Genomic DNA, 895568 nt, shown 5'->3' with positions numbered 1-895568 from the left:
GGGGAATAGTGGAATTTGGCAATGCAATTTTTAAAATAAAACATCAAGAAAAAGCACAAGGCTCTGACTCTGTGGAAACAATGGAATGGCATTGTAAGCCTGCCCCCCCCCCCCCCGGCCAAAGTCTACTCAGATTGGCAATAGCTTTCCAGTATAATATCCTCCTTTGGCTGTGGGTTCCCACATTACACACTAGATTAGGTCCATATGTTATCAATAAAATTGTTTAAATAAAATCCACCCCACGTTTTCCTTGTTGCAGCCAGCAAAAAAAGGCAGGAAGAGCCAGGGAACTGAGGCTCAGCCTGGAAGCTTCAAAGGGTGCTTCAGTGAGCCTTTGAAGCTCCCAGGCTGAAAGCTTCAAAAGGTAAGGACAGGAGGGTAGAGAAAAGAGCCCCGCTAGTCTGTTCAAAGCCCTGGGTGGGTGGGTTCTGGCCCGCAGGTAGTATATTTGACACCTCTGCTTTATTGCATGTTTCTTTGATTAATCATCCTTCACAGCTTGGTTATGTGACACTGCCCTTCCAGGCTGTAGGTTTTTATGGCAAGACATGCTGTAAATTGTCAGGAAAGATTTGTGCATTCTTCACTTTCAGCTTAGCTTACCAACTCTGAACTGAAAAGAAAGAAATATCATCTGTATGTGCCTTGGGGCAGTTAAGTTATAGCATGTGTATATTCATAGGTGCTGGTGGAAGACTGCATAGACAGCTGGCTATTAACTGATCTGATCAGCACTTGCCTATCCCAACTTCAACCACCTCATGCCTGTATGAGGGCTGCCCAACCACCTACATGCCTCTGCCTCTTTATTTTTCCCCTGCAACTGGGCAAGGAGTCTTGGCATCCTTCATGAAGGGAGGGTTCATTGTCTTCTTGGTCTCTGTCCTGAGCATCTTTAACAAAATTAAAAAGCATGAGCTTACTAGATCTGCTGTGGCAAATCTAACAACTGTGACCTTGTAGTACTTTGGGTAATGAACCCATCAAGAATATGTAGAAGTACATGCACACTTACCACATTTTATAAGGGCTTCAGGCTGGGGATACCTGGTCTTTTGTTTTTGCTCTACATACATCCTACTAGATGACCCTGGAGGTCCTTTCCAACTCTATGATTCTAGCAGGACCAAAGAGAACTCTTTGTTGCCTTAGCCAAATAATGTGGTCAAGTTTCCACCATTACCTGGAAGTACCTGGGCCAAAGGAGGCCAAACTAAAAATAACTAGAGAACAGGCCTTCTCTATAAAAGCACCCCAATGGTGGAACCAGCTGCCGGAAGAGGTGCGGGCCCTACGGGACATTAGCCAATTCCGTAGGGCATGCAAAACCGCCCACTTCCGGCTAGCCTTCCAAGATGGAACCTGAAATAAACACCACGCCATCACTGACATCAATATAACTGAGATAGCAATGAGATGAGGTTATTTTAGATTGATTTTAGACTTTTATATTATGCAAAAACTTAATGGTAAATTTTAAATGGTATAGAAATGTATAATTGTTTTATTGTTCAACATGGCTTTTGCCACACCCTGTAAGCCGCCCTGAGCCTGCCCCGGCGGGGAGGGCGGGGTATAAATAAAATTTTATTATTATTATTATTACCATTAGCACTACCAACTTTAGCCAAATCCATCATGTAGCAGTCGAGCTTTGGCTGCTCTAAATTCCTAGTCCCTCTGTAGCAGCTGTAATGCATATTCATGGCAAGTACGTATTTAGCGGCAGCTAGTCAAGTTTATTGACTAGCTGTTTATTGGTGGCGGCCACAAGCATGGCCACCTTCAAGAGGGGGTTAGATAAAAATATGGAGCAGAGGTCCATCAGTGGCTATTAGCCACAGTGTGTGTGTGTGTATATATGGCCGCTGTGTGACACAGAATGTTGGACTGGATGGGCCATTGGCCTGATCTAACATGGCTTCTCTTATGTTCTTATTAGCTAAAGGCCAGCGCTTTGTTAGTAACAGTTCTTAATTACAAAAATTGAACAACAGTATAAAAAGCAAACATCAAGCCATCTACATATTGCACAGCAATTATGTACTTTTAAAAATGTAGTATATAAATCTACCCTAAAAAGACATCATCATTCAATCAGCAAACCTTGGTATACAGGTGGGGCTAGTCTTGGTTTCCAAGCATCCTATAACCTTACAATAGATGTGGCAGGATTAGAGATGTAAAATTTCCAGAGATTTTGAAGATTGGAAAAAAAAAACCCCAGGTTTTTTCTGTTTTTTTTTTTCTCGGGGAAAAACCAGAAATTTTTGAAAAAATTGAAAAAAATTCTACTTTTTTTTCTTTTCCAGATTGAAAGTCAGCGAGACACAACTCTTTTTCTAGAATAGATATGCTATGGGGTTCCAAGAGTTTGGGCTTCATAACTTAAAAAGTAGAGATTCTACCAAAGGTTTGTGCAGACCATAATCCAATATGCTGGTCTACAAAATTGCAAAAGAAAACAAGAAGATGGAGAATTCTACTTTTTTTTCTTTTCCAAATTGAAAGTCATTCTGTTGCTTTAGGAACATAAAATATGACTGGACAATTTTACTTGGCATGAAATTATCGCAACTATCGTATTAAAAACATAGTGTATCCAAACAATTTTTACAAACAGAATTTACTTTTTAAATAACATTTATTTGTAATTGTAACAAATGGAGCAACAATCTCCTGAACTGTTTACTAGTTTATGTGGAACAGACAAAAAAACTTCCACAAAACAATTTTTAAAAATCCAGAAGTAACAATTCATATTTCCTCTCCACAGTATTTAATAAAAATAAAAAACTCATTCTCATAAAAAGAATTGAAGAGGGGGGAATTGTATAGAAGGGAGTGTAGGACTAAGTTTCAATGAATGGGCATGACCTAGGACTTGCTTGTCCTCAGGCCACAGAAATTAGAATAATTTGATACCATACATATTTTTAGCAATGATTTGGAAAATATTTGAACACCTTGTCTTAAAATATTTTATTCATCATGTTAAAATGTTCCATAATCAATTTTTTTTCTTTTTTTCAATTTTTCCAATTTTTCAGAAAAAAAGGCTTCAGGGAAAAAAAATTCCCCCCCTAATTTTTCCGGGTTTTTTTCCAGACCTTCACATCTCTAAGCAGGATACACACATTCATCATGTACGTATGTTAATTTTTAGGTGCCCTGTTGAACGGTGTAAGTGTACATTTAAAAGTATGCTATGTAAAGCAGATGTCTGAGAGTCTTGGGAGTATAAAGCCATCTCTGTGTGCTTCTTTTTTCATGGCAGTTGTTCGGCTCTGGCCTGCTTTCCTCTATGTGCAACAGTTCACTCCAGTCATGGTGTTATCATTTCACCATACCTTTGCCAGTGCTTTTGAAGGATCAATGTTAAGAATATTTTGAGAACTTCTTGGGGGCCATAACGAATGTTCTCTTGCTAGTAGTCTTGCGGAACCGTATTCCCCCTTCCTTTCAAGTATTCACTGGATTTTAATACTCTATTCTAGCTCTTTACCTCTCATTTTCACAAACTTGCCAGTGTCCTACGTTTGCTTAGTTCCAATGCTGCCTTCCTGGAATGCAGATGCAAACACTGGAAGCCATTTGATCCTAGATACTGGTGGATCTGGTGCTCTCACTGATTACTGTTGCATTACTTTTCCATACAAAGAGATGACACGTATATAGGGAGAGTTGTGTCAAGACTAGCCTCATTACAAATACTGGTTCATCCTTTGATAGCTGGATGTGAACTACATATTTTTTACCTGTAGGGGCTTTGAATGGGAAAATGTAGTAATGGGATATGGATCTGTGATATGTTTCTGGTCCTTTAAACCATAAAAACCATTTGGGGAGGGACGGTGGCTCAGTGATAGAGCATCTGCTTGGGAAGCAGAAGGTCCCAGGTTCAATCCCTGGCATCTCCAAAAAAGGGTCCAGGCAAATAGGTGTGAAAAACCTCAGCTTGAGACCCTGGAGAGCCGCTGCCAGTCTGAGAAGACAATACTGACTTTGATGGACCCAGGAGGGTCTGATTCAGTAGAAGGCAGCTTCATATGTTCAAAAAATGGCTCTGCTTCTATTATCATGTCATGAAATGTTAAAGTAACTTTGGCTTCTGTTCTGTTTTGATAGTCTTAATACTCTTAGATTTCCCTGGTCTTGTAGCAAGCCTTTGCAGGTCAGCTTAAAATGAACTTGTCATTTTTTCAATTACCATCTTCAGATTTTTTTGCAAAACAGATTGTTCACGTAGAGCTTTCTTCCGATGGTCCATTCCATTTGTTAATCTAAGAGCCACAGATTCTCTGATCCGTCTTGACCATACAGAGACTCATAGAACACCTTCTTAGCTGCTCCACTGCACTCCAAGGACTTTGGAAAAATTTGATAATAGCCTCCAGTACTCTCTTGCAGGCTAGAAAAAATTGATGTAATTGCTGATCACTGTGGAGTAACAGCTATGAAGCTACAGAACTGTTCTTTCTTCCCTCTTCTATCCTTTTGTTTCCATTGGTTGTAGAATGACATGAAATGTTGGCAGTTCTTAAGCACAAAGATGGCTGTATCATTTTAAATATTTCCATCAGTCTTTCACTGAAACTTTACATTGCAACTGAAGACCTTAAGGTTTAACATTATTTTGAAAATAAGAAGGAACAAGTCATGAAAGTTACATTTCAAATTTCAGATTATACAGAAGTTCAGCAGCTACAAATTTTAGTTTCTTCATGACTGGCACAAACGTAGTTAGTAGGCATGCTTAGGGATGAGCACAAACTGGGGAAATGGTGGTTCATGAGGGCAGAGGAGTAGCATCCTATAGATATAAAAGCTCTCCCATCAGCTGGAGGTGCACTCCTCAAACTTTGGCCTGTCAAACCATCAATCAAGAGTACTTGTGCGCCATTGGTTGAGTCCACTCCTCTCTCCCAGCCAAGTAGCTGTTGCTAGCCAGCCAAGCTGATTTTGTCAGTAAAAGGCAACCAACCTTGGTTCTGGCGGTTGCTCTATCCTGTCCCTCCCTCCCTCCTCCAAGGTTGCTTCTCTCGGTAAAGGGAGAGGCTTAGCTGAATAGAATGTTATAGAGCCCACTCTCCAAGGGGAGAAAGATCTGTTGTCTGGAGTTCAGTTCTGATCCCAGGAGAACTTCAGACTCCACCTGGGGCCTGGCAGAACCCTCTGAGTGACTTAATGCCTCCTGACTGGTATGACTTAACTAGGCCTGGCTGCTTGCTCCTGTTCAGCCAGTAAGATTTAGCAGTTGCCAACTCCAGCTAGGAAAATTCCTGGAGATTTGAGGGGTGAAGCCTGGAGATGGTAGGCTTTGAGGAGGGGTGGGACCTCAGGCTGGTACAATGCCATAGACTCCACCCTCCAAATTTGCTATTTCCTCCTGAGGAACCACTGTTGCCAATCTCCAGGTGAGGGATGGAAATCACTGAGATGGCAGAGATCAGCTCCCCTTGAGGTAGGGGGGAGTGAATGCCTTCACTTGGGTGAGTGGAAAGAGCAAAGGGGGGGGGGGACACTTGCCCAGAGCCTTTTTCTAGAGCCTTTTGTATTTTTCTTCACAGCAGGCCTTATTCCTAGTTATATATAAAGGAGGTATAACTTATGAGGAAATAAATGAATATGAGCATGGAAGTTCAGTTGAGAGTCTCTGATTAAAAATAAGAGGAATGAGTAATAATAGTGATATGGTGGGGTCTGCTATAGACCACCAAGCCAGGCCAAGGATTTGAAAGAGATTGCAAAGTTCACAAAGAGATGGGACACAGTGGTCATGGGAGATTTCAGTTACCCAGATATTTGTTGGAAAACCACTGATAAAAACAAAAGATCAAATAAATTCCTGACTTGCCTTGCTGCCAACTTCCTTTTCCAGAAAGTGGAGAGAAAGAGATCTGCAATCTTGGATCTAATTCTCACCAGCAGGGAAGAACTGGTCGACGAGGCGAAAATAGCGGGCACCCTGGGTAGTAGTGATCATGTAATTTCAGAATCCACAGTCTTGGGGAAGGGAAAAGCTGTGCATAGTGAGACATATAGGTTGGACTTCAGGAAAGCAAATTTTGAAAAACTTAGAATCCCACGGTTAGAAATACTTAAGGAGAAGAGATTTTTTTATCGTTGTCGTCGTCATCATTTTATTAAATTTATAGGCTATCCTTCCCCAAAGGGCTTGGAGCAGTGTACATCATATTTCAAAATGTACAAGAAGCTCAAATGTGCAATGAATGATAAAAATAACGTAACAAATAGATAAAACAGTAGCATCCTCCAGATAACTGATGTCATATAAACATTTCTCCCTCTGTAGGGCAGATCATATACTGTGTCAGCGAAGGTTCATTGAAGTTTCCAAATGAGCAGAGTTGTTATTTGAAACAAAGTTGCATTTATTGTATACTCCAAAGTTACTCCAGCATGATAGGCATTGGAACTGATGGCAGGCTGTTCAAATCATTTGTATTTAACATCTTACATCAAAGCAATAGCCTGTACATCCCAATTCCCAAAACAAAGGCTGCTTTTGCATGTGAGAGTTTCACACGGCTCCCCCTTATCTTTTCAGTTGGTGGTTACAATTCCTGGCGGCAATGTCCTTGCTGCCTCTAGGGAGGAGGTGAGAATCTGGCAGACACTTTCTACTTCAAAGCAGGCCCAACAACCTTTGATATTCCTGGGAAGTTATTCTCTACTTTGCCCCCCCCCCCCTACTGTCCTACGGCTATATGTTAGTGAGCATATATAAGCATGGATCAATATGGTTAGTAATCAGCAATTAGCAATAACAACAATGAACAGAGCCTGACAGACTGGGCATAGTGAAGGCTCTGGCAGAATCCAAATAAAAGACTGTTAGTGTCCTCAATCATTCAAACACTTAAGGAGGCGGGAGTTTCTTAAAACTGAAATATTGAAGGCCCAATCACAAACAATTCCTATGAAAAGAAAAATAGGAGGAGCCTAAAGAAGCCAAGGTAGCTCCATAAACAGCTTTCTCATCAAACGAGACTTGAGAAAATAAAAAAAAAAAACACCCTCATTTTAGAAATGGAAGGAGGGCCTTATAACCAAGGATGAATATAAACAAATAACCAGTGCTTGTAGAGAGAGAATTAGGAAAGCTAAAGCTCAGTATGAGCTTAGGCTACCAAGAGATGCTAAAAACAATCAAAAAAGGGTTCCTTTCTTATGTTCAAAGTAAGAAAAAGAGCAAGGACGTGGTAGGCCCCTTGTGGGAACAGGAAAGTGAAATTATAACAGGTGATGAAGAGAAGTTAGAACTGTTCAATTCCTACTTTTCCTCAGTCTTCTCCTTCAAGGGAAATGGTGCTCAACATGGCAAAAACAGAACACTTAATGAGGGAAGGAAGTTGCAATCTGGGATCGGCATAAGGGTAGTACATAAACACCTAGTTTCTTTAAATGAAATGAAGTCCTCAGGGCCAGATGAACTGCAATTCAAGTGTACTAAAATAACTTGTAGATGTAATTTCTGAGCCTCTGTCCATTGTTTTTGAGAATTCTTGGAGAACAGATGAGGTGCCTGAAGATTGGAAGGGGATACTCAGTACTGATATGGCAAAAACCGAAATAAATCTGAGTATAATTTCATAGTCTTAAAGATGCCGTAACATGCACATTTCTTAAAGACGCAATAACATACAGAATTCACAACAATCAGTTTCAGTAGAAAAGTCTCTCTGTAATGACTGGAAAAAATGTTCAAGTATCAGAAGGCTTGTCCTGCAATAGAGTTGAGCTGGGGTCCTCATCTATAAGTAATTGTTTGTATTCTTAGAGAAGCCGCAACGCATTTATCTGCGCAAAGGTCTGTGACTGAGGAAGAGAGAGAGACTTTTCTATTGAAACTGATTCTTGTGAATTCTGTATGTTATTGCATCTTTAAGAAATGTGCATGTTACTGCATCTTTAAGACTATGAAATTATACTGATTGTTTTGTGCTACTCAGATTTCTTTTGTTTTTTTTGTCACAGAAGATTGGAAGGGGGCAAAAGTCCCCCATCTTCAAGAAGGGGGGAAAGGAGGTTCCGGGTAACCACCGACCCATCAGTTTGATGTCTACAGCTGGAAAAGTTTTAGAATGAATCATCAAACAAGTCAGTTCTTAAGCATTTAGAAGAGCCAGCGTTGGTTTCTCAAGAACAAGTTATGTCAGACTAACCTTATCTCTTTTTTTCAAGAAAGCTACTGCCTTTCTGGTTCAAGGGAATGCTGTAGCGTATACATAGTTTATCTAGATTTCAGCAAGGCTTTTGATAAGGTTCCACGTATTATTCTTGTTGACAAGTTGGTAAAATGTGGTTTGGATCCTATTACTGTTAGGTGGATCTGTAAATAGTTGACAGATTGCACCCATAGTGCTTGCTAATGGTTTCTCATCTTTTTGCACAGCAGTGACAAGTGGAGTGCCTCAAGAATCTGTCCTGGGACCTATTTTTACATCTTCATAAATTATTTGGATGAAGGAATAGAGGAAACACTTATTAATTTTTCAGATGATACTAAATCGGGGGGGGGGGGGTAGCAAATACAGTAGGAGACAGAGTCAGGATACAGAATGATCTTGACAGGCTAAAACAAAATGACTTTTAATGGGAATAAATGTAAAATTCTGCATTCAGGTAGGAAAAATCCAATGCATCATTATAGGATGGGGGAGACTTGTCTTGGCAGTAGTATGTGCAAAAAGGATCTAGGAGTCTTTGTTGTTGTTCAGTCACACAATCGAGTCCGACTCTGCGACCCCATGAACAAAGTCACGTCAGGCCCTCCTGTCTTCCACCATCCTCCGAAGTCTGCTCAAATTCGTGTTTGTTACATCAGTAACATTATCCAGGCATCTCATCTTTTGCCATCCCCTTCTTCTTTTGCCTTCTGTCTTTCCTAGCATCAGGATCTTCTCCAGGGAGTGCTCTTTTCTCATTTGGTGCCCAAAGTATCTGACCTTCCAGTGAACAGTCTGGGTTGATCTCCCTTAGGACTGACTGATTTGATCTTCTTGTAGTCCAAGGGACTTTCAAGATTCTTCTCCAGCACCACATCTCAAAAGCATCTATTCTTCTGCGCTCAGCCTTCCTTATGGTCCAGCTCTCACAGCCATACGTTACTACTGGGAATACCATTGCTTTGACTATACAGACTATACATTTCCCTGCATCCACCCTCAATAGCTTAGACTTCATTGGGAGAAGATCCAGAGCAGAAATCCAGGAAGCAAGCACAAGCAGTCTCACACACACCTTGCTTTTTAAAAAACCTTGCCTACCCCAATTACTTACACGCACGCACACAGTGTTTGTTGGGAATTCACCTCTTTTGCATGCCCAGCATCTTCCTCTCCAAGATACTTTTCCAGGGCATAGTTTTGGTCCTCTGTAACCCACACCCCAGAAGGAAAAGGAAAAAAAATGTGCACATCTTAGCATGGGAGGGGAGCCAACAATGCTCTTCAGCCAGGCTTTTAACGCAGCCAAAGCTCCCAGCACAAGCATTCAAACATAAGAGCAGAGAGATTGTGCTGCTAGGAAGGAATAGCTGGATCCACTGCTCTCTTGGCATCTGCTTCCTCTTCTTCCCTCCCACAGGTCTACCCCTTCCCTCTCTCCCTGTCCAGTTTGCAGATGCAGAACTCCTCCCAGCCCAGCCCTGTCAAAGCAGGCTCTCCCACTCAGACAGAGGCAATGTGATTAGGCACTCAAATCCAGCCCAGTTTCCTGAGTTCTTAAAGGGCCACAACCAACACTAGGGATTCCTAAAGGGCCACAACCAACACTTGGCTCACTTACTCCTCTTGGTCCTCCACCTTCTGCTGCTAGAACAGACAGAGCAGGGCTGGTGTCTGCCTTGCATCTCCTTGCCCAGTCACCCTCACTCCTCTCCGTTCCTCTTCTGTGTTTACTCTCCAACTTGAAAAGATGTTTAGGTCCTGACAGGGCCTGGCCCTTCCTCCCTGGAGGAAAGTGTACTGCCAGTTCAAATCTGTTCACCACCAGCTGAAGATTAATGTGTCTAGTCCACATGGTGCTCCCTATACGGTACACTGGTGGTGACACCCAGTGCTGGCCATAGGGCGCATGGCACCCCAGACAGGGGAAGCGCGGTGGAAGGGAGGGGGCTGGCGGTGGCAGCGGAGGAGGGATGGCAAACTAGGTGGTTGTCTTGGGCACCAGGAGGGGGAGCCCAATTTGGCGCACCCCTCATGGCACCCTAGGCAAGCACCTAGTTTGCCTAGTGGGCGAGCCGGCCCTGGTGACACCCCAATACAACTGGGCACTGGTGGGTCAGTAGGACAGGCTTGTCCCACAGGGCTTGTGGGATGGAGGGTGAACTTCTTCCCCCCATGGCCCCCAATCTCACCTTCATGGCAGAGGGGCACTGACGATTAGGAGAGAGGACGCCTTTGCCCCTCTGCCTGGCTGCAGCAGAGGGAGCCCTGACCCCAACAGACACCTTCCAGCCAGGATAGGTGCCCAGAAATCCCACTCAGGGGGAGTGTGTGGGTCTTCAGCTGAGGACTTTGCTGATCTGCCTGGCTGTAGCAGAGAGACAGGTGCCTCAGAGCCTTGAAACACTAACACTGTTCTCAAACCAGGCCCATAGGCACAGGGGGTACAGCCCCTCCATTGAACCCCTCCTTTGACTAGCGTGGCCCCTCCTGGTGGCCCCCGAACTCCCTGCCACTCTTGCAGGCCCCACTCCCCTCCGCATGGCACCTCCCCCTCTCTCCTTCCCACCCTATGAAGTGCTGAAACCTCCTGGGGCTCTTTTCAGCGACCCCCCCCCCCCACTGATCACGGGAGAAGCCACACGGGGAGGCCGGTGCTTCTCTGCCAGCCCTCCAGCGCTCTCCGGAGTTTTATTTCTGGGGCTGCGGCAAAAAGAAGCACCAGCAAGCCCTGCAAGAGCGTCCGCCGCCTCCAGAGAGGGAAGTAGGGAGGAAGCAGTGGAGGTGGCGGGTACTCTGGCAGGGAGGAGAGGAGAGAGAAAGGGAAAGAAGCTTGCTGGTGCTTCCTTTCCTGGAAAGTGCCCCTGGAGGAGCCGGTGCTTCACGGGGTGGGAGGGAGGAATGGAGGGGGAGGCGCTGCGTGGAGGGGGGCAGGGGCCACCAGAGAAGTGGCGTAAGAGAGAGTGGGGGCTGCAAGAGGGGGGGGGCCTCTGAAATTTTATTCTGTGGGCCCCCACACCAAAGATTTTCTGGCTACAGGCCTGTCTCAAACTAACAATTCCTTCCACCTCTGCCTGTGACAGTCTTTTACTCCATCTCTAACTGCCTGCTGCAAAGCGCAAGCAGCTGGGTGTGAGCTTGGGGTTTATATTCATTCTGCTCCCTAGAGCAGAATGGGAGCTTTCTTGTTGGCAGCCAGAACTTCCTATCAAGCTTTAGAGAGCTAAGATTGGTGTTTCCAGGGCTACAGAAGTCTCCCCCCCCCCATTGCCTTGACAATTGATTCACTGCTTTCAATGTGTCTGGCCCACAAACCACTCCCAAGAACCACATAAATCTCTGTGGAAAACGGTTGGTTCATGGGTCTGGTTCATGCCAGGCCCTCAGCTGAGGCAGTGGATGTCACCTGTTATCGGCCTCCCCCTTTCTGTTCCATCCTAATGCTGTAGCAACTGCTGGACATGGGTCAATAGGCCATGCCTGTGTGGCTGAATCTGTCATTTTTAGCTTTCAATGTTTAATTCTGTAATTTTAAATTTTATAGAATTTTTAATCTGGTTTTAGCTATTTGACTGTTTATTTCTGTGATGCAACCTGCTTCCCGGGCCTGTTCTATGGGAAGGGTGGGCTATAAATCAAATCAAATGAATAAAAATAAATAAATACAAGAACCAAGGCTCGTGAACCACAAACTGTGCCCCACGATGAACTTCGGTTCATAGATGGTTTGTGACCATCCTTAGTCATGCTCTCAGTTTTCTCCCTCTGCCCATGGCATGGCAATACCTGAAGACATTGGTTATCAAACTTTAAGAGGCTTGGAGAAACTGGGATTCATTTCTTTATTGGTAACCAGGAGTCATGGTTGAATATCAATTCCTAGGAAGGAACCTCACTAAGTTTGTACAACAGGATTCAGATTCTGTCATTCATTGAAGATTATTTTCAGTTGTTGCATAAGGTGAGGAGGAAAGAAACACACATTCACATGCATCAAGAAGAAACCAAGGTTTGTGGTAACTGAATGCAGCCTATAATCTTCAAATGAAAATTAATGTCAATTTGAGAGAGAATGAGGCAATGTGAGAAGCAATGTACTAAAGCAGGGATGGGGAACCTTTTCTCTGCCAAGGGCCGTTTGGATATTTACAACATCATAGGCGGGCCATACAAAATTATCAACTTAAAAAACTGCTCTGCCGCAGGAGAACGATTCAGGCTGGCAAAGTTAATGCAAATAATTGTTTTTCTATTTGAAGTCATGTGGGGAGAGCCTAATTCAGTGCGCACGCATGCACACACTGGCCCTCCACCCTAGGTAAATACCTAGGTCCAGGCATATTAGGCCACATCCTCTAATATTAGCTTATTAGGTCACACACTCATTAGCACATTAGGCCACACCATCTGGGATAATCATGTGCAAACTGAATTGGTGGTAGCTGGCTCCCACTCCTGCCACCCCTCCCTTCCTCTCTTCATGTGAAAAATGCAGCTGCTCCCAGCAAACCTTTAAAGGCACACACATACCCAGCAGCAGCCCTTCACAATGCCCACCACTCAGGTTTCACAGGGGGGGGGGGAGGAAGAAGAGCGAGAAAGAGAAAGAAAGAAATGGGGAGAAGAAAGGAAAATGACATGGAGGGAAGAGAAAGAAAGGGAAATAAAGAAAGGGGGAAGAAAGGCAAATAAATTGGGGGAAGAAAGGGAAAGAAAGAAATGGGGGAAGAAAGGATAAAGGAAAATGAAGAAATAAGGGAAAGAAAGAAGAAGAAAGGGAAATAAGGAACGGGGAATTAAAGGAAACAAAGAAATGGGGAGAAGAAATAGAAAAGAAAATAAAGAAATGAGGGGAAAACTTACCTGAACTGTGGCAGTGGCTTTTCAAGGCCCTGCAGCAATCCTGGCCGGCCAAAGAGGCCCCAGGGAGGCCGCAGTGTGGCTGAGCCCATGATCCCTGCCAGCCAGCCGGGCCCTGGGGAGGCCACCATGTGCCTCGGCTCAGCCCAGCAATCCCCAAGGGCCAGACCAAGTGATCTCGAGGGCCATAAACGGCCCTCAGGCCCGACGTTCCCCATCCCTGTACTAAAGCATATTCTTCCTTTAAATATACTTTTCATATTTAATGACAAATCCCTCTGCTGTGTCCCAAAGAGAGCTGGAAAAACTGGCGATCTGGCTGAAGAAGGCAAGACTTGCAGGCTACCTGACTGCTGCTAAAAATATCAGACTCTTTCCTTATAAAACTTTTCAGGAAATTTTTCAGTTCCTGGTACTGAATTACTCTGGAGTGGATATTTAACGCATACAGATGCGTTCAGAATGGGCACTGGTTTCATCAGCCTTCCTCTATAGCAGATGCATAGCCCTACATAGATGGAGCCCACGCCTTATTTCTGGATTGGGACACAGCAGAGGGATTTGTCATTAAATTTGAAAAGTATATTTAAAGGAAGAATATGCTTTAGTACAGGGGTGGAGAACGTCGGGCTCTCTGCCCTGGTATTGTCCTTTATCTTCCAAAAGCACTGCTTGAAGGCACTCCTATTAACTGTTCTCCAGTTTTCACTATTGGAAACTTTCATCCACGACATGGGTGGAAATCACAGTTCTCATCTCCTGATAACAAGATGACTTTGTACAGATAATAGGGTGACTTTGCACAGATGAGTTCTGGGGTCTAAGGAGAGGTACAGAGGTATTCGGCCAGTAACTGACTGATAGTTAACTAAAGATTTAGGCACTTGTGCTTAGGTTATCATTTGTAATGAATTTTGTAATAGAAATTTTGTATATAGTCAAATATATCTAACTACAGTCATCTTAGCAGAGAAGTACAAGTGCATATAACACCTACTGCATTTTTATTGGGTGAGTCAATGAATGATCTGTGCATACAGTGTTGATTTTCCTGTTGTGTTTTCTGCTTGTGAACTGAAGGCAACCACAAATACACACAGCAACCTACATGTGCATCAAAGCTTTGTGAATGTTTGGGACATATCCAATGTGTTTGTGAATGGGGAGATTCTATCAACTTTGTAGCTGGCTTAACTGAGTATTCTCAGTTTGAATAGAGAGCCAGTTTGGTGTAGTGGTTAAGTGTGCAGACTCTTATCTGGGAGAACCAGGTTTGATTCCCCACTCCTCCACTTGCACCTGCTAGCATGGCCTTGGGTCAGCCATAGCTCTGGCAGAGGTTGTCCTTGAAAGGGCAGCTGCTGTGAGAGCCCTCTCCAGCCCCACCCACCTCACAGGGTGTCTGTTGTGGGGGAGGAAGGAAAAGGAGATTGTGAGCCGCTCTGAGACTCTTCGGAGTGGAGGGCGGGATATAAATCCAATATCTTCTTCATGCTTCTCTTGTCAAGGGAAATCTCTAGTTAATAAAAAGGCACACGTAAATGAACACCCATCTATCACAGGAAACATCCCCAAAGGTTAACGTTTACTTTTGGTTTAAAATTTATACTTTTAATTTCAGTTGACGAAATGGCTGTTAGATCAAGTAACACTTGTTCTTCAAATCTGCCTTAGACAACTTATTTAAAAACCATCTTTAGACTCCGGCTTATGGCTGCAGTGTCAGGATTTATTTATTTTTTGATTTATATTCTGCAAGTGGACTCGGGGTGGATCGCAGACAATAATTAGGCCGTTTGGCGAACATAATTCATAAATAATTGACATTTCATATTTTTTAAGAGTTGTGTGATTTGTTGTACACACCATCTCAGATGCGGGTGCCAATGGATTTCGATGCTCATTTAGTCCAGGTGGGGTCTTTAAGACCCTGGCAGAAACTGCATTCAGGCCAGGTAGGGTATCTGCTGGTGTGTTAGGTAGACTCTACACCAACCAGATAGCCAAACTCTCCTTGGTCTCCCCTGCCCGGTCAGCGCACTCAATGCCAGCAATTTTGGGCGTGGGGAGCGCCCTAAAGGAGAAGGAGCCTTGAATGAGTAGTCCCACCCCCATTGTCCAAGACTGGTGAAGGACTGAAGACAAGTTGGTTAAGGGCGACTGTTTCATCATCCCACACCCAGGTCTCAGTCACGCAGGCCAAGTCTGTATTGTGCTCTGCAAGAAACTCACAGAACAGAAGTTTTGTTGTTAACAGACCAGGCATTAAGCAACACGAGTCTCAGAGATGGGTAATTAATCCTAGCCCCACAACCCACATTCCTCGGGATGGGACATAGGTGGGAAGAGGTCCTAGAATTTCCACATTTCTGGCCTCTTCCACTCCATTTAATGGAATACCTCCTAGTCACACCGATATATCTCTTCCACTCCATTATCACTGGTATCCCAACCCCTCTATTGGCCTCCCCTGCTCAACAGTATCAACCCAGAACAGACCAGCTAGCATCCACAGCAGCAGCCAATCAATGAATACATTATCTAACAATTACTAGCTACCCTTATACCCTTCTTTCCCTCCCTAGCCAATCACTCAACCCACTACACTTACCAATTTCATTAACAACATGCAATAAACCAATCTAAAAAATTAAATACTCAGTCTAGATTGATTGATTATAAGTTACAACCCAAGACAACAGGGGGGGAATTCATAAGTAGGCTAAGGAACTAATAAATTTAAATCCATCATGCCCTCCTCAACAAAAAATACTCTACCGTACTAATAAAACCCCAATAAATGGCTTTCTAATCAATACATGTATCCTATTTAACCAATTTATATGTAATCCAATTTAATTAATCAATCAACTATCTAATTCAATTGATGGGCATATCAAATTTTAATTACAAGCATTAATATATAACTTTAATAGGCATTAATTAAACAATGTCAGTTTCATAAGGGCATCACTTCTCACTGCATCCAACACACACACACACACAAACAGTTCCGCAGTATTCCACGATCTTCCTCCCACAGCCATGCATGGTTTTCTCAAGAACTAGTCTTGTCAGACTAACCTGATCTCTTTTTTTTAAAAAAAAAGTTACTACCTTGCTGCATCAGGGGAATGCTGTAGACATAGTTTATCTTGATTTCAGTAAGGCTTTTGATGAAGTTCCACATACTATCCTTGTTGACAAGTTGGTTGAATGTGGTTTGGATCCTGTTACTCTTAGATGGATCTGTAATGGGCTTACAGATCGCACCCAAAGAGTGCTTGTGAATGGTTCCTCATCCTCTTGGAGAGGAGTGACAAGTGGACTGCCTCAAGGATCTGTCCTGGGACCTGTTTTGTTCAACACCTTTATAAATGATTTGGATGAAGGAATCGAGGAAATGCTTATTAAATTTGTAGATGATACTAAATTGGGAGAGGTTGCAAATACAATAGAAGACAGAAACAGAATACAGGATGATCCTGACAGGCTGGAAAACGGCTGAAACCAATACAATTAATTGTAACAGGGCTAAGTGTAAAGTTCTGCATGTAGGTAGGAAAGAGAAACTTGTCTTAGCAGTAGTATGTGCAAAAAGGATCTCGGGGTCTTAGCGGACCATACGCTGAACATGAGTCAACAGTGTGATGCGGTGGCTAAAAAGGCAAATGCAATTTTATTTATTTATTTATTTAATCAAGTTTGTATCCCGCCCTCCCCTTACGGGCTCAGGGTGGCTAACAACATTTTAAAACAACAATTCAGCTTAAAAACAAGACAATATAATAAAACAACAACAAACAACTTAAAAGACTATAAGCTGATCATCTAAGATTCGTTTACCATCTCTGCTATTATTGCTTTGGCACTCACCTATTGCTGACATTATTACGAGTGTTATGTTGGCACTGGTCAAGTGCTGGTCAGGCTCTCAGAGCTATGATGTAAATCTTATAGTGTAGCCAGGGGTTATTTTGTAGGAAAATAGGTGGCAGAGCTCATTAGCATATGCTCTCCCCGCCCCCCCCCCCCCCAGCCAAAAGCAACCAGACGCAAGAAAGGAGAGACCTCGGTGAGCAAGGCCTGGGTGAGCTGGATCTCTAGCCAGCCCAAGCAGGCCTCGCTCACCTGGGGCTTTCCTGCCCCCCCCCCCCGTCAAAAGGCCAGCAGGCCACCCACCACCCCAAATCACATAAGAAGTGGAGAAAGGGTGGCATGGGCTTCTCCAGGGGTTAATAAGGGCTGCTTGGAGTGTGGCAAAGCTCCTGGTGGCTCACTGGCTGGCTGCTCTCCTAATCCAGGGATTGTTATGCAGCTGCACCTACTATTCAATGGACAAGGTGGGGAGGAAGAGGGGGAACCCTCAGAAAGGTTCAGAAGCTGTGCTCCTGTGAGCTCCTGCTGAATCTGAGGCCTGAGAGCAGCGGTGGCTTGCCTCAGGTGTTAAATGCAAGCCGAAAGAGTTCAGTCTTGCAGGCCCTGCAGAAGCGTACCAGGTCCCGCAGAGCTCTGATTTCTTCTGGAAGGGCATTCCACCATGTGGGGGCCACCACAGAAAAAGCCCTGAGCCTGGTGGTGGCCAACCGTACTTATTTTGGCCCAGGGATTGTTAAAAGATTTTGAGAGCCTGAGCATAGTGCCTGCTGGGGTACATATGGGGAAAGGCAGTCTTGAAGGTAAGCAGGCCCCAGACTGTATAGGGCTTTGAAACCAGCACCTTGAAGCGAACCCAGTACGCCACAGGCAACCATTGCAGTGTTTGCAGAACAGGTTGAATGTGCACCCTTACAGCAACTCCAGTAACAACCTGGCCGCTGCGTTCTGCACTAGTTGCAGCTTCCGGATTTGAGTCAAGGGCAGCCTTGACTATTCTCTAGGTGACCATCGCATGAATCACTGTTGCTAAGTCACTGCGCTCGAGGAATGGAACCAACTGCCTTATCCGCCGAAGATGGTAGAATGCTGATTTGGCAGTGGCCGCTACCTGGGCCTCCATTGTCAATGAAGGATCCAGGAGACCCCCAGGCTCTTGACCCTAGATGTTGGCACCAGCGGCACCCCATCGAAGGCCAGCAGGGAGATCTCTCTTCCTAGGCCACCATGACTTAGATGCAGGACCCCCATCTTTGTAGGGTTCAATTTCAATCAGCTCTGCCTGAGCCACTTCACCACAGCCTGAAATGCCAGGGCGCAGCCAGACTGGCCACCCAACATTAGATAGAGCTGAGTGTCATCTGCATATTGATGGCATTCCAGCCCATATCTCTGGACGACCTGGGCAAGTGCATATAGATATTAAACAGCACTGGAGAGAGAACCGCCCCTTGGGGCATACTACATGTTAGAGGGTGCCTTCGGGATGATTGCCCCTCTATTGCCACCCTTTGTCCCTGACCTTGGAGAAAGGAGGTAAACCATTGAAGGGCAGACCCCTGAATCCCTGTGTCAGTGAGGCAGCAGGTCAGTAGCTGGTGGTCGACTGTATCAAATGCAGCCAACAGATCTAATAACAACAGCACTGCTGAGCCATCTTGATCCAAGTGCCTCCAGAGATCATTCATGAGGGCGACCAGTACCATCTCCATCCTGTGACCCAGGCTGTATCAACAGAAGTATAGTGTCCGGATCACGTGAAGTGATGGCATCACTTTACTCTGCTGTGGTAAGACCTCGCCTGGAGTATTGTGTTCAGTTTTGGGCACCACATTTTAAGAAGGATTTGGGCAAGCTGGAATGGGTCCAGAGAAGGGTAACAAAGATGGTGAGGGGTCTGGAGACCAAGTCCAATGAAGAAAGGTTGAGGGAGCTGGGTATGTTTAGCCTGGAGAGGAGGCAGCTGAGAGGTGATATCAAGTACTTGAAGGGTTGTTGTATAGAGAATGGTGCAAAAGTGTTTTCTGTAGGCCCAGAAGGTAGGACCAGAACTAGTGGGTTGAAATTAAATCAGAAGAGTTTCTGGCTCAACATCAGGAAGAACTTCCTGACAGAGCGATTCCTCAGTGGAACAGGCTTCCTCAGGAGGTGGTCGGCTCTCCTTCCTTGGAGGTTTTTGAACAGAGGCTAGATTGTTTTCCTCCCGTATTGATATGTAACCAATAAAAGACCTGCAGATCTTATATCTTCACACTCTTGCTGTTGAGTCTCTTGATTGGATCCAAGAGGCTCTTTTGTCTTGTACTTCAGCCATCTGACAGCTATGTGGATCCTGTAAATTTAGGGAGAGGTTTTGTGAATTTCCTGCATTGTGCAGGGGTTTGGAATAGACCACCCTGGGGGTCCCTTCAAACTCTTTGATTCTATTATTCTAAGTCCAATGAATTAGTACTCTTTGTTTTGTTCTTAGTGCAACTTACTTTTTTTTTTTGATGCAGGAGTGTTATTTGATGTATGCATTCTGAATATACTTCATATAAGTTCATTTTTTTTCTGTAGCCAATTTTTTTTTATATGCTAGAATAAGCGTCTCTTCTGCATCTATGGCAAAGTTACGACAGAAACCATTTGCTTAGGCAACGATTGTTTCTATGATGTATATAATTGTATAAAAATGGTTTATAGTTTTGTGTATTAACTCTCGTTTTATCATAGTTTGGGATGAAAGAGAAGAGACTTCTTTTTTCTGAGAGAGAAAACTGGAAAACGGTGGACTATTCTAAAATAACAGGTTGTGGTGAAAATGATTCTGTCAAATAACTGCATTTAATGGGAAAGTTTGGCTTTTGTGTGGTCCAGCCAAACGAAGCTATTGTAATAGTTGAGGTAAAATATTCATTGGCATACAACTGGATTTGTAATGCATATTCATGTGACGGCATTCAGCTAAATCAGTAGTCTTTTGTAATTTTTCTATGCTGTTAGATAAACGATTGTATAATTTTTCTAAATCTGATTTACAGAATTTACAATAATTCAAATGATTTTGAGTATTTTGAAATCTTGCATAACTTGGGATTCTGAGAGACTTTTAAAGCATGTTTAAAAGATATCCGTACCTGGTAATGTAGTTAAATGGTTTGCAGAGTAAACAAGTTTTCCAAATTGCATTGTGAAATGAATTAGTCCTTAAATGCTTGAATTTGGAGTTATAACAAATGATCGTTAAGCACTGAATAAAATATTCCAAATGAACGCGGACTGGAGTAATGTGTTAATGGAAGGATATTTGTAGAGATGGGTACTTGCTTAACTCCTAGAATTATTTACATGGGGTGTGGTCAGACATGCCGTTTGATCCAATGTCATTGCTGTTCCCTAGCAGATTGAAATTACACAATCAAACAACAACATCTGCCTCCCATTCCCCAGTTGTCGGGCTCCTGCTCTAATCCTGCCTCAGACTGGATTAATTTGATACCTGGTCCATTCTGGTGTTTTCCTAGTCATCTGTTTTCACCCTGCGGTTTTCACTGTTCGAACTCTCCTGTCGCCATATCATGTCACTTCGGGATGTTTGAACTCCCTCCCATTGCAAAAGCTGATTTGGAAGCCTGAGGCTCCTGGTTACCATCCACCACTTTTTAAAAGTTGGCTAATGCACATAAGAGCCCCGTGGCGCAGAGTGGTAAAGCTGCAGTACTGCAGTCGGAGCCCTCTGCTCACGATCTGAGTTTGATCCCAGCGGAAGCTGGTTCAGGTAGCCGGTACCAGGTTGACTCAGCCTTCCATCCTTCCAAGGTCGGTCAAATGAGTCCCCAGCTTGCTGGGGGGAAAGTGTAGATGACTGGGGAAGGCAATGGCAAACAACCCCATAAAAAGTCTGCCATGAAAACATGAAAGTAGCATCACCCCAGAATCAAAAATGACTGGTGCTTGCACAGGGGACTGCCTTTACGTTTAATACACATAACCAGACGTCTGTGCTTCCCCTCATTTCTGTGCCAACGCTCACAGGTTCAATCATTTCAACATTTGCGTAGGTTCAAGAGCCCACGGAGGGTCATTCCAGGCCAAAATTTTAAAACAGAGTTTTACAGCAGGTGTTACAACAGGTGGAAGGAGGTGGAAATAATCCTTAGTTTGCCTAGCATGTCAGTGGCCATGATTCCTATGTTGAACCCTATTTCCTGATGCTGCGTCAGGGTTTTGTGGGGGGGGGGGGGGGAGTGAGACTCTGCAGAAATGACTGGCATTAGAGAGGTCTCCTGATTTCATGAGGAGACTTTAGAACTGATTGCTCTCTGGGAGGGACAAGAAAGTGCAGAATGAACACCAGGAGTCCCACAGGAACAGGTTACCAGCGGGCTGCCTTGGAATGCTGAACCAAACGAAGGATCTTTGCCTGGAGTACACAGCTCAAAATCAGAGAAACCATGAACAAATGACTTGCTCCTACTATGAGGAAAACAACCAGACCCTGCAGGGGAGGGCCAGTGTTACAGGAAATAGATTGTCGCACAGCTTTGAGGATTAGACTGTACCCAGGACCAGTGAGGGGAACATCCCTCCCAAGAAGCGACACTGGATCTTTTCCCTCTCAAAGAAGCCACCATCCAGATCAATCAGAGCATTTGGTGAGTGTTCCATTATATTTGCGTAAGGCAGGCCTGTAGCCAGAAAATTTTAGGTGTGGAGGGGAAGGGAATAAAATTTTAGGTGGGGGGGGGACACGGGGCCAAAAATGACATCACAAATGATGTCGCATTTTTAAAAATCGTTTAACAACCTGGACAGCTGGCTGCAAAATAAATAAAAACATTGCGTGTTTTGGGGATTGATCTCTTTGCCTCCCTGTCTTTGTTTTCTAGCACCAGCACTCCCCCTCCCTTCAAATGGTGGCATTAACTAAAACCATGTTCCAATGGGTTGGGGTCGCATATCTAACTTCAGTTCACCTTGTAGAGTGCATAGTGCAGGTAGAAGTAAGGAGTGCACCATTGGAAGTCCCACAGTGTCTCAGCACGTAGTGGAGCTGGAAGAGTGGCAGCCTGCACTTGCAGCGCTGAAGGCAGGAGATACGCTGGAGGACGCGCCCAAAAAGGTGGTGGAGGTGCAGGCTGGCCTCCAGGTAGTGGATGCTCTCCTTCCAGCCTTCACCCTCATACTGCTCCAGCGCATAGGCATAGGGGCTCTGCAGTGGCATCAGCTCAGCTGCCAGGAAGCTGTGGAAGCTGTACTTCTCGTACTGCACCCCAGCTCACAGAAGTGCACTTACCACCACCAGCAGCATGCTGGCCAGCAGCAGCCACTGTTCCATGCCCTCCCTGTGACTGTCCTCCTTCTGCTGCTCCAGAGCTGCCCAGCCACTTGGAGGTCCTCCAGTGGAGGGACCATACAGATGGAAGGGGGGTTGAAAGGAGTGGCCTGTCCCCCCCAGGTCCCACTGTGGCTACGAGCCTGGTGTGAGGGCTTCATCCCCAACTAACACATCAGTTTCTCCCTACACACTCTCCAACTCTGGCTCTCTGGTGAGATCGACTGATTGGGAGGGTAGACTCAATGGCATCTTATTTGACTGAGGCCTCTTCTGTCCCGAAACCCTGCCCTACTTGGAATCCACCATAACCATCTTTATGATTTGTTAATATTCATCCTTATAACCAAGGATGAATATAAACAAATCACCAGTGCTTGTAGAGAAAAAGTTAGGAAAGCTAAAGCTCAGTATGAGCTTAGGCTGGCCAAAGACGCTAAAAACAACAAAAAAGGGTTCTTTTCTTATGTTCAGAGTAAGAAAAAGAGCAAGGACATGGTAGGCCCACTGCGAAGGCAAAAAAAAAGTGAAATTGTAACAGGTAATGAAGAGAGGGCGGAACTGCTCAATTCCTACTTTTCCTCAGTCTTCTACTCTGAGGGGAACGGTGCTCAACATGGCAAAAACAGAACATATAAGGAGGGTATGAAGTTCCAACCTAGGATCAGCATAGGGGTAGTACATAAACACCTAGTTTCTTTAAATGAAACTAAGTCCTCGGGTCCAGATGATCTGCATCCAAAGGTTCTAAAAGAGCTTGCAGATGTAATTTCTGAGCCTCTGGCTATTATTTTTGAGAATTCTTGGAGAACAGGAGAGGTGCCAGAAAATTGGAGGCGAGCGAATGTTGTCCCCATCTTCAAGAAGGGGAAAAAAAGACGATCTGGGTAACTACCGACCTGTCAGCTTAATGCCTATACCTGGAAAAGTTTTAGAACAAATCATCAAACAGTCGGTCTTGGAACATTTAGAAAGGATGGATGTGACTACTAAGAGCCAGCATGGTTTTCTCAAAAACAAGTCATGTCAGACTAACCTTTGGGGAGGGATGGTGGCTCAGTGGTAGAGCATCTGCTTGGGAAGCAGAAGGTCCCAGGTTCAATCCCCGGCATCTCCAAAAAAGGGTCCAGGCAAATAGGTGTGAAAAACCTCAGCTTGAGACCCTGGAGAGCCGCTGCGAGTCTGAGAAGACAATACTGACTTGGATGGACCAAGGGTCTGATTCAGTAGAAGGCAGCTTCAGATGTTGGGGAGGGATGGTGGCTCAGTGGTAGAGCATCTGCTTGGGAAGCAAAAGGTCCCAGGTTCAATCCCTGGCATCTCCAAAAAAGGGTCCAGGCAAATAGGTGTGAAAAACCTCCGCTTGAGACCCTGGAGAGCCGCTGTCAGTCTGAGTAGACAATACTGACTTTGATGGACCAAGGGTCTGATTCAGTAGAAGGCAGCTTCATATGTTCAACCTGATCAATCTCTTTGAGAAAGTGACTACCTTGCTGGATCAGGGGAATGCTGTAGACATCGTTTATCTTGATTTCTGTAAGGTTTTTTTATAAGGTTCCACATAGTATCCTTGTTTACAAGTTGGTAAAATGAGGTTTGGGTCCTGTTACCATTAGGTGGATCTGTAACTGGCTGACAGATTGCATCCAAAGAGTGCTTGTGAATGGTTCCTCATCCTCTTGGAGAGGAGTGACAAGTGGAGTGCCTCAAGGATCTGTCCTGGGACCTGTTTTGTTCAACATCTTTATCAATTATTTGGATGAAGGAATACAGGGAATGCTTATGAAATTTGCAGATGATATGAAATTGGGAGGGGTTGCAAACACAGAAGAAGGCAGAAACAGGATCCAGGATGACCTTGACAGACTGGAAAACTGGGCTAAAATCAATAAAATGAATTTTAAGAGATAAATGCAAAGTTCTGCATTTAGATAGGAAAAATCCAATGCATGATTATAGGACAGGGGAGACTTGTCTTAGCAGCAGTATGTGCAAAAAGGATCTAGGGGTCTTAGTGGATCATACGCTAAACATGTGATGCGGTGGCTAAAAAGGCAAATGCAATTTTGGGCTGTATCAACAGAAGTATAGTGTCCAGATCACGTGAAGTGATGGTATCACTTTACTCTGCCCTGGTAAGACCTCACCTGGAGTATTGTGTTCAGTTTGGGGTACCATGTTTTAAGAAGGATATAGACAAGCTGGAACGGGTCCAGAGAGGGCAACGAAGATGATGAGGGATCTGGAGACCAAGTCCTATGAGGAAAGGTTGAAGGTGCTGAGGATGTTTAACCTGGAGAGGAGGCAGCTGAGAGGTGATATGATCGCCATCTTCAAGTACTTGAAGGGCTGTCATATAGAGGATGGTGTGGAATTGTTTTCTGTGGCCCCGGAAGGTAGGACAAGAACCAATGTGTTGAAATTAAATCAAAAGAGTTTCCGGCTCAAAATTAGGAAGAACTTCCTGACCATTAGAGCGGTCCCTCAGGAGGTGGTGGGCTCTCCTTCCTTGGAGGTTTTTAAACAGAGGCTAGATGGCCATCTGACAGCAATGAAGATCCTGTGAATTTAGGGGAAGGTGTTTGTGAGTTTCCTGCATTGTGCAAGGGGTTGGACTAGACGACCCTGGAGGTCCCTTCCAACTCTATGATTCTATAAAATCTCCAGGAATTTTCAAAACCTGGAACTGGCTGCCCCAGTCATGCCTGGCCCCAATGAGGCCCTCCTCAAAGGTCCAAAATAGCCCAGGAAAGGATCCCTCTCCCTGCCTTTTCACATACAACATCATCAGTATGTGCCCTGATACAATCCAGACAAATTCCCTTAGATGATCTTGGCTTGTCAAGATGTGTCACCTCATCCTCCCTATCACTCCATCCACCTGGTTTTCAGAAATTTAGAAATACCAAAATTTGTAAACAGCTAGGAGATAATACAACTGGATGCTCAGCTCAACAACATGGTTGTTGTGATGAAAGCCTTACAACAACAGAGAATAATTGCATGCTGTGGTGGTGGTAGCAGGGGTGTGACTCAATGTCTTTGTCATTCAGTCACTGATTGCAGCATGTGCCTCCTTCCCTCCTCAAGGTGTTTGCAATTTCCTCTAGCCTGGGGCTGGTTCTGCTCAGGAACAGGAGCAGCATGGTCCTTAATGAGTGGAGTAGTCACTGGGTAGGCATGCTCTTCATATATATTGTGGGAGACTGCACACGCACATACGATGGCATTAATGTTCTGCTCCATCACCAGGTGTCTGGAGAGACACCTCCAGCTGCCTTCAGTTGACCAAAGGCATGCTCAACCACATTCCTTGTCCTACGGTGCACCCTGTTAAAGGTTGCCTGATGTGGATCTAGGGCAGGAGTCCCCAACCCCCGGGCTGGGGACCGGTACCGGACCGTGGCCTGTTTGCAATGGGCCACATAACCTAGCCGCCCTGGCCCCTCGCAGCCTCACCCCTCTGCAGCGCCTCCCCCCTCCCCCTGTTTTCACCATTTTAAGGCTGGGGAAGGTGCGGTGAAGTTCCTCCCAGGCCGACCTTCCCCCCTGCCAGCTGCAGCAGCAGCACAGGACGTTGCCTTTGCGTCCTTCCCGGGGGGGAGGTCGCCCTGGGAGGAGCTTCACAGCCCCTTCTCTGGCCTTAAAATGGTGAAAAGGGGAAGGAGGAGGCAGCGAGGCTGTGGGGGGGGGGGCAAAGGAGGGAGGAGAAAATGAGGGGAGGAGGATAGATCCAAGTGGGCAGCTGTGTTGGTCTGAAGCAGTAGAACAAAGTAGGAGTCAAGTTGTACCTTTAAGAGGCTGCGTGGGGGGGAAGGAGGGAGAAGGAAACGGGGGAAGGAGGTGGCGGTGAGGCTGCACGTGGGGCAACGGCGAGGCTGTGGGGGGCAATGGAGGGAGGAGGAAAATGGGGGGAGGAGGGGGTGCTGCAGGGGGGGGGAGGCTGAATTGGGTGTCCCCACCCTGCTGGCCCTGGGGCTACGGTTGGTGGGCTGGCCCTGGGGCCAAAAAGGTTGGGGATCACTGGTCTAGGGTGGGGATCACTGGTCTAGGGTGCCTATATACAGAGTGATCAGTGACCATCGCATGGGGCAGATGGCATCTCCCAATATTAGTGATGGGATCTGTACCCCTTCAGTCGTGATGGTCAGGTTTCCAGGGACGAAGATTCCCGCATCCATGGCACCCAGGGCTTCTTTTGCAGCAGGAATGCACAGGAGCACAGTTTCAGCTGGGCTGGTGTCTCTGCTGGACTTTTTCTACAAAAAAAGCCCTGCGCAAAACAATTGTGATGCCAGGGGGTGTGGCCTAATATGCAAATGAGTTCCTGCTGGGCTTTTTCTACAAAACAAGCCCTGATGGAATCTATTATTTTTGAGCACTACAACATGTGGGCGTCATGGCTCCTTCTGCTTTCAATGATGGTCATGCCTATAAAGTGTCCATGGTGGTTCTGTGGACTGTCCAAGCTTGCTGCTGTACAGCCCATAGAAAATGTGTCCATAGTGGAAGGTAGGTAATCGTTTTGTTGTATGTGGCCATTGGCCATCACAATATAAAATTACAGTATAAAATTTACATTCAAAAATCATAGTTAAAAAGCAGATCTTCAGGTTAGAACTGTACACTTCTAAAATTTCACAAGTACTTCACTGGTATGTTTAAAATCATAATTGCTGTGCTGGACTATGGAGCTTAATGTGGTGCATTAATGTGGAGCCCCCTTGGATCTAACTTTTCTAGCTGCAAGTGCAAAAAGTGCTGCCTTGCATGAGGCTGTCATAGGAGCCAAATGATTATAGTCCATTGAAACTAAGACCATTTTCCCACACAGCTTACCTTGGAGTGACGTCCCTCTTCACCGCGCAGCGTCTTCTCGGATTTCCCACCATCTGCTCCGCAGAAGCAGGAAGTGCCGGGTTTTTGCATCGCAAATGTAAATCACTAAAACCCAGTTTACATTAGCGACGCAAAAGCCGCGGCTCTTCCTGCTTCTGCGGAGCAGGTGGTGGGAAATCCGAGCAGACGCTGCGCGGTGAAGAGGGACGTCACTCCGAGGTAAGCTGTGTGGGAAAATGGTTAATATGTCCTTAGTGATTCTGGCATTGGGAGCCAGATGGTTATAGTCCATACTAGCTGGAGAGAGGGTCCAGGGCTAACACAACTGCTCATCCTCCCATATTCTCTGGGCAAAGACACCACCAGTAACTTGGACGAGGGTATGCCCACCAATGACATGGGGCACCCTCCTGAGCCAGCCTGAGAAGCTGAGCCCTGTTGAGGGGCTGTGTTAAGAACCAATCCCTGAGTTTGGCTCCCCCGCATACCAGGTGTCATAGGCAGAGAATCAACACCCTTACTCTGCTGTCTGTCAGCCTCTGCTGCCAATGACACACGAGCGTCAGGCGTCCATGGTCAACGCTGCTACCAGATGTTGCTCCTGAGGATCCATGTCTCTCAGTGCAAAAATCAACCTTAAGAGGGAAAAGCAGTTAGACTGGACTAGACGTGCCAGGTAGATGAATACAGTTATTTGAGAACCGGTGAGATCGTGGTGCTTGGTGGAGCGGTCAAGAAAAAGCAGTTATTTGAAGGATTGCTTCTGAGCATGCATTAGGAAGAGTTTGCTTCATTCTATGGATGTGTGGTTATGCACATGCGCAAACACAAAACATTTTTAAAAACCCGAACACATGGCCTCACGTGACATTAGTCTGGACGGGTTATGGAGGAGTGTCTGATTGCAAATATCCAGCACAAAGAGATTTGGATTGGAACCCAAACAAATTCAGATGCAATCAGACCACAATAAGTATGCTGTCTGACTGCACCCACCTAAGTGTTTTTAGTGGATAAATTGGCCATTTCATGGCTTTTTCCCCTTCAGAGAGACAGTTTGGTGTGGTAGTTAAGTGTGCAGACTCTTATCTGGGAGAACCCGGTTGGATTCCCCACTCCTCCACTTCCACCTGCTGGAATGGCCTTGGGTCAGCCAGAGCTCTCTTATCTGGGAGAACCGTGTTGGATTCCCCACTCCTCCACTTGCAGCTGCTGGAATGGCCTTGGGTCAGCCATAGCTCTGGCAGAGGTTGTCCTTGAAAGGGCAGCTGCTGTGAGAGCCCTCTCAGCTCCACCCACCTCACAGGGTGTCTGTTGTGGGGGAGGAAGATATAGGAGATTGTGAGCCGCTCTGAGACTTTATGATTCGGAGTGGTGGGTGGGATATAAATTCAATGTCTTCTTTTTTTGTCTTCTTCAAAATATGGCTTTCCATCCTAACATATGGGTTTTAAATAACAGGTATTAACACACTGCAATGTTTAGAATGATAAAAAAAATCCAGTGATTTTTTTTTTACGGATGTAAATTTCCCAAACCAATTTTAAAAAATAAACAGTTGTAACAATCATGTAGCAAATGTGTATGCCTCCTTTCCAGAAATCTGCTTTCTGTATGCCTTCTCTCCAGACATCTCCACTCCAGAGATCTGCTTTGAGATCAGTTGTCCAAAACACAAGAAGATGATTAAGGCAGTAACACTAAGAATGAAACTCAGCAAGCTACCAGACGAGTATGTGCTGCAAAACAATCCTAAATTGTATTTTCCTCCAACCAAAAATGGTTTCTTTCCTGCCATAAGGCTGATTCTTTCCTCATTGCAGTGCAGCCTCCCATTTAGGTGACACATCACAATTACTTCTGTGCTTTTAAAATAATGGCAAAACACCTCTGGTGTCCAGCAGAGTGTTATTTTATTTCTTTAGGTGGTAATTGAATCCTCTTGTCAGCTCAAAATTGTCCATTCCACACAACCCAGGCCATCTGTGTTATCTCCAACACACACACACACACACCAAATTCCAAAAGGATATACTAAGGAGCAATGTGACTTAAGTCACTGGGGAAAGATTGTGTGCAGACACACTGGGCACTGCTGCAGTCTTCCTCAAAGCCAGTCTCCCAAGGTTGCTTTTAAATTCTGTTTAGAGTTTTATTGCATGTGTTTGTCTGTAACATGTTATTTTACCTTTAAAACACCTATGCCTTGAGCGAAGCTATGGTGAGTTTCATCACTTTCTCTGTACCATACTGCCCTCTAATGTTGGGATGGTGGAAGAGCAGTTGTAGTGCATTCTATAATTCAGTTTCTTTCACACTTCCCACCTTCAGAAATCCCTTTCCTCACCAATGTTCCTGCCAAGGAACCCCTCTGTATTGTTGAAAATTCTGGGGCATGTTCTAGGCTATACAATAAGTTCATGCGAAATACCGACCAGGGACTAGGTTTCATTATGGCTCTGCATGAAGTGAGGATACATAAGAATAGGCCTCGTTAAAATTATACCAGAAAGATAGATCAGTTGATGGTGAGTAGACCTGTCAGTCTTAGAGTAGGTGAACTGCTTATCCTAGAGGGGCCCGTCACACCTTGAAGAACGAGATTCCCAGTTTGGGAAGTGCTAAGTATTACATACGGATGGGCCTGGGATGGAACTTGAATTGGTTTTCTCTGGGATGAAGTATATGATTTCATAATAGGGGAACATTTTCAATATGAAGTCTTGAGCATTTGTTCCAGTACATGTACACAGAGTTTAAAAAGTGGATCTGATAATGACAGCCGATTGTGTGACCTTATTGATTTGTTTATATTCCACCTTCCTTCCCAATCAGCTTACATGGTATCCTGTCCTTCGTTTTATCCTCACAACAACATGGTGAGGTTGAAGAAGAAGAAGAAGATGACATTGGATTTATATCCCGCCCTCCACTCCGAAGAGTCAAAGAGCGGCTCACAATCTCCTTTCCCTTCCCCCCCCCCACAACAGACACCCTGTGAGGTAGATGAAGATACTGGATTTATATCCCGCCCTCCACTCCGAAGAGTCTCAGAGCGGCTCACAATCTCCTTTCCCTTCCCCCCCCACAACAGACACCCTGTGAGGTAGATGAAGATATTGGATTTATATCCCGCCCTCCACTCCGAAGAGTCTCAGAGTGGCTCACAATCTCCTTTCCCTTCCCCCCCCCCCACAACAGACACCCTGTGAGGTAGATGAAAATATTGGATTTATATCCCACCCTCCACTCCGAAGAGTCTCAGAGCGGCTCACAATCTCCTTTACCTTCCTCCCCCACAACAGACACCCTGTGAGGTAGATGAAGATATTGGATTTATATCCCGCCCTCCACTCCGAAGAGTCTCAGAGCGGCTCACAATCTCCTTTACCTTCCTCCCTCACAACAAATACCCTGTGAGGTGGGTGGGGCTGGAGAGGGCTCTGACAGCAGCTGCCCTTTCAAGGACAACCTCTGCCAGAGCTATGGCTGACCCAAGGCCATGCCAGCAGGTGCAAGTGGAGGAGTGGGGAATCAAACCCGGTTCTCCCAGATAAGAGTCCGCACACTTAATCACTACACCAAACTGGCTCTCCTGTAGGGTAGTTGAGAGTGAGCGGCCCAAGTCACTCAGCAAATTTCCATGGCACACACGGGGTTTCAAAGCTTGGGTCTCCCAGATAATGGCCCAACATGCTAACTACTACACCATTTTTCAACGAATTGAACCCTGTGGCTGGGGGGTGGGGGCTGCGGACTGGGGCACAGACTTCCTGCTCACGACAGGGCACCGCTGAAACCAGCACAATCCATCAGGGGTCTGAGTGTGATTCTGGATGCCTCCTTAAATAGGGAGGCCCAGGTCATCCTGGCAACTGGCTCGCTTCCTTTCATGCCCCAACCTAGCCATGGTAAGCCACGCAATGGTCACCTCCAGATCAAACTGCTGTCACTTGCTGTATGCTGGCTTGCCCTTGAGATTGACCTTAGGCTTCCCAACCCCCCCCCCCCCCCCGCTCTGGCGGGGGACTTCTGGGTTCGCAGCCTAATCTCCCGCCCCCCAGAAATCGGGAAGTGGGGGGGTGGAGGGGGGGAAGAACATACCTGCAGGCTTCATATTGTTGAGATCCTGAGCCGTTTGTAAAATGTGTGGCCCCTTTAAGGCTGGGCAGGAAGCAGGAAGGGCTTCGGAGAACGGCCCCTCCCTTTTTTTTCCTTTCGTTTTCACAGCAAGTAGAGTTCTCCGGAAGGAGATCTGGTAAGTATTTGTGTGTGTGAGAGGGAGGGGGTAGGGGATTCCCTGGTTTGGAGGCCCTCCCCCCCTTTAGAAAGCGTGGGGGGGAGGGAAATGTCTACTGGGCACTCTATTATTCCCTATGGAGAACGATTCCCATAGGGAATAATAGGGAATTCATCCGTGGGTATTGGGGGCTCTGGGGGGGCTATTTTTTGAGGTAGAGGCACCAAATTTTTAGTATAACATCTAGTGCCTCTCCCCAAAATACCCCCCAAGTTTCAAAACGATTGGATCAGAGGGTCCAATTCTATGAGCCCCAAAAGATGGTGCCCCTATCCTTCATTATTTCCTATGGAAGGAAAACATTGAAAAGGTGTGCCGTCCCTTTAAATGTGATGGCCAGAACTCCCTTTGGAGTTCAATTATGCCTTGATCTTGGCTCCACCCCTAATGTCTCCTGGCTCCACCCCCAAAGTCTCCTGGCTCCGCCCCCCAAAGTCCCCAGATTTTTCTTTAATTGGACTTGGCAATTGGTGTAGTGGTTAAGTGTGCGGACTCTTATCTGGGAGAACCGGGTTTGATTCCCCACTCCTCCACTTGCACCTGCTGGAATGGCCTTGGGTCAGCCATAGCTCTGGCAGAGGCTGTCCTTGAAAGGGCAGCTGCTGTGAGAGTCCTCTCCAGCCCCACCCACCTCACAGGGTGTCTGTTGTGGGGGAGGGAGATAAAGGAGATTGTGAGCCGCTCTGAGACTCTTCGGAGTGGAGGGCGGGATATAAATCCAATATCTTCTTCTTCTTCTAATTGACCTGGAAGTTCCAACGGATCCAGAATGCAGTGGAGGAAGTCCTGACAAGAACGTCACAGACATCACATCTGCGACCTGTGCTGCACCAGCTTCACTGGCTCCCCATGGAGTACCAAGTCAAGTTCCAGGTTTTGGTGTTGATCTTGAAGACCCTGAGCGGGACGGTCTCTTCTGGTATGTCCCTAGAAGGGCATTATGCTCCTTTGACAACTTACTGGTGATTCCTAGCCCATGATGCCTGGCTGTACTTAACCCAGGTCCATAGCTAGAAAACTATAAGTGTGTGTGTGTGGAGGGGGGCTGCTATGGGATCCAAAATGATGTCACAAAACAACACAAAATAAATAAAAAATAACGAGGAGGAGTGCTGCTGTCTCCCTCCCCTCAGCGCTGCCTGTCCTATAGCAGAGACGAAGGGAGAGCCACATGCACCCCTCAGCCCTCTCCCCAAGGTGCTGGCATTGTCTTCTGCTTCCCCGCTGGCTTCGGATGCCCCTTTCCCAAGGGCCTAGTGCAGATGCAAAGGAAGAGCCACGTGTGCCCAATTGCCCCTCATTCCAGGCTGGCTCCCTCCTCGCCGAATGCAGCTGCCACTGCCTGGACACCCATCCCAGCTGCTGCCCCCAAGCCCCGTTGCCTCCACACCTCTCCCCGTGGCTTCAGCTTAGCTGTGAATGGGCCGGGAGCTTCAAAGAGCACACTGGAAGAGCAGCAACGAGTGAGAAGAAACAGTAGCGAATGTAGGGTTGCCAATCCCCAGGTGAGGGCAGGGGATCCCCCGGTTCGGAGGCCCTCCCCCCGCTTCAGGGTCGTCAGAAAGCGGGGGGGGGGGGAAATGTCTGCTGGGAACTCTATTATTCCCTATGGAGATTTATTCCCATAGAAAATCATGGAGAATTGATCCATGGGTATCTGGGGCTCTGGGGGGGCTGTTTTTTGGGGTAGAGGCACCAAATTTTCAGTATAGCATCTAGTGCCTCTCCCCAAAATACCCCCCAAGTTTCAAAAAGATTGGACCAGGGAGTCCACTTCTATGAGCCCCAAAAGAAGGTGCCCCTATCCTTCATTATTTCCTATGGAAGGAAGGCATTGAAAAGGTGTGCCGTCTCTTTAAATGTGATGGCCAGAACTCCCTTTGGAGTTCAATGATGCTTGTCACAGCCTTGATCTTGCCTCCACCCCTAATGTCTCCTGGCTCCACCCCCAAAGTCCCCAGATATTTCTTGAATTGGATTTGGCAACCCTAAGCAAATGTGAGAAAGTGGTGGCAGCTGTAAGTGGTGGGGCCAGGTGCTTTCTGTGAGGGTAAGCGTGGAGGAGCCGGGACCCTGTGAGCCCCACCATAGTTACGGGCCTGCCAAACCTGGTGGAACTCTCTGCCAAATACCATCAGGGCCCTGTAGGATTTTATGCAGTTCCACCGGGCCTGCAAAACAGGGATGTTCCACCAGGCTTTTGGTTGAAGGCAGAGATAGTCTCTGTTCTGGCTGGCACCCTCCTCTTACTGCTGTCTCTTCTCCCCCACATCCACGAGGTGATCACATCCCAGAACTGGGAGAAAGCTGTAATTTTTGCCCCTTGATGTCTTTTGGATTGTTATAGGAAATAATTAAATATTAGAATAACAAAAGCACAGTAGAAGTGCCATTTACGAGTAATCATATAAAAATGCACTCTAGTTACAAGCGATAACCAACTGTATTAATTAATAAGACTTCCTTAATGTAACCTTTTTTTAACCTTAAATTTAAGAAGACATGGAAATATTTAAAAAATATTTGGTCTGGACACTCTCAGTCTAATCCACCTCCCTGTTATTTCTCATCTAAATAGTTCACATTTATTTCCTGCTGCAAAAGATTGGATCATGAGGGAGAGCCCTGGCATAACAGCCCAACAAATCTCTCTTTTTCTCTCTGTACCAAGGAAAAAGCTAATACCTTGACTCAAACTTTGTTGGTCTTAAAGGTGCTTTCTTTGTATCTCTCCCAAGTGATGGGGGGAACTGGGCAAAGTAAGCTCTTGCCCTTTCCCTCCCTCCCCAGGGAATAAGGAGGGGAAGAAATCTCAGCCAATGGAGGTCAGAGAGGCTTCGCTAAGTAGTAACTGGAGAGCTGTGTAACTGAGAGAGCCTGGCAAAGCAAGCTCTCTTGCTCCATAGCTCCTGTGCGATTGAGAGAACCTGACACAGAAGAAAGCAAGAGCGAAGGAGAAGGAAGCAGACTCATGGACCTGAAAGGATCACTGTGGGGGCCAGATATGGCCCATGAGCCACACTTTTGACACCCCTGTGCTATGCCATCCTCTTTGGGATGTGCACTGAGAAGCATAAACGCTGGCGGCCTCCATAGCGCGCTAAAGCTGGACATGGGAGCCCACAGACCAAATTGTTGCTAAGCCATACAGCTCCTGTCCTGTTCTTTGGGATGTATTGCAAAGATTATACCGTTTGCAAAGAATAAGAATGACAATGATTGTGTATATGTAAATGTATGTGTGTGTGTAACACATATTTATATGCACACATATATAAAAGTTTGTGACTCCAAGTTGTCTCATAAATGAATACCACAAAACGAACCTAAATTGGCAATATTAAAATGAAACATGGTCCTCAAGCCTGAAGGAGACCATAATTAAAAAAAAGAAGAAGAAGCCTTTAGTTCAAATCCTAGCAAAAAATGTTTTGTTCTAGCCCCTAAAAGACCGTGAAGTAGATTCTGATCAAGTACTAAAGGGGAGGGCATTCCAAACATCAGTTGCCACTACTGAAAACAACCTGCTTTGAGTCACCACCTGCCTCAGCTGCGCAGGTGGAGTACAGAGAGCGAGGCCCGGGAGGCAGATCTTCACTGGCAAATTAGACGGTATCAGTGGTAGAGGTCATTATTTTCTAAACACTACATTTCCCTGAAAGAGGATTCAGATGTGTATGGTCATAATATGATCTTACAGCTGTGAAAAATGAAACGTAATTCAGAATAAAATTAATATTTTTCTCCTGTCTTTCTCCAAAAGAGTGTGGGGTGATGTTCATGATTCCTCATCCCATCCTTACAAAAAGGGGTTGGCAGTGATTTGCCAGCATGATTAATGTTCCACAAGAACTGGGCCTAACAGGTCCGTGAGATTAATGACAGAACAGGAATCTGAACCCAAGTTGCCCACCACTGTTTCGACAAGATACCATAGTGAACTTCATGTCACCCTGGATTCATTTGGATCCACAATTCCTCAAAGGAGTTCAGCACTGAGTATCTGAAAGTGTCCCGCTTGTGAACTTTGTGAGTTGATTAATTGCTGTCAAGTTTAGTACTGAAGCAACGCACTGAAGAAGCAACCATCTATTACAAATGGTGGACCCACACAGATTTCTGAGAGGGATTCAATTCCCCCTCTCCTGCTATGCCTTCTCTCACTTTCTTGCAAGACCCCCCATACCCTCTCCCCTTTCCCTGCTTCCTTCCCTTTCCACCCATCAGCCAACCCATTTTGTCTGCCTTTGTCTGCAACTTTCTTTCCCTCTCTCCCCCAGCAAGCTCTCTGCAGGAAAATTATGGCTCATTTGTGCAGTGCTAACTGAGATAGGCCCAGCTGCACTGTGGGGAACCTGCAAGAATTTGCTGGGGTGGTGGTCCTTCACTTTCCACTGTAATCTCTCTACCCACCTCTTTCTCTTTCCCTTCTTCTGGCAACTCCCATATACTCCAGGGGAGGGGTCTGTGGCTTAGTGGTTGAACATCCACTAGGGGTGCGGTCACACGTCACATTAAAAGCGGGTGTGTAGCGCTCAAATTTGAACCGCTCAATATTGATTCAATGCAGGGTCGTTCAGATGAGCATCCAAGAATGCTACTCCTGCTGTTGTTGAGCATTCAGACATCCAATACTATCACGCTCTTTTCTTGGAGCATGCGTGATCAGATGGTGATTTCTGGGAGGGGGGGGCATTGAACATGCACCCAACTGTTTGGAGGTGGGAAATCAAATGTTGCTTCAGAGGCAGGGGGGAAGGGCGAAAGTTTCCGGAATTAACGTTGCCAATTCAAACCAAGGAACTGCCAGGAATTAATTTCCTAGAAATTGGCAGTGACAGTGATATCTGGAAATCCTCCACATTGAAAAAAAAGGATTTTTTTTTCCTATTCCGAATAGTGGGATAATGTCCCCCCCCCCCCGATCCTGTGTTGATTGGAGAAGCAGAAGCGTCACCTCAGATTCCCGGATGATCTGGCAATGCGCAAGTCTGCTGGGGCTTTTTTTTTTTTTTTAAAGGTGGGAGGAGCGATAAACATTCCAAGGGGCAGTATCGCGCGTGAGCTGTCCAAACAGGAAAAAGCCGATCTTGTGCCACTTTTTTGAAAAAGGGCCGGACTTTCTGCGCTGTCAAATTAATGCGGCACTGATCCGCAGCAAGTCGGAATGACCCTGGATGACACTCGATTGCCAGATGTGGATGTCTGGATGAACATATTTAATCTGTCAATGAGATGGAGCTGTGTCGCCACTAATGGTACGTGTGACCGCACCCTAGGTGTGCAGAAGCGCCTGGGTTCAATCCTGATCATCTTCGGTTAAGATAGACTCAGGTGGCTAGTTGTATTGGTCTGAAGCGGAAGAACAAGGCAGGTCTGTAGCTATAAGGGGCCTCTGGGAGCCCCACCCCCTGAATTCCTGCAGAGGCCCCCCAACTCAGGGCACCCAACCTGGCAGAGCAGGAAGGGAGGGCGAGAGGTGGCCATGGCAGGTTTTTATGCTCTTGCAGCTGGCTAGCTGCAAAAGCAGGAAGACCCAGCCTGCCAGCCCCTCCTCTCTATCCTTTCCTGCTCAGCCAAACAGGATGGGAGAGCAAGAGGTGGCCGGTCTTTGTGCTCTTGCAGCTGGCCAGCCCCACCTCTCTCTCCTTTCCTACTCAGCCAAACAGGATGGGAGAACAAGAGGTGGCCGGTCTTTGTGCTCTTGGAGCTTTGCATCTTTAAGACTTTGTTAGTCTTGCATCTTTAAGACTTTGTTAGTCTTAAAGATGCCGCTGGATTCAAACTTCGATCTCCAGTTAAGAATCAGGTAGTAGGTGATAATGAAGCCCTCAGCTTGAAACTATGGAGGGCTTTCACCAATCTGAGTAGACAGTACTGCTCTTGATGGACCGATGGTTTGATTCAGTATAAGACAGCTACATAGGTACATATATCCTCACTTTCCCCTATTTCCTCTCCTTCCCAATTACCAGCTGCCCTACATTTTATCTGCCTTCCATCTTCAGCTATGTTTATTGTTTATTCATTTATATCTATCCACAGTGGGGACCCAAAGCAGCTTTCATCATTATTTGCTCCAATTTCTCTTCACAACAACCCTGTGAGGCAGGTTAGGCTGAATATGTTTGATTGGGTTAGTCACCCAGTTAGCTTTCACAGCAGAGTGGAGATTCAGCCTTGGCTCTCCCATAACCTAGTATGAAACTCTGACCACTACGCTAATCTTATATTTCATGGGGTGTCTATCATTGAATAGGGGCAAGCAGCTGAGCCCTATGTGAGTCATCTAAGCTGGGTGGGAGTGAGTTATTCAATTGTTGCTACTGACCCTGGCCCCAGGCAGGTCCATAGTAAGATTTAAAATGTTGGGGGGGGCATTTAAAATTTGGGGGGGTGTGCCAGGCAAATCATGCTGCTCCTGCACCCAGAGCGACTAAGGGGGAAACTGCTTCCTCAGTAGTGCCACGGAAAGCCCCACTCCCTACATGGGGCCCTTGGTGCCGCCGCAGTCTGGGGGAAGGGCCATCTCCTTGTGCCAGGTGGTGAGTGTGTGCAGAGTGCCGCCTGACCCATGGTGATACTGTGTTCCCTGCTGGTAGGAGGGAGCTTCCTCACGTCTCCTTCCACAGCCCCCCCCCCCCCGGCCAGGCTACTCTGCTGCTGTGCCGCTGCTCTCCCCCTGCACTACACTCTTCTGAAGGCGCCAGGCACAGCTAAAACGGTGTGCAGTGCTCCTCCGGTCCTGCCTTCAAGGCAGACTCAGGGGAGTGCTCTGCGTTGGATTGGAACCCTTTCCCTATGAAGAAAGGTTGAAACGCTTGGGGCTCTTTAGCTTGGAGAAACGTCGACTGCGGGGTGACATGATAGAGGGTGACAAGATTATGCATGGGATGGAGAAAGTAGAGAAAGAAGTCCTTTTCTCCCTTTCTCACAATACAAGAACTCGTGGGCATTCGATGAAATTGCTGAGCAGACAGGTTAAAACGGATAAAAGGAAGTACTTCTTCACCCAAAGGGTGATTAACATGTGGAATTCACTGCCACAGGAGGTGGTGGCGGCTACAAGCATAGCCAGCTTCAAGAGGGGATTGGATAAAAATATGGAGCAGAGGTCCATCAGTGTATATTAGCCACAGTGTGTATATATGTGTGTATATATATAATTTTTTCGGCCACTCTGTGACACAGAGTGTTGGACTGGATTGGCCATTGGCCTGATCCAACATGGCTTCTCTTATGTTCTTAAGTGACACAGAGTGTTGGACTGGATGGGCCATTAGCCTGATCCAACATGGCTTCTCTTATGTTCTTAGGTGACACAGAATGTTGGACTGGATGGGCCATTGGCCTGATCCAACAGGGCTTCTTTTATGTTCTTAAGTGACACAGAGTGTTGGACTGGATGGGCCGTTAGCCTGATCCAACATGGCTTCTCTTATGTTCTTATGTGACACAGAATGTTGGACTGGATGGGCCATTAGCCTGATCCAACATGGCTTCTCTTATGTGACACAGAATGTTGGACTGGATGGGCCTTTGGCCTGATCCAACATGGCTTCTCTTATGTTCTTAGGTGACACAGAATGTTGGACTGGATGGGCCATTGGCCTGATCCAACAGGGCTTCTTTTATGTTCTTAAGTGACACAGAGTGTTGGACTGGATGGGCCGTTAGCCTGATCCAACATGGCTTCTCTTATGTTCTTATGTGACACAGAATGTTGGACTGGATGGGCCATTAGCCTGATCCAACATGGCTTCTCTTATGTGACACAGAATGTTGGACTGGATGGGCCTTTGGCCTGATCCAACATGGCTTCTCTTATGTTCTTAGGTGACACAGAATGTTGGACTGGATGGGCCATTGGCCTGATCCAACAGGGCTTCTTTTATGTTCTTAAGTGACACAGAGTGTTGGACTGGATGGGCCGTTAGCCTGATCCAACATGGCTTTTCTTATGTTCTTAAGTGACACAGAGTGTTGGACTGGATGGGCCATTAGCCTGATCCAACATGGCTTCTCTTATGTTCTTAGGTGACACAGAATGTTGGACTGGATGGGCCATTGGCCTGATCCAACAGGGCTTCTTTTATGTTCTTAAGTGACACAGAGTGTTGGACTGGATGGGCCGTTAGCCTGATCCAACATGGCTTTTCTTATGTTCTTATGTGACACAGAGTGTTGGACTGTATGGGCCATTGGCCTGATCCAACATGGCTTCTCTTATGTTCTTATGTGGACAAAGGCAGGGTAGCACCCCAGACAGTCACATACCACGCCGAATCACACATGCTGGCCCTGCATCTGCTGCTTACCCCAGTGAGTCCTCTCTCAAAGACTCAAAAAGCCTGGCTTTTACTGACAGAAACTAAGCTTGGGATTCTGGCAAAAGTATCATGATCGCCTGGCAGCAGCCATCAAGGGTATCTGTTTCTTAAAGCTACAGGTGCTACTTTTATCATTTGGGTTTTTTTAACCCCCAATTTATTTTATTTTATTTAGATTTCAGATTTTTTTTTTTCCTGCTAACCTGAGGCAGTTTTCTGGTTTGTAGAAAGATTTTTCTTGTTTGTTCCCAGATCCAGTCTTTGGATGTAAGCATCATCAAATCTGGCCAGCTTGAGAATTCTTTGTATTGATAGATGTTACATTTTCATCACTGACTATGTGTTGGATTAAAACCCTAGTTATGATTGCTGCAGTTGAACGGAATGTGTGGTTCCCCATGGGCTCTTGCCAATGAACCGTTTGAAAATGTACCTTGTTCCTACCTCAGCCCAGTTCATCCCTTCACAGGCTGCTGTAAGGTGAACTCAAATATGGTCCCAACAGGATGCAGGAAATCTGTATGAATTCTTGCTTTACTCCATGTTTTCTGACAATGTTTGTACCTGTCAAATGTTCTAATGTGTGAGCAACACAGATTGCCACTGCAAGGATTGCCACTCTTTCAACTCAAACACTGGCTGGGCACTTTTAGATGCCTTTATGCTCTTAGAGATGAGGTGGTTAATGCTGGTCCTGCCCATCCCTTTTATTCTAGTCCTATCAAATGCCTTTGCTGTTTAGCGCATTGGAAGATGTGCTTGCCACGTCACATGAGAGTGGCAGACAGACCACAGAGCCAAGGAACAAACAAGAGTGAGCAGTCGTAGTAGGTTGTCTTATTTCTTGCTACAGAGGTAGATTGAGGATCTCTGTCCAGGAGACCAACCTCTAAGGGTGCTGTAGAAAACTGTCATTCAAAGAGTTGTCCCAAAGCATGTCATTGCTAATATTTGTCTCCTTTCCTGAGCTGAGCAGGAAATAACTGGGCATAATGTCAGAACTGGGAACTTCAAAAGAAACGCATCACTTTGTTTCAAAAGTTAATTCGTTTATTTGAGAACTCTTGTCCATGGAAGAAGCATGGAAGAAGTCTGAGACTTTGCACTGACTTTCGCGGGATAAATGGGATTTCCATGTTCAACGCCTACCCGATCCCCCTGATCGAAGACTTATATACGTGCCAAAATGCTTGAGAAGGGAGATCCTAGAGCGGTGCCACTCTGACCGACTGGCGGGGCACTTTGGGTACGTGAAGACGGTGCATCTAGTAGCCCGCCAATTCTGGTGGCCGCAGATGAAGCGGGACATTTCGGAGTTTGTGGGATCATACCCCACATGCATCATGGCAAAGCGGAGGGGGGGAAAACCACCCGGGTTGTTGAAACCACTGCCCACGGCCTCGAGACCGTGGGCGGTGGTCTCAATGGACTTTATAGTAGAGCTACCACCTTCCCAGGGGAAAACAGTGATTCTGGTGGTGGTCAACACTTTTTCAAAGCAAGCCCACTTCATACCATGTAAAAAGTTACCCACGGCCAAGAAACTGGCCTACTTATTCTTCCACCACGTGGTCCGCCTTCACTCGTTCCCCGATAAGGTAATTAGTGACCTCAGGCCGCAGTTCGTTGCCAACTTCTGGCGGGAGTTTTGTAAGATCATGGGCATGGAGTAGGGTCTGAGTTCTGCCTACCACCCCCAGACCGACGGACAGATGGAGAGGGTGAACGGGCTGCTGGAACAGTACCTACGTTGCTACATCAACTACCAGCAAACAAACTGGGTGGAGCTACTGCCTTTCGCAGAGTATGGATACAATAACAGCATGCATAGCTCCACCAAAGCCTCCCCTTTCCAAATTGTAAATGGTTACGAAGGGAAACCCTTCCCCCTACTGCCAGGCGAGGGTAAGGGGCCCGTTCCGACCTCGTGTCAGCAGTGGTGGGAGGGAATCAAGGAAGGGTGGAAGGTGATACAGGAGAACCTGGAGAGTGCTAAAGAGGACTACAAGAAACACTTCGATCAAAAGCACTCACCCCAGTGGACTTTCAAGGAAGGGGAGAGCGTGTTCCTGTCAACTAAGAACCTCCCCCTTCCCCAGGCATGCCGCAAGCTAGCTTATAAGTACCTGGGCCCATTCAAAATTAAAAGGGTGATCAATGAGGTTACAGTAGAGTTGGACTTACCCAAAATGTTTAGTAAGATCCACCCTGTTTTTCATTGCAGCCTTCTTCGCAGGGACCCTGGAGCTACATCCTGGCACCCTCGCCCTCCAGAACCACCACCTATTCGAGTGAAGGGCCAGAGCCACCATGAGGTTCAGGAAATCCTGGACTCCAGGGTCCAGAGGGGGGTACTGTACTACCTCATCAGGTGGAAGTACTTCCCCAATAGCTGTGATGAGTGGGTCAAGGCTAGCGACGTGTGTGTTCCTCATCTGCTTAAGAAATTCCACCTGCTGTACCCGCACAAGCCCAGGGCGAAAGCTTAGGGGGGGGGCAGTATGTCAGAACTTGTAACTTTACCTATATGCTTAGCAAGAGTATATTCTGTTAGCTCAACTGACTCCATGTTGTACACGTTTACTAACCCTGTAACTTTGCATTTCAAACAAATACTAACCACTGAAGGGGAACTGATAACCACTGGCAAACATCTGCATATGCCCTTTGAAGCTGGCAAGCCAGGGAAAAGCAGCAGGGTTTCTTCCTCCTTTATGTAAAAAGGTAATTTATGTAAAAAGGTAAAGGTAGTCCCCTGTGCAACCACCAGTTGTTTCCAACTCTAGGGTGACGTTGCTTTCACAATGTTTTCACGGCAGACTTTTTATGGGGTGGTTTGCCATTGCCTTCCCCAGTCATCTACACTCCCCCCCCCCCAGCAAGCTGGGTACACAGTTTACCGACCTCGGAAGGATGGAAAGCTGAGTCAACCTGAGCCGGCTACTTGAAACCAGCTTCCGCTCGGATCGAACTCAGGTCGTGAGTAGGGAGTTCAGACTGCAGTACTGCAACTGCTAATAAATCTATAGGTTGGTGAGTTATCTTATTGTATAAATTTTCCCCTATCTAGTATGAAAGGATACAGCATACACACATATCTTTTATTCTGAGCTTCTTTCTTTGGCAGCATATAAACTGCCTTTTCTTACAACAAGGATTAAGGCATTTATGGCTCATTTAGAGAGTAGTCAATTGTCAGCACAGACTGCCAGAGCCAAACTGATTATTCTAATAATTGTTCCAAAACAGTTAAAATATTTTTAAAAAACCAAACAACAAATATACCATTGTCTTAAAATGTTGTTCTGAAAAGACCATCAGAGTAAGCCTCCTAACATTTTGTATGTTTGGGCTCCAATAGGTCTTGTGGGCTCCAATAGGTCTTGTGAGCAGTATCAAGGCCCACTTGGTGTTCTAAGAAGATGGCTTTTAACTAGGGTTGCCAGGTGCAACTCAAGAAATATCTGGGGACTTTGTGGGCGGAGCCAGGAGACTTTGGGGGTGGAGCCAGGAGCAAGGGTGTGACAAGCATGATTGAACTCTGAAGGGAGTTCTGGCCATCACTTTTAAAGGGACCGCATGCCTTTTAAATGCCTTCCCTCTGTTTGGAAATAATGAAGGATAGGGGTGCCTTCTTTTGGGGTTCATAGAATTGGACCCCCAGTCCAATCTTTTTGAAACTTGGGGTTGTTTTGAGGAGAGACACTAGTTGCTATGCTGAAAATTTGGTGCCTCTACCTCAGAAAAACAGCTCTCCTAGAGCCCCAGATACCCACAGATCAGTTCTCCATTGTACCCTTAGGCATGTACCCTTAGGCATGGCCAATGGCTGGGGCTGATGGGAGTTGTAGGCAAAAAACATCTGGAGAGCTACCGTTGGCCACCCCTGCCCTATGGGAATCAGTCTCCATAGGGTATAATGGAGTGCCCAGCAGACATTTCCCTCTTCCTGCTTCCCGCTTTCTGCTAACCCTGAAGTGGAGGGAGGGCCTCCAAACTGGGGGATCCCCTCCCCACACCTGGGGATTGGCAACCAAACTTTTAACCTTTCTAAGGCCAGTAATCACTTTTACGCCAGCCTGCAACACTGCCCCATGGTGCAGTGGTAAACCGCAGTACTGCAGTCCAAGCTCTGCTTACAACCTGAGTTCAGGCCCGGCGGAAGCTGGGTTCAGGTAGCCAGCTCAAGGTTGACTCAGCCTTCCATCCTTCCAAGGTTGGTAAAATGAGTACCCAGCTTGCTGGGGGTAAAGTGTAGATGACTGGGGAAAGCAATGGCAAACCAGCCCATTAAAAGTCTGCCAAGAAAATATCACCCCATGGGTTGGTAATTACTCAGTGCTTTACCTTTGCAAGACTGGACTCTCAATGTTTTGTATCATGGTATTTTTATCTCTACAAATCTGTCTGTCTTCTGTTGCTTACTCTTTCTCTCACTTTAAATCTTCCAGTTCTCTCCTATTTCCTCCCTCTTGCTATAAAAGAGGATTGAATGTTGCTTCTGTGACCCATCTTAGATCATATTACAATCAAGTTATGGATCACAATCCATCAATTTAAGACTAATGTGCTGCTAGTGGATTTTACTTCATGTGTTGACTGCAATCTAAGCAGAGATTCTCCCGAAGTTCTTAGTGAGTAGGGCATGACAAAACTGAATTGGGTTGGTTCATTTGTGGGAAAGATAGATGAGTGAGCTTTGCCTGTCTTCTTGTAGAAGACAGGGTAGAAAGCCTTTTGATCCTTTTCAACATGCTGGTTCTACAAGGCAGGAATCTGTGCTTCTATTCAGTTATTCCAAAACATTTACATTTCTGTAGTCTGCGAGGGTATTCCCAGTAGTAATGTATGGCTGTGAGAGTTGGACCATAAGGAAGGCCGAGCGCAGAAGAATAGATGCTTTTGCGTTGTGGTGCTGGAGAAGACTCTTGAGAGTCCCTTGAACTGCAAGAACATCCAATCAGTCAGTCCTAGGGGAAATCAACCCTGACTGTTCCCTGGAAGGTCAGATGCTGAAGGTCAAATACTTTGGCCACCAAATGAGAAGGGAGCACTCACTGGAGAAGACCCTGATTCTGGGAAAGACAGAAGGCAAAAGAAAAAGGGGATGGCAAAAGATGAGATGGCTGGACAGTGTTACTGATCTAACTAACATGAATTTGAGAAGACTTCGGAGGATGGTGGAAGACAGGAGGGCCTGGCGTGACTTGGTCCAGGGGGTCGCAAAGAATCGAACTTGACTGTGTGACTGAACAACAGCAAAGTCTAGATCTGGAACATTTCACACCTCTTTCAGTTTAAGGGTGGGCAAACAGGCCTCTGGAGGGGAGGGGGTAAAATGGCAGAGGCTCCTGTATAGCAGATTTTCTGAAATTCCAGCTTTAATTTTTAAAAAAGGCTTCTAACCCTTTTCATTGTTGAGATATTCCTTTTCCCTTATGTCTCTGCAACTGGAGGACGTAGAGACCAACTACTTTTATGAAAGCTGGGAATTCAGAGTACCTGGTACATGTAAAGATGATAATATTATAGTAATACAATAATCGTCTATTGCCGACTGAAGAAATTTAAGCCCTCCTGAGGTGGAGGTGGGGAGGAAATGGCCGCTGTGGGGAAAATCTTAGGGAAAACGGTTGCCGTGTGGATAGGAAAATCTGAATTTACCCACCTGCACAGCAGCCATTCAGACTTCACTGTGATCTTTCCCTAAACTTGAAGCAAAGCAGGTTTGAGAAAGTTTGGAGAAAAGACAGCAAAACCCTGGGAAGTACACAAATGCTCCGCAGTGTTGTGCACAAACTGCAGAGGGGGTGGGGGGGGAGGGGCAGGATTCGCAACAGCGCGGAAGCCGAGGCAGGCAACCCATGGGGAAGTCATCAGAGGCTGGCTATTATAGTGAGGCTGTGGCAAATACTGGCCTATCCTGAGATGCTACTAAGCCAGCATTTGGGTAAGACAAGACCCCACCCCACCCACACTTATTTTAAAGTTTTAGTTTCATTCCTTCTCATCCTTACCTAGGGTTGCCAATCCCCAGGTGGGGGCAGGGGATTCCCCGGTTTGGAGACCCTCCCCCCGCTTCAGTGTTGTTAGAAAGTGGGGGGAGGGGAAGGAAATGTCTGCTGGGAACTCTATTATTCCCTATGGAGATTTATTCCCATAGAAAATCATGGAGAATTGATCTGCGGGTATCTGGGGCTCTGGGGGGGGCTGTTTTTTGGGGTAGAGGCACCAAATTTTCAGTATGGCAGCTAGTACCTCTCCCCAAAATACCCAACAAGTTTCAAAACGATTGGACCAGGGGGTCCAATTCTATGAGCCCCAAAAGAAGGTGCCCTATCCATTATTTCCTATGGAAGGAAGGAATTGAAAAGGTGTGCCGCCCCTTTAAATGTGATGACCAGAACTCCCTTTGGAGTTCAACTATGCTTGTCACAGCCTTGATCTTGGCTCCACCCCTAATGTCTCCTGGCTCCACCCCCAAAATCCCCAGATATTTCTTGAATTGGACTTGGCAACTCTATCCTTACCCCGTCTGGGTAGTTAAAATGTACATAATAGTAGAACAGCAAATCTTTGTTAATATTATGAACAGCTGAGTGAATATTTCCCAGTTACCCGAAGTATTTTTCTTCTAGGACTTAGCCTATGTCAAAAGCAATTCTTGGGTTAATCCCTAGTGAAATCTTGGCACGAACAGAGTGAATAGTTGCGAAGATCAACAGTAGTTGAAATAGATTCTAGAGGAGTAGCCATGTTAGTCTGTAGTGGCAAAACCAAAACAGGACTCTTGTGCCACTATACAAAAATAACACTGCTGTCTGAGTTCCTGGTGAATGTGCTGCCTCCGTGGAGGATATGATGGGCTTTTCATCTCTCTCCAGTTTTCCTTTCCCATTAAGAATGCTTACATTGGTGTGAGCTTGCTTTTTGTTTGGGTTGAGTAGAAATGTTTCAAAGTCTTCCCCCCGCCACTCCTGTTTGAGTACTTTCTGAGATGGACAGATGTCTTACTTCATTCAAGAGCCTTATTCCCAGGTTATTTGTGTTTCATCTGCATTTAATTTATAGTGCCTGCGATATGTTGGCTAGGTTCCTTGGCTGGGGAGTCTTTCTGATTCTGTGCTACGGTCTGTTGTGTGCCATATCCTATTTCAATCTGCACATGTATATAATAAATTAAGTGAAATCTATTATTTAAGAATCCCGTCCCCTTTCCTTTACTGTTTCCTATCAACTGAACAATTGTTCTATTCATGGTACCGGGAAGCCAAGAGACTAATTTAAATAATATCTGGTTTTAATCAGGGTCATGTGGGTGGCCCCGATGGAGTCTTTGACTGGGGCCCATGGTGGCATCCCTGGCTGCTACTGCCCCATCATGAGACTCTGTGCATCTTACATGGGATTATGGCTACAGCTCCGATTCTTCCTGCTGGTTTTCATTTTGATCAGGTGTTTTAGTTAGAGTTGAGAAATCCACAAAGGTTTTTGCATTGCAGAACACACAAGTCAAGATTGAGGCCTAGACAAAAGGGAGACCTTTGTTGCTTTCAGGAAGACGCTAAATGGCGACAGAAAATGTTCATCTTGACCATCTGCGCCTTGCACAATTTTATAGCATAACCTTAACCTACCACCTGATGAAAAATGGGCACTAAAGCCCTCGGTGTTTATAGTACACAGAGTGTGATGTTTACAAGGAAAGGCCGTTTGTTTTGGGAAAGAGTCCTCTGCTAGGAACACAACAGACATTTTTGACCTGCTTGTGATTTCTTCAACTGATTAAAAAATGTTTTGCCTTTTAGTACCATTTCACACAGTATTGGTTATAGGGGACCTGGTCACTGTACTATAGTGGCCGTGAAGCTCCAGATCATGAAGTCACCTCTGACATAAACTTACCAGGTTGCTTTAGGCAACTTGAAATGTTCTCATCTTCAGTTCCCCACCTGAAATCTGAGGATAATATTACTGACCTAAAAGTCATGTGAAATGAGAACTCTTAATCGTTATTGGTCATGATGACTAAATAGAACCTCCATGCACCCTCTGAATACCGGTTGCTGGAGGGTAACAACATGAAGAGACCTTGGCTTCTGTGCCCTGCAATATAAAAAGAGCCCTGCTTGATCAAACCATTGGTCCACCTAGTCCAGCATCTAGTTCCACATAACGACTCTGGAGTGCCAGCAACAGACAGGGCACACACAACATCAGAGACTAATTACACATTGCTTGAGCCAGGATGACGAAAGAAAGAAAGAAAGAAAGAAAGAAAGAAAGAAAGAAAGAAAGAAAGAAAGAAAGAAAGAAAGAAAGAAAGAAAGAAAGAAAGAAAGAAAGAAAGAAAGAAAATGTAATTTACAGAATTTTGTCCAGAATGAGCAGAACCTGGCTACTTTTATCAGTGGGATTCCTTGAGTACATTTTCTACAGGTATTATTTGATGTAAATAAAACAGTAAGCTCAACAAATGTATGGTTTATGTTTTTATTGAAACATGACTGTTTCTTGCACCATTTTCCTGACCTGGGACTCGGAGCCTCCCTGCCACTAGGGAATTGCCTACAGCACTGGCCTTCTGGGGGCACCAAATTGGGCACCCCCATGTGACTCTGATGTTATCGGTGTATGTGGGGGGCAGAAATTAGCCTTGCCAAGGGTGCCAGACAGTCTAGGACTGGCCTTGCTGAGACTGTCTGTTGGGATAACCCAAGGAGTCCTGGATGATTTCCCCAGTGGGTCAGGTACTGTGCCCCCAGGGCCATTGCTGGCTGGGAAAAGGCTATGTGAAGGTGGGAGTCATGATCTGACTCAGGCTCTGTTCACATGTGCGACTTGTTACTTCCCACGGTTGCCAATAACACAGAGGAAACAAGTCTTGTCCCTTTAACAGATGCTTACTGGGATGTTACTTGCCTGCCAGATTATGTTTTTGAGCTCTGTCCCATGAAAAATTCCAACAGCCCATTTCCATACATTAACCGGCCTCTAAAGGGGCAGGGCATCTCCCCACCCCCCAGGTTGTTGGCAGCTCTCCTTAGGACAGAGGGTGGACGGTGGGCTCAGATGCTTTGGAAACTCCAGTGGTATGGTGGACGGTGGCTCAGTGGGTAGAGCATCTGCTTGGGAAGCAGAAAGTCCCAGGTTCAATCCCCAGCATCTCCAACTAAAAGGGTCTAGGCAAAAAGGTGTGAAAAACCTCAGCTTGAGACCCTGGAGAGCCACTGCTGGTCAGGGGAGGGACGGTGGCTGAGTGGTAGATCATCTGCTTGGGAAGCAGAAGGTCCCAGGTTCAATCCCCGGCATCTCCAACTAAAAGGGTCTAGGCAAAAAAGGTGTGAAAAACCTCAGCTTGAGACCCTGGAGAGCCACTGGTGGTCAGGGGAGGGACGGTGGCTGAGTGGTGGAACAACTGCTTGGTAAGCAGAAGGTCCCAGGTTCAATCCCCGGCATCTCCAAAAAAGGGTCCAGGCAAAAAGGTGTGAAAAACCTCAGCTGGAGACCCTGGAGAGCAGGGGAGGGATGGTGGCTCAGTGGCAGAGCATCTGCTTGGGAAGCAGAAGGTCCCAGGTTCAATCCCTGGCATCTCCAAAAAAGGGTCCAGGCAAATAGGTGTGAAAAACCTCAGCTTGAGACCCTGGAGAGCAGGGGAGGGACGGTGGCTCATTGGTAGAGCATCTGCTTGGGGAGCAGAAGGTCCCAGGTTCAATCCCCGGCATCTCCAAAAAAGGGTCCAGGCAAATAGGTGTGAAAAACCTCAGCTTGAGACCCTGGAGAGCCACTGGTGGTCAGGGGAGGGACGGTGGCTGAGTGGTGGAACAACTGCTTGGTAAGCAGAAGGTCCCAGGTTCAATCCCCGGCATCTCCAAAAAAGGGTCCAGGCAAAAAGGTGTGAAAAACCTCAGCTGGAGACCCTGGAGAGCAGGGGAGGGATGGTGGCTCAGTGGCAGAGCATCTGCTTGGGAAGCAGAAGGTCCCAGGTTCAATTCCCGGCATCTCCAAAAAAGGGTCCAGGCAAAAAGGTGTGAAAAACCTCAGCTGGAGACCCTGGAGAGCAGGGGAGGGATGGTGGCTCAGTGGCAGAGCATCTGCTTGGGAAGCAGAAGGTCGCAGGTTCAATCCCCGGCATCTCCAAAAAAGGGTCCAGGCAAATAGGTGTGAAAAACCTCAGCTTGAGACCCTGGAGAGCAGGGGAGGGACGGTGGCTCATTGGTAGAGCATCTGCTTGGGGAGCAGAAGGTCCCAGGTTCAATCCCCGGCATCTCCAAAAAAGGGTCCAGGCAAATAGGTGTGAAAAACCTCAGCTTGAGACCCTGGAGAGCAGGGGAGGGACGGTGGCTCAGTGGTAGAGCATCTGCTTGGGGAGCAGAAGGTCCCAGGTTCAATCCCTGGCATCTCCACAAACAGGGTCCAGGCAAATAGGTGTGAAAAACCTCAGCTTGAGACCCTGGAGAGCCACTGGTGGTCAGGGGAGGGATGGTGGCTGAGTGGTGGAACAACTGCTTGGTAAGCAGAAGGTCCCAGGTTCAATCCCTGGCATCTCCAAAAAAGGGTCCAGGCAAATAGGTGTGAAAAACCTCAGCTTGAGACCCTGGAGAGCAGGGGAGGGACGGTGGCTCAGTGGTAGAGCATCTGCTTGGGGAGCAGAAGGTCCCAGGTTCAATCCCCGGCATCTCCAAAAAAGGGTCCAGGCAAATAGGTGTGAAAAACCTCAGCTTGAGACCCTGGAGAGCAGGGGAGGGACGGTGGCTCATTGGTAGAGCATCTGCTTGGGGAGCAGAAGGCCCCAGGTTCAATCCCCGGCATCTCCAAAAAAGGGTCCAGGCAAATAGGTGTGAAAAACCTCAGCTGGAGACCCTGGAGAGCAGGGGAGGGATGGTGGCTCAGTGGTAGAGCATCTGCTTGGGAAGCAGAAGGTCCCAGGTTCAATCCCCGGCATCTCCAAAAAAGGGTCCAGGCAAATAGGTGTGAAAAACCTCAGCTGGAGACCCTGGAGAGCAGGGGAGGGACGGTGGCTCAGTGGTAGAGCATCTGCTTGGGAAGCAGAAGGTCCCAGGTTCAATCCCCGGCATCTCCAAAAAAGGGTCCAGGCAAATAGGTGTGAAAAACCTCAGCTGGAGACCCTGGAGAGCAGGGGAGGGATGGTGGCTCAGTGGTAGAGCATCTGCTTGGGAAGCAGAAGGTCCCAGGTTCAATCCCCGGCATCTCCAAAAAAGGGTCCAGGCAAATAGGTGTGAAAAACCTCAGCTGGAGACCCTGGAGAGCAGGGGAGGGACGGTGGCTCAGTGGTAGAGCATCTGCTTGGGAAGCAGAAGGTCCCAGGTTCAATCCCCGGCATCTCCAAAAAAGGGTCCAGGCAAAAAGGTGTGAAAAACCTCAGCTGGAGACCCTGGAGAGCAGGGGAGGGATGGTGGCTCAGTGACAGAGCATCTGCTTGGGAAGCAGAAGGTCCCAGGTTCAATCCCTGGCATCTCCAAAAAAGGGTCCAGGCAAATAGGTGTGAAAAACCTCAGCTTGAGACCCTGGAGAGCAGGGGAGGGACGGTGGCTCAGTGGCAGAGCATCTGCTTGGGAAGCAGAAGGTCCCAGGTTCAATCCCCGGCATCTCCAAAAAAGGGTCCAGGCAAAAAGGTGTGAAAAACCTCAGCTGGAGACCCTGGAGAGCAGGGGAGGGATGGTGGCTCAGTGACAGAGCATCTGCTTGGGAAGCAGAAGGTCCCAGGTTCAATCCCCCGCATCTCCAAAAAAGGGTCCAGGCAAATAGGTGTGAAAAACCTCAGCTTGAGACCCTGGAGAGCAGGGGAGGGACGGTGGCTCAGTGGTAGAGCATCTGCTTGGGAAGCAGAAGGTCCCAGGTTCAATCCCCGGCCTCTCCAAAAAAGGGTCCAGGCAAAAAGGTGTGAAAAACCTCAGCTGGAGACCCTGGAGAGCAGGGGAGGGATGGTGGCTCAGTGACAGAGCATCTGCTTGGGAAGCAGAAGGTCCCAGGTTCAATCCCCCGCATCTCCAAAAAAGGGTCCAGGCAAATAGGTGTGAAAAACCTCAGCTTGAGACCCTGGAGAGCAGGGGAGGGACGGTGGCTCAGTGGTAGAGCATCTGCTTGGGAAGCAGAAGGTCCCAGGTTCAATCCCCGGCCTCTCCAAAAAAGGGTCCAGGCAAAAAGGTGTGAAAAACCTCAGCTGGAGACCCTGGAGAGCAGGGGAGGGATGGTGGCTCAGTGACAGAGCATCTGCTTGGGAAGCAGAAGGTCCCAGGTTCAATCCCCCGCATCTCCAAAAAAGGGTCCAGGCAAATAGGTGTGAAAAACCTCAGCTTGAGACCCTGGAGAGCAGGGGAGGGACGGTGGCTCAGTGGTAGAGCATCTGCTTGGGAAGCAGAAGGTCCCAGGTTCAATCCCCGGCCTCTCCAAAAAAGGGTCCAGGCAAAAAGGTGTGAAAAACCTCAGCTGGAGACCCTGGAGAGCAGGGGAGGGACGGTGGCTCAGTGGTAGAGCATCTGCTTGGGGAGCAGAAGGTCCCAGGTTCAATCCCTGGCATCTCCAAAAAAGGGTCCAGGCAAATAGGTGTGAAAAACCTCAGCTTGAGACCCTGGAGAGCAGGGGAGGGATGGTGGCTCAGTGGTAGAGCATCTGCTTGGGGAGCAGAAGGTCCCAGGTTCAATCCCTGGCATCTCCAAAAAAGGGTCCAGGCAAATAGGTGTGAAAAACCTCAGCTTGAGACCCTGGAGAGCAGGGGAGGGACGGTGGCTCAGTGGTAGAGCATCTGCTTGGGGAGCAGAAGGTCCCAGGTTCAATCCCTGGCATCTCCAACTAAAAGGGTCCAGGCAAATAGGTGTGAAAGCCTCAGCCTGAGACCCTGGAGAGCCGCTGCCAGTCTGAGCAGACGACGCTGCCTTTGATGGACCCAGGCGGGTCTGATTGAGCAGCAGGCGGCTTCAGCTGTTGCAGGGATCTGATGCCGGGAGCCTCACCCAGGGGAAGCGAGTTTCGCACGCGCCGCCGCCGGCCGGAGTGAGCAGCCTCGCGAGCGCTTTTGGCGAAGGAGCGGGGACTCCCGTCGCCGCCGCCGCCGCCTTCCTTCCCCCAGCCAGGCCCCTCCATTGGACGAGCGTCCCATTGAGCCGGCGGCTTAGCGGGCCTGTCCAATGGCCGCGAGCGGCGGCTGAGAAAGAGCCAATGGCTCCGCGCTCGGGGCGGGGCTAGGGCTGTGGCCGGCGAGGGGCTGCGGGGCGCAGAGGCGCGCGGCGGGAGGCAGCCCTCGTCTCGGGCAGCTCGGAGCAGCCTTCCCGGGCGGCGGCCGGCGGGAAGGCGCCCCGCGTGGCTGCCCGGGCGAGCGGCTGAGCCGGAGCACCTGCAGCGCCCCGATTGGCTCCCCGCGCCCGCCGCGCCCTGGCGATTGGCCGGCTGTGCCGCAGGGAGGACAGCGCCGCCTGGAGGGCTCCTCGGCGAGCGGAGCTGCCTCGGCCAGGCTGACGCCGGAGCCGTCCGGGGAGGCTGCAGCGGAGGCTTCTGGCAGGCGAGCCGTGGCTCCCCCGCTCCGCCCTGGCGGCTGCCCCCGGGCCCGGCTCTCCAGATGACCGCGAGCCGCGGACATGCCTGCGGGGGCGACCGATGCTGGGAAGGGGGCTCCTGCGGGCTCCTGCGCTCCGGCCCCGGGCGAGAAGGGGCCCCTGAGGAGGCCGCGCTGCTTGCGGGCGCTCGCTGCTTAGACGCCGGGCTGGCCCCCTCTGCTGGGCGGTGGGAGTTGCGCTCGAGGGGGGCAAGGGAAGGGGGGGCTCCAGGTGCCTCCTCCTCCTCCTCCTCCTCCTCCTCCTGTGGGTCCTTTGCATGCCAGTGTCGCTGTGGCTCTTGTGTGACCGCTGTGCCAACCAATGTCATGGGGACAGAAGCCACCGCTGGAGAAGCCTCACCTTGTTGAGTTTCAGTAGCCAGGTGTGGGACAATTTGCAGCCTGGCAAAGAGTGGGTCTGATTTCCCCAGCCTCTGGAGGGGAAGGAAGCCGGCTGGCTCTGGCTGCAGCAGCAGCAAAGGTTTTGGCTTTGGCTGTCCCCTTGATCTCGGTCGCCACCGCCTCGGCAAAAGTTTTGGAAGCTCTGTGTCTTCTTCGTGGAGCGTGAGATGTGGCTTCCGTGATCAGGCTTTCCGTGGCCGGGAGTATGCATTCTTAGGACTGATCCTTTCCCCCTTGCTGCTTTTGTGGGCTGCCCGGCGTTTCTGCCTCCCCCTAGTCCCCTGCAGGACATGTCCCGCCCCAACAGTGTGAGCCCTCCGGGGTTTGGAGCCCCAACTGCACCCAGAAGCGGAGGTCCAGAGCAGCACCGGTCTGCATGGGGGGAAGCTGTATCTCGAGCCAATGGCTTCTCCTACCCTCTTCCTACCAGGGCTTCCATCAAGAAGTCTTCCGGTATGGCGAGCAGGTGGCGAAGTGAGGAGGACTATGAGCCACCGGGCAGCAGGAACCGGGGGGTAAGTGGCTGCAGGATGACGAGCTTCAGGTCCAAGTCTGCCTGGCAGGATCATGGTGGGGACAAGAGCCAGCATCCCTCACGTGTCACAAGCCCTAGGCGCTATGGTGGGGAGCAGGGGGAGGTACGTCCACGCTCTGTGGAGCTTGGGCTGGAGGAGAAGCGGATCAAGGCCAAGATTGATGAGCTGGAGGAGGAAGAAGACCAGCTGGATGAAGAAGGGAGCTCTGAGGCTGGCTTCTCCATGGGCAGCTGCTGTTCCAGCCTGCTGCAGATCTTCAGGTCCAAGAAGTTCCAGTCAGAGAAGCTAGAGCACCTCTACCAGCGGTATTTTTTTCGGCTCAACCAAAGTAGCCTGACCATGCTTATGGCTTTGTTGGTCTTAGTGTGTCTGGTCATGCTGCTCTTCCACACTGTTCACGGCCACTACCAAGTGCCCTACGTGGTGGTGTTGTCCCTGGCCATCCTGGTGATGGTGGTCCTGGGAGCCATCTGCAACAGGAACGATTTCCACCAGGACCACATGTGGCTCATGTGCTACTCTGTCATTTTGGTTGTGCTGGCCGTGCAAGTAGTGGGCTGCTTGCTGATGCAGCCCAGGAGTGCCTCGGAGGGCATCTGGTGGACCATCTTTTTCATCTACAGTATCTACACCTTGTTACCCGTTAGGATGAAGGCTGCAGTCATCAGTGGGGTGGTGGTGTCTGCTATCCACCTGGCCATTTCTCTTAAGATTAATGCAGAGGACAAGTTCTTACTGAAACAGGTAAGGTGGAAATTTTGGATGGGAGATTGTTGATGTTCTTGGCAGTCTTCTGAGTTTGATTTCCTGGGTGTACACCTAATGAAAATAAGCTAGCATTGGTAGTGGGTTTTAGGATGTTTGGGATTGGTGCATCAGACTAGAAAGCACACGGTGATCAATATGCTAGGAGTAAACTAATTTCTTATTGTTGAAAATTTGTATACAGATGCTTTTAGGTCTTGGTAAGGGTCAGCAGTGTAGGTGATAAGTGTTTGTTCAACAAGATGGAAGTGTCTTGGAACGGTAACCTTTACTCATTGCTGCGTTTACGAAATAGTATTGACTCGGATGCTTTAATGTCAAAATTACTCTACTTTAGCAGCGTTTAAGAGGGAATAAAGGCTACTGCTATCAAATGTATAGAGTTGAAAAACTTTTAAGTTACTTTGTTTCAATATCCATACCAATTTTATCTGTCTGTTTAGTAAAATAGCAGTTTACTGAACCCTTCTGGGCATGTTTTGGCATTTAAAACAGGTCTTTCCTGAAGTGTTAGTATCCATTCCACAAGTTAGAAGGTATGGAACTGAAATCTACCTATTGCAGTGCGTTACATGTGCAATAAAAAAGACATGAGAGTTTGTTAACTCAAGGGAAGTGTTGTGGGTCGTGTGGCTTTGTTGCATCATGCCTTGCTCTCTTGTTATGTCCACGGACACCCACCTTTACATACTGACACGTGTATCCTCATAGGTACCTAAGCCTATGATGTGTTTTGTGAAATATCTCCTAAAACATGGTCATCCTATCTGTGTACCATTTAATCAATTTCCAGTGCATTTATGCCACTTTAATATATTGACATAGGAAGTAAATAGCGAAGGTAAAGACATTGGTTCAAAGGCATTTTAGTAAGATCCAGCCAGTGCTATTGTTTGGAATATGTCTTTCTTACCCCCTGAGCGGGGCAAGAATATTCCTTTGATTCCGTATACAACTGTGTGACCCAGAATCCAACGTAGGCATTGTTATGTATCTATAAGGATCCCATTATATATACATTCATCCTTTGAGTATCATTGGATGAAGTAGTTATGGCGTTACTGGCTTATCATTTGGATAGATGATCCCATCCTTTTGTCATTTGCATCGTTACGGATGAAGCAGCTTAAACCAATCTTCAGTGGAGTTAAACAGAGTTGCACTCTTCTAAGTCCATTGACTTCGGTGGCCTTAGAAGAGCATCACTCTGTTTAGGACTTCATTGTGGTTAAATAAATGGCAGGCTGTCCTCTTTGCCTCCTATAGTTGTGGAGCCCCTCCACCTCTGCAATTCCTAGTGTACTTTCAGAGATAATCAGGAAAGAAAGCATGAGTGCTGATGTAGTCAAAGGCTTGTTTAAATTTTGGCTCAGCAAAGCTGCTATTCTCTCAACTATAACTCCAACCCATTGGCAATGCAAGGATCACAATACTGGCCTACTTCATATAGCTGTTGTAAGGTACTGGAGATAATATATGTAAATCACTTGAAGTCTTAGCAGTGTCCTACAGCTTCTTTTCCTGGAAACACAATCCATTTTTGGTGTCATTAAATGAACGTAGGTTTAGTTCAATTCAAATTATGACGGATTATTTCAGATCCTTTTTTTCCTGAAGGCTTTTTGGAGTCCCTTGAGTTTATACCTGTTGTTTTCCTAGGTGAAGACAACAGCGTATTCTTAGAGCCATCTAATGCTAAAATTTCTGTTGGCAACTGCTTCACAACTATTAACAGGCTTTTGTTGCCTAGTCTGTAGCTTGTTACCATGGAAATCTAATTTTCTTCATCACTATCCCACTGATGCATATATTTCTCTTTCATTTTTCTTTCTGGTCTGGGGTGGGGGAGCATAAAAGCCAACTAAAACCAAGTATTTTCATGTCTTTTAGCTGCTGCTATTTGCAGCCTTGTTTTACGTCAATAATTGTTGTTCTATAATTGGATTAATGATCTAAATTCATCATGACCTTCCAAATGTGGAGAACTTGTTATAAACAATATTAATGTGCAGGACTCTTGAGAAGGACCCTTTAAATTTATTTTGAATTTCTCTTTAAATAAGATTGGAGTAACAGTTCTGGTTTTCTTTTGTTATTATCGTTATTCATATACAGTCTGTGTCGTTCAAGAGGGAATTCTACTAGAATGTAATGAGTGATGCTGGCCCATAGCTTCATCTAGTTTTGTTGTTTCAATATTTTGTGCAGCAGGATTATTTTGGTGGCAGCGTTAAAATATCTGGGCACAAATCTTAAAAGACCAAACCAACTGATAGTTTGTTTTAAATAATTGCATTTAACTCATGATCGGGAGGAAATTTTTTTGGGAAATGCTACCAATATGCATATCAGATATCTAGAATTGCTTCTGTGATGTACCCATGCTTATTTCAGTTCACTTGAAATTGGTGTTAACATAGCATTAGATGTTTGAGCTGGATTTGAAGACTCCTGGAAGTCAGAGAAATTATTTTTTTTTCTTGCCTCTTTTTTTAAAAAAAAAATAAAAATTCTAGTGCTTTTCCTTTTCCAGCAGTGTCCTGTGAGAGCATGGTTTGGAAACAGCTGCACCACCGTGTGTATGTGTTTTATAACTGATCACAGGGAGGCCCCCAGCAATTTAGAACAATTCTCATTTAACTCTCTCGATCCTCGATGTCTGAGAGCAAACTGTCTTCCCAGAGGCTTGCATTAATTAAACATATTTGATCCTAGCAATATGATGTTGACTAGCTTTGTTGGGGATATAACAACAACCCACTCGTTTCATAGCGGATGTAGTAGATCGCTGTATCTAGCGAACTGAATGGCACATGGCAATTGTGAAAGCAGGGAGGCCAGGACATCCGCCATGTAGGGGGGTTTCTGGTTCAGGAGGGGCAAATAAATAAACAAACTAAAAAAGGAAAAGATGCAAAAGGCCAGATGAGGACCAAGCATGCTCCAGGATGCGTGGAATGTTGAGAGCAGCTGAGACGGTTAGAATGAATAAATATATAGTCCATGTAGAGTGTACACTTGATTTTCTAAAAAAAATGTGTTCCTTGGGTGGCTCTTTTGTTACACTCAGTGCATGTACAATTGAATGTGAGACATAAACCCCACATTTATTCAAGTACCAGTCCTGGTTTCAGATGCAGAGTGAATGTAGTGTTGACTCTTTCTTATAAACAGATGTACCTGCGTTCCCTGTGACATGTGGCCAGGGTTTTGGTTAAAGGGGAAATATAGGGGAAAGCAGATATTAACCAGCTTGAATCCATGATAGTTTATAGAATCCTGGGAGATTGGGGTGCGTGTCCTAAATTGCTTCCTTTCCTACAACGTCTTCATAGCCCCCATATCATATATGTGTGTGTGTGTGTGTGCATGCTGCTATTTCTTGAAAATATAAAGTTGCATGTTGGTCCAGTGAAACATCAAATGAGATTCCTGGTAGGTCTTAAGGAACTCACTGAGATGCTTTTTGTTGAATGAGGTCCAGTGTGTTGCAGTAGTTAGAGCAGTGGTACGTAGTTACTTGGGAGCCGTTTATGTTCCTTTGAGATTCTAACTGTGGCCCTTGTGAGTTTTGTTCCCCATTGTGGCAACTGCCGCATGTTTCAGGAAAGGGAGCAAGGACCTTGTTTGGTGGGGATTGTGGCTGGCAGGTGGTTCACACTTTGAAGTGTAAGAACAAGCATCTCTTTGATATGCAGACCTCATACCAGATATAGAAGTAAGGTTGATTCTTTTGGTTGATGGCAACTGTGAATATGGCTCTTTTTGAGCAGTGACATGAGTGCCATTGGGTCAGAGTGTCAGACTAAGATCTGGGAGACCCAGGTTCAAATACTCATTCTGCCATGGTTACTTGCTCAGTGGTTTTGGGGCAGTCACACCCTCTAAGCCTAACTTGCCTCACAGCATTGCTATAAGGACAAAATGAAGAAATGGAGAATGATACAAGCTGCTTTGGGTCCTCATGGGGGGAGAAAGGCAGGGTATAAATGAATCAAATAAAATTTAGGCTATATTGTAGTAGCTAACCTGTACTTGGCCCTGAGCCATAAGTAGCTAATTTTGCACCCAAGGAAAGAATGTAAAATTGTGCCCCCCTAATCCTTTTATTGTAGTTTTTTTTTGTAAAAAGTTAGATATGTAAATAACAAGTATAATAACAACACAACTCAATTTAATCGTGAGATCTGCATACACAATCGCCTGAGGACAGAATTGCCAATCTCCAGGTGGGTGACTGGAGATACACCGAAGGTTTCTGTGAAAACCAGCCCCCAACAAATAAATCACTATCACAAAAAAACTTTACAAATATATCAATTATACTATCACACTCCCAACAAATACCATATTCATAAACATTCCCTTGCAAAATGGAACAACGTAAGAGGACCTAAGTGTGAACGGTTAAAGTCCAGAATACTGTCTGATTTTCTAACACCTGGTCCTCAATAGCAAAGAACTTCAAAGTGTGCGGTATTCCATAATATTGTAGACAGTTTTATAATTTTGATAGTAGTCCTTGTAGCTTCAGTCTTCGCAGAACTGACGCAGTGCTTTTAATCCCTCTTTTCACTTTTGCTTTATCCAGCTTTCAACAACTTCTACAGGGCATGGCAAGTTCACAAATTTGTTCAGAGTGTTATACTATAATTAATATATTTGGAAGTTTTTTGGTGATATTGATTTATTTGCTGGAGGCTGGTTTTCACAGAAACCTTTAGTTTATCTCCAGTCACTCTCTGCCATGATTCTCTATTGTGATTGCACAATCTCCAGGATGGGCCTGGAAATAGCTTGGGATTGTATCTTGTCTCTGTATGACAGAGATTCGTTCCCCTGGAGAAAGTGACTGCTTTGGAGAGTTGACTTAGTGGCATTATACTCTACTGCAGTCCGTCCCTTCCACAAACCCAGCCCTACTCCAAAAATCTCCAGGAATTTCCAACCTGGAATTGGCAGCGTTAACTAACGCATAAGTAATAGATTATTTAACTTTGTATATAAAAAATACAAAATTAATTACATCAAGTGTGACTGTTATACAATAGCAGTGTTTGTGGTTTCAGTGACATTAACATTAAACAAAACCGATAATGTTTTTTATTTTTAACAGCTACTTACTTCCAGTCAGCCAAAGCATAAACATTGTCCACCTAGCAGTGATGACTTGCAGGATCCTTCCTGTTTCTCTTTCTTACTTTCTCTGATGCTGCAAAGCAACCAACCACTGTCCTCAGAAAGACTGGCGCAGCAGGCAGCTTGGAAACATGGGCCTACATGATACCAGGCAAAGTTAGAAGTTTGTGATGCCTGGTTACAGTGATGGCTGATGCCCAGTGGGACTGGTAGGGCAGAGAGCAGTAAACTGTGGGTAGAGCCCGAGCAAAATAACTCCATCAGTTGCCATCCTTGTCCTTGTACACTAAGAACACCAAGATCGCTTAGTGCAGGGGTGGGGAACATAAGAACATAAGAGAAGCCATGTTGGATCAGGCCAATGGCCCATCCAGTCCAACACTCTCTGTCACACAGTGGCCCCCCAAAATTATACATATATATACACACTGTGGCTAATGGCCACTGATGGACCTCTGCTCCATATTTTTATCTAACCCCCTTTTGAAGCTGGCTATGCTTGTAACCGCCATCACTTCCTGTGGCAGTGAATTCCACATGTTAATCACCCTTTGGGTGAAGAAGTACTTCCTTTTATCCCTTTTCATCGAATGCCCACGAGTTCTTGGGAGAAAGGGAGAAAAGGACTACTTTCTCTACTTTCTCCATCCCATGCATAATCTTGTAAACCTCTATCATGTCACCTCGCAGTCGACGTTTCTCCAAGCTAAAGAGCCCAAGCCTTATAACCTTTCTTCATAGGGAAAGTGTTCCAACCCTTTAATTATTCTAGTTGCCCTTTTTTGCACTTTTTCCAGCGCTATAATATCCTTTTTGAGGTACAGTGACCAGAACTGTACACGGTATTCCAAATGAGACCGCACCATCAATTTATACAGGAGCATTATGATACTGGCTGATTTGTTTTCAATTCCCTTCCTAATAATTCCCAGCATGGTGTTGGCTTTTTTAATTGCAGTTGCACACTGTCTTGACATTTTCAGTGAGTTATCTACCACGACACCCCCCCCCCCCCAAGATCTCTCTCTTGGTCAGTCTCTGCCAGCTTAAAACCCATCAACTTGTTTTTGTAGCTGGGATTTTTGGCCCCAATGTGCATTACTTTGAACCTCATCTGCCACGTTGACACCCACTCACCCAGCCTCGACAGATCCCTTTGGAGTTCCTCACAATCCTCTCTGGTTCTCACCACCCTGAACAATTTAGTGTCATCTGTAAACTTGGCCACTTCACTGCTCACTTCCAACTCCAAATCATTTATGACCAAGTTAAAGAGGATGGGACCCAGTACTGAGCCTTGCAGCACCCCACTGCTTACCGTCCTCCACTGAGAAGACTGCCCATTTATATTCACTCTCTGCTTCCTATTAATTAGCCAGTTTTTGATCCACAAGAGGACCTGTCCTTTTACTCCATGACTCTCGAGCTTACTAAGGAGCCTTTGATGAGGAACTTTATCAAAAGTTTTCTGGAAGTCAAGGTAAACAACATCTATTGGGTCTCCTTTGTCCACATGTTTGTTCACCCCCTCAAAGAAATGTAACAGGTTAGTGAGGCAAGATCTTCCCTTACAGAACCCATGCTGAGTCTTCCTCAATAACCCGTGTTCATCAATGTGCCTACTCATTCTGTCCTTGATAATGGTTTCTACCAACTTTCCCGGTCAGTCAGACTGACTGGCCTGTAATTTCCCGGATCTCCTCTGGAACCCTTTTTAAATATGGGGGTGACATTTGCTACCTTCCAGTCCTCAGGAACGGAGGCAGATTTCAATGAAAGATTACAGATTTTTGTCAGGAGATCCACAAGTTCAACTTTGAGTTCTTTCAGAACTCTTGGATGTATGCCATCCGGACCTGGTGACTTATTAGTTTTTAATTCGTCTATCACTTGTAGGACCTCCTCTCTTGTCACCTCAGTCTGACTCAGGTCTTTCAACACCCCTTCCAAAATAAGTGGTTCTGGAGCAGGCAAACACTTCTCATCTTCCACAGTGAAGACGGAGGCAAAAAATGCATTCAGCTTCTCAGCCATTTCCCTATCCTCCTTCAGTAACCCTTTGACCCCTTGGTCATCCAAGGGCCTCATTGCCTCCTTGGCTGGTTTCCTGCTTCTAATATATTTGAAGAAATTTTTATTGTTGGTCTTTATGTTTTTTGCAATATGCTCCTCATAGTCCCTTTTTGCCTGCCTGATCACAGTCTTGCATTTGATTTGCCACAGTCTGCGTTCCCTTTTATTAATCTTACTTGGACTAGCTTTCCACCGCTTAAAGGAGTCCTCCTTACTTTTTACAGCTTCCATTACTTTGTTTGTTAACCATGCAGGCCTTTTCTTATACCTGTTTGTGCCTTTCCTAACTGGTGGTATATATTTTATCTGAGCTTCTAGGATTGTAGTTTTAAATAGCCTCCAAGCTTCCCCAAGGGTTTTGACTGTGTTTACCTTTCCTTTCAGTTTCCTCTTCACATGCCTCCTCATCTCAGAGAATTTACCCCTTTTAAAGTTAAACGTGGTTGTGCTGGTCTTTTGGGGCAACTCTCTATTTATACAAATGGTGAAATCAGTAACGTTATGGTCACTGCTCCCAAGCGGTGCGATCACTTTTACATCTCTCACCAAGTCTTGGGCATTACTTAGGACCAAATCCAGGAACCCTTGTAGGTTCAGAGACCATCTGCTTCATAGCACAGTCATTGAGAGCATCAAGAAACTCAATCTCTTTCTCTCGACCAGAACACATATTGACCCAATCAATTTGCGGGTAGTTAAAAATCACCTATTACGACACAGTTTTTATGTTTAGCCGCTATCTTTAATCCTTCCATCATATTATAATCATCCTCTATCTTTTGATTTGGTGGGCGATAACAAACTCTCATAGTTAAATTTCCTTTTGGGCCCTCTATTTTGACCCAAAGCATTTATAGAAGGGAATCTTTGACCTCAGTCTTACTGGACTGTATAACGTCAGGCCCAAGGGCCATTTATGGCCCTCGAGATCACTTGGTCTGGCCCTTGGGGATTGCTGGGCCGAGCCAAGCCACATGGTGGCCTCCCCAGGGCCTGGCTGGCTGGCAGAGATCATGGCCTCAGCCACACTGTGGCCTCCCTGGGGCCTCTTTGGCCGGCCAGGATTGCTGCAGGGCCTTGAAAAACCACTGTCACAGTTCAGGTAAGTTTTCCCCTCATTTCTTTATTTTCCTTTCTTTCTATTTCTTCCCCCCATTTCTTTGTTTCCTTTAACTCCCCCTTTCCTTATTTCCCGTTCTTCTTCTTTCCCCCCCTTTTTTCATTTTCCTTTATCCTTTCTTCCCCCATTTCTTTCTTTCCCTTTCTTCCCCCTTTCTTTATTTCTCTTTCTTTCTCTTCCCTCTATTTCATTTTCCTTTCTTCTCCCCATTTCTTTCTTTCCCTTTCTCTCTCCTCTCCTCTCCTTCCTCCCCCCCCCTGTGAAACCTGAGTGGTGGGCATTGTGATGGGCTGCTGTTGGGGTATGTAGGTGCCTTTAAAAGTCTGCTGGGAGCAGCTGCAGTTTCCACATGAAGGGAGGAAGGGAGGGGTGGCAGGAGTGGGGGTGGGAGCCAGCTACCACCAGTTCAATTTGCACATGATTATCAGATGGTGTGGCCTAATGTGCTAATGAGTGTGTGACCTAATATGCTAATATTAGAGGATGTGGCCTAAAATGCCTGGACCTAGGCATTTACCTAGGGTGGAGGGCCAGTGTGTGTGTGCGGAATTAGGCTCTCCCCACATGACTTCAAATAGAAAAACAATTATTTGCATTAATTTTGCCAGCCTGAATCGTTCTCCCTCAGCAGAGCACTGTTTTTTAAGTTGATAATTTTGTATGGCCCGCCAATGATGTTGTGAGTGTCCAAACGGCCCTTGGCAGAGAAAAGGTTCCCCACCCCTGGCCTAGTGGGTGCGTTGGCCCTGCCTCCATTCTAAGAACACAACAATAGTAATTAGCTCACTGTTAATGAACTTAAGAAGAGTCTCTTACCTGATTCATTGGGCTTTTGTGCTGCCATACTTGATTCTCCTAAGGGAAAAATGGTGTGGTCTCTGCCACCACTTCTATCCACAATCAGCCCCTCCAACCACTTGCTAATACTACCCAGTTAGGTTTAGCTCTTAGTTTTGTATTTAGGTAGTTTTGTATTCTCTTATGTAGCTAAGAGTATCAAACTTTGACAATTTTTTAAAAAGCTGCAGACTGAAGTATGCATCCTTACTTAGGAACAAAACCTATTCTACTTCCAAGTAAATGTATATCACTGCCTGGACAAATCAAAACGAGTCCACTGTGGGGAGAATCCTTTCTGACAGTGCACTCCTGTGCAGAAATAACTAGCTCAAAGACTAAGACTTAGACTAGAGCAGCCCTTTATAGGAATGCTCTGTAAGAATCCTACACCTTCTTCCAGCAATATTCCGACCGAAGAAGTAATCTTCCTTAAAAAACAAACAAAAAGCCTTTGCAGATTCTGTATTTTTGGGAATATTTGCTTGCTTTTATATCTGTTCAAAGAAGTCTACTATCACATAGGCAGGTGACAAGTAAATATTCCTGCTGTACTACAAACTCACATGACGCTTAGCAATATAAAGTCAGAAAAACTTCAAAAGTTAGGCCTCCATAGAGGGCTGGCCCCAAGATTTTTGGAGCCCTAGGCAGGGACCCCCACACACACCACCGGCCTCCCCCTCTGCTGACAGCTTCTCTGCTGCCAACTTCCTTCCCCTGCCACCCTGCTCACTGGGCCATGCCCTTCCTCCCCCACACCTGTGGGTAAAGCCAGGCTGGGGCCCTGCCGCCACCACCCCTCCGGCTGCTGCCGCTGCACCAGTGAGGGATCTGAATGGAGCTGGGCATACGGAGCAGCTGTCTGTGTGCTTGGTGCACTCCACTGGGGCTGGGCAGGCAGTGCTGCACTGCCCCAACCCCCACCGCTGTGACCCATGTGAGGGGGTGCCCAATTTAGTGCTCCCAAGGGCTGCCGTCATAGGCGACAGCCTAAGATCGCCTAGTGGGTATGTTATCCCTGCCTCCATTCCAAGAGACATGGAGGGGGGGGGAGATCAAATTTCAGTGTGTGCACAAGAGAAATGTATTTTAAAAAAGCGCCAAAGCCGTGCCTTAATAGCAACAATGAAAAAAACTGGGACGGGGAGAAAGGCTAAGTAACCAGAAAACAGCAGAGATCTCCCTTGCGAAGATCTTAGCCTTAACTTAGCCTTCACTTGCTTTCCACTGCTACAACTGGAGACTGGGCAGCTGGTTCTGCTACCTTTGTGAGTCTCTGATTGGTCAATAAATTCCCTAACAATCCATTGACCAAGACTATTAATCTTTCACTATGTCTCACCCTTTTATAGTTTGCATAAATAGCTATGGGATTTGGTCTAGGAAAGAGCTCGTACGTTTAAGGAAAATGGGGGGAAGGCCATCTAGGTAGGGGGGAGCTTGGTTGAGATCCAGAAAGGCAAGCAGATTAGAAAAGTGAGGCTGATTTAGGCTTCCCAACCCTCCCGCTCTGGCGGGAGTCCCCTGGGTTTGCAGCCTCATCTCCCGGTCTTCAAGAAGTGGGAAGCGGGGGGTGGGGGGTGGAGGGGGGGAGAACATACCTGTAGGCTTCATTATAGAGCTCCTGAGCCGTTTGTAAAATGTCTGCCGCTTTAAGGCTGGGCAGGGAGCAGGAAGGGCTTGGGAGAACAGCCCCGCCCTTTCTTTTGCTTTCACTTTCACAGCAAGAGTTCTCCGGAAGAAGATCTGGTATGTGTGTGTGTGTGTGTGTGAGGGAGGGGGCAGGGGATTCCCTGGTTTGGAGGCCCTCCCCCCTTTTAGAAAGCGTGTGGGGGGGAGGGAAATGTCTACTGGGCATTCTATTATTCCCTATGGAGAACGATTCCCATAGGGAATAATAGGGAATTCATCCGTTGGTATTGGGGGCTCTGGGGGGGCTATTTTTTGAGGTAGAGGCACCAAATTTTTAGTATAACATCTAGTGCCTCTCCCCAAAATACCCCCCCCCCCAAGTTTCAAAACGATTGGACCAGAGGGTCCAATTCTATGAGCCCCAAAAGATGGTGCCCCTATACTTCATTATTTCCTATGGAAGAAAGGAATTTTAAAAGGTGTGCTGTCCCTTTAAATGTGATGGCCAGAACTCCCTTGGAGTTCAATTATGCTTGTCACATCCTTGTTCTTGGCTCCACCCCCAATGTCTCCTGGCTCCACCCCCAAAGTCTCCTGGCTCCACCCCCAAAGTCCCCAGATTTTTCTTTAATTGGACTTGGCAACCCTAGGCTGATTGAAGGGAGAAGAGTTGGTTTCTGTACTCTGCTTTTCTCTACCCTTGGGAGTCTCAGAGTGGCTTACAATCTTCTTCCCTTCCTCTCCCCACAACAAACATCCTGTGAGGTAGGTGGGGCAGAGAGTCTCTTGAGAGAACAGTGACAGGCCCAAGGTCACCTAGCAGGCTTCCTGTGGAGGAGTGCAGAATCAAACCCAGTTTTTCAGATTAGAGTCTTTCTAAACCACTACACCACACTGACTCTAGAGAGGACAAGTGGCAATCCCCAGCCCCGGACTGGTAGTAAGTTCAGTAAGGCTTTAGTTTCACTGGAAAGGATGCCCAGAGCTGAGCCTGGTTGGGCACTGCCACTTTTGAATGAATGGACTAGCTGCCCCTTCTTGGTTGGTGCAATTTGAACTTGGGGATGCCAGTTCCCAGGCGGGGTCTGGGGGACCCCCAATTTTTTGGGCTCTCCCTGGATGCCAGCCAGCTGGTCAGTGGGAAGAAACCCCATCCCGGCAGTCATCCATGGCCCCACTGGAAAACAGTGGGTGCCATGGATGTCTGTCCCACGGCGAATTCGCGGCTTGCAGGGGAGCCGTGCACAGCTTCCGCTCTTTCCAGGCGGAGGCTGCCCACTCCTGCCCTGCAAGTGGCAAATTTGTGGTCTGCAGGGTAGACATGTATGGCACCCACTTTCCCCTCAACCACTTAAAGGGAAGGGTCCCTTTAAATGGTTGGGGAAAAGTGTGTGTATGGGGGGGGGGCGGTTTGCGCATGTGGCACTGCATCCCTCACATGTTTGTTACTCTGCATGATGTCACTGCATTAGTGACGGTTCCTCCCCCTCCTGAAATGTCCCCCCACTGGGGAGAATATGGGATCTGACAACCCTAGTATGGTGTAGTGGTTAAGTGTGCGGACTCTTATCTGGGAGAACCGGGTTTGATTCCCCACTCCTCCACTTGCACCTGCTAGCATGGCCTTGGGTCAGCCATAGCTCTGGCAGAGGTTGTCCTTGAAAGGGCAGCTGCTGTGAGAGCCCTCTCCAGCCCCACCCGCCTCACAGGGTGTCTGTTGTGGGGGAGGAAGGGAAAGGAGATTGTGAGCCCCTCTGAGACTCTTCGGAGTGGAGGGCGGGATATAAATCCAATATCTTCTTCATCTTCTAGTATTTATAGAAATGTGGCCTTTTCCTAATGGGACAATGGCTTATGATAGTAGATACATATTTTGTGCTTTTTTTCAGTGCCTTTCAGTTTTGTGTGCCTTGTTACAGCACTGACTCAGCCAGATTTCATGCAGTTTTCACTACTGTTCATAATTTACATAGCCACTTTTGTTGAAATATGTGAGTCTGGGAGCCAGAAATCTGTTCTTATTACTTCTATTTATATCAACGCTCACTTGAAGGAATTATCCATTTATGCTGTAGGGTATGTTCTCTTCTCTCACATACACAAGGGGGAAAAATTCACCTCTACAAAACAGAAAATGAAGCTTCATGGGTATGCCCTATTTTAGAAGTGTTGATCTGGCAAGCCTAATTCCATGCCCACTGGAGTCTCATATTAACTGAGCCGGGAATACTGATCAATGCTGGCTAGTCAGATATTGTCACTTGCCCAACTACTTTTGTCAAGCGCTGCCAAATTTGGTGAAGTCAAGAATGCCCTTGGGAAGTGTGACCTGCTTTTTCGATGGCATCAGTATGAAACAATGAAATTGATCCCATAGTAAATGTAGCGGTAAAGGATCCTTGCTTCTTATTCCACACACCCATACTTTTTGTTTAGAAGGCAACTGCTGTAAACCTACCTACATTTACTGATCCTCATATAGTTAATAGTTTCTATATATCCTTTATTAGTTCAATTACATTTTAAATAAAATGGGTAATCTCTTGGGCAATGGTGTTGGTTCCAAGATAAAAAAATTAAGAACAGCAGTTAAATCTGCACCACTTACATACACATATTTTCATTATATTAGCTATATAAATAATTATAATTATAAATAATAATGGATGCAGTAGCTTATAATTTGTGAATTGCTTCACATCTGTTCGCTGGTTTGTAGCATTGTGGTTAATCTCTGTCTCTTTCATTCTTTACTGAAGTTGAACAAGTTAATCTTTCAAATATTTCTGGTAATTGTTTTGTTACATTTGACCCAAACAGTTTCCCTCCCCTGGTCATATTTTCAGATCCACTAAAAACTGACCCAGATAAAGTTTCAGAAACTGAAACTCTGCAGATTTGTTAAGGCTTTAAAAGGGAAAAGCATTCTGTGCCTGGATTCATGTTTGCTATTTTAAAACTTCTCTTTATGAAGGGTTTATTTAGACTCAATATAATCTTAAGGGTTTTTTTGTTTTGTTTTTTGCCTTGCTGAAAAATAACTCATCACAGGATATCTTGTGCTCAGAATATGACAGCCAGAAATGGGGATAAGTACATACTGTTTGTGTGTTCTATAATGTTGCTGAATCTAAAACTGGACATTTTAGTATCCATAAAATGGAACACACTAAAGAATGCACACCTTTCTCAACCAGTCCAAATGGAAACTCTTTTCTGTATAGAGTTTCTTTACATGTACTGTGTTTCTAGTTTGAAAGCCCTTAGTCAAGTGATCTTTAGGTAAGTGAATTCTTTTTTTCTAGTGTGAAACCTATTGGGAAGTTTTCATTTCACTAAAAGAAAAAGCTAGATTCTGGTCTCTGCATTTAAAACAATTTTACTACCCCCCCCCCCAGTCCTCCCCCATAAAATGTATGAAATGGAATGAAAAATAGCAACCAAAGAGTAGAATTAATGAAGCATGGAGTCTTCTTTTTCTCCTTTTCGTCATGTGCTGATGAGAGGTGCTCTTGGATAATAAACACCAGCTATTTTGAATACCTTTTGGCCTTTAGCTAGTTGACTGGCTTTTTATGTTTCTCCTTCTTTATACGCCCCGTGGCACAGAGTGGTAAAGCTTCAGTAGTGCAATCTTAAGCTCTGCTCATGACCTGAGTTTGATCCCGGTGGAAGCTGGGTTCGGATAGCCGGCTCGAGGTCGACTCAGCCTTCCATCTTTCCGAGGTCGGTAAAATAAGTACCCAGCTTGCTGGGGGGGGGGCAGTGTAGATGACTGGGGAAAGCAATGGCAAACCCATTGAAAATGTTGTGAAAGCAACATCAACCCAGAGTTGGAAAAAACTGGTGCTTGCACAGGGGACCTTTCCTTTCCCTTTTTATTTTGAATACCTTTTGGCCTTTAGCTAGTTGGCTGGCTTTTTATCTTTCTCCCTCATTCTTTCTAAATTAGATGGTAACCTTCAGGCAGGGCTTGTTTTAACTGTTGTACAGTGTGTAAGTTTTAAAACACTCTAGAAATAGTCACTAGTAGTAACAATATAAAATTTAAATTACTGTAACTTTCAAGCATTTGCTGCAAGAAAGATTATTCTCCTGCGCAAGAGCTTTATAATGTATGTTAGATGCTTGGTTCATCGCTGCAAAAATGCCTAAAATGTTATTTTAAGAGGGTAAAACTGGAAACAGAAGGTTTAAAAATCCAGATAGAGTTGCCTGTGACCATCCTAAAGCTATCTTTAATCCTTACTTTTTAAAAGCCATTTGAATACTTAGATGAAGGCAATGTTTGAACCAATGGGATTGATTCGCATATATCAAAAAGTGGCATTTAATTACTCCATATTATTGTGAACAACCACATGAAGAAACTTTAAAACTTAAAATGTTGACAGCTTATTCCTATCCAGTTTGGTGTAGTTCTTAAGTGTTGGACAAGGATCTGGGAGACCTACGTTCAAATCTTCACTCTGTAGGCTTCAGCGGGGGATCCCCTGGTTTTGCAGGCTTCTCCCTGTTTCCAGCCAGCTGGCCGGGGAGGGGGGGGGAGACTCACTCCAACAGCCACCATGTGTCTTTAAATCTGTGCAGGCTTAAAAGAAGCCTGCAAACTGCCTCTGCTTTGGACTGTGTGTGTGCCTTTAAATCTAAGCAAGAGGAAAGCTGAATGGGCGGGATAAGTAGGCAGAGCCACGTGGGTCTTTCCCGGTCAGTGTGTAAAGCATGTGAGAAAAGAAGAGAAGCAGCAGTGTTCCTCTGTTTGTTTGGAGGAAAGCTCTACCCCCTAGACTGCTCTGCTTTTGTTTTCCTGTTAATCTGAAGAAGTTGGTTGAAATATAGCAGATGGTTACATTCAGCAACTCCCGTGAGTAAATTGCTCCAGTGAGCCCACAAAAGTGTGTGTGTGCAAACTGCTTTGTGAGTGTGTGTGTGTGTTCACTTTCATTTAGTGGAAATGGAGCTGCTGAGGGATGAGGAAATGAAGACTGTATTCAGGGGAATGACTCTGCTGTGTTTTTATTTGTTTATTTCAGAGAATGGGAAAGTCTCCTGGCCCCATCCCAAAGGCTCCCAGCTCCACCCTCAAAGGTTCCCAGAGATTTTCTGAGTTGGACCTGGCAACCCCACTACTCTACCATGGAAGTTTGCTGGTTGACTTTGAACCAGTCACATTCTCAGCCTAACCTACCTCACAGAGTTGGTGTGAGGATAAAATGGAGGGATAAGAATGATGTAAGTGATCATTCTCCATTAAGGAGAAAGGCACAGTATGAATTACATAATGAATAATATCTGTGACTGGAACTGTTCTCTTTTCAAAATCCTACACGCTTGGAAATGCCAGCAGTTGTCTTCTGTAAAGCACCAGTTCACATTTAGACTTCTCCGTGTAGTCATCAACCTGAATTTCCAGTTGCACGGGGAGACATGCTCTTATTTCATTAAGACAGACGACCCTTGGCTCACTTGCATTTCACCCCTAAACTTATGTATTCTCAAGAAATATATATTGGAACTGGCAGGGCAGTTAGCTTCTTGAAGCCTTCTGTTTGGTATATAAAACACTCATTTTGGTGTATCATAACTCCCAGAGGTGTGGCAGAGGCTTTCATGTTGGCAGTCCCACACATGTGTGAATGAAACATCCATATGGGTTTGATCTCTTGTGTGTGTCTGTTATATGGAAAGAATTCAGATTGGCTCTTGGTGGGCAGAGCAAGTAATCGCTGGATGGGAATGCAGATACGGTTGTGTCATTCATGTAATATTTCTCTGTTGCACTATATGATAGCAGCTTGCCTTCCACCATTAATGTTTGAAGCAGGGTTTGAAAGGTCTGGGAAGTGGACTTTGGGGTGGATCTGGGAGACAGTGGGGTTTGGGGAGGGGCCTCCACATGGCACAGTGCCCCAGAGTTCACCCTTCAAAGCATCCATTTACTCCAGGGAAGCTGATCTCTGCCAGCAGGATATCAGTTGTAAAAGCGGGAGATCCCCAGGCCCCACCTGGAGGCTGGCAACCCTAGGTTCTAGATCTGACTACCTAGACAACTATTATTGAGGGGACAACTGATTTGATTAAAAGGGCTAAAGTAAATCAGACTCAGTCTTTTATCCAATCATAAGGAAAGGGAGCATACTATAGTCCACTAGAATGGAAACCCAGGACTTTTCTGGAGCTGCAAAAGGGAATGTTATTTTCAGTGGAAGAAGAAGATAGGATGGTGTCTTCCAGCAAGTTTTCTGTTGAATGTTTGACCTAAACTGCCCTTAGAAGGCTTTAGATTCCTGAGCTTGTATCAAGAGTAGTACACTTCTTGGGCAGCAATGAGATAAACAGTAGATGTGACAGGGCAATAAAGTCTGGTGGGGCAAGAGGAGTCTTTATGGAACTGCAGTGTGAACATTAGCCCCTGGGTTTCTGCTGAAATGGGATAAGCTAACAAATCATCATTTGACTTTTTAAATTTTACTCGGTAATTGGAAACAACGGTTACCTCTTTGTAGTCTGCCTATTATGGGAAGTTTTTTTTATTCGTGCCTTGTTTCATGCAACAGAATACAATCAGAGAGAGGTCACTATAATGGATAACACAACAAAAAATACAAGCTAGTGACCAGTTTACTAAGAAATATATAGAAACCAGTCCAAATGTCCAAAACATGTACATTCAAGTCCCAAAGTAGTGTGGCGACAAGCCAATCGATTAAGTACTTGTTTCTTTCCAGTCTTCATCCAACCTGGGACCAATATTGATTCAATTATATAGATTCTTTACATAATTTTTTTAAAAAGGGGACGCAGAGCGTCCCCAACAGCAATTTCACATCAGATACAGCTCAGTATGAGGCTTCTTGCGCAAGAAGCTTCATACTGAGCTGTAGCCAATGTGAAATTGCCGTTGGAGATGCTCTGCGTCCCCTTTTTAAAAAAAATTATGTAAAGAATCTATATAACTGAATCAATATTGGTCCCAGGTTGGATGAAGACTGGAAAGAAACAAGTACTTAATCGATTGGCTTGTCGCCACACTACTTTGGGACTTGAATGTACATGTTTTGGACTTTTGGACTGGTTTCTATATATTTCTTAGTAAATTGGTCACTAGCTTGTATTTTTTGTTGTTTAAGGCAACAGCAGTTTTCTCAGGGTTTGCTGTTATCTGTGCTTGGCATGCAGTTGAGAGCTGAACGCTGGAAGCTGCAGAGTGGAACAGTTTCACCTCTGGCCAGCGTCTGGCTTCTCTAACACATCGCTATTATTGGAGCCAAGATTTTCTTGGCTCCAATAATAGTGATGTGTTAGAGAAGCCAGACACTGGCCAGAGGTGAAACTGTTTCTCATCCACAATGCTGCATGGCATCTCACACTCTGCTCCTTGTGCGGAGAGGTTTATATGCATGCTTTTCATCTGTTTATATGCATTTATCATCTGTTAATATGCATTTATCATCCGTTCATCTGCATGTATATGCATTTTCATCTGTTTATATGCATGTTTTTCATCTGTTTGGCCCTTTCAATCAAATCATCTGTAGGGCACTCTTTGGGCTGGTCACATTTGCATGCAGCATCAAGTGGTGATATGCATGAATGTGCCATGGATAGGATTAAAATTGTACAGGCCTTTAGTTATAATGTTTGGTGTACAGGTCATCCTGCCTGCATACTGGTTTGTTGTGATACATCACATGGTAAGAGGCCGAGTCATTGTGAACCAGTTCTACCATCCATCTGCAAAAGAAGGACAAATTCTGCTAGTTGTTACCATCCACTGGATTACATACGTATCGTTTATAGTTTGCTGGTGTCTAATTCCACCCCCCCCGCCCTTATCCACCTCACCACTTCTAAAAATACATTTTTGTGCACACACAGTCGCAGACAGTCATCTAGGGAACATGCCAGAGGATCTGCAGAATTCTCAAGCGCTAAACGGCAAAGAGGGTGGAGTGTCTGTTCTTTGAATGGCCCAGAGACTAATTTGTTTAATGAGTTTAGTTTATTCGATCCAGAGTACAAACAACTAAATCCAGGTGGGCAGCCGTGTTGGTCTGAAGCAACAGAACAAAGTTGGAGTCCAGTCGCACCTTTAAGACCAACAAAGTTTTATTGGGAGTGTAAGCTTTCGTGCGCTTAAAGGTGTCGCCGGACTCCAACTTTGTTCTACAAATAGCTAAGATATGCTTTGGCTTCTTGAGCTGCAGGCTAGATGTATTTTGTTTATCAGCATCTTTGGCTTATTTATAAGGAAAATAAAATCCATTTGCATTTACAACTGTTGAAGAAGAAGAAGAAGATATTGGATTTATATCCCACCCTCCATTCCGAAGAGTCTCAGAGCGGCTCACAATCTCCTTTCCCTTCCTCCCCCACAACAGACACCCTGTGAGGTAGATGAAGATATTGGATTTATATCCCGCCCTCCACTCCGAAGAGTCTCAGAGCAGCTCACAATCTCCTTTACCTTCCTCCCCCACAACAGACACCCTGTGAGGTAGATGAAGATATTGGATTTATATCCCTCCCTCCACTCCGAAGAGTCTCAGAGTGGCTCACAATCTCCTTTACCTTCCTCCCCCACAACAGACACCCTGTGAGGTAGATGAAGATATTGGATTTATATCCCGCCCTCAACTCCGAAGAGTCTCAGAGTGGCTCACAATCTCCTTTACCTTCCTCCCCCACAACAGACACCCTGTGAGGTAGATGAAGATATTGGATTTATATCCCGCCCTCCACTCCGAAGAGTCTCAGAGCGGCTCACAATCTCCTTTCCCTTCCTCCCCCACAACAGACACCCTGTGAGGTGGGTGGGGCTGGAGAGGGCTCTCACAGCAGCTGCCCTTTCAAGGACAACCTCTGCCAGAGCTATGGCTGACCCAAGGCCATGCCAGCAGGTGCAAGTGGAGGAGTGGGGAATCAAACCCGGTTCTCCCAGATAAGAGTCCGCACACTTAACCACTACACCAAACTGGCTCTCCTGTTGAGCACTATTGATAACAAATTTAAAGAGCTTTCTAAACAATAGCAGGTACCCCCTGCCCCCCCCCTTCAATGGATAAAAAGGAAGTACAGAGTGGGCTGGTCTTCCTTCCTGTGTTTAGCAGTTCAGGATGTGATGCTGTTCCTTCATGCATTGTCCTGCCTCAGGTAACATTTCATTGGTTTTGATTGCAGAGGGGGCAGGCCCTGTGTGTGATAATGACGAAATGCAAAGGGGGAGTGGAAGGGAGACTTTGGAGCTGAGGTTTTGGCGGCTGCCCTGTAATGTAGTTCTGGGTTTTGGCACATAAAGGACAATGGCAGTTTCCCATCAGCTTCACTACAGAGGGGTTTTCTCATGGGAGAATTGGCAAGGCAGTAGGGAAGGATGTTATTAGTAAATGGGATGCCTAACAGACGAATTCACAGTGTTGTACAGTGGTTAGAGTGTTGGCTTAGGACTGGGGGGTGGGGGGTGGGGCTAGGTTTAGTCTCTACTTTGCCATGAGGTCACTAACCCTGTTCACACATTACAATGAATGCATGTACAACCTGCATCGATGTACATACACTTGCTTGTAAGAAAGAGCTGACCCATGTTCACTTTACAAATGAAATCAAGGACCAGTACCTAGATATATCTGACACTTCAGTCACACTGTCATGCAATGCCCTCTACATGGGGCTGCCCCTGCCCCGAACTCGGAAACTGCAGCTGGTGCAGAATGCCGTGGCCCGGCTGTTATTGGGTCTCCCAAAGTGGGGACACATTCGGCCGAGTCTTCGGCCCCTGCACTGGCTTCCAGTGATGTATCGAGTTTGGTACAAGGTGCTGGTCATTACCTTTAAAGCCCTATATGGCCTGGGACCTGCCTATCTGAAGGACCGTCTCTCCCCACATGTTCCCCAGAGAGTGCTGAGATCGGGAACCCAAAATCTTCTCGCTATCCCTGGGCCAAAAGAAGCCCGCTTAAAAACCACTAGAGACAGGGCCTTCTCTGTTATGGCCCCTACATGGTGGAATCAGCTGCCGGAGGAGGTGAGGGCCCTGCGGGACCGTGTTCAGTTCCGCAGGGCCTGTAAGACGACCCTCTTCCGGCTAGCTTACACCTAGCTGAGACGAGAAACTCAATGTAGCTTTGCCAAACTCCTGTTCACATAGTTTTGGAATGTTTAATGGTTTTAAGGTTTTAACTGTTCTAAATGTTTTAATTGTTTATATATTCAAATAATTGTTTAATTTTATGTCTGACTAATTGTTGGGAGCTGCCCTGAGCCACTTGTGGGAAGGGCGGGATACAAATCATAAATAAATAAATAAATAAATAAAATAAATGATGTACTGATTGTAATATAAGACTTATTTGGTGCACATAGAAAGAAAAATCAAGTCTATGTTCTGCATAAATTGTACTTGTGTCCACTGTAACTTGTGAACGTGGCTATTGTGTGACTTCTGGCTACTTAGATGTCATGTAGACTGTTCCGAGTGTTTTTGCCAGGCTCATTAGAGTCAGAAGGACTGAGCTTGGGGAGTTGGGAACAATGGGCAGCAGAATCCAAATCCCCGCTTAGTATATGCCAAGAACTTCGGGGGTGGGCCAGCGTGGATCCCAGGCTGGGTTATGTGAGCACTAGGTTCAGGTCACCATGGAAGGCAGGTCCACCATCAGGCGGCGCATCGACCAGTTACAGTCAAGGGAAGTCCCTAGGGACGAGACGGATGAAGACAGCCCGGGTGACCTGCTTGTCATTCCACCTTCCCTTTCGACTGAATCTGCCGAAGCAGATGCCCTGGCATCCGCCTGTCGGACTGTGCCGGAGGCCACCGCGAACTCTGAAGCACCAGCTTAAATGCCGGCCTTGCTGACCCCTCCGCTTGCAGCGCCTAAAACAGCGACCGCTCCTCCGCCCTCTCCAGCGCCCAGGCACCGCAAGCCTGCCTGTCTGAGAGACTATGGGCATTTTCGCAGTGACCTTAATCGGCAGCGACGTCCCTCTTCACCGCGCAGGATCTGCGTGGATTTCGCACCAATTGCTGCGGAACACCCGGAAAAGCCGCAAAGTCCCGCGGCTTTTGCGGCGCAAATGGAAACTGGTTTTTGGCGGTTTCCATTTGCGCCGCAAAAGCCGCGGGACTTTGCGGCTCTTCCAGGTGCTCCGCAGCAATTGGTGCAAAATCCGCGCAGATCCTGCGCGGTGAAGAGGGACGTCGCTGCCGATTAAGGTCAGTGCGAAAACGCCCTACGTTTGCTGAGGCTTGTGAACTAAGGGGGGGAGAGATGTTATGTATGCGGACCAAAGTGTAGACTGTTACGAGTATTCCTGCCAGAAGGACTGAGCTTGGGGACTCGGGAACAACGGGCAGCAGGATCCAAATCCCCGTTGCCCTGCTCCAATGACGAGCTCCCTGCTGGTTTGAATGATCCAATAACATGCTTGTGCAGGAACCCAGGATTGTGGAATACTCTCCCAGAGGCCGTAAGAGCCCTGCGGGATCTTTCCACTTTCCGCAGGGCCTGTAAGACAGAACTGTTTCAACAGGCCTTTGAGATCTAACCTAATCTGGGAGAGAGCTGCCCCTCTACACCATTACAGAGTACCATGATCACCATTTACATTTATGTTAAATTATATCATAGTGATACAGCACCAAAAATGCAATGGAATGTTTTAATGTTTAAGTGTTTTAAATAATTTTAAATTGTAGTTTTATTGGTTAAATTGTAAAAATGTATGTTATTAGCCGCCCTGAGTCCGCTTGCGGAGAGGACGGGATAGAAATTTAAAGAAATAAATAAATAATAAATAAATAGATTGTATATAGTTGGCCCAGTTCCTCAGTCTTTCTTTAGTGCAGTCTCCTACCATTACCTAACCTGCCTAACAAATTTCTTGTCGTAGGCATAGAGCGAGGAAGGGAGGATAATGTAAGTTGCCAGGATCCCCGTGGTAGAAGAGAGATGGAAATACGATTGTTGGATGGAACAGCCTTCATGCTGTGTTTCATCTCAAGAGCAGGCCTTTCCACCTGCCATTATTAGGGAGCCCAGTCACAAAGCTCTTTAAAGCTGTTGTTCTGTGGATTTTTTTTTTTTAATCTGTGTCTTCTCTCTGCCTTCTAGCCTGAAAGCTAGATGAATTTCGAGGAAAGTCAAAATTGAGGTCAGATCCACTTTTCAGTAATAGGTGCTATGTCTGTAAGACTTTTAAACTTAACGTAGATTCCATGTTATCCACGTCATAATTTGTGACCTGCATGCGACTCACCGATCCAAATGCTGCGGACTAAACAGTTTGACACACCTTCTGATCTTGCTGTTATCCTGGGACTGAAAACCAAGATGAGGTCAATCCCTGCCTCTCCATGGTTAGTGGACGGCCTAGTGGTGGAAAGTACTGTCAAGCCATGGCTGACCTATGGCAAGCAACTCTGTAGGGTTTTCTATGCAAGGGACGTTCAGAAGTTGTTTGCTGTTGCTTTCCTCTGTGTTATGACCCTGGTATTCCTTGGAAGTCTCCCATCCAAATACTAGGCAGGGTTGACGCTACTTACCTTCTGAGATCTGACAAGGTCGGGCTAGCCTGGGTCATGCAGATCAAGGTTGGGGGCTGCCTTGAATGCCACAGATTGTGCAAGTCTGATCCAGCATTAACCCTGTACCGGCCCCTTTAGGCAAACAGCTTTTCGCCAATCAGTTGGGGTTTTTTATGTTTAACTGGCTCTTTTCAGCTGATTGTTTAGGAGGGCTCAGGCATTTCCCCCTATAGTCCTGACCTCTTGTTAAAGCTGGTGGCCCAGGTTGCAATTAAACGCAAGTCATTAATTAGCACAGCTGACCAATTGCTATAAAAAAATAAACAGAAAGCATTGTTAGTATGCGTTGCTTGAGGGCATCATTAACTTGTGTGCATAGCTGTCTTGTAAAACTCACTTTATCTAATGTTTTCTCGGAAGGAGTTAATGTTCCGTCCCCTCTTCTCACTCCATGTATGAGGCGTTTCTAATAGCAGTGAGATGCAATATCCTCCTCTAAGAGCAAGGAGGCAGTCATACCGGTGTACATTCATCCCCCTCCCCCCAGTTCAGTAATACCTCAAACTAAACACAGGCTTTCAGTGTGTAGATGCAGAGACTTATTTCTGTGGAACAGTTGATCCAGTGCTAACTGGTGCCTTATGTCGAGTTTTACAGGCCCTTGCAGGTGTGCACGATTTTAATCTACAGCTCTCAAATACTGCTTTTTGCAAAAAAACTGGGCTCAGACCCTACGCAGGAATACAGAAAAGAACTAAACGGGATTATAAAGGAATTACCGCTATATATTCAGGAACAAATCCTTTCAGACACACTACAGGAACCTTGACCTTTTATCTTCTACACAGAATACACAAAGCTGGCAACCCAGCATGCCCCATTGTCTGAGGCATAGACACTGTCACTGAGGCGGTATCTGGATATACGGACACTGTTCTAAGACCCTATGCCACCAGTGTTTCCAGCTATGCGTGCAACACCACAGAATTTCTGGGGAAAATACAATCTTCGAATGTCCTTCCAGAGAATACTATTTTAGCAACCATGGATGTGGAATCTCTATACCAACATCCCACACCAAGTACAAGCCATATGGAGTATGATTTCTGACAACAAATTAACTGCTACCAAACTATATCATTTTGTTCTCACACATAACCACTTCAGATTTGGCAACAAACTGTTGCTCCAGAGGCGACAAACTGTTCCTGCATCCATGGGCACCCGCATGGCCCCACAGTACGCCAACATCTTTGTGGCTGACTGGGAGCAACACAAACTCCGACCCACTCATACCACTCCTGCACCTACATTTCATTGATGACATTTTTATGGTCTGGGGACATGGAAAAGAAGCCCTGGACATATTCCACCAGGCATTCAATGACTTTCACCCTACCGCCAACCTGACAATGAACCAGTCTATGCTAGAAATACATATTCTGGATACTACTGTAAAAATCCACAATGGATGCATAGACACCACTTTATACTGGAAACCAATTGGCCGACAAACATACTTGCACATTTCCAGCCACCATCCTGAACATATATTGCCAGGCTCAACACCTGAATCCGGGAGAGAAGCACCACCTCTCACCGCTGAGGAGCTACGAATATTATGGGATCACTAAAAGAAAAAAGAAAGATCCCACCATATCAAAGTTGTATAGCACCGCAAAATGTTTTAAATGTATTTTATTGGTTTTAAATTGTATTATATAATTGATTGTTAGCTGCCTCGAATCCACTTGCGGAGAGGGCAGGATATAAATTTAAAGTAATAAATAAATATGCTACAGCTGCATCTGCTCCAATCCTACAGACAGAGATTCCCACCTGAGGGATCTACAACGAACCTTTTTGGAACTAAAGTATCCTGTTACAAGACAGACCCAAAAAAGACAATAATAGAACACCACTGGTGGTCACATACAGCTCTCAACTCAAAACAGTTCAACACATTATAGACTTACCACCTCTTCTGGACAATGACAACTGTATTTCACAAATACTGGGAGGCGAATCTTTCCTTGCACACAGACAACCCCACAATCTCACACAGCTCCTCACTCACAATAATGCAACACCTAAGTTGAACATGGACACTGGTACCAGAGCTTGCAATAAACCCAGATGCCAGCTTTGCTGCCACATACCCCAGACAACACAATTACTGGACCCAGCAACATCAATTACACCATCTCAGGCTCATTTACTTGCTCATCTTCTAATATCATATATGCCATTAAATGCTAACAGTGCCCTTCAGTTCTCTGCATAGGGCAAATTGAACAATTTTTAATTTAATTTTATTACATTTGTATCCCACCCTCCCCTGACAGGCTCAGGGTGGCTAACAAAAGTTAAAACAACATAGTGCTAAAATAAAATCACAATAAAATCATTAAAAACATTTCGTACAATTTTGTACAACTTAAGGACATTCCATTCAGTTTCAGTTTCATTCCCTAGAATCCAAGATGGTGTGGTTAGTTCTTATTGAGCTGTACATATAATGATGTTGTTAGGTGTTGTTTAGTGCTCTACATTTATATTGGGATGGGTTCAAATAGCAATGCTGTGGGATGGTGGAATAGTGGTTGCCTCCATATTAGGTGTTAAATGCCAGCCTAAACAATTCTGTCTTGCCGGCCCTGTGGAATTGTGGCAAGTCCCGCAGGGTCCTGATGTTTTTGGGGAGGGCATTCCACAGGACAGGGGCTGCCACTGAAAAGGCTCTAGCTCTAGTGGTGATCAGCTGAACTTCTTTTGGCCCAGGGATCATAAGAAGAGAAAAGGATAAATGGACACACGATTGTATGAGAACACCTTAACTTCCCAGTGACTTCGAAGTTAGCTGTTTTATTACAAAGGAACTTCAGGAACAGAATGGAAAGGGAAATTGCTGAATTGCATTACCAAACCTTCAACAAACACCCATCCAGGACTTAACAGGGATATCAGTCTCTTTTCCGATTACATATGCTAAACTCATTCTCGCCAAGAAGGACTATGCATCATTTGTCAGTGAAAAGACTGAGGCAATACAGATTACGCATTCACTATATAGGATAACATAGCCATTATTAGTGGCGGCAATATTCAAACCTAGAGATTAACAGGTTAATGTAAATACTGCAACTTTCCACTACAAAGCATTCTAGCATAGACGTGTGAATAGATAAGGCTCCTGGGAACCAGGGAGGGTGACATGTAGCATTCCGATCAGGCACACAACAGGACCTATCTTGAGTTATAAACAACAGCTTGCCAGATTGCCAGACCAACTAGGCAGTAAATAACAGGAAGAATTAGAAAGCCTTGAGCAACAGCGGTAGGAAAAATAGAGGGGCTTGACAACTTGGCTTGTTGTCACTGCTTTTGTCTTAAAATGTCTACATCCTGTTATATGCTAGGTTGTTTCTTCTCAACCCTGTCTATATGCTTTTCTCCCATTTCATTGTATCTGAAGCGTGAAAGCTTATACTTTATATTTGCCTGTCCCTTTTAAAGAACTTATACCTCTCAATCCTAATAATCCAATTGTGTCATCCCACCAAATTTCAGTAATGCCTATCATGTTATAGTCCCCTTCCCATATTAGGACTTCCAGTTCCTCCCGTTTGTTTCCCATACTTTGCGCGTTGGTGTAGAGACATTGGGATCCATGTTTTATGCATCCTGAGGTTTCCATTTCCTTACATATTTATTTATTTATTTTAGTAGATTTATAGTCTGCCCTTCCCCATAATGGGCTCAGGGCAGATCACACGCTCGATAAAACAATAAAACAGTAAAATCCAACAATAAAATCACAAAAACATAAAACAATCGATGAGTTGTGAGTTAATGTTATCTAGCATACATGCCACTCCCTGCAAAACTTCAGCATTCTTATCTCCATTTATTGGCATCATCCTAGGCTTTCTGTTATTGTCTCACTCCCCCATACAATTTCGTTTAAAGCCCTCCTTTTCTTATATTTAAAGTACAAAAAAGAGCAAGAATATGGTAGGACATTCAATGAAATTGCTGAGCAGTCAGGTTAGAACAGATAAAAGGAAGTTCTTCTTCACCCAAAGGGTGAGTAACACGTGAGTCCCCCTTTTCCTCTAATCAGGAGACTCAATAACAAAGGTGGAAACGAGATGAATAGGCAGATCTTTAATGTTTTCACATTAATGTGGGAAGGAAAACAATCTTTCACCCCTCCTTCATCCTTTCTCCATTTTCCTTCGAAATTCCTCCCCATAGTCACAACATCTTATACCTTCCTGTAAACAAAGGCCAACTTACAGATTGGCTACACCAGTCTTCGCCCTTGACATTCCGATTACATTCATTGGTCAAATAAGTCCCATATCCTAACTTAGAAGTGAGAGATGAATTGATATCACCCGTGGGTTGGTAATCTGGACCTCTGAGTCTCATTCATCATACCTCATATCTACGGTTTCTCCCTCTTACCTGTTCGACTCCAGTGTAGGCCTCTGGCCTCAGCTCCAGAATGTGCAAGAACAGAGATTCTGCTGTAGCAGGGGAAGTTGACCTTCTCCGAGAGATAGGCTCCCGGAGGTAGAAAAAATAACTTTCTTTCCACTGAAAGATGTTTACAGAACAAATGATGATAACAAACCTCTGCTAAAGAAGATTCTTTTGTATCTAGTATGCTTAGCAAAAATCCTAATAGAAACCATTGTTCTCTGTTCCCCAGACCACTTCAGGCCTAGAATAGAGAGGAAAAGGCCCTATATACTTTAAGGCAAGCTATGCAAAGATAATACTTTGAATGCAATCGTTTAGTTATAACAGTTAAGGCAGGTTAGTGCAAATAAGTTCCATGATCAGGATTAGTGCAACTGTATTTGGCACTCTGTCCATGTTCTAGAGCAATTCTGAATCTGCGTCCTACACGTGGAATTCATCTGCCAGTCTAGACCTTCCTTTTACCTTGTGGATGCTTCTTTAAAAGGCCCACATAGTGACTCTAACTAGGTTGCCAAGTCCTCCCGTCCACCAGTAGGGATTGGGGGTTAGGGCTGCCAGATCCAGGTTGGGAAACTCCTGGAGATTTGGGGAAGGAGCCTGGGAAGGAGGGAAGAGACCTTAGTGGAGTTCAGAGCCCACCCTGCAAAGCATCCGTTTTCTCCCGGGGAACTGATCTCTGTCGTTTGAATGAGTTGTAATTCCAGGAGATCCCCAGGTCCCTCTTGGCATCCCTTGTTTTAATTGTGAGGGATGCTGTTTGTCTGGGACTCTCATCCCATGAAGAGTTGAGCTTTCTCACTAGAGAAATACAGAACGAGATCATGGTTGTAGTAGCAGCTCACCAGATGGCTGGTTCAGCAGGGAGCTTTTGTACTGTATAGTAAGCAGTTGTTTATTTCCTCTGTTTGTGCTTTGACATCCTGACAGCAATCCAAAAGATGTGAAATTTCTGTTATTGGCCACTGAAATAAAATATGTCAATTTTGGAAAGTGCATACACATGTATCTTTCGTTAAGGTAGTAACATGCCTCTACCCAGCTGGGCTGTTGCCTCTGGGATCAGGTCTGCATTTTGGAAGGAAGGCAAATCCAGTTGCACTAGCATAACAAGCTGACAAAACTCTCTCTCTCACACACACACACACACAGAGCCAAGCTCCTCCATTGGCTGAGGCTCCTCCTCCCTCCTCTTCCCTTAGGGAAGGGGAAGAGGGAAAGAGTGAGAGGCTGCTTTGCGAGGAAGAAGGAAGCAGGCAGTGACCAGTTTCTGGCGGGCCTGATTGGAGCTCTTTAGGGGCTGGATTAAGCCTGGGGGATGGACGTTTGACAACTCTGTTCTAAGGCGTCTTTGACTTCTTTCACCTGGCTGTGCTGCCCAAGGCTGTGACACTGCAGCAGCTCTGACGTTGTTTTCATGGCCTTCCACTGATGACATTTTAAATGAGAGCTGGCTTGGTGCAGTGGTTAAGACCTGCAGACTCTAATCTGGAGAACTAGGTTTGAGTCCTCTCACCTCCACTTGAAACCTGCTGAGTGACCATAGGTCTGTCACAGTTCTCTCAGAACTCTCTGAGCTCCACCTACCTCACAAGGTGCCTGTTGTAGGGAGAAGAAGGGAAGGCGATTCTAAGCTGCTTTGAGGCTCCTTTGGGCAGCGAAGGGTGGGGTGTAAAACCAGCTCTACTTATTTTGATGCACATAATGAACCAGTACTAGAGTTTTCAGTTTCCCTTTACTATAACGGATATGCACAGTTAAGAGGGAGGTTCTGTGGCTGGGCAGGGGGGATTCAGGGTTGGGGTGCCAACTCCCAGCTTTTGATGATGTGCCCTTAACACTGGCATTAACTGTCAAGAGCTTGGGTGTGATTCTGGATACCTCCTTGCCAATGGAGATCCAGATAACCAATATTGCCAGTCCGGTGTTTTTCTAACTGCACCAGGTTGGCAACTGGTCCCCTACCTGTCCCGTCCTGACCTTGCCACAGTAATCCATGTAATGGGCACCTCCAGATGGACTCCTGTGACTCACTCTATGGGCTTGCCCTTGAGACTGACCTGGAAACTTTAACTAGTCCAGAATGCTGTGGTGTGGGTCCACACAGGGTTACTGGTCAAGCACTCGATTAGGTTCAAGGTTTACCTTTAAGGCCCATCATGGTCTGGGACCCATGTATCTTTGGGACCGCCATTCCCAGTATACCTCTTGAAGAACACTACGCTCCTCTGATAAGAACTTGCTTGTAGTCCTCGGCCCCAAAGATATCTGGCTGCCCTTTGCAAGGGGCAGGGCTTTTAGTGTCCTGGCTCCAACCTGGTGGAACTCTCTGCTGAGTGACATCCACGCTCTGCAGTACTCGTTACAGTTCTGCCGGGCCTGTAAGACAGAGATGTTCCACCAGGTGATTGGTTGAGAACAGCCAATGGAGTTCCTCTGGCTGGCACTCTTACCCCCTCCCCCCTGCAGGGCAGTAGCACACTTGGAAATCTGATCACCGTCTGTTTAAACTGCATTGTTGTTATGAATTCTGTTGTGACATTTATTATTTTAAATTGTTATTTTAGTGTTTCTGGCTTTAGTGTCTGCTGTACGCCACCCTAAGACCTCCTTAAAGGATGTGAGGTATAAAAATTGAATATAATAAATAAATATATTGTACGTATATGCTCCCCCCTCCCTTTTGCAGAGGCAAAGAGCTTTCTTGGATATGTTTGGTCTCCCAGAATGTTAGCTGGGGACATCAGTTATTTCCCCCCCCTCCCCTGGTTTTTCCAATAATCTGGGAGACAAGACAAACCTTCCTTTAAAAGCAGAGCAAGCTATCTTTAAAAACCACAGAACTGGAATCTGGTGAAAGGCAGGGGAAAATATCTCACAGGTTTTCTAATCCTTTGTAATTGGACCTTTCTGAATACGTCTTTAAAAAGTGCCCCCCCCCTCCCGAACTCAGAGAGCAGCAAAAGGTGCATTGTCCACGATGATTCAAGCATCAGGCTTTACCATAAGGCACCAAAAACCCCTTTGTGCTTTCAGGAAATCCTAATTAATTCAGCCTCGGCTTCAGTCCTCAAAAGAACAGAACACTGTTTACAAGATTAACGGAACGATGTGCATTTAAGGACACATTTACACTTTGTGCAATGGTAATTCTTTCTTCAAAGAGCTGTAGCTCTTTAAAAGGGGCTTAGAACAGATCATTCCAAGGCTTTTTTGTTAGAACAAGTCCAACAGGAACTGATTTGCTTCTTAAGCCACACCCCCTGATGTCACCATTGTTTTGCACGGGGCTTTTTGCAGAAAAAGTCCAGATGAGCTCATTTGCATAGTAGGCCACACCCCCTGGCACCAAGCCAGCTGGAACTGCGTTCCTGTGCATTCCTGCTCAAAAACAGCCCTGGATAATTCTGTCATTCTACCGAACAGTCGTTCCCACCATTCTTTAGTGAGTGTTGAAGTGATATAAAACCAACATGATTTTGTAGCTTGCTTATGCCTAAAGAATTTCCTGGACTGAGGGAGAACTCTGAGGACAAGTCTGTGAGGCTATGAAGCATACAGAAAGTGTCCCTGTAGAAACAGCAAGTGGTTTTTTCTTCTGGGCGTCTGCCATGGCAAAAATGGGAAGCTAGCCTCAAATATGACTTTCTGCATTTATTTTATTTACTTCATTTGTATTCTGCCTTTCCAACCAGTGGGGACTCATAGTGGCTTAGATAATTTGCCTCTCCTCCATTTTATCCTCAGAACGATTCTGTGAGATAGATTAGGCTAAGAGTGTGCAACTGGCACAAGGTCACCCAGTGATCTTCCATACAGGGTGGCCAAGCCACAGGTGGGGGCTGGAGATCTCCTGGAATTGCAGCTCATTCTGCATAAGACTTATTTATTTATTTAGAACATTTATTCCACATTTATTCCCCCTCCCTGCAATCTCTACCTAGGAAAAGGACAGTCTTTCTCCATAGTGGAGACCAAAGCAGGAGGGAAGTGACCTCAGCTGGGTATAATGACACAGCCCACTTAGCAAAGCAGCCATTTTCTCCAGGGAAAGTGATCTCTGCCATCTGGAGAGTAGTTGTGGTTCTGAGTGATCTCCAGCACTCACCTGGAGAATGGCGACAATGGTTCCCCAGGAGGAAATTGTCAATTTGGAGTCTATGGCAGGGGTGGCCAATGGTAGCTCTCCAGATGTTTTTTGCCTACAACTCCCATCAGCCTCAGCCATTGGCCACGCTGGCTGGGGCTGATGGGAGTTATAGGCAAAAAACATCTGGAGAGCTACCATTGGCCACCTCTCGTCTATGGCATTGTACCTGTATGAGGTCCCACCTAGGGTTGCTGTATCTAGCTGGGACCTCGTTGGGACACCCCACCCCAACTCCGTGCCGCGTTGCCCAGAAAGTAACGGGAAGGCAGTTGGGTGACCGTTAATTTGTTTACCTGAGGCGCATGCCGCGGCTGCTCCCCCGCGATGTTCTAAAGGGGGTCTCGTGCCTCCTCTCAAACTGCCTGAAGAGCGCGCGCTGCTGCCGCCACTGCAGCCGCAGCTCCCACTGCTACTGCCGCTGCTGCTACCTCAAATGCCGGTTTCGAAGTGGGAGGGGCGGGTGGAGAAAATGAGCCAAACTCTCCTTAGTTGTCCTCATCCTCCCCCTCCTCCTGGCTTTGGCACATGCGTAGAAGAAGCAAGCATTTCGCCGGCTGCTGTTGCCGGGCTTTCTGCTCCTCCAAAAAAGCCGCTGAACGGGGTGGAGGGGGCGGGGCTGTGTCGAGAAGCCCAAGAGCGGTGCGAAAAGGCTGCTGGGCTGTAGTTTAGCATTTCAGTCAATGTTCAAAGCGCTTTGCACGGTACAAATCGGGACAAAATTGGGTCTTGTCGGGATGTCAGGACAAGAAGGTCCATAACGGTGATGGTCCCGATATATCGGGACGGATGGCAACCCTAGTCCTACCACTCTTCAAACCTCACCCTCTCCAGGCTCCACCCCTCAAATAGCCAGGAATTTCCCAACTTGGAGTCAGCAACCCTATTTCCTTAGTCAACTATCCTGGGGTGAGGCTGAGGGGAGGAGGGATAGAGGGAGTGGCAGGAAAAAGGCAGGAAAGACAGTGAGACAGCCATGCCCTCTGAGAAAATGCTCCCAGCAATGCCAGGCCTTGGTGCCTAGTCGCATTATGGCAATGGTAGTGGCTCTCTGTTTATTTTGATGGCCTTTGGAGGCTTCATTTGCTGGGAAGCCATCTGTATTGGCCATTGATGGGGCAGCAGAGGTCTGTTGCCACCTCTGGCCATGATGTCTTTCGTGATGTCTCTGTGTCTTCTCGTGGTTGACAGAGAAGACACAGAGAAACATTGGAGATGTGTCTGTATCCGAGGTAAGACTGTTTTGGTGGTTCCTGGACCAGCAGTAGGTGGGGGCTGGGGAGTCAGCCAATGGGAGGCCAGAGACAGTGACAGATGGTTCATGAGCCAATACTTCATGCAGCACAGTTCCAACCAGTGAGGGTGCTTGATATTGCCACCACCACAAACAGCCTTTCCTAGTTCTGTTTAGCCATTCCTATTAGCATAACATTGGTTTCCGTTAACTGGGAATAAAATATTATATACCAGTTTGGTGTAGTGGTTAAGTGTGTGGACTCTTATCTGGGAGAACCGGGTTTGATTCCCCACTCCTCCACTTGCACCTGCTGACATGGCCTTGGGTCAGCCATAGCTCTGGCAGAGGTTGTCCTTGAAAGGACAGCTGCTGTGAGAGCCCTCTCCAGCCCCACCCACCTCACAGGGTGCCTGTTGTGGGGGAGGAAGGTAAAGGAGATTGTGAGCCGCTCTGAGACTCTTCGGAGTGGCGGGCAGGATATAAATCCAATATCTTCAATATCTTCTATAAGTAAAGTTGTTTGTAACTGGCAAAGAAATGGGGGGAAATAGCTTTTGACTAATTGCTATGTTTCTGATAATCAAAATGAGAAAAATTACTTTTTAAACTTTTGGTGACTATTTTTGCTGAGGATCAATGAGAAGACAATCCCTTTGAATTCTATGGGCAGTTTGGTGCTTAGAAGCTGCTCCTTCTCTCTGGCTGGCCATATAAACAAGTAACAAGTTACTACACACATTTCTTGGGTAGAGGATCTCCAGTCTGAGTTCCTAGGTAACATTAAGATTAGACCAACATTATCAGACTATTGTTACCACTCCAGCCTTGTTTTCTGTGTAGGATTACAGTTATTCTGTAATGTACTGTGCTTGAGAGCTATTTACTATCCCAGCGTGGCAATTAGTACTGCTAGTGGAAGCAACCCAGGTGTATTGTGGCTTCTTAATGCTTTTCTCTCCTTCTCTCTAAATGGGTATAATTGGAAGTGAGTCTCAAAGGAAGGAGCTGTTTTGAAGATAGTAATTTAATTTGTCTAGTACTTAATGTGGTGCTGCTATATGTACTGTTACCACTCTCCTTCCTGTTGTCACAGTTGACTGTGCTATAGCAGCCATTCCCTCTAAACCAGGTCGGGACTCATCATTAATTGAGAGGAGCCTCTCAGGTGGATCACCAAATTTTTGAGATATCTGGGATATGGATCTAGTAGGCTTTATTATACCTGTGTTTTATTCAGGGTTTTTCTTGTAGAAAAAGCCCAGCAGGAACTCATTAGTATGTGAGGACACACCTCTGACATCACCATCATTTGCATACTAGGCCACACTTCTGACATCATCAGAAGTGCTAGAATATCTTTTTTGAGGTGTGGTGACCAGAATTGTACACAGTACAATTGTACACAGTACAATTCTGGTTACCACACCTCAAAAAAGATATAGCATTGGAAAAAGTCCAGAAATATATATATACAGCCATCCCAGAAAACAAATCAAATTCTAACACACTACTCAATCACAAGAGCCAGCATGGTGTAGTGCAGAAAGAAGGAAAGGAAGGAAGGAAGGAAGGAAGGAAGGAAGGAAGGAAGGAAGGAAGGAAGGAAGGAAGGAAGGAAGGAAGGAAGGAAGGAAGGAAGGAAGGAAGGAAGGAAGGAAGGAAGGAAAAAGATTGACTGACAGAAAGAGAGAGAGAGGGGGGAGAGTGGGAAATAAGGCAAACAGGGAAAAGGAAATATTGACAGAAAGACTGACATAAGAAAGAAAGAGTGGGAGAGTGGAAAATAAAGCAAATAGAGAAAAAAAAAGACTGACAGAAAAAAATGAATGAATGAAAGGGGGAGGAGAGAGAGAAAGAAAGAGAGAGGGGGGGAGGGAGGGGGGATTGGAGCAACTTACCTGTAAAACTGATGACTCTCAGGAGGCCCCGTGTAGTCCTGCCAGCGTGCACAACGTCAGAAGGCCCCCGCACAGGTGCGGCTGGGCCCCCAGAACCCTGCTAGTGCGTGTGACATCGGGAGGTCCCTGCGAAGGCACGGCAGGGCCTCCAGAACTTTGATGGCGTGCGCGACATCAGGAGGTCCCTGTGAAGTCACAGCTGGGCCTCCTGAACTCCACCGGCACGCACGATGTCGGAAGACCCCCGCAAAAGGCGTGGCTGGGCCTCCAGAGTCCCGCCGGCATGCGTGGCGTCAGGAGGCCCCTGCGCAGGCATGGCTGGGCTTCTGGAGTCCCACTGCTTATTATAGGCATGAGTTAAATTAGATAAATTTGACATTTAGTCAGTCTTGAAAGAAGAAAAAATCTTCTTTCTTAACTGGTTATATTTAATTTGTGTTTAAGAAGAACATTGCTTTACTAGTTTATTAAAAATTATTCTTGTTTTTTATCCTGGTAAAAGAAGAAAGGAAGGTGATATTTAATGAGATTTTCATACTTGTAGGTAGAATGAGCTCAGCATTTTATTGGGGGTGGAATTATAATTGATATATTTGAACTGGTTTCTGTTTCTGTTTTCCCCACTCTGTCAAGACTAGGGTTGCCATATCTAGCTGGGACCTCGTCGGGACACCCCACCCCAACTCCGCGCCGCGTTGCCCAGAAAGTAACGGGAAGGCAGTTGGGTGACTGTTAATTTGTTTACCTGAGGCGCATGCCGCGGCTGCTCCCCTGCGACGTTCTAAAGGGGGTCTCACGCCTCCTCTCAAACTGCCTGAAGAGCGTGCGCTGCTGCTGCCACTGCAGCCGCAGCTCCCACTGCTACCGCCGCTGCTGCTACCTCAAATGCCGGTTTCGAAGTGGGAGGGGCGGGGGGAGAAAATGAGCCAAACTCTCCTTAGTTGTCCTCATCCTCCCCCTCCTCCTGGCTTTGGCACATGCGTAGAAGAAGCAAACATTTCACCGGCTGCTGTTGCTGGGCTTTCTGCTCCTCCAAAAAAGCCGCTGAATGGGATGGAGGGGGCGGGGCTGTGTCGAGAAGCCCAAGAGCGAAAAGGCTGCTGGGGGCTGTAGTTTAGCATTTCAGTCAGTGTTCAAAGCGCTTTGCATGGTGCAAATCGGGATAAAATTGGGTCTTGTTGGGATGTCAGGACAAGAAGATCCAAACAGTGACGGTCCCGATATATCGCGACGGATGGCAACCCTAGTCAAGACCCCTTTTCCCTCTTTTCCCCTCATTTTATGTATTTTCTGCAATGCTTCTTTATTGTAGTTTAAATCAATAAAACTTTTTTAAAATATAAAAGAAAAAGCCCAGCAGGAACTCATTTGGATATTAGACCACGCACCCCTAATGCTAAGCCAGCCGGAACTGCGTTCCTGTGTGTTCCTGCTCAAAAATAGCGTCAGCTCTGCCATTTCATACAGCTTCGCATTCACTTTCATGCCCCTTTTCACTGGGCAGCTTGCGATCTCTCCTTTTTTTCTTTTTCTTTTTTGTGGAATGTCCATTTAATAGCGATATGACTCTGTATCACAATGTGGCCCATGGATCCCAATCGTGGTGCTGTTGCACTGGTTTGTTTCATAGCAGCATAGAGCTCTTAAACGGCCGTTCCAAGAAAGAAAGAAAAAGAGAGATTGTGCGCCACTCTGCAAAAAAGGGTGCGATAACTGCTGGCGCTCCCGAAAGCACTATGGGGCATTTCTCACAGCCTGCCATAACAGTTCAAATCTGAAAGGAGGCGTTGAAAATTACATGGAAGCAGTCTTCAGTAATGACTCCTCAGGCACACCCCACTACCAGTGTTCCCTCTAAGCCGCAGAGTCTTGTGAGCAAAAATTCTACTTTATGAGCCACTGACATTAAAGTTGTGAGCTACTGCATAAATTAGTGTGCTCCGGGGTCATCCTTCCTGAGCTAAGACAAAAATGTGTGAGCTGGAGGCTACAAATCTGTGAGCTAGCTCACGCTAACTCAGCTTAGCGGGAACTTTGCCTGCTACCAGGACAGCTCCGGGACTGTCAGAAAAGGTAAAAGTATTCTGGTAGCAGTCACTTACTAAAATGAGTCTGTTTGAAATGACAGAAGAAATCTGTTACTGGGCAGTAACTGGCCAGCTGTCATACCAGAATACTTAGGCTGTGTGAAAAAGTTCATGATGTCGGAACGGGCAGCCTTTGGGTTGCCAGGTGAGACTGACAAGCTGGTGGGGGGACTTTCCTGGAGGCTCAAGGAGAGCGAAGGGAAGAAGTTGATTGAATTCTGGAGTTCCAGTCGCATTTAAAGGGACTGCATTCCTTTTACATGTCTTCCTTCCATTGGAAATAATGGAGGATGGGGGCACTTTCTTTTGGGGCTTATAGAATTGGACCCCCTGGTCCAATCTTTGTGAAACTTGGGTCGTTTTTTTAGGTGAGAGACCAATAGCTATGCTGAAAATTTGCTGCCTCTGCCTTAAAAAACAGCCTGAGAAACCCATAAACTGATTCTTCATTATACCATATAGGGACTGGTCCCCATAGGGTATAATGGAGTTCCCAGTGGCCACCCCTCCTGCTTTTTGATAGCTCTGAAGTAGAGGGAGGGGCTCCAAACCAGAGGGTCCCCCACCCCCAGCTGGGGATTGGCAACCCTAGGCAGTTTACACCATCCTGCAGCATAAGAACATAAGAGAAGCCATGTTGGATCAGGCCAATGGCCCATCCAGTCCAACACTCTGTGTCACATAAGAAAAGCCATTTTGGATCAGGCCAATGGCCCATCCAGTCCAACACTCTGTGTCACATAAGAACATAAGAGAAGCCATGTTGGATCAGGCCAATGGCCCATCCAGTCCAACACTCTGTGTCACATAAGAACATAAGAGAAGCCATGTTGGATCAGGCCAATGGCCCATCCAGTCCAACACTCTGTGTCACATAAGAACATAAGAGAAGCCATGTTGGATCAGGCCAATGGCCCATCCAGTCCAACACTCTGTGTCACATAAGAACATAAGAGAAGCCATGTTGGATCAGGCCAATGGCCCATCCAGTCCAACACTCTGTGTCACATAAGAACTTAAGAGAAGCCATGTTGAATCAGGCTAATAGCCCATCCAGTCCAACACTCTGTGTCACATAAGAACATAAGAGAAGCCATGTTGGATCAGGCCAGTGGCCCATCCGGTCCAACACTCTATGTCACATAAGAACATAAGAGAAGCCATGTTGGATCAGGCCAATATCCCATCCAGTCCAACACTCTGGGTCACATAAGAACATAAGAGAAGCCATGTTGGATCAGGCCAATGGCCCATCCAGTCCAACACTCTGTGTCACACAGTGGCAAATTTATACACACACACACACACACACACTGTGGCTAATAGCCACTGATGGACCTCTGCTCCATATTTTTATCTAAACCCCTCTTGAAGGTGGCCATGCTTGTGGCCACCACCCTCCTGTGGCAGTGAATTCCACATGTTAATCTCCCTTTCGGTGAAGATGTACTTCCTTTTATCCATTTTAATCTGTCTGCTCAGCAATTTCATCGAATGCCCACAAGTTCTTGTATTGTGAGAAAGGGAGAAAAGGACTTCTTTCTCTACTTTCTCCATCCCATGCATAATCTTGTAAACCTCTCTCATGTCACCCCGCAGTCGACATTTCTCCAAGCTAAAGAGCCCCAAGCGTTTCAACCTTTCTTCATAGGGAAAGTGTTTCAGCCCTTTAATCCCTTGCCTTTTCAGAGACACAATAAAATGCCATTGTTGCATACAGAGTCATTCCAGGACTTCTTTCTAGTTTTGTTTGAAATGGAGTCTGGCTCAGTTTCCATAATCCTGGTTCCTTTAATCCTGGTTTAGCTCTGTCCCCAAACTGATTTTCTACACTAGAATCATAAACTCATACAGTTGGTTTCTATGATTCCATGATTCAAGCGTAGAATGTCAGTTTGGGGACAATGCTGAGCCAGGATTAAAGGTCTTGTGTGGAATTGGCCAGTGACTGTGGACATAAGTTTGCTCTCTTTTTAGGACTTCCCCTATTTAATCTAATATTTGGTACTGTTTTTCCTATGTATTTCTGTACCATTCCCAGGTCTGGTCACCTGGAGCGAGTAAATTAATGCTTTGAAAAAACAACAAACAAAACTATAGTTTTCTCACAATGTATCCAGGCCTGGAAATTCCAATTTCTTGCAGTGGTTTTCAGGTTCAATTCTGTTGGGTGCGCAAGTGAGGGGAAGGGCTGAGTGGGAAAATGTTGCAGAGAAATATTGCTGGATACTTCCTCCCTTGCACTCCTCCAAGCTGGTAGTGGCCATACAGTATACCTGTGTGTTTCCCTCATGAGACTCTCTAGCTACTGGAAGCAGAGAGCACAGCGCTGGGGTGCAAGCTCTCCTTCAAGCTGGGATGAAAGTGTAGTTTATCTCTTCAAAACCTTTCTATGCCACCTTTCAAGTCAACTTCAAGGTCCTCAAGGTGGCAAACATTATAACATTTCAGACTTTAAGCACAGGCCTCAGATTCAGTGGGAGCTCACAGGAGCACAGCTCCTGAACCTTTCTGAGAGTTCCACCTCCTCCTTCTGAGAATTCCACCTCCTTTTCCATTGAATAGTATGTGCAGCTGCATAAGAATCCCTGGATGAGCTCCACCCCCTATTTTTCTACAAAACGACCCCTGTTTAAGCACACTATTTAAAATAGCAATATATAAAAAACTTTGAAAACAATTAAACCACAAACACCACAAACAGGGAAGGAGTTTGTGAGTTAGTATTTCCCTACAACTTGAGATCTAAAGTAGGAGAATTTGACTCAGAAGAGACATGTGTTTATAGATGTGCATTCTCTGAGACTCATTTTCTCTTTCCAAATGGGGAGCAGAAGTTCTCAGCTGAAACAACGGTGGGTGCAATTCAAGAGAAATGCCTCTTTGCTGCTTGAAGGTCTGTGGGGTTGGTTAGGGGTAGAAGCTTTTGTGGCAGACACACTTCCTCTGAGACATTCCCCTTTTGCTTGTGTTTTTTTTTTCAACACATACATTTGTTGGACTGGGGAAAAGAATGAGTTAATTCATGCCTAGCGTTTATAGTAACCTACTGCAGTGCAGTCTACTCTGATCAGCAGCAATTTTCCCAAGATGTGGAAGGGAAGTAGGGTTGCCAGCCTCCAGGTGGGGCCTGGAGATCTCCTGGTTTTACAACTGATCTCCAGCTGGCAGAGATCAGCTCCCCTGGAGAAAATGCTATAGAAGGCATGGGAACACGGGAAACCTATAACTATACTGAAAAAAACTCACAGTGTCTGTACAAGTTAGAACTGTATATTTGAAAGCGAATAAAGACAGGCCTTGAATTCAGCAAGAGCTTACAAGAGCACAGCTCCTGAACCTTTCTGACGCCCCCCCCCCCCTTCTACTGGTCTGATCCAACATGGCTTCTCTTATGTTCTTATGCCACAACTTATGTTTTTATGTTGTTCTTATGTTCCCCACTTACCTTGTCCATTGAATAGTAGATGTACCTGCATAACAATCCCTGGATTAGGAGAGTGGGCAGCCAGCCAACCACCAGGAGCCTTGTTTGGTGTGGAGAGCCAGTTTGGTGTAGTGGTTAAGTGTGCGGACTCTTATCTGGGAGAACCGGGTTTGATTCCCCACTCCTCCACTTGCACCTGCTGGAATGGCCTTGGATCAGCCGTAGCTCTGGCAGAGGTTGTCCTTGAAAGGGCAGCTGCTGGGAGAGCCGTCTCGAGCCCCACCCACCTCACAGGGTGTCTATTGTGAGGGGGGAAGGTAAAGGAGATTGTGAGCCGCTCTGAGACTCTTCGGAGTGGAGGGCGGGATATAAATCCAATATCTTCTTCTTCATCATCTTGTCACACCCTCAGCAGCCCTCATTAACCCCTGGAGAAGCCCACGCCACCCTTTCTCCACTTCTTATGTGATTTTGGGCAGCGGGTGGCTTGCTGGCCTTTTAACTGGGTGGGGAGCAAGGCTGGGGGTGAGCAAGGCTTGCTTGGGCTGACTGGATCTTTAGTCAGCCCAAGTAGGCCTCACTCGTCTGGGGCTCTCCTTTCTTGCATTGGGTTGCTTTTGGCTGGTAGGGGGTGGCATATGCTAACGAGCTACACCACCTATTTTTCTACAAAACAATCCCTGGATAAAGATAATATTTTTAAAAAGTGTATCCTTGTCTAAATATAAACAATATTATACAAAATATACCATATTTGTTTAACAAACTTCTAAAGCTTAATTATACAGTCTCTGAGTAGCTTAATAATACGATCTCTAAGTACATTTAATCCAGTCCAGACTCTAAAGTGCTGCATACATATAGCTATTATTATCACAGGTTCAAATAGTGGATATTACTGCACACTGTTCCAAACAGTGGAAAATATAGTCGACCAGACTGCTGGTCTGATTTCCCATTTCGGATTGAATCCTTCTTCCAGGTCCTTATTATCCACTGTGCGTCTAATTGTAGTCTGTTTCACTAGTCCATATATTTATACTTCTGTGCTTTTTCAGACTCTCATGAGTTGTGAAGTGAAAACTTTCCACTTTTTACCTAGAAAATACAACATTGTCTCTGCAATTTTCCTTTGCGGAACACCGGTGCCCACTATTCCATTGAACAGTTTGCTCAGTGGAACAATGTGGAACAATGTGCAGTAATATTCACTGTTTGGACCTGTGATCATAATAGCTATATGTATATAGCACTTTAGTGTGTGTGTATTCTCCCTTTCTCTCTCTCTCTAGCGCTTTAGAGTAAATGTGCTTAGAGACTGTATTATTAAGCTATTCAGAGATTGTATAATTAAGCATTAGAAGGTTGTTGGACAAATATGGTATATTTTGTATAATGTTTATATTTAGACAAGGATACACTTAAAAAATATTTATTCACTTTCAAATATACAGTTCTAGCTTGTACAGACACAGTGAGGTTTGTTTTTTTCCAGTCTAACCCCTGAAGAAAATGGCTGCTTTGAAGGGTGGACTCCATGGCATTATACCCTACTGAGGGCCCTCCCCTCCCCAAACCCCGCCCTCTCCTGGATCCACTTCCGAAGTCTCCAGGTATTTTCCAAGACAGGCCTAGCAACTAGGGTTGCCAAGCCCAATTCAAGAAATATCTGGGGACTTTGGGGGTGGAGCCAGGAGACTTTGGGGGTGGAGCCAGGAGACATTGGGGGTGGAGCCAAGATCAAGGCTGTGACAAGCATAAGGGAGTTCTGGCCATCACATTTAAAGGGACTGAACACCTTTTCAATGCCTTCCTTCCATAGGAAATAATGAAGGATAGAGGCACCTTCTTTTGGGGCTCATAGAATTGGACCCCCCCCCCCCCCCCGGGTCCAATCTTTTTGAAACTTGGGGGGAGAGGCACTAGATGCTATACTGAAAATTTGGTGCCTCTACCCCATAAAACAGCCCCCCCAGAGCCCCAGATACCCGCAGATCAATTCTCCATGATTTTCTGTGGGAATAAATCTCCATAGGGAATAACAGAGTTCCCAGCAGACATTTCCCTCCCCTCCCCCCGCTTTCTGACGACCCTGAAGCGGGGGGAGGGCCTCTAAACCGGGGGATCTCCTGCCTTCACCTGGGAATTGGCAACCCTACTGGCAACCCTAAAGGGAAGTTCATCCCAACTGTACATGAAAAGCATATACTTGGCCACCACTGACTCATGGACTTGCCCTCAGTTTTCAAAGTGCCTTATATTGGGAATCCCTAAACTTTCAGCCTGTTAATGTCATTTTATTTCTTGGATTCGCAATTCACTGGGAGAGAAATTTGAACCAAAGGGACATAACTGCAAGCTGGGCCTGCAAGTGGGAATCAGATCTCAGAAGCTGTGATTTATAGTTCTCTGGGAAGAGTGTTTGTCCTCTGTCAACATGTTGACTAATGGGCACAATAGGGAAAGGTAAGCACTGGAAAACCAAGGTCAAAAGAATGGACAATATAGCCAGTGACGGTGCAAATCTCAGCAAATCACTTTTACCCTTTCTGTGCCCCAGCCCCCTGCGTAGAAAGAGGTGGAACAACACATGTGGTCTACAGATAATGCTTATGCCAGGCATAAAGCTATTCCCACAGGAGGGAGTGATCCTCTTTAGACTTCAGGAAGAAATTATGGATATGTAGTTCCTACTTTTTAAATTGCTTCTTCTTATTTAAATGTCGGTTTTTATAACCAGTCAGCAAACCAGATAGGCCGAAGAACTTGGATTTAAGCCAATGTAGTCTCATTAGCTGACAGTACGACAGCTTGGAAGTTTCCCACACTCTTGTTTCAGTAACAGATGTTGGGGATAAACACCTCAGATACTTAGGTGACATGGGAGAGAAAGAGCCTTCTCTCCCTTCCAGGGCTTCTAATACCATGTTAAAGTGATTCTTTCTTGTCAAGAAAGGAGTGAGAGACTATATCCCCCCCCCCCCAACTGTGCATAGTATACATCAAACGGCTCAGCTGCATAAGCCTGTGCTTTCCCTTGATTTCTCAGGATCAAATAGATCTAAGGCAACAGAGAGAGTGTACAACCACCTGAATGGTCAGGAAATAGCGCCGCACAAGCAAAAGAAATCTTCAACAAGCTTTTTCTTTCTGCTGATAATGGCTACAATTAGTCCAGAATTGCTTTGAGCTGCAGGGAGCCTGCATTTGGAACCAGCCAAAAATAGGAAGAAAAGAGAATTGGAGTCTCCTGGCAACGGTGCAACCTGCCCTAAATTTGGTGGCAATCTGTCAGGTGTGGCCTGGAGTTCTCCAAGAGTTACAGCTGTTCTCCAGGTGTCAGATCACATCCCCTGGAGGAGATGGCAGCTATGCAAAGTGGAGTCTGTGGCATTATACATTTTGAGGTTCCTTCCCTCCCCAGGCTCAATCTTTGAATCTTCAGGAATTTCCCAACCTGAAGCTGGCAACCCTAGCTCAAGGAAAGTCTTCCCCATGTTTTGAGAACCCCTTGTGATAGTATACAGCTATGCAGGATCTCCACTATGGCCCTATCCCACATTAACCAAAACAACTTTGGAAAAAAAATCCCATCCATTGACAATTGTGATGAGCAATGGCCAGTGAAATCAATTGTGTGAGATAATCCAGGTTGTCCTGCTAAAGGAAGTAATAGAAAATGAACAGCTATATAGTTTACAACAAAGGACCCACAAACACGGTTACACCTTCTGTCCAGCTGCTACAATTGCTGGGCTCAATGGGAGCCTAGTCCAGTACTCTAGTTGATGAATCAGTGGCATCAATGGCAGTCCTTGAATTGATCTTATGGTTGGATATAGAAGGTTATTTAGGTTATTGCTCTAAGACAGGGGTGTCAAACATGCAGCCCGAGGGCCACCAAAGGGCTCCTATCAGGCCCGTGAGCCAGTCTGCTTCCTTCTCCCTCTCTCTTGCTTCCTTCTGCGTCACAGCTTGCTTTGCCAGGCTTGCTCAATTGCCCAAGAGCTAGAAAGCAAAGCCTCTAGTTTCTCTATTGGCTGAGGGTCCTCCCTTGGAGAGGAAGTGGGAGAGAGGGAGAACTTGCCTTGCTAGGATCTCTCAATCACACAGCAGAACTATTGAACCAAGCTTCTCTTCCTTCTATGGCTAAGGCTCCTTCCCCTCCTGGTCCCCTGGGGATGGAGGGAAAGAGCCAGAACTTCTTTTGTCCAGTTCCCTTGATCCCATGGGAGAGATTCAAAGAAAGCACCATTTTTTTTAAAAGCACCTCTGTGTCCTTTATAAAGTTTGTATCTTCACTTCCTGGCATTACATTTTATGACACATGGGGCCCAGCCCGACAAGGTCTCGTTTATGTCAGATCCAGCCCTCTTGACACCCTTTGAATCTAAGAAGTTTTCAACAAACTTTCTTTTACTGCAAGAGAATATAGGAGTAACTGGATCTCTGTCACACTTTTAAAGTTCCCATCTTTCTTCAGTGAAAACTAGTCCATTATTTGTTGCCGTGAGGGAACTTGCTTTCAGCAACAGGAAAAAAAAATGATAATCCACAATGATTCAGAAATAAGCTTCTTTTTCCTTGAGATTTGCAGCACTTTTGAACTCTTGAATTATCTGGTTTATAGGGACAAAAGGTGCTTAATGGTAACGTTTCTTTCAAGATGCCCATTCAAATATGCTTCTAAGTGTCCCTTTTTTGTATGATCTGTTCACAGCAAATATGTTGTCTCTTTAAGTTTTTGTTCTCACACGTAGCAGATAAAGTAATAAACTTAAATTCTAGCTCTTTCAGGCTGCAGATGTGGACTCAGTTGAGTTCTGGCAATCTCCTGGATTTACAGCTGATCTCCAGACTACACAGATCAGTTCTTGTGGGGAAAATGGCTGCTCCAAAGGATTCCAGTTTGGTGGTAGTGGTTAAGTGCGCGGACTCTTATCTGGGAGAACAGGGTTTGATTCCCCACTCCTCCACTTGCACCTGCTGGAATGGCCTTGGGTCAGCCATAGCTTTTGTAGGAGCTGTCCTTGAAAGGACAACTGGTGAGAGCTCTCTCAGCCCCACCTACCTCATAGGGTGTCTGTTGTGGAGGAGAAAGGTAAAGGAGATTGTGATCACTCAGAGACTCTGAGATTCAGAGTGTAGGGCGGGATATAAATCCAATTTCTTCTTCTTCTTCCTTACAAAATAAATCCCTACAAATAGAGAACTAAACATCAGGGTTTGAAGCCATTATCTCTTCAACCCTTAAGCTCATACATAAAACCTATACATTGTGAGGCACCTGCGTTGAAAAACAATAACTGTCGGATTTTCTCATGAATATACCTGGCCTTGGAGATATTTATATTCTTCCTTGCAGATGCTTAATTCCAATTAATTATTGCTTCAGAATAATGTACTAATTTTGGCAGATTCTTTAGCACTTTTTCTACAGCTGAAATAAAAGCTTCAAGTAATATTCTTTCACTTTTCAAAATTCAAACAGCAAAGCATCCACTAAGATATTTGTTAGTATACCAAAACAACAACAACAAAAAGGACAGGTGGGAATAAATTAGGTTTGCCAAACTCCAGGTGAGATGTGGAGTTCTCATGGAATTACAGCCGGTATCCAGACTTTCTCCTGTGGAGAAGATGATGGCTTCAGAGGACAAACTCTACAATATACCACAGATTCTAGGTGAAATCCATCCGCCAATTATTTTTTCCACAGATACCACCCCAAATCTCTAAGAAGCTGGCAAGCCTAAGAAATGATTTTTTAAAAGCCACAAATGTAAACATGAAACATAATTGAGACATCTTTGACTTGATTCCCATAATCTGTGTGAGATATTCTTTTTGCTATCTGGCATTCTGCCATTGACTTGCCACTTATACAAACAAACAGAAAACATTCCTTGTTTCTAGCCTAGCTGATCTAGAAAGCATTAGTTTTTGTCAGTCTTGCTGTTTTTTTCCCCACATCATGAAGTGTATCAGAGTTCTGTTTAGAATGAAAGCAAACCACAATTTGTTTTGCATATCTGATCTCGATCTTTTTTTCTTTTTTTCAGAGAGCATTCTTTGCAATGAAATATTGCTATTGATAACCCAACCCAATTATTATAGTACATGAACTTCCTTGACATTCTTTCTCAAACAATACCCTCAAGTGGTATTCTGTTTACTTTATTCTCTGCCCCCAAGTTTCCCAGGATTCATGTTGCCCAAGGGATTGGCCTTGGCATGAAGCCATTGTTAAATGGTGGAGCATACTTATAGCTTTTTATCGGGGCTTCTTTCCTTGAAACAGTGGTGCGGAAGAAGTTTGTGCCAATGTTAGCCAAGATTCCAAGATATTGCAGATGGAATTACTTTTGTAATGTTTTTATCAGCAACTACCATTGGTATGAAATACTGCCATAAAGGACCCTTGTTCAAATATGAATTCAGAGAACTTCATACCTTGTTAAGACCCAAATTAGTACATGTATGTTCTACATGGCAAGGGAGCCAAAAGACAAGTTTTTCAAATCCCATTATTAATGCAAAAAGAAAATGAAAAAAGTGTCCCCTTGCAAACATTTGGTCCTAGAACAAAAATATTCCAGGGATTAATAAGTCTGGTGTTTACTGGGTTTGTGCTTCTACTTAAAGACACCTTTGGTAAAACAGTGCTCTGCAGTTTTGCTATAGATTTTTTTTTCTCAAAGAAGTAAGTAGTCCAATTCTATTTTCACCCTTCCCTCATTCCTTTAAAAATGACCATTTTAAATTGCTTTCCCTAGTAGGGACAGCATTACAGCTTTGGACTGCCGGATCATTCAAGATGGGTCTTGATTTTCTGTAGATTTACAATGTTGTTTTCTTCGTTGCCTTAATTAAACTGATCTGAGTATCATCCCATGTGTTGTCTGAAGCAACTAGAATTTATGCTTCTTGCAACTTGCTACCTGTGGCAGTTTCATTCTTCAGGCTGCAGCTTTAAAACCAGGATTTAGCAAAAGTTTGTATGCCCTCGGCCTTTCTAATAGAGTGGGGATCAGCTTGATAATAAATGGGGCTTTCTAAAATTTTATTTTTTGGCCTGGTTTGACAACGACCTTGGTTTAAAAGGGTTTTTTTTTTAAGTTCACCTAATTACTAATTATAGTAAACTACAAATAAGGCCCTTTGTGAAAATAAATACAATAGAAAGAGGCTCTGGGCGAGTACCTAGGCACTCAGGGTTAATTTGCCGTGGTTGTCATACCATGAAGACGATCATGCAGACTCTGAAGCTCCAAATTCCTTTTGTCTGCCTTTTCCTGTCATATTTGGTCTTGCAGCTTTTAGCATCAGCATGTGCTTGTGTTGTGATCTGTCTTTTTTGCCCGGCCTGGTTGTGTTATGGTATACCATAGGGTTGCCAAATCCAATTCAAGAAATATCTGAGGACTTTGGGGGTGGAGCCAGGAGACATTAGGGGTGGAGCCAAGAGCAAGGTTGTGACCAGCATAATTGAATTCCAAAGGGAGTTCTGGCCATCACATTTAAAGGGACCACACACCTTTTAAATTCCTCCCCTCCATTGGAAATACTGAAGGATAGGGGCACCCTATTTTGGGGCTCATAGAATTGGACTCCCCAGTCCCATCCCTTTGAAACTTGGAGGATGTTTTGAGGAGAGGAACCAGATGTTATGTTGAAAATTTGGTGCCTCTGCCTCAAAAAACATCCTCCCACAGAGCCCCAGATACCCACAGATCAATTCTCCATTATACCCTATGGGAATTGGTCTTCATAGCGAATAATGGCATGCCCAGCAGACATTTCCCTTCTCCCCCCTTGCTTTCTGATGACCCTGAAACAGGGGGAGGGCCTCCAAAAACAGGACAATGCTCATAGCGTTACGAACTTCATTGGCTGAACAAAGAGGGTTGGGAACATGATTTCCTGAATTCTTCTTCCGGCTGTGAGAACTGCTGCCTTGGAAAGTGTCGAAAGTGATTCCTGTAGTGAATAATTGTGAGCGCAGGTTCTGTGTTAAGTTGGGTGGCCAGAAGAAAAATTATTTATTCATTGAAACATGATTATATCAAGGAAATCATGTTGCCGACCCTCTTTGTTCAGCCGATTAAGTTTGCAAGGCTATGAGCATTGTCCTGTTTTTCTACCGGTAGAAAAATAATTTCAGCTTCGGGAACTGCCACTTCCATCAGTCAAGCCGCATCTGAATTGCATCTACTTTTGAGTCAGCGTTCGTCTGACAGCAACCAGGAAGTGCAGTACAAGTGTGGATGCCAGAGACTTTGGCCGTTTTCCCACTGACCTTACTCCGGAGCGACGTCCCTCTTCACCACGCAGCGTCTGCGCGGATTTCCCACCAACTGCTGTGCACAACCAGGAAGAGCCGCGGCTTTTGCGTCGCAGATGTAAACTGGTTTTTAGCGGTTTACATCTGCGATGCAAAAGCTGCTGCACTTCCTGGTTGTGCGCAGCAGTTAGTGGGAAATCCGTGCAGACGCTGTGCGGTGAAGAGGGACGTCGCTCCGGAGTAAGGTCAGTGGAAAAACGGCCTTTGTTTCCTTATGTGGTATAAATCATTTATGTTTAAGTTTTGTTGAATAGAGTTGTCGAATGTAAATAACATGAGTGATAAATAAGTGGAATTCAACTGAGTGTGTAATTGGAGTGTACTGTTTTTGTAATAGTGTTTTTCTAAATCTAGACCATAATTCTGTTGTTTGTTTGGGTTAATCCATCTGGGGATTGGCAACCCTAATAGAGTATTCACCTCAAGGTGTCCATTTTCTGTAGGGGAAGTGATCTGACTTCAGCTTTCCATATCCTCTCCACCCTCACAGCCTCTACCTAGGAACAGGACAGTCTTTCTCCACAGTGGGGACCAAAGCAGGTGGGAAGCTACCTCAGTAGAGCATAATGACTAAGAGTGCACCATTTTTTCCACCTCTCACCTGGAGATTGGCAACAATGATTCCCCAGGAGGAAATGTCTGGTTTGGAAGGGTCCCACCCCTCCTCAAACCCCACTCTTTCCAGCACCACCCTTCAAATCTTCAGGAATTTCCCAGCCTGTAGTTGACAATGCTATCTTCTTCCTAGCCAACCATCAGCCTACCTTCATCTGCCCCTCTGACTTCAGCTTTCCATCTCCTCTCCCCCCCTGCAGCATCTACCTAGGAAAAGTACATCCTTTCTCTGCAGTGAAGAACAAAGCAGCTTACATCATTCTCCTCTTCCCCTTTTGATCTGTACAACAACCCTGTGAGGTAGAAAGTACGTGACTGATCTGAAATCACCCTGTCAACTTCCACAGTAAGAACCTGGGTCTGGCAGACACTGCTCTGAAGTACTAACTGCTGTACCACACTGGCTGTTATAGGGGGTGCTGCTGCTGAACAGGAGCAAGCAGCCAGGCCTAGTTAAGTCATGCCAGTCAGAAGGCATCAAGTCAGCCTGAGGGTGCTGCCAGGCCTAAGGTAGCCAACCCCCAGGTGGAAAGAGAATAACAGTGACAATATTTACTAAGAATTAATACTATAACTCTCTACAATAAATTTTACTTCCCAGCATAGTACATCTAAAGTGTGCAATTTTCAACATACAATACCATCAATATAAAAGAATCCAGTCATAATGTACCACAGTCAATAATAATCACACAAGAGAATCCAAGGGACAAATATGAAGTCCTCTTTTCTTTCAAAATGCAGCCCCGTGGTGCAGAGTGGTAAAGCTGCAGTACTGCGGTCTGAACTCTGTGCTAACGACCTGAGCTCGATTCCGACAGAAGCTGGATTCAGGTAGCCGGCTCAAGGTTGACTCAGCCTTCCATCCTTCCGAGGTTGGTAAAATGAGTAACCAACTTGCTGGGGGGAAAGTGTAGATGTCTGGGGAAGGCAATGGCAAACCACCCCGTAAAAAGTCTGCCATAAAAACGTTGTGATGTGATATCACCCCAGAGTCGAAAACGACTGGTGCTTGCACAGGGGACCTTTCCTTTCCTTTCTTTCAAAATTATTCAGTGTTCCATTGAATGATGTATTCTTGAGTGGTGTAATTTGAGAATGTTCATTCAAAATGTCTTGTAATAATCCCAAGGTAGTTGCTACAAGACTGTCAACATGGCTCTTGTTTCAGTAATCTTTCATCAGGCAAGGGATTAATAAAGCACTGAAGCTACTATTCATTCCAAATTAAGCTGGGATCAAAGACCTGCAAATGTACTTTACAAAAGGCAACTTGCTTGAATGGCTCAAGGCCAAATCTCCAGGAATTTCCCACCAACCTGGAGTTGGCAATCCTAGTTAGGATTGGCCCCAATGAGTTCTCCCTCAAAGGCCAAAATAGACCTAGAAAGGGCCTCTCCCCACCTTTTACTGATAGAACCAAGCTTGGAATACTATGGTTGCCTAGCAACAGCCACTGAGGGCAAATAGAGGACTGGAGGGATGGGCCAATAGAACACAAGGCAGGTTCTCCAGTGGCTCAATCCTCATCTGTCCTGGGGCTGGGAAGACTGAGTGACATGCAGCTCAGCCAAAGGGAGGGTAGGTGAGTCGTCACCAGTATGGCTTGGCTTTTACATCTAATTGGGTTTCAATTAATATAAAACAAAGGCCTATGGCCATAATTTATTATGCTCTGCCCTGTCACTTATTTATTTTGTGTGTGAAAGAGCAGATGCTTTATAAATGGTTGCTGCAGGTCATAGTTTCTTACATGAAACTAATATTTAGTGCTTCTAGAGAACAACCTTGCAAATAATGCACTAAAGTTGGTATTAGGTCCAAATATGACCTGTAGTACTGTCTACCCTCTGTTATCACTACAGGGGTAAGAGGGGCTGTGTATGTAGTTACACTGGCTTTCCTAAGAGTTCACAAATAACATTAAGGAGAGTTTAGGATCCAAATGGGACTTTAATCTGGCAAGATCTGGCACTTGCCTTTTAAAAAAACTGAAACGAATCTTAGAAACTGACTGAAGATGACCTCCAGAGGTACCTGGACAGAGATGATGCAGTGCTGATGCTGTTAGACCTGTTGGCGGTGTTCGACACGGTCGACCATCAGCTACTGACCTGTCACCTCACCGACACTGGGATTCAGGAGTTGGTCTTGAACTGGCTTTCCTCCTTCCTCCAGGATTGGGGACAGGGGGTGGCGCTAGGAGACGAACTGTCCCAATGACACCTGCTTATATGTGGTGTGCCACAGGGAGCGGTTCTCTCTCCGATGTTATTCAACATCTATATGTGCCCCCTCACCCAGGTTGCCCAGAGGTACGGGCTGGGTTGTCACCAGTATGTGGATGACACCCAGCTCTATCTACTGATGGGCGGCCAGTCCGACTCCACCCCGGAAGATCTATCCATAGCATTGCAAGCTGTGGTGGGGTGGCTCAGGCTGAGTAGACTGAAATTAAATCCGATGGACGGAGTTCCTGTACCTGAGCAGCCGCTGAACAGGACCAGAGGTCCGTTTACCGACCTTTGATGGAGCCCAGCTCACACTGGCGCCCAAGGTTAAAAGTTTAGGGGTGCTGCTAGATCCCTCTTTGACAATGGAGGCCCAAGTAGCTGCCACTGCTAAGTCAGCCTTTTATCATCTGCAGATGGTGAAGCAGTTGGTCCCCTTTCTCGAACGCGACAACTTGGCAACAGTGATCCATGCCACAGTCACCTTGAGACTGGATTACTGTAATGCTCTCTACATGGGGCTGCCCTTGTCCCGAATCCGATGACTTCAACTAGTGCAGAACCCTGCAGCCAGGCTGTTAATAGGAGTTCCTCTATGGCAGGCTTTCCCAAACTCCACCCCCACCCCCCGTGGCCCGGTTATTTTTACAATTCTCCTTCATGGTCCACTAAAATTTGGGGGTGGAGTCAGGAGACTTCGAGGATGGAGCCAGGAGGTAGGAAATGATGTACAAACAAGCCTAAAACTCTTGCAATATTTTGTTTAGGAAAGGTAGGAGAATAGTGGGATTTTGCAATGCAATTTTAAAAATAAAACATTAAGAAAAAGCACAAAGACCACACAGCAGAAAACTAAAAATATAAAGGAAGGAAGGAAGGAAGGAAGGAAGGAAGGAAGGAAGGAAGGAAGGAAGGAAGGAAGGAAGGAAGGAAGGAAGGAAGGAAGGAAGGAAGGGGAAAGGCCCCACTCAATGCACAGCAGCCAAGAAGGTCAGAGCGCCTGCTCCGGCTGCAATGCCACTGAGGATGTTCTCCGCAGCCGAGAACGAAACGTCTGGAAGGAAAACTTTCTCCAGTAGAACACGGCACTTGAGCCCAAAAGATTCTACAAACCCTAATGATGTTACCAGCCGTGAAAACCTGAAATCTTTGATAGAGGAAAGACTCACTGACAGAAAGAGAGGAAGAGAGAGAGGAAGAAAGACAGGGGAAAGACTGACAGAAAGAGAGAAAGAGAGAAGGAAAAAAGACAGGAAAAGACTGACAGAAAGAGAGAAAGAAAGTGAGAAAGAAAGGAACACATGAAGTGGCAGGGCATTTCAAGCTTCTTCTCCCCCCCCAATCAGATTAGGAAAGAAAGAAAGAAAGAAAGAAAGAAAGAAAGAAAGAAAGAAAGAAAGAAAGAAAGAAAGAAAGAAAGAAAGAAAGAGTTAGAAACAAATATAGGGGGGAAAGAAAGAGAAAGGAAATAGGAACGAAGGAAAAGGGAGGTAAGGAGTGAACGAAAGGAGGGAGAAAAGGAAGAAGGAAAAGAAAGGAAAAGAAAAATGGAAAGAAATGGGATGGGAGCAACTCACCTTTAAAACTGCTCACTCTGACCGCGCAGCTGACTCTCCTGCTGCTGCCGCCTCCTTCCCCCACCGCAAGTCAATTTCAGGCTGTAAAGCCCGTTGGTGGGAAATCGGGCCACGGAGCCCTCAACGCTGGGCTGCGGGGCCTCCCCTCCTCTGGCTGCCCCACCTCCTCCTGCATTGCGTCTCCCCCACCCGTGGTGTCGTGCCCCTCTGCGCCTCCTTCTCCCTCCCTTCCCCAGGTCAGTTTCATGCTGCGTAAAGCCCCTCCCGACCGAGGAAGGGAGGGAGAAGGAGGCGCAGAGGTGCACGACGTTGCAGGCGGGGGAGGAGCGATGCGAGGGGAAGGCGGGGGGCGGCCAGAGGAGGGAGGCCCTGCGGCCTGGCGTTGAGGGCTCTGTGGCCCAGTGCCGGGTCATGACCCTGCTGTTGGGAAACGCCGCTCTATGAAAACACATTTAGCCGGTGTTGAAAGCGCTGCACTGGCTACCGATAGGGTACTGGATTCACTTCAAGGTACTGGCCATTACCTTTAAAGCCCGATATGGCCAGGGTCCTGCATACCGTAGGGTCCACCTTTCCCTGCATATGCCTCAGCTACTTCGGTCTGGGTCTCAAAACCTGTTGACAGTCCCCAGCATCAGAGAAGTGAGGCTCAAAACAATGAGAGCCAGGGACTTTTCTGTTGCTGCCCCTCGCTGGTGGAATGAGTTGCCTGAGGAGGTTAAGGCCCTGCAAGAGCTCTCACAGTTCCACAGGGCCTGCAAGACGGCACTCTTCCACCAGGCATTTACATCTGTAGCAATGGGACTGGCCCATAAGAACACCACCAATGGCCTACCTCACCACGCCGTGGCGATCTTGAGACCTCTGATACAGCTAACCACCAGAATTTAATCGCTGCCTGAAATCATGACAGTAGCACATGCAAATGTTTTTAAATTGTTTTTATGTCTTATGTTTTTATTGCTGTTTATTTTATCGGTCACACTAATGTGCTTGTGTCGACTCTCGGTCTGTGAGCCGCCCTGAGCCTGCCTTAAATTAAATTAAATATAAATTAAAAAATAAATGAATGAATGAATGAATGATTCTTATCTTCAGTAGTAAAAGTTAATCTAATAATCTGTCATTATGAGCCAGTGACTGGAGTTGCTAGAATCTTGTGTTTGTAAGGTGGGAATGTGACTTAGCAGTACTTCGCAAAAAAGGATGTGGTACAACCACTGTCATGAGCATGCCTTCATCACAGGTCTCATGTACAGAAACTGAGGCCCCTTTCATAATACTGTTCTAAACCAAATGTTATCCACTGTTGGTCTGGTTCCCAGTAAAGTTATACAGGGATGGAGGTTTCATGCAGCAAACCTCATTCCACTAATGAGCCATCTCTGTGGTGGCCATATTAAACAGTGCTGCACTTCCCCCCTGTCCTTTTTCACTGCATAGTCTTCCTCAAACTTTTTTTAACGTTCCAAGTTGAGCATTATAGTGCTAGACCAATAGCCTACTGATATCCATAAGCACTTGCCAACCGTCATTCCACAAAGAGAAGAAGCTTGCCTCCCTGAGACATATACCTCAGATAATCTTGGCGACAAGTCACCAGGCAGTTGGGTTTGGTCATTCATGGATTACTTGGATGATTGAACATCAGGACATTTGCTACAGACACCTTTGGTTAGCAACCTCTGTTACATCAATTGCTGCCCAATGAGCTGCTTCTCTCCTCCGGTATCTATGTAACAACAGCCCAAATATCTTTTTGTTAAGATATATTTTATTGAAATTTTAAAAGGGACAGGGTAAGGGGATACAGAATAGGGAAAGGGAAAAAGAAATAAAGGAAAATAAATTGGACAACATATACTCTGTATCATTAGATTACAAAAGCTATTCTTAGTCTATAAAAGCTTAAAACCTATAGATTATAACTAATAATTTGCTAGTATGAATTTTAGAATATCAGAATTGAGGAACTCGCAAGAAGGTGTCATAGATCCTATACAAAATTCATGTTTATGCATTAAGCCATTCATAAAAAGTTTCCAAGGATTTTCTTCATCTCATGTGAGTTTGCCCTTAAGACGAAGCACAAGAACATCTGTCTCAGCTATTTTATCAATCAAGTCCTTTTTCTGAATCACTGTTGTGTGCTACGGACATTTTAAACAGCACACAACAGTGATTCAGAAGCTCAAAGAAGAGGTGAAAACAGAAGAAAGCAGTTTATCTCAAGAACAGTTCAACCACACTTTGCTAACCAGATGCAAGCAGCTTTGTATGAAAAGGTAAATAAAATCTGTTAGCAGCCAGTTGCTAAAACAGTCGTGTCTGAAACGACACAACAAATTCATTAGCAGCTGGCTACCAAAATGGACTACAAACTGTCTGAAATGGTCTGAAAGTCTCCTGAGCACTTTAGATTCCCTCTGTTATTTGCAAGTCAGACTTACGAATACTCCAGTAGGACACTGCTGGTGAAACAGCTAACCTTTTAGGTTCCTTCTACTGCCTGGAAGTCCTGCATACTGATGGGGAACTCTTAAGTCCAGCCTATTTCTTTAATGTTCTGAGGTAATTTTGAAGCAACAGGATGTGCTTGTGAAGTTCTCCCTCAGAGGCGGAGGACATCTTGAGCAGGAATTTTCGAAGCTCTTCCTCTTCCTGTGGAGTGGGAACACCCCTTGCTCAGTTCCTTTCCTGCCTCGACAGGGAGAGCAGCCTTTTAGGATAGGTTCCTACCCCTCAGCTCCTTTTCTCTCTATTTAGACTATACAAAGCCTCCTCTTCCTATTCCCTCCTTTTTTCCATTCTATCCTTCTCTTTTCCTTATCAAACTAACAACAAGAAAAACCCCTGCCTCTTCTCTTCAGCCTCCTCTTTCTCTCTGGAGCCTTCTGTCTATCCCCTCCCTTCCTCTTGAGGGGGATTTTCATCGCAGTGGCTTTAGAGCCTTGGGAAATAACTGCAGTGAGAAGAGGACACCATGACCAGTCGTAGAAGGGACGACTTCCTTGAAGATGGTCCTCACTCCAGCACCCAGTCCGGGTTCAGTAGTGTTGAAGTGCCATTATTCATTTTCTGTTTTTCCAAATTAATCTGAATTTTCTTGTTGGAACGCAAGTGCCAGTCATTATCTTTCAACGTTTAGTAGTGTTCCAAACGCTACTAAATGCTGAAAGATAATGACTGGCAGTGGCGTTCCAACAAGAAAATTTAGATTAATTTGGAAAGCCAGGAAATGAATTATGGCACTTCAACACTACTGAACCCATAAGTGTAAAAGACGGTCTCTTGAAGAAGAGTTCTCCCGAAACGAAAGTAAACCGGTTCTTTTATTATTCGTTGGACTACAGTAATGATGCATGGTTCTTTGAACAGTAGGCGTGTTGTGCAATAGATGGTTTTTTGTCTGTACCACTGTTTATAATTTAAAGAAGACATACGTTGTGGATTACACGGTATTATTTTCTACATGGAGTGTGTCATTGTTCTTCAGTTCTGTTTACCTCCGTGGTCCCATTCTTTGCTGACGTCCCCTGCAGGAAAGGCAGCCTGAGAGCTAACAGGGCCTGATCTGGTCCGTCACTGGGGGTCCTCCCTCACTGGAGGGCAGGGGGGTGGAGCCTGTCTGGGTGGCAAAACCCCCAGCACTGGCCCTGTGTGCTGTGACCATTTCATGACCATCGCTACCCTGCAGCTTCTGCATCCAGAATACAGGACAGCCCTTGTGACTAATGCATGTTGTGGTTTTGTTTTTGTATACTGCTTACACATTTTAGGTGGTGTAATTGCATTTTCTAGATCAGAACAAAACAGTCTTTTGAGCCTTTGGTGTTTCCAGTAGCCATGCTTGTAGAGCCTAGAGCAAAAAATGAACAGAGAACACTCTGCCCTTCTTCCATATCTGCCCTCTTTTAGCCCTTGTGCTTACCTTCATTGGCTCTGACTTTCAGCGGATGTGGGATGATATGACCTTATCATTTCGCTGTGTTTGTACAGCGGTCCAAATGCTTCCCCCTCCAGTGCTACTGCTAATAAAACCAGCATGCTGTGGTTGTGGACTAGCAAAATGAGATTTCTTTCCTGCCAGAAAAGATGCATCCTATAAGGATTTAATAATCATTTTCCCCCTCAATTGAGGCCTTGAGCCAGCCTGTGGGGTATCTTGTATCATCTTGTACATTCTAAATAGCAACATGCTGTGTATGCGAGGAGAACTCACTGAGGTGCTAACCTCTCGGTCATGTGAGTGATGGGGAAAATTAAGTTTAGTAAATAGAATTTGCATTATATGTATAAATTTGCTCAGTCAACTGAGAATGAGCGCAGTGACACGGAGGAAATAATAAATGTATTACACACACACACGCACACACACAAATGTAGCATCATATTGCAATATGATGCTACATTTATTATTTCCTGCCTGTGTCACTGTGCTCATTCTCAGTCGATTGAGCAAATTTAGATCCCTTTAGATACCTTTTACCAGGTTTCCAGCACCTTTTCTGCCTTGGTGGCTCACATCGATCTGTTGAAATCCACCCTTACGACAATTGTCTAGGTATTGTCAAAAGAATGACAACTCTTCACTCATGGAATGCTTAAACTGTATAAAGAGCATGAGTCTGCTTAAATAGAAACACTGAATCTGCCTCAGGGAAACTTTCATGCCAGGCTTCCTCCTGAAAAGTAAATCTCTCCCTTAGGGTCTGCTCAGGTTTGTCACCGGCTTGTCTGTACTGGAACTGGTTTGTCTGTACTGGAACTGGAAACCAATGTCACAGGTTTGTCTGTACTGGAACTGGAAAGATGCACTTAACAGTTTGTTATTCATATTAAAATGTGCAGTTGTCGCTTGATATGAATAACCAGGGTAGGGAACAATCAGGGCCAGTTTATGTGACTCACTGAAGGGGGCAAAGACTCTGTGTAAATGGAATTATTAAGCAATGGCAACACTGTGGATTCCTGTAGCCTGCTGCTATTCAGTCTAAAAGAGATTTGATAGAGCTGTTTAAATCCTTTCAGTGTGATATTGGTAACGGAGATACCTGAGGGAGGGAAGGCGGTCTTCAGATGTGTTTCTTAGCTGCGTTCTGGCAACTACTGCTGGAACCTTGGCTGGATCTAGGAGAACGCATCTCCTCCTTGTCTTGCTGAGGTCTTCCTGCCACCCAAGTCAAAACAAAATGGCAAAATTTCAGAGCATAGCCATGTTAGTCCGTTACAACCAAATAAAATGGGACTCCGGCAGCACCTTAAAGACTGACAAAAATCTATCCCACATGAGCTCTCTAACAGACAAAGGCGTATTCCAGCACAAGCTTTTGTGAGCTTATGTAAGATTATGCTGGAATGAATTTTGTGTTTAAAGTACCATTGGAGGAACGTTTTATTTTGCATCTTTTGCAGATGTGTCATAGTTCTCCGGAGGAACGTTTTCCACGATCGACCCTTACTTACATTTCAGGATGAAGCGATTATTAAAAGATAGCTTTTTTGTCTCAGAAATTAATTTTTATTGCATGTCAGACGTGATGTGTTTTGAAGACCTGGACATATGTGTGCTTTTTGCAAGCTTTGATCAGGGAAGGAGTGTATTAGAAAAAAAAACTGCCATCAGTTCTGTTTTCTTGTGTCCTTTTATTGGAAAATGTAAAAGCTCTGGGGTCAATTTTTTCCAGCGTGTTTGTATCAACAGGCCAAGTTCCCTTGAAGCGGGCCCTGCGGAGCCTTGAACGGTTCCGCAGGGCCTGCAAGACCTTCCTTTTCAAGATGGCCTTTACCTGACCGAACGACCGATGATTCGCCTGAAGTGATTCCGCCATAATATTTACACCTAATAGAGGAGCACTAGGAATGTTAATTTTAATTGGAATGTTTTTAAGTGAATGCGATTTTAAAACCTGTTGTATAATTTATTGTATGGATTGAGATGTTGTCAGCCGCCCTGCGCCTGCTTCGGCGGGGAGGGCGGAATATAAATACAATATTATTATTATTATTATTAAACCTTTTTTTTTTTGCTGCCAAGTCACAAAGCTAACTTATGGCAACCCCATAGGGTTTTCAAGGCAGGAGATGTTCAGAGATGGTTTGCCATCACCTGTCTCTGTGGCAAGACCCTGGGATTCCTTGGAGATCTCTCATCCATATACTAGCCAGGGCTGTGTCATTGTATGCAAAGCCGAGCAGTTTCTATGCACATGCTGGGAAAGTGAAAGTAACAGAACTGCCAGGTAGATCATCTAAGTGACAGAAGGTGGCTGGTTGCCAGATTGCATCAGCCTGGACTCAGCAGCAAGCTGATTGGTTACCTGGGTGGATGATGTGTATAAATGTACAAAGACACTTTACTGTGTGTGGGATATGTATGGTGGAGGTGCAGCGGAGCATTCTGTCGGTTTGGAGAGTGGAGGTGTAAATAAATTGTATATAGTGGTTTTAACACTGCTGTGTGCAAGCCTTCATTTTTTGTGTCACTAAAGACCACCCTCACTAAGCACAGGCGCATCAACAGGCTGACCCTGCCTAGCTTCCAAGATCTGATGAATTGGCCTAGCTTGAGCTACCCAAGTCACAATATGAGATGTTAAATCTATATGTGGATCAGACGACTTCAAAACGCAAACGAGGGCTTACCTATCTGAATACTTGTCCATACAAAAATAATCCCTGCGCAAAATCTGAATCTTTATTGTCCCAAGAAGAGACAATTAACTGTGTTACCTTTCCCAAGCTTTTTGCTGATATCATATTGAGAATATGCCTTGATCTGGATTTCAGTAGTAACAGACACAGAAGAAGAAAGGCCTAATACATCACCTGGTCTATCATTTTGACCTAGTTTGGCAAGACCCTGGGATTAGTGAAAGCCACCCATCTGTATCCATTCTAACCCATCCTGGCTGCTAGTCATTATTAGAATCACCTCAGCAAACCCTTGGTACCTATTATAAATCAACGACTAAGATGGGATACCTACCTTCAGCCGCTCAAGAGGTGGTTATCTGCCCACCTGGATTCACACCACAGTAATATCGAGACTTAACTACATTGATCTCCCCTCAAAATCAGTTCAGAAACTCCAGATGGTGCAGAATGCTGCAGCTCAGCTATTATCGGGAGTTATATGGAGCACACATCCTGCAGGCACTTCACTAGCTGCCCATCAGTTATGGGGCTCAATTTAAGATATTGGTATTATGGACAAAAAAAGAGCCCCGTGGCACAGAGTGGTAAAGCTGCAGTACTACAGTCCGAGCCCTCTGCTCACAATCTGAGTTTGATGCCAGCGAAAGCTGGGTTCAGGTAGCCGGCTCGAGGTTGACTCAGCCTTCCATCCTTCCGAGGTCGGTCAAATGAGTCCCCAGCTTGCTGGGGGGAAAGTGTAGAGGACTGGGGAAGGCAATGCCAAACCTCCCTGTAAAAAGTCAGACACAGAAGAAGAAAGGCCTAATACATCACCTGGTCTATCATTTTGACCTAGTTTGGCAAGACCCTGGGATTAGTGAAAGCCACCCATCTGTATCCATCCTTACCCATCCTGGCTGCTAGTCATTATAAGAATCACCTCAGCAAACCCTTGGTACCTATTATAAATCAACGACTAAGATGGGATACCTACCTTCAGCCGCTCAAGAGGTGGTTATCTGCCCACCTGGATTCACACCACAGTAATATCGAGACTTAACTACATTGATCTCCCCTCAAAATCAGTTCAGAAACTCCAGATGGTGCAGAATGCTGCAGCTCAGCTATTATCGGGAGTTATACGGAGCACACATTTCACTCCCATCCTGCAGGCACTTCACTAGCTGCCCATCAGTTATGGGGCTCAATTTAAGATATTGGTATTATGGACAAAAAAAGAGCCCCGTGGCACAGAGTGGTAAAGCTGCAGTACTGCAGTCCGAGCCCTCTGCTCACAATCTGAGTTTGATGCCAGCGGAAGCTGGGTTCAGGTAGCCGGCTCGAGGTTGACTCAGCCTTCCATCCTTCCGAGGTCGGTCAAATGAGTCCCCAGCTTGCTGGGGGGGGGGGAAGTGTAGAGGACTGGGGAAGGCAGTGCCAAACCTCCCCGTAAAAAGTCTGCTATGAAAATGTCGCGATGCAACATCACCCCAGAGTCGGAAATGACTGGTGTTTGCACAGGGGACTACCTTTACCTTTTACCTTTATTGGACCTTCAAAGCTGTGAGGACTACCTCTCCCGCTGTGATCTGCTTTGAGAGCTTCTCTCATCAGAGCAGGGTCTTCTGCAGGTGCTAACTTGCAAATAGGCAAAATCAACAACTGTCCATACACATAGCTTCTCTGTCGTGACCCTCATCTTGGGAATGCCCTGCATGAGGAGGAGGTGGGGAGGGCTCCCACTCTCCTGACTTTCCACAAACAATGCAAACGGAATTATTCAGGAGGGCTTTTCAACACAGGTGATAAACTTGCACTCTACTAAATGGTTCGCAAAGAAAAATGATTAGGACTGTGGTCTGTACTATTGTGCTTAACTTGTTGAAACTAGGATCATCCTACTGTGGAATTTGGCATAATTCAATGTGTCATGTTAATATTATGCTTTGCTTTGGTTTTCTTTTTAGACTTCTGGTTGGTTCTACAACGCTAATCCTATTGCATTGTTTATTGAATGGTCGATCTGTTGATTGTATTGACTTTCTCCATGTAATCCACCTTGATTCTAACTGAGAAAGGCATACTATAAATAATGTAAATAAATAAATATGAAACAATTAGATATTAGAAGGTAGAATTCTATCAAAACCTGCTCCTTGACATTTTATCTTTCTGTTTTTAGAAATAGAATTCTTAAGGGGTAGGAGAGCATTCTATCATGTCTATCGGTACCCAGTTTACAGCAGATAGAACATATGAACATATAAAGCTGCCTTATACTGAATCAGACCCTTGGTCCATCAAAGTCAGTATTGTCTTCTCAGACTGGCAGCGGCTCTCCAGGGTCTCAAGCTGAGGTTTTTCACACCTATTTGCTTGGACCCTTTTTTGGAGATGCCGGGGATTGAACCTGGGACCTTCTGCTTCCCAAGCAGATGCTCTACCACTGAGCCACTGTCCCTCCCCCTAATAGTCATTACCTCATTCTCTCTAGGTCAGACCTGGATTTAAGCCTTAGATGATGATGTGCACGTTTTAGCATTTGATGCTTCACTGAATCATGGTTTTGTAGACTATGTAAACATATAGTTGTGGCTGGGTATAAAAATGTGAATAAAGAAATGTAATCAAATGTCTCATATTCTGAAAATATAGTGTTTTATTGTTGTAAAAATCTGGAATTTCGGAGGCTACAACGGTTGGGTACAACAGTTGGGTAAGAGCACTTTGTGACTTTTAGGAAGTGATCATACATTTGGAGAGTAATATTGACTAGAAAAGAGAACAGAATTTGTTCCATACTTAATTATTCACTGATTTTGATGGCCATCTTAGTTCTGATAAATTAACTTTTAGATGGTTCAGGAAAACCTCTGGGAACAGCTGCTCCAGCCACTTTAGAATATTCCTCTTATTCTGTGGAGGGAGATAAACAGTGAAGAATTGCAGAAGAAAGATACACATTGCAGATTTTATGACTGGGAAGTCACAGGTGGATTGGTATTTGCAAAACTTGGAGTCTCATTTAGGTGTTTTGAGAGGATTGTGGGAAATGAATTTTTTGGACACACTATCAGTGCGCTGATTGAAAAAAAATCTGTGAAACTACACTAGGAAATCACCACTTGCTTCAAGATGTTTCTCAGATTCCCGCAAAACATTTATTAAAATCCTAAGTCTGGTTGGAAGGGTGGTCTTAACCAATGGGCAACAGGGCAGCTGTCCTGGGCTCTTGGGGGATGGCCTCCAATGACCCTACCCCCCAGCAGAGGAGGTAGAGAGCTTGGCAGCAGTGGGCTGCTCATATACATCCTGTGGAAATTGGGCATCTGGCTTGGCAGTGGCAACAGCTAAAACATGTGACAGATATGAAAACCAACCCTGCATTTTTCAGCTATTTTCCTGCAGTTTCTGAGCCATTTTTTGCATGTTAGCTAGGCCTTTCTGTTGAGCAAAACACAGCAATTTCAGAATCATCCAGGCCTTGCTGTCTTTCTGAGATACTTAGAGACAGCCTGTTTCTCCAGAAGTAAGTGTGTTTTATTGCGTCAGCTAGAGATAGATTGAGGACTGGCTCATCCTCAGAGGTCAGTTTGTTACAGAAGAATAAGACCACCAGAGGCCCACCCTATGAGAACATATAGATCTTCTTCATGGTATCTGTGCATCACACCTATGGGATACAGTGTGCCTACACCGATCCCAATTGATACTTCAAAGCCTAGAAAGAAAGGATTTTTGTGCCCTTCCCAGTGTCATATGTGGGGGCTCCACCACACATGCTCACTGGGATGGGCGTAAGGATCCTGCCAGGTCCTTTCTGACCCCTGCGCAAATAGGATCTTCCTCAGCTTTGCCTAGTTCTCTTTGCCTTTACAGTTTTTTTTCACTACAGTCTCTTCCTTTCTATTGCTGGATTTCTGGGGAGAGATTTAGTGGCTAGTGGCTCACCTTTACCAAGACTTTTACTGAGACTTTTTTCTCTCCCCACCCCCATCCTTGGTAGGCCTGGGTCCTTCACCTTTCTTCCTTCACCCCATCCCTGCTGTAATCACATGGGAAAACTTTGGGGGTGCTTCAAGAGGTGTACCAAGAATGGCAGTAAGATTCTCCTGCCAGACAGCCACGCACTTTGCCCTCTCTGCCTTGGGGAATCCCATAGCCCAGAGACTTGCCTTTATTGCTCAAAAATTTCCAAGCAGACTCGCAAAAAACAGGCGGCCTGACTGTGCACAGGCTTCTTAAAATTGGCTCTGTGCACAAGCTTCTTAAAATTGGCTCTGTGCACAAAATGGCCTCTTCACAAGATGACTCGGGACACGCCTCCATGTTGACTCCATCCACGTTGACCTCCACTCAGGCTGACAACCAGCCGGTGCCAAAATGCCCAGCCCAGGCATCAGTTTTGGACACCTTCACTTCTGCAAAAAAACGCAGGGAGGGTAAAGAGCACAAGAGGGACAAAGACTAACGGCACAAGAAGGACTCCAAAAAATCCAAGAGTCCATGCTGACAATCGGAAAAACCTCCATCTTCTTGCTGCGCTCCAGAACCTTCTTTGGTCCTTCCTATTCGACTTCTAGGCTTGCCAATATGGGCAACTCCCCTGTTGAAACTATTGACGCAACTAACAAACTTCTCAGACTTAGAGATTGACTTAACTCAACATCTCACCCTTTTTCCTCTGGCACGGAGAGCAGCCTGCCACCTCAACCTCTTCCACCTCCATGCCGACCAGGTCAACCCACCAACTAGGCACCAAGACCCTTGCCTCTGAACCCTGCTCCTGCCACTCCGATGGGCCTGGTTGATCAGCCCCCACCTCCACCAGTTCCATGGGATCAATTCCAATGGCTGTACATGTAAGGGGCATACCCCATGCCTTCTGCTTTCCCATAGATCCACTGACCCCCAGAACCAGAACCTCAGGCTCTGAAACGCCTGACCAAATACCCTCCAAAGCATGCAGCACTGAAAAAACATCCGCATCCTGCCAAACGGAAAACCCCACCTCCATCTCAACCTCCTTTGGAATCCTCCAGAAACCTCATTGGCTACCTCCAATCCATACTTGGGAGATGATTGGTCTGATTCCATCAACTCCAGTACTGAACTTTCCCCAACTTAGAAGGTAACAAAAGAGTCCCCTTTTTTTACCCTTGGAGGACCTGAGAGTCCATGGAGATTTCATCAAACGTATAGCACATACTCTGGCCCTGCCCACATTATCACCACAACCAGTGGTGATGACACGGTTTTCAATATTGTGCAATGGGACTTCTCCACACCAAAGCACCATGGCCCAAACCTGCCTCCACATCGAGCTTTTCTAGAAGAACAGATCACATGTATAAAATCCAGGAAATGGATGCCAACTTCCTTTTCTCTCACCCAAAGCCCAACTCGGTGGCTGTTACTTTGTCCTCCAGAAGAAAACATATCCATTCCACCCCTCCCGATAAGGAGGGTAAAAAACTAAACTCCCTCAGACTGAAATTTTACTCAGCAGGAGTTCTGGGCATTAAGATTTCCAACTATGCTACCTGTTTGGGCTGCTATCAATATGCCCTCCGAGAGCAACTAACGTTATGTCCTCCCTGCCTGATGACAAATGTCAAGAAGCTTGTCACATACAAAAGGAAGGTATACTCCTTGCTAAACATCAGGTCATTGTGGCCAAACACAATGTTTTCTCCAAGACCTTGACTTCAGTCATCACCTGAGATGCCACTCGTGGCTTAGATTCACGGTCCTTCCCCAGGACACCACATAATTCAAAGAGGATCTACCCTTTGATAGGGAAGGACTATTCAGCTCAACCACAGACATGGTCCTACTAGACAAAAGCGTTAAAACCCCTCTCAACTTGGGTGTTTTCTCTTCTAGGTTAACGAAACCAAAACCATGGAACAAATCCTGGTCTTGTTGATCCTCCAATAAATTCTCTCTGGAGCAAACCTGGACCCCCAGGTTCCACCATAACCAACCAAAAACATCTTTCGGAGCTAGATCCAGGTTCTTTCTTTCATCATCTCAGACAAGCAGACCAAAAATGGCCAAATCCTCCAAGCAGAGTCTTTGACTCCCATCCAATCCTGACAGCAGTCCTGCTACATCCCTCTGCACCCACCCATCTCTATCCATACTTACCTGCTTGGAGATGAATAACATCTGACCAGTAGGTACTCTCCATCATCACAGAGGGATGCAGAATAGAGTTTGTTCAGACTTCCCCAGCATCTGATCTCTTTCTCCAGTACTTCTAGAAGAAGTGGAAAATCCTCTCAAAAAACAAGCTATAGAACCAGTTCCCTCTACCCCAACCATCAAGGATTCTACTCCTGATACTTGACTGTCCTGGAAAAGGATGGAGGCATCCACCCTATAATGGCCCTCAGGGCTCTGAACAAATTCGTTGTGTACAAAAAATTCAGGATGACATCACTCCAGCACATTCTTCTGTTTCTCTAGGAGGAAGCATGGATGGCCATGATCGACCTGAAAGATGTGTACTTCCACCCACACTTTTGACCATATCTCTACTTTGCCACTGGGGCCCGTTATTTCCAATACAAAGCACTCCCCTTTGGCATATCCATCGCCCCAAGCTTCTTCACCAAGACCATGGTGGTTATAGCAGCACACCTATGTCTCCAAGGGATAAACATCTTCACTTATATAGATGATTGGCTAATAGTTCAGCCTTCTGCTCCAGAATGGGAAGGGACAGACTCCTTTACCCGTGGCAACACCAACACCTCTTTCTGTTCTCGACTTACTTCTAGCCCACAGGGGCAAAGTTGAGTGTGTCGGCCTGAGGTGGGACGTTGGGGAGGGGTTGGCGATCTGGCTGGTGTACCGTCCGCCTAACGCACCGGCCGGCGCCTTATCATCCCTGATGGAGGCCGTGGCGGGCTGGGCATTGGAGCACCCAAGGCTATTGGTCTTGGGTGACTTCAATGTTCATGCCGATGACGCGGCCTCCACTCAGGCGATGGACCTGGTGTCATCCATGGCGACACTGGGACTCTCCCAAGTTGTTACAACGCCCACTTATCGGGCGGGGCACATGTTAGACCTGGTCTTCGCGGCGGGAGTTTTAGTGGACGATATGACTGCTACAGCAGTGCCATGGTCGGACCACTATGCCCTTAAGGCTCGTGTGGGTGTGCCACCCCAAACCTGTTTAGGCGGAGAGCGTATTTTAGCTCGCCCGCGGAGCCTGATGGACCCGGAACGGTTCCTGACAGCTCTACGGGACCCTGAGCCCCCTGGCGATTCCTTGGATGGTCTGGTGGAGTCTTGGAATGATAGACTCTCCAGAGCTATCGAAGAAATCGCACCTAGGCGTCCTCTGCGCCCCCGTTTGAAGTCGACTCCCTGGTATAACCAGGGTTTGCGGCGACTAAAACGGGAACTCAGACGATTAGAGAGGCAATGGCGGTGTACTCGAGACGAAGCGACTCGAACATCTTATAGAGAGATTTTGAAGTCCTATGAGGTGGCAATCAAAACTGCAAAGAGAACATACTTTGCAGCTGAGATTGCGTCCGCAACGTCGCGCCCGGCACAATTATTTAGCATAATTCGGAATCTAACAACACTGCCTCAGGGCAGACTAAACTGTAAGGAATTGGAGATTGGCTGTGAGGCTTTTGCGAACTTTTTTGCGGACAAGATCGCGTCGCTCCGCCTTGACCTCCCTGCCACATTGGAGGCAGTTAGTGAAACCGAGGCTCCGGGCCTGTCTTCGGATTATGTTCTGGATGGTTTCAGCCCTCTCAGTTTGGAGGAAGTTGACAGGATCCTCTTATCTGCACGCCCAACAACTTGTAAATTGGACCCGTGCCCCTCCTGGCTCATTAAATCTTGCCAGAGGGAGCTTAGATATCCTGTACGGGATATCATAAATAGATCCCTCGCGGAAGGGCAATTTCCAACACAGCTTAAAGAAGCGGTGGTCCGCCCCCTCTTAAAAAAAACATCTCTAGATCCGGCCCAATTGGCTCACTATCGGCCGGTTTCGAATTTGCCCTATTTGGGCAAACTTATTGAGAGGGCAGTGGCGATGCAGTTACAGACCTTCCTGGATGACGCTTCCGTCCTTGATCCTCTTCAGTCCGGCTTTCGCCCGGGCCATGGGACGGAGACGGTGCTGGTCGCCTTAGTAGATGACCTGCAACGGCATCTGGATCGGGGCGGCTCGGCGGTACTGATGTTGTTGGACCTATCGGCAGCGTTCGATACGGTCGACCATCAGTTACTTGCCCGCCGCCTCGCCGACGCGGGGATTCAGGGGTTGGCCTTGCAATGGCTTTCCTCTTTCCTTGAAGGTCGGGGACAGAGGGTCGCGATTGGGGATGAGCTGTCCCGGAGGCACTCGCTTGATTGCGGGGTGCCTCAGGGTGCGGTTCTTTCCCCGATGTTATTTAACATCTACATGCGTCCCCTCGCCCAGATTGCCCAAAGGTACGGGCTGGGTTGTCACCAGTATGCTGATGACACCCAGCTTTATCTGCTTATGGACGGCCGGCCGGTCTCCGCCCCACAAAATCTGGACCGGGCGCTACAGGCTGTGGCTGGGTGGCTCAAACAGAGCGGGCTGAGGCTAAACCCAGCGAAGACAGAGGTCCTTTGCTTGGGCCGTCGTGGCCCAGGGGGGGAAATACCCCTTCCGGTTTTTGACGGTGCGCCGCTGATGGCGGCGCACAGGGTCAAGAGCCTGGGGGTACTTCTGGAGCCTTCCTTAACTATGGAGGCCCAGATAGCAGCCACTGCCAAGTCCGCATTCTTCCATCTTAGGCGGGCTAGACAGCTGGCTCCCTTCCTGGAACGTTACGATCTAGCAACAGTGATCCATGCTACGGTCACCTCGAGGCTGGACTACTGCAATGCCCTCTACATGGGGCTGCCCCTGTGTCGAACCCGGAAACTGCAGCTGGTGCAGAACGCCGCCGCCCGGTTGTTATTGGGTCTCCCAAGGTGGGAGCACATTCAGCCGGGACTTCGGGCGCTGCACTGGCTGCCAATATCCTACCGAGTTCGATACAAGGTGCTGGTTATTACCTTTAAAGCCCTATATGGTCTAGGACCTGCCTACCTGAGGGACCGTCTCTCCCCGCATGTTCCCCAGAGAGCACTGAGATCGGGATCTCAAAATCTTTTGGTTGTCCCCGGGCCAAAGGAGGCCCGCTTGAAGATCACAAGAGACCGGGCCTTCTCTGTAATGGCTCCATTTTGGTGGAACCAGCTGCCGGAGGAGGTAAGGGCCCTGCGGGATCTCACCCAATTCCGCAGGGCCTGTAAGACAGTCCTCTTCCGGCTGGCCCACAACTAACGGCCCTGTATACCGACTACTGAATGCTGTATATTGTATACTGAATTTTTATCTGAAGCTGAATAGAGTGTAGCTCCACGACTGCTGGCTGTTTTAATGATGTATAGTTATAACAAATGTCTGTTTTTAATTATATATTGTGAAATGCTAATTTAAAGTGTAATTTTATATTTTTATGTTAGTTTTATATATGTTGTAAGCCGCCCTGAGCCACTCGGTGGGAAGGGCGGGATATAAATCCCAGATAAATAAATAAATAAAAATAAAGTCTTACGTCACAACTTGCCACACCTGAAATTGAGGCATGGAGACTTCTCTGACTGACATATCTGCTAGAATAAAGCATGTCCTACTCAATAGTAGGAAACCATCAACCAAGAAGTCCTATGCCTACAAATGGGGCAAATTCCTTAAGTATCTAGAGTCTGTAAATAGTTTGCCATCACATTATGGCATTACACAGATTTTTGGGGTTTTTTTGTCCCTAGTGGACAAAGGTCTCAGCCATTCCTTGCTTAGAGTATATTTGACAGCAATCTTGGCCTTTCATAGACACATTTATGGGTTCTCTAGATGCTTTTTTCATGCTGAGGGCATCTCTCTGGCTCCAGATGTGAATTTTCTCTCAAAGGTGCTATCTGCATTCCACCTTTCCACAGATATCATTCTGCCTTTCTTCTACCCTCATCCAGGAATGCAAGCTTCATGCCCTGGATGTCTGCAGGGCGCTAGCCCTCTATCTTCACTGGATGTGCAAGCACCACAAGTCCCCTTCACTGTTTGTCTCTTACTCCAGCAAGACCCTGGGGCACAGGATCTCTTCTCAACACCTGTTTCAGTGGATTGTAGAGACTATTAAACTATGTTACATCCTGGCCAAGAAGCCGCTTCCTGGCCCTGTTTGTGCCCACTCCACTATGACACTCACAACCTCTACTGCATTCCTCAAAGGAGGTCCTCTACCTGACATCTGCAGAGCTGCCACCCGGCCAATGTCTCACATGCTCTGGACATTCATCACACATAGAGGATTTCCGTGAGTCGGGCAGTGTTGTAAGCTGTGTGTCTCTGAGTCCCTACTGCACCCTCCTTCAGGTAGGCTCTCATTTATTGCTTAGGTGTGATGCATAGGTGTGATGCACAGAGACCACAAAGAAGTCAAACGGTTGTTTACCTGTAACTGATGATCTTTGAGTGGTTATCTGTGCATTCACACTACCCACCCTCCTCCACTGCTGTAGGTCCTCCTCTAGGGGTTTTTCAGCAATCAGAAGGAACTAGTGGGATCCTTGCACCCGTCCCGGTGAGCATGCATGCTGGAGCCCCCACTCATGACACTGGGAAGGGCGTGAAAATCCTTTCTAGGCTTTGAAGTACCTATCAGAATCAGCACAAGAACACTATATGAAAGTTGAAAGTTGTAGTCAGTAAAAGATAGATAGATAGATAGATAGATAGATAGATAGATAGATAGATAGATAGATAGATAGATAGATAGATAGATAAATTTATTGTCATTGTTCTCAACAAAAAGAGAGCAACGAAATGAGGTGCTCTTCCACAAAACATACCAACACATCAAACACACATATTCATATTCATACCATTTAAATACATCTAAAACCATTTAAACCATTCAAACCATTCAAACCATTTAAATACATCTAAAACAGATAAACATTCATAAAACCATTAAAACCATTTAAACCATTTAAATATATCTAAAACAGATAATCCTTCATAACCCTGCATTTAGCCTAACCACAGCACTTGGATAGAAACTGTCCTTAAATCTGTTTGTCCTAGCCTTCAACACTCTATATCGTCTACCTGACGGTAAGATCTCAAATAGCAAATGGCCCAGATGTGAAGGGTCCCTTAGGATCATTTGTATCTTCCTTTTACATCCCATATTATACAGATCCACCAAAAGGAGGAAACACATGATTGGTAATGTCAAAAACCTTAAAAAAAAAAAACCTCACAGAAGAGAATTTTAGAAGTCCAATTAACTTAAAAGCCTTACAGGAAAAAAACCTTGCCAAGTCAACATAAAAATGTCTTTTGAGTAGAATAGTTCCATGTTCATAAATAATGGTTTCCATTGTGTAAATGCTTCTGTGACTTATGAATTTGTGACTTTAAGGATGAGATGCCAATAAAGGTCAGTCAGTCTGCCTGTCTGACTTTATGGATTTTATAAAATATTCATGTTTGTAATATGTGCAAATTGAGACCTTTATTAGAATAATAGAATCATAGAGTTGGAAGGGATCTCCAGGGTCATCTAGTCCAACCCCCTGCACAATGCAGGAAACCCACAAATATCTACCCCAAATTCACAGGATCTTCATATCTATAAGTTGGCCATCTAGCCTCTGTTTAAAAACCTCCAAGGAAGGAGAGCCCACCGCCTCCCCAGGAAGCCCTATTGCACAGGGGCTTTTCTTCCTCCCTTTGTGTAACCTCCGGGTGGTGGCTGAAGATCTTCTGGGGTTACATTTGCTCTCCAGGCAACAGAAATCAGTTTGGTCTAGTGGTGAAGTGCGTGGACTCTTATCTGAAAGAACTGGGTTTGATTCCCCACTCCTCCACTTGCGGCTGCTGGATTGGCCTTGGGTCAGCCATAACTCTCACAGAGCTGTCCTTGAAAGGGCAGCTTCTGTGAGAGTTCTCTCAGCCCTACCTACCTCACAGGGTGTCTGTTGTGGAGGAAGGAAAAGGAGATTGTAAGCCACACTGAGACTCTGAGATTTGGAATGTAGGGTGGGGTATAAATCCAATATCATCATCACCATCAGGCCTCAGATTCAGTGGGAGCTCACAGGATCACAGCTCCTGCACCTTTCTGAGAGTTCCTCCTCCTCCTTCTGAGAGTTCCACCCCCTTGTCCCTTGAATAGTATGTGCAGCTGCATAACAATCCTTGGATGAGCTCCACCACCTATTTTTCTACAAAACGATTCCTGATCACCATCATCATCACCTGGAGAAAATGGCCACTTTGCTATTATAGTCTTTTTATTTTCTCCACAAAACCTAATGCACAAAAGAAATACAAACAAACAACATAACCGCATAAATTAGGATGAAGAATGCAGCTTCCATACAAACCTATTCAATAATGCACAACCTAATACCTTTTCCACAATTATTTTTAACTCCTCTTCACTCAACATACTACCTTACTAAGCTTTTAGTTGGCTTCATTCTCTAAAGAAACCCACATACTATTATTTATATCTGCATATCCAATCATAGGGCGGTCACTCTCTCTCTCTGCCCCCTCCTCTTTCTTTCTTTCTTTCTTTCTTTCTTTCTTTCTTTCTTTCTTTCTTTCTTTCTTTCTTTCTTTCTTTCTTTCTTTCTTTCTTTCTTTCTTTCTTTCTTTCTTTCTTTCTTTCTTTCTTTCTTTCTTTCTTTCTTTCTTTCTTTCTTTCTTCATTTGTATAAGCTAAAATTAATGCTGACCTTCTCTTCCTCACCAGCCATAGATTTTCTCTTAAGACCTTAATCTTTTGTTCAGTAATTCTTAATGATTGATCTGTTAAGACATTCCAATTTGCCTCCTTACCCATTTTTCTGTTAGAGGTACTATGATTTTACCTCTGAGAAGAGTACTTTCTGTTATGGGCTGAATTACCTTTATATAAATCCTCTATTTCTTCCTCCATATCCAAGGGCTCCATTTCCATTACTACTGCCAATGCATCACTTGATATTTGTAATAAATCTTGTTTTTGTTCTAGAACCTCTTGAGGTCTCAGTTTATAAATGACATCTCAGGACTAACTAACCTTTCTTCTTCTATCCCTTGGGTTATCTTATCTATCTCCAATATTTGATTAGCAACCTTCATCTTAATATCCAGAGACTGAGTTTGGAGACTTCGTTCCTATTAATTGTTCCTGTAGGTCGTCCATTTTTGAGTTCAACCCACCCATCTACTCTGCTAGATTCATCTGCATCTGATTCAGTACTGTCCTAAAATAGGTTTGCATATTGTTTTGTAGTTAGAGTTTGTAGAATCTTTCGGGATCAAGTGCCATGTTCTACTGGAGAAAGTTTTCCTTCCAGACGTTTCATCCTCAGCTGCGGAGAACATCCTCAGTGGTGTTGCAGCCGGAGCAGGCGCTGCAACGCCACTGAGGATGTTCTCCGCAGCTGAGAACGAAACGTCTGGAAGGAAAACTTTCTCCAGTAGAACACGGCACTTGATTCCGAAAGATTCTACAAACTCTAATGATGTTACCAGCCGTGAAAACCTGAAATCTTTGTTTTGTAGTTCTTTGATCGCGTCCTGAGATATTGTGGGCCCCATTTTGGGGCACCTAGTGAGGCTGCTGACTTGACTAACATACTCATTATTTTAAATAATGATGGGACTTTTCACACCATTACCTTTCACACCTTTCTTTCTGTTCTTTCCTTTTGATCACACACTCCTCCCTTCACACAACCTGTACCCCTGCACACATTGCACACACACACACACACACACACACAGTCACACCTAATCACTTCAGTCTCTCCAGCACAGTCCTGTGTTTTCTTCCCTTCTTCTTGTCTTCCTCTCTCCCCCTCTCTTCTTATCTTCTTGTCTTCCCTTCTTCTTTTCTTCTTGTCTTTCTGTCTTCTAAAACCTTCTTCCCTTCCAATCCAGCACTCTGTGTCTCCTCTACACACAAAGGCACGTAGTCTCTGTTATTCTGTTCTGTACCTTAAAGGCTCTGTGGGTCTGTTGGTCTCTCTCGCTAGTTCTTGGCGTTTTGCTTTACACACTGACACAGTGTTCAAAACAGCACAACAAGTAACAGCCACTTGCTACAGCCAACTGTCTTTCTTCTAAACTCTTAGTTAGCTTACATTCCTCAAAGTCTATATGTGTGGCTCCTTCTTCTCCGACTTCCGGCTCTTCAATTCACCCATCTTTGTTTAGAAGCTTTTGTTATGGACCACTCTGCCTCCCACTCTCTCGCCACACCTCATTCTTCATCTCTCTTTCTGCCACTCCTTGTCCTCTTTCTCTCGCCACCACCTCTTTACTCCAGATTCTCTTTATCAGTTTGCTCTGTTCTTGGCATCATATTTCTCTACTTCTTAGGACTTTTCTCGTCTTTTGTGCTACCGTTCTTCGCGGCTTCCTCCTCCCCTTTCACGGTAACGTGACTAACTCGCCATAATGGCATCTGCCTCGTCTCAGGCATCAGGGATTAGAAGTCATAGACAACTCGCCAAGCACACCTCAGTTAAGTTTCTGCACTTCATTAAGCTCCCCGACATTGAAAACCCCCCAAATTGTGCGGTTTGGCCCCCGTCTCTACAGGAGCTCTGCAAAGCACGTCAGCCCTCCGTCACGTCAAAACCGTTCACCGAGAAAATGGCCACTTTGAAGGATAGATTCCACGGCATAATATCACATTGAAGTTCCTCCCCTCATCAAACCCTCCCCTTCTCAGGCTGCGCCTCCGAAATCTTCAGGTATTTCCCAACCCTGAGCTGGCAACGAGAGGGGACAGGATGATATTTAGAGCTGCCAGGTCCCTTCTGGCACAGTGTGGCAAGCTGCACCTGCTAGGGTTGCCAGGTCCCTCCTGGCAACTAGCAGGGGATGGGGGATTACCAGGAGAAAGAGGAGGGCCCAGGCCTTGTAACCAGCATTGCACCAGAAGTGATGTCATCACACTGCAACACTCTGGTATTTGGGAACAGCTCTGTGGTCAAAACAGCTTCTGCCGTAGAATTTTTGCCCAAACACCAGAGCACTGCCTGGCTGTTGCTGGCATGATGACAACACTTCTTGGGTAATGCTAGCGATGTGTCCTGGGCCTTCTTCCTTCTCCTGGTAAGTCTCCCCACCAACCCCCTGATTGGCAGTGGGGGGTGAGGCCTGGCAGGGGGAGATCTCTGCCTTCATGGAGGGGGGGGGGCTGGCAACCCTGCTTTCTTGGGGAGGGCGGGATATAAATTGAATAAAATGAACAAACAAGCAAACCGAAAGCCTATCATGAAGAAAAATGAGGCAGGATATTATCAGTAAGGAGTGTGAGTGGAGGATGTATTGTGAAGAGTGTAGAATGAGGTGAGATCGATTGTGCAGATTGTGTTGAGTTAAGAATATCTGTATTTAGCAGGAATGTGGGCTGATTAGGGCTCAGCATAGGAGATGTGGGGAAATCATGGACACATGACATTCTTCATCAGTTTGCTCTCCTACCTGTTAGTTTTAATTTTGACTTCTTTTCCCTTTGGTACAGCTGTTGTTTGGTTGGGGCACTGAAACGGTACAATAAATCATGTTTATCGTCAGAGTTCCTGACCATTTAACTAATTTAAAATGTATCTGTACCTGACAAAATAGTGACTCTACAGTAAGGCAAGGCAAAATGGTGGCCTTGGGTGATAGGCTTTGGGGGTGGCAGCCTCTGCTGCAACAATCTTCTTGAACTTGTCACAATCTCATGCTTTAACCAGCACCCCAAACACTTAATGCTCTTTTCCTCCTTTTTTCACATAATGTGACAAGCTGGACCTGCTATGGTTGCCTGGTCCGACTCAGGAAATATCTGGGGACTTTGGGGATGGAGCCAGGAGCAAGGTTGTGACAGGCACAGTTGAACTCCATTGGCTGAGGTTCCTCCTCCCATCTTGGGGAAGAGGGGGAGGGAAAGACTGAGAGGCTGCTTTACTTGGCTGCCTCAACTCCACGTGAGAAATACAAAAAGCAACTTTAAGACTAATAACGTTTTATTCAAGGTAAGAGCTTTTTGCTTTGCTACTCTGTGTGTGTGTGTGTTTGTTAAGCTCATTTTGCCAGGGCTCTTATGGGTGCAACTGGATTCCTATCCCCTTTATCACTACATTCATGTCCTCATGATCCAGTCTTTTCTCAGGAGGAAAGCAATGTGAACTATTTAGATGAGGATAACAACAGGCCAGTGAGGGGGATTAGGCTGAAAGTGTATGTCCAGCACATTTCCTTTGCAGACTGGGGATTTTGAATTTAGGCATTTCAGATAGCAGGCATTTCTGATACTGACCACTATACATTGCTCTCTATTCTTGCAATGCCTCATATGGATTGCAGTTATTTTTCTGGAGAAGACTATAATTTTGTAGATAAACATATAGCCCTCATTCTGTGCAATGGTGCCTTCACATGTTCTTACCCAGCATACAAAGCAACTTATATACAAAAGCTCACAATGCCCAGCCATTTCACGTTTCCCCCTGGGTCCTAGGGCGCAGAGCATTGATTGTGAGATTTCTGTATTGAATGTCAGTACATCAGCAGTAGGTTTGCAACTTACAGGTACCTTCCTGAACAGCATACTCAAGATTACTACAGCAACAGACACTGTCTCCAGATTTTGATGCAGTAATTCAGAGCAAGAGGTATCAGAGACGGTTACACAAAAGATTGCAAAAGCGTTAATGTTTTAAACATGTTGTATTTTAAGTTAAAAAAAATATCTTTAATTGAGTTTGTCTGTGCCCTTTATAAAGTTCACATCTCTGCTATCTGGCATTACATTTTATGACACGCACGGCCCAGCCCAACTAGGTCTCATTTATGTCAAATCAGGCACTTATAACAAATGAATTTGACACCCCTGAGTTATGGCTTCCCGATATGACTGCCTGTCAGTAGAATGTACTGAACCTGCTCCTGAGGCAAGGATAACCAACTGGGCATTATTAAGCCATCTTGAAAAAACATGTTCTTCAGGTAACCAGTGATGAAATCTGAGAAGCCAGAAGACGATGATCCTGACCCACAAAGATTGTTGCTAGAGATTGCTGTAGAACCCATTGTTAGACCTACTAAGCTTTCACATTCTAACTAACTTAGAGTGCCAGTATTGTTGTTTTAATTTAAATGTTGGCAACCTTGCTAGGGGTATATGTTTGCTATCTATGGATCAACATGTTTGAGTAGTCAGACAAGCTATCTCAGTTCCAGTTAAACTTCAAGCTGTGTGCATGTTCATCTGCTTGGTCCACTAGGTAAATCACCTAGTAATTGATGTAGCTATTACATTCCTGTGGAAGGAGAGCAGGTATACCTGAGTCCTCAACTACTATGGAAGGAACACAAGATAATTCTCCTCTAGAATAGCAAATGGGTGATGCATGTGAAAATACAATGGATTGTTCAGTTTGGGTATCTGGGCCAGAAAAAGATGAACAGATGTGAGTGAATAAGCATGAATTAATTGCAAAAGACAGATAAAGCTAAGCTGAGTAAAATCCTTTCATAGAAATTAGCGTTTAACTTAAAGCGCATTTGGGTGTTTAGAATAAACTTGGATTTTTTTTGGTCCCTCATATTGATCATAAATTAGAAATGTTATCAGCACTGAATTTTTTCAGGAAGAAATGCATCAAGAGGAAACGCCAGTTATTCTGGAGGCCAACATCCTTTGAGTACTTAGTGTACTGTATATAATCATTTTGTCTATTAGTGGATTCTATATCCATACCAGTGGTTGTACCCTATGTATGTCTCAATATGAAAGCTGTGAAAGTTTTTCATTATTTCCTTACAGTTCCTCTCTCTGCCCCACTTTTAGAAGAGGTGCCCATATTTGTGTTCATGACCGAGAGGCAAGTTGAGGTATCATACTTTTAAGGCTGTGTAAGGTTGTTGTGTACAAAGCTGCAGTTACAGTCTACAGGCCATGATCATGTGTGAATTTTCATGACGTTCAGATGCTGTAAAGGCGAATCACATTTTCTGCATTAGGCAAAGAATTCCTGGATATCTTTTGTTACGGCTTCATGGAAGGCAATGACATAGCATCTAATACAGGCCCGTAGCCAGAAATTTTTCTGTGGAAGGGCACCAGGGGGGGTGTGATGTCACTGACTGATGTCACAAAAATAAAATATAAATTAACTGCACACACACTGCCGCCGCCCCCCCCACAAGAGGGCAGCTCGTCTGGGAGTTGGCTGTGTTTTACTGCTGCAATATAGTCTGTCTGGCTCTCCACCACCCTGCCCCTACCCCCATGCCTCTCCACCCAAAAGGTCAGCTCATCTGGGAGCACTGGCTGTCAAGTCGGTAGATTCAATAACAAGTCTTCGTTGAAACAAAGTAGTTTATTGATATCATGGCTCTCGACTACAGTAAGATTGAAAGACTAAAGATCATACAGTAGAATGCAATCATATAAGGTACACTTCAAAGGGATTCTTGAGGGAGGGGTACTATACATGGCACATTCACACATTGATGTTACAACTTCGTTCTCAGGCCCGGTTTGGCCTTGAGCATCCCTGGCTCCAACCTCCCCCGGTGCCAAGCCTGAGAAGGTGCAGATAAACTGTTCACATATTCCCATTTCAAAGCAAGGCTACATAACAAAGAAAAGGAGGGGGTGAGGAGAGTTTAAGCTAGCAGCAATGTAATACAGTTTGGCTTTACCCAGGATGCTCTTCTCCTGAGCCAATGTTAGGAGCAGGCTTGACCAGAATTATGAGCAGACTTGACACTGGCAGGGTAGTGGACAAGGAGTGGGCAGATTCAGGCACCAAGGAGTCATGTGACATCATGTGACCTGCGTCATATGACTCCTTGGTGCAGGTGCGTTGCAAAGAGACCTGCCTGCCTGGTCTGCCCACTTCCTGCCTGCCCACTTGGTTTGCTCTCTGCCTTGGCAGCGCAAGCTGGCCTTTTGGAAGGGATGAGGAATGGGGCAGGAAGAGCCCCAGACTTTATTGGAGCAATTGAGCATGGCCAGCTCCCAGATAAGTTGGCCTTTTGGGCAGGGAGGGTGAGGCTTTGGGCAGGGGTGGGGAGAGCGCCGCTTGTTGTGCCTCCCCACTGGCTGTGGCCCTGGTCTAATAGACAGGGAAAGGAACAGACTCTGGGAATAGCTACAGATTTGTAGGAGAGAGGGGGGCAGATTGGTGTAGTGGTATGTCATACGAACACCATGAAAGCCCTAGTTCAAATCCCTACTTAGCCATGAAGCTTTTTGGACATATGCAGTGGCTCTCAGTGGGACTGATCTACCTCACGGCGTGGTTATGAGGTTAACATGGAGTACCATGTGTGCTTTCCTAAGGTCATTGGAGGAAACTAGATATATACAGGATGTCTAAGACGGAAAAAAAAAAGAGCTGAGTAATCCCAGGTTCAAATCTCCCGTTCGCTAGTGCCTGAAGAGTACAATCAGCAATAAAATGCTCCTGGAACCCATGCTCAATATAAATTACACACGCAAACGTCTTGTCAGTTACTCTTCAGGCACTAGCAAACTGCTAGTGCCTGAAGAGTAATTGACAAGACATTTGTGTGTGTAATTCATATTGAGTATGGGTTCCAGGAGCATTTTATTGGTGATTGTACGTGGCTTTTTGCTTCTTGGGAGAACCAACTGTGCCCTATGGAACTGACCATTGTGTTTGTATGCACATTGAATGAGCACTGGTTCCAGAATAATTAAATAATTGTCAGACGAAGGACACCACCGAAACACGCCTTCTACCAGAAGCATGTCACTTTCATTTTGCATTCATTATTCTGGAGAAGAATGCCAACATCCTTTGAGTACTTAGTGTACTGTATATAATCATTTTGTCTATTAGTGGATTCTGTATCCATACCAGTGGTTGTACCCTATGTATGTATCAATATATCATTTTCTAAATACTATTCTATACGAAGATATACATGTATGCAATTGATGTACAAAACGGTTCTCTATAAAACTTATTATTAAGCAACTTATTATAGCTAGCATTGTTCCGTCGTTGGTGCACTGTATATACTTTATTTGACGCGTCTTTCTCTAGGTTTTCACTCAGGTGGAGGCAGAAGATTCCCTCGATTTCTCAGGCTCCTATCTTCTATTGGCCAGCTGACTGATGGGGAAGGCCCACCCCAAAGAGCAACCAACGGTGGCCACCCCTCCCTTCCCCTCCTGCTTGGTTGGAGCACATAGTCTGCCAATCAGCTGGAAGGAAGGTCCTTTAAATCTTGCAAGGCGGGAGGGAGAGGAGCAATCCTTGCTTGCAGTTAAGACCCCCGCAAATCCCACTTGTAAAGGGACCAGTACCTGAACTGCAAGTGCTGAATTTGCCCCTTGGAATTTAGGCGTGCATGCCCCCCCCATGGAAAAAATTATTTTAAAGGACCCTTTAAATGCTTTTTACGAGTGGGGACCACCAGCGTCTGAACTCCAAGTGGCGATTTTGCCACTTGCAATCGGGCAGCGTCCCTAATGTGATGATGTCACTTCTGTGTGATGTCATAACATTGGGGGACATCCTCTCCCCCTCCAGGAATGCCCCCCAAAGTTCCTGCTGGTGAGGAGACAGGACCTGGCAACCCTAGCTTAGGATAATGCTTCAAGTCCGTTGTCCTCTTTCGAATTGGTTGCCACGGACTTTATGCTGAAAACAGAAGACAAAATGTTTAAAATTGTTTTTCTGCATTAGCCATTCTATTACTGAAGATGATATTCTTTTGACCAGAACTATAGTGGAATGAGATTACATCCATAGAAATGGTAAATGGAGTGCCCTGGTCAGCGAAGCATTATGTGTCTGTGGGTTTTTCTCCCCCTCCCTCCCGCCCGTTATCTTCTGATCTAAATTCCCAGGATTGGTTGCCACCCAAAAGATCTGCCCATGCAAGGGGAGGGGAATTGCACCTTCAAGTGCTCCCCTTATGTTGGTCTCCTGTCCTCCAGGAGGAACATTGCAGAATGCATTTTGGGTTACTTTGGAAAGGGGGAGACTGGGAAGTTGTGATTCCAGGTACAAACTTTTTTATAAGATCCAACCCCAGGTCTCATCAAATAAGGTAGGGACCATTAGACTCTAGAGTCTATGGTGCTTGTGTACGTGTGTCCGGAGTTTTTATATTTGACAGAGAGCACAAATTATCTAGACGATTTACTAGCAGGGGTGGGGGGAGGGGATGGAGCCTATGCAATTGAAAATGGCCCATTCCCCCCCTGTGCCGGGAACTGAGAAATCCACAGCAATAGCAAGACCAGTCGTGCTTCACTCTTGAACCGGTGTTGAGATCATCCAAGCTGCCTATTTTTAAATTTGCTTAGATGAGTGTTTAGTGGTGGTTCATGGTAACCTCCTGCGATGACTGATTAGAATGAATGTCTGCCTGGGCCAGTGCCTGTGGGAAATGTTTTCTTGGCTCCAGTTGTGGCCCTTATTATCACAGAGATGTATAATAAAATAATAATCAAGCCACAGGGGATGAGAATGTAGTGCCTAGTAAAGGGAAATTAAAGAATGAGCAACAAATCAAATGTTTGGACCCACTCCGAAGAGTGAGAAACAGGGTTGCTTAAGTGCAGCTTCATTACCTCTTCATGGTAAGAAGCTGGCTTATACTGAATAATGCCGTTAGTTTATCAGGTCCTCAGGTCAGCAACTAGTTTTACCAAAGAAGAAGAAGAAGAAGAATTGCAGATTTATATCCCACCCTTCTCCGTGAATCAAAGACTCAGAGCGGCTTACAATCTCCCATGTCTTCTCCCCTCACAACAGACACCCTGTGAGGTGGGTGGGGCTGGAGAGGGCTCTCACAGCAGCTGCCCTTTCAAGGACAACCTCTGCCAGAGCTATGGCTGACCCAAGGCCATGCTAGCAGGTGCAAGTGGAGGAGTGGGGAATCAAACCTGGTTCTCCCAGATAAGAGTCCGCACACTTAACCACTACACCAAAGGGCCACTTTGTGTAAGAAAGAAAAGATGGAGGGTCAGAACCCCACCCCTACCAGATTGTTCACATTGCTGATATGGTTCTTAACGGCTTCCTTTGTTGACTGAGGTCCAGTAACAGTTGTCTGAATTATGGTTATTGGCTGTCATCGTTCTTTGGTTCCTCCCTCTCTCTGGTAATAATGGAATCCTATTCTATTTTCATAAAATTGTAGTAAGTGCTATTTCAAATTAATTCACCATTGCAATATATAAAACTATCAAGTGTAGGCTATTAGCCACAGTGTGTGTGTGTGTGTGTGTGTGTGTGTGTGTATATATATATATATATTTGGCCGCTGTGTGACACAGAATGTTGGACTGGATGGGCCATTGGCCTGATCTAACATGGCTTCTCTTATGTTCTTATGTAGGCGGGGAGCCCATTGCAATACAAGCGGGTACAAGTGTCACCTGCAAGTTGATTGGCTTGGGTTCATGGTTGATCCTTAGGCTTATAGGAACTATTTGTTTGTTTCTTTATTAATTAAAACATATCCCACCTTTCCTCATGGTTCCGGGTTTTCATGCTCCAGTTCTCTCCCATTCACAGCAACTTATATTTTGCACCTTATGTCTGAACAGGTAGACTCTTTGAACTCATCCTTTAAGGCAGAAATGGAAATCACAGTCGGTCAAGTTTCTGGTTCTGATTTGGAGGACAGCCACGGACCAGTTCAGGTGTAACGGCAAACAATTTGTTGTCAGGAAACAGGGAGGGAATTTAAATGGAGGAGGGAGCCCATGAGCCTTGGGTCTGATTGCCAAACAGTGTTCGAGTCTAGTTGTTTCATTTGAATTGTGTCGCTGTCTTTGGTACCTAGGAATAGATGAAGGCATTAGAAGATTGTCTGGGAGGGGATACGCTCAGATGTGTCTGTTCATGGTAGCAGCACTTACTGATGATATTCTGGATTAATGTGCGATTTCTGTCTACACACAATTATTACCCAAGTGAGGCAGAGTTTCAGAAGGGTAATGGGTCAAAAATAGTTTCCTTTTCTTGTGGTATTTATACATAGAATGGCAGTGAATGAATATCTGGGTCTTGTGTAAGCCATTTGGAAAGAAGCCCATCTTTTCCCTCTTATTCCTGCTCTGATAAAAATACATCTTAGGGGTATTGGAAAAGGAGAGCACGTCTCCCCAGTGTGGTGTGTGAGCCAGTCTGGTGTAGTGGTTAAGTGTGCAGACTCTTATCTGGGAGAACCGGGTTTGATTCCCCACTTCTCCACTTGCAGCTGCTGGAACGGCCTTGGGTCAGCCAGAGCTCTTGCAGGAGTTGTCCTTGAAAGAGCCAGTTTGGTGTAGTGGCTAAGTGTGCGGACTCTTATCTGGGAGAACCGGGTTTGATTCCCCACTCCTCCACTTGCAGCTGCTGGAATGGCCTTGGGTCAGCTATAGCTCTCGTAGGAGTTGTCCTTGAAAGGGCAGCTGCTGTAAGAGCTCTCTCAGCCCCACCTACCTCACAGGGTATCTGTTGTATGTGTGGGGGAGAGGTAAAGGAGATTGTGACGGCTCTGGGAATCTGAGATACAGAGTATAGGGTGGGATATAAATCCAATATCTTCTTCACGTGGTCCTCCTCTGCAGACCCCATTCAATGGGTAAAGTGAATTCCTGCTTATTCCTTACATTGATTGGTCAAACCTCTAATACTGCCAGGTCAGGTCTAAAGAGTTGTGAGAACAGTGACAGTGCAGTTCACTTTCTTCCGTACACCCCATAAGCATTTCTCTTTTCAAAGCTGCTAGACCTGGCAGTTTAGAATGTTTTTCCTTAAGTGAATTGTGGGGCATTTTCAGAGATGGAGAAGATCAGATCCTCCCAAGTTCCATATTTTATGAATAAAGTATCAGCGCCTGGTTTTATTGTACTTCATTTATGTCTCTTGGTTACATTTATGTCTGAATTGTTCCTCATGTGACAGGTAGAGTAATGCAGGTCATAACTATGTTGAAGAAAGCGGAGGAGGAGGGGGAGAAGTCGGTTTTTATACCCTGCTTTTCACTACCTGAAGGAGTCTCAGATCGCCTTCTCTTCCTCTCACCACAGCAGATACTCTGTGAGGTAGGTGGGTCTGAGAGAACTCTGAGAGAACTGTGACTGACCCAAAGTCTCCCAACTGGCTTTATTTGGAAGAGTGGGGAATCAAACTCAGTTCTCCAGATTAGAGTCCATCACTTTTAACCACTACACCACTCTGACTGCCACAACACATCACCAGATTGTAGCATAAGGACTGTAGTTATGACTTAAATTTTGTGATTCTGCTGGCCAGCCATTGGACAAATATGACTTGGATTTATGATTGTAAGTTGTTAGGCAAAGATGCCACCAATAGATTCTGTATATCTGCCAAGGTTTGCTAAGTTATGAGGATCATAAAACAAATCCCTTTAGTCACTGGAAGAAACAATTGAGAATGGAAAAGGTCAAAGCTGTATACTGTGAAACCTGCCAGTATCTTAAATAACTTCATGTGCCCTTTGGTAGGAGTGACAGTTTTCATATTTGCTCAGAAACCATAAAGCAAAATTATTATCATGCGTTGCTTGTAATTTTTTTTAAAGGCTAATATTTCTTTCATGGAAAAATTATTGAGCAAAAACTACTAGACAGTTGAAATTGGCAGTTCCACTTCCATATCTATGTTTTGTCATTGTTGATTCAGTTGGTATTATGTACAATTGGTGCTCTCTCTCTCTCGGCTTGACTTCGCAAACAAAGATTTAAGAAAGGTGCAGTAGTCCACGTCTGCTGCAGGCTCGCTGGTGGCTGACAAGACCAATGCGGGACAGGCAGGTCCGGCCACAGTGGCTGCAGGGAAAAGTCTGATTTGGGATTGGTGCTGTAGCAGTACGATTTTTCCTCAATCTCCTTTTATCCTCAAGACCAGCTATGCGTGCGTTCTCAAAGGAAGAGACAGCCTGGTGGATGGTGTGCCTCCATGCTTTGCGATCTGAGGCTAGGTCAGACCACTGGTGATGGTTAATGCGACAGGTACCAAGGGATTTCTTCAAGGAGTCCTTGTACCTCTTCTTTGGTGCCTCTCTATTTCGATGGCTGGTGGAAAGTTCGCCATACAGGGCAATTTTGGGAAGGCGGTGGTTTTCCATCCTGGAGATATGCCCTGCCCAGCGCAGCTGCGTCTTCAACAGCAGTGCCTCAATGCTGGTAACCTCCGCCTGCTTGAGGACTTCAGTGTTGGTCACAAAGTCACTCCAGTGGATGTTGAGGATGGTGCGAAGGCAGCGCTGATGAAAGCGCTCAAGGAGTCGCAGGTGATGACGGTATAAAACCCACGATTCGGAGCCGTAGATGAGGGTTGTCATCACAACCACTTTGTAAACATTGATCTTTGTGCCTTTTTTCAGATGCTTGTTGCTCCACACTCTTTTATGCAGTCGGCCAAATGCACGGTTTGCCTTTGCCAGTCTATTGTCAATCTCCTTGTCGATCTTGGTGCTCTGGAAATGTAAAAAGTACTCTAATTTTAAATTGAATTACTTTGAACATATGAACATATGAAGCTGCCTTATACTGAATCAGACCCTTGGTCCATCAAAGTCAGTATTGTCTTCTCAGACTGGCAGCGGCTCTCCAGGGCCTCAAGCTGAGGTTTTTTCACACCTATTTGCCTGGACCCTTTTTTGGAAATGCCAGGGATTGAACCTGGGACCTTCTGCTTCCCAAGCAGATGCTCTACCACTGAGCCACCGTCCCTCCCCTTACTTTGTCCTTGTAAACATGTATGTAAGTGTCATCAAATCACAACTGACTTGTAGCAACCCTAACCATTGCCTAACAAGGCAAGTGATAAGCAGATATGGTTTGGCATTGCCTTTCCTTGCAGAAGCTTCCTTGGTCACCACCCATCCAAGTCCCAGCCCCACTTAGCTTTCAATTTGGTGAGATCAGACTGTACCATACCAGCATCCCTTCCATCCTTGTAAATAGAATTAGCAACCATGATTTGAGATGGAGCTGCTAAAGTTTATTCACTTCGTTGTTTATCCTGTCTTTTTTTCAATGAGCTCGGCACAGGTTACAGGGGCTCAGATCCAATCGAACATTTCTGTGGGCGGAAAGATTTCTGCCCATTTAGGGCAACATTTCCCCCTCCCTCCTTCTGTACAGGTTCAACATGCTCCCCATTTCAGAAGAATTTGATGTGGTTGAACACAGACTGAATAGTAGAAGGCAGACAGATGGGAAACTATTCCCCTGCCTTCAGTTTATCTTGCATTAGTGAAATGTCACAATCCTTGTAGTCATGAAATAGAAGCTCTGTCATAACAATAGCAGTCTCTTCCCTCATGAGAGAGAATCTGTGCTGCTTTATTTACAACGTTGTACTTTGGGTGTGAATAACAATGTGGCTAGGGCTATGATAAGAACCTTCCATGTTTAAAGGACACTTCTCCATTTCATTTCCTCTCATTTTCTAACATGGGGGGCAAATACTTTAGCTCTAGAGAAGAAGGCCCAGCAACGACTATACTACTTAAGACTCTTAAGATCACTACAACTGTCAGGGAGCCTGCTGGTTGCCTTTTATCGTAGTTCCATTGAGAGCATTTTATCTTATTGCCTCTGTGCGTAGTTTGGGAGCTGCACGGAGCAGAGAGAAGGGTGCTCCAAAGAGTGACGAGAAGAGCACAAAAGATTTGTGGATGTTCTCTCCCCTCATTGGTGGATCTGTATAATATGGGATGTAAAAGGAAGATACAAAAGATCCTAAGGGACCCTTCACATCTGGGCCATTTGCTATTTGAGATCTTACCGTCAGGTAGACGATATAGAGTGTTGAAGGCTAGGACAAACAGATTTAAGGACAGTTTCTATCCAAGTGCTGTGGTTAGGTTAAATGCAGGGTTATGAAGGATTATCTGTTTTAGATATATTTAAATGGTTTAAATGGTTTAAATGGTTTTATGAATGTTTATCTGTTTTAGATGTATTTAAATGGTTTTAATGGTTTAAATGGTTTAAATGGTTTTAGATGTATTTAAATGGTATGAATATGAATATGTGTGTTTGATGTGTTGGTGTGTTTTGTGGAAGAGCACCTCATTTCGTTGCTCTCTTTTTGTTGAGAACAATGACAATAAATTTATCTATCTATCTATCTAGGGGTAAGCGTCACTGGTTTTATAGCTTGTTCCATGTTCTTTGACTGTTTTCTTCCATGTTTCCGAACTACAGGTTCTCAAACACATGCAAAATGTTTCTTTGTTTTTGTACGCAATGTTGCCTGTAATAGAGGTGCATCTATTTATCTCTCACAGATCCACCTTTTCTAGCGCCATATTGTGCTGAACTGCATATGACAGGTTTCCATGGAAATCTCATAACATTTGCCACTTCCCTATTCTGTCTCAAAATGACTTTGTTTTTTTTTGCTTCTGCAGTAAATATTCCTGGAATAAAGAGTCCAGTTTATTTGGCCCATTATTTGACTATCCGGTTCCAATGATTAAGTTGTATCCGTTCTACTTGGAACAGGGAGCCAAATTTTATGAGCTGTTTAGAGCAGTTTTGAGTGGTCAGTAAAAAGCAGCTATTTCATCCCAGTATCGAAGGGTGTTGACTGCAGTTTGCAAGCAGATTACTATTTGCACAGAGAAGTGTTCTCACGTCTCTATTAGAAACCCTTGTTTCCAGTGAAAGGTGAGAATGAGATCTGCAGAATTGCCATGAGAACCCAAAGCATTGGACCAAAATCTCTTAAGGTTTGCTTGGGACCTTGCATATTGACAAGCTTTGAGGCAAACAATGGCCAAGCAACCAATCTATATCTTGTTTGGTTTAATATATGCCAACTGGCTTAGAATTATACTTTAGCAGCTGCTGTAAATCTCTTATGATATGAAGTGATGATTTATTGGAGGATGGAATGGGATTCTGGGTTTCTGTGGCATCCCCATTCTGGTAGCCCTAATGAAGCTGTTGTCCGTTTGATATGAATAGAGATCAAATCTGGGATGGAATGCTTTTCGTAACTGGCTGTTCAACACAGCAGAGTTCTGTTACAAGCTTATTGTTTTTCTAACATACTGCGAGGCATCTGCACGGCTTCTCTTTGTGAAGATCCATTGAGCACATTTCATTCGTATGGGTTTTCCCAGTGTGCTGCTTTATTATATACACCAAGCCTTGATCACTTGTGAGCCATCAAACCAAAGGCTTGCATATTGGGCAAACAAGGACTCAGTAACCCCCCCCCCCTGTTTTGTGTTGCTTGATTGGAACTGTAAAAACAGGGGCATTTGTCAAACACCTAACGGACCATGTGATGTGGCTGGTTGGCTGCATTTAATAGTGCACCAGTTGAAGAAGAAGAGTTGGATTTATACCCTACCCTTCATTCAGAGACTCAGAGTGATTTACAATCTCCTTCTGTTCCTCTCCCCACAACAGATACCCTGTGAGGTAGGTGGGGCTGATAGAGCTCTCCAGGGGTTGTTTTGTAGAAAAATAGGTGGTGGAGCCAATTGTTTATCGGGTCCGTTACAAGGTGCTGGTCATTACCTTTAAAGCCCTATATGGTCGAGGACCTGCCTACCTTAGGGACCGCCTCTCTCCATATGTTCCCCAGAGAGCACTACGATCAAGTTCAAAAAATCTTCTCGAAATCCCTGGGCCAAAAGAAACCAAACTAAAAACTACCAGAGAACAGGCGTTCTCTATGAAGGCCTCCCAATGGTGGAATCAACCGCCGGAAGAGGTGCGGGCCCTGCGGGATTTTAACCAATCCCGTAGGGCCTGCAAAACTGTCCTCTTCCAGCTAGCTTTTTAAGACGGAACCCCTGATAACATCAATAACACCGAGCCATCTCATACACAATTTGATTATATTATAATGTTATATTGTTTTATTGGTTTTACTGTTTAAACTATTAATTATATTATATATTGTTTTATTGTATCATGGTTTTACCATGTCTTGTTAGCCGCCCTGAGCCTGCCTTGGCGGGGAGGGCGGGATATAAATAAAAGTTTATTATTATTATTATTAGCATAATTCATTAGCATATGCCACCATCACCCTAGCCAAAAGCAACCCGATACAAGGAAGGAGAGCCCCAGGCAAGCAATGCTGCTTTGACTGGCTAAGAGATCCAGACCTGGGGCTGTCTTGGGCTGCTCCCCCACCAGTCAAAAGGCCAGCAAGCCACCCGCCACCCAAAATCACGTAAGAAATAGAGACAAGAGTGGTGCAGGCTTCTCCAGGAGTTAATGAGGGCTGCTGGGGGTGTGGCAAGGCCCCTGGCGGGGCTGGCTGGCTTCCTGCTCTCCTAATCCAGGGATCGTTATGCAGCTGCACCTACTATTCAATGGACAAGGTAGTTGGGGAGGGAAGGGGGAACCATCAGAAAGGTTCAGAAGCGGCACTGCTGTGAGCTCCTGTTGAATCTGAGGCCTGGAGCTCTCAGAGATCTGCTCTTGAGAGAACAGCACGGAGAGAACTGTGACTGACCCAAGGTCACTTAGCTGGCTGCATGTGGAGGAGGAGTGGGGAATCAAACTCAGCTCTCCCCAATGTGGAGGAGGAGTGGGAAATCAAATCCGGCTTACCCCAAGTGGTGAAAGGCAGTGGTCCCCAACCTTTTTGACCCCAGGGACCGGCTCCAGGGCTAGCCCACTGACCGCGGCCTCAGAGGCAGCAGGGTGGGGGGACCCAATTCAGCTTGCTCCCCCATGGTTCCTCCTCCCTCCTGTTTTCCTCCCCCATTTTCCTCCTCCCTCCTTTGCCCCTCCCTGCGCAGCCTCGCTGCTTCCTCCTCCCCCCTCATTTTCCTCCTCTCTCCTCCCCCCCCTCTGAAGGTCATGAAGGTTGTCAAGCGGGGGGAAGGGTGGAGTGTCTTGAGGGTATGGCAGATACAAACTGAACAAGCTCTGTAACCTCTCCCTTGTTTTATAAACATTGAGAAACTGCAGACTTTAAAAAAACATACCCAAATAGATGGGAAGGAACGCTAGAACTAAGTTGAAGCTGCCTTCCAAGGAAGCAGCATTGGTCAGGACTTTTTTAAAACGAGAAAATCCAACTCAGATGGTAAGCCTGCCAGCTCAGTTTGACTCTAGTATGGTACCCAGTGCAACAAATCCATATAAAACACTAGTGCTGGATGACTCAGCTCCTCTGTGTCGGAAGGGTATTGCCCTACTCCATCAGGATATCCATAATTATTTCAAAGAAGCCATAGGAGAATATCTAATACCCATTAGCTCAAAACTCACAGAAATAATGATAATCTGTTGGGAGTTTAGTAGTTATATATTTAACAGTTGGTTATATTTATTCTCCTAGTATAAGTATAAGAGAGAAGTGGATCTCAGTTCATTTTTCATTATTTTGGATATAAAATGTTATTGAATGGATGTTATATTTAGATAATTAGATACAACAGAACTAATAACAATAAGTGCAACAGTGAGTTTGTATGTATATTTGAAAGAATATAGAGAAGTAACTTCATTTTGGGTAAGAGAGTTTGAAGTAAGAACTCATAAAAATTAGACTCAATCATTTCTATCATGTATTTAGACTTTAATAATTAATTGTTTTTGGGTTGATAGCCTTGTTTATAAATTACTAAATCTTCACAAAATATAGAGGTAATCCATTTATTATGAGAGTGGTTATGGTTACAGTAGGTCAGGGGTCCTCAAACTACGGCCCGCGGGCCAGATGCGGCCCGCTGAGGACGTTTATGCGGCCCGCTGGGTTATGGCAAAATCAGACCAGAAGTGACGTTCGACCTAAACTTGCGTTAGCAACGCACACTTCCGGCCCTGGGCTGAGGCGGCGGAGACAGAGTGTGAGGTGATACCGAGGTGAGGTGAGTTCCCAGGCCGGGGTGTGTGGTGTGGGGAAGGGAGAGAGATGCACTGACGGCCCTGACGGAGAACTGACGGCCCGCGGCCTTGTACAGTAACGGCAGTCCGGCCCTCCAACAGTCTGAGGGACAGTGAACTGGCCCCCTATTTAAAAAGTTTGAGGACCCCTGCAGTAGGGTTATAGTTCACTTTAAGATGTAATTATATATATTGACGTTTAAGGTGGACCAGGGCTTTTTTTGAGCAGGAACGCAGTTCCGGCTGACTTGGTGTCGGGGTGTGTGGCCTAATATGCAAATGATTTCTGCTGGGCTTTTTCTACAAAGAAAGTCCTGCGGGAAACAATGGTGACATCAGGGGGTGTGGCCTAATATGCAAATGAGTTCCTGCTGGGCTTTTTTCCACAAAGAAAGCCCTGGTTATTTGTATTTTCTATATGTAAAAGTGAAACCAGGGCTAAGCTTTTCTTAAATAAGGAACTATAACACAGCAATAACAAAGAGTCATGGTCCAATGTTAATCCAATGTTAAATCAGCAGAAATTTTATTTCCAGCGACAGTTTGATATTTTCTCAGTTAATTGCTCGGTGGTTTGTTCAGTCTCCCAATTTTCAAAAATTACTAGTCTTGCAAAAAGTCCGTATTTTGTAACTAAAATAAAGTATGCAAATTTAGTAATTACACTGAAAATTTGAGCAAGCTTGGTGAAGGATATACTTTTAATAGATTTCGGCAGGGCTTTTTTGAGCAGGAACACACAGGAACACAGTTCTGACGGACTTGGTGTCCGGGTGTGTGGCCTAATATACAAATGAGTTCCTACTGGGCTTTTTCTACCAAAAATACCCTGAGGTGGACTATACTATATGTTGGTTTATCTGGTTCTATCTCGTATTGATAAGTTATGATATTTACGTGTTAGGCTGATATAAGAATACAAGATATCCAAATTAGCGTTTTTGCTAAGATGTTTGGGAGTCAGATGTAAAGGTTTTGAGTCCAGATTGTGGTCTGACTTAATAGTGTTCATAGGATCAGGGCTTTTTTGGTAGAAAAAGCCCAGCTCATTTGCATATTAGGCCACACCCCCTGATGTCACCATTGTTTCACATAGGGCTTTTTGTGGAAAGCCCTGGGTAGGATTATTCATTTTTGGATTACAATTTAAAGGATCTTTTATAATTCAATCTTTAACCATGCTTTGAAGACTTTATATAACATTAGTAAACGGGGTAATGGTTTGGTTTGTACCAGAATTAAGATTTGGGCTTTTCTATATTTTTTATTAAGACAGAAAAAGATTTTTTTTGTATTCTTTTGTAGGAAACTACACATTTGTTCCATTACAGTCTGCTTATGTTTAAAAGAGGGAGAGGGAGGAGAATATATTGTGTTTTTCTTTTTTTGTTGAGATTTATTGAAACTTCCCCCCTTCCATAGTTAGGGAGGTTTCAAATTAGGAAGGACATTGGAAACTTCCCTATTTCCTCTTAAGTGTTAGAGGTTTCTGAAACCTAACCCCTTTGAGCAATACTCACTCTAAGTTGTGTTGTCTTGTGAGCAAAAATTCTACTTCATGAGCTACTGCCATTAAAATTGTGAGCTACTGCTAGGCTTTCCAATCCCCAGGTCCCAGCAGGGGAATCCCCCGTTTTTACAGGCTTCTCCCCGCCCCCAGCCAGCTGGCCAGTGGGGGAAGCCCCGCCCCCCACAATCACCTACAGGTTTGTTTTTAAAATATGTGCCTTTAAGGCTAAGCAGGAAACGGGAAGGGCTTTGGAGAACGGCCCCTCCCTTTGTTTTGCTTTTGTTTTCAGATCAAGTAAAGTTCTGCAGTAACAAGACCCAGTAAATATGTGTGTGTGTGTGAGAGAGGGAGGGGACAGGGGATTCCCTGGTTTGGAGGCCCTCCCCCCATTTTAGAAAGCGTGGGGGGGGGAGGGAAATATCTACTGGGCACTCTATTATTCCCTATGGAGAACGATTCCCATAGGGAATAATGGGGAATTGATCCGCGGGTATTGGGGGCTCTGGGGGGGCTATGTTTTGTGGTAGAGGCACCAAATTTTTAATATAGCATCTAGTGCCTCTCCCCAAAATACCCCCCAAGTTTCAAAACTATTGGACCAGGGGTTCCATTTCTATGAGCTGCAAAAGATGGTGCCCCTATCCTTATTTCCTATGGAAGAAAGGCATTTTAAAAGGTGTGCTGTCCCTTTAAATATGATGGCCAGAACTCCTTTGGAGTTCAATTATGCTTGTCACACCCTTGTTACTGGCTCCACCCCCAAAGTCTCCTGGCTCCGCCCCCAAAGTCCCCAGATATTTCTTGAATTGGACTTGGCAACCCTAGCTACTGCATAGATTAGTTTGCTCTGGGGCCATTCTTCCTGAGTAAGACAAAAATGTGTGATTTGGAGGCTAAAAAAACCTATGAGCTAGCTCACACTAACTCAGCTTAGAGGGAACACTGCCACTGAGGGGTGATAGTTGGTTTTTGAGTTTTAGTTTAATGGTTGTTTTTTGGGGGGCTCACTTTTATTTGCATATTTATAAGGTAGGAAGTGTTTGGTTTTATTTTATTTGCGATGTCTCAGCAGTATAAATTCCTTACATGGAACTGCAGATGTTTCAAAAATCCAATAAAACTTAAGACATATTACCAACATGCGAGTAAAAGAAAGATCTAGTATACAATGTGTGCGGGAAACTCATCAAAAGAACAAAGTCACTCAGTTGCAGGGCCAGATTAAACCCTGTGGAGGCCCCTAGGCAGTCAAAATGTTGGGGGACCCCAGCAAATTATCTCGGAGTTGGATCACCCACCCCACCACCTGCGGCTCCCGCTGCAGCCTGCGGGCCCCTTCTCAAAAGCCCCTTTGACAAAGCGGTGGGGGAGAGGCAGAGAGAAGCAAACTTGGTGACGATGCCAGCAGCACCCGCACCAGGCAAGTCGGGCAAAGAGCGGCGCAGCTGCTGGCTGTGCGTGCAGGCTGGGAGAGCTGCAAGCAGGGGGGCGGGGAACTGGGGGGAAAGCCGGCCCAGGGCCCCTAAAGGTGTGGGGGCTCATAGGCTAGTGCCTACTTGGCTTAATTGTAAATCCAGCCCTGCTCAGTTGTTATAAACAAATTGGTTTTCACAGATGTTTTAAGCCACAGGGTCTCCCAAAGCTAGAAGGGAAACAATATTAGTATAAAAAAATACACCCTTTAATTGCCAGCAAACCAAAGCAGACTCCTGTGCTAAAGGAGAACTGAATGGTAAGCTGTTAACCATAGCTTCCATTTATGCCCCGAATAATGCTCAGCTTGACTTTATTAAAGACACTCTAAAGGCCTTGAGTGATTTCCAACAGGGAGAAATACTTATAGGAGGCAATCTTAACTTCAGCAGTGTCCCAAATTGTGATAAAAACCCATGGAACAAAATGTAAATGAAGAAAACATTTCAACCTACTGAATTACAAAGACTTCTGGACTTCCATAATTTAGCTGATGTGCAGCATATTTAAAATCCCGGAACCAGAGAATATACTTATTACTCACCACTACATTATGTATATACCGGCATGCATTTTTGAATTAACTTCAAAATCATTCATGAACAATATTTATACAGCTGACATTGAATCCTGGAATGTTTCAGGCCACTCTTGGGCGGCTGCGGAGAGGGCAGCGTGCTTCCTCCGTGGCTGTCTGCCTGGCTCCAGCTCTGATGCTTAAAGCAAGCGCTGGGATCGGAGGGTGGAGGGAGTGATCCTGGTGCTTGCGCTGGGTTTGCGGAGCGGGCAGGTGCTTCCTCCGTGCCTGTCTGCCTGGCTCCAGCTCTGATGCTTACAGCAAGCGCCAGGATCGCTCCCTCCACCCTCCGATCCCAGCGCTTGCTTTAAGCATCAAAACTGGAGCCAGGCAGACAGCCACGGAGGAAGCACACTGCCCTCTCCGCAGCTGGCGCTCGCGAAGCTCTGGGTTTGCGGTGGGGGCAGCGTGGAGCGATCCCAGTGCTTGCTGGAGCCAGGCAGGCGTGGGGGAAGCACCGGGATCGAAGGCGGAGGCAGCAGATCGCCCCCCCCCCCCGGAAGAAGGTACGTCCTATCGTCCCTTCGGTCCATAAGACGCACATACTTCCCCCCCACACACTTTTTTTTGGGGGGGGTGCGTCTTATGGTCCAAAAATACGGTATGTTTTAGAATCTGCCTGGGTATTGTGTTTTAACTTCTGTATGGACTTTGCAGTTTTTTCTTTAAATTTATGTTACTTATATAAAGACTGCAACTATCTTTGACTATCAGCAGTAAATAAACCTAGACCTTCTGGTGTTGCATTGGTTGTCTGGAAAAAGAAAGGGAGGGGGGACTCCAGGTTTTTTGAACAGCTTTTCTCCTGAGTTAATTAGAGATGGTTTTATGCAAACATCTACTATAACACTTTCAATAGAGAATAAAATATGATAGGAACAGATTATTTTTGACAGAAGGAAGAAAAAAAATTGACCAGGGTTTTTGAGCATTTGATTTATGTTGGTGTACTAAAATGTTCTGATTGCTTCAAATTATGTCTTATATATGTATTTGAAATATTTAAATTCAGCCTTATTTCTCCAAACTCAAGGCAACGAACAATAGCAAACAATAGAAGCTGTAAGATGTAGGTACCATAATAGCCCACCAAAATTAAAACCAGTATAGAATTAGCGTTGTGGGGGGAGCTGCAAGACACAGGTATTAAAATAGTCTAATGAATTGAAACCAGTACAGAATTACAATACAGTCAAAAGCTGATACACACTATTAAAAACATTTTATCCTTCACTAGATGCCCTGTTCAACACAATGGTCTTACACGCCTATATGTCGTAAGAGAAGGTAGTACGCTACGCCATAGGAATGAATCTACCTCATCTTTGCATCCCAGATTGAAAACCAGTGTATGCATTTATCCCATTTCTATATAAAAGGAAAGAGGTTATTATTTCAGCATGAATACTTGTGTAAACTAGTCCTAAGAGGCTACCACAATGCAAATGGAAATGTGTGTGTAAGTGAATTCATATCTGCTTCACTCACGTGTAGGATAGGCACTGGAGATTTTGAGAAATATACATATTTGAAAAGTATGCATTCATTCTGCCTTTGTAGCATGGCTTTAAAAAAAAAAAGAATCTCAGAGTCCCTACACGGCAAATGATGAAACATAATGTACTTTACTTCTGATGCACGAACTTGTGAAATAAATAGGACTTTGTGTTTATTGAATTACTACACTAATGTGGTCCCATGCCTTGAAGGGGAAAAAAATCAGTACAATTCTCTTCCTACTTTTGTTCTGAGTAATCTTTTTCCACACATTTTTCTAACTGTTTCTAATAGAAAATTTGTGTGGGCTGAGTGATAAGTAGATTGCTATGTACATTTCAGGGAAAGGCAACCGAGTGTATTATGGATTGCATAGTAACAGTGGATGACGTGATGGATACAGAGAAGGCTGTGGAACCTTTCACATAAGCAGCTCTGTGAGCCTCAGATGTTAGCAGAGGAACAATTTGCCTTTGTTTAAAGACTTCTAGCTAAATTTTGTGTTTAATTAATGGGACAAAAGAACTGTCATATGGGGTCATGCCAAAGATCCTCTAAGCCCAGCCTCCTTTTTCTATTGTGCCTCAAAGAAAAGAGAGTAATATACAGGAATATGGTGGTTATTCTGTGATTTTATTTAACTTTTGGCTTATAGCCCACCCTCCTCATAAGCAGGCCCATAACCTCCTAAGTGGGTTACACCAAATAATAAATACATATTATAGTATTTAGAATATAATTATTTAAATCCAATTTAAATAAAATCCACTGATAACACACAATAACAATTGATGGCACCATTTCAGCACTCTATAGCTGTGATCACACACACTAAATAATGCCCTTTAGATCCACTTTCAATGCACTTTCAAACTGGATTTAGTGATGATGGTGATGATGATATTGGATTTATATCCCGCCCTCCACTCTGAAGAGTCTCAGAGCAGCTCACAATCTCCTTGCCCTTCCTCCCCCACAACAGACACCCTGTGAGGTAGATGAAGATATTGGATTTATATCCCGCCCTCCACTCCAAAGAGTCTCAGAGCGGCTCACAATCTCCTTTACCTTCCCCCCCACAACAGACACCCTGTGAGGTAGATGAAGATATTGGATTTATATCCTGCCCTCCGAAGAGTCTCAGAGCAGTTCACAATCTTCTTTACCTTCCTCCCCCACAACAGACACCCTGTGAGGTAGATGAAGATATTGGATTTATATCTCGCCCTCCACTCCGAAGAGTCTCAGAGCGGCTCACAATCTCCTTTACCTTCCTCCCCCACAACAAACACCCTGTGAGGTAGGTGGGGCTGAGACAGCTCTCACAGAAGCTGCCCTTTTACTGTGTGAACTGGCAAAATCCAGTTGGAAAGTGCATTGAAAGTGGATTGAAAGAGCATTATTTAGAGTGTGTGATCACAGCCAAACTCTATTTGCTCCCATCAAAGACCCCACATGTTGCAGATAGTTTTGTAGTTAATATCAGGGAAACAGGCAGATGGAGGACAATGGAAGTTGACAATACATCCAGCGACAGAGGGGGAGACTAATCTAGGTGGATCTCCATAGCCTGAACCGTGGCCCTGCAGAATTGCATTAAGTCCTTCAGGATGTGGATCTCAATAGGGAGGGTGTTCCACTAGGCTGGTGTCAGAGCTGAAAAGGCTGTGACTCTGGTTGAGGCTAAGTGGATATCTTTAGGGCTGGGGATCACTAGTAGATCTTGATCCAGTGAGTGCAATGCTCTCCGGGGGACATACCAAGTGAGACGGTCCTGAAAGTGTACTGGTCCCAGACCGCATAGAGCTTTGAAGGTCAAAACCTTGACCCGTTATTCAACGGATAATCACCTGGCAGAGCATCGGTTATATATGTGCTCTTAGTGGTGTTAATGTAAGCATGCATGCTGCTGCGTTCTGGACCAATCTCAAGGATAGCCCCGCGTAGAGTGACTTACAGTAATCCAGCCTGGAGGTGATCATTGCATGGATCACTGTGGCTAGGTCAGGGGGAGAGAGATAGGGAGCTGGTTGCTTGACCTAGTGAAGAGGGAAAAAATGTTGATCTGGCAACATTACTGATTTGGGCCTCCATGTAAAGGGAGGCATCCAAAATCACACCCAGACTCTTGAGCATTGGTGCTGGTGTTAGCAGCATTCTATCAGGAGCCAGGAGTTGGATCCCCAATCCTAGGGCTATTTTTGTTGGAAAAGCCCAGCAGGAACTCATTTGCATATTAGGCCATATCCCCTGGTGTCACCATTGTTTTGCACAGGGCTTTTTGTAGGAAAAGCCCAGCAGGAACTAATTTGCATATTAGGCCACACCTTCTGACACCAAGCCAGCCAGAACTGCGTTCCTGTGCGCTCCTGCTCAAAAAAAAAGAAAAAGAAAAAAAGCCCTGCCCAATCCCATTCCCCTTTGGCCCAGGCATAGGTCCTCCATCTTTAATGGATTTAGCGTCAACCAACTCTATTTTAACTACTCTATTTTATTTGGGGAGGGACAATGGCTCAGTGGTAGAGCATCTGCCTGGTAAGCAGAAGGTCCCAGGTTCAATCCCTGGCATCTCCAACTAAAAAGGGTCCAGGCAAATAGGTGTGAAAATCCTCAGCTTGAGACCCTGGAGAGCAGGGGAGGGACGGTGGCTCAGTGGTAGAGCATCTGCTTGGGAAGCAGAAGGTCCCAGGTTCAATCCCTGGCATCTCCAAAAAAGGGTCCAGGCAAATAGGTGTGAAAATCCTCAGCTTGAGACCCTGGAGAGCCGCTGCCAGTCTGAGAAGACAATACTGACTTTGATGGACCAAGGGTCTGATTCAGTATAAGGCAGCTTCATATGTTCATATATGTTCACCCAGCCATAGTCTCCAAACCCATAGCCAAGATGTCTAAGGTGGAGTTCAGCCAGCCGTCCATTAGCAGATACAGCTGGGTATCATCAGCATATTGATGGTGATCCAGCCAAAAGCTGTGGTCCAACTGTGCGAGTGGAGCATGTAGCTGTTGAATAACATGGGAAAGAAAACTGCCCCTTGTGGGATAATGCACCACCCTCTCTCCCTGATCATGGAGAAAAGAGACAAAACAGTGGTTTTGTATCCCCATATTGTCCCATGTATCCCCATATTGGTGGGGTGGCAGGCCTTAAGATCACATAATCGACTGTATAGAATGCTGCTACTACCTTAAGTAATAGCAGCAGCACTGATCTGCCAAGTGTCCCCACAGGTCATCTGTAAGGGCAACCAGCACCATCTCCATGCCATAGCCCAGGCCGGAAACCAGACTGGAATGGGCCCAGGATTGAGGAGCCGTCCAGAAAAACCTGGAGGTGTTCAATCTCCTCTGTTTCAACTACCTTTCCCAGGAATGAGAGGTTTGAAACTGGGTGATAGTTGGCTGGATCAAAAGGATCCAGAGATTTTTTTATTTTTTAAAAGCAGTCTCATCATGGTCTCCTTTAAAGTCCTTGGAAAGGTCCCTAAACTCAGGCAAGTTGATAATATCTGCCGGGGAAGGGCTCAAGTCTCATCACCACTGGCTTGCGCCAGCCGTTATGAAAAGGAGGCAAGTGGTGAGCTTCACAGTTCTCAGGATCCTGTTAACCTTGTCCTGCAAGAAACAGCTTTAATGCCCATTACAGGACCTAAAGATGGCCAAGGGGCCCTCCAGTTCATGTACTATGTAAATGTTGGCTCACAGTTCCTGGCACAGCAACAATGTTTTATCTGCAAAAGAGCTCCCAAGAGCCTCGGCGCTAATTTGTTTTTGTTTTTATACCTAGGGTTGCCAATCCCCAGGTGGGGGTAGGGGATCCCCCGGTTTGGAGACCCTCCCCCCGCTTCAGGGTCATCAGAAACTCTGTTATTCCAAATGGAGATTTATTCCCATAGAAAATCATGGAGAATTGAACTGCGGGTATCTGGGGCTCTGGGGGGGCTGTCTTTTGGGGTAGAGGCACCAAATTTTCAGTATAGCGACTAGTGTCTCTCCCCAAAATACCCCCCAAGTTTCAAAAATATTGGACCTGGGGGTCCAATTCTGTGAGCCCCAAAAGAAGGTGCCCCTATCCTTCATTATTTCCTATGAAAGGAAGGCATTGAAAAGGTGTGCTGTCCCTTTAAATGTGATGGCCTGAACTCCCTTTGGAGTTCAATTATGCTTGTCACAGCCTTGATCTTGGCTCCACCCCTAATGTCTCTTGGCTCTACCCCCAAAGTCTCCTGGCTCCACCCCCAAAGTCCCCAGATATTTCTTGAATTGGACTTGGCAACCCTATTTATACCCCACCCTTCACTACCCATAAGGAATCTTGGAGCAGCTTCCAGTCACCTTCTTTTCCTCTCCCCAGTGTCGTGTGCAGAAATTCTAACTCATGAGTGAGAAAAGCTTGTAGCATTAAAGTTGTGAGTGAATCTACATTTGACTGTTGCATAAATTATTTTTTTTAGAAGATAACTTCCATAACCTTGTAAAAATCTCAGTCTAAATTGTTTTAAATTACATCTAAACTAATATTTTAAGGCAGGGGTGTCAAATGACCTGTGGGCCAGATCAGGCCCCCGGATGGCTCCTCTGAGGCCCGCAAGCAAGTCTGCTTCCTTCTCATTCTCTCTCGCTTCCCTCTGCATCACAACTTGCTTTGCCAGGATTTCTCAATCGCACAGAAGCTGCAGAGCAAAGCCTCTGTTTTCTCCATTGCTTGAGGTTCCTCTCTTGGGGAGGAAGGGGGAAGAGGGACAGCTTGCTTTGATACCGACCACAATATTGCAAGAGTGCTGATACTTGAAACATGCTTTATTTTAGGGGTTTTTTTTAAAAAAAAATCTTTAATTGTATTTGTCTGTGTCCTTTATAAAGTGTATATCTCTGCTACCTGGCATTACATTTTATGACACACATGGCTCGACCCAACACGGTCTCATTTAGGTTAGGCCTGGCCCTCATAACCAATGAATTTGACACCCTTGTTTTAAAAATAATTTAAACACTGAGAAAGAGAAAACAGAATCAAGTCAAATCTCACGCACTCCTTTCACTATATTGATATACCTGTTTTCTGGAGAACAGGTCTACCTACCCGTTTCCACTATACTGGTAGACCCGGACTCTGAAAACAGGTCTGTCCGCCCCAGTCCACTGTATTGGTAGATCTTGCCTTGGACGATCACCCTTCACTGAGCCTCAGAAAACATACCAGCCTTGGGGTCTCTTGCAGTCTCCTTTGTGTGTGTGTGTTTTAGTGAAATATGACAACCAGTATTACAGGTCAAGTATACCAGAGGAAGAACAATCACTCACAGAATCATAGAACTATAGAGTTGGAAGGGACTTCCAATATAATTTAGTCCAATCTCCTGCACAATGCAGGAAACATTCCCTCCCTCCCACACACACGCACACACCCAGTGACATCTGATCCATGCCCAGAGGATGGCTAACCCGCCCCCCCCCCCGCCCCCACAAAATCTCTCCTGGATACTGTCCAAACTGGCCTGGACAAAAAAATTGCTGCCTGAGCCCGAAGTAGTAAACAATATTTCCTGGGCGTGTGAAAAAAGGCCATGACAACTAAGCACTGATGGAACTCATCCTGCCCTCCTTCTAATGATCTGCCTAAATTCACAGAATCAGCATTGCTGACAGATGGCCATCTAGCCTGTTTTAAAAACCCCAAAGAAGGAGAGCTTACCACCTTGTAAGGAAGTCTGTTCCACCTAAGAACCACTCTGTCAGGGAATTCTTGTTAATGTTTAGCTGAAAATTCTTCCAATTTAATTTCAAACTGTTGGTTCTTGTCTGATCTTCCGGGGCAACAGAAAACTACTCCGCACCATCCTCTATGTGACAGCCCTTCAAGTACTTCAAGATGGTGATCATATCACCTATCAGTTGTCTCCTCTCCAGGCTAAACATACCCAGCTCCTTCAGCCTTTCCTCATAGGACTTGGTTTCCAGATTCCTCACCATCTCCATTACCCTTCTCTGGACATATTCCAGCTTGTCTATATCCTTCTTAAATTGTGGTGTCCAAAACTTAACATAATACTGTCGGTGAGGTTTAACCAGAGTAGAGTCAAGCAATACCATCACTTCACATGATCTGGATACTATCCTTCTGTTGATACAGCCCAAAATCGCATTTGCCTTTTTAGCCACGCTACACTGCTAACTCACGTTCAGTGTACGGTTCACTAAGAGACCTACAACCTTTTCACACATGCTACTTCCAAGACAAGTCTCCCCCATTGTATAATGATGCATTGGATTTTTCCTGCCTAAATGCTGAACTTTAAATTCATCCCCGTTAAAATCCACTGTATTTATTTTAGCCCAGTTTTCAAGCCTGTCAAGATCATCCTGTATCTTGACTCTTTCTTTTATTGTATTTGCTACTCCTCCCAATTTAGTATCTTCTGCAAATTGATTAAGCATTCCCTCTATTCCTTCATTCAACTCATTTATAAAGATAGTAAAGCTGGTCCCAGCACAGATCCTTGAAGCACTCCACTTGACACTCCTTCCAAGAGGATGAGGAACTATTCACAAGCACCCTTTGGGTGTGATCTGTCAACCAGTTACAGATCCCCCAGACAATGTTAACAAAACAACAACCACCGTTAATGGCATACCACAACATCACAAATAGGCAAGGTGATACCAGTAATCGTTAGCACTTGTTTATACAGTGTCTCCTCTTTGGCCACCCTTTCCAAGTCACTATACAACAATTAGAAAGTAAAAAAGGTCTCTTCCGCTCATCGGGTTGATTTCCTTGGTTACTCAACAAAGGGTCCAGATACAAGGCTCAGAGATCACAGTAATAAGTACAATGTAAGAGGATATGATCCAAGTTTTCTATTTCATTGGCACCACAAGCACATAATCTATCAGCATACGGGATTTTATGAAACCTCCCCAATAACACAGCTGAAGGTAACACATTAAAATGGGCTAACATAAAGGCTCTTTGATAATGCAGAGCAGTTAAACAAAGGAAATATTCCACTATAGATCCTTGGAGAGGAATCCCTACCCTCAAGGGAGTGCATCTGCCAGAGGCATGGCTAATCAGCTCTTGGTGTTCAATATCCAACAGTCTTTGTTTATTCAAACCCAAAGACTGATCTTTCTGGCAGGAGGAGTAATTCCCCCAAACTAACCCTTATTCGAGCGGTCTTTATATAGAGAAACCAAGCAGAGGGCTGGGACACAGCAAGCATTTGTGAAATAAGAGCACTGGGGCTAGTTCTGAAGTGTAATCTGAGCCAAAATTTGATTGTTATAATCCAAGCTTTCATCTCTAGGAGTATTTGATTAGTCTCCAGACAAATGGCTACTTAGGGCACACATGGAGAAAGGCCTACTTCTTTTCGCAAGAATTTAGATTGATTTTTTTCCCTATATCCTTCTTTATGGCTATAATCCAAATTGGGAACCCATGCAACAATTTGGCATTGGTGTTATGGTTAAAGACCTTAAGTACAGCAGGAATATATTGATTACCCTTAGTATCAGGGCTTTTTTTGTAGCAGGAACTCCTTTGCATATTAGGCCACAAAACCCTGATGTAACCAAACCTCCAAGAGCTTACAGTAGGCCCCATAATAAGAGCCTTGGAAGCTCTTGGAGAATTGGCTGCATCAGCAGTATGTATCCTAATATGCAAAGGAATTCCTGCTACAAAAAAAGCCCTGCTTAGTATAGTAAAAGTGGGTAATTGTAAATATATTACTTAACAGATTTAGTAATTTCCTTTTTATGGGCAACCCATCTGCAGCTATGATGGAAGTATACTCCCAGATATTTGAAGCTTGGAAGCAGCTTGATCCAGTTAGTTACCTCTTACAATCCATTTATTCGGCTTCCACACTTTCCCAAAGGCAATGATTTTAGATTTCTCAAAATTTAAGGTTCCTTTGTTTAGTTCAAACAGTCGAAAAAGCAGACTAAGGGCCTTTTCATTCCGACTTGTGACAGGGAGAGAAGTACAGCATCATCTGCGTAAAGAAGCAGTGGGCGATAGATCAACCCATGTTTGGCACTATGGCCATCAGTGGTTTTCAAAAAGGAATCTACTGTAAATCATTCACAAAAAGTTAAATAATAGGGAGGCAAGAATACAGCCTTGTTAGTCCTATGTTTATTGGAATCTTAGGTGTTAAATCACCCTCCTTAGAGGATCTTACATGATAGGTAGTATTGAGATGTAGCTTCCCAATAAAGAAAAGCAATCTCTCATCAGTCCCTAAGCCCCCAAGCTTCTTCCATAGAAGATCTCTTGGGAGTTGGGACAGAGTCAAAAGCTTCCTTCAAACTGAGGAAAGCTGCAAACTGTCAGGCAATTGTCAATTCATCTGAATTTAAGATGCTTATTAAAACCTAGTAGCCATGTTAGGCCAATGTTACTAACCCTATAGAATGCTATGCACATCAAAATGTAATGTTGCCAATGTACCGCTTGAACTCGCTTTGCAATTGCTAACAAATGTAGGAATGTATTCCTTTGACGATAACATGCCTCCAGGGACCAGATGCCAGTGAGTCTCAGGAAGAAAGACCACAGGAAAAAGATAAGAGAAGGGTACCGTGTGAATCTTCACACTTGGCCTCCACATTGTTTAGAATAGCAGCTTTTGTTTTGGGAACCTTTGATGTAGTATCCTTAAGTATGCTTTGCAACATTATTTGGTATCAGTCCCAATTTCTGTTCGTTCGATGCATATGGATTATCAAATAAAGCCTAACTTTGTATCATTTCAAGGACTGGTTGCTTTGAGATCTAATTGCCTGACACAAACAGCTTGGAACTCCTCTCTTTACTATATTTGCTCACTAGATGGCTTAACAAAACACAGTGGTCCAATGTTGATCTCCCATGAAAGCCAGCTTGTTCTAGTGGTGTTGTGGTCCGCCTTATAGTAACAGGATCCAAACCACATTTTACCAATTTGTTCTAAAACTTTTCCAGGTATATACGTCAAGCTGATAGGTCAGTTGTTACCCAGATCCTCCTTTTCCCCTTCGTGAAGATGGGGACATTTGCCTACCTTCAGTCTTCCAGCACCTCACCCGTTCTCCAAGAATTCTCAAAAATAATGACCAGAGGGTCAGAAATTACATCCACAAGTTCTTTTAGTACCCTTGGATGCAGTTCTTCTGACCCTGAGAACTTCATTTCATTTAAAGAGATTTGAGGCCTGGAATCTGTGTGTTCCTCTTACTTAAAATAAAAGAAATTTTAAGTTTCTGTTACTTAAAATACAATGAAATTTGTTAGTCTTAAAGGTGCTGCTGGACTCATTATTTTGTTACTTAAATGATAAACACAAAAAGTCTAATTAAAAGATTTACCCCTTGGAATTCAGTTTTTTTCCCATTGCCTCCTTTCAGTTTACCTACCACACTGAAATATTCATAGGTGTTAACTCTGTGTCAGTGTGGTTGTTAGGGCTGCCAGGTCTAACCGGAAATATCTGGAGGCTTTGGGGGTGGAGTCAAGAGACTTTGGGGGTGAAGCCAGGAGCAAGGATGTGACATGACTTTTGTGATGTCACATCCTGTGATGCCACTTCCAGGTCAACAGTCAACTGATGTCACTTTCCAAATTCCCCCCTTCCAATGATGTCACTTCCAGCACACTTCACCAAAAAACCACCCCTTCCTGTGATGTCACTTTCAGAGTACTCCCCCAAACTCACTTCTTTCTCTAAAGTGATGGATGGAGGCATAGAATTGCCAGCTCCAGGTTGGGAAATTCTTGAAGACTTGGAAGTGGATCCCTGGGGAGGACAGGGATCTCAGTGGGGTACAGCATTGTGGTGTTCACCCTCCAAAGCGTCCATTTCTCTAGTGGAACTGACTGCTGTATTCTGGAGATGAGCTGTAATTCTAGGAGATCCCCAGGTCCCAGCTGGAGGCGGACATCCCTGACTGCATCATATCAGTAACTACCTCAGAAAGCACCTCCAAAGGTTGACCCAGGCAGATAAGTTGCAGTCATGCACCTGCTATTTGAACAGACAAAAATTTTCTTAAGTATTGTGGTTTGGCAACCTCTCCCTGAGACTTAATAGCTATGGACCATAGCCAATAATACAGCTAATAGCTAATAACGAAAAGTTTTCCTGCCTTGTGCAGGGGGTTGAACTAGATGACCCCAGAGGTCCTTTCCAACTCTATAATTCTAATAGCTATGAGCCTATCACTTTATATTTGTTAATATTTCCCGAAAATAAATACCTGAGATTGTTAATGCAATTATGCTTACACTTCATTCACATGCATCATTAATTTGTATTCTTTAAAGAGAGAACTATAGTGTCCATTATGCTAAATCAAGCAAAGCTGAACCGCAAGACATTCTAGCAGAAATACAGGTTGAGATCCAATCCCCCCCCCCCCCCTCCTCATGCCAGTAGCTTCCATGTTGTTCAGGCTTCTCTGTCAGGAGATACCACGAGCCAGCAGTGATTTGCCTTTTCTCCCTTAGGCCCAGCAGCCTTTTCATTTCCCCATGCGTCTCCCCCCATCACTGCCCTTCCACCCTCCTCCCCCGCTACTAGACATGGCTATTAGACTATAAGATACAACATAACATTTCAATTATGACATTTCTTTGAGGGGGTGAACAAACATGTGGACAAAGGAGACCCAATAGATGTTGTTTACCTTGACTTCCAGAAAGCTTTTGATAAAGTTCCTCATCAAAGGCTCCCTAGTAAGCTCGAGAGTCATGGAGTAAAAAGACAGGTCCTCTTGTGGATCAAAAACTGGCTAATTAATAGGAAGCAGGGAGTGAGTATAAATGGGCAGTCATCGCAGTGGAAGACGTAAGCAGTGGGGTGCCGCAGGGCTCAGTACTGGGTCCCATGCTCTTTGTTTATAAATTATTTGGAGTTGGGAGTGAGCAGTGAAGTGGCCAAGTTTGCAGATGACACTAAATTATTCAGGGTGGTGAGAACCAGAGAGGATTGTGAGGCACTCCAAAGGGATTTGTCGAGGCTGGGTGAGTGGGCGTCAACGTGGCAGATGAGGTTCAATGTGGCCAAGTGCAAAGTAATGCACATCGGGGTCAAGAATCCCAGCTACAAATACAAGTTGATGGGGTGTGAACTGGCAGAGACTGACCAAGAGAAAGATCTTGGGGTCGTGGTAGATAACTCACTGAAAAGGTCAAGACAGTGTGCATTTGCAATAAAAAAGGCCAACGCCATGCTGGGAATTATTAGGAAGGGAATTGAAAACAAATCAGCCAGTATCATAATGCCCCTGTATAAATCTATGGTGCGGTCTCATTTGGAGTATTGTGTACAGTTCTGGTCCCCACACACAAAAAAGATGCTATAGCGTTGGAAAAAGTGCAGAAAAGGGCAACTAGAATGAATAAAGGAGGAGTGACGAACTCATTTGTTATGAGGAATGAATCTGACATAAATTATTTATTTATTTATTTATTTATTTATTTATTTATTTATTTATTTATTTATTTATTTCGATTTATATCCCGCCCTACCCCACCGAAGCGGGCTCAGGGCGACTCACAACAAAAAATTCTAACAATAAATCAATTTAAAATACATTAATAATTTATACAATAAAATAGAGTAAGAACGCAATTATCAGTATGCCATGCTAAGTCTTCCTTAAAAATTCCGCTATTCCAATGTTCAAATATTCGGATGTTCAGATATTGGTCAGTTGTATGCCACCCGGAAGAGGACTGTCTTACAGGCCCTGCGGAACTGCCCAAACGAGACCTTGTCAGGCCGGGCCATGGGTGTCATAAAATGTAATGCCAGGTAGCAGAGATGTAAACTTTATAAAAGACACAGACAAACACAATTTGTGTGTGTGTATAAGTTGCAAACCTATTTTTGATTTATTGACCTTCATTACAGACATCTCATTGGACATATAGACATATGAAGCTGCCTTATACTGAATCAGACCCTTGGTCCATCAAAGTCAGTATTGTCTACTCAGACTGGCAGCGGCTCTCCAGGGTCTCAAGCTGAGGTTTTTCACACCTATTTGCCTGGACCCTTTTTTGGAGGTGCCAGGAATTGAACCTGGGACCCTCTGCTTACCAAGCATATGCTTTACCACTGAGTCACCATCCCTCCCCATTGCCAATGCTTTGAGCTTAAGACCCAGGGGAAAACATGAAATGGCTGGGCACCATGAGCTTTTGTACATACGTTGCCTCATGTGATGATCAGCCAATGGAGAAAGTAGGGGCTTTGCTCTGTAACTCTTGAGCAAGCCTGGCAAAGCAAGCTGTGATGCAGAAGGAAGCAAGAGAGAGAGAAGGAAGCAGATGAAATTGAGGTGTTCGCAGGCTTGATAGGAGCCCTCTAGGGGTCTGATCCAGCCTTCAAACCACACTTTTGACACCCCAGGATTAAAGGGTTGGAACATTTTCCCTATGAAGAAAGGTTAAAGTGCTTGGGCTCTTTAGCTTGGAGAAACATCAACTGAGAGGTGACATGATAGAGGTTTGCAAGATTATGCATGGGATAGAGAAGGTAAAGAAAGAAGTACTTTTCTCCCTTTCTCACAATATGAAAATTCGTGGGCACTCAATGGAATTGCTGAGCAGTCGGGTTAGAACTGATAGAAGGAAGTACTTCTTTACCCAATGGGTGATTAACACATGGAATTCACTGCCACAGAAGGTGGTGGCAGCTACAAGCATAGATGGCTTCAAGAGGGGATTGAGTAAACATATGGAGTAGAGGTCCCATCAGTGGCTGTTAGCCACAGGGCATAGATGGAACTCTCTGTCTGGGTCAGTGATGCTGTGTATTTTTGGTGCTTCGGAGGGCAACAGGGGTAGGGCTTCTAGTGTCCTGACCCCACTAGTGGACCTCCTGATGGTACCTGGTTCTTTTGGCCGCTGTGTGACAGGATTAGTTGGATTAGTTGGGCCATTGGTTTTATGTTCTTCTGTGACACAGAGTGTTAGACTGGAGGGGCCATTGGCCTGATCCAACATGGCTTCTCTTATGTTCTTCTGTGACACAGAGTGTTGGACTGGAGGGGCCACTGGCCTGATCCAACATGGCTTCTCTTATGTTCTTCAGCTTCCTTTTTTTTTAGAGAAAAGCAGATTTGACCCCCTTTTTATTACAGAGATAGGCCTTCCCCTTTTATCACTATACTGTGAGAGCTAGAGACTTAATTTTAAAAAGTCAAAGCTGGGAATACAAGGATCTTGTTACACACCCTATATATGTAAAAGTCTAGATGTATTGGGGATGACTCACCTACCCTCCCTTTGGCTGATAGACAAGGACTGGACCACTGGGGAAGTTGCTAAGCAGTGACTGTTGCTAGGCAACCGAGTTTGGTTCTGTCAGTAAAAGGCGGGGGGGGGCCCTTTCCAGGTCTATTTTGGCCTTTGTGGGGAAACTCATTGAGGCCAGTCCTGACTAGGGTTGCCAGCTCCAGGTTGGTGGGAAATTCTTGGAGATTTTGTGGTGACATATATGGAAGCCAAAGTTTAGGGAAGGGAGAGGCCTCAGCTGCATACAATGCCATACAGTGGACCCTTCAAAGCAGTTATTTTCCCCAGGGAGAGAGAGATCTGTTATCTGGAGTTCAGTTGTGATACCAGGAGATCTTCAGGCTTCACTTGGAGGTTGGCTACCCTAGGCTTGGCAGCACCCTCTGGGTGATTTGATGCCAATTGGCATGACTTAACAAGCCCTGGCTGCTTGCTACTGCTCAATAGCAGCCTGCTCCCCACCCCCACCCCCAGACAGCCAGTGTGTCATAGCAGTTAGTGCTTCAGAGCAGGGTCTGCCAGACCTAGGTTCTTGCTGTGGAAGCTGAATGGGTGATTTTGGGCCAGTCACAGACTTTCAGCATAACCTACCTCACAGGGTTGTTCTGCATGTCAAAAGTGCAATTTGGCTCAAACTGAAAGCCACAGGATGCGATTATGAACTCATTGCAGAAATCAGTGCTTGGGGTATGTGTGTATCTGTCAGTTTGTGGGGTGGGGGAGGAAACTTACACAGTGGAGCATCAACATACAAACAAAACAATATACTTTGTGGCTGAGTAGATAGTTACATCAACTGTGTGAGTTATGTAGGATGCCTAACAATTCCCCCGTATATAATATTAGTAGGATATAGAGGTTTATATTTCATACATAATGGATAACAAACATGCAACTATATTTAGTGATTTTTCGCTCCAGTTCGCTTTTCAAAATCGCATGATAAATGAGAAATCCTCTTTCCTGGTTTTTTATATAATGAGCCCAGCAAAATCTGAACTGCTGTCAACACAGCAAAGAAAGAATTCTGCTAAAAATAGAGAATGCACATGGCCTCACTCACATCTTCTGGGAGTCTATTTAAAGTCTCCTGTGGAAGATTCAGGACCTATCACTATTTTGGAAACATCAGGGAATGACTTCTATAGGTACAGATACTAAGGCTAGCTGTGCTCTTTTCCTTGTTGATTACCAACAGTGGTGTTCTGCCTACCTTTGAACTGATGCTTTGTCCAGAAGGTTGTTGGTTATGGGCCGAACTAGATATTGCTTTGACACATTAATGTTCTCTTAATCATGTTTGAGAATGCTGGAAGAAAAGAAACATTACCATACCTGTGTGTGTCAGCTTTGCGCAAATGCTTCCCTGAGGCTCGCCTCCAGTTTTAGACTATGGTTGAGGGAAGAAACTAAAACCTGACTGAAGGATGAGAGAATTTGTAGGTGAGGAACAGTAGCATTCTGATGGGAAAGTGGAGCTGGGAACTCTGTATTAGAAAAACTAAACATTAAAAGACAAACGGGATAGATTTGGCAGCCAAGTTCTCACTGGTAGAAATTTACAGGCGTGGACACATCTTACGGTAAACCAGTGATTTTAAATTCCCTGCTGTATTTCTTTACCCCAGGGATCCCCAACCTTTTTGAGCTTGTGGGCATCCTTGGAATTCTGACAGAGGGCAGTGGGGTCAGCTACAAAATGGCCTTCATGGGAGGCAGGGCCAAGTACAAAATGTCTGCTGCAGAGCCACAAGGATACACACAGAGGAAATCCAAGTGAAGTAGTTTACAAAAAAAAAAAAATGATGGGAAAGAAGCGTGTGCGTGAGTAAAACCAACACTATGGAAACAGTGTTGTTTTAATCTGCCCAATCAATCAGATCTCCAGTGGCCAGTCAGAAGGCCTGCCAGGCTGGAGCTCTGCCTCATCCCGTCCATTTTCTAAAAGCACCGGAAAAGATGTTGGCAGGTACCATGGTGCCTAGAGAGCCAGTTTGGTGTAGTGGTTAAGTGTGTGGACTCTTATCTGGGAGAGCCGGGTTTGATTCCCCACTCCTCCACTTGCACCTGCTAGCATGGCCTTGGGTCAGCCACAGCTCTGGCAGAGGTTGTCCTTGAAAGGGCAGCTGCTGGGAGAGCCCTCTCCAGCCCCACCCACCTCACAGGGTGTCTGTTGTGGGGGAGGAAGGAAAAGGAGATTGTGAGCCACTCTGAGACTCTTTGGAGTGGAGGGCGGGATATAAATCCAATATCTTCATCTACCTCACAGGGTGTCTGTTGTGGGGGAGGAAGGGGAAGGAGATTGTGAGCCGCTCTGAGACTCTTCGGAGTGGAGGGCGGGATATAAATCCAATATCTTCATCTACCTCACAGGGTGTCTGTTGTGGGGGAGGAAGGGAAAGGAGATTGTGAGCCGCTCTGAGACTCTTCGGAGTGGAGGGCGGGATATAAATCCAATATCTTCTAGAGGCACTATATGGGAAACCCTGCTCTACCCTGCCAGAACTCTGGCGTGGGGGTGGTGGGGATTCGTAAAATACAAGACTAGTGGTATGGCCTTCTTTGAAAGCATTACTAAAAAATCATTAGGGTAGCCAACTCCAACTTCAGGAATTCCTAGAGATTTGGGGACAGTACCAAGAGAGGACAGGCTCTGGGGAGGGGACTCAGCAGGGATAGGATGTCATGACATCCACTCTCTGAAGCTGCCATTTCCTCCAGGGGAATTGATCTATGTGGTCTGGAGATCAGTCATAATTCTGGGAGAACTCTAGCTCCCATCTTTGGACTTGCAGTTCTAGAAGAAGAAGATATTGGATTTGTATCCCACTATACTCTGAATCTCAGAGTCTCAGAGCAGTCACAATCTCCTTTTACCTTCTCCCCCCACAACAGACACCCTGTGAAGTGGGGCTGAGAAAGCTCTTACAGCAGCTGCCCTTTCAAGGACAACTCCTGCGAGAGCTATGACTGACCCAAGGCCATTCCAGCAGCTGCAAGTGGAGGAGTGGGGAATCACCCAGTTCTCCCAGATAAGAGTCCGCGCACTTAACCATTACACCAAACTGTCTCTCTGTATAGATGGCATATGCATAAATGTTCTTTGACATTTTAAAAATGGTTTGAAAACTGTAGTGTTTATACAGCTAATATTTAATAGGGGAGGGAAATATTCTCAAAAAGTATAGTAGTTCCTTGTTACATCTGGTTATGTTGAAAAGGTAATAGCCCCAAAGCAAACTAATTTATCAATTTTATAATTTTTATTGATTTAAACTACAAAAGAAAAAAACATTGCAGAGAATACATAAAAAGGGGGAAAGGGGCATTGACAGAATGGGGAAAACAGAAACAGAAAGAAGTACAAATATATCAATTATAATTCTACCTCTGAATAAAATACTCAAATCATTCTACATGCAAGTATAAAGATCTCCATATATTTTACCTTCCTTTCTTTCATTTCCAATTTTTTTTAAATAAACTAGTAGTAGCAATATGAATCTAAAAAATTCTTCTTAAACACAAATAAGTATAGAAAATTAAAAAAAAATTCAAAACTATCTCAACACCAATTTTGTCTAATTTAACTTAACCCTCTTATAGACACAAATTAGATTGTTGGTTTAACAAAATCCTTTTTAAATCAAGCGCATAAAAATCATATCTTTATGCTTAACAAATTACATAAGATACAACTTAATAGTTTATCTATCTCAGTCTAAACATTTTCTCCAAAGGAGCATGTTAGAAACAAATCTACCAAGTTACAAAACAATTATGCAATCTGCCTTTTCAACCGTTAATCCAGCTCTTACATCAGTATGAGCATTTTCACTAAATAAACATACTGTAAATACATCTACTATATAAAGAAATATGTCATCTGCACTCTTTAGCATTAATCCAAATTGACTATATATTTAATTACAATTTTACCAACTCTCTTACTTCTTTAGAATCTCCCTTATTCTTTTAAAATTAGATATCTGTTCATTATTAATAGTTGCATGTTTGTTTACCCACAAAAAAATCAAAATTCAGGAATCCTTCTTCCCAAAGATTAAAAGTTTTTGAATTCCTTTAATTTCTGCATCCATATTACATCAGAGACAGCCCATTTAATCACAGTTTGCCTTTTGAAATCAATGCGCTTCTTAATCAGGGTTCCATATCCAACCATTCACAAAAATGAAAACAAAAAATTCAAGATCCTTCTTCCAGAAAGCTTTCCACATCTTAATTTGTTGATTGGAGTGTACCTTTTCTCTTCTCAATGTGGCCTGCCCCCTCAACAGTGGGAGGAAGAATTCAACACCATTTTCCCCTCTTAGCATGACTTCACTGGATCTTAATTTCCGGTCTTGTTTTAATGCTGCGACATAGGTTTTCCTTTGTTTGTTTCAGAGCATATCACTTTCCCATTCTGATTCCACAGACGTCAGCAGACTCTTTAGCACTCAACTCCTGTATGAAGCAAGATGGCTAAGATGCATAGCTATTTACTATGCAAAAAGAGAATCCTATTATAGTATAGTGGGTTCCACGCAATGAAGAGGCGAGGTGGTAGTGAACATAGCTCTTTTATTGATATAGCATAATATAGGGCTGCAATCAAAGACTAACTACTGGGCCAACAGGGCCAACATATATATACATTCCAGGTTCCCCCGCTTGTGTCCTATTGGACCATTCAAACCAGCAGGGGGCCCATGATTGGAGCAGGGCAGCAGGAATTTGGATCCTACTGCCCACTGTTCCCAAGTCCCCAAGCTCGGTCCTACAGGCTCCAATGAGCCAGGCAAGAACTCCATATAATAGACACATTACCGATCACATATATAACAGCTACAGAGAGACCAAACACAATGGCCTGTCAACCCCAGTATGATGCTGTGATGGACTGCACTTTTAAAAGCGTAGAAGTGCTGTAGAAACAGGTAAAGGGCTGTGAAGGGTTAATTCTTCACAGAACCAGGGAGCCTTGAGTGATAGGCTGCTCCAAGAGATCTGATTAGTTAGCATCAGTTGAGCAGAGAAGGGAGCTGAATGCTGAGGAGAGGGTAGTCTGAATTCAGCCCTGACTGAGAGCTGTTTAACACAGACAGAGTACTGGGAAAGTTGGCAAGGAAGAGTGGGCACTTAGGCGAAGACTCCCATTTGGGCCAAGAAAAGGGGATAGGTCTTCTAAAGAGAGTTCACAGAATCCCTCCTATGCATCCTCAGTGCAGGATCTGCTAGAGCATCCCTGCAAATTAAAGACTGCAGTTCACCACCTATCTAGGTAGCTGATTCCACTGTCCAGCAGCTCTTACTTTAAAAATGTTTCCCAATATCCAGCTGGTACCTTCCTGCCCTTAATTTAAACCCATTATTGCAAGTCCTCTCTTCTGCTGTCAACAGGAACTGCTCCCTGACCTCCTCTAACTGATAGCCGTTCAAATATTTAAAGAGAGCACTAATGTTTGCCCCTCAACCTGCTCTTCTCCAGACTGAACATTCCCAAGTCCCTCAGTCTTTCCACATAGGGCTTGGTCTCCAGGCCCGCGTTCATCCTCATCACTCTCCTCTGCATCCACTCCATTCTGTCCACATCTTTTTTGAAGCGAGTCCTCCTGAACTGTGCACAATACTCCAGGTGCATCCTGACCAATACAGCATACAGTGGGATTATGGCAACTTGTGATTTCGATGTTATGCCTCTGTTGATACACCCCAAGACTACATTAGCCTTTTTGTCACTGCATCACACTGGATGCTCACATTTAACTTACAGTCCACCCATACCCCAAGATCTTGTTCACACACACTACTCCCCAGAAGTGTATCCCCCATCCAGTATGCATGTTGCTTATTTTGTTTCTCAGATATAGAGCTTGACACTTCTCCTTGTTAAATTGCATCTTGTTGACATCCACCCACTTTTCCAGTGTGTTCAGATCTCATTGAATTCTGTATCTTCTAGTGTGTTCACTGCTCCTCAGAATGTGGTGTCATCTGCAAATTTAATGAGTTGCACCTCGCGCCCTCATGCAGATCATTCATAAGAAATATTGAAAAGTACCTGGCCCAGAACTAAGCCCTGTGGCACCCCACTGGACACCTCTTTCCATTCAGATGAAATGTCATTGACAGCTACGCTGAGTTTGGTTATCCAACCAGTTCCCAGTTCACCCGACTGTCCTAGAGTCTAGTCTGCAGTCCTCCCCGGAAGATTGGTCTCTAGGCCCACGGGGGAGATGCTCTCTCTCTCTCTTTCCATCTCTCTTTTGGACCTGAGCCCTGAGTCTGAAACTGTGTGGCTCCCTGGTCCCCCTATAAAAAATCATGGCTATGTATCCCAGCAAATTTAAATTTCTGGCTACAGCCCTGCTTCTAAGGTGCTATTAGACTTGAATCTCACTGTTCTACTGCGAACCAACACAGCTATTAGTATACTAATAGTTTTAGTTAGTGCCGGGAATATATAGATCCCCCCCCCCCCGTTTGGGAGTCTTTCTGTACATTCTAGGCATAAATTAAATGAATAACAATTTTTACAGACAATAAGTCTGTAAAAGAAGTTAACCATGACTTCCAGGTGTACACACACATATGTGCACACACACGTCTATTTATTTGGAACAAAACAAATTGTGTATGCTATTTCTTTGACATTTGCTTGAGAGGCATCAAGCTTTCATTTGAGATATGAAAACTTTGTATTCATGTATTGTTGTGTGGAAAAGCCTAATGCGCCGCTGTGCAATTTGCTTTGGAGAAATTATGATAGCATATAAGTGGGCAACAGAGAACTTTAAAAAAAAATCAAGCCTTCTCTCTAGTTTTTTAAAAAGCTTAACATTAAATACCACAATGTCTTTTGAAAAGCTGTCCGCCTACCTGAATCCAAACTTTCCCTGCATGCCTTCTGAAAACACAGAGACAAGATGATCTGCATATCAATTTGCTTCTTCCTCATCCAGACAACCAATTCCATAGTTGATATTTATTTATTTATTATATTAGGCTTATGAATCGCCCAGTCCCTGATATAGCTGGGCTCTGGGGGATATACAGCATGATAAAAACATTAAAAGATGTAAAATAAATACACAATAATGCTACTACTGCAAACTTAAAGTTCAAATGGTGAGCATAACAATTTCCTCCAAGAAGAGCCAGTTTGGTGTAGTGGTTAAGCGTGTTGACTCTTATCTGGGAGAATTGAGTTTGATTCCCCACTCCTCCACATGCTGCAGCTGGAATGGCCTTGGGTCAGCCACAGCTCTCGCAGAATTGTCCTTGAAAGGACAACTGTGATAGCTCTCTCAGCCCCACCTACCGCACAGGGTGTCTGCTGTGGGGGAGAAAGGTAAAGGAGATTGTGACCGCTCTGAGACTCTGAGTGAAGGGCAGGCTATAAATCCAATATCGTCTATCATCTTCTACTCGTTCCACACTGAGCCTGCTTCATGTGTGTGGGGAGGAGAGAAAACATTCCAAGAAGGAGAATAAAGGAGGGTGCTAGCCAGAGTGGAAACCATCATTGCCCTCCACCATAGGCCTGGCAGAACATCTCTGCCTTACAGACCCTGCGGAATTTGCATAAGATTTTGCAGGGCCCTGCTGGCGTTTGGCAGAGAGTTCCACCAGGTTGGGCCCAGGACTGAAAAATCTGTGGTCCTCGTCAAGGACACCCAGTTGTGTTTGGGGCCAGGGATCGCCAGCAGATGGTTAGCCAGGGACACACCAGAGAGATGGTCCTCAGATACATTGGTTTTTGACCATTCAATGCCTTAAAGGTCAACACCAAAACCTTTCATTTGACCCAATACTCCACTGGAAGCCAATACAGCTGGCACAACATAGGTTGTAAATGTGCTGTCCGTTATGTTCCTGTCAGGACTCACACCACTGCATTCTGGACCGATTGGAGCTTCTGGGTCAGCCTCAAGGGCAGGTCAGCGAAGAGCGAGTTACAGTAGTCTAATCTGGAGGTGGCTGTTTAATTGATTACCATGACTCGGTCAGGGCACAACAGGAAAGGGGCCAGTTGCCAAGTTGATGAAGAAGAAGAAGAAGAAGAAGAAGAAGAAGAAGAAGAAGAAGAAGAAGAAGAAGAAGAAGAAGAAGAAGAAGAAGAAGAAGAAGATGATGATGATGATATTGGATTTATATCCTGCCCTCCACTCCAAAGAGTCTCAGAGCGGCTCACAATCTCCTTTACCTTCCTCCCCCACAACAGACACCCTGTGAGGTGGGTGGGGCTGGAGAGGGCTCTCACAGCAGCTGCCCTTTCAAGGACAACCTCTGCCAGAGCTATGGCTGACCCAAGCCATGCTAGCAAGTGCAAGTGGAGGAGTGGGGAATCAAACCCGGTTCTCCGAGATAAGAGTCCGCGCACTTAACCACTACACCAAACTGGCTCTTGAAGAAAACGCCAGCCTGGCAATATGCATAACCTGGGCCTCCACATTCTAGGGGGCATCCAGGATCATGCCCTCAGTCCTGACAGACTGTGCCAGTGTCAATGGCATCCCATTAATAATAATAATAATAATAATAATAATAATAATAATTTTTAATTTATATCCCGCCCTCCCCTCCGAAGCAGGCTCAGGGCAGCTCGCATAACATAACATAAATACAGCATTACAGTAGTAGATAATAAACAAACAAAATACCCCGATTTAAATTATTACGTTAGTTAAGCATTAAAACATCAGTAAAACAATTTTAAAACACAGATTAATTTGGTGCTACAAATACCACATAGCTTGCATAGTGATGATATAATACTTCCACATTAAAAAGCCAACTGGAAGAGGATGGTCTTACAGGCCCGGCAGAACTGGTTAAGGTCCGGCAAGGCCCGTACCTCTTCTGGTAGCTGGTTCCACCAGCGGGGTGCTGTAACCGAGAAGGCCCTCTCTCCTGTTGTTTTCAGTTTGACCTCCTTCAGCCCAGGGATTGTCAGCAGGTTTTGCGAGCTAGATCGAAGCACTCTCTGGGGAACATATGGGGAGAGAAGGTCCCTAAGGTAGGCAGGTCAGATGAAAAAAGGCGGATTTAGCAGTGGCCGCTATCTGGGCCTCCATTGACAAGGAAGGCTCCAGTAGCACCCCCAGGCTCTTGACTCTGCGCACTGTTTTCAGATAGAGCTGGGTGTCAAGAATAGGAAGTCTGTGCCCCATCCCTGAGCCCCCTCACCCCAGCCACAGAACCTCCATCATTGTTGGAGTCAGTCTCAGCCTGCTCTTTTTTAGCCACCCCACCACAGCCTCCAAACCCACAGCCAGATTTTGTGCGGCAGTATCCAGGTGGCTGTTCAATAACAGATACAGCTGGGTGTCATTGGCACTCTGTTGAGATCCAAACTCGAAACTCCATGCCATCTGGTTGATGGAGATGTTAAATAATGCCAAGGAGAGAAGTGCTATTTGAGGGACCCCATACATTAAGGGGTGTCTAAAGGACACATTTTCCCCCAGCATCACTTTCTGTCCCCAACCTCAGAGAAATGAAGATAGTAATGATGGTGATGATGAAGATAGTGAGATGATGAAGAAGATAGATAGATAGATAGATAGATAGATAGATAGATAGATAGATAGATAGATAGATAGATAGATAGATAGATAGATAGATAGATAGATAATATCAAGGTTAAAAGTGAAGAAATTCTAGACATTAAATGTCATAGACTGTGGGCGTTTTTGCACTGACCTTCAAGTGGCGCGACCACCCTATTCACACCGGAGGATCTGCCCGTATTTCGCACAAGAAGCGCCGGCGCACCCAAAAGAGCTGGCGACTTGCGTCGCAAAAGCCGCTCAAACGTTTTCCTGCTTCTTGGCGGTTTCCGTTTGAGTGGGTTTCGCGACGGAAGTCGCCGGCTCTTTTGGGTGCGCCGGCGCTTCTTGTGCGAAATCCGCGCAGATCCTCCGGTGTGAAGAGGGTGGCCGCGCCACTTGAAGGTCAGTGCGAAAACGCCCAGAGTGAATAACTTTTATTCTTGAATTCTGGTGTCTGAAAATAAAAATTCATAATCATGCTCTGTTTTTCAAAGCAATGGATGCAGGGCACGGTTAAGAATGCTTCACCATATTATCCGGTGCTACCTGGTCCAAGGAGTAGTAGTAAAAGATACCTTTGTATTAGAAGTCACAAAGGGGCTATGAGCAATGTAGCCTTGGGCAAAACAATCACCAGCCCCTGTCCCATTACGAATGACCTCCTTTTCTGTCCCCAGCAGGTCTGCTATTAGCTCACTAGCATTAGTCAGTCTGAGGCTAATGTTCATATACTAGGTTGGAGTTTTGAGAGAAGGAGGTATTCTTGTGTTATTTGGGGGCATGGATCTCTACCCTCGGTATGAACTCTGAACATAGCCAGGCAAACAGATACAGAGGCTCACTGGTTTGAAAGCAGATATATCTGGCTGTTCTCTCGCCACAACTGTCAATAGTTACTAGTTCAGTGATCCAAAATTAGGTGCTAAAGCAGTTTGCCTTAGCATTTCTCCTGCCCTCTGCCCTGAAAGGCTAGGATCTGAGGAAATACCTGAGCTGCACAGGAGATGATTTCAGTGTTTGTGGTGATTCTCATCTCTTGGTCACATTCTAGGGGCTGAGGAAATAGCTAGTTCCTTTGCCCACTACAAATTATGGTCTTTATCAGCAAGGGGTAGTTTAGTTGTGTTTGGAGAGATAAATGACCACATGGAGATGCTTTATAATGAATCAGACTGTTGGTCTATCATGGTCAATACTTCCTGTTCCCAGGGTCCCATGAATGTCTTGAGGTTCACAGACGCCTTTCCTGGCACCCACCAAGTGTTTTTAGGAAACAGGCTAGGCTTCAGATTGGCTATTGGGAGCAGAATGGCTATGGCAGGGGTCCTCAAACTTTTAAAATAGGGGGCCAGTTCACTGTCCCTCAGACTGTTGGAGGGCCGGACTGCCGTTACTGCACAAGGCCACAGGCCGTCAGTTCTCCGTCTTCTGCATCTCTCTCCCTTCCCCACACCACACACCCTGGCCTGAGAACTCACCTCACCTCTGTCTCCGCCGCCTCAGCCCAGTGCCGGAAGTGTGTGTTGCTAACGCGAGTTTAGGTCGAACGTCACTTCCGGTCTGATTTTGCCATAACCCGGCAGGCCACATAAACGTCCTCAGCGGGCCGCATCTGGCCCGCGGGCCGTAGTTTGAGGACCCCTGGGCTATGCAGATGTAAGAAAACGTTGCTTTGGCAGCCGCTTCCACCATAGCACAAGGATCTTTACTGTGGGACTAAAGGTAAGCTGCGCGTATGCAAAGAAAATATTTTTAGACATTAGGCATTGTGTTAAGCGGAGCTTCTTCATGAAATGCTGAGGAATTAGTATTAGAATTATGTATAACCTCATTCCCTGACATTCTATGGCAGTCTCCACCTCATGTGGTGGCCATCTTGTGATTAGCTCCACCTCCTGTGACACATATTTTGTGGCTGCCTGCACCCACTACCATGTGTCAAAATTCGAAAGGTGCATACAGCCTTGAAAAAGTTGAGGACCATTGGTCTACTGTGACCAGCTGCAATTCTCAAGGCCTCTAATGGAGGACCTTTATATTATTTTCTAACTGATCCCTTTAACTAGCGTTGTTGAGGACTGAACCTGAGATGTTCTACATGTAAAACAGATGTTTTAGCACCAAGTCACAAGCCTTCTGTGATGCTGGCCAATTACCTCTAATATAAAACCCTGTTCCCGCCCAGGAACTGGTTTTCCCTTCTGCAGCATTTTGGGAGACCATCCTGAAAGACTTTCTGTCTCTAGGAGGCCTCCTCAGAAGTGCTGCTTCCAGACAGGAGGGGAGGGGGAAGGAGGAATAGACTAGGCCCCACAGCCTGCCTAGAGTTTGGGAGACTCCTCCAACCACTCCCAGGGAAAGACCAACCAAAATGGCATTTCTCCATACCCTTCATCACCTGTTACACTTTTACTTTCCTGTCCCCACAATGGGCCTGCCATGTCCTTGCTCTTTTTCTTCCTTTAAATATAAAAAAATAATAGAGAGAATGCTTACTAAATTTTTGTTGTTTTTAGCATCTGTTGCTATCCTAAGCTCATACTGAGCTTTAGCTTTCCTAAGTCTCTCTCTATAAGCCCTGGTTATTTGCACCTAGGGTTGCCAATCCCCAGATGGGGGCAGGGGATCCCCCGGTTTGGAGACCCTCAACTAGGGATGTGCAAAAAAAAAAAATTCGGATTGACATGGATTCGGAAGTATACGGGGGGGGGGGGAATTCGGTATCCCCGTATACTCCTGAATACCGCATTCGGATTAGCCGCATATACGGTAGATGCACGGCTATTACCGAATATATGGCCCTATTATACCCTATGGGCCATTGAAATCAATGGCAAATAGGGTATATTTGAAGCCTCATGGAGGGGAGGGGGTTTGAGTTAGAGCCCCCAAATTTGCAGGGGACCTGCAGGGGACTCTCCCCTCCAACCCCCCCCCCCAAGTCCCAAAAAGATTGGGCCAGGGGATCCCATTCCAGGGGCACCCAAAAGGCCCATTGCTAACAATGATGGGGAAAGCCCAATTAGCCACTTCCTCACTGTAATTGTCGTGGGAAAAGTGGCTCTGGGGAGCAGGGGGTTTTGAGGAGAGCCCCCCAAACTGCTGTGCAGCTTCAGGGCACTGTCCCACACAAAACCCACAAGGCCAAAAAAAATTGGACCAGGGGGTCCAATTCCTGGGGCACCCAAAGCCAAAGCTAACCAAATCAGAGAATCTCTATAGGACCCAAATAGTGCATCATCCCTCTATCTACTCTATGAACCCTGCAGGGCAGGCCTGGAAGCAGTATAAAACCCAGTTGCCAACGTCACTGCCACACAAAACACAATTTGCTCAAGGTCTGCTCTGCAGACCTGGCTGCAGCAAACCCAGATGCCAGCTCTCCAGCTCTGCCCCAAACAACATGGGGAGAGCTGGCCAACCACAACAAACCTGCTGGTTCTGGGTCTCTCACCCAGGTGCCAGCTTCCCTGCCACAGAACACACAATCTACTCTATAAAAACAAGAAAGTGACCCAGCCCACACACACCCTGACACAGAACACACAATCTACAGATGCCAGCTCTCCAGCCCTGCCCTAAACAACACGGGGAGAGCTGGCCAACCACAACAAACCTGCTGGTTCTGGGTCTCTCACCCAGGTGCCAGCTTCCCTGCCACAGAACACACAATCTACTCTATAAAAACAAGAAAGTGACCCAGCCCACACACACCCTCACCAACCCCCACACCAACCAGAGGCAATTAAAAAAAACCAAAACAAAACCAGCAGAATTACAAAAGGCCAAGTGTTAAAAGGGGGACAAAAGTGGCCTTTTAAACAATGGAAATTAGGCCAAACAGCACCCCCCCCCAAGAACCCAAAGAAAAGAGTAACAGCAGCAGCACAACACAGCAGCAACAAATCAAACACTGAATACTTTTAGGACAGTAAAAAATTAACTTTTAACAATACAGGAACTTTGCCACCCCCTCCCCCCCAAAAAAACCCTTCACCCTAACCCCAAGAAATCCAAGCCACCCAAATCAGGAGAAGTAAAAGGACACTGCACTTTTAAAAGTCCTCTCACTAAATTAAGATTATGGGCAAATTGGCAAACCCCACCCCACCCCAGGCCCCCTCCCCAAGCAGAAACCCCCAAATAAGCTACCCCACCACCACCCAAATCTGGATGCTTTGGATTGGCTGCTGGGGCTCCTCTTCCCCCTCCCCCCCTCCCTGATCCCAGGGAGAGGCGGGAAGAGGCCACTAAAGGCGCGAAAGTAGGCAAGCAGCTCCTTTGAAGCTGCAGAAGCTACTTTGCCGCCTTTTGAATTGACAGCCGTATACTTACGAATAGCTATTCGTAAGTATATGGCGAGCCGTATTCGGCTGCCGTATAATGGGCGCCTATGGGGATCGGCTGCAGCCTATTCCGCATACAGCCGAATCAGCTCGGCTGTAAATACGGTTCGGCCGAACCGAATGCACATCCCTACCCTCAACCCGCTTCAGGGTCGTCAGAAAGCGGGGGGAGGGGAGGGAAATGTCTGCTGGGAACTCTGTTATTCCCTATGGAGATTTATTCCCATAGAAAATAATGGAGAATTGATCAGCGTGTATCTGGGGCTCTGGGGGGACTGTTTTTTGGGGTAGAGGCACCAAATTTTCGGTATAGCATCTAGTGCTTCTTCCCCAAATACCCCCCAAGTTTCAAAAAGATTGGACCAGGGGGTCCAGTTCTATGAGTCCCAAAAGAAGGTGCCCCTATCCTTCATTATTTCCTATGGAAGGAAGGAATTGAAAAGGTGTGCCGTCCCTTTAAATGTGATGGCCAGAACTCCCTTTGGAGTTCAATTATGCTTGTCACAGCCTTGATCTTGGCTCCACCCCTAATGTCTTTTGGCTCCACCTCCAAAGTCTCATGGCTCCACCCCCAAAGTCCCCAGATATTTCTTGAATTGGCCTTGGCAACCCTATTTGCACCATGTACACAAAGCCAGTGCAACCACCGGCAACAATTCTTATATTCATCCTTGGTTATAAGGCCATCCTTCCATTTCTTAAATGAGTCTTTTTTATTTCTCAAGTCCTTTGAAAGCTGTTTATGGAGCCACCTTGGCTTCTTTAGGTTCCTCCCATTTTCCCTTCTCATAGGAATCATTTGTGATTGTGCCTTCAATATTTCACTGTTAAGAAACTCCCACCCCTCTTGAACTCTCTTCTCCTTAAGTATTTCTGACCATGGGATTCTACCCAGCATAACTTTAAGTTTGTCAAAATTTGCTTTGCTGAAGTCCAGCCTATACGTCTGACTACATACAGTTTTTCTCTTTCCCAAGACTTTAGATTCCAAAATCACATGGCCACGACAAACCAGGGTGGCCACTGTTTCCACCTCATCAATTAGTTCTTCCCTGTTGCTGAGAATCAAGTCCAAGATAGCAGATCCCCTTGTTTCCCTCTCCATTTTCTGGAAAATGAAGTTGTCAGACAGACAAGTCAGGAATTTATTGGGCCTCTCGTTTTTAGCAGAGCTGGACTTCCAGCAGACATCTGGGTAACTGAAATCTTCCATGATCTCCATGTTCCATCTCTTTGCGAACTTTGCAGTCTGTTCTAGGAGTGTCAATCAAGTCCTCTGCCTGACTTGGTGGGCCATAGCAGACTCCCACCATAATATCACTGTTATTTCTTACTCCTTTTATTTTTACCCAGAGTCTCTCAACTGAACTTCTATGCTCAAATTCACATATTTCCTCACAAGTATATACCTCCATCAAATATAATGCTACACCTCTGCTCTTCCTTATTTGACTGTCCCTTTTAAAAAGGTTGCCTCCCTCAATCCCATTGGTTCTGGTCCAGTCTTCCGGGGCAGCAGAAAACAACTCTGTACCATCCTCTATATTAGGGGTGGCCAACAGTAGCTCTCAAGATGTTTTTTGCCTACAACTCCCATCAGCCCCAGTCATTGGCCATGCTGGCTGGGGCTGATGGGAGTTGTAGGCAAAAAACATCTGGAGAGAACATAAGAACATAAGAGAAGCCATGTTGGCCCAGGCCAATGGCCCATCCAGTCCAACACTCTTTGTCACACAGAGGCCAATATATGTGTTCATATGTATGTGTGTGTGTGTATGTGTATATATATATATATATATATATATACACACACACACATATACATACACACATATATACTGTGGCTATTAGCCACTGATGGACCTCTGCTCCATATTTTTATCCAATCCCCTTTTAAAGCTGGCTATGCTTGTGGCCGCCACCACCTCCTGTGGCAGTGAATTCCACATGGTAATCACCTTTGGGTGAAGAAGTACTTCCTTTTATCCGTTTTAACCTGGCTGCTCAGCAATTTCATTGAATGTCCACGAGTTCTTGTATTGTGAGAAAGGGAGAAAAGGACCTCTTTCTCTACTTTCTCCATCCCATGCATTATCTTGTAAACCTCTCTCATGTCACCCCACAGTCGACGTTTCTCCAAGCTAAAGAGCCCCAAGCGTTTTAACCTTTCTTCATTTAACCTTTCTTCATAGAGCTACTGTTGGCCACCCCTGCTCTATATGACAGTCCTTCAAGTACTTGAAGACGGTGATCATATCATCTCTCAGTCATCTCCTCTCCAGGCTAAACATGCCCAGCTCCTTCAAACTTTCCTTGTAAGATTTGGTCTCCAAACCCCTCACCGTCTTCGTTGCCACCCTCTGGACATTTTTTAAAAAATTATTTATTAGACTTATGTCCTGCCCTACCCACCGAAGCAGGCTCAGGGCGGCTTGCATGCCAATAAAACATTACATAAAACCAATTAAGACAGATATAAACAATAATACATTTGAACATTAAGACGATACAGATGCTGTAACAAACAATCTTAAAAATGATGGTATATTTAATGATGGTGGATAACAGCTTCAACTGTTACATCCAGATGTTCCATAAAAAAACATAGGTTCAGGTCTGTGCTTCAAGGTGGCTCCGTTCAATTCATTCAAAGTTTCAGTCTCTGATCTTAGCTACCAAAGGCTTGGCAAAAGAGCACAGTCTTGCAGGCCCTGCAAAACTGAGAGAGATGCCTCAGGGCCCTAATCTCCTCAGGAAGCTCATTCCACCAGCCGGGATCTGCAACGGAGAAGGCCCGGCTCTGATTATCTTTAGCCTGGCCTCCTTAGGGACATGGATCAAAAGCAGGTTTTGAAACCCTGACCATAGTACTCTCTCGGGAGTGTGTGGGGAAGAGTGATCCCAAAGGTATGCAGGTCCCTGGCCATACAGGGCTTTAAAGGTAAGAACCAGCACCTTGAAATGAGTCAGGTATGTAATAGGTAACCAGCACAGTGTTTTCAGCAAACGCTGAATGTTGTCCTACAAGGGAAGCCCCTGTAACAGTCTAGCTGCAGCATTCTGAACCAGTTGAAGCTTCTGGGTTTGAGACAAGGGCAGCCCCATGTAGAGGGCATTACAGTAATCTAGTTTCAAGGTGACTGTAGCATGGATCACTGTCACCAAGTTGTTGCGTTCGAGGAAGGGAACCAACTGCCTTAACAGCTGGAGATGGTAAAAGGCCGATTTGGCAGTGGTTGCTACCTTGGCCTTGATTATTAAGGAGGAATCCAGGAGCACCCCTAAGCTCTTAACCTTTGATGCCAACATAAGCGGCACTCCATTAAAAGCCAGTAGTGGAATCTCCATTCCCAGGCTGCCACAACTTAGATACAGGACCTCCATCTTCATCAGATTCAGTTTCAGTCAATTCAGACTGAGCCATTATGTCATGGCTTGTAAAGCCTGGGCCAGATTTTCTGGGGTGCAGTCAGACCGGCTACCCATCAACAGATAGAGCTGGGTGTCATCTGCATATTAATGGCATCCCAGTCCAGGCAATCTGGGCACATGTAGATGTTGAACAACATCGGGGGGAGAACCACCCCTTGTTGAACTCCGCATATAAGCGGGTGTCATTGGGACAACTGTTCCCCTATCACCACCCTTTCCCCTCGACCCTGAAGAAAAGAAGAGAGCCACTGTAAGGACGACCGCTGGATCCCAGCATCAGTGAGGCAGTGGGTCAGTAACTGATGGTTGACCGTGTTGAATGCAGCCAACAGGTCCCACAACAACTGTACTGCCAAACCACCTCAATCCAGATTCCTCTGGAGGTCATCCGTGAGGGTGACCAGAACTATCTCTGTCCCATGGCCCAGGTGAAAGCAAGACTGAAAGGGTCTAGCATGGAAACATCCTCCAGAAAACTCTGCAGCTGCAATGCTACCACCCTCTCAATAATCATGCCCCACAAAAAGGAGGTTTGACACTGGCCAATAATTTGCTTATAATCTACTGGTACAAACTAATGATTCAGCCCACCAGTTTGGCGGGGCTGATAGTAAGAGATTCATTTGCTCCTCTGTGGATCAGAGAAATGGAGTCCAAGTTGGGCTATTATGGACTATCTAAACAATTTTTGCTCAATATGGAGCATAATCTGGTTAAACCCTTTCTTAAACACAGGATCTTGGTTGTTGAAAGACAGCATGATCTGAATCAGCTTAAAGGCTATTTACCAGGAATAGAGGAGTTACATAAAATAACACTGATGCCATACTTGCAAAATCTTGACAAAGCAGAGTATAGGAGAGCATTTACTCTTCTCAGATTTGATATGTTACCGTCAGCTATTATTGAAGGCAGATACACAGGACAATTATACAAGGAGAGACTGTGTATTTGTGGGGACAATAAACCGGAAGATAGGGAGCATGTACTATTCCAATGTAAATTATATCAGCATATTAGGACCGAGTATATACTCCCGATCTGTGCCAGTGTCCCTGGAAGAAATATTAGATTTCAGCTAGACAGATTATTGGCTGATAGGAACAAAGGAACCACTTTATGTGTGGCAAAGTTTGCTTCGCGAGCCATAAGTCTCCGGAAGCAATTCTTAAGGGGAATACCCAACTGAACGCCTTGGTTCTGGAATTTAATCAGTGTTTTGGGGAGGAAATTATATTTTATACTGTCTATGGGTGTTTTCGCACTTACGTTTTACTGGCGCGACGACCCTCCTCACGCCGGCGGATCTGCAGTGATTTCGCACTAGAAGCGCCGGCGCAGCCCATTGCGCCGGCTACTTCCGTCGCTAAGCCAGCGCAAACGTTTTCCTGCTTCTTGGCGGTTTCCGTTTGCGCTGGCTTAGCGACGGAAGTAGCCGGCGCAATGGGCTGCGCCGGCGCTTCTAGTGCGAAATCACTGCAGATCCGCCGGCGTGAGGAGGGTCGTCGCGCCAGTAAAAGGTAAGTGCGAAAACACCCTATGTTTTATTCTCATTATAGTATTGCCTAATTATATTTTATACTGTGTATGTTTTATTCCCATTTTACTATTGCCTGACTGTATCTTATTAAGTTATTTGTATTTAATTGATTGGTCTTTGACCGTATTAAACTTTCATTCAATTTGCTTATAAGGCCAGGTCCAATGATGGCTTTTTAAAGAGAGGGCAGACTACTGCCTCCTTAAGTAAACTTTCTTAGCAGCCTTGACTACCATCTCATAGGTTCTCATAAACAACCTATAAGATGTTCTTATCCACGGGCGCACTACCACTGTCTCTCTAGCCATCTGAGCCTCCATTTCATCAGCTGCAATTCTGGGGTATACCACGGTGCTAGCTTTGAAGGTGCAGAGGGCACTGAAGAATGATCTTATCAATGGCCATGGAGAGTCAGCTATGCCAAGTCTCCACCAGCTGATCTAATGAGTCGCCAGGGGGCCAAGGATCCTGTAGGGCCATCTGAAGCTGGATAGTGCCCGCTTGGCTCTGTGGGTGTGCTAAAATACACTTGCTGTCTAAACAGGATCGAGGTGGAACATTTATATGGGCCTTCAGAACATAGGGGTTTGACCATTTGGTCCATTGTCACCCCCACGGCAAAGATCAAATCCAGCGTGTGTCCAGCCTGGTGAGTTGTTACATAATGGAACAATCCCAGTGTCGCCATGGATGACACTAGGTCCACAACCTATGTGGCGCTTGCGTCATCAGCGTGGATGTTGAAATCACCGAAGACTAAAAGCCTTGGGTGTTATTATTGCTTCTTAGGGAAACTAAAATAATTCCTGCCAATGAATAAGGGTTGTTCTGAGGAGAACCTGGGTCTAGAGCAGAGAAAGATTAAGCTTTGGACAGCCTCAGGAGCTAGAAGGAAGCTGTGATATCTGGAGGGAGAAACTTGATTTCTAAAGGGAGGCATCTAGGAACTAGAAGCAAATGTTTTTCTTAGAAGAAGCTTCGTTTTGTATTAGAGCTGAACAATTACACTTTCTTGAATGTTGTAAGAATTTAGATCTGTATATATTAGAACATTTTAACTTCAACGGTCTCTAAACCTTGACCCTTACACACACATACACACACACTCACACATATTCCCTGCTTGTTTAATAAAATCTTTATTCTGTTTTTGAAAGTTAAACTGCCTCAAGTGCTATTTCAATAAATGGTTTTAGTCAAGACAGCTCCTGTATTTTCCCCTCAAGTTCCAGTGCTGAGTAAGAGCCTAAACCAATATCTAAACAAAGGTTAGGACAGTTTTAAGTTTATTTCAGTAGAGAAGATATACACACTACTGTAGGGTGACTCAGTCACTGAGGGGGACTGAAGTTTTGGCAGGAAAAAATCTGCCTGAGAGTTGGGGGGGACACACAGAGGTCTCTTGTAGTTTGTTTGATAAGTTGATGTGTGATGAAAGAAGTTCTGTTTCGTAGCTTCATACCTTCAGAGTCCACTAAGTATTTTGCAACATTTAAAATGGATCCATTCCTGCATGTGTTTGCATTCTCTGCCGTAGATTCACTGATTCTTAAAAAAAAAAAAAAATTAAACATCAGTGCTGCCTATGTGTAATATCAGAAGATGTGTTCCAGAGGTTTTTCTTTTTAGTATAAAATGTCAATATATAACTTGACTAGAAGTAGGTGGCTTGGTTCATTTGTTGAGCAATCTTCTCTGTCTGTTTCACTAACTGTAGTACAGCTGTAGTTGGGCTATGGCAGTTTGATATTTCTTCGTGACTTGGAATGGGAAAGCTCATGCAGAACTTTATTTGTGAAGGTCCCAGTATGCAACAACACAGCTTAGTCAATCACCCATCCTAGGTTTTTCCAAACTCCAGGTGGAGAAAACCATGAAATAAACAATTATACAAGCACACACAAGCTCAGTTAATATTAGAGTTGCCAAGCCCAATTAAAGAAAAATCTGGGGACTTTGGGGGCGGAGCCAGGAGACTTTGGGGGTGGAGCCAGGAGACATTTGGGGTGGAGCCAGGAACAAGGATGTGACAAGCATAATTGAACTCCAAGGGAGTTCTGGCCATCACATTTAAAGGGACAGCACACCTTTTTAAATGCCTTTCTTCCATAGGAAATAATTAAGGATAGGGGTACCATCTTTTGGGGCTCATAGAATTGGACCCTCTGGTCCAATCGTTTTGAAACTTGGGGGGTATTTTGGGGAGAGGCACTAGATGCTATACTGAAAATCTGGTGCCTCTACCTCAAAAAATAGCCCCCCCAGAGCCCCCAATACCCACGGATCAATTTCCTATTATTCCCTATGGGAATCGTTCTCCATAGGGAATAATAGAGTGCCTAGTAGACATTTCCCTCCCTCTCTCACACACACACACACAAACACTTACCGTACTTGGTCTTCTTCCAGCAGAATGTGCTTGCTGGGAAAATGAAAGGAAGGCTGCACAGGAAAAGAAAGGGAGGGGCCGTTCTCCATGGAAACTGTTACTTTCCCATGAAGCCCTTCCTGTTTCCTGTGCAGCCTTAAAGGGACACATTTTAAAATGGATCAGAAGCTCTACAACATGATGCTTAAAGGTATGTTCTCTCTCTCTCCCCCCGCCCCCAGATTTTTTGAGAGCGGGGGAGGAGGATGCAATTTCAGGGGTCCCCCGCCAGAGCGGGGGGTTGGGGGGTTGGGAAGCCTAGTTAATATTGTATATACGTCTATATTGATATCCCAATGTGTAATAGCACAGTGAACTTTCACAGTATTCCACTTTCTGAGCAACACATTAAATAAGCAATATACAATCATAACACTAATTGCTAAGCAACGATGCAGAGAGTCCACAATGAAGAGACAAGCTCTTGCACTTATGCAGTGTCCAAGAAGGTGCTATATAGTCTCATTCAGACAAATTGAAGACTAATATTGTTATGCTGGTAAAATTTATTCAGCAAAGATGCAGTGTGACACGCTTCCTGTTTTTTGGGCGTGTTTCAATAGCCTTCGTCCGCCACGCTTATTTCCAATATCTGGAACCAATGCTCAAATAAATTACAGCGTGTTAGTCTGCTAGTCAATTTCTCAAATGGCATTAGCGGTTCTCCAGGTGGTGGCTGGATATCTCCCAATATTACAATTGATTTCCATGTGACAGAGATTAGTTCACCTGGAGAATATGGCTGCTTTGGAAGGTAGACATCAAACCCCACTGAAGTCCCTCCCCTCCCCAAACCCTCCCTTCCTCAGGCTCCACCCTCAAAATCTCCAGGTATTTCCCAACCCAGAGCTGGCAATCCTACTCATCTCCCATCCCATGTGGGATCTACACATTTCAGAGTCGAAAGGAAAACTAAAAAGTATAGTTCTATAGATGTTGTGATTAGAAAGTTAAAATCTGGGGTTGCTAAATCAAAATATTTTAAAAGTTGTGTGACCTTAGTTCTGTGTTCTCTTGGGAAATATTTACTAACATTCTTTGAGACTTAGATGATCCAGGGGAAAAGACATCTGGCAGTGGGCTTTTTTTTTTTTTTCAATTTAAGCTTATTCTTTGAAAGGAAATACTGGTGTGGAAAATATTTTGTTTCTCATAATTTCGAGCAAAATAAAGGCTGATTTCACATGCGTTGTGTAAGACAATTATAACCTATTCCCTTAAAAATAGCCATAGCAAAAATGCTGTAGTCAAAAGATTGTTTTGTCTTCACAGTACTCTTTCACAGGCAAGGCAGTCAGAGACCTACAGCCCTTCTGAGAAAAGTATGTGGCCATTAGCTTTTTAGTAGTAAGCAAATATTAGCTTTCATGGTCTAGTGAATCTGTCAAAGGTGTTCATTATCACCTTTTATTAAGAGACTAGGAGTAAGGCTTGTTGTGAAGAAAATGCAACGGACTCTAGAAGGAGGCTCCGGGCAAGTGCCCCACCCACCCTTGCTGTCTTCCCACCCACCCAAGTGAAGGCACATTCACCCCCACACACCTCAAGAAGAGTGGATCTCTGCCATCGGGAGAGCAGCTGTAATTCTGAGTGCTCTCCCGCTGTCACCTGGCTCCACCCTTCAAATCTCCAGGAATGTCCCAACCTGGAGTTGGCAACCTCATCTCCTTCTCAGCCAACCCCCCCCCCCCCCCACACACACATATCTCAAGGGCAGGTGACCTGGAGTTGGCAACATGGGAAAAGGATAGTCTTTCTTCATAGGGGGAGAGGAGCCAAGCACCTGGAGGTTGGCAACAGTGGTTCCCTGGGAGGAAATGGCTGACACTGTGAGGAAAACCATTGCAAGCCTCCCTTTTGCTCGCTCTGAATTGGCTCCTCCCTGCTGTGAATGAACATTCCTTCTCAGTTGAAGAGATGTTAACTGCTACTGTTTGTGCGGATTAAAGGGAGGAAGGCAGACAGACAAAATGAAATAAAAAGACTGAAAGAAAGAGAAAGAAAGAATGAGAGAAAGAACAGAAGGAGGAGGTAGAAAAAAGAGGGGGAGAAAGGAGTGAGAGAAAGAAAAATGAGAAGGAAAAGACAGGACCCTGAGGAGAGGCAGTTGTAATCAGAAAGCCCCGGGCAAGCGAGGCCTGCTTGAGCTGGCTAGAGATCCAGCCAGCCCAAGCAGGTCTTGCTCTCCTGGGGCTCTCCCTGGGCCACCCCCCTAGTCAAAAAGCTAGCAAGCCACCCACTGCCCAAAATCAAATAAGAAGTGGAGAAAGGGTGGTGCAGGCTTCTCCAGGGGTTAATGAGGGCTGTTGGGGGTGCGGCAAAGCTCCTGATGACTGGCTGGCTGGCTGCTCTCCTAATCCAGGGATTGTTATGCAGCTGCACCTACTATTCAGTGGGCAAGGTAGGTGGAGAGGAAGAGGGAAACTGTCAGAAAGGTTCAGGAGCTCTGCTCCTGTGAGCTCCCGCTGAATCTGAGGCCTGGTCATAACTGTAGAGAAACATATATCCTGCCTCTTGGCTCAGCAAAGTTAGATGCTTCCCTCCAGTTTTATGAGTGGAAAGAGAAAAGGGGGAATAATAGCTATATACAATTGCAAAACGGTGGCTTAGTGCTAAGGGATGTGGTTGTGACCAACTTAGTTCTCATCCTGAGAACTAAATTGTAATATTTTCACTCTTTTTCTGTGAGACCCTACAGATGGAATCTCTCTATAGCTTTCTGAGGTGCCGTGTATTATCCCGCCTCCTTTACTTCATTAGGGTTCCCTACCTTAGTCTTCCCACCATAGGCTTTTGCCTTAGAATTCTTAGTTGGAGATAAAGAACAGGATGGCTTTCTTGTATATCTTGGAACGACACTACAGTCAGTGCAAGGGGGTAGCTTTGAAGTAAAAAGAGATATTTGCTCTAAATAAAACAGTTGTTTTCCTTGAACATAAACAGAGTTTATAAGTATAGCAGCAGTTTCAATATAATGTCATGTAGGCATAGGGTTGCCAAGTCCAATTTAAGAAATATCTGGGGACTTTGGGGGTGGAGCCAGGAGAGTTTGGGGGTGGAGCCAGGAGACTTTGGGGTGGAGCCAGGAGACATTGGGGGTGGAGCCAAGATCAAGGCTCTGACAAGCATAATTGAACTCCAAAGGGAGTTCTGACCATCACATTTAAAGGGACACCTTTTCAATGCCTTCCTTCCATAGGAAATAATGAAGGATAGGGGCACCTTCTTTGGGGGCTCATAGAATTGGACCCCCTGGTCCAATCGTTTTGAAACTTGGGGGATATTTTGAAGAGAGGCACTAGATGCTATACTGAAAATTTGGTGCCTCTATCCCAAAATGCAGGCCCCCCAGAGCCCCAGATACCCACGGATCAATTCTCCATTATTTTCTATGGGAATAAATCATAGGGAATAATAAGAGTTCCCAGCAGACATTTCCCTCCCCTCCCCCCGCTTTCTGAGGACCCTGTAGCGGGAGGAGGGCCTCCAAACCGGGGGATCCCCTGCCCCCACCTGGGGATTGGCAACCCTATGTAGGCATAATAGTTTCAGGTAGGTACATAAGCATAATGGTTCCAGATAGCTGTGTAGTTCTTCTTATTTCTCTAAAGTTCCTTAAATAGATCTAGCCACAAAGGCTTATTTTTCTAACCTACCCTTTAGAATAATAACTTCCACACAGCCTTATTTTCCTTGTTCGCCACTTAGGCTCAAAAAACTCCACACAGAACACAAATGTCTCTTATTCTCTACAGCACCACACTCAATCTCTAGGGTTGCTAAGTCCAATTCAATAAATATCTGGGGACTTTGGGGGTGGAACCAGGAGCAGGTTGCAGCAAGCATAATTGAACTCCAAAGGGAGTGCTGGCCATCACATTTAAAGGGACCGCACACCTTTTAAATGTCATCCCTCCATTGGAAATAGTGAAGGATGGGGCACCTTATTTTGGAGCTCATAGAATTGGAACCCCCCTGGTCCAATCTTTTTGATACTTGGTTAGTATTTTGGAGAGAAGCACTGGATGCTATGCCGAAAATTTGGTGCCTCTACCTCAAATATTAATAAAATAAATAAAAAATAGTCCCCCCAGAGCCCCAGATACCCGCAGATCAATTCTCCATCATACCCTATGGGAATCGGTCTCCATAGGGAATAATGAAGTGCCCAGAAGACATTCCCTGCCTGCTTTCTGATGACCCTGAAGCGGAAGGAGGGCCTCCAAACCGGGGGATCCCCTGACACCACTTGGGGATTGGCAAGTCTCCTCTTCAGCTGTCATATACTATAAACTGAACTCTCCCTCAGAGACACACTCTAGTGTCTCTCACACAAAGCCCTTCAGAACAGTCAACTCTGCCCCCTAGGGTACAGCTACCATCCAATTCAGTCACCCATCCAGCCCCTGGCTTCTTACTCAAGAGGTCAGTATTTTAAATCACATGAACATCCACATTATAACATAGAATTAAAAGACAAAAAAAAAATTATGTATCAAAACATCACATAAATGTTCCAACTTAATGGAATGTAAGAACCTATGACTGCTAGTTGGACGGTTATCCTTTTAAGGAGGATGCCTGAAGGCATTAAGTGGTCACATGTTGAAGGAAGAGCAAAAATCAGAAGGCACTATGAGGGTGGAGACGTATTCTAAGGCTTGGGGTCCTGTGAAATATTTCCACTGACAGAAATTATTTCCATCTGTGTAGTGGACCTTCACTTCCTACTGTAGCCCAATGGGGGACCCCCAGGAACAACACCTCCATGGAGGGGTGTGCCGTGGGAGGGGAAAACAGAAAAAACTGAACCCTCCAAAATCCTCCATGAGAAGAGGAAGACGTTGACACATGAATTCTCTGCTATGGATAAAATGTTTTGGAATGCAACAAATGTGCATTCATAACAACTTGCACAACACTTCTAACTGGCTGTTTCCTGCAGTGCTCTTCGATTGTGACTCTTCTTCTGTTAAGTTCAGTTCTGCCTAAACACTGGAACACGTTTCCCTTAGTAAGTCTGCTTAAATTAAACAGAGAAGAGCAGTAGCTACTTAAGCTAACAAATGCATTAACAAAAAATCTTTTAAATACTATTCTTGCCTTTCTGTAATAGTGCCCAAACCAACAAACGGTGAAATTCTGCTTTCTGGCTAAGAAAATCCACACAATTGACCTTACTCTTCCATCCTGCAGTGTTCCAGGGAATTATTTTTATGTGGTTGGAGGAAGAGTAATTGAAAGTTGCTTTCTGGAATGCATGAAGAAGCCTCATTGATTTCACGATTATATAGGCACCGAATGGCAATACAATCAAAGGACTTGCCCATTTCTGTTTTGTAGTAGACAAGGCAAGTGAACCATCGCTTCATTAAGAATTTAGCCCTTGATGGGAGGTAACAGTTATTCAGTATCTGTGCACTCAAGGGGTGAGAGTAAAAATGATGAATGCATGACTAAATCTTAAGACATGCCTTTTAATTTTGCCACAATAGAGAGTAGAGGGAAAGTCAATTGGGAAATTCAACAGAGGAAATAGCTGGCAGGCAGCCTTCCCTTCTACCTTCTTCTAGTAATTTCCAGGAACGGTGAGGCTATGACAAACATAGAAATTCTGAAAGCCATTGATTGTATTTTTAATGAAGAAAGATTTGGGTAAAATGGGAATTCACTTGTTTACAGTTTTTTGGATTGCAAATGGAGGAAAGGAGGGGCAAACCTGAACATAGTTACACAGATGGGAACCAGCACAAGTGACCATACTCAAGAGTGCTTAAAAATAGCAGTTTGGGTAGTAAATGCCTGGGGGGCACATTTTGTTCCTTGCTCTTATGAATTAGACAATCACAGTGAATTTCCTGCCTGTATATTATCACAGTGTCTTCTAGAAAGATAGATAGATAGATAAATTTATTGTCATTGTTCTCAACAAAAGAGAGCAACGAAATGAGGTGCTCTTCCACAAACATACCAACACATCAAACACACATATTCATAAACTATTTTATGTGTCATGAAAGCAGTTTATTTTCACTACAGTTAACTTGCGAAGCCAGAAGTTAGCTCCGGGATGGTCATTTGGGTTTGCCCTCAACAAATGCTAGCTTCATTGCCTTCTTTCTTTAGCCTGTGAGCATGTTGCTTGAGGAGATACAGCAGCTGAGGGTGGACCCTTCAAAAAGGTAATTGCATGAGTAATGGGTAAGAGAATGGGTAACATGCATTCTCCCTCTGAGAGGAGGACATCTTGATGGTGGTTCCCAGCCTCCAGTTAGGGAGGCAGGAACAAATTCTTTCCACTTCCTGTCTGTGTGATGGGAGTCATTTATCTGTTCAGTTCTGTTCCTGCCTTGACAGGGAGAGCAGCACTGAATAGGTTTTTTGTGCTTATCCACTTTTTTTTCAGACCTTTCTCCACCTCTTTATTGCTATTTCTCCTGTTTCCTCTTATACTCTTAGCCTTCACTTCCTTGTCCTTTACTCTCTCCTTCTTGTGCCTCCTGGAGAAGATATTTAACTGGGAGCGGTACTGATGGCTTCATCTCTGAAGAAGAGTTAGAAGCCCCCCTCACCGCTGGCCCCGACTCCAACTCTGATATGAGAGGCACTGCTCAATCCAGGACTATGATTTCAGCTGCTCCCATAGACAGCACTCAGAGTGCACAAAAGCATGACAAAAAGAGGTGCCATTCCTCCCCATGAATTCTGCTGTGGCTGCCATCACTGGCAAGTCTGCTTCAGACAGCATTGCCAACAAGAAAGAAGGTTGCAGAGTGGGTTCCCTTGGCTCCATAGGCCATTTAAATGAGTTTGGCAATGGAGAGAGTCTGATTCATGCCTGCTCTGAGCAACTTCTGTCTGTAACAGAATGCTTACTCATGAGTAACCCTCAGGAGGATGGAAACATAAGCCCTAACCCCTGACTTCTTACAACTATTAAGACATGCCATGCGGGAGGGAATTGCTAATTTCTGTCTATCTGAAGTTAGAAGAGACAGATCCCATTCTAGCTCCTCTTCCTCCTCTTCCCCTTCGAGACAGAGAGATCTGTAAAAGAACCCCCCCCCCCAAGAGAGGGGGATCATAATGGCCCACAAAGGTAGCCAGAAAAGAGCCTTACAATAGAGACACAGTTCTTACTGCGACAAAGGCTGATATAATGATAGTGAAGTGGATGAAAGGGAGGAAGCAGAATTCTTCTCAGATGAGGGTGAGATAGAAGTTCTCGAACAGTCCATAAGATTTTTTTTTCAGATCAGAGGACTGTCAGTATCTCCTTTCCAAAATCCACAATTTAGGAACCAAGTCCTTCTACAGCTGCTCCTAGGGGCAGAACTAAGGGGAATAAGGAATTTTCCACTAGATCCTATGCAACTGTGGTTTTCCCCTTCCCTGAATTTTTTTAAAGGCAATTAAAGGTGATGGCATTGTGGCTCCAAGCTTTGCAAGCTGACCTCCATGCAAAATCAATCATCGTGGTGTATCCCTTCCAAGGTGACAGGCTATTTGGGGAGGCTTTGGATAAGCCAAAGATAAGAAGAAGGCCTTGCTCAAAAGCTTAAATTGCACAGACAGAAGAAATGCAGGGAATTACTCCTTTCATTCCCACCCAACACATTCTCCCAAAATTCAATAGAGACAATAGAAAATCAGGTTGGGGATCCTTTAGGACACTGGTGTCAAATGTCCTTCCTGTGACCCAGACCTAGCCCACCCAGGGCTTTAATCAGGCCCATGGGGCTCTTTTCTCCTCCCCTCCCATCCTCCCCCTTTGAAATTCCCAGCTCCTTTTTCTATGACATTGCAGGCTGAAGCAGGAAGCAATTCTGGGCTTGCAAAGTTCCAAAGAAAATTTGGAATGGACTTTCCATTAAGGTCTCTGTGCCCAGATAGATTCCCAGAGTGGTCTGTTTGGGCACAGAGACCTTAATGGAAAATCCATTCTCTGTTTTCCTTGCAGCTTTGTCTGTGCTGCAGTGTATTTTAATGGAGTGGAGCTCAGTTTCACTTTTCAGCATTTATATGGCCAGTTAGAAGCTGTTCCTTGCTGGAGTCTAATTAAATTGTCTATTTAACAGAACATAAGGCAGAAAAAAAATAAACAGATGGCACTTCAGATCTTCAAAGGCAAATTGTCTTCCTTAAATATTCTTGCCAAACCAATGGGTTCCCTGATATCCAGCACTGACACTGTACAATGGGAACATCTTTACTCAAGATAATTAAAACAAATGTCAAGACCTTTCCAGCTACAAATCATGGAGAAGGAAGAGGCTTGCATCAGGATCCCCCTGAAGGTCTTGTATGATAGATAAAAAGGACAAGAAGGTCCAACCTTCTTCAAGGAGAGAAATTCTGCATTCCAGAGGTGAAGCAGATTTTCACAGATGCCAATTCACAAGGCTGCGGAGCAACACTAGCAGATTCTCCAGTGCACAGTTGATGGTCCAAGGTCAAGATGAGACTTCCCATCAGTCTTTTGGAATAAAGGGCCATTCATCTGGCCTTAGTTCACTCCAGCCCTCAAATCTTTGGCCACCACATCCTTATCAGGATGGACAATGTGTCTGCCAAAGCCTGTGTCAACTACCAAGGAGTATTCAGATAATCTGTGTTACACAAGGACGCAACCAAGATCCTAGTGTGGGCAGAAAAGAACTTAGCATCCATCAAAGCAGAACACATTAAAGACTCATTGAATATACAGGCTCAACAGGCAGCACAATCAGGAAGGAGAATGGTCACTGAAGAAAGAATGGTTTCAACGGATTGTGTCACACTTCAGTCCCCCTCCCCCCGGTGGACCTCTTCACCCCACCAACTATCAAGTGAGATGGTTCTACATCAGGCACTTTCACTGCAAGGTGGAAGGGATTGACACACTAGTGTCTCAGTAGGTGAAAGTTCTATTAACCTGCCCTTCCACTCGGATAATTTGAAAACTGTTAAGGAAGATCAAAGAACAGAAGGCGGCAATCATAGTAGTGGCCCCTCAGTGGCCTCAACGACCCTGGTTCTCTGCACTTCAAAGTGGAAACTGCAAATGTTACCAGTATCTCTGGACATGCTTACACAAGGCCCTGTATGGCATCCAAATCCAGAGTGGCTACACATAACAGCCTGGAGAATGAGTGGGAAAAATTCTTATGTTTAAGTTATCCGGCCAAAGTGATGACTACCTTATGAGCATCCAGAAGGCAGTTTACTGTTTTGCCTTGTATGTGCAAGTGTAGGATTTATACTACATCCTGGAAGGCGTTCATCAGAAGGGCCAGAAGAAAGGGTATTGATCCACTGAGCCCAAAGATTAAATTTGTTTTATCGTTCTTATAAGACGGACATGACAACAGTCTCAAGGCCTCCACCGTGAGATGTCAAGTTGCAGCTCTCATGATGGTACTGCCATTATTCTAGGGTGTACTTTGACTAAACATCCACGCATACACAGCTTCCTCAAGGCGGCCACATTACACAATCCTGCACAGACTCAAAAGGTTTCCAATGTGGAAGCTACGCACTGTACTTTCTGCACTCACCAGACACACTTTTGAGCCTATCAAAGACATACCTCTTAAATGGTTCAGAATGAAAACCGTGTTCCTTGTGGCAGTAACATCAGATAGGATAGTTTCTGAACTAGGGGCTTTGTCAGTCAATCCTGAACTCTGCACCTTTCATAAAGACCAAGTGGTCTTGAGGACAGATCCAACCTTCCAACCCAAAGTGAATTAAACACTTCATAGATCCTGGGAGATTTGTCTCCTGTCTTTCTGTCCTAATCCAACTCATCCCAAAGAACATCTGTGGCACACGCTGGATGTGAGACATACCCTCAAAGCCTCCATTCATAGAATAGAAGGTATTAGGAAGACTGAGAGCTTATTTGTATCTATCTCCCCACCAAATAAGGGGCTGAAGTTGTTGAGATCAGCCATTAGTAGTGCTCTCAAGGCTTGCATTTCTGAAGCGTGAAGTTACTACTATGGTGCTCAGCCTGCCATTCCTTCAGCTCTCCCTGGCTTCCCTGCGGGAGGCTGCCTGAAGTCCTGGCAGGCAAGGCACGGTTAACTAATTGACTGCCACCAGGCTGGCATTATAGTTACAAGAAGCAGACCACCAGCCTACTCTGCTGCTCTTGCAATAGTATCGCTATATGCAGGCTCCTTTGCCAAGTTTAAAGTCCCAGAGTAAATCCTCTATAAGCAGGGTCTAAGGCAACTGGAAGCTTCTGCCAAGTCTTGACAAATAGACCAGTCCAGAAGGTCTTTTCTTAAAATGTATTAGGGTGCACAGTCCTTTATTCCAGTTACCTTGGTAGTTTCACCAGTCATCAATACAGGTTTTTAAAAATGCACTCTAACAGGTAGGTTGCTTACATCAGCCCTCAGGCAAAGCAGCAGTCCAGTCCAGCAAATACAGAATCCAAGATTCCCAATCAAGATAATAAGTTCCAAGAGAAGCCTCAGCATTTACCTTTAGCTTAAGCTTCAGCGCAAGCATAATGGGGAAGAAACTTGCCTTGTTTTAGCTTCTAAGGGAACCATAAACCTTAATTAGCTACACCTGATTCCCCTAGCTAATCACAAATTTGAAAAGTCAGCTTGGCTAGATGGAAACGATCTAGTTTGACAGGGATTATTAAGGTGGATCCAAATGATCCTTAACAGGTTACAGGTGGCTTGCCAGCCTCAGGCATTCCAGCTAAAGGCTAGCCTGCCGTAAACACTAACCCAGGGTCTAAAGTTGCCAGCTAAAATTTCAAAATAAGTAACCCCGGTCACTATAACTACACGTTCAATTAGAAGCACTGTGACAAACACCACCTTTCCCAGATGTGTCTCCATCGAAGAGGTCCACTTGGTCGACAGTTTCCACATTTGAGCATCACTACAAGATGAACACCTATGATTCAGCTGATGCAGCATTTGGCAGGAGAGTGTTGCAGCATATCCTAGAAGACAATGATAATGACCCACCCAGAAAATGAGGGTACTCCTTTGGGAGGTCCCACCAAGATGTCCTCCTCTCAGAGGGAAAACAGGCCATTGTGAAGGGACTTCTCTCTGAGATCAGGAGGGCATCTTGTCCCTCTCAAAGTCATCATCATTCTTCATTCTTTCTTTTTTTTACTCTCCTATTCTAGTAATCCACTTCCTGTTCTATTGATCTTGTACCTTACTGTTTCTAATTTCTGACAGTCTTTTCATTGAGTTGAAACTTTTGGACTGCTTCTTAGAGTTCCCAGAACTGAAGAGATGGGTGACTCCCACCATGGAGACAGGAAGTCAAAAGAGTTTGTTCCTGCTTCCGTGATTGGTGGGTGGGAATCACCACCAAGACAGCCTTCTCATCTGAGATGAGAAGAACCTTTCATGGTAAGTACCCAATAGCCCATTCTGCTGCATGTTGACATTTGATTTTGCCTGGCATAAGGGTAAATACTGGAACTTATATTCATGGGTGCATGTGGACCACTGGTTAGGTCCACACAAGCCACCTGTAACTGACTATTGATTCAGAATAGCTTGTACTATGGAAAGCACAGGATTTAAATTCCAGTTGACATGACCATTTTTGGTTTTAGGAAAGTCGTATTCTCAGCAGACTCATCCTGTCATGCCTCCTCATCTCTCTATTGTTGTCAATATCTGCAAGACAGAAAAAAAGTGCTTGGTGTCAAAGTGGGCTCCCAGCATCAGATTGGTATTTAAGATGGCCTAGAAAATTCTAGTTTGCAAACATTCTCCAAGATATGTGGACTCATGAGGAACAGTAACAATAGCCTGCTGGTTTAAATACAACATCTAGCCAGTCCAGCATTCTGTCTCAGTAGTCACCAGTCTGAGAAGCTCTTTCAGGAAGGGTATGAAGGTGATAACCATACTCAACTGTTCCTCAAGTGCTGTTCCTCAAGTGTTCCTCATAAAGTACCTTTGAAGGGGATGATGAACACACCTTCTTGACATCATGGGAGGGATGGTGGCTCAGTGGTAGAGCATCTGCTTGGGAAGCAGAAGATCCCAAGTTCAATCCCTGGCATCTCCAAAAAAAGGGTCCAGGTAAATAGGTGTGAAAAACCTCAGCTTTGAGACCCTGGAGAGCTGTTGCCAGTCTGAGAAGACAATACTGACTTTGATGGACCAAGGGTCTGATTCAGTAGAAGGCAGCTTCATATGTTAGGGGAGGGATGGTGGTTCAGTGGTAGAGCATCTGCTTGGGAAGCAGAAGATCCCAAGTTCAATCCCTGGCATCTCCAAAAAAAGGGTCCAGGTAAATAGGTGTGAAAAACCTCAGCTTTGAGACCATGGAGAGCTGCTCCCAGTCTGAGAAGACAATACTGACTTTGATGGACCGAGGGTCTGATTCAGTATATGGTAGCTTCATATGTTCATATGTTCAAATGGCCTCATCTTTTTAAAAATCTAGCTGCCCTATTTACCCAAAAGGAAGACAGCAGAGAGTGTAAGAAAACACCTTAAAATTATCATTGGATGGATCTGCAACTTGTGTGCAAGTGTAAGATGACCCCTTTTTTAATGGGATACCTGTGAAAAACTAGCCTTACATTTGAGTAAACACCATAATATAGCAGCCCCACCACAAGCAGGACTCTGAAGAAGTTACGTAGAAATTTCCCAAATAAAGAAGCACGCTTTCCCTCACCACATTGATTGACCTTGCTATATCTTTCCTGTATAAAAAATGTTTGTATAAATTTCCCCATGATCAGGATAGCATGTGAAGGAAAGTGATGAAGCATTTAAAACCGTGTTCTCCGGAGCAGAATTAGGTACTTCATTTCTGAAGTGTGGACACATTCATTGCATAGGGTGAAGGGGACCTGTGTCTCTTCAATAGATGTTTGTTTGGGATATCTGTAAAGATGGCACCATATTCTTTTATTAAGGTACAAAATAGTAGCATTTCAGCTTTAAAAACTCTCTCAAGCTACCTTTTTTTTTTTTTTTTTAAAGGGATGTTAGAGTGTATAAGCATAGACTGAGATGGTTTTCAGAAAAAGTGAAGAGAAGGGAATTAGTTTGTGTTTGAATAACAAGTCTATATATAAAGTATGATTCATTTCACCCACCTCTTCAGTGGAATGAGGCAGCAATTCGATAATCTGCTGTAATATCATACAAGAGTTTTGACCAGGTACTCAGCCCTCTGATTCAGTGGGAGCTCACAGGAGCACAGCTCTGGAACCTTTCTGAGAGTTCCTCCTCCTGAGAGTTCCACCTCCTTGTGCATTGAATAGTATGTGCAGCTGCATAACAATCCCTGGATGAGCTCTACTACCTATTTTTCTACAAAACGACCCCTGCAGGTACTGAAGAATTTCATATCCGTTTGAGGCTGTGGATAAATGGATAGTCAAGCAAAATGTAATGGTCTATTTCAGGGATGGCCAACGGTAGCTCTCCAGATGTTTTTTGCCTACAACTCCCATCAGCCCCAGCCAGCCTGGCCAATGGCTGGAGCTGATGGGAATTGTAGGCAAAAAAAAAAAAAATCTGCAGAGCTACTGTTGGCCACCCCTGGTCTATTTGACTAGTTGCTAAGGAGAGTAATTCATGGGTTACTAGCCATTGTTTAGTTCCAGGAATCACAACCTATAGAAGCATTGTTGGGTATTTGTTGCCCTATACCCACAAATGCACTTGTGAATACAAGGCATAGGTGTACTACAAAGTGAAGAAGATATTGGATTTATATCCCGCCCTCCACTCCGAATCTCAGAGTCTCAGAGCGGCTCACAATCTCCTTTACCTTCCTCCCCCACAACAGTCACCCTGTGAGGTGGGTGGGGCTGGAGAGGGCTCTCACAGCAGCCGCCCTTTCAAGGACAACCTCTGCCAGGGCTATGGCTGACCCAAGGCCATGCTAGCAGGTGCAAGTGGAGGAGTGGGGAATCAAACCCGGTTCTCCCAGATAAGAGTCCGCACACTTAACCACTACACCAAACCAGCTCCCCAGTGAATCTGTTTTATGACAGCTGGACTCTCATGGATTCCTCCAAAGAATCTTAGAAGTTGTAGTTTTTTGAAGATTGCTAAGAGGTGTCTGCTTGAGATACCAAGGGTGCGGCCACACCTCACATTAAAAGCGGATGTGTAGCGCTGAAATTTGAACCGCTGAATATTGATTCGATGCAGGGCTGTTCAGACGAGCATCCAAGAATGCGACTCATTCTGTTGTTGAGCGATCACACATCCAAAACTATCACGCTCTTTTCTTGGAGCATGTGTGATCAGATGTTGATTTCTTGGAGGGGGTGGGGTCCATTGAACATGCTCCCAACTGTTTGGAGGTGGGAAATCAAACAATGCTTCAGAGGCAGGGGGGAAGGGGGAAAATTTCCAGAATTAACATTGCGGATTCAAACCAGGGAACTGCCAGAAATTAATTTCCTAGAAATTGGCAGTGACAATGATATCTGGAAATCCTCCACATTGAAAAAAAAAGATTTTTTTTCCTGTTCTGAAGAGTGGAATAATGTTCCCACCCCCCTCCGATCCTGTGTTGATTGGAGAAGCAGAAGCGTCACCTCAGATTCCCGGATGATCTGGCAATGTGCATGTCTGCTGGGGCTTTTTTTAAAAAAAAAAGGTGGGAGGGGCATTAAACATTCCAAGGAGCAGTATTGCCCATGAGCTGTCCAAACAGGAAAAAGCCAATTTTGTGCTGCTTTTTTGAAAAAGGACCGGACTTTCTGCGCTGTCAAATTAATGCGGCATTGATCCGCAGCAAGCCGGGATGACCCTGGATGACGCTCGATTGCCAGATGTGCATGTCTGAACGAACACATTTAATCCGTCAGTGAGACGGAGCTGTGTTGCCACTAATGGTACGTCTGGCTGCACCCCAAATGTCTCTTCCTCCCATTTTTACAGTTTCCAGTGTGCACTTAGGGTGACTCAATTACCACTGTAGTTAAACCAGTGTATGGTTTAGGTAGAAAACCCTAATTCCAGGGGGGTTCGCTGTGTTATTGCTGCAAAGCAAAAGCTCAGGTTGTATGACCTCATTCTCCTTGTGCTTTTCTCCAGCTACTGCACCAACTTTCCTCTGCTGCAGCACTCACTTCCTCTGCTGCTGGAACTTCTGCATGTGCAAGATCAGTGTTTTCCATGGAGCTCTTATGCGTATGGAAGTGCTAGCTGCAAAGAAAGTGCCGCAACAGAGAAAACTCTCTGCAGTGGCTGCTGGAGAGAGGTGCAAGGGGAACAATGTCATAGAATCCAAACCTAAAAGTCTTGTAGCACCTGAAAGGCTAACAAATTTATTGTGACATAAATTTTTGTGAGCCAGAAAGCACTTCTTTGGATGCAGGAGCTCATGATACCTTATGCCATTAGTCTTGAAGTTGCCATAAGGCTGTGATGTATTGTTTGGTTGCTGACTTTTTTCTTTGCCAATCAGCGTGTCTTCTGTTGCTCTCAAAAACATGTTGTGTTCTTACTGGGCTGAGAAAGCTTGTTGCTTGTATAGTCATTTATCTGACAGACACAGCCTTTAATTTGGGCGAAGAAAGCACTTTCTTCTGCCAGAGGAAAGAAAGTGGCACTTCCCAGCCAACAGCAGGAAAATGAATGACTTCTCTGCTGCATGTTAACGGGAACAGTCTGCAGTCCAGTGCAAATCGCAGAACACTAGCTGAAAGTGTCTTGTTTTATATAATGCTTGGGGCCCCAGCATGGTTCCTGTGGGTACCATGGAGTCCTCCAGCATCTTCTCTGGTGCTTAAAAATGTTTTTTTAGAAAGTGAGTGGGACCAGGTGGGACTCCTGCCCAGCAAGGGTTCTGATTAGCCATGAGAGACCTGATGGCCTGTGTAGACAAAAGTAATATTGTTTCAGCAGTAACTGTCACCACATCATTGGTTTTATTCTCTCATACACTCATTCCCCCCCCCCCCCAGTGTCTAATGACTCCTTTTGTCCCCTGCACTTGGTCTTCTTTGTGTTTGTGGCTTTGCCTCCTGTGAAGGCCATTGTAGTTGCTCTGACCACCTCATGTCAGAATTCTAAAGGTGCCCCTATATAACAAGCCATCTATACTGTTTTAATTGTATTTTTGTATACCATGTTTTGAACAGATTGGTTCCAGAGGAAGAAAGAATTGGTATTCATATTTGTGTGTGACAGGGAGAGAAAGAGATGTTTGCAATCTGATGTTCTTTTAAAGATGCTTTGATCCTATTTGTTGCAAGGTATTACCAAAGAAGACTCAAAGAAGACTTTGTTTATTCAGTCTTCATTTTACCTCTCTCTCTGTCTAAATTCCACAGTAATTTGTCTTTTCATAAAGAGGTAGCGATGAAAGAAACCATGAAATAAAATAAATAATTATTTGAGTGCCAATAAGTACCTTTTATAAATCATTACTGCCCTAGATGTTCACTGGATGTAGTTTCACAGTGGATAAAATCAGCAAATAAGGGAGGATGGGAGGGACGGTGGCTCAGTGGTAGAGCATCTGCTTGGGAAGCAGAAGGTCCCAGGTTCAATCCCCGGCATCTCCAAAAAAGGGTCCAGGCAAATAGGTGCGAAAAACCTCAGCTTGAGACCCTGGAGAGCCGCTGCCAGTCTGAGAAGACAATACTGACTTTGATGGATCGAGGGTCTGATTCAGTATAAGGCACTTTCATATGTTCATATGGTTGGTTGATATTATGATGTCACTGTAGTGAATTTTCTTACTAACTATCCATCTGATTATCTTTTTTCAGTATTCTTATGCCACACAAATCTCTATTGGTTCCTGTGTTGGGCTAGTCATACAAGAGAACACTTGTATAGTGTTAGGAATTAGCTGGTGAAACACCATTTATATAATATAGAGGAAGAAAGTGTAATCTCAGGCCCGTTGTCATTTTTTTTAACTTTTAAAACTTTGATTTTTAAAAATATATAAATACAAAGAAACACCAACAACCAACCAAGCAGCAATGTAATTATATAACAATTGCAAGGATTAAAATCAAGAGAGAGAGAGAGAGACATATAACACACACTTACATTAGATTAATGATATTGTAATGACTAGGAATAAAAGACTGAGTTGTGGCTTTCCGTGTGAAAGCTGACTCAAGAAAGGGTAACCACTTATATAAAGATGTACTACTTGTTGAACCAGGTGTGGATTTCAAGTTATCCGCAATCTTATCCATGAAACCTCCCATACCAGAGTTTTAAGGAAAGGGGACCTTGTGATTTCCTGTGTTTAGCTATTACAATTTTTGCAGCAATAAGTAACATGGAAATCAAAGATCTACTAAGTTTGGGGATTAACACTTCTGCCCGTAGATCTAGTAATATTAATTCCAGATTTAGAGGAATGTCATACCTAGTCATGGACTTGTTGTGTGAGATTACATTTGACCAGAATTTTTTGAGAACAATACAATGCCGCCAACAATGAATGAAGCTACCTTCCTTGCCACAATTTTTCCAACAAACAAGAAATGTGACAGTCTCTTGGGCATTATATACCATCTTAAAAGAAACTTTTGACATTGCATTTGAATATTCAAAGAATTAGAAGTATAAGTGGGGGAGGACCAGATATGGTGCCAAGAATCATCAGAAAGTGGCGTAACGGGGGCAGGGCGACACCAGCGAAAATGGCGGTCACATAGAACAATTGCTCCTGAACCCTCCTTCCCATTTCTGCTGTTTACCTGCAAGAAAAATGGCAATTCGCTGTCCAGATGACAGGACAACACAACAGAGCTTGTTCCCAGCAATCTCCTCGATGTCCTGGCTTAAACTCTTCTGGCTTAAACTCTCCTGGCTTAAACTCTTCCGGGCTTCTGGAGGCGAGAAAACACAGTGGCCCTCTCCCAAAGCAACGCAGCTTTCCCCAAACAAAATGGCGATGCCTATAGACTAGGAAATGGGTGAGCTCCAAACTGAAGCTCCAAACTCTTTGGAAACTATTATTCATAATTCTGTCCAATCTTCCATCCAGAGTATGGAAAAATCTCTCCTAGAAAAGCTTACTGCACAAATTGCTGACCTTTTAAAGCCTCTAAATGAGCAATTACAACACATTACGAAGAGTTTAACACAGACTGCTCAAACTGCTGATATTGCCCTAAACTTAGGGCTTATATTGCAAGATGAGAACATACACTTGCAGGAAAAAGTAATTTCATTAGAGGCTGCTCAAAAGCAATCCAACCTGAAGCTACGTGGGTTTGCTGAGGACATGGACGGGTTGGGTGACCTAATGCAATTCTTTGCTGGATGGTTAGCAAACTCTAGCATTAGAGGCAGGCAATACCACAATACTCTACAAAGCATTCAGACTCGGGGCCCCCAACAACCCTAATAGGAAATTCACATTATTTTGATTATGCTGCAATTTTGATTATGCTGCAAGACCTCACGATGAAAAATCAATCAATCAATTTATTTCATACAGTCTATGACCAGCACAGATCATTATGCATATTGCTCAGAGATTTAAAAAAGGTCCATCAATTAAATTGGGCATAAAAACAAATTAAAATAGACAATTAAGAAACTAAAGTATTACATAAAATATCCTTACGAGCTTTACGGGCAGCAGCAAAAAACCTTGCACAGGAAGCTGTAGTCTGCATGTTATTGCCCATAAGAAGCTTCCCTAAAAGCTCAGAGTTGGAACAGTCTGGGAACTTCCTGACCAGAGGGAGAATGAACTTAGCATGTATTTCCTGGTAAAACTGACAAGAGAACAGAATGTGCTCAGTTGTTTCTACTACGCCAGCACCACCACAGGACAGACTCTTTCTGACAGAGGGATCCTTCTGTACCTTCCCTCCAGCACTGCCGAAGGGAGTACATGCCATCTAGCTAAAGAAAATGCTCTTTGATGGGTAGGAGACTCCGGGGACATAAGATAGGCTGCTGGAGCTACTATGTATCTGATATTATCTGGTGCCCAAAAATTTGGCACTTTATTGATGTCACACCAATGTTCAGTGTCCAGCACCCTCTGTTTAATAGTTGCAATCGCCTGATCCAAGCCTATGGCTAGAAGGGTCTGTGGAGAAAAGCCTAGGGATGTCAACTTGCAATTAACCGCAGTTAACCATGAGGATCGAAAACAGTCCCTAAGGATCAGAGGTGTTAGTCCTTGAGGAACATAGTTTAATTTGAGCCAGCAATTGATAGAAGCAAGGCTTACCCTGGACTCTACTTCAGGGGTGGCCAACGGTAGCTCTCCAGATGTTTTTGCCTACAACTCCCATCAGCCCCAGCCAGCATGGCCAATGGCTGGGGCTGATGGGAGTTGTAGGCAAAAAAACATCTGGCGAGTGACTGTTGGCCACCCCTGCTCTACTTTAATCAGTCCAAAATCTAATCGCAAGCTTGCATTAGAGACACAACTTGGCAGTTGAAAAGCTGCCCTTATAAACTTTGATTGGACTCTTTCTAAAGGGGAAGATGGTCCTAATATTGACCCATACAGTAGCTGAGATAAAGTTTTGGCTTGGTATAATCTGAGGGCAGCGGGTACATATTGTCCACCTTTTGAATGAAAGAATTTTAAAATAGCCTGGGCAGACTTTTGGCCAATCTCAGACACGTACTCGTGATGTGCATTCCTTGCCCCTGATGATTGTAGTACCACCCCCAAATATTTATATCAGGCCCTATCTTTAGGTCTCTTCCCAGAAGACATAACTTATGTTTTTTGGTAATTCATTATCAACTGGTTTTCATTGCAAAAAAAGGCTAAAAACCCGCAGGGCTCTTCTAAGACCCATGGGAGATCAAGAAAGAATTACCGTGTCATCAGCATATAGGAGTGCAGGAATCTTTCTATTAGCTAAAATAGGGGGATGAAAATCTGGGTTACTCAGGCTACTAATCATACCACTAATATAGAAAATAAATAATAATGGTGCCAAAACACAGCCTTGTTTCACTCCTTTTGATGTCGATATGGTGTTAGTGAGATGTCCAATTCTGTTGCATCTGACTTTAAGAGATGTGTTAGAATATAAGACTTACATTAAATATAAAAGTCTGTGGTCATAATCTCGAGTTTCTCCCAAAGCTTTTCTCTTGATATAGAATCAAACGCAGGCTTTAAGTCAATGAAGAAAAACTGCTTTGTTAGCAACATATTTTTCAACTAGATGTTGCATAATTAGACAATGCCCCAGAATAGATCTTCCCTCCCTAAATCCAGCCTGTTCTTCAGCCAATAGGTTTTCTTGGTCGATCCAGATTTTAAATTTATCTAGAAAGTAGGCTGCATAAAGTTTTCCAATTATGCTGGGCAAGCTGATTGGTCTGTAATTGGATGGATCATCCCTCTTCCCTTTTTTAAAGAAAGGAATAATTATCGCCTGTCTCCACTCATCTGGGATGCTCCCTGAGGCATCAACATAAGTAAATAATGCAGCCAGAGGTGGGGCCCACCAATCAGTAATACTTTTCAGAAGCTCAGGAGGGATGTAATCAATGCCAGGGGCTTTCCCGCTCTTAAGCTAAAAAGTGACAAAATAGAGAGTTGCATAACGATCAACAAAGCTGTAAATTACCTCTAGCAATGCAAAAATTGTAAGAAACACAGGTGAACTCACAAGCAGTTGTGTCCAAATTGCATAACTGCTAAAAACCAGAACAAAGTGTATAACGGTGTAATATAACATTTCTGAAGTCAGAAGGGAATATCAGAACACAAACCACAGAGCTAACTTTAGAGCTCTGTTTTCCCTGTTAAGGGAATAGTACAAGTAATGATGAAAAGTATTAAGACTGAAAGTAGAAATCCCAGAAAAAGAGATTTCACTTAGAAAAACAGGAATGGGGAAGCCAAAATATAAACTGAAAATCCCTGTTCTCTCCCCACCCCACCTAGCCACAAAAAAAGGAGGAATAATAAAATATCGTGGTTCAAAAGCTCAGCTTGGCAATACAACAAATTGCATTGAATTATTAGATATACACAAACTCATATACACGCATTTGCATGTAGACACTCTCATTTATGCATATGTGAATAGATGCACATATTCAGATATACGCACCCATGTACATTCACCCTCATAAACACACACCTTCACATTCAAACCCTTCCATGTATTCATACACACACACGCATACACATAATGATATACATATAGACATATAGATACACACACACACAAACATACATACACTCATTTATAGAGACACACACACACATATATATATATACACACACACACACACACACATACCCACACATACAGACATAAACATGTTCACACTGATATTGTACATACATACAAGCATGTAATCATATCTACTAATGAACATTCGTAAATGCATGAAGGATAATCTATGCACACACACAATCATACGTACAGAACCAGACATGGATATACAAATGCACCAACATATATACGCATTCACACATGTATACTCACTCACAGAGAGAGAGGCATGTGTATGGATGTACATGGACATATACACTTAATCAAGTACACCTATACACAGAAATGTGCACACTAACATATTTATATGATCAAAGACACATACATAAACCGGAACAATTCATGACATCTAGAGCATGACATCATCAAACATGCAGCCCGGGGGCCAGATCAGACCCCCGGAGGGCTCCTATCAGACCTTTGAGCAAGTCTGCTTCCTTCTCCCTCTCTCTTGCTTCCTTCTGTATCACATCTTACTTTGCCAGGCTTGCTCAATCACACAGGAGCTATAGAACAAAGCCTATATTTTTTCCATTGGCTGAGGGTCCTCCCTTGGGGAGGAAGGGGGGAGGGAGAGCTTGCTTTGCCAGGCTCTCTCAATCGTTCAGGATAGCTTCTGAGCCAAGCCTCTCTTCCTTCTGTTGGCTGAGGCACTTCTTTGTCCCCTGGGGAAGGAAGGAAAGAACCAGAGCTTCCTTTGCCTAGTTCCCTCGATCCCACAAAGAAAGCACCTTTAAAAAAAAAGAAAGATAGAACCTCTGTGTCCTTTATAAAGTTTGTATCTCTGCTTTCTGGCCCAACAAGGTCTCATTTATGTCAGATCTGGCCCTCATAACAAAGAAGAAGAAGATATTGGATTTATATCCTGCCCTCCACCCCGAAGAGTCTCAGAGCGGCTCACAATCTCCTTTCCCTTCCTCCCCCACAACAGACACCCTGTGAGGTGGGTGGGGCTGGAGAGGGCTCTCACAGCAGCTGCCCTTTCAAGGACAACCTCTGCCAGAGCTCTGGCTGACCCAAGGCCATGCTAGCAGGTGCAAGTGGAGGAGTGGGGAATCAAACCCAGTTCTCCCAGATAAGAGTCCGCACACTTAACCACTACATCAAACTGGCTCTCTTGAACACCCCTGATCTAGAGGGAAGAAAAAAGAAAGAAAGCACTAGGGAAACCACAGGATACTTACTGAGAGTAGATAGAAGGCACAGTAATAAACATAAAAGAAGTTCTGCACAAAATGCTGACAGGCGACTTAGCAGGAGGGGGATTAAGAAGTCTGGATTGTCTTGCTGCTAATCTCTGCCATTGTGAGTCAGGAGGTGAGGACTTGCTGTTATTAACTTCTTCCAAAAGTTCACTTGGTATGGGCAGTTTTAAATCTTGAAGCAATTTAATCCCAGAGTTGAAATTGCATGTTTGGTAAGTTTGATCATTGAAAGAAACTTGCAACTTGTAGAAGGCAGACCAACAATATTTGATGTGTGCGTCAATTAGAACAGAGATGAAAGGTTTCATGGTTTTGTGTCGTAATGTTTCAGATGACAGATCCTGAAGGATTTGCACCTTATGGTTGTGAAACAAACGTGATCCACAGGTGCGAGCTTTAGACAAGAACTTGGCTTTTACCAAAGAATTCAGCCTCTTTATTATTATGGTACATAACTAATAAAAACAATTTAAGAAGCCAGTCCATCCAAATCCGATGTACAAAGTACTCAAACATTTAGGCATGGTTGTTACAGTAAAATAAAATATTTGAAAAGGGGAGCTTTGCAAAAATTTAAAATATACAAAAAGGATAAAAACAGTCAACTTCACATTGGAAGCCTTTAGTTGGTTCTCCAAGGTAATAATTTTTTGGTAATCCACTCGTCATGCTGGTAAAAATACTGTGCGTCATCCTGGGAAGAGATTGCCATGTTAAAAGCAGAATCAGTCATCTTGGCCATCTGAAGATGATTTTAATTCTGGCATTTGAGCAGATATAAACTGAAGCAAAGTGGAAAGTTTATCAGTCATATTGGCTTCAAGCATGAGAAAAGCCTCCATTACCTCCAATCTGAAGGCAGCAAGGTTCTCCAATACTGGATTCCTGCTTCTAGATGCCATCTTGTCGGTAGAGTTGGAAGAAATCTCCAAGGTTTTAGACTGGTGTCCCTCAAAAAATAAGCTTTCATCAAGCTTGTAGATGAGCCTGATGGTTTCCCCCTATATCCTGAGTTCTTTCCCATGCCAGAAAGGCAATTATAGTAAGGCTGAGCAATGTTGTAGCTGTCGGGTGGGGAGTTAGAGATGGAGCCTCGCATTTAGGTGTCCATCACCGAAGCCCGTAATGCCACGCCCTGTCATTGTTTTAATGTGTTGAAGGACGCATTGGTTGGTCATTTCAGCTGTTGTGAGAGTGCTTCAACATATATTCAGTACAGATCATGACTTTGTTGGTTTTGCTCATTTCAGCCAGTGAATTTAGATGTTGTAATATGCACATAGGTTGAGGCCTTTGCAAAACCAATTTAATGTGGCAAAATCTGCCGTACAATGTCATCAGTACATAAAAGTGACCAATTAACCCAGCCTTAGGGTAGTTGTATTGACTATGAAGGATGCCATTCAATTTAAGGGATTATTTCTGTAGTGCTAATAGCTGGAGTACAGTAATTGCTTGTTCACCTTGGCACTTCGCATTACCATTTCATACTCTGCTGTATCTTAAGAGCGTGATTTCCTGGTTGTTGCACATCCATGTGACCGCCTTTCACTAAGATAGTAGATGTGCCTTTCCAGTCTTGCAAAGTGAGCAATAGGCTCACTGTGTTGGCTAAAAGGTAGGACAATGGTGGACCAGAGTCTTGGGAATATTTCTAAATAAGAAAACAGGATGGTATCCAGGTGGGAAGGAGGCTTTGTCTGGAGTCTGTCTTGGTTGCCTTTCTGAGCTGGGGTTTAGGTAGGAGATTCAACCATCCAAATGATCAGCCTCTCTGAACTGAGAACCGTTAAGTAAGAAATGTTATTGAATAGTTCTGTCTATGTAAGGAAAGTGCTAAGTACAGAAGGATTTTTTTTGTGTGGATAAGTGTGCTGATAAAGAGGCTTTGATTAACGATCTGATTGCCAGGTACTGGGTGGAGCTCTATATCTTTTTGGAACTGCCACTGTCCTCTGACTGAAGGGCTGTCCTCTTTTTCCTGCTAGTTTTTGACAACCTCTTTTTTTGACCTTGTGTTACTAGAAGACCAAAGTTGTTCCTGTGCCCTCAAGGTGCGAGGGGGAAAGGAGGAAGACTTGATTAAGAAAATGGGGAGCCACAGTCTACTCTAGTTGAAGCTTCTGAACTATTTTCATGGTTATGATGCGGTAAACCGTTCTAGAAGTTACAGAGCATGAATCAGAATGGCTGGGTCCACCAAGTTCAGATGGAAGAATGATGTATCAATTAAATTTGAATGAAAAACAGTACTCTTAGCAACTGTACAAACCTGTTTCTCCATCTTGTGACCCAAGAGTAAAAATTTCAATCTGTTATGCCAATGATAATGCCTGTTTCTCCATCAATAAGTTTCTTGCCAAGAGTAAAATTTTCAACCTGGTATGTCAATGATAATCCCACCCAGAACTGGTAATTCAGTCCCCTCTGAAATATCAAAGCAAGAAATTGTGTGACTCTAGCATGAAACAGAGGCATGCAAATTGCCTTCTAATCTTTTTTTCATTGGAGGGAGGTAAGATAAAAAGATCCTCGTATGTGTAGGAGATGTCTTTGTTGCCTGGCTGCTTTGTAAACCAATGGAAAAAGATGAATGCAGCATAATAATCTGGGTACATTAGCTTCTGTTCCTAGTAATTTCTACCATGTATTGCTGGAATGCTATTGTTTCCGTTAATATTTGTCTGAGGTTCTGAACATCTGCTGAAAGGGGAAAGCATGATTTCCTTTGTGGATGGGGTTACCATGTGTAAGAGTTTCAGTTCCCACTTCTAGCTGAACAAGCTTAAAACTACATGTTTGTGGCTGTGAAATACTGCATGCAAGATTTTAGTTTCCTAGTTGTAGCTCTCTCTGAATCCTAATGAGTTTCTTGGTCACTTCATTTGCCAGGGCTTTATTTGCAGAAGTTTTTATTTGTTGCCTATTGTGGCCAAGCGGAAAAGATCTCTATCCCTGCCACTTCTTGACTTTGGACACCTTTGAATGAAAAGCCACCACAAAAGACTACAACAGCAATCCTAGAATTCTTTATTGAGATGAGTTAAATAATCCACTTGGAATTAACACCCTTTACCTACCCCATTGTGCCCCCATCAGGGATTCTCCTGCTCCCTTTTCATACCATGCCTAGACAAGAGGTAGAAGTTCCAATCTGTTTTAGGGCTGATCCACACATGAATGAACATACCACTGGAGAACATGTTTCATGATGTCCGCCAGTTAAATTCATGAGTCGCTTTGTTGGAAGATAGCATATGCAAAGAAATGTGAGGTGACATAAAAGTCTGACCTGTGGTTACCTGAGAAGGCCTTTCTACATATGTAGCTCATCACTTTATATTATAGTAATTGGGGGATCAACATGCATATGCTAACTCAGCTTTGTCAGTGATTGTGGGTACAAAAACTGAGAAAAATAGTGGTTCCATCTTATTTAACTGAAAAAAATAGTTGCTCCATCTTATCTATGGCAGGCCTTTGAGAGCAAGCAAGCAAGTTACATGTCAACCGTGATCTGAATTGTTTAGAGGAATTTCAGAATAGTAGGAATGATGGGACAGAGGAGGTTTGGAGCCACTGAGGTTCTCTTTCATGCATGTGGTTATCTATCTGGAAATATGATTCCTAAGGCTCATTGGTCTAGCTTTTGGGTTCTTTCAAGCAATTATACCCAACATGATGCACACTGATGTGTTTCTTGGTGCCCATTTAGAGCTTGAGCCTTGGGGATAAGATATAGGGGGTCTTGAATAGAACAGGAGGAGGGACCTGTACATAGTTCCCTAGCAGCTGACGGAGTAGTAAAAAACATAAAAAGAAGCCATGTTGGATCAGGCCAATGGACCAACACTGTTGTATGTCAAATAACAGTCAAAACCCAGGTACCATCTAGGCTTCCCAATCCCCAGGTCCCAGAGGGGGATCCCCCGGTTTTACAGGCTTCCCCCCTCCCCCAGCCAGCTGGCCGGAGGGGGAAGCCCCGCCCCCACAACCATCATGCACCTCCATGAACGATTCCCATAGGAAATGATGGGGAATTGATCCGCGGGTTCAGGGGCTCTGAGGTGGCTGTTTTTTGAGATAGAGGCACCAAATTTTCAGTACAGCATCTAGTGCCTCTCCCCAAAATACCTCCCAAGTTTCAAAATGATTGGACCAGGGGGTCCAATTCTATGAGCCCCCAAAGAAGGTGCCCCTATCCTTCATTATTTCCTATGGAAGGAAGGCATTTAAAAAGATGTGCAGTCCCTTTAAATGTGATGGCCAGAACTCCCTTGAAGTTCAATTATGCTTGTCACACCCTTGCTTTTGGCTCTGCCCCAATGTCTCCTGGCTCCAGCCCCAAATTCTCCTGGCTCCACCCCCAAAGTCCCCAGATATTTCTTGAATTGGACTTGGCAACCCTAGAACCACCAGGAGATCCACCACTGGGGCCAGAAGTCCTTCCACTGTTGCCGCTCCCCCAAGCACCAAGAATACAGAGTAACACTGACTCAGACATAATATTCTATCTATACATTGTAGCCAATAGCCACTGATGAATCTCTGCTCCATATGTTTATCCAATCCCCTCTTGAAGCTGTCTGTGCTTGTAGCCTCCACTGCTTCCTGCAACAGTGAACTCCATGTGTTAATTACTCTTTGGGTGAAGAAGTATTTCCTTATATCTGTTCTAAGCCTAGTGCTCATTAATTTCATTGAGTGCCCAAAAGTTCTTATACCTTAAGAAAGGGCGGGGGAGTACTTTTTTCTCTGCCTTCTCTATTTCATGCATAATTTGGTAAACCTATATGATGTCCCCCCTCGATCATTGGTTTCTCCAAGCTAAAGAGCCCTAACCTCTTTAACCTTTCTTCATAGCGAAGATGTTCTGTCCCCTTCATCATTTTAGTTGCCCTTTTCTGCACTTTTGAAAATGCTATAATGTCCTTTTTGAGGTACAGTGATCAGAACTGTACTGAATCTATCCCAAATATGAGTGTCACAGCAAAGCACCCTCAGCTTGGCTGCACTCATGCTATCGTGTTCCTGAGTTTGGCAATGTCATCCTGAGGCTATTCAAGGTTCAGACCAACCCCTTCCCCTGGAAACTAGAAACAAAAAAGGAAAGAGCTGCTCCAACTTCCCCCACTTCTCAGTACCAGAGTGTCTTCAGAAGAACCCAGGAGCTTCTACCTTTGCTTCTGACGCTTGGAATCAAGATTCTTGATGTGGACCCTCCCGATTTTGTGTTGGACTCTGCCCCTACAGCCATCATTTTGTGACTGGCCACTACGTGGAAGCCAGTTTGCGATTGACCCTGCCTTGTGGCAGTTATATGTTGGAGATGCTAGCTACATTTCTCAGAATTCAAAAAGTGCCCGTTAATTCAGCGAGCTTGAGGACTCTCCTGCCTTAGAGCACAGCAATAACTTAAACTAAAAAGAAAATGTCTAGCCTCATAATTGCAGTGAATGCATTTTAAATACATGATGGAAAAAGAGTTTTCTGATGTGTTCTGAGCAAGTTGCTCATTGGAAACCTTTATTGTTTGTGACAGCTAGTGAGGAGAGGGATTCTGCTGGGTAAATTGGGCCTGTCCTTGAGGACACTAAACAATAAACCTGAATTTCTTCTTGTTAGCTGAATTAGAGCTGTTAAATGGTGGTTCTGTTTGTGGCATGGCAGCCTAGCAGACCCCAGTTCAAGCCTCCCACATGCCTTGAATGATCTTCAACTAGCTTCAAGTTTGTCTTCTTTCTTGCATTTTCCAGGATTTATGTGTCTGCTTTGTTCTATTCATAGCAATGTAAGGTCAGACAGAAGGTGGTAAAATACTTGGCTAACCCTGTGGCTCTACCATTCTCTTGTATGAAAACTTGTGGGATCTGGACTTCCGGGGCTGGAAAGATGGGGAGCTGATGCATCTCCCTTTCATGGAGTGGACCGTTGCCTTTGTTCTGGGCATAAAAGGTGTTTTTATCACCTGCTGCCTACCCTCCCAGTTATAGGAAGAGTCCGACATGCTTGCAAGATTTTGAGGAGTTTAACTTTGGCTGGCGAAGAGTCCCACTGGGGCTCCTTTTCGGCTTTGAAGAATCTCCCATGAAAAATCGCATAACAACATCTACAAAGGCTTTCTGGACTCATTAAGTTGACATAAGTTCACCCAACCCCAACTTTCTATGGATTATAGACTACTGAAGATTGGAACGATCGGTGTAAGGAAGTTTTAGACACTTGATAAGGTACAATTCTTATCTTTCATTCCAGGACTAAAATTAAAATTAAAGAAACAAAGATTTGGAACTATTTGCAAAGAAGTAAAGCTGTGTTACAGAGGCTGGGGGTGAAATCATGGCTTTAGGACTTTAATAGGCGGTGTAAAATTCAAAAAAACAAGATTTGTTTACCTTTGTGGCTTCTGCAAAAAAAATCCCCCGTCATAACAAAGCCTTGGCTTTCAACAGCGAAACAGGAAGTGACATTCGTACTATCGCGAGAGTGGAAACCATTGAGAACAGGACTTCATTTCCAGAGAGTCAGGAAACAGCACTGGGAGAAGAGGGACTCATGCTAGACTTCCAGGCCTACTCTAGCCTAAAAAATCATAGAGTAGGGGCCTGAAAAAGTTGCAGCCACCATTTTGAATTTTTATAAAACTTTAAATATTAATATTTTGGCCCAGGAAGCTCTGAGGATGGCGATTTTGGGCTTGCTGAAGAGGGCATGCTCTAACCTATTGAACCCTGTTATCGGTTTGTAGTTTGGTGAGGTCAACTTGGGGGCCCATTATATGCTATGAGAAGACTGACGTCTGATGTCTGATCCAAAATACAAACTAAGAACGCGTGGAAGAGTTGGCTCAGTGGAGGGCAAAATGTCTAAGATTGCCCAAGAACAGCTGGATGCTATGGAGGCCAGATTAACAAAGGCAATGAAAGATTTGATTACTACAAGTGAGAAAAAGTTGACTAAAGAGACTAAAGGAATAACAAAAGATATAATGAAGGAACTAACAAAAGAAATAAATTCCAGTGCTGAAGCTGTAAAGAAAGAGATCAAGAAAGAAATTGAAGATCTGAGGAAGGAGTCACAAGCAACAACACAGAAGATTCAAGAGGTGGAAAACAGAGTTACAAATCAAGATGTTACAATAAATAAAATACAGGAAAAAGTTCTACTACAAGACTGTACGCTGATGGAGAACTTTGTACGTCTGAGGGGGGTGCCAGAAAACAATCAAGAGGACTTAAAATATATATATATTATGACTATTATTGCTGAATATTTGGGTGAAGATCCAGAGAAGACTGAAGATCAATGTGATTACGTGTACAGGGTCAATTCAGAGTTTGCCAGAAGGCGTAAATTGCCAAGAGACACAGTAATTAAATTTACCACTAGAGATATAGTGGGAAGGATCTTGAGCCAACAATTTGAAAAAGCATTGGTGGTGGAGGAGAGCAGAGTCAGAATAATGAAGGAACTACCAAGGAAGGTCATCAGTGACAGAAGACAATTTAAACCTTTGACGGATAAATTAAGGGCAAAAGGTACAAGATATAGATGGATTTTACCAGCCGGACTTCCTTTTGAGCATAAAGGGCTGAAGTATTCCATAATAGACATTCAAGGCATGGAAGGGTTTTAGAAGGACAATAAGGATTTTGGGGACACAGCTTAATTGAAGAATCATTACGGTTACAAATTAATTTCTTGGAATTTTAATGGCCTAAACTCACCGCAAAAACGAAGAGCAACATTTCATTGGATTACAAAACAAAAAATGTAACATAATTTGTTTACAAGAAGTGCATATTAGACAATCGGATTACAAATTTTTACACAATAAATCTTTAGGGGAAGAATTTGGTTCATTGACTAAAGAAAAAAAAGGGGAGTGATTTTTTATATAAAAAAGGAGCTGGAGTCAAAAACTGATATTTAAAGATAACGAAGATAGATATATGGCAGTAGAAGTTGTGATGTATGGCAAAAAGACTCTCTTGTTGGGACTTTATGCTCCTAATGGGGCTAAGAGTGACTTTTTCAATGATATTATGAAACAATTGGATCAAGTAACATACGATCAGATAATGCTTATGGAAGACTTTAATGGAACTATCCAGAACTCCTTAGATAAATCTGGGGGGAAAATGCAGATGGGAAACTACCTAAAGCATTTTTTTGAACTAATCAAACAAGAGAGCTTAGAAGATGTGTGGAGAAAATTCAACCCCAGGGTACGAGACTATACTTTCTTTTCAGCCAGACATAATACCTTTTCTAGGATTGATATGTTATGGGCTACAAAAGAGCTGGGATCGATCACAAAAAAAGTAGAGATTCTTCCGAAAATAGGTGCAAACCATAACCGGTTGATATGGTTGGCTAAAGGGAGGAAAAAAGAGAGGAGGTGGAGGATAAATGATGACTTATTACAGAAAGTGGAAGTAGTGGCATTTCTAGAAAAAGAAACTAAAGCTTTTTTCCAAATAAATAACAACCAAGAGGTACAATTTCAAACGGTTTGGGATGCCTATAAGGCTGTGATGAGAGGAACATTAATTACATTGAATAATAAGGATAGAAGGGCAAATGAAAAGCAATTGTTGGACTTACAAAAGGAAATAAGGAAAAAAGAAATTGAATTAAGAAAGAGACCGGGGAAAAAGAAGATTTTGCGAGAACTTACAATTCTCCCTAGGAGGCGGAGGACATCTTGGGTGCTTTCCCACCGTCCAATCAGGGAGGCAGGAATCAAAACTTCCTCTTCCTGTGGCTGTGGGGAACCACCCATCTTCAGTTCCTTTCCTGCCTCGACAGGGAGAGCATGTGCTTAGGATAGGTCCTATCCCTTTAAGTGCCTTTCCTTTCAAAAAAAAAAAAAAAGATCTTTCTTCCTCCTTCCTTCTATTCATCTTACCAAGCTTTCTCTACTGCTTCTTTGGATCCTTATTCACCTGCCAATACTTCTTCCTTGCTTCTTTGCTTCTTGGCTTCTCTGCTCCTGGGGATTCTCGAATCCCCCCCCCCCCAAGAGAAGCAGCGCGCCGGCGGCTCGGGCTGCACTCAAGCCGCGGCGCGGAACAGATGGCGCGCAGGGCAAAGGACGCTTGCCCCAACGAGGACTCGGCTGCCTGCGCATCGCGCGGGACCGAGAGGCCGCTTCCCGGAGCCGGCATGACCACGGGGCTTGCCGCGGCTGCCGGCAACGTGCCCTGTAGGGGCAGAACAGGGAGAAGATCCGAAGAGGAGCGAGCGGAGCGGAAGCGGCGCTGGTCGTCCTCGGCAGCAGAGGAGACTTCCTCCTCAGAGCGCTGCCCTGGCCACGAGGGCCATTTTGAAAAGCGCAAACGCGCACGGAAGGACGGGGACCAGCAACTGAGCAGCCTCCAGGGGCGGGGAACCCCCCATGCCAACCTCCAGGCGGGAGATTTCGACACCTTCTAGGTGCAGCCGCAGCAGGAGGCCACGCAGACCCTCCAGCCCCAGACGGGCTTGGGTAATGTACCCATGATGGGACCTTCTCTGTTTTTCTGATTTCCTAGAATCAATCAGGCAGACTGTAGGAGCTGCAGTTGAGGCAGCCACCCTCAAGAGGCCAAGGCCCTCTAGCCCACCCTCTCCTCCCGGGTCCCCCTCACCCAAAAGGTCTAGGGAACGGGGCTCCCATTACAGGGCCACCAGAGACTCCATAGCCGGTGACTCCCTGGAGGGCGAGAGATCCCAGTACTGGGATCACTCAGATGAGTCAGAACAGGGGGAAAGGGAGGAGGGCGAACTCATATCGGATGAGGAGATAGAGGGTACGACTGTACCAGAACCCTCCTCACGCTTCTTCAGGGCAGAGGAGTTCCAATCCCTCTTACCCAAAGTGCTGGCTGCTCTGGACCTCCAAGGGTCGCCAGAGGACCAGGAGGTTGTCAACCCCCTGACTAGCCACCAGGAACATACCCAAGGGGAACTCAGAGTTCTTCCCCAGGCACCGACCCTCTGACAGGATCTTCCCCTTTCCAGAGTTCTTCGAGCGCCAGCTAAGAGCCGAATGGGCAAAACCAAGTACCAGCAGGCAGGTTCCCAACTCTTTTAAGAAGCTATATGAGCTACCTGCCTTTGCTAATAACTTACTGCAGGTTCCCCTGGTTGATGCACCTGTGGCAGATCTACAGTCCCAGGGTCTACTAGCAGAAGATGCAGAGTTCCCCACTTATGGCACAAGGTATTCCTTTAGCAAGGACTTGCTCCAGACACTGCTACATGAGCAAGCCTCAGCCCTTTACGCCAGAAATTTTCTGTCTTTAGCTCATCCCATTTGGGGAATTTGAAAGCCAGAATTCTGTGGAACCTCAGGGAATGGTTGTCCCGCATGGGCAGGCAAGGTTCCTTTGTCTCTGAACCTCCCCCCCTACCCAAAGGAAAATCTAACATCTAGACTTGTATGTCTCTTAAAACAGAGAGATCTGGCTTTATTAGGTTTAAAGGTAACAAGGGCGCCTTTTCCCTTGACTAAACAAGAAAACATACAAGCAATGACTTGGACTACAATTAGACCAGGCCATTTCTCCAGGTGAGGCCTGGAGATCTCCTGGAATCCCAGCAAGGGTTCCAGCCTGCAGAGTTAGTTTTCTCTGCAGGGTAATGGGAGCTTGATGTAATATATTTAGGTTAACCCTTTAAAGATGCCAGCATCAAGTACCTGAGAAAGAGAGATTGAACTAGTTTTTATTCATTCAAAGCATTTATAGCAAAATGTAAGAAACTGACCAGTTTTAACTTTCAAATTGGCTGAATGAAAATCTGTGAAACTCCCAAGTTCATCTTTCTCTCTCTTGCTTATAAAGTCAGGAAATATTTATTTCCTCAGTTCTATGAAATTTAAATGGTATAGCCTCTGAGCTTGTACAGAGTGCCTGCAGATTAGCCCAAATAGAACTGGCTAAAATATGCAAATGCTCAGCACTCCTGCCATCAGGAAGAAATGCTAATTGTTCTCCCTCTTGCTCAATGGAAATCTGTAGCAGTAAAGATTTGATAAGCAACTAAGGCAAAGGAATAGAATTTTAAATGCATTGCCCTGAGAAATTAAATTTTTGTTTATCTCAGGTCTCCTTAAGGTACAAGCAACTCAGTGTCTTTGAGAGAAAGCCTCATTTTCTTATAGACCTATAACTAGCCAGTGGCAAGAGGAACCACAGTTTTTGGTTTGCCACCATTCTTGTACAGAACTTGTCCCAATATCTTCCAGTGGATGGCTGGCTAGGAAAGTTTTCTTGCAGAGCCTCAGAAAAGATCAAATTCAGTGTTTGTAATATAAGAGGTGTTGCCTCTCCTTCTCAAAGGTCACAGTAACACAAGACAGCTAACCTCAAATGGGCAAGTTTGTCATTTAAATCTGAAAGTACAGAAAGTAGAACCTCCAGCTGCAGGAGCAGCAACAACTAATGTAGTACTGATTGGCAAATCTCATGCAGACCCTCTTGAATTAAACTCAGCCAAATTCAGCTTGAGTTAAAGAAACTGGAAAGAGTTACAATTTTGAGTCCCACCCAGGCAGAAAGCTCATTATTCTCCCCCTCCACCTTTCCTTTGTAAAAACTTATCAGGGTCAGATAAGAGTACTGGCCAAATCCATTGTGTCTGTTTTTAGCCTTTGTTAAGGTAAGCATCACCTAATCCAAGAGGGAAGGAATTTTGGTTTGTCTGTTCAAACCTTCCCCTCCTTTCACATCTGGAGGGGGGGGAGGGTGGAAATAGTGTGGAAATACAGTTGAGGTATTTTTTGTGCTATTTTGAATTCTCATCTTCTGATTTTGGGTCTAAAAAGATATAATTTCAAAAGTTGTTCATTACCAAACTTTTTTAATATTGCAGTCTCTCACAGAGACAGCCTCTTCCCAGCCAGAGAAATACCTGGATGGAAGATGTGCATACTACTTTGTTTTTTGTAAGGTTGCCTGTCTCCAGGTGGGACTCTCCGGTTGGGGGGCAACCCTCAACGAGATCCCAACACAGGGCCAGTGGTCGACCAGGGAATCGAACCTCCCAATCAACCTACTAGAGCCTCGGGCAGTTCGCCTAGCCCTCCTACACTTCCAGGACCAGGTCTCAGGCCAACACGTCCTAGTGCGAACGGACAACATAGCAGCGAAGGCCTACTTAAACAATCAAGGGGGGTCCAGGTCCAGCTCCCTCTACAGGGAGGCCGGAAAACTGTTCGGCTGGGCAGAACTTCACCTGAAGTCAATAAGAGCAGAACACATCAAGGGGGCGCACAACGTGCAGGCGGACTGGCTCAGTCGAGAGAGCATCCAGGCAGGGGAGTGGTCTCTCAACAGGACTATATTCCTACAGATAGTGGATCACTTCGGCCCGCCAACCCTGGACCTCTTCGCATCTCCGCAGAATCACCAGCTGCCCCGGTTCTTCACAAGGTACTTTCACAGTCAGGCGGAGGCCACAGACGCCCTAACATCCCCGTGGCCTCAAGGTCTCCTGTATGCCTTCCCGCCAATCCCGGTCATCCCAAAAGTTCTCAGAAGGATCAGGTCGCTGGGGGCAGAAGTCATCTTAGTTGCGCCCTGGTGGCCTCGGCGTCCCTGGTTCTCTTCAATCCAGCAGATGTCGGCGGAGCAACCCCTCCACCTACCAACCGGGCCGGACATGCTGCTGCAGGGACCAGTGTGGCACCCCCGCCCAGAATGGCTGAGATTGACCGCGTGGAGGTTGAGAGGAGATCGCTTCTAGACCTAGGGTACACCAGCGAGGTGACGAATACCATCTTAGCATCCAGAAAGGAATCCACGACGCGGATCTACAACATGTCTTGGAAAGCCTTCCACAGGTGGTGCCGGAGAAAGAGTGTGGATCCATTACACCCTACTGTTCCCAGGGTGCTACAATTCCTTCAGGATGGGCTACAGTCCGGCCTGAAGCCAGCCACCCTCAAACGCCAGATCGCGGCACTGTCATCAGTACTTCAGCAGGTGGATGGTGTATCCCTGTCGTCTCACCCTCACATCCGACGGTTCCTTAGAGGGGCTTCCTTAAGCTCCCCACCGCAGACCCATCGGTTCCCGACCTGGAGGCTGAACCCAGTGCTGACCGCCCTAACAGGTCCACCCTTCGAACCGCTCATGCAAGTGCCCTTAAAGATGCTTCACATGAAGACGATTTTCCTGGTGGCAATAACATCGGCCAGAAGGGTCTCCGAGTTAGGAGCTCTATCTGCTAGGAAGGAGCTATGCGTGTTCCACAAGGACAAAGTCGTACTCTACCCGGATCCTACCTTCCAACCAAAGGTGTCATCCAGATTCCACCAAAATCAAGAGATCAACCTACCATCCTTTTGTCCGGATCCCAGACACCCCAAGGAACGAACCTGGCACACCCTGGACGTGCGCAGGGCGATCAAAGTCTACCTGATTAGAACAGAGTCACTACGTAAGTCAGACTCTATGTTCATCAATATCTCTGCACCCAGATTGGGGCAAAAGATGTCCAAGTCGGCCATTAGTCATGCCATTAAGCAGTGCATAGCGGAGGCCTACAAGGCCTTGCACCTCGAGGTTCCGCCTGGGATCACAGCACACTCGACCAGAAGCGCAGCCGCCAACGCAGCCTTCAGCAGGAACGCCTCAGTCGAGGAAGTGTGTAAGGCAGCTACGTGGTCGTCAATCTCCACCTTCGTTCAACACTACAAGCTGAACTCTTACGCGTCGGCGGATGCGGCCTTCGGTAGACGAATCTTACAGCATGTACTGCCTGAGTAGGGCGATCCCTCCCTAAGTAACCTACTGCTCTAGGAGCACCCAAGATGTCCTCCGCCTCCTAGGGAGAACGACCCTTGGCACTTACCGTGAGGGGTCCTTCTCCTAGGAGGAAAGGAGGACATCTTGCCCTCCCATCTATCGCCCTACCTCGGGCAGCTGAATTCTCCACTTGGCCTTCGGGCCTGTTCCCTACTTTTCCTATCAATAAAGTTTATACCTTCGTCGATCGCCCATCTCCTTTATGGGCACCGACAGACTAATAGTTGTTGTTGTTTCACTTGTTAGAAGTTTTTATTTTTATAGATACAGTTAACGTTATACTGCTGCTCGGAGTCACCCGAACTGAAGATGGGTGGTTCCCCACAGCCACAGGAAGAGGAAGTTTTGATTCCTGCCTCCCTGATTGGACGGTGGGAAAGCACCCAAGATGTCCTCCTTTCCTCCTAGGAGAAGGACCCCTCACGGTAAGTGCCAAGGGTCGTTTTACAGAGCTAGTTAAGTCATTTACTGAATAAAGAGGTGGAGTGGAATTTGAAAAGACTCCAACAAAAATCTTTTGAAGGGGCAGATAAACCTGGAAAGTATTTGGTGTGGCAAATGAAGAAAAGAAGAGAAAATAAATACATAAACAAGATTAAAACAGGTGTCAAAGAAATTGTAGTTCAGGAGGGCATCAAAAGAGAATTCTACAAGTACTACAAGTACTATGCTAACTTATTTAAAGGCCAGCGAGTTGATAAAGAATAGAAGCTTATTTACAAAATGTGAAGGTAAATCCAACAACAGAAATGATGAAAGAAACATTGAATGATCCAATTGAAAAAGGTGCTGGAAATGTAAAAAGCATGAAGGCTCTTTTTACCATATGTGGTGGACTTGTGAAAAAGCGAGACAATTTTGGCAAATGATCCGACAAGAGATGTCAAAGATTTGGGGATGTGGAGTTAAAAGGACACCAGATACCTTTCTGGTAGGATTACAAATGGAAAGTTTTCCGAAGCAAGACAGGACTTTGGTGTGGTATATGTTGTCAGCTGCAAGAACATTGTTTGCACAAAGGTGGAAGCAAGCTGAAATACCAGATAAATGGGACTGGATTTTAAAAATTTTACATTGGAGTGAAATGGATAGACTTACTAGAATCTTGAAAGAGAGTGATGCAGAAAAATTTAAAGATGAATGGAAGAAGTTTCAGGACTATATTGAAAAGCAATGGAGAGTTAAGAGACATTTGGTGGTTTTTGAAAGTATAACCTGAAATTGGGGGAAATGAGGGAGATAGATGATTAGAAAGAATTTTTTGAATCAATATATGATAGCTCTTTTTATTAGTTTTTAGAAAATATAGAGATAATTATAATAAATAACTATAATTGGTGTGATAATAGATGAAAGATAAGTGTAATACTATGGGTGAACTAAAAGGTTAAGGTGATATGATTTAGTATATTGAGATATATAAGTTCAGGATGTGTTAACAATGTCCTGAAGGAAAGCTAGAAGACCGAATTATAAATAGAGATATAGATATGTTATTAGATTATATGTAAGTTTTATAGTGCAAGATTCTAAAATGGATGATACCTTAATTGTTTTTTTTCTATAGCTTGAAGCACCGACGGAGGTTAAAGAAAAGAGGTGGGGGAAGTGAGAAAAAAAATGTGTAATGTATTGATAAGGATTGAATTGTTGCTTTTTTCTCTTTTTTATTATTCGAAATGCATTTCAGTATATTGCAAAATTTAATAAATTTGGTTAACACACACACACACACACCCAAAAAGAAAACTTGTGGGATCTGAAAACACAGTATTTACATATCTGTAAGGCAATTTCGAGAGACCTAGGTTCTATTTTAGGACTCTGCTTTCCTCTATTGGAGTAGTGAAGTCAATAGGGAAATGTAAAATCAAAAGCAACAATGAAGTGTGTCAGTAGCTCACCTTGGGCTTTTGAATAATGCCTCTTGTGTCATGTGCTAGGGAAATTTAAAAACTGTGAATCCCCAGGGCCAGTGGTTACTTTATAGTCCCTTCGTATTGCACCTGGTTCTGGTCCTCTTCACCCAGGGCATATGTGTGTGTGTGCTCTGTTCAGATAAACTAAGATACACAAATGACACTTACTGGAGTTGGAAATTCTCTCCTGGAAGCAAGACTGTTCTGGTTCGGCCCTGTTGACTTCCACAAGGCAACTCCAAACTGGCTAAGAATTTTAAGGTATGAGGGCACCTCTCATTTAGAAATGACCAGATCATGGTGTATCCTGATCTACCCGCAGGGGTCCTAAGACAATGCTGTAATCTGAAAGCTAAAGCTATAACTGAGGCATTACACCAGGCAAGAATTCACTACTCCTGGAAGAACCTAACGAGGCTGCAGATCTCTTACAAGGACAAACCGTACCACATTGAAAATGAAGATGCTGATGTTGTCCTTCTCAACATCAAACTAGCTCTGGATGTGTCTAAACCCAATCAAAAATTGAGGCGTCCACCCTCATCATCGTCAACAGAAGAACGACTAGAGAGCCAGCATCTTAGTTCTTCCCAGTACTAGCTCCTGTTGGATTTCATGCTTCACATTATGTCTTACATTCGTGGTTCTCAAATTTTTGGCACTTTTCATAATTTTGTTTCACACTGACTGAATTACATTTTGGGGTTCGGGAGGAGGAGGAGGGTCTTCTTGAGTTTGCCTCCGTGTCACCAGTAGTCTCTTATTATTGGGGATTTACTCCAGTAATTCTAGGCAAATTTGCATTGGTGCTTGGCCAGCTCTCCCTGCGTTGTTTGGGGCAGGTCTGGAGAGCTGGCATCTGTAGATTGTGTGTTCCGTGGCAGGGAAGCTGGCATCTGGGTGAGAGACCCAGAACCAGCATGCTTGGTGTGCTTGGCCAGCTCTCCCCGTGTTGTTTGGGGCAGGGCTGGAGAGCTAGCACTGGGTTTGCTAAAGCCTTAAGCAGATTGTGTTTTGTGCGGCGCTGAAGTTGGCAACTGGGTTTATGTTGGTGCCAGGGTGCATAGAGTAGATAGATTTAGTGCATTGGGATCCTATAGAGATTCTCTGATTTGAAGTTAGGTTTGACTTTGGTTCCCCCAGGAATTGGACCCCCTGGTCCAATTTTTTTTTTGGCCATGTGGGTTTTGTGTGGGACAGTGCCCTGAAGCTGCACAGCAGTTTTGGGGGCACTCCTCAAAACTTCCTGCTCCCCAGAGCCACTTTTCCCACAATAATTACAGTGGGGGAAATGGCTAATTGTTTTTTTTCTCACTGTGTTCCTTTTGGGGTGCCCACAGATGGGTGCAGTCTTTTTGGGCAATGGGGGTTGCATGTGGAGGAGTCCCCTGAAGCTGCCCTGCAGTTTTGGGGGCTCTCCCTCAAACCCTCTTCTGGCCAGAGCCACTTTTCCCACAGCAATTATAGTGGAGGAAGTGGCTAATTGGGCTTTCCCCAGCATTGGTAGCAATGGGCCTTTTGGGGAGCCCACAGACAAGGACCCCCTGGCCCAATCATTTTGGAACTTGGGGGTTTTGTAGGGGAGAGTCCCCTGCAAGTTCCCTGCATTTTGGGGGGCTCTCCCTCAAACCCGCTGTCCCCCAGCAGCCTTTAAGTGTACCCTATGTTGCCATTGAGTTCAATGGCCCATAGGGTATAATGGTGGGAATGGGACCCCCTGACCCAATCTTTTTGGGACTTGAGGATTTTGTAGGGGAGATTCCCCTGCAGGTTCCCTACAGTTTTGGGGGTCTCTCCCTCAAACCCCCTCCCCTCCAGGTAGCTCCAATATACCCTATTTTGCCATTGATTTCAATGGCCCATACAGTATAACAGGAGCCAAATACCATATATATCCAAATATATCTGTATATTCAGATATATCTGAATACCACTATTCGTTAATATCTGGAATACCGAAAAATTTATTTCCGAATATTTCTGAATCCGGATATTACCGTTTTTTTTTTGTTGCTGACCATCAATGCACAGAAGGCAGTGGAGTTTCCCTACCCTACATTCCTTTGTGTTCCTGCAGCCCCTTCCAGCTTCAGAAGGATAATTCATGGGATGATGGGAACCATGTAGAGGAACAGCCATGGTGATTGGTGGACTGAAGCAGAGAAGGACAAAAGGATGGAGTGACTCTTCCCTTCAGCAGAACTGCATTTGCAGAAGGATAACTACACTCATTTGTCCTTCACTCTTAGTGCTGTTGCCATCCTTCCACCTGACAGAAAGGCTCAATGGTCACCTGTGTATAGGGCAAAGAAATAGCAGGAAACATAGAAAAAATTCATAAGGCTAGTAATATGTATATATTATATTACTAGCCTTATGAATTTTTCCCGTGGGGACCCAAAATGCTGCATAGCCCTCTCCAAAATGACAGACTCTGGAAGACTGAAATTGTACTCTCAGCATTGTTTTAGTCCAGAGTGCAAATGCAGCATCTATCTCTGAGAGGAAATTTCAAAACTGGCAATGAGTAAGGCCATGATGCCTTATGTAATTCATGCTGGATACAATACACATTCCACTTTCCCACTGAAGAATGTTACTACACATGGCTTGCAGGTGGATAATGCAGTGAAATTGCATGAAAAGTGTATCATTTAATTTCAAGATCTCTTCATTGATGCTTGCAACTACACCAGTTTTACTTCCCGCCGTATTTCTTGCACCATAAATTGTAATATTTTCAGTTTATTCCAACTCAGGCCAAAGTTTTCTACAGATTTACACACCTTCAGGAATAGGTTTTCTGCAGTTGTGGTGCCTCTCAAACAATGCAGTGGGCACAACTCATGTGTAATTCTGAAGTTGGAATGTATTCCCCTGATAAATATTAGTAGTTGAGCAGTGTCTAATCTAATGCACTGTCATCTAATGCCAAAGTGGGGGGGGGGGATCATAACTTTTGCATTGACAATCAATGACATATGCAGCTCTTCTCCTAATTCTTCCACATGTCTGGTGATTGCCCACCAAGGTCGGAATAACGAGTCGGACACAATGCATTGGATTGAAATTGGGCCACTTTATTAACTTACAACATGAACAGCAAGGGTACCCCACCAGCGGCCTGGCCAGGGCTAGGGGTCACCGCGACCGCTCCCCTGCCATTAACGGGCGAGGACCCAGCCCCCCTTCCGGAGCTGAGCTGCTCAGCTCCCTCCAGGCAGGCCCAGCAGGGAGGCCCGCACCAGAGGGCCCAAACCCAGACGCACGTCTCGGCGGAAAGGCACCCTCTAGCCGAGCCTCCTGGACAGTCTGCATTCTCCAACCCGGGTCTCCAAACCCCAAGGCCGATCATGCCAGACCCCAAAATTTCCCCCAAAGTGGGGGATGCTTCACAGTCCTCCCCTAGCCGCATAGTCTCCTAAACCCCTAAAACCTGCCAACTAAAGTGACCGCCTATTTAAAGGCACCTTCCCAGAGCTAATTCCACAATCCACTGCACTGCTATGCAGGGTAGGCGAAAAACACGCCCCAGCACCAGCCAATCAGCTGGGGCGTAAAAAATTCCTACCCGGCTCCCCGAATGAGGCAACCAGCAATGCCCACATAGCAGACAGGGCGGGTGGGAGGGCCGATCGTCGAGGGACTGAGGAGAGGGACGGGGAGCTAGCCATTGATGCGGCTAAACCCCGCCCCCTGCAAAGCGCGCCCAAACAGCGCGCAGACCAACTCTCCCGCCCTGGAGGGCAAACAGATCTAAGCAGCCTAGCAGCTACGCTGCAGGCTGCAAGATTACGATTGCCCACCAAGGTCGGAATAACGAGTCGGACACGATGCATTGGATTGAAATTGGGCCACTTTATTAACTTACAACATGAACAGCAAGGGTACCCCACCAGCGGCCTGGCCAGGGCTAGGGGTCACCGCGACCGCTCCCCTGCCATTAACGGGCGAGGACCCAACCCCCCTTCTGGAGCTGAGCTGCTCAGCTCCCTCCAGGCAGGCCCAGCAGGGAGGCCCGCACCAGAGGGCCCAAACCCAGACGCACGTCTTGGCGGAAAGGCACCCTCTAGCCGAGCCTCCTGGACAGTCTGCATTCTCCAACCCGGGTCTCCAAACCCCAAGGCCAATCATGCCAGACCCCAAAATTTCCCCCAAAGTGGGGGATGCTTCACAGTCCTCCCCTAGCCGCATAGTGTCCTAAACCCCTAAAACCTGCCACTAATAAGGCCAAGTCTCTACTTAGGGCTTAGCACCCACCGGGAGGCCCAAAGCCACCCGCAACCCTTGCTGCAAATCTCTCAGAAAAAGCACATTACCCTTTTCCGAGAGATGCACCCCATCCCCTCTGTAGAGGTCAGGACATCTCGCTGAAATATCCGGATGGGGTAAATAGTGGCGCAAACCCTTTTCAAGTAATTTTTTAATTTCTTTATTGGCTTTATACCTAGCTCTTTCTAAGGCTGCAGGGTCCACAGCATGACGCCACACTTGGCGGGGCAGCATGGCTGACCAAACTATCGTGGTCTCCGGCCATCGCTCCCTGATGCGCTGGAAGTCATCCCGGGCTTGCCACACCAAGGCCTTACCCTTCAATAACCCCAGATCATTACCTCCCAGGTGAACAATTAAGACCTGTGGAGGAGGACCCGCTCTACCTTTGAATAACAACGGCAGCAAGCCTGGCCACTGGAGGCCCCGGCGCCCCTGCCATTCGATAACCGCATGCTGGCTGAGTCCCAGCTGAGAGCCGACCGCAGTTCTCCGTGCTTGAAGACCAGCCCAAAACACGTAGCTATGGCCGCAGATGAGAACTCGGCACCGGCTCCTCTGGCCAGGAACAGCAGCATCTAAAAAGAGAAAAACCATTAAACACAAACGGAACCAACTCATGCACACAATCCAATGCGCTCATTGCCCGCAAAAGGGGCGGATGTATGCCTTATAGGCTGAAGAACGCCAACGCCCCAGCCTCTGAATAGAGGTGGAAGGCAACCCCATAGCAGCCGCTGTCGAGGCCACCCCAATTCTAAAGGAGTGTGTACCAAACCGCACCCCTGATAACCCTAACTCACCCAGCGCCCTAGACGTAACCGCCCAGAACTGGTGCTTCGTTAATGGCTTACCATCCATGTGTATAAACAAAAATCCGTCCTTGGGCCCGCGCACTGCCAAATAAGCAGCCAACGCATTAACTGGACACAACTCGAGCTCTGAACAACTACCCAGCTCGAGCACAGTACCCCGCTGCAACTGATCCGTCTTCGAGCGACGGACAGTAATGACCGCCTTAGGCCCCAACAACCTCAGGTCCCTCAGCTGCAAAGCCCTACCAGAAACATCGTTTCTAGACTGAGCAACCAGCTCACTCACTCTAAGCGCCCCAAAAAAGGCCAACAAGGACGCGGCATGAAATAAACATGCCTCAAAAGGCGAGGCACACACCACGCCCCATACCCTCTTCAACCCCTGCAGAATCAACGGAGACACCGGATTCCGCGTATCAGCCCTGGGTCCGGCTTCTCTAGCCCACCCCTCCAGCATCTTTCGAAGACGAAAATCTGCTGTATCTTCCCTATAACCAAGTGCCTTACTTGCAAAAGCCAATGCAGACAGGCACCCCCTAATAGATCGCACGGCCAACCCCTTACCTCGTAAAGACACACAGTAATGGAGCAATTCCTCCACCGGGAGGGGCCAAACCCTGCGATACCCTACCTCAGCCCGAAAGTCTTCAAACTGCCGCACGGCCCGCTCGTAAGACTTCCGAGTGCTAGGCGCAATGGCTAGACCTATCGACACAACTAACTCAAGACACCTTATCAGGACACATTTCGTCCCATTACTTTAGCCATATCCTTTTTAACAAATTTACCATCAGTGAATGGTTTACCACTCTCACCAATGCATTTAGCAATGTGATAGCTGGCCATGGTAGACAGATTCTCCTCAGTGTGCTTTCGAAAACTATTTTGCAGTAAAACCATTGATTTAAAGGAGACTTTATCTTGTTCACTTGCACCTCTTGACATATTAAGTAGCTCTTGTGATTGGACTCAAAGTGGCTTTTAACATTGTACTCCTTTAATACTGAGAGAGTTTTGAGACCTATCACGCAAACTGCTTTATCGTTTAAAAAAAAAAGAAGTAATTACTAGTCCATTTGTCATTAAAGACGTCATGTTCATCTGCAATTTTTCATTTCTTTGAAACAGCACTTTTGGAGCCAGTTTGGTGTAGTGGTTAAGCGAGCGGAGAACGGGGTTTGATTCCCCACTCCTCCACTTACAGCTGCTGGAATGGCCTTGGGTTAGCCATAGCTATCGCAGGAGTTGTCCTTGAAAGGGCAGCTGCTGTGAGAGCCCTCTCAGCCCCACCCACCTCACAGGGACCACCTCTCTCCATATGTTCCCCAGAGGGCACTGCGCTCCAGTTCACAAAATCTCCTGGAAATCCCTGGGCCTAAGGAGGGCCAAACTTAAAACGACCAGGGAGCTGGCCTTCTCTATAAAAGCCCCCCAATGGTGGAATCAGCTGCCGGAGGAGGTGCGGGCCCTGCGGGACATCAATCAGTTCCACAGGGCCTGCAAAACTGCCCTCTTCCAAGAAGCCTTTAGGATGTAACCAGAATAAATACGCTGCCGGATAAATAGAGATTGTAGTTCCTCTGGATTGTAGTTCCTTTGTTCACCCCTCAAAGAAATGTAACAGGTTAGTGAGGCAAGATCTTCCCTTGCAGAACCCATGCTGAGTCTTCCTCAATAACCCGTGTTCATCAATGTGCCTACTCATTCTGTCCTTGATAATGGTTTCTACCAACTTTCCCGGTATTGAAGTCAGACTGACTGGCCTGTAATTTCCCTGTTTTAACTTTTTAAATTAATTTATATTTGTACTTATATTGTTATTGATTTTATCTGTCATTTGTGATACCATGATTTCGTATCATGTTCTGTAAGCCTGAGCCTGCCTCGGCGGGGAGGGCGGGGTATAAATAAAAATTTACTTACTTACTTACTTAGGGTGTCTGTTGTGGGGGGAGAAGATATAGGAGATTGTAAGCTGCTCTGAGTCTCTGATTCAGAGAGAAGGACGGGGTATAAATCTGCAGTCTTCTTCTTTTGCAGACATCCTTTTGCAGAGTTTTTAGCAGAGCAGCAGTTGCAGTGTTTCAATATTATCATTGAATAAATAGAAGAGAAGTATAATTTTGGGGGTCTACCTCTTCCCTTCTTATCAAATCTACCCCACACTAGCTGGGGATTTTTGTTTCAATCATGGGAAAGAAGAAAAGAGACCCCTGCCTCTATAGTTCTCGGGAGTATTGGGCCATATGCACTGGCTAGGAAGAAGGTTTTAAAAATGGATTGTGAATCTGACTTGCCAGATGGCAGAGTTGCAATCCTTATTTAATACTATGCAATTTATTTCTTAATAAACACACTTCCTTGAGGTTAAAATCTATACATGCAAATACTTTAAAAATTGGGGCCCTCCAAAAAAGGGCAGGTAAGAGAGAAAGAGTGAATGGAAGGGCAGCCTCCCACCTGGCCCAATTTATATGCATGCAGAGCTTTTTTTTGAGCTAGAATGCACTGGAACGCCATTCCAGCTGGCCTGTCAGCTTCCCGGCTGGCTGCCAGGGCTCAGGGGGCTGAGTTGCGTTTGTCAGGTGGCCTCTTGACATCCCGCTGGCTGGAGGGGTTCAGGGGACCAAGCAGCACTGCAAGGCAGACTTCCTGTGAGAGTCAGAAGTTTTAAAGATGAGTTGCTCCCATCCCCTTTCTTCCTGTTTCTTTCTTTCTTTTCTCCTTCTTTCTTCCTTTTTCCCTCCTTTCTTTCACTCCTTCCCTCCCTCTTCCTTCCTTCCTTCCTTCCTTCCTTCCTTCCTTCCTTCCTTCCTTCCTTCCTTCCTTCCTTCCTTCCTTCCTTCCTTCCTGTTCTCAAACATCTGACATTAATGTCTGTTTTGTTCAATATCTTTATAAATTATTTGGGTGAAGGAATAGAGGGAATGCTTATTAAATGTGCAAATGATACTAAATTGAAAAATGTTAAGGAGCACATGCAGTTAAAAGCTATTCTGAGTAAGGTATAAATGCTACCCAGCCTCCCAGTGCTTAAGTTTTGTTTTTCAGCATGTCTGGTTGTTCTGCTTCGCTCTACAAAACAGGGGGAATGAAGATAGACATATAAAACAAACATTTCCGCAGGCTATCTAAACCAAATCTGATTATCAGAATTCATTGTATGTTACCATGCCAAGAAACTGATATGCAAATTTTACATCTGTGAAATTTTAGATAGTTTTATTTGCATTGGACTCTAATTCTGTAATCCAGCTTTACTGCATTTATTTAGTTTCTTCTTTTATACCATTGGTTCCCAGCCTGCTGCACATGGGTTGCATGCAGTCCCTGAGCTCCTGTGGCCATCCAACGTACTTGTTTGACACTATAACCCTCAAGGCATTTCCCTCTCAACCACACTGTTCTTCCTGCCTCAAGAGGCACCATCTACTGCTGTTCTTATAATCATAGAATTGGAAGGGACCCTCAGGGCCGTCTAGTGCAACCCTCTGCACAATGCAGGAAAATAACAAATACTTCTCCCTAAATCCACAGAATCAGCATTGCGGTTAAATGGCCATCTAGCCTCCATTTAAGAACTTCCAAGGAAGGAGAGCCCACCACCTTCCAAGGAAGACTGTTCTGCTGAGGATCCACTCTGACAGGAAGTTGTTCTGAATGTTTAGCTGAAAACTCTTCTGATTTAATTTCAACCTGCTGATTCTGGTCTAGCCTTCTGGGGCAACAGAAAACAACTCCGCAACATCCTCTATATGAGAGTCCTTCAACTACTTGAAGATGGTGATCATCTCAGTCGTCTCCTCTCAAGGCTAAACGTACCGAGCTCCTTCAACCTTTCCTCGTAGGACTTGGTCTCTCACCATCTTCATTTCCCCCTCTGGACATGTTCCAGCTTGTCTACACCCTTCTTAAATTGTGGTGCCCAAAACTGAACACAATACTCTAGGTGAGGTCTAACCAGACACAGTAAAGGGATACCATCACTTTGCGTGATCTGGACACTATACTTCTGTTGATACAGCCCCAAATCACATTTGCCTTTTTAGCTACTGCACACACTGCTGACTCATGTTCAGTGTATGGTCCACTAAGACCATACACCGTCTGGTTGTTCTGCTTCGCTTTACAAATCAGGGGAAATGAAGATAGACATATAAAACAAACATAGTTTCGCAAGCTATCTAAGCCAGATCTGATTATCAGAATTCATTGTACGTTACCATGCCAAGAAACTGATATGCAGGGTTGTTTCTTTTTTAATCATACCAGAAGCTAGATAATTTTGTAAACTCTTTGCTGGGATTCCATGCCAATTAAAGGTAAAGGTAATCCCCTGTGCAGTCATCAGTTGTTTCCAACTCCGGGGTGACGTTGCTTTCACAACGTTTTCATGGCAGACTTTTTAAATGGGATGGTTTGCCATTGCCTTCCCCAGTCATTTACACTTCCCCCCCCAGCAAGCTGGGTACTCATTTTACTGACCTTGGAAGGATGAAATGCTGAGTCAACCATAAGCCAGCTACCTGAACCCAGCTTCCGCTGAGATCGAACTCAGCAGAGCTCGTGAGCAGAGCTTGGACTGCAGTACTGCAGCTTTACCACTCTGCGCCCCAGGGCTCTTTCTGTGCCAATTAGTAAATCTCAAAAGCCACATTTTGAAATGTTGGTGTTTTTTCTATGTTTCTACACTTCTAGGGTATTAAAAATTATTTTGCAGTCAGAATAATAATGGTGTGGTTCCTTCATGTTCTCAGACTTCTTTGGGTCATGGAGTTTTTGAATATTGACTCCATGATTTTTCTCTTGAGTTGCTGGATCTGCATCATTATTTAGACTTGTGTGCAGTGTATAGGTTACCTAAGCAATGAGCTGGGGAAGAACATTTACCTGCCATCCGTACTCCACATGTAAACTTTAGAACTCCCACCCCGTGAAGATTTGTCTGTTTCCATCTGTTGTTGTATTCTGCCAGTGGGCGGTTGTTTGCGTCGCTTGGTGCTCCTTCACTAACTCTTCTTATCCCGCCTCCCTGGTTGTATAGTTATGCATTTGGTTTAACTGTTTTAAATATTTTATATTTTTTGTATAGTTGTATTTTAAATGCTTTTTGATGTGTGAAATGTTTTAGTGCTTGCTACCTTGAGGACCTTGAACTGGGTGATAAGGCAGCATAGAAATGTTTTAAAGAAAGGCCATTCATATGGGTTGCCCACACTGTAGGCCGCTTCCCATATTAATGATGGCTGCTGGACCATTTTGGCCTTTGACACCAGCACAGGCAGTAATCGCATGGCCTGTGTGAAGCATAGGAATGGTGCTTGTGCACCGCACCGCAGAGATGCAGAACTGGTTTTTGGCGTTGCTAAAGCAAGCCTTGGTCTAGTATTATATTTAGTATATTTTTATTTCCTTTCATCACACATATTTGGGACAAGTATTGAAAATTTTACCCCCACCTGTTAACATTCTGCTTTACAATTCCTCTCTCAGAAACGTGTCCCAAACAAGATTTTACAAGGAAGAGAAAAATACTTCTCTGTTAGCTAATTGGCAAGTATGAGAATCAATCCACTGCTAATGGAACAAACTGCATTCTCCAGTCAGATAACAAAAATCTTTGCCGGGCCTTTTGGAGGACATTAGCCCGACAACCCAACTGTCAGATAGCCTTTTATCCCACACAGCTATGCTGAGTGCTTCCTGTACCTCTTTTAAATATATCTTCTTTGGGTTGTTTGAAATGTGACAAGATTCCTACACAACTAACAATGGTGCGCAGTAACAAATGTGCAGTCCACAAGTTCATCTCCTGTATCAGTTGCATAAGTCTGTGTTTTGCTTCGTTGGGAAGTTGTGATGAACTATGAATCCTTTTCTTGTGAACATACATTGAAATACTTCCTTATGCAGTCATAAGCAGTGACAATCTGCACTGGGCATGCACATTTCTTAATGTAGGAAATTCACTCCATTTGAAAAAGCCCAGACACACTTATAGTTACTTACATACATTTACATCTTTTATTGGTTTTAAAAATGTGGCATATGTGTAGAATTGCTTCCCGCTTATTTGCTATTAAAAGTATTTTATATCTAAAACGATGCTAACACTGCTCCTGATTTTAAATGGGATGTTATGCACAAGTGTTTTTCCTTACTGTCACAATGCATGTCTATCAAGTTTTCTTTGTCATTCTGCAATTTCCCTCACTTTCATGTGGATTTTATTTTTTGTTCTGCATTGATGTCCCCACCACCACCACACACACACACATACACACTTCAGGTCACAGGTCACTTTCTGGTCACTATTTTCCTGGATTTTCTGAGAGTGGTTTTGTGCCACGTTCTCCCTTGCTTTGCTTTCTGGGCCAAAGGTAATTCAAACACATACAGATTCCCTCAGATTTTCCTCACCCCCTTTGCTGCCCCTTGAAGGTCTCTCCCCTGCCCACATAGAAGTTGTTCCATCCATTCTGCCTCTTCCACCATTCATCTGTATGCAAGCTCCACTTTCTCCCTTATGAAACATATGAAGCTGCCTTATACTGAATCAGACCCTCGGTCCATCAAAGTCAGTATTGTCTTCTCAGACTGGCAGCGGCTCTCCAGGGTCTCAATCTGAGGTTTTTCACACCTATTTGCCTGGACCCTTTTTTGGAGATGCCGGGGATTGAACCTGGGACCTTCTGCTTCCCAAGCAGATGCTCTACCACTGAGCCACCGTCCCTCCCCTTCAGCCACCGTCCCTCCCCTTCAGCCACCGTCCCTCCCCCTTGTTGCTTTACATTTAAAAAAAAAATACAAGCGGCATGAGTCTAGTGAAATGAGATTATTGCTGAACTCTGTTTTTTTTAGGGGAAAATTACAGGGGGAAAACATGTTTCTCTGGCCGCTCTCCAAGAAGCCTCTTTGCAAGCTTTGAAATGAGGGAGGGGGAGGGAAAGACTGCTGCTGTTTTCTGTACACATGCTTTATTATGCCAGAAGTGAAAGGACAAGGTTCAAATAAATTATACAATGTAAATAAAGCCCCCTTGCCCTCCAATGTGTTTTGCATCCTGCAAGCTGCTGACATCAACAGGAAACAGCAGCTAGTCTTTTCCTCCCTCCCTCCAGAGTGGACAGAAAAGTGGCATCTTGGTAGGATCCAGATTTGGAGGGACATTGTATAATTTACTCAAACACAGTCATTTAAAAAGAAATATATTTCTGGCATAATAGAGCAAATTCACAGGAAATAGCAGTTGTGAGGATCTAAACCCTTTGTATGCTGCCACCCCTGCATTACAAGTGATGATCCAATTAAGAAAAACTGTGTGTTTGGTTGCAGTTGCAGAATAAATACACAGCATACAGAATAAGTACAATGGAGGGGGAAAAATGGTGCAAAATGGCAGACACGCAAATCCAAAGTCGAGCTTAAAGGCTTGCTCAGATTCTCTGAGCAAGCCTTTCTCTGAATGACTGTCAATCTGTTGCGATTCTCCGTTGTCTGGGATTCCTGATTATTTCCCTCAGCAGTGTAGATGGAATTAGGATATTGGCTGGTATCTGTATTTACAATATAGAGAAAGGAGGTGATGAAAATCAGCTTTGAGTATTGCATGCTGCACACACTTTGCTACGGGAATATCAAGAATTAGTTCTCCCAACCGTTGCACATGAGATTGCAGTTCCATTGCCTTCCTCATGTATCTCATGAACTTGGCTCATGTTTCTGAGAACTCATGCTACAATAGATGTCTTCATCTTTAAAGTATCACATGGCTGCTGCCGCCAACTAATTATTTATCTTAAAGCATGAGTTTTTGTACACAAGGGCCAGTTTCATCAGCAAAAAGTAATGGAACTGAAAACCCATGAGGCCATCCTGTGAATGGGAGCTGGCAAAATCAAAAGGACTGGTAAAGCTATTCCTGTAATAAACTTTAATCAGCTCAGTAGAAGAAGTGTTATAATGGCAGAGATATTTACCTACACTTTCAGGGGTCTAATAAAAGCAAAATGTGAATACTGATAACTATATACCCTGCCTCCACAGAGACCTATCCAAGTGTGGCTACACTTGATGCTATAAATAATGCCCCAAAGTTCCTTGGCCTAACTGAAATAAGATTAGTTCTGAGTTTTAGTCAAATAACTCTTTTGTTGTACCTTGAGTTTCTTAACAAGGAAACATGTTTTTTATAACACATGCTTCTTTAGGTATTTGTGTTCTTATTACATTTGTAATCAAAGCCGGTCTATACATTCAAAGAAGAAGCAAAATAAGACGTACATGGGTGATGTTAAGCACAAAGCATTTGAGGCAGCTGCCCTGGGCCCCAAGCAGTGGGGACCACACTCAGCCAGCCTCACTGAAGCCCTCATCACTGCGAAGTCACAGTGGTGACAGCTGAGTCAGGCAGCAGCCAGTAGTGTTGAAGGGGGACCCCTGAATAATTAATGAATACCCCTATAATAATGAATAAAAGCATGCTTATGCCTTCAAAAAGAGAATGGCCCTTTTCACACTTACCAGTGGAAGCTGGAAGGGAGTCGGTATTGTGCCGCCTTGCAGTAATCCGGGACAGGGATGGGAGTTTTCAGACACGTTTTTTTCCCTGATAGGGTTCCGTGATTGAAGCGAGTCATTTCACACTGTTCCGCTCTTATCTCGCTTCCACCAGCGCCAGCCGTTTTTGCCTGCCGGCTCGCGATCTCCAGCTTATTATTTATTTATTTTTTGGAACGTTGGGCAAAGATCACTATAGCGCTATAGCGACGTATCTCAACAGCAACACCATAGAGATGGCTAGGCTCTATTGAGATAAGTTACCAGGTGTCAGCGGCGGCGATATCTGGCATCTTAATGGAGTCCAGGCATCCCTATGGTGATGCTGTTGTGATACGTCGCTATAGCGATTTTAGCCGGACGTTCCCCCCAAAAAAAGCCGGAGATGGCGCGCGCCGGCGGGCAAAAAAGGGTGCGAAAACTGCTCCCGGGTTAGATACTGGACATTTCACACAGCACCCCATAGCGATTTCAACCCGGAAGGAGGGGTTGAAAAGTGGAAGAAGCTGCTCTTTGTTAGTGACGACTCAGGCATGCCTCACTACCGGGACAGCCGTGGGACTGTGTGAAAAGGTGAGAGTATTCCGGTAGCAGCCAGTTACTGAATCGGGTCTGTCTGAAATGCCAGCAGAAACCCGTTACTGTTCAGTAACTGACCAGCTGGCATACCGGAATACTTAGGCTGTGTGAAAAAGATCAATGTCTGATGCAATGTTTGAAGCAACTGTCTGTTAGAGGCTGGATAGTCTCAGTGGGTGTGGATTCAAGGTTGTAAAGTAGATAACAAAGAGGCTTCAGAGAAGCTTCTTGCAAGAGCTGATAACGCATGGAGACAGAAGGTAGAAGGAGAGCAAGGGGGTGGGGAATGTTGAGTTGGATAAGCCTGGGTCCTGCCTGCTTGTCTTGGGGTGTGAATGAAAACGGTCTGAATGAAAATAACTTTAACTTAGTCATATTGGGCCTATGGCTGGCTAAGTTCTGCCTTGATATCAAAGTAAAAATCGTTTCAACACAGTGATGAATGCGGACCTCGTTATTTCTCTGCTTCAGTATCCCATGCTACATGAGACTCAGGCAGTGTGTGGGTGGAGGCAATCAGTACACAGTTGCATAGAGCAGAAGCTCCTTACTGGCAGCCTGACCTAAACATGTAGGAGGCAACTGGCCAGCCAGCCAAAGGAATCCCTTAACCCGCAAATAGGGTTGCCAGCCTCCAGGTGGGGCCTGGAGATCTCCTGCTTTTACAGCTGATCTCTAGCTGGCAGAGATCAGCTCCACTGAAGAAAATGGCTGCTGAGGCCCCTCCCCTCCCCATGGAATTGGACTCAGCTGGGGCCCAAGGATCACTAAAACCTCCCCTGAAGAAGTGCTGCATGGTTTATGCCTCTGAAGGCTGGTAAGAGACTCTCACTCTTAACCATCAGCCCTATGAAGGTTTTTGAATGTACAAACTGGCATTAGTCCAAACCAAATCTTGTCAACCAGAGCATGTCTTTTTCTAGATTTCCACTGAAACCTTTTCATCATCCAATGTGCATTTGATAAAGTGGCAGATGCCTTCAAGGGAACGCAAATGTTTTCACATTTCACAGCAGGTAAAAAAGCCTTTTAGGCAAACTAGCCTTTGTGATGGCGTTAAAAATAATATTCAAACAAAAAAGGGAAGCCATGGTTGAAAAATAATTTCTGAGTGACTAGACTGTAAGAAGTAAGAGCCCCATGGCATAGAGTGGTAAAGCTTCAGTACTGCAGTCGGAGCCCTCTGCTCATGACCTGAGTTCAATTCCAGCGGAAGCTGGGTTCAGGTAGCCAACTCCAGGTTGACTCAGCCTTCCATCCTTCCGAGGTCAGTAAAATGAGTACCCAGCTTGCTGGGTGGGAAGTGTAGATGACTGGGGAAGGCAATGACAAACCACCCCGTAAAAAGTCTGCCGTGGAAACATTGTGAAAGCAACGTCACTTCAGAGTTGAAAATGATTGGTGCTTGCACAGGGGACTACCTTTACTACCTTTAGACTGTAAGAAGGCCAAATCTCGTGTGCCTTTTAATAGTTATGTATTTCACAATTATGAAATTGTTAACCCTGCATGACAAGCCCCATCGGTCAAAATTAGCTATGCAACTATTAAAAGTACAGGAGTCAGGTCCTCCTAGTCACCTTCTGCCCCAGCTTTGTCTTTGCCACCAGTCATAATAAAAGAGCTTGAGCAATTTAGCCTGTCACGTGCTGGAAAGGATAGTGAAAAATAGCACCAGCCATATGGTTACAAAACAAGACAGATCTCCGCAATCCCCATCTAGGACCTGTTAGTTTAAGTTAAGCCTACGTTGAACACGTATGAATCACGGGACTCCCATGTCTATTATTGTTTAATGTGAATCATGAGACTCCCGTGTCTGTTAGCCGCCCTGAGCCCGCCTAGCGGGGAGGGCGGGATATAAAAATAAAATTAAAAAAAAAAAAAAACACAGTGCCTGTATTGAAATCTTTTTTCATATATGATCAGTTGCTGGGAATTAGGGGTCTTCTTGTGTCTGACACTTACACCTTCTTTAAAAAAGAGTATTTAAAAACATTTCTTCCCACATGTATTATATATAAACTATTGCATTTGCAGATATATACTGTTTTAAAAATAGTTTTAAGGAGAAATGTAACTGCAGAGAGCTGTTTAGGCAACCACAACAGATGGGGCAGGTGTGTCTAAGTTAAAAAGTAAATTTGAAGCAATGTTTATTGGCTGAACAATGTTGAGGAAACATTTGTTTCTGTCATCCCAATTCTGTACAGATGGTGCACATGCTTAAAACTAAACACATGTTGTATATTTAAAGCAAGATAAGATTATTGAAGGAATGTTCCTTCCCAAAGGCTAGAGTGAAATTTGTTTTGTAAAGTTACACTAATGTGGAACCTATGGGTGCTTTAAAAAACACCACAAGTTTATAGTTAGCCTAAACATGGGCTGTATGAATATATTCATCATGCAGAAATGAGACCATTATACACATTACAAAAGGAAAACTCAGGTTTGCCGCAGAGTGTACACTGGAGAGCCAGTTTGGTGTAGTGGTTAAGTGTGCGGACTTTTATCTGGGAGAACCGGGTTTGATTCCCCACTCCTCCACTTGCACCTGCTAGCATGGCCTTGGGTCAGCCAGAGCCCTGGCAGAGGTTGTCCTTGAAAGGGCAGCTGCTGTGAGAGCCCTCTCCAGCCCCACCCACCTCACAGGGTGTCTGTTGTGGGGGAGGAAGGTAAAGGAGATTGTGAGCTGCTCTGAGACTCTTCGGAGTGGAGGGCGGGATATAAATCCAATATCTTCATCTACCTCACAGGGTGTCTGTTGTGGGGAGGAAGGTAAAGGAGATTGTGAGCCACTCTGAGACTCTTCGGAGTGGAGGATGGGATATAAATCCAATATCTTCTTCTACCTCACAGGGTGTCTGTTGTGGGGGAGGAAGGTAAAGGAGATTGTGAGCCGCTCTGAGACTCTTCGGAGTGGAGGGTGGGATATAAATCCAATATCTTCTTCTACCTCACAGGGTGTCTGTTGTGGGGAGGAAGGGAAAGGAGATTGTGAGCCGCTCTGAGACTCTTCGGAGTGGAGGGCGGGATATAAATCCAATATCATCTTCTACCTCACAGGGTGTCTGTTGTGGGGGAGGAAGGTAAAGGAGATTGTGAGCCGCTCTGAGACTCTTCGGAGTGGAGGGCGGGATATAAATCCAATATCTTCTTCTTCAAGATTGTCTGTCTGTCTGATAACAGGTAACTTCCATAGTTTCCTTATGTGTGTACTTAAGAGGAACTATTCCATCCATATTTTCCCTTCATCTTTGTGGGACTTTCAGATTTTGCAGTTTAATTCCGCAGTTTATGTATTTTACCATAAGTGAGATCTCTGAACCACACACCAGAAGTTACAGAAAACCAAAGTGTGAATTATTCTTGTTTGTTCTTTGTATCCTGGGAACCAGCTTTCATTTATCCAAGGGCAGGTGATAATACTGTAACTGAATTCTATACACCTTTGACAAATTAGGGAGGGAATTTGCTGCAGCAAAACTTTGTTTTAGTGTTATGGAGACTTGCTATATGATAGCAAGCCAGTGTAACTGTTACAGACATGGCACACTGTTTTTGGTTGTCTTCACAGAGCAAATATAACATGTAGATCATTACTGAAAGTCTTGCAATTATCAGATGGTATGCCAAAAAACAAGGTCTGTTCTTTCTCTGTTCAGTTTCACATGGAAGAAAATTCTGCTTGACCTAAAGAATGGCAACCAGTCAGATGTTGAGGATAAGCAAAATATAGCCACCAACCAAGGCCAAAGAGTGAAACTACATGAAGTTCTGTGGTTGGATCTCCTGACACATTTATTAGCTCTGAGAAGCAGCCAAATTGTGGCCACACCACCGGGCAAGAGAGGCATGTCCTCCAACTGAAACCATCCTCCTTGAAATGCAGTTGTTGCTAGTAGACAGAAGGGACAGGTAAAGACTTTTGATAGAAAGAGTTTATGAAAACCTGTCTGAAGGGGGTTTTGTTGGTTATAATAACCTTGTTTTCAAGATATTCAATTGTTTAAGGTCATCCTGATGTTTTCACTGTTGAGTATTAATAAAATATGTTTAATCTCTATGAAGATTGTTGTGCATAATGAAATGAAACAGCCATCCACCCACCCCAGATCCTCTGCCCATTTTGATCATGTGAGACAGAACCAGGGAAACATAGACCTGTGATCTTCTATTAGCTGTCTTTTTGTACAAAAGATTTGACGTTCCATATTATGGATGGAAAATGTTTTTCTTTTGTGAATTTTGCATTGCCCAAAGGAAAGACAGAAGAATTTATTTCCTAGTAAAGAAAAAAAAAGTAGACAATCTTCCTTAACACAATCAATTTAGTTGTTGCTCCCGAGAAAAACAAGAAATTATGAGATAAATGTCAAATGTTTTGGTTTTGAGGTAGTTCTGATTGCTCATTCTAGAGAACAGCATGGATTCATTGGAGCATTTCTGTGGACAGAGGTATTTTTACCTAAGTACTGTGACTTTCTAAACCCTTTTCTTACTGCCTCCTGAAATGTTCCCCTAAATAAGGGGCATTAAGCATGCAGACCGGGAGCTGAATCAGGCCCCCAAGTAACTAGCTGTCACCTGAACATGAACATATGAAGCTTCCTTCTCCCTCTCTCTTGCTTCCTTCTGCATAAAAGCTTGCTTTGCAATGCTTGCTCAATCACACAGGAGCTACAGAGCAAAACCTCTATTTTCTTTATTGGCTGAGGTGCCTCCGTTGAGCTTTGCCAGGCTCTCTCAATCACACAGCAGAGCTACTGAGTCAAGCCTTTCGTCCTTCTATTGGCTAAGGCTCCTCCCCCTCTGGGTCCCCTGGGGAGGGAGGAAAGAGCCAGAGCTGATAAAGATAAATCTCTGTTATCTAATTTTAATAGGTACACACATGGCCTGGGTACACACACGGCCCAGCCCAATGTGGCCTGGCCCAACAAGGTCTCATTTATGTCAGATCTGGCCCTCATAACGAATGGAATTCGACACCCCTGCCCTAAATGCTCCTCCCAGCTTGCTGGTCATTTGGGGCTGCGGTGTGGTGGAAGAGAAAGGCATGCTCTGTAGGCAGATCTGACAGACAAGTGGTGATCCCGCCCTTTTTTTGGTCATGTACCGATCCCCTGTCACAGTTGTGAATGTGCAGAGCTGTGGCAACGTCTCGTTCAGGAGGGAGAGAATTTTAGAATGCTGTGCACTTGTGTGAGTATGTGAGAGGGAACTGAGGCTTAACAGAAAGTCTCCAACAGTTCTAGGGAGAAAAAGGATCTGATTGCTGAGGGAATTGATAGGCTAGAAAACTGACTCATGTAGAGCAGGCTGGTTATTTGATTAAGATTACTGACGAAAAGTGGTTTTAATCCAAATTGTGGTCCATTATGTATGGATACTGCAGAGAATCCAAGCAGTCATGCCTTTAAGCTTGACTTCAGATTTATGTGCCTGCAGTTTTTCTTAATTGGGGTGGGGATGTCATTTGTGACATTTGGGGAGGGGTGTGTGTCCAAAGTTGGTTTTTTCAATAAATAAATAAATAAGAGTTTACACAAATGCCCTATTGTAGCTGCACAGTCGTTTAGTTCCTCCTGTTTCAGTTCCTTGAATGAAAGGGAACACAAGGGAGCACAGGCAAAGGTTAAAAAATATATATATCCTGCAACTTACCAAACTGTTTTGAAACTGAGTACAGCAGCTGTGAAGCTCCCTTTTGTTATTGCCAAGCTGTAGTGGATTCTCTGTAGTGTATAGGGATAGGTGCTTATATGCAGGACCATAGATATGTAGGTTTTATTATGAGTTAATATTTCCTGTGCATAATTAAAATATATTGCATATTTTTATATTAGCACTGTGTGTCTAGCTATATTTGGTTATTGTAGCCGCTTTGAGGGCCTATAAATGTAATGATAATTAAATAAATTAATGTCAAGTAGCTGCAATGGCCCTGTATATAAGCCCCTCAGAAGTGTATAACGGAACTTGCCTACTGGCTGCTGAAAAAGACTTGCTGGTTTCAGAAGCTGGTTTCTGAAAACAAATGTAGTAATTTGCTTCTCATGACTAGAGAACCCTGCACCTTTTGTCTACCCTCATATCAATGCTTTTTGAAACCATTAATTGGAATGGGTGTAAAAGATTCATTTCAACAAAGCAATTATTTCAGAGTTTTTTCTTTTCACACATTTCTTGATAAGAACATAAGAGAAGCCATATTGGATCAGGCCAATGGCCCATCCAGTCCAACACTCTATGTCACACAGTGGCCAATATGTGTGTATGTGTGTGTGTGTATACACACACACACACACACAATAATGCTTCTCACTGTGAGATGATAAACTTATGTAAGTACAAAAGTTTTATTTAGCTTGAGTTCTCAGTAACAAGCATTTAAAATGTGAGATTCCTGTACCCTGCATCTGAAAGCATGCGGGGATGTGCACACACGCACACATGGGTGAACACACACATCTTTCCTTTCTACAGGACATAAAATTGATTTTAATTTGACAGTTCCAGACATTTTTTGCCCGTATAAGGAAGTTCAGTGCACTTCTACAGAAGGATTTGTTTCTCTTCTTTGCTAGATTGCCTGACCTTGGTTCCATTCAGGAATCCAACACACTGTCCTTTTTATATAACAGGATAAATTGCTGGTCCTCTTCCGAAATTGTATCCTGCTGAAGTAAATGAGTTTTATCAGATTTGTTAACGTACTTTTGAATGAATTTATATGAGAGGGAATGTATTATCACAACACCTCAGGATTAGTGTAAGTTGTTGAATGTGATTAGCCGCATCTAAACATCAGTCACTGATGCCCTACAAGTCACCAAACTACCCCAGAATGCAAAGCTAGCTTGGTTGTCTCTGTTATGTGGCCTAGTGGTAAGGAGTATTTTACTGTACTTCAGACCAGAACTATAGCCAGCAGCACGGCAGTAGGGGCATTGACCCTCTATAATTAAGAGTGCCCCTTACCTCCAGCTTGCTAGTCCCCCTCTACCCCCTGTTACCCTAAGTAGTTGTGAAGGTCTCCTGAGTTTTGGGTGGGGGGTTAGCAAGGAGACTCCTAGGTTATGCAAGAGGGCTCTCCACCTTTGTTTACTCTCGAATGAACCAAGCTTTAATGGTTATTAACGAAAATTAAAAGAAATAAAACTAAACATTAATTAAAAATCACTCTATAAATACTCTTACAAGTTTAGAAAATAAAGATGGCAGCTTTATAGGCAAGAAGGGAACTTATTTTATACAGGGCTATAGTTACCTGTTCCAGAACAGAGAGGAGAAAGGTGAGCTGAATGAACCAGCATTCCACTCAAAGAAGAAGTTGTACCCAATTTTGTGTTGGGAGTGCAATTTAGATGATGCACGCACGCATGTGGGCACACACACACGCAGTCACTCAGTCACAACAAGAGAGCCCAAGAAGGATACGTGAGCTATGGCATGATCGTTCCTAGAACAATGCTGTGATGGTGTGAATGAAACAATGTATTTGAACCAGGGGAGCGTCATATCTTTCCCATGGGTTTGGTGACGTCTAATAGACATAGCAAGGAAACTATTACAAATACAAAGGGGTGTTATGGGATTAAAATGGTTTTGACTATAGACTCACATAGGATAAACCAGGTAAGGGAAAGTCAGGCAAGGTGGGGGAATAGGTTAGTTGTACTACCTTTTCTGGAAATTAATCTTTGGCACTGATAGGCCCTGTTCACACAGAGAGTTGAGTCTGTGTTAAACTGACCCGGTTCTGTTCCGAATATCTTTGTTCCGGATATTATCGATCAGACTACCATACTGCAGTTTGAATCACTCTGCGGTGAAACCATCTTCTGCCATCCACACGACGGCACCATGCAGTTCATTTTTTTCCTCCACTATTATGCACGAGTGCATTATGCACATGCACACATTATGTGCATATGCGCATGCACGTAGGTTAAAACATTATGCGGTTATGCGCATATTGCTAAGTAGTTAAAAAAATTGCGACCGTAAACCGGATGTGTGAGGCTTCTTTTGCTCTGGGACAGCCTTCAGACATCTGGAAGTTGGTTAATATCGCAGCAGAACTATCCAGACAGAGAAAACTACGAGGTGAAATCGGAGAACTCAAAAAACACCGCAAAGGAGCAGGTAACAAAATAATCCGGTTCCGAGAAGGATTGGAGTGGGGGGGCTACCACAAATTAATACCGAGAGGCAGATGTTGCTGTCTGATCAGCCACTTTAAATCTGGAAGGAAACAGCAGCAACATGTGATTATACTGTGCGTCTGAACAAGGCCATATATTTAAAAGAGGGAAGAGAACTGCCAAAAGCCAGACTTTTGCAACTTTAGGATCAGTTTCCCAGACAAGCCTTTGGCAATATTTGAAGACATAGATTCCATGTGATTGTAGGACCTATTTTGATTCTATTTGCAGACCAGGTAAAAGTCTGGAGGAGTGACCCTGTGAGATGTTGAGAAAGAAGGTTGTCTGTCATCACCTTTTCCAAGGTACCAGACTAGTCCTTTGAGGGAGGAGGGGCCTAGGCATAACACTTTGGAGGGCACAGGAGCCTGGGGTAACTTTGGGTCAGGAGTTGACCACTGGGTTCCTCCCGCATGCCCCCCCTCTTCCCCCTGCCTGCCAGCTGAACAGAGAGGGGTTTTAAACTTTAAATCTCCTCTCTGGAGTTGCACTGCAGTGGCAGCACAATTTCTCCATTGGATTTCTCCAGCACAATTTCTCCATTGGGGGGAAGAGAGGGGCGGAAGGGGACAGCTATGTGGCCGCCTTGTCCACAGACTCCACCGGCAAGAGGCTGCACCTCCCCTCTCTTTCCCCTGCCTGACAACTGAGCAGAGAGATGGGTTTTAAAAACCCCTCTCTGCTCAGCTGGCTGGTGGGGGAAGAGAAGGTGTAGCTACATGGGCACACCCCAAACCCTGAACCAAACCAGAATTTTCTGATTCGTGCCCATCCCTAATCAACTGTAATAGAGACAGAAAATAATGCATTTTTTTCTCTCTCAGAGAAATAACAACTTGAAGGTGTTTTGGCATTTAGAATAGCATATTTTCTCTTCTTCCTCCGCACTCTTTCATTTTCAGTTTATAATTGAAATTGTTATTAAAAGAAGCCATGATTCATGTACGGAAATATTAAAGTGAATGTTTTAAAACTAAAGGTATTGTTTTATATTCCTCAAATATTTAATAAGCCTGGACACATTTTCCATCTGGCATTTGTCTGTTTGAAAGCTTGCCTGTCACAATGGGAATTGAATGACTTTTTAAAAGGGCAGTTGTATCCTAGGCACACATTTCTTCTTTCTCCAAATAATTTAAAAACACTAGAACAAAAACTGTTTCTAGTGCAAGAATGATCTGTTATGTAGGAAGCAGCTCACAAAAAGCTAGCTAGCAAGAAATGTAGGTTCAGTGATATGGGCTGAAGTTGTAAGAAGGCTTTTGACCACGATCCTTGGAAGAAAAATTAGATATCAGATCTTTCATTGCGAAGCTTAGAAAAATTTGCCAGTGTGGGAATACTGTTGCCATTAAAGAAAACTACCAGAACGAACAGAAGAGTCTATGAATATATATGTTCATATATATTTTAGTGTTCTCACTATCTGTAGATATAAGCAGGATGCAAAGAGATCTTGAGAGCCTTGTATCTCCAGTAATGTTCTAACTGGTAGTTCCTGAACTGACATTTCCTGCAATGTCCTATCCAGCTTCTACAATTGCTACTTTAGAGCAAATTATAAGACTGGAGGATGCAAGACAGATTTAAAATGCTGAAAATATTGTCAGTGGTAGCCTGGATGTATTAATCCTCTGACTATACTAAAGACCAAGTAATTAGAGACAAATATGACTGTGGCTTCCTTGGTTGTGATGTGTTTATTCTTTATTCAGAAATGGGTTATCTATACAATTGGATATGAGTTTGTTTATATGCATATATGCCTATAGTGTTAGACTGAGCGAGTTGGACTTCTTTAAAACTGAGTTGATAAATAAGGAAGGGGAAGAATTATTTTGGATGTCCTCTGAAGTCAGAGAATGTATCAGTCTTTTACTATAGTCTATGATGTCAGTTTGTTGGCAGTTCATTTTTTTGTTAATTAGATGAAGATAAATTGTAATGGCTGCTCTAATTTAGGAAGCAGATTTGGAAAAGTTGGTGATGATGTTGATGACATAATTCTGAAAACTAGGCATGATTGTGAAACACTTTGCACAGATGTTAGCCATCCAGATTCAATAAACTGCATTTTGTTTGAGCAATAATTCCTTTTTGCAAATATATATATCAGCAGCCCCAAATCAACAATATCTATAATAGAATCATAGAGTTGGAAGGGACCTCCAGGGTCATCTAGTTCAATTCCCTGCACAATGCAAGAAATTCACAATTACCACCCCCTAAATTCCCAGGATCCTCATTGCTGTCAGATGGCCATCTAGCCTCTGTTTAAAAACCGCGAAAGGAGGAGAGCCCACCACCTCCTGAGGAAGCATGTTCCACTGAGGAACCGCTCTGACGGTCAAGATGTTCTTCTTACTGTTGAGCCAGAAACTCTTTTGATTTAATTTCAACCCATTGGTTCTGGTCCTACCTTCTGGGGCCACAGAAAACAATTCCACACCATCCTCTAGATGACAGCCCTTCAAGTACTTGAAGATGGTGATCATATCACCTCTCAGCCGCCTCCTCTCCAGGCTAAACATGCCCAGTTCCTTCAACCTTTCTTCATAGGAATTGGTCTCCAGACCCCTCACTATCTTCATCGCCCTCCTCTGGACCCGTTCCAACTTGTCTGTATTCTTCTTAAAGTGTGTTGCCCAAAACTGAACACAATACTCCTGGTGAGGTCTTATCAGAGCAGAGTAAAGTGATACCATCACTTCACGTGATCTGGACACTAGACTTCTGTTGATACAGCCCAAAATTGCATTTGCCTTTTTAGCTACCATATCACATATGTATATGGCTGTGAACACAGAAGCAGATTCAAACACTAAAAATCAGTTCGGTTCTATCAGAATGTACCATTTAGATTGTGGATCAGAGAAATTGTAGTGTCATATTTGAATGCTCCCTGATGTGAAAATGCCATTGCATATGGAAAGCTGATATATCAAGAGAAAAATGGTAGCCTAAACTTCCCTCTAACATTTTCGTTTTCCACACTGAGGCGCTTTCAACACCGGGCTTTGTTCTAACATAGAAATCTCCTGACATTCTGCGTTATAGTATATTCATCCAGGGGGTGAGTTTTCCCTCATCAAGCAGTATTAAGCCGTTTATATTGTACATAGCAAAGGGAAAAGAAAAAGTTCTTCAGCACACCATACCAGTTCGGAAGGAAGCAGCAGTCTTTTCAGGGAAGAGACCATGAATGTTAAGTAATCCAAAAGCACTTCAACATCTTAGCAAGCAGCCGATGTCATTGATTGCAACACAGAAGGCGATTAATGCTTTTACTGGCCTATGTATGTATCTGATTAATCCAATTGATAAAATATTGTCCCTAGGCGCTGAAACAAAAGGCTGGATTAATTCGGACTGATATATCGTGGCATGGGATGTCATGGGGAGTGTTGTCCTTCAGGAGTTGTACAAAAGAAAGAGGGCACTATATACACTCACTCTCATTCTATGGCTTTTATGTACCAAGGTTCCTTTACAAAGGCTGTTTATGTACAGTGGGTATTCCCTGCAAACTTTTCCATGCTCACCTGCTTGGTCGTCTCTTCCTGTCTCTTTCATTTCTCTTTTCCAGAAGTACATCACGCTCTCGTGTGTACAAGAAATGGAACCCAAGAAAGGGTTCTACAGATAAAAGGGTGGAGATATTTGTGGGAGCCACTTGTGGGAAGGGCGGGGTATAAATCTTAAATAAATAAATAAATAAATAAATAAATAAATAAATAAATAAATAAAATATGAGGCAACTTCATTCTGAACAGGGACAGGGAGCAGGTTTCGAATCCCGCCCTCCAATAGTGTCTTCGGGTGTTGTACCACTGGGCAGAACAATCTTGAACCACCACGCCTATGCCACAGCGGCCAAGTGTGGTGCAGGGGCAGCACTGCTAGCCAGCTCCCTAAGGGACCGTTGACATGGCAGCCAAGTAAGAGGGAAAAAGAGTTCTAGCAGTGTACCTGGCGGCTTGTGCAGCTGCGTCCGTGGCAATTCAGCCTTGGCATGGCCTTGTGGCATAGTTTGGAGGTGGGGCAGCATGTGGCATAGTTTGGAGGTAGGCCCATTGCTGGCCTATGCGACCAGCATTTTAAGGGGCCAGAAGCTGGTGCAAATCACAGCTAGGAATGGAGACAGGCAGGTCAGGAGAGCCCCATTTTCCTCTCCTGGTGCACCCCCCTGAAAGAGACCCTTGCTGATGACAGGTGCACGGTCACTGCCTGTCACTGCCAAACTGGAGAGCCAGTTTGGTGTAGTGGTTAAGTGTGCGGACTCTTATCTGGGAGAACCGGGTTTGATTCCCCACTCCTCCACTTGCAGCTGCTGGAATGGCCTTGGGTCAGCCAGAGCTCTGGCAGAAGTTGTCCTTGAAAGGGCAGCTGCTGTGAGAGCCCTCTCCAGCCCCACCCACCTCACAGGGTGTCTCTTGTGGGGGAGGAAGGTAAAGGAGATTGTGAGCCTCTCTGAGACTCTTTGGAGTGGAGGGCGGGATATAAATCCAATATCTTCTTCTTCTTCTGTCTGAAGAGGGACCACTTGGGTTACCATCCTTCTACCTGGATGTGGGACTCCTTCAGAATTGCATGCCCCCTTCAGACCTGGGTGCTTTCTTGCAGCTGCCCTCCTGTTCAGGGTGAGACTCTCATCCGGCCTCCCATGGTCATGTTTAACTGGCTCCCAGGCTCAGGGGGTGCTGGCTGTGGCCCTGTAAGACTACCTTGGATTGCTGTTTGTTGTTTCCAGATCCCCGGAATGGAGGAAGGGACAACATGACTGTCATTCCACTCTGGGCTCTGTCATTGCAGTTCCAGCACAATTGGTGCTTAGAAATTGTCATTCCAGTTCTATTCCGTATTCCAGGTGTAAGTGATGTAGCTGTGATGCATTGCAATGGAAACCATGTTCCTGCATGCCAGTATGTTCAGTGGGCATACCCCTAAAACCTCACACAACCCACAAAAACATCAATTTCCTTCCACTGCACTGCCCCCACCCCAACCATTGACAATGGGGACCCCCATGATCCCCACCCCCTCAGTGTTATCTTCACAGAAGCTCCCTTTCCCTAGAGCAGACACACTGTTATGAACTTCAGTCATTCATTCTATTTATTTCCTACCTTTCTTCCCTAAGTGGCTTCCATCATTTTCCCCTTCTCCATTTTATGTTCACAACAACCCTGGGATGTTGGTTAGGCTGAGAGTGTGCATGTGGGCCAAGGCCACCTACCTAGCTTCCATGGAAGAAGTGGGGAATGGAATCTGGGTCTCACTCACCCAGACCACCCTCTACCCCGCCCCCTTCACACAGAAGCCTGCAAGGTGAGGGAGGAAACCTGTTGTTAGGTCAGGTTTGGAGATGCTGCTTGGCCGCTATGTTTAGCAGATGGCTATGGCCAGTAGGAATTGAACGAGTGGTTCCCAACCGGGGTTCCATGGTATCCTGGGGTACCACAAACACTTCCTAGGGGTACCGCAAGATGTAGATGTACTGTGCCCCCCACCTGCCACCTTCCATCCGACCAGGCCAGCCAGGCGCAGAGCAATTAAAAAAACTGCATGCACACGGGGCTGGCAGCACCGCTGTATGTGCATGCAAGGAGGCTCTGCCTGGCCCCACCTGCTCTTTGCACACACTGTGCTGATCAGCAAGCAGTGAGCACAGCTGCACGTGTCTCCTGCCACTACTGCTGTTGCCTCTGCCCGTTTTTCGCCGCACCACCAGGCAGATCACCTGGCTGCTTTCCTTCTCCTCCGTCCCCTGGACAGATGGCTGGGCACTGCTGCCAGCCCTAGTACTGAGTTGTCGGCAGACTGGTGAGCAACAAGTTCACTCCCTCTATGCCGTGTTACGAGGAGAACATGCAGGGAAACGTTTGCTGGGTGGGCCTTGGGGGCTGGGGTTCTTGAGGCTGCTGAGTGCAATTCCACTGGCATAGAAGGAGTAGGAGACAGTGAGGCAAGGCAAGCGCACAGACCTGGGACTACTAGAAGATAAGTGGGTTGAGGGGACGGGGAGGTGAGGCAGAGAGTGGGTGCCATGCAGACAGCCTTGTCAGCAACGGCAAGAGCTCTGCCCCTCTTCTCTAAGGCACCTAAAATGGAGTTCAAATTCCCACTCAACCATGAAGCTCATTGGACCACTCATGTTTTTTCTTACCTTGCAGCAGTGATTCCCAATTGGGGTTCCGCTGTCCCCCGGGGTACCACGAACACTTCTGAGGGGTACCACAAGATGTAACTGTATCGCGACACCAGCCAAATCCCCCCCCCACCTGCCACCTCCTTCTGACCAGGCTGGCCAGGTGCAGGGCGACTCCACAAAATGCACACCTGCAAGGCGGGCAGCGCCACCACATGTACAAGCAAGGAGGTGCCACCTGGCCCCCCCTTCTTGGCGTCTGCCTTTTTGCACATGCTGTGCTGATCAGCAGCAGGCGGCGAGCAGAGCAGCATGAGTCCGATGCCTCTGCCGCTTTTTCCCCATGCCACCAGACAGATCTCCTCCTCCTCTGTCCTGGGTGCTGCCGGTGACCCTAGTATTGAGTGGACGGCAGACTGGTCAGCAGCCAGTTCAGCAACATGCCTTGCCGTGAGGAGAGTGTGCAGGGGAAGGGGCCAGGGGTCTTGAGGCTGCTGAGCGTGATTCCACTTGCACAGAGGGAGTGGGAGGCGGCAAGTCAAGGCAAGTGCACAGAGCCGGGACTACTGGGAGATAAGTGGGTTGATGGGACAGGGAGGTGAGGCAGAGAGCGGGCGCCGTGCGGGCAGCCTTGTTGGTGGCGGCAAGAGCTCTGCCCCTCTTCTCTAAGGCACCTAAAATGGTGGGTGCCAAACTGGCGCAAAACGGACCCCCTCCCTCACGGGTGTGGGGAGAGATCCTTCCACGAGTCGCACTAAGTTGCAGCCCAACTCTCCCAGGCTGGCCGCCTCCTCAGCTCCCATTTACTTTTAATGATTTGAAAGAATAACACAGAGTAGTTAGACTTATTTTCTAATTAGGTTTATTTTGGAGTAGCCACTCTTGGATGAATGGCTGCAAAGTTGTAGTGCACCCAATCAGGGGATAACAGTACTGTGTGAAACAGAGTCACACCCTAAACCCATTGACATCGATGAATTTAGAAGGATGAAACTCCATTTAGGATGGCACTGTTAACCTGTTTCCCCCCCTACATGCTGCTGACTATTCTGTCTTAATTTAATTCGTTTAAATTATGTTCATTTTCACATCATTAATTAATGCCTAGACAGAAGCTTTACAGCAATAAACTATCATGTCTCTCATGTAACTAGAAAGTAAATCAATTTTTTTAAAAAAAAAAAATAGGTGTTTTCCTCAAGGGTACCGTTAGATATGAAGAGCGAGGTCAAGGGTACCGCTACGTCGAAAAGATTGGGAAACGCTGACATGAACAACTATCCACAGCCACACAAGACACCTGAGAGCCCTCCCTCTAAGACATGTTTTCAGTAATCCCTCATAAATGGGCTGAAGAGGGGTTGGGCCATGGAGGGGCAGGGAAGGAGATCATGTAGTCAAAACCAGTGTGACAGATACACAGGCCTTGGATTCAGTGGGAGCTCACAGGAGCCGAGCTCCTGAACCTTTCTGACAGTTCCACCTCCTCCTTCCCACCTTGTCCATTGAATAGTAGGTGCAGCTGCATAACAATCCCTGGATGAGCTCCACCACCTTTTTTTCTACAAAACGACCCCTGAAGAGACACATTTATGGCACAACTCAGACTTTATTGAACAGCAAACCGAGGTGAGGTGTCAAGACTCCATTCGCTTCCTCCCTGGATCTACAGGGAAAAGGACTGAGGATCCTTGGCATGGCATTCATCTAAGTGGGATGGTCTTGCAGGTGGAACTTGAAAAGGCTAGCTGAGTTCAGCGCTACACTTCAGAAAGAGGGCTGGAACTGCAGACTTAGCAGGCTGTGGAAGGGAGGCAAAACTTGCCACACTCACAAGTCTCCCCGTGGAATCTTCACCTGCAGAAAAGTAAAACAAATGTCTATCCGTGGGAAGCAGACATGACTGCCATACTGGGCTCAGCCATGGGTGTGGTGTCCTGACAGGATCTGCAAATACAACTGCTTGTGTGTGGGGGGGGGGGGGAGTCACCATGAAACCCCCCCCCCCACGGCACATAATGGTACCATCCAAATTATCCTCACCTGTCCTTCGTTGAAGTTCTGACAGATTGATGGTGTGGTCCATCCGCAGCACCACCTGCGGCTGCTGCTCAAGACTCCGATTCTGCAAGGAAAGGAGTGAAAGGGTGACATGAAGTAGGAGAGGTCAGCCACAGAGCAGGGACGTTGCTCTCCTCCTTGTGTGTTAGCGCTAAGTGCTCACCTGGCAGTACTAAGTGCCCTCCCTCTCTGTGCTTTTCCCACGATCGATCGAAGCGCCTCACTGCTTGCTCTGAGTCCACACGGCAAGGGCTTGGCTGCTGTGGGGAGGGGAGGTATTTGTCTGAGCCAGTAGTCAGCATCCTGAGCTCCTTCAAGCCGAAGGCTGCAGTGATGGGGGGAGACTTGAGTTTTTGGTTCTATTGCCACCTATAGACTATACAATGTTTTTTTGTTAGAGCAACTCTCTGCATGGGGGGGGGGGTGTCCCAGGCTGCAAAGGCTCGGGGGGCCAACTAACTCTGGCCATGCCCCTGAACCACTCACAACCATGCTACGCCTCAGATGCACCAGTGGGCAGCCAGCACAGCCCTCCAATGGTGGCTGCTACTGTACATTCTCTGATATATATGAAACTGTTGGGTCTTCTGATAAATCATTGCACTTGAGTCTCTTAATCTGCAAAAGGGAGCCCTCCATCCACACACCCTCACCCTGTCAAAACCACAGTTATTTTGTGAGTATATTGTAGCCCTTGTATGTGTGGGACCCTTTGCAGAAAAGATAAGGACTCATCGTGGAGAATGGGAGGGTGTTCCTGAACAAATACCTCATTCTACTGTGTCGCGATCCAAATTAAGAGAAGTTTTTCTTAATCTTTAAGGAGGGGTTATTGGTCCCCCTGTACACATTATGTTTGCATCTTTAGCACCTTGTATAGTAAAAGAAGAAGAAATACTGAGGACTGAGAGTTTTGCTTTCTTAGACCTGTTACAAAATTTTCCCAAGACAGTTGAGTTGCTCTGAGCACAAAGTTGATGAAATTCAATTAACGATGCTTTTCTGGAGGCTAGGTCCTATGAACATCAGCTGAACTGGATTATGTAACTCCAAGGATTAGATGGAGGTCATAAATGACTTCCTGTGTTGATTCCTTACTCAATAAATAATAATAGTTTCTTGCTCCTCAATAAAAATAAATAATCTACAACGCTCAGGGCATATAATAGCCGTTCTTTCTCTGCTGCTTCTCACCTCTGTACAAAGATTTGGGAGTGAAATTTTTAAAACCCAATCACTGCAACACAATTATCATTTAAAAGTAAGTCAAATATCAGAAATTTGCTTCTTTAAGGTGGTATTCCATCATGCTGACATTGGAGATACTTAAGAGTACATATAGACTACTTTAATGCACTCTGTGGGGGGATGCTTTTAATACATTGCAGAATAGCTTTCAAGAATGTCCCTTTTCAAATCTGGAGTTTCCTAATCTGCCTTGTTGCCTAAATTGTTTTTCTAGGTCTGACCTAGTGCAGCCATTGAACTTGTTTTTGCCCTATTTGGTGGTGTCTACCTGATTTTTGATCATCTTTCCCTCAAGCTAATTCAGTTTAAGATTCATTTTGCAGCAATTTGACATTTAACTGTTACTAATGCTTAACTTCATATAATTTCTATAAGAAGTTTGTACCCTGAGTAGTTTCACTTGCAGCATCAAGGGTGATGATAGATGGGAGAAAATTAGAACATTTCTTCCAAGAGTTGAATATTTGGGACCCCCTCATGAGCTTTTAAGAATTTTGTTTCCACAAAGAGATTCAGGAACTCTATTCTGCTGCATTCCCCCAGGGGAAAAAGCCCTGGTCTTCACTATTATGTGCCAATAATGTGGGGTCATCTGTATATCTCAAATTGTCAAAGGGTGCAGTCAGACCTTACACTAAAAGCGGATGCATCACGCTCCAATTTGAACCGCCCAACTTTGAATCGGCACATTTCTGATCAGATGACCACTCCCGAAAGAGAGCGGTCCCGCACTGGTCCCGTATTTGAATGATCAGACATCGCAGACCTGTATCACTTCTTCTTGTGGGCATGTGCTTGAAATAAGACAGTTGGCTCCTTTCCTGGAGCAGGACAATCTGGCAACAGTGATGCATGCAACGGTCATCTCAAGGTTGGATTACTGTAATGGCCTCTACATGGAGCTGCCCCTGTGCCAAACCCAGAAGTTGCAGCTAGTGCAGAACGCCACGCTCGGCTGTTATTAGGGCTCCCTAGACGGGAGCACATTCAGCCGGGGCTCCGGGGACTGCACTGGCTGCCAATAATTTACTGAGTTCGGTACAAGGTGCTGGTTATTACCTTTAAAGCCCTATATGGCCTAGGACCTGCCTACCTTAGGGACCGTCTCTTCCCATATGCTCCCCAGAGAGTGCTGCAATCCGGCTCTCGAAATCTGCTTGTAATCCCCGGGCCAAAGGAGGCCCGGCTGAAGTCGACTAGGGACAGGGCCTTCTCAATCACAGCCCCTTGCTGGTGGAACCAGCTACCAGAAGAGGTCAGGGCCCCGCAGGACTTTGGACAGTTTTGCAGGGCCTGTAAGACAGTCCTCTTCCGGTTGGCTTATAACTGACCGGCATTGAAATAGTCTGAAGCAAGACAATAAGATAGCATACTGACATTGATTAATATACTGGTTGTTTTTAATTATGTAAATTATTATCGTATTTTAATTTTTAAACCTTATTGTTAGAATTATTATGCTGTGAGCCGTTCTGAGCTCGCCTTGGTGGGGTAGGGCGGGATATAAATCAAATAAAATGAAAATGAAATGAAATGAAATGAAATGAAATGAAATGAAATGAAATGAAATGAAAATGAAATAACAAATTCCGGCAAAACCTGGAACGGAGAGAGAAGCAAATATGTGCACACACTTTGGTGGGGGGGAATGAAGAGATCCCAATTGCCTTTTTCTTCCCCTCCTCCCAACACGCGCACACACATACACACCCTACACACTTCCCACGGGGGTTGGTGGGTTGCAATCTCTTTGTCGATATGGTTGCTCTAGAACTCAAGACATTTGTAGATGGATGGTGAGGCAAAAAGATTTGGATTCGGACCTTGGGCAGCGAGGAGGGCTTTCTTGCTTTCCACACCTCCTGCAACCCTTCTCCCCCTCTTGTTATTAGTGTTATTGTTGATGACTGATCACTTTCCCAGAAAGAAAAGCAGCCCTTTCCAAAACTTTTTTAAAAAGAGAGAGAGTTGAATCTGGATGATGCTCTTTTATTACAGGGCGAGCTGAAGGCTGCAGTTAAACTTTTGGAAGAGAGTGCGTGGGGAAGCCAGAACGTTTCCTGGAGAATGACAATTTCAGTGCATATGTTTAAAAAAAAGAGAAAAAAAGCCTGGGGTAGTTGCAATGCATTTCGTGCATGGCTGTTAATGGGGCTGCCGCGATGGGAGCACATTCAGCCAGTGCTGAGGGAGCTGCACTGGTTGCCTGTTGTGTTCCGAGTTCGCTTCAAGGTGTTGGTATTAACCTTTAAAGCCCTTTATGGTCAGGGACCTGCCTACCTACGGGACCGCCTTTCCCCATATATCCCCCAGGGAGCACTGCGATCAGGGACAAAAAACCTGTTGTCCGCCCCTGGGCCAAAAGAAGCCAGGTTGTGTGTAACGAGATCCAGGGCTTTTTCGGTGGCAGCACCAGAACTTTGGAACACCCTCCCAGAAGCCATAAGGGCCCTGCGGGATTTGTCTGCGTTCCGCAGGGCCTGTAAGACCGAATTGTTTAAGCAGGCTTTTGCTGTAGATTGAAAAAGGGCTGCCACCGGACATCTTATAGAATGCTGGGGATCACAGTCGAAAATTCAATACCGCCTATATTGTACTGAAACAGCACCATAGAATGGTTTTAAAACTGAAATAATTAAATTATGGTTTTATATGTTTTATTGGATTGATTGTATTTTATGATGTTGTGAGCCGCCCTGAGTCCGCTTGCAGAGAGGGCGGGATATAAATTGAAAGTAATAAATAAATAAATAAATAAATTGAAAAACAGCTGTTGTGGGAAGGGATCCTTGTGAGGGGAGGAGGGAGAGAAGCCTAGCCAGACACATTCAAACTGCTGATCAGCAGAGAACTACTTTCAGGGAGAAGTGGGATTTGACGTTGACACATGGAGATCTCACATAATGGAGATATTATATTCCAGTTCCTCTAAAAAGAAAGATTCTGCTCCCGTGTAGCCCGTATTGACAGGGAAAATGCAAAACTCTGCTAAACGGTTACGTGGTCATGCGCACACATGAATTTGTCTGTTAATAATGGCGCCAGAAATGGTCGCAGTTTGAGGGAAGTGCAAACAGGCTGTATAACGGATGAGCCGTTCAGACAGAAATAACCCGATTGTATGCTGCACCAAGCAGGAAGGACCGCACTTTCTCTGGGGTCAAACTGTGACAAGATTAATCTGGGGCAAGTTGGGATGACTACAGATTGCTGCTGAGTAACAGATGTGGAAGTCTGGACGTGCTCAGGAAATCCGAATGGGAAACGTGCCTATGTCGGAACTAAAGGAGCGTCTGAACACACCCAAAATGTCCCTTCCACCAATTTTCACTCCTCCTTCATGTCAATCTAATACAGTTTTCCTTATGATATGTTTTGCATATATATTGAAGAGATATGGAGATCAAATACATCAATGTCTGACACCTTTACCAACTAGAAACCATTCTGTTTCTCCATATCATCGTCATAAAGTATAATTCTCCTGGCATGGTGGCAAATCTGACCATCCTGATTCATTGGGGCTCAGTGGGACTGTGCAGTACAAGCCTTTGGCCCATCAAACTATCATTTGACTGGGGGTGGTGAGCTGGCAACAGATGTACTCAGGTACCCAACAAGGAATATAGAGATCACTAGAAGCGGGATGTGAACTGTACTCCATGATCCAATACTAAGTGTTTTGTTAGTCCATGAAGTCAGAAAATATTCTGCAGGTACATCTGAGCAGTCTCATGAGTTGTGGGAAGGCCAATACATGGGATGAAATAGGCCATCTTAGTGAGGAGATCCATGGCTACTAGGATACATATACCCATTTCAGTTAGTTAGGTCAAATATAAAATCCATAGACACGGCCTGCCAGGGTCCTGAGGGAGTCGGCAGGAGATCTAGCAGTCCTGCTGGTTTTCTGGGTTGGTTCTTGGCTTGTTGGCAAACATCACGGGAGCCAGGCCTCAGATTCAGCAGGAGTTCACAGAAGCACAACTCCTGAACCTTTCTGAGGGTTCCCCCTCTTCCTCCCCACCTACCTTGTCCATTGACTAGTAGGTGCAGCTGCATAACAATCCCTAGATTAGGAGAGCGGGCAACCAGCCACCAAGGGCTTTGCTATGCCCTCAGCAGCCCCCATTAACCCTTGGAGAAGCCTACACCACCCTTTCTCCATTTCTTATGTGATTTTGGGTGGTGGGTGGCTTGCTGGCCTTTTGACTGTGGGGGGTGGGGTAGCCCAGGATTGCCCCAGGCAAGTGAGGCCTGTTTGGGCTGGCTGGATCTCTAGCCAGCCCAAGCAGGCTTCGCTCGCCTGGGGGTCTCCTCTCTTGCATTGGGTTGCTTTTGGCTGGGGGGATGACATGTGCTAATGAGTTATGCTAATGAGCTCCACCACCTATTTTTCTACAAAATGACCCCTGACAGGAGCTGATTTATTGAGCCACATCCACCTGCAACCAGAACTCTCAGGGTAGCAAGTGGAGAGTCTTGCATTGTCTAAAGTGCCCAGCTGGCTAATGTTGTGGGTGAGATGCAGGACTTCCATTCTCAGGGGTCCAGGTGGTACATATAAAGCTGACATTGATGGGTAAGCATCCCCCATTGCTCTGTGTAACCCTCTGGTGTCTCTTGCTTGGTATCTCAGAGACTCTGGAGCTTTCTCTGTGCCGAGGGGTCATTTTGCTGCTGTCCCCATATCCGCTCTCTGAGCAGGGAAAACAGAGGCATGGTGATGAAGACTTTGGGTAGCAGAACTGTGGCCAAGGGTTGCTTCTGGCCCTAGGACAGGGAGGCAGAGTATTTTCACTTCCTGGATAGGGCACCCGCCCACTTGTTCTGGGACGTGGGGATGTATGTCACCATTCGATGAAACCTGGAAAAGGAAATCTTTTGGTATCTTCCTTTGGTTAATCCAGCATGCCATTTGCAGATGTTCAAGGTTGTGATGATCCTTCCACACATACACTGAGTGTCACCCTCCAGGTGGCAGTGCCAGGCTTCCAAGGCACCAAGTGCTCCCACTCCCAGATTGTATAATTCTGCTTGGCAGGAGTGAGTTTGTCATGAGTAGTTGGCACAAGGACATAATGGCTTTGTCATTTTTCTTGCTGGGTAAAATAACTCCAAGCACACTCTCGGAGGCATCTGTTTCCACCACAAGTGGCAAACTGGGGTCCAGGTAGCGCAGCAGTGGCTCGGGGGGAAAGCTTTTTAACCCCTGGAAGTCTTGCTGGGCAGCTGGTGTCCAGTGGACTCCCAGGGTTGTAGCAGCCTAGTAAGTGGCACAGCTAAGGAGCCGAAGTCCGTAATGAATTGTCTATAGTAATTGGCGAAGTGATTAGTCCAAGGGTTAGTCAATAGGTTTTGGGAGACTCGTCTTACAGTTATGCATCTCTCTGGGGTGTGGAGAGGGCCATTAGTCAGTCAGCTGCTCTGACTCACCTTCCAAAATACGTTCCCAGGCTCTTACCTGGTTGGCATCCATTGTATTCCATTTTGGGCCAGGTAGTGCCTTCTGCTATGATATAATGTCAAGTCGGCAGATTCAATAACGAGGCTTTGTTGATAACAAAGGAGCTAGTTTATTGATATCATGGTTCTCGACTACAAGGAGATTGAAAGACTAAAGATCATACAGTAGAATGCAATCATATAAGGTGCACTTCAAAGGGATTCTTGAGGGAGGGGTACTATGCAGGGCACATTCACACATTGATGTTACAATTTCGTTCTCAGGCCTGATTTGGCCTTGAGCGTCTCTTCGGCTCCAACCTCCCCCGATGCCCAGCCTGAGAAGGCCCGATAATCTCTTTCACATATTCCCATTTCAAAGCACAACCACATAACAAAGGAAAGGAGGGGGGTGAGGAGAGTTCAAGCTAGCAGCATTGGCATACAGCATGGCTTTACCCAGGATGCTTCTCTCCTGAACCAAGGATTGAGTGCAGGCTTGACCAGAGTTAAAGCAGACTTGACATATTCAAGAGGATATTCTAAGAAGGTTGTTTCTGCCTCTCTAAGCTATAAACTGCCGCTCTACAAGAGGACAGGTTCGACTACTCACAGGCGGGTCTAGATCGAGGCATGATCTTGACTTCAAATCCCGACAGGCTCCTTCTCATGTTCCTTGGTTAAGGAAAGAGACAGTTGGGCCTGTTTTCAGTGGCAGCTTTGGTTCTGTCAGGATCTTCTGGCATGGCTGAGGCAAACCAAAAGTCAGATTTAATAGTTTTTGCATTGTACACATTTCTTGAATGAATTTGATTTAAAATAATATTTTAGAAATGAGCTAAATGATCTGCAGAGAATTATATGTTGTCATTAGGGTTGCCAATCCCCAGGTGGGGGCAGGAGATCACACAGTTTGGAGAGCCTCCCCCCACTTCAGGGTCGTCAGAAAGCGGGGGGAGGGGAGGGAGATGTCTACTGGGAACTCTGTTATTCCCTATGGAGATTTATTCCCATAGAAAATCATGGAGAATTGATCTGCGGGTATCTGGGGCTCTGGGGGGGCTGTTTTTTGGAGTAGAGGCACCAAATTTTCAGTATAGCATCTAGTGCCTCTCCCCAAAGTACCCCCCAAGTTTCAAAAAGATTGGACCACGGGGTCCAATTCTATGAGCCCCAAAAGAAGGTGCCCCTATCTTTCATTATTTCCTGTGGAAGGAAGGCATTGAAAAGGTGTGCTATCCCTTTAAATGTGATGTCCAGAACTCCCTTTGGAGTTCAATGATGCTTGTCACAGCCTTGATCTTGGCTCCACCCCTAATGTCTCCTGGCTCCACCCCCAAAGTCTCCTGGCTCCACCCCCAAAGTCCCCAGATATTTCTTGAATTGGACTTGGCAACCCTAGTTGTAATTCTTGTATGTCAGATGAACAAATAATGTTTGAATGCTTTCTGACATGAAAAACTGCATTGTAGAAAATTAACATATAAAGAAAAATCTATATTTTATAGAATACACCCAGAGACATACATATAGTCTGCCTGCCATCTGTAAAGGTAGTTTATATAAAATTCTGATTATCAGGTTGCTTTAACTCTTAATTACAAACCACAGCAACGTAGCTGAAGAACACTGAGGAGAGAGATTAGTGGCACATACTATATGTAAGTGCAGTGTGATCAGTTTTCTCTGATAAATTTAATGCTTAGCAATTTCCATGGGAATATGGGATTGCAAAGCAAAGTTTCAGTATTCTGGCAATTACCACCCTTTACAGCATTTGAAGTTTTCCTACACTGTTTTCTCTCAGGGCGTAATCAAGTAATTGTGTAAACAACATTTGTTCAAGTTTTAACTCAGTCACAAGAGAAATAATACTTGCCAGAGAATCAGAACAGGGGACTTGGCCAACCTAGCCAGCTGTTACCTAGTACCAGACAGGAACTCTGTTGTGATTGCAGATGGAGATATCTCCCCCTAGAGTTAGAGATGTGTAGATCTTTTCACAAAGTTTTACAGATACTTGATAAATTTTATCTTACATGGTATGTATGTATCTGCATATATCTGCACACACACGGTGTTGCAACTCCAAGTAAAACACATCTCCTCTTATGAAGAACAACAAAAATATAGTGCCAGTCTTCCTTCTCTCTTGGTAGCTGGGCTGAACACCTTCTGGCAAACTACACCCCTTGGAATGGCAACCTCCACTTTAAGGAAGCCAAATGCTGTGAAATCTATATCCTTATCTCCATTTGAAAAATTATGGCTGCCAACCTCCAGGCAAAGTCTGGAGATCTGGAATTACAACTAATCTCCACACTGTAGAAATCAGTTCTCTTGGGGGAAATGGCTGCTTTGGATGGTGGACTCTATGGCATTATTCCCTGATGAGGATCCTTCCCCCAGAAAAATCTGTACTCTCCCAGGCTCCACCCAAATCTCCAACCAGAAGCTTATTTACAAAATTCACATTCCACATTTCTGCCCTTACAAGGAGTTGGCAACATTAAAAATGTTTATAGTCACAGAATCATAGAGTTGGAAGGTACCTCCAGAGTCATCTAGTCCAACCTCCTGCACAATTCAGGAAAATCACAAACACCTCGCCCTGCCCTCCTTTGATCTGCCTAAGTTCACAGAATCAGCATTGCCGTCAAATGTCCTCTTCTTAAAAACTTCCGAAGAAGGAGAGCCCATCACCTCCTGAGGAAGCCTATTCTACTAAGGAACCGCTCTAACTGTCAGGATCCACTCCAATGTTGAGCCAGAAACCCTTTTGATTTAATTTCAACCCATTGGTTCTAGTCCAACCATCAGGTACAACCAGGCCTCAGATTCAGCAGGAGCTCACAGGAGCACAGCTCCTGAAACTTTCTCAGGGTTCCCCCTCTTCTTCCCCACCTACCTTGCCCATTGAATAGGAGGTGCAGCTGCATAACAATCCCTGGCTTAGGAGAGCGGGCAGCCAGCCAGCCACCAGGGGCTTTGTCACGCCCCCAGCAGCCTACACCACCCTTTCTCCACTTCTAATTTGTTTTTGGGTGGCAGGTAGCTTGCTGGCCTTTTAACTGTGTGGGGGGGGAGTGGCCAAGGAGAGCCCCAGGCGAGTGAATCCTGCTTGGGCTGGCTGGATCTCTAGCCAGCCCAAGCAGGCCTCGCTTGTCCAGAGTTCTCCTTTCTTGTGTTGGGTTGCTTTTGGCTTGGGGATATGTCCATAAGTTATTGCTAATGAGCTCCACCACCTATTTTTTTACAAAACAGCCACTGGGTACAACAGAAAACAACTCTGCACCATCCTCTATTTGACATTCTGGGAGCAAACAGGCTGGCTTTAGGAAAGGAGGAAGTACCATCGACCATTGCCATTGAAGCAGAGAAATAACAAGGTCCGCACACATTGCTGGTATGAAACGAATTTACTTTGACATCAAAGCAGAACTTAGCCGGACATAAGCCTCTAAACGACTAAGTTAAAATTATTCCCATTCAGACCATTTTTATTCACACCCAAAACAAGCAGGCAAGCCCCAGGCTTATCTACTCAACATGTCCCACCTTCCTGTAATTTCTAGTATTTTTCCACTCCTCTATCCCCCTGCTTATCAGCTTTAATAAGAAGCTTCTGAGACACACCTGTCTGTTATCCAATACACATCTGTGTATCCGCACCCATTGAAGGCTGTCTGCTTTTAACAGTTACTTTAAACATTGTAGCAGGCACCCTCTTTTGAAGGCAAAAAAAACATATTTCCATTTATTATTATAGGGGTATTCATTAATTATTCAGGGGTCCCTCTTCACCATACGCTCCAGTACTTGATAGATAACTATACAAGTATTGGAGAAGGCATGCAGGCAACTGCCTTCGTGGATCTTAAATCAGTGTTTGATACAATCTTTTCAATGTTTGATACAATCTTTATACCATGGTTATGGGGAAAGTTGAAGAAATATGGCATTGAACCACATCTCCGTTACCTAATTCAGCATCTTTACAACTAATTCAGCCAGTTTGGTGTAGTGGTTAAGTGTGCGGACTCTTATCTGGGAGAACTGGGTTTGATTCCCCACTCCTCCACTTGCACCTGCTAGCATGGCCTTGAGTCAGCCATAGCTCTGGCAGAGGTTGTCCTTGAAAGGGCAGCTGCTGTGAGAGCCTCTTCAGCCCCACCCACCTCACAGGGTGTCTGTTGTGGGGGAGGAAGGTAAAGGAGATTGTGAGCCGCTCTGAGACTCTTCGGAGTGGAGGGCGGGATATAAATCCAATATCTTCATCTACCTCACAGGGTGTCTGTTGTGGGGGGGGGGGAAGGGAAAGGAGATTGTGAGCCGCTCTGAGACTCTTCAGAGTGGAGGGCGGGATATAAATCCAATATCTTCATCTTCCTCACAGGGTGTCTGTTGTGGGGGAGGAAGGGAAAGGAGATTGTGAGCCGCTCTGAGACTCTTCGGAGTGGAGGGCGGGATATAAATCCAATATCTTCTTCTTCTTCTTCTTCTTCCTCTTCTTCTTCTTCTACCTTAACTTGCCTGGGTTAGATGCGGGGAGTTAGGACAGCTATTGGGAGCATTTACCCTGGATAAAAGAGCTAAGCAGGGATATATACTTGAGTCCCTGTTGTTCAATGTATATATAAATGACCTTTGGTCCTGTCTCCTGGGGGATGCTGTCTTCTGCACCTATCTAAGTGTGACGTTCCAGTCCTTCTATATGCTGATGATGCAGCAATAATGTCTAGATCAATTGTGGGTCTATGCAAGCTGATAACAAATCTGATAACCAACTCAGCTACCCACCTGGATCTATTATTTTTCTATGTAAGGCTCTTGAAATATCCCACGATGGTTTTCTTGGAATTACATTTTATGTGTGCTTGTTTATAAAGTCAGGTGTTGGAACGAAGTGCATCCATGTGTTAGCATTTTAAACAGAACTCTTCTGTTTTTTCTTCTCTCGTTCATGCTGGCTTCTCGCCTGTTTTTCTTCCAAAGACTCTGGCACTGCAGTTGTTTCTGTTCTCCACAGGCTGCTGATGAAGGCCAGTGAAGCTGATGGATTCAGTACACACAGAGAGACCTGAAAATCGTTCTGTATGTTTATGCTTTGCAGGAACAACACAACAAGCGAAACATTCTGAAATGCCTTGTTCTGTGTGGATTCCATCATGGAATGGAATCTGCCTGGGTAATAAAGTTCTTATCTGCTTCCGTGATTGATGTTTAGGCATCAGTGTTTTGCTTTCAACTGTGAGTGCTTGCACATGTCTAAGAAGAATGTAATCTACTTGTTCTGGGCTAGAGAAATAAATTAATACAAGACGTGATGCAGACTATTAATGCTTTGAATTTGAATTCACACAACTAATTTGGCAGCTGATTAATGTGGGATGATCCAAGCAAGGTACAGACTACTAGTTCATGCTAGAGAGATGACTGGCTGCGTTGCAATTCAAACAGTAAGGGACAGAACATTACTGGGGCCCTGAAATTACTTCACCCTTCTCCTTTGCAGGTACTCAGTAAATTGCTTGGTAAACTAGATTATATGAATGTCTAATTGCTATAGCTTGCCTGCTGGGACTAGGCTTTTATTTGATGTGATGATTCATGGCAAAACATGAATTCTTTTCTGCTAGCTAGGGTTGCCAATCCCCAGGTGGGGGCAGGGGATCCCCCGGTTTGGAGGCCCTCCCCCCGCTCCAGGGTTGTCAGAAAGTGGGGGGAGGGGAGGGAAATGTCTGCTGGGAACTCTGTTATTCCCTATGGAGATTTATTCCCATAGAAAATCATGAATTGATCCACGGGTATCTGGGGCTCTGGTGGGGGGCTGTTTTTTGGGGTAGAGGCACCAAATTTTCAGTATAGCATCTAGTGCCTCTCCCCAAAATACCCCCTAAGTTTCAAAAAGATTGTACCAGGGGGTCCAATTCTATAAGCCCCAAAAGAAGGTGCCCCTATCCTTCATTATTTCCAATGGAAGGAAGGAATTGAAAAGGTGTGCCGTCCCTTTAAATGTGAGGGCCAGAACTCCCTTTGGAGTTCAATTATGCTTGTCACAGCCTTGATCTTGGCTCCATCCCCAAAGTCTCCTGGCTCCACCCCCAAAGTCCCCAGATATTTCTTGAACTGGACTTGGCAACCCTACTGCTGGCATTGCCAGCTCTGGTTTGGGAAACTCCCGGTCCTGGATATCTGAGGGTGGAGCCTGCGGAAGGTGGGGTTTGAGGAGAGGAGGGAACTCAGTCCACCCTGCAAAACAGCCATTTTCTGTCATCTGGAGATCAGTTCTAATTCTAAGAAATCTCTAGGCCTCGCCTGGAAGATGGCGACCCTACTTTCTGCCTTGTTGACAGAAGGAGCAGTGTGGAATTCAAGTCATATTGTATTTGGGACCTTCTGGATGCCAAACATGACCCCCCAAAAGGAAAAAAAAATGGAGACTGTATAGAAAAGTATGTATGTATTCTTGACATGTAATATATGAAATCCTAGCTCTTTGTGATGAGTGACTATAGCAGTGGCAAAGTCAATGTAGATTCAAATGCGACTTTGTTGACTCTAGGAATATTCACAAAACTACATCAGTTTGTAGGAAATGTTATGGAAATCTTTTCAACTCTTATTCACAGCACACCATGTATTTTTTTCCTAGCAAGATCAGGGCAGGTATAGTTATGGCTTCCCTCTAACACTGGTTAACAAATCATGTACCAGCTACAATTTTAGTGGTGGTGGATATGTTCTCTAAGCAGGTGCACTTTATACCATGTACCTAGGTTCCAACAGCCAAAAAACTGCCCAAATTGTTTGCACAACCCGTTGTTCGGCTACACTCTTTCCCTGACAAGATGATCTCTGATCACGGCTCCCAGGTTTGTTGCTAAATTTTGGAGAGAGCAAGGGCTAAGCTCGGCTTACCACCCTGAAACAGATGGCTAGTCAGAAAGAACCAATCAGATTTTAAAACAGTTTTTAGGTTGCTGCGTGAATTTCCAACAGGACTACTGGGTAGATTTGCTACCGTTTGCAGAATACTGTTATAACAACAGTTTCTATAGCTTGGTGGGGGCTTCACCTTTCCAAGTGCTCCAGGGCTTTGGTGGCAAACCATTCACGACAGATGACTGTCAGAACTGGTGGGCTAAACTAGAAGCTCAGTAGGACTCAATCAAAAAGTTGCCCTTGAACTTGGCTTCCAATTTTCACTGACTGGCAGGGCCCAGCGCTCCCACTGGGCCAACTGGCAGTAGCAGGTGTAGGGGCCAAATAGTCTCCTGTCTTTCTTTTTCCAAAACAGGACAGGACCAGCACGGGGGGAGTTGGCAGGGCCTCATTCCAAATTTTTTAACAATGAACTTCTGCAATTCCCCCCTCTCTGCTGGGCTCATGGAATAGAGCTTTGCATTGGGTAGGGTCTCCCCTGGTATCAGCTCTCTTGCACAGTCGGTTGACCTGTGGGGAGGCAGCTCATCTGCCTCCCTCTCTTTGAACACATGGATGAAGTCTCTGTATTCAGGAGGAGTCTCCACTAGGTTCTCCCAAGTTAGGCATATTACTTTGGGAGGAGGGCGGGAGTGCTTCTCCAAAAAGAAGTGTGGGGAGCACAGCTGGGAGGGGACCCGTTCTCTCAGGGCTTTTAGGAAGCCTCACACAGTTTGGAGTTCCACTGCCCTGACCTTGTACAGGGTGACGTACTATTTTGCCACTGCTCACTCCAGATGAGAATCCAGATAACTTACATGACTTGCATCAGTCGGAAATGTGTGTCCTCACTCACTCAGGAACTCACGGACTTACACCAAGAAGTATTCCAGCTCTTCAGAGTTGCCCTTGAACTTGGCTTCCAATTTTCACTGACTGGCAGGGCCCAGTGCTCCCACTGGGCCAGTTGGCAGTAGCAGATGCAGGGGCCAGGGTCCCAGCACTCCAGGAACTTGGCCATCAGGAGGGACTTGCCCCTCAGGAGGCCCCACCAGCTCTGGTGGGGGTCACTGACCATCTGGAGCCCCCGGTCAGGTGGCCATTGTGGTGGTGGGCACTGGGCCATGTTTTAGTAAATACATTGTGTTGGAGATATTCAGTTAAAAATTGTCTACGTTGTGAGGCCAGGAGAGGACATTCTAAAATAATATGGGATATAGAATCAAAGACTCCTAATTCACATGGACATGATCTGTTTTGGAGAGGTATCTGTCTAAACCTACCATGGCCTCTGTGAGACAGAATGCTTGGCAACAAGAAAGACGCCAAAGCAGGTACTTTGGGGGAGACATCTATCCAGAGGAGTACTTCTCTGACAGTGGGAGGAAGACAAAGAGGAGTTGCATGAAGGAGATCCTGACAACGCAGCACGGCCCATGTTCTTGGGAGAGGAATAGTAAGAACCTGGGTTTGGCAGACCCTACTAGACTCTGGGGGTGAGGCCAGGATGTCATTTCCAAGTCAAAGGTCAAATGATGCCACTTCCCAAGCTTCACTTCTTCTGATGGTGTCACTTTCAGCACAGTGCACCCAAATTCCTTTCCTTACTGTGATGTCACTTCCTCCTTCCAAATTTAAATTTCTCTCCTTACGTTGCTTTCTGCTAGTCAAACCTTTGTTGGTTAGCATGTCTCCAGCTACCACCTGCAGGTGGGCAATCTTAATTTATATCCTACCTTTCATGGGAACCCAAAGCTGCTTCCATCAGAGATTGAGAGTATTCCAACGTTATTCCAACATTAATTTTTCTATTCGGTCATTAGATCTTAAAATTTGTACCATTTTGGATTCTAAACCACTGCCTACCAGCTATATATAGCCCTGCTCACTGTACTTGATTCCTTGTCTGATGAAGTGTGCTTGGAGCACTCAAAAGCTTACGTTCTGAATAAAACTTTGTTGGTCTTAAAAGTGCACTTGACGCCTACTTTGTTCTACTGCTTCAGACCAAAATGTCTGCCCTCGTAGATCTATGACTGTATGGGGTAAGTGTGTAGAGGTAGGGATATTTTTAAAATATGTTGTTTAGGCAATGATATACTTTAAGAAAACTTAAAGCGTTCTAATGCAGGCATGAACACGATTTGTCTAGGAAGCTCAGAATGTCTCGTTAATGAAGATTTGGATAACGAGTTTTAATTTTTATTGTGTTTGAGAACATTCTTTAAAACCATTTGAGCACCTCAGTGGACTCTTCCTTAGTTAAATTAAAAGCAATTACACTGAAGATTTTACTGAATTTGAGCAGTCTTTGGCAATAAAGGAGCAGTGAACAGGTAGCCGTGAAAAGTGGCAGCATGATTAAATAAATTCATAATACTAGGAGCTCTTGGAAAATGTATAAGCTTGTTCTGCCACCTACAAAGACATTTTATAGCAAAGAACTAAAATCTTCTTGTATTTGACTGCAAATGTTTGTGTTGATGCAAAAATACCAGCTGGGCCTGTGGAAAGAAATTCACATTGGCAGAAACAATTAAATCATCTTACCCAGTGGAGTTCAGATGGTTCAGTAGATGTAGGGTTGCCAGCTGTGGGTGAGGAATGCCTGGAGATTTTGGGGATGAATCTTGAGAAGATGGGATATGGGGAGGGGAGGGATTTCAGCACGGTACAATGCCATAGAATCCACCCTCCCCAGCAACCATTTTCTAAAGAGGAACTGATCTCTATTGCCTGATCAATTGTAATATTGGAAGATCTCAAGGCCCCACCTGGAAGTTAGCAACCCTAACTGTGCACACCTCAAATGAGATTTTACAAGGTACTCTACAATACAGGAAGGTAACTATATGGACATAATTGGCTAATAAAAAGTAAAAAATGACTGTGAGAAGAAAATGGCGTGTTGCAGCGTGATGTCTGTTGATCAGAAGACAAGACAAACAGTCTACATTTCAGGAAAATAAAAGGGAACTTTGAGGGTGGAAGAGAAAGATGAGGCAATGCTTTTTTGATAAAAGATTCCCCCCTCATTTGTTAGATGGTTCTTTAGATGTTTATGATTCCTAAACAAATGTAATCTTCCTCTCAATTGCATTGTTTTCAGTTTAGCATTATACATTGGGGGCTTGTATATATGCTATACTTATTTGGCGTTTATCCCAGAACAGTTGCCATCTGTTTATAAGTTGTACTAGAATCTCCTGACAGACTCTTGTGTGCCACTGGTGAATTATTCCTATCCCCTTTTTAGAGATGTACTTTGCAGCCATACAAAGGTTTATGCAAAATAATATAAATCCAACATTATATGAGAAGCCAATAGTTTATTTAGATGTGAGGGAACTCTGCAGGTCTACAAAAGAAGTTAACTAAAAGGAAAGGGAAAGAAAAACATAAAACTGGCCTGTTGAGGACTGAAAATCTTGTTTTTGGTATTTACCAATTTATGTCGGTTTTGCGCTGTCATATAAGAGTTAAAATGACGCACGTTTATAAAGTTCATAGTTGGAACTGTAGAGGTCTTAACAACCCAGTGAAAAATAGAAGGATCTTGAACACTATGCAAAGGGAATGTTCTAATATACTTTGCCTCCAGGAAACTCACTAGAAAAACCCGAACTCCCAAATATTTACTCTCTAACTGGTTCACCCAATTTACCAGGCTCCGGGGACATCAAAAGCTGGGGGGGGGGGGGGGGGGGTTGGCTATCTTATTTTCTAAATCAGTACCCTTCCACTTTCAAAAAGTAAAATCAGATCCTAGAGGGCACTATCTATTTGTACATGGTGAGTTGGATGGACAGCCGCTAACAGTTGCCTCAATCTACTCATCTAATTTTATTAGGAAAACACTTCAATTGCTAGCTGATTTCCAAGTAGGGGAAACTATAGTTGGAGCTGATCCCTTATTAGACAAAATACATAAATCAGGGGAAAAGGCCAAGTCTAAACTTACAGATCTGGTAGATATATTAAAACAATTTAACTTGTCTGATACTTGGTGTAAGTTTAACCCAGGCTCCAGACAATACACATACTATTCAAGTGTACATAAAATGCATACCAGGATTGATTACATTCTTCTAAAAAACTAACCAATTATATCCAAATGATAGATATAGGACCCTGTATTATTTCAGACCATGCATGGGTGACTGGAGCACTGTCTATGCATTCAGAAAACCAAGGGTATAATTGGACAATGAACAAGCTTTTACTCCAAAATGACTTTATTTGTGAAAAACTGCTGCTTCATTTAAGGAGTATTTCAAATTCAACACGGTGAAGTCACTCAGGTAACCATCTGGGATGCATTTAAGGCAGTAATAAGGGAACAGCTGATCTCTCTTGTTTCATCCTGCAAAAAAGGCAGACAAGAGTTAATCACCAATATTAAATCCTTAGAACTCTGATATGCAAAGCATGGAGGGGAAAAAATGTTAAGGCTACTTGAACAAGAGCGTCATAATCTAGATCTAATGGAGACAGCTCATATTCAGAAAACATTAATGAAACTTAGACAAAAATTCTTCACTAAAACACCGAGATCACTTAAACTACTTAAACACAGAGCTACCCAGAAAGTAACTTCTAATCTTATTCATGTAGTATGTAATTCACAAGAGCAAATGGTATCTACTTCAGCAGGAATTGTTAAAATCTTTCATGATTACTATCAGCAATTTTATGAGACTGACCACGCAGATAAGTCTAAAATCCAACAATTCCTAGACATTATTAACTACAAAATAAAATTAACTCCAGACCATTTTCAATTTTTAGAGCAAACAATTACACCTATAGAATGTTTAAAAGCAATAATGAAAATAAAGAACAATAAGGCCCCAGGTCGGGATGGAATCTCTATAGAATTTTACAAGAAGTTCAATTTACTGTTAGTGAATCCCCTGGTACAAGCCTGCAATTCTATTATGGAAACAGGCTCCATGCCCAAAACTTGGTCAGAGGCCAGAATAACGGCTATCCCCAAACCGTGGAAGGACAAATTAACCCCAGCCTCGTACAGGCCAATATCAGTCCTGAACCATGATTTTAAAATCTTTTCCACCATTTTGGCAAACAGACTGAATAAAATAGTAGCTGATTATGTCCACATGGACCAATTGGGTTTTATCCCTACTAGGACCATCATGAACAATATAAGAAAAACCTTAAACTTAATTCATTATGGCAAGCAACAGTCAAGTGAATCAATCCTCCTTGCTTTTGATGCTGAAAAGGCGTTTGATAAGGTAGAGGTCCCATACTAACGGTCCTACAACATATGGGCTTTGACCCCAAATTCTTAACTTCAATCTCATCAATTTACGAAGTGCCGCAGGCACAGATCTCAATTAATAATTATAAATCAGCAGGAATTCATCTTAAGAGAGGGACAAGACAGGGCTGTCCTCTTTTGTCCATCCTGTTTGCCTTGTCAATAGAACCTTTGGCCCATGCTATTCGGCAAGACAACACTATTACTGGGTTACGAGTGGGAAAGGAAGAATACAAAACAAGTATTTTTGTGGATGATGCAATTTTTTATTTAACAAACCCTGTACAGTTGGCAACAGCCCTTTTAGCACAAATCCAAAAGTTCAGTACCATTTCAGTATTTACAATAAATTACTCAAAATCGGAACTATACCCAATATACCTTACAGCTGCAACCAAATTAGAGCTCTCGCAGACCTTCCCATTTAATTGGGTACAAAAATCATTACGGCACTTGGGAATAAATATACCTTTAAACCTACAAGAGCTTTATAGTTCTAATTTTAAACACCTGGAGGGCTCTATAAAACATACCTTAAATCAATGGAGTAAACTTAATTTCACATTACTGGAAAAAATAGATATGCTGAAAACTTTTATTTTCCCTAAATATCTCTATCTATTCCAAAACATAGCGTGCTTTATCCCTTCTAAAGACTTCCTCGCATGGAAGGCCGCGTTTTGTAAGTTTCTATGGTCCCACAAAAAGCCCAGGATACAATATTCTCTAATGACCAGACCAATTAAGATGGGAGGCTTAGGTCTCCCAAACCTTGATTATTTGGCAGCTAATCTAAAAAGCATAATCAGCTATGCATCTCAAAGTATAAATAAAGCATGGTTATATCTTGAATCATTCTGTCTGAATGGAGATATTCTGTGTGAAGCTGTATGAGACCAATCTAAGGACAGATGCTTCTACAGAGTTCATAATCCCTACCTAATCCTGACATTGCAAATTTGGGATAAATATAGAAAAATCCTAACTCCGCTTACCTCACCTATGTCGTGTGGGGCAATACTGGTTCAGCTCGGGTAGGCCTTTGTAAAATGGAGGGAGGTCGGTTTGCAGAGGTTGAGACATAAGAGAGAATAAGAAAATGTTAACCAAAATGCAATTGGAAGGTAAATATAATCTTAGTATCCCTTGGTTTCAGTACCAACAACTTCATTATGTTCTACATAATCCCAAAATTGTAGATATTATAGATAGACCGTTAACCTCATTTGAAATGTTAATATATAAAAACACCAAGCAATCTAGAGGACAGATTTTCATTATATACAACTTACTAAACAAAAAAAAAATGGAACAAAGTTACTGTACAACAGAAAACTTGGCATAAGGATTGTGTCATCAATTTTACTCAGGGCCAATGGAAAACAGTCTGGTCCTCTTCACTCTTTACAACATACTCATTGAACATAAGACCTCCAAAATTACAAGCTCTTCTCCAGATTGTACTTAACTCCTAGGAAAATGTTTCTCTTTAGAATGAAACCCTCACATGACTGTTGGAAAGGTTGTGAACAACAAGGCTCTTTTCTCCATTGTTGGTGGCTTTGCCCTGGAATCAATGCCTTCTGGAACACAATAGTAAAACTAATAAATAATATGTTATTGTGAAATACCTTGTACCCCAGAGGCAATTCTCTTGAATTATTGGCCAAAGCTGAAGCTTACACCACAAAAAAAGGACTTAGCAGCCCTATTATTAATGGCGGCCAAAATGATAATAGTCAAACAATGGAAGACAATGTCATATCCCACGATGGCAGGCAAAGGTTTGGGAAATTACGGCCATGGACAAAACAGCAACACAGATCTATGTAACAGAAACCCCTACTAAAGAGAATAATTTTGTAGAAAAATGGTTCCCCTTTTTTGAATATATTAACACCAGTACGGAATTTAAATCTTCTATCCCTAAAAAATATCTCAATTTTTCGTTTTACTGGCATTGCCTTCTATGATATTGATATGTTTCATTTCTGTATATGGTAAAAAATGATAATGTTAAGATATGATGGTAGTGCTTTTAAGTTAGTTTATATTTTTATTTTATTATAAAATGTTCATTACCACTGTGACAAATAATTGTGAAGAAGATAATTGTGTTGTATATTTTTGAAAAATTAATAAAAAATGTATATATTAAAAAAAATCTTGAGACGAGCTGATAGAGTTGCCGGGTCTGTGTTGGAAAATACCTGGAGACTTTGGGGGTGGATCCAGGAGAGGGAGGGGTTTGGGGAGGGGCCTCAGAATGGTACAATGTCATAGAGTCCACCCTTCAAGGCATTGGTCCGCCCTCTCTTGAAAAAAACGTCATCAGACCCGGCCGAATTGGCGCACTACTGGCCGGTCTCAAATTTGCCCTTTTTGGGCAAAATTATCGAGAGGGCTGTGGCAGTGCAGTTACAGGAATTTCTGGAGGACGCTTCCATCTTAGACCCATGCCAGTCCGGCTTCCGCCCGGGCCATGGGATGGAAACAGCCCTGGTCGCCCTCATGGATGACCTCCGACGACAACTGGTTCGAGGCGGCTCGGCGGTATTGCTGTTGCTAGACCTATCGGCTGTGTTCGATATGGTCGACCATCGGCTGCTGACCCGCCGCCTCGCCGACGCAGGAATTCGGGGGCTAGCCTTACAGTGGCTCTCCTCCTTTCTTGATGGTCGGGGACAAAGGGTGGCAATTGGGGGGGAGCTGTCTCAGAGGCACCCACTTCATTGTGGTGTGCCCCAGGGAGCAGCTCTCTCCCCGATGTTGTTTAACATCTTTATGCGCCCCCTTGCCCAGATTGCACGGAGGTATGGGCTGGGTTGTCATCAATATGCAGATGACACCCAGCTCTATCTATTGATGGACGGCCGGGCTGGTGATGTCCCTATAAATTTGGACCGGGCATTACAAGCCATGGCTGACTGGCTCAGGCTGAGCGGGCTGAAGTTGAATCCGGCGAAGACTGAGGTCCTTTGCGTGGGCGGCGGCGGACCGGGAGGGGAGATTACCCTACCGGCTTTTGACGGTGCGCCACTGGTACCAGTGCGCAAAGTCAAAAGCCTGGGAGTGCTACTGGAATCCTCTCTATCAATGGAGGCCCAGATAGCCGCCACTGCTAGATCCGCCTTCTTCCATCTCAAGAGGGCGAGGCAGCTGGCTCCCTTCTTGGAGCGCAGCGACCTAGCAACTGTGATCCACGCAACGGTCACTTCGAGACTAGACTACTGCAATGCCCTCTACATGGGGCTGCCCTTATACCGAACACGGAGACTTCAGGTAGTCCAGAACGCGGCGGCCAGGCTGCTGGAGGGACTACCACGGTGGGCACCTGCGTGGCCTGGGCTGCGGGATCTGCATTGGCTGCCGGTTGTGTACCGTGTTCGCTATAAAGTGCTGGTTATTACCTTTAAAGCCCTATATGGCCGAGGACTTGCCTACCTAAGGGACCGCCTCTCCCCATATGTGCCCCAGAGAGCACTGAGATCTAGCTCTCAGAACTTACTAACAATCCCTGGGCCAAGGGATGCTAGGTTGAAGGCTACTAGGGAGCAGGCCTTCTCAGTGATGGCCCCTCGTTGGTGGAACCACCTTCCAGAGATGGTGCGAGCCCTGCGGGACCTGAACCAATTCCGCAGGGCTTGCAAAACATTTCTTTTCCAGCTTGCTTTCGAGATAGAACCCGATTAATCTGACATGTGGACATCTAGCCATCTTGTGGATATTATGATTACAGAATTTAGCACCCATTTTATACATTTTATCTATTTTAAATAATTTATTATGCAATTGATATATTTAAAATTGTTTACATTGTTTTATATGAATCATGGGATCTCCATGTCTGTTAGCCGCCCTGAGCCCGCTTCGGCGGGGGAGGGCGGGATATAAAAATAAAGTTGTTGTTATTATTATTATTATTATTATTATTATTACTCTGTTTTAAAGGCACGCCAAGGGATCTCATAGAAACAGTTTATGTTTGTGCTTACTCTGATGTATATGTACGCAATTGTTCCATTTTGCCTTTTTAAACTAATTTAAACTAATTGGCTCTGATATATATATTTATATATTTTATGCCAATAAAGGCTAACTTGACTTGACTTGACTTTAATAATCCCAGATGCCAGGAGCCCAGATTCCCAGGAGCATCAATCCCAGATTCCAAAACACAGCATACAATTCTAGAGGCTGTGAGAAAGAAAGGTTCCCCATTCTTTAAAGGCTTGGTAATACTAGTGTTTCCAGACCTCCTACCAGACACCCTAGTCAAGAGACAGGAATTGAAGCCTATTGTAGACAGCGAGCGAACCTCACTTACAAATGAGGAGATCACATAAAGATCCAAGATCAACACCAAGAGCACTCTTATATTGTGGCTAATCTAGAAACTGGGTGATTGCTCCTGCAAGCACTTCAAGTCCCACTGCCATCTGATTTTGGGAACTCCTCACAGAAGAAGTGTGATCAGATGCCCTCTCCAACTAGTGATGGCTGAATACAGATCCATTTGATTCAACTGTTCCCTTACCAAGTAACTCTAGATGGCTATAGAACTTATATCTCCAATGTTGCCTGTTAATGACTAAACTGTTTGGGTGAATTTAAAACTAATAGTTGAAGTTTAATCGTGGGGTGGGGAGGAGGGGGAGACCTTATTGTTGCTCCTTACCTTTATTCATTAGTCTTTACAATAGCTTTTCTGGTTTATCCTAGTCAGCTCTAGGAGTCAACACTATTGTTAGTGTATCAGTTTATACAAATCAGTAGCTAAATACAGAGCCAGATTGGTGTAGTGGTTAAGTATGTGGACTCTTATCTGGGAGAATTGGGTTTGATTCCCCACTCCTCCACTTACAGCTGCTGGAATGGCCTTGGGTTAGCCATAGCTATCGCAGGAGTTGTCTTCAAAAGGGCAGCTGCTGTGAGAGCCCTCTCAGCCCCACCCACCTCACTGGGTGCCTGCTGTGGGAGGAGAAGATATAGGAGATTGTAAACTGCTCTGAGTCTCTGATTCAGAGAGAAGGGTAGGGTATGAATCTGCAGTCTTCTTTATTAACTTTCTAGGATGATTTCCTATTTCCTTTTATATTATAATTCATAATATGTCATAAATATTTTATTTCAATCTGCTGTTCTACATTATTCATATTAGTGAGACTTTGTTGATATAACATTTTGAAAGATTTGCATTGTTGGTGATTACGTTCTCTCTAAAAAACAAAGGATAATTATAATCAGATTCATTCTTTTACAGAAGATCAATTTATAACTAGATTAATCTTATTACTAATTTTATTATTATTCTTTTTAAGATCTTGCTATTAATTAAGCCTTATCCCTCAGGGGTTTTTAATAGTGCTTAAATTACTTTCCATTTTTGGCTATAAATTGCATAAATACTTGACTATTGTCCTATAGATAATTATAGTAGACTCTTGGCCATTGCACAAGAACCTACTCTATCTAAGACAGAAAATTAGGAGCAATTTCCCAAAATCTCTATGACGCCTTCGATGGAGGGTAAAGGATAAATTTTCTGCCCAAATGGTTACATCTCTTAAGGATAGCAATAACAAAATCCACAACAAATCACAGAATATAGCCAACACATCTCTGACTTTTAGCAGACTTTATATACTGCTAAATGTCCTGCGTTGACTCAGAGAGAAGAATTCCTTGCATCTAATCATCATATTAAAAAAAAAAAACCTTGGTAACTCATCGTGATTTTCTAAATAGGAAAATTGAATCTCAGGAAATTTTACAGTCTATAAAATCACTGAAAAACAACAAGACACCTGGTCTGGATGGATATCCACCAGAATTCTATTTAAAAGTTGCTACATTACTAATATAACCTTTAGGAGATACATGCAATGATATCTTATCTTCAGGGTCAATGCCCTCTTCTTGGAAAGAAGTGACAATTGTAGTGACACCCAAACTGGGCAATGACAACTCTCGTCCTACATCATATCAACCAATTTAATTTCTGAACCAAGACTACAAAATTTTCACCTCTCTTGTGGCCAGACATTTGTCTGGTTTTATCACTGAGTACATACATCATAATCAGGCAGGATTCATGCTCAGTCTTGATTTGACAATTAACATCTATAAGACAATCGGCATCTCCTTCTGTTCCAAAACCATCTCGGAAATGTTGCTACGTTCTCTGGACATCAAGAAAACATTTGACACTTGGGAAACTTATTTGCAACAATTACTTCATCATATGAACTTCAGTTTCCTCTCTGCTCTGAGAGTCAACACATCAAAGTCTTTGATTTTGCCTATTAATATCTCCTCTTCTACAACAACTATACTCAAACAGTAATTTTATTTTCATTTGTCAAACAAATCTTTACCATATTTGGGAATCATCCTTTCATCTACAACCAAAGACCTACCGAAAATTAACTATTCAGCTAAAATTAAAGATATTAAGTCAGATCTTAGAAAATGGAGCAAATGATCATTTGACTGGTTTGGCCATTACCATCTTTTCAAGACCTTCATTTTCCTGAAACTCCTTTTCCTCTTCTGCACTCTGCCAATCATCATTCCTATGACTTTAGGAAACCATCCTCAATAACTTCTTATGGCAACATAAAAGACCAAGGTATGCTTTTAAAACTCTACGCTTGCGCTACTCTCAAGGAAGTCTAAATTATCCAGATAGAGCACATTATTCCAAAACATCAACACTCTAAACTGCAATTAAAAAATCCTACTAATTGAGGACTGTGTGGACTGGAGTCAGACAATACAACATTTAAGATGACACTTTAAGATGTCTTCTGCACTATTGCTGCTTCTCGACCTCAGAAACATCATCAGAATCCAATACTTTCTGCCAGGGCTTTTTTGGAAGAAAAAGCCTGGCAGGAACTCATCTGCTTATTAGGCCACACCCCCTGACATCACCGTTATTTCACACAGAGTTTTTTTGTTGAAAAAGCTAAGCAGGGACTCATCTGCATATTAAGCCACACCCCCTGACACCAAGCCTGCCAGAACTGCATTCCTGTGCGTTCCTGCTCAAAAAAAGCCCTGCTTTCTGCCACTCTCAAAACTTGGGACTCTGTTAAAAACAAACTTTTTATCAAAATTATCCAGATATTCTACATTTCTTCACCAGAACTGGTCTTTCCTCATCCTCAAACCCTAGTCCCTCTTTCAAATGGAAAGCTGCTAAGATTAACCACCAAAAGGACATATGTTCAACACAAGATCTTCTAACTAAACAACTTCTTGAATGCAACTTACAGATGAGAATCCCCTCGTTCTTCTATTTCCAATTAAACCATGTTACTATCTGGCTTGAACTTTGTACAATACTTTGTTCTGCAAACTGAATTTGAAAACTTACTCGAGGTACCTGAAAATACTTTTAGAGGCTTAATAACACAACTCTATAAATTACTGTTACACAGTTCTATGTAACAGTACTGCAACTTAGCATTTGCCCTATGAAGACTCCTGGAGCAGAGACTGTGATAGAGCCTTCAATTACGATTACTGGTCTATGATATGGAATTCAACTTTGGCTACCTCAACTTCTAGCCATGCAAAGTTACAAAACTTCAAACTGTTAACCAGGTGGTACCTCAGCCCCAAGAAACTAGCTTTTATTTCCCTATCCTATCCTATTCTTTGAAGAAGAAGAAGAAGATATTGGATTTATATCCCTCCCTCCACTCCGAAGAGTCTCAGAGCGGCTCACAATCTCCTTTACCTTCCTCCCCCACAACAAACACCCTGTGAGGTGGGTGGGGCTGGAGAGGGCTCTCACAGCAGCTGCCCTTTCAAGGACAACCTCTGCCAGAGCTCTGGCTGACCCAAGGCCATGCTAGCAGGTGCAAGTGGAGGAGTGGGGAATCAAACCCAGTTCTTCCAGATAAGAGTCCGCACACTTAACCACTACACCAAACTGGCTCTCCTGAACTGATGGGAAGAATGCGGTAATGCCAGCTCTTTTGCACACTGCTGGTGGCAATGTCCCTGTATAGCACTCTTGAACATGTCACGCAATGTATTTTTGAAATTTTAGAAGTGTATAGTTCTAATCTGAAGATTTGGTTTTTAAGAATGATAGTTTTGTATGTAAATCTTTATATTGTGATTTTATATTGTAATGGCCAATGGCCACATACAATAAAACCATTTATTCATTCATTCTAGAACATGTCACATTCATCAAGAACTGTACTATTCTTCTCTCCCCTAAAATCATTTTTTTACAGTATTGGCAAAACACAACAATTCTAAAAATTAAACTTGATCTGATCCAATAGTTTGTTAGCAGCAAAAACTGCTATTGCATCGCTTAGGAAATCTGATACCACTTCTTCACTTTCCCCCTGGTTTGAAAAAATTTGGGACCAATTAATCAAAGAGAAGATTGCAAACCAACTCTCTTCATCTGAAATATCCCCCAGAACTACCTCTTTTGTGGAGAAATGGTTTTCATTTTTGGAATACACTATTTATTTATTTATTATTATTATTATTATTTATTACATTAAGCTTATATCCCGCCCTCTCAGCAAGCAGACTCAGGGCAGCTCACAACATTACATTACTACCGTTAAAACCAATAAAACATATAAAACATAATTGCATATTAAATTACTTAAAACCATTTCATGGTGCTGTATTAATACAATACAATATAGGCGGTTCTGAAAATTCGGTGGTGACCACCAGTACTCTACATGGTGCTCTATATGATGTCCAGTGGCAGCTCTCTCTCAGTTAGATATCGAAGGCCTGTCGGAACAATTCGGTCTTACAGGCCCTGAGGAACGTAGGCAGATCCCGAAGGGCCCTTATGGCCTCTGGGAGAGCGTTCCAGAGTTCTGGCGCTGCCACCGAGAAAGCCCTGGTTTGTGTCATACGCAACCTGGCTTCTTTTGGTCCAGGGATGGACAATAGATTTTTCATCTTTAAACGCAGTGCTCTATGGGGGATATACGGAGAAAGGCGGTCCCGCAGATAGACAGGTTAGGAAGAAACTGAATGTTGCTTGTACTTGAAAGAAGTTGTGATCTGATTGTATAATGCCGCCCTTAGTTATGTGTTGCTTATACCAGATAATTTTAATACTACTCTGAAGGTTGCATACAGTTATTTTATAGTTATGTCATATTTTAGCTTGGTGTTGTGTTGTACCGTTGTCAATGTGTTGTGTTGTTGTTGTTGATTGGCCTAGCGCCGCAATAAACTGACTGACTGACTGACTGACTGACTGATAGACAGGTCCCTGACCATAAAGGGCTTTAAAGATCAGTACCAACACCTTGAAACGAACTCAGAACACAACAGGAAGCCAGTGCAGCTCTTTCAGCACCGGCTGAATGTGCTCCCATCGAGGGAGTCTCATTAACAGCCGCGCTGCAGCGTTCTGCACTAGCTGTAGTCTCCGGGTTAGCGTCAAGGGTAGCCCCATGTAGAGAGCGTTACAGTGATCTATTCTTGAGGTGACCGTAGCATGGATCACCATTGCTAAGTCGTTGTGCTCCAGGAACGGGGCCAGCTGCCGCTCCCGTCGAAGGTGAAAAAAGGCGGCTGTAACAGTGGCTGCTACTTGGGCCTCCATTGTGAGGGAGGACTCAAGGAGCATGCCCAAGCTACTGACCTTAGGGGCCGGTATTAATGGCACCCCGTCAAGAGCCGGCAGATGAACCTCTCCCCCCGGACCACCCCGACTCAGATAGAGAACTTCCGTCTTCATCGGATTCAGCTTCAGTCGGCTCAGCCTGAGCCAAGAAGCCACGGCTTGAAGAGCCAGGTCTAGATTTTCTGGGGTACAGTTCGCCTGGCTGCCCATCAATAGATAGAGCTGGGTGTCATCTGCATATTGATGACAACCCAGTCCATACCTCCTGACAATCTGGGCAAGGGGCGCATATAGATGTTAAATAGCATAGGGGATAGGACCGCTCCCTGTGGCACCCCACAACTGAGAGAGTGCCTCTGGGATGCTTCCTCCCCTATCACCACCCTTGGTCCCCGATCTTGGAGAAAGGAGGTCAACCACTGTAAGGCAGGCCCCTGAATCCCCACATTGGCAAGGCGGCTAGTCAGTAGCTGATGGTCAACCGTATCAAAAGCAGCTGACAGGTCTAATAGCAACAGCACCGCTGAGCCGCCCCGATCCAGATATAACCTACAATATACTGCCAATCAACATGACTTACTGAAAATTTCTCTTTCTGTAGACTATTTTATCTTATGTTTCCTGCTTTCCTTCTTCTTTATATTTCTCCTAGGCTTGAGATGGTGCAAGGTGCTATTCTTCACTCATCCGTAGGTTATGAATAAGAATGAGAATTCTTAATGTCACATCACGCTGACTGTTATGTATCGACTCTTCTATGGAAAATCATACATGTATAACCCTCAAATTTGCTTAGATCATTAGATTGCTAATACACACTGTTTTATTATGTCTAAGTCTCATATGTAATTTATGTTCTTTATATGCTTTTATTTGTTTTGTACATACTCTAATTCATCATATTTTGATTTTTTTTAAAAAAAAATCAGCCATTTTCTCCAAGGGAGCTGATTTCTGCCAGCTGTGAATCAGTTGTAAAAGTAGGAGATCTCCAGATCTCACTTGGAGGTTGGAAACCATACCAGCAGAGTGTCAATGTTCCTTAGTTCCACAATTCTTTGTGGGCCCCCAGGCTGTATTTTGCTCTCTCATGAGAGAACAACATAGCAGTCAAAATGAACAGTAATAAGAAATATTTGTACCTTTGCCTATGTTCCACATCTCGATTATGAATTTAAACATTTTTTTAAAAGATGGGCTGGGTAGTTCGTAGGAAGCTGGCTCATGAGGAAAAAAAAGTGTCCTGTGCATAGTGCTTTTCTATAATTTTATACTGTATTGAAAAGTCTCCTTTTTTAAATAACTGTATTGAAAAGTCTCCTTTTTAAAAGGACTAAATTCCTTGCCATTTATTGAGTAGAGAGGCTGATTATGGCAGAGAAGTTGTGAGCTATTCTATACTGCATGAGTCACTGCAAGCATCACTCTGTCGCGGACAGCTGTTCCCCTGTGTTAAAAAAGAACATGTGGAGTTCATAATTGCAGCAGGCAAAAAACTAATGAAACTCCTTAAGGACATGAGATCTGTACAAACCACCAACTATTGCAAAGCAATTTGTATGAATCTTTGATGTCAATATCATCTGTGATGATTATTTGGAATGCCTCGTGCACATCCGGCTCTCCAGAAGCAAAGTGTTTTGAGGCACATTCATAATTAGTTGCTTTGTATCAGGACTGTCTAATGACTTCCGCAACATCAACAAGCACTACAAAGGACTGGCAAAATCTAAGTATAGATGAAATGTCATCTGGTACTGTTTTGCAGATTGATTTACTTTTCAAGTCAGACTGTTCTGGGCGTGCTTTTTGTTAAATCTCGGGATGTGTTGATTTGTTCTACAACTTCACCATACAGACAACCATTCCTGTGCTGTATTCTCCAAAGTCTTATTCATGGCTGTTAGTTATATGAAGTTTCTTGGTTCTTAAGGTTCTGTAAAGCATGAGTCATCACTGGGCTTTATGAAGCTTTTCAGTACAGCCCAATGAAGCTAGCTCTGATACAAGTTTAAACGTTCTGTGTCTGCAGAAGGTCTTACTGGAAAACTCTGAGTATACCAACCTACAGTGGTAGCTGTATTGCTTGGACTTCTTAGGAGTAGCAGCAAGATAATGGAACCCAAATCAAGTATGCTAGGTCACCACACTGGTGGGTAAGCTGCAATTAACTGTATGGAGAGTTGTTATCAGCCAAAGCTGTAGAAACCAAAGAGGCAGAGAAAACTTTTGTAAATTCAGGAGCTGAAGAAGGCCTGGAGCCCTTTCACAGCAATCAGCCACAATACTATTGTGAGGAAGTGCTCAGGGTCAGCTTGGAAGGGTGACCACTATAATTTTTTTCCCCAGTCACCTTCCCTCAGTCCCTCAGGCACACACGCAGAAATCCTGTCAGACTAAAGTAAGCTAGGTACCAGACAGTTTTTGACTCAAAACCACCAAAAGAATATTTATTGGATCACAAAAAGGCAAGGAAGAGGGAATAAAATAATACTAAATTGGTTGATATTCAAACAAATCAGTTGGTAGGCAGATGGTTGGCAAAATAATTAATTTCTAAACACAGAGATTGGTAGACTGAACAACCATAAACAGGCAGGCTTTAGAAATATTCAGAAATTTTGGATAGTCAGGCAGTGCCTACTGGACACTAGGAATGCTATGTAGTGAAGATGGAATAGCTTTATGCTCAGGCTTCTTTAAATCATAAAAATAATAAACAATCATACACTCTTTGCCATACACACTGAGGACTTCTGACTTGGGCCAGATCAATATTCCCTCAGATTTACACACTAGCATACAGGATTCACACCTTTTGAGTGTTCTAGCCCCTCAATCCCACTCAGCTAGATTTCTAGTCTGACTCTTGAGATTCCTTTCTAGCCACCAGAATCCAGTCCTTCCTTCAGAGTGTTTGAGTGTTCTGAGTTTAACTAGAGTCTGCCCTGTGTTCTGACAGAACTCCATAGAGAGTTTCTCCTCACAGAAGTTGCCTGGTTTTGACCCCCTTCTGACTAATAACTCTCTCTCCAACAGAAGCTTCTTATTCAGTTCTGTCCACTCAAGGAACTCAGCCCCAACAACTGATCAGCTTTAGTACACAGTTCTCACTCCACTGCTCCAGAACTCAAGCTTCAACTCCAACTGAACAGAATCTAAAACCCTACATTTCTATTACCACAGCTATGGCCCAGCCAATCATTGCAAGGCTATTCCTCAGCTTCCAGGCTAGCTTGCCTGAGTCCATCACAACTGTGTAGATCCATGATTATGTTGCCTTGGACACTGAGAAGACCCTAAGTTTTCCTCTCCTTTCAAGTCTAATCCTGTGCTGTAGGCAATGTCACCTGTCATAGAGCAAAATAATAAAATAGACCTTAGTTGCTAACATTCCCTAAAATCAACACAAATATTTCTAATTCATTTCACTGGCAGATCGTCTTCATTTTCAAAAGTTATTTGAAAGTTTATATCAAAGTGCCGTTCGCCAACTTTTTCTGATGCATTAGGTGTAGCCCTTGAGGTGAGTGAGACAACAGCCATGCAGTTATTTCATGCCAAATCAGCAAAAATTGGCACATGAGGGTCGTTTTGTAGTCATGGATCTTGTTGACCTTCTGAAGGTCATTATATTTGTTGATATATATTAATGGGGCATGGCCACGGCCTTCAAAAATTTCAGGTAACATTTAAGGTAAAATGTACGGTCTTGCTGTCTTTTTGAAATACACACCCTGCCTGACTTCTTACACAATCATTACAGTATTCTATAAATAGATTAATACTTCAGACTGCCAAAAATGGGTTTAATGACTCAGAGCCATTTCAGCCTAACAGCTGATGGGCAAACCTGCCTAGCTGTTAGGTTTAAATAGCTGTTACCCATTTAATCCATCCATTTTACTTCCCCTGTTTCAAAGCAAGTGGGAGCGAAATGGAGGAGTTAATGGCTCAGAGCCATTTAAACCTAACAGCTGAAGGGCAGACCCGCATCAGTCCACAGGAAGTCTCCTATCAGGCCTGCAAGCAGCTCACTGTCCTCTGCTTCCTTCTCTCTCTCTTGCTTCCTTCTGCATCACAGCTTACTTTACCAAGCTTCCTCAGCTGCACAGGACCTACAGAGCAAAACCTCTGTTTTCTCAATTGGCTGAGGTTCCTCCCTTGGAGGTAGGAGGGGAGGGAGAGCTTGCTTTGCCAGGGTCTCTCAATTACACAGCAGAGCTACTGAGCCAAGCCCCTCTTCCTTCTATTGGCTGAGGATCCTCCTCCTCATCATCCCTTGGGGAGGGAGGGAAAGAGCAAGAGTTTCCTTTGCCCAGTTCCCTCATTTACATGGGAAATATACAAAGCACCTTTGAGACCAAAGTTTTATTCAGGGTACAAGTATTTTGCCTTGCTACAGTGAGAGAGAGAATGAGAGAGCAAGAGGGTGTTTTGTCAGCTTGATATGCCAAGACTCTCCTGGGTGCAACTGGGTTTTCCTCCCCCTTTTCACTGTATTTGCCTTCATGATCCAGTCTTTCTCAGCAGGAAAACAATTTGAACTATTTAGATGAGGAATAACAACAAGCCAGAGAGGTGGATTAGGCTGAGTGTGTGTGTGTTCAGACCACATTTCCTTTGCAGACTGGGGATTTTTCACCTAGGCTTCCCATATAAGTAGACTGATACTGACCACTATACATTGCTGTCTCTCTATTCTTGCATTGCCATATAGGAGTTGTAGTTATCTCTCTAACAAACGCATAGCCCTCACTCTGTCATGGTGCCTTCACATGTTCTTGACCCACACATGAAGCTCACAACGCACAGCCATTTCATGTCTTCCTCTGGGACATAGGCTCAAAGCATTAACAATGAGGTTTCTGTAATGAATGTCAATAAATCAAAAGTAGGTTTGCAGCTTACAGATACACACCTGAACAGTATACTCGTTTACTATAGCACAGACATTGTCTCCAGTCCCCCTCCCCATTTATAAATGTTTATTGAAGATCCATAAAGAATACAGCAATGGCACTAGCATATGTGCATTACATAATACAGGTATGGTCCGATAAATAACTAACAGATATATCATAACTCTATGATATAACATCATAGAGTACAAAAAGATATTGAAGATATTGGATTTCTATCCTGCCCTCCACTCCGAAGAGTCTCAGAGCGGCTCACAATCTCCTTTACCTTCCTCCCCCACAACAGACACCCTGTGAGGTGGGTGGGGCTGGAGAGGGCTCTCACAGCAGCTGCCCTTTCAAGGATAACCTCTGCCAGAGCTATGGCTGACCCAAGGCCATGCTAGCAGGTGCAAGTGGAGGAGTGGGGAATCAAACCCGGTTCTCCCAGATAAGAGTCCGCACACTTAACCACTACACCAAACTGGCTCTCCATACAGAGTCAAGCAATATAACTTTCCGTGGTCAACAAATGAAAATGGCAATTGAGGAGGCTTGGAGAAGGGCCAAGCCAGAGACCAGATCGGTGGCGTGATAGTTTGTCCTTATAGGAGCCTTGAGCCTTGTGAAGCTTCACCATTTATACTGGAACTTAGTGAGGTGTAGTGCTTCAGTGATTGGTTTTAGATCATGAGGCTTTCCTGTGGCAGGTCTTGGAAAATACGTATGGGTTTGCCTTTGTAAGACAGGGAGCCTTGTGTGCAGGCCACTTCAAGAATTTTCCTCTGTGTGCATACATCAGGAACAATGGGCAGGGTGTTTCGTGAGCTGCAATGCATCGGGCTGTTAGAAGAGCCAATTCAGTAAGCTGCTGCTATGTATGGTGTTACATTTTCTTCTAAACGAACTTTATGAGATAGCCAGCCCGCTATGAAGATAGGGAGGTCAGTGTTAAAGTTTATTTGTTTTGAAAAACCTCAACGTTTGATGTTATTTTGGCATGCTGCAGTTTCCAGCCTGAGTACCCAATCACGGAGGGTGCCGCTTTCTTCATTTTTCGGTGGCAGCACCAGAACTTTGGAACACCCTTCCAGAAGCCATAAAGGCCCTGCGGGATTTGTCTGCGTTCCGCAGGGCAATGTAAGACCGAACTGTTTAAACAGGCCTTTGCTGTTTGACTGAAAAAGGGCTGCCACCGGACATCTTATAGAATGCTGGCGATCCCGGTCGAGAATTCAATACCGCCTATACTGTACTGAAACAGCGCTATAGAACGGTTTTAAAATTAATATAAGTAAATCATGGTTTTATATGTTTTATTGGATTAATTGTATTTTATGATGTTGTAAGCCGCCCTGAGTCCGCTTGCGGAGAGGGCGGGATATAAATTGAAAGTAATAAATAAATAAGGGAACTCACTTCGTCTTTCAGTGCTAAGCCTAATTCTTGTGCGTCAGCCACTATCCGACTCCCACTATTCAAAGCCATTTTAAATCTGGCAAACTGATCAGACAGCAGCTTGATGAGGGCAGACGCTGTTAAGATTAGCTATTCCACTGCGGGAAGCATTGTTGTAAGGGCTGCATCCACTGGTGGGGAAAAAAAGGCAGGATCACTGGGGCCTCTTCAGTCACCATTTTGTTGGAGCCTGTAGAGTCAGCTTCAAGAAATGTGTTCGGGATAAGAAAAAGAAGACATTGGATTTATATTCTGCCCTCCACTCAAGAGTCTCAGAGCGGCTCACAATCTCCTTTATCTCCCTCCCCCACAACAGACACCCTGTGAGGTGGGTGGGGCTGAGAGGGCTCTCACAGCAGCTGCCCTTTCAAGGCTGGAGTCTCAGAGCGGCTCACAATCTCCTTTACCTTCCTCCCCCACAACAGACACCCTGTGAGGTGGGTGGGGCTGGAGAGGGCTCTCACAGCAGCTGCCCTTTCAAGGACAACCTCTGCCAGAGCTATGGCTGGCCCAAGGCCATTCCAGCAGGTGCAAGTGGAGGAGTGGGGAATCAAACCCGGTTCTCTCAGATAAGAGTCCGCACACTTAACCACTACACCAAACTGGCTCTTTCAACCACCCTTTCAAGGACAACCTCTGCCAGAGCTCTGGCTGACCCAAGGCCATTCCAGCAGGTGCCAGTGGAGGAGTGGGGAATCAAACCCGGTTCTCCCAGATAAGAGTCCGTACACTTCACCACTACACCAAACTGGCTCTCAGGTTTAGGTGTAGTGGTTTAGGTGGAGAAGTGGTTCAGGTGGAGACCAACCCTTTCTGGGCCACTGAATTCGAAGCGATTTGTTCCAGTTTTTCCCATAGTATGGAAGTATAAAATAGTGATGGATTGATGATGAATTAGGTTCTGGAGGGAAGGGAGGATGGAGCTCTTCCCTTACGCAGCTCTGTTCCTTGGCAGCAATGCCACGCTCCCCTGCTGCCTCCAGTTTTTGATGCAATCATTCAGAGCAAGGGGTGTCGCTTATCAGAGACTATGAAATAAGCAAAATATTGCAAGAGTGCTTACCTTTTAAGCATATTTTAAGTTTTTTTAAAAAATCTTTAATTGTGTTTGCGTCGTTTATAAAGTCTATATCTCCACTACCTGGCATTATATTTTATGACTCCCATGGCCTGGCCTGACAAGGTCTCATTTATGTCAGATCCATCCCTCGTAACAAATGAGTTCAACTCCCCTGCTCCAGGAGGTCTCAGAAACACTCTCGCACCTTGTGTGAATTGATCTTTTTTGTTGTTGTCCAGTAACTTGTACATTAGGGTTTGTAAAATCTTTCGGGCTCAAGTGCCGTGTTCTACTGGAGAAAGTTCTACTGGAGAAAGCGCCTGCTCTGGCTGCAGCGCCACTGAGGATGTTCTCCGCAGCTGAGAACGAAACGTCTGGAAGGAAAACTTTCTCCAGTAGAACACGGCACTTGAGCCCGAAAGATTCTACAAACCCTAATGGTGTTACCAGCCGTGAAAACCTGAATTCTTTGATAACTTGTACATTGTTTTATTATTGTGTCATGCACCTATATGTACAAATATTGCTGACCTCTAAAGAAGGCCTATATGGGCTGAAATGCTTCCGTTCACTGCTGACACTGCTGATACTATTTAAGTATCCCAGTTCACAAAGTTGAAGATAAATTGAGTCCAGCTGGAAACCCTGTTTCTAATGATGTTATTGGGGGTTTTTTTTACTGAATTGAATTGTTACTTATATTGATTGTTTTATAAGTTTCTTTTTTTTTCTTTTTTTTTATATGTATATTTTTTTATTATTAATACATTATCCGTTTCTCTACATGGTTTCTGATATCCATTTTACATTTACCCCCAACCCACCCCCCTTAGTCTATACATCCCTTTCTTCTTCCAGCCAGGGACAAAGGACTCGAAGCTTCCACTGAATGTCCACTCTCCTTTCTTCCTTCGCCCATTTCAGATAGGTCAGCCACTTTTCTTTAATTCTTGATCTTCTTTCTTCCCATGATTCTTCTTGCAACATTATAGCGGCTATATCTGACTGGACAAAATCAAAGAGATAGTTATGCCAAGTACTTTCCTTCCATTTACTTTTATCCTTCCATCCTGCCGCTATTACCGCTTTACCCGCTGATATCATTGCTTTTAGTAAATGTTGGTTGTTCTTCCCTATTTTTTCATTCCCTACTAAACTCATCTGCATTAGTTCAAAGTTAATTCTCGGCTCTACCTGAAAGAATTTCTTTATCATTCCCACTACCATATCCCATAGTTTCTTGGCCTCAGGACACTCCCACCACATGTGGGAATACCATCCCTTTTCTTTCTTACAGTGCCAACACTTAGGGCTCAACCCAGGAAACATATTGGCTAAAGTAGCCGGAGTTCTATACCATTTGGTGAAAAATTTCAATTCCATTTCTCTAACCTTATGTATCTTAACTTTTTTTAAACCTTCCATTATCTTCTCCCCTGTTCGTTTTGTTATTTGGCCTTCTAAACTCCATGACCGTTGAAGGTAGCTTATTGCTCCTTCGTTACCTGAATTCATGCTCCTGTATAGGATGCCTACTAATCCTTTTTTTGTTTTACCCATTAATTTATAAAACTTTTCCATAGGTTCTTCTTCATTTAAGTTACTCTTCTCCACTTCCTTCTTAACTTTAGTGTACAATCCTGTAGCCTTAAGCCAGTATTGTGTTCCTACGACTTCTTGAAATTCATGTAATGGTTTTAACTTATCTAATATTAACAAATCTTCTACCCTTCTAAATCCTTTAGCCTTAAGTAGTTTGCTCCACCTATGCTCCTTGTCTCCTTCCATCAACATTTCTAATGGCGTCCATCTAGATACCCGATTTAGCCATTTCGGTTGCCATTTCTTCCAAACATTTAGCCCATTTTTCCTTGGTCCCACGTTTAAATTAAGTTCCTTCGCCCCCATGTTTGTAAAGATGCCATGTTTTCCTACCCCATTATTAGCTTCATTCTCAAACCTTATCCATTTCTGATCCCCTTCCTTCTCTATTTCTAATAATGCCTTAAGCTGAAATGCTTCATAATAATTGACTATATCTGGGACTCCCCATCCAAGTTCCGATTTATGATTGTATGCCAATTTTTTTGGAAATCTAAGTTTCCTACTACCAAATATCCATTCCCTTATTTTAGTGTTCCAGTTAGTCATTTTTTGCTTATCTAACTCCAATGGTATCGTTTGAAAAAGGTACAACAACCTTGGCATCCAAAACATCGATACACTCTTTATTCTAGTGGTCAGGCTCATCGTCCTTTTCCCCCACTGCTGCATATCCCTCTCTATCTTCTCCCAGATTTTATTATAATTTCCCTCCACTATCCTGTTAATATTTTTATAAATTTCTATCCCTAGATATTTGAATTTCTTAACTCCCATCCCCATATTAGTTACCCTATTAATCTCTTTCCTTTCTTCCAAACCAACATTAAAGTACATTATTTCAGACTTTCCCATATTTATTCTTAAACCTGATACGGCTTCAAAATCTTCTAAAATAATTTTTGTTTCCCTAATGGCTTCTTTCGGGTTAGATATTGTCATGATTATGTCATCTGCAAATAAATTGATTTTTATTTCCTCCTTTCCTATTCTACAGCCTTCTATTCTCCCTGAATTCCTAAACCTTTCTGCTAGTTGCTCTATTGCCATTATAAACAGGGATGGGGAAAGTGGACACCCCTGCCTCACACCTCTCTCAATTGGGAGCTGATCCGTATGTTCGTTGTTTACTCTTACCACTGCTGACCCCTCCCTATAGACCTCTTGAATGGCTTTTAAGAATACTGGCCCAATCCCACACTTCTTCATTATGGACCATAAGAATTCATGGGACAGCGTATCAAATGCCTTGTATACATCTAATTTAAGTAAAGCAAGTTGCCTAGAACGTTTATGGTACAATACATTCAATATATTCCTTATAGGATGTGCAATACTCCTATTCTTTACAAAGCCATATTGATCCTCTTTTATTATATGAGATAATATGTTCCTTAACCTATTTGCTAAAACTTTAGCGAAAATTTTGTAGTCCTGGTTAAGTAAACTTATCGGTCTATATGAACCCACTTCCCGAGGATCCTTCTGGGGTTTTAATATAACGGTTATTTCAGCCATTCTCCAAGAGTCGGGAGCTTTCCCTCCCTTCAATATAGCATTAAACACTTGTTGTAATTCGGGGATCAGTAACTCCTTCATCTCCTTATAAAATTCCGCAGTAAAGCCGTCAGGCCCTGGGGATTTACCCACTTTTAAATTGTTCACAACTTCCTCTATTTCCTGAGCTGTTATTTCCTTCTCCAAACTCTCTCTATCTGTATCTCCCAACACTTCTCCACTTTCTTCAATATGTTCTGTTATATCCCTCCTAGCGTATAACTCTTTGTAGAATTCTTGGAACACTTGCCTAATTTCTCTCGGGTTCTGCGTGACCTTTCCTTGTCTCTTAATACTTTCCACCTTTTGCTTTTCTTTCCTAGTCTTGAGATAATTAGCCAGTCTCCTAACGGAGTTTATTGAATCTCTTTGAAACTCATTTCTTACCATGGTTTGTTTTTTCCATAATGCCCTCGAATCCATAAAGTCCAATTGTTTCCTAATCTCATCGATCTTTTTTTTCCTATCAGGGCAGAATCTAATACCTTGACTGCTCTGCAGTGCACCTAATTCCTGGAGTTTCTGTGTCTTGTTAGCATACTATTCTTTTTTTATTTCTTTCTCCTTCATCATACAATGTCCTCTTAACACTGCTTTTGCTGCTTCCCACAAGATATTTGTGGCCACTGTTCCCTTATTTTCTCTAAAATATTGTTTTACTTGATTTTCCATATATTGTCTATTTTCTTTTTTTAATAAGACCATACTGTTGAATCTCCAGGTCCTTCTAATTTGCTCGTTTTTTATCACCAGTTCTATATTTAGTGGAGCGTGATCTGAGATCCATATTGGATGGGTTGTTACTTTCCTCAACTCCCAATTATTTGATTTTTTAAGAAATATATAATCTATACAAGAAGCTGTCTTGTGTCTACTTGATAAATGTGTCGGCTTTGGAACCAAACCCAAGGCCTCATGCGCTTCTACCAAGTTCCTTTTCCACCTAGCCTCCTTATCCTTAGTCATATCTATGTTAAAGTCTCCTGCTATAATAACTTCTCCCTCTGAGAATTTCTGAACTTTTTGCATAACTTTATTCAAAAATCTCCTCTGTCCTGTATTTGGGGCATATATATTTATAAGTGTTATTACCCTATTTTGAAACCTACCTTTGATAAACAAATATCTCCCTTCCCTATCACTAATGAGATCTAGTATCCTAATATCGATCCTTGTGTGTACTAAAATTGCTACTCCTCTCGTCTTAGTTCTACTTCTTGCTTCAGCCAATACTTTCCATCCTGGGTGTTTAATCAAGGGTTTAATATCATCCTTTGCCTTATGTGTTTCCTGTAAATACACGATATCTATATTTTGTTGTTTTGCCATTCTTGTTAATCTATATCTTTTCAGGTCTGAACTTAGTCCATTGACATTCAGTGAGAGCATTTTCAAAGTTTTAGCTATAATCATTCACCTCCCTTCCCTTCCCTGGCTGGATAACAAAGTCTATTCTGCCTCTCCCCTTTCTCCCTTTCCCCCTCCCACACCCTTTCCCCCCACTCTTCCCCATCATCCCCCCTCCCCTCTTCTGGTATAGGGCTCGCATTTGGGTTGATCTCTCCACCCTCCCTATACCTTAAGGTGGGCACACCTCCCCCCCCTCCTGGATCTTTTATTATTTCCTTCCTTCACTTAAGACCGTGGTATTCCCTCCCTCTTATTTGTGGGGTACTTCCCTTTTTTTTTTTTGAAGTTCCTCCTTCTCCTTGGACGTCTCATCGTCTCGTCCTCTGTCGTTTCTCCTGACGTGTAGAAGGCCCCTCCTCTGGTTCATCAACATTAAGCTCTTCCTCTGGTTGAGTTCTTGTTTCTCTTGGGTCCAGACCCATCTTCTCCAAGAGTTTCTTTGCTTCAGCTGGGTTCCTTGCTGTGAGTCTTTTGCCTTCTTTATAGATTACAATAGTGGCTGGGTAAGCCCATGTAAACAATATCTTGTTCTGAAAGAGTTTATCTGCAAATGGCTTCATTTGTCTTTTTTCTTCCAGTGTCTCACTGCAAAAGTCTTGTCTCACATACACCCTTTTACCATTAAATTCCAGCCCCTTCTTCTTCTTCAAAGCCAAAAAGACTTGCTGCTGCACTTTTTCTCTTGTGAATTTAACTATGAGTGGTCTCGGGTCTGCTCCTGATCTTCTGGATCTAAGTCTATGAACTCTCTCAACCTGGTCGGCATTAATCATAACACCTGTTTGCTGTTCTGAGAGCCAATTTATTATCCCGTCTTCCAAGTGTCGTGAGTCAATGTCTTCTGAAATACCATGAATGATAAGGTTTGCCCTTCTTGCTCTGTCAGAGAGGCTTTTAATCTGCTCCTTTAAATAAATTATTTCCTTCTTGTTTGTTGACGCTGCCTTATCAGCTTTGTTGGCCAGCTGCCTAATATCTTGCAGATCCTTGTTTATCTGGCTAACTTCATCTTTAATTTTAGCAACAGTCTCCTCTATTTTGTTCTGAGACTGCATCATTAAAGCTTGAAACTGTGCTATCTGTTCGGAAAGCTGTTTCACTGTAGTGGCAGCCATTTTAACGGTGCTAATCACTGCCTCCGGTTCTTATCTGTTTTGCCAAAATACTCCCTTTTTCTCAGTGCTAGCTCTCTTCTGAGGACGCCTTTAACTTCTTTGAGTCTCTAGCTTCACTGCCAAATATTATGACCCCAAAACCTTCAATATTTACTTATCTTTCGGTCCTAATCTCTTTTCTTGTCCGGAGAGGGGCGAGCCAAGGCTGCTTCTCTTCAGAGCGTGCGCATTCCACCGCCACCTTATAAGTTTCTTTTATGTTGTGATCCACCCTGAGCCTGCTCACAGGGAGGGTGGAATATAAATTGGAATAAGAAAGAAATAAATTAATAGTTCCCACTTGTGTATATGGTATTTTTATTCTGTAATAAGGCTACAGTTGGGCCCGTAAATGTTTTTACCCAATTTATAAATACATGTATTTTTATTACATTTAGGATATATCTTTTTTTTAAGCATGGGGCTGGTGTGCCCGTCAGCTGTTAGGCTGGAATAGATGCAAGCCATTTCAGCATCCCTCTCATGCACTCTCCACTTCTTACAACGAGCGACATAAACCTTCAAAAAAGCCATGGAGTTGAGCTCCCACAAACCTTGGTTTGTGAACCACAACTCAGGCAATTTTAGCACCAAACTTAGAGTTGTGGGCAGGTTGTGCCCATCCCTATTGGTGGCACCTCCTCAGAGGAGGAGGTGTTAATGGCAGTGCTTTTGAGTCTCTTATTTTTAATGGGGAAATTGGCTAAGAGACTTGGTAGAGCCATTTTAGGAGTGAGAATCTTTGCTTTCAATAATACGGAGTTCGGGATTTCAGCCAAGAATAGTCCAAGCAGTCATATTTTATAATGTTTTACTTAAATAAATGTAGGCGTTGCGATACAATCATTCCTTTACGCATAAATATTATAAGCACATACACACAAGGCCTAAGAAATAAAGAGGTGAGATATAGCAGAGTCAAAGGAAAAACACACAGGGCATACCACCTTTCCAGGTGTGCAGAGGTCCATTTGGAACCTTGAAGATGAAGACATGCACGGCCATGTGCCATGACTGAGACACACACACCCCCTCACTTAGGGTAATGGAGGGAGAACAATCTGGTTACATGGTGTTCAGGCAGGAAGAGAGACAGTGATCATAGCTTGCAGTCCTGTATATAATCTTTTGGAGAGGGTGAGACCAAGCCTCAAAAGGGGCTGGCTCGTGTGTTGGGCAGTGGTTAGTCTATTTTGGGTATCTGATTGGGTGTGCACCTTAAGCCAATGAGTAGAGCAGACTCTGGTCAGCTGGATGGATAGTGGGGCTGATTTCCTCCCAAAAGGTTATAAAAGGTCAGGATATGTGTTTTAATGATTTTGGGCAATTCAGCAAGGACACCCCTGGGGAGAGGCAAGCATCAAACAAAGAATCTGCCCAGATGTCAGACATTACCATATCAGTAAACAAAGAGAAACTGAGCTTGCAGGAAGAGTCAAGGAGATGGCTGATTGATCAGTAGCTGAGGATTATAGTGTGAACAACACCTAACAGCAGTTCCCATGTTACTATGCATCCTGTTTGGGTGGAGGTGTTGGTGGGGGGAATATGTGAGACTTTGCTGAGAGGCAGACTATAGGTGAAGCAGAGAAATAACGAGGTCCACACATTGCTGTGTTGAAAACTAGTTTACTTTGGCACCAAAGCAGAACTTAGCCAGCCATAAGCCTCCAAACTGACTAAGTTAACAGACCGTTTTTATTCACACCCAAAACAAGCAAGCAGGCCCCCAAGCTTATCTAACTCAACATGCCCCACCTTCCTGTAACTCCTAGTATTCTTCCATACATCCTGTCTCCATGCGTTATCAGCTTTAGCAAGAAGCTTCTCTGAGGTCTCTTTGTTATCTACTTTACAACCTTGAATCCGCACCCACTGAGACTATCTGCTTCTAACAAACAGTTGCTTCAAACATTGCATCAGACATTCTCTTCTGAAGGCATAAGCATGCTTTTATTTATTATTATAGAGGTATTCATTAATTATTCAAGGATCCCCCTTCAACTATAGGCGCCGACCAAAACAAGCTCTCTGCGGGGGCCCACTCCACCGTTTTAGATGGAGTGCTGTCTTGACCTGTCTTTTGGTCGGACTCCATTTTGTTTACCAGAAATAGAAGACCCTCTCTCTTTATTTGCACTGGGGTACTCCGTTTATATCAGGCAGCGCCTCTCAGTAACAGAGGATTCTCTTGCACTCTGTGCCACACCTGAGGTTCCAGGAATTTCAGTGAAAACTCATAGCCCTCCATACAACTGTAGTCTACTGCTTGAGACCTGACAGTTACCAACCTCTAGGTGGGGCCTGGAGATCTCCCAGCATTACAATTGATCTCCATGACATGGAGATCAGTTCCCCTAAAAAATGGCTGGAGGGTGAATTCTATGGCATTATAGTCTGCTGAGATCCTTCCCCTCCCCAAACTCCACTCTCTCTACACTCCATCCCCATTCTCCAAGAATTTTCCAGCCTGAAGTTGCCAACCATTAAACCTTGGATCTGACCTTCCACTCACTCTAGCATTTCTGCCTTGTTGGGATTAAGACATGGGGACATCATTTCATCTAGTTTGGCTCTTAGATTTAGCACTATCTGGACACTGTGTTTCACTTGAAAAAGATTTTTGCCATGCGTCCCATAAGTATCTGCATTTGTTTCACATAAAATGAAATGTAGCAGAAAACTGAAAATGCAGGGAAACATGTCCGTAGTCCTGACAGCCAAAATATTGATCTAATGTTTAAAAAAAACATGATTCCCCTTCCTCTTCTCCAGCTCCTCTGGTTTAATATCCAGCACAGTTTGTAATATAGGTAATGGCAGAGGTTATCTTGACAGCATCTCTTTTTTAGCATATCTTTTGCCTTTGTCTGTTGAATGGCATCTGGTGTTTGAATAATGATATACAAAAGTGGCATAGCATATTGATGCAAGCTGGTGTTTGTGGTGGTTCTACCAGCTTTCCCCAAAATTATCATAACATGAGACTGTTACCCAAGCCTTTTAGTGTTTAAAGGGACAGTTTAACACTGAAGAAGGTTCTCAGGAGGAAAACACCCCATTGAAAAAACTAAAGCATTTGTGATGGAGATGTATTCTTCCAGAGAGACCCTATTAAAAATCCCCAAATCTTTCATTTACTTCTCTAGATTAGAACTGAAACCATTTTCATTAGAATTCACTATTTTTGATAACAAATATTCTTTGGATATCTGAATATTTGACAAAATATTTGATATTCTGCATCTCCTCACCACCACTATTTTTAAAAAAATATTTGTGGTCAATATGTAACATTACCTGCAGAAAGTAATCCTAACCAGGTCTACTGAGAAAAGTCTATGAGATACGGTTTATTCTCAAGAAAATGTTCTTACAATTGTGTCCCCAGCCAGGTATCTTTTCAACATCACTATCCCAAAATATTGGATAGCTTTCTCAAAAGCACGACTTAACGCACTTTTCTCTTCGGTGCTTTTGGGACGTTACGCTGGGTACCCATATCTGGAAAGATTGTGCCCCTGCAATTGCAATGAGGTTGAAACAACTCTCCACATCGTTTTGCAGTGCCCTATTTACAATGACTTGAGGGCAAGATTAATCTCTCCGAAGTATTCAATCTTTTCGGGGTCCCCGTTGAAAGTTGCCAACAGCTCCTGAGGCCTGGTTCTCTTTCGTGGGTGCCTCAGCTGAGGCAGAGCTTCTCCTCCTCCAACCCCATCTCTGGTGGGAGGGTTTTGTTGACCCAGTGCTTGGGCGATCTGTTGGCAGATTTCTTGGACCATGAAATCGGTGGTTGCTTGTATCTCCTATAGGGAGCGTGCCAAATCTGTCATCTTGAACCTGAGAGTTTGGAGTGGGTCAAGTTCAACTCTGGGGCTTAGGATTCGTAGAGGATCACATACCAGCTGGCCACAGGGCTTTTGAGTTTGGAGCCCGAGTAGTCCACTTGGCTAGCTTTGTTTGAACCTGAGAGTTTGGAGTGGGTCAAGTTCAACTCTGGGGCTCAGGATTCGTAGAGGATCACATACCAGCTGGCCACAGGGCTTTTGAGTTTGGAGCCCGAGTAGTCCACTTGGCTAGCTTTGTTTGAACCTGAGAGTTTGGAGTGGGTCAAGTTCAACTCTGGGGCTCAGGATTCGTAGAGGAGCACATACCAGCTGGCCACAGGGCTTTTGAGTTTGGAGCCCAAGTAGTCCACTTGGCTGGTTTTGTTTGAACCTGAGAGTTTGGAGTGGGTCAAGTTCAACTCGGGGGCTCAGGATTTGTAGAGGATCACATACCAGCTGGCCACAGGGCTTTTGAGTTTGGAGCCCAAGTAGTCCACTTGGCTGGCTTTGTTTGAACCTGAGAGTTTGGAGTGGGTCATCTTCCTCACCTCTGCCACCTCCACCAGGTTTCTCTCCCCCGAAGGGTTCTCCAGTTCCTCGTTGCCCTGTTCTTCCTCATCCCCCAATCCCTGCTTATCCTCCTTCTCTTTGACCTGACATCCTAGGATAGCCATCCTGCGGACTTGATTGACTTCCACGATGTCTGTGGATTTGTGGGGGTTCCACGCCTGGTGTGTGTGTGTGTGTGTGTGTGATAAACAGATATTTGGTGTTGGTTGAGGAGCCTCTCCCTAGTGTTTGACGTTTCTCCAAAACATGCCTAGGTGCTTTGGGAATAATTCCCGGCCCAATTGCTTCTTAGGAGTTTCTTTAGTTGGGGATTCAGAAACGTTGCTGTTATCTGGTGCTCCCCCTCCCATAGCAGGGTTAGTCCTAAATTCAATGAACGTTCAATGTGCAGTTTCAACACCATGTCAGCTGTGGGACTATCTTCAGTAATAACAGCTCTCCATGTAAACAGGATTAGTGTTTGTTGTTAGATAAATGATGACACTGGTAAACCCAGTGTCAAAACTGAGATAAAGTCACAGGTGGGTTAGTTATATACTTTTAATATATCCATTACATGCGTGCCTTTTGGATTAGGAACGAGATTAGTTCAAACATAAATTGTTACAGAGCTGAGCATTCTCATACTACAAGCTGTTTCAAAAACACACCATGAGATAACAGCGACCTTGAAGACCAGGCTTTTTCTCAAGGGGCACAAAGCTTTCGTTTTCACAATAGACAAAGCAAAGCATACAATGCAGTGTACAGAAATAAAAAGAACCAGGACAAGGAATCTTGACACCCAGCTTGTACTTCTGGTAGTTCCCAGTCCACATACTGCTGAAGCATAGTTTGCAGGATCTTTAACATGATCTTGCTGGCATGTGAAATGAGCGCAATGGTGCGACAGTTTGAACATTACTTGGCATTACCCTTCTTTGGGATCAGAGTATAAACTGACCTTTTCCAATCCTGTGCCCGCTGTTGCATTTTTCAAATTTGCTGACATAATGTGTGCATCACTTTAACAGCATCGTCTTTTAGGACTTTGAATAGCTCAACTGGGATACCATCATCTCCACTCGCTTTGTTGTTAGTAGTGCTTTCTAAGGCCCGTTTGACTTCACACTCCAGGATGTCTGGCTCAAGGTCAGCGATTTCACTGTCATGGTTGTCAAGGACATTGAGATCCTTCTTGTATAATTCTTATGTGTATTCTTGCCAGCTCCTCCTAATCTCTTCTGCCTCTGTTAGGTCCCTACCATTTTTGTCCTTTATCATGGCCATCTTTGCACGAAATGTTCCCTTGATTTCTCCAATTTTCTTGAAGAGATCTCTCTTCCTTCCCATTCTGTTATTTTCCTCTATTGCTTTGCATTGTTCCTTCAGAAAGGTCTCCTTATCTCTCCTTGCTGTTCTCTGGAAATCTGCATTCAGTTGGGTGAATCTTTCCTTTTCACCTTTGCCTTTCACTTTCCTTTTTTCCTCAGCTAACTGTAAAGCCTCATCAGACAGCCACTTTGCTTTCTTGCATTTCTTTTTCTTTGGGATGGTGCTGATTGCTGCCTTCTGTACCATGTCACGAACCTCCGTCCATAGTTCTTCAGGCACTCTATCAGCTGTAGTTCCTTAAACCTATTCTTCATTTCCACTGTATATTCATAAGGGATGTGATCAAGGTCACACCTGAAGAACCTAATGGTTTCCCCAGTTTCCCTCAGTTTAAGCCTGAATTTTGCAATGAGTAGCTCATGATCTGAGCCACAGTCAGCTCCAGGTCTTGTTTTTGCTGACTGCAAGGAGTTTCTACATCTTTGATTGCAGAGTATATAATTAATGTGATTTCTGTGTTGCCCATCAGGTGATGTCCATGTGTAGAATCACCTTTTAGGTTGTTGGAAGAGGTGTTTGCTATGACCAGCTTGTTCGCTTGACAAAACTCTTTAAGCCTTTCCCAGCTTCATTTTGTTCTCCAAAACCAAACTTGTCTGTTGTTCCGGTTACCTTTTGACTTCCTACTTTGGCATTCCAGTCCCCTATGATGAGGAGGACATCTTTTTTTGGTGTTAGTTCTAGAAGGTGTTGTAGATCTTCATAGAACTTGTCCACTTTAGCCTCTTCTGCATCAGTGGTTGGAGCATAGACTTGAATTATTGTGATATTGAATGGTTTGCCTTGGACTGAGATCATTATGCCATTTTTGAGATTGTATCCTATTACTGCCTTCCTCACTCTCTTGTTAGCTATAAAGGCCACACCATTTCTTCTACGGTACTCTTGCCCGTATTAATAGATGTAGTGATCCTCTGAATTAAATTCACCCATTCCCGTCCATTTTAGTTCATTTATTCCCAAGATGTTGATGCTCAGTCTTGCCATCTCATGTTTGACCACATCCAGCTTACCTTGATTCATAGATCTTACATTCCACGTTCCAACACAGTATTGTTCTTTGCGGCATCGGACTTTCCTTTTACCATCCACAGATGAGCATCCTTTGACGGTGCGTCACTGATACCAGTGCGCAGGGTTAAGAGCCTGGGAGTGCTACTGGAGCCCTCCCTGACAATGGAGGCACAGATAGCAGCCACTGCTAAATCCGCCTTCTTTCATCTTAGAAGGGTGAGGCAGTTGGCCCCCTTCCTAGAACGTAGCGACCTAGCAACAGTGATCCATGCAATGGTCACCTCGAGATTAGACTACTGTAATGCCCTCTACATGGGGCTGCCCCTGTGCTGAACTCGGAAGCTGCAGCTAGTGCAGAATGCGGCGGCCAGGCTGCTAGTGGGACTACCTCGGTGGGAACACGTGCGGCCTGGGCTGAAGGAACTGCAGTGGCTCCCAATTATATTCTGAGTTCGCTACAAGGTGCTGGTTATTACCTTTAAAGCCCTATATGGCTGAGGACCTGCCTACCTTAGGGACCGCCTCTCCCCACATGTTCCCCAGAGAGCACTGAGATCCAGCTCCCAAAGTCTTCTAAAGATCCGTGGACCAAAGGAGGCCAAACTGGAAGTAACGAGGGAGCAGGCCTTCTCAATAATGGCCCCCCACTGGTGGAATCAGCTACCGGAGGAAGTGCGAGCCCTGCGGGACTTTAACCAGTTCCGCAGGGCTTGCAAAACCACCCTCTTTCAACAAGCCTATAAGGAACCCTGAAAGCGACATCTAGCCATCTGAATATACCTTACTGAATGTAGCACCTTTAATTTATTGTAGTTTTTAAAACATTTATGTACTGTTTTTTAAATGTATTTATTAACTGTATTTTATAATTGACTTGTATAATAATCATGGTACACACCATGTCCTGTTAGCCGCCCTGAGCCTGCTTCGGCGGGGAGGGCGGGATATAAATAAATTATTATTATTATTATTATTATTATTATTATTATTATTATTATTATTATCCTTTTGACTTTGACTCAGCCGCTTCACTCTTTCTGTGGTTACTTGTACGTGCCCTCCACTCTTCCCCAATAGCATATTGGGCACCTTCCGACCCGAGGGGCTCATCTTCCAGCGCTGTATCTTTTAGCCTTTTGTTCCTGTCCATGTGTTTTCTTGGCAAGGATACTGGAATGGGTCGCCATTTCCTTCTCCAGTGGATCACATTTGGTCATGCTAGGAAAATATTAATAGTTGTAGTCTTATATCTCTTGATGGACTTAGGTGCTTTTACTTTTTGGCTCCTGGCAGCTTGTTTAGAATTTTGCAGAACAGAAAGACTAGTGGTTATTGCCATGACTTAGTCCACAGGTAATTAATGACAAATCATGGCTTGCGTAACTAAGGGAACAAACCGGGGTGGGGTGGGGATCCTTGGGTTCATGCCCTCTCTTCATGTTCAGTTCAAGAATGAATTCAACTTTCACAGCAATTCATAATTTGTTCTCTTGCCTCCAAACCGTAATTTGTTCCTGGGTTTGGGGATCATCAGTAAATAATTGCTTGTTATTCACACATAACAATTAACTATGGTTTGCTGTGAACATGGAAATGAAGAGAAGTTACAATGTTTCATGATATGGGGAATTTTTAAAATCACATAAGAAGCATGAATTGTATTGTACTTTGAGATGGTATTCTCCAGACAGTAGGAGGACACGATACAGTAGTATGATACATTATTATGGTATTCAAGTGGGTTGGAGAAGTACGAGAACTGTATACAGCTCAGTGGATAGCACATTAGATTGTACATTATTCTTATTCTAGTTTCTGACCTGTAACAATTTTTGCTTTTCTCTCCCTCTCCTCACACCAATTGCAGCTGGTATCCAACATCCTCATCTTCACTTGCACAAACATTGTAGGAGTATGTACACACTATCCGGCTGAAGTGTCCCAAAGACAGGCATTTCAGGAGACCAGGGAGTGCATCCAAGCTCGGCTACATTCTCAGAGAGAAAACCAGCAACAGGTAAAACAAGATGAAGATGACGATGACGATGCGTGCAAAGATATTATTGTAATTTGTTTTTGCTTGAAAATTGTGGATGTGTTATTCTTAGCTTTCAGCGTGGCAAGATGAAACATTCGTATGATCGGGCACTGAATTGCCAGTATAGGAGTCACTAGAGATTCTCAAGATTGCCACTGAAGTATTCTGTCGTTCAAAGGGATACAATAGGGCTGATTGTTAGTCTTTCTTTGTTAGTATTTCACCCAGAGCTGATTACCGTTCAGGGCTGATTATTGCCCAGGCAATGCTCAAGCCCTATCTGAAAGCTTTAATAGTCCTACTAAATCAGGGGAAAGAAGGAGGTTGCTTGGTTAGGTGGAATCACTCTGCCAGCATGACAAAGTGTGGATGGCATGCAACAAGAACCAGCGGACATCGAGAGGTTCTTGATTTTGGCACATGCAACTTGCAAAACAAGTTGAAATAACTCTTCCGGATGCGAGTGTCAGAAGCTCGTTATTCTCACATTACAGAGGCGCATGTCTCAACCCTATATCTGCAGCCTATTATCAATATATCAAATTCTTAGTGAGGCCCCAATTGTGGATACTTAAATCTGGAGACTGGAGCCATGGACAGACAAAACATATCTTTCTGCAAAGCTGAGAAAAGCCCACGTTTTGCAGAACAATCTGAAATCTTAAAAAATAATTTGGGGGGAGGGGTCAACCCACCCCAAAATAATAGAAGAAGCACCCATAGCTTTATTTATTTATTATTGATTTATTACTTTACATTTATATCCCGCCCTCTCCGCAAGCGGACTCAGGGCGGCTTACAACATCATAAAAACAATCAATTCAATAAAACATATACAACCATAATTTACTTATCAATTTTAAAACTATTAGCGCTGTCTGTGACTTCAATGGCTATTGCTAGGCAGCCAAAGCAGTGTTGCCAGAGTCTGGGCTTTTGTTTCTGTCAGTAAAAGGCAGGGAGACTGGGCAGGGCCCTTTATATGACTGTTTTGGCCTTTGAAGGAGGACTGATTATGGCCAGGTCTAATAACAATAAACAGGCAACTTGCTACCACCTGATTTGCATGACTTACCCAAGCCTGTCTGCTGGCTGCTGCTCAATAGCAGCTGTGTCACAGAAGCCAGTGTGGTTGTAGTAAGTGTTTCAGACTAGGATCTTTGATACCGAGGCTCAGATCCCCACTCCTCCTTGGAAGCTTTCTGGGTGACCTTGGACCAGTCATGCACTCTGAACCTAACCTATCGCACAGGATTTTTGTGAAGATACACTGAATAATGCATTTTGCAACTGGATTTTTGCTGTGTAAGAACAGCAAAAAATTCATTTGCAAAAGACATTACTTAGTGTGTGAATGCACCCAAAGTGGAAGAGAATGGTACAAACGGCTTTGAGTCCCCATTGTGGAGAGTATAAATGAAATAAATACCTATATAAATACAGATGCAAATTAAGTATAAATGAAATAAATATACCTGAAGGTTGGAGTAGAGTTGTCTACTGTAGCTTTGGAAATTTCTAGAGGTTTGGGTGTGGAAGCTGGGGAGGGCAGAGTTCTGGGTTTGGGGGAGGGACTTCAGTGGCATATATTACCATAAAGTTTACCCTCTGACATTGTCTCCAGGGAAATTTATCTCAAAACCAGTTGTAATTCTGGGAAATCTCCAGGCCCCACTTGGAGATTGGCAACCCTAGATAGGAGGCAGATATATGGCAGGCTAGTGAGTGGGTTAGAAGGAGAGGAGGATGCAAGGGAAAGTGAGGATATGGGGGTTGCCAGGAGAAGAGAAAGAGAAAATAGTGTCAAAAGGGAGCATATAGGGGAAATGAGGTGCCTTCCTCAAATCCTTGCAGGTTTCCCATCATGCATGTGGGTCCAGCCAAGCAGCGAGCACAGCACAGTTTCTTCCTGCAGGAGGCTGCCAGGGGAAGGAAGGCAGTTGAAGATGTGGGGAAGATAAAGGTAGGTTGGCTGATGAATGGGAAGGAGAGAAGGAGACAGGGAAAGGAGAGAGACTATGGGAGGTATGACACCCCTGTCCACTTCCCTCCCTCAGAGGCAAGATTTTTCCTCCATTTTCCCCCCTTTCTGACTGAGCCACCATAGGTATCTATTTTCTTCTTTTCTGAAGAACTCTGACTGTGCCACCCTGTCAGAGTATGATATTTTAACTGTTGGCTCAGACCAGGAAACTGACGGAGTCAAGAGCCCCTTTTAAATTAACTTAAATGCCACTCGAAATGTTTTGAAATTCCAAATTAACAAGGTATTTTATTCAACACAGAGGGGAAAGGTCAGGTGAAATCAGGGGTAAAATTTCTGAGGTAACTCAATATAGAACTTTGATGTAGATAAGTATATGTACAGACTTCAGTTCATATGTTTCAGGCTATTAAGAGCTTCATAAGCTTTTCACCGTGATTCAGGATCTTTAAGATGGTAGGCTTTTGTTCCAGTGTTTCCAAACATTCCAGTACACTTTCTTTGAGAATTCACTGAATCTTTCCATTTGCAAAAGGGTGGGGCACTCTACCCAGGGGTGTCAAACGTGCAGCCCACAGGCTGTATCCATCCCCCACAGGGCTTGTATACAGCCCCAAAGCAACTCACTGTCATCTGCTTCCTTTTCCCTCTCTCTTGCTTTCTTCATCACAGCTTGCTTTGCCAGGCTCTCTCAATTTCACAGCAGAGCTACTGAGCCAAGCCTTTTAGCCCTCCATTGGCTGAGACTCCTCCCCCTCCTCATCCCCTGGGAAGGAAGAGGGGTAGGGAGGGAAAGAGCAAGAGCTTCTTTTGCCCAGTTCACTCAATCACATGGGAGAGATGCAAAGAAAGCACCTTTAAGACCAACAACTTTTTATTCAAGGTGTGAGCTTTTTGCCTTGCTACAGAGAGAGAGAGAGAGAGAGAGAGTTTTATTGGGCTGTTGTGCCAGAGCTCTTCTGGGTGCAACTGTGTTCCCCTCCTCTTTTTTCACTGTATTCATGCCTTCATGATCCAGTCTTTCTTGGTAGGAGAGCATTGCAAATTAGATGAGGAATAACAACAAGCCAGTGAGGTGGATTAGGCTGAGAGTGTGTGTCCAGACCAAGTTCATCCAGCACATTTCCTTTGCAGACTGGGGATTTTGAATTTATGCTTTTCAGATTGTAGGCTGATGCTGACCACTATATATGGCTGTCTCTCTATTCTTGCACTGCCACATAGAAGAAGAGAAGAGATTGGAATTATACCCCCCCCTTCACTTGGAGTCTCAGAGCGACTTATAATCTCCTTTCCCTTCCCCTCCCCACAACAGACCTGTGCGGTAGGTGGGGCTAAGAGAGCTCTCCAAGAACTGCTGTTGAGAGGAATTGCTCTGAGAGAGTTACAACTGACCCAAAGTAATACTATCAGGTGCAGGTGGAGGAGTGGGGGAATCCTGCCTCAGTAAATAATTCCTTTTTATGACTCACCAGATCTATTTTAGATGTTTACAAACGTATTGTATACCAATATTTATAACTAGTTAGGTCTACTACGGCTGAGTCTAATTGTGTTCTATTTCTGTATATTAATATTCATCTGCTTTTATCTTATAACAAACATTTTAAATGTTCTTTTTAGTTTTGTTTGACCATTTTTACTACCATGTGGAATTGTACAGTGTAGCCAATAAGACTTGCTCTCCCCTCAGCCATGGGATATTACCTATTGTGGGTCATCCTCCCAGTTATCTTTTCCAACTTCAGAATTCAACACTGTGTAGAACCTTTTCACTTGCTAGGCTTAATGTCCTCCCCTCAGCGATCCTAACAGGAAGAGTAAATGGCATGCATTTTCTTAATAGATTATGTCCCTGTGTGAATGGTGCCATCGAGACAGTATCCCACATGCTATTAGAATGCTGTTACTACACCAATGAATGGCATAGCATTTTATCACCAATTCTTGTTAGTATTTTAAATTTACCTGATTCACACAAATTGTTTTCTCTGCTAAATAACACTGCAGATTATAGATCCAAGTGGGTAGCCATTTTGGTCTGAAGCAAAATTGAGCAAACCTTTGATCTGGGTAGCATTAGCACGAGAAACCAATAAAACAGTAACACGTTAAAATGTGAGAATGTCTGTTAATCACTCTATTGTCATAAGCCTGGGCCAAAATGAGGACATTTCTTTCTCAGAAGTTTTTCCCATCTAACTGATTTACCTTTTAACATGTAACATACATATAGTTTGCCATTGTAAGAAAAATGTATTAAAATATAGTGGAAGACGCGTTAATGAGATAAACAGCCCATATCCCTATTTGAGTATGTCAGTACAGCTAAAAGAAAAATACATTGGATAGTGATGTTCTTGTCCATCTCGTTTACTTTTTAACATGTGTAAACATCATTCTCATTTGCCATTAGAAAAAAAAAAACAAATTGATCGAAGGTTTGCTCAATTTGTTAATTTCACTATTCTGTCATTGGCTCTTAAATTTGTACCATTTTGCATTCTAAACCACTGCCTACCAGCTATATGTAGCTCTGCTGATTGTGCCCGATTCCTCGTCTGATGAAGCGTGCTTAGAGCACACGAAAGCTTACGTTCTGAATAAAACTTTGTTGGTCTTAAAGGTGCAACTTGACTCCTACCTTGTTCTACTGCAAATTATGTTATTGAAACTGTGGCAAAGTTCCTTCAAGCAGCTCTACTTTTCCGTAGTACTATGATAAACTAAGCTATTTTATAATGATTTAATTCATAACTTTTTAAGAATGGAATTGAAATATGGAATATGTTTTTATATATCTCTGCATTTCCTTTTATCCTACTCTTATCTACACTAAAACTTTTATAATGCCAATAAAGGAAATTGCTATGCATACTATCATGTTCTTAATCTTTTGTGATGGCCTTTGGCTATATACAATAAATATTCTAGTGAGTGGGGAATCAAGCCCAGTTATCCCAGATTAGAATCCCCACACTTAACCACTACACCAAACTAGCTCTTGATTTTGTTTTATTGGCATTCATTACAAAAACCTCATGGTTGTGTAGTGGTTGTAGTTATTTCTCTGGGGAAGATTATAGTTTTGTAGACAAACACTTAGGCCTCAGTCTGTAACATGGCGCCTTCACATGTTCTTGACCAGCACATGAAACAACATGTACAAAAGCTCACAATTCCCAGTCATTTCATGTTTTCCTCTGGGACAGGCTCAAAGCATTCACCAAGAGATTTCTGTAATGAATGTCAATACATTAAATATAGGTTTGCAATTAACAGATACACACCTGAACAACACCTGAACAGCATACTCAAGATTGCTACAGCACAGAATTCCGGGGGAGGAAAATGCCGAGCTGAACTGCTTCTCATAACGGGAGCAGGCTGGAACTTCTGTTTGGTGTAGTGGAAGGCAAATTAATGCCTACTGCCTACTTTTCTCAGTTAGAGATTAGTCCAAGATATGTGCAGAAAACGTTGAGAAGATTTACCTTGGCTAAAAGGGAGTCCCGGGGGGGGCTCCTTTGAGGGGTCTCCGGAGAAGAGTTGCATTTTCATCATCTGCAGAAGTTCTCAGAGTCATTTATTTGACATAAGCTCGACAGAATCCTAACCTTCTTGGACATTGCTAAACATCTAAAGCTACACAAGACCGGTGTGGATCTGGATAATTGTCAGAAAAGGTACAGATTACTATCTTTCATTCCGGGACTATTTACAGTTAAACAGAATAAACTCAGAAGGTGGGAAATGGAAATCTAGAAAGCTTGGAAGAAGAAGGGAGGAAGAGGTGAAATATGGACTTTGTAAATTTAAAAGACAATGCTAAAAAGTGGGAAGGAATTTATTGTTTGGTCTACTTGCGGTTTTGAAAAAAGAGCACCATTGTCACAGACCTGCAGCATATACAATCAACATAGGAAGTACGTCAAGTATCGTGAGATCTCTTTACCAGCGAAAATGAGATTTGGTGGCAAGTAAAGCAGGAAGTAACAGATGAAAAGCCTACTTTAGGACTATAATACCATAGAGAAACATCGGCGGCCATTGCAAGGAGGTTAAAATTAAAATAATATTTTTAAAGTGTTCAGAACATTAAAAATTGTTGGAAATTATTGAGGTGGTGATAAGAAGATAAATACTATTGGACATATTGTTTATAATGGACTTTAGAAGCCTTTAAAAGAAAAAAGAAAAAAAATTAGAGTGAAGCAAAAAGTCGCGACTGCTGTTTTGAAGGATTTAAAAACTTTAAAAATTAATATCTCGGTCTGGGAAGCTCTGAGGACGGCGAAATTAGGCTTGTTATAAAAAGCAAGCTCTAATCTTTTGAACTTGATAGTCAAATTTGAAATTGGTGAGATCAAAATTTTCGGTGTTTTTAAATGTCAGAACACAAGCAAACCCATACAAGGGCTGCTTCATTGGAAAAAATGCAGGGTCAATTAGAGGCAATGGAGGCCAGAATGATGAAAGACATGAAAGAGATGATAACTGCATCTAAAAAAGAAATTATAGAAGAGATTAAAAAAGATATGGAAGATCTCAGAAAGGAGACAGACGAAACATCCAAGAAAGTGCAGGAGGTAGAAGGGAGAATGAAAGTACATGACTCCACCTTGTTGAAAATGCAAGAAAAAGTGACAATCCATGACTGCAAATTGATGGAGACTCAGATACGTCTGAAAGGAGTACCTGAAAAGGAAAATGGTGACTTGAAAGAATATATAATAAAAATAATTGCAGAATTTTTAGAGGAAGATCCTGAAGAGACTAAAAATATGTATGATTATATGTATAGAGTGAACTCACTCTATGAAAAAAAAATAATTTACCAAGAGATGTTGTCATAAGATATATAACAAAAGAAATGGTGGGGAAGATCATGAACAAAAACTTTGAAAAGACATTGATAGTGGGAGGCAGCAGAGTAAGAATTATGAAGGAGTTGCCAAGGCAAGTGATAAATGAGAGAAGAACATATAAGAAACTGACAGAAACATTACAGGACAAGGAAATGAGGTTTAGATGGATAATACCAGAAGGTTTAAGCTTTGAACTTCAGGGGAAAAGAATCACAATTACAAATGCACAGGAACTGTGTAGATTTTATGAAGAACATAAAGAATTTGCACCATGATGGATTAAAAATTATTGTCTTGGAATGTAAATGGACTAAATTCACCACAAAAAAGAAGGGCAACGTTTCATTGGATTAAAAAGCAAAATTGTAATATAGTTTGTTTATAAAAAGTACATATTAAACAAAAGGATTACAAATTTTATGGAATAAACATTTGGGACTAGAATTTTATTCATTGGCTGAACAGAAGAAAAGGGGTGTGATTTTTTTAATATTAAACAAGAATTGGAGTCAAAATTAGTATTTAAAGATAAAGATGGAAGATTTGTAGCAGTAGAAATAATATTAAATGCAAAAAAAAAGTTGCTATTGGGACTATATGCACCTAATGGTGCAAAGGATGCTATTTAAAAAGACATTATACAACAATTTGATGAACTGACCTATGACCAAGTTTTGATAATGGGGGACTTTAATGGAACAATTAAGAATACTCTGGATAGGTCTGGGGGGAAAAATAATAATAAAGAAGGAAAATTGCCGAAGTCTCTTTTTTAATTGGTTAAACAAGAAAATTTGGAGGATATATATGGAGGAAATTTAATCCTGAAGTGCGGGACTACACCTTTTTTTCAGCAAGACATAAAACTTTTTCTAGAATTGACATGTTGTGGGGCACTAAAGATTTAGGTCTTATAATAAGGAAAATAGAGATTTTACCTAAAATTGGGGCTGACCATAACCCAATAATGTGGATTACAAAATTGTCTAAGAAGTTGAGAAGATGGAGATTGAATGAAGATTTACTACAGAATAAAGAAATAGTGACATACCTAGAAAATGAAACTAAAACTTTCAAATGAATGACAAAGAGGATATAGAATTTCAGACAGTCTGGGATGCCTATAAAGCAGTAATGAGAGGAATATTGATTACTTTGAATAATAAAGATAAGAGAGCAAAAGAAAAACAGTTGTTGGACATTCAAAATGAAATAAAGAAAAAAGAAGGGGAGTTGAGAAAAAGGCCAGGGGAAAAGAAAATTATAAGGGAAATTACAATACTACAAATGCAAATGAGACATTTGTTAAATAAAGAATTGGAATGGAATTTGAAAAGATTGCAGCAGAAATTTTTTGAGGGAGCAAATAAACCTGGAAAATATTTGGCTTGGCAACTGAAGAAAAAGAGAGAAAATAAAATTATTAATAAAATTGTGGTAGATGAAAGAGAGGTGGTTAGCCAAGAGGGAATAAAAAGAGAATTTTTTAAGTATTATGCCAAGTTGTTTAAAGATGTTAAAATAAAGAAAGAAAAGATGGGTGAGTATTTACAAAAGATAAAAATAGAACCCTTAATAGAAAATATGCGAAAAGTTTTTAGAAATTGAAGCAGCAATTAATGCAATGAAAAATGGAAAGGCACCTGGGCCGGATGGATATACAGCTAAATATTTTAAAACCTTTAAAGATGAGTTAATACTGAAATTGCAGAAGTTGATGAACATGATAAGAATAAAAGGGAAAATACCAAACACATGGAAGGAAGCTGTTATTTCGTTGATTCCGAAGAAAGATAGAGATGTCACGAATGTAAAAAATTACAAACCAATTTCGCTATTAAATAATGATTATAAAATATATACAAGAATCTTGGCAGAACGGCTTAAACAACATTTGATAAATTTACAAAGGAAGATCAAGCGGGGTTTCTTCCCAAAAGGCAAATAAGAGACAATATTAGAACTGTTGCAAATATTGTAGAATATTATGAAAGACATCCAGAAAAGGAAGTAGCATTATTCTTTGCGGATGCAGAGAAAGCATTTGACAATTTAAACTGGGACTTTATGTTTGCAGTAATGGAGAAAATGGAGCTAGGAGAAAGCTTTATAAGAATGATAAAAGCAATATATACTGAACAACATGCAAGGCTATGTATAAACGCAGATCTCGCAGAAGATATGATAATTAGCAAAGGTACAAGACAAGGCTGTCCACTTTCCCCATTGTTGTTTATAATGACTCTTGAAATATTACTGATGCAGATTCAAGAAGATAAAGAAATAGAAGGATTAAAAATAAAAGGATTTATTTACATACAGAGCATTTGATATAATGTTTATAAGTGAAAATCCCATACAAGTCACACCTTTGTTGTTAGCCAAAATAAAAGAATATGGGGAGTTAGCGGGACTTTGTATTAACAAAGAAAAATCAAATTTTTTATGTAAAAATATGCAAACAAACAAGCAACAGACCTTGCAGAGACTGATGGGCTGTGAAGTTACCTCCAAGGTAAAATATTTGGGTGTGGCGATAACAATGAAGAATATTGATTTGTTTAAAAATAACTATGAGAAGCTATGGCATAAAATGGATGAAGATATGTTCAAATGGAATAAACTTAATTTGTCATTGCTGGGTAGAATAGCTGCAGTTAAAATGAATATTCTACCAAGAATAATGTATTTGTTTCAAACTATTCCTATTGTGAAAGATAGTAAACAATTTGATAAATGGCGAAGAAAAATTTCAGAATTTGTGTGGGCTGGGAAGAAACCAAGGATTAAAATGAAAATTCTGACAGATGCAAAAGAGACAGGTGGATTTCAATTACTGAACTTAAAATTATATCAGGAAGCAGTTTGTTTAGTGTGGATAAAAGAATGGATAATGCTGTTAAACAAAAGTAGTGGAATCTCAAATGATTAAATGGGCAATTAATGTAAATAAAGAAATACAGATGGAAACTTGGGAATACTTGTGGAAGAATTCTATGAAGCTTTCAACGTGTTTCAAAATGATGTATAGATGGTATATGACTGCTAAAAAATTGGCAAAGATGAACAATAAGATGCCAGATAGATGTTGGAAATATAAAAAACATAAGGTTCTTTCTACCATATGTGGTGGACTTGTGAAAGAGCAAAAAAGTATTGGCAGATGATTCAACAAGAAATCTCTAAGATCTTGGGATATGAATTTAAGAAAGTTGCAGAGACTTTTCTGTTGGGATTACAAATGGAAAAATTTCCCAAAGAAGATAAAACTATAATTTGGTACTCACTTTCAGCTGCTAGGACATTATATGCGCAGTTGCGGAAGCAAGAAAAAATACCAGAGAAATGGGATTGGATTGTAAAAGTTATGACATGGAGTGAAATGGACAAATTAACAAGAATTTTAAGGCACTATGATTTAGAAGTTTTTAAGATGGAGTCGAAAATGTTCAGAAAAAGAGTGGAAAAATAAAGAGTGGAAAAATAAAAGAGTGGAAAATAAAAGGACATTGGACAATTTTTGATAATGATTAAGTTTTAGAAAAAAAGAATATTAATTTTTGTTTTTATTAGTTAAGGGTACCTTTAAATAATAGTATGTTAAGTAAATAACACCAGCTGGGGTCAAGCAACGGGGGGGGGGGGAGATGTGGGTAGAAAGTAATATATGGGATAGATAAAAGAAGTTATTAATGATAAGAAATATAATTTGTTACTATATGTTACCAAATAAAATTGTTTTATACAAAGATTACTACAGCACAAACATTGTCTCCAGTATTGGATGCAATACTTTAGAGCAAAAGATGTCAGTTATCAGAGACTATTAAATACACAAAATATTGCAAGAGTGCTAATATTTTAGGTATGTTTTGTTTTAAATTTTAAGAAACCCCTTACTTGTGTTTTTCTGTGTCCTTTATAAAGTTTATATCTCTTCTACCCAGCATTACCTTTTATGACACACATTTCCCAGCCTGACATGATATCATTTATGTCAGATTTGGCTCTCATAACAGTTGAGTTTGACACCCCTGCTCTATCCAGTACCCAAACCCCTTCTCTAAACACACCAGTACTTTTCTTGAGTTTTATCTGACTCTTAGGGTTTCACAAGGCAGTTTCTAACTACAGCAGACCAGGAATCTTTCTCTTCAGAGCTTCCTGTTTTTACTGGGTAGGGAAATTTTGTCTCTCACTAGAAGATCTATCCTCTTTTGGATTGAATGGGAGTCTTTGTCTAACTACCCACTCCTCTTGCCAACCTTCACTCAGTTATCTGTGTTAAACTGCTCTCAGTCAAGGCTGAATTTAGACACTGTCAGTACTTGACTCTTCTCAGCTATGGCTGAAATCAAATCTCTTCAGCATCCAGTTCAGAAATCTTTCTCTGCTTAACTGATGCTAACCAATCAGATTCCTTGGAGCAGCCTGTCACTCAAGGCTTTCTGACTCTGGGAAGAATTAATCCATCACAGACACAGCATTTCTAAGCTTTTAAAAGTACAATTCATCACAGGGGACTTTCATGGAAGGCAAAAACAAATAGTGGGGGAGGGTTAAATGAGGTTTCCCCTGCATGCCTTTTTGGTCCCCTGCTTGTTTATAATCAGCAAAGCTCCATGTAGAGGGCATTGAAGCAGCTACTGATTGGCCATAGCTCTGGGTGTCTACCTCTCTTAAACCACTCCCTCCTCTGCCTGGGAAGTGAGAGACCCAATGAAAATGCTGCTGGCGATAGGTAGAGATAGGCAGCATGGGTCTTGCCACCCTCCTCCTGGGCCTGCCACTGCTGGCTCATCCTTGCTTGACAGGACCCATCAGCTATCACACTTGACTGTGATGTCTGGAAGTGATTGCCAGTGCAGCAAGTTGAGCAAGGACAAGCTGAGGGATGTAGGTAGCCATAGCCTAGCATGACTGGCCCTGGTCCTATTTCAAATGAGTCGTGGAGGTCCTTTCCAAGGTTCATTTTGGCTGCCTGGTCTGCCTCTGAATTGTAGTTTCATGATTCCATTGGTATGGTCAGCCGTATCCAAAAAAGGGTGAAGTCTTCAAGACAGATTAAACTGGGAGAAAACCTTGCTAGACACAACACTGACCCCCCTCCCCCCCTCATCTGTAGTGCTAGTTCCAAGTGCTCCTCCAGGTTCTTCGAGAATCCACTAATGTTAGGAGAACCTCATCTAAAGTTGGTAACACAATTCCCTTACTGATACTAACCTTTCCAACCAATCTCACTTCTATTTTGCAATCATGTTATTATGTTTGGTTCCACACTGGTGAAGGGCTTCAAATGGGATGTCCAAAAGGCCATCTGTAAAAATGTATTCTGGAACAGAAAGCATAAATGTGAAAAATCATGTATGTAGGCATACTTTGATACGCTAGTGTACTCCTCTCCATTCTGGCTTCCTACAAACACATATGTGAGTTTTTAAGGAATTGTTAAATGTAGCACCCCCCTAATTAGTGACATTGAAAGACAATTGGAGGGTTAATGTGGGTACCATTTAAAGTGGTTGCCAAGCAGTACCTACCTCTTAGATACCCCAAAACAGCAAGTAATTCTGAAAGTTAAATGTACTTTATACTAAAAATGGAGAGAATATTTACCTTCCTTCTTATCTTCTGTTTCCTTCTTATCTCAACTTTCTTTTTATTGTCTGTTTCCTGAAAGATCACTATCATCCACGTGCAGAAAGACAGAAATGTAGGAGTTCGAAAATAATGATTTAAAACACTGGGAGAATTCTAATAACCAGAGCACTGCTCAAGAATTTCTTTTACAGTGCTGTTTCGCCGTTATCATCCGAACCCTGCCTTTCCTTAGCCCCGATTTTAATTTAATCGCTAGTGTTCTATATACGAATTATTGAACTGTAGGGAAAGGGTTATAGTATTCCAGTAACAGTAGACTCGTGAGAGTGACTTGGAGGAATACTTTTGCATCTATGCTAAAAATAATGGAAGACGGGGAAGCTTGTGCCTCCAAAACTTGAGATGCCACAAGTTTCAACCACCTCACCACATCTTTTATCAGCTCCACCAAGCTCTTACCTGCTCCATTCCAGCTTTGCCCATGGAGGCCTCTGCTACTGTGTATGTAAAATGATGTCAAGTACCAGCCAACTTACAGTGACCCCCTTAGGTTTTTCAAAGCAAGAGGCAGAGGTGATTTGTCATTGCCTGTCTCTGTGTAGTCTCCCATCTTAGTACTATCTGGGGCTGATCCTGCTTAGCTTCCAAGATTTGCCAAGATGAGGCTAACCTGCACCATCCATGTCAGAGCTCTTTTCTATCAGTCATGATTTCAGTGGTACCAGTCGCTGGGAACAAGCAGCGAAGGAACATTGTCACTCCAGTTATTGTAACCTTTCTGAGGTCTCCTATCAACCATGTGTGCATAATGTCATGTAGGCATTATACTTTCATAATCTTGATATTCAGGCTTTGTTGTATATGAAGGGAACGCTGGATTTTTTGAGGATATGCATTTTCACACGTTGCCCTGTTCTTGTAAAATGGAAACGGTAGGTATGAAAAGGGCCACGTGTGGCACGTATTTCCATTACACATAGGGAACGCCAAAACTGAACTCCTGAAAGGGCTCAGATCCTGATTTGCACTCCAGAATTATGTCCATTCAGAATTACGTCATTGCCCTTCTACTTTGTCCTGTTGCTCCCAGAGCAATCCTATGTAGACAGTAGTATAAGAAGAAGAAGATATTGGATTTATATCCCGCCCACCACTCCGAAGAGTCTCAGAGCGGCTCACAATCTCCTTTACCTTTCTCCCCCACAATAGACACCCTGTGAGGTAGATGAAGATATTGGATTTATATCCCGCCCTCCACTCCAAAGAGTCTCAGAGCGGCTCACAATCTCCTTTACCTTCCCCCTCCCCCACAACAGACACCCTGTGAGGTAGATGAAGATATTGGATTTATATCCCGCCCTCCACTCCGAAGAGTCTCAGAGCGGCTCACAATCTCCTTTACCTTCCTCCCCCACAACAGACACCCTGTGAGGTAGATGAAGATATTGGATTTATATCCCGCCCTCCACTCCAAAGAGTCTCAGAGCGGCTCACAATCTCCTTTCCCTTCCCCCCCCCCCACAACAGACACCCTGTGAGGTAGATGAAGATATTGGATTTATATCCCACCCTCCACTCCGAAGAGTCTCAGAGCGGCTCACAATCTCCTTTCCCTTCCTCCCCCACAACAGACACCCTGTGAGGTAGATGAAGATATTGGATTTATATCCCGCCCTCCACTCCGAAGAGTCTCAGAGCGGCTCACAATCTCCTTTACCTTCCTCCCCCCCCCCACAACAGACACCCTGTGAGGTAGATGAAGATATTGGATTTATATCCCACCCTCCACTCCGAAGAGTCTCAGAGCGGCTCACAATCTCCTTTAACTTCCTTCCCCACAACAGACACCCTGTGAGGTGGGTGGGGCTGGAGAGGGCTCTCACAGCAGCTGCCCTTTCAAGGACAACCTCTGCCAGAGCTATGGCTGACCCAAGGCCATGCTAGCAGGTGCAAGTGGAGGAGTGGGGAATCAAACCCGGCTCTCCCAGATAAGAGTCCGCACACTTAACCACTACACCAAACTGGCTCTCCAAACTAGTTATTATGTGGGTCCAACTTGTTGTGGCAGGGTGCCAACATCCAGTCTTGTTTCTATCCAAGCACCTCTTGAGAAAGTACTGGAAGAAACAAGATTGCATGGGTCTGCCACACTGCAGCAACTTTTAAATGGCGAGGTTCTCCTGTAAAATGGAGTTGGCAGCCACTGGTTGGACCCTTGGCCATTGTGATGTCTGGTTTGACCCTAAGCACACGAAAAGGTTTTGCTTTGCAACTTATATTGCAAACTGGATGGAGCCTGATTGCATTCTAGTGTAGGTGATGCATGTGGTATCATGGAATTGCCAGGAACAATGTGACAATACGCACCAGTTCTGTGTTGCCAACTTCTGATAGAACAGCTGCATTTGAGACGTCAGCTATTATGAAGTTAAGTTGAAACTATTAAAGATTTGTCGTGGTATCCTCTGATGTTTCATTACGGTGTGGCATAAGATCATGGGAAATATCCTGGGTTGTGCCCATGTACCTCCGAATGAATAGTTTCTTTTTCCTCACATGAGGTGCATTTGTGTTATTAAAGAGATAGCAAGTATTTTAATTAATTCATCTGTCTCACACGACAGGAGCGCCTCCTGCTCTCTGTACTTCCTCGTCATGTTGCCATGGAGATGAAAGCCGATATTAATGCCAAAAAAGAAGATATGATGTTTCATAAAATTTATATCCAGAAGCATGACAATGTCAGGTAAGTGCAGAGTGAGAGGAGTGGAATGCATCCATAATACAGTCCCAGTTTAAAAAAAAAAAAAAAAAGAAGTGGAAAAAGAGATAACTGAAATATGTATGACTTTTTTTTTCTTTTGCCTTGCACTGTTTATGCTTCGAAATGGGATGTAAGCAATGCTGTGGGTGGAGAAATATGTTTTTAGAATAACACAGGCTTATCTCCTTAGAGTGGGAAATGAAATCCCAAGTTACGTTCCAAGAAAGAGTGGACGGATGGAACTGAGGTAAGTTAAATTGACAGGCCAAATTCCGGCCTTCAACCCTTTGCATCTAGCACTTTAGTTTGCACATGGGACTCAGTTGGGCACAAAGTGCAAAACTGCTTTATTCACTCTTTTGGAAGGGATTGGTCAATAGTCATCCTGGAGGGAAATCGTGAACCTGTGCCCTGAGTATTCTATTTTCCACATGAAACATCTATCTGCTGAGAACACACAAGAGGCCCTTCTATTTCAAAGTTTAAGGGAAGGGATCCTGAGAATTAAGCCTTGTTTATGTGAAACTCTAATTATGGGACCTTCTCACTGAATGTATTGGCCTGGTGCCTTCCTTGCTCTAAGGTTGACAGACACGCCCTCCCCCGTGGAGTCAAGAATCCCCCACTGCCAGGCCCCACCTCCCTGCTGCCAGTCAATTGGCTGGGGGTAGGGGACAGACCTTGGAAAACAGAGAGATCCATCTGACATGCAACAGCATGTCTGTGTCATTGCCCTCATGACCTGGAACTGATGTCATCTCATCTGGGACATTGGGGTGATATTTGGGCAAATGTAGAAGCCAAATGTACCATAGAGTTTTTGCCCAAATACTAGAGCATCACATCAATGGCACATATGGGTCATGTAGGCAGTGACATGGACATGTTGCTGTACATTGGATGGGCCTCCCTACTGCTCCTGAGAAGTCCCTCTTATCGCCCAGCAGTTGCCATAAATAAATTGTTATAATTTCGGATCCCAGATAAAGTTTGTCCATTTTGCTCTTGTCTTTAATTATTATTTGCTGTGTTCATAGTGTATAAGTATTAATTTCTCTTGGCTGTTTATGTTTTTGGAACCATATATGTGTCTGATCAAAGTGATAGCAATTAGTGTTAGCTGATCTGCAGATTTTTTTTGGGGGGGAATCATAACATGAGCAGAGGGGAGGGTAAGTTTCACTTATCTGCACTAACAATTGGCTTTTGTCATGAAATTGAACCATTGTAGAAGACAGAGCAGTTTTCTTAACTCAAATGTGCAGTCCAGATTAATCTGATTAGCTTGGTTTGCCATCTACAAAGTACTGAGACCTGTGTTACTGCCTCTAAAATGGCTTAGTCCCAGTGAATACCACTTTGTAGCCTATTTAAACAGAAGTACTGAGACTGACTGGTTCAAATTAATTGAAAATTAATCAGCTGAAATCCAAGTATTATACCACACAACAGCAGCCTGCACTTTTAAATTAGAAATAACCTGTGTTGATGATTCCATCCTTTTATCTATGTGGCACTATTTTAAATAAAGTTTCCGGGATCAGAGCAGACTCTAATCTTGAATTGAACTCCTGTTTGTGAATATCATGTGTTCAAATGAAAGAGCTTTAAAATGAGGCCAACGTGCTAACTAGAAAGGAGAGCAATTCAGTATGATAATATTAGTACAGGATACAGGACAGGAGAAAGAAGAAATCTGAGAGGTAACGTAATTTAATGTGTGTCCTTTATTTATGAACTGAGGATGTTTTGTGTTATATAATTGTTCTAATTATTATGTTGTACATGGTTCTGTTGTCTGAGTCTACCCGGATCCATGCAGGGCTGTAAATAGCCACATGCCCGGCTGACTTAAGATCTTTTCAGGGGAATCATAGTGCAAACTGTAAAAGCGTTTTTACCTTCATGAACATGTTTGCAAGAAGGTATGTACATAGGTTTATTTTGTACTGAAAACTCAGTTTTTTCAATAGAGACAACATATCACATGACCTTTAGACATATTGTGCAGGCAGCTTACGCTGTTTCCCTACCACGAATGAAGAAGCATGCAGAGGGTTGTGTTAATTTGTCGCATCTCTAGAATTGCGCAAGTGCAGACTAAGGTATCCGACACAGATCTAAACTGTCAAGCAATTAGATTTCAAAGTAACCAGTCCTTGAGTTGAAACAAAGTAAGGTTTATTGGTAATCCATATGCAGTGAGCTGAGTATTGGAACTGATACTTAGTAACGTTGCAGAGCATACTTAAAGATGTCACATCAAAGGTTTTCTAAACAAAACTACAAGTTCTAAACAATGCGGAATTCACGTGTGAATCTTCACACTGTAACTTCCCTTATCTCCCCTGTGGTTTCCTTCCCTGGGACCAGGCTTGAGAACTCATCCCTGGAGGCGCTTATCTTCAAAGAGCGAATTCTTGCATTTGTTAGTAAAAGCGAAAGAGGCGCAGCCAGGGCGCCGACAATATTCTACTTTGATGTACCCAGCTTACTTTATGGTTAGTAACATTTATGAGACATTGCAAATACATTCAATTAGCATCATACATTCAAAGCAAAGATTAACATTGCTTGACATAAACATCCTTGCAATGCTTGGATGTTCTTTTTTAAAAATAAAAGCAAGAGCATAGCCCTTGTTTACAGATAATGCTTGTACACAGCAGGTACAGTTTAGAAATCACACATGGCCCTGAGTGAGCGCCTCAGAGTACAAAGCCATGTAGTCCCAATGCTCTTATGTGTGACTTCACCATTTCTATTTTCTTCTACCTAAAATGATTGTTTTGAAAATATGGATCAGGCAGCAAAGCAAGCAATAGAAGCTATATAAATGTGCTGACTACAGTTGCCATGGGAATTCCACCAGCACAAAACACAATTCCCTGTGGTGAATCGTGACGTCTAAGAATACTTCGTGTATCTCGCTGTGAGTTTCTGCTATCCCACTCTACATTCTAGGTAGACAGGTGTACCGTGTTGGCTAATCACCATATATTAAATGTTTTAAACCATTAAAGGACAATTGTTAGGTCCTCGCTTTGATGGGCCACTGTTACTGCTACTTCTCATGGAACCTGAAGTCTTGTTAGTGATGCTTGGAATGGGAGTGAGTAGGAGAGGAGAAGGAAGACAGTAAAGAACACAGCAATACCAGAATGGTGCAGTGGTTAGTGTCAGACTAGAACCTGGGAAGCCCAGGTTCAAATCTTCACTCTGATTTGGAAGCTCTGCTTGTGATCTTGGGGCAGTCACTTCCTCTCAACCTAACCTACCTCACAGGGTTGTGGTTGTGAGGATGAAATGGAGGAGGGGAGAACAATATTATAAACTGTTCCGGTCTTCGTAGGGGAGAAAAAGAGTGTATAAACATTTGAATAAATACTGTGAGTTCTCTGCTTTTACACACTCCATCTCCCCTGTCCCTCCCAGATGCGTGCTCAATCTACCTGTGGCTGCTTTTTTTTCCATACCTGACCCTAAGGGAGGCCTGCTTAATTTGCAGTCCACTTTTTCAAGAGCTGCCCTATCGCTAAGATGTCACTCAGTCCTCATCTATATGAAGCGGCCTCTTTCCAAACTTGCCAGGTCTTGGATCTCTTCTGCACTTTCCTTTCTCTTGCGTTGCTGAGTCTCTTTCAAACTGCCGCACCCTCAATCTGTGTCTTCCCTCTTCTGTAAGTAATTTGCCTGTGACTGATATTTTCCTACCTTGTTTGGCACAGACATTTCCAGCCCAGTCCCTTAAATGGTCTGTGCATGGAGAGGTGACTATGTACACGCTTGTGATGTTAGTTATCGCCATTTACTGAAAGATTCTTCCCACTCACAATAAACTCCTCTGTAAGAGAAAGGATAATTTGAATAAAAATAACCTTGCAGCGTGAATTTATCTTTCCAACATCTCTGTGTGAAACATAAAGGTCATTGTCAAGAACCCAAGTGAGAAACGGTATTTTCAGGATTCAGCCGCCTCCTTTTCTAGGTAAACAACATGAATTGTGCCGCTGAAGGAGTACGTTTTTCATCCCATAAAAGTTTACAGCAGACGTAAAGACACTAATATATTATTAGGTTGTGAGGTCTGACTTTCCAAGTCAAAATTTGAAATGCTCAGTGTTACTATTTACGGTAACCCCTTGCCACAATAATCCCTGAATGGTATCTGGAATTGGTGAAATGTAGTCATCAAAAAGAGAAGCCGCTGGGATGAAAATCAAAAGTTGCTTGTCATTTACATTCCTCTAAATTATCTCACTGTGATGTTCCTTTTGGAGATAGTATCCAGGCATGGTAAGAATGGCACTTCAGCTTTTAAACGTTTGTTGAGAAATAAACCCCATCAAGCTAAACCTATTGTTGTTGGTTGTTAAGGCGACCAACTGAATAGTCTAAGTTTACTACCATTTGCAGAAATACAAGTTTGCCTGTCAGCTTTGCAAACAAAATATATGCTTAGCTTTCCAATGCTGTTGGTTAATGTACCAAAACATACCACTTTGTCGTTTCATCTTCTCCTTTTTAAATGCTTTTGCGCACAGTAGTGCAATCTATCTGTATTAGAATGAGTATTTATGCATTTTCACCATGGTATCAGCCTTGATCTCTTTCCAGTGGAAACCTCCCCCACACCCTATGCTGAGGAATGTTAAAGTGTGAGAAGGGGGAACTCCCACATGCCACCATTCTGTCATTCCAATAGCTGTGCTCCAGTGATTTTTTTTTTTTTTAAACCAAGCATATGTAAGTTGAAATATGCACAGGAGAAGAAGCTAGACGCACCAGTAGCTTGTGTACCTTTTGCTAGGACTTTGACGCTTCTAGTCCATGAATCTGAAAATTATCCTGTGGTAGGTTTCTAGAAACAGAGGCAGAGGAGACTTGTACAATTGATGGTAAACAGGTAATGTTGTATTGCTGAAATACATCAGGAATGGCCAGCGTTATCCATTATTTCCTCAAGAAAACTTAACTGGGGTAGGAACATTAGCACCAATATGGTCAGGGCCTGGAAGATCTGTATTTTCTCAGCACGTGGAGGCCAGCTAGGGTGGAGAATAAAATGGCTGATATTGTAACGCCCCTGTACAGATCTGTGGTGTGGCCTCATTTGGAATACTGTTTACAGTTCTGGTCACCGTATCGCAGAAAGAACATTGCAGAGCTGGAAAAAGTACAGAGGAGGGCAGTCAAGATGATTCGGGGAGTTGGAGCACCTTCCCTATGAGGAAAGATTGAACAGCCTGGGACTTTTCAGTTTGAAAAGAGATGACTGAGGGGGGGACATGAGAGAGGTTTATAAAATCATGCAAGGAGTGGAGAGAGTTGACAAAGATAATTTTTCTCCTTCTCCCAAAATACCAGAACTCAAGGGCATCCGATGAAGCTGATGGGCAGGAGGTTCAGGACAGACAAAAATAAATACTACTTTTCACAGAGTGATTAAAATGTGGAATTCACTGCCAGAGGATGTAGTGATGGCCACTTCGAAAGGGGATTAGATATTCATGGAGGAGAAGTCTACCAGTGGTTGCTAGCCATGGTGACTGAGGAGAACCTCCACATTCAGAGGCTCTAATCCTCTGAATCCCAAAGCCAAGAGGCAACATCAGGGCAATGCCTGGGCCTCTACGTCCTATTGTTGGCCCTCCAGTGGAACTGGTTGACCACTGTGTATGACAGAATGCTGGACTGGATGGACCATTGGTCTTATCCAGCAGCGCTGTTATGTTGCCAGGTCTCCTGTCGTAATGGTCAACCTCTTTCCAATCCAATTAATTGCCAGCCATCACCTGAAGTGCTGGCAGAAAGGAAGGGGGGATGGGGGCACGGTCTGTAATAGAATATCTGCTTGGCATGTTAAAATTCCAAGGTTACATCCTTGGAAATTGAAGGTAAAAGGATCAGGTGATGTGAAACACCTCTGCCAGAAACCCTGGAAAGATGCTGTCAGTCTGAGTAGAGACAGTACGCACATTGATGGGCTGGTTAACTGATTTGGCATAAGACAGTTTAACTTCTGTGTGCGTGTGTGTGTGCCCGCGCAAGACCATTCTGGCTTGCAGCTCCAGAGCCAAGGGGAGGAACTAAGTTACAATTTCAGTTGAAATAACGCACACACACACAAACCATTTTTCAGAAAGAGTAGAATAAAATTGGCCACGACTTTATTGGTTACAGCTGTAATAAGCCTTGACACCGCATGGAGTAATGATCTGGCTCATGGACTAGTCTGCCTGCCAGTCAATGACCTGCTGGTCACCTTGGGATGTGTTATGCATGTGGACTCTTGGAAATCTTTAATTTCTAGCACACCTTCCTCCCCCACAAGGTGGTGGTAGCAGAGCCCTTACACAGACTGTTGGACAAACGGGCACCATGGGTTTGGGGTCGCCAGCAAGCTGCTGCTTTCCAGGCTGTAAAGGACATTCTAACTTCCAACAGCTTGCTGGCACACTTCGACAAGAGGCTGCCCGTCGTTTTAGTGTGCAATGCTTCACCCTACGGGATGGGCACCATTCTGTCACACATAGTACCGGATGGCCATGAGGTTCCAGTAGCTTACTATTTGAGGACTCTACAGAAACCAGAGTGAAACTATGCTCAGATAGACAAAGAGGGCCTGGCCATCGTGGCGGGGGTTTAAAAATTCCACGATTTCTTGTAATGCCGGCCCTTCACCACCTTGATGGACCACAAGGCCCTACTGAGCCTGTTCGCCCCTGACCGCCAAACGCCCCAAATGCTTTCACCACGGGTGTACCAGTACAACCTTAAGTACCATCCGGGGAAGGCAATTGGTCACACCGATGCCCTGAACTGTCTGCCACTGCCCTCAACAGACCCAGATCCAGCCCCAGAGTTCCAGATCATGTCGCTAGAGTCCCTCCCAGACTGCCCAGTGCATGCCAAGGACATTGCCTGTTGCTCCTCGAAGGACAGAACTCTATCCCGAATTCTGGACTGGGTGTGGAGGGGGTGGCCAGAAAGCTGGGTGGGCTTGGAATTTTCGATATTTGCGTCCCAGAGGGACGAACTATCGGTGCATAAAGAGTGTCTGTTGTGGGGAAGTAGGGTGGTGGTGTCCCCTGTACTGCGCTAGCGAGTCCTAACAGCCCTCCGCAAGACCCACCCGGGAATCATGCACATGAAGGTGCTGGCCCGCAGTTATGTGTGGTGGACCGGGATAGACAAAGCAATTGAATCCTGGGTGGCCAGATGTCAGACATGCCAGGAGACCTGACCAGCGCTGCCCCAGCACAACATTGGGAGTCCACTCGCAACCCCTGGTCCCATTTGCACCTTGACTTTGCAGGGTCATTCCAGGGGCAGGTATTCTTCATTATTGTGGACTCCTACTCTAAGTGGATGGAGGTAGTTCCAGTAGCGTCCACATCCACACAGGTGGCGCTAGGGGCCCTCCGCAGGGTTTTTGCCACACATGGCCTCCTGAATATGTTGGTATCGGATAACAGGATGGCTTTCACCTCGGCCGAGTTCCAAGATTTCTGTGGCCGGAACTTAATAAAACACATACGGACAGCCCCCTTTCATCCCTCTACCAATGGCCAAGCAGAGAGGATGGTGCGGGTTACGAGGGAAATGCTCCACCGCATCATACATGGAGAGTGGGAAGCCTGCTTAGCCGAGTGCCTCCTGGCACAACATTCCACTTCCAGCACCGCCACCGGCCGCAGTCCAGCTGAGCTGCTCATGGGCCAGCAGCTGACTACCCTGCTTGAACGTATGCACCCGGACCAAGCTCCCAACCTACAAGAGGTGCCGGAAGCAGTCTGGGCGCCCCGGGTGTTTGACACAGGAAACTTAGTGTTTGCTAAAAATTTCAGGGGTGGGCCAGCGTGGATACCAGCATGGGTCTCCAGTGTATTGGGTGCCATTATGTACGAGATTACATCTGAGGGGGGTTTCACGATGAGGCAGCACATCAACCAATTATGGGCACGCGAGTCGCCCGGAGATGAGGGGGACAAGAGTGTTGCAAATCCGACAGCCACACCAGACGCCGCATCATATGAGCCAGGGGAAGCAGGAAGACCAGCAGCAACACCCCTGCCAGCACCCGAGACAGCAGAGCAGCCAGGACTGCCACCTGAACAACAGGACTGCCATGGGGAACATAGCTCTGCCAGCCGAGATTCCCTCGGCACCAAGCCCTACGCCCAGGGCCCCGGAAGCTGCCGCCACGGCCCCACCTACACCAGCCCTCAGGCGGTCTACACGAGAGCATTGCAAGCCCGCATACCTAAAAGACTATGTCCACTAGGGGCTTGCGAACTAAGGGAGGAGGGATGTTATGTATGTGGACTCAAGTGAAGACTTTGGGTGTGCCTGCCGGGCTCATTGGAGCCATACGGATTGAGCTTGGGGACTCGGGAACAAAGGGCTGCAGGATCCAAATCTCTGCAGCCCTAGACCAATCACCAGCCCCCACCGGTTTGAATGACCCAATGATGTGCTAGGGTGGGAATCCAGAGATGTATATAAGTTGGGCCGGTGGGCCCCAGCCCCAGTCTTGTAATGTAGCCCTATCCTGTAGCATGTTTATTAAAGAGCTTATGATCACTCAATTGGCGACTCCTCCATGCATAGAACCCACTATATTATAGGATGGAAAGTTTTGGGATCCCACTAGGGTGGATGCCCAGAGGTGGTCTCCCCTGCCAACTGAGTGTGAGGGTAATCCCTGGACATGCCCCAGGCTGGGCATGCCAGTCACCCCTCATGCCCTTTAGGGGGATCCCCACACTCAGGAAATGGGCACACAGCCCCATGCTGATACCGCCAAGTTGTGACAAAAATAAATCAACTATACAGATCCTCATGCAACCCCTTGCAAAACACCTAATTAAAGAGCTGGGTGGGCGGGCCAAGCTGTCAGATGGCCAAAGATGGTGAGAGGGCATGGCATGGAGCCCTAAATAGCTGTTGGGCACCCCTACCCGTCTGAACATCCCAAGGCCAGCTGATAGGGCTGGCATCGGGTCAAGTGGGCACCAGTTTCCCACACTTGACCCTTGCCTGCCCTTCCACCTGGCAAGGAGTTGCCATGGCTGCCCCTGCTTTTTATTTTATCCTGCCCCTCCACATGGTTCCGCAAACAGTACTCAGGTGGGTCCAGGTCTCAGCTTTCACTGGAAGTGTCATCAGCATGCTGGTGTGATGCCAGTGAGCCAGTTCCTACCTCCCAAACTCTGTGAAAAGTTGCCAGCCGTGGGCTGGAAATCCTAATAGCAGCTTTGTTTTGCTGTGTTCTCTTCCAAAACTTTTCAGTAAAACAGGTTTGGGAATGATCACAGCAAAGACAGGGAAAATCTTTGAGGAACACAGAAGCACCTCAGTACTTTTGGGGATGTGGGGAAAAAACTGCTTTGCATTAGCATCCGTCTCAAAGTCACCCTAGTTTGATGTACATAGCCAGCGATGCATAATACATTTTTGAACGGATCCGCATATGCAAGGAGGGGTGAGTTTTGTCCATTTCCCTCCTCATTCAGCAGCCATCCAGAAGCCCTTATCCTGTTCTGGCACAGTCCTCTGCCTCATCTCCCTGGAGCTGCATTTCTTGGTGCATTTTGGGCTGCAGCAAGGAGGGAGAAATTCATGCTCCACAGGCACACTGCACACAGTATATTTCAGCAGAACCCCATTTTTTTTAAAAAAAGCCCACACCACATTGTTTAACATCATCAAGATGTAATAAGTCAGCATGTTGTCAAGAGGGCAGAGGTTACAAGCATCGAGGCACTGCTGTTGAAGGCGCAGCTGCGCTGGGCAGGGCATATTTCTAGGATGGAAAACCACCGCCTTCCCAAGATTGCTCTGTATGGCGAACTTTCCACCGGCCATCGAAATAGAGGGGCACCAAAGAAGAGGTACAAGGACTCCTTGAAGAAATCCCTTGGCGCCTGTCGCATCAACCATCACCAGTGGTCTGACCTAGCCTCAGATCGCAAAGCATGGAGGCACACCATCCACCAGGCTGTCTCTTCCTTTGAGAACGCACGCATAGCTGGCCTTGAGGACAAAAGGAGATTGAGGAAGAATCGCACTGCTACAGCACCAACCCCAAATCAGACGTTTCCCTGCAGCCACTGTGGCCGGACCTGCCTCTCCCGCATTGGTCTTGTCAGCCACCAGCGAGCCTGCAGCAGACGTGGACTATTGCACCCTTCTTAAATCTTCGTTCGCGAAGTCAAGCCGAGAGAGAGAGAGAGTGTCACTTCATAATTAATCTGGGCTTTTTAATATGCATTTTTAATTCAAATTGCTAAGCATAAGTTGACTTAGTTTTCTTGTCCTTTAAAATTAAACAAATCTGTATGAAGTATGAAATGTGTATGAAAAGACTGTCCCTGGAGACCTTCAGAATTTCCAAACATAACCTCTTTCAGCTACTGTTCATAACTTAGGTAGAATTTCCATGCAAAAAAAAAAAATCTGTTTTAGCACTAAGTTCTTCCAGTATTTTTTTTTAAATATTTGAAATATTTATAGACCTTCCTTTTCCTTAGATAACTGGGACCCAACATGCATTAACAAGACAAAGCCATTTTTTTTTAAACTGTCCTTATTCAGCTGCTTTGTAAAAAACATAGTAGATGTTGGTTATGGAACAAAATCTGTAAACCTATGAAATAGTGTTGTTCCAAGCTACTTTTTCACCTTTGGTATAACAATGATGAGTCCCAACAATATGGTGTGTATGGGTGAGAGGTTCTTTCCAGCAGCAAATATTAACCAACAAACTCTTGGGCTGTAAGCCACTTAAATAGAACTGAATGCAAGGCTCTCTTTAGAATGCTGTGTATGGTATCCAGAAATTGATTTCCAAAGCAGCTCATCGGAATAAAAAAGGGATGCAAATGACATAATTCAATATAAAACGATCCTTGGGGAAGGGAATCACAGCTGAGCTGGATCCAGGCACAATGCGTGTGGGAAGAAGCGTGCCTGGCTGCTTCCTGCATTCCTTCCAATAGCAGAGAGAGTACTGAGTACCAGAGACCACGCAAAAGAAAAGGCTGTGCATTGGATTGTGTGCAAACCAAACATACAGTGCAAAAAGTACAGTGTGGTGAGTGAAAGCACTCCCTATGTACAGTGCAAAATACAGTAAAGTATGGCCATTCAAATATTTTTTTAAAAAGAATCATTGCATAATACAGTGAGTTATAAGAAAAGGGAAAGTATAGCAATTGATGGTCTGCTGGCTACATAAAACACTGTTTCAGTTTTATCAATCTGTCTGTCCGTCCGTCTGTCCGTCATCTCTCTATCTTTATATCCCACCCTTCGCACAAGAAGGCTCAGGACAGGTTACAACAAGGATTAAAACAATTGAACAAGATTAAAAGTACAAGACTAATTAACAATTCCAATGTAGACAGCTAAAATCCCGACTAAAAGCTCTACCTCAGCAGTCATGACCAATCAGGTCCAGAGGCCCATCAGATCCCAAGTACCGGGGGAGGGGGGGAGGCAGGAGGCCAGATAGAGAGTGACAGCCACTGCCTCAACCGAAGGCCTGGAGGAACAGCTCTGCTTTGCAGGCCCTTTGGAACTGCAACAGATCTTACAGGGCCCTGATCTCCAAAGGGAGCCCATTCCACCAGGGCCAAAAAGCCCTGGTCCTAGTCAAGGCAGGCGGGATGTCTCTGGTGCTGCGGACAGGGCCAGTGTGCCTGCTAGGTGACCCTAGGCAGTCATCTAGGGCACAGTCCTGGGGGGCTTTAAATAGCCTGGGAGGCTGGCACCTGGTCCTGGGTGCTCTCCCAATCATACAAGAGCACCAGCAGAAGCAGCTGGGCTGGCCTCCCCTTCCATTTAAAGAACCCATTGATCAGCTGGCCAGCGAGGTCCTTAAGTAACATGAGATGTGTGGCTGCTCCTGCCGCTGTTCCCATGCAATCTGAATCACCAGCAGGGGTGGCCTTCAAGCACCTCATGGTGAAAAACCTGGAATTCCTCCCTAATGCTTAGACAGAGACAGGAGAAAAGAGCAATAGTCCAATAGCAACTGGTATCTGAAGAAGCCATCAGTGACTCCTAAAAACTCAAACCGTGTCGCAAATTCTGTTAGTCTTTAAGGTATAACTGGACTCTTGCTCTTTTTTTATTGTTACAGACACACTAACACAATTACCTGTCATGATCTAAACAAAGGCAGTCTGAGAGTTCCAGGACCAGCTTTCTAAAATATTGACAAAAGGCCAGAGTTTAAATGGAAGATGATGTTGTAGGTAGATGAGGGAAACAGTGGGAGGGACAAGGGGAGGGACGGTGGCTCAGTGGTAGAGCATCTGCTTGGGAAGCAGAAGGTCCCAGGTTCAATCCCTGGCATCTCCAAAAAAGGGTCCAGGCAAAGAGGTGTGAAAAACCTCAGCTTGAGACTCTGGAGAGCAGGGGAGGGATGGTGGCTCAGTGGTAGAGCATCTGCTTGGGAAGCAGAAGGCCCCAGTTTCAATCCCTGGCATCTCCAAAAAAGGGTCCAGGCAAGTAGGTGTGAAAATCCTCAGCTTGAGACTCTGGAGAGCCGCTGCTAGTCTGAGAAGACAATACTGACTTTGATGGACCAAAGGTCTGATTCAGTATAAGGCAGCTTCAGATGTTCATATGTTCACTTATCCAAGTGAGAAACTGGATATCGTGGCTTGGATCACATGGAGGATTGGGAAGGGATCAACTCCCTGCTATTGCAGCTCAAAATGCTCCATGAAATGGTGCTCCTGAGGTCAGGGGACCTTCTAGCAGCAGGAAAGTGGGAGGGATGTAGCAGGTGGGTAGAATTAATGGAAATTCCTCCCTTTCCTCTTGCAGAAATGCTCTGTGAGATCCAAGTCATTCTCTGCAAATATGTTCAGGTGGGCGGCTGTGTTGGTCTGGATCAACAAAACAAAGTTTGAGTCCAAGGACACTTTTAAGGCCAACCAAGTTGAATTCTGAGTATAAGCTGTTGTGTACATGCCCACTTCTTCCGATACATTGAAACAGACTACCCAAACCATTACATAGGGGGGGTGTTATTTGCCAAGAAGAGTTAATCTGAGTCAAGATGCTTAAGTAACTAAGTGATAAAGTATAGCTAAAATTAGACTAAAGCAGTTGGTTTGAATAGCAGTGAGTTAGCATACAGATAATCAAAGAGTTAACAAACATAAGAAACATAAGAATGTAAGAGAAGCCATGTTGGATCAGGCCAATGGCCCATCCAGTCCAACACTCTGTCCCCCAAGCAAATGGCTGTCATCTGCTTTCTTCTCCCTCTCTCTTGCCTCCTTCTGTATCACAACTTGCTTTGCCAGGTTTGCTCAATTGTAATATGTTGTTACTTGCCCTGAGGGGCGAGTCAGAAATCGAACAAATGATGCATTGAACATATTTACCATTTTAGGGGCTAACTGTGAGAAAGCTGCTCTACGAGTCCTTAGAAGGGAGATTTTGCTGCTCCCTGAGAAACCTCTTTCTCTACTTGGTGATTCACTCCTGCAAATGTCATCCACCCTTGTCCAGCAAGTTCTGTGCTGTGCTCCACACAGGTGATGAAGAGTGTAGTTGTTATTCCTGCACTTTAGATTGACAGATTTTTTTTTAGTTTTGCAGATCTTCAAAAACCAGTGGCACTTCTCCAAATTGTGAGTCTCTATAGAAATAGTGGTGATCGCTGCTGGTCTTCTGAGCAGCCAAATGCCATTTTGGGATATGGTAATTAGGTCTGTGTTGGTTGCTTTTGAAATGAATGTGATAAAATGATTGAACTCACTTCATTTTACTATATGACATCTATTCCAAAACAATGTCAGACTGCTGCTTTATATTTAACTAGAAATAAAGCCCATTGTGAAGAAAAATACAATGGGCTCTAGAATGAGGCTCTGGGTGAGTGCCCCCCCACTGTCTTACCACCCACCCAAGGTGGCCATTTTCTGTAGGGGAATTGATCTGACTTCATCTTTCAGTCTCCTCCTTGCAGCCTCTATCTAGGAAAAGTACAGCCTTTATCTGCAGTGAGGACCAAAGCAGCTTACATCTTTCTCCTGCCTCCCTTGTGATCTGCACAACAACACTGTGAGGTAGGTTAGGCTGAAAGTCTGTGAGTGGTCTGAAATCATAGTGTGGACCAAAGCAGGAGGGAAGCAACCTCGGCAGGGTATAATGACACAGAGTCCACCCTGCAAATCAGCCATTTTCACAAGGAGAAGTTATCTCTGCCATCTGGAAAGCAGTTGTAATTCTGAGTGATATGCCACCCTCACTTGGAGATTGACAACAATGACAGGGTGGCTGGTTTGCAGGATGGAGTCTATGACATTGTAGCTGTCTGAGGTCTACCCTTCCTCAAACCCACCCTCTCCAGGCTCCACCCCTCAAATTTCCAGGAATTTCCCAACCTGGAGTTGGCAACCTGAGCCACTTCGGTGGGAAGGGCGGGATATAAGTCAAAATATAAATAAATAAATAAATAAACCTGACTCCAGCTTTCCATTACTTTCCCCTCCCTGCAGCCTCTACTTAGGTTAAGGACAGTCTTTCTCCACTGTGGTGGGGAGAAACCAAAGCAGTTTATACCATTCTTTTCTCCCCCTTTTGATCTGCACATCCGCCTCTTGGATTGGCGCCCTGCAGTGTCCTGGACAAACTACTACTGTGCCCTTATCCTGCCTGATGTATCGCAGCAGCCCTCCTTATGTCCTTCCCCACCAGCAGTGGAAGCTCTGTTGCTGCTGAAGGCTTTGCCCTAGTGCCAGCAGGGGGGTTGTTTTTTGCTGCAGGGAGGGGGTTATTGATGGCCCCCTGTCCTCCAAAACAAAAATCATATGTCTGTGCTGTCAAGTCTGATGTTTCAATAACGAGTCCTTGTTGATAAAAGTTTCAAGTTTATTGTAACATGTTGCAAGACTGGTCGACAGAGATTGAGAGAACTGGCGAGCATATACAGAGGGCAAACATTTAAGGTACAGATCAGAGGAATTCCTACGGGAGGGGGTATTCTTAAGCGAGCACATTCACACATCGTTGTTACTTTATTGTTCTCAGGCCTGGCTGGCCTTGGGCACTTCCTTGGTACCCATTATCTCTGAGAAGGCACAGTAATCTTTTTCTCATAGCTAGTTGCAGAGCTTTGCTACATAACAAAGGGAAGAAGGGGGGTAGGGAGAGGTTGAGCTAGCAGCACTTGAATACAGTATGGCTTTTACCCAGGAGTCATTTCCTGAACCAAAGTTTGAACCAGAGTTTAAATCTATACTAGTAAAGCATAACTCAGACTTGACATACTGCCCCCCTTAAGCCCCCTCCACAGCGAGGGGAGGGGCCCTGGTCGGGGGGAAAGAACCCAGGGCTCCCTGGGTGGCGAGGCAGCGGTCGGCCATGGTGGAGAGGAGCCGGGTGGAAAGAGGATGCCAGCTGGACGGCCCCGGGTCTCGACGGATCAAGCTGCAATGAAACACAGGGTGGATTTTACCCAGGGCTGGTGGCAAGTCCAGTTCCACAGTCACCGCATTTATTACTCTTTTCACCTTGAAGGGCCCTATGAATTTGTAAGCCAATTTCCGGGACGGCTGGGTTAAGGGAAAGTTTTTTGTTGAGACAAACACCGAATCTCCTACTTTAAACTCTCCCGCCAGGACATGGGATTTGTCATACTGCTTCTTGTAGGACTCCTTCGCTGCCTCTAAATTTTCTTTAATGATTGGCCAGCTGTTACTTGGCCCTTTCCACCACTGCTCGAAGGAGGTGGAGTTGTCTGGCGTCGCTCCGCCCGGTAGCAGCGGGAGCGGTTTCCCTTCATAGCCAAATACTGTAAAGAACGGGGAAGCTTTGGTGGAACTTTGCATCGTGTTGTTGTAACAGTATTCGGCGAAGGGGAGTAGCTCTACCCAATCTGACTGTCTCTGATTCACAAAGCACCTCAGATACTGCTCGAGCACCCCGTTCACCCTCTCCGTCTGTCCGTCCGTTTGCGGGTGGTACGCTGAGCTCAGCCCCTGTTCCATTCCCACTAATTTACAGAACTCCCGCCAGAAGGTGGCAACGAACTGCGGCCTGCAGTCACTAATGACCTTATCTGGGAATGAGTGTAATTTTATCACGTGATCGAAGAACAGGGCCGCTAGTTTCTTGGCGGTGGGCAGTTGGGAACAGGGGATAAAATGCGCTTGCTTGGAGAACGTGTCTACCACCACTAAAATGACAGTCTTCCCCCGCGAGGGGGGAAGCTCCACTATGAAGTCCATGGACACTATCGACCATGGCCGCTTGGCGGTTTCAAGTGGTTGTAGCAAGCCTGGTGCTTTCCCCCCCCCCCGTTTTTTTGCCATTATACATATGGGGCAACTGGTGACAAAGTCGGACACGTCTTTGCGGAGGGAGGGCCACCAGAACTGTCTGTTCGTCAGGTGCAGCGTTTTGACATAACCAAAGTGCCCGGCCAGTTTGGAGGAGTGGCAGAGTTGCAAGATTTCCCTCCTCAAGAGCTTGGGCACATAAAGTTTTTCCCCTTTGTACCATAGCCCGTCTTTGGCCTTTTACACCCCCTCTGGCCTCTCATCCCCCTCCCTCTCGGTCTCTCGGGCGATCAGCTCAGGGTTAATTCCCCCCAACTCTCTCTTCTTCTTCTGGGAGCGGGTGGTGACCATGGCCGCCACTTGCGAGGGGGAAATTAACGAGTCCACCACCTCTTCCCGTTGGCTCTCGTGCTGCGGAAGCCGCGAGAGGGTGTCCGCTAGAAAGTTCTTTGTCCCTGGGATGTGTTTGAGGGTGAAATTGAACTTTGAGAAGAACCCTGCCCACCGAATTTGTTTTTCACTTAGCTTTCTTTTCCCCGTTAGAGCCTCTAGGTTTTTATGGTCAGTCCATATTTCAAAAGGGAGCTTCGCCCCCTCTAGCCAAGACCTCCACGTTTTCAGGGCAAACATCACTGCGAACGCCTCTTTGTCCCACACTGACCAGTTACGCTGGTCGTCCGAGAACTTTCGGGATATATAGGCACATGGTCTTAGCTTCCCCTCCCCATCTTTTTGCATGAGAATGGCTCCTACGGCCACGTCGGAGGCGTCGCATTGGACCACGAAGGCCTTCTGCTCGTCCGGGTGGCTTAGGACCGGTTCGCTAGTGAACAGGCGCTTTAGGTGCTCGAACGCGGCTTGGCACTCTTCTGTCCAATTCAGCCTCGCCCCGGGCCGCTTGGCCTCCGGTCCCTTGCCCTTGGTCTTTAGGAGATCAGTCAAGGGCAGGGCTATTTGGGCGAACCCCTCAATGAATTGTCTGTAAAAATTTGCGAACCCGAGGAACGATTGGAGCTGTCTACGTGTCCTCGGGGGAGCCCATTCCAATACCGCTTGGACCTTCGCCGGGTCCATTGCCAAGCCGCGCTCGGACACCCGGAATCCCAAGTAATCTAGTTCCGTCCGGTGGAACTCACATTTAGAGAGTTTGGCATACAGTTGATGCTTCAGCAGGGTGCTGAGCACCTCCCTCACCAACTTTACATGCGATTTCTCGTCTTGCGAGTAAATAATGATGTCATCCAGGTAAACCACCACCCCCTTGTACAGGTAGTCCTGCAACACATCATTGATAAAGTTCATGAATACCCCCGGGGCCCCCTGTAGTCCAAACGGCATCACTAAGTACTCAAACTGTCCCATGGGGGTGTTAAATGCCATCTTCCATTCGTCCCCTTCTTTGATGCGCACTCGGAAGTAAGCATCCCTCAAGTCCAATTTGGTGAATATCTTCCCCCCCGCCACTGTACTTAGCAAGTCCCGGATGAGGGGGATGGGGTAGGCGTTTGACATGGAGATCGCGTTAATCCCGCGAAAATCAGTGCAAAGTCTCAACGAGTTGTCCTTTTTCTTTCTGAATAGGACCGGAGCGGCGTGGGGGGCCGTGGCAGGCCGGATGAACCCCCTCGCTAAGTTCTGATCTAGGAACTTGCGCAGCTCCTTCTTCTCCGCCCACCCCATCTGATAGAGTTTCGCCTTGGGCAGGGTCTCCCCCGGGATTAGTTCTATCGCACAGTCTGTGCTCCGGTGGGGGGGCAACTGATTGGCCTTCTTCTCACTAAAGACTTCCATGAGGTCCCGATAAGGCTCAGGGACTGAGTGTACTTCCTCCACCATCACACAAGCCCTTTCTTTGGCAGCAGGAGCCTTCAGCCCCCACGCCGAGTTCCATAGGTGTGATTCACACCCTGGGTCCAGGAACCGGATGGTTTTGGCCCTCCATCTGATTAATGGCTCGTGTTTCTCCAACCACCCCACCCCCAACACTACCGGGTATGAGCATGAGGGGGCGATCACAAAAAACTCCTGGTCCCAGTGCTCCTCGATCCCCATCGGGCAGGGCTGCGTCTCGAGCGTGCACGGCTCCCCACACATTACCGACCCGTCCATTTGCTCGAACAGCATGGGGTGGGGCAGCGGTGAGCTCTCTAGTCCCAAAGCCTCCACCACCCTGGGGGACATCAGTTCCCTGTTGCACCCCGAGTCTATTAAGGCCCGTATTTGCATGAACCTCCGTAACTTGGGGTTCAGCAATTTCACAGTCACAAAGTACAATTTCCCAGTCACTCTCACCGTCAGCGGCTCCTCGTCGTGATCGACCTGCTGTTGAGCCGCCTTCAGGGCAGCAGGTCGGCCTCGTTTCCCGCCGGCTCTTCAATCTAGGCCAGGTCTGCCAGCTCGGTCGAGAGGAGCACCTCCTCCTCCTGTAGTTCCTCCTGTACCGACGCCGCGCTGCTCTTCGCCGCATCCTTAGGGCGGCTGGACGGCTTCTTCGGTGTTGGTGCGGCGGCTTTCAGTGGGGCTGGGGCGGCTCTCGGCGGTGGGGGGTGTGGGCAGTTGGAAGCCAAGTGGTTAGGGTCTCCGCATCGAAAGCACCTGCGCGGCCCCACTGGCACTGCCGCCACCTGCTTCTTTCCCTTGGGCGGTTCCGCTTTCGGGGGCCCCCCTCGGGCCGGGGTCTTTCCGGACTGGTGCTGCCGGAGCATGGCCACTCTCTTGAGATTGTTCTCCACCTCCCCCGCTAGTTGAATCCACCCCACTAGGGTGGCCGGGCGGGCTTGGGTGAGGGCCCGGTCTAGGATGCTCGCGTTCAGTCCATTCGTGAACTGCTCGATTTTCATCACTTCGTTCCAGCCCCGGACTCTGTCTACATTGGCCTGGAAGTCGGCGGCATACTCTCGGATGGGTCGGGCCCCCTGTTGCATGTCCCGTAGGGCCGCTAGCGCCTGGGTTTCTTGCAGCGGGTCTTCATATTGGGTCAGCAAGGCTTGTAGGAAGGTGTGTACATCATCCAGGATCGGGCTCCTGGTTTCACACAAGCCCACGTACCATCTCTTGGCCGACCCTCTCAGCTTCGACCCCAGGTAGTCGACTCGGCTGAACTCATCCGGGAATGAATTCCCCCAGTAATCCATGAAGCTGTTCGCTTGGATTGCGAAATAGTTCACCTCCTCCGGGTCCCCGTCGAAGGTGGCATCCAATTCTCTCCCCACGTGCCGGAGCCCCGCCGGAGCTCCAGCGGCCCGGGGTGCCGGTGCCGGCGCCTGGGGTGCCCCGACTCTCCCTGGGGGAGGGGTGGCGGCGGCCGCCGCGGGTTGACTGGGGCGGCCTCTGGTCGCTGCGGGGGGCCCTGCCGGGCGTCTGGAGGTCGCTCCCCCTAGCGCTCTTCCGAGTTGGATCGTCAGGTCCCGGACCTCGTCCCACAACCCTCCGATGGCTCCGTCGATCTCCCTCCAGACCATCGAGCGGAACAGTTCATAATCCTCCTCGTCTTGCCCTTTGAGCCGGGGTTCTTCACACTCGGCCTTTCAGGCCCCGGCTCCATCATCTCCGCTTTCCCCCACGTGGACAACGATGATGCTGTCCGCTTCCCCCGTCTCCCCGGAGCTCGGGCTGACGGCCTCACCCTCAGCCATCTGGATCTGCCTGACGTGGCGGTTCAGGATGGCATCTCTGCGTAGCGGGGCCTGGTCCATTATGGTGGTCGAGGTCCTTGGCTGATACTGCCTGGGGGACAGCACTAGTTGGAATTCGGGTGGAGACTCCGCGGCCCTCCGGGGGTCCAAGACGTGCCACGGGGTAGCCCCTTCCGAGCCCACTTCGAGTGGGAGTTCTCCGTTGCCTGGAATCTGGTCAGCCATTTGGCCTTTCGAGTTGCTGGCACGGTCGAAACCCCCAAAAAGGAGTTCTCTCAAAATGTCAAGTCTGATGTTTCAATAACGAGTCCTTGTTGATAAAAGTTTCAAGTTTATTGTAACATGTTGCAAGACTGGTCGACAGAGATTGAGAGAACTGGCGAGCATATACAGAGGGCAAACATTTAAGGTACAGATCAGAGGAATTCCTACGGGAGGGGGTATTCTTAAGCGAGCACATTCACACATCGTTGTTACTTTATTGTTCTCAGGCCTGGCTGGCCTTGGGCACTTCCTTGGTACCCATTATCTCTGAGAAGGCACAGTAATCTTTTTCTCATAGCTAGTTGCAGAGCTTTGCTACATAACAAAGGGAAGAAGGGGGGTAGGGAGAGGTTGAGCTAGCAGCACTTGAATACAGTATGGCTTTTACCCAGGAGTCATTTCCTGAACCAAAGTTTGAACCAGAGTTTAAATCTATACTAGTAAAGCATAACTCAGACTTGACATGTGCCCCACCAAATTTGAAAGTCTGGCAACTGGACTGCCATGATGAAAGTCTGGCAACTTGGGCCAGCCATGATGAAAGAGCATGTGGGATTCCAAGACTTGAACCAAGCTGAGATTTCTTCCTGTACAATGACTGAATAGGCCAATAACTAATAGTGTATCCTTGCCATCTGCCTCTGTATTCCTATTTAAGTAGTTTGCTCAAAAGATCATAAACGGTCTGGGGCCAGCGTATCTGTGGGACTGCCTCTCTCTGTATGTCCCCCAAAGAGCTGAATGCTCAGCCAATGAAAACCAGTTGGTAATCCCCAGCTATCCTCAACCAGGGACATGGCCTTTTCAGCCCTGACCTGGTAGAACTCTCTACCTAGTGGGACCAGGACCCTCTGGGACCGGAAACAATTTTGCAGGGCCTGCAAGCCAGAGATGTTCCACCAGGCAGGGATAGCAATGGTTAGATAAATACCAACTAGAGTTGCTGATCCCCAGGTAGGGGCAGGGGATCCCTTGGTTTGGAGACCTTCCCTCCGCTTCAGGGTTATCAGAAAGTGGAGGGGGAGGGAAATGTCTGCTTGGCACTCCATTATTCCCTATGGAGACCGATTCCCATAGGGTATAAAGGAGAATTGATCTGTGGGTATCTGGAACTCTGTAGGGGGCTTCTTTTTAAGGTAGAGGCACCAGATTTGTAGCATAGCATCCAGTGCCTCTCGTCAAAACACCCTCCAAGTTTCAAAAAGATTGGACCAGGAGGTCCAATTCTATGAGCCTCAAAAGAAGGCGCCCCTATCCTTCATTATTTCCAGTGGAAGGAAGGTATTTAAAAGGTGTGCAGTCCCTTTAAATATGATAGCCAGAACTCCCTTTAGAGTTCAGTTATGCTTGTTGCAACCTGGCTTCAACCTGATGTCTCCTGGCTCCACCCCGAAAATCCCCAGATATTTCTTGAACTGGACTTGGCAACCCTAATACCAACCCCAACTTAGAGTTTCAGTCCCACCTCAGATATCCCTTCCCGATAGTCACTAATTGTAATGCATCGGTTTTATCATGCGCGATTGTAAATTGAATGTGATAGCTTTTATTACCGTAAAGCTATCGTTTTAGCTATTTTATTATGTTGCAACCCACCCTGAGCCCTTCTGTGCAGGGAATGGCAGGATAGAAATTGAAAGTATAAATTAAATACATAAATAATAGATATATTTTGAACTAAAGATGATGATGATTATATTGGATTTATTGGAGTGAGAGCAGCTTACAATATCCTTCCCTTCCTGGAGAGCCAGTTTGGTGTAGTGGTTAAGTGTGCGGACTCTTATCTGGGAGAACCGGGTTTGATTCCCCACTCCTCCACTTGCACCTGCTAGCATGGCCTTGGGTCAGCCATAGCTCTGGCAGAGGTTGTCCTTGAAAGGGCAGCTGCTGTGAGAGCCCTCTCCAGCCCCACCCACCTCACAGGGTGTCTGTTGTGGGGGAGGAAGGTAAAGGAGATTGTGAGCCGCTCTGAGACTCTTCGGAGTGGAGGGCAGGATATAAATCCAATATCTTCATCTTCATCTACCTCACAGGGTGTCTGTTGTGGGGGAGGAAGGGAAAGGAGATTGTGAGCCGCTCTGAGACTCTTCGGAGTGGAGGGCGGGATATAAATCCAATATCTTCATCATCTTCTTCTCCCCACAGCAGACTTCCCGTGAGGTGGGTGAGGCTGAGATAGCCCTCAGAGAACTGCTTGCGAGATAAGAGCTCTTTGAGAACTGTGGCTGACCCAAGGTCACCTTGTGATTGTGACTGTGGAAGGGAAAAAAAAGTGCACCCTGAACAAGCCACAAGAAGGATTTATTTATTTATTTGCAGAATCAGCCTGAGTACATGCATTCAGTCTTCTGTGTGCTCGGAACCGGAACTCAAGAATTAAAAAGGCTTTCTATAACTTTTAGATTATGGGGTGATGCTTACAAGGTGCTATTTTACCAATTCAGTTTAGGTTCTATTTTTGTGTGGGTCAGCATGTCAACCAATGCTTTGTCTATAGCGCTGAAGCTCTTTTTAGGACTTATCACCTACTTCATCTTCAAGTACCTTGCGCTAGAACTCATTCATTCAGAGGAATCGCCTAATGATACCACTTCTCTCTTTATTCCTGGTTGGCATTTAGCTCATTGCTTTCCTTTAGAGGTCTTTATAATGTTTTGAAGGCTTGTGCTCACAAGCAAAATGTGAACTGGTTTAAAATAGGGAATTCCAATGTAAAAAAAAGATATATCAATGAATTTGAAAAGAATGAACTGAATTTTAGCAGATTTCTTTCAATACCTTCCAAAATAATTTTGTTTTAAAGAGATCCACAAAGAAGCCAACTTTAAAAACATAAGAACATAAGAGAAGCCATGTTGGATCAGGCCAACGGCCCATCCAGTTCAACACTCTGTGTCACACAGCAGCCAAAAAAATTATATATACACACACTGTGGCTAATAGCCACTGATGGACCTGTGCTCCATATTTTTATCTAAACCCCTCTTGAAGGTGGCTATACTTGTGGCCGCCACCACCTCCTGTGGCAGTGAATTCCACATGAATTCCACCCTTTGGGTGAAGAAGTACTTCCTTTTATCCGTTTTAACCTGTCTGCTCAGCAATTTCATCGAATGCCCATGAGTTCTTGTATTGTGAGAAAGGGAGAAAAGGACTTCTTTCTCTACAACGTCAAAGACATCAAAATCCAGCTTAATGTGTTATTATTTATGCCAACAGGCCTGGCGTTTGGGCCTTGGGTGCTCCGGACCGGCACCTGCCCCCATGCCCTCCTCCCATACCTCCCACGCTGCCACACACACCCCGCCCGCAGGAAGGGCAGGCATGGCAGTGCAGCAGGGGAGGGCAGGGCGGGCTCCGGGTGAGCAGCACCTACACTCTTGGAAGCTCGGAGCACCTCCAAGAGTGCACTCCCATGCATTCTCCTCCGAGCTCAGTTTCCCTTACAAATTGCTATCTTACCTGGGGATTAGTACCACTGGGTTATGTGGGATCAAGGCTGCGTGTAATTTAAATGTGACATTTTAAAACTGCTTGTTGTCCACTGCTGAGGCTTAGTTCTTTTATTAAATGAAAGCATTTTGATGACACACGCGCACATACTCCAAAAGGTGATGGCAGACCTGAGTTATGATTCATTCGATTTGGTTTTGCCTGAGTTCAACTTGAATTACTGAAAACCTGTAGGAACGCCCCTGGATCTTTTGCAGTCGATTCTGTTCTGTAAACGTCTTAACAAGGATCCCATTTATGGGAAGGAAGCATCTATTGTTTAGCGAGTTTGAATGTGACATGTGTTCCCTCGTGCTATATATAAGAGCAAGGCTCTGTTTAGGTCTCCTGCTTTGCTTTTCAACCCTGTCCAGCTCCTGCCATCACATTCCCGTCCAGCTTTCTTTGACGAAAGACAACCCCTTCCCCTGCTTTTTGATCTCCTTCCTCTCCTGATGCACTTTTTCAGAGGGTTTAGGCAACCCAAAGCAAAAAAATGGGCATTAAAAAGTTGTAAGGTGCTTCCACTGTGTCCAGTTTCTTAAGCCAGGGCTGCATTTGTAGACCTTTGTGGTTCCATGGCACTAAATAAAGCTATTAGCGTAAGTATGTAAATAGGCTTCTATTTTTGTGCACTGCATTGTTTGGGGAAAAGTAGGCCAGTTATTCAGTGAGAATTGTTTGCTGTTCAGCATTGAGGTTTACTCGGTTTTTTTGGGTGGTGCTATTTTGCAAAATATCTCTATAGTGCTTTATTTAAAACGGGACATGCTTTGGTACGCAGATCCAGAGTTCTGGAGGCTTTGGTCCTCTGGAACAGAGTAGCTGAGCTTGTTCAAGAACAGATGTGATTTGGTCTCAGTCAGCATGTTAGACTAGATATCTGTGGACATATCCTGATCCTTCACTTTCCATTTTCAATTTTTAAAAGGCAGATTTAGTTATTTATAAAAATATTTATACTCTGCCTTTCCTCTTGGCTCAAGGCAGCCTAAAGGAAATAACCAAAACATTACACATTAAAAACAAGGGAAATAAAATTCCCAGATACTTCTCCCTATCAAGGTTATTTGCTGTTCATTTTCAATCAAAACCTCTCACAAACATTTCAGCATGGGCAAGATATGCAGCTCTTTTCTTCCCCCTCCTCTACCTTCTGTCCTCATCTTTTGAAGCTCTGAGGCTGCCAAAGTTCCCAGCTCCTTCTTTTTAAAGGATTTAAGAATAAGAAAGAGATCTTAGCTGCTGTTCAAGATGTGCAGTTGTCAAGAAACACCATCGTGTAGCAAATAGAAAAGATGTGTGGAGACACAACTGAACAATTGTTGGAGGATGGTTCAGTTTGTGTTGCTTTCTCACTCCAACTGGAGGAATCTACAGGCATAAAAGACATAGCCCAGTTACTAGTCTTTATCCGGATGGTTTTTGAAGAGTTCAGTGTTAAAGAAAACTACTTGGAATGATTTCTTTAAAAGGGAGAACTACTGGTCAGGAAATATTCAGCTCTTTCCATTCTTTTGTGACGAAGTGTAATCTTCCATTGCATAAACTTGTTTCCATCACTACTGATGGAGCAAGAGCAATGACAGGTGAGGTTAACGGCTTCATAGGCCTCTGTAGACAGCATGATGACTTTCCAGATTTCCTTTCTTACCACTGCATTATTCACCAGCAAGTTTTGGCAAGAAAGAGACTCAATACAAAGACTGTCATGGACATCACTTTCAAAATTGCAAATTCAGTTTGTGGAAGATCACTTCAAAGACGGCTTTTCAATCTTACTCTTGACGAAGGGGCAGCGGAAATCATTCTGCACACAGATATAGGGTGGCTAAGTAGGCACAAATTTCTGCAAAGACTTCGTGATTTGCTGAATGAAATAAGAAGGTTTTTGAAGGAGAGGGGAGATGACAAAGCAGAATTGGGAGATGAGGAGTGGTTATGTGATCTGGCATATCTCGCTGATTTTACAGGCGAACTAAGTGATATGAACATTGAACTACAAGGTAAAAACGAATGCATTGGCGAGATGATGAGTACAGTTCCATCCTACAAGAGCAAATTTGAGCTAATGATGACTGACCTTGCAAACAACACTTTTTGATCATTTTCCTAATATGCAGGACCATCTGGGACAATATTCAAATGCTGTTTTTCAGAACGAGAAGTATGTGACAGAAATCTGCTCTGTTATCCAGGAATTCGAAAAAAGATTCTGTGACTTCCAAAGAATTGAAAAGGTTGTGGAGTACTTGTCATACCCTTCAAAGCAGATATGGACTTTAAGGAAACTGCAGCTGCTATCAGTAAAAATTACTCATTGAACAAGGCATCTCTTGAAAACGAAACAGTAAAAATGACATTTTTCTCAAGACCCGTTCTGAGCAAGAATCGTTTTGGAAGCTAGTGCCTAGAGACAAATTTCCCAACTTGAGAAGATGCAGTGAAGCTGTACACTCCTGTTTCGGTTCACCTTGTTTGTGTGAATCTGCATTTCCCCATCTGAAAATGACAAAGAGTACACAGCATTCCAACATGACAGATGAACATCTCCAGGATTCCCTGAGACTGGCGCTCAAGCAATATTCACACAACTTCAAAAAGCTGGTGGATGAAATGCAGGCTCAGACGTCTCACTAACTAGCAAGAGCGAAGTTTTAAAGATTGCGCAAGATCAGCCTGGATCAATACTCGACCTACATTTAACACAAATTACTCAATAAAAGTTAAAGAAAGTTATTAAGACAGTTAAAGAAAGTTATAACAATAAAAATTTAAGAAAACTGTCCACAGTTCTTTCTGGATCTTCGTCTGTTTTGATTTCGCTTACCAGTAAATGACAGAAGGTGCATTGTAAATAGGGAGGGGGGGTGGAACCCAACTTTGGTGGGTTAAAATCTAATGTAAAACTAATTTGAAACTTAATTTTCACGGTGGTAGATCACCAGCACCTCTTGTCCGGAAAAAATAGATCACGACCTGTTCGAAGTTGGACATGCCTGACATATAGGACATGAAATTAATTCATGCCAGCATATACAGTATAGTTGAAATGTGTAGTGCATGAATAATTTGTGCATGAATAATCTGCACACACAAAGAGCCAAAGGCACAGGCTGTGGTCATAGCTGGTCTTCCCTACAAGTCCAAACTATTATAACACACATTTTATTCCTATACTAGAGTGGAGTTTTCCAAGAGTTTATTGATACAAAAGGATATATACATATAGTTTCATGGAATAATCTCCCCCCCCCCCCTAAACGAGGTCCTGAAGTCCAGATCACCAAAGCGAGAGCAACAGATATTGTGAATATAAACTGTCACCAGATCAGCAGTATTTTGCTTTGAGAAGCACAGTGAGAAACCTGAACTGGGAAGGCCATAATATAAAGAAGAAGAAGACTGCAGATTTATACACCACCCTTCTCTCTGAATCAGAGCGGCTGTCATGATCCTGGGCCTAGTGAGGCCTGCAGGCCCAGGAAAGCCTGCTTAGGAGTACTGGGAAGAGCCTACATTTCCCAGGATCCCCTCTATCCCTCTGATTGGGTAGCAAGGGTTTTGGAGAGAAACAGGTCCAGAGAGGGGTGGGGCCTGGGGAAGAGAATATATAAAGGCCAAGCCCAGGCAGGGGGTGTTCTTTTCCTAGGAGGCAGAGCTGAGGAGGAGCTGTTGCTGCCGCTGCTAGGAAGAGACCCTTATTCTTAGAGGAAGGGTGAGTAGGCTAAGTCTAACTGAGACAGTAGGGACAGTAAATTCAGACGAGTTAGGGCATTTGTTTATTTTCCCTTCACCCTTTTACTATTTTATTGTACCTTGTTAATTTATATTGCCATACTACTGTATTTTAATTGCTGGGTGTCTACTCTTGATTAGTATTATTGGCTGCTATTCTAATTGATTGTTTATGCATTGTTCTTACTATATTTCAGGCCTTTGTACCTACTTTTGATTGTGAATCATTATTGCTGTTATGCCAATAAAGCTCTGAAGTTTGAATTTATATTGCACTGAAATAAACCTTTTTGTTGTTGTTCAGTCAGCCTAGTCCTCATGCCTATTATTTGCCCTAAGCTACAGGAGGCCTGAAGGGCTTGGGAGGGTACTCTGGGCCTTCTCAAGGGGAAACCTTAACCCAGAATGGCAGCACTTGGTAAGACCCCCCCCCCCCCCCCCGAGTCGTGACAGCGGCTTACAATCTGCTATATCTTCTCCCCCCCCATAACAAACACCCTGTGAGGTGGGTGGGGCTGAGAGGGCTCTCACAGCAGCTGCCCTTTCAAGGACAACTCCTGTGATAGCTATGGCTGACCCAAGGCCATTCCAGCAGGTGCAAGTGGAGGAGTGGGGAGTCAAACCCGGTTCTCCCAGATAAGAGTCTGCACACTTAACCACTACACCAAACTGGCTCTGGGATAAAGCCAGTTTTATCTCTGTCAGTCTGTTGAACTAAATTATTCAATCTATGTCCAGCTGTTTTATCATAGGGTGTTTTCGCACTCACCTTAATCAGCAGCGACGCCCCTCTTCACCGTGCAGGATCTGCGCGGATTTCGCACTAATTGCCGCGGAGCACCCGGAAGAGCCGGAAAGTCCCGCGCTTTTGCGGCGCAAACGGAAACTGGTTTTTGGCGGTTTCCGTTTGCGCCGCAAAAGCCACGGGACTTTCCGGCTCTTCCGGGTGCTCCGCGGCAATTAGTGCGAAATCCGCGCAGATCCTGTGCGGTGAAGAGGGGCGTCGCTGCTGATTAAGGTGAGTGCGAAAACGCCCATAGTGTTAAAGAACACCCAAGGACTCAGTGGTGACAAATACTATTTGCATACCTGTTCTTCTTATGTCGTTGAATATCTCTCCCTTGTGCTCAATTAACTATTCTAAGGCTTGTTTTAAAAATTTAAAAATTTCTGACTTCTTCAGTGGCCATTGTATTTCATTAAGAAATGATCCGTCATTTTCTTGGGATTTCCTGACATTCTCCTGCTGGGCCTGCACCTTGGACATCAGCAGGTCGCTTTCCTGTCTGCTGTTTCTTTCTGGGAAGATGAATAGTTAAATTAAGTCACTTTGGGTTCCAGGCCTGTTTCTCTAGGAGCCCCCCTCCCCCCAGAATTGCTGGTTCCAGGCAGGAGGGGAGGGGGCAGGAGTAGGGTTGCCAAGTCCAATTCAAGAAATATCTGGGGACTTTGGGGGTGGAGCCAGGAGACATTGGGGCGGAGCCAGGAACAAGGATGTGACAAGCATAATTGAACTCCAAGGGAGTTCTGGCCATCACATTTAAAGGGACAGCACACCTTTTTAAACGTCTTTCTTCCATAGGAAATAATGAAGGGTGGGGGCACCATCTTTTGGGGCTCATAGAATTGGACCCTCTGCTCCAATCGTTTTGAAACTTGGGGGGGTATTTTGGGGAGAGGCACTAGATGCTATACTAATAATTTGGTGCCTCTAACTCAAATAATAGCCCCCCCAGAGCCCCAAATACCCACGGATCAATTCCCTACTATTCCCTGTGCAATTTGTTCTCCATAGGGAATAATAGAGTGCCCAGTAGACATTTCCCTCCACCCACGCTTTCTAAAGGGGGGGGGGCTCCAAACCAGGGAATCCCCTGCCCCCTCCCTCCCTCTCACACACAAATACTTACTAGATCTTACTTGAGTCCATTGCACCTGGGGGTCCATAGTGAAGTTGGCATAGGAGCCATATAATTGTAATCCATTGAGACTGACTGTCCATAGTGAGTCTGGTCTAGGAGCTAGAGAATTATAGTCCATAATAGTTGGAGAGGGGGTCCAGGGCTAAACAATGGGTAGGTTTGCAGTTAATCTGTCAGGTATGGGTTTCGACGACAGCCCTGGAAGGTAGGCTGATCTCATATTTCAGATGGGATGGTGGTATAGAAAGACAATGAGCCTTAAAATGTGATTAGGTGCCCTGTGGCACCTTAAATTTGTATACACATTTTTGTAAGAGGTGTACAAAGACAACAAAGAAACAGCAGGGCCAAGGAGCCATGAAATGTGGGAAGTGCAAGATGGAATGTTGTTTTATAATATAGTTTTATATCAAATCAAATGTTGTAATTGAAATGTTATGTTGTATCTTATATTCTAATAGCAATATCTAATAGCAGGGTGGGTGGGTGGGTGGGTGGGTGGGAGTGTATGTGTGCGAGGCGGTGGGGGGGAGAAGCATGGGGGAATGAAAAGGCCGCTGGGCATGAGGGGAGAAAAAGCAAATCACTGCTGGCTCGTGGTATCTCCTGGCACGGAGGTGGCCAAACTTGCTTACTGTAAGAACCACACAGAATAAACGTCAGATGTATGAGAGCCACAAGCAGGGCCGGTGCGTGGGAGGAGGCAAAGTAGGCAGTCGCATAGGGCCTATGGAGTACCACTGGGCGCCCCCCCCCCCCCCGACGCATGACTGGCTCCTGACCACTGCCACCTTGTCCTCTCCCATCACCAAGCTGCCCTCAACAAAGCCAAGACACCCCCCCTCTCCCCAATGTGTGACTTGGCCTCCCCACCTCATCCTATCCTGCCACCCTCCTTCCTGGCATGGCTGGCAAGCGCTTATTCTGTCAGGTTTTTTTTTTATAACATCACATTTTTTTTGAAAAATTAAAATTAAAAAGCAGTCAATTGAAAATGTGAAAAGTTTCAAGTTTGGAGCTCTTCAATTTCCCTATATTTTTTAATAATAGTGGGTGATTTGCCTAGGGCGCCAGAAAGCCTAGCACGGGCCCTAGCCACAAGGCAGAAACATAAGATGTTTGAGAGCTGCAAGACAGGGAAGGAAGGAAGGAAGGAAGGAAAATAGATGGGGAGGGAGCGGTGGAAAGAAAGGAACTTTAAATGCATTATCCAAGCCACTAGCTGGCTTAGCTTGCAGAAGTGATTTAAAGAGACAAATGCCTTCTCCAAGCTGGCTGATAGCTTCAGGAGCCACACAATATGCATGAAAGACCTACCTGTGGTTCCCGAGCCACAGTTTAGCCACCGCTATCCTGCCATTAACAGCAAGAACGCTATTGGCATGAGGGGGGATTTTTCCTGGGTTTGTATCTTAACCTGTATTTCTGCTGTACTTCTCTCTTTAAAGAATACCAATTAATGACACATGTAAATGAAGTATAATTGCATTAACAATCTCAGGTATTTATTTTGGGGAAACGCTAACAAATATAATAAAGCGATAGGTTCATAGCTATTAGTCTCAGGTACAGGTTGTCAACCCTACCCCTAGTTCTTCAGTAAACAGTCCATTTAGTTCCAAAATGGTTGTGTTTATTAAGACATTCAGGTAAGAAATAGACTCAGCTGGGGTTTTGAGTCAGAACTGCTTTCCAGCAGACAGACATAAACTTTATAGCAGGTGTGGCCAACGGCAGCTCTCCAGTTGTTTTTTGCCTACAACTCCCATCAGCCCCAGTCAGCATGGCCATGCTGGCTGGGGCTGATGGGAGTTGTAGGCAAAAAACATCTGGAGAGCTACCATTGGCCACCCCTGCTTTATAGGATGCAAAAGGCATGCAGAAGCAATTCCACATTCCAATACTTTCCCACAGACCAATTCCCACAGTCTCTTTTCTGAGTGCAAACATCTTGAAAACGGGGGGAGATAACCATCCCCTGTTCCAGGCTTCTAACTTAGCTATTCAGAACAGTTCATATGAGGAAGCAGGCTAGCTAATTATTTCTCCCGTCCAGTTCCTAGACCGGGAAACCAAAATATTAACAGTAAAATCCACAGAGCACCAACTGCTCCGCACAACCAGGAAGAGCCGCGGCTTTTGCGTCGCAGATGTAAACTGGTTTTTAGCGGTTTACATCTGCGACGCAAAAGCCGCGGCTCTTCCTGGTTATGCGGAGCAGTTGGTGCAAAATCCGTGCAGACGCTGCGCGGTGAAGAGGGACGTCGCTCCGAGGTAAGCTATGTGGGAAAACGCTGTGAGTTCAAATAGAAGCTGCATGACTATGATAGCTGTTTGGGTCAACCTTTGGCGGTGCTTTCTGAGGCGGTTGCTGGTATGATGCATTTAGGGATGCCAGCCTCCAGCTGGGACCTGGGGATCTCCTGGAGTTACAGCTCATCTCCAGAATACAAATATGCCAAAAAATATTGTGCAAATCACACTCTTTAAATAGTTTGTACAAATTAAATATATTATAAAAAGCATACAAAGGTTATCATAAATTCAGAACATTTTAGCCAAGCAAAAGTCTCAAATGTAATATTTCAGGGAGGACCCCTCAACGTCTCTTAATTTCACAAAGAGAGTACTAAGACTCAACAGCAAAGTTCCAAAGGAGTCCCTCCGTTGCTTGTTGGCTTCCGAAGGAGAAATTCTCGCCTTCACGCAACCACCGGTTTTTAATTGCGTTCCGCTGCTGCTGCAGCTTCCTCATAAGCCAACTGAAATTTCCAGCCGAGGTCTCTCTCAAACGCCCATTTCAGTATCTTAATTGACGTCCCTGTCCTCCCCAGGCTCCTCTTCCAAGTCTTCAAGAATTTCCCAACCTGGAGCTGGCAATTCTATGCCTCCACCCATGACTTCAGAGAAAGTTGCAAGTTTGAGGGAGGTGAAGCGACATCACAGCAAGGGGCACAAATACTTTAAAAAACAAAAACTTTTACTTATAGAGTCTCACACATAAATTAGTTAAAAGGTGTTCACTATTGTAATAGCCAGCAACTTCAAAATTAAATTATTGCTTTTCGATATAATGTTCTGATCCAATTGCTAAGATAAATTATGATATCTGACTGAGTCTTCTAGGCAATGTATCAATAACATATGCAAACAAAAGTGTTACAAAGGGGGAAATAAGAATGTTTTGGAAGATTCTTTGAAGCTTAGCTATTACTGCATTTTAGAAGCCAAGACAGAATGCAGTACTTTTTGTTTTTCTTAGCATGTTATTGTTTTGTGGGCGTCCATTGTTGCGATTCTTGCAAAAAAGCATATGGTCCGCCTGAGAAGTTTTTCTTTGACATTCTTAGCCTCATTTAGACAAGGCAGATGAGTTTGGAACACATGATCATCATACAGAAGCCTCTAGCGGTTTATGGTGGTGAATTCTTGAGCTGATAATTATTTTGCCTTCCCCGTCTGCTTCACGTCACACAGATATCTAGGAGAAACAAACTATGGGAAAAGCAAACTTTGTGGTTTTTTGTTCTTCCTTCCTAGAAGTCACTTTCTTTTTTCAAAGAAGGTTATTCATGCTCACATGGCTTCTGCAAAGAATGTGCTGCCGATCTGAGCAAACTTAGAAAATGGGTCTACCTTTGTTGACATATATAGAGCACCATGGCACAGAGTGGTAAAGCTGCAGTACTGCAGTCCTAAGCTCTGCTCACGACCTGCGTTCAATCCCAGCGGAAGCTGGGTTCAGGTAGCTGGCTCAAGGTTGACTCAGCCTTCCATCCTTCCGAGGTTGGTAAATTAAGTACCCAGCTTGCTGGGGGGAAAGTGTAGATGACTGGGGAAGGCAATGGCAAACGACCCCATAAAAAGTCTGCCGTGAAAACGTTGTGAAAGCAACATCACCCCAGAGTTGGAAACGACTGGTGCTTGCACAGGGGACTACCTTTTTTTTTTAATGTTGACATATAAGCATATCTCTTTAGATCTTTCATTTAATACTCATTTGTATGGTCAGATAGTCACGTGTTCTGATAAATATTCATCTCTGCAAGCTGAGAAATCTTCAGCTATCCAAACTGATTCAGTCTTTTCCATGATCTACCAGTCACACTGACTTCTCAACTTTCATTTTAAAAAGTAGTTATCAGCTTCCATTTTTAAAAGAAAGCCCTTTTTGTTGTGGAAATGTAAGGGGGAAAGGCGCACCCCCTTACATCTCTGCAATGAAAAGGGGATGGACTCTTTTTTAAAAAAAATGGAATTTGGCAGAACTAGTAACTTTGGTATCAGATTTGGAACTTTGGAAAATGTAGAGAAAGCTGCTATGTTTATGCTGCGTTGTCATTGTGAATGCCACTGCATGGGAATTACCAGTGAGAGCTACACAGAGCAATCACCATGAGGAAGTAGTCAGACTCAAACTAGATATGATGAAGCAGCCGTGTGTGTTTATTCAAATGTCTGCCCTTGCCTACATTCACATATAAAGTGGGGGATAGGCTTTTATTTGTACATGAAACAGAAGTGTAGAGTTTACGGCAGAGGTGGCCAAACTTGCTTAATGTAAGAGCTACATAGAATAAATGCCAGGTGTTTGAGAGCCGCAAAACATGGATGTCAGATGTTTGAGAGTCACAAGACAGGGAGGGAGGGAGAGGTGGAAAGAAAGCAACTTTAAATGCGTTCTCCAAGCCAGTCAGTGGAGCAGTGGGGGCTTCGAGAGCCACACAATATGTATGTGAAAGAGCCACATGTGGCTTCTGAGCTGCATTTTGGCCATCCCTGGGTTAGGGAAATGAGGGGAACATAAAAACATAAGAAGACCCCTGCTGGATCATACCAGTGGTCCATCTAGTCCACAGTCCTGCCTCATACAATGACTAACCATTCCTCTGGAGCTCCAACCACAGAGGCTGAGACCTTCCCCTGATGTTGCCTCCTGGGTTTGGGATTCAGGGATTTACCGTGCAATCCTAAGCGGTTTTACTCAGAATCCAACTGAAGTCTAGTCAGTGGGGCTTACTCTCAGGAAAGTGCTCTTAAGATTGCAGTGTTCACATTTTTTACAATAAAAATAAAAAAATTTAATCAAGATTGCAGCGTTAGTGCCTTCAGACTACGGAAGCTCCCTTGGGTCACCATGGTTAGTAGCTACTGATAAACCTATCCTCCATGAATTTGTTTAATTCCCCTTTAAAGCAAGGAAGGATAGAAGGGTTTAGCTGGACAGCCATTTGTCAGGAATGCTTTAGATCAGAGGTCCCTCCCAACCCCAGCCTTCTTGAGCCTGAATTTTGAGACTGGGTGGTGGGTGATTGCTACAAAATGTTGGGAAGTTCCAAACCAAGCAACCCACTATAAGTAGGGTTGCCAATCCCCATGTTTGGAGGCCCTCCCCCACACTTCAGGGTTATCAGAAAGCACCAGGGCGGGGATTCAATGTCTGCTGGGCACTCCATTATACCCTATGGAGACCAGTCCCCATAGAGTATAATGGAAAATCGATCTGATGGTATCTGGGGCTCGGGGGGGGGGCTGTTTTTTGAGGTAGAGGCACCAAATTTTCAGCATAGCATTTGGTGCTCTCCTCAGAAAGCTCCCAAAGTTTCAAAAAGACTGGACCAGGAGGTCCAATTCTGTGAGCCCTCAAAGAAGGTGCCCCATCCTCCATTATTTCCACTGAGGGGAAGTCATTTAAAAGGAGCACAGCCCCTTTAAAAGTGATGGCCAGAACTCCCTTCGGAGTTCAGATGTGCTTGTCACAATCTCGCTCCTGGCTCTGCCTCCAAAGTCCCCAGATATTTTCTGAGCTGGACCTGGCAACCCTACCTATAGCAGAGGCAACTGCTTCTAAATGGTCTCTATCTGCTGATACAATATGCTTTGTAGTTTATGCTGGGATGAAAGATTCTTAGCCTTTAAATTGCCATGGCTTGTTTTTTGGCGCAACACAAGCAGCCCTCTGAAATTATTCTCCTTCTAATGTCGTTTATTATAATTGATCAGAATGGGGTGACGGTGCAATTTAAGATTCAGAAGATTATTTGCCTCCCCCTGTACTCGCGAGGATAGATACTAAACAGAGTCAGTTGCTCATCTCAATACTGCCTCATTTTAACACGGGACGTTTTCCTGGGCTACAGGATGAAACGAAAGTTGCCTTGATGTGTGTGCAACCCATATGCTGCCCGTTGCAAATGTATCAGGAACTAGGGTTGCCAAGTCCAATTTAAGAAATATCTGGGGACTTTGGGGGTGGAGCCAGGAGACTTTGGGGGTGGATCCAGGAGACATTGGGGTGGAACCAGGATCAAGGCTGTGACAAGCATAACTGAACTCCAAAGGGAGTTCTGGCCATCACATTTAAAGGGACAGCACACCTTTTCAATGCCTTCCTTCCATAGGAAGTAATGAAGGATAGGGGCACCTTCTTTTGGGGCACATAGAATTGGACCCCCTGGTCCAATTGTTTTGAAACTTGAGGGGTATTTTGGGGAGAGGCACTAGATGCTGTACTGAAAATTTGGTGCCTCTACCTCAAAAAACAGCCCCCCCAGAGCCCCAGATACCCGCGGATCAATTCTCCATGATTTTCTATGGGAATAAATCTCCATAGGGAATAACAGAGTTCCCAGCAGACATTTCCCTCCCCCCCCCCCCGCTTTCTGACGACCCTGAAGCGGGGGGAGGGCCTCCAAACCGGGGGATCCCCTGCCCCCACCTGGGGATTGGCAACCCTACCAGGAACCCACTGGAAATAATCACTGTTATTAAAATGTAGAAAGTCTTAATTCCTGCGAATAACTGTCCGTTAAATTGCGGATATGAGCTCAAGTGTTGTTTTATATTTCTGACTTAGCCATAAATGTAAAAGAAGGGAAGCATGGAGCAGTGGACAACCTGATAGTATAGATAGAATATGCGTTTAGGCAGGCATTTCTATGTTCCTCTTCTCCCCAGTAGTAGGGTTGCCAGAAACCTGGAGGAAACAATGCCCTGCCCTTTCAGTAGAAGCTCAATATGTGGAAATGGGCAGCTGAAGCTCTTCATGGCATGGAGATAAATATCATCTGGTAAACAAAGCCCCATTAAGCCTCTATTATAGACAAGCTGTTGCAAACCCTGCACCTCACAGGAAATCCAAAGCAGCTTGCAAAAAGCCAGGAAAAATACAATTTAAACAAATAAGAGAAAACAAATATTCTCCCTCCCTCCCTCCAACCCCCTCCCCCCGACTGATCCTACATCCGTTGGACAGTTCATATCCAGAAGCTGCTACCGAAGGGCCCAGGGGGTGCGTAATGTAATTGTAAGAACTTGCACTGGCCACAAGGCTCATCTTGTTACCGAGAGCTCTCTGCTGCTCCTCCCTAGCAGTGTGAGCTGTGGCCTGATATGTAGGACGGCAGTGTCACAAAGGTGATTTTAATCTTCACTTATAAAATACTCAGAGATTGGGTTCTGCATAAATAAGTAGAAGATGAGCAAGGGGGCATTTATCTTTTTCCCCTCTTCTTATTTCCTACCTTTTAGCATTCTCTTTGCCGACATTGAGGGTTTTACCAGCCTGGCCTCCCAATGCACCGCTCAGGAGCTGGTGATGACGCTGAATGAGCTCTTTGCCAGATTTGATAAACTCGCAGCCGTAAGTGGGCCTTTTGTGCTATCCTTGGCATTCTTGCTCTTTTGCAACAGCAGCACGCCATGTTGCAGTCTGGATTTCTGCAAAATATGTACAGCCCTTTTAACATCCTGAAATTAAAAAATGCATATTTTCTCCCTGTTTTGTAGGAGAACCACTGTTTACGTATCAAAATCCTAGGTGATTGCTATTACTGTGTGTCCGGCTTACCTGAGGCAAGAGCAGACCATGCACACTGTTGTGTTGAAATGGGAATGGATATGATAGAGGCCATTTCGTAAGTACCACATTCCCCAGCAAGGGGAATGAAGGAAAACAATTGTGTGTATGTTTCCAGCTAGTATTACATGTTGTATATCATAAAGTTGTGCCTATTACTTTATATCAAGATAGTAGTGACCAAACATTTGGGTATAACAGGAGAGGGAAAGCTTGGGATGCTTGTGCAATAACAAAAGATGAAGTATGCATTATAATAATAATAATTTTTAATTTATATCCCGCCCTCCCCGCCAAGGCAGGCTCAGGGCGGCTCTCAGACATGGAAAGTACCATGAATTACAATAAAATACAATAAAATACATTAAATAAATAGCTTAATTAATTAAAACCACAACAGATAAGGTGCTATAATACAAAACGATGTATATCAGATGGCTGGATGTCATTTCAGGATTCGGTCTTGTAGGCCATTTGAAAAAGGACAGTTTTACACGCCCTGCGGAACTGATTATAGTCCCGCAGGGCTCGGACCTCGGCTGGTAGTTGATTCCACTGCCGTTACTGAGAAGGCCTGCTCTCGAGTTGTTTTCAGTTTGGCCTCCTTTGGTCCAGGGATTTTTAAGAGATTGTGGGAGCTAGATCTCAGTGCTCTCTGGGGGAAATATGGGGAGAGGCGGTCCCTAAGGTAGGCAGGTCCTCGCCCACATAGGGCTTTAAAGGTAATAACCAGCACCTTGTAACGAACTCGGGACAGAATTGGCAGTTAAGAAGGTTCCATTTGAAGGAGTGGCTGTATAGTGAGTAAATGTGCCACCCCTGCACTCAGCCTATAGCGAGGTACTTGCATTACTGTGGTCTTCTGCCTGTCCCTTTTTAAGGATCAGAAGACAGCTGAGCTCTGGCTGTGAAGTCTTCAGCTTTCAGGACAGGGAATGACAGGTTTTTATATATATATATATATATATATATATACAAACCAGAGTTAAGAAACATATTGTCCTGCCTATTGAGAGTTGCAATCAAAACTTACCTCTGTAGGCTGGAATACCCTAAACATATGAACATATATGAACAACTGAAGCTGCCTTCTACTGAATCAGACCCTCGGTCCATCAAAGTCAGTATTGTCTTCTCAGACTGGCAGCGGCTCTCCAGGGTCTCAAGCTGAGGTTTTTCATGCCTATTTGCCTGGACCCTTTTTTGGAGATGCCAGGGATTGAACCTGGGACCTTCTGCTTCCCAAGCAGATGCTCTACCACTGAGCCACCGTCCCTCCCCTAACATATGAAGCTGCCTTCTACTGAATCAGACCCTCAATCCATCAAAGTCAGTATTGTCTACTCAGACTGGCAGCGGCTCTCCAGGGTCTCAAGCTGAGGTTTTTCATGCCTATTTGCCTGGACCCTTTTTTGGAGATGCCAGGGATTGAACCTGGGACCTTCTGCTTACCAAGCAGATGCTCTACCACTGAGCCACCGTCCCTCCCAACACTGCAGAGACTTCACTCTTGCCCAATTGAAGGTCCTTCCATCTGCCCTTCTTGAAGGGAGGTGTGCACAAATTCCGTATGAGAAATGTCTGCCCATGCCGCTCATATATGTTTGATTATACTGTCAATTTTACAAGAACATTCAAAATATTTGTATTACTCCAATTTCTCAGGTAGAACCAATCAATTTCTATTTCTCTCCTTCTTGGAGATTGTAATGAAACAACCCTTAAAGTAGCCAGGTTTTGTGCTTAGGCATGTTTCATTAGACAGAAGCATACAACCCAAGTCTTAATATTTTAACACAGTATTGCATTTTATGTTTAGTGTATCTAGTGTATTTAAGTTATGGAACCAATGTAAATGTTTGATGATGGCTTTGATTCCAAATTCTGATCTCAGATCATAACAAATTTGACTTGACTTGGTGGTCAAAACAGAGAACTGGGGAAGTTTTGTATAGACAGGCCTCGCATGCAGTGCACTTTTCTACAGGCTGTGTTGTTGTCTGACATATATGAGAAAAGCTCATGTTGAGTGCCTGCAGGATGATACTGACAAAGGCAGCTTTTGAGCAGGAGAAAGGTAATCAACAGCCCATGCTTGTAAGGCTTATTCCCATTTACATCTGAGCAGAATTGCCATCAGAATTGCAGTCTGCCTGACTGTCAAGAAGCACCCGGGCTCTCTGTGTTCGTCATGTGTCTTGAAAAAACGGATCTCATGGAAGCACTTCTCTGATTACAGTTGCTAAGTGCCCTGGAGAAGAATGTCCCGGCTCTTTTTTCAGAGGCTGATCAGGATATTATTTATCATATGATGTTATTTTCCTCTGTGCTGTGAAAAGTTTCAGCTGCCTATTTCCACACACCTTGCCTCTGTTAAAGGGACAGGACATTTTTCTCCAACCCTAGTTTTAAGCAATTTGCTTAGGTGACAGCTGGTGTGGACTTTGGTTTATTATGGTTTGAACAAAGTCCTTATGTGTTCATTTGGTTTTTGGTATTACAACAGCAAGAGCTGCAGATAAATTAATTCTTAGGTAAGGGCCTCATTGCCCAGCCTAGTGGTACTCTGCAATGTTTAATCAAGTTCTTGTATAAGGTGCATCTCAGCAACTGTAAAAGACACCCCCACTACCCTTTCAATCTTGGACATTTTTATAGACCTCTGAGGCAACTGGATTTGTTAATTACTGTATCGCATATGTAATTGTTTTATTCTTTTATCTTATTTATTATGTTTTAAAAAATGTGAGCTGCGTGCAGGGAAGGGCAAGACATAAATGTCAACAATAAATAAATAAATACCAACTCTATAATCCATTGCATTTTAGGTTGTTATGGATGTCTTTTGATTAAGAAATATCTCAGTGTGCTTTATGAAACCTGTGATTTTAAACAATGGAAGTTGGTCAAAATGTTGGGTAAAAAAAGACTGGGAGAAAGTTGGGATATGTTAAAATTAAGGGAGCCGGTCAGGGCCTCGTTGGGAGGGGGACCACTATGAAATTTCCCCTAGTCACCTTTCCTCAGTCCCGCAGGCACACATGCACAGATCCTGTCAGATCTCAAAAATAATAGGCACCAGATGGTTTAAAAGTCAAAAACCACAAAAATGATTTATTAGGTCACAAAAGGCAAGGGAGAGGGATCAAAAATAATATTGATTATGACTAATCAATAACAAAGAATTGGCAGGCAGATGTTTGGCAGATAAGCAATTACTATTCACAGAAATTTATCAGGCTGAGGTAAAATAACTTATTTAACACTGGCAGGAGATTTTTTAAACAATAAACAGGCAGGCTTCAGAATTCCACTGAATTCTTTTACAGGCAGGCAGTACCTTCTGGGCACTCAGAATGCTGTAAGTTCAGTTGTTTAGCCCTAGGCTTTGGCTACTCCAAAATCATAAAAATAACAAACTTTCAATCACTCCTTGCACACACACAAAGAGAACTCTTGACTGGTGCCAGTTTATTCTCCCTCACAGTCACCCCACTAGCTAACTTCCAGAACTCGCACCCCTGAGGTCTGTTTCCAGCCCCTCACTACTGATGCGTCTCAGCCCCACAGCTAGTCTTCTGGTCTGAGTCTTGGGTAACCCTGCTGACCACCAGAATCCAGTCCCACCCCCACCCCCCTTTAGTGTGTCTTTGAGTGGTCTCGGTTTGTACACGGAGATTGCTTGAATGTGCTGGCAAATCTCCTTCTGAGAGTTTCCTCTACAGAAGGTGCCTGGTGTTTGCCCCCTTCTGCCTTCAACCGCTCTCCTTAAGACAGAAACTTCGCACAGCTCTGTCTCCCACAAGGAGCTCAGCCTCACTGGCTGTTCTCAGCCCCTTGTCCAGTTGTTCTCACAACTGACCGGCCTAAGCCCACAGTCTTCACTTCAGACTCGTTCTCTGAAGACTTCTCTCAAAGACTCCCCGGCTGAGACTCCCCTCCTGAGGTGTTCTACTGCTAAGCAAGCCTCATTTTGTTACTTTTTCGCTGCTAGGGCAACGTTCCAGCCAGCAGCTGCAAGCCTGTTCCCCAGCTACTCAGGCTAAGTTCCTGAGTCCGTCACAGTTGGGTAAAAAAAAATTGTTACAGCTGGCATATGGTGACCCTGTAGGATTTTCAAAGCAAGATATGGACAGAGAGGATTTGCCATTGCCTGTCTCTGCCCCTGGACTTTTGTGTTGGTCTCCCATCCAAGTACTAACCAGTACTGACCTTGCTTAGCTTTCAGACTAATGAGATCAGACTAGTTTGGGCTATTCAGGTTGGGGTAATTGTTCTGTACTCTTTCATTAGTAGGTACTTGAAAGATACATGTTAAAAATAGTTATCTTCATTTCTGAAAAGTATAAAGAACTTCCTAAAGTTCTAAAAGTATAACGAACCTTCAGCTGCCATTTCAGCCCTTTCTTGCCTTTACATGTCAGAGGAGCTCTCTCCATTCATCAGAGGGAAGGCAGCAGGAACAGAAAGTCTCTCCCTACAGATTCAGCAAAGAAGATAAGATTGTTAAATCCTGTCCATCCTACACAAAGCGGAAGCCAGGTTTTTGAAAGCGCCGAGGAACAATTTGTAGACAAAACTAGAGTGCGCTTCATTGCCAGTCTGTATGCTCACTTCAATACAAACAGCTCTGCAGAAAGATGACTGTGCCTTCCTTTTGGCATCCCTCAGCTGAGAGGGCTATTGAGTAAGCATTATCTGGAGGTGAGAAGATAAGGCATCGTACAGACACATTTGTCCCAAAGAAGCTACCAATAGAATACCAATGCAGATAGAAAATGTTGCTTACTTTGATACCCATGTTGAAAGAAGTCATTCTTGCAGATGGTCCTCTTTAATTTTCCAGTGCAAACTGAGCATGTTCCCCAGAGAGCACTGCGATCCAGCTCACAAAACCTTCCGGAAGTACCTGGGCCAAAGGAGGCCAAACTAAAAATAACTAGAGAACAGGCCTTCTCTATAAAAGTACCCCAATGGTGGAACCAGCTGCCGGAAGAGGTGTGGGCCCTACGGGACATTAGCCAATTCCGTAGGGCGTGCAAAACCGCCCTCTTCCGGCTAGCCTTCCAAGATGGAGCCTGAAATAAACATCACGCCATCATTAACATTAATATAACTGAGATAGCAATGAGATGAGACTATTTTAGACTGTTTTAGATTATGTAAAAATTTAATGGTAAATTGTAAATTGTATTGAAATGTATATGTTTTATTGTTCAACATGGCTTTTGCCACACCTTGTAAGCTGCCCTGAGCCTGCCTCGGCGGGGAGGGCGGGGTATAAAAATTTTATTATTATTATTATGTACCTTTCCCCCCCTTCCACGCATTTCATTGCACAGGGTAGCCTTATCTGAGCACCCGATTTATGAAGTAAGAACCCTGAGACGAACATAAGGGCCTTGCTGGTTCATCTAGTCAAGCATCCTTGAGGGCTGACAGGACATACAGGCCAAAGCCTTTCCCTGTTGCTGTGTTCTAGCACTGGTATTCAGAGGCTTACTGCTTCTGAAGATGGAGAATCCCTGTAGTCACGATAGCTGGTAGCCATTGATGGACCTATCCTTGAATTTGTCTCTCTCTTTTTTAACAGGTTTTCTTAAGTTTTCCAAAGGGTTGGCGGGGGGGGGGGGGAGAGAAATTTTCAGATTACATAGCTCACTTGAATTATCATCAGTCAATTCTATAGATATATAACAAAAGTAAATGCAATAAAATAAGTAGTACAAGATGTGCATGAGTAATATACATATCCCTATACTCCTTCTGCATGTCAATTGAGTTATGGTGCAAGATTAAGCTGACATTCATGTCAAGTCAGCTGAATTCAATAACGAGTCTTTGGTTGAAACAAAGTTACTAGTTTATTGAAAGCAGAAATGAAGACCATGATAGAGATTGAAGGACTGGGGTACATGGACATTAACCAAGCATTTAAGGTATAGATCAAAGGATTCCTACAGGCGGGGCACTCTATGCAGTATATTTTTGCACAAGGATGTTACTCCCTCGTTCCCAAGCCACGGCCTTGGCGCTTAACACTCCCACAGACACCCAGCTTGAGAAGGCTCCACAATCTTGTTCACATATCAGCATTTCAAAGCAGACTACACAACAAAGGCATAGCTAAGAGGAGGGTGGGAGGAGAGGTAGCTAGCAGCATTCGGTGTTCAGTAAGATCCCAGAATCCCTTGCTTCTGAACCAGAGTTAGACAACATGGTAATAACAATACAGCAGACTTGACAATTCATGGAGAGAGATATCCATATTTATTTGAAACCAGCTATAAAACGGTGACCAGATGTCTTTATTTCTTTGGGTATCACCTCCACTTAAAGTGGTTGAAAGAGCATCCGTTCGTGCCACTTCAAAGATTTTTTCAAATAGTTCTTCTTTGGAGGGTGTTTTGGCATTTTTCCATAGTTTTGCCATGGCAATTCTCGCTGCTGTTGTCACATGCATAATTAAATACTTAGCATTTTTATCGATATCATTTGGTATTATATTTAACAAAAACAACTCGGGATTAAATGGTGTTGTTCCAGATAACATTTTTTGTAGACATTCATGTTTCATCTGCCAGTATTTATTTACTAAGTCACTCACCCACCAACTATAATAATATGTTCTCGTTTGTTTTTTACGTTGCCAGCATTTGTTAGACATATTTGGATAGATCTTAACAGGTTTATCAGGACACAAGTGCTGTCTATAAAACATCTTATATATATTTTCTCTTTACGAAACTGACAGAAGAAGAATTGCAGATTTATACCCCGCCCTTCTCTCTGAATCAGAGACTCAGAGCGGCTTACAATCTCCTATATCTTCTCCCCCCACAACAGACACCCTGTGAGGTAGATGAAGATATTGGATTTATATCCCGCCCTCCACTCCGAAGAGTCTCAGAGCGGCTCACAATCTCCTTTATCTCCCTCCCCCACAACAGACACCCTGTGAGGTGGGTGGGGCTGGAGAGGGCTCTCACAGCAGCTGCCCTTTCAAGGACAACCTCTTCAATAGCTATGGCTGACCCAAGGCCATTCCAGCAGGTGCAAGTGGAGGAGTGGGGAATCAAAGCTGGTTCTCCCAGATAAGAGTCCATGGACTTCACCACTACTCCAAACTGACTTAGCCATTTTCACATTACATTTCCACATCTGTGTCCAAGCCCCAAATAGGGGTGTGCAAAAGAAAAAAAATGGGGGAAAATTCGGATTCAGGGGTATTCGGTGCTAAAAAATTTGGGAAGCCCTATATCTCCTAATAGCGGATTTGGTAGCTGAATCTGATTTCAGAGATATTTGGCTGTTCTTGAATATATGGCCCCATTATACTCTGTGGGCCATTGAAATCAATGGCAAAATAGGGTGTAATGAAAGGCGGCTGGAGGGGAGGGGGTTTGAGGTAGAGGCTCCAAATTTGCAGGGATGCTACAGGAGCCTCTCTCCTACAGAACCCCAGGGCCCAAAAAGATTGGACTAGGGGATCCAATTCTGTGGGCACCCAAAAAGGGTGCCGCCATCTCTCCATTATACCCTATGGGCCATTGAAGTCAATGGCAAAATAGGTTAATAATAAAAGGCAGCTGGAGGGAAGGGGGTTTGAGGTAGAGACCCCACATTTGCAGGACAGCTACACGGGCCTCTCCCCTACAGAACCCCCAGGTTCCCCCCAAAAAATTAGACCAGGGGTTCCCATTCTAGGGGCACCCAAAAAGGCCCATTTCTCCCAATGGTGTGGAAAAAGCAGTCAGTCAGTTTTCCCGCTGTAATAACAGTGGGAAAACTGATTCTGGGGAGCAGAGGGTTTGAGGGAGAGCCCCCACATTTGCAGGGCAGCTGCAGGGGCCTCTCCCCCACAGGCAGTGCCATGTCCCCAAGCAGAACCCGTGCCACCAAGCTACTGCCATTGGCACAAACAGTACATTAGATCAAACTAGAGAATCTCTCTCATTCAAAAATTGGGGTGGTGGTTCTCTGCAAGGACTGCTGCACAGAACCAGTGCATTGAATGCACTACTGCCATGCAGCAGAGATGGGGCATGGAATTCCTACATGTCAAGCATCTGCCTACTGAACCATAGCCCTACAAATACCTGTGTGGAATCCCTCAACACTCCACTAGTTGTTTGTCACTGAAATAAAATCTTGGAAACTAGGGCATTTGGGTTTTAAAAGAAGCTGGTGAAAAATCAAGGCTGCTCAGGGGGAACCTTGACGGACATGCCAAGTGGCATGCCAATATCACCTCTGCTCTTCTTTTAAAAGCAAGTATTTTGGGAACCTGTCATCGCACCATACGTATTCTACATCTTGGCTCTGGCATGGCACATTCCCAAAGAGAGAAGCATTCTTTTTCTATCACAACAAAGCTGAGAGACCAGTTATCGTAAAAACAGTCAACACAATGGAACCCCCAGGACATAACAGAAATATTGAGTTCCTATCTCAGTAGATAGGAGAGAGTCAGTCTGGTGTAGTGGTTAAGTGTGCAGACTCTTATCTGGGAGAACCGGGTTTGATTCCCCACTCCTCCACTTACAGCTGCTGGAATGGCCTTGGGTTAGCCATAGCTATCGCAGGAGTTGTCCTCGAAAGGGCAGCTGCTGTGAGAACCCTCTCAGCCCCACCCACCTCACAAGGTGTCTGTTGTGGGGGGGAGAAGATATAGGCGATTGTAATCCACTCTGAGTCTATGATTCAGAGAGAAGCGGGGTATAAATCTGCAGTCTTCTTCTTCTAGACATAATAATTAATAACTAAGTTGTTTAGTTCTCAGCTTTTCACATAAAAGATTATGTTGGTCTTAAAGGTGCCACCGCAGTCAAACTTAGTTCTCAGACATATTATTAACCCCATCTGTACCTGTTCTGAATCCAAAATTGCAGCTTTTTTGCTCTTGGATAATATGTTTATCCACTTCTAGCTGCAGTTACCACTCTGCCATTTTGGCATCTACATTCTAATGGTGCTTCCTGGCAACAAATTCCACCCCCCCCCCCTCCATGAAATACAGGGGAACACCCTTTTCATTTAATCTCATGGAGCTGTGGTGTTGCTTATACCACCTAGAATTGTCCTTCGCTTGTCTTGAGTTGCCACTGGCACACTTCTAACTGTCATTCTCTCACATTTGAAATTCTCTCACATTTGAAATTCTCTCACATTTGAAATTCTCTCACATTTCAGGTTTGTAGTTGTATGCTGCTGTATTCTCCCCTTGCTCCATTCTTAATTATGCTTGGTGAACACCCAGGTATTATTATGCATCTTGACTCTAACTGGTTCTTCCTGACCATCAACCAACCAAACAACAATGCCTCTGCCGCCAAAATAAGGCCAAAATCAATGAGCTCAAACCTGATTTCAAACTGCAACAAAGATAGAAAGAGTCATCAGAGGAAGCAAGTCACAAAGAGTAACACGAGACTGTATCAGTAACACCAGCTGCAAGGCCCACCCAGGAAAAAAAGGCAAAAACACAAGTCTGTATAAGACAAAACAACACAGAGAAACACAGCAACCCACCACCAGTCCCCTCCACAGCAACCAGAATGTGGAAGAATGAACTTTAAAAAACCAATCCTCAGTTCACAAGAAATCACATAGTGCAGCAAAAAAAAAATGCAAAAAAAGCAACAACAGTATCCAGGAGAACCAAACCACAAGACACATCCCCACAGCAGCAACTGCCCATCTACCCCCAAGCAACAAAAGAAGCACCAGTAAACTCTTTAAAAACCTGTTTTTATGTTATTATTATTATGTTATAACATAAAACCTGATTTTATGTTATTAGAGATTTTCTAGCTTTTTTACCATCTTTTAATATTGTTATAGGCTTTAAATATTTTATTTTGGAATGCTGTTTCTGATTTTGGTACTTTACAATCCTATGATGACTAGTATTGTATATTTGCTAAATATTAATGCTAACTGTTGGAATTTTGGCTTAAGACCTTTGGTGAAATGAGCTAATAAAAGGATTGATTGATCACCTCCGTCAAGATTTTTAACCTTGAAGCCGTTAATGAAGCAAAGATTTTGTAATCCACATTTAAAAGTGATATTGGTCTGTCATCCTTAATTTCTTTTTCATCTTGATCTTAATAAGATAATAGCCTCTTTTCATGAGTCAGGATTATTACCTTCTTCTGATATAGAGTCCACCAATTTTTAAAAAGGTAACAATAGGGCATTTTCAATTTTTTTATAATATTCTGTTGGAAGGCCATCCAGTCCCGGTGCCTTCTCATTATTTTGTACTTTAAAAGCTTCAATAATTTCTTGTGTAGTAATAGGATCATTCAATATATTTTGTTAGGCTTCCATTAAATCTTATTCCATTTATTTAAAAAATCTCTGTTTAATAATCTCCACATCCATCATTTGATATAATTTTTATAAAAAGTTTGAACAATCTTTTTGAGGTCTTCCCTGGTGTGCTTTTCTTCTCCATCTCCATCTTTTAGGGTTTTAACAAGTCTCTTCTCTCTCTCCTTTCATAATCTATATGCCAACCAATACTCCCTCTAAACTGTGGAGGCTCGTGAGCAAAAATTCCTCTTTGTGAGCTACTGGCATTAAAGTTGTGAGCTGCTGCAGAAATTAGTTTGCTCTGGTGCCATTTTTTCTGAGCTAAGACAAAAATGTGTGAGCTGGAGACTAAAAATCTGTGAGCTAGCTCACACTAACTCAGCTTAGAGGGTACACTGATGCCAACCATTTCCCAGGTTAGCATTTTCAAAAAACGTTTTCTCTTGCAAACTTATTCTTTACCTTTGCCATCATCAATAAATTAATTTGTGCTGTTTATAGTTAATCCTAATCTTTAAATCCATATCTTCCAGGCTCTTAAATTTAGCTTCTCTTTGTTTTAGAATTTCTATCAATTCTTCATACTTTCTTCTTCATAATTTCTTTTGTAGAGCTGAGTGCGTATTGCATATATTCTGAAGAAAGCTTTACTGGCATCCCATACGGTTCTCATTGAGACTTTGGAGGTCATATTATGTTTTTAAAAATCTCTAATTCTTTATTCATTTCTTCCACAAATTTTTTATCTCACAAAATCTGTAAATTCAATCTCCAATTAAATGACTTCTTTGGAGCTTCCATCATTAGCTTTAATGGGCAGTTATCTGCAAAAGAAATGGGATAAATTTCAATATTTTCTCTTTCTTTTAACATCGTTATTGATGCCCAGCATATATCAACCCTGGACCAACATTGATGTCTTGCAGAGAAATAAGTATAATCCTTGGTACTCAGGTTTCTTGTCCTCCAAACATTGGTCAAATTTAGTTCGTCCACTAGTTTTAAGAATTTTTGCGGTAGCTGAAGTCCAAATTTCTTTCTGCTCTTTAGAGTCTTTCTGTCCAAGTCTTTATCCAGCACTGCATTAAAGTCACCCATCAGACAATATTAAACTGTAAAGTACTGGGGTCGGCGCAGTAAGAGACCAGAGTCGGAGAGTGATTTCAGCAAGCTTTACTTCAGGAACACCAACACAGACTGAGCTCTATTCAAACCTCCCGCTCCTTTTATACAATTCTTGCCCCCTTCTGATTGGACCTTAACTATGTACATGGATTGGCTATTTACAGAGGCCTAAGGGCCTATCAGGGTACAGTATGAGCCTAGATGTTGATTGGCTACTTATGTTTCAATCCTTCCCCTGATTGGGCACGCTTAGGCCTTCTCTGGAACCCTGGTGTGGAGTACAAGCTTGGCTTGTTCAGCTTCCCTCCAAAAGTAACAGTTCTCCATTTGAACCTAGGACACAACACCCCTCCCCCCATAGTTCCAGCTATCAGGTGACATAGTCCTGGAGATATGCCGGAGGGCGGCGGTCTCGTGTCGAGCGTCGGAGCTCCGAGGGGACTGGGCGTTCTGACTCGGTTGGTGGTTCCGCGGCTGCAGAGCTGGAGACATCTGGGACGGCGGCCCCGGAAGACCTGGGTTCAGCTGCGCGGTCGGGGGTCTCCTCCTGCTGGGCCGAAGCGGGCTCCACGGAACCCTGTTCTGTGTCAGGCTCACGGGGACTTACGTTGTCCGGATCTAGAGCCTCTGACCTTGGCTCCCCGGCAGGCAGGCGACCACGGAGTTGGTCGATGTGTCGCCTCAGGAGATGTCCACCCTCCAAGGTCACTGCATAGGAGACCGGTCCTGTGACGTGGTCCACCTTTCCAGGGAGCCAGGCGGGGCCAGTGGTGGCATAGTTCCGTGCCCACACTGTCTCACCTGGGTAGAACCCTCTGGGGGCTTTAAGGTGTTCCGGCGCCGGTCGCCTGTCTGGGGCTCGGTCAGGGTGCAGCTTGTCCAGCAGGGTGGTGATGCGGCGGCCCATGAGGAGTTCGGCTGGACTGCGACCTGTGGAGGCGGTGGGTGTGGTCCGGTAGGCCATTAGGAAACACGCCAAGTCTTTTGGCCAGTCTGAGGGGCCCAGACGGTTCAAGGCCTCCTTTGCTGTGCGCACCATCCGCTCTGCCTGGCCGTTGGTGGCTGGATGAAACGGGGCAGAGCGAATGTGCCTGATGAGGTTCCTGGCTAAGAAGTCCTGGAACACTGCGGACGTGAATGCTGTGCCGTTGTCGGTGACGATGGTCTCCGGCAACCCGTGGGTTGCAAAGATGGCCCTCAGAGCCGTGATGGTTGCCTGCGATGATGGCGAGGGCACCTGGACCACCTCCAACCACTTGGAGTATGAATCCACTAGTATGAGTAGAGTCCGCCCATGGAAGGGGCCAGCAAAGTCCATATGCAGTCTTGACCAGGGGGTTTTGGTGGATTCCCATGGTTGCACTGGGCCACGTGGGGGGTCAGGCCTTGACACCTGGCATGTCGGGCACCTTTTAACCCAAGCCTCAATTTCTGCATCGAGGCCGGGCCACCAGACATAGCTTCGTGCGAGAGCCTTCATGCGGACTATGCCCGGGTGTGCCTCGTGCAGGGCTCTAAGCACTTGGTCTTGCAAGGGTTTGGGGATGACGACTCTGTTGCCCCATAGTAGGCAGCCTTTGTGGGTGGATAGTTTGTCTTTCCGGGCTGCAAACGGAGTAAATTCCGGCCCAGTCGAGCCCTCCCCACCCAGTCCAAGACACGGGAGAGGACTGGATCACGAGCGGAGCGGGCAGCAACGTCGCGGGCGAGCAATGGCCTGTCCGGAAGCATGTCCATCAGTAGGATCTGATGAGCCGGGGCTGGATCGGGATCCACGTCAGGCAAGGGCAAGCGGCTCAGGGCGTCAGCATGGCCCATTGCCTTGCCCGGGCGATGCACTAGGGTGTAAGTGTAGCCGGCTAGAAAAATGGACCAACGGAGGACCCGTGGGGACAACACCTGAGGGGTCTGCAGGTCTGATGCAAAGAGGCCCAAGAGGGGTTTGTGGTCCGTATAGAGGGTAAAGGGCCGGCCGTAGATGTAATCATGAAATTTTTTGACGCCGGCCACAACTGCCAACCCTTCTTTGTCGATTTGGGCGTAGTTCCGCTCCGCCGACGAGAGGGTCCGCGAGTAGTACGCGATAGGGACTTCGGTCCCATCAGGGAGTCGGTGGCCCAGAACTGCCCCCACGCCATAAGGGGATGCGTCGCATGCAAGGACCAAGGGCAGGGTCTCGTCGAAATGGGCAAGGACGGAGTTGGACATCAGGAGGCCCTTGATATCCTGGAAGGCTTTAGCGTGCTGGCGGCCCCACGCCCAGGGTCGGTTCTTGTCTAGAAGCCGGTGCAGGGGTTCGGCCACCGCTGCCTTGTGGGGGAGAAAAGCATGATAAAAGTTTAGGAGGCCAAGGAAGGCCTGGAGTTCTTGCTTGTTGGTGGGCGCTGGAGCATCTCTGATGGCACGCAGCTTGGCGTCGGAGGGGTGGACCCCCTGGGCATCGATGGAGAACCCCAGGAATTCCACCCGATCCACGCCCAGGAGGCACTTCTCCCGTTTGACCTTGAGGCCGGCTGTTTCAAAACGTTGTAGGACTCCTCTAAGGCGGGTGGCGAATTCTTCAGACGAGGCTGCAGCGATCAGCACATCATCGAAGAATGGAGTGACTCCAGGAAGTCCTTTTAAAAGAGAGTCCATGAGTTCCTGGAACAACCCCGGAGCCACACTCACTCCAAATTGCAACCGCTTTACTCTAAAGGCCCCCCGGTGGGTCACAATTGTTTGGGCGTTGGCCGTGGCCTCATCCACCGGCAGCTGTTGGTAAGCTTGGGCCAAGTCCAACTTGCCAAAAAATTTTGCGCCGGCTAGGGTGGCTAGAACGTGGCTGACGATGGGCACAGGGTATGCGTGGGCCTGAAGAGCCTTGTTGAGGGTGCACTTATAGTCTGCACAAATCCGCACTTCCCCACTGGGCTTGACTGGAGTCACGATGGGCGTTTCCCAGGCTGCATGGGTGACAGGCTCTAGTATTCCCTGTGCAATCAGTTTATCCAGTTCCTCCTCAATTTTAGGCTTGAGCGCGAATGGAACTCGCCGCGCTTTAAGCCTAATAGGCCGCACTGTGGGGTCGAGGTGTAGTGTAACCGGGGGACCCGTGTAGCAGCCCAAGGTGCCATCGAAAACGGCCGGGAACTCTTCGCAAACCTTGTTAAAGTCCACTCCGACAGTCTTATTGACCCCCCTGATCTCTATTCCCAGGGGCTTGAACCAGTCGAGACCCAAAAGGTTTGTAAGGTGGTTCTTGACCACTAGCACTTGTAGCTGGCCCTTGAACCCCTTGTATTCGACTGGGACCGGGCCCACTCCCAAGATAGGCACCTTATTCTTCTGGAAGTCCACTAAGGTAAACCCCGGGTCCCTGAGACGAGGCCTCAGCCTGGTGGGGATTTTAAAAAATGTCTCTGCCGCTATAATAGATGATGCTGACCCAGAGTCCACCTCCATTTGGCAGGGCACCCCCCCGATCTCTACATTGACCCGGATTTTGGAGGGCCTGACTGGCGAGGGTAGGTACTGTACCGGGTATTGGTGGGCGTGGAGAGCGTCGGTCTCGAAGTCTGGCTGGCCTTCGGAGTGCGCAGATCTTTGCGGGACGCGTGCTCGGGATGTGGATCTGCAGGCGCAGGCGATGTGGCCTTCCTTGCTGCAGAGTCGACAGGTGGCATTCCGGAATCGGCAGGTCTTTCGCTCGTGCTGGCCCCCGCAGCTTGCACATGCAGGTGGTGTCTTGTGTCTCATGCCCTGTGGGGTATGGGTGGTCTTCCTTCCTGCTGAACGATAGCCGGTTTGTAGAGCTTTGTCCTTGTCTGAGTCCTCTGTAGATGGTTCAGGGTTGATCTGGTGTGCCGCAGCCTGTCTTGTCAGCCGTGGCCCTGCTGATCTGCCCTTCTCCCAGCTGGTGGCCACATCGATTGCCTTTGTTAGGTCGCCCTCAGAGAGGGACAGGAGTTTCTGTACTAGTTTTTCGTCCCTCAAGCCCCATACAAACTGGTCGAGAAGGGCTTCGTTGAGGTCTGCGAAACTGCATCGGCTTGCCACCCGGCGCAGGCTTGTCAAGAACGCCATCGTGGTTTCGCTTGCCTTCTGTGTCCTTTGTCGGAAGTCCCAGTGCCGGGTGAGCTTGGTTGGCTGGGGCTGGAAATACTTCTCCAGAGCGCTGATGATGTCGTCCACCGGCGTCTCTGAGAGCTTCCTGGGTTGGAGAAGAGCCCTGGCTAAGTCCACGGTCTCCGTGCCACACGTACTGATAAGCAGAGCTCTCTGCATGGTAGTCTCTGTAATCTTCCGGAAGGTCAGGTATGACTGGAAGCCTTCGACCCATGAGTCCCACAGCTCGGGGCGACCGATGCTAAAGGGCTGCAGGAGGTTGGCTGGAGCCTCCATTCTTGGCAGCGTGTCTGGGCGGCTTGCGAGATGGGGTGTGCGCAGAGCGGAGGTGGGGACCCAGATGGCTTGGATTTAGCCACCTTTCCGTGTTCCTGGTTCTGTTGCTGGTTCTTACTGGCATCCCACCTTCGTCGCCAGTGTAAAGTACTGGGGTCGGCGCAGTAAGAGACCAGAGTCGGAGAGTGATTTCAGCAAGCTTTACTTCAGGAACACCAACACAGACTGAGCTCTATTCAAACCTCCCGCTCCTTTTATACAATTCTTGCCCCCTTCTGATTGGACCTTAATTATGTACATGGATTGGCTATTTACAGAGGCCTAAGGGCCTATCAGGGTACAGTATGAGCCTAGATGTTGATTGGCTACTTATGTTTCAATCCTTCCCCTGATTGGGCACGCTTAGGCCTTCTCTGGAACCCTGGTGTGGAGTACAAGCTTGGCTTGTTCAGCTTCCCTCCAAAAGTAACAGTTCCCTCCAAAAGTAACAGTTCTCCATTTGAACCTAGGACACAACATAAACATAATCAAATTCTCTAATTTTTTGATACAAAGTTTCATAAAAATTTTCCTGATGGTGGTTTGGGGCATATAAATTTACGTATAAGACCTTTTTATTTTCAATCTGAAACTCAGTCAACAAAATTCTACCATCTTCAGCCAAGTACACCAGTTTGGGATTAAGATGTTGTTTAATATAAATCACCAGCCCCTTCTTCTTATGTTTAAAGTCTGAGGAGAAGAAAACTTGACCAAATCTTTTATTTTCCTTCAAATGTTGGTCTTTCCTTTTGATACGAGTTTCTTGTAGGCATATTACATCTAAATTGAGTTTTTAAAGGTGTGTAAAAATCTTCTTCCTTTTAGTAGGGGAATTAAGTCCATTAACATTGGTCAAAAATATTTTTATTCTTCTATCAGCCATTATGCTTTCTTTTTATTACTATCTTGGTTATTCCTCTTTGTCACACCTCTTGTCTTCACTTGTGGAGGTCTTGCCTCATGGTCAGGTCTAGAGTTGTCCTCTGTAGGTTCCTCTCCTTTGGCTAGTCTGTTTTTATATTTGTCTAAAAAGTCTTGTACTTTAAAAGTTGAGTTGATGTTAAATCACTTGCCATAATTAAAAAGGAGCCTGGAGTCAACTATCTAAAAGCAATATTGTTGGCATTCAACAAGTCTGACAAGAAGCTGTAATCCTTTTTACAGGGTTACACAAAACAGGATATCCCAATGGATGGTTGTACATTTGAAACCATTACATGTTATTTGAGGTTCATGGTAGTGGGGAGGTTGTGCACCAAAACCTCTGCCATGACAGGCAAATCATTAATCAGGTAACTGTATGAATTGGACTACAGTTAGTGCGATTCACAACTGTACTGTTCTTAAAGACTTTGTGCATGGAATTTTTTCAGGCTCTTCGGTGATGAAACAGAAAGGAACAGAATCGAAACAGGAGATACTTGCTGTTGCTGCATTATTGTTTGAACAGGGCTCTCACAAAAGAATACTCTGCCTTTCAGTGCATGCACTATGTGTGTGTGTGCTTTTTTAAGTCCACAAATTGTAGAAATTATTGGGCGACTGGGTGTGGTTAGGGTTGCCAGGTCCTTACCTCTTTCTGGTGGGGGGAGGGAGCCTTCTGGGAGGGGGTGGGTCTCCACCCCAGACAGTGACATCACCACACAATGTCGCCAGTGCAGTGATGTCACACAGAGCTGATGTCGTCAAGTCGGGGAATGGTCTTGTTGAAGGGCAAGACCTTGTTCTATGGTAAAATTGCCCTCAAACCATAGAGTTTTGCCCTCAAACCAGAGCATTCCCATGTAATGACGCTTCTGCATGATGTCATCATGTTGGGGACATCACTGTTTGGGGGTGGGGTTGCTTTTTGAGGGTGGGATCCCCCACTTGGACCTCAGGGCTGGCAACTCTAGGTGTGGTGCACAAGTTTGCTAAAGCAGAACAAGTAAACAATTCAAGGCTCCTTAATGATGTGAAAATTCAGTGTAACAGGCTGGACTGAGTGATAGCAGAATTGCAAAGAGCCTTTTAAAAAAAAACACTGGGAAGATTAATATACATTACTAAATGAGCTACAGTTGAGGCCGATTCATACGTGTGGATGACTGCTTATATTTTACTGGCTGGAACCCTAAATACACTTACCAAGGAGTAGGTCCCATTGAGGACAACATGCCTTAATTTAGAGTTGACAAGCTTAGATTAAACTGTATTTATATACTTTGTCAGAGACACAAATGCTGATTTCCACACCACCTGGGCTGCAACATGAATTCTGGCTGAAGCCAGCCAGTTACTAGATCTTGGTCCCACAGATTTCCAGTTGATTTGACAATCTGATCCCGTGTTTGTCTGCAAGCTTTCTGAGACTAGAACCATGCTTATTCCTGGGCTTGTTAATGTTTTCTGAAATAGCGAGAGCCAAAAAGCATAACATTTACAAAGGCACTGAAATTTAATTTTAAAATGTGATGAGCATTATCAGTAAAGGGCTTGAAGGGGAGAGGTAATTGATTCATGCAGATAGAGGCATGTACTAATACGCTAATAAAGATAGTTTTAAAGATGGTTTTCAAGGATCCAGGGCCATATAGGCAAGCCATTCCAGAGTATTATGCTACCATTGTAAGAATTATACCTTTCCGTGCTCACTAATTTCAGTGGATTTAGATGGGTGTATCCCCGCTCAGCATGGCACTATTATTGACTCTTGTAGTGTCTTTATTTATTTAAAACATTTTTGAGGCCTTGCCGCCTAAATAGGGTTCACGAGGCAGCAAACATTAAACTTTAAAATGTCAACTTTAAGAACATTATAAAATAAAGTATAAGTACAACCAATCAATTAAAAAATCTCAGCAGACATAATGCCAAAAGCCATTTAGGAGGCGGGTCACAATTGTTATGGGTAAGCCAAAAGAAATTTTAAAAGTCTTCCCCTGCTGGTGGAAGACAATGACTGAGGGCAGGGGTCATTTTGTAGAAAAAGAGGTGCTGGAGCTCATTAGCACAACTAATTTGCATATGCCACACACACCCTGACATCACTGGAAGGTGTACTTAAATTATATCAGCTCAGCATCTACCTTAAAATGCTTCTTGAATTATAATTGTCATAATAAAACCTTGCTCCCATCATACTTTTTATATTACTTTCTCCTATGTGGCCACAGTGGCATGGTGAAGATTTCCATCTGTCTGCTTTATATGTTTTGGTTATTTCCCCTTTTTTGTGTGTGGGGAAAATATTAGAAAGTCTGTCAAATCTTAAGAGTTCAGCAAAATTCTCACAGGGGTTTTCTGGAAACAGGAACCTTGAGAAACATGCATTGATCCATGTTTGATATAGAGAAACTGTGGCTTTGGGGGGAAAGCAGCATCTTTGAGAGAAAAGGCTGAGGAAGGACAGAGGCATGAAACCATGGAAAATCCTGGGGATACGGTTCCTTATTCTCTCAGTTTGATTTTTATAGCTGAACACTTAAAGACTCCACCCAAATTGTGGATTTGTGAACTGAAAAAAGTGGCGACTGACTGATGGTTATAGCTTATTACAAGGTCTCTTGGGAGAGAAAAGGACACTTTGTGTTTTGGTTTTGTGTTTCAGCTTTAAGTAGCTGCATTACTCATGCTTGTTTATAAACTTATACTTTCTTAAAAATTGCACTAAATAGAACGCATGTACACACTGTAAGTGTGAAAGTGGCATTTTTCACCACTGATTTATCTTGCAGTAAATGGTGATTAGCTGAGTGTAAAGCTATTTGGGGCTCATATGGGGAGAGGCAGTCCCTCAGAAATTTTATGAATAACTAATATTTAGCATTTATAACCGCGCATAACTACCTGGAGGGGGGAAAGTGTCCTGTTCCTTTAGCAGAGAGTTAACGGGATGTTGTTTGCCAGGAGATGCTGCTTATCTCCATGCCATGAGAAGTTTCACCTGCCTATTTCTATATATAAAGCCTCTGTTAAAAGGACAGGCCATTTTTTTCTCTCCAAGCTGCTGGCAACGCTATACAGGAAAGGGGCAATACTAGGGAGTCAGGACAAACGACAGTACAGATATCAGTTTCCTGAGTGTAGGGTTGCCAGGTCCTTTATCTTCTTCTGTGTGCACTTGTGCGTGCATAGCGCAATGACATCATCCCTTTGCTGGCATGGGGACACTCTAGTTTTCGAACAAAACTCTCTAAGTTTTTGCCTTCAAAACCCCAAAACTACAGTTTGTCTAAAAACGACAGCATCAGTCCTACCGTCGACAACACAATGATGTCACTTCTGGGTTACATCATTGCACATTCGGGGATAAATTTTCCTCTTCTAGCCAGCTGACCGGTGGTGGATCAAAGCCCTCAAAAGCAGGGGAACCCCTCTGGGACCTGGGTGTTGTGATTTTTTTTTACCCATTATTGGATCTGGCCTCTGATCTCTGCTCTTTCCAGTGAACAAGAACAGTCTTGTTCAACAAATGGGTAATTTTAGTCTGTACCACAACCATCATGGAAATTGCTTCGCTGTGTCTGCTCCCCACAGCAGCTGCATGTCCAGCAGGAGTAATCCAAAGCAAGCACTTCAAGACTAGAGTTGCCTCATGGCAGCCTCCCTAATCCCTAGATGTAATTTCCTTGCAACGTAGCTGCATTCTTCCAAGTCAACTTTTGCCCTAGAAGGCAAAAATCCCACAAAGTATTCCAATGATAATTTGGGAGCAAACTCTGGGATATCTGAGAGCTCATTAGCATTGGAGCCTGCTGGGAGTCACTGGGGAGGACGGGTCTGATGTTTTATGGTAGCAGTTTGAGATTTCTTCAGTCATTCCCCCCCACCAAAAAATCACATGTGTGTTATGTTTCATTTGTGGAACATTTGGTGCTTGGTGTCATGCAGACAGACTGAGAATTCTGAAATCATTTCCTTTTTCTCTTTGCAACATAGCTATTATGCTTAACGAGGCACTGAGAGCGGGAAAGTTATGTCCAGTTTTGGTAGGGAAGCCAGAAACCAGAACTTTTTGTTTTCATGAGGTCTGAACTGATAGCAACTCTGAAGGACACCTCCTTCCAGCTATTTGTGCTGCTCGCAGAGCTCACCCTGTCACAGAACAGCACACTGTGTCTGTTTTATTTCATTGCAATGTAACAATATTTTCAGTGCTGTATTTTATATGTACACATCATTTAAAAAAAAAGAATTATATGTTCTACATTCAGATTTGTGTCTTCCCTCTTTGTCTTGCATACTTTCTCAGATTAGTGCGGGAGGTGACAGGCGTCAATGTGAATATGCGTGTCGGGATCCACAGCGGGCGAGTTCACTGTGGAGTCTTGGGCCTAAGGAAATGGCAGTTTGATGTTTGGTCAAATGACGTCACATTAGCCAATCACATGGAAGCAGGAGGGAAAGCAGGGTAAGAGGGTCCTACTCTGTGTCACCATATCACAGTCTACCTGTTTGTTCTGTTTTGCTCTGAGAATGTTATACGGTTTCATATTAGTAAGCCCACCAATTATATATATGCATACAAGAAGCACAAATGACGAGACTATGTGTTAGAGTGTCCTACTAAGACTTCAGGAACTCAGATTCAAATATCTAAAGTGCTAAAGATGAAAGGAGGGGTACCGGAGCTTATCACTGGCATTTTGAAAACAGTAGTAAGCGCCTTCCCCTACATCCATTGGCTGCTGGCAGAGCTTTTACAGGGAGACTGTGCTTGCAGCTACCATGCTATATACCCTTTAAGTAAGAGTAGAGGAAGTCTAGGCTTCCCAATCCCCAGGTCCCAGAGGGGGATCCCCCGGTTTTACAGGCTTCCCCCCTCCCTCAGCCAGCTGGCCGGCGGGAGAAGCCCCGCCCCCGCAGCCAACATGTACCTCCATGAACGATTCCCATAGGGAACGATGAGGAATTGATCTGTGGGTTTCGGGGGCTCTGGGGAGGCTGTTTTTTGAGATAAGGCACCAAATTTTCAGTATAGCATCTAGTGCCTCTCCCCAAAATACCTCCTAAGTTTCAAAAAGATTGGACCAGGGGGTCCAATTCTATGAGCCCCAAAAGAAGGTGCCTCTATCCTTCATTATTTCCTATGAAAGGAAGGTATTTTAAAAGATGTGCAGTCCCTTTAAATGTGATGGCCAGAACTCCCTTGGAGTTCAATTATGCTTGTCACAGCCTTGTTCCTGGCTCCGCCCCCAATGTCTCCTGGCTCCACCCCCAAAGTATCCTGGCTCCACCCCCAAAGTCCCCAGATATTTCTTGAATTGGACTTGGCGACCCTAAGGAAGTCAGAGCTCTGGCTTTAAGGAGAAAGTCCCAGTAGTTGTGAGTCCCATGAAAGTCCCACGAGTCATGCTTGGAATGAGCATGATGTGTGGTAGCTCTCCAATAAAATGGGAGCATGCTGTGTTCTACCTGGAGCAAAATTTGTGTGGAAATTAATAATATTAACAGTGAGGCAATCCATAGGTTTAATGTATTGCAAGAATGGTGGGAGGATCAGTTAATTGCTGGCACTTTTAGATAGGTTGTAGATGATCCCAGTCTATGTAATATTTCACTAGTTCAATCTGTTGATTATTTGTTGTTTTTTAAGTAACCAATAATTTTCATGATTTGGTTGTCCATTGTTTTCATTCAAGGCGGATCCACATAACAAAAGCTACACTGAACTATCTGAATGGTGACTATGAAGTGGAGCTTGGCTTTGGAGGGGAACGCAATGCTTATCTCAAGGAACATAGCATAGAGACCTTCCTCATTGTACGATGTAGTCAAAAAAGGGTAAGATACATCCATCATGATAAATGTATATAAGCAATTGGAACAGTGTATATGAGTAATTGGGACCAAGTGCTTCTAGCAGAAAGAAGCAATGTGCAAAATTAACATAAAAATACCTAGACATTCCCAGTCGTTTTTAGGCAATTTTTTGTTCTACTGTATATTTTATTGTAGAAATCATTTACTACAAATAAACGTACAGTTCATTTCAGGGGAGGGACGGTGGCTCAGTGGTAGAGCATCTGCTTGGGAAGCAGAAGGACCCAGGTTCAATCCCCGGCATCTCCAACTAAAAAGGGTCCAGGCAAATAGGCATGAAAAACCTCAGCTTGAGACCCTGGAGAGCCGCTGCCAGTCTGAGTAGACAATACTGACTTTGATGGACCAAGGGTCTGATACAGTAGAAGGCAGCTTCATATGTTCATATGTTTCTGTTTATAAAACAAAGTTTGATTCCAGTGGGACCTTTAAGACTAACAAAGTTTAATTTGTTGGTCTTAAAGTGGAAACAGTGGATCTCACTTGCTCACTCTATCAATGTCTTTTTTTTTTTTAAATCAAGCTTTATCATTTAGTGTGTGTCCCTTTAGAGAGCAGGTTTGGTGTAGTGGTTAAGTGTGCAGATTCTAATCTGGGAGAACCAGGTTTGATTCCCCATTCCTCCACATGCAGCTGCTGGTATGACCTTAGGTCAGTCATAACTCTGTCAGAGCTGTTCTCTCAAGAACAGTTTCTGTCAGAGGTTGCCAGTACTTAGGTCCCAGAAAGAGTTCTCCCAGTTTTCAGGGCTTCTCCCCACTGCTGGCCAGCTGACTGGTGGGGGGAGCCCTGCCCCAAACAGTAATGCCACTGTGTGACATCCCCAACATGATGATGTCACTCAGAAGTGATGTCATTGCATTGATTACATCACACTGTGACAGTCTGGTTTAAGGACAAAACTCTATGGTTTGAAGCCCGTTTTGCCATAGAGTTTTGTCCAAAAATCAGAGGGTTGCCATGCGATGTCCCCAACATGTTGTCACTTCAAGGTGACATAACTGCATTGGGGAAATCCCTGAACACCCCCCCCCCCCAACATCCCTCTATTAGTGCAAGCAACCCTAAGTGTCTCACTTTTGTTCCATTCCTCCTCTGTGTTTTTTTTTTCTTTCTTCGTAAATTACTTTCTTTATGTGTGACTTGAACCTACCCCAACAGTTTCCATAGAATCACCATGTGTTGGGTTCCTGTGATTGTGTCTCAGTTCCTTTTATTTATACAAAAGCACATAGTCACAATAGTGGGTGTTCCTTGTGTGGAAACTGAGGCTGGCCATGTAATCTTTATGGGCCAATGACACGCCTTCCAATGTAGAATATCAGATTCTTTGCCCTTCTGGCTTTGGGGTTAGGAAGCTCGAGAGTTACTGGAACAGAGTTATTGGAACAGAGATGCTGATGGTGGCCTTTAAGTCATAAAGGAGGGCAAGTTAATTGTTTTCCAAATGGTGTCCCAGAAATCCATCCAGCTGAACAAACAAAAGGACTCGCATGTGATCCTTTTTTTAAAAAAGCATTATCATCTATTTTGGTTTTCATGCGTTTCAGTGGAGCCTAAGTGAATACAGTTCATATGGACTTACAGCTGTGATATTGCTATTAAAACAAAAAAGAGTCTGGAATGTACCACATAGGGAAACTGGAAAGGTGAAGTCCACATTAGATTTTCCACAGCTATCGCAAGTTACTCAGAGATCACAGGTACTGAACAACTTGTCTGCAAGTTAGCACAGCAAAACTAAGGACTTGGATTAAAAAGAAAACCAAAGGTACCCAGAAGAAGAAAAGCCAGAGACAGAAAAATGTTAATTGGATCTCCGCTTTTCCCTACCCTGCATGTGATCTATTCCTATTTTCTTTGCTCTGTGTATATAGATAGTTAGATAGGTAATTCAGATGAGGAAGGCTCATCTGAATTACTTACTGATTACCTGTATGCTAAATTAGCTTGGCCCTGGTCTGCTGTAACATATTCACACGAAAAACAAAAGGACCAGTAACAATGGACAAAATTTTGCTAAGGCTGTACCGTAAGTTTCCCTTCCAAAAACGGTTTCACCGCTTCAGAAACTGGCCTTTAAATCATTCAGATGTTGCAGAAGAAACAGATGACCTAAACGCAGTGACCTATATAAATTTTTTAGCATTAAAGTAGAAAAGTACTGGTTTTTCCTCTAAGATACTTTAATTAGTCTTCTTTAAATGCTTAAAAATAAATATGGTGCAGTTTGCTTGTTATCGGTAGCTATGAGTCCAAGGAAAGCCTAGTTGTCACTTCTAAATAGATAATAGTTGTAATCCTAGTCCTCGATCAATTATTTGGGAGGCAATCAACTCCAGTGCAGTTTACTTTTAATTTAAACTGGCACAAAATACTGCAGTTTCTAACGGCTTAATTTTTATATTGGATACAGTGTGCTGCTAGAGAGGAGCACACTGCGTTTTTTCCAAGAGGATGATGACCTAAGCTTCCCAATCCCCAGGTCCCAGCAGGGGATCCCGTTTTTACAGGCTTCCCCCGCCCCCAGTCAGCTGGCTGCCCTGCCCCCACAGTCATCATGTAGTTTTAGAGCTCCTGCAAGTTTAGAAACCTGCAAACAGGTCTGTTTTTAAAATGTGTGCCTTTAAGGCTGAGCAGGAAGCAGGAAACAGGAAGGGCTTAATGAGAAAGGGTCAGTAACAGTTTTGGCGGAGAACGGCCCCTCCCTTTCTTTTGCTTTTGTTTTCAGAGGAAATAAAGTTCTGCAGTAAGTATTTGTGTTTGAGAGATAGGAAGGGGGCAGGAAATTCCCTGGTTTGGAGGCCCTCCCCCCACTTTAGAAAGCGTGGGGGGGGAGGGAAATGTCTACTTGGCACTCTATTATTCCCTATGGAGAACGATTCCCATAGGGAATAATGGAAAATTGATCCACTTGTATTGGGGGCTCGGGGGGGCAATTTTTTGAGGTAGAGGCACCAAATTTTCAGTATAGCATCTAGTGCCTCTGCCCAAAATACCCCCCAAGTTTCAAAACGATTGGAGTAGGGGGTCCAATTCTATGAGCACCAAAAGATGGTGCCCCTATCCTTCATTATTTCCTATGGAAGAAAGGCATTTAAAAAGGTGTGCTGTCCCTTTAAATGTGATGGCCAGAACTCCCTTGGAGTTCAGTTATGCTTGTCACACCATTGTTCCTGGCTCCGCCCCTAATGTCTCCTGGCTCCACCCCCAAAGTCCCCAGATATTTCTTGAATTGGACTTGGCAACCCTACGATGACCTCATTTGTCAGCAACTGAAGCTGAAAGAGTTTCTGCCAACAAGTTTTACCACTGACGCCAAAGTTGACTTATTTGCAGAGAGTGCTTTATTTAGCATAAGCAGTTTGGCCAACTGAAGTTAACACAACCCTTTTCCCATGACCCTTTTATCTTGCACAAGCCGTAGCAGACCCAGAGCAGTACGTTATGATCTGAAATGTGTAGAACTGAAAGGGTCCTCTTTATTTGCATTGTATACATAATAAGATGCACAAAAGCAAGCAATAAAAGCAATCATAGCCAGCTAGAAAAACTAACCGCAATATCACGCAGAGAACAAAAATTAAACATTCCTTTTTAAATCCAATTTAGTAACAGATAAAGATAAGCAGGATTTAAATAAATATAACATTAATTTAGCAACAGTAAAATCTAAGGAATCAGAAATCCCAGCCACACCCTAATCATTACTGTACTAGGACACTGAAAACGTAACAGAGACAGTAGACGTATAGTGTATAGACATGAACCCCCATGAAGCTGCCTTATACTTGCCTGATACTACTGATATATCCAGGATAGTGCCGTCTAGACTGCAGGCAGTATCTCTCCAAGGTCACAAGCAGAGGTTTTTAATGTCGCCTGTTACCTGATCCTTTTAACTGGAGGTGCTGGGGTTGAACCTAGAATCTTCTCATGCAAAGCAGATGCTCCTCTATGATCCCATGGACCCTCTCGTAACAATGGAAGCTAGTTTCACAGGTACAAAAACCACTTCTCCCCGTATGAGCTGTTTTACTATTTGAAATATTTATGTATATGCAGTCAGCTTGTCATCTGCTAAGAGATATCTCCTATGATAGCCCAGAGGCTATCGAGTGAACCTCCAAATGAAGTTGTGGGCTATATTTCTCTCCTTGTCTTTAGAAAGGAATGTAAGACCTATTTCAATAGGCTTTTGGAGACTGCTGGTATAAAGCAGCACAAATAGGATATGCAGTCTATCCAAAATAATGAAAAATATCCAAACTTTTCTCCCTCCCCCAGAAAATAAACCCAAATTAATTCAATAATAAACAAATCTCTTAAATGATAGTAACCCTTGGGTAAAAAATCAGTTTAATTGTTCATTTTGCCCTTGCAGAAATACAATTTATTTCTGGGTACTAAATATGATCAAACTGAGCAATTTTTCTTCATTCAATCATTGATTATTTCCCTAAAATTTTAGAAGGAATTGTTTTTAGTTTGCTTAGAAATAGAGAGATTAGGATTAGTATTTTAATTTAAAATTAATTTAAAATTAATGCATGGGTTTCCCCTGATGTCCCCTGAATATTTTGAATCAATTATAATTTATTTAAAAGATATCTATACCACCTCATCAGAGTTCTGCTCAAAACAACTTACAGTTAAAATACTATTAACAGTACAAAAATAATGAGTGGTTAAAACAAACTATTATAAAGAAGCTCAGCAATATAAATAGCATAAGATCTATAAAACAGACCTCAGGCTAAAATGGATAAAAGGTACATTTTGGCCTGGCACCTAAAATACGGTAAGGTAGACACCAGGCAAGCCTCACAGGGAGGGCATTTCTGAGGCAAAGTGCCACTACAAAAAATGCACAGTCTTCACCTGGAAGGAATAATTCCTCCTCATTTCAGTAATGTCTAATATCCCCAATTGTGGTTGTTTTTGAATACAGAGACAGGGAAGAGAATTTCTCTATATTTAAATACCCTGAAAAATATATATTAATTTTAAGAAGTAACCTATAGGACACTTGGAGAAGGGGCAGCCTCTATGTCAAGGAGCGTATTGATTCCTTGTCTCACTCAAACTGCCTTGATAATGAGAACAGGGAGTATTGTATATTTTATTCATAAATGTTCTGTATCCATTGTATTCCTACATATTCCTATTACGTAACAATAAATAAAGTGCAAAAAAAAGTTTAAAAAGGAAAAGAAAGGAATCCACCCAGGGTTGCCACTTGCCTAGTAAAAGCACAAGACCTCCTGGTGATACTTCCTACTAAGTGGCATGGAGAGGAATGAGGGAAGGACAACACCTCAAAGTTATTTCCTATTTCAGCACAGGAAATTATGTCACAACACTCTAGCACAGGGGTCCTCAACCTACGGCCCGCGGGCCAGATGCGGCCCGCTGAGGACGTTTATGCGGCCCACCGGGTTATGGCAAAATCAGACCGGAAGTGACATTCGACCTAAACTCGCGTTAGCAACGCACACTTCCGGCACTGGGCTGAGGCGGCGGAGACAGAGTGTGAGGTGATACCGAGGTGAGGTGAGTTCCCAGGCTGGGGTGTGTGGTGTGGGGAAGGGAGAGAGATGCAGAAGATGGAGAACTGACGGCCCACGGCCTTGTACTGTAACGGCAGCCCGGCCCTCCAACAGTCTGAGGGACAGTGAACTGGCCCCCTATTTAAAAAGTTTGAGGACCCCTGCTCTAGCAAATGCTCTATGGTAAAACCTGTTGTGAAACAGGAAGTGATAGCTTGACACTAGGAATGGTTTTAATCTAGAGATTTTGATTATCTTAAGAGTGCCATGATATAACTTCCTAATTCAAAACAGGAGGTGACTTCAAAACAGGAAGTGACTCCTCCCATTTTTCGTTCTCATAAGAATTGTTTGTGATTGTGCCTTCAAAAAGGGACCCTGGAGCTCCAATCCAGTTGTGTCTATTATTCTAAGTAGCAGCTTCCTCACCCCGAATTGTATTAATATTTTTAAACTATTTTAAATTGTTTTAACTGCTTAATTGATAATGGATTATTGTAATTGCTTGTTTACTGTTTTATTGTTTGATGTTAAAATGTTGTTAGCCTCCCTGAGCCTGCCTCGGCGGGGAAGGCGGGATATAAGTACGAAATAAATGCTTCTGAGGATTGTCATCAGAGGGGTTGCAGCCATACACCTGCTTGAAGTGGGGCACAGAGAGCAGGGATTGAAAGCAGATCTTAACTAGCAGACTGGATAGCACAGAATGGTTCTTTAGGTATCTTTCCCCCAAGCCGTTTTGGGCCTCAAATGTAAGAACCAGCACTTTGAATTATGCCCGGAAATTGATAGGTAGGTAGCCAGTGCAGATCTTTTACAATGGGGTGCTATGATCCCCATAACCAACTTTTGAAAATAGCCTGGCCACTGCACTTCAGATCAACTGAAGTTTCCAGACTATTTTCAAAAGCAGCCCCACACAGAGTACGTTACATTAATCTTACCTGGATGTGATTAGAGCACGGATCACCATGGCCAGATCAGACTGAAGGCATATGAGCATGGGTGCAGGGAGGAATGCATTACAGATGCAAAGTTGGTATTCATATAGCACTCCTCCACTACATTTGTCTCCTTCCTTTCTGTACTTCACCAGTAGCTATTTATGCTTATGTTGCCCCAACACAATTGTCTGTTCAGCTCAGAATTGTCTGACTAGTAATTTAATCTGTTGGATTTTAGGCAGAGAAATGTCTTTCTCACTCTGTTATGAGAACCTATCAGTAGAGATGCTAGGAACTGAATCTGAGAATTTCTATCTCAAAGTACGTGCTCTGTCACTGGCCAAGACAGCCAGTGTCGTTCAGCCACTGAATGGAACCTTACCTGCTGAGATGCAAGTCCCTGCACATCCACCAATATGTTGTTGTTGTTGATGGTGATGATGATGCAATTGTGCCTCCCTACCTGCTCAATTAAGAGCCCCGGGGCGCAGAGTGGTAAAAAGCTGCAGTACTGCAGTCAAACTATGTGCTCGCGACCTGAGTTCGATCCCAGCGGAAGCTGGGTTCAGGTAGCCAGCTCCTGGTTGACTCATCCTTCCATCCTTCTGAGGTCAGTAAAATGAGTACCCAGCTTGCGGGGGGGGCGGGGGGAGTGTAGATGACCGGGGAAGGCAATGGCAAACCACCCCGTAAAAAGTCTGCCGCGGAAAGGTTGTGATGCGACGTCACCCCAGAGTCGGAAATGACTGGTGCTTGCACAGGGGACTACCTTTCCCTTTTTAACCTGCTCAATGCAGCCTGAAAGAAGCACCAGGATGATGTGGCAATACAGCATGTGCTGGAAACTGATTCGTTTCTTGTCATACGAATGTGTTGTCATGTTACTTTTTGTCACTTGTTTGCAGTTAAGTGGGTTCCATTCTGCTACCTGGGGTGTATGAAAGGTGGGCTCCCAGTCTGGTAGGGCCGGCAGCCACTGCTCTAAGGGCATGTAATTCCTGGTATTGTGGAACATGATAGCATTTCTGCCTTTCCCAGTTCCTCTTTCAATGATGATGCAGCAGCAAGATGTGTTGGGAAACCTCAAAGCACAGCAAACTACTGCAATGATAAATGAATACGTGCTTAGCCCTTAATATAAATGCTTGAAGAATTTTTTTGTACACTGTTCTCTATATCTCGGCAAAGTGATTAATCAGTGGAGAAAACTCTTTGCAGGACATCTTTATCTCTTCATGTGAAAGTATTTATAATGTAATGAAATACTTTTCCTTTTATAGGCTGAAGGGTAGATTTGTGGTTGCTTTTTAGACTTCCTGTACACAGAACTCCTAGTGAAGCTATAATAAAATTTATGGACATCACATTTATTGTTCAAGGCAATAAATAATTGGTCACGGATTACTGATTAGCTCTTGCTTCCTTTTTTGGCTTCTAATGATATGTGTATATATATATTTACATCTGTAGATACGAAATCAGTGTCTGATTAAAGGGCAGAAATAGAAAGAAATGTGAAAGAAATCACTGTAGCTATTAAGTAAAGGGGGGGGGACAACTAAATATAGAACTAAAGTGACTTAAGAACATAAGAGCATAAGAGAAGCCATGTCAGATCAGGCCAATGGCCCATCCAGTCCAACACTCTGTGTCACACAGTGGCCAATATTTGTGTGTGTATACACAAACACACACACACACACATATATATATATATATATACACAAATACTGTGGCTAATAGCCACTGATGGACCTCTGCTCCATATTTTATCCAATCCCCTCTTAAAGCTGGCTATGCTTATAGCCACCACCACCTCCTGTGGCAGTGAATTCCACATGTTAATCACCCTTTGGGTGAAGAAGTACTTCCTTTTATCCGTTTTAACCTGACTGCTCAGCAATTTCATTGAATGCCCACAAGTTATCGTATTATGAGAAAGGGAGAAAAGTACTTCTTTCTCTACTTTCTCCATCCCATGCATAATCTTGTAAACCTCTATCATGTAGCCCCGCAGTTGATGTTTCTCCAAGCTAAAGAGCCCCAAGTGTTTTAACCTTTCTTCATAGGGAAAGTGTTCCAAACCTTTAATCATTCTAGTTGCCCTTTTCTGGACTTCTTCCAATACTATAATATCCTTTTTGAGCTGCGGTGACCAGAATTGTACACAGTATTCCAAATGAGACCGCACCATCGATTTATACAGGGGCATTATGATACTGGCTGATTTGTTTTCAGTTCTCTTCCTAATAATTCCCAGCATGGCATTGGCCTCTTTTTTTTTTTTTGCAATTGCACACTGACTTGACATTTTCAGTGAGTTATCTACTACGACCCCAAGATCTCTCTCTTGATCAGTCTCTGCCAGCTCACACCCCATCAACTTGTATTTGTAGCTGGGATTCTTGACCCCGATGTGCATTACTTTGCACTTGGCCACATTGAACCTCATCTGCAACGTTGACGCCCACTCACCCAGCCTCAACAGATCCCTTTGAAGTGCCTCACCATCCTCTCTGGTTCTCACCACCCTGAACAATTTAGTGTCATCTGCAAACCTGACCACTTCACTGCTTACTCTCAACTCCAGATCATTAATGAACAAGTTAAAGAGCATGGGACCCAGTACTGAACCCTGCAGCACCCCACTGCTTACCGTCCTCCACTGCAAAGACTGCCCACTTATACTCACTCTCTGCTTTCTATTAATTAGCCAGTTTTTGATCCACAAGAGGACCTGTCATTTTACTCCACGACTCTCGAGCTTACTAAGTCAAAAGCTTTCTGGAAGTCAAGGTAAACAACACCTATTGGGTCCCCTTTGTCCATATGTTTGTTCACCCCCTCAAAGAACTGTAACAGGTTAGTGAGGCAAGATCTTCCCTTACAGAACCCATGCTGAGTATTTCTCAATAATTTGTGTTCATCAACGTGCCTACTCATTCTGTCCTTGATAATGCTTTCAACCAACTTTCCCGGTATTGAAGTCAGACTGACTGACCTGTAATTTCCCGGATCTCCTCTGGAACCCTTTTAAAAGATGGGGGTGACATTTGCTACCTTCCAGTCCTCAGGAACGGAGGCAGATTTCAATGAAAGATTACATATTTTTGTCAGGAGATCCACAAGTTCAGCTTTGAGTTCTTTCAGAACTCTTGGATGTATGCCATCCAGACCTGTTGACTTATTAGTTTTTAATTTGTCAATCAGTTGTAGGACCACCTCTCTCGTCACCTCAATTTTACTCAGGTCTTTCAACACCCCTTCCAAAATCAGTGGTTCTGGAGCGGGCAAACACTTCCCATCTTCCACAGTGAAGACTGAGGCAAAAAAATGCATTCAGCTTCTCAGCCATTTCCCTATCCTCCTTCAGTAATCCTTTTATATTCATATTATTATTTTATTAAAATCATTTGAACATCCCTTTTGGTGGCTATCCAGTGTTTCCTTTGCATTCTAGCACAAAGAAATTCACACTTAGAGCACTTATATATTAAACAATGCTTATAAAAGAGAAGGGCATGGTTGTCATGAGGTCTCACTGTCCTTTGCTGATCTTTCTGTGATTTGGCTCTTGTTTAGGCTTTATATGTTATTGTGACCGTGTTCAATTTATCTATGTGCAGAAATCAGTTGCATTTTAAACATGGCAACTGCTTTGTCGCTGGGAATTGTAGTTTGCAAATAGTTGTGCCAATTGAACTATGGCCATGTATGGGCTATCTCTACAAACGGATAATCAAAAAGCTATGATGATGCTATATAATGCTTTCAGTTAATTCCTAGAATTAATGGCTATAATACATTAATAAAAAGAGCGGGCAAAGTTTTTGTACTGTTGTCTTCTGACAAGGGATGGGCATGGATCAGAAAAATATGGTTCAGTTTGTGGCACACCCACTGATGAAACCAAACCCTGATAAGGGTTGGCCATGTACAGTATATATCTCCTTGAGGAAGAAGAATTGCAGATTTATACTCCCCCTTCTCTCTGAATCAGAGACTCAGAGCGGCTTACAATCTCCTATATCTTCTCCCCCAACAACAGACACCCTGTGAGGTGGGTGGGGTTGAGAGGGCTCTCACAGCAGCTGTGCTTTCAAGGACAACCTCTGCCAGAGCTATGGCTAACCCAAGGCCATTCCAGCACGTGCAAGTGGAGGAGTAGGGAATCAAACCCGGTTCTCCCAGATAAAAGTCCACACACTATACCAAACTGGCTCTCACTGAGGCAAGTGAGTGAATGTTTCTGGGGTTCTGTAGGACAGACAGTGGAAATGTTTCCACAGGGTGGCCAGAAAATGGAGCCCCACAGTTGGAGCAGGTTGGGAGGCACAGCTGCTTTCACAGCCTTGAGTCCACCTTAGACCCCAACCCAAAACAGCATGCAACAATATACATTAATGTGGTGGAGCCAAGTCCTGAGATGTATGTATACATGGTGACTCCAAGCCCTGAGTCCACCCCTGACACCCAAACACAAACCAGTGCAAAATAATGTATGTTGATGTGGGAGCTGGAAGCCCTAAGAAGGAAATGGACGTGATGAGTCGAAAGCCCTGAGACAGAAGTAGACATGATGGCTTGAAGCACCAAGAAGGAAGTAGATATACTGGGTCAAAGCTCTGACAGAAGAAGATACGGTGGGGCAAAACTCTGAGAAAGAAGTAGATGTTGTGAGTCAAGCCCTGAGATAGTCCACACCCAAACGAAGAAGAAGTGTTTGTTTTATAACCTGTCCTTCACTACCTGAAGGAGTCTCAGAGTGGCTTTCAGTCACTTCCCTTCCTCTCACCACAACAGAAACCCTGAGGTAGGTGGGGCTGAGAGAGCTCAAAGAAAACTGTGATTGACCCAGGTCACCCACCTGGGCTTTATGGGAGGATTCCAAACTAGAGTCCAACACTCTTAACCACTACACCAATGACATATGCTTTAAGTCCTGAGAAAAAAGGAAATGGACATTGTGGGTGGCTTGAAAGCCCTGATAGAAGTAGACATGCTGGCTTTAAGCCCTGAGAAGGAAGTCAGTGTGGTAGCTCAAAAGCCCTGAGTCCAACGCTAAAACCCAAACCCCAAAACATAACCAACCCCACAAAGGGCTGAAACATGCAGCCAGTATATGAAAGACAGATGGAAAAGGGGGCACCCCCAGACTTTTGATGGGGGCTCTCCAAAGTACCCCCAAGACGGAAGGGAGTGTATAATGAATGTGGGTCCTTGGCTGAGGAACCCACCAGCTAGAGCAAAACAGACAGGTGCAGAGCACACCCATTGATGGGGATGTTTTATTCAACTCTGCACCTGGATCTGGAGCATGCCCATCCACTGTGGTAAATAAGAACATAAGAGAAGCCATGTTGGATCAGGCCAATGGCTCATCCAGACCAACACTCTGTGTCACACAGTGGCAAAATTTATATATACACACACACTGTGGCTAATAGCCACTGATGGACCTGTGCTCCATATCTTTATTCACAAACAAATGGAAAGATATCAGAAAAGCAGACCAGGCATCCCCAGATTTTTGATGGGGGAGTCCCCACAGTGATGCCACTGCAGCTTTGCAGGCACCCTGGCCAGACATTAAGGAAAGAAGCATGCCCAGAATGCTCCCAGTCCCCCTCAGGTCCAAGCACAAAGATCCCCTGGTCACAGTGCACCCCTAGGTGAAATTTCTGGACAATTCTTCACCATTAGTGGAATACATTGTACACAAAAGAGATCATATGTTGTGATTGTGGATTGTTTAAATGCAATGAAAAGGGGAAGTCAAACAGAGACTTGCTTGTACAGGCAGATGTTTGTAGAGGTGGATGTTTGCTGAGGTGAATATTGTTCCATGAGGTAGGCATTGTGCTATGCTGTAAATGCTGGCTGGTTCATGAGGCAGATGTTTGCTTATGAGGTAGATGTTGTTTGGGTTGGCTGTGGGGCAATTCCATCCCCACTCAGCACAGGCAGTTATCCTTCCACCCAGGCACCAAGGGTGCATCACTGTGGTGCAGTCCTGTAGGTCACATGCCGGATCACCACAGCGAGGAGGTGGAGGAAACACACCAGGAGGGGACAACACTGGGAAGCCTGGATCTTACTCCGGCAGGTCCAGAGGAGGGTGGCCCAGCAGGGGGAGGTTGACCTTCAGGAAGGCCAACTCATCCACCTTGGCCAGGTCCAAGCAGAAGTGGCGGAGGCTGAGGAAATGTCCCAGGTGAGAGAATACTCATGAACTCTGGACAGTGGTAGGAGGGCGGGAGAGGAGATTCATGACCACACAAGAGAGGTTGGCCCAGAGGATGGCCTTGTGCCACCAATATTTCGGTGTAAAATAATTTTATTCTGTAATATATTGTAAATATTCATAAAAAAACCTAATATGAAATTAATACATTACATTTTCCTCCTCTCCCCCCCCCTTTCCATGACCCCCGCCGGTGTTTTTAACCAAAATATCTAACTACAAGTTAGTTTTATCCATTATAGAATCTTCATATTAAAAAAATCTTATAGCAAATAACAAAAGATGAGAAGAATAAGTATATAAAGAGAAAAAAGAAAAACCACATAACATAATTATAATCCATCTTCATTCTTATCTTTTATCCCTTTTGCAAAGAAAAGTAATATAATAGAAAACAAAAAAGAAATGTTCCTTTAATATTTTAGTCCATTCTTCCACAAAACTTCAACTGTTATCAAAAATCACTAAATCCACAAAAATCCCTTTACCTTCCAGTATTTTTCAACATATCTTTGAAATTTCACCCATTCCATTTTAAACTTCTCCAAGTCATAATCTTTTAAGATTCTTGTAAGTTTATCCATTTCACTCCATGACATAACTTTTAAAATATAATCCCATTTTTTTTGTATTTTATCCTGCTTCCATAACTGCGCATATAACGTCCTTGCAGCTGAAAGCAGATACCACACAATCGTTCTATCTTGTTTCGGAAAATTTTCCATTTGTAATCCCAACAAAAAAATGTCTAGAGACCTCTTAATATCATAACCTAAAATTCTTGACATTTCTTTCTGGATCATTTGCTAAAATTGTTTTGCCTTTTCACAAGTCCACCACATATGGTAGAAAGAACCTTCATGTTTTTTACATTTCCAACATCTATCTGACACCTGATTGTTCATTTTTGCCAGTTTCTTTTTAGAGCAATTTTTTTTGATGTTATAGTATGTCAATATCTTCATAGAGTTCTTCCATAAATACTCCTATGACTCCATTTGTATTTCTTTATTTATATTAATCGCCCATTTTATCATTTGAGATTTAACTACTTCGTCCTCTGTAGACCATTTCAATAATAGTTTATAAATTTTTGAAATCAACTTTTCATTATCACCAAACAGGATCCTTTCCGATTCTGTTTGTTCTTTTCTTATACCTTCGCTTTTAATGTCCTGTTCTATTTGTTGCAATTGAAACCAATTGTATTTATACTGTAATTCTTCAGCTGATTTAAGTTCCATCTTTGCTCCCTGTATTTTCAATAATTGTTTATATGTTATCCGCATCCCTTCTTCAGTATCCAAAGATAGCTTTATTACTTCTCTTGGCACAATCCATAGTAGTTTTCTTTCATCTCCATACTTTTTATATTTTCACCAAGTATTTAACAAATTTCTTCTTATATAATGGTGTGAAAACAAACCATCCATCTTATTTTTCCCATAATACATATAAGCCTGCCAACCAAAAATATTTCCATGACCTTCTAGTACCAGTCTCTCTCGGCTTGACTTCGCAAACGAAGATTTAAGAAGGGTGCAGTAGTCCACGTCTGCTGCAGGCTCGCTGGTGGCTGACAAGACCAATGCGGGACAGGCAGATCCGGCCACAGTGGCTGCAGGGAAAAGTCTGATTTGGGGTTGGTGCTGTAGCAGTGCGATTCTTCCTCAATCTCCTTTTGTCCTCAAGACCAGCTATGCGTGCATTCTCAAAGGAAGAGACAGCCTGGTGGATGGTGTGCCTCCATGCTTTGCGATCTGAGGCTAGGTCAGACCACTGGTGATGGTTGATGCGACAGGTACCAAGGGATTTCTTCAAGGAGTCCTTGTACCTCTTCTTTGGTGCCCCTCTTTTTCGATGGCCGATGGAAAGTTCGCCATACAGAGCAATCTTGGGAAGGCGGTGGTTTTCCATCCTAGAAATATGCCCTGCCCAGCACAGCTGCGTCTTCAACAGCAGTGCCTCGATGCTGGTAACCTCCGCCCGCTTGAGGACTTCAGTGTTGGTCACAAAGTCACTCCAGTGGATGTTGAGGATGGTGCGAAGGCAGCGCTGATGAAAGCTCTCAAGGAGTCGCAGGTGATGACGGTATAAAACCCACGATTCGGAGCCGTAGATGAGGGTTGTCATCACAACCGCTTTGTAAACATTGATCTTTGTGCCTTTTTTCAGATGCTTGTTGCTCCACACTCTTTTGTGCAGTCGGCCAAATGCACGGTTTGCCTTTGCCAGCCTGTTGTCAATCTCCTTGTCGATCTTGGCATCTGAGGAGATGATGCACCCCAGGTAGCTAAACTGCTGGACTGTCTTCAGAACTGATTCACCCACAGTGATGCAGGGAGGGTGATAATCTTTCTGGGGTGCAGGCACCATCGTCATCATCTAGATCTACTGCGGCTCTTTGAAGCATCATGCTAAAGAAGATCGTAAAGAGAGTTGGCGCGAGAACGTAGCCTTGCTTTACACCTGTGCCTATTGGGAAGGGCTCCGAGAGGTCGTTGCAATGTCTGACTTGGCCTCGCTGGTCTTCATGTAGCTGGATGATCATGCTGAGGAACCTTGGGGGACATCCTAAACGTTCCAAGATATGCCACAGGCCTTTCATGCTAACGGTATCGAAAGCTTTGGTAAGGTCGACAAAAGTCACATATAGACCCTTGTTCTGTTCCCTGCATTTCTCTTGGAGCTGCCTGAGAACAAATACCATGTCGGTGGTGCTCCTGTTAGCTCTGAAGCCGCACTGGCTCTCTGGGAGGAGTTCTTCTGCAATGGTGGGCACCAGTCTGTTCAGGAGTATTCTGGCAAGGTTTTTGCCTGCGATGGAGAGCAGGGTTATCCCCCGGTAGTTGGAGCAGTCTGACTTTTCTCCTTTGTTCTTGTGTAGAGTGATGATGATTGCATCGCGAAAGTCCTGTGGTAGTTTGCCTTGTTCCCAGCAGGTGACAAGTACTTTGTGAAGTGTGCTATGTAGTACTGTGCCCCCATGCTTCCAGATCTCTGGTGGGATTCCATCAACTCCCGCGGCCTTGCCACTTTTCAGTTGCTTGATGGCTTTAATAGTCTCTTCTAGGGTGGGGATCTCATCCAACTCTGTTTTCACTGGTTGAAGTGGGGTGAGGTAGATTGCTGAATCTTGAACTACGCGGTTGGCACTGAAGAGAGCCTGAAAATACTCCGACCACCGGTTCAGTATGGATGCCTTGTCTGTGAGGAGCACTTGGCCGTCTGCACTACGCAAGGGACTCTGAGCCTGATATGATGGGCCATATACTGCCTTCAGGGCTTCGTAGAACCCTCTTAAATCACCAGTGTCTGCACACAGCTGGGTTCTCTCTGCAAGCTTGGTCCACCACTCGTTCTGAATTACCATTTTTTCCATCAAATCTGCATTTATACAAAGTCTTGCTTGTTGTTCAGTATATATCGCCATAACCATTCTAATAAAATCTTCTCCCAATCCCATTTTCTCCATCACTGCAAACATAAAGTCCCAATTCAAATTATCAAAAGCCTTTTCTGCATCTGCAAAAAGATAATGCCACTTCTTTTTCAGGGTGGTTTTCATAATATTCAACAATATCTATAACAGTTCTGACATTGTCTCTTATTTGTCTCCAGGGAAGAAATCCTGTTTGCTCATCTTTGATAAAGTTATTCAGATGCTGTTTGAGTCATTCTGCTAGTATCCTAGCTTATATCTTATAGTCTTTATTAAGTGATGAAATTGGTCTATAATTTTTTTTACATTTGTGGTGTCCCTGTCTTCCTTTGGTATCAATGAAATTACTGCTTCCTTCCATGTATTTGGTATTTTCCCCTCAGTCCTTATAATATTCATCAATTTCTGGAGTTTTGGTACTAACGTCTCAGTGAGGACTTCATAAAATTTTGCTGTAAAACCGTCTGGCCTCGATGCCTTTCCCAACTTCATCTAGCTTATTGCTCTTCAATTTCTGTTTTTTCAATTGGTTCATTTAAAACCTTTTCCATATTTTCTGTTAAGGGGTTTACTTGAATTTTCTGCAAATATGTATCTATTTTACTTTTCCCCCACCTTTTGACCTTGAAATAACTTAGCATAATATTTGTGAAATTCCCTTTTAATTCCTGCTTGGTCCACAATTTCTTTACCTCCCAATGTAATTTTATTAATAAATTTATTTTCCCTTTTTTTTTTCCATTTGCTAAGCCAGGGATTTTCCAGGCTTATTTGCTCCTTCAAATGATTTCTGTTGTAGTCTTTACCTCTTTATTTAACAAATGTCTCAATTGGTTCTGTAATATTGTAATTTTTCTTATAATTTTCTTTTTTCCTGGTCTCTTTTTGAGTTCTTTTTTCCAATTTCTTTTTGAATGTCCAACATTTGTTTCTCTTTAGATCTTTTATCTTTATTGTTCAATATAATTAAAATACCTCTCATTACTGCTTTGCATGCATCCCACACAGTTTGAAATTGAGTGTCCTCTTTTTCATTTATTTGAAAGAAAGTTTTAGTTTCTTTTTCTAGAGACACCACTGTATCCTGTTTTTGTAGCAAATCTTCATTTATCCTCCACCGCCTAGACTTTTTCACAATTTTTGCAGACATTAATGGATTGTGGTCTGCCTCAATTTTAGGAAGACTCTCTTTTTTTTTTGTCATCAATCCAAGATCTTTTGTACCCCATAGCATATCCATTCTTGAGAAAGAAGGTATAGTCACACACCATGGGATTGAACTCCCTCCATATATCTTCTAAACTTTCTTGTTTTATTAATTCAAAAAATGCCTTTGGTAATTTCCCTTCCTTATTTCTTTCCCCAGATCTATCCAAAGTATTTTTAACTGTTCCATTAAAGTCTCCCATTACCATTATTTGATCATACATCACTTGGTCTAATTGTTTCAGAATGTCTTTAAAGAAGGTGTCTTTTGCCCCATTTGGGGCATACAGTCCCAGTAACAACGTCTTTTTGTCATTCAACATCACTTCAGCTGCTAAGTATCTTCCATCATTATCTTTGAAAATCAATTTGGGATCCAATTCTTGTATAATATAAAAAATCACTCCCCTTTTTTTCTCCTTAGCCAACGGATAAAATTCTATACCCAATTGTTTATTCCATAAAAATTTGTAATCCATTTGTTTGATATGTACTTCTTGAAGACAAATTATACTGCATTTTTGTTTTTTAATCCAATGAAATGTAGCTTTCCTTTTTTTGCGGTGAATGTAGTCCATTTACATTCCAAGATATTAATTTGTAATCAATAGTGATTCTTCTTTTATTCTGTATCCCCAAAGTCCCTATGTTCTTCAAAAAACCTCCTCGTTTCTTGAACATTTGTAATTATAATCTTCTTCCCACCATATTCAAAGCTTAAACCTTCTGGCAATATCCATCTGTATCTCACTTCATTCTCTCGCAGTTTGTCAGTTAATTTTTTATACAATCTTCTGTCATTTATGACCTTTCTTGGCAACTCTTTCATGCTTCTCAGTCTGCTTTCATCTATTTCCAATGGTTTTTCAAATTGTTTACTTAAGATTTTTCCAACCATATCTCTTGATACAAATCTTATTACCACTTCTCTTGGTAGCTTATTTTTCTTGGCAAACATTGAATTGACCCTGTATATATAGTCATAGAGATAGCTAGTTTCATCAGGATCCGCACCCAAAAACTCAGCAATGATTTTTATTATATATGTTCATTTTCAGGCACTCCTCTCAGACGTAACTGGTTTTCCATTAACTTACAGTCTTGTAGAACTACTTTCTCCTGCAATTTATTAATAATGGAATCTTGATCTTTCACTTTATTTTCAACCACATGTACTTTCTTTAATGTTGCTTGTGAGTCATTTCCGAGATCCTCAATTTCTTTTTTAATTTCCGTCTTTACCTCTTCTGCACTTGATTCAATATCTTTTTTTAACTCTTTAATTAATTGCTTCTTATTTTCAGTTATCAGCTCTTTCATTACTTTAACCAATCTTGCCTCCATGGCATCCAGTTGCTCTTGTATTTTAGCCATTTTTCCCTCTTCAAGTGAACTGGCCCTTGCGCGTGTCAATTTCGGTCCCGGCTTGTGTTCAGACATTACTGTCCTCCCATTACAAAAATAGGCTCAAAAGTTGGTCTCTCCAAATCAAAAATACATCCCAGAGTCTTGTAGCTTAAAGCATGCCCTTTTCAATGAGACCAAAATCGGCATCCTCAGAGCCTCCTAGCTCAAGATATTAATTTTTAAAGTTTATATTTTGCACAAAATGGCGCTCGTGGTTTTTCTGCCAATGAAGGAGAACTCACCAGGGAAATGCTGTTTGCTACTTCGAGGTCAGTCAGCAATTTTTCTCCAGGCCAGTTTAGCAAGGGATCCTGGAGGTTTTTGCCATCTTCTGGGCATGGAGAAGGTGTCACTGGGTGTGTGTGTGTCGGGGGGGGGGGAGGTATTTGTAAATTTCCTGCATTGTGCAGGGGATTGGACTAGATGACCCTGAAGGTATCTTCCAACGCTATGATTATATGAATTAGACTCATAGAGCTGGAAGGGGCCATACAGATCATCTAGTCCAACCCCCTGCTCCATGGAGAATCAGCCTAAAGCATCTCTGTCAAATAATCATCCAGCCGTGTTTTGAAGGCTGCCAATGAAGGGGAGCTCACCACCTTCCTAGGCAGCTGGTTCCAACTCTGAACTACTCTGACTATAAAAAAAATTGCTGGTGTCTGGATGTGGCCTCTGTTTCCTTTTGAGAAAGCCTGAAGGACAGAGCAAGGGAAGAAGGCTCCATGACTCCTGGTGATGCCCTGCTGGTGCTCAGCACTGGGGGGAAGGGTGGCTGGGTTTCATGCCTAGGAACAGGGGCCTCTGGTTCTTTGTGTGGGGAGGGCATCGTACCCAACAACAAGCACTTTCACCCTCTTAGTGTTCACTAAGCCCCTGTGGTCAACGTGAACACAGGAACAAGATGCCAGTCTGCCCTCATAAGCCTCCCAAACCCCAATGGCAGACAGCACCTGAGATCACTAGGAGGAGAGATGGAGAGAAGAAGAAGAAGAAGAAGAAGAAGAAGAAGAAGAAGAAGAAGAAGAAGAAGAAGAAGAAGAAGAAGAAGAAGAAGATGATATTGGATTTATATCCCGCCCTCCACTCTGAAGAGTCTCAGAGCAGCTCACAATCTCCTTTCCCCTCCTCCCCCACAACAGACACCCTGTGAGGTAGATGAAGATACTGGATTTATATCCCGCCCTCCACTCCGAAGAGTCTCAGAGCAGCTCACAATCTCCTTTACCTTCCTCCCCCTACAACAGATACCCTGTGAGGTAGATGAAGATATTGGATTTATATCCTGCCCCCCGCTCTGAAGAGTCTCAGAGCAGCTCCCAATCTCCTTTCCCTTCTTCTCCCACAACAGTCACCCTGTGAGGTGGGTGGGGCTGAGAGGTCTCTCACAGCAGCTGCCCTTTCAAGGACAACCTCTGCCAGAGCTATGGCTGACCCAAGGCCATTCCAGCAGGTGCAAGTGGAGGAGTGGGGAATCAAACCCGGTTCTCCCAGATAAGAGTCCGCAGATAAGAGTCCGCACACTCAACCACTACACCAAAGACATCCAATAGCTAAGCACCTATGCTCAGCATCCGCTCAGAAGTAAGCTGCCAATCCACTTCGATAAACCTCCCAAACCCCAATGGCAGACAGGAGATGAGCTCGCTAGCAGGGGAGGGGGGGAGAAGAAGAAAAGCACCCAATAGCCAAGCCCCTGTGCATGACGTGAGTGCAGGAACAAGGTGCCAGTCTAATCCCTGATTCAAGAAACCGCCCAAACCCTGACAAGACGGCAGATGAGATCACTAGCAGGAAGGAGGAGCAAAATATAAGCACCCCAATAGCTAAGCCCCTGTTCTGTGTGTGAGCACAGCAAGAAGATGCCAGTCTGATCCCTGATTTGGGAAACCTCCCGAACCTCAATGGCGGACAGCAGATGAGATCACTAGTGGCGGGGGAGGAAAATAAAAGTGCCTGATCGCTAAACCCCAGTGCTCAGCGTGAGCACAGGGAGATCCCTGGTTCCAAAAAAACTCCCACAGAGAGGAGAACAGATCACTGACAGGTGAGGTGAACAGGAGGGATTGCACAATAGTTAATCCCCTGTGCTGAAAGTCAGAGTCCAGTGGAACCTAATCCCATAACCCAGCAATAGAGAGCACATCAAGCAAACAGAAAGCAAAGCAATGAACATATGAAGCTGCCTTATACTGAATCAGACCCTTGGTCCATCAAAGTCAGTATTGTCTGCTCAGACTGGCAGCGGCTCTCCAGGGTCTCAAGCTGAGGTTTTTCACACCTTTTTTGCCTGGACCCTTTTTTGGAGATGCCGGGGATTGAACCTGGGACCTTCTGCTTCCCAAGCAGATGCTCTACCACTGAGCCACCGTCCCTCCCCAAAATGAATGTCTGCTAGCTGTGTGCCTCTTTCTCTTCACCAGCCAACAAAAGAGGGGGAGGGAGGGAGCTCACTCCAAACCAGAGCAGGAACTTTGTTATTGGCAAATAACAGGGATCGGATTGGCACCTTGTTCCTTAACAGCTGCACCTGTTAAGCTTTAGAAGGCTTCTGTTGGTGTTTCTAAGGCTGGAGAATGCTGACGCCACTGTTGCCTTGAAGTTTTGCAAAAAGTTTAATTGACTGGCACCAATCTGCCTCCACCATGACCACACTAAAAAATAATAAAAATTCAAGACAGTGGAGCCTCCATGTGTCAAGTTGGCTAATTCAATAACAAGACCTTTTCGATAAAAAGTTTCTAGTTTATTGATATCATTGTTTCCAACAGCTAAAAGATTGAGAGACTGAGGAACATACAGTAAAAGGTAATCATATAAGGTATCCTTCAAAGGAATTCTTTAGGGAAGGGGTACTATGCAGGGCACATTCACACATTGATGTTACAAATCGTTCTCAGGCCAGTTGGCCTTGGGCAAGGCGCCTCTCCCCCGGTGCCCAGTCTGAGAAGGCACTCTAATCTCTTTCACATACTTCCATTTCAAAGCAACACTACATAACAAAGGAAGGGAGGGGGGAGGGAGGAGAAGTAGAGCTAGCAGCATTGGCATACAGTATGGCTTTTACCCAGAATGCTTTCCCCTGAACCAAAGATGACACACAGGCTTGGCCACAGTTGAAGCAGACTTGACACCATGGACCAGTCAAATTTCATGATGCATTTTGGTCCATGAATTGGTTCGTGCCCACGCCTGCTTCTATCATTCCTCAAGAAATATACTGGTCAGAACCTTTTCAAAATATATTCACGTGCTTCAAAAATTAATTTTTTGTTGTTGTTGTGTTCTTTTTTTTCCAGAAAGACGAAAAAGCGACGATAGCTAAGATGAACCGTCAGCGTACTAATTCCATTGGCCATAATCCTCCACACTGGGGAGTAGACCGCTCGTTTTATAACCATCTTGGTTCTAACCAAGTCTCCAAGGAGATGAAAAGAATGGTAAGAATGTTCAGCTTTATGATGGAGCATGTGTTACAGTTATCAAAACATGCATGGGTATTTATAGCGACTATGACATTGTGGATGGCTGGAAATGCAAGCCAGATCTTGTGCACACGCCTACTTGATAGGTTCTCAACTTATAAATGTTTAAGTTTGCCAAAATGCCTGGAGAAAGATGTCCTGGCTTTCAATAGAGGCTTAATGTGTGGGAATGAGCACTGAAGCTTTTCATGGCATAGAGATAAATAACATCATCTGGTGTTTGCTGCAGATTATGGAGACAGCTGGAGGGACCAGTTTCAAAGTTGGCAACCCTAGATTCCTCTTATTTTGAAAAATAGCCTACTGCTAGAAAACAGCATGCATGGCTTTCAGGGTTTTTTAAATAAAAAGAAATAGTTTCGAGAGAGGGGGGTTTCTCACCCACGATTAAGCAGTGTTTGTGATTTAAACACAGAATCACAAATAAATACAGTGACTCAATTAAATAGACAAGTAATATAACAGTGCAACTTCCTCCAATTACCTCAAAAACACCCGTAAAACTAAAAGTAATTGTGAAAACTGTGAAGAAAAACTTTTTCTGCCTCAGCTTCAAATATTCTGGCCAGCTATCAACTCACAGTCCCTTCCCTTCCCCTGTTAGGGAAAATATGTCTGGCTTCTACTGAGGCAAGACCCATCTCAGAGAGGGGCTCAGTGATGGTAGCATGGTGCATCTCCAAGAAGAAATCAATTACAATTTCTTAGCAGAATTTTGGGACTGCAAAAAAAAAAGAAGTGCTTCTTCATTAATAGAGATGGGCAGAAAACACATTTTTGCGGTTTGGTTCATGGTTTGTGGCTGAAGCATGAATCAGTAGGCCAGTTTGTGAATCAAATCGGTTTGTGTCAGTTCATGAGCCATTTGAGATTTAAATCCCTATTTCTGCTCCCCATGAAAAAGGGTAGGGAGCAGAAAGCAGGGGTTCAAATGGCTCCAAACAATTTAAATCAAACAGCTGAGTTTTCCGCTCTTCATGAACTGAGTGAATTTATGGCTGGACTGAGATTTGAATTGGAGACATAAGGGATATACTTTGTGGTCTTAATTGTCATACTTATACAGCATACATTAAGAGCAGAAGAAAACTGACAGATGGATGCTCTTGCAAGGGCACTGTCAATGAGGACAGGCCGTCATCAGATATTCAGCAAAACTGAGAACGAAACTCCTCTCCAACAGGTCTACTGAGGGTGATTCTGCACTCATGTCGGTCCGGAGCAGGCTTCTGTTTTGGGCCGAAGCAAACTGGCAATTTCGCACCAGTTGCTCCGCGCCGGCATTTTGCACGGGGCAAACCCGCGATTTGCCCTGCCGCAGTGTAAACCTGAAAAAACAGCTTTAAATAATGCTTTATAGACTTGCTTATCTGAATAATTTAACCCTGAGCGCTTAATGTACCATTCTGGCTATAATGGAAATTTGGCAGACATCTGTTAGCTTTGAAACACATACTTAGGTGATCCTTCCGATGTGACATGCACATATTTAATTGTCAAATATATACCCTGCCCTTCGACTTAAAAAATATTTACTACTGAATACTTAATAGAGTTCACGGTGTGGTTTTCTTAATTTCTATCCCCTTCAGTCCACTGTGGTTCCCGTCAGTATTCTATAGCTTTAAAATATTCAGTGCAATTTACAGCAAAAGCAACAATCGCAACAATATAAGCATATATAAAAAGAATAAAAATTGCCCAGCAGGAACTCATTTGCATGTTAGGCCACATCCCTGACATCAAGCCAGCTAGAACTGCATTCCTGCGCGTTCCTGCTCAAAAAAAGCCCTACTCATAATGATGGACAAGCGAGAATGACTTCAGGCAAAACAAAAGCAATTTGATGAAGGAAAATAATCGATAAATAATTTTTAAAAGATAACTAAATGGAGGAAATAGGAAGTAAAATTAGCCATAGGTAGTTTCACTGTTAGCCGGTTTACTGTCTAAAATACAGAAATTATTACTAATTTTAGAGTCCAGGGATCTTGCTTATAATATTAGAGTCCAGGGATCTTGCCGCCCTGAGCCTGCCTTGGTGGGGTAGGGCGGGATATAAATCGAATAAAATAAATAAATAAATCAACAACAACAACAACAAAATTTTATTTGTATCCCGCCCTCCCCGCCGGAGCAGGCTCAGGGCGGCTAACAGCATCATTCAATTTTCAGTTATAGAAGGATGAATAAAATTACATTTAAACATGAATGGTGAAAAAGGCCTTTGTGGGAATAGCCTAGAAAAGCACTAGGATTATGTGTTATTGAGCCAAATTAATGTTTTATGGAACTTAGGTTAAGAGAGAACACTTAGAAAATTGTCCATAGGTGGCATTATATGCCAAACAGGATGCGGAAAATGAATTAAAACGTTCCTAATATTTGCTGTAGATACTAGAGATTGCTGGGCACTTTCGCTCATGCCTGGAGGACTGGTGAAAATATATAAAGTTACTGAAGAAGAGATACCTTTACTGTTTATTTAATCATGGAGTACAGAATACCTGTGAATCTAGCATTAGCCTTTTGTGGGTTATCTTAAGAAAGGGATAAAAAGGGACATCGATTTTTTTAGTTAGGTTTAATATGTAAATGTAAACAGATGTAATCAATTTTCCATTTCAAGATAATAAAATGATAATAACAATCTCTTCAACACAAAGCAGCAGGGACCAGAAAACTGTCTTGCCTCATATTGGGTCAGCATGTGAAGAAAGGACACTCTAGAGGATCTCCGACTATGATTGTAGGCAGTTGCTCAGATACCTGAGCTCAAGACTGTTAAGGTTTTAAAAGTCAACCTAGTGTGCTGGGCAAATGTTTAGCCAACATAATTGGTGCATCAGGGAGAGAAATTATCCCTGCAACAAGACCCAGCTAGTGCCCCACCAGGGGGCTCCTTCTGCTGAATGTAGGTTTCTGAGTTCTATAGTTGGAATGACCCTGCTTTTTTCTTATTGTGTCTTTTTGTCAAGAAGTTACCTGCTTGCAAGAAGAGAGTCACTCCCTCTGTCTGCAGAGCTCCCAGGAGCTGCGGGGAACATACAGGGCATACAGTGCTTGGTGCTTTGTAACTTTTGCTCCTTTCCTCCTCTTGTTCTCAGGGTGAATGAGGTCAGGGGGTAACATCAGGGGGTAACATCATGCTTCAGCATCACCATGTGTTGGTTGATTGCTTCCGTACCTGGCTGAACTAAAGGTGTTGTTTGCATGCCACTCTGCTAACTGTGGTTAGTGCTCCTGTGAGCTCCAGTGCAGTTGGTGTGCCCTCAGTTCCTTGGAGTTAGATTTTATTTTTATTTTTTTGCATTTCTTTTCTCTCTGAGAAAAGTGTAGGATACCAACTGGGTTACACCAGTGTCAGCAATGCACAATTGTTCAGCATTTAGGATGGAGTTGATAGTTACCTGTAATAATGAACAAAACGGGGAAAGCAAAGATTTCTTCTGAAAGTAATTGAGTTGATCACAAACATAGTTGCTGTCCATAGTTCTGTGTTTGCAGCGATGCAGTTTAATCAGCTTGAATCTCTTTAGTGATATGGCTTTGAAATGGATGTTGCTATTGTTTTTTTCTTACATTGTTTCTGTGTTCGTGCTTTTCAGATTTGCTTCTGTCTAGCAAGCATACCATAATGTCAGACCAGCTGCAGCTTTTGTTAGTCTCTTGGCCATGCAGACTCACAAGGCATGACGTGATTAAGAGCGTCTAATCAAGCTAGCATGTAATTATAATTAGATGTTTCTTTGAATTGGCATTAGATGGGTGCTTGCATCATCTGATTCACAGACAACGGATAGTTGTGCCAAGACGTATTACGCATCATGTTGTTAATTAGGGTGTGCTATGTCTAGCTGGGTGTTCGGAGGGAAAACATTATTATTTATTGAAATATCACACTGAGATTTTTTTGTTTTTTGGAAAAAAAACCTTCTCTTCTTGCAAGCTCAGATAGAAGAAATCCTTTAAATACATGAGGATGGTTTGTTAGTTTGTAAAGGGAAAGCATTTTACAGGAATGCAGAACTCTAATAATTATAAATTAATAATAATTATAGTATGGCATTGTATGTGGTATAGCCAGGAGATCCTAAGATCGTCTAGCAGCTGGAAGTTCTAGCTCTTTAGCGTTATGCACCACACTCAAGTGGTGAACTATACTTGTTATTTATGCAAGAGGCAATTCAGAGGTGGTTTGCTATTGTCTGCCTCTATGTCACAGCCCTGGTATTCCTTGGAGGTCATCTGCCACCGTCAATATTAAAGGGTTGGAACACTTTCCCCATGAAGAAAGGTTAAAACGCTTGGGGCTCTTTAGCTTGGAGAAAATGTCAACTGAGGGGTGTGTCAGAACTCAAGAACTTCAAACGGATCCCATACTTAGTTACAAAGCTAGGATTTTATTGAAGAGAACTAGGTGCTGGAAAAGGCAAGATAACAGTAATGGCGAGAGCCAGCATCAGCTTGATTTTATACACGTAAAGCAAACATCTCACAAAGCCACAATTCACATTGTAGGGCGCAGCTGTCTTCTCACCATCACTATCAGTAGAGAGGATGCCTCCCTACTCCGAAGGCCATGCTGTTCGGCTTCAAAGGGTCCCAGTGTGAGAATGTGCAGAGACAAGACATAATTCATTCTACAGCCCCAAATATTTTGGATACCAGTGGGGCAAGGTTAATTACTATTCAGGCACTCTGGGTTAAGCAGAGGTTACAACATGGAGTCACTTTGGTTCAGTAACAATACAGCTCTAAGCTACAATAAAACTACCATACAGCATTGGTCCCATTATAAAGGACCAGCAGCAAAGATACAAGTTCTGACATACTGCCCCCCCTAAGCGCCCCCTCCCGCGGGGCCGGCCTTGGGCTTGTGCGGGTACAGCAGGTGAAACTTTTTCAGCAGTTGCGGAGCCGCTACATTCTGAAACTCGACCCACTCGTCACAGCTCGGGGGGAAGTGTTTCCACCTGATCAAATAATACAGTTTCCCCCGTTTGACTTTGGAGTCCAGGATCTCCTGGACTTCATGGTGACTCTGACCCCTCACTGTCGTCGGAGGGGGCGGTGGGGCCCTGGGATGGAAGGACGTAGCACCAGGGTCTTTCCGAAGCAAGCTGCAATGAAAAACAGGATGGATCTTACTTAGAGATTTGGGTAGTTCGAGTTCCACCGTTACTTTATTTATCACCCTTTTGATTTTGAAAGGTCCGAGGAACTTCAGTGCAAGTTTGCGGCAGGACTGGGGAAGGGGGAGGTTTTTTGTCGACAGGAAAACTGTATCCCCCACCTTTAGATCCCACTCCGGAGAGTGTTTTTTGTCAAACTGTTTTTTGTAGGCTTTTTTCGCTTCCTCCAGGTTTTCCTGAATTCCCTTCCAGCCTTCACGAAGACCCTCCCACCATTGTTGGCATGATGTTGGCTGGGATGGGCTGGCTGGGAGGGCGAGCGTGGGAAACGGCTTGCCCTCGTAGCCATTGATGATTTGAAAAGGGGAGGTTTTGGTTGAGCTATGGAGGCTATTGTTGTAGCCGTACTCCGCAAAAGGGAGGAGATCTACCCAGTTGGACTGTTGGAAATTAATGAAACAGCGGAGGTATTGTTCCAGAAGGCCATTAACCCTCTCCGTCTGTCCGTCCGACTGGGGGTGGTAGGCAGAACTCAGTCCCTGCTCAATGCCAGCTAGTTTGCAGAACTCCCGCCAGAAGTTGGCAACGAATTGCGTTCCGCGGTCACTAATGACCTTGTCTGGGAATGAGTGTAGGCGTACAATGTGAGTGAAAAAGAGCTGGGCAAGTTTTTTGGCTGTAGGTAACTGTTTGCAAGGAATGAAGTGAGCTTGCTTTGAAAAGGTGTCGACTACGACCAAGATGACTGTTTTGCCCTGTGAAGGCGGGAGCTCTACAATGAAGTCCATGGAGACTACCGACCAAGGCCGGGTGGCTGTAGGGAGGGGAACCAGGTGGCCCGGAGGTTTGCCCCCCCTTCGTTTTGCCATGAGGCAAGTGGGACATGATAGTACAAATTCTGAAACATCTTTTTTCATTCTCGGCCACCAAAATTGGCGGGTGAGCAAGTTGAGTGTTTTGACATAGCCAAAGTGGCCGGCCAAGCGACTTGAGTGGCAGCGGTCCAAAACCTCCTTCCTGAGGGGGTCGGGCACATAGATTTTTTCATTATGTAACCAGAGCCCGTTCTCGGCTTTGACCAAGTTGGGGGGGCGGTCAGTTTCCTGTTTGTACTCTGAGAGGAACCGAGAAAGCAATTCTAAGTCCGGAGGGTTGGTCTGTTTACCGGAGCGGGTGGTGACCCCCCCCGCGATGGCTGAGGGGGAAATTAGTGAGTCCACCACCTCCTCCTTGAGACTGTCGTGTTGGGGCATGCGGGAAAGGGCGTCTGCTAAAAAGTTCTTTGAGCCTGGGATGTGTTTCAACACAAAATCAAACTTAGCAAAGAAGCCTGCCCACCGGATCTGTTTTGCAGTCATTTTGCGACGCCCAGTGAGGGCTTCCAGGTTTTTGTGATCGGTCCAGATTTCGAAGGGGACTCTCGCTCCTTCAAGCCAGGAGCGCCAGGTTTTTAAGGCAAACATGACTGCAAATGCCTCTTTGTCCCAGACCGACCAGTTTCTCTGTTCATTGGAAAATTTCCTGGAAATATAGGCACAGGGTCTGAGCACCCCATTTTCCCCCCTCTGCATTAATATGGCTCCTACAGCGGCGTCGGAGGCGTCGCATTGGACCACAAAGGGCTTTAGTTCGTCGGGATGAGCCAGCACGGGTTCGGAGGTGAAGAGGCGTTTTAGCTCAGTAAAAGCTTTCTGGCAGTCAGGCGTCCACGTTAGGCGTGCGCCGGGTTTTTTAGCCTCGTCACCCTTCCCTTTAGTTTTGAGGAGTTCTGTAAGGGGGAGCATGACCGTGGCGAACCCTTTTATGAAGTCGCGGTAAAAGTTAGCGAACCCGATAAAACTTTGTAACTGCTTGCGGGTTCGAGGGGGTTCCCAGTCTAGCACCGCTTGGACCTTTGCGGGGTCCATGGACAATCCCTCCCCTGACACCCGGAAGCCCAAGTAATCCAGTTCGGTCTTGTGGAATTCACATTTCGACAATTTGGCATACAGTTTGTGTTTACAAAGGGTGCTTAACACTTTTCTGACCAAAGGCACATGAGACTTTAGATCTTGCGAATAGATAATGATGTCATCAAGGTACACCACCACCCCCTTGAACAGGAAGTCCCGCAGCACTTCATTAATAAAGTTCATAAAAACACCCGGGGCTCCCTGTAGCCCAAACGGCATAACAAGGTATTCAGATTGTCCCAGTGGGGTGTTGAAGGCTGTCTTCCACTCGTCCCCCTCTTTGATGCGGACGCGGAAGTATGCGTCTCGGAGGTCGAGTTTGGTAAATATTTTCCCCTTCGCCACGGTGTTTAATAAGTCCTTTATCAACGGGATCGGGTAGGCGTTTGACATGGAAATCCCGTTTATCGCACGAAAATCTGTGCAAAGCCTAAGAGACCCGTCCTTTTTCTTTCGGAATAGGACGGGGGCGGCATGGGGAGCTGTGGCGGGTCGAATAAAGCCACGCTTTAGATTTTTGTCCAAAAACTTTCGGAGTTCAGCCTTCTCCGCCCAACCCATGGAGTACAGTTTCGCTTTGGGAAGCGGCTGCCCAGGGATTAGTTCAATGGCACAGTCTGTAGGGCGGTGGGGCGGTAGCTCGTCCGCTTCCTTCTCGCTAAATGCCAGCTTTAAGTCTCGGTACTCCTTGGGGATGGAGGCGACTTCCTCGAGTGTGAGGCACGCCCGCATGTTTTGGGGGGGAGCGTGCGGCCCCCACTCGGGGCGCCAGTGGTGATGCTCGCACCTCCAATCCGGGAACCGGACGATCTGTTCCTCCCACCTTATGTCGGGTTGGTGGCGGGCGAGCCAAGCTGAGCCTACTACCACGTCGAAAGAGCAGGAGGGGGCGATTACGAAAGTCTCGATTCCCCAATGCTCCTCGGTCCCTACCAGGACCGCCTGAGTTTCTAAAGTACATGGTTCCCCTCTCATGGGCCCCCCGTCCATTTGCTGGAACTGCATCGGTTGTGGCAGGGGCGAAGTGGCTAATCCCAGCGCCTCAACTAGGCGGGGGGTGATCAAGTCCCTGTTACACCCTGAGTCGATTAGCGCTCGGGCGTGCATGAATCTCTTTAGATTCGGGTTAAGGAGGGTGACGGCCATAAAAAGTAAACCCCCAGTTGCTCTCACCGTGAGGAGTGCCGGCTGTTGTTGGACCTGCTTTGCGGCACCCATTAAAGCAGGTCGCTGTCGTTTCCCGCCGACTCGGTGTCGTCCGACTCCTCGGTCGATTCTTCAACTGCCGCCAGGCTGGTGGTAAAATCCTCGTCAGTCGCCAAGGAAGTGGCGACGGAGCCCCGACTGGGCTCCTTCGATCGGCTGCTCTTCTTCTTCTTCGGGCCCGGGGTGGTTGGCCGCGCCGTGGGTGGTGTGGAACCCGCTTTCCCGGGGCAGTTAGCAGCAAGATGATTTGGGTCCCCGCATTGGAAGCACTTGCGGGCGGGAGACGGGGTGGAGGTCGTCGGAGCTTTCTTCCCTTCGGACTTAGTTGGGGTGTGTTTGGCTCCCTTCCTCGCTAGTTGCTGTCTCCTCATCCCCACATGTTGGAGGTTGGTCTCCACCTCCCCGGCCAGTTGGATCCAGCCGACCAACGTGTCGGGCCTTCCCTGACTGTAGCAGCGGTCGAGGATGCTCGGATTCAACCCATTGATGAACGCGGTGTATTTCATGACCTCGTTCCATCCCCTCGCTGCCGCACAGTACCCCAGGAATTCGGTGGCATACTCGCGGGTGGAGCGGTTGCCCTGTTCGATGCGTTGAAGGGCAGCGACCGCCTTCTCCTCCCGTAAGGGATCTCCATACTGGCGGAGCATCGCGTGCAGGAACCCTGCCACGGTAGCTAATTCGGGCTTTCTCCCCATGAAAAGCCCCACATACCACTTGCGGGCCGCCCCTCTCAGTCGAGACGCAATGTGGTACACTCGGCTGGCCTCGGTAGGGTAGTCGGCGCCCCAGTGGGTGAAAAACGTGTCGCACTGGATAGTAAAGTATTCCACGTCCTCCGGATTCCCATCGAACGTAATCTTCAACTCTCTTCCCCGTCCCTCGGCCCCTCCTGGCGCTCGCGGCACCCCAGGTGGCGGTGCTGGGCCCGGTAGGGCCGGCGGGATCGGAGCGGGTGGTGCAGGCGGCGCCGGGGCGGCCGGGGCCCCTGGTGCGGGCGGCGCCGGCGGTGCCGGGGCGGCCGGAGCCGGCGGAGCCGGAGGTGCTGGGGCCGCTGGGGCCGGCGGCGCCGGGGCAGCTGGAGCCTGCGGGGCGGGGGCTGGCGGGGCGACGGGCGGTTGCCCCAGTGGCAACACTCCATACGGTATCCCCAGGACTGCGGTTTGCAAAGTGCGGAGCTGGTCGTGGATAGCCCCCAGGTTCTGCTGCATCTCCTCGGCCATCGTCACACGGGAACGGTGCACATCGCCGTGAATTTCTCGCACCCAATCGAATAATTCGTTGCGGAGGGTCCGGATCGGGTCTTCCCCCCCTCGGGGCTCCGTGCCCTCCGCCTGGCCCTCGTCGTCGTCTCCTGCCCCTCCTTCGCCCAACATGCTTCGGTACCGCTGCTCCGCGGCGTCGATTGCTGCCGTGGACTTCCGCGGGCTCCAGGTTCGCGGGGCCGGGAAGGCGGCGTCTACCGAGAAGGGCGCTGGAACCTTAATTTTGCGTCGGACCCCCGTCACGTTTGGGTCGAGCGGTGGGTCCTCCGATGGGGTGGTGGGCTCTCCGTCGTCTGGTACTTTTGCCGCCATCGAGCCAAGCCTCCAGTACAGATAAGCCACGAACAATGGGATTACTGTTATAATGTCAGAACTCAAGAACTTCAAACGGATCCCATACTTAGTTACAAAGCTAGGATTTTATTGAAGAGAACTAGGTGCTGGAAAAGGCAAGATAACAGTAATGGCGAGAGCCAGCATCAGCTTGATTTTATACACGTAAAGCAAACATCTCACAAAGCCACAATTCACATTGTAGGGCGCAGCTGTCTTCTCACCATCACTATCAGTAGAGAGGATGCCTCCCTACTCCGAAGGCCATGCTGTTCGGCTTCAAAGGGTCCCAGTGTGAGAATGTGCAGAGACAAGACATAATTCATTCTACAGCCCCAAATATTTTGGATACCAGTGGGGCAAGGTTAATTACTATTCAGGCACTCTGGGTTAAGCAGAGGTTACAACATGGAGTCACTTTGGTTCAGTAACAATACAGCTCTAAGCTACAATAAAACTACCATACAGCATTGGTCCCATTATAAAGGACCAGCAGCAAAGATACAAGTTCTGACAGGGTGACATGACAGAGGTTTACAAGATTATGGATGGGATAGAGAAGGTAGAGAAGTACTTTTCTCCCTTTCTCACAATACAAGAACTCGTGGGCACGCAATGCAATTGTTGAACAGTCAGGTTAGAACAGTTAGAAGGAAGTACTTCTTCACCCAAAGGGTGAACATTGAATTCACTGCCACAGGAGGTGGTGGCAGCTACAGGCATGGCCAGCTTCAAGAGGGGATTGGATAAACATATAGAGCAGAGGTCCATTAGTTGCTGTTAGCCACAGCGTATTGTTGGATCTCTCTTGCTGGGGCAATGATATTCTGTATTCTTGGTGCTTGGGTGGGGGGGCAACAGTGGAAGGGCTTCTAGTGTCCTGACCCCACTGATGGACCTCCTGATGGTACCTGAGGGTTTTTTTGCCACTGTGTGACACAGTGTGTTGGACTGGATGGGCCACTGGCCTGATCCAACATTGCTTCTCTTATGTTCTTTTGACCCTCCTTAGCTTATGAGATCTGACGAGATAACTGAGATGGTAATTTGTTCAATTGCCTACTGCGTGATAGGTTGGAGACTTGAGTTGGGTTCTAAGCCTTGCTTCAGTTTGCGCCCCTCTTTATAAATGGTGGATAGTTTCAGTTTCAGAGGGTAGCCGTGCTGGTTTGCGATAGAATAGCTAAATTCCAGTCCAGTAGCATCTTAGCAAGCAACAAGATTTTTTTTTGGGGGGGGGTATGAGTTTTCAAGAGGCAAAGCGCCTTTTGCTAAAGGGAGCTTTGTCTCCTGAAAGCTCAACCGCCCCGCCCCCCCCCCCCCCCAAAAAAATCTGCTGGACTTGAATCTGGCTATATATGGTAAATTCTCCAGTATGCAGCACTTTCCTTTGGTACTAGGTTATTTTCAGCACACTGAAAGGCACTTGTCTTGCATGAACACAAACTCCTAGCACTGGAGGAATGGACTCAGAGAGGAGGGGCATAGTGTAACAGAAAAGGGCACAGCGTAAGTATAAGAAAGGCTTCGGTTCCAAGCCATAGAAATGTGTTTTTGGTTGAAGATGATACAAGAAGTGCTTCATTATTCTTACTGTGCATTGGTGCTCTACTGATTCGCTCTACTCTTTTGCTCTCTTGTTTAGACCAGTCAAACCGGATTTTGGAAGTTTTTGAAGTGCTGCAAAAACTTGCAAAACCTGTTGTGTTTTGTGGCCAAGGCAAAAGACTCATTGACAGCAAGTCACAGAAAGGCCCCTGGCGTCTGGGTAGAGTGGACAGTCCCAGCTATTGTCAAGTCACCAGGCCAGAGGTCAAGGCACCAATGTCAGGAATCAATGCAGGCTGAGTGCCAAGAGGTGTGGTCGGGTCCAGTTCAAAGGTCATAGCGCAAGGAGTCAGGATATAAGGTGAGTTCAGGAAGTCCAGAACAAAGGTGCCAGAATGGAGCCAGAATATAGAGCAAGTCCAAGAGGCGTAGTCAGGTCAAGAATGAAGGTTGAAGAACAAGGGGTCAGGAAGCAAGGCTAATCCAGGGAGTCACCCAGACAAGCAGGGAACTGGAACAAAGAACTGGCTGTAACTGCTCAGTATTTATGGGACTGCAGCAGCCCTGCCCCTTCCAGGTGTTTTTCGTCCTTTAAAAGGAGCCAGTGGTTCCTCCAGATGTGAGCACTTACTGCCTCATTCTCTTCTGCTCTTGCCTCTTTCCTCTTTGATGCTCTAGCAGCATAGGTGGGTTGTAATTCTTGGGAAGACTTCATGCTTGTTGATGGCTCTGGCTGTAAATCTTGGGGAGGGCAGCATACGTGTTGATGATTCTTGTTGTGTATGCAGATCAATAGAAGGTATTAACAGGTCCCTGCCTGGCTCATTGGAGCCTGTAAGACTGAGCTTGGGGACTCAGGAACAACGGGCAGTAGGATCCAAATCCCTGCTGCCCTGCTTCAATCACGGCCCCCCTGCTGGTTTGAATGATCCAATGGCGTCCTAGCACGGGAACCTTTAAGTGTATATAGTTGGTCCAGTTCCTCAGTCTTGAGTTCAGCCACTGCCATGCCGTACTTAATAAAAGAGCTTTGCTTTGATCGCTGCTGCCTTGTCTCTTCTCCATGCGTTGAACCCACTATATTATAGTGGTGATGAAGGTGGGATCCTGGTGAGCCTGCCCAGCAACCGGCACTGCACCGCACATCGCTGCATCCAAATCCAGCTCTGCCCATCGCACTGCCATCGCTATCGACAGGGCCACTACACCGGGGACGCTGCCTGAGTTCGACGCTGCCCACTCTGAGCTATGGGAGACATAGTTGGAGTATCTGGACTTTTTCGAGCACAACCAGCAGCTCAACGAACCCAGGGGAGATTACGTCGCCTCCCCGCATAAGCTAGCACTCCAATGCAACCTTCCCCGGCTGGATGAGGCTCTGCGGGACCGTTTCATCTTCAGCCTGAAGGACGAAAAGCTGCAGTGGAAGCTCATGGGCAAAGATGATACTGACCTAAAGAAGGCGATCAAGGAGGTGACGGCTTTTGAGAAGTCCCAGAGGGAGCGACTCGCTGCCGCCGCACACCACTTTTCCCCCCTCCCATCTCGGAGCGATGGTCACCACTCACCACCAGGCGCAAAGCCCGAAAGGCGGGACTGCGCCTAGTGATTCCTTCCTTGCCTCCCTGCTGGACAAGCTCAGCAAATACCACCCCTGACCCCAACCTGGGACTATCCACATTGCCTGAGGGCCTGTGGTACAAAGAATCAAAACTGTGTATCCCAGAGCCGCTCTGCCACCTGGTTCTGCAGCGGTCACCTGATGCCAAAATGGGGGGGGGGCATTTTGGGTTTGTGAAAGCCCTACACCTAGTACAATTCTTGGGCTCTTTGGCTTTCCTGGGGAAAAATGCTTAAATAAGCAACAAGAATAAGTGTAATGTATTGAGTGACGAGACGTGTTGAAGGCGACATGCTTTATTAGCGAGTACATCACAAGGCAAGGCAATGCGGGCCGGGTCCCGATTATATACATACCCCGGAACAACCCTCAGTTTGGCCAGGTCCAATCCTGGCCAGTTAAACTTCCCGCCACCGATCTTGATTGGCGGAGCGTATTTGCGGAGCTACATCCGGGGACCAGTGGACTTCCACTGGTCACCTCTGTAGTGTCCGCTGTGTTGTAATTTCAGGACTGAAATGCAAGACATAACACTAAGACACTCATCAGCTGCAAGAGTCTCCTTCCTTGTAACAGTAGTGACCAGTTCCCTTGATGCTGTTCATTTGTCTGTAGCTCTATTTCCAGGAGGATAATGAAAGGGTTACCTTGTTTGCATCAGTTAGTGAAAGTGGAAGTTATCTGGGTGAGATTGACACTGGGATCACATGTGAAATGTGAGAGTAATTGGAGACTTCCAACAACTTTAGGGAAGTCTCTTCTCCCAGCTGCATTCAAAGTCTGTTGCTTTTATAGTGCATGTTCCCAGTCCAAAAAACCCCCAACAGAGTAGACTCAGGACAAACTAATATTTACTAAGTCACAAAGAACTGTATTTTTGGCATTTGTCTGTGAGATATACAGAGGAGTCGACTTCCCACCCCTCTTTATTTTGGCTCCTTTTTTATAAGATGTGGTTATGTTTCTGAATGTAATCACAATGACATTTTTTACAGTGAAGATCGTTCAGCAATGAGAAACTGGTTTCCAGAGTTACTCAAATTATGAATCTACTGCTAGGTTCAGCCCAAGGCTGTTGCAGATTTTTTGGGGGGGTGGGGGGGGCAGCCTGGGCAGAGAGTACCCATGTCCTGCTCCTCTGCTTTGCCTACCACCAGCCCCCCATTCATGCCTCCCTTCCCACCTATTATCCCACATTCCTGTGCATCCTTCCTCCACCCTCTCCCAAGTGCCTTCTCACTACCTGCATCAGATTCCTGCATCACCCACATACCTGTTCCCTTACAGTGCTAGTCAGTGCATACAACTGAGACCATGGATGGTCGAGTGCTTGCAAGCAATTGGGTGGGCAACAGGAGAGGTGTGAAGTCAGCAGAGTTCTCTCTAAGGGGCCTTGGGTGTGCTGAGCGCAGTCTTAATGCCCAGAGCATGGTTTCTCTCCCCAGCGCAAAGGAAGGCAACAGAGGTGGCTCCTTGCTGAGCAGCCACTCCTCTTGCCAGATGCTGTCAGGCGGAGGTTCATTGAAGCTCACAAATAAGCAGACTTGTTATTTGAAACAAAGTTGCATTTATTGGATACTCCAGAGTTACTCCTGCTTGATAGGCATTGGAACTGATGGAGAACAGTTCAAATCATTGGTATTTAACATTCTACATCAGGGGTCCTCAAACTATGGCCCGCGGGCCAGATGCGGCCCGCTGAGGACGTTTATGCGGCCCGCCAGGTTATGGCAAAATCAGACCGGAAGTGACGTTCGACCTAAACTCGCGTTAGCAACGCACACTTCCGGCACTGGGCTGAGGCGGCGGAGACAGAGTGTGAGGTGATACCGAGGTGAGGTGAGTTCCCAGGCGGGGGTGTGTGGTGTGGGGAAGGGAGAGAGATGCAGAAGACGGAGAACTGACGGCCCACGGCCTTGTACAGTAATGGCAGTCCGGCCCTCCAACAGTCTGAGGGACAGTGAACTGGCCCCCTATTTAAAAAGTTTGAGGACCCCTGTTCTACATCAAAGCAATCGCCTCTACCCCCCCCCCCCCCAATTCCCAAAACAAAGGCTGCTTTTGCATGTGAGAGTTTTTGCAATGTTCCCCCCTTATCTTTTCAGTTGGTGGTTACATTTTCCCGGCGGCAATGTCCTTGCTGCCTCTAGGGAGGAGGTGAGAATCTGGCACATACTTTCTACTTCAAAGAGGACTTGGCAACCTTTGATATTCCTGGGAAGCTGCTCTCTACTTTCCCCCCCTCCCTCTTCACTATTCCGCCCTCCTGTGTTAGTGAGCACATCTAGGCATTAATCAATATGGTTAGTAATCAGCCTTTGGCAATAGTATTAATGAACAGAGCCTGACAGATGCAGCCTTGGGAAATGGGAGCCCTGACTCACCTGCAGCTGGGCAACAGTGATAGCAGGACAACCCGGCCCTTCTTCTTCTGTGGTGGGCCTATGATGGGGTCGGAACTGGGCTGAGGGGAGAGGCCACCAGGAGAAGCACACCATGCCTCCTGGCCAGCTCATCTGGCTGCATGGGATCTCTTCGGCTGTTTCCTTTCCCAGCACAGCAGCTGCTTCCTCCCACGTAGGCCAGGCTTGTCATTGCTGGCTTGGGGTTGGTTGATAAGGGTCACTGCAGCACCAGTTCCCCTCACTGCCTAGCCTCTTCCTGCACTCCAGGTAAGTATGCATTCCAGGAAAAAGGGAAAGGTGCCTAAGGTTTCAGTGGGGGGGAGGAGGAAGGAAGGGAGATAGGCAAGGGCAGCCCAATCCTATTTACTCAAAATGAAGATCAGTGGGATTTGCAGGGATGCACCTGCCTCCCCCCACATGGCCTTTGGTGGGGAATGTGGCCCTGGGCTCCTGTAGAGCTTCCTGTCACCAGCTCTGGATGATGGTGTGGAGGAGCCCGTGTTGACTTTTGTGAGAACTGGAAGTGAGGAGAGGCTGGAGAGCCACTTTTCTCCGCACTCTAGTCTGCTTCCCTTGCAGTCTGACTTGCCTTTCTTTCTGTCTTCCACTCCTATCTCCCCATCAATTTGCTTTCTTTCCACTGCCCTTCCTTCCTTCCTTCCTTCCTTCCTTCCTTCCTTCCTTCCTTCCTTCCTTCCTTCCTTCCTTCCTTCCTTCCTTCCTTCCTTCCCTAACACTAAAACAAAACAGAAGATTAAAATTACTGAATAAGAATTTGGGAGCACAAAACCCAGATTTATAGGGTAAAATTAACATAGAAAAGTCCATCTGTATGAAGATGAAGAGATAACAGTATGTTCATAGCAAATATTTAAACAAATATTTTTTTCAAAGAAAAAAACATTAGAATTACAAAAAAGAAAACAAAAAACAAAAAAACATTACAAAGCATAGGAATGAGAGCAGAAAAAAGGAAACACAAAATACAAAAAGAGGGCAATATTGAATCAGATTGTTGACAAAGGGCTTGACAATTAACATGGCCCCTGCACAAGGATCATAGCAAATACGTTCGGTCAAAACACATTCACTTTTTTCTTAGGCGCAGAATATACTCAAAATTGTTATGTCATAATTTTTTTTAAAAAATTGTATTTTTATATTTTTGTGTGTGCTGTGGTCCTATTAGTATTTCTAGAAAGCAAAGATGTTTTCTAGATTTGTCCTTGAAATGCATTTTTCGTTGGCGGGCTTGGAGCTTATTTTTCAGGGGTTCTACGGCCTGGTCTGCGCTACATCTGCTAATGTGTTCACATGCGGGGATGCCACATATAATTTACATAAAATGTGAACAACGCAAAAGATTCTGGAGTAACCTTCAGCTTGTAATTAAATCCCTAGCCTTAGTGCTAAAACGAGAAGCTCTGGTTCTGCTGTATGAGGTGGTGCTCACTGGTTAGAATTTCCAGTTTTTAACGCACGTTAAATATGTATCGTCAGCATACTTAGAGGGGAGTGTTCCCATTCTGAAGACTCAGAGCAAATTCGATAGTAGAATGATGACTTCTAAATGAAATAGCGGTAGGAACATGCATGTTTTAGCAAGGTGGTGACAGCGAAAGACATCAGTGATAAATTCCATCTAGGATTTGCAGTACAAATAGTAGTTCATATTTTGTGTCTGTGCATTTTGTATGTTTGTGAACTGAAATTTATATATGTAATGTCTGTGTGTGTATACATGCATGCACACACACACACATATATATATATGCATATATAAATGAAGGTCTATTCACAAGTTTAAGTCTAGTAGATCTTTCAGCTCACAAGGTAAAATTCCTGCTTGCAAGACAACACAGCTTAGAGGGAACACTGAATGGGTCCCAGCATCTGCTCCACCTCAGAGTATGAGTAGCATAGTGCCACCTACTTGAGAGATATGACAGATTGCTCTTTAAAATCTCAGAAGTGGTGTGTAAACAGGTAATAAACTGTGAAGGTTTAATTCCTCACAGAGCCAGAGAGGCTTGAGTGACAGGCTGCTCCAAGAGGTTGGTTAGCATCAGTTGAGCAGAAAAGACTTGAGAGCTGAATGCTGAGGACAGGACAGTCTGAATTCAGCCCTGACTGAGAAGAGTCTAACACCGACAGAATCTGAGTCTAGCTCTGGCTGAGAAGGAGTTAGTACTGACAGGGTTTGTGTTTAACCCTGACTGAGAACAGGTTAACACAGACAGATAACCGGGAGAGGTTGGCAGGAGGAGTGGGTAGATAGGAGAAGGCCCTCATTCAGTTCAGAAAAGGGGATCGATCTAGTGAGAAAAAAATTTCCCTACCCAGTTAAAAGTTGAAGAAATCCCTGGTTTGGTGTGTTTAGAAATTGCCTTTTAAATCATGAAAAGTCAGTAAAAAAAAAAACCTTCAAGAAGAGTGCTGGTGTGTTTAGTTGAAGGAGTTATAAGTACTGGACACATTATCCCTGGATTCTGGAAACCAAGAGTCAAATGCACTCAAGAAAATATTCTGGAGTGTTTAGGAAACACTGGAAGCCTCTTATTTAAAAATTATAAGTCTCTTATTTAAATTTCTCTCTGTGACAGGGTGGGACCGCCATGGTTCTTCAGAAAGGAAGAAAATTGATAAATAGGGCTGGTCAGTCAAAAAGGGAGAGAAAAGTGGAGGGGAAATATTGCCTCTGAGGAAGGGAAGTGGACGAGGTCATCATAAAAGACATGATCAATAACATTCAGATAAGGAAGCACCTGACTGTAGAATTCAGATGTCCAAGCTGTTTGGAGTTTGCTCATTACTTTGTTGTGTTCGGGTATTTTCAGCAAAACCAGGCAATGATTAATAAACGTTAAAATAAGATGATGGGTTGGATCCAGTACCTCCATAAACAGAGCAAATTTAACCTTTCCTGCAGCCCCCCCACAATTGCTGCTGTTGATGGGAGGGGGGAGTCGTCCTCCAGAACAACAGTACAAGAGTGAAGGAGGGCAGTTTCTCCTCGCCTTCTTGCTGTAGCCCTCCATGCTGCATGGCCTGCTGTGCTTGAATGTCTGCCCAGTCATCAGCAATGACATTTCAAAGGAAAGCAAAAAGAGCATTGGATCCAACCCCATATCCAAAGTAATGCACTTTAAAAGCTGTGTATTTTTAAAAGCTTGAGATACAAATGGCTGTAAATCTAGCACACAGTTACATGTCTAAGCCCTGTAGAAGTGATTGGTCATAAATGTGCTCAGCTGCCCTGGGCCATTGCCAGTAGCTATCTTCATTAGCAGAATTGGCTAGCATGGTGTACAAATTTTCTTCTGAAGAACTGGGGGGTGTACTCTATCTTTGAAGTATCAGTCAGCTCAGCGCTTGCAGTCTAACATGATGCAGTAGTGAGTCACGTTTAGAAGACAGCAATTGCATTGGCCTCCGGTTTTATTTTAGCTTTTGAAGTTAGTGTTTTTCATCCCATAGGATCCATTTCAGTTTTAAAGGCCAGAGTATTTCACTGTTTGGGCCAGATTTGGTGAGCAAGTCAAAGGCTAGATACCCAGTTCTAAATCACTTTTAGGAGAATACCAAACTAACGAACAAATTGTATATATTTTTTAAAAAGTGCTTAGCCAAAAAGTACAAGGAGTTCACAATGATGTATCAGTCCTTATTTCATGTATAATCAAAAGTACACATGCCATTCTTTGAGATGACTAACTGGCCATGTTAAATTTAGATCATCTCCTTCCTGACCTGTTGCTTTAGGCTGCTAGTTGCTCTTAAGTAAGTCACCTGAAACAACAGGTCTCCTTTATGCCATTCCTCATTCACTGGTTTCACATCACTGTTTCTATTTTGAATGAAATCTATAAAAGTAACACACATCTTTACCATACATGTAAAAAGAATGAAAAGAGGGAAATAAATGTGTCACATTCTGGTTTTCCATGTAAATTGCAAATTTAAAAACAAAACCACCAAGATCTAAATGAAGAGACAGAATTGTTATGAGTTGTTAACAATGTCCTTTGTTTTAATAGATTTGAATGTGACTTGTAATGTGTCTTGAGCTTGAGGCAGCAGACCAGCTTTTGTATTTATCGTCAAGACATCTGAAACAATTCAGTATCATCTGACACTTCTGTGCAAAGATTTTATAGATATTTTGTTCTTTTCCATAATATTTTGAGGACTGAATCGCCTTTGCCATACTTATGCTAAACTCCTGATCTTCCAGAGCAAATTCCTCCTTGAGAAAAGATTTTGAAGCACTGTCAAAATTCACTGAATGTTATTCAAAGGGAGGTAATTTGTCTGTCTTTGGTCTCATTTACGTTCCAAAGATCCTGCTTTGTAAAAGATAAATCAGAACATGAAACACTTCCATTGACTACTGCAGAACTGGATGCTTCTGAGGCTTTCCTCACACATAGCTAATTTGCATGGGAACCTTTTCTTGGAGGAAAGATCATATACTTCTGTAGTATTAATGAACATGTTCTGGGCCTCTTGTGTTGGTCCTTCCAACCTGATCATCACCCTGTCTCCCAGCTCTGATAAGTTCCAGGCTGTACACTATGAAAAATTCCATAGCTGAGCATGTTGTGACTTATTTAGTGTACAATCCAGTATAATATGAATGCACACATATTCCTGCTTCAATACTCCCCACTGCACAAAATTGGATGCGTAACTGGCGATCAGATTTTTTGCAGTACGGTAATCTCAGTTCATCTACCACAGTCACCATTTTATCCCTCACTTGGGATAATAAAAATGGATCACCGCGGTTCCCATGAATGAGGTTCAGGCATGCACAAATCCCATATGCTTAATTATATCTGGTAAGGAAATTCAAGAGAGCAGTTTAGTTCCCTTTATATTGAACTTTCTTTCCACCCATCAAGATGTACTTTAAGAAACAGGTTTGCACATTAATCAATGCTGAACATTGCATTCTCTCTGCATTCTCTTTGAAAGACTTTAGCAAGTATGGTGTTAGCAAATGCTGCTGTATTGAGTGTAATGCTACAAAATTCTGCAGTGTACTCAAAGCTAATTAATGTTTTTTTTTCCCTAATTTTCCTTTCAGGGTTTTGAAGATCCAAAAGACAAGTAAGGGGAAAAAAAAACCTTTATTTTTTAATGCAATGTGAAGTTTACCCTTCTGAAAAATATGGTATTGCATTCTAATTTTGATGTTCCTAAATGCACATCTACCCATTAAATTTTCATTAGGTTTCAGAACACACTACAAGCATAAAAGTCCATATGACAAACACATGAGCCCTTATATACCACGATCCTACCACTTGTTCCTTAACGTACCTCAAATTTTATTTTTGTTTAAAAATTTATATCCTGCTTTATTTTCAAAAATTACGTTTTCAATTCATTTCCCTTCTGCCAAGGGGCTTAGGGTGCCATATGGGGTCCTTCCTCTCCCCCAGTACCTTACAGACAAGCCTAAAAATCAAGTCACGTTAAGGAAAAGATAGCAGAAACAACATGGTTTCCATAGGAGGCTGAAGTTGGTTCCCGGTTCCCAGTTACGTATTTGTTCCTTACTTGTGACATTCATGAATTCAGCCAAATTTGGAGAGTTTAAAAGCTCTGAACACTGAAATAAAGTTTGAAACACTATAAATCTTATTTATTTATTTATTTATTTATTTATTTATTTATTTATTTAATGATTTCTATCCCGCCCTTCCCAGCAAGTGGCTCAGGGCGGCTTACAACATTACAATATGCCTCCACATTCGGGGTACTGTCCTCTCAGACTTGACATGTGCTGTTTCTTGGTCCAAAGCGCAGTTCTTGTGCCAGTTGCTCAAAAGCAGAATGCCCCCAGGACAACAGCAAAGGCACACACTGAATCCACTCTGCACCCTGAAACAATCTTTTGGATCACCCCAAATGACACAATCCCAGACTCCAGAGACTGTTCCCTGCAGGAGGAAATATAGTAGTGTTTGATCCAAAAACTGATTCTGGCACCATGAGCTTCTATTTGAAGTGCCACCAAGAGAGCTGTTATGCAAGGAAAATTGGAATTAGGAACAACTGCCAGACACACCACACACACCCCCTGCCAGGGGTGGGAACGTGGCAGACGAAAGACCAAGGAAAAGGAGCAGGCAGCAGCACAGGGGAGCGGGGCCAGCAAATGCCCCCTGCCTGAGCCCGCTGCCTGGTTCAAGTGCCGGAGATGTTGGCACACCACCTGGTCTTGAGCAAGAGGAGGGGGAGGACAGTGGGGGTGCACAGTTGCACTTACCCAGCCATGGGCGACAGTTCTCGCACACTGAGCCTCCGGGAGCCAGGAACCTGTGGAGACTTGGAAACCTCGCTCTCCCCTTTGCAAGTCAAAGATACTGTCAGAGCAATTGCGCAGTGAAGAGCCCGTCACCAATGCGCCTGTCCCTCATTCTAAGTCCGCATGTCAAGGAGCTCCCTGGCAGATCTCCTCGCCACGCGCGGATGTCCCTAACAACTGAGCTGTGCAAGGCCAGAACAGAAGTATTTCTAGGAGGGGGGAACGGCGATTGGCTGCTGGGGAGGAGGTTCGTCAGCCCAGGGCGTGAGGGGATTGATGAAGCAATTACACCACTTCATAAGGGGTTTGCGAGCTCCCACGGCGGCGGGAACAACCTTTGTTTTCAGTTTCAATGAGTGCCTATGGGATATGCTGCCATTTTCACAGACGTAACTTTATGCCTCTCGGAGGGGGTGTGTCATAGCCCGAACTCCTTAGGGAGCCGCCTAAGCCTGGTTGTGCCCTTGACTCCTCCCCCTCTTGTGCTGACATGGCTCGCTCTGCTAGTCGTACGCCTCCACTCAGGCGCAGCCCTATGGCTCCACCACTCTTGGGCGGAGCTGTGCTCCAGCAGCCCCACGCACACGTAAGTCCCCTCTGGCATGGTGGAACTGAACATATGAAGCTGCCTTACACTGAATCAGACCCTGGGTCCATCAAAGTCAGTATTGTCTTCTCAGACTGGCAGCTGCTCTCCAGGGTCTCAAGCTGAGGTTTTTCACACCTATTTGCCTGGACCCTTTCTAGTTGGAGATGCTGGGGATTGAACCTGGGACCTTCTGCTTCCCAAGCAGATGCTCTACCACTGAGCCACCATCCCTCCCCTTGGGGGTGGGAAGTGCTGCCAAATCCCAGCTGACCTCTGGTGACCCCGTGGGGTTTCCCAGGCAAGAGAGGTCCAGAGGTGCCTAGCGATCCTCCCATCCAAATACCGCCAGGGGTGACCCTGCTTAGCTTCTGAGGTCTGCCCAGCCTGGCCCATGCAGGTCAGGGGTCTCACTCAGGCACCCCGGCCAGGCCAACCCCTCCGGGCTCCACCCATCCACGGCCACCGCTCTCCCTGTCCCCATGCCAACCAAGACGCCTGCCAAGTGCCAACGAAACGCAAGAGCCAGAGCAGCAGGCGAGCACAATGCCCCCGAAGAGCCCAGCCCAGCGCTGTGGCTGGGACTTACGTGTGCGCAAATGCGATTTGCACCCCTAGCAGGAGGTTGGGAACCATAGACCACATACCGTTTTAAACATATTGATGTTCAGGGCTTTGTAGAAATTAGCACAAGAACAAGGTTTTGGACCAGGAAACTCCATATGTCCCATCCAATTGCCATTTTAAAAAGTGAGTTCCCAGCCGCAAATTCCTTTAAAATTTGCCATGGGGGCCCAATTCAGGTTGGGACTACCATAGCCTGGGGGGGGGGGGAGGATGGGATCCTGCCCCTCCATGCTGTTTTTTCTTCCCAAAATGGCATGTGAGGACATTATTTACATGCATACACTCTTGAGTGTCATTTGGGGAGGAAAAAAAAAATATGGGTGGAAGGCAGGCTGTCCTCCCCCCCCCCCCCCACACACACACACTGCAGCAATCCCAACCTGAACTTGGCCCCTGCAGCAAAGTTTCAAGGAGTTCCTTGCAGGGAACACACTTATTGGAGTGGCTGCACATCTCTAGGCCAAAACTGGGAATGCCTGTCACAATCAGAGCCAACACTCGCACAACTGAAATTAAAATCGGAATGCTTCACAATGCCCACTGCCAAAGCCTTTTTCAAAGCGTGAATTCATAATTAATGTATTTTATTTTAAATTTGTTTCTTCCAAGAAAAAATTGTGATAAATGTTCCCTTCTTTCATTATTTTAAATTTTATCCTGTTTTCATAAGACTAAAAACTGAATTAATGTAGTAAGAGCCATAATAAGAAGTTTAATTAGGAAATATTTTTTCCTGGAAATATGCCCTCCTTTTGCTAATTTATACAACGGCCATTTTAAAAGAACAATTGTCTCTAAAGGTCTGAGTCTGGTTCATCAGTTTATCCTGGCATAAATTACTAATAGTCCTTAGTATATGAAGATGAGGATCTTTCTTGTGAATCTTTTTTTGTTGATTGTATTCAAAAATAGTTTCCATTTCATGTTCCTTATCTAACAAAAACAATATGTACACACACACAAAACTCCATTGTTCTTCAGAAAATGGCAGTACCTGGCATTATTATTATTTCTGTGTGAATGCATTTCATCCAGATTTATGGACGATAAACTTGACTCTAATAAACACCTCAGCTCTAACGCCTGGGTTGCTGCTTACTGTAACCATGTACCCCAGCTAGATTTGTAACAGCATCTCAGGAATTTTGGAGACCAATTACATAAGAGGATAGTGGGGTGGGAAGAGAGAACATCAAATTTATCACCAGTGTTGTTTACTAATTAAGAATATTTGTTAAAGTAGCATTTTTATTACACAGATGCCAGGGAAGACCAAGTGAATTTTATTTAGCTGTGGGAATCTGACATGAATAATTCAAGAGCTAAGCTTTGCGATTGTTTCCCGCCACTTATTACAACATTGTGGGGTTTGTGCTAAATTAGAACCTCCTCAAGACGGAGGTAAAATGCCCTTGGAGGCTCCACAAAGGATGCAAGATCATATGTTTTAGATTTTGTTTCATAGGAGGTGGAGACTTTTTAATTCTACACCAGCAAACAAATGCAGAATATAAACACACCTATATTTTATTGCTATCTTTTCTTCCTAAAGATTTTTTGCAAATACATGAAGCTTCTAAAGCATTGATATGTTATAGTGTTCAGGTGGAATTGTTTGTTTTTGAATTAATTTTTTTCTGAAGCCAGGTTCAACTGTTAATTGTTTTCAGGGATGGAATTCTAGCAGGAGCTCCTTTGCATATTAGGCCACATACTCCTGATGTAGCCAATCCTCCAAGAGCTTATAACCATTTTTGTAAGCTCTTGAAGGATTGGCTACATCAGGGGTGTGTGGCCTAATATGCAAAGGACTCCTGCTAGAATTCCACCCCTGATTGTTTTACATCATTATGAAATCACCACGACCGATTTCGCACTCAGCTTACCCCGCAGTCACGTTCCTCTTCTCTGCGCAGTGTCCGTCGGTTTTCCCACTATCTGTGCCGGAGTTACAGGAAGTGTCATGGCTTTCGCGCAGCAAACGGAAGCTGGTTTTTAACAGTTTCCGTTTGCTGCACGAAAGCCGCGACGCTTCCTGTAACTCCAGGGCAGATAGCAGGAAATTCGACGGATGCTGCGCAGAGAAGAGGAACGTGACTGTGGGGTAAGCTGAGTGAGAAATCGGTCCATGAGATTATTCTGTTTGGTGTAGTGGTTAAGAGCAGCAGTCTCTGATCTGGAGAACTAGGTTTGATTCCCCTTTCCTTCACATAAAGTCAATTGAGTGACCTTCAGTCAGTCACAGTTTTCTCAGAGCGCTCTCAGCCCCACTTAGTTCACAGGGTGTCTGTTGTGGGGAGAGGAAAGAAAGGCTCCAAGACTCCTTCAGGTAGTGAAGGATGGGGTATAAAACCAACTCTTCTGCTGCTATTTCAGTTATGTATGGTGAATGGAATCATTTGAATGTACCTTCTAGGGATGATAACTGGATTTTATTTTATTTTTTTGCCACGGGTGTGGTAAATTATAGTGATGTTATAATTGGTTTTATTATTTGCCTCTGCTTCATATGATTTGAAAGATGCTTCATATGATTTGAAAGATCAGGAGTACAGTCTTCTGAGCAAAACCTGATCACTAGCATTAGATACTAGCAAAAAAAGCCCAGCTGAAACTTATTTGCATATTAGGCCATACCCCCAACATCACCGTTGTTTCACACAGGGCTTTTTTGTAGAAAAAGCCCAGCAGGAACTCATCTGCATGTTAGGACACACACCCTGATGTCAAGCCGCTTGGAACTGAGTTCCTGTGCATTCCTGCTCAAAAAAAGCTCTCGACACTATAGTAAAATTGGATTATTGAGTCTGGGGTCATGGAAACTTGGCTTTTTGAAGCTGAGCTGTAATGTCGGTCTTTTGTTCCACCGGATGAAATTACAAGACACAGAGACAAGGACATTATGCATTATCAGATGGGGACATAAGATATTGACTTAATTTGAAGTTATGAATATATCAGTATATCTGATATAGTTCTGCAGAAAAGTTCCTTTCGTTCAACAAGCCGGCAAAGGACACCACGCCAGTATACATTTGGCTCCTGTCTGTGGATTGCATTGATAGCCAAATGGCTTTGTATTTATCATACGTTTGCTAATGACAAATAATACGAAAGGTGGAAATCTACTATACTGCATAAAGGGCAGGAGCCGTTTCTCAACGGCAGAGCATTTGTTTTCATGCCGAAGGTCATAAGTCCAGTCCCCAGCATCTCCACTTTAAAAAGACCAGTGAGTAGTTGGTATGGAAAATGTCTGAGGCCTTGGAGATCTGCCAATCAGAGTCGATAATGCTGACCGATAGTTTGTGTCAGACGTTGGAGCTCAAAGTAAACGGACCATCACTTGTTGCAAAAGTAGTAACGTTTATTTGATATCTCAAAGTTCTCGACAGGCAGTCATTGGAACTGATAGTGAGCATTGAAACATACATGGGTTTTAAGGCCTTACATCAAAGCATTCATAAACAATCCTACATTCTCACACTCTAATGTCAGAAGTAACACTTTCCCTACTCCTTATCGCTTACGGCTCCCTTTATCACGGAGGAGCCCTGCTGGCTCTCCTTGAGACTTGCTATCTTCAAAGGGCTATTGCTTTGTTAGTGTTATGCAGAGGAGTTCACAGCATGAGTTAGTAACATTTCTAAGACCGTTTGATATGCAAGGTCTTCTGCTTCACAGTTAGTATTAGGAATTCAAAATGGCGTTAGTCATGTCAAGCAACAAGTTACAGAATACATTTAGCATAATAACACAGTGATACTCTCCAATGTCTGACAGTTTGCTTCAGAATAAGGCAGCTTCATGTGCGTGAGTTCAAACCTAAATGGGGAGGGATGGTGGCTCAGTGGTAGAGCATCTGCTTGGGAAGCAGAAGGTCCCAGGTTCAATCCCTGGCATCTCCAAAAAAGGGTCCAGGCAAATAGGTGTGAAAAACCTCAGCTTGAGACCATGGAGAGCCGCTGCCAGTCTGAGTAGACAATAGTGACTTTGATGGACCAAGGGTCTGATTCAGTGTAAGGCAGCTTCATATGTTCATATATGTTCAAATGGCCTTTTTCTCTATCATTAGTGTCTGTATTAAAGGATTATCGAGATCAAATAACACTTGGAAAAATTCCTCAGAGTTCTAAATCTGTATGCTTCAGAAGAAATGAGTAATTCAGACTGTTAGTAGATTAGACAGTAATAGTGTTTCCCCTTAAGACTGTCAATTCAAACTTGCGCCACACTTGTGATAATAGCAAAAGTAATAGACAGATTCCCTTTTCAGTGGCAAGTCAGAGAAAATTATGTTGGGTCAATACTCCCTCTAAGCTATGGAGTCTTGTGAGCAAAAATTCTACTTTGTGAGGTACTGGCATTAAAGTTGTGAGCTACTGCATAAATTAGTTTGCTCTGGGGCCATTTTTCCTGAGCTAAGACAAAAATGTGTGAGCCGGAGGCGAAAAAACTATGAGCTAACTCACACTTACTCAGCTTAGAGGGAACACTGTTTTGAGTTTGGTACTCTATCCATCCTGACCAGTCTCTGTTTTACAATATTGCCCTAGGAATATCCAGGAAGGCATGAATCCAGAAGATGAGGTGGATGAGTTTTTAGGTCGTGCTATTGACGCCAGAAGTATAGATCGGTTACGTTCTGAACATGTTCGCAAATTCCTTTTAACGTTCAGGGAGCTTGACTTGGAGAAGAAGGTAATTTTTCTTTAAGAACTGTGAAGAAGATCACTTTGTTACTATGAGTCAAATTGTACACAATGGCAGTAAATTCATGGTTGGATCCTACAATTGTATGAGTAAAAAGAGCTCCTGGAAGCCTTCTGCCTTTCCCCAACAGCCTTTTCTGTGCCTCCCCAAGAGATTCTGCCAGCAAAATTCTGCAGCATGAAGGTGGGGAGAGGGAAATGGAGCTTGTCAAAAGGTAAGATAAGGAAGACAGTCTCCACAAGCTCTTGCTGTTTGCTGTGTTGTAGGATTTAAATCCATGTCTTTAAAGGGACAGCCTGTAGCATGTACAAATTGTGTGACTTGAAAAGTGTCAGCCCCAATCAGCAATGTGTGTGTGTGCACATGTGCATGCATGCCTGGGGGGATGATTTAAAGCTTACAAAAGGGAATTATTTAAAGCTCAGAACCTCTACACTCTTGGATACCTATGAAGCCAAAAGGTAGGCAGACTCCATCTTGAATAAAATCAGAGAATGACAGGAATTAAGTGCAATATGGGACAGCCAGGTTCCATGGGGAAATTTTCACATCTGACCATCAAGGGCTTGTCTTTTTAACTCTATGGGATCTCCACACACCCACAACAAAGTGAATGATGTAGCATTCCACTCAAGAACTTCTTAATAATGTATAACTGCCCACTAAACTAATCAAATCGTCAGTCAGCAAAATAACATCATCTCCTGCCCCGTCTGTTTCCCACTCAGAGGTCGTTTTCGCACTCACCTCCAGCCGGCGCGACCCCCCTCTTCACTGCGCAGGATCTGCGTGGATTTCGCACTAAATGCCGCGGAGCAGCCTTTTGCGCCGGAAACTCCCGTCGCAAAAGCCGCTCAAACGTAAATCGCCAAAAAGCAGTTTGGCGTTTGCGCGGCTTTTGCAACGGGAGTTTCTGGCGCAAAAGGCTGCTCCGCGGCATTTAGTGCAAAATCTGCGCAGATCCTGCGCGGTGAAGAGGGGGGTCACGCCGGCTGGAGGTGAGTGCGAAAACGACCAGAGTAACTAAAGTAATGAGAAAAGCTTGTTCCCACCCTGGCATAAAAGGGTATGAATTTGAGATATAAAACTACGCTGTCAATCCACCATTTTAGAATCCGTTTTGCCCTATTGGCCCTCCACTGCCATGACTCTTAACAGTACTTGACATTTCAGGATCAGGAAACATAGGACTCTTTCCTTCCCTTACTTACTGTTCTTTCTTTCTCCAACATTGTCTCCTCCTTTCTGGCCCATTGTCTTTTGGCCTGGGTTCCCTTCCTCTTCACTCTCGGTGGACTGTTATTCCATTCCATTCCATTTCATTTGATTTTATTTATATCCCGCCCTCCCCACCAAGGCGCTCAGGGCGGCTCACAACATAAAATTCTAACAATAAGATTAATGAATATTAAAATACATTAAATAGTTTTCAGCAGTTAAAACAAGAAAACAAGAAAACGACCTATCAATGTGCTATCCTACAACCTTCCTTGGGGTTTTTCAGGTACCGGTCAGTTATATGCCAACTGGAAGAGGACTGTCTTACAGGCCCTGCGGAACTGCCCAAGGTTCCGCAGGGCCCTCACCTCTTCCGGTAGCTGGTTCCACCAGCAAGGGGCTGTAATCGAAAAGGCCCTGTCCCTGGTTGACTTCAGATGGGCCTCCTTCAGCCCGGGGATTGTTAGAAGATTTTGAGAACCAGATCTAAGCACTCTCTGGGGAACATGTGGGGAGAGACGGTCCCTAAGGTAGGCAGGTCCTAGGCCATATAGGGCTTTAAAGGTAATAACCAGCACCTTGTACCAAACCCAGTATATTATTGGCAGCCAGTGCAGTCCCTGGAGCCCCGGCTGAATGTGCTCCCACCTGGGGAGCCCTAATAACAGCCGGACGGCGGCATTCTGCACTAGCTTCAACTTCCAGGTTCGGCACAGGGGCAGCCCCATGTAGAGGGCATTACAGTAGTCCAACCTTGAGGTGACTGTTGCATGGATCACTGTTGCCAGATCGTTGTGTTCCAGGAAAGGGGCCAGCTGCCTTGCCTGCCTGAGATGAAAGAATGCGGACTTAGCAGTGGCTGCTATTTGGGCCTCCATTGTCAGGGCAGGCTCCAATAGTACCCCCAAGCTCTTGACCCTGTGTGCCATTGTCAGTGGCACACCGTCAAAGGCTGGTAGGAGAATTTCCCTTCCTGGACCACGTCGACCCAAGCAAAGGACCTCTGTCTTTGCTGGGTTTAGTTTCAATCTACTCAGCCTGAGCCATCTAGCCACGGCTTGTAACGCCAGGTCCAAATTTTCTGGGACACAGTCAGGCCGGCCGTCCATGAGTAGATAGAGCTGGGTGTCATCAGCTCTGGGCAAGGGGGCGCATGTAGATGTTGAACAACATCAGGAAAAGCACTGCACCCTGAGGCACCCTACAATCAAGCGTGTGCCTCCGGGACAGTTCACCCCCAATCGCCACCCTTTGTCCCCGACCATCGAGGAAAGAGGAAAGCTGTTGTAAGGCCAGCCCCTGAATCCCCGCATCGGCGAGGATTCCATTCACTCTCTCACTCCTGTGAAAACCTTTCCCAGAGCTTCTTCTGTCTTCCTGCAAAAGCAAAACTTCCTTTTTCTTTAATCATTCTGCCAGTACATGAGCATAGTCCTTCTCCCTCTTTTTCTTCCAGGCCCATTTGGCTGCTCAGCTCTATAAATTTGATTTTGTTACATCGTCTATCCTTTCTTTTTCTTTTTTTGACATTGCCTTCCCTCCTTGTTTTTCTGCCTGCTCCTATACTAAGTAAAGATTAATTTAGTAAATTATAACTAGGTTATATAACTAGGGTAAATTATAACTAGGTTAATAACTAGGTAAATTATAACTAGGTAAATTATGAACTTGGTTAGTTCATGGTTCTTGAGGCCTTGATTCCTGAGACTATCTCCCACAAATCAGCCGCCCAAAAACTGCCATGTTTTTAATGGAGGTTTATGAGGTTTGTGGTCCACTCAAGAATCGTTGCTTCCAGCCTCCCCATCCATGTCTGCTTCCTCATGTTTTCTGCACCCCAAAGTCAGTGCTTCCAGCCTCCCCCATCCACATCTGCCTCCTCCACCAAGAACTGGTGCTTCCAGCCTTCCCCTACACCCACACCCACCTTCTAAGGTTTTGGGTCTCCATGGGTGTCTGGTGGGCTCAGGTCTTTGAGTCACCATCCGTCCTTCTGCTACTGCCAAGCATAGGATCTTAGCTGCCAGGTTCCTCAGCTGAGGACCCACACTCCCCCTGATTGGGATTTGTGAACATTTTCTCCTATTGAGTTGTGTCTCTCCAAGAATCAGTACTTCCAGCCTCCCTGCAGTGGACCAATATCTACCTCATAGCACAACACTCATCTCACGAACCAAACTGTGCCTCATAGCACCACACCTACCTTATGAACCAAGATCTACCTCATAGCAGAGTACCCACCTCATGAACCAAGATCTACATCATGGTGTAACACACATCTTGTGGACTGACATCCAGCTATGCAAACCTCTACCTTGTCAAGCATCCACCCATACAAGCAAGCTTGCATGATTACACCCAAAGTTTCCCGTCTACAACAACAGTCTCGCCCATGATGAGGTCGGTGGGTAACTGCCTCCCAGGCCCAAGGGGAAGGGTTGGCCACCCCCAGAATCCATCTTTACAACTGGGTGACATCTCCCAGACCCAAGGGGGAGTGTGACAGGCCACTTTCCAAAGCCCAGTCACCAGTGGGAGGCAGGTGGGCAGCTACCTCCCAGGCCTGAGGAGGATTGCCCATCTGCAGCAACAATGTCTACAATGAGGAAGTGAGCAGTACTTGGCCCACCACAGCCAATCCTCACCAAACTTGGAGAGCAGGTAGAGGGCAGCTCAGGAAGGTGTGCTGCAAGTCTGATGACTTTAGCTTTTTGGGGTCCATTTGATGCACTCCTGAACATGCAGCTGCGATTTCCCCAGGGAGCACTTTCTTGGGAGCACCTGCTTTGGTGGACTGTAACTCAATCCCCCCTAAATCCAGTCCTCACCAAACTTGGAAGGAAGGTAGAGAAAAGTCAGCAGGACACTCACTGCAATTTTGGTAACTCTAGCTGCGGGGGAGGTGTTCTGCTGCATCACAAACCTCACGAACCACAAACCAGTTCATTGAATGGGAAGGTTCACAAAGGTTCGTGGTTTTTGAGACCCCACAAACCAGGGTGAACCTCCACTTTCCTGGTTTGTGCTCATCCCTAATTATAACCATATTTCTCTTTCACTCTCATCTACTCAAATATCCGCCTCAGTATACATCTGGTCATACACGGACTTAGAATTCCAAGCTTGGGATGGAGAGGTGAACCAATGAAGTCCTCACACATGTATATCCTCCACCTTGTGCTTCCCCTGCATGAAAAGAAACGATGGGTAGTCAATGCTGAACCTCCCCACCCCCCTCCACACTCACTGCTTTCCCCCTGTGGGCACTTTCACACACACTACATAACACACTTTCAATCTGCAGAGAGCCAGTTTGGTGTAATGGTCAAGTGTGTGGAGTCTTATCTGGGAGAACCAGGTTTGTTTCCCCACTCCTCCACATGCACCTGCTGATGTGACCCTGAGTCAGTCACAAGTTCTTGCAGAGCTGTTCTCTCAAGAGCAGTTTCTGTTAGAGCTCTCTCAGCTCCACCTACCTCACAGGGTGTCTGTTGTAGGGAGAGGAAGGGAAAGGAAATTGTAAGCCGCTCTGTGACTTCTTTGGGAAGTGATGGGTGGGACAGAAATCCAATCTCCTCTTCTTTTTCCTCTTCACTTTCCATGCACTCTGCAACTGGATTTTACTATGAAATGGCAAAATCCACTTGCAAATGGCTGCTGAAGTAGATTGAAACTGCATTATTTAGCAGTTGTGAAAGTGCTGACAAGTTTTTCCAACCAGCAGCTTGTCTTCTAGCCTGTCCTACTTCCATTTTTGGAATCCGTTTGGGAGAACAATGGCTTAAGGCTTCAGCACCCCTGCCTAATGTCCCCTTTTGTTCTTGAAATCTCATCCTCTCACCTCCACTTCATGTATCATTGGGGAAGATGCTCATTCACCAAGACAACGTCTGCCACTATCACATGTCTTTTTGCTGTGGCAGGTTCCTGTTGCGGTTCTCAAATCTTTCGTACAGACTGCCGAAGTAAGTTAGCAATGCAGCAAGAGAGCTAAATGGGTTGGGAAATGCAAATTTTGTCAAAGGCTCTCCTCTGAGAAGTCAGTGTGTGACATACAGCTTCATTTTCTTGCAGTATTCCAAACAGGTGGATGATCGATTTGGTGCATATGTGGCTTGTTCCTCCCTAGTCTTCCTCTTCATCTGTTTTGTACAAATCACAATTGTGCCACAGTGAGTAGATCTTGGTATCTCTCCTTGCATGGTTTATTTATTTTATTCTATTTATTTATTTACTTCATTGATACTCTGCCTTTCTCATTGGGGACCTAAAGTGGCTTACAGTAGTCTCCTCTCCTCCATTTTATTCTCACAACAACCATGTGAAGAACATATGAAGCTGCCTTCTACTGAATCAGACCCTCGGTCCATCAAAGTCAGTATTGTCTACTCAGACTGGCAGCGGCTCTCCAGGGTCTCCAGCTGAGGTTTTTCACGCCTACCTGCCTGAACCCTTTTTAGTTGGAGATGCCGGGAATCGAACCTGGGACCTTCTGCTTACCAAGCAGATGCTCTACCACTGAGCCACCGTCCCTCCCAATGTTAAGCTGAGAATGTTAATGTGAAGAATGTTAAGCTGAAAGTGTCCCAAGGTCACCTGTTGAACTTCCAGGGCAGAGTGGGGTTTCTGAACTGGGTCTCTCAGATTCTAGTCCAACACTAATAATTGCATCCTGCTGGCTGGCTTCCTTTTGAATCTGCACCTTTCTTGTACGACAGCCCCATTGAATGAAAACATACCTCCGTTGTATATGCAATTATGATTGTTCAAAATCATTTGTTTTGACATTGTCAGATGACACTGAGGCTTGTACCATCAGAATTTCTGGGGGTTTTTTACATATGATTTAATATTTTCATGTAAAAGGAAAATGGTTATCTGCTGAAGATACCATTATTTTTGCATTTCCGTACATCCACATGAAGAAAAATTCAGCACCAGTACTCAAACGGATTTTTAAATTATTAAAACATTGCCTTTGACTCATAGACCTTTGAGGGGAGCAGACCTATTTCCTCCTTTCCATTGCCATCCCACCACCACTCTTCCAGGCTGCTCCTGACTGTCGAGGTGCCTGCAAGAATGAGAGGAGAGAGGGCTACAGGGAAAATGACAAAAAGGGCAGCAATCACTCCCAACATCTTTTCAGAATGCCTGAGTGAGGAGGGAATAGTCCTATCAATTTGTGCATCTTTGTTTATTGGACATAGCCATGTTTAATGGATATGCTGTGTTGTGAATCCATTCTTCTGCTTTGTTGTGTAGCTTTTGTAGAATCTAGGATTTTTATCATAGTGAGACAAACAGGCTGGATGAGAAAAGACCTGATTTAAGTATCAGGCACTGAGGAAAGAACTGCCTTACCTGAAGGACTTCCATAAAGGACTTTCAAAGGGCACAGCTATCGCATGTGGATACACCAACTCCACTGTCATGAATGGGGAAGAGGAGTTCTGTGTAAATGTTAGGATGCTCATGGTCTTTCTGACCATAGTCTGTACAGTTTCAAAAATGTTTCTTCAACCATGGAAACTGATTAACTAGCTCCAGCTCCATTCCAGTTTTATGTTTAATTCAGGGGTTTTGCTCTGATGTTAAAAACAATAAACAAACAACCAAAGCCTGTTCAACACTTGCTTTTGTTTGCCAGAAGTAATTCCAAAATAAGCTTTCCAACATTTTGAAGCTGTTTCTTTTTGCTGCTGTCGTTTCTGTATACTTTTGCAACTCCAAAATAAACAAACATGCATTCGTTTCCTTTAAAACTAGATATTTGCTTGCCAAAAAAACTTAAACGTTGAAGCCATCTTTTTATTTATTTTAACAAATGGCCTTTCTGGCCACGAAAAGGGCAACCAAGGCAGCTAACAAGTTCAAACAGATAATAAAAATCACGTCTCAAAACCATTCAAACCAACAAAAACACATCATTAAAACCAGCTGAAATACTGTGGAGAAATGCCACTGGAGGCTGGGGGCAGCAGAGAGGATGGAGCGTATGGCCTGGGAGGGCGTGGCTGCCTAGTGCCTTCCCTCTGCCAGAGACCTCTCTTGAGCCAGAGCCCTGGCCAAGCTAGCCAGGACTGCATTCCTGTGCATTCCTACTCAAAAAGGCCCTGGCTACAGGTATTGTATCACTCCTGCACTGAAATATCTGCACAGGTTACCCATCTGTTCCGGGCACAATTCAGGTGTGCTGACCTTTAATGCCCTAAATGGCTTGGGGTCAGGATACCTGAAGGATCATCTTTCCCATACTATGCAGTCCTCTAGATGAGATCTGCCTCGTAAGCCTTCCTCTCTGTGCCCCCACCTTCAGAGGTGAGGTAGATGATAATTAGAGCATTTTCTGTAGTGGCACCTCACCTTTAAAACACCCTTTCCCTTGAGGCTTACCTAGTGCCTACTTACGATCTTTTAGACCAGGGGTGGCCAGCGGTAGCCAGCATGGCCAATGGCTGGGGTTGATGGGAGTTGTAGGCAAAAAAAAATCTGGAGAGCTACCTTTGGCCACCCCTGTTTTAGACTCCAAGCTAAACGACATCTTTTTACCCAGGCTTTTAATTAGGGGGTTTTATCTTCGCAGGTTTATAATGGTCTGCTTCTGTTTTCTGAGAGGGTTTTGTGCTACTTATGTCTACTGACTTGCTTTTTAACGTCTCGTTTTTAATGTCGTGGTGTTCTTTTATATTGTGGTTTTTTATTGGAAGTCACTTTGCGCAGGACTCTCAAGAAGTGGCATTAGAAATATTTTAAGTAAATGAACGACTCGATCAATAAGCTGTCATGCCCACATTACAATAAAGAAAAGAGGTTGGGAGAGACAGCAGGTCGACCCATTGCCTCTCCTCTTATGAGTCAATTCCTGGGTTAGGAGGCAAAGAAGAAGTCTTGGAAATACCTCCTACCCACTTTGGGATTCAGGAAGAAGAGGGAGAGAGGCTGCATTTCAGAGACTCATAGTTTGCCTTCTAAAGGCAGTTCCAGGGTTGTGGGAATGAGAGTAATGTGTTTCCGGCACATCTCTTTCCCAGGTAGCCTAGGAAGTGGCTTTACGAGAGTGGAAAAGACGCAATGTGAGCCAGTATGTTATGGTGATTAGAGTGTGGGACTAGGACTGGAGAGACCCACGTTCAAACCCCTACTGAATCCCAAAGCTCACTGGATGACCCTGGACAAGCCATTCTCCCTTAGCCTCACTTACCTTACAAGACTGCTGTGAAGATAAAATGGAGGAGAGCAAATCTTGTGCCCTTGGAGGAATGGTTGGGGTAAAACTCTGTTGGATTGAAGATGAGAGAAGAAAGTGGGGAAAGGGAATGAGCTAAAGCTGTGATGGGGAGAAGGTTAGTGGCAGAAAACAAACAATGACAAGTGGAAAGTATGACACTGCCTTCTAAAAACCGACATTCAAGAAGGGACAGAAATTGTCCACGTAGTAGTGAGAGTTAAAAACGTGTATTCTCAAAAGGGAGTCACAGCTAAATTTTGTTCAGTTGCTGTAGTTTGATGTGCGATTAAGAGTTATCACGATTGTTCCCTCTGCATCTAGGAGGCTTTGGATGACAAGTCTATGATTTCCATTATTTGTAAGTTCTGGTGATTGAGGCGGGATTTACTTTTGTACAACTCACTACTTTTATACCCTCAGTAACCCAAACAGTTTTCAGAAAGTTAATACATCACATCGGGGTCACCAAGACTGAAGCGGGATTTACTTTTGTACACCTCAGTACCCTAAACGACCTGCAGTTATCAGAAGGCTAATACAGATAAACGAATAAGTTTCAAGACCATACAGTTAAACTTTATTAGACTCCAGGCTTCTCCTTTAGACAGAAGGCTTAAAATATAGGCAGAAAGGCAAAGCAATTAGATAACGTTAGTACAATTTCAGAATACAGTTACACAGTTAGAATATAGTCAAGCATAGTTCAACAGACAAGCATAAAGCATAGTTCTATAAAAAGTCTTAAGTTCCAACAAGGAGTACATCCTGTTAGTCTACATTTTCCCAGTTAGTCCCAAGTCCCATTTAGTTTGACATGACCAGCATAGAGACAGTCTCCTGTCTCTAATGCAGATCAGCAACTTCTGCTCAAAATCCCAGGGTTTATAAAGAGTTTCCCCTCGGAAACTGGTATCACTATACTCTATCTTATCTGATAATATGCATCATCTACATTCCACAAAACCAGCTGTATCTGCAGATGGCCAATCTACTCTGTCTGGTTCCTGCTCATACCATATAAGGCTAAGGTTTATTTTATTTATTTATTTATTTATTTCATTCGATTTATATCCTGCCCTACCCCACCGAAGCGAGGTTGTCCTCAGGTAACTCTTACCTTTCACCTACTTTCTACTGACCTACATTTCTAGTAGTTAATTCTCAGCCTAAGCGATTAGCAAAATGAATGCTTGATAGGGCTGGATAGCTTGTGGCCAATTTCATAAGAGAACCAACCCCAAGAGAAATTCTGCCGCAATGATTTTCTTAGGATTGGGCGTTTTACTGAGCTTTTGCACAAAAATGAGGACACGTGTCCCTGATGGGTGGACCCCACCATTTTGTGTAATTCTGGAGATGTATCCCAGGCATTTATTTCAGGGGCAAATCTGGGCTTCTTTTCACAGTATCTCCTCTCAGAAATATATCCCTGTTTTGTAATTCCTGGGTTATATTTTATGAATATTGAGACATGGATATGTATGGATTTGGGCCTTTTAAGAAAAGTTCTAGAAAACAAGACTGAACCTAGAACTGTTTTAAAATTATTAGATATTTTCTGAATTATCAATTATACACAATATTTTTGAGGAGGTGATGGGCTGGAGGTCCCCTCTGGTGCTGCAGCACCCTCCACAGTTCTACTCCCCTGGGAGAACAGTCTGGGAGAGGAAGCGAGCAAAGCAAGCTTGAGGGGAGAGTTTCACATACTTCTGTTTATCCTCTTTTTGGCTTGTTTCCTGACTGGTGTCTACCTCCTTAGCTGTTTTTTAAGAGCTCCACCCTATGATGGTTTAGGCCCACTCCCTGACTAGGGTTGTCAGTCTCCAGGTGGTGTAGAAAAAAAGGAGGCCTCCCTGTGCTAAAGCAAAGCTACAATAGAAGAAACGTCAGGGTGAAACTATTAACACTATTCTATCAAAGCATTTATTACAAGAAAATAATAGTGGGGTGATGAGAAACTCGTAGCCTCTTCTTCTAAACTGTTTGTAATAAGAAATACAGAAGTGCACCCAGGCACTTTAACATTCTAAAACCTCTGCTTTTAAACAGACTGCAATAGAATACACAAGAGTGCATGCAGGCACTTTAACATTCTAAAACCTCTGCTTTTAAACAGACTGCAGTGGAATACACAAGAGTGCACCCAGGCACTTTAACATTCTAAAACCTCTGCTTTTAAACAGACTGCAATAGAATACACAAGAGTGCATGCAGGCACTTTAACACAACCTCTTTTTCCTAAACAGTCCGCAATTGCATAAATCCTTTTTCCAAACAGTTTGCAGGCACTATTTAAAGGTTAAGAGTCTTCATATGATTCATAAACCAAAACACTTGAAAACAGTCTGATGAATTTTTTCACCAAGAATGCACACAGGCACTTTTTTATGAGTTCCACATGAAATAACACAAAATCCTCACATCAAATAAATAATACAACTTCACAGTCAAGCAACTCAGTCCTCTATTATTTCAGTGATATGTAAGGATAAAGAATACATTCATCCACATAAAGCCAATCCACATTAGCCAGTGTCAAACATTCTGTTGCCTTTATGAAGACGGATGGCTTTTAAGTGGAGCCCAAAAATCATGTCACTTCCTCACAAGGCTCTAGTTCATTCTGTGTATAGATGGAGAACCCACTCTATAGCTAGATTCATCACCTGAAATAATTGAAAAGCTAGCCTTATTTTTATGTCTGGTAGCTAAGGGCCGATTACTTAATATTTAGATGGTATATGATTGACATACTTTTTTCCCCTTGTTACCTCTATACCTGTTCACTGTTCTTATTTACTATCTGATATGTGCTAATAAAGGCTTGCGTGTGTGTGTGTTATTTCATGTGGGACCCATAAAAAAGTGCTGTGTGCACTCTTGGTGAAAGAATTCATCACAGACTGTACATTTGACACCTCTGAGCTAGGGCCTCTATATTGCCCTCAACCATAGGCCCAGCAGAACTCTAAATCCCACAGGGCCCTAATCTCTCCTGTAAGGGGACAGGACGGTAGCTCAGTGGTAGAGCATCTGCTTGGGAAGCAGAAGGTCCCAGGTTCAATCCCTGGCATCTCCAAAAAGGGTCCAGGCAAGTAGGCGTGAAAATCCTCAGCTTGAGACCCTGGAGAGCCGCTGCCAGTCTGAGAAGACAATACTGACTTTGATGGACCCAGGGTCTGATTCAGTAGAAGGCAGCTTCATATGTTAGGGGAGGGACGGTGGCTCAGTGGTAGAGCATCTGCTTGATAAGCAGAAGGTCCCAGGTGTTCAATCCCTGGCATCTCCAAAAAGGGTCCAGGCAAGTAGGTGTGAAAATCCTCAGCTTGAGACCCTGGAGAGCCGCTGCCAGTCTGAGAAGACAATACTGACTTTGATGGACCCAAGAGGGTCTGATTCAGTAGAAGGCAGCTTCATATGTTAGGGGAGGGATGGCGGCTCAGTGGTAGATCATCTGCTTGGGAAGCAGAAGGTCCCATGTTCAATCCCTGGCATCTCCAAAAAGGGTCCAGGCAAATAGGTGTGAAAATCCTCAGCTTGAGACACTGGAGAGCTGCTGCCAGTCTGAAAAGACAATACTGACTTTGATGGACCCAAGAGGGTCTGATTCAGTAGAAGGCAGCTTCAGATGTTAGGGGAGGGATGGTGGCTTAGTGGTAGATCATCTGCTTGGTAAGCAGAAGGTCCCAGGTTCAATCCCTGGCATCTCCAAAAAGGGTCCAGGCAAATAGGTGTGAAAATCCTCAGCTTGAGACACTGGAGAGTCGCTGCCAGTCTGAGAAGACAATACTGACTTTGATGGACCCAAGAGGGTCTGATTCAGTAGAAGGCAGCTTCATATGTTAGGGGAGGGATGGCGGCTCAGTGGTAGATCATCTGCTTGGGAAGCAGAAGGTCCCATGTTCAATCCCTGGCATCTCCAAAAAGGGTCCAGGCAAATAGGTGTGAAAATCCTCAGCTTGAGACACTGGAGAGCTGCTGCCAGTCTGAAAAGACAATACTGACTTTGATGGACCCAAGAGGGTCTGATTCAGTAGAAGGCAGCTTCAGATGTTAGGGGAGGGATGGTGGCTTAGTGGTAGATCATCTGCTTGGTAAGCAGAAGGTCCCAGGTTCAATCCCTGGCATCTCCAAAAAGGGTCCAGGCAAATAGGTGTGAAAATCCTCAGCTTGAGACACTGGAGAGTCGCTGCCAGTCTGAGAAGACAATACTGACTTTGATGGACCGAGGGTCTGCTTCAGTATAAGGCAGCTTCAGATGTTCAGATGTTCAAGAGTATTCCACCAGGCTGGGGCCAGGGCCAAAAAAGCCACGGCCCTGGACAAGGACAGATGGATGCTCTTGGGGCCAAGTACCACCAGTCTTTCTGTTCCCTCATAAGGCTCTTCAGTTCCCTCTTTCCACATCTGAAGAAGTGAGTATCAATGAGAGATTATTTGTCTTCACTTTTCTGCATATGGAATCTATTTTCCTATTTAGAAATCTAGAAATGACCAGCAATGTGCACCTATTTCACATTGCTAGTAATTTGTAGATTTCACGTGCCACTAAAAAACAGACATCAGGTTATTCTGGGCAAAGTGTTACCTGCAAGAATAATCCACTCAGATATACACTTGCATAAGGGGAGGGGGGAAGTATGATCAATTTATGACAACAGGGCATACGAACTGAGGCTTTAGGAATCCTCAGGTTGCTCTGTCCTAGGCGGTGTTGGGTATAGCTTGCTACTTCCAGGAGCAACCAGTCATCACTCTCACACCTGCTTTTTGTGTAGCATGAACTCCTTTGAATGTTAGGCCACACACCCCTGATGTAGCCAATCCTACAAGAGCGTACAGGGCTCTTAGTACAGGGCCTACTGTAAGCTCCCGGATGATTGGCTACATTAGGGGTGTGTGGCTTAATATGCAAAGGAGTTCCTGCTACAAAAAAAGCCCTGAAAGAGTATCACTGATTTTTATAATATTTTCACAGCCTATCTTAATAAATGGCCCCCGGGCACATTATTGACAGCTGTACTGACAATTCCTGGTGGCAGGAATTTTTTAAACCTGCCAGAACTAAATGCTTTGCAGCAGAGCCCCGAGTCCCATACACAGCATGCATATTATTAGGTAGTTCTAATGATGGGCCTTCAGAAAGCTATATGGAGGGGGGGGGGGGTTGTCTATATATATGTATCAAATGTGTGCAAAGGATATTTGTGGCTATGTGATCAATTGCATGTTTTGGTTTTGTCCCTGCACTTCACTTACATCCCTCTCACACCTCCAAGGTTTCTTTTCATCATTTGCAATTAAGAGAGTGTGTCTTATACATAATGCTATGTATAAGGGGGATATGCTAAAACTGTTGTATAAGAAAAGTTGCAGCTGGTAAAGAGGTCAGTCCTCTTGTTTACTTGCTTGTTAAAAGGATATTATGTAGGTTTCAGGTGGTCTGTTTTAAACAAGCTGTACAGTTCAGGGACACAAGATTGAACCTATTTGTTATAAATTTTGTTTACTAGCTAACAGCAGACATTGGGATTTCTCACTCGGTTTTAACATGGGCGAATCTCCCATTATAAAGTTCATTTCAGGACTTGAGCCAGAAATTTTGCCTGCTAAAGATATAAGCTTATTTCCAGATCCTGTCATAATGATTTATAAGAAAGCCAAACACTGCTTGAATTCTCGGATTGCAGTTGGGAAGAGTAGATTAAAAATTAAGAGTAAATATATCTACAGCTTGACTTGGTTCTGCCAAACATTATGAATTCCAGGCATCTGCCTGTTAATAGGTACTTGGTAAGGTTGGGTGGATTGGTTAAAGCATTGCAAAATAATCTTACGTTGAAAGTGGTCTTTCTCTTTCAGGAGAATGCCAGAAGCTCTTAAAACATTAATTACAGAACCTGTAGAAATCCTAAAGTAATTTGACTCCCAAGGTTATGAATGGTGGATTACTGCTGTAATTATCATTTTTATACATAATAAAATAAGTGTAGCAGTTAAAACTAGGAGAGATCATTGGCAGCTAGCATTCTGGTAGCCATAATCTAAAGTCATAATCACTACAAAAAGGTAAAGGTAATACCCTGTGCAAGCACCAGTCGCATCATGACGTTTTCACGGCAGACTTTTTTTAATGGGGTGGTTTGCAATTGCAGTCATCTACACTTCCCCATCAGCAAGCTGGGTACTCATTTTACCAACCTTGGAAGGATGGAAGGCTGAGTCAACCCTGAGCCAGCTACCTGAACCCAGCTTCCACCAGGATCGAACTCAGGTCGTGAGCAGAGAGCTTGGATTGCAGTACTTCAGCTTTACCACTCTGCGCCACGGGGCTGCTTCAAAATCACTACACACACCACATATTACTGCCTTTTAGGGGAGGGGCCTGTAGCTTCGTGTCAGAGCATCTGCTTTTTAGGCAGGAGTTCCTAAATTCATCTCCAGTTAACAGAATCAGACAATAGACAATGTGAAAGACCTGTACCTAATATATGAAAGAGGAGCAATGTACTTGTTAGAGAGAGGCTGATGTTTGTATGAAGATAGGGGGGTAATTATTGTTATGGATTTCTGTAATATAAGAATTATATAAATGATCAACAATTGTTATTAACTGTCAGATTAGTAATATGGGTTGACAATTGGCATTGTTTTTGTGCCATTTAGCAAAGAAGCAAGAGATAAGGTGGGGGAAGGGGGCTTGTCTGCCTTTTTTTAGTTAAACTGCTTAGGTGAACACATCTTGCGCCGAGTACTGCCCTTAGACCAGGTGAAAAAATGTTGGACTCCAGTGCCTTCCTCCACAACTTGCTGTTCACCCCATACAAGGGTCAACATTTTTTAATTCCATGTATTGCCGTCTATTCTATCTGTAAGAATCGGTTCAATATACGCATGAGAATCTATATTTAAAATTTTGGCATCTACACCTTTTAAAAGAAATATCTTCCATCCAGATGTGTTCTCCAAGCTAATATGGACCATAGCCCACTTGGTTTTTGAGTAATCCCCATTAACTAAGTAAGTGTGTGTAAGTAAGCTGTATGGTCTGCTGGTGTTCAGGTGCTATGCATTTTTTACAACAAGTTTCTTCTTCATCCTTGCAGTCTCTCAGGTGTTTCCTAAGGAAGTGGTTAAAGACCAGATGTAGCACCCTGACCTGGATAGCCCAGGCAAGCTTGAAGCTAAGCAGGGCCAACCCTGGCAAGTACTTGGATGGGAGACCTCCAAGGAATACCAGGACCTGTCAAGCATGTGGGTTCAATGACGAGTCGAAGTTGATACAAAGACTACATTTATTGATAGACCGATATTTGCTATGTAACGGATTCTTGAGAATAATGCCGCATATACGTTGATACAATACTTTTTAAGACTTACTTCAAAAGGATTCCAAAGGATGGGGGTGTGGGGTAGCTCTCACACATAAACTATCATAAATGTCTACATTCTCACAGTGTTATCAGGACTCCGTCCTTGCTTTCCCCAGATGTCTCACACTCCCTACCGGGAATGTACGGGAAGGTGCTGATTACTGCTTCTCAAGTTAGTTTTATTTCTCACTACTTCTATTACTTAGGCAATAAAGCAAGAAGGGGGGAAGGAAAGAATAACAAAGCTAGCAAAGCTGGGTCCTCCATGATCAGAGGCGTCACTAGGGTGGGTTGCACCCTGGGGTGTAACTGATTCAAGTCACCCCCCCCCATTGGGCATCACCCCTTTTGGAGGGCTGCATCACCCCCTCCGCACACAACCCCGCCCACTTCACATGGCCCCTCCCTCATCCGTAATCCAAGATACCAGTTTTGCAGCATTTAAGTTTCCCCCACTCACCCACACGCTTTTAGCTGAGCCGGCGGCAGCACGGCCCTGGTTTCAGAATCCTGGCCAGCCCACACACAGCAGCAGCGTTCTAGTCCCAGGGCCAGCCTCTTCCTGTTGGGCCAATGAGAATGCTCTGGGGGAGGGCCGATGGCCCCCTTGGCCCTGCCCTAGTGACGCCGCTGTCCATGATACTTCACAGACCAGGGTTAGGCAGGACCCTATAACAATCAATTATCAATGGAATTTCACCATGCTTGACAGGACCAGGACGCAGAGGCTGGCAGCAAACCACCTCCCTGAATGTTATTGCCTTCCAGCCCCACTAGGGGTCTCCAGTAGTCAGCCATGACTTCCAGGCATGCACACATGTGCTCTCACATAGAGACACAACAACTGTAGTCACGTGCTAAGGTCTTGGATGTGTTTCTGCATCATATATGTACATGTGCTTTCAAGAGAAAGCTTTGGTGGATTCTGGTGCTTAAATTCTTTGAGGGGGGGGGGGGGGAAATGGCAGCGATAGTTTTAGTATAATCAGCAGGAATGCCACAAAAAGCTTGGTGAATAAATTAGCAAGTAGAATTGCTCTTTGTAGTCAGGAAAGAGCATGAAACCCAGCTGACTTTCATGTGGTTAGCCGTAATGTTACGGAGTGTGATAATCATTGCTGTTAAGTTATGTATGAGGTGAGTGGCAGAAGGCAGTGAGTGAGTGGCAGAAGGGGGGGGGGATCTTCTTTATGTGCTGTCATTAAAAAAAAAAAGCCAACAGAATATTGGAGTAAACTCCAAAGTAGCCTTTCTGATATGGATCCTATGCTCTGCTGTACAGTGGCTGTGGAGCATATGATCAAGTGTATGGTTATCGCTGGCTGGTGCAAAATAGCAATTTTATCCTGTACCACTTTGACTGTGGGCTTTTTTTTCAAGGTGGGAAAGAGGACAATATGAAGATGGCAAAACGAGAGGTGTGTCTGCTGGTAGCTGATTTGCTCAATATTATATAAATATTCTACTACAGGTCCCTAGTACTACTTTAGCAAGCCAGCAATGTGTGTGGAAAAGGGTTTTAATGGGGTATTTAAAGGCAAATGGGACATAATTTTATGCTCCTGCTCCACATGAGTTATTGTTTCATGAGCCTCCTTTATGTCAAAAACATAAAATACTAAGGACCAGGGCTTTTTTTGTAGAAAAAGCCCAATAGGAACTCATTTGTATATTAGGCCACACCTCCTGACACCAAGCCAGCCGGAACCACATTCCTGTTCAGAAAAAGCCCCTCTAATAACACAGATGTGGCATGAAATGCAGTGGACCCCAGTAAGCAACTACTTCATTACAAGTGCAAACTTTAGCCATTAATATCCCAATCAATGACCTGATTTGTTTATTCTCCAAGGACACACACAAGGTACAAGTTTAAATTGGTTTCAGAGTAATTTTCTTGCCTCGGGGAAATCTGCAGACTATAGTTCCATGGGGGAAGGGTATCTAAAAATGCTGAGGGTGCTGAGTCATCTGTCCTAGACACGTTGCAGGACCTACAGCTCTTTGGGGAAAGCCAGGGCAATTAAGCGGATACGAAAGTGGCATAAATTCATGGTGCAGATGTACGCTAAGTGCTGATTTGAAAGTCCACCTTTTAATGATATCCTCCTATCTGTTATTATTGGGCTGGTGGTTGCTTTAATAATACAATTAACACAGTCATCAAAACAAATGTCAATCCTTTCTGGATTTTTGAATATTTGTACAGATTAATTGCATCGGGCTTGGCTGCCGTTGCTTCCGTCTCAAATTCATTGAGCTGCTGTCCAGGGTTATTGGTTTTTTCCTTATTGCTGATTTGAGAATTGACCCGCTATAATCACGCTCCAATCGTAAAATCGTAAAATGCTTCTCATCTCCTAGGGCTCTCATTTCAGCTGGCTGACATTTCCTATCCCAGAGATCATTTCTATGTTCAATCACTGGCTGCGCTGATAATTTAAAGGGGAACTGTGATCTGCTTTTGTGATCAGCTTTTGTCTTCGGTACCTAGGGTTGCCAGCCTCCAGGAGGGGTCTGGAGATTGCCTGGCATTACAGCTGCTTTCCAAACCACAGGAATCAGTTCCCATGAAGCAAATGGCCAGCAGTCTCCAGGCTCCTTCCCCAAACCTCCAGGAATTTCCGAAGCCAGAGTTGGCAATCCTAAGCCAGTGCAAACAGTGTACAGTTAGTTATGTATACGGCGCATGACTGTGTTTCTTTGTTTGTTTCAGCTCCATATTTATGTTGGGGTTTTACCTGACCAGTTTTGTGATCCTGACCACAGTGGTGTTTGTTTCAGTCATTTACTCCTGCATAAAGGTAAGTACCAGGAATTTAAATAGTTTTGCTTTAATGTTAGTTTAAATTACCTTGCCAGTCTTCAAGAGTAGCTGTATTTCATCAGTTGTCTGATAGACTCTTCACCCTGGATTCTCTGTCTGCGTTTGTCTTTCTTATCTCTCCACCAGGAGGGTGATTTGTTCAATTACACAGTAGATTCTTGGTCAACTGCTAGTGTTTTTGGGAACCATATTATTAATTGAAAAAGAGCTGCACTAGTAGCTCTGTCAGCTGAGTCGAGGCCAAACTAGACAACTTGTTAGAGACCTATGATCTACCTATTGTCTGCTTAACCTCCTTTAAATAGCAGCTCTGGACAGAGTGGTAGGATTTGGATGAGGACCGCAGGGCTGCTGCTGTTCATGCTAGAGAGGGTGCCTCTCTTCCGCTTACCTGACAGACATGATTGGCAGCATCTGAAGGAACCTGCTGTCGCTGTTCAAGCTTGGGAGGAGACTTTGGATTGCATGGGAGATTACATAAGGACAGGGTGTCCTTGGGATCATGAGCAATGCTTTGAGGCAGATGGGAAGCCCCTGAGAACTGGATTGGACGCTGATCCCTACAATAGGCATTCCAGATGTTAATGTCTGAGAAGAACAGCGCCGTTTCAGCTGTTTTTCCTGTCACTGAACTCTGTGTGCTGATTCATTCACATCTTCATGACAGCTGCCTTAAGTACAACTTTCCTGTCCCCAAAGTCCTGGTGGGTTTTCACAGGTACTGGGTTTTTTTTTCTTTCTCTCCTTGATAAACCTCATTTTGCATTATTGGCTATACATTGCATATAGCTGTGCAGTGTATTCATTGCCAAATCAGAAAGACGGAATCCCTGCCCTGTCAGTATTTATGTTGCTTGATATAGGTGATCATTTTCAAAGGTTTGCTTTATTAAGTGATTAATCAGTGACTCTTTCAAGGATTCCCTCACTTTCTGTTTGTGCCTCCTAAGAAGAAACATGTATTCACAGCATGCGTTCTGATTACCAAGGTAGTAGGATTACTGGGTGCTGTTAAAATGACTGTTTAAAAGGGGGTCTGGATTCTTTTTGAATTCCTTCTGTTTGAAGGAATTCCTTCTATTTGAAGGAATTTCCATACCTTAGTTTTCTGTCTCTAGGGTACTCTCTGGAGAGACAGGGAGGCTGGATAACTAGAATGATAAGACAACCACTTTATTATTAAGTCCACTGTCATTACTGTGATGGTAATAGTTCCGCCTGACTTCTGGAAAGACCATTCAGCTAGCTGAAATTTGTATATTTCTTCATGGGCACTGTTGTATCTGCCAGTACTTCTCCTGCCACTAGGGTTGCCAGTGGCTAGCAACTGGTAGGAGTTGGAAGCAGGGAAGGGCATGGGAGAGTGCTGTCAGACAATGATGTTGTCGCTTCTGACTCTCCTAGTTAAAATATGAGTGTTCTAAAGGTAATGGGAACCTGAGCCTCTTATTAAATACACCTATCCCCTGACTTCTGTAATTAACTAAAGCTCTCCTATCTTCTTTAAAAGTGGTTGTCACTATTCTGCCTTACAAAGTGATGCTACAGAAAAAGCAAGGGTTTTTTTTCCAAAAATCTCATCACAAAATTATGAAAGTAAAATGGCAAATTGTATAAGAAACATCCGTTTCTAGTAAAGAAGAAGAAGAAGAAGAAGATATTGGATTTCTATCCCGCCCTCCACTCCGAAGAGTCTCAGAGCGGCTCACAATCTCCTTTCCCTTCCTCCCCCACAAGAGACACCCTGTGAGGTGGGTGGGGCTGGAGAGGGCTCTCACAGCAGCTGCCCTTTCAAGGACAACCTCTGCCAGAGCTATGGCTGACCCAAGGCCATGCTAGCAGGTGCAAGTGGAGGAGTGGGGAATCAAACCCGGTTCTCCCAGATAAGAGTCCGCACACTTAACCACTACACCAAACTGGCTCTCCAGGGCAAATCCTATATGAAACATCCAAATTGTATTAGAAACATCCAAATTTGCTTGAAAAAGATTTTTAATTTTCTTTCTAAGGCAAAAAATATCATAAATAGAAAATTATTACCTTGGCTAACACTAATATGCATACATTCGAAACATTTCTCCTTTCATTTGTTTTCCTAATTTAGCTCTGTCACACAGGGTTTGAACGATTTTCAGTATGTTATCGCAGGATGACAATTTCTGATGTTCTTCTCAGACAACTTTTGAATTTCTGAGATGAATCCCACCACCTAGCATGCTAGAGACACCAAATTCACAGGAAATCTCTGGCTGACCTGGCCTTCAAGTTGGGTGAGGATTGGGTTTATGGTGTCCAAGTTACAACTCCCCTGCCCCCAAAAAAATATGCCCTCAGGAAAGTGCTGAGGAAATGAGAGGTTCAGGAGATTTAGGAGTGTACGGAATGGTCCTCCTGGCATGACAGAGACATCACATTGACTCAACTGTACCTGCCCTCCAATGTTGGCAAAGATTGGGTTTATGGGGTCCGAATTATGGCCCCTCAAAGAAGGTGCTCCCATCCCCCATTGTTTCCAATGGAGGGAGGGAACAGCAAAAAAAAAAGTGAGGGCAGTAGAAGCCCAGCAGAACAGAATTCCAGCAGTAGAAATTGAAGATGGGTGGCATGTGCCTTGAGACCCCCTGACACCCAAACCAGAGTGCGATGACGTTTGTAAACTTGGTGGCTCAAAGCCCTGAGACATATGCAAATGTGGTAGCTCGAAGCCCTGAGAGCACCGGAGACCCTAGCACCAAGGGCACAACCCACAGGCCACAGGCCAAATCAGTGAGAGGAGTAGGAATGGGGGGCACACAGGAGGATGTTAGTAGACTTGGATCTTACTCCACCAGGTCCAGAGCAGAGTGGCCCAGCAGGAAGGAGAACTTGACTACCCTAGCCAGGTCCAGGTGGGAGCAGTGGAGGCTGAGAAGGTCCCCCAGGTGGGAGAGCACCCACTTGCTCTGCACACTGGTGGGAAAACAAGAGAGGAGATTCACAGCCATTCAAGAGATTCCAGCTCAGTTGATGGCCTTGCAAGGGTTTAGTGTTGGCAGGCTCCGAGGACTCGGCAAGGTACTACCTCACCAACATTTCTGCCGAATCTTTTGCCATGGCACTCCTGGACTCCTCACTGCTGCTACTAACCTCCTACTTGACTACCAGCATACAATAGTGGAGCTTCTGCCTGAATGGGCTCTTGGAGGCAGAGGTGTTAGCCAATGGCTCCTCCTTCTCCCCTTCCTCAGCTTCTTCCACCTACTCTTACTTCTGTCCATGTCTGCTGGCCTGAAGCCTCTACACTTCTTTACTGAGCTCCCTCTTCCATTCCATGAGCTCTGCATTACAGAGAACAATGCTGCCATTAATACTTGACACAAGCCAGCTTGTACTCCCACAAGGATGTATCTTAGTGGGAATGCCCACCTTCAACCTCTCTGCCAAGGCCTAGATGCATAGAAGTATAGCCATCCCTTTGGGGCCAGGCAGCAGTGTGGAGGCCACCACCCAGTCCAGTGCGTGAATTGGGGGATGACTTGCCCCAGGCTGGCCATGTGGCCACAGAGCACATTGGTGGTATCCTGGAAGGGCTGCAGGACATGAACCATTTGGGAGAGGGTCAACCAGTCACTGGAGCTGATGTTGAGCTCCTCTTCCCAGACCAGCATGGTCATGGAGGAGATTACATCCTCTACAGAGCTCTTTTGCTCCATCAAACCTGCTATCATGGGATCGGTGGAGTTCCAGCAGGTGAGTAAATCCAGGATGCACTGGTGTTCATGCTCAACCTCCTCACCCTGCCTCTCACACAGCGGACGTGCAGACCTGGTGCTGCATGAGAAGTGGGAAGCCAAGTGCTGGCAGGTCTCAAGCAGAGACTGCAGCTTGAGAGTGGCAGCATCCTGGGCGGCCCTCACCACAAGGGTGGCACTGTGGGCGTCCCTGGGAGCATGACCTCTTTAGAGGATGGCCTGCTTTGGGGTCCAAACCATGGCACCCAGAGTGGGGAGCCTTTTTTGAAGGGGCCTTCTACTCCCTCTCCTCTTGTTGCCCTAGAATTTTGTAAACAGTTTAATTGATCAGCACCAGTGCGTGTCTGTCCATGAACCACTATGAACAGTGCTAAAAGTTCATGAAAGTGCTGCCTTTGCGAACCGCAAACTGGCAAAAATGAGCTGGTTCATTCATGCCCATCCCTAAATGCTGTCATGAACTTCACAAACCAGAAAACAGCTAAAATGAGCTGGTTCATGCCCATCCCTAGACATGAACTGTAGTATCTTAGCTTCCACGTCTAAATGGCATTCCACCTCTAAATGTGCCTTCAGGTCACAGCTGATTTCATATGACCATACTGGGTTTTCAAGGCAAGAGATGAACAGAGATTGTTTGCCGTAGCCTGCCTCTGAATAGAAACCTAGACTCACTTGGTGGTCTCCCATCCAAGATTTAATCACAGCCAAACCTGCTTAGCTTCCAAGATCTGAGCCACCTCTATTTGCTTATTAAAAGATCCCACTCCATCTCCTGCCCCAAGCCCTGTCAAGTAGCTTCAAGGTATTCATTCTGATGAAAAATAACTACTAGGTTGGTGACCCATGATCCTACCATTTTCAGAGGCAGTCTGAGGATGTACTTCGGTGAACCATGACAGTAAGGAAGAAAGTGTGCTTGAACATAGCAAAGTGTGGTAATTAAGAATCGCTATTATACCTCCCCTGGTGATTTGGTTAGTTTTGTTTTTTCTGTCCTGCTGTACAATTTGAGTGTTGAATGGCCTTTGGTATTGTAACAACCTGTGTAAAAAAATTTTTTTTAAATTAAAGGCTGCCCAACAAGGTTTGTTTCTTGGTATCTCCACTTTGAGTGGATTCCAGTTAGAGTGAACTTAGGTGGGCGGTGGAAGATAGATGGCCCTGGCGTTGATGAAGCCCTCAACATTGATAGTCAACAGTAATCTTCACATATCAGTGGAGCCGCACCTTCATTTTAAATTTTTTTTTTTTAAATTAAAGGCTGCCCAACAAGGTTTGTTTCTTGCTATCTCCACTTTGAGTGGATTCCAGTTAGAATGAACTTAGGTGGGCGGTGGAAGATAGATGGCCCTGGCGTTGATGAAGCCCTCAACATTGATAGTCAACAGTAATCTTCACATATCAGTGGAGCTGCACCTTCATGTAATTTTTTTTTTTTTAAATTAAAGGCTGTTCAACAAGGTTTGTTTCTTGCTGTCTCCACTTTGAGTGGATTCCAGTTAGAGTGAACTTAGGTGGGCGGTGGAAGATAGACGGCCCTGGCATTGATGAAGCCCTCAACATTGATAGTCAACAGTAATCTTCACGTATCAGTGGAGCCGCACCTTCATCGAGGAGGGATGTTAGACCATCCACCTGCAGTTTCAATAGTAATTTCTTTCAGAGTATCCAGCACAGTGTCAGAGTGGGAAAAAGGGCTTCATCAAGACGTCTACTTTACATCTGGAATATTTGGGACTTTAATTCAAGTGTTTTACCAGCACTTTGTTCTTGTCAATTTCAATGCACTAAGCGCTTGTGCACACTGTGAAGAAATACTCGGAGAATTATTGCGGGTCTTATAAGGCTTTTTGTGATATATTCTGAACTTTACATGTGAAACTGGAATTATAATTATTTCTTATTTGCATTAGTTATTTTTCACTGCTTTGTTTATTTACACAGTCTTGCTTCCGTGTTTCTCTTCGTATTTGGCTTCTTGATTCTATGGGTTAGGCAGATCATTAAAAGGAGGGCAGGAAGGGCTGCATCAATGCTTGGTTCTTGTGGCCCTTTCTTACATGCTGTCACGACTCAGAGGGGGTCTTACCAGATTGCTGCCACCACTCTGGGTTAAGGGTTCCCCTTGAGAAGGCCCAGAGTCCCCTCCCAAGCCCTTCAGGCCTCCCTTAGCTAGGCCAAATAATGGGTGTGAGGACCAGGCAGAGTGAACCACAACAAAAAGGTTTATGCCAGTGCAATATAAATTAACAAGGTGCATTAACCAGTAAAAGGGTGACGGGAAAATAAACAAATGCCCTAACGCATCTGTCTGTCAGCGAAGGGTTCATTGGAGTTTCAAAATGATCAGACTTGTCTTTGTTTAAAAACTAAGTTTCATTTATTGATTACAGCCATGCTACTCTCTACACAGGTTCTTTGAAACTGATAACGAATAAGGAAAGGTATTGGCATTTATGGACATACATCAAAGCATTGGGGGTTTAAATCACTTCTCATAATAAAGTTGCAATTCGTCTCTTGGAAGTGCCCAGTTCACACACCCTTATCTTTCACATATGTAAATAGTATCTTCCTCCCGGTGATGTCCTTGCTCGGCTCCAGCAGGCACCTGAAAGCGGCCGAGCATTTTTGCACTTCAAAGACCTTACTGGCCTTTGGCACCTCAATCACCTCCTCCTTCCCCCCTTTCACATTCTACAATGGCACTAGTGTTAGTGGGCAAAGATTCATAGGGTTAGTTGGCAGTAAATAAACATTTCAAACAGCAGAGTTAGCTTCAATAGAACACAAGCTGACACTGTCTTATCGTCCCTACTCTTACCAGCACTTACCCCCTTGGGTAAGGGTCTCTCCCCTGTTTCCAGCTCTCCAGGCTACAGCCTGCTTCCAGCTAAGCCTTCCAGGGAAAGAACACCCACTTCCTGGGCTTGACCTTTATATTCTCTTCCCAGGCCCCACCCCTCTCTGGGCCTGTTTCCCTCCAAACCCCTTGCTACCCAATCAGAGGGACAGAGGGGATCCTGGGAGATGTAGGCTTTTCCCAGTAACTCCTAAGCAGGCTTCCCTGGGACCTGCAGGCCTTGCTAGGCCCAGGATCATGACACATGCCCAGGGAAATGCTGATTGTTACTTTGGGGTCAGTCACCAGTGTTTCTCCAGGCCAGTTTGCCAAGGGATCTTGGAGGGTTTTGCCATCTTCTGGGCATGCAGCGGGTGTCACTGGAGATGTAATGTGGGAAGGGGGGTATTTTTTAATTTTCTGCATTGTTCAGATGGTTGGACTAGATGACCCTGAATCCAATGCTGTGATTCTATTTCAGCTTCCACTGTCTATAGCCCCCTCCCAGTGCCTTGCTGTCTTCTGATATTTCTGGATACTGGGGTTTTTGAGGCTACTTGTATGTAGGGTTGCCAAGTCCAATTCAAGAAATATCTGGGGACTTTGGGGGTGGAGCCAGGAGACTTTGGGGGTGGGGCCAGGAGACATTAGAGGTAGAGCCAAGATCAAGGCTGTGACAAGCATAATTGAACTCCAAAGGGAGTTCCGGCCATCACATTTAAAGGGATGGCACACCTTTTCAATTCCTCCCTTCCATAGAAAATAATGAAGGATAGGGGCACCTTCTTTTGGGGCTCATAGAATTGCACCCCCCAGTTCAATCTTTTTGAAACTTGGGGGGTATTTTGGGGAGAGGCCCTAGATGCTATACTGAAAATTTGGTGTCTCTACCCCAAAAAACAGCCCCCCCAGAGCCCCGGATACCCATGGAGCAATTCTCCATGATTTTCTACGGGAATAAATCTCCCTAGGGAATAACAGAGTTCCCAGCAGACATTTCCTTCCCCTCCCCCCGCTTTCTGACGACCCTGAAGCGGGGGGGGAGGGCCTCCAAACCGGGGGGATCCCCTGCCCCCACCTGGGGATTGGCAACCCTACTTCTATGTATGTTTTTCCGCTGAAATAGGACATGGGTTCTTTATTACTGCCATTTATCGTTGATCCTATTTATTGTTTTAACCTGTTGGTTTTTATGATGTAAAACGCCCTGAGCCCATTTTTGGGGTAGGGTGGAGTATAAATCGAAGAAATGAAAAGAAATGAAATGCAGGCCACAGTTCTACAGCACTGCTGAATCGTGTCCTTTTATCATCAACCAAAGGAATGAGTGTGTAGGTCCTCCTTACCTATCTGTCAATTTTATAAAATAAATTGTCTGTGTGTGATTAGTAAATCATACTGTACTAGAAAGTAAATCATCAGATGTTGTGCCAGAGTGGTGAATGCCACCAGTGATGTGGAGTTGGTTGTTTGAAGAATATGCAAGTTGTGTGAGAAGTTTGCCTGGAGAGTATTCTTGAGTATATGAAATGCCTGCCTTCCAAACCCATCAAGTGTCCACCCACCTGTGCTTACAAAACTCTCCTATGATAAATTGTCACCGTTTTCCTCAACCTCAAATTTTATATCCTAGTGCTTCACTCTCTGTCCACATTCCTGAAAAGTGTAAGGGAAATTCTTATCACAAAATTGTTTTAATGCTTTTACATGGCAACAATTTTGGGTGTTACATTTCAGTTATATGATTCTGAAAAATAATTACCCACAGATTTAAAAAAAACAAAAATAAGTATTAGGGTTTCAAACAATAAAAGATATAGATCTGACACATTTCCAAGAATCAAAAAATGCAAGAATTGAGTTCCTGATGTACTTCAGAGGCGGGACTCCTTACAGTGATTCAAAACCTGAAAACAGCCAGAGAAAATAAGAAAATTCAGCTACCATCATTGCGAAGAATTTACAGTGCAGCTTTAAGCAGAATTACGTACATTCTTCAGTCCATTGAGGTAAACAGGCTTCAAAGGGAATAACTCTGTTTAGGACTGCACTGGTAAACTCTCTACTTGCTAGTGAAAAACAGGGTGATATTTGGTATGATTTCTGTTTAGCACCAAGGGGTGTTATGCTGGCATGCTTTTTTTAACCCACTTGCAAAAGCAGGGCCAGTATTTTTTTAAATCTTATTTTTCGGTATCATAGAATCCTATCCTACCTTTTCCCCTGCCCAGTATACCCCTTTCCCATCAGGCATGAAGACATTCAGCATTACCGCAGGTTGTTTCTTTTTCCTTTTTATAACAGGCAGCAGCTAATCAGTGCTTCTGTCATCAAACAGTTTCATAATTATGCTTGTGTAGGAAGTGATGTACTAGCAAAATGTGATCCTTCAAACTGCAAGGAGCAAAAAGGGACGGGGGGGGGGGAGGCAAGTGATTAGTCATCTCTAAATAGCCGCATACAGGCCATTTCTCATTGCCCTTTAAAAAAAGATCTGTTGGAAGACTGGTTTGAAGCTGTGCTTTTCTATGTGTGTCTCAGCTTCCTCTCAAGGGGCTAAACTGAGGAGACGAGATGCACACTCAGTAGGGAAGCTATATAGTTTTGTATGCTTGAGAAGTACCACTTTCATCTTTCTTTGGATGTGTAACATTTATAAAATAGTGGGAATTAACTTTTGAAAAGGCTGGTGGAGGAAGGTGAAGGGGAAACAACTGGAGAAAAGAGAGTTCCCTGAGCACACTAGACCAGGACTTGAATGTCAGAGACAAATGTTTCCAGGGATCCAAATTAACTGGTCTTTCAAATATTCTCTGAGACAAGGTTTATTTTATTTATGGTTATTGTGTGAAATCAGAATTTCGCTCGCAGCCTCAGGCTAGCATGAAACCCTCGTCTCCCTGCTATAGTGATTGGTCCAGCTTCACAGCTTGTATTGAAGCAAAGGCAGAACCAAGCTTAGAGATTGAGCCATGATGTCAGAATTTATCGCTACAACTGTAGTTAATAAACCAACTTCAAACCATGATTTTAAAAACTGGTTGGATGTACTATAAAGGGGTGGTCAAACTGCTTCTAAGGAGCTACATGTGGTTCTTTCACACATATTGTGTGGCTCTCAAAGCCCCCGTTGCCCCATCAGCCCGCTTGGAGAAGGCATTTGTCTCTCTCTGTCACTTCTCCAAGTCAAGCCAGCCGGTGGCTTTGAGAATGTATTTAAAGTTGCTTTCTACCTCCCCTCCCCATCTATTTCCTTCCTTCCTTCCTTCCTTCCTTCCTTCCTTCCTTCCTTCCTTCCTTCCTTCCTTCCTTCCTTCCTTCCTTCCTTCCTTGAGGCAGAACAGATCATCAGAAAGTAATAAGCATAGCCAAGTTTATATATGCATTTACTCCAGGAACACAATTATGGGTATGAACTGGCTCATGAACTAAAGTTCATCATTAATTATGACTGGATCACGGTTCATGGAAAAGCAACCGGCACAAATATTCCACAAATAAATGGGAGTAAATGGGAGGTGCTGGGGGCCCTTCCCCACTGGTGGGGCAGGGGGAGGAGCCTTGCCCCAGCACCAGCCCTGTGTGTGTAAATTGTGTCTGACATTTTTCCTGGTGGCATCTTCTTTGAGGAGCCGTAACCTGGATTTTCCAGATCCAATCTCACAGATCCGCTGTGAGTTTGATGCCTCTAGTTTGCACAGGGTCCATTCTATACCGTCTTGAACCTCCTGAATCGGCAACTGCAATTTTCTCAGAAAACACTTTTCTGGGGGCACCTTCTTTCGGGGGGGGGGGGTGCATAACTTTGATCCCATAAATCCAATCCTTACCAAACTTGGAGGGGAGGTAGAGGAGAGTCATCCAGAGATCCCTTGTGAGTTTGGTACCTCTAATTCTATTCTACTGCATTACAAACTGCGACAGTTCATGGTTCGTGAATCAGGGATACCACAATCCCTAAACATAATTCAGTTCTCTATAGTTCAAATGTAGGTATTTAGGATTCCCAATATTGCCTAGGCAAATGCTTCAGAGATTTTGAGGACCTGAAACTGGGGAGAGCAGTTTGGGGAAGATGTAACTTCTAGGTGATATTCTAGAGTGCCTGTCCTACTCAGTATGATCATTACCATAGAGACTAGGAACATTCCTAGAGTGCCACTATGTGGAGGCCATTTTTTTTTCTGCTCCTCAGTTTCTCAGGGGCAAGATATTGGGGGTGTGGGTTGATAATTCCCCATCCTGGCTGAGTAAATGGGAGGCCTTCATTTATAAGCACAGATAATACACATCCCTGATCACCAGATGTTCTTGGTTTTTCAATGGGAGATCAGCATTTGAGCTTGCTAACACATTTTGCTCTTCAGTTTGTGAGGCAGTTGTACATGAACATGCTTTCAAATATCTCTCTTCTCTTTTATCAACAGCTTTTCCCAGCTCCACTCCAGACTCTCTCAAGGAATATTGTTCAGTATAGGACCAATAACACCATAATTGGGGTCATCACCATTATCATAGTTTTCCTGTCAGCCTTTGTCAACATGGTATGTCATACTGTCCTTTTGGCTTAGTTGAACTATGATATATACGACACTGTGGAATATAATATAAAAGAAAGCAGATTGTTAATCTCAAAGAGGATCCTGCTTGGAAAATCTTGAAAGATGTGGAAACCTCTGATTGAGAATGTGGTGAATTTTTTTTTAATCTACTGCTGAAAGGTGTATCCCTTTCTCGAAGCAAAAATCAGATCCTCCTTCTCTGATAGAGAGGTTAAGAGAGTTTGGTCAACTGTTTGTGTGTCTTAATTGACACATTTTAAAGTTCAGTCAAATTAATCCGCTGACAAGTTTGATTAAATTGATTTTATTGATAGATTATTGGAATACAAGATTTCAGGAAAATATTGAACCATTTAGGGTTTTTTTTTTCAAATTTACTATGAAAATATTATTTATTGAATAAGAATTTAATTGTAGATGCTATAGGGATTATTTTGTAGGGCACAGGGAATAACATTGGTATTCTTTGTTTTCATTTATCATTCTGAAGTACTTTGTCTTTACAATAAATTCTTTTTTTTTTTTTTTAAGACAGCTCAGCTCATGCTAGGTTAGTTTCAAGTCACGGTCTTTTTACTTTCTGTCTAGCCAGCCTACATGAATGATTTAAGATTGCCAAGAAGATTGTCCAATTTTGTATCTACGAAATGTCTTAAGTATCAAATACCTCCATTTGTTGTTTGATCAACAGAATTCTGCAAGCTAGAAGACTAAGCCTATCCTGATTGGTGCACTTAGACATATTAGGAAAGCTGTCCTGAATCTGACACTTCCTGCCAATTTGATGGTGCATGAATGAAATAAACTAATCTAGATGGCACTTTGGTGGGGAGAAGAAACAGTTGGTGTTTTGTGAAGCAAATCAAAGCGCATGCTTACTGATCAGTCTCTGTTATGACCTCTATTTATATGAATTTGTGTTTTGTATAATTAGGCCTAAGAGTGTTCTGGCTGGGGAAGTTTCCTGGTGTGAAGAAGTACTTCTTAGTACACCTCCTCTCTGAAGTGCTCGATGAGGACTCTTGTTAAAGCTTACTTTCCCCTTCTCGTTGCCTTTGTTTCATGATAGTCTCTTACGTTTTTGTCAGTTCACATGCAGCACTGTGGACCTTCTCAACTGTGTGGCTGCAAAGTACAACATCACCCCTCATCAGGTGAATATGTGCCATATCAGCTATTCTGCCACCAATTACAGCTTGGGAACGCAAGGGTTCTGTGATAGCTCCAAGCCTAGCTGCAACTTTCCAGAGGTATTCCTGTGAAGTTGTGTTTACATGTGTGCATGTGAGTTCTCTGTTTAATGAAACAAAGATTGTAACTTCTTTTCTCTTGAAGCTGCCATTAATGAATTAAACAATTGGCCCACCTAGTCCTCTATTGCTTACACAGATTCACAGCAGCAGTCTTCTAGGGAGAGGACTTTTTGAAATATTTTTATACGTTTTAGCCAATTTATCTGGAGAAATATACCAACAAAACATCTTTTTTATAAACATTCTCCTTAAGGTAATGATATAAATTTCAAACCCTTTAATTGAAATCTTTCCCATTGTTCCAAAATTCATAGCCCATTGTAACATACAATTTTTCACTTGTTCTTCCTCTATTTCATATTTCCATAAAAGTTTATACATTTTAGCAATAAACAAAATAGGTGACAATGGGCAGCCTGGTCTTGTTGCGTTTGTACATAGTTCAGTTTCAAATACAGTCCACGTTTCTTCAATGCCATACCATCATGTATCCATTTTAAATCTTTCCAATAATTGTGCATAGAAAAACAAATCATATGCTCTTATCAAGTCTTCTCTTGGCTTCATTTTACATTTTCCTTGAGCAAAATCTATTAAATCATAATAACCAATTAAATTTAAATTACATTTCTTGTCTATAAAAAAGTCTTAAGGCAATGGCAAACCAGCCCATATGAAGTGTGCCAAGAAAACATTATGATGTGACATCACCCCAAGGGTTGGTAATAACTTGGTGCTTACCTTTACCTTTTTTTAGATTTATACTTGTTCCATATCCTCAAAATTGCATGTCTAATTTAATTATTTTTAAAAGCCACACTGATCTTAGTTTTTTCATACCACAAACAGCCATGCCACCCAAATCTCAAATACTGACCCTTCAATTCTAGTAATCTTCCATTTCTCAAAAACAACAATTATCTGAAAAAGGAACAACATTTTAGGTAAAACTTTCATTTTGATCACAGAAATCCTTCACAACAACAATTGCAATTTATCCCAAATCTTTTTAACTTCATTCCAGGTCTTAACCTAATTATTTTGAAACAACATACAGTTCGTATTTGTCAATGTAGTGCCCAAATATCTAATTTTCTTTTCAAGCTTAAAAATCAGTTTTATTCATAAATTGTTTGTTCTTGTAATTTAATATTTTTGATTAACATCTTTGTTTTCTCAAAGATTTCAGGTTTTCACGGCTGGTAACATCATTAGGGTTTGTAGAGTCTTTCGGGATCAAGTGCCGTGTTCTACTGGAGAAAGTTTTCCTTCCAGACGTTTCGTTCTCAGCTGCGGAGAACATCCTCAGTGGCGTTGCAGCCGGAGCAGGCGCTCAGACCTTCTTGGCTGCTGTGCATTGAGTGGGATCAATGCACAGCAGCCAAGAAGGTCAGAGCGCCTGCTCCGGCTGCAACGCCACTGAGGATGTTCTCCGCAGCTGAGAACGAAACGTCTGGAAGGAAAACTTTCTCCAGTAGAACACGGCACTTGATCCCGAAAGACTCTACAAACCCTAATGATCTTTTTTTTCTGTTTATTTATTTTAAATTCTGCTAGTGCACCAAATTCTTTCAGTTTATGCCTTAATACTTCTGTCCCCTTTAAGGGGTTTTCTAAAGCTAGTACTGAATCATCTACAAAAGCTCTTAATGTATAAGTCTCTTTTTAAACCTTCACATCTTCAATCCTCTCATTGTGTCTAATATCTCTATTCAAATTCCAAGGGCTAAAATAAACAAAAGAGGTGACAATGGGCATTTACTATTATTCAAGTCATCTGTATAGTATAAATTGACTTCACTTATTTTATAAAATTATCTCCAAAGTCCGTTCTAAAATGTTTATCAAAAAAGCCCAGTTCAAATTATTCTAGATACTCAAATTCTCAAGATAACCCAAAACATCCAAGACCATTCTAACATTATGCTTTAACTGTATTTTAGGTAAGAAACCACATTGATCTCCATGGATAAATACTTTCAGAATTGTTAGCAAACTTTCTGCTAAAAAAAATTGTAAATAGCATGTAATCGTTATTCAGCAATATCGGTCTATAATTTTTTGTCAAATTAAGATCTTGCCTCTCTTTTGATATTAGTGTTATATTAGCCTCTTTCCAAAATTCCAGCATCCTTCCTACTTGTAAAATATTCATTGTAATCTCTAATGGTTGTAAAAGTTCATCTTCAAAATACTTATAGTACAATCCCAGTGAGCCTTCTGGACTTCCTAGTCTAATTGTCTTTATATGTCATGGGAAAAGTTCCCTGGGAGTTTCCCTGGAGATCTGGAGGAGGGGGAATGCTATGCTATTTGCCTGGTTCCCATCCTTTTAGAAAAACCGCTGCAAGTACACAATCCCAAAACTCTTATAGTAATCAAAATCTAAATTATATATTGCTCATAAATAGTTCATAATCAAGCTATATCAGCCAATCAATATATCACATACATAACATAATCATCATGTCTCAACAAATGTTCCGAAGTCAATATACAATTGGTTAGCAACTGTCTCCAAGGTAGCTAAAGCATGAAGCAAAAAGTCTTTTTTCGCCAGTCCAGTGCTACCAGAGAAAGCTTGCAGTTGTGCAATGTCGAAAACAGCTGACCGGAGATTGATATTAAAGCCAATATTGGAGTCTCCCTCAGTAGGTGATTGAAAAATAAAGTTATATCCTTGTGACCTGCAACTAAATATTACAATATACAGTATGTCACAGAAGTGAGTACACCCCCTCACATTTTGTAAATATTTAAGAATATCTTTTCATGTGACAACACTGAAGAAATGACACTTGGCTACAATGTAAAGTAGTGAGTCTACAGCTTGTATAACAGTAGTGTGCTGTCCCCTCAGAATTACGCAGCACACAGCCATTAATGTCTAAACTGCTGGCAACAAAAGTGAGTACGCCCCTAAGTGATAATGTCCAAATGGGGCCCAAAGTGTCAATATTTTGTGTGGTCACCATTATTTTCCAGCACTGCCTTAACCCTCTTGGGCATAGAGTTCACCAGAGCTTCACAGGTTGCCACTGGAGTCCTCTTCCACTCCTCCATGATGACATCACATAGCTGGTGGATGTTAGAGACCTTGCGCACCTCCACCTTCCATTTCAGGATGTCCTACAGATGTTCAATAGGGTTTAGGTCTGGAGACATGCTTGGCCAATCCATCACCTTTACCCTCAGCTTCTTTAGCAAGGCAGTGGTCGTTTTGGAGGTGTGTTTGGGGTCATTATCATGTTGGAATACTGCCCTGCGGCCCAGTCTCCGAAGGGAGGGGATCATGCTCTGCTTCAGTATATCACAGTACATGTTGGCATTCATGGTTCCCTCACAGCCTCACTGAACCACTCAGGCCCTCTCACCACATCAAGGCAGCAATCCATGAGAGGATTCCTACAGGCCCCTTAAAGGCATATGACACGTAACCATGTCTGAAGTCTAATCACAAATCATGTTCCCTGATGTAATCCTTGGAAATGTGTACAGCAATTAACACTGTGTTTTACAAAAAGCAACTCAAGTCCAGGCTTTGATTCAGTCCCATTGGTTCTAATGTGTATAAATGAAAAGTGTGTCCTGATGTAGCAATCGCGTTCTCAAATTCCTGAACCTCATCTATGACCTCTAGTTTCATTTTCGCAAATTTTATTTCCGTTTTTTCTTCAAACCATTCAAATAGATTCTGTAAAAGTTCAGGGGTAACCAATTCTTCCGGAGTTTAGACTATATATGTAGGGTATTCAGGCATCTTCTAGATGCAGCCATATCCAATTTATGCAGTTATATTACCTATACAAGAAATGCTAGCTGGGTCAGTTGGGAACCAATAACATCTAGCAGGGAGGCCATGCTGTGGTCAGGGATACCAGTCAGGTGAACGGGTTCTCATTCCCCTATTTCAACTGTTGTTTCTCTTATTAAATACACTCCCTGGCTGGGCAACCCATCCCAGCATCTGAGTGTCTAATCCCACTGATAGAATTTTCCTGTTTATTGTTCACTTGATTTTTATTCCAATTAAATGGTTAACAGTTCTATATTTTTTGCTTCCATTTCTTTGTTTGTGTTGTTATGGTATCTACACATACAGCTATATAGTTCTCTCTCCTGCAAATTATCCACCGACTGCCAGAATTGGATTTACATTACAGAGTTGCGCATTGAAAATTAATTCCATGTTGCCGTTAAGGAACTGCCTAATTACTAATCAAATTATTCTAAAGCCAGACTCTTCCCGCTTGCTTACTCTTCTAATTAACTGGTCTCCACTCCTTCACCTTTTAATGAATGTTAACTTGCTATGTTTATTGTTTCATTTTTCTGAATAATTTTTGCTGTTATACACCTTTTTTTCTATGCTCTAGCTTTTTATCATTCATTCTTACTTGCAGTCATATACTAACTGGTTTTACACTGACAATCATTTATACTTTTGGGGTGTTTCTAATGCATTACTCTGTTTTGATTCAGATGTCTATAAGTCTGGTACTCTCACATAAGTTCCTCCCTTTAGGGAACTGACTTCCACATATTTGCCTCCTAATTAGGGTTGCCAAGTCCCCCGCAGTCTCCAGCAGGGGACGGTTTTTGCACACTGGCCGCTCTAGGAGCTTTTTGGAAAACTCTATGGTTTTCCCGGACACTCTAACAATTTGGGAGGGAAAACTCTATGGTACAACTTACTTGTGCCTATGCATTTTTCCTTTCATAACTCTATATGGCTAATACCTTGAATATTATTTCTTTCAACTGCCATGGCTTAAATCAACCTATAAAAAGAAAGAAGGTAACATCTGCTATACTCAAATTATGCCCTGATATACTGTTTTTACAGGAAATTCATCTCAAGGGTAATGTACAGTAGGCACTGAAATCTAAAAGATTCCATTACCAGTTTTTAGTATCTGGAACATCTAAAACTCCAGGAGCGGGGGAGGGGGGGAGGAATTTTGTTGCCATCTAATGCCAGACTCCAGAATATACAAATTAGAGCCAATCCAATAGGATGTTTTATTTTCCTGAAAGGCAAGCGAAATGATTCCTGGCTAACCCTAGCCTCAATTTATGCACCAAATCGAAACCGAATTAATTTTTATGCAAAGAATTTACAAATGTAACGTCCTTTGGACAGGGGGAAATCACAATCGGAGGGGACTTTATATAGCAGACGAAAACATAGATCGATCTCCACCTGTAAAATGCCCCTCAAAAACTAAAACACAATAAAGACAGAACTTCATAAATTATGTGACGATTTTGGGTTATGTGACATTCGGCACTTACAAAACACTATGGAAAGAGATTTCACATATATAGGGCTTTTTTTGTAACAGAAACTCTTTGCATATTAGGCTGCACCTCCCTGATGTTGCCAATCCTCCAAGAGTTTACTGGGCTCTTAGTACAGAGCCTACCGTAAACTCCAGGAGGATTGGCTACATCAGGGGGGTGTAGCCTAATATGCAAAGGAGTTCCTGCTACAAAAAAAGCCCAGCACATATTACTCCCCTCACCACAAAAGCCATACTCGTATTGACCACATGTTATCAACTAAAAGTCTGGTCAGTTGTGTACTTTTAACCACTAGAGGAACCCATACGGTCCAACCTTGCTTGCATTAGATGTGTATTACAACATAATGTGAATAGCCAAAAAGAATTCAATTGGATTTTTAACAAATCTCTTTTATTTAATCAATCTGCTTTTACAGAAATTGAAGCAGAAATCCATGACTACTTTGAACTCAGTCCAAGGAAGTTCCACAGCATGTGATCTGGTATGCCATTAAAGCCGTCATCCGGGGGAAATTCATATCTCTGGCCACATTCTATAAAAAAGAAAGGGATAAATTAAGGTTAGAATTATTATCAAACATATATAAATACTTGAACTCAAACACAAAAAATCCTGTAGTGCCAAAATATATAAACAATTAGTTGCTGAAAGGAAAAAAATAAAGACCTTAGAGGTTTCTTTTTTAAAAAATCATTTATACTTAAAATAACAATATTCGTATAAGGCCCCCAAAAAGTTTACATATGTTATTGTGGAAATCAGACAAAAAATGTCCTCCAAATCTGTCAATCTCTTGAAAACTCACAAAGGCGACCTTACCTCAGACTCCAAGGAAATTCTTGAATCTTTCACAAATTTTAATAAAATGTATACATCAGAGGAGCCTCAGGACACACCAATCAAAGCATTTATAAATTCTGTTACTATTCTCAAGAAATTAAAACCTGAGCATAGAGATCTTATGGAGCAACCAATTACAAAACAGGAAATTATTAAAACTGTCAAAAAATCTTTTAAAAAATTGCAAGTCACCTGGCGGGGATGGATTCCCCACTGAATTCTACAAAAAAAAAATCACCATCTTTTAGCTGATCCCTTAGCCGCCACTTGCAACCATGCATTCTTTCAACGCACTGTCCCTCCATGAAGCCGATGTGATTGGGCTTCCCAAGAAAAACAAAGACACAACCCTCCCTGAATCTTATAAACCAATCTCGTTAATTAAAATGTTCATTGCCACTTTAGCCAACCTTCTAAGCACATTCATTACTCAATAGAAGAAGATGATGATATTGGGTTTATACCCCTCCCTTTGCTAGCCAAAGGAATCTCAGAGTGGCTTACAAATCTCCTTTCCCTTCCCCTCCCCACAACAGACACTCGGTGGGGTAGGCGGGGCTGAGAGAGCTCTTCCAGATACATCCAGACTGGCCAGACTGGCTTTATGCCATCTCACAATATAATAGACAATGTCAGGTAGACCCTACATGTCATTCAGTATTCTCAGACTTCTAACATAGAAGCCCTAATGCGGGTTTTAGACACCGAAAGGCTTTTGATGAGTTAGAAATTAAATACCTACATCATCTTTTATCATTTTGGTCCCCTTTTTTATATATCATTAAACTATGCAGATCCAATGGCTCAGATGCATGTAAATGACTTAAAATCTTTGCCATTCAGACTGACAAGAGGTACACAACAGGGGTGTTCTTTGTTACCCCTGCTCTTTGCCTTCTCAATAGAACCATTTGCAGAAATCATTAGACAAGGATAAGACATTGAAGGAGCCAATATTCATGGCTGCACCTTCAAAATTAATCTTTTTACTGACAATATGGCTCTATACCTCGCTAACCCTCTTGCTTCACTCAAAAATCTTCAATCTGTCTTGAAAAATTTTGGCTCCATATCAGGTTTATGAATTAATGCTTTTAAATCTGAGATATATCCTATTAGACTGTCTATTCAACTAATTACATAAAAGCAAACCTTCAATTTCAATCAGGGTTGGGGAACCTTTTTTCTGCCAAGGGCCATATGGATATTTCTAACATCATTCGCGGGCCATACAAAATTATCAACTTAAAAAACGGTGTTCCGCCGAGGGAGAATGATTCAGGCCAGCAAAATTAATGCAAATAATTGTTTTTTCTATTTGAAGTCATGTGGGGAGAGCCTAATCTGGCGCACACACACACACACACACACCCAGCCTGCCTGAACTGCCGCCCTAGGCAAATGCATAGGTCCAGAGCTTTTTTGTAGAAAAAGCCCAGCGGGAACTCAGTAGCATATTAGACCACATCCCCTAATATTAACATATTAGGTCACACACTCATTAGCATATTAGGCCACACTATCTGGGATAATCAATCAATAAAAAAATGGGAACAAAAGGGGAACAAAGAAATGGGAGGCAGAAATGGAAAGAAAGGGAAATAAAGAAATTAGGGGAAAACTTACCTGAACTATGACAGTAACTTTTTCAGGCCCTGCAGCAATTCTGGCTGGCCAGCCAGGCCCCAGGGAGGCTGCCGCACAGTACATTTGGGCCCTGTGATCCCTGCCTGGCCCTGGGGAGGCTGCTGCACAGCACGGGCTGGGCTGCACAATCCTTGCTGGCCAGCCAGGCCCCAAGGAGGCTGCCACATGGCACAGTTCGGCCCAGCAATCCCCGAGGGCCACACCAAGAGATGGAGGTTCCCCACCTCTGATTTAAATGGATAGAAAAATCTTGGACTTATCTAGCTGTAGATATTCCCTTGAACCTCTGCACTCTTAAAATCACGAACCACAGCAGACTAGCTCAAAAAATTACTTTTAAAAAAAATCTAAAAAAATCAAACCTGACATGGTTTGAAAAGATCAACGCTATCAAAGTTATAGTTCTACAACAGTTTATCTTTTTATTTCATCTGCTTCCCATACCAATCGCTGACAAAGATCTCCGCAGCTGGCAGAAAATACTAATCACCAGTCGTTTCTGACTCTGGGGTGATGTCCCATCATGGCGTTTTCACAGCAAACATTTTACAGGGTGGTTTGCCATTGCCTTCCCCAGTCATCTACAGTTTAACCCCAGCAAGCTGGATTTTTACCAACCTCAGAAGGATGGCAAACTGAGTCGACCTTGAGCCAGCTACCTGAACCCAGCTTCCGCCAGGATCGAACTCAGGTCGTGAGCAGAGATTGGACTGCGGTACTACAGCTTACCATTCTGTGCCATAGGGCTCCTAAACAATTTCATATGGGAGAATAAATGACCCAAAGTTTCTTAGAATAATGTCATAGCCCTCAAAATGTGGTCTGAATATTCCTGACCTTACACACGTACAAATCAGCCCAACTGGCCAGTTTATTCGCATTACTATATTTGTCTGAAACATTAGACTGAGTATTTATTGAAACGTCTTATTTGGGCTCATTTTATCCATATGATCTGCTATGAAATTCTCAGCATGATAGACCGCAGCAAATTAAACATAATGAATTTCTATTCATTACACTTAAAATTTGGGACAAAATAAAAAAGATCTTGGCCCCTAGTGCCTCACACATCACATCCTTCTTGATCCAGACCTGGTTCAGTCTATGTAGGGACTCTACATCATACAAGAAGTGGAGATCTCTTTGTAAACCAAAGCTGAGTGATGTCTTCCACAGAGGTACCGTACTAGAAAAAATACAGATAGAAAAAAAATTCAGAAATAACCCTTCTGTGGCTTGAATATTTACAACTCAAGCATCTTCTAGAGACCATGAGCCCTTAACTTAACTCTTGACAGAGAGCTTACTCCCTTCGAACTCCTACTGAAGCATGGGACGCAATATCATAAGGTCTAGTTTCCAAAATTTACTCTATTTTATTGTCTTTCAACAACGATTCCACTCTGTTGTACCAAAACAAATGGCAAGATGACTGCAATACTGTCTTGACACACACTTATTGGGAACAAATTTGGCAACCCATTTTTTTTTTATTTATTTAATCTAAAGCAATCAGTATTAAACTTCTGTACTCCAGGATCATGACAAGTTGGTACGTGACACTGTCTCAACTCCATCGTATCCACTACACTACTTCCTCACTTCGCTGGAAGCTCTGTGGTTTACGTGGAATGTACCTTCACTGCTGGTGGGAATGCCACAAAATTAAAATCTTTTGGGAAAAGATTCCACATACACAAAATAACAGGTTATGTAATGCCTATGCAACCTGAAATGATTTTACTAGGTTTGGGTCCAGACAGATCAATCCCTTCAATTAGGAAGGATCTTATATTTATATTATTGTCAGCAGCAAGAACAGCCTTAGCTCTGTTTTTGGAAGAAAAATCGTGCTCCCTCAATATCAAAGTGGCACAAAATTGTATGGGATTTTTTCATAATGGAAAGAATATCTGACCGTCTGCAGTGTTCTAACAATCCTTTGCATATTTCTTCCTTTCATGCTGTATGGTAGCCTTTCCTTGAGTATACACAAACCAACAGTGTTTTTGACAAATCTATGCAAAATGTTAAAAGCTTCATATCTATATTATAATTGTATAGTGATCTTTTTCATATCTTACTGTTGTAACAATGCTGCCGACTGAACCAATTAAACTATTCCTATATTAGTTTATAAGGCTCAGCTTACCTGGTAATCTTGATGCATCATCTTTGAATGTTCTTGTAACTTTTTATCTATGATACTATACCGTATGTTTTCTTTTCACTATTTTGTACTTTTCTTACTCTTAAAAACCTGAAATTACAAAGAAAAAAAAGAAAGAGATCAGATATATGGTACTGCTCAGATCTCTTCCCTCCTACATCCCATCCAAAGAAAGGTTGGTTGTGGGGCTTGGAACGATTACCTATCTCTTAGCACTGGTGTTGTTTAATGCCAGATCTATAAATAATAAGACCTCAGTTCTGTGAGAATATCTCACAGAGTGAAATATAGACTTAGCCTGTGTGACTGAGACCTGGGTGCAGGAGGGCAAAACTGTCACCTTTAATCAATTTTCCCCACCTGGGTTCTCAGTCCCGCACCAGTCCTGGACCAGCAGGTTGTGGGGGGTGAAAGAATATTTTTCTTTCAGGACACTTCCCACAACAAAGATTGCCTGCATTGAATGTGTTGGGCTGGTATGAAAGGCTAAGGAGAATTTGGCTATCTGGCTGGTGTACCAACCACCTAACACACCAACAGATACCCTGCCTGACCTGTTAGACACGGTATCTGGGTAGGCATTGGAGTACCCCAAGCTTTTAGTCTTGGGAGACTTCAGTGTCCACGTAGATGATGCCGCATCTTCTCAGGCCACGGACCTAGTGTTGGCCACAGAGGTACTGGGACTCTTCCAATTTATATCAGCCCCTACGCATCAAGCAGGCCACGTGCTGGATCTGATTTTTGGGGTGGGGATTAATGTGGATCTGGTGGCTGCTGAAGCAGTTCCGTGGTCAGACCACTTGGCTCTGAAGATCCAGTTGGGCATGCCAAATCATCCCTGTTTAGGTGGCAAGCGCATTTATGCTCGCCCGCAGGGGCAAATGGACCCTGATCAGCTTCAGGCGGCTCTGCAGGATCCAATACCCTCTGGTGAATCATTAGATGTGCTGGTGAAGGACTGGTACTCCTGGATCTCTAAAGCCATCAATGATATCACCCACCAGCACCCTCTCTGCCCTCAGACCAAAGCTGCCCCATGGTATACCTCAGAGCCGTGGAGGATGAACTGAGACAGCTTGAGAGAGTGTGGTGGTGTGCTTGTGACATAGTGGCAAGGACATCTTACAGATCATTTATCAAGGTCTATGAGATGGCAGTGAAGTCCTCAAAGAAAGAGTTCTATGCGGCCTCCATTACATCTGCAAAGTTGTACCTGGTCCAATAGTTTAGAACCATTTGGTCGTTAAGCTCATTGCCACAAGGCAAACCAAAGAGTAAAGAATTAGATATTAGCTGTGAGGCTTCTGCAGGCCTTGAATAATAATAATAATAATAATAATAATAATAATAATAATAATAATAATAATAAATTTTAATTTATACCCTGCCCTCCCCGCCGAAGCAGGCTCAGGAGCTCCTGAGTGCAGCTCCTGATGTGCAGCTTTCTGATGGCTCTCCTCCTCCTTCTCACCTACCTTGTCCATTGAATAGTAGGTGCAACTGCATAACAATCCCTGGATTAGGAGAGCAGGCAGCCAGCCAGCCACCAGGAGCTTTGCCACACCCCCAGCAGCCTTCATTAATCCTTGGAGAAGCCCATGCCACCTTTTCCCCACTTCTTACGCGATTTTGGGTGGCGGGTGGCTTGCTGGCCTTTTGACTGTGGAGTATGTGTGGCCAAGGAGAGCCCCAGGGGAGCAAGGCCTGCTTGGGCTGGCTGAATCTCTAACCAACCCAAGCAGGCCATGCTCACTCAGGGCTCTCCTTTCTTGTGTCGGATTGCTTTTGGCTGGTGGGGGGGGGGCATATGCTAATGAGTTATGCTAATGAGCTCCACTGCCTATTTTTCTACAAAACGACCCCTGGGTTTTTGCAACATATTCTGCTGATAAAATCTTATTGCTCTCCAGGACCTTCCAGCCACTATTGATACAGTAATGGAACTGGAAGTCCCTTGTCCATCTTCAGGTCCCATATTGGACCATTTCAGCCAGCTCTCTCAGAAAGATGTTGACAAGGTCCTGGTAGCTGTGAGGCCAGCCACTTGCCTCCTTGACCTGTGTCCATCCTGGCTGGTCAAGGCCTGTGGAGATGATATTTGGGTCCCCCTGGGAGATATTATCAACTTGTCCCTTTCACCTGGAACTTTTCCAGTGGAATTAAAAGAGGCAGTGGTTCATCCCCTCTTTAAAAAATCAACTTTGGACTCCATGGTCCCGGCCAACTACCCCTGTCTCAAATCTTCCGTTTCTGGGTAAGTAGTTGAGAGGGCGGTGGCTAAACAGCTCCAGGTTTTCTTGGATGATGCACCTATCCTTGATCCTTTGCAGTCCAGTTTCTGCCCTAGTCATGGGACAGAGAAGGCATTGGTTGCTCTCCCAGATGACCTCCTGGACTGAGGCAGGGCGGGGCTGCTGTTATTGTTAGATTCAATGGCAGCAGATGCAGTTATTGGTTAGTCTTGTGTACTCAGTCCCTGGCGGAAATTAAATTAGGGTTGCCAATTCTAGTTTAGGAAATTCCTGAATATTTTTTTTTGGGGGGGGGGTGCTTGAAGAGTGCAGTTTTGGGGGAGGAGTGTGACTTAAATGGGGTATAACGTCATACAGTCCACCTTCCAACGCAGCCATTTTCTCTAGAGGAGCTAATCCTCTGTAGCCTGGAGATCAGTTGTAATTCTGGAAGATCTCCAGCCTCCCCGCCAGAGGCTGGCAACCTTTCATGGAGCTCATGGAACCAAAAGGAAGGCAGTAATCCCTGTGACTCACCAAGCTGAATATAGCTCTCCACCGATGGACTGTGGTCTGCTTAAGCTGCATAATGCCGCTCCTCGTTTTGCAGGCCCTGCCAGGCAGCAAAATCAGATTTATAAGCTCCCAGTGAGATTAAGTGCATGTGTGGCATTTGGCATGTAGACTCAGAATTTGTGCAGGCTTGTCCTTGCGTCGTCCTCACTCTAAGGGCCAGTGAAGCTGATGAGTACTCATTTGTAACTGGGCTTCTTGCTTTGTAATATGTTTTTCATCTCTGCTCAGTTGGCATTTGCTATCCCTTATTGATTTTTTCCCCTATTTTCTTTCCTTTCTCCTGGTCCTCTCCCATCACCCGCCATCTCCTCAATGTAGTATTTTACCTACAGTGTCTTACTGAGCCTCCTAGCCTGCTCTGTGTTCCTTCAGATCAGCTGCATTGGAAAACTCATTCTGATGTTGACCATCGAATTTACCTATGTTCTCATCGTAGAAGTGCCGGGGGTCACCCTCTTTGATAATGCAGATCTCCTGGTTACAGCCAATGCCATGTAAGTGGATATGAGGAGGTATCCTTAACTCTTATCAGTCCATTTCATCCATCAGGTGACTGGGGGGCCAAGACTGGAGTCCAGCTGCTTCAAACAGCAGACTATACATTAAATCTGTAGGTTGGATCCAGACTGATGTTCCTGTGGGCGCAAGGACTTCGATCCATGGAGTATAGTTTTCTGCAGCAGCCTGAAATACCACTGGATCCAAACGTCTTTCTGGACTTCATCAGTTCTGATGGGAAGTGCGGGTTCACGTGATTCATTGATGGTCCAAACAGCAAAATGCTTCCAGTTTGGTGTTGGAGAGCCAGTTTGGTGTTGGAGAACCAGTTTGGTGTAGTGGTTAAGTGTGCAGACTCTTATCTGGGAGAACCGGGTTTGATTCTCCACTCCTCCACTTGCACCTGCTAGCATGGCCTTGGGTCAGCCATAGCTCTGGCAGAGGTTGTCCTTGAAAGGGCAGCTGCTGTGAGAGCCCTCTCCAGCCCCACCCACCTCACAGGGTGTCTGTTGCGGGGGAGGAAGGTAAAGGAGATTGTGAGCCGCTCTGAGACTCCAGCCTTGAAACGGTAGCTGCTGTGAGAGCCCTCTCCAGCCCCACCCACCTCACAGGGTGTCTGTTGTGGGGGAGGAAGGGAAAGGAGATTGTGAGCCGCTCTGAGACTCTTCGGAGTGGAGGCCGGGATATAAATCCAATATCTTCTATCTTCATCTTATAGGAATCTCAGTGTTGAGAAGTTTTCCCTGGCATATCATTTTCTTTTGCATGGAAAAACATGCAGTCACATGAACTCCCCCGTTGTTGTCTAAAGGATTGCAGTGTGCAACTGTAGTTAGATTGTCAGACTATGACTGAGTTCAAAATCCCCCTTTGGTCACAGAGCACCGGGCCTGCCAACTCCTGGCTGGGAAATTTGGAGGTGTGGAGCCTGGGGAGGGCTCAGACCTCAGTAGGGTACAATGTCATAGACTCCACCCTCAAACACATCCATTTGCTCCAGGTTAGATGATCTCTGTAGTCTACGGATCAGTTGTAATGCCAGGAAACTTCCAGGCCCTACCTGGAGGTAGGCAACTTTACTAAGGATGGTGGGTGACCTTGGAACATTTCCTTTCTCCCCTTCAGCCTAGCCTACTTCCAAACGTTATTGTGAAGCTAAAATGAAGAAGGGCAGAAACCTTTGAGAACCTTGGGGCGAGGCCAAGATTAAGATCATGATGTAAAATGTGGTAGCTGAGAAACAAGGTTTTGCTGCCTCATCTGCTGCTTGTGAAAACTGTGACCAGTGGTATGGAAAAGAAGGCCCTCGTGCTTGAGTGTTGTTCACAAGCAAGTCTTCTCTGTATATTATTAAGATCCTTTCTTGGTTGTTTCTGAGTGAGATCTTGATTTGAAGACCTCACCTAAATATGCATGTGGATTCACATCCCCTCTACATCTAAAGCTTTGAGAGGGAACCAGGGGTGGAAATGGTTGTGCTCAAGAAAGAAGCTAGCTAGTCAGCTCAGCAGTGCTCATATCCTGGCCAAGACTCTCACACAAAAGTTTGTAGGCACCAAGCAGAACTAAGCTGTCTGCATGCAGGTTTCATAGCACTTTAAAGCATGGTAACCTTCCAAGACTAGGAAAGAGTAGGCATCCCACCAGAACCAGCATGTGGGAGTCAGCGAAGGAGGTGGCCACCTGGGGTGCCATTTCACCATGGGGGCACCCTTCCCCTCCCCGCCAACCCAAATGTCCCTTGGCCGACCCTCTCCTGCTTCAGAGGGAGCCGGAAAGATGCAAGAAAGAAGGACATGTCCTCTTGCCAGCTCCCTTTGAAGTGGGAGAGGGCTGGGCGAGGGGCAGGGCCGCATATTCTTTCTTCAAGAATGCGCAGCTTGGCCCGCCCCTCGCCTGACCCTCTCCCGCTTCAAAGGGAGCCAGCAAGAGGCCGTGTCTTGCTGGCTCCCTTTGTTCACAAGAAAGAAGGACGTGGCCTCTTCCTGGCTCCCTTTGAAGCGGGAGAGGGCCAGGCTGAGCGCTCCAGCAAAGTGCGTGTGGCCCAATGACGTCACAATGTTATCAGGCCTTGCGTGCTTTGCGCGGGCGCTCAGCCCAGTCCTCTCCCACTTCAAATGGAACTGGGAAGAGGCTGCGTCCTTCTTTCTCCCTTTGGAGCAGGAGAGGGCCGGGCTGAGCATTCGCTCAGAGGTTGCATCGTTGGGCTGCGCACACAAAGTGCACGCCGGAAGAACACAGAAGGGGGCAGGGTCACAGGGCTCGACCTGGGGCACCAGAACCCCTAGCGCTGGGCCTGCATCCCACATGCAGAGCCAGTCTGATGTTCTGCAGTCATCTGGGAGAAGTCGTTAGTCACATGGCTGGTTTTATGAAAATGCATGCTCAGGCAATGGCAGAACTGTAGAAATGAGGAAACCCCACTGGCAGTAATGTGCTCTCACTAGCAATTAGCATTTTCATCAACATCAGGATTTAATTGTCACCAGTGGCATTATTAACACTTGTAAGAGCAGAGTGGTTACTTCCCAGATGGAGGAAGAATATGCACAGAGTTCTACCTGCCGTTACCCAGGTTCTGTTCCCTTGTCTCCAGTAGTGGTTGATGACAAATATGAATCTTGCATTTTATATCCAAAACATATTTAAGATCTGATGAGATCTACTCGTTTTCAGGCAAACTATATGCCAGATTTGCAGCTGTACAGCATTACAAGACAACATAGGAGTCCTCTCTAGCAAATACAACATGGAAAGCCACACAGGCTTTCCAAAGCGTCCTAGCCATTGTGAGACATCTGGGGTCCCACAAGGAAGCCACTGCATCTCCACTGCTCAGCTCTCTCTGTCTTTTCTCCAACACCAACACCACACCAGTTGGCAGGAGAGGTATGCTGTCCAAGGTGACTCTGATCATACAGTTGAGGAATCTGACCCAGCAAAAACCCAGAGGCTTTAAGAGAGAGAGAGAAAATCACATACAAGGATAAGGCTACCTTGGAGTCTTAGAAACTGGGGAAATATTTGTTTACACACACCAAAAAAGTTGCCTTTGTATTTGAACGTTGTCAGTCCATCTAGCTCAGTATTGCAATGTACAGCTGCTCCCTAGGATCTCAGACAGGGAAAAAGCCTTTTCCAACACCTATTACCTGTGATCCTTTAGCTGGAGATGTCAGGAATCAAATCTGGGACCTTCTACAGGCAAAAGCAGGTGATCTATTACTGGATCATTTCCTTTAAATGTGATCTGGGGTAGCAGGCAAACAGCTGTGCCACAGCAATTTCTACAGCTGGTAACCTAAGAATTGAGACAAAAAACGTCACAGTTTGATTGTATAAGTTATCTAGACCCTTTGATTGGAGCTTGTGAGAACAAAAGCTAGGAGAGTTCACATGTATTCCATTAAAATCAATTCAAAGCAGAAGTTCAGCTTGTTTTCATAATTATCAGCAACATTTTTGCTACAATCCTTAACAGAGTTACATCCTTCTAAATCAATTGAAGCTGTTTGCGCTGTTTACTGGTGGTGTATCTGTAATGATTTCTAGCATTCCATTCAAACAAGAAGCGCTTCAGCGATGTTGCTGACGTAATTGAGAAAGTGAAATTGCTTTCCTCTTGAACTCCAGCCACACCCTTATCAATTTTTATCGTTTTGCTGGTAATCTGCTCAAGAGTGTATTCTTCACATTGTGTGAGAGAAAACTGATGGCAAATTAGAGGCAGCCATTTAAAGAAATAAATTGAAAATAAAATATATTTTAAGGATTTTGATAAATTGAGAGCAAGTTGAAATAGAGCTCTTAAAAACCAGCCATTTGCATCAACTCTCAATCAAGATATCAGTAACAAGGTGGAGTAAATAAGCAGGTTTTTCCTGGAAAGAAATTCAGGGGCTGCACCAGGCCCATAGACAGAAAATTTTAGACAGAGGGGCCCAGGGAATAAAATTTTAGGTGTCCGGGCTGTGGGGCACAAAATGAAGAAGAAGACTTTAGATTTATACCCCGCCCTTCTTTCTGAATCAGAGACTCAGAGCGGTTTACAATCTCCTTTCCCTTCCTCCCCCACAACAGACACCCTGTGAGGTGGGTGGGGCTGGGAGGGCTCTCCCAGCAGCTGCCTTTTCAAGGACAACCTCTGCCAGAGCTATGGCTGACCCAAGGCCATTCCAGCAGTGCAAGTGGAGGAGTGGGGAATCAAACCCGGGTCTCCCAGATAAGAGTCTGCGCACTTAACCACTACACCAAACTGGCTCTCAAACTTAAAAAAAACCTGAGCAGCCTGCTGCCCTGTTGAGCCATCATGGTGGTACTCCAAGAGTGTGTGCACACCAGTGTGTTTATGAGCAAGAAAGCTGCAGGAGAGCGGGGAAGGTGGCAGGATAGCAATGGCAGCAAGCAACAGTGGAGGGGGCAGAAAGGTAAAACGGGGGATGATTTGTGGGGCCTGGCCTCCCCACCCCCCCCCCCCGTAGGTATGGGTCTGGGCTGCTCTTGCCACTCATGAAATTGTTTTTGTTTACCCTGAGAGCTCCAGGTAGGATTCACAACATGCTGAATCATTTATTTGTTTGTGGGAACACTTTTGCAGATATGCAATCAGCCGCAATCTAAGTATATCCATTTTCTCAACCAGATGCAAATAACACTATCTTATATCAATTGAATTGAATTAGGCTTCTATCCAGACAATTACTCTCTGCATAGTTATGCACACTAGCTAGAAAGTTATAAAGATGTTAATTTTTCACTTCTGTATACAAGTTCACCCAGCATGCTGGTCTGTGAAAGGTAAAGCTCAGGATGGTGCAGCCTAATGTAATTTTGACAGTACAATCCTAAACAGAATTTCATCTTTCTAAGGCCACTGAAGCCAATGGGTTTAGAAGGGTGTAATTGTGTTTAAGACTGTACTGTTAAACATGAAAAAGTCATGCCTGTATTATAACTGGATGAGATCTTTATATCCAGACAGGGTAAGTTTGTGGTAGTCAACCTAAGCATTCAGCTTTCTTTAGGTACTTTAGGCTAAACCCAGATCATTTTATTTATTTATTTATTCTATTATTTGTATCCTGCCCTTCCCATAAAAATGGCTCAGGGCGGCTCACAGCAGAGAATAAAACAGTATTGCCTTTCTTTAGTTTAAAAGTTTTTATTGGTTTTCCAGAAAGATAAAGGGAGCGGATAGTATGGAAACAGAAAAATAGAGTTACAAGTATCAATGTTATTATAATCTAATCTGCATGCAATATGCTTTCTTAGGATACAGATATTATCACATATTGTTATCTCTTTAGATTAAATCATCAGCATCTAAATAGTACGTTTTAGTGATTGTAAGTCTTCTTTTAAAATGTCTATTTAAACTTCTATTTTCAATATAAATGATATTGTAATGCAAAATACAGGAAATAAGAGATATACGTTCACACCAAAGAATCTTAAAAATCTTGAGCGTCTAGCCAAACATAATTTTACCCAATGTTTTCTTGCTTCTTCTTTAGATTTCCCAGTTATCAACTGGGACAAGTAGTCCAGTTCGGCTGTTTCCAGAATTTTCCCCACTGCCTTTCTTCAGATAAAACAAAACTGAAAGATAGAATTGACCATCCTGTTTTTACACTAGAATGCCAGAGGAAATGCTTTGGCAAAGGCAGTAGTGCCACATAGTGTTCAAGCTGAAAAACTGTACTGATAGTATTACTGAGCTATTACATATAACACCAAACATAAATGTATTTATGCATTATGGATTCCATGGAACTTTCATTGAAAGATGTGTGTTTAAACTGTAATCTAAATCACATCTCAAAAAAGTCCCAATTAAAAGGAAGTCAGATTTTTTGAGGCACTAGCTATGAAGTCATAAGCCTTCCATTGCTTCTATTCTTGTCTTGCTTCAATGCAGGAGGGCTTCAGTGCACACGTTCATTAGTGACCGTTTTCGCACACAACTTACCTCGCAGTCACAATCCTGTTCCCTCCGCAGCGTCTGGTCGGATTCCCCACCATCTGCGCCGAAGTTACAGGAAGTGCCGCAGCTTTTGCGTAGCCAACATAAACCGCTAAAACCCAGTCTACGTTTGCTACACAAAAGCCGCGTCACTTCCTGTAACTCCAGCGCAGATGGTGGGGAATCCGACAGACGCTGCGGAGGGAACAGGATTGTGACTGCGAGGTAAGCTGTGTGCGAAAACGGTAAGTGTCTGTGCCCTAACTTCTGGTTAACTTATTTAAAACTAAAGGAGTGGCCTTCATATGTGAGATCCAGAGCACATGGCGCTATGAAAGGCGTTGACTTGTAGATACCATTTTTTTTTAAATCGGTATCATGGTACAATAAATCATGACCATGGTTTTGCCTTAAAATAAGTAGTTCTATACCAGTAGGGGAAATAAGATTGATTGGCATTTGATGCAGGAATGGAAAGTGAACTGACTGATAAAGAAGGGAAATACGTTGCAGATATTAATAATAAAAAAGCATTAATATAATAGATTTTGAGTGTTGAATTGCTTCACATGCAAATTCCAATAATGCTTACAACAATAAGGTAGATTAGTATTATTATCTCCATATTAGAGACAGGAGGCCTGAGGCTAAAAAACAATAGAGTACTAATGTAAACAGAGGAAATGCTTTGGCAAAGGCAGTAGTGCCACAGAGCGTTCAAGCTGAAAAACTGTACTGATAGTATTACTGAGCTATTACATATTACACCAAACATAAATGTATTTATGCATTATGGATTCCATGGAACTTTCATTGAAAGATGTGTGTTTAAACTGTAATCTAAATCACATCTCAAAAAAGTCCCCATTGAAAGGAAGTCAGATTAAAGGGTTGGAACACTTTCCCTATGAAGAAAGGTTGAAACGCTTGGGGCTCTTTAGCTTGGAGAAACGTCAACTGCGGGGTGACATGATAGAGGTTTACAAGATTATGCATGGGATGGAGAAAGCAGAGAAAGAAGTCCTTTTCTCCCTTTCTCACAATACAAGAACTTGTGGGCATTCAATGAAATTGCTGAGCAGTCGGGTTAAAATGGATAAAAGGAAGTACTTCTTCACCCAAAGGGTGATGAACATGTGGAATTCACTGCCACAGGAGGTGGTGGCGTCTACAAGCATAGCCAGCTTCAAGAAGGGGTTAGATAGAAATATGGAGCAGAGGTCCATCAGTGGCTATTAGCCACAGTGTATATATGTGTGTGTGTGTGTATAATTTTTTTGACCACTATGTGACACAGAGTGTTGGACTTGATGAGCCATTGGCCTGATCCAACATGGCTTCTTTTATGTTCTTAGTGACTGTGATCTGAACTAGGGATATTTCTGGCTCATAACTTGCACTCTAAGGCTAGGAAGAATTATAGAACAATATTAACCATTTAAGGGGGAGGGAGAAAATGGCAAATTATTTGAAAAGGTATATTTTAAAAGTCTGTATAAATTATCTAAAATCTGTGTTTTTGTTATTACAGTTCATTTTCAAATGGGACATGGAATGGAATGTGGTGAGTTCCTGGTGGAGAGAAGGGAGCTTGAAGTTGCCTGTTAAAATGCCAGTTACATTCAATAATTGATTTTCTTAGGCCAGTTCTTTAACCAGTTTAGGCACCTGGGGTGGGTATCCGCTTCCTCATTTCTTCTTTGTGAAATGGAAATCTCCATTCGCTTGTTAAAGATTGCAGATGAGGGACCCCATACCACCGAAAAGTGGGGGACTCACTCTTTGGTTTGCTGTTTGCCTCTTCTTTTCTCCCTCTTCCCAGTTTGCTTTGGTTCCTGCTTCTCTTTACTGGCTTGTTTCTCCTTTCCCTTCCTCCCACATACTTGTCTTCTGTTTCCTCAGCTGACACTTTCCATCCTGTTTCTCCTTCCCCCCCGCCCTCAGAGTTCCCATGGCCTCTCCCTGCTTTCTGCCCACTCACTTACCCAGGCCAGCCAGCTGATGGGGGTACTTAGAGCTGGCCAGCAGTAGAGCTTCCTATGGTGGTAGAGGGGGGCTGCCTCAGCGGAGTTGCGCACAACTTTGATGCTACAGCCATGACCTCAGCAAGTACTTCGCTAGCTTCCAGACCCATTACTAAGGGCACTACCGCCCTTCTCTCTTCTGTAAAGTTCCGTAGTGGAGGCTAGGATAGACCATGTGACCCACCACAAAAGCCAAGTACCTTTTTGGTTGCCTCAGCAATCCAAAATGTTGCACAAATGTGTAATTGTTTCCTATTGCAGTAGCTTCACATTCAAAAACAATTTTAGTGGTAGTTTAAACCCCTCCCCCCTTAAATCCTTCCTGTCACCTTTTAGATTTTTTCTACAAATTTGGAGATTCCCTTAGGTTTGCAAAATAGGGATGGGCATGAGCCCACAAATAAACCCTGGTTTGAGCACAAATTGAACCGGTTTGTGGTTTCTGAAGCAGGGGTTTGGGAGAACATGGCTCCCATGAACATTCCAGAGGTCTCCAAGGACATTTGTGAGGTTCGGGCAGGGTTCATGTGGGCTCCAAAAACATTTAAATGCCTTTGATGGCTGACCGGAAGTGAGCTCCTTTATAGGCCTTCAGAGCTCACTTCCAGGTGGCCATATAAGGGCTATAAAAGCCTTCAGAATTCACTCTTGAGAGTTCAGTCAAGTTCGACTATAAAGGCCTTTGGAGCTCATTCTTGGAGCTCAGTCAGGCCAGCCTTTAAATGCCTTCAAAGCTCAGTGGGGATGGGGCTGAACTCCTGAACCTTATGAACCACTAACCAGTTCGTTCAGTGGAATTCACTGTAGGTTTGGGGTTTATGAAAACCATTAACCTCCAATGAACCACCATTTTCCCGGTTCAGGCCCATCCCTAGTGCAAAAACATCAGCCCAGTTCCCCATCATATGGATTTTTAAAAATCTGCATGTTGGGAATTAGGCAGGGCATTTTTTGTAGCAGGAACTTCTTTGCATATTAGGCTACACTCTCCTGATGTAGCCAATCCTCCAAGAATTTACAGGGCTCTTCTTGCCGGGCCCTACTGTAAGCTTTTGGCTACATCAGGGGGGGGGATAGCCTAATATGCAAAGGAGTTCCTGCTACAACGCCCCCCTTCCTGGAATTAGATATCTATTGTGAACAGTTGTTAATCATGGTTAATGTTAAGGAGAACTGCAATAAAACCACGATTTGAAACCAGCTTCCAACCACAAGTGTTAACAGCAGTCGGTGTCAGTACCAATAGTGCCTTAATTGTAATAGGAACTGAAAAATGTGCTCTGACATGGATAGTCCAGGCTAGCTCAATCTCATCAGAACTTGGAAGCTTAGCAGGGTCGGCCCTGGCTAGTATTTGGATGGGAGATCCCCAAGAAATACCAGTGCTGTGATTTGGAGGCGGGCAATGGCAAACCATCTCTGAATGTCTCTTGCTTTGAAAACCCTTTAGGATCACCGCATGTCAACTGTGACTTGACACCACTTTCCACCATTAATAACACTGAACAATGCCAGGCCTGAGGGGAAAGAGTGTCTTATTCTTGGTCTTGTGCTCATGGAGACTGAATGCATTAACTGTGTTTAGTCTTCTGTCTTGGTACTGTCAAGCATGCGGTTTCAATGACGAGTTGAAGCTGATACAAAACTACGTTTATTGATAAACCGATACTTTCAGTGTAACAGATTCTTGAGAGTGATACTGCCAATACATTGATACAATACTTTTAAGGCTTACTTCAAAAGGATTCCAAAGGGTGGGGGAGAGGGATAGCTCTCACACATAAACTATCATAAATGTCTACATTCCCATAATGTTATCAGGACTCTGTCCTTGCTTTCCCCAGATGTGTCGCACTCCCTTCCAGGAATGTATGGGGAGGTGCTGATTACTTCTTCTCAAGTTAGTTTTATTTCTCACTACTTCTACTTTGTAAGCAATAAAGCAGGAAGGGGGAGGGAAAATAAAAACAAAGCTAGCAAAGCTGGGTCCTCCATGATACTTCACAGACCAGTGTTATGAAGGACCCTACAACAATCAGTTATCAATGGAATTTCATCATGCTTGACAGGTATTCCTTGCTTTACATGACCCTTCCTATAGTCACTGTAAAATTGAAAAGATACACACAAAGGGATCGCTTGCATTTTAATGGCCCGGCTGGATCAAATGCAAAAGCACCAAAGAGAAATTTAATTGATTTGTCAAATAGAAGTAACGGGGAGGTGAATTTTACTGTCCACCCGATCTTATCCCTTTGTTATAGTTGTTGCAAGACAAACACTTGCAAGCTGCTCGCATTGTATAGAATGCATGGCTGTAGCTGAGTGAATATTCACAGTTGATGTGCTTTCTCTGTTCCCGTGTAGTCCGACAGGTGTGCCCAGGGTGGCCCTGAAAATTCTGACTCCCGTCGTCATCACAGTGTTTGTCTTGGCAGTCTACCTCCATGCTCAGCAGGTGGAATCAACAGCGAGGCTTGATTTCCTCTGGAAACTTCAGGTGTGTGGTTATTTCTGCATGTCAGAGTGCTGTTATCAAAGCTGCTGTTCAAGTTGTTACTTCATGGTAATACTGGGCTCATCAATTAGAGCTCAAGAGTTCTGACACAAAAGAATCCTTCCACAATATTCATGAATCTTTACTTGTGCTTTCTAAAGGAAGCCTGGATCTCTTAGTAGGTGTGTTATCTAAGATTGCAGTTTATTTATTTACTTCATTTACAGCAGGGCTGGGGAACCTTTTTTCTGCCAAGGGCCATATGGATATTTATAACATCATTCACAGGCCATAAAAAATTATCAACTTTAAAAACAGTGTTCCGCCGAGGGAGAATGATTCAGGCCAGCAAAATTAATGCAAATAATTGTTTTTCTATTTGAAGTCATGTGGGGAGAGCCTAATCTGGCACATCCACACACGGCCTGTTGCCCTAGGCAAATGCCTAGGTCCGGGGCTTTTTTGTAGAAAAAGCCCAGCAGAAACTCAGCATATTAGGCCACTTCTCCTAATATTAGCATATTAGGTCACACACTCATTAGCATATTAGGCCACACCCTCTGGGATAATCAAGTGCAAACTGAACTGTGGCAGTAACTTTTCCAGGCCCTGCAGCAATTCTGGCCGACTGTCCAGGCCCCAGGGAGGCTGCCTCAGAGTACATCTGGGCCCTGTGATCCCTGCCTGGCCTTGGGGAGGTTGCTGCACAGTGCAGCTGGGCCCCACAGTCCTCGCTGGCCAGCCAGACCCCAGAGAGGCTGCCACATGGCTCAGTTCGGTCCAGCAATCCCCGAGGGCCACACCAAGTGACCTCGAGGGCCGTATATGGCCCTCGGGACAGAGGTTACCCACCCTGATTTACAGGCTGATTATCTTACTTGCCAAACCACTTTGAGTACATTTGTGAGACAAAGAGGTGTATAAATTTCAAATATAAATTAAGTGACCCATCAGCACCAACTTTGTAGAAGATTAATTAGGTCTGTTGCCCCAGAAGGTTGAACCAGAACTAACTAACAAGTTAGGGTACTTAGGGAGATTATCAAATGTTGTATCAGTGCTTTGTTCTCATGGCCCTTTCTTACACACCCAGGGAAATGCTGTTCACCATTTTTGGGTCAGGCAGCAATTTTTCTCCAGGCCAATTCGGCCAGAGAACCTGGAGGTTTTTTGCTATCTTCTGGACATGGAGCCTGCAGGGGTCACTGGGGGGGGGGGGTAGGGAGGTATTTATAAGTTTCCTGCGTTTTGTATTGTGTAGAGGGTTAGACTAGATGACCCTGGAAATCCCTTCCAACTCTATAATTCTGTGATTCAAGGTCCAAGCAGTAAAGATTTCAGAAGAGTTTTTCTACTGTCTACTAATATTTATTATTAGAGATTTGAAAATATTAACTGCAATACTCCATAGAATTTTATTCCAATAAATAACAATGTTTCATCAGAGTGCAGTATGAGGAATGCATGAAATATTCAAGTTTTTTTTTTAAACTGAAAGTAGATATTTATCCTTTAAATTTTTTTGTGACTATTTTCTGTTGTTTTCCATCTTTGTTATTCCTGTGGCTATACTATGTTCCCTCTTGACTGCTACTGTGGTTTCATTTTCCTTGTTAGTCCAATCCAATCGCACCTTTATTGGCATAACGAAAAGAGATATACAGAGACTTATCAATCAAACAACAATCAGATATGTCTGTTCAAAGCATAAAAGGCTAAACTAAGATTATGATCACAATAAAATCTGCTTAGAATAAATTTTAACCATTTCAGCCAAGAATTTGGCAACAGTTTTTGTGATATCGATTATGTTGTCATTTAATAGGAAACCGAAATCAATCCTATTTTCTTGAATGTAGGATGGTAAGGAAAGACTATCTAACAGAACCTTCCGGAGATTAGTATACGGTTGGCAGTTCAATAAAATATGCTGGATGGAATCCGGCGAGCTTGACCCGCATAGACAGTGTCTCTTGCTAAAGGGGACTTGAAGAAATCTCCCATAGAGAACACTGGAGGGAAATGCATTCATCCTAGCCAGCATAGAAGCTCTCTGATGTTGCAGATTATCTAGTTCAGATAAATATTTGGCCATTTTCCTGGGCGTCTGATCAAGTCCAAGTGAGGCAGGAGAGCAGGTATAAAATTGGACCGGACACAGTTTATGAGATTGTAGATCTAAGATTCTCTGTTTGATAAATCTAAAATTATAAAATTCAATAGATAAAAATAGATCGTCAATTACAATTCCCATGTGTTTGAACATGATTCCATCTTGCCAAGCAGCATTATAAGGGTCCCTTTTTAGATAGTTGAACAAGCTAGCTGGTTCAGCCCTATAGAATATCCGTAACTAATATATAAACGTTAGAGTCCAAGCTTTTGTTTCAATCAGAAATTGGCCTGTTTCTGAACAGATTACAAAATAAGGACCACAGCTGGAGATTCCTAAAAGTTGTCGCAGAAATGCAGCCTGGATATTTTCTATTTTTTGGTTCACAGCATTAATCCACAGAGGGATACCATACAAAATTTGTGATAGTGTTTTAGCATTAAAAGCTCTGATTGCAACAGGCAAACATTGGTTACCTTTTTTATAATAAAACTGTTTAATCTGAGATGAAGAACAACTAGCTAAATTTATTATTCTGTCACAGTGAACTGCTCATTTGAGATTGTAATTAAAGGTTATGCCCAAATATTTAAAGCATTTGGATGGCTCAATTTCCTGCTTGCCTATATACCATTTTTGTGGTCACCAACTTTTAGAAAAGACCACACACAACCTTAGATTTGGAATAGTTTATAGCAAGTGAGTTAGTAGTTGTTAAAAGCTTTCAGGTATCGCTGCAGGCCGACTCTTGTGCAGGAAAGTATAGTTGTATCATCAGCATACAATAATATTGGGACTGAGAGATCATTTAACTTAGGTGGGTGCCCATTTATGGAACTAAGATATTGTGCCATATCATTTAAGAGAAGATTAAAAAGATGTGGGGCTAACACACACCCTTGTTTAACTCCTTTACAAAAGGGTATTTTTTTCAGTTAGGTGTCCTATAGATGAGAATTTTACCTGGCAAGTTGTATTTGTATGTAAATTATTTAATAGATTTAACAGACGGGGGTCTATATTAAGATCCTTTAGTTTATTCCATAGTTTGTTTCTGTCCACAGAGTCGAATGCACTCTTCACATCTATAAAAGCTACATAGAGCTTCCCCTTTCTAGTATTCATGTATTTGTCGGCCAGAAAAGCCAATGTGACACAACGATCAATAGTAGATTTTTTTTTTGGGGGGGGGGAGACCTATTTGCTCTAGGCCAGTAATGTTTTCCGAATGTATCCAATCTGTCCGCCAACATTCTAAATGTTTTGCATATAGTTTGCCCATAATGGATAATACACTAATGGGGCCAAAATTCTCGGGAAGATTTAAATTACTGTTTTTATAGATGAGAACAATTATGGAGTTAAGCCAGGAATCTGGGACAGTTCCGTAATGGTCAGTTAATGTAAATAAGTTGGCCAAAGGTTCAGACCACCAGACTGCAATTTTTAAAAAAATCTCAGCAGGGAGACCGTCAGGACCTGGTGCTTTGCCAACTTTTAAACCATCAATTAACTCAATAATTTTGTCAGGTTCAACAGGAGGCCGAACAGGAAGATCAGAAAATACAGACGCATCTATAACAGTAGAGGGGATGACTTGATCTTCAAAAATCTTAGACTAATGGTCAACCCATGTTTGTGGAGAAATGTTAGGGTTGACAAATGCTCTAGGCTTCATGCTGTCTGAAACTAATCTCCAAAAGGATTTACTATCATTAGATTTTATGGCGTAAAGGAGTTGGTCGCAATTATGTTGAAAATACTTTTTCTTCTTATTTGCAATAACCTCTAAGAAGAATTTCTTATATTCTAAATAGTCATATAGCTTCTGTGGATCTCTACCATATGGGGCTTCCTTAAATAAGGCTCTTAATTTCTTTTTCCAAGAATAGCAGTCCATTTGAACATATTAGGACTACCAAATTTCACCACCTCAGCTTTAGAGCTGCAAAGATTAATCAGCAAGGCAAGTTCAAATAGGGCTTCAGCAACCGTATTTGAATTTGTAATTGCCATTCCTAATTTTTTAAACCTCCCAGACTTAAAAACAGCAATGAAATCTCTTCCTTGAGATAAAGACCACTTTATCCTTTTCATGACCTGGCAAGAAATGTTTTCCTTTTGAGATGGTATAGAGTTAACTCCCATTGGGTTCATCTTTAAGTAAAAAACTAAGGGAAGATGGTCGCTTTCAGTATGTGGTTCTATGGAAATGTTAATAAATGGGAATAGATTTGGTGAGCATAGACAATAATCTATCACACTGCTACCACAAGGATACAAAGTTTGTTATCACCCACCAAATCAAAAGATAGAGGACGATTATAATATGATGGAAGGATTAAAGATAGTGGCCAAACGTAAAAACTGTGTTGTAATAGGTGATTTTAATTACCCACAGATTGATTGGGTCAATATTTGTTCAGGTCAAGAGAAAGAGATTGAGTTTCTAAATGCTCTCAATGACTGTCCTATGGAGCAGATGGTCACAGAACCTACCAGGGGTGGGGCGATCCTGGATTTGGTCCTAAGTAATACCCAAGACTTGGTGAGAGATGTAAAAGTGATCACACCGCTTGGGAGCAGTGACCATAACGTTATTGATTTCACCATTTGGATAAATAGGGAGTTGCCCCAAAAGACCAGCACAACCACATTTAACTTTAAAAGGGGTAAATTCTCTGAGATGAGGCATGTCAAAAGGAAACTGAAAGGAAAGGTAAATACAGTCAAAACCCTTGGGGAAGCTTGGAGGCTATTTAAAACTATAATCCTGGAAGCTCAGATAAAATATATACCACAAGTTAGCAAAGGCATAAACAGGTATAAGAAAAGACCTTCATGGTTAACAAACAAAGTAATGGAAGCTGTAAAAGGTAAGAAGGACTCCTTTAAGCGGTGGAAAACCAATCCAAGTGAGATTAATAACAAGGAACACAGGCTGTGGCAAATCAAATGCAAGACTGTGATCAGGCAGGCAAAAAGGGACTACGAGGAGCATATTGCAAAAAACATAAAGACCAACAATAAAAATTTCTTCAGATACATTAGAAGCAGGAAACCAGCCAGGGAGGCAGTGGGGCCCTTGGATGACCAAGGGGTAAAAGGATTACTGAAGGAGGCTAGGGAAATGGCTGAGAAGCTGAATGCATTTTTTGCCTTAGACTTCACTGTGTAAGATGAGAAGTGTTTGCCCGCTCCAGAACTGCTGATTTTGGAAGGGGTGTTGAAAGACCTGAGTCAGATTGAGGTAACAAGAGAGGAGGTCCTACAACTGATTGACGAATTAAAAACTAATAAGTCACCAGGTCCGGATGGCATACATCTAAGAGTTCTGAAAGAACTCAAAGTTGAACTTGTGGATCTCTTGACAAAAATATGTAATGTTTCATTGAAATCTGCCTCCGTTCCTGAGGACTGGAAGGTAGCAAATGTCACCCCCATCTTTAAAAAGGGTTCCAGAGGAGATCCGGGAAATTACAGGCCAGTCAGTCTGACTTCAATACCGGGAAAGTTGGTTGAAAGCATTATCAAGGACAGAATGAGTAGGCACATTGATGAACACAAGTTATTAACCTTTTTCGCACACAGCTTACCTCGCAGTCACAATCCTATTCCCTCCGCAGTGTCTGTTGGATTTCCCACCATCTGCGCCGGAGTTACAGGAAGTGCCGCGGCTTTTCCGTAGCAAACGTAAACTGGGTTTTAGCGGTTTACTTTTTGCTATGCAAAAGCTGCAGCACTTCCTGTAACTTCGGCGCAGATGGTGGGAAATCCGACCAGACACTGCGGAGGGAACAGGATTGTGACTGCGAGGTGAGCTGTGTGCGAAAACGGTCATTGAGAAATACTCAGCATAGGTTCTATAAGGGAAGATCTTGCCTCACTAACCTGTCACCGTTCTTTGAGGGGCTGAACAAACATATGGACAAAGGGGACTCGATATATGTTGTTTACCTTGACTTCCAGAAAGCTTTTGATAAAGTTCCTCATCAAAGGCTCCTTAGTAAGCTGGAGAGTCATGGAGTAAAAGGACATGTCCTCTTGTGGATCAAAAATTGGCTAATTAATAGGAAGCAGAGAGTGAGTATAAATGGGCAGTCTTCACAGTGGAGGACGGTAAGCAGTGGGGTGCCGCAGGGCTCAGTACTGGGTCCCATGCTCTAACTTGTTCATTAATGATTTGGATTTGGGATTAAGCAATGAAGTGGCCAAGTTTGCAGATGACACTAAATTGTTCAGGGTGGTGAGAAGCAGAGAGGATTGTGAGGCACTCCAAAGGGATCTGTTGAAGCTGGGTGAGTGGGCGTCAACATGGCAGATGAGGTTCAATGTGGCCAAGTGCAAAGTAATGCACATTGGGGCCAAAAATCCCAGCTACAAATACAAGTTGATGAGTTGTGAACTGGCAGAGACTGGCCAAGAAAGAGATCTTGGGGTCGTGGTAGATAACTCACTGAAAATGTCAAGACAGCGTGCGATTGCAATAAAAAAGGGCCAACGCCATGCTGGGAATTATTAGGAAGGGAACTGAAAACAAATCAGCCAGTATCATAATGCCCCTGTATAAATCGATGGTGCGGTCTCATTTGAAATACTGTGTACAATTCTGGTCACTGCATCTCAAAAAGGATATCATAGCATTGGAAAACTTGCAGAAAAGGGCAACTAGAATGATTAAAGGTTTGGAACACTTTCCCTATGAAGAAAGGTTAAAACACTTGGGGCTCTTTAGCTTGGAGAAACGTCAACTGCGGGGCGACATGATAGAGGTTTGCAAGATTATGCATGGGATGGAGAAAGTAGAGAAAGAAGTACTTTTCTCCCTTTCTCACAATACAAGAACTCGTGGGCATTCAATGAAATTGCTGAGCAGTCAGGTTAAAACGGATAAAAGGAAGTACTTCTTCAACCAAAGGGTGATTAACATGTGGAATTCACTGCCACAGGAGGTGGTGGCAGCTACAAGCATAGCCAACTTCAAAAGGGGATTGGATAAAAATATGAAGCAGAGGTTCATCAGTGGCTATTAGCCACAGTATATATATAATCCAACATGGCTTCTCTTATGTTCTTAAATATAAATTCACTGGCAGCCGGAAATTGGGGGATTCCATTAACTATTTGGACATCACGTTTGATACAAAATTTTAGTAGGCTTAAACCAGCTTTGTTGTGTATCCTCGGAATGGTACATCGGCCCAAGCTGTAGAGGTAAGGTCTCTATGTCCTCATAGCCCAAGGAGGAGAGCCAATTCTGGCGTTCAGATCACCCACAATCATAATCTGGGCTAAAGAGTACTGCCTGGATATAGACAAAATGTATGCAGAAAGTTTCTTCCAATAAGCAGTTAACTCTAGTTCATCATTAGAGGATGGAATGTACACATTAACCGTGATTAGATGAAGTGCAGTAAATGACAACAACAATGCATGGGCTACAGGTGGACAGGGACTAAAAGCAGATTCCTTGATTTGTAAATGGGATTTCACCAAAATTGCTAGACTTGCTTTACATCGGCCTTTTGAGTGAATTCTGTACGCAGGAAGATTAAAAACTCTAAAATCTGCAAAGCTTAGCATTTCTGTAGACCATGTTCCCTGTAAAAAGATACAATCAAAAGATTTTAGGAAATTAATAAAATCTAAATCAGACGGTTTGTTTCTCCAGCCTGCTATGTTCCAGGAAACACCGTAAATTCCCAGTTCCTGTTTCCTTTGTTGGTCACTCTATCCTTGTTATCTGATCCAGTGACTTCTGCGAATCATTGAAGATGCAGCCGTTGCATTGCAAGGACTGCGTCTCAGGCTGGGCTGTCATTGTGTCCATGTTGAATGAGTCAGAAAAAGAAGGTCGGGGTGAGGGTTTGGCACTTAAAAAACCTGGTTGCTCTGAATGTTCCTGTGCCTGCTCACTGGGAGGCTGAGTTAAATTTGTCTCAGTAAGAGAATTTCCCATAGTGAAACTTTCATGTTCATTTTGGATTGGATTATCCTTAGAGGTAAGTGGGCAAGTTGCTGTCTCTATAAGTGATTGGAAACAGTTTTTAGTAAGTTCCAGTCTCCCAATAACTGTGTGTTGCTCCATAGTTGGTAGCTTTCCAAAAGAGTGTAGAAGATCAATATCAATAGTTTTCCAATGGCTCACAGTTGAGAGATAGAACATTTTGTTCCAATTGTTCATCCTTGTCCACTGGAATCTCTGAAGTCCTTCTGTTGAGACCCATCAGGGACTTTCTGTTGGGTGTAGCCAGCTGTGGAACTTCTGGAATTGTTGGCTTTCCTTGAGACTTGGAAAACTTCTTTATTTTATAGTCAGGGGTGTTTCAGCCATTGTTGCATTTACAAAACAGCGAGCTGGGAATATCCCCTTTGTCCAGAGAAACTTTTTCTGCTTCTGAATTAGAATAGGAATATCAGGGGGTTTGAAAGTCAATAAAATTCACTGTGGCTGAAATGAACGGTTTAAAAATTCCATGTTAAACAAATCTATTATCTGATAATTAATCTAGAGAACTTCACAGAGATGAGATTTAACTAGGTGACTGTTCCTCCAGCTCGGAATCCTACCTCTGTAGCTGCAGATTGTAAAACAGACTTTATTTGGTTGAAAAATCAATTTTTGTGGCTTTTTACTGTATTTACCAACTGCATCTAGCTCAGAGTTGAATACTGAGGAGGCTTTAGGCTTTGATTCTAAATTTTCTTTAGCCATTGGAATTTTTGAGGACAGTTGAGATTGATGAATTTCTCTGGTTGCATTAATTAGCAGTTTTATATCAGATGCCAGGTTTGAAACCCTATACAATACTTTTTATGTTTTCAAAGAGGGTTTTAACTGTTCTGGCAGTAAGTTCAAGGAGTGCTTGTCCAAATGAGGAATTAATAATATCGTCATTATCAGAAAGAGTCTGCTGTGTTTTTAAATGCCTCGGGTCAGCCTCGTCCTCCTTGTCCTTCTGGGCGAAAGTGCTAATTGCCTCCTCCTCAATCTCACACTCCAAAGGAGAAAAGCGATTTGTAGTTTCAATAACAAAAGCAGTTGAAGAAGCTTTTTGTTTGGTATTGGAGACTAAAAAATCCCCAATCTTAGAGTGCTTCTTAGCAGGGATAGATGATTATTCCTCTGCATCCCTCGGACGCTTGCCGGGAGCCATTGTTGTTCAGATTTCAAAGCCATGACAAAGGCAAGTAGTATTAAGATTAAATAGACCTTAGAATGATACATGCAAAAATATTCTTTGCTCCAAAACTCCTTTTCTGAGAGGAAAGAGCAGCAGAAGTAGAGTAACCTTTTACAACTTGGAGAGGTTCCCAAATTTTCTGTACGTGAAAAAGCTCCACATAGAAAGTTAGCGACAACAAAAATAGACTCCCAGTCTTCAAGGCCAATTGTAAATTAGTTGACTGTTCCTGGCCAGATGGTACCCATGATCGGACTGCAAACAATCGACTCCTTGTCGGTACTTAAAAATAACAATGCCAAGTCCTTGCAATCATCAAGTAAAACACAGAAGGGCTAAAAAAGCAGCTTAAAATATCTTGGAAGTATTTAAAACTACTTAGCATTGATCAGAGTCGTGAATGCAGCCGTCTGCAGCCAGCGCCCGGAACCGAAGCTCTTCTGATTAGTCATAAGGCGGATCCCATCCAGTGGGGGATACAGTAGGTAATGGTGTGATATCACAGTGCTAACTTGATTGGATGATGTCTCTGAATGTCAGTAAACAAAATCACAAAAAAGATTTGGCTCAGTCTCAAGGACAACTGCAGCAGAGGACAGTTCTAAAAACCTCAGCAGGCATTTTCAGAAAGAATGATGGAAAACCCCTGCTTTTGAGGGGCTGCTGAACACGCTTGCAAAAAAAAAAAGAGGGACCTGGACCCTGTATCTTTGTTCTACACACAAACCTCTACTGCAGAGCTCACTTCCTTTAGTTCTACACACTTCTGTTTGGGCAATTCCAGTATTTGTCAGGGAGCCACCAAGTGCCAAGTACCACAGTGAAGGACTGCCTCTGCAACATCTGGAGAGAAGCATGTGCAGAACAAAGGTATAGGATCCAAGCCACTGTTCTCTTTTGTCTCATCACAACACAGCATGCTTAAAGTGTGTGTGTGTGTTTTAACAGTTTATTTATATTCCGCCCATTTCCCCATAGGGGCTCAGGGCGGAGCACAACACAAACAATAAAATCATGTTACAGTTATTCAATAGAACAAAATTGTCATAGTGTATATTGTGTATATTGAAGTGTTCTTTCTTAAGCCTAGTATTTGTTTCCAGACTCTTTCCTTTGTGAAGAAACCAGATTTGCAGTCACATCTCTCTCTCATAAAAATAGGCTACTGAAGAAAAGGAGGAAATGGAGGAATTACAGGCCTACAACCGACGCCTTCTCCATAACATCTTGCCAAAGGATGTAGCGGCCCACTTTCTTGCACAGGAACGACGCAATGATGAGCTCTATTACCAGTCGTGCGAGTGCGTGGCTGTCATGTTTGCCTCCATCAGCAATTTCTCAGAATTCTACGTAGAACTTGAGGCTAACAATGAAGGGGTGGAATGCCTGAGGCTCCTCAACGAAATCATTGCAGACTTTGATGAGGTAAGTTAAAGGGAAACCGGTACGAATTTATGTTGGTCTGTTTCTCATCTTGGAGATGAACTTTTGGTGTGATTCGAACGCCACCCGCTTTTGTGCTGGATTAATTTTATCAATTATAATTCCCCCCTTATTTTCTTAATAATTCTGCTTAATTATAAACTCATTCAAAACAGTTCACACCCTTATAATGCATTAAAGAGGCCATTCAACCAAAGGGATCCAAAAAGCCATTTTGAAGGTCTCAAGGAGCAAGTTCACAGTTCTTTGGATCCTGATCTATATGTTTACACTTACTGATCCACGGGTAGTCAATTTGAAGCAAATACTAGCTTGCTTCTATGGATCAATGTCACTACAGGGTCATAAGCATGAACTGACCACAGCACTTGAAGCATGTTTCCACTTGCTGGGCTCATGCTAGAAAAATGTCATGTCCTCCATTGTTAGTCGTTACACCCTGCATGTTAAGGTCTCTGTGGCTTTTATTGTTCAAAAAGGCCAATGGATGCCCTGGAAAGGGGTTGCAAGGGAAGGAACTTACTCTCTAGTCCAGACCTTTCATATGACCATAATGCTGATTAGAGCTGATACTAAAAATAAAATAAACTTATCTTATCTTACTGTATACCAAAGGTATGTGCTGTACTCCTGCTAGTTTCAGTCCTAATGTGATGGAAAGTCTTGTTCTGTTGCAGTTTTGCTAAAACTCAGAATAAATAACTTTGCTTTCCTCGGCACTCTGAAGAGGTATGAATTTGTAGAAAGCCAAATAGAACCTCGATCTCAGGTTCCTCCCCATTCTGTCTCTACAGGATCAACACACACATTCATATAAACCTTCTTTATTAGAGGCGCTACCAGGAAGAGTTACGCAGCCTACGAACTAGTATGTCTGAGCCTTAAATAGGTCATTCATCCAGCAAATGTATACTTGACTTACTGAGCAAAGCCTTTTCAGTTGGTTTGTTTCCTTTTTCACCTACACAGATAATAAGTGAAGACCAATTTCGACAGCTGGAAAAAATCAAGACTATTGGCAGTACATACATGGCTGCTTCGGGCCTTAATGATTCCACCTATGACAAAGTGGGTAAAACACACATTAAGGCCTTAGCTGACTTTGCAATGAGGTTAATGGACCAAATGAAATACATCAATGAACATTCATTCAACAACTTCCAGATGAAGATAGGTAAAAATCCTTGTTTTGGTTTTTGTTCTTGGGATTCATCCTCTTTGGACATTTGATACGGTTAAAAATGCAAATGTTTAGTTAGCTGTCACGAAATCAGCGGTGCTGTCTCCCTGAAATGCAAAGCAGTCATTGATTTTGTTTTTGTGAGCTGCATTTAGTTGGCACTGTCAGCGTCTGTGTAGACTTCATCCAATTATATAAACTTCCCAGCTGGGAGTGCCAGTTTAGGTACACTGGCAGTGGAAAGAGCAAAGGTCAATCAAGAGACAAAGCTCCATTTTCTTTTCACCACAATAGTTGACAACAGCCGTTAGCACGGCTTATCAGTCTTCTGTGATGTTTGAAGCTTGTCAAGCTATCTTACTCAAGTCTAAAAAAGCCTTAACTGTGGGTAGTGATGAGGTGTACACTTTTGGTGGGAAAGAATGAACAAGAATAGTTCTACGTTAATCCGGCAAATGTGATTCACACTTGTATCCTAGTGTTTTTACGGGTGGTTCCCAGCCCCTGATGGATCTCTAAATCCAGCATGTAGGGCTGTCTAGTCAGTTTTGACAGTGCCCATCTCATCCTTCAAACACCTCATCAGCCCTATCAAAGTTGACACGGCCAGCCATTTGTTTGGCTAGAAAAGCCACACATTCGGGCTTTGGGAGCAGATGCCTCTCGACAGATCTCGGTCCCTCATTATTCAAACAGAATACCCAGAATAAAGAATGGAAACTGAGCAGAAGAACATTTCAAATCCTTTTGTTGAGGAAGATTTGATTGCATTTTTTTTAGAGGACAATTGCACAATTACATGTATGATGTTATTTCTGGACATAAAGGTTAATAAAGGTCTGGTTAATAAATAAAAGTTCAGCCGGAGTTCTAAAAAGCAGTTACGCAGTATGGGGGACTGATATTCAAACTGAAGTGTCACAAATTTCAAAGTCTTAGTGTAAGTTGCCATTGAATGCCTGTTGCATTCAGCTAGTAATGCTTCTGAGTTTTGGATATAGTGCACACATCACAGCTTATGTATAGTGGCTGCTTTAAATAATTTACTTAGCTGTCTATCCATAACAGATCATAATATTTACTTACAAATGGAGACCTGCAAGACATTTCTGAGGAGGGAGCATTCCCTTCTAAAAATATTCTTTACTTTCTCACCCACTCTTCTTCAGTCAATCTTCCCCACCTCGCTTTCTCCTCCCTTCTCTTCTCTATCAATCTTCCTCCCATCCTCCCCCTCCCCTTCTCTGACATTCCCCCCTTTCTCCCCTCCCAATTCTCTGTTAACCTAACCCCCCTCTATTTCTCCCCTCCCCTTTTCTGATAGTCCCCTCTCTTTCCTTCTCCCTCCCATTGTCAATATTTCCCCTAATCTCTCTTTCTCTCCCCTCCTCACTTACCTTACCAGCTGTAGTAACTGTGGTGTCTGGAAGCTGCTCCAGAGTCAGAACAGCTCCCAGACACAGCTGCCACCAGCTCTGAAGAAGAAAATATATGCTTTATTATTATTTGGGGGGGGGGGGTTAAAAACAATATTTTTTAGATTTCAGATCTTTCTGCAAACCCCCAAGTTTGCAGGCAAATCTGTTTCGTGTCATTGTGGCCCCAATCTGCAGAGTGGCCAAACTTGAGGAACAGATATATACATTTGTAGCATTTTATTTTGCCCATCATCCAAGGAACTTAACACATCACCTATAGTCCCCTTTCCACTTCACTCTCACAAACACCCTGAAGCTCACCTTGAGTCAGTAGCACTCAGAGTGGGGATTTGAACTAGGGTCTTCCCAATTTTAGTCCAGCAGTCTAACCGTCACATCACCTTGAGATGTCCTGCAGTTAAAGAGATGTCTACACCACTTTTTAGTATCTTCTCTCCCCCTCCGGTTTGCTTCAGCATAGAGAAAATGTCTCAGTCCACATGATGAACCTGACGGCTTTAACATTATTTGATTAATGGGGGAAAATGCTTGGAGCTTTTATACAGTAGAATCTCCTTCAGTGGAAGCTTTGAAGCTGGATGACAACTCAGTTGGGCATCAGGTTGCCCAAAAGCTGACATGCATCCAGTGATCAATTAACCTTGTTTTAAAAAAGAACTCCATTCCACAAAGTTAAATGGTTGCAGAAGCGGTTTATGCATTCATGTCTAAGTTCTTATTATTTTCTTCTAATGTTAGGGCTTAATATTGGCCCAGTGGTAGCTGGGGTCATAGGAGCACGCAAGCCCCAGTATGATATTTGGGGGAACACCGTGAATGTAGCCAGTCGAATGGACAGTACAGGAGTACCTGATAGGATTCAGGTGAGTCTTCCTTATCCCTTTCCTTCTCTCGCCTCTCTCAGTCTTTCTTTTATAAATATTTAGATTGCAAGATATGAGTAGAAAAGTAGCTCCTTTTGGTAGAGAGAGTGTGTTCCCCCCACTGACAGCTACAGTCCAGGCATAGAAAGTCACCTTGGGGAGGAAAAGTCATCCCTTCTTGTAAATGGCAAAGGGAAAACCATACTGCAAACTGGTGATGATAGGAGCAGGAATATAGTTTGAGTGCATTTTGTTGGCTTGAAGTTGTTGTCGAACCAACTTGGAAGTGGATTTGTGCAAAACCTGACTGCTATTGAAGCAAACGTAAGAGACTCTGAACTGTGGTACATTTTAAAAAGGCCAGTTGTACCAATGTGCAGGCTACCTTTAGTGAGAGGCATGCTCAGGAAGGGATAGAAGTATCGTTCAAGACTATTTCGTTGTGGAATGTGAAACTTCTCCCTATTGACATGTAGAAGGAGCTGCTGTTAATCCCAAAGAGCCTCCGCCATAACATTCTACGCAACTAGGACCCTATCTCCAGAGCATAATTCAAAGACACAGCAAATGGTTATGACAGCCTGTTTTGTAAACGTCTGGAAATGGGTATGTGTTCAGCATTGTGCCCATCTTCTGAACAAAAAAGGCACTTCTCATGCTCATCTAGGAAAGGCATCCTGTTCCCACACGATCGGCTTTTCTGGAACGTGGTCCTTCGCCCTTACATTGTAGACTGGACCACCAACAAAAAATCCTCCAAATAAATCTTTGAGTACTACAAACAAACTCAAATGAAAGGAGGGAAATATTGAGTAAAACTGAAAAATAAGAAAAAAGCTAGTCGTGCTAGCTCACTGCGAGTTCTCAGAGGAGACTTATTACTCAAATCGGTCTACACATCAGGACTACAGCATTCAACGGTGTCCCATTGCTCACATTGAACAATGGGGTCCAGATTCAGATCAACACTCAAAACAATGAGGGGGAAAAGACTCTTCAGCAGAGTTCTTATTCTATAAACAGAAACAAATACCAAATTAATCTATGCAATGTAGAAAAAAAAACCAGCAATAAAACTTACGAAAAGGGAAAAGCAATGCCATAAATGACACCCCCCCCCCTCCAACCCTCCCCCCTTTCTCTAGAAAAAATACCTACTACTCGGGGATAAAACTTTTAAAAGGGGGGAGGGAATGAGACACACAAGCCAGTTTACGGAGACAAGAGAAGGTGACTTCAGTGGTGACCAAGCAGTGTCCAGAAATGAAACTGACCAGACAAGGGAAGGAGATGCAGAGACAGGTCTGCAAAACAGAGAAGCAAAGGGCCAACTGAGAGGTTGGGATAACATGACGAGTCTCAGACTGGCCATAAAAAGCAGAGCTGAGGAGTAACTCTTTATGTCCTGTCGCTGAGACTCAGGAGGAATCGGGGCGTTGGCCTGGAATGTGGGAATAAAAAGTCCAATCTTTCAAAGATTAGCCAGCCTGTAAAGAAACCCTTTGTCTATGTGATAGCGGGGAGTTTTCTCCTTTTGTATGGTGTCAAAAGTGTTCCCTTTGGGAGATTTGGAAGTTAGATATGATCAGGTGTTTGTCGTGACTTGGGGAGCCCAGGAATCTTCCTGTCCAGTCGGTGCGATCTGAAGGGAATTGCTAGAATTGGCCCACTGTTTATTGTTTTTGAAGCGGAGTCTTTAATTAGGATCAAATTATCTGGGGAAAGGCTCTGAGGTCCTCGGAGGGAAATGGCACTAACCAAATCTATCTTAGGGTGGGTATTTACTCGATTAACAAAAGAACTGCCCTGCATTCCTTTCAGCCTTTTGATATCAGTTTAACCCAGGCTCCTTCTATCAACCATAGGCCTACACTGAGGTGTACGTGTACAGGAGAAGGGAACAAGCCATGACAAAAATGGGCGTCCCCAGAGTGTGAGGGGCTCGGGGGTGTCATGTTCCCACTCTTGTTGTGGCATTCAAAAGAGAACTGAGTGGGAAGGCAGAATCTCTTTCCCCTTGGGGACATGCAGTGGTTCTGAATTAAGGCTTAGCACAGGCACAGAACCCATGAGGAAGCATCTCAGCCTATCCAATAACCAGAAGATGGGGTAGTCCCCTTTGCACATTTAGCCATCCACATCTTCTATGTGCAGATTTGGTCATCCAGAAGGTGGCTGATGTCACTATTTACAGTATCTGTTTCAGAGGTATGGTGGAATAGTTAGTGTCTTCATATCTGCAGGAAGTGATGAATATTGTTACAGCTAACAATGCTGATCCAGAGTTAGAAACTGTGCATACGGGCCTGAGGTGCTGCTGCCAGAGAGAATCACATATACACAAGCGTTTCTGCACATCTTATTCCCAATATGCTATGTGTATGTAGAACCCTGCTTCCCTGTATGTTATCACTATCTAGCTGGAATGGAGTAGCTTTTGCATAGTGTCCGTGGGGGTTAGGAATACTAGCATCACTGTGGGATTACCAGAACATTGATTTTGCTTTTTTTTTTCCTGCCCCTTCCCTTTTCGAATTCCACAGGTCACCACAGACATGTATCAGGTTTTATCAGTCAACAGCTATCAGCTAGAATGCAGAGGAGTCGTTAAGGTTAAAGGTAAAGGAGAAATGACCACCTATTTCCTAAACAAAGGCCCTTCAGCAAGTTAGCAACAGCAGCATAGATTGGCTCAAGGATGGCTCAATTGATTCACATGCAAGAGAAAACTGGTAAAAAAAAATCCACTGTTTAGCGGTGAACCTAACAAGGCACAGTTGAGCATTTCATGCGATGCCTTTCAAGCAGGATTGTGTGCAAGAAGAAAACCAACACCACCGTTCGGGCTGGCATCACACACAATTCAAAAGTTACTTAGCACTGCTGTGGATTTAGTGCAAGTGAACTGACCAAAGATTTATCCTTATGGAATTCAGAGATGAAGACGAGGATTTGAGATCTTCAATGACACTGCTACGCAGGACATAAGATATTTTAGTATTTATTTAAAGTAACACCATATTTGTATTTGGTTGAAGGAAAGTATGATTCATTGTAATGGAGGGGGGGGCGGGAATTAACAGCATTTCTTGTTTGTGCTGTCAGCTCTTTGACATGCGCCACTGTTGTTTTACTAGCTATTTTGAGTGGGCTTTTAAAATTAAAAATTACTGCCCGCTCCTACCCTATACAGAGGGCCCTTTTAAATGACATCACCCATGATGCTTTTAAATGGAAAAGATGCCTCGCCCATGTATTCTTACACTTACACACTGAGGAGGCTTATTTTTTTTTTTAAAAAAAAAATCAGGAGTGATACAGGAGCAAATGCTTAAAACAAGGAAAAGATGACTCTTCAAACATATTTATTAAATTAAAAAACAGGATTGCCCAGCCCGTTTGGCTTAAACGTGATTGCACGTGAAAGACTGTTGGCACAAAATGCCCGGAGGGAGATCCCTCTGAACCTAGTGTATGGGCTTTTTTTTTATATTTTGCAAATTAGAAAAGACTGAGACCTAATAGATATACCAAAATTCTGTATTTTGAAAAACTGGGGGGGAGGCACAATCCACTCCACAACTTCCCTAAGCAATTTCTAACAGCTGTTCAGCAGGGCAGAAACAGGGACATAAGAACATAAGAGAAGCCATGTTGGATCAGGCCAACGGCCCATCCAGTCCAACATTCTGTGTCACACAGTGGCAAAAAAAAATTATATATACACACACACTGTGGCTAATAGCCACTGATGGACCTCTGCTCCATAGTTTTATCTAAACCCCTCTTGAAGGTGGCTATGCTTGTGGCCGCCACCACCTCCTGTGGCAGTGAATTCCACATGTTAATCACCCTTTGGGTGAAGGGACACAGCCTTGCACCCCCTTCCTCCTAGTGCTCAATATGGAAATCCTTTTCTATGTTGAAAAGTTAGGGGGAGATAAAAGGGATGCTCGAGCTGCCCAAGCACTCTCTTTCCCCCTTTCCTTCCCCTAGACCGATCAGGGCTCTGAGACTCTGCTTATGCTCAGTCAGCTCCAGTGGCTTCATGAGTTCAGCTGTAGCCTTCTGTGCTCAAAGTCCTTTAGGCTTGGGAAGGAGGATATACACATAAGGGCATTTGGGGAAGTGTACATAAGCTATAAAATGGTGTAAGAATCTTTTTTTTCATTATTCACTGAACTACAGACTTGGCAATTTTCAGAAAAACTGTAGTCTGGCAAAAAAACAAAAAACAAAACAAAAGGGGGTCAGGGTTGAAACTTTTAGTAGAAATCATGGGGGGATGTCTTTGATTAAAGAAACAGAAAAGAAAAATCAAAAGCTGTCATTGCTGCAGAAGTTTTAATTCGTGACATGGCAATAATTGTGTGCAAGAGATGAATCTGTGCTCAGAATCCCTAAACTGTCATTTGTCAGGAGTATTACGACAAAAGCCACTTCCACGTTTTCACCATTTATAGCAAACAAGGAACAACAATAAGCTAAATCAGCTCTTTTTGAAAGACTGTTCATTATTTACAAGTATCATGGGATATTCTACCTGAATTGCTGGAACTCCTGGATTGAGATTATGGGAGTAATATTCTAAATTCACTTAGCATGGATTTCAGTTTGACGATTTAGTCAATATTTTTCATAAGGAAAAAAAAAAGCATTTGATGATGTTGCACCTAACTTGCTAAACAATTCTTGATGTTTTTTAAAAAGGGAATTTAATAAACCTCTGAATGGATTAAAACATTTTTAACTTTTAAACACAAAGTCCCCTTCCTATTTTATTAAAAACAATTAAAGCATTTTTTTAGAAAACTATATTTTTATATTCTAATAAGACAAAACTTTTGATAGCAAATTTGGCTTTCTCTAAAACAATTCAAATTTTAGGAGTGCTCCCACCTCACTTTCTCAGGACAGAATCGTCATAGCCCCAAAAATGCCCAAGGCTTCTGATGCCGAATGCAGGCTTTCTGTTTCTCCATAACCAAGAAATAAGTTTGAATTTAGGGTCTCGCAGATTTTGTCAAATTGATCAACACAATTGCAGCCTCAAAGTGATCAAAAATGGAGCTTCCAAGACACTCACTTCTGGTTTGCCCCCTCCCCCACTAAGGCATATCTTGGAAAAGTACAGTTGTGTGACTTCTGGAAAACTGCCATGCCTGCCCTTTGTACTATACTTTTGACCTTTTTTTTTTAAAAAAAGTGTCTAATTTGCAAAAGTCTTTACTTCCACAGTACTGCAGCTTCTTCAACGTCCACCACATTCATTTACAACATCCTAATTTTATTTACTGTCACAGCATAGGATCATAATTTTTTTAAAAAAAGGTTTATTTTCTGCTTCGTAGTGTGCATTCTTAACATATGAGCAGACCACCTTGCGCGATTGTGTTGTCAATGAAATTTTCAGTCGCCTGTATCTCTGACTGTGATAGTTGACTGTCACGATCATTTCAAGGGGTGTGAACTCTTTATTCTGGTTCTTGCAAAAAAAAAATTGATACAGTTATGATTTCCCATGGAAATTGCAATCTGTTTAAGTAATTTAACAATCATATTAAACACTGTTTCACTTGTGAATGTGTCAGTTTTATTCATTATATGTTGGTTTTTAAAAGACCAGAATATAAAATTGTATACAGTAAAACAATTTTAAAATTGAAACACTTTTGGTTTAAAGATGAGTTAAGGCAGGGGTGTCAAACATGCAGCCCGGGGGCTGAATCAGGCCCCCGGAGGGCTCCTATCAGGCTCCTGAGCAACTGGCTGTCATCTACTTCCTTCTCTCTCTCTCTCTTGCGTCCTTTTGCATAACAGCTTGCTTTGCCAGGCTTCCTCCATCACACAGGAGCTACAGAGCAAAGCCTCTGTTTTCTCTATTGGCTGAGGCTCCTCCCTTGGGGAGAAAGAGGGGAGGAATAGCTTGCTTCGTCAGGCTCTCTCAGTTGTACAGCAGAGCTACTGAGGCAAGCCTCTTTTCCTTCTATTGGCTGAGGCTTCTCCCCCTCTTGGTCCCCTGCGAAAGGAAGGAAAGAGCCTGAGCTTCCTTTGCCTAGTTCCCTGGATTGCACAGGGGAGATACAAAGCAGGCACCTTTAAGAGTGCTAATGTTTTAAGTTTTTTAAAAAAATCTTTGTGTTTGTCTGTGTCCTTTATAAAGTTTATATCGCTGCTGCCCAATCTTAAATAAGTAAACACATGGCCTGGCCCGACAAAGACTCATTTATGTCAGATTTGGCCCTCATAACAAAATGAGTTCAGCACCCCTGAGTTAAGGCAATTACGAATCCACATGGTCCAGAGGGCATGGAACTTCTAAATTAGAGCTTTCACCTTAATTTCCACACTGTGAGCAACATTGTACAGTGTGACATTTCACTCACACAACTAAGGCTCCAGGCCTTGTACTTTTAGTTCCTGTAGTACACCACCAACCTCGGGGTCACAGCAGTCTAAACATTTAATACAAATTTGGTTTCATGTCAAGATTAATTACACGCAGGGCCTTTTTTTGTAGAAAAAGCCCAGCGGTCTCATTTGCATATGAGGCCACATCCCAGCTATTACCCAGTTCAATACGGTTATATTTTAGGGAGAACTACAGCTCTCATGTGCAACGAATCATGTGCAACAACATCCAGACTTCCTTGTGGCCCAATGCAGTGCGCCCAAACGGACACCCGAACCTGTTAACTGCCTCTGCACAGGGCCCCTTTCATGCATAAATGGATCGTCTTGCCTAGACTGTGACACCAGCTCTCTTCCATTTGACATTATGGCACTCCGCCTGTACATTCTTGGGAGCAAAAATAAACTGATGCCATGAATTCATGCATGTTGCTTCTTGTCAACTATAGAAGCTATACATTGTCTCAACAGCCAACAAACCTCTTGACTAAATTAGGTTGTAATCCGGCACTTGAAATCTTTTTAAGTCGACAGTTATAACTCCTGCTCATTCTGTTGTTTTGTTCAAAGATAAACAGATGATGCCACCAAGTTTCATCTGTGACTTGGGTGCCTGCACTACTAGAGCAAATACAAATGGAGAGGGACGGTGGCTCAGTGGTAGAGCATCTGCTTGGGAAGCAGAAGGTCCCATGTTCAATCCCTGGCATCTCCAAAAAAGAGCATAAGAGAAGAGAACATAAGAGAAGCCATGTTGGATCAGGCCAACGGCCCATCAAGTCCAACACTCTGTGTCACACAGTGGCAAAAAATTTTATATACACACATACACTGTGGCTAATACCCACTGATGGACCTGTGCTCCATATTTTTATCTAAACCCTTCTTGAAGGTGGCTATACTTGTGGCCGCCACCGCAAGTCCACAAAAAAGGGTCCAGGCAAATAGGTGTGAAAAACCTCAGCTTGAGACCCTGGAGAGCCGCTGCCAGTCTGAGTAGACAATACTGACTTTGATGGACCGAGGGTCTGATTCAGTAGAAGGCAGCTTCAGATGTCTTCATATGTCCATATGTCCAAATACAGCTACAGCTGTAAGCATATACTAATACAGTCATGTGTATGAAATTCAAGAGGAGAATGTAGGAGTTATTGATGAAATTCACGGGGCTGATCTAACCCGAGCCCTGGTTCTGCAGATGCCAGTCCTTTGCACATAATAAAATCGCTTTCTACTGAATAAAATCGTAAGTCCATCTTGCCCAAGCATCTACTCCGGGGGGGGGGGCAACTTTTTGAGCCTGTGGGCACCTTTGGAATTCTGACATAGGGTGGTAGGTACAGCTGCAAAATGGCTCCCACGAAACATCTGCCACAGTTTACCTTCAGTAACGCAGCGAAGATCCTTGTGCTTACTAGCAGCTGCTGCCAAAGCAATGTTTTTAAAAACCTGCATAGTCAATCTGTTCTCTAATGGCCAATCAGAAGCCTTGCTGCGCAGAAGCCCCCACTGGCTCCATCCACTTTCTAAAAACACTCAGCACTAGAAACCTGAGCCAAAATAAATTTAGGGATTTACTTGTGCAAGGTAGTCACCGTTGGGGCAGGGGGGCGGGGGGGTTAGAGGCTGAAAACACTATGAAGAGTATTGTTCCAACCATGGGCTCTGACCCGGAGAACACTAGTTAAATGTATATGTCTTAGTGGAATTTACTTTACATTACTGCTTATTACATTCATACTCTGCTCTTTGCCCAAAGAGTTTCCAGGTGGACTCTCTACTTTCTCCAGTAGAACACGGCACTTGAGCCCGAAAGATTCTACAAACCCTAAGGACTCTATGCTGTTTAACTTTCTCCCAGTGGGACTGACTTCTTTGGTGGGGGCTATGATACCTAGGAAGTATGCTTCATTTGCCTCTCCTCAACTTTTGGAAGACTAATGATTACCATACTGACTCACTGCTGCGTAACTAGTTTATTTTAAACATTCCCCATCATTATCCAAAACTCTTAACAGCCGGTTCTCTTCACATTGTCCAATTTATCTATGTCATCGTGCACATGAATGCTCAGTAGATGTAGCTCATTGAGACTGTATGCAGATACTACTCAGGTTCATGCTGTATTATGGAAATATATTGGTTAATATTTTATACTTGTTGACAAGTTATATTTTTTGTGCACCTAGGGGAAAAAAGCTTTTTCCGCTCATGAAATGATACTGGTAAAGGGAAAAGCCCTTGGGATACACCAGGAAAATCGTGGCTCTTGCCATCATAGATTATCTCATATAAATTCTTCTGTCTTCTTAGTGTGATAAAACCCAGATTCTCAACTAGTGCTTGGCTTTCACAAAACGCTGGGGGTTTTAATTTTTTTTTTCTAGAAAGCTTAGTATTGCATCTGCCAAACAACCAAGACCAACAAATATGGTTTTGGAACTGGGCTTCCTGAATACCAGTCTCACCACCCCACCTCCACCCCCTCAGCCGCATAGCAAAGAGAATAATTCAGGTGCCTTGGCCTGGATGGCCCAGCTAGCCTGATCTCAGCAGATCTCAGAAGCTAGGCAGGTTCTAGTACCAACCAACCAAGGAAGCCCTGAGTTGCTATGCAGAGGAAGGCAAAGGCAAACCACCTGTGAATGCCTCTTGCCTCAAAAACTCTACAGGGTCACCGTAAGTTGGCTACACTTGCAGCACTTCCCACCATCATATATTTCAAGGAGGGCATGTTCTTTCTGCAGGCATACACACCGGGTAGTGGCTGCTTGCTCAGCGCAAAACCTTGTAACTTCCACCCTCACTGTAAGACAACTGTAGCGCATCAAGCACCAGAGTACCCAAAAACAGTACACACAAAAACCAGCTTTCCCCATTCAAATACTAGCATTGACACCGAGTGGTACTTGGATATATTATAAGTAAAGGAGAATTTAAAAAGATCCTCCTCTACTTCAAAAGAGCTCAAGACATGGGTTGACTTGAGTGTAGTTTACTTACACTACTTGAGTGTAGAGCCAGTTTGGTGTAGTGGTTAAGTGTGCGGACTCTTATCTGGGAGAACCGGGTTTGATTCCCCACTCCTCCACTTGCACCTGCTAACATGGCCTTGAGTCAGCCATAGCTCTGGCAGAGGTTGTCCTTGAAAGGGCAGCTGCTGGGAGAGCCCTCTCCAGCCCCACCCACCTCACAGGGTGTCTGTTGTGAGGGGAGAAGACATAGGAGATTGTAAGCCGCTCTGAGTCTGATTCAGGGAGAAGGGCGGGATATAAATCTGCAATTCTTCTTATTATTATTATGGAAATCAGAATCTCGATGGCTGGCTGAGTTAATGCACAACATGAACATACTCAGGATCTCTTGAGAGTTCATGTGGGTGTGAATCCTACAAGGACGGTCTCTACAAAGTGGTTATCCAATGGCCTATGAGTAACTGAAGTCCACCCCCTGTAGTACGCTCTGAGCTCATGGTACACCCAGTATTAACCGGATTGGACACAGGAGCTTAGTTACATTAATAATAAAAGCGACAGCAAAGAAATAAAAACATCTGTTAAGCAACAAGCCTTTGCTTTTCAGGATATTCTCAGTGGTCCAGTCAAAAAAGAAAGCATTTCTCGAAGCAGGTGGCTTGAAAACCTGTGTTCTAACACAACTCTTTTTTGAGATTACCCCTTTGGAAGCCAAAAATAAGACCTTATAATCAGGAATTGTGCAGTTCTTCAAGCCAAGAATGTATATAAAATTCCCCTGCTGGGATATTTTTACTGTGCCCCTGCAATCTATGCCACTTGGTTACACAAGTTGTCTTCTGCCCCAGTGTACGATTAGGCCTTCTAGAAATGGCTGAGAGGCTTCCTAACCTTATGATTTGGGATGTTAGTAAACATCTCCAAATGGTTCTGAATGTTTAGAGACTCTTCCAACTACTTTTGTAGGCAAGACTGGCTTTCCAGAGCCAGTTTGGTGTCGTGGTTAAGTGTGCGGACTCTTATCTGGGAGAACCGGGTTTGATTCCCCACTCCTCCACTTGCACCTGCTGGAATGGCCTTGGGTCAGCCATAGCTCTGGCAGAGGCTGTCCTTGAAAGGGCAGCTGCTGTGAGAGCCCTCTCCAGCCCCACCCACCTCACAGGGTGTCTGCTGTGGGGGAAGGAGATAAAGGAGATTGTGAGCCGCTCTGAGACTCTTCGGAGTGGAGGGCGGGATATAAATCCAATATCTTCTTCCAAAGATGCCAGGCACAATCCAGGAAAAGGTAAACATTCACACGCAGCATTTCCAAGCATTTGTGGAGAATATGATACATCTATTGAAAACCTCACTCCCCTTTTTGCACAAACAAGCTCTCGTGAAGAACAGAGATTGCAAAATGACCAATTTGTGCTTCACAAAGCAAATAAGTAGTTGTGGCCTATTCTATAAAGGAAACACTTGCGTTTCCTAAAGCAGCACATGTGACAGGTTCCTGCCCAATTGCGGTAGGTGAAGAAACTGCACCTCTAATCTAATTCCTTAGGTTGCTTGTCTCTTCCTACAGCAGATTTGCTGGGTATCCAGTGATCAAAAGCTATCAGTTTTCTGTCTTTCCAAACTGGGTTCTTAATCTCATTCAAACTAGAATTGTTTGAGACTAGGCTCTTTCCCAATCAGGCTAGTTATCTGCCTGCATGAGGCTCGGCTTCTGCTATTATCTCACATCAAAGAGAGAGAGAAAAGGGGGGATTCAGCATACTCTGTCTCTTTTATTCTTGCCAGCCAACGTCTTTTCATCTTTCAAGCATTAGATCAAATGTCTGAAGACAATGTGATGTTATTTGGGAGGGAGGAGAAGAGAATAGGTCAGTTTCCAAATCTTTTTCAAAACAAATTGCACAGGGGAAAAAAAAAAATAAGTAAAGCAATTCATAATTAACTCAGCACTAGAAGAGCTGCCTTTGGGGTCCGGGCACTAATCCCCATGAGTAGATGGTTTCCGGGTGAGGTTTTAATCAAGGAAAATGCAGACACATGCCATTAAATTGATGGGCAAGCCAATAATCTGGCATTTAGGAATTCATTCATACTGAACCGTTTGTTAATATGCAATGTCATCCTTTTATTACAGCCTATTCTACTGCCTCACAAAGGCAAAACTGGTTTGGGATTGGAGAAATAACTTGAGATACACACCCCTTGCCTTTTTCATAGTTCTGAATGTGGAGTTTTTATGATGCCCTCCAAATTACTTGGGTTTTTTTCCCCCCCTTGGGGGTATATTCTCCTCGACAGTGGAGGACTTCATTTGTCCCTCAATCAGTTCCCAAATCCTTTTGCAGCTCTTCTTTTGAGGAAGAATTTCACTGTCCGGTCATTGATGCCTTCAAGCATGGGGAGCGCCTCTCTTACAGAAAAAGCTTTTTTCATTCCTGAGAGGAACGCTGCTTGCATCGAGGCTGCCGCTTTCACGAGACAACCGTCACACGTTGTAATCGGGGGACTTCCCTTGCGGTTGCCTCAGCCAGATTTGCAAAGTTGAAAAAGCACCCACAGTCACGTGGAAAAAGATCTGCCAAAGGTTGCGCAGTTCATAGAGATACATGTTGCATAAGCAGATCAAGCCAAAAGTGAGGAAGGATTTGATATTTCGCCAGCCAGTGCAATATACAAACAGATAGCACTGCAAAAGAAAACAGTCATTAGGAATGCAAACTAATGATCTTGCCACAGCACTGCAAACGGCATCCCACTTTCCACACATGTATATGTTAGCAAACATTTCTTTGTTTTTATAAGACTTCTGAAATGGCTTTTGACGAACTTTCAAATATAAAGGTGCTACTCACTTCTGCCTAGGAAAGCAGGTGGGTTAGTGTGCGGTAACCAGAGTGCAATAAAACTCTAACCGGAGGAGAAATTAGGGGTCTTTCTTGGGGTGAGTCAAACCACACAATCTTAAATTGAATTGTGTACAACTTCTGTAGCGTTGCAAGACTGGAAATAATCTTGAAGCAGAGCACCAACGGGTTATTCTGAAAATGCAGAATGCCCTCTTTGCAGTTCAGCGTGCAAACTTCGGCGACAGAACGTGAACTGTCTTACGTACCACATCAGCTCCTTGGATTAATTTGACCTCATCCAAGAAACCTGATAAGGTACAAAAAGTCAAGTGTGACAGCTGAAGTGCCTGCTCAAAGTATCTTTCTCTCAGAAAAGTTAAACACAAAGCATAGCACATACGGCTTCAGGTTAGAAGTGCTGCTTTATATACAGCGACGTTCTTTTGCATTAGCTGGCCCTTTGGAAATAATGGCCACAGCACAATATAGATTTATATAGGGGTGGCCAAACTTGCTTAACATAAGAGCCACGGAGAATGAATGTCAAATGTTTGCGAGCCACAAGGGAGGGAGGAAAATAGACGGGGAGGAGGGGGAGAGAGAGGTGGAAAGAAAGCAACTTTAACTGTAAATGCATTCTCCATGCCGCCAACTGGCTTGGCTTGGAAAAGTGATTTAAACAGACAAATGCCTTCTCCAAGCCAGCCAATGGGGTGGTGGGGGCTTCAAGAACCACACAATATGTGTGAAAGAGCCACACGTGGCTCCCAAGCCACAAATAGTCTTACAACTAGTGGCATCAATTGAGTATATCCTGCAGTTGTAGATATTGCTGCAGCACAGCATAAACAGAACTCAGACTCAGACTCGGAGGAGACCCACTCTATGTAGTGGTTGCAGAGCACCACGGACACATAATTAATAGAGCAAACGGTTGTGGCAGAACAACACAGTTCGTGACTATTGAAGATTAATGGGAATTTTAAGTGCTTCACCGTCCGCTTCAGAGTGGCCTTGGGAGAATTTCTATCTCACACCATGGAGATCTGGAAAAATATGAGTTATCCCATGCATACCTAAGGTTTCTTAGAAGGGGAATAGGATACAAATGTAACAAAGTTCCTTGATTCTCCAACATGCTACGAAATCACAGGTCAAAAAGGCAAACAATCTATGCTAATGTGCCTCATAACTACCAGGATAAGATTCCAGTATGATTACAAGACATATGGCCTCCCGTGTACCATAGCGCCTGTGGTACATGAAGCAATTAAATGGCCCATATCAGATCCAACTACTTCCAGGATTCTCAGTTTGATGGTTCAAATGAATATATGAACATATATGAACATATGAAGCTGCCTTATACTGAATCAGACCCTCGGTCCATCAAAGTCAGTATTGTCTTCTCAGACTGGCAGTGGCTCTCCAGGGTCTCAAGCTGAGGTTTTTCACATCTATTTGCCTGGACCCTTTTTTGGAGATGCCGGGGATTGAACCTGGGACCTTCTGCTTCCCAAGCAGATGCTCTACCACTGAGCCACCGTCCCTGAATGAATCCCTATTGTGAGAAAACGTGGAGAGTTAAACTCCCAGAATAGAACTTTCCTAACTGCTACTCCAGCTCCCCCAAAATGTTGCTCTGGAAGGACAGAGAACCCCAAGGAACAGCATGGAGGGCAGTGTGGGGTATGCAGCGGGAGGGGGAAGTTGGTAAAAATAAAAAACCCACATATCAACACACCTTCCACTAACAGAAAAAAAATGCTTTGGATTCCACTCTGAACTATCAGGAAGTCTTAATAATGATCCACTAGAAACTATTTCCATAATTTTCCACAGAAGGAGATCAACCACAACCGAACCAGAGTTTTACAGATTACACTGTGGCCACTTTCACCCCAACTCGGAAGAGAACTGGGAATAATCGCTTCAGTCAGACATATGAGACAGGACAGAACTGAAGTTTAGTAATGAATGGGTTATGACTTCTGAAGACAGTTTAAACATGCAGGAGGCATCTCTTACCTGATACAAACAAGCTGCTGTGCCAAGGAAAAAGGCAATAACATAACTGAAGTCTTCTCCCTCATTCTGCAAAAAGACAAGTAATCTCAAGACAACATGTTCCATATTATGCAAAAGATATTCTTACAGCATTCGTGCAGCTAACTTCAAGAATCCAATGAAAGTAAAAATTGTGGCAGCATTTTAGGGTTAGGGGAGACTTGCATATTCGGGTAGATATATTTTTAATAAGAATCTAATTGTTTAAGGGCCCCTTGACCTGGCAGATAACCCAACAACACCTAGTATTAAGGGAAGGGACTGTCTGGTGTTGCATTAATGGACATGTTTTGCTGACATCTACCTACGTAACTATTAAGTGCAAAAGGGTATAAATATTGTTGACGTTAAGGGTAGGGGCTGATGAGCTGATGCCCATTAGAGAGCCTCAGTCACCAGCCAAAAGAGAAGTCTTGTTGTCTTTAGTTTCTACCAGTCTACACGGACTGTCTTCCCACTCACCTTACGCTGCTCTCACGTTTGTCTTCTCAGTGCAGCTTTCTTCCGATTTCACACTATCTGCCCTGGGGCTGCAGCAGGCGTCGGCGTTTTCGCGCAGCAAACAAAAACTGGGTTTTAGTGGTTTCTGTTTGCTGCGCAAAAATGGTGATGTTTCCTGCAGCCTCGGAGCAGACAGTGTGAAATCAGAAGGAAGCTGCGCTGAGAAAATGAACGCAACAGCGGCGTAAGGTGAGTGCAAAACAGGTCATTGTGTTTTGCTCTGGTACCTGCTTCAAAATTTACTTTGTCACTTTGGTTATGGATCAATAAAATAAAACTTAGAGTAACTTAGTGTCTTTTCCCCCTGCCCACTGGGGGGCTTGAGTCCCTTGGGCCCACATCCGCCCAACCATCTTTAAAATCTCACAACAAAAATACACAAAAGCTAAAGGTTACAGAACCATGCACCGAGCTCTCTGCACCCCAGGATGGTTTGGGCTCGCATTTGTCAAATAACAATCCCTTCATGCCAAATGGCAAACAAGATCTGAAACAAAGAAAACTTCCCAAATGAAGTTTGAAGGAGTTCTTTGAAAACTTGAAGGAGTTCTTTGAATGCCAGCCACGGAAATGAGAAATATGCAAGTGCAAGATCCACAAGAACCTTCAAGTAGGATTTCATTTTATTCTGTATCCCCTTCCCTTATTATTTCCTCTTTTCCTCCTCCTAGCAGCCCTCATATCCGTTCCTCTTTCCCTACTTCATTCTCTGACCCAAGGCCATTCCAGCAGGTGCAAGTGGAGGAGTGGGGAATCAAACCCGGTTCTCCCAGATAAGAGTCCGCACACTTAACCACTACACCAAAGAGAGCCAGTTTGGTGTAGTGGTTAAGTGTGCGGACTCTTATCTGGGAGAACCGGGTTTGATTCCCCACTCCTCCACTTGCACCTGCTGGAATGGCCTTGGGTCAGCCAGAGCTCTGGCAGAGGTTGTCCTTGAAAGGGCAGCTGCTGTGAGAGCCCTCTCCAGCCCCACCCACCTCACAGGGTGTCTGTTGTGGGGGAGGAGGGTAAAGGAGATTGTGAGCCGCTCTGAGACTCTTCGGAGTGGAGGGAGGGATATAAATCCAATATCTTCATCTACCTCACAGGGTGTCTATTGTGGGGGAGGAAGGTAAAGGAGATTGTGAGCCGCTCTGAGACTCTTCGCAGTGGAGGGCGGGATATAAATCCAATATCTTCATCTACCTCACAGGGTGTCTGTTGTGGGGGAGGAAGGGAAAGGAGATTGTGAGCCGCTCTGAGACTCTTCGGAGTGGAGGGCGGGATATAAATCCAATATCTTCTTCTCCTTCCCACTCACCAACCAGCCTACCTATAATCTGCCCCCCCCCCCCTTCAGCTATATTTATTATTTCTCTGTTACAGGAACCCACAGCAGCTTATACCATCCTCCTCTCCCCCATTTTATCTTAACTATAACCCTGTGCGGTAGATTAGGAGAAGAGTATGCAACCAAGTGAGCTTTTATAGCAGAGTGGGAATTAGCGCCTGCATCTCCCAGATCTTAAGTCTAAATCTCTAATCATTACACCATTCTGGTTTTCATGGAGTAGCTGCTGTTGAACAGTAAGCAGGAAGTGGTGGCCGCTACATGCACAGATGGCTTCAAGAGGGAATTGGATAAACATCTGGAGCAGAGGTCTATCAGTGGCTATTAGCCAGAGGGTATAGATGGAACTCTCTGTCTATGGCAGTGATACTCTGTATTCTTTGTGCTTGAGGAGGCAACAGTGGGAGGGCTTCTAGGGTCCTGACCCCACTAGTGGACCTCCTGACGGCACCTAGTTTTTTGGCCACTGTGTGAGAGTGTTGTTTATTCCAGGGGTAACAAGACCCTAACAGAACAATAACCACACAATGGGACAGAGAGCCACAGAGGGGAGACGATGAAATCAGTCCCTTTTGCCTCTTGTGTGGGTGGAAGTAATTTTGTCCCCTTCCTATCCCCACTGCAGCCTCCCAACCTACAGTACTATCACTCTACCAAGGTCCTGCAACCCCAAGAGTAAACCTTTGTGGGGCTGGACATGGTTGCTGGAGCGAGAAGAGAGAGCTGGCAAGATCGGGGATTCTTGTGCTGACTTCAGAAGATCCTTGAGCTGGACCGAACCCAATGTATCCACATATCACAGAATAAATGACACTGTAATGGATACACTCAGAATTGGGGGTCCCTATTTTAATAAACACATCCTGTTTTTAGTATGTTGATTATGGCCATCAGTATCATAAAATCTCTCAAACATCACACATTTTCACTCTGTTACAGAGGACGTCGGCACACAGAAGCCTTCCCTTCATACGGATCTCTTTCGGAGCGTAAAAAGCAGATAGGCACACAGATGATATCGGCAATGCTCTGCTTTTCAATGAGACGTACATTCAGATATACATCCCCTTTGTGGCATGGTAAGAGTGAGAACATAAGAACATAAGAGAAGCCATGTTGGATCAGGCCAGTGGCCCATCCAGTCCAACACTCTGTGTCACATAAGAACATAAGAGAAGCCAGGATGGATCAGGCCAATGGCCCATCCAGTCCAACACTCTGTGTCACATAAGAACATAAGAGAAGCCATGTTGGGTCAGGCCAGTGGCCCATCCAGTCCAACACTCTGTGTCGCATAAGAACATAAGAGAAGCCATGCTGGATCAGGCCAGTGGCCCATCCAGTCCAACACTCTGTGTCACATAAGAACATAAGAGAAGCCATGTTGGATCAGGCCAATGGCCCATCCAGTCCAACACTCTGTGTCACATAAGAACATAAGAGAAGCCATGTTGGATCAGGCCAATGGCCCATCCAGTCCAACACTCTGTGTCACATAAGAACATAAGAGAAGCCATGTTGGATCAGGCCAATGGCCCATCCAGTCCAACACTCTGTGTCGCATAAGAACATAAGAGAAGCCATGTTGGATCAGGCCAGTGGCCCATCCAGTCCAACATTCTGTGTCACATAAGAACATAAGAGAAGCCCTGTTGGATCAGGCCAATGGCCCATTCAGTCCAACACTCTGTGTCACATAAGAACATAAGAGAAGCCCTGTTGGATCAGGCCAATGGCCCATCCAGTCCAACATTCTGTGTCACACAGCGGCCAAATATATATATATATATATATATATATATATATATATATATATATATATATATATATATATATATATATATATATATATATATATATATACACACACACACACACACACACACACACACACACTGTGGCTAATAGCCACTGATGGACCTCTGCTCCATATTTTTATCTAACCCCTTCTTGAAGGTGGCTATGCTTGTGGACGCCACCACCTCCTGTGGCAGTGAATTCCACATGTTAATCACCCTTTGGGTGAAGAAGTACTTCCTTTTATCCGTTTTAACCTGTCTGCTCAGTGAGTGCTTGTATGCAGCAGCCAACGTCACACAACTGCCCATACGCACGACCTGGTGTGCAAGATGCAGTAAAAATCAAGTAACAGTAGTACTCCAGCACAGAGAAGATACGTCCCAATTAATTTAGCAATTCCGCACAGTGTAAAAGACCACCAGATGTGATTTAACAGACTACATCTTTTAAATTTAGATCTGCTCCAACTGCACACAGAGTGGTCCAATTTTAGAGGGGAAAGAGTTATGAATTATCACTTTAAACGTGTGTAGGAAGGAGAAAAACTGGGAGCAAACTGTGGAGAGGTAAGCAAACAGTCTTTATCCACACTCCCATTTGCTCTTCCTTACACAAAGCAGCTTCGTAGACTGGGAATCATGTCAACTATATTATCCAGCAGAGGGCGCTGAGTGCCTACAAAGTAGAACTTGCAAAGCGAACACAAAGAAAACCAACAGGACAATATTTATTAGATGGTGCAGTTATCCCTCTGAGCTGAATTATTGTGAGCTGCCTCACAGTTTTTCAGCCTCTGGCTCACACATTTTCATCTCAGCTCAGGAAAAATGGCCCCAGAGCAAACTAATTTATGCAGCAGCTCACAACTTTAATGCCAGTAGCTCACGAAGTAGATTTTTTTGCTCACAAGACTCTGGAGCTTAGAGGGAGTATTTGACAACTAGAACGCTTTTCACAGAAAATGTAGTATTATATGATAATTGTCTCTAATCCAGAATACTCAACAATTGCATAACAGCCAGTATGTGCCCGGGAGACCCAAGTTCTAGTCCAGCTCTCTAATGGCTTCAAGGCTGTTTCACACATGGGGGGAAAAAAAACCCTACATGCACAAGCTATGGCTATTCAGTATACTCACAATAAGCTACATGTGGGGGAGTGGAACTTCCTGCATGTGTGAAAGTGAAGGGCACGAAGGTGGCTTTAAAAAACAAGACCAAGTAGAACGATGTGCACAACAGAAGGAAAGTTCTTCTGCCACTGAATAGTAACGACTGAAGACATAAATTGTAGAAGAACATAAGAACATAAGAGAAGCCATGTTGGATCAGGCCAATGGCCCATCTAGTCCAACACTCTGTGTCACACAGTGGCCAAAAAAAAAAATTATATATATATATACACACACACACACATACACACACTGTGGCTAATAGCCACTGATGGACCTCTACTCCATATTTTTATCTAACCCCCTCTTGAAGCTGTCTATGCTTGTAGCCGCCACCACCTCCTGTGGCAGTGAATTCCACATGTTAATCACCCTTTGGGTGAAGAAGGACTTCCTTTTATCCGTTTTAACCTGACTGCTCAGCAATTTCATCGAATGCCCACCAGTTCTTGTATTGTGAGAAAGGGAGAAAAGTACTTCTTTCTCTGCTTTCTCCATCCCATGCATAATCTTGTAAACCTCTATCATGTCACCCCGCGGTCGACGTTTCTCCAAGCTAAAGAGCCCCAAGCGTTTCAACGTTTCTTCATAGGGAAAGTGTTCCAACCCTTTAATCATTCTAGTTGCCTTTTTCTGGACTTTGTCCAATGCTATAATATCCTTTTTGAGGTGCGGTGACCAGAATTGCACACAGTATTCCAAATGAGACCGCACCATCGATTTATACAGGAGCATTATACTGGCTGATTTGTTTTCAATTCCCTTCCTAATAATTCCCAGCATGGCGTTGGCCTTTTTTATTGCAATCACACGCTGTCTTGACATTTTCAGTGAGTTATCTACCACGACCCCAAGATCTCTCTCTTGGTCGGTCTCTGCCAGTTCACACCCCATCATCTTGTATTTGTAGCTGGGATTCTTGGCCCCAATGTGAACATATGAAGCTGCCTTATACTGAATCAGACCCTTGGTCCATCAAAGTCAGTATTGTCTACTCAGACTGGCAGCGACTCTCCAGGATCTCAAGCTGAGGTTTTTCACACCTATTTGCCTAGACCCTTTTTTGGAGATGCCAGGGATTGAACCTGGGACCTTCTGCTTCCCAAGCAGATGCTCTACCACTGAGCCACCGTCCCTCCCCATTACTTGTGCATTACTTTGCACTTGGCCACGCTGAACCTCATCTGCCATGTTGAAGCCCTACAATGTAGGAGGAAGAGAAGGACCAGTCCTAAATATGTCAACTAGACTGAAGTGGGATGGAGAGCTCCCTTCAGGAGGCTGGAACTAGACTGCCAGCTACCAGTTACCAAACCTTTCCAAACTGCATTCAATGAAAGGGAAAAAGCACTGAGCTTAGTCATGGAAGGAAAATATGCATTTGATTATTTTGTTATGCTAGTTGTTGCAAAAACATCTCAAATAAATTACAGATAATTCTTCCTGTATTTTTCTTCTACAAAGTCACCAACACCGTCACCCTACCTGCAAAAGACTCTCTGTAGCATGAAAGCCACGGATTAAATTCAACGCGCCACATAAAAGACTGAGTACAAAGGAAACAATCCCTGAGAGCGTCACAGGTTCCAGTCGCTGGTGAGGAGCTGGAAGGCACAGAAAAGAAAATGCAATAAACATTTAAAGACATTTTCTTATTGGGGGGGTTGCTTATGCTATTTTTCAGGGGGGTTGTTTTGGGGGGTTTTGCTTAAGATGATGCGACACAAGTTAGGAAACACGTTGGCTTAATATAGAGTGCTATTCGCCAAGCCCTGCTACCGCACAATCTCCTTTTCGTTTTGACCAAAGGGAGCAATGAACCTGGCTCACTTCATTGTTTACTGCTTGTCGAAATACAACCTAAAACAGAGGGAAGCAAGCATCCCTTTCTAGACTACAGTGGGGAAAATACACTTTGCTAGAAGCAAAAACTTTACTCAGGTTAATGCACCCAAGCTCAAAGGCTACTGAAATAGGTGAATAAGTGAACAAAAAAAAATTAGTAAAATTAGTCCAGAGTTAGCCACAGGGTAGGAAGTCATGCTCTTGAATCAGTGCTATCAATGTCGGCATCTTGAAAAAATGGTTTACAGCCCAACAAGTATGCTTATTCAGAAGCCCAGAGAACTCAGGGAGGACAGCTGCCAACTCAGTGTACCTCAGGATTCCTGCCTGACTTAATGCATAAATTTTTTGTGCTGAAGTTATTTTCAACTGTATCAAATAACATTTTAAAAAGTATTCTAAACTAAGACAGCCACAGCTGGTGTCTCCTACTTTGTCTGCCACCACAAAACCACTTCCTCTAGTTAGTACTTAGGTAGCATCTAGTTCCAGCACCTTAAGAGAGCCAGTTTGGTGTAGTGGTTAAGTGCGTGGACTCTTATCTGGGAGAACCAGGTTTGATTCCCCACTCCTCCACTTGCACCTGCTGGGTCAGCCATAGCTCTGCAAGGGTCGTCCTTGAAAGGGCAGCTGCTGTGAGAGTCCTCTCAGCCCCACCCACCTCACAGGGTGTCTGTTGTGGGGGGGAGAAGATATAGGAGACTGTAAGCCACTCTGAGTCTCTGATTCAGAGAGAAGGGCGGGGTATAAATCTGCAATTCTTCTTCTTCTTCTTAAATCAACAACTCTGTTGATACTAGACATGCTTATGCAGATATCCTACATGCTTCCTCCCAAGCTAACATGAATAAAATCACAGCCTTAGGATGTTTGCTTAGTTATGAAGAAACAGCGGTGGGTTACCAGTGGTGCAAAGGCTCCTGAAGCATCTCCTTTACAGACCGAATGTACATTTCTCTTACTGATCATAATGACAATAAAAAGGCAGGCTGGAAATAAGCGTTTCTGCAGGCATTCCTCTGTGCTATTGAAGAGGCAGCGGTACACACAAATGACAGCCAATTCATACTGGATGTGTATACAAGCCGTTACTTTGCTATTCCACAACAAGCATTGGAAACCAAATATGGAAAAAAAACAAAAGCAAAACCCACAGTAGTCTAGGCAACAGGGAGGGTGCGACAATAAGGTTACTGAACCGTATTTAAATCATTCCGTTTAAATCAGTCAAGTGTAAAGGTGCCAACAATGAAGTTAATGAGCTGGAACATTAATATAGAGAGGGGTGTCATCCTGTGTTGTTTGTACTGAAGAGCTGCAGCGGAAAACGGGGCCCCGGAAGCAGTGCATGATGTCAGAGAAAGCTCAAGGAGTGAGAAAGGCAACTTCCGCAGAAGGGAACGGGACTGTCTAAGCATCACTGTTGGCAAATTCCATAAAGTGTGTCCCTTATGTTTTGCTGGAATTGATCTGTGCACAACTTTCCATATAATTAGGAATTAGCGATGTGTGTGTGTTAAAAACGCAGCTTTTAGATGTAGAAGAATTTCCTGTCAAAATCCAACATGATGACGCGGACTACACTTAGAAGCATTTCCATTTGAGGTGACCCTGTGAATTTCATGGCTGAATGTGGAATTGTTTCCTCTGTCTAAACTTAACATCCCCTGGCCCTTTTCTGCACACACAGCTCACTGTGCTTACTCCAGAGAATCAGAGCAGTTGTCCCTTTAAAGCTGACTTCAGATTTATGTGCCTGCATCCTGAACTACCCTTTTTTCCTCTGGTTTATTTATTCTGCATCTACCAACCAAAACCTCCAGTTTTTGCTTAATTGTGGTGGAGAAACACACCATTATATACTAATATACCACAAGAGGAGGCCTGTAATGTTCTACATTCTTTTTTATAAAGGAAAACTAAGCATTTTTCCCTTACGTCTTTTCTTATGCAGTTGTTAGACATTGTGTTAAGAGAAAAATTATTTTCCGTTTCAAGATCAATTTTATTTACAGATCCATGAAGTGGGTATGGAGATACTGCTGTGGCTTCAACTATTGCCAACTTATTTATGGCTGACTTTGAAGTGCACTATATTTTTTGATCCCTTGCCGTCTTAGCACATAATTTAAAAGTTTACTTTAGATTTATAGATGATATTTTTTTGATCTTTAGAGGCAGAGATGAACTTAATTTTTTTTTGAGAAATTAAATCAAGTACATCTAATTAAATTTTTTTATAATATAAATTCTCATCAGATTAGGGTTTTTTGGATACATGTTTGTATGTCTGTGGAAATAAGTTAGCATTTACACCTTATGCAAAACCAACAGATAAAAATTCTGCTTTGCTTTATACTAGTCAACATCCACCATGGCTCATCAGGAATCTTTCATATACCGGTAGTTCTTTTTTCATATTAAATGTAATACTACTTCAGAACTTGAATACCATCATATAAACTTAGCCGTAAAGTTCCAACAACGAAGGTATCCTGACAGGATTACTGCTTTGGCTAGAAATTGGGCCAGTTCTGAAATTAGGAAGGATCTGTTATCATCTCATTCTTCTGCCAATAATGATAGTTCTTCATTTTTCCCATTAGAGTCTTCTCTTTCTTTTAAATTAAAAATATCATTTTGAAACACTGGCATCTTCTTTCTTCTATTCTGATATATAACTCCAAATCTGTTACTGAATTTACCAAATCTCAGTCTATTAAATACACTCTGGTGAAGGCTGACCTTTTAAATCTAATACCAAACCTACTTTGAAAGGCCACTTTAAATGCCATGGATGCATTAGTTGCACTCAGACTATTAAAACAAAAGTCTTTACTCATCCTCTTAAAAAGAGAACTTTCTCTTTAAATCATTTTTCCAATTGTCTATCAATTAATGTTATATATGTTATTTGTTCTTGTACACTTATCTACACTTACCTACTGACAAAGAAAGAATATCACTCAGTTCTTACCAGGTACAAAATACAGAGAGATTACTACTCCAAAGGAAGGCTTATAGGATTTTTCCTCTAGAAACATTATTTCCATTGGGTCTGAATGATTGGTTTGATTGTCATCTTATATATAATAGTCATAGATTTTTCCTTAGTCAATTGGTCTTGACCTTTTTTAGCTGGGATTCTCGCAGTCAGTACACATTGTTCTACCTCCTTAAGACACTGTATAATTAAATACTCTCCCTTTAGAAGTATTCTTGCACCTTTACAAATCAGGCTTCTACAGGTGCTCTTTACCTCAACCTCTTTATTTCCTAGACTTCAAATGCTGAGATTTGTTACTAGAACATGATTCTTTGGATCCAGGTTTGTCATTATGTTGTATTTTCAGTATCATTTATACAAATGTGTATAGTGCTGTTGACAATTCCTCTGCTTCATATAGGAAATTTCTATAGCATTGGGCTGACAACAGTTGAAGCAGATTTATCCCAAAATGGATTCTCCAGCCAGCAGTCTGTCTATATAATTTGTGTCGCGATTTTCACCGCTCAATACTTGCAACTTCCATGTGTTGGTTTGACATTTTTGGACTTCCATTAAACTTATAATATTTATGCCCAACTTGCCAACCCTTTTCAGAGCACAAAATATATATTTCATTGACTTTGATGCATGTTTATTTCACATGCCAGATAACTGCGGGTGTGTTTTGCACATCTCTTTTTTCTATTGTTCAGAGGTTTTCTCTCTCCTTTTAATTGGGGCGGAAACAACTCATTGCCTGAGGGTGTGTCCAACTGCCCTACTGCAGCTGCACTCCAGTTAGCACTTTTAGGTGCCTTCAATTGAAATCCTCCTGGAGAGCCAGTTTGGTGTAGTGGTGAAGTGTGCGGACTCTTATCTGGGAGAACCGGGTTTGATTCCCCACTCCTCCACTGGCACCTGCTGGAATGGCCTTGGGTCAGCCATAGCTCTGGCAGAGGATGTCCTTAGAAGGGCAGCTGCTGTGAGAGCCCTCTCCAGCCCCACCCACCTCACAGGGTGTCTGTTGTGGGGGGGGGGAGGTAAAGGAGATTGTGAGCCGCTCTGAGACTCTTCGGAGTGGAGGGCAGGATATAAATCCCATATCTTCATCTACCTCACAGGGTGTCTGTTGTGGGGGGAGAAGATATAGGAGATTGTGAGCCGCTCTGAGACTCTTCGGAGTGGAGGGTGGGATATAAATCCAATATCTTCTTCTTCTTCTTCTTCAGTTCCATGACTGAAACTGACACAGGGAAATGGCCATCAACTTGGTCAAGCCAACACACAAGTGATGGAGCACACCACAGCCTCCTCTTTCTCTCCTCCTTGCTCTTCCACCCCCTTCAGCTCACCACGGCTGGGCTACTCCAGGCACGGGCAACCCATAGAGGGACATGAACTCAAGAGGCTGTGACGAAATCTTTCCAGCACAAACACTTCCAGAGAGCACAGTTTTTCAAAGTGCAGGAAGGAGTCCAATAAAAAGTAGATGCTTTGTTCCCACCTTCCTTCTGTCTCCAGCTCCACACTGAACCATATAGGGGGTTGAGGAAAGACAGCAGCTCCCAGCAACAGGGACTAGACCTGCTGGCATGGACAACCCATCTCTGCAAAGCCCCCACTCCACAAAACCCACCCTGGAAAAGGCATGGGAGAGGAAATCTGAGAACATGTGACTATTTCTGCATGCAAATTACTCTCGCATAGGAGCAGGACAATAGAAAAATTTGGAGTAAAAGCGCATTCAGAAAAGCTGGTGAAACAGTGCAATGAAACCCAACTGAGAGTTGATCGATACAGAATTAAAAATAAACCTGATGGAAAGGCGAGGCGAGCGGGAGGCAATGCAGAACAACAAATATGCCACAAAGCGGAACAGCTGTGAGAGTGGGGGAGAAGCCAGTGCAGAAAAGGTAGATTGTATCAACAGTGATCTATCATTATAGGAAGAGAAATTAAAGAAGCAGCCTGAGGTCTTGTAAAATCTACGATTTGTACAAATGTAAGCGAGAGGCTCAATTTCTAAACTTTCCTAGGAGATCTTATACTTCTTACAACCAACTCACCCGCAGATATTTTCCCAGTATTCTTGTATTCCTCAAGGGATACATGTGGTAATCCATTCGGTGAACCCAGTTCAGACAAGGCAATTTGATATGGTGGTCTCAGCCTGATTTCTGTTTGCATGTCAGCAAGGTTTATCTTTGTAGACAAAGACCGTGGATTATTATATCTCTGCTTGGTCCTCTGAATAAAATTATCTGTGAAAAATTAAAAAAAAAAAAAACAACCCCACAGTTGCCTGTTAATAAAATCATTTTAGACCCCATGGCTTTATAGGCAATATAAGTCTCAGATACACACATTTAAATTCATTATTTAAAATTCTTACATTCATCTCAGAACGTGTTAATAGAGTTGCTGCTTTATCTCTAATACATCATGGACTAATTAATGTTGCAGCATCCAAAATTAAGCACTAGAAGTCTATGAATAAACTAACGTTTCATGCACTGGCAAGCCTGAAGGTATGGCTAACATAATTGATGCATTGCATTTGATTTAAGTTTAAATTCAGAAAACATTCTTACAAAAAAGAAGACTGTTTTTTTCCCACAAGGCTTTTGTTGTCTAAACTACTCTCTCAAAGATGAAATAGCGGAACTAACAACAGTCATAACAAGCTCAAAGTCTATGAAAAATCAAGGCAGGGGAATCTTTGGAAATCCACCCACCCTCTAAAATCTCCCTCTTTAGGATTTTCTCAAGGGCTACAGCATGCTGTCCCCTTTAACTGACATGCAGCTGCTCCAAACATTCCATCTCACCTGGAGCAGCTCAGATCATTTTTGAGAAACTTTCGGTTAATTTCTATTTGTCTGCATACTTGGATAGTTCCAAAACAGAGACTATTTCATCTGTGACAGGCCCAGTTCTGTATTTTTCATCATTCACTTCTGGGACAGTTAGTTTACCACCTCTACACCTAATCGCAATGTGTGGCCCTCATCTGAGGATATCTAAGTCCACAGATGGCGGTGACACCGTCAACAGAGAGATCTGCAAACCTGAAGGACTCTCCAGGTTTGCGAAAAAAAAATCTGAAAGGGTTTTAAAAATGCATAGGAAGGTTTAAATCCACCCCTGCAAAAAACACTTGTCTGTTGGAACATTATCATAATTGACCTGATGAGGAAAAGAATTTGGTGGGCTCGGCAGCTGGTGCCAAGCAGAGCTTGCCAGCATCATTGCTTGGGGGGGTGGGGCTCAGTGGGCTTGTCAGCTAGAAGCTGCAAAGAGCTTGCTGTCATCAACGGGGGGGGGGGGCTTGGCAGGCTCATGGCTGAGAGCCACATGGGGCTAACTGCCACTGACAGTGGGGGAGGGGGGAGCCTTAGCGGCCTCAGCAACCAGGAGCTGTGCAGGGCTCACTGTCAGACTTGCAACTTCAAAGTAAAACAGACCATCATTTGTAACAGATTAATCCATTTATTTGAGAACTAGCTGTCTAGGACAGGGACGAGTTGAGATTGATACAATTCAAAGCAGAACATGCCATTTTAACCTCTAACATCAAAAGCTAAACAATAAAACCATTCTCACACTTTCGGGAGGCAACAGCCGGTTCCCAGGCCTCCTTATCTCTTTCTCAAGGAAGGAACCCTGCTGGTTACCTTGAGGCTCACTATCTTCAAAGCCCTGTTACGTTTGTTAGTGCTATGCAAGTGTCAGAACTCAATGAACTTCAAACGGATCCCATACTCAGTTGCAAAGCTAGGATTTTATTGAAGAGAACTAGGTACTGGAAAAGGCAAGATAACAGTAATGGCGAGAGCCAGCATCAGCTTGATTTTATACACGTAAAGCAAACATCTCACAAAGCCACAATTCACATTGTAGGGCGCAGCTGTCTTCTCACCATCACTATCAGCAGAGAGGATGCCTCCCTACTTCGAAGGCCATGCTGTCCGGCTTCAAAGGGTCCCAGTGTGAGAATGTGCAGAGACAAGACATAATTCATTCTACAGCCCCAAATATTTTGGATACCAGTGGGGCAAGGTTAATTACTATTCAGGCACTCTGGGTTAGACAGAGGTTACAACATGGAGTCAGTTTGGTTCAGTTACAATATAACTCTAAGACACAGTAAAACTACCATACAGCATTGGTCACATTATAGGGGACCAGCAGCAAAGATACAAGTTCTGACATACTGCCCCCCCTAAGCGCCCCCTCCCGCGGGATCGGCCTTGGGCTTGTGTGGGTACAGTAGGTGAAACTTTTTTAGCAGTTGCGGAGCTACTACGTTCTGAGATTCGACCCACTCGTCACAGCTCGGGGGGAAGTGTTTCCACCTGATCAAATAATACAGTTTCCCCCGTTTGACTCTGGAGTCCAGGATCTCCTGGACCTCATGGTGACTCTGACCCCTCACTGTCGTCGGAGGGGGCGGTGGGGCCCTGGGATGGAAGGACGTAGCACCAGGGTCTTTCCGAAGCAAGCTGCAATGAAAAACAGGATGGATCTTACTTAGAGATTTGGGTAGTTCGAGCTCTACCGTTACTTTATTTATTACCCTTTTGATTTTGAAAGGTCCGAGGAACTTCAGTGCCAGTTTGCGACAGGACTGAGGAAGGGGGAGGTTTTTTGTTGACAGGAACACTGTATCCCCCACCTTTAGGTCCCACTCCGGAGAGTGTTTTTTGTCAAATTGTTTTTTGTATGCTTTTTTCGCTTCCTCCAGGTTTTCTTGAATTCCCTTCCAGCCTTCACGAAGTCCCTCCCACCATTGTTGGCAAGATGTCGGTTGGGATGGGCTAGCTGGGAGGGCGAGCGTGGGGAACGGCTTGCCCTCGTAACCATTGATGATTTGGAAGGGGGAGGTTTTGGTTGAGCTATGGAGGCTATTGTTGTAGCCGTATTCTGCAAAGGGGAGGAGGTCTACCCAGTTGGACTGTTGGAAATTAATGAAGCAGCGGAGGTATTGCTCTAGAAGGCCATTAACCCTCTCCGTCTGTCCGTCCGACTGGGGGTGGTAGGCAGAACTCAGTCCTTGCTCAATACCGGCCAGTTTGCAGAACTCCCGCCAGAAGTTGGCAACGAACTGTGTTCCGCGGTCACTAATGACCTTGTCTGGGAATGAGTGTAGGCGTACGATGTGAGTGAAAAAGAGCTGGGCAAGTTTCTTGGCGGTGGGTAATTGTTTGCAAGGAATGAAGTGAGCCTGCTTTGAAAAGGTATCCACTACTACCAAGATGACTGTCTTGCCCTGTGAAGGCGGGAGCTCTACAATAAAGTCCATGGAGACTACCGACCAAGGTCGGGTTGCTGTAGGGAGGGGGACTAGGTGGCCCGGAGGCTTGCCCCCCCTCCGTTTTGCCATGAGGCACGTGGGACATGATAGTACAAATTCCGAAACATCTTTTTTCATTTTTGGCCACCAAAACTGGCGGGTGAGCAGGTTGAGCGTTTTAACATAGCCAAAGTGGCCGGCCAAGCGGCTTGAGTGGCAGCGGTCCAAAACCTCTTTTCTGAGGGGATCGGGCACATAGATTTTTTCATTATGTAAATAGAGCCCGTTCTCGGCTTTGACCAAGTTGGGGGGGCGGTCAGCTTCTTGTTTGTACTCCGAGAGGAATCGAGCAAGCAATTCTAAGTCCGGAGGGTCTGTCTGTTTGCCAGAGCGGGTGGTGACTCCCCCCGCGATGGCTGAGGGGGAAATTAGTGAGTCTACCACCTCCTCTCTAATACTGTCGTGTTGTGGCAGGCGGGAAAGGGCGTCCGCCAAAAAGTTCTTTGAGCCTGGGATGTGTTTCAGCACAAAATCAAACTTAGCGAAGAAGCCTGCCCATCGGATTTGTTTTGCAGTCATTTTGCGACGCCCAGTGAGGGCTTCCAGGTTTTTGTGATCGGTCCAAATTTCGAAGGGGACTCTTGCTCCTTCAAGCCAGGAGCGCCAGGTCTTTAGGGCAAACATGACTGCAAACGCTTCCTTGTCCCAGACTGACCAATTCCTCTGTTCATTTGAAAATTTCCTGGAAATATAGGCACATGGTCGGAGCGCCCCATCTTCCCCCCTCTGCATTAATATGGCTCCTACAGCGGCGTCGGAGGCGTCGCATTGGACCACGAAGGGTTTCAGTTCGTCAGGGTGTGCCAGCACGGGTTCGGAGGTGAAGAGGCGTTTTAGCTCAGTGAAAGCTTTTTGGCACTCCGGCGTCCACGTTAGGCGTGCGCCGGGTTTTTTAGCCTCGTCACCTTTTCCCTTGGTTTTGAGGAGTTCTGTGAGGGGGAGCATAACCGTGGCGAACCCCTTTATGAAGTCGCGGTAAAAGTTAGCGAACCCGATAAAACTTTGTAATTGCTTGCGGGTTCGAGGGGGTTCCCAGTCTAACACCGCTTGGACCTTTGCGGGGTCCATGGACAATCCCTCCCCCGACACCCGGAAGCCCAAATAATCAAGTTCAGTCTTGTGGAATTCACATTTCGACAGTTTGGCATACAGTTTGTGTTTACAAAGGGTGCTTAACACTTTTCTGACCAAAGGCACATGAGACTTTAGATCTTGTGAATAGATAATGATGTCATCAAGGTACACCACCACCCCCTTGAACAGGAAGTCCCGCAGCACTTCATTGATAAAGTTCATAAAAACGCCCGGGGCTCCCTGTAGCCCAAACGGCATGACAAGGTATTCAAATTGTCCCAGTGGGGTGTTGAAGGCGGTTTTCCATTCGTCCCCCTCTTTGATGCGAACGCGAAAGTACGCGTCCCGGAGGTCGAGTTTGGTAAATATTTTCCCCTTTGCCACAGTGTTTAACAAGTCCTTTATCAACGGGATCGGGTAGGCGTTGGACATGGAAATCCCGTTTATCGCACGAAAATCTGTGCAAAGTCTAAGCGACCCGTCCTTTTTCTTTCGGAATAGAACGGGGGCGGCATGGGGGGCTGTGGCCGGTCGAATAAAACCACGCTTTAGATTTTTGTCCAAAAACTTTCGGAGTTCCGCCTTCTCCGCCCAACCCATGGAATACAGTTTCGCTTTGGGAAGCTGCTGCCCGGGGATTAACTCAATGGCGCAGTCTGTAGGGCGGTGGGGGGGTAGCTCATCCGCTTCCTTCTCGCTAAATGCCAGTTTTAAGTCTCGGTACTCCTTGGGGATGGAGGCGACTTCCTCAAGTGTGAGGCACGCCCGCATGTTTTGGGGGGGAGCGTGCGGCCCCCATTCGGGGCGCCAGTGGTGATGCTCGCACCTCCAATCTGGGAACCGGACGATCTGTTCCTCCCACCTTATGTCGGGTTGGTGGCGGGCGAGCCAGGCTGAGCCAACTACCACGTCGAAAGAGCAGGAGGGGGCAATTACGAAAGTCTCAATTCCCCAATGCTCCTCGGTCCCTACCGGGACCGCCTGAGTTTCTAAAACACATGGTTCCCCCCTCATGGGCCCCCCGTCCATTTGCTGGAACTGCATCGGTTGTGGCAGGGGCGAAGTGGCTAATCCCAGCGCCTCAACTAGGCGGGGGGTGATCAAGTCCCTGTTACACCCTGAGTCGATTAGTGCTCGGGCGTGCATGAATCTCTTTAGGTTCGGGTTTAGGAGGGTAACGGCCATAAAAAGTAAACCCCCAGTTGCTCTCACCGTGAGGAGTGCCGGCTGTTGCTGGACCTGCTTTGCGGCACCCATTAAAGCAGGTCGCTGTCGTTTCCCGCCGACTCGGTGTCGTCCGACTCCTCGGTCGATTCCTCGACTGCCGCCAGGCTGGTGGTAAAATCCTCGTCAGTCGCCAAGGAAGTGGCGACGGAGCCCCGACTGGGCTCCTTCGATCGGCTGCTCTTCTTCTTTTTCGGGCCCGGGGTGGTTGGCCGCGCCGTGGGTGGTGTGGATCCCGCTTTCCCCGGGCAGTTAGCAGCAAGATGATTTGGGTCCCCGCATTGGAAGCATTTGCGGGCGGGAGACGGGGTGGAGGTCGTCGGGGCCTTCTTCCCTTCCGATTTAGTTGGGGTGTGTTTGGCTCCCTTCCTCGCTAGTTGCTGTCTCCTCATCCCCACGTGTTGGAGGTTGGTTTCCACCTCCCCGGCCAGTTGGATCCAGCCGACCAGCGTATCGGGCCTCCCCTGGCTGTAACAGCGGTCGAGGATGCTGGGATTCAGCCCGTTGATGAACGCGGTGTATTTCATGACCTCGTTCCATCCCCTTGCTGCCGCGCAGTACCCCAGGAATTCGGTGGCGTACTCGCGGGTGGAGCGGTTGCCCTGTTCGATGCGTTGGAGGGCAGCGACCGCCTTCTCTTCCCGTAAAGGATCTCCATACTGGCGGAGCATCGCGTGCAGGAACCCTGCCACGGTAGCTAACTCGGGCTTTCTTCCCATGAAAAGCCCCACGTACCACTTGCGGGCCGCCCCTCTCAGTCGAGACGCGATGTGGTACACTCGGCTGGCCTCGGTAGGGTAGTCGGCACCCCAGTGGGTGAAGAACGTGTCGCACTGAATAGTAAAGTACTCCACGTCCTCCGGGTTCCCATCGAACGTAATCTTCAACTCCCTTCCCCGGCCCTCGGCCCCACCAGGCGCTTGCGGCACCCCAGGCGGCGGTGCGGGGCCCGGTAGGGCCGGCGGGATCGGGACGGGCGGTGCAGGCGGCGCCGGGGCGGCCGGGGCCCCTGGTGCAGGTGGCGCCGGTGGTGCCGGGGCGGCTGGAGCCGGCGGAGCCGGAGGTGCCGGGGCTGCTGGGCCCACTGGGGCCGGCGGCGCCGGGGCAGCCGGGGCTTGCGGGGCGGGGGCCGGCGGGGCGACGGGCGGTTGCCCCAGTGGCAGCACTCCATACGGTATCCCCAGGACCGCGGTTTGCAAAGTGCGGAGCTGGTCGTGGATAGCGCCCAGGTTCTGCTGCATCTCCTCGGCCATCGTCACGCGGGAGCGGTGCACATCGCCGTGGATCTCCCGCACCCAGTCGAATAATTCGTTGCGGAGGGTCCGGATCGGGTCCTCCCCCCCTCGGGGCTCCGTACCCTCCGCCTGGCCCTCGCCGTCGTCTCCTGCCCCTCCTTCGCCCAACATGCTTCGGTACCGCTGCTCCGCGGCGTCGATTGCTGCCGTGGACTTCCGTGGGCTCCAGGTTCGCGGGGCCGGGAAAGCGGCGTCGACCGAGAAGGGCGCTGGAACCTTAATTTTGCGTCGGACCCCCGTCACGTTTGGGTCGAGTGGCGGGTCCTCCGATGGGGTGGTGGGCTCTCCGTCGTCTGGTACTTTTGCCGCCATCGGGCCAAGCCTCCAGTACAGATAAGCCACGAACAATGGGATTACTGTTATAATGTCAGAACTCAATGAACTTCAAACGGATCCCATACTCAGTTGCAAAGCTAGGATTTTATTGAAGAGAACTAGGTACTGGAAAAGGCAAGATAACAGTAATGGCGAGAGCCAGCATCAGCTTGATTTTATACACGTAAAGCAAACATCTCACAAAGCCACAATTCACATTGTAGGGCGCGGCTGTCTTCTCACCATCACTATCAGCAGAGAGGATGCCTCCCTACTTCGAAGGCCATGCTGTCCGGCTTCAAAGGGTCCCAGTGTGAGAATGTGCAGAGACAAGACATAATTCATTCTACAGCCCCAAATATTTTGGATACCAGTGGGGCAAGGTTAATTACTATTCAGGCACTCTGGGTTAGACAGAGGTTACAACATGGAGTCAGTTTGGTTCAGTTACAATATAACTCTAAGACACAGTAAAACTACCATACAGCATTGGTCACATTATAGGGGACCAGCAGCAAAGATACAAGTTCTGACAGCAAGGAATTCCCATGGGAGTTAGTAACAGTTACAACAGTGTTTGAAATGCAAGCTTTTATTCACAGGGTTAGTAGAGATATTCAAAATGGAGTTAGTTAGGGCAAGGGGACATGAACAGTTTAAGGCACATTGAACAGGTAAGTTCCATTGTCTGACACTCACCACCATTGACTGGGAGAGTGCAGCCACGGCGAGCCCAGGGGCTGAGAGTTTGCCAAAAGAAACCTCAGTGAGCTCAGCAGCTGGGACCTATGCAAGGCTTGCTGGTGTCGGGAGGGGAGAAGCCAGGCCCGGCAGCAGTGATCGAGGAAATAAAGCTAAGAGTTGTAATGGATTCCTACGCGATTATCATGGGCCTCTACTTGTTAGATATACTGATGAGTATTGATTCCTTCTGCAAATAAAACACTGCATTTCAAAATAAGATGGTTGGAACCAACGTTTCTGTCGCACGAATGCGACAAGAATTCTATCAGCCCAGGGAGACCTGCAATAGTAGGACACACTTCCGGATGGCGGAACACTCCCTGTGCAGCAAGATGACTCCAAATGTATTTTGCCTTCTCCTTGTGCCATCTTCTGCACACGGTGTCAAAAATCTTTATCCACACTGTATAGCCCAATCTCATCAGATCTTGGAAGCTAAAAAGGGTCAGCCCTGGCTAGTATATGGATGAGTAACTCCCAAGAAACGCCAGGGTCATGAAACAGAGGCTGGCAATGGTAAGCCCCACCAGGGTCGCCGTAAGTCAGCTTGACTTGATGGCAAAAAAAAAGAATGTATAAAAAAAACCCCTTCAGTCCACTGGAGAATGGACATATGAAGCTGCCTTATACTGAATCAGACCCTCGGTCCATCAAAGTCAGTCTTGTCTACTCAGACTGGCAGTGGCTCTCCAGGGTCTCAAGCTGAGGTTTTTCACACCTATTTGCCTGGACCCTTTTTTGGAGATGCCGGGGATTGAACCTGGGACCTTCTGTTTCCCAAGCAGATGCTCTACCACTGAGCCACCATCCCTCCGCTGCTCTCCAGGGTCTCAAGCTGAGGTTTTTCACACCTATTTGCCTGGACCCTTTTTTGGAGATGCTGGGGATTGAACCTGGGACCTTCTGCTTCCCAAGCAGATGCTCTACCCACTGAGCCACCGTCCCTCCCCCAGCCACCGTCCCTCCCAAAGTTAAGCCAAAGTTATCTTTGGTTTCCTGTTCTACAAAACAAAAAAGGCTGCTTGCAATATCCTTTGGAGTGCCCTGGGTCAAGATAACCAAAATATGCCCCACCCAAGACAGCCACAGTGAGCAGCAGGGATGTCTCCAAACCCATTGGAAACAGATCTTAAAGCCAGAAGCGTGGTACTGTTTTCATCCTATTTATACTAATATTAAATTCCCGCTCTGTCACAAGTTTGCTGTACTTCTCCTCCATTGCAGTATGATATATTTAAAGTTGGCCCCCATACACACTACTAGCTTAGCCATGAGAGAACTAGCAAGAAATGTACTTTTTGCAGACGTGCTCTGAAAGGACAAAACTTACACACTGGTATGGAAAAGGAAGTTTTAGATTTAAAAGTCAGACCTTGTTTTCTACTTTAAAAACGGCATGGAAGAAGATCATGGCGGGAGCACCAATCAGTGTTTTTCTCGACCCGCCTTCCTTATTCACTCCCCAATAGCAAAAATCAATCTTAAAAAAAGATAATTTCCTTTCATATGCAAACTCACTAAATGAGCGCTAATAGTTTCCATGGCAAGAAGTAACAAACTCAAACTCAAAAGCCTTTATTAGCATAGATCCAATTATAAACAAACAAACAGCTACAGAAATAACAAAAACAGTCATATGCAGCTATACATTGCACAATGGATCCTTGATTACTAGACTCAAGAATAAAGCAACCCTTTCAGCTATTTCAGATGACAAATCATTCAGAAGATGGCAAACCTTTACAACGTCTGAGCAGCCTGTCATATTGAACAGAATTGGATCTAGAAACCTAAGGCGTATAGTCTCATATAGGGGACAATAAATAACAAACTTGAAGAGAAAAAAAACAACTGCAAAGCAAAGAAAAAAATTACTTTTGCTCCACAAACATTTCTACATACTGAAATCAAGAGGCACTAGTGAACAGTCCACTACAAAACCTGGATGGGGGGGCCAGCTTTGTAGTGGTTCTACCTTGCTCCTTGATCTCTCAGGCACACCTGAGAGGTTAATAGGGAACCAGGTACAGCGAACTTTGTTCATGCCCAGGGAGAAATGTTAATCTCTGTAAATATGATAACCTGGTCTCTGCTCTCGAGCACATCTCATGTCTTGACTGAAACAGTTTCGCATTCCTCAGCTATTTCACTTCAGACAATGTCTCGTGACTATTTTGTGTAACTCAATAAAAGGCTGGACCAGAGTCCAGCAAGGGGGCTCCTGCTACTACCTGAAGGCTGACTGATTGAGTCGTTCTTTGCTCCATGTGGCGCCCGAGCAGGGACCACACCCTACTCACTCCATCTGGAACAGACTTCGGTGCACCGCTTTCATTCCTTCGGGAATCCCTTTTTCAGGTTTTGCTTTCTCAGAAGCAAAACATAACTTTACCCAACTGGGGCATTCCCACATATAAGCTTCCAGCAGATGCCTTAACTCTATATACCCCATATGTAGCTAACCATGAAAATCTTACTTGTGCACAGATGGTAAATTGCTCCCACCATAAGCCTTTGCACGGTTGCCTGAAAACAGTTCCCCCCTTGTGGAAATGTAATGCAACAATTAATGTAACCAGTAATTACGGCCATATTCCCTAACCCCCTGGGTGGTTTTTCTCTTGCAGCTGTTGGACTTTTAGTTATATTCCTGCTAATATATTTCTTTCTGTATGTTGTTTAAGTCGCCTTGCTGTGGTGTTGCCTCAAAAATCCTGGCTTATGGAACCTTCTGCCTCATGCATTCGCAGGGAAACTGTCCCCTTAGACTCTACCTGTGATTCTTCTGATATGGCATTATTATCTCAGGCTGAATATGTGGCCCTCACTGCCTCACTTGTAGGTGTCCCCGGCCTTGCCACCCGCAATTCTCGTAACATAAATGCACTTGTTTGTGTAGTTGCTAAAGCATTGAACCATACCTCCACTGCTTTGACGGCTCTCAATGTAGAACAGCGACAGCTTCATCATGCTATTTTAGACAATCGAGCTGCAATCGATTATTTGTTATTACATCATCAAGGCTGTGAAGTTGTACAGCAGATGTGCTGCTTTAATTTGTCTGACAATAGTCATGTTATCGAAAATGAAATACAAGCCCTCAAACAACTGACACAGCAAATCAAGCAAGACGTCCTTCCTTCCTGGTGGAGCAGCTTATGGTCCTGGCTTCCCTCAGGAGCCTGGCTCCGAACTCTTTGCATGTATGGAATATTAGTTCTTGTCCTATTGACTTTATGTTGCTGTTTAATCCAATGTGTACCCTTCTTATTGCAACAATGTCTTGCTATTTTCCGTACTGCTCCCACAAATCCTATTTCACGACAACAATTGCCATATGTATATAAAGCTCTTGCGCAGATGGACCATCAGCTTAAAAAACAATAAAGGGTGGAATGTAGTGGCTCTACTTTGCTCCTTGATCTCTCAGGTGGTTAATAGGGAACCAGGTACAGCGAACTTTGTTCATGCCCAGGGAGAAATGTTAATCTCTATAAATATGATAACCTGGTCCCTGCTCTCGAGCACGTCTCATGTCTTGACTGAAACAGTTTCGCATTCCTCAGCTATTTCACTTCAGACAATGTCTCGTGACTACTTTGTGTAACTCAATAAAAGGCTGGACCAGAGTCCAGCAAGGGGACTCCTGCTACTACCTGAAGGCTGACTGCTTGAGTCATTCTTCGCTACACAGCTTCTTCATTCTAATATCAAACTGCCTTCCCAGGGAAAATCACCTAAGCCCATACCTCCAAAATGTAGAAGCAAACGAAAACTTCTTTTGCCAGACCTTTGTCACATGTTTTTCTTTGTTTCAGAGGTCTAGAGAAGCTGGCTATATTTTACTTTACCTGCGCTGAATCATACTGAACATGCCCATCTGCAAAAGCACATCAAAAAATTTAAACACAATAAGTTATTGGGGAGGGGGGGTTTCAATATCTTACCAAACTCGATGAAACAGTAGGGTCTAACAGCTGTGTTTGTTTTCATCACGTTGTATGTGGTGATGAACTCCTTCTGAAGCTCATCCAGGAAGCAGAAGGAGAGGACACCGGGGTAGTTTTCAGTGCACAACATCATGTAACTCACTCCCAAGGAACTAATAAAACTGCAATAATAATAATAATAATAAATGTTAACATTTCATAATTAAATCCATGCACCCACAGCTTCACAAGAGTGGCTCTGTATGCCATATTAAAGAGTAAAACTGCTAAGGATGTAAGGAAAATATTAATATTCATCAGAAAATTATAACATTGCTACAAGTAGATTTCCACCCCCCCTGTGAAAACAATGTCTCTCTGTTGAACACCCCTGTGTCAATTATGGCAAGAAAATGGGAAGGGATCTTCCCTCTCTCCAGTAGGAGGGAGGAAAGGGACAGAGGATGGCCATCTCCTACCCCTGGGGATGTTTTATTTATTGGCCATGCATATATGACATATGCTTTATTTCACAAGAGCTACTGACCAGCTCTTCAAAACTATCTTTCTGAGCGGGAGAATGAAATTCTTCCCTAGCGAAGATTCTTCTTCATCAGTATCCAGAGATAGTATTAAGGAAAGTCATCAAAGGCTGGAAAATTTCCCCATTTCTAATTTAAACTCTGGCATGTGCTTATACTCGTCATTTATTAAACACTCCATTAAAACACTACTTTAGTACATAATGTTTCTATGCAATTTAAACTGTAGTTCTCAGACAATTTTAGGTACATGCTATACATCTTTAAAAATAATTAAGCCAACACACCACCATTATTTTTAAAGAGACCCTTAAAGGTTCTTTTTTCATTTTTAGATTGTCAAAGATTTATCAGCATTACCAAATAAGGTTTATTTTAAAAAGGTCAAAACAGAAATGTAGATAATTACAGCAATAATCCAAGCTTACTTTGTGAATATTGATTTTTTTCCCCCTTTGTAACTGTATGCCCAGAAATAACTCCAGTTTATTTCCCTAGATTTCCTAGACAATGGGCAAGTTTGTTTTTGTTTGTTTTTATGCTAGCACTACGTCGCCGTAGTCCAGGGGGTGACCTTACAATGGTTTTCCTCCTTTCTCCAGAGACGGGGACAAAGGATGGTGCTTGGCGAGCAGGCTTCGCTGCAGCATCCACTTATATGTGCAGTGCCGCAGGGAGCCATTCTCTCACCGGTATTATTTAACATCTATATGCGCCCCCATGCCCAGATATGCCGGAGGTTTTGGGCTGGGTTGCCACCAGTATGCTGATGACACCCAGCTCTATCTGTTGATGAGTGGCCGGCCAGTCGTCACACCTGACCAGCTGTCCAAGGCATTGGGAGCCATGACTGGGTGGTTACAACAGAGCCGGCTGAAGCTGAATCCAGCTAAGACGGGGGCGGGGGGGGGAGCTTGGGAGTGATCTTGGGTGCCTCCCTTTCCATCGTGATCCATCCAGATCACGATGGTTGCCAGGTCTGCCTTTTGTTATCTTCGGCAGATCAGGCAGCTAGCACCATATCTATTCCCCCAGGACCTGGCCACAGCGATCCATGCAATAGTCACTTCCAGACTAGACTACTATAACTTGCTCTATGCTGGCTTGCCCTTGAGACTGATCCAGAAACTGCAGCTGGTGCAAAATGCGGCAGCTCGCCTGACTGCAGCACCTTAACAGGTGAGCATTCAGACAGCACTCCACAGTCTGCACTGGCTGCCTATTGAGTACTAGGTCTGTTTCAAGGTTTTAGTCTTAACATTTAAAGCCTTATGCGGCCTGGGACCAACATACCTGCGGGACCGTCTCCTCCCATATATGCTCGGGAAGTCATTATGTTCGGCCTCCCAACATCTTTTGGCCATCCCCGCCTCGCCTCAACTAGGGCCAGGGCTTTTTCAGTCTTGGCTCCAACCTGGTGGAATCAGCTCCCTATTGAAATCCGGGCCCTACCTGGCTTATGAGCCTTCCGTAGGGCCTGTAAAACGGAGCTGTTCCACCAGGCTTTTAGTTGAGGCTGCGGGCGTCTGTTTCTTGATCCAGTTGGCCTCCCCTGTTGGTATTATCTTCTGTGGTATAAAATCGAATAATATCTGCCATTTTTAGGAGATAACGTCTTGTCATGATGTAAGACGGCCAGGCTGGGCAATATTGTGATGATTGGAAATTTTCTGAGTGCTGCTGAGTTGGCTTAAAATGCTGCTGAGTTGCATTAAAATGTTTTTATTGCATGTTATTGTTTTTATACGTTGTGCTCCGCCCTGAGCCCTACGGGGAATGGGCGGAATAGAAATACGCTAAAATAAATAAATAAATAAATAGAACCATTTTTTAAAATAATTTTTTTGGGTACAAGAGCAATGGCAGGAGGTAAGAGACATCTGAACTTTAAAAAAACACGCAGCAATATACCATGCGATGTAGCCTTATGGCTATTAACATTGTCATAAATAAGGTTAGGTCATATGAATGTGCGCTATCAAGACTATAGTGCAAAAATAATGTTTTTCATAGCTTGTTGGACAAAGACCCATAACATATCTTTGGGACCGTCTCTCCTAGTATCCCCCCAGGAGAGTACTGTGCTCAGTAGATCAAAATCTGCTGGTGGTCCCCGGACTAAGGGATATCCAGCTGTCCTCTGACCTGGCTCCAACCTGGTGGAACTCTCTGCCGAATAGCATCCACGCCTTAAGGGACCTGATACAGTTTCATCAAGGCCTATATGGCAGAGATGTTCCACCAGGTATTTGATTGAGGGCAGCAATGGTTCCATCCCTCTAACACTCCCAAAACTGCCGCTATGTGAGGCCAGTGACACCATCATGAAAAATTTTAACACATCTTTTGATTACTGCTTTTTAATTGGATTTAATTTGTTTTAATGACGTTTACATGATATTATGTTGTACATTTCCCTGAGTCTTTTCTTTCTGGGGGAAGGCTGCCTAAATTTGAATTTAATTAATAAAAATAAATCATACCGCCAGCATTATGTACAACCAAATACTTTAACTACAAAAGCTTCAGTGCACACAGAAAACAGTACAGGCCCTATTGTGTAACTTTTTCACCACACACAGTACAGTTCTAAGCACAGTTACACCCTTCTAAGACCATCAACTTCAATGGGTTTAGAAGGGTGTCATTCTGCTTAGGACTGATAAATTATGAGATTAAAAAGTCATAATGCAATTTCGATAAAGATATTCAACAACTTGCCACAGGATGATCTGAGGTCTTAAAAGCTTTTCGTTTCACAAGAAACGTTTAAAATCATCAGGAAAAGACATGGAAAAGTGAGAGGCAGCAAACCGCATCATGCCCAGTAGATGCCAAAAGCTTCAAAAGCTGAACCTAGGCAACTGCTGGGATGCAAAAGATCATACACTAGGTAATAGCACACCTCTTCCCCATCCTGCTTTAAAAGCACAGTTTTCTCCATATTAGAGTGGCCCCGTGGCGCAGAGTGGTAAAGCAGCAGTACTGCAGTACTGTGATCTGAACTCTCTGCTCACAACCTGAGTTCGATTCTGGCGGAAGCTGGATTCAGGTAGCCGGCCCAAGGTTGACTCAGCCTTCCATCCTTCCGAGGTCGGTAAAATGAGTACCCAGCTTGCTGGGGGGGGGAAGTGTAAAAGACTGGGGAAGGCAATGGCAAACCACCCCGTAGAAAGTCTGCCATGAAAACGCTGTGAAAGCAACGTCACCACAGCGTCGGAAACGACTGGTGCTTGCACAGGGGGCCTTTCCTTTCCTTCCTCCATATTAATGGCTGTGACGTCATGGCATTCCATAAATATTTCAAACAGGAAGCATCTCCATTCCCAGAATACTAGGCTGCAAACACTACATTGTGCTTCACGATGGACAGCTTTATCAGCCCTGGCAAGTAATTACTAATGAACTGATTTCCCTTCCAAAGGTTCCACTCTTATTCCAGAAATACTGAAGCAAGTCGAAACAATTGAAATGTTTTCATACTGTGCATGTATGTATGTATCATTTGAATTTATCTTCAAAAATTAGGTTAAAACATCAATGAATTAAAACCACATCAAAACGACACAATTAAAATGTATGTCGACGTAGTTTTCATCTGGCACCACTGGTTCAAATTGAAGCAAATTTGGGCCTTAACGATGGTAGCTTCAGCTGCAGCGGGGGAGGCCACTGCCTCAGCCAAAGGCCTGACAGAACAGCTCTGCTTTACAAGCCCTGCAGAACAGCAGTAAGTCCCACTGGGCACTGATCTCTACTGGGAGGATGTTTCACCAGGCCAGGACAGAAAAAGCCCTGCCCCTGCTCAAGGCTAACCAGGCGTCTTTTGGGCTGGGAACAGCAATTCTTGATTAGCAGAATATAAGGCCCTACGGGGCATATACGGGGAGAAGCGGTCCCTTAGATATGTTTGGCTTCGAAGGTCAGTGCAGGGCTTTGAAGGTCAGTCCCAACACCTTGAAGCGGATCCAGTACTCTCTCAGCAGCCAGTGCAGTTGGCACAGCACGGGCCGAATGTGTGCCCGCATAGGCGACGCAGTCAGCAGGTGCGCCTCCACATTTTGCACCAGTTGGGAGTTGCCAGATCAGCCGCAAGGGCAAGCCCGTGTACAGTGAGTTACAGCAGTCAAGCCTGGAAGTTACCATTCCATGGGTCACAGTAGCCAAGTCTCGGGCGGAGAGATAGGACACCAGCTGCCAGATGTGCTGAAGATGGTAAAAGGCAGAGCAAGCAGCTGCAGTGACCTGGGTCTCCACAGAGAGCAAGGCATCCAGGACCACCTCCAGGTGTCTCACCTTCTGGCACAGTTGATGATTTTTGAAACCAGATCAATACTTCATTTTTCCGCAGGGCTTGCAAAACCACCCTCTTTCTGCAAGCTTATAAGGACCCCTGAAAGCGACATCTAGCCATCGGAATATACCTATTGAATATAGCACCTTAATTTATTGTAGTTTTAAATCTTATGTAACTGTTTTAAAATGTATTTATTAACTGTATTTTATAACTGTTTTATATAATATCATGGTATATACCATGTCCTGTTAGCCGCCCTGAGCCTGCTTCGGCGGGAAGGGCGGGATATAAATAAAATTTATTGTTATTATTATTATTATTTGCTTTTGGAAAACGAATTTAATGTTTCTTTACTTTGCATAACGGGTTTCATAAGAAACTGTGCAGGACAAGTTTACAGAGAGAAGGCTAACCCCGTAGGGAGACATACTTTATGTTATACTTTCCTGCTTTCAGTGTGCATCTGTCTGGGAGCTGAGCAAGCGTCTTTGCAAGAGTTTTGAAGTACTTTCTACATTCCTGCACACCAGCGCTTTGCTCATAGTCAGTCGAGGCAGACAGAGGGAGGCCATCTCTCACACGGACCACAGAGGCAGACAAGATCAGGGACATTGCCGGGAGACCCAAGGAAAATCTAGAACATAAATATAGGTATACAGTAAAGATGCTTGCACTTTCAATATCTGGAGCTACTTATTTATTTCTTCCATTTTTCTCCAAGAACCTCAGGACAACCGTGTTACAGCTTTGACTGACCTAAACATCATAAACTACGTTCCTTGGCAGAATGGCGATTTGAACCTGACTCTCCCTAGTCTTAAGAAGAAGAAGAAGATATTGGATTTATATCCTGCCCTCCACTCCGAAGAGTCTCAGAGCGGCTCACAATCTCCTTTACCTTCCTCCCCCACAACAGACACCCTGTGAGGTGGGTGGGGCTGGAGAGGGCTCTCACAGCAGCTGCCCTTTCAAGGACAACCTCTGCCAGAGCTCTGCTGACCCAAGGCCATTCCAGCAGGTGCAAGTGGAGGAGTGGGGAATCAAACCTGGTTCTCCCAGGTAAGAGTCCGCACACTTAACCACTACACCAAACTGGCTCTTGGTGTGGCATCCAACCACCACACGTAATGCCACACTCTTTGAGAGGACTGGTTTAGCCTTTCAAATAACTTCACCAGAGTCTCTGTTCCACAAAAATTACTACTATCCCATATGCCCATATGTACTCATACACATCCTCTGTCAGCTTAAATCACTAAATCAGATTAAATCATTAAAAGCATGCATGCACAATTATGCCTGCACTATCTTAGAGCAAGGCAGAGAGTGGAATCTTACAGTTTACATTTTAAAGCAATTTAACACAATTCTCAGTATACAGATGTAATCAATACTCTCTCTAAACTCCGGAGTTTTGTGAGCAAAAATTGTTGGGAGCTTCTGCATACATTAGTTTGCTCTGGGGTCATTTTTCTGAGCTAAGACAAAAATGTGTGAGCCGGAGGCTAAAAACGGTGAGCTAGCTCACACTAATTCAGTTTAGAGGGAACACTGGATGTAATGAGCAGTATACAAAAACCTAAGCTAAGTGCACTAAGATAAGCAGGTCGTGAAAACCAGTCAATTGGCTACTTATCGTGAACTGTCCTTCTCCTCTGAAGAAAGGAGAACATCTTCCTGGGTTATTCCTATCGTCCTTCCAGGGAGGCAGGAACAACTTTTTTCCTGTTTCTGTTGGCACTTTGGGAATCACCCAACCTCAGTTCCAGGGCTTCGAAAGCAGGAAAACCTAAAGCAGTCCTATCTCACTATGTATATAAACATAACTTCAGATACTGTTAACTAAAACAAATGTCAGAGTACAGAAGAACACTATAGAAATAGAGAAGGGACTGTAGAAGATTCAGCGCAGAGATAAGGTGATGATGTTGGAAGGGGCAATAGAAGGAGGAAGAGGAAGAGTTTAGATTTATACCCTGCCCTTCACTACCTGTGAGGTAGGTGGAGCTGAGAGAGCTCTAATGGAAATTGCTCTTGAGAGGAACAGCTCTGTGAGAACTTGTGACTGACTCAAGGTCATCAGCAGGTGCATCTGGAGAAGGGGGAATCAAACCTGGTCTTCCCAGATAAGAGCCTGCACACTTAACCGCTACACCAAACTGGCTCTTCATGGTAAGTGACCAATAGGCCATTCTCCTCTGAATCAGAGGACATCTGTGAATGGGTGGGATATCATCATCAGCCGAAGTCATAATGTGCTGAAAAACTCTTCTTCCAAATGAGGCAAATATATTTATCTTGTAATGTTGAATGAATGTGGAAATGGAGGCCATGTTTCTGCTCAACAGACCTCCATTCTGTTGACAAATGCCACATTGGTGGATGCTCTGCTGACAGATGCCACATTGGTGGATACACTCCACAATGAATGTGTAGTTCTATTCCCGTGGCCTCTATAATACAGGACCTGACAGCAGAGCTAATCACTGATTTGGACATCTTACTGCCTACACTTGGGGAAGAAATGTTTATAAACATGGAATCTGACTTCGTCAACCCTTCTGTCTTGAGGATACAGATCCTGAGCACCCTCCTAATATCCAAAGTATGCCACAAGTGTTCTGTGGGATGCTTAGGGTCAGGGCAGAATGAAGGCAAGTAGATCTCCTGAGATCTATGAAAGGAGGACGATCCTGACTTGAAAGGTGGGATCAGGTCTTAAAATCATTTTATCCTTGCAAAAGACACATAGGTTGCCTTTTACTGACAGAGTCCTCAGTTCTGACCCTCTTTGTTGAGGTTACTGCAATCAGAAAAAGAGGCTTCACACGCAGTCGCCTTAATGCCACCTTTCTGAGTGGTTCAAATGGCGGTTTGGTGAGACCTGTCAAGACTATGTGTAGTCTCCATGTTGGAAAACAGTGAATCTGAGGGAGTGCCTTAAGGATGGCCCCTTGTAGAAATTACCATATGTGAAGATGATTGGACAATTTATATTCCCCAAACCATGGCAAAACAGCAGATAAAACTGCTGTTTGTTTCTTTAGTGTAGATGGACTAAGTCCAGACTTGAGATCATCATCCAAAAATGCCAGAACTGAATACACTGAAGGAAGGATCTAGAAGATCCACCTTCTTTTGCCTGCACTGCCTCACAAAAGCCTTCCAGGATGTGTTATAAATCTGGATGGTAGATTTTTGTGATGACGACAAGATGATATCTGTCACATCCAATGAATAGCCTAGCTGGAGGAAGTTGTTCCACTCAATTTCCAGACCGGACCAGGTGGAGGTGCCACAAAGCATGTTTGCAAACACAAGAAGAGTCAGTGACACTGATATAGCCAGCTCCATCAGTGCTGAGAACTAGGGTTGTTAAGGCAGCCACGGAGAGGCAAGAATCACCTCCGCCTTTTGCTCCCTGGTTTCCCAAATTGTCTTGAGAATGAGCGGAGTTGGTGGGGAGGTGAAGAGGAGATGAAGTCAGGGCATCTGTTGCTTTGACCTTCAGATGGAAATACCTTGTGAAGAACTGGGACAGTTGGTGAATCAAGTGAGAAGTGGACAAGTCCACTAGGGGATGACTGATCAGAAGGAACAGTTCTCATTTGAGAGACCACTCCCCTTCCTGGATGGTCTCCCAACTGAGCCAGTCCATCTGAATGTTGGTGGAACCTTTGATATGCTTCGCTCTCAGGGAGGAGAGGTTCTTCTCTGACCAACTGAGGATGTGCAGTGCGTCTCTGTGTAACTGGGATGATTTGGATCATCCCTGCTTGTACAATATGCCTTGGCCAAGCTGTTGTCTGTCCTGGTTGTCTGGTGAGTATGTGCCAACCTTGAAGAGCAGAGCTGAAATGAATCAGGGAGAGACGATCGCCCTGTTCTCTAGGAGTTTGATGGCGAGCTGTTTCTCGCTGTATGGGAGTTTCATCCATTACTGCCTCCCAACCGGTCAGACTGGCATCTGTGAACACATCCTTGATGGACTGAACACTATACTCCTTGCCTGGAAGCAAACTGGACATGTTTGTTTACCAAAGAAGGCTGGTCTTGACTGGTGCAGAAATGGTAACATCTCTTCTCTCCATGATATCTGATGTGGTCTGAGCAGGAGTTGTAGAAGTCTCACGGAGAGCCAGTTTGGTGTAGCGGTTAAGTGTGCGAACTCTTATCTGGGAGAACCGGGTTTGATTCCCCACTCCTCCACTTGCACCTGCTGGAATGGCCTTGGGTCAGCCATAGCTCTGGCAGAGGTTGTCCTTGAAAGGGCAGCTGCTGTGAGAGCCCTCTCCAGCCCCACCTACCTCACAGGGTGTCTGTTGTGGGGGAGGAAGGTAAAGGAGATTGTGAGCCGCTCTGAGACTCTTCGGAGTGGAGGGCGGGATATAAATCCAGTATCTTCTTCTTCTTCATGTGCAGATGACCCCATTGGACCATATCTATGCATGATATCAAGAGGCCCATTAGCTTGGCCAGTGTCATCAATGCTGAGGATTTGCTCTGAATTTCAGACATTTCCATTTCTTTTACTTTTGGGGCCTTGACCAGGGTGTGGAACAGAGTGTTGTTCCTGGCGTTGATGACCCAGAAATGTTCTGAACTTTGGGTTGGTTGTAAACAGCTTTTCTATAAATTGACAAGGAACCTGTGATCCCGCAAGCAGTGAAGCATCGTCTCTGTATCTTAGTAGCTGGATCTGGATCTGGAAGAAACCTCTCATGAAGGTCTGCTTTGGTGTTTCCCAATTTACTCTTTTGGATTCTTGTTGAGATAAGGGTGGATGTGGATTCCTTGTTTCCTTAAGGTAAACTACAGTGTTGATTAACATTATGGAAGAGACTCTTTGAGCCATTGCTAATCTGAAAGGCAAAGCTATGAACTGAAAGTGTAGACTGTCCACCAAGAAACAGAGAAATTTCCTGTGGGCAGGGAAGACTGGAATATGAAGGTAGGCTTAGGTCAGGTTGATTGAGATAAGAAAGTTGCCTGGTTCAAGGGCTATTGATCTCAAAGTTTCCATTAAAAATGCCTCAATCTGATATGTCTGTTAAAAAATTGGTCCAATATCACCCTCCAGTCCCTGTTTTTCTGGAATAAAGTCCCCAGCTCTCTTCCAAAGGTGGAACTGGTTCTATTGCCTGAATATTGAGAAGATGTTGAATGGCTTCAATGGTTCTTTTCCTTCTGAAGTTGTTTTTGCAGTTTGAGGATGAGATGAATCTTTCCAGGGGGAGCTTGAGGAATTCTATTGTGTATCTGTGAGAGACGACTTCCAGGGCCCAGGCATCTGTCTGAGATGCTTCCCAGTCTGAACAGAAATGAAGCAGTCAGCCCCCCACCAGAAGGTGTAGCCAGTCATGCCTTACTAGGTTTGGCATCCTGATCCTCTCTGTAATTTCTGTTATATGTTATCTTATTGAATCTGTTGCCAAAGGAGTCTCTCTTGAAGATCTGCTTTGGCATTTCCCAATTTGCTGTTTTACATTCTTGTCAATAACAGGGCAAAATGTGGTGGATGCAAAAGGAATGGTTGCCATGCTGTTGGTCTGTCAAATGTTCCTAGGCATGGCCTTCTTCTTACCCTGGGTCTCAAAGAGAATGTTGTAGAAAGATTCTCTGAATAATCTGTTCCTTGAAATGGGCAAGCTGATACAATAGATTTCAAATGAAAGTCTGCATGCCACGCATGTAGCCAGAGTGGTCTTCTTGCCGTCGCTGCAGTAGCCATGGCTCTGGAAGAAAATGTGAGAGCATCCAGCATGGCATCTACTGTGAATGAGCTGGCCTTCAGAATGTGATTTGCTCCTTCTAGAAGGCAGTAATTATTTTCAGGAAGTAGCTGAATAGGTTTCCTGAGCCACATAACAGAAGCTCTGGAAACGACAACTGATGTGGCAGACGCTTTAATTGCCACGCAATGGCTTTGTGGGCTTTCTTCAAAGCTGTCTCAGTTTTCTTGTCCAGGGTGCCCCATACTGAACCCTGGCCATTTTTTGAAAGGAAACCAGATGTTTGTAATGCTGTAACTGGGGCATCCACTGGTGGCACCTGAAATAACTCATTAGAAAAATTAGGCAGTGCATGTAATTTTTTTAATAAAGTTAGGAAATAGTTTGTTAGCCACTGATTTGCCCCACTCAGTCTTTAACTGCCATTTAAAATACTCTGGGGAAGGGAAATACCTTCTCTGCAGTATCAGTTCTGGGAAAGAACTCACAATTCCCTTCAGGTCTTAGTATTTGAAGAGGAAGGGTCATCTGTAAAAGGGAACTTCGTGGAGTTCCAGCACTGACAAAGTTTTGGGCAATAGATAATAATCCTCAGCCTTGAAAAGGCATGTGGATTGTTCCGGGCCTTTGATTTCTTCCTTCTTCATATCAGAGAGTAATTCTCCTTCTTCTTTATCCTCTGGGTCTATCTGAGGGGGATGCCCCTCCCAGCAGTCCCCCCTATACCTTTTTTGGTGAACGTGGCATTTTTGTGCTGCTTTGATTGGCCAGTGGTGAGTTTTAGGGGAGGGGGCAGAATATTTAGAGGGATCCTTACTGATTGATAGGTCAGCCCTGGCACAGAAATTGGATATTTCTTTCTGCATCGTTTGATGATCAGGTCTACAAACCTAGTTGGCACCGACAGTCTATAAACCTAGTTGGCACCCTGATTCAGCTACATTAACCCATTAGGCAGATCTGCCCTTGATTGACTGGAGTTGTAGGATCTTGTGCAGATTATGCCTGGGTGATCCCATTGTCATCAGTGGCTCTAGAGTAAAAACGAGGTCAGGCACGCTAAGGGAGGGCTCCAGAGACTGGTGCCATACTCCCAAAATGGCTGCCGCTCTCTTCCACCTCTACAACATTGGCAGGCTTTTCTTCCAACTGCATCAGGTGGCAATTCTTCGTGCACCGGAGACCTGTGATTGCTTCAGGGCTCGTTGGAGCAGCTTGACAAGCCACAAAGGCATGTTGGCTCCACTATCATCCTGCTCCACAGCCACTGCTGAAATTGGAGCTTCGCTTTCTCCCTTCAAAAGGAAACCGTTGGCGTTATCTGAAGCTGACATCGGGCTTTGAACTTAGGCGCAAAGATGCGCTGAATAGCAGCCATGAGCCACATGAAGAGAGCTAAGAGGTGGAACAGGTTGGAGGAGGATAAAAGATAGAAAAGGGGTAAAAGCAAAATAAGATTGAATTAGGTAATAGAGAATGGAGTGAGACAGGACTGATAAGGAAGAGTTAGAACAGAGATTTAGCAAAATGAGAAGGCTAAGCCGGGTCTAGCGCTGCTTCTCCCTACAGAGGCAGGAGCAGAACTGAGGACAGGGTAATTCCCCAGGTGCCAATAGGAAAAGGAAAAAGGTTGCTCCTTCCTCCCTGGAAGGACAATGGGAAAAACACAGGAAAACGTCCTCTGATTCAGAGGGAGAATAAGAAAATACAGCATACTTGCCCAAAAGAACACTGTTTAATTAAACCATCACGTGGACAGACTCATAAAACATCAGAAGAGCCCTGCTGGATCAGAACAGTGATCTAGCTAGTCTGGCATCCTGTCTCACACAGCAGCCAACCAGTTCCTCTGGAGTTCCAACAACGGGGCACAGAGGCGTTCCCCTGAAGTTGCCTCCTGGCTTTGGGATTCAGAGGTTTACTACCTCCAAATATAGCCAGAATGCTATAGTCACCAGGACTTGTAGCCGCTGATAGACCCATCCTCCCTGTCTAAGTCCCTTTTTAAAGCCATCTGTGTCTGTGGCCGTCACTACATGCTATGGCAGCAAATTCTACATTTTAATCATTAATTGAATAAAAAAAGTATTTCCATTTTGAATCTACTGCCTATCAACTTCATTAGACACCATAAAATTCTAGTACTTTGGGAGAGGAAGAAGCTCTCTCTGAATAAAGTGAGAACACTGACATTCAAATAAAAGAGTAACTTGTTTTAGAGGAGACGTTAGGGAACAGAAACTGTAGCTGCCCATAAAAGTGTTATACAGATAAACTAATGCCCACACCAGGAAACCCTCCTCTTTTTGCTTACTGGATGCCTCAGTTTTGTTTTGTTTTATTATTCATACAGCCTTTCCATTAGCTTACGGTCCATGAAGTGGTGAACAGTCAAAAATATTTAAACAGCTTTCAAATGCACACATGTGCCTATTTTAAATGTAAAACAAACCAAATTCAAAAACAGAAAGTTCAGTGAGAAAAGACCAAACAAAATTTTAAAAGTCTTCACATGCTAGCAGAAGATAGTGATAGGGACACAGAAAAAAAAAAATCTCCCTGGGGATAACGCCATGACCAAGAAGGAAATTTCTCAGGCTGTTACCGTCTATCCTCAGAAGGCAAGGGCACTCAAAGCAAACCTCCTGAAGATGACAATAGCGGTCAGGTAGGCTCATGGGGTAATAAGCAGTGCTTATGCAAATCTTTGTTATCAGCTGATTTTCCTCCTATCTGTCAGCAGCACTGTGGAATGTCATGGCCCCCTGCTATTCTCTCTTTACGTATTATGCCTGAGTGGCCTCATGAAATCATCCGTTCACAACACTCACTTATATCTGTCTATCCTATACCTCTCCCTCCAGTCACATACATCCAGCTCAGCTAGTGGGATGTCTTGTCACTACCTCAGAAAAATAAGTCCAAGACTAAACTGTTTCCCTCTTCTCCTTGAGCCATCCTCTTCTTAATTATCCCCCATATCACTATACACTGCTCACTGTCAGCCATAAACATAAAGGATTCTTCTTGTTTCACTCCTGTGTTGCCAAATAATGATGCTGCTTCATGCACAAGATGGCAAAATATAAACCTCCCTCTATGTTCCCTGAGTAAAAGGTCTGGTTCGGAGTCTGTTCAACTACTGTCTTGGCTACAACAGCGTTTTTGTTTGGCTTTCACTTGCCCCACCTCAGAAGGCGAAGGAGCTGGGCACACAGGCTGTGTTCTCGTCAGTGCTTCCTGTTGAACGCCGTGGTTTAGGACGAGAAAGAAGAATACTTCAAATAAACGACTGGCTACATCAATGGTGTCGTCAGGAAAGATTCGGATTTCTGGACCATGGCTTACACTTTCAAGATGGTGGTCTTTTATTGGGAGATGGTTTGCACCTTACGGCGGTAGGAAAAAGGGTGTTTGGTAACAGCCTTGCTAACTTAATAAGGAGGGCTTTAAACTAAATTGTATGGGGGAGCAAGACTGTAACTCAAAGCATCGTATGATGCCAGAAACTGGGGATAAGAACATTAAAGATTTGCAGAGAGTGGCACATACGCTAGGAAATGTTAACTTGCAGGTTTGTACAGAAACTAAACCCTCGGGATGCATAAAACGTGGATTCTGATGTCTCTACACTAATGCACAGAGTATGGGAAACAAACAGGTGGAACTGGAAATCCTAATACAGGAAGGAGACTAAGACATAATAGACCTTACTGAAACTTGGTGGGATGACACTCACAACTGGAATATTAGGATTCAGGGGTACAACTTATTTAAAAGGGACAGGCAAATAAGAAAGGGCGAAGGCGTATCAGTATATGTGAAGGAGGTATATACTTGTGAGGAAACATGTGAATCTGAGCATGGCAGCTCAGTTGAGTGGGTAAAAATAAAAGGAGTAAGAAATAACAGTGATACTATTATTTTGAGAAAGTGACTACCTTGCTGGATCAGGAGAATGCTGTAGACATCGTTTATCTTTATTTCAGTAAGGGTTTTGATAAGGTTCCACGTACTATTCTTGTTGACAAGTTGGTAAAATGTGGTTTGGATCCCGTTACCGTTAGGTGGATCTGTAACTGGTTGACAGATCGCATCCAAAGAGTGCTTGCGAATGGTTCCTCATCCTCTTGGAGAGGAGTGACAAGTGGAGTGCCTCAAGGATCTGTCCTGGGACCTGTTTTGTTCAACATCTTTATCAATGATTTGGATGAAGGAATAGAGGGAATGCTTATGAAATTTGCAGATGATACTAAATTGGGAGGGGTTGCAAACACAGAAGAAGACAGAAACAGGACACAGGATGACCCTGACAGGCTGGAAAACTGGGCTAAAATCAATAAAATGAATTTTAACAGGGATAAATGTAAAGTTTTGCATTTAGGTAGGAAAAATCCAATGCATGGTTATAGGGTGGGGGAGACTTGTCTTAGCAGTAGTATGTGTGAAAAGTTCTAGGGGTCTTAGTGGATCATACGCTGAACATGAGTCAACAGTGTGATGTGGTGGCTAAAAAGGCAAATGCAATTTTGGGCTGTATCAACAGACGTACAGTGTCCAGATCACATGATGTGATGGTATCACTTTACTCTGTTCTAGTAAGACCTCACCTGGAGTATTGTGTTCAGTTTTGGGCACCACGTTTTAAGAAGGATATAGACAAGTTGGAATGGGTCCAGAGGAGAGCGATGAAGATGGTGAGTGGTCTATGAGGAAAAGTTGAAGGAGCTGGGGATATTTAGCCTGGAGAATAGGCGGATGAGAGGTAATATGATCACCATCTTCAAGGACTTGAAGGGCTGTCAAATAGACAAAACACAAAACACACAGGCTTCCTCGAGAGGTGGTGGGCTCTCCTTCCTTGGAGGTTTTTAAACAGAGGCTATATGACCATCTGACAGCAATGAAGATCCTGTGAATTTAGGGGGCGGTGTTTGTGAGTTTCCTGCATTGTGCAGGGGGTTGGACTAGATGACCTTGGAGGTCTGTTCCAACTCTATGATTCTAAGATACTCATAAAAATAAAACCTCCTGAAGCTGGGAACAGGATCCATGGGAAAGTGCTGGGGATAGGATAATATCTTGTAGCCTCAGTTATAAATTTGTCAGACTAATTTGCTAAATCCCTCAGCTTCCATTCCTGCTTGCTCCAGTTAAATCTAATTCCAGAAACTCTACATTTTATTTCTTTAAAAATATATATCCCGCTCTCACAGTCTCACAGAGAAGACAGATTCATGTGGGTAGCTGGGTTGGTCTGAACAAAGTTTGAGCCCAGTGACACCTTTAAGAACAACAAAATTGTATTCAGTTTCCGCATGCAAGCACAATAGAAGCAATGACACCAAATGGTTCTTTCAGCTGCTCTTCCTTTTGCACAGTGTGTTTTGGTTTTCTTCATCTAGCTGTTGTTCCCCGTTTAGTCTATCATTATACTGAGTCAGACCCTTGGTCCATCAAGGGCAATACTGTCAACTCAGACTGGCAGTTGCCCTGCAAGGCCTCAGGTGGAGGTCTTTTATATCACCTGCAGTCTGATTCTTTTAACCGATGCTAGGGATAGAAATTGGAATCTTCTACATGCCAAAAGATATATGCTCTACCACTGAGCCACAGCCCCACTTAAGAATCAGATTTTTATTTAGAGAATCTTGGCTTCATCGCCTACAGGAACAACAAAGCTTTGAGTAAAGGGTTCGGGTTTGTTTTAAATGCCACATCAAGCGCTCTTGGCTTGCAGAGTATAAGTATATCTGAAAAGAGATATTAAAATTTATGGCATTGTATATCATTATTCATAGTCAAAAAGGAGAAGTGGTCACCTATGCCGTATGTTTTAAATAACCATTCTTTGAAAACCAGTCTATCTCACCATAACTGAAAGATGGACATGAAAATGGAATTTTAAACAAAGCAGAATCGCAGAGTAATAGCATCATCTTATATGAACATATGAAGCTGCCTTCTACTGAATCAGACCCTCGGTCCATCAAAGTCAGTATTGTCTACTCAGACTGGCAGTGGCTCTCCAGGGTCTCAAGCTGAGGTTTTTCACGCCTGTTTGCCTGGACTCGTTTTAGTTGGAGATGCCGGGGACTGAACCTGGGACCTTCTGCTTACCAAGCAGATGCTCTACCACTGAGCTACCGTCCCTCCCCTGAGCCACCGTCCCTCCCTCTTGGACTGAATTAGTAACTCCAGGGCTTTTTTTGAGCAGGAACACAGTTCCAGCCGGCTTGGTGTCAGGGGGTGTGGTCTAATATGCAAATTAGTTCCTGCTGGACTTTTTCCGCCAAAAAAGCCGAGTGATTCCAATGATGTTCACAGAAGGGGACTTAACTGCCATATACCAACATAAAGAATGCTGCGGTACACAAGCAGTGCAGCTAGACGGTAGACATCTTAAATTTCAAAATCATTGCTAAAGTCTATCATTTGAACTTACTACTGGAACTGTATAAAACAGGGGAGTCGAACCCATTTGCGATGACCTGATCAGACATAAATGAGACCTTGTTTGGCCAAGCTATGTCGGGCCAGGCTGTGGTAGCAAAGATTAGTTAGCAAAGATACAAACTTTATAAAGGACACAAAAAAACACAATTAAAGATTTTTTTTTTTAAACCCTTAAAATAAAACATGCTTAAAGCAATAGCACTTGTTGGTCTTAAAAGTGCTTTCTTTGTATCTCTCCCATGGCATCCAGGGAGCTCAGCAAAGGAAACTCTGGCTGTTTCCTTCCTTCCCCAGGGGACCAGGAGGGGGAGGGCCCTCAGTCAATAGAAGGAAGAGAGGCTTGGCTCAGCAGCTCTGCTGTGCAACTAAGAGAGTCTGGCAAAGCAAGCTCTGCCTCCCCCCTTCCCCCCCCCAAGGGAGGAGCCACAACCAATGGGGAAAAGGAGCCTCAACCAATGGGGAAGAGGTTTTGCTCTGTAGCTCCTGTGCAATTGAGTAAGCCGGGCAAAGCAGGCTGTTATGCAGAAGAAAGCAAGAGAGAGGGAGAAGGAAGCAGATGACAGCCAGTTGCTCGGGGGCCTGACAGGAGCCCTCCGGGGGCCTGATTCGGCCCATGGGGCACATGTTTGGCACCCCTGATATAAAACATCCACCCCCCCATCTCAGAAAGCAAAAAACCCCTTTTTTAATTGCTCAAATCTCCATGAAACAATATCCTTAATTCTGCACACAGATAATTATGCCAGCTTTTTTACTTGAATACATTTTTACTGCATCCAAACACTTCTGTTACTTATACAATAGAGAAACTCGTTTCCTCAACAGGTTTTTACATTCCAGAATCAGGGACACAGAAGACAAATCCCAGGAAACTATAAATGATTATAGCTTCATAGGACTAGATTTGTTTTACAAAATTTTCACCTAAATCCTCAATAGTATTTCTTAGAACCGCTCTTTATGCTCTTTCAAAACATAACCCAGTTTGAAACACACCAATGAAAGAACAAAACCTGCATTTAGCCAGTCACATCTCAGATCATTAGTGAAATTATTTTTATTAAATCATGCAATAATAATTATAATTATATAATTATAATAAAAATAATAGTGAAATTATTGTTATTACATTATTTTTATTAAATCATGCCATAAGGTATATAGAACATACATACCTATGGATGAAATCTGCCTTTGACACAGCATTCACACAACTGATATCTTCAAAAAAGGATTTTTTGTCTTCCCATTATCTTCACCCTTTCATCTTGAACTTCTAGAAATACTAATTCCATTGTTGAGGACATGTGCACAGCAAACCCACTTCTTGGGGGGGCGGGTAGGAAATTGAAGACAAACAAACAAACAAACAATAAATAAATAAATAAATCCATCCATCCATCCATCCTCAGGTGAGCCTCCTGCATATGCAGCCTTCCCCACTTTCCTCAACAAGCAGGGCAGGTATGGAAATGAATACCTTGGCATATAGCAGAACACTTAACAAGGTTCAGGGTTCTTGGCTTTGTAGCATTAAATTTATTAATGGTTTACTCCTTTTGAGAAATTGAAACATCCATAGAAAACAGTTTGAGAAGCTGGATAATTCTGCAGTTACTATGGACAGGGAGCTTAAAGGATACAACATATAGACAATGGTATCTGGTGGTAAACATAAGCCATTAAGGCCTGTTCCGATACTATGTAATAAGCAATACATTGCTGTAATTTGGCTAAACTCTGCATTGTGCTGATTATGTGGGCTTAAGAAAAGCAAGTAAAAATTGCTACAATTCATTCTATAAATGTACTTTGCGTGTGTTGACCAAATGCTCTTTCTGAAAGTAATCTGCAAAAATCTGTAGGGTTTGTAGAATCTTTCAGGCTCAAGTGCCATGTTCTACTGGAGAAAGTTTTCCTTCCAGACGTTTCGTTCTCAGCTGCGGAGAACATCCTCAGTGCCACTGCAGCCGGAGCAGGCGCTCTGACCTTCTTGGCTGCTGTGCATTGAGTGAAAAAAAAGCTTACATTACTGAAAAAGCTTACATTAATGTAGTGCTCTCAGGTCTGTATGCTGGTTTTCTTACCCATTCCTAACATAACAGTAAGGCTTAAAATCAGCCACTACCCTGGTGGCCTAAGATGAATAAAAACTGTCTCCAAATTACCAGGCTGTGCTACGCTGCCGTGGAGGTATGCCACAATACAAAGCTGCTAAAACAGTGTTGTATGTTAACACATATGCAGATGACACCACATAATAGGCAGAACATAGTGAAGACCTAAAATGACAATTAAGGTTAAAGCAGAAAGTGCCAAAACAGGATTACAGCTGAACATCAAGAAGGCAAAAGTAATGACTACTGCAGAATTACACAACTTTAAGGCTGATGTTGAAGAAATTGAAATTGTTTAATATTTTCGATTCCTTGGCTCCATCATCTGTCAAAAGAGAAACAACAGCCAAGAATTCAGAAGACGACTGGGAAAGGCTGCTAAGAAGGAGACAGAAAAATTTCTCGAGTGTAGGAATGTGTTGCTGGCAACCAACATCAAATTAATTCATGCCATAATATTCCTTATTAATATGTATGGGTGTGAAAGCCGGACGATGAAGAAAGCTGATTCATTTGAAATGCGGTGTTGGAGGATAGTTTTACAGACACCATGTACCTAGGGTTGCCAATCCCCAGCAGAGGATCCCCTGGTTTGGAGGTCCTCCCCCCACTTCAGGGTTATCAGAAAGCGGTGGGGGGGGGAGAATGTTTACTGGGCACTCCATTATACCCTATGGCGACTGGTCTTTATAGGCATAATGGAGAATCAATTCCTGGATATCTGGGGGGGGGCTGTTTTTTGAGGTAGAGGCACAAAATTTTCAGCAGAACTACTGGTGCCTTTTCTCCAACCTCCCCCTCCCCAATTTTCAAAAAAGACTGGACCAGGGGGTCCAATTTTGTGAACCCCAAAAGAAGGTGCCCCCATCCTCCATTATTTCCAATGGAAGGAAAGCATTTAAAAGGAATGTGGTCCCTTTAAATATGATGGCCAGAACTTCTTTCAATCATGCTTGTCACAGCCGTGCTCCTGGCCCCACCCTCAAAGTCTCCTGACTCCTCCCCCAAATTCCCCAGATATTTTCTGAGTCAGATCTGGCTACCCTACATCTACTGTCAAAAAGACATAAGTGGGTTCTAGATTAAATCAAGTCTGAACTCTCCCTAGACGCTATAAATGACTAAACTATCGTGCTTTGGTCACAGTATGAGAAGACAAGAATCACAGGAAAAGATAATAATGCTAGGAAAAGTTGAGTGCGCCAAGAAAAGAGGAAGACCCAGTGTGAGACGGACTCTATAAAGGAAGCCAAAGTCCTCAGCTTGCAAGACTTTGCAGACTCAAAGAGTGCTGAGATCGAGTTCTCAAAACCTGCTTGCGATCCCCGGGCCAAAGGAAGCCCGATTTAAGTCGACCAGAGACAGGGCCTTTTCAATCACAGCCCCTTGCTGGTGGAACCAGCTACCGGAAGAGGTGAGGGCCCTGCGGGACCTTGGACAGTTCCGCAGGGCCTGTAAGACAGTCCTCTTCTGGTTGGCATACAACTGATCGGTACTTGAAAATTTCGAATAGAAGGCTGTAGTATGGTACTTTGGTAAATGGCTTTGTTTTACTGTTTTACTGTTTTTACTGGTTTATTGTTTAAATGTTGTAAATTGATGTATTTTAAAACTTAATCCTATGTTAGAGCTTTTGTGTTGTGAGCCGCCCTGAGCCGCTTTGGTGGGAAGGGCGGGATATAAACTAAATAAAATAAAATGAAAATGAAGGCTTAAACAAGGCTGCTAATGATGGGACACTTTGGAGGACACTAATTTATATAGTTGCCATAAGTCAGAAGTGATTTGATGGCACTTAATGCACACACGTGTTTACACAGACCTGTGTTGTGCAGCCTACATACGATTGTCTCACTTTTCCACAGCTGAAAGGCTCAAAGAAGGACACACCTGCTAAACTGCAGTCCTATAGTAAAAGCGTAACTTAATTATCACAGTCTATTCTGGACACGATGTCCTCTTATGTGCAGTTAACTGTAGAAGGCATCGTCGGGCAGAAAAGGAAGGGCCAGTTGTTTCAGAGTACAGCATAGGGACAAGCGCCCCTTGAAAGCAAACCAGCTGTCTGGGGGTTCTCTTTTTAGCAAGTAAATTTCAAAATGTAATGAAGAAATATTTCAAAGGGTCACTCAGAGCACCATAAACCTAACAAAAACAAACAAGCAAACAAGGATTAATGGAACAGATTCACCCTCAGATCAAATCTGTGGAGTCATCAGTATTCCAGAACATTATGGACCCCAAAAAACTAAGCATGTACTAATAAAATTGCATACACCTTAGAAGGAAGATAAAACCAAACACTCTTTATTTCAGAATACGCTAGCTACATTTGTGTGTATGGGGGGGGGGGAGCAATCCTTCACCCATTTTGTACCAAACTTAGCTCTTGCACAGAATGTGGAAGAGAAGGGGAGAGGCATCGTTTTCAAAGGTTCAGTAAAAAGCCACACTATGGCAGATCCAACAAAACAGTGGCTCCCAATCTTTTCAGCACTAGGAACTTGTTTTGTGGAAGACAATTTTATCATGGACCAGTGTGTGTGTGTGGGGGGGGGGGGTGCTGGGGGTTTTGCCGCCCCAGGCTGCCCCCTCTGTCCTCACCCCATCCCTGCCCCCCCATAGGGGGAATGAGGGGGGGGATGAAAGAGGTGGTGCTTTGGAGTGAGGCCGCACTTCCTCTTTCATCTGCCCAGGTCCCGGGCAGGCAAAAGGGGCAGTGCAGCATCTCTGCCTCGCTCTGTGGCCCAGTTGTTAACAGGCCACAGACTGGTACCGGTCTGCAGCCCGGAGGTTGGGGATCCCTGTTCTAGAACACAGACCGGTTCTCTTTCTTGTGGCAACCGTTCTCTTACACTCTAGTTCGGCTTGTAGAAAAATGCTCAAAGAAGAGTAAAAGAAGCAGCATTTTTGTGACTTGACCTTCTCAACAGCTCTTAAGATTACTAACAACAAACAAACCCCATTCAGCAAACCCCTGGCAGCCAGTAACAGAGATCAGGAATCAGCTGAAGAGATTTGTGGAGAAAGGCTGCAGTGAATCATTTGAAAAACACCAAAATTCTGGAAAAATTCCAAAAACAGAAGTAATGTAATACCTTTTCATTAAGCCCAACTAAAATATTTCAAAACAGTGTGCAAATTTTCACGTTTTCCATAGGTGAGATGTTCAGTACAAAAAAAGGGGGGGGATTATTCAGGGCATGATAAAATCTCTACTATTAGCTATTTCTTATCATCTTAGTGGTTGCCAATATTTGTACACAAGACTATCAGAGTAGACTGAGAGTTTCTCAATGAAATACCTTCCTTTTCCCATTTTGTACTTCCAAAAGTATGACTGTACAATGGGAGAAACTGTGCCAGGTATTGCAAATTACATAATTTTAAAAAGACACTGTTAAATAATATCATACTGAACACTAGCATCAAAGATCTTTGATGCTTTTAAAAATCTGCCTTTTAAAATCTGCATATGAAAGTGAGGAATAGCTTGTAAAATCTATTATATTTGGTAAACATTTGGTAAATAGTTGAGACCAAACATATGGTAGTATGTTCGCCAGCCTCTTAAATAAGTTTCCATCACAATGCCGACAGCAATTGCCATAAGTTCTCCCAGTCATTTCCCAACCTTTAAAGTGGAACACAGAGGAGGAAGCTATTGAGAGGCAGAATGCCTACAAGCCATGTTTTTCTCATATAAAAAAATCTAATCATATCCAGGAGAATTTATTTTTTCCGTATGCACCCTCTTCAGAGAGTATGTGGGGAGGTACATCCCTTCCCTGCACACATATAGCCTCCCCAACCAGAGCTGACCTTATCTGTGGGCAAAGCACTTTATACAGAACTCATTTCCAAAAGTTTTTTGGGGGGCCAAAACCCTGCATGGGGAGAAAAACCACACACGCCCAGTACAAAAAAAAGGGGGGGGGGATTATTCAGGGCATGATGAAATCTCTACTATTAGCTATTTCTTATCATCTTAGTGGTTGCCAAAATTTGTACACAAGACTATCAGAGTGGACTGACCGTTTCTCAATGAAATACCTTCCTGTACTTCCAAAAAGTATGACTGTGCAATGGGAGAAACTGTGCCAGGTATTGCAAATTACAATAATTTCGAAGAGACGCTGTTAAATAAGATCATACTGAACACTAGCATCAAAGATCTTAGACAAAAAATCACATGCTTTTTTTAAAAAATCTGCATATGCAAGTGAGGAATAGCTTTGCACTTTGAACTACTACACGGCAGGCAAAGATTCAACAGGGAAAGAAAGCCTCTTTCCCAGGGAAACGCGTCCTCTCCTCTCCTCCCCATCACAGCTTTGTTAACAGCAGGAGCAACTCAGCCCCTTGCAGGAAGGGCTCTCTCTCCCTTGCCTGAGGTCAGAGAGCCGCACGATGCACTTGCAGAAGCAGACCCAGGCGCGGGCCGCCTCCCCGCAGGGCTCTGGGCAGGGGCGCGTCCCTTCGCGGGCAGCAGGCCCGGTCGCTAGGCAACCACGAGGTGCTCGGCGGAAGCGGCAGGCGGCCGCAATTACCTGGTTTAAGCGACGCGGCAGCATCAGTCGCCACACCGGCGCTCAGCGGCCCCCCGCCGCGTAGCATTCTGGGAGCAGGACACGTCAGATTCACAGGCTCGGCTTCGCGAGGGGACACCGCGTGAGTATCGTCCGCCATTGCTCTGAGGGAGTTTGGCGCTTTCCGCGGCCATCGCTGTGTGGGGTGCGAGATAGAGCTGCGGGAAGGCGAGGGAGCTCAGGCACTCCTAGCTCTTTGGCGATTAGGGTTGCCAAGTCCAATTTAAGAGATATCTGGGGGCTTTGGGGGTGGAGCCAGGAGACTTTGGGGGTGGAGCCAGGAGACTTTGGGGTGGGGCCAGGAGACTTTGGGGGTGGAGCCAAGAGACTTTGGGGGTGGAGCCAGGAGACTTTGGGGGTGGAGCCAGGAGACTTTGGGGGTGGAGCCAGGAGACTTTGGGGGTGGAGCCAGGAGACTTTGGGGTGGAGCCAGGAGACTTTGGGGTGGAGCCAGGAGACTTTGGGGTGGGACCAGGAGACTTTGGGGTGGAGCCAGGAGACATTAGGGGTGGAGCAAGGAGACGTTGGGGTGGAGCCAGGAGACTTTGGGGTGGAGCCAGGAGACATTAGGGGTGGAGCAAGGAGACGTTGGGGTGGAGCCAGGAGACTTTGGGGGTGGAGCCAGGAGACTTTGGGGGTGGAGCCAGGAGACTTTGGGGGTGGAGCCAGGAGACTTTGGGGTGGAGCCAGGAGACTTTGGGGTGGAGCCAGGAGACTTTGGGGTGGGACCAGGAGACATTAGGGGTGGAGCAAGGAGACGTTGGGGTGGAGCCAGGAGACTTTGGGGTGGAGCCAGGAGACATTAGGGGTGCAGCCAAGATCAAGGCTGTGACAAGCGTCATTGAACTTCAAAGGGAGTTCCGGCCATCACATTTAAAGGGACAGCACACCTTTTCAATGCCTTCCTTCCATAGGAAATAATGAAGGATGGGGCACCTTCTTTGGGGGCTCATAGAATTGGACCCCCTGGTCCAATCTTTTTGAAACTTGGGGGGTATTTTGGGGAGAGGCACTAGATGCTATACTAAAAATTTGGTGCCCCTACCCCAAAAAACAGCCCCCCCCAGAGCCACAGATACCTGCGGATCAATTCTCCATGGTTTTCTATGGGAATAAATCTCCCTAGGGAAAAACAGAGTTCCCAGAAGACATTTCCCTCCCCTCCCCCCGCTTTCTGCTGACCCTGAAAAGGGGGGAGGGCCTCCAAACCGAGGGATCCCCTGCCCCCACCTGGGGATTGGCAACCCTATTTGGCTATGAGATGGGACTGTTAGCCTTCTCTGAATCGTGATGCTAATAAATAAATATGTATTTGTAGGGTTGTCAACTCCAGGTTGGGATTAAATTCCTGGAAATTTGAGGGTACAGCCTGGAGAGGGCAGGGTTTAGGTAGGGGAGAGACCTCATTTTCCAAAGCAGCCGTTTTCTCCAAGGGCGTAAGGTGACAGCTTAATTTGGAGGTAGAACAATAGAAGGGGAGGGATGGTGGCTCAGTAGGGTTGCCAATCCCCAGGTGGGGGCAGGGGATCCCCCGGTTTGGAGGCCTTCCCCTCGTTTCAGGGTCCTCAGAAAGCGGGGGGAGGGGAGGGAAATGTCTGCTGGGAACTCTATTATTCCCTATGGAGATTTATTCCCATAGAAAACCATGGCGAATTGATCCGCGGGTATCTGGGGCTCTGGGGGGGCTGGTTTTTTGGATAGAGGCACCAAATTTTCAGTATAGCATCTAGTGCCTCTCCCGAAAATACCCCCAAGTTTCAAAAAGATTGGACCAGGGGGTCCAATTCTATGAGCCCCAAAAGAAGGTGCCCCTATCCTTCATTATTTCCTATGGAAGGAAGGCATTGAAAAGGTGTGCCGTCCCTTTAAATGTGAGGGCCAGAACTCCCTTGGGAGTTCAATTATGCTTGTCACAGCCTCGATCTTGGCTCCACCCCTAATGTCTCCTGGCTCCACCCCCAAAGTCTCCTGGCTCCACTCCCAAAGTCCCCAGATATTTCTTGAATTGGACTTGGCAACCCTATGGCTCAGTGGTAGAGCATCTGCTTGGTAAGCTAGAAGGTCCCAGGTTCAGTCCCCGGCATCTCCAAAAAAGGGCCCAGGCAAATAGGTGTGAAAAACCTCAGCTTGAGACCCTGGAGAGCTGCTGCCAGTCTGAGTAGACAATACTGACTTTGATGGACCGAGGGTCTGGTTCAGTAGAAGGCAGCTTCATATGTTCATATATGTTCAAATTTTTGTTGTTGTGTTATAGCTCAAAAACAAAAAAATGGGAGATGTCATTACTTAGATCAGAGGACTTCCTGGCCATTCCAGGAAGTAATGATATCGTAGCTGACACCAATGAGAGAGAGATTTGAGGTAGGGTTTGGATGCACAGTGTGGAAAGGAGGAGAGAGAGAGACATACGAAAGAAACACGTGTCCTTTTATTTCCTGTTTGATTTAGCAAATCCATCAGTCTCTGTCTATGCCTGGTGAGGTCAGCCCGATTCCCAGCAGAAAAAAATGGCATGATTTGGTGAGTGGATCTAGCCATGACTGGATATGCGCATTGAAGACTTGGAAGTGCAACAAGGGTACCACTGATGCCAAGCCTATGTGCTTCAGAGGTTTTGAGCCTATAAGTCACAAACATTTTATATTTGTCTTCTTCAAATGTATGACTTGGAGCCTTTTTCTATAAGAAAGCAGAGTGGTCTTCTTTTTGGTTTATCTAGAACAGGGATCTGCAGTGTGGTACCCACTGATGACATGGTGCCTACTAACACTTTTTCTGGCACTTGCCAGGTGTTTTTAGAAAGTGGGTGTGGCCAGGTGGGACTAGTGCCCAGCAGGGCTTCGATTAATACTGGGGATCTGATTGGCTGGGCAGATTGAAATAACAACTAGCTTCGCCTTTTTCGTGTGGCAAATGGAAACTGGTTTTTAGAGGATCTTGTTCGCTGCACGAGGGAGGCGGAGTGGGTTGCAGCCTCGAGGCAGCTTGTGCAGAGGGGCGGCTGGAATGATTGTGGGGCTGGAACACTTTCCCTATGGGGAAGGGTTGAAACGCTTGGGACTCTTTGGCTTGGGGGGGGCGTCGACTGCGGGGTGACATGGTGGAGGTTTACAGGATGGTGCATGGGGTGGAGAAAGTAGAGCGGGAGGTACTTTTCTCCCTTTCTCACAATGCAGGAACTCGTGGGCATTCGATTAAATTGCTGAGCAGACTGGTTGGAACGGATGGGGGGAGGTGCTTCTTCACCCGGAGGGTGATTGGCATGTGGAGTTCACTGCCACAGGAGGTGGTGGCGGCCACAAGAATGGCCGCCTTCGGGAGGGGTTTGGATGAAAGTATGGAGCAGGGGTCCATCAGTGGCTATTAGCCACAGTGTGTGTGTGTGTGTGTGTGTATATATATATATATATATATATATATATATGTGTGTGCAACTGTAGTGTTTGTTTTATTCCCTCTCCTCTAGTGCATTTTTAAAAATTACTCTTCTTCTCCCATGTACTTGGGCTTTGTGTGTGTGTGTGTGTGTGCTTGCTCGTATGTGTATCTCTACCCCTTGTGGTAGCCATTTCGCAACTGGCTCTGCCTCCCACCGTGGCAGTTTTCTGGTTGTGCCCACCACCATGTCTCAGAACTCTCAAGGTGTCCACAAGCTCAAAAGTGTTGGAGACCCCTCAGGGCTGACTGTGTGATGTAGTGGTTATTGTCAGACTAGGATCTGGGAGATCCAGGTTTGAATCTTCAGTCTGTAATAGCGGGTGACCATGGTCCAGTCACACACTCAGCCTAACCTACTTGGTTGTAAGGAACAAATGGAGAAGTGGAGAGTGATATAAGCCACTTTGGTTCCCCATTGTGGAAAAGGTGAAATATAAATGAAGTAAATAAATAAAATTGATATCCAAATCAATAAGGAGTGTACTAGGGTTGCCAATCCCTAGGTGGGGGCAGGGGATCCCCCGGTTTGGAGAGCCTCCCCCCGCTTCAGCGTCGTCAGAAAGCGGGGGGAGGGGAGGGAAATGTCTGCTGGGAACTCTGTTATTCCCTGTGGAGATTTATTCCCATAGAAAATCATGGAGAATTGATCTGCGGGTATCTGGGGCTCTGGGGGGGCTGTTTTTTGGGGTAGAGGCACCACATTTTCACTATAGCATTTAGTGCCTCTCCCCAAAATACCCCCCAAGTTTCAAAAAGATTGGACCAGGGGGTCCAATTCTATGAGCCCCAAAAGAAGGTGCCCCTTTCCTTCATTATTTCCTATGGAAGGAATGAATTGAAAAGGTGTGCCGTCCCTTTAAATGTGATGGCTAGAAGTCCCTTTGGAGTTCAATTATGCTTGTCACAGGCTTGATCTTGGCTCCACCCCTAATGTCTCCTGGCTCCACCCCCAAAGTCTCCTGGCTCCACCCCCAAAGTCCTCAGATATTTCTTGAATTGGACTTGGCAACCCTAGAGTGTACAAATGTACTAAAACACCAGGAGTCACAATACATATATGAGATCCAAATTTCTTCCTTATTCAAAATGCCAATGATATATTAATCAGCAAATCCACCTGTTCAGTCTTCTGCCTTGTTCTTTCTTCTACTTCAGGGTAAAAGGCTGTCCATCTTTTTATTATTTAAAGTTCTGCATGCACCTTCATTCCACTGAACGCTCCTTGCCTTATTTTAAAAACAGCATCGTTTTGTAAAGGTTGAACTATTTTGGAGAGGAAGGGAAGGCGGCGTTGCAATCAAACTGCAAAGCCAACTATCAGTGCTGTGTAGCAGATTTTGGCCACAAACAGTAAAAAAATAGATTATTCTTTAATGTGTAAGCGCCCAGAATAATACCATAAAAATTACGCAAAAGTTATGTACAACCACCTTTGGGAAATAAGCTTGAGAACCAGTACAGGTTGCAGAAGCGCCTCTCCCTGGAGAGGGACGGGAGTTAGACCACTTCACACAGTTCACAAAAAGGCCAACAAACAATCTGCAGATTTTAGTAGCTCCCTCTCATAACTGAGCTGCGCTTGATTTAAACCGACAGCTTTCAAGTAGAATTCTCCATATCCAATTACCCAGTCCCCTGATGAAATTCGTGATTATCTGAAGGCTCTGCTTTCTGAAGTGTGATGAGTGGGTTCCTCCCTCCTGTTTTCTACTGTGCTGTGACTTGCTTGCACTTCCCTCTGTCAAACGACCTTTTCCTCATTATTCCTCGTCTCATATCCAGTCTTCTCTTCTCACAGGAGACTGCCGTCTTCTTAATTTCCCCTTCCATTTAAATTAGTGTTTGCCTATGTAATTGAATAGATTTCATCTTACAAGGTATCCTGGGTACCTGCTACTCATATTAAAAAAGGCTGAGGGCTGTATTCACACAACCAGCTAGGTTGAACTGGAGGTAGGATTGCCAACCTCCAGCTGGGGGCTGGAGATCTCCTGAAATTTAAACTGGTTTCCAGGCTACATAAATAATTTGCTTATTGAAAACATTTATTTCACTTCTCTTGGAGAAGATGGCTGCTTTGGAAGGTGGACTTCATGGCATTATATACCCCATCAGGGTCCTTCCCCTCTCTAAACTGCACTGTTCCAGGCTCTACCCTCAAATCTCCAGTTACTCCCGATCCCAGAGTTGGCAACCCTAACTGGAGTAGAACCAGTTGCTGAGCCACTTCGTGGGAAGGGCGGGATATAAATCATAAATAAATAAATAAATAAATAATAAAAACCCTGGAGATCAAAAGTGGCTGTCAGCTACTAAAGCAAAGTCCAAAGCTCTGTCCTAGGGTTGCCAACTCTAGGTTAGGAAAATACTGAAGATTGGAGGGTGAAACCTCAGAAGGTGGGATTGGAGAGGGAGGGGGTTTCCGGAGAAGCATAATGTAGGCTTCCCAACCCCCCCGCCCTGGCGGGGGACCCCCAATTTGCAGCCTCCTCCCCCGCTCTCAAAAAATCTGGGGGCGGGGGGGGGGGAGAGAGAACATACCTTTAGGCATCATGTTGTAGAGCTTCTGATCCGTTTTAAAATGTGTCCCTTTAAGGCTGCACAGGAAACAGGAAGGGCTTCATGGGAAAGTAAGAGTTTCTATGGAGAACGGCCCCTCCCTTTCTTTTCCTGTGCAGCCTTACTTTCGTTTTCACAGCAAGCACATTCTGCTGGAAGAAGACCAAGTACGATAAGTGTTTGTGTGTGTGTGAGAGAGGGAGGGGGCAGGGAGGGGGGATTCCCTGGTATGGAGGCCCTCCCCCCCTTTAGAAAGCGTGGCGGGGGAGGGAAATGTCTACTAGGCACTCTATTATTCCCTATGGAGAACGATTCCCATAGGAAATAATAGGGAATTGATCCGTGGGTATTGGGGGCTCGGGGGGGCTATTTTTTTAGGTAGAGGCACCAGATTTTTAGTATAGCATCTAGTGCCTCTCCCCAAAATACCCCCCAAGTTTCAAAACAATTGGACTAGGGGGTCCAATTCTATGAGCCCCAAAAGATGGTGCCCCTATCCTTAATTATTTCCTATGGAAGAAAAGCATTTAAAAAGGCGTGTTGTCCCTTTAAATGTGATGGCCAGAACTCCCTTGGAGTTCAATTATGCTTGTCACATCCTTGTTCCTTGCTCCACCCCCAAAGTCTCCTGGCTCCGCCCCCAAAGTCCCCAGATTTTTCTTTAATTGGACTTGGCAACCCTAGTATAATGGCATACTTCCAAAGAAGCCATTTTCTTCCAGGGGAACTGATCTCTGTCACCTGGTGATCTGCTGTAGATCGCTAGGCCATACATGGAGGTTGGCTACCCTGCCATCTTCCCTGCTACAAAGAGAGCATAGTGGCTGCTAGGATGGCCCAGAAGGGACCCACACCCTCAGCACTGGCTGACTTTCCATCTTGGAGTGCTGGCACCACAAATGGAGGGAAATGGCTAGAACTAGGCCCAACAAATATGGAAAACAAAACAATGGCCCACCGTCTCGAAATGCTCAATTTGCATCCCATAAGTCGAAGTGACCTGACTCATATGCACACATATACACATGTCTATAGAACCAGAGATTTTGTAGTGGTTAGGAGGAGATAAGAAGTGAATGACACAGAGGGTTTTGGCCAGGGCAGAAAGTCTCATTATGAGCCCGTGGCGCATTTCTTTCAATGAGACTTTCTGCCCTGGCCAAAACCCTCTGTGTCATTCACTTCTTATCTCCTCCTAACCTAGGCTTCCCAACCCTCCCGCCCTGACAGGGGATCCCCGAATTTTCAGCCTCCTCCCCCGCTCATAAAAAATCTGGGGGCGGGGGGAGAGAGAACATACCTGTAGGCATCATGTTTTACAGCTTGGGATCCGTTTTTAAGGCTGCACAGGAAATAGGAACAGCCCCTCCCTTTCTTTTCCTGTGCAGCCTTACTTTCGTTTTCACAGCTAGCAAATTCTGCTGGAAGAAGACCAAGTACGGTAAGTATTTGTGTGTGTGTGTGAGAGAGAGGGAGGGGGCAGGGAGGGGGGATTCCCTGGTATGGAGGCCCTCCCCCCCTTTAGAAAGCGGGGGGGGAATGTCTACTAGGCACTCTATTATTCCCTATGGAGAACGATTCCCATAGAGAATAATAGGGAATTGATCCATGGGTATTGGGGGCTCGGGGGGGGCTATTTTTTGAGGTAGAGGCACCAGATTTTTAGTATAGCAGCTAGTGCCTCTCCCCAAAATACCCCCCAAGTTTCAAAAATATTGGTCCAGAGGGTCCAATTCTATGAGCCCCAAAAGATGGTGCCCCTATCCTTAATTATTTCCTATGGAAGAAAGGCATTTAAAAAGGCATGCTGTCCCTTTAAATGTGATGGCCAGAACTCCCTTGGAGTTCAATTATGCTTGTCACATCCTTGTTCCTGGCTCCACCCCCAATGTCTCCTGGCTCCACCCCCAAAGTCCCCAGATTTTTCTTTAATTGGACTTGGCAACCCTATCCTAACCACTACAAAATCATACAGCATTGAGAATATGCAGGCACTCTTAACTGCAAAACAATTTTATACATAGAAATCTGCACTGTATTGATTATAGAGAAGCTCTCTCAGCAGGTGACAGAAGCACAAAGAAAGCAGGAGAGACGCATGTTTGTAGTAGTGCTGTTAGCTGTACCATTTTATTGCCTATTCAGACTTAGAAAATAGAATGTCACAGAAGATGAACAAACAGGTTTGGAATCATTTATGCACACTAAAGGAGAATTTTGTTAAATGAGACAGAGAGAAAAGGAATGAATCAACTGGGATTGTGTGAACAAAGGAACTAGTTGCTCAAAAATACTCTAGGGAGGGCTATAAGAAGACTGGCAGATTTTGAATCTTCTGGCTTTTAGTCCTTCAAGAACAAGAGCCCCGTGGCGCAGAGTGTTAAAGCTGCAGTACTGCAGTCCTAAGCTCTGCTCACAACCTGAGTTCAATCCCCAGCGGAAGCTGGGTTTTCAGGTAGCCGGCTCAAGGTTGACTCAGCCTTCCATCCTTCCAAGGTCGGTAAAATGAGTACCCAGCTTGCTGGGGGGAAAGTGTAGATGACTGGGGAAGGCAATGGCAAACCACCCCATAAGAAGTCTGCCGTGAAAACGTTGCGAAAGCAACGTCGCCCCAGAGTCAGAAACAATTGGTGCTTGCAACAGGGGACCTTTCCTTTTCCCAAGAACATTTTGACTGACCCAGTGAAATCTGCCAAGGTTCTTATCCCATCAGTGCATTTTAAAAATTCTTATCAGAAAAAAATACAGTTGTAGAGTATGATAGAGAAACAAAGGAACACTGGCAAAGGAAACACATTGTTCCCATTTGTTACTTATAGAGTGTCCCTTTTTGCCCTGGCTGAAAAAAAAAAAAATTAGGGCTAAGACTGCTGCTTCAGTAAATAACTCCTTTTTATAACTAACTGGATTTATTTTGGATGTTTACAATTTTATTGTATGCCAGTATTTATAATTATTTAGTTCTGTGGCCGAGTTTAATTGTACTCTGTTTCTGCAATTTAATATTTTTTCCCTGGTATAACGCATTCTTTTACATGTTGTTTTTAGCTTTGCTCAACTTTTATGTTCTTAATCTCTTGAACATATGAAGCTGCCTTCTACTGAATCAGACCCTGGGTCCATCCAAGTCAGTATTGTCTTCTCAGACTGGCAGCGGCTCTCCAGCGTCTCAAGCTGAGGTTTTTCACACCTATTTGCCTGGACCCTTTTTTGGAGATGCCAGGGATTGAACCTGGGACCTTCTGCTTCCCAAGCAGATGCTCTACCGCTGAGCCACCATCCCTCCCCTAACATATGAAGCTGCCTTCTACTGAATCAGACCCTCGGTCCATCAAAGACAGTATTGTCTTCTCAGACTGGCAGCGGCTCTCCAGGGTCTCAAGCGGAGGTTTTTCACACCTATTTGCCTGGACCCTTTTTAGTTGGAGATGCCAGGGATTGAACCTGGGACCTTCTGCTTACCAAGCAGAGGCTCTACCACTGAGCCACCGTCCCTCTTATTGTGACAGCCTTTGGCTATATACAATAAATACTTCTGACTGACTGATTGACTGACTTACACAATATGTTCACATGAGATGGAAAATGAGATGAGGTGAAATGGCCACTGCAAATGACTGGGGCATCAACAGCAAAGGACTTTGTCACAGCTGTGGTGAGGCTGTATGAGAAACAGTCTCTACTAGGAAATTAACAGAGAGAAAAAACAGAATTGAAGCCCGTGTTAGGGAACAGAGAACACTGGAGCAAAGAAATAAGACCTATAGAGTTGATTTAGCTTCAACTTGTTTTTCTCGCTTAACAATTATATTGAGCAAAATATTGGAAGTCAGCCTTTTTAGTTGCAGTTATGTCAGCAAGGAGGAGCTCAGAAATAGGGGCTCTCTCTATTAGGAAGGAGCTCTGTACCTTTCATAAGGAGACCGTTGTGTTTCAGACTGATCCATCCTTCACTCCCAAAGAAAATTCAGCTTTTCATTTAAGTCAACAATTATCACTACCTTCTTTCTGCCCAAATCCTTCACACCCTAGAAAGAAAGTTTGGGTTAAATTAGATATCAGAAAAGCCCTTCAGATCTATATAAAAAGGACTGCCACCTTCAGACTTTCTGTTTCCCTGTTTGTGTCCCACTGAACTTTAAATCTTGGCAAGAGGGTGTCTATGGGTGTGTTCAGACATACCATTAGTGGCAACACAGCTCCGTCTCACTGACAGATTAAATATGTTCATCCAGACATCCACATCTGGCAATCGCGCGTCATCCGGGGTCATCCCGGCTTGTTGCAGATCAATGCCGCATTAATTTGACAGCGCAGAAAGTCCGGCCCTTTTTCACAGAAGCGGCACATGTTCGTTTTTTTCATGTTTGGACAGCTCACACGCGATACTGCCCCTTGGAAAGTTTACAGCCCCTCCCACCTTTAAAAAAAAAAGCCCCAGCAGACTTGTGCATTGCCAGATCATCCGGGAATCTGAGGTGACGCTTCAGCTTCTCCAATCAACACAGGATTGGAGGGGTGTGTGGATGTTATCCCACTATTCAGAACAGGAAAAAAATATATTATTTTCAATGTGGAGGATTTTCAGATATCATTGTCACTGCCAATTTCTAGGAAAGCAGTTACTGGCAGTTCCCTGGTTTGAATTGGCAACGTTAATTCCAGAAACTTCCACCCCTCCCCCCGGACCTCTGAAGCAACGTTTGATTTCCCACCTCCAAGCAGTTGGGCGCATGTTCAATGGACCCCCCCCCCTCCCAGGAATCACCATCTGATCACGCATGTGCCAAGAAAAGAGCGTGATAGTATTGGATGTCTGATCGCTTAACAACAGGATGAATCGCATTCTTGGATGCTCATCTGATAAGCCCTGCATCGAATCAATATTCAACGATTCAAATTTGAGTACTACACACCCGCTTTTAATGTGACGTTTACCCTATGTTTACTATAGCCTTTTGGATTAAGTGGTGTACCTGAGAGGCAAATGAGGTTCAAGGTCTAAGGGCTCCCATGGGAGTTACAGCCTATTCCACTAGAGCAGCCACCCCTTCAGCTGCTTTTTCCACCAGAGCTCCTATTGAGATTCACCATCTTTGTGAAACATTATAGGGTAGATCAACAGAATTACATAGAGACTGCTTTCAGGAGACAGGTTCTCCAATGAAGATGAAGAAGAAGATATTGGATTTATATCCCGCCCTCCACTCTGAAGAGTCTCAGAGCGGCTCGCAATCTCCTTTACCTTCCTCCCCCACAACAGACACCCTGCGAGATGGGTGGGCACCCTGTGAGGTGTTGCAGCTGTGATATGAAGTATGGGTGTTGTAGCTGTGATATGAAGTATTTTATCCCACCTGGACTTTGCTTGGTTACATAACCAGTTTTGGATTCCTTCCTCCACTGAAGGAGAAAAAACATTGGACTTATCTGAAGTTTTCTTTTCAGTGCAGTGAAGGCATTCAATAATTCCACTTCATTTTTTAAATCAAAGTTGTTCTTCCATAATACAGTTTGGTTTGTATCTTACCGAAGTTTGCAATTATTATCTACTGTCATACTGTATTTTTAAAAAACCAAACCAGCAGTTATTGTCTTCAAAACGGTGCGGATTCTTTTTGAACTAGGCTATTCTATGTCTGGAGGGACACCCTTGCTCTGTCCAAGTAGGGCATACACAAATTTGCATAGCCCTGCATGGAGCAAGATGAGGCATGACCTAACCAGTTTTGGAAGCCTTTGCCCCACTGAAGAGAAGAAACCAGGTAAGTCCAATGTTTCTTTTCTGCAACTTGAGCAAATTTACGAATTTTTCAAAAATTTGCCTTATATAATTAACAGTGCCATCCCATTGACTTCAGTGGCCTTAATGAACATATGAAGCTGCCTTATACTGAATCAGACCTTTGGTCCACCGAAGTCAGTATTGTCTTCTCAGACTGGCAGCGGCTCTCCAGGGTCTCAAGCTGAGGTTTTTCACACCTATTTGCCTGGAGCCTTTTTTGGAGATGCCGGGGATTGAACCTGGGACCTTCTGCTTCCCAAGCAGATGCTCTGCCACTGAGCCACCGTCCCTCCCCTGCTCTCCAGGATCTCCAGCTGACGTTTTTCACACCTATTTACCTGGACCCTTTTTTAGAGATGCCGGGGATTGACCCTGGGACCTCCTGCTTCCCAAGCAGATGCTCTGCTACTGAGCCACCATCCCTCCCCTGCTCTCCAGGGTCTCCAGCTGAGGTTTTTCACACCTATTTGCCTGGACCCTTTTTTGGAGATGCCAGGGATTGAACCTGGGAGGGACCTTCTGCTTCCCAAGCAGATGCTCTGCCACTGAGCCACCGTCCCTCCCCATGGATATAGCTATGCTTAGAATGAAATGGTTAAGTCTATCGTTACCAGGTTTTATTTAAAAAAAAAATCCACCCTGAGCTGTTTTTTTTTCTGTTGCTGCTTGTGTCAACATAAAATGATAAAAAAAAGATCCCATCAGATGCTATAACATGTCACATCATAATAGTTCCAAAATGGGCTCAGCCGATCTTACTCCTGATCACAGGGCAGTGTGAGAGTAACCCAATGCATGAGCCAAAATTAACAACGTTTTCTACTAATTTTCCTAAAGTAGGGAACAAATCTGAGCTATAGCGATTTGCCTGTTAATATGCTGATCGTTAAACTTCATGAAGGGCCTTTGCGCACAGTCATAAAAGGTGTGCCCTAATCACAATTTAAACTTAGCGCAAGGCCCTTAGACAAGCCATCATCCAGTCATGATCCCTGCATAATAGAGAGAGGGAGCGTCAAAGGCAGACTATTAGAATACTTGTGTGCAGGAATTTTATTGTTTTACTCCCCGTGTATTCTCATTAACCACTTTCAATATAATTGTCACAATAGCAATAAGTGGGCTGTTTGAGGAACATTCCCATTTTCACAGGAACAAATGTAACAAAGCCTCAAAGAAAGAAATATTCGCTGTGCACAAGACACAGATCACAATTACCATGCTGTGACTGCAAAAACGTCCTAAATAAGAATCCCATTTCTTTTCAGATAAAGATTCCTATGCAGCTGCATATTTTGCCCATACAGTTAGTTCTTGAGATTGTGCTTTCAGTTTGATTTATTTCAAAAACAACTTTTGTTCGTGCATACATCGGTATTAGCTAAATAAGCTTTCCACCGTTAGCCAGGGTTACCAATGGATGCTTTTTGTCAGTTGTTGTGACCTATTGCTTAGGCTTTCAGTAGTTAAGTGGCTGAACCCCATCACTATCTCAGCTACAGCAAAAACAAGCAACTCGTAGCTAAGCGAGGGGTTTCTGTATAATTGTAGGTATGCAGAACAAAACACCACTATCATTACCGTATTTTTTGGACCATAAGACTCACTTTTCCCCCCCAAAAAAGTGTGGGGGAAAGTGTGTGCGTCTTATGGAGCGAAGGGACGATAGGACGTACCTTCCTCCGGCGGGGGGGGGGCAATCCGCTGCCTCTGCCTCCGCCTCCGATCCCGGCGCTTCCCCTGCGCCTGCCTGCCTGGCTCCAGTTCTGCTTCCAGCAAGTGCTGGGATCGCTCCACGCTGCCCCCACCGCAAACCCAGCACTTCGCGAGCGATGGCTGCGGAGGGGGCAGCGTGCTTCCTCCGTGCCTGTCTGCCTGGCTCCAGCTCTGATGCTTAAAGCAAGCGCTGGGATCAGAGGGCGGAGGGAGCAATCCTGGTGCTTGCTGTAAGCGTCAGAGCTGGAGCCAAGCAGACAGGCACGGAGGAAGCACACTGCCCCCTCCGCAGCCATCGCTCGCGAAGCGCTGGGTTTGCGGTGGGGGCAGCGTGGAGCGATCCCAGCGCTTGCTGGAAGCAGAGCTGGAGCCAGGCAGGCAGGCGCGGGGGAAGCGCCGGGATCGGAGGCGGAGGCAGCGGATCGCCCCCCAGGAGGAAGGTGCGTCCTATGGTCCGGGGCGCCTTATGGACCGAAAAATACGGTAAACAAAAGAAACCTAGAAAAACACCACCTAGCAGAATATGCTCCCCGTGTAAGTTTGCCCACACTGGGTTGGAAAATTCCTGGAGATTTGGGGGTGAAGCCTGGAGAGAGCAAGATATGAAGAAGATAAGAGATTGGATTTATACCCAGCCCTTCACTACCTGAAGGAGTCTCAGAGTGGCTTACAATCTCCTTTCCCCTCCCCTCTTCACAAAAGACACCCTGTGAGGTCGGTGGAGCTGAGAGCTCTGACATAAACTGCCCTTGAGAGAACAGCTTCTGACGGAGTTATGACTGACCCAGGGTGACTCCAGCAGTTGCATGTCGAGGAGTGGGGAATCAAACCCAGTTCTCCCAGATAAGAGCCTACTCACTAAACCACTACACCAAACTGACTTTGGGGAGTGAAGGCAGCTCACCAGGGGTGTGATGGCTTAGAGCATCCCTGTTATGAGATGTTATGAGGGCCGGATCTGACATAAATGAGACCTAGTTGGGCTGGGCCGTGCGTGTCATAAAATGTAATGCCAGGTAGTAGATACATGAACTTTATAAAGGACACAAACACAAAGATTTTAAAATAAAACATGCTTAAAAGATTAGCATTCTTGCAATATCTTATTTAACGGTCTCTGATAATTGAAGGAAACGAGAAAGGGATAAGGGAAACTTGTTCGCAGGCCTGATTGGAGCCTTCCAGGGGCCTGATTCTGCCCCTGGGTGCTACATTTGACACCCCTGGCTTAAAGTCTGCCTTCCCGAGTTGCTGTTTTCTCCAGGGAAACTGATCCCTATATTCCGGAGATCAGTTGTGATTCTAGTAGATCTCCAGGCCCCATCAGGAAGCTGGGAAGCCTATCCTGGAGGCACAGAAAGTGTAGGGACAGTTAGGGCATGACTAAACCATTAGAATGCCCAGACACAACTCGTTTTACTGTAGGGATTCTCTTGCTTAAATTTTTTGTTGGAGCCTGATCTCCTTAGGACTACGATGCAAGGGGAGGCAAGAGCTCCTCCTCCCCCGCTACGCCATGGTTCTGAGCAGGATCAGGCCCACACAACATGTGGAGAAACGCCATCTTGGTTAGTGTTGGTGCTTGGTTGGAGGGGAACATGAAACTACTAGGAAGGCTGTGTGGCCTAGCCTTTCCTTCACTCCCCCCTCCCTTCCGGAGTTAAACCATCAACTCTAGGGGGAAAGCCTCCTAGAGGGGCAGGAAGTGGCCGAAGGAGAAATAGCTCCCTCCAGGAGTTGGCGACCCAATAGGGAGTTGACGGGACCGGGTCTGAAGGCAGAATCGGGCCGGTTCCGTCACACAACATTTTTAAATAGGGTTGCCAGATCCTCCCTGGCCATTGGTACAGGAGGGGGTAGGGCTGCCAGCACCAGGTTGGAAAACACCTGGAGATTTGGGAGTGAAACCTGGGGAGGACAGGAAACTCAGAGGGTCACCATGCTATAGAGCCTACCCTCCAAAACATCCATTTTCTCCAGGTAAACTGATCTCAGCAAACTGGAGATAAGATGTAATTCTGGGCAATCCCCAGGTCCCACCTGATGGCTGGCATCCCTATGCTGCCACCACACTCGCCCTCACCACTGCCCAGGAAGGCAGCGGGGAAGGGGCTGAGTGGGGGCGGCAGGGGCACAATGGCAAAGGACGGCCAGCTCGAAGCCCCCCCCCCCCCCAAGTACATGCACTGCCCTGCTGCCCTGCTCAACCTTCCTGGGTCTGTACACAGCCCCGGGAAGGCTGAGTGAGGTGATGGGGGCACTCGGGGGCACTTGGAGCCAGCCCTCCCTTGCTTCCTAGGGCACCAAAACCCTTGGCACTGGCCCTGTAGGTCAGGCAATCCCTGCTCCTTTCTACCAAAACCATTCCTCCCTGTTGTTTTTTAGTAGGAGAAAGCTTGAAAGGCAGGAGGGGGCTTGTAAACATCATTGAGAAGGGCAGGAGACAATATGCTCTCTGTCACCCTAGTTCAAGAAGTAAGGCTTATACTGGTTGTGGAGAGCTGATGGGGCTGGGTCTGAAGGACAAATCGGGCTGGTTGCATCACACTGGGCATCAAGGGATGCATGTCACTGCTAATAAAGGCAGTAGCTACAATTTATGGGAAGACGGTTACTATCTTGTGGCGCCACTCCCTCTTGTTCAGAAGAATTATCCCTTGCTGCTGCAAAGCGATCTTCACATTGCATCTCAATTATTTTGCAAAGCAAGAAGCTTCCACGAGAGTGATACATCGTTAGTATCATTTCATTTTCAGATCACCACCTGCTTTGTTTTATGATCAGGCAACAGGCTGTTCCAAATCACTGAGGTCTCTCTTTGGGTCTTTTCTCCATCACTTGCTTTCTTCCCTCTCTGGTGACAGAAACGGAATACAAAAAACCACATTAATATGCTCCTCATGCAGATAATCCCTTTAGGTTTCCTGTTACTGTAATAGTCAGATTTTGTTTACATGCAGATATTTTTTTGAAGAGAGGAAAACTCATTCAGATCCAATTCTTTTACACAGCACCTACCTCCCAAAGTTAATTAGATGTCGTTTAAACAATTAAACTAAATGAGAAAAGCATCCTTTGTATAAAAGATTGCCTCAAAAAATTATATTAAAACAACCTCATACCTTTATGGAAATTGGCCAGTGAAAATAATATCTCCGGCAAGCAGTGCACGAAGAGAAGTGGGCAAATAGATACCTAGAGTTGGAAGAATGGGTCTTAAAATCCCAGCTTCTTAATGGTAAATTTCTACCCCTCATGTCTGTGGAAGTGAGTGTGTGGTGATGAATTGGGACAATGGTTTGGCAGTCACAAAATAAAATTTTCATTTAACTGTGTTTAGAACTGCAGCGTTGGGCTCTCAAAACTAAATCTGCGGCCCTAGAAAGAATGAAACAGTTGCATTCAGGTAAGTGTGGCAGAATTTATTTTAAGCTGGCCCTCTTTATGATCTTAACCATATTCTTTATGGAATCGGCTACAAGAACTCTTTTTGAAAGTGGCCATACTCTTATGACATGGGGACTAAGAGCTCTTCAGCTCTAAGCTCTTCAAACACCTTATGCCTCTGTATTTTTCTCAGTGCCTGAGTGGGGAATCTGGGTTAGTGTGTAAAAGTTAATAGCTGTCTCAGGACAGGAACCTCCTTATTTGGTATAATTCTTACATGGTATGGCACGAAGCAAGAAAAGTAGCCATTTGTATAAGTAGGTGAAAGGTAAGAGTGAACTGAGGGCAATGTTTTTGAGTTGGCAGTATAATTGTTTATATTAAAATGCCGCTGGAAGTTTTCTGGAATTCATAACATTAGATGAAATAGAGATAAGTGATAAAGTTTTCCTTTAAAAGCCCTGGGCAGTTGAGCAGAGACGGCTGGTCTGCACCAGCGACTTCCTCTGTGTCTGATCATGCCAAGACTTTGGGCTCGCCCGCATGAGAGACAGTCTCTCTGCTGGACAGCCCAAGAGAATTAACAGCCTTTGCTGTTTTCAAGTCATCTCCTGTTTGAGGCTTCAAACATAGAGTAAATGCTCAGACTTAGTATACAGCATAGCATCTACTAGAGACTTGGGACTTAGATTTTAAATGGGAAAATGTGACTAATAGGGTGAAGTCCCTGTTGGGACTTATATTTTTCAGTATGCTCTCTGCTTTATTGTATGTTATGCATGTTATGCTTTATGCTTGACTGAATTCTAACTGTGTAACTGTTTTCTGTTTTGCTTTTCCATCCATATATTTTAAGTCTTCTATCTAAAGGAGAAACTGAAATGTACTAAGTTTATCTAACTGTTTTGTTTTTCTATCCATATATTTGAAGCTTTCTGTCTACAAGAGAAACTTGGAGTCTGTTTTGCTTTTCCAAACTGGGAGTCTAGTAAAGTTTATCTATGAAGTCTTAAAACTCATTAGTGAGTATGATGAACTAAAATGGAACTTACTTATTAGTAGACCTGTTTAGGAGCACCCTTCAAGTAGTTGCCCAAGGGGGAAACCCAGGGACTCCAAACATTGGATGACATGTGGTTCTGTTGATACCTTGGTTGACCTCTGGAAAGAGGAAATTATCTGGGTGCTTAACACAATCACTTTCAGGTGCCTTCTCTCAAGCGTCCCAACCCTTGGCTTTCTGAGGGACTCGATGAGACAAAAAGACAAGAAATGGCTGGAGCATAGGGTTGCCAAGTCCATTTCAAGAAATATCTGGGGACTTTGGGGGTGGAGCCAGGAGACTTTGGGGGTGGAGCCAGGAGACATTAGGGGTGGGAGCATCTATGGGGAGCAGAGACAAGCAGGGCCGGCTCACTCACTAGACAAATTAGGTGCTTGCCTAGGGTGCCGAGAGGGAGGGGGCACCAAAATGGGCAGCTCCCGCCCATGACAGACACCTAGTTTGCCTGCTGGCAGCCTGCCTCTCTCCCCTCCGCCACCGCAGCACTTTTCCTTCCCTCCCTGCCCGTTCCCCCAATCACTGCCACTGCCCCTTCCCTCCCTTTCTGCCCCCCTGATCTGCTGCCATGCACCTTCCCTTCCTGCTTGCCACTTCCCCCCAAGCACTGCCGTGGCACATCTTCTAGACATGGATCTGCTAGCCAAAATGTTGGTGCTATGGTCAGATTGTTGTGCCCTGAAGTTCCAGCTGGGTGTTTCTGCCCCCCATCTAGGTGATGAGAAGATTCTTGCTCACCCACGGAGACGAATGGACCCAGCTGGATTCCGGAATGCTCTGCAGGAATTGATGCCCTCTGGTGATTCCTTAAATGAGCTAATAAAGGACTGTAATCCCTGTCTCTCTGAAGCCAATCCCTGTCTCCCCACTCTCCATCACTGGCAAAAACAAACATCTGGTATACTTCAGAACTTGTTGTTGGAAGTGACGTGCCAGCTGTGACCATCCCTTGAAAGGCACGATCTGGCCATGGTTAGATTACTGTAATGCACTCTTCATGGGGTTGCATTTGAAAACAGTCCGGAAACTGTTCAGAAAACATGGTGGCCAGGCTATTCAGGACTGATTCTAGGGTGGTGAATGATCTGCACGGGCTACCCATCTGCTTCCAGGTGCAATCCAAAGTGCTGGTTCTTACCTTTAAGGCCCTAAATAGGTTGCGGCTAGGGTACCTGAAGGATTATCTTGTCCCATACTATCCAGCCCACCAGTTAAGATCTGCCTCCTATGTCCTGTTCTCTGTGCCCTCACCTTCAGAGGTGAGGCAGCTGGTAAGTAGGGGCAGGACATTTTCTGTGATGGCACCTTTCCTTTGAACAGCCTCCCCCTTCGAAGCTTCCCTGGCACCTACCTGGCTGTCTTGTCTTTTTACCCAGGCTTTTAATTAGCGTTTTAAATCTTTTAAGCTATTTTGTATCTGCTTCTGGTCTGAGTCTGTTTTATGCATATCTTTGTCTCTGGCTTGTTTTCTTTTTTTAAAATTAATATTTAATGATGATTTGATGTGTAAGCTTCTCTAAGCAGGACTTTGCACGGGCAGCATAAACTCCTCCTAAATAAACAAATAAAAAATGTCACCACCAAAAGGTATCGCTGCAAGATTGCAGTGTGGTTACCGTGGCTTAATTTTGATTTGCAGATCGTATGTGGCAGATTGAGAAGTAACAACCATCTGGCAATGCAGGGCCACTGAGAGCCTATTTGTTTGGTCATTAGGTTCTGGGTGCTGAGAAGCGGAGACAGTAGCAAGAGTCAGCTGAAGAAGAGAATTTGGTCAGCGATGATGGCAAGATTCGCAGTAAGATCTGAAAGCCTGCTCTTGAGCGCATTCAAGATTAAATTGCAAAAACATCAGTGCTTTTGATTTACTAAATAGTAAGAACTAAATGTACTTCCCAGTAATAATCATGTCGTCAGAAACATGGAAGGATGGGGGTACTGGTTGTCCCCCTTTCCTAATTGAACATATGAACATATGAAGCTGCCTTATACTGAATCAGACCCTTGGTCCATCAAAGTCAGTATTGTCTTCTCAGACTGGCAGCGGCTCTCCAGGGTCTCAAGCTGAGGTTTTTAACACCTATTTGCCTGGACCCTTTTGGGGAGATGCCAGGGATTGAACCTGGGACCTTCTGCTTCCCAAGCAGATGCTCTACCACTGAGCCACCGTCCCTCCCCAATTGGGCCCACTGGCAATAAATCTTTAACCACTGATGGAAAGTTAGTCTTCCAACTAATCAAATATGACATTAAAGCAGGATAGATTTCCACAGGGCTTTTTTTGAGCAAGAACGCACGGGAACGCAGTTCCGGCTGGCTAGGCGTCGGCAGGTGTGGCCTAATATGCAAATAAATTCCTGCTTGGCTTTTTCTACCAAAATGTGAACCCAAGGTGACATTATGGAGTGTGGCCTAAGATGCAAATGAGTTCCTGCTGGGCTTTTTCTACCAAAAAAAGCCCTGGATTTCCAGAATTAGAACTCTACCCACAGTGCTGAGTCCTATTTTACTAGACCATCACAAGTTTATTATGCCCATAATAAACAGAAGGATGGAAAGGAAATGCACTGCAGATACTTGGAACATTGGACACAGAAGATGTAGTAGTCTGAACCAGTGTTCCCTCTAAGCTGAGTTAGTGTGGGCTAGCTCACAGTTTTTTTAGCCTCTGGATCACACAGTTTGGTCTTAGCTCAGGAAGGATGGCTCCAGAGCAAACTGATTTATGCAGGAGCTCACAACTTTAATGCCACCAGCTCACAAAGCAGAATTCTTGCTCACAAAACTTCCCACAACTTAGAGGGAGCACTGGAGCCTCTGAATATCAAGATTTACAGTTAAAGGCGTTAAAGTGAGAGCTTTGACTTCATTAACATGTGCAATTCTGCGTGATCTGATTAGCTCTTACAGATCATTTAGCAGCAAATGTAAAAAAGGCAGCACATTCTACACCCCAAATATGTCCACAGTTGCATTAAAGAGGATCAAGAGAAAGTACAATAATAGTAGGATTTCTTTGCAAACACAGGTCTATAATCCTCAGCAATAGAGGGTGATTTCTCTCCAACTGTGATACTCCCTGAACGCTCTCCAGCAAGCTGACTTCCTCTTATGGTAGACGTAATCCTTTGTTGGTATTCTGAGTACTTATAATAAAACTGGCAGAGCCCAAATTTCAGTGTTCACCGATGAAGCAAACATTGCAAGTAAAACCCAATGATTCTCTCATAAGGCAAATGTGAGAAGGATTCACAGCATAGAAACAATGCACCCACAGACCATTCAGAAGCAGAGCAAAAGAATTTCTTTTCTTAAAGATAAAAGCAAAAGAATTTTTTTTAAAGATAAAAGCAGTATTATAAAATTAATTATCTATAAAGCCTCTTCATACACGACTTAGCCTAATATAGCTAACAGTTAACATGTGAGAATCTGAGTCGATTATTAACTGGACATTATCTCATGTTTTCATTGCAGAACACCAAACTTTGTCACAGAAGCAGTAGCTTTTGGTCAACCTCTGCCAATAATATTTTGAGAGTTTTCTGCTCAGAGAACATTTTAGCAGCCAACAGATGTTCCAATAAATCAAAGTATGCCCATACGTAGACTCTGCAATGGAAAAATGCTTGAACCAATGCTATTTCAGCAAATACAATCTGAAGAACATTTATTTGTCCAGATATAATTTATTTAGGGAATATATATGCCACCTCTTCAGAGACCTGCTCCAGGGTCATGTAACACTGGAGTTCTGAGGACCAATGTCCCCTCTAAGCTTGTAAGCAAAAACTCTACCTTGTGAGCTACTGGCATTAAAGTTGTGAGCTACTGCATAAATTAGTTTGCTCTGGGGCTGTTTTTCCTGAATTAAGACAAAAATGTGTGAACCGGAGGCCAAAAATCCATGAGCAAGCTCGCACTAATTCAGGTGAGAGGGCAGCAACCTTGACTTCCAACTTCTACTCAGATCTCTTTCATTGAACTAATGCAATTGGGTGCAAATTCAGTCAGTACAGGGGTTGTTTGGCTTACGACATGGTATGAAGCCGTGACTACTTCGTTGGAGCTACAGAGAGCAGGACTCAAAGACTTGCTCAGGCATTCTGTGTATTCTCATTTGCAGCTGTTGCGCCGTTAAAGGTTTGGTATGGGACTTGCTCAGGCACAAAGCTCACTGCGTAACCAGGGCTGGCGCGTCCATTGAGCTGCGGTAGGCGGCTGCCGAGAGCAGCGAGCTGGGGAGAGGGTGCCGGTTTGGTCCCTCCCCCCATCTGTATGTCTAAGCGGACTGAAATAGTCTGCTTAGAAGCAACAGTGAGACTCCTGGTGTCAGGGTATGCACTGCCACTGCCCACCATCGCTCTGCCTCTCGCATAACAGATGCAAGAGGCAGAGCGATGGTGGGCAGCGCTACTGCACACTCTGACAGTGGGAACCTCGCTGCAGCTGCGCTCACCCTTCCGGGGCTGTTGTAGGAGTGGCAGCGGTGCCTTGCCTGGGGCGCTGGCCTTGGCCTGGTGTCTTAACACCACCACTGTGTGTAACCTTTGGCCCGTCAGTCTCTCTCATCCTAACTTGCCATGCAGAGTTGTTGGCAGGTTAAGATGAGAGAGATTCATTGCTGGCTATATGGAGTTATGTCATTTCATCCTTATAACATGAAATTATTCCATGCTTGCTGCCTTGACTTCCTAGGAAGAAGCAGGGAATAGATTAAATGTAATATGTGTCTTCTCAGACTACCTGATTAAGAAATGCTATCTTCCAAATGTTGAGAAATGGGTTTACAGCCACCTATTTTCACTGCTTACAGCCCCATCCTTAAGAAGAGCTGTTATGCTTGCACGCTTTGATGCGTTACCATCAACAATCCTCTAAGGCAGATTTGCAAATGTTCCCTATCCTGAAATGACTTGTGTGTAGTAGCAGGAAAACAGAATTGATTTCTCACATTTTGCTTAGTTGTGAATCCTACAGGATGTTTTAATTAGCCCCCTTTTGATCAATAGGCACAGTAGCCAAAAAAAGAGACTTGTATCCTTCATTCTGTTAGATCTCCGCCCCCACCATATTAGAAGAAGAAGAAGATATTGGATTTATATCCCGCCCTCCACTCCGAAGAGTCTCAGAGCAGCTCACAATCTCCTTTTCCTTCCTCCCCCACAACAGACACCCTGTGAGGTAGATGAAGATATTGGATTTATATCCCGCCCTCCACTCCGAAGAGTCTCAGAGCGGCTCACAATCTCCTTTACCTTCCTCCCCCACAACAGACACCCTGTGAGGAAGATGAAGATATTGGATTTATATCCCGCCCTCCACTCCGGTCTCAGAGCGGCTCACAATCTCCTTTCCCTTCCTCCCCCACAACAGACACCCTTTGAGGTGGGTGGGGCTGGAGAGGGCTCTCACAGCAGCTGCCCTTTCAAGGACAACTCCTACAAGAGCTATGGCTGACCCAAGGCCATTCCAGCAGGTGCAAGTGGAGGAGTGGGGAATCAAACCCGGTTCTCCCAGATAAGAGTCCGCACACTTAACCACTACACCAAACTGTCCTCTCTGTTGCTATGAGGGTTAGAGAATACAAGGTTAAAGCTCTGGTGGGATGACTGCCTTTGAAATCTGCAGTGGTTACGATGTGTTCTTTTATTCTATGTCAATATCCGTTTTAATAAATAACAAATAAAAAAATAACTGTTCCCTTATCAGTTGAAATTTTCCTCTATCCTCTTAATTAAGCTTTTTGCCAAACAAACTTTATTAATTCCGTAAATCCTTTGAAAGATTCTATAATCTCAAAAAGAGCTTACCTTGTGGCAAGGCATAGCATCTTTGTCTTTGAGGGAAAAAAATCCATATTTGTCTGAAGAACATTATATCCATAAATCTTAAGAAGCCGGGGCAGTCAAACTATGTATCTTTGTCAGGACTCCAAATGTAGCTGTGAACAAAGATGTAAATTCCAGGACCTCAAAAGTCAGCTGCAAAAACTTCTGTTTCTGCAGAATTCTCCCGAGGAGCAACCTATAAGGTACTCATGGTCGATCTCTTTGATCTCCCTTTGATCTAGGGAGATTTTGCTGGCAGGAGCCCTCTCCTTGCTGGTATTTAGCTGCACTGTGTCTTCACTGCTCTGTGAAGGTGTCAGCCTACCATTACATCCCCGCTGGAAGCCACAATGAGCCTTTTAACAATTAAAGCTAGTTGTGGTAGATAGTGGCAGCTGTGAGAACATAGCCATATTCAAAGAAACACATGCATATTATTTTGGCTATAACTAGAAAAAAGGAAAGGAAAGGTCCCCTGTGCAAGCACCAGTCATTCCCGACTCTGGGGTGACACTGCTTTCACAATGTTTTCACGGCAGACCTTTTTATGGGGTGGTTTGCCATTGCCTTCCCCGGCCGTTAACACTTACCCCCCAGCAAGCTGGGTACTCATTTTACCAACCTCGGAAGGATGGAAGGCTGAGTCAACCTCGAGCCGGCTACCTGAACCAGCTTCCGCTGGAATCAAACTCAGGTCGTGAGCAGAGGGCTCCGACTGCAGTACTGCAGCTTTACCACTCTGCACCACGGAGCCCTTACGTTAACTGTAATAACTTAACTAGAACACGTCCGCAAACGATGAGCTCCCTGGTTATGATTGCTCAGCAAGACAAGAGCTGTGCCAATGCATTATCAAGCATCCCTGTATATTTGGTGCCAGAGCCATACCCCATATTTGAAAATCCTTTTCCAAAGTAGGTGTAACGAATGTTTGATAATCTTACGTAGCATACACATGCCCTATATTTGAGTCCTTCCAGCATTACTGCATACCATGGTGTGAGTTCCTCTCAGGAACACAACGGGTGCATTCACACACACTAAATAACATGCTTTGCAAGTGGATTTTTGCTATGTGAGAATGGCAAAATCCACTTGCAAATGGTCACCACGTGAAAGCACCCTGAACTGTGGTCCTATATATTACATTCAAGCACTCAGTTATTTCTGTGTGTGTTACTGTGCTATAAAAGGCACACTGGCAAAGATCTTCTATTAATTTAACAAATCTGCATGTACAATGGCTCCCTTCTAAATCCCTCAGTTTAATTCAGTGCTCATAGACAAGAAGATAAATGCTAGTAGTTTATTTATTTTTAAATACAATAATGGGAATAAAGGAATCCTGGAGATACTGAGATCACAAGGGGTTTTTTTCCCCTTTACAAAAACTTTAAAGTGTAAAATAGAGTGCAGCTGTTTGGTAATGGTTTGAAGGAGCATGAACAGTTTTAACTGCTGAAGCTGAACAGACCTGGAGAGAAACTGTAAAGTACTGGGGTTGGCACAGTAAGAGACCAGAGTCGGAGAGTGATTTCAGCAAGCTTTACTTCAGGAACACACACACAGAGACTGAGCTCGGTTCAAACTTCCCGCTCCTTTATACAATTCTTGCCCCCTTCTGATTGGTCCTTAACTATCTACATGGATTGGCTATTTACAGGGCCCTAAGGGCCTATCAGGGTACAGTATGAGCCTGGATGTTGATTGGCTACTTATGTTTCAATCCTTCCCCTGATTGGGCACGCTTAGGCCTTCTCTGGAACCCTGGTGTGGAGTTCAAGCTCTGGCTTGTTCGGCTTCCCTCCAAAAGTAACAGTTCCCTCCAAAAGTAACAGTTCTCCCATTTGAGCCTAGGACACAACAGAAACGTTACACTGGAAACTGACTAACTGACAAACGTACCTACATGCCTGCAGCGGTCATATATTAGGACTGCCAACCTGACAGAATTCATATGCATTGATTCCATTGTAGTTCCTCCTCCTTCTATAATTCCATAGGGAGGACTCTGTACATTCTTGCAGACGCTTTATTTTTACTTACTTTCTTTAAAGTATCTTTTTCTCTGAATCCTGTCTCAGAAAATTTCCCACCCTGGACATAACATTCTGTCCATGTTTCAAGGCAGCTTGCGATGCCAGAATCTTTTAAAATAAACATTTGTCCGGGGGGGGGGGGGGAACCTTTAAGTGAAACAGTCGAAGATTAACTTGTTCTTTTTAAAAGATAGCTTTCTGTTTGGGACCATTCACGTAGATGAAATGTTTTAGGCCAAACTTTTTCAACCAACTTCCTTCCCCACCCTTCACATCAGATTTTGTCCCTGCCTTCTCTAATTAAACGGCTCAGGAGTCCAAGTTGACGCTGCCGGTCTGTAGAGGCTAAAGCTTTTGTAAGCCATTCGAATTTAATTGTTCACCTCGTTCAGAATCATCTCACTCAGAAGACATCTTGGCTTAAAATAAAATGGGTCATGCAACTATAAATAGGAGGTAAATTATATTTGCCTGTAACGGAGATGCGGAAAGGGAGGGAGATCTTTCAAGGCCAATAGACTGCATAACAATGCCTCCAATGAGAAAACTGCATTCCTTCATTTTCGTGTCATTGTGGAGTAACCAGTTGAAAAGAATTACTTGTCTAAAGTACAGTGAGCAATTGTCCAAAGCGTGCACTAAAGCTTGCAGTTCGGACCAGTCCCAAGAGATGAAGTAACCATTGGCAAGTTCCAATTTTTTATTTTTTTTTTTGTAATAAAAGACTGCAGTTCTCACCAATTAATGCAGTTATGGACACAGCCAATGGGCCAGGAACTCACGGACGGTCTGTTTATGGCAGGCAAAGCGGTGCTTGGTAGAGGTGGGAAAAGCCACAATGAAGGTCTGCAGTCTGGGGCTAATTGTTCTTTTGTCTCTCCTGCAGGGATGGATGGAAAGGAAAAGGTCTCCTTTTCAAACATAAACACTGTCACCATGCTTTCTTCTTACAACTCTTATATGTCAAAGGCTGATTGAGAAACCTGGCCATGACTGGGACTATATTTGCTCAAGGGAAGAAAATGTGGAAGGGTTCGCACTACAAATGCACCCATTTCACACAGATTTCTCAAACTACCTCCCAGAGGTGTGCCTGGCCCCTTCCCTTTCAACCTGTAGGAGGCAGTTGAAGATGGTTTCATTTAGGACTGCATTTAAGTAAGTTTATTAGCAGTCCTAAATTTCAAATTCATAGTTTTTGGCTAGGGTTGCCAATCCCCAGGTGGGGGCAGGGCATCCCCCGGTTTGGAGGCCCTCCCCCCACTTCAGGGTCGTTAGAAAGCGGGGGGAGGGGAGGGGAGGGAAATGTCTGCTGGGAACTGTGTTATTCCCTATAGAGATTTATTCCCATAGAAAATCATGGAGAATTGATCCACGGGTATCTGGGGCTCGGGGGGGGGGCTGTTTTTTGGGATAGACACACCAAATTTTCAGTATAGCATCTAGTGCCTCTCCCCAAAATACCCCCCAAGTTTCAAAAAGATTGGACCAGGGGGTCCAGTTTTATGAGCCCCAAAAGAAGCTGCCCCTATCCTTCATTATTTCCTATGGAAGGAAGGAATTGAAAAGGTGTGCCGTCCCTTTAAATGTGAGGGCCAGAACTCCCTTTGGAATTCAGTTATGCTTGTCACAGCCTTGATCTTGGCTCCACCCCTAATGTCTCCTGGCTCCACCCCCAAAGTCTCCTGGCTCCACCCCCAAAGTCCCCAGATATTTCTTGAATTGGACTTGGCAACCCTATTTTTGGCCCTTTGGATTGCTTTCTATTATGTTGTATATTATTATTAATGCTTTGAGAACTCCCTTTCTTCATTGTGCCCACTGTGGACTTGTAAAATTGTGAATTGTTCTAGTCTCAATATTACTCATGAAAAAGGTTTATGATAGCAAAATTTTATTTTAACAATCAAACTCCACTGAGAACGTCTGGTTCTCAAGTTTAATTGTAATATTCTTCAATGTTATTCACCTTGTATGATGGATTGATTTATTTGGAAGTGGATATACTTTTTGCCTGTCAGCTGTGGTAATATGTACATGGTTGTATTTTTGCTTATTATACATTTTTTGTATTTCTTTGCATATCCTTTATTAATTGATATGTAGTATATGGCATCATTGTGTGTATTGTCATTTATTACACAGAATTAGTTTTTGTTGGGATTTGTGCCTTGTAATATTCCAACCATGGCAATTTCACATCTCCTGCCAGTTGTTGGAGTTTATCGAGGCTGAGTAATTTTTTATGCTAATACAGATCCAAGGATCTTTCAAGGTCAGCTTTTATTGATGCAGAACAATAACTTAGTGACAATTTGCCTTGGGATATATATGAACATATGAAGCTGCCTTATACTGAATCCGACCTTTGGTCCACCAAAGTCAGTGTTGTCTACACAGACTGGCAGCGGCTCTCCAGGGTCTCAAGCTGATGTTTTTCACACCTCTTTGCCTGGACCCTTTTTTGGAGATGCCAGGAATTGAACCTGGGACCTTCTGCTTCCCAAGCAGATGCTCTACCACTGAGCCACCATCCCTCCTATAACTGATGGATAACTGATGTTGTGGAAGCCAAGTTACCAGTGAGATTCCTGGAGATATATGTTTCCTCCATTTATCCCATACTTTCAAAGAAGTACCAGTTGTTAAATGATTATACATTAATGGGCTTCTTTTTTATTTGTTCGCCATAGGATAGTTTCTGATGACATGGGAGAGACTTGGGGGGGGGGGTATTTTTGGATTTTTATGTGTGTGTGTGTCTGTGCACGAACCTGGAAGTCATGGCAACCTCTAGTGACTGTCCCCTCCTGGGGGCATGGAGGATATTCAGAGAGGTAGCTGAATAAAGCCTGCCCCTGCCCTCCTGACCTCTTGGAATTCCAAGGAGGTCTCCCATCCAAGTACTTGCCAGAGTTGACCCTGCTGAGCTTCCAAGTTCTGATGAGATCAGGCTTGCCTGGACTATCCAGGTCAGGGCAACATGGGAGAGACTTGATGTTGTTCTGTTTCAGTCTACAAAGGGCTGGAATTGGTCTGTTCACATTGTAATATTTGGGATAATTGTGATACTGCATAATAATATGGCAAGTTTGGCATTGCTATTCCTCCACCTGTTGCCGTTCTATATGGAGTTTTAGTATGGACTAAAGACCTCCTGTTATTCCAAATAAATTTTAAACATTTTCCGCTGCTAATTTTGCAAAAAAATTGATCTGTGATCATTATTGAGAGTGTTTGAAGCAAAATATATATATATAAAAAATTATAAACCTTTTCCTGGTTTATGAATAGTAATTATTTTTGTAATTTCCCAAGATTCAGGCATTTGTTCTATTTTTATTTATTTATTTAGAATTTATATCCCGCCCTTCCCACAAGTGGCTCAGGGCGGCTTCCAACAATAAATCCGGCACAAAAATTAAACAATATTTAAACATGTAAGGAATTAAACATTTAAAAACAGTTAAAACCTTAAAAATTAATAAATATTCCAAATATATAAAAAGAAATCTGGCAAGTTGCATTAAATTCTCAAGCTAGGTGTAAGCTAGCCGGAAGAGGGTCGTCTTACAGGCCCTGCGGAACTGAACAAGGTCCCGCAGGGCCCTCACTTCCTCCGGCAGCTGATTCCACCATGTAGGGGCCATAACAGAGAAGGCCCTTTCTCTGGTGGATTTCAAGCGGGCTTCTTTTGGCCCAGGGATAGTAAGGAGATTTTGTGTTCCCGACCTCAGTACTCTCTGGGGAACATGTGGGGAAAGACGGTCCTTCAGGTAGACAGGTCCCAAGCCATATAGGGCTTAAATGATGTCCCCTGTTTATTACAAAGTAGCAGACAATTTAGTCTTCAAAAGTACGGTTTTCTATTTAGATTACCAAGAACAGCTGTGCATGTAATCGGAGCATGATCAGACCACAGCCTTAATTCAATATCTGTCCTAGATATATATATATATAAAATACATCAAATTTTGCAAAGCCAGGATGAAGTCTATTTGAGAGTCAGTTAAATGTACATTTAAAAAAAAAGCAAAGCCAGGATGAAGTCTATTTGAGAGTCAGTTAAATGTACATTAAAAAAAAAATCTCTATCTGTAGGATACAGATTTCTCCAAACATCTACCCTGTTCCTGCAAGCGCTTATTCAGTACTTTGGTGTGATAATTTTTCATTGGTGTTTTAGTCCTTGCTCTCCTTTTCTCTAGTGCCAAGTCAGGAGTACAGTTGAAATCCTTTCCTACTATTATAATATCTTCATTAAAGTTCTCTAGTTGTGTAAAGAAATTTTCAAAAAAACCAAACAAAAAACAGCTTGACCTTCATTTGGTGCATATACTGATCCAAGCATTATCATCCCCCAATTTGCATTTTTAATATGTGTTTCCTGTAGAAATATAATATCATTTGAACCTTGCTTTAATACAGTCAAGTCAAGTTAGCCTTTATTGGCATAAAATATATAGATGTATATATCAGAGCAAATTGGTTTAAAAAAAAGAAAGATAAAATGGAACGATTGCATACATATACATCAGGAAAAGCATAAGCATAAACATAAACTATTTCTATGAGATCCCCCGACGTGCCTTTAAAACAGAATAAAGAAACTTAGCCACTTTCTCAGTGACACTAGATGAAGTATTGCTCAAAAGATTATAGACCTTAAGTGCATCAGAACAATCAACCATGCTAACTAAAAGAGGATGTGAATACTTGTGACGAAGATCTGTATACAAATTACAAGAAAGAAGAATATGAGTAACTGACTCCACACATTTTTGCTTAAAGAGACAGTATCTGACTGAGTAGGCTGTCTTGTTAAATTTGCCATAAAGAACGGCAGAGGGCATGGCGTTGCATCTGGCAAGGGGAAAAGCTCTACACTGCTGTGGCACCTGCAAGACGAATCGATATGACGCCATTTTCCCAGAACTAAGAGAGATCTCAAAACTCAGTGGGGAACAAGTTTTCTTAGCCAGACTGTATAGGTCTTGGCACTCAATATCTAGCAACTTGTTTTTAATTTGTTGGACTGCGGTGGTGAAGGACAGCAGGGACAATAGTTCTAGGGATAAACCGATTGCTTTTATTTTTCTCTCAATTTGTGCTGACCAATTTGACAAATTAAATTCAGAGAGAATTTGAGAGATATAGCTCAATGGTTCAGAGTTGTAGTGCAAGCGTAGCCAGAATTTGAAGGTCATGAGCCATGCACTAGTAACCATTAAAGACATGCCAGTTGCTAAGCAGATAACTGCATATGGGACACATTTTGGCATGCCCAGAATTTTACGCAAGAATTTGGATTGGACACGTTCGACAGCACCTTCATAAGATCCAATCCAGATGGGGATGCCATACAGAAGTTGTGAAATCACTTTGGCTTTGAATATTTTTATGGCAGCTGGCACAAATTGGTTACCTCTGCCATAAAAAAGCGAGCTATGGCAGATGCACTGATGTTAGCTATCTTCACTGCATACTTGCGACGGGGAGACAATGTCACATTATATTGAAAATAAACACCTAAGTATTTAAAATACTTGACTTGCTCTATCTCTTTACCATCAATAACCTATTTGTAAAGCCTCCACTTTTTTGAGAAAACTAAGATTTTGGACTTCTCATAATTGAGCTGAAGCTTATTACTAGTAAAACACAGAACACAACGGGACAACAGATGTATTAAGCCCACTCTAGAGCAGGACAACAGCACCGTATCGTCAGCATAAAGTAACAAGGGTACATGTAATGCACCAAGTTTTGGACTATGACAGTCAGGACCAGACAACTGAATAGCCAGGTCATTAAGGAAGAGATTGAATAAAAAGGGAGCCAAAATGCAACCGTTTGACACCCTTATTGGCAGCAGTCTTTGATATTAGGTTGCCTGCTAATGAGCATTTGATCTGGCAGGTGGTAGAAGTGTGTAATCTCTTAATGAGCATAAGGAGTCTTTTATCCATGTTTAGTTTATCTAGCTTAATCCAGAGGAGGTCCCTATTAACTGAATCAAATGCGCCTTTTAAATCTAAAAAAGCGATAAATAATTTCTGGTTATTATGCACAGTGTACTTGTTGACTAGATGGATAGAGTAATGCAGTGGTCTAAAGTGTAGCTGTAGTACTTTTATTCACGGTCATCCGACCAGCTTAATACAAACAGAAACAAAATCATAAAAACAAACCCATCACCTCTTACACAGAGTTCCTCACGCCAGCTATTTCACATATTGTTAAAACTCATAGCCAAGATTTACGTTCTCAATTTCCCTCCTTTCCAACTGAGCAACATAACAGAAACGGGCAATCTTAGTTGAAACATCAGAGTGAGTGTCAGACAGGAGGAAGGCAATCTGCTCATCCTCCGGCCTGCCCGCCAAGGACCTGAGAATTGGAGAGATTAATCTTGCCCTCAAGTCATTGTGAATTGGGCACCGCAAAACGATGTGGAGAGTTGTTTCGACCTCATTGCAATTACAGGGGCACAATCTTTCCAGATATGGGTACCCAGCGTAACGTCCCAAAAGCACCGAAGAGAAAAGTGCGTTGAGTCGAGCTTTTGAGAAAGCTATCCGATATTTTGGGATAGTGATGTTGAAAAGATACCTGGCTGGGGACAGTACTTCAGCTTGCTTCCCTAAGAAAATGTGCGCAGAAAGACTAGCTCTAGCAGATCTCAGTTCCAGCTCAACCAACCTCAGGCGCAAAAGTTCTTTCGCATCCCTCAGTTCCATCATTGCTAGGGACTCAGGGGAGAGATCACAGAGTCTAAAATGATCTAAACACCTTTTCTCCCAAGTTCCCACAAAAGAGTCGAAAAAAATCAGATGGGGAAGGCCACCTGGCTTTGAGAGAACCCTCAAAAAGTAACAAAGGGTGTTTAACCACATAGACGTCTCGATGCTTGGGACGCCAGATTCCAACCTGATGGCAGTGTTTGGCACACAACTGGGAACAGACAGAAGCTTGCGCAAGAGTTTGGTTTGTACTATCTCCAACGGCTTGGTGGTTGAATAAGGGCCAATTTCAGCGCCATAGAGCAACTGGACCCTGGTCTTTGCAGTATGCAGCCTTAGTGCTGCAGGCAAGAATTTGGCCCCTTTAGAGATGTAAAAACGGTAGATGGCATCAGCTGTTCTTTGCGCAGATTGTGCAACATAGTTCTTATGTGCCAAACGCTTTCCCTGATAATGAAAAATCACCCCCAGGTATTTAATAATTTTTACTTGCTCAATGGGTTTACCATTTAGAAACCAGCAATGAGCCTTGAAACGTTTGGTGAAAACTAAAACCTTGGTTTTATCTAGATTAATTTCCAACTTTTCCTGCAGACTGGTCTGGGTTAGATGGCGAAGGGCCCTCCGCATACTAAAGTGGTCTTCCCTTTGCAGAAGCCCAACTGTTCAGGGCCTAGAATTTTTTCCTGCAACATCCAGAGATTGAGCTTGACTAATAGATGTTTGGAGTAAAGCTTGCCAGTGATGGAGAGTAGGCTAATTGGCCTGTAATTGGCAGGGTTGGTGTGATCACCTTTTTTGTATAGCGGGACCACTATTGCATTCAACCATGCCAAGGGAATTATGCCAGTTCGATCTACAATTGTAAACAGAGATGCAAGGGGAGAAGCCCACCAGTCTGGGTCTAATTTTAAGATTTCGGAGGAAATCGCATCCAGGCCAGGAGCCTTTCCTAATTTCAGTTGTGTAATGAATTCTTTTATTTCCTCTGGAGGGACAGGAGGAAAATGACCTTCCACTGTATAATAAATGACCTTAAGACCTTCCACTATACAATAAACGTCTTTAAAGAAAGGAAGTTTAAAGCAACGTCTTAACATCATAAATTCTTTGCTGAAGAACAAGAATTATCTGCAATTGCAACACATCGGACACTGGCACTTTAACGAATAGTTTTCAAGGATTTCAAACTGGATATGGACTAAGTGCAAGCACTTTTGAATATTTATTCCTTGTACTTTATACTTTGCATTTTTGATAATATGCTGTTACATGTAATGATATGTGGAAATGTGTGACGTTGAAGTGTTTAATTCTCTATTACAATTCTGAAGCATTTTTCATTAATTTTTCGTTATTTTCCCACAGTTTGTTGTTGTTGGTTGAATCCTCCAGGTGGGGCCTGGAGATCTCCGGGTTTGAAGATCCTATCTCGCCTATTTAGGGGGGAGGTGCTAAAGCCCTACGCCAACAATGTTACTCAAAGAATTTCCTGTCTCAGTTCCTAATTATTTTTTAGAACCCTAATAATAGCCTTAACTATGTTGTAAAAACCTGGAAGTTAGGGTTGCCAAGTCCAATTAAAGAAAAATCTGGGGACTTTGGGGGCGGAGCCAGGAACAAGGATGTGACAAGCATTATTGAACTCCAAGGGAGTCCTGGCCATCACATATAAAGGGACAGCACGCCTTTTTAAATGCCTTTCTTCAATAGGAAATAATTAAGGATAGGGGCACCATCTTTTGGGGCTCATAGAATTGGACCCCCTGGTCCAATATTTTTGAAACTTGGGGGGTATTTTGGGGAGAGGCACTAGCTGCTATACTAAAAATCTGGTGCCTCTACCTCAAAAAATAGCCCCCCCAGAGCCCCCAATACCCATGGATCAATTCCCTATTATTCTCTATGGGAATCATTCTCCATAGGGAATAATAGAGTGCCTAGTAGACATTTCCCTCCCACCCACGCTTTCTAAAGGGGGGGGGCCTCCATACCAGGGAATCCCCCTCCCTGCCCCCTCCCTCTCTCTCACACACACAAATACTTACCGTACTTGGTCTTCTTCCAGCAGAATTTGCTTGCTGTGAAAACGAAAGCAAGTCTGCACAGGAAAAGAAAGGGAGGGGCCGTTCCTGTTTCCTGTGCAGCCTTAAAGGGACACATTTTTAAAACGGATCCCAAGCTGTAAAACAACATGATGCCTACAGGTATGTTCTCTCTCCCCCCGCCCCCAGATTTTTAAGAGCGGGGGAGGAAGCTCAAAATTCGGGGGTCCCCCACCAGGGCGGGAGGGTTGGGAAGCCTACTGGAAGTACCCATTGAACAGTGAACACTCAAAAATCAATATTGCCCCTGAAAAAGCAAACTTCTGCAAATCAAAACTTTAAAAACCTCTTCTAGCCGCACACACTATTACACATAAATCTTCAACTAGCCTCCCCCCTGAAAAAGCAACTTCTAGAACTGAAAAATTCCAGTAACCTCTAGTAACACAACAGGTGCAGTACAATAAAACTACCAAAACCAAGAGAATGACCCAAAACTAAGCAGCCAAACCCAGGACCCAGAAACAGTACAACAGGAGAATTTTAAAAACCTGTCAAAAAACTGTTGTGATAACTAGGCCTTGGTTAAGCCTTGGTGGCCTGGGTCGATTTATGACCAGAATTGGCAGCATAGTCGTGGTGAGCCTTCTTTGACCCTGAGGACTGAATCAGGACCCTCAAATATTTGTAAATTGTTACCTGTTGTAGACTATGGCCATTTATACTCCATCTCCTTAGCCTGGGTTTCGGGCCAAAAGCCATTACTTTTGTTTTCTGATAATTAATCTGCAAGTGGTTATGATCACAATAAAGACCAAATTGAGCTAATGCCCTTCTAAGGCCTACTGGTGTTCTACACGGCAAGATCTTGAAATCAATTGTCTGCTTTGCCAAAACTCCTCTCATTTCATTGTTTGGTTGACTTTTTAATAGGAGAAAGCAAGGCTGATGTATCAATTTTCAGTTCAACTCTACAATCTCCAAGATGATTTACAAATAACTCTTCCAGCTCACTCTTAGTAACGGACGCTTTTTAAAATTGTGAGTGCCTGGCAGCCATTTTGATATTCCCTTCTTTCTTCTCTGAGCTTAGATGAGTCACACTAGCTTCAACAGATTCAAAACAGCTTTTAAAATTTTTCCTCTAGTTGCTGAAGCTTTAGATACAATAGCTCCTTATATTAAAGTTGCTGTTTTTATAATCGATTACATGTTTAGGAGGCAAAAACTGCTCTGCTAGAGATAGGGTTGCCAAGTCCAATTCAAGAAATATCTGGGGACTTTGGAGGTGGAACCAGTAGACACTGGGGGTGGAGCCAGGAACAAGGGTGTGACAAGCATAATTGAACTCCAAGGGAGTTCTGGCCATCACATTTAAAGGGACAGCACACCTTTTAAAATGTCTTCCTACCATAGGAAATAATGAAGGATAGGGGCACCTTCTTTTGGGGCTCATAGAATTGGACCCCCCGGTCCAATCGTTTTGAAACTTGGGGGTTACTTTGGGGAGAGGCACTAGATGCTATACCGAAAATTTGGTACCTCTACCTCAAAAGACAGCTCCCCCAGAGCTCCTGAAACCTCCGGATCAATTCCCCATTATACCCTATGAGAATCCATCTCCACATAGGAAATAATGAAGTGCTCAACAGACGTTTCCCGCCCCCTGCCCCATTTCTGGCGACTCTGAAGTGAGGGATTGGCCTCTCTACTCACGAGTTGCAGCCAACTTCTTCCAAGTAACACATACACGCCATCCCAAGAGGAAGCCTTTCCAATTGGAGACTGGAGCCTCTGGAGGGGAAAAGTCACATGGTGGCTTTGGGGGCAGGACTTCCCCCCGCCAGCCAGCTGACTGGGGGTGGGAAGGAGCCTGAAAAAGTGAAAGAACCCCCGCTGGGACCTGGGGATTGGCAAGCCTAGCTAGAGAGGAGCTGCAAATTTAGCCAGCTATCTTCCTCAATAATGTCACTTCCTCCTCCAGTTCCTTGTTTTTTAATGGCCTGCTGTTATATATTGTTACATTATTTTAACAGTGAGCTGCTTTGAATAGGACTCTGAAGGAGTGGCATAGAAATGTCCTATGTGAATAATTATATAAATGTATGCAAGACAGATGATGGAGCAGGCTAGCAGGAAAGAATAGTTGGTGACCAAACCCAGACACAATATGTAGACTCCTCTTAGATGGCATATCAATATCTAATAAGAATTTGGTTACAAGTTACAAGTTAATGACATAATGCCTCTTTATACTGTTTATATAATGCAGACATTATGAAGGCAAGTTTACCATGTAATTTTCATTTCACCCCACCTTTTTGGAATGCGAGTAGTTTTTAAAGTGCTTAAAGTCTTGTTTTAAATTACATTTTTTAATACAAGGAAGTATGGAGGTATTCCTGTGTCCCTTTTGCAAAGTTTCCATCAGAAATTCAGATGTTTAATAGATCAGAAGCTGGTTGCAACTCTCTGTAACCAGTTCTATATCCCGTTTTTGTGTTGCAGGACTAAGGATGTGTGAGTGCCATCACTTTGCAGCTGCCATGACAACAATCTTGTAGGGCTTTCAAGGCAAGAAATGTTCAGGCAGTGGTTTGCCATTCCCTGCTTCTGTGTCATTTTTATTTATTTATTTATTTAGAATTTATATCCCGCCCTTCCCACAAGTGGCTCAGGGCGGCTTCCAACAATTGATCAGACATAAAAATTAAACAATATTTAAACATGTAAACAATTAAACATTTAAAACAGATAAAACCTTAAAAATTAATAAATATTCCAAATATATATAAGAAAAAATCTGGCAAGCTACATTGAGCTCTCATCTTAGCTAGGTGTAAGCTAGCCGGAAGAGGGTCGTCTTACAGGCCCTGCGGAACTGAACCAGGTCCCGCAGGGCCCTCACCTCCTCCGGCAGCTGATTCCACCATGTAGGGGCCATAACAGAGAAGGCCCTTTCTCTGGTGGATTTCAAGCGGGCTTCTTTTGGCCCAGGGATAGTAAGGAGATTTTGTGTTCCCGACCTCAGTACTCTCTGGGGAACATGTGGGGAAAGACGGTCCTTCAGGTAGACAGGTCCCAGGCCATATAGGGCTTTAAAGGTAATAACCAGCACCTTGTACCGGACTCGGTATATCACTGGAAGCCAGTGCAGGGTCCGAAGACCCGGCCGAATGTGTCCCCACTTTGGGAGACCCAGTAACAGCCGGGCCGCGGCATTCTGCACCAGCTGTAATTTCCGAGTTCGGGACAGGGGCAGCCCCATGTAGAGGGCATTACAGTAGTCCAACCTCGAGGTGACCGTAGCATGGATCACTGTTGCTAGGTCGTCGCGCTCCAGGAAGGGGGCCAACTGCCTTGCCCGCCTAAGATGAACCCTGGATGCCTTTGGCGGTCTTCCATCCAAACACTAACCAGGGCTGACCCTGCTTTACTTCCAAGATTGGAGGAGACGGCGGTTGCCTGGGCCATCTAGGTCAGGGTAGAACAAGAGAAATGACCAAAATTAGGAAAAAATGGGCACAGACATCTTCCTCCCTCTGCAGGAATATCCCATACCCCCCATAAGATTTGTAGTTCCCAAACCACTCATGTTGTATAAGGGCCTCGGCAATGCTGAGAAGTCACTCCTGGTGTGCAGAAAAATTGTTATTTATGTATTCCTTAATTATGTTTTAAGTTTGTAGTACAAGGGATATGAAGCAGCCTTGCCTATAGCTTAATATACAGGCAAAAAATCTCCAGTTAAAAATGTCTGGGGAGGGAAAAGTAAAGATAGCACTAAGTGGTACAAACAGGACCTATCAAGTGAGAGGAAATACATTTATTTTCCGGACAGCTAATTGTCTAGCTAATAGGAAAGTTCAAGCAGAGTCTAATGAAAGAACCATTGCTTAGATTTATGTTATGGTGAACAAGCTTACTACCACACAAGGCAAATCAGCCTATCAACATGCACTGATTACATAGTAGGGGCTCCAGCAGATTAATGAGTGCCAAATGCACAGAAGCATGAATTGAGCCAAGGGAAAGCAGGAAGTACCTTGAGAATGAAAAGCAGAGTGGGAACCCCTGTGAGGTCTCCTCCCACAGTCCCCCTTGGCAGCGCAGATGTATACTGCGAGTGTTTCATTTCTGAAGCAAGAGCTGGAAGAACGGAACCTGTAATGTCTAGCAAAATGCAACACGCATGGCGTACAATCCAGCCAAAGTTAAGCATTTACGAATTCCATGAAACCAAGGGGGAGGAATTCAAGTATATGCTCCATACTCCCCTCGAAGTCAGATCCTGTTGGGTAGCTGTGTTGGTCTGAAGCAGTAGAACAAAGTTAGAGTCCAGGAGCACATTTAAGGCTAACAAAGTTTTATTTGGGGTGTGAGCTTCTATATGCATGCACACTTCCTCATATAAGCTGGAATGAAACTTACCAGTCCATACATATAAGGCAGAGGTTGAACGGCAAATTAGCATACAAGCATACAGTATAATGAAATGTTTTAACAGATGCAAACAGGAATAACAAGTGAAGTTTATATGGTCATCGTTGTTTAAATTTAGTTCCAGGGGAAAACAGTGAGGCGAAGAAAGATGTCAGAATTGGCAAGAGATGTGTAAATATATCCATCTTAATTAGGGAGTGTTAAGAGCAATCATCTAACCCTACTGTCACGCTATCACCTGTTAAGAGTTGAACTGGTAGGAAATAACATCACAAGGACACAAATACGTTAGAGTTGGAGATTGATGTGTCCCTTGATGGTGAGAGTCTGTCATTAGGTTTCTTAATTGTAAAAGGTCATAGAGCCTGTCTCCTCTCAAACAAACAATATGCTTGAGAGGAAAGATCTACTCTGATATGATGCACAGTATTAAAATGCATTAATACAAAAAAGAAACACATTAGAAGACAGTGGATGTATAGCTCTCTTTGGTGAGAACCAGTTGAATGTATGTAATGAGACAAAAAATCAATATCCCTGTTGAATCTTGGGGAGATGTTTGCAATAATTTGTAATTCAGCAGTTTCCCTTTCCATTCTGTTCTTAAAAGTTTCTTTGTAATAAAACAGCTACTTTGAGATCACCCATTGAATGTCCTGGAAGGCTGAAGTGTTCTCCTACAGGATTCTCAGTTTTGTGATATCAGATTTGTGTCCATTTATTTGGCATAGGGTTTGACCTGTTTGTTCTATGTAGAGAAACAAAGGGCATTGTCGGCACTTAATGGCATATATAATGATGAACAAGTGAATAAGTCTGAGATGGTATAGTTATGCTGTTATGTCCAGTGACTGTGTTGTCTGGGTATATGTGACAGCAGAGTTGGCATTTGGGTTTACTGCAAGCTCTAGTGCCAATGTCCGTGTTGAGAATTGATGTTACATTATTGTGGGTGACTGGGAGTTGTCTGAGTGCAAGAAAAGGTTTGCTTTTGTGAGTTGTATGTATGTGACCACTAGTATGTATGTATGTACTTCTTTTGAGAGTTGTATGTATGTGACCACTAGTGGTGTTCTATTATTGTCTTTTTGGGACTGTCTTGTAACAGGTTTTCTCTGGGTATCATTCTGGCTTTGTTAATCTGTCTCCTGACTTCATCAGATGGATACTTTAGTTCCAAAAGGGGTTCCCTGTAGGTCCCTCATGTGAGAATCTCAGTCTGTAGGCTTGGAGCAAATGCAGCTGTAGCGTAGAGCCTGGCTGAATATAATAGTTTGGTATGTTTAGGATGGTAGCTGGAGCCATCTGTAGGTTTCTGGTATAAGGTGGTGTCTATATGTCCATTGTGTATTTTTGAAGTACTGTCCAAAATTGTATTTTTTGCATAGATTGGTTTATTATCAGGTTCACTGTCTCCCTTGAAGTCAATGAGACTTTAGATTACCTAAGATCACCAGATTGTACTCATGAATTTTTCTGGTCACTGTCATTTCTGGCAACCTCCTTTCCCCCGCTGTTGCGAAAGATGATTTGAAAGACCATTTTGCTTTTGTTGTTGTTCAGTCGTACAGTCGAGTCCGACTCTTTGCAACCCCCTGGACCAAGTCATGCCAGGCCCTCCTGTCTTCCACCATCCTCCAAAGTCTGCTCAAATTCATGTTAGTTATATCAGTAATGCTATCCAGCCATCTCATCTTTTGCCATTCCTTTCTTTTGCATTCTGTCTTCTCCAGCATCAGGCTCTTCTCCAGTGAGTGCTCCCTTCTCATTTGGTGGCCTTCAGCTTCAGCTTCTGACCTTTCAGGGAACAGGGAACCCACTCTAGTATCCTTGTCAAGAAAACCTCGTTCTGCTTTACAAAAGTTCTAATTGCTAAACCTTATACCAGTGAGCATATAGAAAAGAACTAAAGAAGCAAAAACAGTCTGCTTGCCCAGTATTGCTGGAAGCAAGTTGAAGCTCATTGTGTTGGTAAAGATGGCTGTTTGAGAAGAGCCTTGATTATCTGCAGCTGAACCACCAGCTGAACACCATCTCCAACAGCTTCTCCCAGTGTCCTATAAGGCCTCTACTTGAAGAGGAGCTTCTACATTTTTTAAAATTTAATTTTGATTTATACCCCGCTCTATCCCGCAAGTGGGTTCAGGGTGGCTTACAAGATTAGAACATTACAACAATATTAAATGAAGCACATCAAATTTAAGCAATATCATAAATACAGAGAAGTCAAATTAATCAAAAGACCATAATGTCAAGTATTGTCTATTCGTTACTGATTATGGTTGCCAGAGTACAGAAATGTTACTAACCATGAATTTAGCTTGGGCACATCAAAGTAGCAAACCCCCCTCCTGCTCCTTTCGCTTTTACTAACAAATGCAGGAATGCACTCTTTGAAGATAAAAACTCCTGGGACTAATTCCCAGGCCAGCAAGGCTGGAACCCAGGAAGAGCTGTCTGCAGGGAGATAAGGAAGTTACAGTGAGATTGTTTATAGAACCTTTGATGTGCCATTTTTAAGTATGCATTTTACTGTTACTCTGTATCAGTTCCAATACCTAGCTTATCTGAGCCACATGGATTATCAATAAACCAAACTTTGTTTCATAATTCAAGGACTGGTTACTTTGAGATCTAATGCTTGACACATAATCCACACAATTGGCACAACTTGAGCACCTAGATAGGGTGCTGGGGGAAGCGAAGTCTTCAGAGGACACCCGCTGAATAAATTAAAAGCCTGGCAGAAGAGCTCTGTCTTGCAGGCCCTGCAAAACTTAGGTAAGTTCTGCTGGGCCCGGATCTCCAGCAGGCACTCATTCCACCAAATAGGGGCCTGGACTGAAAAAGCCCTGGCCTTGTTGAAGCCAGTTGGGCATCCTTAGGATCAGGGATCACAAGAAGATGTTGTGTCACTGACTTCAGAGCCCAGGGGGGCTCGTATGGGGAGAGTCGGTCCCAAAGATATGCAGGCCCTAGGCCGTAAAGGGCCTTAAAGGTAAGGACCAACACCTTGAAATGGATCCGGTACTCGAGGGGTAGCAATTCGTACAGCACTGGATGCATCTATTAGTACTGGGTGGACCACCAAACTTTAGTTACCAAATGTGCTTTCTATCATTCAGATCATGCATGTGGGCACTTCCCCTTGAAGTTTCCTATGCATTGACAAGAGAAAGCCCCCTGAAGAGTCTATGGTCAGGGGTGTCAAATATGTGGCCCACGGGATGGATCAGGCCCCCAGAGGGTTCCTCAGGCCTGCTTCCTTTTCTCTCTCTCTTGCTTTCTTCTGTGTTGCAGTTTGCTTTGCTAGGCTTTCTCAATTGCACAGCTACATTTTCTCCATTGACTGAGGCTCCTCCCTTGGGGAGGAAGAACTTGCTTTGCCAGACTCTCTTAAACACACAGCAGAGCTACCAAGCCAAGCCCCTCTTCCTTCTATTGGCTGACGATCCTCCCCCTCCTCATCTCCTGAGGAAGGAGGGAAGGAGCCAGAGATTCCTTTGCCTAATTTCCTCAATCCCATGGGAGAGATAAAAAGAAAGCCCCTTTAAGACCAACAAATTTGTATTCAAGGTATGATCTTTTTGCCATGCTAGAGAGGGAGAGAGAGAGTTGTTGGCTTGTTATTCCAGGGCTCTCCTGGGTGCAACTTCTCACTGTATTCATGCCTTCATGATCCAGTCTTTCTCAGAAGGAAAGCAATGTGAACTATGATGAGGAATAACAACAAGCCAGTGAGGTGGATTAGGCTGTGAGTGTGTGTCCAGACCAAATTCGCCCAGCACATTTCCTTTGCAGACTGAGAATTCTGAACTTAGATTTCCCAGATTGTAGGCTGATACTGGCCACTATACATTGCTATCTCCCTATTGCACTGCCACATAGGAGTTGTAGTTATTTCTCTGGGGAAGATTATAGTTTTGTAGACAAACACATAACCCTCAGTCTGTTTCATGGTGCCTTCATACGTTTTTAACCAGCATATGAAGCAACTTATGTACAAAATCTCATAACGCCCAGCCAGTTAATGTTTTCCTCTAAGTCTTAGGCTCAAAGCATTGGCCGTGAGATTTCTGTGATGAGCATCAGTAAGTCAAAAGTAGGTTTGCAACTTACACACTCGAGCAATACACGAACAGCATTACTCAAGATTGCTACAACACAGATGTTGACTCCAGATTTTGATGCAATAATTCAGAGCAAAAGGTATAGTTATCAGAGACTGTTAAATAAACAAAATATTGCAAGTGCTAATGTTTTAAGCTTTAAAAAAAACATTTTAATTGTATTTGTGTCCTTTTAAAAGTTTCTATCTCTGCTACCATGGCTCAGCCCAACAAGGTCTCATTGATGTCAGATACGTCCCTCATGAGTTCAACACCCCTGATCTATTGTATTTTTAAAAGTTGTATGATTTCTGGGTATCCTCCACCAGATGGAGCTGAGGAATCAGAAAAACTAACATCTTCCTTCCCCATGAAGAAAGAAGGCACGATAGCGGTAACATGGCAAAAGGCAAGGATGCTGAATTCCTTCCCACAGGGACCTTGGAAAGGCAGATAATAGAGGTGGGGCTGTCTAGAATGACGCCGTTGGTTAATTGCAACAGCAGGATTTTTTCCCCTTCAAGCACAGCTTTAGATATTTCGGCGCAGAAGATGTTGAAGAATGACAAGGCTGATGACGCTGTCTTTTAAACGCTTTATTCTTTTTAATCAAATTGGAAAAATCATGAAAAAATATAATCAAACTCAGTGAAGATACAATATCCAAATCACCCTCACCTGAATCAGCATATCGTTATGCACTTGTACAAGCTAGTCCTTGTAATGCAGTATTTTCTTACACAGCTGACATGACTAAACAATTATTTTTAAAACCTGCTTCTATAGAAAAATGTATATCTTCATATTTAACACGCGGGGACAAGCCTTTGGAACGTAAACAACTACTGTTGCACGGTGTTTTCTTGATATCAAAAATATCGACGCCTCTGTCAAACATTCACTCAAACAGCGTGCTTAGCAAATACACGTTTTTTTTTCATGTGGTCTGATGATAAATTAACAAACAATGTTACACTTGCACTATCCTTCCCCTATGTTTACAGGAGGCTTTTGACGACATGAACACAAACACACACTCGGATTCATTCGGTGCTTGATGTGTGCCAGCCTTAAAAAGACATTTGCTTGAAATAATCCATACATTCTATAAAGATATGTAAACAGTTCAGGTACGGCAGATTTAAAAACAACAACAACATACCACTACAGTCATTTAAGATCTGAAACGGTCAATGCTTCTTCATTAACTACTTCCCTATTATCCCTGAGCACCTTAAAAGAGTTACCAAATCACTTTAAAAATAAAGAAGGTGCAACTTTTTTTTTTTTGCAAAACCGTAAAGGGGATGGCTTAGTTGCAGTTATACCCAGTGTAATCTTGACAACTACTACTCGAAACACATGCCCTGTTTGGGGAAGGGGGGGGTTGTACTGTGCCTATGGGACGGACTGCCCTTGCTTCTCTATCTCTGCAGACATCTGTCAGTCACAGAGTCAAGTTAGGGGAGGGAGAACTATGTGCTGACTGACACCTGCCCACGCACGTGGACGACACAGATCAAGCGTACACCTCATGAGCACACCTGGTTCCAGAAATAAGCACTGTGCAATTGTACCCCATAGCTGCATCTGAAGAGACTTTAGATGGAGTCCACAGGGGCCCATAATGCTCTTTCACAATGGTACATTAATTTAAGTGGAACTTGCCTCTGGTGGGTAGTGTCTTTTTGCATTTTACTTCAAAAGGCCCCTACTTTTTCCCTCTACAAAACCATTTTCACATATAATAGTCTTCAAAAATTCATAATGCGGAAATTACCTTGTCAACAGAAATCGCTATCAAACCTACAGATTACAAAAAGGATTGCATAGGAGAATCAACGGGCATAGGTGCATAAAATGGAGAGGAAATGCTCTTTTTTTTTTTTTGTTCCCCGTAACAGAATATGGCAACAATGACGTCATTAATTTTTCTTTAAAAAATCAAATGATTTCACTTTATTTCAAAATTGTAGAAAATGGCAATGGCTGAATATTGAAAAAAAGTCTGTTTTTAAAAGTGAAATCTCAGGCATTGTACCAGTGGCTCTGAGACCATTCACAGTGCAGTGGAAATTATCTTCTGAGGCAGAAATTACAACTCATCTTTCCTCTTGCCTATCCTTTCATGGTCTCTTTCTCTGAGCGTTCGCATGAAACTGGAAAATCCAGATTCCTAGAATATAGCAGAAAAAAGAAGAACATTAGTTACATATTGAGGAGGAATACATAATTCTACACTTTGGTGCAACTTCAGACAATACATTTAAACAGTGAGGTGAGAATAACAGGAGCAAGGAATGAAGATGCTTTTACCTTGGGTGGTAAGAGCTGTAACTTGGGGGTGCTGTGGTGAAGTCAAGGTCAAGGTGGGAGGTGAATAATCTATTTCTACTTCCCCTGGCCTGATCCCAAGTGTGTCAAGATCGACAAGACTGAGGGATCATGGCCTACCCAATAGGCCCTATTAAAATCATAATGGATCCACTGCTGCTAATGTTCCACCTTAGTCAACTCCCTTCCCCCCTTTTCTTATTTTGATTTGCAACTGGTGTGAAGGAAATAGTCGGTGCCTTCTCAGGGCCTGAGGTGGGAGGAAGCCTAACATGATAATGCAAGGCCAGCAGGCCAGCTATCGCCTGAGAAAGTATCTAGTAGTTATGTGTGAATGTTTCCTCCTGTAACCCTCCCCCCTGTAGGAATGCCTTTGAAGTGTATCTTAAAACCCATGTATCAATGTATTGGTTTCATTCTTAGCAAGCTAGAGGTTTGCGCCAGAGTACCGATTATCAATAAATATAGTCTTAGTATCAACTTTGACTCATTCTTGAATCCGTCGACCTGACAGTGGGCATGGGCGTGAGCAGGACAATGGTTGCCAACTGCAGGTGTTACCTCACTTCCTTGCTTTACTCGATCTCACCATCTGACTTCTCTCAATCCTTGTCTGCTATCAGACACCTCAGTTCCAATTCCCAATTCAGAGCCAAACTGGGGGCTTTGGGGTTCAAAAACTTTTGATCCTCAGCCCTAGGGAGGCCAAACTAGCTATAACAAGAGCAAGGGCCTACTCAGTCTCAGCTCCACACTGCTGGAATGAGCTCCCCGAGAACGTTAGGGCCCCATGGGGTCTTTCTCAATTCTGCAGGGCCTGTAAAGCAGAGCTCTTCCACCAAGCTTTTGACTGCTAAAATCAGAGATTGATGTTTGGATTACACTGACTGACCACCTGAAATGAAGACCTAGACCCTGTTTCCATCTGGAGCACCTTGAAGTGTGGTCCTATTTCCATTTGGAGCACTTGGACATGATAGTTTGAAAAGATCTGCTGTACTCCACCATTATTAATATTAATATAGTATTAATAGCACCTCTATTGTTTATAGTTGTTTAGTGTTTTAATTCTATTGTTTTCCCAACTGGCCTTGTAAGCCACCCTAAGCCTGCTTTGGCGGGGAGGCTGGAGTATAAATAAAATAAAATAAATTTTAAAAATTTACGCCTTCAGTTTTGCCTCTATCAGCACTCACACTCCTTTTTTTCTTTTGCTGCACCTTGTTTCATCCCACTTTGGTGTGAGAGCCAGTTTGGTGTAGTGGTTAAGCGTGCGGACTCTTATCTGGGAGAACCAGGTTTGATTCCCCACTCCTCCACTTGTAGCTGCTGGAATGGCCTTGGGTCAGCCATAGCTCTTGCAGAGCTATCCTTGAAAGGGCAGTTTCTGTGAAAGCTCTCTCAGCCCTACCTACCTCATGGGCGTTTATTGTGGGGGAGGAAAGTAAAGGAGATAGTAAGCCACTCTGAGTGAAGGGTAGGATACAAATTCAAATCTTCTTCTAGCAGTACTTCTCAGGCCTGGCCTCATCACCTGATTCAGTCCTCTAACACATACAGACTTTCTCCTAACTATTCTGATGGATCCAAGATGGGAGAGGTCCTTCCTGCTATTAGTCACAGTGTACATATATATGTGTGTGTGTATATGTGTGTGTATATATATATACACACACATATTGGCCACTGTGTGACACAGAGTGTTGGACTGGATGGGCCACTGGCCTGATCCAACAGGGCTTCTCTTATGTTCTTACGTGACACAGAGTGTTGGACTGGATGGGCCACTGGCCTGATCCAACATGGCTTCTCTTATGTTCTTATGTGACACAGAGTGTTGGACTGGATGGGCCACTGGCCTGATCCAACAGGGCTTCTCTTATGTTCTTATGTGACACAGAGTGTTGGACTGGATGGGCCATTGGCCTGATCCAACATGGCTTCTCTTATGTTCTTACGTGACACAAAGTGTTGGACTGGATGGGCCACTGGCCTGATCCAACATGGCTTCTCTTACATTCTTATGTTCTTACTGCACACAGCCCTTTTCGAGATGAAAGGATATTACAAAATAAGAATGATTGGAGCTCCAGCAGATGGTAAAATGGCAGGTTACTACATCCTACAGATATGGTATGCAACAGTCTGAACCAGGCATGGCTGCAGCAAAGAACTGTACCCATACCCAGCAGCCCGCCATCTCTTTTCAAGTGATCAAAATCATGAGGCCATGCCCCCAAACAGTGAGAGATGGAGCCAAGGCACTGCAGAAGTCCGTGAGCTTTCCCATTGATTACTGAGAGTTTTAGATTAGACCTGACAACTCACCAGATCTATTTGGGCACACAACGTAGTGAGAATGGAGCCATCATTATTTTGGCTGTCGCTTATGTCAATTTTAATTCAGAACGTTATGCATCACTAGTTGTGAAATTTGAGATTCCAGTAAACATCCCAAAAACTAGCTTTTGATTAGCAATGTACTTGCTCTTACAAGTGTTATTCGAAATGTATTATCCAGCTCAATGAAGCTTTTGATGTTTCTTTCTCCACTTCCACAAATATCTAATACCCAAGCAACTGCATTCTACAACTGCTGAGGAGTCACCTGCAATTAAATGAGCTTTCTAAAGTGCTCTGCTTGCAAGATGTGTTCAGCAGGCTCTATTTTCCTTCACAGTGATAACGCATCCTGCTTTTTTGTCTGTTCTAACTGCAGGATGGCAGACAGGCAGGAAGCCAAAGATTCAAGCAACCAGATCTGTTCACCGGAGACTTTCTTCAGCCACCACCCTCACTGCCATACCTCACAGCACACTACTTCTGAAACCAAAAAACCTATATATAGTATACGGATGAAACTATTATTGAAAAACAGAAAAGTCCTCCTAGGCATGGGCTAAATTAGCTTGTTGGAACCAAGCCAAACAGTATAACTCCAGTGGCCACTAGGGTTGCCAGATCTGTTTTGGAAAATATCTGGAGACTCTGGGCCAGATCCAGTTTGGTGTAGTGGTTAAGTGTGCGGACTCTTATCTGGGAGAACCGGGTTTGATTCCCCACTCCTCCACTTGCACCTGCTGGAATGGCCATGGGTCAGCCAGAGCCCTGGCAGAGGTTGTCCTTGAAAGGGCAGCTGCTGTGAGAGTCCTCTCAGCCACGTCTACCTCACAGGGTGTCTGTAGTGGGGGAGGAAGGGAAAGGAGATTGTGAGCCGCTCTGAGACTCTCTTCGGAGTGGAGGGCGGGATATAAATCCAATATCTTCATCTACCTCACAGGGTGTCTGTTGTGGGGGAGGAAGGGAAAGGAGATTGTGAGCCGCTCTGAGACTCTCTTCGGAGTGGAGGGCAGGATATAAATCCAATATCTTCATCTACCTCACAGTAGTGGGGGAGGAAGGGAAAGGAGATTGTGAGCCGCTCTGAGACTCTCTTCGGAGTGGAGGGCGGGATATAAATCCAATATCTTCATCTACCTCACAGGGTGTCTGTTGTGGGGGAGGGAGATAAAGGAGGTTGTGAGCTGCTCTGAGACTCTTCGGAGTGGAGGGCGGGATATAAATCCAATGTCTTCTTCTTCTTCAGTGGGGTTTAGGGAGGGGAGGGGTCTCAGCATGGTATAATGCCATAGAATCCCCCCTTCAGAGCAGCCATTTTCTCCAGGGGAGCTGATCTCTGCCCACTGGAGATCAGTTGTAAAAGCAGGAGATCTCCTGGCCCCTCCTGGAAGTTGTGCAACCCACAAAGAGCAACACAGATAATAGAGCAGGGGGGGAAGGTTAGAAAAACCTCTGCGAAGAACAGCCTCAATAATGTACAGAATTTACTACAAAATTATGCTTCAAAATGTCTCAGATAAACAGTATAATACTGCATAGAAGGTCACATAAGGAACGCTAAATGCCCCACCCAAAGTCACTCAAAAAACAAATCAATGTCCAAAATTTCTTATCAGACGGGTGTAGGTAGCAATTCCAACAGTGAAGGAAGTTCTCCACCGAGACCAGAGCTCCCAACGTTTTTTTCTGTACAGCCAGGCACATAGAGTGATATGTGACGTGGTTGTACTTTATCTCACATTTCACATTAGCTTCTACGAGCTTCCAAGAAATACTTTACAGTTCAAACGCTGCTGCTTCAGATCACTTTCATTCAGTGCGGTCCGCTTCCTAACACTGAGTGAAAGTGATCTGAAGTGGCAGCGTTTGAACTGTAAAGTATTTCTTGAAAGCTCGCAGAAGCTTTCAACATACCGCCTGGTGCTAAAATAGTAAGGCTTTTATTTCAAAAGCAAATGATAGTTACAGAATTAAGGCAAGTGAGCAAGAAAATAAAAACACTAAGAACATAAAGCTAACTAAACGCTAAAGCGTTTGGACAGGCAAAGTTACCGTGAAGACTTGGCTTCATGAATATTCAGTCAGACAGCATTTCAGCTTTTGGTCTGAGTCATGCAGTGTAGCGAAAGGGCAGGCTGCCCTCTGCCACACCGCAAGCACAATCAGCCCCAAGCTGTAGGTAATTGTTTCAACCCCCAAGAGTACTCCAGATTTGCCCCATGGGGCTGCTTACCTATTACCTCATCCCAATTTAGATGACTTGGCAAAATTACCTGATCCGTAATTAGTTGAGACTGCTGCAGTCAGGCCCAACCATGATGATCACATAACTAGTTGACAGTTGTCCACATCAGCCTACTAGCAATTAGCCTTATCTTAGCAGGCGTAAGAGCCCAAGGTTAGTTTACAATCCTTGTTGTTCTTAAACGGCCCTCCCCTGCTGAACTAAACTTCAGCCAACAACACAAAGGCCTTGAAGCCTGATTTGGGGCTTTGGAAATCAAGAAAAGCCAGACCAGAAAAGGCCTTTTTTTTTGACAGCCCCCCCACCCCCAAAAGGTAATGTCCGTAGTCAGTGATTCTGTCCGGGGGGGGGGGGGGCTCTGAAAGGGGGCTCCCATCAGGAGATATGTGTTGCTTGTCCACCAATCTATGGAATGGAGAACCTCATGTGGTAGGTAAAGGACCTTGTCTCCTGTGGCTCTGTGAGAGAACTGTAATGTCTCAGGAACTGAAGTTGTAGGGGTCTTATCCTGAGCTTTGCAAATATGATGACTGCTGTTGTTACATGAGACCTAGTAGGTGCTGGATTGTCAAGGCAGAAGCCCTCCGCTTGGATTGCAGGTCATGAATGAGTAGCTTGATTGTCTGAGCCCTAAGCTGGGGGGAGAAAAACCCTGGCTAGTTTCGAGTCGAGAATGGCCCCTATGAATTGTACCTTTTGAGATGGAAGGAGGCTGGATTTTTTTGTGGTTGACACAGAGGCCAAGGCTGCGCAGGACAGTAAAAGTTTCCATGATGTTTGATAGTAACTGGTCTGAGAGTTGGCCATGAGAACCCAGGGGAAAAGGATGAGGTGTGCTGCCACTACCACCATTGTTTTTGTGAATACCCTTGGGGCAGTGCAGATTGTAAATGGGAGGGCTGAATATTGGTAGTGGAGATGTCCTATCTTGAAGTGAAGAAACTTCCTGTGGTTGGGGCAGATGCTCAGATGGAAGTATGCATCTTGGAGGTCAATGGTTACCATCCAACAACCTTTGTTTAATAGTGGAAGTTTAATAGTGATGGGGTCATCATACAGAATTCTTTGTCACAATATGGTTGTTCAGTGCTCTGAGGTCCAGTATGGGTCTGAGGGCCCCATCCCGCTTGGGGACTGTAAAGTAGAAGGAATAGAATTCTTGCCCTGAGATGTCATGAGGAACTGGTTCTATGGCACGCTTGCTGAGGAAGGAAGCTACCTGTCATGAGCACTGGTGACAAAGAAGTGGTGACAACCTGAGGCGTGGGCGAGAGATGTTGGAATTCGATGGCGTACTCATTGGCGATGACTGAAAAGACCCATTTGTCCATGGTGATGATTTGCCAGGCTGCAAGGTAGAGGCACAGGCGGATGGAAGACAATTGAGGGGAGACGATTAGGGGACCAACTCTGGTAGAGTCAAAACTCTGTTTCAAAGTCTTGGGTGGCTTGGAGCAAGATTGTTGTTGTTCCTGGAACATAGCCTTGTGAGAATAGGATGAGCATTGGGTGGAGCCAGAAGGACAAGATCTCCATGAAGAGCTTCTGGTGGAGCTGTGGAGAGACCAAGAGTGGGACCAGGACCTGGATTTGTAGGGCTAGTTCTGGGTTGTAACACTAAGGTTAAGGGAGGCTTTAAGACTCTTGTCAATGTCCTGGAGGACTGAGTTGGTGGTGAAGTGGAACAAGCCTATACTATCGAAAGGGAGGTCCTCAATGGCTGCATCAGAGAGGCTGATCTGCGTCTGAGAGGGTGATCTGAGCCATGAGTGGCATCGGAAAGCTATTGAAGAAGTCAGCACCTTGGTAAATGTCTCCAGATTGTGCTTCATGGAGTTAACCTGCTATTTTACCACTGCCATGCCTTTTCTTTGGGTTTTTTGAATATTCAATTTTATGTCTTCAGGAAGGGAGGCCATCACCTCTGATAATTGCTCCCACAGGGCATACTAGTACTGGCTAAAGCAGGCCAGGTAATTCACATTTTTGATGCCTAGTGCCGCTGTTGAATAAATTTCTCTGCTGAAGGCATCCAGTTTTTTACCTTCCCAATCAGTGGGAGTGAAGGAGGCAAGTTTGGCCCTTGGAGGCTGAAGTGATGGCTAGAGAAGTGGGTTTAGGGTGGCAGTACAAGAATTCTGCATCCTTCTCTTGGAACTTGTACAGATGGCCAAGGCGGCAGGTGGAGACAGCTGTGGATGCAGGTTTGTCTCATGGCGTCTTGGCTGTTTGCTGGAACACTTTTGTCAATGGCAGGGCCACAGCAGTAGATGTGTCTCTCTGGACTATGCCAAAGACTAACTTCAGGTTGTGGCTGGACAACAGATAGTCCAAGGGTCGATGCCATTCTCTTAATAAGTTCCCCATATGACTTGAGATCTTCCGAGGGTGAGATGGGAAGGCCTTCTCCAATCGAAGTCAACGGGCCAGGGTTGCCCTGTCTCAGGTCCGATGGCTCAAAGGTGGATTCTGAGTCCAAGGAGCTAGGAGCGTCGTCTGGTTCTGAATGGCCTGATACCAATGGTGAAGGTCTCAGGGTCAGTAAAAGTTCAAAGTATCTTACTGTTGTAGCCATAGGCCATAGCAACCCAGCAACCCCCCCCAAAGTATACAGTTTACTTCTAGCCATAGAAATTAAAACATTAAAAAAATAGTAAAATACAGAACTATGAACAAGATTTAAAACATAAATAACAAAGCAATGCGACAGAATGAGACTATAACTTGGCCAAAATTTATTTTTATTTATTTATTTATTTAGAATTTATATCCCGCCCTTCCCACGGGTGGCTCAGGGCGGCTTTCTTGTATGGATGGCTGTAGTTATCTTCTTCCTTATTTTTGTTGCTAAGATGAAAGTAGCCACCTTAAGGTTAACATCTGGAATGGCATCTGCCAATAAAAATGTAATACATCCCTCTTCTGATTTAAACTTTGTGAGAAATTGATTCAGCCATTTATTTCGAATGGGCCCACAGAATGGACAGGATAGGATACAATGAGCAATATCTTCTATCTGATTGGTACCACAGGAACAAAGACGCTGGTCCACAGGTATTTTTTGAAATCTACCCTGAAGGTACAAGGATGGCATGGTTCGGAAACGGGCTTGGGTAAATGCTTTTCTTAGAGGGGCGTTTGAGAGGTCAGCTAGATAGCAGGGAAAGGATTTATTTTTCTTGAACTGGGGGTACCAGACAGAGAATTTAGATTGATGGATCAGATTGATGTCACGAAGGGCGTCCTTTTCAAAAATCCAATCCCGCAGTTTACTTGGTTCCCAGCCTATTACTATTTCAGTGCTAGGGCTGAGGGCTTCTCCACAGGCTTGCGCTTATGAGAACAATGCTTCGGATCCCTGGGATGGTGGAAGGAGAGCATCAAGCACTGGTCCCAGTCTTGTCTAGGGGGAAGTCAGAGGAAGCTTGGTGGGTAAGCTTCATGCAAGTATTGCCCTTGCCTCTTGTCCCAAGAAGGTGGCATAGGCAAGGACCATCCGAAGTTTGGGTCTGACATGGAAGGGTATAGATGGTACAGTTTTGGGTCTGACATGGAAGGGTATAGATGGTACAGTTTTGGGTCTGACATGGAAGGGTATTGATGGTACAGATCCAGAGGATGACATGGGCCTGGCCGTGGTGGCAGAGGCGGATCACGAGGATGAATCAGTGCTGATGTATTGTCCAGGTGCATTGTGTGAGGTCAATATTGTCCGTATTGACGTTCGCTGCACCTTTGTGTTGATCCACCAGGGAGTCCATCCAACGGGCAGCGTTTGCAGAATTTTTGGTGGCACTGCCGACGAAGGTGTCAGGGACATTGAGAGAGTCAATGTGGTTTTTGAAGGACTCTTAGATCCTGTTTCTTAGAGTGGGAGGATTTGTCCCCACTGTGGCTCCAATGTTTCTCCTTTCATTTTCTTTACTGGAAAAGTGGAAGAGGATTGGGAGGTTGATAATGATTTCCTTGACGCAGATGAGCTGATCTCGATGACCAATACCATTGACACCAATGGGGCCTGTTTAGATGGCGTGGTACAAGAGGAAGAGTCTACTGTGGGTACAGCACTTGCCGAAGTGCCTGCCTTAGGCAAGGGGGTGAGGGCCAATGTTAGTAGAGCCAAGGACACAAAAAAATCCCTCTATTGGAGTTTGCAAAGCACTGTCAGACATTCCCATCAGTGTGAAGCACAGAGGCCATGATGAAGATCATCTGTGCCCTGCAAGATCTGTTACTTTTTCGCAGGGCATGTAATGCAGAGATGTCCCGTCAGGCCTTTGGTTGAGCAGTGACCGGATAAGAATAATCTGATGCTCTCAGGTTCCCCAGCCCCCCTTGCCTACCCTCAGAAGTGGGAGACATTTCATTTATTGCCACGTGAATCGCTTTAAGAGAGTCAGTTTGGTGTAGTGGTGAAGTGTGCGGACTCTTCTCTGGGAGAACCGGGTTTGATTCCCCACTCCTCCACTTGCACCTGCTGGAATGGCCTTGGGTCAGCCATAGCTCTGGCAGAGGTTGTCCTTGAAAGGGCAGCTGCTGTGAGAGCCCTCTCAGCCCCACCCACCTCACAGGGTGTCTGTTGTGGGGGAGGAAGGGAAAGGAGATTGTGAGCCGTTCTGAGTCTCTTCGGAGTGGAGGGCGGGATATAAATCCAATATCTTCATCTACCTCACAGGGCGTCTGTTGTGGGGGAGGAAGGGAAAGGAGATTGTGAGCCATTCTGAGTCTCTTCGGAGTGGAGGGCGGGATATAAATCCAATATCTTCATCTACCTCACATGGTGTCTGTTGTGGGGGAGGAAGATAAAGGAGATTGTGAGCCGCTCTGAGACTCTTCGGAGTGGAGGGCGGGATATAAATCCAATATCTTCATCTACCTCACAGGGTGTCTGTTGTGGGGGAGGAAGGTAAAGGAGATTGTGAGCCGCTCTGAGACTCTTCGGAGTGAAGGGCGGGATATAAATCCAATATCTTCATCTACCTCACAGGGTGTCTGTTGTGGGGGAGGAAGATAAAGGAGATTGTGAGCCGCTCTGAGACTCTTCGGAGTGGAGGGCGGGATATAAATCCAATATCTTCTTCATCTTCTTAATTAGAATCTGGTATTTGAATGCTATTTTATATTGACAGACGGTATGCTGTTTTAGTGTTTTATCTTGACGTAAGCCATCTTGAGCCCTGCATGCAGGGAAGAGTGGTCTAGAAGCCTAAATAATAAATAAATACAACCCTGCCCTTTAGGAATGGGATGAGAATAAAATATAGAAAATAAAAATATGTACCCCACCGAACAAAAACCCTGGCTATGTGCCCCACCAAATGAAAAATCCTGACTATGGCCCTGCATGGGCCCCATCCCAAACTATTGGAAGAGTTAAATGAAAAGTCCACAGTGACTAACAGGCTGTGGTATTCTGCTCTGAACAGACAAACTTCAATGTTCAATTCTGCAGGGCCTGTAAGACAACCCTCTTCCGGCTGGCCTACAACTAACCGGCATAGAAAATTAAGTGTAGTTCTAATAGACTTCTGATGTTTTAATGCTTTTAATGTTTTAAATGTTTTTAACTGTGTAAAATGCCTAAAACTTAATATTGTAATGTTAGACTTCATGTGTTGTAAGCCGCCCTGAGCCACCTTGGTGGGAAGGGCGGGATACAAATCATAAATAAACATAAACATAAATGGGATGGGGATACAAACAGTTCTCCATTAGCAGGTGGAAGCACTCAGAGGGAGGGACACAGGATCTTAATTCAGATATCAACAAAGGAAAAGCAATATACCAGGGATAGTCGACCAGAATTCAGTTCCACAAAGTTTTTAAAGCTCCCATGCAAACTTGATTATCCTTCATAACCATGACCTGTTATTTTCATCAGCCCCAGGCTCTGTAAATACCTTTATAAAGCCAAAGTAATGTTATGGCTGAAGTTCAATTTACCAGCATTTGCATTTAGTCCAAAGAGATAAATTCAGGAGAATGCTCATGGGAGCAATCAGCAGTAAGTCCATCAGGATCTTACAGTCTATCTTCTCTATTGTTCTCTATGGATCTCTGGATTTTGTATAATGGCAGCAATAAGCTTCCCATCAAACAGTTCTTGAGAACAATCACAGGCTGCCTTAAGTCATCCAATAAGGTATAATTCTCTCCAGACAGCTGCATAATTGTCACCCTTGAGTTGTGGGGGTGGGAGCTTTCAGCCGGGCATATCAAATGGGAGGGGAGTGAATTTATGTCCAACAAAATATATTTATGAAGCCTGAATTTTATAGATCTGAAGATTTCAAGGGTGCAAGAGAAGGAAGTGCAAATGGATAGAGAACGAGCTCTTTGGTTCTAGAGTCTCAAATTTTGGAAGCACTACAAACAATCCATTTGATTCTTCCTGATCCTCGCCACCAGAGGGCCACAGCGTGAAACCAACAATCTGTCACCACTTGGTTGATCTGAACAAATTTCAAATAAGCATAGAGTAACCAAAAGCCTAGATTGTGAATGAATATGCAGAAACTGGAACAGTTTTTATGCCATTTGAGCTAAAACTAGACAGAACTGGCAGATAGTCAATGTTCTCATTTTCATTAGTGCTACGTTTATTCTGATCTTTTAAAAGACTCCATCATCTACAGGCTTTTTGACAAAATGACATAGGCATGTGTGTGAACTCTCCAACAGAAACATGATTTCTCTGTATCGCCCCCCCTTTGTATATACTTTATTAAGGTAGTTCCATCCTGTCCTTCACTCTGATGCATATCTCCAAAGTGACTAACAATATGATTAAAAGCAAATAATGAAACACAATATAAAATAACACTGTTATTGTCCTGGTTCTCTCTCACACACACTTGCCCTTTCTCTAAAAATCTCCAGGTTATCTACATGGTTTGCTTGTCTCCATTTTATCCTCACCACAACCACTGTGAGGTAGGTTAAGCTGAAAGCAAGGAACTGCCTCAAGGTCTCCTGAGTGAACTTCATGTCTGAGTATTAAGAGCAGCAGTGTTGGGTTGACACCACTTCCCTTGCACATATGGCAAAATCAGACCGGAAGTGACGTTCGACCTAAACTCACGTTAGCAACGCACACTTCCGGCACTGGGCTGAGGCGGCGGAGACAGAGTGTGAGGTGAGTTCCCAGGCTGGGGTGTGTGGTGTGGGGAAGGGAGAGAGATGCAGAAGACGGAGAACTGATGGCCCGCGGCCTTGTACGGTAACGGCAGTCCGGCCCTCCAACAATCTGAGGGACAGTGAACTGGCCCCCTATTTAAAAAGTTTGAGGACCCCTGCCCTAGGGGACTGCAAGCCCTACTGAAGATGTGCTGCACCAGCAGGCCCTGAAGCTGAGAGAGCTGTTGCCAGGTTGCAGCAGGGCCTTACCTTGCCTGAGTCTACTTGGAAGTCAACCAGCTTGAAGGAGGCCATCCAGCTCTCAGCGACACGCTCAGCAGCAGAAGCCAACCCAGCTGAATTTCTACTAGAGAGTACTTTGGCACTGAGATTCAGGGGAGTGGAGACAGCAAGTAGCACTGTCTTTCTTAGTGCAGGCGGGGCAGCCAGCTCTCTAAAGAAATCCAGGGGGAAGGGCCAGTGAGCTCACTAATCCAAGGCTAATCCCATTTGCCCAGTGGTCTGTAAATCCCCAGGACTGCATTGGGGGGAGAGCCCAGGCCCTCCCTTTGGGAAGCATTTAAAAGGCATGCTGAAGAGCAGCCAGGGAGGAAGAGCCAGACTCATTCCCTGGCAGGTAGGAATAGGTATTTGAGTAGAGCAGTGTAGAAATCAGGTGAAAGAAAACCCCTCTTCTTGCTCAGTTCTGAGGCTCTATCCTGGAGAATTTTCCCAACAAAAGCAACCCTGAAGAGTGAGACAGTTCTGGATTCAGACCCAGCTCCAGCAGATCCTGACAAGCAGTCAGTCAGTCAGCTCTAACCATATAAAGGGCTGAATGCAGACTAAATTTCCCATCAATGGAATGGAACTTTCCTACCTTCCCTTTCCAACTGCATCAGTACATTCCCACAAAATGCTGCTCCTGCAGGATAGGGGATCTGAGGAATAACACGGGGGCAGAGGCTGAAGTGGAAAGGGGGAACTGGTAAAAGTTTCCATTCATGGAAAATTTGGTCTGGATCTAATCTAAAATGCTTCCAAAAGCATTTTATTTAACACTTAGAACTGCGTAATATAGGTGGCCTAATGAGGCCAGGGAGAGCACTCCAAAGTCTGGGTGCCATCACAAAAAAGGCCCTATTTTCTGTGATTACAAAACTTACATCCAATGTGTTAGGGCCTCAGCAGGTGCTAAACCTACAGGCACATTTGGTATGGGAGTCAATGTCTTCAAGATTACTGATGTTGCTTTTTATCTTATCGTTTGCCACTGAATTCTATTACGAGGACAAGTTTCTGTTCCTATCAATAGCTGTTTCAAACCCCCACCATGTGCTTACCGCTCTGTCTCCATTATATTTTTCTATAAATCTCCCATAGTTGTAATAGTTAAAGGTTGGGTAACCATCCACACCTTCCTGCTTACACAAGTCATGGTTCTGTTCTTTGGCACAATTCACCGCAGCATAGGCAATCTGTAAAATAGGAAAGAAAAGCAGATCAGCTATCACTGAGTCTGGCCCAATACATAAGCTAAACGGAGGGGGGTGGGGAGAAAGAAAGAGTCCACTGATATTTATTGCAGCATGAACTGGTACATACAATTGCCTGCTTCATTAGAAGTTCTTACTAATAACAAACAGAGGCTATTTTTACACAATTATCTCTTACAGAAGAGATACAAATAGGTTAGAAATTAGTATAAAAGATCTGGAAAAGTTACTAGCTTCATTTCCCTGGTAATTTCTGAGGATGGATGAGATTTCCATCTGCCGACCACAACCTTCATGCTGCAAATTTAAAAATGCTCCAGGGTTATGACAGGGGACCCCCCAATAACAGCACAAGCTGGTATTTGTAGTGGGTTGTGGCAAAAATTGCTGTGTACACTGAAAGAACCATGTTAAACTAGTGCAGTTCTGGAAACACACAAGGAAAAATACCATTTGTTAGAGCAATTAGATACCTGAGGAATACCATGAAGCACCTTCTCACATAAGAGTCTTAACGGTTTTCTAATTAAATGGGCTTAACTATACTAGTGATGGGATAGGGGCTTAACTATACCAGTGACTCCCAACAGTATGCACATGGAAAATCCTTGTGTTGCCCAATTCACATGAAACAGTGAAATGGCAGATGTGTGTATCCGGACCACATACTCCCAGAATGTGTGGTTTATGGGCTCCCAAGTTGACGTGGCCACCTAGAGAGCTTTGCTATGGATTGAAGACATATTCCAGCTCTCCCCAATTTCAACTGAAAATTTTGTCCAGTGTGGGACACTGACTTTGAGGCCTTTATTGTTCCTAGATTATCAATAAAGCAACAACAAGGAAAAACAACACCAAAATAGGGAAACCTTCTTCATATCTGTCCAAAATACAAGAGCACTGACAGACTAGATACCAATTGCTCAAGTCAAGTACACAGCTGAGTTCTAGAAAAATGTTATACTGCAGTTGTGAGAGAGTGGGCAAAAAGCACCTAAACTTGGCCTGAAGCAAAGCCACTTTTCTCTCAGGGACAAACTACACATGACGTTGAGGAGCCATGATGAGGTCCCTCCCAACATGAAATTTAGCCTCACAAGACAGCCATGGGGGAGCCTGAATATGGGTCAGGACTGCAGTGCTATGGAAGACAGGGTTCAAGTATTTGTTCCCACACTGATTCTGTAGGCTTCTTTTAAGGGCTAAATTACACATTGGTACATCATATTATGGATCCTCAATATTGCATTCAGTTTGAACCTAAGTTGGTCAGATGCTCCTACCATCCAGGATTGATTTACAGGTTACTTTCAAGTACTTGGAATATAATACAGAAATACCACATATGATTATAAGGTTCCTTAGCTGACCTCGTCGTGTCCATGAGGATGTGACTCTGGAAAAGCCTGAAAGACGTTAGATTCTAGGAATTCTCAACAAATGTTGACTTTTCCCACTGCAAAACAACCCAACTTATTAAGAGTATTCTGCATTGCCAGGCTCATTCGTAAAGAAAAGTCATTTGCACAGTTTTAAAAGGCAAAGGTAGTCCCCCTGTGCAAGCACCAGTCGGTTCTGACTCTGGGGTGACGTCGAATCACGATGTTTTCACGGCAGACTTTTTATGGGGTGGTTTGCCATTGCCTTCCCCAGCCATCTACACTTTTCCCTCAGCAAGCTGGGTACTCAGAGTTTTAGGCCTGTTTAAATACAGAGATGGGTGCTATCTGCTTTAATTTTATTGTGTCTGCTGGCTAGAATCTATTGAACGGAAATTTAATGCCATTTAAAATTTAAGATTCCATTACATGGCTTCTTTTTTTAAAACAACTTTCTCATAACATGCCTCATGCCTTCTGGCTACCATTGAGCTTCACTCTTATCATTATATGCCATTTAATAATCATTATATGTCATATAATATTCAGTTATGACCTCCTGATTCCTGATGACGCATAGTAAAAACTATACAGCTCCCTCCCACAGCAGCATTTTTGACAGTTATTAACAGGACGTGTTATTTTTTTCCCCTTCCAGTTCTGTTTATTCACTTTGTTCTCCCTCCAATTATTGAATTGCTACTGCCTTCCATGCACAGCTCTAAGGAACACATTCCTCTTTCACTTTGGAGCCTTCTATGGCTGAATAGCAACAAAGCACAGTTCATCACTTCAATGAAACTGCCTTTTCAGGTTATGCAAATTCACCTGTATTAGGGAATGCTCTTTTGTTGCTCTCTCCACCTTAGCTGAAGCAAAAAACAGCTTAGCTCTCTAAGATGTTAAATACGTGACTCACGCATGCACAAGAGTGATTTAAAATTCCAGATATAGCTATTTTCATTTGAAATCTGGATTTCCTATGGCGTAGGTAGGAGTCCCCAAGCAGCTGTAGCCTCTAGGCAGCAGGCCATAAGGCAACACTCGTAAAAGTGTTCCAACATCTAATTGCCATTGGAGGTTTTCACTTAAAACCAAGGCTAGGTCAGGGTCCATCCGAAACTTAAGTGGAGCTTTTTACATGAGAAAAGTAAGCTGTTATTACTCAGAATGAGTTTAAGCAAGCCCCCAAGGACTCAAAAGCAACCTGCAATTACTATCATTCTTAAATGGCAGCCTCTCTCAATGAACCACCTCAGGGAAGGCAGCTGCTTGTATAAACACTATGGGCTTAGACTGCAGGACAAGATTAAAAAACTGTACACAAGGAACCTGCTTGGTTTCTTGTTTTGAGCAAAAGTAGTGGCCCAATTGGTTTTTTTTTTAAATACGGATGAATATATTCCGTAAACTATGCTCTGTTATTCTTTGATCCACTGCAATTTGGATTCCACTCTGGTTACTTTACAGAGACCAATTCCTCACTAGCACTTGCTCCACCCCCGGGCTTCTGCTTTCCCCAGCTCAAGCGATCAATTCCCCACCAGTTGCTGTGCAGGCACATTTTGATCGCTGGCTCCCTCCAATTTCCCTCTTGGTTTCTTGCTCTCCAAAAAACAAGAGCAAGAAACTGCAAGGGAAATTGGAGGGAGCTACAGATCAAAATGTGCCCACACAGCAACTGGTGGGAAACTGATCGTTTGAATTAGGGAACGCAGAAGGCCGGGGGCGGGGAGGGGACATAGCAACTGCTAGTGAGGAATCAGTAAGAAATAAAGGAAAAATTGGGGAAGCTGATAACAGGTAAAAATTATTCCTCTAATATTTCATAATGTTAAATAGATGGTTCCCCCCCCGCCCCCCCGCCCCCAAAAGCTTCTCTTTGTAAATACAACTGAGCAGTACTACAACTGAACAGTAGTGGAGATTGGGGGCAGTAGGAGAGCAAGTAGGGTATGAACCAAACACCATATTATTCCTATAAAATAAACAAGGGATATTATTGTTCTTGCCCTTAGAGAGAACAAAGTAGGAGTCAAGTTGCACCTTTATTCAAAATGTAAGCTTTCATATGCATGCATACTTCTTCAGATGAGGGGATATAGCTAAACATGCCCAGCTCCTTCAACCTTTCTTCATAGGTCTTGGTCTCCAGACCCCTCACCATCTTCGTTGCCCTCCTCTGGACCCGTTCCAGCTTGTCTATATCCTTCTTAAAATGTGGTGCCCAAAACTAAACACAATGCACCAGGTGAGGACTTACCAGAGCAGAGTAAAGCGATACTATCACTTCACGTGATCTGGACACTATACTTCTGTTGATACAGCCCAAAATTGCATTTGCCTTTTTAGCCACATCACACAATTGACTCATGTTCAGTGTATGGTCCACTAAGACCCCTAGATCCTTTTCGCACTGTGACATACTGAAGCAGAGCATGATCCCCTCCCTTCGGAGACTGGGCTGCAGGGCAGTATTCCAACATGATAACGACCCCAAACATGCCTCCAAAATGACCATTGCTTTGCTAAAGAAGTTGAGGGTAAAGGTGATGAACTGGCCAAGCATGTCTCCGGTCCTAAACCCTATTGAGCATCTGTGGGGCATCCTGAAATGGAAGGTGGAGGTGCGCAAGGTCTCTAACATCCACCAGCTACGTGACGTCGTCATGGAAGAGTGGAAGAGGACTCCAGTGGCAACCTGTGAAGCTCTGGTGAACTCTATGCCCAAGAGGGTTAAGGCAGTGTTGGAAAATAATGGTGGCCACACAAAATATTGACACTTTGGGCCCCATTTGGACATTATCACTTAGGGGTTTACTCACTTTTGTTGCCAGCAGTTTAGACATTAATGGCTGTGTGTTGCGTAATTCTGAGGGGACAGCACATTTACACTGTTATACAAGCTGTAGACTCACTACTTTACATTGTAGCCAAGTGTCATTTCTTCAGTGTTGTCACATGAAAAGATATACTTAAATATTTACAAAACGTGAGGGGGTGTACTCACTTCTGTGACAAACTGTATGTCCTAGAAAGGTACTAGAAAGAAAAAAATGGACTACAAATAATATGGCCTGGGACCAACCTCTTCCCCTATGTGCCCCAGCAGGGCTTTTTTTTTGGTAGAAAAAGTCCAGCAGGAACTCATTTGCCTATTAGGCCACACTCCCTGATGTCACCATTGTCACCATATTAAGCTATGCCCCGATGCCAAGCCAGCCAGAACGCCATTCCTGCGTGTTCCTGCTAAAAAAAGGCCCTGTGCCCCAGAGAACCTTGTGCTCTGTGGACCACCATTTGCTGGTTGTCCCCGGCCCAAAGGACATTCATTTCACCTTGAGCAGGAGCACCACATTTTCAGCTAAGATTGTTGAACTATAATCTATCCAATGCCTACCTTTTTAACTGTCTTAATTATGTTGATACTTATTTCGACTTGTTTTAGTTTTTGTAATTTATTGTGACCTGCCCTGAACCCACTTTCAGGAAGGGCAGGATATAAATCTAAGGAAATAAAAGAAACACACGACTTCTGTCCCAATAATTTCCCATTGGTTGCAGTTTCTGTGGCGTGAAAAAAAGAAATTTCCCTCAAAGTTTATATAACCTTAATGAAGCATAAATAATCCAGAAAGTAGTAAACAAATCCAGCAAAATAATATTAAAAAAACAGGTCATGGATTTTTTTAAAGGTAGAAACTAAGAAGCATAGTATTAAAAGTAGAAGAATGTCAAGAAGAACAAGAGGAAAAACTACCACCCACCCTCCGTTGTGGCAATATTCAAAGTCTAATCACTAGCAGTGACCATAAGGTCATGCTTAAACTCATATTTAACCTCACTTTCGTTATCAGCTCCAATTCATTTTTTGTGGGGTATGCAATGCGTGAAAGCACGCGGAAACAAATTTGCCATAACCTGCATTCTGTTTCACACACTAGGGTTGCCAAGTCCAATTCAAGAAATATCTGGGGACTTTGGGGGTGGAGCCAGGATACTTTGGGGGTGGAGCCAGGAGACATTGGGGCGGAACCAAGATCAAGGCTGTGTCAAGCATAATTGAACTCCAAAGGGAGTTCTGGCCATCACATTTAAAGGGACGGCACACCTTTTCAATGCCTTCCTTCCATAGGAAATAATGAAGGATAGGGGCACCTTCTTTTGGGGCTCATAGAATTGGACCCCCGGTCCAATCTTTTTGAAACTTGGGGGGGCGGTATTTTGGGGAGAGGCACTAGATACTATACTGAAAATTTGGTGGCTCTACCCAAAAAAACAGCCCCCCCAGAGCTCCAGATCCCCGCAGATCAATTCTCCATGATTTTCTATGGGAATAAATCTCCATAGGGAATAACAGAGTTCCCAGCAGACATTTCCCTCCCCTCCCCCCGCTTTCTGATGACTCTGAAGCGGGGGGAGGGCCTCCAAACCGGGGGATCCCCTGCCCCCACCTGGGGATTGGCAACCCTATCACACACACAGTATTAATATGATCTCCAAAGGATACCTTTTACAAGATTCAGAATTTAGGCTTAAAATGAACTGACCCAAATCCAGCAGCAATATAAATGAAATAATAAAAGCCAGCATAAAGTAACAATTTATTGTACAGGAAACTTGAGCTTCCAACCAGAGGCCGGAGGCAGATAGCACTCCCAAATTATGAAACTACACTTTCAGTGGGAATGCTATCCAAAATAGGCTCATTCCTTGTTCTCTAGTTGGTGTTACTACCGAGCAATACATTTCAGTCTTGTCTGAATAAACTTAAAGTTTATTGGTCTGCATTCATTCCACAATCTTCTCCAAGCATTTGTTTTGCACTTCCACAGACCCACTTGAAACAGTTGTTAGGACACATCTGGGTGACATCAGCATATTAATGGCACCACTTTCCATATCCCCAGTCTCTCATGGCTGTTTCATGTAGCTGTTAAACAGCATGGAGTACAGAACAGAATTCTATGGGACCCCAAAGCATAAATACAATAGGGTCAAGGAGCAATCCCCCAGCACCACACTCTACAAGTAACCAGCCAAGCAAGAGCAGAATACATCGGAGCATATCGCTTCTGACTCCCTAATCAGCTAGTATGTCCATTCCCTCAGTGATCTTCAGACAAGGTGACCAAGGCTGTTTCTGTCTTAAATTGAGGCGTGAATCCAGACTGAAACTGATCTAGATAATCCATCTAATACAAGACAGAGTTCCTATTTACTTCAATATGGAGACAACTGCTTTGCATGGGTTCTGATACTGAATAGGGAAGCCCCTGTTTATATGTTGCTACATATGTACCTTGTATACACCACTGCAACCTGGATTAGGGCTACAATTTTCAGTATAATTTTTCATCCCTTCCTTCCTCCCCAAAAATCAGGGCAGCATATATACGACCCTCCATTTCTCTTTTTATCATGACAGCAACCCTATGAGGTAGGTTAGGCTACAACAAAGAAAGTAAAAGAGATAGTCACCCAAGTCCACTCAACTAACTTCATGGGAAAGAGCTATTTGAACTGAGAGTCTCTGAGATCCTAGTCTAACATTCTAAACCATTCTAACCCACAGTGGCTGTCATGCTAAAAACATGACATTTATTTTTTTTAAAAATTAAGCTCTCTGTCTAAAATAAAGGATGCCCTCTAAAAGCTAACAAAATCACCAGGATGATGTTAGATTAAAAGAGAGATGCTGAGTTCCTTGAACATTAATTTGTCAGTTCTCCAGTGCCATGTCACCAAAATTGTGTCTAGCCAGTTCTTTTCTTTTTTTTTAATAAATAAAAAAACCTTTTATTGCACCCAAGTGAAAAACAAAGACATTGAAAACATACAATACATATACGAAACATATATCTCACAATCAAATCATCATATTCAATCTCCCTCCACCTCACATACATCCTCCCATACATCCCGGGAGTGAACAGAGAATAACTTTATATATTTCTATTAATCCAACAATAGGCCTTTACTTTTAACCCAACAATATATCGGTTCCCAACTCTCTTTACATTTTTGTATATTGCCATCCCGTAACCTTGTAGTCATTAAATCTAGTTCCGCAGCTTCGGTAAGTTGAACAATAAATTCTTCCCTGGAGGGTATTTTTGGTAACTTCCAGTATTTTGCATATAGTACTCTTGCCACGGTAACAATATACATTAAGACCTTAATTATTTTAGGCGGAAAGGTCTCTCTGCAAACATTCAAAAGATATAGTTCTGGGGAATGGTGCAGTTTAATTTTCAAAATTTTCTGGGTCCAAGTACTAATTAAAGCCCAATACTTTTTAGCGTATTCACATTTCCACCAAACGTGGAACATTGACCCTTTGGTCTTTTTGCACTTCCAACATTTATTAGAATAACTAGGGTAGGTTTTAGCCAATCGGTCTGGGGTTAAGTACCAGCGATAGATCATTTTATAAAGATTTTCTTTATACAAGGCTGGCTTTATTAGTTTTACATTTCTTTTCCATAGTTTCTCCCAATCTTCTAAATCAATACTAAAGCCAAAATCTCTCAACCATTTTACCCAAGATTCTTTCACCACTTCTCCTTGCATTTTTTCTTTAAGCAACCACTCATAAATTTTGGAAATTAATTAGCCAGTTCTTCAGTACGATTTGTGAGAATGAAGTTGGAGGATAACATAGAGAATATTTTTCAGCACTGTTCAGATCCAGATTTCAAGCAAAACATATTCTAGGAAAATAGCAAGTCTTAAATTTCTTTTCTAGAGTGGTTTTTCTAACAAGCAATGGATAGAAATCATGTTACATCTTAGTTCCTCATATTTTGTAATACACAGGCCTCCACATTACATCTTATGAATAGTGGTGACATAAGCACACATTCCATATTTCAAGAAACTTATGTTTAAACCTTTGGTCAGAACCAGAATTTCCGATGTGCGATGACTGCCTTCAAAAGCAAGAGCCCCACGTTGTCTATTCTGAGTGGTAAAGCTGCAGCTCTGCTCACGACTTGAGTTCGATCCTGGTGGAAACTGGGTTCAGGTAGCTGACTCAAGGTTGACTAACTTCAACTAACTAACTTAATGGGAAATTGCTATTTGAACTGAGAGTCTCAGAACTGAGACTATTTGAACTGAGAATTCTATGGGACCCCAAAGCATAAATACAACAGGGTCAAGGAGCAATCCCCCAGCACCACACTCTACAAGTAACCAGCCAAGCAAGAGCAGAATACATTGGAGCATATCGCTTCTGACTCCCTAATCAGCTAGTATGTCCATTCCCTCAGTGATCTTCAAACAAGCCTTCCATCCTTCCGAGGTTGGTAAAATGAGTACCCAGCTTGCTGGGGGTAAAGTGTAGATAACTGGGGAAGGCAATGGCAACCCACCCCATAAAAAGTCTGCCAAGAAAACGTGATGTGACATCACCCCATGGGTCGGTAATGACCCAGTGCTTGCACAGGGGACTACCTTGACCTTTTATCATTGGTTTGGAAGTTCTCTGTTTCCTGAAAATGACAAGGTGGAATGTGTGGGGAAACTCCCTCAACATGATGGTGATATCGCATGCTTTGTAATTCTAGGTGTTAGAGGAGGAAGATGGAACTCCTGCTATTGGAGGCAGTCATATCGGAGGAATGTCTCGTTTGGTTCTCACCGCCTATCACTGAATGATACTTTTAACTGAAATGCTCAGTCAGTCATACTACTCCTTCACTAATATATGGTTATTTACATTGTATGATAATGTCCAATTTATTTCTTCTGACTGAAGGGCGAGGGGAAAAAGAAGCAAATATTCCATCTTTGGAATATAAGTATTTACAAGTTCTGCTCCCCACTCCACTCCATCTGAGGAATGCCATCCAAGAACTAAAAAAGGCATACAAAAGGGCAACTATGGGATGCCTTTCTCTAAGAGGAAAGGCACCCTGTTGATTTGCTTTCCTGCTCTGCCGTTTCACCTTTTCCCATTATTGGAGGGGTTTTTTTTATCCCTCATCAATTTGAACCCCGCCCCAATGATTTTAGCTTATATTGTTAACTGCTTTATCGATGCATTTTAAATTGTTAGCTGCTTTAAACAAATTATACTTGAGAAAACAGGATAGATATAATTTTAAGCAAGCATTCATTAGATTCAGGGCCGATCAATTGGTAAAGCAAGTATAATATAGTGGGTTCAATCCAATAAAGAGGCGAGGTAGTAGTGATCATAGCTCTTTATTTAGTTGACTAACTTCAAATAACTAACTTCAAGGGAAAGAGCTATTTGAACCGAGAGTCTCAGAACTGAGACTATTTGAACTGAGAATTCTATGGGACCCCAAAGCATAAATACAACAGGGTCAAGGAGCAATCCCCCAGCACCACACATAGGATAAGGCTGTACTAAAAAAAACCTGGCTAACTGGGCCCACCATATACAACTCAGGGTTCCCGCACAAGCATGTTATTGGGTCATTCAAACCAGTAGGGGGCCCGTGATTGGAGCAGGGCAGCAGGGATTTGGATCCTGCTGCCCTTTGTTCCCGAGTCCCCAAGCTCAGTCCTTCCGGCTCCATTCAGCTCAGCAGGAACACCCATATAAGTCTTCCCTTTGGTCCACATGCACAACAGCAAGTAGAACAAAACAGGAGTCAATTGCATCTTTAAGACCAACTTAGTTTTATTCAGAACATGAGCTTTCGTGTGCATGCACACTTCTTCAGAAGAGGAATGAGGTACAGTAAGCAGAGCCACATATAGCTGGTGGGGTTTGGAATGCCAAGTGGAACAACGTTAAACTCCAATAGTAAAATTAGCAAACTCAGAAAACCTTTGATCTGGGTTGTATTAGTGTGGGAAACCGTAACACAGTAACATGTCAGAATGTGAGAATGCCTGTTAATTATTCTGTTGCTAACATACCTGTGTCAAAAAGAAGGCATTTCGTTCCCAGAAGTTTTTCCTGTCCAACTAATTGACCTTTTACATGTGACATAAACATACACATCATTCTAGTTTGCCATTAGGAAAAAATAGTGGAAGATGGGTCTAGTATATGTAATGAGATAAACAGCCGATATCCCTTGTTTGAGTATGTCAATAAAAAAGCGTTATTCTGATCCACTATCCTAAAAGAGAAATACATTGGAATACTGTGGATATATCGCTGTATTTGGTGAAAGTGGGTTTAGCATCTGTAATGAGATAAAAAAAACCGATATCCCTGTTCAGTCCTGGGGAGGTGTTTGTTCCAAGTTTCATAATAGTTTGTAATTCAGCAGTTCCCCTCTCCATTCCGTTCTTGAAGACAACAGCAAGTATTTTTTTCTCACACATTTCTTTAGTTTTGGGAAATACAGCTTCAGAAGCAGTGGTGATGGTCTCTAGCATATGACTCCTATTAGGCACTCTCATGTCTGTATAGATGCTGGTGCCTGGTTGAAGGCCAGGAACATGGGTCATGGCACATGAGTTATTACTACACTGCTGTTGACAGCCAACAATGCAAGCAGTGTGCTTTCCAAGAGATACCAGGATCACTTGCTTAGCCTAGTGAAGACTCTTATCTGGGAGAACCGGGTTTGATTCCCCACTCCTCCACTTGCACCTGCTAGCATGGCCTTGGGTCAGCCATAGCTCTGGCAGAGGTTGTCCTTGAAAGGGCAGCTGCTGTGAGAGCCCTCTCCAGCCTCACCCGCCTCACAGGGTGTCTGTTGTGGGGGAGGAAGGTAAAGGAGATTGTGAGCTGCTCTGAGACTCTTCGGAGTGGAGGGCGGGATATAAATCCAATATCTTCATCTGCCTCACAGGGTGTCTGTTGTGGGGGAGGAAGGGAAAGGAGATTGTGAGCCGCTCTGAGACTCTTTGGAGTGGAGGGTGGGATATAAATCCAATATCTTCATCTACCTCACAGGGTGTCTGTTGTGGGGGAGGAAGGGAAAGGAGATTGTGAGCCGCTCTGACTCTTCGGAGTGGAGGGTGGGATATAAATCCAATATCTTCATCTGCCTCACAGGGTGTCTGTTGTGGGGGAGGAAGGGAAAGGAGATTGTGAGCCGCTCTGAGACTCTTCGGAGTGGAGGGCGGGATATAAATCCAATATCTTCATCTTCTTCTTCTTCTAGCTGCTCAGAACAAGAAAGCTTACCTGCATGGGCATAAGTTTTTAGGTGTTTTCTAAATGATGTGGGAGTCATTAAGAAAACATACAAAGAAGTTGGCAGGTGGCTTTGAAATTCATGGAAGATGGTTCTATCAACAGCTATTAACCATAATAGTGAAACAGAATCTCTTGGTTCTCAGGCACTTGTCCTCTCTCTGTCTCTGAAAACCCAAATGCTGAGAACAAACATAATTTGATGTTTGCCCTAATGGCATAGCTGTTTGAATCCCAGAGGCAATTAAATGGATACTACTGGACAAAGAATCCTGAAACAGATGAAGATTTGAACTGATCCAGCGGGACAGTCCTTGTAAGGTAACTTTGCCTGCAAAGAATGGTCAGTTAAATCTCTACCACAGCATCATGGTAAATTGAATTCCAGTTCAGTTAGCTTGTGTGAGATGAATTCTAGGGATCTGAGACACCCCCAGGGGAAAAAAAAAAGTTAGCTGTTCTGGGATCCCATTCCCTACATGATGTCAGGATGTACATACAGCTGTGAGTGGGAAGGGAGAAGGGCGCTAGAAATGTTGTTAGCCAAGGTCAGGCTCCACCCCCCCCTGTTAATATGTATAATTTTTTTTTTTGACACAGAAAAGCTTTATTGGTATAAAGTTCAAGGTACAAAGGTGGTAGTACATCAGCAGATGCATAGCATATACCAATATATAGTGAGGAAGTGGATACATACAATGTTAACCATTAAAAAACTAATTACAACAGTAGTTGGCATGACATTAAGATAGCATGGTGTGAGTCATTAGGATTTCTGCTGTCTTTTGAGACTTTATCAATAAAGGGACGCCATTTACACACAAAGTCCGAGGAAGCGGTCTGGGAGGAGCAACGAGGATCTAAGTCATAGGTGAGCTTATCTAAGACAAAATAATCCCATAGTTTCAGCCACGATGCCTGTCTTGAGGGAGGAGTTTGTTGCTTCCAAACCAGGGCAATTGCAAATTTAGCTGCCACGAACATATGTGAAATTAGTTCCTCCGCGTGCTCAGGAATGCATGAGGTGCCTACAAGGTTCAGGAGAGCGTACTCCAGTGTGAAAGGTGGGGAGTATGAGGTGAGGGCATGTACTTCTTGGTAAATTAGCCTCCAAAAGCTTTGTATAACGGGGCAGAGCCACCAGGAGTGAAAGAATGTGCCTCTCTGGCCGCAGTTCTTAAAACAGAGGGGCGAAGTAGAGAAGGAGTGTGATAATTGCACGGGGGTCTTATACCAGCGCGTGAGAACTTTAATGGCTTGAAGTTGCACGTTCATTGCCTTCGTTTTATATATGGAAGAACTCCAAATAGCCTGCCACTGCTCTTTGGTTAGCTCGGTACCCAGATCTCGGTGCCAGGCCCCTTGATAGGAGTGTGGTTTTGTGTCAATGGAGTGAAGTAGCAGTTTGTAAATTTTCAATATGTATAATTAAGTTATATAATTACAACACATGTTAAGAGGGGGACTTGGCCATGGCAGCCTAGAGTTTAATGAGGATATATGCAGTTTTATAAAGGACAGTGTGCTATGGAAAGAGCCTTCTTGTAGAGGGGGAGGAAGAGTATTATTACCTGTAGTTCACCAACTGTAGTGCAGAAGACCACAGTGAAGTAGGGCAGCAGAGCCTGTTTGGTATCTGAGTTTTGCTTTCTGAAGCAAACTTTCTTGGTTTAGTTACTGAACAATGCCTTTTCCATTATTTATTCAAAACCAATTGTGCATATAGCAAATAATAATAATAATAATAATCCTCCCATCTGCTGTGCTTAAAAAAAAAAAAAACACCACCCACTGTCTTAAACATTTCTCCTCCCAGCTCTTTCTTCAGAAGCTGCTTTTCCAGTTTTGACATGAGGCTGCAATAATAAAAGCCTCCTGCAGGAGTAGTTGGCGTCTCTCCTCTTAAAATATGTACTGTCACATATCGGCTTATTGATTCAAGGAAATAAATCTCGGCAGGAGCAAATATTGACTTTTGTTATGAAAATGGAAGTGAATAACTAACTGAACATTGATTTTGAAAAGGAACGAAAAAGGGCAGGTTTTAAATTCTTTTTTTTCTCTTAAGTGTTCTTTTATAAAGAACAACGTCTCAGCCAGGAAAAGAACAGCTTAGAAAGTAGTCAAGTAAAGATGACATATCTCTGGTTACACACAAAAGGATGTTGCTGCCAAGTGACAAGGGTTTGGTGTTCTGTAGGTGTGCATTTAGCATATTTGCATTTACAGATCTTTTGTGCCTTGGCAATGACTGTTAACTGTCAGAAAGAATAAATGCAGTGCTTCCAACCAAGGCTGAGATCACACAAGAGATTTGGCCCAACCTAGCCATGCCTTTCCTCTGGATTTAATGTGTGTGATCACATGCGCACACCTGCCCCTGAGTCCCGCCTAGGGTTGCCAATCCCCAGGTGGGGGCAGGGGATCCCCCGGTTTGGAGGCCCTCCCCCCGCTTCAGAGTCATCAGAAAGCGGGGGGAGGGGAGGGAAATGTCTGCTGGGAACTCTTATTATTCCCTATGGAGATTTATTCCCATAGAAAATCATAAAGAATTGATCTGCGGGTATCTGGGGAGCTGTTTTTGGGGGTAGAGGCACCAAATTTTCTGTATAGCATCTAGTGCCTCTCCCCAAAATACCCCCCAAGTTTCAAAAAGGTTGGACCAGGGGGTCCAATTCTATGAGTCCCAAAAGAAGGTGCCCCTATTCTTCATTATTTCCTATGGAAGGAAGGCATTGGAAAGGTGTGCCGTCCCTTTCAATGTGATGGCCAGAACTCCCTTTGGAGTTCAATTATGCTTGTCACAGCCTTGATCTTAGCTCCACCCCTAATGTCTCCTGGCTCCACCCCCAAAGTCTCCTGGCTCCACCCCCAAAGTCCCCAGATATTTCTTAAATTGGACTTGGCAGCCCTAGTCCCACCTGTACTTACTTCATTTTAGGACGGGCTAGGACTGGATTAAATAGTTACTAGGAACTTCCCAGTAGCAAAGATCTAAAGCGCACGCAGTGCATATTTCTCAGCTGTCTGAATGGCTGGGGCAAGGGATCTGAATGCTCCTCTTGCGTCTGTATTGCCTGTGTGATTGCAGCAGTACGCAAAGAATGGCCATTGATTCTTGCCATGAGGGGTCCTTCTCCTTTGAGGTCAGGAAGACATCTCCATGATCCACCAGGGAGGCAGGACAAAACTTTTCCACTTCCTGTTGGCATCTTTGGAATAGCCCACCCCTTCAGTTCTGGGACTCCAAAAGCAGTAATTAACCAACCACCACTAATCTAGTCCTGAAAAAAAGGCTTAATATAACAATTAATAGTAGAAAAACTGCAACCTCACAACACAGTATGAAAGGAAACAAGGAAGGTAAACAGCACAGCAGGGTGAAAAGAGAGGATAATGATGCAATGACGATATGGGAGGCCAAGATGTCTTCCTGACCTCAGAGGAGAAGGAGGCAGGAACAGAACTGAAGGGGCGTGCTATTCCAAAGGTGCCAACAGGAAGTGGAAAAGTTTTTCCCTGTCTTCCTGGTGGATCAAGGGAGTAACCCATGGAGATGTCTTCTACCTCTGGGGAGAACACCAACTTTTTCAAAGCTGGGATACTGCCACACCAAATTCTCAGTGTAATCCAACCTCAAGACTAACCATCAGGCTTGGATAAGCCTTTAGACTTGCAGAGCCTGGAACAAGGGGACTTCTGGGAAACCAATCCATGTTTACCCTACATGCTGGAAATGAGAACTACTGAACACATCATGTGATAGCAAATCAAGTGTATCCCTATAATTAGATCATAGCCAACTGCAGCTCAGCGAAATATAGTACATGTATCTCACATGCATTTGCCAACATACCACAACCACAAACTGCATTGTTACTTGCGTGCAATAATACATTTCATAGGTGCAGCTTAAAGGGAGCCCTTAGAGACAGAGGAAGGACCAACAGGTGATAATGTTCAACTAGTTTTATCACTTGAGGATACTTCTCTGAACATGTGAAATGTTTCCAAGCAATATCATAGTGTCCGCTCCGAAAGCTCTCCCTTATGTCAGATGCTTGATGCCTGTTTTACCCATGGAAGTCATCACAGGGTGTTTCAGTCTCTGAATGACGAACATGGATGTTTGAACCCACCTTAGACTGCTCAGGCTGGCACTGTTGGGTTACTGTGGCTCTGCCAAGACCTGCATATTCCCCACAGCCACAGTCCTTGTGAGCAAAAAACCCTCCTTTCTGCAGTACTGCAAGTCAGAGGACTTCGTACATGTGGTCAGATGAAGGGTCTAGTGATATAGCTCTCTAGCTCTTCATCCTCCTGCACAAACTATACAACTCTGCCTCACAGTGCCAATATCCCAAATTCACAGCAGTACTTAGGCCTTCTTTAAAAAGACAGATTATAGATTCAGAGAAATTGTATCATTCACTGACCCCAATTAATCAAAGTCCAGGAGACACAAACCTGCTGTCAAGAGTCTATCCCCACTGTCCTCCGTGTCTAGCCTCTTGTCATATAATAACCTGTGATTATTCTTTTAAGTTTGACCCTGAAATAACTCTGATTGACTCTGCCTGCATTTTTGCTTTGCTTTTTCTGCCTGCTTTGCTCATCTCTTAGTAGTTATCTTAATGGCTCGTTAACATGGCAACCAAAGGGGCCATGGTCCGCCAATCACTCCAGTCTAAGGACGGCTTGAAACCTAGCAATGGAGGCAATCGTGAACAACTGTGGTTTCCAATGTTCCCCCACCCCTAGCGCATAGAGCTCGGTACCCTCTGTGCAGGGTTTTCCCCGCATCGCCCTTTCATCCATCTGTTCAAATACTAGGGGGTTAGGCAGTGTGCTACAGACACTGTATGAACACAAACTGTTTGCCAAGCTATCGAAATGTGAATTTCACCGAACAGAATGAGATTTTCTAGGTGACACAATCTCGGCGGATGGGTTGGGAATGGACCCCTTCAAAATCAAAGCGGTAGTGGACTGGGAGGCCCCTCGAACCTGTAAACAGCTCCAAAGCTTCCTCGGGTTCGCTAATTTCTACAGGGGGTTCATAAACAATTTTGCGGAGGTGTCCCTCCCCCTAACAGACCTCTTGAAAACCAAAGGCAAGGGAGTGCAAGCACTAAAGGGCAGTGCCAGCTTAGAATGGACGGCACAGTGCCAAACGGCTTTTGAAGAACTGAAAGCCAAATTTGTATCCAAGCCTTGCCTAATTCACCCAGATGAGAACAAAAGGTTTGTGGTTCAATGTGACGCAAGCGATGTGGCCTGTGCAGCCGTGTTGCTCCAGGAAGGGGAGGATGGGAAGTTGCACCCTTGCGTTTACTTGTCCCCAAAATTTAGCTCAGCTGAACGAAATTGGTCAGTGTGGGACGAGGAAGCCTCAGCCATTAAACTGGCCCTGGAGAAGTGGAGGCATTATCTAAGAGGGACCAGAGAGCCGTTTGAGCTTTGGACAGATCACAAGAATTTGGCGGCGCTGATCGCCACTTGAAAGAACGATAAACAAATTTGGTGGGCGGGGTTCTTCCATCGCTTCAAATTTACCCTTGGCGACATGCCTGGGAGGTTGAACTTCCTAGCAGACGCACTATCCCACCTCCTGCAACACAACAGCAAAAGGGAGGAGGTAGTTGACTCCCTCTTCACCCCTTCCCAACTGAGCACTTTGGTCACCACTCACTCACAAACCCAGAAGGCGGTGGAGGGCCCTGCCCTGATACCTTCTATGAATCCATAAAAGATTCTTTGGCGGGCGAACCGCCAGATGACGGATTACAATTAAAATGCTCCAATGAGGAGTTGTGGTTTAAAGGGAATAAGTTGTTCATGCCAGAAAAACTGTGGGGTGAAGTGATTCAGAGAGCACACGATTCAAAGCTGGGGGGGGGGCACTTCGGGTTTGTAAAAACCATTCACCTAGTACAAAGGCAATTATGGTGGCCTGGTCTGAGGAAGGACATAGCCCAATACGTCTCTAGCTGCCCCACCTGCATAATGGCAAAGAAACAGGCAGGGCCCCCACCAGGGAAACTGCAGCCACTACCCCCCCCCCCCCACCTCTAGACCCTGGGAATGCATTTCCATGGATTTTATTACTGACCTGCCCCCTTCCCAAGGGAAGACAGTGGTATGGGTAGTAGTGAACACCTTCTCCAAACAAGCTCACTTTATCCCATGCAAACAACTACCCACCGCTAAGAAACTCGCCAAATTGTTTATACAACACATATTCCACTTACACCCTTTTCCCAGTAAGGTGATTTCCGACCGCGGGGTGCAATTTGTTGCCAGGTTTTGGGAGCATCTATGCGGTCTGGCAGGGGAGAGAGGGGGCTTAGTTCAGCCTACCACCCTCAGACCGACGGCCAGACGGAACGTACCAACGCTGTGCTCAAACAATTTTTGAGATGCTACACCTCCTTCCAACAAGACAACTGGGTAGACCTCCTACCATTTACGGAGTATGCCTATAACAATAGTGTGCACAGTGTGACCAAAGCTTCCCCCTTCCAGATTGTTCCCCGAGCTTCCATTGCCCCCCTCGGTCCCTGTGGATTTTACAGAATGGTGGTCCAAGATATCACAAGGTTAGGGTGCCATCCAAAAGGAATTGGTCAGGGCACAAGAAGCTTATAAGGAACAGTATGATAAAAAAAACCACTCTGAGCTATGGGATCTTAAGGTGGGGGGCACCATTTACATTTCTACCAAACACCTCCCCAATACCCAAAACTGTAAGAAACTGGGGATGAAATACTTAGGTCCCTTTCCCATTAAAAGGATTATAAACAATGTGACTGTTGAACTAGACTTGCCTAAAAACTTAAGACATGTCCACCCCTGTTTCCATTCCAGCTACCTCAGCCCCGCTCCCTCGCCTTGGCATCCGCAACAAGAACCGCCAGCTCCGACTCTGATTTGTGGTCAAATTCATCATGGGGTGCAAGAAATATTAGACTCTAAACTAAAACGGGGCAAATGATTTTATCTCATCAAATGGACTCTCTTCTCACTCAGTCAAGCCGAATGGGTCCCCGCATCTGAAACCAATTGTTGTAAATTGATTAAAGATTTCCATGCCAAATATCCAGACAAACCCGGGGGAAAGGGGACTTAAGGGGGGCAGAATGTCAAGAGTCTATCTCCACTGTCCTCCGTGTCTAACCTCTTGTCATATAATAACCTGTGATTATTCTTTAAGTTTGACCCTGAAGCAATGTGTAACTCTGATTGAGACTGCCTGCATTTTTGCTTTGCTTTTTCTGCCTGCTTTGCTCATCTCTTAGTAGTTATCTTAGTAGCTCGTTAACGTGGCAACCAAGTTTGCGAACTGGAGGAGAACGTAGGCAGTATAGATAGTGCACCTGGAACACAGTAGTGGAGGGAGGGGGTCTAGAATTGCCCGCCAGAATAGCCCGCTGCTTTTTGCCGCAATTTGCTTGAATAGATAACGGTTGACCGAGGGTATATATGAAGTGCCTCTAAGCTGTGATGTTAGTTTCAGCAAACCGTTGTATTGCCTTACGATGCTTGGAATAAACATCTGAGTTAACTACCTGCGTGTTCCTTGACTCTGGGGTCTGACATCTACCTTCATAGACTTAATAGCTCACAAACATTAATGCTTTATTTTAGTATTTATGGAATCTTACAGAAAATGATCTGATAAGTTGGCATTTTTCAGAGTTGTGTTTTACTGGATTTGAACAACTATTATTCTACTTTCTCTCTACATTCATGTAAACTTTGCACAGAAATCGTTCCAGGAAGGAATAAGGGTATCAAGGAAGGAGGCCTTCACTTGCATTCTTGAGCTGCACCACAACTTGTGTAAAATATCCATTAAGGACTGCAGCAGACCACAAGAAACATTTCAGTGAAATTGTATGGTGCGTGATTGAAGGAGGAATCCAAAATTATCACTCCCCAACACCTTGAAAAGTCAGGAGTGAAAAACACTTGTGTGCTTGGCCTTGAGGACCTCCCTCCTCCCTCAGTATTCTCAATCTGAACTTTGGTTCCACATCATTAAATTTTATACCTCTCCACTTTTTGCTATCACTACTCTCAGCTAAAATAAGGGTTCTACCCATCCATCACTGTCTCTGTGGCTACAGGCACTCTCTCAATATCTGGCCATTTCTGAACAATCAAGCACGTTATCTAATAAGAGCATTCTGAATACTGAATTGCACCCAATTGTTTATGAACATTATTTGATACCATCCACACAGAGGAGAGCTGATCAAGGTTTACATGAATGGGCTAATCCACAGAGCAGAACGCTCTCTCTTTCTCTCTCTCACACACACACACACACACACAAACAAATACATATATGTATGCATGCTTGTGTGGGAGTCAGTGTGCTTTTGTCGCGAGGCATAAAGCTACAGAGAGCTCAGAGAACAGAGCTGCATGGTATGGTAAAGAAGAAGACGAATGGGCAAAATTATTTATTATTTACTCATTTTTTCTCTTTTATATCCTGCCCTTCCCAAAATGGGCTCAGGGCAGGTCGCATCAGGAATAAAACAATTAGGTAAGTTCTAAGACTAGTCCAAGGTTGCAACACAAAGGCTGGCAATGGCAAGCCACCTCTGAATGTCTCTTGCCTTGAAAACCCCACAAGGGGTTGCCATAAGTTGGCTATGCCTTGATGGCACTTTCCACCAGCATATAAAGAGAATTGTGTGGGCAGAAGAGAAGAGGCACAGTTGGAGGTTTTTCCAGCAGTTCATGCGGCTCAAAAGATAAGCCACTTTTAGAACTGGAAAACAATTCGCCTCTTTAGCGGCTAAGGGTATTTGCAACAATATCAGTAAACAAATCTCCAACTGCACTTAGGGTTTCTTTCCCCATCACATTTCCCTTTATGGATTCCAACCATAGAATCTGAAATGAACCACTGGGTCTCAGCCTAAGACTGAAAAAAAAGTTGCCTTATATCACACAAACATGTTAACCAAACCATATTTAACAAGGGAACAAATTAGGAGAAGGAAAATTTCATAAACAGAAGAATGGTTAGCTTATTGCCTTGGCTTCTGGGAGCAAATACATCAGCAACGATTAATTAATGCAGACATTTTTTGTTTTGTTTTGATACAAGCCCAACCTTTTTGCATTAAACAAACTGAATCAAGTTGATAGCAGAAAACAGTGGCTGCGAAGCTCTGTAAAACATTTCAAACATGAATTAAACAGGGTTACCTTTCGATCTTCTTTAAAAAGTTCTGCAGCAGTGGTAAAATGTGGAATGGAGTTTTTACAGTGTGGGCACCCTGTGGGTTAAGAGAGGAAAATTACAAGATTGGTTTACAAATAACTATCTGGCAGCTTGGGTCTTTCAGACATTTTGTACAGTGCATGGTGGAGAACATGCTTGGGAAGCATGCACATGTGGGATGTGAATAATACGACATGTGGGTTTAGTGTTTTGTGCATACACATGTATATATAATTTGCCATTCTTTCTTCTTGCCTACGAGGGATGGAAGCATGAACATTAGGTCATCTCTGTCATCTCAGCACATGTCTTCTTTTCTTGCACCCCACCACATAAAAAATACTAGTGCTAAATTTCTGAATTGGTGCCAAAATACAAGTCGAGAAATGAGCATATTCATCATGTGCCAATTCTTTAAGATCAGTTCACCGACACCGCTTAGCACCACCTACTTATTAACTGGTCACACGCTGCACAAGAAGCAATACATAATAAAGCTGGGGCTTCAGGAGATCATATTACCCCTTTCATTTGAATTTAGGGAATAAAGCTTTTTGTGCAATTTAGTCCCCCCCCCCCTTAATGGCTACTGCACAGTTAGGCTTGCCAATCCCCAGCTCCCAGCGGGGGTTCTTCCACTTTCCCAGGCTGCTTCCCGCCCCCAGTCAGCTGGCCGGTGGGTGAAGCCCCCCCCCCAGAGGACCATGTGCCTTTCCACCTCCGGAGGCTTCAGTCTCCGATTGAAAGGCTTCCTCTTGGGATGATGTGTCTGTGTTGCTGTGAAGAAGCTGGCAGCAACTCGTGAGTAGAGAGGCCAATTCCCTGCACCAGATTCGCCAGAAACGTGGGGGGGGGGGAGGAGGGGGAAATGTCTGCTGAGCACTTCATTATTCCCTATGTGGAGATCGATTCTCATAGGGCATAATGGAGAATTGATCTGGAGGTTTCGGGGGCTCTGGGGGAGCTGTTGTTTGAGGTAGAGGCACCAAATTTTCAGTATAGTATCTCGTGCCTCTCCCCAAAGTACCCCCCAAGTTTCAAAACAATTGGGCCAGGGGGTCCAATTCTATGAGCCCCAAAAGAAGGTGCCCCTATCTTTCATTATTTCCTATGGAAGGAAGACATTTAAAAAGATGTGATGGCCGGAACTCTCTTGGATTCAATTATGCTTGTCACACCCTTGTTCCTGGCTCCGCCCCCAGTATCTCCTGGCTCCACCCCCAAAGTCCCCAGATATTTCTTGAATTGGACTTGGCAACCCTATGCACAGTATTGGGAACAATCTCCCCAGTTCCCCTAATACGATGCACTATCAAGGCCCTCATTGATGATCTGCAGTTTCTGTTTCAGCTGTCCCAAATTTGGATGGCTATGCACTGAAAATCCTACTACAGAACTAACGTGTACACATCATGCCTCATCCACTTTTCTGTTGCTTATTACAAATGCCATGATTGGGGGGAGAAAAAAGAACCACAGCCAATAGTAATGCCTCTTGGAAAGGAAGAGGGCAGCAGAAGTTAAATAATCCTGCTTTCTCTAGAATGTAATTACTTCCTTGTTGCATTATACCAAAGTCCTGTCCTTCCTCTAACAACAGCCAGATACTGTTGAAATCACAGAAGGTGGCATAAAGACCACTGCTTGATAACTTCTCCCACCATCATCTGTTCAGCGATACACATTCTCTCTACAGGGAAGATCTTTTTAGTGATCATCTCTTAAAATCTTTCACAGGCCTATACAGTCCAAAGCATCTATTTCTTAAATTATTTCTTAAAAGCCTGGCTACACTCTGTGAGAATATAAAACTTAATTCTCTCAGCTGTCAGCTTGCTCCCCATCAATGTGAGAACATAAAATTTAATTCTCTCAGCTGTCAGCTTGCTCCCCATCAATGCAAGCTGGTCGTAAGCCCGTTTCTCAGTTCCATGAACTTGTTCACTTGTAACCATTGAAGTATTCTGAAATATTCAGATTGGATGAAGAGCTGCCCTTTTCAACATACTCCTAGATTCAATTTACCAGCAAATTTATATGCTTTCCAATGTGCTTATCTTGGGCAACGACCATGTATGGAGCCAACATTAGTACTGCTGGTCAAGCAGTTTAAATTTTAGTCATAATGAAAGTATCAGATCATCCTTCTCAGGGTTTTAGGGGTTTTTTTTTTTTATTTTTCAGCTGTGATTTCCAGAAGGTATTTCAGTACGGACAGTTCCTTAAACACCTGCTAGCTATGCAGAATTTTGTGATGACATATTCCTACCCCGGTGCCAAAATTGTGACAATCCTCCATCTTTACTGTTTCTCTTCCCAAAGAAAATTCCCTATGGGCTCCACTGCTTCTAACTAATCTAACAGTCTCAACCAATAGCGGCTCTGCAACTAGGCAAATCAGGCAATCGCCTAGGGCGCCAGGCCAGTGGGGGGCACTCGATTGGGCCCCCCTCCCACCACCATAGGCAAATGCCTGCAACACCTGCTGCCTCCTCTGGGGCACCCCCACTGCACTGCTGCCTGTACCCTTCTGCCTCCACGCGGGCCGTGGCAAAGCTGGAGGAGGGTGGGGAGGGTGCCTGGCCTCTGTGGTGCTGAGTGCCACAGAGAGGGCACACACGTGCAAGCCAGCTGGCATTGCTCCACCTCCCTTCCACAACTGGAAGGGAGGTGGAGCAATGCCAGCTGGCTTGCACATGTGTGGCCTCTCTGTGGCACTCAGCACCACAGAGGCCTTCCAGAACTGGAAGGGAGGTGAAGTGACACCGGCTGGCTGGCATGTGCAGGGCCTCTTTACTGCGCTCAGAGAGTGCACAGAGGCCAGGCGCCATCCAGGTGCCCTCCTCAGGCTTTGCCTGTGTTCTGCCAGGGGGGGTTGCGTGGAAGGGGGCAGGCAGTGGGGCAGGCACTGCAGAGGGGGGCAGCGGGGTGGGGCTTTGCCTAGGATGTTGTGCGCCCTAGGGCTGCCCCTGGTCTAAACTTCCATGCTTGGCAATCAGACCAGTACCATTTCTTTCATTTCACCAGTTGCCAGTACATCCCGCCTCCCCACACATATATTTTCTTGCTCCTGACAGCTACTTATCATGGGGGGGGGGGGGTGGGAAAGGAGAGAGAGCTGCATCAGTCAGCCTAGTACATATGTACTAAACATGAATGTTTTTTTTTAAATCCTACTTCTACAAATGCTCTAAAACTGTACAGTACCCATTCCCAAACTGACTGGTTTCCCCTGTAATCTACGAATATGATAAAATACTGGGTACTGGTCGCTTACTACATGTTGTTCTCAACTGTCAGTATTTGGTCACTGTGAGACATGTGCGAATAGGTGGCACTTCCCTACTTGGTCAGCACAGAACAAAATCAAATTATATTTATGCAGCGGAGAGAAACAGCTGTTTCAGGAATAACCTGTAATTGATAGTCTCAGAGATTCATTTTGTCTGTTTGCATTTGGAGGATGAGAGGCATGTAAAGGCCTTTCTTATCTGGAAGTATGTCACCAGAGAGGCTGAGGGCGTTTTCGCACTGACCTTAATCAGCAGCAATGCCCCTCTTCACCGCGCAGGATCTGCGCGGATTTCGCACTAATTGCCGCGGAGCACCCGGAAGAGCCGGAAAGTCCCGTGGCTTTTGCGGCGCAAACGGAAACTGCCAAAAACCAGTTTCCATTTGCGACGCAAAAGCCGCGGGACTTTCCGGCTCTTCCGGGTGCTCCGCGGCAATTAGTGCGAAATCCGCGCAGATCCTGCGCGGTGAAGAGGGGCGTTGCTGCTGATTAAGGTCAGTGCGAAAACGCCCTTAGGCAGCTCTTCCCTAACCCTAGCTCAGCCTGGCATAACAGGCTGTGCTGCTCCAATTGCCTCATCTCCTTTAATCCAGGGGTCCCAATCCTCAGGCCATGAACTGATCCCAGTCCGTGGCCTGTTAGCAACCGGGCTTTGAGTTGTATAATTATTTCATTATATACTACAAAGTAGTAGTAATAATAATAATAAGACGATGACATTTATATCCTGCCCTCCACTCCAAATTTCAGAGTTTCAGGGCGGCTCACAATCTCCTTTACCTTCCTCTCCCGCAACAGACATCCTGTGAGGTGGATGGGGCTGAGAGAGCTCTCCCCAGAAGCTGTCCTTTCAAGGACAACTCTGTGAGAGCTTTGGCTGACCCAAGGCCATTCCAGCAGCTGCAAGTGGAGGTGTGAGGAATCAAACCCGGTTCTCCTAGATAAGAGTCCACATTTAAGCACCACACCAAACCAATAGAAATAAAGTGCACAATTGTATCATCCCAAAACCATTGTTCCCGCCCGCCCCCCTCCGTCTGTAGAAAAATTGTCCTCCACAAAACCGGTTTCTGGTGCCAAAAAGGGTGGGGACCACTGCTTTAATCCATCACACTGTCCTCAGGGATTCCCTTAGGACTCTAACATCCAAGGGAAAGTGAGAGAGGTGTGAGGAAACAGAACTTACCTTAGAGAACATGAGTTGCAGGGAAATGGCTGCCTTTTCCTCTTCAAGTGAACCTCTGCCCATACTCACATATTGAAAGTAAACCATGATAACCCTGAAGGCCTGTTATTGGCTAAAAGGTAAAGGAAGGACCCTGTGCAAGCACCAGTCATTTCCTACTCTGGGGTGACGTTGATTTCACAACATTTTCACGGCAGACTCTTTATAGGATGGTTTGCCATTGCCTTTCCCAGTCATCTACACTCCCCCCCCCCCCCAGCAAGCTGGGGACTCATTTTACCAACCTCAGAAGGATGGAAGGCGGAGTCAACCTCGAGCCGGCTACCCGAACCCAGCTTCTGCTGGGATTGAACTCAGGACACGAGCAGAGCTTAGGACTGCAGTATTGAAGCTTTACCACTCTGTGCCACGGGGCTGTTATTGGTTACCCTCAGGGCTTTTTTCGAGCAGGAACGCAGTTCCACCTTGCTCTGTGTCCAGGGGTGTGGCCTAATATGCAAATGAGTCCCCGCTGGGCTTTTTCTACCCCAAAAGCCCTGGCTACCCTCATTCAAATAAGATTGCCCACAGTAGTAATAGAAGTTGCAGCCACTGGAGGATCAAGAGGACTGGTAAACACATGGGCTTTTAAAACCACTCTGTGGTTCCATTCCACTCTCACTTCTTGGGCTTTCCTTTGTTTCTTTTTATTCCAATACGAACTCTGAAACACCAATGGCCCAACTGCATAAGGCGGTTTTGAAGGTTCAGCACGGCTGATATGCAAAGCAAGTAGGGAGGTACTGCATTTAGCTCTGCCTCCTGGGGCAGCCATTTTGGGGCAGCATTTAGCTCTTCCTCTCAAAACACCAAAACGTGCCCACAAGCTCCAAAAAAGTATTGGGGACCCCTGGCTGAGAATGGCTTCTGCACACAACATGTGCTCTGAAAAGGGAACTCGTGTGGCTGCCAAAGGGTGATGCATTAGTTCCACATGAAAATGAAACCCATGTGTCTTGCCTTGGGAAGATGCCAGAGCTTTCCTTTTTGCATGATGCAGAAGGCCACAGAGCATTCAGATTAAATAGCTACTACACTGGTAGGATGAGCTTTGACTTCTTCTTAAGCTTATTCAGGTACTTAATGATGCTGCAAATATTTCATCTAGAAATAGTGAATCTTCATTCTCTGTTGCCATCTGAAGCACATAAGACAGCAAACACATCACTGAAAAGCCTATAATCTGATTTTTAAAAAGCACACACTACACATTCATAAGAATGCCATCTGACCTTTTAACGTGATCACTGGTCAAGTTTTCTGGTGACATTTTACGTCAGATTCAACCTATGTTTACCACGGGTTGAAAAGAATCGTTCAACACTGTTCCCAAGCTCCCTTTATTTTTAAAATTTTTCTTTCATTTGCACTCCACTTTTCTCCTCAAAAGACCAAAAAGCAGCTTCCAACATTCTCCCCTTCTCTATTTTTTCCTCACAACAGGACCGTGAGGTAGGTTAGGCTGAGAGTGTGTGACTGGCACAAGGTCGTCAGTAAATTTCTAAGGTAGGGTGGGGATTTGAATGTGGGTCTCCTAGATCTTAGTCCAACAGTCCAAACTGCCACATCATGCTGGCTCTCCTTGTGTTGTGGAAGTATCTTTACTCTTCCAATAGGTCGCACTGATCCAAAATGGCTATGGAACGAAGTCGAAACGATAACTTGCCTACACTATTCTAACGTAAGAGCTCATTCTTTAAAGAGGCCACATGTACATCTGGACAGATGATTCAGGCTGGGAACAGATCCCTTAAAAAAATCAGTAATGAGATGTTAGAAAACTCATTACATTTGGTGCACACATACATTCCTTTCATCCTACAGGTCAAGGAGATGGTGCAGATTTTTTAAACTCAAAACCCGTCTACCAGCGGTAACAGTGATACCATAGACAATGATGTCCTTGTTATACCATTCTTAAACCCTGAAGGAAGCTACCATTCTTTCATATGAACATATGAAGCTGCCTTCTACTGAATCAGACCCTTGGTCCATCAAAGTCAGTATTGTCTTCTCAGACTGGCAGCGGCTCTCCAGGGTCTCAAGCTGAGGTTTTTCACACCTATTTGCCTGGACCCTTTTGAGTTGGAGATGCTGGGGATGGAACCTGGGACCTTCTGCTTCCCAAGCAGATGCTCTACCATTGAGCCACCGTCCCTCCCCTAACATATGAAGCTGCCTTACACTGAATCAGACCTTTGGTCCATCAAAGTCAGTATTGTCTACTCAGACTGGCAGCGGCTCTCCAGGGTCTCAAGCTGAGGTTTTTCACACCTATTTGCCTGGACCCTTTTTAGTTGGAGATGCCAGGGATTGAACCTGGGACCTTCTGCTTCCCAAGCAGATGCTCTACCACTGAGCCACTGTCCCTCCCCCAATTTTCCATTCCATTCTTACCATCTTACAGCAGAATCCTAAGAACACTTTCCTGGGAGTTAGTCCTGTTGCAATTCATAGAGATAAGGTGCTTTGAAGCACACCAGGGGCCTCTGGGATCCTGGCAACACCACAAGGTCAGCAGAACAGGAAGCGTTGCCACAGATTGACAACCATCTGCTCTACCTGCCAGGGTGTTGTAAAACATAATTTGGGATGTGTGCCCTGTGCAGACTGGGAGACCGGGAGGAGGGAGTTCCTAAATTTGCACTGGGTGAGAGGCTTCCTGCTAGCCAAGGCAGAAAGGTTTAAAAGACTGGTAACATCCCTTCGTCTTTGTTCAAGTGATCGAAATCATATTCCGCTATACAGAACAGGGGGAGGCCTGGATGTGCATTTGTTCAACGACTAGCCAGAGGAGGATCTCAAAGGTAAATCTTCTGTATCGTTATGCTTATGCTTAGTGTTATACTTTTCCTGTTATTTTCCATAGATCTGTAACCCAGTAGACTGGACAGTTATTTCCCCTGTCTAGCCTAATTTGTAGCAATATAGTTTTCCTGTTTAAAGGAGCAGAGTGTGATCAGTCCTCCCCTTGTGTCTTAATCACTAGTTCATGCTCCAACATACATTCACAGGGGGAGAGCTAAAGTAATTGGGAAACTGCTCTTTGCACAGGCTCAGAGGCAACCTTTACTAGTGTCTCCCATGTCACTGGTAACATGGGAGGCTGGATATCGAACTTGGGGTGGTAGCATGAAAAACAGCAACAGACTTTACATATACACAAACACATGTGTGAGCACACATAGTGGTGGTGGTGGTGGTTATGGAATAAACTGGAGTAGGATTCTGGGTAGACCTGCTTAGGGTTACTTCCTTAATTCATATATGTAAGAGTTAACTTTTAGACATTTCTGCCAAGTAGGCTTCTTTCTCCATCTCATTTTGTGAACTGATGGTGCTAATTCATCGAAAGAACTACTAAATGTGTCTTTACACCATACCTATATATTTGGCCCAAGTTCTTCTCTCTTTCCTACAACCTGAGTGAGAATAAACAATACTAACATACTGTGGATCTTCCAAATCCAGTGGGCATTTATCGCGCTTTGGACCTTTCTCCAAGCACAGCAGATGTGAATCGTGTGCTGAGTTCTCAAGGAATTAAAAAGCCATCAAAATACAATGAGGAAGAAGCACATCATATGTAACTACAGAACTTCGTCTGTTACAACTCAAAAGGACCGCCAAGTGCAGGAAACTGGAAGAAACCCAATTCAATCACTCATTCTATTTAAAGCACAGGCAAGCTCAAATAGCAAAAAAAAAAAAAAGGGGGGGGGATAAGATTTACATTTCTACGGGAGGAAACCTCCTTTCAAATTCACCCGTTTCATTCCCACTATTACTGTTTTTATTTTAAGTCTTCACATATTTGCAAATCTGTAACTAAAAAGGAATACTTTACAAATGCTACATCTCTTGACATAAAAAAGCATGCCAAAAATTTCATGTCAATTTATTGAAGTGTGAGGGGTCTTGTTTGTATGAGCCACTGGACACAGGAGAAGATTGTGGAAGGCTGTTGTTCTCCACGAGTTTCACCTTTTGAGCTAGGGTTGCCAATCCCCAGGTGGGGGCAGGGGATCCCCTGGTTTGGAGTCCCTCGCCCCGCTTCAGGGTCGTCAGAAAGCGGGGGGAGGGGAGGGAAATGTCTGCTGGGAACTCTTATTCCCTATGGAGATTTATTCCCAAAGAAAATCATGGAGAATTGATCCGCAGGTATCTGGGGCTCTGGGAGGGCTGTTTTTTGGGGTAGAGGCACCAAATTTTCAGTATAGCATCTAGTGCCTCTCCCCAAAATACCCTCTAAGTTTCAAAAAGATTGGACCAGGGGATCCAATTCTATGAAGGTGCCCAAAAGAAGGTGCCCCTATCCATTATTTCCTATGGATGGAAGGCATTAAAAAGGCGTGCCGTCCCTTTAAATGTGATGGCCAGAACTCCCTTTTGAGTTCAATTATGCTTGTCACAGCCTTGATCTTGGCTCCACTCCTAATGTCTCTTGGCTCCACCCCCAAAGTCCCCAGATATATCTTGAATTGGACTTGGCAACCCTATTTAGAGCACATTCTACTCACGGAAGTTGATCTCCGAGCTTCTACAAATTCACCTTCTGATGCCATACTCATCACAAAGACAGACATATAAACAAGCACACAAAGATCTGGTGAAAGCTTTTTAAGGCTACTAGGCAAGAAACCTCCCAAGGTCACCATCAATGTTCTTTCTATGATTCTGCACCACTGAGATGTTTGTGACGCTAGAATCCAGAATATAAAGCTGACCCAGGAGTACACAGAGTGCCACTGTGCTTTGTGCGGCATTTCAACACCACCGTCATGGAATTAAAGTGAGAAAGAGAGAGAATGGTTCCTGATGTAAATATTGATGTGAAAGAGGACAGGATAATATGACTATTTCCACAGTAGTTTCAAGGCCAAGGTCATAATGTGCAATCCATGAGCATTTTAGCATCTGCATGGCTAGTTTGTAATAAGCACTCAACAACAGTGTTTGATGTAGCCTAAAGGAGGCTCCCTCATTAAAGTGACAGATTTTGGGATTTATAGCAAAGATGATTAATTGTAAGCTGAAGGACAAATGTAAGAAGTATGGATCTTGACTGGGGACTGTTTAACATCAGTATATAAAAGCACAGATGGTTTGCATAGTTTATGCAGGCCAAGCAAAATGTTAAAAGGAGAAGCAGGAGAGTTTAAAAGGAGGCAAAGAAAAGGGAGAATCTTCTGAAACCAAGCATGCTCACTGAACAGGAAACAGATGGGAGTAAAAAGCAATCTGTGTTATGTAAATAGCCAAGGAAAAAAATGAAGGGGCAGGGAGAATTAGAAAATAATGAGCACTGTCCTAAAAAGTTTCGTCTCAGGCTCAGTTAGAGGATGATGCTCCACAGTTAGTTAGAGGATGATGCTCCACAGCTGTGGTCATACCACGCTAACTGATAAGCCCCATACAACTGCCCCATACATTAAAAGTTTACTTCTCGGTAAACGGCCTAACCAATAACATTGCATACCATCACAATAGAGGAGGGCTTAATACTGAAAGGGAACAGAAAGCCTTTGCTGAATGCAAACTGGATTATGTTGATATATGGGTTGTGGTACAGTACAATGGTCTTGGGCATTTCTTCATACACAACACTATTTTTCCATGTGCTCTGGAGATGTTTTTCATGGCTAGTGGGGATTACATTCTAGACTACTGAGGCAGAGAAAGATTATCTGAGCACTAAGAGGGTTTTTTTGCCTAGTGTCCCTGAAACAGCAGTAATTTAATTCCAGCAAAGCACTCTCTTTCTCATTGTGGAGTACTTCTGTATACTTCGGATCATCCACACATACTGAGCAGCTTCACTGCAGGTTAAGTTTGGTGTACACTGCCACTGAGAGAGACTAAGCTCCAACCCATTCCGTGCCATTTAGATTTCTTGTTTATCTCTCTCGGCTTGGCTTCGCGAACGAAGATTTAAGAAGGGTGCAATAGTCCACGTTTGCTGCAGGCTCGCTGGTGGCTGACAAGACCAATGTGGGACAGGCAGGTCCGGCCACAGCGGCTGCAGGGAAAAGTCTGATTTAGGGTTGGTCCTGTAGCAGTGCGATTCTTCCTCAATCTCCTTTTGTCCTCAAGACCAGCTATGCGTGTGTTCTCAAAGGAAGAGACAGCCTGGTGGATGGTGTGCCTCCATGCTTTGCGATCTGAGGCTAGGTCAGACCACTGGTGATGGTTGATGTGACAGGTGCTAAGGGATTTCTTCAAGGAGTCCTTGTACCTCTTCTTTGGTGCCCCTCTATTTCGATGGCCGGTGGAGAGTTCGCCATACAGGGCAATCTTGGGAAGGCGGTGGTTTTCCATCCTAGAAATATGCCCTGCCCAGCGCAGCTGCGTCTTCAACAGCAGTGCCTCGATGCTGGTAACCTCTGCCCGCTTGAGGACTTCAGTGTTGGTCACAAAGTCACTCCAGTGGATGTTGAGGATGGTGCGAAGGCAGCGCTGATGAAAGCGCTCAAGGAGTCGCAGGTGATGACGGTATAAAACCCACGATTCGGAGCCATAGATGAGGGTTGTCATCACAACCGCTTTGTAAACATTGATCTTTGTGCCTTTTTTCAGATGCTTGTTGCTCCACACTCTTTTGTGCAGTCGGCCAAATGCACGGTTTGCCTTTGCCAGCCTGTTGTCAATCTCCTTGTCGATCTTGGCATCTGAGGAGATGATGCACCCCAGGTAGCTGAACTGCTGGACTGTCTTCAGAACTGATTCACCCACAGTGATGCAGGGAGGGTGATAATCTTCCTGGGGTGCAGGCTGGTGGAGAACTTCTGTCTTCTTCAGACTAACTTCTAGGTGGGGGTGGGGGTGGGCTCCCTCTGGGAATCCTACCCCCCCAGGGAAAGTGCATGCGCAATACATAGCCTCTCCTCTCCCGGTGTAGTGAACGCCGCGTGGTCACTGTCTGGCTATGCCTGGCAGATGGTCACTGCAATGGCCTCTCCTGCATTACTGCATCCGTAGCAACACCTTCTCGCTGGTCCCCCCCGTTTTCACAGAGTTTGCTACGTCATGGTGCGACCGAATTGTCCGGCGGTATAACCGGATGGGCAGGCTGGGCCCACCAACTTGTTTATCTACATTAGGGCAAGTTCACATCTGTCTTCTCCCTCCAAGATTAAACTTCAGCAGCAAAGCACTTAAGTTTTGAACTGATCACACTGCCATGAAAAGTGAGGCAGTTTCTGAACTGAAAAAAAATGATGAAACGATGAAACACAAACTACTTCTGATTAGGTGTGCACCTTATAGAAATAGCAGCATACCCAGCAATAGTTCCAGCAACTTCCCAAATTCAAATCACGCTGTCCTAGTTTGAAGTATCCTTACCTCACCATACTTAACAGAGTGGCTCACAACTGGGCAATCACATGAAGCATAGTTTCACATAAAGGAATGGTAGCTCAAACAGCCCAACAGCTAATGCAATGTATGAGTGAACATCCGTGGAAATCCTGTCTTCTTTGCCAGTACTATATGCAGCAGCTGTCCTCCATTCAGGGGCCCCTCCGACAATTCCCCACGTAGCTCGAACCCGACATACACTCTCATTCACCGCCTGGAAGAATACCTGCCCAGTCATCAAGCAGTCCAGTTGCCTCTGGGAGCCTAGCAGGCAAAGCCAATTCTCCTCCTGCAACACCACACAAATGGTATGATCCCCCCCAACACCCCCCCCCCATGTCACGGTGTGTCGATTTACCTACATGATAAGCCCTGCCAGCTGAAGATCCTAGAGGTGAGCAAAAACAGAACAAACTAGCTCTGATCAACACAGACAAAAATTAACATTAATTCCTCTTAAAGATTCCCTATTCCAAAATTTGTATCTCCCAGTTTTTGAAGGTCTACAATTCAGGGGTGTCGAACTCATTTGTTATGAGGGCCAGATCTGACATAAATGAGACCTTGTTGAGCCAGGCCATGTCAGGTTGGGCCAAGCCATGTCGGGCCAGGCCATGTGTATACGTATTTAAGATTAGGTAGCAGAGATATAAATTTTATAAAGAACACAAACACAATTAATTTTTTAAAAAACTTAAAACATGCTTAAAACGTCAGCACTCATTGGTCTTAAAGAAGCCCGCTTGAAATCCACCAGAGAAAGGGCTTTCTCTGTTATGGCCCCTACATGGTGGAATCAGCTGCCGGAGGAGGTGAGGGTCCTGCGGGACCTTGTTCAGTTCCGCAGAGCTGTAAGACGACCCTCTTCCGGCTAGCCTACACCTAGCTAAGATGAGAACTCAATGTAGCTTGCCAGACTTTTGTTTTATATGTATATATCTGGAATGTTTACTGGTTTTTAAGGTTTTAACAGTTTTAAATGTTTAACTGTTTATATATTTAAATATTGTTTAATTTTTATGTTTGACAAATTGTTGGAAGCCGCCCTGAGCCACTAGTGGGAAGGGCGGGATACAAATCTTAAATAAATAAATAAATAAATAAAAATAAAGATGCTCTCTTTGTATTTTTCTCATGGGATTTAGGGAACTGGGCAAAGGCAGCTCGGGCTCTTTCCTTCCTTCCCCAGGGGACTGGAGGGGGGAGGAGCCTCAGCCAATAGAAGGAAGAGAGGCTTGGCTCTGTAGCTCTGATGCAATTGAGAGAACCTGGCAAAGCAAGCTATTCCTCCCTCCTTCCTCCCCAAGGGAGGAGCCTCAGCCAATGGAGAAAATAGAGGTTTTGCTCTGTAGCTCCTGTGTGATTGAGGAAGCCTGGAAAAGCAAGCTGTGATGCAGAAGGAAGCAAGAGAGAGGGAGAAGGAAGCAGATGACAGCCAGTTGCTTGGGGGCCTGATAGGAGCCCTCCAGGGGCCTGATTTGGCCCCCAAACTGCATGTTTAACACCCCTGGTCTACATGATTATTCCCAAGGAATACCTTTGATAACACCCTACTGCTACAAGTAGTGGGTAACCTGTTAATGAAAAATTGTTTCTGAAGTTACCTGTACAAAATTGTTCCAATTTCAGCATTTTCCCCATTCAGGATAGCAGCACTTTTCATGGCAGTGTGATCAGTTCGAAAGTTAAGTGCTTCTTTCACATGCATTCCTACACACATCAAGTCTTAAAACAAGGCCCTTATCAAATCCTTTCAATTCTTGTGTTTTAACAGAAATGTTCTGTGTTGATGCGATCTCTTCCTCTTAACAATACTAAATCAGATTCTGAGTTACAGCACAGGAGACCCTTCACGGCACTGGGCAAAATGAATGGCATCCAGGATGCTCTGATGAGTAGAAGAAATTACAGGTGAGCACTATGGATTTCCCTTATAACTCACACGGTCTGCATCAATAAGTTGAACATTTTGGGCAGGTTGCAGGTGTTCTGGGCAGGCCACATCTGGGGTTTTTAACACGGAGTGGGAGTGCAAGAGAACCAAGCACCAGCACACCTTTCCATCACGATAGAAGCATTGTCTCTGGGGGACAGATGGGAGGGAAGGTTTTTGATTCTACAAAAGGTTCCGATAATTCATCGTATTTATGAGTTTATTTTAAATTTAATTATATTTAGCCTTTCTGCCCAATCAGGGCCATTAAGGTGGCTAACAATTAAAGCGGCATGATAAATACATCCCAGTGTCAATTAAAACAGAGCTAAAATACATATATAAAACAGAGGACAACAAATTAAAAGGCAAGGAGGAGGAGGGATCATTGAAGGAATGCCAGATAAAACGAAGAAGTCTTCGCCCTCTGGTGGAAAACAGTGATAGAAGGTGACAAATGAATACTCTAAGGGAGGGAATTCTATAATTTTGGAGCCATAACCAATAAGGCCTTACCTTGGGTAGCCACCCCTCTAGGCTCAGAAAGTGGGTGCGTCCAAAGCAGGGCCTCAGGGTTGCCAAGTCCAATTCCAGAAATATCTGGGGACTTTGGGGGTGGAGCCAGGAGACATTAGAGGTGGGGCCAAGATCAAGGCTGTGACAAGCATGACTGAACTCCAAAGGGAGTTCTGGCCATCACATGTAAAGGGGCGGCACACCTTTTCAATTCTTTCCTTCCATAGGAAATAATGAAGGATAGGGGCATCTTCTTTTGGGGCTCATAGAATTGGACCCCCCGGTCCAATCTTTTTGAAACTTGGGGGGTATTTTGGGGAGAGGCACTAGATGCTATACTGAAAATTTTGTGCCTCTACCCCAAAAACCAGCCCCCCCAGAGCCCCAGATACCCGCAGATCAATTCTCTATGATTTTCTATGGGAATAAATCTCCATAGGGAATAGAGTTCCCAGAAGACATTTCCCTCCCCTCCCCCCACTTTCTTACAACCCTGAAGCGGGGGGAGGGCCTCCAAACCGGGGGATCCCCTGCCCCCACCTGGGGATTGGCAACCCTACTCAGACGATGACTGCGGTGTTGGGTAGGTTTGTTCAGGAATAGATGGTCCTTCAAGTGCTGGTCCCAAACCATACAGGGCTTTAAAAATCAAAACCAGCACCTTGAGTTGGATCAGTGTAGATGAACCAAGACTTACGGCCCCCTATGACCCGTGTCGTACTGGGATAACACTGCTATATATTTGTTGTGGAATAATGGGATTTGCTCTGATGAGAAACACTTAAGGAACTGATATAATCACTGAATTGGGAAGCTATTCAAAGTACATAAGGCCACTCCCACTCCTAAGTGACTCTTTCTGTAATAAAGAAATTCACAGGTGCAGTTTTTAAAATCCCATCTAATTACTATTGCAAGTCAAGCGGAACTGGGAAATATTTCCTTCTCTCAAAATCCTTTCTCAGCTTGCGTTCTGGAAATGAAGCTGCTCCCAGCTGCAGCAGAAAGAAAGCGGCTACCAAGTAATCTACCTTCCCTTGCTGGCGTTGCTTTCAGCTAGCACAGAACTCGTCGTAGAATACCATTGACTCTTAAAGTACACTTGTTCTGAACAGCATATATGCCAAATGCTGGAAGAGCACAGAGGTGTATTTGTTCTGCCTACACACTTTCTGTGCAAGTGCTGCTTTTATCTTATACTAGTGAAGTGGTTGCGACACCTACAGCCCCAAAGTTCTATGTCAAACTTAATTTTGTACCACAAGGGAGGGACGGTTGCTCAGTGGTAGAGCATCTGCTTGGTAAGCAGAAGGTTCCAGGTTCAATCCCTGGCATCTCCAACTAAAAGGGTCCAGGCAAGTAGGAGTGAAAAACCTCAGCTGGGGACCCTGGAGAGCCGCTGCCAGTCTGAGAAGTCAATACTGACTTTGATGGACCCAGGGTCTGATTCAGTAGAAGGCAGCTTCATATGTTAAGGGAGGGACGGTGGCTCAGTGGTAGAGCATCTGCTTGGGAAGCAGAAGGTCCCAGGTTCAATCCCCGGCATCTCCAATTAAAAGAGTCCAGGCAAATAGGTGTGAAAAACCTCAGCTTGAGACCATGGAGTGCCGTTGCCAGTCTGAGAAGACAATACTGACTTTGATGGACCCAGGGTCTGATTCAGTAGAAGGCAGCTTCATATGTCCATTTAAGTGGAGGCAGTTTTGTTTTGTCAACAGGACTGAAACTCCGTGTCAGGCTAGGGATGTGCATTCAGTATAAACCTAACTGAATAAATTCCTGAAAAATACCTTATGAGTATTTTTTTGGGTTATTTATTCAGCCAAATTCTCTAATATGATTTGTCTACTGATACAGCTGAGTGTTAATAAAAGCTGATATTATCTATTTTTATTTGGGCACGGCTTGGAGAAGGCATTTAAAGAGATTGCTGTCTCTTTAAATACCTTTCCACCCTCTATTGAACGCAAAGGAGGATGCTGCCTACAGAACTGGACCCCCTGACTGAATCTTTTTAAAACTTCCGGGGGGGGGGGTGGAATTAGGGTTGCCAAGTCCAATTCAAGAAATATCTGGGGACTTTGGGGGTGGAGCCAGGAGACATTGGGGGAGGAGCCAGGAACAAGGCTGTGACAAGCATAATTGAACTCCAAGGGAGTTCTGGTCATCACATTTAAAGGGACAGCACACCTTTTTAAATGTCTTTCTTCCATAGGAAAAAATGAAGGATAGGGGCACCTTCTTTTGGGGCTCACAAAACTGGACCCCCTGGTCCAATCGTTTTGAAACTTGGAGGGTATTTTGGGGAGAGGCACTAGATGCTATACTGAAAATTTGGTGCCTCTACCTCAAAAAATAGCTCCCCCAGAGCCCCCGAAACCTCCAGATTAATTTCCCATTATACCCTATGAGAAATATTCCACATAGGGAATAATGAAAACGTTTCCCTCTCCTCCACACACACCCCTTCTCGCAAATCTGATGTAGGGGATTGGCTCTCTACCCACCAGCCTGCTTCTTCACAGTAACAAAGACACAGACACAGAAAGTTGAAGCCTTTCACCACGTCCGGAGGTGTAAAGGCACATGGGTCCTTTGGGGCGGGGCAGGAAGCAGCCTGGGAAAGCTCCGGCTGCTGCGATGGAGCTGGATGGGAAGGGGAGGGGCAAGGAGAAGCTGCTGCGATCCGAGGTGAGAAGGGAAGGGAGGAGGAGAAGCATCAGAGATCGGTGGGAAGGGGAGAGGAGAAGCTGCTGGGATCTAGGCTGCGTGGGAAGAGCCGCCATTCCCCCCGCTTTCTGGATTTTTGCCAAGCGGGGGGAGGAGGCTCCAAATCAGGGGTCCCCCGCCCAGGCGGGGGATTTGGGAAGCCTCAGTGGAATTGAGGAGAGGCACCAGCAACTGTGCTGTAAATTTGGTGTCTCTACCTAAAAAAACAGCCCCTAAGAGCCCCAAATGCCCCCAGATCAATTCTTTATTATACCCTATGGGGATGGTACCCACAGGATATAATGGAGCTGAATAAATTCCTATTGTTGATGTTAGTTGTGTTTAGAGGATTTGTTGAGTTGTCTTTTTTTTAAAAGATGAATCCATAAAGCAGTTTCCTACTGGTACAACCACTAGTAATTCTTTGGTTTTTGTCTCAGTGTATTTATTAGTATTTGAGGGAGCTGCCCTTAAAATAGCTGTTTAAACATTTCTCTTACTCCAAAAGTTATGAGTCAGCTTAATGGACTTGAACGCTAGCAAGGCAAGAAATGCTGATGGAAATCTAGGGGTAGGCACAAATGGGCAGCTTGGAGCAGCAGCCTCCTGGCTCAGAAAAAAAGCTGGTACAGTCCTAGGCACCCCGGGGTGTCCAGACAACATGCACCCCGCTGCCAGAAGAGGGACAGGCAACCTGCAGTCTAAAGGAGTGGTCAGACCACTCGAGAACATGGGAGGTGCTTCTCTGGTGCTCCCCGGCTGTTCAGATGGCTGGGAAAGGCAACGGGGAAGGGCTTCAGAGATTTGCTACCACTTAGTAAGTGACAGCTTTTTAAGGCAGCAGAGAGGCACCAAAGGACAACATAAAGGTGGGAGTGAGGCAAGACCCAGATGTACATGTCTGAATGCACAATTTAATTCCAGCTGTGGGGAGTTCCTGTGTGGGCCCAAATAGGCTGTCTGAATTCAACCTAGGCTTCCCAACTATGACATTAAAACCTTTAGATAAATTTGTCTAGTTTTGCACTCATAAAACCTCTAGTTCTTGTATAACAGGATTTCTGCTTTAAACCTTTAATAACCTTAAAATGTTGCATGTGATTTAATTAATAGAAAGGGGATTAACTTTAGCATGCAGCCATGTCAGCTGAATAATATATGAATGTCTTTCTCTGGCAGACAATTTAACAACTGCAGTGGAAGGCACACAATTTGCCACTTATCAGTATACGTCTGCATGTTTATGTTTCTGTTGTCAAGTTTTTAATGTTCTAGGGTTTAAGCATATTAATATAACATGAAACAGAGTGGCTTTATACTGAGGCATAGTGTACTGTCTGCACTAGGGATGTGCAACAAAAAAATATATATCATTTTTTACATAATTCAGGTCCATCAGACCTGAAAAATACCAGTATTTTCTGATATTGCTTAATCTCAATATCAGTATGGTGCTGGGATTCAGTTAAATATTTGGGAAACAATGTTGTGCTTACCTGTAATTGTTGTTTATTGAGGTGTCTTCTGCGCATGCACACTTTGCACAAGCCAGCCACCAAAGGCTCTCTTACAGCTATTTTGGTACTTATTCAACACTCCAACATAACTCTTAAGAAGTTAATATGAAAAACACTTTCTTCAGGTGACCACACAACCTGAATGGAACAGGACCCACAATGGGCCCCCCAGCCCCATAATGATTCACCAGAGGTGGCAGAAAGCTGAGGGGCCCTTCCCCCGAATGGTATCCCAGCTAGGAAGTTACTATCACACACCCACCAGCCCAACTGCTGTACTATGGACCTAGGTAGTGTGAACCTAGTATGTTGGGAATGAATGGAGGGACAGAGTTTACTTAAAAACCACATTCTGAAGTGCGCATGCTGTGGTAGAGTTCATCAGTTCTAACAGCTTCTAAAAGAAAATAACTGATTAAAGGCTGTTGTTAGACATACACCTAACCAATGCCTTAATGTGTAAGGTCCTACCTATTGGGAGGAAAGCTTTGGCCATTCAGAAGAACCCCAATAAAGGTAACCATCTGAGAAGGTTAGAGCTCTGATTTCTTACTGTTAACTTCCAAAACTAATTCCTGGCACATTTGTACCATCAGGGAAACCTGTGGCTCTAGTTCATCCTGGAAAGGTGCAGTAACGAGCCAGTCCTCCAAATATGGAAAGACAGAACACACTTGTGACCTTAGATGTGCCACCACAACAGCAACACAGTTAGAGAATACCCGTGGGGCTGCTGCCAGCCCAAACAGAGGGGCCACATACTAGTAAGAAATATGGGTATGTGAGGGAACCGGTCAGGGCCTTGTTGGGAGGGAGACCATTTTAAATTTCTCCCCAGTCACCTTCCCTCAGTCCCTCAGGCACACACACAGAAATCCTGTCAGATCTCAAAAATAACAGGCACCAGATGGTTTTAAAATTCAGAAACCACAAAACAGATTTGTTGGATAACAAAAGGCAAGGGAGAAGGATCAAAATAATATTGATTATATCTGATCAATATTAAAAGGCAAATCAGTTGGCAGCAGATGGTTGGCAAATAATCAATTACTATTCACAGAGATTTATCAGGCTGGGGAAAAATATAACTTATTTAACATCGGGAGGAGATTTTCAAAACAATAAACAGGCAGGCTTCAGAATTCCACTGAATTCCTTTACAGGCAGGCAATGCCTTCTGGGCACTCAGAATGCTGTTAGTGCTGTTGTTTAGCCCTAGGCTTTGGCTACTCCAAAATCATAAAATTAACAAACTTTCAATCATTCCTTGCACACACACACATAGAACTCCTGACTGGTGCCAGTTTATTCTCCCTCATAGACACTCTACTACCTAACTTCCAGGACTTGCACCCCTGAGGTCTATTTCCAGCCCCTCACTACTGATGCATCTCAGCCCCACAGCTAGTCTTCTGGTCTGAGTCTTGGGTAACCCTGCTGACCACCAGAATCCAGTTCTCCCTTTAGTATGTCTTTGTGTGATCTTAGTTTGTACACAGGAGACTGCCTGAATGTGCTGGCAAATCTCCTTCTGAGAGTTTCCTCTACAGAAGGTGCCTGGTGTTTGCCCCCTTCTGCCTTCAACCGCTCTCTTTAAGACAGAAACTTCGCACAGCTCTGTCTCCCACAAGGAGCTCAGCCTCATTGGCTGTTCTCAGCCCCTTGTCCAGTTGCTCTCACACAACTGACTGGCCTCAGCCCATAGTCTTCACTCCTTCTCTGAAGACCTTTCTCAAAGACTCCACAGCTAAGACTCAAATCCTGAGGTGTTTTTCTGCTAAGCAAGCCCCATTTTGTTACTTTTTTTGTTGCTAGGGCAACTTTTCAGCCAATCGCTGCAAGCTTGGTTTCCAGCTACTCAGGCTAAATTCCTGAGTCTGTCACAGGGTATATTTAAAGTGCAGACATCCACAATAAAAGGGGTAGATAGCTATATGGAAATAAATGTCCTGAAGGTCAAGTACACAAAATCAGCAGTTAACAACTGTAGGACCAAAAGCTAAGGAAGTATATGGGGAAGGCGTTCAGAGTGGGGAGACTTCTGTCCATTCCATCAGAACCAAGTATGGTTTGGTTGGAACTGCAGAGCCGTAGATTCTGGGAGCATCCTGGAACCAGAACAATGCTTCTCCTTATGTTCTGACTTTGAATGGGCTTTCTTACTCAGGGGTTCTGACACAGAGTTCAACCAAATGGGCAGGTGATTGGATGTGATGCTTTGGTTCTGTACCAGGAACCGAGATGCTCAATGGTCCGTTCTAGCCATCTAGGTGATTTTGAAGGCAAGGATGGACTGTGCTCTGCTAGGGCAGATGCCTTCGCTGCCAGGCTATTAGAGCAAGAAAGTGCTTTCTCCCATAAACTTGCCCTTAATCTGAGTGGGCTTTGGGGGTAAATTGGGAGGCAAATTTTGTACATGGCTGTATTACAGGCATGAAAAGGAAGAGAAAATGTTCATCTGAATGGGTCATGTTTGTACTACGCTGGGTACATTTTTAAATAAAGCCTTCTGCAACATATCCCAAAAGGAAAGAGTTCCCAGGAAGCAAGGGAACTTTGAGAAAAACTCACAATGTCCAGAGCGAAAGAGAACACATCCTCCCAGTATTGCAGTGAATAAAGGATTCAGGAAAAAGGGGGCTCCTCCCTGCAATGCACATGACTATTAGGTGGGAAGATGGCCTCTAAGTGAGCTCCGCAGGGGAGCTGCTCCCCAGGAGTGTTCAATAGGCACCATTATAGCTGTAAGAGAGCCTCTGGTGGCTGGCCTGTGCAAGTGCGCAAAAGACTGAAGATGAACATCTAATTCTCAGTGTGGCCATATCTGTGAATACATAAATCTAGAGACTGGATCCATGAACAAACAAGACCGCTCTTTTGACAAACTTGAAAAAAGTCCCAGGTCTGAGGAAAAATCTGGAATCTAAAAGGGGAGGGGATTATTCCCCCCTCCGGATAACAGAAACAGAGTTTGTACTTTTAAGAAAAGAGAACCCAGTGTCCACTATAGAGGTAGCTAGGCAACCACAATAGTGTTGCCATCCTTCAAGTCTTTTTTTACCTGTCAGTAAAAGGCAGCAGGAGGGGAAAGGGCTCCTTCCATAGCTGTTTTGCCCTTTGAAGGAGAAATCTTTGGACCAAGCCCAGCAGCAGCCACCAGGCAACTTTCTACCAGATGACTTGCATGACTCGTGTCAAATTCCCTTGCCACGAACTCTCCCCTCCCCCATTCTTTTGTTGGCTTATGTTTGGGTTAAGCTGACCTGTGTAACTGAGAGTGTGGAGAAATGCCGTTCTAGGCTATGGTTATCTGGGAGTTGGCGGGAAGAGGCCATCAAATTGGAAGCAGGCTTTGGGGCCTAGTCTATGCCTCCTTCCCCCTCCCCTCCTGTCTGGAAGCAGCAATTCTGAGGAGGCCTCCTAGAGACAGGAAGTCTTTCAGGCTGGTCTCCCAGAAGGCTGCAGGAGGATAAACCAGTTCCTGGTCGGGAACTGGGTTTTGTATTAGAGATTTTTGGCGGGAAGCCTTCAGTTTGAGTTGGGTTTTGAGTTCAGCCAGTTCAGTTGGGCTGGTGAGTCTTGGAGACTGGTTAGTTCAGAAGGTATGGTTATCCAGTGAGGGCAAGTTGTATAATAGGGAAAGAAGGAGCGTTTTCCCCTAATTTGATGTATTTCTTCTGTTCACTATTTTAAAATGCCCCTATATAGCTGTAAATTTTAAATAAATGTTTTGTCTTTTTAAAAGGTGGTCCATCTTTACCACCTCGTTTCCCCAACCGCCTTAGACCACGCTACTGCAAGAGGGGAGTCCAGGGAAGGGGGAAGCCATACAGTTGGCAAGGATGCTAATCCTCCAGGGGTCTCCCAAAGAAGGACTTTGGTCTCTGTGTTAACCAGGTGCTGGGTTGGCAGAGGACCTTGAGGCCAGGCCTCAGAACTGGAAAGGGGGATTGGGAGTCCTGTTCCTCTCAGTCAGGAACCTCTAAATTGAGCAGGTGGTGGCAGCGTGCCCTAGCGGCGGGAAGAAGATTAGCTCCCTTCAGGAGTTGGCAGAATCGGGCCGATTCTGTCACAGGGGGCGTTTTCGCACTCACCTTCAGCCGGCGCGACCCCCCTCTTCACTGCACAGGATCTGCACGGATTTCGCACTAAATGCCGCGGAGCAGCCGGAAGAGCCGGAAACTCCCGTCGCAAAAGCCGCGCAAACGGAAACTGCTTTTGGGCGGTTTACGTTTGAGCGGCTTTTGTGCCAGGAGCTTCCGGCTCTTCCGGCTGCTCCGCGGCATTTAGTGCGAAATCCGCACAGATCCTGCGCGGTGAAGAGGGGGGTCGCGCCGGCTGAAGGTGAGCGCGAAAACGCCCAGGGAGAAAGGAAGCTTTTGCTTTGGCTTGCATGGTACTGTTTGTAATGCATACACAATCTCTCAGCCCATCAGGGGAGGCCTGAGAGGCACCTGGCTTAAGATACGCAACTATGTTGTGTGTGTGTGTGTGGGGGGGAATTAGGGTTCCCAATCCCCAGGTGGGGGCAGGGAATCCCCCGGTTTGGAGGCCCTCCCCCCGCTTCAGGGTCGTCAGAAAGCGGGGGGAGGGGAGGGAAATGTCTGCTGGGAACTCTGTTATTCCCTATGGAGATTTATTCCCATAGAAAATCATGGAGAATTGATCCACGGGTATCTGGGGTTCTGGGGGGGGGGGCTGTTTTTTGAGGTAGAGGCACCAAATTTTCAGTACAGCATCTAGTGCCTCTCCCCAAAATACCCCTCAAGTTTCAAAACGATTGGGCCAGGGGGTCCAATTCTATGAGCCCCAAAAGAAGGTGCCCCTATCCTTCATTACTTCCTATGGAAGGAAGGCATTGAAAAGGTGTGCTGTCCCTTTGAATGTGATGGCCAGAACTCCCTTTGGAGTTCACTAATGCTTGTCACAGCCTTGATCTTGACTCCACCCCAATGTCTCCTGGCTCCACCCCCAAAGTCTTCTGGCCCCACCCCCAAGTCCCCAGATATTTCTTAAATTGGACTTGGCAACCCTAGGGGGAATTCAAACCTGCATTTATTAACTTGCATTTATTAATCTACTAATGTCTTGATTTCGTTATATTAAAATATTTTAACACCTCTTTCCAGTGCTCAGGGCAACACCTTCAATAGACAGAAAATGTCCAATAAAATCCAACTGAACAAGAACAACCTTCAATATAAAAAGTCCAGCTCATACAGACTACAATACAGAGAATGTAGCTCTTATTAAAATGACTCTAGACAGATCTTGTGCACTCAGAAAAAAGCCTCCTCAAACATCATATCCGTGTAGGCATTTCATAAATCAAAGGATAGGGCTTTCCAGACAATTTCAGAACTCTGCTTCAGATGGATACAGCAACAATGGAGAAACCAGAATACGAAGCAGCTTACATGAGGGAACTGGAAGGAAATAGTGCTGGGTTGAATGGAATCGGAGCTTGGGTTCCTACAGGGAGAGGCAGTGCTATCAGGTATGTTGGTGCCAAACCATGAAGGTAAGAACCAGCACCTTGACCAGACCAACAGCCAATATAGTTTTAATAATGGCATAATAGGAGTATACCTGCTGGTCCCTGTCAACAAGCACTAAATCTTAAATTTATACTCGAGATCAAGGAGGAAGTTTCTTGCCAATATATTACTTGGTCTCTGCGCTCTGTTTGATTGTGATAAATTAAGTTTCATGCTATCAGACATGGATCTTTTTATTTCTAAAAGGATGGCACTCTGTGCCCTGGCTGCTAGGAAGATAAGAGCAAATGTGGCAGCTAGGAAAACAAACAGCTGATATACATTGTTGCCTATGAATAGTTTTTAGGAATTATCTAATTTTAATGCTGATTAAATTTTAAAGCAACTTGTTAAATATCCATATTTGTGTTGTACGCATGTTTTTATTATGCTTGGGCTGGAAAGGCCTGTGACCACACACAAAAAGTTCTAGCTGAAAAACCAAGCAGACCATTTAATTCTGAACCCCTTGGCACTTTCAAGTTGGCTTCGAGAGCATCCCCACACAGAGTGCCTTGCAGCAACCTAGTCTACAATTTACAGATGCCTGGATCAGTCAGTGCAGCTAGATTAGCCAAATCCAGATGGGATAACTTTGTAAATAAAGCTGCTGCTACTAACTACTCCAGTTTGTCCCTCCATCAGAAGAGTTGGGTCCGGGGACATGCCAAACTCTTTGTGTTGCTAGCTAGAAAGAAAAGAACGCCAATTAAAACTCACAATGGAACTCCATTCAGGACATCAGCTTTCTCGACCAACATCACATTTGCCTTCTCTGTCTTCAGTTTTAGCTTGTTCACATCATCTACTCTACCACAACACTGAGATTAATTATGTGCACAAACTAGAAAATTCTAGTTCAGGGTGTACCCAAACCAAACCAGGCAAAAAAAATGCCTGAACCAAACCAGCCAGTCTGGGCCACCTTTCTCCTGTCCATGGGAAGTTGCAGCCAGGAGAGGGGTGGGGGGATTGCCCAGGAAGGGTTAAATGGCTACAAACCATTTAACCCATCCATTTTGTCCCCCCCCCCATTTTGAAGTGGGAGGGGGAGAATGAAATGGATGTGTTTAATAGCTTGAAGTCATTTAAACCCAGCAACTATCTCTCAGCCTTATCCTATTCACCTGTAATTATTAAGATTTTTTAATTTTTTAAATTTCATTCGATTTATATCCCGCCCTACCCCACCGAAGATACTAATGCGGGCTTGCCTTACGGGGTTGTCACAGTAGAATAGCTATTGAAGTAATGTACATCAAATGCTTTGAGCACTAGGGAAGAGGTGCTATATTAAATACTATCATTATTAACAGTACACCACCAAATCCTTCCTCAGTCTCAACACATTTACTTTTCTTCCATTCTGCTACAGGTTACTTGCCCCATCTGCACTTCTCCTTTATGACGGTTTATTTCCTCCACTGAATCTTCCTCGATTTCCTAACAAGGCATAGGCTGTTCCTTCACTTGCTATCCAAGGAGCATGGAGAACCCTACTGATGTATGTGTGTGTGTGTGTGTGGTTACCAAGGTTTTGCTAGTCCAAATTTCTGGTCACTGTTCTGAGCAACTAGAAGTGCAAAAACTTTGAGGGTGTGGTGTTGGTTCAGAGCATCCCTAAGATATTTTAGAGGCTTCCTAGTATGCCACAGAATGAGAAGAAGGAAAAATGCAAACAAATTGTCCACTTCTTTTTTCACATTAAAATTAATGTTTGAAATGGGAAATTAGATGACTGCAGAAGCTCCTTCCATGATCAGAGAAGAAGCAACATGCAGGTTCTCTCACCACAGAGGCAATAAACAGGATTCTTTGTCAGTCTTCACGCAAATAGGTCCACTCACATGAATACTGCTTTATGTACAATCCAATCTGCACTGGGCTTTTAGCTTAACTATACTGAAAACTTTAAGAAGGATTGAGGAGTTCAAGAAACTATTTAGATCAAAAAACAAACCTTAATCATGTAAGAAGTTTGTAGCTCTTTACTGAACACAGTAAGATGGCACAGGCTGAAGGGCTTCACTGACCTGGGAGGTGGCTCTGAATAGAGAAAGAAAATTATTGAAACAAATGCAGCCTGGCAATCTTACTGGTCCTCCCTTCTGCACTAAAATAAGCAAGTTAGTAGTTAATCGGCAGGGATAAAAGCCCTGAGACGTCCCAATAATTGAGAAAGTGGTAAACAAAGATAATCTATCAAATTTAGTAGAAGGCACATTACCAGTGCAGAAAGGGAACTGTCTCAATCCACAATGAATTTGTACTCGCTCTGTTGCCCTATTATCTCAGTGCAAGCAGAGTCATCCGATATTCAGTCATCACTTCCTACCGTGTTTGATTAAGAAGAGGCTAGTATACATACGAGGACAACACGTACCACACACTCTCTCACATTTATGTAAAATTAAGCTGAAGTCACAAAGCTTCCTGGACCCAGGAGCATTGTGTAATTTATCACAGGGCTCCTAATTTAAAAGCACATCAGTCACCAAGCGGAACTCTTTTATTCTCAAAAGAGTTGAAAAGCAGAGGTTATGCCAGCAACAACAACTACTTCAGTACTTAATAATAACCTGTATCAGTATCCTCAGCCAGACTGCTAATGAGCATTATTCTGTTCCTTAAAACAGTCCTGCTAGAACTCAGAAGTTACAAAACAGCACTCTTGAGGAAGGGTAGCAGAGCAAGAATCTTTGGGGAAAAAAACAGTACGCAGGAGAGCCAATATGCATGTAGGATTCATTGCACCACTAAACTGGAGCACATAGCATACAACCCATCTTAACTCTTCAAATTCAATGAAACAAAATGTACTTAAAGAAGAAGAAGAAGATGATATTGGATTTATATACCGCCCTCCACTCCGAAGAGTCTCAGAGCGGCTCACAATCTCCTTTCCCTTCCTCCCCCACAACAGACACCCTGTGAGGTAGATGAAGATATTGGATTTATATCCCGCCCTCCACTCCGAAGAGTCTCAGAGTGGCTCACAATCTCCTTTCCCTTCCTCCCCCACAACAGACACCCTGTGAGGTGGGTGGGGCTGAGAGGGCTCTCACAGCAGCTGTCCTTTCAAGGCTGGAGTCTCAGAGCAGCTCACAATCTCCTTTACCTTCCTCCCCTCAACAGACACCCTGTGAGGTAGATGGAGATATTGGATTTATATCCCACCCTCCACTCCAAAGAGTCTCAGAGCGGCTCACAATCTCCTTTACCTTCCTCCCCCACAACAGACACCCTGTGAGGTGGGTGGGGCTGAGAGGGCTCTCACAGCAGCTGTCCTTTCAAGGACAACTTCTGCCAGAGCTATGGCTGACCCAAGGCCATTCCAGCAGGTGCAAGTGGAGGAGTGGGGAATCAAACCCGGTTCTCCCAGATACGAGTCCGCACACTTAACCACTACACCAAACAATGAGAGTTTAGGTTTAGATGGAATGTGGTTCAGTTTGTCAATGGCTTCTAAAAAGGCTGTGCGCAAACCAAAAGTATTCAATAGTTTCACAATAATTTTTGAAAAAATTTTTTTCCCTACCCTTCCAATTTTATGTAGAACTCACGTTTAATTTGGTTGAAACCACAGGTATGTTTCATGTAAATAAGATGTGTTTCATGTAAATAAGAAGTCACCAGTGTAGACAACAGAACGATGTTTTAACTAGTTAAAATTGTAGCTTTAGCTTTGATACAGAAATCCTTTGAACGTCAAGGCTCTTGAAAGAAAGTTGCTGTAGAACTGATGAATCTTTTCAGTTTTCATGCCGTCCTCTTGAAACCAAGAATCGTTTGAGCAATAACCGTAACAGGCTTTTTATCCGTGGTTCCATACAATTCACTTAACAAAATTAAATGAATGTACGCAAGGGAAATGGTGTATGAAAAAACGGCTGTTGTGAGAATGGACGAGGCCTTCACGTGTTCCTTTCTCCATTTTAATTCCCTAGGATTGAATCCTGTGTGCAGATCTTTCCTGTGTTTACCCCTCGACTACAGCAGTTCTTTCCAGCCCCAGGAAATATTACTGAGGACTTGGGACCTGAATGGATTAAGAGCCATATGGATCAGGAGGCTACAGTGGGGTCTGGAAAAAGGACAAATAACTTCCATCTTCTTCTTCTGTGATCAGAGCTGTGCTGACCACAACAGACAGAAAGGATTATTTCACCCCTTTCTAAAACCCTACTTCAGCCTCCTGACTCATGGAGCTATTACACCACACGAATCCTTCAGCCTCTGGAATAAGCTTTCCTGGGATCAGCAAGGACTGCAATGGGGAGTGGAATGTGAAGAAAATCAATGCCTGTCAGCACCTTCCATTGACAGACTGTGGGATCCAACCTCTACTGTGGAAGTAACCACCACACACAATATGAAGGAAAAGTTACCAAGAAGTCACTCTGAATGAGAAATTCTACCATTCAATTTGTTCAGTTTTTGTCCCCAAATAGTTTTGCCTGGTTTGTTGCTTTTGGTGTTAATTATTTTTTCTTGCTTATCTTTGACACCTCACATTTTGCTCCACAATCTTTATGCGGTGTCAAAGTTTTATCATTCCACAGGATTCCTTCCTCTAGCCAAGCTTCACCCTAGCTCATTGTCCATCTCAGGTTATCTTCTTTAGGCTTCTCAGAATGCAAACAGTTGCACTCACCCATGGTACACAAAGTACCTCTCTTCTTCTTTCTGTTAGTATTCTCAACTTTAAAAAAATGCAGAAGGAAAGCACTTGAGGACCAAGATGTCTGCCTTGCAGGGCATATGCCAAGGTCACACAGAGTGAAGGCAGTATGTATATTTTAAACAGCAATCCACATGCAGCTCCAGCTTTTACCATTGCACGCTAGCGCTCTACCAAAATTTCTGGTTCATATGCATGATCCCGCCCACCCTCCCTGCAACCGCATACCTTGATTTCAGGGAAAATGGCATATAGAGATGTAAGGGAGGGGGGATCTGCACAGGGCTTCTTTGCAAACCTGTCTTTAAGGCAAATGTCATGTCTGAAGCAATTATTTCTTCAAACCTCAACCAGCATCCCTGAATTTGATCTACTCAAAATAAACCCATGTTGAAGTCTGGTAAAAAACCCATTGCACCTGGCACCCATTTCTCTCTGGCTTGGTATGTATGAACAGCCTTCATTCCTGAAGAGAAACATCTACTCACATGGGGCATAGAACATGACAAGGGCATGTCTCTTTTTCTTCAAAAATTCCCTGAAGTCTTCACCAGCAAGGTGGATAACACTTGTTTGCTTTTCTTCCCAAGTTGGTTCTGGTGGAGGCGGTGCCTGAGGGCTGAAGAAGAAGAAGAAGATGATATTGGATTTATATCCCGCCCTCCACTCTGAAGAGTCTCAGAGCGGCTCACAATCTCCTTTACCTTCCTTCCCCACAACAGACACCCTGTGAGGTAGATGAAGATATTGGATTTATATCCCGCCCTCCACTCCGGAGAGTCTCAGAGCGGCTCACAATCTCCTTTACCTTCCTCCCCCACAACAGACACCCTGTGAGGTAGATGAAGATATTGGATTTATATCCCGCCCTCCACTCCGAAGAGTCTCAGAGCGACTCACAATCTCCTTTACCTTCCTCCCCCACAACAGACACCCTGTGAGGTGGGTGGGGCTGGAGAGGGCTCTCCCAGCAGCTGCCCTTTCAAGGACAACCTCTGCCAGAGCTATGGCTGACCCAAGACCATGCTAGCAGGTGCAAGTGGAGGAGTGGGGAATCAAACCCGGTTCTCCCAGATAAGAGTCCACGCACTTAACCACTACACCAAACTGGCTCTCCAGAAGAAAAACAGTGTTTTAGGCTTATGTTTATAAATCACACAGAATCCCTGAACTCTCCACAGATGTTTCCCAAATAAAAGTGTTGTAAACTCTACCCATTTCAAAAGCTAGAGTAACAGCAGATAATCAGAAAATGAGCAACAAGTCTTTTCTTAAAATCACACATTTTAATTTGAACACTTAGGGGTTATGCCACTTCTACGGCTGACACAAGGCACAATCAAATCAAGACGGTCTATTTTTGTAGAGAGAAAAAGGAACTACAGAAATATAAATAGAAATGTGAGACATAATTGATTTTTTTTTGTACATTGTGACTAATGGGAGTACTGTAAAAAAAAAATCAGCTTTTAAAACTAGTAATCCAATGGTCACCGTGGTGCCAGAGGTCTGAATAAATTGCAGTTCTATTCACATGGCACTGAAATGCCATCGACTGCATGCAGTGGTGAAACACACAAAGAATTTGGACAGCATACAAAAAAACGATTAAACAGATCCAGTGTACTACCTTTAGCAAGGGATCATAAATCACAAGACTGGCCTGCTTGGATTTAGTCAGACTCCCTGCTTAACAAAGACTAAAATGAGCCCTCCCCAACAAAATCATACATTTAAAACAACCAGATGTCTCTATCATCCTAATAACATTATTTAAGTTGCTTAGATACCTTCATCCTACCTTTGCAAATAAATTTTACATTACAGCGATGCCACATAATCAGTTCAAAGTCAAATGTGGATTCTACCACCAAGACTGAGAGGCAAATGAGTGTACCCAGACAAAATACAAATACATGTGATTATGAATCCCAAATCGCTATCATAGTGATTATGTACAGATGACAAGTGAGATGCACAGCTGTATTATCAATAGATGTCACACAACAATCAAGAAGAAGAAGAAAATATTGGATTTATATCCCGCCCTCCACTCCGAAGAGTCTCAGAGCGGCTCACAATCTCCTTTACCTTCCTCCCCCACAACAGACACCCTGTGAGGTAGATGAAGATATTGGATTTATATCCCGCCCTCCACTCCGAAGAGTCTCAGAGCGGCTCACAATCTCCTTTCCCTTCCTCCCCCACAACAGACACCCTGTGATGTAGATGAAGATATTGGATTTATATCCCGCCCTCCACTCCGAAGAGTCTCAGAGCAGCTCACAATCTCCTTTCCCTTCCTCCCCCAAAACAGACACCCTGTGAGGTAGATGAAGATATTGGATTTATATCCTGCCCTCCACTCCGAAGAGTCCCAGAGCGGCTCACAATCTCCTTTCCCTTCCTCCCCCACAACAGACACCCTGTGAGGTAGATGAAGATATTGGATTTATATCCCGCCCTCCGCTCCGAAGAGTCTCAGAGCGGCTCACAATCTCCTTTCCCTTCCTCCCCCACCACAGACACCCTGTGAGGTGGGTGGGGCTAAGAGAGCTCTTACAGCAGCTGCCCTTTCAAGGACAACCTCTAGCCAGGGCTATGGATGACCCAAGGCCATTCCAGCAGGTGCAAGTGGAGGAGTGGAGAATCAAACCCGGTTCTCCCAGATAAGAGTCCACACACTTAACCACTACACCAAACACACTTAACCACTACACCAAACTGGCTCAATCAAGACAAAACTGCCACGGAGTCTGTGAGTTAGAATCCATTAATTCAAGAAGCCTTTTCCTGATGCCAGATAGTCTCTTGGCAGTGCATCAACAGAAAGCAAATGGGGTCAAAGAAACATACGACCAGGTCTTTTTTTTTTTTTTTTAGCAGGAACACACAGAAATGCAGTTCCAGCTGGCTTGGTGTCAGGGGTGTGTGGTCTAATATGCAAATGAGTTCCTGCTGGGCTTTTTCTAAAAAAAAAAAGCGCCCTGCATTCCACCATTAATTTAAATAGATCTTAAGGAACCAAGTCCAAGTTTCTCCATCCTAGTTGAGAAACTATGACTGAGAAACCTGGGACTAGCAAGATGCACACAATTTATATGGCCTATTATGCTTTACAATTCTTCCTTCTCAAAACAATTATTAATCATAGATTAAAAGATCAGATTGCGATCCAAATTCCGAAGGCCTTCACTGAGCTAAGGTTTGAACCTGACGTCCCTGGCCAAAGTAAAGCATATTTTCTACCACTCCAACAAAGTTCAAAGACTTAGCCCTAGAAGCAATTCAATGACTAGTTACTGGATGGCTTGCTTTGTCATAGATAAACTTCCTGTGGGAAACAGGCCTAGTTAAAGTCTTTCTCACCATTCCATGTATTAGTATTTAAGGTACGTGCAATATACTTTAAGTTCCCTCATAAAGGCAGGGTGAGGCCAAATTAATTAAACTTGCTTTAATTATCTTTCAGGAAACACAGATAATAAAATTGCAAAATACTCTTAATTAAACTCAGATGTTCCAAAGTAGAGGGTATATGCCTCTAGGCATATGTATCTCAATTACAAGGTTAAAAACTCAACAGTGCCAAGTAGTTTTCAAAACGCTAAAAAAGAGAGGTCTTTTTATGCACCCTTGCCTGCCAATCTGACAAATTTAAGGTTTTTGAACAAACAATTCACAAACCCTTCCTGAAAAAGACACTTTTGTATTTTTTCTGTACAGAAGGCAAATTACTTCAAACATACACAGAAGCATAGCTGCACATGCATTTTTAAAACTCATATATTTACCCATTTGATTCAAAATCATGCAATTTACCCCAGGCTAATCGGCAACCTTCATGATGAATCACTTTCACATCAATCAACAGGACGATGATGACCACCAAATCCTCTTAGAATTAGTTTTCAAAACTTATTAGACTTTAATTTCTACAGTGGTAGACATACACTGGATTTGTGTGAAGATGCTACTTTTCCACAGCCAGTAGTTATTCCTTTTGTATCTAGATACAAAATGAAATCTGAAGCACATCAGTATAACTAGTGACACAAAAGACTTATCTCATCTGAGAGGAGAGTGCGGGTAAAACAAAGCTGCACTTACTGGTAACTATTGTTCATTGAGTGGTCTTCTGCATACATGGAGACTACGCTTGCACAGGCATGCCACAGAGATCTCTTTCCTGAAGCTCTTTAGAAAGCTCGGAGTGCTCAGCCCACTCCCCTCACAAGTCCACTCGTTCCCACTCCGACATGACACATGACAGGGCGGAGAGAATGCTCCTTCCTTCTGTCCCTTCTTGCTGCTGTTGAAGGACCTCAAGAGCATGAGGATCCCACAGTGGGGAAAGGAGGGAGGAATGTGTGCCCACACAAAAGATGAACAACAGTTACAGGTAAGTGCAACCTTGTTGTCATCTTTGTGGCTCCTGTGGAGTCCCACATGGAAGAATACCAAGCTGACTTACTAATAGGAGACAGGAGTGGGATCCTCTGTGAAATAAGGACTGAAGAACCACTTCCCCCACAGCTGCTTCCCATCTGGAATTCACACTAATTACATAGTGCTTGATGAATGTCAACAGGGAGGACCTTGACTTCTGTGATAATGAAGTGTTTTGAACAATTAGTTCGAAAATATATTATTTCCCGCCTTCCTGTCATTTTTGATGAATATCAGTTTGCTTACAGGAAAAATAGATCTACTGAGGATGCTGTTAATACTGTTCTTTATACGGCTTTATCGCATTTGGATAAAAAGGGGACGTATGTTAGAATGCTGTTTGTAGATTTTAGTTCTGCTTTTAATACAATATCACCCCATAGATTGTTGTTTAAGCTTAAAGATTTGAAGCTGTCGGACTCTATATGTGAGTGGATTTTGAACTTTTTATCAGGTCGTTCACAAAGGGTTAAAATGGACGGATATATTTCCTCCGTGAAGATCTTAAATACTGGCACCCCTCAGGGATGTGTTTTGAGTCCACTTCTTTTCACTATTTACACGTCTGATTGTGTTTCTAGCAGTCTGAGTAACAAAATCATTAAATATGCAGACGATACAACGTTGGTAGGGCTCATCTCTGAGAATGATGAGTCTGCGTATAGGAGGGAAGTTCAACAGCTGTCCCTTTGGTGTAAAGCAAATAATCTTATTTTTAATATAAATAAGACGAAGGAAATTATAGTGGATTACAGGAAGAGTAGTTTGGACATCCAGCCGTTGTTTATTGATGGTGTTATGGTAGAACAGGTGACAGAATGGAAGTTTCTGGGAATTACCATGAAACAGGATCTAACATGGGGAGCAAATACTTTAGCTCTAGAGAAAAAGGCCCAGCAACGACTATACTACTTAAGACTCTTAAGATCACTACAACTGTCAGGGAGTCTGCTGGTTGCCTTTTATCGTAGTTCCATTGAGAGCATTTTATCTTATTGCCTCTGTGCGTGGTTTGGGAGCTGCACGGAAGCAGAGAGAAGGGTGCTCCAAAGAGTGACGAGAAGAGCACAAAAGATTTGTGGATGTTCTCTCCCCTCATTGGTGGATCTGTATAATATGGGATGTAAAAGGAAGATACAAATGATCCTAAGGGACCCTTCACATCTGGGCCATTTGCTATTTGAGATCTTACCGTCAGGTAGACGATATAGAGTGTTGAAGGACAGGACAAACAGATTTAAGGACAGTTTCTATCCAAGTGCTGTGGTTAGGTTAAATGCAGGGTTATGAATGACTATTTGTTTTAGATGTATTTAAATGGTTTAAATGGTTTTATGAATGATTATCTGTTTTAGATGGATTTAAATGGTTTAAATGGTTTTAATTGGTTTAAATGGTTTTAGATGTATTTAAATAGTTTATGAATATGTGTGTTTGATGTGTTGGTATGTTTGTGGAAGAGCACCTCATTTCGTTGCTCTCTTTTGTTGAGAACAATGGCAATAAATTTATCTTATCTTATCTTATTCATGCCCTGTTCAGAAGAGGATCAATGCCCACTGACCCCATGGGAGCCACAGTGTACCCTCTGCCGAAAAGTGCTGCATCTGTGAAAACCATACAGGGAGGTAATCCCAAACAGGGAGCCTTTCAGTATGTTCTCCCAAGATGACCCCCAAAATCCTTCTATATCAGTCCTATATTTCTGCTAGCTTGTGTATTGTCCCCAGTATGCATTTATATTCTTTTTGTGTTTTGATACCATTTTCCTCTGAGATCCAGTTTGGTGTGGTGTTTAAGTGCGCAGACACCTACCTGGGAGAACCGTGTTTGTTCCCCACTCCTGCACTTGCACCTGCTGGAATGGCCTCGTAGGAATTGTCCTTGAAAGGGCAGCTGCTATAAGAGCTCTCTCAGCCCCGCCTGCCTCACAGGGTGTCTGTTGGATGGGGGGGATGGTAAAGGAGATTGTGACCGTTCTGAGACTCTGAGATTCAGAGCATAGGGTGGGATATAAATCCAATATAAGATTCTTCTTTTAATAAAACAACCTCCTATTGATTAAACCACTAATTGGTTATTTTGAGAGTTCTTGAAAAGAGAAAAATCCCCATAAATGCTGGTAGGTGTATCTTGCTAGATTACCCCCCTCTTGCAATTTCTCTGTCTCCTTGCTAATTCTCCCCCCCCCCAAAAAAACAAAACAAAACAGGAAACAGCCCCTTTTGGGCAACAAATAGCACTTGGGGTACCAGTAATGGTCATCTGGCTGAGCCCTTTTTCAGCAGCATTCAACATATTATTTAAATAATAATAATGATAATAATTTGGCTCAAAAATAAAGCCCTCCTTATTCCCTTTTCTGGGAACGGAGCACAGTAGGAGACAAAGTGAAGGCGAACGAAGAAAAGAAACAAATCAGCAGAGAAAAACCTGCAAGAATCAGAAGAGAGCAAAGATGTCTGATTTCCATGGCGGTGAAGAAAGGACTGCGGGAAGGAGCACTTGCCCTAGCCTGAGTCAGCTCGGCAGAAAGGAGGCAGCTTGTGAGGGGAGGGGGCTGAGCACTCAGAACTTTTTAGAGAGCTTTAGGGAAGAGAATCTCTGCAGCAGCCCTGCAAAAGCATGGTCCCCACGTGAGACTGCACAGAAACCATAAAGATGAATGCTATGAATCTTTGTGCTGATGCTTCCTTCATTTCAGGTGCTCACACTGCCTAATCAGATATAAGACCAGTCATGTTGGAACACAGGAATACAGTGGTAAAGAATGCAACTACAAGCAATCTGCAGATAACACATACCTGCAGATTGTTTGTAATTACATTCTGGAACACAGGAATAGTCTGATCCAGATTCCATTTAGCCACCATGGCTAATAGGCATTGATGAACCTGCCCTGTAATTTTTTCCAATCAGTCTTTAAACTCAACTAAACTAGCAGCCATCACTTTACACCCTGTGGCAGTAAATCCCACAAGTTAATGACTCTTCAAATGAACTAAAAGGTTCATCTAGTCCAACAGTGGCCTAATGGATGTTTCTAGAAGCTAAAAAAATGGAGCACAAGAGAAACTGGTAAATATACTTCCCCCCAAGCCCTGCTATATATCTGTTGTTTGCCCAACAGATACTGGTAATCAGATTTGCTCTGAAGACAGAGTTTCCATTTAGCCATCACGGTTGCTGCTATTTTTTATTTATTTTATTTACATCACATGTAGTCCACCTATCTCACTTGAACTCAAGATGGATTCACAGAATGAGTCAATACATTTAACAAGATGGGCCATTCAATAAACAGTGAAATAGGATTTGGATCGTAGAACCAACCAGAAGCTTCAAAACGTAACTAAAGAAAGGCATAAGGGCTATCATGATACATTAAATGATGCAAACTTACACAATAGGATCCAACCCATAGTAAACTATACACAGTAGCACAAACCATAGTCCCCAAGTAACTTATCCAAGTAACTTTGTGATGCCTTTTGTACGGTGCTACCCTATTGCTTGTATAGAAAAGCCTTCTTGAATAATGCAGCTTTACACAGTTTGCAGAAAACCAAGAAAGTTTTCTTCTCCTTTTTGTGTGTGTTTCAAATTTTTATTAAGTTTCGGTATAAAAAGGGAGAATAATGCAGGGTTACAGAAGCAAAAATAAAGGGGGGAGGTACAAGACAGAAAAACAAAAAAAGAACAGAGAAAAGCAGCAAATATATGTTACATTCCCACCTCAAAGCATAATACCAAATTCCTTCCACCCGCAAGTCTTTAAATTTTTACCCAGTATAACCCTTAAATTCTACAGTCTTATTATTTCATTATATACTTTTAACTACTCTATTGCTTATGATATAAATCTAAACTAGTCGTCTTCAGTACATACATGTAAGAAAAGCAGAAAAGTCAATCACAAAACAGAGCTCACTGGTTAAATTTAGCAATAGTAGAAATAAAAGCTAACTAGTTAATTTAACAGTATTGATCATTAACATAAGCATAAAAGATAAACATAGTTTCTTTATCCCTAATACTAACTTACTTGTTCCTAGCAGAAGAGAGAAAATAACAACAAATAACACAATACTTTGTCTATTTCAGTATAAACAATTTCTTCAGTCAGAGACATCAGGAGCAGATTTTTAAGATTAGAAAATATTTGTGTTGTCTGCCTTGTTACAAATTAACCCAATTTAATTATTTATCTGCTTTGGATGTTTAAAATTCTTTTAAAACTTTTGGAGACTATAACTCCTATTTTCATATTACTCTAAGAAGCAAAAGTTTAATATGCAGTAACTGCCTCATCTCCCACACTTGTTTATTTTTACCTAGAGGAAAAATCATACAATCTCCATAGCCCAGTCTCTATTACTTAGCTTCCATAAATGAAAATAATGGAAGAGAAACATCCAGGTTCCGAAAGCCTCGCTTGCCATTTCAAAATCGCATGCCAGTTCCTTTTTATTGATTCAATGTTAACCGATTACATGCAGAAAAAACAGTTTATAATCCCTTCTTGATATCTTTCCAAGTTTTGATCTTCTTACTGAAATCTGCCACTTCTCCCCTTGGCACATTCATCCGTTTTGTTAAAAATGATAAGGCCCCCATGCCGTCACTTCCTCCTGTGAGAACTTTGATCAGTCTTGAATTCCACCTCTTCTTTGTAACTGCGCATGTTGTCTCCATTTTGATTTCCTTCGGCACCTTTCCCAATGAATCTTTATCCATTTTTCTCGACTCAGCAGACATCACTGGGGTCTCTTTGCCACTCTGCTCATATAAATTTTCATTCACTGGATTTCAGAATAAAGGTTTTGTCTGCTTTTGTATCAACTCTGTTAACAGACAAATTGCCTGCTTTAAGGAGATTATGGTAGTCATAACATCTTTTTATCAAACGCTTTAATTTGCAACGCCATTTTCTCCACAGAATAACTCAGTCTGATAATCAAAGTTAAAAAGTAGCTCACAGTCCCAGTTAGTCCGTCTTTCTAAATCTCCTCCAGCCGTGTGCTTTTCTCCTGCATTTCAATTGTAGTTGTTTCAGTCCCGATCAAGCATCACATACATTTCTCTTGAAGGTATATCCCGTTTTTATTCAGACCATATTGTAACCAAGTGGTGATCTCATTATAACTTGTTTAATTGTAAACCAAATCAGTTCGAATATCTGTGCTCAGTCCAATTTAAGTTATTGAACATTCTCAAGTTTGTCCTTTGTCTTTTTTGAAGCCTCCCTTCCGGAGAAGAGGGGGGGATTATCCTTCTCTTCCCCTTTCTTTTTGAACAGTCCCAATTGTTGTTATGTTAAAAAAATCCATTAGCCAGTAGTATTGGAAAGCAGACTTACTTGCATGGTAGAATTTCAGTGATTAAGGTAGAAGAATGATACATCAAAAGCCTGTTAAGAGAGAAAAGCAGTTGGGCATTCACCTCTTGCTGCCATAATGGCGACCGCAGCGGTGGAGCACCGGAGCAGACAGGAAGAATAAGGAACAGCTGCCGTTGTTTCCCTTGCTGTCAAGAGATCACTCCAAGGTCCCCCTCAAGATGCCGCGGCTGCGTCACCCCTCCTACCACCCGACTCGGGGGGGGGGGTGGGGGGTTGTTGGAGCCGAGATCCATGGACCACTACCGAGCTCAAAGTGCTGAAACTTTTCCTGATCTTCTCATGCAGGCCATTCCACAAGGTGGGGACCACATCAGGGAAGGTACATATATGGGTAGTGGTTGGTTTTGTCCATTTGCAGCAGGCCCTGCTTAGATGAGCAAAGCTGTCGTGGCAGAGCATGGAGGAGAGATAGGCTGTCATATAGAGGATGCTGCAGAGTTGTTTTCTGTTGCTCGAGAAGGTCAGACCAGCAAAAAAGATTTTTGGTGAAAAGCTAGGAATAACTTCCTGACAGAGCAGTTCCTAAGTGGAACAGGCTTCTTCAGGAGGTGCTGGGCTCTTCTTCTTTAGAGGTTTTAAAACAGAGTCTAGAGGGCCATCTGACAGCAATGCTGATTCTGTGAACTTAGGCAGATCATAAGGGGGAGGGCAGGAAGGGTTGTATAAGTGCTTAGTTCTCATTGTATAAGTGCTTAGTTCAGTGGTTAACTGGCACCTGTAGAAACAGCTTTGGCCCGTAATTTCTTCGCTGCAAGGGCATACAATGCCATTCTGTGAGATATATTGGCATCAACATCAGCTAACAGAAATACAGTCTTCTCAGGATCTGAATAGGCATGTAGATTAATTAATGTCCGGGAGAGAATTTTTACCGTGGGTTGAGCATACAATGGACAGTTAAGAATGTAATGAGGTAAATCCTCACTTGCAGAAATGCCACAGTTGCAAAGACGCTGTTCCTTAGGGATTTTACTAGAGCGGCCAGCAAGCACTGCCGTTGGCATTGTTTCAAAGCGCAAGGATGTGAAGGCAACTCTGAGGTTGTGGTTAGCTATACTAGCCAAGCAGGGAGATCTAGAATGATCGTTCTTAAATAATTTAAACCAAAGTGCTGACTGACATTTTAAAATTAATTGTCTGTCTAACAAGGCATCGCACTTAAATACCCAATCTCTGAGATGTCGATTGTCTACTGAGAGAGCGAGAAGGTCACCAGGAATGGAATATTTTACAAGTAAGTTGTTGAGGAAACGAAGACGCTCTGGATCTTTAGATAGCATTAAGTTAAAGGACAATTGACTGAACGAATCAGATCTGGATGATCTGTTATTTTTCCAGGCTTTTAAAACAGCGAGATGTACCCAAGCCCTTAAGGAAGGAAGGCCAGTTTCTGCTCTCATCAGGGCAGCCGGTGTTCCCCTAGGGACAGCCAGTATGCGTCTTAAAAACTGATTTTGGATAGTTTCCACACCAGCAAGAATATCCTCTTTCCAACCCCAGACCTCAGCACCATACAAAAGATGGGGTATAACTTTACTTTTAAATAACTTTAGAACGGGATCAATAAGAAAACCTCCCTTAGTATAATAAAATCTCAGAACAGCCCCCACCATCCTTGCAGCAGATGCTTTAACTGTGGCAATATGCACATTCCAGTTCAAATTCTCTCTAAATGTAATACCTAAATATTTGAAGGAACTACATTGATTAATTGGGTTACCAAGTATACTCCAGGAAGATATTTGGGCCCTTTTCCTAAAAACCATCACCTTAGTCTTACCAAAGTTGATGTTAAGGGCCTCTTCTTTACAATATAGTCCTAATTGTGGCAACAGCCTTCTCATCCCAATTTTAGTACGCGAAATTAGGGCCATATCATCTGCATATAGCAAAATTGAAATTTTATACTTTCCAAGAGTAGGCGGAAAAAATTGTGGGCCAGATAACCTTGCAACTACGTTGTTAATAAACAAGTTAAACGACATAGGAGCCAACACACATCCCTGTTTCACTCTTTTACAGATTGGAATTCTTTTTGTTAACGAGCCTGAAGTTCCAACTCTAATTTGAGCACTAATATCTGTATGCAGCTCGCGCAGTAGAAATAACAGCCTTTTGTCAATATTCAAATCAGTTAGCTTTTGCCATAGACGGTTCCTATCAATGGAATTGAATGCAGCGGCCAGGTCCACAAATGTTACGTATAGAGATTTTGTGGGACCTTTTAAGCCAGCATGCACCAAATGATGGAGGGTATGACTATGGTCAACAGTGCAAAGACCTTTCCTGAAACCTGCTTGGTGTGGGTGAATAATGTGGCTCTCAGTAACCCAATCCTCAAGCTTAAACAACAGATATTTACTATATATTTTTGCTGCTATGTCAAGCAAGCTGATTGACCTATAATTCTGAGGATCTGATTTAACCCCTTTCTTGTGAATAGGTACAATAATACTAAGCTTCCAGCCAGGAGGGATTATGCCTGTATCATTAATTTGTGAAAAAATTGTGGCTAGCACAGGCGACCACCATGAGGGAAAGGCTTTATAAAAGTCTGAGGGGATCAAATCTTCCCCGGGAGATTTTCTAGAAGCCAAAGAACTGATTATACCATTAATTTCTTTCTCCGAGACTGGGGCCCAAACGGGTAGATCTGTTATATCAAAATTAAAATTTTGCAATTGTGGTGTGTCTACAGAGGAGGAAGCCACAGATAGCCCAAATACCTGACTATAATGCTGAACCCAAGCTTTAGGAGGGATTTGCGCATCGAGCTGTTGAGGCCGACTGTTAGTACAGTTTGAGACATAAGAACATAAGAGAAGCCATGTTGGATCAGGCCAACGGCCCATCCAGTCCAAACCTCTGTGTCACACAGTGGCAAAATTTTTTATATATATACAAACACACTGTGGCTAATAGCCACTGATGGACCTGTGCTCCATATTTTTATCTAAACCCCTCTTGAAGGTGGCTATACTTGTGGCCGCCACCACCTCCTGTGGCAGTGAATTCCACATGTTAATCACCCTTTGGGTGAAGAAGTACTTCCTTTTATCCGTTTTAACCTGTCTGCTCAGCAATTTCATCGAATGCCCATGAGTTCTTGTATTGTGAGAAAGGCAGAAAAGTACTTCTTTCTCTACTTTCTCCATCCCATGCATTATCTTGTAAACCTCTATCATGTCACCCTGCAGTCGACGTTTCTCCAAGCTAAAGAGTCCCAAGCGTTTCAACCTTTCTTCATAGGGAAAGTGCTCCAGCCCTTTAATCATCCTAGTTGCCCTTCTCTGGACTTTCTCCAATGCTATAATATCCTTTTTGAGGTGCGGCGACCAGAACTGCACACAGTACTCCAAATGAGACCGCACCATCGATTTATACAGGAGCATTATGATACTGGCTGATGATACAGGGGCATTATGATACTGGCTGATTTGTTTTCATTTTTTTCATTTTCATTTTTTTCCTTGAGTTTCATTTTTTCATTTTTTTCATTGAGACAGCTAATTCAAGCTAATTCCATAAAGAATTAGCATACTCCCTTTTATTCTGTTTGATTAAATTTTTATAGTGAGACCTAAGCTTCAGAATTTGTGACATCAGCAAATTATAATTATTACATCTTGCTAATCTCATTAAAGATGTAATCTCGGTTTTTTTGGTCACGCATGAGGGTTGACAATTAAAATTTCTGTCTTGGAATCTTGGGGGGTGGCGGAATAAGCTTCACGACCCTGACTTCTTGGCTCTTCTACAAGGACATCTTATTCTTTTCCTCCAGGAGACCTAGAGTCAGGATCATGAACGGCTTTTTATTAAGGGTTACAGGGCCTTTCCAGTTCCTGCTGTTAAATTGCATTTAAAGGGTCGGAGTTCTGGAGGTCTGGCTATTCTTGTATCTCTATATCACACTGTACTGTCAAGATGGGTAGCCATGTTAGTTTGTCTTAGCAGTAGAAAAGAGCAAGCGTCCAGAAGCACCTTAAATCCTAACAAAATTTGTGGCAGGGTATGAGTTTCATGAGCAGCGACTCACAAATACTCTGACACAAATTTGGTTAGCCTTTAAGCTGCTACTGGACTCTTGCTCTTTTCTAATGCTGCGCTATCTTTCAGGTTAATATCACCGCTTCACCTGGTACTTGCATCATTTACTAGAAGGGCCAATGCCTCATAAAAGGGAAAACTGTGGGGCGATCTCATTCTTATTTCCTCTTCAGTGGTCCTGCGGTGAAGGTGCATCTTCACCTTTACAAAACGCACAAAACCATCAAGCAATTGCCACAGATAATAAAAGAGCTGGAATCATCCTTAAAGCTCAAGTGGCAAGGAACACACCTCAGCTCTGTTCCACCACATCCCTGAAATGCTTATAACAAACTTTGAAATGCTTAAAAGGAGCACAGCGCTCACATCATTTCTAACGCAGCAGTAATCAAACCATCAGAAAGACAAGGATATAAACACACACATACACCTGATTTAACTCTGCAGAAGTGTTAACTCTTCTCTCTGGAGAAAGTCAACATGTTGAGAAAACACAAAACATTTTGTTTGGAAAAGAATTACAATGTATTAGAGAAAAATACATTCAAGATATAAATTTATTTTATTTTATTTTATTTATTGAATATAATTAGTCCAACATAATTCCTAGAAGGGCCAATTTGGGTGGGGGGAGGTTTGTAATTCAGAAAAGATTCAAGAAGTCAAGTTGAACGCTGAATTAAAAAAAACACAGGCTACTTAATCTTGATAAAACTTCGTCACACAATACTTACTTTAGGAGCCATTCTATAATTTTACTCTTTGTTCGAAGGTGCGGAAGAGTGTATTTTTCCTCACCATCCTGGAAGTATTTGAGAGTTGGAAATCCTGATATGAGAAATCTTTCTGCGATGGCTTTGTTGACAGCGGCATCTACTGCTGCCAGGACCCCAGCTCTCTGCAACAGAAAATATTAAGGTTGCATCTGAAACTGTAAATTACTACATGTACATCCTAAGATTAGATGGGAGAGACAGAATTCACAAGCCAATCATCCAGAGCCCTGAATGGGTTACAAAGTGCAAAGCACATGTACAAAAGTGCACATGAGGCCTTTAATCACCAAGAAACAGTTTAACAAGTTTTTAAAACGACAAATCCCGAATACTCATGAAAATCTTGAGTCAAGACTCTACGGTTTCAGCTATGAGTTATGGGTGGCAGTGGTGGGGGAGAGAAGGAAACTAACCATGGAGACAGTCCATTCATTGCCTGACATTTAAACAATCCCAGACTATATGTGACAACAGGATGATTTCGCATGTCCCTGGGCCTTGAATGAAGGGCTGCTCCATGCATATCTACAACGGTTTTCATTTGTACAGGTGACCTGATAGCCACTGTTGGTTTCGCAAAATTCTACCCACCTTCCTCTTTGAAGTCCTTCAAACCTCAATGAGTAGGTGGGACTTATTTTCCAACATAAAATGCCTTGAGTGCCCAAGTTGCACAGCAAAGTCATTTAAAAAAAAAAAAAGTATGTCCTTATCTATGACAATGTGATTTTAATTGCACTAACAATAACAAATTGTGCCTAATTCTTCCCTGTGCAGGACAGAGACGTATGCTAGATAGGCAACAAATCAAGTCAAAGTTATGTGACACCTGTTTAAACAGATGTACAGAAGAGAATGCCCTCATTAGCTTACAAGTACATTGTATAAATGCAAGCCTTAGGTTTGCATTAACCATGAAATTGGTAATTAATGAAGGGGGCAAAGAATTTCTGTGCAGCATTTGGTCTTGATATTGTTATGTGCAACACAAGGTCCAACAGCAGAATATATAAACACCTGACTTTTTTGTTGTTGTTGTTTGCATTTTAAGGCAGAATGTTCTTGCTAACAATTTTGGCAAGCTCATGCATTACCAATGAAATTGTAGTTTGAAACCATCTCTTTCACAGCCCCTTGGGAAGACGAGCGCAGCTGAAATTGTTGCAGCAAGAAGGAAGAACAATTTTTATGATTTTGTCCAGTGACTAAGAATCATTTGGAGAAGAGGCGAGGGAAGGGAATTAGCTTACATCACCGTCAGCATGGAGAATCTCTGCTGCCTTCTCATATTCTGGTTTCATCTTCTTGCAGTGCCCACACCCTGTTGGAGAAAAGTTTAACTGAACATTTTTGGCAAAAGAAAACTGGTCACTATGTGTTCCAGAAAATTAAATGGCTGTTCACAAGGGAGTTGAAAACAATATTGGTGTAAATCCTACTTGCCCACCCAATCAATTTTGCAACATAGGTAGATGTCGGAGGAACTGAAGGGGAAGAGAGCTGCAATCCGGGAGGGAAGAGAGGCATGGAATATGCCACACATTTTGTAAAAAAAAAAAAAAAAATGCTTGAAAGTAAAGCAACCCTACTACTACTAGCAGTACCAGCAATAATAAAGTTAAGGGTGTCTCAAATTTCTAAAATCATTAATCCTAAACGTAACAGGCAGTCTGGTCCTCAGTATTTTAGAAATTTGGTGGCAAATAAGTGCTGTCAAGCTGCAGCTGACGGTGGCACCGCAGGATTTTCAAGGCAAGAGACGAACAGAAGTGGTTTCTCTGCCTCTGTGTAGCAACCCTGGACTTCACTAGTGGTCTCCCATCCGAGTACTAACCAGGGCTGACCCTGTTTAGTTTTTAAGATCTGAGAAGATTGGGCTAGCCTCGGCCCTTCATCCAAATGTAGCACTTGCTTTCTTTAAATTATTGATGGATACACACACACACAGAATAAGGCCCATTGTGGGGGGGGGGGGGGATATAACAGGCTGTAGATAGAGGCCTTGAAGGCATTCACTCTCCCACCCTTGGTGTCTTCCCACCCCCACTTCCCTCCAACTACCACCCACCCCAAAAACACCTCTTCCTCTCAACTACCCCCACACCTTTGGCACTCCACTGCTCCCCCCACCCATGACATTCACTCGACCCCACCCTTGCTGTCTTCCCACCCAAAGCAGGCGGGAAGCAACCTCAGCAGGCTATAATGACACAGAGCCCACCCTGCAAAGCACCCATTTTCTTCAGGGGAGCTGCTCTGCCATCCAGAGAGCAGTTGTAATCTCCAGCCCAAAACTGGAGAATGGTAACACTGGTTCCCCAGGAGGAAATGGCTGGTTTGGAGAGTGGAGTCTATGGCACTGTACCAGACATATCACTAGTAGTGCATATGAACAAGAACATCTGGACCTCCCGGTACCCAAAGTCACTTTATGATGCTGTCAAAGCGATTTCTTCAAGTTTGAGGCTCAGGAGGAAACATCCAAATAAGTATTCTTAAAAGAGTCCAGTGCTCCAGTTGAAGAGTTCTTGAGTCCAATGTACTGGAAACTCTGTAGATTGGTTGCATTTCAATTGAAGGAACGCTGCAATTAATTGCACCTGGGTATATACATGTGATTTGAGAACTTCAGAAACGTTGCATTGAAGTGAAATGGAGCATGTGTATAGACTGCCCTGAATATGAAGTGTGAGTATTGGATTGTATGAAGGTATGCTGTACACTAAGAACATAAGAGAAGCCATGTTGGATCAGGCCAACGGCCCATCCAGTCCAACACTCTGTGTCACACAGTGGCAAAAAAATTTTTATATATACAAACACACTGTGGCTAATAGCCACTGATGGACCTGTGCTCCATATTTTTATCTAAACCCCTCTTGAAGGTGGCTATACTTGTGGCCGTCACCACCTCCTGTGGCAGTGAATTCCACACGTTAATCACCCTTTGGGTGAAGAAGTACCGTACTTCCTTTTATCCGTTTTAACCTGTCTGCTCAGCAATTTCATCGAATGCCCACGAGTTCTTGTATTGTGAGAAAGGCAGAAAAGTACTTCTTTCTCTGCTTTCTCCATCCCATGCATTATCTTGTAAACCTCTATCATGTCACCCCGCAGTCGACGTTTCTCCAAGCTAAAGAGCCCCAAGCGTTTCAACCTTTCTTCATAGGGAAAGTGCTCCAGCCCTTTAATCATTCTAGTTGCCCTTTTCTGGATTATGTTGACTATGTTGCCCAGAATTTTGTTTATTGTAAATATGTTTTTATATATGAGTGTTTTAATATGCAGCTCGTCAAACCTTAAAAGAAATGAGGATAGAAGCACGACCTCAACGCGTGATATTACTGCCAAGCGGCATTGGATTCAAAAATTCTTCAACTGGAGCACTGGACTCTTTTAAGAATACTTTCTTGGATTCTTCCTCCTGACCCTCATACTTGAAGAAATTGCTTTGACAGCATCATAAAGAGACTTTGGGTACTGGGAGGTGCAGATGTCCTTGTTTGTATGCACTAATAGTGATATGTCTGGTTTGAAACAATTTATTAGTGCTTGATAAAAAAAAAAAGACCTTAATTTGTACATTGGTTTGAGGCTGGTTTATGTGGAGGCTTTTTGCCTCTCCCCCCGCTCACCTGGAAATGGGCAATAGTGGTTCCCCAGGAGGAAAGGCCTCTACCTCAGAGGAATTTCCCACCAATATGGAGAGGTAACACTAAAGGCCTCTGCGTGAGTGCCCCCCCAGCCTTGCTGTCTTCCCACCCATCCACCCAAGTGAAAGCATTCATCCCACCCCCCCCAGGGGAACTGATCTCTGGCATGGGGGCAGCCTGTTTATCTACTGATGTGGAACTTGCCCCTACCTGCTGTGAATGAACATTCCTTTTATGTCAGCTGAAGAGAAGGAACTGCTACTAGTTTGTCTCATGAACATATCTCTCACATTTTACTGTTTGCTTTGTGGCAGCGTTGTTTTGGGTGGGGGGGGATGGACTGTCTTGGACTTCCTACAATGGGCCCTGAGGAGAGGTATTATTGATCAGTATGCCCCCAGGAGAACCTGTCAGGAGATAACTGTCTCCCTCAAAGGACAGCAGCCTTCTGGTGGGATTCTTGCCTGATGGGGCCAACAGTGGGCGGGGGAGAGCAGAATCAGCCAATGGCATGCCAGAGACAGAGTGCTAGCCAATCCTGCATAGGCCACATCCAACCAATGAAAATCCTCAGTTTTGCCACCATGGTAGAGCTTTTATTTATTACTGATAATATTATATAATTATATATTGTATCATATAATGCTTTTCCTAAGTACACTCACTTCGTGCACCTAAATCCAGCAATCTCTGCAACAATTTTGTAAGACAGACCACTGAGGCTGTCTTATTTGTAAGACAGGTTCAGTCAATATGAGAGCTGAGGCTGAAAGAGTAGCTTGCATGAGTAAACACGGTGGGTTGATGGCTGATGTGAGATTTGAAACAGGGGTTTCTTAGCACACAGTTCATACACTTAATGCATGATGCTTTCCTGGAAGCTTTAGAATACAGTTGCTAGTGCTAGCGAAGGCACAGTGATTAAGTTACATCTACAGCACTAAAGGTGATTGCTTCGAGCTCACCGGGATGCACACAGGATGGATGGCTTTCAATCCGAGGAAATGAAAATATGCACTTTGATTCACTGGAGTGTAAAAAGTACTACCCATGTATTACAGATACAACGATGCTCCTTACACACAGTCTGCAAGCTCAGAATGTATTCTTTGTCCTGTCAATAAAATGACTTCACAAAAACATCAGTGGGCTGCTGTCTCCTGAGGGAGGAAACACAGAATCTCGACAAACCCTGACATTCATCACACCTTCGATGCATGAGAACTTTCCACCCTGGTCCGAAGGGCATGCAAAGAGAGCAGCTTTATCCCAAGTCCTTCGCTCACTTAAGTGACACCAACAGCGCTTTCCAGTGTTTGCTTGCCTGGCATGACATTTTTAAATCAGCTGCACTGAAGCATCCCATACTGCTATGCTTCTAGCACTAGTCGCACTACTGACAATTCTGCTCCCCTGCAAGGCCATAAATGGCATTTCACCTGTTATATACACATTTAAAGATGGGATCGGCTTGTTGCTTTTATTTAAAAATTTAAATGGTCAACTGTTCAACAGCAAAAGTTCTGTTCATGACTGCCTAGAATACTGATACACATGTGAAAAAAAATTACTTGAATGTTACCATAATCAGTTCCGCAGGGCCTGCAAGACTGCCCTCTTTAAACAAGCATACATCGACTGCTGAATTGTTGTTAATTAAGGATCCGCCAACATGGTCCTGTCCAAGGACCTATGTCAACATGGAACTAATCAAACCGGCAGAAATTAGCGTCAGAATGCCACCATTGCTGCCAGATTAAACTAAATTATGAACTTTTAAATACATTAACGGGTTTTTATGATGTTAAATTTAAGTTTTATTGTTAAATTTAAAGTTTTTACATTTATTATTGTATATGTATGTTGTTAGCCGCCCTGAGCCTGCCTAGGCGGGGAGGGCGGGATACAAATAAAATTTTACCTTACCTTACCTTACCTTACCATAAGGGAGTAAATGGATTATAAAACAGGCTCATACACACACACACACATTTTCTAAGCTTGCACAAGTCATTTCCAGCCCAGACCACATTTAAATAGATTTCTTGACTGCAGACTTCACTGATGGTAAAACTGCTGCCTCCTTGCCCAATCAACACACATTAATGTTTGGGTGGAAACCTAAAATGCCATTGGCTGCATGCAAGTTTAACAGATAGAGGCAGTCATGGCAAACAGCTCATATACCACCACGTCTCACATTTTGAAAACCCTTGCATGACAGAACCTTTAGGAACATATATAGGCTTCTTAACAAAAAAAAAATATTTATTTATTTAGTATAGTTCCATGCTCTCTTCAGAGTCCTGATGAAGGTAGCTTACAATTTTTTAAAAAAGCCATCAGACATAAGGAATGTCTATAAAATAGATCAGACCATTAAAAAGCTGATAAGATAAAACATCTAATTAAAAGCTGGGGGCGGGGGGGAGGTGTGTGTTTTAGCCTGGTGCCTACAACAAAATAAGTGCTAGGTGAGCCTCAAAGAAGAGGGAGTTCCAAAGATGTGGTTTCACTACAGAAAATTCCCTGTCTCTAGTTGCCACCCACCTCACGTCTGAAGGTGGTAGTGCATAGAGCATGGCTTGTGATTCAATTTCTTCACTATTAGGTAGGCTTGCCAATCCCCAGGTCCCAGCAGGGGTTCTTCCACTTTCCCAGACTCCTTCCCGCCCCCAGTCAGCTGGCCGGTGGGGGGAAGCCCCGCCCCCAGAGGACCATGTGCCTTTCCACCTCCGGAGGCTTCAGTCTCTGATGGAAAGGCTTCCTCTTGGGATGGTGTGTCTGTGTTGCTGTGAAGAAGTTGGCAGCAACTCATGAATAGAGAGGCCAATCCCTCTTCAGAGTCGCCAGAAACGGGGAGGGGGGGGGAAAGGGAAGGGAAAAGTCTGCTGAGCACTTCATTATTCCCTATGTGGAGATCGATTCTCATAGGATATAATGGGGAATTGATCTGGAAGTTTCGGGGGCTCTGGGAGAGCTGTTTTTTGAGGTAGAGGCACCAAAATTTCAGTATAGTATCTCTCCCCAAAGTACTCCGCAAGTTTCAAAGTGATTGGACCAGGGGGTCCAATTCTATGAGCCCCAAAAGAAGGTGCCCCTATCCTTCATTATTTCCTATGGAAGGAAGACATTTTAAAAGGTGTGCTGTCCCTTTAAATGTGATGGCCAGAACTCTCTTGGAGTTCAATTATGCTTGTCACACCCTTGTTCCTGGCTCCGCCCCCAATGTCTCCTGGCTTCACCCCCAAAGTCTCCTGGCTCCACCCCCAAAGTCCCCAGATATTTCTTGAATTGGACTTGGCAACCCTACTATTAGGGGTCAATCAAATATTACACTGGGGATACATTCCCATTGATCACTTTAACCTTAAAAAGCAACCATGAGGGTCCAATATGGATTGGGCCTGCAGCACTGGGGGAGGGAACTAACAATGCTGTTTCTGTGGTAAAAATACCCTCCGAACTATCACTGACCCTTGCAGAAAGGGGACAGGAAATACAATTATATATGGATCCCCCCCCCCATCCACAGCTAATGAGCCCAGGGTCACCTGAGCAAAGGGAAGATGAAAGCCCCCACCCCAATATAATCTTATCCAAATAGGAGCCCCTGCAATTGTTTGTATGGATAAAATACACAACAGGAGATGTCCATTGTAAATCTGGTCTTTTATCAAACTGCTTGGACACTAACATCAAACAAAAGGGCAAGAAAGCAAGCTTGTAAATAGACTCTCCAATTGTTGCCAGAGTTAGTAAGAAGCTCCCTCCAGGTAACCAGGCTAACAAAAGTTGATTCTTGTAAGTAACAAATGATTTCTCTAGCTACCTATAGGCTTTGTTAACATTGCTACAAATTAAAACTGGCCCAGTTATGTTTAGCCTGTAGCATAATTGACTCCAAACATTGCCGAATTCTTGCTGTAACCACAACCTCTTTATAAACATAACAGTGACGTGCTGCTGATTTCGCTTCCCTTCCCCTCTTAACATTACACATCAATGCTCACATGCAGGGCTATTTTGGAGCAGGAATGCACAGGAACACAGTTCCAGCTGGCTTGGCACCAGGGGATGTGGCCTAATATGCAAATGAGTTCCCGCTGGACTTTCCCCACGAAAAAGCCCTGTGTGAAACAAGGGTGACGTCAGGGTGTGTGGTCAATATGCAAATGAGTTCCTGCTGGGCTTTTTCTACCAAAAAACCCCACCCCCTGCTCACATGGCTTTAACGCAACAGCAGTTGCGAAGGACTTTCTTCCATTAAGTGTTTGCACACACTCAGAAAACTAGAGAAACTGAATTGGGTTCCACTGCTGGGGGAGGCACTTATTTGCCAAATACTACTAACATTGTATGGGGGGGGGGGTGTAGTTTGAAAGATATCTTCCCACAATAGGTCAGAGTTTCTTCTGGCTAAAAGGCAAACCGTAGCAAGCCTACTATTATTATCACCAGTAGAAACCATTTCCCAGGGCTTATCTTGCAAACAAAGAGTTTACTGGTGTTACAAAGCTTGAGGGCAGGTAATAAGCTTATTGCACAGCAATTTAAGGAGATGCTATACACTACAGGTATACGTAATTCCAATCAACTCAGCAGCATGTACTTTCCCAAATATACATCCTGATTGTTTTGCAACAGACAATGACAAATATACAATCACATTAGGATGTGATTAGGCATTGCTGTTGAAGACGCGGCTGCGCTGGGCAGGGCATATCTCCAGGATGGAAAACCACCGCCTTCCCAAGATTGCCCTGTATGGTGAACTTTCCACCGGCCATCGAAATAGAGGGGCACCAAAAAAGAGGTTCAAGGACTCCTTGAAGAAATCCCTTGGTACCTGTTGCATTAACCATCACCAGTGGTCTGACCTAGCCTCAGATCGCAAAGCATGGAGGCACACCACCCACCAGGCTGTTTCTTCCTTTGAGAACGGACGCATAGCTGGACTTGAGGACAAAAGGAGATTGAGGAAGAATTGTACTGCTACAGCACCAACTCCAAATCAGACTTTTCCCTGCAGCCACTGTGGCCGGACCTGCCTGTCCCGCATTGGTTTTGTCAGCCACCAGCGAGCCTGCAGCAGACGTGGACTACTGCACCTTTCTTAAATCTTCGTTCGCAAAGTCAAGCCGAGAGAGAGAGGATGTATCAATCCTTACCACCATTGGCAATCATGTCAGTATGCTAACAGGTGGATAAAACCCCATTTTGTGTATGTTACTGATAAGACAAAGGAGTAGATTAATCTGGGATATGAAATCCTGTAGCACATAAAAATACATAAAGTACATAAAGTTCATAAAAATTAGATTTATTGAAAATGAAATACACATAGTTTTGGGTGCGCCCTCGAGAACAGAGTGCAGGAAGTCTCAATTCAATTATTGCTTTTTCATATACCATACCCAAACTTGATACGCTCTCTATTTGGATAATTACAACCTACAGTAAACTGATAACTGAATAAAACAAGAACCTGCCTATAACTCCAGCCAGCACTTCAAATAACGAACTGGGCGGGGCGAGGCTCGTAACATGGCAGACGCATAAGGAGCTAGCTCCCGAACCCTTCCTCATAAATCGGGCATTAGACCCCCCAAAAACGCTCATCTTCTCTCTGAGCCCGGACTATGGGCAATCCGAAACCCCCAAAAACTCAACCATCGGTAACAATGCAGTTGGAGAGACCCAAAGAATATGACCGAACAGTGATGGGTCAGAAACTGACATGGCAGGCGAAAAACTCCCTGATTCCCGGGAAGCCCCAATCCTTACCACCCATGAGTTCTTGGAATCGATTTCCAAACTGGAATCGAACATTGCCACCAACATTTCTGCTGCTATAGATCCAGTCAAGTAGCAGCTAACAGCCATGAATGAAACGCTAGCCCAAGTGGCCACTACTGCAAACTCTGCATTTGAAATGACGACCACCGCGACTGAAGCGGTGAAGCGCCTAAAAACAGCGGAAGCGTGGTCGCAAGAAAAAATCACGGCACTGGAAAATAAGGGAAAAGAACGGAACCTCAAATTTCGTGGGCTCCCAGAACATGCAGAACAAGACAGAGACATTCGCTCCTTCCTCGCTGAATGGCTGGCCGCCTCATTTCAATTATAAAATGGCGTCGCACCGAACGTGGACACGGCGTATCGCATCAGCTCACTGGCCGCCTGCTCAGCAAAATTCCCAAGAGATATCCTAGCCTCATTCCCAGATTCCACACGTGGAAGACCATTCTTAAAGCAGCTAGGTCAGGTAAAGGACTTACCTACAAAGGCTAAAGGATCACCGTACTGCTGGATCTCTCCTCCGAGACTACAATCGAGGAAAGCATTGCGACCTACAATCACCCGACTATTGGACCACAACATTCGATTTCGCTGGCAAACCCCTAGGCAGATCGCTGTAGTACACCAGGGACGACACCTCCTGGCTTCAGATGAAGAATCAGGCGCTCAGCTTCTACTAGCCTTAAACATCTCACCCCCAGACTCCAAACCAGAAGAAACCCCAGAGGACGGAAACTCATCCTCTTTCCAGAGACTCCACAACAAGACATATGCCAGCTGCTGATCTACGTTGGGAAGTACCTCTTTATTGCCCTTTTGTAGTTGTTTCACTTTCATGTTAGTTCATTAAGCTCATATGTGTTTGAGCTGTCATACACGGAAAATGCATCTCCTTAAGTGCTGCCTACAAAAAAAGAAATCAAATCCTTAGAAATGACATTATTGAGAATATTAAATCATTAGGGTTTGTAGAATCTTTCAGGATCAAGTGCCGTGTTCTACTGGAGAAAGTTTTCCTTCCAGACGTTTCGTTCTCAGCTGCGGAGAACATCCTCAGTGGCGTTGCAGCCGGAGCAGGCGCTCAGACCTTCTTGGCTGCTGTGCATTGAGTGGGGCCAGGGCTGCTGGAGAGCTGCTATTTGTAGGCTGGAGGGGGTGTGATGAAAGGGCAATTGGTTTGTGGATGTGCCCATTGTTTGGCACTTGATCCCGGCACTTGATCCCGAAAGATTCTACAAACCCTAATGATGTTACCAGCCGTGAAAACCTGAAATCTTTGATAATATTAAATCACTTGAACTAAAACACAAACAAATAGGGTCTACTAAAACTTACCAAAAACTGACACTGGAAAGGAAAAAAACTGGACACCCTAGAAGCTTCCAGAATATGAAAACAGCTTCTATTGATAAAGCAGAAATACTGGTATAAGCATCCCAAATCCCTTAAACTTTTATCATGGAAACTACGAAAAGAGATCGCTGACAAGCAAATCAATTTAATTAGAGACCAAAAAGGCACCACCCAATCCTTCCCCCCCCAAATAATAGAAACATTCCAACAATGCTACCGACAACTTTACTCCTCCTCCAGGCCCTTGGCCTCAGAAATCCAAACATACCTGAGAACCAACAACATATTCAGAAAATTAGCACCAGCCCACAGACAGGTACTAGAAACACCATTGACAGCCCAAGAAGTCCTCGAAGCCATCAAAAACTCCAAATCAAATAAAACACCAGGGATAGATGGCCTACCCAGTTTGGTGTACGGAGAGCCAGTTTGGTGTAGTGGTTAAGTGTGCGGACTCTTATCTGGGAGAACTGGGTTTGATTCCCCACTCCTCCACTTGCACCTGATAGCATGGCCTTGGTCAGCCATAGCCCTGGCAGAGGTTGTCCTTGAAAGGGCAGCTGCTGTAAGAGCTCTCTTAGCCCCACCCACCTCACAGGGTGTCTGTTGTGGGGGAGGAAGGGAAAGGAGATTGTGAGCCGCTCTGAGACTCCAGCCTTGAAAGGGCAGCTGCTGTGAGAGCCCTCTCCAGCCCCACCCACCTCACAGGGTGTCTGTTGTGGGGGAGGAAGGGAAAGGAGATTGTGAGCCGCTCTGAGACTCCAGCTTTGAAAGGGCAGCTGCTGTGAGAGCCCTCTCCAGCCCCACCACCTCACAGGGTGTCTGTTGTGGGGGAGGAAGGTAAAGGAGATTGTGAGCCGCTTTGAGACTCTTCGGAGTGGAGGGCGGGATATAAATCCAATATCTTCATCTACCTCACAGGGTGTCTGTTGTGGGGGAGGAAGGGAAAGGAGATTGTGAGCCGCTCTGAGACTCTTCGGAGTGGAGGGCGGGATATAAATCCAATATCTTCATCTACCTCACAGGGTGTCTGTTATGGGGGGGGGGAGAGGTAAAGGAGATTGTGAGCCGCTCTGAGACTCTTCGGAGTGGAGGGCGGGATATAAATCCAATATCTTCATCTACCTCACAGGGTGTCTGTTATGGGGGGGGGAGAGGTAAAGGAGATTGTGAGCCGCTCTGAGACTCTCCGGAGTGGAGGGCGGGATATAAATCCAACATCTTCTTCTACCTCACAGGGTGTCTGTTGTGGGGGAGGAAGGGAAAGGAGATTGTGAGCCGCTCTGAGACTCTTCGGAGTGGAGGGCAGGATATAAATCCAATATCTTCTTCTTCATCTTCTACCCTCAGAATTCTACACGAAATTTGCCAACAGCCTGACTCCCTACCTTACAGAATTATGTAACCAAATAATGGATTCAGGTAAACTGCCCAAAACCTGGAAACAAGCCAAAATTATCCTCCTACCCAAGAAAGGAAATGACCTTTTAAACGCTAAATCATATTGCCCTATCTCACTATTAAACAATGACTACAAAATATTTACCTCTGCTCCCACAGCTAGATTAAATCTCTTCATAGGCAATTACATACATGCCAACCAGACAGGTTTCATTCCTCAGAGGGACATAACAGACGACACCAGAACAACCCTAAATGTGATTCCTGCATTCGTGGGATTGATATAGAAAAGGCCTTTGACAGCGTGGAACCCTTATTCCTAAAAACAGTTTTAAAGGAAATGAACTTCGGCCCTAGATTCCTACAAACCATCAATGGCACGTACGCCTTGTCATCAGCAATTCTACACATCAATGACATAGACTCTCCCCTTTTTCAATTAGGCCAGGGCACACGGCAAGGATGCCCCCTATCCCCCTTGCTCTTTGCCCTAGTCACAGAACCACTGGCCAATATGATCCGCCAATTGGATAAGGTCCTTTGAATAAACATCCAAGACAACATCTACAAAATCAACCTATTTGTAGATGACATAGTTCTGTATCTAGCCAATCCAGCACAATCCCTTGAAGAGCTGACACAAATCTTCCGATCTTTTGGGGCACTGTCGGGATTAAAGGTCAATCCAGCCAAAACAGTATTATACCCCATCAGTTTACTAACTCAGACACAATCACATATTAAATCTAGTTATGACTACCAATGGGTCGAAGACAACTCTCACTGTTCCCTATCTAGGCATCTCCATCCCTCTGCAATGGAAAAACTTAACCAAATCGAATTATGACAAGACATATACAGAAATCTCTAAATTATTAAAACAGTACGACATGACCCACCTTTCCTGGATAGAAAGAATCAACACAGGAAAATCATTTGTCTTCCCCAAATTGCTCTACCTCTTCAGAGCACTGCCCATGGAGCTGTCAATGGCCCAACTAAGTAAATGGCAAAAAATGTTCCTAGACTTTATCTGGAACTATAACCCGCCTCCCCCCCCGACTCAACCTAGCCACTCTCAGCAAATCCAAAACGCAAGGTGAGTTAGCAATCCCCAATGTATAATTGTACCATCAGGCAAACATACTATCACGCATGTATAGAATCCTGTATAACAAATCTTCCCCAGCACGGGCAAACATCGAAGAAGCACACATTTCACCGTGCAAATACTTTTGAGTTCGTCTGGCTCAAAAAGTCAGCTAGATCACAATGGCAAATAACCAACCCATTCCTTAAGGCCATCATTACAACCTGGGATCAACTGAGGCACCATCTAGCACCAGACATATCCTCTATTTCGACCTTCCTTGGTCAACCCTGGTTCACACCAGCTCAAACCCCAAACTCCTTCTCCGTATGGAGACAGGCAGCCCTAAAATACTTTGCAAATATTACATCCAAATCCAAATTACTTCCTAAAGAAAAGTTAGAAAAGAAATCTAACACCCCAATGCCATGGTTCGAATACCTTCAAGTTTCACACTTGCTAGACAACCCGAAAATCAAAGCAGGAATGAAACGCCCACACACAGCATTTGAAGCACTAGTCATGAAACGTAAGACACAGAAAAAAGGAACTATCACCCAAATTTACCAAATCTTACTCCTCCTAACATTCGCTAAGCCATCTCAATATATGCACTCCTGGCATGAAGAATGCAAGGCACAGCTAACACTTACTCAATGGGAGACAATCTGGTCGACGGAGGCATTCCAAACCAAATCCCTGAACATCTTCCAGCAAAATTTTAAAACATTATCCAGATGGTACCACACCCCTGCCAAACTTGTGCACACGATGCCCAACTACTCACCTCTTTGCTGGAAGGGATATGGTATAGTAGCGAATTGCACCCACTGCTGATGGGACTGCCCAACAATCCAAAACTTCTGGGCAACAACCATACAACACATACTTAACCTGACAGGGATCCTGCTCCCGATGGACCCGCTGTTGATCCTCCTTAGCCACTGGCATGCTGCCAAAATACCAGAACACAAACGACCCCTCTTAACAACCCTCCTAACTGCGGCCAAGTCAGTTATATCCCAGAACTGGAGAAGTTCCACATCCCTTACCGCTGACAGTTGCCTCAACAAGATCTGGGACCACCTGATCATGGACAAGATCACCTTTGATCTGGAACAAACGGACCCATATGAATCCTATATAAAATTTGTGGCCAAATGGTCCCTGATCCTAGAAAAAATAGACTCAGAACCCTGGTATGTTACCCCCTCCAACAGGAAAACAATTTATAAAGAAATCCTGCTTCTGTGACCCCTCCTGTCATGGGTGCTGGGGACCCTTCAGAGGAAGTTGAGTCTGATGAGGAAACTGTGCCCCTGCCACCTGCACCAGTGCCCCTGCCTCCTGCTGGAGAAGATCCCAGCCCCCCTGCCTCGCCCTCTCGGGTGGCTCGTGTGCGTGACCGCCTCCGGCAGGACCTCAGGGATCGGAGGAGGGCGGCACGCTCACAAGCAAGACGCTCCCTGAGCCCTGAGTTCTGAGAGGATTCTGGCCCTTCTAAGAGCAAGGATGCTTGAGTGGTAACAGGATCCTGGCTGCCTCCCTGAGCCAGCAATTAGCCCAAACGGGCAACAGCCAGCAGAGGGCTATATAGCTGTGGGCTTTGGGAGGAAGCTTTGTGGAAGCAACTAGTCATCTCCCTGACATTCTAGCATCCACTCCGGCTTGACTTTGGTTCCTGACTCCCTGACTTTGGCTTTGGACTTCTGGACTCCCTGACCTCGGCTTCTGGACCTCAGACCTGCGATACTTCTACAGTGATTCGGATTTGGCGCCTCGGACCCTCCTGCTTACTGGCTACAGACCTCGGACTGCCTCTGGACTTTGCCTGACCCGGCCTCAGCCGTGACACCTCCCTTCTTCCTTTCTTTTCTGTAGTACCAAGGTGTGTCTTCAGCTCCTGCTAAACCAGTATATCTTTATCCAATGAGTGTATTACCTGTTTGTTGTTATTTATGGTATTGTCTTATCGTTTAACTTGTCTTGTTAAAGTTAAGTTTGTACTGTGAACTGATAACAGTATCTCCATGACTTTGTACCGTTACAAATCACAATAAAACTTGTTTATTATTTAAAAAAATAAACTTACATTACAAGATATAACACAGATGTACTTCAACACAGGTCAATATGTTCATATATTCACACTTTCAGATAGTACTGATTTCTATCCATATTTCATAAAAGGATCCCAGTTGACAAGGGCATATATTTTTATTTATTTGAGCCTACAAAGGGCAAAGCAAATTGCTCACAGCAGAGGGATTAAGAGAGAATTACTCCAGAGGTGTTTACATGTTGACATACTCTAAATTGACAAATCTAATTACTTAGATCTTTAATCGGTACCTTACACTCCTCCACTTGCACCTGCTGGAATGGCCTTGGGTCAGCCATAGCTCTGGCAGAGGTTGTCCTTGAAAGGGCAGCTGCTGTGAGAGCCCTCTCCAGCCCCACCCACCTCACAGGGTGTCTGTTGTGGGGGAGGAAGGTAAAGGAGATTGTGAGCCGCTCTGAGACTCCAGCCTTGAAAGGGCAGCTGCTGTGAGAGCCCTCTCCAGCCCCACCCACCTCACAGGGTGTCTGTTGTGGGGGAGGAAGGTAAAGGAGATTGTGAGCCGCTCTGAGACTCTTTGGAGTGGAGGGCGGGATATAAATCCAATATCTTCTTCTTCTTCTACATGAAGCATAATTCCTGGATCCACGTAAATGCTTCCACACTATCCTCTTTAGAAGGAAAAACCATAGTTTGGATCAGAAAGGATTGTTCAGTCAAGTTTAGATATGCTTATATATGGCATTTCTCATCTGATGTCCACTAGCCACTTGACTCTGAAAGCCCCTTTTTATGTATTGCATTTTGATTTCTTTCCATAAAACTTGTTGTCTGGGATGACCACTACACTTGTTGAAGGATGGCCTTGCCTTGGGGGAAGAAGTGTGAAGAGCCCTTGCAGTTCTTCAATTCGTAAAAAATTTACTTTGAAATTTTTATTTTAAAACCACCAGCACTTTCAGTAACAAAAGTAATGGGGGAAACGCAGTTTTTGCTTGAAAGGAAAACCAAAGCAAAGCAAAAATTTAAAAACTATCCCCCAAAAGGAATTAAAGCAGGATTTATATGCATCATGGAATGTCAGTACAGTACTCTTCAAACCCATGCATCCCTCTTATCTAATTACTACCTAGTACTGTGCATTGCAAAAACCTGCCAGACAATAGTGTGGCTGTGGAACTTGCCAGATGTATAACAGGAACCAGCTGGTTAAGGCTTGCCAGCTAGCTTTGGCTCAGGGAACTGAACTGTAATGGAGCATTGTGACATTCTTGGGAGGAAGTCCCCTGGGCCTTTTCTCCCCATTCTGGGAATACCACAGGGGTTGCCTGCCTGCCTAAACCCTTCTTTAAATAGATTAAACAGAATTAATGGTATTCCTCAGCAGCCTGACTAAAGAAGTCTCTGGATGCCATACGTTTGTTTTTTTAAATCCAGAATTGGGTATTAAGCCCACACAAATTATCAACATTATTTATTGGAACCATATTGAACAAAGAATCGTCAAGGACCTAAGGATACTGGAAACTGGAATCAGTTTACTTGTCTGGAAACGCAGTATGAATTACCGTATAATTAAAATCTTCTGCTGTCAGCCTAAGAAACCATTAAGGAGCCGAAGACTGGATTCACATTATCACTGGATATTCCTTTATCACAGTCATTCTCCTTAGAATTTTCCAGTGTGGTCTTGAAGTGAATGGACTGTCCATGACAGAGCTATACCAATGATGCCTGAATGCTTTGAAAACCGAGCAGTTCTATTTACTCTTTGCTCTCCTTAGTCTAACTGACCTTTTCAGTTGTCATAATGACCTTTGCAGGTCTCAGCTCTGAATGGCCCGCACAGATATGAATAAATTATGATCACCACTCTGTCATGGGCCACTGATCGTTCCCCTCTATAAAACTGGCCTATCCGGCATTTATCAATTTGTCAATTCAAGCCCTTTAGCAAGTAGCAACTTGCTGGGGCTGATGGGAGTTGTAGGCAAAAAACATCCGGAGAGCTACTGGAGAGCTACTGTTGGTCACCCCTGTTGGTTCAGCACTTTTCATAGTTCCTGCTCCACATTCCCAAGATGACTTTCTAGAATCTTTTCCACCTGCGACAAGGGCCTAATTGTCTATACCGACAAGTTCTCTTGTCTGGAACCTAATGGGACAAAGTTTTGTTTGCCAGGTACAAATTTTGTTATCAGAACAAAAAAAGAAATTGTATTCAAAAGTACAAACTCAGAACCTCCTTTCTATTGACTCTGGGGGAGGAAGAGGGCAGTGCAGAATACATTCAACCCCCTTAATGCCCCATAATCCACCTTTTTTTTTTTAAGGCAAACCCAGAGAAGCAATGGTGTGAGGATATGACAAGCTGCTCTTGAAGAATGTCTTAAAATCACATGTATGTGGAACAGAAGAAATGCACTTTGGTTTCATTGCCTCACAAACATAGCTAAAAAAAAAAAAGGCAGTTATTGAAATCCAAGAGCTTCAAACTTAGAATACAACATGCTATATTTGGGCTTTAAAATTATCATTTTAAAAGGTTCTAGAAAGGAAGTGCTGCCCTGCAGAAGCTAGATGAAGGGCTTAGAACAGGGGCGACCAACAGTAGCTCTCCAGATGTTTTTTGCCTACAACTCCCATCAGCCCCAGCCGTTGGCCATGCTGGCTGGGTCTGATGGGAGTTGTAGGCAAAAAAAAAACATCTGGAGAGCTACTATTGGCCACCCCTGGCTTAGAAGCATCTGATTGAAGTCAGACATCAGGACTTAGAGACTGGGATACCAGCTGGAGGCTATTCCAACACGCAGCCTTTGTTCTGAGGCTCAGCTCTGGTGCTACAAAATAAACAATTATATGAACATGCGAGTCTATTACTGCACACAGTTTCAGTTTATTTCAATTTATATCCCGCCCTTCCCACCGAAGTGGTTCAGGGCGGCTCACAACACATAAGCACTAACATAGATTTGGGATTTAAAATACAGCAAGTTACACAGTTAAAACAGTAAAACATATAAAATAAGCGATCTATCAGAATACTACACTGCAATCTTCTATAGAGTTTCCGATGCCAGTTAGTTATAGGCCAGCCGGCAAAGGGCTGTCTTACAGGCCCTGCGGAACTGGCCAAGGTCACAATTTCTTCCTGGAAGAGAAGGCCTATCTGGGGACAAGGAAACATGCTAGAGGCAGTGGAAAACAGCCCACAGAGTCGCTAGCACACAGTCATTGCATGTTTAAGACAACAGCATACATCCATAACTCACTGGCAACTGATAGATCCTGGAGTCTTGGGGTCTTTGCCAGTGACCAAACATCTTAACAATGAACATATGAAGCTGCCTTCTACTGAATCAGACCTTCGGTCCATCAAAGTCAGTATTGTCTACTCAGACTGGCAGCAGCTCTCCAGGGTCTCCAGCTGAGGTTTTTCACGCCTACTTGCCTGGACCCTTTTTAGTTGGAGATGCCGGGGATTGAACCCGGGACCTTCTGCTTAACCAGCAGATGCTCTACCACTGAGCCACAGCTCCATTCATGGCTCTCCAGGGTGTCAAGCGGAGGTTTTTCACACCTACTTGCCTGGACCCTTTTTTAGTTGGAGATGCCGGGGATTGAACCTGGGACCTTCTGCTTACCAAGCAGATGCTCAACCACTGAGCCACCGTCCCTCCCCACTCTACCACTCCCTCACCGTCCCTGTTTTCCTTTCGGAGAAAGATTCCATTCATGGTACATCGACCACTATCTTGCCTGTAAAACTGAGCAAGCTTGAACATCGTCTCGAGAACTGAACACACAAAGAGTAACTTGCTTTACTTTTATGTCAGACCACTAGGTCTCAGCGGCTTAATCCCGATGTCATGAAAAACCATGATTATGTTAAAATAAAGGAGTCTGCATAACATCCTATGGCTAGGCTGCCAGTCATAAAACAACAAATCCTAGTCTGTACATAAACTCTGTTTTGCATGTTCCTCCTTGTACGGCTTCCTTTACTGCTGCCTCAGGGACCAGTTCGCCCTAAGGGATGGTGCTATTTAAACTTACGTTTGTGAAATCGGTTATCACTATAAACAAACCACAATTATTACAAACGCAGTTAATAAACCAGGTCTACATTCTAGCTTGAAAACATCAATTTATTATTCTATTATTCTACTTTCACCCTTTTTTGCGGGGGGTGGTGGTGATGGAATACACTCTATTGGAAAATATTACATGATGAAATTTAAGTATTTTGAATCTGGGATGGCATAGGCATAACTGATCTCAGCAATGAAGTGTGTGGGCTAGATCATTTCAGGCTATCTCTTCTCTAAAGTTTTCAGATTTTGTTATTGACAGCATTGGGTTCTTTAAGAGAGCAAAATGCTGAGTAATAATTATGTAACCCCATCTATACAGGGTAATGCATGTCACGAGATTAGCATGTGCAGCTAGTTTACTAATCAATGATGGTGATTGGCTAGCTGTACTATAATAGCAGAGGTCTAACTCTCAGCCACTGTGGGTGATATAAGGAGAGGAGGACGGTGTGTGAGAGAGGAGCAATATCTGACTGTTACTCTGAAGGATTGGATAGGACTGGATTTGATGTATGGACTGGTATGTTGACTATTCTACTGGATACTGATTTTGTACTGTTGCCTTGACTGGACTGACTACCTGTGTATGAACTTTTGGACTGCCTATAACTGCCTCTACCGCCTTTACCCCAAATATATCTGTTTAAACGGCTGTTTTGGAGTTTGTCTTTCTAGCACAGCAGCTGCAGCTGCACTTATCAGGGTACTCAAACCGAAGAACTTCCCACGCACACTGTCAGTTATCACAGATGAAACTGGGAGGTACACATGGCAGCAGTGGATATAATTGATAAGATTAACCTGGATAGCAAAAAAGGTGCCTTAGGCTACAGCTGCTGCTTCTCCTCCTCCGCTGTTATATATCTATTTACTGGGAATCCTTTCATTCCTCCCTGCTAAGCTAGCTGTGGTTTGTCAACAATAAGATGCTCCAAGATGGCTCTACCTAGCTGCAGTGCTCCATAAAGTCTGCTTGGATTGTCCAGGGCCATTCAAAAGGCTTGACAGAAAAATACCTTTGATGTACATTCTTGGAAGAGATGCCCTTTTGTGCTAAGTGAACATTGACATAATGGGAGCTGGGCAACCCATCGCAAGTGCGCTCTAACAGTGGCAAGAACTAGTGCCTTGGCTATTGCCCGTTTCTTTTATTTGAAAGGGAACCGATATGTCCCTTTGGCCCTAAGAGCTTTCAATGCGAAATCGAGCCCCCAACTCTTATATGGTGCCCCCATATGGATCAGTGCCTTCGATTACACCGCTGAAGGCCTGTAATCCTTCTTTTTGAGGAAAATTCTGGGACTACCCAACTGTGTTCCTTATGCTGCAATTTGCATGGAAACTGGACTGTTGCTGCTGGAAACTCGCGCCTGGCTTTTGACCTTTAAGTTTCGGCTGCACCTTTTATTTAATTCTGATCAGAATTCTTTCACCTTTTTGATGCTGATGGACCACCATGCATCCAAATGGTTGACCCTGATCCAAGAGAAAATCACATCCATAGGAATTTCCTTGGATGCATTTTATCTATCCTCTGCTTCTGCGGTATTTCAATCCATCAAACGTAGACTACTAGATATCCAGTTGCAACGTCTGACTGAGGCAGCTTGGAAAACTTGCTCCCCAAGCTATCTGGGTTTATCCCAGATTCCTGGGCTTTTAGCTCCCTATTTCCTCTTTTTAACTGATCCTCACCAAAGAAGAGCATTCATGCTGGCTAGATTCAACGCATTACCATCGGCCATCCTTTTCGGAAGATACCACAGAATCCCCCGCAATCTTAGATGATGCCCTTGTAGTCAAGGAGTCATCGAAACGGTCCCTCATGTTCTTTTGGACTGCCCTTTTTATAGCAGTCCACGTGCAAGATACCTAGATGCACTGCTTTCTGACCATCAAGGCCTTTCTGACAATGCCAAGGTTCGTTTTTTACTTCACGGGAAACACAACTTTGTCACTACTCACGTTGCTTGCTTTTTACAGGTTGCGATCCAAATCAGAGAGGCTTTTACTCATGCATAGCCTGCTGCTATTTTATGTCATTTAACTTTTGCTGGTTTTTTAAGGTTTTATTATATTCTATAGTGTCACTGTTGGTTTTAAAGTATATTGTATTCTTGTATTAATGCCAATAAAGGTCTATGGTATGCACCAAAAACCAAAACATGGCTGCACCAAAAACCGAAGACCAAGGAAGAAAAATGATACATCCAGTCCCTGGCAGGAAGGAGAGAGAAAAGGTCAAAAATTAATATTGTATTATTGTATTCTTGTATTAATGCCAATAAAGGTCTATGGTATTGTATTCTTGTATTAATGCCAATAAAGGTCTATGGTATGCACCAAAAACCAAAACATGGCTGCACCAAAAACCGAAGACCAAGGAAGAAAAATGATACATCCAGTCCCTGGCAGGAAGGAGAGAGAAAAGGTCAAAAATTAACTACGAGGGCACCCTTATGCCAGCTGTAAAAGGCTAACAGCATTTCCTTCGGTCTCTTCTCTGGAACTTCTGAGAACTTACAAAGATAATAGAAAAGGCATAAACTAGGAATCAGGACTCACAGAGCACTATGAAGATAACAACACTAGTCAAAGCTGATTACCAACAAATCCATTCAGCCCCTTTTGTAGGTACACTGACCGTGATATCACACAGCCTCTGGCTAAGAGCATCTGTAGTGGCTTTGTCATTGGCACTTGGCTCCACTACATTCCAGCCTTGACTGGCTAATATGCAGCATGCACAGAAAGGGATTCATCTAAAGAAAAGGGTGAAACGATCTGTCTAATGCAACAGATTTTGGGATGCCATTAAAGCTCAGCAAGTTTTTCATCTATTGACATATGTTTACCCACTTGCCTAGCTGCCCTGAGCCCGCTTTGGTGGGGTAGGGCGGGATATAAATCGAACAAAATAAATAAAAATACTTGGAAGGGGCAGGATATTTGGATTTTCTACCCCGGGCACTTAGACAATTTCTGCCTAGAGGGAGAAGATTCACCTAATCAAATTATCTGGGCATTCTGTGGTAAGCTGCTCTTTCACTTGTCATTACATCTGGGTTTCCAAGGTTGCAACAGCCATCAAGAACACTTTCCATTAACTCTTCCAGCAGAGGAAGCACTCATAGTGGCTGCTCCTCAGGTTTAACACTAAGAACATAACATAAGAACATAAGAGAAGCCATGTTGGATCAGGCCAACGGCCCATCAAGTCCAACACTCTGTGTCACACAGTGGCAAAAAAATTTATATATATACACACACACTGTGGCTAATAGCCACTGATGGACCTGTGCTCCATATTTTTATCTAAACCCTTCTTGAAGGTGGCTATACTTGTGGCCGCCACCACCTCCTGTGGCAGTGAATTCCACATGTTAATCACCAACACTGGCATTTCCTTGTGATCTAACAAAGCTTGGAAGCCTTCCAATGTACATTGTTGAACTCCTGCTCACATTTAGTCACAAATTAGTCATTTTAAAAGGGTCCCCCTCCCCCCGAATGCTTCTTCCCCCAAATCCAAAATTTAGCCTATGGCATAGGATAAGGAATAAATTTTAAATAAAACAAACACTATAAAGTATATTTCCCCTCATGGATGTGGATCAATAACGCAATGTTCTCTAAAACAGTCAAATCCAAAATTATACAACACAGAAAACATACGGTTCAATCTGGAAGTATAAAAAGTCGTCAAACAGAAGTGTCAAATCCACTTTTAAGTTACATAAATTGTTCGGTCCCAGCAATGGAGAAGAATATAAATCAGAGCTCTGTATTTTTTCTTGGTGATAAAACAAATGAAAGAGACTTGCAAAATACAAAAAAAAGGTCTTAAAGTCTCTAAATAAAATCTTTACGTCTGTCTGATGGGGTTCCTAGGTATTCCTCCCATTTCCTATTGCTTCATCAGAGTACATCTTTAGATGTAAACCGCTTGTGTGGAGCCCAAATCATTCAGTAATGCAAATTTTAAACAGTGGTCAAGACAAGGTCTAAAACACACTTGAGAAGAAAGGCTCTCGAAATAGGCAGAGATGCTTCCATGAGGCTAGATTCTCCATAGCACTGAGAATCTCTGCTCTATTAATTTCTAGCAAAACCAGTAACCATCCTACACATCCCCAGGTTCAAAGGATCTGCAAGTGCCTTCATATTCCTTGTACTGGGTTCTTTAAAAGTCTATCACAGAGAATCTGCAGACAACCTGGAAATACGAAGAGCCTCTTCAGCATGAGGAGCACTGGATCTTGACACAGGTGTGTGCATAGTTCAGCACCTTTAGTAAAGGTCTAACAATTGCCTCCTTATGGAAGATGGGGAAACAGTCCTCTGAGAATGACAATAATCTGTCTCAAAGGTCCACATACCACTTTGTGGCGTGATAAATAGTGCTATTATACTGACCCTGATAAAGGAATTTTACTTGTACTCTTAGAACTTAAACTGGAAGGTATATATTGGAAATATTACTATTTTCAGTATATGTAATTGCTGCTGACATAAGGCCAGATTTGTGAACTCACAACAACAACAACAAAAATTGTGTGTCATTTATTTCCAGATTGGAACATTCCAGTTTGGGTCCTATGCTGATTGTCTGACATCTTACAAGTATTGCAGGGACTTTGTTGTATATTATAATTTGTACTATTTGACCTTTGAAGAAGGCCTCTGAAGGCCAAAACATGTCAGGTCATATACAGTTCTTTTATGCGCATCTGTTACTTTGATGATTTTATGAGGTTTCATTTGGCCCCCTACAAGGTTTTTATATGCTTTTGTAATAAACATGTACTTTTGTCTATAACTATTGATGTTCAGTTTGGACACCCCAGACAAAAGAAAAAATCCTTAGAGAAGCTCGACAACAAGGCTCCTTTACTCATAATGGAAAAAAGTTTTAGTCCTCTTAGACTAAATGGTACTCCAGAGGCACTGGAGAAGCAAAAGCAACTAAAGATCTTTGGAACAAAATACCAGGCAAACATCAGATCCCAATGGAGTGTAACACTGGATATTCTCACATATAAAAATGGAACTCTCTACAAAGAAGACGACATAGCCAGACAAGCAATGACATCTTTGCACCTGAAGCTCACACCTGAAGAGGATGAAACCCTGAAGAATACTGTCCCTTCGAAACAGAAACCCTCCGAACAGAAGATCAAGAACTTCCCAAAAGAATATAAAACATACAAATACCTTTCAGATATCCATAGGGCAGCACTCGATAGACAGGTATCGGAACAAGAAATTAAGGATGCCATTCAACAGCTAAAGCCCAACACAGCCCCAGGGATGGGTGGTTTTACTACTGAATTTTATAAGATCTTTAAAATTAGTATTATGAATCCTCTAGTACGTTTGATAAATTTCGTGATGGAGACCAGTCATTCTCCTGATTCGTGGTCAAAAGCCTTCATTGTAACTATTCCCAAAGATGGCATAGACTCATCTAATATGGTCTCATATAGACCCATTACATAATGTGGACTCTAAAATATACTATAAAGTTTTAGCAAATAGACTGCAGAGAATTATCGCACAGTATGTAAATCCTGATCAAACGGGGTTTATTCCCAATCGAGCTATTACAGATAACATTCGACGGGCATTGAACAGCATTGCCAACTCTAAAGAATCACATAGAAAATCAATTCTCTTGACTGTGGACATTGAGCAGGCCTTTGACAGTCTAGAAATTAGTTACTTGCAAGCACTTTTAAGGGAAATGAGATTTGGAAAGAATTTTACAACTGCAATACAGGCCATTTATAAACAATCATTAGTGTACATCAAAGTCAATGGTGCCATCTCAGAACTGATTTTCCTGAGTCATGGTACGAGGCAAGGTTGCCCCCTGTCTCCGTTACTATTTGCATTGACCATGGAGCCACTCGCAGAATGAATTAGATCTACTAAAGGAATTCAGGGGATACAGATAGGAGATAAAGAGCATAAAGTCAGTCTATTTGCTGATGATTTGGTGATATACATGGCACACCTGGCACAGTTTTTAATAAAGATTCAAGAGCTCTTCAAAGAATTCCAAGAAATTTCTGGCCTGAAAGAAAATAATAATAAATCTACCATTTATCCAATGTATCTAGAAGACTCACTCAGAAAATTTCTACAGATAAATTTCCCATATTCCTGGATTTCATCATTATGGAAATATCTGGGAGTACAAATTCCAATCCAGCTGGAAAAAAATATATGAAGCAAACTTTTAAAAAGTATTTAAGGAGGTACAAGAGCAATTGAAAAAATGGGCACCTCATAACTTTTGGGGGGCTGATAAAATCAGTTTGATTAAAAGCTTTATTTTGCCCAAATTTTTATATTTATTTCGATGCCTCCCAATTGAAATCCCACTCAATGATATAAGGAATTGGCAATCTAAAATTTTGAACTTCTTCTGGGACAAAAAAAAAAGCATCGAGTGACACTTGAAATGTTGAGTGACACAACAAAAGGGGGTCTGAAAATCCCAGCTCTGAACCTTTATCATGAAACTTCACAACTGGCTCAGATAGTCTGTGCATTGAATAGTGAAACACAAACTCATTGGCTTCAAATAGAGAAATTATATACTGCTCCATACTCTATGGAAGAATTTTTATGGAAACCATTTCCTAACAGGGCTTATACCAAAATCTGCTTTGAAGATTTGGACTAAATGTAAAGTGGCCTTTATACCTGGAATCTCAGTCCTTTCTCCATTCTTGAACCAGGAAGGACTTGGTCGTATTTCAACGCTGGAAACCAGCTGGGGTTACCAGACTCTGTGATGTAGTTGATAAAGGTCATCTTTGTTCTAAAACCCAACTGGAGGGTAAAATTGGCCATAAAATCCCATGGTTCCAATATCTCCAGATGCAGCATTTGTTTGATTCCTCTTCGATTAAACAATCCTTCAAAAGACCCTTATTAGATTTGGAACTTGGAACTTCTAAACCAAGTGAATTACACATGAAAGGCCTAATTTCAAAATTGTTCTTCTACTTTCAGTAGATACAGGAAAAAAGCAGTTATTAAAATTTCAGACCTGTTGACAGATGGACTGTGAAAACAGATTCAAGAGTGATCATTGGGCACAAATCTGGCACTCATTTAGTAATACGACAAAGATCTTTTCAATAAGCTTCCAATTTTTCAAAATAACAAGATGGTACCTATCGCCTCAGAGACTAGCTACAATAAACCCAAAGATGAATGGACTTTGCTGGGAACTCTGTGGACAGAGAGCAGATTTTTTTCATTGTTGGTGGTCGTGCCCCCCATGTTATATCATTTTGGCAACAAATCACTAAGGAGATAAAATTAATTGTGGAGACAGACTTACCTTTTCTACCTGAAGTATTTCTCCTAGATCTCTTTCTGGTTGATTTATTGTTAGAGATCCAAATTAAGCAAGCCTCCTTGCTTTTAGCAGCAGCGAGAATAACTCTGGCCCATAAGTGGAAATAGAATAGAGTACCTTCACTTTCAATGTGGCAGAATAAGTTGTGGAAAATGTTTGTTCTAAGTAAACGTACTAGACACACTATGCCCACTATGTAAAACAACAGGAAAAATTTGTTGCACTGTGGCATCCAGTAGTAGAATATTTAACTTTGAATGATGTAATTCCGGATAATAAGTTGTACAGGGAGCTTTTATTCTTTTAATTTAAAAAAAGAAAAAGAAAAAAAGAATATTGTCCCATAGTAAGGAGTACTCAACCCACTGTAGCTTGACTTTGCAACTGAACCCACTGGCTGGTGGAGTATTTTCCCATTAACATGCTACTTATAAACTAACTCATAATGTTGATGCAACTTTTTTTCCTATTAGGAACAGTTTTTTAAAAAGTAGAAACTCTCTTATAATTAAATATATGGCATTTAAATCACAGTGTAGACCATATGAGACTAACACCTTTGTTATGTATGTTATTTATTCGGTTTATATTCCACCCTCCCTTCTGAAGCAGGCTCAGGGTGGCTTACATATTCATAAAAACACCACATAAAAACCAGTAATCAATATATTCTGTAAACATAACATGTAAAAATATATTAATATATAAAAACATAAAACAGTTTCAGGAGCTACATTAAATGATGGTGTGTTTAATGATGGCGGATAGCTGCCTATTCAGTCTGTGTCAAATTTTACTATGCAGCTGTTCCCGCGAGGTGTTCTATATAAAAACAGATTTTAAGGTCATGATGATGCTTTGAGGTGGCCCAGATAGTTCAGTGTCTGTTGTTGTCTTTGATCTTAATTAGCAAAAGGTTGGCGAAAGAGCAGGCCCCGTGAACTGTGAAAGCTCTCGCAGGACCCTATCCTCCTCAGGGAGCTCAATCCACCAGGAGAGCACTGGCACTAGGAGAGCCAGTTTGGTGTAGTGGTGAAGTGTGCGGACTCTTATCTGGGAGAACCGGGTTTGATTCCCCACTCCTCCACTTGCACCTGCTGGAATGGCCTTGGGTCAGCCATAGCTCTGGCAGAGGTTGTCCTTGAAAGGGCAGCTGCTGTGAGAGCCCTCTCCAGCCCCACCCACCTCACAGGGTGTCTGTTGTGGGGGGAGGAAGGTAAAGGAGATTGTGAGCCGCTCTGAGACTCTTCGGAGTGGAGGGCGGGATATAAATCCAATATCTTCTTCTTCTTCACCAGCACAGAGCTACAACAGAAAAGGTCCTGACTCTGGTCGTCATGAGACTGGCCTCTTTGGGGCCGTGGATTGAAAGCAGGATTTTGTGACCATGACCAAAGTGTTCTCCGTGGAACACGTGGGGAAAGGCAGTCCTGAGGGTATGCAGGTCCCTGGCCATATATTGTCACACATTATTGTTATTGTTGTTGTTTACCTATTAACCTTTATTAACTGATCTAATTATTTCAGCTCAGTCTCTCAGTAGATAGACTTTAAAATCTTTTCCTTATTAATATATTGTTTTTGAAAAATATTCTATAGTACATGAGAGGATAGATAAATTCCAAGAAGACAGCTGCACTTACAAATTTATAAAAGTTATATAAATTTAGAAAGAGTTATAAGAGTACAACTATGGCTATGCAGACTACCTGTTAGCCAAACATATATTACAATATCTATCATATATATAACTGCCTAATGGTGGTGGCCAAATGGCGCTCTCCCATTGGCTTAGGGGTGCATTCCATGCACTCCCTAAACCACTGGCCCATCATAGCTCAGTCAGCATTTCTGGCCTCCTATTGGCTGACTCCCCTGTCCCCGGCTTATTGTGGGCCCAGGAATGTTGGATCACCAAAAGAGTCTTACCTCAGACACATCTCCAATGCTTCTCTGTGTCCTATCTGTCAACTGATCTCAGAAAGGGCTGCCGCTCTACAGAGGCCTCACAAAAGCAGTTGCAGCTGCCAACCGTTCAGCCACCCACACAAGTGACCTCCCAGCACACACAGCCTCTGAAGACCACCAAAATAGCCAGGGAGTCACCTCTGTGACTAAGCAGCAAGGCCTGGCTCTGCTGGGAGCATTTCCTCAGAGGCCATGGCGGCTGTTTCTTCCCTGTCACTCCCTCCTCCTCCATTCAGCCTCGCCCCAGGACAGACAATGATTGGCCCACTGGGAAGCTGCTAGCCAGAGGCTGTTGCTAGGCAGTAAAGGGAGAATATGATACCATAGCATCCACCCTACAACACAATTATTTTCTCCAGGATGGGGAGAGAGATCTGTTGTCTAGAGTTCAATTGTGATCCCAAGATATCTTCAGGCTCCACCTGGAGGTTGGCTATCCCAGGCCTGGCAGCACCCTCTGGGTGATTTGATGCCACCTGAGTGGCATGACTTAACTAGGTCTGGCTGCTTGCTCCTGTTCAGCAGGAGCCCCCTATGAGAGCCAGTGTGACTTAGCAGTTGCCAACTTCAGGTTGGGAAATTCCTGCAGGTTTGAGGGGTGGAGCCAGAAGAGGGTAGGATTTGAATAGGGGTGGGACCTCAGACAGGTACAATGCCACGGACTCCACCCTCCAAGTTAGCCATTTCCTCATAGGGAACCAGTGTTGCCAATCTCCCTCATTTCCTTCCAAAAACCTTTGCCATGCTATATGGTTCATGCTATATTTGACGCATTCTGTTAATGGTTCAAAGTACTATCTTGCACCATTAACGATGAATACTACAAAGAAATACTACACAAGTTTGAACAAAATAAAGTTACACATCTTTCATGCTTACAAAACATCGTAACAGCTATTTCACTGATGCATTCAACCTTCCATATTTTGCACAAACTACCTGGAAATAGCTAGCAATTTTACAACACAACCAACTGGGATTAAAATAAAATGCACTGAAATGTCAGAAATATTACACATTCAGATATTCAGGGAACACATCGAAAAAACAAGAAGTCTTCCAACTTGTGAACACTTTAAATTGATGAATGCCGAATCACTAAGAATCCACTATGCAAATCACATGACGTAACAGAATCTAACTCAAGATTTGCTGGCAAGATTCTGTTTAATGAAAGCGCCAGTTCATCACAATGTACAGTAAAGAACCATATAGGATTTTATGAATGGAAATAACTGCAGTCATATTTCAACTTAATTGGTATTACACAACAGGCACAAGAGGAAATTCACTTTCAAAAGGCATCAACATATAGCCTCTTTAATGAAACAAAACTGTTTTATTGGTTCATCAGTCATTAAAAGCACCAAGGTAGAGGCTATAAAATTGAACTGCAAGATGCTTCCAGACGTGCACAATGCTGATGTTGGTTCCACCAAATGAAGGATCCTTTTCCATTTCTGGAGATGAGCATAATTCAGTGATTAATGATTAACACTGTGCTTTGATGAGCAATTATCTTTGATACTGTGAAATATCTGGAGGTGCCAGAAGGATTTTCTTCTTTGGATTTTCCCTCATTCATGTGGCCAGAGATAGCCACAACAAAAGATGGATCGTGGAGTAAAAAAAGAGTGCTTTTATTTTGGGGGGAGGGAGGGATAATCTTTAAAGGCCAACCTTCATATAGGGGAGAATACATCAAAGCTGGATCTCAGAAAGATCAGCTGATGCTCAAGTAGTGACAATTTGACTACGGTAACTTACTGTATGCTGGCCCAGAAGCTCCAACAGGTCCAGAATGTAGCAGCAGGAGTCCTAACAGAAATACCATGGATGGCACATATCCAACCAGTGCTGCGCCAAATAGTACAAATTATTCCGGTACAAATTGGCTTCCGGTGAAATACAGAGTCAGAACCAAGGTTTCGGTTTTCACCGTGAGCGGTCTGAGACTAACGTATCTGCAGGACCACCTCCTCCACTATGTCCATGGAACAGCATTGCACTCTACTAGTAACAACTTTCTGGTGATCCCTGGCCCTAAGGAGGTCTGACTGTCCTCAACCAGGGCCAGAGCCTTCTTGGTTCTGGCCCCCACCCTGGTGGAATTCCCTGCCAGATAACACCAGGGCCTTGCGGGATCTTATGCAATTCCAACAGGGCCTGAAAGGCAGAGATGTTCCACCTGATGTTTTGTAAGTTTTCTCCCCCCACCCCGCCCCCAGGATGATGCCCTGGTAGTCCAGAAATGTAGATTAAAAACCCACAGGGTGTCATCTGGGCTTTTAACTGGAGAGCCAGTTTGGTGTAGAATGTCTTATATGAATATCATTACTTTTATGTGGCATACCAGAACCACTGCCCTTGCACATAAAGGGGTGTGTGTGCACATTTCCAATATAATAAAATTCTCCCATGCATGCTCCAACACTTGAGCTGTTATTTAATGACTTTCAGTAGAATCCCAGAATGTGAACCTTTGAACACTGGTCCATTACTTGTAATGCCAGCAGGAAACCTGAAGGGCAAGGGGTGGGACAGAAACATTACAACGGGCGCATTCAGCCTGTCCTGTGCTGCACCAACGGCACTGACCGCCTATTGAGTACTGGATCCAGTTCAAGAATATAGTATTGAACTTTAACGCCCTATGCGGCCTGGGACCAATGAATCTGTGGGACTGCCTCTTCCCCATGTGTCCTAAAAAACTTTATGCTCTGCTGAGCAACATCTTCTGGTAGTCCCTGGGCCAAAAGATGTCTGCTTAACCTCAACCAGGGCCAGGCGTTTTTCATCCCAACCCCAGCCTGGTGGAACTAATTTCCACTTGACATCAAGGCCCTGCAAGACATAGTGCAATTCCACAGGGCCTCTAAAATGAAGCTGTTCCACCAGGCCTTTGGTGAGGCAGTGGACACTTGAAGATCTTGTCCTCTCCTGCCCACACTGCCCAGGTGAACTGTCCTCAAGAATCATCTTGGCATCTGTTGAATGGCGCTGCTGTTTTGTTATGCCCTATGCCAGTGGGAGACATTGGTGGGCGCTAGAGATGGTTGTGTACTGTGTTGTTTTTAAAATTTTAGTAGGTTATTAATTGTATTTATTGTTATTACTTCATAGCTCTGACCTGCCCTGAGCCTGCTTGGGGGGAGGGCAGAACATAACATCAAGGATGGATGGATGGATGGATGGAAGGAAGGAAGGAAGGAAGGAAGGAAGGAAGGAAGAGAGAGAGAGAGAGAGAGAGAGAGAGAAAGAAAGAGAGAGAAAGAGAGAGAGGGACGGGTAGACGGTAGACGATAGACGGATGACGGATGACAGACGGACAGACGGACAGATGGCTAGATGGCTGGCTGGCTGGATTAAAAAAACTGACAACTACAGCTAACATACAAAACTTGAAACTGATCAGAACAACAATATATGACAGTATAAACACAGTAATTAAAACAGTTAAAACAATATAAATTAAAACAGGTAGTGCAATTGGTTGAAGTGTGATAGTTTCAAAGGCTAGAGCCACTGGGGTGTTAAGGATGTTCTCAATCTGGGCCGCGTGGAGACGGAAAACTTTAGCAAGGGAGGCCAACTTGATTGGACACCCACTGCCTCATCCGAAGGCCTGGTGGAACAGCTCCATTTTACGGGCCCTGCAGAATGGTAGGTCAGTACCACCACTTTGAAATGGATCCAGTACCCATCTGGTAGCCAGTGCAACTGGCACAGCACCAGCTGAATGTATGCCTGCACAGATGATGCAGTCAGCAGGTGTGTTGGCGCTTTGCACTAGTTGGAGTTTTCAGATCCACTGCAAGGGCATGCCTGCATAGAGTGGGTACAAGTTGCATGATCTGCTGAAGATGATAAAAGGCTGGCGGCTGGTTAAAATTACCCAGTGAGGCAGCTGTGAGAGATTGACTGGCCAAAGGTCACCCCCTAAATTTCATGGCAAGCTTAAATTTGAACCTGGATTCCCCAATCCTTGTCCAACATTTCAATCCCTATACCACACTGGCTGTCTCGGCTGGATTTCCCAGGAAGTAATTGCAAGGTCTTATGCATCCAAGGTATGTAATTTAGCATTCAGACATGCTCCCTTCCTCTGTAAGCGACGAAGCTTGTAATACATCCTTCTTACAAAATTTAATTTTCATAATGGTTTAAATGCACAAGAGTACTATCACAGCATACTACCAGTCACACTAAGCATTTCTTGTGGAACTGCAATCAAGAGAACTTCATTAGTTGATGCTGTTTCTGAAGTTAAAAATAGCAGCTGTTAGTTGCTTCAGTCACTTAAGACGGGAAACGTGGTAAACTGACTTTTCAAGAAAATAAGGCAATTCCCCAAGATAATTTGTGCAGTATACAAAATCAGTGATCAATAATACTGCAGAGAGGAATCTGCAGGTGCAGAAAAAATATCCTTAAGACAGACATCCTTAAGACAGACAGAATGACATCTTTATGTGCCTACAGCTCAAACTGAACCCAGTGGATAATGATGTTCTAATTCTGCAGTACTATATAGTCACCCAGTAAGAGCACTCCATCTCTCCAGACGTGATACTTCAAGACCTTTAAATCAAACGATTCTTAGAAGTTATGGATTAAGGGAGATGAATAATCATTTTTACTAACTTCATACACTTGACCAGGTAAACCCATCGAGTTTTACTGCATAACTCAGTCCTTGAGATTTTATGATCTCCTTATCTTATTTACATGATCTTTTGCTATAAAAATCCATTGATCTCCAGGACCACCACCCATTCACATGCCAATCCTAGCCTAAATTTCTTTTTTTTAAAAAAACCCCACGAGAATATCTTCATTGTTAAGTAAATGCTTCCATATTTGTGGATGGGGAGAGACACTGTTATTGAAGTTATGTAAAACTGCTGGGTATAATGTTGGTGCTGCATTTGTCTATGAACATCTGGAACACAGCACAGGAATTAGTTATCCAACTGACTCTGGTTACCCAGATATTTTGCCCTTTTCATCGTAGACTGAGTTTCAGGAAAAAAGTTATAACTTTTCTATATCTATCTGTCAGTCTACAAGATAATGCATGGGATGGAGAAAGTAGAGAAAGAAGTAATTTCTCCCCTTCTCACAATACAAGAACTTGTGGGCATTCAATGAAATTGCTGAGCAGACAGGTTAAAACGGATAAAAGGAAGTACTTCTTCACCCAAAGGGTGATTAACATGTGGAATTCACTGCCACAGGAGGTGGTGGCGGCCATAAGTATAGCCACCTTCAAGAGGGGTTTAGATAAAAATATGGAGCAGAGGTCCATCAGTGGCTATTAGCCACAGTGTGTGTGTATATATAATTTTTTTTGCCACTGTGTGACACAGTGTGTTGGACTGGATGGGCCATTGGCCTGATCCAACATGGCTTCTCTTATGTGACACAGAGGGTTGGACTGGATGGGCCGTTGGCCTGATCCAACATGGCTTCTCTTATGGTCTTATGTTCTTATCTGAATACACTTCAGCAACTGCTACAAACACCTATATCCTCTTGCTAAAGATGGTTAGAAGCTCTGAGAAAGTAACTCTGCGTACTTCTATACTCCATAGTGCTCAAAACACTTAGGAATGGAAACTAGCATGATTAATGGAATATGGGCTTGATCTAGTAAGACTATTAGCAGGATTGGACTGCAGATGGACTACTTGCACTGTAACATGAATCTGTAAGTATTTTTCTGCATTACACTGTAATCTTGTTTTAAGAGTTAAAATTCTACTGAACAGAATCATACAATAGATTCCATTCTATTCTACTGAACTCTTTGCAAAATGCTGAGTGTATTCCACAGTTCCTTTAAAAATGTTAAGGGATGACTAAGATGGAAAATGGAAGAGTCATATGTCAAAACTAAAATTTCCCCTTCACTCATGCAAATTAACCATCTTATATATCAGAATTGTTTTAGCCTACAACTGTTACTGTGGTAGAAGAATGCCATTGTGCCTTTACACCATGATTCAGTCTTTAATTAAGCTTTGGCATTTCCTTGCTTTGGAGTATTTCACTTAGCAACCCTGGTGCTCTTTTTCAAAAGACCTTACAAATAGCATGTGTTATTTAAAAAAGAGGTGGGGGTGGAAATCTATGGAGCCATCTTTCCTGTGCATTAAATAAGAAACTGTTTTACTCCGAGAGAACCTTGTAGCAAACAGTTTCACATGAGAGTTCCAGTGCATTAAGAAGCTAGCCTCTTCAGGATATGATCCGATTCTCACTGAACAAAAATACTTAAATCTTCACAGACCTTCTTAATTGCCTGGACCTTATTATCTGTTCACTCGAGACAATATCTGCTTGAGATGGGCCAATATTATTGACAGACTCCAGCGAAAATTCGCTTAGGAGCTTCTGTCTTGAGATGACTCATCCCTAATGAATGATGGTGTAGAGGCTCCATATAATAGTTGTGGGAATGGGCTAGGACCTGAGAACAGAGTAGGACAGTATGGCTGTTATTATGAGACCTTGGTCACAGAAGGTACTAAATTTGGTTATTTCACTGTATCCTCAAGTATACATGGGTTAGTAAAATACGATTATCAGTTTTTTAAAATTCTCTGATATTCAGAAAATTATTATCTGTTCTATCCAACAGCACAGAGAATTGAGACTATATACAAGATTTTATTTTTAACAGAATTAATCTTGTAATTGGTTAAAAGGTTTATAAGCAACAAGCAAACTAAGCAAGACAATCAAGTGATGTCCAAAAATGCAGAATCCTAATTTGACCTGTAATAAACCATACTTGAATAAATTGTAGTACGCTTTAGGATCACAAGATTTATACACTGACTGCTTCTCTCTTCCAGTTTTTCCAAGTCTTTTAAGTACTTATTCTTTTTCTGTTGTCACTACTAACTGATTCAGTCCCCACAAATCCAACCCTCTAGACAGGCTTTTAGCCTACAAAACCAACCAATCTCCAGAAAGGGAGACAGCTAACCAATCTCAAAGTTCTTCCTTTCTTCCAAACCAATTGGTGCTGCACATTATGTTGCCATTTAATTGTACCCCAAAATCTGGCCCTTGAGATGGGTGGCCTCAGATTAGGTCTCAAGAAAAAAAATTACAAGCGGAGGTGGGGAGAAGAGAGTGCACTAGAAGCTGGGCTTCCACTCTCTAGTGGCTCCCAACATTTTTGGCAACAGGGACCAGTTTCATGGAAGACAATTTTTCCATGGACTGGGGGGGAGGGGGGCAGTGCTGGGGTCTTTGCTGCCCCCCACCTCCGCCCCATCCCTTGGAGCAAGGTCCGCCTGGGTCCTGGGCAGGCAGAGGCAGTGTGGCACTTCTGTCTCACTCCATGGCCCAGTTGCTAGCAGGCCACTGACCAGTACCGGTCCGCAGCCTGGTGGTTGGGGACCCCTGCTCTAGCACACTGAGAACAACTTCACTGTTTACATGGCAACTTTGTTCCAACTGGATAGTCTAGGGCTTGCTATAGTATAAAAATGAAGTGCACACAAGAGAGGAGGACACACTAGAAGCACGTGCTGGAGAAACCTGGGGATACAAAGGACTGCCTTGCAGTGGCTAGTCTCTTTTCTCCAAGGTTGGGGTCAGAGGGGGGCAGTTTGGGTTCCACTGCATTCCCCTCTAGTATGCAGCATTCCCCAGGAGGTAATCCTCTTCTCTATGTTATTTAACATCTATATGCACTCTCTTGCCCAGTTGGTCCAGAGGTTTAGGCTGAGTTGTCACTAGTAGATGACATCCAGCTATATTTGGTGATGGATGGCTGCCTGGATACTGCCCCAGAGGTTCTGGCCAGGGCACTGGAGGTTGTGACTGACTGGTTCAAGTAAAGCAAATTGAAATTAAATCCATCTAAGATGGAGGTCCTGTGCCTGAACCATGGGGGAGTAGAATTAGGGAACCAGCCAGCAACTCATGATGGGATATTGTTAATACCAAAACTGATGGTAAGGAGTTTGGGTGTGATCCCGGATGCCTCACTTTCAATGGAGGCCCAGGTCACAAATGTTGCCGGATCAGCCTTTTATCATCTCTGGCTGGTCAGGCAATTGGCTCCCTATCTCTCCCCTCATGACTTAGCCACAGTGACCCACACAATGGTCACCTCCAGGCTGGATTACTGTAACTCGCTCTATTCAGGGCTGCCCTTGAAACTGACCCGGAAACTACAGCTGGTTCAAAATACAAATGCATGTGTCCTTACTGGGATGCCTGTGGGAGCACATATACAATCAGTGCTCCACCAGGTGCACTGGCTTCCAGGAGTACGGGATCAAGTTCAAGGTTATGGCATTAACCTTCAAAGCCCTATGTGGTATGAGACCAGCACAACTGCAGAACCAGCTCTTCTACTATTTCCCCTAAGAGCCTTGCGTTCTTCAGATCAACAGCTACTGGTGATCCCCAACACAAGAAATGTCTGCCTAGCCTCAACCAGAGGATACAAACTAACAAACACTGTGATATGCTGGCTAACACAGTAAAACTATTATCGAGAATACTTTTATCAAGAATCTTACAAATCTTTTGTCACATTATAAAGAAGTGCAACCTTACAATATTACAAAGAAAAGTCCATCCCAGCCCGGATATAGACTCATTTTGTCAAAGTCTTCCTCAAGAGTATTCCTATATATTTCAAAGTTATCAGCCTCTTATACAATTCAGTGTGTGTACTGGGAACAAGCCAGTCCTTAACTTCTTCTCTAAACAGATGCAAAAGCCTTCTGGATTTGGCTGGTAAAATGCTCTCTGCAACCTCTTTAATTCCTTCCAAATCAGCATCCTGGAATAAACTGTGATAATTATAACAAGACACAACACAAAGCTGAATTGGATTAAAGATGTCTTTTTTAAAAAAAAAAAATTTTTTTTTGAAGTTTGATTAAGAACTTGCCTCTCAGTGCTACTTAGGTGCTTAAATTTATATGGAGCAAGCAAATCCTGAACCTAACCAGATGCAAAAGCCTCAAACAAAGCCATAGTGAAATCAGGGCCCTGTGAGACTTATTACCATTCTGTAGTGCCTGTAAAATGGAGCTGTTCCTCCAGGCCTTTGGTTGAGGTCGTGGCAGGCTTTTTTTGAGCAGGAACACAGTTCCAGCTGGCTTGGTGTCAGGGGGTGTGGCCTAATACGCAAATGAGTTCCCGCTGGGCTTTTTCTACCAAAAAAATCCTGGGTAATGGATATCAAATTATACTGCCCTACTGCTCCACCCACCTGTCCCATCGACTAGAATTATCTGTAGACATTACTTTATGCTGCTACTGGTGGGAGTCCAACTGCTTGTTGAAATCCAAAACATCCAAATATACATACTACGGAAATTACTTGAGATCACTTTAACCACATTTAAGCCCTCTTGTAATGTTTGTTATCGGGGTATTATATTGAACTTTATTATGTTTAAAAAATTTTATGTATGTTATCGGGGTATTATATTGAACTTTATTATGTTTAAAAATTTTAAACTTGTAATGCTTATATTTTGTAACCCTCCTTGAGCTCTGCTTGCAGGGGAGGGCAGGATAAAAATCAATAATAACGTTTTATTTATATCCCGCCCTCCCCGACGAGGCAGGCTCAGGGCGGCTAACAACACATCAATACAACAAATTATACAATCGGTATTAAAAACATTATTTAACCTTAAAACATTCCAGTTTAAAATTACACATTAAATATTTCCGGTGCTATTCCATCAGCAGATACGATGGAAAAATCAAATAAATAAATTGTACCCAACAGCCACAGGAAATACAACTACTGTGTGAAATGTTCTTAAAATATACGACGCAACTGTAAATATGAGACTCGGCGTCATTGCGTTAGCTAAACATCTGGCATTCACAAATTTGCAAATGGTAAAGTGTCCAACCGCAGGACTAAAAACTGCAAAATGCAGTTTATGTAACTAGACCTAAGCAAGAAATGCTTTGGATAAACGCAAATATGCCTTGGGGAAAGCCTGCTGGCAATCAGTTAATTGATCTAGATATGCATCTATGTTTTACCTCAAGGACATGACATTCCATCTTGGCTTTTCAGGATAAAATCTGGCATGTGTTTTAGGATTCCCCTACCAAGAAAGGACACTTTCAAGGTATTTTTAAAAGATCAAAGCATCTGACTGCTCTTTCTGGAATCACAGAGTAGATTTAAAGCATAGTTGTTTATTCTGGCTAAAGTACTCCTGATTCAATAGAGCTGCAAACCAAAGATAAAGAAAGCAATATGGCAAAACCAAAGCTGAAACCTTACATCCCAAGGCTGGATCGATTTTATAGTATTTTTTGTTCTATGCAAAACTAGTAGTAAAAATAGGGTTGCCAATCCCCAGGTGGGGGCAGGGGATCCCCCGGTTTGGAGGCACTCCCCCCGCTTCAGGGGCGTCAGAAAGTGGGGGGAGGGGAGGGAAATGTCTGCTGGGAACTCTGTTATTCCCTATGGAGATTTATTCCCATAGAAAATCATAGAGAATTGATCTGCGGGTATCTGGGGCTCGGGGGTGGGGCTGTTTTTTGGGGTAGAGGCACCAAATTTTCAGTATAGTATCTAGTGCCTCTCCCCAAAATACCCCCCAAGTTTCAAAAAGATTGGACTAGGGGGTCCAATTCTATGAGCCCCAAAAGGGGGTACCCCTATCCATTATTTCCTATGGAAGGAAGGCACTGAAAAGATGTGCCGTCCCTTTAATTGTGACGGCCAGAACTCCCTTTGGAGTTCAATTATGCTTGCCACAGCCTTGATCTTGGCTCCACCCCTAATGTCTCCTGGCTCCACCCCCAAAGTCCCCAGATATTTCTTGAATTGGACTTGGCAACCCTAAGTAAAAACGAGATTATTAGGAGGACCTTCCTCAATGTTAGCTGGCTGAAATCGATCCCTGAACAAAATGTGGCAACCTTAGAGCTGAGAAAAGCTTTGGGAACCTCTGAACAATAAATGTACCCTAAACTTGGAGAAGGAGATTGGTGACTGTGAAGATACATAATACTGGGCAGTACAGTGTAACACCACCCATTAACCCAGTAAGCATTAACTAACTCTATATAGGCAACAGATGCTTCAACAGTACAACTATTGTGGCTCATTAAAACAACACACCACTGCAAACAGCCTAGAGATATTACCCAGCATAACATTCTTTATAAAACAGATCTCAGTCCAGAAACAAAGCAATAAAAGCTGGAAAGATAAACCCCTAATTAAATGTTGGGTAAAAAAGAAACATTTGGTTCGGTGCCTAAAAGACAGTAAAGTAGCAAGCCACAAGGGGGAGAGTGATCCAGAAACCAGGTTTCACCACAAAAAATGCCCTGTAACTAGTCATCACCTGCCTCACCTCTGGAGATGGGGCACACAGAGAGTTTAGGGTTTGGAACGCAGATCTTAACAGGAAGGCTGGATACCATAGGAGGTCCTTCAAGTAACCCAGTCCCAAGACATTGATTTAGAGCCTTAAGAGCCAACACTCTGAATTGTGCCTAGACACAGATAGATAGCCAATGAAGATCTTTCAGCATGGAGTGATATGTCTGCTTCGCTACACGTCTGTTCCTTTTTCAAGGATTTAAGGCTTCACAGTCACCATTAGATAGGGAGAGTGGCCACTCTCCCTATCTAATGGTTCCACCTATTTCAAGCCATACAGCTTGGTCAGACAACTGATTATTGCTGAACTCTAAAAGCTTCAGCACTTTAGTTTTCACAGCTTCCTTCTGAGCCCAGTTTTTTCCTACACAACTTAAGCTTCTTTGAGAAAAAGGTGGGAAAACAAATGTGGTATATTGATAATTGTAAAATCTCTTACCAATTTTGTTTCTTTGGGTTTTTTTTTCCAGTTTGGGTCTATCAGACCCAAAAATATGTTAGCATTTCTGAAAAATACAGGATCCCAGTATGGTATTCAGATCTGGGATATTTCAGAAATCCTTATTATTATTATTATTATTATTATTATTATTATTATTATTATTATTATTATTATTATTATTATTATTATTTTTTTGGGGGGGGTGTCCAATAGACTGAAGAAGAAAAATACCAGTTTAGCCAGCCTGATCCTGGGGCTGGCTTGGCTTCTCCTGCAGCGCTGTTTAAACCATGCTGAAGAGGAAGCTGCCCCCCAGGATCTGTGTGCAGTGGGGAGGTCTCTTTTAAAGCATATGTTACCACTGGAATATTCTCTGAATTATCAAAGATTTCAGGCTTTCACGGCTGGTAACATCATTAGGGTTTGTAGAATCTTTCGGGCTCAAGTGCCGTGTTCTACTGGAGAAAGTTTTCCTTCCAGACGTTTCGTTCTCAGCTGCGGAGAACATCCTCAGTGGCGTTGCAGCCGGAGCAGGCGCTCCTCACTCAATGCACAGCAGCCAAGAAGGTCTGAGCGCCTGCTCCGGCTGCAACGCCACTGAGGATGTTCTCCGCAGCTGAGAACGAAACGTCTGGAAGGAAAACTTTCTCCAGTAGAACACGGCACTTGAGCCCGAAAGATTCTACAAACCCTAATTCTCTGAATGAGTCCAACATTTTCAGATCTGGGAGCAACTGAGTTGATAGCAAAGGTGGCAGCAGGCCAAATGAGCTGCGGACGGGAAACAGAAGCCAAGTACACAATCCTGCATTCCCCCCACTGTGACCTTGCCTCTTAGTCCTGCTGTCCTTTTCAGCATTTGTGCAAATAGAGGCAGATGGCAAGGCAACCTTGCTCTCCTGCTCAGGAGGTCTTTCCGAAAGGCATCAAAGATGGCAGCTCTATGGAGGCCCATGGCCCGGCAAGAGGGAATCCCCAGCATTCCTGAGAGACACAGCCCATGGTTCTCTACAGAACAGGCCAGCCTTACCATTCGTTTATTAGTCTACTAAAATAGTTACGTGCCTGAGGCAGGTATAGTGGGCTGCCTGAGGCAACAGATGTTAAAGCGCCATTAAAAGGCAGCAATGTGTAAATTAATTAGTTTGACACAATGCAGCCGCACATCAGGATTACTGGTTACAAAAGCTCATTCATAATTGAGTCATTGCTGCAAATCTTATACATTTCAATTTAATTACTCTAATGAGTTTTGTCATCCACCTCATTTGGCCAATAGCAATATTCCAGTTCTGCTTTACCCTGATGACAACGTTCTGCTCTCTTGGACAAGAGCTAGTTTGCAGAGATTATTCAAAATTTTCTTGGAATATTGTATTAAGAAAGGCCTGAAAATAAACCACCAGCAAACTAAAGTAGTTGTTTTCTCCAAAAAAGGAACCCTTCAGTGTTCAGATGAGAAAGTGGATTAAGTTCAATTTATTAGTCACCCTTTCCTAAAAAATAGGGCTCAGGGTGCCATATATATATATATATATATATATATATATATATATATATATATATATATATATATATATATATATATATATATATATATATATATAATAGTAAGAATTAAAACAAGTAAGAATTAGGGGAGGGACGGTGGCTCAGTGGTAGAGCATCTGCTTGGGAAGCAGAAGGTCCCAGGTTCAATCCCTGGCATCTCCAAAAAAGGGTCCAGGCAAATAGGTGTGAAAAACCTCAGCTTGAGACCCTGGAGAGCCGCTGCCAGTCTGAGAAGACAATACTGACTTTGATGGACCAAGGGTCTGATTCACTATAAGGCAGCTTCATATGTTCATATGGTCAATATTAAAATAATTAGTCATTAACAGTAAATCAGTATAAAATCCAGATGGTGGGCAAATGCGGTATACCCACCAGCCCCTGAGGGGCAGGGAGATAGAAAAATAAGGTGGAGCGGGATATGAGTGTGCCAAGCCATTGTTGTCCTCAACCAAATGCCTGACAGAACATCTATGCCTTGTAGGTCTTACAGAAAGGTAGCAGCTCCCACAGGGCACAGATGTTCTCAGGGCAAAAATTCTACCAGGCAGGGGCCAGGGCTGAAAAAGTCCTAGCTGAAGACAGCTGGACCTCTTTTGGGTTGTGGACCACCAAAAAGTTATGGTTGCTCAAGCATAACATTCTTCCAGGGGCACACTGAAAGAGGTGGTTCCAAAGGTATATGGATCCCTGACGGCTAAGGGGCAGATTAGAACCAGAACCTTGAACTGCATTCGGAGTTCCACTGGAAACCAGTGCAGCTCTTGCAGCACAGGTTAAATATGTGCAGTCTGAGGGGTTCCTGTAAGGATCCACACAGCTGCATTCTGGACAAGTTGGAATTTCTGGGTCAGGTGCAGGGGTAAGCCTGTGTAGAGTGAATTACAGTAGTCTATTCTGGAGGAGACCACTGTGTGGATTACCGTAGCTAGGTCAGGGTGAAACACGTAGAGTATGCCACACCTGTTAAACCCAATTTTTTGGCATTTCACCTCCAAAATTCTTCCCTCCTACACCTATCTACCTGTTAAGGGTGTTCATTCTGGCCAGACTAAATGCTCACTCCACAGCAGTTATGAGGGGTAGATTTATACATTTACCTTATTCAGAATAAATCTGTCCCTGTTGTTTAGGTAAGATCAACACAATAGCACATATCCTTCTGGTGTGTCCATTGTATGCTAATCTCAGGAGGCATTATATTTAACCATGTTTGCAAATTCATTTGGACTTAACTACCTTTTTACTTTCTGACAAGGATTTAAAACGAATTCTGGCAGTTGCGAATTTTTTTAACTTCTTTTGCCTATCATGTGATAAGTGATTAACAATACCTACCCACTGCTCATAGAGCTTTTATTGGATAAAAAGAAAGGAATTTATATAAAGAAATTAGATGCAAACCTCAGGGTACACATACTACTTTAGATCTGTGATATTTTTCTTGTGCTAACACATTTGTAACCCTAAAGTATGCCAGGTTAAAACAAACACTCATATGTGTTGTCTTTACTGCTTGGTTACGACACACAAACTTTATCTCTTTATATTTTTAAGGTGACTCTGTTAGCAAATATAAAAAGGTATTTGGAAAAGATCTTTTAATAATGGAAATATCTCTTTATGAGAGCTGTTTTCTGTTAATTACCTTTATTCACCTTCTTCTAATGTTGCCTGCAAGAGATTCCAAGGGAAAAGATCCTGTATCTTAGCAGCATGAATTATATCTGTTAAGTAAATCACTAGCTATCGTCTTTTCCATCAGTAAAAACGTTCTGGATGCATTTTAAAAAACATTGCCGTTTCTATAGTTTTAATATAAAAGCTTTTTCTAATGCAGCGTACGAAGTCAAAATGCTGGATTTGGAAAACGGATGAGCTCCACTTGTGGCTCATTCTTCAACTTTCAGGATAGCTTTGGGCAAGATATACAGAGCTAACCCTCTCTTCTTCATCTGTAAAATGGAATCAGCAGCAGCCTACCCTATAAGATTGTCATGAAAATTAACTAGAATGCGTAACTCTCTGAAAATGCTACAGATAATAAACAAATATTCTGATCCTTATGCTGCACTTCTTCAAAGAATGCAGGGTTATATACATAATTCCCCCCATCATTTTAGCTTCAGAGCCACCCTGTAAATTAGGAAAAAATAGCCACCAGCCCAAGATCACCTAGTCTCTTTGTGGTAGTGGGGATTTCAGTATTTATGCTCAGGCATGCTGAAGTTGCCTTTTAGTGGGTATTTCTCCAAAGTGGAGAAATGTGATTTCAAAAATCCTAACAAGAGTATTTAAGAATGTGGCAAAGGTTGAAAAGAGAAACAGATTAAATACTTAAGACAAGATATTTATATCCAACGCCCTGTTTAAAATTCATGAGGCAGCTATGAAGGTTCTGAGGAACAAATAAGGAGTTACCCCTCTCTAAGCTGCAGGCAAGGACTAAACATCTGAACACTCCAACTAACAAAACAACTCTCCGTATATACCAAACTAGTATCTTGGGGAGAAGGCCTTGTTTCTTGACAACTCTTCATCAGTGGGTTGATATCCTCCCATTTCTTCAGCTAAATTATTTTGCCAAGTGTCCTCTAAGCTGGACAAAAATATCTGGGCCCTGAATTTAGTAGATCAGGATTAACTGTGGAGTAAGGGTGCTAGGTCCAACTCAGAAAATACCCGGGGGACTTTGGAGGTGAAGTCAGGAGACCTTCCTAGTCTCTAAAATAAATGAATAAACATATAGCAGTGCAGTTCCCCTGAATACAGTCACAATTTCCTCATCCCCCAGCAGCTGCACTTCCACTAACTGGAAGTGAACACATAAACACACACTTACAAAGCAGCCCAAATAAACAGTTTGCAAGTCCACACTTTATGATCTCACTGGGACAATCACTATAATCATGGGAGTTGCTGAATGTAACTATCTGCTGTCTTTCCACCAACTTCAGACTAACAGGAAAATTAGATTACAGGAGAGTGCAGTCTACTCTAGGGGGTGGAATTCTCCTCCATCCCATAATCAGTTTCCAGTTCACTATTTACTAATTTATGACTTCTGAAATGAATACAGGGACTGTGTTGTTTTAATCTTTCACACACTCACCAGGAAGAGCCATGTGGCTCTGCTACTCGGCCCTCTTGATGAGCTTTGAGTCCTGCTGAGATTTAAAGGCACACACACATTCCGAAATGTAAAGAGATTGCAGGCTTCTAAACCTGCTGAGATCTAAAGGCACATCTTGGCTGTTGGGGCAGGGCTTCTTCCCCACCAGCCAGCTGGCTGGTGGCGGGGTGGAGCCTGAAAAACTGGGAGATCTCCTACCGGGACCTGGGGGCTGGCAAGCCTACTGTGGCGCCTTAACATGATGTCCCTCTTTCAAGCATCTTTTCCTTACTTGCTGGCATATGGACATGAATGGGATTTGTGGTGATTAATATAGTAAGGCCTCTGTTAGCCCTTAGAAGCTGCTGTGAGCACACAAAATAGCATCCAGAGCTTCTAGGAACCATGGAAAACATGGTTCCTATAGCTCCAGACATCCTGAGGCCCTAAATGAGGCCTTACTCGAGCACTGCAGTCCTGTTAATTTATCTGAAACTATGCTTCTGATTAGTCATTGTACTGTACCTCCCTTTTTTTAGTCATATATGATTCAACACAATTATGTGATACTTTAAACAAACCTGCACAGTTATACTCAAATTCCACTTTCCAAGGGCCAAAGCATATTAAAAACTTTCTTTTTTTGCACTCATAAGATGGCATGATTCAGGGAATGAAAGAAAATGTTAAACTCACATGGTGCGTAGAACATCACTAACACGGAAGGATGCTCCTTCACAAACTTGTCAAAGTCATCATCCGTTAGGTGATAAACAGCATTATCCTCTTCTGACCAGGGAGCCTCGGGTGTCTGTGGCTTAGGTGGCTGAGGACTAACCAAACAACAACAACATAAAGGTTGGTAAGGAACAGCCGTCTTAATCAACTTGATCTTGAGAAATTCAGCTAATCATGCATATGTCACCATCCCTACTCTAGGGGCATTTTCGCACTGACCTTAATCAGCAGTGACGCCTCTCTTCACCGCGCAGGATCGGCGTGGATTTCGCACGAATTGCCACGGAGCACCCGGAAGAGCCGGAAAGTCCCGTGGCTTTTGCGGCGCAAACGGAAACCGCCAAAAACCAGTTTCCATTTGCGCCGCAAAAGCCGTGGGACTTTCCGGCTCTTCCAGGTGCTCCGCGGCAATTAGTGCGAAATCTGCGCCGATCCTGCACGGTGAAGAGGGGCGTCGCTGCTGATTAAGGTCAGTGCGAAAACGCCCCAAGAGTTAACTAATGAAATGTAAATAAAAATGAAGTACTTAAGGGAGGCAAGAGAAAACTAGGCACTGGAATTTTTAACTGCAGCAGAAAGCAATGCAAACAGAACCTCATGATAAGTTATACATGCAGTCATTCTTTTGCGACTTGTTTTTTTTGGTGTTAATAATTCTATTGAGGTTTGAAAACCAAAGGGGGACAAGCGCGCAAAGCAACCGACAGCGGCTACAAAGAAGCAAGCATATTATATAATTATGGGGTGAATTAGATTCACTTATACCCTCATCTCAAAATATTAGAACCACTGAATGCATATAGGTTTGGTTCCTTAAACAAAAGAAACATGATAGAAACAAAAAGCAAAGCATTTCAACGTATGTGCTAGAAAGCAACAGACAAAAAAGATGAGTTGGCCAACAGAAGCTAGGCAGAGTGAATAAAACTTTACAGAGCACGGCTATTCAAAAACTGACTGCCCAGAAGCCTGAAGCATTTCCAAATTATTCCTTTTTAAACTACATCTTTTAATCTGCCTCTCAAACTCAGTAACTTGTATTTCATGGAAGGCTGAATTTTCCCTTTCCATGCTAAAAAAAAAAGGGGGGGGGGCTTCATTAGGTGAAAGTCTAAACTGCTGAAAAATAATCCAAAATCATATGTATTTTTAAAAGGAATTAAAAATATTCAGTAATAAGTGCCTTGAGGCCCTTCATAAGAAGAAAAACTCTATACCAGGGGTGTCAAATGTATGGCCCACAGGCCAGAACCACCCCGTCCATGGCTTTAATCTGGCCAAAGGCTCTTTTCTTCCCCCCTCCTCCTCCCCAGCCTGTCCTCACCCTTTGAACAGAAGACCATAAGAAAAGCCATGTTGGATCTGGCCAGTGGGGCCCATCTAGTCCAACGCCGTTTTGTTTCTCCAGCTTGTAAACAACAACTCTTTAGTAAACTTTAAATAAGAAACAATACCTGTAATCCCGAAAAAAATTCTGCTGGTATTTAACATGCTCAAATTTTGCACAAACACCCCCCCCCCCAAAAAAAAACATTGTTTACTACAGGAGTCCATCCTTCCTTCCTTCCTTGGCTGAAATTAACATTTATGTGCTATGAAATCACAGGATGCAGAAGTCTGCAACTCTTTCTCAAATTTAAGATTAAGATATGCTTGCAATTCTTTTTTAAGAGAAAACCAAGACATTTGTACTTTTTCATTCCATAAATATGCCAAACAGTACAATTTTATATGTTAGCTCAGTTATAAATGATGTATTTGATGTGGTAAAACAAGTAAAATAAGTTTAGGCTTGATAGGAAAGTAAAGATTGCATATATTTCAAGTCTTTTCACTACCATGGCTTAAACGCTTCCAAAAGTTTTAAATCTCTAGGCTGTTGCTATTAATCATTTACTGAGGACTATCCAGTGAGTTTTTGGCTTAACCTGAAATTTATCATAAACTTTTAAAATATTAAGACTACCAGATGTTTCTTTTTGCTGTTAGTCTACAGGGGAACTGTGTGTCTCATCTGGCATCTGAGAGGAGCATAGTTGGACTATTGTGGCCTTTTGTATTTTCAAAAGGAGGCAAAGAGTAGATATCATCAAATGCTGCCTCTCTCAGATAATGTGCTTTAACCAAACATCAACAATAAAGCTATGTGCTTTCATGCACTTCACAGAGGATGCTTGTAACATCATGGCCTGAAAAAATTGCATTCTACTGCTCAATATTTTTAAATTTTGCAATATTCAGTCTGATAAGAGGTTGTGGTGAGCTCAAAATTTTGCACAGTATTTTGTGTCAATCTAGGTGGCCTAATAGTACATGAATGTTTTTTAAGATAGGATGGAAATAGATTCCTCTAGACTGCCAGTCTTCACTCCCCCATCCATATTGTTGCATTTATTACCTTACACTCTTTTTCAGAAGACCTCCTATATTCAGTGCTGTGAGGATTAGAGTGATCCTCAGGAAATTAATAATAATAATAAAAAGATTGGAGTTCTAGGTTTAATGAGATGCCTGAACTTGGAATCTGAAATATCCTTATCTTTGTTTAGTTCCATAAACACTAACGGAATGTACTAAATGGAATACCCCTCACTGTAGCATATAGTTATAAGCAATTGGCTAAAGGTGAGAGAAGAACAGCACAGACTGGTTGTGTGGCAGAGAGGACAGTGAGCAGGGGAGCCAGCCGTAAGAGTTTACGTTCAAGGAATATGTTGACAGGATAAATGAGGACAGTAGGATCATCAAGCTATATGGGAAGGCATAGGAAAAATTTCATGAGGAACATAGAAAGAGGACTGGAATAATTAAAAAAATGCAGAAAGAAATGGAAATTTAAAGGCTGATGGGCTGTGCATCTTATTCACATTTTTAGGTAGTTATTCTGACTACCTGATGGTTTTCTAGTCAGTTACAGTTAAGTATTAGATAAGCAAGTACAGAGACAAAATATGTGAGGGATTCATTGATTTTTTAAAAAAATGGGACAAGAAAAAGAGTTCAATTTTCAGTTTTTCTTTGAGTTCTGCTAAGGTTGGATGGTAAGACAGCAGTGAAGCCAAAGTTGTTGAAAATCACTGCATATCTTTGGGTGTTCCATTTCTCAGTTCCCAAGACGTTGGGGTATTAACATTTATGTATTTGTTAAAATACTAGGAATAAGGCCCATTATGAAGAAAAATACAACAGGCTCTAGAAAGAGGCTCTGGGCAAATACCCCCCCCCCCTCCTTTGCTGTCTTCTCACCTATCTGACTTCAGCTTTCCATTGCCTCCCCCATCCCTACAGTCTCTACATAGGAAAAGGACAGTCTTTCTCTACAGTGGGGGGGGGGGGTACCAAAGCAGTGGGGGGGGGCACTGAGAGCCAGTTTGTTGTAGTGGTTAAGTGCGCAGACTCTTATCTGCGAGAACCAGGTTTGATCCCCCACTCTTCTACTTGCAGCTGCTGGAATGGCCTTGGGTCAGTCATAGCTATCTCATAGCTGTCCTTGAAAGGGCAGCCTCTGTGAGAGCTCTCTCAGCCCCACCTACCTGATAGGGTGTCTGTTGTGTGTGTGGGGGGGGGGGGGAAGGTAAAGGAGATTGCAAGTTGCTCTGAGACTCTGAGATTCAGAGTTTAGGATGGGGTATAAGTCCAATATCTTCTTACATCATTCTGCTCTCCCCCTCTGTGATCTGAACAACACCCCTGTGAATAGGTTAGACTGAAAGTCTGTGAGTGGTCCAAAATCATCCAATCAACTTTCATAGCAAGAACCTGGGTCTGGAAGACACCACTCTGAAGCCCTAACGCATATGCCCTCCTCAAGCTCCCCCACAGAATCTCCAGGAATTTCTCACCAACCTGGAACTGGCAGCCCTAGTCAGGACTGGCCCCAATGAGTTCTCCCCCAGAGGCCTTTAGTGAGACCTTTCAGACCAATAATTTATCTCTGATAATGTTGTTCGTCTTAAGTACAGGGCTTAATCTCTCTCTCTGTCTTGCTTTCCCTCCCTCCCTCCTTTTCTGTATCTGGTCTGCTGCCTATCTCTGGCTGTTTCCCTTCCAGAGGAGGAGAGGGAGGAGCTCTTAGCCAATCAAGGGAAAGCTTTCTCTGGCTCTTTCTCTCCTCCTCCCTCAGCCAGTTAAGGGAAAGGCTTTCTCTGGCTAAATCAAATAAAGTATAAGTATTTCCCTCTTCCTCCCTCTGCCAATTAAGGGAAGGGTTTCTTTCTCTCTTCTGCAAAGCAGTGCGACAGGTGGCTCTACCAATGAGAGAGCAGGGAGAGCCAGCAACTGCCAGAACCAAGGTTGATTGCCTTTTCCTGACAGAATCAGCTTTGCTGGCTAGCAACAGGCAGGAGAGGGGGTGGACTCAACCAATGGCACTCAACTATTCTTGCCTGATGGTTTGATGGGTCAGAGGTTGATGCGACGCAATCCCAACCAATGAGGGAGCTCAGTTTTGCCAAGACGAAACAGCTTTTATATATATAGGATTTATATTCAGCCGTGAAAATAATGCTCAAAGTTCTCACCTCTCCTCCAAGGCTCTGAACCTTAGAACGTCATGATTTTGGTTTCATGCAAATCCAAGTGACTGTCAGCCAAATAGAGCCGATGGAACTCGACTGGTTGGAAGACAGTGAACCAGCTTCAGCTTAAGAAAGGTGAAGAAAACTCTCCCCCTCTTTGGATAGGGATTTTGTGGCTCTGGATGGAAGAATCAGCTTAGCCAGATTTTAATTTGGCTTTTAGTTGGGGTGTGGAGGTCAACTCTCAGAAGAAAGCTTATTGTAATGTAACAAACCAGCATCCCGTTAAGGGCCATCATTCCTGCTGTGAGTAAAAGTTCCGTTGAAAGGTGCTCTGTGTACAAAAAGAGCAGCCTTGAACCTGCTGAAGTAAGTTGACGAGAGAAAGGGGAATCAAATCTTCATGTAGAGTTTGTTTACTTAACTCAAGAGCCAGTTTGACTTTTAATATTGAAGTCACCCCCACACAACAGTTACTCTACTAAATAGTTTATTTTGTGCTAAATAAACCTCTGTTGTTTTATCTCTGTGTCTTGTCTGTCAAGTCAAATATATAAGAAAAAGTTATCTCTGTTTACCTCACAAATAAGAACAACCTTGGTATAGCAGGTTTTCAAATGGTACCTTTAGGAATAGTGTAAGTTCACATGTTACAAATTCTGTAATCATAGCTTGTATCCCTCTTTTTGATTGTGGCCAGTTGGGCTTTAAAGAATCTATACAAGAGGCCAGAGTGGCGGGTTTGAACGTTCTTCAGCTCCAGAGCCTTCTCTCCCCTCTCACCCCATTGCCTCTACATCAACTGTTCCCTGGAGGAGAAAGGCAGCTACATTTTAAAATTGATGCTGAGTCATGTGCAGGTTTGACAAACTTGGGGGAGCTAGGCATTTGGAAATGGAATTTGGCAAACTGAGTGTACAAAGCCGGCATCTGTTGTTGCAGAAGTTGTGATTCTGGATCCAATTTAGTACCAGACATACAGAACAACCTCTCTAAGCAAGTGAGCAGCTACACTATTCTGTTACTTAAAATGTCAATCTGACAACCTTCTCTTCCTAGGAGCACAAATGGTTCTTCAGGTCCAGTACCACAGTTTTTCTGCTAGGTAAACCTGACAATCCAAACAAGCCCTTTTGACTTCTTTTTCTTTGCATCTGCCCCAAAGAACGGGTCTTCTGGGGAAAATTCAGGTGATCCCCCCAAAGCCCTGCATATAAAGTACTAAATGATATCTGGAGCCTGGATGCCTTTAAAACTGCATTTTGATTCTGTTATGTCCTTCCACCAGCTTTCTTTCAAAAGGGAAATCAAGGATCTATCTGTCCTCTGAACAGACAAAGCCTAGACAACAATTAACCAGGAGATATTTGGATCTTTCACTCACTAGCAATAGCAGGCAGGTGCCCTGCTGAAATCACTGGCGCTCCTTTGAGGCTCAGGCTAAAAGTTTTGTTTAAAACAAAAACAAAAAAACCTATCAGGAGGCTGAATTAATAGGCAAAGTTACTTGTTTTGTTGTTGTTTTTAATTAGATTTATTCCTAATATATTTTCTACATATGCCCTTCCATTCTTCAATTATGCTTTTCAGGCCTTCTTGAATCACTGTCTCAGAGCACTGACCTACTCATAATATAGACTCTTTTGAGTAATTCACTGCTGTTATTGGGCATATGTGCCAGGTTTCCACTGTACACAAATTATGACTGCAGCCTCAGTTATGGGCAGCTTCCAAGTACAGCAGGGTTTCTGAATATGAATTTCCCCCCCAATATTTATTTTTAAAAGGAAAGGATGAAAAACTGCTGCATCATTTTGCCTTTTGGGAAACTATTAAGCGTGCACTGGAAATTAATTGAGGACAAACAGCTGTCTTTAGCCCTGGATGGCTGAAATATCAGCCAAAGCCCAGAGTGGCTTGTTAGTTGAGATTATCATTGGGAAGATTCTGCAGCTGTTCCACTTTGCCTTGCACAGTAGCTGCATTCGGTAGCTGCCACAGCACTGATATAAAAGCGCTGCATATTACATGGATTATCAGACTGTAATGTAGACAGACTGAAGTGAAAAAAAAGGGTGGGGGCTCAAACACTTCTAATGTTCTGCATGTGGCAGCCAAGAGATAAGGGCATACTTGCTGAGCTGAAAGGCAAAGAAAAGACGTGCAGGTGATGAAGGCATACATCATTGCTTGGGGGAAAGCGAGGTGATGAATATCTCTCTGCACTCATTAGACTTGCTTTCTTAATAGACCAAAAGAAGCATAAATGCTAGGGTGAGATTTCACTCTTTGACCCTGTGCTGCTTAGTATTCCGCACTGTAAGAGACAGCAGGCTGGATATTGTATGGAAATTATACTGAATTATGACTTCTCCCCAGCTCTGCTCTACGTATGTTCATTTTAGCTATGGATTATTGGATACTCCCATTATCCTAGGGACACACAAGTCAGTTCTGTACATGCAGCCAACTGCTTTTTCCACTTATACAAGAAGACAAAGAATAATTATTATAACTGTTCATCTACACAAATCCTCCGGTAAACTATACCGTATTTATATATATATATATATATATATATATATATATATATATATATATATATATATATATATATATATATATATATATACACACACTTTCAAATAATAAAAGGCAGAAGAATAAAAGAAAGTGGAAGGGGCTGGGACTCAGCAGAAGAGCCTCTGTTTTGCATGCAGGTTCAATCCCCAGAATCTCCAGTTAAAAGGACAATGTATTAGGTGATGTGGAAGACCTCTGCCGGAGATCCTGGACAGCTGCTGCCAGTCAAGGGAGATAATACTGACCATGATGGACCAATGGTCTGATTCAATATAAGGCAGCTTCTAAGTGATTACATGGGGGAAAAAATCCCATCTGCCCATTTGAAATCAAAGTAATCGATAATACCTGTCTTAGCACGATATTTAATAGTACCTATGGAACTGAAGCCAGTGATATATTTCTGATAACAGAAGGGAGGGTACAATTTTCAATGATTCCCCCCTTTTCTGCAAACCCCCAATTCACCTGTCCTGTTTCTCGGGGTCCCCTATTCCCAGCATTTTGAGGGTACTGCAAGACCGGGAAGGCAAGAAGGCCTCATTCTGTGTCGGAAATACTTTCTGCCAAGGAAATTACCACTGGATCCAAGCCCCATCTAGGAGTACCCATGTCAATCTCAGCTCAGCCATGAAATCACAGGGGCAATCTTATCCTACTATCTTTTCAACCTCAGCACCACCCTGAAATTCATTTTGTGAGGCGAACAGTGGCTTCTCTCGCCGCTAAGAAAATGTATGTGAATGGCTTTGTACATTTAGTATTGAATAGTGCTTAGAAAAAGTCAGAGGCACATTTCATGAACAATTTTGCTGTCTGTGAAACTAGACTCAGTTTGATAATAATTCAGTTGGCCTGAAAAGCTAAATAAATAAAAAAAAACCCTCCCATTCAGGAACCAGTATAAATAAGGCCAGGAACCATTAACTAATTTCTGACCGGGCTTCCTGGTATTCCACAGAACCAAATATGATTTACTGTGTGGTATCATGATACCATTATGTTCCACACATGATTCCTGATTGACTATATTATGTAATCAGGAAAAACAATCGCTTAAAAAAAAAATCGCATCCAACCAGCTGCTGAAGGGAACAGAAAAAGCAGAAGACCAAGGAGGAGGAGAGGAGAAGTGAAGTAGCTGAGAAAGGCAAGCTTCTATGTTTCATTTTGAGTTCAGCATCACATCAGTTTGGTGTAGTGGTTAAGTGTGCAGACTCTTATCTGGGAGAGCCGGGTTTGATTCCCCATTCCTCCACTTGCACCTGCTAGCATGGCCTTGGGTCAGCCATAGTTCTGGTAGGAGTTGTCCTTGAAAGGACAACTGTGAGAGCCCTCTCCAGCCCCACCCTCCTCATAGGGTGTCTGTTGTGGGGGAGGGAGATAAAGGAGATTGTGAGCCGCTCTGAGACTCTGTCCTTGAAAGGGCAGCTGCTGTGAGAGCCCTCTCCAGCCCCACCCACCTCACAGGGTGTCTGTTGTGGGGGAGGAAGGTAAAGGAGATTGTGAGTCGCTCTGAGACTCTTCGGAGTGGAGGGCAGGATATAAATCCAATATCATCTTAATCATAAACTTTCTCTATTTTGCATCTACGAATGCTGTTAACCATGCTAATGATCTTGCTTCAAGATCTCAATGATGATCAATTCTGCCTGGGTCAGGCTTGCAACTGCAAAATATCTCCTTCCCGATCAAGGGTCTTAGCTTAAACCTGTGTTTGCTGCATTTTCTTCCTGGTAAAACCACCACCACGACAAAAACCATACTGGCTTTGGTGAAAATAATGAGTTATTAAACACCACCGACAAGAAGCCCAGTGTCATCCTTTGGATTATTGCCTAGAAGTTTTAAACCTCACCGCCTCTCAATCAGGGGAGATCATTTCAAAAGACCATTAAGCCTCTACCCCGTCAAGGACGCTGGAACGAAACATTCGCAATCTGTCAGTCAGAGCCGTCTGAAATTTTCTCATAATGGAAGTGTGTGCAACAAAGCAATGACAATTTAGAAGTCTGAGGCTTTAAATGCAGCCTTGATATAGATCAATGGCAGCCTTTCAACGCACGGGAAAAATAATGTTGAGTTAAACTGGCAAGGAAGCAGAGGTATAAAACAGAAAGCACAGAAACGGAAAGCAAGTGATAGACTGAGTTTATCTTTAATAGATCAGTGCTGAGATTTTAGTTGTCTATTGGGGTAGTGGGTGGACATGTTCTTTCTGAAGAGCAACCGTGTTTACTGGAAATGCAGGGCTTATGAAGATACAGCAGACCCACTTCAGACACTTACTTTTTCAGCCATTCAGCAATGTCCTTTGCTGTCGCACTATAATTCTCAAAGTTGAAGAATAATTTTCCTTTTCTGAGAATGCAATAAAATAAGATTAAGGACATCAGAAGGAACATAAAAAAAAAAATAAATGGTTTGGTTTTTGGTAATATCTCTCTGCAGAATAAGCCAAAACTGACTCAAAGTAGCAGATGGTTGGGTATCCCCGAACACTGTATTCTTCCTTTACTCTTTCAAATTCAGATGAGTAGACATTCAACCCTGCAAGAACCTGCAATGACAAAATCCAAGTCAGTAAAACGCCTCTGTCAGGTCAACCTTTACAAAAGGCCTGTCTTCTTCAGTTGTGACTAAGACAGACAGGGCTGGTATCGGCATACCCTGAAGTGGGGCGGCTACAGGGGTTGAAGACTTTTTCAGGGCCCGTGGCCATTCAAGCCCACAGCCACATTGTTCCCCTCTATCCAGCCATGCATCCTTCCTCCTGTCCATTTATAAGCACTCTCCAGTGCCACATGTGTTGGTCTGGCTGAACACATCGCCTAATGCCACCAAGGAAGGGTGTGTGGATGCTGCACAATAGCAGCAGTGCTTCTGGCAGCCATGGAAGTGACACTCCCAGCTGCATGGGCTGTCTGGTCCTGTCATGAAAAGAAATATGATGATGATGATGATGATTTTGGATTTATATCCCGCCCTATACTCTGAGTCTCAGAGTCTCTGAGCGGTCACAATCTCCTCTACCTTCCCCTCCCCCCACAACAAACACCCTATGAGGTGGGTGGGGCTGAGAGTGCTTTTACAGCAGCCGCCCTTTCAAGGACAGCTTCTATGAAAGCTCTGGCTGACCCAAGGCCATCTTGGCAGGTGCGAGTGGAGGAGTGGGGAATCAAACCAGGTTCTCCCAGATAAGAGTCCGCGCACTTATCCACTACACCAAACTGGCTCTCCAGTTAAAAGCCCAGATGACTGGTGCAGGGGGCTGAACACAGGAGGTAGGAAGACTTATGAGCAGACTGGGAAGCATGCAGGTAGGCCAGGTCTGGTGAGACGAGGAGATGGGGGCCTTCTTTAGCTCTTCTGAAGTATGTAAAACTGCCTTCAATGGCAGCACACACAAAGTTTCCCAATTAAACCTAACAAAGTCATGCTGGCAGAACCTCAAACACTCCCCAGTTTTTCACAGTCATCCACATTCACGTTTATGGATGCGTTCATAAATTTCTCAGTTCTTTCCTACTGCACTAACAAAGTGGGTATAAATAGAAAAAACTGTGCGTGTTGGAGTTTACAGTTTCCTTCTATGGAGGCAAGTGCAATTAATTTTTCGTTGAGTGGGGAGCATCATACTGCTGGGACAAGAAAAAAATGGGGCGTGCAGCGGCTTGGAGAAAATGCCTCAAATCTGTATGGTGAACGAATGTATTTGTGACTTTTTCATGTAGAGAAACACTGGCCACTGGGTACAATTTTTCACACACTCTCAACTGTTGCTTGAACTTTGGAGAATTCATGTCTTCATTATTTGCCTAATATACATTCTTCCAGTCGCTATAAGAGGCAGAACTAATGTTCTCCAAGGTGTCAAGAATATGTATAAACCTGTAACAGGGTTCTCAGCCAAAATCTGGCAACCTCAGGGAGCTTTTAGGGACAAGGCTAGGTGCCGAGGGGTAAAACCATGGCAATTTGGGGCTTGCTAGAGCATCACATCAGCATGTGATGTCACTTCTGGTTACATGTCACAGTGCTGCTGTGATGGTGGGGAGTGCTGCCATTTTTAACTGCCGCTGCACTGAGGGGCAATAGGTAGGCAAAGGATATAGCAGGAGATCTGGTCCCCCGACTGTAACAAATTGCTTTGCTAATTTATGGCTTGATGTTTAATCCAGACCACATAAAAAACCCATATGAACACTGGAAGAATAGCGAATGAAGGAGGACGGGTAATATTTTACACTTTAAGTCAACAAAACATGGGTTTTCCATTGCACATATATATTAAACAAGGAGCTACAAAAAATTCCAGCTTCCTGCTGTACTTATAATACCTGCATTCACAATCTGAGTTTCTCTTTATATTTTTAGGTGCACATTTGCTTACTTGCTTGCTTGCTTATTTATTTATTTAATTCAATTTTGTTCTGCCCTTCCCTGCAAAGAGGGCTCAGGGCAGTGAAAAACAACAACAACAAAATAAACAACCAGATTCACATTAATATACAATTAAAACACTAAATTACAATATAATTAAGTGGTCAACTTAATTAGACCGTGATCAGAAACTTCTAATTGTGGCCACTGCTTTGCTGGAGGGATGGCAGGGGGTAAGAGTGCCAGTCAGATGGATGCCATTGGTGTCCTCAACCAAACAGCTGGCAGAACATCTATATTTGGCTGACAGTTCAACCAGGTTGGGGCCAGGGTACTAAAAGCCTGGTCGAGGACAGCCAGATCTCTCTTGGATTGGGGACCACAAGCAAGTTCTTATCTCCAGAGCATAATGCTCTTCAGGGGATATTCCAGGAGAGGCAGTCCTTGAGATATGAGGGTTCCGGTCCTTTAAGGGCCTTGAAAGCAAGCATCAAAACCCTGATCTTGATCCAGTACACCTCTGGAAGCCAGTGCAGCTCACACAGCACAGGTTGAATATGTGCGTTCTGGATCATTTAGAGTTTCTAGGTCAGCCTCAAGGATAGTCCTACACGGAGCGAGTTTCAGTAGTCTAATTTGGAGGTTAGCGTTGATTGGATTACTATGTCAGGGGGACAGGTAGGGAGCCAGTTGCCTATCAGTAGCTGATAAAATGCCAGTCTGGCAACATTTATGATAGGAGCCTCCACTGATAAGGCATCCAGAATCACACCCAGGCTCTTGACAATTGGTGCTGATATTAAGGGTACACTGTCAGGGTCTGGGAGTAGGCACCCCAAACCTGAACCCTTCCAACCCAGTCACATAACCTCAGTCTTAGCAGGATTCAGTCTCACAAGGCTCTGTTTCAACTATCCCACCAGCCAGAATTGCTGGGGCTACATCCAGCCTGCTGCCCATCAGCAGAAATAACTGGGTGTCATCAGCAAATTAACGGCATCTCAGCCCAAAATTCTGCACCAGTTGGGCAAGGAGGCTCATATACATGTTAAACAACAGGGGGAGGATTGTCCCCTGAGGGACCCCACATACTAACCCTCCCTCCGAGGGCCACCCTCTGTCCCTAACCTTGGAGAAATGAGGTAAGCCACTTCAAAACTACCCCCTCAAACTCCCGCATCAGTGAGGCAGGGAATTTGAAGATCATGATCAACCATACTGAATGCTGCTGTAAGATAGAGCAGTAGCAGCAGTACTGACTCGCCTCAGCCCAGTTGTCTGTGGAGATTGTCTGTGAGGGTGACCAATGCTGTCTCTGCCCCACGGCCAGGGCAGAAAACCAACTGGAATGGGTCCAGTGCTATGTCCCCTCTAAGCTGTGGAGTCTTGTGTGCAAAAATTCTACTTCATGAGCTACTGGTGTCAAAGTTGTGAGCTACTGCATAAATTAGCTTGCTCTGGGGCCATTTTTCCTGAGCTAAGACGAAAATGCGTGAGCCAGCAGCTAAAAACCTGTGAGCTAGCTCACAGTAATTCAGCTTAGAGGGAACACTGGTTCAGTGCCAATGTGTCTTCTGGGAAATTCTGGAGCTGCTCTGGCCACCACTCTCTCAATTACCTTACACAGAAACAACAGATTCAAGACTGGGCGGGAACTGAATGGATCCATAGGGTCCAAAGTTGGCTTCTTGAAGAGCAGTACAACCACAGCCTCTTTTAATCTCTCTGGGTAGACCCCCAAGTCCAGGGGCAAGTTGATAATGTCTACCAAACAGCCCCATATTCCCTCACAATTGGCTTTCACTAGGCATGAGGGACAAAGGTCTAAAGGTCGGCCTAATAGCACCCAGAATCCTGTCAACATCAGCCCATGAGAATCTACTGAAGCTGACAAACACAGAGTCCAGCGATGGCCAAGGTGTCTCCAGTTCACATACTGTATCAATATTGAGTTGGGAGGTTGTGGCAGAGCAACAAGACTACATCTGCAAAAAAGGTTGTGGAAGTATCACATAAGATGGACAAATTCCTAACATTTTGGGTTCTCTCAGTGAGAGATCCATTACCCTAAACAACTGAGCTGGGTGTGAGCTAGTGCATGTGATGTTGGCTCTATAAAATTCCCTTTTAGCAGCCTTCACTGCCACCTCATGGGATTTCATAAATGCCCTATAAGATGTTCTTGCAGCTTTGTCACACATACACCTCCAAACTCGCTCTAGTCATCTAAGTTCCTGTTTCATCCCCTGGAGTTCCACAGTATACCAGGGGAATAATTTAGATCAGGAATATAGAAGATGTCAGGGAGCAATTTGATTGATGGCTTCAGAGAGATGGGAATTCCAGTCCTCGATCAGTGCATGTAATGAATTGCTGGAGGGCATCAGATACTGCAGAGCATTCTAGAATCCAACTGGTTCATTAGTCTCCACAGCATCAATCCGCTTACCACCTGGACAGGAGAGGGCTGTGACGTTCAGCAGGGAGAGCCTGTTAGGTGTAGTGATTAACTGCTCAAACGCTAATCTGGGAGAACCAGGTTTGATACTCCACTCCTCCATATACACCTGCTGGGTGATCTTGGGTCAGGCACAGCTCTTGCAGAGCTGTTCCCTCAAAAGCAGTTTTCTGAGAGCACTCTCAGTCTCACCTACCTTACACAGGGTGTGGGGAAAGAAAGGAAAGGAGATTGTAAACCACTATGAGTGAAGTTGGGAGGTTGTGGCAGAGCAACAAGACTACATCTGCAAAAAAGGTTGTGGAAGTATCACATAAGATGGACAAATTCCTAACATTTGAAGTCTCTTCCTCCTCTTTGACAAAATGGTCTCACCATGGCACTTCATCCTTAGAAATCAGATCCATATCAACCCCCATGCTAAAGATCAAATTCAGTGTACGGCCTGTTTGTGGGACCTGATACAATTTGGGAGAGTCCCAGTCCTGCCATGGAAGACACTAGGTCCAAAACCTGTGAGGAGGAGGCAGCATCAGCATGGATGCTGAAGTCCCCAAGACCTACTGGTCTCGAGAACTCCAAGGCCCAGCCTACCACCACCTCTAGCAGGCTCAGTAGGCTGTCCGCTGGGACACAAGGCAGTCAATACACCAGGCAGGCAGCTAAACATTCCTCAACAGGCTGACACAGTCAATACTGATGATCTTTGGAGTGGGAAATACCCTGAAGGAAAAACCCTTTCAGATGAGTATCACCACCCCTCCCCCCTGCCCCTCAGTTTGAGACTGATGAAGGACCAAGTCACCTGGTGGGGTCAGTTGTTTTAAGGAGAGCGTTTTGCCTTCCCTTGTCCAGGCAACATCACGTGGCATCACTCTTTTACATAGGGTAAAACTCTATGGTTTAAGAGTGATTTTACCCAAAAAGCAGAGTGCTGATATGAAGTCATGGCACTCCACCCACACTCCCAAAATCCCCCTCCAGCATGATCATCAGACCTGGCAACCCTATTCTCAGCCGTTATCAGAATGTTGTCTAGGTGGCCCAGTATGTTCAAATCTCTCTCAGCAAACGTCTTAGTGCAAAACAGGTCTCAATCACACATGCCATGGTCTTGTCAATGGACCTGACACTGTACAACATCAGCACCAAAGGGGGGTATATTTTCCTTGCCCTCCCATCAACATGTCTCGGGATGGGACAAAGGCTGGTAAAAGACCAAGCATAGCCATATCTCCATCTCCTTCCATTCCAATACCTTCTCCCACTGCCATATCTCCTTCTACCCCCAATTACTGGGATCTCCAGCCTGGTGCTGGCTCTCTTGGTGTCAACTAGAACCATTATGTTCTTCTTTCCTCCCCACACACACAAGCAGTGGCCAAATGACATAATAAACACTAATTCAATCAATACACTAATACAGCAGCTCTAAATTATTATCCTAGTAACACATCTCACACAAACCTATGCTAACCTATCTACATTAAAACCCCTAGCTTATACCCATACCACACCTCCCTTAAAGGCACGCCAGAGGATCTCATAGAAATAGCTTATGTTTATGCTTTTCCTGATGTATATGTATGCAATCGTTCCATTTTATCTTTTTTTGAAAAAAAAAAATACCAATTTGCTCTGATATATACATCTACATATTTTATGCCAATAAAGGCTAACTTGACTTGACTTGACCACACCTCCCACTATCCTCAAGTTCCAACCTCCCTCCCAATAGTACTTAAATATCTACCCTCTGATTACCATAACTAATACAATAAATGAATTAAGAAGCCCTCCAGATTAAAACTACTTAGAATATTACTTAGAACATAATGTACCCATAATACACTCAAGTAGCCCTCAGACTACTACTGTGAATAGAGGTGTGCAAAATATTTTTTTGGAGTCCCCCCCCCCGCCCCGTTTGGATCTATTAGACCCAAAAACTATCAATATTCCTGAATCCCAATACTGGTATTATATTGGGATTTTGGTTAATCAGGAAACTCACATTTATTCAGCTCCATTATACCCTATGGGGACCATCCCCATAGGGCAGGGGTGTCAAACTCATTAGGAGGGCCGGATCTGACATAAATGGGACTTTGTGGGGCTGAGCCACGCATGTCCTAAAATGTAATGCCAGATAGCAGAGAGAGAGACTTTATAGAGGACAAAGGCCAACACAATTAAATATATCAATGTTTAACTTAAAATACAAACATGTTTAAAACTCTTGCAATATTTTATTTAAAACTGAAAGGAGGGATAGCGGTATTTTGCAATGCAATTTTAAAAATAAAACATAAAGAAAAAGCACAAAGATCACAGCAGGAACTTTAAAAAAGAAAATGCTCTCAGCCTGGGAAAACATGAAATGGCAAGGCATTGCAAGCTTCCCCCCCCTTCCCCCGGGTCTACTCAGGTTAGCAATGGCTCTCCAGTGTCATATCCCCCTTTGGCTGTGGGTTCCCAAATTAGAGACTCACTAGGCACTAGTTTTTACTCCACTGAGAAGAAACAAAGCTGGCTCAAGGCATCAAGGCTTTGTTTACAACGACACAATTCCAGGAAGCTTTAGCGGGCCACAGGAATGCTGGGAAGTTTCTCTCCATTGAAACACATAGACAAAGTTGCAAGGAAAACATGGGGTAGATTTTCTGTTCACATTTGCTCTGTCCATAAGCCTGAGTGGGAAGTCCATTCTGCATTTTCTTTGCAGCTTTGCTTTCAGCTTTAGCCTCTGCAAAGAGAAGGCAGAAGGAGCTGGGAAGGTCATCGCAGCTTTGGAGCTTCACAGGGTGAGGACAGGAGGGGGGAGAAGAGAGCCCCGCGGGTCTGATTGAAGCCCTGGGCGGGCCAGTTTGACCCGCGGGTCGCACGTTTGACACCCCTGCCATAGGGGATAATGGAGTTCAAAAGTTTACTTGTCAAATTGTGTCACGGCAGTAGAAAGACTCGGCAAATTCAGAAGGCATATAAACTTTAACTATCTTATAGCCATGCCCAAATATAAGCTGGATAATATCGGCTTTTATTCAAACACAGCTATTTTGCTAGCTGAATCAGATAAAAAGTTTACCATTTGGCTTGCCTGCCCCCTTTGATGTTCCCACCTCTTGGAAAGTGGGAGAAAAAGAGAGTGAGAAGAGTTTGTAGGTGGGAACATGGTTGTGGCCAATCACAGATCAGAGAGCAGACAAGCAAGACAGGGTGGTTCACAGTGCCACCTAGCACTGCTTGATAAGAATGCTACAGAGATAGTTTGAAACATGGGGATAATCCCTCCCAACATGAATTGGAGACTGGCAGAAACAGTGCACTTTGGTGTGGAGCAAGCCAGGTCTAAAAACAGAGAGAACCAGGGGTGGACATGGGACTTTCTGGAATGGAAGTGAACATGGGAGTATATCGTAAGTGTAGAAAGAGTCATATAGACAACTAAACACACTGGGTTGGAGCCAAACCTTGTTTCTGTGGATGACAAGGCATAGGAGTAGGTAAAATTTTGGTTGATTCCCCTTCACTGTGGATCCCCACCATATTCCTGCAGTTTTCTTGGGGATGCTCGACTCCCATGGGCAGCGTTTTGGGCAGGACCCCTATTACCGAAGTATTTATTTCTTTAAAGCATTTCTGAGCTGCCTTTCTTCTTTACGGAGCTCAAGACAGCTTGCAAACATAAACAAAACACACTGAACAAAATACATTAAAAACATAAAACCCAAAATTTAAAAATCAGCGCTCAGGAGAGCAGAGGCCACATGCTTTGAGTACAATCATTCTTGTTTTAGACCTAATCATTTCATCGAGATACGTTTCTTAATAGCTAGTTCCCTAACAGCTGCGAACTACTATGGCAAGCAGGCTTTGCACATCAGGATTTTACTTATTTATTTATTCCAGAAGTTGCAACTTTTCTTCCTTTTAAAGTTACAGTGACCAACATAGGGAAAATTGAGGGAAAAAAGACAACAGAGCTTGAAAATTTGCTAGCAAGGTGGCTTTAAATACATCACTTCAAGTATTAATAGGAGTGGGGGAGGAAAGCAGCCCAATACAGGGTAAAAAGGGAGGGAACTCGTACACAATCCAGATATTAATCCATGGAAATGTTGTTTGCATACAGTTACATATTGACTTATGGCTATACGGCTTCCTAATTCTCAGGTAAATTGAGATTCTGCTGGGTAAGCTCTACACAAAGGACAGTTGATCTCCAAACAGAAGCTTTCCATAAATTCTGAGCACTCTTCAGAAAGGGGGATTAAGGAGACAGATATTGGATTTATATCCCGCCCTCCACTCCGAAGAGTCTCAGAGCGGCTCACAATCTCCTTTACCTTCCTCCCCACAACAGACACCCTGTGAGGTAGATGAAGATATTGGATTTATATCCCGCCCTCCACTCCGAAGAGTCTCAGAGCGGCTCACAATCTCCTTTCCCTTCCTCCCCCACAACAGACACCCTGTGAGGTGGGTGGGGCTGGAGAGGGCTCTCACAGCAGCTGCCCTTTAAAGGACAACCTCTGCCAGAGCTACGACTGACCCAAGGCCATGCTAGCAGGTGCAAGTGGAGGAGTGGGGAATCAAACCCGGTTCTCCCAGATAAGAGTCCGCACACTTCACCACTACACCAAACTGGCTACACTACACCAAACCACTACACCAAACTGACTCTTAACAGAGTTCATGTCAAAAATCTAGATGGTATGCTTTCGGAACCCCTCTTCAATTCATCTTCACAGCAGCAGCACCAATGCCATATTCTACCAAACAAAGTGAACGCAAAGGTAATGCATTTCAGCTCCCAGCATGAGCAAGACTAGTAAGTAAAAAGGCATGTTGATACCGCATGCCTGATTCATAAGCCTACGTTCACCATAATAAACTACCTCTTTGCTCTACAAGTGCCCCAAGCACTTTTAAAAATGAAACTACTCAGAGGATTCAAGTGCTTCTCTCTTGTATCTGCAATTTAGACACAAATCTTTTTTTATAATTTTATCTCTTATTGGCCAGTTGCTGTAAAATGCAACTCCAACGTTAACTCTTGGTTAATAACGTTAAATCCCCTTAGCAGCATGGGGTACATCTAATCTCCCCCTCTCGGTCATCCAAAATCAGGTCACACTCTTTCCGGTAAAAACACTACATCAGAATTTAATAAAAATTTCTCTGACTGAAGCAGCTAGTCAGATCAAGTGTGCCTTGAGCTAGTGAGAAATAAATCTTAAAAGCAGAACAGTTGCACAAAACGGTCATGTGCCGCTGCTCATGCAAAAGAAGTAAAAATGCACATGCAAATTTTGCTTCTCTACTCCTAATCCACCATTCTGGGAAATCAACATCTTATCAAGAAACCATCCAAGAGATGAAACAGGTAGTTCTCACATCGGCTGTCTACATTAGGGAAGGGCACAAACTAAACCACGAACTGCAGTTCATGCATGAATGGAGCCAGTTCATGGTTTGTAAACCAGGAGTTTGGGGAATCATGCCTCATGTGAACTGTCCACAAACATCCTAAACTTCCCATGGAGGTTCATTAGGTTCAGGGAGGATTTATCTCTTCCCTCGGCTTCCCCAGGCACCAAGCGGCTGAAGGGCTCCTGAGGAAGCCAAGAGGAGGCAGCTGCCTTCCCTTCCTGGCTTAGCTTCCCCAGGTGCCCTGCGGGATCAGCTATTTTACAGACCTCTGCTTGCAGGATCAGTTGTTTTACAGGCTCAACTGGGCAGCCCAGCAGAATTCCAGCTGAGCCTTCAGGGAGCGTCTCCCTGATCTTTCTTTGCTTCCCCAGTCAGCCTGCCAGGACTGGAGGGAGTGTAACAGTGGCAGCACAGTAAAGAATACTAAATCATACAACTGTGCCAAAAATACCAAACACTTGATTCAAAGTAGAAAAATATCACATTATATAATAATAATAATAATACATTTTATTTATATCCCGCCCTCCCCCCCAAAGCAGGCTCAGAGTGGCTTACAACATATAAAATTACAATTCGGGGAGAGACGGTGGCTCAGTGGTAGAGCATCTGCTTGGGAAGCAGAAGGTCCCAGGTTCAATCCCCGGCATCTCCAAAAAAGGGTCCAGGCAAATAGGTGTGAAAAACCTCAGCTTGAGATCCTGGAGAGCCGCTGCCAGTCTGAGAAGACAATACTGACTTTGATGGACCAAGGGTCTGATTCAGTATAAGGCAGCTTCATATGTTCATATGTTCAATTTACAATATAAAACATCAATACAGTTCAATACCTAATTCATAAATAAAGCCAACACAATTAAAACCATCATTTGCAATTAAAATTAACATTTTCGGTGCTACGTCTCGGATACTTTCCTCAGTGGGTGTGGCGGATGGATATAGTAGATTATATCTACTGCAGGTCTACATTAAGCCTTCATTTAGGCGAAGGCCATCTTAAAAAGAGTGGTCTCGCAGCTCCTACGGAATTGGTCAAGACTCCGCAGGGCCTGCACCTCATCTGGTAGTTGATTCCACCAGCGCAGAGTGACGATCGAAAAGTCAACCAGTTCTTTCCCCCTGATCTCAGCACTCTCTGGGGCACATATGGGGAGAGACGGTCCCTAAGGTAGGCAGGCCTTAAGGTATAAGTGCATAAACATCCAAAAATTCTTACAACAGAGCCACAGACAATTAAAAATAGAAAGTCCCATAAAGAGTATGTCAATTTCAATTGGTGACTCCAAAGAAACTTTCAGTCTTCAAAGGGTTATGACTATTCCCAAATGATTTGTAGAGCAGAGTCCATCCACAGATATTGGTTTCAAAGGGAAATTCACCTTCACGTGATCGTCAGCTTAATACCAAGCTTCACTGATTACAGCCAGACCCGGCGCGTCCATTAGGCGATATTTGGCAATTGCCTCAGGCGCCAGCTTTTGGGGGGCGCATTGTTTCTGGGCGCTGAGTGGTCAGAGGAACTCTTCTGGCCCCTCAGCGCCAAGAAACAACGGCACTTTCAGTTCTGGGAGAACACAGAGGCAGGTAATGGCAAACCACCTCTGAATGTCTCTTGCCCTGAAAACCCTACAGGGTTACCATAAATCAGCTGTGACTTGATGGCACGTTCCATCATGAAACTTCTGGGGGGCAGAGATTTGTCTTTTGTCTAAATATGGTGCTGTATAAACAAAGAATATATAATTTCAATGGGATGAGCACTGCTGGTGATGGATACAATTTTTTTTTAAAAAAACCCCTCTCTAAAACACTGCCTGGATACAAAGATGCATCCGGATAAGTGGAAAAAGCATTGCCAAGTCGTCCCATCCTCCCACCCAACCTACTCTTCAGCCTTCTGAACTCCCTCAAAAGTTTATCAGAAAAGCTGCCTGACATTCTGCAACTAGTTTATGGAGATATTGTATTGGACTGCTCAGAGCAATGCATGTTTTTTGCTGCCATCTTGTTTTATTTAACTGGTTTTAATTGTATATTTATTGTTAGCCGCCCTGAGCCCACCATGGGATAAAGTGGGATATTAGTGCAATCAAACAATCAATCAATCCATAAAGTAAATAAATAAAGTAAATAAGTGATCAGTTAATTAAATAAGCAGCACCGAAAAACATAATTTGCAAGACACACATTGTCAATATGAGATTTGTGCTGCCAGTTTACACTACGCTTTGTTGTTACAGCAATATTTGGAAAAAAAAAATGAAGTACACACTTAAAATATAAAAAAAACCCAAGCATCTTATTTGTCTTGCAGCCCCTCTCACTTACATACATGCCCTTCAGTTCTGTGGCTGCCTGCTGGAAAGATGGCATCATTCTTTTGCAAACTCCGCACCCTAATACAAAAGACAGAGAAAAAGATGGGAGTTTAGTACCTCCACTAACTCATGTCCAAGAGCAAAAATCTATGGACTGAATGGTCCTTCTTCGTAATCCCTATCGTTCAACTGAGATGCAACAAGAGTCAGTGTTAGAGGATAACATAAAATGCACATGATTATTCTCAATTTTCATGGTCTAATTTTGGTAAAAATACTACTCCAGGAAACTAAGCCTTGGTTTGATCAAAATTATATCTGTACTATAGTAGGGTTATTTATAATTTATTTTCAATTCTGAATTTCTTAAGTATGATACACATACGTATTGCAAAATGATTTGTCTTTAAAAGCACAGGTGGTTCATTCATGGCTTGCAAGCCACATCTGGTTCCTATCTCCAAATCCTGTTAAATTATGATGCAAACAGTGTTTTTATAGCAAAAATCAGAAAATGTCACAAGAAGGATTTCTAACATGCTCTTGAGTCAGAGGAGGAGGAGACAGACCCTGCCAGCTAAACCTCTGCTGAAAAAAGAACCTTTAATTATTTCCATGCTGCGTCGTTTTGCCTACCTTGCCGGCAGACCTTTGGGGAATCCATCAAGGGGTGACAAAGCTAAGCCAATTAACCAAGAAATGTAACTGGTGGAATTGACAGCAGCTGGATCTAGGCAGGAAGGGACGTTAAAGGTTTTTGGCTGAGCAGCCTCTACGACATACTGCACTGTCCTTTTTGGGAAGCAGCTGAGGAAAGTAGACACTCAAACTGTACATGCTTTACTTTTAAGGGAATGGTAGGACCTTCCCTCTTAGCAAGGGTGGATGAGCATGGACTGTATGTCCAATATTTAGTCAAACAGGGACAATCCCCCTTTTGAGATCCTAATGAGATATATTTGGCTATTTATGGCTATATTGGTTTGATTCCAAGGAGCTGGGAGGAGACCCATGTGCAAATCACAGCGCAGCCGTGAAACGTGCTCTCAGCCTAACACACCGCACAAGATTATTGTGAAGAAGAGGAATCAACTCTGAGCTCCTTGGATAAAATACCAAACATGGTTATACTTTAGATCTCAGTATTTCCCAAAGACCCACTGGAACAAGGAGAATATATGACTGGAAGAACCTTGACTGTGATGGACTGACCCTGAACCCTCCTTTGCCAAATGACAGGAACTTGATTTACAAAACAAGTTGCTGGAATACACCATTAACAAGACACCTGCAAGGTCTATAACCTGCGTTCTGTTCAGTGTAGATGCACACGCCTTTATTTCATAGTCATTCTTCGCCGCGATCTTATTTTATCCTGTTTTTAATCCACTATCAATCCGTTTGTGCTAGTTTATTCATCTTCTTAAAGAACTTCATCTTGTTAAATAATCTTGTCGTATTTGACGGAGTAATGAGTTTGCTTCTTTTTCATATTTTTTTTATTTTTATAAAAGTTGATAGAGGTACAGAAAAAAGAGGGAAAGGGGTATTGAAGTGGTTAATTATATAAAATTATTTACATTTATCAAGGACATTCATATTATGTATAGTACCTATAACAAAATATATCTAACAAAAATAGAAAACTCTCTAAGATACTTCATTTTTCAACTCCCTTATTGTAAGTTTTAACATAACTATTTTCACAGCTACATCAAAGAGAGAGAAAGTGAAACAAAGGAGAATAAAATATTTTTAAATATATTACAATTTTCACATACGCTATACACACTATACAATCTAAATATAAAAAAGGTTATGCTGGATTAAAACTAATAATATATCTAAAAAATATTAAATAGTAATTTCCAGGTGATGAATGTTTAATTTTAACATAGCATTGACCATACTTTGTCTATATCATGTTCCATATCATGTCAAAAAAAGAATAAATCAAAATTGTACAGGACTGTAGAAATATAATAGCATGGTTTTATATAATGAATATTAAATATATACTGGAAAATAAAAGTGTTACTGCACCCTTCCCATTTCATTTGATTACATCAAGTGAATCAAGCTTAATATAATCATTTATACATGCCCTCATCAAAAGATTATACCTTTTCTCCTCAATCTTTATCCACAGGGCTTTTTTGGTAGAAAAAGACCAGCAGGAACTCATTTGCATATTAGGTCACATCCCTTTTCTGTAGAGAAAGCCCAACAGGAATTCATTTGCATATTAGGCCACATCCCCTGACACCAAACCAGCCGGAATTGCGTTCCTGCTTTAAAAAGCCCTGTTTACCCATGAGTAGTAACACTTCCCACTTCTGCTAGAATTCTTTAGTCAGTCTTCTGTTTACTTAGCTCATTACTTTTGCCATGACTGCATATTCAGCTAGTTTGTCTCTCCAAGTATCTCTGGTTGGATATTCTTCTGTTTTACACATTGCTAATATTACTCCGGCCATAGTTAGTATATATATAAATAAGTCTTGTAAAGTTTGTTCAATATTGTCCAGTAGGATTCCCAACAGAGTCTCTGGTTTCACAGAAAATTTAATTTTTTAAATTTCTTGGATTTCTGCATGTCTTTCCAGTATTTCCTCATCTTTGGTTTGCTTCTTGCTGGATAGGTCCTACCAGGGATGGACACGGAACAGGGAAATGGTGGTTCATTCCGATTCATGACATGAACCACTGGTTCATTTCGTGATTCATATCATTGCCCAAACCCATTTGTGGTTCATTGGTTTGTTTGGTTTGGGAGATGTGAAGCTAACCCATGAATCTTCAGGAGGCTCTCCTTCACCCGCTCTCCAAGTTTGGCTAAGATTGGGTTTGGAATGTTCAAATTATAGCCCCCCAAGCAGGTGCCCCCAAGAAAATTCAGCTTCAGCTCTCATGACAACTAACTCTTTTCTCTTTCTGCTGCAAAGTTGAAGCAGTGGAGTCAGCATGTCTGCTCCCATGGATTGGCTCCCAGAGCTGCCAATCAAGCTACAGACAACTCCTATGGGTGTTTCTAGGGCTCCCCAAAGCCCGCCTCCAATGTTACCTAGGAATTGACTGAATCAGCAGTGGGCTGTCTGGGAAAACGAGCCACAAAAATGAACCAAACAAACCACCAAGGAAAAAAGGCAGTTCGTTTTCCAGTTCGGGCATGGTATGAGCAAACGAACCACAAATTGGCCTAATTTGTGCACAAATCACCATTCGTGGATTGGGTTCATGCCCATCCCCAGTCACAACTCTACGGTCTCAGTCAACCAGGACCCAGTCACAGGCTATACCGGCTTGATTTAGATTAAGTAAGTCTTCTGCAGGTTGCCAAAACACTTTTCTTCAAATTAAGCACACATATATCAAGAGACCAGTTGTGCTGCTATCAGGTTGGCTACTAAAGAACAACTATAATTCTAAGAAGAGCCTCCATTAGGACTCAAATGCTTCTGATCGCAGGCTTTGAAGACAGACCTGACAGTAAAAAATGGACATGGGTCAAGTCATTCGGCTACAGTAAACAGCAAAGTATATAAACATTATTAAGTAAATAAGAGGGAATTTAAAAACTCATTTTAAACTGGTGCTCTATTTAGTCGTTAAACAGAGCACAAAAAGGGATGGGCAGAGTTAGAGTCTGAAGAAAAAGAAGATATTGGATTTATATCCCGCCCTCCACTCTGAAGAGTCTCAGAGCGGCTCACAATCTCCTTTCCCTTCCTCCCCCACAACAGACACCCTGTGAGGTGGGTGGGGCTGGAGAGGGCTCTCACAGCAGCTGCCCTTTCAAGGACAACCTCTGCCAGAGCTATGGCTGACCCAAGGCCATGCCAGCAGGTGCAAGTGGAGGAGTGGGGAATCAAACCCAGTTCTCCCAGATAAGAGTCTGCACACTTAACCACTACACCAAACTGGCTACAAACAGAGTCTGGTTGTAGAAAGTGCCATCAAGTCCCAGCTGACGTTGGCAACCTTCTTAGTTTTCAGAGGTGACTTGCCATTTCCTCTCTCGACATCATGACCCTGGTATTCCTTGGAGACTTCCCATCCAAATACTGGCCAGGGCCAACCCTGCCTAGCTTCTGAGATCTAATAGGATTGGGGTAGCCTGGGCTACCCAGGTCAGGGTTAGGGTTAAACACAGGGTGACCACCAACTCAAGTAGCCGATTCCTAGGACCTCACATGCTAGCAGGCAGCATTTTCTGGTCTGTACAAAAGAGGGAGAAATCAGCCTTTGAAATCAGCCAGAAACTATCTAGGCCATGAGAGAAAACTTGATCATCATTCCCCATTTACGCTAGCCCGGGATAAATACGTTTTGCAGGGCCTTCAGTTTGTTCAAGAAATCCGCTTGAACATTTTAAGACTGGCACATCAATACCATGTGGATGGAACCGAAGGCGTCCTGGAGCAAACAGAAGACTCCCTTCTGCAAGGAGGGAGCTGCAATTTTTGTGGATTTCCCATTCAAGCGACAGCCTGTACTGCTCCCATGGGTCCACTTGGGAACAGGGGTTAATGTGTGTTGATATGCAACGTCTTTTTTAAAAAGGCACAATTAAAACCATTGATTAAATTGCTGCACACAAAGAAAAGTCAACCTGATTACACTGGCTTTCTTTTTTTATTATTTATTTATTTATTACTTTTCATTTATATCCTGCCCTCTCCGCAAGCGGACTCAGGGCGGCTTACAACATTATAAAAACAATCAGTCCAATAAAACATATAAAACCATAATTTACATATCAACTTTAAAACCATTCTATAGCACTATTTCAGTCCAGTATAGGCGGTATTGACTTCCCGACTATGATCGCCAGCATTCTGTAGGATGTCCGGTGGCAGCCCTTTTTCAATTAGACCGCAAAAGCCTGTTTAAACAATTCGGTCTTACAGGCCCTGCGGAACGCAGACAAATCCCGCAGGGCCCTTATAGCTTCTGGGAGGGTGTTCCAAAGTTCTGGTGCTGCCACCGAAAAGGCCCTGGATCTTGTTATACATAGCCTGGCTTCTTTTGGGCCAGCAGCAGACAACAGATTTTTTGTCCCTGATGGCAGTGCTGTCTGGGGGATATATGGGGAAAGGCGGTCCCGTAGATAGGCAGGTCCCTGACCATAGAGGGCTTTAAAGGTTAATACCAACACCTTGAAGCGAACTCGGAACACAACAGGCAACCAGTGCAGCTCTCTCAGCACTGGCTGAATGTGCTCCCGTCGTGGCAGCCCCATTAACAGCCGTGCCGCAACTTTCTGCACTAGTTGTAGTCTCCGGGTTAGCGTCAAGGGTAGCCCCATGTAGAGAGCATTACAGTGATCTATTCTTGAGGTGACCGTAGCATGGATTACCGTCACTAAGTCGTTGCGCTCCAGGTAAGGGGCCAGCTGCTGCGCTTGCCGAAGATGAAAGAAGGCAGATCTAACAGTGGCTGCCACCTGAGCCTCCATTGTAAGGGAGGACTCAAGAAGCACGCCTAAGCTCTTGACCTTAGGGACCGGTATCAGTGGTACCCCGTCAAGGGCCGGCAGCTGGATCTCTCTCCCCGGACCGCCCGACCCAGGTAGAGAACTTCCGTCTTCGTCAGATTCAGTTTCAGCAGACTCAGTCTGAGCCAAGATTAATATTACAGATTAAGAAACTTGCATGTGGACTCATACACGTTAACCAATAAGGGACAAAACTGACAACAGTTGGCAAAAGGCACATGCATAACACATGGAACAAAACAAAGAAATCCAAAATGTGTAGCTGTACATGCAAGACGAGGCAACTGGTTTAAAACGCTGCAAACGGCTCAATTTCCTCTTAGGCATACCTGGAAAAGTACCATGTCAAAGTGCCCTTACTAAATTTATAGAGTGAACGAAACAGGAGGAGACAAAAAAGCAAAATAATTCCTAGAAAGTAACTATGGCATCATAGCAATCATCAAGAGAAAAGAAAAATGTTCCAGACCCAAATGCCAGCAGGTGTTTTGCTGCTTCGAAGGAAAGAAAACAGGAAGGAGGCAAAGAAGTGGAGCGCCTAGGGGAGTGATTCAATCTGACTGAAGGGCTAGATGATATATATTTCAGGAAAGAACTTTGCTGGGGAACACAGTTACTTGCCAGGGAAGTAAAATTATGAAGGCACTCTGGGCTTCGGACTCTCTCCGAAGGAATGATTTATAGGCTTAACGCAGGCATTAGAGCTTCAAACTGATACAAGACAGCAGGTTGCAACACACACTGCGAGCCAGAAAACGGCAAGGCCATTGAGATAAATTCATACACTCTGAAATGCCTCCAGAAGTTTAAAAGAAGATGGTTAAGAATAAATCTGCATGGAGGGGAAAAAAACACAAAGTCTTGTAGAGCTATTAGAAGACATCATTGGCAGCACCTGCGTCAGCAGTACTCATGCAGGACCAACTGGAGCTGATGTTGCAAACCACAGAAGCCTCGAGGAACAAACACCTGCTTTAGCAAGACCAACAGGTTGCACAAAAGCCATCAGTCTGAAAGAGACGTGCCCTGCAAAAACCACGCTATAGGTAGGGTGGCCAGACCGTCCCGGGCACCCAGGAATGTCCCGGTTCTGGCCCCCTATTCCCGCCTCCTCGGCTGGCTATACCGGGACCATTAGAGGTCCCGGTTTAGCCAGCCCCGGAGGCGATGGGCCGCGCGCGCCGGCGGGGAAGGCGGCGAGGGAGGGAGGGAGCATCCCTGCACGTGCGCAGGACCCCTGCGCACGCGCAGGGACGCTCCCTCCCTCCCTCGCCGCCTTCCCTGCCCGCGCGCGGGGCCCGGCGGCAGTGGTGGAGGCCGGGGAGGCGGCAGAGAGGCCGGCGCTGGTCGCTGGAGGCCCTCCAGAGACTCTGGAGGGCCTCCAGTGGCCAGCGCCAACCAGCGGAGGCTGCGGAGAGGCCGGCGCTGGTCCCTGGAGGCCGTCCAGAGACTCTGGAGGGCCTCCAGCGACCAGCGCCGACCAGCCGAGGCCACGGAGAGGCCGGCGCTGGTCCCTGGAGGCCCTCCAGAGACCAGCGGAGGCCCTCCCCGGCCTCCGCAGCCACCCGCCCTGGATGAAGGTAAGCAGGGAGGGAGGGGGCCGAAAGCGGGGGGGGCAGCTGGCGGGGGGGCGGCCTTCCTTCCTTCCCTTCCCTCCCTCCTCCCTTCCTTCCCTCCCTCCTCCCTCCCTCCTCCCTTCCCTCCCTCCTTCCTCCCTCCTTCCTTTCTTCCTCCCTCCCTCCCTCCTCCCTTCCTTCCCTCCCTCCTTCCTCCCTCCTTCCTTTCTTCCTTCCTCCCTCCTTCCTTCCCTCCCTCCTTTCTTCCTTCCCTCCTTCCTTCCTTTCCTCCCTCCCTCCCTCCTCCCTTCCCTCCGACCCTCCTTCCTTTCTTCCTTCCTCCTTCCTTCCTTCCCTCCCTCCTTTCTTCCTTCCTTCCCTCCTCCCTCCTTCCCTCCCTCCTCCCTTCCTTCCCTCCCTCCTTCCTTCCCTCCCTCCTTCCTTCCCTCCTTCCTTTCTTCCCTCCCTCCCTCCTTCCTCCCTCCTTCCTTTCTTCCTTCCTTCCCTCCCTCCTCCCTTCCTTCCCTCCCTCCTTCCTCCCTCCTCCCTTCCCTCCCTCCCTCCTCCCTTCCCTCCCTCCCTCCCTGTTTTCGTGGTTTGGTATATGGTTACTTTTGAATTTATTGGCATTTGCATTTATTGGCAATAGCTTGTGTAATACAGCATTTTGACTTTTTTTTTTTGCCATATAGATAGGGTGATCATTTTCCTATACTACTTGTGCTTTGCGTATTTTTCAAGTGCTTGTGTATTTATGTACATTGTTTTCATTGACTAAGGGAGGTATCTGGTGTTTTCTGGTTGCTGACCTAGCCAGTCAGGACAGGAGACCAGCAGAGAATATCTCCCCTGTTTCCCTTCCTTCCTTCCTTCCTTCCTTCCTTCCTTCCTTCCTTCCTTCCTTCCTTCCTTCCTTCCTTCCTTCCTTCCTTCCGTGGCTCTCAAATATCCGATGTTCATGTCTTGCGGCTCTCAAACATCTGACCTTTATTCTGTGTTGCTCTTTTGTTAAGCAACTCTGGCCACCCCTGGAGTAGACAGTACTGACTTTGGTGGACCCAAGCACTGATTCAGTGTAAGGGAGCTTTGTGTTTGTGTCTTCTGGTGCAATTTGAGGGGTTATAGAGTGTTTCGAACCCGTCCCTGTGGCATCGGTCCCATCGTTGTGGGGCCCAGGGGGCCGGTGCAGCGGCACGCTGAAGCAGCCTGTCGGTCACTTCCGGGTTCCTGTCCTGCATCTCGACCTGTGTTATTAGTGACAGGCTGCTTCGGCGTGCCGCTGCACCGGCCCCCTGGGCCCCACAACGATGGGACCGATGCCACAGGGACGGGCTCGAAACACTCTATAACCCCTCAAAAGAACAGCAGTCTAGCTCGCTTCCCCCGAGCCCTGCCGCCATAAGCCTCAAGGGGGCTCATTTTGCGGCATCTCCCGGCGGGAGGGTGGCACCCGCACGGGACACATATCAAATGAAAGAGGGGGCGCAGGGCTATCAGAAACAGCCGGCGGAAAGAGTCGGGAGACCACCCCACTGGGGGATCCACACCCCGAAAATGATGAAGGTGGCGCAGATAGAGCCAACAGAGCAAATAGGACAAAATAAATAGGCTGCTTCCGGCAGGTGGCGCGGGGGAAATGATGTCACAGGAAGTGATGTCACTTCCTGTTTCCGGCGGTGGCATGCCGTCACCGGAAGTGACGTCACCTGTTTCCGGCGGCACACGCACCCCTACCTCCCCCCCCCCCAAAAAAAGGTGTCCCTGGCTGGCCTTCAGACATTATGGCCACCCTAGCTATAGGCACATCAAGCACGATCAATGGCTAGAAGGAAGAATTAAACTGAATGCTATGCTGCATCTCCAAAAGTCATAAAACAGCTGCAGACAACGCCACAGTTAATTACCATCACACACTCATACAAGATCATTAAAATACAGAATCATTTTGGAATCTGTAACCAGGGTCCTTGTTCAGATTTTGGAATCTGTAACCAGGGTCCTTGTTCAGATTTTAGAGCACATGACTCCCCGCTACCGCAGTAGAATTCCCTGTGACTGGGTTGTTCTCAAATTTCAGAATACTTGAACAGAGCAGTACCTAAGTCCTCCCCCTCACAAGCCATAGTGTCCTCTTGTGTGTTTTAAATACCCCTTGGCTTTAGAACATCAATTGCAAATCTATAATCGTGTTCAAGCAAATCCCTAGCCTAGATAAGCCAGAGAAATGGCTCATTAAGAAGGCCCAGAACCCCTGGGAACCTGGCTCCTTTAAAGGGCCAAATCTTTTACAAAAAAATTGGAAATGTTTTTTCAAAACGTTTGTGAGACTTCCAAGCCATGCAGCTTTAAGACAGATATCTATGCTGCACGGGACTTTATTTATTTATTCTATAACTTATATCCCGCCCTTCCCACAAAATGGCTCAGGGCGGCTCACAGCAAACGATAAAACAATAAAACAAAGTGCAGAGTTATTACATTTAAAAATCAAAGCATTTAAAAGCCTAAAAACCTTACAATCTTAACATTAAAACTATACAGTATAATTCACAGAGTCTAATAAGCTACATTTATCCAGTCAGGCGTAGGCTAACCGGAAGAGGGTTGTCTTACAGGCCCTGCGGAACTGGGTAAGATCCGCAGGGCCCTCACCTCTTCCGGTAGCTGGTTCCACCATGTGCATTGCATTACTTTTGCCAACCCCTTACAGGAATTATATGAGGAGATTACTCTCTCTCGGCTTGGCTTCGCGAACGAAGATTTAAGAAGGGTGCAATAGTCCACGTTTGCTGCAGGCTCGCTGGTGGCTGACAAGACCAATGTGGGACAGGCAGGTCCGGCCACAGTGGCTGCAGGGAAAAGTCTGATTTAGGGTTGGTCCTGTAGCAGTGCGATTCTTCCTCAATCTCCTTTTGTCCTCAAGACCAGCTATGCGTGTGTTCTCAAAGGAAGAGACAGCCTGGTGGATGGTGTGCCTCCATGCTTTGCGATCTGAGGCTAGGTCAGACCACTGGTGATGGTTGATGTGACAGGTGCTAAGGGATTTCTTCAAGGAGTCCTTGTACCTCTTCTTTGGTGCCCCTCTATTTCGATGGCCGGTGGAGAGTTCGCCATACAGGGCAATCTTGGGAAGGCGGTGGTTTTCCATCCTAGAAATATGCCCTGCCCAGCGCAGCTGCGTCTTCAAAAGCAGTGCCTCAATGCTGGTAACCTCTGCCCGCTTGAGGACTTCAGTGTTGGTCACAAAGTCACTCCAGTGGATGTTGAGGATGGTGCGAAGGCAGCGCTGATGAAAGCGCTCAAGGAGTCGCAGGTGATGACGGTATAAAACCCACGATTCGGAGCCATAGATGAGGGTTGTCATCACAACCGCTTTGTAAACATTGATCTTTGTGCCTTTTTTCAGATGCTTGTTGCTCCACACTCTTTTGTGCAGTCGGCCAAATGCACGGTTTGCCTTTGCCAGCCTGTTGTCAATCTCCTTGTCGATCTTGGCATCTGAGGAGATGATGCACCCCAGGTAGCTGAACTGCTGGACTGTCTTCAGAACTGATTCACCCACAGTGATGCAGGGAGGGTGATAATCTTCCTGGGGTGCAGGCTGGTGGAGAACTTCTGTCTTCTTCAGACTAACTTCTAGGCCGAATAGCTTGGCAGCCTCTGCAAAGCAGGACGTCATATGCTGCAGAGCTGATACCGAGTGGGAGACGAGTGCAGCATCATCAGCAAACAGTAGCTCTCGGATGAGTTTTTCCATTGTCTTGGAGTGTGCCTTTAGTCGCCTCAGGTTGAACAGGCTGCCATCGGTGCGATAGCGGATGTAGACACCATCGTCCTCATCTAGATCTACTGCGGCTCTTTGAAGCATCATGCTAAAGAAGATCGTAAAGAGAGTTGGCGCGAGAACGCAGCCTTGCTTTACACCTGTGCCTATTGGGAAGGGCTCCGAGAGGTCGTTGCAGTGTCTGACTTGGCCTCGCTGGTCTTCGTGTAGCTGGATGATCATGCTGAGGAACCTTGGGGGACATCCTAAACGTTCCAAGATTTGCCACAGGCCTTTCCTGCTAACGGTATCGAAAGCTTTGGTAAGGTCGACAAAAGTCACATACAGACCCTTGTTCTGTTCCCTGCATTTCTCTTGGAGCTGCCTGAGAACAAATACCATGTCGGTGGTGCTCCTGTTAGCTCTGAAGCCGCACTGGCTCTCTGGGAGGAGTTCTTCTGCAATGGTGGGCACCAGTCTGTTCAGGAGTATTCTGGCAAGGATTTTGCCTGCGATGGAGAGCAGGGTTATCCCCCGGTAGTTGGAGCAGTCTGACTTTTCCCCTTTGTTCTTGTATAGGGTGATGATGATTGCATCGCGAAAGTCCTGTGGTAATTTGCCTTGTTCCCAGCAGGTGACAAGTACTTTGTGAAGTGAGCTATGTAGTACTGTGCCCCCATGCTTCCAGATCTCTGGTGGAATTCCATCAACTCCTGCTGCCTTGCCACTTTTCAGTTGCTTGATGGCTTTAACAGTCTCTTCTAGGGTGGGGATCTCATCCAACTCTGTTTTCACCGGTTGAAGTGGGGTGAGGTGGATTGCTGAATCTTGAACTACACGGTTGGCACTGAAGAGAACCTGAAAATACTCCGACCACCGGTTCAGTATGGATGCCTTGTCTGTGAGGAGCACTTGGCTGTCTGCACTATGCAAGGGACTCTGAGCCTGATATGATGGACCATATACTGCCTTCAGGGCTTCGTAGAAGAGGAGATTACTATAATGTTAGAAACTAGCGTAAGGAAAGCAGAAGAGTAGAGAAATTTGACCTTCTGATACAAAAACCGCCTCTCTGAAGCCATCAATGAGGTTTTCCCCGCAATGTCCTCTGTGCTCTCGTGGTAAATCATCCCCCTGGTACACTGCAGAACTCAGGAGGATGAAACGAGAACTCAGATGACTCGAGTTTGGTGGTGGGATTGGGATGAGGCTACAAGAACATCTTAAAGGATGCTTATGAAAGCCTGTTAGAAGGCAGTGCAAGTGGCAAAGAAGGAATTCTTCTTCATTTGCATTATGTCTGCCAGCTCACACCCAGCACAATTATTTAGGGTGATTTGGTCCTTGACATCCCTGACAAAAGGGGGCCAAAATAATAGGAATCTGGCTGCTAGCTGTGAAGTTTTGCCAGCTTAACACAGAGGGTGGATTTTTTTTAAAAAAAAAAAAATCAGTGGAAAGGGGGTAATTCTCCCATTTGCCCATTTATTTCTGAGTACCCCATCCCAAAAAGCAGCATCTCAGAGAGCTCAATGGACAGCAGTAGAAGACAGGAAAGTTCCATTCGACCGCCACTTTCACTAAGGGAAAAGTTTAGTTTAGATCAACCCAGAATACATAAATTGCTTAAGTAATTCCTGTTGTCACTAGAGTTCTCACGGGTCCCACAATATATATTTCCAGCCAATCACTTGCTATTATATCTCCTGCCTCCCCTCCTCATTCAGCACCCTGAACATTGCTAGCCTCCTTTTCTGTTTGCAGTCCACTAGGGTGGCCATAATATCTGCAGGCCAGCCAGGGACACCTTGAGGGGGGAAGGAATGTGTGCGCGTGCGCGGAGCGCGCCACCGGAAACAAGAAGTGGCATCACTTCCGGTGACGGCACTTCCGGTGACGTCATGCCACCGCTGGAAACAGGAAGTGACATCACTTCCTGTGACATCATTTCCCTCATGCCACCTGCCGGAAGCAGGAAGTGACATCACTTCCTGTGACATCATCTCCCCCAAATGACATCATTTTCCCCAAATGCCACTGCCGGAAACAGGAAGTGACTTCACAGCACTTCCTGTGACGTCCCCAAAAATCCCCCAAATATCACCGCCGGAAACACCAAGATTATTTATAGAGAGGGAAAGTGGGAAATAAAATTAAATAAAACTCTTTTTTTACTTTTTTCAAAGTCAGAAGACTAGAGAGAACGGGTTCCACGCTGAGAAGCCAATCAGATTCCAGTGAGATTCCAGTGAGACTGTGCTGCATAATGCAGCCTATTTATTTTGTCCTGTTTGCTCTGTTGGCTCTATCTGTGCCACCTTCATCACTTTCGGGGTGTGGATCCCCCAGTGGGGTGGTCTCCCGACTCCCTCCGCCGGCTGTTTCTGATAGCCCTGCGCCCCCTCTTTCATTTGATATGTGTCCCGTGCGGGTGCCACCCTCCCGCCGGGAGATGCCGCAAAATGAGCCCCCTTGAGGCTTATGGCGACAGGGCTCGGGGGAAGCGAGCTAGACTGCTGTTCTTTTGAGGGGTTATAGAGTGTTTCGAGCCCGTCCCTGTGGCATCGGTCCCATCGAAGTTACAGGCCGAAGCAGCCTGTAACTAATAACACAGGTCGAGATGCAGGACAGGAACCCGGAAGTGACCGACAGTGACCTACCAAATTAATCAATCTGACTAGAAGATATGGATGTTTACATAATTGTGTTTACTCTGTTATCAGTACTAATTGGGTATTATGTATGCTCATACTAGACTAAAGGATTACTAGATTTTCACAAATCTTTTTAGAAAATCTAATTTTTAAAAAATTGTAAAATATTGGTTAAAATATATTATTGCATAATTTTTTTGTAATCACAGTTTATCTCATACACAGTTTGCAATATTTGAATTGAAATATGCAATATTTGCTAAAGTTCAAAAATTTAATAAAATTAAATTGGGAAAAATAGAATATTCAGTTGCGTTTAAAAGATATCTGACATTGCTCTTCATATACTTTTTGGAACAAATCCCGTTCGATCTTAAATTAGTTCTGGAATAAATTTTCTTAGTCTCTCTGTGATGATTGTTGCAAAAATCTTGTAATCTATGTTTAGCAATGACATTGGTCTATAAAATAGTGGTAGTAACAGATCATTCCCTTCTTTGCGTATTAGACTAATATTAGCCTCTTGCCAAGTTAGTAGCAGCTGGCTTTTTTTTTTGTATCTCATCATTTCCTTTTGTAGCAGTATTATTAAAATATCTTCAACCGATTTATTGTATGTTGCTGTAAAACCATCTGGAGCAGGAGCCTTGTCTTTTTTTAATATATATATATATATAAAACATAATTTCCTGTACTGTTATCATCTGATATCATATTTTTCTGTGTTCTGGCATAAATGTTTTAAATGATGACTCTCATAAGTATTTTTCCATTTCATCCTCATTAACAAGTTCTTTTTTTTATAGAGTTTTGTAAAGAAAGTTTTTATGGGATCCAAAATTCCTTATTCTCATTTCATTTCATTTATATCCCACCCTACCCCACTGAGGCGGGCTCAGGGCGGCTCACAACACAGAAATTCTAACAATAGGATCTAAAAATTAAAATACATAATAATTTACATAATTAAAACAACTAAAATCAATCGATCAAATCTCAAATCGCTTATTCTCAATAAAGTATTTGGTTTCCTTTTCTGATTCCTGGTATCTTCCACTTTTCCCCTTCTTTTTTTAGACCAGGGGTGTCGAACTCATTTGTTATGAGGGCCAGATCTGATATAAATGAGACCTTGTTGGGTTGGGCCATGTGTTTACCTATTTAAGATTAAGTAGTAGAGGTATTAACTTTATAAAGGACACAGACAAACGCAATTAATTTTTTAAAAAACCCTTAAAACATGCTTAAAACATTAGCACATGTTGGTATTAAAGGTGCTTTCTTTGTAGCTCTCCCATGAGATCCAGGGAACTGGGCAAAGGAAGCTCTGGCTCTTTCCTTCCTTCCCCAGGGGACCAGGAGGGGGAGGAGCCTCAGCCAATAGAAGGAAGGCTTGGTTTAGTAGCTCTGCTGTGCAATTGAGAAAGCCCAGCAAAGAAAGCTATACCTCCCCTCCCTTCCTCTTCAAGGGAGGAGCCTCAGCCAATGGAGAAAATAGAGGTTTTGCTCTGTAGCTCCAGTGCGATATGTAGACTCTTTGTGGGACTTTTTATAAGGTATTTTTAAGGTTGTTCTAAATGACTTACATGTTCTGGTCAATGACTGTAATAATAAACTGACAGTGTGATTGAGCAGGCCTTGCAAAGCAAGCTGTTATGCAGAAGGAAGAAAGAGAGAGGAGAAGGAAGCAGATAACAGCCAGTTGCTTGGGGGCCTGATAATCTACCTCCCAGGGTTGCGTTATTCTAAGTATCTTCCTGATTCATTTGCAACTTCAAAACACCTTTGTCTTAAATATTTCAGCTTTTTCTGCATTTCTTTGACTTCTAGCAAATCCAAATGTTTTTTAAAATTGTTTGATCTCTTTCAGCTTTTTAAAATTACCAGTACTTTTATGTTCTTGTTCCAATGCCCTTATTTTGTCTATTTTTTTAAATAGAATCTTGTTTTCCTTTTTTCTTTCTTGCAGCTATCACCAGTAAAGTTCTGAATCTGAGCTTTGATCACAGTCCAATTTCAGTTCTTGTAAGCCTTACTGGCTTCATGTTAGTGATGCCGTTGTACCAATATTATTGAATTTAAAATATTCTATTAGGTCTTCCTTACATTTTTGTTTAACTTTGTCATGTAGGTTGTCATGTAGTCTCAATCTCTTTTCTGTTTCCACTCTTCAAAGTTAGTTCTAATGAATAGTGATCCGCTAGCATTATTGGTAGAATTTCTGCTTTTCCAGCTTTAACAATTAACGTCTTAAGATATCAAAGACATGTCTGTTCTTGAGTATGACTGATGTCTGTCCTAGTAGAACATAAAGTCCTTATTTTTTGTATATCTTCTTTAATATCTTGTTGTAGTTGAGTTAGTAATTCTCAATTTTCTTGTTTAAATTCAGCTCTTAAAAGTTTTGATTTGTCGGGAAAGGGATTTTTCTCAGTTATAATTAGAATATCTTCATTAGAATTAATCTCTTTTTGTAGACCTTGTTCCAGTTGCCATCTTTCTCATCTTTACTAGTTTTCTTCCGCGTTGGAATGCCTTATATAACCTTTCCATAAAGCTATGTAAATTTACATAATCATAGTATTATTGTCTTATGCAAACTTCTACAGTCTTAAAATATAAGCAATCTTAATAATTTTAAGATAATCTTAAATGTCTGAAACAATCTTGAACAATATGAATGGATGGGAGCATATAATATGTATACTTTATATATTCAACCCATTTCTGTCATCCCCCCCCCACCCCCCAAGAGAGACTATGTTATAAACTTGGTATCAAATATCTGCAAACTTTTAGCCTACAATTGCTATTTCAGCCGACTGAATGAAAAGTTTCAGTTCAAATTTTTAAAACAATTGGAAATAATTCTTGATAGTCTTAGTTTTAAAAAAGTGAAAGTTAAATAGATAGTCTGTTAAAACTGTGTGTTACCAAATGTAAGTTGTCCAGCAGGTAGCAGTAAAAGCTTAGAATCTTGTATTTGGGTTGGACACAGGAAACCACCAAGATGGGAACAGTTGTTTCTTCTATTCAGAGTTATTGTTACTCAAGTGACAAAAAAAGTTACCAGTATTCCATAGATGCTCCAAGTAGTCAATATGGAGAAGGACTGCAAACTAGGACTTATTTTATATCCTTTAATATGCCAGTGTCCTGTTGTTTGTATATAATCCAAAATGAAAGGGCACAAAATGATGCAGGAAGTAATCAATATGGAAAAGGACTGTAAATCAGTACTTATCTTATATCCTTTAATATACCAGTGTTCTTGATGAGATATAATCCAAATGAAAGGCCACAAACTTTTAGAATAGTCCTTTAATATCCAATTTCATATCAGAAGACAGCAGCAAAGTGAAGTAGTAGCATAAAATCCAATTTTTTTTTAAGGTGAAAAAATAGAAATGGTTTATTCCAGTTTGTTGACGAAGGGGGGAAAAGGGAGTTGTAGACCAAAGAGCACAAAATGAAAGTAGTGGCAGTATTCCAAAACTTGTTCCATGATATGTTGGTTTTCCACAGTATGAGATAGAAAAGGCAAGCTACAAAATGAGTGGGGGGACCGGCACCAAAGAAGCTGCTAGGTTCCAATAACAGTTTATATCCAATTTTTTTTAAATGCATTTGCATTACATGGTCCAATCAGAAGTGAATTATATCTTAGTAAGAGTCATATTTCCATTAACAAAGAGCAGTAAATCTTGTTAGGATTCTCTGATGCCCCCAAAGAGATGAGAGAACAGGAAAATAATGCTTCAGTTCTTTATAGAAGTTATCAAGATGAACTTTTAAATAATACTCTAAGATGTGTTTTGAAGATGTTTATAAGAAGTTATTAGGCAGTATTCTAACCAGCTTTTCTCGGTGTCCACTTGGTGATACCCACCATACAGGAGCCAGGAGCCCACAAGTTAAAGGAGACCCAAAAACCTTCCAAGCTTCCAAAATGGTTCTCTGTGTGCTGAAAACAGAGGGGGCTGAGGTTTGTCCATCAACCCTGCCTGGCGTTGAATCCTTGGTGCCAAGAAGCAGGGAGCCCAAAGCAAGTGGTGCTCTAATCAGATGACACTGCCTTCTTTGAAGAAACATACGTATTTTTAAATATTCTGGCACCACTTCTAACATTTATGCTGAAATCTGGAATAAGAACTGAATAAGTAACAATATTAAGTGAAAAGTCAGAACACTGAACCCACGGTATTGATTTGGGATGCATTTAAAAGTATAATTTAGCAATGGGGCATTAACAAGGACATCTTGCATATTGGATTACTTACAAGGGGCATAGAACATCAGCAGCAAAGGCCTATCTTCCTTCTTCAGAAGCCTTTTAAGTTCCTTAAAATTCCAAAAGAAAATACATATCATTAAAACCCTGGACTGAAGAAACTGAGCCTTACATATTTCATGTAAAACTCACACGCTTACAGGAATTATATTTTCAGAGAACTTGGGAATGCTGTCTAGGGTTGACAACCAACCTGAATGACTGAGGGCTGCAAAAGACTGCTGCTTCCGGAAATGGCTCTTGGGGAGTGAGGACTAACCTGCCACTGACAAAGATGGAAGCCTTCCGGTCTGTTGGCCTGTCCGCTCTTGAGATGATTACTGCAATATTCCATTCAACCCAAGGAACAAAATCTCCATAACCACCACAGCTGAGTTAAACAGCTTTGCAGACAAAAAAACCCAATACTGTCCTAGTCACAAGTAACATTTCTGCAGTATGCCTGCGCTCTGCTTGAAGGACATGGGGGTCGGATTGCACGGGATGCAAATTAAATTTTTATAAACATGAGGGATGGATGGACCTGACTTGTGTACGGGCAGAGAGCTCACTGAGCCAGCTTTATAACCAGAAAAATGTGGGTCCGTAATGTTATTGAAAATAAATACTGACTGAATTCTCTCCTACTACTCATCTTCTTTATCGCTCATAAAGATACTCTAAGACTTTGGGGATCACTACAAGTAATACAAAGGGGTTAACGTGGCAGGAGATATAAAGCATATATTAGCCCAGGGACTGTCCAAAGAACTATTGCTGTTAGGATCGATCATGTGGTATGCAGACTCAGTTCACAAGGAGGAGATATAAAGCATATACTAGGCCAGGGACTGTCCAAATAACTATTGCTGTTTGGATCCATCATGTGGAATGCAGTCTCCATTCACAACTGGGTGAAGGGCTATTTTCTATCACCACCATCACCATCATCTTCAATGACACAGGATGGATGCATCCCTTTCTTATTAAAAACTGAATTAAATACACTTAAAAATCAAGCTTGCTTCCTTTAAAAAAAAACTAATCCAGGGCAACGAGGGGGCCACAAGAATGGCTACTTCAGAGGCAGTGTGATGGGGAAAGCGAGATGAAATTTTTAAATTGAAAATGACCCCAGGAGAGCTTGTAATAGAGAACAGAAAGGTGAACATTAAAAATTAATCTTCTTACAGAAAGTGAATGCCAAAATAACTGTTCCTAATACCAGAACGAAAGCAAAGAAGTTCAAAGGACTCTCTATGAATACCAGCTGGAGTCCAATCAATTAAAATTTAAAACCAATAGAGTAGGAAAAAAATCCCGCAATATATGGTGCTCCAATTGTTACCAGGGAAAGAACCGTAAGTAATAGAAGAATGTATAGTTTGAAATCAAAGTGGTTGTATAATTTAAAACATCAGCCTTTATGGATAAAATACTGTTAAATAGTGAGATATGATTTGGTGGTTAAGGAAATCTTAGATGCATTTTTAGCTCGGGATGATGATATATTAAAAAGCTTTAAGCACCTCACTTGTTTGCACTGACAGTGAACAATACTGACCATTATTTCTCTTGTTAGTCTGTCCTGCTCTTAAGATTCCCACTTAGGTGGGGTAGGGCGGGATATAAATCAAATAAATAAATTAAAAAAAAAATTACTACAGCAAGATTGCATTAAAACCAAGGAACAAAATCTCCATAGGCCACTGGAGCTTGGTTAAACAGTGGTGTTCAGAAATCTTTATTATCCTTTAATGTTCATCAGTGGTTGAAACTTGTCAACCTGTGGGTGCCGTGGTGCTCACTGATGTGCCTCCTAGACTAGTTCCCCATAGAAAAGACTCAGTCCTTGGCTTTTCTCTGCTTAGGAGGTATGGGCTGGGATGTCACCAACATGCAGATGACACCCAGCTCTATCTACTGATGGGTGGCCAGGCGAACTGTACCCTGGAAAATCTAGACCTGGCTCTTCAAGCCGTAGCATCTTGGCTCAAGCTGAGTCGGTTGAAGCTGAAACCAACAAAGATGGAGGCTCTCTATCTGAGCCGGGAAGGTCCAGGAGGGGAGATCCCTTTGCTGGCTCTTGACATGGTGTCACTAACACTGGCCCCTAAGGTCAAGCGCTTGGGAGTGCTCCTGGAGTACTCTCTTACGATGGAGGCCAAGGTAGCAGCCACTACCAAATCCGCCTTTTTTCATCTTCGACAGGTATGGCAGTTGGCCTCTTTCCTGAAACATGACGACTTAGCAATGGTGATTCATGCTATGGTCACCTTGAGAATAGATCACTGTAATGCTCTGTGCATGCGGCTATCCTTGATCCTGACTCGGAAACTACAACTAATGCAGAACACTCTGGCACGGCTGTTAATGGGGCTCCCTCGATGGGAGCACGTTCAGCCAGTCTGTTTCAAGGTGTTGGAATTGACCTTTAAAGCCATTTATGGTCGGGACCTGCCTATGGAGAGCCAGTTTGGTGTAGTGGTTAAGTGTGTGGACTCTTATCTGGGAGAACTGGGTTTGATTCCCCACTCCTCCACTTGCAGCTGCTGGAATGGCCTTGGGTCAGCCAGAGCTCTGGCAAGAGTTGTCCTTGAAAGAGCCAGTTTGGTGTAGTGGTTAAGTGTGCGGACTCTTATCTGAGAGAACAGGGTTTGATTCCCCACTCCTCCACTTGCAGCTGCTGGAATGGCCTTGGGTCAGCCAGAGCTCTGGCAAGAGTTGTCCTTGAAAGAGCCAGTTTGGTGTAGTGGTTAAGTGTGCGGACTCTTATCTGAGAGAACAGGGTTTGATTCCCCACTCCTCCACTTGCACCTGCTGGAACGCCCTTGGGTCAGTCATAGCTCTGGCAGAGGTTGTCCTTGAAAGGGCAGCTGCTGTGAGAGCCCTCTCAGCCTCACCCACCTCACAGGGTGTCTGTTGTGGGGGGAGAAGATATAGGAGATTGTAAGCCGCTCTGAGTCTCTGATTCAGAGAGAAGAGCGGGGTATAAATCTGCAATTCTTCTTCTATCTACGGGACCGCCTTTTCCCGCACGTTCCCCAGAAAGCACTGCGTTCAGGGACACAAAACCTGCTGTCCATCCCTGGACCAAAGGAGGCCAGGCTATACTCCACACAGTCTAGGGCCTTCTCAGTGGAAGCACCAGAAATGTGAAATGCCCTTATGTCTTCCGGGATCTCTCTACTTTCCGCAGGGCCTGCAAAACTGAACTGTTCCGACAGGCCTTTAACAGCTAAGCCGGGAGAGGACTGCCATCCCACATCGTGAAAGAGCTACATTTACTATACGATCACCATCAGGAAACACGGCATTGGCAACTGCAATGACAACGGGCGCCTCCTGCTAGAATTCTGCATGGAGCACCAGCTCACCATCACCAACACTATCTTCCAGCAGAAGAACAGTCTGAAGACAACCTGGATGCACCCACGGTCCAAGCACTGGCACCTTATCGACTACATTCTGGTGCGCCAGAGAGACCTTCGAGATGTCTTACACACCCGAGTAATGCCCAGCGCAGAATGTCATACGGATCATCGTCTTGTACGCTGCAATCTCCGTCTTCACTTTAAACCCACACCCAGGAGAGGAGGTATCCCTCGGAGGAAGTTTCAGGTTGGCAGCCTCCAGTCAGCCGAAGTTAAAGCTGCCTTCCAGGCAAAACTCCAGTCAAGAATTGAGGACCTCAGTTGCCCCACAGACCCTTCTCCAGAAGCACTCTGGGAACACCTAAAAACTACCGTCCTGCAGATCTCTGAAGAAGTTCTCGGGTTCTCCACAAGGAAGAACAAGGACTGGTTTGATGAGAACAATCAAGAGATCCAAGAATTACTGGCAAAAAAGAGATCTGCCTACCAAGCACATCTTGCTCAGCCCTCCTGTCCTGGGAAAAAAGCAACCTTTCGCGCTGCATGTAGCAACCTCCAGCGCAAGCTTCGAGACATTCAGAACGAGTGGTGGACCAAGCTTGCAGAGAGAACCCAGCTGTGTGCAGACACTGGTGATTTAAGAGGGTTCTACGAAGCCCTGAAGGCAGTATATGGTCCATCATATCAGGCTCAGAGTCCCTTGCATAGTGCAGACGGCCAAGTGCTCCTCACAGACAAGGCATCCATACTGAACCGGTGGTCGGAGTATTTTCAGGTTCTCTTCAGTGCCAACCGCGTAGTTCAAGATTCAGCAATCCACCTCACCCCACTTCAACCGGTGAAAACAGAGTTGGATGAGATCCCCACCCTAGAAGAGACTGTTAAAGCCATCAAGCAACTGAAAAGTGGCAAGGCAGCAGGAGTTGATGGAATTCCACCAGAGATCTGGAAGCATGGGGGCACAGTACTACATAGCTCACTTCACAAAGTACTTGTCACCTGCTGGGAACAAGGCAAATTACCACAGGACTTTCGCGATGCAATCATCATCACCCTATACAAGAACAAAGGGGAAAAGTCAGACTGCTCCAACTACCGGGGGATAACCCTGCTCTCCATCGCAGGCAAAATCCTTGCCAGAATACTCCTGAACAGACTGGTGCCCACCATTGCAGAAGAACTCCTCCCAGAGAGCCAGTGCGGCTTCAGAGCTAACAGGAGCACCACCGACATGGTATTTGTTCTCAGGCAGCTCCAAGAGAAATGCAGGGAACAGAACAAGGGTCTGTATGTGACTTTTGTCGACCTTACCAAAGCTTTCGATACCGTTAGCAGGAAAGGCCTGTGGCAAATCTTGGAACGTTTAGGATGTCCCCCAAGGTTCCTCAGCATGATCATCCAGCTACACGAAGACCAGCGAGGCCAAGTCAGACACTGCAACGACCTCTCGGAGCCCTTCCCAATAGGCACAGGTGTAAAGCAAGGCTGCGTTCTCGCGCCAACTCTCTTTACGATCTTCTTTAGCATGATGCTTCAAAGAGCCGCAGTAGATCTAGATGAGGACGATGGTGTCTACATCCGCTATCGCACCGATGGCAGCCTATTCAACCTGAGGCGACTAAAGGCCCACTCCAAGACAATGGAAAAACTCATCCGAGAGCTACTGTTTGCTGATGATGCTGCACTCGTCTCCCACTCGGTATCAGCTCTGCAGCATATGACGTCCTGCTTTGCAGAGGCTGCCAAGCTATTCGGCCTAGAAGTTAGTCTGAAGAAGACAGAAGTTCTCCACCAGCCTGCACCCCAGGAAGATTATCACCCTCCCTGCATCACTGTGGGTGAATCAGTTCTGAAGACAGTCCAGCAGTTCAGCTACCTGGGGTGCATCATCTCCTCAGATGCCAAGATCGACAAGGAGATTGACAACAGGCTGGCAAAGGCAAACCGCGCATTTGGCCGACTGCACAAAAGAGTGTGGAGCAACAAGCATCTGAAAAAAGGCACAAAGATCAATGTTTACAAAGCGGTTGTGATGACAACCCTCATCTATGGCTCCGAATCGTGGGTTTTATACCGTCATCACCTGCGACTCCTTGAGCGCTTTCATCAGCGCTGCCTTCGCACCATCCTCAACATCCACTGGAGTGACTTTGTGACCAACACTGAAGTCCTCAAGCGGGCAGAGGTTACCAGCATCGAGGCACTGCTGTTGAAGACGCAGCTGCGCTGGGCAGGGCATATTTCTAGGATGGAAAACCACCGCCTTCCCAAGATTGCCCTGTATGGCGAACTCTCCACCGGCCATCGAAATAGAGGGGCACCAAAGAAGAGGTACAAGGACTCCTTGAAGAAATCCCTTAGCACCTGTCACATCAACCATCACCAGTGGTCTGACCTAGCCTCAGATCGCAAAGCATGGAGGCACACCATCCACCAGGCTGTCTCTTCCTTTGAGAACACACGCATAGCTGGTCTTGAGGACAAAAGGAGATTGAGGAAGAATCGCACTGCTACAGGACCAACCCTAAATCAGACTTTTCCCTGCAGCCACTGTGGCCGGACCTGCCTGTCCCGCATTGGTCTTGTCAGCCACCAGCGAGCCTGCAGCAAACGTGGACTATTGCACCCTTCTTAAATCTTCGTTCGCGAAGCCAAGCCGAGAGAGAGAGAGAGACCATCAGGAAAAAAGAGCCCACCTATATTGAAACTGTAAACTGTAAAGCACCATATAACGTTTGAACTGGTTTGAACTGACTGTGAGCCACCCTGAGTCCGCTTGTGGAGAGGGCGGGATAGAAATTTAAGGTATAAATAAATAAATACTCCATTGCTGTAAGCAGGACTTCTGAAGAGCCCAGGAGGCATCACCTTCCAATCTGTAGGAAACACCCACATGGAAACAGGTGCCTTCATCATAGAAAGACAGCAGGCTTGAAACCTCATAAAATTCTGCAGCACCACTCAACATTTGGGGATTTGTATCCCATGGCAGTCAGTCTGTTGGGGCAGCCATTACCTTATTCTAAAATTCCTGAAGTTCCCACAGGTTTAACAGAGGTCAGAGGTCCCTGCCATAAATCACTTAAGTCCTACTTGCTCCTTGATTTGGGGTGTAATTTTTTAAATTATGTCAATTCAGATTGCAAGAGCTTTAAAAAGACAGAATATGGAATTTGTTGGCTGTGGAATAACAGGATAACCAGAATACCTCAACTTTCTGTTTATCCACTTAGGCAAAGGATTACCTTTCAAGAATCTCATTTTCTAACAGGTAAAAGCTCACATTGCTTCTAAATACTAATCAATACACATTGGATGTGGGATAATCCAAGTACAGGAAGACCCAAACGTTTTAGATATGAAGAATTCATTTTTATACTCAGTTTTTCTCTACCCCAAAGAGTCTCAAAGTGGCTTATAATTTTTATACCCAGTTTTTCTCTTCCCCAAAGAGTCTCAAAGTGGCTTATAATCACCTTCCCTTCTTCTCCCCACAACAGGGGCCTTGTGAGGTACATGGGGCTGTGAGAGTTCTTAGCTTGCTTGTGCAGTTATGCTGGCCTTGGAGAAATTTAGGAGTTTCAGAAAAATAAGGTTTCTAATTTTTGTGTTAACCCAAACATCACCTATCTTTAAACAAATTTCTCAAACCTACCTAAACATTGGCTTCTCCATCAAATATCTGCAATTATTGCTGATTCTTATTCTGGGAACTACATAATTAATTATAATTCCAGTTGACATACCTTCTCACTGTCCACATGGACAACATCTTTGGCTTCAGGATCCTCTTCCCACAACGGTGCACCTTCTGGATCCTTTAGAAAGGCCACCATTGACTGCCAAAAAGCAGGAACAAAAGACAAGATCTTTTAAACAGCTCCAACCAAGATGCGAGCATGCCGAGACTCACATTCCTGCTTTTGAAATAGCATTTTGCTGGGCTTTGTAGTTCACATTTGAAGCCAGCTCTTATTGTAAAACAACTTTTTAAATAAAAGATTTTAAATATTTCACCGGTGAAACTGGACCTATGAGCTTCATGTTCCAATTGCACAATCTCTCCTGCATGTCATATCAGAAACAGGAACGTTCATTAATCAGCTGAACAACATGAAAGAATCTGCTGACATTTTTAGCTGGACTTTCTTCTAAGGATCCCAAAGCAATGCACATGGTCCTCCCCTCCTCCATTTTATCCTCAGGACCACTGGGTGAAATAGGTTGGGCTGAATATGTGCTACTTCACTCAGGAAGTTTTCATGGCAGAAGGGGGTTTCAAAAAGGTCACTGTAGTTCAACATTCTAACCACTGACTAAGTATTTCATGTGAATAGACTACGGCCTGCAAGCTATATCTGCACATTTTCTTTAAAAAGGGGCGGGGGATACCAGTTAAATAACTGTTCAGTTTCTTACATTTCAAGAGGAAATAGGGAAATCAGAGTAACAAAAATTAATATTCTCTTGAGGGCAAGGAAAGTCATTTGGCTACTTAAGAGCACCAGATACATCATTTTCTGTTTCTACACAAGGCTTGCCAATCCCCAGGTCCCAGGCTCCTTCCCACCCCCAGTCAGCTGGCTGGCGGGGCGGAAGCCCCGCCCCCACAGCCCCCATGTGACTTTCCACCTCCGGAGGCTTCAGTCTCCAATTCAAAAGGCTTCCGCTTGGGATGGCGTGTCTGTGTTTGGCAGCAACTCGTGAGTGGAGTTGAAGAAGTTGGCAGCAACTCGTGAGTGGAGAAGCCAGAAAGGGGCGGGGAGGAAATGTCTGCTGGGCATTATTCCCTGTGTGGAGATCGATTCTCATAGGGTATAATGGAGAACTGATCTGGAGGTATCAGGGGCTCTGGCGGGGCTGTTTTTTGAGGTAAAGGCACCAAATTTTCAGTATAGCATCTCGTGCCTCTCCTCAAAATACCCCACCCCCCAAGTTTCAAAAGGATTGGACCAGGGGGTCCTATTAGCATATGGAGGGAAGGCATTCTAAAAGGTGTGCTGTCCCTTTAAATGTGATGGCCAGAACTCCCTTGGAGTTCAATTATGCTTGTCACACCCTTTCTCTTGGTTCCACCCCCAAAGTCCCCAGATATTTCTTGAATTGGACTTGGCAACCCTATTCTGCACTTTGAGCACAGCTTAATGTCCAGCACAAATCTCTCTGTAGTACTAATAAGGGGGAGGGATTCAGCCCTTCAAATGCTAGGAGTACAAATGGTCCGTTCCAGTGTGAAGACTCCATGTAAACCACCATTGGGGGACTGGCCAGGCTGTCACCTTGCCTAATGGCAAGTGGGTCCTTTGGGCCCTGATGAACTGGGCCCCCTTAAACATTAGGCAATATGTTAAAAATGCTAATGACCTTTTAGTAGCTTGAAAAGATAACAGAAGTTCCAGTATTTTTACTGTAATGCAACTAAAATTGACGTTGACACTGAGGAGGTTAGGGTCCTGTGGGATCTTTTACAGTTCTGCAGGACCTGTAAGATGGAGCTCTTCTACCAGGCTTTTGATTGTTAAATCTGGTCCTACTGTCTGGACAGCATTGGAATGGTACTGTGTCTGCATAAAATTGAATCGATCACCATAGAGCCTGGCCTTTAGATCCAAATTACATCTGGAGATTTTATGTTGGTAAGGATTGTTGCACTGCCACCATGGAAATGGCACACTTACAGTATTTAAATTATTCACTGTTCTTCTAATGGCTGTTTTAAATGGTTTTAATGTTTGTAACTGTAATTGTGGTTTTCATTGGTCTTAATGTATTATGCCTATTGGCCTCGTTCGCTGCCCTGAGCCTGCTCTGGCAGGGAGGGTAGGATACAAATAGAACCAAATAAAGAAACATTTGAGGTATTAATGGGATTTTGTGCAGAGGCTGGTGATATTGTGTGTTTCCCCTCTCCCGCATAGTATCCCGGCTGTGCAGTGCATTATTGAAAGCCTCCCCCGCCATGGCCTGCCTCCATCCCTGAGGCACAGCCCCTGTCCGTGTCATGCAAAGTAAGCATTTCTCAACAGACTCCAACTCTCTCCCTCCACAGCACAAAATCCTCACTGTGCAGCCCAGTACGGTGGTGCGCCCCTCCCCAGCCTGGCTGACACAGGCACAGTGGCTCCAGCAGTCACTGTGTACCTTGGTAAAGGTTGGGCCATTGAGGCGTTGTTGCTGGGATGCGTTGGGAGAGCCCTTTTTGAGGTGATGTGTGCTGTGGAGGGGTCGGGAGAGGGCTTTTGTGGTGGCAGCTCTGAGGCCGTGTTGGAGGCTGATGTACAGGAGCCTGGCTGTGAGCATAGTCTTGGAAGGGCAAAGGAGGGTGATGGATGCTGCCTGAACTTGGGAGGCTGTCCAGAGCGAGCGGCAGCCTGGAGGGCTGTTTTGTGGACCTTGCCTCTGGAGATCATCAGTGAGGGCAACCAGTATTGACTCTGTACCTCATATAACCTTCATCCTTTACAATTCCTGTCTTGCTATAGAGAGAAAATACCTTCACATTCTCTGCAACTGACACTGGCAGGCTGTTAACAAGTCCAAAGGGATAACAACAACAGGGGCTGTGGTTCAGTGATACAGCACCTGCTTGCCATGCAGAACCTCACAAGATCATTCCCTGCCATGTCCTTTAAAGACTCTGTATGAGACACTAAGAGTCTGCTGCCAGTCTGAGTGCACAAAACTTACCTTGCAGGATCAGGGGTCTGCTCCCGACAAGGCAGGGAAGAGGAGGCCTTTTCAAGGCCTATTTTGCCCTTTGAGGCAGAACTCCTTGGATCCACTCCTGACTACAGCTGCCAGCTCCAGGTTGGCTGGAAATTCCTGGAGATTTTGGTGTGGAGTCTAAGGAAGCCGAAGTTGGGAAAGGGGAGAGGCCCCAGCTGAATATAATGCCATAGAGTCCACCCTCCAAAGCAGTTCTTTTCTCCAGGATGGGGACAGAGACCTGTTGTCTGGAGTTCTGCTGTGATCCCAGGAGATCTTCAGCCTCCACCTGGAGGTTTCCCACCTAGGCCTGGCAGAACCCTCTGGGTGACTTGATGCCACCTGACTGGCATGACTTAACTAGACCTGGCTGTTTGTTCCTGTTCAGCAGCAGTCCCTCCATGACAGTCAGTGTGACTTCGCAGTTGCCAACTTCAAGTTGGGAATTCCTGGAGATCTGAAGGGTGGAGCCTGGAGATGGTGGGTTTGAGGAGGGGTAGGACCCCAAAGAGGTACAATGCCATAGACTCCACCCCCAAATCAGCCATATTCTCCTGGAAACCACTGTTGCCAATCTCCAGGAGAAAAAAGAGAACAGGAGAAAAAAGTCACGTGGGCACTCATGTTAAATCAACTTCAAATACTTAGAAATTCAATAATTTATATACAATTGTTCATAGAAATTATATAAATAATTGAATAGCTAAGGATTTGAGGTTGATTTAACGTGAATGCCCACGTGGCTTTTTCCTCCTGTTCTATCTTTTCATGTTACTCTGTTTGGTTGCTATAATCTCCAGGTGAGGGCTGGAGATAACTCAGAATTACAACAGCTCTCCAGATGGCAGAGATGAGTTCTCCTTGAGGTGGCGGGGGGGAGTGAATGCCTTCACTAGGGTGGGTAGGAAGACAGCAAGCATGGGGGGTACTCACCCACCACCTCTTTCTAGAGCTCACTGTATTCTTCTCCAAAAAGGGCCTTACTCCTAGTATATGTGTGTGTATGTGTCTGTGTGTGTTAACGAGAGGAAAAAGTCATAACTGTAGCTTTATGAAGTATTTATAGAACACTTAAATTTAACTCAGTTTTCTAGGTCTTACAGGAGTGTTAGTTCCTACCCTCTACTTTCCAGCTACAATGGAATCAATTACCTAGGGAAGTGGTGAGCTCCCCCTCACTGACAGTCTTTAAGCAGAGGCTGGACCAACACTTGTCAGGGATGCTGTAGGTCAGAGTTTCCCATTTTCAGGGTTGTGACCTGGTACCAGGCCATGGAAGCCTCACTACCGGGTCACAAGAAAAGCCAAAGCTAGCCCCGCCCCCATCTCTGTGTTGTGCAAAGAGGAGCTGGGCTGCCTCTCCTTCCTTCTCCCCCGCTCCCAGTGTTTGAGAGAAAAGGTAGCATCCACTGGCACTTTCGACCCATGAAGTGTTCTTCAAGATATGAGCTTTCATGTGCCTTGCAGTATGTTCTTTTGGGGAGATTTCCCCGGGAGGCCTGGGCAGCAAAGAAGGGTGTGTATTTTTTTTTTCCGCCGGAAGGGACGGGGAGTGGGCATTCCAGTAGCTATTTTTTTTTTTTTACCAAACGGCCCCTGGGCATGCTGGCTGGGGTCATCTGATGGTGAGGAAGGCTTTCTTTCTTTCTTTCTTTCTTTCTTTCTTTCTTTCTTTCTTTCTTTCTTTCTTTCTTTCTTTCTTTCCCTGCAACTGATGCTCTGTCTCTATTCTTGGTGTTGGGGTGGGGGGAGCAACAGAGGGAGGGCTTCTAGTGCCCTGGCCCACCTGGTGAACATTCTGGTGCTTTTTGGGCATTGTATGGGGGAATTTTGGACTGGATAGTCCACTGGCCTGATCCAACATGGCTCCTATTATGTTTATGTTCTTTCTTTCCATGTCTTTCTTTTCCTTTCCTTTCCTTCCATTTCATTCTTTCCCTTTCTCTTTCTTTTCTTCCATTTTTACTGGATGAAACTTTTCTGTTCATCATACTGTTGTTGCAGACATAGGAGCTCTGCCAATGAAAAGTTGGCACCCCCAGTCTGTGTAAGTGAGTGAGAGATGTGGGGCAGAAAGAGATTGTTGGAGATTACTGCAGTATATCTCAACAACACTGGAAGAGATGGTACTATGAACTTGGCACCATTTTACTAGTCCTGCTTTTATCAGCTGTCTGACACCAAAATTAAACTCCTCCTGTAGATATTAAAAAGGATGAAAGTAGTTCACTGGCTAAGTATCTGCACAACAGGTTGCTTTTAAAGGCATAGGAAACATAGCAAGTAAAAAGCTGCAAGTCCCTCATAAATATCCTTTTTGGGATAACAGCAGAAAAGCTTGTATGAACTTCATATAACTTGAAATTAATTCATTAATTGCAGTACAATTCTCTGCTACCTTTCACAGAAATTTCCCCGCGTTTCAACCAAAGAAAAGTATGAAAGATAGCTGTCAAAAGATTTTCTTGAAACCCAGCAAGCTTGGTTGTAGCTTGAGGCAGGGTTCTAGTAGTAGCAGCTGAAGGGAGGGCCTACTAAATGTGTCAGCATATTTGGGTGGTACACAGTGCTGGCATTCCTGATGGCAATGGCAACAGCACTCCCAACTACATACACTGACCAGTGTTGTTAAGGAAGGGATGTGTAGGTGGTGCAGGCAATTGAACATGGCATTAGGAGTGCTTGCAAGCTGGAGAAGAATACACAAACAGATAGGTGCATGCAGGTGTGGGGGTGAAAAGAGATGACCACCCACTTTCCACCCCCATTTTGGCTCAGCATGAGTTTCAGAGAGATTTTTCTGAAAATGAATTTATTTCTGAAGAAGAGACAGGTTTGGGGGAGTGCTCTGGAAGTGACATCACAGGAAAGGTGGAACTTTGCTTAAGTGTGCCCCGGAAGTGACATCACTTGGTCCTTGACACCACAGGAAGTGACATAATTTCTGTCTCCCGGCTCCACCCCCAAATTTTAGTGGGCCACGAAGGAGAAGTGTAAAAATAACTGGGCCACAGGAAAGAAAAGTTTGGGAAACCCTGCTGTAGGCTATTCCTGCATTGAGCTGGGAGCGGAGGGTTGGACTAGATGGCCTCTATGGCCCCTTCTAACTCTGTGATTCTATGATTCTATTAGCACTAAACATATTCACTGTACCATATAATCTGGAATCACACTTGAGCTTTTGAAGGAAACCTTATTTTGTACGAGAAGGTTGAATAAACATACTAAATGTTATTTTTGAGGGTGTTCTGGAGCTAAAAATTACTGCTGGGCAAGTGTAACTTTTGATGCCTTGTAAGATGACTTTTGTGAACCAAGTCTTTTCCACAGTCACCACAAGGGGTGGACTTTTTCCATGTATATTTTTCCATTTGCTGGAATGCAGCCTTTCCCTGGAACTTTTTCAGTGGCTTTTTCCACTTTCACTTTGTACAAAGTTTACTAGGGACCTGGCAGTAAAGAGGAAAGAACACTATTTTTTGTCTGTGCCGTGCCCAAAGAATCTACTATTTTAGCCTGTGGTTATATAAAGAGATCTGCAAAAAAAGTCATTTCCATCTCTCTTTCAACCTCATATCAAAGCAGATGAACTGAAATCATAATGTATCTTCCCAATCATTGTCAAACTTGCATAAAACAGGAACTTTCATGGGAGAAGAATGCCACAAGCAAAAACAGAAGCTTGTTTGGTTTTTCCACCCAGATTGATAGCAGGCTCATAAGAACATAAGAGAAGCCATGTTGGATCAGGCCAATGGCCCATCCAGTCCAACACTCTGTATCACAGAGTGGCCAACATATATACACACACACACACACTGTGGCTAATAGCCACTGATGGACCTCTGCTCCATATTTTTATCTAACCCCGTCTTGAAGTTGGCTATGCTTGTGGCTGCCACCACCTCCTGTGGCAGTGAATTCCACATGTTAATCACCCTTTGGGTGAAGAAGTACCTCCTTTTATCCGTTCTAACCCGACTACTCAGCAATTTAATTGAATGCCCACGAGTTCTTGTATTGTGAGAAAGTTCCCAGTTTATAATGCAATTCAACACTGACTCAATCTAGTTAATCACACACAGCTTTACAGGATGTTGGCTGGCAGATGTGCAAGAGACAGGGGAGGGTGAGAGAAAACTTTCAGGTCACCCAAACAGCTGTTTCTGAAATACATCTTCCACCCCCCTACATGAATCTGCAAGCATTAACATCTGCTTTACATCCAAACAAATCTCACTCTCCAGAAGATCTCAAACTAGTACAAATTTACCTTCAACGTGAGTGCTCTGTTATATTCAGTGTGAAATGTTCCATCCCTGTTAAGAAAGGAGTGGGGATGGGGGGAACAGCAATTAATTTCAGGACTGTCGTTAGAAAATTATGCAGCTGTTTCCTCTGGTCAGGATAAATGACGTTTTCTTCAACTTGCAGGGTGTGCAAAATGCAACAATCAAAAACAAGTTTTTTCAGGCAAACTGGTCTCTAATGAGCACTCATTTCTAGAAAGTCTTAATGAGTGTGTTTACCACAGGCAAGATTTGGGGAGTGGCAGATGCCCAGGGAAACGTACATTTGTAACATCGCCACTATAATTATGCATATTGGTCTCTAAAGAGCTAATACAATCATGTGCTGAAGTCAATGAGCTGGTAAACCATGTGTGCTAAGTAGCAATGTTGGAAACAGTCTCATTGAACAACACTATGAATTGAACATAGGTGTCCAAATGATCTCAAAATAGTTTTGTTGTTTTTAAGAACAAAGCACACCAAACACGCCTGCTTTTTAAAAAGTTTAACACACATATCACAAAACCAAACAGGTTGCTTACCTGTAACTGATGATATTCAGGTGATCATCTATGCAGTCACACACTTGGGTAAAGCACCTACACTTGAAGCAGACCTCGGAAATACTAGAGCTAGCCACTAATGCTTTTTGGCATGCTTTCCTCCTCGTCTGCTCTGGGAGCAGGCATTGACTGCGCATGCCTGAAGCTGAGGAGAAAACGCCCTTCTGCTCCGTTCCTTCTGACCACCTCTGACACTTAAGGTAAGCGATTGAGAGATGCCAGCAGTGGAGAAGGATGGGCGGGTGGGCATGATTGCACAGATGACCACTCAAAAGTCATCATTTACAAGTAAGCAACCTGTTTATCTTCTTTGTAATCTCTGTGCAGTCCCACATTTGGGTGACTAGTGAGCTAAAATGCAACAGGACACAGGGAGCTGGCAGCCAAGTTACAACAGATAGTCACCAATTCCATTACCTGTTTCAGGCTTACCTGGTAGCCAAAGACAAGTTGACAGGTCACTGGAAGATTGACCTCATAACAGACTGACTGAAGGACACTTCCCAGCATTCACTAACATCTAAGGCATACTGTAACATAAAAATCAATGGGAAACACTATGTGGCGGCAATGCAGATGTCATCTATGGACATGCCTCCCAGGAAGGTCACAGAAGTGGAGATGGCTCTCACAGAGTTAGCTTGAAGCTAAACAGGTAAGGGTTGTTCTGCTAGTTGGCAGCACAGAGAGACGGTCAATGTGATCCACTTTGATAGTCCCTTGGGTGAAATCTTGAGACCCTTCCTGAGCTCACCATAGGACACAAGTAAGTGAAGGTCTTTGATTTTTATTATTATTTTTTATTTTATTTATTATTATTATTTTTAATTTGTTAATGTTTTATTTTTTTTTTAAGTCTTTGTGAAATGGATGCCATCTGGCCAAATAGAAGCATAGGGCTCTATGAATGCCTATGGAATGTTAACGACCACTGCCCCTCATCCTTTGGTTCAGAAAGAAGATAGGCGACACGTAGGCTGTGACAGGTGAAACAGTGAGACTACCTTGGGTAGAAAAGATGGGTCAGAGTGCAACACCACTTTGTCTATAAGGAGCATCCACTCAGAAAGCATATGAGTCACTGGCTCTTTTAGCAGATACGATCATTACTAAGAATGCTGTTTTCCTGGTGAGGAGATAGAGAAGTGGTTGCCACGGGCTTTAAAGGTCTATTCATGAGTTCAGCCAGCATGAGAGACAAGCTCCATTCAGGAGCTGTAGGTTTCTGAGGGGGATGGAGTCATAACATGCCCTTAAGGAAGGTTGCGATGATCTTATGTGAAAATATGGAGTTGCTTTCTATTATGTTGTCAAGTCTGCTTTAAACTCTGGTCAAGTCTATAACTAACAGTGGCTCAGGAGTGAAGCCAAACGGTATTCCATTGCTGCTAGCTTGGACTCTCCTCTTCCCCCCTCCTTTCCTTTGTTATGTAGTGTTGCTTTGAAATGGGAATATGTGAATGCTTTATCTGAGCCTTCTCAGGCCTGGCATCGGGGGAGGTTGGAGCCAGGGACGCTCAAGGCCAAAACGGGCCTGAGAACGAAGTAGTAACATCAAGGTGTGAATGTGCCCCGCATAGTGCCCCTCCCTCAAGAATCCCTTTGAAGTCTACCTTATATGATTGCATTCTACTGTATGATCTTTAGTCTTCCAATCTCAAAGTAGTCGAGAACAAAAGTATCAATAAACTAGTTATTTTGTTTCAACAAAGACTTGTTATTGAATCTGCCGACTTGACATATGTCATGATGGGTTGAGATTGCCACCAGGTGGACTTTTAGTAGGGAAAAACAAAGGACTGTTGCAATGATGCTAGGTACAACAAAACGTCTCAAATGGAGTTGATCTGGGGTCAAGCTGATGATCAGAAACATGGGTGGAGAAACATTCCCACTTGGAACAGCAGGTAGCTAGTTTCCTGTCATTAAGCAATACATGACATGCCTGCTGGTGGGGGCGGGGGGGTTAAGGAAATATCCTCCATGCTGTTAGGTGGTAAAATCTGGGACTGGGATGTAGGCCCCTGCCATGTTGCTGTGACAAAAGGTGTGGAGCTGGGGGTGTTGTCTGTATTAATTCCAAGACAATTGTAGTAGGCTCAGATGCTGCAAAGGTATGCTGTCTTCTGAATGATTTGTTGTCTGAAATAACTGAAAAGGTTGCTATATTCTTGAGTATGATTGATTGTCCAAGGATTGATTGTCCAATGTATAGCTGTATATGATTGGTTTATTTTGTTATTTCTGTATCTCCTTTTTGCCTTATATATGCCAATAAAGGCTTGTGTTTGTTGTTGTTAACTATAGTAGACATGTAAACCATGGCTGTCTGGGCCACCGAAGAGCCACTACAATACACAATGTTCAGTTGTGGATTATTTTCTAAATGACATAGAAGATCAGTGGATATGGGGGGAATATGTAGAATAGTCTCCCCATCCACTGGTACAGAAAAGCATCCCTGGCTACAAGTCCAAAGTAGCCATCCAATCCCCTTCCTTGATCAGTGATAGGATGTTCTGCAATGTTAGCATCTGAAATTTCTGGTAGGATATGAAGATGTTCAAGTCCCGCAAGTCCATAATTGGGCGGAGCCCACCGTCCCTTTTGGAAACCGTGAAGTACCTCGAATATAAACCTTGCCCCCTGAGGGAAGGTGGAACCGGTTCTATTGCTTGCTTGGTCAAGAGGTTCTGAACTTCCTCCAGTAGGACCAGTGTAGGGTGAGTGATGACTAATTTTGAACATGGGGGAAGCTGAACAAAGGCCAAAGTCAAAGACCCTGTTTAGGGTTCCGAGAACCTTTAGATTTTGCTGGATGTAAGGGTGGCAAAGAAAATTTTGATTTGCCCCCAGAGTAAAGGTTCTTGTTGCCGTGTTGTGGAGTACGAGGTTTCTGTGACCTTTCCGGCGACTTGGGAGGATATGGTTTCTTGGACCATTGCCTAGGATTTGAGCGAGGTCGGTTAGGACGAGAGGTAGATGGAACACCAAGATTTCTAGATGTCTTGATGCTCTTGTCCATCTCTTGGAGGACGGAGTCTGTGGTAGAACTAAAAAGTCCTTTCCCCTCGAATGGCAGATCTTCAACCCACGACCTTGTATCCAGATGTAGTGCCGTAGAACGAAGCCAGGAGTGACATCTTAAGGTCACTGCTGACATCAGCATTTTGGCTGCTGTGTCGACCATATGCTTGGACGCTGTCAGCTGTTGTTTTGAGAGGAGCAATCCCTCCTTCAGAAGCTTCCTTGCAGAGGACTGTTTTTCATCCGGCAGGGAGGTTAGGAGCGGTGCGAGCTGTTCCCCCAGGGAGTAATGGTACCTGGCCATGCACACCAAATAATTGAATATCTTAATACCCAAGGCACCTGCTGTATAAAAACGTCTGCCAAAATTGTCCAGCCTTTTACCCTCCTTATCAGGAGGTATAGAGTGGGTTTTCTTGGCCTTGGATGATGATGCGACCATTACTGAGTTGGGGCGAGGGTGACAGAACAAGTACTCAGCCCCTTGCTCTTGAACCCTATACATATGGTCCAAACTCCTGGAAGAGATGGAGGTTGAAGCCGGCTTTGCCCATGGTTCCTTAATAGCCTGCTGTATGACCTTAGTCACAGGTAATGCTATCGGTGTCAAAGTGTCTTGCTGAATGATGTCAAACACCGTGTCATCTATCACAGGCTGGGGTTGTACCATGGGCAATGATAAGAGTTTGAGCCAGTCTTTTAATGAGGTCCCCATAGGATTTTAGGTCCTCTGAAGGGGAGACAGGAAGATCCTCCACTGTTCTCTGCTCTGGGGATTGCTCGGAGTGATGCTCCTCATCTGACTCCGGTGCCAATGGAGAGAAGGGATTGCTATGGTCCATGCATTGTTAGATGCGGCGCCTCTGGGAAATGTTCTGGTGTGCGCGACCTTGAGGCACGGGTCCTTGGTTGCGATTCCGGCATCAATGTCGAAGGTTTGACCGGAGCCAAGCGATACGACACCCTAGAGCGATGGGAAGCCTCCGAGCGTTGATCCCAGTCGGGGTTCTGAGGAGGGTACCACAGATAAGGCTGGTAGGGAAATCCTCTAAATGGGTACGACCAGGGACGTGGATCCCAGTACGGTAGGGGAGCCGGGCGCCGGAAGGAATCAGGCTGTTCCCGCTCATTGGGTTTGACCACCAGCGTCAGTGGAATCTTCGGTTGAGGGGCGTCGGCCTCCAACGGTGAGGTGGAGTCTGTACCACTATAAACGTAGCCCCTGGCAAAATTGATCGCTGGGTTAGGTCGATCTCAGGTTCGGAGCCAGAGCAGGATTGTGGATCGTTCAGTTCCGAGGGGCTTTTCGATTGTGCCAGAGAAGCTAGGATATGTTCTGGTGGTGTCAGTTGCACAATCATCAGGTCCAAGCGCCGCTTCGGTGATGGGGAAGAAGTCTGTTGACGTGTCTTTTCTTCTCCTTCCACTTCTTTGACTCCTATGAGAAGCGCTCCCTGCCTCCATTAGCCTTCTTGGCTGGAGTGGAGAAATCGGAAGCTGACGCCGAGCCCGCTGGGGGGGGGCGGTCGGTTTGGAAGATTTGAGTCTGCTGACGTATCGCCGATGGCAACGTCGGTGCCGATGCCAAAACAGGAAGCGCTGTTGACATCGATGCTGCCGTTTGCGGGGTCAAGGCCGACTTCAATAACGCTGTCGAAAGTCTGGCCGCTCTGTTCTTCCTGGTTTGCACGTGAACTTGGAGCAGTGGTGACAGGACTCAACCCGATGACCTTCTTCCAGACACAAAGGACACAGAGAATGTCCATCTGGAGGTAGAATTTTACTCCCGCACTGGCGACAGTGTTTAAAAAATCCCCAACGCTTTTCTATAGAATCAATAGGAAAAGGAGGGAAGCAAACAAGGGGGAGACCCCAAAGGGCCAAAACCCCCAACTAACTACTAATAACATTTTTTTTAATTATTATAACTAACTATTAACTACTATAACACTAACGATAACTACAAAAAAGGTACCCGGTAAGGGTAGAAAAGAGGTAATTACCGACCGGAGAAGCTAAAACGTGACTGTCCAACACGGCGGTCAAAAAGGAACTCCGCGTCATCCCATGCGTACTGGGGGCTTAGTGCATGCTCACAGGGCGTTGGCACGTTAAAAGCCTGGTCTTGGGTACTACCGATCAGGGATCGGCGCTGAAGCTTCATCCCATGGGTGTGAAGCACAGAGACCACGAAGAAAACCTAGAAGACACTGGATTAGCTTTGCCTGCTGGATCAATGTTTGTACAAAATCCTGAGCCAATGATCACACAGTGGAGGCTCTATTAATAGGGAGGTACACCTATTGGTGAATTGTGTGATGCTGGGCGATGATGAACTGCATGGAGTGTAGAGAGGACTTGCCCATGTTGACAAATAGGCCTAGACGGGTTAGGAGGTGAAGGGTAGTCGTGATGTTGGTTTCTGGCTGTTGGAGGAACACTGCAACTAGGAGCCAGTCACCCATGTACAGGTAAAAATAGTAAACCCTGCTTTCTGAGGGTTACCATCACCACAATCATGAATTTGGTGATATCCTGTGGGGCAGCTGACAGTCCAAATGGGAGTACCCAATATTGGTAGTGATGACATCCCACTGAGAATGGATGATAACACCAGTCCTGTGGTCTCATGGTCATGAGAAAGTATGTATCCTGGAGGTCAATAGACGCCAACCAAGCATTTTCAGGAAACAGAGGAAGAATGGTGTGTAGAGTGACCATACAAATCTTTGTCTTTATGTGTCAGTTGCGCCTCCTCGAGTCCATAATGGGAGGCATACCTTCATCCCATTTCGAGACAATGAAGTCCCTTAAGTAGTACCCCTGATGGAGAGCATAGGGTACTTACCTTGGTAAGTAGGGCTTGTAATTCTTCCAGAAGGAAGTGGGATCAGGGTGTGGTCACAGTATGTAGAATGTCAGCTGGATGTGAATTGTATGGCATACTCCACCTGGATGATGATTAAGGCCCACGTGTCCAATGTGATCACCTCCCATGTAGGAAGGAAAGGATGCAGTCTGGTTCCCATGGGTGGGGTAATGTGGGAACCGTGAGCACTATGAAATGGTACTGTGAGTCAAAGAGGCCGCTTAGGTGGTTGTGTGGACTTCTTGCTAGATAAAGACTTAGTCTTGTTTTGGTAAGATTGCTGGGCGGGGGTGGGGGGGAGACCATTTCTTCCCGGTGTTACATGGTTGTGCTGATATTTGGGCTATGTGATTTTCTAGCTTTTGGCCTTGAAGCGATGCTGAGTAGATGGCTGAGTGACCCTGAGATTCCTAGCACACTTCCTTCTGTCATCTATGGTAGTTAAGGTGTCATCAGTAGAGGTATGGAACAGACCCTCCCCATTGAAGGGAAGGTTCTCTGCCTTGGCCTTGATATCAGGCTGTAGCAAATTCAATTGAAGCCAGGCATGCTGCCAAAAGGTAATAGCAGTAGCTAGGGTTTTTGAAGAACAAGTGATAGTACATTTAATTGTGCTGCTCTGCTGCTTTGAGATCTTGCAGACCTCCTGTAGTGCTGCAGTGGCAACTGGCTGGAATGGTGAAGGCAACTCTGTTATCAAGGTCACAAACTGGTTGGCTAAATGGAAATTATAGGCTGCCAAATAGGATACATAATAATGCATTTTAATGACAATGGTAGTCAGGGAGTTGCTTTCCTGGCAAAGGTGTCGATTTTCCTGTTCTCTCTAAATATGCCTTTAATCCCTCAGATGAAAAGAGGGACTCCAGATGTGCGATCTTGGGTTCGGGTGATGCATGTAGCGTATTGTCTATTTCTGAATCATCGGTACGGATGTTGGAGGGTTCTGAGGATGATGACTATACATCTTCTGAGTGTGGAAATAAATCTGTTAAACAGAGTGGGTTGGTGTCTTGGTGGGGAGGGAGATTAGGAGCCTGCTTCAAACCTGAGGTTGGAGCTGAAGGAAGGATGGGATGGAAGATCCATGACATGGCTTCCACAATGGTGAGGTCTAGAGGCTGAAGACTGAAAGAAGAAGAAATTGGATTTATACCCCACCCTTTACTCAAAGTCTCAGAGTGACTTACAATCTCCTTTCCCTTCCTCTCCCCACAACAGACACCCTGTGAGGCAGGTGGGGCTCAGAGAGTTCTTTTAAGAACAGCTCAGGGAGAACTTGTAACTGACCTAAAGTCACACCAGCACCTGCATGTGGAGGAATCAAACAGTTCTCCAAGATTAGAATCCATGCTCTAAGCCACTACCCCAAACTGGCATACCCCAAGCATGACCAAGAGGTACTGAAGTGTCGATATGGTGACCCATGGTGTTGAGTCTTAGGATGGGAATCAACAGCGGTGTCTAGGCAATCTGGACAGAAAACAGACCTCCTGTAAGACCCGCAAGAAGATCTGGAAGTTGACAGAGATGGAGAATACTGCATCCATTGGGAATGTTACTGAACTTGGTGTTGATGTCAAGAGGGAGTCCTCAAATTCAAGGAGTAGTATCTACTTGGGTATCATGGTGGTGAGTGCTGTGCAAGCCACAGTCGTCCCAGGAGCGCTGCCTTGCTCTCATAATGGGGTAGATCTCATGGGCAATGGAGTACTGTTGAGACTGCATCCATTCCATCCCAGCTTCAACCACTGGGTTCAGCGCTGGACATTATCAGGCAAAGAGGTTCCCAACAGGCTATAAGTATGGACTGGTGGAGAATGGGATGGGATGCTGACAGTCTGTTGTCCCAAAGGTACCTCCTTCGAGGTGGCAGGTGGAGTATCTGTTGGCAACAAAACTGTCAAGACGATCAGAGTCAGGACTGCCATACAGGCTTGTTGATCATACTGGTCAGTCTGATGGGAGCTTGGTGTTTGAGTTGAAAGACCTGTGATGTCTAATATGCAACCAATGTTGGTGCTGAGGATGGTGTCGGTTTCAACTTTGGTCTTGAGGGGGTCAATCCTGACAGACTTGTCTTTAATATGCTTGGCTACAGCAGATGTGACAGAGCTTTCAGAGCTCACCAAATCTCCCCTTGATGGCAATGGGGGAGGCGGTGTCGCCTGGGTCTGTGGGATTTGTGCCATAGCCAAGCAAAGGGAGACTATGAAGTTGAGCTGCCCTGTTCTGCCATGCTTGTTAGGTGAACTTGGCACAGTGGCTGCAAGAGTCTACAAATTCTGACGGTCAATCAAAGATAATTTGGCTTTATAGCCACAACACTTTTAGAAGAAAACAGTACCTTTGATATGTCGCATCCCCCAGGGGAGAAAGGAGGGTGGGGTAGGGCATGGGGGAAGGAAGGAAGGAAGGAAGGAAGGAAGGAAGGAAGGAAGGAAGGAAGGAAGGAAGGAAGGAAGGAAGGAAGGAAGGAAGGAAGGAAGGAAGGAAGGAAGGAAGGAAGGAAGGAAGAGAGGTGAAGAGAGGAAGAAGATCTGGAAGGGAAGAGGTGTCAAGGAAGCTCAGTTGAGAAGAAGAAACAATGAGGCGTGAATGACACAACAGTAAAAAGAAACTGAGCAGGAGGATGTTTTCTTCTCGTTCCAGGCATGCCTAGAGAGGGGGGTGGGGGAAGTGCACCAAAAAAACGAGACGCTAGCTCTAGTATTTCCAAGGTCAGGTTCAAGCGCAGGCACTTTATCCAAACGTGGGACTGCACAGAAGCCATGAAGGTCACTACATTCTAGTAGATCCAAAGATCACTTTCCACCACCAGCAGAATGGAACTTCCCCACTTCCCCCTACAGTTAAAGACGACTGGAGGTCCTTGTGAGACAGGGGACCTTTAGTAAAAAATGCAGAACTGGCAAAAAAATTGAGCTCCCTCCTTTCTGCTGGCAGAAAAACATCAATTTTCAAGCTACTGACATTGACAAAAGTACATATATCAATATCTGAAGAATAAAATTGAATGTTAAATAACCTCTGAATCCAACATACTGTTTTAAGTATATAATATGTTTTTCAGTATCACAACAAGAAAACTGTAATGTGTCCAATTTTTGCAAGTTGCATTTAAAAGGAACAACCCAGCCAATGTCAAGCACAGTTTAAAAGTCTCGTTGATTTTAATTGCAGAGTTAAGCATATGTTTAGCTCACATCTGAAATCAATAGATCCACTCTGACTGGATAGTACCAACAGAAGATAGCAAAGACCATCACAGCTCCCTATAGTGCAAAATGATAATGACCATTGATTGCACATGATTTAATCCATACTGCAATACCCTGTTTCCCTGAAAATAAGACCTACCCAAAAAATAAGCCCTAGCAGGATTTCTATGCATTTGTTAAATATAAGCCCTACCCCGATAATAAGACCTAGTGATGGGTGTCGCAAAAAAAATCAGGATGGAATTCCGGGTCTGGAGAGTTATGACAATGTTCCAGAAGATGACTTAACTGTATTTGAATAAATGTAGATTGTTGTATCATACTTAATAAAAAATAAGACATCCCCTGAAAATAAGCCCTAGTGTGTCTTCTTGAGAAAAAACAAATATAAGATAGTGTCTTATTTTCGGGGAAACACGGTATCTAAACAGGGGAGAGGTGCCAGAGTTCAGACATATAACAAAATGATAGCCCGTATTATATTCTGGAGGGTTTTTACACTCAGTGGGCATCACAATTTATAAACTCTCTTCAACTTACTTGTAATGTAGTAATTCTACACCTTTCTTCTTAAGACTAGGGTCAACTTTCATCTTCTTGCATAGTTTTCGACTCTCTGAATCACTGCAAAGATATACAAGCAGAAGTACATAACGTTTTAAAGAACTGTAGCAAATACAGTCAACATTGTATATCAGTTACTTCAATACTACCTCATTAGTGCGATTACGAGACATTTAACAAATGGCAAACAGTTGTGTCTAACACCTGGAAAGTACAATGAAGCCCAGAATCCGGGCCAACAAATTTTTCCTGGATGTAAATCCCTCTAACATTTGAATCCTAAACACTGATAATCTTGTTTCTTTGATTCTTTTCAATTCAATTTTAAACCAGATTGGCTCCTAAAGCAGCTGAAATAAAATTAAAAGTAATCACATTCATTTTAATAATATACTGCAGGGGTGGCCAACGGTAGCTCTCCAGATGTTTTTTGCCTACAACTCCCATCAGCCCCAGCCAGAATGGCCAATGGCTGGGGCTGATGGGAGTTGTAGGCAAAAAACATCTGCAGAGCTACCGTTGGCCACCCCTGACTGTAACAGAAAAATATTTAATACCCTGTGCCTTCTGAAAAGGAGTCCTTTGCAACTTGGTATCACAGAATTGTCATTAATATAACTGATAGACTACAAAGACCGATGACAACAACAAAGTGGCAAAGTTCACAGTTGCATTTTTTCTCCACAGGAGATGTTAAAGCATACTTTTAGCACAGCACCAGACTGAGGAGAGGGTTCAAAAGAAACGGGTAAAACAAAACTCTTCTGTTCCTCTTTCTATACGTGTCCTATCAGATGTTAAAATATAGGACAGGTTCCTTAGCTAATGAAGTTACAAATCTCTATAGAGTTACCATTACATTGAAGCTTCCATCAGCTCTCCAGGATAGCACATGGTTAAATGGTTGCTTCTTCCAGACCTCAGTTTAGGCCAGGTCAGAGAAGGTTTTCCTGAAGTCTCAATAATTTTTCTTCCTAAAGCCTCTCTAGCATTTAATTCCTCCCAATCTCTGTTCCCACTTAAAGGGGGAGGAAGCTTGACCATCCCATTGTCTAGCCGTATTAGCATTTGTATGAAGATGGACTGAGGTAAACTTGGGAAGCAATTGAACTGACTTCCCCCCATTCCTGCCTATTCTCTGACCAGAGGGAGGGAAATTTCTAAAACTCAGAATGAACATTTTGTTCATTTCAAACCTGCAAAGGAAAAAAAAAATCATTTCTTCACAAAGACAAACTAAATTTTCACGATATAAGGTTTCAAGAGTCAAAGCTCCCTTCATCAGATACAAGCAGGAATTAAGATCTGAATCCTTATATTCCAGTCAGAAGGTGGGAGGATGTTGCTAATAAAGGAGTCAGGAGATACAATGGGGAATGTAAATTTGAGTAGAACAAGGGAGAAATGCTTAGGGCTGAAAATTACATCTGTAGTGAGATGACAATCCTACATCCCTATTGAGCTGGGGGGAAAGGGTTCCACTGTTCTGAATTTGTGAATGAACTCAAATTCAGTAATCCCACATTGTAATATCCCCTTGAAGCTTCTCTCTCTGAGGACTTCCAGTTTTAGGTCAGTAATGGAAAATCCTGGAAGCTTAAAATGGTCCCCTGTTGGTTTTTGAGTGTTGTAGTTTTTGAGGTGCCAAGGCACCTGTCGCATCAACCATCACCAGTGGTCTGACCTAGCCTCAGATCGCAAAGCATGGAGGCACACCATCCACCAGGCTGTCTCTTCCTTTGAGAACGCACGCATACCTGGTCTTGAGGACAAAAGGAGATTGAGGAAGAATCGCACTGCTACAGCACCAACCCCAAATCAGACTTTTCCCTGCAGCCACTGTGGCCGGATCTGCCTGTCCCACATTGGTCTTGTCAGCCACCAGCGAGCCTGCAGCAGACGTGGACTACTGCACCCTTCTTAAATCTTCATTCGTGAAGTCAAGCCGAGAGAGAGTTTTTGAGGTCTGATTTATGCTCATTTATTTTTCTGCACTGAGTTGTTTCTCTGATGTAGAGAGTGGAAGGGCATCACTTATGAACATATGACCAGCTTCCTAGAATGTCATGACCAATACTCCCTCTAACCTGTGGAGCCTTATGAACATATGAAGCTGCCTTATACTGAATCACACTCTCAGTCTATCAAAGTCAGTATTGTCTACTCAGACTGGCAGCGACTCTCCAGGGTCTCAAGCGGAGGTTTTTCACGCCTATTTGCCTGGACCCTTTTTTAGTGGAGATGCCAGGGATTGAACCTGGGACCTTCTGCTTCCCAAGCAGATGCTCTGCCACTGAGCCACCGTCCCTCCCCTCACTGACACTTCATGGCATATATAACATTGGAAGATGAACCAATGAATGAAACTGAGTTGTTATGGCTAGTGTTGTTAGATCCAGTGATTATGCTGTCGTCATGACCATGAGGAAAGTGTCAGTTTCTTGGTTTATTGCTGGCCCTGGTCCCAAAGTCCATGTTAGGAGGTGCATTATTCCGGGTGAGAAATTGTTTAAGATTAAGGTTGTCTGGGTTTGCCTCTGGGTCTGTTCGTTCACATCCATCAACAAAAAGTGTAGAAGTGTACAAACAGAGCATTGTATTCTACGAACCTTTCCACTGGCGTAAGAGGAAGACTCTCTTTGCCACTTAAGCCTGGGCTCCTGTTGCTTTTTATCCACGCAAATCCCACTCTTCCCAACACAGCTTTGTAGGGGGCCAAGATGAACCCCTCCTCGCCCTTGCACCAAGAGAATATGTGATTCTTCTTGAATTATAAAACCAGTGACAGAGAAACACAAAAAGATAATCCATCATACTGGCACTTGAATCAATCTGCCTTAGATTTTACCACCATTTGCATCAATCAAAGAAAGAGAAGATTACATTTTGTGTGTGTGTCATCTATCTTGTGCTAAGCAAGTTGAAGGAATCTGACAGAATACTCTCCACTGTGTGCCCAACCACCTGTAGGCTAGACCCATGCCCCTCTTGGCTGATAAAAGCTGGCCGAGAGGAGCTACGGGTTCCCCTAAGGGAAATTGTCAACAGGTCCCTTCTCGAGGGAACCTTCCTCCAGCCTCTTAAGGAGGCCATGGTTCGCCCTCTTCTAAAAAAGCCATCTCTGGACCCGGCGGAATTTACAAATTACTGGCCAGTGTCTAACTTGCCATTTTTAGGCAAGATTATTGAAAGGGATATGGCAGCGCAGCTTCAGAGTTTTCTGGATGACAGTTCCATGCTTAACGCACATCAATCCGGTTTTTGTCTGGGTCACAGGACAGAGATGGTTCTGGTTGCCCTCACAGGTGACTTCCAGAGGCACCTGGACAGAGGTGCTGATGCTACTAGATCTGTCGGCGGCATTCGACACGGTTGACCATCAGCTACTGACCTGTCGTCTCGCCAATGCTGGGATCCAGGGGTTGGCCTTGAAATGGCTTTTCTCCTTTCTCCAGGATCGGGGACGGAGGGTGGTGGTAGGGGACCAACTATCCCAATGACACCCATTTATGTGTGGTATGCCGCAGGAAGCGGTTCTTTCTCCAATGTTATTTAACATCTACATGCGTCCTCTTGCCCAGGTTGCCCAGAGGTATGGGCTGGTTTGTCACCAGTATGCAGATGGCACCCAGATCTAACTGATGATAGGTGGCCAGTCCAACTCCACCCCGGAAGATCTGTCCACAGCATAGCAAGCTGTGGCGGGGTGGCTCAGGCTGAGTAGACTGAAATTAAATCCAATGAAGACGGAGGTCCTGTACCTGAGTTGCCGCTGTCCGGGATCAAAGGTCCGTTTACCAACCTTCAACACATCCCAGCTCACGTTGGCACCCAAGGTTAAAAGCTTAGGGGTGCTCTTGGATCCTCTTTGACAATGGAGGCCCAAGTAGCTGCCACTGCTAAGTCAGCCTTTTACTATCTGCAGATGGCGAAGCAGTTGGTCCCCTTTCTCAACCGCGACGGCTTGGCAACAGTGATCCATGCTACGGTCACCTTGAGACTGGATTACTGTAATGCTCTCTACATGGGGCTGCCCTTGTCCCAAATCCGGTGACTTCAGCTAGTGCAGAACGCTGCAGCCAGGCTGTTAATGGGAGTTTCTTTATGGGAACACATTCAGCCTGTGCTGAAAGTGCTGCACTGGCTACCGATAGGGTAGCGGATTCGCTTCAAGGTGCTGGTCATTACCTTTAAAGTCCTATATGGCCAGGGTCCTGCATACCTAAGGGATCGCCTTTCCCTGCATATGCCCCAGCGATCACTTCGGTCTGGGTCTCAAAATCTGCTGACAGTTCCCAGAATCAGAGAAGTTAGGCTTAAATCAACCAGAACTAGGGCCTTTTCCGTTGCTGCCCCTAGCTGGTGGACTGAGTTGCTGGAGGTGGTCAGGGCCCTGTGAGAACGCTAACAGTTCTGCAGGGCCCGCAAAACGGCACTCTTCCGCCATGCATTTTCATAATGGAAACATCTGCAAGCAACAGGACAGGCCCATAAAATACTACCAATGGTTCTATCTCATCACGCTATGGTGATCCGGGGACCTCTTTGAACATCTAATATCGACTATCTAGCTACTTACCACCATTAGAATTCTAATCATTGTCTGAAACTACTGTACTAGCACCTGTGGATGTTTTAATAATTGTTCTTATGTTTTTATTGTTGTTTTGTCTTGTTTGGTCACACTAATCTGATTGCGCGACCCTTAATCTGTGAGCCGACCTGAGCCTGCCTTTGGCGGGGAGGGCGGGATATAAATTAAATAAATAAAACATAAAAATAATGAACCACAAATCCCCAAAACACAAATTGTTAGGGGATTATCAAAGATTTCAGGTTTTCACGGCTGGTAACATCATTAGGGTTTGTAGAATCTTTCGGGATCAAGTGCCGTGTTCTACTGGAGAAAGTTTTCCTTCCAGACGTTTCGTTCTCAGCTGCGGAGAACATCCTCAGTGGCGTTGCAGCCGGAGCAGGCGCTCAGACCTTCTTGGCTGCTGTGCATTGAGTGAGGCCAGATGCAAGTAGCAGCAGGTGCCTACTCTTATTCTACTTCCAGGAAGCCCCACCAAACAATGGGCACATCCACAAACCAATTGCCCTCTCAACACCCCCCCTCCAGCCTAGAAATAGCAGCTCTCCAGCAGCCCTGGCCTCACTCAATGCACAGCAGCCAAGAAGGTCTGAGCGCCTGCTCCGGCTGCAACGCCACTGAAGATGTTCTCCGCAGCTGAGAACGAAACGTCTGGAAGGAAAACTTTCTCCAGTAGAACACGGCACTTGATCCCGAAAGATTCTACAAACCCTAATGATGTTAGGGGATTCATGATTTTTTTTTGGTTCATTTTCATTTGGTTCATGAAATCAAACGAACCAGAAAATGAAACAAGCCACTCTTTTCCCCGGTTCATGCCCATCCCTACTGAAGACTTCTTTTAATTTCTTCTCAGCATCCAGGCATTTCTCCCATTTTTACCACCAGCTTTAAAATGGCTCTAGGAGCTTTAGTCAGTGCAACATAGTCCCATAGACAAAAATTTTATGTCGGAAGGACATTGATACAAGAGGTCGTGCTTAGAGTTGACAGGCCCCGTTATCTCAAACAAATATCACTGGGTGTGATCTAACAACATAGATAGGATCCAGCTGATGATGTCACATTGAAAAGAAGTATTAATATTAGTTCTTCTACACACCATTAAATATATACCACAGGGTATCTGTGTTGTCACCGCCATATGATTGAAGAAATGTGCTGTTTAGCAATCTAAAAATATCATGGATATTAACAGGATGCTAAATATAAAAGGTAGCTGAGCTGTTAATGCCAGATTATTGTCTCCCATCTCCAATTTATACAAACATCAGTCACCACAAGCAGGCATACATACAAGTCTTAGAAGAACCCATGTATCCATAATATAGCATATAATCAGTTATCCAAGAGTGAGTGATTTGCATATCATCGCTAGGAGCCTTTTGACTATTTAATCAGTGTACCTACGTTCTTCTCTCAAGAGATGTTCCAGGGTATAAGGCTCAGAGTAGGATTAAAACTGTGTTGGAAAAGCTGAGAGGATGTGGGGGGGCGGGGCGGAGGGAGAGATGGCCAGGCTTTCATTGCTAAAACAGATGGTTCCTAAACTACACATGCCTGCAAAGCACTTCTAGCTTAATACCAGTAATCAAACGTAGTTAACTAAATAGTGAGTAGAAAGCATGGTGTATATGAGAACAGGGTTTGCATTTTCAGCCTTGAGAAACACTGCAACTGTTCCCTGAAATTCATTTAGATTCTGCAATGATCTTATTTTTCGTTCCGTAAGAGGTAGTGAGACTTAAGGCTAGGAACATGTGCTCAAATACATCAGTTTTGAATATATACCCCCCAAAATATACTACAAGTATTTGCGGGGTATACTCAAGATATCTGCAGCAGTATTCAGGATTTTTGGGCATACAGGTATCTGCTTCCCATATGCTTCCAGAAATATTCTGGAATACCCAGGGTTGGCATTTTAAGGATTTCAGGCCTGCCCCCCCCCCTTTTTAAAGGGTTCCTTGGGCAACAGGAAGGAGGCACATGGCTGGGCAAAAATGTGGCTCCTTGTTGGGGCAAGGCCTTTCGTCTCTCTGGTTTATATCCCTGCAAGTAGGATGGCTGGGGACATCTTGTTCAAGGGTCTGTCGACTTGAATGCCTGGGTCCAATTTTACTTGGTGGACAAGTAGCACTAGGGATCCCCTGCAATTTAGGTGTTGGTTGAAAAGCAGCCACTCCAGCCACTGCCCATCCCCAAATCCCCGCAGCAAATAATGGAACCTGAATAATTCCATACTCCTGGGAGGGGCGGGGAGCACTACTGGTATTTGTGCCATAAATTGATCAAAAGTACTGTTTTGATTCCATGCCTACATATGGGGGTCTGAGATCTCAACCGTGGCTCATAGAGGCTTTGGTGAGCCAACAACACCCCTTCCTTAGAAAGTGATTTTGCCAGTTTTTCATGCTCTGTTCCTATTCCAATTAGATTGCTATAATGTGCTTTATGTGCGACTGTTTTTTGGAGATAGTTGGTGCTTAAACATAGCGACAAAGGTGGTTTTTTTATGTAGGATATAGAGAACACACCGAACTAATCTTAAGAAGTACTTCACTGCCCAACAAGTGGGGTTGCCAATCCCCAGGTGGGGGCAGGGGATCCCCCGGTTTGGAGGCCCTCCCCCCGCTTCAGGGTCGTCAGAAAGCGGGGGGAGGGGAGGAAATGCCTGCTGGGAACTCCATTATTCCCTATGGTGACCGATTCCCATAGGGAATGGAGAATTGATAGGGAAGTGTCTGGGGCTGGCGGGTGAAGGCTGTTTTTTTTGAAGTAGAGGCACCACATTTTCAGTACAGACCTCTCCCCAAAATACCCTCCAAATTTCAAAACGATTGGACCAATTCTATGAGCCCCAAAAGAAGGTGCCCCTATCCATTATTTCCTATGGAAGGAAGGCATTTAAAAAGGTGTGCGGTCCCTTTAAATGTGATGGCCAGAACTCCCTTCGAAGTTCAATTCTGCTTGTCACACCCCTGCTCCTGGCTCCACCCCTAATGTCTCCTGGCTTCATCCCCAAAGTCTCCTGGCTGCACCCCCAAAGTCCCCAGGTATTTCTTAAATTGGACTTGGCAACCCTACCGACAAGTCATTTCTCAGCAGAATTCAAAGCACTGTTCTCATTTTAAAAATCCTAAACAGTATAGCATCAGGGCATCTGAACCATCACCTACTCCTGAACGAAGCTGCCTGCCAGTTAAAATCAGCAGCTGAGCCCCTGGTCTGTGTGCCTTCATTTTCAGTGATGAGGCCAGTGGTGACCTGAGACAGGGCCCTGATTACCCCATATTGGAGCTGACATACAAGGCTTAAGTACTCTGAAGGCCATTTCCTTTAGCTACATTCTACTCAGCAGCACAGTGTTAATTAGGGTGAGAGAATCCCTACTAGCTTGCTATCAACTCAGACAGGGGATCCCAGACCAAAGGCCAAATGCATTGCACAAGTTTACTATAATGGTTGCTGTATACCAGAGTAAAATCAAGCCTTTTTAAAGTATTTAATCAAGTTATTCTGATTCCCAAAGCAAAATAGGTTTCAATTTGGGTGGGGGGGGGGGCAGGAGACCATTGTAGTATTTTAAAAATGACATTTCACCTTTTAGGCTAGTTATTTTAATTATACATTATGAATCTTCATAGGCTATTACCTAATTCATCAGGTGCTAATGAGAACTGCAAGGCAGGGGAAACAATTGCTAGTTTGGCTGTGCAAGAACTCTTAAAGTGACATTCATTACGAAGGATTATAAATGGGAATGTCAAGGTACAAAAACAATGCTATTTTCAGCTCTTACAGTGTGAAAAAAAGAAATCAAACTCCCTGTTTAAGATTAACGCCATCAGTTTTTTACATACATTTCTGTTCAGCCAGCTCAAATTCTGTATGATTTTATTAGTATCTTCTATGAACACTAAAAACAACGGAATAAAAAATAGTATTCCTAATAGTCTATTCAGATGGTAAACTGAACAGACCAAAAGAATTATCAACATACAAAAAATCTATTCAGGGATTCATTTTTAGACAACCAAGCCCTTACCTGACCCTAGATTAGACAAGGAAGGCAGTCAGCATCTAGAACACCTACATGTGAGCGCAGATTTAAAAATTTAAATCCCAGCTTTCTGTGACAATTCAAGCCATGAAAGTTATGAAACACCCTTGCAGACAGTAAAGAGCTGGAATTCACAAATGCGCTAATCACAGCTCCCTGCTCCAGAACACCATCTTGTGTCGGGGAAGACACCATGAACCTAAGAAAGCTGCTAGTGTTAGTGGGACAGATACGTATAATCCACCCCAACAAACATCTTTGGAACTATACTTTGACATTTATGATGTCTCAACTGTAAATATTCTTTTTTGCCTACCATAATAGAGACTTTGCAATCAATCTGGATCTAGAAAGACTCAGACCATAGGCATAAACTACGTGGGGGCTAGAGGGCTCGAGCACCCCCTGGAGTTTCCCACCCAAGGCTCAGCCCCCCCCGGCAATCAGTACAGGACATCAGGGCTCGGCAACCAAGCAACCAAATAGTGACAAACACCTTTGATGTTTTTTCCTCTAGGCTGAAAACAAGACAGTCAGTGGTGTGGTGTGATTTCCTACACCTCCTTACAAATGCTAATGAGCTAACAGAGCAGGAATGAAATAGATAAACATCCCCCCCACACACTCTCTCTGGAGACAGGAAAAATAGTGGGGAATGGAGAAAGGAATGGTCTTTTGCTGTCGGTCAAATGAGTACCCAGCTTGCTGGGGGGAAGTGTAAAAGACTGGAGAAGGCAATGGCAAATCACCCCGTAAAAAGTCTGCTGTGAAAATGTTGTGAAAGCAATGTCACTCCAGAGTCAGAAATGACTGGTGCTTGCACAAGGGGACCTTTCCTTTCCTTCCATGGAGGAGGAACAGATCTGGCCGGCCTAGGGTGTTGAAGGAGAACGCTTGAAAGGTAATTCTGAATTTTTTTTGCTGTACCTTTGGACTCTCTAAATTAATTACTAAGGTTTTGATATCCAGAACACATCAGGTGGGGTAGCCATGTCAGTCAGAAGCAGCAGAACAAAGTTGGAGTCCGTGGCACCTTTAAGATCAACCAAGTTTAATTCTAGGTATAAGCTTTCATGTGCATGCATACGGTTTCATTTGAGTATGTCAATACAAAAAAAACAAAAAAACAAAAACCAAATATTCTGATACACTATTCTAAAAGAGAAATGATAGATAATTCCATTGTAGTTCCCAGGAGATATATTTTCTTAAACACAAAATTAGAAGGAAATTGCATCTGTATAAAATCTACTTTTAGGCTACCTTCATGACATACAAGAGATTTAAGACCAACAGTTTGGATCCAGTATCTTATTCCTGTTTAAAGTCCTCGCCATCCCTTGAGGAACTGTTTCTCTGCTATAAAGCAGGGGTGGCCAATGGTAGCTCTTCAGATTTTTTTTGCCTACAAGTCCCATCAGCCCCAGCCAGCATGGCCAATGGCCGGGGCTGATGGGAGTTGTAGGCAAAAAATATCTGGAGAGCTACCGTTAGCCACCCCTGCTATAGAGCATATGCTCCTTGTTCACTAGGCATCTCAGTGCATGCAAGGCCAGTATATTTAAAAGAACAAGAAAGTGTCCAGCATAAGAGGAATGTTCTCTGCAGTGGAGGACTGCCTCTGCAATGGACAAAGAGCAGCACAAGCAGAAAGAAGAAGAAAAAAACAGGATCCAAGCCAATATGTGCATGTTTCTTACACAACTAATCAAGCATCTCTTTCAGACAGAAAAGTACCTCAACATTTCCCTTAACTGTTTTGACACCTATGGTCCCTTTTGCATTCGAAGAAAGAACAACGGCGAAGCACATGTTCAGCATGCAGGAGATCGTCATCCAATATCTGGCATCTCTAGTTAAAAGTTCTCAGGTAAAAAAGGTGAGCAAAGACCTTTCTCTGCTAGAAAGCGCTGGAGAGCTGCTTCTGGTCACAGCAGACACATCTGAACTAGACAGATCAATTACCTCATTTAGTGCTAGGCACCTTTATTCAGATTTATAGACTGAGTTACTGATGAGGCAGAGGCACTCTTATCTTATCTTAGAAGCTTGAAAGCAAAAACTAAAACTATATTCAAGTTAGTTATCTGGAAGATGCAAAAGATGGAACTATTGGAAGCATACTGAATGTTTCAAAACCACTAAACCCTTTAAGTCAGGGATGTCAAACATGTGGCCTGAAGGTTAGATCAGGCCCCCAGAGGGCTCCTATTAGGCCCATGAGCAACTCAACTGTCATATGCTTCCTTCTCTCTCTCTTGCTTCCTTCTGCATCACGGCTTGCTTTGCCAGGCTTGCTCAACTGCACAAGAGCTACAGAGCAACGCCTGTTTTCTCCATTGGCTGACCAGTACATGAAGCAACTTATGTACAAAAGCTCGCAATGCCCAGCCATTTCATGTTTTTCCCTGGGTCTTAGGCTCAAAGCATTGACTATGAGATTTCTGTAATGAATGTCAATAAATCAAAAGTAGGTTTACAACTTACAGATATACATTTAAACAACACCTGAACAGCATCCTCAAGATTGCTACAGCACAGACATTACTTCTAGATTTTGATGCAAGAATTCAGAGCAAGAGGTATCAGTTATATGAACATATGAACATATGAAGCTGCCTTATACTGAATCAGACCTTTGGTCCATCAAAGTCAGTATTGTCTTCTCAGAGTGGCAGCGGCTCTCCAGGGTCTCAAGCTGAGGTTTTTCACACCTATTTGCCTGGACCCTTTTTTGGAGATGCCTGGGATTGAACCTGGGGCCTTCTGCTTCCCAAGCAGATGCTCTAGCACTGAGCCACCATCCCTCCCCTAACATATGAAGCTGCCTTATACTGAATCAGACTCTCGGACCATCAAAGTCAGTATTGTCTGCTCAGACTGGCAGCGGCTCTCCAGGGTCTCAAGCTGAGGTTTTTCACACCTATTTGCCTGGACCCTTTTTTGGAGATGCCAGGGATTGAACCTGGGACCTTCTGCTTCCCAAGCAGATGCTCTACCACTGAGCCACTGTCCCTCCCCTAACATATGAAGCTGCCTTATACTGAATCAGACCCTTGGTCCATCAAAGTCAGTATTGTCTGCTCAGGCTGGCAGCAGCTCTCCAGGGTCTCAAGCTGAGGTTTTGCACACCTCTTTGCCTGGACCCTTTTCCGGAGATGCCAGGGATTGAACCTGGGACCTTCTGCTTCCCAAGCAGATGCTCTGCCACCGTCCCTCCCCATAAGAAACTGTTAAATAAAATATTTCAAAAATGCTAATTTTTAAGGGTGTTTTACTTTTTAAAAATATGTATTTAATTGTGTTTGTCTGTGTCCTTTATAAAGCTTATGTCTCCACTACCTGGCATTACATTTTATGACACACATGGCCCAGCCCAACAAGGCCTCTTTATGTCAAATCTGGCCCTCATAAGAAACGAGTTCGACACCTCTGTCTTTGATAAACAGCCCTCGTGGCCTTCTTCTCGTGGTTGTGTGGATTTCAACTGAAGTAACTGCTTTCAACATACATAAACACGCATCTCCTTGAAGCCTACAGAATTGATTTAGGCCTCAAATCATTGTTTGATTCTCTGACCTTCAGTCTGTATAACCACAGATCATAATAATTTTTACCAATTACAAATTATATACTTATCCCTCCCAGTTGTCACTCACTCCTATAGGCCCATGTTCATTCCGAAGCATTTTGACCAGTACTCTCTAAGTTACAATTAACATTTTGTTATTTCTGCACCACCTCAAATCCCTGCTCTTAAAGCATCTTAAAAATGCGTACAAAACCTTAAAGATATAACATCTATCAATTCTATATTTTAAACAATCACACAAAAAAGGGTGACGGCATGCCCAGACCGCTGAGTGCTTTAGAGGTCATTATCATCACTGAACTTAATCTGCAAAAGGTTGGCAAAATTTTTAAAAAAAAAATACAGATAAATTTGTGGGTTTGATGCATTTTATACTATTTGAGGCTTAGGAACAGTTTTCAAATTCAGCCCCAAGCAAAGTGCATTGAAGTAATGTAATCCGCATGTGAAGGTATTTGATATTGGGGGCTTGTGTGATGGGCACTTATTTTAGAGGCTCTCATGTGATCTCATGATATGTTTTCGATGGGGGAAAGAATCCCTTTTGAACTGGCTGGATTATCATTTTTGGTGAGAAGGAGTATTAAAAAAAAATTAAATGCCTATTTTGACCTTCATTTCTACTCCTCCCTCCCTCTTCAATAGATGTCAGAAAATAAACTCTCATGCCCAAGCATCTGTTTCAGGAAACTCTTTCTAGAAGCATTTGGTCAATGTCCTCCCTTATGCTGAATGACAATGAAATATCAATAGAGATTCAGTTTTCAACGCTGAAGAGAATGCCTTTGGATTCCAGCCAACTTCCCTTTAATGACAAACTCCTCACCTCCAGTGTGGGAAAGGATAATTAGGACAACAGTTCTTGCGATGGGATGAGTGTAGGTGAGCAACTTTTACAGATTCTATGAACTCTCTATTTAATTCATAATATAGTTTCGCGAGAGGAATATGGGTAAGTTTGAGACACAGTGATTAGAAACACCGGAAACAGTGCAGCACTAAAGAATAAAGAATAACCAAAAATCACACTGGTTCTATCTTTCATCCACGATAACTCCCTGTTGAATTTTTTTTCTTTTCTTTTTGTAATTTTGTGTGTGCTTGCATGCATGCCTGGAAGTCACGGTGACTTCTAGCAACCACTACTGGGGCATGGAGGATGTTCAGATAAGTGGCTTGATGCTGCCTGCCTCTGTCTCCCAACCCTGGTATTCCAAGGAGGTCTCCCTTCCAGGTACTTGCCAGCGTCAGCCCTCCTTAGCTTTTGAGACCTGATGAGATCAGGCCTGCCTGGGCTATCCAGGGCAGGGCTTGAATATATTTTTCTTAGATAGAATGACCGCATCTTTAACACATGCTACATTCTAGAGTCACAACTGAGTTGGGAAAAAAATCATTACTATTAAATTCCACAATAATAATATTATAAGCATGTGGTCCATGGGAATACAGCAAAACTAAGCAAACAGGTCAAGTTGGTACATTTTCAGGGGACAGTTTATGTATGTTGGGACAAATAGGAATAGGTAAATTATAACCGTTTTCCCACACAGCTTACCTCGGAGTGACGTCCCTCTTCACCGCACAGCGTCTGCTCGGATTTCCCACCATCTGCTCCGCAGAAGCAGGAAGAGCCGCGGCTTTTGCGTCACTAACATAAACTGGGTTTTAGTGATTTACATTTGTGACGCAGAAGCCCCGGCACTTCCTGCTTCTGCGGAGCAGATGGTGGGAAATCCGAGCAGACGCTGCGCGGTGAAAAGGGATGCCACTCCGAGGTAAGCTGTGTGGGAAAACGGTTTATGCCAACCAAAAGGAAAAGATTCTCACTCACACACCAACTCACCAAAAAAGATACCAACTCACACACCAACACCAAAAAAGAAGCCTGGTCAAGACTGAGCATGCTCCAGGAAGAAGGGAATGTTAGGAACAGTGCCTCCAATATCGGGAAACTGGCCCATTTAAACTCCTGATCAATATATGGAATCCTGGAAAAAAGAGATAGGAGCCCTAAGCAGTTTCCCCCAATACCAATCAAATGCTGATCACAGGACAATAAAGTCAAGTCACTCAAACACTAATTGTGTTTACGTACGCAGGCATGTTTAGTTAGGAGACTTAACAAGTATTCAGTCATTCCAGCAGATCCCTGAACTGTCCTCAAGGGCATACGCATGTAAGATAACCAAGTGAAACACTGCTTATGGAACAGGGGAGACAAAACAGACTGATGAAGGAACTGGCCTGATCAAGCCCTGACGGAACCTTGGAAGGGAAGAATGTACAGTGTGAGCCACAATCTGGAGAACGTTTGCTTCACACTTTGTATGCCCCCCCCCCAGTCCCCACCATAATTCTTCCAGACTCACCACACCCTCTTTTAAGTATGCTATAAGCTCTAAAAGATTCTTATTGGTTTGGAACTAAAGGTGACTGGGAGGGGGTATTTATTTACTGCATGTTAATCTGCCACTCTGCAAATAAGTATGCAGGGTAGCATACAAATAAAAGCAGTAACAACGTAACAAGAATTCAACAACAAAAATCTCAAATAACCAACGCAATCGGTATAAGATAAGCAGATATAGCCAAGTATTACAAAAATATAGAAACCTGGAAGATAAAAATTAAAACTGAACAACACTAATTAGAATAATTGATTAATTAATTAATCTTAAGCAACTGCACACATATCCAGGAATCTAAGTCCATAGTAACATAAAGTATCTGATAATAGGAAAAGAAATTAGGGACATGGAGATGTATGCTATAAGGCAGGGGTCCTCAAACTACGGCCCGCGGGCCAGATGCGGCCCGCTGAGGACGTTTATGCAGCCCGCCGGGTTATGGCAAAATCAGACCGGAAGTGACGTTCGACATAAACTCGCGTTAGCAACGCACACTTCCGGCACTGGGCTGAGGTGATACCAAGGTGAGGTAAGTTCCCAGGCCGGGGTGTGTGGTGTGGGGAAGGGAGAGAGATGCAGAAGACGGAGAACTGACGGCCCGCGGCCTTGTACAGTAACGGCAGTCCGGCCCTCCAACAGTCTGAGGGACAGTGAACTGGCCCCCTATTTAAAAAGTTTGAGGACCCCTGCTATAAGGCATGTCTTTCCCACTACTAGTTTCCTTTGCCCCTCCCTATACTTTCCCATCCAGCATTGGGAGAAAGTGATCTTCTTACTGAGCTGTATTTCTTAAGATCATGTCTAGATCCAACCATTAGCCATCAGGGCAACTACACTAATGCACAGACCACTGAGGTTCAGGGCTGAAAGAGTTGACCCCCAAAAGATTGAGCAGTCTGCTTCCCCTTGAGAAAGTTCCCTGTGCCACACCTCACCCTGTTTCTAAGGTTCCTTGTCCTCTCAGAAGCACTTTTATTTGAAAATGGGAAAGCTGACAGAGGGAAGAACAAGCGGTATGTTCCGTGAATTTTTTCATGATTCACTGGATTCTGCTCATTTTTTTACTGTAGATCAGGGGGGTTGAACATATGGCCCACGGGCCGAATCAGGCCACCGGAGGGCTCCTATCAGGCCCCCGAACAACTGGCTATCTGCTTCCTTCTCCCTGTCTCTTGCTTCCTTTTGCATCACAGCTTGCTTTGCCAGGCTTGCTCAACAGCACAGGAGCTACAGAGCAAAACCTATATTTTCTCCATTGGCTGAGGCTCCTCCCTTGAGGAGGGATAGCTTGCTTTGCCAGGCTCTCTGACTGTGAACAATCAACTGAAATAACCCACTACCTTCGGACCAGCCATTTGCCAGGCTCTCTCAATTGCACAGCAGAGCTACTGAGTCAAGCCTCTCTTCCTTCTATTGGCTGAGGCTCCTCCCCCTCCTGGTCTCCTGGGGAAGGAAGAAAAGAGCAGAGCCTCCTCTGCCCAGTTTCCTGGATTGCATGGGAGAGATAATAATAATAATAATAATAATAATAATAATAATAATAATAATAATAATAATAATAATAATAATAATAATAATAATAATTTTTTATTTCTATCCCGCCCTCCCCGCCGGAGCAGGCTCAGGGCGGCTCACAACATAAAATACACATTACATCAATTATACTTATAAAAACATAGTTAAAACAATTACAAATTATTAAAATTAGCATAACAATAAGGCGTTAACAATAGAGCGTTATAAACAGATTATCAGTGATTTTCAAAGAATAAAAGCATTTTCAGCAGCCTCTAGCTTTGTCACTAGTTTTGTCACTAGTTGAAGGCCATCTTGAAAAGGTGGGTCTTACAGGCCCTACGGAATCCATCTAAACATCGTAGGGCCCTCACCTCCTCAGGGAGTTGATTCCACAGTAGTGGAGCGGTGATAGAGAAGGCCCGGTCCCAGGTGGCCTTCAGTCTGGCCTCCCTTGGCCCAGGGACATTCAACCGGTTTTTCCCGGATGACCTCAGTGCCCTCTGGGGCTCATATGGGGAAAGACGGTCCCTCAGGTAGGTAGGTCCTCGGCCATATAGGGCTTTAAAGGTGATAACCAGCACCTTGTAGTGAACTCGGTATGCCACTGGCAGCCAGTGCAGCCCGCGCAGTCCCGGCTGTATGTGGTCCCACCTTGGGAGCCCCAACAACAGCCTAGCTGCCGCGTTCTGCACCAGCTGCAGCCGCCGAATTCGGCACAAGGGCAGCCCCATGTAGAGGGCGTTGCAGTAGTCCAGTCTCGAGGTGACCGTAGCATGGATCACCATTGCTAGGTCACGGTGCTCCAGGAAGGGGGCCAATTGTTTTGCCCGTCGAAGATGAAAGAACGCGGACTTGGCAGCGGCTGCTATCTGTGCCTCCATCGATAATGAAGGCTCCAGAAGAACCCCCAGGCTCTTGACCTTGTGTGCCGCTTTAAGCTGCACACCGTCGAGAACTGGCAAGGGGATTTCCCTTCCCAGGGCACCGCAACCCAGGCACAGGACCTCTGTCTTCGTTGGATTCAACTTCAGCCCGCTCAGTCTGAGCCAACCTGCCACGGCTTGCAATGCTAGGTCCAGGCTTTCTGGGACGGAGCCAGGCCGGCCATCCATTAGTAGATAGAGCTGGGTGTCATCGGCGTATTGATGGCACCCAAGCCCAAACCTCCGGACAATCTGGGCAAGGGGGCGCATATAGATGTTAAATAACATCGGGGAGAGAACTGCCCCTTGTGGCACTCCACATACTAGTGGGTGCCTCCGGGACCGCTCCCCCCAATGGCCACCCTTTGTCCCCGTCCTTCGAGGAAGGAGGAAAGCCACTGTAAGGCCAATCCCCCAATATCCGCGTCAGCAAGTCGGCGGGCCAGTAACTGATGATCGACCGTGTCAAATGCGGCCGACAGATCCAAAGATACGAAGAAAGCACTTTTAAGACCAACAAGTGCTAACGTTTTAAGCATGTTTAAAGTTTTTTTTAAAAAAAATCTTTACTTGTGTTTGTCTGTGTCCTTTATAAAGTTTATATCTCTGCTGCCTAATCTTAAATAGGTATACACATGGCCCGGCCTGACAAGGTCTCATTTATGTCAGATCTGGCCCTCATAACAAATGACTTTGACAGCACACCTATAGATAGTCATCAGACCTTCAGATTCTACAATACTTACAGAAATGCATAAGAGAACATAGCACTTTGTGCCCAGTATAATTGTTCTAGGACAGAAATAGCAGTGTCTGCACACAAAAGGAGATCTGCCCTCATACAGCCAATCTTGACATCTCATCCAAAGGACAGGATGAAAGGATGGGGAAAGGATATGACTATTTTTCAAGCTCTTGCCGCAAATAGAAAATGACTCTTACAGTGCAGCTTGATATATCAGAGGGCTGTTTTAGATATAATACCTTCAATAGAGTACAGACTGTGAACAATCTGCCCAGCTTTGGGCAACCCATCACTTGAGGAGGCCTCTAGGGGTGCGCGCGCACACACACACACACACACAAAAAAAATTTCCAGTGTTTTTGGGGCTTGAATAAACCAAGCCCCCAAAATATTGGTATTTGCCAATATTCCTGAAATGCAGCATCAGTATGATACTGGGATTCAGGCATTACCAGTACTGCCGAATTTAATCAGCTAAATTATACTGAGCCAGTCCCCATAAGGTATTATAATGCCCACCCCTCTAAAGTTTTGTGAGGGTGGCGGGCTCCTATTGTTGATTGCTACCTTTGCAGTGCAACTCCAGAGACTAAGGGGTTTAAAGTTTAAATCCCCCTTCTCTGGAGTTCCATGGCAGAGGTGGAACACTCCCTTCATTGAAGGGAAGGCAATTTTCCTTCACAATCTATTCTCCCTTCTCCAACTGGCCTGCAGTTATGGGCTAGCTGAAGAAGGAAGAAGAGATTGGGGAGGAATTTAAATGTCTCCCGGTCACTTCTCCAGCTGGCTGGTGGCTGCAGGCCGGCTGAAGAGGACTGGAGAAATCAGGGACGCTTCTTTAAATGCCTCTCCGCTCCTTCCCCAGCATGTCTGCTGCTGCAGGCAGGCTGGGGAAGGCTGGAGAGATTGAAGAGGCATTTAAAGATGTCTCCCTATGCCTTCCCAAGTGCACCCACCACAGCAGGCAGGCTGGGAAAGGCTGAAGCAATCAAGGAGGCAACTTTAAATGCCTCCCCGTGCCTTCTCCAGGTCGCCTACCATGGTGGGTGGGTTGTGGAAGGCTGGAGAGATCAGAGAGGCATTTAAAGATACGCCCCTTGATGGCTGGAAAGGCATCCAGCCAACAGCAGGGCTACAGGCTAGGTCTGCTGTTAGGATGGAAGCCTTTCCAGCCATCGAAACGATCTGTTTCAGTCCCCTCCGCTTCCATGTGGAGCAAACAGTTTCTGTTCCTCTTCCTCCCCGTTGCTTCCCCAGTTGGCCAGCCAAGGCAAGCTGGCTGGAGAAGGGAATGGGAGGGAGCCAAGCTGTGCAGAAGCCAAATCAGATCAGAGAATCGGATCCGGCTTCTGGCCCCCCAAATAATGACATATAGGCATTAAACAAGGGGGCGGGGTTTCAGCTCAGCTGAGTCGAATGTGCATCTCTAATGGCCTCGTGATGACATCACACCACCGTGCAGCAGTTACACAACCACTAAGCATTACCACAGCACAGTTTAATGTGTGGAATTCCCCAATACCACAGAGCAAGAGGAGGCGGAAAGCTTTCAAGGCAGCTAATTCCAACAGCAGTTTGTATAAAACCTCATCGTTTTTCTTAAACGATGCAGAACGCGGCGGCTAGATTGCTGTTGGGGCTCCCAATGTGGGGTCACATACAGCCTGGGCTGCGCGAACTGCACTGGCTGCCAGTTGTATACCAGATTCGTTACAAAGTGCTGGTTATTACCTTTAAAGCCCTATATGGCCGAGGACCTGCCTACCTTAGGGACCATCTCTCCCCATATGAACCCCAGAGAGCACTGAGGTCAGCTGGGAAAAACCTGCTGAACATTCCCGGGTTGAAAGAGGTGCAACCAAGCTTTCTCTACCATGGCTCCACGCCTGTGGAACCAACTCCCAGAGGAAATGCGGGCCCTGCGGGACCTTGAACAGTTCTGCAGGGCCTGCAAGACTACCCTCTTCCGGTTGGCCTTCACCGATTAAGAGGGAAACTGCTAAAAAACTCGCCATCATAAATGTAAACGTAATCATAGCACCAGTATATATTTTATTACTTTTATTAATTTTAGAATTTTAATTAAACTGTCAATGTAGTAGTTTTATTGATTGTATGATTAATGTATGAAATAATGTTGTTAGCCGCCCTGAGCCTGCTCCGGCGGGGAGGGCGGGATACAAATAAAAATTGTTGTTGTTAAAACCCCATATTAAACAAAAACAGCCATTCCGGGAGAGACCACCATGACATCTAGCACGTCCCCCCACCCCTACTTAGCAGCAACTAACCAACCGAGTAGCAATACCAGACCATGTTATGGTAAACACTGGGCAAAGATGACACGAAGCACACCACTAGTCCTGAGCAGTGGTGTGCTTTTTTAGCCAATCTGTGGGATCCTGGCTTGAAAGCTCTCTATGGTTAGAGAGAGATACAGCTCAACAAAGTCAAGACTGTACTTAACCCAAATCTAAGCCCCAGGCTTCTTTCACCGAGTTAGCATAGCAACTTACTTGCGATCGCTAAGTAACATTGTGCTGCACAAATTCATTTACCCTCAGCCTGTGACAGGGGAATAGACAATACAAGTCATTCAAAGCACAGCTCCTTGGCTAAGCAAAAAGCTCTTTCCGAAATCATCTCAGATTGCTGCAATAAGGCGAGCTTGGGCTGGTTCAACGATGTCTGAAAATACCTTCGGGTAACACGGTCTGAAATGAGAAATCACAACTAACCTTCATCGTACTTGTTCTTCTGTCTTAGATTTAAGACCCTCTGTTGGAAAAGGTGATCTAAAGTCATGCTTCGTCAAACGGGCTTCTTAAAAGCAGCGGTAACAGTAATAGTAATATAGAAACGGCAGCTAGAGAACAGTGCTAAGAAAATGAAAAATGCATTAAGCCCCAGCTGTAGGGCCTCTTTTGGTGCCATTATTATTGCTTCCTAATTCCATCGTGACAGCTGCCACTAATGGGAGCTAGTAGCAGTAAGTCACATTTGTATGACTCTTCATGGTCTAACGATGCCAGACTTTTCTGTAGCAATCTTCTCAGACAGTTCCAAAATAAGAAGCAGGGGAGGGGGCGAAGGAGAAGCACCTCTCAAGATAGGCTGGCAAGAGTTCTTCTTTGCCAAAGAAGCTGTGCGTTAAGCATCCTCTACAGCAGGGGTGGCCAACGGTAGCGCTCCGGATGTTTTTTTTGCCTACAACTCCCATCAGCCCCAGCCAGCGTGGCCAATGGCAGGGGCTGATGGGAGTTGCAGGCCAAAAAACATCTGGAGAGCTACCGTTGGCCACCCCTGCTCTACGGGACAATGGTTCCTGCTTGGACCGAACTTAAGGCAGGATTCTCAGCATGACAAGATCCGCTCAGCCAGAAAAGAAAGACACAATGAGAAAGATGCAGCAAGCGTAAAATATATGACGCGGCTCTGTGCCTCGCAGCCACAAAACTCAACAAGGGGCTGCATGCAATATCCATCAAATGATCAGGAAAAGAGGTAAGGAAGTATAAACAGACAATGCCGTTAAATGGGAGAAAGGGGGAGATAAAAGATCTGGGAAAGAAACAAATGGCAGAAAAACCTTTCCCCAAAATTGAAAAAAAAAATGAATGAGATTAGCATATTATGGGTTCAATCCAGAGGCAAGCAGGAAGACTTACACCCGTTGAGATCAATGTATCCTAGGTCTTTAATTGTATGCCTAAACCCTACCGACTTTAATGGAAGTTACATGTGCTTGTCTCTGGAATGCAGACAGTGGGCAGAAGGGGAGAAAACAACACATTGTAATCATTAGGGTTGCTATATTTAGAGTTGCTAGCAGATATATTTCGCGGAAATAAATGGGACTCACCTTGGTATAAGTCTGAGCAGAACTGCTACCTTTATTAGCAATATTAACAACACTACTCTCAAGCAGACGCTACAATTTATTTCTGGTTGAGACAATTTATAATCATGCCATTAGCACTGCCGCTCTTTTAATGTCAACAGATATGATAAAAATGTGCTTTAATATTCTGCGTTATAAATCCCCATTCAATAAGCTCATTGTATCAGTTAACGGCTTTGGCACCCAGTAACAGCACAAACCTGGAAAACTATTAGAACAAGAAGATGAGAGACCAACGAGACAAAGGCGAGGCGGGCGCCTTTAGATGTCAACAGGCAGCGATGGTGAGATCTACTCTACAACATCACTTTCCAGCTGTGCCGAAACCGCACTGTTATGATGAGTGGCATTTTGTATGGAGAAATGTGCTAATAAGAGAATCTCTTGGAGCTGATACTGCTACAGAGAAATAAGAGAAGCAGCTTAATGGGAGACTCCATATACAGCACAAAAGTTCCTGGTAAAGCAAAACAAGTGGAGTTTTGTTCTTTCCTCTCTTTTTAAGTGTCTTTCATCACAGATGAGCTTCTAAGGCTGCATATAAACCAATGCTCAGAACGACGTTCCTGAGATCCAAAGTACTTTAGGAACCTGTGTTATGGTACTTCACTCAATGGACAATACTGATTGCAAAAGAGCACTTCCAAATTTAGAATTTTTAAAAAATGTAAATAAAAACGTATTGAAATCTGGGATCATCCTATCCATCTTGAGCTCCAGGAATCAAGAGAGGGATAAAATTATGTGGAATCATGCTATGGTCTTTGGACTGTTATTTGTCCATCTGTATGTAAGCAACAGCACCATTCTTTTTTTTCCCAAAACAATTTTATTTAGTAACATATGGTAACAATATCTATTTCTTGCATCATAAATAACTTCTTTTTATCTATCCCATATGTTACTTTCTAACCACCCCTCCCCCCGCTACTTGACCCCCGCCGGTGTTATTTACTTAAAATACTAATATTTAAAGGTACCCTTAATTAATAAAAACAAAGATTAATATCCTTCTTCCTTCTAATACTTAATCAATATCAAAAATTGTCCTATGTCCTTTTATTTTCCACTCTTTTTCTACATATCTTCTAAACTTTTTCCACTCCATCTTAAAAACTTCTAAATCATAGTCTCTTAAAATTCTTAGTAATTTGTCCATTTCACTCCATGTCATAACTTTTACAATCCAATCCTATTTCTCTGGTATTTTTTCTTGCTTCCACAACTGCGCATACAGTGTCCTAGCAGCTGAAAGCAAGTATCGAATTATAGTTCTATCTTCTTTTGGAAATTTTTCCATTTGTAATCCCAACAGAAAAGTCTCTGCAACTTTCTTAAATTCATATCCCAAGATCCTAGAAATTTCTTGTTGAATCATCTGCCAATACTTTTTTGCTCTTTCACAAGTCCACCACATATGGTAGAAAGAACCTTCATGTTTTTTACATTTCCAACATCTATCTGGCATCTTATTGTTCATCTATGCCAACTTTTTAGGAGTCATATACCATCTATACATCATTTTAAAACAGTTCTCTTTAATCAACGATTTCAGGTTTTCACGGCTGGTAACATCATTAGGGTTTGTAGAATCTTTCGGGATCAAGTGCCGTGTTCTACTGGAGAAAGTTCTCTTTAATACTGTGACATGTCGAAAGCTTAATAGAATTCTTCCACAAATATTCCCAAGTTTCTATCTGTATTTCTTTATTTACATTGATTGCCCACTTAACCATTTGAGATTTCACTACTTCATCTTCTGTAGACCATTTTAAAAGTAATTTATATAGTTTTGAAATTAATTTTTCATTATCTCCAAGCAGAACTCTTTCCATTTCTGTTTCCTCTTTTCTTATTCCTTCAGTTTTAATATCCTTTTCCACCAAGCTCTTTATTTGTTGCATTTGAAACCAATCATATTTATTATTCAGTTCTTCAGCAGGTTTCAATTCTATTTTACCACTTTGTATTTTTAATAGTTGATTATATGCCAATCACTTTTCTTCATTCATCTCAGCTGTTATTTTTATTACTTCTGCTGGCACTATCCATAATGGCTTTCTCTCATCCCCATACTTCTTATATTTCATCCACGTATTGTCTGGCGTTCCCTGCTGAGACAGGAACAGAACTTAGGAGAGGAGTGTATCCCACCAAAGACAGGCAGTGAAGTTTTCATTTCTGCCTCCCTACAAGTAGGGTGGGAAACACCTATCAAGATGTCCTCCTCTCAGAGGGAGAAAACTTCCTCTCTGCCATCTGCACCCCAAGCATACTTTGCTGTACTCTTGTATGGATGAGTGGGGTAAGCTATTTGGAAATATGCTATAAGGAAGACAGAAAATGATGCTTCGTATCTCAGCCTTTTAAACTGACTGATGACAAGATGGGACAACACTGCCTTTCCCCCCTATTTCTTGGACTTCTACAGAGAACTGTTAATTAGCTAACTCCTTCACTTTGGGTATTTATCACTTAGCTCAAAAAAACCCTCACCGTTGACATCTGCTCCCCTACCTAACATCTGAAACATTGATCATGCATACCTACACTAAAACTTGAGTCCTGTGACACTTTTCCCCTCATGCTCCTCACCAGCAAACATGGAGCGAGGGAGGGAGGGAATAAGAGGACGGTACTTGGTCAAACACACTAGGCACAAGTGATGACTGGCAAAGGCCTACAGGAAGACTAGAAGACTGCAGGGAAATTGAATTGGATTTTACTGCAAAGAAAGTGGAACAGTTACTCATTGTTATGATAAAATGAAAGAGAGGAGAATGATGTAAACTACATTGGGTTCCCATGCCCTAATTTTTCATCTTCTAGAGGCATCTAATTGGTCATTACAGAATCCTGAACTGGATGGACCACTGGGCTGATCTGACATGGCTGCTCTAATAACTCAAAGTTTCCATAAGGTTTATCAAGGGAAAAGATCAAGGGTTCTTCCTTCAAAGCCTTCTACCAAACCTTCAAAGATTTGAGTTTGGTAGAGTCAGAAGTTCAAGGGGATGTATTGGATATACGGATAGAAAGATTATTTAAATTATTATTTGAACTGTCCTTTTCTGTACCTTTTGTTATCTTCTTTTTGAAATGGGAACAAACAGAATGACAGAGTTTTCCAACTAAAGCTACACAACAGATTTATGCTATTTTACATTATCATCCTCCAGCTGAGGAAAAGTTTGCAAAAACATGCACACTGTGACATTTTGTTCATGGGTAGTTTTCTATGGACCAGCACTGATATTTATAAGCTTTCTTAGCAAAAATACCAACATTACACTTCAAGTCCTTTAACTGGAAGAATATTATTTGACAGAACTTCACTTATAAGGCTTTCTTCCCTTTTAAGAGCCAGCATGTTAAAGAGAGGCAGAGTCTAATCTGGAGAGCCAGGTGTGATTCCCCATGAAGCCTGCTGAGGGACCTTGGACCAATCTTCTTTCAGAACTCTCAGCCTCACCTACCTCATAAGGTGACTGTTGTGGGGAGAGAAAGAGAAGGCGGTTGTAAGCCACTTTGAGACGCCTTAGGATAGAGAAAAGTGGGGTATAAAAACCAGGTCCTCCTCCTCTTCTACTTCATCATCAGGTTATATTATCCCGGATGGATTTCACAGATCCTCTACCCAGTACAAAATCTCAATTACCAGCATTGCCTAATCCGAGTTCACAATGCTTGTTAAAAGTTGCAGGCCGGATGCCTTTATGACGACCAGGATAGCCTATTCCCAGTTAGCCCAAGAGATAAACACTAAAGGGAAACCACGGTCTTCAAAGTTACAGTAGCAAAACAAGAGAGACCACGGGAAACAATATAATCACAATTAATGTAATTAAGGCTGTTAGTAAAATTCAATACAAAGTTTTCAACAATATCACACTATAATGTAATGGAAACAATAATTAATAGTCCTGCAATCAATATAACAAAGACTTATATAATTCAACAGTCAAAAATCTACAGCGTCCATCTCAACCATCAAAGGTAGGTCAACAGAAGTAGGTCTTCATAAAGTCCTAGGTACTCACTACAGTCTTCTTACAGTATTTCTTTTAGATACCCCAAGACTAGAATAGATCAGAGGAGACATATATCCAAAAGGGCCAGAGGAGAGACCATAAACCTAACAATCATTTTGATTCAAAATTTTCTTTTTCAAGAGCTCCAATTCAGTATCTGCCTGGATACAAGTTTAAAAATACATCTCAGTCTCCTGTATAATAGAAGAATAACATGAGGGCAGCCCGGTTCATACTTACAGTCTCCCTGGGAGAAAAATTCACAACAGAACAATAAGCCTTCCCTCAATGCATAGGCAGCCACTGCTCATTTCCAATAGGCTCCGTGTTCTTACAGCTCTGGCTACAGCTCCCACTAAATTACATCATATCAAACAGCAATTAGCATTTTATTAGAAGTGTAAAGAGCGATATTCCAAATCAACTCCCAAATTCCACAAGGTCTTACTATGGCCAGCTATATCTTCCACTGAAGCATAGCATGTTAGCCAAAGATTAACATTTACTTAAAGATACAAAACACCATGTTATAAACCATTACACAACTTAAAGAAAACAGCCCATATCATTACCTCCATTGTCATATCATTTTTCAGCTAAACAACACACCATTGAAGATATGAAAGTAGCTGCATTATACACAATGACAACACATCCATATAACCATACTGATACAAGGAAAAGACTCTGCCAAATAGAAGCCTGGTTCATTTTTAAATACAACACATTATGGGCTTAAACAATGTAGATTTGCTGGGCACTCTATTATACCCTATGGAGACCAGTCCCCATAGGGTATAATGGAGGATTGATCTGTGGGTATCTGGGGCTCTGAGAGGTCTTTTTTTTTTAAAGGTAGAGGCACCAAATTTTCAGCATAGCATTTGGTGCCTCTCCTCAAAAAAAAAAAAAAAAAAACCCTCAAGTTTCAAAAACACTGGGCAGGGGGGTCCAATTCTAAGAGCCCCCCCCCCAAAAGGGTGCCCTATCCTCCATTATTTCCAATGAAGGGAAAGCATTTAAAAGGAATGCAGTTCCTTTGAATGTGATGACCAGAACTCCCTTCAGAGTTCAATTGTGCTTGTCAAAACCAGGCCCAGCGCTGGCCTTCCCAGCGCCCCAGGCCGAAAGTGGGCCACTGCCCCTTTATTTTTTTCACATGTGGCCTGATGATATCACCAAAAGTGATGTCACTAGAGTGCGCGCTCTGCATGGTCCTCCTGGTGGGGAGCGACTTTGGCTGGATGGCAGCGGCAACAGGCTGTGCACGCTCCCTGCCAGTGCTCCGTACTGCTGCGCAGAGCGCTGGTGGGAAGCATCTTTGGCTGGGCGGCAGCGGCGGCGGGCTGTGCGCACGCTCCCCACAGCCCTGCAGCCCCTTGCTTCAAAGGGAGCCAGCTTCAAAGGGAGCCGCACGGAGTGCTGGCGGGGAGCGCATGGACCGCATCTTTGGCTGTGTGGTGGTGGTGGGCCCCCAAAGAGCGCCCCCGAAGAGCCGGCACGCTAGGCAGCTGCTGAATGCTATCTACTGGACGCGCCGGCTCTGGTCAAAACCTTGCTCCTGGCTTCACCCCCAAAGTCTCCTGGCTCCACCCCCAAAGTCCCCAGATAGTCCCCAGTTACACCTGGCAACCCTAACGACAACCTCACCCACGTCCCTTCTTCAGAGGCAAGATTTTCCCTCCATTTTCCTCTCAATTTCTGACTGAACAGCCCTGTTTCTTATGTTCTTCCTTTCTGAAAAACAATGGCTGACTCACCCTTTTACAGTATGAATTTTTGCTAGTGGCTCAGCCCTGGAAGTTGAGGGAAGGGACAAGGTTTCCCTCTGAAATGGGATTTGAGACTTTGTAAAGTTCAGAAATAACAAAATATTTTATTCAACATAGAGAGAAAAGGTCAGGTGCAATCAAGAATAGAATTTCTGAGGAAAATCAATATAGGCATGGATTTCAGATCATGTTTCAAGCAATTAAGAGTTTAAGCTTTTCAGTGATTTTTAGAATCTTAAAGATGAGAGGGTTTTGTTTCAGTGTATCCCAAAAATTCCAATATACTTTCCTGAGCCTATTTGGCTCTTTTGGTTTTCACTCTCCAGTACCTAACCTCCTTCACTAAACAAACCAGTACTCTTCTTGAGGTTTATTGACTACGGGTTTCAAAAGTCAGTTTTTAAACACATCTAATAACCATCTTCGTTTTCCAAGTTACGATTACACAGAAAATGCAGTGAAACTCGCTACTTCAAAGACGTACTGGAGAAAACGAAAGCAAGAAAGCAGTCGGGCGTTCTTCTTTTTCTGCTGGTACGCCAGCTGTTCATGGCTGAGGAGCTTCAGGACATACAGGAAACACAGAGGCAGCCGCCACTGAACCTCTCTCTCCCCGTAAAAATCCCATGCCGAAGAAAAAGCCTCTTCTGGGCTTTTTCTATGGGGGGCATCACTTCTGTGACTCCCGCTCCAACACCAAGACTCAGAGTTGCCGCAGAAGGATGATTTGCAAGCCCCTCTGAAGCCAAGATGACGGAGCCCAGAAGTCCCATCCAGGGATTGTTATGCAGCTGCACATTCTATTCAATGAACAAGGAGGTGGAACTCTCAGAAGGAGGAGTGGAACTCTCAGAAAGGTTCAGGAGCTGTGCTCCTGTGAGCTCCCACTGAATCGGAGGCCTGCTTCTCTAGCAAGAGTGGAGAGCTTTATTGTCTTCAGTTGGTGCTTTCTCCATTCTACATATGGATACTGAAGTGACAATATAGAAAGTTTGCTTGAAGTTACATATCAGGAGTGGGTTCAAGTCAGATCAGCATGAAATAGCTCTGATCTTTTTATTTTATTCATTTTTGCCTAGACTTTCTTCACAACGGGGACTCAAAGTGGTTTATAATATTGTGTCACAGTGAGTGACTGGTCTAAGGCCACCCAACAGGTTTTCCTGATAACACAGTTTTGGTAAGACAAGCCCACAAGCTACAGTATGTCACAGAAGTGAGTACACATTTTGTAAATATTTAAGTATATCTTTTCATGTGACAACACTGAAGAAATGACACTTGGCTACAATGTTAAGTAGTGAGTCTACAGCTTGTAAAACAGTGTAAATGTACTGTCCCCTCAGAATTACGCAACACACAGCCATTAATGTCCAAACTGCTGGCAACAAAAGTGAGTACGCCCCAAGTGATAATGTCCAAATGGGGCCCAAAGTGTCAATATTTTGTGTGGCCACCATTAGTTTCCAGCACTGCCTTAACCCTCTTGGGCATAGAGTTCACTAGAGCTTCACCGGTTGCCACTAGAGTCCTCTTCCATTCCTTCATGACAACATCATGTAGCTGGTAGATGTTAGAGACCTTGCGCACCTCCACCTTCCATTTCAGGATGCCCCACAGATGCTCAATAGGGCTTAGGTCTGGAGACATGCTTGGCCAGTCCATCACCTTTACCCTCAGCTTCTTTAGCAAGGCAGTGGTCGATTTGGAGGTGTATTTGGGGTCATTATCATGTTGGAATACTGCCCTGCAGCCCAGTCTCCGAAGGGAGGGGGTTATGCTCTGCTTCAGTATGTCATAGTACATGTTGGCATTCCTGGTTCCCTCAATGAACCGTAGCTCCGCAGTGCCGGCAGCACTCATGCAGCCCCAGACCATGACATTCCCACCACCGTGCTTGACTGTAGGCAAGACACACTTGTCTTTGTACTCCTCACCTGGTTGCCGCCACACACATTTGACACCATCTGAACCAAATAAGTTTATCTTATCTCATCGGACCACAGGACATGGTTCCAGAAATCCATGTCCTAAGTCTGCTTGTCTGCAGCAAACCGTTTGCGGGCTTCCTTGTGCATCATCTTTAGAAGAGGCTTCCTTCTGGGATGACAGCCCTGCAGACCAATTTGATACAGTGTGCGGCGTATGGTCTGAGCATTGACAGGCTGACCCCCCGCCCACACCTTCAACCTCTGTAGAAATGCTGGCAGCACTCATACGTCTATTTCCCAAAGCCAACCTCTGGATATGACGCTGAGCACAGGCACTCAACTTCTTTGGTCAACCATGGCGAGGCCTGTTCTGAGCTGAACCTGTCCTGTTAAACTGCTGTATGGTCTTGGCCACCGTGCTGCAGCTCAGTTTCAGGGTCTTGGCAATCTTCTTATAGCCTAGGCCATCTTTATGTAGAGCAACAATTCGTTTTTGCAGATCCTCAGAGAGTTCATTGCCATGAGGTACCATGTGGAACTTCCAGTGACCAGTATGAGGGAGTGAGAGAGATAACCTGCTCCCCCCTCATACCTGATACCTTGTACCACTAGCGAGTCACATGACACCAGAGAGGGAAAACGGCTACTTGGGCCCCATTTGGACATTATCACTTAGGGGTGTGCTCACTTTTGTTGCCAGCAGTTTAGTCATTAATGGCTGTGTGTTGCGTAATTCTGAGGGGACAGCACATTTACACTGTTATACAAGCTGTAGGCTCACCACTTTACATTGTAGCGAAGTGTCATTTCTTCAGTGTTGTCACATGAAAAGATATATATATATACACATACATACATACACACACACACACACATATATATATATATAAAAATATATTTTTCAGGAAGATGTGGATGAGGATATGTTATATGCACTTTTTTTTGTCAACCAACACCACAGGTGCAGAACTATTCAAGTCATTGATTGATCACGTATCAGGAAAACTGAACAGGTTATTTTGTACCTGCATAGACAGAGCGGATGCCATGACTGGATGGCTTTCTGGTTTCACCACTCGGGCCAAAGAGGTCACTTCTGAATGTGAGTCTACGCACTGTGTCATCCATAAAGAAATGCTGGCTAACCAAAAAATGTCATCTGAACTAAACAGTGTTTTGTGGGATGTGATTAAAATTATCAACCACATTAATGTACATGCCCTTAACTCACATGTGTTCATGCAGCTCTGTGAGAAGATGGATGCAGAGCACACCCGTCTTCTCTTATACACAGAAGTGAGATGGCTTTCTAAAGGTAGATCACTGGCCAGAGTTTTTGAGTTACAAGAGCTGCTCCGGAGATTTCTTTTAGAAAAACAGTCACCAATGGCAGCACATTTCAGTGACACAGAACAGGTCGCAAAACCTGCTTATTTGTGACTTATTCAGCATATTCAAATCTCAATGAACTCAATTTGTCACTTCAGGGGAGAATGACAACTGTGTTCAAGTTGGCAGATAAAGTGGCTGCATTCAAAGCCAAACTGGAAGTATGGGGGCAACGAGTGAACATTGGAAGTTTTGACATGTTTCAAACATTAGCAGGGATTGTGAAAGAAACTAAACCAGGGCCTTCTATCTCTCAGCTGGTGCATGATCACCTATCTCAGCTTTCAAAGAAGTTTGAGCATTACTTCTCAACCACAAAAGACCCCCAAACTGGGAAGGAATGGATCCGTGACCCATATCTGAATAAACCAGGTGAATTGACTTTGTCCGTGCCAGAAGAAAATCAACTGCTTGAGATCACAAACGATGGTGGTCTTAAAAGTATGTTTGAGGCAACTTCAAATCTCCATACACTCTGGATTAAAGTCAAGGTGAAATATCCTGAGATGGCCACAAAAGCACTGAAAAGCCTGCTTCCATTTCCAACATCCTCTCATGGATTGCTGCCTTGAAGTGGCGAGAGGGCTTGCGCGGTTCAGTGAGGCTGTGGGCTATGCCATGCAGGGCCACCCAAGATGGACAGGCTACAACTGAGAACCCAGACAAAATGCGATCCACTGGAGAAGGAAATGGCAACCCACTCAAGTATCCTTGCCAAGAAAACCCCATGGACAGTAAGAAAAGGCTAAAAGACATGGCACTGGAAGATGAGCCCCTCAGGTCAGAAGGTGCCCAATATGCTACTGAGGAAGAGCGGAGGGCAAGTACAGGTAACCACAGAGAGAATGAAGAGGCTGGGCCAAAGCTGTGGATGTGTTTGATGGTGAACGGAAAGTCCGATGCTACAAAGAACAATACTACATTGGAACATGGAATGTAAGATCTATGAATCAAGGTAAGCTGGATGCAATCAAACAAGAGATGGAAAGACTGAAAATTGACATCTTGGGAATCAGTGAACTAAAATGGACGGGAATGGGCGAATGTAACTCAGAGGATCACTACACCTATTACTGTGGGCAAGAGTCCCGTAGAAGAAATGGTGTGGCCTTTATAGTTAACAAGAGAGTGAGGAAGGTAGTAATGGGATACAATCTCAAAAATGGCAGAATGAACTCAGTCCGTATCCAAGGCAAACCATTCAATATCACAGTAAACCAAGTCTATGCCCCAACCACTGATGCTGAAGTGGACCAGTTCTATGAAGACCTACAACACCTTCTAGAACTAACACCAAAAAAAGATGTCCTCATCATAGGAAGTCAAAAGGTAACCAGAACAACTGACAAGTTTGGCCTTGGAGAACAAAATGAAGCCGGGCAAAGGCTAATAGAGTTTTGTCAAGAGAATAAGCTGGTCATAGCGAACACCCTTTTCCAACAACCTAAAAGGTGATTCTACACATGGACATCACCTGATGAACAACAGAGAAATCAGATTGATTATATACTCTGCAGTCAAAGATGGAGAAGCTCCTTACAGTCAGCAAAAAATGGAGAAGCTCCTTACAGTTGACTTCAGATCATGAGCTATTCAATGCAAAATTCAGGCTTAAACTGAAGAAAACTGGAAGCCATTAGCCCATTCAGGTTTGACCTTGATCATATCCCTTATGAATATACAGTGGAGGTGAAGAATAGGTTTAAGGAACTAGAGTTGATAGAGTGGCTGAAGAACTATGGATGGAGGTTCATGACATTGTACAGAAGACAGCAATCAGCACCATCCCAAAGGAAAAGAAATGCAAGAAAGCAAAGTGCCTCTCTAAAGAGGCTTTACAAATAACTGAGGAAAGAAGGAAAGCAAAAGGCAAAGGTGAAAAGGAAACTGAATGCAATTTCCAGAGAACAGCAAGGAGAGATAAGGAGGCCTTTCTGAAGGAACAATGCAAAGAAATAGAGGAAAATAATAGAATGGGAAGGACAAGAAATCTCTTCAAGAAAATTGGAGAAATCAAGGGAACATTTTGTGCAAAGATGGCCATGATAAAGGACAAAAATAGTAGGGACCTAACAGAAGCAGAAGATATTAGGAAGAGGTAACAAGAATACACAGAAGAATTATACAAGAAGAATCTCAATGTCCTTGAGAACCATGACGATGAAATTGCTGATCTTGAACTAGACCTCCTGGAGTGTGAAGTCAAATGGACCTTAGAAAGCATTACTAACAACAAAGCGAGCAGAGATGACGGTATCCCAGTTGAGCTATTCAAAGATCTAAAAGACGATTCTGTTAAAGTGATGCACACATTATGTCAGCAAATTTGGAAAATGCAACAGTGGCCACAGGATTGGAAAAGGTCAGTTTATATGCCAATCCCAAAGAAGGGTAATGCCAAAGAATGTTCAAACTATTGCACCATTGCACTCATTGCACATGCCAGCAAGATCATGTTAAAGATCCTGCAAGCTAGGCTTCAGCAGTATGTAGATCAGAAACTACCAGAAGTTCAAGCTGGGTTTCAAAGAGGTAGAGGAACTAGAGATCAAATTGCCAACATTCGCTAGATTATGAAGAAAGCACAGGAGTATCAGAAAAACATCCATTTCTGCTTCATTGACTATGCTAAAGCCTTTGATTGTGTGGATCACAACAAACTGTAGCAAGTTCTTAAAAAGATGGGAGTACCAGACCACCTCACATGTCTCCTGAAAAACCTGTATAAGGGTCAAGAAGCAACTGTCAGAACGGGATATGGAACAACTGATTGGTTTAAAATAGGAAAAGGAGTTCGACAAGGATGTATATTGTCACCCTGCTTATTTAATTTATATGCAGAGTACATCATGCGGAATGCTGGCCTGGATGAAGCACAAACCGGAAGTAAGATTGCCGGGAAAAACATCAACAACCTCAGATATGTAGATGACACCACTCTAATGGCAGAAAGTGAGGAGGACCTAAAGAACCTGTTGTTGAGGGTGAAAGAGGAGAGCACAAAAGTAGGCTTGAAACTCAACATCAAAAAAAACTAAGATCATGGCATTTGGCCCCATCACACCTTGGCAAATAGAAGGGGAAGACACGGAAGTAGTGACAGACTTCCCTTTTCTGGGATCCAAGATCACTGCAGATGGTGACTGTAGCCATGAAATTAAAAGATGTTTGTTCCTTGAGAGGACAGCTATGGCAAACCTGGGCAGTATAATAAAATGAAGAGACATCACCCTGCTAACAAAAGTCCGTATAGTCAAAGCGATGGTATTCCCAGTAGTAATGTATGGCTGTGAGAGCTGGACCATAAGAAAGGGCAAGTGCAGAAGAATAGGTGCTTTTGAAATGTGGTGCTGGAGAAGACTCTTGAGAGTCCCTTGGACTACGAAAAGATCAAATCAGTCAGTCCCAAGGGAAATCAACCCAGACCGTTCCCTGGAAGGTCAGATGTTGAAGCTGAAGCTCAAACACTTTGGTCACCAAATGAGAAGGGAGCACTCACTGGAGAAAATCCTTATGCTGGGAAAGACAGAAGGCAAAAAAAGAAGGGGACAGCAAAAGATGAGATGGCTGGACAGCGTTACTGATGTAACAAACATGAATTTGAGCAGACTTCGGAAGATTGTGTAAGACAGGAGGGCCTGGCGTGACTTTGTCCATGGGGTCGCAGAGAGTCAGATTCGACTGTGCGACTGAACAACAACTACACATATTTATGTCCTAACTACATATTAATGTTCTAACTACACTTATTTATGTCCAAACTACATATTCAATGAAGCTTCATGTAGGCTCCTAGAACACTTTCAAAATGTTTGCATTCATCATCACATCAAATTAATGACAGGGGAGGGGCTGTGACTCAGTGGTAAACCATATGCTTGACATGTGGAAGGTCCCAAGATCAATCCCCAGCATCTCCAACTAAAGGAATTAGGTAGGAGGAGATGTAAAAGACTGCTACCTGACACCCTGGAGAGCGGCTACCAGTCTGAGAAGACAATATTGACCTTGACGGAGCAGTAGTCCGAATTATTATAAGGCAGCTTCATGTGTTCAGGTTACTCCCAGACAATTTTCAAGTCCAATTTTGCAAGTTTTATAGTGGCATAGTCAATTAACAATTGGACCTCATGATGGAACCTTCCACAACCACAAACTTCAATTCTGATGTAGTACAAAAAGAAAAGGCCAACTATATACATAATAGTCATATGAAACAGCCCTGAGAAAGACCGAAAAGGCAAAGAAAGAAGCATTTGCCCTGAATTTTAGAAAGGGCCAAACTAGATGAGGTTTGTATGGCACCTACGAGCCTTTCTCTTGACAAAAATAGCAATTATTATGCAGAGGGGACACTAAAACATGTTAGGACCATGGTGTTGGGGTAGGGGCGGGGGAGAGTTAAAGCCTTTATCTTGTACCCATTTAAAATGGAGCCCAAGGGTTTTGTTCCCCCTCCCCAAGAGAGAAGTCAGGATACAAATACCAGGGCTTTTTTAAAAAAAGGCAGGAATGCACAGGAATGCAGTTCTGGCTGGCTTGGTGTCAGGGGGTGTGGCCTAATATTATTATTATTATTTATTGGATTTATATCCTGCCCTCCCCACCAAAGCAGGCTCAGTGCGGCAAATAAGTTCCTGCTGGGCTTTTTCTACAAAAAAGGCCCTGTGCAAAACAATGGTGACATCAGCAGTGTGGCCTAACGTGCAAATGAGTTCCTGCTGGGATTTTCTACAAAAAAAGGTCCTGACAAATACCAGAAATAAATAAAAACTAATTGTATTTCTATGAGCAGAGGAGAACACTAAGATATCAGATGAGATTAAGTCAAGCTTCAGATCAGTCAGAAACAAGCAAGCCACTCTGACCAGATGGCCTTTCACACCCTTCATAGACAAAGAACAAAGAACAGGCTTTGTGATAACAGATGGGCTACAGACCGACAGCTTTATTTCATGTCTGGGGTTTATATCTGATGCACTGCATGCATCTGAGTGGGAGAGCTGAACTGCTCAAGTTCATAAGGAAAGAATACATTTCTTTTGGCATACTCACTAAAACTTTTCATACCCATAAAAAGAGTAGCCTTAATAAACGGCAGACAGGAGCAGGCTTACTCAAAAGACATCAAACCAGACTTTACTCCCATAAACAGAATCAATAGCTTTCATTATTAGTCTGGGTGCAGGATGAAGCATGCTCTATGTAAGAGGGTAATCGAGATGATCAGGGAGTACCTTTCCTATGAGGAAAGGCTGAAGAGTCTGGGACTTCTCAGTTTAGAAAAGAGATGACTAAGGTGGGGAGACATGATATACTTTCATAAAACTGTGTGTGTGGAAGGGAGAGAGAGAGAATGAACACAGAGAATACTTTTTCTCCTCCCCCCCCCCAAAAATACTAGACCACCAGGGGAAGTAAAAAATACTAGACCATCTTTATTCTCTGTTGTTGGCCCTTCAGAGGAATTGGATAAGACAGGAAGTTGGACTATAAGGACCAGTGGTCTGATCCATGAGGCCTCTTCTTATGTTCTTGTTACTTGTAGGGAGGCAACTAAAACATCTGACTTTGTAAATTTTCTGTTTTCTTTCTACCTTTCCCCCTCCCCAACTATTTTTCTCCCTCCCCCCCCATACTTTGTGGCTCTCAAGCACCTGTCATTTATGTCTTGTGGCTCTTAAAAACATCTGACATTTATTCTACGTGGCTCTCACGTTAAGCAAGTTAGGCCATCCCTGTTCTAGACTAAAAGATGTCCTTAGTGTGTTCCTATCAAAATTATCCTGAGTATTTATATCATTATGCCTTTAGACTGACTTGTGCTGAACCGGAGGCTCCCCAGCTCCTGTTGGCTTTCCCCCCGGGATTAGTTTAAAATTTGTTTTGCCACCTTTTTAATACTGTACCAATAAGTGTGGGTCCCTTTTGGTTCAGGTGAAGCCTATCTCTTTTGTGTAGCTTCAGTATGTACCCCAAAAGTTCCCCAGTGCCTAACAAATCCAAACCCTTCTGAATCTCAGACACAATGATGTTAATTCATAATTCCAATTCATTTGTTATGGGGGCTGGATACATACATCATTTTATTTGTATCCCGCCCTCCCCACCGAAGCAGGCTCAGGGCGGCTGACAACATTAAACAATACATTAAGTACAATTTGACGTAAATGAGACTCTGTCAGTCTGGGCCATGTGTGTAATAAAGAGTCCACACTTAAGGCAGGCTATATTGCTTTAGCAATGGAACAACATTTTGCTTCTGCGCCCTTAGCGTGCTGTAAACTTCATTATCTGGGTTCTTCTGTAACACCTAGAATATTGGATTTATAAAGTTTCTCAGTTACTTTCCCCTCAAATAGTCAAAGGTGAAGAAGATGAGAAGAAGAACAGTTGGTTTTATAACTGACTCTTCAGTACCCAAAGTAGCCTCAGAGCATCTTACTATTACCTTCCCTTCCTCTCCCCATGACAGACGTCCCATTAGGTAAATGGGGCTGAGAGAGTTCTGAGGGAACCAGGACTGACCTAAGGTCACTCAGCTGTCTTCTTGTGAAGGAGTGGGGAATCATACCTGGTTCTCCAGATTATAGTCCACAGCTCTTAACCGCAACACCAAGTTGGTTCTCACAATGACACAATATTTAAAAAAAAAACCCACAAAGCCAATCATTAAAAATATACAAACCATACAATTTATAGCAGCAGAACTACACTCATGGACAGCAGCCACAAAATCTTTAGAAAATAAAAAGGTCTACACCAGGGGTGTCAAATGTCTTGGCCATGAGCCTGATCTGTCCCCCAGAGGGCTCCAATCAGGCCCACCAGCAACTGGCCATCACCTGCTTTCTTCTCCCCAGTAACCATTTCTTAATTCTCCGCTGTGATGAGGCAGCCAAGCAAAGCAGCCTTTTGCTCTTTCCTAGGCCTCTGGGCCACCATGTGGTCTTGTGAAATAATCAGATATATGTACCAAATGGCAATGACAGAAGCCCTAAACTACCTTTTTGTATCCATCAGTATATCTAATGCTCAGCACAGCAACCCAGGCTATCTCAATCACAAAGCAGAGCTACAGAGCCAAGCTCTATCATTGGTTGAGGCTCCTCCTCCCTTCTCCTCCCTTTAGGAAGAGGGAGGGGGAAGAGGGAAAGAGAGGCTGTCTCATCACAGGGGAGAAATAAGAAATGGCTACTGAAGGAAGCAGGGAAAAGTAGATGAGGGCCAGTTGCTTGTGGGCACCCCTGAACAAGTCCAACTCCCTGCTCAATGCAGAATCAGCTTACAGCATCCCTGACAAATGTTCGTCCAACCACTGCTTAAGGACCACCAGGGAGGGGGAGCTCACCACCTCCCTAGGTACCTGATTCCACTGTTGAACAACTCTTAAAAATTATTATTATTATTATTATTATTATTATTATTATTATTATTATTATTATTAATTTATATCCTGCCCTCCCCGCCGAAGCAGGCTCAGGGCAGCTTACATAGCATAAAATACAGATATTACAATGATATAATAATAAAATACCCCAATTACATCTTAATTCTTAATTAAATATACTATTACATTTAAAACCAACAGTTAAAACTAACAATTTAAACCACAGATTAATTTGGTGCTACGATCTTGATATAACACAGTTTTTATATGACGGTAACATTTCACATTAAAAAGCCAGCTGGAAGAGGGTGGTCTTGCAGGCCCGGAGGAACTGATTAAGGCTCCGCAAGGCCTGTACCTCTTCTGGTAACTGATTCCACCAGTGGGGAGCTGTAATCGAGAAGCCTCTCTCTCTCGTAACTTTCAACTTGGCCTCCTTCAGCCCAGGGATTGTCAGCAGATTTTGTGAGCCAGATCTCAGAACTCTCTGGGAAATGTATGGGGAAAGACGGTCCCTAAGGCAGGCAGGTCCTTGGCCATATAGGGCTTTAAAGGTAATAACCAGCACCTTGTAACGAATCCAGTACACAATTGGCAGCCAACGCAGATCCCGTAGCCTAGGCTGTATATGCTCCCACTTAGGGAGTCCCAACAACAGTCTGGCTGCCGCGTTCTGCACTAGCTGAAGTTTCCGGGTTCGGCACAGGGGCAGCCCCATGTAGAGGGCATTACAGTAGTCTAACCTCGAGGTGACCGTTGTATGGATCACTGTTGCCAGGTCATCATGCTCCAGGAAGGGAGCCAACAGCCTAGCCCACCTAAGATGAAAAAAGGCGGATTTAGCAGTGGCTGCTATCTGGGCCTCCATTGATGAAGAAGGCTCCAATAGTACTCCCAGGCTCTTGACCCTGCACGCTGTTTCCAGTGGCGCACCATCAAAAACCAGTAGGGGGATTTCCCTTCCTAGGCCGCCACGGCTCGGGCAAAGGACCTCTGTCTTCGCTGGATTCAACTTCAGCCTACTCAGCCTGAGCCAACCTGCCACGGCTTGTAGCACCAGGTCCAGATTTTCTGGGACATCATCAGGCCGGCCGTCCATCAATAGTTAAAGCTGGGTGTCATCAGCATACTGGTGGCAACCCAGCCCATACCTCCAGGCAATCTGGGCAAGGGGGCGCATGTAGATGGTAAACAACAACAGGGCGAGAACCACCCCGAGGCACCCCACAATTAAGTAGGTGTCTCTGGGACACTTCTCCCCCAATCGCCACCCTTTGTCCCTGACCCTCAAGGAAAGAGGAAAGCCATTGCAAGGCCAGCCCCTGAATCCCTGCGTCGGCAAGGCGGTAGGTCAGTAGCTGATGGTCGACCATATCAAACATAGTCGATAGGTCTAACAACAACAGCACTGCCGAACCACTTCGATCCAGATGCCGCTGGAGATCATTCATCAGGGTGACCAGCACTGTCTCTGTCCCATGGCCCAGGCGGAAGCCGGACTGGTGGGGATCTAGGACAGAAGCATCATCCAGAAAACTCTGCAATTGTAACTGCCCTCTCAATAAATTTGCCCAAAAAGGGCAAGTTTGAGACCGGCCGGTAATGTGCCAATCAGTCGGATCTGATGTAACCTTTTTAAGGAGGGGGCGAACCACAGCCTCTTTAAGAGGCGCTGGAAATAGATCTGAGAGGGATCTATTTACGATGTCCTGTAAAGGACACCTAAGCTCCCTCTGGCAAGCTTTAATTAGCCAGGAGGGGCACAGGTCCAGATCACAAGTTGTTGGGCATTCAATAGAGAGAATTCTGTCAACTTCCTCCAAGCTGAGTGTGTCGAAGTGATCCAGAATTAAACCAGAAGACAGGCACGGGGCCTCAAGTTCACACACTGAATCCAATGTGGCGGGGAGGACATGGCGGAGTGACTTGACCTTGTCTGCAAAAAAATTCGCAAAAGCCTCACAGCCTATCTCTAATTCCTTAGCATTTGGTTTGCCTTACAGCAATGTTATGAGATTTCGAATCGTCCACGAATTTGCAGACACAATCTTAGCTGCAAAGTAAGTCTTCTTTGTGACTTTGACTGCCATCTCATAGGACCTCATAAACTCTCTATAAGATGTTCTAGTAGCTTCATCCCAAGTACGCCGCCATTGCCTCTCTAACCATCGGAGTCCTCGTTTCAGCTGTCGCAGCTCCGGGGTATACCACGGAGCCAGCTTAGCACAGGGGCGCAGAGAGCGTCAAGGTGCGATCTCATCAATGACTCTGGAGAGCAGGCCATGCCAAGAATCAACCAGATCATCAAGAGAATCACCAGGGGGCCAGGGATCCCGTAGAGCCATTTGAAACCGCTCAGGGTCCATCAGACTCCGCGGGTGAGCTAAAATAGGCTCGCCGCCAAAATGGGTTTGGAGTGGAGCATCCACACGAGCCTTAAGGGCAAAGTGGTCTGACCATGGCACCGCCTCCGCAGTTATATCGTCCACCATAACCCTGGCCGCAAAGATCAAGTCTAACATGTGCCCTGCCTGGTGAGTGGGCGATGTAACAAATTGGGAGAGTCCCAGTGTCGCCATGGATGACACTAGGTCCATTGCCTGACTAGAGGCTGTGTCATCAGCATGGACATTGAAGTCACCCAGGATCACAAGCCTTGGGTACTCCAATGCCCAGCATGTTACGGCCTTGATCAGGGATGGTAAGGCGCTGGCTGGTGCATTAGACGGACGGTACACCAGCCAAATCGCCAACCCCTCCCCAACGTCCCACACCAGACCAGCACATTCAATACTATTGATCTTCGAGGCCAGAAGAGCCCTAAAGGAGTAAGCCTCTCATATGAATAGAGCCACCCCTCCCCCCCTCCCGCTGGTCTGTGATTGGTGGAAGACTGAGTTTGGGAGAGGGCAACTGTGTCTCCCTCTCGCACCCAGGTCTCAGTCACGCAAGCCAGGTCCACGTCCTACTCGAGCAAAAACTCTCGGAGGACGGAGGTCTTATTATTTATGGACCTGGCATTGTATAACACCAACGATGGAGGCGAGTAATTCAACCTGGCCCCACTACCTGTCACCATCGGGATGGGACACAGACTAGAAGGTGGTCGAGCACTACCTGGTCTTGGCCTCCTTCCCTTATATCGTTGTCTGTTCCCACTGTCATACCTCCCCTTCCCCAGGAGCACTGGAATCCCCAGGCCTGTCATCTCCCGTTGGTCTCTACTCCAGCCGGAACCAATGCGGAGAGCACATCTCACCCCTACAATTTATTAACTCCCCAATCCACTCCGCCCTTGCCAGTCAATTCCCTTAATTTACCAACCTGCCAATTCTAAAAGTTAACCAACCCAATTTAAACCCCACCCACAATCTCCCTTATAAATTAATTAGCTAAAATACTTAATTTAATTCTGGTGGCATTATTAATTATAAAAAACCCGCTCTTACTAAAAGGGTTTTCCTAATATCCAGCCAGGACCTTCCCGCCCTTAATTTAAACCCATCATTGTGAGCACTGTTCCCTCTAATTCGAGTTAGCGTGATTTTTAGCCTCCAGCTCACACATTTTGCTTTTCATTGAGGAAGGATGACCCCAGAGTACAATAATTTATGCAGCAGCTCACAACTTTAATACCAGTAGCTCACAAAGTAGAATTTTCACTCAAAAGACTCTGCAGCTTAGAGGGAACATTGACTGTGAGTCCTCTCCTCTGCTGCCAACAGGAACAGCTCCCTGCCCTCCTCTAACTGACAGCCCTTCATATACTTAAAGAGAGCAATCATTCCCCTCCCCCACAACCTTTCTTTCTCTAGATTGAACATTCCCAAGTCCCTCAGCCTTTCCTCATAGGGCTTGGTCTCCAGGCCCCTGATCATCCTCATCACTCTCTTCTATATCCACTCCCTGCTAACTTTCTACCTTTTAAATGGGTTTGGTTGTTTAAACGTGTCCTGGAGATTTCCATGCAGGACACTGCCCCTCTTCTTGATGTGGAGCTTGTATGTCCTTTTTTCAAAAAGGATTCTCTCTTGCTCCTTCCTCAGAGTCCTCTGCTGAGCTCCCACATTCCACTTCCATGTTAGAAGCCCCTGTTTGAAATCCTAGGAATGCAAGTCCACGGATGCAAGAAAGTGTGCAGCAGTAGGCTTTCCTACTGCAGTAGGATGGGCACGAAGTGAAACATGAGGCAGAATTCATCATGAATTTTGCCCTGTTTGTGGTTCGCAAAGGGAAGTTCTCCATGAACTTTTCGTTTGTGGTGGTTTGTGGACAGTGCAGAAAGCAGGAGTTTAAAGGGACTCGGAATCCCTTTAAATCCCTGCCTTCTATTCCCCACTAAAGCTGCAAGAACAGCTGAGTGGTGGAGAACAGTCTTCTCCCTGCAACTTGGCTGCTTCAAGCTTTCTTGCGCAATCCCTTTGAACCTTAAAGAGACTTCAAAAGAAAGCCTGAAACAGCTGAGCAGAAGGAACAGGTGGCTCCCTGCCAATCAGCTGTTTCTTGGGGCTTTCTGCAAAGTCTGTTTAAAGGGACTGAGGGCCATGAACCAGAAACCGATTTGGTCTGCAAACAGACCTCCTGGTTTGACTCAGTTTGTGGTTTCACCATGAACCAATACGAACCACCTTTTCCCGGTCTGTGCCCACCCCTAGCCTTGAGCAAAATCCCAGCAGCTGCACTCATAAATATTTTCCAAAGAGTACATAACGAGGTTGATGTAGCAGTCAAATGGCGGTGGCATGACTGTATGTGCTCCGGGGTGGCTGCCAGCACTACACGCTACACAAGCTGCTTGAAATCAGCCCCACGGACAATGCTGGGATCAACCCGGAGATAATGAAATGCTAATGTCGGATAACAGCTAGAGGAACATCTTGCATTCTCCCAAGTCAGAAGTAAAACAGTAACTATAAGAAACGAACGCAGCCAGTTTCATAAAAGGCAGAGCTGTCTTCACTGTCAGGAGAGCAGAAGGCAGCAGCCACAGCACAACGTGCCTGCCAGCTCTGCCAACGCATATGTTCTGCTTTTTTTAAAAAAAAGGCTTGTAGAGTGGGATATCAGAAGTAAAACCAAAAGATCTCTCTGCTATAGAATAGAATACACCTGCCAAAAACCCCCACTACTTGTGAATATTTGTCAAACAAATGGAACCTCCGCAACAAACACACCCACATCTGTGTAATTTGTTGCTTTGGCTTTAAGATCCACCCAAAAGCAAGATGGTGTATTCCCAGTAGGAAGATCCAGTCTCAGGCAGTTCTGGAAGGCGACTGCTGCAGGGCTCCTACAAAGCCACGCACCCTCTGGGGCCAGTGACAAAAGCTACTCCAAGACTCTTCTGCACTTTGCAGCTGGCCTGGAGAAGCACAAACAAAATGAAAAAGACCACTGCTTGGAACATTTTTTTTTTTCCCAAACACAAAAAGAACAAAATAAATTAAAAAAGCAATTCCATTCTGTTGACAAACATGCAATTTTTCATCCAAGAACATTCTGGGAAACAACTCCAGAGGCACAGTCCTCTGGCCAAAAAACCTGATTCAAACTCTCAAACATTTTACACTTCCAGCACAATTCCCCAGATGACCATTCAGACCCTGTTTTCATTTAAAAACCATTTCGTACTTTTAGCAGATTTAGCCAGAGAAAGAGCAGACTTAAATGCATGTTTCTATGATGAGAAAACATATGTGAATTACCTCCAGCTCCTTTGTAGGTTTGACAGCCAAGTTACATATCAAAATAAAAAAATAATTTGCTCCAGTGACCTTTTAGTTAGTGGTGCCACCATGTCGGATGCTATAACTAACAGATAAATAGTGACGTCCCAGCCAAGAGGGCTCGACACTAAGATCAACGAGACAAAAGATATAGGGAAGGAACCTATGATGATGGCATAATATAAATTGGTATGTAATGAATAAGTGAGACTGAGACAAAGGGCAGTGTCAAAACAGGCAGCTAAGGTGGTTACAGGTTCACAAATGCCTAACATACTTTGGGGTGGATCCAATGGAGCACTTCCATGGACGGAAGGAACACAACATTCTTGCCTCCTCAACTCCCTCAGCAGCCATAAAAACACTCCGAAATGCTGTCCCAAGTAGTCCCCTATCCCATAAACTTTCCACTGGATCCAAGCCAGCTAAAGAAGAGGGACCTATTTGTTTTGTCAGTGACATCGTTCGTTTAATAATGTCAGAACTTAGGAACTTCAAACGGATCCCATACTTGGTTACAAAGTTAGGATTTTATTGAAGAGAACTAAGCACTGGAAAAGGCAAGATAACAGTGATGGCGAGAGCCAGCACCAGCACAATTTTATACACGTAAAGCAAACATCTCACAAAGCCACAATTCACACCGTTACAGGCACATCTGTCTTCTCACCATCACTATCAGTAGAGAGGATGCCTCCCTACTCCGAAGGCCATGCTGCTCGGCTTCAAAGGGTCCCAGTGTGAGAATGTGCAGAGACATAACATAACTCATTCTACAGCCCCAAATATTTTGGATACCAGTGGGGCAAGGTTAATTACTATTCAAGCACTTTGGGTCAAGCAAGGGTTACAACATGGAGTCAGTTTGGTTCAGTAACAAAGTAGCTCTAAGCCACAGTAAGAGTACAATACAGCATTGGTCACATTATAGGGAACCAGCAGTAAAGATACAAGTTCTGACATACTGCCCCCCCATGCCGCCCCCGTCCTCTTCCGAAAGAAAAAGGACGGGTCTCTTAGGCTTTGCACAGATTTTCGTGCGATAAACGGGATTTCCATGTCCAACGCCTACCCGATCCCGTTGATAAAGGATTTGTTGAACACCGTAGCAAAGGGAAAAGTATTTACAAAGCTTGATCTCCGAGACGCGTACTTCCGCGTCCGCATCAAAGAGGGGGACGAGTGGAAGACAGCGTTCAACACCCCCCTGGGACAGTTTGAGTACCTAGTCATGCCCTTCAGACTGCAAGGAGCCCCTGGTGTATTCATGAACTTTATCAATGAAGTGCTACGGGACTTCCTGTTTAAGGGGGTGGTGGTGTACCTTGATGACATCATTATCTATTCACAAGCTCTAAAGTCTCATGTGCCCCTAGTCCGAAAAGTGTTGAGCACCCTTTGCAAACACAAACTGTATGCCAAATTGTCGAAATGCGAGTTTCACAAGACCGAACTGGACTATTTGGGTTTCCGGGTGTCGGGGGAGGGATTGGCTATGGACCCCGCAAAGGTCCAAGCGGTACTAGACTGGGAGCCCCCTCGAACCCGCAAACAATTACAAAGTTTTATCGGGTTCGCTAACTTTTACCGCGACTTCATTAAGGGGTTCGCTACAGTCATGCTCCCCCTCACGGAACTCCTCAAAACCAAAGGGAAGGGTGACGAGGCGAAAAAGCCAGGCGCGCGCCTAACGTGGACGCCTGACTGCCAAAAAGCTTTTACTGAACTGAAACGCCTCTTCACCTCCGAACCCGTGTTGGCTCATCCCGATGAACTGAAACCCTTCGTGGTCCAATGCGACGCCTCCGACGCCGCAGTGGGAGCCATATTAATGCAGAGAGGGGAAAATGGGGTGCTCCGACCATGTGCCTATATCTCAAGGAAATTTTCCAACGAACAAAGAAATTGGTCGGTCTGGGACAAGGAGGCGTTTGCAGTCATGTTTGCCCTAAAAACCTGGCGCTCCTGGCTTGAGGGAGCGAGAGTGCCCTTTGAAATCTGGACCGATCATAAAAACCTTGAAGCCCTCACCGGGCGCCGCAAAATGACTGCAAAACAAATCCGGTGGGCAGGTTTCTTTGCTAAATTTGACTTTGTGCTGAAACACATCCCAGGCTCAAAGAACTTTTTAGCAGACGCCCTCTCTCGCATGCCACAACACGACAGTCTCCGGGAGGAGGTAGTGGACTCGTTAATTTCCCCCTCAGCCATCTCGGGGGGGGGGGGTCACTACCCGCTCCGGCAAGCAGACCAGCCCTCCGGATTCAGATCTGCTGCCCCGATTCCTCTCAGAATATAACCAGGAGGCCGATCGCCCACCTAACTTGGTTAAAGCCGAAAACGGGCTCTGGCTGCACAATGAAAAAATCTATGTGCCCACTCCCCTCAGAAAAGAAGTCTTGGAGCGCTGCCACTCGAGTCGCCTGGCCGGCCACTTTGGCTATGTCAAAACCCTCAACTTACTCACCCGCCAGTTCTGGTGGCCAAAAATTAAAAAAGATGTGTCGGAGTTTGTTCTTTCATGTCCCACCTGCCTCATGGCAAAACGAAGGGGGGGTAAACCCCCGGGCCACCTGGTTCCCCTCCCTACAGCCACCCGACCTTGGTCGGTAGTCTCCATGGATTTCATTGTCGAACTCCCACCTTCACAGGGCAAAACAGTCATCCTGGTCGTAGTCGACACATTTTCAAAGCAAGCCCACTTCGTCCCGTGCAAAAAGCTACCCACGGCCAAAAAACTCGCCCAGCTCTTTTTCACCCACATTGTACGCCTACACTCGTTCCCAGACAAGGTCATTAGCGACCGCGGGACGCAGTTCGTTGCCAACTTCTGGCGGGAGTTCTGCAAACTCGCTGGCATCGAGCAAGGACTAAGCTCTGCCTACCACCCCCAGTCGGACGGACAGACGGAGAGGGTTAATGGTCTTCTGGAACAGTACCTCCGCTGCTTCATTAATTTCCAACAGTCCAACTGGGTGGATCTCCTCCCTTTTGCAGAATATGGCTACAACAATAGCCTCCATAGCTCGACCAAAACCTCCCCTTTTCAAATTATCAATGGTTACGAGGGCAAGCCGTTTCCCACACTCGCCCTCCCCGCCAGCCCGTCCGAACCCACATCCTGTCAACAATGGTGGGAGGGCCTCCGTGAAGGCTGGAAGGGTATTCAGGAAAACCTGGAGGAAGCGAAAAAAGCCTACAAAAAGCAGTTTGACAAAAAACACTCCCCAGAGTGGGACCTAAAGGTGGGGGATACAGTTTTCCTGTCGACAAAAAACCTTCCCCTTCCCCAGTCCTGTCGTAAACTCGCACTGAAGTTCCTTGGGCCTTTCAAAATAAAAAGGGTAATAAACAAAGTAACGGTGGAACTCGAACTACCCAAATCTCTAAGTAAGATCCATCCTGTTTTTCATTGCAGCTTGCTTCGGAAAGACCCTGGTGCTACGTCCTTCCATCCCAGGGCCCCACCGCCCCCTCCGACGACAGTGAGGGGTCAGAGTCACCATGAAGTCCAGGAGATCCTGGACTCCAAAGTCAAAAGGGGGAAACTGTATTATTTGATCAGGTGGAAACACTTCCCCCTGAGCTGTGACGAGTGGGTCGAATCTCAGAACGTAGCCGCTCCGCAACTGCTGAAAAAGTTTCACCTACTGTACCCGCACAAGCCCAAGGCTGGCCCCGCGGGAGGGGGCGCTTAGGGAGGGCAGTATGTCAGAACTTGTATCTTTACTGCTGGTTCCCTATAATGTGACCAATGCTGTATTGTACTCTTACTGTGGCTTAGAGCTACTTTGTTACTGAACCAAACTGACTCCATGTTGTAACCCTTGCTTGACCCAAAGTGCTTGAATAGTAATTAACCTTGCCCCACTGGTATCCAAAATATTTGGGGCTGTAGAATGAGTTATGTTATGTCTCTGCACATTCTCACACTGGGACCCTTTGAAGCCGAGCAGCATGGCCTTCGGAGTAGGGAGGCATCCTCTCTACTGATAGTGATGGTGAGAAGACAGATGTGCCTGTAACGGTGTGAATTGTGGCTTTGTGAGATGTTTGCTTTACGTGTATAAAATTGTGCTGGTGCTGGCTCTCGCCATCACTGTTATCTTGCCTTTTCCAGTGCTTAGTTCTCTTCAATAAAATCCTAACTTTGTAACCAAGTATGGGATCCGTTTGAAGTTCTTAAGTTCTGACACCATCTTTGCATGAAATGTTCCCTTGATTTCTCCAATTTTCTTGAAGAGATCTCTTGTTTTTCCCATTCTATTATTTTCCTCTATTGCTTTGCATTGTTCCTTCAAGAATTACTTTGTTTTAATGTTTTAACTGTTTAACTATTTAACTATTTTACATTTGAAATTGTTTAATTTTAAGTTTGATTAATTGTTGGAAGCCGCCCTGAGCCATTCGTGGGAAGGGCGGGATAGAAATCCCAAATAAATAATTAAATAAATAAGGCCTCCTTATCTCTCCTTGCTGTTCTCTGGAAATCTGCATTCAGTTGGGTGAATCTTTCCTTTTCAACTTTGCCTTTTGCTTTCCTTCTTTCCTCAGCTATTTGTAAAGTCTCATCAGACAGCCACTTTGCTTTCTTGCATTTCTTTTTCTTTGGGATGGTGCTGATTGCTGTCTTCTGTACAATGTCACAAACCTCCATTCATAGTTCTTCAGGCACTCTGTCTATCAACTCTAGCTTCTTAAACCTATTCTTCACCTCCACTGTATATTAATAAGGGATGTGATCAAGGTCAAACCTGAACGACCCAATGGCTTCCCCAGTTTTCTTCAGTTTTCGCCTGAATTTTGCAATGAGTAGCTCATGATCTGAGCCGCAGTCATCTCCAGGTCTTGTTTTTGCTGACCGTAAGGAGCTTCTCCATCGTTGACTGCAGAGTATATAATCAATCTGATTTCTGTGTTGCCCATCAGGTGATGTCCATGTGTAGAGTCGCCTTTTAGGTTGTTGGAAGAGGGTGTTCGCTATGACCAGCTTGTTCTCTTGACAAAACTCTATTAGCCTTTGCCCGGCTTCATTTTGTTCTCCAAGGCCGAACTTGTTAGTTGTTCCAGTTACCTTTTGACTTCCTACTTTGGCATTCCAGTCCCCTATGATGAGGAGGACATTTTTGTGTGTGTTAGTTCTAGAAAGTGTGGTAGGTCTTCATAGAACTGGTCCACTTCAGCCTCTTCTGCATCAGTGGTTGGGGCATAGACTTGGTTTACTGTGATATTGAATGGTTTGACTTGGATTCGGACCGAGATCATTCTGTCATTTTTGAGATTGTATCCCATTAGTGCCTTCCTCACTTTCTTGTTAACTATAAAGGCCATACCATTTCTTCTATGGGACTCTTGCCCACAATAATAGATGTAGTGATCCTCTGAGTTAAATTCACCCATTCCCGTCCATTTTAGTTCACTGATTCCCAAGGTGTCGATGTTCAGTCTTGCCATTTCTTATTTGACTACATCCAGCTTACCTTGATTCATAGATCTTACATTCCACGTTCCAATACAATGCCTCATTGAACCGCACAAGCCCTCTCGCCATCAAGGCAGCAATGCATGAGAGGGCAGTTTTTAATAGTGATAGTAATTACATCTAGAGTGCTTCCCAGGCCTAGCTTTGTACATATGTAACCAGTGGTCTGTATCCAGCTTCATATCCCAAAGACCTAAGCGCATTTAAATAATCTTAGGAGAGACCAGCAATTTCTGCCAATAAGCAGGGCATGTAGCAAAAATCATTATTTAAAAAAAAAAACACACACACACTCTACAATGCCTTGATTAAAGGCACTAGAGATGCCAAGTACATTATAAATTTTATTAAAGATAAGGTTTTTAAATAAACCCCTACCATATAATTCACTAGAAAGTTTGTTTTTAATGTCAGTCTTTTGGAAGGCACTCAGAAAGGAGAATGATATAAGATTTGATTGATCTCATTTAGCTGAATAATAAAGACTAGAAAAACAGGAAATTGGCTGCTCAGTGCCTTACTACAAGTTATATTCTCACAGTGGTACTTACTCAATGATATCATAAAGGCTAGTTCAAAAAAAGGAGGGGGGAGAAAGGGGGGGATTTATATCCCCCCCCCATCCCGCCAAGGCAGGCTCAGGGCAGGTAACAACATAAACGCATATATATAAATCCATTAAAAACTTACAGCAGACCAATAAATAACAATTTACAACATTAGTTAAGCACAAGATGGCTATAATCTATGAATAATAATAATAATAAGTTTTTATTTATATCCCGCCCTCCCCGCCGAGGCAGGCCCGGGGCGGCTTACAGAACATGATATGGTATCATGATATAACAATACAGGTAAAATCAATCAGCAATATAAATACAAATATAAATTAATTTTTAAAAGCTAAAAACAATACAGTGGTGCTACAGTCTCTATTTATCCAGGCAGCGTAATATTCATTCTGGTTACGTCTTAAAGGCTTCTTGGAAGAGGGCAGTTTTGCAGGCCCTGCGGAACTGGTTGAGGTCCCGCAGGGCCCGCACCTCCTCCGGCAGCTGATTCCACCATTGGAATCTGCTCTAAGCATGCTCCAGGCATGCTGACAATAGCTAGTATCACAGGTTTTCCAAACAATGAGCAGTCGAAGGCAGGTCCAACCAATATCCAGCCAGTATACAGCACATAGCAGGAGCAGCAGATGGAGTCAGATTTCCAAAACTCCCCAGAAGGCCTGGCAGAAGAGCTCTATCTTAAGAGGCCCTGTGGAACTGCAATAGATCCTGCAGGGCCCTGATTTCCACAGGGAGCTCATTCCACCAGGTAGGTGCCAGAGCCAAAAAGGCTCTGGTCCTAGTAGAAATTAGGCATACATCTTTTGGGCCGGGGATTACCAGTCAACATTGATTGGCTGATCTTAAAGCCCGTCAAGGGACATATGGGGAGAGTTGGTGCAATAGGTATGCTGGTCCCTGGCTGTTCTGGGCCTTGAAGGTCAAAACCAAGACCTTGAACCTGATTCAGAATTCCATCAGCAGCCAGTGCAGTCCACGTAGATAGCAGGCATGATGCTGCATTCTGCACTAGCTGAAACTTCCGCGTCAGGGGCAAGGTAGGGCCACGTAGAGCAAATTACAATTTTCACTTGAAATGTATAGAGAGAGACACTGTCCATCACACACACCTTTCCAATAGGGAACACTTTGATCCCAGAAAATGGAATATCTCCCAGGATCAAAGAGATCCTATGTTGAGATAAGTATAATTTTTATGTTCCAGGTCAGTCATTCTCCTCTCCAGTGAGGGGGAAAGCACACAAGCCTGAGATCTACTCTTCTTTCCTCTCCATGCATAACAGACAGGGGGGGAATACTGGGTTGGATCACACTACTCCCTTCAATTGTCTTCGATAGAGAAAAACTTCTTCATCAGAAAACGTCTCCACTGGAGGAAAATACCCTTGGAAGAAGTATTTTGCCCTTGGTAGAAGACTTGATGGAAGTAGTAGGATCCAACATATTATTTTAACAGAGCTTAGGAAGCAAAAGGCACCTACACATTGTTGCAAGAACTGAGATTAATTCAATGAAAATTAATTCAATGAAAACGGGAAAAGCACCAGGTCCAGATGGATATACAGCAAAAAATTTTAAAACCCTTAAGGAGGAGTTAACATCGAAGCTTCAAAAACTGATGAATATTATAAGACTGGAGGGGAAAATACCAAATACATGGAAGGAAGCAGTAATTTCGCTGATTCCAAAAGAGGACAGAGATGTCACGAATGTAAAAAACTACAGACCAATTTCATTGTTAAATAATGACTATAAAATATATACAAGAATCTTAGCAGAATGATTTAAACAATATTTGATGAACTTTATTAAGGAGGGACAAGCAGGATTTCTCCCCAATAGACAAGTTAGGGACAATTTAAGGATTGTTGTAAATATTGTAGAATATTATGAAAGACATCCAGAAAAAGAAGTTGCTTTATTTTTTGTGGACGCAGAGAAAGCTTTTGATAATTTAAACTGGGACTTTATGTTTGCAGTGATGGAAAAATGGAATTGGGGAAAAGCTTTATAAGAATGGTGAAAGCAATATATACTGAACAGTATGCAAAACTTTGCATAAATGCGGATCTTACAGAGGATATGAAAATTAGCAAGGGAACAAGACAAGGTTGCCCTCTTTCTCCACTGTTGTTTATAATGACTCTTGAAGTTTTGTTGACGCAAATTCAAGAAGATAAAGAAATAGAAGGTTTGAAACTAAAAGGCCTTACTTATAAATACAGAGCATTTGCAGATGATGTAATGTTTATAAATGAAAATCCTATACAAGTAACGCCATTATTACTAGGTAAGATACAAGAATATGGAGAAATGGCAGGATTTTATATCAATAAAGAGAAGTCAAAAATTTTATGCAAAAACATGCAAGGGAGTAAACAAAAAGAATTGCAGGAGTTGACAGGATGTGAAGTTACCTCTAAAGTAAAATATCTGGGTGTGGAGATTACAATGAAAAATATTGATTTATATAAAAACAACTATGAAAAGCTATGGCATAAAATGAATGAAGATATGGTAAAATGGAATAAACTTAATTTGTCATTGCTTGGAAGAATAGCTGCAATAAAAATGAATATCTTACCAAGAATTATGCATTTGTTCCAAACTATTCCAATAGTAAAAGACAATAAATAATTCAATAAATGGCAAAGAAAAATTTCAGAGTTTGTATGGGCGGGGAAGAAACCAAGAATTAAAATGAATATTTTAACAGATGCAAAAGAAAGAGGAGGATTTCAACTACCAGATTTAAAGTTATACCACGAAGCAGTATGTCTAGTATGGATAAAAGAGTGGGTGACGATGTTAAATAGAAAACTTTTAGTATTGGAAGGTCATGTAAATAAATTTGGTTGGCACGCTTATATGTACTATGGGAAGAAAAGATGGATGGTTTTTTCTCTCATCACTATATAAGAAGTACTGTAATTTGTTAAATACGTGGATGAAATACAGAAAATATGGAGATAGTGGATAGTTGTGGATAGTGCCAGCAGAAGTAAATAAAATATCGGCAGAGATGGGTGAAGCAAGATGGTTGTCATATAATCAATTATTAAAAATACAAGGTGGCAAGATAGAGTTGAAAACAGCTGAAGAATTGAATAATAAGTATGACTGGTTCCAAATGCAACAAATACAGAGCTTGGTGGAAAATGATATTAAAAATGAAGGAATAAGGAAAGTGCAAACTGAACTAGAAAATGTTCTGCTTGGAGATAATGAAAAGTTGATTTCAAAACTATATAAACTATTACTGAAATGGTCTACTGAAGATGAAGTAGTAAAATCTCAAATGATAAAATGGGCAATTAATGTTAATAAAGAAATACAGATACGGGAATACTTGTGGATGAACTCTATGAAAATTTCGACATGTTATAATATCAAAGAAAACTGTTATAAAATGATGTACAGATGGTATATGACTCCTAAAAAGTTAGCAAAAATGAACAATAAGATGCCAGATAGATGTTGGAAATGTAAAAAGCATGAAGGTTCTTTCTACCATATGTGGTGGACTTGTGAAAGAGCGAAACAGTTTTGGCAAATGATTCAACAAGAAATCTCTAGAATCCTGGAATATGAACTTAAAGAGAACCCCAGAGACTTTCCTATTAGGATTACAAATGGAAAAATTTCCGAAAAAAGATAGAACTGTAATTTGGTACTTGCTTTCAGCTGCTAGGACATTATATGTGCAGTTATGGAAGCAAGATAAAATACCAGAAAAATGGGATTGGATTGTAAAAGTTGTGTCATGGAGTGAAATGGATAAACTTACAAGAATCTTGAAAGACTATGATTTAGAGGGATTTAAAAGGGATTGGGATAAATTCAGAAGATATACAGAAAAAGAATGGAAAGTAAAAGGACATTGGGTGATTTTTGAAAATACCACTTAGGTTTTTAGGAGAAGAAAGAAGATGAACTATAATAACTGGGTGAGATTTTATAAAGTATAAGAAATGTGTGTGTTTTTTTCCTTGCAAAATGATATATATATTTCCCTTTTTTGATTAAGATTCTTTTAAATTTAAAGATACCTTTTGATATCAAAATTTTAGGTAATTGGCACCGGCGGAAGTCAAGATTTGGGGGGAGAGGAGGAGGGGAAAGTGTAATGTATGGGGAAGGTAGTAAGTGTTCATTAATATTTTATTAGTATTGGATATAATTACCATATATTACCAAATAAAATTGTTTAACAGTAAGTGTGTATACACACACACACACACACACACACACACAGTGGTATTCAGTATGCTAATACCACTTCCTTAAAAATGATAACACTACATTCAAAAAATGACACAGGACACCACAGAGAAGATAGAAGTACATCATTTCCCCTCATTTCCTCTCCTTCTGTTCACACATGACACACAACAGTAACAAAATTTCAGACATTACAGTTTAGGGACATGTGAAAGGAAGGGCTGTACATCACATACCTGCAATCTATCCATGATATAGTACCTCGGCCTTTCACTGCTTGGGCTACATCGGACAATAACCTCAGAGAACTTTCAGCAGCAGCCACTGGGGAAAAGAGGGGGAAAAACCACAATCATCAATATTAAGGCACGGCTCAGCAGTTTAAGGAATTAAGAAATGTTTTACCCAGAGTGTAGGTTCACTCAAGAAAGGGGGGGGGGGACCCAACTGCCATGAACTGCTTAGCCCAGGGGTGTAAAACATGTGGTCCTCGGGCCAGATCAGACCCCCAGTGGGCTCTTATCAGGCCTGAGAGCAACTCACTGTCGTCTGCTTCCTTCTCCCTCTCTTGCTTCCTTCTGCATCACACCTTGTTTTGCTAGGCTTGCTCAACCGCACAGGAGCTACAGAGCAAAGCCTCTATTTTTTCCACTGGCTGACCAATACACGAAGCAATTTATGTACAAAAGCTCAAAATGCCCAGCCATTTCATGTTTTCCTCTGGGTCTTAAGCTCAAAGCACTGACCACGAGATTTCTGTAATGGATGTCAATAAATCAAAAGGAGGTTTGCAACTTACAGATACACAACTGAGGCAACACCAGAACAGCATAAGATTGCTACAGCACAGACATTGTCTACAGATTGTGATGCAGTCATTCAGAGCAAGACGTGTCAGTTATCAGAGACTGTAAAATAAACAAAATATCGCAAGAGTGCTATTCTTTTAAGCATGCTTTATTTTAAGTTTTGTTTAAAAACCTTAATGTTTGTCCTTTTAAAAGTTGTATCTCCGCTAGCTGACATTACATTTTATGACACACATGGCTTGGCCCGACAAGGTCTCATTTATCTCAGATCTGGCCCTCATAACAAATGAGTTCGACACCACTGGCTTAGCCTGTCCCTTCAGTCTTCCACTATGATAACAGCTATTACAGTAATAGCCAATAATTTAGGCATATTAGTAAGATCAGATTTGTTTTTACGCGAGACTTTCTTCTTGTTTTTGGAAGCCAACTCATTTTCAAAACTGATTTTCTATCCTGATATGGACGGGCGGCTGTTCAAAGGATATGGACCTTCTCCAAGGCTTTCCACACTTCATTTCAATGATTATGGAGAATACTTATCCTCCTCAGCTGAGCCACAGGGGTAGGTTGTGTTTCCATTTTGACTTAAAGGAATTTGTTCTGACAAATTTAAAAAATTGACTAAAAGAAATTGTTTCCAGAAACGCTACAAGATCATGTGTTGATTTAATATTCTGGAGAGGGGAAGGGAGGGAGGGGGAGGAGAGGAAGAGGGGAAGGGAGTGAAAGAGAGAGAGCACTTATATCAATAGACCTAATATTCCCAGCTTTAGGATGCTTACTTCCAGGGAGTGGAGCCATGAAAAAAGGCAAGTCCTGAAACGCCAGGTTTGCAGAACAGTGAGAAATCTTTTAAAAAGACATGGGGGTAGGGATTAAAACCCTCCAGGATGATAGAAGCAGCATTGGTAAATTTAAGAAACAAATGCCCCCAGTTACTGTTGCTAGGCAACAACAGTAAGGCCAGCCTTCAAGTCTTGAGGCAAATCTTGAAACTCCAGGTTTGCAGAACAGTGAGAAATCTTTTAAAAAGACATGGGGGTGGGGATTAAAACCCTCCAGAATGATAGAAGCAGTATTGGCAACTTTAAGAAACAAAAGCCCACAGTTACTGTTGCTAGGCAACCACAACAGTATGGCCAGCCTTCGAGTCTTGGTTTCTGTCCATAAAAAGTAAGGAGAAGGGGCATGGCCCTTTTCACTGCTGTTTTTGCCTTTGAGGAAGGACTCACTGGGGTCAAGCCTGGCAGCAATTACAAGGCAATTTACTACCACCCTACTTCCATGACTTGTTCAAAAACAGCCACCCCATGACAGCCAATATTGTGTACTTGTTAGAGTTTCAGATTAGGATCTGGGAGACTTAGGTTTGAACCCCAGTCTGTCATGGAAGCTCACTGGGTGATTCTGGGCCAGTCACACACACATAGGATAATATACCTCATAGGGCTGGTTGTGAGGACAAAATAGAGGACAGAAGAATGTTGTAAGTTGCTTTAGGTCCCCATTGTGGGAAATGGGGGCATATAAATAAATAATAAATCTAAGTGAAGATGGGGGCTGATAAAAGGTGGGTAGGAGAAAAGGGTTTGGGGACTGCCAGAAGGATGAGCGTTGCCATCATCCATTTGGAAAATTCCTGGATATATGAGGGCAGAGCCTGGAAAAGGGAGAGTTTGGGGAGGAGAGGGAGCGTAGCAAGCATGTGATGCCATAGCCACCCTCTATAGCTGCTGATTTCTCCAGAGGTACTGACCTCTATAGTTAGTTTTAATTGTGAGAGAACTCTAGGTTCCACTTTGAGGGTGGCAATCCTGAGGAGGAAGGAAAACAAGCAATTGTGCAGGAGAGGGATAAAGCAGATAATGAGGTGCCCCTTCAAGTTGTTGCAGACAATTGGACCCAGTCCAACCTAGATTTATGTATTTATTTGATTTACCAACCACCCTCCCCCAGAGGGCTCAGGGCAGTATATAACAGATCAAAACATACAATACAGGCATTAAATTTAAACATAATATACCGAGTCCGGTACACGGTGCTGGTTATTACCTTTAAAGCCCTATATGGCCTAGGATCTGCCTACCTTAGGGACCGTCTCTCCCCACATGTTCCCCGGAGAGTGCTGAGATCGAGTTCTCAAAACCTGCTTGCAATCCCCGGGCCAAAGGAGGCCCACCTTAAGTCGACCAGAGACAGGGCCTTTTCAATCACAGCCCCTTGCTGGTAGAACCAGCTACCGGAAGAAGTGAGGGCCCTGCGGGACCTTGGGCAGTTCCGCAGGGCCTATAAGACAGTCCTCTTCCGGTTGGCATACAACTGATCGGTACTTGAAAATTTTGAATAGAAGGCTGTAGTATGGTATTTTGGTAAATGGCTTTGTTTTACTGTTTTACTGTTTTTACTGGTTTATTGTTTTAAATATTGTAAATTGATGTATTTTAAAACTTAATCCTATGTTAGAACTTTTGTGTTGTGAGCCGCCCTGAGCCGCTTTGGTGGGAAGGGCGGGATATAAACTGAATAAAATGAAATGAAATGAAATGAAATAAACATACAAAAATTAAGGTAAACATCAATTAATTAAGCCATTACAGAATAAAAGCATTAAATTATCATCACTGATGGCATTCAGTGTATCTCCCTTCATAAGAGGGAAAACGTGGGCCAGGTGCAACTGCTGTCTTCAGCCATAGACATGGCAGAACATTTCTGTCTCGCGTGCCTTGCAGAACTGTACTAGGCCCTGCAAGGCGCAGATGCCACCAGGCAGAGAGTTCCACTAGGCCGGAGATCTTTTGGGCCCGGAACCACCATTAAGTTCTTATCCTCTGGGTTCTTCGGAGAACATACCAGGAGAAGGGTCCTGCAGGTACTTTGGCCCCACACTGTGTAGGGCCTTAAAGGTAAGAACCAGAACCTTGAAACAGATCCAGCATTCAACCTGGAGACAGTGCAGCTGGCGTAGATGGTTTCAGACAGCTGAGTCCGGCCTGGTGACTCCCGGTGTGCAACTCTGCCAGGTTTTTTTTTTCCAGGAGAGGATGCCGGGGGAGAAGGGGCCATATGGGAGGGTGGGATAGAAATAAAATGAAATAAATAAATAAAAGTGGGCAGATAAAAGTAGGTAGGCTGGTGGGTGGGAAGGATTGAAAGAAATATGGACATATGGAGGTAACTTATGTGAAGCCAGACCATCAAAATCAGTACTGTTTGTGTAATGTACTCGATGACGAGATGTGTTGAAGGCAACATATTTTATTAGCTGATACATCACAAGAGAGAGAAATGCAGGCCGGGTCCCGCTTTATATACAATACCCGGAACAGCCCTCCAACTGGTCATATCACAGAGACAAGTTATGGATTAGAACTATGTGGTCCCCTACCCCACCTTACTAATCAAAGGTATTTCAATCAGAATCAAACTTTCCTACCTTCTCCCACTGCAGCTCACTGCACTCCCCAAAATGTAGCCCCTGAGATATAGAAGACACTCAGGAACAACATGAGGTATGAACCGGGGCATTGCCATGAAAAAGAAAAACTGATGATACCATCTCACACATATACAACCTTCCACTGGTTGGGGAGGGGGGGGGTATTGCTGGATACAACCCACAACATTTCCCACCACAGGACCCCATGACTCCAATTACAGTTCTAAAAATCTAGAGAAGAAGAAAAAAGTGTTCCAAGCAGGCCAGTGGTCATCACGATATTTAGCTTGTCCTGCAGAACAGGCATGTATCCACTAGAGGTTTTATGGATAGGAGTTCTGGCTGCAAACTGTGACTTCCCTCTAGGAAAACTGACCCGCAAAGGCAGACAGGGAACCCCCAGGGAAAACAAGTGCAGGGAATCGGAGGTCTGCTGAAGTAATTGCTGAAAATATCGTTATTTCCATATGTCCAAATCCTCTGCCGTATCTAAGTCATTATAATGGTAGCCTTAACTCTTGAAAGCTCATACCCTGAAAATCTTGTTGGTCTAAGATGCTACTGAATCTAGCAAATCATTAACTGTTTTCCCACACAGCTTACCTCAGAGTGACGTCCCTCTTCACCGCGCAGCGTCTGCTCGGATTTCCTACCATCTGCTCTGGAGGAGCAGGAAGTGCCGGGGCTTCTGCGTTGCAAATGTAAATCGCTAAAACCCAGTTTACATTAGCGACGCAAAAGCCGCGGCTCTTCCTGCTTCTCCGGAGCAGATGGTGGGAAATCCGAGCAGACGTTGCGCGGTGAAGAGGGACGTCGTTCCGAGGTAAGCTGTGTGGGAAAACGGTTATTATTATAGTTACCACCAGTAAAATTTCAGTTATGTCATAGCTATGAAGCTCTCATACAAATAAATCCTTATCCCCCTCTGACTAACAAAGTCATTCCGTTTCTTTCTCATCCCTTCATTAGAAAGTTGACTACTCATTTTAAATTGGCAGATTCAGCCCGGATATGTGGACTACATCCATGACTTGGAAAAAAGTGAAAAGTCTGAGACTAGGAAATATTCACCTCAGCTATCTGTCGCCCCATACTACTCATGTTGTTGAATACAACTGTTAGTGAAAGAGGGGGGCAGACACAGTGGGTAGCAAGTTTTCTTCAAAACCTCCTTAAAATACGAATTAAAGTTAGAACCTCTTCCGCATCTTGCACTTGAAAACTTAACTGCGGAAAGATCTTGCAGAAACCAGTCGCTCAGTTCCCGTTATATCAATAACATAAATATTTTAACAGCAATTAAGTCACATGGCCTCTTTATAAGACTTCATCAAACTTCCAAGAAAAGTTTGTCTGTCTTGCTGAAACTTTGCATTCATACAAGGCCTACTTCATAAACTAGGGGGGGGGCAGCATTTTTCCACTTTTTATCTGGCTACAAGCAAACCCACCTTTTTAAAACTCTGAGCAGAGACATCCTCGGTTCATACGTGGAGCCAGCAGAATTGATCCTCCCTGCATTCTTCTTCTCCCAACAACTTGCTGCTTGTCCTGAAAATCTCTACTCAAGGCCAGGAAAACCTCATTAACAAAACACGCTACGGTACCAAATTCTGCAATGAGAAGGGGAAATCTCCTTGCTTCCCTATCAGAAGTTCATTTATGAGGGTCTCTTGACCCTCAGAGAGGTTTCTCCGACAATCAGCTGGCAGATAAGGAAGGAGACAACAGAGAAATCTCCCCTCTGTCAGTGATATTTTATGCAGGATCCAATCAAGAGCATTCCTCTGGAATATATCCTTTATTTGTATTTAAGAGATACGAAAATGGAACTTACAAGTGAGGGACCCACAAGAACTTGGCATGGGGCATTTCATTTCCTTCCCTGACCCCAACTATCTCCTCTTTCCCTTCCCCTGAAATGCTCCATAGCTTCCTTTCCCTGCTTCGTTCTGCCCCCCCCCCGCCCCAATCTTCAGCTGTGTTTATTATTTACTTCGTTTATACCCCACCTTTCTTCCCGGTGAGGACACAAAACAGCTTACATCATTCTTCTCTCTTTGATTTTATTATCGCAATAACTCAGAGAATGTGTAACTGGCCCAAAGTGACACAGTGAGATTCCATGACAGAGTGAGTTCAAACCTGGATCTCCCAGATTCTAGTCCAAAACTCTAACCATTATACCACACCGGCATTCATACGGTGGCTGCTGTTGAATAGAAGCCAGAAGCCAGACTGGAATGAGTCATACATATCATATGGTATCGAGTCACCCAGGGTTGCTACTAGCCCCGATCGTGACGACTTTGCCCTTGAAGGCTAGAACTGCCCCGGAAAGGGCCCTGCCCCAGCCACCTGTCTTTTATTGACAAAAGCCAAGCCTTGAAGTCCACCAGCAACACTTCTGTGGTTGCCTAGCAACAGACACTGGGGATTTTTTTTTAAAAAAAAGTCCAGGCATTATTTCTATTATTGGAGGGGGGGGGGTGGTTAAACAACTTTTTTTTTTAATTTTTAATTTTTTCGATTTCAGATCTATCTGCAAATTTGCTTTTTCTTCCCAGTCGGAAGGAAGAACCATCCTGTCTCTTTAAGGCTCCAGTCCCCAAATTTAAGTATCTGCAGATCTGGCCAAGTTGAGAATTAAATATACTTATTTATTTATTATTTATTACATTCAACTTATATCTCGCCCTCTCCGCAAGCAGACTCAGGGCGGCTCACAACATCATATCAATACAATTAAACCAATAAAACATATAAAACCATGGACACTGGTTTTATATACTGCCCTATACTGATGGACACATAGGGCAGTTCAGGGCTTCTACGATGGCCATTTGGTACTTAAATCTGATTATTTCACAACACCTTGTGGGGCCCAGAGGCCTAGGAAGGAGTCCACATTTAAGGCAGGCCATATTGCTTTAGCAATGGAACAACATTTTGCTTCTGCCCTTAGTGCGCTAAAACTTCATTACCTGGGTTCTTCTGTAACACCTAGAATATTGAATTTACAAAGTTTCTCAGTTACATTCCCCCCAAATAGTCAAAGATGAAGCAGATGAGAAGAACAGTTGGTTTTATAACTGGTTCTTCAGTACCCAAAGTAGCCTCACCTTCCCTTCCTCTCCCCACAACAGACATCCCATGAGGTAAGTGGAGCTGAGAGAGTTCTGAGAGAACTAGAACTGATGTAAGTTCACCCAGCTGGCTTCATGTGGAGGAGTGGGGAATCAAACCTGGTTCTGCAGATTACAGTCCATGGCTCTTAACCACAATACCAAATTGACTCTCACAGTGACACAGTATTAAAAAACAAACAAACCACAAAACCAATGATAAAAACAAAACACACAATTTATAGCAGCAGAACCACACTCATGGACAGCAGCCTCAAAAGCTTTAGAAAATAAAAGGGTCTATACCAGGGGTGTCAAATGTCTGGCCTGTGAGCTACTCTGTCCTCCAGAGGGCTCCAATAAGGCCCACTAACAACTGGCCATTGCCTGCTTCCTTCTCCCTTGTCTGCTTCCTTCAGTCACCATCTTTTAATTCTCCCCTGTGATGAGGCAGTCAAGCGAAGCAGCCTTTTGTTCTTTCCCTCTTCCCCCCTCCCTCTTCCCAAAGACAGGAGGAGTCTCAGTCAATGCAGGAGCTTGGCTCTGTAGTTCTGCTGTGTTGCCAGGCTCTTTCAATCATACTGCAGAGCTACTGACCCAAACCTCTCTTCCTCCTGTTGACTGAGGCTCCTCCGCCTCCTCATACCCTGGGGAGGGAGGGAAAGAGCTAGAGCTTCCTTTGCCGAGTTCTCTCCATCAATCACATGGGAGAGATATGAAGAAAGCAGTTTTATGACTAACAATGTTTTATTCAAAGTATGAGCTTTTTGCCTTGTTACAGAGAGAGAGAGAAAGAGAGAGAGAGATTTACAGAGAGTCTCCTGGGTACAGCTGGATTTGCCTCCCCCTTTTCATGGTGTTAATGCCTTTATGATCCAGAAGAGGAATAACAACCAGGATTAGTCTAAAAGTATGTCCAGACCAAGTTCACCCACTACATATCCTTTGATTTTTCTTTTACATTTCACATTTCCCGTTGATTGATTGGGGATTTTGAACTTAACATTTCCCAGGACTAATACTGACCACTATACATGGCTGTCTCTCTATTGTTGCACTGTCACATAGAAGTTGTTATTTTTCTGGGGAAGACTATAGTTTTGCAGACAAACACATAGCCCTCAATCTGTGTCATGGTGCCTTCATATGTTGTTGAGCAGTACATGAAGCAATTTATGTACAAAAGCTCACAATGCCCAGCCGTTTCATGTTTTCCTCTGGGTCTTAGGCTCATAGCATTGACCATGAGATTTCTGTAACGAATGTCCATAAATCAAACATAGGTTTGCAACTTACAGATGCACATTTGAACCACACCCAAACAGCATACTCCAGAATTGCTGCAGCACAGATGTTGACTCCAGATTTTGATGCAATAATTCAGAGCAAGAGGTGTCAGTTATCAGAGACAAACAAAATATTACAAGCGTGCTAATGTTCTAAGCATGTTTTAAGTAAAAAACGAAAAATCTTTGTGATTGTCTGTGCCCTTTATAAAGTTTATATCTCCACTACTTGGCATTACATTTTATGACAGACATGGTCCGGCTAACAAGGTCTCCGTATTGTCAAATCTGGCCCTCATAACAAATGAGTTCAACACCATTAGGGTTTGTAGAATCTTTCGGGCTCAAGTGCCGTGTTCTGCTGGAGAAAGTTTTCCTTCCAGACGTTTCGTTCTCAGCTGCGGAGAACATCCTCAGTGGCGTAGCAGCCGGAGCAAGCGCTCTGACTTTCTTGGCTGCTGTGCATTGATCAGCACAGCAGCCAAGAAGCTCAATGCACAGCAGCCAAGAAGGTCTGAGCGCCTGCTCCGGCTGCAACGCCACTGAGGATGTTCTCCGCAGCTGAGAACGAAACGTCTGGAAGAAAAACTTTCTCCGGTAGAACATGGCACTTGAGCCCGAAAGATTCTACAAACCCTAATGATGTTACCAACCGTGAAAACCTGAAATCTTTTGAGTTCAACACCCCTAGTCTACACTAATCATCAAAAGAGATGGGACAAAACAAGGCTCTATGGAAATCATTCAAAGGAGGGGAAACTCCAGGAGTATATGAACACACACAAACCAGCTAACACACATAAAATGACACACAGCATTCATTAAAGGAACAGGAGGAAATATATTGCTACAGAAACCAATGACACCTGAAAATATACACTCCATTAGTGCCCTAGAGGCGCCTTCTAAGGGTTGCTTCCAAGTACCTTTTGCTAAATATTCAGAAACCTTTCAGTTTGAAGGAGTAGTTCAATACATCTTATGGCCATGTGCAGCTGATAATTATTTTTTATTATTACTGTTTTAGCTGCCCTGCTTGTTCTATTCTATATGTACCAATTTGATTTCACAGAACTCTTCCTTTTAACCTAACGTAACCAATTTTACTGTAAAAACTATACTAGAAAGTAAAATGTTCATCTTCAAAAGAACACCCACCTCTAATCACTTCAACTCCTCATCCTACAGCCTCGCAACGGATCCCTTGACAGTAAATAACAAGGACTGCTTATTGATTGATCCAGGACTGCAGAAATATCCAGCATCTCTTGTCGGGTTCTTCCTCCTCATCTGAGAGCTGATGGGGGAAAGGGGGAATCGAAGGGCACCAATCTGATCTAATTTCCGAGTTGATTCACAGCTTATACATTCTCTGGCCAAATAAATATCAGAGCTGTGATACATTAGGCATAATTAGCCATTGTGCACATAGTGTCCTAAATGGGTAAAGTCTTGCCAATAATCTTGCTAGAAGCAGCTCACAATCCACTGCAGACAATGAAAAAGCAGAAGGAAGGGAAAACACGTTGTTGAAAGAGGAATGGAGACAGAGGGGGAAACTGGTGCAGGAAAAAGTTGATGATAACCAAGAGAGACAGAAAATGGGTAGCTAATAGGAAAAGGAAAGGTCCCCTGTGCAAGTACCAGTCATTTCCAACTCTGGGGTGATGTTGCTTTCACAGCATTTTCACAGCAGACTTTTTACAGGGTGGTTTGCCATTGCCTTCCCCAGTCATCTCCACTTTCCCCACAGCAAGCTGGGTCCTAATTTTACCGACCTCAGAAGGATGGAAGGCTGAGTCAACCTCGAGCCGGCTACCTGAAAACCCAGCTTCCGCCGGGGATTGAACTCAGGTTGTGAACAGAGCTTAGGACTGCAGTACTGCAGCTTTAACACTCTGCTAGCAGACAAGAAGTTAAAATGGGTATTCCAAGAGTAGGTGAAGCATAAAGAGGTAGCAAGAAGCACCAAGGGAAAAAACACAAGGGAATGAAAAGAAGGGTACTATCAAACTCTGGCACTTTGACTGAGGACATGGGTACATTCTCAAACAACGTGGAGATAGGGTTCCCAGTCTCCCACCTAGGGCAGGAGTTCCCTGAATTTTGGGGCCTCCAACCCACCACCACAAAACTGGCTGGAAGGGAAAGAGCACCAACACGCCACGATGTGCCCAGTGTGATGATGCCACCAGGAAGTGATGTCATCACACCGGCCATGTTGCAGGGGGGATGCTCTAGCATTTGGGGGGGGGGACTCTATGATAATTAGAAGAAGATCCCCTGCCAGGAGCCGGGTAAGACTTGGCAACCCTAGCTGGAGAGGCAGGAAGTTCTTTCTGTCTCAGTCATTTATGGCTGACACTTGATCGATGTATAAAGGAAAATGAGGAGCAAGTAACTATTGCTGTGAATGTCTCCAGTGTGTTGGAAAATAAAGGGAAGAAGAGTGAAAGGAAGAATACCTAAAGGCAAAAGTGCTACAATGATGACTCGTGTGATATTCAACAGATCTGTGTCTCCAACAGTGCTTTTTGAGGGATGGTGGCTCAGTGGTAGAGCATCTGCTCGGGAAGCAGAAGGTCCCAGGTTCAATCCCCGGCATCTCCAACTAAAAAGGGTCCAGGCAAATAGGTGTGAAAAACCTCAGCTTGAGACCCTGGAGAGCCATGAATGGGGCTGTGGCTCAGTGGTAGAGCATCTGCTTGGGAAGCAGAAGGTCCCAGGTTCAATCCCCGGCATTTCCAACTAAAAAGGGTCCAGGCAAATAGGTGTGAAAAACCTCAGCTTGGGACCCTGGAGAGTCATGAATGGGGCTGTGGCTCAGTGGTAGAGCATCTGCTTGGGAAGCAGAAGGTCCCAGGTTCAATCCCCGGCATCTCCAACTAAAAAGGGTCCAGGCAAATAGGTGTGAAAAACCTCAGCTTGAGACCCTGGAGAGCCACTGCCAGTCTGAGTAGACAATACTGACTTTGATGGACCCAGGAGGGTCTGATTCAGTAGAAGGCAGTTTCATATGTTCATATGTTATATGCCTGTTCTTATAAAATAGAAGTATAATGTTGTTATATGTTTTAGAGCAGGTAGCACTTTGAGTCAGCTTTCAGGAAGCAGGGAGAGGTATCAACTGTTGGAAATTACATCCAAAGCTTATCAGCATACTGATCATCCCAACCACTAAAACTGTACACCAGACAGCTGATAACTAGATAAATTTGTGTTGGGGGGGGGGGGGGGCCTTGCCATTTTTTTCTGATTACCATTCTAAATCATCTGTTTTGTTTTTAAATTAACAACTGTGCAATTGCTTGAAAAAAAAGGGAAACTCACCAGATTTTGAATATAGCACCAAGACGTTATTCCTGGTTCTCAGGAGCTTCTTAAAGTCCTTCTGGTCGCTAATTTTCTCTATCAGTGGGGACATCTTTGCCGTTAACAGGAATGCTGGGAAGGTGGTCTGCAAGAAAAGACAAAACCGTTTAAAATAAAAACACCGCTGCTCCCTAGCCAGTCAGCAGCTCTGCCACTAATATGCTTGTTGCTTTCAACAGAAGGAAATTATTTTCTAATCCAGAAGGTGGGACTTAAAACGTTTGGGGATTTCTTCCCTTAGGACTCTTATATAACTGTAAAGTTGTGGAATATTCAGAGGCAAAACAGAGATGGCTTCTGTCTGCTGGTTAGTTTGAGTCATGCATTGGAAGACAAAAGTTGCACCTTTAAGACCAACAAAGTTTTATTCAGAATGTAAACTTTTGTGTGCTCTAAGCACACTTCATCAGATGAGGAATCAGGTATAGTGAGCAGAGCTACATATAGCTGGTAAGCAGTGGTTTCGAATGCAAAATGGTACAAATTTAAAATCCAATGACAGAATAGTAAAATTAACAAATTAGGCAAACCTTTGATCTGGGTAGCATGAGCATGAGAAACCAATAAAACAGTAACATGTCAAAATCTGAGAATGTCTGTTAATCACTCTATAGTTATAAGCCTGGGCCAAAATGAGGGCATTTCTTGCTCAAGTTTTTCCCATCCATCTAATTAAACTTTTAACATGTAACATACATACTGTATAGTTTGCCATTAGAAGAAAAATACATTAAAATATAGTAGAAGATGGGTTTAGTATATGTAATGAGATGAACAGCCCATATCCCTATTTGAGTATGTCCATACAGCTAAAAGAGGATAGTGATATTCTTGTCCACCTAATTTAACATGTATGTAACTGTTTTTAAATGTATTTAAATGTATTTATTAACTGTATTTTATAATTGTCCTGTTAGCCGCCCTGAGCCTGCTTCGGCGGGGAGGGCGGGATATAAATAAAATTTATTATTATTATTACCTTGCCCAGGAACGGTAAGTTTGAAACGGGGGTAGTATGCTAGGACCGTAGGGTCCAAAGATGGCTTCTTCAGGAGAGGACAGACCACCGCCTCCTTCAAGGCCCCTGGGAATGCCCCTGTTGAAAGGGACGGATTGATGATCTCCCTCAGGGGAGTTTGTATGCCATCACCGCAGGCTTTAACCAGCCATGATGGACAAGAATCAAAGGGGCAAGCGGTGGGTTTCACAGCAGCCAGGGTCTTATCAACTTCATCTGCGGAGAGCAGGCTGAAATGGTACAAAACTGGACCAGAAGATGGGCAAGGAGCTTCCAGTTCCATTATTGAATCAACTGTGGCTGGAAGGTCTCGGCGGAGCAAAAAGACTTTATCTGCAAAATAATCTGCAAAAGCCACACAGCCTATATCTAATTTCCTAATGTTTGGCATGCCCTGAGGCAAAGATGTTAAGGACCGAATTAATCTAAATAATTGAGCTGGGCGCAATTTTGCAGAAGCGATGGAGACAGCATAGAACTCCTTCTTTGCTGCCTTCGTCGCCATCTCATAGGTCTTGTTTGGTGTAGTGGTGAAGTGTGCGGACTCTTATTTGGGAGAACCGGGTTTGATTCCCCTCTTCTCCACTTGCACCTGCTAGCATGGCCTTGGGTCAGCCATCGCTCTGGCAGAGGTTGTCCTTGAAAGGGCAGCTGCTGTGAGAGCCCTCTCCAGCCCCACCCACCTCACAGGGTGTCTGTTGTGGGGGAGGAAGGGAAAGGAGATTGTGAGCCGCTCTGAGACTCTTCGGAGTGGAGGGCGGGATATAAATCCAATATCTTCATCTACCTCACAGGGTGTTTGTTGTTGGGGAGGAAGATAAAGGAGATTGTGAGCCACTCTGAGACTCTTCGGAGTGGAGGGTGGGATATAAATCCAATATCTTCATCTACCTCACAGGGTGTTTGTTGTTGGGGAGGAAGATAAAGGAGATTGTGAGCCACTCTGAGACTCTTCCGAGTGGAGGGTGGGATATAAATCCAATATCTTCATCTACCTCACAGGGTGTTTGTTGTTGGGGAGGAAGATAAAGGAGATTGTGAGCCACTCTGAGACTATTGGATATAAATCCAATATCATCTTCTTCATAAATGACCTATAAGACATTCTCATAGCTTCGTCTCAAGTCTTTTGCCACACTCTCTCTAATCGTCTCAGCTCCCATTTCACCCGCCTCAGCTGCAAGGAATACCAAGGAGCCGAGTTGGTACAGGGGCGGAGACCACATCGATGGCTTCAGAAAGGCAGCTATGCCAGTCTTCCACCAGCTCATCCAATGGGCCGCCAGAGGGAACCCACAGAGCCTCCTGGAACCTAATCGGGTCCATTTGACTCCACGGGCAAGCATAAATCAGCTTGCCACCTAAAGAGGCACACATAACCAGGCCTTCAGGGCAAAGTGGTCTGACCATGACACTACATCCGTTGTAATACTTCAGACCCTGAGACAAAGATAAGAACGTTGTAGTTTTTAATGGATTACTTTGTTTTAAATTGTTAATGAGATGGTTTATAAAAGTTTGTTTCATTTTACATTAGCCATGTCAGAAGCCTTGGTAAAGGGTCTGTAAGGGGGGTAGAAATTTTTAAAATTACATGCAAGGAAAGAAATTTGCTGAATCAACCATAGGAGTCATCGGGCAGGACATTTTTGCAAATGACGGCTTTCTGCTATTTTGAGTTTTTGAGCAACTGACTACTCCATTCCCTGCAAAAGCGGGAAGCGGGCAAGAAGACATCTTACTCAGGCCTAGGGAGAAGAGAATAAAAAGCAACTCTCCATTATCGATCAGTTGCTACTTGAGCCTGCCTTATCTATGGAGGCCCAGGTAGCAGCCACTGCTAAGTCTGCATTTTTTCATCTTAGGCGGGCGAGGCAGTTGGCTCCCTTCCTGGAGCAGGATGACCTAGCAACAGTGATCCATGCAACGGTCACCTCAAGGTTGGATTACTGTAATGCCCTCTACATGGGGCTGCCCCTGTGCCGAACCCGGAAGTTGCAGCTAGTGCAGAACGCCGCCGCCCGGCTGCTATTAGGGCTCCCTAGACGGGAGCACATTCAGCCGGGCCTTCGGGGACTGCACTGGCTGCCAATAATATACCGAGTCCGGTACAAGGTGCTGGTTATTACCTTTAAAGCCCTATATGGTCTAGGACCTGCCTACCTTAGGGACCGTCTCTTCCCATATGTTCCCCAGAGAGTACTGCGATCTGGCTCCCAAAATCTGCTCGTAATCCTCGGGCCAAAGCAGGCCCGGTTGAAGTCAACCAGGGACAGGGCCTTCTCAATAACAACCCCTTGCTGCTGGAACCAGTTACTGGAAGAGGTCAGTCCTCTTCCGGTTGGCCTATAACTGACCGGCACCAAACCACCAAACTACCAAAATACCGAAGGAAGTGTATAGATTGTACGTTGTTGGACTGATGCACTGTTTTTAATGTTTTTAATGTTTTAATTTCTTAACTATGTAAATTGCTATTATATTTAAAATTTGAATTCTATGTTAGAATCTCTGTATTGTAAGCCGCCCTGAGCCCGCTTCAGTGGGGTAGGGCGGGATATAAATCAAATAAATAAATAAATTGCCTATTAACAAAGTAGGAAGGGCTCCAAAGTACTTTAAACTAGGATAGAAACGCACACGCACATCTACCAAACAAGAACACATAATCAGATTCCACAGTTACAAATTATTCACTTTGTACAGGCCTGAGGGAACATAAGCTCTGGGATTCACTTACTATACTTAGAATGAATTATTCTGGGGGTGTAAAAACCATTGTGCAAAAAATTACAACGCTACCACTTTTATCTACACCCCTCTCCTTTCCATGATCTTCAGAGATGAATAATAATCTGATTTTTAAAACATTCCATTTAGACTTCAGGGCAATATTTACTCGTGCAATAGTCCCTTGAGTTTCCATTAGACTTTTCCAGTTATCTGTATAAGGCACAGAACTGCTATTCCTGTAGCAACTGAGAATCTATGCATTCACTGCCTGTGGTTCAGATAAACATGAAAACTATTTGTAGACAGTTATCAAGAGGCCACATCAACCACCGAAAGAAAGAAATCCTCGATCAAGCGATACATATTGTGCATTTTTCATATTTTTTAAAGCCCCAAGGCAGTGTTATCTTCAGGCAGGGTTTTTAATAGAAATAGCCCAGCAGGAACTCATTTCTATATTAGGCCACACCCTATGGCATCACCATTGTTTCATACAGGGCTTTTTTGTAGAAAAGGCCCAGCAGGGATCATTTGCATATTAGGCCACACCCTCTGGTGCCAAGCCAGCCGGAACTGCGTTCCTGTGCATTCCTGCTCAAAAAAGGCCCTGTCTTCAGGGCTTTTTGTTAAGTTCGACTGCACCCAAACACAGTTCTGCCTGGGATGGCTAGGGCTCCAGCTCTAGAAAGAAGGTCTTTGAGCAGTTACGCTGCTGCCATTTTGTCATCGAGCAGGAGGGGGAAGCGACAATGGGAGCGACTGTGGCTTCGGCATGAAGAAAGGGAAGGAGAGAGGAAGGGGAGGCAGGTGGGGGGGGTGAGTAGCCGTAGCAGGGGGGGCCTTGGAGGGCACCTTGTGAGTTGAAGGAGAAGAAGACAATGTGCTGCGCTGCCCAGGCAAGTCAGAGAAAGAGGCAGACGGAGTGGCAGCTGAGTTGCTTCTCCTGCGAGCAGAAGAGCATCCAGAGCTGCAGGCAGGCAAAGACGAAGAGGCTGCAGTAGAGCCCAGCATGCAGCAGGGTCAGCCCCAGCTCCACCATGAAAGAGATGCCCTTGGCCTCCCAGAGCACCATGGGAGCCAGGCCAAGAAGGCAGGACGCACCCCCTGGGTACAAGGCTCCTACTGCCCCATGCCACTCAGTGAGATGGGAGTCTAGCTGGCCACCTGCCTTATTGTGCCACCAACCCCTGTACAAGAAACCACTGGCCGCCCGGCCCTGCTCCTATGACCCCATTAGCTCATGCACTGCCTTACCCAAGCATCCTTGCAGCACACTGCCTACTGGCTGCCAAGTCTTGCCAATCAGCAAACTTAGAACACTCCATGAGGGCTTTAACTAATACATATACTGAAAGCAAAATTTTAAACCATAGTATTTTTCCCATATTAATTTGGAATTATTTTACAGCCGTTTTACAATATACGATGTTTTTCTTCGTTTGTAGGACTTCCTAAAGTCCAGTGCAGGTGTGATTGCAGTTCCCAAACTGGACTGCTGCTTCCGTCCACTCCACACTTCTGTTTGTCCTTAGCTTCTTTTGAAAGGGCCAGCCCTTTCAAGAGAAGCAAAGGACAAACGGAAGCGTGGAACCCTGCTCGATCCTTGGAGATAAGAAGAGCAGTGCCAAATTGAAATTGTATCCCTTGGTGAGCTGCCTCAAATAGGATTCTCTGAAAGTGGACAGAAGCAGCAGTCCAGTTGCAACCACACCAGTTTGGGAACTGCAGTCACACCTGCATTGGACTTCAGGAAGTCCTACAAACGAAGAAAAACAATGTATATTGTAAAATGGACTGTAAAATACTTCCAAATAAATGTGAAAAATACCGTGGTTTAAAATTTTGTTTTCAATATATGTGTTAAAGTTCTGAGTGTTCTAAGTTATATACTTTGCCAATCAGCAAGGCAGTGCCCACTTCTCCTTTCTGGCTCCCAGGGCATTTTTTTTTAGGTTACGTCAAATTTGCAACATCAATTTCTTTCTGGTCTTTTGATGCCCCTACCCCTCCCTCCGCTACTAGGCTTGCTTCTCTTTCTTCTCCTCTCTCCTTCCTCCCGGATCAGCTGAGCGGTAGGCAACACACACACTCTGGTACCTGCCAGCTCACATTCTTCATATTTCCAGACTGATGAACTGAACAGCAGCAATCCAGGTATTTCTCCTTCCTTCTTCCTCTCCCAAACCAACCTTCCTCTGTCAGTCAGCCTAATTCACCTCACAGAACTGTGGTAATGACATTACGGAGAGGGCCTGAGACTCAGCAGGAGAGAACCTGTTTCGTATTGTTCAGTTTCTGGCATCTCCAGTAAAAGGAGATCAGGTAGAAGATACTGCTTTCTCTGCCTGAGACCTCAAAAAGCCCCAGCCAGCAATAGCAGACACTAAGCTCAATGTATCAACAGCCTGATTCGGCCCAAAGCAGCCTTGTACAATCTTCTGGAATATTCTATAAATACCCACGCTGAGCTTTTTAAAAAAAAGTGAATAATACAAATTCAACAAATTAAAAAGAGTAAATAAATTTCTTAATACTAAGTTTTAAAAGACTAGAAATTAAGTTGGCTATACAGTATAGGTTTAACAGGGGGCTGATTTTAATGGTTCTAAAAAGTGAGTTTGTTAACCATGTTTTAAATTGTTAGGCATTTGGGGAGGCTCTTGCAAAGGCAAAAAAGCAAGATACAAATTTTGTAAGTAAAAAATAATAAGTAACTGTAAATTTAAAAATCGACATGAGGAATTTTTTCACATAAGGCAGGGGTGGGGAACCTTTTTTCTGCCAAGGGCCATTTGGATATTTATAACATCATTCGTGAGCCATACAAAATTATCAACTTAAAAAACAGTGCCCCACCAAGGAAGAACGATTCAGGCCGGCAAAATTAATGCAAATAATTGTTTTTCTATTTGAAGTCATGTGGGGCAAACCTAATTTGACACACACCCCTCCGGCCTGCCACCCCAGGTAAATGCCTAAATCCAGGGCTTTTTTTGTAGAAAAAGCCCAGCAGGGACTCATTAGATAAGATAAGATAAATTTATTCTTATATCCCGCCCTCCCCCGCCAAAGGCGGGCTCAGGGCGGCTCACAGACATGGAAAACCATGATATAAATAAAATACAATATAAAACAAACAATTTTAAAATACTATTCAGTTGCGATGCAATTAGACCACATCCCCATCCACATATTAGACCACATCCCCATATTAGGTCACACACTCATTAGCATATTAGGCCATACCATCTGGGATAATCAAGTGCAAACTGAACTGGGTGGTAGCCACCCCCACCCCAGGGAGGCCGCCATGTGGTTTGGCTTGGCCCAGCAATCCCCAAGGGCCATACCAAGTGATCTCCAGGGTCATAAATGGCCCTCGGGCCTGACATTCCTCACCCCTGATGTAAGGGAACTAAGGATCACTAACAGAATTGTTAGATTGCTTTTATGGAAACATTGCCAGTGAAAGTAATTTAAGACAGCTCAAGGGCTGATCCACACGTTCATATTCAACGCTTCATCTTTTAGCTCCTACAAGCATTCTGCTCAAACAAGCTGTGTGAAAACAAGCTGTGTGAAAACTACCACCCAGCATCTTCCATTATCAGAGTTGCTCTAATCACAGAAGGTAGAGGCAGTGTCTCTAACCGCTGAAATGAAACAAATAAATAAGAAGTTCCTCAGTTCCCGTATTATTATTATGCTGCTGATCATTAGTAGACCCACACAAGAGACAAGATGATGGAAAAGTAGCAGTCAGTTGCAATGTGAAAACTAGCCCCTATCTTTGTGAGATTCAGTGGCTGAAGAGTACCACAAAACTACCAGTTTGCTGATGCTTTGCATTTTTCCTCAAGCAGAACAGTTGCTTATGTGAGGGGTCCGATGGGAAGTGATGGAGTACCACCATTATATATTCAGAGCAACCCTAATAACAGAAGATGCATTCTTGTGGCTCCATCAGTTCCTAGCTCTTGCTTTCACTCAGTTCAACAACAGCAGAATGCTCACTGAACCTAAAAAGAGGGGGAAATAAAACAGCCGGTTATAATGTGAATCTGAGCTTAAACAGTAAGAGATAGGGAGGACAACTTCTGCCCATTTCTCTTACTGCTGCAGTCCCTACATCACATCTCACACTGATACAAAGGGTCTTTAGTTTTCAGAGGTGCGGGGGGCTGTGTGGGGGGGGGAGACAATGCTGCTTAGTACTATTCTGTCATTGGATCTTAAATTTGTACCATTTTGCATGCTAAGCCACTGCCTACAAGCTATATGTAGCTCTGTTCACTGTACCTGATTCCTCATCTGATGAAGTGTGCTTAGAGCGCACGAAAGCTTACATTCTGAATAAAATTTTGTTGGCCTTAAAGGTGAAAGTTGACTCCAGCTTTGTTCAACTGCTTCAGACCAACACGGCTGCCCGCTTGGATCTATCTTCATGGCATGCACTTCAGGCAAGGACAGATGAACTCACATTTGAGTTGTGTCTGAAGCAGTGAGGAGTAGGACTCGTATCCTGCCACAAATTCTTTTAGTCTTTATGCATGCTCTTTTCTCTAAATCGAATCTCTGCTACATACAGTACTTGCATTTTTGTTTTGTAAATTCAAATAATTCTAGTAACATTAAGGTTGTGCTCTGTGCCCTCACTCATTCTACACTAATCTTTGCAAGCCGGCTCATTTTCTTTTCAATCAACTTATGTTTTTTTCCCTTTTTTAATAAACACATACTTTTAAAATACAGTTGCTGGCAAGCGAAAAATTCTCCATGCCAAGAATTTCCCATGCTGTCAGAGATAACTATTCAGTCTTGGCAATATTTTTCAAACTCGAAGCACTGCATTGGAGCAAACAAAATTATCCTTTTAATTTGCACAAAGGATAGAATGCAAATTAATGTATCTGAGGAAGAACCAGAGCATCTAAATAATATTTTTAGCCAATGTGATTCTTCTTGTGTATACAAACGCCAAGCCTAACATCTCAGATTATGTATGCTAGACACAATATTGGCAAGCGATGTTCAGAAACTATGGTATTTAATTGCGGAAGAAGCAGCCATTGGTGGGTTACCTGGGAAAACTTTGCTTCTGTGGGAGAAACACAGACAGATGGCTCAAATAGAAGGGACTTATTTATTTCCAAGAGTAGAATATAACAGTTGGCATCAACATAAAATAATAGTCATGATAATGGAAGAAAAGAGTCAAAACAATTATTCCCAAACCTGTCTGCATAGTAATGCAGCCAATAAATCCACAGCCAGACCACAATATCAGCAATGTATCACCCAATGTATTAGGGGAGGGATGGTGGCTCAGTGGTAGAGCATCTGCTTGGTAAGCAGAAGGTCCCAGGTTCAATCCCTGGCATCTCCAAAAAAGGGTCTAGGCAAATAGGTGTGAGAGGATACCTCAGCTTGAGACCCTGGAGAGCTGCTGCCAGTCTGAGTAGACAATACTGACTTTGATGGACCAAGGGTCTGATTCAGTATAAGGCAGGTTCATATGTTGGGGAGGGACGGTGGCTCAGTGGTAGAGCATCTGCTTGGGAAGCAGAAGGTCCCAGGTTCAATCCCTGGCATCTCCAAAAAAGGGTCTAGGCAAATAGGTGTGAAAAACCTCCGCTTGAGACCCTGGAGAGCAGGGGAGGGATGGTGGCTCAGTGGTAGAGCATCTGCTTGGGAAGCAGAAGGTCCCAGGTTCAATCCCCAGCATCTCCAAAAAAGGGTCCAGGCAAATAGGTGTGAAAAACCTCCGCTTGAGACCCTGGAGAGCTGCTGCCAGTCTGAGCAGACAATACTGACTTTGATGGACCAAGGTTCTGATTCAGTATAAGGCAGCTTCATATGTTCATATGTTCACACGTTCTCTTTAGTAAACATACCACTCATAGTGAATGAAGCAACTATGTCTTATGCCATAATGGACAAATCTAAAGCAACTTTTAAAACACGCAGTTTAGAACCACTGTCCTAAAGCTCTCCCATCCTGGGCTTTTCTAAAGCTGATAATCTTCCAACTGAAGGCCAAAATAGACGGAATTGGAAAGTCCATGAGTATTTTTTCATGAGAACTGGATATTGTTAATGAGAATTGGGAGGTTGCTTTGCATTAAACAAAGTACATGGGTGAAGAGAGCTAAAATCTGCTGCCTCATCCTTTTCACCTTGTTCATCGTTGCTTCAGGGATTTTTCAGCTTGGTTCATTCTCTGTATAGGTAATGGGCTGGAAGAATAACGGTACAACAACAAGGCTCAGCACGCAGGAGAAGGAATAGTGTTTAATGACAAGCTCTGTTTCTGGAAACAATTTTTTCAAGGCCTGCTTATCTCTGTTGATCTCCCCACTGCTCATTATCATTGTCTAGTTTGGCCCTGACACAAAGGAAAGGAAACATTACATGACTTTGATTACATCCTTTCCTGCCCTTCCGCTCATCATCCAAACTAACACTGACCTTGTGCAATAATTGCTTCCTTTCCTATCACAAGAGCCCTCCCTTCCATCACTATTTACCTTCTAAACTGCAATCACCTTGATCACTCAACCATTGGTAACAAATGCCCGCTGAGACATGAAGTGATTAGCACAATAATCCCCACAGTTTTTGTTCGTGATTTACGGAAGCTTCGGATTCTACAAGAAGTGCTTTGCGACTCGCTTAAGGGTAAAAACCCACAGGCTGAAGACTACTGCTCTGAGATCAGGGCGGCCAAGGTGGTCATACTATGTTAACGCTAATCAGAAATGAGAGGGAAGGATAAAATGCCTAAGTTAGCACATGCATTTGAAGCTCAGTCACAAGTTGTTGTCAGGCATGTAGTCGTATATTTACCGGAGATTTGAACCCAATGCACCCCACCCCCCAGTCCAACACCCAATGCAACAATATTTGGCTTTAGTTTCTTAACGTTTTGAAGTTGTAAATTTGGGCTTCCGAATGAGTTTGCTGGGGAGAATGGATAAGGAGATATGTACTGAACACATAAAATCTGGACACACTTAATACTAAAGGAAAGGAAGATACAAACCATGCAGAGGCCAGTTCCCAACTAGAGAAAGTCTATCACAGATTTATTCTAGTTTGACATATCAGAAGATATCAAATATGCATTTACAATATCTACTTTATAACACAAGTCCAGCTTAGTATTCACATTTTGAAGGTGGAGGTTCTCAGAACACTCTTTCTACAAGCCTTCCAGATTCCATGTTACCTACTGCAATCAAAGCTATGTAGATTTCCAAACCCTACTCCTACCACTGTAAGTTACATCAAACAGTGCGCTGCAAATAAGCACCTCAGCTCTTTATCCAGCAAAGATGACATCTACCTTTGATGTAACAGTTTTTACTAAGTTCCCACAGATATGCTCCATTAAGTGAAGAATTCTTAGTTATGGGAACAAAAAAATCCCTGCAAAAGATAGGCTTTTTTAGTTATTTAAATATATTGTCTCATCTCAAAATTCAAAGCAGCTCACCTCGTGATTAAAATACACTGCAGTTCTAATTAAAGCAACCTCATACAAACAAGAAGCCAACCCTGACAGCCTGAAAATTCTGCTGCAGCACAAAAACACTTTGCCTGTGTTTGTAAAACAAGGATGGGTATTTCTCAGTTCGACCAGGATCCATGCTCTACAATTTAAGGCTGCTACAGAAAAGAACATGTCAATATTTTGTTTCACACAAGAAGCGTTGCAGGTCAATAAAGTACTATAGTTTTTAAAAGTAGTTTTACCCGGTTCAACTGTTTTAAAAACAACATGGTGGTTCTATACGAATAGAAATGGCTGGCTGTTTCCCATTTGTTTCTGTGGGTTATATCACTTCACTAGCACACAGCCAGCCACCTTTAAAAGCTTGCAGCAAGTACCCGTCAGATCCGTCTTACTCTTGGATTGCAGCTAAAGCTCACACTCTCATCCAACTACGGCAAAAGAGAAGGGGGCAAGCTCTTAATAACACACATGCATATATTTCTCAGTCATTTTCAGGCTGCTCACAGTACAGCTGTTCCATCCTACTAAGAACTGCAAATACAAGCCGCTAAAGTGCCATGAGCACCAAGACCAACCTAGAAATTACAGAGAAATACGTGGCATGTACATAGTGAACAGCCCCCGCCCCCCTCTGAATAAGATCTTGTAGCCCCAGTCAGAAACAAGGAGGATTCTGATGGCACTCCTGGTATATTTTTGTTAGGGCAGGCTGTTCACAAAAAAGCTGGACCGATCACTGACAACTAAGAAGAGGCCATGTACTAACCGACTGATATTGTGGCACAGTGACTCATGACCAGTAAGTAAAGTAAAGTAAAGTAAAATTTTATTTATATCCCGCCCTCCCCCGTCACGCAGGCTCAGGGCGGCTCACAGGAAACTCACAAACACCTCTCCCCTAAATTCACAGGATCTTCATCGCTGTCAGATCGCCATCTAGCCTCTGTTTAAAAACCTCCAAGGAAGGAGAGCCCACCACCTCCCGAGGAAGCCTGTTCCACTGAGGAATCGCTCTAACAGTCAGGAAGTTCTTCCTAATGTTGAGCCAGAAACTCTTTTGATTTAATTTCAACCCACTGGTTCTGGTCCTACCTTCCAGGGCCACAGAAAACAATTCCACACCATCCTCTGTATGACAGCCCTTCAAGTACTTGAAGATGGTGATCATATCACCTCTCAGCCATCTCCTCTCCAGGCTAAACATCCCCAGCTCCTTCAACCTTTCTTCATAGGACTTGGTCTCCAGACCCCTCACCATCTTCGTCACCATCCTCTGGAGTCGTTCTAGCTTGTCTATATCCTTCTTAAAATGTGGTGCCCAAAACTGAACACAATACGCCAGGTGAGGTCTTACCAGAGCAGAGTAAAGTGATACCATCACATCACATAAACTGGACACTATACTTCTGTTGATACATCCCAAAATTGCATTTGCCTTTTTAGCCACCGTATCACACTATTGACTCATTTGCCTTTTTAGCCACCACATTACACTGTTGATTCATGTTCAGCGTATGATCCACTAAGACTCCTAGATCCTTTTCACACATACTACTGCTAAGACAAGTCTCCCCCATCCTATAACCATCCATTGGATTTTTCCTACCTAAATGCAAAACTTTACATTTATCCCTTTTAAAATTAATTTTATTGATTTTAGCCCAGTTTTCCAGCCTGCCAAGGTCATCCTGTATACTGTTTCTGTCTTCTTCTGTGTTTGCAACCCCTCCCAATTTAGTATCATCTGCAAATTTAATAAGCATTCCCTCTATTCCTTCATCCAAATCGTTGATAAAGATGTTGAACAAAACAGGTCCCAGGACAGATCCTTGAGGCACTCCACTTGTCACTCCTCTCCAAGAGAGTGAGGAACCATTCACAAGCACTCTTTGGGTGCGATCTGTCAACCAGTTACAGATCCACCTAATGGTAACAGGATCCACAACTTGTCCACAAGGATAGTATGTGGAACCTTATCAAAAGCCTCACTGAAATCAAAATAAATGATGCCTGCAGCATTCCCCTGATCCAGCAAGGTAGTCATTTTCTCAAAAAAAGAGATCAGGTTAGTCTGACATGATTTGTTCTTGAGAAAACCATGCTGGCTCTTAGTAATCACAGCCACCCTTTCTAAATGTTCCAGGACCGACTGTTTGATGATTTGTTCTAAAACTTTTCCAGGTATAGACGTCAAGCTGACGGGTTGGTAGTTACCCGGATCGTCTTTTTTCCCCTTCTTGAAGATGGGGACAACATTCGCATGCCTCCAATCTTCCAGCACCTCTCCTGTTCTCCAAGAATCTGAAAAATAATAGCCAGAGGCTCAGAAATTACATCTGCAAGCTTTTTTAGAACCCTTGGATGCAGTTCATCTGGCCCTGAGGACTTAGTTTTTTAAAGAAACCAGGTGTTTATGTACTACCCCATGCTGACCCTAGGTTGGAACTTCATATCCTCCTTATATGTTCTTGTTAATTACATGAAAAAAGCAGTAGATCTTTCTGTTGCAAAGGCAAGGTGTGATTTGGGTATCTTGTGGACAGAAAGATCTTGCAGTATCAGAGATTATTTTATCTCACCACTGGCGAGGTACAAAAATCCCTGTTTTGTCCATAAAATCAGAAGCAGAGAGCATAACTACAGCCCACTAATAGCAGTGCCTTCTCCCGTCTCCGTAATCAGAGTTGGATTAACAATTAGGCCAAGCAGGCACTGGCTTATGGGCCCCCACACCTTTAGGGGCCCCGGACTGGCTCCCCCCATCCGCCCCTCTGTTTGCAGCCCTCTCAGCCTGAACAAACAGCAGCAACTGAGCTGCTCCTTGCCCAACTTGCCTGGTGCGGCTGCTGCTGGCGTTGTCGCCAAGTTTGCCTCTCTCTGCCTCTCCCCCTCAGCTTAGTAAAAGGGGCTTTTAAGAAGGTGCCTGTAGGCTGCAGCAGGGGGCCATGAGCAGCAAGGCGGGCACTCAGACTCTAATTTGCAAGGGGGCCCCCAAGATTTCGACTGTCTAGGGGCCTCCAGAGGGTTTAATCCGGCGCTGTCTGTAATGTGGAAATTGACTCCTACCCAGTGATACAATGCATGATATTGGATTTATATCCCGCCCTCCACTCCGAAGAGTCTCAGAGCGGCTCACAATCTCCTTTCCCTTCCTTCCCCACAACAGACACCCTGTGAGGTAGATGAAGATATTGGATTTATATCCTGCCCTCCACTCCGAAGAGTCTCAGAGCAGCTCACAATCTGCTTCCCCTTCCTCCCCCACAACAGACACCCTGTGAGGTAGATGAAGATATTGGATTTATATCCCGCCCTCCACTCCGAAGAGTCTCAGAGCGGCTCACAATCTCCTTTACCTTCCCCCCACAACAGACACCCTGTGAGGTAGATGAAGATATTGGATTTATATCCTCCCCTCCGAAGAGTCTCAGAGCAGTTCACAATCTTCTTTACCTTCCTCCCCCACAACAGACACCCTGTGAGGTAGATGAAGATATTGGATTTATATCCCGCCCTCCACTCCGAAGAGTCTCAGAGCGGCTCGCAATCTCCTTTCCCTTCCTCCCCCACAACGGACACCCTGTGAGGTAGATGAAGATATTGGATTTATATCCCGCCCTCCACTCCGAAGAGTCTCAGAGCGGCTCACAATCTCCTTTCCCTTCCTCCCCCACAACAGACACCCTGTGAGGTAGATGAAGATATTGGATTAATATCCCGCCCTCCACTCCGAAGAGTCTCAGAGCGGCTCACAATCTCCTTTCCCTTCCTCCCCCACAACGGACACCCTGTGAGGTAATGAAGATATTGGATTTATATCCCGCCCTCCACTCCGAAGAATCTCAGAGCGGCTCACAATCTCCTTTACCTTCCTCCCCCACAACAGACACCCTGTGAGGTGGGTGGGGCTGAGAGGGCTCTCACAGCAGCTGCCCTTTCAAGGACAACTCCTACAAGAGCTATGGCTGACCCAAGGCCGTGCTAGCAGGAGCAAGTGGAGGAGTGGGGAATCAAACCTGGTTCTCCCAGATAAGAGTCTGCACACTTAACCACTACACCAAACTGGCTCTCCCTGCATGAGATGAATGCTGGCCCTGTAGCTAAACAGAAAGAGATGGCTATACAGAAAAGTGATATTGTAACAAAAGGAAAAAAACTGTATAAAAGTAACAACTATTGATACCAGTCTTGGCTGGCTACTCTATATTTTGAAACAAACAATTTATTATCAATATTATTGACAAAAAAACTACATACTAGATGCCAGATTTTAACAACATCAGCAAAATTACAATAGAAGGTTGATGTTACAGACAGCAGCAGCGATGGATTGCCTAGGAATCCATTTCATTTGCCTTCTTCAGGCTGCAATACACTAGGTAAAGCCTTGAATTCAATAATGGAATGCCCAGTATTTCCTTCAAATTTATATTTAGACACTCTCCAGCTTTTACAATTCTTGTATAGACAGTTGCAGTTGGAGCCCCAGAGATCAACATTTTTATACAACAATTGTAAAAGCTGGAGAGTGTCTAAAAATAAATTTGAAGAAAATACTGGGCTCTGTAGCTAAGGTTGCATCCACCAAATCACATCTTCAGGTTCCGTGCTTTTTACATGACAGAGGATCTGTGCCCACGTATTGGACAACACGCAAAAGATTCCAAAGTTTTCAGAGTTCTCCTCTTTCCCCCCACACCAGCCTGCCTTTCTCTCCACAACATCCCGCATTGCTACAAAGCACTCCCTCATCGCCGGAAGAATGCTGCCTCATATTGTCACCATGATAAGAAAAAGAAATATTACTGATTCATTTATGGTTTCTGATCTCGACATCTCTCTTGTATAGTATATGGACAAAATGCATTCCACAGAGACTAAAGTAATTCACTTCTCCAAGTAACATCATTCATCTGCTAGCTCCTCAAGGAATTTTCTCTCTACTCTGAGGCAAGTACATGACAGGCAGTCTTTTCCACACAGCATTTCCAATAGTCTGTTTATTTACTTCATTTAATACCAAGCAGGAGTCAAGTTTCACCTTTAAGACCAACCAATTTTTATTTAGAACGTAAGCTTTCACGTGGTCTTAAGCACACTTCATCAGACGAAGAATCCAGCCGGATTCCTCGTCTGATAAAGTGTGCTTAAGAGCACACAAAAGCTTACGTTCTAAATAAAAATTGTCTGATCTTAAAGGTGAAACTTGACTCCTGCTTTGTTCAACTGCTTCAGACCAACACGGCTGCCCGCTTGGCTCTATCTACATGGAATGCACTTCATTTATACCACACCTTCCACCCCCCATGGGGACTCAAAGCCGCCCATACAGTTCTCTTCTCCACTTTACAAAAGCCCTGTGAGGTAGATTAGGCTGACAGCATACGACAGGCTCAAGGTCACTACAAAGCAAGTTCACTTCTGATCTTCTAAGACACTGAATAAAGTTTTACCATGAACACAAGAAAGAGAAAAGTTGGATTTTAGGAAACATTAATGCCTAGACATACTATCATTTGGTGCAAGTTCACTTAAAGCTCTGTGTAGCTAATTAATTGTGCTGCATGCTGCCAATTAAAAATGCAAAGTGAAGGAAAACCTGCCCAACTATTTACTAATTAACAAATGATTGCAATATGGTCAATTACCAGAGTCGATAAAGATTTTTTTTCTTCCCACTACGAATGTGGAATTAAACTCCTCATCAAGTTCAATACTTGGCATATTATTTCATTAATACTGTGGTTAATATTTGTTCCGGATGGCATTTATAAAAAGAATACATTTGTATAATTTTAACAACTAAAGGACAGTCAGAAAATGTATGCCATGTTATTGCTTGCAAGAAATTAGTTTGCAAGGAAGGCTAGAGCTATTTAATGAGTATATTAACACAATAATGGGAGTCAGGGAAAGGAACAAATTACCCTTAATAACACTTTGCACATATATATACAATGCAGTGACCTCAAATGTAGCACCAGCATTAATTAAATAACCCTTATAATTCCCCTTTCAAGGTGATAAAAATTACCTATATTTACTATCCAGGGTAATGTGAAATCACAAAAACTGCAAGAGGTTGAATGAATGAACTTTTTATTACGGTCATAGACCAATATAAAAATTATAACACGTCATGTAAAACCCCTCCTAAAATACAATAAAATACTTAAAACTTTTCCGCACCTATACAGGTCGGGGATAACTAAAATATAATTTAACCAATTTTAAAATCCAGAATCACTTCAAATTAATATAAAATCCTTTAAATCCGAATATATAAAATCGTTTATAACCCAAAATTCAAACAGATCATACAAAATCTAACATTTCTTGTTTCTTAGTATGGAACTTCACCAGGTAATGGCAGAATTTAGCTATCTGTCGAGAGATAGATGGTTGATTTGAGGTAGATATACAAACATTTCCACCACATACCGTATTTTTTGCTCCATAAGATGCACTTTCTCCCCCCAAAAAAGTGGGGGGGAAAGTGTGTGCGACTTAAGGAGCGAATACTGCAAAAAATTCACAAACGCCTCTAAATTCACACAAACGCCTCCAAAAACTAGGTACGTCTTATGGTCAGGTGCGTCTTATGGAGCGAAAAATATCAAGATGAGTAGCCACGTTAAGTCTGTCTGTAGCAGTAAAAAAAAGAGTCCAGTAGCACCTTCAAGACTAACAAATATTAAATAGAACTATTAGACAAGATGAGAGGATTAGAAGTATTAAAATTAAAGAGATTTGCAACCTTAGGGCCTTTACTGGTGAATTGGTATTAACTCTGGAAGATCCACTAAAGGTGATAGAGATATTAATGCATAAATGGAAAGAATTTGGTTCATTAGCAGAGTTGAAAATAAACAGAAAACAAGGATACTAACTAAAAATTTGAAAATACAAGAGTAAATAGAATTGACAAATCAAACTGCATTTAAGGTAAAAAAAAAGTGAAATATTTGAGTATTATCCTGACAAACACTAATTGTTTGTTATATCAAAATAATTATGTTAAAACTTGGAATGAAATAAAAGACTTGATAAGTTGGGACAAACTCCAATTGCCTTTAGGGTTTGTAGAATCTTTTGGGCTCAAGTGCCGTGTTCTACTGGAGAAAGTTTTTCTTCCAGGCGTTTCGTTCTCGGCTGCGGAGAACATCCTCAGTGGCGTTGCAGCCGGAGCAGGCGCTCTGACCTTCTTGGCTGCGCAGCCAAGAAGGTCAGAGCGCCTGCTCCGGCTGCAACGCCACTGAGGATGTTCTCTGCAGCCGAGAACGAAATGTCTGGAAGAAAAACTTTCTCCAGTAGAACACGGCACTTGAGCCCAAAAGATTCTACAAACCCTAATGATGTTACCAGCCGTGAAAACCTGAAATCCAATTGTCTTTGTTGGGAAGAATATTTCTAATTAAAATGAATGTTTTACCTAGGATGTTATTTCACTTCAGACTATACCGGTATTGACCTCTGATGTTCCATTTAAACAGTGGCAAAAAGATAAATTTAAATTTGTTTTGCAAGACAAAAAAAAGGATTAAATATAAAATCTTACAAGATGCTAAGGGAGGAGGGGCTGGGTCTTCTTGATTTGAAACTATATTTTGCTGTGTGTTGCTTGGCCTGGATAACAGAATGGGTTCTGTTAAGAAATGGAAGATTGCTGGAACATGACCACAGATTTGGATTGCATGGCTATCTCTGGTATTAAAAAACTAAGTTTAATGTAGTAGACTTTTAAGAATCATTGAATCAGACTTGTTGGATATGGAATAAATACAAACCAAAATTATGTCAAAAAACACCATTGTGGATTTCAACAAACAAAGCATTTTATAAAGATAAATGTTATTTAAATACAAATGGTTAACGTATTATTATATAGTAAATTCAGCCAGCTTGAGGTAAGCAAGAACATTTATTGAACAAGAACAGAACTGAACAAAAACAGGCAGCACCACTCCTTATATCCATTTGGCCTGAGTTAAACACACCCCCTTATATGGGCAGCAATCCACCCTATTGGTCCCTCCAGGATCCTTTATTTGCATTTCCTGAGAGAAAGAACAGCCAATCGGAATGTAGGCATCAGGGTCCTGGAGGGCAATGAAGTATGCTTCAACAGACATAACAAACCAGTAGTCAAAACAACCAATACACAACACATATCGTCAGGTCTCAGATTCAGCAGGAGCTCACAGGAGCAGAGTTCCTGAACCTTTCTGAGGGTTCCCTCTCCTCCTCCCCACCTACCTTGTCCACTGAATAGTCGGTGCAGCTGCATAACAATCCCTGGATTAGGAAAACAGGCAGCCAGCCAGCCACCAGGGGCTTTGCCACAACCTCAGCAGCCTTCATTAACCCCTGGAGAAGCCAGCACCACCCTTTCTCCACTTCTTATGTGATTTTAGGCGGGTGGTAGCTTGCCGGCTTTTTGACTGGGGGTGTGTGGCCCAGGAGAGCCCCAGGCGAGCAAGGTCTGCTTAGGCCTTTCTTGCCTGGGGCTCTCTTTTCTTGCATTGGGTTGCTTCTGGCTGTGGGGGGGAGCATATGCTGATAAATTATGCTAATGAGCTCCTCCACCTATTTTTCTACAAAACGACCCCTGCATGTCATAATCTATTAGTCTTTACTCAAGATGAAGGCAAAATGAAACCAATTGAAAATCTGTTAAATGGTTTTTTATGCACAAATATTAGAAAAATTCAAACTAGATAAACAACTTTATGGTTCTGAAGAAATAAGACTATATTTGAAACAGTTATGCACATATGATGTTCATGTAATTTCTAAAATGTATAAACTTTTGCTGAGGTATGAAATAGAAGACTAGGTAAAAGACTGTGTGGTAAATGGGCTAAGAACTTTGGTTATAATATACAAAGGGAGCAATGGGAAAGCATATGGGTGAAGGGTATAAAACTTACATTAAGTGTCAACCTTAAAGAAAACTTTTAGTAAATGATGTTTCATTGGTATATGACAAGGGTGGCCAACGGTAGCTCTCCAGATGTTTTTTTGCCTACAACTCCCATGAGCCCCAGCTATTTTATGCCCAGAACTGGAAATCTTTAAAAATACCTACAATAGAAGACTTGGGATTAAAGATGTTGGAATTTGTAGGAAATGCTAAATTTACTTAATTGATCAAAGAAAAGCCATTATCTACCTTTACTGCCAACTGGAAGTCCCTCATTGACTTTCTGCATGCAAATGAAAAAAGTGAATTGATGATCTGCGGATTTGAGGAGTAAAGAGAAGTTTAAAATTTAGAAAACTGGAATGATTTGATGGATTAGTGATAAGTGATCATATATTTACAGTAACAATAAGCAAGTATATTTGGTTTTGTTACAAAGAGAATTTTTGAAATTCCTAAAGATATATTTATCTGATTTTTTTTTCTATTATTGACTGTCTCTGCCCTTCTCTTCCTTTTTCCCATTTTAAACTCTTTTTTTTTATGTATGGAAAACTTTCAATAAAATAATTTTTTTAAAAAAACTAACAAAAATTACGGTAGGGTATGAGCTTTAGTGAATCACTGCTCGCTTCTTCAGATACAGCTCATATCCTACCACAAATTTTATTAGTGTATAAGGTGCTACGGGACAATTACTTTTTTCTAGTTCCACCACGTGGTTGGTAATCTAAGCACATGTCTATGATGAATGTGGGGACATTATAGTCATAGCCATAGCTAAACATATTCCCAGGGCCTTTTATGTAGAAAAAGCCCAGCAGCAACTCACATCCCCTGACGTCGCCATTGTTTCACACAGCTTTTTTTTTTTTAAGAAAAAGCCTAGCAGGAACTCATTTGCACATTAGACCAGACCCCCTGACACCAAGCCAGCCAGAACTGCGTTCCTGTGCGTTCTTGCTCAAAAAAAGTCCTGCATATTCCTAGTTAACTCAGGGTAGGTTATGCCACAACTCAGTTTGCATGCTCTGTCCCTAAAGGTACTAAAAAGGACTGCTACAGTCTGCACCTCAATTTTCGGCTTCCCTGCATGAAAGACAGCACCAGGCATGCACAATTTTTACTCAGTATTTTTTGGGGATTCCTGAAAAAAAATAGGGATCCTAAAACCAGTAAAGTATTCGGATCTGAGATTTTTTGGAAATCCTGGATTTTTTCAGGTCCAATATACGCAAACTGAAAAATACAGAGAGAGAAAAAACAGTGGCCAAGCTGCAAAAAACACCTGAGAGGTGGCTCAGCTGGGGCTCCTTTGAGCAGTCCCTTTAAACCAGACTCCCCAACAGAACTCATCAAGGAGCCAATCCTGTGGGAAGAACAGTCCCCGCAGGCTCGGTTGGGGAGCCTGGTTTAAACTGGACTTCCCAACAGAGCCCCACCAAGGAGCCTATTCTGAGTGGATAACTCTCTCTTGCAGGTTCTGCTGGGCAGCCCGGTATAAACGGGACTGCCCAACAGAGCTCACCAAGCAGCTGATCCTGCTGAGAGAACTTTCCCTACAGGCTCCTCTGGGGCTCTCTTCAACTGTTCAGTTGAACAGCCCTAAGGAGCCCAAGCTGAGCCAGCAAAGAGAGTGCCCCTCCCATGCCTGTTCTGTGTGCTGTCTTCTGCAGCCCCTTTAAACACCCCCTGTTCAAAGGGACTGCAGAAGAAAGACCAAAAACAGTTGAGCGGTGGGAGCGATCTACTCCACCCTCTCAGCTGTTGTTCCGATTTGCCAGTAATTCCTGAATATATCTAGGATTTTTTGGGGGGGGGGGTAATTCTGGTTCCCCCCAAAAAATCCCAGATACATTTGGGATGCCAAAATATATCAAAAATACTGATAAGGTGTTCTGGGGGTATATCTTCAGTTTGGGTAAACCCAAATGTTCCTTCCTAGACAGCATGCATTTCAAGTAGTTCTAACTTGATCATGATGTCTTGTGGTTTTTTGTGCAGAAGCACCCAGGACCAGCCCTGCCACTAGACAAACTAGGCGATTGCCTAGGGCGTTGGCCTTCTGGGGGTGCCCCCCATGTGACTTGGTGATTTTTTTTGGGGGGGGGGGGTGCCAGAAAGTCTAGGGCCAACCCTGGAAGTACTTCAAGTCATGGACTGGATGGGCTGTTGGCCTGATCCAACATGGCTTCTCTTATGTTCTTATGTCTTAACCTACCAAATTGCCAGGGCTGCTGTTTGTATACTGGGACTGTTGCCACTACTCTAGCTATAAAGCAAAGGAATGCCAGGTAGGTTCTGCTTCTCCTTGGAACAGAGGAGGAACAAAGAACAGAACATCTACATTCACCACTGGGAAACTGTAGCGTTTAGAGCAGGGGTCCTCAAACTACGGCCCGCGGGCCAGATGAGGCCCGCTGAGGACGTTTATGTGACCCGCCGGGTTATGGCAAAATCAGACCAGAAGTGACGTTCGACCTAAACTTGCGTTAGCAACACACACTTCCGGCACTGGGCTGAGGCGGCGGAGACAGAGTGTGAGGTGATACCAAGGTGAGGTGAGTTCCCAGGCCGGGGTGTGTGGTGTGGGGAAGGGAGAGAGATGCAGAAGACGGAGAACTGATGGCCCGCGGCCTTGTACAGTAACGGCAGTCCGGCCCTCCAACAGTCTGAGGGACAGTGAACTGGCCCCCTATTTAAAAAGTTTGAGGACCCCTGGTTTAGAGTCTCTTGGTTAAGGCGGCCATAGCACTACTCAGTGAACTAGTTGCGACCCTTCTTTAAACGATTAAACCAGGCGGGATTATTTCAGTGGGTTTTAAGTGGGGCTGCCATCGAAAACTCTTCATAAGATTCAGCTGGGGCAAAATGCTGTGGAAAGGTTACGTTTTGTCGCAGTTAAAACAGCTACATTGGCTCAATGGTTTGATCCCAGCAACAATGCAAGGCCTAGCATATTTCATAGCCCACCTTATTCTTGGAAGGTCTTTGTCATGCAGGCGCCTGCCTCTCCCTCTGAGATTCTTGCACCAGTGGAGAGCCAGTTTGGTGTAGTGGTTAAGTGTGCGGACTTTTATCTGGGAGAACCGGGTTTGATTCCCCACTCCTCCACTTGCACCTGCTGGCATGGCCTTGGGTCAGCCATAGCTCTGGCAGAGGTTGTCCTTGGAAGGGCAGCTGCTGGGAGAGCCCTCTCCAGCCCCACCCACCTCACAGGGTGTCTGTTGTGGGGGAGGAAGGTAAAGGAGATTGTGAGCCGCTCTGAGACTCTTCGGAGTGGAGGGCGGGATATAAATCCAATATCTTCATCTACCTCACAGGGTGTCTGTTGTGGGGGAGGAAGGGAAAGGAGATTGTGAGCCGCTCTGAGACTCTTCGGAGTGGAGGGTGGGATATAAATCCAATATCTTCATCTACCTCACAGGGTGTCTGTTGTGGGGGAGGAAGGTAAAGGAGATTGTGAGCCGCTCTGAGACTCTTCGGAGTGGAGGGCAGGATATAAATCCATTATCTTCATCTTCATCTACCTCACAGGGTGTCTGTTGTGGGGGAGGAAGGGAAAGGAGATTGTGAGCCGCTCTGAGACTCTTCGGAGTGGAGGGCAGGATATAAATCCAATATCATCATCATCTTCTTCTGCACCAAAACTGCACTTTCGACCTCAGCTCCTTTGCTACTGATCTAGCTGAGCTTTAAGCACCGTGCAACCTGCCCCCAACTTCTGTTGAAAGTTGACTTCTGCTTCTTCACCCACCTAATTTGCCTTATTCTGTTCCAGTCACCATGTACATTTTTTTTTAAACTCAGTAGTATCTCCTTATTGATTTTAATAGCCTTACTGGTTTTATTCAATCACTGAGCTACGTGGATTCTTAATGCTAGCTTTTATTATATATTGCTACTGCTACTGGGATTTGTAATGATTCATTGTGCCAGGTCTTTTAAGTAGCTTGTATTATAGTTTGTTATTTTACTAGAAGACTACCCTCATGTCACCAATGCGGTCGGTGACAGATTTTATGTAGGGCAGGAAGGCTGTACCCACATTTGTGTGTGGCTCGGGATTTGGTGTGGATGGTCTCCTGGGATGGAGGGCTCTTCTAATTTCTTTTTGGGAGTATCCATTGGCCTGCAGTGACTGTTTGAGGTGGTGTAGTTCCTGTTAGAGTTGGCTTGGTTCACAGATGCGTGATGCACGGTGGATGAGGGTGTTTACAACTGTACATTTTTGGCAAGGATGATGATTGGAATTCTTATTTAGATAGCGATCGGTGTGTGGGGGACCAGGAAGGGCTTCTATTGGCTGCCACCACTCTGGTAAGGGTCTAATATGGGAGAGTTCAGAGCACCCAACCAACCCCTGTACCTTCCCTATTAGCAAATACCTTTTAACCAGGACTGAAGATAAATGAGGACCCAGGCAGTTTACCTATAACAGGTTTATTATAAGTGCTGAAAACAATAAGTGGGTAGTAAAACATTTAGCGCACAGTGAATATAGAAGCACAGCAAAGGTTGGTTCAAAGAAACAAAAGCCCTGACACAACTACCTAAACGTTTCCTTCTTCTAATCGCAATAGACTATAGACTCCCTCCTTTTCTCCTGCAGCCTTTTCCAGAGAGAACACCCCCCCCCCCCTATCTGTGGCTTGGTCTTTTATGCTTTTCTCCAAAGTCTCACCCCTCTGAGCCAGTTTTCCCTCCAAAACTGTTTTCACCCAATCAAGAGGGACAAAAGGGATCCTGAGAGACGTAGGCCCAGTAGCTACTCCTACACAGGCTTCTCTGGAGCCTGTAGGTCACACTAGACCTAGGATCATGACACTTCATATTTAAGTTTCAGAGAAGAGGGGCATGCTTCAAGGAGCACACCTGCAGCAGCACATATTTAACTTTATTTACTAGGAGTAATGCCCATTGTGAAGAAAAATACAACCAGCTCTAGAAGGAGGGAGTGCCTGCCACCGTTGCTGTCTTCCCACCCACACAAGTGAAGGCATTGACTCCCCTCCCACCTCAAGGCGAACTGACCTCTGCCATCTAGAAAGCAGTTGTAAATCTCAGTGATCTCCAGTGGTTCCCTAGGAGGAAATGACATTGTACCTGTCTGAGGTCCTATCCCTCCTCAAACCCCACCCTCTCCAGGCTCCACCCCTTAAATCTCCAGGAATTTCCTAACCTGGAGTTGGCATCCCTATCTCCTTCTGTTTATCTGTCCCTCTGACTTCAGCTTTCCATTGCCTTCCCCCTCCCTGCAGCCTCTACATAGGAAAAGGACAGTCTTCACAGTGTGTGGGGGGGACCAAAGCAGCTTACATAATTTCCTCCCCACTTCGATCTGAATGACAACCCCATGAGGCAGGTTAGGTTGAAAGTTTGTGACTGGTCTTAAATCACCCAGTCAGCTTCCACAGCCCTCACCTGGAGATTGGCAACAGTGGCTCCCCAGGAGGAAAGACCTCTCCCTCAGAGACCTGTACTGATACTTTAGGAATTTCCCACAAACCTGGAAAGGTTTCACTAAAGGCCTCTGAGTGAGTGCCCCCCCCCCAGCAGCCTTGCTGTCTTCCCACCCACACAAGTGAAGGCATTCACACACACCCCCCAGGGAAATTGATCTTTGGAAAGGGGGCAGCCTGTTTATCTGCTGCTGTGGAACTGGCCTCTCCCTGCTGTGAACATACCTTTTTGTGTCAGTTGAAGAGAAGGAATTGCTACTGTTTTGTCTCATAAACTTGCCTCTCACAGTTTACTGTTTGCTTCGCAGCAGCATTGTTTGGGGGCGGGGGGGGGGGAGACAGACTGTCCTGGACTTCCTACAATGGGCCCTGAGGAGAGGCAGCAGTGATCAGTAAGCCCCTAGGATGGGGGTGTCGAACTCATCTTTTATGAGGGCCGGATCTGACATAAATGAGACCTTGTCAGGCCAATCCATGTTGGGCCAGACCATGTGTGTACCTATTCAAGATTAGGTAGCAGAGATATACACTTTATAAAGGACACAGACAAAAACAACTAAAGATTTTTTTTTTTTAAAAAAAACTTAAAACATGATTAAAACAATAGCACACACTGGTCTTAAAGGAACTCTTTTTTTTTTGTATTTCTCCCATGGGATCCAGGGAACTGGGTAAAGGAAGCTCTGATTCTTTCCTGCTTTCCCCAGGGGACTAGGAGGGGGAGGAGCCTCAGCCAATAGAAGGAAGAGAGGCTTGGCTAAGTAGCTCTGCTGTGCAATTGTGACAGCCTGGCTAAGCAAGCTCTGCCTCCCTCCCCTTGGAAGGAGCCTCAGCCAATGGAGAAAATAAAAGTTTTGCTCTGTAGCTCCTGTGCAGTTGAGCAAGCCTCGCAAAGCAAGCTGTTAAACAGAAGGAAGCAAGATATAGGGTGAAGGGAGCAGATGACAGCCAGTTGCTCGGGGACCTGATAGGAACCCGCTGGGGGCCTGATTCAGCCCCCCGGGCCACATGTTTGACACCCCTGCCCTAGGAGAACCTGTCAGCAGAGAACTGTCTCCCTTTAAAGGTCAGTGGTCTTCTGGTGGGCTTCTTGCCTGACGGGGCCAGATCAAATACTAATATCAGGAAACCTGTAACATTACTCAGTTTTCTTGGAACTTTGATTCCATTTTTTGAATTTGCTGAAGGAGATAACAAATTAACTATGATGATACCTGCAAAATATAGAATATTATCATTATTCTAGATTTATACAGGCATTTGCTCTTGTTAAATTTAGCGATTGCTCCTGTTGTTAAATTTAGCTATTTTTAAAAAATTATGGTGTTTATGCTATATATAACTTTACAAACTAAAAGAAGTTTTAAACAGGAGGAGGAGGTTGGGACATCCAAAACAGGGCCTTCGCAGATGACTGTAATGCAATGGTCAGGCAGGTTCATTAGGGATTAGGAAGCCCTTCAGACATGTTGGTCTCAAACCATATAGGGCAGGGTTCCCCAACCTCTGGGTTGGGGACCGGTAGTGGGCTGTGGCCTGTTTCCCATGGGCCGCACAGCCTCATCCTTCCCCCCGTTTCCTCCTCCCTCCTTTGCCCCCCGCACAGCCTCCCCACCTCCTCCCCCCTCCCACCGATGAGCTGATCAGCTGGGAAAGCTGCTGCAGCAGCTTCGAACAATGCTGCCCTTGCCTCCTCCTCAAGTGGGAAGGAGGCAACGGCAGCGTCGCTCGCCGCTGCTGCCAGCCACCAGCCGCCCTTCCTTTCCTTTCCCTTCCCATCCCTTTGCCTCCCGTCCCCCTGTGCCTGGGCTCTGCAGCCACAGCGGGCCTGTCTCCTCCGTCACCTCTTTTGCTTCCCTTCCTGTTGCCTCCCTCCACCGGCCTTGCCGGCCACAGCATGTCTGCTTCCTCCTCCGAGCCTACCACCATCACCCGCCCCTTCCCTTTCCTTCCTGTCCCGTCCCCTCCCCCCCGCCCTGGCGGTGGCGGTGCGCTGTGATTGCGGGTGTGGGGGGAAGGCAACGGAATGGGACAGAAAGGAAAGGGAAGGATGAGCGCCTTGGGCCCGGGGGGGGGGGTCTGAAGCGCTTTGGGGAGTGCCTGCCTGGGGCGTGATGTGCCCTCGGCTGGCACTGGCTGCAGCGGTTCCCCCCCCCGCAGCTGTTTGGCGGGGGAGGGGCCTGGGAGGACTTCACCACCCCTTCCCCTGCCTTAAAATGGAGAAAAGGGGGGGGAAGAGGTGAGGAGGCTGCACGGGGGGGGGGAAGGGAAGAAAACGGGGGGGGGGATAGATCCAGGTGGGCAGCGGTGTTGGTCTGAAGCAGTAGAACAAAGTAGGAGTCAAGTTGCACCTTTAAGAGGTGTTAATTTGTCCATTTCACTCCAGTGCATAGTTTTCATAACCCAGTCCCATTTTTCTGGAATTTTATTTTGCTTCCACAACTGCGCATACAATGTCCATTCTCTCGATTAGAGTCTGTCCTCCTAACCACTATACCAAACTGGATCAGAGGGGAAAGTGAGGCTCCGCCCCCCCCCCCCCCCGGAAGTCCTGGAGGGCCTGATCTAGTGGCTGGCAGCTCAGAACTGGGCTTTACTTTTCCAAGGTAGAGGATGCTGAATGGGGAGAGAGGAAGGAAGAAAATATTGCTTATACCCCGTCCTAAACTCTGAATCTCAGAGTGGCTCACAATCTTTTTTACCATCCTGCCTCACAACAGACACCATGAGAGTGGTGGGGCTGAGAGGGCTCCCACAGCAGCTGCCCTTTAAAGGACAACTCCTGCGAGAGCTATGGATGACCCACTTAACCACTATGGCTGACCCAAGGCCACCAGATACAAACAGCAAGCCCGTGCAGGTGGACCAAGACAGGAGTGATACGGTCCTTGCATCCCACTCCAGTCAACAATCTGGCTACAGCGATCTGTACCAACTAAAGTTTCCAAAAAACGTTTCAGAGCAGCTCCATGTAGAGTGCATTGCAGTAACCAAGTCTAGATGTAATCAAGGCATGCACCACAGTGACCAGATCTTTTTTGTCCAGGAGAGGTCACAGTCACAATCTGTTAAAAGGCATCCTTTGCCACGGCTGCCACCTGCTTATCCGGCAGTAGGCTTGTGTCTAAAAGCAGCCGCAGCCTACACAACCCCATACAGAACAGGTGACACCTTCAATTCTGGGCCAGACCTTCTGCCCACCAGTAGCACTTAAGAACATAAGAACATAAGAGAAGCCATGTTAGATCAGGCCAATGGCCCATCCAGTCCAACATTCTGTGTCACACAGCGGCCAAATATTATATATATATATATATATATATATATATATATACACACACACACACACACACACACACACACTGTGGCTAATAGCCACCGATGGACCTCTGCTCCATATTTTTATCTAACCTCCTCTTGAAGGTGGCTATGCTTGTGGCCGCCGCCACCTCCTGTGGCAGTGAATTCCACATGTTAATCACCCTTTGGGTGAAGAAGTACTTCCTTTTATCCGTTTTAACCTTTCTGCTCAGCAATTTCATGGAATGCCCACGAGTTCTTGTATTGTGAGAAAGGGAGAAAAGTATCCCATGCATTATCTTGTAAACCTCTATCATGTCACCCCGCAGTCGACGTTTCTGCAAGCTAAAGAGCCCTAAGCGTTTCAACCTTTCTTCATAGGGAAAGTGTTCCAGCCCTTTAATCATTCTAGTTGCCCTTTTCTGGACTTTCTCCAATGCTATAATATCCTTTTTGAGGTGCGGCGACCAGAACTGCACACAGTACTCCAAATGAGACCGCACCATCGATTTATACAGGGGCATTATGATACTGGCTGATTTGTTTTCAATTCCCTTCCTAATAATTCCCAGCATGGTGTTGGCCTTTTTTATTGCAACTGCACACTGTCTTGACATTTTCAGTGAATTATCTACCATGACCCCAAGATCTTTCTCATGGTCAGTCTCTGCCAGTTCACACCCCATCAACTTGTATTTGTAGCTGGGATTCTTGTCCCCAATGTGCATTACTTTGCACTTGGCCACATTGAACCTCATCTGCCACGCTGACGCCCACTCACCCAGCCTCAACAGATCCCTTTGGAGTGCCTCACAATCCTCTCTGGTTCTCACCACCCTGAACAATTTTGTGTCATCCTCAAACTTGGCCACTTCACTGCTCACGCTCAACTCCAACTTCTCACTCTCACTTCCAGCTTGACAGGATTAAACTTCGGTTTATTAGCCCACATCCTCTCCAAAACCGTCTGCGGGCACAGATTCAAGATTTCTACAGCCTCCTTAGGATCAGCTGGAAGGGCACGATAAAACTGAGTGCCATTCGCATCCCAGCCCAACTGTCCAGATAACTTCATCCAGCCGTTTCATGTAGATGTTAAAAAGCATAAGGGACAAAATGAAACCTTGTGGAACCCCAGAGGTCAAAGGAATAAACAGCAGTCAGCTGTTGCTATTAAGCCCCAAACAGCCTAGGACTCTCATATCTGCAGAACCGCTTCTCCCTATATACCCCCTTGAGGCAACTGCACGCTTGTTTCAGGTCTCGACCTGTAACCAAGTCCCCAGATTATCCAGAAGAGCTGGAGCTTTTCCTGTTGCAGTGCCAGTTCTATGGGAATGGCTTTCCTGAGGATGTTTATCCCAACACCATTGTAAAGCAAAATTCTGTAAAAGAACCTTTTGGTAAAGTAGACTATTTGGTTTCATTAGATAATAATAAATTCTGTGTTTTTAGATTGTATTTGAACATATGAAGCTGCCTTCTACTGAATCAGACCCTGGGTCCATCAAAGTCAGTATTGTCTTCTCAGACTGGCAGCGGCTCTCCAGGGTCTCAAGCTGAGGTTTTTCACACCTATTTGCCTGGACCCTTTTTTGGAGATGCCGGGGATTGAACCTGGGACCTTCTGCTTCCCAAGCAGATGCTCTGCCACTGAGCCACCGTCCCTCCCCTAACATATGAAGCTGCCTTCTACTGAATCAGACCCTGGGTCCATCAAAGTCAGTATTGTCTTCTCAGACTGGCAGCGGCTCTCCAGGGTCTCAAGATGAGGATTTTCATGCCTTCTTGCCTGGACCCTTTTTGGAGAGGCCGGGGATTGAACCTGGGACCTTCTGCTTACCAAGCAGATGCTCTACCACTGAGCCACCGTCCCTCCCAAAAAGGTTGGTTTGTTGTTTATACTTCTGCTGTGCATTTGACATTGTAGCCGGCCTCAAGACCCTTTGGAGAAAGCCAGGTCTGAAATGTTTGAAAACAAACACCTGCTACTTTTGATTTTTAAACATTAACGCTTGCCACGTTAAAGCCCCAGTCAAACTTATTCCTCAGTTGCGTCTTTAAACAATCAGATCTCAAGAGAAAATAACTGCACATGCTTAACATTACACCTGTAGCATGCGGTCCTGTGGCTATTCCATAAAACTAACACATAAGATTTCAGATCCTTGGGCTGAAATCTTGAAGCTGTTTTAATGCTGGATGCCTTATATTCTCTCAATCATTCAAATACCGTACATCTTACATTGCTGCTGCACTTTGAGAAATAGGATGATAGTCAAGCATCTCTTGACGTGTAAGGCGTTAACCTGTTTCAAACTGATGCTAAACTAATATATACTTTCAAGTTTACAACAGCAGCAATCAGAATAAATACCCTCTTGTACATAGTGTCAAGAGAAGAAAACTGAATCAACAAATGCTCAGCATCAGAGAGCAAAGGAAACAAGACTGAACAAACAACAGGGTAAAGCATAATCTGGATAAACTGAAACACCCTCATGTAATTTCACCTTAGAGAAGAATGGTCACTTCATTTGAGAAAAGGTATGGTTGCAATTTTTTTAAAAAGCTCCTGCAAAGGGAAACAAGACTTGCAGGCCTGATCCTGCAAAGCTCCAAGTACAAAAGGCAAGAGCACGAATTTTGCAGAAAAAAATTGGTTTAAGAGATGTTTCACTTTAAAAGGAATACAGTACTTTTAAAAACTGCACAGCCTGGATGACATATAAAACACAGAATTACTGAACTGTAAGGAAGACAGTAGGGTAGCCATTACTGCAGAATATCTAAGTCACAGAGAAGCTAGTGGATGCCCTTGATCTGAACACAGCACAGCTGCTTAAATATGCCACAACTTTTTTCTGTTGCTCTCATTTTTTATATTAGATCTGCCAACCCTTGCTGTCATGGACCCCGCCCAAACTAATCCAATTATTTCTAACATTGTGACAGGATCTTTGAACTCCAACTACATCCCCCCCACCCCACAACAAATTAGCCAGTAATGACATGTTGATAATTACAGGGTCCCAACTTTCATTGGATTGTACCTATAGACAATCCAGCAATCTATTGACAAGGCTAATTGAGCTACTTTAAAGGAAGCAACGCACAATGCATATCACAGAGGAAATTAAAGCAAAACAAAACCAAAACCAAAAGCTTCAGATTAGTATTTCACAAGGGAAATGTTTTACAAGGGAGCATACAAGATGGTACCATCTTGAATCTGCACACTGAAATCTAGAATCAGAACAAACCAACTTTCATACAGAGTAGGAAAGGAGTCAGGCAGCAGCTGGAGACCGAAACTGTAGGATCCATGCACAACAAGGAGCCCAGTTGGTGAATGGAACAAGAAGCCATGCCCACTCCTGCTGATCTCCCAGAGGTGAATTGAATGAAGCTTAGGTCCATACATCCAACCAGGGCAGGAAATGGCATTGCCTTCTCTTCTCTTCATAGCTTAACGATAAATGAGTCATTTGAAGCTGCAGGTTAAAGTTTGCTTCTCCAGACAAAGACCCTGCACATTTTTTTTTTAAACCAAGGAAAGGCTTTAAGCTTTAGCCTTTTCCTTACATGCATATCTATGCTTGGAGAATGTATTTGCTCAGCAGAGCATTCTGTCATGTGATTCTCTCCTCTGCTGTCTCAAGTGGAAAAGGTGAGATGTAGGTCTGCCATCTCATTAGCTGCATATGAGAAACAGAACAGGGCTAACATCTATGTTGTGGCATTTAGAATCAGGTTGTATTATGACATTTATAAAATTAATGTAGACACTAGATGCCTTTTAGCTTCAGGGATGCAGCTTGCTGGCACCACATGAACACACTAGGAATATATTAGGGCTTTTTGCTCATTTTTCCCCTTCTTTCCAAGCCAACATATACAAGGCCTACGCTAGAGGCAAGAATTCAAAAAAGATCAACCAACCACCTTGCCTTTTTCAGGGATGGAAAGTCCTTTCCTGTATTTCTGTCTGGATTATTAAGTGAGGTGGTTGTAGAGTAAGGAAAAGGAAGAGGAGCAAAGGTAAGTGGCACTCCCACAACAAAGATCAATGTTGTTTGCTGGGAGCAAGTAGATGCATGGCAATAGTACCATCCTATTTTAGAAGTGTAGTTCTGACCAAAGAAGCAGAGGTTATGACTATCTGTCAAGGGACAGAAAAAAGTCTAAGTACACTCAGTCAAATGAAAGAATTCATAAGAGCATTCATGCTAAAATGACCTCCTGACTTATTCATGTTAAGCTCTTTAAAGATCAATTACGACAGTTTAAAAAGCTTTTTTTTCCCCCACCACAAAAAAGCTTTACTTGAACAGCTAGCAATAAACAGTTTGTGGTACTCTTTGAATTTAAATTATATTATACCTCGATATTTCTGGATCGGCTGTCATACAGCTTTTCCACTCAGTGCCCGCAACTTTAAGGCTTCTTCATTCCTTTTTCAACACCTTCAATAAGTGTTCAGAAATGCAAATCCATTGTGCAAAGTACAGCTATGCATACAAAGACTGAGGGGGAGAGACAATTTTGCTTTCTCTGGAATTACTTATGATTGCAGTCCTACTGAATCAGATCACTTTTTTAAAAAAAAAAATCATGTTTCACCTGAATGAAATCTGAATTTAACTCCTTTTGGCAAACTGGGGGTCACTGAGTGAGAAGCAAGTCAACAGACCTTCTTAGACCAAATATGCTCCAGCCCTTCTGAAATTATAGGAAATACAGTAGTGTTTCATTTTCAACAGCAGGCACTTTAGAGCAGAGCAGGAACACTTGAGGCTCCATCGAATGCAGAGGAAATGGAAACAAAACAGCCCCAAATCTTCCTGTTTTGAAATAGAGATCAAAACAATGGGAAGTGCGTTCACACAGATGGCAAGGTTGGAGGGCTGTAAAGACCCAAGCGTGCTTCCAATCACAACCCTCCATTACCTCTGAAGGGGAAATTTCTGCATTACACGACTGGGTGTCTCTACTTGTAAATCCTACTAAATCCAATTGGTCTCACTTCTTCGCAAATACGTATAAGATCAGACTGCGCCTGTTCTGCTCAAAGTTTAAGAGAGAGGGTTTGGGGGCATCAAGAGCAAACTTGGAATTTCTAACTATCCCTGCCGCGTTTCAGAGGGCAGCTTGCCCTCAGCACATCTTCCCCCCCCCCACCTCCATCTCAATAGCATACTGCTTGAAACGCTATTGCATATGTTTAAAGAGAGATGAGAGAAAAGATAAATCTACTCATGCTCTCCCTAAAAAAAAAATAAAAATTCACCCAAGCGCAAACAAGGAGAACTACCATAACCTGTGTGTCACATTCTCCCTCCCTGAAATCACAAGTAAAGGCTCCAGCAGCAGCGCTCCACAAGAGGCTCTATTGCATAACCATCCCAGAAGAACTCATGCAAAATATGAAGCCAGAGCATCCGAAGCAGAGAGTAAAGCCACGGGTTGACTGGACAGAACGGCTTTTTAAATCAATCTAGCGCTGGGGATGAAGATCCCCACAACTCGCCAACCACAGCTTGCAAATCCAGCAGTCTCCAAGGCAGCATAAGAACCTATGAAGCTGCCTTCTACTGAATCAGACCCTCCTGGGTCCATCAAAGTCAGTCTTGTCTACTCAGACTGGCAGCGGCTCTCCAGGGTCTCCAGGTGAGGTTTTTCAGCCCTATTTGCTTTGACCCTTTTTTGGAGATGCGGGGGATCGAACCTGGGACCTTCTGCTTCCCAAGCAGCTGCTCTGCCACTGAGCCACCATCCCTCCCCTGCTCTCCAGGGTCTCCAGCTGACGTTTTTCACACCTATTTACCTGGACCCTTTTTTAGAGATGCCGGGGACTGAACCTGGGACCTCCTGCTTCCCAAGCAGCTGCTCTGCCACTGAGCCACCATCCCTCCCCATATTGTCTTCTTAGACTGGCAGCGGCTCTCCAGGGTCTCGAGCTGAGGTTTTTCACGCCTACTTGCCTGGACCCTTTTTTTGGAGATGCCGGGGATTGAACCTGGGACCTTCTGCTTCCCAAGCAGATGCTCTACCACTGAGCCACCGTCCCTCCCCTGCTCTCCAGGGTCTCAAGCTGAGGTTTTTCACACCTATTTGCCTGGACCCTTTTTTTGGAGATGCCGGGGATTGAACCTGGGACCTCCTGCTTCCTAAGCAGCTGCTCTGCCACTGAGCCACCATCCCTCCCCGGTGCGTGGGCAACAGAGCTGTCCTCCAAGCACACGGTTTCTTTTTTGCCCCTTCTTGAAGGCCAAAGAAGTTTTAACTTCTGCCGCCGCCGGAGCTTCCCAAGCAACTTGGTCGGGCCACCTCTCCTTGACAGCGCAGCCACGCGCGCGTCCAGGCTCGCTCCCCCCAGCCAGGCAGCCCACCCCGAGCGCCAAGCAGAATGCCCCAGGACAACACCCCCCACCCCCTCTGGTTCTTCCAAGCCCCCCGCCCCGGCCCCGGCACCTACCAAGAGGAGAAACAGCAACATTCTCCGCTCCACAGCACTTAGTCCCGCAACCCCTGCATGCAGCCGCAACCCAGCCAAGCTTTTGCTCCCGCTTGCGCTGCCAGAGCGAACTGCTGCTGCCACGTCTGGCCAAGCATGCGCAATCCGTGGGGAGAAAGCCTGCTAGATTGAAGCGGGGCGGCGAGCTCCGAGGTGCATGCTGGGGGATGTAGTCTCTTCGGCGTCCGCGTGCTGTGATTTGGGGAGGAGGAGGAAACAGGTGGCCGAAGGAGGGACGCCTCCGTGGGAGAACCTGAAGGAGCCGTCTGCGTCGCTGG

At 44.3% G+C, this 895568-nt stretch overlaps 3 protein-coding genes and 1 non-coding gene across 5 annotated transcripts; 1 reads left to right on the top strand and 3 right to left on the bottom strand.

Moving 5' to 3' along the window:
- The first annotated feature begins 53936 nt into the window (after positions 1-53936).
- ADCY5 (adenylate cyclase 5) lies at positions 53937-502020 on the top strand. The gene is made up of 21 exons (XM_060262724.1): positions 53937-54951; positions 304665-304814; positions 319913-320034; positions 356944-357055; positions 357202-357329; positions 378375-378533; positions 379765-379906; positions 402037-402177; positions 422777-422799; positions 429773-429917; positions 435222-435319; positions 448471-448558; positions 459585-459701; positions 460808-460969; positions 474068-474243; positions 481741-481773; positions 484601-484733; positions 495189-495452; positions 496440-496644; positions 498828-498952; positions 501496-502020. Exons 1-21 carry the CDS (start codon positions 53962-53964, stop codon positions 501622-501624), a joined length of 3642 nt encoding a protein of 1213 aa, XP_060118707.1. The 5' UTR covers positions 53937-53961; the 3' UTR covers positions 501625-502020.
- An 8418-nt stretch (positions 502021-510438) lies between these two features.
- SEC22A (SEC22 homolog A, vesicle trafficking protein) lies at positions 510439-560618 on the bottom strand. Of its 2 annotated transcripts, XM_060262234.1 has the most exons (8): positions 560519-560618; positions 555027-555177; positions 542094-542297; positions 536843-537006; positions 524957-525151; positions 519542-519660; positions 513213-513278; positions 510439-511024 (listed from the first exon to the last, which is right to left on the bottom strand). In XM_060262234.1, exons 3-8 carry the CDS (start codon positions 542273-542275, stop codon positions 510824-510826), a joined length of 927 nt encoding a protein of 308 aa, XP_060118217.1. In that variant the 5' UTR covers positions 542276-542297; positions 555027-555177; positions 560519-560618; the 3' UTR covers positions 510439-510823. The 2 variants fall into 2 exon arrangements, with proteins under 2 accessions (XP_060118217.1, XP_060118216.1); XM_060262233.1 differs by lacking the exon at positions 555027-555177 and having other exon boundaries at positions 560519-560592.
- Positions 560619-604293: 43675 nt separating this feature from the next.
- On the bottom strand, positions 604294-895363 carry PDIA5 (protein disulfide isomerase family A member 5). The gene is made up of 17 exons (XM_060262232.1): positions 895252-895363; positions 859780-859906; positions 848024-848111; positions 793503-793586; positions 783264-783309; positions 776032-776124; positions 768922-768982; positions 751182-751249; positions 739048-739139; positions 738869-738940; positions 729438-729574; positions 684691-684761; positions 683399-683562; positions 669253-669383; positions 639980-640050; positions 619091-619225; positions 604294-605888 (listed from the first exon to the last, which is right to left on the bottom strand). Exons 1-17 carry the CDS (start codon positions 895270-895272, stop codon positions 605808-605810), a joined length of 1542 nt encoding a protein of 513 aa, XP_060118215.1. The 5' UTR covers positions 895273-895363; the 3' UTR covers positions 604294-605807.
- On the bottom strand, positions 702266-702337 carry TRNAN-GUU (transfer RNA asparagine (anticodon GUU)). The gene has a single exon. It is a non-coding gene; the product is annotated as a tRNA-Asn (tRNA).
- Positions 895364-895568: the final 205 nt, after the last annotated feature.

Source organism: Heteronotia binoei, chromosome 21 (assembly GCF_032191835.1).
Source record: "Heteronotia binoei isolate CCM8104 ecotype False Entrance Well chromosome 21, APGP_CSIRO_Hbin_v1, whole genome shotgun sequence".
NCBI lineage: Eukaryota > Metazoa > Chordata > Lepidosauria > Squamata > Gekkonidae > Heteronotia > Heteronotia binoei.
The sequence above is the reverse complement of the archived record's forward strand: the minus strand, read 5'-3'. Positions and strand labels throughout refer to the sequence as shown.

Bases quoted from the DNA above. Each gene is read 5' to 3' on its own strand.
- ADCY5 (XM_060262724.1), top strand. From the start codon at position 53,962: ATGTCCCGCCCCAACAGTGTGAGCCCTCCGGGGTTTGGAGCCCCAACT. The intron at 357,330-378,374 runs GTAAGTACCACA...ATACTTTCTCAG, and splicing joins GATATGATAGAGGCCATTTC to ATTAGTGCGGGAGGTGACAG. The intron at 459,702-460,807 runs GTATGTCATACT...CGTTTTTGTCAG, and splicing joins TGTCAGCCTTTGTCAACATG to TTCACATGCAGCACTGTGGA.
- SEC22A (XM_060262234.1), bottom strand. From the start codon at position 542,275: ATGTCCCTGATCTTGTCTGCCTCTGTGGTCCGTGTGAGAGATGGCCTC. The intron at 537,007-542,093 runs GTATGTCTCCCT...TTATTATTGCAG, and splicing joins GCAGGAAAGTATAACATAAA to TTTTATTAGTTCCTTGGGAG. The intron at 513,279-519,541 runs GTAGGGTGACGG...GTCTTTTTGCAG, and splicing joins CTACAGAGAGTCTTTTGCAG to AATGAGGGAGAAGACTTCAG.
- PDIA5 (XM_060262232.1), bottom strand. From the start codon at position 895,272: ATGTTGCTGTTTCTCCTCTTG. The intron at 793,587-848,023 runs GTATGTGATGTA...ATATCTTTGCAG, and splicing joins ATATCATGGATAGATTGCAG to TGATTCAGAGAGTCGAAAAC. The intron at 738,941-739,047 runs GTCAGTTTTGGC...TTGCATTCTCAG, and splicing joins CCAACCATCTGCTACTTTGA to AAAAGGAAAATTATTCTTCA.